Source organism: Dasypus novemcinctus, chromosome X (assembly GCF_030445035.2).
Source record: "Dasypus novemcinctus isolate mDasNov1 chromosome X, mDasNov1.1.hap2, whole genome shotgun sequence".
Taxonomy (NCBI): domain Eukaryota; kingdom Metazoa; phylum Chordata; class Mammalia; order Cingulata; family Dasypodidae; genus Dasypus; species Dasypus novemcinctus.
The window spans coordinates 40,856,484-42,009,916 of record NC_080704.1 but is presented as its reverse complement, the minus strand read 5'-3'; the positions used below and the strand labels follow the sequence as shown (position 1 = coordinate 42,009,916).

Sequence of the window (1,153,433 nt, the reverse complement as noted above, 5' to 3'; positions counted from 1 at the left end):
GTACATTAGTAAATACATCAACATTATAAAAGGCCTAAGAGCTCCCTGAAATTTACTATGTGACATTCAATATATTCCACAGGGTATGGCTGCTACACTTGTCCATTCACCATCTGAATTGAGTTTCAGAACACTAAGAAACATTCAGTGGATAATCTTGGCACAAAATGTGTTCTTCCTTACTTCCTTTGTGTATCAATAGCTATACATCTACATGATGATCAGGGTCAACTTCCCCTGCCAGTATGGTGACTCCTTTCCTTGCCTTCTACTCTTCTGGCACTAGCAGGCTGAAATGTTATAGTTTAAAGTTTAATAAGACTCTTGCTGTGTCCTCTGACATATTCCCTTGTGGGATCTAGTATATCTATATCTGAAGAACAAAATTTTATTGGGAAGGGAAGCTCAGATACCCCAAGTGGGTCCTTGGAAGTGGTGGTAAGAAGGAATATTCCTATTTGCACTTTATGGTTCCTGGACCTGAGCATTATAATTATTGGGGGCACAGCTTCACATAAAGGTCATTGATTTGGATTCTGTATGGTGTCCTGAAGGATGGCACATCAACTTTATAGGGCATCCTCTTCAAGCTGCAACTTTATAGGCTTATTTCATCATTCCTTCAGATCAACAACTATGCATTGATGCAGTATGAAATAAAACTAGGGGAACTCATGGTCGTTGGTCCACTGCCTCACCTCCTTATTGTAAAGTGGGTCCCTTGGTACAATGTGTGGCTATATGAGATCCTGTGTCCAAATATATTCCCTTGAATAGTGGTCCTGTCTGATGCTGTTTAGTTAGGAAATAAAATCCATAACTGGAATATGTGTTGAATCTGATCACTGAATTGCTGCCCCTTCCAAGGAGGGAAGGGTCCAATTTAATCAGCCACCATATGATTGGTTGGTCTTCTTAAAGAATGGAGCTGTTTCGGGGGTACATTGTTGATCTTTGTTGCTGGCAGGCAGGACATTTAACAGCAGTAGCTAATTCAGCCTAGAGTGGGAGCCCATACTCTTGGGTCATGCATATTCTCTATCCCTCCAGCCTGGCTGTATCCTCATTGGATCAGATCAAGGTAGCTGAAGTCAGAGGGTGGCTACTGCTACCTAGCTAAATTATTTTGAGTACCTGGATGTTTAGTGTCGCTTCCACATTGTATAATCTCTGGTGGGCATTGATTTACAATACAAAAGTCTTTACCCTTCATGCCAACTCCCACAGGTACATCCACATGCCTCTTCCCCAGACTTTGTCACCACTTTTCCAATCAGTGGTGCAGGACCAACCCAACAAACCATTCATAGTGATGAATAAGTAGTATGATAATAAGTACATCATAGTAACTCGTAAGATGTTATATTCTGACCTCAGGCCACTTCTCTTTCCATACAAAACAGATGACTCAATGAACCTTTTGAAAAACTGCTTATTTGGAGACTTTCTCTTAAACAACTCTATTAAGGTTATGATTGAGTGGTGCTGTAGTGCTGCAATAATCGATCTGGGGCTTGCTTTCCATACTGAGCAAACCCATCTAGGAACTATACACTTCTTGATTTCCCTCTGACCCTAGCTGTAAAGGCCATCTCCTGTGTGGCCTTCAGTATGAAGTGTGGGAGATACACTGGTAAAACAGCAGAGGATGGGACATCTTGTTGTGTGGTTTACTTGTGCCTTCAGGCTCTGCTCAAGCCCAATCCTGGCTATAACACCTCCATTTAAAATGGACTGCTGCTGGACCACTCAGTCTTATGACTTGGTGGGACTGACAGAACCAGCACATGCTAACCAGTTATGGATGCATGGTTGTGTGACATCCCCGCATACCAGCATAAGTCTCATCTCTTTGGTAAATGGAGTACCCTCTGGGTTTTCTAGCAGAGTACAACCTGCTGGTGCATTTTCCAGACTTGTATAGTATGTCTGCTCTACATCCACAGTAATCTTCCAGTTATTGCTGGCAAATGTTTTCTAAGTCCTGCGGTATATTGGAGCATAGTTTCTTTACTACCTTAACAAGTGCAAGTAAAACACAAACCTCTGTATTGGTTCCAAGCCTTTGCAGGGAGGAACCAGTTGGGCAGGCTAAAAGGATCCAGAAGAAGGAAGACATAAAATTTCCAAGTACATCAACCTACATTGTTCCTATCCGAAGTCTCAGAGTCCCATTCCTTTCCAACTGGGTCCTGGTATAGAAGATTTGCTGTCATTGAGAAATCAATCTTTTCTTGAGCTCTGCTACTCTTTGAGATAAGTCCTGGTCTGATTCTTGGTTTTACCTGCCCTTCAACTATAGGAATGAGAATATGTATGTTCTCACCCTTCACCCAAAATTAGTGAATGCTTATCCTCAGAATTTTATTGTTTTTCACCCATGCACTAGTCAACAACCAACCAATTCCATAATGCTTATATTTTTCAGTTCTGCAGACCCTCTCAAAATCTGAGATATTATCTCTGCCAGTGTATTTCTTTCCACCATTATTTCATCCCATTTTGCCACTGGTGAAATTTTAAGTCACAATGCTACAGCTGACCAGGGGCTATCAGTATTTTGCTTACCACTGGTGAAGTGGTCTTCCTTATCAGCTGGGCAGCAGGTGACCTGGCATGGAATCCCATCTTCAAATGTTCTTCCTCAGGTCACTCATGGCATAAACTATCTTGGTTTGGTTCTCTGGGAAACTGACTCTGAGGTGGGTTTTGCATTTACAGAATGTTCTCAGGAATACCATCTGTAAAGGAGTGAGGGGAGCAGGATCTGAAACAGGGAGGAAAGTTTGACTCTGACATTCTTGTGGGGATCTAAAGCTGGCATTGCCCCTCAAGGTATCTCAAATTGATGGAGGGGGCCAGGCCTTTGTGGGTTTTTTTGTTTGTTTTTTGCCAATTTTTTTTCTTTCTTTATTTTTTTAATGTTACATTCAAAAAATATGAGGTCCCCATTTATCCCCACCCCCTTACCCCACTCCTCCACCCATAACAACAACCTCCTCCATCATCATGAGACATTCATTGCATTTGGTGAATACATCTCTGAGCACTGCTGCACCTTTGTACCCCTACAGTTACAAGACATTAGGTGTGGATTGCCTTTGGGAAACGGGCCTAACCTTGTTTTGTTTTCAAAAGTCCCTTTGCCTGAAGGAGATTTCTGGGGAGGGAATCCAATGTGAGTTTTCAGTTACCAGCAGTCCTGGCAGCCCTGGAATGAGTATCTCAGTCCTGAAGGATGAACGCAAGAGGTGTTCCACAGTATCCATCGAGGTTCTGTGAGGAATCGGTATCAGACCCTTCTCAGAATGTGCAAGAAACTGACAGAACAATGTTCTCTCTGAAATCAAACTCTTCCTGCTCAAATCCATCCTTAATCTGCCACAACAGTTGCCAACATAAAATAAAGATCAATTCCATCATATAACTTTCCATTTTACCAGTTCTCCTTGTTGTCTAAAGGATGGTCTAACCTCCTAAGCTTGAAACATACTGCACTGTCTCCACCTACCCCTTTGACTTATCTTTAAGCATTATATACAGAAACTTCTCATAATTTCCTAAACATAGTCTGCCTTTTAAAATATCAGAATGCCACTGTCTCTGAAGAAGAGATGAAGAGAGATACCTTTTGGATAGATAGTCACAGAGTTTGCCACAGAAAACTTCAATTGCACTTATCAAGCTATTGTAATCTGGTTGTTCACATTATTATAAAACAATAAAAAAATAATAACTGAAATTATAGCTGAGTGAATTTAGCCTAAAACTATTATTTAAGTGTAAATTCTAAACTAACCTTCCCTTTGTTTATAGTTACTTCAAGCCTAACCTCACCCCTTACCTTTGCCTATGATTATTTCATAATAGCTTCTGCCCCTACAAGCCAGAAAAAAGCTAGAACATCCCTGTCTCCTGTCCTAATATTAATAACCCTTTCTCTCATGAATTCAAGTATAAACTAAATAAATTGCTACCTAATGAAATAAAATTAAACAACCACTAGAATTTTATTATCTCCAAAAACTGAAAAATAAAAAAAGTCTCCCGCCTTAACAGTCAGTGTTCCTAAAAGCAGCAATTTATGAGAGAAACCAGTCTGTCTCCCTGAGGCTTCAAATAGCCTCAGTAAATATACATAAAATTAATCTTATTGATTATCCAAAATTCTACTAAATTCAAAATAAAGTATAAAGTTCTAAAACAAAAAATAGTGCTAAAGCATTAAAAACATTTTGATTACAACCCATTAATATAAAAAATTCTTATATAAAACTGCAGTAGTCATAGTACAAATTTAAAAAAATTTCAAAAATCTTTAAAATGTTTTGCAATCACACCTGTTTTGTAAAAATTAAAAATTTAAAATAACTAAAGTTATATTTTTGTGTCAAATGATTCATGTCTGCCTATTTGCTCAAATTGTTAAAGTTAAATATGCAATTATATAAATAATATATATTTCTAAACCCCAAATTAAGCTAAACAGTATATAAAATAATGCAAATTATAAATAACATCAATAAATTATATTTCTATATCTAACTCTTTGTGTCTGCCCATTTGCTTAGTATATATCTTCATACATCAAAATAATAATATCAAATTAACAAATAAAAATTCTTTAAAAAACTCTTCAAATTATTAAAAATTAAATATGCAGTTATATATGTAAATAAATATTCTTAAAACCCAAATTAAACTAAGCAAAATGAAAAAGTCACATAAAAATCTAATTATAAAAACAATTGAAAAAAGGCCTCCTCTTTGCAAAAGCTTTAAAAACAAAACTGAGTGTGGCAAATTAAACCTATCTACTAAGCTAGAAAATTAAAAATCAATTTGCCCTGTAATTTCCCAGTTTAAACCTCTTGTCAGCCATAAAATGTAAAAAAAAAAAAAAATTAAATTAGTTTTCACATTAAAAAAAAATATTAATTAGTATAACCAGTGGCCTGCTGCTTCAGTCTTCCACTCCCGAGTTGAACAGCAGCAAAAGAAACCAGCTTAAGCCAATCCTATAGGCAATAAAAAAATGCCCCCCAAAAAAACTAAGTCGGTGCCATTTCAGCACTAAATTCTATTCCTTATTTAACAAAGAAAAGCAAGTAAAAACTAAAATAATTAAAATACAATAAAAAAGCAGTTAAATCACAAACTTTTGCGCAAAAAAATTAAATCTTCTCAAATAAGCTGTAACTTCTAAAGTATCCAATCTATAAAAAAACAAAAAAAGAGCTTGCGTGCTAGGCTTAAAAGTATAAATTATGTCATTTTTCTTTATTCAAGGCACCAGCCATATCTAACTCTGCGCCCCTTCTTGCAAAATTGAAAATAAATTCTTTTCTTCTCCACAATCTAATATGCCTTATTTTCTTCCAGAAAATTTCTTTCCAACAAAATAAAATAATTAATAGTTCTATTAACAAATTTCAATAAATAAAAAAATCCATAAAAACTATAGAAAAATCTTTCCTAGATTATAATTAAACAAATTAAATAATTGTATAATGTGTTTTAAAACCTAGTAATCAATATGCTTTTAAATTATTCATTTTCATAACTTAAAAAAATTTTAGCTTCCTATTAAAAAAAACATTCCTTGCATAAACTATAATAGTTTCAATTTTATTTAACTTGAATGTAATCTCCCATAGTTAATTTATAAACTAAATTAACATTATATGTACGAAATCTTTAAAATAATAAAAATTGTAAGTTCACATTAGTAAAATTAAGCTAAAAAATTATAAATATACTCTCTTAAATAAATAGAATACATTTCTTTAATTAATAATCTTAATTTAATAAGTTTATTTAAACATAAAGTAACTCGTCAATGTAGTTATAGTCAATTATAAAAAGTTTATAAAACATCTTCCAAACTAAAAATGTTTAAATAATTCTAATTCTAAAAGTCATAGTTAACTAAAAGCTTAGATTAGTATTGGTTGCAAAAAATAACTTCGTAATAATAAAACCTGTCTGAAGGCCACCGCAAGGTGCATATTTAAGTAAATAATAATAAAAAGTTATCTTGATTCTATTGGAAATCTTCTGTTTTCATTTTAACAATGAAAAATAATTTTTCCCTCTATTACTAAAGTAAAGTACCTACTGTTATCTTCATAGTAAAATTGTATAAGTAAACAATCATTTATTATATGATATGTTACATTAAATGGTTTAAAATATATATAAAAACAAAGAATAAAATTTAACATTATCAAACTCTTTTGTGCATTCAAACCAGGCCTTAAATACATTACAAGTGGCCTCTCCATATGAGTTATTAGCTAAACTGGTCACTACCCCTCAAAAATAATTGCTATGTCAGCCTCTAGTTCTGCTCCTGAAGTCAATGAAAACTACATTGCAGTTTCAAGCTCCTGCAGCAGCCAATGATGACTCGGTATAACTAAGTGCACAATAGATATTGCCTCCAAACTAGCACTGTTCCATAGTGCCAGAGAGCACTATGCACCAGGCTAGTAGAATACTAAAAAATCTCTCTAAAATCAAAGATGTTGCGACTTGCTCACTTTATGAAAAACATGCTAAATAGAGCCATGGTACCAGGATACTATAAATAAAACTTAAACACAATTAACATTATGGCCTGCTCTCATGGAGAGATAACATATAAAGTATTACAAACCTGAAACTTAAAAAAACTATTAATTGCAACTCTAAATCCTTTGCCTTAAGTAATAATACATTAATTAATATTAAATGCTGTACTCTTAGCCTGTACTAAATATATGCCTAATAATTTTAACGTTATCTTTTCTATTTTAAATCAAGTGCAGAAGTATATTAAACATGTTAAATTCCTAGTAAATTCATTTTCTAAACAGTTAATAAACATGTCTATAAAATAAAGTAGCAGTCTCGGCCAGGCTCAGTCAACTTGCTATATTCTACTGTACTCTACTGTGTAACAAAAATGAGGCTTGCTTGCTAATAATGTGTCACCTATTGAACAAGTTAAAATTACTAAAAATTGTACAATTAAAACCAAAATGTAAAAAACCTTTATTCTGTAATTCTGATCACTCCCACAGCTAAAAACTAAAAAAATTTCCAACTTAGTGTACTAATCCTGAATAAAACCAATTGCCCAAAGAATGCCAGTTCACCAGGAGCATCTAACAGAGTACATGAGTGCCAATCATTAAACAAATTAAAATGTGTCTTCAAACAAAAATAAGTATTTATTGCGATTTCTCTCTAAAAATAAATAACACAGAAAAAGTATATATATATATATATATACTCTTCCCACCAGTTTTTTAAAAAAGAGTGCCATCTTTATAAGCACCTAACCTTGTCTACCTCTATAATTCAATGTCCTTTTTAAAAACGAGTATTCCAAATTTTATTTAAGTTTGTTTCTTTCAAAGTGAACATCTTATTAACCACATAAAAACTTCATCCAACTTCGTACAAAATGCCAGATCCATCTTCCTCCAGTTAAAATAAAATAAAAGTTTTACACCTTGTTAGGCAATAACTACAACCCATGGCCAGCAGAAAGCAGTTACAAAAAAGAGATCATCTCCCTTCAACACCCATTTTAGATTAAAAGTGTAAACTATTTAAAGGTAAAATAAAATTAATAGATGAATCTGGAACCTAACTGGAAATCCACGTGAGCACCGGTGGCCCCAATATAACTACAGTGGGCCCTCGCCCCAGGATTCTGCTGTCCAGAATAAAACTTCTAAACTTGTAAAAACAGTCCTGAATGCTACACTGAAGATTGATAAATAATCAGTCAAAACAACAAACAGCCATCCACCTCATAGCTCCAACAATAATTATGCCAAAGCTTAGCAAGTTAAACTTTGGCAAAAGAGGGAAATGATGTGGGCTATGGGTGGGAGGCTCTTTGTCTCTTCAGAGGTAACCTAACCTGTCTGACTTGTGGGTGTAAAAAGGTAAGAGGCTGCAGTACTGCCCTTGGTGACCATGGCAAGGACTCCAGTCCCAGGAAACAGTTTAACAATGCAAGGTCTATAAACTTTAAATATTCAGAGGAAATGCAAACCAAATATGCTAAAAACTTATCTAGAATGCCTGAAGTCCATGCTAAAAGCTTACCTAGGATGTAGAAGATATATATGCTAATTCAAGCCTATTGAGAACTGAAACAAAGGGACCATTTAACCTTTCCTCTCTGTATAAAAGGAACTTAAAAGTCTTGTTCAGGGTTCAGGATTGAAACAAAAAGCTCCCGAGTCCGGCCGGCCGTCAATAAACCATTTTTCCTTCTCAAAATCATTCCTGAGTCCTGGCCTCTCTATACGCAAATAATTGAACCTCTCTCAAATTCTACAACAACATAGTTTACTTTTCCCTTAGCATGTGAACTCCTCATACACATGGACCAGGAAGTGTTCATTTGTGTATTTCTATTTTCATCAGGATGTTTGTCCCATTATAGATATAAAATATTTTTTAAAATAAATGGATAATAGAGACAACCAGCAAGATGGCAGCAGAGGAAGGAAATCCTAGAGTCAGCTTGTGCTACAGAGAAGTTAGTAATAACTCAGAGCTATCAAAAGCACCTGTTTGGGCACTCCGGGAGACCAGAAGAGCATTCTGCAACATCCTTGAAAGAAAGGAAGGAGGACACTGTTCATCTGCAGAGAAGATTCCTGAGTAGAGCACTCCATGTCATGGAGGTTGGTGCCTATCCTCCACTGATGGCACAAGCCCATTGGGAGCTATTCTGTGGCTGGAGTTGGAAGCTCCATTTCCCAAAAATGGGGAAGGAAGAGACAGTTGGGCACCAACTTCAGCTACCGATTAGTAAATTCAGCTGGCTAAAGTATAATCCTAAGAACAGCTAAAGTCTGAACGTGTCCAATTCAGAAAGAGGCGGGGAGCAGCCATTTTAACTCTGCCCCTGGCATGAGGGGAAGTGGGGCTGATTGAAATTCATAGTGCTGGTAGGAACCAACTTCGTTCCATCTGGATTGGATTGCTGCTCTAGCCTAAGCCCCAGTACCACATCCAGCAGGGAAGAAGCTGGGGGACCCTGCACCAGCCTCTCCAGGAAACTACAGGGCCTGCTATGGAGACTGGTGATCATCCTACCTCAGGAACTATTCTGTGGCTGGAGTTGAAGCTCCATTTCCCAAAACAGGGAAGGAAGAGACAGTTGGCCACTGACTTCAGCTACTAATTAGTAAATTCGGCTGGCTAAATTATAACCCCAAGAACAGCTTAAGTTTGAACCTGTCCAAATCTGAAAGAGGTGGATAGCTGCCTTTTGACACTGCCCCTGACATGAGGGGAAGCCAGGATGATTGAAGATCACAGTCATGGTAGGGACAGGCTTCTTTCCACCCAGATCAAATTGCAGCCCTAGCACAGGCTTCAACCCCACCTCTGGCAGGGAGGAAGCTGGAAGGACACACACCAGCCTCTCCAGGTAACTGCATGTACATTTGGTTGGCACAGACTGAGTAGTTGGAAGTCCACCTGGTTAACAGCAATAATTTTGGACACACAGCATAGATTGCTGCCCACATCTGTAGCTCCATCCCCACCCCAGGCAAGGGAGGAAGGGCTTGCCTTCTTTAGTCTCTCAAGGCAACTACTGTCTAGGCCTGCATGACATGGATTATTACACATGACTGTAGCTCTGTCCCTACTCCTGGAAAAGAAGAAAAGTGGAGGAAGCTTCAACAGTCTCTGGGGCAATGCAGGAAGCTTGATCCTCCACACCTTACAGCACCAACTACATCCTTGCTCCTACTACACTACCAGCAAGAGATAAAGAGCAAGAAATTCCTTCACTAAAGAGAGAAACAGCACCTAGAATAAATACATCTAGTAAGACAGATTCCAGGACACCAACAAAAAAACTACAATCTGTACCAAGAAACAGGAAGATATGGCCCAGTTAAATGTAAGCCTCCAGATGACATAATGGAGTTGAGAAAACTAATCATAGATGTTCATACTAATCCCCTTAATAAATTCAATGCAATGGTAAAGAGATTAAGGATATTAAGAAGATATTGGATGAGCATAAAGTAGAATTTGAAAGCATACATATAAAAATAGTAGATCTTATGGGAATGAAAGGCAAAATAAATGAAATTAAAAATACACTGGAATCATATAACAGCAGATTTGAGGAGGCAGAAGAAAGGACTGGTGATCTTGAAGATGTGGCCTCTGAAAGCAAACATACAAAAGAACAGATGAAGAAAAGAATGGAAAAAATTGAACAAGGTCTCAGGGAAATGAATGACAGCAAGAGACATAAAAACATACATGTCATGGGTAACCTAGAAGGAGAAAAGGAGGAAAAAAGGGTCAGACGGAATATCTGAAGAAATAATGGTACAAAATTTCCCAACCCTATTGAAGGACTTGGATATCTATGTCCAAGAAGCACAACGTACTCCCATCTGAATATATCCAAATAAATCAACTCTGAGACTCCTACTAATCAGACTGTCAAATGACAAGGACAATGAGAGAATTCTGAGAGAAGCAAGAGAAAAGCAATGCATAATATATAAGGAATACCCAACAAGATTAAGTGCCAATTTCTCACCGGCAACCATGGCGGCAAGAAGACAGTGGTATAATATATTTAAGATACTGCAAGAGAAAAAAATCCAGTGAAGATTCTTATAACTGGAAAGACTGCCTTTCAAAAATGAGAGTGAGTTTAGAATATTCACAGATAAACAGAAACAGAGAGTTTATAACAAAGGGACTGGCCCTACAGGAAATACTAAAGGGTGTGCTACAGCCTGAAAAGAAAAGAAGGAAACAAAGGCTTAGAAGAGAATCTAGAAATCAAGATTATAACAGGAAAAGTAACAAAAACTCAAAAGAGTGTTGAAAATAAAATATGACAAATAAAACCTAAATGTCAGAATGGATAAAGAAAGAACTGCCTTTATATAAATAGCATTAAATGGTATTAACTCCTCAATCAAAAGACACAGACTGGCAGTGTGGATGAGAAAATATGAGCCATCTCTATGCTGTCTGTAAGAGACTCACCTTAGACAGGATGATACCAATAGATTGAAAGTGAAATGCTGGAAAAAGATATTCCATGCAAACTGTAACCAAAAAAAAAAAAAAGTCAGTTTAACTATACTTATATCAGATGAAATAGACCTTAAAAGATACTAGTAATGCACAATCTGAGGAGAAAGTCAGGAAAAATTTCTATTTACAATAGCTACTAAGACAATCAAATATTTAGGAATAAACCTAATGAAGGATATAAAGTATTTGTATTCAGAAAACTACAATACATTGTTAAGAGAAATTTAAATAAGTCCTAAATAATTAGAAGAACATTCCATGCTCATGGATTGGAAGACCAAATATCATTAAGATGTCAATTCTACCCAAACTGATATATAGATTCAATGAAATCCTGATAAAAATTCCACCAGCATTTTTTAAACAAAAGGGAACCACAATTTTCCAATTTATTTGGAAGGGTAATGGGTCCCGAATAGCCAGAAATATCTTAAAAAGGAAAATCAAAGTTGGAGGACTCTCACTTCCTGATTTTAAATCATATTACTTAGCTACAATGGTAAAAACAGCATGGTACTTGTATAAAGACAGACACATAGATCAATGGAACCGAATTGATAACTGAGAATCAGACTCTCACATCTATGGTCAAGTGATTTTTGACAAACCTGTCAAAACTACCCATCTTGGGCAGAACAGTCCATTCAACAAATGATGCTAAGAAAACTGGATATTCATAACCAAGAATAAAAAAGAAAAATAGAAAGAGGACCTCTATCACACACCTTATACAAAAATTAACTCAAAATGGATCAAAGTCCTAAATATAAAAGCAAGAACCATGAAGGTCTAGAAGAAAATGTAGGAAAATATCTTCAATACCTGTTGGTAGGTGGATCTTTTTTTTTTTTTTAATTCATTTTTTAAAAAATATTACATTCAAAAAATATGAAGTCCCATTCAACCCCACCGCCCCCACCCCCCACTCCCCCCACAGCAACACTCTCTCCCATCATCATGACACATCCATTGCCATGTCTGTCATACATGTCTGGGCATTGCTGCACCTCATAGTTAATGGTCCACATCATAGCCCACACTCTCCCACGTTCCATCCAGTGGGACCTGGGGGGATCTACAATGTCTCGTAATTGTCTGTGAAGCACCACCCAGGACAACTCCAAGTCCCGAAAACGCCACCACATCTCATCTCTTCCTCCCATTCCCCACACCCAGCAGCCACCATGGCCACCCTTCCCGCACCAATGCCACATTTTCTCTGTGGACATTGGATTGGTTGTGTCTATTGCACATCTATGTCAAGAGGGGGCTTAGATTCCACATGGATACTGGATGCAATCCTCCTGTTCAGTTGTAGGCACTCTAGGCTCCATGGTGTGGTGGTTGACATTCTTCAACTCCATGTTAGCTGAGTGGGGTAAGTCCAATAAATCAGAATGTAGGAGTTGAAGTCTGTTGAGGTTCAGGGCGTGGCTATCATATTGTCAGTCCAGAGATTCAAATCCCCTAAATATAACTTAAACCCCAAAACCAACTACAATTCCAGTAAAGTAGCATGAAAGTCTTGTGAAAAGAGATCCCATCTGAGTCCAGTTCCATCACGCAGAAACACCAGCTCCAAAGAAGGGCCAACTGACATGGCAGTGAACCCCATCTGCCATGACCATAGAACCTGTGGGTCTCTTAAGCCCTCAAAAGAACCAATACCTGGGATTGTATCTACTTTATCTGTCTCTGAGACTCTGCTCTGGTGTGCATAAGGGCAATCCTTCTGACAACCTCCAGACTCTTTTTTAGAGACTCATAGCCATATAAACTCATTTCTCCTTTCCATTTTCCCCTTACATTAGGTCAAACAGCATTTTAAAGTCATGTTATTATTTGTAGACAGGGATATTCTGCTGATCCACGTTGAACCTTTAATTCAAGGTCATTTTCTAGTTGCATCTTCAGCTGGTATTTGGTAGTGATCCCTCGGTGCCAGGGAGGCTCATCCCTGGGTGTCATGTTCCACGCTGGGGGCAATGCACTGCATCTACATGCTGAGTTTTGCTTCGAGACTGGGGTGGTGGATTCTTAAAGGAGATATGAGGAAGGCTGAGATGGACTACTCATACTTAATGTATGAAGAAATTTTAATCAACTTTACTGTAAATGTGTGAATATGTCTAGAGTTGATGGTAACACATTATAGTGAGAAATTGCTGGTTTATAAAAGGGAATGTGGCTGGAAAGCATGGTCCAGGGATGTAAATATCAATAGAAAGAAAGCTAGAGAATAATATAGGAACTGAATAACATAGTAAACCTAGAGATGGATGAGGATTGTGGTGGATGGTACAGGTACAAGAGTGTGCCCTGTAAGTTAGAGCAGATGTACACCACTATTGCAGAGTGATGGCAATGTGGAGAAGTATGGGAAAAATACAACTAGAGTTACATACAGACTGTGGTTAACAGCAAGAGTGTAATATTCATGCATCTATGACAAAGATGTACTGTGTTGATAGAGGTAGTAAGGAAAAAGTGTTCCAAGGGTACTGTGTGGAACATGGATAGTGGTAATACTCTGATGATATTATCTCACAATCTGTAACAAATCTTCCTCCAGTGTGGTGTGTTGATGGATGGGTGTTGTATGGGAATTCTGCACATGAACGTGATTATTTCGTAAGTTCTCAACTTCTGTAATAAAACTTTATTTAAAAATAATAATAGAGTTAGTTTTTAGGAAAAATAAGTGAAATGTAAGTTAAGGAGCATAGTTAGTAGCAAGATTTTGACTATATTCTTTCATAATTTGTAAATGTCTCACAACAATGCAAGGTATTGGTGGTGAATTGATATATGGGACCCCTGTATGATGTTATGTATGTTTATAACTTCACAACTTTTACTATACACTTAAGGTTTATGTATGTTCATGTGTGAATTATATAATAATACTAATACTAATAAGGTGGGTTGGAGGGAAAATACACCAAATGTAAGATACTTCAGTTAGTATTAATATTTTGGTGATGCCCTTTCATCATTTGTTAAAAATTTTCACAACAATGAAAGGTATTTGTGGTGGGAAGAGGTTTGAGACCCCTGTATGGTTATGATGTTATGCATGTTTGTTTTGTAAGTTCACAACTATTACTATACACTTATTGTTTATGTATGTTTATGCATGATGGATAAACTTCAATAATTTTTAAATGAAAAAAATTAATGGAAAATAAAATGAATATATAATTGTCAAATGCACCATTTTGAAAAAAATATTGGGCTAGAAAAATAAGGGGAAATGATGATCCAAAGTAAAAGAATAAGCTTCTGTCTTTTAGAGTTTTTTTTTCTTTTCTTTCAATACTGTTTAGATACTGAAGTGCTTTCTCTGTGAGATGGTTACTCCCAGACTGAATCCTTTTGGTAGTCAAATATATTTTGCTTAGTTATTTTAAAAAGTGAACTTCTGTACTGACAGTTACTGTAGCATTTTGACATGGTTATGAATTCCAAAAATAGATGTTGGATTATGTTTGTAATCAGGTCTGTACCTGGGCATGATTGAGTTATGATTGGGGCTTTGACCGGGCCACGTCATTAGGGCATTAAGTCCCCATCCCTTGGTGGGCGGGGACTCACATATAAAAGGCATGGCAAAGGACAGAGTTGAGGGATCTTAATGTTGGAGTTTGGTGCTGAAATCTTAAGCTAGAGTCCCAGGAAGTAAACACACAGGGGAAAGAGAAGCAAGTCCTACGAAGAAAGGAACCCTGAGCCCAGAAAGAAGCAAAACCCTGAAAGGGAGGAACTCAGGAAGCCTGAACCCTCATAGTCATTGACAGCCATCTTGCTCCAACACATGAAAATAGACTTTGGTGAGGGAAATAACTTATGCTTTATGGCCTGGTATCTGGAAGCACCTACCCCAAATAAATACCCTTTATAAAAAGCAACCAATTTCTGATATTTTGCATCAGCACCCCTTTGGCTGGCTAATATGTTTACCTATCTTTAAGATGAGCCAAGATTCAGTTTTAAAGAATAAAAGTTCAATTTTTCATGGTTTCATAAATATTTCCATATTTCATTTCATATTTTCATATATTTTCAATCAAAGTTTCATGAATATTTTACAAATTTAGTCATGCCATTGCAATTTTCTCCTGGGGTGCTGGGAAATTTTGAAACTATAAGTTGCAATATAAAATTGAAAGTTTTAACTGAATATTTGAAGGTGACCTAAAAGTTTACACCTTCTAAAAAAAGCCCAAGTCATTAATTATTCACCAAAATCAGATATGAGTTTATGAAGACAAAATGTCTTCAACTAATATTGTCTCTTTTAATTCTGAAAGAATCTAAAACCTCAAAGACATAATTTTAATGAATAATTCTTAGCTCTTTTCTTTGCTTCACTTCATAACCATTGCAATTATATGGTGCATATGCTATTCTGTATATACAATACCATTACCTAAACTTTAGATAATCTATTTGTCAGAAATAGAAATCAAAGATGGTTTGTGCTCTAGTAATTTTCAATTGTTGATTCCATTATAACAATTGTTCAATGATGTAAATAAAGGGATGACAAAGTTAGTTAAGAATCCCTTCACCGCAGAAAGCAGGTCCTGGCTCCCACCAACAGTCAGTGAAGGGTGTTTGGATACTGGACAACCCCCCAAAAAATCTACTTCAATTGTGTTCCATTAGATTCTCAAATTGATCTCTAGTCAAAATGCAAAAGCTAAGAACTACTAATAAATTATGCTGTATTTACTTTTAGACTTTTAATATACCTAAACAAAATCACATAAATATTATACCAGGAGGAAGGGACAAGATGGTGACAGAGTAAGGAGTTCCAAGAGTCAGCTCTTGCTAAAGGGCTGTAAACACCTAGAGCTATCTAAAGCACATGTTAGGGGGGCCCAGGAGATCAGAAGAGCATCCTGAAATATCCTTGAAAGAATGGAAGGAGGAGACTGCCCATCTGTGGTGAAGATTCATGAGTGGAGCACTCCATGCTGTAGAGGCTGGTGTCCATCTGCCACTGGCAGTACAAGCCCCCTTAGGTGCTATTCTTGGGATGTAGTTGAAAACTAAATTTCCCAAAAATGGGGGAAGAAGAGACAGTCGGGCACGATTTCGGCTACTGATTAGCAAATTCAGCTGGCTAAAGTAAAATCCTAAGAACAGCCCAAGTTTAAACCTGTCCAAGTCAGAAAAGAGGACTGTGGCCACTATTTAAACTCTGTCCCCAGCATAAAGGGAAGCTGGTTTCATTGAAAATCACAATGAAGGAAGGGACTAGCTTCTTTCCACCCAGATCGATTGTAGCCCTAGCTTAAACCCCAGCCCCATCTCCAGCAGGGAGGAAGCTGGGGGGACCTGTGTCAGCCTTTCTAGGCAATTGCAGGTGCTTTTGGCCTGTTTGGTCTTGAGTGTTGGGCATTCCTGTGGATCCATCCTGTCCCTGACAGGGGAGAAGGAACAGTGGTACCTCAGCTTCCCCAGGCAACTGCAGCTGCTTTTGGCCCACACAAATTAGACACATCTGTGACTCTACTGTTGCCCTGTAGGACAGGAGGGGAGCAGGGTTTATGCAGCCTTTCTGGGCAACTGTAGGCACTTTCAGCTTGTAGGAACCAGAATGTTGGATATACCTCTGACTCCATCCTTGCCTTTGACAGGGAAGGAGGGATAGTGCTCCCTCAGCTTCTCTGGACAACTGCAGCCACTTTCAACCCATATGGACTAGATTGGTGGACAAACCTGTGGATACAGCTCTGCCCCCAATAGGACAGGAGGAGGAGCAGTATTTCCTCAACATCTCCAGGCACCAGCAGGTGCTTTTGGCCTGCTTAAACTTGAGTGTTGGGCACTCCTGTGATCCACCCCCACCCCCGGCAGGGCAGAAGAGAAAGTACTCCCTCAGCCTCTACAGACAAATGCAACCACTTTGGCCAGAGTGAACTAGATTATTGGACACATATGTGACTCCATCCCCACCAAACTAGCCAGATATAGATAGGGAGGCCATGCACAGTGGGGATTTCTTCCCTGTCCAGTTTGGTGTCCCTCAGTAGAGTATTAGCACAGAAGCCAGAGGTGTAACCCTGACACAGATTTTGTTTTTCAGCAGTAAGCCTCTTATATTTGAAGTAGATTAATGGCATTATCTTGAGAGCCAAACTCTCTCTCTCTCTCCTCTCTCTCTCTCTCTCTCTCTCTCTCTCTCTCTCTCTCACACACACACACACACACAAAACAACCATACCTCCTTGCTTTGTTTCAAATGGATTTTTCTTGTCTAGAAAATCAAAATAAAGGGAAGCAGTGAGAACATTTTGTAATATGCTGATGTCTTTAGCAAAAGTTATCCTTTAGAATGATAGCTCTGTTGAGTGTCATTACTCAAAATTGATCATTGAGAGAAAAAAAATGGAAGAACATCTGAGTGAGCACAGAGATAAATATTTTAAGCAAGAAATTTTTTCACAGTTGTAGAATTGTCAGAATTCTACAAGGAAATTACTCTGGGATTATTTTTCTACCCACAGAGTAGATGAAAATATCCTAAATCTGGAAATTTAGAGTGATGTAAATATCCTAAATCTGGAAATTTCTGGTGCCTTCAGCAACCCTTTAACACTTTTGAGCCTCAGTTTCCTCAGATGGAGAAACAAAGGACTGGAACTCAATTAAAATCCTTCAAGCTTTCACATTCTGAGAGAACTTTATCATACAACCTTCCCCTAATTTCCTGTTTTGTGCTAAAATACATCATTTTTATTTGCTCCTTCTGTCCTAGATAAGTCTTCCTATTGTTTCATGTCATTTCTCCCAAGGAGACACTTCTAGAGACAGAATCACTACAATCATCATCAATACTAAGCAACCTCCCTTCATCAGGAATAGGAGAGCTGAGCAAGCATAAAATTAATAGCCTTTGAACCATTGGACTTGAAATAATGAGCAGGAAAAATCATCTAGTAGAAAAGAATAATTATATCACACTGATTTAACTCTATTTTCCTTTCATTACTTGTTTTCTTTCCTGATTGTATTTCTTTTCCAGTCTAGGAGAATTCCTGAAATGTTTTGCCCAAGCTATGTAGGAATGTTGAATCATTATGGTGCCCTGATTTCTCCTTCATATCTCCTAGCTTGGAGGAAAGACTAATTAATTCCCAACAAAAATTTATGGATGAGCAGATTACTATTAGGGATAAAAATAGAATAAGGTATTATGAATTGCTGATATTTCCATGCCCCCAAATCTTGGAAGTGTATGAGGATATTGGGTAAGTTATTTGCTATTTAGAAAATTACCATTTCTAAAACAGGTGAAGGCAAAATAAACTGGCATATATTAAGACAAGTTAATGTACTAGCCTACCTGACAGAAGATGTGTTCAGGGTCTCAGTGGTGCCAGGTCAATAGGGCCCTAACTATCTTTACCTTATCCAGCAATACTTTGTCAAATGTGAGGTGGCCTTGGCTAATTTGTCTTACTGAAGGGCCTTTGATGAAATGGAACTTACTCATGAAATGAGGGAAAATAGAGAAAAAAATCAGCTTAACCCCATGGTCTTTTCTGTTATGTGCATCTATACACAATAATGTATATTTTCAAATGAATACTTTCTGATGCCTTGCAGTGCTTCACCAATTTAAAGCTGTCCCTGACAAAAGCTATAGCTACCTGTCCAGACTCTGCCACTATCAATATATCTGATATTTTCATGAAGAAATAAAAACGAAAATGAAAAGATTAGCCAAAATATCAATGAATAAATACCAGAAACATCTATTCATTCATTTATTGAGCAAACATTTTTAGGTGTTTTCATGTTCTAAGCAATTTACTAGAAATCAGAAAGAAGAGTCAGTATATACTTTCTGTTCTGGAAGGAATTTGGGATATTTAAGGTAACAGGAGAGAGATATATCCACAATGAGTTTAAATGCTAAGTGGAAGCTGTATCCACTGGTGCTGTCAGAGCATGGAACAGAAAGGAGAGAGGGCCTGTTGACCTGTCATCAGTATTTCTCCATCACCACCCTTGTTTCCTGAAGTGTCGTTAGTAATTTGTGATAAAATATACAATGCAAACACCAACCTTTTGAATTATTTCCTCTTGCTATATTTTAGAATGGATTCAAGTTTATTCTTACATATCTTTCCTAGGGCTCCTTTAGCTTTTGATGCTTTCCTTGAATGGGGCAAAAAGCTACTAGTAAAGGGTTGCACAAAATTTTGATTCATCTTTCTTTATCAGTGTCATTGTCAGAACAAAGTACTTTAATAACTGAAAGTACTTTAATAACTGAAAGTTCTTTAATAGAACTTCAAAGTTGAGATTTTACTTACTTCCCCTTTATTTTTAATTTTAGTTATAATTTTTATAAGGGGAAAAGCAACATTTACTAAAAATAAAACACACTACAATTATATTGTCTTTAGTCAAATTATTTTGGGGTTGTTCATTAATTTTGGGGTATGAATAATGGTATATGTCATTTATGCACGTGTTTCATGCTGAAAAAATCTGAGACTCACTAATCTACAAGATTCAGGGAATTCTATTGTTTTATAGAGTTTCCTTACATGATCACATCTGCATGTGAGAATTGTCTGTCTTCTGCATGGTAGAAAATGGATTTGTGTTTGCTAAAACCTAAAGAAAAATACCAACAAGAAACCTCCCCTTCAAGAAATTCTAAAGGGAGTTCTGCAGGAAGAAAGGAAAAAACAGGAAAGGCAGAGTTGGAGGAGAGTATAAGAGCAACAACAACAACAAAAAAGACAAAACAAAAAATACAAACAAAATATGACAAACACAAATCCAATCAAAATATGGCTAACACAAATAATTCCTTGAAAGTAATAACACTGAATGTCAACGGATTAAACTCACCTATCAAAAGATTCAGACTGGGACATTGGATAAGGAAATATGACCCATCTGTATGCTGTCTACAAGAGACACATCTTAGACCCAGAGACGCATGGAGATTGAAAGTGAATGGCTGGAAAACAATCATACAAGCTAGCAATAACCAAAAAAAGGCAGGAGTAGCTATATTAATATCAGACAAAATAGACTTTAAATGTGAAACAATTGTGAGAGACAAAGAAGGATACTACATTTTAGTGAAAGGGAAAATCTGTCAAGAAGATTGAACAATCATAAATATTTATGCCCCTAACAAGGGTGCCTCTAAATACGTGAGGCAAATGCTAGAAAAACTAAGTGAAACAATAGATACATCTACAATTATAGTGGGGGATTTTAATACACCACTATCAACTCTGGACAGAACATCTCAAAAGAGAATCACCAAAGAAACAAAACATCTGAACAGTATATTAGAGGAGCTGGATCTAATAGACATATATAGATAACTACACCCAAACACAGCAGTATATACATTTTTCTCAAGCGCACATGGATCATTCTCCAAGATAGATCATATGCTAGGCCACAAAGAAAGGCTTAATGAAATCAGAAAGATTGAAATCATACAAAACAATATCTCTGACCACAGTGGAGTCAAGCTGGAAATTTGCAAGGGACAGAAGCCCAGATTTCACACCACGATTTGGAAATTAAACAGCACACTCTTAGAAAAACAGTGCGTCAAAGAGGAAATCTCAAAAGAAATCAATGACTACCTTGAATCAAATGATAATGATAACACAACATACCAAAACTTATGGGATGCAGCAAAAGCAGTACTGAGAGGGAAATTTATAGCCATAAATTCATATATCAAAAAAGAAGAAAGAGCAAAAATTGAAGAGCTAACTGCACATTTGAAGGAATTAGAAAACCAACAACAAAGTAGCCCAACAGGAAGAAGAAGGAAGGAAATAACAAAGATAAGAGAAGAACTAAATGAAAGAGAAAATAAGAAAGCACTTGAAAAGATAAACAAGACCAAGAGCTGGTTTTTTGAAAAGATCAACAAAATTGACAAACCTTTAGCGAGACTAACAAAGAAAAAAAGAGAGAAGATGCAAATACACAAAATAAGAAATGAGAAAGGCAATATCACCACTGACCCCACAGAAATAAAGACTATCATAAGAGGATATTTTGAAAAACTATATTCCAACAAAAATGACAATCTAGAGGAAACGGACAACTTCCTAGAAACACATAAGCAGCCCATATTGACAAAAGAAGAAATTGATGATCTTAACAAACCAATCACAAGCAGAGAGATAGAATCAGTTATTAAAAATCTCCCAACTAAGAAGAGCCCAGGGCCAGATGGCTTCACAGGTGAATTCTACAAAACATTCTGGAAAGAACTGACACCAATCCTGCTGAAACTATTCCAAAACATCGAAACAGAAAGAACATTACCCAACTCCTTCTATGATGCCAACATTACCCTAGTACCAAAGCCAAACAAAGACATCACAAGAAAGGAAAATTACAGACCAATTTCTCTAATGAACCTAGACGCAAAAATACTTAACAAAATACTTGCTAATCGTATTCAACAACACATTAAACGTATTATACACCACGACCAAGTGGGATTCATCCCAGGTATGCAAGGATGGTTCAACATAAGAAAATCAATCAACGTAATACACCATATAAACAGATTGAAGGAAAAAAATCACATGATTATATCTATTGACGCAGAAAAAGCATTTGACAAAATACAGCACCCTTTCTTGATAAAAACACTCCAAAAGATTGGAATACAAGGAAATTTTTTGAACATGATAAAGAGTATATATGAAAAACCTAAAGCCAATATTGTTTACAATGGAGAAATCCTAGACTCCTTCCCTCTAAACTCAGGAACAAGGCAAGGATGCCCACTGTCTCCGCTCCTATTTAACATTGTCTTAGAAGTACTTGCTCGAGCACTGAGGCAAGAACCAGAAATAAAAGGCATTCAAATTGGAAAGGAAGAAGTCAAAATTTCATTATTTGCAGATGACATGATCCTATACATAGAAAACCCTGAGAGATCTACAACAAAGATTCTAGAACTCATAAATGAGTTTAGTAAAGTCACAGGTTATAAGATCAATGCGCAAAAATCAGTAGCATTTCTGTACACCAATAATGAGCAAGATCAGAAGGAAATCAAGAAACAAATACCATTCACAATAGTAAATAAAAAAATCAAATACTTAGGAATAAATTTAACTAAAGAGATAAAGAACTTATACACTGAGAACTATACAAGATTGTTCAAGGAAATAAAAGAAGACCTAAATAAATGGAAGACTATTCCTTGTTCATGGATAGGAAGACTGAACATTATTAAGATGTCTATCCTACCAAAACTGATCTACACATTCAATGCAATCCCAATAAAAATCAACACAGCCTTCTTTAAGGAACTAGAAAAACTAACTATGAAATTTATTTGGAAAGGAAAGAGACCCCGAATAGCCAAAGACATACTGAAAAAGAAAAACGAAATTGGAGGAATCACACTACCTGACTTCAAAACATACTACAAAGCTACAGTGGTGAAAACAGCATGGTATTGGCATAAGGAGAGACACATAGACCAATGGAATAGAATTGAAAGCTCTGATATAGATCCTCACATATACAGCCACATAATATTCGATAAAGCCACCAAACCCTCTCAACTGGGAGAGAGTGGCCTATTCAACAAATGGTGTCTGGAGAACTGGATAGCCATATGTAGAAGAATGAAAGAGGATTACCATCTCACACCTTATACAAAGATCAACTCAAAATGGATCAAAGACCTAAATATAAGAGCCAAGACCATAAAAACCTTAGAAAGCAGTGTAGGGAAACATCTACAGGACCTTGTAATAGGAAATGGATTTATGAATATCTCACCAAAAGCACGAGCAGCAAAAGAACTAATAGATAAATGGGACTTCCTCAAAATTAAAGCCTTCTGCACCTCAAAGGAGTTTGTCAATAAAGTAAAAAGGGAGCCCACACAGTGGGAGAAAATATTTGGCAACCATATATCTGATAAGAAACTTATAACTTGCATATATAAAGAACTCCTATATCTTGAAAATAAAAATATAAACAACCCATTTAAAAAATGGGAAAAAGACTTAAATACACTTCTCTGAAGAAGAAATACAAATGGCAAAAAAGCACATGAAAAAATGTTCCAAATCTCTAGCTATCAGGGAAATGCAAATCAAAACCACAATGAGATACCATCTCACACCCATAAGACAGCTATGAAAAAAACAGAAGAATACAAGTGCTGGAGAGGATGTGAAGAAAGGGGAACACTCATCCACTGCTGGTGGGAATGCAGAAGGATCCAACCATTCTGGAGGACAGTATGGCGGTTTCTCAAAAAACTAGCCATAGATTTGCCATATGACCCAGCAATACCACTGCTGGGTATATACCCAGCAGAACTGAAAACAAGGACACAAACCGATATATGTACACCAATGTTCATGGCAGCATTGTTCACTATCGCCAAAAGTTGGAATCAACCCAAATGCCCATCAACAGATGAGTGGATCAATAAAATGTGGTATATACACACAATGGAATACTACTCAGCTGTAAGAACAAACACACTACAAACACATGTGATAACATGGATGAATCTTGAGAACCTTATGTTGAGTGAAGCAACCCAGACATTGAAGGACAAATACTACATGACCTCAATGATATGAAATAACCAAGCTGCCCAAGATAGCAAGAGACTGAACGATAGGCTTACAGGAAATCGGAGGGTGGAGGAAGGATGTGAGCCAATGTCTGCAGGGGTGGAATTTAAGACAAGATGGTGGTAAGTATGAACACAAAGAAGAGATAAAAGGGGGGCAAGGGGTTGCCTTTGGTTGGGGCTTTGCGGGTTTGAGGGTGGCTGGGGAGGGGCGGATGGGTAACATTGCCCAAAAGTGGGGGAAGGGAGGGGTAGCATATGAACATAGGAGAGGGTCAGGTGTCGGTGGAGAGTAAAATGCCGAGAAAATCATATCAAAATATAATAAAGAGGGTTACCTGTTTAGAACGCTCGGAGGGGAGGGTCTGATGCAGGACAGGCTCCTGGGGAATGTCTAAATGCTCATTCTGCCAGAGTGGGTGACAACATCGGGTAGAAACCCAAGTAGTGAGAGTGGGGGTGGACCCACATCCTGGGGAGGACTAATGCCATCAAATAGAGGGAACTGTATCCCTCGAGAGAAAGGGTGGCTCCCAGGGCATTGGGGCAGTTGAGCAAGTTAGGCCCTGAACACTATTCCATCTATCTCTGGAAGTGGCTCCTCAGGAAACGGAGGTTGGCTGTCACTGTGGGCACCAAGGTGGGAGGGAAAATGGACGTTAAATGTGTGGAACCAAGGTAAATGGGGGGTAAGAGAGGAGTTTCATGAGAGTACACAAGGATGAATATAAAACATGTAATATTACACCATAACAAATAGGAGGTGACAGACAGATAATGTAAACCATAATGTAAAACATAGGATAACTAAGAATGTAAAAAACTGTGTATCCTAAAGTATGCACCACAATGTAAGCACAGATGTCACCTTGTTAGAAAGCTATTGTCTCAGACTCTGTACATCACGTTAAGTTAATATGATGTGAATAGGGTGTAAGGGTATTGCTGTGGAAGGGAAAAGGTTTTGTGGTGGATGTATGGGAGTGCTTTAAATTATATATATGCATTGCTGTGGTCTAGGGCTCCTGTGAAGAGAAGCTCAATAATTAGGGGGAAAAAAAAAGAAAAAGATAGGATGTAGAATTTTTTCCAAGCCAACATGTATTCTTTATTTAACCTTTAAACTCATCGCTATATGCCATTTCCTAGTAAGGGACCCTGACATTATATTGGGCTTCAAATTTCAGGGAGTTCTGGATCACAGAGTGGTTCAACAATGGCAATGGAGGGATACTGGTATAGGATACCATTGACAGGTGATATATGGCTGACAGGGAGCTGTACAGAACATATGTCCAGGGTGCATGGTAATGTTTGGATATACTCATAGTGGCAACAATTAAAAACCACAGCAGGGGGGTTACTGGGTTCCTGGCCAGTGGTGCTCTGTCGTGGTCCCTAGGGGAGCAGTTACAGTCTCCCAGGTGCAGTGGCAGGGACCAGGAGGGAGTGAGGGTTCAACAGTGAGCCCCTGACGCTAATGACTATGCTTGTGAGCTGATAAGCCTAAAATAAGAACAAGGCCTAGAGCAGCATTGTGCCTGGGAATTTCCTCCTGTCAGCCTTCATGTTACTCAGATGTGGCCAGTCTCGAAGCCAAACTCAGCATGTAAATGCAATGCCTTCCCCCCAGCGTGGGACATGACACCCAGGGATGAGCCTCCCTGGCACTGAGGGACCACTATCAACTACCAACTGATGATGCAACTGGAAAATGACCTTATACGGAAGGTTCAACGCGGATCAGCAGAATATCCCTGTCTACATAAAATAACATGACTTTAAAATGCTGTTTGACCTAATGTAAGGGGGAAATGGAAAGGAGAAATGAGTTTATATGGCTACAAGTCTCTAAAAAAGAGTCTGGAGGCTGGCAGAAGGATTGCCCTCATGCACAACTGAGCAGAGTCAGAGAGACAGATAAAGCAGATACAACCCCCAGGTATTGGTTCCTTTGAGGGCTAAAGAGACCCATGGGAGTTATGGTCATGGCCGATGGGGTTAACTACCAGGTCAGATGGCCCCTCTTTGGAAATGGTGTTTATGTGTGATGAATCTGGACTCAGATGGGATCTCTCTTCATAAGACTTTCATGTTAATGTGCTGGAGGTGCAGTTAGTGTTGGGGTTTAAGATATATTTAGGGGATTTGAATCTCTGGACTGACAATGTGATAGCCAGGTCCTGAGCCTCTACAGACTCCAGCACCTACAATCTGATTCATTGGACTCACCACACTCAGCTAAGATGGAGTTGAAGAAGGACAACCACCACACCATGGAGCCTAGAGTGATTACAACGAAAAGTGGGAGGATTGCATCCAGCATCCATGTGGAATCTGAGCCTCCTCTTGACATAGAGGTGCAATGGACACAACCAATCCAGTGTCCACATAGAAGAGATGGCATTGGATTGGGAAAAGTGGACATGGTGGCTGATGGGTATGGGGAAAGGCAGGAAGAGATGAGAGGTGGAGGCATCTTTGGGACATGGAGCTGCCCTGGATGGTGCTTCAGGGGCAATCACCGGACATTGTAAATCCTCACAGGGCCCACTGGATGGAATGGGGGAGAGTATGGGCCATGATGTGGACCATTGACCATGAGGTGCAGAGGTGCCCAAAGATGTACTTACCAAATGCAATGGATGAGTCATGATGATGGGAATGAGTGTTGCTGGGGGCGGGGAGAGGTGGGGTGGGGTGGTGGGGTTGAATGGGACCTCATATATATATATATTTTTAATGTAATATTATTACAAAGTCAATAAAATAAATAAATAAAAAATAAATAAATATATGGGGAGGAAAGGGCAAAAAAAAAAAAACCTGAAGAAAGAAATATCAGTAAAGATACCTTTGCAATAGTTCCACCTAGAGATGAAAGTGCTTAATGTGGGGTGGGGTGGGCAGACGAGTGAGTCCAGAGAGGAAGAAACAAATAGATATATTATGGTAGTAAGATAGATATATCAGTAAACAACTGATTCTGATTCAAGTTTATACCTTTAGGTTTGGATTGTAAAGATCAGAACAGATTTGGAATAATAATACAATAGATGAAGCTTAGAACACGGTAGATTTTGAGGTATATCTGGAACTGATGGAAGTGAAATATGTGTATTTAATTGAAGCAGTCAGTATTAGGCTTTGGGAATAAAGACAGGGGTGTTGACAAGAGGGATATATTGGGAGTTATAGACTTATAGGTGGAAATTTAAAATGTGGGCTTGGATCTAAACAGAGAAGGAAACTAAGAAAGGACAATGAGTAAACTGACTATTGAGTGGTTAGAGGAGAAAAAATTACTGTTTTACTGATCTAAAGAAAGGAAGATCTGAGATGTGAGCAAAAAAAAATGCAAGGATCAAAAGACAGGAGCGCTTGAAGTAGAAAGGAATTTTCATGAGCTGCAATCAAATACAGCAGAGAAAAGAAATTTAAGAAAGAATGAAAAGTGCTATTAGGATCCTCCAATTAAGAATCACTGATGACAGTAGTGAGAGCAGAATTATTAATGTACTCTACCAGGAAGCCAGATTGCACTGGGTTGAAACGTTAATGGAGGGGGCAAGAGTTATCAGGTAAATCTGTCCTTGGACTTAAGCTTCCTTGAAAGGACACCCACTAGAGTGACACTTTGGTTTTCTTTTTCATTCTCCTTCCCTCTACAGTATCTGATACTCATTTCCTAGGATTAATAAACATATAAGGTGGACCAAGCAAGTACCCATTCACTTCAAGTGTTTCTTTTACCGAAGTGGCTAATTTATTGAAGCAGGACCGTCTTGTCAGCAAGAGAAGACCCATTTATTATCCAGTATATATATGAGTGGGCACATGCCTCTGCTATAGTTTCCAAATAGTTTTTCATTTGTAGGGAGAAAGAGAACAAGCCAGGAAAGAACACAATGTGTTGTGGGTGCAAAATTATCTTCATAGGGGCACAGTCTGGTCAGTAACACAATAATGGTCTAATCCTCATTCCTGCAGAGCCTGGCCAGGTGGCTCTCCAACAATGCTGATGGAGGTCTCCAGGCTCCTCCATGCTGTGTTATTTGCATCTTCAACTCAGGGTTTCAAGGTTGCCATCACATCATCCAGTCAGTTGGAGGGATGGTCATAGAGAGTGAATACAAGTCACATTCACTTTTAAATGACTCAGTCTAGAAGTAGCACACCACTTCCAACTGTTTTCCATTGGCAAGAACTAGTCACATGACCCTACATAGATGCAAAGAGACTTAGAATGTAGTTTAGCAGAATGCCCAAGGGAGGGAGGGAGTTTGATGACTATCCAGTCATTTTCTACCAGAGTCAGCCCTCCTGGTCACCATGTATATCTTCCACTGCTCTCCCATACATTCCCCCACCCCCATCCAAGGAAGACAGCTCACAGAACTTCCAGTCATTCTAGTCAGTGTTCTAATCATGTTCTGCAATTTTCTGAGTGAAACTAATTTTTGCTCTGTAATGCTCATAAATTCTCTCTACTTTTTCAAACCCTATAAATTTCATCAAGAGAATGAGGGATATTGTAACTCATTTTCTTTTCTCTTCTAAGTCACTTCTGAATTTATGACCATCTCTCCAGTTTAATCTCTCTCTCCTCTGTTTTGAAACATGACCCTTTATTTCAATACCCAAGAATCTTGAAACCTATGCAAATTTTTAAAAATTAAGAAAACCAGAAAATCCCATTGCTTTGCTATCAAGAGTTTTTATTTGTAAATTAGTTATTAATGATTAAAATTTTTTAAATATAATACTTCTTAATTATTAAGAAATTATTGGTAATTCCTTTTAATTATCATTAAAATTATTAATTTTGAGAATTAATTATTAATGGATCATTATTAATAACAATTATAATGGTTATCATTAATTATAAGATTCATGCATTTCTACTTGCTGACTTTTCAAAGGCCTGAAGAGTTGAAAAAACTATGGAAAAGATACAGCAATTGCACAGAGAGAAACTGTGCATGGAAATAAAGATCATAGAAAAGTAACACAAAGCCAAAATATTATCACAGATCAGAGCAAAACAGATTATGTTTAGGCAAAAGGGAGTCATTGTTTATTTTCAGTTATTCCAATTTTAGGGAAAAAAGAAGTAAAGAAAACAAACAATGCATTTTGAAACTGAGATGAGTCAACACTCTTCAGTGGAGATGAGAAGGCTCTGGATCACTTTGATGAAGACTACTTTTTCATTACGGGACCTATTCTATTTTGTTATTTAACTATGTTGTTTCTAGGATGTACAAACTGAGATTTAGTTTCTGAGTATGTTTCCAAGAATTATAGAATGGTAAGTAACTGCTATTTAAGGATTTGCACAATCTTCCTTATAAAACTGAAACTTTAAATATTTTTGAGGTCAATTGTATGGGTGATTTATGTGGAAATCTCATTACCAAAGAATGTTCCCAAGTGAAAGGAAGAGGAAAATAATTCTTTAATCTCTAACCCCATCTTTATTGGGCTTCTCTCAATGGTTTCCAAGATTGCCCCCCCACCTTCCTTTTTTAATTATCCGTGCTATTTTACCCTTTATTGCTCCTCTTCTAATGTGTATTAACTCCTTTTCCATTCTCTCTCTTTTTCTTGATTTTGATCTTGTATTTGAGCTCACAATACCAGTATCTCCTCTAAATTTCTTGGGAGAATATCTATATTTTAGTGAAACATGATGCTTATGTATTTCAGAGTGGGAAGCTCTTTAAGAAAAAAAGATTCAAATTTATCATAATAATTAGAACTTTGGAAGGGATCTGTCGGAGTGAAGGGCCCTGAAGATCGTGCTTGGTAGCTTCATGGTAAATCTGCCCATAATAGTTAATCCACTCCAATCCTCTTCTTCCTTTCCTTTCCTTTTTTATTATATATTCACCGCAGGGCAAATTATAACATGGCTTCTGTTACATTTATTCAGCATCCATTTTCACCTCCTGTGAGGCAGCCAATTGTGCAAAGGAGCAGCTGTGGACTTGGCAGAAACTCTCAGAGGTTTAATTCTTAGCATTGCAAATCTGTGTATGAATAAAATTGGAGCTAGATGAGATTCTGAGCCATGCACAAAACTGAGCAGTTGTGGAGCAAGACAGCTTTCACTTTGAAAGAGAAGGGGCTGAAGATAGAAAGGCTTGGATAGTGAGAGTTGACATACAGGAAACCAGGGATTTTTTACATTTGTTATGATGAAAAATGATGTATAATGCAAAAGGAATTTTGGAAGCAGTTCCCAATATTGAGTTAGATATATCAACTTATTTGTTATGATTAGTTGATCTTCAACACTCCTATTCCTACTGCTAGAGAAGCAGTATGAAGTGATAGAAAAACTGCAGACTTTGAAAGTAAATATACCTCAGTACAAACTGTTATGGATTGAATCATGTTCCCCACAAAGACATGTTCAAGTCTTAATCCCTGGTCCAGTGAATGTGAACTCATTTGTAAATAGGATTTTTGAAGATCCTGTTAATATGAAGCCAAACTGAATTAAGGCGGGCCTTTTTACAGTAAGTCTGGAGTCCTTTTAAGCAAAGGACATTTGTACACAATTGTAGAAGTTGTAGGAGACAAATCGCCATGTGATGGAGGTAAAGACTTGAGTATGCAAGCAAGCCACCACAAAAATTCAAGAGGCTTCAGAAAACATATGGCCCTACCAACAATTTTATTTTGGAATTTTAGCTTCAAAAATGTGAGACAATATATTCCTATTGTTTAAGTAAATTAGTATGTGGTATTTGTTATAGCAGCCTTGGCAATCTGACATGTACCCTGGCTTCGACACTTAGTATCTATGAGATTCTAACATCTCTGATGCACTGTTGCGTCAAGTATGAACTGGAGACGAGAACGACCAGCTTATCGTAAGGATTTGTTATAATATTTTTGTCTTTGTGTTTGTACATAAATAATAGTAAATGATAATAGGCATGATTTTCATTATTATTATTAAACAATCAGATTTATGTGTACATACATATACACTTACATGACTGATATATTACACACAAAATGAATAAAGTTGACATGAAATAAGAAGTAGATGTTAGCAGTTTACAATGACCAAGACTGCCTTATTTTCCTTTGACCTGACAAAACTTTAAACAAGCTTCTCCCTGACTTCAGGGCTCTGATCTCCCTTTCACCCTGGCCTTACACTATCCAGGTGCCTGAGAGGGTCCTAACTAGGTAGTTACCTCTTTCTTCCTCCCTCCGGGCCAGCCTTACTGATTCCAGGTGGCCAAATTGCCACAAAGGAAAACCTTAAAAATCTTGTTTTCCTTCGTTTCAAGGGAGTTCTCTCTCTCGCCTACCATATAGCTGTGAATAATATCACCCTTGCCTGTTTCACATTGTCAGAAGGAGATTTTTCTTTGAGAACAAGTATCCATATTTGAGGCAAAACAGTAAACACATTATCTAAATGCTTTCCACGGTAATCTATTTCCAAAGCTTTCTTCAATAAGGATTTTGCTTTTTTATAATTGTAGTAATAATTGCAAGTGGTTGTGGCTTAACAAATGTATGTTTTACATCTTACATTACACAGCTTGAACCAGACTGACCCCATCAAAGTTGCATGCCACCAACTGTATTTAAACTGATATCCTTATTAGATTTTTGTTTTGGGGAAAAATTTCATTGAAGTGACATTGCCTTTCTTTCTTTCCCCAAAATTAATATAGTTCTTTTGTTTTAAATGTTACATTAAAAAAAATATAAGAGGTTCCCATATACCCCCCATCCTCCCTCAACCCCACTCCTCCCACATCAACAACCTCTTTCATCAGTGTGGCACATTCATTGCATTTGGTGAATACATTCTGGAGCACTGCTGCAGCACGTGGATTATAGTTTAAAGCATTACTTTGCTTAAACTCATGAGCCAGCTAGAGTTCTGAGTTACAAGCAGAAATTGAGTTGGGTTATCTGAGATCAAAAGGGAATTTATTGGAAGTCTATGTAGAGCTCACAGAATTGATATCACTATCACTTGCAAAGAAAAAATTCAAGGTAACTCACAAGGAATAAACTGGTAGACCCAGATCAGAAATGGTGTATCACTAGTAGTTTAGTACAATACTTTTCACACTTTAAGTAGAGACTTACAATGAGATGTGAAATAAATTTATCTGTCCTAAACAAAATTTTAAAATGGGATTGGTGGGATAGGAAGGGATTAGAATAGAATAGAATAGAATAGAATAGAATAGAATAGAATAGAATAGAATAGAATAGAATAGAATAGAATAGAATAGAATAGAATAGAATAGAATTAGTACAGCAGAGTAGAATATAGAATACCAGGAACAGAATCTTACATGGGCAGTTATAATGAATATTAGTGCTACATTCTTGAGTTTTTACTAAAAAGCCAATGTATCAAAGGACAGCATTCAACTGGATAAGTCTAAATTATGGCCTCATCTCTGACATTATCCAAAATTCACTTCTTTCTTCTACAATAAACAATTTTGTATATGTAATATTATTTTTATTTAAATCAAGATTATGATTTGCATACAATGAATTGGACATACTTAAAGTACCCAGTTCAGTGAGTTTTGGAAATTACAAATACCAATTTAACAACCACCCCAATTACTATAAAGAGCATTTCTATCATTCCAGACAATTTCCAAATCCACACAGAAGCAATTATGTTTTGATTTACCGCCATCCCTTAGATTTTTCCGTTCTAGTTCTTCATGGGGATGGAAGCATAAAATTATTCTCTTTTGAGTCTGGCTTCTTTCATTCAACATGTTTTTGAGATTTTTCCACATTTTTTGAATATTATTTCATTTTTTAAAATTCCTTTTCTGTAGTAAATTGAGCACACACATTAAATATTTATAATATTTATAATAATTGTATTTTTTATAGGTTTCATCTATTATAAATAAAGCTGTTATGGATAATCTTGTATGTATCTTCTAGAGAATCTATAAGTTTCTTTCCATATGGATATCCAATTGTTCTAAAGATTTGGAAAGATTATCCTTTCCCTAATGAATTGTCTTGGCACTTTTTCAAAAATAAATTGACCATAAATATTAGAATTTATTTCTGGAGTCTCAATTATGTTCCATTGATATTCATATCTGTCCTTATGTCAGCATTACACTGTCTTAATTACTCTAGTATATTAGGGTTGTCCAGGGAAATATACATATATATATATGCATATATTCATATACATACCATATACATATATTGAGAGATTAATGTTAAGAAATTGGTTCATGTGACTGTGGACTGGCAAGTCCATAAATTTGCAAGGTAGGTCATCAGGTTAGATACTCAAGTGTGAGTAATTTCGCAGTCTTAAGTCTGAAATCCGCAAGAGATGCCACAAGTCTAGATATGCAGAGAGGATTAGATGGCATAGTCTTGAAGCAGAATTTCTTCTTTTGGAAACCACAGTTCTTTCTCTTAAGTCCTTAAACTGATTGGATGAGGCCCATTCTTATAACAGAGAGTAATTCCCCTAATTTGTAATTACATCTACAAAATACCTTCACGGCAACATCAAGGCCACTGTTTGACCAGACAACTAGACATTGTAATTGAACTAAGTTGACACATAAAATTAACCATCACATCTAGCATTGTGGTAAGTTGTGAAATCAGGTAATGTAACCTTTCTGTAGTTGTTCTTCTCATTTGAGATTGTTTTGGCTAGTTTATTTCTTTTACATTTTCATATAAGTTATAAAATCAGCTTGTCATTTAGTACCCCTCCCCCCAAAAAAGTTTTCTTATGTTTTATTTTTTTTATTCTCTAGGTACTTTTGGTAAGAATGGGCTTCATAGCAATATCAAGTGTTCCAGTCTGTATCTGCATCTCTTCATTTATACTTTATAGCTTTATAGCTTTCAGTGCTGAAGTCTTGTATTTTTTTGTTAAATTTATTCCTATGTCTTTCATCATTTTTGGTGCTATGTAAATAATATTTTTGCAAGTTTTATTTTTAATACGTTCTAGCTATTATGTAGAAATAAAATTAAATTTTGGATATTGGCTTTGTATCCTCTCACCTTTCTATACTTACTCACTGATTCCAGATTCCTTAGTATTCTCTGTATACAAAACACTGTCTGTGAATAAAGGTAGAATTGCAACTTCCTTTCCAATTTTATGCCTTTTATTCTATTTATTGCTTTAAAACACTATCAAGTAAAGTGGTAAGAGTGGACATCCTTTCTTCAGTCCCACTATAAAAGGAAGTATTTATTCTTTCAAAATTAAACATGATATTAACTGATAGCTTACATAAACATACTTTACAGATTGAGAAACTTCCCTTCTATTACTAAATGTTGTCAAATTCTTTGATATATTGAGAAGATGATGTTAGTTTTCTTCTTTATTTTGTAAAAGTGATGAATTACATCAATCATTTCAAAATGTTAAAGTAAGACAATGCTTAACCATTACTTAGAGTTTTTGAAAAAAAGATAAATCTTACATTCTGGCTTTTGTTGTACCTTAGTTATTATAGCCACTAATCTTATTGTTATGACTTTCTCCTGGTAAGAGAAACCAACATATTGAACTTGCATCATTCATTTTTTCAATTATTTGTGTGAGTACTACATTTGGCTTGTTAGCAATTAGTATACATAAAATACTATTCTGTTACTTTCTTTTTAACTTAATGTTATTTTTGGAAAGTCTCTAATACCTAGTTGTTTTATAAAGATTCATTTACTTCTCCCCCACCCCCTGTTGTCTGCTCTGTGTGTCCATTTGTTGTGTGTTCTTCTGTGTCTGCTTGTCTTCTCTTTAGGCTGCACTGGGAACTGATCCTGGGACGTTCTGGAGCAGGAGAGAGGTGCTCAAACTCTTGTGCCACCTTAGCTCCCTGGTCTGCTGCATTTCTTATATTCTGTCCTCTGTGTCTTTTTTTATTTCATCATCTTGCTGCACCAGCTCTCCACTCAGGCCAGCTTGCTGTGTGGGCCAGCACTCTGCACGGGCCAGCTCTCTGCTTGGGCTAGCTCGTCATGTGCGCCAGCTTGCTTTCACCAGGAGGCCCCAGGAATCAAACTCTGAACCTCCCACATGGTAGACAGGAGCCCAATCGCTTGAGCCATATCTGCTTCCCACTAATACCTAGTTTTACTGATAATATTGCTACTAACTGAAAGACTTGAAAATTATTCTTAAGCTCATACTTAAATGCTATAGAAATTAATTTAAATCAGACATTCTTTATCATTCTGGGTTTAAAAAGTTTCAGGATAATTTTACTAAGCAAAATGATTGCAAAAACAGGTTTTCAAAATCCAATAGTTAATCTTCAGAGGGTTTGGGACTCAATAATGATAATCTCTGATAAGTAGAACCTAAACACAGTGATATAAATAATTTCCTGAAAGGATAAATACTTTTCAGTTAATTAATTCTTATTTTACTGATATACACTGAAGTAGTCCAATCAAAAGAGTCTCACACCAACAGGAATGGATTATATCAAAAACATATTCTTTCTTTTTTGGAGATTCATAAAAGAACTTCAAACTGTCACACAGTAAGACACAAACTGTCATATTAAATTGAAGTAATACAAAATTATTTTTATTCTACTATTTTCTATTGTCTTGTGTCCCTCATTGAACAAGAATAAAACTAATGATGATGTCACAGTTTTATTTTGTTTTGCTTGTGGAGACTAGGAAATTCTCAGTTATTTTCAATGGAAAGGCAAACAATGGGTAAGCAGTCACTCCCTCATATTGCTCCAAAAGGGTACAATACTTATAACAAAATTACATGTGAATTTTTTTCACATACTGTTTATATTTGCAAGTACATATCCTTAGGATGGATTGTTAGAAAAGAGTTGGATCAAAGAGAAACAGCATGTGATGAAATTGGGATGCTTAATCTACCTGAAATCAAGACTTAATCTAGAGCTGTAATGATTACAAGTTTAGTGTCATATAGACATCTGGCCCACAAAAGTACAGGTTATATATAGATGAGGTTATATATGACAAAGATTTCACCATGTATCAGTGGGGAGACAAATGACTAACACAGTGCTTTGGGATAACTGGAATTCATATGAAACAAAAATGAAACTTGGTCCCTTTCTAACATCATACACACAAAAAGTAAATTTCAGGTTTAATAAATATTTTCATAAAAAGCAAAGGATCAACACTTTTAGAATATAAAATTGAATAATAGTTTTATGATATTATGATAGTCAGGTGATATATAAGGTGTCTTAGTTTGCCACAGGGCTGCTAATGCGAAGTACCAGAAATGGGTTGGCTTTTATAATGCAGATTTATTTAGGGTAAAAGCTTATAGTTCCGAGGCTGTGTAATGTCCAAATCAAGGCACTAGCAGAGATACTTTCTCAGGGTCATGCCACATGGTGAAGAAAGATGGCCACCAATCTCTGCTGAGGTCTCTTCCTTCCCCTCCAGAATCTACTGTCTCCCAGAGCTCAGCTGTGGGCAACCAGGCTTGTCTCTTACCAGGGCTCCTCTCTCAGTCTTGGCTGCTCTGCTTTCTTCCAAAGTTCAACTGTGAATTATCAGGCATATGGCTTGTCTCCTCTTGAGCTGCTCCGTGGGCCCAGCCCCTCAAGGACTTCTTTCTATGCCTTTGTGCTCTGCTGGTTCCAGACACTAGGACCTCTATCAGCCTCTCGAGGCCTCTCTGTTTTCCTGCAGTTCTGTCTCCCAATGGAAGGATCAATATAATGGTTTTCTTTTTCTCTGTGTCTGTTTCTCTCTGTGACTCTGTTTATATCAGAACCAGCAAGAGGGCAGATACTCAAAGTGAATCATGCCTCTCTGATGTAGTCCAATCAAAAGTCTCACATCCACAGGAATGGATTACTTCAAAAACATGATCTTTCTCTTTTTGTGATTCATAAAGGAACTGTGAACTGTCACACAGGCATAAAAATCATAAAACTTAATGGAAAAGACTGAAAACTATACTCTATCTTAAAATTTATTTTTATTAATGGATGCTATAAAAATCCCAAGATATTTCACAAACCAGGTTAGAAAATAGCAACATTTATAGCCAAATATATTAATATCTAAAATATATTTTTAAAACCATAAATAAAAATACAAATGATTTAATTGGTAAATAGCATATAGAAAGCACTGATGTTATAATAGCTGCAAACATAAATTACTAAAAAGCATATGAAGAACTATTTTATTTCATTAGTAATAAGAGAAATGATAAAGCTACAAAGAAATACCATTTACACTCAGAAAATTGTCAAAAGATAGTGAAAAAAATTTCAATATCAATTTTTGCCAAGGATGAAGACCAATTCGAATATTTAAAAACTGTTGTTTAGAACATGGGTTAACTATTGTTAGATTCTGCTGGGTGATAGCAAACTTAAAATATCAATGGCTTAACTGCATAGAGATTTATTTCTCTCACATAAACATTAGAAGTCCATGGCCAGAATGGATCTCCATTATTGTCAGGAACATGGGCTCCTTCTATCTTGTTCCACTATCTTCAATGCATGGCTCTTCCTTCATGTTGCAAGATACCTCTACATCCAGCCACTATGTCTGCATTTCCTTGAAGATGGATGTACCCCTTCTTCTTACATCTCATTGCCCAGAACTTAGAAATCTAGCTGTAAGTTAGACTAGAAAATGGATACTGGAAGAAAATGACTGGTTTTTACCACAAAGTGGAAGTTGATATGGATATTTTGGAAATATTTTGGTATTATATGACAAGTGAAAAAGCATAAATTCTACAAACCAGCAATTATAATCTTAGAGATATACCTCAGAGATATTTGCACAAATATCCAAGGAGACCTGAGCAGGATGTTCAAACCAGCATTGATAAGGATATAAAAGGGGAAACAACCCACCTGTATAGAAGTGCCCATTAATGGGACAATTTAGAAATAGTTTTGTATTCGGAGGAGTCCTGGAAAGAGCAGTAACCATTTATAAACATAATTTTAATCAAAATAACATGTTGTAAAAGAATAATATTGTAAAGGTTTATCAAACTTTCTATATTATGTACAATCCATCTGTATCTTTAAGATGATATTTCTTACATAGAATACACAAAAATACACTTAGAACTCAGAATTTGGTTAAAAACTCTCAATTACTTTCAGTTTGTATCCCAGATTTGGAAACCTAAAGAGCCAAATGTCCAATTCAATGATGTTTTTGGCATTCCTGAATTGTATTCAATCAATACAATATGTGATTGCATAGATTACCATCATTCCAATCAGTGTAACAATCAGTTATATGAATAGGCTTATAATTCAGATTTACTTTTAACATATGAATATTCATTTTAAAACATGTAGGCCCATTCCAAATAAAATTTGAAATAAACAATCTTCTTTTATATTTTGAAATTCTATCAAAGTATAAATGTATATTTATTAATTATAAGAATAAATTGCTGCAAAATGTATGATTATTGTAGTAGTCAGCTAAAGAGATGCTGATGAAAAATACCAGAAATCAGTTGATTTTTATAAAGGTATTTATTTGGAGTAGGAGCTTCCAGATACCAGGCCATAAAGCATAAGTTCCTTCCCTCCCCAAAGTCTATTTGGAGAAAGATGTCTGCTGATGTCTGCAAGGGTTCAGGCTTCCTAGGTTCCTACATTCCTGGGTTTGCTTTTCTCTGGGTTCAAGTTTCCTTTCTTCCTGGGGCTGGCTTCTCTTTCCTCTGTGAGCTTATTTCCTGGGTCTCCAGCTTAAGTCTCCAGCATCAAACTCCAACATCAAAACTCCAACAACAGAAATCCTCAACTCTGTTCTTCGCCATGCCCAAGTACAGATCAGATTACAAGCATAATCCAGTATTTCTTTTTGGAATTCATCAATTATATCAAACTGCTACAATTATGAATTATGCATTAGTTTTCTATATAAAAGCAATAATTAGGAATTTTCAAATATTTAAAAATCAACAGATTTCCAGTTAACAAGAATATCAAAGATGCTTTAGCCTGATAACTTTCAGATAAACATCCTATTCTTTTTGAGTTGCCAAATATTTATACACATTTAAATAACCACATCAGCAAATATAATAAAGATTACTGTTATTTTGATTGATATACTTACATTTAAAAGAAATAGTATTTAATAACTGCATTAAATTTTAGGTATTTAATTTCATTTAGTCCATTAGTCTTTCAAGAAAGGTTCTATTTGGTAATTCTTTATATATTGTGAGGATTAATTAAAAGCACAGTGTCCACCTTGCCACTTCAACGTTTCCCTAGGGAAATTCCAAAATTAGGTAAACACCAAATTATTCATGATAAGTCATTTTTATCCAGCTTTAATAAAGAATAAAAGAGAGAAAAAAGAAGGAAGTAAGAGAAAAAAATGTGGCACCCCAAAATAAATAGTTTCTCCAAGGATGCTGGTTGAAAGTGAGTATCTTTTATAGCAAATGTGCGGTAGAGTAATTGCAGAAGCAGTCTAGAAGTTCACTGTGAAGAGGATTATTTGCTCAGCACTATAACATCAAACTTAATAAATATGACTGCTAACATTTTAAAAATAAATGATAATTAAATTTAAAAATAAAACTTAAAGTATATCCTTTTATCCCAGAAGTTTATTCTCTAACAGTAATTTGATTTTAGCCAAGTATTTTTTCTACTGTATTAGAGAATTTGTGAGTTTACTGAACAATCATACATAAAATATAAGATTCCCATACACCACCCCACCTTTAACACCTTGCGTTGTTGTGTAACATTTATTACAATTGATGAAAAGCACAATTGATGAAAGCACATTTTAGTAATTGTACTATTAGCTGTGGTCCATGGTTTAATTTGGAGTTCAAGGTTTAGGTATTGAAGTCCCATGGATTTTTAAGAAAATATTTTATTCCGTTATTATACATACAACCTGACATTTACCCTTTCAATCACATTCAGATATATACTTCAGTGGTGTTAACTGCAGTTACAATGTTATGCTACCATCTATTATCAAACCCTTTCCATCATTCCAAAGAGGAACCCTGTACGTTTTAAACCTTAATTTCCCATTCCTTACCCCCACACTGACCCTGGTAACCTGTATTTTAGATTCTGACTCTATGAATTTGCTTCTTCTAATTGTTTCAAATCAGAGGAATCATATAATATGTGTCCTTTTGTGTCTGGCTTATTTCACTCAAAATGATGTCTTCAAGGTTTATCCATGTTGTCTCACATATCATGTGGATTTTCCAGGATTTTCTGCATATAGTATCATATAATCTGCAGATAGGGAAAGTCTTACTTCTTACTTTACAATGTGGATGCCTTTTATTTATTTTTCTTGTCTAGTTATCAAGAACTTCCAATATAATGTTGAATAACAATGGTGACAATGGATATCCTTGTCTTTTTCCTGATCGTAGAGGGAAAGGTTTCAGTCTTTTACCATTAAGTAAGATGACAGTGGTGGGCTTTTTATATAATCCCTTTACATATGACTTGTAAAGAAAATATATAAATACATAAAGAAAATGGGAGTGTCCTTCTATTCCTAGTGTTCTAAGTGTATTTTATTAAGACAGCATGCTGGATTTTGTCAATGCTTTTTCTGCATCAATTGAGAGGAGCATATGGTTTTCTTTCCTTTCATTCTGTTAATGTGGTATATTACATGAATTGATATTGCTATTTTCATCAAGTCTTGCTGAAACTGAACTGGGAACCTCCCGTGTGGGAGGTGAGCACCCAGTGCTTGGGGCACATCCACTCCCCTCCTGCATGTTTAATAGTTGTTCTTTTAGAAGGACTGGGTCCTGGAACTCCCTGATTCACCATCTTCCCACAATCTTCTTCTTGGTCAACCATTGATTTTTGACACATGCTTGTGTGTTGTTTAACTAAGATGTGTATTTAGGATATCTCTATTTTTGAGTAAGGTGCAGTTTCTGGACTTCCCCAATGAAGACTAATTGGAAATAGATGCATTCCCCTTTATTTCTTACATCTGCTTACTCTGATTCCTAAGGTTTCAACATTTCTTTCAAGTTAATATATTTTTATTAGTTTGATCAGTCTTTCATTCACACACTCCTCTTATTGAGATAGTAAATCTGAAACATAAATTCAAATCCCTCTGGTTCTTCTTTGACTTCCTGAATGAACTTGCTTTTCCTAGACACAGTGATTCAGCCTGGGAATTTTTATTATCTAGAGCTATGATATTGCAATAATTTCAATTAGTTGTTTCTCTGCTTCAACAACAAAAGATAGCACATTGCCCTTATTATAAGGGCTCCTTTCTTTATGCTCATTCATTAATAAAATCCATCCTCCTTCTCTAGGTGGAAACTGTCTGGATTTATGGATACTAAAGCCTTGGTACAAGTTTATGTAATTAACAAATGTAAGTCCAAACTGAGATAATGTGGTAACTGACATCTTAGATTTGAGTACATGGAAAAGCCACTTAAATGAAGTGATTTATCTATCTATGTTTTTTCCCATATCCATGAATTTAGTTCTCAATGACATCAAGAAGTACTAAATTTAGGGCTTCTGAACTGACATTACTTATTTAGGTCTGGCACAAAATGCATATGCTATTGTTCTGTATCCCCTGTGATTTTTTTATGCTATTGTAAGTTTAAGAATTTCAGACTATATAACTGACTATGAAAACAGCAACCATTTTTTTTCTCTCTCCCTCCTTTAATTTTTCTTCCTTTTCCCCTGTGCACTCATGCTTGGGGAGCTCCATCACTTGGAATGCTCATCGTGTTTTGATATAAACCTTATCTAGGACTAAATGGCTTTGTTTTGGGTCATCTAAACCTTGTATCAGATTCCTGGTTAAAAGCTAAGCATGTATGTAAGGGCAGCCAAGGGTTTCTATCTTCTGTGCTAACTGTGGCCTATCCTGCCTGTGCCAGTTAAAAACCCACTGCAATATAAACTTCTGCAATATACCAAGGTCAAGAACCCACATGACTTACTAAAGCATTGACATGTGATGCTTCCTGGCCAGACTGTGCCATAAGCATGAATCTTTTTTTCCAAAAATATCAGCTCAAAGTTTCAAAGCTTTCCACCAACGAGATACTGGCCTCTTTATGTGGCAGATAAAGCATTCCTATTCCCTTGCCCTCCCCAAGTTAGAAACTAGTTGAGCATAGGCAAAAGAATCAAATGAGAGAAATCAAAAGTAAACGTTTTATTACTGAGAAGACTGAAGGAAAAATCCAGCTCCTGATATCAGAAAAATATAAAAGCTATAAATAACTCAAGTACCATGTGCAGAACTTTATGGTTAAAATTACCAACCATCTTTTAAGTTAATAATAGAAGTTAATAAATTGAATTATATATCATATCCTAGAATAGAAAGAAACTATAATTGTGAAGACGTTAGCTATCCCTCAATTATTCTATAATTTTAAGTCAATTCCAATAAAATCCCAGTAGTTTTCTTTTTCCATGAAATTTAAGAGACTTAAATGATTTGGAAAAACAGTTATCAAGCATAATTAAGACAATTTGGGGAAAGAAGAGCAATGGCGGAGACTTGGCCTTCCAGTTATCACAGCATACCACCAAAATGTGTTGTGATTATGAAAAAGAGGTTTTAGCAAAGGGATAGGAATGCAGATGGCAAAGAATAGAAAACACAGAAAGATACACATGAATAAATGGAATCTGTATATATGAAATGGATAGCATTACAAGTCCATGCATAATGAGTTACTCATCTGTATGAAATTAACTATCTAAATGAAAAAATTCAAATAAAATTGTATGCCTTATTCTGTAGCCATAATATAGTTTCAGGTCAATTAAAATATGAATTAAAAAAATTTCAAAGCAAACAATGGAAATATATTTGATATTTTAAGTTGGCGAAAGATTTCTTACAAGATAAAATAAGCACAATTCATCAGTTAAACTAATTTTAAATTTGATTTCATTTTTATTAAAATATTCATAATGCTAGCCACAATAAACTACATGTAAAAACTTTCCTGGAGATTCCAGTTTTGGCTTCTGGTACCTCCTAAAGAAGATGAGCTGGTACGATAGGCTGACACAGTGAGCTGATGCAACAAGATGATGCAATAAGAGACACAAGGAGGAAAGACATAATGAAAAAACAACACAGCTAGGAATGGATGTGGCTCAAGCAATTAGGTGCCACCCTTCCACATAGGAGGTCCCCAGTTTTGTTCCCGGTGCCTCCTAAAAAAAAAGGAAGATGAGCACATAAGAACAGACATATCAAAGGCAAATGATGACATGGGGTGGGGCGAGGAGAAATAAGTAAAATAAATCTTAAAAAAAAAAAAAACTCCCCTAGATCACTTTCCCCAGCTTGTGGCTCACATTTCCCTCTCTGAGCCACATGTATATTTTATTAAACAAACCAAGTGACTAAATTCACTAGTTGGTCATTTTTGAGAGATGTTAATTGTGATTAGAAAGCACAGCTGTAATCCTCAGTGGAACTTAACTGCTTGAGAAGCATATTGCAATTGAATATCATCCAAAACATTTCCTTCTCAGTCTCCAGAATTTTTTCACAATTACTATTGGAAGATCCCAATTATCTCCTGCAAATCCATATACACCTGAGATTATTTCTTATCTCTAATAACAATTGTATGCTTATAGCAGCCCCTCTTTCTCAATTTTATGGTACCAGCAAGGACGATGTTAAAAATGTTCTTCTTCTTCTAAAAAAAGCACACTTTAAATTAAACATTTAAATGCAGTGAAAATGAAGAATTCCAATACAAACAAAATAATACGTTTAATGCTAACCCCGGTGTTTGTATCTCTTCTTCTCAGAGAGAATAGCCCCTATGTTGATCATTTTCTAGATAATTCATCAGTTGGCTGTATGCCTGGTCAGTGCCCCTGCACCTGGCAAGTTCATCAGTGTCACCTGAAATTTCCTCCATGGAAGCCTGCGACAGATTGAGCAAGTAGCATACAATGTTGCTCTACTATTTGGAAGAGATAAATGATATCAATTCTATGCTAAAAAGGATCTTCCAAGAAATGTAATATTTTTCTTCTCAAATTACAGAAAAAGGAAAAAAGTAGACAAAATTAATGCATGTAAGTTTTAATATGGATAAAGGAAACCCCATTCACATACAAATTGACAATACAGTATAATGAATCATTTATATTATTTAATCTAGAATGAAGACTGTTGAGAAATTAGTCCCTAAAACAGGTTTTATAGTTTATTGTCAATGGTCAGACGTTTAAGGCAAACTATCTTGCAGCTATCAAAAACAATTTACCAATGAACAGATTACACACCTGCTACAACAAAACACATGGTGCTTTTCAACAAAATGAGCAAACTATTAGATTCTCCCTCACCTGCACCCTTAGACTTGCATTTAAAAGTCTCTGTCTGAGTATTATTTGCATTTCTAATAAGTAATGAAAGGAATAATGAAGCTTCAAATCAAGAGTATCAGAATAGCACCCACTGGGGCTAATGCTGGGTAAGAAAGAGCTGTGAGGCTATGTGTTATTAAATGGATCTGTCAATTTGTGATTACAGTAGATATATGCAGTCATGTTACCCATTACCATTATAAAATGGCATAAGATGTTAGGAATTCGGGCTTATAGAAAAGAAAAATGCATCTACATAAACTGCAAGTCTATTACGCTTTCTTTTGGAATTTGCCAGTTTTTATCTAGCTCAGTAAGTGAAATCATCTCTATTTTTCCCTTTTTAAAATAATAAGTCCCACATATATTTGAAGCTCCCCTGAAAATTGTTCAAGTTATATAAATATTATAGCATCTGCTGAAATGCATTAAGTTCCATTTAAAATCATACAGTGGTTCACGGCATTTCTTCTACAATTCATGTAATTGGAATGCAATTCATGTAATCGGAAGGGACTGAATAGTATTTGTTGAACCTTGTCTCTTTCAATTGGTTTTTGAGATTTGTGGGTTTAAAATCAAATACATGCATTATTCAATGTATTTATTCCTTAAAGTATATATGTAGAAAGAAATCAAACTTATAATCTTCCCTCTCAAACAAACTTCTCCATCTCTATTTCTATAAAATTCAGAGCTACAACTTTCCTGATTATACAAGTTCAAACCCACAAAGTCATTCTTTATTTATCAGACCAGTCATGCACTGTTCTATGATCTGGTGATATAAATTTGAGGGTTCCTGCCCTCAAAGAAAACCACACTTTGGTAGCTAGGCACCAGGATGGCCCCAATGATCCTCTCTTTATGGTATCCATCCCCATATATATGCCTCTTCCATACTGAATTAGGGCTTACGAATGTGACCAATAGGATATTACAGAAGGGACAGTGTGATATTTCTGAAAACAGGTTATAAAAGACATTGCAGTTTCTGCCACAAAATCTTCAATCACCTACTCTAGGGGAATCCAGTCACCATGATGTGAGGACAAACAATCAAGCTTATGGAGAAGCCTTTGTGAGAGGAGCTGAAGCCTTCCACCTACAGTCTGCACAACTTCCAGCCATGTGAGAGCCTTAGAAGTGGATTGTCTAGTCCCAGCCAAGTTGTCAGATAAATCTGCCTGCAGTCTCATGAGATAGCATGTCAGGACTGCCCAGTGAAATGCTCCTGAATATCCGATTCTTCGGAACTATGAAAAAAAAAAAAGAATATTTATTGTTGTTTTAACCCACTAAGTTTTGGGTAATTTGTCACACACATCTCTACCAACATCTAATTAATGTCAAATCTTGGAAATTCTAACTTCGCATCATGCATCATCTCCTCTTTTCCATCATTGTCATTAGAACCCTGGGTCAGAACTTCGAAGCCTCAAACATATACTATCACACTTGTGCTCCAAGTGATAATGTTGACTTTAGACTTTCCTTTCTCCACAACACTGTCAAGTAAATGTGCTGAAATTACAGCATTGACCATTTCACTCCCCTGATCAAAAACTTTAAATAGTTGGCCACTGATTTCCAGAATTGAGTCCCAGCTTTTTATCCTCATATTTAAATATTTTATTTTTATGTACAATCTGTTATTACTGCTTCCCACAGGATTTAGCATGGTGACATATAGCTATATTAGCTAGTGGAATGTGGATTCAGATGGGTGTTTAATAAAATGCAAGTTGCTGTGAGTTTCTCTGTGTCTCTGTTTAAATCAGATCCAGTAAAAGGGTGGAAATAATACCAAAAGGATCTCACACCGACAGGAATGATTTAGTTCAAAAACATATTCCTTTTCCGGGATTCAGAAAATTCAAAGTGTCACAGTTACATACCCATTTTTGCAACTTGCATTTTAAACCTAATATAACATGAATCACTTTCTATATCATTACATAAGGATCTATCTCTTTTTTTATTGTGATAAAATGCACATAAGATTTGTCATTTTAACTATTTTCAAGTGTACACTTCAGTGACAAATCCCCAATGTTGCTCAACCATTAGCACTATCTAGTTTCAGAATATTTTCATCACCCAAAAAGGAAACCGCGTATGCATTTAAGCAGCTACTCCCCATTCCCCTCTCTCCTCAGCCCTTGTAAACCACTAATCTGCTTCCTGTCTATGAATTCAACTATTCTGGCTATTTCATATAAATTGAGTCTAAAATATATGGTGTATTGTATCTGGCTTCCTACACTTATCAAAATATTTTCATCTATGTTGTAGCCCATATTAGTGCTTCATTCTTCTCTATGACTACTATTCTATTATATGCATATACCACAATTTTTTTTATCCATTCATCTTTTGATGGACATTTGCGCTGTTTCACCTTTTGACTACTGTAAGTAGTGCTGCTAAGAACATGTGTGTACAAGTTTTTGTTTAAACAACTGTTTTCAGTTCTTTCCAGTATATACCCAGGAGTGAGATTGCTGGGTCATATGGTAATTATATGTTTAAATTTTGAGGAGCTGCCAAGTTGGTTTCCACAGCAGCTAAACCATTTTACATTCCCACCAGCATATATGAGGATTCCAATTTCTCCACATTTTCTTATCAACAATTTTTTTCCTACTTTTGGATTACAGTCATCCTAGTGTGTGTGAAGTGATATCTCATTGCAAATGTTTGGATTTGCATTTTCCTAATTACTAATGATGTTGCACATTTTTTGTGTGCTTTTTGGCCATTTATAAATCTTCTTTGGGGAAATGTTTATTCATTTGCCCATTCTTAAATTGGGTTATTTCTTCCCAGAGGAAAAGGGAGCTACCATATTTTATTGATCCTGTCATGTATGTGTGAGAGAGAGAGGACTGAAGGAAAACAGAATCCCAGAGAGGCTCAAGGAACCCAGGGAGAGGTGAGCCATGTGTCTGATAGCTTACAGCTGAACTTGGGAAGAAAGTGGAGCAGCCAAGACTGAAAGAGAAGCCCAGAAAGAGACAAGCCCTAAGCCTGAGTGCTCACAGCTGAGCTTCCCCTCCACAGATTCTGGAGGGGAAGGCAGAGATAGGCAGCTATCTTGCTTCACCACGTGGCAGGACGCTAGGATCAACAGTAGCTGACTTTGGTGAGAAAGCACCTCTGATCGTGCTTCAGTTTTGCACGTTTCATGGCCTCGGAACTGTAAGCTTTTATCCAAATAAATTTCCCATTATAAAATGCAACCTATTTCTGGTACTTTGCATCAGCAGTCCTTTGGCAAACTAAAACAGTAACATAATAAGACATAAGTGCATATGCTTATGTAAATTTAGAACATTTCTATAATTTCATAATTATAGAAATTCTATAAAAGTAGATAATGCTGGCTGTTGTAACAGATGTCTCCCCAAATCTCAGAGGCTTAAGGCAATGGAAGATGGAAGTTAATTTGTTGTTTATGTAGAAGTCAAAACGTGTATTTCTGTTCAGCCAGCGTAAATCATCTAAGCAGTGATTCAAAACCTTAGGTTCCTTCAACACATGCCTCAACCACCTTCACCACCTTAACCTATATCAAACTGGAAGGGAAGAACACAAACAAAGTTTTTGAGGGCATGGTCTGAACATGTATCATAGGATCACATTCCATTGGACAAAACTCAGTCACATAGCCGCGTCTAACGCTAAAGAAGGCTGGGAAATGTAGTTTAGCTTTTTGTCCAGGAAAAAGAAAGAGTGGGTTTAGTGAGCAGCTAGCCAATCTCTTATACAGATATTTAAGAATATAATAATTGAGCTTAATTCTGGAAAGTGAGGAAGGGAAAATTAGAGAGAGATTTTCACTTTTCATTCTATCACTTTCTGTATGTTTTGAATTATTTTCAAATTATTTTTATAATAAATTAAAATTCTATAATTTTGATATTTTTTTGTAAATGCAAATCTAAAACTTTTCTAAAAATAAAGTTTAAAAATTCCAATCTTCATATGATTATGTAAGTTCCAAATTCAAAAGTGAGAGAAACAGCCTCCCAAAATCCTATTATCAAAATTCTTTCCACTTCTGATAGGTGACTAAAATACTCTTCAATTGTTTTAATGAAGTCATGAAAAAAAAGTTAGTGACTTGCCTCATAAAGTCTCATGACCACAATTTGGAAAAAGAAAACAAAACTAAACAGACAAAAAGTATATCACTTTCTAGGAACAAGAAGGTTACAGATTAACTAGAGAATTTAATTGGTTGTGTTGGATTCTGACAGTGGCCATGTAATGCATTAAATTAGCTGTGTTTAAAGTTTGGGAAGTTAAGTCTTTTTATATTTTTAATAGTTGAGTTTCTTCTCGGCTATATTTTATTTTTCTAATTTTATTGTAAACACTGAGTATTGTGATTACTAGTTGAATTTTATATCCTCTGAATCTTATGGTTACTTAAGCAACAAGCAAAAATGTGGCAGTCAACAAACATTTATTGTGCTATCCCCACATGCACATGCACACAAAACAAACCCAAGGAAGACTCTATATACTATTGATTCATAATCAATTCAAGCATTTATAGATTCGTAGAAAATTTCAAATTAATGCAAGTCTAACTTCATTGTGGCTGGACTGCAAATCGTTAATCCCTTTTTTTCTGGAGTATGAGGTAGACAAAGGTGGTGTTTCCTTCCTGAATTTGCTCTGGATTTTCTTCTTTCATTGCTCTGATTCTGTAGTTTCTTGTCTGTGTCAAAAGTTGTCAAATTCTACATCCATTACAGTTTCATGCAAGATTGGCTATTTATAACTATCAGAAGCATTGTGCTGATTGTAATTTTCAATTCATATAGCCCACTTATTCTTTCCCCATCCCATAAAATTCAGCGTCTGTATTTTTATTTTACTTCTGTGTCTAATTCTACATCCATTTAAATTGATAGTGCTCAAATCCATGGAAAGCAGAAAAGCAAAACTCCACTGTGTAACATCATACCCCCAAATTCCAACAAAATGCCTTCTCTGTGCATCTTACTTGCACATACCTCTTCAACTGGCACATCTATTGTTTTTTTAAAAAAAGTATTATCTCCTGAGTTAAATATGCTCTATCATTCAAATTTGTGGCAATTATCTCCCTTTCTCTATAAGGAAACTGAAGTAAGAGTCTGATACAAAGGAAGGACGTGTGTTTCAAGGTTCAATGAACTCTTTTTAGTTTTTAAAGATGCTACTCAGGTCTAGCACATCATAGCTGAAGTTCCAGTTGTTCTCATAACTCTCCCAATGTGGTCTTCATAGTCCTTTGAGTTTAGCCCTGCTAAATATTTGTATGGACATTTTGCTTCTCCTGTGATTATTAGCAATCCTTCTGTGAACCTATCATTAGAGGAGTAGTGAGGACCCCAGGTGCTAATGTGGGCAGTCAAGGAGCCTAGTGATGCCTGCTTTTAAGAAACTCAATACCATTGGGTTGGGTCAGAGAAGAGAGAAAACAGTTTATCCTCATTTACAGTCATTAACTTACTAAGGCTTCCTCTTAGGATCACTTAAACATTGGAATTTTCTTCTGGGCTTATGTGCATATGTGTGTTTGTATGTGTGTTCCATCAGAAAATATGTGACATTAAAATTTCCAACCAAAATATAATGGCCTTCTGGCACAAAGAGTGAAGAACTTTGAGGCCTATTTGGAGAGAATCGTGATGGTGTTTATTTTCTTGTGAATGAAACCAAGGCTGACTTCACCACACACAGCAGCAAGCCAAAATTATTACTCAGAGAGTGAAATTTCCACCTGACTCATGGAGATTTTCAACAAACAGTAGAGCCTCTTTCTTGCCCAGACTCTCCTAACCACCCCATCCCCACCCTCCAACGCACACACGCACACACGCACACACACGCACAAACACGCACTAGAAACAAGAACTCCCAGGGCTCACCAACCCCGGAATTACTATAAAAATCAAGATAATAGAGGCTACAAAGCCCTCTCTTGAAATAAACGAGAAGAAAAAAAATATTCCCTTCGCATAGAAAGAGAATTATTTTAAAAGTTCATTCAGTAAGAGAACAATTTGGAGCAGCATATATAGTTTTATTTTTATTCATCTGGGAATGAGATCAGTCAGACAAAGAGGGTTTACTGAAAGTATAAAGAAATAAATGACAAACCTTGGTTCTGCAATTTCTTCTGGGAAGTCAATGTATTTATTTTAATTTACTAGAATATGATCGCTCCAGGCTCTTACTTATACAATGTAAAGACAAAGTTATGTATTATTTTGCCCATGTTGCTTATAAAACCAAAATATCCTTTTTTCTACTCTCAATTATGAGAGTTTATTGGAAATACACACCATCATTATACACCAAGACTGAAAATACTATATAATTTTAGTATTCATCATCAGGAAACTACCAATGATATTGCATTGTAATCATAGCTTAATGATTAGCTTTTTTCAATAAATATTGCTAGCATTTCATTAAATCCCTGTATAAGAGGAAAGCACATATAGCAGTTGCTGTTATTTTATAATCACATTCTATTATTCTGCTGCCATTAGTGACGGGATGCATTTTTATGTGGTAAGTAGGATTCAGAGGGTTTATTACATTATAGTCATTATGGCCAGTAGAATATTTGAATGTCAAGTTCTTATTTAAAAGAATAGCTCTTCTGGAGTGAATCAATTAATGTAAATGGATGTAAAATCTCCAACATTATAGCATTCTGAGAACTACAACATAGATGTCCACCAACATGGGGTCAAATATATTATTAAATGGGATTACATATTCAATGAAAGCAACTTTTTACCTCTATTTTCATGGATTTCTCTTTACCAATTATTTTTGTTTCATATAAGCAAAAGATATGTTTCATGAAATAATGATGGGGGATATTTTAATGGTCAGAAATGGTTATCGATTCCCTATTAGGCTTTATTCTAACAAATAAAAGCTCATATGAATTAGAGACCTACTCTATATGTTAAGGATATTTTAGCCATTACATTTAATTACATCATCAAAATGAGTATAAAATTACCATCTGCCTTTTCACCTGGATTAAGTGACTTGCCCAAAATTACACAGGAAGCAAATAGCCAATAGCATTTTGACTGTCTAAATGAAGATTCAAAATGTCTTAAATTGCCAGGACTGATTCTGAGTCTCCCTAAAACAAATGAGTGAGTCAATCAACGTGCTGAATCTGATAAATTGACATTAAATAGATGTTTTAATTTTAAACATATTAATTAAGTAGCAGAGTGAGGCTAACTGAAGTGTACATCATTCATACACCCCTCATGGCTAGTCCTGGATGAGTTTGCTCTGGGTCTCTAGCCCCTTATTTGAGCTCATGAGCATAGATATATATTGACTTAGAACAGGATCCATCCAGCAAAGAATTCCATCTCTGACAGTTTTTCCAAAGCACAGTTTTTGAGAGAACATGGTTGTGCTTTAAGGTGCCAACACCTAAAATATTGTGCCAAGACTGTACCAGTCCTAGTTTTTCCTTGGTTATCTGGAAATCAGTCATTTATAAAATACTCCCTCAAAGTATATGCAAATCTATTGCAGTATTCCATTAATTAGTCATATTCTAAAGGTAGTTCTTGCTTTATTGAACACCATAAGTGCCTTATATCTAGTAGTTATCAAACCACTTTAATGTCTGAGGTGATCAGATTAGACAAATCAAGCCTTAAAATAGATTTTAATAATTGATATCCTATATTTTCTTTTTGCTTTGGATTATCAATGATGTCATGTTTTTCTTTCAAAAAAAAAAATCTAAAAATACCAGCCTAAACATAACAAATCAGAAGTACATTTCTGAGTGTCAAATATTTATTTTGGCTTTTTAGCACATTTAGTAATGAAATTGGCATAAAGCTAATCAACTGGTTTTAATCGAGCATATAAATAAGACCAAATCATTTTGGTCCTGTTTATTCTATCTTCCAAATGACGAGATTACATTACCTACTTTTTCCATCTATCCACTAATAGGATCTAAAGGCAGTCTTATCCTTTCAGAAAAATTGACTTCTTAGGAATAAATTTTTATTTAAAGAACTTATTGTTCCTTATGATGCTTAATTCGGGTACTGAATGTCCATAATTCAAAGTAAGCAATTTAAGAAATGAAATCAAGGTGATCTTCTGGTTTTGTCTTTGACTATTGATGAGTGGTTAAGTTGCTTCAAGTTTTGTGCTATTAAGAATAATACTCCTTGGGGGGAGTGGTGGGGTGGGGGCAGTGGGGGTGAATGGGGACCTCATATTTTTTGAATGTAATATTTTTTAAAAAATGAATAAATTGAGTAGAATTTGGAAAAAATAAAGAATAATACTCCATGCATCCATCATCCATGTGGAATCTAAGCCCCCTCTTGATATAAAGGGGGAGTGGACATAACCATCCCGGGGTCCGCAGGCTAGAGGAATAGAGTATGGATTAGAGTGGACTTACTGATATTCTACTCAGGAACCATTGTGATTAGTACTGGAAGAAATTGTAGCATTGATGTGGAGAAAGTGGGCATGGTAGTTGATGAGGGTAGGGAGAGGGAAGAAGAGATATGATGTGGGAGCATTTTCAGGACTTGGAGTTGTCCTGGGTGGTACTGCAGGGACAGATGCTGGACACTGTATGTCCTGCCATGGTCCACTGGGTGAACTGGGAGAGAGTGTAAACTACAATGTAAACCATTATCCATGTGGTGCAGCAGTGCTCCAAAATGTATTCACCAAATGCAATGAATGTCCTACGATGATGAAAGAGGTTGTTAATGTGGGAAGAGTGGGGTGAGGGGGGTGGGGGGGTATACGGGGACCTCATATTTTTTAAATGTAACATTAAAAAAAAAAGAAAGAAGGGAAAAAATAATGAAAAAAAAAAGGAATAATACTCTTGGGAAGCAGACTTTGCTCAATGGATAGAGCATCCACCTACCATATGGAAAGTCCACAGTTCAAACCCAGGGCCTCCTTGACCCATGTGGAGCTGGCCCACGCACAGTGATGATGCGCTCAAGGAGTGCCATGCCACTCAGGGGTGTCCCCTGCGTAGGGGAACCCCACACGCAAGGAGTGCACCCCATAAGGAGAGGCACCCATCGTGAAAGAAAGTCCAGCCTGCCCAGGAATGGCGCTGTACACATGGAGAGCTGATACAGCAAGATGATGCAACAACAACAAAAAGAGAGACACAGATTCCCAGTGCCACTGACAAGGATAGAAGCATACACAGAAGAGCACACAGCAAATGGACACAGAGAACAGACAACTGGGGCGGGGTTGGGGACGGGGAGAGAAATTTTTAAAAAATAATACTTCTATGAATATTTGTGCACATGTCCTTTAGTCTCTAGAAATGTACCCTTTCTACTCAGTATATACCTAGAAGTGGAATAGCTGGGTCGTAGGATACGCTTATGTTCCATTTTAGTAGATACTGCCAAGCAGTTGTCCAAAGAAGATACACCAACTTACACTTCCATTGGCAGTTGATGAGAGTCTTGGCTGCTCTACATCCCCACAAATACTTGGTGTTTTCTGTACTTTTAATTTTCATCATCCTGTTGTTGCTTTTTGTAGGATTAAATGAAATAATGCGTAGTAATATCTAGTAAGGTGCTTGTAAAATATTTATAACCCAAAATACATGTGCTATTATCATTTATATCAAAGATACATTTGGAAAAAGATCTCATTGTATTGCAAATATCAAGGAACTATGACTTATTATTAATTGAAAATTTAAAAACCCCCACCATAGAGAGATCTAGAGTTTCTACTTATCTGTGCTGTTCAGAGTTTATTCTTGTCAAAATTTTCAAATATGCACACTCATAATTAGGTTCTAAATTCACCGTTGTGATTTTTTTCTCTTTGGGGCTATTTAAATGCAAATGTCATTACTTCTAATTTGAGCTAGTCTTATATCCTATACCCAGACTGGGCCCATCTGGCTCTTCAAAAGCAGCACAGGCCCAAGTAACTGCCAAAGGGCAGGTTTGCATATGGACTCTCGCCATCCAGTGGGGTCTTCAACCTGCGCCAGCTGCCTTGCAGACACAGGCTTGCAGTGTGGAATTTCTTGCAAACCAGTTTCTCTTTAGTTGATTCAAGTTAAGGAAAACTCTTTTTAAAATAAACCTTTCATCCATTCTCTAACAAGACTATCTCTTCTTGAGAAAGAAGATACACTGCAAAGAACAACATCTAAATAGAGCAACACCAACTGAGATCTACAATCTGTGAGCAGATTTCTTAAACATAAGCAGGTAGAGAAATGTAACATTTAGTCTCTATTAGTAATCCCAAACAGAAGCTTCCTTGACACCAGAGCAAAGATGAGGGCTTCTGGAAAAAGTCCAACAACCCAGTTTCAAGATACTAAACGTCTGGTTGCTCACACAGGAATTCAGTCTTGCTTTTTACCACCCTTCCTTATGACCTCTTTTCCCTCACCTATATGGGCACCTGGATTGTCTAAACATTCATTACCATATGGCTGATGGAAGGTCTAAGTGCCCAGTGATTTTTATTGCAGTGTTTTAAAAGTTGCTCTAAGTATAAGTATAAATCTTAGAAAAGAGTGATTTAACCTGGAAATTTTGTAGTGATTACCAAACCTGTTATCCATTGTATTAAATAAATGCTGTCATACCTTAAAGGTGCTATGCAAATGAATAGCAGAGGTTCTTAAATATTTATCTTCATTATGTAATAATTACCAAACTCTTGGGAGATTCCTTTCTAAGCATAAATGGTCATAATGCCCTTTTGTAAATCTTGGATGCAACTAAATGCATGCCCCAAGTACAGCAAGACAAAAGAGAAGGGAACTGTATTTGGGTTCCTTTTTAAGGAGGGAACAGAAAATAAGGCTGATGGCTGAAGGAAAGAAATGTTACTACCTACTTACTGGTGAAGATACTAAATTAATTCTAAAATTGCCAGCTCATAATATTTACTGAGAGGGAACAGAAGGAACCAACCTTTATTTGACATGTATACTATGCTAGAAAATGTGCTACTCACATTATTTTATTTATTTCTCCCAATTTAGGTGACCAACTGTCCCATATTATCCAGGCATGATGGGTTTCACAAGTCATTGGACTTTCCTTGCTAAAACCAAGAAAGGCCCAGACAATCGGGACAGTTGGTCGCCTTACTCCCAATTTGACATCGGATTGTGCATTAGAATTTAGAAACATTAGGTAGCATGGTCAAACTGTATAGGTGTCATAGTCAGAATTTTATGTCCCCAAACGTCCAGTTTTGTGCACCTAAGAGCTTTAAAACATTATTAAGGACATCAGAATTACAAAGATATAAATAACATGTCCTCTCCTTAAGGAGTTTGCATTCTATTATAGAACGGCAAGTGCTGTAAGAACCCACTTTTTACAAGTTGAAACAAAGATGTCATCACTTCACTATGAAATAACAGGAACGGCTTCAGAGAGAACATGGGTTTTAGCCTTTATCTAAACACATGCTTTTATAAGGAATCCTTTGGAAAATTCCAAATCAATACTAAAGCCTATTGGCAAAACTATGTTGTAGAAATGAAAACCACACAAATGAGAACAAACAAAAGGTATTTATTCAGAGTTTGCTATAGCAAGGGAGTCAGCGTTCATTGCAACTTTAGGCAGGAAAGATATTGTAATCCCTGACTACAAGGAATTTGCTGATTATTGTAATTGATGTTAACTGAGGGATTTGTAACTTTGCTGCAACTAGATGTCTTCCTTGCCCCTCAAATACAGACATTTTATTTAGCCATCTCCATTCTTTCATTATGTTAACTGAGAAATTTACAACACTGATGTAACATAACCAAATGCTTGCCCTCATTTACAGCCACTTTGTGCTTACCCCAGATGGCTTTGTGTCAGCTTTCAAGGGCATCACAGGCCTGGGCTTACACATTCCTTATTCACCATAACTGAAACATAACCAATCAATATCTGTGAATGTGACTATATCTACCTACCTTTGTTTAATCCCATAAAACCTTAAGCTCTTTAGACTTGGGAAGATAGATTTGAGTTTTTTCTCCTGTCTCCTTACTTGGCTGCATTGCAATAAAAACTCTTTTCTCAAGATCTTGGTGTCAACACATCATTTTATGTGCACATTGGGCAACGAGCCTCTGCTCAGCAACATTATCACTTGCATTTGGCAGAGATTCAAAGGCAGGCAGGAGAGTGGAAAAGCTTTATTGTGAAAAAAGAGGGAAGGCTTCAGGTATGGTCTGATTAGAGATTTTTGTCATGTGGGGCTGGAGGAGAACTATCTATTAGCAGGGCAGCTTATGTAATTTGTTTATAGAACATATTTAGCTTTCTCTAGTTGTCCCTGAATTAGAAGCAAAACAAAAAATGGGTTAGCTGGCAATCATTGACCAAGTTCTGACCATTATGGACAAATTGTTGTAGAAGTTGTTGTTTGATATCCTGGGCTGGTTGCTGCAGAGGTTGTGGGTCAGAGTTCTTTTGTCATAGACAGTCTGGCCTTTGTACATTTTCATTTTCCTGGAAAATCTTATTTATAAGCCACATATAAAATGTTATTAATAAGGGAAAGGGAAAAAGGGGAGGATGTTGGGTATGTGGGAATCCCCTATATTCTGTACATGACTTTTCTGTAACCTAAAACTTCTTTGAAGACAAAATGAAAAAATTAAGATACTGGGGAAGAAATGGAAGAAAATATCACTGTACATAAAGGACAACAGATCTTACAGTGATGAAAGACATAACGTGAAAAAATTTATATTTTTTTCATTATTTTTGTTATTCTAAATTTTTATATTTTTATTTTTTGTACTTTATTTCTTATTTTAAAAACTATCATTAATATTTCATTTTCTTATTAATTGTATTTGGTTATTTTGTTGGCTTCATTTTTGAAGAGGTTTGGATCACAGAAGGGTTACAACTATGATGGGGAGGATAATTGGTATGGGGTCAGTGATGGGGGATACATGGGAGAAGGTTCACCTGCGGCCTACATATAAGGTATAAAAATGTGTTCAAGTCTTCATAGGGCATTGTCACAGTAGGTGAAGATTCACACAATAACCGAAAGTATATTGAATTCCCATCATAGGGAGCTCTGCCACATTCTGTAATGGAAGAGCAAGAATTCCCCAAGTACAGGGGCAATGACTATTGAAGGAAGGAGGATGACCTATTGATGGACCCTTGATATTGGTGAACTTATGAGCATTTGCTTTCCAATTGAAACTTAACCTAATATTATAAGGTGCCTAATAGTTACCTCCTGAGAGACCCCTTGTTGTTCAAATGTGGCCTCTCTCTAAGCCAAACTCAGCATATAAATGCATTACCTTCCCTGCAGTGTGGGACATAACTCCTGGGGATGAGTCTCCCTGGCACCAAGGGTGTTGGACTCAGTTGTAGTTTCCCTACACATGGCTCTTCTGACCCTTGTATTTGAACGTATATTTGGTTCTAGAGTTGATAGGTGTATGTCCAAGAGACTTATATCTCTGGGCTGTCCATGTACCAGCTGGGCCCTGAATCTCCATGGAGTTGCAACACCTACTCTCCAGTTCATTGGACTCACTCAGGACAACTAACAAGGAGATGATGATGGGCAACAGCCATCCCAAGGAACTGAGAGAGTCTACAACTGCAAGCAAGAGAGTCCCATGCATAGGCCATATGTAGTAGAATACCTACCAAAAAGTCTACTGTAGTTCATAGTTCATTCCCCAATCTTGAAGATTCTGGGATTGTGAGGCCCACTCCATTTCTAAGTGAGAGGGGGCTTCAATTCCTTAGGGCAGAAGGGTCAGAAGTGGCAATGCTCCAAAATATGTTCATCAATTGTTCAAATGTACCCCACTAATGAAGACTGTTGGTAATGTGGGAAAATTTGGGAGGTATAGGGAGTGGGCCATATGGGAATCCCCTTTATTTTTTATGTAACATTTACGTAATCTAAGTATTAAAATATATATATATATATATATATATATATATATATATTTAAAAAAGAATTTAAAAAGTGAGAGAATTGACTGGGAGTGGATGTGGCTCAAGCAGTGGAGTGCCCGCCTCCCACATGGGAGGTCCTGGATTCAGTTCCTGGTGCCTCCTGAAAAAACAAAAACAAGCAACAAGCAAAACAAATACTAAAACCAACTCAGGGAAGTCAATGTGGGGCTCAGTAGTTGAGTACTGGCTTCCTACATACAAGGTCCCAGGTTCAGCCCCTGGCCTGGGTACCACACACACACACACATAAACACAAATAGAATTGACCATTAGATTATGAGGTCTTTGATGGCATGGACTGTGTCATATCAATAATTTCTTATCCTGTGTGCTCAATACAGTGCTTTATATATAAGCAATGTTCAGGAAGTCTTGGTTGAAATGAAATCTTTATAGAAATAAAAAAAATAAACCTCATCATTCCCAAGTATCATACAACAAAAATAATTTAGATAAAAAATGAGACATAATGTCCCTTCTAAAATTATAATACCATTTTATTGTACTTACATTCCATTAAAATTACACTAATACAGACTTAAGTTACCATTTATTGAGCACTACAAATATGCCAGACACTGAGCTAAGCTCTCTATATACATTATCATATGTAATTTTTCCAACAGTTCTATAAAGTAGGTATTATTTTTATACCTACTTCAAAAATGAGGAACTAAAGATTAGATATATTTATTAACTTATTGATAATTTAGAATTTAGACTCAACATCTTATTAGGATCTTTATACATTCATAAAAATTCTATATGGTGTAAAATGTATGAACTTCCATACTATTCACATGGTTAGTCCCAGAAATGGCTTATTAAAGTTCAGCAATTTGTCCAAGGTCACATAACAAGTAATTGTTTTAAATAAACCTAGATTAGGACACAACATACAGAACATTATCACTAAAATTACCTGTTAGAAAGATTAACTACTAAGGAAGTTACCTTTCCATGACAAGCAAGTAGGAAACTAAACAAAACATGTGAAACAACTGTTTTCAGACATTGGTCATTGGGCAATGCAAGATTGTGGTCCATGAGAGAAGTGAATGAATGATTTGAGCTCTTTGATTGCTTCAGCTAGCCTGTAGGCAGTTTCCAGGTAGTTTGAAGTAGGAAAGAGACAGAGATCTGAGTTCAGAGGGGCTGAGATGGCAGACTACAAAAGGAAAGGGAGCAGAGCAGAGAAAGTGTTCTGAAATTTGCAGAGTTCCCCTTGAATCATTTGCTAAACATTGATCAGCGCATTCCTGGGGAGAATCTTCATAAAGATGACGAAAGAATGACTAGAAAGCAGTAAGCCAAAAAATTCCCAGAGTTAGTGTCTTAGTTTGCCAGGGCTGCTATGACAAATATCACATACAGGTTGATTTAACCAACAGAAATTTATTGTCTCACAATTTCGAAGGCTGGATGTCCAAAATTTATGTATTGACAGGCCATGCTTTCTCCAAATTCTCTACCATTCTGGTGGTAGTTTTCCGGCAAGTAATCTGCCTTGGTCACAGGGTTATCTGTCTCCTTTGCCCTCCTCCTATGGCCTCTACTTCCGTGTCCAAATTTCTTTTGCTTGTAAGGACTCCAGTCATATTGTTTTAAGACTCACCCTGTTTCACTTTGGCCTCATCCTAATAGAATCTTTGAAGATACCATTTAAAAATGAGTTCATACCCACAGGATTGGGGATTAAGACTTGAACATACCTTTGTGGGGTACATGATTCAGTTTACCACAGCTAGAAATATTTTGCATTACCAGCAGCTAGAGTAGAGAGACCTCATAATACATGGAGCATCAGGTAGTGTTCAGAAGATTATCACCTAAACCATGGTACTAAATTAGCCCTAAAATAAATATTGTTCTGGACTTGCCCTAACAAAGCTTAACATCAGGGCTTGAAAGAATAAAGCTGATGAATCATTTCTAGATGCCAGAACTAATTTTCATATTCTTTGAAGAACTACAACAATATTCAGCATACAACAAAGGAAAGTGAACAAAGTCTGGCATCAAATAAAATGTTGCAAAGAAAGAAGCAGGAAAATATGGTCCATAAGCAGAAGAAATAATCATTTAATGGGAATATACCTAGGAATGATTGAAATGTTGGAATTGACCAACAAGAACCTTAAAATAGCTGTAATAAATATGGACCATATGCTCAAGAATATAGAAGAAAACCTAAATTAATGAGGAGAGAAATGGAAGATTTATATGATACAAAAAAGAACTTTTTGGCCATGAAAGAACAATCTTTGAAAAAGGAAAAAGGAAAGTCTGGGATTAACTGCATTTTAGACACTGGAGAAAAAAAAATCTGTGAACTTAAATACAAAGCAGCAGAAACAATCCAAAATGGAATACAGAGAGAAAAAAGACTGAAAAATAAATAATAGAGAACCAATCACTCAGAAATTGGTATTCCTGAAAAGGGGGAAAATATTTGAATAAATAACAACCATAAACTTTCCAAATGTAGTGAAAACAATATAGCCACATTTCCAAGAAAGTCAGTAAAGCTCAAGCAGAATAAACCTAACGCACACAGGCAAGCATTACAATCACGTGGCTGAACTAGTGATAAAGAAAAACATCTTAAAGCAGAGGAGAAAGGCACAATATCTACAAAAGAACAGAGACAAGAATGCCAGCATACTTCTCACCATCAGAAACTTTGCTTATAACCCAGAGGGCAAGAGGAAAATCTTTAAGTACTGGAGGAAAAAAAAGTCAATACAGAATTCTTTATGTAGTAAAAATATAATTCAACAAAGCACATGAAGTAAGGATTTATTTAGAAAATCCAAAGCTGAGAGAATTAATCAGCACCAGACCTGAACTATGAGAATTATTAAAGTAAGTTCTTCAGGTAAAAGGAAAAAAATAACTGGGAGTAATTTGGATCCGTACGAAGTAAAAGAGAGTGCCAAAATGACATATATGATAAATGTATTTTTTCTCATTTTAACCTATTTAGAAGATAATTGAATGATTATAACAGACATTATGAAACTATATTGCAGAGTTTATACCACATATGCAAATAAAATATATAACAAGAATAGCACAAAGAATGTAGGAAAGTAAAAGAAGTACAGTATTGTAATATTACATGTGAAATTGTATAATATTATTTAAAGGTAGACTGTAATAAGTGAAGAATATTTATTTTGAATTCCAGAAAAAGCAATAAAAAGAAAATAACTTATAGTTAATAAGCTAATATTAGACATAAAATTAAATCATATAAATAATTCTATAAAACCAAACTAAAGCAGGAAAAGAGGAAATAAAGTAACAAAATTAGAAATAAATGGCAAGATGGTAGGGATTTTTCCATTTTTTTATTAGAGAAGTTGTGGGTTTACAGAACAATCATGCATAAAATACAGGATTCCCATATACCAGTTTAAACTAAATCATATCAATAATTACGTTGTATATAAATAAGCTAGACACTAAATAAAGATGAGATAAAACAGCATGACCTAATTATAGGTTGTCTACAAGAAAACTCTTTAAAAATAAATACAGATAAGCTGAAAGTTGAAGTATGAAAAATATTAATGAAAAGGAGGTTGGAGAGACTATATTATATACATGAAGCAAAAGCAATTAGAAATTTTGGGGCAAATTTAAAAATCCATTACACAGGTGGAAGACATCAACACCCCTTTCTGAGTAATTGATAGAACAGATAGATTAAAATGCAGGAAATATAATATTTAAACAATGCTGTCTAGAACATGCCCTAATTGTCAGCAAAGGACACTCTACCCAACCACAGCAGATTATGCATTGTTTCCAAGTGCACAGAGAACATTCACAAAGTTAGACTACATTATACAATAAAACAAATTTTAATGAATTTAGAAGGACCGAAATCATAAAAACTTACGGTCACTTACCACAACAGATTTACCCTAGAAATGAGTACTACAGAGATTTTTTTTTATAATCAGTGGTATTCCTCATTCAAAGTAATCACATAGTTGTTCATTTATCACTTCAATCATTTTTAGAGCACTTTCATAATTCCAATGGTAATAAACAACAAACAAAATTCATCACCCATTAATCTCTCTCTGTTTCCCCTGCTGTACATAGCTGGTACTTTTTGTTCTCATTAGTAAATTTGTATTTATATTTTGTAAAAAACCGCTTACATATTCAATAGCACCCATATTTCTGTTTTATGTGTGGTTCCATTATCTCGTACAGTCCCATGTTACAGTTTTTAGCTTTTCTTCTAGTAATATGCACGGCCTTAGATTTTCCCTTTAAACCACTGTCATATACATACAATAACTCTTTTAGTTACAAACACTATGATGTGCTTTAACTATTTCTATTCATTTCCATAGATTTACAAACAACCTTTTTACCAATTCTGTACATATTAATCCTCAGTTTTCCATCCTCTACCCTCATTCTAATTTCTGGTGAGTCATTCACTTTTTTTTTTTAATATATGACTAAATAAACATTAAATTTCTCAGTAACCCACATCATCAAAGAATAAATCACAATGGAAATCACACAGTATTTGGAAATAAAAGTGAATCTACCGCTTATTGAAATCTGTGGGATGAAGAGCAAACTGTGCTTAGAGAGAAATTGTGTATTAAATGCTTTTATTAGACACAAAAAGAGAAAGGTCTCAAATCAATGATCTAAGTTTCCACCTTAGGAAACTAGAAAAAGAAGAGAAATTTGAAACCAAAATAAAGAGAAGGAAGGAAGGAAAAAATAAGAACTTATAAAAATGAAATAGAAAATTGACATAAGATAGAAAAGAAAATGCAAACAAGAGATGATGTTTGAAAAGATCTATAAACTGATGTCTCAAGACAAACCTTTGATATTGCAGGGACAGATGCAGGACATTTTATATCCTACCATAACCCACTGAATGGACTGGGAGAGAGTGTAAACTACAATGTAAACTATAACCCATGCTGTGTAGCAGTGCTCCAAAATGTATTCATCAATTGCAATGAATGTACCACACTAAGGAAAGAAGTTGCTGATGTGGGAAATGTGGGGGGGTATGAGGAATGGGGTATATGGGAACCTCCTATATATATTTTAAGGTAACATTTTGTGTGATCTATGTATCTTTTAAAAATAAATTTAAAAATGTATTTAAAAAAGAGATAAACCTAAATCATTAAATGAGAGAGACAGAGAATGAATTTCTGGGAAAGAAGGAGTGGCTATCATTATAGATCATACAGCCTTTAAAAGGAAAACAAAAGAATATAATAAACAACTTCATGTTATGAAATTTGTAAACTTAGATGAAATGGACTAATTCCTTGAACTATACCTCTACCAAAGCTTATTCAAAATGAAATAGATAGTCTGAATAAAACATTATGTATTAAAGCATTGAATTAATAGCTAAACTATTAATGGTTTCACTGGTGAATTCCACAAATCATTTAATGAAAAAGCAATGCCAAATTCTATACAAATTATAGAAAATAGAAGAGGAGCAGACACTTCTAAACTCATTTTAAGAGAACAAAATTCCCCTTATACCAAAACCAGACAAAGATGCTAAAAGACAAGAAAACTAAAAACCAATTTGCCTCATGAACTTTAATGCAGAAACCCAGCTAATCCATGAAGATACAAAAATAATACATCATGTCCATGTAGAGTTTATATCGTGAATACAATGTTAGTTTAGCATTTGAAAATAAATCGCAGTATTTAACCATCCTAACAGAGTATAAATGAAACATCAAATATAGATGCAGAAAAAAATCTAACAAATCTTATACCCACTCTGATAAAGTTTCTCAGTAAAGTAAGGGTAGAAAGGAACTTCTTTAAACTGATAAAGGATATCTATTGAAAACTTACTGCAGATAGTTTTCCTGAAATTGACTTGCTTCCAGAACAACTCAATAATAAAGAAACGAACAGTCTGATTAAAAAGTGGGCAAAATATTTGAAAAGGCCAAAAAAGAAAACATACAAAATACCAATACATAGATGAGAAGATGCTCAATGTCATTATCCATTAACCGTGCAAATTAAAACCGCAGAGAGATACCATTACATATTCACCAGAATGGCTGAAAATTAAAATACCAACTGTTGGTGTAAATGGGGAGCATGGTAACTTTCTTGCATTGCTGCTGTGTATAAAAACTGGCACAGACATTTTGGAAAACAGTTTGTCATTGTCTTAAAAAGTTAAGCATATGCTTACCAAATGATTCAGCATCCCACTCTCAGTTATTTACCCAAGAGAAATAAAATATATGACCATGCAAAATTTTTACACAAATATTCATAGCAGCTTTATCTATAACAACTGAAAATTGGCAACAATCCAAAACAAAATATGGTTCATACATAACATTGGGAGGAGGATTGGGGGGGAAGAGGTGAACACAGGAGATTGTTGGGTATGTGGTTGAAACCATAATGTTAAGAAAACTCCTTAGAAAATATAATAAGAAAGGGTTACTGATTTAAGGTGTTTGATGGGGGGCATTTGGCACAGGATGCATGTAGCAGTTTGATATAATTGATGAATTCCAAAAAGAAATATTGGATTATGCTTGTAATCTGATCTGTACCTGGGAACAACTGAGTTATGATTAGGGCATTGAGTCCCCATCCCCACCAAGGGGTAGGGACTCACAGATAAAAGGCATGGTGAAGAACTGAGTTGGATATTTCTGATGTTAGAGTTTGATACTGAAGACCCGGGAAGTCAGCACCCAGAGGAAAGAGAAGCCAGCCCCAGGAAGGAAGGAATTTTGAAGTCAGAGTAAAGCAAGCCCCAGGAATATAGGAGCCCAGGAAGCCTGAACCGTCGTAGGCATCGGCAGTCATCTTGCTCCAAATAGACTTTGGTGAGGGAAGTCACTTATGCTTTGTGGCTTGGTATCTGTAAGCTCCTACCCCAAATAAACACACTTTATAAAAACCAACCAATTTCTGGTATTTTGCATCAGTACCCCTTTGGCTGACTAATACAGTGCACATGGGGGGCAGACTTCTAGAGAGTGTGTGAGTACTCATCATGTCATAGTGTGTTATGTCAGTGGGAGGAGACCCATAGAATGAGAGAGAATGTGTTATGCCCCCATCCTGGAGAGGTCTGATATTATCAAACAGAGGTGTCTCTCAAGAGCATGGGCAGGTGGCTCCCAATCAGGGAGGACAGACTAGTGTGTCAAGCCCTCAGCATTTTTGCAAGTATCTAGCAATCATGTCCTTCAAGCAGTGAAGCATAGTTGTCACTGTGGGACATGAGGGGAGGGAGTGAGAGGAATAGAATAGCTGGAAGAGGGGATAACTGGAGTGGGGGCAATGAAGGTGTTCTACATGATCCAGAAATGATGGATACAGGCCATATTAAACTATACCAAAATTTTATAAAGGAGTATAGTCTAAAATGTAAACCATAATGCAAACCATAATGGAACCATGGTTGGTAACTCTATTTCAATATCTGTACATCAGTTGCAGCAAATGTAATATCCACATGTAAAAAAGATCATTGCTGGGGAAGGTGGAAAAGGGTTTGATGTCGGATATATGGGAGCCCCCTATATTGTATATGTGACTTTACTGTGATCTAAAACTTTTTTGAAAACATTAAAAAAAAGAATGTAGACAGTGAGGAAGAAATGGAAGAGATTGCTTTGCCACTGTACATACAGGGCAATACCTATTATAGTGATGAATGCGAAAACATCAAAAAAATTTATGATATTTTTCATTTTTTAATGCCAAAATTTATTTTTTACTTATTTAATTTTTCTAAATTATTATGTGTTTTATTTATAATCTTTAAACCTATCGTTGCTATTTTATTTTCCTATTAAATGAATTAGGCAATATATTAGACTTCATTTTTCAAGAAATTTTGGCTCACAGAGGGGTTCAACTATGGCAGGGGAGGAGCATTGATAGGGGTGTCATTCATGGGGTATGCATGGGTGGGAGGGAGTTCTCCAGGGTATGCATATAGGGTATATAGATATGTTCAGATGTTCATTTGGTATTGACATAATGGGTAGAGTTACACATGACAACTGAGGGAGTGATGAGTTCCCATTCTGGGGAACTCTGTTGCACTCCCTAATGGAGCAGCAACAATCTCCCAAGTGCAAAGACAAAGACCAGTGAAGAAGGATGGTACAATGATGGGTCCTTGATACTGATGATTATGTTTAAGAGCCTGTGTGCTGAAAATTTCAATTAGGTCTAGAGCTGCAGGGTACCTAAGAGTTACCTCCTGAGAGCCTCCATGTTGCTCCAATGTGGCCACTTTCTAAGCCAAACTCAGAATGTAAATGCATTACCTTCCCCCCAGCATGGGACATGACTCCTGGGGATGAGCCTCCCTGGCATCAAGGTATTTCTACCAAGCACCAGATGGCAATGCAACTAGAAAAAGACCTTGAATAAAAGGGGGAAATGGTAAAGACAAATGAGTTTATATGGCTAAGAGACTTCAATGTGAATCAGGAGTTCATCAGAGGGGTTGTGCTTATGCACCTCTCAGGAGGATCTCAGAGACAGCTGAAGTAGTTACAACCCCAGGTATTGTTGCTCCTGAGGGCTATGAAGACACCCAGGTCCTTCAGTCATGACAGATGGCTCTGGAGTTCCGTGCCTTGCCAATGGGTCCTACTTTGGAATTTGTAATAGAGTTGGACTCAGATGTGACCTCTCTACAGATGCCTCTTTCGTCACTTTTACTGAGCTTGTGGTTGGTGTTGGGGTTGGTGTATGCTCAGAAGACTTAAATGTCTGGACTGACTGTGTGCTGACTAGGCCCCAAGCCTCAGTTGAGTTGCATTACCTACTCTCCAGTTTATTGACCATGCCCATGTCAGCTGACAGGGAGGTGGGGATGGTCAACCACCACATTAGGGAACAGAGAGAGTCTACTACTGCAAGCAGGAGAAGTCCATCCATCAGCCATGTGGGATCTAGGTTCCTGTCAAGTCAGAGGTGGTGTTGGCATCACTACCCAGGGCCCTCAGGATGGAGGAATAAAATATGGATTAGAGTGGACTTACTGGTATTCTACTATAGAATTATTGTGACCTAGCAATGGAAGAAACTATATCATTGATGTAGAGACAGTGGCTATGGGAATTGCTGAGGGCAGGGAGAGGGAAGAAGAAGTGTGATATGAGGGCATTTTCAGGACTTGGAGTTGTCCTGAATGATATCGCAGGGACAGGTGCAGGACATTGTATATCCTGCCATAATCCACTGAATAAACTGGGGGAGAGTGCAAACTACAATATAAACTATAATCCATGCTGTGTAGCAGTGCTCTATAATCTATTCATCAAATGCAGTAAGTGTGCCACACTGATGAAAGAATTTGGTGATGTGGGAGGAGTGGGGTGGGGTGGGGAGTGGGGTTATATGGGATCCTCTTATATTTTTAATGTAATATTTTTATTATCTATGTATATTTAGAAAATTTTAAAAATCAATAAAAATAAATAACAATTAAAAATAAATAATGTGTGAGAAGTGGGGGTGGTGTGTGGGGTACATGAGAATCTTTAATATTTTTTAATGTAACATTTTTTGGTGATCTATGTATCTTTAAATAAAAGATAATTAAACAAAGACATAAATAAAAGAAATGGGAAAAATAAATAAAAGATTGCAGTCCTGGTACGTGCAACAACAAGGATAAACGTTGAAGGCATCATGTTGAGTGAAGTAAGCTAGACACAGAAAAGACAAATATTGTCTGATCTCATTGATATGAAACAATTAGAAGCAAACTCATAGTCAGAATCTAAAGTATAGGTTACCAGAGGATGGGGTATGGATATGATTGGGAAGTTTAGGTTAAAATGTACGAGTTCCTCTTTGGCATGATGGGAAAATTTAGGCAATGGGTGGTGGTAATGGTAGCACAACATTGTGAATGTAATTAACAGCACAGAAATATATATTTGAATGTGATTAAAAGGGGACATGTTCAGTTTTATACATGGTCACAGAACACAAACTTTAAAAAATCCATTGAACAACTCTGCACAAACCCTAAGTTAAATCATGGACTATAGTTAACAATACAACTGTAAAAAAGTACTTTCATCAATTGTAACAAATGTTTCACAACAATGCAAGGTGTTAATAATAGGTTGGTATATGGGACTCCTGTATTTTATGCATGATTGTTCTGTAAACCCACAGTTTCTCTAATAAAGGGGAAAAAATGGTAACAATTCAAATGTCCAACAACTGGTAAAAGGGTAGAGAAATTGTGATTTATCCATGCAATGATACACTATTAAGCTACAAAAAAAGGGCGGGACTACTGACACACATGATAACAAGGATGCATCTCAAAAGTACTATGCACTCCTCTATAATGATTTATGTTATGATCCCATTTATATGAAATTCTAGGAAAAACATTTTCTAGTGACAACAGATCAGTTTTTGCCAGTGGCCAGGGGTGAGGCTAAGTGATAGACTGTGATGGGGCACAAGGGAGTTTTCTGGGATGAAGAATTTTTTAAATGTCTTCATTATAGTGGTTACACAACTGTATATGCTTGTAAAAATGCATCAAATCACACATTTAAAATTAGTGAATTTCAGTGTATGTAGCCTATATTGCAATAAAGCTGATTAAAAAATTAATTCCCAAAGCCCTCAAAAAGTGAAAAAAAAATAGATTTAAAAATTGAGTTGGTAGTATAGTGTAATATTTGCAGAGCATAAAATCTGGAGCCAAATTGTCTAGGTTTGTATTCTGGCTTTGCCACCCACTAGTTTTGTGGCATTGGGCAAATTCCTTACTCTCTGTGTGTTTCAGTTTCCTTATTCGTACCGTGGGGATGGTGCTAATACCTGCTTCATGAGGTTGCTGTCATCCACAGAAGTTAATACATGTTAAGCATATTGAAGAGTGCCCAGCACGTAGTAGATACTCAATAAATGCTTGCTGTTCTCAGCCTTTGCTCCTGACTGCCACCAAAGTAATTCTTGCATTGATCAGACTATTCAAATTTTATTTCATTGTCCTCAACTTAAAAAATGCCAGGATTACATGGATTCCTATAGTCTGTTCAGCTTTCTGACACCTTAAAGTCTATAAAGACATGGAGTCATCTTTACTCTTTCTTAGGATATTTTTCTTTTGAAAATTAATTCAGGAATGGTTTCTAAAAGAAGCAACTCTATGTTGAAATGATTTGTTTGTCAAATAGAGAATTTGTGTTTTTTATTTGGCAAAACTCTCAGCATGATATGTACACTGTCTCCTCAAATAAACTACCTTTTGCCACAGAGACAGACTAAAAAATTATAGGAATTTCATTGCAATCTACTGTTTTGACAGTTTTTCCAGTAGCACACTTTTGGTCCAGGCATTGCTTTCATTGACAGTAATCATGTAAAATTGTTTTCCAAGATTGATGAAAGCTTCCTGATTTGTTTAATGCAGTGTAGTTCATTACTCCATAAGTTCCCCTTGATGTAGACTACTGAGGACATCAAATTCAGCAGCTTGTCTCTGATCAGGGCTTTTGCTCTAGATGCCTCATCATCTCCCTCTTCACTTAATGATGCTGTCCTTGATAATATAGCCATGCTTAACTCGCTGGAGGCTATCCTTATTGGGTAGTGGAGTCTTCACACTTAACAGGATTATTAGTTTTTCCTATTCAGTATGCCTGCCTTAAAGTGACATATAGTGCAACAAATTAGAATCTAACAGTGAAATGTCTAAGTACTCAAGACTTCTAGTTACCAGCTCCTGTATAGAATCCAGGTGTAAGATCCATTCTCTTTGAAAAATCCTGTCAAAGGATCTTCAACTTCCTACAAGAAGTAAGAAGCATGCTTCTAGAGCTCAGTCAACTTGAAGTTCATGCATATAAATCATACATTTTCCTGCCATAATAAAATGCAATTGCTGCTTTCAAATCTCTTGGAAAGATACATCAAGATTAATTTCAAGTAATGAAATTTTCCCAACATATTCTTGGATTTTCTCTATGAAAAATCCTGATGATTGATTGCATGTTTAATAAACAGTACACATTACAGCTGTCATGTTCTTGCTCAACTCTATTCCCCAGCTGATATTCATGTGAGGGAAGAGGAGAGTGATTACATTTCTTGTGTGTATTTCCTTAAAAGGCATTTTATGCAAAGGTAGCCAAGCTCTAGAGCCTAATTCATTCAGGGGCCTGCAGCCAGTGTAAATGCTTTCTCTGTGTTGCCGGATACCACTGTGCAGCTTTCCTCACAGAGGATGAAAACACAGGGTGGTTGCTCACCCTCAGGACTCCAGAAAGCCCACTGTGTCTGATATCTAGGCTCTCTGATTATTGAGCGTGAGTGTTTTATCTCCTTTGAGTAGTTTCCTACTTCCTTGTGTTCTTAGGGAATATCATTTACCTCTAGACGATGCTCTTTCAATAGCAGAGTCACGCAGAACAGGGAATTTTCCTTCCCTCCAAAGGCTTCCATTATTCATCATATGGAAAGGACAGCATGGAGGCATGTCTATCATGTTTGAATCCCTGTGACAGTAAACTACTGTTGAAATTCAGCTCACCCCCCATCAAAAAATGAAAAGAATTAATCTTAATTAGTAAATAATTTAGAAATTACTAAGTACTTAAAGTGTACATTTGACTTTGCTGGAAAGTAAAACTTTCTGTGAGATTTCATTTGGGAGGCTTAAAACTAAAGACACTTGAAGGCAATTATAGAATAAGAAGTCATCCAGATTGAGAATTTCACAGACTCAGTTTAATCTGCAGAGACATGAAACATCTTTATTGTTTACTTTTTTGTAACCTGCATATGTGCAAGCCACTACCTGCTTCTTAGGTGGGGGAACATTGCACTTATGCACACACATTTATTTTATAGTGTACTATATATAGTAATGTGTATGTGTGTGTTGATGAGGAAAAAAAAATAAAAACAAAATCTCCCAACCGAGCAACATTTTCTGCAAAGTTAAAAGAGAAAGAAAAACAAGTTCTTAATTGAATAAACATTAAGCCAGAATGTGATTTGCAGGCAATCTGCTAGAGATTGCAAAGAATGAATGCTCTAGGAAGAGGGAAGGGATGGTAGTCTCTCTTTCTTTACATGGGAATATTTGTTTTTCTTTTTTTTTTCTATTTATTTTTACCCTTACTCTGTGTATATGTGTGTATAATTTGGTTTAAATGTGTCAGATTTAAATAGTTTATATTGTCATTTTAAGAAATGCTCCATGTCTCATTTGGATTAAATTATTTCAATGTCTCAGTCCCTCCCTTCCTCTACTTCTCTTCTGAAGATGGAATCCTAGATAATGTCCTCATGAAGTCCAACTCTTTTGAGTTGATGCCCTCTACCTTCTCTTATATCTGGGGCAGTGCTCTCAATCTGCTTGGAAACAGCATTGTAAGGCAAGATCAGGGAAGACACAGAAATTAGTTCAAGGAGCAATATTTATTAACTACATCACCAAAGAGGAAGCATATTCTCTGAAATAGAACAAGTCAGATGACACCCAAAGTTTGTATTAACCTAAGTGCAGGGTTCTAGGCTGCAGTGAACAAAATAATATATGCTTCCTCACTCAAGAGAACTAAATCCTAAACAGATTTTAGCACTCTCCTCTCCCTCCTTCTTTCTATCTGCTACCTGTTTGGGACTGATTAAAAAATTATGCCTCCCAACATGCAATTCAGAAGAAAATAATAAGTAACTAGAAATGATCATATGAATCTAAATATGTTTCGTTGCCTAAGAAACAAAATTAGGAATAGGGAGAGCTATAAGAAAAGCTCCAGGAGTACTGCATGCTCTGGAGTGTAAAATTTCACATACTTAATTTTTCAAAAATGAATTGGAAGTTGCATCTGAACTACTTCCTAATGTGGGGAAATCTGAAATTCAAAGCAGGAGAAGATCCAGATTCTTTTATAATTTCACTAAGTGAATTCTTTAACCAAATACCCAACTCCTGAAGAGTCTACTTTGACTCAGGTGGCATGCTCCTCAACTTGACTTTCAGGTTTAGGTCTCAGAAACCAAAATCACGCAAGTATGGAATCAGTGAACTGAAATTTTGTCTCAATTCTCTCCTGAGTCAAGTTATAGAAAATAAGAACAAAACAACAAAAAAAAAACTATATAAAAACAAATACAAAACAACCGGCAAGATGGCGGCAGAGTAAGGAGCTCCAAGAGTCAGCTCATGCTACAGGGCAGTTAATAATCACCCAGAGCTATCTACAGTACCTGTTTGCAGACTCCAGGAGACCAGAAGATTATCCTGCAACATCCTTGAAATTATGGAAGAAGGACACTGCCCATCTGCAGAGAAGATTCATGAGTAGACTCCTCCATACCACAGAGGCCAGTGCCCATACTCCACTGGTGGCACAAGTCGCCTTGGAAGATATTCCATGGCTGGAATTGGAGGTTCCATTTCCCAAGACCAAGGGAGAAGGAGATGGTTGGGCACAAACTTCAGCTACTGATAGGTAGATTTAACTGGAAAATATAATCCTGGGGACAACTGAGGTTTGAACCTGTCCAAGTTGGAAAGAGGCCAGTAGCTGCCATTTTAACTCTGGGCATGAAGGGAAGTGAGGCAGACTGAAAATCACAGTGAAAGAAGAGACCAGCTTCTTTCTATCCAGATCATATTGCAGCTCTAACCTTAGCCCCAGCTCCACCACTGGCAGGGGGGAAGCTGGGAGAACCTGCACCAGATGCACCAGGAAACTACAGGCCACACCACAGAGGCCAGTGCTCATCCTACTCTGGTAGTACAAATCACCTCAGAAGCTATTCTGTGGCTGGAGTTGGAACCTCCATTTCCCAAAAACAGGGGAGGAAGACAGGATTGGTCACCAACTTCAGCTACAGATTAGTAAATTTTGCTGTCTAAAGTATAACCTTAGAACAGCTACCGGTTGAAACTCTCCAAGTCAGAAAGAGGCTGGTAGCTGCCATTTTGACTCCGCCTCCAGCATGAGGGGAAGCCAGGCTGACCGAAAATCACAGTGACTGTAGGAACCAGCTTCCTTCCACCCAGATCTGGCTGCAGCCCTAGCCTAGGTTTCAGTCCCACCTCTGTCAGGGAGGAAGCTGTCAGGCCCTGCACCAGCCTCTCTGAGTAACTGCAGGTACATTCAGCTGGCACAACCTGAATAGTCAGAAGTCTACCAGAGCAACTGTGGTCATTTTGGAACTGCACTGCATTGATTGAGGCCCACATCTACAGCTCCACCTCCACCCCAGGCAGGTGAGGAAGGGGCTTGAAGCTTCATCAGTCTCTCTGGGAAGCTACAAATGGTATTGACCTACATGACTTGGATTCTTACACAAGGCTGTGGCTTTTTTCCTACCCCTGGCAAAGGATAAAGGTGGGAGAAGCTTCATCGGTCCCTGGGGCAATGTGTGCTGCTTAAGCCTACATAGCTTATAGCTCCAACCTCAGCCTTGGCTCCAACTGCACAACCAGCAAGGAAGAAAAGGCAAGAAAGCCCTAAACTAAGGAGAGAAACTGCACCTAGAATAAATACATCTGGTAAGCTGGTTGCCAAGACACCAACAAAAAAACTACAATCCATACCAAAAAAACTGGAAGATATGGCCCAGTTAAAGGAACAAGATAAGCCTCCAGATTACCTAAAGAAGTTGAGACATCTAATCATAGATGTTCAAACAAATATCCTTAAGAAATTCAATGAGATGGCTAAAGAGGTTGATGATATTAAGAAGACATTGGATGAGCACAAAACATTTGAAAGCATACATAGAAAAATAGAAGATTTTATGGGAATGAAAGGAGCAACAAATGAAATAAAAAATACTCTGGAGGCATATAAAGCAGGTTTGAGGAGGCAGAAGAAAGGATTGGAAAGCTTAAAGACATGGCTTCCAAAAGCAAACATACAGAAGAATGGATGAAGAAAAGAATGGAAAAAATTGAACAAGTTCTCTGATAACTAAATGACAGCAAGAGAAATGCAAACACACATGTCATAATTGTCCCAGAAGGAGAAGCAAAGGGAAAAGAGGTAGAAGGAATATTTGAAGATATAATGGTAGAAAATTTCTCAACCCTATTGAAGGACATGGATATCCACGTCCAAGAAGCACAGCATACTCCCATCTGAATATATCCAAATAGACCAACTCCAAGACTCATACTAATCAGAATGTCAAATGCCAAAGACAAAGAGAGAATTCTGTGAGCAGCAAGAGAAAAACAATGCATAACATATAAGGGATACCCAATAAGATTAAATGCAATATTTAAGATACCACAAGAGAAAAACTTCCGGCCAAGAATCTAACATCTGGCAAGACTGAGTTTTAAAAATGAGGGTGAGTTTAGAATATTCACAGATAAACAGAAACTGAGAGAGTTTAAAACAAAGAGACTGGCCGTGCAGGAAATATTAAAGGGTGTGCTACAGTCTGAAGAGAAAAAACAGGAGAGAAAGTCTTGGAGACAGTGTGGAAATAAAGATTATATCAATAAAAGTAACTAAAAGTGTCCAAAGAGTGGTGAAAATAAAATATGGCAGAAAAAACTCAAAGTTCATAATGGGTGCAACATTGAATTTTAATGGATTAAACTCCCCAATCAAAAGACACAGACTGGCAGAATGGGTAAGAAACATGAGCCACCTCTATGCTGTCTGAAAGGAGACTCACCTTAGACTCAAGGATACCAAAAGATTGAAAGTGAAACACTGGTAAAAGATATTCCATGCATGCAGTAACCAAAAAACAAGCTGGGGTAGCTATACTTATATCAGATGAAATAGACTTTAAAAGGCACTAATAATGCATAATCTGAGGAAGAAGTGAGGGGAAAAATTCCATTAACAGTAGTGACAAAAAGAATGGACTATTTAGGAATAAATTTAACCAATGATATAAAGCACTTGCATTCAGAAAAGAACACTGCATTGTTAAAGGAAATTTTAAAAGACCTAAATAATTGGAAGAACATTCCATGCTCATGGATTGTAAGACTAAGTATCATTAAAATGTCAATTAGGGAAACGAATGTGGTTCAAGTGATAGGGCCTCTGCCTACCATATGGGAGGACCCAGATTCAATCCCTGGGACCTCCTGGTGAAAAAGAAGAAGAGAAAGTGTGCCTGCATGGTGAGCCAGTGCCCACATGGTGATCCAAATGCCTGCACAGCAAATTGAGTGCCTGCTGGGTGCTTGTACGGTGTCGAACACCCACACGGTGAGCCGAGTGCCTACATGGTGAGCTGAGTGCCTGTGTGGTGAGCTGAGTGCCTGCATGATGATCCAAGTGCCCACATGTTGAGTCAAGTGCCTGCATGGTGAGCTGAGTGTCCCACATGTGGGCCCGCATGGCACACTGAGTGCCCGTGTGATGAGCCAAGTGCCTATGTGGTGAGCCAGTGCCCATGCAAGTGAGTCATGCAGCAAGAAGATGATGCAACAAAAGAAAGATGAAGGAGAGAGTCAAGGTGAAGCACAGCAGAGACCAGGAACTGAGGTGGCTCAATCGACAGAGAACCTCTCTCAACATCAGTGGAGCCCAGGATTGAATCCCGGTGAATCCTAGAGGAGAAAGATGAGAAAGGAAGACAAAAAGAGGAATATATACAGAAGATCACACAGCAAATGGACACAGACAGCAAAAACAGCAGGGTAGGGGAGGGGGAATGGGAAGGGAAGGAAAAAAAATTCAACTGATTAAAAGTAAAAAAAAAAAGATGTCTGTCATGGCTAAAGTGATATATAGTTTCAAAGCAATCCCAATAAAAATTCCACCAGAATTTTTTAAACAAATGGAAAACACTATTATCAAATAGATTTGGAAGGGTATGGGGTGCCGAATAGTCAGAAACATCTTAAAATGGAAGAGCAGAGTTGGAGGACTCTCACTTCCGGATTTTATTCATAAATCATATTACCTAGGTAGAGTGGTAAAAAACAGCATGGTACTTTCATAATGATAGACAGAGAGCAATGGAACCCCATTGAAGGTTCAGAAACAAACCCTCATAACTCTGGTCAAGTGATTCTTGACAAGCCTGTCAAACCCACCCAGCTTGGGCAGAACAGCACCATTGATTGAACACCATTCAATCAATGGTGCTGGGAGACTGGATAGCCATAGCCAAAAGAAGGAAAGAGGACCCCTATTTCACATCTATAAAAAAACTAACTCAAAATGGATCAAAGACCTAAATATAAAATCAAGAACCATAAAGATTCTAGAAGAAAATGTAGGATAACATATTCAAGACCTGGTGGTAGGTGGTGGATTCTTAAAGGAGATAAGTGAAGGGGTGAGAAGAACTACTGATGCTTAATATATGTAGAAGTTTTAATTAATTTACTGTAAAAGTTGAAATTATATAAAGTTTATGGTAACACATCATAGTGAGTAACAGCTAGTTTATAAGTGGGAATGTGACTGGAAAGGGTAGTCTAGGGATGTAAATGTCAATTGAAAGAAAGTTAGAGAATAATCTAGGGACTGAATAACAATAAACCCAGAGGTGGATGAGAATTGTGGTTGACGGTACTGATGCAAGAGTGTCCTTGTGAGCTAGAGCAGATGTACGTCACTATTACAGGGTGGTGGAAATATGGAGAAGCATGGGATATATACAACTGGAATGAACTATGAACTGTTGTTAACAGCAATACTGTAATATTCATGCATCTCTGCCAAAGATGTACTGTGTTGATAATGGTGGTGTATGGAAAAAATGTGCCAAATGTACACTAAGGACCATGGTTGTTGGTAATAGTCTCATGATATTATATCATGATCTGTAACAAATGTTCCACCAGAGTGTGGTGTGCTGATGAAGGGGTGTTGTATGGGAATTCTACACATGTGTATGACTGTTTTGTAAGTTCACAACTTCTGTAATTAAAATATATTTTTTAAAAATAGTGTGGACTGTGAGAAAAATCCACCAAATATAAGATAAGAAATATAATTATTAGTAAGATTTTGATAATATTCTTTCATAGTTTGCAACAAATGTCTCATAGCAATGCAAGGTGTTGGTGGCAGGTTGGTGTATGGGACCCCTGTATGATGCCATGCATGTCTGATTTGTAAGTTCACAAATTTTACTATACACTTACTTTTTATGTACATTCATGTATGAATGATATAAAAAATAATAGGGTGGTTTTGGGTAAAAATACACCAAATGTAAGATACTTTGTTTAGTAGTAATATTTAGAGGATGCTCTTTAATCATTAGTTAAAAATGTTTCATAACAATGCAAGCTATTGGTGGTAGGGTGAGGTATGAGAACCCTGTATGATATTATGTATGTTTGCTTTGTAAGTTCACAATTTTTACTATACACATTGTTTATGTTTATGTATAACTGATATATTTCAATAAAAATAAATTTTAAAAAATTCCCTACAAATCCAATAATAAAGACACCACAGCTTAAGGAAAAGGAAAAGAAAACTTTGGAGTGGAGTGTATCCCCATTGGTGGGCCTTACCTTGGAACATATGACAACTATTTCCCCACTGTAACAGTGCTAGAATTATTTGTAATTTCCCTACACATGATTTCTTCTACTTCTTTTATTTGAACCTATAATTAGCACTATACTCATAAAGATATATCCCAGAGACTTAAATCTTAGTTCTGTTCATGCCTGTTGAGCCCTGAATCTCAGCAGAGTTGAAGCCTGTCGGAGTCCATGGACCCAAAGGGTATCAGGAATGAAAGACAAAGAGAGAAGGGAGAATGAAACAGATGAAAAGAAAGAGCAAGAGAAAAAGAATGAGAGAGCTGGGATCAGGGGATCTGCGAGTAGAGACTCATCAGACAACTTTATTGATTACAAGGGGCTCTTTATGTACCACAGTGTACGCCTCTACAAGCAGGTCCACAGCAGCCTACCTGCCATTAAGCATAAACATTAGCATTAACAGCGCACATGACATTAAGGAGCAACAGGTATTAACTATCAGCATTACCTATAGTCTAAGGAATTTTAGGAAAAAACCTTATCTCAAGGTACAAAGTCTAAGTGTTCTATACATTACAAAAGGTATGAGCTCATCTTTTCTTTCAGCCTTTAACAGCTTCAGCCCATTTGCTGGGGAACTCCCAATCACTGCATTCCTTAGGTTGCAAGCGTAGTCATGGCAACAGCACCAGAATGGAGACTGCACGTCTCTCCTTGAGAGGCCACTGTGCCTCAGTTTCCAACAGAAGCCAACACTTATTTTCCAGTTCATCAGAGTTACCCAGGACAACTAACAAAATGATGATGGTGGAAAACTCCCATCCTCAAAAGCAAAGAGTATCTCCAACTGCAAGGAAAACAATTCCCTCCATCTGCCCCATAAGATTTAAGCCCCATCTCAATCTGAAGAAGAGCTGGCATCACCATCCCAAAATCCTCAAGACTGAGGAACGAACAAACATGGGGGAGGGGGGTGTGATGCAACCATAGATCCAAGTAGACTTATTATTATTGTAGTAAAGGAAAAACTTGTAACATTGATCTAAAGATAGCACTTACTAAGAGTTCTGAGGGGAGGAACAGGGAAGATGTGGCAGTTTGAGATTACTTATGAATCCCCAAAATAGAAAGATTTTGTTTGAAACTAATCTGTTTCTCCATGTGTGCAACCCTGTGATTGCATTAAATTCAAAGGATTTACACTTACTTGATAAAATCAATTTAGGGCTTTTGATTCAACCACATCAGTAGGGTGTGTCTCAGGTTGAGTCCCTGCCCCTTTGGTGGACCTATATAAATGGACACTCACTATAGAAGACATGTGGAAGAGGAGAGAACTTTGTCATTTTTGATCCTGCAGCCCCAGGGAGAGATGGACCATTTGACTGAGAGCTTACAGCTGACCTTGGGAAGATAGATGAGACTGTTCTAGAAAGCCCTGAGAGATGAGCCTTAACCAGGAGAGAGAGAGAACGGGAAGCCCAGAGGGAAAGGAGAGACCAGGTAGAGATCTGTGACCATGTTGCTTCAACATGTGGCAACTGACTATGGTGAGAAAGCAACCTTGAGTTGGACTTTTTAAGGCCTTGTAAATGTATGCATCTACACCAAATAAATAACCTTTATAAAAGCCAACAGATTTCTGGTGCTTTGCATTGGCACCCCTTTGACAGACTAATACACAATTATAGCTGGAACAGAGGGCATTTTTTAGGACATTGGGATTGTTCTGCATGGTATTGCAATGATATTACAGGCCATTATACATTTTGTCAAAACATATAAAATTATATGTTGCAAAGTATAACCCATAATGTAAACTATAGACCATGGTTAGTAGCAATGCTTCAATATTTGTTCATCAATTGTAACAAATGTACCACACTAATGTAAGATATTATTAAGAGGGGAAATGTAAAAAGTGGTAGGGGTGGGGTATATGGGAATCTCCTATGTTTTTAAAGTAACTTTTCTCCAGTCTAAAATTTCTTTTAAAATAAAATTTAAAAAACCTAATGCAATGCAGTGAAGTCAGGGCTGAGAAATAAACCTCTAGCCCTAAACATTTATATTAAAAGAAGAAAGAGCTAAAATTAAAGACCTAACTGGCACACCTGGAGAAACTAGAAAAGGAACAGAAAAAAAATATTCCCAAATCAAGCATAAGGGAAGAAATAACAATGATTAGAACAGAAATAAGTGAAATTGAGAATTAAAAAAACAAAAACAAAAATAGAGTGAATTAACAAATGAAAAGTTGATTCTTTGAAAAGATCAATAATATTAAGAAAACCTTACTTAGACTAAGAAAAAATAAGATGCAAATAAATAAAATCAGATATAGGAGGAGGAATATTACTACTGACTGCACAGGGGAAAAAAGGATCATAAGAGGATGCTATTAACATATTGATGCCAATAAATTTGAAAAGCTAGATGAAAAGGAAAAATTCCTAGAAACACACAAATAACATACACTGACTATGGAAGAAATGGAATATTTCAACAGACAAATTAGAAATAAAGAAACTGAATCAGCCATTCAAAACCTCCCAACAAAGAAAAACCCAGGACCACATGGGTTCACAGTGGAGTTCTTCCAATCATTTCATGAAGAAACAATACCAATCTTGCTCAAACTCTTACGTACCCAACTCATACTATCAGGCCAGGCTCACCCTAATACCAATGCCAGATAAAGATACTACAAGAAAATAATTTTCAGAACAATTTCTCTTATGAATATAGATGCAAAAATCCTCAAAAATTAGTTGCAAATTGAATCCAACAGCACATTATAGACAATGACTATGTGAGTTTTATCCCAATTGTACAAGGGTAGCTCAACATAAGAAAATCAATTAATGTAATACCCACATTAACAAAACAAAGGGACAAATCCTGCATAATCTCCATTGATGCAGAAAAGGCATTTAGTGAGTTTATATGGCTACAAGTCTCTAAAAAAGAGTCTGGAGGCTGTCAGAAGGATTGCCCTTATGCACAACTGAGCAGAGTCTGAGAGACAGATAAAGCAGATACAACCTCCAGGTATTGGTTCCTTTGAGGGCTAAAGAGACCCATGGGAGTTATGGTCATGGCAGATGGGGTTAACTACCAGGTCAGATGGCCCCTCTTTGGAACTGGTGTTTATGTGTGATGAATCTGGACTCAGATGGGATTTCTCTTCATAAGACTTTCATGCTAATGTGCTGGAGTTGCAGTTAGTGTTGGGGTTTAAGATATATTTAGGGGATTTGAATCTCTGGACTGACAATGTGATAGCCAGGTCCTGAGCCTCAACAGACTCCAGCACCTACAATCTGACTTATTGGGCTCACCACACTCAGCTAAGATGGAGTTGAAGAAGGACAACCACCACACCATGGAGCCTAGAGTGATTACAACGGAAAGTGGGAGGATTGCATCCAGCATCCATGTGGAATCTGAGCCTCCTCTTGACATAGAGGTGCAATGGACACAACCAATCCAATGTCCACATAGAAAAGGTGGCATTGGATTGGGAAAAGTGGACATGGTGGCTGATGGGTATGGGGAAAGGCAGGAAGAGGTAAGAGGTGGAGGCGTCTTTGGGACATGGAGCTGCCCTGGATGGTGCTTCAGGGGCAATCACTGGACATTGTAAATCCTCACAGGGCCCACTGGATGGAATGGGGGAGAGTATGGGCCATGATGTGGACCATTGACCATGAGGTGCAGAGGTGCCCAAAGATGTACTTACCAAATGCAATGGATGTGTCATGATGATGGGAATGAGTGTTGCTGGGGGGGGAGAGGTGGGGTGGGGGTGGTGGGGTTGAACAGGACCTCATATATATATATATTTTTAATGTAATATTATTACAAAGTCAATTAAAAAAATTGTACTATTAAAAAAAAAAGAAAGAAAAGGCATTTAGTAAAATCCAGTACCCTTTCCTGATTTAAAAAAAAAAAACACTTAGAAAAATAAGAGACAGAAATGTCCTCAACAAGATAAAGGACACATGAAAATCCTGCAGCTAACTTCATACTAAGTGATGAAAGACTGAAAGCTTTCTTTCTATGATCTGGAACAAGACAAAGACGCTCACTGTCACTTCTGTTATTCAACATTGTACTGCAGTTTCTAGGCAGAACCATTAGGCAAGAAAATGAAATAAAAGACATCCAAGTTGGAAAGGAAGAAGTAAAATTTTCAGTATTTGCAGATGGCATGATCCTATGTGGAGAAAGTTCTTACAAATTTGCAACATAGCTACTAGAGCTAATAAAGAAATTCAGCAAAGTAGTAGGGTGCACGATCAACACTCAAAAATTGGTAATGTTTCTATACACTAGTAATGAGCAGTCTGAGGAGGATTTCAATAAAAATCCATTTGTAATAGCAGTTAAAAGAATCAAAAAATAGGAATAAATTTAACCACAGATGAAAAGGACTTATACAAAGAAAACTACAAGACATGTCAAAAAGAAATCAAAGACCTGAATAAATGGAATGACAGTCTGTGTTCATGGATAGGAAGCCTAAATATCATGAAAATGTCACTTCTAATCAAAATTATTTAAAGATTGAATACAATCCCAATAAAATTTCCAACAACCTACTTTGCAGAAATGGAAAAGCCAATTATCAAATATATTTGGAAGGATAAGGGGCCCCAAACAGCCAAACACATTTTTCAAAAGGAGGAATGACTTCGAAGGATCGACAGTGGACAAAGCAACATGGTATTGGCACAAGGATAGATGTATTGACCAATGGAATCAAACTGAGAGTTCAGAAATAGACCCTCACATCTATGGCCAATTGATTCCCCCCACCCCCCAAGATGGCTCCCTCATCTGTTTGCTCATTGTTTTTGCTCATTTTTGCTCATTGTTTGTGCTTGTTGTCTGCTCGTTTTTGTATTTTTGGCTTGTTTTTGCTTGTTTTCTGCTCATTGTTGTTTTTTTTTTCTTTTCTTTTCTTTTTTGCTCATGGTTTTTGCTCACTGTCTGTTAATTGCCTGCTTTTCTTAGGAGTCAGTGGGAACCAAACCTGGGACTTCTCATTTTGGAGGTGGGTGCGCAACTGCTTGACCCACTTCTGCTCCCTACTAATTTGTTTTTTGCTCATTGTCTGCTCATTGTTTGCTTGTTGTCTTACTTGTGTTTTTTTGCTTGTTGTCTGCTCATTGTTTTCATTTGCTGTCTGCTCATTATTTTTTGTCTTCTTTATGCAGCACTGTGAGCCAAACCTGGGATCTCCCACATGGGAAGCGGGTACTCAACTGCTTGAGCCACATCTGATCCCTGCCAATTGATTTTTGACAAGGCTGTCAAGTACATTCAATTGGGAAAGAAAATTCTCTTCAGTGAATGGTGCTGGGAGAATTGGATATCTATATGTAAAAGAATGGAAGAGGACCACTATCTCACACACCATATACAAAATTCACTCAAAATGGAGCAAAGACCTATATATAAGAACTAAGACTATAAAGCTCTTAGAAGAAAAAGTAGGGAAGCATCTTTAGGATCTTGTGTTAGGCAATGGTTTCTTAGACTTTACACCCCAAGCAAAAGCAATGAAAGAAAAAATAGATAAAAGGGACCTCCTCAAAACTAAAATTTTCATGCACAAAAGACATTCTCACAAAAGTGAAAAGAGAGCCGACTCAGTGGGTGAAAATATTTGGAAACCAGACAAAGACAAATATTGTATGATCTCACTGATAAGACTTACTTATAATAAGCAAACTTATAGAGTTAGAATTAGAATAGAATCCAATATTTTTCCTTTTGTGTCTGGCTTCTTTCACTCAGCATAATGTCCTCAAGGTTCTTCCATGTTTTTGCAGACATCAGAATTTCATTCTTTTTATGACTGAGTTGTATGACAACATCCATTGTATGTATATACCACATTGTGTTGGTTTATTGGTTCATGGACACTTGGGTAGCTTCCACCTTTTGGCAATTGTGAATAATGCCGCTATGAACATCAGCGTGTAAGTAACTGTTCAAGTACCTGCTTTCAATTCTTCTGAGTATATACCTAGCAGTGGGATTGCTGGGTCATATGGTAATTCTATATTTAGCTTCCTGAAGAACTGCCAAACTGTCTTCCATAGCAGAAGACATAACCATCTACCATCAAGAGCAAGGGAAGTGTGCTCTGCCTATGGTGAGGCCATTGCTAGTGGATGGATGCAGGAGGGGTGTGGTATTGGAGCCATTCAGTCTGTCGTAGCCTCCACCACAAACCCAAACATACTCTTACTCTTCACTGAATAACTATTTCCCTATTCAATATATCTATCAAATCAGCATAGAGAGAGAAGGAAAGAGATTTGTTTTTGCTTTTGATATACTTTTTTACATTTTATGTATAAGGTTCTGTCAAGTATCAGGACCTGATGCAGATTCTATCTTATAAAATGTTATTTATTTGTTCATTTGAAAATCAAATATTGAACACCTACTATATGCAAGTCATGAAAGCTAGGCAATGTGAGAAATACAAAGATGGGTCAGATATTGATTCTTTTTTTAAGCATCTTGAGTGTTTGGTGATTAAGGATAGAACCTGTGGAGTGGGAGTAGCTTCAAATACAGAAATATAGTAGACTGGTTAAGACCTTGAGTTTGGACTCAGATGGACTTAGATTTGAGTCTCAGCACCACCATTTCAAACAAGCTCTCTACCTTAGTTTTATCCATTGATAAATAGACAAAATAAGAATACCTAACTCAACTAAGGACTAAAAATATGAAAACTATGCCTGGAACCTAACAAATGCTTAATAAGTAGCCAACACTGGGCACAAAGTTACTTTGACTAGATTGTACAACACCTTCCTACCAGAGAGCTCTAAATTCACTTCCTTCCCCATTCTGTTGCCTCAACACTGCTGTGCTAACTTATGTTCAAGGAGGCATTTTAATATCAGCCTTTGAAATATCATGCTGTAAAACTCAAATCATGAACCATTTTAGTGACATGGTCTATATTGAAACCAATTATAAACAATTCCTTGCCACTTTCTATGAAGAAATGATGAAGTAGATCCTGACTGGAATAGAACAGGAAAACCTGGATAGAATATGTAAGTCAGCATCCAGACCCTGTATTGGGTGAGTCACTGTATGATCAATTTACATATAAGACCACAGAAACAATATATACTTTAGTTTGCCAAGGCTGCTATAAAGAGTACCACAGACTGGTGAACTTAAATAACAGAAATTTATTGTCACATAGTTTTGGGGACTGGAAGTTCAAAATCAAGGTATGGGTAGGCCATGCATTCTCAGAAGTCTGTAGAATTCTAGTAGTGGCTTGCCAGCAATCTATAACTCAGTCTTTGCCTTCACCACATTGTGATCTGTCTCGCTCTGTCTCCTCCTCATTTCTACTACTGTGTCCAAATTTCCTTTGTTTATAAGGACTTAAGTCATGATGGATTAAGGACAACTCTGTTTCAGTGTGGCCTCATCTTAATAGGAACTTTGAAGATCCCATTTACAAATGAGTGCACATCCACAGGACCAGGGGATAGTACTGGAACATGTCTTTGTGGGGGACGTAATTCAATCCATGAAAATATGACTGAGCAGTTTGACATGGTTATGAATACCAAAAATAGATATTGTATTAGTTTGTAATCTGGTCTGTTCCTGGGTGTGATTAAGTTATGATTAGGCTTTGATTGGGCCATGTCATTAGGGCCACCAAGGGGTGGGGACTCACAGATAAAAGGCATGGCAAAGGACAGAGTTGAGGGTTTTTGATGTTGGAGTTTTGATGTTGGAGTTTAATGCTGGAGCCCCAGGGAGAGAGATAGAGTCATTCTCCTGATAGTCTACAGCTGACCTTCTGGAGTGGAGAGACCTGTGGAGAGAGGCAAAGCCTAGAGAGCCTCATAGTTTATAGCTGACCTTCTGGAGTAAACAGAGGAGCTGAGCCCAGAGGAACCAAGAAAGCTTGAACCCTCACAGACATCAGCAGCCATCTTGCTCTAATATGTGAAAATAAACTTTGGTGAGAGAAGTTACTTATGCTTTTTTGGCCTGGTATCTGTAAGCTCCTACCCCAAATAAATACCCTTTATAAAAACCAACCGTTTTCTGGTATTTTGCATCAGCACCCCTTTGGCTGACTAAAACACTGACCTAAACCGACAGCTGGTTTTCTGGAATCTCATAGAAAGAACTCATTCTCAATATAAATCAATCAGGAGAAACAAAACAAAATAAAACAAATAACCAAACCCTCCATGTGTTTAAGCATTCTGGTCCCTAGTGAACCCTTGGGGGACAGAGTCAGTCTCTGCCTGCCCTGCTCTGTGAAGGAAGTAGGAAGCTGAAACGACAGAATAGTTGTTTGTAAGGATGTTTGCTTCATCAGGAATGGTGGAAGGGGTTGGCATGGAAAAGAAACACAGTAGCCAGGTGAAGTCTTGGCAATGGAGTGTGATGACCAAGACACCAGATGACAGGAGCAGCAGAGAATGCCGTAGATGACAGGTGTGAGACTCAAAGGAGCAGAAGTTTCTCTGTTTATTTAAATCTATTTATTTTTCAACAAATGATACTCAAATCATTTAAAAAATAAGTGATTGATAAATCGTTTGACAATTTGGTTTTTATAAATGTCCCCATAACACGAAATAATCTAAAACTTCTGTCTCTGCTGTCTTGAAAGTTTTATCTTCTATTCTAGCAGATACTATAGACACCTTTCCCATTACCCTTACTGTGCCATTTAATAACTCGATATTTTTGAAATTGAATCTTCCCTAACCAGTATGATGCCATCAATTAACCAACTCTTTCCATTTCTGCTACAAGACCTTACTCTAAGTCACCATAAACCCTTGCCCGAATTAATGTAACAGCCTCTCAATTCGCCTCCCAGTTTCCATTCTTGCCACTCTGCACAGCATCTGGTGTGATCTTTTTAACACATGAATCAGATCATGCTTCCACTCACACTCAGAAAAATATCTAAATGTCCTGTTAGTCTTATGTGATTCTGACTTGTCCCCCGTCTTCATTTCTTGCACACTTCAACCACACAACAGAGTTTTCCTACCTTAGGGCATTTGTCCTTCCTACTCCCTCTGATAGAGACTCTTTGCCCCCTGATTTTCATAGGGCCCATTCCATAACTCCATTAAGGTTTCTGCTCAAATGTCACCATCTCAAGAAGGCTTTTCTTGCCAACCAATCTAGATTACCCTCCCTATCTCCAAGTAGGCATTCATTTTCACATTGTCCTCTTGGCTTTCTTTTCAGCATGCATCACTCTCCAAAATTATCTTGATTGTTATTCTGCTTATTTGTTTATTTTCTGTCTCTTTTCACTATAAAATAAGCTCCAGGAGATGAGGGACCTTATCCATCCCCATTACTACTTCATTCTTGGTGCCTGACATATATCATAAAGAGATGCTCAATAAAGGGATTATTTAGGATTAAAGGAGGGAATCATTCCATTTAAGCCTAAAACAAATTTATTTTTGGTAAGAGGAAAAACAGATCACTTCCCATTATTCCAATAGTGTAATATGACTATTTCTCTTCCTTTCCATTTCTAAAAATGTGTTAGCTAAATCTCAGATCAGGAGGAGAACAAATGATCCATGACCTGATATCTGTAAGAAATCATTAGAAGACCTAGAAAATGAAGAGTAAAAGAAGGAGGGCACAGAGAAATGGAAAATGAAGGAGAAGGAGGAACCCAATTGACAATTTTTTGTTGCACTTGCCATCAATAGGTGACACCAAAAGGCAACATCATGATTTAGGAGTTCCTGCTCTAGAGAAGAATGAAGGCTGGTTCTGAAACTAAGATTATTTGACTTCAGTGAAGTTATCCTCTAAGTAAAATATCTGCAAGAAATCAGTATATTTATTATAGCAAGGGCTTTTGAGTTTTCTCTTAGGCATATACAATAAAAAGTCTATATCATCAGATGTAATTTACTCATGTAAGTGTTGCCCATTCAGTAGTAGAGACAACAAAGATCTATCAAGGGACACAACTTTCTTGAGGCTAAGGTTCAGCAGTGGGGCTGCTTTCTGAAGTAGTGAGAAGTTCCCTGACAGCTAGATTCCAACCCTGGCCAAAATGAACAGCAAAAGGGCCTTCACTACTGTGTAGCATCACAGTATTTCCATTTTAATTTTTTAATGGGAAAAAAGTGATTTATATGATTTCCACCCAGTAAAGTTTTTGGTTGTTGTCACTAAATTATACTGATGAAAACAAGCTGGAGGACTGGAAACCATCCTTGAAGATGGTTCACTCTGAGCATGTTGGGTTGATTGGGAGCAACCAACTTTTGGGCATTTATTTGCATCCCCTTATTAGTTCTTCCAGACCCACAGTGTCTCTCTGAGTGCTACATTTGCTGTCTTCTTAGGAGCCCGTGCAGGCACATGCAATAGGCTGCCTCAGATGAGCACCTCCTACTTCCCCTTAGCCATATTCCTTTCAGAATTAAAGTAGGGATGTCTTCTTTCTTGACAGAGATGATTTCCAGTGACTCCCTCACTACTTTTGCTTTGCTTTTTAAATTTAGCAGATTAGAATTATTGATTGATTGGTCCAGTGGACTGGAATTATCAATTAAGAAAGAGAATGGCATTTCAGGAAAAGTAACTGATTGCGATGGAACTATTCTCAGACACAGTTAGGAAGTGGGAATTTAGAATTCAGCCCTCTGTGTAATATTTCCTTTCCTTTCTTTCTTTTCTCAATTTTGATGCCCCCAGACCTGAGGCTCCCAACAGCTTCTCAGAAAAACTCCGTGTTCTCAACCCAAACATTTTTTCCTTTGCCCTCACCCATCCAACCTCTTATTACATTTATGCATGTTTCTCATTACCTGTTCAAGAGAATGTATTTCTGATGCACTGTTACAGGACAGTGCTTATTATGTATCAGGAAAGGTTTCTAATTAAAGGTCTCACTTGGGGGGAAGGGGATGAGGGAGGGACATTGTGAAACTGTATCCTTTAAATTAAAGGTTCCCAAATAATAGCATGTATCAGAATCATCTATAGGACTGGTTAAAATGCAGATGCTGGGCCCTCTCCCCAGTTTCAGATTCAGTAGTTTTGGGGTGGAGCTTGAGATTCTGAATTTCTAACAAGTTCCCAGGTGATACCGATGCTTCTGGTTCAGAGACCACATTTTGAGAACTATCGTATTAAATCAAACAACCTGAGTAACTGCCTAATTTATCTAGGCATTCAAATGTCAGTGTGAACAAGATTCCAGCATTTTCTGTACGAACTTCCTGCTCATATTTGGGATTTTATTTCCCTTTCATTATGAAAGTCTTAGGCTGCTTAGAGAGAGGGATTTGGAATAATATCTGTATTTAGTGTCTGCTCTGCAACTCACTGGCAGTGTTGTCTTGGGTAGTTTATTTAACATCTCTGAGTCTCACTTTCATACTATAAAAAGCAGAACAATAAATCAGTTTCTCAAGTTCACTGCGAAGTGCAAAATGAAAAAACACCTGTTAAGATGCTTGGTTAACTACCACATGCTCCACAAATAGCATAATTGTTTTAAAGTAAGTGGCTGTTTCAGGTTAACTATCAAAAATGAAATGAAACGATGAAGGACAAAGCCCTGTTCACAAACTAGAGCTATCTCCATTCCTCGTGTCACTCACAAAGCTAGATTCTCTAAAACTCTTGTTCATACGTATAAAAGAAATGCTGTACTGAGCTTTGACAAAGGACATTTTATGCCCTGTAGGGCCTCAGAACAGTGCGGATCTCATTGTCTACAGAAGAAAACCCTCTCTGGCACTCTACATATTCAAAATAGCAGCCCTAGACCCTGTGATGGAAAATCAGTAAGGAAAAACACCCATCCAAACTTTCTCAGCACTATTCAGAAAGCATCAGAAGAGAGCTACATGAACATGATTCATTATATACATCACATACATTGCACTTTATTTCTTTCTCTTCCCTCACATAGTACTTGGTAATTGTGTGGGAGGTGGTATTTCCTGCTATTACAGCACACCCTGCTATGGACTCCACTTCCTAGACCCCAAATCCAGTTCCTAAAAACTTTCTACCCCAGCCCCTGAAAATATATGGCTCTCAAGGACAACAGACCAGATCCAGGAACAGCTGGGAGGAAGCCGTTTAGTGTGCCCATAACAATCCTCACACCCAGCGGCTCAGGCAGGGACGGGAAGTGTCTCTGCAAGGGACAATTCTAGCCCCAGGAAGCCTTCCTTGCTGGCAGAAGCCTTTGGAAGAAAGCAAAAGAGCTACATACCAAGGCTGGCATTTTGCCTCCGCTAGTGAGGTCGCTAAAAGCTCAGGATCTCTCTTCTCTGAACACAGGACCAAGTGAACACTCAGGCAGAAAGAAGGGACACAGAGCCCCATACAAAGCTGAAAAGATCCTAGGTGGTATTGTCAACCCAACCCCTGTGATACCAGGGCCTCATCCTTTCATCTGTTGGCACATCAAATGCAATAACATGTCACCATAAGCACAGGAGACGCTCAGAGAATAAGGGAGGAAGGGGAAGAGAAAACGACAATCTCACTTTGTGTCTATTTCCTCCTCAGCACCTCACCTCACCCCTGCCCCCCCAGGATTCTCAAGCTGTGGCTTTAACAATATCAACCAACAGCCTCCTGGACAATTAGTGATGGGTACCCAAGACTAGGTCAGCCCTCGAAGGCCCTGTGAAGCCAGCAGAGTTGAAGGGGACCCTGTCCCTCAGGACCTGTCATTATTAACCCTTTCTTCTCCATCCTGAAGTTCCAGTGAGTTTCAGAGTTTTTCCCTCTACTCCTAACACCGCCACCCCACTCTCCATTTGAGAATTCCTTCTGCCTACATATACCACTTGAGGTGAGATGGGTGGAAAGCAAGGGTAGGAGACATGATGGCCTAACACCTTGAGTTCATTCATTAAGTCAACCAATAGTTTTGGGGCATCTACTGTGCAAAGGCCCTTCTTCTAGGTGTGGGGCATACATCACTGTACATAATAGAAAAAGCATCCCTGTCCTCACAGAGCTTACATGGCAGTGATTTACACTCTGGAATTAAAGACAATTCTCAAATCCCCCTTTCACACCAAAGCACAAGAAGAAATATGTGGATTTCATTTATTTTCACTAGGACTAAATCTTAAATCAACCTTCAGAGACCACCTTCACCACGATCTCTCAGCATGTGTGTCAAAAGAAAGATCAATGAGCCCTGCAGCAGGCCCACTCAAATTAAACTCTTGAAGGGTGGGACCCAGGAATCTTACCTTTCTTTGCATGAGTCCTCCTAATTTTAAAAGGATCTTGTTAAACTAAAGGGATGTAGCTCAAATAGTGGAGATTCAGGTGCTTTTGTGCAAGCTAAAGTTTGAGACCCTTTGCTCAACCCAAGGGATCGTCTTAGTTTCCTAGGGCTGCTATAACCAATTACCACAAGCTGCATGGCTTAAATCAGTGAATTTATTCTTTCACAATTCTGGATGCTAGAGACCGAAAGCAAGGCATGCTGCCTCTGAAGTCTCTAGGGAAGAGTCTGTTTCATGCTTCTCTCCTTGATTTGAGTAGTTGTAGGCAATCCTAGGCATTATTTGGCATTACTACAATCTGTGCCTCTCTCTTCATATGGCATTTTCTTCTTTCTGTGTCTCTGTGTCCAAATTTCCCTGTGCTTCTAAGTACACCACTCATACTGGATTAGGTCCTGCCTTAAGCCAGTATGACCTCATTTTTTTTTTAATTTTTTTATTTCTTAATGACTTTGTAATAATATTACATTAAAAATATATATGTGAGGTCCCATTCAACCCCATCCCCCCACCCCCCCTCTCCCACCCCCAACAACACTCGTTCCCATCATCCTCATCTTAACTAATTACATCTGCAAAGACCTTTTTCCAAATAAGTTCACATTCACAGGTAATAGGGCCAGTACTTGAACCTATCTTTTTTGGGGACACAATTCAACCTACAACAAGGATGAAACTCAAATAGTAGAGTTGCAAGCAGCAATTCTAATAAAATTACCCAGGGCACCTCTTAATAATGCAGCATCCCATTTCACACAGATTCTGATCAGTGAGGCTGGGTTAGGGCCATGGGTGGTTCTTGTATTATTAGCAAATTTAGATGACACAGAACTTTAAAATTAAGGCAAAGATCAGGAACTCAGACCCATGCTACCCATAGGTAAAACTATTCAGGAGTAACACAATAGTCACTCTTATTTTTCCTCCAATTTAGTGATTTTTTTTCTAACATGGACTTGCTCCTTTTGCTTCTCCATTTTTTCCCACTGTGTACATCTTTAAACCTCAGCTGTGTGAGCCCTAATCTTCAGGGAACAAGGTTTCATCACAAGGCTTGCCAGTGTTTACAACTAGTACCTTGGCCAGTACTGCACTAGGTTATTAGATCTTCAAGGGTGGTGACTTATCTTGTCAACCCAGTTCCCAACTAGGGCATCTCCCCAGTAGGTGGTCAAAAAATATTTGCTCAATACTAGTCCAGGTAATATTATTCTGAAGGCTTAAAAGATGTTTGGATCTAATTTAAGACCACATCTTGCAATCCTCCTCTGGAAGTCGATTTTCCACCATGAACTAAGTGGCAGTTCCTTTGCAGAACACTCTGTAATGCCTATTGATTCTATTTAATGCATCTTCTGCTCTTCCCACTTGACAGACAATCACAGAGTAGTGCATGGTAGGCAGATGAATGGAGATGAGAGCTGCATTTGAATAAGATTACACCTTTTAATATTTTTGTTGTTGTTTCAGCTGCTGACATCAGGCTGGTTGCTGCACCATTACTGTAGCATTTTAGTATTAGAGGTGCACTATTTAAAACAAATGCATTTACTATGATTTTTTTGACATTTTAATAAAATCCAATAACTATCTCTTTTAATTTTTATCAGTAGGACACACTGAAGTCTGAAATTAAACATCCAAGATAAACTTTAGGGAAGATTTAGGATTAAAGACAGATTAAAATATGTCAATTAAGTTTAAAGAGAGGAAATGCAAAAGGAATGTGTCCTGAAAATATCCTCTATGAAAAGCTCTCACAGTGGCTTTTCTGAGCAGAAACTAAGGCTGAGTAAAGTGAGGGAAGAGGCAGCTCAGATAAGATGATATGAACAAAGACAATTTGGCAAATGGGGGCAGTAGAAAGAAAAAGTAGACCCAGGAGAAAATCTAGGTTCTTCTGCTGAATGACTATATGGTCTTAGACAAGACACTAGCCCCTTCAACATTAGAAAAACTCCCCCTAAGGGATTTTATGCAAGCATTTGTTTGGATAAATATGTACAAGGCCTGGTAGTCCTTGTTTCCTCCCTTTTAACTGAAATGGTGCCACAAAAATCTTTTTTAAAGAAGATTTATTTATTTATTTTTGCCCCTTCCCCTCCTTCCACCCTGCTGTTTTTGCTGTCTGTGTTGTCTTCTCATTTTCTCTCCTATAGGATCAATAGGATTTGATCCTGGAGTGCCCTGTCAATTGTGCCACCTCAGTTCCTGGTTTCTGCTGCGCTTCACCTTGATTCTCCTCTTGTAGTCTCTTTTGAGGTGTCATCCTGATGCATGACTCACTTGTACGGGCGCTGGCTCACCACGCGGGTACTCAAGTGGGCACTGGCTCGCCACATGTACACACTTTCTCTTCTTCTTTTTCACCAGGAGGCCCCAGAGATTAAATCTGGGTCCTTCCATATGGTAGGCAGAAGCTCTACCACTTGAGCGACATCTGCTTCCCCCAAGTGAATCTTCAGACAAGATGTAACACAGGGAAGATATTATGAATTGTAAACTTGTTGATTGGCACAGAAAGAACACATAATCTTCATCATTGGCACTGATTTCAGCTAAGCAAAAAAAAAGTCCTTATTCCACTTGAATCTACTTCAACTATTAAAGTTACCATATGTTAAAACAAAACAAAACAAAAAACAGAATAGAAGAAACAAAGTGAAAGTTAAAAAGAAAGCACAGTTTATCACATGAGATTTCTAAACAGGTTCGTTGTAATTCCATTTGAAATTGGAACTTAATTTTCATTTATTTTACTATTATGCCTTTTGGAAACTTGGTTGACAATTCAGTAAAAGTAGATGACATTGAGGAGTCCACTAACCACTACTTTAAAGGATTCTGTGCCCTTGGATAAGGTCTTCCCTAACTTTTTCACACAGAAAGCAGTATGCCAAAGTGCATAATGTATTTACACCCAAGACTAGCAACAAAACATTGGTGAATCTGAATCCTGTGGCTGAAATCTTTTGGTAGCTTTGCTTATTCTGGTAGGTAGGGGCAAGGAACAGTCAAGGGAGTTGCTCAGAAACACAGGAAATCTGTGTGTCTAGTAATCTATTCCTTAATATTTATCACTGAAAAAAACTGACAACATAATTCTACCTGTACTTATCCATTTCTGTCTTCTCCAACACAGTGCTAATATGAAGCATGGGCAAGGGTGAAGACTTGTTTGCAAAGATGAATAATTTGAAATGAGTTGGGAAATAGGCTTCAAAGAATTCACATGAATCCAGAGTGTTCATAACTGGAAGCTGAATGCTTAGCTCTGATCGCTCTTTGGTAACTGTGATGTATATTCCATTTTTAAGTGTAAAACAGATTATAAGCAAGATTAATTGACTCATTATGAAGAACATCCATCTTTTGTAAGTAGGTCGTTGTCATTTTGAAGACCGCATATACAAATATGAACTCAGTGGAAGCATTGGTAAAGGAAAAAAATCTTGAAATGCCCTGCTTGCCATTTAAAATAAAATCTTCCAGAAATTGCTTAAATCAGGAATTACCTAGATTGTGTCTAAAATGTCTAATGTAAATGAAAGATTGAAGCCAAATGGTGCAGAAGTATCTCTTTATTCAGAGTTTCACTTTTGACTTGAAAATGAAGCAGTATCTCTGCCGTGTCTGCCCTCTTGTTATGAAGAAAATTTTGAACACCCCATGGCTGAGAATACTGGCAAAGAAAAACTGGCAGAAGGCTTTTAGCTAAATCTTTCCTTGGCATTATACTCTGTTACAAGATAAAGTGAGATAAAATAAAATATTTTTTAGCTTGTTAAGACTTTATAATGACAAGCACAGTGTGTTTAGGAACTAAAACCACAGGGATCACTTGGCTTTTTTTTTAACATGTGAATTCTCAGTTAAGTAGGGAAGGATCTTAAATGTGTTTATCGCCTCTTAGGCAGAAGGCAAATAGTTAAGATTTCTAACCCTTGAATAACAAGTCAGGAAATGGTTGGTGTATTTCTTTATAAACTATCCTAAAAATAATTATACCAGTTTTCAATGAAAATTTCCTTCTAACTTTGAATTTGTTGGTAGTCTTACCAAGGCAGACCTGGCTCTGGATGGTGTTGGGGCAGATCTCTTGGCTATTTGGAGGAGGCTCTGGACTTATTATCCTACTGCCTCTGTCACCTCCTCATACAGAATCCCATGAACTTGGAGAACTGATGCAAACATGAAGTTCATGCAGCCTACCTTGCTGTGAGTAATAAAGGCCTTTGTCAGCTTGTTAGCAGGGTAAAAGTCAGACCCTTGACAGTTCTTGACACCACTGTGGCCCCTCCAAATATCTTCCCAGTGTGTTTCTCTTGAAACTATACTGTAAGCTAACGTGTGTATGCATTAAACTACTTCAAAGATCTTTGGTATCAGTTAACGCAGCAGAGTGAACATATCTCAGTCCTCCAGACTGAGCTAGGTCCCCTGACTTGGGGATCCGGCTGCTTTATAATTCTTTAAGTTACCTGTCTTTGCTGTTCTGTCTTCCAGCATCTTTTCTGCATTGTCCATGATGTTATCATGAGATTTCGTTAGAATTTCTGATGAGAGTAAGGTGCACTATGTTGCTATGTTGACACATTCGTCCTCATCTGTCCGTTCTTAAGGCTAACCATAAAGTTTTGGAAAGATTACATTTTATGATCTAATGCCATCTCTCATTATTGCTGTCTCCTTTTATGTGTACATGAGCTCAGTGTATGCATGCTCCTACACACACTCAGCAATGATTATAATTGTATTATTTTAAATAAATGATTCCACGTATATGGATATGTCTTTTTTTTAAAAGATTTATTTATTTATTTTTCTCCCCTCCCCCCACCCCACACCAGTTGTCTATTCTCTGTGTCTATATGCTGCGTGTTCTTCTTTGTCCGCTTATGTTGTTGTCAGCAGCATGGAAATCTGTGTTTCTTTTTGTTGCGTAATCTCGCTGCATCAGCTCTCCGTGTGGGCGGTGCCATTCCTGGGCATGGGCGGTGCCATTCCTGGGCAGGCTGCACTTTCTTTCGCACTGGGCAGCTCTCCTTACCGGGCAGGTGCACTCCTTGCGCGTGGGGCTCCCCTAGGCAGGGGACACCCCTGCGTGGCAGGGCACTCCTTGAGCGCATCAGCACTGCGCATGGGCCAGCTCCACACGGGTCAAGGAGGCCAGGGGTTTGAACCGCGGACCTCCCATGTGGTAGACGGATACCCTAACCACTAGGCCAAGTCCGCTTCCCTGGATATGTCTTGATTTTCCTAGTTCCTTTGTTTCTGATTTGTGGATATTTGTGTATGTGTGTGTGTGTGTGTGTGTGTGTGAGAGAGAGAGAGAGAGAGAGAGAGAGAAAGGGACTTGAAACATTTTAAATAAGAAACGAATGCACCAGATACATTAAAGTGTGAGACAAGAGGTGGATTCTCCTAGTTCTGACATAAGGTTTTCGATGACCTTGGTCAAATCATTTAATCTCCCAGGACCTGTGTCTGCTCACTTGAATGGGTTGAATTAAATTATTTTGAGAGCAACTAAAAATCATGTGAAAGTATGCCTTTCCTCTGTTACTAAACACAATAACTGATGTATTGAGAATTTTTCATAAACGTGATTCTAGATTAACTTCTGATACTTTAAATTTTCCTATAGATAGTGAATATGTAAAGAAGATGATGATACAAAGCAAAAGCAGTGGTAATAAACTCACATACAATATAGGATACTTCAGGTCTATTAGATTCTGATCCTTAAGATCTTTCCTGTATATTGCCTGATTATCTCTAATAGGTGATGCAAGGTATGTCTTTGGTGATGAGATATTTCCTTAGAGAGTGGAACACTATTTTCTTCTCTAACATTAATTAAAATATCTATTTTATGGTCTTATTTAAGACCATAGGGAAAGCAGACTTGACCCAGTGGTTAGGGCGTCCGTCTACCACATGGGAGGTCTGCGGTTCAAAGCCCGGGCCTCCTTGACCCATGTGGAGCTGGCCCACGTGCAGTGCTGATGCACATAAGGAGTGCCGTGCCATGCAGGGGTGTCCCCACGCAGGGAAGTCCCAAGTGCAAGGAGTGCACCCAGGAAGGAAAGCTGCCTAGCGCGAAAGAAAAGTTCAGCCTGCCCAGGAATGGTGCCACACACAAGGAGAGCTGACACAACATGATGACGCAACAAAAAGAAACACATGACGCTGACAACAACAGAAGCGGACAAAGAACACACAGCAAATAGACACAGAACGGACAACTGGGGTGGGCAGGGGGGGGGAGGGGAGAGAAGTAAGTAAATAAATAAATCTTAAAAAAAAAAAAGACCATAAATGTTGCATCAGAAGCTAAATATTTTTGTAGATACGTTTCATTCAGCTTCATTCATGATAAATAAAAAATTAGGTCCTGTGAGGGAGCCAAGGCAAAGTTGTCCTTTTCCCTACCTCTCAAAAGGAATTATTTTGTCCCAACAGTTCTTTATGTCCTGGTTCACTGACAACTAAAGTGATTGTTAGTTTTCTAAATTGGCCATGCTGATGGCCACACGTAATTGTTTCTGTCACTTATGTGTAGTAGATATAAGTGATGTTTCCATAGCACTTCCTCTGGTTAGTGCTTATCTATTTTTCTTTAAGTAACTAACTTGTGCCCCATTATATATAATCATGATGTCTTCCTTTTCTCTGGCCTCCTTCCCTCCCTCCCTCCCTCCTTTCCTCCCTCCCTTCCTTCCTTTCTTCCTTCCTTCCTTCTTTCCTTCCTTCCTTGTTATTGAAAACAAGTGACAGTGTATAAAAATCATAATCGATATACATTTAAAAGAAATGGGAGTGTCTAAGGTTTGCACCCAAAATTGGTTAATATGCCAGCACAAGATACTAATCTTAGGATCTAATGTGTTACAATTTTTAATTAGAACACTTTTGAATGAAGTTTTGTTTTCATTACCATTTAAATATATGTAAATATTGTGTTAAAATTGAATGAAACATTTATAGAATCCCTAACACTAACTGCTGAATCCTTCAGCAAACATCTAATATTTTTTCAGGGCCAACATGTTTCCTTCCTACAAAAAATTGCCTAACAGCCAAGGAAACAGCACACTGTGGTAGAAAATGCAAATGTAATTTTGTTGAAAAGGTTTGCAACTTAATTTGTGTGGCACTTATAAATCAGAGTTTGGTGTTTATGTATTTTTTGCAAGACAGCTGAGTTTTGCTTAATGGTATGGGTCATTGCAACCAAAGAGAAAATGGATTAAAAGGTCATTGCAATATAAAAGGCAATTCAATGGGAACAATAATGGTGTTTGGAAAAAGGATATGAGCACATAATAAATATTTAAAGGTTGAGGGGTCATCTTTATATGTTAAATTTAGAGCAAAAACTGAAAATGACCAATTGCTTTTTTCTTTCATAATTATTTTCCAGTTGGAAAATGTTAGCTCAAAAAGGACTTAAGAAAGTTGAAGTCCAGTTTCATTGAATTACCAGCTTACAAGAAAGATTGACTTGTTGAAGTTATTAGCCACTGCACTACAATTTCTACATTTACAAAAGAAAGAAAAAAATATGGAATTCAACCAATATTTACAAAGAACCTAGAAAGGACATAGATTTAAATATGTCTGCTCGCTTGATTCTTTCAACAATCCCAAGAGGAAGATGTTGTATTTCCATTTTGCAGATGAGGAAACTGAGGTTGAATATATTAATCTTCCATTTTCATATAACTATTAAGAAATTCAGATAGAGTCTACACTGAGAATTTTCTGGATTTATGATAGATGCTGACCACTCTACTATTGTTCATATATATATATATATTTCTCATAAATACGTATGACAAACTTGAGAGTACACTATCTTAAAGATTTTATTTAATAGGTATAGGAAGAGAAGGGAAACACACTATTTAAGAATTACTATAGAGTTAGATTCTAAATAAAGAGAAATGCATACACTAGAGCAAATAAAAACAAAATTTTGTCTATTAGAAAGTGTGATAAAAATTAATAAATTCCAAGCATATTTGGTCATAATAAAATAAAATCACCAACATCAGAAATAAACAGGGACATGACAAGGGGAGGCTGATGCTGGATGTATGTAGAATGTTTAATAAGGCCAATTGCAAAAATTGCAAATGAGTTGATGGTAACAAACACTGCTAATTTGTGTAACAAACAAATGAGTGTAACAAACACTGCTAATTTATGGATAAGATTGTGGCTGAAATGGGTAGTCTAGGGAAGTTAATGTTAGTTTGGAGGATAGCTGGAAGATAATATAGGGAATGTATAACAGTGATTTTGGCAGTAGATGAAGACACACACATACAGGAATATTTTTCTACTACAAAGTGTTAAGAACACAGTGGTACATGGGAAAATATTTTTAGAAGTATGAGGAAAGTGTGTGTGTGAGGGAAGTATATTGTAATTATGCACTATTTGCATTTTTTTTCTGTAAAACTACAACTGCTTTAATAAAAAATAATTAAAAAAGAAAAAGGAACCATGCACCAATGAAAAACAAATAAACCTTACCGACATTAAAAACACAAAGGAGATGTGAGGGCAAGATGGTGGCTGAGTAAGCCATTCCAAGAGTCAGCTTGTCCTACAGGGCAGTTAGTAATTACTCAGAGCTATCTAAAGCACCTGCTTGGGGGCCCCAGGAGGCCGGAAAAGCATCCTATAATATCCTTGAAAGAATGGAAGGAGGAGAACTGCTCATCTGAGGGGAACATTCATAAGTGGAGCACTCTATGCTGTAGCGGCTGGTGCCCATACTCCACTGGCAGTACAAGCTGCCTTGGGGGCTATTCTGGGGCTGAAGCTGGAAGCTCCATTTCTCAAAAACAGGGGAGGAAGAGATGGTCAGGAAGGAACTTAAGCTAAGCTACTGATTAGTAAATTAAATTCACTAAAGTCAAATTCTAAGAATAGCTAAAGTTTGAACCTGTGCAAGTTGGAAAGAAGCTGGTAGCCACCATTTTAACTTTGCCTCCAGCTTGAAAGGAAGCAGGACTGAATGAAAATCAGTGACTGTAGGGACTGGCTTCTTTCCACCCATATTGATTGCAGCTGTAGCCTAGGTATCAGCCCCACCTCTGGAAGGGAGGGCGCTGGAGGGACCTGTGCCAGCCTCTCTGGGCAACTGCAGGCATGTTCGGCCAGCAAAGATTGAATAGTCAGACATTTGGGGCTCCTTCCCTGCATCCCAATAGGATAGGGGAGGATCTGTATTTCTTTGGTGTCTCTGGGAAACTACAGGCACTTTTGGCCCACACAAACTGGCTTGTTGAGCAACTTCAATTCCATCCCCACCCATCTACCTCTATTGAATAGGAGAAGGCTGATGTTTCCTCAGCCTCTTAGGGCAACAATAGTCACTTTCTACTGGCAGGGATTGAACTGTTGGGCTCCTGTGGATCCACCTCCGTCCCTGATAGAACAATAGGGGAGTGGTGTTTCCCCAGCATCTCTGGGTAACTGCAGGTGCTTTTGGTCCACACAGACTGAATTGTGAGACACTGGTAGCTCAATCCCCATCCCCAGTAAGATAGAAGGGGAGCTGTGTTTCTTCAGCTATTTTGGGCAATGGCAGACACTTTCGGCCTGCAAGGACTGAATGGTTGGGCCTTTTGGATCCAATAGGATAAGAGGGGACTGGTGTTTCCTCAGTCTTTCTGGGAAACAACAGGCCTTTTAGGCCTACAGGAACTGAACTGTTGGGTGCCTATGGATCCACCCCCTCATCCAAATAGATAGAAGGGGATTGGTGTTTTCTTAGCCTCTCCAGGCAATGGCAGGCACTTTCAGCCTACATGGACTGAACTGGTGGGTACTTATCCTTCCATCCCCAACCCCTAAAAGGCAGAAGGGACAGTACTTCTTCAGCCTCCATAGGAATAAATCAAAATAGACCAACTCTGAGACACCTATTAAATAGAGAGACAAATGCCAAAGACGAAGACAGAATTCTGAGGGCAACAAGAGAAAAGTGATGCATAACATAAAAGGAATACCCAATAAGATTAAGTGCCAAAACCATGGAGGCAAGAAAGCAGTGGTATGATATATTTAAGATATTGCAAGGGAAAAACTGCCAGCCAAGAACCTTATATCTGGCAAGATTTTCTTTCAAAAATGAGAACGAATTTAAAATATTTATAGATAAACTGCAACTGAGTTTGTAACCAAGAGACAGGCTTTACAGGTAATACTAAATAGAGTTTAACAGGAAGAAAAGACAAGAGAGAGACTTGGAAGAGAGTCTAGAAATGCAAATTATATCAGTAAAAGTAACTAAAACTCTCAAAAGATTGGTGAAAATAAAATATGGCAAATAAAACCCAAAGGTCAAAATGAGTGAAATAAGAACTGCCTTTACAGTAAAAACATTGAATGCTAATGGATTAAACTCCCCAATCAAAAGACAGGGACTGGCAGAATGGATAAGAATATATGAGCTATCTATTTGCTATCTACAAGAGATTCACCTTAGACCCAAGGATATCAAAAGATTGAAAGTGAAAGGCTGGAAAAAAGATTTTCCATGCATACAGTAACCAAAAAAGAGCTGGAGTAGCGATACTTATATCAGATGATATAGACTTCAAAAGCAAATCTGTTAGTAGAGACAAGGAAGGACATCATATGTCAATAAAAGGGGCAATTCACCAGGAAGAATGTATATGCACCTAACCAGAATGCCCCAAATAACATGAGGCAAACTCTGGCAAAACTGAAGAAGGGAGAAAAAGATATCTCTGCAATAATAGTTGAAGACTTCAAAACACCACTCTCAGCATTGGATAGAACATCTAGGCAGAGGATCAATAATGAAACAGAGAGATTGAATGTACTAAATCTAATTGACATATACAGAACTCTACACCCCCAAACAGCAGAACATACAGTATTCTCAAGTGCTCATGGATCTTTCTCCAGGATAGACCATATGTTGTGTCACAAAGTAGATCTCAAAAAATTCAACAAGATTGAACTTATATAAAGCATGTTCTCTGATCATAATGGAATAAAGGTGGAAATCAACAAGAGGCTGTAAAAAGGAAAATTCACAAATATATGGAGATACACTCAAATTATCAGTGAGTCAAAGAAGAAATTGTGAGAGAAATCAATAAATATCTCAAGATGAATGAAAATGGGAACACAACACATGAGAACCTATGGGGTACAGTGAAGGCAGGGCTGATAGGGAAATTTATACTCCTCAATGCTTACATTAAAAGAGAAGAAAGAATTTAAATCAGTGATGTAACTACACAGCTGGAAAGACTCGGAAAGAACAGCAAACTATTCCCAAAACAAGTAGAAGAATGAAATAACAAATTACAGACTCATTTCCGTAATGAGTACTGATGCAAAAAATCCTCAATATAATACTTGCTAATCAAATCTAACAACACAAGAATATAATTATTCATCATGATTAAGTGGGTTTTATAACAGGCATGCAAGTGTCATTCAACACAAGAAAATCAATCAGCGTAATGCATCACATTAATAAATCAAAGAAAAAAAAAAGCACATGATCCTATCAATTGATGCAGAAAAGGCATTTGACAAAATACAGTATCCTCTCTTGATAAAAATACTAGAAAAGATGGAAATTGAATGAAACTTTCTCAACATGATAAAGGCCATATATGAAAAAAACCACAGCTAACATTGTACTCAACGGTGATAGACTGAAAGATTTTCTGTTGAGATTAGGACCAAGGCAAGAATGCACACTGTCTCCATTATTCAATATAGAAGTTCTAGCTAGAGCAATCAGGCAAATAAAAGAAATGAAAGGTATCCAAATCAGAAAGGAAGAAGTATTTGCAATCACAGATGATATGACCTATACCTAGAAAGTTCCCAAAAATAAACAACAAAGCTGCTAGAGCTAATAAGCAATTTTAGTAGAGTGTCAGGATACAAGATCAATGCACAGAAATCAGGGGTGTTTCTATACACTAGTAATGAGCAATCTGAGGAGGAAGTAAGAATAAAAATCCATTTACAAAACATTTAACCAAGGATGTAAAGCAATTGTATTCAGAAAATTAGAATGCACTGCTAAAGAAATTTTTAAAAGACGTAAATAATTGGAAGAACATTTCATGCTCATGGATTGGAACACTAAATATCACTACAATGTCAATATTATGAAAATTGATATACAGATTCAATGCAATCCTGATAAAATTCCACCAGCATTTTTTAAACAAATGGAAAACACAATCATAAAATTATTTGGAAGGGTAAGGGCTCTAGAATAGCCAGAAACACCTTAAAAAGGAAAATCAAAGTTGAAAGACTCTTACTTCCAGACTTTAAATCATATTACCTAGTTACCATGATAAAAACAGCACTGTACTGTCATAAAGATAAACACATAGACCAATGGAACCAAAAGAATGGTTCAGAAACAAACCCTCACATTTATGGTCAAGTGATTTTTGATAAGCCTGTCAAACCCACCCAGCTGGGACAGAATAGTCTATTGAACAAATGGTGCTGAGAGAACTGGATATCCATAGCAAGAGAAACAAAGGGGACCCTTATCTCACATTTTACACAAAAATTAAGTCAAAATGGATCAAAGATCTAAATATAAAAAGGAACAACCAAAAAGCTCCTGGAAGAAAAGACCTGGTGGTAAGTGGTGGATTCTTAAACTTTACACTGAAATTATTAACAATGAAAGAAAATATGGATAAATGGGATCTCCTCAGACTTAAACACTTTTGTGATTCAAAGGGCATCATCAAGAAAATGAAAAGGCAGCGCATTCAATGGGAGAAAATATTCAGAAACCACATATCCAATAAGGGATTTATTTCCATTCTATATAAAGAGATTATGCAACTCAACAATAAAAGGGCAAGCAATCCAATTTAAAAATGGGCAAAAACTTAAATAGAAATTTCACCACAAAGGAAACACTAATAGCCAAAAGGCACATGAAAAAATGTTCAATATCACTACCTATTAGGGAAATACAAAACAAAACAACAATGAGATATCATCTCACACAGAAAAGAATGGCCATTATAAAAAAAAAACCCACAAAAAAAAGCCCCAGAAAACAATAAGTGCTGGAGAGGATGTGGAGAAATAAGAACACTCCTTCATTGTTGGTGGGATTATAAAATGGTAAAGTATCCATGGAAGACCATTCGTTGCTTACTCAGGAAGCAAAATATAGAACTTCTGTATGATTCAGCAATTTCTCTATTAGGAATATAGCCAGAAGAACCGAAAATGGTGATATGAACAGACACTTTCACATGGATGTTCATTGCAGCATTATTCTCAATTGCCAAAAGATGGAAACAACCCAAGTGTCCATCAAACAATGAATGGATAAACAAAATGTGGTATACACATAAGATGGAATATTATGCTGCGATAAGAAGAAATTAAATTGGGACACCTAACATGGATGAATCTTGAAGACATTATGCTAAGTGAAATAAGCCTAACACAAAAGGACAATTATTCCTTGGTTTCACTAATATGAACCAAATACAGAGAATAAATGCATGGAGCTAAAACCTAGAGTATAGGTTATCAGGAGGTATGAGGTGGGCTGTGAAGGAGTACTGATGCTTAATGTATGAGGAGTTTTAATTAACTTGACTGTATAACTGTGGAAATGGATAGCATTGATGGTAACACATTATAATGAGTAGTAGCTGGTTTATTAATGAGATTGGGGTTGAAAAGGGTAGTCTAGAGATATATATTTCAATTGAAAGAAAGCTAGAGAGTAATCTAAGGACTGAATAACCGTGGACACAGATGGATGAAAGTTGTGGTCAATAGTACAAATGCAAGAATGTGCCTTTGTGAACTAGAATGGATGTACATCACTATTGCAGGGTGGTGGGAATGTGGAGAAGCATGAAAAAATACTATTAACGTTATCTGTGGACTATAATAGAATTACTGTAATATTCTTGAATCAATGTCAAAGAAGTACTACATTAATAATAGGAGGATATGGAAAAATATGCCAAATGTACACTATGGACCATACTTAATGATAATAGTTTAATGATATTATCTCATAATCTGTAACAAATGTTCCATAATGGTGTGTTGTGTTGGTGAAGGATTGTTGTATTGAAATTCTACACATGTGCATGATTGTTTTGTAAGTTCACAACTTTTACAATAAAAAATGTATTTAAAAAACACAAAGAAAATATCATGAATTGCTATATAGCAATAAATTTGAAATTAAGATTAAGGAGGAAAAAAATCATAAAGAAACACAAATTACCAAAAATGATACAAGAAGAAATAAAAGCTCCAAATAATCCTAAACCTTTAAAAAATTGAATTTGTAATTTTAAATCTCTTCCCACCACCCCACACCTCAACCAAAATATCCTCTAGCCCAAGATAGTGTTACCCATGAATTCTCCCAAACATTTAAGGGGAAATTTAACAGGATTGCAATACAAAAGAGAGGACACTTTTCCAATTAATCTTACTAGTGCAGTATGACTCATAGTGGCAAAACCTAAAAAAGACCCTAAAATAGCAAAAAGTATTGGCCAGTCTTGCTCACGAACACAGAATCCTATGTAAACACAAAAATCCTATGTAAAATATTAGAATATAGAAACTTTCAACTAACGACATCACCACAAATTTCTTGAATCCCCAAATCCCCCTGACTCTTCTGAGCTTGCAGAAGTGGCTGACTTCTATCTATTATTGTCTAGTACTACACCCTTGTTTGAAGATGATGCAGAATGTTCCCCACCACAGGATAACATACACTGTACCAGTTTGATATAGTTATGAATTCAAAAAATAGATATTTGATTATGTTTGTAATCTGATCTGTACCTGGGTGTGATTAAATTATGATTAGGCTTTAATTGGGCCACTTCATTAGGGCATTGAGCTCCACCTTTGGTGGGTGGGGACTCGCATATAAATGGCATGGGAAAGGACAGAGTTGGGGGTTTTTAATGTTGGAGTTTTTGATGTTGGAGTTCGATGCTGAAGTCTTAAGCTGGAGCCCTGGGAAGTAAGCACACAGAGGAAAGAGAAGCAAGCCCTTGGAAGAGAGGAACACTGAGCCCAGAGAGAAGCAAGACCTGGAAGAGAGCAACCCAGGAAGCCTGACCTCTGGCAGATGTCAGCAGCCATCTTGCTCCAACACGTGGCAAAAGACTTTGGTGTGGGAAGTAACTTATGCTTTATGGCCTGGTAACTGTAAGCTTCTACCTCAAATAAATACCTTTTACAAGAGCCAACAGATTTGTGGTATTTTGCATCAACACCCCTTTGGCTGGCTAATACAACTCCCATAGGATATGCCCTTATTTTTGTCCCTGGATACTAAGCCATAACCTGGTTTACATTACAATATACCTCATTCAGAGGCATACCAGATTTGATAAAAGTCAAAAGAGACTCTATTCTAAAAGAGATGAAGAACCCAGTCATCATGTACTATCAGGAGCCATAAAACTATGTAAGTTGGCTGTTTGAGCATGCTGAATCAAGTGTGGACAGAGCACAAAGTTAGAAAATGTAAAGTTCATTTATTTGTAAGCACTCTCCTAGGATTCAGGATTTTTTTTTAGATTTCAAAATTTTTTTTTAATTAGTTAATAGATCATAAGGAAAGTTACATTAAAAAACATAATAAGGGAAATGGACTTTGGCCCAGTGGTTAGGGCGTCCGTCTACCATATGGGAGGTCCGCTGTTCAAACCCTGGGCCTCCTTGACCCTGTGGAGCTGGCCCATGCGCAGTGCTGATGCGCGCAAGGAGTGCCGTGCTACACAGGGGTGTCCCCCGCGTAGGGGAGCCCCACGCGCAAGGAGTGCACCCATAGGGAGAGCCGCCCAGCGCGAAGGAGGGAGCAGCCTGCCCAGGAATGGCGCCGCCCACACTTCCCGTGCCGCTGACGACAACAGAAGCGGACAGAAGCAGACAAAGAAACAAGACGCAAAAAACAGACAACTGGGGGAGGGGAGGGGAATTAAATAAATAAAAATAAATCTTTAAAAATAAATAAATAAATAAATAAATAAACAAAAAACATAAGAGGTTCCCATATAACCCACTCCCCACCCCTCACCACATTATTTTTGTAAATTGTATTTTTTGAAGATGTATACATCACAAAAAAAAATTTACACTAAAAAACTATAAGAGTTTCCTGTATGCCTCGCACCCCTCACCCCACTCCTCCCACACCAACAACCTCCCTCATCATTGCGGCACACTCATCACACTCGGAGAACACATTTTGGGGCACTGCTGCACCACATGGATAATATTTTACCTTGTAGTTTACACTCTCCCCCAGTACATTCAGTGGGTTATGGCAGGATATATAAAGTTCAGCATCTGACCCTGCAAAACCGTTAAGGACAACTCAAAATCCCAAAAATGCCCTTACATCATATCTCTTCTACCGCTCCCTGCCCTCAGCAGCTACTGTGGCCACTTTCTCCACCTCGATGCTAAAATACCTTCTATTACTTGTCACAATATTTTTATAGTAGACTGTCAGTAAGTTCACTCTAGTCCATATTTTATTCCTCCATTCTGTGGACCCTGGGATGGCGATGTCTCCTTCACCTCTAGATCAAGAAGGGGCTTAGATTCCATATGGATGATGGATGCAATTCCTCTGGGCTTCAGGATTTAACACCTTGTCAAGGACCCCAAGTTGTGTGCAAGCAGCCACACTGAAGTGTGGTGAAAAAGATAGCTTTTATAGCTGAGATAGAAATGCCAGATTTAATGCTATAGACAGTGAAATAAGGGGTTAAAACTCTTTATAAAATTGAACATGCTAGAGTGGATATGCTAAGCAATATCAAAATACTCAACTGAAGACTATACTTCACGGTAGGGCCTGGAGGATATACCTTATACTAAATGGTGAGTAATGTGTTGGTGATAGGAGCAACCACACCACTTAAAACATCAGTGGTTGTTCTCTGTAAATTAGGGCTGATGCTAAGAGATGTTATTAGAAAATTTGGCTCATGGTAGCAATGAGGATGATATGAACTCAAAACAATTGAGAGGCAACAGTGTTTAACAGTCACAATTATTGCATTAAGCAGCAAAGAAAGAGTGGCAACCAGGGGAGCCTGACATTCAGAGAATTATGAATATAGTTTTTTTTTTAAAGATTTATTTATTTATTTATTTCTCTCCCCTCCCTCCCACCCCGGTTGTCTGTTCTCTGTGTCTATGTGCTGCGTCTTCTTTGTCTGCTTCTGTTGTCGTCAGCGGCACGGGAATCTGTGTTTCTTTTCATTGCGTCATCCTGTTGTGTCAACTCTCCGTGTGTGCGGCGCCATTCCTGGGCAGGCTGCACTTTCTTTCGCGCTGGGTGGCTCTCCTTATGGGGTGCACTCTTTGCACGTGGGGCTTCCCTACGAGGGGACACACCTGCGTGGCATGGCACTCCTTGCGTGGATCAGCACTGCACATGGGCCAGCTCCACACGGGTCAAGGAGGCCCAGGGTTTGAACCGCGGACCTCCTATATGGTAGACGGATGCCCTAACCACTGGGCCAAGTCCGCCGCCTGAATATAGTTGTTAAAGCACAGAATCTACAGGAGCCAAATAGAAAGGCCATTGACAAGGGTTCTGTTCATTCTGTACAATCAAAATGAATTAAATATAGATTATCAGGAGACTGAGAGATGTCAACAAGTATGAGTCATTATCCCTTGGTCAGTTTCCAGACCTAATCCAGCTTTCACGCATATAACCCTGGGACTGAAGGAAAAGCAGGGCCCTTAGGAAGAAATACCCTGCAAAAAATAGAAGTGGACACAATAATGATTTCTCCAGGGCTTTCCCAATGAGACCTATAGACATTTACTCAAATAACTGTTCCCTAGGCAAAAATAAAGATATAACCTTTTCAGGGATTTTTGGACAGAATTTCCAAGTTGAGGTTGGAACCCAGAAACTCAAAGCATCAACATGGGCTCCTTGTTATTTTTATGACATATGGAGACCAGGTAATAAATGGCACCCTGGCCCTGAATCAAGTAGGTATGTAGAATGAACTATGTAATTAGAAAAGATATCCTTGGTATTTGGCAGATCTCCACATTGGTTTCTTAACCTGTAGAGGAAGAGCTATCTTAGTGGGTAAGGCCAAGAGGAACCTTGAAATTATCTCCATGCTCTGCCAAAGTAGTAATTAAAAAAAATATCTCACATCCCAAGGGAAGCAGCACCTAAAGAATGTGGGCTTGGTCCATGGAATCTAAGTTCCCTCTCTATCAGAAACAGAGTGGGCATCACCATCCCCATATCCTCAAGATTGAGGAATGAACAAACATAAAGGGCTATTGCACTTATGTACTAAAATAGACTTATTATTATTCTAGCAAGGGAAGAACTTGTAACGTTGATTTAAAAGCAGTGGTCAACAGTTTCTGAGAGGAAGGAGAGGCAAGAATAGGTGTAACAAGGGGCAATTTTGGGACATTGTATTGTTCTGCATGACACTGCAATAATGGATAAAAGTCATTACACATTTGTCAAAACCTATAATATTGTGCAGTGCAAAGTGTAATGTAAACTATAGACTATGGTTAATAACAATGTTTCAATATATGTTCATCAATTGTAACAAATGTACCACACTAATGAAAGATGCCTTTAATGGGGGAAAGTGTTGGAGGGGGAAGGAGGGGAGGGTAAATGGAAATCCCCTATATTTTTTATGTAACATTTATGTAATATAAAGTTTCTTTTAAAAAAAGAATGTGGGATTGCTGGTCCCTAACACATCCCCATTTAACTCACCAATCTGGCCCTTGTAAAAAGCAAACACATAGATTGTACTAGTGGACTACTGCAAGCAAAACTATTTAGTAACCCCAGTTGCAGCTACTGGTTAGAAGTGGTAACTCTGCTAATGCAGATCAACAGAGCCATAAATTCCTGTGGTGGTTGACCTTCTTCACCTCCCTGTTAGCTGGCCAGGGTAAGCCCAATAAACCAGAGGGTAGGAGTTGCAAGTTTGTTGAGGCTCAGGGCCTGGCTGTCACATGGGCAGTCCAGAGATTCAGGTCTCCTGAGTATACACAACCCCAGCATCAACCACAGGTCCCCTAAAAGTAACAGAAAAGGCATGTGTAGAAAGGGCACATCTGAGTCCAACTCCATCACACTCAGGAACACAAACTCCAAAGTAGGGTCAACTGACATGGCACTGAACTCCAGAGCCATCTGCCATGACCATAGAACCTGTGGATCTCTGTAGCCTTCAGGAGAACCAGTACCTGAGCTTGATATTTCTTTTTAAACAGAATCATACTGTATAACATAGTGAACCATGTGTGAATGATGGATTGTGGTTAACAGCACAAATATGAGAATGTTCCCACATGAACTATACAATATACAATAGTTATGCATGGTATTAATAAAAGGGTGGTGTGTGGGAAAAAACACACCAGTTAGAAACTATGGATTATAGTTAGCAGTAATAGTTTGACGATGTTCTTTCATTGTTTGTAACAAATGTTCCACAAAACGCAAGGTGTTGTTGGTAGCATGATGTATTGGAATCTTGTATGTTATGCATGACTTCTGTGTATACTCACAACTTATCTAAGAAAAAATGGGGGGATATGGGCACAGTGCATATTTTATTCTTTGAAAAATGCTATATGCCACAGATACAACTGAATCATCTTGTCAGTGATACCAGTTTACTCTGAGGCTTCTCTGAAAGTATATGAGAAGAAATTTACATAGGAATCAAGGCACATACATAGGAATCAAGGCATAATTTAAGTTCTATCTGTCAGTTAACTTGGTAAGAAGGTTAAGAGAGAACAAAGTCAGGTGCCCTGACAGGCAGGGTTTTTGAGCATCTTGAAAGTTATATAGCTAGATATTTCTATGGGAGATAAAGATATCCAGGTTGCCATAGGTATGTTTTCTGGATATATAGAGACCCACATGGTAGCTAAAAAATTATTAAATTTTCCTCCTGGCAAAGTCCTGCTACTTTCTCAAATAAGGTGGCAATAAAAAAACTCTAGATTATATAACCCTTGCCTAATAAAAGAAAAGAGACCAATAAACCAAGCCCTCAATCTTAAGGCTTCCATGTACAAACCTTAATTTGGTAATAATGAAATTAAGCCTAAATTTAATTAATGCCTAAGAATTACCTCCTTATTCAAAGGTGGCCTATCTCTAAGCCAAACTCTGCTACCTCCTGACATGGGACATGATTCCCAGGGATAAACCTCCCTGACATCAAGGGGTTATTAGGATGCATGAATCAGCAATTCATTTGAAGAAAGACCTTGTCCAAAAGGGGAAATATTAAATAAAATAGAGTTTTTTATGGCTAAGATATTTCAAAGTGAGTTGGGAGGTCATTCTGGAGGTTACACTTACGCAGATCTCAGCCAGCCTTCATCAACTGCACCAGTAAACAAAGCCTCAAACAAAAGTGCTCCTGAGGGATGAACCAGCAAAATGGCAGTGGAGTAAGGAGCTCCTAGAGTCAGTTCCTGCTACAGGGCATTTAGTAAATACCCAGAGCTATCTGGAGCTAGCTGAAGCACCTGTTTGGGAATTCCAGGAGCCAGAAGACCATCCTGCAACATCCTTGAGGCAATGGAAGGAGGAGACTGCCCATCTGCAGAGAAGACTTGTAAGTAGAGTGCTCCTTGCCCCATAGGCGGGGGCCCATCCTCCACTGGAGGCACAAGCTGTCTCGGGAGCTGTTCCATGACTGGAATAAGAAGCTCTGCTTCCCAAAAATGGGGGAGGAAGAGACTGTTGGACACCAACTTCAGCTAATGATGAGTAAATTCAGTAAGCTAATGTATAATCCTGAGAACAGCTAAAGCTTGAGCTTGTCCAAAGCAGAAAGAGGCTGGGAGCTGCCATCTTAACTCCACGCCTGGCATGAGGGTAAGTGGGGCAGATTGAAAATCCCAGTGCTGGTGGGAACCAGCTTCTGTCCATCCAGCTCAGATTTCAGCTTTAACCTAAGCCCCAGTACCACCTCCAGCAGGGAAGAAGCTGGGTGAACCTGTGCCATCCTCTCCAGAAAATTACCAGCCAAGCTGCAGAGGCTGGTGATTACCCAACCATGGCAGCATGAGTTGACACAGGAGCTATTCTATGGCTGGAATTGGAAGCTCCATTTCCCAAAAACAGGGGAGGAGGAGACAGTTGGCTGCTGATTTCAGGTACTGATTTGTAGACTTAGCTGGCTAAGATAGGACCCTGGGAACAGCTGTGGTATGAATCTGCACAAGTCAGAAAGTGGCCTGTGGCTGGCATTTTGACTCTACCCCCAGTCTGAGGGGAAGCAGGGCTGACCAAAAACACAGTGATGGTAGGAACTATTTTCTTTCACCCACATCAGCCTATAGCCCTAGACTATGCTTCAGCCCTGCCTCTGGCAGGGAGGAGGTTGGCAGGCCTGGCATCAGCCTATCCAGGAAACTGCAGGTAGCTTTGGCTGTTACAGACTGAAAATCAGAAGTTTACTGGGTCTACTGCAGTCATCTTGGACCCACACTGCATAGATTGCTGCCCACACCTGCAGTTCCAGACCTGTCCCAGGCAAGGGAGAAAGGGGCTTGAAACTTCTTCAGTCTCTCTGGGCAACTACAGTCTAGGCCTGCATGACTTGGATTATTCCACACAGCTGTGACTCTGTCCATAACCCTGGCAAAGGAGAAAGTTGAGAGAAGCTTCATTGGTCACTGGCACAATGAGGGCAGCTTGAGCCTCCACGGCTTATAGGACCAGTTACAATCTTGGCTCCTACTACCCAACCAGTAAGGAAAAAAGAGCAGGAAGCCCTAAACTAAAGAGAAAAACTGCACACAGAATAAATACTCTAGTAATCCGGATGAGAAGACACCAACAAAAAATTACAATCCACATCAAGAATCAGGAAGCTATGGCCCAGTGAAAGGAACAAGATAAGCCTCCAGGTGACATAAAGGAGTTGAGACAACCAATCATAGATGTTCAAACAAACCTCCTTAATAAACTCAATGAGATGACTAAAGAGATTAGGATATTAAGAAGACACTGGTTGAGCACAAAGAAGAATTTGAAAGCATACGTAGGAAAATAGCAGATCTTATGAGAAAGAAAGGTGTAATAAATGAAATTAAAAAAACACTGGAATCATATAATAGCAGAATTGAGGAAGCAGAAGAAAGGATTGGTGACCTTGAAGAAATGGCCTCTGAAAGTGAATATACAAAAGAACAGATGAAGAAAAGAATGGAAATAACAGCAAAACATGTCATGGGTGTCCCAGAAGAAGAATAGAAGGGAAAAGGGGCAGAAGGAATATTTGAAGAAATAATGATATAAAATTTCCCAGCCCTATTGAAAGATACATATATCCATGTCCAAGAAGCACAACAAACTTCCATATGAAAAAATCTAAATAGATCCAGTCTGAGACACATACTCATCAGAATGTCAAATGCCAAAAGCAAAGAGAGAATTCTGAGAACAGTAAGAGAAAAGCAATGCATAACATATAATGGACCCACAATAAGATTAAGTACTGATTTCTCACCAGAAACCATGGAGGCAAGAAGATAGTGGTCTGATATATATAAGATACTACAAGAGAAAAACTTCCAGCAAAGAATCTTATCCAGCAAGACTGACTTTCAAAAAATGAGGACAAGATTAGAATATTCGCAGATAAACAGAAACAGAGAATTTCTGAGACCATCTTTTCAGGAAATACGAAATGGTGTGCTAGAGCCTGAAAAGAAAAGACAGGAGAGAGAGGATTTGAAGGGAGTCTAGAAATGAAGATTATATCAATAAAAGTAACCAAATGTGTCAAAAGAGTGGTGAAAATAAAACATGACAGATAAAATTCAAATAGAAATAAACTTAACCAACAATGTAAAGCACTTGTATTCATAAAACTACAACTCCATGTTAAAAGAAATTATAGAACCTATACCTGGGGTTGTATCTACTTTAACTGTGTCTGGGATCTTCTGAGGTGTATTTAAGGACATCTTGGCTCTTTTTTGGAGACTTAGAGCCATGTAAACTCATTTGTCTTTTCCATTTCCCCCTTTCATTCAAGGTCACAAAGCATTTTTCCCTCCTGATGTTACATGTAGGCTGAGCTATTCTGCTGGTCTGAGTTGACCCTTTTATTCAAGGTCATTTTCTGGTTATGTCATTACCTGGTGTTTGGTAGTAATCCCTTGGTGCCAGGGAGGCTTATCCCTGGGAGTCATGTCCCACGCTGGGGGAAAGGCAATGCATTTACATGCTGAGTTTAGCTTTGAGACTGGCCACATTTGAGCAACATGGAGGCTCTCAGGAGGTAACTCTTAGGAACCCTGCAGATCTAGGTCTACAGGTTCTATGGCCATGGCAGATGGCTCTGGAGTTCAGTGCCACATTAGTTGGCCCTACTTTGGAGTTTGTGTTCCTGATTGTGATGGAGTTGGACTCAGATGTGATCTTTTTTCACAAGCCTTTTCTGTTACTTTTAGGGGACCTGTGGTTGGCACTGGGGTTTAGTGTATACTCAGGGGATCTGAATCTCTGGACTGTCCATGTGACAGCCAGGCCCTAAGCCTCAACAGACTTGCAACTCCTACCCTCTGGTTTTTTGGACTTACCCTGGCCAGCTAACAGGGAGGTGAAGAAGGTCAACCACCACACCAGGGAGCCAAGAGTGCCTACAACTGAAAGCAGGAGAATTGCATCCATCATCCAAGTGAAATCTAAGCACCCTTTTGATATAGAGTTGGAGTGGGCATAACCTTTCCAGGGCCCACAGAATGGAAGGATAGAATATGGATTAGAGTGGACTTACTGATATTCTATTCTTGAACTATTGTGATTAGTAATGGAAGTAAATGTAGCATTGATGTGAAGAAAGTGGCCATAGTAGCTGCTGAGGATAGGGAGTGGGAAGAAGAGATGTGATGTGGGGGCATTTTCAGGACTTGGAGTTGTCCTGGGTGGTACTGCAGGAACAGTTACTGGACATTTTATGTCCTCCCATGGCCCACTGGGTGGACTGGGGGAGAGTGTAAACTATAATGTGGACCATTGACCATGTGGTGCAGCAGTGCTCAGAGATGTATTCACCAAGTGCAATGAATGTCCCATGATGATGGAGGAGGTTGTTGTTATGGGAGGAGTGGGGTGAGGGGGGTGGGGGTATATGGGGTCCTCCTATTTTTTGAATGTAACATTAAATTTTTTTTTTTTAATTTTAAAAAAGAAATTTAAAAAGACCTAAATAACTGGAAGAACATTCCATGTTCATTGATTGGAAGACTAAATATCATTAAGATGTCAATTCTACTCAAATTGATATACAGATTCAGTGCAATCCCAGTAAAAATTCCACCAGCATTAAAAAAAATTGAAAACATGACCATCAGATTTATTTGGAAGAGTAAGGGGTGAATAGCCAGAAACATCATAAAAAAGAAAAGCGAACCCTCATCTCAGGACTTTAAATTATTCTACCTAGCTATAGTGGCTAAAACAGCTTGGTACTGGCATAAAAACAGACACATAGATCAATGGAACCAAGTTGATGGTTCAGAAGCAGACCCTCACATGTATGGTCAAGTGATTTTTGAATAGCCTGTCAAACCCACACAGCTTGGGTAGAACAGTCCAGTCAACAAATGGTGCTGGAGAAATAGGATATCTATAGCCAAAGGAAGGAAAGAGGACCCCTATCTGACATCTTATCCAAAAATTAACTCAAAATGGATCAAAAACCAAAAAGAAAAGAAAGAACTATGAAACTATTACAAGAAATTTTAAGAAAATATCTTCAGAACCTGGTAGTAGGTGGTGAAGACTTGAAGGAAATAAGAGGAGGACTGAGATGGACTACTGATGTTTAATGTATGTAGAAGTTTTAATTAGCTTTAATGTAAAAGTGTGGAAATGTGTGGAGTGGATAGTAGCAAATAGTGAGTAACAGCTAGTTTATAAATAGGGACGTGGCTGAAAATGGTAGTCTAGGTATGTAAATGCTAATTGACAGAATGCTAGATAATAATCTAGGAACTAAATAGCACAATAATCCAAGAGGTGGATGTGAGAATTATGGTTGATGGTACAGATGCAAGAGTGTCCTTTGTGAGCTACAGCAAATGTACATCACTACTGCAGGGTGATGGGAATGTGGAGAAGCATGGGAAAGATACAGCTGGAATGACTTATGGACTGTGGTTAACAGTAATAATATAATATTCTCACATTTATGCAAAAGATGTACTGTGTTGATAATGAGACAGTACGGAATATGTGAGCCAAATGTACACTATGGACATGGTAACAATCACATGTTATCTTATCTGTATCAAATGTTCCACCAAAGTGTGGTGTGTTGATGGAGGGGTGTTGTTTGGGAATTCTGCACATTTGCATGATTATTTTATAAGTTTACAAATTCTGTCATAAAAAATATATTTAAAAAATAATAACAAGGTTGGTTGGGGGGAAATACACTAAATGTAAGATAAGGACCATGATTAGTAGTAAGATTTTGACAATATTCTTTCATAATTTATAGCAAAATTCCCATGACAACACAAGGTTTTGGTGAAGGATTGATGTCTGGGACCCCTGTATGATATGCATGTTTGCTTTGTAAGTTCAAAACTTTTGCTAAACAAATAATTGTTTATGTATGTTCATATATAAATGGTATAAAGATAATAATAATAGAGTTTGTTGGGGGAAAATACTTTGGTTAGTAGTAATATTTTGACAATGCTCTTTCACCATTAGTTAAAAAGATTCAACAACAATGTAAGTTATTGGTGGCAGGATGAGTTATGAGATTCCTATATGATGTTATATATGTTTGTTTTGTAAGATCACCACTATTATCATACGCTTATTGTTTATGTATGTTTATGTATAAATGGTGTATTTCAATAAATCAATTTTTTTAAAAAAGGTGTTCCTGAGGGCCCTAGAGACTTCCATACACCATAGGCAAACCACTTGGCCTCATAAAATCAAAACCCTATGTGGGCCCTATCTGGGAATATATGAAAATCCCTTTCTCCAATAGAACATAGTTAATTTCATTCATAAATCCCCTAATCATGATTCTTCTACCTTTTATCTGAATATATAATTTTCAATTTACCTGTTAAGTATATTTCTCATAAACTTAAAATCTTTGGATTGTTCGTGTGCTGGTTGAACCCTGAAACCTAGGAGATATGTGATCAACTCCTACTCTCAGTTCTTCGGGCCTGCCCTGGACAACTAACAAAACTATGTGGATGGACCATCCCCAACCCAAAAGGAAGGAGTATCCTCCATTGCAAGCAAAACAATTCCATTCCTCTGCCCCCTGTCTATTTCCCTTCTCAGCCTAAAGCAGTCAGAGCAGACCTCATCCCAAACCCCTCAAGAATGAGGAATGAACAAAATGGGGGAAGGGAGCATAACTTAAGCAGATTTATTGTTATTGTAGGCATTATCTGGTGTTTTTTGAGTAACTTGTAACATTGACATAAATAATAAATTTTAAACATTTCTTTTGTATTAAGAAGTAACTTGAAGTGTAAATTTCGGTGTGTTTCCTGGTTTAGTAGAGTGGTTATGTTATTCATGAGATAGATCCTTAATATTCCTTTAAGATTATAATTAAGATTGTGTGGTTTTATTGAATCCTGAGTCTGCAACTCACTAATTGTGCAACATTTCTGAGTCTAATTTTTCTCTTTTGATAATAGAGGCAATGATTTGTGATAACAGCTAATCTGAATATTATAGAGCTGTTTTGGGAATAAAATGAGTAAATATGATTAAAGCATTTAGAACAGTGTTTAGCACAGAGGTATCACTTAAGAAATATCCATTCTTATTATCGCCACTGGAGTAGGTAGGGGTTCTAATGGGTTATGGAGAAGGGACGAATAGCAAAGGAAATGAAGAATAGAATTATTGGACTCTGAGCCAGGGCCCAAGGAGAGAAGACCTGGATGGAGGATCACAGTACAGGTCCTTGGAAGGTAGGAGTAGCCATGTGGACACTGGAGAGATGAAAGGAATGAGAAAACAAGAAATGGAAACAGGGAACATCTAACATGTAGCCTACCCCCCAATTTTTCCTAGTCCTAGCCCTTTCTCTCTACCTTACTAGCAAAGTGACTCTACTACCACCTTTTGTCCTCAATAAGGTAATAAGAAATTCTTTTTAAAAAATGTAACTCTAAAGGAGTTTGGAATTATTCCTTAAACCACAATAGAGCTTATCACCAATTGGCTATCAGCTACTCGAGCTGTGGAGGCTATTTATTCTTTGACATTAAGGTGTCTCTACTTGATCTTAGTAGCTGTCCTCTTATTTTGAAGTGCCTTTGACTTTTCCAATCCAAGTTTTTCTTATATGAGAAAAAGACAAATAATTCAGTAAAAATATGAAGATATGGACAGGGATCACAGAAGAGGAAACATGCATTGGGGAAAACTAGTGAAAAGGAATTCAACCTCATTAGTGATAAGGGAAATGTAAATCAGTGTGAGGATGAGATGCCATTTTGCACCCATTTTATTGGTGAAAGCAATAAATCTGATAATACCAAGTGGTGGAGGAGATCTGGATTGATATATCTTTCTTTCTCTCTATTTTTAAAAAATGTTACATTCAAAAAATATAAGAGGTACCCATATACCCCCCACCTCCCTCACTACCAAGCAACAGCTGATGATGTAACTAGAAAAAGACCTTGAATAAAAGGGTCAATTCAGACCAGCAGAATATCTCAGCCTACATGTAATATCAGGAGTTAAAAATGCTTTTTGACCTTGAATGAAAGGGGGAAATGTAAAGGACAAATGAGTTTATATGGCTACGAGTCTCCAAAAAAGCGTTGGGAGGTTATCAGAGGGTCGCCCTTATGTACGTCTCAGCAGGGTCCCAGAGACAGCCAAAGTAGATACAACCCCAGGTACTGGTTCTCCTGAGGGCTACAGAGACCCACAGGTTCTATGATATTATAACTTAAACATTGCTGGAGGAAGTACAGATTAGTACAAGCACTTTAGAAAACAGTTGGCAATATCTTGTAGAGATGAACATTCACATAAAGTATGACCCCAACAATTTCCCTGCTAGTCATTTACTGAAAAGACACTCTTACCTACACATGCACACCCTACTGCCACCACTACACCACAAGACATGTACAGGTATGGTCATAGCAGTTCTTATATATCTAACAACATATATAACTTAAATAACAACCACGAAAAGTAGAATGGATAGTGATATATTAATGATTGAACAACAGCTACATGTAATGGCGTTGATGAACATTAGCAATGTAATAGTGTATATTAAAAATGTAATCCCATAAATGTCAAGTTGTGAGATAATATCTTAGTACAACTGATTTTTCTGTCAATCCCACCAATTATTTTTATTTAAAACCTACAGCTCTACTCCATTTAAACTAGATTAAGAAGTTGCGGCATTCCATTCTTGTTGACTAAGAGGACAGGCAACATACAGCAGAATGCAGAAGCAACTATTCAAATTGTTTTGACACAATTAATTTAGTTCTGTATATAAAAATCTCTGAAAGAATCAAGGAATACATTTTATCTTAAACAGCAGTTTAAAAAAAGAGGAAGAAAAGTTACCAAAAACATTAGCCACAACAAACTCATACTTAATTATGACTAATTAAAAGCATTTCCTTTTAGGTGAGGAGCAGAAAACCATGTCCACTATCATTGTCACTATTTAATATTGTATTGGCCATTCTGGGAAGTGCAGAAAGGAAAAATAATATGAGGTTGGAAATGAAGAAAAAAAATTGACTTTCGCACATATGATGTGAAAGCCCATGTGTAGAGATGAAGCCTCCATTAGCCTGGGTCCCCCAGAGACCACACTGAAACATTTCTGTCAATCCATGTAGAACGTGTGGTGTGAATGAGAAATAAACTTTTGCTACATTGAGCAACTGAGATATTGGGGTTGTTTGTTGCTAGCTTATCCAAACTGATACAGATGGCTTTGATTCCATCTGTATTATTTCTAACCTAGGTAAAGGGCAGTATATTGCTTATAATTGTATATGCTTGAAACATATACTAATCCTATTTGAAAATAAATTGAATTGATGAAATTACAGATTTTACTAACCTTGTGACAAGGTCAAGTTTATTCAGCCCAGGTAAGAGCTAGAGAAGGGTGTAGCAGTGTAAGATAGTGTGGTTCACTTAGTGGGGCACCTGAGTTTTCTTCTTTTCGCTTCTCCAGCTAAGGTCATATAGAAAGGGACAATGTGATTTTTAAAAAGACTGTCCTAGTAAAAAAGATCTGGACTGGCCATCCATAATCTTTCTCATGGAATAGTATCTGCAAGTTGCGCTTACTTTACACTATCTCCCATTAAAGAGATGGAGAAGGGCTGAGAGAAGATGGTAGTCTGTAAAAGTTCTCATGATTGAGAAGAGGCAGTCAGAGTGAGTGAATGGACTTCCAGAGCCTAGAGACCATGGCAGGTCTGGGTGTCAGGTGTCAGTGTACATAAGAGAGCAGCCTGTGACCGAAGGTGAGTCAAGTTTCCTCACAGAGGATGTCAACACAAAGAACCTAGTTTTAGGAGTTTCCTAAAATTCCAGTTTTCTACAGGAACCCTCAAACATATTTGTCACTTTAACAGGAAATAAGAAATATGCAAAAAAACTCAATTGTATGAGTTTAAACTTGGGTTGCCTAAGAAAATACTATTATGGTGTTGACTGAATTAAGTTTTCTGCCTTCATGTTGTATTGGAACTCAACATAAAGGCTGAACATTTAAAAAGTAATAAATAGGTACAATTTTTTTGCCTACCTGAATTTTGAGGTTCATCAAACACTAGTTCAAATTGCTGGTTGGACATGATTAGTAAATTAGACATACTAAGATAGAGAATGGATTAGATTTGTATAGGGAAGAAATAAGGAGTTCAATTTCTGGACATGGAAATTTGAGACAACTAATAAATCTCAAGATAGAGGTAATTGTATATCAGTAGAGAGGGGAGATATGCACATTTGGGGATCCTCAGACATAGGTGAGTATTTAAAGTTAGGGACATAGGGATGAGATTACTTAGAGAGTAAAGTTAGATAGATAAAAGAACAGATCTGAGACCTGAACTCTGAGGCAAATCAACACTTAGAGATTAAGAAATGGTTGTTCCAATATAGGGAAATGAAGCAGATACAAATAATGTAGTAGAATAAAACACTAGGCTTTTTGTCCGGGATGCCTTTTTAGTTTGCCAAAGGGCTGCTGATGCAAAATACCAGAAAGGGGTTAGTTTTTATAAAGGGGATTTATATGAGGTAAAATCTTACCATTCCAAGGCAGTAAAAAGTCCACATTGAGGCAACATAAGAGGTGCTTTCTCACCAAAGTCAGTTGTCACATGTTGAAGTAAGATGACCACCAATCTCTTCTGAGGTTTGAGTTCAGCTGAGGGCAACTAGGCATATAGTAGAGCTCATCTCTCCTGAGCTGTTCTTTGGTCCCAGCCTTTTGGGACTTTGAGCTTAAGCAATCCTCTAGCCCAAGGTTTCTTAACCTTTTTTGTTCCATGGACCCCTTTGCAGGCATGTGAAAACCATGGACCCCTTACTAAGTCCACACTATATTGTATCTTATTTAATAAATATACCCATACCAACACGTCGCCAAAAGAATAATGTTTTTGTTTTGAATTTCAATTCAAGCTCACAGATCCCTTGTTAATAACCCCTGCTCTAGTCCCCTCTCTTACATGGCAGGATCAAATATGACAGCTTCCTTTTTCTGTGTCTGTGTTTCTCTGTGTATCCATTTATATCAGTCTCAGCAAGGGGGCAGAGATTCAATCTGAGTCATGCCTCACTACATAGACATGTCTTAGAACAAAGTTTGTACAATGCTGTACTATAGCCCCAAGGTAGGGTCAAGAACTCATAGTAACCTTTGTGGTAAAATATTTATACAGGCATTTATAAAATATAGTTTTATTTCAGAAGATAATAGTTATTCCAAAGAACATATGCACTCATATGGCAAGAAAATAAATTAGGTATATGTTTTACAAATTTTTAAATGTTACATAAATGTAAGAGCAATGATATGAAAATGTTTTTCCTGTATTTTATACATTAAAATGAGAGATAATTGAAATGAAACATTATTTAATATAATTTTGAAGAGGTAGGTACTCTCTATAAACTAAAGACAAAATTAATAAACAATTATCAAATGATCAATTCTTACAACACCACATTTAGTGATAGGAAAGATAGAAAAAAAGAAGTGACTTCATTGGATATTGTAGCTACTGGAGTATTCATCACCTTATAAACTGACCAAACTGGAATTCTGTAGAGTCCCTGGTGAATGAAAAGAAAGAAAGAAAGAAAGAAAGAAAGAAAGAAAGAAAGAAAGAAAGAAAGAAAGAAAGAAAGAAAGAAAGAAAGAAAGAAAGAAAGAAAGAAAGAAAGAAAGAAAGAAAGAAAGAAAGAAAGAAAGAAAGAAAGAAAGAAAGAAAGAAAGAAAGAAAGAAAGAAAGAAAGAAAGAAAGAAAGAAAGAAAGAAAGAAAGAAAGAAAGAAAGAAAGAAATTTTAATATTAATTAATTAAGCAACCTGAAAAACCTGGTCCTAGGAAAACCAGTGCCACTTACGTCTTCCTGTTTCTGGACTATTAAGTTCATTTACATGTACCTATCAAAAAAAATAAACAATCTTATTCTTGCACTGTGTCTCAGCTTCTGTAAGTAATTTTTCACCCAGAAGTGTTTAAATATCTACACTCTTTAATGATATTCAACAGATACAGGCAGGATGTATAATTTACTAACCAAGGTCTAAGAGGGGGAAATCCTACAGAAATTTGTAATGGCTTTTGAAAAATCTGCTAATATAATTTAGCTCTACTTAGTTTACATGCAGCCTCTGGGAATGATAGGGAGAAGAGTCAGGTTAGAAGAAGAGAGATGGATTGTCTCATTCCAAAATGAAATATTGTGGACACACAATCTTCAGATACTTTCCACACTTATTCATTCTGCTTGATTTAGTGGCTTCTTGTGGGTAGTTTGTAAATAGTTTGTTGAAAGTTCGGTGCAAGTAGTGATGAGTTCAGGAAAGCTCCAGGAGCCTTCAGCATGAATCAGTAGGAAGGTGAGATTGTGAGTGGTCATGGGAAGGCCAATGTATGAATAAGCCTCCACTTCACATCAGCCCACTGATTTAAAATAAATAATCTAACATTAATGCCTCCCTCAAAAGAAGCAGCAATGGAAATATTGTATTGAAAACTAAGCAATGTCAAACAGATTTGAGAAATATATTTACTGATGGGTGAAAGTCTCTGAAAGGATATCTGTATGGTTCCTTTTGCCACTGTGTTGTATTGTTCTCTGCTATCTCTCAGGAGGCGGCACATTTTAGTAATTCCTTGAAAATATAATTGCTTCATGAAAAGAATCTATTGAACTTTCTGAATCATAGCCTGTCTTTCCTGGGGAATATCAGAAAAGGAATATACCTAAGAACCATTCTGCAAGACATGCTCAAAATATAAATTAAAATTTTGGTAAAGTAACGAGGTAAGTTGGGGGAAAAATAACATACTTGTCAGCCCCCTCCTTGGTTCTCCAGCATGGCAATGCCATCCAAAATTGGTACAGAGCAGGAAGATGAGAGGAAAATGGAGAAAAAAAGAGGTGGCAACAGTCCCTGGAATCCTCAGGTTAGAGACCAGGCCTTGGGTTTGACAAGACATCCCCCTAATTAATTCTTGGTGTTATTCCAGTGGACCATCTTCAAGGCTGTATTTTCTTAGGTTATATTAGAAAATGCCGATCATTTACTTCTGGGCTGCTTGTGAGTCAAAGAATTAAGCAGAGTCTATATAAAAAACGTATCAGATAATAACTCTGAGCAGTTTTTTATCCCAGCAACTTTCTGAAGATTTATGTGGTATTGTAAGAAGAGCACTGGTAGTTGGAGCAGAAGATGTGGTATTGAGAATTTGGTTGTCTAGATCAGGTTAACTTGGACAATCAGCCCTGGTCAAGACAACTTTTTCACCTATCAAGTGAGGATATTTCACATACCTATCTCACAGAATCTTTGTGAAAAATGCAGGAGATGGTGTGAGAGAAAGCCATTTGTACAAGGTAAAGTGCCATACAAATACTCATTGTAATTCATTTTAAATTTTTGGGTATAACAGGAGAAATGTTTGACCAGGACACAGACCCTAATCCTTCCAGAAAAAAAATGAAGAATTTAATTTTAGTCAATGGTATTTTTCTCATAATTTTTTAAAATTTATTTTTATTAAATTGTCTTTTTTATAACGTACATAGATCCCAAAAAATGTTACGTTAAAAATATAAGAGATTCCCTCCTACCCCCCCCCCCCACTCCTTCCCCATCAACAGCCTTTTTCATCATGTGGCACATTCATTGCATTTGGTGAATACATTTTGGAGCACTGCTGCACCACATGGATTATAGTTTACATTGTAGTTCACACTCTCCCCCAGTCCATTTAGTGGGTTATGGCAGGATATATAACGTCCAACATCTGTCCCTGCAATATCAGTTAGGACATCTCCAAGTCCTGAAAATGCCTTGAGGGCAAAGTAATGACTTTCTGTGTTTACTATATTCACTGCTAAAGTTTAACTCTCAGTCTCCCAGGTATCCCCCCACAGCCCCTGGGGAAAACAGTATCCTATCCTCTAACTCACTTTCTAGATATCCAAATGATTTTTTTTTCATTCTTGTTGTTTTAATACTATCTGTACAATATAAGTACTACACAATAAGAAGAGAAGCAGTCTACTAATTGATACCTAATGCCAATATTCACTGCCATTATGTGAGGGAAAGTTAATGCCTTTGCCAAAATGCATTCAAGAGGAAGAAGTTGTATGATTAGAAGGTACTTCAAGGAGCCTTCCTGTTGAAGCTTTGGCCTTCAGTCAAGAAAATATTTCAGTCAGTCCCAAGCACAGATGGTAATTTAATTTTCATTGACCTATAGGAAAAGAAATTAGTATATATATGACATATACACATATAAATGAATATATAATTTTTTAGTGATTAACAATAACAAAGATTACAAAATTATAATTATCAAGGCTAAATGATCTGAAATTATGATGCTATAGATATCACTATATCCATGAAATTATGGGAAATTTTTGTGGTCATGTTAAAAGGTAAAGAATAGAAATTGTGCTTGAGAAGGAAAGAGAGAGATCATAGAGTGACCATTTGAGGAGGAAAATAATATTAATACAAGGAAAATGTGAAGGAGAGAACATTTGGCATCATATCAGAGTGAAAGTTCAGCAGGGCTCTGGGCAGGCACAAACAGAATGTTCTGTTCCATATCTTTTGAACACGTGACCTAGTGGTTTAATTGTTCTTATGTGAGAGTGCCTGGTTTCCTGGGAATGTAAGACGTTCAGGATTCTAAACAGACCAGCCAGGGCCAGTTTATTCAGGCCCAGCTCATGCTGACTCTAACTATATTATAGAACCTTATTGCATTTGTCTTATATTTAATTGTTCATATTTATGTGACCCTAGCCAAGCTCAGAACTTGTGGAGGCCCAACAATGTGCTGTATTCTTCTGTATATCCCTCATTACTAAAGCAGCCTTCTGGACATAGGATGCATCCAAAAATTTCCTGAAGAAATGGCGTTCAGATTAACTACACTTATAAGGTTGAAGTAGGAGCTTGTAGGTCATCTTGTCAGAAGGAGATGGAAGGAACCCAGAAAATGAGAGAAGGCTGCAGAGACCATTGGGATGTCAGAGATAATGCTGGGCCTTTTTCAGGGCATCACATCAGGAAGAGGAGCAGGTGTTACCATAAGCACAGCTGTTTCCAATAGAAGAACCCTCGTAGTCTGGAGCCACAAAGGAGAAACATGTCTCTCAGTGAGAAGGTCTTTTATTGTGTGAGCACAAACAAGGAACTGGAGGAATCTTCCTCACACCGGTTCAATGTAAGAATGGGAACTAGGGTTTTTATAGGCACAGGAGAGGCATAGGGGAGAAGAAAAACAAGTGATGCCATGGGTCTTGGGAGGAGGGAGTACGTGCCGTTTCTCAGTCCTGCATTTTTTCAAGCACATCAAACTTGTCCCAGGGTTCAATGGCTAATTAACCACAGTTTAGCAAGATCTTCGTGGCTCCTTTCTCTACCAACCACTCAAGGATATTAATTTTTTTGTCTCTGAGAAAAGTTACAGATTTACTGGGTCATAAGGTGTTCCTGACACCATTCTGTCTAGGTTTGCATTGAGACATTACATTATTCCTGTAGGCAAAACTGAGAAGTCTGGTTAATGTCCTTCAGAGAACTAAGTGCAAAGAGTTAATCTTCTAAAATTAAATTAATAGAAAACCAGTTCAATTAGTTTTAGAATTTTCAGAGCTGCTTAAGTGAAGAAATTTTAGTAAGCACATTTTCCAGCTATCGCAGGAAAAACATACATCTCATTTCTGGCAGTGTTAACTATGATCAGTTGGTTGAGGTGGCGTCTGTCAGGATTCTCTACTGTTAAGTTGCTACGTTTTCCTTTTTATTAATATGTATCCTGTGGAGAGATACTTTGAGACTAAGCAAATACCCTACTTCTCATCATATTTACTCTAATATATTTAGCATCCAATCACGATCCTCTGGTGTCTGCCTAATGGAGATTTTGTTGTTTCCATCATTACTTCTCCATTTATTAATTGGAATTCTATTGTAAGGAAGAGTTCTTCCCTCTCCTCTATTTATTATACATGGTTTGGTTTTAAAAAGAAAAATTGGAGAGGTGGAGACAAGATGGTCGCTGAGTAAACTTGCCTTTGTGGTCTGTCCCGGGAAGAGACGGCTGGGCGCGGCGGCAGGTTCTCCAAGGGTTGGCACCCAGCTGTGGGGATCCCTGAGGGCTGTGTTACACTGCGGGGCTCCCAGGCTTCCTGTTGACGAGATTGGAGGCTGCCAGGTCTGAATTCCCTAAATTCTGGTGGCCCACACTACAGAGACTCACACCTCTTGAGTCCTCAATATCTCAGACTTTCCATCCCTGAATCCATCACGCACTGAGGTTCATCTGAGGTCCTTAAATGCCCTAGCCTTCAACGTTGGCGTTTTTTCTTTATCGTTTCATTTTGTTTTGTTTTTATTTTCATTTTGACTTATTCTTTACTTTTTTCAATTTCCTGATTGCTAACACCGCATTATCCCTTAGTCTTCTCTCACAGCGTATCCCCCAAAGTCTTTTTTTACTCAGTTATTTAAGGGTTTTTTTTTTTTTTTTTTTTTTTTTGTGGTAGGTGCTGTATAGTGGGTGTTTTAATTCTGGTTCGTGTATATCTGTTTTTTTTTTTATTTTTTTTTCTTTCCCCTACCTGTTCCCCACCCGTGGACACACTCTTTTCCTTTCTTCCTCTCGTCCCTTCCACCCCCCCCCTTTTTTTTTTCTTTTTTCTTTTCCCTTTTTATTCTGTTGTCTCTCTCCCTCTTGTCCCTCATATTCTACTTAATTTATTTTAACTCAATTATACAATAGGTGCGGCAGGAAACACCTCACATTCGCTGGGTTTTCTCATCCTTCACTGCCTCATTTCTGTGTGAACTGATTTAGGCTACCTACACTATCCTCTTTCCCCTACATCTTGATATCCGCCACCATCTACTGGCTCTCCTAAATTCCACCTCCCACCTCCCTTTCTTCGATCCACAAGGGTCTAAGTCTTAATTTCTAATACCTATGTTTTGTTTTCTGTCTGTTATCCACTCTTGAAACTATTACCTTTCTTTTCTCTTTCCCTCTCTCACGAAATCAATAGCTTTTTAGCTCATACCATATTCCTCCTATATTCAATCATCTACCTCATAATAGGTACTCTACCTACTGCTATAATTCTACACAATTTACATGAATCTAACCTCCATCCTCCCAGATCTCATATTCTTGCTTTGTTAACATATATCACCAATACTACTTTATACTATTCCCTTGCTTACACAATTGCCTTTCCCCAACACTAATACTTTCCTTTAAAGTGAACCTAACCAACAACAAGTAACTAGAATAAGAAGAAAAAAGTGACAAAGAGAAGATATAACACCTATGCAAAAATAACAGCTAATTAACCTCCAAGAGCAGACAAAGAAGCTAAGGAACTGATTAAATCCGTCAAAATAAAGAGATGACCAGAAAGCAACAAAAATCTACAAACCAAACCAGTAATCAGGAAAACATGGCTGAATCCAATCAACAAACCAAAAATCACGAAGGGGAGCAAAACTTGGCACAAGCAATGAAAGATCTCAGAACATTTATCACCGACAAATTTGACGAAGTAATGAAAGAGGTTAACAACATGAAGACATCACTTGGAGGGGAAATTGCAGACATACGCAAAAACATAACAGATATGATGGGAATGAACACCACAGTTCAAGAAATCAAAAATACACTTGCAGCAAATATCAGCAGACTAGAAGAGACAGAGCAGAGAATTAGTGATGTGGAAGACAGTACATCAGAAATCAAACAGATAGTAGAAGGGGTCAATAAGAAGATAGAAAAAATCCAATTAGGATTTAGGGACCTGAATGACAATGCAAAACGCTCAAATATACGTATTATAGGCATTCCAGAAGGTGAAGAGGAGGGAAAGGGGTCAGAAGGAGTGTTGCAGGAAATAATGGCTGAAAACTTCCCAAATCTACTGAAAGAGACAGATGTACATATCCAAGAAGCACAGCGCACTCCACTAGTCATAAACCCCAACAGGCCCACCCCAAGACATATACTTGTCAAATTATCCAATGCTCAAGACAAAGAGAAAATCCTAAAAGCAGCAAGAGAAAAGAAAACCATCACATACAAGGGAAGCTCAATTAGATTAAGTGCTGATTTCTCTTCTGAAACCATGGAGGCAAGAAGGCAGTGGTATGATATAGTCAAGGTACTAAAGGAAAAAAATTTCCAACCAAGAATACTCTATCCAGCTAAACTAGCATTCGAACATGATGGAGAGTTCAAAATATTCACAGACAAACAGAAACTGAAAGAATATACCAACAAGAAACCTCCCCTTCAAGAAATTCTAAAGGGAGTTCTGCAGGAAGAAAGGAAAAAACAGGAAAGGCAGAGTTGGAGGAGAGTATAAGACCAACAACAACAACAAAAAAGACAAAAAAAATATATACAAACAAAATATGACAAACACAAATCCAATCAAAATATGGCTAACACAAATAATTCCTTGATAGTAATAACACTGAATGTCAATGGATTAAACTCACCTATCAAAAGATTCAGACTGGGACATTGGATAAGGAAATATGACCCATCCATATGCTGTCTACAAGAGACACATCTTAGACCCAGAGACGCATGGAGATTGAAAGTGAATGGCTGGAAAACAATCATACAAGCTAACAATAACCAAAAAAAGGCAGGAGTAGCTATATTAATATCAGACAAAATAGACTTTAAATGTGAAACAATTGTGAGAGACAAAGAAGGATACTACATTTTAGTGAAAGGGAAAATCTGTCAAGAAGATCGAACAATCATAAATATCTATGCCCCTAACAAGGGTGCCTCTAAATACGTCAGGCAAACGCTGGAAAAACTAAGTGAAAGAATAGATACATCTACAATTATAGTGGGGAATTTTAATACACCACTATCAACTCTGGACAGAACATCTCAAAAGAGAATCACCAAAGAAACAAAACATCTGAATAGTATATTAGAGGAGCTGGATCTAATAGATATATATAGATCGCTACACCCAAACACAGCAGGATATACATTTTTCTCAAGCGCACATGGATCATTCTCCAAGACAGATCATATGCTAGGCCACAAAGAAAGGCTGAACGAATTCAGAAAGATTGAAATCATACAAAACATTATCTCTGACCACAGTGGAGTCAAGCTGGAGATTTGCAAGGGACAGAAGCCCAGATTTCACACCACGATTTGGAAATTAAACAGCACACTCTTAGAAAAAGAGTGGGTCAAAGAGGAAATCTCAAAAGAAATCGATGACTACCTTGAAACAAATGATAATGATAACACAACATACCAAAATTTATGGGATGCAGCAAAAGCAGTACTGAGAGGGAAGTTTATAGCCATAAATTCATATATCAAAAAAGAAGAAAGAGCAAAAATTGAAGAACTAACTGCACATTTGAAGGAATTAGAAAAACAACAACAAAGTAACCCAACAGGAAGAAGAAGGAAGGAAATAACAAAGATAAGAGCAGAACTAAATGAAATAGAAAATAAGAAAGCACTTGAACAGATAAACAAGACCAAGAGCTGGTTTTTTGAGAAGATTAACAAAATTGACAAACCTTTAGCAACACTAACAAAGAAAAAAAGAGAGAAGATGCAAATACACAAAATAAGAAATGAGAAAGGCGATATCACCACTGACCCCACAAAAATAAAGACTATCATAAGAGGATATTTTGAAAAACTATATTCCAACAAAAATGACAATCTAGAGGAAAAGGACAAATTCCTAGAAACACATAAGCAGCCCATATTGACAAAAGAAGAAATTGATGATCTTAACAAACCAATCACAAGCAGAGAGATAGAATCAGTTATTAAAAATCTCCCAACTAAGAAGAGCCCAGGGCCAGATGGCTTCACAGGTGAATTCTACAAAACATTCCGGAAAGAACTGACACCAGTCCAGCTGAAACTATTCCAAAATATCGAAACAGAAAGAACATTACCCAACTCCTTCTATGATGCCAACATTACCCTAGTACCAAAGCCAAACAAAGACATCACAAGAAAGGAAAATTACAGACCAATTTCTCTAATGAACCTAGACGCAAAAATACTCAACAAAATACTTGCTAATCGTATTCAACAACACATTAAACGTATTATACACCACGACCAAGTGGGATTCATCCCAGGTATGCAAGGATGGTTCAACATAAGAAAATCAATCAACGTAATACACCATATAAACAGATTGAAGGAAAAAAATCACATGATTATATCTATTGATGCAGAAAAAGCATTTGACAAAATACAGCACCCTTTCTTGATAAAAACACTCCAAAAGATTGGAATACAAGGAAATTTTTTGAACATGATAAAGAGTATATATGAAAAACCTAAAGCCAATATTGTTTACAATGGAGAAATCCTAGACTCCTTCCCTCTAAACTCAGGAACAAGACAAGGATGCCCACTGTCTCTGCTCCTATTTAACATTGTCTTAGAAGTACTTGCTCGAGCACTGAGGCAAGAACCAGAAATAAAAGGCATTCAAATTGGAAAGGAAGAAGTCAAAATTTCATTATTTGCAGATGACATGATCCTATACATAGAAAACCCTGAGAGATCTACAACGAAGCTTCTAGAACTCATAAATGAGTTTAGTAAAGTCGCAGGTTATAAGATCAATGCGCAAAAATCAGTAGCATTTCTGTACACCAATAAGGAGCAAGATCAGGAGGAAATCAAGAAACAAATACCATTCACAATAGTAAATAAAAAAATCAAATACTTAGGAATAAATTTAACTAAAGAGGTAAAGAACTTATACACCGAGAACTATACAAGATTGTTCAAGGAAATCAAAGAAGACCTGAATAAATGGAAGACTATTCCTTGTTCATGGATAGGAAGACTGAACATTATTAAGATGTCTATCCTACCAAAACTGATCTACACATTCAATGCAATCCCAATAAAAATCAACGCAGCCTTCTTTAAGGAACTAGAAAAACTAACTATGAAATTTATTTGGAAAGGAAAGAGACCCCGGATAGCCAAAGACATACTGAAAAAGAAAAACGAAATTGGAGGAATCACACTACCTGACTTCAAAACATACTACAAAGCTACGGTGGTGAAAACAGCATGGTATTGGCATAAGGAGAGACACATAGACCAATGGAATCGAATTGAAAGCTCTGATATAGAACCTCACATATACAGCCACATAATATTCGATAAAGCCACCAAACCCTCTCAACTGGGAGAGAGTGGCCTATTCAACAAATGGTGTCTGGAGAACTGGATAGCCATATGTAGAAGAATGAAAGAGGATTACCATCTCACACCTTATACAAAGATCAACTCAAGATGGATCCAAGACCTAAATATAAGAACCAAGACCATAAAAACCTTAGAAAGCAGTGTAGGGAAACATCTACAGGACCTTGTAATAGGAAATGGATTTATGAATATCTCACCAAAAGCACGAGCAGCAAAAGAACTAATAGATAAATGGGACTTCCTCAAAATTCAAGCCTTCTGCACCTCAAAGGAGTTTGTCAAGAAACTAAAAAGGGAGCCCACACAGTGGGAGAAAATATTTGGCAATCATATATCTGATAAGAAACTTATAACTTGCATATATAAAGAACTTCTATATCTTGAAAATAAAAAGATAAACAACCCATTTAAAAAATGGGAAAAAGACTTAAACAGACACTTCTCCGAAGAAGAAATACAAATGGCAAAAAAGCACATGAAAAAATGTTCCAAATCTCTAGCTATCAGGGAAATGCAAATCAAAACTACAATGAGATACCATCTTACACCCATAAGATTGGCAGCTATGAAAAAAACAGAAGAATACAAGTGCTGGAGAGGATGTGAAGGAAGGGGAACACTCATCCACTGCTGGTGGGAATGCAGAAGGATCCAACCATTCTGGAGGACAGTATGGCGGTTTCTCAAAAAACTAGCCATAGATTTGCCATATGACCCAGCAATACCACTGCTGGGTATATACCCAGCAGAACTGAAAACAAGGACACAAACCGATATATGTACACCAATGTTCATAGCAGCATTGTTCACTATTGCCAAAAGTTGGAATCAACCCAAATGCCCATCAACAGATGAGTGGATCAATAAAATGTGGTATATACACACAATGGAATACTACTCGGCTGTAAGAACAAACACACTACAAACACATGTGATAACATGGATGAATCTTGAGAACCTTATGTTGAGTGAAGCAACCCAGACATTGAAGGACAAATACTACATGACCTCAATGATATGAAATAAACAACCTGCCCTAGATAGCAAGAGACTGAACGATAGGCTTACAGGAAATCGGAGGGTGGAGGAAGGATATGAGCCGATGTCTGCAGGGGTGGAATTTAAGACGAGATGGTGGTAAGTATGAACACAAAGAAGAGATAAAAGGGGGGAAAGGGGTTGCCTTTTGTTGGGGCTTTGCGGGTTTGAGGGTGGCTGGGGAGGGACGGATAGGTAACATTGCCCAAAAGTGGGGGGAGGGAGGGGTAGCATACGAACACAGGAGAGGGTCAGGTGTTGGTGGAGAGTAAAATGCCGAGAAAATCATATCAAAATATAATAACGAGGGTTACCTGTTTAGAATGCTCGGAGGGGAGGGTCTGATGCAGGAAGGGCTCCTGGGGAATGTCTAAATGCTCATTCTGCCAGAGTGGGTGACACCATGGGGTAGAAACCCAAGTAGTGAGAGTGGGGGTGGACCCACATCCTGGGGAGGACTAATGCCATCAAATAGAGGGAACTGTATCCCTCGAGAGAAAGGGTGGCTCCCAGGGCATTGGGGCAGTTGAGCAAGTTAGGCCCTGAACACTATTCCATCTATCTCTGGAAGTGGCTCCTCAGGAAACGGAGGTTGGCTGTCACTGTGGGCACCAAGGTGGAAGGGAAAATGGACGTTAAATGTGTGGAACCAAGGTAAATGGGGGGTAAGAGAGGAGTTTCTTGAGAGTACACAAGGATGGATATAAAACATGTAATATTACACCATAACATATAGGAGATGACAGACTGATAATGTAAACCATAATGTAAGACATAGGATAACTAAGAATGTAAAGAACTGTGTATCCTAAAGAATGCACCATAATGTAAGCACAGATGTCACCTTGTTAGAAAGCTAATGTCTCAGACTCTGTACATCACGTTAAGTAAATATGATGTGAATAGGGTGTAAGAGTATCGCTGTGGAAGGAAAAAGGTTTTGTGGTGGATGTATGGGAGTGCTGTATATTATATATATGCATTGCTGTGGTCTAGGACTCCTGTGAAGAGAAGCTGAATAATTAGGGGAAAAAAAAAAAAAAGAAAAAGATAGGATGTAGAATTTTTTCAAGTCAACATTCTTTATCTAAGTTCTTTATCTAACTTTATCCAAGTTCTTTATCTAACCTTTAAACCCATTGCTATATGCCATTCCCTAGTAAGGGACCATGACATTATATTGGGCTTCAAATTTCGGGGAGTTCTGGATCACAGAGTGTTTCTTCAACAATGGCAATGGAGGGATACTGGTATGGGATGCCAATGACAGGTGATATATGGCTGACAGGGAGCTGTACAGAACATATGTCCAGGGTGCATGGTAATGTTTGGATATACTCATAGTGGCAACAATTAAAAACCACAGCAGGGGGGGTACTGGGTTCCTGGCCAGTGGTGCTCTGTCGTGGTCCCTAGGGGAGCAGCGACAGTCTCCCAGGTGCAGCGGCGGGGACCGGGAGGGAGTGAGGGTTCAACAGTGAGCCCCTGATGCTAATGACTATGCTTGTGAGCTGATAAGCCTAAAATAAGAACTAGGCCTAGAGCAACATTGTGCCTGGGAATTTCCTCCTGTCAGCCTTCATGTTACTCAAATGTGGCCAGTCTCGAAGCCAAACTCAGCATGTAAATGCAATGCCTTCCCCCCAGCGTGGGACATGACACCCGGGGATGAGCCTCCCTGGCACCGAGGGACCACTATCAACTACCAACTGATGATGCAACTGGAAAATGACCTTATATGGAAGGTTCAATGCGGATCAGCAGAATATCCCTGTCTACATAAAATAACATGACTTTAAAATGCTGTTTGACCTAAAGTAAGGGGGAAATGGAAAGGAGAAATGAGTTTATATGGCTACGAGTTTCTAAAAAAGAGTTTGGAGGCTGGCAGAAGGATTGCCCTCATGCACAACTGAGCAGAGTCAGAGAGACAGATAAAGCAGATGCAACCCCCAGATATTGATTCCTTTGAGGGCTAAAGAGACCCATGGGAGTTATGGTCATGGCCGATGGGGTTAACTACCAGGTCAGATGGCCCCTCTTTGGAAATGGTGTTTATGTGTGATGAATCTGGACTCAGATGGGATCTTCCTTCATAAGACTTTCACGCTAATGTGCTGGAGGTGCAGTTAATGTTGGGGTTTAAGATATATTTAGGGGATTTGCATCTCTGGACTGACAATGTGATAGCCAGGTCCTGAGCCTCAACAGACTCCAGCACCTACAATCTGATTTATTGGACTTACCACACTCAGCTAAGATGGAGTTGAAGAAGGACAACCACCACACCGTGGAGCCTAGAGTGATTACAACTGAAAATGGGAGGATTGCATCCAGCATCCATGTGGAATCTGAGCCTCCTCTTGACATAGAGGTGCAATGGACACAACCAATCCAATGTCCACATAGAAGAGGTGGCATTGGATTGGGAAAAGTGGACATGGGGGCTGATGGGTATGGGGAAAGGCAGGAAGAGATGAGAGGTGGAGGCGTCTTTGGGACATGGAGCTGCCCTGGATGGTGCTTCAGAGGCAATCACCGGACATTGTAAATCCTCACAGGGCCCACTGGATTGAATGGAGGAGAGTATGGGCCATGATGTGGACCATTGACTATGAGGTGCAGAGGTGCCCAAAGATGTACTTACCAAATCCAATGGATGTGTCATGATGATGGGAATGAGTGTTGTTGGGGGGGGGGTGAGAGGTGGGGTGGGGGGGTGGGGTTGAATGGGACCTCACATATATATTTTTAATGTAATATTATTACAAAGTCAATTAAAAAAAACAAAAAAATAAATAAAAAATAAAAAAAAAATAAAGCATAAAAAAAAAAACTTTCAGGAACACAGCAAAATATAAAATCTATATTTTTCTCATAAAAAAAATAAAAAGAAAAATTGGAATGCATAAAATCTGCTAGAACTATTTGCGAAAACGCTGCATTAAATGCATTTGTAATAACTCACTATCTTTCAGTTTCACGTATGTATCAGGGTGTGTGTGGGAGAATACATATGTGTGCCTTGGACATGTAGGCCCGTTTGCTCTTGCTGTCATGACTAGGGAAGAAGAAATAAAAGCCACAGGTTTGACACATCCAAAGGGAAGTACAATCCGGCAATGTAGGCCTCCTGCTTGGTGATACAATATAACAGAATGAGGGAGACAAGCTCAGCGTGTTATATCACAGCACAATCAACTGGAAGAATTGAAGGAGAAGAAAAAAGAACAGAATGTAAAATACATACATATATAAAAAATGGAACAAAGTAAATTATGGGTCCTCTTTGAATTCATTTTTATTTCATATCTAAACTAATGAATACTATTTACTCTAGCTACCCATATCTGAAAATGTTAATTCTTTTTACAAAATCACATTCTAATTGCCTAGGACAGAGAGTGTTAAATGACTTCCAGATATCACAAAAACTATCTTTTTCATTTTTATGAAAAGACTGGCATTACGAAACTTGGTAAATATCCTTAGTTAGTTAAGAAACAAAAATAAATACTTCTTATGGTACAAATTGCCTTGATACAAAGTCTTGAAGAGATTTGGCTCTGGGCCAGAGTGTTTTCTCACATTTCTGCCTCAAAAGGGCTGCAAAATCATACTTTTTCTGGCCAACAACACATAGCTCATTCAAAATGTTTTCCTACTGTGGAATTTTCCTAAAGGCACTGGCTTTCTCAAATTATTGTCCCTTGTGCCAAAACAACCATTTGATTTGGTCATTTGATAAGTTGCTTTCAATTCACTCAACTTGCTTTGAAATTGTTCTGACAGGTAAAGACACGGTGGCAGGTATTATGGATTGACCACCCAAAAGCTATTTAAAACCCCTTTTATCTCAGCTTTCTCTACTGAAAAGACTGGGGAGCTAAATTAGTCACTGGCATTGCCTCTCTTGCAGCCAAGGTGGCCAGGTAAGAAGTTCTTCTTATCAATGAGATACACATAGAAGTCCTTCAAAAAAAAAAAAAACTGGTTTGGGAAGAAAGCTTTTGGCATCCTCCCCCCCCCCATCTTTCTGCCTGAAACATGTGCTAAGGACAATGGGACAGGAAAATGGATGAAAAACGCAGACATACACTATATGGGTTCCCCTGAAATATGATGAATAATAAATACATTCCACAGGGAATTTGGTATTTCATTTTAATGTTCCTAGGCTTCAAGTTATGGAGGAGAAAAACCCAGATAATTGTTAGGTATAGAGATGTGATGACGATGATTTTTAGACCTGTTTTAGATTCTCAGGTTGGAAGAAAAAAAAACAAGCTGAATATATTTAAGTGCAAATTATGAAAAAGGACATGTTTTCTTCATAGGTATACCTTAAGGGATGATATCCATTCTCAAGTACCTAAATGACCACTAAAACTTTCTTTTTCTTCCCATTTAGCTCTTTGATCTTGGGGATCCTTGAATAGATAGAAAGCACTTAAAGTTACTTGGAAGCAGAAACAACTGTAATGTAAAAGCATAGAAAGATCTGAAAACTCTAGAAATCCTCCTTCAGATATTTTCTGAATTACTCAGAGTTATGTTTTAAAATTTCATTTCAGAGTTAAAGATTGAAGCTTGGCTTCCACTTAAAATGTTCCATGGACATTAGTACCTGGTGGCTTTTCTTATCAAATGAGTAGACCTGTTGAAGTGATACAATGACAAATTTTGAAGCACTTCCCTTTCTGTATGAAGTACAAGGTCTAATCATGAACATCCAAGTTTTAATCTATATTCTCTCATCTCTAAGGCCTTTTATTTGTAACATTTTGATAGTCAATATCTGCTTATAAACCCATTTACCATTTGTTTAACTCAATTATAATTCAGTTAATTAAATAAATGTCTATTTACTTTATTGATTCCAGTCAAGATTTTTGTTTGGAAAAAGCAAAAGACAACTTTGTCCAACTTAGGCAGGAAAATGAGGTTTTAGAACAATAGCATACACTCAGCAGGAAGGGCAGAGAATCAGGCTCAGAGATTAGGCAGGAGCTAGCTGGGTGCAGCTAAGATCACATCACAGGAATAGTAGGCTTAGTATGCTGAGGCTGGTACTGACTCTGCCCATATGAGTTTCCACTATTATCTCTAATGACATCATCACCTGACTCCTAATGATTTAATTAATGATTCACGTAATTTTCAAAATGATTCAAATAATTTTCAAAGTTTACCAATGTACAGGATTCACATTTAGGTTGCTTCTGGCAGAAAGTGAAATAAACAAAAAATCTTTTTCTATATATTTACTGTATAGTAAAAAGCATTTATAGATATTTGTGGAAGTAAAAGCAATCTTATGAAGTAAATGATTTTTTTTTAAGTAAGAGATAGTAACATTTCAAGCAGATGTTTTGGATTCTATAAAAATATTCGAGCTATTTTAATGGGGTAACTGAAATGATCTTTAATTCAGTCAATTGATTTGGTGAGGAAAAGTATCTATCAGAACAGCTTCTCAGATGACTTCTTTTATTTTTTAAAGATTGTTTTACTGAATTTTGTTTTCACTTTTCAATCAGTTGTGTTGGAATTATGAATGAACTATATGTAAATGAGCCATTTATAATAGGCATATTATTCAAGCACAAATTAAAAAAGGAAGGTTTCACATCAGTGCCAATTAGCTATGCATACTTTTGAAATGGAAGTAAAAATCAAATGGGATATATTTGTTATACTTGCAAGAAATAAGAAGGGGAAGTTTTTAGTTTTTTATATGTTATTATAATGAAAAGGCTTTTTTTAAAAAAAGAATAAATCAGTGAATGTGTTTGTGATAAGTGTGTGGAGACAGTGTGGCACTTTCATAATTACTGGAGAGAGTGTAAATTTGGCAATTGTAAATGCACAGATCCTTGGAACCAATTATTCCACATTTAGGAATGTATCAAGATATACTTGTATGGATGCCTATGAAATAATACATATAAAAGATTATTCTTGCAACATAGTTTGTAATAGCAATCTGGGAAAGAATTTAAATGTCCATGAGTTGGAGACTGACTCTGTATAATTACAGGTCATCCATAGAGGAAAATAATATTGAAAATAACAAAGAACATTATCATGTACTGATATAAGACAACCTCTAAGACATCTCTGAGTGTAAAAGAAAAGAGGCATAAAAAAGGGGTAGCATATGGATGTGTGGATATACCTAATATGGGTACAACTCTGGAAGAAACAGATGACATTTAATGCATTTGGTGACTGAAGATAATGTGGCAGGGAAAGGCAGGAGAAAACTTTCATTATAAACTTTTTAAATGTAAGCAATGTAAATATATTACCTATCTTACAAAAAGAATGAAAATATGTAAATTGGTGAAAAACTCAAGGAGTCTTCACAAAACCTATGAATATGTGTGAGTTCATTCTACTTTTTCATGTGCGTAATAAATCACATGATACTGCAAAATGAAAAAAATAATGCTTAAACAAATGTGTAAAATCCCAAAGCTTTATTAACCCAACAGAAAAAAGCCAGCTAGATTCGAAACTGCTTCATGATGGACCTTTGCTACTTCAATGTTAAAAGTGGTATGAAAATGCTTATAATTAATGTCCCTCCCCGTTTTTTAAAACCTTTTCAGATTCTTGCCCAAACTGGGAAATTTTTCTGTAAGAAAAAGCTAATAAATTAAGCTCATCTATCAGTTATGAACACCAAATAATTGATCCAATTAACTGAGCCACTCACAAGTTGATCTCTTAAATTCATTTTGATAACCAGCTATATACAAACACTGATCAGAACTTATTTATAACTTTGCCAGGAATTTTATGTGAATTCTTGTGGTATATAACTAATAATTAATACTGTGTAAGGCAGAACTGAAAGAGAAAAGTATGCAAATTTTCCATAAATAAGAAAGAAAAGTGGCATTCTTTTTCTCTTTTTCACAGGCAGAAGATTTGTGTTCTCCAGAGTGATTATAAAATCTATTCCCACCCAAACTGAAATATCAATATCCCCTTTTCATATAAACATAGACCAGCATAAAGGAAATGTACACTACCATGGGGTGTACTTCCTGTTCTGAGGCTCTCAGGACCCTCTGCTCAGCATTTGAAATACCAAAATAAACACTTAGTGGTCCTTGAGAGCAAAGATCTTACAAATACAAGAGATGCCTCCCAAAATTATGACATAATGTGATGAGTAAAATCCCAAGCTTGCGTTTGTTAGAGTGCTTGCACTAAAGAGGGAATGATCACCTGGCTGCAAAGAGGAGCATGCATTGGATAGGGAAAGCATCTTTTAGGTCCGCGCAAAGTAATTGTGGTTTTGTAGTGTTTAAATTTGTTTGATATTGGAATACATTCTTAAATAAATGTGGTTATGTTATACATCATTTTAATGTGCATTTCTTGCTTTATGTTTTTTGCTAATGACATTATTTGCTGTTTATTTTATATTTATTTTAGACTATGGAAATGATGTTAGACAAAAAGCAAATTTGAGCAATTTTCTTATTTGAGTTCAAAATGGGTCATAAAGCAGTGGAGACAGCTTACAACATCAACAATGCATTTGGCCTAGGAACTGTTAATGAATGTACAGTGCAGTGGTGGCTCAGGAAGTTTTGCAAAGGAGACAAGAGCTTTAAAGATAAGGAGCATAGTGGCCAGCCATCAGAAGTTGACAACGACCAATTGAGAGCAATCATCGAAGCTGATCCTCCTAAACTACATGAGAAGTTGCCGGAGAATTCAGCGTCGACCATTCTATGGTCATTCAACATTTGAAGCAAATTGGAAAACTGAAAAAGCTCAATAAAGTGGGTGCCTCATGAGCAGACTGAAAATCAAAAAAATCGTTTTGAAGTGTCATCTTCTCTTATTCCATGCAACAACGAAGCATTTCTTGATCAATTGTGACATGTGATGAAAAGTGGATTTTTTTATATAACAACTGGTGATGAATAGCTCAGTGGTTGGACTGAAAAGAAGCTCCAAAACACTTCTCAAAGCCAAACTTGCACCAAAAAAAGGTCATGGTCATTGTTTGGTGGTCTGCTGCTGGTCTGATCCACTACAGCTTTCTGAATCCCAGTGAAACCATTACATCTGAGAAGTGTGCTCAACAAATCGATGAGATGCACCAAAACCTGCAATGCCTGAAACCAGCATTGGTCAACAGAAGGGGCCCAATTCTTCTCCATGACAACACCTGAAAGCGCATAGCACAACCAACTCTTCAAAAGTTGAATGAATTGGGCTGTGAAGTTTTGCATTTGGTTTTGCAATCACCTGACCTCTCGTGAACTGACTATGACTTCTTCAAGCATCAGGGAAAATGTTTCCACAACCAGCAGGATGCAGAAAATGCTTTTCAAGAGTTCATCGATTCCTGAAGCATGGCTTTTTAAGCTACAGGAATAAACAAACTTATTTCTCATTGGCAAAAATGTGTTGATTGTAATGGATCCTATTTTGTTTAATAAAAACGTGTTTGAACCTGGTTATAATGATTTAAAATTCACAGTCTGAAACCGCAATTCTTTTTGCACCAACCTAATAATAAAAAGTGCTATTTAACCAGAGTCTTAAAGAAAGAGTCTGAGATAATCAGGATATAGGGATGGGGGATGGCAGGTGGGGGCATGGCAGGGAGGGAGGACAGGTTGTTAGACAAAACCAAAGGTCCAAAGGCACATAGTAAGTGCTCAGTAAAAATTGAATGGGTGGAGGAATGAATGAATGGGTGATAAAAAAAACTATGTTTGTACAACACTTTACCACTTTCAAATGTTTTTGTGCAATCATTTCAATTCCTCTTCACAATAGTTATGTAAATATGAGGCAGAGATTTTTTTTCATATTTTACAGGTGATAGATTTGAGGTCCTAAGAGGTTACAAGACTTGTTCAATTTCATAGGAAAGACAGAGATAAAATACTACCTTAGTCCCATAGCCATGCTTTGGCTACATCAATAACCGTATAATATCAGCAATGACATCCAACAAAAGCAGTAATGGAGGCAGAAGTGGTTCCTTGACTCTTCTATCATTCCTTCTATATGTTAGTGCTTGGGTTTTCACTTTAGCCTTTAGTTTAGGTGCAAAGCATCTCCTGCAAACCTTCAGCTAAGTTGTATGTGTGTATAAGAGGGAGCAAGGGCTTCATGTGGAATGCTCTTTGCTCTTAAGATTTCTGACATCACAACCAGCACCTGAGAAGTAAGAACAATTTGTTTAGACATCCTCGCTTTGAGAGAATCCTCATAGCCATGTCTCTGTGTTAAAATGCTACCATGCAGTTAACAACTTGTAATCTTAAGCCAAATTCCAATACTGAAATTTGATGTGATTAAATAGGTTACCACCACTACATAAACTGACAATGCACAGTACTTTTTACTATATTGGAAAGTGGTGACATTAGTGATTGCCCTCTGAGAAAAAACAATTCCCTTTATACTCCACTAGATACCAATTTCTTTCTAGTGGATATTGGCTTTGTTACCCATTGTTGAAAGTAATTCTTGCAGGTATCACCAACAATGTGAATATCAGCATTAATGTCAAGAATTATTAGCAACAAAGCAAACACCTGGAAGTTTGTTTGCAGAAAATAAGGCAGAATAGTTCAATATTGAAGTCAATATTGGCATTAAAGATTGAGGTAATACAATAAAAAATGTATAACAACAGTAATCAAATAGTTAACAGGTTGCCTTCTAAACCCTCTATATTAGTTTTTCATAGAAATACACATACCGCAGAGGGAAGACTGACAAAAACGCTGCATGATTCTCATCTCAGTAACTCTAGAATATAGCATAACACCAGAAAATGTGAGAGTTTTCACAGAAGTCATTGCAGGGCAAAGAGAAAATGGAGACTCTTCCCAGACTCCTAAATGGAAAAGCAAAATTGGTCTATGTGACAATGGAAACAGAAAGGACCAACTTGATGAGGGAAGATTGATGACAGGATTACTTTGAAAATACATCTATCTCTTTTGTACAAATTAAGACTCGCAGCTTCATGAAGTAATCTACTTGCCCTCAATATATAAATTGTGAAATTTATATATTTTTCTTCTTTGTTGCTTTTTTTTCTGCTATCATAATAACATTTATCCTGTACCAATGACATGCTCCCTTGAATCTATGGAATATTGAACTTTTCTCCAACGGAATACAGAACAAAATATACAGGCTACCAGCCTCTTAGACATAAATGTATTCCAAGACTTATGCATAGCAATTTTAAAAGAAATCTTACCTCCTAAACTGGCTAGTTTAGAGTCAGGGAATTATTTTTGAGGGGAACTGCTTTCCTAATGTCCTTCAAATTCCATTCTATCAGTGACCACAATCATTTCTCTACAGAAGATTATATCTAACTAATTTGAAGTTGATAATAGTAATGACAATGAGATTTCTGTAATGGCTACTTCCTGGAAGGTGGTGTCACGTGGAACTTCCAGCCTCAGAATCTGCAGTTCCAGGAAGGGAGTATTTCAAGTCAGAAAAAATTACGTATGTACAACCTGTTTCTTTGTAATATTTAGCCTTAAGAGCTACCCACCTCAGATCCTAGCATCATGACCTCAGTTTCATCATAATTGTTAATAGTCTTCATTTTTTCGCTGCTTTTGGTGCTGCCTGTTCTTGAAGCAGTATAAGCTGGAAATGCTGTCGCTGTCTTAGGTGTAGTTCTCACCATTACGGGCATTTGTGCTTGCTTGAAGGTATACACCTAAAAGAGAAATAGGCAGATGTGACCTCTGGAGGCCGCCTAAACCAACCTCAAACTGAAAATTTTATGCTGTTGAGGTTAAAATTGGGATTTAGTGTCTGAAAGCTCCCAAGAAACAAACAATAAATGAGGTAATTTCATATTCCTAGATGATTCCCTGTAAATAGGAACAAAGACCCATGTTAAATGGGGAAAAAATGTTTTCTTCACATCAAAGAAAACACTGGGAAAAGTAGACTATAATTTGTATTTGCTGGTTGTAAAGGGGGTGAAAGAAATAATAAGACTGAAATTTGCATAAATAATATTCCATATGTTCATAAGTCCCAAAGCTCACAAAATGGTAAGAAGGAAGCTCTTGCTCAGAATCCTAGGAAATCGCCATCGTTCATTTATAATTACTGCCTCCTGAATTGTTGAAGAGTGTTTTCTCCATATTTTATTTATTTTTTTTAACAAATCAATTTTATTTATACATATCAGGAAAGCATAAATCTATCCAAAGTGTACAATCAATGGTATTTAGTGCAATCACATATGGTATTTTGTGCATTCATCATTTCATTCTTAAAGCATTTTCATAATTTCAGCAATAATAATAAACAACTAACAAAACTCATCATATCTCAATCTTTCTATGCTTCTCCTGTCATACACATCTACTATTATTTTTTCCTTCTTTCTATATATTTGTATTTATATTTTGTAAAGACAGTCTTAAATATGCAATATCACCCATATTTGTGTTTACATAAGGTTTTGCTATCTTATACAGTCCAATGTTACAGTTTTTAGCTTTCTTTTTTTTTTGAGAGTGACAACTATTTTTTCAGTCTTATTTTTAATGTTACATTAAAAAAATATGAGTTCCCCATATACCCTCTAACCCCCTCACCCCACTCATCCCATAACAACAACCTCCTCCATCATGATGGGACATTCATTGCACTTGGTGAATACATCTCTGAGCACTGCAGCACCACATGGTCAGTGGTCCACATTGTAGTTTACACTCTCCTCCAGTTCACCCAGTGGGTCATGGGAGGACATACAATGTCCAGTAACTGTTCCTGCAGTACCACCCAGGAAAACTCCAAGTCCTGAAGATTCCCCCACATCACATCTCTTCTTCCCACTCCCCACCCTCAGCAGCTACCATGGCCACTTTCTCCATCTCAATGGTACATTTACTTCCATTACTAATCACAATAGTTCATGAATAGAATATCAGTAAGTCCACTCTAATCCATACTCTAATCCTCCATTCTGTGGATCCTGGAATGGTTATGTCCACTCCACATCTATATCGAGACGGGACTTAGATTCCACTTGGATGATGGATGCAATTCTCCTGTTTGCAGTTGAAGGCACTCTTGGCTCCCTAGTGTGGTAGTTGACCTTCTTCACCTCCCTGTTAGCTGAGTGGGGTAAGTCCAATAAACCAGAGTGAAAGAGTTGCAAGTCTGTTGAGGCTCAGGGGCTGGCTATCACATGGACAGTCCAGAGATTCAGGTCCCCTGAGTATACATTAAACCCAAGCACCAACACAGGTCTGGTAAAAGTGACAGGAGAGGCTTGTGAACAGAGATCACATGTGAGTCCAACTCCATCACAGTCAGGAACACAAACTCCAAAATAGGCCCAACTGACAGGGCACTGAACTCCATCTGCCACGACCATAGAACCTGTAGGTCTCTTTTGCCCTCAGAAGAACCAATACCTGCGGTTGTATCTACTTTATCTGTCTCTGGGACTCTGCTGAGGTGTGTGTAATGGCGACCCCTCTGATGACCTCCTGACTCTTTTTTGGAGACTCATAGCCATATAAACTCAATTGTCCTTTCCATTTCCCTCTTTTATTCGAGGTCAAAAAGCATTTTTAACTCCTGATATTACATGTAGGCTGAGATATTCTGCTGGTCTGTGTTGACCTTTTTATTCAAGGTCATTTTCTAGTTACACCATCAGCTAGTACTTGGTAGTAATCCCTCGGCACCAGGGAGGCTCATCCCTGGGAATCATGTCCCATGCTACGAGGAAGGCAATGCATTTACATGCTGAGTTTGGCTTAGAGAATTGCCACATTTGAACAACATCGAGGCTCTCAGGGGGTAACTCTTAGGCACCCTGAAGCTCTAGGTCTAGGTCTTATTTCAGGCACACAGGCTCACAAGCATAGTCATAAGTATCAAGGGCTCATTGTTGGACCATCCTTCTTTTTTGGTCTTTACCGTTGCACTTGAGGGATTGTTGCTGTTCCATTAGGGAATGTGATAGAGAGCCCCTGGTTAGGAACTTAGCACTCCCTCAGTTGTCATTTTTAACTGTAACCACTATGAAAATATGCAAACATTTTTATGTACCCTGTATATATGCCCTGGAGAACTCCCTCCCAACCATGTGCCCCCGTATGAATAACATCCCACACCAGTATTCCTCCCCTGCCATTGCTGAACCTCTCTGAAATCCAAAACTTCTTCGAAAATGAAGTGTAATATATTGCCAGGTTCCATTAATAGTAAAATGGAATATAGCGATGGGTTTAAAGGTTAGATATAGAATACATACTAATTTAGAAAAATTAAAGTAAAAATAAATTGGGGTATCAAAAAATTAAAAACCGAAAAGCTTTGTTTTTGATGTTTTGCCTTCCATCACTGCAATAAGTGTTGCTCTGTATGCACATTGACAAATCAACTTCTTCCATCTCTTCCTCAGTGTCTATGTCCTTTCTTTTTCTTTTATTTTTTTAATTATTAAGCTTGTCTTCACAAAAGTTTCAGATCACAGTAATTCATATATACAATATATGTACTCCCACATATCCAACATAAGACAGTTTATCCCTTCCCCAGCAATAATCTTTTTATATGTTCATACTATATTCACTGCAAATGATATACAGATATTGACAAAATAGCTTTCAAACAAGGTTACACTTGGGTTTACATTATGGTTTATATTTTAGACTATACAATTTTGTAATTTTTTAGTTATCTTATGTTTTACATAATGATTTACATTTTAGACTATAGGCCCCTATACATTTTTGGTGTAATTTAACATGTCCTATATCCATCCTTGCATAATCTTGTGGAACGCTTCCATTGCCCCATAGTTACACTGATTCCATCTATTCAATACCTCTTTCCCCATTCCCTCAGGGCCCACAGTGACAATCAATCTTCATTGTCTGAAGGGCCATGTTCAGAGATACTTGTAACAATGTTGAGGGCTTGATATGCTTGACTGCTCTAATGCATTGGGAGCCACAATTTCTCTTGAGAGATACAATTCCCTCTATTTGAGAACATCAGTCCTCCCCAGGATGTGGGTATACCTTCACTCTCATTGTATGGGTCTCCATCCAATGATATATCCCACTATAACAAAATGAGCACTCGCACACTCCTTAGAATCCTGTCCTGTGTCAGGTTCTCCCCTTTAAGCATATTAAACAGGTAACCTTCCTTATTATATTTTTGAAAACGTTTTCTCAGCATTATACTCTCAACCACATACCTGATAATCTCCTATGTTCATATGTTCCCCCACCCCCCTCCAATTTCTTGGGCCATATTACCCATCCTCCCATCCCTAGCTCCCCTCAAGACTGCAAAGCCCCACCCAAAGGTATCCCTATGCCCCCATTTTATCCCTTCCCTGTACAAATACTTACCTCCAGTTTATCATAGATTTCACCCAGGTAGGTGTCAGCTTGCAACATTCATCTCCTCCCCAAATTCCTTTAAGCCTATGTTCCAGTCTCTAGCTCTCTGAGACAGCTCAGTTTGCTTGTTTCATATCAGAGAGGTCAAATTGCATTTGTCCTTCAATGCCTGGGTTGCTTCACTCAACATAAGTTTCTCAAGATTCACCCATGTTATCACATGTGTTTGTAGTGTATTCATTCTTAGAGCTGAGTACTTTCCATTGTATGTATATACCACATTTTATTTATCCATTCATCTGTTGATGGGCATTTGGGTTGATTCCAACTTTTGGCAATAGTGAACAATGCTGCTATGAACATTGGTGTGCATATATTTGTTTGTGCCCTTGTTTTCAGTTCTACTGGGTATATACCCAGCAGTGGAACTGCTGGGTTATATGCAAATCTATTGCTAGTTTTTTGAGAAACCGCCAAACTGTCCTCCAGAATGGCTGGATCCTTTTGCATTCTCACCAGCAGTGGACGAGTGTTCCCATTCCTCCACAACCGCTCCAACATTTGTAGTCTTCTGTTTTTTTCATAGCTGCCAATCTTATGGGAGTAAGATGGTATCTCATTGTAGTTTTGATTTGCATTTCCCTAATAGCTAGAGATTTGGAGCATTTTTTCTGTGCTTTATAGCCATTTGTATTTCTTCTTTGGAGAAGTGTCTGTTTAAATCTTTTTCCCATTTTTTAAATGGGTTGTTTGTCTTTTTATTTTTGAGATATAGGAGTTCTTTATATATGCAGGTTATAAGTCTCCTTCAGATGTATGATTACCAAATATTTTCTCCCATTGTGTAGGCTCTCTTTTCACTTTCTTGACAGACTCCTTTGAGGTGCAGAAGGCCTTAATTTTGAGGCAGTCCTATTTATCTATTTGTTCTTTTGCTGCTCATGTTTTTGGTGTGAAGTTCATGAAGCCGTTTCCTATTACAAGGTCCTGTAGATGGTTCCTTATGTTGCTTACCAAAGTCTTTATAGTCTTGGCTCTTATATTTAGGTCTTTGATCCATCTTGAGTTGATTTTTGTATAAGGTGTCAGTTGGTAATCCTCTTTCATTCTTTTATATATGGATATCCAGTTCTCCAGGCACCATTTGTTGAGGAGGCCATTCTCTCCCAGTTGAGAGGGTTTGGTGGCTTTATGGAATATTATATGACTGTATATATGAGGATCTATATCAGAACTCTCAGTTCAGTTCCATTGGTCAGTGGTTCTAGGGTAATATTGGCATCATAGAATGAATTAGGCAATGTTCCTTTTGTTTTGATTTTTTGGAAGAGTTACAGCAAGATTGGCGATAGTTCTTTCTGGAATGTTTTGTAGAATTCACCTGTGAAGCCATCTGGCCCTGGGCTCTTTTTCGTTGGGAGGTTTTTAATGACTGATTCTATCTCTTTACTTGTGATTGGTTTGTTGAGATCGTCAATTTTTTCTTTCATCAATATAGGCTATTTATATGTTTCTAGGAATTTGTCCATTTCCCCTGAATTGTCATTTTTGTTGAAATATATTTTTTCAAAGTATCCTTTTATGATAGTCTTTATTTCTGTGGGGTCAGTGGTGATATCTCCTTTCTCATTTCTTATTTTGTGTATTTGCATCTTCTCTCTTTTTTTCTTGGTTATTCTAGCTAAGGGTTTGTCAATTTTATTGACTTCTCAAAGAACCAGCTCTTGGTTTTGTTTATCTTTTCAAGTGCTTTCTTATTTTGTATTTCATTTAGTTCTGCTCTTATCTTTGTTTTTTCTTTCTTTCTTCTTCCTGTGGGGTTACGTTGTGGTTTTTTCACTAATTCCTCCAAGTGTGCAGTTAGTTCTTCAACTTTAGCTCTTTCTTCTTTTTTGATGTATGAAATCATGGCTATAAATTTCCCTCTCGGTATTGCTTTTGATGCATCCCATATGTTTTGGTATGTTGCATTATCATTTTCATTAGTTTCAAGGTAGTCATTAATTTCTTTTGAGATTTCCTCCTTGACCCACTGTTTTTCTAAGAGTGTGCTGTTTAATTTCCATATCTTGGTGTGAAATCTGGGCCTCTGGCCCTTGCAGATTTCCAGCTTCACTCCACTTTGGTCAGAAAAACTATTTTGTATGATTTTGATCTTTCTGAATTCACTGAGACTTACTTTGTGGGCTAGCATATGGTCTATCTTGGAGAATGATCCATACGTACTTGAGAAAAATGTGCATCCTCCTGTATTTGGGTGTAATGTTCTGTATATGTCTAGTAGATCTAATATATCTCTAATATATAGTTCAAAGTTTTTGTTTCTTTATTGATTTTCTTTTGAGATGTTCTGTCAAAGTTGATAGTGGTGTATTAAAATCCCCCACTATAATTGTAGAGGCATCTATTTCTTTACTTAGTTTTTCCAGTGTTTGCCTCACATATTTGGAGGCGTCCTTGTTAGGAGCATAAATGTTTATGATTGTTTGTTCTTCTTGAAAGATTATCCCTTTCGTTAATATGTAGTGTCCATTTTTGTCTCTCACAATTGTTTTGAATTTAAAGTCTATTTTGTCTGATATTAATATAGCTACTCCTGCCCTTTTTTGGTTATTGTTTGCTTGTAAAATTGTTTCCAGCCATTCAATTTCAACCTCCTTGAATCCCTGGGCCTAAGATGTGTTTCTTGTAGACAGCATATAGATGGGCCATATTTCCTTATCCAATCTTCCAGTCTGCAGCTTTTGACAGGTGAGCTTAATCCATTGACATTCAGTGTTACTACTTTCAAGGAATTATTTATGTTAGCCATATTTCTTTGGACTTGTGTTTGTCATATTTCGTTTGTTTTTTTCCTCCTCTTTTTGTCTTTTTAGTTGCTCTTACACTCTCTCCATCTCTGCCTCTCCTGTTTTTTTTTTCTTTTTTCCTGCAGAACTCCTTTAGTATTTCTTGAAGGACAGGGTTCTTGTTGGCATACTCTCCTAGTTTCTGTTTATCTGTGAATATTTTGAACTCTCCATCATTTGTGAATGCTAGCTTAGCTGGATAGAGTAGTCTTTGTTGGAAATTTTTTTCTTTTAGTACCTTGACTATACATACCACTGCCTTCTGCCTCCATGGTTTCAGATGAGAAATCAGCACTTAATCTTATGGAGCCTCCTTTGTATGTGATGATTCTCTTTTCTCTTGCTGCTTTTAGAATTTTCTCTTTGTCTTGATCATTGGATAATTTCACAAGTATATGTCTTGAGGTAGGCCTGTTGGGATTTATGCTGTTTTGGGTGCATTTTGCTTCCTGGACATGTACATCCATCTCCCTCAGTAGATTTGGGAAGTTTTCACCCATTATTTTCTCCAACACCCCTTCTGTCCCCTTTCCCTTCTCTTCTCCTAGTGGGATGCCTATTATGCAAGTTTGTGCATTTTGCATTGTCATTCAGGTCCCTAAGTCCCAGCTGGATTTTTTCTATATTTTTTTTGATCAGTTCTACTATCTATTTGATTTCAGATGTACTGTCTTCCACATCACTAATTCTCTCCACTGCCCCTTCTAATATGCTGTTATTTGCTGAGAGTGTATTTTTTATTTCTTGAGTTGTGCTGTTCCTCATCATCATATCTGTTATCTTTTTGTGTATGATTGCAATTTCTTCTGTATTCTCTCTAAGTGTTTTCTTCATATTCTTAATCTCTTCCTTTACTTCATTAAATTGCTTGCTAATATATGCTTCAAAAGCTTTAATTACTTGTTTGATATTCTGCTCCTCTTCCTCGTTTTTAGTTTGTTCATTGGATTGGGCCATGTTTTCCTGATTATTGGTTTGGTTTGTAGTTTTTTGTTGCAGTCTGGTCATTATTTTATCTTGATGGGTTTAATCAGTTCCTTAGCTTCTTTGTCTATTCTTGGGTTTTAATTAGCTGTTGTTTTTGCATACATGTTATGTGTTCTCTTTGTCATTTTGTTCTTCTTATTCTATTTTCTTGTTGCTGGCTAGGTTCACTTTGAAGGAAAATATTAGAGCCAGGGAAAGCAAAATGAGTAAGAAAGGAAAATGTATAAAGTAGTATTGATAATAAATGTTAACAGAGGAACCATGTGAGATCTAGGAGAATGGATATTAGACTCATGTGAGTTGTGTAGAGTTATAACAAGTAGAGTACCTATAATGAGACATTCAAATGAATATGGGGAGGAATATAGTATGAATTAAAAGGCCAGTGTTTTCATGAAAGAGGAAAAGAGAAAAGACAGACAATAATATAAAGAGTGAATAAATGACAGAAAACAGAACAAAGGTATTATAAATAAAAAGTCAGAAAATTTGGGGGCCAAACAAAGGGAGGTGGAATGTAAGAGAAACAATAGATGATGGAGGATAGAATGATGTAAAGGAAAGGGGATAGTGTTGGTGGCCAAAATCAACACACACACACAAAAGGAAAAGGAGCATGAGGAAACATAGCAAATGTGAAGTGCTCCCTGTAGCATCTAGTATACAAACAAATAAAATAAAAAAGAAGAGAAAGGAGAAAAAGAGAAAAAAGGGGGGGGGGGACAAAAAATGGGGGAAGCATGCAAGAAAAAGAGAAAAAACTAAGGAAAGAAAAAGGGACTTGGGGGATAAAGAGGAAGAAAAATCAGGAGACAATGCAGCAATAACAAAAAAAAATCAAGCTAAGAATCCTTTTTGCAGTTAAATAAATTGTTTAGGGATCTGACATTCCCTTTTTCTCCCTTCCTCACTTCCCTCTCTCCCAGGGCAGCAGGAACTCTGCATGAGGGGTCCTTGGTGAACCAACTCAACACAGAAGACAATGACTCTTTATTTCCAGGGAGAGAGCACCTACATCTCACCAGAAACCCAAATATGCTATTGGAAGCCTGAAAGCATGTCCTGCAGTCCATCTCCCTTAGGTGTGCTAGGGGAGGGCTAATTGATTTTTTGACTCCACCTTCTGTCAGACCAAGTTTCCTATCACAGGGCATTTAGGTAAATTAGGCTTTCTCAGCAGATTTGCCTCTCCTTTCTTCCCATGCTCTCCCCAAGCCAGCTGGTATGCTCCTCCATGCTCAAAAAAAAAAAAAGTGGAGGGTTAAAGTAATTATTGACCTCAGACAGACCTCAGGACCTGCTGGATTTGGGAATGGGAAGTCCAAGATATTGCGGACTCAAGGTATGTGAGTCTGTGGAGCATGGGCTACAGGAGTTTAGGGGATATGGACCTGGGAAACACATATCTGGTAAACACAGGGTTTTGGAACTCTGCAGCACAACCAACAGTTTTCAGGGATCACCACAGCTGCCAGCCCTAGGGGGAAGGGTCCTGCCCACAACTTGTGACCTCCATGTAAGAGACCCAAAATTCTACCTCTTGCAAGAACCTATTCTGTCACTGTCTCACCAAATTGACATCCAGACACCTCTTGCCCTACAAGCCCCCAAAACAGCCTGCTCTGGCATGACTCCAACCCTACTCAGCAGCTTCTTTGCAGGAGAGATTGTGAGGTGCGCTCACTCAGATGTTATCTTGTCCTCTTCTCCATATTTTAATCCCAAGCTAATAGTGTACTTAGATATTAAATTTGGTAAAAAATAGAAACCTTTATTTATTTGGGGAAAAATTAGAAAAATGTATTCCATGTTTCTAATATGGCAAAGGATAAAATGATTTAATGTACAAAATAACTTTAGATTAAACATTGAAATGGAGAAAAGATTTAATGTAAAATATATTTATACTGAACATTGAAAAGAAGAAAAGATTTAATGTAAAAAAATCTGTATATTAATTAATCAACTAACATCCTTTGGTAAGAAGTGTCATATTAAATATAAATCCATTATGCATTATGTTGTGAAAAATAGTAATGGCAATGGAGTAGTGAGCCCAGGCTTAGTCTTTGAGATGAGAAAATCTAAGACAACAGTAATTCATCCACTCCAAAATACCTCTTGAACATTTCCTTTTTCAAGGTCCTGAGGATAAAAAGGAATAAGGTGTGTTCCATTCTGGAATAAAGCAGAGCAGGATTGAGACAATTTAGCACCTTGCAGACTTCATATATTAGCTGTCATTGCATTGGAAATGTGTAAAGCTGATTTTTTGGTTAAAAGCTTTTATTCTAATATCTCTATATTTAAAATGAGACTTTAATTATCACATGCATAATATTTTTTATTTATTTTGAATTAGCTTTCACTCCTATCACTTACAACTAGATAGCATTATTTTTGCAAAGGATAAAATTATCTTACATGGATATCATTGCAAAGTCATGATCAAAATACGCTTACAGCATTTTTTTCTGGATTTCCAAATTTGGCAATTTATTTTTGAATTTTCCATAGGCTTTCTGAGCTCCAGTTCTCCACTTTTATTTTATTCTCTGGCTTCAGTTCCCATTTCTTGGAACTAGACCCTTTAAAAACACGTTAAAAGATTTTAGTGACAAACAAAGATGGCAGCACAGTAAGGAGCTCCTAGAGTCAGCTTGTGCTATAGGGCAGTTAGTAATCCCCCAGAGCTACCTAAAGCACCTTTTTGGGAGCTTCAGGAGACCAGAAGAGCATCCTGCAAATCCTTGAAAGAATGGAAGAAGGAGACTGCCCATCTGCAGAAAAGAATCATGAGTAGAGCACCGCATGTTGTGCAGGTTGGTGCCCATCCTCCACTGGTGGCACAAGCCACCTAAGGAGCTATTCTGCAATTGGAATTAGAAATTCCATTTCCCAAAAACAAGGGAGAAAGAAAGGGTTGGCCATGGACCTCAGCTACTGATTAGGAAATTCAGCGGGCTAAAGCATAACTCCAAGAACAGCTAAAGTGTGAACCTGTCCAAATCAGAAAGTAACCAGTAGATGCCATTTTGACACCAAACCTGGCAAAAAGGGAAGGAGGGCTGGTTGAAAATCACAGTGCTTGTAGGGACTGGCTTCTTTCCACCCAGATGTGACTGCAGACCTAGCCTGGGCTTCAGCCCCACCTCTGGCTGGCAGGAAGGAAGCTGGTGAGACCTGCACCAGCCTGTACAGGTAACTGCAGGTACATTTGCATGGCACAGACTGCATAGTCAGAAGTATACTGGGGTACTGTGGTAATTTTGGAACCACACAACATACATTGCTGTCCATACCTGCAACTCCAACCCTCCCAGGCAGGGGAGAAAAGGTGTGCCTTCATTAGTCTCTCTGTGCAACTGCAGTCTAGGTCTGCATGACTTGGATTATTATACAAGGATGCAGTTCTGTCCCTACCCCTGGCAAAGGATAAAGGTGAGAGAAGCTTCACTGGTCTCTGGGGCAATGTGGGCAGCTTGAGCCTCCACAGCTTACAGCATCAACTACAATTTGACTCCTACTCTACAATCAGTACAATCAGCAAGGGAGAAGGGGCAAGAAATCCCTAAAGAGAAAAACTGCACCCAGAATAAATATATCTAGTAAGACAGATGCCAAGACACCAACAAAAAACTACAATCCACACCAAGAAATAGGAAGATACGGCCCAGTTAAAGGAAAAAGATAAGCCTCCAAAGGAGTTGAGACAACTAATCACAGATGTTCAAATAAATATCCTTAATAAATTCAGTGACATGGCTAAAGAGATTAAGGATATTAAGAAGACATTGGATGAGCATGAAGAAGAATTTGAGAGCATACATAGAAAAATAGCAGATCTGACAGAAATGAAAGGAGAATAAATGAAATTAAATATGTAATGGAGGCACATAAAAGCAGATTTGAGGAGGCAATAAAAGGATTGGTGAGCTTGAAGACATGGCCTCCGGAAGCAGAAATACAAAAGAAGAGATGAAGAAAAGAATGGAAGAAAAATTGAACAAGGTCTCAGGGAACAAAATGACATCAAGAGACATGCAAACATACCTGTCTTGGATGTCCCAGAAGGAGAAAAGAAGAGTAAAGGGGAAGAAAGAATATTTTAAGAAATAATGTTAACAGACTCCAGCACCTACAATCTGATTTATTGGACTTACCACACTCAGCTAAGATGGAGTTGAAGAAGGACAATCACCACACCATGGAGCCTAGAGTGATTACAACTGAAAATGGGAGGATTGCATCCAGCATCCATGTGGAATTTGAGCCTCCTCTTGACATAGAGGTGCAATGGACACAACCAATCCAATGTCCACATAGAAGAGGTGGTATTGGATTGAGAAAAGTGGACATGATGGACGATGGGTATGGGGAAAGGCAGGAAGAGATGAGAGGTGGAGGTGTCTTTGGGACATGGAGCTGCCCTGGATGGTGCTTCAGAGGCAATCACTGGACATTGTAAATCCTCACAGGGCCCACTGGATGGAATGGAGGAGAGTATGGGCCATGATGTGGACCATTGACTATGAGGTGCAGAGGTGCCCAAAGATGTACTTACCAAATCCAATGGATGTGTCATGATGATGGGAACGAGTGTTTTGGGGGGGAGAGGGGGGGTGGGGGAGTGGGGTTGAATGGGACCTCACATATATATTTTTGATGTAATATTATTACAAAGTCAATAAAAATAAAAAAATAAAAAGAAATAATGTTAGAAAATTTCCCAACCCTACTGAAGGATGTAGATATCCATGTCCAAGAAGCACCATGGACTCTCATCTGAATAAGCCTGAATAGATCAGCTCCTGGACACATATTAAACAGAAGGTCAAATGCAGAAGACAATGAGAATTCTGAGACCAGCAAGAGAAAAGCAATGCATAATATATAAGGAATACCCAATAAGATTAAGGGCCAATTTCTCATCAGAAACCACAGAGGCAAGGAGACAAAGGTATGGTATATTTAAGATATTGCAAGAAAAAAACTTCCAGCCAAGGATCTTATATCCAACAAGATTGTGTTTTAATAATAAGGGTGAGCCTAGAATATTCACAGATAAACAAAAACAGAGAGAGTTTTTTACCAGAAAGTCTGGCCTTGCAGGACATACTAAAGGGTGTGCTACAGTCTGAAAAGAAAAACAGGAGAAAGAGGCTTGGAAGAGAGTCTAGAAATGAAGATTATATCAGTAAAAGTAGTAAAATGTCAAAAGAGCAATGAAAATAAAATATGACAGATAAAAACCAAATATCAAAATGGGTAAAATAAGAACTGCCTTTAACCTGTGGTTGACACTGGGGTTGGTGTATACTCAGGAGACCTGAATCTCTGGACTGCCCATGTGAAAGCCAGGCCCTGAGCCTCAGCAGACTTGCAACTCATACCTTTTGGTTTATTGGACTTACCCTGGCCAGTGAACAGGGAGGTGAAGAAGGTCAACAACTACCACACCAGGGAGGCAAAAGTGCCTACAACTCTTGCATCCATCATCTATGTAGAATCTAAGCCCCCTCTCAATATAGAGGTGGAGCAGACATAACCATTCCAGGGTCCACAGGATGGAGGAATAGAGGATTAGGGTGGACTTACTGATACTCTAAGATGGAACTATTGTGATTAGTAAAGGAAGAAATTGTAACATTGATGTGGAGAAAGTGGCCACAGTAGCTGCTGATGGTAGGGAGACGAAAGAAGAGATATAATTTAGAGTCATTTTCAGGACTTGGAGTTGTCCTGGATGGTACTGCAAGGACAGATGCTGGTTTTATGTCCTGCCATGGCCCACTGGGTGGAATGGGGGAGAGTGTAAACTACAATGTAAACCATTATCTGTGGTGCAACAGTGCTCCAAAATGTATTCACCAAATGCAATAAATGTGCCATGATGATGAAAGAGGTTGTTAATGTGGGAGGAGTGGGGTGAGGGGGGTGGGGGGTATATGGGGACCTCATATTTTTTATTGTAACATTTTTAAAAAATGAAGAGAGAAAAAAATTTTTAAAAAACTGCTTTTAGAGTAACAACATAGAATGCTAATGGATTAATCTCCCCAATCAAAAGCACAAACTGGAGGAATGGATAAGAAAATATGAGCCATCTATATGCTATCTGCAAGAGACTCACCTTAGACACAAGGATAACAACAGACTGAAAGTGAAAGGCTAGAAAAAGGTATACCATGTATGCAGTAACCAAAAAAAAAAAAAAAGCCAGAGAAGTTATACTTATATCAAATGAAATAGACTTTATTTTTCTCTTCTTCATTTTCTTTTAAATGTTACATTTAAAAAATGTAAGGTCCCCATATACCCCCCACCCCACCCACGCCACCCCTCCCACATCAACAACTCTTCCATCATTGTGGCACATCCACTGCACCTGGCGAATACATTGTGGAGAACCGCTGCAGCACGTGGACAGTGGTCCACATTGTAGCCCACACTCTCCCCCAGTCCACCCAGTGGGCCAAGACAGGACACAGAATGTCCAGCATCCATCCTTGCAGCACCACCTAGGACAACTCCAAATCCTGAAAAAGCCCCCACACCATACCTCTTCTTCCCTCTCCCGACTCATCAGCAGCCACTGCGGCAACCCTCTCCACATCACTACTTCAATTTCTTCCCTTACTAAACATAATAGTTCCCCAGCAGAACACCAGTAAGTCCACTCTAATCCACACTCTATTCTTCCATCTTGTGGACCTGGAATGGCTATGTCAGTCCCCCTCTACATCAAGAGGGGGTTTAGATTCCGTATGGATGATGGATGCAATTCTTCTGCTTGCAGCTGTAGGCACTCTTGGCTCCCTGGTGTGGTGGTTGACCCTCTTCACCTCCCTATCAGCTGGCCGGGGTAAGTCCAATAAACCAGAGAGTAGGAGCTGCAAGTCTGCTGAGGCCCAGGGCCTGACCATCACATGGACAGTTCAGAGATTCAGGTCTCCTGAGTATACAAAAATCCAAATGCCAACCACAGGTCTGGTAAAAGTGACAGAAGAGGCATGTGTAGAAAGTTTATATCTGAGTCCAACTCCAACACACTCAGGAACACAAACTCCAAAGTAAGGCCAAATGACATGGCCCTGAACTCCAGAGCCATCTGCCTTGACCATAGAACCTGTGGGTCACTGCAGCCCTCAGGAGAACCATCACCTGGGTTTCCATCTTCCTTGGCTGTCTCTGGTACTCTGCTGAGGTGTACATAAGCATCACCCCCTGATGACCTCCTGACTCTTTTGGAGACTCTTAGCCATATAAACTCACTTGTCCTTTCCATTTCTCCATTTTTATCCAAAGTCAAAAAGCAGTTTTTAACACCTGATATTACATGTAGGCTGAGATATTCTGCCGGTTTGAGTTGACCTCTTTGTTCATGATCTTTTTGTAGTTACATCATCAGCTGGTGTTTTGTAGTAATCCCTCTATGCCAGAGAGACTCATCCCGGGAGTCATGTTCCACACTGGGGGAAAGACAATGCATAGATATGCTGAGTTTGGCTTAGAGAGTGGCCACGTTCGAGTAACATGGAAGCTCTCAGGAGGTAACTCTTAGGCACCCCACAACTATAGTCCTCATCCGTATTTCAGGCACACAGGCTCATAATCAGAACCATCAGTATCAAGGGCTCATTATTGGACCATCCATCTTTATTGGTCTTTGCCGTTGCACTTGGGGGATTGTTGTTGTTCCATTGGGAATGTGATAGAGCTCCCCTGGTCAGGAATTCAGCATTCTCTCATCTGTCGTTTCCAACTGAAACCACTATGAAAGTATCCAAACCTTTCTATGTATCCTGTATACATGCCCTGGAGAACTCCCTCCCAACCGTGTGCAGCCCACCAATGACACCCCACACAAGTACTCCTCCCCCACCATAGTTGAACCTCTCTGTAGTCCAAAACTTATTCAAAAAGGAAACCCAATATATTGCCAGGTTCCCTTAATAGAAAAATGGAATATAGTGATGGGTTTAAAGGTTAGATATAGAGTACATAGAAATTTAGAAAAATTAAATAAAGGAAAAATAAATTGGGGTATCAAAGAAATGAAAAAATGAAAACGCTTTGTTTTTGACATTTTGCCTTTCATCACTGAGAGTGAAGGAATACCCACATCCTGGGGAGGACTGATGTTCTCAAACAGAGGGAATTGTATCTCTTGAGAAATAGACTTTAAAAAACACTAGTAATGCACAATCTGAGGAGGAAGTCAGGAAAAAGTTTTATTCTCAGTAGCAATTAGGAGAATCATATATTTAGGAGTAAACTTATCCAAGGATGTAAACACTTGTATCCAGAAAACTACAATGCATTGTTAAAAGAAATGTTTAAAGGCCTCAATAATTGGAAGAACATCCCATACTCATGGATTGGAAGACTAAATAACATTAAGATGTCAGTTTTACCCAAACTGATATACAGATTCAATGCAATCCTATAAAACTTCCCCCAGCATTTTTTTAAACAAAGGAAAAACACAATTTTGAAATTTGTTTGAAAGAGTAAGGGGTTCCAAATAGCCAGAAACATCTTAAAAGGAAAAGTGAAGTTGGAGGACACTCACTTCCGGACTTTAAATCATATTACCTAAAGTACATTGGTAAAAACATCATGATACTTGCATAAAGACACACATATACACCAATGGAACCGAACTGATGGTTCAGAAACAGACCCTAATATCTAAGGTCAAGTGATTTTTGACAAGCCTGGTAAATCCACTCAGCTTGAGCAGAATAGTCCATTCAACCAATGGTTCTGGGAGAACTGAATATCCATAGCCAAAAGAAAGAGACTCCTATCTCACACCTTATACAAAAAATAACTCGAAATGGATCAAATACTTAAATATAAAATTAAGAACCATGAAACTTCTGGAAGAAAATATAGGAAAATATCTTGAAGACCTGGTGGTAGGTGGTGGATTCTTTAAGGAGATAAGAAGAAGGCTGAGATATACTACTGATACTTAATACATGAAGAAATTTTAATTAACTTTACTGTGAAATTGTGGAAATGTATAGAGTTGATGGTTAACACATTATAATGAGTAACAGCTGGTTTATAAATGGGAATGTGGCTGGAAAAGTAGTCTAGGGATGTAAATATCAATTGATAAAAAGCTAGAGAGTAATTTAGGGACTGAATAGCACAGTAAACCCAGTGGTGGATGACAATTGTGGTTGATGGTACAGAAGCAAGAGTGTCTTTGTGAGCTAGAGCAGTTGTACATCACTATTTCAGGGGGTTGGGATTGTGAAGAAAAGACGCATGGGAAAAATACAATTAATGTGACTATGGACTATACTTAACAGCAATACTGTAATATACATGCATCTATTCCAAAGATGTACTGTGCTGATAATGGAGTATGGAAAAAGTGTGCCAAATGTATGCTATGGACCATGGTTAGTGGTAATAGTCTGATGATGTTATCCCACAATCTGTAACAAATCTTCCACCACGGTATGGTGTGTTAATGGAACAGTGCTTTGTGGGAGTTCTGAACATGAGCATGATTGTTTTGTAAGTTCACAACTTCTGTAATAAAAACATATTTTAAAAATGTTAATAACAATAGGGTGGGTTAGGGGAAAATATATCAAATGTTAGATATGAAATATAGTTAGTAGTAATATTTTGATGATATTCTTTCATAGTTTGCAACAAATATTTCACAACATTGCAAAATGTTGATGGTGGGTTGATATATGGGACTCCTGTATGATGCTATGCTTATTTGCTTTGTAAGTTCACAACTTTTACTATACACTTATTGTTTATGTATGTTCACATGTGAGTGATATTAAAAAAAATAATAATAGTGTGGGTTGGGGAAAAATTCACCAAATTAAGATTTTAAAAAAACACCTTAAAAGATTTTAAATATTATAAAATAAATTCAGTCATTCCCAGAAAAAAGAATTTGAATTTTGTTACTTGATATCAGAATTTCTGTGGTTAAAGATGTTCACATCAGTTACCTACAAGCTGAACATTTTCAAGGTTGGTGAAATGACACGGAGCTACACTAGAAAATCACAAAGGAATGACACCGGTTGGAGGAATTAAAAACTGACAGTGTTCTTTCTCCTTCTTCCTTTCTCCACAGTCTCTCCTCCTTCCTTTATTTTTCCTTTCCTCTTGGGGGCGGTCTATATTGATATATAGCCCATCACTTGCACATGCATTTCCTATTTACTCTAATGATGTTTTAGCACTCCCTCATGCCTTGACACCCACCAAGAATCCGCTTGGATGGATCACTCTTTGATAGAATTCTGAGCAGTGAGAAGCACATACACAAGCAACTAACTCTAATGCAGCTTGTACATGCTCTAATGGAGTTATGTGAACCATACTATAGGACTATAAGAAAGGAGGTGATTGGTGCTGCCTCCAGGAATTGAAGAGTCTTCCTACAAGAGGCAACATTTGGTCTTGCTCAGGATGGTGAAGAAGAATTTGCCAGATAGTCAAGATAGGGAAGGAAGGTATTACATATAGAAAAGGAATGAAGGGAAAATGTGGTTTATCCAGTCGACAACAAAAAATCAGTTGATTTAGCAAATATTTTGTGAAATCTTATTTTAAAATATGCATCTTTATAGCCAGATTCTAACTCCAGCTGTTTTCTGATGGACTTAAAAGATGTACAAAATTTCATGTTGAGACCATGTTCAAAAGATGACATCCTTAACCTGAAAGGACAAGTCAAAACTGTTGGCTCTTATAATGTTGTTCACATTGTGCTGTTGATGCCACTATGGTCTGAGTTGCCTTCAGTTCCACATTGTATTGTATATACTGTGCTTAGGTATTTTACAAGTATTTTCTTATTCAACCTTCCCTAAAACTTATGAGACAGGTATTCTAATTCACATCTTACACATAAGGAAATCATGGATTAAAGAGAAGTTGCTCAGCGAGCATTTGCCAGAGCGTATCTTGGAATCTAGACATTCTACCTCCGAAGCCCTTTCTGTGAGATGTAGGGGAAGGTAACCTAAGACAGAATGATGGTACAGACTGAGGCCCAGTTTCAGAAAGTTCATTCATTGCTCAGCGCTTCAAAGGGAAGATGGACTTGGGAAATAGTGGTTGAAGCATGTGGCAACATCATATATCTGAAGTAAGCCAAAAACAACTCTCTTATAATTTGGGGATACTTGTGGGATTTCATGAATATCTGATTTTATAAGCTAAATTGTAACTGGTAGTTTTGTGAGTTGACTAACAAATTGTACATAACTGATGAAACTAGATCTTTGAATAGCTGGTTGTGGTGGAAGCAGCTGCTGCTTCTCTTCTCCTCCTCCTCCTCCTCTTCCTCCTCCTCTTCTTCCTTCTTCCTTGTCATCTTCTTGTAGGGATATATCTATACCTATTTTTTACCTCAAAAATCCCAGAAAAAAACTACCTTATAATGACTCATTTGGATTACATGAATCCTTGGAATTTGAAACAATTTATAAGCATCCTTTAATGACATTGCTCTTTAAGGGTATTTTTAAATGGGTATATTACAGATGAATTCTCTGTATCATTTCGGTAGATTATATGCTATTTTATTGAATTTTACTATAATATTGGTTAAATTTGTACCAAGACATAATAATACTTCATTTCAGAGTAAAACTCACATCTGTTTATTTAAAGGGAAAGATGATAATTTTGGAATGACATTTGAATAATACTCTAAGTTAAAATATATGAATGTCCTTAGAAGTTAGCTTAATTCTGTGCAGAACACAAGAGTTCTACCCCTTGGAAGAATGAAAGTAAAATTGATCTTTGAGGGAATTTCAGCTCTAATTTTATGATGATAGTTAAGGTAAATAGAATCATACAGGGGTATTCACAATAGAGCAGAGAGAAAAACACAAGGCTGGGAGTCAGAAAACCAATAGTCTACAGGATCTTGCAATGACGGATACAGGCCATGTTAAATTTCACTAAAATTTATAAAAGTGTACAGTCCAAAATGTAAACCATAATGTAAATCACTAATGATGGTTAGTAGCTATGTTTCTATATTTGTACATCAATTGCAACAAATGTACCATCCACATATAAAATGTTATTAATAGGGGAAAGGAGAAAAGGGGGAGGATGTGGGTTATATGGGAATCCCTTATATTCTGTACATGACTTTTATGTAACCTAAAACTTCTTTGAAGACAAAATGAAAAATGAAAGACTTTGGGAGAATAAATGGAAGAAAATGTCACTGTATATACAAGACAACAGATCTTACAGTGATGAAAGACATAATTAAAATTTTTTAAAAAGTATTCATTTTTTTATTATTCCAAATTGTTTATTTTAAATTTTATGTATTTTATGTCTTATTTTTAAAACGATCATTATTATTTCACTTTCTTATTAATTATACTTGGTTACATTTGTTGGTTTCATTTTTAAAGAAGTTTTGGATTAGAGAAGTGTTACAACTATGACGGGAGGATCATTGGTGTGGGATGTCAGTGATGGGGGATACATGGGAGGAAGTTCACCTGGGGCATACATATAAGGCCTATAACTGTGTTAAAGAGTTTATGGGGCATTGTCACAGTGGGTGGAGATTCACACAATAACTGAAGAGTATCAAATTCCCACCCTGGGGAGCTCTGCCACATTCTCTAATGGTGTCGATTTTCCCTTTGAGTGCAAGAATCATAGCTAATGTGATCAAGACAGAAGCTGTCAGTTTAGTAATCGTTTAGCCTTGGGAATAGAAAGGTAAAGAGAATATCACTTGGTGAACTTGCTATTTCCTTTTATCCTCATTATTGGAAATAACCAGGGTTTAATTGTGGCATGTATACACTGTAACTAAAGAGCAACCACAGACTAACCATTATAATAGAGAAGACATGATTTCTGTGTTGTCTTCAGCAAATGAATGATGAATTAGTGAAAGCATTAAGCTTTGACCACTAGTGATAGAGACTGATTTCTTTTATTTAAAAATTTTTGACCAAATATTGCTTCATGAAAAAAAAATAAACTGAGGGTGTTCCTGTTCCTCCCTCCCCTAGTCATTCCAGGCCATAGGCATCTCCTCTGCTGTGCTGCCACTGCGGGAATGACTGAAAGATTTTCAGCCAGATCATTGGGGAAATAGGAAAGGCACACTGCTATACTTGGCCTCCCCTATAGAAGAGTTGAATCCTTGTGTAGGAATGTTTCCTGTCAAATCAGCAAGAGTCAGAGGGCAGAGAGCAAATAAACTTCAGATCAAGCTGAATAACCAAATTCCTGCAAAGACCAGAGGGACGTACTATTTTGAAATTTGGTCTTATCAGTTCCTTCTCACTTCCAGATAAGAGTCCTATCTGAATAGACCATTTTCTCTCGACATCATAATTCTATTCTCATCATTCTTATTACTGAATTTGCATTGTACAGATTAACATTGATTTTGCACTTATCCTGTCCCAGGCTCTATAGACATAGTGTCCTATTGGATCTTCACAAGTGAGGTATCAACAAGGCATTATTATTTCCACATTATAGATAAGGAAACAGGCTAAAAAATGTTAAGCAATTTGCAGATTTTGGAGCTAGTATACAGTGGAGTAGAAAAATTACTCCAATTAATTATATGATTCAAAAAATCTTACTATTTCCATCAAACCATAATGACTTCCACATACATAAACATGGCTTCAACTTCAATTCACCCAAAATGTTTCATTTTCATTTTTCTTCCCTATATCTACTTAAATAATAGCAGTTTAAAGCCATGTTATACTTAAGCATTTTATAAAGCCTATTTACATATGTTGTTACTTTAGTATTTCTCAACAGCTTTGGGTAAGACTTGGTACAGGGTGGGTCTTAATCCTATTACAGGAGTCCTTTATAGATGAGATGAATATGGAGAGAGAGATATCCAGGGAAGCCAGATGCTGAAAACAGTGAAACCAGAAAGAGAAGGGAGATAGTAGATGCTTCCATGTGCCTTGCCATGACAGAGGAATCCAGGATTGCCAGCATCTGTTCTTTAGGGAGAAACATTACCTGATGAGACCTTGATTGGACATTTTCATAGCCTCACAATGTAAGCTTGTAAGCTAGTAAGTCCCTATTGTAAAAACTAACCTATTTCTGGGATATTGCCTTCAGCAGCTGTAGAAAACTAAAACAATTTTCAAAGAATTTTAAAACTCTACCATGATTTTCTTGAAATATAAAGTTTCTGACTATAAGAAGTGGGCTACTTAAGAGAAATAAAGAAAGAAAAAAGCTCTGCTTTCAACACATATTGTTTGAAAAAAAAACCCCATGGTGATGAAAGAGCTGGTCTGTCTAACCCCTAGGAAAATAGTTCAGTGGAAGAGAGAGCCATTGATGTAGTTTCTGGAGAAGGGTGAGCCACTAGGCCAAGTCAAATAATCCCCAATTTATCCTGAAATAAGGTCACGTAAGTGATTTATTCCCCAATTCTCATCTGGAACTCCAAGAGTGTGACATGACAAAATCTGCAACCTCATAGGAGAAAGCCACAGAGAAGGTATAGTGTAAAGAAACCCTGTGATGGTCCCAATTTGTTTCATTTCCCAAGTTGCTTGTGACCCAGAATGGCTGTCTGAGAACAGTGCAGATTTTTAATATCTAGCGCTTCCTGGTGTCCCTGAAAGTTCCGTGCAGATAAAGTCCCTTCCTGTGAGAAAATTGAAGCTCTGATATGTCTTACCTGAGTTCACATTACTAATTAATATTAACTCTCAATATAGAAAAGCATAGTATTGTTCTATTGCTGGAAGCTCTAGAACTTGGAAGGGAGACATAGAAAGTGGCTTCTGGCTAACTAAACATCGATGACTCACAAACATAGCTGTACCTTAGAATCAACCACAGAGCTTCTGGAAAATACGGATCACTCTCCCATAGGAGCACACAGACTCAGCAGGTCTGGGATTGGTTCCATGCCTCTCTGTTTAAAATAATCTCCTCAAATAATTCATATCTTTATAAAGCAAAGCTGAAGAGCATGTGTAATGCACATCTGCTCTGCCTCAAATATTATCTTCCTTGGGCATTTTTCCCTTAGATTTTTGGTTTCTCCACGCTCTCAAAGAGCCCATGGGAGGCAGCAAAAGGAGGCTTTAGCTCTGATGTCTGCACAGCTTGAGGGAATGGTATTAACACTTTGGTACCTGGATCATTTAGGATTGTTATAAATAAAATCATCAGTTGCCACCCCCAACTTGCATGAAGTGTTTTATGGCCACTTGATCATGAGTATTTAATAAATGGTCTGAAATTTGCCTTTTTTTTTTAAACCTGGAATTGTTGCTGTGGGTCTGTATTCAACCCTTGCCTCAAATCTTTAGGCTGCTTTTGTGTGTTTACCTCAAAGACCTTACGCAATGTGCATAACCAAATTGGTTTAGGTCATGGTCATAGGGCTTATTTACTCAAGAGTTGGCCTCTGATAGTAAAGCTGTTCTTCCTGTGGAGGCTGCAAACAGTCTGTCCTGGTCCTGACATTGCCATCGAGCTTGACAGTGAATAAGAAGTGAGCCATACTCGCCTGTAGAGAGATTTGGCTGCATGGCCTGAAAAGCATTTCCCCAATTGTTTCTGAGCCTGCTCTTGGAAATGTGAACTGTCTTCCAAACCTGCAAAATGAGCGGTGATGTTTGCACAGTGGAGAGTTTGAAATCACTGAATTTGCTCATTGATAAATGCCTGTTTGGAGAACAGAGAAGGCCTGCCAAGCACAGTCTGCTTCTGGATAGTTTGCAGGAAACACAGATGGCAAAAAAGTTTGGCCCTTAAAAGCTCTGGCATCCCCGGGGGTTTGTTTACAGTTTAATTACTTTGCAGGTAAAACAGGGGACAGATGTATCACACCAGGTCTGGCAGCAGAGGAAACCTTGGTATCGGCCCAAACCATCAATTCTTGGCTCCTTGTCTGAATCCCCAGGAATACTGAGACATGTGACCAAAAGCCTGTGTGGTGAGGCACAGACAAGGCAGGTGAAAACCATTAGGAAAAATCCTCCTGTCAGGATATTAGGGAAGCCTCTTTACCCTTGAATTGACATCTAATGGGGGGGAAACCCTGGGAAGGAGGGAAGGTACTAATAAAAGAGAGAAAGCCAAGGAAAGAACTGGAAAACTAAGCTGTAAAATTAAAGGTGGTCTTGGCAAGAGACTAAGGAAATCCTATTTTAGTCAAGAACAGCCTACCTCCTGATTTGATTTGCTCTTTGCTCCAGATCCAGAGAAGCCTAAACATAATGAAGTCAGAAAAACATGCAGGAAGTATCACCTGAAGAGTACTGAAAGGAAACAAAACATAAAACTTCCTTATTTAAGAAAATATCTTCCTCCTTGAGGCAGAGGCTGGTGTTTCCAATACTGGGTTTGTTCATCGAAATAAAGATATTATGATTGTCTTATTTTTTAAACTGTTATTCAAACTACACTCTGAAAATTTTGAGTGGAAGCATCAAGTAACCCCAGCAAAAGCATAACCTTTGGCAATGGTAGGCATTTATTACATGTCTGCTGAATGAATAAATATACTGAACATGCCTCTTTTTAAGTGGAAGTGTAGAGTGAGGCTGAACATGAGATATGGATGCTGTGGGCATATGTACTAACATTTATATTACCAAAATTTTGCCCCTTCCTTGTCTTATTTATTGTTTTCTTCCTTCCTCCCTTCATTCTTTATTTCCTTCCCTTCCATTTTCTTGCCATCCCTCCACCTCTCTCATCTCTTTCCTTCCTTCCACTTACTTTCCTTCTTTCTTTTCTTCCTTTTATTTCCCCCTCTCTTGCTACTTATGAAATAGAGGGAACTGATGTTCAATGGAGGTATATGACTTTCCCAAGTTCCTCCATTAAGGTAATAACAGAGCTGGGACAAGGACCATTTATCTTCCAAGTCAAGTGTCTTCACATTATCACATACACTGCCTCTAGTTTAAGTTTGCGTAAAATCAAAGAGAGGCAAGTTGTTACCATGACATCCAATGAAGCTCCTCATTATTCTCCATACATTGCTCTCAAATACTGATCTAAATAAATTATTGACACTTCACACCCTGATGTGTCTCAGTCATAGGGAATTCGTGGTTGTGATGACCATAAAATGGATACAAATGAGGGACAGGAAATAGGATTTTTGCATGTGTGTGTGCATGAAATGTCCAAAGTTCTTCAAGACTAGCTATTCTCAATTGTAATTAGAAACTTTGGACTTTGTCACATTTCATCTGTATCCTCAGAACACCAAAACCAAAATGAAACTATGAAAACTCTGCCAATTTATACCTTTTTGAGTATACAATGTTGTAAATGTGCAGATGTTTCTTTCCCAGCTGAATCAATCTGTTATTCTGGTATCATGTAGCATCATGTTGACATATCCACAATTATAATTTTTTTGGTATTGTCAAGTGACAATTGGGGGAAGCAGAAGACATGAATGCCCTTGGAGCTTTGACAGCCCAGCCTCTGAAACCTGCAAACAAATTACCTAGCCTTAGTCAAATCCACTAATATTAAAATGAGCAATATTAAAATAATATTTCACAGGGGATTATGAGGGCAAATTAAATGGCATTCAGTACATAAAGGAAATTTTCTGAAGACCAGTACAAAGTGTTTATTCCTTTTCTTTTTTAAATGAAAGGAAATGGTAACTCTGCTGAGGGAATAGGAAGCACTATGACCAACTTGATTTTATCTCCTGCATATTCTGAGGAAAATCTCAGAATTAATGAGCCCTGACTCTGACTCTGCTCAACAATATTGAATATGCATATCTGAAGTTCTACTCAAATTTTGCTCTACTGTTTATCTTTATTCCTTCTACTTATCTTCTATTTATCTTTCCATTTAAATTTACTTGCTTACATGTACTTGATTTATTAAAAATTTGTGCTCAAAGGAACTTATATATATATGTATATATATATTTCTTACCATTAACATGGTTTTCACTTGATGCACTGTATTTTAAAGGATTGGAAGAGGAGAGATGGCAGGCAGGGAGGGTGATTTGAGGCCACCATCTTATACATTTGTTAATTCCTTGGCAAATGATGATCAAGATAGTGGTAAATTGGAAACAAGAAATGGCAAAGTAGTGTTGATTTTTTAAAATCCTGGACCAGACTTATCTACTAGTATTTTGGTTTTTTTAAAAGAAGCTTTAGACTACATAAATGTTATTGATCTTTCACATGAGAAATGACATGCATATTTTCTAAGTATTGAAACTTTAGAGGAGGTGTTTAGAACAAAAAGTTATATCTAATGAATATATGTGGCCAATGCTGCTAGGCCTTCTCCTCCATCTTGTAGCAAGTGTTGAAGTGGCAACCAGACACAAAAAAAGACAGCCAGTTAGTGGAGAGAAACAACATGAATAATACAAAGTAGGTAGTTGAAGAGAGTTTGCTGACATAATCCGCCTTAGAAATCTGTGGGGACCCAGGCCCCCCACCTCAAGTTCTTAGCACAAAGCCTCCTGCATGACCTAGACATAAGTTAAAGGCTAACAACCCTCCCCAGAGGGGAGAGAATGTATAAATCTTATTATGAACTATAATCTTCCCAGAGCAGTAAACATCCTTGGTAAATGTCTTTCCTGCGAGCTGAAAACATCATCACGCCTCATGTGTATGCTTCACATGAGCCTAGCAGGAACTCTGTTCTTATACCTTATGGAATGTCCTTTTTCGAAAACCCCTCATGTATCACCCCTAATTTTCTTATCTCTTTGTGTAGCACTATCTTCATTCACTCTTTGACTAGCTGCCATCAAAGAATCTCTCCTGTTCATAAGTCCCAATAAAGCTTATGCCTGATTTTCTATCAGTTGTGTTCTTTGGTCTCCTGGCTGCACAAACTCGTGCCCTTGAGGAGATGGGTTGTGACAAAATCGTTGCTATGACTTGCAATTAGAGAATACAGCAAAGTTGTCTTGAGTCTTGGAAGAGATAAAACTCTCCAAATAATTGTATACTATGGGAACGTTGAATGAGCTGTAAGGAGTGAGTGAGTGAGTGAGTGAATGGAACCAGCTCAGTTTTGTGCTGGGTTTGGTGATGTCTAGCCTGTTGTTATCCTGGGGGTAGGATAATTATCCCTGGCCTTGCACAGAGGTTCCCTATTGGCCAAACTCAACTTGGGCTTGTTAATGCATTTTAATCAAGGTTTTTCTAATGGGCAACCACCATTACTTCAGTGGGCAGAACGAAGGTTCCATGCAGATACTAATGAAAATTCTTTCCACTTTGAATGGTGCCCCTATCACTATCAAATCAAATCTAAGTTAAAACCCCCTCCTCCTCAAAAGTCTAAGAATTTTCTGAAAATATATTGTTTGTGTTGTAGAATTGTGTGGCCCTATCCAGTCTTTACCAAGTTCCCTTAGACAAGGCAATAGATGGGATCTGGGAGACAAAGCAATAGGGTGGGGTCTGGGGACTTCAGACATCTTTGGCCATTCCCATGCTGACCTTTTATTGATGACTCTTTTGGAAGCCTGCTTAGGGCCTGGGCTCGAGGGGAATTTACACTCCTTCAGAGAAATTCTCTGAACCTGTTAGGAGTGGGAAGCCAGTGGGCTGGGAAGGCAATAGCAGGGTTTCACCACTGCACACATCTCACGTGGGAATAGCCACAAGACAAATATTGAGAACCCTCAGATGTTTAAACTGCAACCAAAGTTCTCCTGGGAAGATGTTTAGTTATTTCCAGGCTTGAAAAGGCTGGCAGGTTCATTCTGTTAGGCAGAACATACTCTGAGCAACCACACACAGTTCTTCTGAGGCTGGGATATTTGGGAATATGTGGATTCCACCCAGATGATGAGAGCAGCCCCTTTACTTCTTTCATCTCTGAAGGAAATGCTGCTTTCCTTATTTCATGTGCAGAAGACTCAGCTGTGGTTTATGGTTTGAATGTTAGTGCTAAATATTTTAAGAAATCAAAATATAATAGATTTGGAGGCGTTCCCCCAGGCCTATACTTAATTGAGCAACACAGAAAGGTATGGATGGATTCTAATGTAGGTAGGGCATTTTTCAAAATTACTTTTAATCCAGATCTTGATCCATTGCAAAGAGAGAAGTTTATAATTGCTTTGTTTGGAGCTAAATATCTAGCTTTCTGTCTGAACATGTTCATTTTTCCTTAAAAATATATTCACCTTTAAGTCTTTGGTTTAAAATTACTGTTGGATCCTGCAGTTTTCTCTTTCTCATCTTCTTTCCAGTATGCAACTGAATATTGCTGGTGATATTTTCCATCTAGGTATGGATTTTGGTCAATTTTACCACAAGAAGGAGAAAACCATACCCCCATCCCCACAACATGAGGTATTTTTCTCCCATTTTATAGAATGTTGCATGTAATATTTATTCTAATTTCCCTTCATATGATTGCTTACATATATTCCTCTTCTTATGTAACTTCAGTTTGGTGCTAAAGTGAAATGTGAAGACTTACAGGTCTCTTTCCAAAAATATATTATCCATTAACTCTAAAGCATTAAAAAATACATATCACTGAAAAATGTAGTAAAATGAGGAAGAAATCTTGGTGGAAAAATAATCCCAGAAATAACATTTTTGTTTATTTCACTAAACAACAACATCCAGAAATGGTGAGCAGTACAATACACTGAAGTATTTGCATAATAATTCTGAGCACTAAAAAGCAAACCTCATACTTGTGCTCTTCTCCAAGACAAGCAATCTGCCCATGACAGGTGTTTGAATCGGATCATAAAGGAATGATTTGGGTGTGATAGATTCACTTGGGTGTCTCAAACCATGCTCAAGGAGTATGTGTGGGAGAGAGTAATGACATACAGGCTAAATCTGGAAATGCTCCACGATTTTCAGTTCTCTCCTAAGTACAATTTCCTACAGCCAATGAATACTGTAATTCTCCCTGGTAATCACATGTGGCTCTGATGGGGAGCTTCTATTACTTTGCCATTGATTTGCTACAGGTGGTGATGAAAGGATGAATCATCTGTGACAGCAATGAAGCTATAAAAGTGGAGACTTCAGTGCTCAGCTTACTGATCACAACCGACCATGTACAGCAGCCCCTGAGGGTGGCAAATGTCCATGGGTCATTGCTGGGAAATAGAGCCCATTTCTTTGTCAGTCTTTGTAGATGTGAATCTATCTTTAGCTGCCTCTTACCAGGCTGTTGGTGCCTGGATAGGAAGTGAATTGCTTGCTCATAAGAAGCAAATGATGGATAATAAGTCATAAGAACATCCCTGCAAATACCTACCAAGAAATATGGCCAGCAGATAAGGCTGCCCCTTCCTTTTCCCACAAAGAAATTTGATAAGCTATTCCTGAGGAATAAAATTGTATCTGGGCAAATCAGTTCTGGGAATTATGCTTTCACTTGGGTAATCAAGCCCCTTTTTCATGAAATGTGTTTATACATTTAGTAGATTATCCCTAGCAAATTTATTAGTTCTCTGTTGACTTTTTCATCTAGTGGCACTTTCTGTTCCTTTATTCCAAGAGCACATTGAAGACCTCCCTTAACCTTCAGTCACAGCGTCTCATTCTTCAGCATCACTCAGACCAGCCACTCATTTAGTACATAGTAAGCACCAGGAACTGAGCAGTCCTGCCTTTGAAGCATAGGGAAGAGAAGAGGTGGAAGGCAGTCAATCACTGCAATGTCATGTGATGAGACCAAAACAGAGGATCACTTGTCTTTGTCTGAGGAATTAGAAGATGCTTTTTAGGGGAAGTGGATTTGGCTCAACTGATAGAGCATCCGCCTACCACATAGGAGGTCCAGGATTCAAACCTAGGGCCTCCTGACCCATGTGGTGAACTGGCCCACATGCAGTGCTGATGCATGCAAGGAGTGCTGTGCCATGCAGGGGTGTCCCGCGTGTAGGGGAGCCCCAGGTGCAAGGAGTGCACCCCTCAAGGAGAGCTGTCCCACGTGAAAAAAGTGCAGCCTGCCCAGGAGTGATGCTGCACACATGGAGAGCTGATGCAACAAGATGACACAACAAAAAGAGATACAGATTCCCAGTGCTGCTGACAAGAGGCTCTGAGCCTCAACAGACTTCAGCTCCTACACTCTGGATTATTGGACTTACCCCATGCAGCTAACATGGAGTTGAAGGTCAACCACCACACCAGGGAATCAAGAGTGCCTAAAACTGAAGGCAGGAGGATTGCATCCAGCATCCATGTGGAATCTAAGCCTCATCTTGATATAGATGTGGAGTGGACACAACCATTCCAAGGTCCACAGGATGGAGGAATAGAATATGGATTAGAGTGGACTTAGATTAGTAATCGAAGAAAATGTGGCATTGGTGTGGAGAAAGTGGACATGGTGGCTGCTGGGGGTGGGGAATGGGAGGAAGAGATGAGATGTGGAGGCATTTTCATGACTTGGAGTTGTCCTGGGTGATGCTGCAGGGACAGTTATCAGACATTGTATGTCCTCCCATGACCCACTGGGTGGAACGTTGGAGAGTGTGGGCTATGATGTGGACCATTGACCATGAGGTGCAGCGGTGCTCAGAGATGTGTTCACCAAATGCAATGAAAGTCTCATGATGATGGAGGAGATTGTTGCTATGGGGGGAGGAATGGGGTGAAGGGGGCGGGGGGTATATGGGAACCTCATTTTTTTAATGTAATATTAAAAAAATAAAGACAAAAAAAGAATGTAAGTGGACAAAGAATACACAGCAAATGGACACAGAGAGCAGACACTGGGGGGGAGGGGAGAAAAATAAATAAATAATAATAAATAAATCTTTAAAAAAAAAAAGAAGATGCTTGTTAGTAAGTGGGAACATCAAGTGAACTGGTTCTTAAAGATGAATAAAGGTCAGCCGGAAAAATCAGCATACAGACACAGGAAGAAAGGGATTTTTGACAGGTCTAACAGCATGGGAAAGACTTGGAGGAGTGATGTAACTTGGCACATTAAAAGAATTGTATCTGGACTTGTGAGGCCAAAGCAAACAACATGAGTGTGCACAGGGTGGTGGTGGTGGTTGGTTGTGGCAATGGAGATGATATATTGGAAGATAAGTCTGTGACTTTAGAGGTCACCTGGATCAACATATTGATCAAATGTTTCAGAGCATTGGGAAAATTCCACTGCAAACAACATGTGGGAACATTTTTATTTGCTCATGAGGATTTACATCAATAGGGAAAAATTGAACCAAACATGCTATTGCTTAAATCCAGAGAGAGAGGAAGGAAGCTGAGGATGAGGTTGAAGGATAGTTTCTAAATCTCACTTTTGCTGACCTGTCACTACATTATTATTATTATTATCATTATTATTATTCTGAGTGCTTGTTTACACTGCTCTACATGACAATCCTAATATTTAATTAGAAATCCAAACATGGGCTGACTCCAATTTATAAATACATTATGTCCCCAAATTCCACTTCTAAGTTGACTTTTTTTAAAATTTTTTTGTTTAATTCATTTTTTAAAAAAATATTACATTAAAAAACATGAGGTCCCATTCAACCCCACTGCCCCCACCCCCCCCACTCCCCCACTCCCCCCACAGCAACACTCTCTCCCGTCATCATGACACATCCATTGCATTTGGTAAGTACATCTCTGAGCATCGCTGCACCCCATAGTCAATGGTCCACATCATAGCCCACACTCTCCCACTTTCCATCCAGTGGGCCCTGGGGGGATCTACAATGTCCCGTAGTTGTCCGTGAAGCACCACCCAGGACAACTCCAAGTCCCAAAAATGCCTCCCCATCTCATCTCTTCCTCCCATTCCCCGAACCCAGCAGCCACCATGGCCACCCTTCCCACACCAATGCCACATTTTCTCTGTGGACATTGGATTGGTTGTGTCCACTGCACATCTATGTCAAGTGGGGGCTTAGATTCCACATGGATACTGGATGCAATCCTCCTGCTTTCAGTTGTAGGCACTCTAGGCTCCATGGTGTGGTGGTTGACCTTCTTCAACTCCATGTTAGCTGAGTGGGGTAAGTCCAATAAATCAGAGTGTAGGAGCTGAAGTCTGTTGACTTTTTAAACTTGCATATTTCCCCATAAAGGCAGTGTCACAAAAGGCAGCAAGAGTACCAAGTATGCAGGTCCCAAGTCCATTTGGCCCATGGTCTACTTGAGGAACAGCATCACAGAGTCCCTGCTGCCATGTACATCCAATTGTGACTGAACCATCTCACCACCTGCATGACCTGTAGGCACTTCCAAGTCAACACACATACATCAAAGACCTCATTATCCCCTAACGTCTCTGACATCAGACTGTTTCTTTCCCACTGTCTCTGTCGAAACTGATTCACAGCATCACCACCCATCTAGACACCTAAGTTAGAACACATACAGTCATTTTTCCCTCATACTCCGTATTCCATTGGTCACTAAGTGCACTAAATTCTATCTAAGGGTCACCTTAATCCATTTCTTCATCAGAATCCTCCACTGACTTCAGCTTTCTTGCCAGAATGACTGACTGTTTTAACCAGGCTTTCCTGCCTTAGTCTCAGAGAGACCTCTCTAATTGTCATCATTTTACTTCTTAACTCCTCTCACTGGCTCCATATTACTTACTTACAAGATAGAGTCCAATATCATTAATTCCATGCACAGAGCATCACCTTGCACACTGACTTGTGCCCTACATTCCAGTCACACAAAACAGTTGGCTGCCACTTGGGACACACTGGCTACATCAGGCCTCCTCTAGGTCTTCACACATTTTCTCTCATTTTATCTCTTATCATCTCCTTGCTGCCTTTCAGAAATCAGCCCAAATATGTCTGAACAGGATTATTTGTCTGTTCAATCATTGTTAAACATAGATATTGAACATGTGATGCCCAACACTGTGCTAGAAATTGAAGATAGTATAATGCACAAAACAAGGTCTCTACCAATAGCCAATTAAATAAAGGTGATTGGATTGGGAAAGGAGAGAGTCTATAAGAGTTCATGGCAGTACTTAATCCAAATTTTGGGAAAAGACTCCCAGAGGAAGTGACATCTAAGCTAAGATTTGAAGAATGAACATGAGAGACTAGAGGAAAGGGAAGGGGGAAAGATAGGAAGTGGGTATCCTAGGCAGAAGGAAGAGTCTATGCCAAAGACTAGAGAAATAGTCAAGTACATAATTTGTGGGATCCCTTGTTCAAAAAAGCAGGAAAAGGTACTTTTTGATTAACAAAGATGGTGATGTAAGATGTTCCATCAACTAGCAAAAATTGGCAGAATGGTCTTCCTCGGAACTCCAGAAAATAGCTAAAGGGTTGCAGTGTCTGGGCAATTGTCAAATCAAGAAAACACAGCTTTAAACTCAGGTGTGACATTTCTACACATGCCTCTTCTGTCACTTTTACTGGACCTATGGTTGGCACTTGGGTTGGTGTATACTCAGAAGACTTGAATCTCTGGACTGTCCATGTGACTGCCAGGTCCTGAGCCTCAACAGACTTGCAACTCCTACACTCTGGTTTATTGGACTAACCTTGGCCAGGGAACAGGGAGGTGAAGAAGGTCAACCACCACACCAGGGATTCAAGGGTGCCTTCAACTGCCATCAGGAGAATTGCATCCATCATCCATGGGGAATCTAAGCCCCATCTCGATATAGAGGTGGAGTGGACATAACCATCCCAGGGTCCACAGGATGGAGGAAGAGAGCATGGGTTAGAGTGGACTTACTGATATTCTACTATGGAACTACTGTGATTAGTGATGGAAGAAATTGTAGTATTGATGTGGAGAAAGTGGCCATGGTAACTGCTGAGAGTAGGGAGAGGGAAGAAGAGATATGATGTGGGGGCATTTTCAGGACTTGGAGTTGTCTTGGGTGGTACTGCAAGGACAGATGCTGGACAATGTATGTCCTGCCATGGCCCACTGGGTGGACTGGGGGAGAGTGTAAACTACAAAGTAAACCATTATTTATGTGGTACAGCTGTGCTCCAAAACGTATTTATCAAATGCAATGAATGTCCCATGAGATGAAACAGGTTGTTGATTTGGGAGGAATGGGGTGAGGGTGGTGGGGGGTATGTGAAGACCTCTTATATTTTTTGAATGTAACATTAAAAAAAAAAAATAAAGAGAGAGTGAAAAAATGGTGGGAGAAGCTCACAGCACCTTTGCTGGTCCCTTGCCCTGCCCTCCCCAGTGCAATGTTGAGACTGTCTATGGTCCCGTTCTTAGCTGGAAATCAATAATGGATAGGAAAAGGGAAAATTAATAAATATAAGAGATTAAACAACACACTCTTAAATAATCATTAGGTCAAAGAAGTATTGAAGTGGATTCAGGAAATATCTTGAGACGAATGAAAATGAAAACATAACCTATGAAATCCAATGGGACACCTCAAAAGCAGTGCCAAGAGGGAAATTTATACACCTCAATGCTTACATTAAAAAGAAGAAAGAACTAAAATTGAAGATCACACTGCACACCTGGAGGAACAGCAAAATAACCTCAAACCAACATGAAGGAAAGAAATACTACAGATCAGGGCAGAAATAAATGAAATTGAGAACAATAATAACAACAACAAAAAAGAGTTGGTTCTTTGAGAAGATCAACAAAAAAGACAAACCCTTAACTAGACTGACAAAGAAAAAAGGGAAAAGACCTAAATAAATAAAATCAAACAGAGAGGTGGGTCATTGTCACTGACTCCACAGAAATTAAAGACCTCATAAGAGTATACTATGAAAAACTTAATGCAAAAAAAAAAAGACAATGTAGAGGAGATGGACAAATTCCTAGAAATACATGAACCACCTACACTAACCCTAAAAGAAGTAGAAGATCTCAACAAATCAATCACAAGTTAAGGGATTGAAACAATCATCAAAAACCTCCCAAAGATGAAAAGTTCAGAACGAGATGGCTTCACAGTTGAATTCTATCAATCATTCAAATACAATCTAATACCAATCTTGCTCAAGCTCTTCCAAAAAATTGAACAGGAAAGAATGTTACCAAATTCATTCTATGAAGCTAAGATCACGAGAATACCAAAGTCAGATAAAGATACTATGAAAAAAGAAAATTACAGATCAATACCCCTAATGACTATGGATTCAAAAATCCTCAACCAAATAATTGCAAACTGAATGCAAAAGCACATTAAAAGAATTATACACCACAATAAAATGGGTTTTATCTGGGATATGCAAGGGTGGTTCAACATAAGAAAATAAGTTAATGTAATTAACGACATTGATAAATTGAAGAAGAAAAATCACATGATCCTCTAACTGATGCAGAAAAGGCATTTCACAAAATAAAGCACCGTCTTTTGATAAAAGCACTCCAGAAGATATGAATAAAAGGAAGCTTTCTCAATATGGTAAAGTGCATGTATGAAAACCCTACAGCTAGTATTGTACTCAATGGTGAAAAACTGAAAGCTTTCCCACTGAGATCAGGAAAAAGACAAGGATGCTGATCATCACTGTTATTCAATATTGTGCTAGAAGTTCTAGCTTGAGAAATTAGGCTAGATAAAGAAATAAAAGATACCAAAATAGGAAAGGAAGAAGTAAAACTTTCAGTATTCGCTGGTGATATGATCCTATAGTTAAAGAATCCTGAAAAATCCTCAAACAAATCTGCTAGAACTAATAGTTGAGTTCAGTAAAGTGGTAGGATACAAGATTAATATGCAAAAATCAGTAGCATTTCTATACACTATTGATGTGCAATCTGAAGAGGAAATCAGAAAATAGCAAATGAAAGAATCAAATATTTAAGAATAAACTTAACCAAGGACAGAAAAGACTTGTTATCATAAAACTACAAATCATTTCTAAAAGAAACCAAAGACTTAAATAAATGGAAGGACATTCCGTGTTCATGGATTGGAAGACTAAACATTGTTGAGATGTCAATGCTACCCAAGCTGATTTACCAAGTCAATGCAATCCCAATAAAAATTTCAATAGCCTTTTTCTTTTTCCAGAAATGGGAAAGCCAATTATCAAATTGGTTTGGAAGGGAGAAGGACCCAAATAGTCAACATATTTTCAAACAGAAAAAAAAAGTTGGAGGACTCTTACTTCCTGACTTTTAAGTATATTACTTAGCTACAGGGGTAAAAACAAAACAAAACAGCATGGTACTGATATAAAGACAGACACATTGACCAATCGAATCGAGAACTCAGAAATAGACCATCCCATCTATAGTCAACTGATTTTTGACAAGGCAGTAAAGTCCTCCCATCTGGGCCAGAATTGCTTATTCAATAAGTGGTGCTTGGGAGAACTGGATAGTCATATCTAAAATAAATAAACAGGACTCTTTATCTCACAGCTTATACAAAAATTAACTCAAGGATCAAAGACTTAAATATAAAAGTGACAAACATAAAACTCCTAGAAAAAAATATAGGAAAACATCTTCTAGATTTTGTAGTAGGCAATGGTTTCTTAAAACTTACACCCAAAGATGAACAACAAAAGAAAAAATAGACAAATGGGACTGACTCAAAATTAAACACTTTTGCACCTCAAAGGACTTTGTCAAAAGAATGAAAAGGCAGCCAACTCAATGGAAGAAAATATTTGGAAATCACATATCCAATAAGGGTTTAATATCTATAAAAAGGGCATATGACTCAACAATAAAAAGACAAAACTACCTGATTAAAATATAGGCAAAAGACTTGAATAGACATTGTTCCAAAGAAGAAATACAAATAGCAAAAGACACATGAAAAAACGATCAACATCGCTAGTGATTAGGGAAATGCAAATAAAAACTAAAATGGGATATCATTTCATACCTATTAGAATGGCCACTATTAAAAAGTTAGAAAACTGTAGGGGTTGGAGAGGATGTGAAGAGATAGGAATGCTTATTCACTGTTGGTGAGAATATACAATGGTACCCCATTCAGAGGTGAATTCTACCAATTATTCAAAGACAACGATTTTGGCAGTTCTGAAGGAAGTTGAATATAGACTTGACATGTGACCTATAATACCATTTCTAGGTATATACCCAGAAGAACTGAGAGCAGTGACATGAACAAACATCTGCACAATGATGTCCATATTGGCATTATTCATGATTGTCAAAAGTTGGAAACAATCCAGACGTCCATCAACTGATAAATATATAAACAAATTGTATAAACAAATCATGTATGCACATGATGGAATATTATGCAGTGGTAAGAAAAAATAAAGTCAAGAAGCATATGACAACATGGAAGAACCTACAGGACATTATGGTGAGTGAAGCAAGCCAGGCACAAAAGGACAAGTACTGTATGATTGCACTATTATGAACTAAATATATTGTACTCTATTATTAATTCCATGAGTTTACACAATATATTTAGTTCATAATAGCACAATATGAAATTAGAATGAGAGTAAAGAATGGAAAGCTGAGGGTTAATCTGTGCAGAACCAATTAAAAGATTGTAAATCTTTGGAAATGTATAGAAATGGTGAAAGCACATGATAGTGTGCAATTATCAGATAGTGTGTATTATCAGAGCTATTATATGGGTATGACAGTGGTTGGAAAGGTAAGTCTAAGGTCATATATATTACTAGAAGGAAAAATAAAAATTGTAACATGGGACTGTATAACATAGTGAAACCTCATGTAAATTACGAATATGGGTGATATTGCATATATAATATTGTTTTTGCAAAATAAAAATACAAATAAATTAGAGAGACAGAAACACAATAGCAGTTTTGTATGGCAGGAGAAGCATAAAGAGATTGAGAGGTGATGAATTTTTCGTTTGCTGTTTTTTATTAATTGCTATTATTATTGGAATAATGAAAATGCTGTAAAATGATTGAAGTGATGAAGGCACAACTATGTGATTATACCAAATATAGTATAATTCAGTATATGTGATTGTACGTTTGCATGGATTTATGCTTCATTAATATGTATCAGTAAAATTGATTTGTTTAAAAAAATCCATTGGCCATAGATGTGAGGGTCTATTTCTGAACTCAATTCAACTCCATTGGTGAATGTATCTACCCTTGTGTCAGTAATATGCTGTTTGACCACTGTAGCTTTACAGTAAGTTTTAAAGTTAGGAAGTGTGAGTCCTCCAGTTTCTTTTTATTCAAGATGTTTTTGGCTATTGAGGGCTCCTTACCCCTAAATAAATTTGCTTTTCTATTTCTTTAAAGAAAGCTTTTGGAATTTTGATTAGCATTGTGTTGAATCTTTAAATCATTTTGCATGGAATTGGCATTTAGATGATATTTTGTCTTTCAATCCATAAACATGGAATGTCCGACCATCTCTTTAGGTCTCCTTTGATTTCATTTATTAAGCAATACTGTGTGGTTTTCTGTGTACAATCCTTTAGATGCTTTTTAAAATTTATTCCTAGATATTTGATTCATTTAGTTGCTATTGTAAAAGGAATTTTTTCTTAATTTCCACTTCAGATTTCTCATGGCTAGTGTACAGAAACATTACTGACCTATTGATCTTGGACCCTGTGACATTGCTGAACTAGCTTATTAGTGCTAATAACTTTGTTGTAAATTATTCACGGCTTTCTATACATAGGATCATTCATCTATAAATAGTGAATATTTTATTATTACTTTACACTTTGCATGTCTTTTTCTTGTCTAACTGCTCTGGCTACAAGTTGCTGTACAATATTGAATAACAGTGGTGACAGTGGGCATCCTTGTCTTTTCCAGGTCTTAGAAGGAAAGCTTTCAGTGTTTCACCTTTGACATGATAAAAACTGTGTGATTTTCATATATGCCCTTTATCATTTTGAGGAAGCTTCCTTCTATTACTATTTTTAAGTATTTTTATCAAGAAAAGATGCTGGATATTCTCAAATCCCTGTTGTGTGTTAACTGAGATGATCATGAATTTTTTCCCTTCCTTTTGTCAATGCAGTATATTACATAAATTGATTTTTCTTGAGTTGACTCACTCTTGTACACCTTGGATAAAACCCACTTGATCATGTAATATTAATTATCAATGTATTATTAGACTCATTTTGCAAGTATTTTGTTAAGGATTTTTGAATCTATATTCATAAGAAAAATTGGTCTATACTCTCCTTTTCTTGTGGTTGTCTAATCTGGCTTTGGTATTAGGGTGATGTTGGCCTCATAGAATGAGTTAAGTAGTGATCCCTCCTTGTGTTAATTTTAGACTTTAGTGCACCCCAGAAAATTATGTTTTTGAATTAATCCATTCCTGTGACTGTGAACCTATTGGAGGTGAGACCTTTGATTATATTACTTCAGTAAAGCATAGGAATTTTCCCATTACATTTAGTTTTTCTAATTTATTGGCATAAAGTTGTTCATAGTTTCCTCTTATTATCATTTTTATTACACGGGGTCAATAGTAATTCCTCCCTCTCATTTCTGATTTTATTTATTTGGGTCTTCTCTATTTGTCAGTCTAGTTAAGGATTTGTCAAGTTTATTGATCTTTTTTAAAACCAACTTTTGGTTTTGGCCCTGTGTTCTATTTTTTTTTTCTTTTTCTTCTCAATTTCTTTATTTCTGTTATTTTTGTTACTTCTTTCCTTCTTGCTTTGAGATTAATTTGCTTTCTTTTTTTGAGTCCCTCAGGTCATAGTTAGGTCTATGATTTTAGTTCTGTCTTCTTTTTTAATGTAGGCATTTATTGCTAAAAATTTCCCTCTCAGAACTTCATTCACTACATCCCATAAGTTTTGATAGGTTTTGTCCTCATTTTCATTCTTCTCAAGGTATTTACTGATTTCCCTTGCAGTTTCTTCTTGGACCCACTGATTGTTTTAGTATTTTATTCAACTTCCATTTTTTTTGTGGATTTTCCAGTTTTCTACCTGTTATTTTCCAGCATCATTCCATTTTGGTCAGAGAATATTCTTTGTATAATTTCAATCATTTAAATTTTATTGAGACTTGTTTTTTGAACAAACATGTGCTCTGTCCAGGAGAATGATCCATATGCTCTTGAGATGAATGTATGTCCTGCAGTTTTGAGTTCTCATGTCCTGTTTTAATTTGTTAGGTCTAGTTCATTTATCATATTATTCAAGTTCTCTGTTTCCTTATTGATTTTCTGTGTTGTTCTATCTGTTGATGAGAGTGGTGTATTGAGATCTCCAGCTATCATTGTATTATTGCATTGTATTATTTTATTTCTCTCTTCAGTTTTGTCAGTGTTTGCCTCATGTATTTTGCAGCACTATGGTTAGTTGCATTAACATTTATAATTGTTCTTTTTCCTGGTGGAGTGTCCCTTTTATTAACATGCAGTGTCTTTCTTTGTCTCTTTTAACAGCTTTTCACTTAAAGTATATTTTGTCCAATATTATTATAGCTACACCAGCTCTTTTTTGGTTCCTATTTGCATGGAATATATTTTTCGAAACTTATCCATTTTGCCACTCTGTCGTTTTTTTTTTTTTTTTTTTGGAGGGGGGTAGTTTAATGCATTAACATTCAGTGTTATTACGTGACTATAAAGTCAGTACTTACTTTAGCCATTTTGTCCTTTTTTTGGTCTTTTTTCCTGCATTGCAACCTCCTTTTTTGTATAGTTGATCTTTTTTAGTTGACATATCTGTCAGTATAATTTCAATTTTCCTTTGATTACACAGTAAGAAGAACAGATAAAGAATAGAACAAACTGAACAATGTCTCAGAGATTTGAATGGCAGCAAATCTTACTGTGTAATTTCTATTGTTCTATCCTGTTCAGTGTTTCTTTCTTCTGCTGGTTCAAATCCCCTTTTTTATAGTTAATGTATCTGACTAATTCCTTCCTCATTTTTGTTCCTGTATATTTTTAAAATGATGTCTTTGTGGTTACCCTTGGGTTTATATTACACATCCTACATCTATAACCTACAAATTACAAAGAATACCAACTTAGCTTCAATAGCATGACATTCTCTGCTCCCATATCCCTCTGTTTCCACTTTTGGGTTGTTTTTGTTCCACTTTACCGTTTTATATTTTGCATGTGTATTAGCAGGGAATACGTCTTTAACTTGTTCCTTTGTATTCTGACTCTTACAAGAATTAAAAAGTAGAATTGTATATTGAAGATAAAGTACTATTGGGTTTTGCATTTATTCTTTTGGTTACCGTCACTGACTCTCTTAATTTCTTCATGCTACTCCAAGCTACTCTCTTCTTTTTTTTTCCTTTACAACCTGCAGAACTCCCTTTAATAATTCTTGTAGGGCAGGTCCTTTGTTGAGTACTTTCTCAGTTTCCGATTATCTGTGAATATTTTAAACTTTCCCTCATTTTTGAAGGACAGTTTTGCCGAATAAAATTTTTTTCTAGTGTTTTATTCTTTCCATAAGTTAAACATAACATACCACTGCCTTGTTGCCTCCATGGTTCCTGATGTAAAATCAGCACTTAGTCTTATTGAGGATTCCTTGTATGTGATGAATCACTATTCTCTTACTTCTTTCAGGATTCTCTCTTTATCTTTGGCATTTGGCATTCTGATTAGTATATGACTAGGACTAGACTTATTAGGATATATTCTGTTTGAAGTATCTTGCCCTCCTTAGATATGTATGACTTTCTTAAGAGTTGGGAAAATTTCAGCCACTACTTCCTCAAATATTCTTTCTGCCCCTTTACACTTCTCTTCTTTTGGGACACCCATGACATGTATGTTTGTGTAATTCATACTGTCACTCAAATCTCTTAGACACTGTTCAATTTTTTTTCTATTCTTTTTACTATCTGCTTTTCTTACTGTGTAATTTCAATTGTCCCATCTTCTGGCTCACTGGTTCTTTCTTCTGCCTGTTCAAATCTGCTATTGTCTTTCTCTAGTGTATTTCTAAGTCTACCTATTTTTTTAATGTCTACCTGTTGTGCCTTTCATCCCCATAATTTCTGTTATGTTTCATTTTATACTTTCAAATTCTTCTTTATGCTCACACATTTTCTTCTCCTTCTTTTTTTTTTTTTTTTTGGAGGTACTGGGGATTGAACCCAGGACCTTGTACATGGGAAGCAGGCACTTAACCACTGAGGTACACCTGCTTCCCACATTTTCTTCTTAATATCTTTTAATTCTATATCCATGCTCCTTCATTTCCTTGAATTGATTTAAGATATTTATTTGAGCTTCTTTGATTAGTTGTTCCAAATTCTGTTTTCTCCTCTGAATATTTAATTTGCTCTCTTGACAAAGCCATACCTTCCCGGTTCTTATGATGACTTGTAACGTTTTGATGATGTCTGGGCATCTGAATATCTTAATAAGATCGTTCTGAAGGTCAGTTTCTCCCACTTGTCCAGGGTTTTATTTATGATTGGCTTGGTTTTAAGGCAGCTCTTTGATGCTTCATCCAACTTATTCTAGAGGTTTTGGATAAGCTCTCAGTTAAACTTTGCCCCCACTCTCCTTCATCTGATTCTTGCACTAGATATGCAGCACAATTTTTAAGACTGAATTTTTTTGCAATTGTTTCCCCCGCAATGAAAGCTTACTTTTCTCTCTTCCCTTTCCAGGTATCTTGGTCTGTTCTGTTCTTGTTTGTGTATGCAGAATATTCTCCCCAACTCCTATAATTTGCCCCTCTTTCTTACACTTTTCAGTTTGGGGACACATCCTGTCTTACGGCAGTTCAGTTTAACCTCCCCCTTTCTTCTGTGTGACTTTTCTGCCTCTTATTTCTTCCCCATTAGAGTATTCTGCCCCAGTAATCCTAATGTGGTTAATCCAGAAAGGTAGCTCACTCCATAAAATTCCATTTTGTGTTTAAGTAGTCCAACCTATAGACACTGGATTGAGTGTGTGAATTTCTTGCTAAAAGCTCTGCTGTTGTCTCTCTTACCCCTCCCAGGGGCCCATTTTGTATGCAGTATGACTTAGCAGTTTGTTTTTTTGTACACTGTGTCTCTGCCACCTTGGGTCCCCATTCCTGGATATGCATAGGGTTCTAACTTGCTGTTGTTAGTGACTCTGTAATTACATCCATGGCTGGAGAGACCTGGGTGTGACCTGTCTCCATGTGACTGCCTCTGTGTGACTCCCAGGATGTACAGGATCAAGTGAGAGGGAGGCACTCAGACTGGTCAGCCTGTGATGGGAATTTCCTACATGATACTGGAAATTATTTTATCTTTTTCTTTGATTCAGCTCCTTTTCCAGTCTCTCTCATCCTCTAGAATTCTAAGCAAGTGGAATTTGTATTGTATTAGTTGGTTCTGAGGGAATATTTTTCGAGGGAACGTCTTATGTCATGATATTGATGATGTCACTTTTTTATCCATGACATATTTTTATGTCTTGATAGCGCATTCCTTTTTATCTCTGAATTATATTTCATAGTATGGATGTACCACAGTTTGTTTATCTATCCATCTGTTGAATTACATCTTGGTTGCTTATAGTTTATCATGATTGTTAATAAGCTGCTATCAACATTTGCATGGAGCTCATTTTGCAAATATATTTTCACATTGTTTGGGTAAATATTGAAGAATGCCATTGCTGGATCATATTGGTTGGGAATAGTATCTTGACCTTTGTATGAAACTACCAAACAGTCTTCCAAGTTTGCTGTGCCATTTCACATTCCCATGAGTAATGAATGAGAGTTACTTTTATTCTGAATCAACACCAGCAATTGGTATTGCCAGCATTTTGGATTCAGCCCTTCTAATATGTGTGTACTGGTATAGCATTATGGTTTTAATTAGCATCTAGTTAATGGAAAGGGATTCGTAGGGATCATCCCTTTCACTTCAGATATTGGTAATTTCCTAGCCTTTTTTTTCTTGGTTAGTCTGACCAGAGTTTTATTTATTTTATTGATATTTTAAAAGAACCAGCTCTTGATTTTGTTGATTTTCTTTATTATGTTGCTGCTACTACTTTGAATAATCTCTGCTCTAAATTTTATGATTTTTTCTCCTTGCTTTAGGTTCATTTTATCTAGTTTCCTAAGGTGAAAGATTAAGTTATTGAATTTCTATTTGCATATATGAAATTAACGTTATAAATGTTCCTCTAAGCATTGGTTTTCCAAATCCCAACAACTTTTGATAAGCTGCATATTCGTTTTCACTTAGCTCAAAATATTTTTAATTTTCTCTTATGATTTTTGTGACCCATGGTTTATTAAGAATTGTGTTGATTATTTTCCAAATGTTTAATGATTTTCAAGCTACCATTCTGCTTTTGATTTCTAGTTTAATTCCATTATAGCTTATAAGCATACTGGGAATGATTTATAATCTTTGAAATTAGTTAGGTATGTTTTATGATGTAGAATATGGTTTATCTTGGTGAATATTCCATGTAAGCTCAAGAAGAATATAAAATCTGCTGTTTTTCAATGGAGTATTCTATAAATATTATTTAGATCATGACGATTGAGATGCTTTTCAAATCATCTTTATCCTTAATGATATTCTACCTGTGTGACCTATCAATTACCAAAAGTGAAGTGACAAATTCTCTGTATAACTATGGATTTGTCTTTTTCCCTTTCCATTTCTATCAGTTTTTGTCCCATAAATCTCAACAGTCCTTTGCCAGGTGTATACATGTTTAAAATTTTTCTGTATTCTTGAAGAATTGGTCATTTTAACATTATGTAATGCACCTCTTTCTCATTGATAATTTTTCTTGTTCAGAAACCTGCTTTGTATGAAGTTATCATAGCTAGTGCACCTTCCCTTTGATTTGTGTTAGCATGGTATATCTTTCTTCATCTCTTTATTTTATACTTAACATTTCTATTTGAAATTGTTTTCTTGTTTTTATTTTTAATCCACTCTGACAATCTCTGACATTTAGTTAGTGTATTTATACCATTGATGTTAATGTGATTATCTACCTACCTATCTATCACTGGAGAAATATCTACTATTTGTGTAACTGTTTTCTATTGTTTGCATATTTCCTTATTCATTATCTGCCTGATTTTATTAATCAGTCTGTAATTTTCCATTTTATGTCCTCTCATAGCATATCAATTATACTTCTTTATTTTAAAAAATTAGTGGTTACACTGGCATTTACAATATACTATTGTTTTAAGTAATCTATGTCCACCTTTAAGTAACACTATGCTTCTTCATGTGTAGTGCAAGTACCTTAAAACAGTATTCCAAATTCCTCCCTCTCATCCTGTGTGACATTGCTGACATTAATTTCACTTGTCCATATACTATAATCACCCAAACATTGTTAGTATTATTGCTTTAAGAAACACTTATCTTTTAGATATATTAAGATTAATAAAAATAAACAATTTCATTTGACCTTCATTTATTCCTTCTCCAATATTCTTCCTTTCCATTTCTAATATATAAAATATTGCTTTTGCCTGACAAACTTCTTTTAATATTTCTTGGAAAAAGTTCTGCTTTTTATTATTTCCCTCATCTTTTATTTGTATAAGAAAGTCTTTATTTCTCCTTTGCTTTTGAAGTACAATTTTTCTGAATCTAAAATTCTAGGTAGTGTAGTTGCCCCAGTGCCTGTCTTCCAGGGTCACTGTTTTCACAGTAACTGTTTTAACTCAGAAAGGCTAGAATTGGGAAGTGGACTTGGCCCCATGGATAGGGCATCTACCTACTACATGGGAGGTCTGCGGTTCAAACCCTGGACCTCCTTGACCCATTTGCAGCTGGCCCATGCGCAATGCTGATGCGCACAAGGAGTGCCCTGCCATGCAGGGATGTCCCCGCATAGGGGAGCCCCATGCGCAAGGAGTGCACCCTGTAAGGAGAGCCGCCCAGCGCAAAAGAAAGTGCAGCCTGCCCAAGAATGGCACTGCACACACAAAGAGCTGACACAACAAGATGATGCAACAAAAAGAAACACAGATTCCCGGTGCCGCTGATAAGGATAGAAGCGGTCACAGAGGAACACACAGCAAATGGACACAGAGAGCAGACAACTAGAGGAGGGGAGGGGAGAGAAATAAAAATAAATCTTAAAAAAAAAGAAAGGCTAGAATTGATGATTGGGACCATATTGTTAAAGGCAGCTTGGTACATTGAGATACAAATGGTGGATGAGTTGGTGGGTAGGGTGCTGTTTTCACTTATGTAGGAGGATTGAGTTCAGACTTAATTGAGGGCTTCAGAAAGGAGTGTTGATCCCCAGACCACATGAAAGAGAACTGGTAGTATGACTTTCGATGAGAAGAGAGGGGAAGAGTATAATATTGAAAAATAGCAGCAGATTTCTGCTTCCAGTAAATTATATTAACAGGGAATAGATTCATTCTCCTATATGAAATAATTTTTAAAAATTGGTCAAAATATATGAAACAATGATCTTGAAAGCATTGAACATCAGTTAATGAGGGACAGTGATCCCTGAGAATTGGAAAACAAATTGGAGAACCTAATTATTAAAGATAGATAAAGTATGATTGAAAATGGCACCAGAGTTCAGAGATTAGGAACTGGAACATGTCATTTTCTATCAAAATTGAAGAGGGCATGCAAGGCTAGAAAGGCAGGTAATGCGTGATGCTTTAATTCAATTTAATTTTTTTGGTTTTTGCTTATTTCTTTTGTTTCTTTTCTCTCCTGGACATGTTTTCCAAGTTTAAGGGTCAGATGTAGAGGCTCATTGTGTTTACAATGCAACTTACAGTCAAAGATCAGTAAAGCCAGAACAAGGAATGATTGATTTTAAAAGCAAGACATTGACTGTTGGCAGCTGTACTTTTAAGGGGATATGGATTCTGCAATAGAGATCAAACCAAAACAGTTGAGCATTAAAACCGACCCATATTCCCTAGAAAGTACTTCATTTGATCTTATGCGAGATCTTTATTGCCCAAACTATAACAGAGGAATTGCAACTGTTCACTGAGTTGAGGTAGTAAATAACTCAGCCTGCATCCCACTATGCCTTCGATTTTCTAAATAGTAGAAGTGAAAAGTAGATGTTTAAGATACAGTGTTCATTTGCCTTTTTTGGTATATTTTTTCTTACACTTACAAGTAACCTAAGTAAAAAGATATTTGGCAAACCATTAAAATTATTTTAATATTCATTTTAACACAAAAACACTTCTATTAAAAGAAAATTCCTTTAGTTTCAGCATATATACATCGGCATTCCTTCCCAGGAAATGCCCTCCCATCTTTATAGCCTTCATTTGCTCACTTATAGCTGGGATTTCTGCCAAGCGTCTGGTGAAATAAGATATGTTTATGACTACAATTTATTTTCACAGCTTCAAAAAACTTTCAACCAGATACTTGCGAAAATTGACACTATCTTCCTTCCCAAAGTCACTATATTGCATGGAGATGCCAATGTCAAGCAATTTGAATTTCACGTGGTTGCCAGAGAGATAATCAGTGTTTTATAGTCGGGGGATCTGTTAAGAACACGTTTAGCTTTCTCTTGGGTTTGCCAGAAGAGTAAATTGATTTCTTTTACCTGTTCTCTCAGTTTTCACCTTATACTGTCATCCCATGGGTTTCAAAATTACCTCTCACAATGGAGAATATAAAAGACTGGTATTAGAGGGCCTGCTCTTTAAAATGTTGTTTCATATAGTTCTTTTTTTTTTTTTTTTGGCAATTTGATCTAGGGCTTCACTGTCACTGGCTATGCAATATAATTGAATTTTCAAATTTGCTGTAACTTGCACTGTCAATAAACATAGATAATTTAAATTTGCTTTTGAACATGTTACTAGAAGAATGTTATGTTTTGTGTGGCTTAGCTTCAAGATCAATTCCAGAAGAACCTCTGGCAACAAAACCCCCATACTCCTGTAATAGATTCTAACGAGAAACACAAATTTATTGCTTCTATAATTCCAATCTTTAAGTACTACTTTGGCACTACAAGGAAGAATGGTAGTGGAGCAAATATTATTGTGGTTTAATATAGCTTCTTTACCAAGACTACAAACATTCCCCTGATTGCCCTAAGACAAGTCAACATGCTTATTTCCAGATATTTATCAAGTATTTTAAAATACTGATATTACTTATAGTTTTGAATATATATATATACACATCTATATATATTTTATTTATTGAAGTATATCACTCATAAATAAACATACATAAAAATAAGTGGATAATAATAGTTGTGAACTTACAAAACAAACATATATAACATCATACAGGACTCTCATAACCCACCCTACCACCAATAATTTGCATTGTTGTTAAATCTTTATAACTAATGATTAAAAAGCATTGTCAAAATATTACTACTAAACAAAGCATTTTTCGCCCAACCAATCTTATTATTATCTTTATATCATTTATATATGAACATACATAAACAATTAAGTGTACAGTAAAAGTTGTGAACTTACAAAGCAAACATGCATAACATCATACAGGGGTCCCATACATCAACCCGCCACCAACACCTTGCATTGTCATGAGACGTTTGTTAGAAATTATGAAAGAATATTGTAAACAATTTACTAATAATCATAGTCCTTATCTTACATTTGGTATGTTTTCCCCAAACCCACCCTATTATTATTTTTGAATATATTTTTTATGTCAGAAGTTGTAAACTTATAAAACAATCGTGCACATGTGCAGAATTTCCAAACAACACCACTCTCAACACACACACAATGTGGTGTGTCATTTGCTATGGATAAAATAATATCATCTGATTGTTACCATGCCCATAGTGTACATTTGGCTCACATTTTCCATAATGCCTCAGTATCAACACAGTACATCTTTCACATAGATGTAAGAATATTATATTATTACTACTAACCTCAGTCCATAGGTCACTTCAGCAGTATTTTTCCCATGCTTCTCCACATTCCCAACACCCCGCAGTAGTGATATATATTTGCGCTGGCTAACAAAGAACACTCTTGCCATCTGTACCATCAAACACAATTCCCATCCATCTCTTGATTTACTGTACTATCCACTTCCTAGATTATTCTCTAGCATTCTGTCAATTGGCATTTACACAACTAGACTACCATTTTCAGCCTCATCCCCATTTATCAACTAGCTGTTACTCACTGTGTGTTACAGTCCACTCTATACATTTCCACACTTTTACAGTAAACCTAATTAAAACTTCTACTGTCCATGTGATAGCCAGGCCCTGAGCCTCAACAGACTTGCAACTCCTACACTCTGGTTTATTGGACTTACCCCACTCAGCTAACATGGAGGTGAAGAAGGTCAACCACCACACCAGGGAGCCAAGAGTGCCTACAACTGCAAGCAGGAGAATTGCATACATCATCCATGTGGAATCTAAGCCCCCTCTTGATATAGATGTGAAGTCGACACAACCATTCCAGGGTCCACAGGATGGAGGAATAGAGTATGGATTACAGTGGACTTACTGATATTCTATTCACGAACTATTGTGATTAGCAATCGAAGAAAATGTGGCATTGATGTGAAGAAAAGTAGCCATGGTAGCTGCTGAGGGTAGGGAGTGAGGAGAAGAGATGTGATGTGGGGCATTTTCAGGATTTGGAGTTGTCTTGGGTGGTACTGCTGGGACAGTTACCGGACACTGTATGTCCTCCCATGGCCCACTGGGTGGACTGGGGGAGAGTGTAAACTATAACATGGACCACTGACCATGTGGTGCAGCAGTGCTCAGAGATGTATTAACCAAGTGCAATAAACGTCCCATGATGATGGAGGAGGTTGTTGTTATGGGAGGAGTGGGGTGAGGGGAGTGAGTGGTATATGGGGTATATTTTTTTAATGTAACATTAAAAAAAAAGACAAAAAAAGGCAAAAAATAAAATAAAATAACAACTTGAAAATTTAAAAAAAAACTACATACATTAAACCTCAGTAGTTCACTCAGTCCTCTTAACCTACCACCAGGTCTTGAGATAATTTCCAATAATTTCTTCTAAAAGTTTTATGGTTCTTGCTTTTTAATTTTTGATCCATTTTGAGTAATTTTTGGATGAAGTGTGAGATAGGGATTCTCTTTCCTTCTTTCAGCTATGGATATTCAATTATTTCAGCACCATTTGTTCAATGGATTGTTCTGCCTGAGCTTCGTGAGTTTGACAGGCTAGTCAAAAATCACTTGACCATACCTGTGAGGGTCTGTTTCTAAACCATAAGTTTGGTTCTATTGGTCTATTGTGTCTGTCTTTATGCCAGTACCATGCTGTTTTTACCACTATAAGTAGGTATTACGATTTAAAGTCTGGAGATGAGGATTCACTTTTCCTTTTTATGATGTTTCTGGCTATTCAGGACTCCTTACCCTTCCAAATAAATGTAATGATCATGTTTCCAATTTTTTCTTTACTGCTGGTGGAATTTTTATTGGGATTGCATTAAATTTAAATATATCAATTTGAGTAGAATTGACATCTTAATGATATTTAGTCTTCTAATCCATGATCAAGGAATGTTCTTCCAATTATTTAGGGCTTTTTTGATTTGTTTTAACATTGAGTTGCAGTTTTCTGAATACAAGTGCTTTAGATCATTGGTTAAGTTTACTCCCCTCTACATGAGGTTTATCTGTCATATTTTATTTTCACCACTCTTTTGATGCTTTTAGTTACTCTTATGGATATAATCTTCATTTCTATACTCTCTTCCAGGCCCCTCTCTCCTGTTGTTTCTTTCCAGGCTCTAGCACACCCTTTAGTATTTCTTGAAAATCTGGTCACTTGCTTAGAAATTCTCTCAGTTTCTGTTTATCTGTGAATATTCTAATGTTGCCCTCATATTTGAAAGACAGTCTTGCTGGATATAAGGTTCTTGGCTGTAAGTTTTTATCTTGTAGTATCTTAAATATATCAGACCACTGTCTTTTTGCCTCCATGGTTTCAAGTGAGAAATCAGCAATTAATCTTATTGGATATCCTTATATGTTATGCATTGCTTTTTTCTTGCTGCTCTCAGAATTCTCTCTTTGTCTTTGGCATTTGACATTCTGATGAGTATGTGTCTTGGAGTTGGTCTATTTGGATTTTTTCAGATGGGAGTACATTATGCTTCTTCGACAGGGATGTCTATGTCAGGGTTGGGAAGTTTTCTACTATTATTTCTTTAAATATTCCTTCTGCCCCTTTTCCCTTCTCTTCTCCTCCTGGGACACCCATGACATGTATGTTTGCATGCCTTTTGCTGTCACTTAGTTCCCTGAGACCTTGTTCAATTTTTTCCTTCCTTTTCTTCATCTCTTCTTTTCTATGTTCACTTTCAGAGACCATTTCTTCAAGCTCACCAATCCTTTCTTCTGCCTCCTCAAATCTACTATTATATGACTCCAATGTTTTTTGAATTTCATTTATTGCACCGTTCATTTCCATAGCATCTGATATTTTTCTATGTATGCTTTTAAATTCTTTGTGCTCATCTAATATCTTCTTAATATCCTTAATCTCTTTAGCCATCTCATTTAATTTATTAAGGAGATTTGTTTGAACATATATAATTAGTTGTCTCAACTCCTTTATGTCATCTGGAGGTTTATCTTGTTCCTTTAACTGGGTCATAGCTTCCTGTTTCTTGGTGTGGATTGTAATTTTTTGTTGGAGTCTTGGCATCTGGCTTACTAGCATATTTATTCTGGATGCAGTTTTTCTCTTTAGTTTAGGGCTTCCTATCCTTTCTCCCTTGCTGGTTGTGCAGTAGAAGCCAAGCATGTAGTTGGTGCTGTAAGCTGTGGTAGCTCAAGCTGCCCTCATTGTGCCAGGGACCAATGAAGCTTCTTCCAACTTTCTCTTCTGCCAGGGATAAGTACAGAGTCTCAGCTCTGTGGAATAATCCAAGTTGGGCAGTCCTAGACTGTAGTTGCCCAGAGAGACTTTTGAAGCTTCACATCCCTTTCTCCCATGCCTGGGGTGGGGATGGAGCTACAGGTGTGGGTAGCAATTTATGCAGTGCAGGTTCAAGATGACCACAGTTGCCCTGGTAGACTTCTGATTTTCAGTCTATGCCAGCCAAAGTTACCTGCAGTTACCTGGATAGATTGATGCAGGGCTCCTCAGTCTCCTCCCTGCCAGAGGTGCAGCTGAAACCTATGCTAGGTCTGCAGGCTGATCTGCATGAAAGAAACTGGCTCCTGCCTACTCTGAGAGTTTCAGTCAGCCCAGAATCCCCCCAGGCTTGGGATGGATTCAAAATGGTGGCTACTGACCTCTTTCTGACTTGGGCTGGTTCACACCCCAGCTGTTCCAGGGGTTATATCTTAGACAGCCAAGTCTACCAATTAGTAGCTGAAATCGGCAGCCAACTGTCTCTTCCTCCCCTGTTTCTGGGAAATGGAGCTTCCAATTCCAGCCTCAGAATAACTCCTGGGGTGGCTCGTGCTGCCAGAGTAGGATAATCACCGGCCTTTATGGCTTGGCCGGTAATTTCCCAGAGAGGCTGGTGCAGATCCCTGCAGCTTCCTCCCTGCTGGAGGTGGCACCAGGGCCTAGGTTAGAGCTGCAATTTGATCTGGGTGGAAAGAAGCCAGTCCCCACCAGCACTGGGATTTTCAGTCCACCCTACTTTCCCTTGTGCCAGGTACAGAGTTAAGATGACTGCTCCCGACCTCTTTCTGACTTGGACAGGCTCAAACTTTAGCTGTTCTCAGGATTATACTTTAGCCCACTGAATTTACTCATCAGTAGCTGCAATTGGTGCCCAACTGTCTCTTCCTCCTCTGTTTTGGGGAAGTGGAGCTTTCAGTTCCAGCCATGGAACAGTTCCCTGGGTGGCTTGTGCCTCCAGTTGTGGATGGGTACCGGCCTCAGGGGCATGAAGCTCTCTACTTACGAGTTTTCTCTGCAGATGGGCAGTCTCCTCCTTCCATTCCTTCAAGGATGTTGCAGGCTGCTCTTCTGTTCTCCCGGAGCCCCCAAAGAGGTGCTTCAGCTAGTTCCAGGGAGCTCTGGGTGTTCACTAACTGCCCTGTAGCAGGAATTCAGTCTAGGAGTGCCTTCTCCTCTGCTATCTTGCTAGTTCTACCTTCAATATATTTTTTATTTATGATTCCATTTTTTTCTGACTTGAGATTCCTTCAATTTTGTGACCTTCGCCAATATTCTTTCAAGTGTTAGAAACAACTACATTTCCTCTTTTTTTTAATTTATTTTGAGCTGGTATTCATCACTTGAAAGTGAAAAAAAGGTCTGTTTATTTTTGCATCTATGATTTCTTTTTCAAGACTGCTTTCTAAAAGTAGAATTTATGGCTGAAAGAACAATTATATTCCACAGCTGTTGATACAAATGCCAAATTTCATTCCAGTAATTTAATATCAATTTTCACTCCATTAGTGATAAATGACGGCCACAGATATGTTCCTGAAAAATCTCCAAATTGTGATGCATCTTTGACTTTGAGGTTGTTTTTAACTGAGTCTTTATTTATTCCATTAATATTTAATAAGATGTTACAGTATGCCAGGAATTGTTTATGATCTAGAGTACAAAGATGAAGAAGACACAGGACCTGTCTTAAAGAAGCTCATATCCAGTAAGGAAAGCACAATGCTTCCCATCCAAAGATATCATGATAAGATCAATGATATAATCACAATATGAAGAAATTACCCTGGAGCCACAGAAAAGGAAACAATGGTCTGACATCAGCAAGAAAGAAATCACAAAGCAGCTTAAAATTGACATTGAGTATAATTTCAACCACTATTGAAATGAGAAAAGCATAGGGAACTACAGGTGAAAAGACATAGAGACAGGAAAGGGACTACCCCATTATGGATGAATAATTTAGTGAATAAGAAATAATGTCAGGAGATGAAACTCAGATGGAAGTCCTACATTGAAGGTCAATGAAAGTAATGCTCTAGGGGTTGTTCCCTATACTGTGGGTACTGGGTCCATGAATGATGGGTGGAAGTGAAAAGTTTTAAGTGGAAAAGCAACAATATGTTATTAACTAATCAGTAAACTATTGCAATTGCTCAGAGGAGAAATGACAAGGTATGAAATTTTTTTAAATAGGGAAAATGGAGCAAGGAATGTGTTCAGGAGTAGCTCTGTATTAATTTATTTATTAGATATTTTTAATATTTCAAACATTCGTCCAAAATGTTTATTAGTCTAGATCATGGTCTGCATGGACAGGTCAGAATATCATAATAGCAAACTGGGAAAGGGGAAGAAACCAGAGTAGTCTTAATAGTAGACCAGAATGGTGACATGTTCCAGTTGGATGTCACAACTGGAAGTCTGGTATGTGGCATTTGTCTATGTGCATCAGAACTATCAGGGTTAGGTACAAGAAGAATACCTGGAAGAAGGAATGGCAGGAGAAAATAATGTATCAGGCTTTCAGTCTGAAGTTGTTATTGAATCCTATGATATGCTTCAGGGATACAAGAATAAATCTCAGAAAGGAAACTTGGGCCTGTGTCCAGTCCTCTGAACATGGCAAGGTGAGCATCTAGAGGGGAGTGTAAAGGAAGACCACACACTGAGGGTCAGGATGGGTACCCAGACTCTCTCTCACTTACCAAATCCTGGATGTGTATAGCAGACCTGCCCTGAAGGAACCTGGCCATCACGGCACCTGTGAATGCAATAGCCCAGCCAGGCAGGGATGGAGCTAGATCTATGGATGCGACCCATCTATGCATCCATTCTAGAGACCTTCAGAAGTGGAAAGCAGGAAAATGCTAAGCACTGCTTAATTCCATAACTGGTGCTGGGCACAGGATAGAAGTCTCCTGATTAAGGACAAGCTTCTCCAAGAGAGAGAATAGGTAGAGCCTTAGGCAAGATCCTCCAGAGTCAGTGCACCTCAAGAAGATGGACAGAAATATAAACAGTCCTAACTATATTGTCTTTCCTCAATGCGCTTGGCCACTTCTCTCTACAGGAGTTAGAAATCAACAACTCCCCCATCCCTAACATGTGCACACATACATATGTACATATATATATATTTTTTTAAAGATTTATTTATTTATTTAATTTCCCCCCCGCTCCTGGTTGTCTGTTCTCTGTGTCTATTTGCTGCGTCTTGTTTCTTTGTCCGCTTCTGTTGTCGTCAGCGGCACGGGAAGTGTGGGCGGCGCCATTCCTGGGCAGGCTGCACTTTCTTTTCACGCTGGGCGGCTCTCCTTACGGGGTGCACTCCTTGCGCGTGGGGCTGCCCCACGCGGGGGACACCCTTGCGTGGCACGGCACTCCTTGCGCGCATCAGCGCCGCACATGGCCAGCTCCACACAGGTCAAGGAGGCCCGGGGTTTGAACCGCGGACCTCCCATATGGTAGACGGACGCCCTAACCACTGGGCCAAAGTCCGTTTCCCCATATGTACATATTGAAGTCACTGAACCAAGTTTAGAGTTTCCTAAAGCAGTAGGATTAAATCTGAAACTCAAATCCTGAAGGATAGCATAAATCAATTTGATGTTAAAAATGAAATATTTAGTCACCAGCCTGACATCTGTGAAATAACTCTGTGTTCAAGGATCTTATGTCCCATTTATATCCTTGTCCTTAAGAGAATGTCACATATGAATTAGCCATGGCCACCGCCTGCAGTTATCTTACAGTTAAAGTCACACTACCCTGGTCAGTTGAACCAGTGTGAGCAGCTTAAATGTATAATTTTCAAGCACAGATGCACTTGTTCTATTATATCCCATCAGGTGTCAATGTGTTGTTAAAATACATATAAAGCAGGATGCAAGTGAAACTTTTCTTGTTTAACTTGAAATGTGGAAAGGCTAAAATCTGGAGAAATGTACTAGATACACCATAACTGAAAAGTAGAGTTGGGAGCTGGGACTTTCTTAAAATGTGCAGAATAAGCACAGAAGGTACACCCCCAACCTTGTTCCTATCCCCATAGTATGGGAGTAGGGGGCAGAAAATACATTTCTGAAGGATGATTCTTTGCGTTGTATGGAGGTTTGCAAGAAATTATCTTGTGGCTCCATTTATGCTTCCTTGCATCAGTGTGCCACACATCAGGATCCCAATTAAAGAACAAATCTCTCTTGAATCTGCAAAGCTGGAGGCATGACCCCAGAGCAAATCAAGTAATAAGAACACTCTTGATGACCTGGTCTCTCATTGCTGACTCTTTCTTTTAAGCCCATGGTTCCATTCCTTTTGATAGTCGGCATTTCCCGAAATATATATATGACATTGAGGAATATTTCTTCTCTCCCCCAACCCTTGCTGCCTTGTTGTAAGAGTTTATGGGAATCTATGCACTAAATCACCTCGCAAGGATGTAAGAGCCCCTTGTTGTATGCTCTGACATTTTAAAATAAAGATTGAAATTTGCCCTAGTAGGTAGGACCTCAACGTAATGAGCAGAGAGCCAGTGTTTACTCAAAAGATAGACTCACTGAAGATATTTTGTACCATTTCAAAAGGGGCATGCCTTTATTTTGTTTGGATTTTTTTGTTTTCATTTCATTTTCCACAAGATATTCACCATCATTACATTTCTCTGAGAAAGGGGTAATCTGTTACCAATATGTCCATAACTATAAAAGTAGGCAAAAGCACTTTATAAAGAAGAAAAATGTGTATTATAGTAATAGGAATTACTATCATCATTCATACCACCCTGTCACATAATTCTCAATTTAAGTGTTCATGTACATTCCAGGATGAATTTTAATCTCTTCTGAGAAAGCGTAATCTTTACTCTGTGTATTAGTAGTCAGCCAAAGGGGTGCTTATGCAAAATACCAAAAGTCTGTTGGCTTTTATAAAAGTTATTTATTTGGGGTAGGAGCTTACATTGCCAAGGCATAAAGCACAAGTTACTCCCCTCACCAAAGTCTATTTCATTGTGTTGGAGCAAGATGGCTGCTGACATCTGCCAGAGTTCAGGCTTCCTGGGTTCCTCTCTTCCCAGGTCTTGCTTCTCTCCAGGATCAGGGTTCCTCTTTTCCAGGGCTTGCTTCTTTCCATGCTTATGTCCTCTGTTTTCGCACAAGATCGGCTGTAGACTTTGAGGCTTTGCCTCTCTCCACGAGGTCAGCTATAGACTATCAGGAGAACAGCTCTGTCTCTCTCCCCAGGGTTTCTGCCATGTCCAAGGAGCTATCTCTATTCCTCTCTTTTCTTCTCCTGGCTCAGGTCCTCTCTTCCCAGGGCTTGCTTCTCTTTCCTCTGTGTGCTTACTTCCTGGGGCTCCAGCTCAAGACTCCAGCATCAAACTCCAAATCAAAACTTCACCATCAAAATCCATCAACTCTGTCCTTTGCCATGCCTTTTATCTGATATGCCCAATCAAAGCCCTAATCATAATTTAATCATGTCCAGGTACAGACCAGTTTCCAAACATAATCCAATATCTACTTTTGGAATTCATAACTATATCAAAATGCTACACTTTGTGTTTTATTTTTATCCAGGACACCTACCAAAATAACTTTCACATAGTGTTTTCATATATATGAACGTGTATGCATATGCACACATATGTATTAAATGCATATCACATATATATATGAGACATACATTTTATGCATTTGTATCTTAAATACATCTTGAAACAGATACCTTACATGTATACATAGCTTACATAGCTTACCTTATAAGACATATACACATTCTTCTATTCCACACAAATATCTTATAATTAATTTTTTCATACTTCATGTGATTCTCCTTTTTAGCAAGCTTAATTCTCGTTAGGAAGTGAAAGCCAAAGAAAGATGATTTAGAATTTTAAAGAGACCCATGTTAGACTTTTAAACATGAATGAGGCTGTGAGTTCCTAAACAGTGTGCTAACCAAACAAATGATTAAAACTGCCCATATTTAAATGCTGTGACAAATATGGGGTGAGAGCAAAAGAGAGGATGCTAGCTTTCAGAAAAGCACTCATTCTCAAGACAGTAAGGTAAAGTAAGGATGCTAGAACAGAAGCTGATCTGATGTAACTGTGACAGTTCTCCCTGGAGTAGGACACAAATCCTTACCTTTACATATTTTGATACCCTGAACAGGGCTCCTTTCCCCATAACTCAGGAATTCACTCATTATTCTTTCTGCCGTGGCAGACACAGTCTTGTAAGCAGTTTTATGTGGTGCTTTTCAGTCTAGACAGGCATGATTTGCTCTGATGCTGAAAGATGAAGGGCCAAAACCAGAAGGCTCCCTGGTGAATTTCGCAGGCAAGCCTCTAACTCAGTGGTTTGTTGGATCTGCCAATTTAAGTGAATGTGTGAGATATAAAATTTGCTGTCCAGCAGAAGGCTAGAATGCAGGCTTAATGTCAACCCAGTATCTACTGTGAATGTGTGTTAATGCACTGGAGCTATTAATACTTCCAGAACAGAAGAAGAAACTGTGGCAACTTGTTTGGAGCTAAGATTGAGCTTCAAGACATGCCCTAAAGGCTTGAGTTGGGACAAATCCCCCAAGTCTCCACCACGTCCTGGAGAGAAGTTGCCTTGGCATGCTGTCTGTGCCTTGGCACATTCAGACTTGTGGTGGTCAACTTGTCACTGTCAGCTGTAATTCCTTCTTTTCCAGTTTATTCTCTAATCAGCAGCATATGCAGCATAAATCCCCTGCTTATTATTGCAAATCCTCCATCGACCTACTGGTGACCCACATATCCCGGATGCTATATGATATTATAGCACAGATCATTTCTAACTTTATGAAGTGGGCTATCCTTGCTATTTTTTTCTTCCATGCTTCTCATTTCGATGGAATTCATATGTACAAATGTGGTCTACACAAGAACTAAAACTGCATTCTACTATGCACATTTGTTTCCCTTCAGAATTGCACAAGTGGTTTATCTTTGCCTTATTTCTCCCTGTTTGGAGAGGGGTGGAGGAAGTAGTACAGGGAAGTCAGGCAGAAGGACAAAAAGACAAATTCTCCCACATTCCAAAATTCTTGAATGGATTATTAGACACATATCGGTAGTCACAACACTCTTTGTATGCAAAGACAGTGAGAGAGAGAGAATCAAGATGCTGTTACACACCATTAATATCAGATGAGAGAGCATTAGTGGGAAAGAATCCCATTACTGGAAGATAGCAAAGGAAATAAAAGAAGAAACTTGATATTCTTATTATTCAACAAAGAGAACAGATAAAGAAAAGAGATGGAGCTTTTCTTCAAAGGAACTAGAGAAGCAACTTTATGGATTTTTTACAATACAATTAGCCTTTTTATATGATCAAAACCTCAAACTGTACCTTAAGTACATTTAAAAACATATCAGGCAAGGATTCATGGAATGGCATAATCTCCAGTCATGCACAGGAAAGAAAATGTTGTTTTTTCACAATCATAGGAAAGAATTCTTTACCGTTAAAATATAAGAAAAGTTTATTTTTTCCCCCAGTGCAAAGCTGTGCTACCTGTATCCCAGATCCCTCACCCATTTTCATGGCATTTGTAGTAGCATTTTTTTTTGTTTTTTTTCCATTTAGGTTTTTTTTTATTGACTTTGTAATAATATTACATTAAAAAAATATATATATGAGGTCCCATTGAACCCTACCACCCCCACCCCACCTCTCCCCCCCCCCCAGCAACACTCCCTCCCATCATCATGACACATCCATTGCATTTGGCAAGTACATCTCTGGGCACCCCCGCACCCCATGGTCAACGGTCCACACCATGGCCCACACTCTCCCCCATTCCATCCAGTGGGCCCTGTGAGGATTTACAATGTCCGGTGATTGCCCCTGAAGCACCATCCAGGGCAGCTCCATGTCCCAAAGACGCCTCCACCTCTCATCTCTTCCTGCCTTTCCCCATACCCATCAGCCCCCATGTCCACTTTTCTCAATCCAATGCCACCTTTTCTATGTGGACATTGGATTGGTTGTGTCCATTGCACCTCTATGTCAAGAGGAGGCTCAGATTCCACATGGATGCTGGATGCAATCCTCCCACTTTCCGTTGTAATCACTCTAGGCTCCATGGTGTGGCGGTTGTCCTTCTTCAACTCCATCTTAGCTGAGTGTGGTGAGCCCAATAAGTCAGATTGTAGGTGCTGGAGTCTGTTGAGGCTCAGGACCTGGCTATCACATTGTAGCATTTTAATTCTGATCTCTTTCCTCTTTGATTTCTGCTCCATTTATGCTGCCTTCTGTATAGTATCCCCCCATTCCCTCGTAACACCATAAGCTTCACACCCAAGTCATCTAAACAGGCATACATTCCCAATATGCTTTTCTAACTTTATTTGTCATGCTGAATTAATCTTAGCCTACATGTTCCTATGCTTCTGAAATGTATTTGTTCATTTTTAGGAGTTTAAAGGAATAAATCATTTTGCCGCATAATGCAACAAAACTACTTCATGCCTCATTGTGCTTTTATACTTATTAAATTTGTCCACTAAGAAAGTGGTTTTGAAAGTTAACAGCCTCAGAGCTCCAAATCCAATGAATTCATATTATTTATCAAACAAACACAGTTTGACCCACAGAACTGGCAAGGAATGAACTTGGGCCAATTGCATTTTAGTTCCTCTAAGTCTCCTTCACCATTAAGGATTTCAGTATTCCTTTTTCTTTTTATTTAAGCCAACCATTTTTAAGTGGTATAGTAGAACATAAAATTTTCTTAGAATTCTGAAACTATTTTTCATATTGCATAATTTATTTGACTCTTGCCCTAGAATATGTAATGTAACTAGAGTGTCTAAGACTTTACCTCTCACTAAATGGAGAAACCTAACTAATTATGAATTTTACATAAATGGAAGTAAGTATTTTCTTAGACATGTTATAATGAACTGAGCTTTGTGGGAAAATGAGCTTAGTAAACAGAAACTAATGTGATGTTATGTTCTCTGTTAATACAGATAAATCTGGCCCTGATAAAAGTCAGGAACTTACTGCAAAATGTAGTTGCAGAGAAAAGTTTTTTATAATGTAAATTCACATGCTCTTAGCTCACAGGGAAAACATAAGTAATTGAAATCATTTAGATATTTATCTCTACCTTTTTCCAAAATAAATATTATACCATATTTATAGTGTCCTAACTTTTTGATATAAATTTCATGGTAGAAAAGACCTTTGGATTTAAGTTTTAGAATTAGTTATTCCTTCAATCATTTATTCCAGAAAATACTTATTGAGAATCTATGTGCCACTTGTGCTATTGGGAAGAACTGTAAACAAGACATTCACATTCTGAACTTTAACAGAGGTTTCAGCCTAGCTGCTTTGAGTTTGCTGTTTCTGTATTCTTCTAAGGCCAATAGTCATCTTAATCTCCTTTGGACCAACAATTGCCCCCTAAATATGAGTGTGGTCTGTGGCTATGGCACAGAATATTCTCCTTGGGAAAATATCTCATCTGGGGGTGAAACTGCCAAAACTACCAGCATTTTGTTGGAGAAATTAAAAACAAAATCTTCTCCCAAACCAGGATAGCTCTTCATAAAAGTAGAGGAGAAGGAAAAACAATTTTATTATTGAATAAGCAACAACCCAAATGTGATACATCACAGACAATCTGCAAAGAGGTTTACAAAGACAGAAAGAAATTTCACTCTTTTTATGTGGCTAACTGACTATAACCCATTGCATATATATTCTCAAGCTATTCTGTTAGTAGGTTTACAATTTGGAGCCAGCAAGCCCCTGGAAAATGCTTATCTCTTCCCAGAAACCTGGGAAATAGGGACGATTTCTCACTTGATTACATTTCATAGGCCAAAGAAAACTTAAAATTATAGGTTTTTTAAAGTAAATACTAAGAAATGAGAAGGAAGAAGACTTCTCTTCCCTTATGCTCAACAGGGAGCATTAACTCATTTCAGTTTATATTTATTTATTGCCCTTACAATCCCTATGCCTAGAAACCAACAAGAGAACAAATTAACCTGGGCTATTTGCAATCAAAATAACTCCGTTTGGATTTCACTTTCTCCTTGTCTTCATTTATACATCAGGAGGAGGAGGCATTAATATTCTAAGGAAGGAAAATCAAAATGTTCGTTTTTCTTCCTTTTATTTCCATCTCCTTTCATTACAGCTAAGCTATGACTTCTTCCTGCAGTAGTTGGTACTCTGTTGCATGACTTGGTAGGTGAAACATAAGTTTCAGACAGGAGCATTGTTTTCTGTCTGTGCTATCTTGGGCAAGTTACTTAACATTTCTTTTGGTTCATTTCTTATATCCTTAATGAGGGGTAGTTGACATCAAATAAACTATGGGTGTTTAAAATGTTCAGATATAGTTTGATAGGTTTTGACACTTGTATATACCCATGAAACCATTATCACAGTACAGATAATGAACATATCTATCACCAACAAAAGCTTTCTTATGCCCTTTTTATTTAGCAATTTAAGCCCCCAATTTTTCATCTGTAAAACCAGTATGATCACAGTGAACTCACGAGGTAGTAATAAAAATTAATTAACAAAATATAGGTAAAGAAAATATATGTTTCTATTAGTTACTTATCCCTCACTTTGCACTTTGTGAATATCCATGAATATTTAAGTTCTAACTGAATCTGCCATTTTATGCTATCCTTTTTTATCCCCCATAAGTCAAGTCTCCTCTCACCATTATAAGCCAGAAATAAAAGTATTGGACCTGAGCTCAACCCACAGTTGCTGAACTAGTTGGGGAAGGGAGAGAGCTGGACATTTTGACCAATTCAGGGAGTGGATGGCAACTACAGACACAAGCCCTGGTGGTGGCTGACAAAGGTCTGTCCATGAATGAGGAGGGGAGTGGGACACATGAAGGACATTGATGTCATGACCATAAGAAACCTTAACATTCACCAGCACCTGACACCCAGGGATGAGGATTTTCAAAATTCTGTCAGCAAAGAAACCACAATAAGTTGCCAGGGGACCCTTAGTGCTTAGAAGGAGGTTACATTTACCTGAGTCCATATGGTGTCACTTAATATATTTGAGGTTCCACACAATAACTGGAAGACTATCAAATGTCCATCCTGGGGAACTCTGCTACATTCTCTAAAGGAACAGCAAGAATCCCCTGAGTACAGGGCAGTGCCTCGTGAAGGAGTACAGACCATTGCAATGGGCCCTTGATATTGATGATTGTATTTATGAACCTTGTATTTTGAAACTGAAACTTAATCTAGTATTATATGTTGCCTAAGGGTTACCTCCGGGGGCCTCCTTGTTGCTCAAATGTGGACTCTCTCTAAGTCAAATGCAGCATATAAACACACTATATTCCCCCTGGTGTGAAACATAATTCCTGGGGATGATTCTCCCTGGCATTTCGCCAACTAGCAATGCATCCAGAAAAAGGCTTTGACCAAGAAGGGGAAAGGGTAAATACAAATGAGTTTTTGTGGCTAGGAGATTTCAAAGTGAGTCAGGAGCCATTCCAGAGGTTATGCTTCTGCATGTCTCAGCAGCATCTCATTGACTGCCACAGAAAATATTGCCTCAAATAACAGGGCTCCTGAGTGTTCTAGAGACATCCAGACACTATAGACAAGGGAGACAGCTCAGGAGTTTGGCACCCTGCCAGTGGGCCTTACTTTGGAATTTATGCTCCTCAGTGTGACAGAATTGGATTCTTTTGTAGTTTCCTTACACATGGCTCTTCTGTCTTTTCTATTTGAATCTAAAGTTAATACTATACTTGATGGTGTATATCCAAGATACTTAATTTTTTGGTTTGGCCATGGTCCATTGGGCCCTGAATCTCAGCAGAGCAGCAACACCTACATTCCAGTTCACTGGATTCACCCAGGACAAATAACAATGAGATGATGATGGACAGCAACCATCCTAAGGAACAGAAAATGTCTGCAACTCAAGCAAAACAGTTCCATCCATCTGCTCCATGGGATCTAAGTCCCCTCTTAATTAGAAATAGACTGGGCAACACCAAATTGTTCAAGATTGGGGAATGAAAAATTGACTAGAGTAGACGTTATTATTCGAGCAATGGAAAAACTTGTATCACTAATATAAAGGCAGTGGCTACCAGAGGTTCTGACGGGAGGCAGAAGGAAGAATAGGTGTAATACAGGGGCATTTTCAGGACATTGGAATTTCCTGCATGACGCTGCAATGATGGATGCAAGCCATTATATAATTTGTCAAAACTTACAAAATTGTGCAGGACAAAGTGTAAAATACAATATAAACTATAATCCATGGTAAGTGGCAATGCTTCAATACATGTTCATCACTTGTAACAAATATACCACACTAATGAAGATGTTCATTAGTATGGTAAAGTGTGGGAGGAGTAGGGAGTGGGGTATATGGGAAACCCCTACATTTCTTATGTAACATTTATGTAATCTAAAGTATCTTTAAAATTTTTTTTAAATGTATTTAAAAATTTTAAGTGGCTGAGATTGCACCTATGAAAGAGGAGATTGTCCTCTCACACCTTTAGAGGTGGAAAAAAAGGGTAAAAAAACTATCTTAAGAAGCCCACTTGAGTGTGAGAAAAGGAGTGAATAAGGGAAAAGGATGGATAAGAATTATACCTTACAGAATTAGAAGGAAATCCATGTCTAATTTTAGCCACTCTCTAATTTAAAAACTGCCATTTGGTTGGTTAGGCTGTTTGTAATTCAATGTTGTCAGCTTTCTAACTGTTAAAATGCATACGTTTAAACTCTATTTTATTACCAAATGATTCAACGCAATAGATGATTGTTGAAGTGGAATTTTGGAATTTTCCTTTAAAGGCATACTATGTTATTCAATGATCCATATACCCCACACTCATAGGCCCATAAAAGATTCTAATTCATTGCTTTCCAGATGTGGTTCTAGCATCTCTAGCTTATCCCATTTTATTCTGCTTTAAAAACAGTGTGTTGAGGAACACTGAAGACAATAGAGTTGCAACTACCTTAAAATTTTTTTGAAAACAAAAGAAATAGTATAAGATTTAACCACATGATTGTCATTTGTGTAAGCCAAAATCAGTCAAATATGGAAGATTTTATGTGGTTCACCATAAATACTTAGGGTTCTCCAATAAAGGGTCAGGATAGGATCTACTAGAAATGCACAATTTGTAAATTTTGCATTTTGCTCTAAGCATCTCTACTGATTATGAAGAAAAGGCAGGAGGAGTGATAGTGGGCATCCTTGTCTTGTTCCTAATCTTAGAGGGAAAGATTTTAGATTGGACTGGGAGAGAGCGGAAACTACAATGTAAAGTATAATCCATGCAGTGTAGCAGTGCTCCAAAATGCATTCACCAAAAGCAATGAATGTGCCACGTTGATGAAAGAGGTTGTTGATGTGGGAGGAGTAGGGGTGTGGGGAGAGGGGTATATGGGAACCTCTTATATTTTTTAATGTAACATTTTGTGTGATCTATGTATCTTTAAACAGAAGACAAAAGAATTTGCTAAAAAAAAAAAGAAAAGGTATGCAAGGGAGTCTATTGGTGATCACATTCAACCACAGCCATATAACTACTCTTTTGTTAGCTTCTTCAATCTACTGGAAGGTTATTGGCTCTTGTCTGTTTTTTCTGTACTTTTAAAAGATATGATCATCATTCATTTCTATCTCCATTGAGTGACAAACCCTACTTATAAGATTATTCTAAGATTTTAATTGTCCAGGAAACTTATTAAATGCATACACTCTGGGGGTGGGAACAAGAATCTCCTTTTTTAACAAAATTCCTAAGTGAACGTTACACATGTAATTTTTGAGACCATGTGATATGCTTTTCATATATTTTCCTGATTAAAAATGTATAGCAAATTTATGTTATGCATTTTAAAACTGATAATTTAGAGAGGAAGAACTAAAATTCAGTGAGACTGAGGAATTTGCCAAGGTCAGATAGCTACAAAGTGCAGACTGATTCCCAAATATGTGATTTCTCCACAGCATATTGATACATCTGAATTTTGTAAAAGGTAAAGTCCTTTGTACATGTATGTTTTTATCCTGGAAGATATTGCACTTCAGTGTAAGTTGAATAGCAGTATCTCTGCTGTATTTATTCAGGATGATAAAAATAAGGCCTGTCTGAAAAGAACATCTCTGTCTATGGCAAAGGATGTGGCCAGCAATTCTAAATATGGGGCAAAGGGATTTTTGTAAGAATTCATATGAAGGTACATAAAGAGAGCCATTTGGAGTCAATAGCTGATGATGGTAGTAAACCTTGGTTTTTCAGTTTACTAAAGCTGACATAACCTGAAACTGGGTTCTTTGACATCCAATTTAATGAACTCCAACTATAAGCAAGACGTGAAACATCTGCTCCTATCACTCAGCACCATGGTATTTGCCCTTGAGTGCATGGCATTTGCCACTGAGTCCTTCCATTCCTCAGGTGTCAGGGCACGCTAACCAATTCATCCGTATATCTGGGAAACAGCATGCCCCTGTTGATTCCTTAAAGCCAGCTGCTGCTCTAAGAACAAAAAACTGTCTGCCTTCAGATACTGAGCTGGAAAATCCATGCTGCCTTTCTTGAAGTGCACCGCAGATGGAGGCTCATTTATCCCTCAGGATCTCAAGAACCATCATGGCAGAGAGCTCTTGTTTCAGCCTCTCTGAAGACATAGGTCTTCACAGACAGCACTCAGTTGCTGCAGAGGAGAACCTCCAGCATCTGGCATGCTGAGAAATGAGCAGCACACCAGACAAAACTTGACTCGACAGTGATAAAAGCCTTCAGGGAAAACTTAGGTCTGCTGTGAAGTGGTCCCAGCAGATATCACTAAATTGTACAATACAAATCTCACTTTATGAGTTTGACAATGCAAAATGTGCTCTAAAACTGCATTAGATTAATATTTTGCATGAAAGTTGAATATATCTTAGAACAATCAGATATAAGAATTCAAATAGCAAGGGGGCAGTTGGGTCCCCAAGGGAAAAATAGGGATCAAAGATAAGGTTTTAAATTTTGAAGATTTAAGTTATTATTACTATATTGAAGTCCATACCTCCTTTTCTTGGCTGTGATAAGAATTTCACCTCACTTGATTTGCTGCTGATGTTGAACGATGATTTTTAGGTTAAGAAATTAAAAACCCACCTGCCTTTCAGTCAAAAAACTCATGCTGGCTTTATAAATTATTGTTCGACTTCAGCAAGTCATTCAAACTCTTTGGATTTTAGCTTCTGTGGCATATTGTATTTTCCAAAAATGACTGCAACCATATTTCTCATCCCACATGCCTTTCTAGAACATTGCTGTTCCATCCTCAATATGTGAAGTCCAATTCTCCTGCCATTTAATCTGGATGTGTTTGACTGATGTGTAACCAAAAGAGGGAGGTGGAAGTGATGTTGCTTGATTTTCAATCCTAGGTCATAAAAGGTAATGCTGCTTCCACTTTCTTCACTGGAATACTTGCTCTTGGATTCTTGGGTCGCCATGTAAGGAATCCAATTACCCGTGAGGCTGCCATGCTGTAAGAAACCACGTCATGAGGGAGGCCCTGTATCGATGTTCCTTCTGTTGGCAGTCCTAGTCTTTGAGTCCTCCTGCTCCAGATAAATGAGCTTCGCACAATTCTAGTCCAATGCCATCAATTCATCTCAATCTTCGAGTTTCACAGCTGAGTTGTGCCCTCAGACATTGTGGAGAAGAAACAAATATTCCCTGCAGTGCTTTTTTCCCCCCAGATTTCAAACCCACAGAATCATTGCACATAATAAAACAGAAGTTTTACCCCACTACAATTAGAGAGGTTTGTTACATAGCAACTGTAAGTGAGACAGCCTTCATATAATGTCAAAGGAGTCAAATGAGTTTATGGTTTGGAAAACTCCCTAAGCTGTAAACAACAGCTCTCAAATGTGAAGACTGCTTTTTTTTCTGTCTTGCAACTCAATACCTGCAGATCTTACAAACCTGCTTCCCAACTATTTCACCTTCATTCTACAGAAACCTTAGCTTCTTTGAATAACTAGCTATCATTCTAAAATAGTAATTTCTGCATGATGATCACATGCATGTGTTATATATACATATGTGTGTGTGGATATGTGGATACGCAAACATCTACGTGCATATATAATATATTTTCATGTTTTCCATTGACAAATTAATGCTGATAAGAAAATATATCTACAAGAGAAACATTTTTGTAAATGCAGGTTGTCAGCAATACTCTTTTTGTAGTATTTTATATTTATATTTGGAGTATTCTATACATAGACTGAATGTGAAAAATCTCATGCAGTTTTGTATTTTTAATTTTTTTTGATGAGGAAGAACTTAGGTTTATGTCAGTCCTGCTAATATTTTTTCATAAAACCACCTAAGAGTTCCATAATTTTAGGTAAAATTCCATCCCTCCCAAGATACTAACATCCTAAATGCATAGTCTTCCCTTTCTTCTTTGCGTCTCTGGCCCTGGAAAGTGCCCTAAAGCATGTAAGTTTTCAGAAACAACTGGAATACAAGTTCGTGAACAACTACAGGATCCCTCTTCAGTATTTGCTCTTGATTTTCTCTGTGAGCAAGCCTCATTATTTCCTCTTTCTAAAGATGGAATTTTTTCTACATTGAAGAAACCTTGCTGACAAGTAGCACCCAAGAGTATATTTTGTAGTTATCATTCACTAGATGACTTGGGGAAGCTCCTCTTGATGATGGTGGATGGTTGGGCAGTCATAATAAGGATCTAAATGATATTTAAATGGCTTTGGAGAAGGTAAAAACTGTATAACAACACAAACCAGGACCTAATATTTTACATAGTGAAAACTAGTTTTCCCTTTGAATTATTTTTAAATATGATTTTTTTCTTTATTTTAATGTACTTTTATTTTTAGTATCACAAAGAAAGTTAGATAAGATCTAAAAGATTCAGAAAGTGGCTTTTTAAAAGGACTGTCTCTGGAAGAAATTATTGTAATAATCTATTCTTAATCTACCCAAGTGCAGGAATTTTTCTCACTGTCTATCAAGTTGATAAGAAAAGACTTGAGTAGCCAGACAGTCATTTTCCATCATTTCAAGTGCCTGAAACTCAGTCCAAAATCTGAGTATCTTTCAAAAAAAGTTTCACTGAAAGGATAAAATGAAGATTTTTCAATATATAGAATTCATATTTTCTTAAAGGTGCCAATATCATTCTTTGCATTTTAGATTAATTGGGTTTGAAATATATGGGAATGTCACCTATCATAAAAACTACATGAAGATGATTTGAAAATAATCCTTATTATTTTATTGCTAAACCTCTACTGACACAATATTAAAGACAGTCTTCCTTTATTTCTTTGAGTGTATTTTTCTTTGTTATTTAACTCAGCAGATGTTCAAGCCAGCTCTAATGCATGTGCAGTTTTAGCTGCATCCTATCTTAGTGGTGACCTATATGATCTCTTGCCTATTCTGTAAAACCTACTCACAACCTTGGATTCATTATCAATGCACAAATAATAATCTTCTTGTGTTTTTAGTTTAAAATCGAGCACCAGAAATTTAACAGAACAAGATTAAGCAAAATTCAACCAGTTGATGAGGTTTTTTTCTATAGGTTGCTAGAGAAGAATATCTCTGATTAAATATGCATGTTAGATGTATCCTGATATCAGACAGACAATTACATTCCTGAGACTCACAGAAGAACTTGCTACAATTTTCACTTTTTCTAATATGATGGACAGTGATAGTTGTTCTAACTAGTGAAATCATGAGGCAAGATGAGTATAAAGATCTGGAAAAAAAGGGAAAAGGATATATAACAATATCTTTAACTCTTAGTTAGTCATTTATCTGACGCTTACCCAGAATCTGTTCCTTCAAATTTTCAAGAAAACCTGATTGTCCCAGAGTAATTATTCTAGCTGGACACAGTTTCAAGATTTAAATGAGAAACACCCTGGGGAAGGGGGAATATTTTCCACTTATTTCATTGCTCAAGTTCTTATACTGTACCTCTTCCACAAATTCATGTCTAGCATGAGAAACTGGTTTTAGTGTACTTCCATTACTCCCCTTCTGGCCCTTGTGTTATTGTTAGCATGTGTTCTACTCCTACATATATAATAAAGCCCGCAATTATTCCAGTTAGAAAGTGAGGTTCTGAACCAAAGCTTGGTGGAGACAAAGACCTGCCTTTTATCTCAAAACTACATCTTCAAGACACTATTGCACTGCCTTTGGATGTTCCCAGTTGTCAGAGGAAACATTCGCAGATTCTGACTGAGACTGAAGAGGAGAAGGAGTAGTAAGAGAAAGGGGAGAAGGAGAAGGAGTGCTGGAGCTAAGGAGGGGAGGAGGCATGTTTGTGTTCAGATTGTGAAGTTTTTGCAGTATGTATTTATATGATCTATGTATGTTTCTGCATGCATGCCTTAGTTGAATAAAATGTTCAAATTTTAAAATGTCATATTTGGAAAAAGTTTGAAGAGATGAAAAAGAGAGAGGAGATTTTTGTTATTTTCAACTGAGATATCAGGCTTAATAACAATTTATTAATAATTTATATTTCACTGGTAGTTGAGGTGATTTATCTTAACCACATGTAAATTAGCCTGTTGCACAGATTTATGTAATGGCAAACTCATTTTTCAAAAAAGTTTCATATCAGATAATGACAGAAAATTGGTTATGGGTATTCTACCTCTCACTGAATAAAGGTTCATATGAGAGGAAAAGGAGAATTTGGGGTTGGGGTTAAGATACCAAGATAACCTAAATTAATTGATTGGGATAGGAAGAGAGCTTGAACATACAATGCAATGAGGCCCACAATCAAGTACACCAGGAGAAGTATATATGTAAAAAATCCAAACAAACGAACAACAACAAAAAAAATCAACAATATCAGATAGCTTTTTTCAGTATAAAAATCCAAAGTTCTCAGCATTTTTCATAGTTGTCACATGCAGGGAAGTGAAAGGCATTAATGGTAAGAAGCACATGCTATTTTTGCTGACTGGAAAGAAAGAGTGCAACGTAAGTGAGTTTCAGAAAGAAGATATTTTGCCTTTTTTTTAAGATTTATTTTTATTTATTTCTCTCCCCTACCCCCCCCGCCACGCCCCTGTTGTCTGTTCTCTGTGTCTATTTGCTGCGTCTTCTTTGTCCGCTTCTGTTGTTGTCAGCAGCACAGGAATCTGTGTTTCTTTTTGTTGTGTCATCTTGCTGCATCAGCTCTCCATGTGTGTGGCACCATTCCTGGGCAGGCTGCACTTTTTTTTGCACTGAGCTGCTCTCCTTATGGGTTGCACTCCTTGAGTGTGGGGCTCCTCTATGCGGGGGACACCCCTGCGTGGCAGGGCACTCCTTGTGCGCATCAGCACTGCACATGGGCCAGCTCCACACGAGTCAAGGAGGCCTGGGGTTTGAACCGCAGACCTCCCATGTGGTAGACGGATGCCTTAACCACTGGGCCAAGTCCGCTTCCCATATTTTGCATTTTAATCGCTGGTTTAGTGGTCCTGGTAGCTCTATGAGTAGATAATCTGTGTTGTGATAGCTGTAATTTCTTGAGTTTATATACCAAGCACAGTGCTAAGCATCACCTCATTTAATCTTGCCAAAGCTCCTTTAAGACAAGTGTTATCCTGTGGAAGGGAAAAGGTTTTCTGGTGGATGTGTGGGAGTGCTGTATATTATATATATACATTGCTGTGGTCTAGGACTCCTGTGAAGAAAAGCTGAATAATTAGGGGGGGAAAAAAAAAAAAAAAAAAAAAAGAAAGAAAAAGATAGGATGTGGAATTTTTTCAAGTCAACATTCTTTATCTAAGCTCTTTATCTAACTTTATCCAAGTTCTTTATCTATCCTTTAAACCCATCGCTATATGCCATTCCCTAGTAAGGGACCATGACATTATATTGGGCTTCAAATTTCGGGGAGTTCTGGATCACAGAGTGTTTCAACAATGGCAATGGAGGGATACTGGTATGGGATACCAATGACAGGTGATATATGGCTGACAGGGAGCTGTACAGAACATATGTCCAGGGTGCATGGTAATGTTTGGATATACTCATAGTGGCAACAATTAAAAACCACAGCAGGGGGGGTACTGGGTTCCTGGCCAGTGGTGCTCTGTCGTGGTCCCTAGGGGAGCAGCGACAGTCTCCCAGGTACAGTGGCGGGGACCGGGAGGGAGTGAGGGTTCAACAGTGAGCCCCTGATGCTAATGACTATGCTTGTGAGCTGATAAACCTAAAATAAGAACAAGGCCTAGAGCAACATTGTGCCTGGGAATTTCCTCCTGTCAGCCTTCATGTTACTCAAATGTGGCCAGTCTCGAAGCCAAACTCAGCATGTAAATGCAATGCCTTCCCCCCAGCATGGGACATGACACCCAGGGATGAGCCTCCCTGGCAACGAGGGACCACTATCAACTACCAACTGATGATGCAACTGGAAAATGACCTTATATGGAAGGTTCAATGCGGATCAGCAGAATATCCATGTCTACATAAAATACCATGACTTTAAAATGCTGTTTGACCTAAAGTAAGGGGGAAATGGAAAGGAGAAATGAGTTTATATGGCTACGAGTTTCTAAAAAAGAGTCTGGAGGCTGGCAGAAGGATTGCCCTCATGCACAACTGAGCAGAGTCAGAGAGACAGATAAAGCAGATACAACCCCCAGATATTGGTTCCTTTGAGGGCTAAAGAGACCCATGGGAGTTATGGTCATGGCCGATGGGGTTAACTACCAGGGCAGATGGCCCCTCTTTGGAAATGGTGTTTATGTGTGATGAATCTGGACTCAAATGGGATCTCCCTTCATAAGACTTTCATGCTAATGTGCTGGAGGTGCAGTTAGTGTTGGGGTTTAAGATATATTTAGGGGATTTGAATCTCTGGACTGACAATGTGATAGCCAGGTCCTGAGCCTCAACAGACTCCAGCACCTACAATCTGATCTATTGGACTTACCACACTCAGCTAAGATGGAGTTGAAGAAGGACAACCACCACACCATGGAGCCTAGAGTGATTACAACTGAAAATGGGAGGATTGCATCCAGCATCCATGTGGAATCTGAGCCTCCTCTTGACATAGAGGTGCAATGGACACAACCAATCCAATGTCCACATAGAAGAGGTGGCATTGGATTGGGAAAAGTGGACATGGTGGACGATGGGTATGGGGAAAGGCAGGAAGAGATGAGTGGTGAAGGCGTCTTTGGGACATGGAGCTGCCCTGGATGGTGCTTCAGAGGTAATCACCGGACATTGTAAATCCTCACAGGGCCCACTGGATGGAATGGAGGAGAGTATGGGCCATGATGTGAACCATTGTCTGAGGTGCAGAGGTGCCCAAAGATGTACTTACCAAATCCAATGGATGTGTCATGATGATGGGAACGAGTGTTGTTGGGGGGGGAGAGGGGGGGTGGAAAAAAAAAAGACAAGTGTTATCGTTTCCGTTCTGTGCCTGAGGAACCTGCATAGATGGGCCAGAGGCAGCTCAGCTAAGAAGGCACTAGTCAGTTGATCCTCGTACTGAAATAAGAAAAAGGAGAGGAGGGAGTAGAAGCCCACAGGGAAGGCCAGGACCTGAGACTCAGGAGCTGAGAGCCAGAAAAGATTTTGTGCCCAGGAAAGACCACAGGTGGTCCTGGCCCCTGGCCCAGCAGTTCTCTCAGCCATGATGGAGCATGCACATGCTCTATGGCCCTTCCTGTGGGATGAGATGAGGGAGGAAAAGGCCTGAGGTGCAGAAAGCAGAGTTGTAACAACCATGCAGTGAAACCATGGTGTGAAGCTTGCTTTTCCCTCCTGCCTTCTCATTCCACTTCAAAAAGAAATCCCAGGCTCAAGGAACTCATGCATGTGAAGGGCCTCTGAGTTATCTTATTTTTAGCATCATCAGTCACCAGACCTAGTGCTGAGCGTACATTTTAAAAATTGTAAGTGTTAAAAATGTGATATCAAAATAGTCTCAAAATTAGTTGACAACATTACCAGCTCTTATTCCTCAAATAAAAAAATCATGGCAAACCGATTTAAACAAGATAATTATAAAAATGACTTCCTTTGAAGCTCTTAAAAATGTCTTTTTCATTTAGTATGCTTTCATTTCTGTAAGAGGACAGTTATGACAATGTTTTCTATTGTTGTGGGACTTGGAGAAATATAACAAAGACAGATTTTTAAAATAAACGATACACCATTTCTTGTAACTCTGTCTTTTGGATATTTAAGAATAACTTAAAACACTCCAAGTTGAAGTCCATAGTGGTGAATTAAAAAGTGAGACCGTTTCCTTCTTGTCTCTAAGCAACCCCCCTCTCCGTGTCGTGGACATGTGTCAGTCAGCTGCCTGCTCTGCACCTTTGGCAGTTTTGCTTTGAATTGGTATGTGATCCCTTCATATTCAGAAGCTAAACATTTGTAAAACCTCTTCTAGACAAAATAAAGTCATGGGCTTAAAAATAAGGTACAATGGGTTTTCAATCCTCTTCAGGGATATTTCAAAGAGAGTATTGATTTTTCATTTAACAAAAGCTAAACCCCAAAATCCCAATAATGCTTTACATGGTGTTCTATGCATGCAGTTTACAAAATAGCTCTACATTAATTATCCTGTGTGTTCCAACAGCAGTGTAATGTAGGATTGGTTGGCCTGGTTACACAGAGGAAGGTACTAAAGTTCTAAAATGTGTTTTGAATTTCCAATGTCTTCATGGCTAATCACCAAGGAACTTGATGTAGGGTCCAGGTTTGCATCTGCAGATTTCCATGCTGTTTTCCCTCCTCCTTTACTTGCCTTAAAACAACATGGGAGCCAAAAAAACGATCTAAATTTAGAAAGGTTTGGAAATCGCTTTTACACCTTCAGTTACTATAATGTAAACCATCATCATTTGTGGGGATCTTATTGTAGAACAACCTCTGGCCGAGTTCGCTGCATACTTTGCTTCTTATACTCATCCCTGGGTCTCTGGGAAGGATTATGATTCTCAGCTGTCATTTCCACATGGGAAAACTGAGGTTTAAAGAGCCTAACTTGTGTTTCCAGTCATGAAACAAATCAATGGTAGATAAACATGCTGTCTGACTCTAAAGATGAAGATATGAGATATTAAAATCAGAGCTGAGAAAGAGACTCCTCTTTTGGGTATTAGGGTAGATTAGTTACTGCTTAAGGCAAGTATTTCCCTAATTCATCTCTGAAATCCAGCAGTGTTTGACATTACACAGAGAATATGCTTAATGAGAACTTTCAGCAAGTTTAAAAGGGCAAGGCCTCCATATCCTTCCCTTCTAACTGGGCATTGGCAAGGGAGATGAAGGGATCTTCTGGGCAATTGATTAATGGGTAGACTTTGATTGACTTTCTCTGGCTTCAGCTGTCTCTGAAGAAACCATGAACACAAGATATTGATCACATGAAAATAAATTCAATATTTTAGAAGCTTCCATGTCCACAGGCTAATCTTGGTGGTCCTTGTTGGAGAGCACGGGAACAAAATCCACTGTTGTCCTCTGGGAGTGAGGGCCAAGGCACTATTTTAAAATGACTGCATTATAGTACACCACAGTGAAGGTGGGTATCTAGGTGGGGAAATTCAGGAACCTAAGAGGTACTTCATTAGCTTTAAGGGAAATCGAGTCTGATGTTTGCACTCACACACAAATTCCTGTACATCATCAGATTCATAGCCCTATGAAACAAGTATACAGAAAATTATAGAGTTAACTGGCAAGGAAAAACTCTGAAGGTTGGAACAATTCTATTGGTCTCAGGAGAACATTCCACACAAGTTGAAAAGAACACTAATTTAAAAATAGGTGGCTCTTGAGTACCTATTAGCAGAAAGTGTGCATTATTTTTATTTACCCAGAGTGTTTTTATGCTGTTAACAATGGAGCTTACGGAATGAGCACTCCATTTAAGTGGTGTTCCCTTTTATGAGAAAAGCTCCTGGTTCATCAACTCTGCTATGAGGATGGAAGCTCAGCAAGACACTTTAATGTATGGGAGCTTTTAGAACCCCAAAGGGCAACAGGATATGCCACCATTACTATGCAGTGGAGACATTTCAAATACGGAAACAGCATGCTTTCTCCCGCTAATGTCTCAAACAGGATTAATAACTCCACTGGCAAAAATTCATTTTGGTAGTCTTGGCACAGGTTTAAGAAAAGTCATGTGAATGCTTTGGATCTCCGGCTTGCTTCAGGGTGGCATGGTCCTCTTTGACTTTAGAAATGATCCTTTTGTTTTCTTTCTCTGACTGTCATTCATTATAGTCATCATATATTTAAGCTCCAAAAGATACCTGGCATCAGGGGATATCAAATGTGTTGTGCAATAGAGTAATATCTAAAAAGTCATTAAAAAAGTTTACCAAGCCTCCTACCCAATCTGAATTATTTCTTTTACCTGTCTTCCTTCATTGTTCAACACATACCCTTTATATAAAGTACTATTTTCTAGAAGGCCGTAGAGAATGAAAATATGGTATGTAGAGAAGGTAGAAGTCCCTGCAAATAGCAGGGGCCTGATAACTGTTTGCTGACAAATGGCTTCAGTTTTAAGTGTGTTATTTTGGATTAAGTCCTGAGTTCAAGACCATAAAGGGCAGGGTTGAGAACAGGAAGATGTGAGCTCTGAGGACTGGAAGCACCTACTGGAATTTGGCTTCAGAAATAGGGGGACATCTCTTCCTCAAAGATACCCAGTGCGAGGATCAGTGTGTAGCAACATACAAGGAGTTTAGCTATATTTTTAGTGGAAGAGAAGGCAAAATTCACTCACATCAGTTTTGTGCAGGTTTATATGGTGGTATTGATGGTGTAATACAGGAAATAATGCAGAAACTGGGGAACGGAGAACAGTCCAAGGACTCAGCAGGAAATGAGGGACTTTCTATAAAGAAAAACTTGGAAATATAGAAATGGGCCAAATAGTCTGTGAGAGAAAATAGGGGGAATATAGATAAACAGTGAGAGAAGACAACTGACATTTTTGTCCTACCTTTTCCTGTGTACAGTCAGTATTTGCCACCAACTGTGCTGAGTATTTTCATGTACTCTCTCATTTAATCCTAAGAAAAATTAGGAACTTACTTGTATTATTATCTGTATTTTATAGATGAGGAAACCAAGCTTTGAAGTTCCACAGCTAAAAGAGAAAGAGTTGGATGCTAGGTTCCAGAACCTTGAGGAGGTTGAACAGAGTGAAGAGGACATGAGACAATTTTGTTTCTAAATAAGTACTGGGAATGGTGATTCTGAGGCCACTGCAGGTAGACAAGACTTGCCTGTGAGCTTCAGGTGATGTGTTGACTGAATCATAGAGGCACCATATGTCTTCAAAACTAACAATTCAGAGAGACAAAGTGCTTTCAGAGGATTGGCTTTTGGGAAAGGCAAGGTCATGGGGACAGTTTCAGCTTCCATATATCAGTACTGCCTTCTTGTTGGTCAAGTGTTGTTTTTAGATAATTAAAAATGTTAATGTATCTCTGAGACTGCTCACCAGGGATGGTGGTATCGTTGAGATAGCAGGCAAGGTACAACATGAGAAAAAAGAAGGGGATAAGAGGGGAGACGCAAACCATCCTAGGAAGCCCCTAGGCCTTAGACTCTGCATAATTCCGTTTACATAATTACTAAAAGCACAACATAATGAAAACCAAGAACAAAACCATATGGAATAATAATTATTAGCATCATCGACAGTTGAGATTAAGAAAGCTAAGGTTAAGGTTAAGAAATAGTTCCAATGTCAAATGGCTAGTGGATGGCAGAGTCAGAATTGTTCTTAGAGATATAAACATCAGAATGGATGACAGTAAGGTTGTGTCGGGTTGGGTGGCTATAAATTTCTTGTTTTTCTTTTCTAAAATTTTTGTAATGTGGGTCGCTAACTTTTAAAATGAAAAAGAGAAAATAAAAAGTCAGGCTATTGTCTAAATTGGACTAGGAACACTGGAGACAGCCTCCTCATAAGTTCCCAGATTTGTTTCTAATTAAAACTAGAGAGATGGGATCATCATGCCTTGAATGAGCTTGTGAGCAGCTGCTTTCTGTTGCCATGGCAACCCAAAGGTCCTGACTTCCCAGAGAAATCTACCGCATCCACACTAGAAAAATGTCCTTTTTGGAAATCAGATTTTGCTATTAAAAAATAAAAGAGGGGAGAGCACAACACTGCCTAAAATGACACCAAGGAAATTGTATCCTTTATACTCTTAAACAACTTTATTTCTGACACAATATCCCTTTCCAGAAGCTAGCTGCATAATCAACCCTGAAGCTCCAAAGTTCTCTCGATGAAGCCTCAGCAGCCACAATGGCCCAAGCATATCCCCATCCTGGATCCTCCATCTTGGTCCTCCTTTATCCATCCTCCATTTTGTGCATGTGTGTGTATAACTTTTGGATTAAATTAAGATTCTTGAACTTGTATCCTCTCATTTAGGAACTCTCCCATTTACCAGTTAACCAAAGATTTACTTCAGCTCTTCTTTGGAAAGCATAGAATAAACTAGAAAGGTCATGCATCTACATTTCCTGGTTTTAGGAGATGCTCATTCAGCATAGCTTGTTTCAAGTATAGGTGCTGGGCTATCTCTCCATCACCACAACTGATCAGTCATGTATAGAGACTTGTTTTCTTTCTCTGCAGCTTTTTGAGAGGTTTCAACAGGGATTTTCCACAGGAAGGAATTTGGATACTACAAATGTTTATGATGCTGAATTTGCTTCACTTTTGCTTGCGGTCCTTGGGTGAAGTGATGGCTGTTGTTGAAAGGGAGTCCTTCTCAGATGTTTGGTCAGACCCAATGCAAGGCACTCTGAAAATAGAGGTTGGACAGTGGGTCTCATGATTCAACACCAACAGGGCTCATGTTCAGTTAAAAGATGTCCACCTGATTATGTGCTGGCTGGGCCTTGAGCCTCAGCAGAGTTGCAGCACCTACTCTCAGGTTTGTTGGACATACCCATGTCAGTTAACAGGGAGGTGGCGATGGTCAACCACCACACCAGGGAACTGAGGGAGTCTACATCTGTAAGCAGGAGAAGTCCATCCATCAGCCAAGTGGGATGTAGGTCCCTCTCAAGTTAGAGGTGGAGTTGGCATTGCCATCACAGGGTCCTCAGGATGGAGGAATAAAATATGGATTAGAGTGGACTTACTGGTATTCTACTATAGAACTACTGTGACTCTAGCAATGGAAGAAACTGTATCATTGATGTGGAGACAGTGGCCACAGGAGTTGCTGAGGGTAGGGAGAGGGAAGAAGATGTGTGATATGGGGGCATTTTCAGGACTTGGAGTTGTCCTGAACGATATCACAGGGACAGATGCAGGACATTATATATCCTACCATAACCCACTGCATGGACTGGTGGAGAGTGTAAACTGCAATGTAAACTCTAATCCATGCTGCATAGCAGTGCTCCAAAACATATTCATCAAATGTAATGAATGTGCCAACTGATGAAAGAGGTTGTTGATGTGGGAGGAATGGGGGGCTTGGGGTATATGGGAATCTCTTATATTTTCTAATTTAACATTTTGTGTGACCTAGGTATTTTTTTAAAAAAGATAATAAAAATGTAATAAAGGAAAAAAAAAAAGATGTCCAACTATTGTGACCACTTGTTGCACTGTTACTTGGTCCTAACTGGATAGCCTTTTCAGGGCCTCCCTGCTCCTCCAAATTACCACTGATCTCTCCTTTCTCAACACTTTTCTTCCATTACTTCCCATCTCTCAGGTCCTAGGAATTTTTTAAAGTCTGAGATACAGAACTTCACTATTTCTAAATCCCAAAATCTCAAACAAATCTTGGGTACCAGTTTTTGAAATGGAAAGACCAATATTTCACTTTCTTTATTCTATAGTTTTGAATGAATGGTTAAATGTGCAATTTTTTTTCTATTTTTTTTTTTGGTCAAAAATGCCATTAAGAAATTAATATGCATTTTCAGAATTTTTCAGGTGTCCCAATGAATGTAATGAAACTGTTCTAATTTACAAAAAATTTTTTTAGAAAATTCAAAAGCTGCCTTACTACATGCAAAATGGCACTTTGGTGATGCTAGATACAGAATGTATAATCACTTCTGTGGGAAGAATGACCTCTCTCCTTTTTAGACTACTGATCCTCAACTTTGACTGCAAATAGAAATCATCTGGGAAGCTTTAAAAACACTGATACATGATTCACAGCTCCAGGCTGACATAAATGAACTGGAGTGAGGCCGTGGTTAGGGCTTTTTAAAAGCTGTACTGTACAGCCACTGATCTAGTCTTTTTTAAATATATAATTCCCCTTGGAACATGGAGATTATAACCTATGTAGCCTGTTATGACCTACAAAGACTATATTTTAAAACAAGTACTACCCTATGGCATAGTTGCTGTTGCTTTGACTTGATAATTCCAAATAGCAATTGTTCAATGTCTTTTTGTTTTTTTTAACAGCATATATTCAGAGAAATGCTTGAGGGCATCGGATTTCTCTGGAGAAAATATAAAAAAGAGAGACATACATCTTCCAGTGTTTGTTCCCCTCCACATAACAGAAGGAAATCAAAAGAAAGCTCAGCTAGTCCACACAGAGTTCCCCAGAAAGGTTTACCTTTTGCCTGTGTAGCAGAAAAATTTCTAAGGATGTTCCCTTTTACACACAGAATAATTGTGCCACTACTAGGTGCTTGTGAAACACCTTTTAAAATATATTTTCCAATATTCAAAGAGACGAAATGGCAAGTAATTTTTTAGCACTGTAATATAAATCTCTTTAGGACAGTCTTAATTCTAAACTTCAAATTTTTTCTTCTGACAGTCTCCTGTGGATAATCAACAACAGTCCTTATTTGTTCCTTGCAATTACAGACCTTAAAATCATGTCTTAAACACATATATAATATCACTGCTCCCACATTTGGTAGCCAGATCAGCAATATCAGTACCTTCTGAAAAGTTACTAGAATGTCAAGTTCTTGGTTTCACCTGAGAACTATTAAATAAGAAACTCTGGATGTGGGGCTTGCAATCTATGTTTTAATAAACTCATAGTTTGATGCTCACTAAAGTTTGAGTACCATCGATATAGAAGAGAAAGACATTTATATTTGCACTACGGCCTAACAGAACTTTTAAACTTAAATAGGCCCAAAAAATTTCTTGGAAAGTAATCTAACTATTGCTGCCCCTAAACCAGGATCCTAACAGACTTGTAAGGAAACCCTTAAAGAAGCCAGAACCATAAGACGTTTGAACGATATTTTAAAATATTCTTTGGCTTCCATTATATTATTTACTTCTCTTTACCAGTAAATAGCCAAGGTCACACACCATGCTTTTGCTTTACCTCTACTTATAATACTGTTGGTCTTGATATAAAATCTGCATGCACTTCAGAAAAAAAGCTGCAAAGGAAAGTAGGAAGACAGATTCTTGACAGCCTGCTCTGTTCTGGGAGTTCACATTTGTTCTCTTTCTGTCAACAACAACACTCTTCATTTCATATTCCACATTCATCACCCTTCCTTGCCCCTGAAAGAAATTTCAAGGGATGCTTAATGCTTAAATCTCTTGAGTAAATTTCCTCCTTCAGGCTACTCACATTTCTGTTTCCTTCTCCTGATGTTTAATGCATCTCACATTACCTCATTTCTCTCTCTGATTTTCCTTACAGTTGACCTACTCTTCTTGTTCATGACAATGCTTTCCTCTTCTTCCAGGATTTCTTTCTTATAGACAATCCACTGCATGGATATGCAAATCATTAAATGCCTCTATCTGACTCAGCCCAAGTTTCTTAGAAGCTCAAATGCTAATGTCTCATTGAGAGTGAGGTGGGAGGAGTGTGGAATCCCAGGGACACAGGAGGTAGGGGTGTGTGTGTGTGTGTGTGTGTGTGTGTGTGTGGCAGAAAAGAAAACACATACATAAAAGAAAGGAAAAGAAATATAACAGTGTATTTCCAAGCTGGTCTCAGTGTCACAAGAAAGCATAGCTGTTTCATCAAACACTGGGCTCTCCCCTGGGAGGCTATGTGGAGCCATTGCATCTCTGAACAGTGAGTGGAAAGAAGAAAAACACTGTGAGTTATCAAACAAAACCTTATTTATTGGCTCTCACTGGTCCAAGCTTGCTGCACAGACATTAACTCCCTAACTCTGTAGGTTGTGTTATTGCATATCCTCAGAAAACACTAGGAATGCCAGATACCACCCCCACCCCCATCCACAATACTAGACATTATCTAAGCCCAGAAGGGGTGGTAGTAGCAATACCTTTCACTGGTCATAGAAACACAGCATCTGAATTGGGGTGGCTCATATCCTGAGACCGTGGGGAAGCCCAGTTGTCATCCTGGGGAGATCAAGAAAACTGGCAATATTAGATATAGCCATGGCAGTGGTGGGTAAGTCTCTTCATTAGCCAGGAGGGCAAGTCTTTAGGGAGTGTAGGTGTGGGTTAGGGAAAATATAGGGCCCAAAGAATTTGGGGTAAGTTCATAAATCAGGTCATCTGATTGCACCACTCCAATCTAAGAGCACCCTGAAAGTAGAGATGCAAATCCGATTCTTACCAGTTGTAATCTCCTAAAAAGTCATGAAGGCTTTATGATTTTTGTTGTACCTGGTCCTGAGGCTGTAATAAATCTTCATCTTCTCCTTCACTAGCATTTTAGATCTCCATCATCCTCCTCCGTAAGCACTTAGATGCATCTGGGCTACTTTCCCAGTAGGGTGAACCAAACTTCAGCCCAAAATCTAAGCCTTTAGTAGTCCCTGTCCTAGTTGAGCTGGAGTTGTTAAAATTGCCCATTTATACTCATCTTTTGGAATTGACCCTCAATCAAATCCCTGGGAGTCATAAATGTTCCTTCCTACCCCCATTGTGCAGTAGTGTATTTTTTCTTCATAGTAATTTAACTATATCTCTCACCCATTTCAGTAAATTTTGCCTGCTTTCCTACTGCTATAAGGAGACCAAAATGGCCAGGTGGTAGCTGAGTCTGCCAGTTCCATGCTTGTGTCAGTTATCCCCTCTCTGGGAATCAGGTCCTCTAATCTGGCATAGCCAAAGATTCCACAAGTGGGTCAGAGAAAACGATGAAGAAATGGGCCCATCACACTTCCGGCTCAACTGATAGAGTGTCTATCTACCATATGGAGGGTCCAGGGTTCGAGTCCCAGGTCTCCTGACCCGTGTGGTGAGCTGGCCCACACACAGTGCTGCCGTGCACAAGGGGTGCTGTGCCACACAGGGATGTCCCCACACAAGGGAGCCCCATGCACAAGGAGTGCACCCCGCAAGGAGAGCCGCCCCACATGAGAAAAGCACAACCCACCCAGGAGTGGCACCACACACACAGAGAGCTGACACAGGAAGATGATGCAACAAAAAAGAGATACAGTTTTCCAGTCCCACATGACAAGAATACAAGCAGACACAGAAGAGCACACAGAGAATGGGCACAAAGAGCAGACAATGGGAGGAGGGAGGGGAGAGGAATAAATAAAATAAATCTTTAAAAAAAAAGAACACAGGACCATATGTTATCTCTTGGTTCAGTGTATATACTGCACTTGGTGACACTGCTGCTATCCATATATCTGATGACTCATAAGTTTGCCAGTTTTGAGTGAGTTCCAGTTCAACAGAGGGCTCTTCAAGTTTAGGGTGAGGTATGAGTTGCTCTGACACTAGGGAACACATGACTTAACTGATCTCATGTTGCTGGAGTATCTTGGGTGAAGCAGCATAGTCGGTGGGGTCTCTGGCAAGCCTCAAAAGATTTGCAAAGCAGACTCCTAGAGTTCTGAAAATAGGTTATGCTCTACAATATATAAGTATAATTCTCAAACAACAACAACAAAAGCAGCTCCTAGCATGCTACTAGACCCCAGTAAAGACTGAGCACCTGGGTACAAATTGACTAAGAGACTAGAACTGCTCATCCTGAGCTGGGCATTATCATACCCTTTGAGTTGTAAATTAGGGCTGAGTAAAAAGGGGAAGCTTATATACTGGATCCAAAATAAGCCATGTGAGAAACAATAGCAACAAAAATACCTTACGGGTACAAAAGTGTAGAATATTAGCAATATAAGGGATCTTTGAGAACTTAGTCCATATTATAGGAAACTTGAAGAACTCTTCAAGATCTACAGATATTGAGAGAAGAGAGAATTCCTGATGTTCCAAAGTCAGCCGATGACTAAATAAGGCTAGCCCAAAGTCATCCTCTAGAGCTCCTTCCTTTAAAGAACTTTCCTGCATTTAAAAAATATGAACGTGAATTAGAATCTAGAAAACTCTGTATCACGAAACTGGCTACTGGGAGAAAGGCAGTAGTCACGATTTAATTTAACACAGTATCCAACTCCTTGAAGACTGTTACTGAGGGGGCTTCTAATGATAACATAAAGTATATGCCTTATATCAAATAAATACCCTTTGCCTACATGACCTCTTTGTGGAAGAAATGGTAGCAACTTTTTGTGTCTAACATGAATGGAGAGCAAATAAGTCATCTAGTGAGACATATTTTAAAAAGCAAATATATGGATCTTTAGCTGCTTCATAAATATTAACTCGTCTAAGTTTCTAACAAACTTATGAAGTAAATTCCATTATTGTACTCTTTTTACAGATGAGAACACTTTATGACCTTAAACAATTTATTTGATCTTTTTGTGTCTTAGTTTTCTTATCTGAAGTTGACATTTGTAGTGTAATTATGTAAGAAAATATCTTTATTCATAAGAAAAACTTGCAGGAAGTGAACAGTGGCAAATAATTCAACGTGATTCATTTCCATAGGTCATTTTGAGAGCAACAAATCAAAATTTTCAAAATAAGCATAAATCAACAAGATCACAACTAGAATTTAGCCTTTCCTAAGATTCATAAGTGATAAAGGAATGCTAGTGCTCCTGTTGCAAAATAATTAACAGTTTTCCATTGACGAGCAATGCTGAAATAAAATTCAGGTTTTTTGTACCTGAAATATTAGTGAACTTTTAAAAATGTATGTGAATTTCAAAAAGAATTCTTCAAACTATAGAGAAAATAAATTTACAAATAGTTCAAATGACCCATATTTGCAGCAATAAGAATACAGTGCTTTGTAAGAACTGAACTTGTCAATATCACCACTGAGATTCATTTTTTGGGAAAAAGTTAGAATGTATTTCCCCCAAGTTTCTAACCCTGACAGAAAATAAACTTACAAGGACAATAATGATAATTTTGGTAAAGTTTCTCATCTGAGGGACTCAGTGAGGGAAAAAACTATCCTTCAGGCTGTTGGCAGATTGTTTCAAGCAGTGGACCATGATATAGAACAATAACCTACTGTGAATCAAACATTCAGCTCAGGAAATGCCACGCACTGGGAATTCCCAGCAAACCCATGAGATATCAGTGGGAAATTAATCAAGCAGCATATTCCCTAACTGGGCATGTGCCTGTCATACAATGCAGAAAGGCCAGTACATTCTGTATAAGTTTGTACCTGGCCTCCATCTTCATTGCATGTGTTAATTGCCATAGGGAAATCTGATCGGCATGCTGAACATCTGTGCAGAATAAGAGATGCCTTTCCAAGATTTCTGTTCATGGCTGTCTGGATTATTCAGGGTGGGAAATGGAAGATTGTGTTCTGAACTCACCTTTGATTTGGGCCCCTTTCTATCCTTGGCCTTCAGCTCAGCATGTAGAAGGCTACCTACTGCAAATACTTGTTACTGTCTGCCTGAGAGTTTTGCTCAAACTAGCACAGTCTCGGTAATGGGCCAGTCAAAGTTTCTAAGAGCATTAATATTCTGTATTGAGTTGAAAAGTGTCATCCTGGAAATTTACAATGTGGTCTTATTTGGAAATAGGGTCTTTGCAGATGTATCCCTTTTCCCTTCACATTTTACTATAAGCTGCAAGAAGAAACCAGGCCAAACCTTCTATACATAGCTTGGAAATCTCAGCTAAATATCCAAGCTCATTAATTATGAGTCCCACTTTCAATCTGACATCACAACACAAGTTTGCCAAATTCTTTGCCACTTTATAACAAAGATTGCCTTTCAAGTGTCCCATAATTCTTTTTTTTTTTTTTTTAGATTTATTTTTATTTATTTAATTCCCCTCCCCTCCCCCGGTTGTCTGTTTTCTGTGTCTTTTTGCTGCGTCTTGTTTCTTTGTCCGCTTCTGTTGTCGTCAGCGGCCGGGAAGTGTGGGCAGCGCCATTCCTCGGCAGGCTGCTCCCTCCTTCGCGCTGGGCGGCTCTCCTTATGGGTGCACTCCTTGCGCGTGGGGCTCCCCTACGCGGGGGACACCCCTGCCTGGCATGGCACTCCTTGCGCGCATCAGCACTGCGCATGGGCCAGCTCCACACGGGTCAAGGAGGCCCGGGGCTTGAACCGCGGACCTCCCATGTGGTAGACGGACGCCCTAACCACTGGGCCAAAGTCCGTTTCCCCATCAAGTGTCCCATAATTCTTTCAGCCTCTACCCATTACCTAATTCAAAAACCATTTCCACATTTTTAGGTATTTGTAATAGCAGAACCCCACTTTTTCATACCAAAATCCGTCCTAGTTTCCTGGCTACCAAAACAAATACCAAATGCCAAACAAAACAAGTGTTGGCTTAACAACAGGGATTTATTGGCTCCTGGTTTTAGAGACTAGATGACTCGTTTCCTGCTGTAGTCAATATCTTCCGGCTGGCCAAAAGCTGTTCCTTGCCTTTTCTGTCACATGGCAATGCACATAGCAGCATCTTTACCCTTTTTTCTTTCTGATTTCTGTTAACTTCCAATTTTTGGCTGCTCCCTATAGCTTCTCCTTTTGTGTACAATTTCCTTTGCATATAAGGACTTCAGCCATATTTGATTAAGGCCCACACTCATTCAATTTGGGCACACTTTAACTAATAATATGTATGTTTACAAATAGGTTCATTCCCACAGGACCAGTGGTTGGGATCTGCACATGCTTTTTAAATTTATACATATTTTTATTAGAGAAGTTGTGGACTTACAAAACAATCACACAATGTGTGGAATTCCCACACAACACCTCTGCACCAATACACTACATTGTTGTGGAACATTTGCTACAGATTATGAGATAACATCACTAGACTATGACCACGAACTATAGTCTACAGCATACAATTGGTATATTTTTTCCATATCCCACCTAATATTAACACAGTACATCTTTAGCATTGATGTAAGAACATTATATTGTTGCTGTAAATTATAGTCCACAGGTTAGATTAATTGTATTTTTCCCATGCTTCTTCACATTCTTACCAGCTTGCAATAGTGATATACATTTGTTCAAGTTTATAGAAGGACATTCTTATAAGAGCATGCTTTTTGTGGGGACATGATTCAATCCCCAATAAGACTTTAGATGGTAACTTGCATTCACATGAAGGAATAAAGAGCACCAGTAAAGATAACTAGATAGGTAAATATAAAAGATGGTGTAGCAGTTTGAAATTGTTTTATGAATCCTAAAGAGAAAGATTATGTTTGTAAACTAATCCATTCCTGTGGGTATGAGACCCTTTCAATTGGACTACGTCAGTGAGGTGTGACTCAGGTTGAATTTCTACCCTCTTCTGGATTTGATAAAACCATAGACACAGAAAAGAGGAACCACAATATTTGATCCTGCAATGTAAGAGAAAGGACTCCAGTTCCACCCACAGCTGAGCAGCAAGGAGAGAAGCCTTCAAGAGGCTCAAATTGCTGAGGCCCAGGGATAGATGAGCTATATGCCTGGTAGCTTATAGCTGAACTCAGGAAGAAAGCAGAGTATCTGAGACTGAGAGAGTTGGCACAGGAAGAGACAAGCCCTATGCCTGGTTGCCCAAAGCTGACCTCAACGAGATGATAGATTCTGGAAGGGAAGGCAGGGACCTCAGCAGAGATCTGTGGCCATATTGCGTTGCCACATGGCTGGACATCAGAATTAACAGTAGCTGTCTTTAGCAAGATGGTGCCTAAATTTTGACATTTCATGGCCTCAGAACTGTAAGCGTTTACCCCAAATAAATCCCCTTTACAAAGTCAACCCATTTCTGGTACTTTGTATTGGTAGCTTTTAGGCAAACTAAAACAGATGGCATAAATGTATATTTCTACATCTCTTCATTCTTTTATCATTTTTAAGACAATTGCATAAAGCAAAAAATCATGTTTGGCTTATAACATATAAAAATGTAACTGTGATGACAATAACAGCAAAAAGAGGGGAGAGAACCAGCTATATTGGATAAACGTTTTGGTACACTATTGAAATTGTTGGTATTAATACCAATTAGATATTTTTTGTTTAGATGCTAATTATCATTCCCAGTAAGCAATGAATATAACTCAAAATATAAGAGAAACCATAACGGAACAAAATGTTACACAATAAAATATCTATGTAACTCAAAAGAAGGCGGTAATGTAGGAATAAAGGAATAAAAATTGCATAAGACATATCTAAAAGAAATTGCAAAATGACAGGGGTATCTCATTTGTAATTATATTAACTATAAAGGGATCAAACACTCCAATGAAAGGGTAGAGATGACACAATTCATTAAAAATAAAACATGATCTAATTATATACTCTCTACATGAGATCCAGTTTACATTCAAATAAATTGAAAGTAAAAATGTGGAAGAAGATATACCATGCAAACAGTAAGTGAAAGAAAGCTGTAGAAACTATATTAATATCATACAGAGTAGACTTTCCAATAAAATTGTCACTACAAAGAGATACATTTTACAATAAAAGGGTAAATTCATTAGGAATACATAAAAATTGTAATCATATGTACCTAACAACAGAGCCCAAAATACTTGGAGCAAAAACTGATGGAATGTAAGTAAGAAATACACAATTCAGTAATAGTAATTGGAGACTTCAGTACCCAACTTTCAATAATGGAAACAACTAGGCAGAAGATCAACAAAAGAAAAAAAGACTTGAAGAGAAATATAAACAAATTATAACTAACATATCTATAGAACATTCCAAGAATGGCATGATAAAATTTCTCAGGTATACACAGACCATTCTCCAGTATAGACCATATACTAGATAATAAATCAAATCTCAAATATAAAAGGTCTAGAATCATATACTGTGTGAGTTTGAAGTTCTTTTATGAATCCCAAAGAGAAAAATATTGTTTTTTTAACTAATCCATTCCTGTGGGTGTGAGAACTTTTGATTGGACAATGTTGGTGAGGCATGACTCAGTTTGATTCTGCCTTCTTGTTGGGTCTTATATAAATGGAGACACAGAGAGAAAGACACAGGAAAAGGAATCTACGCCATTTTTGGTTCTGCCTTGTGAGAGGAGACTCAAGGATCACTAGCAGCTAAGGATGGAGCATGAAGTCCCCAAGAGGCTGAGCCTATGGAGCAGCTCAAGACTGAAGAGACAAGCCATATGTGTGATAGCCCACAGCTGAACTCAGGAAGAAAGCAAAGCAGCAGAGACAGAAAGAGGAAGCTCAGAAAGAGACAAGCCTTATGTTTGGTTGTCCACAGCTAAGCTCCAAGAGATGGCAGATACTGGAGGCAAAGGCATTGGCCTTCAGCAGAGATTGGCAGCAATTTTTTTTTGCCATGTGGCAGGACTCCAGGATCACCATTTGCCAACTTTGGTGAGAAGGCATCTCTGCTGCCTTGATTTGGACATTTCATGGCCTCAGAACTGTAAACTTTTACTCTAAATGAAATTCCCATTATAAACGCCGAACCATTTCTGGTATTTTGCATCAGCATCCCTGTGGCAAACCAAGACAACATTGTAACAAAGGAATGCATAGTTTGTTTGACATCTGAAAATCAATGAATGCTATACAACATATTAATAAATAATAAAATACACAAGATTATCTCAATGATGGAGAAAAGGTATTTGAATAAATTCAATGATCTTTTATTATACAAATAACAAATAAACTAAGAATAGAAGAAACTGTCTTCTTAATCAAATAAAAGGAATCTATACAAAACTAACAGCTAACATCATACTTAATTTTAAAAATTTATTTTATTTCTTCTCATACTTAATTTTGAAGGACTAGATGTTTCCCAAGATCAGGAACAAAACAAGGATGTTCACACTTATCATTTCCATTCAACATTGTACTGGAGATTCTATCAAGGCAAGTAGACAAGAAAGATAAAGAAAGGACATCCAGATTAAAAAAGAAGTGAAACTATCTCTAGTGACAAATAACAGGATCTTGTACATAGAAAATCATAAGGAATCCATTAAAAATAACTATTAAAACTAATGGAAAGTTTGGAGGATACAAGAGCAATAAAAATAATCATTTGTGTTTCTATATATTAGCAATGGTAATCTGAAAGTAAAATTAAGAGTACAATTCCACATATAATAACATCAAACAAATGGGATATAGGAATATATTTTTAAAGTGCAAGACTTATACACTGAAAATTAAAAAACTGTTAAAGGAACAAAATGATGTCAAAGTAAGTGTAATGATAGCCTATGTTTATGGATTAAAAGATTAGTACTAAGGTACCAATACTTGATAAATTGAACTGAAGTAAGAGAATCTCTGTCAAAACATCAACATGGATTTTCACTGAATTTGACAACTTGATCCTCAGAATTACATGGAAATTCAAGGGACTCAGAGTAGTAAAGTCAATCTTGGATAAAAAAGAACAAAGTTGGAGGACTCACAATTCCCAGCTTCAAAATTTACTACAAAGCTCCATTAATCAATACTGAATGGTATGGTATAAGTGTAGATATATAGAAAAATATAATTGAATTGACAGTCAAGAAATAAAACCTTGCATTTAAACAATTGCTTTTCTAGAAAGTTTAAGACAATTTAAAAGAAAAAATTTTCTTTTCAATAAACAGTACTGGAACAACTGAATATCCATATGCAAAGAATAAAGTTGGATCCTTGCCTGATATCACATACAAAATGAACTCAAAATGGATCATATACCTACATGTATGGGTTAAAACTATAAAACACTTAGAAGAAAACATAGGATTAAATCTTCATGACCTTCGATTGGACAATGGTTTCTAAGATATGGCACAAAAAGCACAAATTATAAAGTAAAAAATAGATAAAATAGGCCTTTTTTCTAAAGAATATATACAGATGGTCAATAAACACACCTCAGTTTATTAGGCAAATGCATATTGAAACCAAAATAAAATATCAGTTCATACCCACTACGACGGTAAAGTAAAATATACTGATAGTAACACCTGTTGGTGAGGATCTGGAGAATTGGGAATACTCTTAAAGTACTTGTGGAGTTATAAAATGGTGCCACTGCTTTAGGAAGTAGTTTGGGTGTACCTCAAAAATGTTTAACATAGAGTTTCCATGTGACCCAGCAATTCTTCTCCTAATCTTATACTCAGAAGTAATGAACAACCACATACATGCTCATACAGGAATGTTCATAACAGTTTTCTTTACAATAGCTCAAAAGTGATAACAATGGCAACAGCCATTGTTGCAACAAGCCCTATACAGAGGCAGTAGCTATGGAGACCTAAAGATGTTGTGCTTCCTCAGAGCTGCGGGGGACAATGAGCTGAAAGGCTGCATTTGCTGGGCAGGTCAGAAAATCTCAGCTTTGAGAAGCCATTGGGGAAGCTCTTGATGCCCTTCCTGAACCCATCCACAGGGTACGTTGGAGTTGATCTATGTTCCCTTCATGGGAACCTAGCCCTGTTGTGGCTGAGAAAGACTGACCTGTGAAAAATCTCTGTTGTGCCCTCCCAGAATTTTCCTTCCAGGCAAAATCAGCTTGAGAGAACAGAAGGAGTATAAAAATTATATCAGTGGACAGGCTGGGACAAAGATCTTCCAAGAGAGGAAGTTTTGTTCCCTGTGAAACAGAGTGGAAAACTAAACTCCTGTAAACAGGAGAACGCCAAAACAACTAACGAGTAAAAGCTCAGGACAAGATAAAGTCCAAGAAAGACAAGGAAAACACTGTACAGGGATTTTGCTTTGAGCAGATGTTCCAGATAGTATGACTGAAGTCCAAGAAAATCTGTCTTATCACCAGTTGGTTATGCAACCAGGAAATAGACATCCCAGGGAGTTAATCATAGAGTTAACATTTTTACATATTAAAATGAATAGTGTGCAACAAAAGAGCACAAGACAAAGAAAAAGGAAATGATGACCCATCCACAAGAAGAACATAAAAGTACAGAAAACACCAACAAAGAAGACAAGAATGTGTATATACTAAACAAAGCCTACAAAAATGATATTAAAATGGAAGGAAATGAAGGAAAGTACAGAAAAAGAACTATAGGATATCTGGAAAACTATGAATGAATGATATTAAAGTCTAAGGAAAGAGATAGAAATTTTAAAAAGGAATCACAAGGACCTAATGGATATGAAGACCACAATAACTGAAATGAAAAATTCCCAGGAGGGTTTCAATAGTAGGCTGGAGCTGGCAAAAAAAGAATCAGTGAACTTGAAGACAAGACATTTTAGTCAGGCTGAGGAGCAGAAAGAAGAAAGACATATTAAAAGGAAAAATAGTCTAAGTCACCTATTGGATACCATCAAGCACACCAAAATCTCTATTATGGGAGTCCCAGAAGGAAGAAAGTAAGAAAGGAGAAGAAATAATGAGAGAGAATGTCCCAAACTTAGCAAAAACCATGAATATGCATATCTAAGAAGCTAAGAGAATACCAAGCAGGATAGACATGAAGAAAAATATACTCCTTCATATATTGATTACACTGTAAAATGCAAAAGACAAGGAAAGAGTTCTGAAATCTGCAAAGAAAGGCAGTGTGTTACATAAAAAGAATGTCAATAAAATTGAGTGCCAGTTTCTCATGAGAAACCATGAAAGCAAGAAGGTAGCAGGTTGAAATACATAAAATACTGAAATAAAACAACTGCCAGGCAATAATTTTATATCTTGCAGGACTCTATTTTAAAAATGAGGGAAAGATTAAACGAAAACTGAGGGAGTACATCACTACTAGACCTGCCCTATAAGCAAAGCTAAAGGGAGTTCTTCAGTCTGAAATGAAAGTACACTAGATGGCTTAAAGCGGCATAAAAAAATCTGTGGTAAAGATAACCATTTGTATAATTATAAACGCCAGTATTATTGTATTGTATTGTATTGTTAAGTACATAACTACACTTCTTATCTCCTACAGATGGTAAAATGCAAAGGCATAGAAAGTAATGATAGAGGCAGGGTAAAATGGCATCACAGTAATTGTACCCACATCATCTCTCCTCCAAAAAAAGGATGAGTGGGCACAAAATCCTGCCTGAGTGAGCTGTTTTGGGAACCCACAAAACAGGAGGCTTCTGGACATCGATCTGGAGAGAACGTGATAAGAAGTGTGATTGCTTAAGGTAAAACCATGGGTTTCTGGAGCTTGTGGAGCTGTGGGAAGGCTAAGCCCCTCCCTTAAGGCAGCTAGCCATGGAACTCCCTAAATCCTGCTGGTCATGTGGCAGCATTCCCAGAACCCCATGCTCCTCAAACCCATGTTCCCTGAACCCGGTGTTTCCCAAAACCTGAACCCCAGCATTCCCCAAACCCTACCAGTCTCGGACAAACTCTGAAAATGGGAGGGTTCTGATGAATGGTGCAGAGGGGTCCAACGAGTGCAGGTTCAATTATCTGGACCCCACTTTATGAACTTTGAGGAGCATGCCAGCTGACTTGAGAAGAAACTAGGAATAGGTGAGAGGAGAATCTGCTGAGGCAGGCTGATAAAACTAAATGCCATGATATTGGGGAAATTGGTCTGGGAGAAGGTGAAATCAGGCCATTAACACTCTTGTGCAACCCACCTGAGGGAGGACGACAGTAGGAAATGTTTGGTAGGCCTCCAAGAGCATATTTAGGGTTCCTGGCAAGGTGTGGGTGCTCTCTCTCAAAGAGACTGAGAGTCATTATTCTCTGTGGTGAGTTGGTTCACCAGGGTCCCATTTGAGTCTTGGAAGGGCGCTCTCAAATGGGCTTCCTGCTGTCCTGGGAGATAGGGAAGTGAGGAATGGAGAAAAGAGGAAGGACACGTTCCTATTCAGTTTGTTCAAATTACAAAGAGAAAATCCTGCCCCAGGAAGAGGACTCATTTTGAGGAGCAGGTCAGCCTGGAAGGAGGGGTTGGCTCAGTGGAGGAGTTTTGGCCTTGAATGTGCAAGGTCTCTGGTTCAGTTCCTGGTTTTGCTTAGAGTAGTGGCCCAATGGGATAGTAAACATTTGGCTGATACTTTGAGACAGAGAAAACATAGACATTATCCCTGTATTAGCTTCCACTGGGTCTCTTATTTCTGCCCCCCCTCCCAACAAAAAAAAGAGATTACTTTTGTCACAAATTTTGACCTGGTTTACTATAAAAACCTACTTCGAGATCTGCAGTGAGAAAGCTGCAGGGTTATTTATCGGTGAACAAGAGCAGCCTGACAAGTCCCACAGAGGTGTAGGAGGAAAGTAGTTTTTCTTAATGTTTGGTTAATTCTTTGCTTGAGGGCTTGTCTGATTATTTTTGTTGTTGTTTTCTTGTCTTTTCTCCCTCTTTATCTCTCCACCTTTTTTCCTTCTTTTTTCCTATTAGGTGCTGCTGGATTGTTTCTTGATTGCAGTGCTTCCTCCTCCTCGAGTTCCTCTTTTCTATGTGTACTGATATGGGGAAACAATGCTATCTCTTTTGCTTCATACATCTTTCTATCTTCCACCTTCTGTTGCTGCTATAACATTCCAATCTCTTGTTCAACCCCAATTTTTCCGGCTTTTTATTTCTAACTCTTCTATTCTCTTTTGTATCTTTTATTAACTCTTTCTGTTATTGCTTCTTCTTTTCTCTTTCCTCTCTCTTCATCACACTGGCCTTTTAACTCATACTATATTTTTCTTAATATTCAGCTTCCCATTACGTTGTAGGTATTCCACTTTTTTATTCCTATAACTCTACACTGCTCACATGAGTTTAATATTCATTCTCCTAGGTTGTATATGGTTCTTCTGCTAACATTTACTATCAATGTTACTATGGTACTTCTTATTTTCTTACCACTTTTGCTTTCCCTGTGCCTAATCTTTTTTCCTTCAAGGGCACTTAGACAAACAACAAGGAAATAGAATAAGAACAGAGGATCAAAGAGAAAACTTAACACACAAAAAAAATCCCAGCACCAAAATCAAACCTGAGGATAGATGGAGAAGCTAATCAATTTAACAAAACCATCAAGATAAAATCATTTAATTCTGCTCTAATTTTTGTTATTTCCTTCTTTGTTCTTTCTTTCTTTCTTCTTCCTTTGGGGTTAGTTTCTTGTTTTTTTACTCATTCCTCCAAGTTTGCCATTAGGTCTTCAATTTTTGCTCTTTATTCTTTTATGGTGTATGAATTTATGGCTATGAATTTCCCTCTCTGAACAGCTTTGGCTGTATTCCTTAAGTTTTGATATGTTGTGTTGTCATTTTCATTAGTTTCAAGGTAGTTGCTGATTTCTTTTGAGATTTCCTCTTTGACCCATTTTTTTCTAAGAGTGTGTTCTTTAACTTCCCTATCTTGGTATCTAATCTGGTTCTCAGCAAAACAATCACAAGTAAAGGGATAGAAGCAGTCATTAAAACCCCCCTGACAAAGAAGAGCCCTGGGCCAGACAGATTCAGATTCACGGGTGAACTCTACCAAACATTCTGTAACACCAGTCTTGCTCAAACTCTTCCAAAACAATTGAAATAGAAGGAACATTGCCAACTCATTCTATGATGCCAGCATTACCCAAACACCAAAGCCAAAGGCAACACAAGAAAGGAAAATTACAGACCAACCTCTGTAATGAATCTAGATGCTAAAATCCTCAACAAAATACCTTGCTAACCGTATTCAACAACACATCAAGTTTTTTAAAAGGATTTATTTATTTATTTATTTCTCTCCCCTCCCCCTGCCTCAGTTGTCTGTTCTCTGTGTCTATTTGCTGTGTGTTCCTCTTTGCTTCTGTTGTTGCATCTTCTTTTTGTTGCATCATCTTGTTGTGTCAGCTATCCGTTTGTGCGGCACCATTCCTGGGCAGGCTGAACTTTCTTTTGCACTGAGCTGCTCTCCTTATGGGTTGTACTCCTTGCGGGTTGCACTCCTTGTGTGTGGGGCTCCTCTATGCAGGGGACACCCCTGTGTGGCAGGGCACTCTTTGCGCACATCAGCACTGTGCATGGGCGAGCTCCACATGGATCAAGGAGGCCCAGGGTTTGAACCGCAGACCTCCCATGTGGTAGGTGGATGCCCTAAACACTGGGACAAGTCCGCTTCCCACATCAAATTAATTATACACCATGACCAAGTGGGTTTCATCTGTGGTATGCAGGCTGGTTCAACATAAGAAAATCAATCAATGTAATACACCACATAAACAGACTGAAACAAAAAAAATCACACGATCATATATATAGATGCAGAAAAAGTATTTGACAAAATACAGCATCCTTTCCTGATAAAAACACTGCTAGACTAGACTAGAAGGAAACTTTCTGAATGTGATCAAGGGTATATGTGAAAAACCCACAGCTAAGATCATTTACAGTGGTGAATTCCTAAAATCCTTCCCTCTAAGATCAGGAAGGTGAGAAGGATGACCACTATCACCACTCCTATTTAATATTGTGTTAGAAGTACTCACTCAAGCATGAGGCAAAAAACAGATATAAAAAAGATTCCAAATCAGAAAGCAAGATATCAAAATTTCACTATTTCCAGATGACATTATCCTGTATATAGAAAGCTTCTATATACAAAGCTTCTAGAACTTATAAGTGAGTTCAGTAAAGTCACAGGTTATAAGATCAATGTGCAAAAATCAGTAGCATTTCTGTACACCAATAATGAGCAATCCGAGGAGGAAATCAATAAAAAGTACCATTTACAATAATAAATTAAAAAAACAAATACCTAGGAATAAATTTAATTAAAGATGTAAAAGAGAGCATGGGTGGCTCCCAGTAGGGGAAGACAGACTAGAGTGTCAAGGCCTCAGCATTGTTGTAAGTATCTATGACTCATGACCTTCAAGCAGTGAAGCTTGGTTGCCACTGTGGGCCCTGAGGGGAAGGGGAGACAGGAAGAGAAGGTATGGAAGTGGTGGTAACTGAGAGACATTGGAAGTGTTCCACAAGTTCATGCAATGATGGATATAAGCCATATTTAATTTCATGAAAATTTATAAAAAATACATAGTCTAAAATGTAAACCATAATGATAACTGTAATGTAACCAAAAATTTAGAAAAGAGTACAGACTAAAATATAAACCATAATGTAAGCAATAATGGAACCATGATTGGTAGCTATGTTTTAAATTCTGTACATCAGTTGCAGCAAATGTAAAGTCCACATGTAAAACAATCATTGCTGGGGAAGGGGGAAAAGGTTTGATGTTGGGTATATGGGAGTTCCCTATATTCTATATGTGAATTTACTGTGACCTCAAATATTTCAGAAGGCATATATATATATATATATTTTTTTTTTTTTAAAGGATGTAGACATCGAGGAAGAAATGGAAGAGATTGCCTTGCCACTGTACATTCAGGGTAACATCTATTACAGTGATGAAAGGCAAAACGTCAAAAAAAATTTTGATATTTTTCATTTTTTTAATACACCAATTTATTCTTTATTTTAGTTTTTCTAAATTATTATGTATTCTATTTCTAATCTTTAAACCTATCATTACTATTTATTTTCCTATAAATTTAAGTGGCAATATATTAGATTTCATTTTTTAAGAAGTTTTGGATCACAGCAGAGTTCAATTATGGCAGAGGAGGAGCTCTGATGTGGGGTATCATTGATGGGGGAAGCATGGGTAGGGGGTATATAGATATGTTTGTATGTTAGTTGGGGATTGACATAAGGGGTAGAATTTCACACCACAACTGAGGGAGTATTGAGTTCCCATTCCAGGAAACTTTGTTGCACTCCCCAATGGAACAGCAACAATCCCCCAATTGCAAGGGCAAAGACCAGTGAAAAAGGATGACCCAATGATGGGCCCTTGATACTGATGACTATGCTTATGAGCCAGTGTGCTTGAATTTTCATCTAGACCCAGAGGTGCAGGGTGCCTAAGAGTTACCTCCTGAGAGCCTCTGTGTTGTTCAAATGTGGCCACTCTGTAAGCCAAACTCAGCATGTAAATGCATTACATTCCCCCCAGCATGGGACATGACTCCAGAGGATGAGCCTCCCTGATTCCAAGGGATTACTACCAAGCACCAACTGGTGATGCAACTAGAAAAGACCTTAAATTAAAAGGGGAAATGGTAAAGATAAGTGAGTTTATATGGCTAAGAGACTTCAAAATGAGTCGGGAGGTCATTAAAGGGGTCGCACTTATGCACATCTCAGCAGGGTCTCAGAGACAGCCAAAGTAGATACAACCACAGGTACTGGTGCTCCTGAGGGCTACAGAGACACCTGGGTCCTACGGTCATGACAGATGGCTCTGGAGTTCAGTGCCTTGTGAGTGGGCCCTACTTTGGTAATTGCTTTCCTGAGTATGATGGAGTTTGACTCAGATGTGACCTCTTTATGCATGCTTCTTCTGTCACTTTTACTGAACCTGTGTTTGGCACTGGGGTTGGTGTGTGCTCAGAAGACTTAAATCTCTGAACCATCTATGTGCTAGCTGTGCCCTGAGCCTCAGCAGAGTTACAATACCTACTCTCAAGTTCATTGGACTTACCCAGGTCAGCTAATAGGGAGGTGAGGATGGCCAACTACCACACCAGGGAACTGAGAGAATCTACAGCTGCAAGCTGGAGAATTCCATCCATCAGCCATGTGGAATCTAAGCCCCCTCTCAATTTAGAAGTGGAGTGGACATCACCATCCTGGCATCCTCAGGATGGAGGAATAAAATATGGATTAGAATGGACTCACTGGTATTCCTACTGTAGAATTATTGTGACTCTAGCAATGGAAGAAATTATATTATTGATGTAGAGACAGCCACAAGAGCTGCTAAAGGCAGGGAGAGGGAAAAAGGGGTGTGAAATGGGGGCATTTTTGGGACTTGGAGTTGTCCTGAATGATATATCAGGGACAGACGCAGGGCATAATATATCCTGCCATAAGCAACTGAAAGGACTGGGAGAGTGTAAACTACAACATAAACTATAATCCATGCTGTGTAGAAATGCTCCAAAACGTACTCATCAAATGTGATGAATGTTCCACACTAATGAAGGAAGTTACCGACATGGGAGGAGTGGGGAGTGTAAGGAATGGGGTATATGGGAACCTCTTATATTTTTTAATGTAACGTTTTGTGTTACTCTGTCTTTGAAAAAAGATGATTAAAAAATCTTTAAAAAATCAATAGACCATGTTAAAAAAATTTAATGATGATTCTATATTTTTGGGCATCCCACAATGTATGAAGATATAAGTGGTAACGAGTACAGAAATGATGGAGGGGACAGAAGTATATAGGAAAAGTATATGCACATTCTATTGATATTAAGTTGGTATCAAACCAAATACAATTGTTAGATATTTAGGATGTTAAATTTTTTGCATGTTTCAATGTATGTTTTAAATTAATTTATTGAAGTATATCACTCATACATAAATATACATAAACAATAAGTGTATAATAATAGTTGTGAACTTCTAAAACTAACATATATAATATCATACAGGACTATCATAACTCACCCTAACACCAATAACTTGCATTGTTGTTAAACCTTTATAACTAATGATTAAAAATCATTGTCAAAATGTAACTATTAACCAAAGTATTTTCCCCCAACAATCCCCATTGTTATTATCTTTATATAATTTATATGTCAACAAACATAAGCAATAAGTGTACAGCAAAAGTTGTGAACTTACAAAGCAAACATATGTAATATCATACAGGGGTCCCATACATCAACTTTCCATCAATACCTTGCATTGTTGTGAGACCTTTGTTACAAATTGGGAAAGAATATTGTCAAGATCTTACTACTAATCATAGTCCTCATCTTACATTTTGTGTGTTTTCCCCCAATCCACCCTATTAATATTTTTAAATTTTTTTTATGAAAGAAGTTGCAAACTTATAAAACAATCATGCACATGTGCAGAAATCCCAAACAACACCCCTCCATCAACACACCACACTGTGGTGGAACATTTGATACAGAGAAGATAGTATCATTTGATTGTTATCATGATCATAGTGCACATTTGGCACACATTTTTTCATACTGCCTCATTATCAACAAAATACATCTCTTGCATAGATGGAAGAGTATTATATTATTACTGCTAACTACAGTCCATAGGTCACTCCAGCTGTATTTTTCCCATGCTTCTCCACGTTCCCATCACCCTGCAGCAGTGATGTACATTTGCTCTAGCTCACAAAGGACAATCTTGCATCTGTGCCATGAACCACAATTCTCATTCACCTCTTTGTTTACTGTGCTATTCAGTTCCTAGATAATTCTCTAACATTCTGTCAATTGGCACTTACATACCTAGAATACCATTTTCAGCCACATCCCCATTTATAAACTAGCTGTTACTCACTACATATTACCATTCACTCTATACATTTCCACAATTTTACAGTAAAGCTAATTAAAACTTCTACATACATTAAACATCATTAGTCCATCTTAGTCTTCCTCTTATCTCCTTTAAGAATCTACCACCTTCCACCAAGTCTTAAAGATATTTTCCTAAAATTTCTTCTAGAAATTTTATGATTCTTGCTTTTATTTTTAGGTTTTTGATCCATTTTGAGTTAATTTTGGATAAGGTGTGAGATAGGGGTCCTCTTTTCTTCTTTTGGCTATGGCTATCCAATTCTTTCAGCACCACTTGTTGAATAGACTGTTCAGCCCAAGCTGTGTGAGTTTGGCATGCTAGTCAAAAATCACTTGGCCATACATGTGAAGGTCTGTTTATGAACCATCAATTTGGTTCCATTGCTCTTTGTGTTTGTCTTTATGTCAGGACCATGCTGTTTTTACCACAATAGCTAGGTAATATGATTTAAAGTCTTGAGATGAGGGTATGCTTTTCATTTTCATGATGTTTCTGGCTTTTCTGGAACCTTATCTTTCCAAATAAATTTCATGATTTTCTTTTCAATTTTTTTATCAATTTTCAATTTTTTTTGAATCTATATATCAATTTGAGTAGAATTGACATCTTAATGATATTTAGTCTTCCAATTCGTGAGCATGGATGTTCTTCTAGTTATTTAAGCCTTTTTAAATTTCTTTTAACACCACGTTGCAGTTTTCTGAATACAAGTGCTTTACGTCATTGGTTAAGTTTATTCCCCTTTATTTGAGTTTTATCTGTCATATTTTATTTCCACCACTCTTTTGACACTCTTAGTTACTTTTATTGATATAATCTTTATTTCTAGACTGTCTTCCAGACCTCTCTTGTCTGTCTATTTTTTTCCAGGCCCTAGCATACCCTTTAGTATTTCCTGAAAAATCTCATCTCTTGCTTAAATTTCTCTCAGTTTCTGTTTATCTGTGAATATTCTAATCTTTCCCTCAGTTTTGAAAGACAGTCTTGCTGGATAAAAAAGTCTTGGCTGGAAGTTTTTCCCTTGTAGTATCTTAAATATATCATACTACTGTCTTCTTGCCTCCATGGTTAAATGTGAACTTAATCTTATTGGTTATCCTTTAAATGTTATGCATTGCTTTTCTCTTGCTGTTCTCAGAAGTCTCTCTTTGTCTTTTGCTTTTGACATTCTGTTTAGTATGTGTCTCGGAGTTGGTCTATTTGGATTTTTTTGTGTGTATGTTGTGCTTCTTGGACATGGATATCTATGTCCTTCATAGGGTTGGGAAATTTTCTACCATTATTTCTTCATATATTCTTTCTGTCCCTTTTCCCTTCTCTTCTCCTTCTGGGACACTCATGTCATGTATTTCGGCATGCCATTGCTGTCATTTAGTTCCTTGAGACCTTGTTCAATTTTTTCCATTCTTTTCTTCATCTGTTCTTTGGTATGTTCACTTTCTGAGGTCATTTCTTCAAGCTCACCAATCCTTTCCTCTGCCTCCTCAAATCTGCTATTACATGATTCCAATGTTTTTTAAATTTCATTTATTGCACCTTTCTTTCCCATAAGGTCTGCTATTTTTCTATGTATGATTTCAAACTCTTCTTTGTGCTCATCCAGTGTCTTCTTAATATCCTTAATCTCTTTAGCTATCTCATTTCATGTATTAAGGAGGTTTGCTTGAAAATCTATGATTAGTTGTCTCAACTCCTTTATGTCATTTGGAGGTTTATCTTGTTCCTTTCACTGGGCCATAGCTTCCTGTTTCTTGGTGTGGATTGTAATTTTTTGTTGGGGTTTTGGCATCTGGATTACTACAGTAGTTATTCTGGGTGCAGTTTTCTCTTCAGTTTGGGGCTTCCTGTTCTTTCTCCCTTGCTGGTTGTGCAGTAGGGACCAAGGTTTTAATTGGTACTATCAGCTGTGGAGGTTCAAGCTGCCCTCATTGTGCCAGGGACCAATGAATCTTCTCTCAACTTTCTCCTTTGCCAGGGGTAAGGACAAAGTCACAGCTGTGTGGAATAATCCAAGGCATGCAGGCCTAGACTGAAGCTTCACCCTTCCCCTGCCTGGGGCAGGGATGGAGCTGCAGGTGTGCACAGCAATCTATGCAGTGTGGGTCCAAGATGACCACAGTTGCCCTGGTAGTCTTCCAATTTTCAGTCTGTGCCAGCCAAAGTCACCTGCAGTTATCTGGATAGGCTGGTGCAGGGCCTGCCAACCTCCTCCCTGCTAGAGGTGGGGCTGAAGCCTAGTCTAGGGCTGCAGGCCGATCTGGGTGAAATAAACTAGTTCCTAATATCACTGTGATTTTCAGCCAGCTGGGCTTCCCCTCAGTCTGGGAGTGGAGTCAAAATGGCAGCTACCAGCCTCTTTCCAACTTGGGCTGATTCACAACCCAGATGTTCCCATATCTCAGCCAGCTGAATTTACCAATAAGTAGCTAAAATCAGCAGCCAACTATCTCCTCCTCCCCTGTATTTGGGAAATGGAACTTCCAATTCCAGCCACAGAATAGCTCCTGGGGTGCCTCATGCTGCTAGAGTAGGATAATCACTGGCCTCCACTACCTGGCTGCTAATTTTGCAGAGAGGCTGGTGCTGGTCCCCACAGCTTCCTTCCTGCTGGAGGTGGCACTGGTGCCTAGGCTAGAGCTGCAAAATGATCTGGATGGAAAGAAGTTGGTCCCCACCAGCACTGCGATTTTCTGTCTGCCCTGCTTCCCCTCATACCAGGAGTGGAGTTAAGATGGTGGCTACTACCCTCTTTCTGACTTGGACAGGCTCAAACTTTAGCTGTTCCCAAGATTATACTTTAGCCAGCTGAATTTATGCATCAGTAGCTGAAGTTGATGCCCAACCATCTCTTCCTCCCCTGTTTTGGGGACATAGATCTTTTCTTTCCAGCCATGGAACAGCTCCCAAGGTGGTTTATACCTCCAGTAGAGGATGGGCACCAGCCTCTGTGGCGTGGAGTGCTCTATTTATGAATCTTCTCTGCAGATGGGCAGTTTCCTTCCATTCCTTATAGTACATTGCAGGATGCTTTTCTGGTCTCCTGAAGCCCCCAGGCAGGTGCTTCAGCTAGCTCCAGATAGCTCTGAATGTTTGCTAACTGCTCTGTAGCAGGAGCTGAGTCTAGGAGCTCCTCACTCTACCGCCCTCTTGCTGGTTTGATCCCAGGATGTTATATTTTAACCTTATGGTAATCACAAGGAAAACAGGTGAAAAATACATCTAGATATAATTGAGAAGAAGGCACTTAATATGGTACTATAAAATCTATAAACCATTAGCTAGGCTGACAAAGAAAAAGAAAGAAGATACAAATAACTGAAACAGAAATGAGCAGGGCGACATTACGACTGAACCCACTTCAATAAAAAGGACTATAGGGAAGCACTGTAGCTCAAGGGATAGGGCTTCCACCTACCATATGGGAGGACCCAGTTTCAATCCCTGAGTCTCCTGGTTAAAAAGAAGAGAAAGCCAGCCTGCACAGTGAACCAGTGCCTGCACAAGTGAATGCTTGGTGAGTGCAAGTGCCTACACAAGTGAGTCACACAGCAAGATAATGACACATCAAAAGGGAGACAAGAGGAGAGTCAAGGTGAAGTGCAGCAGAAACCAGGGACTGAGGTGGAACAAGTGACTGGGAACCTCTCTCTACACTAGAGGTACCCAGGATTGAATCCTGGTGAATCCTAGAAGAGAAAAAATGAGAAAAGAAGACAAAAAAGGGAAATAGTTACAGAAGATCACACAGCAAATGGACACAGACAGCAAAATCAGGAGGACGGGGGAGGTGAAGGGCGGAAATAAATAAATAGATCTTTAAAAAATAAAAAGTAAAAAGACTATAAGAGGATACCATGAGCAGGTGTATAGCAATATATTATAAAACAGGTGAAATGCACAAATTCATAAAAACACACAAGCTTTCTAAATCAACTGAAGAAAGATTAGAAGATCTCAACAAATCAATTACTAGTAAAGAGATGTAATCAGTAATCAAAACCTCTCAACAAAGCAAACCCCAAGATCAGATCCCTTCACATGGGAATTTATTTTAACTAATTTTATTTTTTATTAGAGATGTTGTGTGCTTACAAAATAATCAGGCATAATGTTCAAAATTCCCAAACATCACCCCTCCACCAACAACTTACATTGTTATGGAATATTTGCTAGAGATTATGAAAAAACATGATCAGACTATTATCACTAACTATGGTCTATAGTGTACACTTGGTATATTTTTTCCATACACCCCATATTATTAGCACTATGTATTAGTACTGTGTTGTTATAACTTATGAGAGAACACACTCATATTTGTACTGTTAACCACAGTCCATCTTCCACTTCATGATTCACTGTGTTATACAGTTGCATGCCTTGTATTAATACATTCTATTCAAAGTGTACACTCAGTGACTCTCACTTTCATCATAGAGTTGTGCAGTTATCATTCCAGGAAACGTTTGCAAGTTTTCCTTAGTCCAAAAGAAAGAATCATAATCCCCCTATTATTGACCCTTAGTGTTGATATAGTACCTTCTTTGACATTGATGCAAGAATGTTACAATATTTCTGGCAACTATAGTCCATTAATACATTAATTGTATTTTTCCCATGTATCAATATATTCTTACCACCTTATAATAGTGACCTATATTTGTTTTAGTTAGAAGAACATTCTTCTATCTGTTTTATTAATCACAATCCTAATCCACCTATGGGTTTACTATGTTATTTAGTATCTGGATTAGTCTCTAGCTTTCTTTCTATTGACATTTACCTCTGTAGACTATCTGTTTCATTTACAATCCTATTTATAAACCAACCATGTTATGTATGCTCACTATAATTTCCCCAGGGAATTTTACCAAACATTCCAATAAGACTTAACTCCAATTCTTCTCAAATCCTTCCACAAAACTGAAGTGGAGGGAACACTCCATAATTCATTCTATGAGGCCAAAATCGTCCTCATACCTAAGTCATACAAAGATATCACAAAGAAAGAAAAATACAGATCAATGTCTCTAATGAATATAGATGCAAAAACCCTCAACAAAAACTAGCAAACAGAATCCAAAAGCATATTAAAAGAATTATATATCACGATCAAGTAGCTTTATCTGTAGTACATGTGTTAGTCAAAGAGGTAAAAGTTTACAGTTACAAGGCCCTAAAGAGTCCAACGCAAGGTACCATAAGAGGTATTTTCTCACCAAAGTCTGGTGCCATGTGTTGAAGCAAGATGGTTGCTGATCTCTTCAAGGGTTCAGCCTTCCTCGGTCTCTTAAGGATCCATGGGCCCAGCTTCTTCCAATCTCAGCTGTAGGCTGGAAGGCACATTTATTTCTAGGCCTTCTCAGCTGCTCAGGGCTCTGGTCTCTTTGGCTGCAAATTATCAGGTGGAAGGCTCAGCTTTCCCCAGGGCTCTAGAATCGTAGTTCTCTCCTCTTCCATGTCAATGGAGCTCCCTTTCTTTTTGCATCTTTTTCTGCGTCTTCTTGATTGAGTATCCATTTATATAGCCCACAAAGGGTGCAGGGACTCAACTTGGAGCCATGCCCCACTGGCATGGTTGAATCAAAGTCCCCAACTTGATTTAATCAAGTAAACATAAAACCTTTGAATTTAATACAATCAAAGGGCATCACACCCAGAGGAACAGACCAGTTCACAAACATAATCAATATATATATTTTTGAATTCATAAAAAATATCAAACTGCTACAATATTCAAGGGTGTGTCAATGTAAGAAAATCAATTAATGTAACACATCACCTTAACAGAATGAATGAAGAAAACCACATAATCATCTCAAATGATACAGAAAATGCATTTGACAAAATGCAGCAACCATTCATGGTAAAAACATTGAGAACAGTAGGAATAGAAGGAAATTTCCTCAACACAATAAAGGCATATATGAAAAGCCTACAGCCAGCTAGCATCCTATTTGAAAGCCTTCCTTCTATGATCAGTAACAAGACAAGGATGCCCACTGTCCCTGCTGTCATTCAACATTGTACTGGCGGTTCTTGCCAGAGCAATTACACATGTAAAAGAAATAAAATGCATCCAAATAGGAAAAGAAAAAGCACAACTTTCCCTATTTGCAGATAACTTGGTCCTATATGCCTTATATACAAAAAATCCTTAAAAAGTCACAACAAATTCCTAGAGCTAATAAATGAATTCAACAAAGTGTCAGGGTACAAGAGCAACACCTGAAAATCAGTAGTGTTTTTATACACAAGTATGAACAATTGGAAGAAGAAATCAAGAAAAGAATTCCATTCACAATGGCAACTAAAAAAAAAAATCTAGGAATAAATCTAACCAAGCATGGAAAGGACATATACATGGAAAACTACAAAACATTTCTAAAAGAAATTAAGTACATAATAAATGGAAGACTATTCTGTGTTCATGGATTGGAAGACTAAATATGTTTAAGATGTCACTCCTACCCAAAGCAATTTATAGATTCAATGCAATCCTAATCAAAATTCCAACAAGCTTCTTTGCAGAAATGGAAAAGCCAATTATCAAATTTATATGAAAGTATAAGGGGCTCTAAGTAGCTAAAGCTGCCTTGAAAAAGAATAATGAATTTGGAGGACTCACACTTCCCAATCTTAAAACTTATTACAAAGCCACAGTAATCAAAACAAAAAGGTACTGTCACAAAGACAGATATATACACTAATGGAACAGAATTGAGAGCTCAGAAATCAGCCCTCACATGTATGACCAAATGACTTTTGACAAGATGTTAAAGACCACTCAGTTGGGGAAAATAGTGTTTTCAGAAAATGGTACTGGGAAAACTGGGTCTTCAGTAGATAAAAAGGAGGACCCCTGCCTCACACCATATACAAAAATCAGCTGAAAATAGATTAAAGACATAAATATAAGAGCTGTAACTAACTATCAAACTCCTAGACAGAAACATAGGGAAACATCTTTATGACCTTATGTTTGGCAATGTTTTCTTAGACCTTTCCACCCAAGGCACAAGCAATGAAAGGAAAAATAGATAAATGTGACCTCATAATAATAAAAAAAAAACTTTTGCTCCTCAAAGGACTTTATCATGAAAGTAAAAAGACAGCCAACACAATGGGAGAAAATATTTGGAAACCCATATCTGATAAAGGATTAATATCTAGTATATTTAAAGAAATCCTTCAACTTAAAAACAAAAAGACAAATAAACTAATTTAAAAATGGGCAAAAGATTTGAAAAAGACATGTCTTGAAAGAAGATGTACGAATGGCCAGAAAGCACATGAACAGATTCTCAACATCATTAGCCATTAGGGAAACGAAAATCAAAATCACAATGAGATGCCATTCACACTTATTAGAATGACAGCTACTTAAAAAAAGAACAAACAGAAAATAAGTGTTGGAGAGGATACAGATAAAAAGAAACACTCATTCATTGCTGGTGGCAATGTAAAATGGTATTGGCACTGTGGAAGACAGTTTGGTAGTTCACCTGAAAGTTAAGTATACAACTATCATATGACCTGGCAATCCCACTACTAGATCCATACCCAAAATAATTAAAAGCAGGGCCTCCAAAAGATATTTGCACACCTATGTTCATAGCAGCATTATTTACAATTACCAAAAAATGGAAGGAACCCATGTGTCTATGAACTGATGAGAGGATAAATACAATGTGGTATATACATACAATAGTATATTATTCAACCATTAAAAGGGATGAAGTCCTGATACATGCAACAACTTCGATGAAACTTGAAGACATCATGTTGAGTGAAATAAGCCACACTCCAAAGGACAAATATTGTATGATTTCACTGATTTGAAACAATTAGAATGAGCAAACTCATAGAGTCAGAATCTAATATAGCTACCAGGGCAGAGATAGGGAATGTGAAGTTAAGACTTGAAATGTAACATGGATCCTCTTTGGTATGATAGAAATGTTTTGGTAACGAGTGGCAGTGATGGCAGAATAACATTGTAAATGCAATTAACAACACTGAAACATATGTCTGAATGTGATTAAAAGGGGAGAAATTAAGATTGTATATATGGTAACAGGAAAATAAAAACAAATCCATGGATCTGTACTACACAAACAGTGAAACCAAAGTTAAACCATGGACTTTGATAGTACAATTATTTAAAAATATGGTATCATCAGTTTTAACAAATGTTTTACACCAGTGCAAGGTGTTAGTTGTGGGGTGAGATGTGGAAATACTGTATTTTATATAAGATTGTTTTGTAAACCCACAACTTCTCTAATAAAGGAAAAAATGCTATATTCAAGCTTGCTTATAGTTAATCTGGCAACTTTGTTTCTCTGTAGCAATGGACATTTTTTAGGAGTACTACAGTCCTGGCCATATTATCCACACAATTATATGACAGGCCAGCATCTCTAATTTCTCCATTAAGGATCTGTGATGAGCAACCTATCTAAACCATGCTTGATGTATTTATAACTTGAATTTGCATAACTTTTGGATGTATATGTTACACATGTTTAAATCTATCATGCCAATTTTCCTTCTTAGTTTATTCTCAGATAAATTACTTTAAATGCCAAGGAATGATTCAATTTTTGCCTTATAAGTCATCATTTGCTAAAGAAAAAATGATGAAGAGAACTTGAAAGAGTAGCTTAAAATACCTCATGATTTGGTCATCCGAATTTTGGTCAATTCCTTATAGATTCTAGAATGCATATAAATAATTTCCATGAGGAAAGGCAATTTGCCTTGTCTTTGACAAGCTTTGAAATTTATTGATCTAGCAGGCTGTTATTGGTAAGTTACTTCTAAAATTACTTTAAGACACATGCATTTAATCAGTTTCTAATCTCCCCCATCCCCTAACTTCCAGTAATGAAAGCCTCTCCCTGTTTACAGGCCTCTGTAGTCATATTTCAGGGATGCAGATTATATACCATGATTCCTTTTTTTCCCCCCAGACTTCCATAAATATTTGTGGAAATTGGAAGGTCCAGGGTAGAGTGAAGGAAGGAAAGTTTAGAAATTTTGGAGATAACAAGAACAGTTGAACTTCCCCTGAGACTTAATAGGAATGGCCTAGGCTGAGGAGCTAGGACCTGAAACAGTGCAGGGCAGTTAGAAATGAAAGCTGGAGAATCCATAAATAAAATTAAACGTAATAAAATTAACTAGGTCAGATCAAGCAAGAAAAGAGACAGATCCTCTCCTAAACATCCAAATGCTCACCTTGCTCTCCTTTTTTTTAGTTCTGACTTGAGCACAATTCCCTTTTAAAGACGGGGAGGTGTAACTCAGGCTCTCACTCAACTTTCTCAGCCCTCCCTATAATATTAATAGAAAGACAGAATTGAATTGCCTCATCAAATACATGTGTGTGTGTGTGTATAATTGAGGAAACAGAGAACATTGCTGGTAGGCAGAGCAATGTCATGGTGTAACTTGCTCTCCCTGAGCAGTCAGTGCAAGAGATCATCCTCTGTTCCTTCCAAACAAAGAGAAACGATATTTTGTAGTGGAGGGGAAAAAAATCACACTTTATATTTCACCCAAAGAGGAAATTAAATCACAATAGAAAGGCATTGTACCATCAGCCAGCCGTGCAATCTAAAATCAGTTCTGAAGACTTACTCCTTTTAATAAGGGGAAAAACTATATTTTCGCCAGCTGTTACAGTCTCAGTGGCCCAAGCATAACAAATAGGGGAGGCAAGGACATGGCTTAATCTTCAGCACACGGCTTGGCTGAAAGGCTGTACTCCTCAAGGAGTTGCACTTAGGGAGGAAGAGAGTGAGCATATCATGTGTCCTGTGGTGAAATGTGCTTGGAAAGAATTTACATAGTTACCATGACAACTGTTAGCCAGGGAGAATATTTGGTATCAGGGGTTTGGAAATCTTTAAACTCCACAAGAATGGGGTCATGTAGGACGTATGGCCAAGAGCATCTAAAGCAGCTCAAGTTCAGTTATTCTTATTGTGACAGCCTTTTATCCTAGTCGTACAATAAATGTGAAAGGCAGAGGACAATGGCAGTTATTACAAAAATGTCTTTGCAGGCAATCACATTTCATTCTTCTCCCCGCGCCAGACAAACAGGTCTAGTGTGGTCTTGCACTGGTCAGCATAATTAAGGAAAATGCATAAAACTATGTGTCATCTCTCCCCTCAGGAGTGTTTTTGCCCATCAATTAATCTTTGAAAGTCATGTTTCAGAGTGGTTGCCTTGCTTAACAAAAGATAAATGGTAAGGGTTTACTCACAGGCTCAACCAGCTGCAGGAGAGAGAGAGAGAAGGACAGGTAGAAGTAGAGAAAGAGAGAATACAATACAATATGGGTGATGTTAAAGTTTCTAATGATTTCATTGAAAGGCCTTGTGTTTCATCTTTAGCAGTAAGAGCCCTTCAATAAAGTACAACCGGGGGAGTGGGGAAGGAATTCTAAATGTTACATGTGGAATTGCAAATCTGGGTGATTCCTTGTCATTTTCCTCCTACAATGTTAATGCTATTTAAGCTCCTACATTTCTAAATGCTTTTCTATTTTAAGTTGTGCTTTGGATTTTAAACTTCTCAAACCATTTTCTGAAAATAACATCTCTCTCTATTATACACACACACACACACATACATGTAATTTCTCAACAACATGTCCTCCAAGTTGCGGCTGGCCAGAACAGAACAATAATTAGGTCAAGCTATTTGATGGATGGATCCCACACAAGCTGTAGAAAACCCCTTCTCATTCTTCTGTATCAGCCTTCTTCCAATTCACTGTGGAATGCTGGGATATTACATAGTCTGAAATGTAATTGGTAACCCTCCATTACTATCTTATGTTTTGTCAGAGATGCAGCTCTGTTCTGGAGGAATAGAAGGAAGGATAACACTCAAGAGTGATGTTTCAGGTGAATCAGTGGGAATTTCTGGTAGGGAGGCTGGACTGGAGGGTAGACTTGAGGCTTAGGGCAGAAGATGACAGGGAGGTGGAATGAGAGTCAGTAATCAGTTGGCTGTAATAGCCATGGTAAGAAAAGTCAGAAGGATATTTGGGCACAGAAGCAAGAGCTGGCCGGGAACTCTCATACCCAGGCCAGAGGAGAAGATACTTCAAAGGTCTATGGGACTAATCCATGAGACAGAATCCTTTTAAGAAAATACCAAAATCAAATGGCTGCAGCCCACAAAGAAAAGATGTTTTTCCTAAGTGGCTGAGAAAACTGAAGAACACTTCAGGTTTGGACTGACTGATACTTAACCAGGTAAGACAATGATCCTCAAAGAACTGGATTTGGGGCAGAGCGCTGCCCCATCAGATGAAAGTCAGGAAAACATAAGGTATTCTCTTAAAATTAGTTATTTGAATAATGTGAAAGACCATAATTACGCACATATTCTGTGAATTGCATAATTTCCAATGTTCTTTCTGCTATGAATTATGCATTTTAAACAGCTCTCTGTGATATGCTTTAGTGTAAATTATGAGGAATGAGATCCGATGATAACAGGTTGGTTTTAAAAGTACCTGACCCACTGTTACTTCACTATTCATTGTGTAATGGCATGGGTGGGCTGAAGACACCCATCGCCCTTTTTGGTCAGACCCTGATTCCATCTTTCTGACTCACCCTTGTTTCCTCATTGTTCTCTTTTCTCTTAGACTTATAAGTAAGAGTGATTTAGATGTTTCCATCTCCAACATTTAACTGCATGGCATGTATACATAAAGCCTTTTAGCCTAAACTCCCAGGTCCTTTATGATCTCACACCAGCCTCCCTTCACTTCATTCATCATGATCATCATTATGGCTTTTATTTAGCATTTATTATTCACCAGATCCCTTTACATCGACGATCTCTATAATCATCACTACAGCCCTATAATGTATGTTATATTTCTCTTCTTGTTTTAAAAATAAGGACACAGTAACATTGAATAATTTACCCTAAACCACAAAGGCAGTATGCAGTAGATGTGAGATTCTGTCTGCTTTGAAATGTAGAAGTCCTATTGGAAATGCATTGAAACACAAGGATGATCAATATAACACATTTATATATCTGCAAAATTTTAAACCAACAGAACCTAAGGAGGACCATAGAAAAGTAATCTTAAAAAATTAAACATGGGGAACGGACTTTGGCCCAGTGGTTAGGGCGTCCGTCTACCATATGGGAGGTCTGCGGTTCAAACCCCAGGCCTCCTCGACCCGTGTGGAGCTGGCCAGGCGCAGTGCTGATGCGCACAAGGAGTGCCGTGCCACGCAAGGGTGTCCCCCGCGTGGGGAGCCCCCACGCGCAAGGAGTGCGCCCGTGAGGAAAGCCGCCCAGCGTGAAAAGAAAGTGCAGCCTGCCCAGGAATGGCGCCGCCCACACTTCCTGTGCCGCTGACGACAACAGAAGCGGACAAAAGAAACAAAAGCAGACAAAGAAACAAGACGCAACAAATAGACACCAAGAACAGACAACCAGGGGAGGGGGGGAAATTAAATAAATAAATAAATCTTAAAAAAAAAAAAATTAAACAAAGACATGTTTAAATTGAATGTTCTGTTATAGAATAGTCCTACACAAATATGTTAGGAAGGTGAAAGAAGAAAGGGATTTATTTTCATAGTCTGTAGTACAAAAAGTTATTGCTGCAATGAATGTAGTTCTCACTAAAATTCTAAGATTCTGAATGATTTCTGACTAGAAAACTAGGAAAAAAGAAACTTCATTTGCACCCTGTATTCCCAATATGTCATCAGCATCAAATCTCTTCATCAGTTGTTAACAGTTAAAACTAAAAGCTCCTACACTCATGTTCTCTCGTCTTGTAGCCTTCCCTCCAAGGAAATCAGCTTTTCTCAGTGCTTCTCTTGGAACTGATTCCCTGAATGCACATATGCAGGTTCTTTCCCACACTTAACTTTTAGGATTCAGTAAAGAGCTCTCTTTCACTTGGCCTTCTCTAAGGGCTGATTCCAATGGGGCACATATGTGGCTAAGCCTCATTCCATGGCATACGTGGTGAAGACTGAACCTGGAGTACAATCAGTGCTTTCTTGGAATTGTTTACATGGTGCATCTTGGTGGTTTGGCACCCCTTGACACCTTATCTTGAAAATGTGATATTTTCTCTCTTACTTGCTTAAGAGTCCAACTATTTCCACTCTCTGCTCTAATAATACTGCCAAAATGAAAAGCACTGTGTCCAGGGCTTAAATTCTAGACCCCAATTCCTAGTTCCACATGATCTAAAATGTCTACTAGTGTCAACTAGTCTCTGAGGTCCAAGTCTAGGAATGATTCATTATAACAATTCAGTGCAGTCTTTTAAGCATTTATGGAGTTGTGGGTAATATGGCCTGGTGCTATTGGAGCAGAAATTCTTAAAAAGTCATTCTCAAAAGTCAAGGATTTATTTCTCTTTTTGTCTTTTTTGTTGCTCTTACACTCTCCTCCAACTCTGTCTCTCTTGTTTTTTTCTTTCTTCCTGCAGAACTCCCTTTAGTATTTCTTGAAGGGCAGGATTCTTGTTGGTATAATCTCTTAGTTTCTGTTTATCTATGAATATTTTGAATTCTCCATCATTTTTTAATGCTAATATTGCTGGATAGAGTATTCTTGGTTGGAAATGTTTTTCTTTTAGAACCTTGACTATGTCATACCACTGCCTTCCTGACTCCATGGTTTCAGATGAGAAACCAGCACTTCATCTTATGGAGCCTCCTTTCCTCCTTTGTATGTGATGGTTCTCCTTTCTCTTCCTGCTTTTAGTACATTTCCTTTGTCTTGAGCATTGGATAATTTGACAAGTATATGTCTTGGGGTAGGCCTGTTGGGATTTATGCTGTTTGGGGTGTGTTGTGCTTCCTGGACATGTACATCCATCTCCCTCAATAGGTTTGGGAAGTTTTCAGCCATTATTTCCTCCAACACCCCTTCTGTCCCCTTTCTCTTCTCTTCTCCTTCTGGGATGCCTATAATGCATATGTTTGTGCATTTTCCATTGTCATTCAGGTCCCTGAGTCCCAGCTGGATTTTTTCTATCTTTTTTCGATCAGTTCTACTATCTGTTTGATTTCAGATGTACCGTCTTCCACATCATTAATAATTCTTTCCTCTACTTTTTCAAATCTGCTGTTATTTGTTGAGAGTGTATTTTTGGTTTCTTGAATTGTGCTGTTCATTACCATCATATCTGTTATCCTTTTGTGTATGATTGCAATTTCTTCTGTATTCTCTCTAAGTGTTTTCTTCATATTCCTAATCTTTTCCTTCACTTAATCAAATTGATCCCTAGTATATGTTTTTAGAACTTTAATTACTTGTTCGATATTCGGCTCCTCTTCCTGGTTTTTAGTTTGTTTATTGCATTGGGGCATGTTTTCCTGATTATTAGTTTGGTTTGTATTTTTTCGTTGCTGTCTGGTCATTTTATCTTGACAGGTTTAGTCAATTGCTTAGCTTCTTTGTCTAGTTTGGGGTTTAATTAGCTGTTGTTTTTGTTTGTATGTTATGTCTTTTCTTTGTCACTTTGTTCTTCTTATTCTATTTCCTTATTGTTGGCTAAGGTCACTTGAAGGAAAATATTAGGGCCAGAGAAATCAAAAGGAGTAAGAAAAGAACATTAATAATAGTAGTATTGATAGTAAATATTAACAGAGGAACCATGTGAGATCTAGGAGAATGGGCATTAGACTCATGTAAGCTCTGTAGAGTTAAAACAGTAAGAAAAGTAGAGTACCTATAATGAGACAGTAAATTGAATATGGGGAGGAATATAGTGTGAATTAAAAGGCCACTGAGCTCAGGAGAGAAGGGAAGAGAAAAGAAAGGACAATAATATAAAGAGTAAATATAAGACAGAAAACAGAACAAAGGTATTAGAAACAAAAAGTCAGAAAATTGGGGGCCAAACAAAGAGAGGTGTAATGTAGGGGAAACAATAAATGATGGAGGATAGAAAGATGTATAGGAAAGGGAATAGTGTTGGTGGCCAAAATCAATACACACAGAAAAGAGGAAATGGAGGATGAGGAAATGCAGCAAATATGAAGTGCTCCTGCAGCACCTAATACAAAAAATAAATTAAAAAGAAGACAAAGAAAGAAAGAAAAAAAAGGGACACAAGGGGGGTGGGAAGCAAGAAAAAGAAAAAGAGAAAAAAAAAGAAAGAAAAAAAGGACTTTGGGGGGGATAAAGAAGAAGGAAAAAGAAGAAGCAAACAAACAAAATACCAGGCAAAGTTTCAAGCAAGGAATCCTCTTTGCAGTTAAATAAAATGCTTAGGAATCTGACATTCCCCCTTTCTCCCTTTCTCACTTCCCTCTCTCCCACGGCAGCAGAAAAGCTGCCTGAGAGGTCCAGTAGGAGATTCAAGTGGGTCCTTGTTGAACCAGCTCAGTACAAAAAACAATGACTCATAATGTCCAGAGAGAGAGCACCCACACCTCACCAGGGACCCCAAGTATGTGTCTTGGTTTACCCTAATGGCAAACTTATAGAAATTAGTAAAAAAAAAAAAACAAGAAACTAGTCTCAAAGGAAGAAGAAAGAAAGAAAGAAAGAAAGAAGGAAGGAAGGAAGGAAGGAAGGAAGGAAGGAAGGAAGGAAGGAAGGAAGGAAGGAAGGAAGGAAGGAAGGAAGGAAGGAAGGAAGGAAGAGAGGAAATAGCAAAGATTAGAGCAGAATTAAATGAAATAGAAAATAAGAAACCACTGGAAAAAATAAAACAAAGAGCTGGTTCTTTGAGAAGATCAATAAAATTGACAAACCCTTAGATAAACTAACAAAGAAAAAAGGAGAGACGAACCCTGGGCCAGATGGCTTCAAAGTTGAATTCTACCAAACATTCCAGAAAAAACTAACACCAATCTTGTTTGAACTCTTTCAAAAAATCAAAACAGCAGGACCATTGCCTAACTCATTCTATGATGCCAACATTACTCTAGCACCAAAGTCAAACTAAGACACCGCAAGAAAGGAAAGCTACAGACCAATATCTCTAATGAACCTAGATGTGAAAATCCTCAACAAAATACTTGCTAATTGTATTTAACAACACATTAAACGAATTATACACCATGACCAAGTGGGATTCATTCCGGGTATGCAGGGATGGTTCAACATAAGAAAATCAAATAATATAATACACCTTATAAACAGATTGAAGGGAAAAAATCACATGACCATATCTATAGAGGCAGAAAAAGCATTTGACAGAAATACAGCACCCTTTCTTGATAAAAATACTGCAAAAGATCAGAATAGACGGGAACTTTCCGAACATGATAAAGAGTATGTATGAAAAACCCAGAGCTAACATCATTTACAATGGTGAAATTCTAAAATATTTCCATCTAAGATCAGGAAAAAGACAATGATGCCCACTATCACCCCTTCTATTTAACATAGTTTTAGAAATACTTGCTCGAGCACTGAGGCAAGAACCAGACATAAAAGGCATCCAAATTGGAAAGGAAGGAGTCAAAATTTTACTATTTGCAGATGATATGATCCTATACATATAAAACCCTGAGAAGTCTACCACAAAGCTTCTAGAACTTATAAATGAGTTCAGTAATGTCACAGGTTACAAGATCAATGTGCAAAAATCAGTAACATTTCTGTACACCAATATTGAGCAATCTGAGGAGAAAATCAAGAAACAAATACCATTTACAATAGTAAATAAAATCAATACCTAGGAATAAATTTAACTAAAGATGTAAAAATCTTATACACAGAGAAATACACAACACTGTTCAAGGAAATCAAAGAAGACCTAAATAATTGGAAGAATATTCCATGTTCATGGATAGGAAGACTAAATATTATTAAGAAGTCTATCCTACCAAAACTGATCTACACATTCAATAGAATCCCAATAAAAATCAACACAGCATTCTTTAATGAACTAGAGAAACTAACTATGAAACTTATTTGGAAAGGAAAGAGGCCCTGAATAGCCAAAGACATATTGAAAAAGAAAAATGAAATTGGAGGAATCACACTACCTGACTTCAAAACATACTACAAAGCTACAGTAGTGAAAACTGCATGGTATTGGCACAAGGATAGACACACTGACCAATGGAAATAAATTCAGAATTCTGACATAGATCTTCATATATACAGCCATATGGTATTCGACAGGGCCACCAAACCCTCTCAACTGGGAGAGAATGGCCTCTTCAACAAATGGTGCCTGGAGAACTGGATATCCATATATAAAAGAATGAAAGAGGATTACAAACTCACACCTTATACAAAAATCAACTCAAGATGGATCAAAGACCTAAATATAAGCGCCAAGATCATAAAGAACTTGGAAAGCAATGTAGGGAAGCATCTACAGGACCTTGTAATAGGAAATGGCTTCATGAACTTCACACCCAAAGCACAAGCAGCAAAAGAACAAATAGATAAATGGGACTTTATCAAAATTAAAGCCTTCTGCAATTCAAAGGAGTCTGTCAAGAAAGTGAAAAGAGCTCCTACATGAGACTTATACCCTGCATATATAAAGAACTCCTATATCTTGAAAATGAAAAGACGGACAACCCATCTAAAAAATGGGGAAAAGATTTGAACAGACACTTCTCCAAAGAAGATATACGATGGCTATAAAGCACATGAAAAAAATGCTCAAAATCACTAGCTATTAGGGAAATGCAAGTCAAAACAACAATGAAATACCATCTTACTCCCATAAGACTGGCAGCTACCAAAAATTAGAAGACTACAAGTGCTAGAGAGGTTGTGGAGGAATGGGAACGCTCATCCACTGCTGGCAGGAATGCAGAAGGATCCAGCCATTCTGGAGGACAGTTCGGCAGTTTCTCAAGAAACTAGCTATTGATCAAATTTCAGGGAGTTCTGGATCACAGAGTGTTTCAACAATGGCAATGGAGGGATACTGGTATGCGATACCAATGACAGGTGATATATGGCTGACAGGGAGCTGTACAGAACATATGTCCAGGGTGCATGGTAATGTTTGGATATACTCATAGTGGCAACAATTAAAAACCACAGCAGGGGGGGTACTGGGTTCCTGGCCAGTGGTGCTCTGTCGTGGTCCCTAGGGGAGCAGCGACAGTCTCCCAGGTACAGCGGCGGAGACCGGGAGGGAGTGAGGGTTCAACAGTGAGCCCCTGATGCTAATGACTATGCTTGTGAGCTGATAAGCCTAAAATAAGAACAAGGCCTAGAGCAACTTTGTGCCTGGGAATTTCCTCCTGTCAGCCTTCATGTTACTCAAATGTGGCCAGTCTCGAAGCCAAACTCAGCATGTAAATGCAATGCCTTCCCCCCAGCGTGGGACATGACACCCAGGGATGAGCCTCCCTGGCACCGAGGGACCACTATCAACTACCAACTGATGATGCAAATGGAAAATGACCTTAAACGGAAGGTTCAATGCGGATCAGCAGAATATCCATGTCTACATAAAATAACATGACTTTAAAATGCTGTTTGACCTAAAGTAAGGGGGAAATGGAAAGGAGAAATGAGTTTATATGGCTACGAGTTTCTAAAAAAGAGTCTGGAGGCTGGCAGAAGGATTGCCCTCATGCACAACTGAGCAGAGTCAGAGAGACAGATAAAGCAGATGCAACCCCCAGATATTGGTTCCTTTGAGGGCTAAAGAGACCCATGGGAGTTATAGTCATGGCCGATGGGGTTAACTACCAGGGCAGATGGCCCCTCTTTGGAAATGGTGTTTATGTGTGATGGATCTGGACTCAGATGGGATCTTCCTTCATAAGACTTTCATGCGAATGTGCTGGAGGTGCAGTTAATGTTGGGGTTTAAGATATATTTAGGGGATTTGAATCTCTGGACTGACAATGTGATAGCCAGGTCCTGAGCCTCAACAGACTCCAGCACCTACAATCTGATTTATTGGACTTACCACACTCAGCTAAGATGGAGTTGAAGAAGGACAACCACCACACCATGGAGCCTAGAGTGATTACAACTGAAAGTGAGAGGATTGCATCCAGCATCCATGTGGAATCTGAGCCTCCTCTTGACATAGAGGTGCAATGGACACAACCAATCCAATGTCCACATAGAAGAGGTGGCATTGGATTGGGAAAAGTGGACATGGTGGCTGATGGGTATGGGGAAAGGCAGGAAGAGATGAGAGGTGGAGGCGTCTTTGGGACATGGAGCTGCCCTGGATGGTGCTTCAGAGGCAATCACCGGACATTGTAAATCCTCACAGGGCCCACTGGATGGAATGGAGGAGAGTATGGGCCATGATGTGGACCATTGACTATGAGGTGCAGAGGTGCCCAAAGATGTACTTACCAAATCCAATGGATGTGTCATGATGATGGGAGGGAGTGTTGCTGGGGGGGTGGGGAGAGGTGGGGTGGGGTTGAATGGGACCTCACATATATATTTTTAATGTAATATTATTACAAAGTCAATTAAAAAATATATATAATATGGAAAAAAAAAAGAAACTAGCTATTGATTTGCCATATGACCCAGCAATTCCACTTCTGGGTTTATACTCAGTAAAACTGAAAACAAGGACACAAACTGATATATGCACACCAATGTTCATAGCAGCACTATTCTCTTTTCTCAAAAGTTAGAATCAACCCAAATGCCCATCAACAGATGAATGGATAAATAAAATGTGGCATATACATACAATGAAATACTACTCAGCTGTAAGAAGGAATACATTACAAATGCATGTGATAATATGGATGAATCTTGAGAACCTTACATAGAGTGAAGCAAGCCAGGCATTGAAGGACAAATACTACATGATGTCTCTGATATGAAATAAGTAAATCAAGCTGTCTCAGAGAGCTAGAGACTGGATGATATAATTAAAGGAAGTTGGGGGGAGAGGAAAGTTGCAAGCTGACACCTACATGGGTGAAATCTATGATAAGCTGGAGGTAATTATTTGTACAGGGAAGGGATAAAATGGGGGCATAGGCATACCTTTGACTGGGGCTTTGTGGGCTTGAGGGGGGCTAGGGATGGGAGGAAGGGTCAGATGGCCCAAGAAATTTGGGGGATGGTAGGGGCAACATATGAACATAGGAGATTGTCTGGTATGTGTTTGAAATTATAATGTAGAGAAAACTCTTTATAAAATATAATAAGGAAGGTTACCTGTTTAACATGCTAATGGGGGGGGAGGGCATCTGACAAAGGGCAAGCTTCTAGGGAGTGTGTGAGTGCTCATTTTATCATAGTGGGTTATATCATTGGGTGGAGACCCATATAATGGGAGTGAAGGTATACCCACACCCTGGGGAGGACTGATGTTCTCAAACAGAGGAAATTGTATCTCTTGAGAGATTTGGTGGTTCCCAATGGGTTAGGGCCGTCGAGTATGTCAAGCCCTCAACTTTGTTGCAAGTATCTCTGAATATGGTCCTTCAGGTAATAAAGATTGTCACTGTGGGTCCTGAGGGGAGGGGGAAAGAGGTATTGAATACATGGAATCAGTGTAACTGTGGGGCAATAGAAGTGTTCCACAGGATCATGCAATGATGGGTATAGGTCATGTTAAATTACACCAAAAATATATAAAAGTCTATAAGCTAAAATGTAAACCATAATGTAAAACATAAGATAACTAAAAATTTAGAAAATTGTATAGCCTAAAATATAAACCATAATATAAACCCAAATGGAACCATGCTTTAAAGCTATTGTTTCAATATCTGTACATCAGCAGCAGCAAATATAATATGAACATGTAAAAAGACCATTGCTGGGGTGGCACACTTGGCCCAGTGGTTAGGGCATCCGTCTAGCACATGGGAGATCCACAGTTCAAACCCCGGGCCTCCTTGACCCGTGTGGAGCTGGTCCATGTGCAGTGCTGATGCACACGAGGAGTGCCCTGCCACGCAGGGGTGTCCCTCACATAGGGGAGCCCCATGCACAAGGAATGCACCCCATAAGGAGAGCCACCCAGTGTGAAAGAAAGTGCAGCCTCCCCAGGAATGGTGCCGCACGCACAAAGAGCTGACACCACAAGATGACGGCAACAAAAAGAAACACAGATTTCCGTGCCGCTGACAACAACAGAAGTGGACAAAGAAGACGCAGCAAATAGACACAGAGAACACAGAACTGGGGTGGTGGGGTGGGGGAAGGGGAGAGAAGTAAATAAATAAATAAATCTTTAAAAGAAAAAAGATCATTGCTGAGGAAGGGACAAAGGGTTTGATGTAGGATATGTGACAGTACCATATATTGTATATGTGAATTACTGTTATATAAAACTTTTGTGAAGACAAACTTAGTAAGTAGGAAAAAGAAGTCATGATGTAGACACTGAGGAATAAATGGAAGAAATTGCCTTGCCACTGTATTTACAGGGTAAAACCTATAGCAGTGATGAAAGGCAAAATGTCAAAAACAAAGCTTTTTCATTTTCTCATTTTTTGATAACCCAATTTACTTTTACTCTATTTATTTTTTCTTAATTAGTATGTATTCTATAGCTAACCATTGAACCCATCACTATATTCCATTTTATTATTAATGGAACCTGTCAATATAATAAGCTTAATTTTTAAAAAAGTTTTGGACCACAGAGAGGTTTAACTATGGCAGGGGAGGAACACAGGTGTGGGGTGTTATTGATAGGCAGCACATGGTTGAAAGGGAGTCCTCTAGGGCATGTATACAGTGTACATAAAAACGTTTGGATATTTTCATAGTGATTTCAGGTAGAAACGGCAAGTGAGAGAGTACTGAGATCCTAGCAAGCAGAGCTCTGTCACGTTCTCCAGTGGAACAGCAACAATCCCCCAAGTGCAATGGCAAAGACCAATAAAGACAGATGGTCCAAAAATGAGCCCTTGATACTGATGGCTACAATTATGAGCCTGTGTGCCTGAAATATGAACCAGGTCTAGAGCTGCAGGGTGCCTAAGAGTTACCTCCTGAGATCCTCCATGTTGCTCAAATATGGCCACTCTCTAAGCTAAACTCAGCATCTAAATGCATTTTCTCCCACCCACCCCCAGTGTGGGGCATGACTCCTGGGGATGAGCCTCCCTGGCACCAAGGGATTACTATCAAGCACAAGCTGATGATGTAACTAGAAAAAAACCTTGAATAAAAGGGTCAACTCAGACCAGAAGAATTTCTCAGCCTATATGTAATTTCAGGAGATAAAAACTGCTTTATGACTTTGGATAAAAGGGGGAAATGGAAAGGACAAATGAGTTTATATGGCTATGAGTCTCCAAAAGAGAGTCAGGAGGTCATCAGAGGGGTAATTCTTCTTCATGCTTCAGCAGGATCCCAGAGACAGTCAAAGTAGATAGAAGCCCAGGCATTAGTTCTCCTGAGGGCTACAGAGACCCACAGGTTCTATGGTCATGGCAGAAGGTTCTGAAATTGAGGGTTATGTCAGATGACTCTACTTTGGAGTTTGTGTTCCTGAATGTGATGGAGTTGGACTCAGATATGATCTTTCTACACATTCCTCTTCTTTTAATTTTACTGGATCTGTGGTTGGCACTGAGGTTGATGTATACTCAGGAGACCTGAATCTCTGGATTGTCCATGTGACAGCCAGGCCCTGAGCCTTAGCAGACTTGTAACTCCTACCCTCTGGTTCATCGTACTTACCCTGGCCAGCTAACAAGGATGTGAAGAAGGTCAACCACCATGCCAGGGAGCCAAAAGTGTCTACAACTGCAAGCAAGAGAATTGCATCCATCACCCAGGTGGAATCTAAGCCCCCTCTTGATATAGAGGGGAGTAGACATAACCATCTGAGGGTCCACAGGATGGAAGAATAGAGTATGGATTAGAGTGGATTTACTGATATTCTCCTATGGAACTATTGTGATTAGTAATGGAAGAAATTGTAGCATTGATATGGAGAAAGTGGCCACAGTAGCTGCTGAGGGTAGGGAGAGGGAAGAAGATATATGATGTGGGGTCATTTTCAGGACTTGGAGTTGTCCTGGGTGGTACTGCAGGGGCAGATGCTGGACATTGTATGTCCTGCCAAGGCCCACTGCGTGGACTGGGGGAGAGTGTAAACTACAATATAAACCACTATCCATGTGGTGCAGCAGTGCTCCAAAATGTATTCACCAAATGCAATGAATGTGCCACGATGATGAAAGAGGTTGTTGATTTGGGAGGAGTGGGGTGAGGGAGGTGGGGGTATACGGGGACCACTCATATATTTTTAATGTAACATTTTAAAAAAATAAAGAAGGAAAAAAATAAAAGTCACGGATTTACAACCTGGTCTAGATTACAGAATGTGCAACCTAGAATATGAGTATCAGACTGAAGAATCAGCTGTTAACCAGGATCTTCTTTAGTCACATCTGACACATAGAATAGCCTATAACTGCTGTCAGAAGATAAAAACAAGTAAGAAATTTGGGGAAAAGGGAAAGTGGGTTATACAAATGAAAACTGATCCTGGCCAGATTTACCTAAGGTGACACTAGCTCACCACTTTTCTATCTCATTTGCGGTCACCCCTCGGGCTGAAGTGTGGTTTGCTGGCCTGGCGGGGGAGCAGCCGCGGCAGGCCAAGCCGCTGCCCCCATAATAGGGTGGCTGTTCGGACTCACCGCCACCCCTGAAGGAAGCTCAGCAGGGGCGCAGAGTGCCCTCGGGTCTCCCCTTCTCGGCAGCCATGCTTCCGCGGCCGCCCCTCCTCCCGGATGGCGCCACACGATGCCTTGTGGGGCGGCACCCTTCTTCTTCTTTCTCCCTGCGCAGGCGTGGGCGGAAAAATCCAGTCTGCCCTTTTCCCTCCCCCCGACAGCAGCAACAGCCAGGCGTGCGTGGGAAACTCAAGTCTGCCCTCTACCCCAGCAACAGCAGCCACCAATCACTAAACCCTGCCACTTCCCCCAGCAACAGCAACAGCCAATCCCTAACCACCACCCCTCCCCCGTCCAGCACCTCCCACTGACCTTTCTCCGGCAACCAATCAGAGCAGGGCGTGGCTTCGACCAATCAGCCTTCCCCAGCCCCTATAAAACTGTTGCCTCTCCCTCAATAAAGTGGACTTGCGTGTTTACCTTGTCTCCGCGGTAGTTTTTCTGCCGTGCGCCCTCCAGTCCTGAGAGCCCCCGACAAGGGCCTGGCCTCCCTTGTCCCCAGTTCGTCGCCTGCTTCTCCGGGCGACCCCGTCAGCCGAACCGTGCAACCCCTGTGAGACCGACCCCTCGTCTGCTGCTGGACCGACCCCTCGTCCCAAGTGGGACCGATCCCTCGTCCCGAGCGGGACCGACCCCTCGTCCTGAGCTGGACTGACCCCTCGTCCGCAGCCAGACCCCACCTCTACCGACCGAGCAAGCTGCCGCACTCATTGTCTAAGCAGTCTTTTGATTCTATCAACACAAGAACTGGACTGAAATAAGGTCTCCTGTGTTCAGGGTATAAATCATGCTTGGCTGTAAATTTAAGCTTTCTTTGTTCCAGACATTTTTTACTGGTTTTTCTTCTTCAACAGACATCGTTGAAGCAAAATGATTGCTTGTTTCAACAGGAAATAGAATCATTACGTTGCCAGCTGATGGTCATGTCCAAGGTCTGTTTGCCTTTGAGTAAAGGAAATTCAGCCCCTGAAGATATCAATGTACCAGCTCCATAGGACTAATAAGTTACTGGGGAATCATAGACCTGCCAAGCAGACAAGGAAACTGTGGAGTTACTCAGCTACTTACCCTGTCAGTAGAATCTGGGTATAGATTGTGATGACCAATTTCATTCTCCAAAAATTAGGCAGCATTGAAATTATTTAGTAAACCTACTCAGATATTTACCATACTCACTTAGAAGACCCAGGAGAGGTATCCAACCCAAGTGTCCAAATATCCTGTACAGCTGTTCACACTTTCTTATTCTAACTGTAGCAGGTAAAGATCTCTCCACATGTTTGGGGTACAAATAAGAGCATAATGATTTTGATAATCAAGTCCTCAATTCTATATCAGTAATGCAAGAGTTTCCACCCTCTCCTAATAGACACATCACCAGGATCAACCCACTCCTGGTATATATATGAGAGGTCACTTACTAGGAAATTATATATTGTGCTAATTCCCTCATTTCTGGAGTTGAAACACAACTAGAAGTTGAATTCTGAAAACCACCACCAGAAGCTTTTGCCAGGTGGCTCGCTGACAAGCCAGAGAATAACACCTATGCACAGAAATCTGGAGAGACCGTTATCAAACATCTCTTGCCCTGCAAAAGTGCCTCCCCATAAATATAACCCACAAAGCCAGTTTTGTCCCCATGCTACACTTACCTCACTGTAAAACTGTTAAAAACCAGGTGATTTTACACAATCCCATGCCATTCTTGTTTACTGCTATAGTAATATATTTGCTGTCCAGTTGTAACTCCTCAGGTTTTAATTTTATTATGGTTGTTCTATTGGGAGTGAGGGGTGGGAAGGGCATAATAGAGTATGGAGACAAAATTCTGTCTCCCTTACACTGTCAATACCAGTTGTGGCTACCACACACCATCATAGGTCAATTTTCCCAAGGTTATACTCCTTTATTTTAATATTAATATATAGCCATTAATCCCAAAACCATCCCATGTGTTTGAATTAGTCATAGGAAGTTTTCAGTTTCAGCCCATTGACTTGGAACCTCACACATTACAGACACTGGATTTTTGTTCACCAAGCCCATTCCCATTCTTCATAGGCATCTTTTCTTAATTCCATTACAGTAGATGGGGCTATGTTGATGAAAGTGATGTATACCACTTTCATTTCCAACCCACCAAAATATTTTTGGCATAATCCTCCACCTTCTTCTGAAAACGAGAAGAAAAAAAAAACAGCAGAAGACCCTGGAGACTTATGAAGTGGCTGTGCTACAAGAAGGAAGAGCCTGATCAATGCGTCTCTCTGTGGAAGGTCACTCAAGAAATATGCGCATTGAACTACTGTATGAGCTGGAACTAGGTTTGTGTTATATTAAGCCAGGGAATTAGAGGTTGGTAGTTAACCTAGTTAAAGTCTGATGTAGGCCTTAATTATCACTGCAAAGTCCTTCTACTGCTCTCTGACCCAGTTCATCTATAAAAGATTTTCTAAAAATGTAGGATCACAAAAGGGAAAGGAGTGAGAACCTATATAAATCATTCATCAGAAGAGTGTTTTGTCTATTTGCTAGTTTGTTCCTATGGTCCTTCCTGACAAATTGTCTCTTCCTTAAAAGAGTATAGAAACAGGAATTCACACAATCTCTGTGGTTATATACATCACCAATGTCTTGGCAGAAGTAAGAAAATCCTCTTTGAAGGATCAATCCAAATTCAAATTTTACTCCAGTTTAATTTCCAACATATACAAAGTCAAAATAACACACACACACACACACATAGAGAAACAAAGTGCTGCAAATGAAATGGGTAAAAAACAATAAAATTCAGTATCAATTCCACAAAGACTGAAGATACTGGAATTATCAGGCATGTCTTTAATATAAGAAACAAAATAAGCATCAAAAATATGACTATAATAATTTATATTAATTGTTCAACAGATATTTATCTCCCACACCTGCCTCCATGAAAGGAATATATTTTCCTGTCTCTATCCAATTAATGCTGGACTTGGCCATATGGCTTGCTTTGGCCAATAGAAATGGGCAGAATTAATAGTTTACCAGTTCTAAACCTAGGTATTAAGAAGCATTGTGTGCTTTCACTTGCCTATTTGGGATGTTCATATTTCTGCCATTAGAAGAGTATGCCCTAGCCTCTTCATCATGAGGCTCTGAAACAGAGCTTCCTTCACAAATCATGAGTGAAAAATAAATGTATTATTGTATACCCTGAGATTATCTGGTTGTTATACTACAAAAGATGACTAATACATTTTCTAAGAGAAATATATTATCAACACATATTTGTAAAAATAAAGCTTATAAAAGTGAAGAATGTTACCATTGAAATTAGAATCTCAAAGATGGTTAGATAACCAAAATAACCAATTAGACACAACTGATGAGAAAATTAGACAACTGGAAGACAAATCTAAAGAAATTGCCAAGAAGCACTATAGAATGACACAAAAGGGAGAAATTATGCTTAAGAAGTTTAAGAACCCTGAAGGTAGCAGAATAAAATCAATAATAACTTGATTGGTGTAGCAGAAAGATAAAAATAGAGAGAATGGGGAAGGGTTAATAGACAGTAATAGGGTGAAAAATACACCAGGAAAATGCTAATTAAAAGAAAGATAACATAGATAAGAATCAATAACAAAATTGTAACTAGCACAAAATTGCATATGAGATAGAAGAGAAATAATTTTGAAAATTAGAAAATATTTAAAAATAGTAAAATCATACCTATTAATACTGTGTGGTACAGTTAAAGCAGGGTTTAGTGGGAAACTTATAACGCCAAATGCTTATATTGGCAAACATTGGGTTAAAACTAAATGATCCAGAAATCCATCTGAGATATTTTTTTTAAAGTACAAACTAAATCTAGAGAAACAATAAACAATGAAATAACAGGATTAGGGCAAGAAAAACTGATGAAATTCTGGCAAGACCAAAAAAAAAACAGAAAAGTCTTGCACAAGTAGAAAAATAAGGATGAAAAAGTAGCTATGATGATGCAAGGATTAAATAATATATTTTAATAACCTTTTACCTTTAAAAATGAAGACAGGTGAAATGGATAAGTTCCAAGGACAGTATAACATGAAGGCTTATCAGAGAAAATAATAAATCTCAATAGTATTTATAATCTGTGGAAAATTCCATTATGACTTAAGAAAATATTGTACTAATACAGAAGATACACTTAGACAGACAAAGTTATATGTATATGCACATACACACACACAAAACCATGAGCTTCAAAAGGTTATTCAGTTAAGTTCTAGCAAACACTTAAGAAACTGGTAATTCAAGTTTAAGGCCACTATAACCCATGAAAATAAATGTAAAATTTATTTTAAAAGTAGCAAACTGAACCCAGCATGATTAAATATATATACATAGCATATCCAAATTATTTTTTCCCAGAGATTCAAATTTGGCTCAACCTGAAAAGGCTTTTAATACAGTTGACCACTTTTAATAAATTGCAGGAGAAAAGCCATATGATAACTTAATGTATATACAGAAAACCTCCAATAAAACAAATATTTATATGGTAAGAATGAAAGAAAAAAAAGTTTTCAGCATTCTAGTAATGGAAGAGAATTTACTCAAGTAAATCTAAACTGGAAAGAAAGGAGGAAGGGAGGAAGGAAGGAAGGGAGGGATGGAGGGAGGGAGGGAAGGACGGAAGGAGAGAGGAAAGGAAAGCCAAACACCATGTTCTATTGTACATTACTAAACCATCCCCTTTAAAATCAGAAGAAAGACATATTTTTTTTATTGACTTTGTAATAATATTACATTAAAAATATATATGTGAGGTCCCATTCAACCCCACCCCCCACCCCCCCTCTCCCCCCCCAACAACACTCGTTCCCATCATCATGACACATCCATTGGATTTGGTAAGTACATCTTTGGGCACCTCTGCACCTCATAGACAATGGTCCACATCATGGTCCATACTCTCCTCCATTCCATCCAGTGGGCCCTGTGAGGATCCACGATGTCCGGTGATCACCCCCGAGGCGCCATCCAGGGCAGCTCCACGTCCCAAATACGCCCCCACCTCTCATCTCTTCCTGCCCTTCCCCATACCCATCGTCCACCATGTCCACTAGAAGAAAGACATATTGTTCAGTAATATATCCATACAGTATAAACTATTGGAAAAAAAGTGAATGAATGGTTAATACACAGTATATGATGACAATTTCCCAGCAAGTGGCAATAAATTATCTTCTCTAAAAAGTATAAAATGAATATCGTTCCAAAGCATCTTGAGAGAGAGTCCTTTTTCTAATCACACAAAGGCATTGCCCTGGCTAGCAATTGTCTTGTTCATTATTCTATAAATGTGTTATATGGTATATGTGCTACTTAATATGTATAATGGATGATGATGATGGTGATGTTAAAAGGAAACATTTGTTTTGACAGTTCAACTATCCACATTCTTGCCTCAGTGCATAGAATGTGAGGCATTTTACATTGACCACTTTAAGAAATCAATCAGGGTGAGCCGCTATTTATTCAAAAGAGACAGAGTTAGAGAGGAATACTCCATTTCTTTGTGTTAGTCCCTGTCAGGAAAAGGATAAAAGCCACTATAATTTCACTAGCACAATCTCTGGGTTTAGGAATGAAAATCACCTATCCTTTTGATGGGAATATTTTAGGTAGAGATTTTAGAGTGTAGAGATCAAGAATTTTTTAAAAGGCTTGTGTCAAACCTAGATCAGCATTCTCTGCAGGAAAAGTTAAGTATATTTCCATGTTTCTTTAAAATAAAGTTAAAGTGTAGATATACACATGTGTTTCTATGCATATGTGGATGTTCATTACCTCTGAGCTAGGCTACTGGCATACAAATGAACATGTTTACTGGTTCCACCCTTAAACAGTTTCAGCTGAGTCTTTTTGGAAACTGAAGAATTGGGGTCACAGTCTAAAAATAAATATTCCTCTGAAACACTTTCAGGAACAGTGGAAATTTGATGATCCAATTTTTGCCTGCACTGCATTGGTGGGTACTGATATTTCCCTCAAAGTGCCAGTCAGCCAAACCCTAATTACACTATACTCTTCATACTGGAAGCCTTTGGGTGGCTGGTTCTTATTTCTTCTCAAACCAGTCCCCCCTGACTCCAGACCAGAAAAGTTTATCTTCCTCTATGTAAAGCTGATTTTCTCAACTCAATAAAGGGACGACCATCATTCCACGACTAAACTGAAATATGTAGGAACTAAGTGTCAACATAGATTTATTCTACAGATCTCTGACAATGCAATGCATAATGCCATATATTTAACTTTGCATTTGGCATCAACAGTTTGCTTTATCATCATTCTGTCTACTGAGCGTGTAAAGATGTTATTTTCACAACATTCACCAAGTTTGTATAACCACAGGCACACATGTGTAAAGAAAGACTTAACTCTTCAAAAAGGGAACAATGAGGATTGTGCAAAATCTGTTGAAGAGGGGATAAAAAGTAGTTTATAGGATGATCCTGAAATCATAAGAAAAGCTATAATTAATTCACATGAGGTATGATTTTGGAGACCTAGATTATTTGTGATTTTTAAAAAATATCTACTATAGCAACAACTTGAATATAATGCAGTCTTAAACATAGACCTATGTCTCTTCCTTCCATTGGCATTTCAAGTCAAATCTGCAGTCACAGTTCATGTCAACTCTCACTGATTCATGAAAAAGGAAATAATTTGCAAATAGTTACCTCCCTTCTACTGATTAGAAGTGATGACACCAACAAAAATTAAGCCAGTGAGAGAAAGGGTCCGAGAGAAAATTGAAGTTAGGGAGAAAGCTAAGAGATCAGTAGCAAGGGAAGCTCCAGATTTTGTAGGATCTGAAGTGTACACAATTTTGGTGTGTTCCTTTAAGGGTAAATAATACAATATTATGAATATACTATGCAGCAGGAAATTGAACACTTGTTTAAAACAAGAAAGTAAATGACAATAAATGCCTGTACTCTTGGAAATTCAGGTCCTTTTCTCTGGGGAACTTTAGGCAACCAGGTTCCTCTCCTCACCTAGAGCAATCTACAACTCCCAGCAACTTCCAGTATTCCCAGGGAGCCCACATATGTGAGGCGCCCTGTGCTGAAACCTCATTTGCTTCCTGGTGAATCAATCTCCAGTTAGTGGCAGTCCTGAATACATATTTGTCATCCAAGTGGTGGCTCAGAGAGCCAGGATCTGGAAAAGAAGTGACATTGCATCATCGGTACAGTTACACTAAGACTGAAATATTCTTACCAAGAAAGCTTGGGTATTGACAATTTCAGATCCTGATGAATACACAGACTCATACATAATATCATTCCCAGAACCATACACCTCAAGATCACCTGTGACAAATCTCCTCTGTCTGTTAAATCTGTGTGTGCATGTGAATGCATGTGTGTGTGCATATGAGTGCACAGGTAAGTGTGCACAACTCTTGCTTAGGACTCTGATTTTATTCTGCATTAGTGTCTTGATAACCCAAGTGATGTGATAATTTAGTAACAATGCTGACAGCAAACAATGATGTTGTGGTAACTGAGTGCCAAGCCGTACTCTTTATTTGTATTAACCCATCTGACACTCATAATCACCCTAAGAGGAACATTCCATAGTGATTCCCATTCTACATATAAGGAAGCCAAGGCAGAGATAGGTTAATTAACTCTCCCAAGGTAACAAAACTAATATGGTGTGTGTTGGCTCTGGAGACCGTGGGATTAATCACTATATTCTACTGGTATATTCCTGGTAAGCAGGCCACTCTCCCTGCTAATGGGTATGTTGGTATTTCTGATCCCTCAAGTATAAATATTTATTCTCTCACTCACAGTGGAAAGATAATTATTTCACACCTTACTATGGCAGTCTAAGAGCTTGTATATTTGTTCTTTCATCTCTCACTCTTCTATTCTCTAAGAGACTTCTCCAGTTTGTATGCTAAGATACATCTCTGTTTTCTTTAGTTTCATTTTGCTTCCCCAATTAGAGTTTGTGATTAATGATGTCTTGTATTTCCTTGGAATTTCCCAGAATTATGGCATGGTAATAGACTCATAGGATGGGAATAACAAACACCAGGTTATCCACTGAAAATTCTCAATCAACAAGTCACTACTGTCAATTAACTATAATTTAGATGAAAATATTGTGGAAACCACAAATTTCTTCAAACAAGATTTCTTAAGGGCCCATTATGTTATAGTGACAAAACAAGAATAATATAGTCCTGCTGCTATTGAGGGTTCCATGTTGGAGCCCTCAATAGCATGTGGGTAAACAAATAATGTACTGATGTGTCATAGACATATGGTTAGGATGCAATAAATGTGTGACGAGTAAATAAATAAATTTCATTGGGTGTGATATGGGACTCCAATCCTGATACTTGTAAGAGATATTTGACTCATTCGCTATTTAAAATTGAAAGAACCATTTAGGAGGGTCCTCCAAGGACTATGGTAACCGGGGTGGAGTTAGATTGACTTTATATTTTTCCCAGCCCTCGTACACCATGGTGTCTTGAAGTCTTGCTGGCTTGGACCACTGCAGTAGAACCACTTTGCAGCGGAGTTCCATACTGTGGTGCTTTTATGCCAAAAGGACTTTCTTTGTTAGTTTCTTAGAGTTTTAAGTGTTTTTCTGAGTACCAGATAAGTTTTGAATTAACATATCCCCCACATTCAGGTAAGCCTCATTTAACATATCCCCCACATTCCATCAGTATGTAAGTTCAAATGCATCCTCCCAATAGAGCCTATATCTCTTAATTGACTTTCCGGGAACTAGGCACACTTGGATATAGAATAAGATAAGTTTGAATTCATGCACAGGCCATATTACTTCCCCACTTTGATGCATGCTTAAGATTGTTAAGCCTTGGCATCACTATTGTCAGAGTCTCTCTGGACTGACTGGTATGTATATAGAGCCATGAGATGGGCATCTGTCTGTGTCTTTACTATACCATTTATTTGGGTGCATATCCTGCTTACAATGAAAGGGAAGAGGCAAGGAAGTATGATGTATCCTCCTATGAAGAAGGCAATTATTCTCACTAGAAGCTTGAAATTGTCTGCTATTGACTGCCAGCTTCCAAAGGGATTACTTAAATCCCAACCATTGCAGATCTGCACTGGAACATGAGCAATTTTTACTATTTTCTTTGTAATTTCATTGATAATCTTTCCAGTACTGTCTAGTTCAAGGCAGCAATTAGAGAGACTGAACTTTCCGCAAACTCCCCCTTCAGCTGCCAGGAGGTAGTCTAGGGTGAGACAGTTTTGATAAATAACATTTCTGAATTTAGTTTGCTGTTGGGCTAGTAAGTTTAGAGCATGGGCAGTTTCATTAGTTATTATTTCTACCATGGCTTGTAAGTGGGTGATTCAGTTTAGCATATAGATAGGGGTTTGATAACCCCACATGCCATCCTCCACCCAAGTTGATGGCCCACAGTACTGGATTATATGCTCAGGGGGCCATTCTTCATCTCTCTAGATAATGACAGCCCTTTTCTCTCTTATGTTTTGATATACTGGTTGGCTCAGCTCTTCCTTTCTGCTAAGGGAATGAGAAAGAAGAAGGGTTTTACTGTACCGAGCATACAAGTATCAAACCAACTTTAAGGAAGTTCTTGGAAAGCAACTTTCCCACAAATCCAGTACAGACTATTTGAGGCAGCAAAGGGTCCCTTTGCAGTGGAGTTCCATACTGTGATTAATTTGGGGAAAGTACAATTTATGAGAATGAGGTCAGATTCATTCCATATTCCCCAAGGCTCCATTGTATTGGTGGTGTGATTTTGGAATCTTCCTACCATACAGGTTAGGCTTCCAACAGATATAGAGGAGTTTAGACATACCCTTGAAGCAAAATATTTTCCTATGACTGAAGTTTGCAAGGGCCACATACCATCTCAGGGGATGGCTGGGAGGCCAGTTTCATTATATGGTTGGCTGTAATTGTATTTTCTAGTTTCCCAGGGCCACTGGGCTCTCATATTAGTTATATATGTTATTATACATAGCATGAGGAGACATTTAAGGCAGCCCCTACTACCTCAGCTAGGTTTATAAAGGGGTTTTTTGCTACTTGTGGAATGGAAAAGGGTCTTTCTATTTCTTCATAGAAGGAGTGGAACACAGAGTGGGCTTTACTTGTGAGTGGGTGTTCCTGATACCCAACCTAGATGTAGGCTCCTGGGTCTACTCCTTTATCATCAATGCGGAGGCCCATTTGGACTCCCTGGGTCTTCCAGGATTCAAGGTTAAGGATGGCGAGGTTTAAGGGGTTACATTGACCATGTGGACAGTTAATCAGAGCCATTCCTTGGGTGAGGATGGCTGTTTGTCTAGTTGTGTCCATGTCCCAGGTAGCCCAGTTGACACAGGACCAGTAGGGGCATTAGTATGAACCTATGTATTTGCACCAGAAGTGTCCCCCCCCCCCCCCATCGGGCTGCACGTTTCATTTCTGGAGCACACAAATACTTATTGTTATGAGTATATTCCTACTTCCAGCTGAGCCCTCCACAGTAGGTGCTCCATGGTATCCCAGAGTCTATAACCTGATGTGTCAAATAGGAAGGACACTCGTTGGTTCCGGCTAGTGACTGGGGTGGAGTTAAGTAGTTCCCCATCTTCATTAAATGCTCTTATTTCCCATTTAAGGGAGACTGTTGGGAGCTTGGAGTCATAGCAGGTTATTTAGCCAGCTATATTACAGACACATAGGAGATTCCTTGACACTGGCAGGTGGTTATATGGTCCTTGAAGGTGTGATGGCTATGATATATTAATGTGGTATTGACATGGGTCTCCGTTCACACTTCTTGGATACATGGCTTACACTCTGTGGTGCTGACCTGGGATCAGGGGAGGGTCAGGGCTAGGAGTAGGGAAAATAACCAAAGGGGCATTATAACTGAGAATAAACCAGATTCCTATTCTTAGGCTATGTGTAAACCAATCAGCTTCTGGGGTGTGATTGGAGCAGGGCTGAGGATTTTATTCTTTCACAGGATGAGTTTGTTTGCGTTATGGGTATCTGAAATACAGGTCCAGGACCCTGGAGCAGCTCTCTTGACCCGGCTATGGTGTATTCATGGGATGATTTCAGCTGCTTTAACTGCAAAGGGGGTGGATAAAATGACAAGATAGGGTCCTCACCATCAAGGGGTTAGTGGAGCTGATTTCCAGTCTTTGACCCAGACTGCATCTCCTGGCTTGTACGGGTGTATGGAGCTGCTTAAGCCAATGGGGGTCCTTTCTTGGACCCAGTGGTGCAGATTTTGTAGGATTTTTCCTAAGCTGATTATTTGCTGAGCTACTGATAAGTTTCCTCTTTCTTGGAGATCTTCTATATCTCAGATTAAGGGGTGGGGGGGGGGCGGGACTCCCAAAGAGGATTCCATAAGGGGTTAGGCTTAGCTTTTGGCTTGGGCTGGCTCGAACTTGGAGGAGGATACTCGGGAGTACCTATATTAGCCCAGTTTCTTGGCAAATCTTGGCAATATAAGTCTTTATTGTATGGTTCATTCACTCTACTTTCCCTGAGCTTTAAGGACTGTAAGCGGTGTGCAGTTTCCATCAGACTCAGAGCTTTGGCAATCTTTTGAGTGATTTCAGAGATGAAAGCGGGTCCTCTGTCGGAGCCAATTGAGAGGTGTAGCTCATATTGAGGAATGATTTCCCTGAGCAGAATTTTGGCCACTTCTTCAGCCTTTTTGGACCAAGTGGGGAAGGCTTCCACCCAGACAGAAAAGGTGCAAATGAGGACTAGGAGGTATTCATAGCCTCCAGATCATGGCATTTTGGTGAAATAAACTACTAGATCTTCGAAAGGAATATTGCCAATTCATTGGACTCCTGGGGCTCCTGTGGGTCCCTGACGAGGGTTATTCTTTGCACATGTCACGCACCACTGGCATAAGGCATGGGTGATAGCAGGTAGACTTGGGATGTAGAAAAATCTTTCTAACACTTCTTTAAGATGGGTTTTTCCCAAGTGTGTGTTTTCATGGAAGTCCTGAACTACAGTTGTGGCTAATATTCGAGGCATGACTATTCTGCGATCAGAAATGTCCACCAGTTTGCTCTTGGAATTCCACTCTCAGAGTGTATCCACTCTCTCTTGGCTTGAGTATATTGTGGCTCCCGGTGATTCAGAGGCTGCGGGATGACAGCAGGCAGTGTATACTGGAGTTTCTGAAAATTAAGAGGTTGGGGCTGGGGGTAGGGAGTGGGAGGAAGAGATGTGATGTGGGGGCATTTTCGGGACCTGGAGTTGTCCTGGGTGGTGCTGCAGGGACAGTTACTGGACATTGTACGTCCTCCCATGGCCCACTGGGTGGACTGTGGGAGAGTGTGGGCTATGGTGTGGACCATTGACCATGAGGTGCAGCGGTGCTCAGAGATGTATTCACCAAATGCAATGAATGTCTCATGATGATTGAGGAAGTTGTTGTTGGGGGGAGGAGTGGGGTGAGGGGAGTGGGGGGTAAATGGGGACTTAATATTTTCTTCAGGTAACACTAAAAAAATAAATAAAGACAAAAAAAAAAGAGGTTGGGGAATGAGGGCAGTGGCCTGGTCCTCAGATAGAGATCCCTCCTATGCAGTTCTTTTTGCTTCAGCGTCTGCCCTCTGATTTCCTTGAGTGACAGGTCTGTGGCTTGTCTGGTGTCCCTTGCAGTGCATCATGGCCACTTTGATGGGCTCCCAAACTGCTTCTAATAGTTCCAGAATCTGTGTGCCATATTTAACATCCTTTCCTCCTGAGTTAATGAATCATTTTTGTTTGTGTAAAACTCCATAAACATCCAAGGTAAGGAAGGTGTATTTGGAGTCTGTGTAGATGTTAACCTTGGCCCAAGCCACAAGTTCTAGGGCTGGGGTGAGGGCAATGAGTTTGGCTTTTTGTGCTGATGATGTGTTATCTGGGAGATGCTGGGCCTCCTATGTGTTTTCGAGGTCACCACAGCTTATCCCACTCACTGGTCACTTCCCTGAACAAAGCTACTCCCATCCATGAAGAACTCCATGTCAGGATTTGGTAGTGGCTGGTCTTGGAGGTCTGGCTTGCTGGAATACACCTCTTGCAAAGTCTCCAGGTACTTATGGGTTGGAAGCCCCTGCTCGATGGGTAGCAGGGTAGCAGGATTCAGGGTTTTTTATGAGTTCATGTTGGACGAATGGATTTTCACATAAGAGAGTCTGATATTTAACCAGGTGGCTGTTAGTAAGCTAGTGTGTTCCTTTGGCTTCTAAGATTGTGACTACTGCATGCAAAACCTGAACAATCATAGGCTGCCAAAGAATTAATTTTATGGCTTCTAGTGTTAGCATTGCTGCAGCTGCTACAGCTTGCAGGCATGAGGGCCATCCCTGGGCTATAGTGTCCAGTTGTTTGGATAGATAGGCTACAGAACTTTGCCAGGAACCCAGGTATTGAATGAGTATTCCTACTGTGATGCTTTGGCTATTATGAATTTAGAAGTAGAACAGTTTACTGAGATCTGGAAGCCCGAGGCTCAGTGCTTCCATCAGAGTCTGCTTGAGAGTGGTGAAAGCTTCTTTCTGTGGGCTTTCCCAGAGCAGAAATCATGATCTCCCCCCTTTGTGGCTTTGTACAAAGGGTGTGTGAGGACCCCAAAATTGGGGATCCAAATGCAGCAGAATCCAGCCAACTCCGAGGAATTCTCTCAGCTTTCAGTGAGTGCTGGGTTCAGGGAGGCTGCAGATTGCTTCCTTTCTTTCAAATCCCAATTCATGGAGCCTATTTTATAACCTAGATATTTGACCTGAGGTAGACAGATTTGGGCTTTTCTTTTGGACACCTGATAATCCTTTTGTTGCAGATGTTTTAAGAGGGCATGGGTTCCGCTAGCACAATCTTGGTAGGTGGGACTTCTGAGGATGAGGTCATCTACATATTGGAGGAGTAAACAATTATGGCTTTCCAGTTTAAAGGATTTGAGATCACTGGCCAGTGCTTGTCCAAAAATAATGGGCACAGTTTTGAATTCCTGATGGAACCGTGTCCAGGTTAGCTGTTGCTTTTTGCTAGAGCTCAGATTGTCCCAAGTAAATGTGAAAATCGATTGACTCTGCAGTGCTATCCAAATGCAGAAGAAGGCATCTTTAAGATCCAGGTATGAAAAGTAGACTGCCAATGAGGATATCAAGCTGAGGAGGGTGTAAGGGTTGGGGAAGACTGGGTATAGGGTTATTACTGCTGAATTGACTGCTCACAAGACCTGGACTGGACAGTAATCCCCATCAGCCTTTTTAACAGGAAAGAGTGGCGTATTCCATGGAGACTGGCACCGCTTTAGTATGCCTTCATTCGGCAATCTCTGAATATGTAGCTGGACTTTTTCTTGCACTTTATGTGGAACTGGATATTGGTTTATGCTTACTGGACTGGCTGTGGGCTTTATTTCAGCAATAATTGGAGGAATGTCATGTGCCATTCCTGTTGGGTTGCCCTTTGTCCATACTTCAGGTACATCTTTGAAGGGGAACTGTGCAGCTGTAGATTGGTCAGTTTCGTTGAGGCAGAACTATCTCCATTCCTCCTACAGAGGGAGGGTTAGCACTATTTTCAGAGGGTTTAGTGGTCCCAGCGTTAATGTGGATTGCCCCATGGCATCAGAGGTAATCTGAGCCTATAGTTTAGACAGCAGGCTCTGAACCAGGAGGGGTTCTGGGCATTCTGGGAGATACAGGAACTCCTGAGTGATTTCCCTACCCCTAATGTTACAGTTCTTGGCTTGGAGGAAGGGCCACTGGATGATTTTACCACTTGCCCCTGTAATAGTGGCTTGTCTTTTTTATAATGGTCCGACTGGCTTGGTCATTACAGAGTGTTGAGGCCTAGTGTTGACCATCATATGTATGGTGCAGCCCCCAATTTGGACTCCGACCATAGGCTCCATGGGGCCAAGTGAATAGGAGCCCAATCTATCCTAATAATCTCCATCAGAGTCTTCTATTCCCACATGACTGATCAGCTGATTTGCAGGTTCTCCTTCTGAATTTTTGCAAACCCAGGTTTTAGTTTGTGATGCTCCACTTGCTCTCCTGGTTAATGCTTTGGCCGCTTTCTTGGGGGTGACAGGGTCAAGTGGCCTATTGGGGCACTCCTGCTTCCAGTGTCCTTCCTCATTGTGGTATATGAACTGATTTTGCCCTAGGGATGGGCCCCCCATCCTTGGGGCAGGGGCTTCCCAGTTTACTTTCCTTGACACAGGATTGCTTTTTTCAACTATTGCTGCTGCGAGAAGGTCTGCTTTCTTTTTCATTTCCCAGTTTTCCTCTTTCCTGGTTTCTACATTGCAAGTGACATAAAACTTCATGGCTACCTCCATGAGCTGGGAAATATTCATACCAGTGAACCCATCTTTAGCAGTTTGATATGATTATGAATTCCAAAAATATATATTGGATTATGTTTGTAATCTTATTTGTACCTGGGCATGATTGAGTTATGATTAAGGCATTGAGTTCCCACCCACCAAGGAGGTTCAGGGAGGCTACATGAAAGGCATGGCAAAGAACAGATCTGAGGGATTTCAATGGTGGAGTTTTGATGTTGGGATTTGATGCTGAAGCTGGAGCCCCAGGGAGAGAAACAGAGTCATTCATCTAATAGTCTACAGCTGACCTTGTGGAGGAAACAGAGGAGCTCAGCCCAGAGGAACCCAGAAAGCCTGAACCCTCACAGACGTTGGCAGCCATCTTGCTCCAATACGTAAAAATAGACTTTGGTGAGGGAAATAACTTATGCTTTATGGCCCAGTATCTGTAAGCTCATACCCCAAATAAATACCCTTTATAAAAATCAACCCATTGCTGGTATTTTGTATCAACACCCTTTGGCTGACTAATACTTAGTCAAAAGTTAATCATCTAACTTTTGTAGCTTTCTTTGGATGTCAGCCTGTGGCTGGGCAATGAATGCTGCATTGACCATTGTTTGGCTTTCAGGAGTGTCTGGGTTAAAGGGCATGTATACACAAAATGCTTCACACAGTCTCTCATAGAATTGAGACAGACTTTCATCAAGAGTCTGTAGGCCTTGGGTGGTCTTTGCCATGTTTACTGCTTTTTGGCTCCCAGCTCTGAACCCTTCAACTAAGGCCCTATGGAAAATTTCTAGTCAGTTGAGCCTGGTCGTGTCATTGGGACCCCATTGGGGGTCCTTGTCTGGGAACTGTGTGTGGGCATATTGGCCACCGTCCATGGTTCCCTCAGGGGGGTGCTCTTTGAGCCAGGTTAGAGCCCCTTGTGTAACTCATGTTCTCTCCTCAGAGTTGAGTAAGGTCATGAGGAGTTGTTTACAGTGAGCCCAAGTGAGTTTATTGGTCTGTATGATGGACTTGAAGAGGTCCTTCATGGCCTGAGGCTTCTCTGAGTATGGTAGGGTGTGACTTTTCCACTTAAAGCAGTCAGTGGTAGTGAAGTGTTGGTACATGAATGTTCACTTTCCTCCTTGCATCTGACCATCTGCATCATAATAAATTGGAGCTCAGGCTTCATGGACAGGTAGCTGTATGGTGGCCCTTCTCCCTGCTCCATCTGTCCCTGGGGCTCCCCGTGGTCTGAGTTGTCATCTTTCAGGGACTCCTTCTTGACCGATAGTTGGCACTATGCTGCCAGGGGCCAAGATTAGCAGAGATAGCAGTTGTGGAGGTGAAGATCCTGCATTGTTTGGAGAAAGCAGCTGTGGAAATGGCTGTGGGGGCAGCTGTGGCAGCAGTTGTGCCACATTGCTAGGAGAAAGTGGCTGTGGCAGCAATCATGGAAATGGATGTGAGGGTGGCTGCAGCAGTGGCTGTGCTGTGTTGCTTGGAGAAGACAGCTGCGGGGTAGCACTGCTCAGGGAGGATGGCAGTGGAGACAGCTCTGGTGGCAGCAAGATTGCATTGCTTGGGAAAATTGGCTCATACCCACTCCTCAGCACTGGCATGGTAGGAGCAATCGCATAAGGTGGTGGGAGGTCATTTTCATTTGGCCCTTTTAGAATGGGTGGGTCAGCACTAGATTTGGGGCTCACTTCTTCTGGACCCTTTGCATGGTGCTTGTTTGGCCTGGTTCCTGGGACAGCACCTCTGGGCTTTTGTATCAGGCAAATCCTGGCTTCTTTACTCATATATTTCCTTAACCAGGGCGGACTTTCACTCACAGTGTCTGGCCAGGCATCAATGTAGGGGAAATGGTTAGGGTGCCCTGGTTTTCTGGTTACCACATTGTGGACTTTACGGATGATCTGGGGGTCAAAGGTGCCCTCCTGGGGCCAGCCCATGCTGAAAGTTGACCATTATAATTCACAAAGCTTTCTAAGCTTTCCTGGCTGGAACTTTATGCCATATACATCTCCATGGAATGCTCAGGGACAGTTTTCAGCATACAACCTAACAGGGTCCTGCTGTGTGTGTTACCCATGTTTTCACCCTGTGTTGACAATGCACAACACTCACTCAGCCCTTTGCTTCATCCATATCCAGCCACATCCCTCATGGGAACTTATGGTACCTCTTAGCCTTAGCGGGTCGGTATAAGCCCCTGAATCAGAAGAGGGTCCCTTCGCAGGGAGGCCCTCCAGATCATCCTTGACCAGATGAGTTCACCAGAGAATCGTGGATCAGGACTCTGCACTTGAACTGCAGAAGTGTGTCTCTGCATCTCACTCAGTCTCCACAATCACATGCACACAACCACCCTCCTTCCTTTCCTTTCTTGGACCTGGAGAAGATGGTTTCCTCCCTTCTCCTCAGGAGTACTAGGGTCTTCTTCGAGAGTTGATCAGGCTCCCTTCCTTGCTTTTCAGATTTAGGCTTTTCCTGCACTATGCCCCCAGGGGTCTTACCTGTCTGGCGTGCAGAGCTCCTTGCTTCATTCTCAGGGTTTCTATTAAACCCTCTGGTGCCTCCAGTTTCTCCAGAAGGGCTCCAGTGGAGTCCACAACCTCTTTCTGGACTAAAAGGAGCCCAGGGGCACCCAGGGCTGGGGTTTGCCTGGGCCCTCCCAGCCTTCTCAGAAGCATCTGAGAGGGGCAAACAACCAATGTCACCTCTGGCCTTCTCAGTGAATCCTGGATGAGCCCCCAAAGATGTTGCGGCAGAGAGAAGTTGGGTGATCATGTTAATGAAGGCCAGGATGCAAGAAAACTCTGAGAAGGAAGATTTATTTCAACTAGCCGGGCCTGGTGGACTCCTGTGGAAAAAGCTGAGCCTGGAATAGGATCTTTGGGTTCCTTTTATATAGAGGATGTAGGAGTAGGGAGTCAAAGGGTGCTTTTATGCCAAAAGGACTTTCTTTGTTAGTTTCTTAGAGTTTTAAGTGTTTTTCTGAGTACCAGATAAGTTTTGAGTTAACATATCCCCCACATTACAGGTAAGCATGAGGTAACATATCCCCCATATTCCAGGTAAGCTTGAATTAACATATCTCTCACTTTCATCTGGATGTAAGTTTGAATACACATTCAGTCTGCATCCTCCCTATAGAGCCCATATCACTTAATTGGCTTTCCAGGAACCAGGCATACTTGGATATAGAATAAGATAAGTTTGAATTCATGCACAGGCCATATTATTACCTGTAAGAGCTTTAAAATAATAAATGTAACCTTAGAGTTTAAACAAGACTAGAAAATTTTAATATAAAAAAAAATGATTTGCCCAATACTATATCAAAGGACTGCAAAAGGGAGGATTTGACATTTCATGGCTGAAAGCACTTAAAAAGAAGATCACATCACATTCATAATGAGCCAGTTCACAATGGCTTGCCTAGGTGGTAGGAGTGGGGGAAGGCATGGGGGCATTCTACTCTGACAGGGAAAACTTATATCACTGACATTGATTAACATTTCTGGGTACAGGGTGATAATAAACATGGACAGGCTTTTAGTCAGCCACATTATTGATTTTTAATTTCTCCCGAGACAATGCAAGTCCTTACTGCTTGCTCTTGGAGCATCTGTCTATGACGCTTGAGACTTCCTCTAAACAGCATTTACCTTTTCATGCTGATAGTGCTCACACAAACATGGTGAATGTTCCCAAAACCATCCAGAATTTCTGTAGGAAGTGCAGCAAAGCACCAACCCCACAAAGTCACACAGGACAAGAAAGGCAGGGATTCTATATATGCACAGAGAAAGTGGCATTCTGAAAGGAAGCAGAGTGGCTACCATGGGCAGACGGAGCCATTTTTCTGGCAGAAGGTGAAAACAACAAAGAACTTTGTACTAAGCCTTGAATGTATTGAGCCCAACTGTAGATTTAAAAGAATGTTGGCTATTAATGTTGGCAAACATCTTGAACTGGGAGGAGACAAGAGAAAGGGCCAAGCGATCCAGTTCTAAGAATTGTCTTTGGCTATGACAATAAAATCTATAGGTATGGTCACTTCCTTTAATTGCAGTTGGTCTTTGCAGAGGGAAACAAACTAGATGTATTTGGGGAAAAAATGACATTTATACAGGTTAGTGATTAACCCAAATAAATGAAACTTCTTTTCCTAGGAAAAGAAAATTCATTAGGGGTAGAGGATTTTGCAGACACTTTAAAATCTCTGGCCTTGATTTTAAATCTTTTCTGTTTTTCCTTTTATTAGTTACTAGTGTGGGAAGACAGGGTGGGGAGGAGGGGCTAGGAAGCAGACACAGAGACAGAGTTATGAGTACAAGTTTATTGTGCGATAATGCTAGAGAAAAATACAAGGGAGAGGGAGCAGGATTGCCAATCTGAAAAAGTCTCAGCCAACTTGATAGGCAGCTGTGGAGCAAAGATTGCTTGTTAAAAGACCCCTGAATTGGGTAGAACTGGCCAGGGTTTAGTATCTTGTAGTACCTTAGTAACTGGCTATGTTCCATCATTGGCTGGTGGGTTTGTCAGGGAAGAGAGTGGTGTCAGCTGGGAAGCTGGGGTGGCTCCTGAAGGCAATACAGCTGGAAGATGTTTGAGAACTGCATTCCTTGCAGCTGAACAGCAAGTACTTTCTTGAAAGGAGAGCTAAGCTGCACAAATACCTAACTCCCACACCTGATCATGAATTAAATTTCTGCATCCCTAGCTTTTCTATTAATTGTACAAGTGCACTAAGTGTTTCCTGGTGCCTCATTATATACTCATCAAGCACTTCTCCACAGCCAAATAACATTTGGATATGTGATTTGTTCAGCTGTTAGAAGAGACAATTTGATTGGTGCTGAAGTGATTTTCTGACTTGACTAGATTAGTTGTCACTTAGCTTCCTTTTGGTCTAATAAAACATGGGCTCCCTGACAATAGAGACTATATTTTATTCGTATTTATAACTTTCCTTTCCTTTCTTAAAATTACAGAGCCTAGCATAGCACCTGCTGCACAGAAGGATCACGGTAAATGTTGTGCTTAATAGAATGATTACCAAATGGTTTTAGTTTGCCAAAGGGCTGCTGATGCAAAGTACGAGAAAGGTGTTGGTTTTTATAAAGGGTATTTATTTGGGGTAATAGTTTACAGTTCCAAGGCCATGAAAAGTCCAAACCGAGTCATCATCAGAGGTGCTTTCTCACCAATGACAGTGACTGATGATCCTGTTGTCTAGGCATATGGCAAATAAAGATGACTGTTGATCTCTGCCAAGGTTTCAACCTTACCCTCCAAGCTCACCTTCTGTTTGAGCTGCTCCGTGGGCCCAGCCTCTTGGGGCTTTGTGCTTAAGTTGATGTGGGCTATGAGTGGGAGGCTCTTTGTCTCTTCAGAGATAACCTAAAGTATCTGACTTGTGGGTGTGGGATGATAAAAGGCTGCAGTCCCATGGCAAGGACTCCAGTCCCAGGAAACAGTTTAACAATGCAAGGTCTATAAACTTTAAGTATTCAGGGGAAATGCAAACCAAATATGCTAAAAGCTTACCTAGAATACCTAAGGTCCATGCTAAAAGCTTACCTAAGATGTGGAAGATATATATGCTAATTCAAGCCTATTGAGAACTGAAACAAAAGGACCATTTGGCCTTTTCTCTCTGTATAAAAGGGACTTGTTCTGGGCTCGGGATTGAAACAGAAAGCTCCTGAGTCCAGCCGGCCTTCAATAAACCATTTTTCCTTCTCAAAATCATTCCTGAGTCCTGGCCTCTCTATACGCAAATAATTGAACCTCTCTCAAATTCTACAACAAAGTGATCCTCTCTCTTACACAGCAGGATCAACATGGAGGCTCACTTTTTTCTGTCTGTCCCTGTGAGTCTGTTTATATCAGACCCAGCAAGGGGGTGAAGACTCAAACTGAGTCCTGACTCCTGATGTAATCCAATCAAAAGCCCTAACTCTATCTTATCAAGTAACAAAATCAAAGACCCCTCAACCAAATTTAATACAATCCACAGGGTATCACACCCAGAGGAAGAGATTAGTTTACAAACATAAACTTTCTCTTTTTGAAATACATAAAATAATCTCAGGATGACACATCCCCTTCAATTCATGTCAGTATAAATGGCCTTTGTGTTGAACTGCTACAGTTAAAATATTGACTGAAGGATCATTTTCTGGAGCCCACATTCCAGTAACATCTCCAATAAAATAACCATCTTTCTAGCACACCACAGTAATGACTGGGAGCAAGATGTGTTACAGATTGAGGGAGAAAAATATTCACATGTTAACAAAAATTTAAGAAGGCAGGAAGAGAGGGAAGGAGAGAGGGGGGATGAAAACAGGAGCAATCACTCACAAATGTGGGAGGTTTTGAAGGTTCCTCTTTGTAAATTTCCTAAGAATTTTCATTTTGTTAGTAGACCGAGAATAATTTTATGTTTGTAGCATGCTTCCTTCCAGGATCAAGGCATCTAAATTCAGCAGGCTGCTCCAGATGGAAGCTCTACTCTCTACTCTTCAGAAAAGTGATGCTAGGGAGGATTCATGAATCCAGGACCCCTTAGCTGCTGCCAAGGAAGGATCTGCAGTTTATAAGCATGGGAAAGGAAGCAATGGCTCACTGACAGTCTGTAGCATCCCCTGGTGATCACCCACAGGGTCAGTCTGGCAGTTCAGGGGGCTGACATTAACCCCAAGTTAGTGAATAAGAAGCAGCTGCTCAAAAGGATGTGGCTTCACTGGCAATGGCATCCGCCGACTTGCCTTTAGATTGATAAGAGATGTCATTCACTCCTAACTTTCTGAGGGTAACTGGGGAGAGTTGCAAATGGGAAAGCTAAAGACAAAGATGCCTAGGGGCTTTCTGGAGGGCACTTTGCTACAACTAATTATGATGTTCTGCTGGATAATTTACTTGTTTCAAGTACATGATTAATGGAATTAGCATTCATAATTAGGAAATGCCCAGAGAGCACAGAACACAAACAGTGTTCTGATTGACTGTCAGTAATTGTCAGCCTCAGGAAATGAAAACCCTCTGGCATTTCCTTAATTTTATTTAGGGATGCCATTTCCTACCAGCAATTGAGTGCTCTGGGCAGAAGAGCCATTCCTCCTGGTATCCTTTGCAGATTACACAGACGAGGCCTGTCAGATATCATTGCTTACATAAATAGGACCTTTCAAAAATTCTTTGTAAATGATGTCCCCCTCCTCTCTTCTTCCTCATCTCTTCCTGAAATCGTACATGTTGCTGGTCCTTTTAGGAGACACACATTATTGGAGGAACTAAATTCTGTTTCCATCAGCGTGGCCTCTAAAGAGAAATTTTCAGGTCAAGCAACTCAGTTTTTATAAAACAGCTTCTCTTTTTGTACTGGGATGGGGGAGGAATTTCTTTATCCCTTTTTGTTTTCTTCGTTACAACTAATCAAAACATTGTCAAACTCACAGTGCAGAATATTGCGAACTGATCTGAGCTGTAGAAATACCCGGGGCAGAGTGGAGAACAATTTATAGATGCAGTATTGCACTAGATATTCTCCAGTGGAACACCTCTTGGACTACAATAATCAAAAAAACCTGGGCTCCCCTGGGCAAGTAGCCAAAGAAATTAAACTGCAATGTGAAGAAGGCAGATAAGCCTCAAATATACTTCACAGTTTGCTTCTCCTTTTGAGTGTGCTCTGATAGATTTCAAAATAATGTACGGCAGGCTGGATGTGGATGTGTGATCTCTTTGCAGGTCTGAAAGCAGAAAAGGGAGGAGGGAGAGAAAGTGCATTGGTGTGGACAGATTCAAAGCAAGCTAAATGAAAGATGGCAATTTGGGCTGTAGCCAGAGAGAGCCCAACCTCTCTCTGCAAAGCTCACACACACTCAGAATGATTATGTTAGATTCTGGCTCAGAGTACCTAAAGGTATACTTCACATTCACAATTTCATCCCAGATTGGTTCATTTTTGCTCAGGCCAAGTTAAAACACAAAATGGGAAGTCTCGGGTAAGGGTTACAGTAACTCATTCCCGCCAGAAATAAAACTGACCATTCAGGGTGTCTAGTCCCTCTCTACTCAAAGTGTGGTGTACGGTCCAGCATCACCTGGGAGCTTGTTAGAAATGCAGAATCTCAGACCCCACCCAGACCCACTGAATCAGAATCTATATCTTAACAAGATACCCAGGGTATTATTATGCACATAGGGAAAACAGTGCTCTGTTTCCCTTTCACTTTTCAGTTCTTGATGATCCCTCCTGTCTTACTCAGCCGTTCTGTTAAACCTTTTTTCCCCTATGAGGCTTTTCTACCTCTGTTTTTTGTTTGTTTGTTTGTTTGTTTGTTTTATTTTATTTTATTTATTTTTTACCCATTAGGGTATCTTGCCTCATGGAGCCAGATGGAAGTCAATCCAGAAATGTGTGATACTCCAGAAAATTCTGTTTGGCATTTAGGTGTCCAACTTATAGAAATTGGACTGAGTGAGCACAGCACTTGCCAGCCATTTTGCCAAGGTCTCTCCCCCTCCCCCAGGGGGCCTTATGCATGCTGCACTCCTCAGAAGCTTATGTGCTTCTCTGGGTCTCTGTGGACTTGTGTCACTGTGACTGGATACGAATGGGGTTCTAACTCACTCTTGTGTCTCTATAGTCTGTGTCTGCAGTGGGAGGGACCTGGGCTGCTGAATCTGAGCACCTCCCAAGCTGTGCGGGACCAAGTGAGGGGGAGGGAAACTGATATCCATGTCTGGGATGGAAAATTCCTACCTGATTTTTTTTCTTTGATTCAACATTTGTGAAGTCTTTCTCCAATTTCTACTGTTCCAGTGTTCTAAACAAGTGGGATTTGTCCTCTTATTCACTGAATCTCTGTGGAGGATTTTTCAGATGTCTTATATAACCATATTGATAGCCTTCATAGTGTTTTTGAGTATAGCACTTTGAATGGTCTTCTGTTTGCCCTAGTTATTATAATATACATACATAACTGAGCACAGTCTAGTGCTGTTAACATTTTCCATTTCAGGTGATGTATAGAAACCTTATGTGATGATTAGGCTAATGTGTCAATTCGGCCAGGTAATTGTGCCCAGATATTTGGTCAAGCAAGCACTGGGCTAATTGTAATACAAGGACATTTATGGGTTTTAGTCATCAGTAAGTTTACTCCCTAGATGGCTGATTACATCTATGATCAACCAGGGAGATTGCCATTGGCCACAAGAGATGTTTTTACCAATCAATTCAATGCCTTAAAAGGGGAAGTGATTTCAGCACTCAGAGATAATTTGGTACCAGAAGTGGAGTAGTGCTTTTGTAATTATCAAAATGCTGGAATGGTTTTTATAAATGGGTAAAGGGAATTTTTGGAGGAATTGTGAGATGCTTGGTAGAAAAGATTTACAATGCTTTAAAGAGACTGATAATAGTAATATGGACTCTAAAGAGACATTTTATGAGGTCTCGGGGAGAAGGAACCATCATCTCAAGAATGACTCAGACTTTGATATCTAATGAAGTATGCCCTGCAGGTTTACAGAAATGTTCTGGACCCATAACTTATATTTCCTTCCCAATTTCTCCTTATTGTAATGCAAATGCTTATCCTTTGTCTGTCCACTTATATATTGGAAGCAGATAAATGGTTTTGTAAGTTCCAGAGGTCTACAGCCAGATGGAACTTTGCCCCAAGAAAAACTATATTTCTTTAAACTGATTATGATATGATTTTGTACTTAGTATTGCTATTGAAATAAGGTTTTTTTGAATATTGTAATGTCATTTTGGAATTCAGAGGATGGAGTGTAGCAGTTTGGCATTGTTTATGGATTCCAAAAATAGATATTGGATTATGTTTGTGAACTGGTCTGTCCCTCTGGGCATATTAGAATGTATTGAATTCAGTGGTTTCACTTTTACTTGATTAGATTATGATTAAGACTTTGATTGGGCTACATCAGTAGGACATTGCATCCCTGCCCCCTTGGTGGGTGGGGAGTCATAGAGAAAACCATCAGAGGTTCAAGTTTTGATCCTGGAGCCTAGGAAGAGAGATGAGCCATTCACCTGATAATCTACATTTGACCTTGTGGAGACACCAGAGCAGCTGAGCCCAGAGAGGAATGAGCATCAGGAGAGAAATAAGACTTATCCTAGCCTACACCTGCTATTGGAAGAAGCTGGGACCATGGAATCAGAGAGGAAGAGGGAGCCTGAACCCTTGCAGACATTGGCAGCTATCTTGCTCCAACACATGGCAACAGACTTTGGTGAGAGAATTATCTTACACTTTATGGCCTGGTAACTGTAAGCTTCTACCCCACTTCTACTACCAAATTCTTTATTAGTCCACAGAGGGATGCTGATGCAAAGTACCAGAAGTATGTTGGCTTTTATAAAGGGTATTTATTTGGGGTAGATGTCCAATCAAGTGGCCCAATCAAAGTCTTAATCATAATTTAATCAAGTAAAAGTGAAACTTTTGAATCCAATACAATCTACTATGCCCAGAGGGAAAGACCAGTTCACAAACATAATCCAGTATCTATTTTTGGAATTCATAGACAATATCAAACTGAGACACCTTACTTCCCCCCTTTAGGTCCCTTTACCCTCATACATTATATGTATACTTGTATTTAAGTGTATGCATCACATCAGATTGTGTTACAAGTTTTGCTTCAACCATCAAATATGATTTAAGAAACTCATGAGAAGAAGAATAATATATTATATTTACCCTTATTTGTACCAACTATGATGTTCATTTTTTTTTCCTTTTTGAAATTTGAAGCTGTATTCATTTCCTATGACTGCTGTAACAAATTGCCATCTTAGTAGGTTGAAACTACATATATTTATTATTTTAAAGTTCTGGATGTCAGAAATCCAATATGAATCTTACAGGGCTAAAATCAAGGTATCAAATCAGCATGCTTATTTTTCTTCTGGACACTCTAGGGGAGATTCTGTTTCCTTGACTTTTCCAGCTTCTAAAGGATATCCACATTCCTGTGCTCATGACACTCTACCATGAATCACATCACTCTGATCTCTGTTTCTGTCTTCACATCTCTTTCTTTGAATCTGATTCTTATGCTTCTGCCTTTCACTTAAGAGGACCTATGTTATCACATTGGGACCTCATAGAAAATCCTAGATAATCTCTGCATCTTGAGTTTTTTAGTTAATCGTATCTGCAGATACCATTTTGGAATGTAAGGTAACATAGCACGGGTTCTGGGGATTAAGACATGAATACATTTATGGGATCATTATTCTGCCTTCCCTACAGGCATTCTTCTATTTTCATTTCCTGTATTTTTAGAGGACTCCCTTAGTCATTAGTCAAGTGTAGGCTTTCTAGCAAAATTTTTTCTTAGTTTTCCTTTATCTGACAATGTCTTTATTTCCTCTTTATTCCTGAAGATAGTTTTCCTGGACATAGAATTTGGATGACAATTATTTTCATTAAGTCTTTGAAAAATATTTGTCGCTTATTTCTAGACTTCATGGTTTGAGATTAGAAATCTGCTGCATTCAAATTGATTTTCCCCTCTAAGTAATATGCCATTTCTCTCTGGCTGATTTCAAGATTTTTTCTTTGTCTTTAGTTTTCAGAAGTTTAATTATGGTGTCCCTTGATTTGAAATTCATTGGGCTTATCCTATTTGGTGTTTGGTTTGCTCAGACTCTTGAATATGTAGGTTTATATCTTTCAACAAATTTAGGAAGTTTTAGGACATTATTTTTAAAATACTTTTATAGTTTCATGTCTCTTTCCAGTCCTTCTGGGACTCTGATGATGCAAATGTTATGATGATACAAATACTTGTATAAATGATGATACTAATGTTGTTATTGTTTCACAGGTCCCTGAGATTCTGTTCACTTATTTCCAGTCTATTGTCCCTTTGTTGTCCAGATTGGGTAAATTTCATTGAGCTGCCCTAAAACTATTGATTTTACCCTCTGTCTTCTCCATTCTACTACTGAGCTCACCCAGCAACTTTTATACTTATTTTATTTTTCAGTATTATAACTTCCATTTGGTACATTTTATATAACTTCTGTTTCTTGCTGTGATTTGTTTTTTTTTCTATGCAAGTACTGTATTTATTTATTTTTAAATAATACATATTTTTTATTTTTTAAAAGACACTTAGATCACATAAATGTTACACAGAAAATATAGGGATTCCCATATGTCACACCTTCCAGACCCTTCCACGTAAACAACATCCTTCATTAGTGTGGCACATTCATTGCAATTGATAAATGCATCCTGGAGCATTGCCCCTGAGCATAGACCATAGTTCACATTGTAGGTTACACTCTATCACACACAATTCTGCACGTTATGGGAAGATATAAAATGACCTGTATCTGTCCTTGCAATGTCATTCAGGATGATTCCCAAGTCCCAAAAGAGCCCCCATATTACACCTGTTTTTCCCTCTCCCTGTCCCCAGAGCCTCCAGTGGCCACTGTCTCCACATCAATGCTGTAATTTCTTCCATTGCTAGAATCACAATACGTTTATAATAGAATACCAGTAAGTCCACTCTAGTCCCTCATTCATTCCCCAATCCTGAAGATTCTGGGATGGTTATGCCCACTCCACCTCTAATTGAGAGGGGGTTGTGATCCCATACAGCTGATGGATGGGGCTTTCTTGCTTGCAGTTGTAGACTCTCTCAGTTCCTTGGTGTGGTGGTTGTCCATCCTCACCTCCCTGTTAGTTGTCCTGGGTGAGCCCAATGAACTGGAGAGTATGTGTTCCAACTCTACTGAGGCTCAGGGCCCAGGTGATATACGGACAGCCCAAAGACCCCAGTCTCCCAGCTACACCCACAAACTCAAGCACCAAATATAGGCCCAAACAGAAGGGTCAAATGAGCCATGTGTAGGGAAAACATAACTGAGTACAACTCTGTCATTCTCAGGGGCACAAACTCAAAGGCAGGGCCTACCAGCAAGGTACCAAACTCCAGAGCCATCCACACAGACCACAGGACCTGGACATCTCCAGAGCCCCCAGGTGCTCCACCACCTGGGGCACTATCCACCCTGGCACTCCATGAGATCCCACTGAGATGTGCACAGGTGTCACCTCTGGGTTGACCTCCTGACTCACTTTGAAGTCTCTCACCCATATACACTCATTTGTCCTTGCCTTTTCTCCCTTTTATTCAAGGTATTCTTCCAGCTGCACCTCTAGTTGGTGCTTGGTAGGAATCCTTTGGTGCCAGGGAGGCCCATCCCCAGGAGTCACATCCCATGCTAGGGGGAAGGCAATACATTTATATGCTGAGTTTGGCTTACTGAGAAGCTACATTTGAACAATAAGGAGGATCCCAGAAGGCAACCCATAGGCACCCCACAATACCAGGCCAAGTCTCAACCCCAAGAGCAAAGGCTCACAATCATAGTCGTCGACACCAAGGGCCCATCAATGGACCGTCCTCCCCCTACAGTCACTGCCCCTGCACTTGGGAGACTGCTGCTACTCCACCATAGAACATGGCAGAGCTCTCTAGGATGGGAACTAAGCACTCTTTCGGCTACTGTGTGAGTCTCCACCCACTGTGACAATGCCCCACGAACACTTGAACACATTTATATACCTTATGCATATGCCCAGGAGAACCTACTCCCATGTATCCCCCATCACGGACACTCCACATCAGTGATCCTCCCCTGCCCTACCTGCAACCCTTCTGTGATCCAAAGCTTCACCCAAAATGAAGCCAAAAAAAAAAAAATAGCCAATACAATTAATAGTAAAATGAAATAATAATGGTAGGTTTAAGTATAAGAAATAAAATACATAACAATTTTTTAAACTAGAAATAAAATAAAATTAAAAGATTGGAATATTAAAAAGTAATGAAAAATATTTAAAATTTTTTTTGACATTTTGCCTTTCAATACTGTAATATCTGTTGTCCTGTATGTAGAGTGAATTTTTTTTTCCATTTATTCCCCAGTGTCTTACTTATTTTCATTTTGTTTTCAAAAAAGTTTTAGGTCATAGTAAAGTCACATACTGAATACAGGGGACTCCCATATCCCCAATATCCTCCCCCTTGCCCCCCTTGAATATTAATATCTTTTTATATGTTGATGGTATCTTTGTTACAACTGATATACAAATAGTGAAGCATAGCTAATAACCATGGTCAATAGTTTACATTATGGTTTATATTTTAGACTGTACACTTTTATAAATTTTGATGATATTTAACATGACCTGTGTCCATCATTACAAAATCATGTAGAACTTTTCTATTGCCCACTAAATATCCCCTGTCTCATCTATTCTATTCCTCCTTCCCCTTCCCCTCAAGGACCATGGTGACCCCCAGCTTCACTCCTTGGGTGACAAGATTCATAGTTACCTGCAAAAACACTGAGGTCTTGACACACTGGCTTGTCCTCCCCTATTAGGAACCATCCATGCTCTCAAGAGACTCCTGCCCTTCTGTTTGTGAACTCCTGCCTGATTTGCTTTTTTTATCAAGAGAATTTGTAATTGTTTATTGAATCATTTTTAAAAGGATGGCTAGTTTAAAATCCTTTCTGGTAATTCCACCATGTGATTCATCTTGGTTTTGGCATCTGTTTATTTTCTTTTCTCATTCAACCTGTGATTTTCCTATTTCTTAGTTCTATCCTTGACATTGTGGGCATTATATTAGGAGATTCTGGATCCTATTTAATCTTTTATAGCAGGCAGTCCCTTCTTGAGGTGGAGCCTGAGGGTTGTGTGAGTGTTCGGTTTCTTGCTGTACACCATGGACAGCACCCCAATAAAAGTCAAGGACTTACATTTCCTCATTGCAGATCAGTGCAGTGGATGTTCAGCTAGCCCTCACTCAGCTGACATCTTTCCCATGAGTGGAAGGAACTAACTTGCCCTGGTTTGTTGCCTCTAAATAAAGATGTAAGCTCAGCTCCTAGCTGGGTCCCTCTGACACCATGATGGGGGCGGTGAGGAATGAATGACTCACATAGGGCTTTGATGCTACAGGGTAAGAATGGAAAGTTAGCTTCCTGTTGGAACCTGCTGACACAATATAAAGAGTGGAGGGCTAAAGGATGGAACTGTCTTTTTTTTTTTTATTCTTTTTTTTTATTGACTTTGTAATAATATTACATTAAAAAAATATATGTGAGGTCCCATTCAACCCCACCCCCCCACCCCCCCCTCTCCCCCCCCCAACAACACTCATTCCCATCATCATGACACATCCATTGGATTTGGTAAGTACATCTTTGGGCACCTCTGCACCTCATAGACAATGGTCCACATCATGGCCCATACTCTCCTCCATTCCATCCAGTGGGCCCTGTGAGGATTTACAATGTCCGGTGATTACCTCTGAAGCACCATCCAGGGCAGCTCCATGTCCCAAAGACGCCTCCACCTCTCATCTCTTCCTGCCTTTCCCCATACCCATCGTCCACCATGTCCACTTTTCCCAATCCAATGCCACCTCTTCTATGTGGACATTGGATTGGTTGTGTAAGGATGGAACTGTCTTGCTTGCAGTTGTAGATACTGCATTGGGGGGATGGGCATTGCCCATCATCATCCTTTTGTTAGTTGTCCTGGGTGAGTGTGATGAACTGGAGAGCAGGTGTTGGCTGCAACTTTGCTGAGATTCAGGACTCAACCAGCATATGAGCAGATAGAAGAGTTAAGTCTCTGGGACCATATATTTAACTGGTATAGTGCTAATTAAACATTCAAATAAAAGGGGCATAAGAAGCATGTGTAGGAAAATTATAAATGAGTCAAACCCTGATACATTGGGGAGATAAGTTATCATATATTCCAAGGCAAGGCCCACTGAGGGGATACCAGTTTCCTAGGGTTGTCTGCCCTGCCTACAGTGTCCAGATGTCTCTAAAGCCCTCAGGAGCATCCCTGCTTGAAGCACTGTTTACTGTGGCAGTCATTGAGATCCTCCTGAGATGTGCAGAAGTGTAACCTATGGAATGACTTCCTAACTCATTTTGAAATCTCTTAGTCACAAGAACTATTTGTACTTAACATGTCCCCCTTTTGGTCAAGGTCTTTTTCCAAATGCATTGCTAGTTGTGTGTAGTAATAATCCATGGGATCCAAGGGCCATCTCAGTTGGAAGCAGAGCGGGCATCACCATCACAAAATCCTCAAGATTGAGTAATAAACAAACATAAGGTGTGAATGCAACTATGGACCAAAGTAGACTTATTATTATCCTAGTAATTAAAGATCTTGTAACAATGATATAAAGGCAGAGGTCACCACAGGTTCTAAGGCGGGGGACAGGGAAGAATAGGTGTAACATGGGGCATTTCAGGGCCATTGGAGTTGTTCTGCATAATAGTACAATGACAGACACAGTCCATTATATATTTTGTCAGAACCTATAAAATTGTGTGGTGCAAATTGTAAACCAAAATGTAAACTATAGACCATGGTTAGCAGCAAGGCTTCAATACATATTCATCAATTGTAACAAATGTACCACACTAATGAAAGATGTTGTTAATAGGGGAAAGTGTGGGAGGGACCAGGGGTGGGTGATAATGGGAATCATCTATATTTTTAATGTAATATTTATGCCATCTAAAGCTTCTTTTACAAATAAAGAAAAAAAGACTTCAAAAAAAAAGAAATGGAAAAAAATGATTGGAGGGGGAAATGAAGTGCTGATTAGCTCTTTCTCCCCTCAGTCCTCCACATTCCTGCCAGGTGGAGGTAGTGGCTCTGCTTCCCATTGTCCTCCACTGAGAGCAGACAGGAAGGGGAAGCCTAGTGGTTACCAGCTGTGCCTAATTCGAATTCATTATTTCTTTCAGGTGGATGTGGAGAGTCAGCTCAATGCTGGGCAGTGCTGACACTACCGTTGGTAGGGCAAGAATGGTATCATCACCCACTTCTGAAGGGTGGAGCATGGAAGATCAGTTCCTCACTTGGTCTTGCATACACTAGCAGAGAAATTGGAACACTCCCTGCTTCCAGTGAGTGGGTGATGGAAGAGCCCCTCCCCTCCCAGCCTCACCGATACTCTTTTGGCAGGGGAATCAGTGCCCTGCCTGCCCCTGTCTAGTGGGGGATAGAAAATTAGCTTCCATCTCAGCCCTGCCAGCACCACCTGGGTGAGGAATCCGAGTTCTATCATCTGCTTCTGTGGTGGAGTGGAAGATTAATTTGCACTTGACCCCAATGGAACCATGGTGGATGGGTATGGTTTGTCCATTTTTTCTTGGTTGGAGTAGGGAAGCTATTTGCAAAAAAAAAGTATTCTGTTGTTAGGCTACATTGTCCCCAGTCTTTGGATATGGGAAATTGACTTTTCTTGTCCGTTCTTGTTGTCAGTTCTGGGTTGGATGCTTCTTTAGTGCCATGTTTGCGATATATGGAGATGATAAGAAAACCCAGTTAACTCACTGCTATGTCGTTCCTCAAATCCTGAGGTCCCTAGATGGTTCACCTTCTTTCCGCCTTTCAGAGTGTTCCTATGCTTACATGCTGTGTTATGTTCAGAGGATTTTGTTGGAAGAGGGAGGACCTTGGAAGAAGAGGGATACGCCATCTTGGCTGAAAGTAGAAATCTCCTGCACTGTTCTTTGAGTGCAAATAATTAACATGAGACAGAAGTAAGGGAGACTATATTATATAAAACTTACCCAATTTATCTGGATCTAATGAAATAGGCTTATCTCAGACATGTGTCAAGATTCAAACAATTTTGAGTGACCCTCCTCATTCAATCCCTACAACCTCAATATGAATGGGAATTCAATATGTATCATATTATGTCCATACTCCGTTGTTCTTCTTTCATTTAACTTACCCTCTACATAATAATGCCCACCCACAGACCCAGACAAGATTAAGTACCAGATCTTGTTACTTCTTTGTGACTTCATGTATATAGGATACAACTCTACACAAATCTTCATTAAGGAGCAATTAAACACTTGTCTGGGTCTTTGTTATAAATCTTCATAGGTCCAGGTTTAAAAGCCTCATATTTGCTGCTTGTGTAGCTTAATTTCCAGCATTTGCTGTCAATTTTTGCAGGGATTAAAAACATAATAATGTTTGGGGTTGTTTTAAACTAAGTATTTCCTTTACCCACAAAATTGTTTAATTCTGCAAATACAATCCACTATGGGATGAAATGTGCTTCCTGTGGATTGTTAATGAAGATTGGACTTTTGTCCCAGCCCTGAATATTGCTGTCTGAACCTTGAGGGCCCAAGGTTAAATTGCTTTTTAATTGTGATTAAAAGGAGCAAACAACAGCTCTACAAGCAACTGTTGTCTCCCAGGCCCCAGAAGTGCTGTCAGCATCTCTGGAGCTACATGGGGTGAAAACAAAAGATGTTCTGGCCAGCCTTCTGGTAGCTCAGTTATCTCTGAGAAGAAAATAAGCTCCTGGATTTTCCTTCTGCTTCCAAATATGACCTTTGTTTAAGGTCTTTCAAGTCCAGCATGCTCTTTTTTCCTCATAACTTTGCTAAAATTTTTTAAATTTCTGCCCAGAAAGGTCCTGGTGATTGATGGAGGGGCTTTATAGAAATGAAACCCAACCCCTGCCATAGCTGATAAACTCACCATTCTCCCTAAGGGTGTTTCAGAGAGGCCAATGTTTCATGTCACTGTGAATTTTTAATATCTTTTTGTTAACCAGAGACATGTGGCACATTTGCACAAACAACTGACAAGTGTTGGTAGTATGTTTAAAAGTCCTTTAAAAAAACACTTTTTAATAAAGTGTGATGATATTTTTAATTTTTAATACCCCAATTTATTTTTTACCTTTAGTTTTTCTAAATTATTATGTATTCTATTTCTAATCTTTAAACCTATCATTACTATTGCATTTTCCTACTAATTGAATTTGACAATATATTAGGCTTCATTTTTGAAGAAGTTTTGGATCACAGAGGGGTTCAACTACAGCAGGGGAGGAGTACTGATGGAGGGTGTCATTGATGGGGGATGCATGGGTGGGAGGGAATTCTCCAGGGCATATATATAGGGTATATAAATATGTTCGGATATTCGTTGGGTATTGTCATAGTAGGTAGAGTTACACACGACAACTGAGGGAGGCCTGAGTTCCCCAATGGAACAGCAACCATCCCACAAGTGCAATGGTGAAGACCAGTGAAGGATAGTCCAATGATGGACGCTTTATATTGATGACTATGATTATGAGCCTGTGTGCTTGAAATTTCAACTAGAACTATAGCTGCAGGGTGCCTGAGAATTACCTCGTGAGAGCCTCCATGTTGCTCAAATGTGGCCACTCTCTATGCCAAACTCAGCATGTAAATGCATTACTTTCCCCTAGCATGGGACATGACTCCCAAAGATGTGCCTCCCTGGAGCCAAGGGATTACTACCAATCACCAGCTGGTGATGCAACTAGAAGAAGACCTTGAATGAAAGGGGGAAATGGTAAAAACTAATGAGTTTATATGGCTAAGAGACTTCAAACTGAGTCAGGAGGTCAACAGAGGGGTCGCACTTAGGCACGCCTTAGCAGGATCCCAGAGAGAGCAAAAATAGATACAACTGTAGTGGAGAAATTCGGATAGGCGCGGTTTCGAAGGACAGGACACGAGAGTACCGAGAAGGAAGTTGGTTTATTTCGACCGGCCGGGCTCGGCGGACTCTTGTCCTAATAAAAACCGAGCCCCGAACAGCCTTTTACAGACCCTTTTATACAGAGGATATAGGATTAGGAAGACTAACAGTGATGGTAAACAGACCTTTGGTTAGGTTCTTCAGATCTTAGTATCAGATAGGTTATTTCCTCCCGGTGAGTTACATATTCTCCACATCCAAGCCAGTTTGGATTAGCATATCTTCCACATCGTCTGGAGGCAGCCCTGAATACACATTCAGTCTCACATCCCTTCTGAACATTCAAAGACTGTAGGGCCTAAATTACTTATTTGACCATCTTGGAGACTAGGTACTCTTGGAAATAATTTTGTTTTAATGCACAGGCTATATCACAACCACAGATAGTGGTTCTCTTGAGGGCTACGGAGACACATAGGTTCTACTGTCATGGCAGATAGCTCTGGAGTTCAGTGCCTTGTCAGTGGGCCCTTCTTCGGAATTTGTGCTCCTGAGTGTGAGGGAGTTGGACTCGGACGTGACCTATCTACACATGTCTCTTCTGTCACTTTTATTGAACCTATGGTTGGTGCTGGGCTTGGTGAATGCTCAGGAGACTTGAATCTCTGGGCTGTCCATGTGCCAGCTGGGCCCTGAGCCTCAGCAGAGTTGCAACACCTACTCTCTGGTTCGTTAGACTTACCCAGGCCAGCTAACAGGGAGGTCAGAACGGTCAACAACCACACAAGGTAATGGAGAGAGTCTACAACTGCAAGCAGGAGAATTGTATCCATCAGCCATGTGGGATCTAAGCCCCCTCTCCATTTAGAGGTGGAGTGGCCATTGCCATCCCAGGGTCCACAGGATGGAGGAATAAAATATGGATTAGAGTGGACTTACTCTAATTCTACTCTATTCTACTCTAGAACTATTGTGACTCTAGCAGTGGAAGAAATTGTATAACTGATGTGGAGACTGTGGCCACAGGAGTTGGTGAGGTCAAGGAAAGGGAAGAAGAGGTGTGATATGGGGGCATTTTTTGGGACTTGGAGTTGTCCTGAATAATAATGCAGGGATAAATGCAGGACATTACATATCCTGCCATAACCCAGTTAATGGACTGGGAGAGAGTGTAAACTACAGTATAAACTCTAATCCATGCGATGTAGCAGTACTCCAAAATGTATTCACCAAATGCAACGAATGTGCCACACCGATGAAAGAGGTTGTTGATGTGGGAGGAGTGGGGGGCATCGGGAGTGGGGTATATGGAAACCTCATATATTTTCATGTAACATTTTGTTTGACCTATGTATCTTTTTTAAAAAAGACAAAAAATTGCTAAATAAAAAAAGGAAAAAAAACACTTTTGAGAGTCACAAATAGTTTTAACTAAGAGTGTACACGTGGTTTCTTAAAGTTTGTAACTTAGGAAGTATATGTCCCCACACTGCATCAAATAGAATGCAGAATTGTAAAAATACAAGGAAATCAACCCAAATCATCTAGGCTTAATTGTAAAATCCAAATACCAATGACAATTGTGATTCGAAGCTTGAAATGCTTTCTATTTGTGAGACAATATTTACATTTTACAATTGTATTTGGAAATGAAAATCAACTCTCTTCTAGCTAAACATTCATTTAAAAAATTAAGTAAAGACCCAAGTGGTTTAACTATCAGCAGTTTGGATAGTCTACCAGGCCATATAATTCTCCAAGCTCTGGAGAGCAGTTTCCCAGAGTTTCCTTACCTACATTGTATGTATCAGGCCTATCGTATAGGGCTGTACTAGAAAGAGCACAGGAGGTCATACGATCCAGACCTCATTTGGAGATGAGGAAATTGATGCTCAGAGAAACTAAGTGGCTAGTTCAAGGTCACAAAACCAGTTGATTTTGAACAAAAATTCAGATCTTTTAACTCCCAGACCAATGCGGTATTCATTATGTCAGAGATTCTCACTCTTTAGTGGTGCATCAGAATCTCTTGGAGGGCATGTTAAAACAGACAACTGGGTCTGGCCCTCATAGTTTCTGATTCAGTTGATCTGGGGTGGGACCCAACAATTTGCATTTCTAATAAGATCCCAGTTAGCAACAGGTCAAGCTGGTCTGGGAACCACTCTGAGAACCAATACAGCATTTTCCTCAAATATATATAGTACTTTACTTTAAAGACTTCCTAAAATACCACTTTATCTTTTCCTGTACTTTTTCCTGGGAGACAGGTACTCTCAGAAGTTCCAAAAATCTAATGAAAATAATGATTTATATTACTTTAGTAAATTTTAGTTTACTGAGCAATTTCATGTACAATGTCTCCACAACTCTGAGAAAAGGTTGGAGCAGTGGCTTATCTGCTTTCATATTCTAAGGAAAATGGAGTCTTAGATAGCTATTTAGTGATTTGCCCAGGACTCAAACTGAAGTGGGACTACAGAATTCACCTTGTCAAGCATTAACATTCAATTGCTTCAATTAAAGTGAAACTCATCTTATTTAAAGCAAAAAGACATTATTGGTTACACTAACTTCCATAAGTGTAGCCTGAAATTGTGACACATTCATAACCCTTGAGGGCAAATGTCAAGTGATTGGTAGCCTAGGAAGACTCAGATGTCCTGATGAAATGGAGGTGGCTGCATTTTTAGTCAAACTCCCAATGTGGTAAGCCACTATAAGCATGTAGGCACTACCACACAAATTAATGTTCATGTCAGAGTAGGAGGAATACTTCCTTCAATTTAAGACCTGAGTATCGCTGGGACTCTCTTGCTTCCAGAAAAGTGGATAGTCTTTTTCATTTATGTGCCTCCAACAACTTGTGAAGCTTCATGAACTAGTGAGAGCTTTTTAGATGACTATTTGTTTATAGTAAACACATTACCTCTGAAGTGTTCTCTGTATTATAGACACATATTCATATACATTATGAGTAATATACACTTATGATGCAATACTCAGAAAGATAAAAACTTGAATACTTACGTGTGTCAAAATGCCACTGAATATGTCTTATAAAATCTTATACTAAAGTTTAAACCCTGTGCTGTTCTACGAGTTATCACCTCAGCAGTCAGCATTCCCGTGTACCTCTCTGATTTTTTGCAGCTGACATCATGCTTTGAATGTTTTTATGATTAGCACAGAACAAAAAACAATTGGGCACAGAAGCTTTGCTTGAGACGAAGCTTGGAGGCCATAACACTTTCTTACCACTGGCCTGCAGCTATGAAATGTGATTCTGGTTTCTTATTCTCAAGTTTATTAATTTGAATAATAATGAATGCTTTCAAGCAATTTTGTGATTGACAGTATTTACATCTAAGATCTTTGAAGAAAACTGCAAACACTTAATTTATGATACTTTTATATTAAAAGAGTTTGCATCTAATCCAATTAGCATATAAAATGATGCTCAATATCATTAGTCATCAGGAATGCAAATTCAAACCTCAAGGAGATACCACTTTATCACTGCCAGGAGAGTTAAAATTAAAAGAACTGACAATACCAAGTGTTAGCAAGAATATAGAGTAACTGGAATTCTCACACATTACAGGATGGAGGGTAAATTGTTAAAACTACTTGGGAAAAACTCTTTGACAGCACATAATAAAGCTAGAAAAGGATTGTATTATCTAGGAATTCCTTTCTTGGCAATATATATACAATAGAAGTGTTTACAGGTGTGCATAAAAATACATGGATCAGAATATTCTTGGTACCTTTATAGAAAATGTCTCAAAACTGGAAACAGTGCAAATGTCCATCCGTGGGTGAATAAATACATTTTATTTGTTTATATAATGGGATTCAACTCAGCAATAAAAATAATAAATTATTGATATCTGCAAACACTTGGATGCCTCTCACAGACATAATATCAAGCAAAAGAAGGCCAAACACAAAAAAGGACACAATATAGGACTCTATTAATATGAAGTTCAAAACCAGCCAAAACTATTTCATAAAGAGGGTTTGAAATTTTGGTTATCTTTTGGGGAGTATTAACTAGGCGGGAATAAAAGGGGGCTTTCCAAGGTACTGGGTATGTTCTATATCTTAATCTTGGTTCTGGCTTCATGGATGCATACATATGTAAAAATTAACTCAGCTTTACACTTAAGATTATTTATTTACAAAAATATTTTTTAAAATAGAAATAAGAAAAGCATGGATCTAAAATTGTGGAAAGGCCCTGTTTCAGTGACGTTTCCGGACTCGCTGATTTCAAAGGGACCAAACTTTGTCCTATAAAGTAAAAGTTGTTCAGATTCACTAGGTCATATTTCTGGAAACTCTACACGGGCAGTATAGTTTAAATGCTGTGCTCAGGAGAAAGCGATGCTGAAATGTAGATTCAATGTTATCTATTTTTATTATGAAAGGTCACATGGTGTGGCAGCATCTCATGACCCACATTTTGAGTTTAATATAGAGCCATATAACTCTTATCATTTTCTATTCTTAAACACACAAATTAACACCTTAAGAACAATTCATAGCCTACATATATCTATAATGCCCACAACAGCTTACACAACTCCTTGAAAGCAATTAAGTAATTATGAATCTAAGAGAAGAACTTTGCTTAATAAATCATTCATCATCTTTTTTGAGATTTAGAAAAAGAAATCTCTTATAAGTGCCTTATTTCATAATTTTTTCATAAAGATGTCATTTTCAGATATACTGTATCATCGTTTTAATGAAAAACAAATTATATAAAGATCTGGAAGTAAAGGTCAGCTCCAATTTCCAAACCATGTGACAATTTTCCCCCTAGGATGGATTATTTTACAAAAGGGATTGTTTTCTACCTGGGTTGAATTGTCTTACAAAGGCAAATGCATGCAAAGCAGGAAAATACGAAGGAGGAAAATACCAAGGAGATTCAGGCTTTCAAAACACTGGCTGAGTTGTTGCATTTTGCTTTTGCTAAAGTTTTCCATTGTCCTCTGTGAGTGGTTGACCCAGATACAAACAAAATAATACACGGAGGGAAGTAGATGAGGCTCAACCTATTAGGCTACTGTCTACCATATCGGAGGCCCTGGGTTCATGTCTCAGGGTCTCCTTGTGAAGGCAAGCTGGCCTGTGCCCTCAGAGGGCTGATGGCCTACACCTGTGGAGAGCTGGGGCAGCAAGTTGATGCAACAAAGGGAGACAAGCAAACACAGAAGAACACACAGCGAATGGACACAGACAGCAGACAGCAAGCAAGCATCAAGGAGAAGATAAATAAATAAAATAAATCTTAAAAAATATATTACAGGGAATTAATTCCTATGGAGGAAGCTGAAGTCACAGGTTTTGTTTGTTTTTGGAATATTCCAAATTCTTTATAGCACTGCCTTTCGAATCTTTGAACCCTCATTGCCTGGAAAAGATTTTTACACCAGAGATCATCCTAGAATATAATTTTCCTTAGGGGGGATGCCTGTCCCACACATGGTAACCTTCACATATTATTAAATATGTCACCTCTCCCAATGAAAAGATCCTGTTACAAGTCAGGTACCACTTTCAGCATCGCAATGCCAAAAGAAGGAAGAATATGGAAGGAAGAAGATACTTCATGCCAGTGGAAGAGGCACAGCCAGGAAATAAATTGGATTTCTTTTACACAATTCTTTTCTGGATCAGCAGATTTATTCAGAGTTATTTAAAAAGCAGTTAACATTCCATTAGTAGCAAACTGTGATCTGTGTCAGCAGTAAGACACTCTTGAGTCATTTATTTCAATGGAAGAAGTCACAGCAGAAAAAAATGCAAGTATTGAATATCTAAGAGGCAAATAAATACTGAGGTAAAACTACGGCATTTCTCTTGCAGAATTATCAATATTGTACTTGATTCTTAGCTTCATTTAATCAAAGCATTTGACTGTTTTGGTTTGGTCAGTAAGTTACGATCAGGAAAGATGAAATAATTTTCTAAGGACACTAAAACTAACATATTATTTAATTTTTAAAAATTTATTAAAGTTTATTACTCATACATAAACATACATAAATAGTAAGTGTATAGTAATAGTTGTGGATTTACAAAACAAACATACATAACATCACGCAAGGCTCTCATACCTTAGCCTACCATCAATAGCTTGCATTGTTGTGAGACATTTTCAACTAATGATTAAAGAGCATCCTCAAAATATTCATACTAACCAAAGTATCTTACATTTGGTGTATTTTCCCCCAAACCACTTGTTATTATTACTTTTATATCATTTATACATGAAAATACATCAACAATAAGTGTATAATAAAAGTTGTGAAATTATAAAACAAACATGCATAACATCATACTGGGGTCCCATACATCAACCCACCACAAACACATTGCATTGTTGTGAGACAGACATTTGTCTGGGAGGGAGTGGGGTATATGGGAATCCCCTATATTTTCTATGTAACATTAATGGAGTTTAAAGCTTTTTTAAAAAGAAAAGAAAAGAGAAAAGAAAATATACAATATACATAATGATGTAACAAAAAGCAAATAGGTACTGTGATGGAAGATAGAAAAAGGGAACGGTAGGGCAAAGATAACAGTGTTCTTTAGAACATGTTAAAGGTGTGGAAAACGGAAGCCAATTTATACTTTAATTTTTCTCATCAAAGAAATGGATGATATAAAAATAAACAAATGAAAAGTTTAAAGCTGTAAATGAAACACTCTTAACTAAAAAACTGAATGGATGGGCCCATTAGCACAATTGAGGGGACATAAGAAAGAGTCAGTGAAATGGAAGAATAATATAAATGAGGTTATCAAGTAACAGAGAAGAAAATTAAAAATAAAATGAATGAAACGTCAAGGACCTATGGGATTATAACAAAAGTTATAACAAGGTTAGGCCTGAAAGCATACTTGAAGAAATAATGGTTGAAAACTTTCAAAATTTGGCAAATACATGTACCTACCTATTCAAGAATTTTTAAAGAGAAATGGACATAGTCACAATTGTTTGAAGACTTCAGTACCACTCTCAACAACTGATAGAAGCAGACACATATTCATAAAAGATATTGAGAAATCAACACTATCAACCAACAAGATCTAATTGACTTTTATAGAACAGTCCACCCAACAACAGCAGAATACACATTCTTTTTTTAAGTATCCACAGAATATTTATTAAGATGGACCATGTTCTTAAAATCTGTGAGACATAGATGAAGCAGTGCTGAAAGGGAATTATATAGCATGAATTGCATATATAAGAAAAGAGGAAAAGTCTCAAAACAGTAATCCAAACTTCCATTCAAAAACCTAGAAAAAGAAGAGCAAAACAAGTCCAAAGCAAATAAAATTAAGGGAACAATAAAGGAAATAGCAGAAATCAATGAAATTGAAAACAGAAAAAATGATAGAGAAAATCAATGAAACAAAGAACAGGCTCTTTGAAAAGATCAATACAATTGATACAGCTCTAGCAAGAGTAACAAACAAAAATAGAGAGATGATGCAAATTACTAACATCGAGAAAGAAAAAGGTTTTACTCACCACAGACCCTACAGACATCAGACGAATAAGAAGGTGAAGAGAATACTACAAAAAAAGCTCTACAGATATAAATTTGACATCTTGATGATGTCAAAAACAAAAAACTAGAGAAGGGGATGTGACTCAAGCAATTGTGCTCTCATCTTCATATGGTAGGTCCAGACTTCAATTCCCAGGGTCTCCTGGTGAAGGCAGCTGGCCCACATGGTGAGATGCCACAATAAAAAGAGACACAGAGGAGAGACCATAACAGATGCAGCAGACCAGGGAGCTGAGATGGCGCAAGAGATTGAGCCCCTCTCTCCTACTCTGGAAGGCCCCAGGATTAGTTCCCGGTGCTGCCTAAAGAGAAGAGAAGACACAGAAGAACTCACAGCAAATGGACACAGAGAGCAGACAAGGGGGTGAGGGGTTGGGGAAGAAATAAATATATAAATAAATCTTTAAAAAAACAAAAAATCCTCACCAAAAAAACAAACAAACAACAAACTAGTGTGACAGGTTGAATTTGGTGTGCCCCCAAAATAAACGGATGATATTCTTGAAGTAATCCATTCCTGTGGGTATGGGGCTCTTTTGATTGGACTACGTCAGTAAGGCATGACTCAGGTTGGGTGGCCACTCTCTTCCTGGAGCTTTATAGAAGTGGAGACAGAGAAAGGAGACAACCATTTTTGGACTTGTTACTGAGAGAGGACTCAAGGATCACTAGCAGTCAAAGCTTAAGCATGAAGGCCCCGTGAAGCTGGGCCCATGGAGCAGCTCAAGGCTGAAGAGATGAGCCATATGCCCGATAGCCCACAGCTGAACTTGGGAAGAAGGAGAACAGCCAAAACTGAGAAAGGAGGCCTGGAAAAAGATAATCCCTATGCCTGATTGCCCAGAGGTGAGCTCTGGGAGACAGTATATTCTGAGGGGAAGGCAAGGACCTCAGCAGAGATCAGCTGCCATCCTTGCCACGTGGCAAGACACCAGAATCACCAATAGCTGACTTCGGTGAGAAAGCATCTCTGCTGATGCCTTGACCTGAACATTTCAGAGCCTCAGAACTGTAAGCTTTTATCCTAAATAAATTCCCATTATAAAAGCCAATCTATTTCTGATACTTTGCATCAGCAGCCCTGTGGCAAACTAAGACAACCAGCAAAATTAAACAAAGATGAAATAGATGATTTGAGTGGCCTGGTATCCGTTAACGAAATTGAATTTGTAATTTACAAATCCCCCCCAAAATAAATCACCAGGTTCTAAGGCTTTCACTGAAGAATTCTATAAAAGATTTAAAGAATAAACAGCGATTCCACACCTGCCTAGAAATAAGGGGAGGAGGAGGAGGGACCACTTCTCCCAACCAGATGAAGAGAGTATGATATAAAACAACATATCAATATCCCTCATGAATATAAGCCAAAAAATCCTTAACAAATTTTTAGCAAATATAATTCAGCAATAAAAACCAAGTGTAGTTTATTTCAAAGATTTAAGGCTGGTTCGATATTCAAAAATTAGTCAATGTAATCCTCCATATTAACAGGCTAAAAAAGAAAAATGATATGATTGATGCAGATAAAGCATTTGATAACATTCAATACCCATTCATATAAAAACAAAACAAAACACAAAAACCTCTTATAAAATCCGAAAAGGAGGGGAACTTGCTCAAGTTGAAAAAGTGATTAAGTGCATCTACAAAATTACTATAGCTAGCACTATACTTAATCATGAAAGTCTGAGTGCCTTACCAATGAGATACAATAAAAGGCAAAAATATTTGCTCTCATTGCTCTTTATCAACATGGTTCTGTAAGTGATAGGGAGTGCAATAAGGCAATAAAAGGACATAAAATGCATACAGATAGGAAATAAAGAGGAAAACATTTTCCATGAAGATTATATGTTTATGTAAAGAATCTCAAGAAATCTACAATAAATTCCTAGAATTTATAACTGAGATCATTAAAGTTACAGAACATAGGAAAATATTTAAAAATCAATTCAATTCAATTTAAAGTCAATAATTTGTATTTCTATGTACTAGCATGGAGCATATGGGCACCTAAATTAAAAACACATCATGATTCCCAATTCCTCGAAATCAACAAATTTACTTGTAAATCTGGCAACACTTCTACATGAGTTGGCATCTGAAAACAACAAAACATTAATGAAAGAAATGAAAGAAGATACAAATAAATTGACATATATCCATGTTCATGGATTAGAAGACTCAAAATAGTAAAGTTATCAATTCTCTCTAAACAGAGACACAGGTTTAAGGTAAATCCTGTCAAAATCTTTTGGAGATATTTACACGCTTACTTTACAATTTATATGGCAAGGAAAAGGAATTGGAATAGCTAAGACAAATGGAAAAGAGACAATAAAGATGGAAGAATCAGTCTACTCAATTTCAAGGTTTATTATATAGCCACAGTAATCAAGACTGTGGTATCAGAAGGATAGACATAGAGATCAATGTAACAAAAGAGAGAACTCACAAATAGACCAATAAAAATGCTTTCAACTGCTATTTGACAGAGGTACAAAGTGAATTCAATGGAGAAAAGATAGTCTCTTCAACAAATAATGCTGGACTAATTGGATATCCAGAGGGAAAATGGATGAAGAGAAGGAAGGGAGGAAAGAAGAAAGGGAGGGAGGGAAAAGTTTTAAGGTTTTAAAGTGTAAAGTTTTAAAGAAAAAGAATCACACACATAGGACAAATCTTTGGGGTCTAGTATTAGGCAGAGAGTTTAAAGATCTGCACCATTAGCAGAACACATAAAAGAAAATAGTATTAAATTGGGTTTCATCTAAACTAGAAATTTTGCTCTATGAAAGACCCTATTCAGAGGATGAAAATACAAGCCACAATCTGTGAGAAAATAATTGCAATCCAAAGCAAATATATGCTGTATTAGTCAGCCAAAGGGGTGCTGATGCAAAGTACCAGAAATCTGTTGGCTTTTATAAAGGGTATTTATTCCAGGTAAAAGCTTACAATTACAACTCAAGGCCACTTTCTCACCAAAGTCAGTTGCAACATGTTTTAGCAAGACGGCAGATGATCTCTGCCTGGTGTCTCCTTTCTTCTTCGTCTTAAGGCTCCATGCGCCCAGCTTCTCTCAATCTCAGCGTAGGCTGGCATAGGGCTTGTCTCTCAGTTCCTCCTATATCAGTCTGGCATAGGGCTCATTTCTTTCCAGGCTTTCTCTGCTGCCCATCTACTCAACTGCAAACTATTAGGTGAATGACTCAGCTCTCCCCAGGCTTTAGCTATTTGAGCCTTCTCTCCTCTGGCATCTCTGGACCTCTCTCTCTTCTCCCCATGTGTCTTGAGTGAGTGTCCATTTACTTCAGTCCATCAAGGGAGCATGGACCCAACCCTGAGTCACACCCTACTGACATGGTCAAATCAAAGCCCTAATCTTAGTAGGTAATTTAATCAAGACATGTCAGCTGAATCTAATGCATTCAAAAGGTATACTCCCCAAGGAATACATTAGTTTACAAACATAATCTCTCTTTGGGGGATTCAAATATAATCTCAAACTGCCACATACGCCGAAAGACTACTATCAACAATGTATTAAAACTCTCAATGCTAAACAATAAACTTGTCATCAACAACAACTTGGGCAATACAATGAGAAAATGGTGAAAGGCATGATGAGACATTTCATGGAAAAGGATATATAGAGGGCAAATAGCAAAAAAGATGTTCTATAGAATTAGCCATTTCAAAAAATCAAATTAAAGCCATAAGGATATGTTACTACCCTATATCAGAATGGTTACAATTAAAATAGTGACAACAGAAATCCTGGCAAGGATATGGAGAAACTGAATTGTACATACATTGTTGGAAACGGTTTGGCAGTTTCTTATATAACTAAACATGCAACTACCTTTTGAACCACAATTGCCACTTAATTTGTGAAAACTTGTGTTCACCCAAAAAGCTGCACATAAAATTTCATAGATTTATTTGTAATAGAAAAAAAGTGGAAATAACCCAGATGTCCTTATAAAGATGACTGGTTAAATAAACTGTAGTGCATCCATACCGTGGAATTCTACTCAGCAATAAAAAGGAAGAAACTATAGATACACAGCTAGATGAATTTCCAGAGAATTATGCTGAGTGAAAAAATGCCAATTCCCAAAGTTCACATATCGTATGATTCTCTTTATGTAACATTTTCAAAATGACAAAATTGTAGACATAGAGAATAGATTAGTGGTTTCCATTGATTAGGGAGGGTTAGGAATGGAAGGGAAGTGAGTTTGGCTATAAAAGGGCAACATGAGGAATCTTCATGGTGATGGAACCTTTCTTTACCTTGACTATATTAATATCAATGTATTGATTTTGATATTGTACTTCTGTAAGATATTACCATTGGTGGAATTTTGGCAAAGGATACATAGTATCTCTAATTTTATTTTTATCACTGCATGCAAATCTACAATTACCTCAGAATAAAAAGTTTATTAAAATAAAGGATATGAAGAAATGAGTTGGTAAGTGTATCAGAAATTGTGGACAGAAAAACTATGAATTTTAATATTGTGATTCTCTTGACAGAAAATACTATAAGGCTCCACTACAAAGAACTTCTCTCTCTAAGATATATAAATAGGGTATCCCATCAGTATTTGTTTCTCTGTGTTTGGTTATATTTATGAAGGTCTGGCCTTCATAAAACATGGAGGCTGTCAAACTCCTATATCTTTTACCTATATGCCAGTATTCTTGTGCTTCCCCTATAAACCGGTCCAGAAGGAAAACCATCTGATAAACTCATTTAGAATAAAGAATTAGTGCCTGAAGATTAAGTGTAAAGGAGATATTTATCATAAGGATCCAGGTGTAGTAAATGAAACCCATGAAAAGGCAATGCAGACAGACAACCACAGAGATATGAACAAGCCACTGAAATGCCATCAGTAAGCAAGGCAGGTCATAGCATATATAGTTTGTCTCTTACTGCATTTGCCTTATCTCTCCCTGAAGTCAGGCATTATTGATGCTTTATCTGTTGGTTACATCGCCACCTCACAGCTCCCACACTTACTTAATAGTTGAGACCAAAATAGATTCTCCAGTACCAGTGCCACATTTCTACGGAGAGCAACTCATGGTGTTTGGCCCAGTCACATCCCTGCCCTTTATCCAACTGATTGTGGGGTCATGTGGGAGGATGAATGTCGGTATTGCAGACTCGCACCTAGGGACCAGTAATGTTTGCCTTTTGAGAGAGATGATGTACAACATGAGTAAATTGGTAAGGAAGAATTATAGATATAAATGGGGCAGATAATTTGGGGTGAACACTTTCTTAGTATCTCACAAATACTACTGCCTGAACAGCCTATACATGAAGTGGAAATAGCTTCATCTTCTCTCTGTAACATGGATGTCAAAAGTTCCTACTGGAGGATGAGAATTGTTCGTCAGCTGCTGTTAGTACCTCCTCCAAACTACCTCAACACTCACACTCTTCCAATACCTGAAAACCTTGTCCAAATGCAACTTTTCCCCTAAAGACTTTCTTTCACCCATGTGTGAGTTAATAATCTGGGAAAATTAATGCCTCTAGGGAGCAGTCCTTATCAATGACAAATGGAAATTGAGGATAAATACTAGACCAAATTTATCCCTGGGAAAGGAGAAGCACTCTGAGGCTTGTTCTACTCAGGCTTCCAGAAATCTGTAGCAGAATTGGGCCCCAGTTGCCTATAGCACTAACCTTCTAATAACACACCCTTGTTTTGCTTCATTCTTTTCCATTTCTCACATTTTCACTCTCCTGAGGGTGCTTCTGGCAATAACCCACCAAATAAATGCCCCACCCTCAAATTCCTATCTATGGGTTTTCTTCTTTGGAAGAACTCTTAGGAGGGATACAGGACATACATTACCAAATGGCCTATCATCGGGGATGTAATACACAAGAGATGGGAGGAAAGGATTTGACACTAAGAACTTTCCCCTTGAATTGTCAAAGTTTGTCCCAGACATCCTCCTTATAGCTTCTTGACAGCTTTGGTACCCATAAGCCCATGAGTTGTGAGGATTCAGATATTTCTTAATATCCAGGTCAATTGGGCTCTATTACATATATGTATAAAGCAAGCTAGATTAGGAAATCAAGAGATGGATGTGGAACCTGGCAGAAAACCCTCATTGCCATGGACACCCCACAAGATGGCTGCTGGAAGAACCTTGTGAGAACACCCATTCAGAGCAAGATTTCCTCTGGAAACAAGGAGAAGCCCCAGATATTTTCCAGGCATCTTATAATTGGGCCCTCCAGGGGGACTGGGGTGGGTGTGGGGTAACCAATCAAAACAGTAAACAACTGGGATTCTTCCCCCAACATTAGATAAAGGGTGGAGTAATTAATGGTTTATAAAATAAGCAGGAAATCCAAACCGGCCCTGTTCTTGCCTTTTCTCCCCCTGCCTGGATCAGCACCCAAGTAAACCTGTGGATTTGTAATCTGTAATGGGGACTTGTAGTCTATAAATCAGCCTTTTTAATTTTTTTTATTTTTTATTTTTTTAAAGATTTATTTATTTATTTATTTCTCTCCCCTTCCCCCCACCCTGCCCTGCCTCAGTTGTCTGTTCTCTTGTGTCTATGTGCTGCATGTTTTTCTTTGTCCACTTCTGTTGTCAGCGGCACGGGAATCTGTGTTTCTTTTTGTTGCGTCATCTTGCTGTGTCAGCTCTCTGTGTGTGCAGTGCCATTCCTGGGCAGGCTGCATTTTCTTTCGTGCTGGGTGGCTCTGCTTAACGGGGCACACTCCTTGCATGTGGGGGTCCCCTACGCGGGGCACACCGCTACATGGCATGGCACTCCTTGAGCACATCAGCACTGCACATGGGCCAGCTCTACATGGGTCAAGGAGGCCCAGGGTTTGAATCGCGGACCTCCCATGTGGTAGGCGGACACCCTAACCACTGGGCCAAGTCTGCTTCCCAATCAGCCCTTTTTAATCTCTTTTCAGCCCCTTTCCTCTCTACCTGGGACCCATAATTTGTTATTTTCTCCCATTTCTTTTCTCTCAGGTCCTTAATAAAATACTGGCTTAGCTAAACTGGCTTACACTTAAAATTCACTTTTTGTAGCTTAGCCAAGGACCTAGAGAAAATCCAGCAAAATTATAAACTAGGGAAAATCTAAGGCCAAAATATTCTCAATCAAAAATCATTGAAAATTATTTGCTACATGCATCTGATAATGAATAGGACTTTGGGAGAGCCTTTGAGAATAAATATTTTCTAGAATATCTTGTAATTCAAATCTGTCAGTGAAGGAGAAATTCAGAATTGGTCCCCCAATTCAAATAGAGGCACCTATCTTTTGGAATTATGGTATTAGTTTTCTTGTTCTCTCCCTTATTGCCAGAAACCTTTATCTTGAAGCTGATCAAATTTCCCTGCATTAGTCATCCCAATGGACTGCTCTGGGATTCACAAATGACCAGTCCATGCCAGCCATAGAAAAGAGCAAAGAATTTGAAAATCTGTTATTTGAGAATGTAGCAATAGTGTGATGATTATTTATTCATCTTCTTGAAAATTCCAGATATATATGTGATAAAATATATCACAACCAATTAAACTGTCTCAATGTCCTGTACTTTCCACAATATGACATGATTGAAAGTGGGTTCATCATCTCTTGTCTATAATTACTCCCTGTTGTATATATAGAAGGGTTCATTAGAGTCAGATCAAAATGCAAAGACCGAAAAATCAAGTAGAATTTGTCCTTCTCCAGGCAAGGGAGATACAGGCAGGTCACTCAAAAAACAAGTTCAGAGGGTCTCACCAAGTCAAAAGTAGAAGGATTAAATATAGGGTAGAAAGAGGAAGATTAGTCCAAATTAAGAATCTAAAGGTGAAGGGCGTGATTTGGATGGGTAAGGAGAGAATTTGGCTATTGCTTTGGCTTACATCACAAAAGTGTAGGCACAGAGTTCAGAACTTATGCATCTAAATTAATAGAGGGGAAGTGGACTTGGCCCAGTGGTTAGGGCGTCCATCTACCAAACGGGAGGTCCGCAGTTCAAACCCCGGGCCTCCTTGACCTGTGTGCAGTTGGCCCACATGCAGTGCTGATGGGCGCAAGGAGTGCTGTGCCACACAGGGGTGTCCCCTGCTTAGGAGAGCCCCACACGCAGGGAGTGCGCCCCGTAAGGAGAGTCACCCAGCGTGAAAGAAAGTGCAGCCTGCCCAGGAATGGCGCCGCACACACGGAGAGCTGATGCAGTAAGATGACACAACAAAAAGAGACACAGATTCCTGTGCCACTGACAACAATAGAAGTGGACAAAAGAAGAACAAGCAGCACATGAACAGAGAAGAGACAACTGGGGTGGGGGGGAAGGGGAGAGAAATAAATAAAAAATAAATCCTTAATTAATTAATTAATAGAGATAATCATTTTGGGGCACTCTGCAAATTCATGGGCTGGGACTTTGTTTCAATTGGCTTTGAATACCATACACCTGGTGTTATATCTGGCACATAGTATTGTCAAAAATAATTTGTGAATAAATGAATGCCCGCAGCTCATGCAAAATAAAATAACATAGCAGCCCAGTTTGCACACTCCCCAGAAATCTTTGTCTCCATGAATAATTATTTCTATTTTGAGCATTCCGGAACTTTTCATGTCCATGCTATATACAGTAGGTTTTTTTCCAGGGGATTTTCTACTTTGTAATAGGTCTTTACATGGTTTACAACTGATCCTTTGTCTTCAATTTATTTCTACACTCTCTTCTCTCTGGACCTATATAAAAACCCAGCTCAGAAAGGCCTTTTAAGTGAAAATGATTTCAAATACCTAAAGAATGTCCCCTGAGGGCATACGTAAGTGCACTGGATTAAGGTTAGAATTTCACTTCTACTTGCACCCTCTTGTCTGGTTCCCACTTGGTTTCTGTTGTAGTCAAGGATGTTCAGAATGTCTCCCCAATTTCAAACAGAAAATTAAACTAAATACCCACAAGCCTGAAATATTTTGCCACTGTTCATCCTTTCCTGCGGGAAGTTAGTGTTTCTATCAAAGGTCTGTGTAAGCACCCCAACAAATAGTTTTGGCACAGAGGTAGTAAGTACAGCTACTATTTACACTCTTTGGCTTAATAAAGAATTTTGATACATCAAGACTTTTAATGGAGTCTCCAATACGCAAATCATCCTTGTGTATGATAAAGAGTTAGAATGCTGCCTTCTTCTTAACATTCCCCTGTCCTCCTAAAGGAGTTTAGGGTGCTGGGAGTAGACCACTGTGTGGTATAAAGGAACAATGAAAACTGGAACATGATGCCAGGAGGAGAAATAAAAATTAAAAAACAGGTGGGATACCAGGTGTTAGCAGAAGGAGCTATTGATAGGGAAAAATAGAGGAGTTTGAGAATAACAAAGACATCAGAGGATCCAGACCAAAATGGCTATTTAATCCCATATATGTGTGATACATACGTACTTGCATGTGTGTCAGGGAGTGGATGAGTTCATTGAAAGGGTCCATTCTGAGTGAATTGCCTGAATCACTGAGACAGAGCTGTGGGATCATTTTATACTGTTTATAGCCCAATGGGGAAAAGCTGGGCAGGGCAAAGACCCAAATTTGGCAAAGCACTGTCCAATCCTACTTTATCTTTATTGAAAGTGGTACTTTTAATAAATATACATAAATCTGTGGTAATGTCCTGGTAATTGCTTACTATTGCCAGAAATGATGGTAGGTAGTTTGAGCATTGAACTAGTAATGTAGAGATTATTTCCAGGCCTGCCACTGGTACTAGTTTGGGGCTTTAGATGAATATTCTAAATTCAATTCTGATTAAAAAAGACACTTAATGAAAGCTCTGCATGAGGAAATGCATGAGGTGAAGTGGCAAAGACAAAGATTAGGATAAAGTTTGTGTTTTCTAAGGGTTCAGAAATCTGGTGAAGGAAACATTTTTCCCAAGTGATAAAGAGGCATAATGTGACAAGGATTAGAATAGTATGAAGCACAGAAAAAGCTTAATTTTAAAAATTAATTAATTCATACCCAAATTGCCACACATCTAAAAATCTTTCAGTTGGAGGAAGAATTTAAGCAGATTATTGAAAGATGGAGGTATTTTGCTGGGCAGATGTGAGAGAGAAGTGTACATTGTTCAAAGTACACTATAAAAGTAGAGACTGGACAGAGTTTCAGTGTAACCTAAACTTAAATTGTTGAGGCAGATTAGGGTGAAGCAATCATGGAGAAAAGATCATGAATTTAAGGGGTGCCAATGAACACTTTAGATTTCAAACTCAGGAAGATGATCTATTTTCTAAGTATTGAGAAATCACTGGCAAACTCAGGATTATGACTGATATGAAAAAATCATGAATGTATTAGAAGGTGAGGGGCTACAGTAATCTGGCCATGGTCCAGGTTACTGATGCTCAGAAATGCTCCAAGATGCTGCTACACAGGGTACAGACAATGGAAAGAAAGAAAGGATGGTTAAAAGTAACTCTGTAGAGGATGAATCAACAGGATTTGGCAAAAAATTGGAAGAGAGAAATGGAAGATTTTGGACCACTTCCCTGATTCAGTTCCATTATGTGTTTCAGGGATCAAGTTGTATAGAAGGGAGGCTCACAAATGGGTGTCTACAATTAAACCTATATGTAACTGGATTTCTGTACGCAATTTTCTTAGATGTTCCCTGCACAATATAAAAAGGAATAAGATTCACAAACTTCTGTGCTTAATTAATTCAGACTGGGTAATCTTCGGGGATGTTTTCAATGCAAATACTCTAATTATCATTTTTGTTTTCAAGTTATGTAGGAAGTCTCTGAAAATATGTTGACAAAGTGTCCCGAGAGACAATTTATTTTTCATTTTAAATGATTAAAATTTCCAACATTACAGAAAAGTACAAAGGTTAATACTGCAATCATGTGCTTGACCTATAGATTCAATAAATGTTTGCAACATATTTTGTGTGCTTCAGGCCTTTTGTCTTCATTTTAAAAACAATTTATTGAAGTATATCATTCATACATGAACATACACAAGCAATAAGTATATAGTAAAAGTTGTGAACTTGCAGAACAAACATGAGTAATATCATATAGGGCTTCCATGTATCACGCTGCCATAAACATCTTGCATTGTTGTGAAACATTTGTAATAAATAATGAAAAAACATCACCAAAATATTATTACTAGCTATAGTCCATATCTCATATTTGCCGTATTTTCCCCCAACCCACCCTATTATTATTTTTTATTCATAAACCATACAATTTATCTAAAGTGTACAGTCAGTGGCATTTGGTATAACCACCAAGTTGTGCATTCATCACTCTGATCAATGTTAGAAGATTTTTATTACTCAAAAAAATAAAATACTATCGTGCCTATATGTGACCTTAAAGGACTTAATGTTACCTGGCATTTCCTGGCTGTCTTATCTGATCTGACACTGCAGCAATCGAACTCAATAGCTCTGAATAAACAAAAGAGATAAGTCCTAATTTTAAGAGTGCTTTTCACTGGAAAAATACCATCATCAATATCAACAAATGTTTACTGAGCAGCTGCTGCTATGAGTGCATGAACAAAAGGAATAGAAGGATTCAGAGTGCCTTACGTTGTTTTTGGAAAATTTACAGAAATGCAAGTAGAAACTTCTATGCATTATTAACCTGCTCTGTGCCATTATTGCTCCTTTACTGTTCAAGGGCTTCTCCCAGAAGCACTAACTCACTGGCACTCAGAGCCTGTCCTCACCCTTCTAGGCCAAGAATGCTGGGAATGCTCCTGTGACCAGAGAAGTCTTGAGGCAGAGATCACAGGTGCTTGAAGCAGAAGCCTCTGGTCTGTCCAGGATCACTGGGGGCCACGGAGAAATGAGCAGGGCACTGTCTTGAGTCTACTTGTGACTCCAAAATAGATTTGAACAAAGTTGCACCATTCTCTTACGAGCTTAGAATTTAATTCACGATTCAGTTTTGTCTCCTTGAGTTGCCCTCCTCTAAAAATGTAAGATCTTGCCAAACATTTGAAACATGTCAATATAACACCACAATTTTAAGTATTTTTGGAATATTCACGAATTGAATTAGGTAATAGCATGTCTCCCAGGGGCACTCCCAGCTCTCAATGAGAAAAGTCAAAATCCAAATGCACTCCATTTTGGGCACTTTAATTTAAATTATTGGAGTGTTTAGATAGGAAAGCAATCATGATTCTCCATAGGCTCAATATCACGAGGTTTAACATGATTTAAATATTATGCATTAACATAAACATCATCTAAAGGCAATTACATCTCAAAGTATATTCATGACAAAAACAATTAATTTTTCTTTCTTAAGAAATTTGAGAGGTTTTATGAAGAGTTTGTAAGAAACATGCTCAGAAACTGACCACCCTTCTCTCCCTATATACCCAGTACAGCAGAAGAAAGGACAAATGGTGTCGTGACTATACTCAAAGAAATATCTCTAGAGAGGCAGAGAAAGAGAAAGACTTATAGAGACTCCCAAAATTTTAGCTCTTGTTCAGTCCAGGGATGGGAAACCCAAGGCATGTCGGCCTTCACTCCTCTCTACCTTAATCACAGCCGACATGACTAATCAATCCTGGAGATGTGTGCCAGAATTGTGCTTAACTCCATGATTATAGTGGTTCTGAAAGGCCAATCTTGGCCTAGAGTGGGTGTTGCAACTTTTTCTGCAAAGGGCCAGAGAGAAAATATTTCCAACTTTGGGCTATATAGTCTCTGTCACAACTACTTGACTTTGCTGTTGTAGCATACAAGCAGCCAGAGACAATACATAAATGACTGTGTTTGAACTCCAAGGAAAACTTTATGGGCACCGAAATTTGAATTTTGTGTAATTTTCATGTGTCACTGTGATGGTTTGAGGCTGCAAGTACCCCAGAAAAGTATGTTCTTAAAATTAATCCAGTCCTGTCGTGTGGGTCCATTGGAAGTAGGATCTTTTGGTGAGTAGGATCTTGATTTAAAATGTAACTTACCTTATTCAGAATGGGTCTTAATCCTCTTACTGGAGAACTTTATAAGAGAATGAAATTCAGGCAGAGAGAGAGTCACGAAAGTGAGAAGCTGAAAACAACAAAACCCAGAAGAGGAGGGAGAGTCCAGTAGATGCTGTTATGTGCCTGATGATGCCTTGATTTGGACATTTTTCTCTTCAAAACTGTACACTTCAAAACTGTAAACATGTAAGTTAATAATTCCCATTGTTAAAAGCTAGCCCATTTCATGGTAACTGCATTTTGGCAGCCTAGCAAATGGTAGCAGTTTGGCATTATTTATGAATTCCAAAAATACACTCTGGCTTATGTTTTTAAACTTTTTTTTTCCTCCGAGAATATTAGATTATATTGGTTTCAGAGGTTTCACTTTTACTTGATTAAATAATGATTAAGGCTTTGATTGGGCCACATCAGTAAGATGTTGAGTCCCTGCCCCCTTGGTAGGCAGAGACTCACAGAGAAACCACACTGTAGAGAAAGGAGGTTGAAGTTTTGAGGTGGAGTCCTAGGAAGTAAACACACAGGGGAAGAACACAGAGAAATAGAGACAGCTCCATAGACACAGCAGAGGCCTCAGAAAGACAGATGAGCTGTTCGCCTGATAGTTTACAGTTGGCCTTGTGGAGAGAGCAGAGCAGCTGAGTCCAGAGAGAAGCCAGTCCCAGGAGAGAGATGAAATTTATCCCTGTCTACCACTGATATTGAAAGAAGCAGGGACCATGGGTCCTTAAGAGGAAGAGGAAGCCTGAACCCGTGCAGACGTCAGCAGTCATCTTGTTCTAATAAGTGGCAATGGACTTTAGTGAGGCAAGTGTGTTAGTCAGGGTTCTCTAGGAAAACAGAATCAACAGGAGATATCTGTCAATAGTAAGAGATTTTATAAGAGTGTCTCATGTGACCATGGGGATGCACAAGTCCAGGTTCCGCAGGCAGGCTGCAAACCAGGGGCTCCAATGAAAGTCCAGTGAAGGTCCTTGATGAGTTCCCAGGAGACATTGGCTGTCCAAAGACGAGCTGGGAAATTCTCTCTGAATGCTGAAATCACTTCCCCTTTTAAAGCATTCAACTGATTGGATAAAGTGTCATTCATTGCTGTTGGCAATCTCCCTGATTGATGTAAATGTAACCAGCTATCTATGCAGTAAAATCACTGGTGACTAAAGTCCATAAATGTTCTTGTATTGCAATTAGCCCAGTGCTTCTTGACCAAACAACTGGGCAAAATTACCAGGTCGAGTTGACACATTAGCCTAACCATCACAGGAAGTAACTTACAATTTATGGCCTGATAGCTGTAAGCTTCTATCCCAAATAAATACCCTTTTATAAAAGCCAAAAGACTTCTTATTTTACATCAGCACCCCTATGGGTGACTAATATACCAACTAAAACAGTCTCACAATATTCCTCTTTTAAAAATTTTTCCCACCATTTATAAATGTTAAAAAAAAAATCAATCTTAGCTTCCTCAGGACCTTGTATTAAGTAGTGATTTCTTAGGCTTTATACCCAAAGCACAAGCAACAAAATAAAAAATAAATAAGTAGGACTTAATCGAAATTGAATACTTTTGTGCTTCAAGGGACTTTATCAAGAAGTACAAAGAAAACATTCAGAATGAGAGAAAATATTTGGATACCATAGATCTGATAAGGGTTTAATATCTGGAATATAAAAAGAATGTCTAAAATTCAACACCAAAAGAAACAACCAATTAAACATTGGAAAAGGACTGGAATAAACATTTCTCCACAGCAGATATACAAAGGGGCAATAACACATGAAAAGATGTTCAACTTCATTAGCCATCAGGGAAATGCAAATCAAAACCACAATGAGATACCTTTGCAGACCCACTAGAATAGCTACTATTAAAAAAACAACAACAGAAAATAACAAGTGTTTGAGAAGACATGGAGAAATAGGAACACTTGTAAATTGTTGGTAGGAATAAAAAAGGATGCAGCTGCTGTGGAAAACAGTCTGGCAATTCCTCAGAAAGTTAAGTATGGAATTACCATATGCCCCAGCAATCCCATTTCTAGTTATATATCCCAAAGAATTTAAATCAGGGACTCAGAAAGATATGCAGTGTTCATAGTAGCATTAGTCACAATTACCAAACGGCAGCCAATTGTCCATCAACAGATGAATGAACAAAATGGGACATATACATACAATGGAATATTATTCAGCTGTAAAAAGGAATGAAGTGCTGATGCATGTGACAACATGGATAAGCCTTGAAGACATTATTTAGAGTAAAATAAGCCAGATGCAAAAGGACAAATGATCTATGATCTTATTTATATGAGGTAAGCAGAGTATGCATATTCATAAAGTCAGAAACTAGAATACAGCTTACCAGGGACTGAGGGGGTAGGGAATAGGGAGTTAAATGTGTAATTGCTGCAGAGTTTCTATTTGAGGTGAGAGAATAATTTTAGTAATGGGTGATGTGGATGGAAGAAAACTTAGAGCATGTAATTAGCAACACTGAATTGCAATGAGGGCTTTTGGTTTTGCATACCTGGGCAGTTCAGTTTCTGATTTCTGGCTTAGACTTGCATAAGAGTAACTAACTTCCTAAATGGCTTTCTGACTCCGTTTTAAATTTCTTAGCCACAGTAACTCCGTTTTGGTTTATTTCTTTCCTCATTTCCTCCCTTTGAGCAAGATCTTTCTCTGAAAGCATCCCTGATCAACATTTGGTATCAATCCCCTGGTGCCAGGAATGCTCATCCCTGAAAGTCACATCCCACATAGAGGGGAAGGTAGTGAGTTTATATGTGGAGTTTGGCTTAGAGAAGGGCCAAAGTTGAGCAACAAGTTGTTTCTCAGGGATTAAATTTTAGGCTTTAGTTATAGTTAAGCTTAGCATTAGCATACATTTTATTAACTACAGGCTTTGAGATTAAGGGTCTAGAGCATTAGCATGGCTGGGTGGGGGTAGCTGCAGCTAGTATTGCAGAGATGAGACAATGAATAAGAGACACCATAATGATTATAATAAGAAAAAAAGATTAGCAAAGTTTAAAATATGCTATGAATCCAGTTTCCCAGGGTTCTGCGATTCAGGTAGCATCATTTTAAATTCTGATATTCTATTTAAAGCTTTCATTATAGAACCAGTATCTCCAATTATGTCCTATAAACAAGGAGGACATTTTTATTGAATTATGCAAATAATTATGTTTCCATGGAAAGAAGAATATTTAATAATAGTTTCCCAATTCTAGGAGACTACACAGGGAGAAAAAGATAAATTTTTTATGAGTTACAGATAATTTAGGGGAAAAGCAATTACTTGTATTTTAAAAAGTAAAACATTAAAACCTCTGCAATATTTTAAAGAAAATCAATAATCAATCATTTTTATCAGTTTATTCAGTCCTAAGTAATTAATATTTAATAAGGTCTTTCCTTATTACTGTCTTATAAAAGTCAAAGATTTAATGAGAGTTTGTTATAAAGTAATGCAACTGAGAATGAAATTTGGTTGTTTTTGTGGCATGTAATATAGTTTTAAAAATAACTGAAATTATGACTCATATTATAGTGTTGTTCAATATGAGGCAGATTAGTATGAGGATATCTATTTTTAAAAATTTATTTTTTCCTTCTTTATTTTCTTAAAAAGTTACATTAAAAATTATGAGGTATCCATATACCCCCCACCCCCCTCATCGCACTCCTCCCACATCAACAACCTCTTTCATCATCGTGGCACATTCATTGCATTTGGTGGATACATTTTGGAGCACTGCTGCACCACAGGGATAGTGGTTACATTGTAGTTTACACTCTCACCCAGTCCACCCAGTGGGCCATGGGAGGACCTATGATGTCCAGGAACTGTCCCTGCAGTACCACCCAGGACAGCTCCAAGTCCTGAAAATGCCCCCACATCATATCTCTTCTTCCCTCTCCCTGTCCCCAGCAACTACCATGGCCAAACCCCCCACATACACATCAATGACACAATTTCCTCCATTATGAATCACAGTAGTTCCATAGCAGATGTATGAGGATATCTTATGGACTGTGAGGACATAGACAAACTTTTAGGAACATTATATAATTTCTGGAATATACTTCAATGATATTTCATTTCTATAAATCCAACTAATAGAAGTTCAGAAAAGCTATTTTAATTTGACAACACTCCCTATGCAATTAATAATATATCAAATAAAGCTATTTCTGGCACCAAGGAGACTCTTCTGTGTTTTTTCAGGGGTCCTCTGGAAAAAATTCCCCATCCTGGCTACTGTAGTTCCAAACTATTTTTAGTTTAAAACATGAATTTTTTAAAAGAAATCAGATGAGGGACCCATTTCATACTGGGTCTTTTATTGTCCAGTTATTATTTATTTTTCCTTTAGAAACAGACAATCTTGTTTTTAATGTTTCTGCTATTGGTTTTTATATTTCCTCCCTTGGAGAGTCCTCTGTTTTTGTATTGATTACTATTAAAAGTGGCAATCGAGGACTCTCAATTTTTATTTCACTCTTTTGGAGTTTCTATAACTGTAAAGCTATGATTTTATTTGTATTTTTTAAATCATTTTTTTTTACTTTTTAAAATTGATATTGAATTATTTCATTCATACATGAACGTACATAAACAATAAATTTTATAGTAAAATGTGAACTTAGCAAACATTCATAACATCGTACAAGGGGTCCCATACATCAACCCACCACCAACACCTTGCATTGTTGTGAGACATTGTTACAAATTATGAAAGAATATTGTCAAAATCTTACTACTAACTATAGTCCATATCTTACATTTGGTGTATTTTTCCCCTAACCCACACTATTATTATTTTTTAAAATATATTTTCCTTACAAAAGTTGTAAACTTAGAAAACAATCATGCACATTTGTAGAATTCCCATACAACACCCCTTCATCAACACACCACACCATGTTACAGATTATGAGATAGTATCATCAGACTATTACCATTTGGCACACTTTTTTCATATTTCCCCATTATTGACACAATACATCTTTGACATAGGCGTATGAAGATTACAGTATTGCTGTTAAACAGCCCATAGATCACACCAGTTTTATTTTTCCTATGCTTCTCCACATTCCCACCACACGAAAATTTATTTTTATTTCGATCCAGAGTTCTTTTAAAATGTTTAACTAATTTAACAAGTTTATCTAAAGAAGAAGATTCCCACTTAAGATTATATTCTTAAATAACTTGCTGAGATTAAGTCCAATGACAAATAATGAGGACTGTGTCTCTTTAAGTGTGTCAGCAAAAGATGAATGACCTGAATGAGCATTAAAGGTTTGAGGCAGTGGTGGACTTGACCCAGTGGTTAGGGCGTCCGTCTACCACATGGGAGGTCTGCGCTTCAAACCCCGGGCCTCCTTGACCCGTGTGGAGCTGGCCCATGTGCAGTGCTGATGCGCGCAAGGAGTGCCCTGCCACGCAGGGGTGTCCCCCACGTAGGGGAGCCCCACGGGCAAGGAGTGCGCCCCGTAAGGAGAGCCGCCCAGTGCGAAGGAAAGTGCAGCCTGCCCAGGAATGGCGCTGCCCACACTTCCCGTGCTGCTGACAACAACAGAAGCGGACAAAGAAACAAGACAGACGCAGCAAATCGACACAGAGAACAGACAAGGGGGGGGGGGCGGGGTTAATTAAATAAATAAATAAATCTTAAAAAAGGGTTTGAGGCAAGTGCTCCTTAAAATCACAGGCAAATCCTTTGCATTTTGAGGAAAAGCCTTCGGTATGGCATTTACTACATTCTCAGCAATTTGGCTGGCCTTTCTGGGAGTATCCTTACCTGTAACATTTGTAGGGTCCTTTATATTATCTTCAGCTTTTCCTATTTAGCCACCTTAGTCCACACTGGTTTTTTTGTTTTTTTTTTTACACAGACTCAAAACTGTATGTACAATTTCAAAAAGGTCGGGTAATCCTGGATTATAAACTCCAATTAGAAGTATAACTTCTAGGTTTTTATTTTTCTTAAGCTCTCCAGAAGGAGTCTTTTAAATTTGGCATACCAATTAAAAAATATATTTTACTGTTTCTGGAGGATCCTCAGTAGGATTTGGAATTTACTTGGTTATGGCTGATAGTTCAGATTTAGTTCAAGGAGTTTAGGGGATAGAGGAAATTCTTGAGTCTCCTTATTAGGTTTGACTTTAAAAGAGGCTAACAGGAGTGGGTTTGAAGCAGTTTCAAGGCCCCTTATAAGGGCAACCATACAAGGCTAGGATAATTAGGGGAGGGCAGGGAAGTAGAGGTTTAAGGCAGTCTCAAAAATTCAGAGGCTTCAGAGAGTTTTTCAAATTTAGCTATGAATTTAGATAAGTCTTTTATTTTGTTAATTTGGTATTTGGTTTTTGAACAGGGGAAATTTTAGAATTGCTATACATTTGGAAGCTTCCAAGTACCAACTTAAAAAAAGGTATCCCCTTCTAGTTGTCTACTATAATAGCCCCTGTTCTGTAAACATGCGCACAAATACACTAATTTGAGCATGTATAATGTTCCTCATTGGTGACTGCTTAGAGGTAGTGTTGTTTTTTTCCCCTTGGAGTAATGAAACTGTTCTAAAGGTGATTGTGGTAATGAATGCACAACTATGTGATTATATTTAAAACTTCTGATTGTATATTTTGTATGGGTAGTATGGTATGTGAACATTTCTCAATAAAACTGCTTTTTTTAAAAAAAATAAGGACCTTATTGCAGCCATTGAAATTTGAGATTATCTTTAGTATGCCAGGTCCAGTGAGATAAGAACGTACACGATGCAGGACCATAATCATATACATAAAACCCCTGGAGTGTTTGATGGTGGCACAGCAGTAGAATTTTTTGAAGGATTTGAACCCATTGTTTCTGACTGAGAGCAATCCTAAAGCCTAAATGCCTGACAGGATTTGTCTAAGGGTTGGGTTAATGAGGCGTTTTACAATGAGCCTTACATGGGATACTTCTTTAATCTGTCAAGTCAACCTGTGTTCTAGTTGTCTGTCCCACAACCAGGTGTCCCTAGCTGCACAGAAATTTTCTTGAGGGTGGCAGGTGACCTATTGTCAAGCTAGCGTGTACGTGACCACCTTACTCTTTCATAGGAGTCTTCTTTTGTCTTTGGAAGCAGAGGCTTCTCAAAAAGGTGGTGGATACTCTAATAGTATTTAAATTCCTGACCAGTGTCCACCGGGATGATTATGTGATTACTTTCAGTCAGGACAAAGGTTAGTAAAATGTTAGGGAGGTGTCCTTCTGTATCATGTTAGGGGAAAAGAGGAGGAAGAGATTTTAAATATTTCAGTCTTCAACCAACAGGAGAAATTTCTATAAACCAAAAGGGCATTCAAAAAGACTGCTGCCACCAGTCCAAACCAAAAGAATGAAGTTCAATATAATAACAGAAAAACAAAGTTCAAAATGCTCTTAACCAGAAGATACCCAAAGGCCAGAACCTCAACCAAAGGAAGGGAGGTTCAGAACCTAGAGGACTTACCAACAGAAACTCAGGGCCATCTGGAAAAGGACAGAGTACAAGGAGCTCTACAGGTATCCAAAGGCAACTTCAGAGTTGAGGTGGCTGTTGCTTCAGATCCTACTTCTGAACACCAGAAATGTCCACTGATAAATTACAGAATGAGGGGCACCAAAACTGTTTATTTGGAACCTTAGAATTGCAATTCAGAGAGCACAGATTCACGTAGCAACACAAACTGTGTCCCGTTGAAACCACCATCTCCTAACCCACTTTCCTTCAAAGTAGCCTCTCCCTTACTGGTTTGCAGAAGCTTCTGAGGGAGTGAGCAGGTAACTGAGCCTAGGAATCCTATGCAGAGGGATCCTGAACTAACCAATAGGAAGAGGGATCCTGAGTCAACCAATAGGATAATAGAGTTTTCAATCAATAGAATCCATTGCTTTAATTATCAGCCAACAAGCAACTCTTGCAGCCAGCCAATCAACATCTTCCAGTTAGGATACCCTGTTTACATAATACACTAATCTGGTTTTCAAACCCTAACCAATGCCCTTCCTCAAAACCATTGATTGACCAATCAGAATATCACAACTGCGGCTCCACCCAAAGGGGCAGTGGCACAACCATACTATATCAACAGTGGCTCTGAAGCTCTAAGCATGTATTTCATCCTTGCCCCAGCCAGAGGAACATCAAGCTGGGAACACAGAGCCAAGCTATGAGCATGTTGAGCCAAGCTGCAGCAACAAACATCAAGCTGCAAGACACAACACGGAGCTGAGAATGCCGAGCTGAGCTGTAATGATGAAAACTGAGTGGCATGTTGAGCTGCAATGCTGAGCCACGTGCTTCCACCAGGCTTGTGCCTTGGCCCAGGTTGAGCTGTAACACTGAAGGCCCTTCCACTGGTTGCCTCATGACAGGCCTTTGCCTCAGCCAGGCTTGTGCCTCGGTTAGGCTTATGCAGCAACACTAGGCATTTCCATCATCCTCCAGATGAGGGCCGAGTTTAATTTTGAGCTGTGATTAAAGAAAGTTTGATTGTACTGAGGTTGTGTTTCTTTATTCTGAAATCCATCCAAACCAGAGAATAAAAGTGGTGACAACATTTGGTGCTGAAACCTGGGAATCTATGTGATTAAGATTAGTGCAACCCATCCCGTGACTAAGAACACCACAGGACCCCCAGTTGGGTGAGTTCACTCCTGTCCCCACATCCCAGGGCCACCCTCCTTCTGCCAGTTTGGAAGCAGTGGGTTGGCTGGTAGAGAAGTGTGCACCTCTCTACATTGTGCTTTCCACTTTGTTGGCCTCAGGTCATTGGGCTCCTAGCTTGTTGCGAAAGCATGTTTAGTTCCAGGAGAGGACAGCCCCCGGCAACCTCTACTTGGCCTCCTAGGTCCTTGGCCTCCAAGGTATTTGGCATAATGGGACAAGGAGAATCCACCCCCTGGGATTCTCCTCTCAGTTGTATTTTCATGCACTAGAAATACTTTGGCTTATCTGACTTGAAATGCTTATGTAATACAGTATGGCCTCAATGCAAACTAGAATTCAAAGAACAATGACTGGTTAATGGGACTTTGAATTATAACACCCTTTTAGAGCTCAATTTTTTTGTTCCCAAGACCCCAAGAAGAGAGAGATACAGGGCACTCCTAAGCAGGATATCCATGAACACACTCTCCCAAGGGAAAGAGGATCCCTCCTGTGTTTGTCTGTTTGTTTAGTGTCAGTGTATGTTTTAGTACCTCTGGGTGGTAATATTAAATTGACAAATGAAAATTCTTAAAATAACTCTATTCAAATGTCTAAAAATTAAATAAGCCACACTTTATTGATAAATAAAGTATAGAAATCTTTGCAATGTCTAAATTGAGATGAATAGTTTATTCTTTTTTCACAGAACAGAATGAGGGATATGAGACTCAAGTAGATATAGAAAGAAGTAAAAGGTTTGTGGGGGTGCTGACTAAAAATTTGATAAGTTTGTGGTTTTCATAAAATCAGAAGGGAAATATGTAGGACAAAAACTTGAAAGCATATGGCAAGTTGTAGAAGGTATTGAGGAAAGTAGCATTAACTAAGAGAATATGTTTTGTGAAGGTGGAATTTATCTTGAGATGAAGCCACTATTGTCTATGCAGTTATGGATAGTTATAAGAAGTTTTTGGAAGCATTGTTTAAACTGAAATATTTGAATGAATAATTCCAGTAAATCATTAGATAAAAACTGAATTGATTTTAATAACAAAAGTAGCCTCATATTAGGAAAAACTGTCAGAGGCCATCTCAATCTGCATATTAAAGTGGTGATAAAGGGAGATCATTTTAACTCCATTGAGAATCTTGAGTTTTCATAAAATAATGGAAGAAGTAGTTTCCCTGTACTGCTAAAGTAAAATACCTGTTAATTAATGTCTTCATGGTAAAGATTTAGAAGTAAAAAGCAAAGTACTAAAAAGTTAAGTTCATTTGATATGTTACACCTTGCATTGAAAATGTTTAACATGCTTAATCCAAGTCTCCCTCCTAGCCCTTATTCCAAAACCTGTTCCAATCATATCCTGGGAAGGACTGGCAAACTTACATGCCACCCTGCCAGGGCTAAGCATTTTCTCACCAGGAAGGAAGCAGCAAACGAGGTGGCTATGATTCACTTCAGCTTAAACCCTTCAAAATAGTCTATGGGTAATTAGGACCTGGAAACCAGTTTCTGATGAAAACCTGCAAAATAAAGCCCATCAACTTTGGGCAGATGCAGCCTAAGGGCTTCTGGCCTTTTCTATTGTTGTGGTCCAGTATCCTTTTAGTAAAATCCTATATCCTCAAAATTCTGTTTATTTCTTCCAGAATTCACGTCTTGTTAGCCATAGGGTGATTTCATCCAGCTTCACCCAGGGTGCCATATTCATCTTCCTCCAACCACAACAGAACAGCAGGAGGGTTTTACACCTTGTCAGGTAGGGCCTACTGACCCTAACCATCAGGACACAGTTACAGAAGAATAGTCTTTGTACTTCAGCACCCTTTTAAGAATGAAAGTGTAAACTCTCAGGGGTAGTTGAGGCAGGCTAGATTAGGGAATAAAGAGCTGAATCAGCAATCTGGTAGAAAAAACCCTGCCATTAAGCATGTGGCCATGAACACATCACAAGATAGCTGCTGGAAGGACCTTGAGAGAATCCTCATCCAGCAGGTTATGAACAGCAGGAAGGACTTTGGGGAGGACATCACAGGCTTCTGCTAGGCTTCATGGGAAATTCATGGTCAGATTCATCCATGGTATATTTTACCAGGTTAGCTAGAACAGTAATAAAAAGGGCTTGGATTTTTGTCTAGAATTTGCTGCTGGGATACAGGCTCCAGGGTGCAAGACCAGGATTTTTTGATGAGCAAGGAAGTCAACTCCAGGTCCTCATTGTAGTTGTTCTTCAAAGGCACAGCTCTGTACTCTGTCTTCAGGACTTTGGCCTGGAGGGTGGTCTGAACTTGGAAATTCTGGTCACTAAGCATGTCTTCCTCATATACCATGATATACAGTAGGGCAACTCAGGGTTACTGATTTGGAAGTGAAAGGTCTTGGCCAGCTGCATGGGATTCAGTCTGCTTTCTTTGGGGCCTGGAGGTTTTTTGCATGTAGCTGCTGGTGGCTGTCCAGGCTTTACATATGGATTACTTTGAAGCAGAAGTGTAGGAACTTGCAGTGTAAGGTATTCATTTTATGTCTAGCTTAACATCGAGGCAACATATTCCTCAGCTGTAGCTTGATGAGGAGGACTATCAGAAAGCCTCATTTCTAGATATCCTTGAACCCTACTAATAAGGTCGGAAGGCAGTCTCTTTCCAGATTTCCCAGTTCCAGCTTCATGTGTATTAATATCCAAAAGTAGCATCTCATTCAGCATGATCTGATGAAGGTTTTGTGAGAACTCTGCTGCCAACTCCAAACAAGCAGCAAATGGCTGTTTTGCATGGGCAAAGTCCTTGGCAGTACAGCAGTGCAAACCTTTTGCCATAAGAATGTAAACCAGATTTCTTGTTAAATTATCTTTAATTCCCAGGATGACACCACTATAGACAGTGGTGCTTCCCACTTATTGGGCACTGTCCAGAATTGTCACTCTGATGTCATACCAGTGCCCACCAGACAGGAAGAGTGCCTAGTTCACCTGCACTGGCTTGTCTGTCTGGATGTTGAGGACCACAGATTATTCTCCTTGAGTGTCCTATAGCTTGGGTCACCACAGTGATTGGGATATGTATCCATAGGAATATTTTCCATTGAAATATCAATAAGCAGAGACTTTTCTGTTTTAGGTTGCAGTGACTTCAAACCTCCTCTGACACTCTGAGTAAGGTTGCTAGATGAGCCACACTCTGGGTATTCATTCAACTGTTTATCAGAGTTAGCAATGTATGCAAAATTCTGACTGTTCTTGCAACAATAGCAGGCGAAGGATGCCTATACCCTTTTAAAAGATGTCCAACCAATGTAGGGTTAAAGTTAGAATTGAAATTGAGTCTAACAAAATGATCCATTTGCTTGCAGTGCCACCCCAAAGGATACTGAATTGCCATAAATACTTCCTCAAGATTCTTGTCATGGAATATCTGGAGACTGCCCAAGGTGTGCAGGTTTTATTCAAGAAATGCAGTACCTGCTGAGTGCAAGTTGACCTCATCAGGCTGCAGCACAGCCACAGCTGTCCAAGGGGAGGGCTCTGGTCAGGTTCACATGGTACCACACTTTGCTCTCATGAGCATTGGTCTGAGGGACAGGCTCTGAAAGATGCATCTTGAATTCTTGCAGCACAGGGGCACCTGCTGGTAGTGTATGATGAGGTCATAGAGGAAATCAAAGATGAGGTTGTCTGTCAGGAAGAACTTGGGGGTCTCAACTACCTGCCAGAGTGAATACGGCAGTGCTAGACTTTCTTGTTATGCCAGAATGAGAGCGTAGTCACCCATAAAGTTCTCACTATCACTCACAAGGAAGAAGCTGTCTAGTGTGCTGGTCTCAATGGATTACTTGGTGAGCAAGCACTCAGCCATGTGCCGCCTGTCCTGACCCTGCCCTGAGTTTGACATGGAACTATTTCTAGTTGGAGTGCAGTTCTATGGCTGCCACTGGCCTCCTTAGGTTTCTGCTCATCCTCATTGCCTGGGTACTGCTGGTCTCCTCAGAGTAAGTAGATCTTGCTTCCAGTAAGAACAAAGTAGTGGGGATACCATACTATTCATGGTTCATTATACCAGACACACATACTTAGACGTGCATGGCTTAATCTTTGAAACAAACATATGCTACTGGCAGGATCAACCAGGTAGAGGATGCCATTCTTGATGGAATTGCTGATGTTGTTGTCAGAGTACAGCACTGAGGTGGGAACCTCCTCATAGGCACTGCCTTCAGCCAGCTTCTTGAGCTTGATGAGGATCTTCCTCTTGGGCTGATTGAGGACAGGGTGTCTTTCGGGGGCTATGTCCATGAGCTTGGTGAGAAGCATGTCCTCAAGCACCTTGTGAAGTGTTGGGCCATGTTTCTCTGCTGGGCAATGCTGCAGTTGTCTTCAATGGATAGGATGACAGGGTACCCTGAGGCCACAGAGGTGTGTTCCTTAATGGTGTGCAGGACATCCAAGAACCTGATCTTGGTGGTGAGTGTGTGTTTGTGGTAAATGACTGGCATTCCATCTAGGCCATCCCAGTAGTCCAGCTCAGTGTAGCATCAGCCCATCTGCAGGCGGCGAGCATAAACTTCCAGGGGGAACTCACTGGAGAAATGTTTCTGTCAGCAGGGCTTCTGTGACTGTTTCCAGAAATGTCAAAGCAGAGGTCTCCCTCTCATGGGAGCCAGGAGAGAGTAGCCTGTTCCAGTGACTATCAAAGGGCAAGGGACAGCCACTGACTTTGTTAGTGCCAAACAACAAGTAAAATTTGGGTGGTGAGAACTCTGTCACGCAGTATCATCCCATGTGGGATGTTATTCTGGAGCGGGAGTTGGAGATGGGCATGTCTTGTCAATGACTTTGCACATCCTTCCATGACCTTGCTTGAAACCAGTTTCCAGGGCCCAGGGCTGCAGCAGTGTCTGCTATCACCTCAGCACTTTTTTGTCCCAGGCCGCCTGTTACACTGGTCTCGATGAGGCTATCTAGTACAGCATCAACTGGGTCTGCGGTTGGCCAGGGCTCCCCCATATTTGCTTGGATAGATGGGTACCTCTGTTTCTCATTTATGGTCATATATTCTGGACAGAGATACTTCAATTCAATACTAGATTTGCTGGATCCAGAAATACATTCTTCCAAGGATTCCAGGGCCCTGCTGCTGAAACTCAGTAGGCTTCCACCTATTCCTATGAGCCCAATGAAGATCTCAATTTCTTCTTCTGGAAAAAGTCCTCTTAATGTTGGAGACCTCCAACCTCCTCCTTGCCAGACCTTTCTGTGAAGTGCTTTTTTGTGTGTTTCTCTTGTGTATCTTTCTCTTTAAATGAAGTTATGTTTTGCCTCTTGTCCTGCCTATTCTTTCTGGGAATGGCTTTTGGAGCCAATCTACGCTCTCATCTCTAGTCCCCAGTGGCTGCCCTTAAATCTCAGCTTATACTCTAACCTTCCTTGGGGAGAAAGGATCAGGTGGCCAGACCCTTTGCTTGACCCCTTGCTCCAAACCCTCCTCCCTTTTAACTATACCCATGTACAGCAGGAAGTAGACAGATACAGAAACTGCACCCATCTCCCTAAAAGAAAAAGGGGGGAATGAAGGAGTAAGCAGGTAACTGAGCCAGAGACTCTTAGGCAGAGAGATCCTAAATTAACCAATAGGAAGAGGGATCCTGAGTCGACCAATAGGGTTAGAGTCTTCAACCAATAGAATCCATTGCTTTAATTAATAGTCAGCTCATCAGCATGTCTCACAGCTAGCCAATCAGCATCTCCCAGTTAGGAAACCCTAACTTGGTTTTCAAACCCTAACCAATGTGCTTGTGCAGAACCAGTGATTCACCAATCAGAACATCACACCTGGGGCTCCACCCCCAGGGGCAATGACACAGCTAGAGTATATGAAGAGTGGTTCTGAAGCCCTGAGCATGCATTCCATCTTTGTCCCGGCCAGAGGAATATCAAACTGCGAACACCTAGCCAAGCTGAACACCGAGCTACAAGCTGAGCTGTAAGATCAAGTCAAGCCACCGAGCCAAGCTGTGAGTACACTGAGCAAACATTGAGCTGTGAGAGCAACACTGAGCTGAGCATGCTGAGCTGAGCTGCAACAACAAACATTGAGCTGCAAGACATGACACTGAGCTGAGAACGCCGATCCAAGCTGCAACGACAAACATTGTGCAGCGAGTTGAGCTGCAGTGCCGAGCTGTGCACTTCCATCAGCACCTCAGTGCCTTGGCCCAGATTGAACTGTAACACTGAAGGCACTTCCACTGGTGCCTCAGGCCAGGCTGGTGTTTCAGCTAGGCTTGTTGTGCCTTGGCTAGGCTTGTGCAGCAACATCAGGGGGCATTTCCATCATTGCCCTGATCAAGTTCGAGTTTATTACTGAGCTGTGATTAAATAAAGTTTGATTGTACTGAGGTCCTATTTCTTCATTCTGAAGTCCATCTGAACCAGAGAATAAAAGTGGTGACAACAATTTCCATTTCCTTTTCTTTTAGTGTACCCACCTCCTTATATTTATTCATAAGAAGCTTGCTTCACCCAATTAATACCTGCTAAAACCAGCTCTAATCAGGTTTAACCACAAGAGCAGGTGCAACTAGGTGTCACCTTTACTTCATTATAACAGTAAAAAAAACATGCCCCTAATCACATCATGCCACCACTTTCTTGACATGTGATATATGCACAAGCATGTTTTGTTAGAGCATATGCTCTGCTTAACTCTGCCCCTTGACCCATGTGAGCTCACCATATCCTGTCACTCACGTAAACCAACCCTCTCCAAACCAGATAAAAATCCTCAGACCCTTCAGCTCAGGGAGACTGCTTTGAGGCCTGCCTCTGGTCTCCATGCTGGCCGACCATGCAGTAAGTACTTTCTTTCTCAAAATCCTAGTGTCACGTATTGGTTTTCACATGCTTCGGGTAATGGAGCTCACTTGGGCTGTAACACCATCCTGGGGCTTCCCAGCAAAAAGGGGTTTTGAAGAGAAAGAAGAGTGCATAAGTTTTACAGAAAGAATCATGTTTGGTGGATATTTGGGGCTTTCCAAATATCTTTCAAGCTAGTTTATTGATTTCCATATCTTGTATTTGGTTCATGGCATCCAAATGTCCTCAGAAACATTGTTGCTTTTCGTTTTGCAGACCTTGGAAGTTTTTGATACCTGGATGAGAAATGCATAAGAGTAACTTCCTGAATGACCTGCCAACTCCATGTTAAATCTCTTAGCCATAGTAACTCCATTTTTTAAAATCTTTTCTCACGTTAATACTATAATTACAATCATCTTGCTTCATGAATTGTAACAAAGCTACCACAGTAATACAAAATGTTAACAGGGAAAACTGTATGTGTGAGATGGGGTATATGGGAACCCTGCACTTTCTGCATGATGTTTCTCTGAATCTGCAACTGCCTTAATAAAAAAAAATAATAATAATAAGAAAAATCAATTTTAGCAAGCCATACAAAAACAGGTGGCAGACTAAATTTGTCCCACACGCCATAGTTTGCCAAGTCCTGTCCCAGTACAGTTCCCTTACTTTGCACATGAGGAATCAAGGCAAACAAAGACTTGCTTAAGATCACACAAATGGCTGTGGCATCCAGTTGTTATGTGTTAAAACTTCTTAAAGCTGCTCAGTATTGTCTGCTTATTATTATTATAATTCCCTTCAGTGGTAGTTCCCAAGGACATAATGTCCTTTATTTTAATTAAAGACTTACTCTCAAGGGTCAGACATGCATCAAAATGAACTTTCTCTTGTATTATTTCTAGATACAACTACTTTATTTAAAGAATGTATATAAAAACATGAACCACATAAAGTATATATGCGTGCATGGATTTTTAAGTCAATTAATTATTTAATTGCTCATATATTCTAATAACAAAATATTAAAAATGATGACTGCCTCAGTCTTAAAAGCTAATTTTTTCAGTAACATTTTAAAGACTCATAAGCAACATCAACATGGGAAATTGAGTTTTAATAACTCAATTTGAAATAGGATTGCCATTGAAACTATTTATCAGTTTTATTATGACGGTATTCCTATATTTTAAAAACGAACCAATCCTGATAAATATAACCAAAGTCCATTTTTAAAACACACATAACTCAGAAAAGCAGTATGACATAGTCAGAGAATAGATTTAGTTATGGTCAACATTTTAAAAGACAAGAAACTATAGAAGGCCTATTACGGTTAAATCATTATTCCTTAGAAATATTCTAAAAGGTGAAATAAAAATCATGCAAATATTTTCAAATCTACTTAAAAGACCAAGGCAAATTTTGAAAACAATTTATTTATTTTTCAACATCAAAGGAGCTCCCTTGATGGTAGAAGACACTCCTGTCCTTATGAGTTTAGCATTTTCACGGATAAAATTGCGCCGATGAACTGGTTTGCAGTCAAACAGCTTATTAGTAGTGTTGACTTTGGCTTTTACATTCTGCGGAGGCGTGGTAAACTGAGGTAACCCATTGATATCATATAACCAGTAGGAATCTTCTGTCTGGAAACAAAGATAGGAAGAAATTTAATATGAAATACCTGGTGATTAAGAGGTAAACAGGAAAAAGTTTACCACAATTAACGTATTTTCTCCCTGTAGGGTACAGGAAGCATTACCTATACTGACAAACAAGGTGGACAATAAATTAAGAAAATCTTTTGAGTTTATAAATTAAGAGCCATTTACTAAAGAATTATTTCACCTTTGGAAGTCCTACCTGAAGATGTGTTAAGCATTCATCTGATATTGGGGGGGGGGGGAAATCTATTTAGTTTGCATGAAATTATTGCACATTACCTTGCAAGATGAATTTGTACATGAAAATTTAAGGGTGGCCATAGAATTGACTGGTACAACATGTTGGGCTTTGACTTTTTATATTAAAAAAGTCCAGGCGGAGGACTTGGCCCAGTGGTTAGGGCGTCCGTCTACCACATGGGAGGTCTGTGGTTCAAACCCCGGGCCTCCTTGACCCATGTGGAGCTGGCCCATGCGCAGTGCTGACGTGCGCAAGGAGTGCCCTGCCACGCAGAGGTGTCCCCTGCGTAGGGGAGCCCCACGCGCAAGGAGTGCGCCCCATAAGGAGAGCCGCCCAGCACGAAAGAAAGTGCAGCCTGCCCAGGAATGGTGCCGCACACATGGAGAGCTGACACAACAAGATGACGCAACAAAAAGAAACAGATTCCCATGCCGCTGACAACAACAAAAGCGGACAAAGAAGACGCAGCAAATAGACACAGAAAACAGACAACTGGGGGGGGGGGAGAGAAATAAAATTTTTTTTTAAAAGTCCATAATTAATATAACCATTTGAATACACTGAGAATGTTATAAAATAATTGATGACATTCATAATCTAAGTCCAAGTCGGTACAAATTCTACAGGGATTGATTTAAAAAGCCTTCATTTCTTCTCCACATATGCACAGGAAAGCAATACTGAATTAGGCAATCTAGCATTTTCTGTATGTTTATGTTCATACTTAAGTGTCATTGCTCTGCAGAATTCCCTAAAGCCACCTTTGCTTACTTAGGCCTTCTTCCTCATACTAAGATTTGTACCATGTCTGCTCAGAAAACTCATCAGGGTAAGTCCAGGTCAAGGAAGAATTACAGTGAACCAGAGTTGACATGGAGTGTGATGTTTATGAATGGTAAGTGTAAGAAGTTCTTGGTTATATTTTAATTTCAGCTGCCTTTTCTATCTGGTGTTTGTAGTAAATCTGAATTAGATTCAGTGAATCAAAAGCAGACCAATAGCCTGGGACTGTACAACACAGTGAACCATGTGGTAGAAGATGGACTGAGGTTAGCAGTAGAAATACAAGAGTGTTCTCTCATGAACTATAAGAAATATATAATACTAATGCATGGTGTTGATATCAGGGCTGTACAGGAAAAATATAAGCTATGGACCATAGTTAGTGATAATAGTTGATGATGTTCTTTCATAATCTGTAACAAATGTTTCACAAAAAAAAGGTGTTGGTAGAGAGGTGATGTATGGGAGTTCTGCACAATATGCATGATTGTTTTGTAAGCTCACAACTTATCTAATAAATATATATATATATTTAAAAATTATATTTTGGTGCTTGTGGGTATATCATTATAAATTTTATATTACAAGTAACCTACTTCATGGGTACTACATGAAAGGACCTGCATATGCACTGGAGCTCAGTGGGTACAAATGAATACACCACAGAAAGGCACAGTACCTACACCCAGGCCTAGCAGTGAGTGAGTACACATGTGTGAGCTTCAGGGAAGGTCCTGCCCCCACAGGTGATATTCTGTGGGTACAAATGGGGAGCTACATGTAGGGATTTGAACCTTTGTCTGGCACTTTTCTCCAAGGACCCTTTGAAAACAATGACCTATAAAGAAGACACTATTTTAAAAGTCCTAATTGTTAATGCATGCATTTCAATGAGGTTTCAAATAATTTTGCAATAATTAATGCTGGCTATGTATATATAGATATGTGCACACATACATGCACATACGTATATGTAATTTATTTGCAGAACATTGTTCATATTCTTTATTCCAACATACTGCATTCTAAGTGTCTATTTTATAAAATTAAGATTAAAAATTTTAGTTCTAATACATATATTTAACTTTCTTCAATCAAACTGTGAATCAAAAACAATTATTTCCATTAATTTTTCGAAAACTTTCTGTAGATGTATCTCTATATCCTCTAAATCCAGTTCTCTTTGAATATATAATACAAAAGTGGAAGTGAAAATAATGTAAGATAAATTAACGCTACCATACCTTTTAATGCCTCATAAAAACACTCTTGATTTTTACAAAGTGTGCCAAATTGACAATTATACTCCTCAAGTACTCATTTAAAGAAACAAAGTAAGTTTTCTTTTAGCAGATGGAATTTTCAGAATAAGATCGTGAAACTCTTTGTCCTGAAAAGTAATCAGCTAAAGCCAATAACCTCATGGAATGAATACACAAAGGTTTGCTTTAAATGTCCCATTCCACTGAATGGAAACAATAGGTATACATCCACTAGCAGATATGGTGAGTGCCACATGTCTTAGGTATTTTCATTTCACAGCCTGCTCCAACTTCTAATTGTCGGCCTCTGCATTTTTTTTTTTGCCTGAGGCGTTTCCAGAAACCCCAGAAAGCTTCTCTGCTGGTGTCATGGGAAGACAAACCCTGGTAACCTTGCTCAATCAATGACTGAATGGCGGCAGTTTCATGTATAAACATACCGACATCCTGGCCCTCTCAGGTGGGATAATTCCGAGGTGTATGTTCCACACCATTTTACTTTAGTCCCCCAAAACTAGTGCTGTTTGTCTTAATATGAGGGAAAAAGCAGTTTAGAATCATTGTAAATATGATATAATTGAAAGGAAAATTATGGCGCTTGATTTTAAATGTTTGTTTAGGCTAATATTTAATTAAACTGTTCTTACAAGCCATCATTTTGGGAAGCAGATTTGGCCAAACAGATAGGGTGTCCGCCTACCACATGGGAGGTCCAAGGCTCAAACCCGGGGCCTCCTTGACACGTGAGTTGAACTGGCCCACAGGCAGTGCTGATGCGTGCAAGGAGTGCCCTGCCATGCAGGGGTGTCCCCTGTGTAGGGGAGCCCTATGCTCAAGGAGTGCGCCCCATAAGGAGAGCCGCCCAGTGCAAAAAAAGTGCAGCCTGCCCAGGAATGACGCTGCCCACACAGAGAGCTGACACAGCAAGATGACGTAACAAAACGAGATAGAGATTCTGGGTGCCCCTGACAAGAATACAAGTTGACACAGAAAAACACTCAGCGAATGGACACAGAGAGCAGACAACTGGGGGGAGAGGGGTGGGAAAGGGGAGAGAAATAAACTTTTAAAAATTAAAAAAAAAAAGAAGTCATCATTTTTATTTCCCAGGAAAGCACAATGAAGATCATATATGTCTTTCCAGTTGCTGCAAATATTGGCTTAATACTTATAATGAACGATTTTAAAAAGATGATAATATAAAAAATAATTTTCATTTAGATATTTATTTAACTTTTTAAAGGATCTCCACATCTATCAAGGGAGGCAGCATGATATTGTCATTAGAAGTTGAACTTTGGAGTCAGACAAACAGACAAGGCTTGAACCGTGGTTTCAAGATCACACCGGGCTTTATGTATCTGATAATGTGGATGAATTTCAAGCTCATTATACTTAGAGTAAAAAGACAATCTCAAAAGGTTACAAAGTGTATGATTCCATTTACCTAACATTCTAGAAGTGAAATAATTATAGAGAAAGAGAACAAATTTGTTTTTGCCAGGGGTGGGGACAGAAATATGGAGTTAGGTTGACTATACAGGGTCAGAACAAGGGAGTACTTATGGTAATGGAACAATTTTGTATCTTGATTTTGGTTGCAGTTACAAGAATATACAGATAGTTTCAAATTGCTTAACCCATCCCTCCTGCATACGCACAATCACAAGTAAAAACTGGTGAAAATAGAAAAAGGTCTATAGTATAGTCGACAGTATTTTACCAATTTTATTTCCGTATTCTAAAATTTTACTATAAAAGATGTTACCATTGGGGTAAGATTAGGGAAAGGTTCACAGGACATGACATAGTATCTTTGCAACTTCTCGTGAGTCTATAAGTATTTTTTAATGAAAAAATAAGAGCTTTATGAGTCAATTGGAAATTTGAACACTACATGCCTATTTGATATGTGCTATTAAGTAGTTATTGTATCTACAGAACTGAATGAGAGAGAGTATAAACTACAATGTAAACATAATCCATGCTTAGTGGCAATGTTCCAAAATGTGTTCATCAACTGCAATGAATGTACCACACTAATGAAAGAAGTTGATAATGTGGATAAAAGTGGGAGGTGTGGGAAGTGGGGCATATGGGAATCCCTCATATTTTTTTATGTAACATTTTACGTAATCTAAGTATCTTTTAAAAATAAATAAAAAATATATAAAAAGAAATTATTGTTGAAATTTAGGTGTGATAATGGTATCATGTCTATGATTTTTGCCTTTTAGAGATTAATAATGCATATTCACAGATATAGGATGTTTGGGACTGTCTTCAAAGTAAAAGGGAAGGTAAGAAAGGGGTTCAGCATATAGGTGAAACAGGATTGGCCATAAATTGATAAGTATTCATACTGGATGATGAGAGCATGGAGATGAATTATTCTACTTTTGCACATATTTGGGATTTTCTAGTATAAAAATAAAATTAAAAAATTAGTAATTTCTTAAACATACTTTAATCTCAATTTTCCCCACATAAGCTTTATTCAAATGTACCTCTTCAAACTAATTGCAAATGTCATATTCTCAGTCAATTCCATATATCAATTTATTTGATCATATAAAGGCTTTAATTCTCCAGCCAGTGATTTGTCAAATGAACACAGGGAAACTGGACACAGATTTTAATGGCAAAATCTTTTAAGCAGTCAATTTAAATGTCCACTGCACACTAGATAAGATGGACTTCATTTTAATTTGCAAATATATTTTTAAAGATTTCATTTAATCCTCTAAGGACCAAATTATGTTCTTCCTTTCTTAATAAGCAAGCACAACATGATCAAGTGTCAATTCAGGTTAAGAGGAATGGGCAGCCAGGCTCCAGTGCCTTTATATTTTATTACCTGAGATCTAAGAATTCTCCCAAAGATGAGAAATAGAAATCATTTTCTCAAACAATACTCAAACTTTTCGCTCTTTTCTGTTCACTAAAACAACAAGAAGATTTTCTGTCCATGGCACTGATTGTGCCTGAATTAGAATTTTGGTAATCACTTTGACACTTGGCGATGCATGTTATAACAGGACTACATGCACTTTGTACCTGAGTTACTGAAAACAGACAGTGGTAATAGATGCATTTTCAGAAATAATCTAAATCTTTGTCTTTAGGTTAAAATACATGTGAGATTTTATGAAGAAATTTTGCTTACCAGGAAATTCATCAAAATTGTATTTACCTTAACTGTTAATAAAATGATTAATAGGCTTTTATATTAATGGCTCATTTTACATTTGATTTTTTCAATTCAAAATATTCTTTATCTTTTTTTTTTTTTTCATTTTAAACTTCAACACTTTGGCATTACCAGAGCCTTAATCCAAGGCTCCAAAATTCTCCATCTCAATCTCAACTCATCAAAACTTAATAAAGTCCTTGAACAAATATGTTATAAAACATAGTATATCAATATCCAAATCATGTTAATCTCTTCCACATTTCTCTAAAGTGGATGGGAGGTAATTCCTTATGTTCTACCAGTGTTGACAAACTTTTTGTTATATTGCATAAGTAAAAGTTATTTTCTGGAGAAAGGAAAATACAACTAGCTAAAAGAGTTGAAATACGTTGATTTTTGTGAGGTAATATTGTTATTCCTTATTTGTGACCATTGGGTGAGAACTTTTCTCCCTAGTTCATTTAATGCTGCTAGTGACATCAAACATTCTACTGCCTTTATAGAACTCACCTGTACTACTAATGTTGCTTTGTACTTTCTGCTGCACATCTGGGGTCTAAATCCCACTTTGATGAGAGTTCCACTAGTGTTAATAGGAAGTAGTTCTCCAACTTGAGGTTTAACAAAAAACTCTGGATCACTGCCAGGGAGGAAGTATGCAGTAAATGGTTCTGAATTCCTGGAACAAAAGTGTGAAAATCAACTTATTAAATTAGGTCATCAGCCCATTCTTTTGGTAAAATTTGATGTGTAAAGTTTGTATCCTGCTGGAAAGGGACTATAGTTAAACATTAATGGTGCTATGCAGCTTTGAGCCTGATGCGTGTTATTTTACGGAACGCTTGCATAATGATAATGAAGAGGCATTTTTCAAATTACAGAAAAGTGTCTTTCTTCCCAGGTTGAAAAAATGAATTCCTAAATGTTTTTTTCAACCACCTCTTATATTTACAATGTACAAAGAGAAAAATTCCATGCCTATAAAAATTGAATGAATTCAATGTTCCAAATGAAAATTCAGTCATTTGTAAATAAACTCATATGTAAAATGAATGACCAAAAGAGCAATCAAAGCCTTGTTTATACTGTTACTTCATTCTGATATTTTCTCACTCTCTTTTGGCTTTCCACATGCTAATTGAGATGAAACCACTTTAAAGACTCATTAAGTATTCTTGGACTTGAAATTGGGTTGCTATTTAAGTGACGTTTAAGATTCAAGTAACCATCTTTATGTCAATGTTGATTATATTTGACATGAAGACCAAGAAAGAAGTTGAAGAACTTCCTGGTAGAATAAAGCAAGGGAGGGACACACTAACGAGAGACTTTAAATGACAACTTTAAAATCCAAATTGACAGGGGACATGTAAGTAGAAGTAAAGTGAAGCCCCAGAGACCCTGTTTAACAGTGAAACATAGAGGAAATGGTGATAATTAAGGTTGAAACTTGGCAATCCTTTCAGCAAATGTTTACTGAATATCATGGCAGAATGTGGAGTCTGGATGGTGCTGGCCTGGACTGAAATCGTAGCTCTAACTAGGTGCACTACTTCAGGCAATTTACTTCACCTTTCTGTCCCTCAGTTTCATCACCTGTTAAAAGAAGCCCATGTAAAACCATTAGATGATCACCAGACATGTGGGATGTACTCAATAAAGCTGTATCACTATAGTTCTTATTATTGCATTGTTGCTATAAAAAATTTATTACTAGTACTAGGCAAAGATGCATAGTGCAATAAACGAGGGATGAATAAGACAAAGTGCTCATTCTCAAGAAGCTCAATCAGTCTAATGTCACGTTTTTAAATAATTGGTTTAAAGACAGCTGACCAATGGGGGAAAAACACCTTACATACATTTCTAAAATATTAAAGATAAATGGAAGACACAAAAATATAAAGGAATTGTTGTGGTTGAAGCTGGGATTGGGACTCAACCATGATTACTGAGCTATTATAATGTTTATTCTGTGATTTCTAATTATCTTAACAGTAAGAACTGATCTTACAGTCTAGGGCAACCTGGTGATACCTAGTATTTTCCTAGGATGCTTTCATAAAACAATGTAGCAGATTCCCTGTATCTGAACAGACTTCATTATCTTATTTCCAAACTTTAAAAATATTCTATAAAAAAAAATATCCAAAAAGCTTAAACAAAAAATTAAATCTTAACTACAAAATTTTAAGGTGGTAGGGAGATGTATGTCATCCTTTCATGATGTTACGCATGTTTGTTTTGTAAATTCACAAATTTTACTATAGATTTATTATTTATGTATGTCCATGTATAAATGATATACTTCAATAAAATTTTATTTAAAAAAAAACCTTAAAGTTTTCCCTGGAAATAAGAAAAATATAGTTGATGAATGCCTCTCTATATAGATAATAAAAAGTATAACCATTATTTATTAATCACCTGTTACATAAGATTTCAGTCACATCTCTTGAATGAACTTGGGTTAAGTTATCAAAAATGGGGAGTGTTTAGACTGGTTTCCAGGAAACAGGGCAGACAGGAGTCTGGTACCTACCAACTACATTCTTTGGGGGAAGGGGAAGAAGGTTCCAGTATGGAGGAAGAAGTTGAAAGGTCTGCACCCTTGATGATGGAAAGAGTGGTTGAAGAACCAGGAGATTTAGTCCCAGACCTGATATGGTGTCTTTCTGCGCTTGACACACAACAGCACCTGACGGTTGTAAAAGTTTTCGTCACTGCTTGAGGAGAAGTCACTACGAAGAGAGGCAAACAGTGCCCCACCTTTGTCCTCTGCCCTGATAACGCATGTAAGTCAACTCGTCCAGGCTCTACTGTCGAAGGAGACTATATTAGTCAGCCAAAGGGGTGCTGATGCAAAACGCCAGAAATCTGCTGCACGTTATAAAGGGTATTTATTTGGGGTAGAAGCTTACAGTTATCAGGCCATAAAGCATAATTTGCTTCCCTCACCAAAATCCATTTCCACATGTTTGAGCAAGATGGCTGCTGACATCTGCGAGGGTTCAGGCTTCCTGGGTTCCTCTGGGCTCAGCTCCTCTGTTTCCTCCACAAGGTCAGCTATAGACTATGAGGCTCTCTAGGCTTTGCCTCTCTCCACAAGGTCAGCTGTAGATTATCAGGCGAACGGCTCTGTCTCTTTCCCCAGGGCTCCAGCTCAAGACTTCAGCATCAAACTCCAACATCAGAAACCTGTAACTCTGTCCTTTGCCATGCCTTTTATCTGTGAATCCCCACGCACCAAGGGGCAGGGACTCAATGCCCTAATGACATGGTCAAATTTAAAGCCCTAATCATAACTGAATCATGCCCAGGTACAGATGAGATTACAAACACTATCCAATATCTATTTTTAGAATTCATAACGATATCAAACTGCTATAGAGACCCTGTCTAAGAAGGGGGAAGCCTGAGCAAAGGGCTCCACTAGCTATGAAGAAGGTGGAAACATGAGAAGCTAAAGGACTTCAGGAATTCCATGGGGCCAGTGAAACACCTCAAAAATCCCTTTCCTTTTAGAGGCAAAGAGAGGAAATCGGAGGATCTGAGACCCAAAAACATAGTGGTATTATAGATGTATATCCGGCCTATAATCTTATAATTCAGGTCCTGCCAAATCCCTGCCCTACAGATAACTACCAGTGCATGAGTTATTACAGTTTTGCCACTATGATATGCAGACCCTTTTTCTTAATAAAACAGTGATCTAAATTTCTCTTATGAGATAAATCTTTATAAATATACCTTTTAAACCAATTTTCCAATTATATACCCTTGGATCACTGGGACTGGCAGATGGGATTAAAGTATTTATGGTGCACAACCAAAGTGATTTGTAAATTCACAGACACATGAATTTGTATGGACACAAACTTTGGGTAAGTTAACAAGTCATTGAGACAGGCCTACACTTGAACTAAACCACTGAAACATTCTATTTTAGTCATCTCCTATGCAATGATAAAAATAGTGTTTAGTTTAGAAAACTAGCTAAAAAAATTAAGATGTCAGCTACTGCTGATGATGGAAGATGCTAAAAATTGAAGCAATCACCAATGTTTTTCAGAAGAAAAACAAAAATGCTGGTTGCATCAGATAATGCATTGTTGAAGCAATTAACTTTGGCATGTGATTTATGATATGCATGGGCCTACTACACTTTACGTGAAAAAAGTTTGACGAAATGATTTTATTGGATATTCTGGTCTATGCAAAATATGCTCAGCCAATGGAAAAAATAAATGATAATTGAAGAGTCACTTTATTTAAGATCAGGAAAATATGTAACATCCAAGAAAATTAAATTCAAGAGACACTCAGCAGGTATTCATTCATTATCTTTTTTATTTTAGAATTTTTAATTTTGTTAGAATCAGCTAAGTTCATTGTTACCCTTAATAGATTTATAATTAGATGAAGCATATTAAACCTGAGTATGGCAGTGACAAAATTTATCTCAATAGCTTTACAAAAGATTTATCTTGTATATCTTGAATCACTCAGGGTTTTAAGAGCTTGATTTTAATTTTTCTTATATGTTAGCATATATTATGTGGGACATAATGTGCTAGAGTTTTGTCACAAACTTGGGGATACAAGGACTTCAGATAGCACCACCTAAAATGTCAAAGGCATGATTCTAGCTCTAGCTATTTCATTTATTCAGCAGGCCTTTCTGAGTGTCTATATTTGTTACATACTCCTAGAGGTAATGGGGCACGAAAAGAAGTAAAACAAATGGTTCCTTTATTCAAATAGCCATATTTGAAAAAATAAGCCATATAGACAAATACTCGTACAAACAAAACCACTGAAAATAAAAAAGGCAGCATTTACTAACAACTGAATCAATGCTACAGAAAATAATAGTTGTAGGAATTTACAGGAGAAAAGAATCTATGAGTTGGGCTGGTCAAAAAAAAAATGGTGGAAACATACTTTAACAGAATGACTCTGGCTGTGCTGAATAGAGTGTAAGGAGAAAAGGTGGAAAGAAGTCTACCAGTAAAGAAGCTTTGCAATAATGTAGGCTAAAAACACAGTCACCTTAGATCAAGATGGAAGCAGTGGCCATGGTGAGACATGGTGGGATATTGGTTATATTTTATAAGTGGCACTGGTAAGTGTGCTAATGGTTCAGGTGTGGAGGGCAACAGAGAGGAATGAAAGTTTGCTCCAAGCTCCTTGGCCTGAGAAAATGCAAAAGCAGGAATGCCATTTCCTAAGACGGGAGGACTTTAAAAATAACCAGCTTGGGGAGAAACTCAAGAATTTGTTTTTGGACATGTTATGTTAAAGGTGAATATAAGAATCCAAATAGTGATGTTGAGTAGATATTTGGTTATATGAAGTTCAGGAAAAAGTCCTAAACTGTAAGTATAGATTTTGGTGTCTTTGGAACACAGATAGTAAAGTCATTAGACTGGTAATACCACCTGGAGAGCGAGCGCAGATAGAGAAAAAAAAATCTGAGATTAAGCCCTGGAGCACTACAATGTTTAAAAGTTAGGGGAATGAGAAGGGTCCATGGAGGAAATCTGAGAAAGAGCAGTCAGTAAGAGGCAGAAATCAAAGTAAGATTGGTGTTCAGAGTTCCACATGAGGACTGTGTTTCAGGAAGGAAGGAGTGGGTGAAAAGTGTCAAATAAAGGGCATGGGTCACATGAGATGAGGGGCATGAAGTAACCTTTGGATTGAGAAATGTGGAGAGTGTTCTACAATCCAAGAGAACACTGTACTTGAGATGAATGCCTCATCTGAGCGGATATTGAAGTCATCATGAACTAAAACAAGGGTGATGCAGGAGAGTGACAGTGAACTGGGGCCTGAGGGGACATGTGACAGTGTACCTGTCACAAAATGAATTAGGATAAGTAAAGGTGGGAAATTTTGATGGCATGAGTTTCAACATTGGGGTGGTGACAGGAGGGAAATGAGCCATGTGTTGTAGTAATAAAGAGTGAGGTGGCTCCTGCCCAGCCACCAGACCTAGTGGTCAGTAGGTCCTGGGGAGGGCAGGAGGTTTAGCATTCATGCCCTGAAGCTTCAAATGTCTGTAGCACCCAACCATTAAGTCAACCAAAACACTCCCTCTCATTTACAAATAGCACCTAAGGGCACGTTACTGCCCCTGGTTCAGAAGAACAGGACCTAGTTCCAAAGCTCTATGTTTTCTTGCTCTATGCTTACACTGACCCATCTATGTGAACTTTTCAAACTTGTAAAGCTCTATACAATTCTACACCATGATTATTGTTACATGGACCCACCAGTCCCATTTTAATGGGAGGTTGGTGTGGCTTCCAGGAGATTCTCCTTCTTCACCTAGAAGTTCCATTTTTTAAAATGTTTTAATCATGTACCCTCTGTGAGCACACAACTTACATAGATGTAGATGCACAACTGAAGAAAACAAAGTATAACTCTGTTTCAATCCTAAGGATGTATACATGTGTTGGGGTTTGGGGAAAGGACATGGAAAAGAATAACCTTAACCCAAACAATGAGACTGCTATGAGAAATCCAGACCCTAGGGAGTGATGACAAGTATTTATAGAAATTATTCCTTCCTTTATGTGACATTCCTTAAATAATACTGCCCAGTAGGATAGCTCTTCTGCCTACCTCTGCCAAAGCTAATGCTGGAAATAATTCTTAATGGAACAGGGGCATTTAGCTGTTTTCTCAGGGCTGTTGGTTGTTGAAAATGTAGCCGGTTAAGTATGCTGTGTTCTTTAGACTACCGCAGCTCATAGTGGCTTGAATTTGAAGTTAATTGAACACCAAGCTGGGGTAGGATGTGAACAGGGGTGTCTATTTGGGTGGAACCAGTGAAAGGTGAGGCTAGAGCAGGGGTACCTTGTCTAAGAAAATGTATTGACCACCATGCACTGCCAAGTCTAGTAATTTCAATCTCCGTTGTGATTGGGTTAATGTGTGTGTGTGTATGTATGTGTGTTCAGGTAAATTGGAGATAACATCTACTTTGTAGTATCATTGTAAAAATTAAATAATACTATAGAAGCTAGACATTTGGTGAGCTTGCAACAAATATTTTCTATTACTTTTGTGTTGTTCAAAAGTAGAGGAGACAAGAGAATAAGGCAAGCTGTGATCATGAATAATCACTTAAGCAAACTCATATAGCCCTAAATTTGACCCAGCTCTGATTTTAAGTGAAAACAAGCTATTTTCAGTCCTTTTCATTATTAACAATATCGTTAAAAATAAATAAATGAGCTGTTTTGATACTTTTAACTTTTTATTTGGATTTTTAAAAATATGTATTTTCCATAAGAAGAAACTGAGCTCCTCTCTCACATGTCGTACACTCAATCATATTCCCCTTCCTCCCTTCTTCCCTTCCTTTGGACCTCCTTTATACACACACACATGTTCTTTCTCTAATACATACATACATAATATGCAGTCACATACCAGACAGATGTATATTTATCCAGAAGCAGAAGCAGGCAACACTTCTATCTATCAGGGGATATCTATTTCATTAGGGAAATATAAAACTTTCCAAGTCTTTACCATCAGCCACTCATATTTGGCTCCTTTCCTCTCCAGCCTCTGGTCCTTGTTTTCAGTTCCTTCTCTCTATCTCTCTCACTCTCTCTCTCCTTCTCTCTCTATTAGTTTTTATTGTAGTAACATAAATAAAGCCTAAATTCTCCACTTTTTACCACATTCAGATATATAATTAGTAGTATTAACTACATTCACAATGTTGCACTACCATCACCATAGACTATTACTAAAACTTGTCATCACCCCAACCAGAATTTCTGTGCCAATTAACCATTAACTCCCCATTCCCTACATCATCCCAGCCATTAGTATCCTATACTCTAGTTTCTGACTGTACAAACTTGCTTATCCTAATTGTTTCATATCAGTGAAGTCATACTATATTTTTCCTTTTGTTCTGGGCTTATTTCATTCAACAAGATGCCTTCAAGATTCATCTTTTTTGCATTTATCAGAACCACGTTCCTGTTCATGGCTGCATAATATTCCACTGCATGCATACATATATATATATATATATTTTTAAGTTAACAACTTTATTTCAAATTCACAAAAATAAAAGAATGGAAAAAGGTAGCTCAAGTTATGAAAACATTACTTCTAAAAAGTTTTTTAGGCGCCTTTATCTCAGCTAATTCCAACTGCTAACTTAGTTGTTCCTCTAGTATTCAGAAACTTATACAAATGAACACAGATTAAACGACATAGCCAAGATCCTCTTATTAATGAAAAAAATGAACAGAAAAAATGCTTAATTGTATACATAGCTCACAAAATGAAACCCCATTTTTTTTACCTTTAGAATTAATGTACTGACTTCGCTCTTGTTATAAAACATTGCAATATTGCTGTTAGCTATAGACTATAAATTATATCAGTTATATTTTTGCATTATCCCTTGCATGTATATACCACATTTTGCTTATCCATTCATCTGTTGAGGGACATTTGAGCTGCATCAATCTTTTGGCGATTGTGAATAATGACACTATAAACATCAATGTGCAAATGTCTGTTTCAGTCCCTGCTTTCAATTATTTTGGGTATATACCTAGAAGTGGGATTGTCAGGTTATATGATAATTCTAAACTTCTCTTTGTGAGGAACCACCAAAGTGTTTTCCGTAGTGACTGAACCAAATTACAGTCCCACCAAAGATGAACAAATGAAAATAAGAAGAAAATGAAATAATAATAAAAAACAAATACAATACAAAAGTAAAAAATAATAAAATTTAAAAAAACTTTTTTCATTATGCCTTTCATCACTGTAAGATCTGTTGTCTTTTATGTATACGGACAAATTCTTTCATATATTTACCCACTGTCTCATTTTTTGCTGTATCTTCAAAGAAGCTTTTGGTTACGGAAAAGTCACATAGAAAATACAGGGGATTCCCATATACCCAACCCCCTCCTCCTTTCCCACACTCCACTATTAATAACATTTTATATGTGTATGGTACATTCGTTACAATTGATGTACAAATATTGAAGCATGGTACTAACCATGGTTAATGGTTTACATTATGGTTTACATTTGGCACTTTAAACCTTTATAGTTTTAACAAAATATATTTTTTTGGCTTTGCTTTTGGGGAGGTTTTGGATCACAGAAGGGTCACAACTGTGGCAGGACAGGATCACAGGTGTGGCATGTCAGTGATGGGAGGATATGTGGGAGCGGTACATCTGCAGTATGCTTCAATGACATATGATTATGTTCAAGTGGTCATGCAGTGTTGTCTCAGGGGATGGATACCCACACAATAATCAAAAATCATTGAATTCCCATCCTTGGAAGTCCTGCTATATTCCCTAATAGAGCAGCAAGAATCCCCTGATTCTGCCCTCCTTCACTAGGGCAGTGCCTAGTGAAGGAGGACAGACCATTATGCCAACCTTGATATTGATTGTTGTACTTATGAACCTTTTCTTGTGAAAGTGAAACTTAGCCTAGTATTATATATTGCTTAAGCGGGTTACCTCCTGAAAACCACCTTGTTGCTCAAATGTGGCTTCTCTCTAAGCCCCCTGACATGACTTCTGGGGATGAGCCTCCCTGGCACCATTATTATCAAGTGCCAATTAGAGATGCATCTGGAAAAGACCTTGACCAAAGGAGGAAAATGGTAAATATAAATGAGTTTTTCTGGATAAGAGATTTCGAAGTGAGTTAGTTCATTCCAGATGTTACGCTTATGCACTTCTCAGCAGGATCTCACTGACTGCCACAATAAACAGTGCCTCAAAGAGTGGGGATCCTGAGGGCTCTATAGATACCTAGATACTACAGACAGGGCAAACAATCTCAGGAATTCACCACCCTGTCAGTGGGCCTTACTTTGGAATATATGCTCCCCAATGTAACAGAGTTAGACTCATTTATAATTTCCTAATACATGGCTATAATATCTTGTATTTGAATCTATAATTAGCACTATACTTGTTAAATATATGTCCCAGAGACCTAAATCTTTCATCTGTCCATATGCCAGTTGAACCCTGAATATAAACAGAGTTGCAACACCTACCGTCCCATTCATTGAACTTACCCAGGTCAACTAACTAATCATCAGATGGGCAATGCCTATCCCCCAAAAACAGAAAGTATCTACAACTGCAAGCAAGACAGATCCATCTATGTGCCCCTTGGGATCTAAGCTCCCTCTCAATCAGAAACAGAGTGGCCATCAACATCTCAAAATCCTCAAGATTGAGGAATGAACAAACATAAGGGGGGAATGCAACTATGGACTAAAGTAAATTCATTATTATTCTAGCAATGGAAGAATCTGTACCATTGATATAAAGGCAATCGCCACCAGAGTTTTGGAGGGGAGGTTGAGGGAAGAATATGTGTAACATGAGAACATTTTTGGGATATTGGAATTGTCCTGCATGACATTGCAATAACAAATACAAGCCATTGTACATTTTGTCAAAACCTATAAAGTTGTGTGAGGCAAATTATAAATACTAATGTAAACTATAGTCCATGGTTATTAGCAATGCTTCAATATGTATTCATCAATTGTAACAAATGTACCACACTAATGAAGGATGTTGTTAGTGTGGGAAAGTGTGGGAGGAGGAAGGTGTAGGGTATATGGGAATTCCCTATATTTCTTATGTAACATTTATGTAATCTAAAGCTTCTTTAAAAATAAAAAATGTAAAAATTTAACAAATGCTCCTATATTTCCATATCCTCTGCAACACTTGCTATTTCTCATTTTTAATAGCAGCCATTTTAGTGGGGGTGAAATGGTATCACATTATGGTTTTGTTTTATATTTCCTTAATGGCTAATGATGTTAATCACCTTTCTATGTGCTTTTTGGCCATTTATATATCTTCTTTGGATAAATGCCTATCAAATCTTTTGTCCGTTTTTATTGGGTTGTGTATCTTTTTGTTGTTGAGTTGTAGGATTCCTTTATAAATTCTGGATATTAAACCCTTATTAGATATGTGGTTTCCAAATATCTTCTCCCATTCTGTAGGTTGTCTCTTTACTTTCATGACGAAGTCCTTTGAGGCACAAAAGTTTTTAATTTTAATAAGGTCCCATTTATCTATTTTTGCTTTTGTTGCTCATCCTCTTGATGTAAAGTCTAAGAAATCATTTGCCTATCACAAGCTTCCCTCATTTCCTTCTAGGAATTTTATAGTCTTGGTTCTTATATTTAGGTCTTTGATCCATTTTGAGTTAATTTTTGTATATTGTGTGAGATATGGGTCCTTCTTTATTCTTTTGCATATAGATATCCAATTTCCCCAGCACCATTTGTTGAAGAGACTAGTATATTTTTATCCTAAGTCTTCAGAACATTTTGCAGTCCTAAATCATCATGCCTAAAATTATGTCTTGGAAACTTTTGTTACTATGTCATAAAAAGTCAAGTGACAGTGAAATATATTCCTTCAAACAACCTCTCTCTGCCTTTTCTCTTTCCTCCACTACTGGGGGAATGGATGTTTAGAGATCATTTAATTTAGGGCACAAAGTAGCCACAATGACACAGATTTCCATTCATTTTTCTCCTTCCTCCTTCCTCAATCCTCAGCAAACACTAAAAATGACAATAGGCTACAGGGGTCCCTCCTCATCAGAACTTACTTTACTCTTAATACTTGGGGAAAGGGGGGGTGTTGATTGGGTTCATGGGGAACCTCTTCAAATTCTGAATATTATTAAGATAACCTATCTTCCTATCCAATCCTGGTTCTTTCCTGCACACTTCCTATTAGTTCTCTAGATCTCCAGGGTGACCTGTTATTTTTAATACGAGCCTTGCTACAGCCTGCCCAGACCTGCAAAGTGAGTTAGATATATCCATTAGCTCATTTACATCATTGAGTCATCCAAAATAAATTCAATGACTGACTTGCCATGTGACAATAGACTGGTTTTTTTTTCAAATCTGGTTCAATATTTGAAATTCAGTCAATGTAAATTGCCATATCAACAAGCAATAGAAGAAAACTGGCATGATAGTATCAATTGGTGCCAGAGAAGCAGTTGACGTAAGTCAACACTCATTCGTGATAAAGACTCTGAGAAAATTAGGAATACAGAGGAACTTCCTCAAATTTATGAGAATCATCTATAAAACTCAAAAACTTCTCTAAATATAAAGTTTATTACCAAAACAAAGTTTTATAGCTATCATCATACATAATGGTAAAAGGCTAAATGCTTTCCACCTATGATTGGAAAAAAGGGCAAAGATTCCACTATTGTCACTCTTACTCAATATAGTACAGGCAGTTGCAGCCAGTGCAATGAGACAGGAAATAAAATAAAGTCTTACAAATAAGAAATGAAGAATAGAAATGTCACTATTTATCAAAGACATGATTATCCATGTAGAAAATTCAAAGGAATCTCAAAATTAAACTTGTAGAATTAGTAACTGTTCAGCAAATTCAGAAGACACAAGATAAGCATGCAAATATCAACTGTATTACCATATACTAGCAATAAATGTGAAGATTGATATTAAAAACACAATATCATTTATGATCACTCTAAAAATGAAATTTCTGGCTATAAATCTATCAAAACTTGAACAGAATCTACACGCCAAAAATTAAAAACCCTGATGAAAGAAATCAAAGAAGATCTAAATAAATGGAGAAACATATCATGTAGGGTATAGTACAGCAAATATGCAAAAGTATATAGAATATAGTGAAAATGACAGTTCAATATAGTAAAGATGTCAATTCTCCATAATTTGATCTATAAGTTTAACTAAATTCCTATCAAAACATAGCAAGACTTTTTGTAGACAAAGACAAACTTTTTCTAAAGTTTGTACAGAAAAGTAGAAAGCGTGAGGAATCGCTCTATCCAAATGTGGTATTGGCAGAGAAGTAGACACATGGATCAATAGAACAGAATAGAGAACTCAAAAATAGACCAACGTATATACACTTACATGATTTTAAAATGTTTCAAAAGCAATTCAATGTAGAAAGGATGGTCTTCAACAAATAATGTTAGACATCCACAGAGAAAATAATGAAACCACATATTGCACCATTTACAAAAAAAATAATCCAAAATGTAACAGGGTTTTAAGTTTAAAATGTGAAACTATATAACCTTTACAAGAGATCAGTGGAGAAAATTTTTGGGATTTAGTGCTAAGTGAAGAGTTCTTCTACATAACACTCAAAGCATGATACCTAAAAAAAAAAAATAACTTGGACTTCATCAAAACTAAAAACTTGTACCACAAAAAAACAAAACAAAACAAAAAATGTTGTTAAAAGGATAAAAAGGCAAGCTATAGACTGGGTGGAACTATATGAAAAACACATATCTGACAAAGGACTAGTATCTAGAATAAAGAACTCTCAAAACTCAACATTTAAATTTTTTAAAATACCATTATAAAATGGGTGAGAAATGAAAAGATATTTCACCAAAGAGCAGCTACAAATAGTCAATAAGCACATGAACAGTTGTTTAGCAATTCTTACCAGTTGGGAAACACAAATCAAAACCACATTGAGATGTGGTGAATAGGTGGGTACACCTATTAGAACAGCTAAAATTATAAAAAAGAAGTGTGAAAATACAAAATGCTGGTGAAGAGTCAGAGAAACTTCATCACTCATATATTGCTGGTGAGAATATAAAATGGTATAGTCACTATGGAAAATAGTTTTGCATTTTCTTACCAAACTGAGAATTTCATGCTATGGTGACCCTGGGAGATAAAGTCTGTAAGCTACTGACTGGGGAAGGATATGATTTAGAATAGAAATGGGGACTTGTGGCTCATCTGGTCTGGATCCAGTGCTTCAGGCAAGCAAAAATATACTACATTGCATTCTCTCACAATAAAGATGCTTAAGAGTACTTCATTTTTTCCTAATATATGATCCTAAAAGTTGAGCTACAACCCCGAGAATATGCTCAGAGAATCATTTATACAAAGCTAATATGCTTCACGGGTTTCCTAAACTAAGGGTTCTATTTTTGTGACATACTCATTTGGGATATACATAACCAGAGATATCTCTATGGACATTAAAACATAGGATACATAAGAATATCAAAGGACTTTAGCCTCTCCCAACATTACATTTTTCCTAGTTGATCAGATGATTAAATATAGGAAACAAATACCTAATAATAACCACAGCAACAACAAAAACAAAACAACATCTACCATTTATTGAACATATACTAAGTTATTAGCATTACACTAAGTGGTTTATATGCATTGCAACCTTTGTCCTAACAGCAACTTTATGAGGTATATTTTGTTACCCCATTTTACAAATGAAGAAATGGAGGCTTAGAGTAGTGAAAATATATACCTGAAAGTCACACAGGCATTTATGGCCACGCAAGAATTGATTCCTAGTTCTTCCTTCCTGTAAAACCAACATTTTTTTTCACCATGACATATTTTAAAAAGAAATTTAGACTTGGAAGAAATTGCTGGTCATATAGTCCAGCCCACATCCAATGTGATGATGTGTTCTTCCAGACAGGCTAATCCTTGGGCTTCTGATTGAATAATCTCTAACAAGGTAAAACATCCTGATTTCCAAATCCATCACTAAATTCAGTTAGCTTTATCTCTGTGAAGCATCTCTAATCTACTCACTGTTTCTCTCCCCTTCTACAAAATAAAAAAAAAATCCAGTTCACCTTTTATTGTTTGAACAGCAGAGATCTCCAACTATCTAACTGATCCAACTTCATTTATTCTTGCTGTTTTCTCATTTGTTCCTTAAATATTTTTAGCTATTTTTTTTCTTTTCCATATATATATATATTACTCATCTGCTTGTAGTACTTTAATCACTTTCCACTACTCTACATAAAGAACAAACTTCTTGCCATGGTCTATAAGAATGGTTTTAAGTCCTGGTTTGCCCAGATCAATCCTAGTTTGACTTATTGCCAAGCCTAATTTTTAATTGTGTTCTCTTTCCATCTCAAGAAATTCCCAGTTTGCACATTGAATTTTTTGGTCCTTCTACCTATAAAGCTTCCCATCACCTGGCTCCAACTGACCTCTTTAGAATCAACTTATCCTCCACAATTCTTTAGCCTCATTGTCTCAGCCACTCTGACCTTCCCTGGTCCTTTATCCATATCCTGCCTTATTCCACCAAAGAACCATTGCCCATGTGGTTTATCTGCCTCTGCAATGCTCTTCCCCTTCTCCTTGCCTTGTTACTTCCTGTGCAACCTTCAAATCTCTCTTCTCCAGAGGAGTTTGCTTGGCCTTCATGACTGAGCTAAATCTTTTCATTATGTGCATTCAAAGCACCATTTACTTCTTGTCATAGTTACCATACGTAACATTTCATATTTATTTAAATGATTTTGTGATTAAAACATTGGTTGAATGAATGAATGATAAAAATAAAAGAATGAATGGCTAAAAGCAATCTGTCCCATTATTGGATGAGGTGATAAAATTATTTCTTAGACACAAACATCATTTCTCTTCCATTCCCACAGAATATGTTCATTTGTTGTATATTATTTCTCTAGAAGCTTCTTGAGGTGATTTTACATCACCCCATTCTGTTCTTCACAAACTTTCAGATACCCTTGAGATTTTTAGGCATCCTCTTAAAATTCACAAATCAGAATGAATCAATTATCCATATTTATCTGACTATCAGCTCCGCAGTTTTATGCTTCAAAATGCCTAGAGTTGCCTTCTCTATTATGATGGTCATTTTCCCCAAAGACTTGTGAATTCTACACAATCAAGTAGCTATGTCCTTTCACTTAGAACTAGCTGTAGAAGGGCAGTAACCCTTCTGAAAGTGAACCCAACAGTAAGGCAGTTAATTTAAACATGCTTATCCAAGGAGATCAAAAGCAGATGTATGGATAGTAATTGTGTGCTTTATCTTGATTTACTGCCATCTTTTTATCATTAGGCATTTGACTTATAGACTTCTTTTCATTGTCTCTTCTTTTAACCTCACTCCAGAGTTCAACCCGATGGTTCAATCTTCAGACTTTCAGAGAGGTATATATGTCTTGATACACAAAATACTTTTTTTCCCCTCTTTTTGTTACATGCTTCAACATTGTCTATTCTCACCAAACATCAATGATATCTATGTAATCAATTTCTGTCTCCTGGTGGAAGGAGTATACTTTTCCAGTTCTGCATATGCTCTACATGGTTATACTAAGCTACTGAATACATGGATACTGTTCTAATAGTTTTTTTTTTTCCTTTATTTTATTCCTTCAACAAACATTTATGGGACACCTATTCATGATCCAGTTACTATACTAGTTGCCACGAATTTTCTGGTGCAAAGACCAGTTTTTTACCCTTTCTTATATTATAGGGACTTCCTGCTGTGGAGGAATACAAGTTTATTCCTAAAGATTATGATGCTTAGTCAGATAATTTCATAGAATACTTACAAAAATATAATTGCTTTACTTCATTCCTGACTCAAATAAATTTAGTTCTATGGCCACAAATATAATTTGTGAATAGTGCCATTCATTTAGTAAATAGTCTCCAATTATTATCCATTATTTTAAAGTAAAATCGTGTGGCCTGTGGTTTTGTTGGCCAAATGTAAAGTTATTCAAAGTATTTTTTAAACTATTAACAAAATTGCTACATTAGCCCAAAGTAATAATTTTTCCTCTTCTTTAATTTAAAGAAAGAGTAATAAATTTGTATACTTGTGAAACAGGTAAAGTATATTTTCTGACACAAGATGAGAATATTTCATTATGGTCTTCCCCTGCCTTTTCATTTCTTTAGTAGCCTCAATGATTACACGTTATGAAGGAATATTAGTGTTCCGCACGTTTATCAAACTCCCACCAGAAAATTATATCCTTGACAGATAAATTCCTTCATTTTTTGTTCCCCCAAAAACCTACTTTTTGAAAGTTGATCACCTGTGCATTCTCAAGATTTTCAATATCTAGAGACAGCATATTTATTGACAGTCTTCTGTTTCATGCAGATATTTTAAATTAACAAACAAGGGAAATAAGAAATATAAAAATCAACAAACATTAGCATAGATACTGAAAGTATATGACACAGAAAATTAAATTGCTAACTGAAAAATATATAATCTATATGTATGTATACATGCATACATATATACAATGGATGGTGATTTCTAAATAAATGACAGGGTTGATCCTCAAGATATTTCTCTTCATTCTAATTTCATGAATTTATTCACTTATTTGCTAATCAACATTTACTGAATACCTAATGTATGAAACACATTGTCAACTGCCAGTTTCTGTGCTCTAGAAGCACATGTTCTTTAAGAATGAGAGATAATTGATATATAGAATATTTACTATGTTCACTGCATAACAGACTTATGGGCAACAAAGGATTATCCATTGGATAATTCTATCAAATATTTACAGAAAATAATACCTATCCTTTTGAAAATAGAAGAGGATGAAATAGTTCTCACCTCATTCTATGAGTCTAGTAATACCTTAATCTTGAAGCCAAAGTCATCACAGTAAAAAGAAAACTTCACACAAATATCTCAGATGAACACAGTCAGAAAATCCTTAACAAAATATTTGCAAATAAAAGTCAGCAACATACAAAAAGGATTATACAACAAGATTCACTGGGGTTTATCCCAGTCATAAAAGGTTGGATTAACATCTGAAAATCTATTAATGTACTATAAAAATTAATGAAAGAACAAAAATTACATGATCATATGAATAGAAAGCAGATAAAGCTGTTGGCAAAATTCAGTAATCTTTCATGATAAAAATTCACAACAAAATAAGAATAAAATGGATCTTCCTCAAACTGATTAAGGGTGTTTATGAAAAACCTACTTCCAATGTCTACCTAATGATGAATGAATGACTTATTTTTTCCCAAACACTGGGAATGAGTCAAGGATACCTGCTCTCACCACTTCTATTCAACATTGTACAGGAAGTTATGGCCAAGTGCATTGAGGCAAAAATAAACAAATAATGAATGAATAAATAAATGAGTGAATATATAAATAAAAGTACCCAATTTATTTTCAGGTGACATAATGATATATGTGTAAATCACACACAAAGAAACTACCAGAACTAATAAACAAGTTTAGTAATATATCAGAATTAATGATCTATGTATAAAAATCAATTGTATTTCTATATGCTAGCAAATAACAACACAAAAACACAATAAAAATAATATCAAAAAAGAAATACTTTGGAAGAAACTTAACAATAGAATTACAAAATTTGTACACTGCAAAAAACAATTCGTTGCTGAAAAAATTATAGATCTATGTAAATGGAGAGACATTCCATGTTCATGATTGGAAAACTCAATATTTTAATGATTGAACACAATCATTTTCAAAATCCTAGCACCCTTTTTGTAGTAGTTAACAAGATGATCCTCAAACTTACATGCAAACAAAAAGACACTAGAATAGGCAAAATAATTTTGAAAAAGAAGAAAAATTTAAGTCTACATTATCCAATTTCATAAACCTAATATAAAGCTACAAGAATTGAGAATGGAATGTGGGTAGACATATAGATCTATAGAACAAAATTGAGACTACAATAAATAGACCCTTATATTTTTGGTCAAATAATTTTTGACAAAAGTGCCAAGACAATTCAATGGTGAAAGAGTAATCTTTTCAACAAATGATAATGGGAAAATTGGGTATCTATGCTTCAAAAATATAAAGTTAGACTCTCCTTTATGCCATGCAGAAAAAGGAACTTAAAATGGAGCACGAACGTAAGATATAAGAGCTAAAAATACAAAGCTTCTTAAAACAAAATTTAAGAGAAAATCCTTATGCTATTGGGTTATGCAAAGTCTTCTCTAGATACAAAAGCACAGTCCTCTGAAGAAAAAGTTTGATATATTTGACTTCATCAAAATTAAAATATTTTGTGCTTCAAAATGGAGTTAAGGAAATGACAAGATAAACCAAGGGTGGGGAGAAAATGTTTTCAATCATATATCTTATAAGTGACTTGAATCCAGAATACAGAAAACATGGTTACAATTCAGTAATAAGAATACAAACATCCCAATTTAAAAATAGTCGAAATAGTCAACAATGCATTTCACCAAAGAAGACACAGAAATGGCTAACAAGCACATAAAAAAGTGTTCAATATCATTGATGATTAAGGAAATGCAAATTAAAACCACAATGATAAGCCCATTAGAACAGTATGAAAAGAGACAGACAATTCCATTGTTAGCAATAATGCCTGAAACTGGAATGCTTATATATTGCTGGTAGAAATGTAAAATGGTACGTTCATTTTGGAATATATTTTGGAAATTTCTTAAATAGCTAAACATAAACGTACCATACAACTCAGAAATTCCATTCTTAGGGTTCTACTCAAGATAAGAGAAAACATGTCTATACAGAGATTTGCAAAGGAATGTTCATAGCAACATAATCGCCAAAAAAATGGGAAAATCTAACAAATGTTCATAAACTGATGAATGGATAAACAAAATGTAATTTATGCAGACAATAGAATACCATTCAACAACAAAATGGAACAAACTACTGCTAAATGTAACACTATGGATGACCCTCATAATCAATATGCTAAGTGAAAGAATTCACATGTAAAAGCCTACATATTGTGTGATTTCATTTATATGAATTACTGTAGAAAGGCAAAGTTATAGGGACAGAAAGTAGATCAGTGGTTGCCAGATACTGGAAATAGGAAAGGAAATTGACTGCAAAGTGGTTGGAGGGATTTTGAGGGTGATGGAAAAAAATCTAAACCTGGATTTGGGTTATGATTGCAAGCTGTATAAATTTTCTAAAAATTATTTAATCATATAATTTTATGAGCTGTATGTTATACTTCAATAAAGCTGTAAAAATGTAGTTTAAATGTGAGAAAGGTAAAAGTTATTATTGTCATGCTGCTTATGGTATCACAAGTAAAACAAACACAGGTATGGTTGAGCAGAAAAATAAGACAGGTATGGAATCAATGTTCAGTCATTTCTACTAAGTTAAACCATTGACAACCCGATCCTACGAAAATTTACTGAAAGAGTTCTATCTTTTAAAAATGCATTAAAATATCTATTGAAAAACAAATAGAAATATCATCCTAAATTTCAATATCTAATTACTTACCTCTGACTCTTGTTTTTTTTTCCCCACTCCTCACTTTGTAGACTCTTTTTTAAAATTTTTCTAAATGAAAATACACTTTGAGTCAAAGAAGTGATACTGCTCTGCCTTAATGAGCAAAAGATGACCTAATAGAATTTTCCCTCATAAATCTTGTTCCACAGTTGATCATTCATTATATTCACAAAACTGAGTCACATACTTTTGCGTGATATATTACCTTTTCTTACTCGTCAGCCTGAAGTCAACAATAGATTCCTTAAATAAACCAACCCCTTCAATGTCAATGACATCTTCCACATCAGGTTCAGTCGCAATCAATGTTATGGGAAATTTCCAGATTCCATCTGTTATGCACTCTATTTTCAGTGTGATTTGAGCCCTTGAATAGAAAAAGAGATTTTAAAAGATATTCAGAGGAAAATAAGCAAAGAGAGAAAAGTGTAGTAAATCATTCAGGTGAAAATGTAAGTAAAATGTGGTTTTGGCAAACTGGGACTTTCACTTCTTAAAAAATTATAGATGATCATTAATTACATTTCAGGAATAAATTTTAGATCATTTACATTGTCATCTTCCCTTTGTGGTAATTATGTTGTAGGTTATCTTTTCTATTCTCTACATATTTACAAAGAACTAGTAGCATATGCAGAATGGGCTTGCAAACTTTCTGTAACCAGCACAGAACATCATAATATTTAAGGACCCAAGCTTTAGTTTCCCAAATGGTCCCAGATGTTAGGTATTCTATTTGGAGATTTTCAGTTCAAAACGAAAACAATGAGAGAATCTTTTCAACTCTTACATCACATAGAAAAAACTATGTGGACCTTTACAAAGCCCCAGAAAATTACCTGATATTGAAACTTAAAAAAAAAATTGAATTGCAAGCAGTAATCACTGAAAATACTTTACAGAACAATATACTGAGTGCCAGGTGAGCCAACAAAGAAAAGTAGAGAGAGCCTTTCAAAATATTTGGCTGTGAAGAAGAAGAGAGAAATATGGCAGTAGGCGGAGTTGAGAGAGAAACAGTTATCTGGTTGCTTGTTAGAATGGAAATGATACAAATATAAAATGGTGTGCTTGTACCATCATAAGTCAGCATTGGAAAAAGAAATCACAAACCTCTTAGCTGAAACTGTCAGAAAGAACAGTCCTTGGAAATCTCATCCTCTCTAGGTAAGACGAAAATTATTCAACCATTTGGGGAGCAACTGGATGATACCTACCAAATTTGAAAGCTGCACACACTGATCTAGCAAGTTTACTATTAATAATTTTCCTTGGGAAGTATGCCTCCAAGATTTCCAGAAGTGATGTGTGTAAGGATGTTATTGCTACATTTTTAATATTATAAATTAAAAAAAAACTAGGGGCAGAATTTTAAAAAATATTCTTACAATAGGATGCTGGTGAAAATAAAATGTGTTGCATCCAAACAATGAAATACTATGCAGTATAACTTAGCTCAACATGACTGATGTAACAGTTTAAAAATAACACATCCAAAATGTCAACCCTACTACTATAACTCTCTCACAAACTCCTGTCTTAGTAAATGAAATTACCATCCACCCAGTATCTTGAGCCAGAAATTTAAAAGTCATCCTTGGTTTCACGCTTTCCCTCATCTGGTTGTTTCATCAGCAAGGAGTGTCAATTCTCAGCTTTGTCAATTTCTTTCCATTTCACTGCCACCTCTGGTTCTAAGAAACGATATTACTTTGGTTTTCACTATTTCAAGAGTACCCTAACTGGTCTTCCAGCTTCTACTCTTGCCATATGACAAGGTGAAGAGGTCTTCCATAATTTAAAGCCATTGCTTTCACTACGGTTTATTTTACCTAACTCTTCCAGTGAACCATCCCAAGTACATGTGGAACTGAATGACATCTTAGATTTCAAAGATTTTGTACTATTTATTTTTCTCTGCTTGGAATATTACATATATCTTGATAGCTGGAAATATCAATCCCAAAATATTTACCCAAACAGCATCAAAGAAGTAATCTAATCCTAATATAAAAAGATAAGAAATGGTGTCAAGTCATTTTGTTTTAAAAATAATATGATTTATGGAAAAAGGGAGAAAAAGAAGGTTACCTCAATGGTTTCTTGGGTGCAAATATTATATTGAAGATCAATGTTATCATTTCAGCCTTGACATGACAAGTTTTTTTGACCAAATACAAAGCCACACAGGATTCCAAGTTAGACTTCATAATTTCTGATTCGAATTGGATTTCATACTGGAATTCACGTTTATAAGACAGTTCTAGGAAAATGAAATTTACAGTATATATTAATTTTATTTAATATGTATATATTTTACATTAGTTATATGTCAGGATACAGTGAGTGGTATTGAGAGGAATCGAGATAATAAATGTCATTTAGTTTAGTGTTCATAATACATTGTTGCATTACCAGGTAAATAGTAGTATTCAATATATCTTTTTGTTAAAAGGTAAATCAATAAGTGAATGAATGTGAAAAACCACAGAAGACAATTCTTACCCTCTTGAAATCTTTAAATTCACATTTATTAAATAAGAAAAAGTCAAATGGAAATTAATAACCAATATTTACTATAAGGTAAGAATAATATGAGATGACGTCTATATAAAAAATGTTAAAACCTATAGTCTTGAAGTTATAAAGAGAGAGTTTTAAGATTGCTTTAATCTGAATTAAATTTAAACAATATTGAAAAAGATTCCATTCCAATATGTTAGGGCAGGATTTTCAAGTTCTGATATATTTTGATTAAAAAGAATGTTCTTTATGTTTTAGTCCCAGAGTACTATAGACAATGTGGTTAGTTAATATTTTCTTAACCAGTAGGTTACCAGAGGATAGCTAAAGCAGAGTTGTGTCAGCTATACATGAAAAATATCTTAAATCCAGGACTAGCATGTAGGAGAAAGGTATAAACATATTAAATTTACTTTCTGCTTACATGTAAGGAGCCCAGATCACAAATCAAAATATTTATTGCATATGTATCTTAGAAGAGAGATCAGAAAATTATGGCTTGACCTGACCCAGAGCTGGCTATGCTACTTTATAAAATCTATCTGTGGTATACATTGGTAAAGGTGATGCCTGGATTTCATTCTTTCCATTCAGAACTGATAACTGCCTTTCTCTAAGCAATTCTAACAGAAACCAGAGTACCTTTCAGAAGTAGTTGATTATAATTACTGCTATATAACTCTGAAAAATAGCTTAGCTCTAACAAGTTCAAGTCAAATTTAGTGATTATTTATCAAACCTTATTAAGGCAAAATGTAAGAGACAGACACACATTCTCACAAGGTCTTTTTTTTCATTATCCAAACATAAAAATAAATCTCTGATCTCTTGAATTGCTAGTTTTCCTCCTGTTGACAGTCAGCAATTGCTGTTCCTATCAATAACCATTCTTTGCTGTCATGAAAACAATCTGTCCATTTATAATGTGTTTCTTTATTCTAGGAATGGAATATGGAAACATTCTACAGGAAGCCCTTATCAGTTCTGGGAAAACCACATTTAGAAATTTTAGAGAGTTTGATGGGAGATGAAATGCTCATTGCATTTAAATAACATTAATAAATATTTTTAAAGCAAATACTGTATATAGATGAGTTCTGCATCTATTGCTGCTTAATTATAGAAGCCTGTATGGGAATGGCAGGGACAGAACAAAGCTAGGGAATGAGATGTTCAATTTTAGTTTCAGAACGATCGAACCCTCTGTAGGAATCTGACACTATGGCTGTCATAATTTAGATCAAAAGAATGTCCACTGGTGTAAAATAGAGACATTATTTATCAGCTGGGGAGTAGGGGGTGAGGCAAGTAAGAATCACATGCTTATATTTTCCAAACCTCACATATCCCTCCTTGTCCATAACTTGACTATATCAATATGAGCTACTGAGGGAAAGGGACAGAATCAGGTTTGACAAAAGTCAAAGGATAAACTGGTAACTCTGGTAATCCTTTGCTCAGGTGGTTCAGTTTAATTGTTTTTTACACTGTTTTAGCTGTTCACATGCTACTTCTCTTTGCAGAGCAAGTTCTGGGAATCTGAGCCAGAGATAAGTGTTCTGGTTCAGTCTTTCCAGTTTGCCACCTAATAGACTGGCACCAACATACACTGGTATGTGGTTAGGGGTTATTCTGCTTCCTCCAGAAGGGAGTCCCATTGAGAGAAAAGACTGGCACCATATTACACCAGGAAAGGGCCAGCAAATGTGCCACATGCTTCTCCTACTGTTTTTTTTTTTTCCTTTAATATTTTTTTTGAAGATACACAGATCACATAAAATGTTACATTAAAAAATATAAGAGGTTCCCATATACCCCATTCCCCATACCCCCGAATCCTCCCACATCAAAAACTTCTTTCATTAGTGTGGTACATTCACTGCATTTGATGAGTAGATTTTGGAGCACTGCTACACAGCATGGATTACAATTTTTGTTGTAGTTTACACTCTCTCCCAGGCCATTCAATGGGTTATGGCAGGATATATGGATATATAATGTCCTGCATCTGTCCCAGCAATATCATTCAGGGCAACCCCAAGTCTCAAAAATGCCCCCATATCACACTTCTTTTTCCCTCTCCCTGACTTCAGCAACCGTGGCCACTGTCTCCACATCAATGATATACTTTATTCCATTGTTAGAGACACAATTATTCCATAGTAGAATACCAGCAAGTCCACTCTAATCCATATTTTATTCTTTCATCCTGAGGATACGGGGATGGCAATGGCCACTCCACCTCTAAATTGAGAGGGGGCTTAGATCCCACATGACTGATGGATGGGATTCTCCTGCTTGTAGCTGTAGATTCTTTTGGTTACCCTGTGTGGTTGTGGACCATCCTCATGTCCCTGTTAGCTGACCTGGACAAGTCCAATAAACCGAAGTGTAGGTGTTGCAACTCTGCTGAGGCTCAGTGCCCAGCTGGTATATGGACAGTCCAGAGATTCAAGTCTCCTGGGCTTACACCAACCTCAGCACCAACCAAAGTTCAGTAAAAGTAACAGAAGAGGTGTGTGTAGAGAGGTCACATCTGAGTCCAAATCCATCACACTCAGGAGCACAAATTCCAAAGTAGGGCCCACTCACAAGACACTGAACTCCAGAGCCATCTGCTGTAATTGTAGGACCTGGGTATCTCCGTAGCTGTCAGGAGCACCACTACCTCAGGTTGTATCTACTTTGGTTGTCTCTGGGATCCTGCTGAGATGTGCATAAGTGCTACTCCTCTGATGACCTCCCAACTCATTTTGAAGTCTCATGGCCATATAAACTCATTTGTCTTTATCATTTCCCCCTTTTATTCAAGGTCTTTTTCTAGATGAATCACCAGTGTGTGTCCTTGAGTCTGCACTAGCCCAGTTACTGCTACACATTATCTGTTTTCCAGTGTAGAGGAAGATGTCTCTGACAATTTTTGCTATTTGCCCAGATTCTGTCAGGGGATGGAGCCCTGGCATCTTATGCCACCATTTTAGTCAACCTGAAATCCACAACTAGTTTTTAAATTATTCTATGTTGAGTACTACCAAGGAGAAGTAAAGGAGGTTATAAGACCATAGATCCTGGGAATCGGAATGCTAAGGATTTCCCAAGGTGAAATCCATACACCAAAAGTGTAAGGTGTAGAGAGGGAGAAAAACCTTCTAGGCAGTGGAGTAGCCTGCAGGAATTGCCCATGGTGGAAACCTGCAGGTTTCTTTGAGCAACAGCTTTTGTGGCTGGAGCAGAGGTGGTTGGAGGAGCTTATCAAGAGAGGAAGCTAGTAATATACACAAGAGGAAGAGCATGCAGGGTTCCTGTAGTAAGGTAAGGATTTGGGACTTCCTTTAAGAATATTAGGAGGCAACTGAATGCTTTAAGTATGTACATCACAAGAGCTTTTAATTGTAAATTAAGCAAATTTGGATTCAAAGAGAGACATTAATGAGCTTTCATCAGTATTTCAGACTAGGTGGTGGCTTGCACAAGGTTGAGGGAAAGATGCAGATTAATATATTAAAAAATCCTTGCTATGTGTAAAGGAGGGAACTGTGCATGAGCAGTCTTGACTGGAAAATAGAATCATTGAAGTTATTGCTTCAGTTTTGTATTCATGCCCATAATAGATATACAAAATATTTTAATCACACTAGTTTTAGAGCATTGCAGAGTGAGATAGAATAAAACAATCATTGCAGAAAATGTTTCACATTTTGTACAAAAGGTATTCTTCCACACAGAGACTGTCCCTGCATAATTACTATGCAATCTAATTGCTGTCGTATAGTGTCAGTACATCATGAATTGGGAGTTATGTCAGCTGAGGATTCATTTTACTTCAATAAACACTCTCAGGACAATGAGTTTTAATCAATATGACAGAATATCTGTAAAATTTTAAAACAGAATCTTTGATTAAATGTGATAAGCAATTAACACTTTTATAGAATTAGAACAAATTATTTACACAATCAACTTTGAAATTTTTTTACCATTATATTATATACATTTTACTGTGTAAGGAATTCATAGCAAATCCAACAAAAATATCTTAATGATGGAGAAATTAATATCAAAGTACTTTTAACTATGCTGTTTTCTTGAATTTTTAAAGTGCCCTCTGCATTAATCATATGCATATACATTTTTTGACAAAAGAACAAAATAAACATAAAAGGACTGTATGGAGTCCCTAAAGACAAATTTGAAATAAGATAAAGATTACAAGGTATCCAAAGAAAATAGCGGATGATGGACAAACTACCAGAAGCTATTTTCTTTGAACATAAAACTAAGAGTGTGCCATTTGAACACAATTATTACTTTTATAAAATTGCATTTTTAAGGGGCATCTCATTTACACGTTTTACTTTTATAACTTTGTTTCATAGAGCAAGCATTTTGATTAACGAAATAACTGCATTTTCTTCTCATATGAGGGCAAAAAGTGTAAATAACTAAATGATTTAGGATGGAAGGAGGCCAGACATTTGATTCTCTTCTTACATGTTAAAAGAAGATACCAGAAGTAAAATGTAAAGGAACTTTCTGAAACACAGATATTTATCTGAACTTTTAGCAATTAGCATCTAATTTCAGGCTCTATCTAAGATTTAGGCACCACATATTTATACTTTCTTTTTCAGACAATATTTTTTTGTGTAACTCTGAGAAGGTTCACTGAATGGCATCTAGAGGACCATATTTCCATTTCCCAGTATCACTCGTCTGTGATTGAAGACAGAGCCCTCTAGTAGTACATCACTATATGCTAATACTCAACTAAAGCTTTAAATGATAATAATGATAATATCTAACACATATGAGACACTCACTGTGAAACAGATACTTTCTGAGGATTCTACATGCATTTACGTAGTGAATCCTCAATAATATCCTATGAGATGGAAACCATTATTATCTCCAAATTATGATTTAAGGAACTGAGTTTACATTGAGATAAAGTAATTTCCTCAAGGCTGTATAGTCATTCAATGTAAGAACCCAACTTGTCTGCATTCATACTTTACAATGAAGGCTAGCAGACCTGTCATATGGCACAACTGCTAAGGCACCATTCAGATCATAGTCTGGAAGTATGCAGCACATAATCTGTGCAGTGGTATGCACTGGCCTTTAGAGAAGAGCCTTGGGGCACATGGACATTTAAGTTCTGGATAGAAGAAGAGGAGCCAACAACGGAAATGAAGGGATGCTTAGTGAGATAATAAATAAATGAGGAGAGTTATGAAAGCCAAGAGAGAAAGTGCTTCATCTGGTTCCACTGGTAAATGCTAGTGAGGAGTTGAGTCAGCTTAGAACACCAATCTGATCACTGGATTAGGTATACTGGATAAGGCCAATTGTCTTGTCAAGGGCAGTCTTCCTGGTGTGGGGAGGACAGAAGCCTGAATGAAATGGGTTAAGCAGAGAAATCAAAGTGAAGAGGAGCACAGCAAAGGGTCAGGGACTGGAGTCAAGTGTGGGGTCATGGGAGGAACAATGACAGGTTCTTCTGGAGCTGTTTATGACTATAGGTCAAACTATAAATGGGAGTTAACAGACAACATACAAATAAAACATAAGAAGATGACTGGTCTAACGTGAAATGAGACCAGTGTGATGTATGGATCAGCAAATCAGATGCAAAAAGTGGCAACGTGCTAATCAAGAACAATGGCCCATATAGCACATCTGTGAAATTAAAAGAAGTGCTATGAATACAATGTTCTGAGGAACCAAGAATCTTAGGTCAATTGGACAGCAAAACTTCTCTTACAGAGAAAGACCTACAGAGAAAGTCACTGAATTAACCACGAGAGTGGCACAAAGAATTCCTGCATCAAGAATTACTTAAGAAGAAGAAATACAAGTTTAAGGGCAATTCTACCTATGTTATCTTATGGAAGTGACATTGCCAATCACAGTCTAAAAATCCAAGGAAAATAATATCCTAGCAGGGCAACACTAATTTATTTAAGTAGTACAGATGCATCAATTCAACATGTTGGATAGATGTTCTTTGAATCCCTTTACAACTGAGTCTGTGTCTTGTTAGTTTTGGCATCTTTGGGGATAAGCATAATATCTGGCAGCAAAGGTGCTCATTAGATTATTGTTGAATAATGTCAAAGATAATAAAATCAATTGTGGTAACGTAATGTTGTTTGCGAGAAGTGAGGGTGGAAAGAGAGCAAGGAAGCCCTTACATTTTGATTTGAGGATTGGTAATTTTGTTGAACTGAGGGAAAGAAGATAAAAAGAAAATGACATTGGGAGGGGAGTGATTTTTTTTACCTCTGAGTGATCATCTTTACAAAGAGGGTCTTAATTGCCCACATGGAGAGAAAAATATGGAAGAGAAAAATCTCAGATTCAATCTTTTTCTTCTTTCATGGCTTGTCGTGGGAGGAAGAGCAACCTAAATCACCAGTGAATTTTGGAGAAGGAATGGAACACGAGCCAATGAAAAAGCCACTCATCAGTTCTTTTCCCAAGTTTTGAATCCAGGTTATGCGATTTCTCCTCCTCCCTCATGTGTGGATTGTTTGTAGGCAATATATAGCTGGCTAATTTGGGACAAATATGTGCAATTTGGCAAAAATGTATTAATAAACACAATTGTGTCCATAGCTTCAAGCCACTTTTCAAACTATCTTTACAAACAATTAAGCTGGTATTTTTACCTCTATTGGACTTATTTCTGCATCTGCTTCTTAGTTGGTTTTAAATTCAGATGAGAGAAGTCAGAGGTGTGATAAACTATCATTCCTAAAACCCCACCAGTGTCCAAGACAAAATGAAGTGCTTTAATTTCCAGCATAAGAATTTAAATAAGACAGTAAGTACAAAATGGCATGGAAAATACAACTCCTTTGGATATTCTGTGACATATTTTGTGACAATTACACATAAAGTTTTTGAGAAATAGGTGGTTTGCCTTTACATTTACTAAAGTCTAGTATTCAGAGCTATGGTTAGATATGTCCCTTCGTAAAGAAATAGGTAGGAAGAGCAGGACCGACAAGGAGACTTAGAGAAAGTGCAAGTGAGTTGGTTGCAACCATGGAGTAAAAGTGCAGGAAAAGCAACCACATTATTATCAGATGCCTCTACAAAGACTGGTCCAGGGAGGGGGCAGCTGTATTTATCAAGTAGTAAGATACCATACTGACAGGGGACTGATCTAATCTACTTCTGAATAAGGAGGTATACTTCAGAAGAAGAAGGAAAAATGTTCCCCAATTAAGAAGTATCCAGGCAAAAAATAGGTGAGCTTGCTGAGTTTCCTGTATTGAGCAGAGGACAAGTTATTTTAGAAGGAATGATGGGTGATAGATATTTTCAATATTAAGTAGGATTTTTATCATGAAAAGTAATGAAAGTAAAATTAGAGCCATATAAAAAAGCTAATTTCCAAGAACGACTTGAGAGAAATTGTTTTCTTAATGTGCCTTTCAAACTTCCCCAAATGAAGCTGGTGACTTCCAAAAACAGCCTGATTACTAATAGGAAGTGAATATTTTTCAGTTAATAAGATTTAATCAATTTCTCTTATCAGAGTTATAATTTCTTTAGCTTGCGACCTAGCAAGAATACAATATAAGACAATTAAAGATAGTGAAAACATATTAAAATGGTTCCTATAAACTAACAATTCATTCTATCTTCCATTAAGCTTAGTGTAATGGAAGCAACAACTTTGGGGATAGATTTCAAGTAGAAATTAAGGTTTTAACACTTAGCTATTAAACTTCACTTAAGCACAACAGGGTGTCACAAAACAATCATTTCTCATGAGAAAGGGATTGGCTATTCTCTAGGGTACTATTGCCATAAGTTGGCTGCTTATTAAAATTTTCTTATATTTTAATCATAAAATACTTAAGAAATTAATTTTTCCATGAAAATTGGCAGATAATTTTGCACATTTGAACTCTGAGGCTAATCTACTCTAATATCTTTATCCCTGATCTGCATAGCAATCAGAATTCCCTTTTAGTACTGGCTGCTATTTGAAGAAAAGAAAGTCTACAAGTCTCCATTTACTTAAAGATTATACATCCTCCGCTTCTTTAATTTTTCTACATAATTCACTAAAGCAAAATCTATCTGGCTTATAGTATTGGTTTTGAGATAAGTGGAAATGGTTTGCGCCTATCTAATTTTATTATTATCAGATAGTTCTTTAAATTAAACAGTAATTGAATTGGTTTGCAATGGAAAATTCAATTCCCATGTGAACTTGTTTCAATTTGTGTATATATATACACACATACACATGCCTTCTCTGATTGATGGCATTTTGTACAATTGTAAAACTGAAATTCACTCAGAAAAAACTAAATGGCAACTAGTAAATCAACATAATTACCTAATCATTATCTGGTTATACAATCCAACAATACCATCTCCTTTTCTTGCATAGTTTGTACTATCAATAACTAGCCAGTAAATAAAAAGAACATAACTAGTGTGAAATATCTTTTTCTAATTCCTAAAATCCTAAGAAATACACTGGATACATATGAACATAGATACTCATTTCATAGTTGTTTCTCCATTGCTGAGAAAAAAATTGACCTTTCATATCAGGTAGCGGAGTGTGTGTGGAGAATTATTCTGACATTTTTGTAATTCTTTCCCTTGACAAATAATATATCTGGATCCCCTTTTATGTGTGTTCTTAGAATGCTTGTTGAAAACAACAGAGTCCAGTTTGAATTATCTTTATTGGCAGACACTGGGGACTATGAAGTGAAAGGAAGGACTGATTGATAATGACTGATACATATTTCAAAAAATAAATACATGAGTAGGCAAAGGAAGTTGGTCTGCAAAAAGAGAAAAGCAGGCATGCTGAGGAAACCAGCTTCAAAAACAGACTGTGTTCCAACTACAAATTTGTGGGGGTGAGGCAGGACTCATAAGCACAACTTCTTTGTAAGGCCTACTGTAGAAAGGGAAATAGTATGTTACTGGAATATTTATAAGAATTGTGTGGTTAGTGGATATAGTTGCTACAGTAAAGGTCTGGAGGGTGGAACAATAGGTGGGACAGATTATCCTATAGGCAGTCACCGTATTGGAGAGTGAAAGGTAAAAGTGTAAAAGTAGCGAATCATCGCAGTTGGTTGAATAACAAGTGTGGTGATTTAAAACTGTACATACCTCAGAAAATCATGTTCTTAAAGCTAATCCATTCCTGTGAGTGTAAGTCGGTTTGTATGAAGTGAGTGTAAGTCGGTTTGTATGAGGTGACTTCAGTTAAGACGTGAACAAGGGTGGGCGTTAATCTTTGTACCAGAGTTCTTATTAAGAGTATGAATACAGAGAGAAAGCCACAGATGCAGGAGGCTGAAAGCAACAAAACCTGGATTTCTTTTTGTTGTTGTTAAAAATCACGCCTGTTCTTCAAAAAATTAACCAGGACTCCTTGGTAAAATGACTGATTCTAGGCCCATGGCAGGGAAATTACAAGATAAGACTGAAACATCTTTTAGTGCCAGAAGTAAGGAAGTGCTCAAAAAATACAGTGTTTGTAGCGTATCAAATGCACACAGGAGGAAACCTGAAAGAGCTCCCAATGACAAAAGCTGGAAAAATTTGAGAATCAAAATAAATAATGCAGTATTGGATTATAACTCAAATTATAAAATAAATACCCATGACACCATAGGGATATAAATAAATGATAAAATAAATAAGTGGGGGAGAAGGCCAAATTTTTCTTAAGGAATAGTTCCAAATCATAAATGTAAGAGGAATGAGGGAAATAGAAAATCACCATTAGGTATCACATTAATAATTACTGCAGGCAAGATCCACCAATGAAAGCTAAAATTAGTGGGTAAAAATTTAATGAGAAACAGAATATTTACATAGCCTCAAATTGACTCCCCCAAAATTCATATTAATTACTCTGGAGATTTTTAACATATGTCCACAAATTCTGATGTTCCTCCCTCTGAGAAGTGTTTACCACTCCCCTGGATTGTGGGCTGAACTTAATGACTCAAGTCTAATGAAAAGAGAATGAAAAGAGGAAAGTAGTAAGTTTTGAATGCAGAAATCTGGCAGATACCACAATAACTAAATATTAGTTACCATAACCAGTAATAAGTTATGTTACTAGCATGTACTCCCTGACATGACATGATGAGAAGGACACTTCACCTTTATGTTATTCTTTCCAAAAAGTCCACAGCCACTGTTTAATCATGAAGTATCAGGCAAATCCAAATTAATGAAGAGTCTACCAAAAAAATTGACGAGTAATCATCAAAAGTAGAGGAGAGGAAAGAGACTTGGAAACTACATGTAATATTGTACCCTGGTTTGGTAGAACATTAGTGGAAAAACGGGTAAAAACTGAATAGAATCTGAAGTTTAGTTAGTATTGTGACAGTGATGATTTCTTAGTTTTGATTAATGTATTAGGACATGTAGATGTTAAGGGAAGTTGGGTGAAGGGTATGTGGTAACTCTACAATCTTTACAACCCTCTTTCAAATACAAAATTATTTGAAAAGAAAATAAAGGTTTTTTTAAAAAAAGATTTATTTATTTATTTATTTCTCTCTCCTTCCCCTCCACCCCACCACCCCAGTTGTCGGTTCTCTGTGTCTATTAGCTGTGTGTTCTTCTTTGTCCGCCTCTGTTGTTGTCAGCGGCACGGGAATCTGTGTTTCTTTTTGTCTCATCATCTTGTTGTGTCATTTCTCTGTGTGGATGGCACCATTCTTAGGCAGGCTGCACTTTCTTTGGCGCTGGGCAGCTCTCCCTATGGGGCACACTCTTTGCGCGTGGGGCTCCCCTATGCGGAGGACATCTTTGTGTGGCACTGCACTCCTTGCGCGCATCAGTACTGCACATAGGCCAGCTCCACATGGGTCAAGGAGGCCCGGGGTTTGAACCGCGGACCTCCCATGTGGTAGACGGACGCCCTAACCACTGGGCCAAGTCCTCCGCCCAAAATAAAGGTTTTGAAATATAGTTAAGGTTGGGTTCATATTCTTTTCCTTCCACTGCTGTGTTGTGTGACCTGGGCAAGTTAGTAATTTAACCACCTCTTCTACTTCCATTTCCTCACCTGTTAAATGAAAATATAGTGATCCCATTTGCTTTGTAGGTCATCTTTGATGATTAAAACCTATAAAAATGTAATGATTCTAAAACATAAAGCACAAAAGACAGTTCTTGGAAGAGAGTAATTGTTCAATAAATAACCGTGCATAGATACCAGTGAAGATCTAATCGGAGATTGAGGCATGCTAGAAGGCAACAAAAGGGAGAGATGGCATTGGAAATTGGGGAATGAGAGATAATACTCAGCCCAAGGCAATAGAGATGGTCAAGGAACAACTGGCTAAATGTGTACTCTAGTCTCAGTAGAGGATCAGATATGCTGACCAGAAACTCACCATGGCACTATCCTAAAAGAGTAGAGACACCAGTCTGATGTTAGGAGAGGGATGGTGGTTGTGAGGGCAGTTGCTGTCCTAGCTGTTGTGTCCTCAGGCCCAGAAAATTTTTTGACTCATAATAGGTTCTCAGTAGATATATTTGGGTAGATGGATAGATTCCATCAATTACAGTAAACAAAGCGTGACAGAGACTGCAAATTGTCTTCCTAATATTATTCCCTCCTTTTTTTTCCAGTACTAGAAGTTCTCCAATTTTTATCTGGGCCTGACCAGCCTCAGTAGCAACTAGGTATAACTTATAAATCCACTAATAACTATAATTTTTGCCATTTTGGGATAAATACAATGTGAAGATGAAGACAGCTAACATAAGAACTGAACATTCAGTGAGATTTATGTAAATGGTATTTTGTAAAAGAAAAATAAATAGGCATGGGTTTTCATATACCTAAGCAATGAGCGAACTGCAACTCAAGGAAACTGAGTTTTGTTTCTTACTATTTTTTAATATTCGTGACTGTAGTATTCTTACCATTGATATCTTCATAAAAGTCACTTGATGCCTTTTTTGGAATCACTGTGATATCTGCCACATTTGCTGCAGTATTTTGTCCAAAAAATTCACCAGTCATTGTTATTTCCACCACTTGTTCTACCCGCTTTCTGGCTTGACATTTTATGACAGCTACAGGAAAGAAGTATTTCCAGTTAATTTGACTATTGGTTTATATGATCACACTTGAGATAGAAGAAAATAAACTATGTCATGAAAAATAAAACTTCCTTTGGCATTTATCAACTTGTCACTGCATCTGGCATTAACACATGCGTGTGCGTGCATGCACGCATGCTATATCTATATATATTGACATTTTGTAAGCAAAATATGAATATTAAGAAATATATAAAATAGTGCGATAAAAGGGAAATCTGAGAATATACACTGGATTATAGATTATATTAAGATTTAGAAATTTGAGTCAGGAACTGAGATAGTTATGTCAGTTCAACTGGTGGTTGTAGACATGTGAATTTAAAGAACGTCATATAATTTAAAAAATGAAGTTCTGTAACACTTAGGTTTGTAATAACATTTAAAAATGTTTCACATTAGATCAATTACTTATTTATTCACGTGAATCTTAAAATGCATATTTTAAAAAAACTTAAGCAAAATATTTTTTATTGGTGACTTGCTTTTACATTTACAAAATGCATATTTTAATGTTAAAAATAAAATTATAATGAATTATCTAAAATTAAATTTAAATTACAAATTAATTACATTTACAAATTAATTACAATTACAAATTAATTAAATATGTAACATTTGTGTTTTTATCCTGGAAAAACAAAAACAATATATACATATATGTACATACCTATACCAAGTGCAGGAGAAATTGTCAGTGATCTTGTAAGAAATCAAAATAGTCTATTTACAGATACTACTTACATAAACAAAGAACAGTAGTGTATTCCTTTAGCATTAGCAAAATGATACTCTGAGCCATGTGTACTACAGTCCACATGAATAAGAATATTTTATCTCCCAAATATACCAAGTTAGATGCTCATAGGAGATAAATTGAATATAGGGGAATAACTGAATATAGAATAATAGAAAAAATTTAAAACATTTTGCTATGCTTTGATGGCATTAATAATAATGTATTCATCTGAACTAGAGAATTTCGTATGGTTTCAGATTTATGTGTGTTTGCAATACATATTGCATTTATAATATAAAATAATTAAAATACATTTATTTTTCCACTCTAAAATTTACAGGTTGATAATGAAAACTCCAAATATAGACCTTAAATAGAATATGTGAAATGTACAAAATGGGTATAAAGTTAGATGTAAATTAAGAGGGTTAAAATGGAGGGAAAGAAGTACAAGCTACTCTGTTTATACTTAGGTTTAGTCTTAAAACCTGAAATTGGAAATTATGTCATGAAAGTAACAATTACTATCATGTCACTGGCTTATCCTATAAGCCCTTAGGAAATTAGTACCCTGGCAATGCAAGCATCACTCAATGACATTAGAGTCACCTTCCATTATACTTGCATGTAACAGGTAGCAGGATCTTTTTCCAATGATCTGCCCCAGTGGAAAGGAATAGATAAGAATGCACAGAGACAAAGGGTGGCTCACAGATCAAAAAGTACCCCGGTTTTAGAATAACATAGGTGATGGATAAATAAAAATGAAAAAAAATAATAAATATCAGTGGTAATAGAATTGAGCAGGGAAGCAACAGGTAATCTCCAATGAATTTTTAAGCAAAGAATGGAGGTTGGACTGTACAGAATATAAATAATAGATATTTATAAAATTATACCCATTTTCTTCCCAAGGGCATTTGTAGATAAAAAGAAAACACTAGTGTAAGTTTGAGACCTTTGGCAAAATGATTTATCGTCTAGTACACAAATATTTCAGAACACTGATCTTACTACTAGGTTGTAATAATCTCATGTAAAATAGACTATTTACAGACTTCATATTTAATTTAAAAATCAAGTAATTACCAAGAGAAATGACTCAAAGGAAAATGCCTATATGTTTCTGAAACATGCTCAACTTTCTGTGAAGAAATATGTGCAAGAAATTTGTCTGTAATTTCTGAAAGATTTGTTTGAAACTAAAAAATTTTCTACTTTAAATCTTTAGTCTACAACAAACAAAACTGCAGTAGACACAAGCAACATTACTGTTAGAATTCCAACAGAGTAATGCCTAGGCTTTGTTACATTACTTTGATTAGTTGACTGTATATTATACATTTTAAGCTGTTCAGTTCTATGGACAGAATACAATCATTTATCCTCTAGAAAGAAATAAAAGAAGCCCTGTGACATGTTTGTGAAGCACTCTGAATATAATTTAATAAATTTGAAATATTTATGTATGTGTTGATACATTTTTAATGCAAGAGTAAACATACTTCAAGTAAAACAAATGACATTTATTGTCAAAGGTACTGCTAGAGCAGTAGAGTTTTACTCCAGTGAAAGTTAAAACTATATAAGGAAGCATGTAGTCCTGGTCTATTTTATAACCGGTGTATCTGCGGGGGAGGGGCGGGTACTATTACTTAAAAGTAATACTGACTGGTTTCTCTTTCCAAGTATGGTGAGAAAACATACTACAGTCAAAGAGTTACTCCAAAATAGGTACTCCTTTGTTTTGCAGAGCAATTCCATGCATTTTAGATATGAAGAAATACGCCTAGAGCTTGTAATGAATTGGGGTTCTAAATTTCCCTATATGGCTATCTAAGAGGAATTTTGTTCCTTAGGCTATTGTGAAAAGAGGCCAGATACCCAGAAACTTGACAGAAACTTGAGGTCTCTGGAGAAAAAGGGTCATTGAAGAAAAGAAAGGCATTTTAAGACCAGGGATTTTTATGTAGTATGCATGGTGGTAAAGTAAATCTCCCCGAAAACTTTAGTGCATTCTGACTGGTTTTTGGAGAACATCATAAAGGTTTGTGTCGAGATAACAGACCAGAGGGACTAGCATCCCCATAAAGATAGTTTTTGGTCGAGATTGAGAGCTGCACAGAAACTGGATCATGTTGCTCAAAAGTGACCCGAGGCGGCGAACTTGGCCCAGTGTTTAGGGCGTCCGTCTACCACATGGGAGGTCCACGGTTCAAACCCCGGGCCTCCTTGACCCGTGTGGAGCTGGCCATGCGCAGTGCTGATGCGCGCAAGGAGTGCCGCCCCACGCAAGGGTGTCCCCCGCGTAGGGGAGCCCCACGCGCAAGGAGTGTGTCCCATAAGGAGAGCCGCCCAGCGGGAAAGAAAGTGCAGCCTGCCCAGGAATGGCACTGCACACACTGAGAGAATGGACACAAGATGACACAGCAAAAAGAAACACAGATTCCCGTGCCACTGACAATAACAGAAGCGGACAAAGAAGATGTAGCAAATAGACACTGAGAACAGACAACCGGGGTGGGGGCGGGGAAGGGGAAAGAAATAAATTTTTAAAAATCTTAAAAAAAAAAAAAAGTGATCTGAGAGCAAAAGTGCCTGAGAATTTTATAGATCTAAGGCAGGGCTCTTAGCATCTCATGGAATGTGGGATAAAGGGGCCTGAAGTTACTTGTATTTCAACCTTAGTGGATATCTAGGTTTCACCAACAGGAAATCTTCAGGAAATGGTTTGGCTTTGAGGAAAGCTCATTGGACTCATTGCTGGGAGACCAGGTACAAGCAACAGCTATCTCACCAATATGGCTGTCAATTTACTGCTTATTGTTTCCAGACATCAATTTTTTAATCTATACAAAGAAGAGATGGGATTAGATGGACTCTCACTTCCTAGAAACCTGGCATTCTCCGACTCTAAAATATACATACCTTGAGGGCACTTAGGAAGTGGTGCCTGTGGAAGTCCAATAATAGGATACAACCAGTGTATTGCTCTGATTTCTCCACTCTTTATTCCCATAATTCTATTTAGAAATAAAAGTATTAAGAGTATACAAAAAATAGAAACGCTATCATAAACAATTATGATCAAAGAACATAGTCTTTATTAACTTACTGGCATTTTAGTAAAGCTTGTGAATTCAAACTTTGACATAGAGACACTATGAAATAGAAAACATTTTCTGTAAAATTGATTTTGTAAATATTTTAAAGCAAGCCATGGGAATTTTTCATAAAGAAAAAAGGAATTCAACCACCATGAGATGTAAGTTAAAATTGAAGAGCTTTTTTCACTATTTGAAAGATTGGTTTTGGTATTTATTGATATTAAAAAAACCCTGTAATTAATCAAAGGTAATATAGTCTCAGAGGCTTATATTCTAAATTGATCAGGCAAAGCACAAGACACAGAAAGTTCCATAGAAGTATAGGACTTCAAAGGGTGATGAGGAATTTACTTTTGGGGATTACCAGTTAAAAGAAAGAGGACATTTGTTGAAATATTCTAGGTTCATAATATACCATCAAAAGGACAGCAATCCTAGAAAATGGTTCTGATCCTTGTTGAAGGCAGAGTTTTCTTGTTAAAAATAAAACAAAACACTGCAGGTAGAACTTAGCTTCTCTGGCAGGCCACCTGTGCAATTACACAAGACCCCACGCTTAGAAGGGCTCCATGCTTTTTTAATGCACTATATCATTTTGATACACTTCATAATTTTTGAACAAGGGGAGCCTCATGTTCATGTTGCACTGGAACCCCCCAATTATATAACTAGTCCTGACTGCTGGAGGGTGGAAAACATGGCAGAATGGATGCCAGTGGGCCCACAAGAAAGGAGAAAAAAATGTGAGGAAGAAATATACACATGTAGGACAAAGTAAGAATTTCTTTTTGAGTAAGTGATCTAGACTATTATTTAATGAAAATATAAGAACCTAGAAAACAAATCTTTCACCATCCTTGGTGTTTGATTAAATTTCAGCTAAGTAGTGTCAGTACCAGCTAGAGACAGTCTGGCCATGTCAGTTTCCCTCAGTTATGGCAGTGTTTCAGCAGATGTCAAATCCACCTGGCACAGTGCCATTACTAGGTGAATGCCAGCTTCACAAGTCCTTTACTTTGCCCAGACAGCCTATTTTAGGTTGTTCTCTGGATATTCTTTATTGTCTTCATAGTCACTATTTTCCCAGTCAAATAGAAGTACCTTTTCACACCTTTTACTCTGATCATTGCTAATGATACTTGATATTGAACTTACTCATCACTTTGAACTTCAAATCAGCCACCGTATATACTATACCCATATAGCAAATAGGTTTTCCTCCTCGGAGAATATAAATTTTAACACTTACGAGAATATAAAATCATGAACTTTACATTGTGTATATATAACTTGTAAAAGAAATGTATCAAATCAGTGTCAGTTAAAATGAAACAATTTTCCTTCAATGTCCTTATTTAAAGTTACCTCTTTGTCTCTGAATCCAATTCATCAAAATTGTCAATAGGCCAATGTTCTCCATTTGCCCTCATCATCTGAACAATAACCATTGTTTTGTGTAATTTCATAATGCTAGGGATAAATAACACTGGGATATCTACACATCCTTTAGGAGACAATGCAATTCCTGTAAAAGACACAAAAGAGTTTTTAATGTGGTAACTATTTGCAGAAAGTAATCACCTAATTCCTTAGTTATTTTCAAAATCACTTCTAAATTAAAAATGTGTTACATCAAAGTATAAGTGCACTTCAGTATTTAAACTCAAATGTCATCAATTTTAAAAAGCCAGATTTCATCCTGCAGTAAGAAGGTTCTCCTGAAGAAGCTAGAAGGGCTGAGGAAATGTCGTAAAGAATGGTTGTGGTTTCCCAGGGAGATAATGAGCCATTAAACACATGGGTCTTTTCAAGTCTTATCACATTTTACAGAGGAGAAAAGTACAGCAATTTTGATCCTTTAATTTCTTGTGTATCTTTACCCAGACCAAAAGAGTTCCAAGACTCTGCATGGAGTCCTGAAATTGCTGCCAGCATAAATTGGTGATTTATTTAACTCATCCTGGAGGGAAACCACGGCTTATATTTGAAAGAAAGGGGCATCTGCTCCCTGGTGTGAAAACCAAAGACAGAACAATTGACAGCACTTTCTTGTGTTCTGATGGATTAGAATATTTCAACCTTTACTGTGCGTAAGAACCATGTGAGGAACTTGTTAAGACATGCAGCCTGCTGAGCTCCAACTTCAGAGGTGCTGATTTATTCCTCTTGGACTGTGGCCCAGGAAGCTGCATTTTTAAGTTGTACCTCAAGGGATCTAGAAGCTGGTGGTCAGTTCAGGAGTCCATACTTCGAAAAAAATTCAAAGACCTGTTGGACAATTTTCAAGAGTTTGGGAGAGTGGTGAGCTTCAGACCATTTGTAACAGTGAGAGGTTCCAAGTGAAAGGTGCCTGACTTCATTTTGAAGTTTAACACTATTTATTTACAAAATAATGAAGGATTATTGACTATCCAGTTTTATTTTCCTTTTTATCCTTTGTTATAAGACCAATGTTATTCAAACTCATTTTGTCTCAGATGAGAATACTGTGCTAAACTATTAAGAACATCAAAAAAGGAAAGAGAAAATGCTGCTCTGGAAAATATCTCAATTAACAATTCTCATAAATTTTCAAATTTTTAATTTTATTCTTTGAGGAAATGAGAATATTCCAAGGTCATCATGCCAGTAATTCTGCAGTATGTAATAATAATTAGCATGATTAATAATTAATACTTATGGATTAATAGTGTAAGCCATGCTTTGTGCTAAGCATTTTCATGCAACATCTCACTTAATTCTCAGTACAAAACATGTTAATTTTCTCAATTTAAAGATGGGGAAACTGAGACAATTTTGTTGAATGTCTTGTTCCAAAGCTCCAATGAAAGACTACATTGTTTACTAAAATATCTAAAAAATATGTTACTTTAAATTTTGCATTCATGAGCTCTATATGTTTAATGAATCACTGTTGTGTGAAATAGCTAGAGTTAATTTAAATGGACATATTTCCTAAAAAACAGTCATATAATATGAGGTCATTAAATTTTGTATACTGAAGTAGCAAAAAGAACTTATAAGATCTGTTTGAACTCTGGACTTACTCTTTCCTTTTTTATTGGTATTTTTATTGTGGCTCTAAATATCCATAACACAATAAAAGATATATTTTATTTCTAATTTAAATCTATAACTCCCCCTTAAGACAAATGCAAGAGTGAGCTCCATGAGTGTATAATTCGAAGGTCATAAATGAAAATCTAATCCAGTCTATAGTTTATGGAAATCCTACACATCTTTTTCATTAAAGTAAAATTACAGACTGATTCCTTTTAAAATATGTGTGGAGAAAAACTGCTAGAGTCCAGTCAAATAAAGCATGCCTGAGTCTCCAGGGAAATCAAATTTAGAAATTATAGTTTACCTTTCCAAAGAATATATTATCACTAAATGTAGACTATACTATCCCTCAGAAATAGACCCACATATTTAGATAGTCTAAGGAGACAAGATAGAAATAAAAAGTTACTTCAACAGATGGAGGGATAAACAAAATGTGGCATATACACACAATCTAATATTTTTCAGTCAAAAAAGGATTGAAACTCTGATGCATGTTATAATGCAACATGGATGAACCTAGAAGGCATCATATAGAGTGAAATGAGCCAGGCATGAAAAGAAAAATATTGTATGAACTCATTTATATGAACTACTTAGAATAAGCAAATTCATAAAAACAGATAGCAGAAAGGGAACTTGGCCCAGTGAGTAGGTCATCCGTCTACCACATGGGAGGTCCGTGGTTCAAACCCCGGGCCTCCTTGACCCTTGTGGAGCTGGCCCACGCGCAGTGCTGATGTGCACAAGGAGTGCCGTGCTGATGTGCACAAGGACCCTTGTGGAGCTGGCCCACGCGCAGTGCTGATCACAATCCGCGTGGGCCAGCTCCCTGCATAGGGGAGCCCCACGCGCAAGGAGTGCGCCCAGTAAGGAGAGCCGCCCAGCACAAAAGAAAGTGCAGCCTGCCCAGGAATGGCGCCGCACACACGGAGAGCTGACACAACAAGATGATGCAACAAAAAAGAAACACAGATTCCTGTGCCTCTGACAACAGAAGCGGACAAAGAAGAAGACGCAGCAAATAGACACAGAGAACAGACAACCGGGGCTGGTGGGGGGGAGGGGAGAGACATAAATAAATAAATAAATCTTAAAAAAAAAAAAACAGATAGCAGATTACACATTACCAGAGGCTGGTCTGGGGGTTTAAGGGGAGTGGGAAATTATTGTTTAATTGGTACAGAGTTTGTTTTTGACAGGATGTAAAAGTTTGGGTAATGGATGTTGGTGATGACAGCACAATATTGTGACAATTAATATCACTGAATTGTATACTTGAAAATGGTTAAAATGGAAGACTTTGAGTTGTATATATATTACTACAACAAAAAGTTTTTTTAAAAGGTTATTCAATCCTTACAACATGCTTTCTTATAATGTTTGAATTGAAAGTACAGAAAGGTAATTCCAGGATAAATAAGACCATTCAGTAAAATATTTAGTAGCCTATATGAAGACTTCATTCTTTTTATGGCTGAATAACATGCCATTGTATATATGGGATATTTAAGGGTAGCTTAGAATAACTGAAATTATTTTTCTCACAGTTCTGGAGGTCAAATCCAAAACCAGTGTCACCGAACTGAACAAGTTGTTGTCAGAACTGTGCTCCCTCTGGAGGCTCGAAGGGAATCTCTGTTTCTCGCCTCTTCTACCTCTTGGTGGATGCCAGGATTTCTTTGTCTCTGCCAACATTTCTTCACCTCTGCCTAATCTCACTCTAATTTCTGTCTCATTGTCACATCACATTATTCTCTCCGTATCTGTGTCAAAATTCCTCCTGCCACTGTCTTATAATGATACATCGGAATGCATTTAGTGCCCGGATGGAAAATCCAGGATAATCTCACCATCTCAAGATCCTTAGTGTCATCACATCTGCGAAGTCTTTGCCATATAAGGTAATGCTCATAGGTTCCAGGGATTAGGATGTAGGGAAATGTAGTCTTGTGTGGATATAACACTGAAGTCCCCCTTTCTTTGCTGGCCTTTAGTTGGGGATCATTCTCAGCATCTAGGATTCACCAGCATTACTTGGCTCATGACCCGATCCATTTTCAAAGCTAAGGACGGTGAACTGAATCTTTTTCAGGCTTTGAATTATCTCTGAATTCTTATTTTTCTTTCTGCCAACAGCTGGGAAGAAAGTTCTCTACTTTTAAGGGTTCATGTAATTGTATTACTCTATGTTAATGACTGATTTTATTAGTCATACCTGGATAATCTTTCTTTACAACATAACAAAACACAATCATAGGAGTGTGATTTCATAACATTCATAGTTTCCAGGGAATGTGGACTAGAAAAGTCTTGGGGACTGTATTAGCTTCCAAGGAACTTCATGACAAATTACCACCAATTGGGTGGCTTAAAGCAGCAGAAGCTTATTCTTTCACAGCTATGGAGGCCAGAAGTCTGAAATCAAAGGCTGCATTTCCTCTGGTGCCTCTAGGGGAGATTCTATTCGTACTTCTTCCAGCTTCTGGTAGCTGTTGTCATTCCTTGCCCTTATGGCTACATGTGTCAGCTCTATCTTCATATTGTCTTCTCCTCTGTGTGTGACTTTCCAAATTCCCTCCGCTTTTCTCTTATAAAGATATCTGGGATTGCATTCAGGGCCCATTCAGCTAATGCAGGGTAAACTCTTCACTTCAAGGCCCTTAACTTAATCACAACTTTTGTGATATAAGGTACTAGTCACACTTTTGCCACTAACATTGAGGATTAGGTAGTGAATCTGTCTTTTTTTTTTTTTTTGAGGGAGGCGCATTTTTTAAGCCTGCCACACTAGATGACATATGAGATGCCAGTTCAAACTAATTTGGTTGAGATGGATGTCATGTTAAGAAGAGGAAGATTCTATATGAATTAAGAGGACTTTAAAAAATTTTTTTGATATTTTTATTTTTTAGGTAAGTAAAATTAGAAGTTCAATTCTAAGTTCAAAATTATGTAGAAAGGTATATACAGAGAATTTTCATCTTCACCTGCCTTCTCAACCCATTACCACCATTACCCTTAAAGGTAACAATTTTTAAAATATATTTTTTATTACAGTAGTTGGAAATTTATAAAACAATCATGCACATGTATAGAATTCTCCTACAATACCCCTATATCAACTCACCACACTGTGGTGGAACATTTGTTACAGATTATGAGATAATATTATCAGATTATTACTAATGGAGGAAGACTTTTTGATTGGTGAAGGGATGTGAGAGTAAGAGAAGAGCAAGAATGACTCCATGATTATTTCTGTTCTTAGTACTAGCAGGGTGGACTTGCCATAAATGAGATAAGGAAGACTTAGGAGGAGGTTTTAGAGAGGGAGAGCAGGAGCTGGGTTTGGGGCATATTAAAATTTGAGATTTCTTCTATACATTCAAATAGAGAGAATTTGTGGGCCAGTGGATTTTCAAGTCCAGATTTAGGAAATGTGTATAGCCTGGAGAAAGGAACTTGAAAATCACTAGCATACCCTAGGCATTTAAAGCCATGACTCTGGTGAGATCATCTATGGTCAGAGTGTAGGTATTACAATCAGTGAGATTAATTAAACTCTGCTTATCACTGCTATCAAGTCGAACTCTTACTTTTAGAGCAAAAAGCTCCAGGAATAACAAAATATGTTGGATATGAAGAGTTTAGAAAGAAAATAAATACACGTGTTAAATGTTATCCATGCTCTATCTTATATGTCAAAAATTCAATTACATCTGAACTGATAGAGTTTTGGCATCATGTTTATTCTCTGGATAAATACTGAATTTAGACCCTTGTTTTGGTGACTCATGATTGGTATAGCTCATATTGCTTCAAAATATATTTTCTGGCATGGGAGTTGCATGCAAAATTCTATTTTAAAATATAACAGCATAAAATAAAGTAAAATTGGATCATTTTATTTCAGAAAAGGACTCTGGCTTTAATTCACTGACATTTATATAGTTGAAAGAGAACTATGAAGCCCCCTCTTGATAATTTATCAAATAATTTCATGAAAATAGATGTTTAAGTTGAGTGATATGCTTCACCATTTTAATACATAGGCAGGAAATATGAATAATAGAGGAATTAGGTGACTTATCAAAAGGTAGCTGTAAATTGTGAGAAACACAATCTTAAAATGGAATAATACAGTCACTGATAGAATTTAGTTCTTACTTCCCAAATACCCCATACCAATGATGGTCTATTTTCTAGACACAAACACCAACATGAATAATTTATAGTGGGAAATGGATATGGCTCAAGTTATCGGGTTTCTGTCTACCATATAGGAGGTCCAGGGTTTGAGTCCCGGGGCCTCCTGGTGAAGGCTAACTGGCCTGCATGGCGAGCCGGCCCAAGATGAGAGCTGGCCCACGTGGAGTGCTGGCCTGCACAGGAGTGCTTGCCCATGCAGGAGTGCTGGCCTGCGTGGAGAGCTGGCACAACAAGATGATGCAACAAAAAGAGAGAGATACAGAGGAGAGGCAATAAGACACAGAGCAGAACAAGTAGCCAAGGAGGTACAAGAGATTGAGTGCCTCTATCCCATTCCAGAAGGTCCCAGGATCAATTCCCCATGCAAAAGACAACCAGACACAGAAGAACAGACAGTGAATGGACACAGAGAGCAGACAGCAAGTGCAAAAACAAAGGGGAGGGGGAGAAATAAATAAATAAATCTTTTAAAAATTTATATCCTTGGTGTTTTTGGTTTTTTTTTTGGTTTTTCTTTTAGGAGGTACCAGAGATTGAACCCAGGACCATGTCATACATGCGAAGCAGGAGCTTAAGTACCCAGCTACATCTGCTACCCTATATGCTTGTTTTTTGACGTGGCGCATTGTGAACAGTGAAAGAAATTAGGCTTATCAGAAATTAGTACACAGTAAAAGGTCACAATTTTAGAAAAGTAAGCAATTGGATAATATAGACAAATGATTTACTGGAACAGCATATAGAGGGACGAGAAATAGGTATCATAAATATATTAATTATGCCATTGATATATATTAATCAATTAAATATTGATAATATCAGATATTAAATAGGTAATATAATTATGTACTAAATTAGTATATAATATGTAATGTAGTACTATATTAATTTTCTAATATATTGCTCATATAGAGAAATAAAAATATGTAATTATATGCTAGTATTATTAGTGGTGTTTCTATTCAGTGGGAAAGGGCTGATGAGTTTCATAAAGATAGAGTAGCAACTTGCTATCTATCTGCAGGAAAATGACACCAATTGCAAATTATACCTAGTTAGAGTTAATTAAAAATATATATAGAAAATTTATGGAAATATAAAAGCCTTGCTGTTTTAAAGAAAAATGTAAATTTACATGGAATGGAGGATACCAAGTTTATGTTATGGATCATAGTGGTAATAGCCTGATCATATTCTTTCACAATCTATAACAAATGTTCCATAGCAATGTCAGTTGTTGGTGGATGGGTGATGTATGGGAATCCTGCACATTATGCATGATTGCTTTGTTAGCTCACAGCTTCTCTAATAAAAAATAAATAAATAAACAAATGGAATGGAAGAACATAGTTAAAACCATCTTCCCTATGTGCTTTTCTGCCAGGAAGCATTATCTAACCTGAAGCAAGATTCTCTAATATTGTGATTACCCTTGATGATCAAAGCCTAAATTAGGGCTCTAAATCTTTTCTTTGAAATTAAGTGTATAATTTCATGAGTGCTTACAGAAATTATTAACGTTTTATAAAATGCTTTGAGTGATGTGCTAATCTGTTCACCACTCTATCATGGAACATCAAAAGTACTAACGTGATGTAATGGTCATTACATGACAATATTTTAATTATATTAATCTTTCTCATATAAATGATTAAAAGCTTTCTATTCTTGAGCAGAGAGAAGTATGTTCTTCATTTCAAGAAAATCATTAATATTATCTAGGAATTAATAAGAGAAAATATAATAAGTAGTGAACTGCTACATTTGAAACCAGTAAAAAAATGCTAGATACAAATAATCATAAAATTAGTTTGTATTATGGAGCTACAACTTGTATATTTTTTGTTGCTCTAATATCATGGAAAAGAACAAGATTGTGAAAAAGAACAATCTATATTACTTCTTTTTAAAAGGTGATCTAAAAAGGTTTTGAGCATGATTATTTCCCTTAGACCACCTGTAAAAAAAATATAAGAATCAAATTTTAAAACATTTCTGAAGACACAAAGTTAATGAAACAAATTAAAATACATAGCAAGCACATTGATAGAAATACAATATCACAGAAATGCCCTTTCTTCCTACATTAATACAGTTATAATTTAAATTATAAATTTAAAATAGCCCAATTAGGTTTTCTCTGAAGGTAATCAAGTTCATTATCAAGTTCATAATGAGAAATAAACAGGGAAGAATAACCAGTAAAACTCTAAAAAGGAAAAGTAGTGTGCAAGAGCTCTCCTTACACACATATTAAAACATATTATGAGGCCTTTCTAACTAATACAGTAGAGCTTTGGCTCCCTGAGTGTGACAGAGTTGGACTCAGATGTGACTTCTCTACACATGCCTCTTCTGTCCCTTTCATTGAACCTATAGTTGGCACTGGAGTTGGTTCAAAGGACTTGAATCTCTGGGCTGTCCATGTGCCAGCTGCGCCCTGAGCCTCAACAGTGTTGCAACACCTACTCTCAGGTGTTCATTGGACTCACCCAGTTCAGCTAATAAGGAGGTGAGGATAGACTACCACCACACCAAGGAACTGAGAGAGTCAAATGCAAGCAAGAGAGTCCCATCCCTTAGCCATAGGGATTGAAGCTCCCTCTCAATTACAGGAGGAATGGGCATCATCATCCCAGAATCCTCAGGACTGGAGAATAAAATATGGGCTAGAAGGGGCTTACTGGAATTCTACTATAGACTTATTGTGATTCTAGAAATGGAAGAAATTACAACACTGATGTGGAGACAGTGGCCATGGAGACTCTGGGGACAGAGAGAAGGAAAAAGAGGTGTAATATGGGGACAATTTCAGGACTTGGAATTGTCCTGAATGACAGAGCAGAGACAGCTACAGGACATTATATATCCTACCGAATGGAGTGGGAGAGACTGTAAACTACAATGTAAATTATAATCCATGCTGTGTGGCAATGCTCCAAAACGTGTTCATCAATTGCAATCAATGTACCACACTAATAAAAGAAGTTGTTAATGTGGGAGAAGTGGAAGGTGGGGGAGTGGGGCATATGGGAATCCCCTATATTTTTTTAATGTAATATTTTATATAATCTATGTATCTTTTAAAAATAAAAAAAAATATTTTTAAAAGAGATCAATGGAATGATGGAGAGAATCTACTTAGAGGCCCAAGTATATATGGCAGTGTAGTATATGATTATGTTGGCTTGTCAAATTGGTGGCAATAATATGGGCTTTTAAGTAAATGTTTTTGAACAAATGGACAGCCATGTGAATAAATAGATGGAGGGAAATACCATATTCTTGGATTGGAAGAATCAATAACCCAATGTTTTTAAGATGTCAATTGCCCCCAAATCAATATACACGCATACCTCATTTCATTGTGCTTCACAAATATCACATTTTTTACAAAATTGAAAGTTTGTGACAACTTAGTCAAGCTAGTCTATCAGCCTTATTTTTCAAACAGAATGTGTTCGTGTCTGTGTCACATTTTAATTAAAGTACGTACTTTTTTTATACATAATGCTACTGAACATTTAAGAGACTGCAGTATAATGTAAACGTAACTTTTTACATGCTCTGGGAAACTAAAACTTTGAAAGACTCCTCTATTTACAATATTTGGCTTATTCCAGTGGTCTGGAAACAAACCTACAATATATCTGAGGTATGTCAGTGAAATTTCAATGCAATTCAAATAAAAATACCAGCAAGTAGGGGTGTGTGTGTGTGTGTGTGTGTGTATGTGTATTTTGGGATTGTCAAGCTGATTCTGTAATTCTTATGAAATTGCAAAGGATCTATAATAAATAAGAAATTTTTAAAAACTTTCAACATTATTTTTTAATTTTTCCACTCCCCCTCCCCTGCCCTGCTGTTTTTCCTGTGTCCATTTGCTATGTGATCTTCTGTATTGATTTCTCTTTTTGTCTTCTTGTCTTTCTCCTCTAGGATTCACCAGGATTCGATCTTGGGGACCTCTGATGTGGAAAGAGTTTCCCTGTCAATTGCACCACCTCCGTTCCTGGTCTCTGCTGCACTTCACCTTGATTCTCCCTTTCATCTCTCTTTTGTTGCGTCATCCTCTTAATGCGTGAGTCACTTGCATGGGCACTGGCTCACCATGCAGGCACTGACTCACCATATGGGCACTGGCCTGCCATGCAGGCACTCACAGGGGCACTTGGCTCAGCATGCGGGCACTTGAGCAGATACTCGGCTCACCACATGGGCACTTGGCTTGCTTCGTGGGCACATGGCTCACCACGCAGGCACTCAAGTGGGAACTTAGCACAATGCACAGGTACTCACCTCGCCAAGTGAGTACTCAGCTCACCATGTGGGCAGTGGGCACTCGACTAGCCACGTGGGCAACGGCTTGCTGTGCAGGCACATTTTCTCTTCTTTTTCACCAGGAGGCCCCAGGGATCAAACATGCATCCTCCCATGTGGTAAGCAGAGGACCTATCTCTTGAGCCACATCCACTTCCCAAGAAAATTTTTAAGAAGAGGAAAAATTTGAAGGATTTATGTTACCAAATATCAAGACTTACTATATAACTACTGTAGTTAATACAATATGGTATTGGTGCAAGGATAGATAAATAGGTAATAGGAAATGAACAAAAAATCAAGAAACAGGCCCTTACAAATACCATCACCTGATTTGGGAGAAAGGTGTCACTGCACATCAAAGAAGGAAAGGATGACCTTTCTCATAAATGTGCTAAGACAATTTGATATTCATAATGAATAAAATGGACCTTGACTCCTATAGCTCCCCATATTATAAATTAATTAGATATGTAGCAGGAAAGATAAAATAAAAAAAGCTTCTAGGAAAAAAAGAGTAGGAATATATCTTAATGGCCTAATACCCCAAGCTATTGAGATTATTGGTAATGCATAGGACTTAGATTTCAGCATTCTAGCAAAACTGCCTTTAACTAAAGAGAGTCATCTGCCTAAAGTCAAACTCCTTCCCAGGAGGCAGAATGCCTTAAGTAACAGCCAGATGTGGAAGTATTAAAAGCCTGGCCCCTCATACCAATTTGGGGCAACTCTGAAGAACTACCCCAGCTTCAGAGCTTACTATGCAGTGAGCTCATGCCGTTGTTGTGACACAACAGCCCACCATCTCCCTTTGCTCAATCCTGCTGAATTCTCTTCTCCCTGTGGGGTTGGTCTTGAGAGCATACCCTAAAACTCTTCCTGGATACTAACCTCCTTCTCAGAGTCTGCTTCCCAGGAATACTGATCAACTGTGATACTTAATATATTTCTAAGAGAATCTTGGACAGTTATTTTAAGTTTTTATTTTATTTGTTATTCATTGATGTTTTACAGTTATCTTCTATTTGTTTTGTTTGTGAGAACCCTAAAGTCAGATCAAACTCTAGCTCTAGCATTCATTTTTTATGTAATATTGGCCATAATGCCTCCATGTCTCAGTATATTTCTCTCTCCAATAAGGATTTTAATAGAATCTACCCCATAGGGTTGTTGTGAGGACTAAATGAATTAATATTAATAAAATAGTTCCTGGCATATATAACATTGCTATTGCTCATCACAAGTGACACTGTTTTCCAGTTTTCCATTCTAATAGAGTGTTTTCTTTAATAACTCAATGGTTTAAAGAAAAAAGAGCATATCAAAATACTAATAAGTCAATCATATAGGTGATACAAAGGTATAACAAAAATTGTGAAGGTGGTACATAAATAACAGAAATTCAGAGAAGTGTTTTTAATGAGTATGCTGAAGAGGAATAAAAATTATAAAGGATTAGGGATATCAAAATGAAGAACAGGATTGGATAATTTTAAAAATATACATAGATAGATATCTACTATTCTATAAACAGTCCTTTTCTAGAATATTGGCATTCACTAAGATACCAAGACTTTTTTTTAGTTGCCAGATAATTAAAAACCACTTGTCAAATGTTTTTATCACCTGGAAAATAAATGAATTTCACTAGAACAAGAACTGATATTTTCTTCCATAATCATTTTTCAGAAATGTATTCTGTGGCATATACTGGCCCTGTGCTAGGTTTTATTTATTACAAAATTGAACAGAATCAGAAGTACAACTTTCAGTTTCATCTATACATATAATACTGATTATACTTCCATATAACTTTATTGTTTGAAATTTTCTTCCATACACAATTGCATTTGTTTGTCAAAACATTATCCTATTAGGTAAAACTGATTTTTCTATTTTTTTCATAATGTCCAAAAATGGATCCAGAGAGATGAAGACACTAGTCAAACTTAACACAGCTTACTACATTACAGTCAAACTATAACACAGAGGGAAACGGATGTGGCTCAACCAATTGGACTCCCGTCTACCATATAGGAGGTCCAGGGTTTGATGCCCAGGGCCTCCTGGTGAGGGTAAGCTGGCCCACGTGGAATGCCGACCCACACAGAGTGCTGGCCTATGTGGGAGTGTGGCCCCGCTCAGGAGTGCTGGCCAACACAGAGAGCTGGCACAGCAAGATGACGCAACAAGAGACACAGAGGAGAGAAAATAAGATGACGTAGCAGAACAGGGAACTGAGGTGGCACAAGAGAGTAATTACCTCTCTTCCACTTCGGAAGGTCTCAGGATCAGTTTCTGGAGCCGCCTAATGAGAATACAAGCAGACACAGAAGAACACACAGCAAATGGACACAGAGAGCAGACAATGGAGGGAACAGGGGTGGGGGAATAAATAAAAATAAATTAATTAAAAACTACAACACAGATTTTCTGACTGTAAGGCTAATGCCAAGGTCCTGTACCTTGGGTCCCTTAGATCCTAGGTCTAATTTGACATATATGTAAATTTGTAAATCATGCCACTGTATAACAAGTAATAATGCTAAAGTCTCCCTTTTTATGCCTTGCAGTCTCCTCATCAATACAATGAGAATTATAAAATCTATTTCATGGAGTTGCTGTTAGTATCAAATGAGATGAGTTAAAGAGATTGAAGGCATTGATATATATGAGTACAGGAAATATATATGAAATTTACTAATCTATATTTATTAGGATGTTAAAAAAATATTACAGTCCGAGGACACAGGAGAATGTTACAGCTATGATTTTTTTTAATCTCAAGACTTTAATCTTGACTTTCCCCTCAGTGACGTTGCTTCTTGATAAAAGAGAAAAAGAAAGCTGCACATCTTATAAACATATCAGCTTTATGGGAGGATGTCTTTTGAGATCACAATTCATTTACACTTTTACCTCATTCTTGGCTCCTCGACCTAATTAAATCTGTAGAAGAGAAGGAGATTCTAAGTGAAGACCTGACTGGCACTGACAGGAAGATCTTTTCTTTTCTTCCTGTCTAGTTCTTGTCATCAGGTTTGAGAGAAAGATATCAAAAGGAGAAGTGAACTTGTAAATAAGTCAAAGAAATATTTACCTATTTATAGCACAGGATGGTGCTCGTTATGAGGAAGAAAATTCTAGAAAAAACATGTTTCCTTAGTAAATTAAAGGGGATCCAAGTGCTTTTGTGCCCTGAAAAAAAAAATGCCAATGGCTAGAGCTCTTGTCTAGGTTGATAACTAACTGGAAATAGATTCAATTTTATTAAAGGACTTGACAAGTGAAATGGAACTTAAAAATTCAGAAAGAAGTTAATATGAGAAATGTTTGCAGAAACTGTTTCCATCCATGCCATATCCTTTTGTCATACATAGAAGAAAATGTTGGTAAAGTCATGATGAGACTGGGATGATGCAGAGAGTCTCTGCTACCAAGAAATAAAGCAGCAGCATTTACATGCGAGGGACTTAACAGCTGTAACTGGGTCTCCCTTTAATGCCTACCACTTAATTGAATGCACTGTCACAACACATGGCAAATTAGCGGGTGCAAGTTTAGAACTTCTCTGCTGAATCTATTAATTTGAGACCAATATTTACCAAGGTATGTCCTTGGGTCCAATACAGATGCAAAATGCATAGTATTTCCCTCTACATGGAAATACACACAGTATTAGCAAAAAAATAATAATTTTTAAAAAGCCCTAGAAAACATTGCAATAAAGAAACCTTGTTTATTAAAGAATTTCCCAAATTTATCTGAGCACAGAAATTATTCTTTGTTTACTTGATATTTATATGCATCCCTTGAAATCACACAGGTAAACATTGGTCAAGAATCAGAAAATCCTTTCAGTTTTCATAGGCACCAAGGAATTGCTCCATATTGATGTAAGAATACTGAGTTTAAAATGACAAATTACTTTTCTGGCATATGGTACTCTTACTATATGTAAATTTTACAATATGGCCAATGTCCCTAAAAATGTCAACATCAGTGTAAGCACTAAAGGTCCCATTTTTGTTTTACCCTTAATGTTAAAATTCCCCATATTAGTAGGAAAACTCCTAAGACTATTATATAGCATGTAAGAATATGAGAGCAAATAGGAACTTTCTAGCAAATAAGCAAACCCCTTTAGGGATTTTATTGTGTAGAGCAGCAGGACTGCACCTTGAACTTTTTCCAACCCACTGCACAGGCAGGGGGTATATTGCTTATCCTAAAAAAACAAATCAAAGGAGAACCTAAAGAAATCTATAAAGAATCCAGGAGAAAATTGGATTAAAATTGAAAGTTGCATTAAGACCATAACAACAATATAAATTCTAATTAAGAAAGAACATCCAATTTCTATTTTTCAAGTTAGAAGATTTAAAATTGGAATACAGAATGGTTTTTCCCTTGCACAGAAATTGCATTCTCTTTTGATTCTAAGTTTTTTTTTAATGAATTGTAGTCTCCTCTTCGGTACAATGAGAATTATAACACCTATACCAAGGAGTTGCTGTGAGTATCAAATGAGGTGAATTAACAGATTTAGGATACTGCTATTATGATTATAGGAAATATAAATGAAATTTATTAATTGATATTTATTAGGATCTTAATATTGGTTACTGATTTCAATTAATATTGCTTTATTAAAAGAAAATTCATATTTTATTATATTTACAATTACTATTGTTTTCCCATAATTTAAAAATTATTATTAATTTTTGAGCTTTAATTTTTAAGCAACTTCATTATTTCTTACATGTTAGTGTTTCTCCTATTTTTCAATATGCAGGTGGGATTGTTAATATAGAAGAAATAGATGTATGTTCCTGTATTAAATTTGTAAGGAATCATTAGCTTTGCAAAGATGAGTTATTTTTCATAAGTATGAGTAGCTTTAGCCCATTATTATGTATAATTATCGAAAATCTTTCATGGACTAACAACCCATGTATTAAGTGGTATAACATTCAATCAATCAAAATCTCAAAAATAAAATATTGTGTCTTACATATTTGCTATGGAATACAAACCAATGAATATGTAATGAATATACACAAAGATCATAAACTATCCATGTTTTTCTATCAACTTCCTAAAATTTTATTTCAAAAATTTAAAATTAGATACCTTTAGTTTGAATTAAGTATTTACCAAGACAAGAGACATAGATTTCATCATCTCTGAAATGCAACAGCATATAGAATGACAGAATATAAATTAGAAACTCTGTACCTTGTCCATGATTCAGTGTACTAAGCCTGAAGGCAGAATTCTCCTTGAAGTAGCTACTCCAACAATGGTCAATGAGTAGATTACTGGGGTATTCCTGACCTAATTAAAAAAAAAAAAGATTACATGCCATTGTCACAGTGAAACAGGGGAACTTCAGTGATAGTGAAAATGGAATCAAAGGTCTCTTGTAATGGGAAATGTTGGGATTAAATCATATTCCCCACAAAAGGCATGTTCAAGTTCCAAAAGGGAATTGCAAATCAAAACCACGATGAGACACCACTTCACACCCATGAGGATGGTTGATTTAAAAAAATGGAAAATAACAAGTGTTGGAGAGGATGCAGAGACATGAGAACACTCATTTACTGCTGGTGAAAATGTAAATTGATGAGGCCACTGCGGAAGACAGGAAAGCTAAGTACAGTACTAACATATGACCTGGCATTCCCACTACTAGGTATATACCCAAAAGAATTGAAATCAGGGACTCAAACAGATATTTGCACACCAATGTTCATAGTGGTATTTTTCATGATTGCCCAAATTGAAAGCAACCCAAATGTCCATCAATCAATGAATGGATAAACAAAATGTGGTATATCTGTAAAATGGAATATTATTTAGCACTAAAAAGAAGTGGATTTCTGAAACATGCAACAACATGGATGAACCTTGAAGACATGCTGAGTGAAATAAGCCAGGCACAAAAGGACAAATATTGTATGATCTCACTGATTTGAAATAATTAGAATAAGAAAATTCATAGGGTCAGAATCTAGAATATTGGTTAATAGGAGATGGAGTGGTGGCAAGGAATGGAAAGTTAAGACTGAAATGTACAGGGTTCCTGTGTGGCATGATGGAAATATTTTGGTTATGGATAGTGTTGACGGTGACATGACATCATGAACATAATTAACAGCAGTGAAATATATATCTGAATGTAATTAAAAGAGGGAATGTTAAATTGTATATAGTAACAGTATTATTAAAAATCCATAGAAATACACTACACAAACAGTGAATCCAAAATTAAACCATGGAGTATAGTTAATAGGACAATTATATAAATGTGCTATCATCAATTGTAACAAATGTTCTGCATCAAGGCAAGGTATAAATAATAGGGTGGTGTAGAGTAATCCTGTATTTTATGCATGATTATTCTGCAAATGCACTTCTCTAATAAAATAAAAAAATAAAAAACCATTAGCTGTTTATGAACAAGCAAACTAACACATGCAATCCAATTAAAATAAGGCATAAAGAGACTGTTAATATAGTTAAGACCCTAACTTCCCTGCCCCTCAATCACAAATCTCCTGATAAAGTTTATTTATTAATTGAAATACTTATATAGTTGAATGTCTGGATGTGGTAGAGATTTTGAGGGTACAGGTCTTTCTCTTGTACTCATTTATCTCTCTTTTTAGGTATAAAGCCTGGTTTGTGAAGAAGTGAAGATCTTTCTATAGGCCCCAGATATTTTACCTCAGCTCTTAGTGACTATTCTGGTGGCATAGCAGAAGCTGTGGAGAAAATTTTACAAGTACCTAGGGCCTCCCCTGAGGCCTACTGAATTTGAGTTTCTGGGGATGGGCCCAAGCATGACTATTCTTTAAATTTTCACTGACTGAGAACGTGACTTAAACCCCATGATATATTCCAGGATAAACCAAACAAGATACTGTGAGGATTAAGTAATATTTCACATCATAAATGTTCACTAATATCCAGCTACTGTTAGCATAATTAGTCATTAAAACAGTATTTTATACTTAGTGGTTTCTCTGTGAATTTAATGTATGTTAGATTTTTTTTTGTAAAATGTATATATAAACTGAATTATTGTGAGACATTTTTAAAACTAAAATGAAAAATCATTTGTCATGAGTTGTTAGCCCATGTTTTACATAGGAATTTGTCAGTATTGACATAAAAGAGGATTCTTGCAAAAAAATGTTAATTGATGAAAAGACACTGGACAAATAAATTAAGTAAAAGGGGGAAGTGGAAGTGGCTCAAGCAATTGGGCTCCCATCTATCATATGGGAGGCAACATGTTCAATTCCTAGGGCCTCCTGGTGAAGGCAAGCTGGCCCATGGTGCAGAGACCTGCTGGCTCACTGGTGCGGCAAGGTGATGCAACAAAGGGAGTCAAGCAGGCACAGAAGAATGTGCAGTGAATGGACACAGAGTGCAGACATTGAGCGAAAGCAGCAAGGGGGTGAATAAATAAATAAAATAAAATGAAATGAAAAAAAGAAGGGATGTTCCTGAGGCCTCTATATTTTTTTTAAAAAGTAAAAGGATCACTGTTAGAGGTTCTCCCTCACTAGGTTTGCAATAATTAACAAGTTGTGACTCAGTTCCCCCTGACATGCATTGAGGAAAACAAACACCCCCCATAGCCTACATGTCTGAAAGCACAGCACTTCCCCAAAGGATGAACAAAGAAATCACATGGAAACAGGAGTAAAGTGAGAAAAAGACCTTCTCTCCCTGCAGATCAAAGCCCCACCTGCTCCTCCAGCATTCCAAGAAAACATAACTCCCTAACCCACTACCCTCTAGTCAAACAAGGGAAATTTTTCACTTCTAGGGCTTCTTATTGGCCCATGTACCTCACTCAGACCCTCGACCCCTCCCACCAACTATCATTTCCCCGCCTAGGAAAGTACTGTATAAATTCATACTCCCCCTTCCAAGGGCAGGCTGAAGTCTATTCTTCAGACCCCCTCAGTTGGGAGAGCTTCCCAATAAAATTGCTGCCTGCAGTCATCAGTCTCCATGCCCCAGTGAGAGCCACCGTTTCTTCAAAACAGACAACTATTTCAAAATGAAATGAATTTTTTTGAGATACAAGTTAATTGATTTTTCATTTATGTAGAAGATGGATATAAACTAGAATTTGTTTTAGAGTACAATCACAGCAAACATAATTTCTGGATTTTATGGAAGAATCTTTTTCAGTTCATCTGTCTTATTTTTAGTTCTCAGTCCATGGAAACCCTATATTATTCATGGAATCCATGATAAATACTTCACCATAATATTATTAGTACAAGTTTGAATATATTTTAGACAGTGAAATTACCTTTTTGAGTAAGTATTAGAAATATTAGCAGCAAATGGCTTCTAATTGTAGCTCTACTACTTACTAGATGATGATCTTAGACAAACTACTTAAACTTCTCTCAGTGTCTTCTTTTGTTAAAGTAAAGATAATAATAGCACCCACCTTAAACTGTTCTTTGGATGAAATAAGTAAATATTTATGAAGTGCTTAGAATAGTGTCTGGCACATAAGTTTAAATAAATGTTCATAAATAAAACAAAAATACAGTAAGTAGTTGAATCAACTACTGAAGCACACAAAAATTAATTGAAACATAAGGTCACCTTTGCTATTTCAGATATATGCATCATGGATGTGACTAGCATTTAACTACACAGGGGGAATTTTAAGGGCATTATTTATAGAAGAAATATGATTTCTAGAATCATGATGGTATTACTGAATAGTGAAAGCTTGTTTTTTTAAAATTTTTCATTCAGTCAGTCAATAGTCCTCTCTAGAAGAGCATTGTATGCTCTGTAGGTATCTTAGTAAGATCACACCCAGTGTCTCAGTCAGCTACTGCCACAATTGTGCTGAATAACAAACCACCTCCAAGTCCCAAACCATTTATTTATTTATTTTGATGGGATGGATATTTTTATTTATTTTTTATTTTGTGGTGGTCTTTTTTTTCTTTCTTTTTTTTCTATTATTTTTTTTCTTTATTTTCTTTTAAATGTTTCATTTAAAAAATATGAGGTCCCCATATACCCCCCACCCCACCCACATCAACAACCTCTTCCATCACTGCGGCACATCCACTGAACCTGGCGAATATATTCTGGAGCACCGCTGCACCACATGGACAGTGGTCCACATTGTAGTCCACACTCTCCCCCAGTTCACCTAGTGGGCCACGACAGGACACACAATGTCCAGCATCCATCCCTGCAGCACCACCTAGGACAACTCCAAATCCTGAAAATGCCCCCATTTAATTTAGCATAACTATTTTTTACTCTTGCTCATTTGTCCACGGCCAGCTGGCATTTGGCTGATGTAGACTGGACTTCCTACCAAGCTATTGTTTGTATCCAGGTCCTCTCTGTATCTCCCATCCCCCTTGGATCAGTGAACTGATCCAACATTTTCTTATCATGGTGATGGCAAAAACACAAAAACACAAGTGGAAACACAAAATGCTTCTGAACACCTATCTCAGTACTGACACACTAACATGTCTGCTTATATTCCTTTAGACAAAGCAAGCCAAGTTCAACAGCAGTGGCATGTAGAAATATATTCCACCTCTAGTGGGAAAAACCACAAATCACATGGAAAGGGTACAGATGAAGGGATGGATGATCTTGGACCTAGACTGTATTCTACTGCACCCAGGAGAAAATGAAATTCCTTCAACATTATATGTGATGGTTCTTTTAAAAAAGCCTATTGAGAGATGTTCATGGCTCTTCCTTCCACCTCAGTACTGATTCCAGTCATCACAGAGCCTTAACCCATCAGCTAAACCAGTATACCTTCAACTACTGCTTAGTTCTGGCTTCTGTCTTATGCTTATAAAGTTATTCAAGTGTCTTATTCTTACATCTTAAAATGCTGACTTCCTTGAGCATGCAATCACCTTTTACTAACTACTGTATTTCATAATCACTGTGAAAGAACTTCTAAGGTAATTTTCCATTAATTGCATTATTTTCTTAATTTTTATGCATTCTTCCAATGAAAGCATGAAGAGATGATCAAGAAAGACCAAATATACAATAGATTAGTGTTTAGTTTAAGCATCAATCAAAGATTAGTAAATTTGCAATGATGGTAAGATACAATTTTACCCAATCTGATTGATGAAGATTAAAAAGAACATTACTGTGAAGGGTTTATAAGGTTCAGGGAAATAGGTGTCATCTGTAACACACGTTTGATGACAACATGAGTTCTAAAAGTACAACTTTTATGGAGAATGAGCTGGTTTAATATGTATACCTTTTAGCCCAACAATTGCATTTCAATCAATGGCTCTCACTAGTGGTGTATTAGTAGAAGTAGTAAGAGTAGATGAAAGTCTACAATTTGTAATGTCCAATATTATATTTAACATGTGTCCCAAAAAATTCATTGTAAGTTGGTTTTTTAAAATTTCAGACTCACACCACCTGGTCATTTAATATGAAGTGATCAGAAACATTATATGATATAGTTTAAAACTATGTATCTACAATATGATATGAAAAAAAGGGACAAGCCCAGTTGGAGCCAAGGTTTAATCCAAACACGCTGTTCATCTATACAGAAAATGGGAGAAGGAAATAACATCAGAATGCTAGAATTTCTGTAAACATTCGAGGCATAAGCATTGGCAAAATTGAATAAGATTAAAATAATCTTACAAATATACTAATTTATATATTTGTGTTTGCAGATAAAATTGAAAGAATTTGACATGGTACAAAGACACCTAATTACTAAGTCTGGTTCTACCATTTACCAGCTTTACTTTCATACATGTTATTTCCTCTCTTACAACGAATGTTTTCTCTGGTATAAAATGATGCTATTGACAACTGTTCTCTGAAGAATCCACTAGCTCTAAAATATTTGATCCTATGAGACAATAAGATGTATTATTATCCATAAAATAACATCTGTAAAATATAAAGAAAAACAACTTACTTGCTAATGTGATATTGATGAAAACGTCTTCTTTGGTGGGATTTTTGAAAGATATAATGATAGATGAATGAAAACCAATGTATGTGGTTATTCTTTTTGTATCCAGAGGCTGGGGGAACATTCCTACTCCAGAAAGGAAGAATTTCCATTCTTTAAACTGTTAAAGATAGATATGCATAGTGTATTTGTCCTAAGTGCAGACATTTTTTTGAAACATAATACACATAAAAATTTTGGCAGATAACAGTTTTCTAGATTTATATTCAACCTACATTATTTTATCTGTCCTTTCTTTCCCCAATTTTTTTTTTGGTTTACTGAAAAATCAATTGATACGCTTCCACACTTAAAAAGAAGGCAGCATTTGGTGAATACATTTTGGAGCACTGCTGCACCACAGGGATTATACTTTACACTCTCCCCCAGTCCATTCAGTGGGTTATGAGTGGGGGGTATGTGGTAACCTCTTATATTTTTTTTCTTCTTTATTTTCTTTTAAATGTTACATTCAAAAAATATGAGGTCCCCATATACCCCCACCCCATCCACCCCACCCCTCCTACATCAACAACCTCTTCCATCATCGTGGCACACCCACTACACCTGGAGAATACATTCTGGAGCACTGCTGCACCCATGGACAGTGGTCCACATTGTAGTCCACACTCTCCCCCTGTCCACCCAGTGGGCCATGGCAGGATACATAATGTCCAGCATCCATCCCTGCAGCAGCATCCAGGAAAATTCCAAATCCTGAAAATGTTCCCATACCATATCTCTTCTTCCATTTCCCTATCATCAGCAGCCACTGTAGCAAGCCTCTCCATATCACTACTAAAATTTCTTCCCTTATTAATCACAACAGTTCCCCAGCAGAAAACCAGTAAGTCCACTCTAATCCATACTCAATTCGTCCATCCTGTGGATCCTGGGATGGTTATGTCCAGTCCCCCCCTACATCAAGACGGGGGTTAGATTCCACAAGGATGATGGATGCAATTCTCCTGCTTGCAGCAGTACGCACTCTTGGCTCCCTGGTGTGTGGTTGACCTTCTTCACCTCCCTGTCAGCTGACCAGGGTAAGTCCAACAAACCAGAGGGTAGGAGCTACAAGTCTGCTGAGGCCCAGGGCCTGGCTGTCACATGGACAGTCCAGAGATTTGGGTCTCCTGAGTATACGCCAACTCAAATGCCAACTACAGGTCTGGTAAAAGTAATAGAAGAGGCATGTGTAGAAAGGTCATATCTTAGTCCAACTCCATCACACTCAGGAACACAAACTCCAAAGTAGGGCCAGCTGACATGGCCCTGAACTCCAGAACCATCTGCCATGACCATAGAACCTGTGGGTCTCTACAGCCCTCAGGAGACCCAGCACCTGGGTTTCCATCTACCTTAGCTGTCTCTGGTATTCTGTTGAGGCATGTATAAGCATCACCCCTCTGATGACCTCCCAACTCTTTTTTGGAGACTCATACCATATAAACTCACCTGTCCTTTCCATTTCCCCCTTTTATCCAAAGTCAAAAAGCAGTTTTTAACATCTGATAATACATGTGGCTGAGATATTCTGCTGGTCTGAGTTGATCCCTTTATTCAAGGTCTTTTTCTAGTTACATCATCAGCTGGTGCTTGGGAGTAATCCCTGGGCACCAGGGAAGCTCAACTCCGGGAGTCATGTACCATGCTGGCGGGAAGGCAATGCATCTACATGCTGAGTTTGGCTTAGAGAGTGGCCACATTTGAGCAACATGGAGGCTCTCAGGAGGTAACACTTAGGCACCCCACAGCTATAGGCCTAGTTCATATTTCAGGCACACAGGCTCATAATCAGAGCCATCAGTATCAAGGGCTCATCATTGGAACATCCATCTTTGTCGGTCTTTGCCATTGCACTTGGGGGATTGTTGCTGTTCCATTGAGGAATGTGATAGAGCTCCCCTGGCCAGGAATTCAGCACTCTCTCAGCTGTCATTTCCAACTGAAACCACTATGAAAATATCCAAACCTTTCTATGTACCCTTTATACATGCCATGGAGAACTCCCTCCCAACCATGAGCCCCCACCAATAACACTCCACACAAGTGCTCTTCCCCTGCCACAGTTGAACCTCCCCGTAGTCCAAAACTTCTTCAAAAAGGAAGCCCAATATATTGCCAAGTTCCATTAATAGTAAAATGGAATATAGTAATGGTTTTAAAGGTTAAATATAGAATAAATAGTAATTTAGAAAAAGTAAATAAAGGAAAAATAAATTGGTGTATCAAAAAATGAAAAAATGAAAAAGCTGTTTTTGACATTTTGCCTTTCATCACTGCTATAGGTGTTGCCCTATATGCACAGTGGCAAGGCAATTTCTTCCATTTCTTCCTCAGTGTCTACGTCTCTTCTTTTTTTTTCTCTAATTATTAAGTTTGTCTTCACATAAGTTTTAGATCACAGTAATTCACGTCTACAATATATGGTACTCCCACATATCCAACATCAAACTTTTGTCCCTTCCCCAGCAATGGTCTTTTTACATGTTCATATTATATTTGCTGCAACCGATGTACAGATATTAACACAATAGCTTTCAAACGTGGTTCCATTTGGGTTTACATTATGGTTTATATTTTAGAGTATACAATTTTCTAAATTTTTAGTTATCTTCTGTTTTACATTATGGTTTGCATTTTAGCCTATAGACTTTTATACATTTTTGGTGTAGTTTAACATGTATTATATCCATCATTTCCTGATCTTGTGGAACACTTCCATTGCCCCACAGTTACACTGGTTTCATGTATTCAACACCTCTTTCCCCCTCACTTCAAGGCCCACCATGACAATCAATCTTCATTAGTTGAAGGACCATATTCAGAGATACTTGCAACAATGTTGAGGACTTGACATACTTGACTGCCCTAACCCATCTGGAGCCACCAATTCTCTTGAGTGTTAATGTAACATTTTTTTTTGTGATCAATGTATCTTTTAAAGAAAGTTTAATTAAAACAAAATAAAATAAAATAAAGAAGATGGTGTAGAATGGGAGCAAGATGGTGGCTAAGTAAGGAGTTCCAAGAGTCAGCTCATCCTACAGGCTGTTAGTAATCCCCCAGAGTTATGTAAAGCACCTATTTGGGGGCCCATGAGACCATAAGAACACCCTGCAACATCGTCAAAAGAATGGCAGGAGGTAAATACCCATCTGCATTGAAGTTGTGTGAATAGAGCACTCCACGCCATGGACAACAGTTCCCAATTCCACTGGTGGCGCAAGCTGCCTTGAGAGTTATTCTGTGTCTGTAGGTGGAAGCTCCATTTCTCAAAAATGGGGAAGGAAGAGATGGTTGGCCACTGATTTCAGTTACTGACTAGTAAATTTGGCTGGCTAAAGTACAATCCTAAGAATAGTTAAAGTTTGAAATTGTCCAAGTCAGAAAGAGGCCAGTGGCCATATTTTAACTCTACTCATGGCTTGAGGGGAAGTGGGACTGATTGAAAATCACAGTCAAGGCAGGGCCTGGCTTCTTTCCACCCAGAATGGATTGCAGTCCTAACCTAGGCTCCAACTCCACCTCCAGCAGGAAAACTGAAGGGACATACACCAGGCTCTTGAGGCAACTGCAAGCACTTTCAGCAGACTGAATAGTCAAGACACCTGGGGCTCCATTCCCATCTCAATAGGATACAAGAGGAGCTGTTTTTCCTTGGTCTTTCTGGGCAACTGCAGGCAATTCTGGCTCACATAAACTGGTTTGTTGAGGGCCATCAATTCCATCTCCACCCCTCCACCCCCATAGGAGAGGAGAAGCTGGTGTTTCTCTAGCTCTTTTGGGGAACAGCAGGTGCTTTCAGCCCCCATTGACTGGATACTTGGACATCTGTAGATCCATCACTGCTCCCCAATAGAATAGAAGGAGGCCGGTGTTTCCTCAGCTTTTCCAGGCAATGGTAGGCACTTTCAGCACACAGAGACAGGACTGTTGGTCAGCTGTGGCTCCAATTGCACTGCTCATTAGGAAAGGAGGGGACTGGTGTTTCCTCAGCCTCTCTCAGAAACAGCAGGTACTTTTGGCCTAGAGGGACTGAACTTTTGGGCATCGGTGGTTTCATTCCCACCTCCTAGAGGGCAGAAGGGACAGGGCCCCCTTGGTCTTTCAGGGCAACTGCAGGTGCATCTGGCCCACAAAGATTAGATTATTGGGCACTCCAGAGGGTCCATACTTACCCTTGGCAAGGGAGGAGGGGGGCTGGTGCTATGTCAGTGTACCTGGGCAATTGAAATCATTTTGGACCTGCAAGGCAGAGATTGCTGCCCACACCTGCAGCTCCATGTCTGCCCCAGGCAGGGGAGAAAGGGCATGAAGCTTCACCAGTATCTGGGGGCAACTACAGACAGTCTTGGCCTGCACAACATGGATTATTACACGTGGCTATGACTCTGTCCCTACCCCTGGCAGAGGAGAAAGGTGGGAGAAGTTTCATCAGTTCCTAGCACAATGTTGGTAGCTTCAACCTCCACAGCTTACAGTGCCAACTACATCCTCAGCTCCTACTACACAATCAACAAGGGAGAAAGGGCAAAAAAGCCCTAAACTAAAGAGAGAAACTTCACCCAGAATAAATACATCTAGTAAGTCAGATGTCAAGACACCAACAAAATATTATAATCCTTACCAAGAAACAGGAAGATATGGCCCAGTCAAAGGAATACGATAAGCCTCTAGATGACATAAAGGAGTTGAGATAAATAATGACAGATGTTAAAACAAATCTCCTTAATGAATTCAATGAGATGACTAAAGAAATTAAGGATGTTAAGAAGACACTGGGTGAGCACAAAGAAGAATTTTAAAACATACAAAGAAAAATAGCAGATCTTATGGGAATGAAAGTCACAATAAATGAAATTCAAATAGACTGGGGGAAAGATTGTGGGAAGATGGTGACGAACTGACAGGCAGAGCTGAAGCTCTCAATAAAACAGTGGAGAAGAAGTCAAAAGCTGTCCAAGGAACCAGCTTTGGGCGTCAGCAGAACCAGAAACTGCCACACAACCCCAAGAAGGGTGAGGGACAGAGAGATGAAGAAGCCAAAAAGACAAACAAGCCCCCATGACAGTCGGGAAATGCTCCCCTTCCCCACCCCCAAGATATTAAGCTGGGGTAAAACCCGTGGCTCACTGTGGCTGACTAAAAGGGAAACAGACATCTTCCTCCATGTCAGCTGTTTCAAGGAAAAAGAAAGGAGAGGTTGGGGTGCTTTTCTTCAGTGAATTTTGCCAGCAGAGCCCGCTTTGAATCTCTGACCTGCAGATTCTAACACAGGAACACAGGTTAGCCCATAGTGTGGAAAGGGGTGATGGCTAGCATCACCTAGCCAGTCTGGAAACTGAATGGACAAAACTGTTTGTGCTCTCTGTATCTAACCCCTAGGAGAAAATCTGTGGTCCACTAGTGAGTCCCTCACCTGATTCTTAAAGCCAATTTTTAAACTGGGCAATTTTAGAGACTGAGATTAAGTTGAACCAAATATCAAAGAAGTGATGTGTGTGTGTGTGGGGGGAGGAACAATAGGCAAGAGAGACAAATTAGCCATCACAGTAAATACACCAACATATTCAGATGCCTAGACATCAGCAAAAATCACAAGTCATACCAGGAAACAGGAAGAGATGGCCCAGCCAAAAGAACAAACCAAATATCTTAAAGAAATACAGGATTAATACAAATAATCAGTGATAATCACAAAATTCTCCTAAATCATTTCAAACAGTTTAAAGAAAATATGACTAAAGAAATATAGGCTATTAAGAAGACACTGTGAGAGCATAAAGAACAATTTGAAAGCCTGCAGAGAAAAGAAACAGAAATTATGGTAATGAAAGATATGATGGATGAGATTGAAAATACATTAGAAGCAAATAAGAGCATGTTTGAATTGCCTGAAGACAAAATTAATGGTTTTGAAGAAAGAACATCTGAACTGGAAAAAACAGGAGAATGGAAAGAGAAGAGAATGGAAAAAATGGAACAGAGTCTCAGGGAATTGAATGACAATGCAAAATGTACAAATACTCCATTACTGGTGTCTCAGAAGAAGAGGAGAATGGAAAGGGAGAGAAAGAATTTTTGATGAAATAATGACTAAGAACTTCCCAATCCTTATGAAGGACATAAATATCAATATCCAAGAAGGACAATGCACCCCAAACAGAATAAATCAGAATAGACTTACCGGTGACAACTACTATTCAGAATGACAAATATCAGAGATAAAGAGAGGATTCTGAAGGCAGAGAAAAACACAGCATCACATAAAAGGGAAACTCGATAAAATTAAGTGCTGACCTCTCATTGGAAACAAAGAAGGAGAGAAGAAAGTGGTATGATGTATTTAAGGTACTGCAAGAGGAAAACTGCCAGCCAAGAATTTTGTATCTGGCAAAGTTGTCCTTCAAAAATGAAGGTGAGTTCAGAGTCTTCACAGACAAACAAACACTTATAGAATGTGCTACCAAAGGACCAGATTTTCAAGAGATAATAAAGGGGGTGCTGCGGCCTGAAAGGAAAAAAAAAAAAAAAAAACAAGGGTGAGAGATTTGGAGAAGAGTTTAGAAATGAAGATTCTTAGGAAGGGTAAACTAAAAGACAAGAACACAGACAATAGAACAATATGAAAACAGAGAGCTGAAGGACAAAATGGGTGAAGCAATTCTAAGTTTTCAAGTAGCCCTTCACATCTGTCCAACATACCCTGAAATATGGAAAGGAGACCTTTCTTGGGCAAGAACATTCCAGGAACAGTGAAAGTGGCACAGAGGATTAAAAAGAGTGAATCATCAGAAGAATTAACGGATTTCTCACCAAGTCAGTTCCTGACTGATTTTGAAAGTGATGAGATTGTTGCGGTTTGTGCAGCTATTGCTGAGAAACAGAAGACAGCTTCAATAAATAAAACAATGGTTATTGTGTCTGCTTCTGGGACTGTAGAGGTTGTAACTGAGAAGGAAGATGGTGCTTCAACACCAGAAGGCTCTGTTTTTATCAAAGCCCAATGAAAGAAAATGCATAGCATGAATTATTTGAATCTGTCTTTTTTTATTATCATTTAAGGTTTTAGACATAGGGACATTTATTCTGGAGAAACAGGGCAAAACTCCTGTTTGTAAGATAAGTTTTTCAAATGAAGGATATAAATCTAACTGGTAGCATTATTGCATAGTATTTGGACTATGCTTTGATAAGTTATGGTTTATACTTAAGATAAGAATTCTGAGCAAAATGTTTATGATGTATAAATTTTATTTAATCCAAATATATGGATGGAAACATTTTAAAAACACCACTTGAAAAGGAAATTCTTGAATAGTAAGTAACTTGGTCAGTGCTATTAATATGTTGACTCATTGACTTTTATTTTACGATAAAGGATAGAAGTGATTGCTTTCTGTCCTAGAAATTTACTGCTGTTAGTATTCACTCTGTTTTCTTTGCTTCTGTAGAGTAAGTTTGTCACAAGGCTTAAATATTTTTAGTATTCATTTTGATTCAAAGTTGAGGTTTTGTTGTATGTGGGATCTTTGAAAGTTCGGCCAAAAATGCATACAAGTGTGAACATTCTGAAGTTTCTCTTAATTCTGATTTGTGCATATGTTTTTGGCTTTAAAGAAAATTATAACAAGGGCAATTGCCTCCTTCGGTAATTGTTAGATGTGTGAAGTACTGATAAATGTCACAATGCTGGTTTTATTTTTTAGATTATTACTGTAGGGAGGTTAGTCCTTACAACAAGTGAGTAATTTTTTTCAAATGTGCATTTATTAATGAGTGGATTTTACAGACACACTGTAATAAATTGTACTGCTACTTTTGAAAAATAGGGAATGATGTGGGAGAGGGAGGGGGATACATGAGAATTCCATATACATTCAATATAACTTTTCTGTAATATAAACCTCTTGAAAATAAAGTTTATTACATTAAAAAATACACTGGAGGCTTATAACAGCAGATTTGAGGAGGCAGGAAAAAGGATAGGTGAGCTTAAAGACACAGCCTCAGAAAACAAACATAAGGAGAACAGATGAAGAAAAGAATGGAAAAAACTGAACAGAGTCTCAGGGAACTGAATGAAGGCAAAAATCATGCAAATATATGTGTCATGGGTGCCCATTAGGAGAAGAGAAGGGAAATGGGGCAGAAGGAATATTTGAAGAAATAATGGTAGAAAATTTCCCAACCCTGTTGAAGGACATGAATATCTATGTCCAAGAAGAAAAACACATTCCCATCCAAATAAACCTGAATAGACCAACTCTGAGGCAATATACTTGTCAGAATGCCAAATGCCAAAGACAAACAGAGAATTCTGAGAGTAGCAAAATAAAAGCAATGCATAACAGACAAGGGATACCCAATAAGATTAAGTGCCAATTTCTCATCAGAAACCATGGAGACAAGAAGGCAGTGGTATGATATATTTAAGATGCAGCAAGAGAAAAAATGCCAGCCAAGAACCTTATATCCAGCAGGATTGTCTTTCAAAAAATCTTAAATGTATATGAATTTAACCAGGGCGCCCCAATTTACATATGGCAAACAATGGCAAACACTAAGGGGAGAAATAGACATGTCTACAATAATAGTTGGAGACTTCAATAACACTCTCAGCATTGGATAGAAGATCTGGGCACAGGATTAATAGACAGACAGAGAGATTGAATAATATGATAAATGGTTTAAACTTAATAGACATATACAGAACAGTGCACCCCAATAGAGCAGGAGATACATTCTTTTTAAGTGCTCATGGATATTTCTCCAGGATAGATCATATGTTGGGTCACAAAACAGATCTCAATAAATTCAATAAGATCAAAATTATGTGAAGCACTTTCTTTGACCACAATGTAATAAAGTTGGAAATCAAGAACAGGCAGAAAAAATGGAAAATTTGCAAATATATGGAGATTAAACAACATACTCTTAAATAATCAGTGGGTCAAAGAAGAAATTGCGAAAGAAATCAATAAATATCTCAAGATGAATGAAAATGAGAACACAACATATCAGAATCTAGGGGATGCATAAAAGGGAGTGCTAAGAGCAAAATATATAACCGTCAATGCCTACATTAAAAAAGAAGAGAGGACTAAAATCAATGACCTAACTACACAGCTGGAGGAACAAGAAAAAGAACAGTGACTCTATTCCCAACGGAAGTTGAAGGAATGAAATAAAGATCAGAGCAGCAATAAAATTTTTTTAAAAATGAGAACAAAAATAAAAGAGAGAGAATTAACAAAACCAAACGTTGGTTTGTCAAGATTAAAATCAACAAATCCGTAGCTAGACTTAGAGAGATAGAAAAAGAGAAGATCAAAATAAATAAAATAAAAATTGAAAATGGGGATATTACTACTTACCCCATAGAACTAAAAGAGACCAGAAGAGTATATTATGGACAACTATATGCCAACAGCCGAGAAGATGTAGACAAATTGGAAAAATTCTTAGGAATGTATGAACAACCTACACTGACCCTAGAAGAAATAGTAATTTGAACATGATGCTTCTCCAAAGAAGAAATACAAATGGCTAAAAAGCACATGAAAAGATGCTCAACTTCATTAACTGTTAGGGAAATGCAAATCAAAACTACAATGAGATACCATCTTACACACATTAGACCGGCAGCTATTAAAAAAAACAGAGGTCTACAAATGTTGGAGAGGATGTGGAGAAATGGGAACCCTCATCCACTGCTGGTGGGAATGTAGAAGGATCCAGCCATTGTGGAGGACAGTTTAGTGGTTCCTCAAAAAAAATAGCTATAGATTTGCCATATGACCCAGGATTCCACTGCTGGGTATATACCCAGAAGAATTGAAAACAAGAACATGAACCAATATATGCACATCAATGCTCATAGCAGCATTATTCACTATTACCAAAACTTGGAATCAACCCAAATGTCCATCAACAGATGAATGTATAAACAAAATGTAAGCTGTAAGAAGGAATACTGTACTAACACATTGGATAACATGGATGAATCTTGAGGACCTTATGTTGAGCAAAGTAAGCAAGGCATTGGATGACAAATACTACATGACCTCTCTGATAAGAATTAAGCAAATCAAGCTGTCTCAGAGAGCTAGAGATTGGAAGATAGGCTTATAGGAAATGGGGGGGAGAGAGGAAGGAAGAGATTCAATGCTCACACAGGTGAAATCTATGATAAAGTGGAGGTAAGTAGTTGTGCAGTGAAGGGAGAAGATGGGGGCATAGAAATAATATTGGGTTGGGCTTTGCGGCTTAAGGGGTTAGGGTTGGAAGGATGGGTCAGATGTTTCATGAAGTTGGGGGGACGGTTGGGAGGAGCAGGTGAGCACAGGAGATTGCTGGGTATGTGGTTGAAACTACAATGTTGAGAAAACTCTTTAGAAAATATAATAAGGAAGGGTTACTGTTTCAGGTGTTTGATGGGGGGCATCTGGCACAGGGTGCACATGGGGCAGACTTCCAGGGATTGTGTGAGTGCTCATCAAGTCATAGTGTGTTGTATCAGTTGGGTGGAGACCCATACAATAAGTGGGAAGGTATTATACCCCCATTTTGGGAAGTTCTGATATTCTCAAACAGAGGGGAGAGTGTCTTTTAAGAGCATTGGTGGCTCCCAATCAAGGATGGCAGACTAGTTTGTTAAGCCCTCAGCATTGTTGCAAGTATCTAGCAATCTTGTCCTTCAAGCACTGAAGCATTGTTGTCACTGTGGGCCCTGAGGGGAAGGGGTAAAAGGAATAGAATAGTTGGAAGAGGGGGTAACTTGGAGGCAGCAGAGGTGCTCTACAGGATCCTGCAATAATGGATACAGGCCATGTTAAACTTCACCAAAAAATTATAAAGTGTATAATAAAAAATGTAAACCATAACATAAACCATAATGGAAGCAAAATTTATAAAAGTGTACAGTCTAAAATGTAAACCATAATGTAAACCATAATTGATTCATGGTCGGTAGCTATGTTTCAATATCTGTTCATCAGGTGCAGCAAATGTAACATTCATATGTAAAAAGATCATTGATGGGGGGTGGAAGAGGGTTTGATGTTGGGTATATGGGAGTCCCCTATATTCTACATGTGACTTTACTGTGACCTAAAACTTTTTGGAAGACTTTAAAAAATAAAAAAGAATGTAGACACTGAGGAAGAAAAGGAAGAGATTGCTTTGCCACTGAACATACGGGGCAACACCTATGACAGTGATGAAAGACAAAACATAAAAATAAAAAATTATTATGATATTTTTCATTTTTTAATACCCCAATTTATTTTTTACTTTATTTTAGTTTTTCTGAATTATTATGTATTCTATTTCTAATCTTTAAACCTATCATTACTATTTCATTTTCCTATCAATTGAATTTGGCAATATATTAGACTTCATTTTTGAAGAAGTTTTGGATCACAGAGGGGTTCAACTATGGCAGGGGAGGAGCATTGATGGGGGGTGTCATTTATGGGGTATGCATGGATGGGAGGGAGTTCTCCAGGGCATGCATATAGAGATGTGTTTGGATGTTCATTGGGTATTGACATAATGGGTAGTGTTGCACATGAACACTGAGGGAGTGCTGAGTTCCCATTCCAGGAAACTCTGTTGCACTCCCCAATGGAGGAGCAACAATTCTCCAAGTGAAAGGGCAAAGACCAGTGAAGAAGGATGGTCCGATGATGGGCCCATGATACTGATGACTATGCTTAGGAGTCTGTGTGCTAGAAATTTCAACTAGGCCTAGAGCTGCAGTGTGCCTCAGGGTTACCTCCTGAGAGTCTCCATGTTGCTCAAATGTGCTCACTCTCTAAGCCAAGCTCAGCATGTAAATGCATTACCTTCCCCCCAGAATGAGACATAACTCCCGGGGATGAGCCTCCCTGGTGCCAAGGAAATTCTACCAAGCACCAGCTGGTGATGCAACTAGAAAAAGACATTGAATAAAATGGGTAAATGATAAAGACAAATGAATTTATATGGCTAAGAGATTTCAAAGTGAGTCAGAAGGTCATCAGAGGGGTGCACTTATGCACATCTCAGCAGAATTTCAGAGATAGCCAAAATAGATACAGCCCCAAATAGTGGTGATCCTGAGGGGTTAGGGAGACACCCAGGTCCTATGGTCATGACAGATGGTTCTGGAGTTCAGTGCCTTGCCAGTGGGCCCTACTTTGGAATTTGTGCTCCTGAGTGTGATGGAGTTGCACTCAAATGTGACATCTCTACACATGCCTCTTCTGTCACTTTTCCTGAACCTGTGGTTGGTCTGGTCTTGGTGTATGCTCAGGAGACTTGAATCTCTGGACTGCCTGTGTGCTGGCTGGGTCCCAAGCCTCAGTGGAGCTGCAGCACCTATTTTCCTATTCGTTGGACTTGCCCATGTCAACTTACAGGGAGGTGGAGATGGTCAACCACCACACAAGGGAACTGAGAGATTCTACAACTGCAGAGCAGGAGAATTCCATCCATCAGCCATGTGGGATCTAAGCCCCCACTAGAGTTAGTGGTGGAGTGGGCATTGCCATCCTAAGGTCCTCAGGATGGAGAAATAAAATATGTATTAGGGGAAGCGGACTTGGCCCAGTGGATAGGGCGTCTATCTACCACATGGGAGGTCCACGGTTCAAACCGTGGGCCTCCTTGACCCATGTGGAGCTGGCCCATGCGCAATGCTGATGCGTGCAAAGAGTGCCCTGCCACGCAGGGGTGTCCCCCGCGTAGGGGAGCCCCACACACAAGGAGTGTGCCCCATAAGGAGAGCCACCCAGCGCGAAAGAAAGTGCATCCTGCCCAAGAATGGCACCGCACACACAGAGAGCTGACACAGCAAGATGACACAACAAAAAGAGACACAGATTCCCGTGCTGCTGACAAGAGAAGTGGACAAAGAACACGCAGCAAATGGACACAGAGAACAGACAACTGGGGGAGGGGGGGAAAGGGAGAGAAATAAATAAAATAAATCTTTAAATATATATATATGTATTAGAGTGGACTTACTGGTATTCTACTATAGAATTATTGTGACCTAGCAATGGAAGAAACTGTATCACTGATGTGGAGACAGTGGCCATGGGAGTTGTTGAGGGTGAGGGAAGAAGAGATGTGACATGGAGTCATTTTCAGGACTTGGAGTTGTCCTGAATGATATTGCAGGGACTGATGCAGGTCATCACATATCCTGCCATAACCCGCTGAATGCACTGGGAGAGAGTGTAAAGTACAAAGTTATCTATAATCCATGCTGCGTAGCAGTGCTCCAAAATGTATTCATCCAATGCAATGAATGTGCCACATTGATGAAAGAATTTGGTGACATGGGAGGAATGGGGGGGTTGGAGAGTGGGGGGTATATGGGGCCCTCTTAAATTTTTTAATGTAACATTTTGTATGATCTATGTATCTTTAAAAAATTTTTTAAATCTATTTAAAAAAAAACAAAAACAAATCAATCACAAGTAAAGAGATTAAAACAGTCATCAAACAACTTCCCAAAATGAAAAGCCCAGAACTAGATGGTTTCACAGGTATGTTCTACTAAGCATTAAGTGCTTTAATCCCAATCTTATTCAAGCTCTTCCAAAAAACAGAACAAGAAGGAACACAACCAAATTCATTCTATGAAGCCAATATCACCCTAGTACAAAAGCCAGATAAAGATTACTAGAAAAAAGAAAATTACAGACCCATATCCCTTTTGACTACAGATGCTAAAATCCTCAAAAAAAAAAAAACCTTGCTAATCAAGTCCATCAACACATTAAAAGAATTATTCATCATGATCAAGTTGGTTTTATACCAGGCATGTAAGGGTTGTTCAGCACAAGAAAATCAATCAGGATAATACACCACATTAATAAATCAAAGAAGAAAAATCACATGACCTTATCAATGATGCAGAAAGGCATTTGACAAAATACACCATCCTTTCTTGATACAAATACAAGAGATAAGAATTGAAGTTAACTTTTCAAAATGATAATGATCATATATTAAAAAAACACAGCTAACATTGTACTCAATGGTGAAAGACTGAAAGTTTTCCCAATGAGATCAGGAACAAGTCAAGGAAACCCCCTGTCATCACTTATGTTCAATAGAGTGTTAAAGGTTCTAGCTAGAGCATTCAGGCAAGAAAAAGAAATAAAAGGTGGGAAGTCATCAGAGAGGTAATACTTATGCACCTCTCAGCAGGATTTCATAGACAGCCCAAGTAGATAATACCCCAAATAGTGGGCCTTCTGAGGGCTCTGGAGACACCCAGGTCCTAAGGTCATGGCAGACAATTCCAGAGTTTGGTGCCTTGCCAGTGAGCCCTACTTTGGAGTTTGTGCACCTGAGTGTGACAGAGTTGACTCAGATGTGACTTCTCTACACATTTCTTCTGTCTCTTGTATTTGAATCTATATTTCATGCTGGAGTTGGTAAGTGTATGTCCAAGAGACTTCAGGCCTGAGCCTCAGCAGCGTTGCAACACCTACTCTCCAGCTCATTGGACTCATCCAGAACAACCAACATAGAGGTGAAGATGGACAACTAATACACCAAGGAACTGAGAGAGTGTACAACTGCAAGCAAGAGAGTCCCGTCCATCAGCCATATGGAATTGAAGCTCCCTCTCAATTAGAGGTGGATGTGGCATTATCATCCCAGAATCTTCAGGATTGGGGAGTAAAATATGGACAAGAGTGGACTTACTGGTTTTCTACTGTTCACTTATTGTGATTCTAGCAATGGAAGTAATTATATCATTGATTTGGAGACAGTGGTAACCGGAGGTGCTGAAGTCAAGAAGAGTGAACACAGGTGTAATATGGGGGCATTTTCAGGACTTGGAATTGACCTGAATGACATTGCAATGACAGAAACAGGTCATTATATATCCTGCCATAACCTACAGAACTGAGTGGGAGAAAGTGTAAACTATAATGTAAACTATAAACCATGCTTAGTGGCAATGCTTCAAAATGTGTTTGTCAATTGCAATGAATGTACCACATTCATTAATGAAAGAAGCTATTAATATGGGGAAAAGTGGGAGGCGAGGGGAGTGAGGCATATGGGAATCCCTTATTTTTTTTATGTAATATTTTATGTAATCTAAGTATCCTTTAAAAATAAATAAAAATATATATTTTAGAAAAAGACATCCAAGGAAGTGGATATGGCTCAAGTGATAAGGCCTCTGCCTACCATATAGTAGGACCCAGGTTTGATCCCTGGGTTCTCCTGGTGAAAAAGAAGAAGAGAAAGTGTTATTGCATGGTGAGCCAGTGCCTGCATGGTGCGTGCGGAGAGACAAGTGCCCATGCAGTGAATCAAATGACCACATGATGAGCTGAATGCTCATGTGGGTACCCGTGTGGTGAGTCGAGTGCCTGCATGGTGAGCTGAGTCCCTGCATGAGTGCCAAACCAGTGCCTGCGTGGCAAGTCAATGCCCATGTGGCAAGCTGAGTACCTGCAGAGTGAGTCAGTGCCCGTGCAACTGAGTCACGCAGCAAGATGTTGATGCAACAAAAGAGAGACAAAGGGGAGAGTCAAGGTGAAGCACAGCAGAGACCAAGAACTGAAAGTGGCATAATTGACAGGGAAACTCTCTCCACATCAGAGGTCCCCAGGATCAAACACCGGTGAATCCTAGAGGAGAAAGACAAGAAGAGAAGGCAAAAAGAGAAATAGATACTGAGATCACACAGCGAATGGACACAAATAGCAAAAACAGCAGGGTGGGGGAGGGGAAGGGCATGGGAGGGGGAGAAAAAAAAAATAAATGTTAAAAAAAGGCATCCAAATCAGAAAGAAAGAAGTAAAACATTTGCTATTCACAGATGATATGATCCTATACCCAGAAAGTCCTGAAAAATCCACAAGTAAGCTTCTAGGGCTAATAAACGATATCAGTAGGGTATCAGGATACAAGATCAATAAGCAAAAGTTAGTGGTGTTTCTATACACTAATAATGTACTATCTGAGAAGGAAATCAGGAAAAAACTTCCATTTACAAAAGCAACTAAAAAAATCAAATATTTAGGAATAAGCTTAACCAAGGTTGTAAAGCATTTGTATTCAGAAAACTACAATGCATTGTTAAAAGAGATAAAAAAGACCTAAATAATTGGAAGAACATTCTGTCCTCATGGGTTGGAAGACTAAATATCATTAAGATGTCAATTCTACCCAAATTTATACACAGATTCAATGCAATCCTTATAAATATTCCATCAGCATTTTTTAAAGGAATAGTTTGAAAACACAATTATCAAATTTATATGGAAGGGTAAGGGGCCCTGAATAGACAGAAATATCTTAAAAAGGAAAAGTGAAGTTGGAGGATGCTTACTTCCAGACTTTAGGTCTTATTTCCTAGTTGTAGTAAAAACAGTATGGTCCTGGCATAAAGACAGACACATAGACCAATGAAACTGAATTATTGGTTCACAAACAGACCCTCACATCTATAGTCAAGTGATTATTGACAAGCCTATCAAACTCACCCAGCTGGTGCAGAATTGTCTATTCAACAAATTGTGTTGAGAGAACTGGATATCCATATCCAAAAGAAAGATAGACGACCCCTATCTCATGCCTTTTACAATAATTAACTCAAAATGGATCAAAGACCTAAATAGAAAAGTTAGAACTATAAAGCTCCTAGAAGAAAATGTAGGTAAACATCTTTAAGACCTGGTATTAGGTAGTGGATTCTTAAACTTTACACTGAAAGCAGGAGCAATGAAAGACAACATGGATAAATGGGACCTCCTCAGACTTAAATACTTTTGTGAATCAAAGGACTTCATCAAGAAGGTGAAAAGGCAGTCCACTAAATGGGGGAAAATATTTGGAAATCATGTATCTGATAGGGTTTGTTTTCCATTCTATATAAAGAGCTCATACAACTCAACAATAAAAGTGCAAGCAATCCAATTTTTAAAAATGGGCCAAAGACTTAAATAGATATTTCTCTAAAGAGGAAATACAAATGGCTAAAAAGCATATGAAATAATCTTCAATATCACTAGCTAGTAGGGAAATGCAGATCAAAATGACAATGAGCTATCATCTCACACCACAGAGATTGACCATTATTAAAAAAAAAACAACAGAAAACAAGAAGTGCTGGAGAAGATGTGGAGAAATAGGAACATTCCTTCACTGTTGGTGGGATTGTAAAATAGTGCAACCTCTGTGGAAGACAGTTTGGCAGTTCCTCAGGAAGTTAAATATAGAATAGCCATATGATCCAGCAATTCCTCTATTAGGAATATATCCAGAAAAACTGAAAAATTTGACTCAAACAGACCTTTGCACACCAATGCTCATAGTAACAATATTCACATTTGCCCAAATGTGGAAACAACCCAAGTGTCAATCAATCAATGACTGGATAAGTAAAACGTGGCATATACATATGATGGAATACTATGCTGCAATAAGAATAAACGAAATTGGGACACACATGTTAACAGGGATGACTGTTGAGGACATTATGCTAAGTTAAGTAAGTCAGACACTAAAGGACTAATATTTCCTGGCTTCACTAATATGAACTAAATACGAAGAATAAATGGAGTTAAAACCTAGAGTACAGGGTATTAGGAGATGAGGAGGGCTTTGAAGATGTACTAATGTTTAATGTATTTATAAGTTTTAATTAACTTGATTGTAAAAGTGTGGAAATGGATAGAGTTGATGGTAACATTAATGTAACAGCTGGTTTATAAACGAGATTGTAGCTGAAAAAGGTAGTCTAGGGGCGTAAATGTTAATTGAAAGAAAGCTGAAGAATAATCTAGGGACTGAGTTACACAGTGAATCCAGAGGTGGCTGAGAATTGTGGTTAATTGTACAAATCCATGAATGTTCTTCTGTGAATTAGAATGGATGTATGAAACTATTGCAGTGTGGTGGGAATGTGAAGAAGCATGGGAAAAATACAATTAATGTCACCTATGGTCTATACTTAACAGCAATACTATAATATTCTTGTATCAGTGCCAAAGATAGTTTTAATAATAGGGGGGTATGGAAAGAATATGCCAGATGTTTGGTATGGGCCATAGTTAGTGGTAATAGTCTGGTGATATTATATCATAATCCGCAACAAATATTCCTTAACAGTGTGGTGTGTTGGTGAAGGGGTATTATATGGGAATTCTACATGTGTGCAAAATTGTTTTATAAGTTCACAACTTCTGTAACAAAAATATATTTAAAAAATAGAAGATGGCAAGACACCAATATTCACGTATCAATCCTACATCAGTGCATATAATGTTTCTTACAGCAACAAAGAAGAGAAACCATAATAGAGAACCTTGCATTTCTACTCAAGGCTTTAAAAATAAAATTAATTTGGGTAACAAACTGGAACAAAATGCTACATGAAACTTCCAAAATCTGAGGGTGGGTTTCAAATGAAATTCAGGTAATTACTACATGAAGGCAAAGAAGGTGAGGGTCAGAGCGAAGTCTCATTAAAAGGAAATATGTACAACTGCATGCTATATTATTTCTCCCCATCAGCTAGCCCAATTCTCCTTTTTAGTTGCTAGCTGCCCCTACTCCCTAAACCCCTAAAGCCACAGCCCAACTTAAGAAACAATGTATGTTATTTTATTACATGATATGAATGAAAATGACATGAAGGAGATTGTATGTGGCCACTGTTCATACCTGGGTTTCATAAACCTGCAAAGTAGTCTTTGAAAATGCTCTCTTTGCATTCATTTAGAATACAATCTTCAAGAGTACGGAGACGTGACTCAGTTCTATGTTATCTCATACTTCTACACTGAACACTATGTTAAAGTTAAAGATCAATGAAGGGAACATTTGAAAAAAGAAACAATGAACAATGCTTATAGACATAGTTTATAATCTCTCAAACTACACCAATGTTTCTAAACTAAATTCCAACAAAGAGAGGGAAACATGCTTTATGTTTGTTCCAAAGTAAGATTGGCAGTGACAGGAAATCCTTAAAATGCTTCCTCAAATAGGGAGGGCTGTAGGTAAATTTTATCTTCATATTTAGTCATACATATTTATATTAATTCACACATACACCTGTAGCTACATATGTGTGTGTTTTCCAAATCTTTTAATGACTGTATTAGTTTTAGAAGAGATTAAATTTCCTATAATTTCTGTTATGATGTTCTAACTTGATTTCATATAATGGACTGACTGAAATCAAGCATCAATTAATTAATATCTGGTTTAAGTAAATTATTGACCTTTTGACTATTTTATAACATAATCCTGGATGGCAGAAATAAGGTGACTTGAAATCACTGGGAATGAGCAAAACAACCAAAAGAAAAGGATGGTGTTTTCAAGTTTCCCCAAGTATCCTAGAATACTGGAGTTCAGTTTTGCTTCTAAGCTAAACACATTCTGCCATTATTGAATACTAGAATTAGTAGTACAGTAATATCCCATAGATGTCCTACCATTGCTTAAATTGTTCATTTGGGTACAAAGAGGGAAATTCAAAAGTAACCTAGTAAGCATGTGCATTTATTTTAAAGTAATTTTTTTAGTCCATCTTAACCTCAAACTTCTTTTAAAGGAGAAGTAAAATCTTTAATGTTCCAATTTCAATGTTTCTGAAAGAGTAAAACTAGTGGAGGTAAAAGAGTAAATCCGGCCTGCACATTAAGCAGAACTCCAGGGTATCAGAACTTGCTGGGAATCAATAGAGCTTTCTAGACACAGGCTACAAGGATCATAGACTCAAGCTGGGTCATAAAACCACTCTGGCTTTATATCTTCTTTCATTTTTACCATTCTTCCCTTTCGATGAAGCAAGTCACAATCAAGTAATAATAAAATAAACAATGGTAACTATTTGAAAATAAAAATGGAATAATAATGGAAAAAAACAAGAAAGAATACTCTGAACATAATGTTTGAGACCAATGAAAGCCACAATTCCCACATTCGGTGCTTATTATTGTTCCTCTTTTTCTGTTACGCAGTAATCCATTCTCATTTGGAGATTCTGGTAGCATAATGTGAGTTAATATTTGTAGTTGTGTTGTCTTAACCAAATTAATGTCAGATTGCAAAATCTGTACAAAACAATTGTAGCTTAAAGTTAGAGTTTAGCAATGAAGAGCTCTTCACAAAGAACTAAACGAAAAAGAAATGAAGTGGGTAATATCCCCTACCCCTTTCCCTTAGTTCAGCAAAAAGGAGCAATCAGAAATAGTTAAAGCTTCTCCTATAAGGATTGCCATTTGTTGATTTAAGATTAGCCAGCTACTCAATGTGTATATCAGTCCAGATACAGTTAATCAATGAAATCAAGAGAAGAAAAATCTATATGAGGATTTTTTTCCTAATAGTTAAAAGATATTTCAGGGAAACGGACTTTGGCCCAGTGGTTAGGGCGTCCGTCTACCACATGGGAGGCCCGCGGTTCAAGCCCCGGGCCTCCTTGACCCGTGTGGAGCTGGCCATGCGCAGTGCTGATGCGCGCAAGGAGTGCCGTGCCACGCAAGGGTGTCCCCTGCGTGGGGGAGTCCCACGCCCAAGGAGTGCGCCCGTGAGGAAAGCCGCCCAGCGTGAAAAGAAAGTGCAGCCTGCCCAGGAATGGCGCCGCCCACACTTCCCGTGCCGCTGACGACAACAGAAGCGGACAAAAGCAACAAGACGCAGCAAATAGACACCAAGAACAGACAACCAGGGGAGGGGGGGGAATTAAATAAATAAATAAATCTTTAAAAAAAAAAAAAAAAAAAAAAAAAAAAAAAAAAAGATATTTCAAACTCTAAGACCTAAAAAAAAGACCCTAAAGTTTTAGTTAAAAAAACTCCTTAGCTGTCTTCACATGCATAATGTAGCTGTATTTTTAAAAGTTCACACAATTAATTCTTTACCATGAACTGTTTGTTTGTTGTTGTTTGCAAAGGATGCTGGCTGGATGAATTAAATAAGAAAGGAAGACCCAAATGATTCAGGGAAGAAAAGGGCAGGAAAAATTGGAAAGGTTAGAGAAATACATTGAAGAGGTTGGCTGGGTCTGGACCCAGGAGCTAAAAGGATAAATTATTGATTCAAGTTCAAGCACAGATGAATCCTTGGAGATTTGCTATGACTTGGAAGGAGATGTTCAGAATGACTGAAATCAAGCATCAGCATTCAATTGGTACAAAAAAGCTGGAGTCAATCACGTACTTTGATTTATTTTGTGTTTGATGAAGAATTTCACTTTTAACTTCTAAAGCTAATAAAGCACAAAACCGATAATAGCCCTGCTGATTTGTTGAACTATCTTTGAATATACATGATTTTCCCCATATATAAGCCACAAAATTTCCCCAATAATTAAGATGAAGGAATTCTCACTCTGCAATGACACAATCACTTAAAAGATCTGCCTTGCTAAAATTATTTGTGGTAAAGAAAATAATCTCCACTATTTTCCTTCTGTATGTTGATAACTGTTTTTTGCTTTAGTATTTATGAGAATCAAGCATACTTCCATTGTGATTGCTTCCAGTCATGTATATGTCACTTATACTTAAGGAAATTTAATGGTCTCAAAATAGTTTTTCTAAAGGTAATTTACCCAATTTTTGGAACAGAGGATGCTTCAGTAACCTACAGGCCGTGCACTGACTTCAGGACCCCTGTATTTCACTGCCCCTCAGATGGAAGAGATTTGTGAATTTCTTGGTGCCCCCCAGGATATAAAGTACATCTATCTCTCCATTGACTTCCCTCCCCACCAAGACTTGAAGAAGTAAAAAAAAAAAATTGTAATAGGGAGCAGATGTACTTTAAGTGGTTGAGTGCCTGCTTCCCATGGCCAAGGTCCCAGGTTTGATCCCCAGTACCTACTGAAAACAAAACAAACCAGGGTTCAATCCCGGTACCTCCTAAGGAAAAAAAAAGTGATAAAAGTAATAAAAGTAAAAAGTCATCTAAAATATTCACTGGCAATGAGAGTTATATTCAGTTGGCAAACTGTAGGCAGCTGTGCATAGTAGTCATGAAGAAGTACTAAAGCCGCTGAATTTCTTACTAGCTTTGCCACAGTAATTTCTCTGGGTCTTAGTTTCCAAATCTACAAAATGAGGTTGACAACAATACTTGAATACGTTGAATACAGAGGCATTTAAAAAATGACAAACTATGTTTGTTTAATTATTTTTATTTGGACATACTATTCAGATGACACAGAATGAAAAAAAAATAGCAAAATTATTTGCTAGATCACTCTTTCTACATTTTTCTTAATTAAGTTTATAAAACGTTGGGTAGTAAAACCCAAGTCAGAAGATTAACATAAATGACAGGGATTAGGCATGCATATTAAAGTACCTGTCTTTTAAACTGGTATAGATTCTCCCTAATTGAAGCAATCTAAGGATTTGAACATTTGTTGTTTCAAAACTTAATTTTACTCAGTCCAAGAATACACTGTCATACCTGAGCACACTGAAAGTTGATTGAAGCTTGATGAGTTGCCCTTCCAAGTGCAGAAGGATAAAAGTAAACAGAAATCTCTATGGTGCAGTGAGGAGGTACTATCAGCTGTGTAAATTCAAAAGGAAGCAAAAGAGAAACAAAAATCAATACTTTTGTTTGAGTTGGCATCTTTGTATGCTGGGTAGAGGCATGGTTGATGTTCATGTGATTGTTTTGCCCTGCACACATTCTGCAGTCTCAGCATAGTTGCTCAGCCAATATTGGTAAAGCAGCCCATGGTAAATAGGGTTTCGTGGTGCTCATAATGCATTCTTCCCCAGACACTCACCACGCAGAATTATAAGACGTATAAAAGGAAGCCAAGCATACTCTTATAAGCTGAGTTAAAATCCCTGTTAAGAGAAATACACCTTTCATTTCAAAGCCGATAGCTTATTGTCTATCCCATGGCACATATCAAACTATGGGGAACATAAATTGTAGGCTTGGTTAAAGTAAAAAACAAAACAAAAAAAACAAAACAAAAACAACTGGCTCTAAGCATATGTATAAGACAGTAAGACATGCTTCTTTAGTGTGCCATGAAATTTTCCTCATTCTCCTATTCACTCAGGGTATGAATGTGATCTTATGGAATAACCTGAGTCTATAAGGTATTAGTTTGAATTACCTCTTTAGAGATTGTGAAAGAAGACAATGACTCATCCCAATTTAATGGGTGCTTGAGTATCTAATATAATCAAAATGCTACACTGGGAATAATATAGTTTACATCAACACTTAGGGACTGAGTAATACGTGCCTGAAAAGTATGGCAATTATTTTCACTAACGTATTTTCCAGATAAACTTTGAAGAAATAAAATTTCAATTTAGAAGTCATTCAATCCTTGTAAAATATAGTACTTGGAACTCAATAAACCTTGATTATGGTCATGAAATACAAATGCAAACTTAATTTATAACAAGATCTCCTCCTTATTCTATATGTATGGTTTATCTATAGCAAATTTCTTATCTCTCCCTCTAACATTTTGAATATTTCAGCATTATCAGTTATTAGACATTTCAGGAGTATAGAGTAATTTCACCATCAGCCTTAGGAAAAAGGTAAATTAAAAATTGCATTTTATATATTCTTTCAATGTGTCAAATATGAAAAAAGCTGGTTCTGTGTGTGTGTGTGTGTGTGCGCGCGTGTATACATATGTATAGGTAGGAAGCCATCTAATCCACTGGGAAGACCATAAAATATTACCTGAACTTGGATTTTTCTTTCTAGTTATGCCACTTATATACCATGTGGTCTAAATATTTTAGCTTCTCTGGCCTCAAGTTCCTTTCCAGTAAATATATGTCAGAGGCCTATGATGATTGTTAACTAAGGTAGTGAAATCAACAATCTTTCTTTTTTCTTCTGGAAAATTACTGAAACTCACTGAAAATTTCATTTCCATGGTTTCAAAGAAAGAAAGATAAACAGCGACTGGTAGGAATTTAAATGCAGAAAGTTGTTTGGTTTACTGTGATGGGGCATATTTAATATAATACATGTAGGACATTTTTGAACCTTAAAATATTTCATTAATAACAAATGTCAGGAAGCAGATGTAGCTCAATCTATTGGGCTCCTGTCTACCATATGGGAGGTCCTGGGTTTGCTTTCTGGGGCCTCCTTGTGAAGGCAAGCTGGCCCGTGCCTGTAGAGAGCTGATGGCCCATGCCCGTGGAGAGCTGATGGCCCGCGCCCGCGGAAAGCTGGCACAGCAAGATGACGCAACAAAAGAAGACAAGCAGACACAGTAGAAGCAAATGGACACAGAGAGCAGACAGTGATTAAGCAGAAAGAGGGGGAATAAATAAATAAAAATTTTAAAAAACAACAAAAAAAACAAGTGTCATCAGGGAGTGGAGTTAGCTCAGCAGGTGAGTGTCTGCTTCCCATATACGAGGTCCTGTGTTCAATCCCCAGTATCTCCATTAAAAAAAAATGTAATCATGATAGCGAATTCCAATTTGTGAGGTTAAATGGACAAAGTTCAGGAGGCAAAGATATTCTTGTGACAGGTGAGTACACTTTAAAATGGACTGGATATTTGATAATGTAGGAAATTTAAATAGTTTTAAGAAATATAATCTTATGAATTTAGTATTGAAATGGCATGATGGCTACAACTTACTTTCAAATTGGACACTCAGAAATGAAATTGAGAAGAGAAAAATGTGGCAAACAATAATTTATGAACCTAGGTGGAAGGTATAGGTTGTCCATTGTATTACTTTTTCAATTTTTATTTTGCCTTAAAATGTTTCATTATAAATAGTTGGAGGTAAGCAAGGTTTTATATCATTATTGGTCTTGATAAAATACCTATGCTTACTTACTGAAGCATTCATGGGTAATCATCAATATTCTGAAATCCTTACTTATGTAAATAAACACAAATACAATGCAGTGAAAGGCAAGAGTGAAGTTAAATGTAAATATATCTCTCCATTTATTACCAATGGCATTTATGCCAATGTGCTCCTATTTGTTCTATAGAATATAATAGTGTTTTCTCATTTATAATTTTATTTGTTGATTGTTTTCCTAATATTAAAGTACATTGAGTGTATTGGGTGCTCAATAATATTTGGTGAACGAATAAAAGAATGGACAAATCAGAAAGCCACAGTTAGAAATCTTAAAGCAGAGTTTATGTTCTTCATATTAATAATTATCTAATGTAAGGTGGCACCTGCAATATATTACATTAGTTTTAGACTCTTCTCTAAAAGTAATGATGTAAAGGATATGGAAGTACAACTTTCTAATGAGGAATTTCAGTAATAAGTTAACTATATACTGAACATTAGGTTCCATATAATTTTTGGAAAATACAGTGTGAAGAAATTCCAGAATATGTGATCATTTTAACAATGTTTCTAAGACTAAATTATATACACCAATTTTATAGAACTATAATATTTAGTGATTGCTAACTTGACATATTATAGTAGCTGAGAACTAATTTCTTATCTGTTATTTTTAGTTGGCAACCAGTGACTGAAAAGAGACAGGTGTTAAGGAGATATAAATAAAGAAATGTCATTGTTGATTTGTTAAATATCTTTAAATGGAAAACAGAAAAAAGCCTTTCTTTAAATGGGATATCTACTTTAGTGCTTCATGATTTACTCCAAGGTCCTCTGATGAAAATGATCTGTTGCATTTATCATTTTGAAGTGTACCCTTAGAGTATGTGCTTTTGAGGATCTTCTTTTGTAAATTGGAGGAAGGAGAATGATCAAAGTCCATTGACTGGCCTGGGTTGGTCTATGCTGGGGGTCTAGGTATGAGAAAATGGGCAGAGGAAGAAGGAAAGGGGACAGAGTTGTCAGCACTGTCTGGAAGTGGGATGGTGGTGGTGTTGGGCAGGAATTCAGAAAGGGCTAGAAAAGAACTAGTCTCATGAGATGCAGGACACATATAATTAATGTTAAGTCAAAGTTATAATACTAGAAAAGTATTGCAAAATCGATTTTTAAATGGTTAAAAACAAAACATATTCATTTTAGAACTCAGCAATAATGAGCATGCCTGTAGCAAATATACTTTCAAAAATTATCTGAACATATTTTTCAATAACTTAAATTTTAGGGGGAGAGGTATGTAAGAGGAAAATCAATTTATTTCTAAATTTTAGGAATTTGCAACCTTATAAATAATTCAAATGCTAATACCCTATGGTGTTCCAAATCAGAATTGTTAAAAATTTTAGTAGGGAAGCAGATGTGGCTCAAACAATTGGGCTTCTGCCTACCACATAGGAGGTCAATGGATTTGGCCCCAGTGCCTTCTGGAGAAGGCAAGCTGGCGCTGCAGCAGGTGCGGGGAGCTGAAGCAACAAGATGATGCCACAAAAGAGACACAAAGAGGAAAGACAATGAGAGACACAACAAACCAGGGAGCTGAGGTGGCTCAGGTGATTGAGTGCCTCTCTTCCACACATGTGGTCCCCATTTTGGTTTCAGGTGCCTCCTAAAGAGAAGATGAGCAGACACAGGGAGCGCATAGCATATGGACACAGAGAACAGAGAGCGACTGCAAACAATGATGGGGGGCAGGGGTGATGAATAAATAAAACAAATCTTTTTTAAAATTCTGGTAGAGGTAGATTACTTGGATGTCTGAATATACTTACTGGTGATTTTCTGTTGATATCAAGGACAAAATTTCCAGGATTACTGTTTGTTGCTCGCAACTCTAAGGTTTCATGTGTAGGATTAAACAAGGGAATGATCTGAGTTGTATATCTGGGAGAAATAAAACTAGCTGTATTACTGTTATTCATAAACCAGATCAACAAAAATTCAATAAACTTGTTAAATGTTGTGAGTTTCAAAATAAGAATAATCATGTGTGAACTCATAGTATTTTCTAAATTAAATAATCCCCAATTCTCTATTTTTGAGATAAAATGTTATTCCTTATTGGATATTGGACTCTATTCCCAGTTTTAGGAGCACTGTTTACCCATTATTTTATAACTGCTAACACCAGCCCCAAAATCTAACAGTCTAGAAATATCAACAAAGAGTAATAAACCCACAAGATTCCATCTATAACATTAACAAGATCCAAATTAAAGATGAGTACACGCCAAAATTGTGAATGATATTTATGCTCGATGCAAAGATTAGTGAAGTGGGTTCATAATGCCCAATTAGCCATAATGTGCAATATCTATTCATCTGATGATGTACAGCATCCACATTGTCATCCTGCATTATCTTTCCACATAACATAACATATTAATTTTTGCAATATAAAATTTTGCTTATCTCCCTTTCTACTTTTATTTGCACACAACTCAAAAAGATCAAGATTAAAATAGTCAGGTGTTAAATTAGTAATTAAAATAATGGAATTACCATCACCACACTTGTATTTTAAATTTTTGCAATATTATGGCCCTCAGACGGGATAAATTAGAAATATGGGCTGATGAGAATTCAGTTCCTTAATTCAAAGGAAGATCATTTTCCTGGTTATTATACAAAATTTATGTATATTGGAATTCACCATAGAATAAAGTGAATGTTTTATATTAGTGTTGTGATTCTAGTTAACAAATTTAACATACTCTATAAATCATGAATTTGTTGTTTCACCAGAGGCATATTTTACTGAAAAATTCTGTGAAAATAACCATATTTTATAAATTGTGCACAATAAAATACAGTAAAAATCATGACAGACTTCTCATCGTGGTACACTGTGTAGAGAGCCACTATCTCCTATTTTCTCATAGATGATACCATGGAAAAATCAGGATGAAATATTGTCAAACACAGTTAAATGTTGAAATATCAATGAGAAGCAATGTGGATTTAAACTCCATTTAGTGATTTATGTTTCAAGTCCCTTCCCCCCACAGTTTCAGCTTTTTCTCTTGCCAAGATCAATGTCAAAAATAGCTTGTGATTAATTGAAACTGAAAAGTATTTCTATCTGACACCTTTGTATATGTCTGAAAAATCAAGTTGCAGATACATGCCTTGGATTTGGTTAAGAGCAAATAATGCAGAAATTCCATTAATATGGAGGTTATCCATTCCTCTATTTCTACTTACTGGAATGACATTTGGCTCACCTTTATTACCATTGAAAAAATATAAAAGGAAGAAAAGGAAGTTGGTCATGATTTCCTAAATTCAATTTGATCATCATTCTAAAATTTTACATACATACATGCTCCCAAATATGTACAGGTTCCTGGGGTGAATGAATTAAAGTAATTTCATGTTATCAGTTATTTATTATATGATTACTATCTACCTTACCACGATTCATTAATAACAGTCTGTAAGGAAAATCATGGATGATAAATTAAGGCTGTCTCCAACTTAGAAGTACAAGTGTGTAGTCCTATACTCCTTACTCCACACTTCTCTAGATAGACTTAATACTCAGCGGAACAAAACTAAATGTTCATCTCCAACTTGAATGTCTCCCCTGAACTTCAGATTCTTCTTCAAATAGCCTACTCATCATTTGGATGTCTAATAGGTACTTCAGTTTTATAAGTCCAAAACTGTGCTCTTGATATCTAGCATCAAACCAGCTCTTACCATAGTCTTCTCTGTCTCTGTTAATGTTGATATATACATATTTTTTTGTTCTGGTTGTTCAGGCCAATAATTTTAGCATCACCCTTGCCCTTCTGGACCCCTCACATCATCTTAGTTAGCAAAGTTTGGCAGCACTACTTTTAAATATAAACCATGATTTGAGCATGCTCACCACACTCATTGTCATTATTTTGGCCCAAGTTGTTTTCACCTTGTTCTTTAATAAGTGTAATGGCCCGCTAACTCATTTCACTGTGCCTGTCCTTGCCCATGTCATCCATTTGCAACACTGCAGAAAGACAATGTTACTCCTCTGCTAAAACTTGCTCTTGTATTCCCATCTCTCAGAGTAAAATCCAACATCTTTTGTGTGACCCACAGGATCCATAATTTGTCGATCCCCTGTTCCTTTATGAATCCTATTTCTACCACACATGCTCCTTTTTTTTCATCTTCAGCCACAAGGCTGGCCCTCTTTTCTGTTTCCCAAACACACATATCATAAGCTCCCATATGCTCCCACCTCAGCACCTTTGCCATAGGTTTTCTTCTGCCTGGAATGAACTTCTCCCAGATGACCACATGCTCAATTCCCTCATCTTTTGAGACTGTAGTAAAAAGTCCCCCACTCATTGACGACATCTCTGAACAACTGAAAATGTATTCCTTTATTTACAACACTTCCTTAATTGTTTCCTTCCCTCTCTTGGTTTCCCCGTAGACATACTTAATTTGATTAACTTGTTTATTGTCTCTTTCCTTCAGTGGATTGAAAGCCCCGTGATGGCAGTAATGGTGGTCTGGTTTGCTCGCTTCTATTTTCCAAGCTAGTAGGACATTGCTTGGCAATCATAAGTTGTTAAATTAATGAATTATTACAGGCAAGTATGAAGGAAAGAGAAATCAAGGGTAACAACATAACAGGGTAGAAAAAAGTGCCATTTACCAAAATCAGAAGGAAAGAGGGAGGAATAGATGGGAGTGAAATGTTCTATTTTTGGTATGCCTGTTAGATAATGAATTGAAGATATCAAGTAGGCAGTGAAATATACGATTCTGTGGCCCAAAAGAGGGGTCAGGATTAGATATTTATTGGGGGCTCAATAAGAGTTTGTCGAGTGCCTACATGGAAGAATTTGTTGACCGGTAGATTACTAATAAAATATATTCTAAATTCACATTTCCTTAAGGAATTTGCCTTAACTTTCTTGCATAGTGTTTGTACTGTGCATTAAAATTATTTTTGAAATGACTCTAACAAGAATGTTCAAATTGTCTAAAGAGTCTAAATTTTCCTAATGTTCCCCACTGACCTCTTCAAAGGCTGAAGAGGAGGGCAGTTGTTTGAAACTTCCTGCCACCTTTCTGGATTAAAAGAAAGTCCATTTTAATTAGCTATGTATGTTGGAGTTCCTCATAAGAGTCTCTTTGAGATCACTTTCCCGAACAACAACAATAATTATAGCTAAAACAATATATATGTATATAAAATGTACTATGCATATTCTACTGTACTGTTATTATGTAGCAACACTTTGCATATATTACCTGCTTTATCCAGGAACAATAGAAGATTCTACACTTGTTTGAATGTATGTTTTACAAAATATATAACAGAGATCCTAAACAGTATACTAAGATAGAAATCAGAAATTAAAGGTATAAAGATAGGAAAAGAAGGAAATAAATTTGGAAACATTTGCAAATATAAGAGTTTTTGTAGAAAGCCAGAAAGAATTTACAGATTAACAAAATCGGTAAGTGAATTTAGCAAGGTTCATGGGTAAAAGGTGTGTGTATAAAAATATCTATATACCAACAACAAATAATTAAAAATATCACAAAATGGAATACAGAAAAACTGAAATAAACAAAAGATTCAATACATTAGGCTACATTAAAGTTAATAATTTATTTTCATTAAAATATCCCCTTAAGAAATTGAAAATGCAGTCCCTAGTATAAAAGATATTTGCAACATATATAATCAATAAAGGTTTGTATCCAAAATATATAAAAATCTACAAATGAAAAAGGAAAATACAGAGAAACCGATAGAAAAATGGTCAAGAGACATGAGCAGTCAATTCACAAAAAACAATCAAAATCGCCTATAAACACGACAAGGTGCTCAACCTCAGTCATCAAGGAGAAACAAATTAAAAGTACAACATGATCGCATGTCTCACTCCCCAAAGAAGGGTTAAAATTAAAGTGTTACAATACTCTTGTTCTTGAGGATGTGAAGCAACTACAATTTGTACATGGCTGGTGGCACTGTAATTAGGTATAGCAAATTTAGGACTCTGTCATTATCAATAAAATTTGAACAAATGCTTACCATACACAACTGCCATTGTCTTCTTAGGTCTATACCCAATAGAAAGGAGTACAAATGTGCAACAAAAGATGTAGATTATAAAAATGTTACAAACAACATTTTTCATAATATACTAAACCTAGAAACAACACAAAAGCCCATTAACAATAGCATGGAGGTTTTACAGCAATGAAAATAAATGAAGAACAGGATATAGAACAGCATTAGTGAGTCAATAAGGTCCATCCATGGAGTCATAATCCCTGACTATAATTTTAGAGCTGCACACTTAAATACGAACAAAGCAAGCATCTAAGATAGTTTCTAACAGTAAAGAAAGAGGCCAAAACATACATATAAATACAAAGACTATGGCCTTTTAAAATGATCATTACTACCTTAAGGGATATGAAAGACATGAAATAAGAACAGGATATTACACATAAACATCTAAACAACAACAAAACGATCCTGGATGTTGATAGCTGACATGAAGGATTGGAAAATAAAATTGAGTAAATCTCCATGAAGGCAAAAATACAAATAATAAACACATTATAATTCAATATTAAAATTAGATGTTGTAGGAAGAGAGAAGAGAGAAAATAGTATAATTCAAGATTTCTGGAAATTAAAAGTCATGAGTTTCAAGCCACCTAGAAAAATTACGGAAATAGAGTCACGCAAAGACAAATTGTTAAGGATTTTCAGGACATTGGGCACAATTTAAAAATCTTACAACTTTTCAAGAGGAAAAGGACTCAGAATAAGTCTGATTTTTAAAAAGTTACTAAAAACACTGTATAGTATTATATGACTTAAATTATACGTATTACTTAGGCAAAAATTAAGTTTTAGAAATCATGTTCAAAAATAGCAAAATTTCAAAAGAAAGTGAAAAGGCTAGCACTTTTTAGTGGAATAAAAAATTATGATCACTGAGCTATGGTTGAATAAAATTCTCATATAACTGTCCTTATTTATTAATAATGCATCTATATAAGCATATAAACATATTACCTTCTTTTAATCATTAATATTTTCAAAACAAAGAAAAATTATGTGTAACTGAAAATGTTTATAAATAACTTTTTATAGCAGGCACTGATGGCACCCCATCCAGTTCCCCGAGAATATTTCTATTCTCTGCCTCCGTTCCCCAATTTATGCATGCTTGCTTTTAATCTCTTCCATCTGACACCTTCAGATATTACCCCTGGGTCTTGGAGAAACTTCACCTCTACAGAGAGCAGAAGTGTCTGGGAGTTTACACCCCATCTCAAAGCAGCTTATAGTGACTAGTGTTGCAGTTCAAATCCCAGCTCCTTTTCTTCTAGGCAGAGCAAACCCTGAGGTGTAATTTATGCTCCAGCACTCCTTGCAGGCTCAGGCAAATTGAAGACTGTTCTGCAATCACACCCTTGCTTTGTGTTCTCCCTTTTCTTTTCTGTGTTCCCCTTTCTCTTCTTTTCTTTCTGGTTTCTCTGGGATTACTTCCTTAATAAATCATTTGCAGCACACTCCTGGTGTGCTAGGGGAGAGAAATTAATGAAAAAGTACTGATTTTCCCATTAAAGCATATACTCGGAAGCAGAAACTGTGACTTGTTTACCTCTATTAACCACCACCAGACTTGGTGCTAGACAGGTAATAAGAATTTAAACCCCTAAATGAATAAATATGAAAGGTCATATCTAAGGGGATTTAGCTTTAACCAAGCTTACCACAGGGAGGTTACTTGTCAAATCTACCTTGGAAAAGAAAAAAAAAATGCTAAAAATTATCTGTTTCTTATAAAACATATTAAGAACATAATAACAATACTGTTTTAGATTAACGTTTTTTGCATGAAATAATTTTATATATGAAATACAACTTACTTTCCAAGGTCACATTGTAGTTCCGGCATTGTGGTTGGTTTCGGAACTTCAACAGTTAATCTCAGTAAATACCAGAATTCTAGAGCCATTTCAGGCTGAAAAATAATGCTTTTGGAGAGAAATACACAAAATCTTCTCAGTGATTTTTTTGTGTATAATATTTGGCAGAAAAATATCTCAAATTGGTAGAAATGGTGATTTCAAATACAATATTAGACAATTGCTCAGTGACACATTTAACTTTCATTGTGGTTATATTTCTAAATTTCTCATTTTGTCACGAGAAAATCACTTCATTTCTTACCCAGAAAAATGCCTCTTGAATCAATGGAATACGTTTATACATAAGCAATTTAAATACCTTGCAGGAATTGTAACAGGAAGGTACCTGATTTCTAAGTGCAATTAAATCAAATTTAGTTTGTAGGACTGAATGCCTGTATATTTTGATGTGAAGGCTATCAACTGACACACAGCTCTGGAAGGCTCCATTTATAATGAGCATGTGCTCAGCTCTGGAGGAAACAGATGCTGTGGCAGTCTAAATGTACCATGGGGCTCATATCCCAGCTCTGTCACCTTTTATTTGTGCAAACTTGGACAAGTCACTTAAATTCTTTGAGCTTCAATTTCTTCATTTATAAAATGGGAAGAATAATTCCTACCTCTTATGAGTGGTGTGAAAATTTTATATGTTTTTGTATGTAAGCTTCATGGCCCAATGATGATAACAGAGTAGGCTGTCAATAATGATGACTCAAGATTATGTCTTTCAATGTTTGCTGATAAAGAAAATTTAAGATTCATTCATTCTGTTCATAAAGCCCGAACAATAACACTGGTGAGATGGGACCTGCTCACATCTCTAATGGCAATTTATTAAAACAATGCCTGTTATGTCATATTCTTATTTTCATGATTCACATTATTAAAAATTTGTACCTCTTAACATTTCACAAATGTATTCATTTATTCATCCATTCAGTTAAATAACAAATTTTTAGTTCCTGTTAGAGGATATTGTGCTAGAGGCACCAATAAGACCTATCCTTCGTTACACTGTAAGAGCATATAAACTGGCAAAGGGCATTTTCATGGAGTATAAAAACAGAATGCATTGTACACACTAATGCTAATTCAATTATGGTATTTAAAAGTACAATAAATAACTTGAATATTCCTTTTGAAACAAAAAAGTGGATATTTTATTAAATTATTTAAATTAATCATGAACATAGAGTTACATGTTTGCATGTACTACATGTGTACATATAGTGCAACAAAAAATTTTCACCATTAGCATGCTGTAAGAACACATGATATTGTTAATATATATTGGTGCCTGGGTACACACCCACACATATATATGCACACACATATATATATATACCTAATCATACATATACCATACATAAATATATATGCATATACACCAATACACATATATAAACATATATACACACACGCACCCCTTCATATGTATGTTGTCAACATGGTATAGCATACTTAATTTAATTTTCTGCGTTTTCTCCAAATGGATGATTTCTATCTAATGGAGAACATAAAATGTAATTAATTTTCATCAAGGAAATTGAAAGTTTAATCACTAGTCCTCATGGAATCATTTTCATTTGGTTCACTTTTTGTAGCAAGAAAGATTTGGTTTGTGAAAAAGGAGATATAAAAAGAAATTTAGGATTTATGTAATGTGTCACTCAAATAAATGATGTTTCTACATTAAAACAAAAGTTAAGGGAACGGGACTTGGCCCAATGGATAGGACATTCGCTTACCACATGGGAGGTCTGCGGCTCAAACCCTGGGCCTCCTTTACCCGTGTGCTGCTGGCACATGAGAAATGCTGATGCGCGTAAGGAGTGCCCTGCCACGCAGGGGTGTCCCCCGCATAGGGGAGCCCCACACGCAAGGAGTGCGCCCTGTAAGGAGAGCCGACCAGCGCAAAAGAAAGTACAGCCTGCCCAAGAATGGCGCCTCACACACGGAGAGCTGACACAACAAGGTGACGCAACAAAAAGAAACACAGATTCCCAGTGCCGCTGATAAGGATAAAAGAGGTCACAGAAGAACACACAGTGAATGGACACAGAGAGCAAACAACTAGGCGGGGGGAAGGGAAGAGAAATAAATTTTAAAAATAAATCCTAAAAAAAAAAGTTAAGGGAGTGGATGTAGCTCAGTGGTTGTGCGCCTGCTTCCCATGTACGAGGTCCTGAGTTCAATCCACAGTACCTCCTTAAAAAAAAAAAAAGTTATTTCTAAACTACACCATTTTATCCAGGAAGGAAATTTCACAAGCTAAAATAAAGGAGAGGTATAATTTTAATGATTATATCATGCAAATAAATAATAATAATTTAACATCTTAATATCAAAGCACCAACAATAAAATATATATGCCATACTCAAACCATACCTTTCTTCTCTACAGCCTGTAGTTGCTGGAGAGTACCGTACAACATAGTTGGCACATTCTAGTGGAGTCAGTATAAATTCAGTGAGTCCATTAAGGGCAGCATTTGTTAACTGCACATCAAAGTAAATCATTCTTTCTTTTGGATTAGAGAGGGGTATATCAATGCAAGTGGTCTCCTGAAATTACAAAACAAATATACAAGCAGCTCTTAGTGTTAGCACAGAGTCATTGCTTTAGGAAGCAAATGTAAAGAAAACTTTTATACAATATAAATCAATTTATTCTATTTATTTTCTTGATCCACTTTTTAAAAAAACTTACAAAACAATCACGTGCATATGTAGAATTCCCACACAACACCCTTTCACCAACATACCACACCATGATGAAACATTTGTTACAGATTATTAGATAATATCTTGATCTACTTTTGAATGTATATCACTAGCTTTTAATCTCTTATATATTTTCCTAGATTAGTCTTGGTAAACAGTAGCATTATTTTTTCAACAGCAAATACTATTAAGAAATCCATGTAACTAAATGCTAAGGAAACTATGTAAAATTACTTAAAGTATATTTTTCTTCAGTACCATTTTTACTATGAGGTCCATATTTTCAGTATTTACTCTATCAGTGGTACTCAAAGTTCAATGTGCATAAGAAAACACATGTTTCTGGCCCATGCCCCAGAGATCCTGATTCAGTAGATCTGGGATGGGGCTAAGAATTTACATTTCCAAAAAAACTCCCATGTGATGCTGTTACTGATCTGAAGGACCCGCTTTCCATAGCACTGTATGTGAGTATCAAATAGCAGAGACACCCTGTGTGAAGATGTGAAATTATGCTGATGATGTTACCACCTTCCCATTTAGATACCTTGCTTTTGCTCTGATTTCTCCTGCCTTGACACCCAAGCTAAATCACAGTCCTGGAAGCCATACTTCAAGTACCAAGACATTCTCTGATGTCACCCTGACCCATATGGCTGATGACTTATGTTTTGTCCCATGGGAGTCATGATCTTGACAACAGCAAAAGGTCACTCCTGAAGGGCATGTGTTTCAATTTTAATAAGGAACAGTTTTCCACAAGGACTTAACCTACAGAAATGAAAAATGGTGGACATTTAAGGCATGAATCAAAGCTTGGCAATGTATATACTTTAGGACATGGAGGTATTTTGACATGTCTCAAATAATAATGAAAAGGTGACAAGAAAACATTGTTAATAAGCTGGTGAAAGGAGATGGTGATGGGGAGAGCAATATTCAGAAAACATATTCAAGAATAGACATTACAGTTTTGTCTGTGACTGTTTCAAAGGACCCAGTACACAGAACATTTGCTTGATTACCCCAAAAGTAAATGAATGGCCAAATGGTACACTTTAGGGGAATGCAGACAACATTTAGAGCAGTGAACAACATCTGGTAAAGAAAGATGGAAATGAAGGATACCGACAAGTTTATAATTAGTTTAGAGATGATATAATTTATTAGAAATCCATTTTAATTTTAAATACAATGGAAAATGGCTATCTACAATAGTTTCAGCAGATAGCAGAAGCATGGATTCTTAAAATAAATGAGTATTTAAGTAAATGGATATTTATCTGAAAATAAATGGTTATTCCTAGAGTAAGATGTTCAATGCTCAAAATTATAAAAAAGAAATAGAACTCTAAAATAGATGAAACCCTGGACAATGGCATTATGCTACAGTAAATAGAGTTTAATAATTTCTTAGGCAAACTAGCATATTTCATAAGACTGGTATAGGACTCAGCTTCTTAGGTAGTTTCTAGGGATCAAACAAATCGACAACTAAAGCAAAGAAATATACCAAGAAAATAAATACCATCAACCATATATTGGCCTATAAATTTTGTCAAGGGCTTTAGATAGAAAACTGAAATGAGATATTTTGGTCCAGACATTTCTTCTGGCCTATTACTCATATTTTTCAAAGTGGATTCATTTCAGTTCAAGAGAATGCTATACTTCTTCAAAAAGTAAAAATGCTGAGATTGAAACCACTGAATTCCAAAATGTTTTAACCACAACCCAGAGTCATATACTTTACAACACAATCCAGTCTGCACTAGTCAGTCAAAGGGGTGCTGACGCAAATACCAGAAATCTGTTGGCTTTTATAAAGGGTATTTATTTGGGGTAAAAGCTTACAGTCACAAGGCCATAAAGCCTAAGTTACTTCCCTCACTAAAAGCTGGTGCCACATGTTGGAGCAAGATGGCTGCTGGTCTCTGTGAGTGTTCAGCCTACCTCTTCCTCCTAAATCTTCGTGGTCCCAGCTTCTTCCATTCTCAGCTATAGGTTAGATGGCTCATCTCTCTCCCCAGGGCTTGTTTCTCTACAGGCTCAGTTGCTCTGCTCTCTCCACAAGGTCAGCTGTAAACTGTCAGGCAAATGGCTTGTCTCTCTTCCCAAGGCCTCTGCTTTGTCTAATGGAGCCTTCTCTCTTTTCTCATATATCTGCTTCTCTGTGTATTTACTTCCCAGGGCTCCAGCATCAAAACTTCAACTCTCTTCTCTGCTGTGTTGTTTTCTCTGTGAGTCCCCACCTCCTGGGAATCAACGTCCTACTGTCCTACTGATGTGGCCCAATCAAAGCCCTAATAGTAATTTAATCTAAAAAAGTGAAAACCTCTGGAGTTTATACAATCTAATATGCCCAGAGGAACAGAGCAGTTTACAAACATAATCCAATATCTATTTTTGGAATTCATAAACAATATCAAACTGCTGCATGGTCCATATACACAAGCTGTTGAAACAAAAGTTTCACAAAACAATACCTACCCTTTCCACATGTGATGTTCTCTGACACTTTCTATTCTCTTTTATTCTATTCTATTTCATAAAAAATAATGCTAGTTTTGACCACTCACAGGTTGAGATCTGTAAACTGAAAACCCTAGAGTCTAACGTGGAGTAAAGTATTAGAATATTGCATTGTTTTCTGTCTGATCGTCACATATAAATCTTGAACACAAAATAAAACAAAACTTCTTTAAACCTACCTTTTCTCAGTGAACCCATCTAATAGAAGCGTGCCTTAGTGCTACAAAGGTGCTATAACATTCTACTGTTGTCCAAGTCTTTAAAGAAGAAGAAAGGGGGATGGCAGCTCTAGGGAATGGTGTCATAGCTTCTCATTCCAACACCCACGGTAAATATCACTAAATGATCACTTCACCAAAATTATTCACTTGTTCTGGATCTCCCCTTGTAGGGGTAGACAAAGGAAAGCTGTTAAAAGCCTGGGTAATGGCTGACTAGGGGCTTCCAGTCATGTGCATTTGGTCAGGACAGAGTCAGCCCTTTTATATAAATAATGCCTTATGTAATCCTCAAGTGTGCACTTATATAACCTATTGGCTTGTGGCCACATTTGTGTAACAATGTATAAAAGCTGATGGATTGTTCACTGGAGAGAACAAAAGAAATAGAGAGGGTGAATGTGATTAAACCATGGGCACTCTATCAGCTACCTCTCATGCTTTCTTTCAATTCACTACTGGACCATCCATCACTGGTTGAGCAACACGGACCCGACATTTGGTGTAGTTGGAAAGATCTGGTGAGTGAGCCATCTGCTCCAGAACACCCAGAGTCTGACGGGATGTGATCCCCCACAGGATTATGGTATCCCATAGCAGCTATTCTGCTGCAATGGTCTGCTGTGGAAAGTTGGAAGCAGTCAACCCTATCCTCCAGTCTATAGCCAAAGCCCTGAAAGAGCTTGAAACCAGTTTCTTGACTTCTCAGCGGGAGGTGGGGGATGAGGGAGTGGGATAGACAAGGTGTCATGGCTCTTCCTTACTATGTTGAGAGAACAGCATAAGGAGACCTTGACAGCCCAGGCACAGGTGCAGAGGCTGTACGCTACCCAGGAGGAATTGGAGTCTCGGATCCACGCACTGGAAGAGAAGGCAGCCATGCAAGGACAGAGTGTAGCTGACGGTCCAAGAAGAGAGTCGCTGTTGTCTAGGGCAAGTACCCTTCCATTGTTACATGCATGCCCCATAACAAAACAGCAAATTGAGCATGATCAGCCTATGAAACCTGGAGGTAGAGTGGCAGGACCACACCAAGTACATTGGCCAACTACATATACAGCTTACACCCCAGAGAGATTGAGGGATCTGGCAAAGCAGATTCAGCAGAAGCCTAGTGGGACACTCCCGACTTGGCTTTTGCATCTCTGGGATAACAGGGCAGACTGTTTGAAATTATCAGGGGAGGAGATGCAACAGTTGAGCTCCATTACCACCCACTTGTCTTTAAGACAGCGCATACAGACCAGCCTGTGGCTGGTGCAAGGTAACTATTCCATTATTAATTGGTTGATGAGTTTGGCATGCCAAGTATGGGGAAACATGGGTGAACTCCCTGAAACCATCATCAAGTGGGCAACATATATGGATTTGGTGCAAATCATAAAACATATGGGAAATGGGAATGCAATAAATTGTCTTCCAACAGCAATATCATGGTCCAGATGATGAGTTATTTACTACCCATATGAAAGACATGGTATTAGCTACCATCCCTCCTGGGACTTTTGGGGCCCTAACTGCTATCCTAGCTCCCTATGTGGACCATAATATACACGAGGTAATTACTGCCATGGAACTACTGGGAGATGTAGAGGTATGGAAGAGGGAGCGAGGGGTATGTCCAATAAAACAAGGAGTCAAGCCAGTGGCTCCAAATTCTGGACTAAAAGAAATGAAGGTCTGATAAAGGTATTTCACCTGCAAATGTGGGTAGGCCTTTTAGCCACAGGGGTGGATCCAGAGAAAATTGGTCAGCAACCGAATGAAGTACTCATGGCCCTGTGGAAGGAGCTAGCCCCCGAGTAGTAAGTACACTAAAATGAAAGGCAAGGAATAGGTATAAAATTGCCCCTTATGGTTATGGGATGTGTTACAATCCAGTGCTAGAGAGGAATCTGATTTTTTTGGCTGACATGCTGGCCAAGGAGGCTGGTTGGGGGACTCGGGAGACCAGAAGTCATATGTAGAGTTGTCCATTTGTTGGTCCCCTTGGAATGTGTAATGCGTTCTAGCCTTGGTAGACACTGGAACTGAATGTACTTTACTATATGAGAATCCTGGCCAATTTAATTGTCAGACCATCTATATTGATAGGTGTGGAGGCCAAATAATTTGTGTGAAACAGACTACAGTGGTTTTGGGAATCAGATGACTCCCACCACAGGCTTGTATTGTGTATATTTCCACTATCCCAGAATATATTTTGGGCATGAATATACTACAGGGTGGACATTGCAGACAATTCAGGGTAAATTCTAGCTAAGGGTAAGAGTTGTTAAAAACCTGTGGTTCATGGTCATCCACATCATTTGCCAGTACAGTTGCCCACACCTAGACAGATAATGAAGGTATGTGAATACCAACTACCTGGGGGGGCGTGAAGAAATTGGACAGACTATTTTACAGTTGGAAAAGGCTGGCATTGTGTGAATGGCACACAGTCCTTATAATTCCCCTGTTTGGCCTGTCAGGAAATCCAGTGGGACATGGAAGATGACAGTGGACTACCAAGAGTTGAACAAGGTTACCCTACCTCTTCACACCTGTACCTTCAATAGCAGATTTGACAGACTGCTTGACAGCCTTGTTGGGACATTACCACTAAGTGGTGGACTTGGCTAATGCATTCTTTTCTATTGATTTTGCTCCAGAAAGTCAGAATCAATTTGCTTTTACTTGGGAAGGATGACAATGGACTTTTGTGGTTCTACCCAAAGGTAATGTACATAGCCCTACCATCTGCCATGGATTGGTGGCACAAGATTTAGCCACCTGGCAGGGAAAGCCTAGGGTTTCTCTATATCATTATATTGATGATATTATGTTAACTTCTGATTCTCTTGCAGATTTAGAAGAAGCTTCAGACAGGTTGTGCCTTGTATTGGATGCCTGGGGATGGGCAATCAAGAAGACAAAGGTCCAGGGACCTGGATTGTCAGTCAAATTTTTGGGAGTTGTTTGGTTGGATAAGACCAAAGTAATCCCAGAAGCAGTTATCGATAAGATTCAGGCATATCCTTGACCAACTACTATAGAGCAGTTACAAGTTTTTTTGGGTCTGTTGAGCTATTGGAAGGTTTTTATATCCCACCTAGCACAAATATTGTGCCCTCTATATGTGCTAATAAAAAAAGGGGCTCCCCTGGGACTGGGGAGACAATCATGAAACTGCATTCATGGTTGCAAAAAGAGCAATAGAACAGACTCAAGCTTTACAGATAGTTGGCAAAACTGTCCCTTTCCAGCTGGATGTTACTTTCCATGACATGGGATTCAGATGGGGACTCTGTCGATCTCAAGGTAAATGTAGAATTCTCATAGGATTTTGGTCACAATTATGGAAGGGGGAGAGCTTAGGCATTCACCAATTGAGCAGCAACTAGCTGCCATGTATGCTGCCTTGTAGGCTAGTGAAATGATCACTGGCTCTCAAAAGATAATGTTTTGCACTTTGTTACCCATGGCAGGTTGAGTGAGATCATAGATGATAGCTCCCCATACTAGAGTGGTTCAAATATTTATGTTAGTGAAATGGAGAGCCTATTTGGAATAACAAGAGCCTTGAGTACGAGCCCATTGGCCATGCAGTTGCAGACTCTTTTAGGCCGTATAATATTTCAGGAAATGCCAGGACCTATCGATAACTTGGTGCCTGAACAGCCTAGCCCATATAAAGGTTGACCTCCCATACCAGATGAGGCCTGGTGTGTGAGTGGATCCAGTCATGGTAACCCAGCCCAGTGGACTGCTGTGGGGATAAGGTTAGATATGGAAGACATCTGGTTTGAAACTCACACAGGACAAAGCAGTCAATGGGCTGAGTTATGGGCTGTGTGGATGGTCATTATGCATGAGCCTGGACCTTCGAATATCTGTACAGATTGTTGGGCAGTTTATAAAGGGATGACCCTGTGGCTGCCCCAGTGGGTAACCCAGAATTGGATTGTGAGTGGTCGCCCAATATGGGGGCAGCCAAGGCGGAATAGACAAAAATACGTGGGTACTAAACCTACTGACAGGCTTCCATGGGAATACCTTTGGGTGTACGGCAGGCACGGCTGGCTTTACCTACCTGCCATTTGGACAGGGCACTGTACATGGGGCTGACCATATATACCGCACACATAATGCCCACATGCATTATGACTTCCCTGCCAGAAACATTGCAAAATTGGGATGCAATATATCATTGATGGCACTGTCAGAAAAGAACTGCTTGGTAGTGGTTTTACCCTTTAGATCTTTTCTTGCTAAGAGGTGATGCCATCAAAGTGGAATTAGATATTGAGGCTTTAGCTGAGCACACTTCACCGGTCCTTAATCAAACCCACCAGGTCTTAACCTTAATGATGGATGAAACCACCCAAATAAGAAAAGTTGTCTTGCAGAATTGGATGGCTCTGGACCTTATAACAGCTGCACAAGGGGGTACAGCTACATGTGAATTGCTGTGTATATATCCCTGACAATAAGAATTCCATAGTTGAAGCTTTGCGAGAAATGGATGGAGAAGTGCAAGCTATTCAAGCTTTATCTCGAGATCATTTATACCAATGGTGGACCTCTCTAACTGTCACCTGGTGGTATATAGTAACTGTGTCAGCTGGAGTGGCGGGCATACTGGTGGTATGCTGCTGCTCCTTATACTGTTGTGGTCTCTGGGCCCAAGGGGCCACATTATGGCAAAGAAAAAACCTTAAAACGCAGGCCGTTTAAGGGTTGGGATTTCAGGGTAGACAAAGGAAAGCTGTTAAACGGCCAGCATAATGACAGACAAGGGGCTTCCGGTCATGCATATCTGGTGGGGACTGAGTCAGTCCTCTTATATAATGCCTATGTAATCCTCATGTGTGCGTTTACATAACCAATTGGCCTGTGGCCACCTTTGTGTAATGATGTATAAAAGCTGATGGATTGTTCACTGGAGAGAAGGAACGAAATAGAGAGGGCGAATGTGATTAAACCATGAGAAATCTACCGGCTGCCCTGCGTGCTTTCTTTCAATTCGCTACTGGAACAGAGTGTCCGTCACTGTCTGAGCAACTCGGACCCAACACCCTAAATATCAATCAGATCTGCTTGCACTGCAACTCTTAGGAATCCCTGGAATCTAATTCACTGGAGTTTCACACTCTGCAAATAGACTCACCAGAAATGAATTTTTCATTATGGATAAAAGCTTTAAGTTTTCAATTACCTGTGATGTGCCTCTGTTCTGGTAAAAAGTGTCACATTTAACTATAATATTGTAGAAATCATTTCTAACTTTAATTATGGTTTGAATATGTTTTTTCTCCCAAGTTTAAATATATAAAAATCCCTTTAAAGGACACATTTTAAAATGTTATCATATGAATAATTAGTATTTTAGATATTCACCTGCCCAAATATTTTTACTTCAAAACTAATTGAGACCATATTAATCAAGTCTTATAGATTATGGGAGTTGAGGAGAATGACATTTCGCCATCATCATTTTATGAACTGATCTAAAATTCATGTTCATTCTTGCAACCTGTCCTTTTATTATCTATATAATTCCAGAAACAAATAAAATATTGAAGAAATCACATGCAAAATGAAACTTACAAAGTATATTCCATCTAGAAAAATGATTGTCTTATTGTCTAAGGTATCCTGACCTCCCACATTCCATTTTATTATAAATGGCTCTTATTCAACAAGAACAAAGTCAGTTGAATTTCTGTAAATACTTTATAAAAATAACAGTTTGGAATATTTCATTAATATCTGTCTTGCTAAGTGTACATTCCTCCACAAAGATAGGTGTGCTTTAAATGTTAATTTATGTTTAGAATTAAACATAAATCAGTTCTGACGATTTTTTTGAAACTCAAGTAAAATAATGATGATTTTAGAAACTATCTTTTATCTTCATTTGGACTCTTCTAGATTCAGTAATGGATAACATTCCTTTATAAGGAGATGTCCAAAATTTTTCTCTTGCTTTTACTTAATGAATAGTTTAGCCAGCAAAATGACTTCACATTCTAAGTAAAATAATTTCTGACTGTTTAAAGAAATTGTTTCTATTTCTTAGAATCTTTTGAGAAAGGACTAAATCATGTATATTCAAACCTGTGAAATGTAAGTAAAGATACTGAAATATGAAGGGTGTTCAAAAGATGCTAAAATTTAGAATACTGAAAAGATTCAAATGCTCAGATATTATAAAACTATATAAAAATGTGTACAAACAGATGTGTTGAAATTTTCAAGTTATAAAAGTTTTCATAGGAAATTTGAATGTGTGTGTATATTTTAAAGCAAATATATTTTAAGAAATTAAATGCAATATAATTTATATGTGTATCATTTTCTTACAAGAGGAAAAAAACATAGAATAGATAAGGTCATTCCCGTTTATACCCTCTAGTGGCTTCTAATTAACCAGGGAATAAAATTCCACATCTTACCTTGATCTTCTAGGCACTGTGAGATCTGACCCTGCCAACACCTCTGTCCACAGTTCATCCCCTGAATTCATTATTCAAACTCCAAGCCTCTTTTCTTTCTTAGAAGATCTGAGGTTCCCTCCTGATTGACCCCTTCCCGCCAAGCACAGTGGCCTTAGGACTTGTTCTTTTGTTGGTCTCTCTATCTAGATGTACTCTCAATGTTGTCCTGGACTATATTTGTTCCTAGAATTACGACTGTTTAAATTTGCCTTGCTCAGTCATGTATTGGTAATGGACACACTGAATGGACGAAATTTGGTGAATGGACGAAATTTGCTTTTCTTCCACTCTTCTCGAAATCAGTAAAGGATCTCCTTTTCTCTACCCCCTATGGTTACCTCAGGATGGTTCTTAGGGCTAGGACATTCTCATTTCAAGATATTTAAATAAGTCTGAAATAATTCAATTCTTTCATCTCATATCCAGTAGAATGCTTTTCTTGATCTTCATTCCCACTCACCTTCCTTACCCTCGGATTTATGTAATAGTTTCTCAGGGCCTGCTCTTTTCTTCCTCAACCTCTAAACTTCTTTTCCTCCTCCAATGGCTCTGTGGATTTGGCTCCTCTAGTGTTAACAAGATGTAAATTGGTTAAGAGGTAAAAGGGCCAAGGTCATTTACCTAATTGTTGCTGGCTGACCTGCATTTGACCTAGGTTTCCCTTCTATTCCTCTTTCTTGCATTACCCCATATAAAATCTTTCACCTGGGGTTTTCTCACCCCAGCAGACTACCTCCTTAGACCAGGTTCCTTCAAGACTATCCAAGCCCAGTCTCCTTCCACTCTGGCCCACCAAGCCCTGCCTAATGTCATAAGAAGTACATATTGCTCCCTTGTTTTTCCTTTCTTCATTGTTCAATCTGTTGGCAGGAGCTCAGGAAAAGCCAGTGGGCATTGAGCTGTTAGTTTCCTCTCCTTAAAGAAGACATCACACTGTCTTTGAGCAATTCCATTGAAGCTGGTACTGATTAAGTAGATTTTGATGCATGGAAAGGGAAGGAAGAAAATGTAGTTCTCCCTGATATGCTGACACTTTTTCTTCCAAGGAACCCCTTCTTTTTCCTGATCAGTCTCTGCCATCTCATTTATAAGCTGGATGTGGGTGATAGGCCAAAGGATTTTAGTCTCCCTTTGTATGGGAGAAACATTTGCTCTCCAATAAAATTTGTGTTTTCTCTTCATAGTACAGAGGTGATGTCTGGAAACTGTTGTCCAATAATAGACAATATTTCCTAGAACTCTTTTCATCCAGGCTTAACTAAATGACTAGTTCTTTCCAATAGCATGTAAATGGAAGCAATTTGTGTCACTTCTATTCCATTTTACTATTAATGGATCCTGGCAATACAGTAGGCTTCATTTTTTAAGAAGTTTTGGACCACAGAGAGGTTCAACTATAGCAGGGGAAGAACACTGGTGTGGGGTGTTATTGATGGGGATGCATGGTTGGGAGGGAGTTCTCCAGGGCATGTATAGAGGGTACATAAAAATGTTTGGATATTTTCATAGTGGTTACATTAAAAATGACAACTGAGGGAATGCTGAGTTCCTAGCCAGGGGAGCTTTGTCACACTCCCTAGTGGAACAGCAACAATCCCCCAAGTGCAACAACAAACACCAATAGAGAAGGATGGTACAACAATGAGCCCTTGATACCGATGACTATGTTTATGAACCTGTGTGCCTGAAATATGAATTAGGCCTAGAGCTGCAGGGTGCCTAAGAGCTACCTGAAAGCCTGTCCATATGACAATGTGGCCAATCTCTAAGCCAAACTCAGCATGTAAATGCATTACCTTCCTCCCAGCATGGGACATGACTCCCAGGAACAAGCCTCCCTGGTGCCGAGGGATTACTACCAAGCACCAGCTGATGATGTAACTCGAAAAAGACCTTGAATAAAAGGGTCAACTCAGACCAGCAGAATATCTCAGCTTTCATGTAATATCAGGCGTTAAAAACTGCTTTATAACTTTGGATAAAACAGGGAAATGGAAAGGAGAACTGAGTTTATATGGCTATGAGTCTCCAAAAAACAATCAGGAGGTCATTAGAGCATTTGTACTTACACACGCCTCAGCAGGGTCCCAGAGACAGCCAAAGTAGACACAACCCCAGATGCTGTTTCTCCTTAGGGCTACAGAGACCCACTGGTTCTATGGTCATGGCAGATGGCTCTGGAGTTCAATGCCATGTCAGTTGGCCCTCTTTGGAGTTCGTGTTCCTGAGTGTGATGGAGATGGACTCAGATGTGACATTCCTACACATGCCTATTCTGTCACTTTTACTGGAACTGTGGTTGGTGCTGGGGTTGGTGTATGCTCAGGAGACCTGAATCTCTGGACTGTCCATATGACAACCAGGCCCTGAGCCTCAGCAGACTTGCAACTCCTACCCTCTGGTTTACTGGACTTACCCCAGCCAGCAAACAGGGAGGTGAAGAAGTTCAACCACCACACTAGCAAGCCAAGAGTGCCTACAACTGCAAGTAGGAGAATTGTTTGCATCCATCATCCATGTGGACTCTAGGCCCCCTCTCGATTTAGAGGTGGATTGGACATAACCATCCCAGGGACCACAGAATGGAGGAATAGAGTATGGATTAGAATGGACTTACTGATATTCTACTATGCAACTATTGTGATTATTAACGGAAGAAATTGTAGCATTGATGTGGAGAAAGTGGCCACGGTAGCTGCTGAGGGTAGGGAGAGGGAAGAAGAGATATGATGTGGGGGCATTTTCAGGACTTGGAGTTTTCCTGGGTGGTACTGCAGGGACAGATGCTGGACATTGTATGTCCTGCCATGGCCCACTGGCTGGAGCGGGGGAGAGTGTAAACTACAACGTAAACCACTATCCATGTGGTGCGGCAGTGCTCTAAAATGTATTCACCAAATGCAACAAATGCCCCATGATGATGAAAGAGGTTGTTGATGTGGGAGGAGTGGGGTGAGGGCTGTGGGGGGTATATGGGGATCTCTTATATATTTTGAATGTAACATTTTAAAAAAATAAAGGGGAAAAAAAAAGAAGCTACTGGAAATTTTCTTTCTTTTGCTTCCAACTTTTTCCTGAGTTCCTAAAGAATAATGGAACTACAAGGTCAGAGAAGCTGGGCTCTTTGATTCACAACACACTAACCACAAACAAATGTATCAGACTATTACAATTATGAAAAAGTTTTATTGTGGTAAGCCATTGAAAAGCTGGGGTTTATTTCTTATAGTAGCTCAAAATACCCTAACTAATACTTAGAGCAAGTCCCCAATAAATGACATAGCATTTTCATAACATGAAGATAGAATTACTTATGGTTCTCAGGATTGGGAATTTATTTGAAAACCAGAACAGTAAAATTTCCAATTGAAAATACCATTTCAATTTTTTGCTTTCCATCTAATTCCACTCCCATATTCTTTATATATGAAGAGAAGCCCTTGCTTATATTGTTCACACCTTTTTTCTTATCATCTAGGACAGTGCCAGGCATATCAGGATGCTTTATAAGTATTTGTTGATAGGAAAACAGACCAATTTATAAGACATTTTAGTATGTGTATATTAATCTATTACTGTCTGATACTCTGGATAATCACTCATTTTAACTGAAAAAAATACAGCAACTTTGTAAAAATGAGACTCAGGAGGAATTTAAAAATCTCAACTTTATCGAGGCTGTTCTCCTGTTTCTAAGTTATTGGGTGAAAAGAGCAGCTTCATATGAAGGAAAGGCAGTATTTTAATGGGGAACTAAAATCACTTGTTTGCTGGTTCACACCTACAAGCAGGAAAAATTTAACTCAATGAGTGCTTGAACTGAAATGTTTATCATTTAGGCTTTCAATGGGTCAGAGTAAAAAACAAAGATTATATTTTAGTCCATCAAGAGATTAATTGAGTCAATGGCAATTCAATGTGCACTAGCAAGAAACACTTTTCACCCTATCCTCTCTCAGAATATGATTATGATCATGAGTTCATTAGAAAAGGATCATTTCTAAGATCCAAAAGCACACAATACAATTAATGTAACTAGGTGCATTATTGAAGAAATCTTCAATTTTAATTCTATTCAATCTGAAAACAAAACCAAAGCAATAAACAAACTGGGTCAAAGGTTATTTTGAAAAATACCATGTAATTCAGAGGAAATGATAACTATACTTAGTCTCAGTAATTTTCCTAAATTTAAAAGTCAGTGCCAACAGTTCAGAACTCAAAGGAACCAGATGGTCATCTGTAAAATAGAAATGCCACTGTAATTTCCTCTGCCATTGCCATCTGTGTGCCCCTGTATCATCTGAAGATATGCCTAATGCTCTCATCCCCAATCCTCCACCATCCAACCAGAGACATGTAGAATGCAGAGGCGAATCAAGGTGGATTGCTAATGCCAGTTTGGTGTTGATGTGGGGTAGGGATTCATGAAGAGGCTTTGAGGAGTTAGGGGGAAAAAAGCCAGAAACCTTTGAAAAGGCAGTGGGCTTCTTCATCCTTATTCACACATTTCTCATAATCTTGACAGAGGAAAACAATGAACAACAGTGACAAATGGAAAGATAGCTAATTGCAATGGCAAATCCCTAGGAAATACCCTTCTGCTTAAGATAAGGTGTTCACTGTCATTATGTGCATGCAAAACATTGAAATGTTTGTCTTGAGTTTCACTTTAGTAAACCATTGTAAATAGTATTTGGCACAAGTATGGAGAACAGTGTTCAAACACAGTAGACAAGCCTTAAAAAATCAAATCAATATGCAGTAATTCTTGACATGGTGAGTGGGTATATGCCCTTGCTTGCATGGAATATGTTGGGAATTGCATGAATTAATCTAACTCAGAGGCGGTCAATTGTTCTTCATCTACACGACTAGGGGGAGGCAAAAGTAGAAAGAGTTTGTAATAATAGGGTATCCAAAATTGTTCACATTATACTTTGGCACATTTTCTGAACTTCTATAAGAATTATGGAAATTCAGATAGTTTGGGGTATTGATTTCCACTAAATTATATACTACCAACTTGAAGACAAATATAAGAAGTAAAGTGGCAGGTATAATTTTATGGTCTCACCCCTTCATTTCCATTACCTGGACACTGTTTCACTCAGGAATATAGAGATATCTCAAAATAGTCATGATATCCCATTTTCAAAATTTCCAAAGAAGAGTTTGGGTTTTAAAATGCCTTCCTTCTTCATTGGGTAAAATTGGAACATGCCCACAAAACCACAAATTAGAGTTTTCATCCAAGAGAGGTCTATATTTCCCTCATCAAGTGTGTGACCAGATAATAATTTGACATATTAACCCAGGTCATCCCCTCCCCCTCCTATTGTCTAGTGTCTGCCACTGACTCCAGAACACACACACACATGCACATACACACACACACAACCATTTTCAAATTGCATCAGAAGCATTCCTAAGCCCATTGTCCCCTGGGCAGGTTTGCCATAGACCGAATGCAAGGGAAAATAAGCTAATTTACTATCTCCCAACATGACTTTTTGCATATATATTTTAAATTTTGCTTTATATTAATATTCTAATGTTCTGAGATAAACCATAGTTTTGGAAAGACACCAGTATAGCCAATATTTACAGCCAATAAAGAAGAAATTAAACATTTTCCCCCACTGAAGGAAGTGAAAGAGAAAAGATGCACACTATTTCCATGAAACTTCATCCTGAAAACTTATCCCATCTTAGCTGCTTAAGTGACTATTTCAGAGGCATTTGGAATATTTGGGGGTGCTCTCCTAAGCTTCTTGGGGCTACAGGGAACTGGATGAGGAAAGTCTCTCATGTTCGAAGACTAGATATTAAGTCTTTTATATTTTCTGACCTCAGAACAAAATTGCTATGGATCAGATGCCCTCATTCTCTATTCTTGTAATTAGGATGCATTTCTGAATCTCCCCTTTGCCCTACACAAACTAAGGAGAAAGAGGAAGATACGAAACAGCCGATGCTACATGCTGTACTTTCCAAACAAAATCTGAAATAGTTTACACCAACAGAGAATTGGTTACTAGGAGCCAATTATCATTTCCAGCGAAAGAAATCTGTGTTCTGGAAACTGCTGTAAGAAATAACCAAACTTATGTGCCATAATAGTATAACTATTTCTGACATGAACATTACTTTACATATTTCTATTATTCACTTATTTATAGGAAAGATGCAAAAATTGGGGTTAATGTAATGAAAGCTGAGATGCAGATGGAAAGCCAAAAATGTCTCAGTATCTTGAAGGTTCCATTGCTATCTCTGAAAATACAAGGTTTAAGTAAAAGTGGTTTGGCAAAACTACAACTGCAGTCAAAATATCAGAAAACAATAAAGAGAAGACAGCAAACTTAGTGTACTTCTGAAAATATACATAAAGCATCTTCATTTGCTGATGATATGACCCTATACCTAGGAAAAAAAACACAACAAAGTCACTAGAGTGAATAAACGAATTCAAAAAAGTAGTGGAATACACGATTAGTATGCAAAAATCAGTAGCATTACTATAAATTACTGATGAGCAATCTGAGGAGGAAGTTAGGAAAAAATTCCATTTATAATAAAGACTAAAAGAATCAAATATATAGAAATAAAGTTAACCAAGGACATAAAGAATCTGTACTCAGAAAACTCAAAAACATTGCTAAAAGAAACCAGAGGAGACCTAAATGGAAGGATATTCTGTGTTCATGAATTGGAAGACTAAATATCATTAAGGTATCACTTCTATGCAAATTGATTTACAGATTCAAAGCAATCCCAATAAAAATTACAACAACTTATTTGTTGAAAAAGGAAAGCCAATTATTAAATTTACTTGGAAGGGTAAGGGGCCCTGAATAGCCAAAAACATCCTAAAAAAAGAACAACTAAGTTGGAGGACTCTCACTTTTTAACTTTAAAGCATATTATTTAGCTACAGTAGTATAAACAGCATGAAACAGACATAAAGATAGACAAATTGACCAGTGCAATAGGATTGAGAGTTCAGAAATAGACCTTCACATCTATGGTCAATTGATTTTTGACAAGGCTGTCAAACCTACCCAGCTGGGTCAGAACAGTCTTTACAAAAAAAGTGATGGGAGAACTGGATATCCATACCCAAAAGAAAGAAAGAGGACCCTTATCACCTTATACAAAGACATACTCAAAATAGATTAAAGACGTAAACAGAAAAGCTAGAATAATAAACCCCTAGGAGAAAATGTAGGGAAACATCTTCAAGATCTTGTAGTATGTGGTGGTTTCTTAAATCTTACACCCAAACATAAGCAAAGAATGAAAAAAAAAATAGATAAATGACACTTCCTAAAATTAAACACTTTTGATCTTCAAATGACTTTTTCAAGAAGGTGAAAAGACAGCCTACACAATTGGAGAAAATATTTGGAAACCACATACCCAATAAGAGTTTGGGTTCCATGTTATATAAAAAGAGCATACAACTCAATGATAAAAAAGCAAGCAACCGAATTAAAAAATGTGCAAAAGACATGAATAGGCATTTTTCCAAAGAGGAAATACAAATGGCCAAACTACACGTAAAAAGATGTTCAGCAATCCTATCAAACAGGGAAATGCAGATTAAAACTAAATTGAGATATCATTTCACACCTATAGAATGGACATTATTTAAAAATAAGAAAACTACAAGTGCTGGAGATGATGTGTAGAAATAGTAACACTCCTTCACTATTGGTGGGAATATAAAATGGTGCACCCTTGTGAAGGACAGTTTGACAGTTCTTCAGGAAGCTAAATATAGAAATGCCCTATGACCCGACAATCCCACTACTAGGAATATACTCAGAACAACTGAAAGCAGAGAAGGGAACAGACATTTGCACTCCAATGTTCATTTGGCATTATTTCAATTGCTAAAAGATGGAAACAACACAAGTTTCAACTAATGAGTGGATGAACAAAACGTAGTAAAAACAAATGGTGGAATACTATTCAGCTATAAGAAGAAATGAAGTCAGGATGCATATGACAACATGGAAGAATCTTTAGAACATTATGTTGAGTGAAATAAGCCAGACAGAAAAGGAAAAGTATTGTGTGGTCTCACAAATATGGTGAGATTGTTTTTGCAAGCTATGCTGGAGTACATTTTAATATTTTACCATCTATTTTATATTCCTAAACAGAGATTTGCCCAGAAATCAAGTTGGCAAATAATAATTTTATAGTCTTCAAAGATTGTAAATTTTGTCTTTCTTACTATTTCTTGGGAAAAAAATTCAAGATTCTAAAATAATCAATTCTATAAAGGAATTGATAAAGGGCATGTGTGAATAGCAATTAATAATGCATATTTATGGTTTAGAAGTGGCAAACTGACACTTTGTATTTTACTTTTAGGAATTTATCATGATACTAGAACCAACAAAGAAAAACAATTTCACATATGTTAATTCTGTTATTTCTAGACTTTTGGGAAATTATTTAAATATAGGTAGCTACCATAATTTTTAATGGTTCTGAAAAGTTCCCTTTCACATTATATTTTTTATTTAAATGTTAGGTTCTCACAAAGAGAAATTAGATTGTATGAAAAGCTCCAACTTTGAAATTATAGATTCTGAAACTGAAAGGCCATTTAGTTTCAACACCCTGCCTTTGGGGAAAAAAAGGAAAATTTGTTATTCTAATCAAGACTCCCTAAAGTTCAGAAACAATATCAGAAATCAGTTATTACCTTCTCCTCAGCAAAAACTAATAAAACCACCACCTAAAGAAAAAGCAAAGTAATTCACTCAAAAACGTAATGTATACATCTGTTGCTGATGGGTGTGCTGAGACTAAGTATAAGTTCTCTTGTTTGCAAACAACACACTCAGATCAGCTTGCAGCTAAAAAAAAGGGGGGAGGATTATTGAAAGGATATTAAGATAACTTCTCTAATAGAAGAAAGAGTTGCATAACTACACCGAGAGAAACACATGGTGGTGTTTGAGCATCAGGAACTAAAGGCATGTAGGATACTGGCTCCCATATTTATTTATTTACAGCTGTTTTATTCGTTGTTGTTGTTCTCTCTCTCTTCCACCTTCCCTCTTCCAATTTCTCTCTTTCACCCTCCCTCCCTCTTTCCATCTATCTCCTACCATTCCCTCTCTACCCCTACTCAAACACAATTCTTTCTTAAATCAGGTTACTTCCTTCACAGAGTATATATACAGAGTATGCTGGTCGACAGCTCCAACATCCCATATTCATCAACAAATAGGGATTGATTTACTTTCTTTGTACTCATTATTGAAAATGCCAGGAAATGTTGCTTATTGGCTCAGCTTTGGTCACATGCCCAATACTGAAACAGTCAGCTGAAGAGAGAGAGATGAAGACACGTAAAACCAACCAACAAACAAAAGTGATGGGGAGGAAGCAGCTGTTATTCAATTGATTGGGCTCCCATCTATCATATGGAAGGCCCTGGGTTCGTGTCCCAGGGCCTCCTTGTGAAGGCAACCTGGCCTGCGTGCCACAGAGAGCACAAAGAACTGACTGCCCATGCACCGTGGAGAGCTGACAGCCCATGTGCTGCAGAGAATTGATGGCTGGCACAGCAAGATGACACAACAAAGGGAGACAAGCAAACGCAGAAGCACGTGCAGCGAATGGACACAGAGAGCAGACAGCAAGCAAGCCACAAGGTGGGGGGGGATTTAAAAAAATGATGGGGAAATAGGAAAGGCAAGTTGTGCTGACAGAAGTTGTGCTGACAGAACGAAACTCATCTGGTATACCATGAGAACTGCACACATTTCAGAAAGTTGGAATCTGAATAGAATGAAGTAAAGCAGAATTGCATGTGGCCTGCTAAATAAATGCTATCAAGAGTTGACAGCATCCAAGAATCACACACTTTCCACACTTCTGTCCTACCATCCTCAGGATACTGGCTATACCCTTTTTGTCTCAAAAGCTCCACACATGATGGTCTCACGCATCTTCCACAGTCCAGAAGAGAGGATGACTTATCGGTGTTTTACCTCATGCATTTTCCTAAGCTAATCAGTGGTAAATGGAGAAAGACTGCATTTGGAGTTAGAATAAATTAGATTCATCTTCAGCTTCCCTAAATCACACAGACAAAATATATCCAAAGTAAATCAAGATTCTGTTAGCAAGAGGGGTTAGGTGAGATGGAATCTGGATTGGGGGACAGGCAGGAGTAGAGGGAGATAGGATCACCTCCTTGGAGATTTGTTACTGGAGCACATGTAGGTGTCCAACAGTGTCCTCCAAAAGAAGTCTGTCAAGTTGGAAACCCAATAGTTTTTGAGGTAAATGCAATGAAATATAGTAGCTCTACTACGAAAGGGGATAGAAAAGACAATGAAATATGGGGGGGCTGGGATTATATGGACAATCTTCTGACAATGGTGCCCAGGGACTAACAGCATCAGGAAGCATAACTTATATTTCTCTAAATTTTTTTCTTCAAGGAATGTTATGATATATTTTTTACATTTCTCAAGTGTGTGACAAGATCTGTGAATCATTTAAGGAAACCTTGTTTTCTTCCTCGCAGGGATTACCAGCTTTCAGGTCCACTCTGTGAGCTTCTGGCTATTCCTCCAATAAATCCCTTCCTGATTAATTTAACAGGAGATTGTTTTTATTGTTCTCAACTAAGAACTCTGACTGAGACATCTGTCCTTGCTTGTTAAAAAAAAAGGCAATCTGTCCCACTAATTCAGAGCCGTAGCTATATTCCAATATGAGGCCTACTGAAAAGAAGTAGTATGAAACACTGAATTAGATTGACAATGGCCAGACTATATATAAAATGGGAACTTGGATCCATTATCTGCATGAATCAGTCCAGGAAACTAACCCCTCTCTGTAACAATTTGTCCAGGAAACCAAGCCACTAACTACAAAAACCAATCTAGCAAGCCAAATCACAATTCCTATAAAAACAACCCAAAATACACCTTCCTAACCAATCACATAGGATGCCCCATCTCTAGTTTGCCCACCTCCAGCTTCCTCTCGCCAATAGCCTCCAATGAAAGCATATCTGAAATCTTCCCTTTTATCCTCTATAAAGCTTCCCCACTCCTCTGCTAGCCTTTGAGTCTCTGATAAACGCACGTAATGGTGGCTGACTCCCTTGCTAGAGCAAGCCCTGAATAAATATTCTTTGCTTATCATCATTCAGTGCTTTTTGTTTATTTTCACAAATACGACCTGAGTTCTTTCTAAGCAAGGATAGGAAAAATTATCAATTTTCTCTTCTTTGTGTATATATAAAAAATAAATTTCAGAAAAAAATGTCTTCTAATCCTCAAATAGATAATTACCACAATTCTAGGTCGAGGAATATTTGCTTTTATTTGTTAAGAGCAATTCAATTTCTTCTTCCTAAAATACATATTCTATTAGGTCATCAAGAAATCCTTGATGGTTAAGGACATAGAGATATTCACCAAATATTCAAGAAATAAAAATGAAAGGAGGAATAATAGTATGCATGAATTAAATCACTATTATTTTCATTAGTCAATGCCTTATCAGTGTTCTTTCTCTGAATATTTAAAAATTAAAATAGACTACTTATGTCTTTATTTATCAATTAAAATATTCGCGTATTATCAATGAGGAAAAAACACATTAGTTATAGCAATTAAAATTGTGGCTATGATTCATGTCTACCAAGGTCATCAGTGTTTGCTTTTATCAAACAACCGTGGGCATGGATTTGCTAACACTTAAATAATTCATGTAAGTCCCCATTACTTAAAACCCCAATTCTATGTCTTCAATATATATATTTCTAAGCGAAAAGTCTCCCACAGAAACAAGGACTCATCAAAACTGAAATGAGTCTAGGGAGCTCAATCCTGCTATTATCATATTTTTGAGGACAAGTATTTAGCCTAATTTAAGCTTACTCAAGGAAACTTTTGAAGCATGCCAGTAGAATGTTAATCAGTTCAGATTCTCTAATATACCATGTAACTAAAAGATCTTTGCCATAAGAATTTTAGAATCTATATTATTGGATTTAAAAGTAAAATTGCTATTATTTAAATAATTTATCCCCTAAGTTCATTTCATATGGACTTTTTTAGGGATAACAATTTAAGTGTACAACCAACTCTCTGTTTGAGAAAAGACAGTATCTAGGAACAATTCATGGACTCTTACCAGCGCACTACACTTCATTTCAATGATGTTTATGGGTGGTGCAGCAGTGCCGTTGACCTCAAGATAATACCAGATTCTTAAATTGTTAACACCATCATCTGGGAAAAAAAAGCACTTCTTAATATAGGCTTCAGCATATCATACTTAATATACACATTTGTGCAACAGGAACAAACATCATTTACGACCCCTATTTAATAGATTCATTTGTCAAGGGAGGTGAGGGGAGGTTGAAAAGCTGCTTTCATCACAGTTTGGGAGGAATCAGGGAAGTCACATCCTACAAGGCCACGAGAATGTTCTGTAAAAAACCTGCAAAACTCATCACACCTCTGCTTGCCCCAGTAACTCAATATAAAGTTCCCCAAGAAATCCTAAGAATTAAGGATTAATGTTTCAAAAAGAATGAACCAATCTTGTTTCCCCTAATTGCTAAAACAAACACAAATTTGTTGATAGAAATGCCTAAATTTGGGTTTCCAATTCACAATGGTATATTTCTAGTACCATAGAATCTAGTCTAAGGGCAAAGTCAGGAATAATGAGATTTCAGGCTCCTTGGAAGTATGACAAAGGATCCTATCAATTTAGCTTAAAGGAAACTAGTATTGGGTATGAACTAATGAGTGAGAAAATAATGTTTACAGCTGTATCCCAATATAATAAAAACTAGGTGTTTCTATCCCTATGGGCTAGCATCAAACCCAAGTGTTTTCTCTCCATCTTCCCCTCATCTATTCAATTTGTCACTTTGATATTTTCTTATTCTCCAGTGTTGAGGTAATTCATGGTTCAAGATGTCCTCCAGTTTCAGTAATTCATATGCATATTCACATTATTTTTGCCATGTTTAAAATATTTCTAGAACTGCTGTGTTAGATTAACTTGCTTAGGGACATCACTAATCCCTCTTGACTTCAGTTTCCTTACCTATGAAACAAGAGGCTCAGACTGGTGGAAATATCAATGTCTCCCTCTTCTGAAAATCTCTGACATGCATTGCGGTCACCCCTCGGGCTGAAGTGTGGTTTGCTGACCTGGCGGGGGGGCGGCGGCCATGGTAGGCCTATTCCAAACCGCTGCCCCCATAATAGGGTGGTTGGTCGGGCCCACCGCCACCCCTGAAGGAAGCTCGGCATGGGCGCAGAGTGCCGTCGGGTCTCCCCTTCTCGGCAGCCATGCTTCCGTGGCCGCCCCTCCTCCCGGATAGCGCCACACGATACCTTCTTTCTCCCTGCGCAGGCGCAGGGTGGAAAATTCCAGTCTGCCCTTCCCCCCCCCCCACAGCAGCAACAGCCAGGCGTGGGCGGGAAACTCAAGTCTGCCCTCTACCCCAGCAACAGCAGCCACCAATCACTAAGCCCTGCCCCTTCCCCCAGCAACAGCAACAGCCAATCCCTAATCACCACCCCTCCCCCGTCCAGTACCGCCCACTGACCTTTCTCCCGCAACCAATCAGAACAGGGCGTGGCTTCAACCAATCAGCCTTCCCCAGCCCCTATAAAACTGTTGCCTCTCCCTCAATAAAGTGGACTTGCGTGTTTACCTTGTCTCCGCCGTAGTTCTTCTGCCGTGCGCCCTCCAGTCCTGAGAGCCCCCGACAAGGGCCTGGCCTCCCTTGTCCCCAGTTCGTCGCCTGCTTCTCCGGGCGACCCCGTCAGCCGAACCGCGCAACCCCTGTGAGACCGACCCCTCGTCTGCTGCCAGATCGACCCCTCGTCCCAAGCGGGACCGATCCCTCGTCCCAAGCGGGACCGACCCCTCGTCCTGAGCTGGACCGACCCCTCGTCCGCAGCCAGACCCCACCTCTACCGATCGAGCAAGCCGCCGCAATGTATTGTTTGGAAATATATTGTATGGTATTGTGTTGTGCTGGGTGGTGTTGTATAACATTAACTGGCATTATTTCGACCTCACTGTTCTCTATCATACTGTATTTTACTATATCATTTTATATTCAATTCTATTCCAATGCACTAGCTATCAGGGGGAAAGCTTATAGTATTAGTGGGTCTGAGAATAATTCAGTCATTCAGAGCAACCAGTTAGTGAGATGGACAAAGGCAGGGTACCCATCTCTTCCTTCTAGTAAGAGGGTCTAGATGAGTTCTTGGTCCAAATACCTGGGAAAAATTCTTGAGGGCAAACTTACCCCACATTTTGCATTGCTTCCTGTGCTTATTTATTTTACAGACACCAGCTAATTCCTTTAAAACCATTAAGTGGCAGAGAATACTATTACCAAATTTACACTGGTGTTAAATTATTCAGGTAACCTCTGCTTGTGGTTGTATCAGTGCTCCTTCAATTCTATGAAAGCATTTCAACTGCTTTTATGATGTCTAAATGTGCCTTCTCTAAAAATAACCCAAAGTTCTTAAAATGAATAGTGTTTCCCATTTTAGGTAGTTCATGCAAATTTTAACTGGGACTTTCCAATGCTTTAACCCACATTTGAACTCACAGGGGAAATAATTTATGACAGAAAGGTCTCTATGACTGAGGAGATGGAAGAAAATCTGAGCATTCTGAACTCATTTTATAATTTTTTCACCTAATCTCAGCTCCAAATTTCAATCAATTACTGGATATTGGCATGTAAATGACTTATTGTCCCATTAAAATAAGAAAGCACAAAACTGGACTAGCTTATGATTTCCCAGACTATTTTATCTTCTAACTTTTCATCTTGGCATAGAACTTTATTAGATATACATTCACCAAGATACAAACAAACATTACTTGTTTTTAAATCAATTCCCCTCTTTCTACCTCCTCTCTCAGGACAGTCAACCAAAGCCCATCTCTGAAATGATTTCTATTTTTAGTGCTATTTCTTGATCTTCATTGCAACCATTAAAAAAAATGGTTCTCTTTATCTGAAAGTCAGTTTGTTGTTATAGTGGCCTAGCTGTCTAATGTCTACTCTTCCCTTTCTAAATCACTTTCATTAATACCTAAATATCACTCTTTTACTCATGCATTCATTTGAGAAATATTTCTCTTTTCTTGGTATGCCTCTTTGTCCCTACAACTCTGCTCCTGTTGAACAACTCTTCTCTAATGTCTTTTATGTCCAAGCTACTCACTCATAAAAAGTCACTCATTGAAATGAGTTTATATGGCTACGAGTTTCTAAAAAAGAGTCTGGAGGCTGGCAGAAGGATTGCCCTCATGCACAACTGAGCAGAGTCAGAGAGACAGATAAAGCAGATACAACCCCCAGATATTGGTTCCTTTGAAGGCTAAAGAGACCCATGAGAGTTATGGCCATGGCCGATGGGGTTAACTACCAGGGCAGATGGCCCCTCATTGGAAATGGTGTTTATGTGTGATGAATCTGGACTCAGATGGGATCTCCCTTCATAAGACTTTCATGCTAATGTGCTGGAGGTGCAGTTAACGTTGGGATTTAAGATATATTTAGGGGATTTGAATCTCTGGACTGACAATGTGATAGCCAGGTCCTGAGCCTCAACAGACTCCAGCACCTACAATCTGATTTATTGGACTTACCACACTCAGCTAAGATGGAGTTGAAGAAGGACAACCACCACACCATGGAGCCTAGAGTGATTACAACTGAAAATGGGAGGATTGCATCCAGCATCCATGTGGAATCTGAGCCTCCTCTTGACATAGAGGTGCAATGGACACAACCAATCCAATGTCCACATAGAAGAGGTGGTATTGGATTGAGAAAAGTGGACATGGTGGACGATGGGTATGGGGAAAGGCAGGAAGAGATGAGAGGTGGAGGTGTCTTTGGGACATGGAGCTGCCCTGGATGGTGCTTCAGAGGCAATCACCGGGCATTGTAAATCCTCACAGGGCCCACTGGATGGAATGGAGGAGAGTATGGGCCATGATGTGGACCATTGACTATGAGGTGCAGAGGTGCCCAAAGATGTACTTACCAAATCCAATGGATGTGTCATGATGATGGGAACGAGTGTTTTGGGGGGGAGAGGGGGGGTGGGGGAGTGGGGTTGAATGGGACCTCACATATATATTTTTGATGTAATATTATTACAAAGTCAATAAAAAATAAATAAATATAAAAAATAAAAAATAAAAAAACAAATAAAGACAAAAAAATGAAAGGAGAAAATGCTAAAAAAATAAAATAAAGTAAAAAAAAAAAAAAAAAAGTCACTCATTCACACATTTCCAAGAAACCTACCCTGACAATTCCAACTCTCCATCATCTTACTTTACTTTGAACTTCTACTATAAATTTATGATGCACAACAACTTTCAAATAAAGCATTATAATATAGTAAGGGAAAAATAGCATTTAGTTTCTTCGGCATATGTGTAAATTGCCATCATCTTCTATACTGAAGTGAGAAAAGCGTATTATGTTGCTAAAATGATACATGCATTAACATTTTAGTGGAAACTTACTGTGACATTTTTGGTTTAGTAACAGAAAAATATGAAAGACTATTCACTTATGGAAGAGAACTTCAATCTGAGTTATTATAATCTATTCATATAACTAGCAGCAGAAATCCAGAAATTAAGCTACATAAATTTAATCCTGAGATAATAAAATAAAATTCATATATATCCATATATGAACAACATACATTTGAATTTGTATTGTGCATGTAAAGTATCTATTTCATTTAAACGTGAATGATGATGACAGTCTATGCAGATTTATCATGACACTCTTCATAATAATAAACTTACCTATGTCTTCCTCATCAAAATTTTGGGACAATTCTGATACGGATTTCTGAAAGGACTCTTCTTGCTCTGTTTCTTCCTGAGAATCATTTGGTTGCCTTCTTTCAACAGTAAATGAAATTGTGCCTACAACACATAGGTAGAAGATGTCAGATTAACATGGTGTCAGTTTTCTAAAATCAAAGGTCAGTCTCAGGTATAAACGTTACTCTGGCTTGAAATCAATAAATACAAAATGAAGCATAAACTCTAAGTATCTTTTTTTTAAATAAACCTGATGGTGATACAGAAAAAGTTAACAGAAAGTTCAAGGATATATTTTCAAAATCTCTATCAAAATGGTAAATTTTTCAATATCTTACTTGCAATAATCAAGAAAAAAGAGGCAAACAATAAAATTGCAACAGCTTTCAGATACCTTATTGGCCTTGGGTGCCTGCTCTTATTTTCTTCCTAAGTGATTTTAATGCTCTATTTAATACCTCATTTTTTAAATAGTATTTCTTTTGTTTCATATAATACACTAATATCACAATCATGAACTTCCTTTTAAACATTTAATGTGTAAGAAATGAAAAGTTTTGTTACAAAAGTTCATCATGTCAGAAATGGTCTTTCTGCTTCTGGAATTTTTGTTATTCTAAAATTGATCTATTCAATATAGGTATTAACTTTGAAATTGAAGCTAATATATCTATAGAAATAATTCTGAAATTGTTTCTGAACTCTCAATACCAGCTTTCTATAAACAAACATGGCAAACAAACAAGTGTCTCAATTATGAACCACAATCAAATAGCTTATATAGAGGCCTACCAGTTTTATATAATTGAATTGAGGTAGTATCCACATTTAGTAGTTCTAAAGACATTAGAAAATGAAATTGAATATTAAGATTTTCTTACTTTTCTATTGAAAGTAAAGTCTTTCTGAAAAAAAAAATTGAAGGATGGCTATGTACCACAAGGAAATACATTTTTAGAAGTGTGACTCGCCTTGGAGAGAAGCCTGGAAGTCAAATCATCATGGAATAAAACAAAATAATGTATATATGTAAAACTATCTTGAAATAAAACATGATAATGCATGTAAAGCACTTAGCCAAAATCACTGAACAACTACTCAATAAATAGCACTTTTATTCATATTCTTATTATTCATGTTTAGGGGATGGTCCCAAACAGTATGATGCTATCAGTCACACTGCTCCAGGAGAAGACAGATATCTAAGAGAAAGAAATTCCTAATGTGAATATAGTAATATTATCACTGTTGTGTTTGGATGATTAAAGGCTTCTCATAAATGGGTAACCAAATGACCAAAGGATATTACACTAGACATGTGCTACCCAATACAGCAGCAACTAGCCATGTGGGAGTACTTATATGTTGCTAGTCTGAATTAAGATGTGATGTAAGTGTGAAATATACACCACATTTTAAAGACTTAGTAAAAAAACGCAAAATATCCTAGTAATAATTTTATATGAATTATAAGTTGAAATAACTTTTATTTGGAAAAACAAGCTATACTTTAAAAATTAATTTTACCTATTTCTTTTATTTTTTTACATTCAGTGACAAGAAAATTTAAAATTACGTGTGGCTTGCATTTTACTTTGATTGAGCAACACTATTATACACAAATCTGTTTCAGTTATTTACATTTTGCAACCATGCAAATATTTTATAGTGAATCTGCTGATCTGTTTATTGGCTAATGATGTAAAATCAGTAATTCTTTTGTAAAAATCTTGATGTTAGTCAAAAAATTTGAAATCCATTATTTTCCTTTTCCTCATGTTCCAATGTTGTGATATCATCCCACAGAGTCATGTCATGGATTCCTCCTGGGAAGAGACCATGCATTTTCTGGGTTTTGCATAGTCTTCAGACATAACAGTTTGCCCGTATGAATACAACATTTGCTGCTCCTTTCTTTTTACAAGCCAGAGGATGAAGATTTGCCAAGAAAATATGACAACTCATTTGCCACCTCTTCTATCCTTCCCCTTGCCATAGCTACATATTCCCACAGTTGGGTCACTTTTTGTTTGTATGGGATATAAATGCTATTACTGAAATTAGTACCAGTAATTTACTGCATCAATTCACAATTTTCAATTGTCAATTCTAGATTAGCACGGCCGATGGAATCAGCTTAAGAATACACTATTAGGAATTGTCGCTAAGGTAGCTGTGGGAGGGTGTCCCCTGCATTCCTCTCAGGATATGGAGGTTGAGGGATTATTCTTCTAGGTGCTCTTTGCTGCCTGCAGGGCATTTCTCCTGCCATTTATTTCAAAATCCCAGGTTTCTTTGAAGAACATGACATTGGACTATGCTGCCTATTACCATCCTTGAGACAGTTATTTACTTGTCTCCAGTTCATGTCCTATATTTCATTGAACAAATTGCACTTGGTTTACCACTGTTTTTTTCTTGATTACTCTTGCCATTAACCAAGGTGTTCAATGGTCACATAAATCTTCCTTCTGAGAGCCTAGAATTGCAGCCCCTTGATGTCATTTAATAGTCATGTGGTTCTTAATTTCCTACCAGCCAAGCTCATAACCTCCTGTCTTCTAAAAATGCACCTGCATTCTTGTCACCCTTATGTAGCTCTTTTCCTCCGTATCCACCTTTCAACAATCCTTCTATTGTCCAGGAACTTCCAGTCCACTGCCCGTAACATTTTTCCTGCCCATCACCCCTTCATATCTTCACTGTCGTCCCAATCAGCTTCACTTCCATAACCCAATATTGTAATCTATCCATCAAAAAACACCTTCAAATCCCTTGTCTCAATTTCCCTCCTTTGTTCTCATCTGTAAGAATGAAAATCCTTTGCTTATATAAGAGCAATAAAATGTGCCTGGAGAATTACACTGCAACGACATTGATTGGAGTTATTTTAAATCCTACCACAAATCCTAATTCTGGCAGGCTGTTATATTATTTTGATGAATTCTTCCTGCTATCTTCTGTGATGACAATTTCATACCTTCTCTTTTCCCCTCAGACTTCTAATACTTCTGTCTTCCTGACGTTCCCAGCTGATCATCTTGTTTCTATTTCACTAAGAAAATTCCAACTACCAGGATTGAACTTCTTCAGAGTCTCAGCACCTCATCAAAGAACTTTTCTGTATTAGTGATTCTATTCTGGGGGTTATTTGCTCTTAGAATGGCAAAAGTGTCTACCTGGGATTAATACTAGCATCCGTGCACTGGATGCCATCTGCTTTGGACCACCCAAGGGTTTTATTCCAGAAATGATCCCAGTTCTCCTTTGCATCTTCAATTTCTCCCTCCCTATTAGACCATCAGCCCACAAACATGATGCAATAGCATTTTCAAGACAATTCTCATAGATCTACCACCTTCTTTTGAGTAGCTGAAAGTATTCCAAATATTTATATATCTTCTTTCATGTAACCAATCATGTAGAGGTGAAAAGGGAGACATAAAGTACCTTTCCTTTCCTTTTTTCATATTTTTCAATATCAAACAAAAATTGCAATAGTAACTTTTTGCACACTATGGGGTTAAGATTTAAGATGTAAGCTAATTATGGTTTAAAAAACAAAACTGCTGGGAAGAATATGTGACTCAAGTGATTGGGCTCCTGTCTACAATATAAGAGGCCCAGTGTTTGATTCCTAGGGCCTCCTGGTGAAGGCAAGCTGGCCTGCACAGCGAGCTGGCCCACACAGCAAGTTGGCCCATGTGGAGACCTGGCACAGCAAGACGATGCAACAAAAAGAGACACAGAGGAGAAACAATAAGAGATGCAGCAAACCAGGGAGCTGAGGTGATGCAAGAGTTTGAGTGACTCTCCCAATCCAGAAGGTCCCAGAATTGGGTCCCAGTGCCGCCTAAAGAGAAGACAAGCAGACACAGAAGAACACACAGAGAATGGACACAGAAAGCAGACAGTAAGCCCAAAACAATGGGGGGAGTGAACAAAACTGCTATGTCAAAGAAGATATGAATATTCAATTTGGTGGATGTTGCCAAATTACCATCCAAAAATATTTATTCTTACTATGTATGAAACAGTTCCCTTTTTATGTGTATATACACATTTTATATCCATGTGCATCAATTTATGAAAAGATGGAGGTCATGGAAATATAAAGAGTATGAATTTTTAAAATTACATAACTTTTGTGGACAATCTTCCAAAATATTAAGAAGAGAAATTTCAAAGATCACTTGAAAACTTTAAGATTAAGAAAATACATTACATTTAAAACAAGATATTGAGAAAATTATTTAAAAAGAAACCAAATGCCTATTTTAAAAATCTGCTTCTGCAAGGAAAGTCTCTGAATTTTGAAACATCATTTATGAAATATTCAAACGAAAGTTTAATTGGTAATGCCAGGGGCAAAGCGAAACTTAAAGCTGAAAAACAAGCTATTCCTTCTAGAATTAGGGCCCGTAGGACATCATATGCAGTTCTCTAGCTATTCATTTGGAAACATTGGCAGTTTTCGTTAAAATGTAAGAAGATTCAGGGCTCAACTAGCATACGAATAGATGGAAAATTTAAGTCTCTGGGACATATATATTTAATGGGTATAGTGCTAATTATAGGTTCAAATAAAAGGGACAGAAGAACCATGTGCAGGAAAATTATAAATGAGACTAACTCTGCTACATTGGGGAGATAGAACCTAAAAAAACAGAGAGCATCTACAACTGCAAGCAAGACAGTTAGACCCCTCTGCCCCATGGGATCTAAGCCCTCTTTCAATCGCAAGCAGATTGGGCATCACCATCCCCAAATCCTCAAGAATGGGGAGTGAGTAATCATAAAGGGGGAAAGCAACTAGAGACCGAAGTAGACTTATTATTTTTCTAGTAATGGAAGAATTTGTAACACTGATATAAAGACAGTGGCCACCAGAGGTTCTGAGGGGATGGAGAGGGAAGAACAGGTGTGACAAGGGCATTTTTGAGACACTGGAATTGTTCTGCACGATATTGCAATGATGGATACAGGATATTATACATTTTGTCAAAACATATAAAATTGTATGGTGCAAAATGTAAAACCATAATGTAAACTATAGACTATGTTTAGTAGCAAAGCTTCAATATTTGTTCATCAGTTGTAACAAATGTACCACACTGATGAAAGATGTTATTAAAAGGGGAAAATGTGAGGGGGTAGGTATATGGGAATCCCACATATTTTCTTTGTAACTTTGTGTAATCTAAAACGTCTATAAAAATAAAGAAAAAACATTAAGGAGAACAATTGGTGTAGCTTGACTCCTTCAGTGATAGCAGAAGAGGCAGCAGTGCAGCAGTGATGGACTTGCCTTTAGGGAACTTTTAAGATACATGCTAAGAAAAAGGAAAGTACCATTGCAGGGTAATGTGAAAGGAAGCAAATGAGAAGTATAGCTAGGAGGTCTTCCAGTGCAGGGGAGAAATACAAAGACTTCACCTGGGGCAACTTAAAGAAACTGAGACTCGGATCTCTCATCATAAAGTGAGAAATTAAGAACCAAATTGGTTATTACCAATAGGTAAGTTGCATGATTATATAATCTGTTCTTTAATTAAAATAGTATATGATGATTTAATTTCATAAGTTTTCAATAATTATAAAAAAGTTATATAAAGCCAATATTTAGGTGAACCTACACTTGTCACCTAATGTATGTGGAATGATTAATTAGGAAACCAAATCCATATGTGAAATACTATGAAACACTCTCAAGAATTAAAAATACACATTCTCCATTCTTTTCTCATCTCAGTCCACTATATCTTCATCATATGATTAGTCATTGTGTCTTTCCTCCAACTCACCCATTTAAAATTCAGAGCATTTTTATCAGCTCTAACAAATATAAATTGGGCAATCATTTGTAAAACAATTCAAAAGCCTTATGTGAACATTACAAGACTGTTTATTTTAGACCCGAATGAGTAATTAACTTAAATATTTATCTTAAATATAGAAATGAGTGAAGAGAACTATAAAAGCAATTACGAGTCTACTTAGTAGCTTATGTTTTAACTGAAAAAGAATATTTTAAAACAATGCATTTCGGTCAGAATTATGTGACTAATTTATGCACTATTTCTACCAATGATAACCTTTTTATCTTGGCAATGTCATTTCAATTTCATTTCTAAATAACTTCCTTTTTAAATGTGAGCTTAACTTTTGATTATTAATTAACCATTGTGAGACAAGCAGACAAATTCTTGTACATTTACTACAAAGAAACATCTGACAGAGCAACTTCAGTCTCAGTAATGAAACTTCAAACCAAACAGAGTAAATAATGATTACAAGAAGAAAAATTACTTCCAAAAGATGACTCTTTTTTTGACAGTATATAAAAAATATGATTACTTTGTGTCCTGTATTCCATTTTTCAGGTTAAGGGCAACTGATTAAAGAAGAAACAGAAATAAATCAAAGCTTGATTTTGGCATTCGAATTTGTCAGAGTGATTAGAAAATTCTTGAACTGGTTTGAAAAGCTATAACAGAAATAAGTGTAATGAGTAAAATAGCTCGCCTATTTAAGATACACCATACTTGGGCTTAAAGGAGATTTTTCAATTTGGCTGAAAGAGTTGGGAAAAAATCTAATAGGAACAGTAAACAGAGCTATTACCTTTTTAAAGCACAATTTTTTATCATGAGAAATTGAGTTTTTCTCCTGCCAAACATTCAAAGTTGTTGACTTTTCAAAATCACTTTTTGAACAATGAAACAAAATATCCCTAGCAATTTTTTAAATTAGGAATTTTTCCTCTAATTTTATATTTTCCTGAAAAATCTAGATATCAAGATTGTCAAAGATTTTCAATGGTTAGGCAAAGTAATTTTATGTTAATATTTTTTAAATAATGAAAATACATTTATTGAATGCTTACTCTGTTTGAGGCATGTGTTAAATGCTTTCCATTCATTATCTGATTTAAACCTTGCAATAAGCATATATTTAATTATTCATTAGGCCTATTTTAAAACTGAGTAACGGGGAGCTTAGACAAAGTTGGGTAACTTACTCCAGGTTACAGAGTTAGTAAGTGGCAAAGGTATCCATCTTTCCCTGGTATAGAATAAGAGTGATAACACATTAAGTCATATCTCAATATTGCTTCATATACCACAGAATAAGAAGACTTTTAATTGGAAAAACAGCAAAATCACTCACATTCTTACAAAAGATTTATTTTGACCTAAATGAATAGGTCCAGGGATCATGGCTGCCTAGACAATTTCATCCTTTAGAAAAGTTTCAAAAGCTACTTTCTGGGTAAGTTCTTTGGTGCCTGTCGTACTTGGTGTCATAGTCTGTTCCCTCCACCGGCTTTATGCTTCACTGCTCCCTATCTCAAAGGAGGAGGGGCTGTTCAGGAAAATCACTATATGGCAGGGTTGTGTCACCTTGTGAAAATTTTGAAGGCACATTAATTCTGTCAATGAATGTTTTTTCCTAAGTACTTTCTCTATACACATTATATTACACAGGATCAAATGAATTGTAATAAAGTTTTTTTTTTTACCTAATATCATGCTACCTTAGAAAATCCGAGTGGCAGACTAGAGAGCCTAAGGAATGCTTCTTAACCCTTCTCCTTCTTCTCTCCTTTCATATTTTCTCTACACTTTAAACTTATATTGACTCACTTGGTTTTACTTTAGCTCTCCTTCATCTGAGGACCAAAAGGCAGGGTGGAAAAAAAGAAAAGTATGGGGTTGAAGGTTAATAGAAGTAGAGAATTCCTGGGCTGTGGCCATAACTGTCTTTCCTGTGTGGAATACACCACTCCTCTCCCACTAGTTTTAGGGTCTTAATTTTTCTGGAAAAAGAAAAGGTATACCTTTGAAAGTAAGTCTTCAGGATCTCACTCTCCAACAAAACCTGTGCTTTTATATTTCATTTCCTAAGGGCTCTGTTCAGTAGGGACACCATAGTGAAAACTTATTAACAGACCAAAATAAAATTGGTATTGTTCAGCCAACTCACCAGGACAGAACCTCATGGGGCTTCAATCAATATCTTTGCAATCGAACACAGTGCACGACTGTCTAAGATCCCAGCATCTAAGTTTGGCATCAACAATTCTTATCCTATAATTTCCTTTTTTAAAAACTATACTGGTGTTCTTTCTATATCACATTCTTTTTTACACGAGCATAATACAAGCCACCATATAAAACAGGAAAGGACTATTATAATCCTCAGGATCCAGAGTTCTGTTGTAGAGGACAGTTATGTGTTAGCTTTAGCAAAATCCTATGTTTTTATACAGGGGCAAAATGATAAAGCAATGATAGTACATGTTTCTATTAAAACTGCATGCTTCTTCTTGATCCATAAATGAAAAAGTTAATAAACTGGATTTCATCAAAATTTGCAACTTCTGCTCTTCAAAAGACACTATTAAGAAAACGAAAAGAAAATCCACAGATTGGGAGAAAAATTTTGAAAGCATATTGGCTAAAAGACTTGTATACCAAATTATTTTTTTAAAACTTGCAAAATTCAAAAATAAGAGAACAGAAAGCCTGGAAAAAACGGGCAAATGATTTCAACAGGCATTTCACTAACAAGGATATATGGATGACAGTTCAGCACATGAAAAAGGCGCTCAAAATCATTGTTAATTAAGGAAAATGCAAATTAAACCCACAATGTAAAAACACTACACACCAATTAGAAAGGTTAAAATTAAACAGTTGTCTAGAGTGTAGAAGAATTGGAATACTTACACACTGCTGGTAAGAATGAGAAATGGAACAAGAACTTTGGGAAACTGGCAGCTTCTTTAAACATTAAACATACAGCTACCATACAGTCAAGTCATTCCATTTACAGGTGTTTTACCCAAGAGTAATGAATGCATAGGTCCATATAAAGACTTGTACATGAATGCTCATAGCAGCTTGATTTGTAACTGCCAGAAACTGGAAACAACCCAAATAACCATCAAAAGGTAAATGGATAAACACACTGGCAGATTCATTCTACTAAAGCAATAAAAGGAATGAACTATTGATATATACAACATGTGGATGAATCTCAAAATTAGTATCTTGAGTAAAAGATTCAGCTGAAAATGGTGCACCCTTTATGATTTCCTTTATGTACTACACTAGAAAATGTAGACTAATCTATAGTGACAGAAAACAGATAAAGTGTTTCCCAGGGAAAGTATGGCTTGGAGCATAAGAGGAGCAGACAGGAAAAGGATAAAAATGGACACAAGGAAATTTTTTGGAGTGGCAAATATATTAATTATCTCAATTTTGTCATAGGTTGCCTAGGTGTACAAGTATGAGAAAGCATCTCAAACTGTATACTTTAAATGTGTCCAGTATATTTTATGTCAAATTATACTTCAATTTTGGTATAATTAACTATTATACCTCAAAGCTGTTAAAATATGCACTGCATTTTTCACAGGTTACACCCACCTTTCCTTGGTAAGCACTGCTCAGCAGGATAATGATAAGAGTTGCAAACCATCGCCCAATATCAGATTTACTGCAAAAACAGAGTATTTAGTATAATATAAGTGGAGCTCACAGGCACTTATGGTTATCTTTCCGACAACAGGCAATGCCATGTAGAGCATAATTAATGAAACTGCCATATATAAATAGCTAGGACATTTATCTTTTTAGATATCTATATATGTATATACTTATGCACAAGCACGTATTTATCTATATCTTCCCTTAGTTTCAAAAAGTCACAGATGTATACATACATAATGTCTAAGCCTCCACATAAAGCCTTCACTTCTTTTTTCATATTAATTTAAAATTGTTTCTATGTATAGTTCCTGCATGAGATGAAAATGAATTTTAACATTAAAAAGCATCTTTAGGCCCCTATCCCGGCAAGAAAATGGGAGAAATCACTTTCAATAAAAGGGTAAGAGGTGGCCAGAGTCAATTATTTACCAGTGTTTTAAACCATTTTGGAAGAATTTCTATGTTAAAAAATAGCGGGTGGGGCGGGGTGTGGGGTATATGGGAACTTCGTATATTTTTTAATGTAACATTTTTTGTGATCTACGTATCTTTTTTAAAAAAAAGACAAAAATAAACATATAAAAAAGAAAATCATCATATAATGAGCTGCATTTAAGCAAATTTTCATAACAAGGAGACATGAGCGCCCTTTGTGTTGAGAGAAAAAATGCCCCCTAATTGCATATGTAAGTCTTATAAAGAATAAAATTTCATACAGGAAAAAAATACTAAAAATGAAAACAAAACATTTTGAAGTTTCAGAATTCATGAGGGATTCTAATTGTACTAAATCTAATAGGTGATCATTTAATTCCTCACATGTTAAAAAGCATATTTGAAGGGAGCTTTGAATTTGAAAAGATTTTTTTAATTAGGAATAAAATAGGTAACAATAAATTCCTGTATCTAAGATACTTATTTAAATATTTTATATGAAAAAAGCCAACTTTGCCAAATCACATTTTCATTTCAATAGCCCCCCATATCACACTCAAAATTGGTGTTGACTGGCCAAGCAAGACACATACACACATACATACACGAGCTCACACACACAGAGGCAAGTTTTATTATCTTAATAAAAATGCTACACATATCTTGATATGTCAAAATTTAAACAAAAAGACTACAACAAGAAAGTCTTGGGTGGATTCATGAACCACTAGTGTCTTTTTCCCAAAGGAACCCAAATTTATACTCAATGGAACATTTATATTATGTCCTGTACTGACAGGGAAATCTTTGTTTCTAACATATAATTAAGAATTATAAGTGAATATGTGCCAATTAAATGTTGGCTTCCTGGCAAACACTGGCACCATAGGAATGCCTTCCCTTCATCAGGCTGTCAATAGTATATGCAGTTGCCAAATTTATGCTTCCTGCAGGTTTGTAAATCTCCCTTGATAGTGTTCTTACACTCCTCTTATTGCATTACCAAGTATATTAAATCATTTTTAACATTTTAGGAACTATTTTATTTCTGAGACATGTATCTTTTTCCATTCTGTACTGACTTCCATTCAGAAAATTGATAATCATAGGTGTCATGCCTATGGCTATATGCCAAGTACTGGTCTGGATGCCAATCTGAGCTGGTGGTCAAACAGATTATCTTGTAGTTTATGTCATCACACACTGGTCTCTTAACATGAACTGACTGATCTCTAGCCAATCATCTTTGTAAAGGTTTGGGCTAGACTTAGTAGGCATTCTGATTCTGAAGAAAGGGATCGGAAGGAAAGTTCTAGCGCTTACAAGCCATCAAGGATAATGCCATGCAGGTGACTAGAGCTGTTATGACACATGACAGCACAGGCTGCTGGGAAAGCAGAGATGATAAAAACAAATAGGAGCGTCCAAAGGACATGGAAGGAAGCAAACATATGGTATTCTCTACAGTGCCTCATGGCCCTGCTCTTGAAAATTGCCTGTGTTCAATTTCAGTCTGGAGTCAACTGCATATGTACAATTCCAGTCACCTACAAGAGTATGAAATGTTTCATAACATTCCTCACTTGTTTGGAAAGACCAGTGACACCTGACAGATCACAATGGTGATGATAACTAGTCAACAAGATCCAAATTTGGTTTCAGCCAAGGTTTTGATACCACTCTCTATGGTTTTCTATTTTCGACAAGCTAGGAAATAAGTTTCACCTGTATGCTGCTTGGGAGTGGGGGCCAAAAGGAGCCCCAAATCCTCTATATACCCCTATCGTGTTAGAGGATTTTCAAAACAGGGAGATATAGGTATAGATATTGAGAAAGAGATAGAGATAGATATAGAGAAATAGACATAGACATCGACATAGACATAAACATAGACATAAATATGGACATAGACATAGACACTGACATAGGCATGGACATAGACACAGACACAGACATATAACCATCTAGGCATAGCTTTTAGGCATTTGCCTGCCAAACTCAGAAGGAACAGTGAGGAGAAAGAGAAGATCGGAAAAGCAAATGTTGGATAGCATCTCAACATTTTCTGTGGTGCTATGGTTTCTAGATTTTTTCATCATTAAAGAGAGACAGTATGTTGACTCTGGAGCCAGCAGACTATGTTCAAATTCCAGCTCTGCCACCAACAACTTATATCACTGTGTGCTTCAGTTTCCTCCTTTTTAAAACAGGGAAAATAATAGCATCTATATCAAATGGTTGTTGAGGACTAGAGGATACACAAGCAGTGAGTGTCAGTAATGACTATTAATAAAAGAGCCATGTGCTGCTCAATAGTTAAAAGCAGATATGGGAAAATGAAACTGATAATCATAAGCAGAATCCTAATACACTTCAAATATAATTGCTTATTCAAAGGTACAAATAAATGGTAGATTTTACATTTGTATTATGAATCTCCTAAGCCAGCGTCCAAATAGACTTTCTCTAGGATATGTTTTATTTGAAGATAAAAAGGTAAATTTTAATAGATGCAGTGTTTTCATGCAAATGATGTTCCTATATGATTTTTCCAATTCTGGGAAAGACTCTCTTTTTCCAAATGTCAAGATCAAAGATGTGGTGGAGATGAAAGTTAGTGTATTAAATAAAGTGATAAACATTAATTGAACACTTACTAGATGACTGGCACTTTTCATATATTCTCATTTAATGCCCATAACCATCCTGAAAGTTTTATTATCACATTCAAGGTCCAGAGAATGATATAACTGGGAGCTCATTTTTTTGTCCAATCACATAAAATAATGAGAAGAGCTAACATTTATTTAGCACCTTCTTTGTGTTCTGTGTTAGAGAATTCACAAGCACTATCACCCACTGATGTCATAACAAACTGGTTATATAGGGAGGATTCATATTGTCATTTCATTGATGAAGAAACTGAGGCTCAGAGAAGTTGAATAAGCTGGCCAAGGACCCAGAGCCAGGAAGTGGCAACCTAAGGATTCAGAGTATATTTTTCATGTGATGCAGGGTTATAAAAATAATTATGTGTTGGTGAGGGCCTTTGATTTTTAAAAAACTACATCTGTTTGAGAATATATTACACATTTCCAAGACTCATAAACTAAAACTAAACTAGATTTTAATTAAAAGGATTTTTTACAATATTATTTTTGGAAGCCCTGAAATAGTTGTACATCATTTAAATGGCAAAAATCAAAGGAAGGCTTACTCAGGATATACAAAAGTAGCATGGTTTATATTCAAGAAGAAAGAAAAACAAAGATCAAAGAGCTTTCATTATAAAGGAAATTCTTTACTGATATTCACAAAGTAATATTTTGAAACTATTTTTATAAATAGAGGAATAATCCCATTATAAACACATTTTATGTTATTAAAAAAAAACTCTTTTCAAGTAAACTACTATGCTTGTGGAATATTGCCTGAAGAAAAAGAGGCTAAAGCTAAAAATGAATTGAAATCTAAAATCTTGGCTTACCTTGAAGTGTTTCCAAAAGAATATTTAAAGAAAGCATTGAAAACTGCTTGTTTGACTTAATATACTCCTCCGTAAACCAATAAAGGTTAAGTAAGAAATAGCAAAGTAAAAGGCTTACAATTTTGCCATTACAATGTGGTGGATAGCATAAATAAGTTTAAATTTAAAATGCAAAAATAAATGGTGCTACCTTTGCTCAAAGTCTCATTCTACAATGCATGTGACAAGCAGTTCTTATCACACATAATATTACAAATCAAATTTGAACTACATTTGTCATTTTAAAGATGGCAACTGCCAATAAGTACTTTTGTGGAAAGTATATCATTTCAGAGAGTGAGTGGCAGAAAGCCAACTATAAAAAGTTGTTTATATTGTGTTTAAATGCAGGTCTAACATAAGATATTTATGGTGCACCCATTAAACATTTTATTTAGACATTAAGTAGAAGTTTACTAATATATATATATATATATACACACACACACACACACACACATAAGCCTTTGCCACAGCTGAATAAAAGCTTGTTTGCAGTTGTTTAGACAAAGTCATAATAGATCTGTTGCCATTGTGCTAACCCCCAAACAGTAAATTTTTAGAAATGTTTCTTAGCTATAATTCACTGTTGTGCAGGACTAAATGAACAAAATCACTTTTCAGCAAATAAAAATGCACTTTCTGCTGCTCTAGAAAAAAATACAAGGTAGTATTTGACTATGTCAAAATAAATCATTGTTACCTATTTCTTGGAGCTAACAGTTTAAATGACTATTCATAACTATCAAGGGCCATGGACAGTTTCAGATTACTTTCTTATGAATGTTCAGAATAGAAACTAAATTTACTATTATGGCCAGAAACTATCTTAAATGTGGACACTTGGTATTTTGTTTTCTAATGTAGAATAAACAGAGTTCTAGGACCTTGGCGACAGCATTAAAATGAATGCATGCAGTGATCTGTAACACCTAAACACTAGCTACTGTAAGTACACACTATATAAACTTTTCTTGCTGGGTAATGTTTGGAAATAATTTTGGGCCATCAGGCCATGATCAGTATGCTACATTTTTCAGCCTGAATTTTGTTCATATGTTTAAATGAATAATTATTCAATAAATAATCTTGCTATATAGCCTTTCCATATTGTTGTATCAATTCTGTGGTCAGAGGGAAGATATTCAACTACCAGAATTCCCATCCTTTTATTGGTCACAAATAAAATGTCACTGGTGATTGTAAGAATTTCAAAAGACTTTTTCATTGGAGATGAAAGTATATTTATTGCTCAGAAATAGTTGATGAGGAATGTTTATGAAGTCCTACGCTTGGGTTAAACAAATCAATGACACTATGTTCACAATGAGGTAAACTTTGTTAAAAATATTTTGGGATTGCCTTTCCTGCAATATGTGGAAAAATATGTCCTGAGAATCCTCTTCCACCTGAAAACTTCAATTTAAACATACATAAATGAAGAAATCATGAATCCACACTCACGAGTCATCAGTTGAGGTGGCATTTATTCTGGGGTACCTGCTACCCTGTGGTGGCCTGGGGCCTTGGCTTTAGGGCCCATAATTGGGAAACTGGAAACAAAATCTCTGGCAAAAAGAGAACACACTTGCATGGTTGGAAGCCCAGCTTTTACATTATAGTTTTTGCTCCCAAATCCCAAATAAATTATTTAGTTATAAGTGTTAAACTAAATATAACTCTGGACATAGAAAGGAGATCTTAGATGTAACCCTACAAATTAAGACAGGTAGGCACTTGTGGTTATTAAAATTTTCTTTTTTAGGTTATATTATGGCCCAGACCAGATCTTCACAAGATGGAGGACACTGAGCTAATTAACATCCTCATAAGGAATTCACAACTGTCATGCCATTGACACACACTGCAGATATATGGGCTCCATGTAGATTCTTAAAGAGCAGCTGGAGCAAATTATTTTTTTAAAAATGAGGTGCAGGATATACCACATTATACAATCTTTCATTTTCACACTTACAAGTTAATTTTCTTAATACTATGTTAAGAGTGAGTTATTCTATTGTTTAATATGCAGGTTTATAGTCATCTCTGAATTATATTTATGAATCATATCAAGTTATTGCAATCAAAATAAATTCAGGGATTACTGTTACTAAAATATAAAATACACAAAGCACAATCACCTTCACCTAAATATCAGTCTTGGGCAAAACAACTTGCTCCTGAGTAAAATGGAAATTAAGTTGTGTATTTTACTACTACAAATATGCAACAAACCATAGTGGTGAGATTTTACAGTTTGTCATGTACTAATACTGTAATAATGGACAGTGACATTAGCTTTGCACTTTCTAATTTTTATCTGGACCTTAGATTTCATTTCATGGTATTAAGGAGAGAATTAAACCATCAGGATTTAATCCATGAAGTCATGAACACATTCTTTCTGACATAACTTCACATATTGTGTTTTTGTTTGCTTGTTTTTGTTTATTTCTGCCTTTTTTTTTTCAATTTAAGATAATACTTAAGATTCATGATTTCATTTCTAGGTTGGCTGATTTAATATTTTTCCATTTTCTGGAATTCATTGACATAAAATGATAATTTTGAACTCACGACAGTACTAGGCTTTCCCTCCCTATCTAGTAAACCTATTACTTTTATTGCTTCCCTATCTCTGTTAATGGTATTGCCTTCCTTAGAGTGGCCTCTCCTTTCTCCCTCATTATGCCTTATCCAGTTTTCATCAAACGTAGATGTGGGTGAACACTGCAATACATCAGACACATCCCTTTTCAGTAATGAAGGACATATCCCCACAGATAGTGTGAATGATGCTAGACAATGATCATCAGATTAGGCCCCTTTGGGCATTGCCTTGAATGAAAAAAAATTTCCTTCCTCAAGGTCATACCTCCTTCCTCATGTAGCCTACATTCAATTACTGATGAACATAACTGTATAAAGGCTTAGTCCCTTTCTCCCAATTGGGATAACTTCAAAGGGCTCTCCCAGCTTCAGAGTCCCAATGTCTCTTAAGAAGTCTCTCAGATCCCCAATATTGGAATGAATATATGCTTCCTCCATCATGCTCCACAGTACCATGTTTAATTTAAGTATATCATTGTGTACCTTGCATTGAGATGATCTATGGAAATCTATTTCTACCACTAGATATGAATTCCAGGGAGGTGAGAGCTGTAATAGTCATCTTTGTACCCAGTAGTAATGTCCAAGATAATTAACAAACATAGGTTCAAGCTCTCACCGGTCTAAAAGTACATTTGATTAAGGTTCAAAAGTCCCCTCAGGCTCCATATTTTAACACTTTAGTTGCTGGTGGGTTGTTGGATGATCCAGAGGGTATGAGGGAGGGGTTTGTTTGGCTAGTTTAGCAAAAGATATACTGAAGTGGAGTACAAACAATTAAGTATTTACCAACTTATATGGAAAAGGAATATTATAATATTTTAACAAGCAGAGCATGATAAGAAGAATGTCAGTCGTGTTCATAACTACCCTGCTTATCAAGCCTTTCTAGATTATTGGCTTTTAGTAGATAATTGTTATATACTTAAAAAAATAATGGAAAAGGAGCACAAATCTTTTAAAAAGCTCACTCACACTTGCATGTGCATGCACATACATACACATACATGCAAATACTGATACACATCCTTTGACCAGCACAAAAAGGGAAATTTTCATATATTTGTGAAAATTTTATAGTCTAGGTTTTTTAATGTTTTTTCAGATTAGATAAGGACTGTTCAGAAACAATTATATTTACACTGTTTAAAAATATTGTAGCAATCTTTCAATAGTAATAACAAGAAAAATGAAATTAGTCTTCCTTACAGGCTCAATTTTTCCAAAGAGTAATGGCAAAATTAACTCTAAGTGATTATTCTGGGTAGAGCTGTCGTGATCATATATTGCAAACGTGTTTCAAATTATGAAGCCTCCAAAACCTCGAGTAGCCAATATTTATCTAATTTATCTTCACTTAGCAATGGCCCCTGATTTGCCTTTAAGTTCTCAAATTCCTTCTAAAGTCCTTTAAATCAATATGTTAAAAGAACCCAAAGAGAACTGGATATCCATATGCAAAAGAAAGAAAGAAGATCCCTGTCTCGCATCTTTCACAAAAATTAACTCAAAATGGATCAAGGACCTAAATATGAAAGTGACAACCATACATCTCCTAGAAAAAAAGTAGGAAAACATCTTCAAGATCATTCATGATTACCAAAACTTGGAAACAACCCAGATGCCCATGACCTGATGAAAGGATAAATGAATTGTGGTGTATACACACAATGAAATATTGTGCAGCTGTAAGAAGAAATGAAGTCTTGAAGTATATGACAACATGGATGAACCTGGAGGACATTATGTTGAGTGAAGCAAGCCAGACACAAAAGGGCAAATACTGTATGATTACCCTATTATGAACTAAATATATTGTGTAAACTCATGGAATTTATAATTAGAATATAGGTCACCAGAAAATAGGAGGAGGGCACAAAATGGAAAGCTGAGGTTAATCTGTGCAGAATTGGCAAAGAGATTGTTTGTAAATCCTTGGAAATGAATAGAAATGGTTAAAGCATATCATGGTGTTTGTAACTAGCAGTGCTATTGTATGGGTATGACAGTGATTGAAAGGGAAAGTCTAAGGTCATTTATATTACTAAAAGGAAAGTTAAAAACTATAATATGGGACGTATAAGATAGTAAAACCTCATGAAAAACATGAATATGGGTGATATTGCATCTACAAAACTGTTTTTACAAAATATAAATACAAGCATACTAGAGAGACGGCAGCTGATAGCAGCTATGTACAGCAGGGGAAGCATAGAGAGATTGAGCCATGAGTTTTGTTTGTTTTTTATTATTATTGCAATACTGTAAGTGCTCTAAGAATGACTGAACTGATGAATGCACAAATATGTGATTACACCAAATACCATTGATTGTACACTTTGGATGGATTTATGCTTTATTAATATGTATCAATAAAATTGATTTGTAAAAAAAAAAAAACCTGCATCTTAGTGGTACAAATATGTACTGAAAGTTTATGGTCTCACAACACTCACAAACGCTGAAAAAATCAACCAAAAATGATTATACAAAAAAAGGCATATCAAATCTAATTAATTAATTTCCTGAAGGCCCATTTCAATAACTTTAAGAATCTGATTCATCACCTAGCATTCTTAGTTAAACAATGTTCCACAGTTCATGGTGCCTCATATTCCATTTCTTAGGTAGCAGAACATGCTGCTTTCTATAGAACAAGAAACTGAGGTTTATTATGCTTTATCAAAAATTAATCTACCAATTCTGAGTGACTTGTTGCCCTTTATAACACACTAGTTAAAATTCTAAAACAGGAAAATCCATCAACTAGTAGGACTATCATTTGGTGATTAATGCGAATTGAAATTAAAAAAAGATGTACATCAATTTATACTTTCTGGATTGCACACCAAAAAAAATGGCCAAAGATGCTACATTTTTGTTTGGATCAGAATCACAATTGGTCAAAACCTATCACATGGAAAATTATCAATGGGCTTTGTAAAGCCAAAAGTTTAAAAAGTGATAGGACAATATCAGAGGATGGGAACAACTATTGCTGACAACAACTATTGTCATGATATTTGAGGCAAAGCACACAAGAAGCAGGGCTGTGTGCAAGTGGGCTCTTCCTTTACCATATGCTCTAATATTTTGGTAATAACCGGATCACTGGAGTACATCAGAGGGCCAAATTTACGCCAAGTTTGACATTTGGAATTTCCCTTCTGCTTGTTAACAGCATTGACATCTACTCCACTCCTTTTGCACTTTCTTCCTTGTACTGGCTCTCTATACATGCTATGTTAAGTATAGATTCTCCCTCTCAGATATTAATTATTGAATAAAGTGAGGTGAGATGCTAGTACTTCATGAATCTTAAGCATGCTACTAGGTGTATGCTTTCCTTACTTTTAAGTTGTATCCAGTTACCCATTTCCTCACCAGTGTCCAACTACCAATGGTGAATTTAGTTCCTTCCCAAATAGGATAACTTATTGCTTTCATGAATCACAGCCACACAGTTCTAGTTTTCATTCTTCCATCACTGATCATCCCCATCTCTTCAAAAGCTTGGAGGAGCACCACTAACCCATTGTCAAGCAAGCAATTCTCTTCAGGGTACATCAGGACAATTTGTACAAAGGAATGCTTTATTAGAGACAAAGGAAGTAAACTTCACACACCAAAGACTTTAACCTACTTTTCATATATCAATTGGATATATTTAGGTATTTTTATAGTATCCAGCCCTGCAAACAGATATTCTTACAGAACACTATTAGGATCATAAATTGGTACAACTACTTGAAAGCATTTATTACAATTTTAAATTAAATACTCTTAAATGAATATTTCCAATTAAAGTAATTTTTTGTACAAGTAAATTTAAATAAATTGTCAGGAGAGTATAGCAGTAGACATAAAATGCATGCCTCAAAATTTTAATTTTTTTAGAAAGTTAATGTTTATAATATACAAAATTGAATTTTCCTCAGTGTCAGTTATTAGAAAGCAGAAATGTATATTGCATTTCTGTTTCTTCTCCATCATATTTCAGCCCTAGAATGGTAGATAATAATAATATTTTATGAATGTTTTTGATACCTTTGAATACACCACGTTTCCAAGGACACACATGTAGAATATATGGAATTGCATTATCAGGGTCTACAGTAACATTTGGACTTCCCCAAACCATTGGAAGATCTGAGGTTACCTAGAAAAGAAAATTCAAGAACAATAATTATACAATGCCAACATTTATATGAAACTCTTGTAAAGATCCAAGCATATTAAAAATGAATTTCAATTTGAATCCTTCCATTAAAACCATGCAGTTTTAGATGAAAAGCAAGCCAGAAAAATGCTACGTACATCAAGAAAAAAATCTAATGAGAAACCTACGAAAAATGGAACATAGAAAACGATTCCTACAAAAAGATCAACATGTCTATTTACTGTTGCTGCTTTCAGCAAAATCATTCTTGCTTAGAAAATCTGAAAACATTTTATAGACGATGTACAATCTGGTTTATAACCATTTATTTACAAAATAGATGAAGCAATCCTGAATTTCTACATTCGCATTAATACAACATATTAAGACATATTTGCAGCATTTTCCCACAACCCTGGTTATATTCAAATTTCTGCTTGCGTATTGGGTGGTTACATCCTGCCCAGGAAAACACTAACCTACTTTGTGTCTATAGTTTTGACTATTCTTGACATATTATAGAAAGGAAATCAATAGTATGTGCTGTTTTGTGACTGACTTCTTTCACCTAGCATGTTTTCAAGGTTCAACCATGTTGAAGTAGGTACCAGTACATTGTTCCTTTTAATTGTTGAATCAATATCCAATTCTGGGGAAGTGCACTTGGCCCAATGAATAGGGCGTCCACCTACCACATGGGAGGTCCGTGGTTCAAACCCCGGGCCTCCTTGACCTGTGTGGAGCTGGCCCATGCGCAGTGCTGATGCGCACAAGGAGTGCCGTGCCACACAGGTGTGAGAAATAAATAAAAAATAAATCTTTAAAAAAATATATTCAATTGTGTGATATACTGTAATTCATAAGTTGATGGATACTTGGATTGGTTCCACTTTTGTCTATTATGAATAATGCTGCTGTGAAATGCAAGGTTTTGTATGGATATCAGTTTTCATTTCTCTTGAGTATATAACTAGGAACTGTTTAACCTTTTGAGGAACTGCCAAACTGTTTCCAAAAGAGCTATATCATTTTTCTTTCCCACCAGCAATACATAAGGGGTTGAATTTTTCCACATCCTTCTCCCACTGTTCTTATTGTCTGTCTTCTTAATTACTGCCCTTCTAGTGTTGGTTAAGTGGTATCTCATTGTAGTATTGATTTGCATTTCCCTAATAACTAAAGATGTGGAGCATCTTTTCATGTGCTTATAAATTATTTATATATCTTCTTTGGAGAAATGGCTATTCAAACCATATGCCCACTTTTAAAATTGCATTGTCATTATTCTGCTGTTATATATTCTGGAAACAAGGTCTTGTATCAAGTCTATGATGCCTTAGTTTATCAGAGCTGTTATCAGAAATACCACACAAAGAACTGGCTTAAACAACAGGAATTTATTTTCCCACTAATTTGGGACTAAAGTCCAATATCTAGATATTGGTAAGAGACTTTCTCCCTGAGGACTGTAGCATTCTGGTGTTAGCTGCAGGCAATATTGGGAGTTCCTTGGATTTCCCATCACATTTCAATGTTCTCTCCTTTGTCTTCCAAGTTCCTGCTGACTTCCTGCTTCTATCTGTGGTTCTCTCCTTATAAGGCCTTCAATAATCAGGTTTAAGACCCACCCTGGTTCAGTTTGTCACATCTTGACTAAAAATAACATCTTCAAAAGGTCATATTTACAATGGGATCACACCCATGGGGACATAGTTTAAGATTAAGAACATATATAAAGTGTGGTGTACATAATTCAACCCATCATATATGATTTGCAAATATTTTCTCCGATTCTGTGGATTATCTTTACACTCTTTTGATGGTGTCAATTGCAACAAAGCTTTCCATTGTGAAAGTTAATTCATTTATATTTTATTTAGTCACTTCTGATTTTGGCATCATATCGACTCAAAGTCATGATGATTTACTCCTATGTTTTATCTAAGAATTTAAATGACTTTAGCTCTTAAATTTAGGTCAATGGCCCATTTATAGTGAATTTTTGTGTCAGTTGTGAGCGGGGTTTTCAATTTCATTCTTTTTTTTTTTTTTTTCTTTTTTTTTTTTTTTTGCCTCATGTATTTTTTTTTTATTGACTTTGTAATAATATTACATTAAAAATATATATGTGAGGTCCCATTCAACCCCACCCCCCCACCCCCCCTCTCCCCCCCCAACAACACTCGTTCCCATCATCATGACACATCCATTGGATTTGGTAAGTACATCTTTGGGCACCTCTGCACCTCATAGACAATGGTCCACATCATGGCCCATACTCTCCTCCATTCCATCCAGTGGGCCCTGTGAGGATCCACAATGTCCGGTGATCACCCCCGAGGCGCCATCCAGGGCAGCTCCACGTCCCAAATACGCCCCCACCTCTCATCTCTTCCTGCCCTTCCCCATACCCATCGTCCACCATGTCCACTTTTCCCAATCCAATGCCATCTCTTCTATGTGGACATTGGATTGGTTGTGTCCATTGCACCTCTATGTCGAGAGGAGGCTCAGATTCCACATGGATGCTGGCTGCCATCCTCCCATTTTCAGTTGTAATCACTCTAGGCTCCATGGTGTGGTGATTGTCCTTCTTCAACTCCATCTTAGCTGAGTGTGGTAAGTCCAATAAATCAGATTGTAGGTGCTGGAGTCTGTTGAGGCTCAGGACCTGGCTATCACATTATCAGTCCAGATATTCAAATCCCCTAACTATATCTTAAACCCCAACGTTAACTGCACCTCCAGCAGATTAGTATGAAAGTCTTATGAAGGGAGATCCCATCTGAGTCCAGATTCATCACACATAAACACCATTTCCAGAGAGGGGCCATCTGCCCTGGTAGTAAACCCCATCGGCCATGACCATAACTCTCATGGGTCTCTTTAGCCTTCATAGGAACCAATATCTGGGGGTTGTATCTGCTTTATCTGTCTCTCTGACTCTGCTCAGTTGTGCATGAGGGCAATCCTTCTGCCAGCCTCCAGACTCTTTTTTAGAAACTCGTAGCCATATAAACTCATTTCTCCTTTCCATTTCCCCCTTACTTTAGGTCAAACAGCATTTTAAAGTCAGGTTGTTTTATGTAGACATGGATATTCTGCTGATCCGCATTGAACCTTCCATATAAGGTCCTTTTCCAGTTGCATCATCAGTTGGTATTTGATAGTGGTCCCTCGTTGCCAGGGAGGCTCATCCCCGGGTGTCATGTCCCACGCTGGAGGGAAGGCATTGCATTTACATGCTGAGTTTGGCTTCGAGACTGGCCACATTTGAGTAACATGAAGGCTGACAGGAGGAAATTCCCAGGCACAGTGTTGCTCTAGGCCTTGTTCTTATTTTAGGTTTATCAGCTCACAAGCATAGTCATTAGCATCAGGGGCTCACTGTTGAACCCTCACTCCCTCCCGGTCCCCGCCGCTGTACCTGGGAGACTATCGCTGCTCCCCTAGGGACCACGACAGAGCACCACTGGCCAGGAACCCAGTACCCCCCCTGCTGGGTTTTTAATTGTTGCCACTATGAGTATATCCAATCATTACCATGCACCCTGGACATATGTTCTGTACAGCTCCCTGTCAGCCATATATCACCTGTCATTGGTATCCCATACCAGTATCCCTCCATTGCCATTGTTGAAACACTCTGTGATCCAGAACTCCCCGAAATTTGAAGCCCAATAAAATGTCATGGTCACTTACTAGGGAATGGCATATAGCGATGGGTTTAAAGGATAGATAAAGAACTTGGATAAAGTTAGATAAAGAACTTAGATAAAGAATGTTGACTTGAAAAAATTCCACATCCTATCCTTTCCCCCCCCCCCCCCAATTATTCAGCATTTCTTCGTAGGAGTCCTAGACCACAGCAATGCATATATATAATATACAGCACTCCCATACATTCACCACAACACCTTTTTCCTTCCACAGCGATACTCTTACACCCTATTCACATCATATTTACTTAAGGTGATGTACAGAGTCTGAGATATTAGCTTTCTAACATGGTAATATCTGCTTACATTATGGTGCATACTTTAGGATACACAGTTCTTTACATTTTTAGTTCTCCTATGTTTTACATTATGGTTTACATTATCAGTCTGTCGTCTCCTATATGTTATGGTGTAATATTACATGTTTTATATCCATCCTTGTGTACTCTCAAGAAACTCCTCCCTTGCCCCCCATTTACTTTGGTTCCACACATTTAACGTCCATTTTCCCTTCCACCTTGGTGCCCACAGTGACAGTCAACCTCCGTTTCCTGAGGAGCCACTTCCAGAGATAGATGGAATAGTGTTTAGGGCCTAACTTGCTCATCTGCCCCAATGCCCTGGGAGCCACCCTTTCTCTCGAGGGATAGAGTTCCCTCTATTTGGTGGCATTAGTCCTCCCCAGGATGTGGGTCCACCCCCACTCTCACTACTTGGGATTCTACCCCATGGTGTCACCCACTTCAATTTCATTCTTTTGTATGTTGTTATACAGTTGTCCCAGCACTATTGTTTGAAAAGACTAGTCTATCTCATTGAATTGTCTTGATATCTTCGTCAGAAAACATAGAGGATAAGTATAAAATTTTATTTCTGGACACTCAATTCTATTCCATTTATCTATATGTCTATCCTCATGGCAGTACCACACTCTCTTGAATATTGTAGATTTGTAGCAAGGTTTTTAAATTGGGAAGTGTGAGTCTTCGAACTTTGTTCTTTCTCAAGACTGTTTTGGTTACTCTGGGTACCTTCAGTTACCATAGGAATTTTAGGATCAACTTGTGATTTCAGCCAATTGTAATTTGGATAGGAATTATGTTGAATTTATACTTCAATTTGGGTGATATTGTTACCTTAACAATATTAAGTCTTCCACATATTTAGACCTTATTTAGCCTTTTCACTTATTTAGACCTCATTTAGCTTTTTTCCACATTGGGTAGTTTGCATTGTAAAGTCTTGCACTTCTTTGTTAATCTTGTTTCCATGCATTTTATTCTTTGTAATGCATTGCAAAAGAAATTGATATTCTTACTTTCATTATGGATTGTTCATTCGAGATCAATGGACATACAATTAATTTTTGTACATTGATCTTGTATTCTGCAAATCTGATGAACTGTTTTTATTAATTTTAATAGTTTTTTAGTGGATACTTTAGAATTCTCTAAATACAAAATCAAGTCATATATGAAAATAGAGATTTTATAATTTCTTCCTTTCCAATCTTGATGCCTTATATTTCTTGTTCTTGACTAGGTTCACTATATACACATTCCAGTGAAATGTTGAATGGAAGTGGAAGTATATATTCTTGTCTTATTCCTGCTCTTAGGAGAAATCATTCAATGTTTTACGATTATGAATGATACTATCTGTGGGATTTCCATGGGTGTTCTTTATAAGGTCAAGGAGTTCATAGCTTAGTGACTTCTTTTTAATTTTTTTAAATTTTTTTCTCTGTTTTTTAAAAATGTTACATTAAAGTAAATATATATAAGAGGTCTCCATATACCCCCCCCCCCACTCCCCTGATCATGCTCCTCCCACATCAACAACCTCTTTCATCATCGTGGCACATTCATTGCATTTGTTGAATACATTTTGGAACACTGCTGCAACACATGGATAATGATTTACACTGTAGCTTACACTCTCCTTGAGTCCACCCAGTGGGCCATGGCAGGACATACAATGTCCAGCATCTGTCCCTGCAATATCACCTAGGACAACAAAAAGTCCTGAAAATGCCCCACATCATATCTCTTCTTTCCTCTCCCTACCCTCAGCAGCTACCGTGGCCACTTTCTCCACATCATTGCTACAGTTTCTTCCATTACTAATCATGATAGTTCCATAGTAGAATATCAGTAAGTACACTCTAGTCCATACTCTATTCCTCCATCCTGTGGACCCTGGGATGGTTATGTGAAATCCACCACTATATTGAGAGGGGGCTTAGATTCCACATGGATGATGGATGCAATTCTCCTGCTTGCAGTTGTAGGCACTCTGGACTCGCTGGTGTGGTGGTTGAACCTCTTCACCTCCCTGTTAGCTGGCCGGGATAAGTTCAATGAACCAGAGGGTAGGAAATGCAAGTCCGCTGAGGGTCAGGGCCCAGCTGTCACATGGACAGTCCAGAGATTCAGCTTTCCTGAGTATACACCAATGCCAGCACCAACCACAGGTTCAATAAAAGTGACAGAAGAGCATCTGTAGAAAGGTCACATCTGAGTCCAACTCCATCACACTCAGAGTAGGGCCAACTGTCATGCCCCTGAACTCCTGAGCCATCTGCCATGACCATAGAAGCTGTGGGTCTCTGTAGCCCTCAGGAGAGCCAGTACCTGGGACTGTATTTACTTTGGCTGTCTCTGGAATCCTGCTGAGGTGTGCAAAAGCGGGACCCTCTGATGACCTCCTGACTCTTTTTTGGAGACTCATAACCATATAAACCCATTTGTCCTTTCCATTTCCCCCCTTTACAAGGTCAAAAAACAGTTTTTAACACATGATTCTACATGTAGGCTGAAATATTCTGCTGGTCTGAGTTGACCCTTTTATTCAAGGGCTTTTTCCAGTTACATCTTCAGCTGGTGCTTGGTAGTAATCCCTTGGTGCCAGGGAGGCTTATCACCAAAAGTCATGTCCCATGCTGGGGGGAAGGTAATGCATTTACATGCTGAGTTTGGCTTAGAGAGTGGCCACATTTTAGCAACATTGGGGCTCTCAGGAGGTAACTCTTAGGCACCCTGCAACTCTAGGCCTAGCTCATATTGCAGGCACACAGGCTCAAAAGCATAGTCATCTGTATCAAGGGCTCATTGTTGGACCACCCTTCTTTGTTTGTCTTTGACATTGCACTTGGGGGAATGTTGCTGTTCCACTGGGGAATGTGATAGAGCTGACCTGGCTAGGAACTCAGAACTCCCTCAGTTGTCATTATTAACTGTAACTACTATGAATATATCCAATCATTTTTATGTACCCTGTATACATGCCCTGGAGAATTCCCTCCCAACCATTATTAATACCCCACACCATTATTTCTCCCCTGCCATAGCTGAAACTCTCTGTGGTCCAAAACTACTTAAAAAATGATGCCTAATAGATTGCTAAATTCCATTAATAGTAAAATAGAATATAATGATGGGTTTAAAGGTTAGAAATAGAATACATACTAATTTAGAAAAACTAAAATAAAGTAAAAATAACTGGGGTATCAAAAAATGAAAAAAAAAAAGAAAATCCTTTTTTTTTATGCTTTGCCTTTCTTCATTGCAATAGGTGTTGCCCTGTACGTACTGTGGAAAGGCAACTTCTTCCATTTCTTCCTCAAGGTCTACATCCTTTGTTTTTTTTGTCTAATTATTAGTTTGTCTTCACAAAAGTTTTAGATCACAGGAATTCATATATACAATATATGGTACTCCCACATATCTAATATTAAACACTTTTTCCCTTCCCTAGCAATGATCTTTTTACATGTTCATATTATATTTACTGCAGCTGATGTACAAATATTGGAACATAGTTTTCAACCAAGGTTCCATATTTGTTTACATTATGGTTTATATTTTAGACAATAAAATTTTCTAAATTTTTAGTTATCTTACTTTTTACATTATGGTTTACATTTTAGCCTACAGACTTTTATACATTTTTGGTGTAATTTAACATGGCCTATATCCATCATTGCAAGATCTTGTGGAACAAATCGATTACCCCACAGTTACATTGATTCTATCTATTCAATACCTCTCTCCCACTGCCCACAGTGCCCAGAGTGACAATCAATCTTCATTACTTAAAGGACTATATTCACAGATACTTGCAACAATGTTGAGGGCTTGACACTCGACTGCCCTGACCCACTGGGAGCCATCAATTCTCTCAAGAGATAACAATTCCCTCTGTTTGAGAACATCAGTCCTCCCCATGATGTGGGTATACCTTCACTCTCATTGTATGGGTCTCCACCCAATGATATAACTCACTATGACAAAATGAGTACTCACACACTCCCTAGAAGCTTGCCCTGTGTCATATGCCCCCTCTTAAGCATTTTAAACAGGTAACCTTCCATATTGTATTTTCTAAAGAGTTTTCTCTACATTATAATTTCAAACACATACCTGACAATCTCCTATGTTCAAATGTTGCCCCAATCCTCCCCCAATTTCTTGGGCCATCTGACCCATCCTCCCATCCCTAGCCCCCCTCAAGCCCACAAAGCCCCAACCAAAGGTATTCCTATGCCCCCATTTTATCCCTTCCCTGTACAAATATGAACCTCCAGCTTATCATAGATTTCAACCATATAGGTGTCAGCTCACAACCTTCCTCTACCCCCCAACTTCCTTTAAGGTTATCATCCAGTCTCTAGCTCTGTGAGACAGCTTGGTTTATTTATTTCATATCAAAGAAGTCATGTAGTATTAGTCCTTCAATGCCTGGGTTGCTTCACTCAACATGAGGTTCTCAAGATCCATACATGTTATCTTATGTGTTTGCACAGTATTTGTTCTTAAAGCTGAGTAATAATATTCCATTGTATGTATATACCACATTTTATTTATCCATTCATCTGTTGATGGGCATTTGGGTTGATTCCAACTTTTGGCAATAGTGAATAGTGCTGCTATGAACATTGGTGGCCATATATCAGTTTGTGTACTTGTTTTCAGTTCTACCTGGAAGTGGAATTGCTGGGTCATATGGCAAATCTATAGCTAGTTTTTTGAGAAACTGCCAAACTGTCCTCCAGAATGGCTGGATCCTTCTGCATTCCCACCAGCAGTGGATGAGTGTTTCCATTCCTCCACATCCTCTCCAGTCTTCTGATTTTTTGATAGCTGGCAATCTTACCGGAGTTAAGATGGTATTTCATTGTTGTTTTGGATTGCATTTCCCTAACAGCTAGTGATTTTGAGCATTTTTTCATGTGTTTTTGAGCCATTTGTATACTTTCTTCAGAGAAGTGTCTGTTCAAATCTTTTTCCCATTTTTTAAATGGGCTGTTTGTCTCTTTATTTTTGAGATATAGAAGCTCTTTATATATGCAAGACATAAGTCTCCTATCAGATATATGGTTACCAAGTATTTTCTCCTATTGTGTAGGCTCTCTTTTTACTTTCTTGACAAATTCCTCTGAGGTGCAGAAGGTTTAATTTTGAGGAAATCCCATTTATCTATTCTTTTGCTGCTCATGCTTTTGGTGTGAAGTTCATGAAGCCGTTTCGTATTACAGTGTCCTGTAGATGCTTCCCTACATTGCTTTCCAAGGTCTTTATGGTCTTGGCTCTTTTTTTTTTTAAAGATATATTTATTTATTTATTTATCTCCCCTTGCCCTCCCCCCCACCCTGGTTGTCTGTTCTCTGTGTCTATTTGCTGCATCTTCTTTGTTCACTTCTGTTGTCAGCGGCATGGGAATCTGTGTTTCTCTTTGTTGCATCATCTTGTTGTGTCAGCTATCCGTGTGTGCGGCGCCATTCCTGGGCAGGCTGCACTTTCTTTCACGCTAGGCGGCTCTCGTTATGGGGCGCACTCCTTGCGCGTGGGGCTCCCCTATTGGGGGGACACCCCTGCATGGCAGGGCACTCCTTGCGCGCATCAGCACTGTGCATGAGCCAGCTATACACGGGTCAAGGAGGCCTGGGATTTGAACTGCGGGCCTCCCATATGGTAGACGGACGCCCTAACCACTGGGCCAAGTCCGCCGCCAGTCTTGGCTCTTATATTCAGGTGTTTGATCCATCTTGAGTTGATTTTTGTATAGGGTGTGAGTTAGTAATCCTTTCATTATTTTACATATGGATATCCAGTTCTTGAGGCACCATTTGTTGAAGAGGACATTCCCATTTGAAAGGTTTTGGTGGCTTTGTCAAACACTATATGGCTGTATATATGAGGATCTATATCAGAACTCTCAATTCGGTTCCATTGGTCAGTGTGTCTATCCTTGTGACAAAACCATGCCATTTTCACTGCTGTAGTTTTGTAGTATGATTTGAAGTCAGGTAATGTGATTCCTCCAATGTCATTTTTCTTTTTCAATATGTCTTTGGCTATTCAGGGCCTTTCCTTTCCAAATAAATTTCATAGTTAGTTTCTCTAGTTCATTAAAGAATGCTGTGTTGATTTTTATTGGGACTGCATTGAATGTGTAGATCAGTTTTGGTAGGATAGACATCTTAATAATATTTAGTCTTCCCATCCATGAACAGGGAATATTCTTCCATTTATTTAGGTCTTCTTTGATTTCCTTGAACAGTGTTCTGTAGTTTTCTATGCATAAGTCTTTTACATCTTTAGTTAAATGTATTCCTAGGTATTTGAATTTTTTATTTACTATTGCAAATGGTATTTGATTCCTGAATTCCTCCTCAGATTGCTCATTATTGGTGCCCAGAAATGCTACAGATTTTTGCGCATTTATCTTGTAATCTGCAACTTTACTGAACTCATTTATAAGTTCTAGAAGCTTTGTGGTAGACTTCTCAGGGATTTCTATGTGTAAGATCATATCATCTGCAAATAGTGAAATTTTGACTTCTTCCTTTCCAATTTCGATCCTTTTATGTCTGGTCCTTGCCTCAGTTCTCGATCAAGTACTTCTAAGTCTATGTTAAATAGAAGGAGTGATTATGGGCATCCTTGTCTTGTTCCTGATCTTAGAGGGAAAGATTTTAGGATTTCACCATTGTAAATGATGTTAGCTGTGGGTTTTTCATATTTACTCTTTATCTTTTTCAGAAAGTTTCCTTCTATTAGATTTTTTGCCGTATTTTTATCAAGAAAGGGTACTGTACTTTGTCAAATGACTTTTCTGCATCTATAGATAAGATCATGTGATTTTTTTTTCCTTCAATCTGTTTATATGTTGTATTACATTAATTGATTTTTTTTATGTTGAACCATCCTTGCATACCAGGAATGAATCCCACTTAGTCTTGGTGTATAATTTCTTTAATGTGTTGTTGAATACAATTAGCAAGTATTTTGTTGAGGATTTTTGCATCTAGGTTCATTAGAGAGATTGGTATGAAATTTTCCTTTCTTGTGGTGTCTTTGTTTGGATTTCTTATTAGGGTAATGTTGGTATCATAGAATGAGTTAGGTAATGTTCCTCCTGTTTCAATTTTTTTGAAGAGTTTAAGAAGATTGGTGTTAGTTCTTTCCAGAAAGTTTGGTAGAATTCAACTGTGAAGCCATCTGGCCCAGGGCAATTCTTATTTGGGGGGTTTTTAATGACTGATTCTATTTCTTTACTTGCGATTGGTTTGTTGAGATTATCAATTTCTTCTTTCATTAATGTAGGTTTCTTATGTGTTTCTAGGAATTTGTCCATTTCCTCTAAATTATCCTTCTTGTTGGAATACAGTTTTTCAAAGTATCCTCTTATGATAGTCTTTATTTCTGTGAGGTCAGTGGTGATATCTCCTTTCTCATTATTTATTTTTTGTATTTGCATCTTCTCTCTTTTTTTCTTTGTTAGTCTAGTTAAGGGTTTGTCAATTTTATTTATTTTCTCAAAGAACCAGCTCTTGGTTTTGTTTACTTTTTCAAGTGCTTTATTATTTTCTTTCTTATTCCTGCATGTTTAGTTTGCTGGGTTTTTTTTTTACTAATTCCTCCAAGTTTGTTTTTCAATTTTAGCTCTATCTTCTTTTTTGAGGTATGAATTTATGGCTATAAATTTCCCTCTCAGTACTGCTTTTACCACAATCCACAGGTTTTGATATATTGTGTTATCATTTTCATTCCTATCAAGGCAGTTACTGATTTATTTTGAGATTTCCTCCTTGACCCATTGTTTTTCTATGCATGTTTTATTTAACTTCCATATCATTGTGCTAAATCTGGGTCTCTGGCCCTTGCAGATTTCCAACTTCATTCGACTGTGGTCATAGAAATTATTTTGTATGATTTTGATTTTTCTGAATTCATTGAGACTCTGTCTGTGGCCTAACATATGGTCTATCTTGGAGAATGATCCATGTGCACTTGAGAAGAATGTATATCCTGCTGTATTTGGGAATAATGTTATGTACATGTCTATTAGGTCCAGTTCCTCTAATATATTGTTCAAAGTCTTTGTTTCTTTATTGATTCTCTTTTGAAATGTTCTGTCCAAAGGTGACAGTGGTGTATTAAAGTCCCCCACTAAAATTGTAGGGGCATCTATTATGTCACTTACTTTTTCTAGTGTCTGCCTCACGTATTTGGAGGTGCCCTTGTTAGGAGCATAAATGTTTATGATTGTTCTTTCTTCTTGCAGGATTATCCCCTTCACTAATATGTACTGTCCATCTTTGTCTCTCACAATTGTTTTGCATTTATATTAGTCTTATTTTCTTTGGATTTATGTTTGTCACATTTTGTTTGATTTTTTCCTTTTCTTTTCTTTTTAGTTGTTCTTACACTCTCCTCCAACTCAGTCTCTCCTGATTTTTTCTTTCTTCTTACAGAACACTCCTTATTTCATTTTTTAAGCATTTATTTATTTATTTATATAAGTTTCTTTATTTTCTTTCAAATGTTACATTAAAAAATATGAGGTTACCATATACTCCCCACCCCACCCATGCCCCCCCCACCCCATCAACAAACTCTTCCATCACTGTGACACATCCACTGCACCCGGCGAATACATTCTGGAGAACCAATGCAGCACATGCACAGTGGTCCACATTGTAGTCCACACTTTACCCCAGTCCACCCAGTGGGCCACAACAGGATGCACAATGTCCAGCATCCATCCCTGCAGCACCACCTAGGACAACTCCAAATTGTGAAAATGCTCCCACAACATATCTCTTCTTCCCTCTCCCAAGCATAAGCAGCCACCATGGCCACTCTATCCAAATCATTACTACAATTTCTTCCCTTACTAATGACAATAGTTCCCCAGCAGAACACCAGTTAAGTATGCTCTAATCCATACTCTATTCGTCCATCTCGTGGACCTGGGATGGCTATGTCCAGTCCCCCTCTACATCAAGAGGGGGTTTAGATTCCATATAGATGATGGACACAATTCTCCTGCTTGAAGCTGTAGGCATTCATTCTTGGCTCCTTGGTGTGGTGGTTGACCCTCTTCACTTCCCTGACAGCTGGCCAGGGAAGGCCAAAAAACCAGAGGGTAGGAGCTGCAAGTCAGCTGAGGCCCAGGGCCTGGCCATCACATGGGCAGTTCAGAAATCCAGGTCTCCTGAGCATACACCAACCCAAATGCCAACCACAGGTCCAGTAAAAGTGACAGAAAAGGCATGTGTAGATAGGATGTATCTGAGTACATCTCCATCACACTCAGGAATACAAACTCCAAAGTAGGGCAAACTGACATGGCCCTGGACTCCAGAGACATCTGCCCTGACCATAGAACCTGTGGGTCACTGCAGCCCTCAGGAGAACCAGAACCTGGGTTTCCATTTACCTTGGCTGTCTCTGGTACCCTGCTGAGGCATGCATCAGCATCACCCCCTGAAGACCTCCTGACTCTTTTTTTGAGACTCTTAGCCATATAAACTCACTTGTCCTTTCCATTTCCCCCTTTTTATCCAAAGTCAAAACGCAGTTTTTAACACCTGATATTACATGTAGGCTGAGATTTCTGCCGGTCTGAGTTGACTTTCTTCGTTCATGGTTTTTTTGTAGTTACATCATCAGCTGGTGCTTGGTAGTAATCCCTCAGTGCCAGGGAGGCTCATCCCTGGGAGTTATGCCCCATGCTGGGGTTGAGGCAATGCATTTATATGCTGAGTTTGGTTTACAGAGTGGCCAGAGAGGCTCTCAGGAGGTAACACATATGCACCCCACAGCTATAGGCCTAGTTCATATTTCAGGCACACAGGCTCATAATCCTAGTCATCAGTATCAAGGGCTCATCCTTGGATCATCCATTTTTATTGGTCTTTGCCATTGCACTTGGGGGATTGTTGCTGTTCCATTGGGGAATGAGATAGAGCTCCCCTGGTCAGTAATTCATCACTCTCTCATCTGTCGTTTCCAAGTGAAACCACTATGAAAATATCCAAACCTTTCTATGTACCTTGTATACTTGCCCTGGAGAACTCCCTCCCAACCATGTGCATCCCACCAATGACACCCCACACAAGTGCTCCTCCCCCGCCATAGTTGAACCTCTCTGTAGTCCAAAACTTCTTCAAAAAGGAAGCCCAATATATTGCCAGGTTCCATTAATAGAAAAATGGAATATAGTGATGGGTTTAAAGGTTAGATATAGAATACACAGAAATTTAGAGAAATTAAATAAAGGAAAAATAAATTGGGGTATCAAAGAAATGAAAAAATTAAAAAGCTTTGTTTTTGATATTTTGCCTTTCATCACTGTTACAGGTGTTGCCTTGTATGTACAGTGGCAAGGCAATTTCTTCCATTTCTTCCTCAGTGTCTACCTCCTTTCTTTCTTTCTTTTTTTTTTTTTCCTGATTATTAAGTTTCTCTTGACATAAGTTTTAGGTCCCAGTAATTCACATATACAATATATGGTACTCCCACATATCCAACATCAAAGTCTTTGTCCCTTCCGCAACAGTGATCTTTCTACATGTTCATATTATATTTGTTGCAGCTAATGTACAGATATTGAAATGACAGCTTTCAAATATGGTTCCATTTATGTTTACATTACGGTTTATATTTTAGACTATACGATTTTCTAAATTTCTAAGTTTCTCTTGACATAAGTTTTAGGTCCCAGTAATTCACATATACAATATATGGTACTCCCACATATCCAACATCAAAGTCTTTGTCCCTTCCGCAACAGTGATCTTTCTACATGTTCATATTATATTTGTTGCAGCTAATGTACAGATATTGAAATGACAGCTTTCAAATATGGTTCCATTTATGTTTACATTATGGTTTATATTTTAGACTATACGATTTTCTAAATTTTCTAAATTTTCTGTTTTACATTATGGTTTACATTTTAGCCTATAGACTTTTATACATTTTTGGTGTAATTTAACATGATCTATATCTGTCATGGCATGATCTTGTGGAACATTTCCATTAGCCCACAGTTACCCTGATTCCACGTATTCAACACCTCCCCTCAGGGCCCACAATGACAATCAATCTTGATTACTTCAGGGAGCATGTTCAGAGATACTTGCAAAAATGTTGAGGGCTTCACATACTTGACTGCCTTGCACATTGAGAGCCACTGATTCTCTCAAGAGATACAATTCCCTCTGTAGAGAATATCAGTCCTCCCCAGTATGTGGGTATACCTTCACTCTTATTGTATGGGTCTCCACCCAATGATATAATCCCTGATGACAAAATGAACACTCACACACTCCCCAGAAGCTTGCCTTGTGCAGAACTCCCTTTAGTATTTCTTGAAGGGCAGGATTCTTGTTGACATACTCTCTTAGTTTCTGTTTATCTGTGAGTATTTTGAACTTGCCATCATTTTTGAATGCTAGTTTAGCTCGATAGAGTATTCTTGGTTGGCATTTTTTTCCTTTTAGTACCTTGACTATGTCATACCACTGCTTTCTTGCCTCCATGGTTTCAGATGAGATATCAGCACTTAATCTCATGGAGCATCCTTTGTATATGATGGTTCTCTTTTCTCTTGCTGCTGTTAGCATTTTCTCTTCATCTTGAGCATTGGATATTTTGACAAGTATATGTCTTGGGGTAGGCCTGTTGGGATTTATGCTATTTGGGGTGCATTGTGCTTCCTGGATATGGACACTCATCTCCCTCAGTAGGTTTGGGAAGTTTTCAGTCATTATTTCTTCCAATAACCTTTCTGTTCCCTTTCCCTTCTCTTCTTCTTCTGGGATGCCTATAATGTGTATGCTTGTGCATTTTGCACAAGGTCCCTAAGTTCCTGCTGGATTTTTTCTATCTTTTTATCTATCAATTCTACTATCTGTTTGATTTCAGATGTACTGTCTTCCACATCACTAATTCTTTCTTCCGCCTCTTCAAATCTGTTATTTGTTGAGAGTGTATTTTTGATTTCTTGAATTGTGCTGTTCATCCCCATCATACCTCTCATCTTTTTGTGCATGATTGTAGTTTCTTCTATGTTGTCTCCAATTGTTTTCTTCATATTCTTAATCTCTTCCTTCACTTCATTACATTGGTCTCTAATATATGTTTTGATAGCTTTAATTACTTGCTCGGTGTTCCACTTCTCTTCCTGGTTTTTAGTTTGTTCATTGGATTGGGCAATGTTTTCCTAATTATTGGTTTGATTTGTAGTTTTTTCTTGCTTTCTGGTCATCATTTTATCTTGGTTGGTTTATTCAGTTGATGAGCTTCTTTGTCTAGTCTTGGGGTTTAATTTGTTGTTGTTTTTGTGTGTATGTTAAATCTTCTTGTCACTTTGTTCTTCTTATTCTATTTCCTTGTTGTTGGCTAAGTTCACTTGTAGGAAAATATTATGGTAAGAGAAACCAAAAAGAGTGAGAAAAGAAAAAGGATAATAGTAGTATTGATAGTAAATGTTAACAGAAGAACCATGTGAGATCTAGGAAAATGAATATTAGAGCCATGTAAGTTGTGTAGAGTTATAACAGTAAGAATAGTGGAGTACCTATAATGAGACAGTAAACTGAATATGGGGAGGAATATAGTATGAATTAAGAGACCAATGTGGTCAGGATAGAGGGAAAAAGAAAAGAAAAGACAATAATATAGAGAGTGAATAAAAGACAGAAAACTGAACAAAGGTATTAGAAATAAAAAGTCAGAAAAATTGGGGGCTAAACAAAGAGAGGTGGAATGTAAGAGAAACAATAAATGATGGAGGATAGAAAGATGTAGAGGAGAGGGCTACCATTGGTAGCCAAAATCAGTACACACTGAAAATAGGAAATCGAGGATGAGGTAACACAATAAATGTGAAGTGCTCCCTATGGCACTTAATATACAAAAATATGAAAAATAAGAGAAAGAAAGAAAAAAAAAGAGGGGAAAGGTGGGGGGGGGGTTGGAAAGCAAGCAAGAAAAAGGAAAAAGAAGAAGAAGAAAGGGCCATGGGGGGATAAAGAAGAAGGAGAAACAAGAAAAGAAACCAACAAAAAAGACCAGGCAAAGTTTCAAGCAAGGAATCCTCTTTGCATTTGAATACAATGCTTAGGAGTCTGACCTTCCCCCTTTCTCCCTTTCTCACTTCCCTCTCTCCCAGAGCAGCAGGAAAGCTGTGTGAGGGGTCCGGTAGGAGATTCAAGTGGGTCCTTGGTGAACCAAATCAACAGAGGAAACAATGACTCTTAATTTCCTAAAAGAGAGCATGCACACCTCACCAGAAACCCCAAATATGATATTGGAAGCTTGAAAAACACGTCCTACAGTCCCTCTCCCTTAGGTGTCCGAGGGGATGGCTAATTGTTTTTCTGACTCCACCTTCTCCCAGACCAAGTTTCCTATCCCAGGGTGTTTAGGTAAATTGGGCTTTCTCAGCAGATTCGCCTATCCTTTCTTCCCAGGATCTCCCCAAGCCAGCTGGTATGCTCCTCCAAGCTCAAAAAAAAAAAAGGGGGGGGGGCAGAAAATTGAGCCCACACTTGTTGGTCCCTCTGTACCTCCCACCAAATCCCTGCGACTCACAGAGTCAGTCCAAAACCAGAGGGCTAGGGTGATCTCATACCTCAGGGAGCGCTGGATTCAGGAGAGGGAAGTCTGGCATATTGCAGACTCAGGGTATGTGGGTCTGTGGAACGTGAGCTACAGGGGCTTAGGGGTCACGGACCTGGTGCCCACTCTTCTGGGGAACACAGTGCTTGGGAATGCCACTGCACTACCGACAGTTCAGGGAATGCTGCGGCCACCAGCCCTAAGGGGAAGGAACGTGCCTCCCCACAACTTCCAACCGCAGTGCTAGAAACCCACAATTCTACCTTTAGTAAGCACTACTTCTGTTGCAGTCTCTCCAAATTGATGCCCAAACACTTCCTGCCTTGCAAGCCCCCCAAAAAGAGCTTACTGACTTCTGTTTTGTGTTTTTATTATTAAAGTATGTTGGTTTTCATCAAATTTTCTGCATCTACTGAGATCGTAATATGGTTTTTGTCATTTTATTAAACATTAATATAGTATATTACATTGACTGATTTTCAAATGTTAAACTCTTATGTTATTAAATTCCACCTGCTCATGGCATACAATCCTTTTTATATGCTGCCCAATTCATTTTACTAGTATTGTTTTGAGAATATTTGCATCTATGATCCTAAAGGAAATTGTTCTGTAGATTTCTGTTCTTATGTTTTTGTCTGGATTCATTATAAGAATAATATTGGTATGATAGTAAGAGTTGAAAATGTTTTCTCCTCTCTATTCTTTGGAAGGGTTGCTATTACTTCTTTAATGTAGATAGAATTAACCACTGAAGCCATCTGAGACTGGGCTTTTCTTTGTGGGAAGTTTTTAAATTATTAAATCAATTTTTACATGTTATAGGCCCATAATATTTTCTTTCTTCCTGAGTCAGTTTGGTGGTACTTGTCTTTCTAGGTTTAGATCATTTATTTTAATTTATCACCTTTGTTGGCATACAATTGTTCTTAGTATTCTTTAATTTTTATTTTTGCAGGTAGAAGTTGATATTTCCTAATTCTTTAAATTGGTCAGTCAAAGTAAATTGGTTAATTTCATTGATCTTTTCAAATAACTGACTTTCTGTTTGATTATCTGTAATGTTTTCTATTCTCTGTATCATGTTATTTCACTCTAATCTTTAATTATTGTCTTCCTTGTGCTTGCTTTGTATTTTGTTTGCTCTTCTTTTCATTGTTTCTTAGGTCATTGAATTGAAATCATTCTTCCTTTTTTAAAAACAAATAAATTTTATTGATACATATTAATAAAGCATACAATTCATCCAAATGTACAATCAGTAGTATTTGGTATAAACACATAGTTGTGCATTTATCATTCCAATCATTATTAGAACATTTATTATTTCAACAATAATGATAAACAAAATAAAAAATGAATCTATGATTCCCTTGCTGTTACATAGCTGCTATTTCTGACTATTCTTGCACATTAATTTATTTGTTTTTTTATTAAGCTGTTTTGTTGAGACATTTTTACATACTATATGATCTATCCAAAGTGTATAATAATGGATTTTTTTTTTTGAGGTCCAGGGGTCCGGCATTGAACCTCAGGACCTTATATGTGGGAAGCTGGTGCTCCACCACTGAGCCTCAGTGGCTCCCCATCAATGGTTTTTATTAATAGTATAATCACGATGTTGTGCATTCATACCACAAAAAATTTTAGAAAAATTTCATTACTCCAAAAAGAAAAACTCCACACCCCTTAACAGTCCTTCCCCAGCCCTAAATAACCAGTAATCTAACTTCATCTCTATAAATTGATTTATCTTTACATTTTATATAAATGGAATCAGAAAATATGTAGTGCTTTGTGTCTGGTTTCTTTCACTTAGCACAATGTGGGTTTTTTGTCTGATATTAACATCTTGTATATAGTATTATATTAGTCAGCCAAAGGGGTGTTGATGCAAAATAACAGAATTTTGTATTACCAAGCCTAGGTACAGACCAGTTTACAAACATAATCCAATATCTATTTTTGGAACTCCTAACTATATATCAAACTGCTACAAGTATTAACATACATTTGTTCAGTTGCAGAGAAAGATGGTCTTATATATGCAATATTACCTATCACAATACTTTTTCTAAAGATTTATTTTATTTATTTATTTCTTCCCCCACCCCTTGTTGTTTTTGCTCACTGTCTGATCTGTGTGTCAGTTTGTTGTGTGCTCTCTTGGTCTGCTTGTCTTCTTTTTAGGAGGCACTGGGAACCAAACCTGTGACCTCCCATGTGGGAATGAGGTGCTCAATTACTTGAACCACCTCTTCTCCCTGCTTGTTGTGTTTCTTGTATTTCCTCATTGCATCTCCTCATTGCATCATCTATTTTTGTCATCCTGTTGTGTCAGGTTGCAGTGTCAGTCCTTTGCATGAACTCACTGTTTTGTTCATCTTCTTTAGGAGGCAAAGGAACCAAACCTGGTAACTTGCATGTGGTTAGCAGGTGCCAAACTGCTTGAGCCATATCTGCTTTTAAGTGAAGAGTGAGGGGTGCAGGGGTGGAGCTTCCATAACAGTGGAGCGAGGAGCTGAGCAGACCATCTCCCCAGCAAAACAACAAAATAACTGGAGAACATATTAAAAGCAATGAGGGAAGTGGATTTGACCCAATAGATAGGGCATCCACCTACCACATGGGAGGTCCAAGTTTCAAACCCATGGCCTCCTGACCCATGTGATGAGCTGGCCCACACACAGTGCTGATGTACGCAAGGAGTGTCATGCCACACAGGGGTGTCCACTGCATAGGGGAGTCCCACGCGCAAGGAGTGCGCCCTGTAAGGAGAGCTGCCCAGTGCAAAAAATGTGCAGCCTGACCAGGAACGGCACCGCACACACAGAGAGCTGACACAGCAAAATGAGACACAGATTCCAGGTGCCGCTGACAAGAATACAAGCGGACACAGAAGAACACACAGTGAATGGACACAGAAAGCAGACAACTGGGGGAGGGGGCGGGGAAGGGGAGAAAATTTTTTTAAAATAATAATATAAAATAAATAAATAAAAGCAATCAGTTACAGTCTGCGGAAATGGTCCTAAGGGCATACAAGTATAGAAACATATATCTAAGGGAACCTACCACTTCCTTGTGAGAGCAGGGAGAACTTGATTTTGAGCCATAATCCCCAGCTCTGGGTTATGGAAGCTCTGCCAGGGCAAGTTCTCCCAAGAAGACAATGCACCCTCTCTCCCAGTTTGGGGCAATGGCTTCAGCCCAGGAAGGGCAGGTTGCTCACCCTTCTCATCCCATCCCTCCTATCCCCCAGTTTCACATTGCAGAAGCTCCAGAAGATTCCAGGCAGTGTGGCTCCCTGGGGTACCTGGCCTCTCTTCCCCCACCCAGCCTTTACTCATAGGGTAAAAGCTGTACCCCAGGCACTGCCAAAAGCACTGGCACCCCAATCACCACCCCCACCCACAGTTTGCTCTAAAGCAAAGTCTCCTTCCATGTTTGTGGGGCAAGCAGGGAAAACTGAGGCTGCCACCTTCCCCCTCACCCCAGGGCTCACTCATGGCATGGGTATGTGTCTGTCTGGGCAGAGAGGCAAGCCTGAAAGATGATGAAATCTGCAGCTCTGCCTGAGGACACTGACTTTATTTGGAAAAGAGAGTGGAAAATCTTTACCTGGCAGTAGTGTTGAAACAATACCACTCTCAGTGGAGAAGAAACTAAGGGGAGGCTGATATCTCTGATATAAGCAAAGTGCCAGAAAAGCTGTAAGTTTAACAGAAAGAACCAGGGGAAAAGACAGCCAAGAAAACCCTTGCTGGGATCATAGGCAAGTCTGGGATAAGGAAGACTGTGCACATGAGCTAGGTGGAAGCCACACAGTATTCTTCCTTTATAATATAGGCATTTGTAGCTATAAATTTCCCACTAAGCACTGGGTTAGTTTCAACTCATAAATTTTTGGTTGGCTGTGTTTTTTGTTTGTTTGTTTGTTTTCATTAATCTCAAATTATTTTCCAATTTCCTTGTGATTTCTTCTTTGCTCATTGACTATTTAAGAATATGTTGTTTTAAATGCCACACATTTGTGAATTTCCCAAACTTCTATTCATTATTGTTTACTAATTTAATTCTATTATTGTCAAAGAACATATGTTATATGACCCCATCCTTTTAAAGTTTATTACGGCTTGTTTTATGGTCTAGAACATGATCTGAAAAATGTTCCATGTGTGCATGCTTCAGAAGAATGTTTATTCTGCTATTGTTGCATGAAGCACTCAATAGACGTCTGTTAGATGTAGTCGATCTAAAGTGTCACTGAAGTCTTCTATATGAATGCTAATCTACTGGCTAATTGTTCTATCCATTACAGATAGTAGGATATTTAAGTCATCAACTATTTTTATCATTGTCTAGTACTCCCTTCAATTCAGTTGGTTTTGTATGATGTATGTTAAGGCTGTTTTTATGTGCATTTATGTTGATAATTGTTAAGTCTTTCTGATAGATTAACATTTTATCACTGTTAAATGTCTCTCTTTGTCTCCAGTAACAATTTTGGTCCCAAAGTCAATTTTACCTGAAAATAGTCCAGCCACTCCAGTTCTCTTTTATTAATAATTGCATGGTGTATCTTTTTTCATCTTTTTAATTTCAACCTATTTTTGTCATTGGATTTAAAGTTTGTCTTTTGCAGATGACATAGAGCTGGATCATTTTCATTTTTTAATCCTTCTCCCAACCTCTGATATTAAAGTTGAGTGTATTAATTCATTTACAATTAATGCAATACTAGCAAGAAAGTTTTACATCTGCCATTTTCCTATTGGTCTTCTATATAGCTTATGCCATTTTGTTCCTCTAATCTTCCATTACTGTAAGATTTTGAGTTAGATATTTTCTAGTGTGCCATTTTAATTTCTTATTTTGCTTGTTTTTGTATGCTAGATGCTGTTCACAGGTCTCTAAGGTTCTGTACATTAATCTTTATTCTTTTTCTCTTCCTCAAATTAGATCTATTTTCACGTACAAATTTGTTGTTTCTTCTGCCACCTCACATCTATTTTTGAGTTCTTCTGCTGAATATTTCCTCCCATTTAATATAATTTTCAACTTCAGAATTTCTGATTTTTTTTACAATTCTTATTTTCCATTACTTTTCCAGACATTATTTGTTTTAGTTCATTTGGACATATTTAAAAGGGGTGATTTAAAGTCTTTGTCTAGTCAATACAACAAGTAGGCCCCTCAGGGATAGTTTCTAGTAACTGCTAATTTTTCTGTGTCTGGTTCATACTTTCCTGTTGATCTGTGTGCCTCATAAATTTTGTTGAAAACTGTGTATTGTACATGAAGTAATATATTCACTCTGGAAATCAGAACCTCGCCTTCCCAGTGTTTATTGTTGTTGTTCTTATTTTGTCATTGTTTTTGTGGTTTATGGTTTACTGCCTTTCCTAGATTAATTCTATAAAGTTTGTATTCACTGTAGTGTGTGCCCACTTAAATTACCATATTGCTTAGCTTAATTTTCAGCAATTGTTTGTCACAGATTTCTTTAAATGTCTTGAACCAACAGGTCTTCCACCATTGCCAAGCAAAAATGTATGTGTACTCTGACACACCTTCAGAATTCAGGTAGTTTACAACTCTGTCTTAGCCTCCTTTTTAAGTTCAAATGGTGCTTCTATATTAGTCAGAGTTAAAAGATCAGAGTTTGTTGTGGTTTGGAGTGTATATAGTCCAGAAAGACATATTTTTAAACTTAATCCATTCCTGTGGTTGTGAACCTATTGTAAATAGTACCTTTGGATGGCAATAGCCCACCTTAATTAGGATGGATCTTCATAAACAGAATGAAATTCAGACACACAGAAAGAAGCAAGAAGCTTAAATTCAATGAAAACTTGTAGAAAATGGAGAGACCAGGAAAGGCTGTCATGCGCATTGCCATGTGACAGAGGCACCAAAATACAAAGGATCACCAGCAGCTAGCTCAAGAAGATCAGTTTTTGGGAAGAAGGTATTGCCTTGATGATGCCTTGATTTGGACTTTTTCTTAGCCTCAATACCATGAGCAAATAAATTCTCATTGTTTAAGCCAACCATTGCATGGTATTTTTTGAGCAGCCAAATAAAGTAAATCAGAGCTCTTTGAAGTCTTTCCTGAGCAAGTCCACAACCCTGCACATGCATGCAGGCTGCTTGATTCCCAGGGATATGTCAGAGCTTTCAAAGGATATCTTGTTCCAAGGTCTTCCTTTCAAGTTTTTGACCAAATTCTTGTTGGCCTCAACTGCTATTGCAGTCTCCAAAACTACAATGTTAAACAATTGCTGCTGAAGGATTTTGGATAAATTCCTTGAGGATAGGGTCTTTCCACCAGAGCAAGCTCTGAGACAAGTTAAATAATAACAATATCTTGCTAATGGGGTGTTTTTAGGGAACTGTGAAACAGGTTAATAAGTGACAATGTACTTGAGATGGGACTTCTTGAGGATATCCACACACGTTTTGCCCTTTCCCTTGGCTTCAAGGTTACCGGTTTTCACAGCTACCAGTGTTGTGAAACTGCAGATTTTCAAGACTAACTTGATGCTGAGGAGAGGGGGATGAGACTATACCAAGAGAAAATGTCACAACTTCTCCTGCCCCTACCAAGATTCAGCAGTTTTTCTTGAATAACCACTTCTCATGTTGTTTGTATTGTTTGAAGTCTTTGTCTCATTTCCAGAGTTCTGAAAATTTTGATTTTTACAGCTATTGCCAGTGTTTTTGATGCTTTTAAGGAGGAATGAATTTATGGAAGTTGTCATGCAACTATTCTGGAGGTCCTGTCTTTCCTGCCTTCCTTATTGCATATCTATTTTCTATTACTTTGTCACTATTATAAAATTTTATAGCACATTTTCTAAATTTCAATTATGTTCTCTGATTTTTTTTTCTTTCATAAAGTCCAACTTATTTCAAACCATTTTATTTTTTCTGAGATACCAGTGGCTGAACCCAGGACCTTATTATGTGTGAAGCGAGTGCTCAACCACTAAGCCACATTGGCTTCCCAGAGTTGGTTTTATTCATTTGTTTTGCTTGTTGCTTGTTTCTGTTTTTTTTCAGGAGGCACTGGAACTGAATCCAGGACCTCCCATGTAGGAGGCAGGAGCTTAACCATTTGAGCCACATCCACTTGCCTATTCTTTTAATCATTTAATTATTTTAATAGGATGTTGTAATGCAACTCATCATAAAAATGGCTACTAGCAAATTAAAAATAGAATAAGGAAAAAGATCTAAGAAGGATATACTTAGTTTGAGTTGGAAACAGAGTATCAACTCAAATCAGAATATCAAGTAGAGCTGTATAGCAAGTAATTGATAATGAGGGGCTGGAGCTTAGAGATACAGTTTGAATAAAAGTATGTATGTGCAATTGGTGACTAGAATATGATAGTTTGAACCTAGGAAACTGTAAAGTAGGATGATGTACATAAACAAGAATGTTTTTGAAGGTGGAAACTTGAAAATAAATCGTATGGTTAGAGAAGGAAAAGAACCAGAGTAGGAATAACCAAGAAATGTAGGGAGATGAGAAATATAGAATGTTATAAAATAAAAGCTGAAGAGTGTTGAGTTGGCAGATTAATAGTGTCCTACACTAAAAGGATGGTAAAGCATGTGACTTAGGAAATAATTAATATTTCTTGAACAAAAAGTATTGGGTGATAGTTGAGGCAGCAGTCACAGCAGATTAGAGGAGCTAAAACTTGTATGCCATAAAATAAGAAGTAACCATGAGAATATAGATTTTCAAGAAGTTTAGTAATTATGGGAAAAAATAAGTTAATAGATGAAGAGGGAGTATGGTCAGAGAAGTTTTCTTTCATGTTGGAAAATTTTGAGAATATTTATAGGTTAAAGGAAGTAATCCAGTGAATAGGAAGATATTGCATAATAGAGGGCAAGAGAAAGAGAGAGAGAGAGAAGACTTGAATTCATTAAGTCAACTTTCTCTCTTCATTTTACAGATCAGAGAAGAAAGATGGAGAATCAGAAACATTTCAGTGGTCCCTCAGTGAACCCAAAGCAAGTATATGATGAAACCTGACACTATAAAGCAAAGCTTCCTACCCTAGTTTTTCTGCTTGACAGCATCTCATGTGTTTCCCAAGGGAATTTCCATTGAAAAGTAAGCAATAATTCCAAATATTAAGACTGAAAGGATAGGTAAACTGGTAATCCAAATATGTGCTCATTAGTACATGTAGAGTAAAATTAATGGTACTTTTCATATTTAGAAAATTGATACTTTATATATTGATACTACCTCTAGGGACTAATATTTCTTAGGTCATACATACATGCTTCTGCTTTTCAACAAATGGAGGAACAATACAAATACAGAAATATTAGGAAGACCTAGAACATGTGAACAGTATTTTTAATATTTTAAATAATATTTCACAAATGTAATAGTCAATATCATTAATTACAGAAAGAACTTCACTGCAAATGTGTATTATAAAGGCAAATTTATTTGATTCCTCAGTATTAATTTGTGTATTAACATGTCAGAAATATAGCCATCAGTTAATATGGCTTGTGAGAATAATTGAAATTAAAAGCTATCAACTTAATATATTTAATCAAATAAACAGTTAATATATAACATTATTCTTTTAGAAAGACCTATATTCAAAAAATAACTTCATGCAATGACTAAGACCAATAAAGAAGGATGGTCCAACAATGAGCCCTTGATACTAATGACTATACTTGTGAGCCTGCATGCCTGAAATATGAGCTAGGCCTAGAGCTACAGGGTGCCTAAGAACTACCTCCTTTTTTTTTTTTTTTTTTTAAAGATTTATTTATTTATTTAATTTCCCCCCCTCCCCAGGTTGTCTGTTCTTGGTGTCTATTTGCTGCGTCTTGTTTCTTTGTCCACTTCTGTTGTCGTCAGCGGCACGGGAAGTGTGGGCGGCGCCATTCCTGGGCAGGCTGCTTTTTCTTTTCATGCTGGGCGGCTTTCCTCACGGGCGCACTCCTTGCGTGTGGGGCTCCCCCACGCGGGGGACACCCTTGCGTGGCACGGCACTCCTTGCACGCATCAGCGCTGCACATGGCCAGCTCCACACGGGTCAAGGAGGCCCGGGGTTTGAACCGCGGACCTTCCATATGGTAGACGGACGCCCTAACCACTGGGCCAAAGTCCGTTTCCCAGAACTACCTCCTAAGAGCCTCCTTGTTGCTCAAATGTGGCCAGTCTCGAAGCCAAACTTAGCACGTAAATGCATTACATTACCCACAGCGTGGGACATGACTCCCAGGGATGAGTCTCACTGGTACTGAGGGATTACTACCAAGTACCAGCTGATGATGTAACTAGAAAATGACCTTGAATAAAAAAAAAGGGTCAACTCAGACCAGCAGAATATTTCAGCATACATGAAATATCAGGTGTCAAAAATGCTTTTTGACCTTGAATAAAAGGGGGAAATGGAAAGGACAAAAGAGTTTATATGGCTACGAGTCTCCAAAAGAGAGTCAGGAAGTCATCAGAGGGGTCACCCTTATGCACACCTCAGCAGGGTCCCAGAGACAGCCAAAGTAGATACAAGCCCAGGTATCAGTTCTTCTGAGGGCTACAGCGACCCACAGGTTCTATGGTCATGGCAGATGGAGTTCAGTGCCATGTCATTTGGCCCTTCCTTGGCGTTTGTGTTTCTGTGTGATGGAGCTGGACTCAGATGTGACCTTTGTTTATAAGACTCTCCTGTCATTTTACCAGACCTGTGGTTGGTGCTGGGGTTTGTCATATGCTCAGGGGACCTGGATCTCTGGACTGTCCATGTGATAGCCAGGCCCTGAACCTCAACAGACCTGCAACTCCTACCCTCTGGTTTAATGAACTTACTCCAGTCAGCTAACATGGAGGTGAAGGTCAACCACCACACCAGGGAGCCAAGAGTGTCTACAACTGCAAACAGGAGAACTGCCTCCATCATCCGTGTGGAATCTAAGCCTCCTCTCAATATAGAGGTGGAGTGGACATAACCATCCCAGGGTCCACAGGATGGAGGAATAGAGTATGGATTAGAGTGAACCTACTGATGTTCTATTCTGGAACTATTGTGATTAGTAATGGAAGAAAATGTAGCATTCATATGGAGAAAGTGACCATGGTAGCTACTGAGGGTAAGGAGAGGGAAGAAGAGATATGATGTGGGGGCATTTTCAGGACGTTTTGTTGTCCTGGGTGGTACTGCAGGGTCAGATGCTGGACATTTTATGTCCTGCCATGGCTCACTGGGTGGACTGGGTGCAAGTGTAAGCTACAATGTAAACCACTATCCATGTGGTGCAGCAATGCTCCAAAATATATTCACCAAATGCAATTAATGTCCTACAATGATGAAAGAGGTTTGATGTGGGAGGACTGGGATGAGGGTGGTGGGGGTTATATGGGGACCTCATATTTTTTTAATGTAACATTAAAAAAAAAAAAACAAAAACCTTCATTGTGAAGAGTAAAATAACAACAAAAAGCCATAAGCATCATCTTCATCACTGCCAATAAAGTGAACTAACCAATGCATTCAAATTATAGGTTTTTCCTTAACCTGTTTGCACCAACTTTTAAGACACTTTTGTCTTCTCACCAGCATATTTTGTAAGAGGAAATGGGCTGGTAGAAAATTTATGTTCTCCTTATTTATGGCAAATCTCAGCTGTCATGATGTATTTTCTCTACCAAGTCTTTCATTGTTTCTTTTCCTTTCCCACACATTATGTTTTTATTCATTCATTAAACAAATCTTTCTTGAAAAATTATTCTGTGCTTGATTTATGTCAGGTATAAAAATGTGGATAAGAGAGACATGCCCATGTTCTCATTGTTTATAGTCTTGAGGGAGATAAAAAATAAAATAAACAGGTAATAGTAACATGATGCAATACATATGACAGTGGGGCAGGTGAAAAAAATATGATATGGAAGAATATAGAAAGCATCTAATCTGGACTTATAGGGACAGGGAAAGGTTATTAGAGAGAATGACATCCAAGCTTTGCCCTAACGGATGGAACAGGACTTAGACTCAGAGAGAGGGATGGTAGGGGCTGGGGTAGAGACTTCCAAGTAGTAGAAAAATAAATATTGTACACAAAGATGTAACTGCTGCTAGAGTCAGGATGGCAAGAAATGACGCTGAACAGATAATCAAGGAAAGTTATTCAAGGACATTATAAACCTCTTCAGGGGATGTGGATGTGATTCTGAAGGTAATGTGATGACTTTGAAGGGTTTTAACAGGGGAGTGACAAGATGGTATTTCCCTTTAAAATATTCACTCCATTTTGCAATCTAGTGAAAAAAGAAAATCTAGGCAAGTATTGCTTAAAATTAGAAAAATTCAGACTGCAAACCCAGTGAGTTTCAAACTTCTGCAATTCACTTAAAAAATAATAATTCCAGCACCTATGAAAATGAGATGCTAAGCTTCTTTCAAGGATCCTATTGGGCACACAACAAAGTAGAGATAAAGAAAGGGATGGGGTGGAAAAGACAAAAGAAACAAACCCAGGACTGGCTTAAATGTCAGGTGAGAAAAGTCAAGAATAAAACTTCATAAAAATAAAGATGCAAGGAATTATGCATTTCTTTACATTCCCAATATTATTCAGACTGGTAAATGATAGCATGATCTTCTGAAATTTTGTTGTGTTGATATATTTCACTTTAAAATATTTAAGCTGCTTTTAAATTTCTTGAAAAAGCCTTTTATTATTATGTAAAATTTATTCAAGCAAAAATATACATGACTAGGCTGAGAAGGGGTACTGATGCTTAATGTATGTAGAAGTTTTAAATTAACTTGACTGTAAAAATGTGGAAATGGATAGAGTTGATAGTAACACATTACAGTCAGTAGAACTAACACAGTTGATTTATAAATGGGATTGTGGCTGGAAAGGGTAGGCTAGGGATGTAAATGTCAATTGAAAGAACGCTAGAGATTTATCTACGGACTGAATAACACAGTGAACCCAGAGATGGATGACAATTGTGGTTAATAGCACAAATACAAGAATGTCCTTATATGAACTAGAACAAATGTTCATCACTATTGCAAGGTGTTAAGAATGTGGAGAAGCATGAGAAAAATACAGTTAACGTAAGCTATGGACCATATTCAACAGCAATATTGTAATATTCTTGCATCAATGCCAGAGATGTACTCTGTTAATAATAGGAGGGTATGGAAAAAACATACCAAATATATGCTATAGACCATAGTTAGTGGTAATAGTCTGACTATATTATCTCATAATTTATAACAAATGCTCCACAACAGTGTAATGTGTTGGAGGAGGAATGTTGTAGGGAAATTCCACACATGTGCATGATTGCTTTGTAAGTTCACAACTTTAATAAAATATGTTTAAAAATATGCTTGAAATAAATAAAAAACTGCATGACTCAAATAAGTAGATTTTAATGCGTTTTATGATTATATACTAAAACAGTGATAAAACTTGGCTCATGCGGTTTAACTTTATAATTGAAATTAAATTTAATGCCTGCTGGGCTAATTAATAGAATTGTAAGCATATCCTTATGTTATATTACTTCACATGATAAAGTAAAATTAAATATTTTTAAAATTTCTGTAATTCAACATACTTCTAAAAATACTTCCATACTAAAATGTTTAAAAAGCTTACCTTATATGTTAAGATATTCCTTGTGTAATTAGGTATCATAATGTGCTTATTAGTTATAATCCCCACTTGGCACTCTACAGTGATGTGTTCCAAGGCCAGAGGTTTTTTCCCAATCCCTTTTATTTCAAAGATGTGCTCCATACCATCTACTTCATTTTTGAGAATAAGTTTTCCCTGTGACAAAGCAGCCAAATTTTAGGTTTATCAGAATCATAATTTAATGCCTTAAAACCTTCCCTATCCTATTAATATTGATTCTGGTTAGTGAAATGAGCTAAGAGGTGTGAGCCATTGTCTTTTCCAGTTCATGTAAAATGATTCTACTTGATTAATAAAGATAATCTTCTGGTGAAAAGATCTTATTTTTTTCCTTTTAATTTCTCTAAATTACAGAGTTTATGTAATCATTTTCATACATACCAATTATATACAGGTTTATATACTCGGCAAAAAATATGTCATCTAAGAAAATATTGATTGATGTACCAAGTTACTTAGTGAACAGAAACAAAACAAACAATGGTTTTACTTTGTTCTGTAATTATAAAAATCTGGATATAAGTAATGGCAGTCAGTGGCATTGTGACTTCCAGATATTTTATCTAAGTTAAAACTTTTATTAAAGTTTCAAGCAAATATTGAACACTAATTATCAAACTCATGGAACATATAACCTTTCTACAAAAATAGTTTTATCATCAATTAAACATAGGTTAGCACAATACATTGTTTTAGCAGCATACTAACAATGGGAAAATAATCAATGAATTCATACCATGATCTCACACTCCAAAATAGGTTTGAATGTAAGAGGATATAGTGCAGTTTCACCTGTTCCAACGTATAAAATAGAAGGTCCATAAAACCATTCTCCTTGTATAGTGACTTGAAATTTCCATTCATTCTTTGTTTTATTACTCTAAAGCATGAAAAGGAGGTAGAAAACAGGAAAAGTTAGATTACATTTTAATTCTTGTTACTTTTAATATAACTACTTATTGCAATTTTACTTATATTTCTCAAGAATATCCATTTGAAAGTCGAATTTGTTAAGAAAAAGTACTCTATTCTGCAACTATTGTGATTAGTAATGGAAGAAAATGTAGCATTGATGTGGAGAAAGTGGCCACAGTAGCTGCTGAAGGTAGGTAGGGAGAGGGAAGAAGAAATATGATGTGGGGGCATTTTCAGGACTTGTAGTTGTCCTGGGTGGTACTGTAGGGACAGTTGCTGGACATTGTATGTCCTACCATGGCCCACTGGGTGGACTGGGGGAAAGTGTAAACTATAAAGTAAACCATTATCCATATGGGGCAGCAGTGCTCAAAATTATATATTCACCAAATGAAATGAATGTCCCATGATGATGAAAAAGGTTGTTGATATGGGAGGAGTGGGGTGAGGGGGATGGGCGGTATATAGGGACCTTATATATTTTTAATGGAACATTCAAATAAATAAATAAAGACAAAAAAAAAACACCTTGATCATAAGGCAAAAGGATGACTGTGCGTCCTTTCAGTGTCATAAAGGAAAATCACCTGATAGACCCACCCATGGATTATTTAATATCTAGAGGAATGCCACTTCGTTTGACTTACAAATTACTTTATTTGTAATGACAAATGACAAAATGATCTTGGATTACACATGCACCACCTAATCAGAAATACTAAAAGGTGTTCTAAAGGTATAGACAGCTCAGATAGCAAAGATTCCATATCTCATAAGAGCAACTTTTTGTGTGATTTGGGTTGACTTTGTTATATACTTAATAATTTAAACAAACCAACAGCAATTTCTCACTCAAAAGAAATCCAAAGTTTCTCACAATTACATAACATTCTTCTATTCTGTTTTGTTACTTTGACTAGCAGTCAGTCATCTTTGTAAGTGCTTAGGATCTCAGCTTAAACACGTTTTATGGTTACAACAGACTTCTGAGGAGAGTGATCTGACAGTCCATAATTCTGCTTGGTGGAGCCAAGAAGGCATGAATATTGAGTACGAACTTGACAATAGGTTATAGGAGTTAGAGTTAATTTTTTAAGCAAATTGATCCAGCAGAAGTGATTAATCATGTGAGTAACATGATAACATTTCTATTCAGGAAGAAAACTTTGACATAAATATGTAGAAACAATTGACAGCAAATAATACATCTGTAATAGTTCCAGATCAGAAGTTTGGTGAACTTTGAGACAGTAATAGTACAAATGAGAATATATGAAAAATGGAAATTTTGCACCTACTATTGGAATATTCTGGGTAAGGGCTTCAAATGCTGGTGTGTTAAACTCAAATTTGGCTTCTGGATGTTCTTCATTCACAATGCCTTCAATGCAATAAACACGGACATCATACCTTGATGTCAACAAAATTTTACAAGGGTATCGTCCAGGACTGAGAGGAACAAATCGTAAAGGAAATGGAACAGCTCCATATACAGCTATCAAAATTTAAATAAAAGGAAAAAGCTTAATCATTTCTACTGGTGTAAAACCTAAAATTCACTTCAGTAAAGCAATATTTAGTTCTATTTTATTAGTTAGAATAGATGAAATTATACTGAAGTAGCACACCATTCTCAAATCTGCATTGCTTAATGCACGAATTTATTTTTCAGCCACAATGCATATCCTGCATAGGTTAGAGGAAGGTCCACTCCCTAAAATCGCTCAGGGATCCAGGCTGCAAAAATGCCACTAACTTGCACCTGCACCAGCAGGCACACCGCTCGTCCTTGGTTGATGAGGCAGGAGAAGAGGAATGGCCAGAAAGTTGCTCAGGGCCTTTTCAGTGCTCAGTTTCAAAGTGGCACATATTACACTTCACTGGCCAGAACCAGTCATATAACTCTATGTAACTGAAAGGGGACTGAAAATGAGATTATGCATGAAATATTTCATAAGCATTACTGTCTACCATATTTTCTATGATTTAGGAGTGGGCTGTCTCCATATCAATCAATATAATTTGCAACATGGCCAATAGATAGAAATAAATTTAGTTGTGATTGATAATGAAGGGAAACAGAAAGAAGCATGTCCAACGAAAACTTCTCATATCACCTTGTTATAATATTTACCTTAAGCTAATAGCTAGTAAAATTCATTACAGTGGGCGGACGGTTTACTCTTTTGATTATCTACTCTGGTCCTTTCCTTTGAAGCTATACCACTTTTTTCTAAGAAGGTTACCATTTATTATTCTCCATGAAATGAGAAAATAGTTTTAAAAATTCTCCTCAACCCTAAGGTAGAATGATAATGTGAGAACATAATATAAATTTTACTGTTGTTCTTTCTTTCTATTTCACACCAGATACGTAAGTAATTAATGAACAACAAATGTTTAAAATGTCTGTAAGCTAGATTCTGCATGAAAATATTCTTTGAAGTTAAAAAAAAAACCAAATTAATCATATCAACCAATGGACTAGACAAGTATTATGACATTGTTATACCCTTAATTCATTCCCATGAATAGCATTTAAAACTTCACATGTTAAAGATTGCTAACCCATTTTCAAATGAAATGCAGCCCATATATCAAGAAAACCAGTCACTCCTGCAAGAATATAAACTGTTTTAAATCCTTTGTAAAACAAATTAATGGTTTGTGTGTGTTGTATATATTATATATTATAAATCAATTATATGTTACCTAGCACATATTGAATATGTTGCTTTATATTATATAGCATATATAATATAGCTATTCACTAAATGTTAAATTGCAACGGCAATACATCACATTTGAAATCCATAATGTGTCTAACCAAAGCCACAAGATTTTCAGCTGGTCTAAGGATGGAATAAACAGCTATTCTCAAATTCTGTCAGAATGTTGTTGTTTTTATTCCATCTTATTCAAGTACAAATAACTTTAGGAAAAAAATCTTGTCAAAAGGACTCCAGATATAATTTGTTTCTTGCGTCTTGATCACTTTCAGTGTGACAGAGGTATTTGGGCTGTGGCAGCCTCACTAGAGCAAATCAGGGAAGAGTATTCGTTAATCAAAATTTGTTGTTTTATAAACACAAATCCAGAAAAAAACCTTTCAAAACCTCAATTTCCTACTGCATGAATAGAATGAAATGGAAACGGTTAGAATAGGTCCTTTAAAAAATAAAATTAAAATGTTTAGAATAGGAAATGTAAACACCTCAATAGTAATTATTAGTTTTAGCAAAGATAATGAATCATTTAATAGCCAACAATAATTAAAATGTGCAAGTCTAAGTATATGGTGTCAAATGCTTTATGATATACATCATTTCCTTTTACCTAAAATATGCATTTCCTAATGATTACTGACTATTAAAGTGAAAGCCAAGGATATTCTTAAGTGTATACTTTTCAAATCAAGAAATATTCCTGAGCAAAGATCTTAAGAAACATGCATGCCAGACCCTTTCCTGTACAGGTCCAAAAATAAATCCATCACTACAGTGAAATTCATAGAAAAGATGATTATTTTTGAAGATATCTTGTAAAAACATCTGATAGTTTTTCTTAAACATCCTAAATAATTTAATTGATTCTAGCAATAAACATAAGTACGGGTACTAGCACATATTTATAAACCAGAAACCAATTCTGGGTTAAGGTATTTATCCTCTAATATCTGTGTTCTCTTAGCACAGGTAGAAACTGTTTTCGATTTTTAGAAACTTGGAAGTTTACTGGCCACATTGTGCTTCTATACCATCATTCTCTTTTAGGTAGATATTTTCTCAAAGCGCATTCCAATTCTTTACTGAAGCAGATGCCATCCATCTTCCCTAAAGGCCAATGACAATGGAAAACTGTGACTTTCCCTTTGAGAGATTTGTCTGGTCACAGAGCACTCAGTGGATGAGGCCAGGAAGGGCAGGCCTTTAACATGTACAGGAACAATCCTCAACCAACAAAAGATGGAAATTGGTGGAAAAATAACCCAGCTTCCTTGCCCTTTTGTTGGACCAACTCTGGGGGAGGGTGTTCTCCACCCACTCCTAGAGATTCCCAGGGGGATTAAGCCCCAATTGCCCAAAGGCATACTACTCGTTAATGTCCCTTTAATTGGCTTCTCCACTATCTCTTCTTCTGCCTATGCTTTCTGAAGTCACCTCCCGAACAAACTGCTTGCTTCCAATACTTGGTCCAGAATCTGCTTTTGGTGATACCCAAAGTAAAAGACACACTTGAGCCATGAAAAGAGGTTTCTGTCCTTGTCCTCAGACTTTCTAAAACCTTATTTTGGTCTCCTCACTCTTTGCTTTTCCACATGTACCAGAAGTTCATAGTCCAATGGGAAAAGCACTCTTGTAGCCAACTTCATCTATGTTCAAGATTCATGAGATGGTATCATTTCCAATCCAAAGTGCCTTAAGCCTGTTTCCATTGCTTGCACAATATTTTTCAATGGAACATTTCTAATTTTGGTAGACTCCTAGAATTGAGGGGGAGACTAAGAGATGACTATTAGGGGGGATTAAGTGTGTACATGCTTAACTATGAGGCCCCTTACAATACATGTTAGAGTTAAAGGAGCCAAGAGAATAGCAACTGGACACTGCCTGATATCCTGTGCTGTTATATTCTAGTGCAAAATTCTGAAGAACCCAAGAATTCCATATTAATATTTGGCCTTCTAGGATGGAAGAGAGTTATGCTTGCAAAGGTGGATTAACAGAATGTGTTCTATTTAAAAATAGTTACAACTTTTAAAATTTTAAACATATTGAATACGGACTTCCATTTTGACTTGGGCATCACAAATATCAGGGCCCAATGTGGACCTGCCTATTCCATTCCTATCTACTCAGATTTATCCCACCTATGGCCTTTTTCTGTAATTAAAGATACCCCAAAATATCTAGTTTTACCAGATTATAGTCACTGAAAATAATGAAGGAACATAAAGAAAGAATCTCATGAATGAAAGAATATTAAAGTTTATGTAAGACTGGTTACTGGAAGAAATTTGCATGATCTAGAATTTTTCAAATAATCTATGAAAATGTACTATGTTCAGATCCTAGAAAATGCCATTGTCAAGAAAATCAGTTAGTGCTGAGTTTGTGGTCAGCTATCACGGCATAATAAACTACCCCCAAATTTAGTAAGAAAAAAACAATCAACTTATTTGTCTTTGATTCTGTGGCCTGAGTTTAGTTTATTCTTATGGGCACATGAGCATATGCCTCACAAGTTACTCTGGTAAAATAAGTGATAGATTCATTGTGTGCTAACAGTGCTGATTACTGAGTTGCCTCATTTAATAACAAAAACATAAAAAGTGGCCATAGATTTCATAAAATTTCTTTTGCTAATGAATGATCTATTGGCTAAAGCAAAGGACGTGGTCCACCTCAAAATCAGTGAGGGAGGAGAGACCACACACAAGGGCATGTGTATAGGAATATAGGATCTACTTGAGGCTTTACTGTAACAATGTACTATGTCTTAAATGCTAAGGAAAATACATGTGCAAAAACTACTTGGTGAAGAGAAAGACACATTGAACTGAGAATTAAAAGCCTGCAATATATCTGCAAGGTAGCCTGTACACAGATTGAGTCAACAGTCAACACTTTCCAACAAAGAAAAGTCTAGGACATGACAGTTCATTGGTGAATTCCACTAAACATTGAAAGAACAATGAACACGAATCCTTCTCAAACTCATTCCAAGAATGCAAGATGAAGGAACACTTTCTAATTCATTCTATTTGGCCAGCAGTATACCGATATACCAAAGCCTGATAATGATAACACAAGAGAAGAAAAATTCAGATCAATTTCCTTTATGAATATAAATATAAAAGTCTTATCAAAATATTAGCATAACAAATCCAACAGCTTTTCAAAAAGATTATACACCATGACATATACTGTATATACAGTAAATATATAGTGTTAGTTACTATTTATAAATATTTACCATATGTTTACAATTACATTACAGAGTAAACAGTTTTCATGGATGTATTTAGTGCTTAGGCTGCTAATGTTTAGCAAACACTACAAAATTAGAGAAATAGGAACTAGGAAATAGAAAGAAAAGAAGGAGCACACTGGTCTTATAAAGGCCAGTATGTTTGCTATGCATCCCTTGGGACAGAAGAAGAAATTGAGTCAATGCAAAATACATCCAGACCTTGAAATTGAAGTAATAACCTTCAGGAAGAAGGGATTTTTAACTCTAAGTAAATGGCCGTGAAAACCAGCCCAACACACTTAGTTTGAGTGCACTGGCACAGAACATGCATGGAGACATGGAACACATAGGACCCTCTATACTGGGGAGGTAGCTCTGAGAAGCACTCCTTTATCCGCTATAGGATTGCTGTCTAGCTTTGTATATTTCAGGTCCATAAAGTTCTTCCTGCCCATAAATTTCAATATCCCTTGAACCATAACTAGAAAAGAATTTAAGTTAATAACTACATCCCGGTACGTTCCAGGTTTCATGGGGACGGAGGTTGTTGGTTTTTGGGTTTTTTTTAAATTAAATAAGTTATAAGTTTTGGGACTGAGGTTTTAACAGTTTGGGGAGCTTTCTTCTAAAGGAAAAATAAAAATTACAAATACATAAAACAAAAATAAAAATTACATACAGGGACTAGGAAGGGGGCCAAGAAAGTGAGGAATCCTAAAGCTTAATCTTTTATAGTATCACAGTAAATCTGCCCTTGAATAACTAATCGTTTCGGTAATATTTCATGGACAGATTTGATAGTTCTGGTGCCAGGGGGTAGAATGCCTTAAGGGTGATGAGATTGGAATATTACTTATAGTCTAACACTTATTAGGTATATATCACACGGCATTTAAATTCTTAAAATACATTATCTCATTTAAACAGCATCTCACTCAAGAGAGACAGATGTGATTATTTTCTTCATTTGTCAACTGCTGATGAAAACCTGAATTATAACAGGAGTAGAGAAGCGTGGAAAGAGATGAATTACAGAAAATTTAGGACTTGTCAATCAGTTGCAGGCATGGATTTGGGAGAGAGAAGCTTCAGGCAGAATGCCCAGATTTCTAGAGGGTGCATATATGCCCCCACTATATGAAATAAGAAAAGTTATATAATGAACAAATAATGGAAAAAAATAATGCATTTAGGTTGAGATGTTTGAAGTTTGAGGGATATATCTATATTGAAATTCCCCCCTCACTCTCACTTTCACTCTCTTGCTATCTCTATCTCTATCTTGATCTCAATCTCCATCTCTATCTCTACCTACATTCTCATGTCTATTCTCTCTGAATATAAAACTTGAATACTGAAGGAAAAAGGCAGAGATAAACATACATTTTGGTTATGAGAGTGGTGTGTGTAACCATGGGAAGGGACAAGAAGGCCTAGGGAGAAAGCAAAAAAGAGTAAGGATGCCAGTGGATGCAGGAGAACGTCAAAGATCCCCACACTGATGGGTAAACAGAAAAGCTCATAAAGAGACCAAGAAATCTTGTCAAGGAGTGAAGAAGAAATTCAGGGAATGAGAAAAATGCCCTGTCTCAAATATCCAGAATTTTAAGAGTAGGTGTTTAATCAGTCATGCTAATTAATATTGATAGGGCAAAAATCAAATCTGAGAGGTTGAAAGGAGACGTAGTTAAGAAAGAATTGAAACTGTGAATACAGAGCCCTCTATTGAGAAGTCTGTATGCTATCAGAAAGACAAAGACATGGATTTCTTTTGATTTCTAAAGCTTGAGAATGGTTTGGAGGCAAAAGTGAAAGAACCAACTTCAGAGAAGAGGCCTACAGGAGGTAGGTCATCTGGGATGAGAAGAGAACACACATAGCAAGGTTTGTAGCCTTGAACATAAGGACATAAAAATAGATTCCTACTCTTCTGAGACTGGGGAGAAGGGTTGAGGAAGCGTGAGCTTATATAGGCCCATTTGCTCAGTATGAGAGGAGACGGTCATTTTCCTGGTGGAGGCTGAGAATGGGGGAAAGACTAGGGTTAAAATGGTATTTACAGTACAAATATGAGTATTCTCTCATGAACTATAACAAATGTACAAAACTAAAACATAGTGTTGGTGGCAGGGAGTGTATGGAAAAAATATATAAGCGTACACCATGGACCATAGTTAGTAGTAATAGTCTGATTCATGTTATTTCATAATCTGTAACTGTTCCACAACAATGTAAGGTTTAGGTGGAGGAGTGATGTACAGGAATTCTGAACATTATGCATGACTGTTGTGTAGGCTCACAGCATCTCTAATTTTTAAAAATGAAAAAAACAAGAGTGTTTTTGGGGAGACTGGTGACAGTGTGGAAAGGTTGTTGTGATGAATGCCAGCGTCCAGGGCCATCAATGCCTAGTTGAGGCTTGAGATAGGATTATCTAGATGATTAAATGAGAAAAAGTCTACAAACCACCCAGTCTAGTGCTTTGCACATTGTTGGTGCTCAATAAATGTTATAACTTCTGTAGTCCACTCAGATACAGGAACCACAGGCCCTCTGTGACCTATGAAGTGGGAAAATGGATGTAGTTCACGCACACTTCTCCACAGCACGTAGCTGTCATAATGTGTACACAAACTGGGTCTGCAGAGATTGATGTACCTACTTGTAGGCTTTCTTTAAAGCTTCATTTCCTACAGATGAAAGCATTGTAAATAAAGTTAAAGAGCAGAATTGGAAAAATAATTATTTTCCAAATGAGGAGGCTAGGATAAATATGGATGTAAGTAGATAATTCTTTATAATTTAGTAATAGTTATTGCTAATAAGAAATGTGGGGTTTTCATAAAGAAAATAAAAAAGATAAAGACTTATAAGGCGGGAAACGGACTTTGGCCCAGTGGTTAGGGCGTCCGTCTACCACATGGGAGGTCCGCGGTTCAAACCCCGGGCCTCCTTGACCCGTGTGGAGCTGGCCATGCGCAGTGCTGATGCGCGCAAGGAGTGCCGTGCCACGCAGGGGTGTCCCCCGCGTGAGAGCCCCACGCGCAAGGAGTGCGCCCGTGAGGAAAGCCGCCCAGCGTGAAAAAGAAAGAGCAGCCTGCCCAGGAATGGCGCCGCCCACACTTCCCATGCCGCTGACGACAACAGAAGCGGACAAAGAAACAAGACGCAGCAAATAGACACCAAGAACAGACAACCAGGGGAGGGGGGGAAATTAAATAAATAAATAAATCTTTAAAAAAAAAAAAAAAGACTTATAAGGCAATATAAGAAGGATTATACAGCCTTTTTTTTTTTTGAGGTACTAGGACTGGGGATTGAACCTGGAACCTCATATGCAGAAAGCCAATGCTCAACCACTGAGCCACACTGGCTCCCCTAAGTTGTTTTTCCCTTTGTTTGTTTTTTGTTTTTTTTGTGTGTGTTTGTTTTTAGGAGGCACCCAGGACTGAATATGGGACCTTCCGTATGGGACGCAGGTGCTCAACTGCTTGAGCCACATCTGCTCCTCCTCAGCCATTTTTTAAAAATTTATTTCTTTCCTCCTTGAGGCTTGCTTGCTGCCTGCTCTCTGAGTTCATTCACTGCACATTCTTCTGAGTCTGCTTGTCTCCCTTTGTTGCATCATTTTGCTGCACCAGCTCTCCACAGGCATGGACCATCAGCTCTCTGGGGGTGTGACCATCAGCTCTCTGTGGGTGCGGGCCAGCTTGCCTTCACACGGAGGCCCTGGGAAGTGAACCCAGCGCCTCCCATATGGTAGAGGGGAGCCCAATCAGTTGAGTCACATCTGCTTCCCCTCCTCAGTCATTTTTATACCTCAAAACTCACTCTTTTTTTGATGAGTATAGAACTTCAATAGATTATAAATATGATTTTACTTTCACTCCTCTCCTGCAGTTAGCAGTATCCCTGGACTATCCCTGGTTCTTGATGAAAATTCTTGTCACTTCTTTCTCTATGCCACCTATGAAAAAAATTGTTCCTAGATTACTGTGTTTATTGCTAGGAGTATGCCTTTTCATTCTCGTCATATTGACTTATACTGTAAATATATGATTTGGAAGCCCTTAATGTCAATATTCTACATCTCTAATTCCAATGGAATGTTATTTATTAAACTTAAAATCCTTATGTTCTTTTCCAGTTCATTAACAAATTTCACTGCTTAATGAGAGAATATATATTGTTTATGGTATGTATTTCCTTTGACCTGCTACTATACTAAGTAGGAAAATTCTGTTTCTATAAGCAGATTGATAACAGTCTTGTTCAATTTGTTCTATTTAAATGTATTCTAAAAAGTGGACACCTGGGATGAAAAACTTCCCCTCTAAACTAAATTGCACAGGAAATCAAGTATGACATAAACCCTGGTAGGCCAGTTGCATTTTAAAGCTATATTAATAATCTTTAAAAATTAGTTGCCATTCTATATTTATTAATTTTCACAATAATATATGTGCTTAAATGGATAGTTAACAATAGATATGAAAGAAAAATTCAACTTTAGAAAAATATCTGAGTGACAGACTTTTAAATACAAATAAATTGACACTTATTTATAATTAAAAACTATCTTACTATACCACAGCTTTTATTAGTGTTTAGCAAGATGAAATATATTTCAAGTTTCATATCATATTTATTCTACGTATCTTTAGTTACATATTTTCTCAAAGTACATTTAAAAAATTTGAATCACCTCATATACCAACTGCATTAATTCATAATTTTATTTGTAAACATATAATCGCCTCCTATCGATAGTATGTATCCCATTATTATAAGAACTACTTATTTTTTAGTCCCAGGAAGGGAAGAATTTTGCAGTTTCCACCATTTTACCCAAGGGTATTGATGCTCAAAAGTGTTGTGAAAGAGCAGATAAAGAAATAAATGGCTGTACTGACAAGTTTGCTTCTGGTTTTAACATGAACAAAGATTTATCCAGTCTTCTTAAAAGAGATTACAAATCTGTCCAAAATGAAAGTAAATTTTAATAATATAATTGAAAGATGGAGGCAGTAAAGATTTTTTAAAAGGCTACGACTGGGGATGCGGACTTGGCCCAATGGATAAAGCGTCCGCCTACCACATGAGAGATCCGCAGTTCAAACCCCGGGCCTTCTTGACCCGTGTGGAGCTGGCCCATGCGCAGTGCTGATGTGCGCAAGGAGTGCCCTGCCATGCATGGGTGTCCCCCAGTAGGGGAGCCCCACGCGCAAGGAGTGTGCCCCGTAAGGAGAGCCGCCCAGCACGAAAGTACAGCCTGCCCAAGAATGGCGCCACACACACAGAGACCTGACACAGCAAGATGACACAACAAAAAGAAACACAGATTCCAGGTGCCACTGATAAGGATAGAAGTGGTCACAGAAGAACACGCAGCAAATGGACACAGAGAGCAGACAAATGGGGGAGGAGAAGGGGAGAGAAATAAATAAAAAATAAATCTTAAAAAAAAAGAAAGGCTACAATTGATGGTGAGAGACCCCAAACTGGTAGCTGGTGAGCCAAATAAGTCACTATGGTTGTTTGGATGGATCAGGCAATTAAGTTTTGGGGCTTTTTTTTCCCCAAAATTGAATGTCTAGGCAGGGTATCTACTCTTCATTTTGCCATAAGTTCCATCATCCTTATATAACCAGACCTAATTCTTACATCTTTGTAACCTTATTGATCAATTATCATTTGAATCTGGGATCCCAGCTCTTCTGAGAAGGTCAAGTGAACAGATTACCTTGTAAGATATGATTTTTAACCACTGTTTCAGACTTATAAATGTGTTAGAGTTAACCCAAAGCCATGGGAGAATAATAAATAAAAATTTAACAAAATCCAACCTAGGAAAATCATAACTTAGAATTCATGACTTTGGAGATAGGAACACTCTCTCGTGAAGAAACTACATTCCAGATATTATCCAGCAGCTTGGAAGGAAGTGGAAAATAAGTTTTAAATACAGTTATTTAATCATATTATTTACATGTTATCACTTGTATTAGCACAAATATATCAATATCAAATTAAATCTGGCCTATTACTTCCTGATCACAAATATAGAATAAAGGGACCCAGTATGCCAGGACTAAGTACTTAACTACTGAAGACCTTAGTCCACATGAAAGATGTATTACTGATAAAGAGCACATTGTTATCTTGTGATATGCTCTTTCCAAAAACATACCACCTATGATTAAGAGCCAGCTTAAGCCTCAATTCCAGCACAACTTCTATAACCAAGTTCACTCTCAAGCCAAGAGTTCACCTTTCTCAAAGTGCATTTATTTTCTTTATGAGATAACTATTCTTTAACACACACAGGTTTGCAAATTTCAGCATCAGTAATTTAGCACCCAAATTCAGTCCATAATTAAGATTACTATGATGCAACAGGTTTATTATTTAGAATGCAAAATAGTATTCAATAACTGGTACTCATGTAGGTGAACAATATCAATTATATTATGAACACTTAGTGAGTAGAGACAACATCTTCTTCGTATTTTAATACCTTGCAGTTCATGGGACATTAGACATAGTTCACATGTTACTGATTACCTGTTTTATTTGAAGGTCGAATTCTTGGGAATTGAGGCCATTTATCCTGACTTTCTGGGTTCTGAGGGACATAGATTTTCTTTGGGATATCAAAATGTTCTGGAAGGCTCACTTCTGTTGTGTATAAAATGGACTTAGGCTTTTTCAATTTTGAAATATTAAAGAGCATATGAGACTGCAAATAAACAGAGAGTAAAATTGAAATTTTTGTTTCTGGAACACAAAAAATAGCATTACTATTGAGATTCCAAGTTTGGGAGAAACACCAAAGGATAGCATGTGTTCATTTCTTTAGTCACATTATCATTTAATTGCTGAAAGATAACACTAACAGGTTTTGCAGAACTGATGGAGTCATCTTTTATTAAGAGATGTTCAATGAAAATGGTCCCTGGTTGAGTACTTCCAGTATTGAGGAATTCATTGTCTCAGGAAGAAATCATTCCACTGGTGAACAGCTTTGAGAAAGCACTTCCTTCCTTGAGTTGAAATCTGTCCTGATTAACCCATCAGTTCTAATTCTTATATGCAGGACAAAATGAGTTCACCTTCTTTTGCTAAAGACAATTTTTTAACATACAAAAACAATTAAGTCCTACTTCTTTACAGACCTCCTAAATTGCTTTTATACAGGGTTGACATGTTTAGTTCCTTTAATCATTATTCATATAATGTGGGTTATAACAACTCATCCCCATGAATACACTCCTTCACATGCATTATTACAGTACTTTCTAAAATGTGTCACTGCAGATAAATCCAGTAGCTTTCTGGGTGTGAGTTAAGCAACGCATAGCACAAAGGTGGGCAAGCCCTTGCTTCACTGGTTGCTAGTCTACTGCTAACCACATAGTACATCCCAGTGGCTTAGAGTAAGCATTCTTGGAGCCAGACTGTCTGCATTTGTAATCCAACATTAAGCAAGCTTGGCCATGTTTCTTAATCAGAGTCTCAAAGTCTTCATCTGTAAACTAAGGGTAATAATAATAGAAACTGCCTATACCTGGTATGAATATTTAAAGTGTAAATAAATGTGAGGGACTTGGAGCATATTTTAAGTACTCAAATGATGGCTTTCATCATCATCATCATCATCACCACCATCAGCATCATTATGTAGCAAAAAATGAATCTTAATGCCTTTAGTAATTATCTCATAATGTCAGTTTAATGGGTTTATCATCTATAAAGTCCCCAAGACATTTTTCACAAAGCCACATTTTCTACCCACTCTTATTTTGGAATTAAAATCAAACGAATACAGAAATTTAAATTAACTAATTTACATTAATAATTGATTTGGTTTGATTTACATTTTAAATGATTTTTAACACATGAGCAACTAGCACTTTTACCTAAACGTATCATCTGCCTTCTATACTATCAAGTCATCAAAATAATTTGTATCAATGGGTACTTACCACATCATTTGGGATACACTTAAATTATACAAACACTAAAACATTTCCTTTAGCCTTCAGAATCCTCACTATGGGATTCATTTACATTCCTTTTTTAAAACATCAAGTTTCAGTATTTCTATAATTATTCCTATCATTTTGTCCACAATATATAACATGGCTTTTCAAACATAAACCCAAGGGAGTAGACAGAAAATATAAGAACTAACACCTGTAAGCCTTTGAATCTTTCCAGTACCAATGAGTATCTCTTTAGAGATGGTTTAGCAATTAATGGTCAGCAAAGTACAATCTAAACAAATTAATTCTAAGTGGTGAATGCCCAAAAGTTCACAGTCCTGACAAAACTCTTGTTACAGCTTCTTTCCCAGGAATATTAGGCACACTTAATATATTATGAAGTAGATATACTGCATTGCTATAACCAACAAAAATGTCAAAAATTGAAATTGCATATGGTTGAGCATAAAAAAATTAGACAGACATATAGCTCCCTGCTTTGGTAGAAAAAACAATTACAAGTATCACAACTCTTTAATTAGACCTAGTTTTAAACTGATTTATCCCTGATTTTTTATTTTTTTTAATTTTTTTATTTTTTGGCTCTGTTTTGGGGAAGGTTTTGGATTGCAGAAGGGTTGCAACTGTGGCAGGGGAGAATCACTGGTGTGAGGTGTCAATTGTAGGGCAATGTGTGGGGAGGGGTGCCCCTGGGGCATGTCTCTATAGATATGAACTCTATGTCTCCGTGGGTGGAGACTCATACAATAACTGAAGGAATATTGAATTCCCATCCTGAGGAGTCCTGTTACATTCTTTCACAGAGTGGCAAGAATCTGTAGAGTACATGCGTAGTGCCTAGCAAAGGAGGACAGATCAATACACCAGGCCCTTGATATTGATGATTATACTTATGAACCTTGTTCTTGTGAAATTGGAAACTTAGCCTAGTATTATATATTCCCTAAGAGTTACCTCCTGAAAGCCTCCTTGTTGCTCTAACATGGGCTTTCTCTAAGCCAAACTCAGCACATAAACATACTACCATCCCCCTGGTGTGGGTATGACTCCCAGGGATGAGTTTCTCTGGCACTGAGGGATTCTTACCAAGTGCCAACTAGCAATGCATTTAGAAAAAGACATAGACCAAAAGGGGGAAGTATTAAATATAAATGAGTTTTTATGACTAAGAGATTTCAAAGTGAGTTGGGTGGTCATTCCAGAGATTATGCTTTTGCACATCTCAGGAGTAGCTCACTGACTGTCAAAGTAAACAGTGCCTCAAGCAGGTGTGCTCCTGAAGGCTCTGTAGACATCTACACAGTAAAGGCAAGGAAAACAACCCCAGGAAATCGGCACCCCATCAGTGGGCCTTATCTTGAAGTATATGATAACCTATCTCCCCAATATTTCAGATATAGACTCATTTAAAATTTTCCTACATATGGTTCTTCTGCCTCTTTTATTTGAACCTATAATCAGCACTATACCAGTTAAATATATGTCCCAGAGATTTAACTCTTCCAGCTGCTCATATGTCGGTTGAGCCCTGAATCTCAGCAGAGAGCAGCCAACACCTGCTCTCCAGTTCATCGGACTCACCCAGGACAACTAACAAAAGGATGATGATGGACCACACCCATCCTGAAAAACAGAGTATCTACAACTGCAAGCAAGACAGTTCCACCCATGGGATCTAAGCCTCTTCTCAGTTGGAAACAGAATAGGTGGGCATCATCATAATCCCAAAATCCAAGGAATGAATAAAAATAAGGGGGGATGCAACTATGGACTAAAGTAGACATTATTCTTCTAGCAATGGAAGAACTTGTAGCTTTGATAAAAAGTCAGTGGTCACCAGAGTTTCTGAGGGGAAGGAGAGAAAACAGTAGGTGCAACAGGGGGCATTTTGGGGACCCTGGAATTGTTCTGCATGATATTGAAATGATGGATACAGGATATTATACATTTTTTCAAAATCTATAAAATTGTGTGGTGCAAAGTGTAAACTATAATGAAACTATAGAGCATGGTTCAATATGATTCAATATGTGTTCATGAATTATAACAAATGTGCTACACTAATGAAAGATGTTGTTAATGGGGGAAAATGTGGGAGGGGGAGGGGGTAAGGGATATGGGAATCCCCCATATTTTTGATGTAACATTTATGTAATCTAAAGCTTCTTTAAAAATAAAGAAAAAATATATATATTTTTTTAAAAATTTGACACATATCTTCCTTCTTTGGTAGAAAAGCAATTACAATACTACAACTGCTGAATCAGACTTAGTTCTAAACTGATTTATCTTGGGAATTTTATATTTTATTTATTACACAGGTGTTTTATGCTGTAATAGAGCATTCTCTACTTTCATTTATTCCATTATATTATTTCATAAAATAAGCTAAGAAGTGAACATATAATCGGAGGCTGTGCAGGGTAAGGAAAAGAGCAATGGATGGAGTATACAAATCCTGGGTCCATTTCTATTCTGTCCCAAACCAGTAGAGTCACATGGGGCTATTACCTTAATATTTTTCGGTCCTCATTTACAGATCTGTAAAAGTAAGAGGTTAGACTACATGTCTCTGTTTTCCAACTTTAAAATACAGTAACAGCTTTATCCTGAATTGGGCTATAATCTTTGCCCCTTCACCAAGGGCAACTTGAGTTATTTTATGCCCCTTTTTCTGTAATACAAGTGTAATTCTAGCTTCTCTCCATTTTTCCATCATGTTATCAAAATGAATGAAAAAGTGCACATAAAAGTATTTGGGGAGAAAATGTATAAAATACTGTGCAAGGAGAAAATATTTTTAATAAATCATTTTTACTGTTTTTCTGCAACAATTATTAGTAATATTGCCTTTCTAGAGCACATGAGTATTTGCACTTAAAAAGAACTCTTTATTACTAGATGTGTGCTCTAGTATGGCATAGCTAATTTTATTAAATGGACACATTCAACCCTTCCCTAATCATTTTCTGCACTGAAAGACTTTATGCCGGAAACAATAATGCATGATATTCACAGATTCAGAAGAAAATAAGAATCATCGGGGGGGGAAAAACTTTCAATTTTTATATTTAGCAAGACTAGCTAAAATATTTCTGTTTTACAAAACCAAGATTTAATGAATTATTTTTATTTTTATTTCAACCAACAAAAATAGAGAAATGAGATGATAACTGAGCACCTTAGAAAGGTGAGAGGGAAACAAGGATAAATAAATACCAAGATGACCTTTTATAATAGAAAAACCAGGCTATGAGGCATTCAGGACAGTCGCCATCCTATACAATGAAGACTTCTGGTTAAAAGTGCCATTGGAGGGGTAGCATACGAACCAGGAGAGGGTCAGGTGTTGGTGGAGAGTAAAATGCCGAGAAAATCATATCAAAATATAATAAAGAGGGTTACCTGTTTAGAATGCTCGGAGGGGAGGGTCTGATGCAGGACGGGCTCCTGGGGAATGTCTAAATGCTCATTCTGCCAGAGTGGGTGACACCATGGGGTAGAAACCCAAGTAGTGAGAGTGGGGGTGGACCCACATCCTGGGGAGGACTAATGCCATCCAATAGAGGGAACTGTATCCCTCGAGAGAAAGGGTGGCTCCCAGGGCATTGGGGCAGTTGAGCAAGTTAGGCCCTGAACACTATTCCATCTATCTCTGGAAGTGGCTCCTCAGGAAACGGAGGTTGGCTATCACTGAGGGCACTAAGGTGGAAGGGAAAATGGACGTTAAATGTGTGGAACCAAAGTAAATGGGGGGTAAGAGAGGAGTTTCTTGAGAGTACACAAGGATGGATATAAAACATGTAATATTACACCATAACATATAGGAGATGACGGACTGATAATGTAAACCATAATGTAAAACATAGGATAACTAAAAATGTAAAGAACTGTGTATCCTAAAGTATGCACCATAATGTAAATACAGATGTCACCTTGTTAGAAAGCTAATGTCTCAGACTCTGTACATCACTTTAAGTAAATATGATATGAATAGGGCGTAAGAGTATCACTGTGGAAGGGAAAAGGTTTTCTGGTGGATATGTGGGAGTGCTGTATATTATATATATACATTGCTGTGGTCTAGGACTCCTGTGAAGAAAAGCTGAATAATTAGGGGGGGGGGGGAAAAAAAAAAAAAAAAGAAAAAAATAGGATGTGGAATTTTTTCAAGTCAACATTCTTTATCTAAGTTCTTTATCTAACTTTATCCAAGTTCTTTATCTATCCTTTAAACTCATCGCTATATGCCATTCCCTAGTAAGGGACCATGACATTATATTGGGCTTCAAATTTCGGGGAGTTCTGGATCACAGAGTGTTTCAACAATGGCAATGGAGGGATACTGGTATGGGATACCAATGACAGATGATATATGACTGACAGGGAGCTGTACAGAACATATGTCCAGGGTGCATGGTAATGTTTGGATATACTCATAGTGGCAACAATTAAAAACCACAGTAGGGGGGGTACTGGGTTCCCGGCCAGTGGTACTCTGTCGTGGTCCCTAGGGGAGCAGCGACAGTCTCCCAGGTACAGTGGTGGGGACCGGGAGGGAGTGAGGGTTCAACAGTGAGCCCCTGATACTAATGATTATGCTTGTGAGCTGATAAACCCAAAATAATAACAAGGCCTAGAGCAACTTTGTGCCTGGGAATTTCCTTCTGTCAGCCTTCATGTTACTCAAATGTGGCCAGTCTCGAAGCCAAACTCAGCATGTAAATGCAATGCCTTCCCCCCAGCGTGGGACATGACACCCGGGGATGAGCCTCCCTGGCAACGAGGGACCACTATCAACTACCAACTGATGATGCAACTGGAAAATGACCTTATACGGAAGGTTCAATGCGGATCAGCAGAATATCCATGTCTACATAAAATACCATGACTTTAAAATGCTGTTTGACCTAAAGTAAGGGGGAAATGGAAAGGAGAAATGAGTTTATATGGCTACGAGTTTCTAAAAAAGAGTCTGGAGGCTGGCAGAAGGTTTGCCCTCATGCACAACTGAGCAGAGTCAGAGAGACAGATAAAGCAGATATAACCCCCAGATATTGGTTCCTTTGAGGGCTAAAGAGACCCATGGGAGTTATGGTCATGGCTGATGGGGTTAACTACCAGGGCAGATGGCCCCTCTTTGGAAATGGTGTTTATGTGTGATGAATCTGGACTCAGATGGGATCTCCCTTCATAAGACTTTCATGCTAATGTGCTGGAGGTGCAGTTAATGTTGGGGTTTAAGATATATTTAGGGGATTTGAATCTCTGGACTGACAATGTGATAGCCAGATCCTGAGCCTCAACAGACTCCAGCACCTACAATCTGATTTATTGGACTTACCACACTCAGCTAAGATGGAGGTGAAGAAGGACAACCACCACACCATGGAGCCTAGAGTGATTACAACTGAAAATGGGAGGATTGCATCCAGCATCCAGGTGGAATCTGAGCCTCCTCTTGACATAAAGGTGCAATGGACACAACCAATCCAGTGTCCACATAGAAGAGGTGGCATTGGATTGGGAAAAGTGGACATAATGGACAAAGGGTATGGGGAAAGGCAGGAAGAGATGAGAGGTGGAGGCATCTTCGGGACATGGAGCTGCCCTGGATGGTGCTTCAGAGGTAATCACCGGACATTGTAAATCCTCACAGGGCCTACATGATGGAATAGAGGAGAGTATGGGACATGATGTGAACCAATGTATATGAGGTGCAGAGGTGCCCAAAGATGTACTTACCAAATCCAATGGATGTGTCATGATGATGGGAACGAGTGTTGTTGGGGGGGGGGAGAGGGGGGGTGGGGGGGTGGGGTTGAATGGGACCTCACATATATATTTTTAATGTAATATTATTACAAAGTCAATAAAAAATAAAAAAATTTAAAAAAAAAAAAAAAAAGTGCCATTGGTCTGTTGAGACAGATGTTCAATTTAATTAATTAATGGCAGGGCACATGTTATACAGATGTTGTGGGGTAGACAAAAAAAATCACATGAGAAAAGTTCTTCCAATTTCTAGGAATTCTGGTGGTAAAAACAGGTAAATGTGAAAGTAAATTAAATATTAAACATGCTTTGACGGATGTAATAGCAAACGCAAAAAAAAAAAAAAATGCGATGGGAATTCGGGGAGAAGACAAAAGAAGGGCCAGAAAGATACACACTATCTAAGTTCATGCAAAGTCAAAACTGGGTCCATGCATAAAATTCACTTCCCTCTACCATTTTTTGTTTAAAAATATCTTGGAAAGAATCAAGAAAATGAATTTTACATGTTTAGTAAGAGCACTGTGGTGGGCTTAAAACCTGACATTTCCACTCCCTGAAAATTTTTATTGTGAGAGAGTTCCAAGAGTTGAACAAATTCACAAGTTGAACAAGTTCACTTTCATGGAGCAGAAGTGAGTGTCTTGGTATGAGCAGAAGACAGCTATCAATTCCTTGAGGAGCACAGTATGGATGGCTCAGTCAAGAACGCTGCACAATTTGGGGCCTTAGGCCAAATAGAACTTTTTAAATCCTGGTTTGTCTTTACAAGTAGTATTATTAATTGCTTAAAACTTATGTTTAGGCTGCATTGATTCCAGTATTCTGAAACATGAAAAGAAATTATCCCTATAATGCCAAGGGATTTGTTGTAACATATGTAAAAAAAGTAAACATTTAAAGAAACACATATGAAAATTCTACTTCTTATTCATTCATTGACAAAAGATTTAATGAAATCTTTTTCATTTAAAGCATACACTTTTCTAAGCACCGGTGATACGACAGTTAAACATCTTCTCACATACTCCCTTGCTGGAGACAGACAATGAGTAAACAAACAAATATATTACTTTCAGGTGACATTGCTAGATATAGAGAAAATTGAAGGAAGTTAGGGGTTTGGAGAGCACTTGGTGGAGGTCGGGGATGGTGCTTTGATATGATTTGTTAAAGCAGAACCTCACTAATAGCATTTTAGCAAGATCTAAAGTAATGAGGGAGGCAGCCCTTTAAGCTCCAGGGAAAAGCACACAGACTGTGGAAAGACCCTGAGGAACTTGCTTGCTGGGTTCGAAGAATGGCAAGGGGTCCTGTGCCGAGGGAGCAGCATGAGAGAATGGGTTCCGGTGGAGGAGCTGAGATCAGAGAAGGGGAAGGACTGACCAGGAAACCTGACCAGCCTAAAGACTTTTGCTTTTATTCTGACATATGCTGGGAAGGCATTAGATGAATCTGCCCAGAGGAGCAAAAAGAGCAGATTTACATTTTAGAAGAATTGCTCTGGTGGCTCTGTAGAGAAGAGACTGTAATATATTTCAAGTACAACGTTATACATAATATAGTTCAAGCTATAAGAGTCTATAGTAATAAAAATAATGATCACAACAACATTAGCATGCAGAAAGAACACTTTTAATATACCGGGTAATAAGCAAAGCATTTCAGATAATCAGCTCACTTAATTTTCATAAATGGCCAATATCTCCATATGACAAATGTAAAAATTGAGGGTTGAGGAGTTTTAAGTAAACTGGCTCACAGTCACTGAGCTACATAGTGTTGGACTGTGAATTCTCAGCATGATAATCTGAGCTCAAAGACAATCCTCTCGGCATGTACCCCTGAACCACCTGGGCAACTTTTAAAACACGCCCCTTTCCACACCAACCCCCTCCAAGAGATTCTAATTTAATTGTTTGGGAGGGCGCTCTGGGCACTGGTATTTTTTCAGGTTCTCTGGGGGATTCTAATGTGCAGGCAGAATTGAGAACTACCATGAATTTTAACTATGCTGTAGTGCATAAAATTATAGAGTAGAATGCTTTATTTCCATTTTTCTATTTAATGAGGTAAAAAATTTACAAGCGCCAGAGCTATCTTTCTGAGGGAAAAAGAATAGCATTAAGGGCAAACCCAGCACATTTTTTAGGTAAAAATGTTGTTACTGATTAAGTAGTGAGAGTGCTGTACATTCTTAAGGGAGTAATTTAAGAGTATCCTCTGTCCTCTACACCCACCTCGATCTTAGTCAGTCCGAGGATGGCAACGGCTACGCGGACACTGCTGCTCTCCAGCGTGCCTGTGATCAACCTTCGCTCATACTCGATGTCAGACATCTGTCGTTGTGCTGCAAAAGCCAAAGCCTTTTCCTTGGCGACATTGGTCAGTGGCAATTTGAGCTCTATATCCAGGATTTGACGAAGGTCGCATTTCAAATACAGAACTGGATCTTCCTTTTGAAACACTAGGGGAAGCAAAAACATTGGCGACTGCCATGAACATGTATGTCTTTGACATGTAACCCAGGGTGAACTCTGGAGGTTTGAAATATATTACTACAGTTATGGCCTTTTTTAAACAGGGTAAATCTAAAGGGGTGACACATTTCTAGTAATCTTACTTCAGTGATTCAAGAGTAAATTCCCCCAAGTTTTACTGATACTGTCTAAGAAGTGCTCTAGTTTAAAGTTCTTTCAGAATCACCTCATCTATATGCCCAACAATTCAGAAAAACATTGTGCTTCGTTCATAGATGAAAAGAAAGTAGAAATAAGTATAAAAGGAGAGGCCAAGTTAAGGACAGGCAAGGGCTGCCCTTTTCTTTAAAGCTTAATTCTTTAAGGGTTAGTGACCAAGGAACTAGAGGACAGGGTAGAATTCTAGGTCATTTTGAAAACCATAGATTCTGAATATAGGGGCTTCTAAATTACTTGAGAAATGGGAAGTTTTGCTAAGTAAGTGATCTGTATGTCAAATTGGATTCTTTCTCTTAAGACTGAAAAATAAAGCTTTTTAAAAAATGAATCACCATCAATGTTTTAAAATTGATAAAACGGTGTTCTATTTACATGGATGCCAATATAAAAAAGCTAGAAGAGAGCCTTCCAAAATGTAATTACATATTGGAAAAAGCTTGACATTAGGATGCTTAAGTGACCATATAAGGAATAGTGCCCTCCTTCAGCATTAAAAATGAAGTAAAGAAAAAAAACCCACAAGCAAAAAAAGTTCTGAACAAAACCTTTAGTGAGAGCATCACAGAATGGATAGGTGCCCTTTGAAAAATTGTTGTTGGAATGTAACTTATAACAATGGATGCTAATTTTTTTGGAAGTTATAGGAAAGTGATAAATAAGAATCTTTGTTTTTCCCCTGTCAGTATCCCCTCTCCTAACTCCTGCCCTCTTCTCCCTACCCCTACGTCCTTTAAAAGTGTGCTTATTTTGTTGCTGTGTCTCTTAAAATTTCTATTTACTAATATTGGATTGCTGTTGGATGTAATAAAAGATGTAATAAAATTCAATTAATAAATATTTAGCTGTTAAGTAAAAACAAAAACTGAGGTAAAACATGGTATACTCTACTTTCATCTGGAGAACCGTTGTAGTCAATTGGAGTTGAAGAATTCATTGGAATGAAGCTGGATGGCAAGGGGATCATGCTTCTTCCTTCCACAATGTATATTAATTCTCCAATCTAAGACACAACCATACAATCATATGAAATTTTAGGAGCTCAGAAAAGTATTGGGATGAATTTTTATAAATTAAAGCTATGTGTCTTTATTAATGGTGGAATTAAATCATTTCCAAGGATGACTCAGCATCCTACAAGAATATACATGCCTGTTCACTTACAAACAACCTAGGCTCTCAATGGGTGGAGAAAAGTAAGGCATATATATATAGCTCTACCAGGGTTTGGAGAACCTGCAGCCAAACAAAACACAGGGGGTGGATTCAAAACGTCCCTAGGTGGCACTGACAATGGTTGATTTTCACAGCTCCAAATAGCCTTGGGAAACATCTAGCTTAATAGGAACAGTCTAGGAATCAAGGTTTAAAAACACTTTTATCTTATTCTGTAACATATTGTTGGAGGGAAATGACATTTTTGAAGAGTGTTAGAGTCACCAAGATTCTACATTTTCAAATGTGGCGTTTCCTCACGGACATGTGAGGGTCTGAAAATCTTTTAGCATGAATAAACAGAGAGAATGAAGAAATAAAAATGGGGATAATGCAAGGGCAGCAGCACGATAAAGAGAAGGATCAATTGTGGCTGGCAGGCCTGGTTTTAAATCTGACACTGCCAGCCTTTTAATTTGAAAGATATTTACTGAAATGTTTATGGATAAAATTATATCACAAGTTGGATTTGTTCAAAAATATCCATGAAATAAATTTGGCAATGCATTGATAATTTTTGAAGCTAGGTGATGGGTCCATGGGGTAGTTTATTATAGTTTTACCCTCACCACTGTCTATATTTTATAGTTTCCATAATAAAAGTTTTTACAAATTCTTATATTTTAAGAAATGAATGATAATGAGAGTAAGGACCAAATTAGACAACATATCTTATAAACTCAAATCTTTGCCTGGCACTTTAAGAGTCATTTAAGAGATCCACTTAAATGGAATGGATCCATTATTTGAGAACAGTATTACCTAAGCTTTATAAATCACATGAGACCTTGTGAAAATGCAAATCCTTATTAAAAAGGACTATGGTAGGGCTAAGAGTGAGAGAATCAATGAAAAGGAATGCTGGCAAATTTAGATTTAGGCCCACAGTGGAGAATGTTGTGCCTTAATGGGCTTGTAACAAGTGACCAAGACTTCCTTAAATTCCCTTTATGCGGTTTTATCTTCCACATACCTTAATAAAACTTTAGACATGTTTCTTCTGACACCAGGCCACTAACAACCCTCACTTTGACTCTTAAACTAGCAAGGCGTCAGAGAGGTACTTAAGTAGAGAGTTCCTTATCTCTCTGTTCCTCTACACTGGACTTTACAATCTCCAGGTGCAGTAATAACAGCAAAAGAAAACATTCAGGATCTAATTGCAAACTCAGTATATCACTCATCCATCCAATAACCAATCCTGCTAACAGCCTCCAGTACTTCTCCAACAGCCCTCCCCTAACCTTGAAAAATCCTGCTATTTTTTTTTTATCTCGATGGAGTTGAGTTCAGAATTGGATTCTGTTCTCTCTCCCTTACCATAGTAGTCCAAGTCATCCTTGCCTTTTTAACACTGTTCAGTGCATTTTTTGGACACAGGCATGCAAACAACTACCATAAAACCAAAGGGAAGAACATCTAGCTTTGAAACTGGGATTGCAGCTATTTCAAAGTGTTCGACAATCCTAAAACAGTTTTAGCTGCATGCCTGAAAGATAAATGTACAGATATCTTTGAGCAGGAAACATATATTTAAATGATATACATTAAATTGATCTATACACATCCAAAATGCTCAAAAAACCCCAAACAGGAAAAACATAAATAGACCCATGCTGTGGCATATTATAAGCAAAGAGCCAACTGCCAAATATAAAGAGAAAATTATGAAAGCCACAAGAGAGAAGCAACATGTCACATACAAAGGAGCCTCAATAAGATTAAGTGCTGATTTCTCATCAGAAGTCTTAGAGGCAAGATGGCAGTGGGATGACATATTTAAAGTGCTGAAGGCAAAAAGGACTCTGCCAACCAAGAATTCTATAACTGGCAAAACTGTCTTTCAAAAATGAGGGAACCATGTGAAATATGAATATGGGTTATATTGCACATATAAGAATGTTTTTACAAAATATAAATACAAATAAATTAGAGAGATAGAAACAGAATAGCAGCTATGTATGGCAAGGGAGGCATAGAGAGATGGAGAGGTGATGAGATTTTGTCTGCTTTTTGTTTATTATTATAATTGGAATAATGAAAATGCTCTAAAAATGATTGGTGAATGCACAATTATGTGATTATATCAAATACTATTGATTGTAGACTTTGGATGGATTTATGCTTTATTAATATGTATCAACAAAATGATTTGTTTTAAAAAATGGTGTGATTAAGACATCCAAGATAAACAAAAGCTGAAGGAGTTCATCACCACTATGCCATCCCTACAAGAGATGCTAAAGAGAGTTTCACAGGTTGAAAGAAAAGGGCCATAGACAATAGACTGAAGTCACATGAATAAATGAAGTTCTCTGGTTATAGTATATGGAAGTTATAGTATTTTGGGGTTGTAACCCCACTTTTTACTTCCTACAGGATCCAAAGGGCAAATGTGTAAGGTATAATGAGCAATCAGTGATTTTGGACCCATAGTGTGTAAACATGTAATTTGTGACAGGAATTACATAAAGGTGGAGGGATGGAGGGATACAGGAACATACCTCGTGTATTTAGATGTGAGATTTAAGCCCTGTGGTTATTATAACTAAAATATCAGAGAATATGCAAGCTCATAGAGGCAGAAATTAGAGTATAGGTTTCCAGGGACAGAGGGAATGGAAAGTTAATGCAAATGGATATAGGTTTCTGTTTGAGGAGATGACAAGATAATGAATTTGATTAATCCCACTGAATGGTATGCTTCAGAGGGGTTAAGATGGGAAAATTTATGTTCAATATTATGTATACATAGTTAAAAAAGAAAAAAGAAAGAGCAACCAAAAAGACAATGACAATTAAAGGCAATACATGATACTGGACAGATCTAAAAAGGGAGGAGAGGGAAACGGACTTTGGCCCAGCGGTTAGGGCGTCCGTCTACCACATGGGAGGTCCGCGGTTCAAACCCCGGGCCTCCTTGATCCGTGTGGAGCTGGCCCATGCGCAGTGCTGATGCGCTCAAGGAGTGCCGTGCCACGCAAGGGTGTCCCCCGCGTGGGGGAGCCCCACGCGCAAGGAGTGCGCCCGTGAGGAAAGCCGCCCAGCGTGAAAAGAAAGAGCAGCCTGCCCAGGAATGACGCCGCCCACACTTCCCGTGCCGCTGACGACAACAGAAGCGGACAAAGAAACAAGACGCAGCAAATAGACACCAAGAACAGACAACCAGGGGAGGGGGGGGGAATTAAATAAATAAATAAATCTTTAAAAAAAAAAAAAAAGGGAGGAGAAAAGGCTCAAAAGGGTATTATTGGAACATATGACAAAATCGGAATATAGACTGCAAGCTTTATCAATGTTAAATTTCTTGAACTTGATAACTGCACTTAAGGGGGTACAGTAGTGTATAACTTTCTTAGGAAACATATATGGCAGTAATAGTGTTCAAGGAGCACTACTTATACAACCTATTCTTAGGTGTTCAAAAAATGGATAAACAAATAGACATACAGACAGATAGATGAATTAATAGTGTGATGGATGCATATGTAGATAATGTGATACAATAAATATGGCAAAATGTTAAAATTAGTGGATCTGGGTATGTGGGGGGATAGGTGTATAATGAGTTCTCTATATGTAATTTGTATTATTTTTGTAACTGTTCTGTAAATGTGGAAATATTTCAAAATAAAAAGTTTAAAATTTTTAAAAATGACCACATAAAATTATATATTCCAAATTATTATAAATATTTTTGATAACAAATGAAATGACAGAAATTGAAAATAAAATAAGAAGCAATATAAAAATGCATAAATAGAGCTTGTCTACTCAGTGGAAATGCTTACCAACCTACTGAAGCCAATTTAAAAGGAACTAATTGCTATTTGTTGGAAAATTTTCTTAAAATATAAAGAGGTCACCAGCCATTGACTAAACAATTTTTATTAACAGTAACTAACACCATTTATTACCATTTAATTCCACATTTACATAGATAGTATATTGTTATTTCTCAAAAATTATTTGATCTAACTTGCTCATTTTCAATATATTTTTATTACTAAAAAGACAATACAATTGAAAATGATGCCTCTTTTTCCTGTGTCAGAAAAATTATTCAGGCAAGCCATAATCTGTAGTCTCATCTAATTATTTCCCTCCACTTTTCTTGGAATAAAATAAGACCATATAAAGAATGCAAAAGTAATAAAGGACTGTTCCAAAATAGAGAAGCTCCTTAATTACAAGTCTAGAGGCTGTGACAAGGGAAATGAAATTCTTTGGCCTATAGCAGACACTTGTCATTGTGAGCTACAGACCGTATGGAAATAAAAGTCATGATGGAAGAGATTAAAAATACTTTAGAGGTACATAAGAGAAGATTTGAATTGCTCGAGGATAGAATTAGTGATTTTGAAGACAGAACTTATGAACTGGAAAACACAGGAGACCAGAAAGAGAAGAGAATGGAAAAAATGGAACAGAGCCTCAGGGAACTGAATGACTACGTGAAACACACAAACATTCACATTATTGCTGTCCAAGCAAAATAGAATGGAAAAGGGACAGAAAAAATATTTGAGGAAATAATGATTAAAAACTTTCCAACCCTTGTGAATTACATATTAATATATAAGAAGGACAACACATCCCAAACAGAATAAATCCAATAGACCTACCCGGAGACACCTACTATTCAGAAGGACAAATGTCAGAGATAAAGAGAGAATTCTGAAAGCAGCAAGAGAATAGCAAAGCATCACATCCAAGGGAAACTTGGTAGGATTAAGTGCAAAATTCTCCTCAGAAACCATCAAGGAGAAAAGAAAGTGGTATGATGTATTTAAGGAACTGAAAGAAAAAACCTGCCAGCCAAGAATTCTATATCTTGTTCCAGTAGTATGGTGGTTTGAAGCTGTATGTAACCCAGAAAAAACATGTTCTTAAAAACCTATTCCAGTGGGTGTGAACCCAAGAAAGTAGAATATTTTGATGAAGTTACTTCAGTTAAAGTTGTGACCTAGCCCAATAAGGATGGGTCTTAATCCTTTAACTGGAGTCCATTATAAGCAGAATGAAATTCAGACAGAGAGAGAGAAAGTCAGAGCGAGTGGCCAGAAGGTAAACACCAATGGAACCTGGAAGAGAAGGAAGAGGCCAGGACAGGCTGCCATGCAACACAAAAGCCAAGACAAGGATTACCAGCAGCCAGGCCAAGAATGCCAATCTTTGAAAAGAAAGCATCATCTTGATGATTCCTTGACTAGGACCTTCTATCAGCTTTAAATTCATGAGCAAATAAATGGTATTTGCTAGAGTAACCCAGGAGACTAAGGAAAGTGGGTATCATGAGGTCAGTGAAAAAAAGCCACAAAACACAAAAGATGGAGGGAGAATGAACTGAGGAATATTGCAAAGAGTCACTTGATTGGCCCTGCTTATTTATGCAAATATAAGGGGGAAGGCCAGAATGACATTGAAAATATTTAACTGGTATGGCACAGCCTTTGACCAAATTGTTGGAGGACACACTCGACCATGAAGACCTTGTACGAGTTTCTACTGGGAGTGGGCACCCTTGCCCTGCCAGCTTTTTGTTTGACTTGGCAATGCCACCCTCTCTGTCATGTGGAGCTCTGGTGTGGTGGGAATGGGCCAATTTGCCTAAGTTTCCCAGGTAAGCTGACTCCCATCCCTGTTTCTTTAAGTCAGCAATATCTGGACATTGGTCTCAATTACTCACCAAGGTTTGCAGACAGAAAAGTACAACAAAATTTTTGAAGAGACATCTACCAGGGGGAAAGAGGTTATTTCAATAAAAAGGCCCAAGGGTTAGTGGGATAAGGCTGGTTATGCCACAGCAAGTGGCTGCAGCTGGAAGCCACTCCTCACTCAGCTCCTTGTCAATAATACCTGCTTGATTCGCCTGCCTCCCCCATACAGATGAGCCCAGTAATGCCTGTTGCTTTCTACTTGATGTGGTGGCCTTGAGAGCCCAGGACTTCACAGAGCAGGTGTTCAAGTGAAAAAAAGAGCTCCTGGGTTGTTTCCATACAGTGTTGGGCACTCTGCAGTGTTCATACTGTTCGCATGGAGGGCATCAACCCCTCCACCCCAAAGGTGCAATTACTCAGCAACTGGGTCGTGATTCTACTTCCATTCCCTCTATTTATTCTACCCCCATTCCCATGAGAGCAAAAATCACTTCGGATTTCCTGCATTTGATAACATGAATGTTTTGGGCTTCTCTAGATTCCCTCTCCCCTCCAATCTTAGAATGTCTATGAATCTTGGTGGAAATTTAGTAAATCTGTTCCTACTTTCAAAGAGAGTTTACATACATCAGCCAAAATGAAACAAATGACCAACTGGTGATAGCAGTATCAGTAGTACTATTTCTGTTTTACACATGGAACTCTGTCAGATAGAGGCTTAATTACTTTACAGTTTTTAACAGATGGTTCTTAATGGCAAAGCAGTTACTGCACATTTAATAAAAACAGGAACCAACTAGGTGGGCTTGGATGTTTGATGATCCTTTTAAGCATGTAATTGCATTTTTCAATATAATTAAAAATATAATCAAGTGTGTAAATTAATAGATGTATTTACCCACATAAGTAATTACTATTCAATGCAATCCTTTATACTGAAGGCATTATTTCTTACTTGACAGCAATATAATTTCATGATTGTTGTCTTATCCTAGTATCTTCTCTGAAAAGAGCAAAATATTTGTAATCAAAAGTCACGTTTCAATAAACTGAGCTGCCAAGTTAAATGGAATTATATTTTAATTAATTGACATGAAAATTATGGATGCAAATGTTACTAATCCAATGGTAATTAAAGAATAAAAGCAACTTCCTTACTATGGTAAATTAACCTTAGCATTTTTCTAAGACTATATCCTCAATCAGCATAACAAAGGGTTTGTGATGCATTTAACCTCACTACTAATCACACTGATCACACTATTTTTCACAAATTTTAATATAAGGGAATTCAGTTAAATACTAAATTCTTTTAAAGGAAATTTTAAAGACCCAAGATTTAATATATTACTATAGTATTACTATAAATTCCAAGTATTACTATAAAACTATTTTTTCCTCCTAAATGGTAGTTGTAAGTGTAAAATAAAACTATTGTACATATTTAATAAGCTATTATATTATTCTTCATGTGTAAATAATACTATAGATATCTGGTAACTACCTCATTCCAATTACCATTATTTTATTGCATATATATTTCATATATCATACACATAATTTGCATATTTGAGGCTGTATGTTGGTTGCTATAAAAAATCCTTCCTCAGGTCAACACATAGTAAGTCACTTTCTGGAAGATGGTAACACTATAAAACCTTCCCTCTAGAATCACAGTCTCCCTCTCTTTCTTTCTCTCCTGGCTTTGAAGAAACTAGTTGCATTTACCCCCACTATCACAAGGAAATAATTTCTGCCAACAACCTGAAGAAAGATTGGAAGCAGACCCTTCCTTAGTTGGACCTCTGAGGAGAAACAAACCCTGGGCAACCCCTTGATTGGAGACTCATGAGACCCTCAGTGGAGGACCCACGAAGTTGTACCCAGCTGGGCTCCTGATCCATGGAGACTGTGAGATAAAATTGTGTTTTGTTTTAAGCAGCTAAGTTTGGGGTAATGTGTTATGCAATTTTAGACAGATAAGTTATGCAGCTAGAGATGCTATGCAGCTATTATTAGATAAGTCAGGAAGCTATCTATATTATGCCACTAGAGATAGGTACAGCCAGGAGCCAGGGCAAAAGTCAGTAGCATTTCCATTCTGCTCCCAGAATGCTCTGTGAAGTCGTTTAACATTTACTCATAACTAGGATAACTCTACTTATCCTGAGTTTAGGTTTAGGGACTGAAATGGTTTTCTGCATTTTTAGAGATTTGCAGTGTGCCTGGCACACAGTAGCACTCAAATAAATATTTGTGCCAGATATTAACTGCTATAGACTTTTTAAATGAGACTATCCTAACAGTGAAATGATAGGAAGTTCTTAGGAAAACCTTCCTACAAAAGAGGACTATACTGTGTTTTTAATAATAACTAGATCTTCATTCTCCATCCTAGAATTTCAGGCCTAATTGGTTTGACTGAAAAAAAGAAACAAACAACAAAAACCGGTACCAGTTTTTTAAGAAGCAAATAATTCAAATAGAAACAGCTATTCTTTACCTATAAAGGTAAAAATGGTATTTTGAAAAAAAGTTGCTTTAGAAAAAGGAATAAGCAAACTGGACACTTTATTATAAAAATGTTTAAAATCTTAAGATGGCAATTTCAGAAACTCTAAATAGTAAAGCCAAATTTGAAAACATCTATCTTTGAAACAGGAAGTGGGGTGGGGAGAGAATGGAGCTAAAGGTCGCTGCTGTAATAAGCTTAGGCTTCACCCTTCCCAGCCTTGGCTGGGCTCCCACACTGAAAAATAGGGTGTTTCAGCCTGAGGTGACACCTCTGTCTGCTTCTCTGTCTCCTCTTGATATTGCTGCCAAAAGTCAGGAATGGGGTGGGGGTGGGGGTGGGGGGCTTCTCTCGCTCTTTAGAAAAATATGGCAGTATTCTGAGAATTGCATTTTTATTTCTCTTATGCTCTGTTCTGATTCCTAGTGTTAATGACCTTTCTGAGAGAAGAGGGAATTGTAAGCAGGTGACCTGCCTTGTGCCTCCATTATTTCCAAGGTCAAAGTGCAAAGGACCATTTACCAGAATATAAATATTGACATAACCTTAGTCCAGCCCAAGTGCCTCCCAGCAAGTCCTGTATGTGCAGGGAGGGTGTTCCAGAGCGGCCAGCACTCTCAGCCAGAGGGGCAGCTCTCAGGAGTCTCTAAGAATCACACCCATAGGCCCTCTGTGTCTTCAGTCACTTTCAGAGAGAGAGAAATGTGGCTTTGGGGATTCCCAGCATAAAGCTTCCTGTACAAAGCCTGTTTCCAATATGCAATGGGGTTTTAACATCCTATTTTTTAAACTAAAATGTCACTCTTAGCAAAAAGGACACTGTGGTGACAAAGTTGTGAGTGGCTGGGTACACTGTGCCAAAGAGAGACCAGCACCCCACAGCCTGTGAGTGAAGCCTATGATGGTGGAATGCCACCAGGTATCTGACAGCTTTGGACTTTGCAGTTTGAACTTAATTATGTACAATGTCTTACTGTTATTCTCTGGTGAAAATCAATTTTAAAACCAAAAATGTCTAACTATTTAAGGAAAGGATATTAAGGAAAGGATGGAACGTGGGAGAGTGTGGGCTATGATGTGGACCATTGACTATGGGGTGCAGCGATGCCCAGAGATGTACTTACCAGGTGCAATGGATGTGTCATGATGATGGGAGAGAGTGTTGCTGTGGGGGGAGTGGGGGGTGGGGGCGGTGGAGTTGAATGGGACCTCATATTTTTTGAATGTAATATTTTTTTAAAAAAATGAATTAAAAAAAAAGAAATAGAGTAAAAATAACATTATAAACGATCAACAGCAGGAAAATCTGTTGCTTTGAACAGGCTCAGAATATAAAAAACTCCTTGAAAAATAAGACTAATATAGAAGGTGTGATGGTTAGGCTAATGTGTCAACTCAGACAGGTAATCCTTGCCCAGTTGTTTGGTCAGGCAAGAACTGGGCTAATTTAATACAAGGATATTTCATGGATTTAGCATAGATGGCTGATTGAAGTCTACAATTGGCCAAGGAGACTGCCCATCAGCAGTGAATTTGGATTTGTGCCTCCCCACAGTCTCATGAGAAAATTTAATAAAATCTTATAATTTAAAAAAAAATGTTTTGTATGTGATTTTCATGTTTATGACTTGTCTCACTAGTTTGCCTCCCAAGTACCCGTATAATCAGTGATGAGCTTCTCTGTATATGGCACAAGATACAAATTGGTTTCTGCACCCTTTTAAAATGTGTGTTGCAATATGTTATGTTCTTTGTTTAGGAACAGTCAACAAACTATCATTCTTTTAAAATATAAAAAAAAAAAAACTTGTACTAACAGAGGGTGAAAACTATTCAGCACATCCTTCAACAAAATATGCTTGCTGTAGCAGTAACATCAAGTAGTAAAAATTTGATTTTGAGAGAAAACTAAAACCTCTGTGCCTAAAATGGATTATGACTTGATTTAAAGTAGGAAGAGCAGGAAGGCAAGCAGCCTTGCTCTTCAACAATGATGACCATGAAGGAGATTCTCAGTACTAAAAAGAATGTCCATAGAACCTGAAAAAAAACAAAAAACAAAAACCAAAACCAGTACCAATTTACTAAATGTGACTCCAAAACAATGAGAATATCATAGAAACACAATTGAAAATCAGCTTCACTGCTTTATAGGCAAGTCTCCAATATTCCACTGGGATGAGAAAACAAACAGATCCTCCAAATAAAATATAAGTACAACTGCATGAGTATGGGAGGGAGGGGTGAGCTTCTTAATTCTACAGGCACATACCTTAACACAAGTGGGTTAAAAATAATTTGAAATAGGCCTTTCAATGGGAAGCAAAATGATATAATTAATTAGGGATTTTGGAGTATATGTTATAGTCAAGGAAAAGGAAGGGGATATGAAAAGCACATGGAATCTAGAATCAGAAAATCCAGATGTGGGTCTTGGTGCAACAATTTACTAGCATCAGAGTAAAATATAAGTTATAGGATACTTCCAAGTCTCAGTTTTTTATACCTGCAAAGTGTCAACACTACTACAACAATTAAAATTATTAACTTGAAAAAACACACAATCATTGATGTTGGTCTTGATGAATTTATGTCACTTTTACAAGAACTACATAAAGGCTAAACCTCAAGGTATATGTTATGACATTTGGATACTTGGAAAACCTGAGAATTAAAGCAAGCTTTAGATCTGATAGATTTTAAAGTGAATATGCAAAACTTTTGGCGAATGTCCTTGTAGAAAGGATCTGACTACATTATATCAAAAATAACTGTGAAAGAAATCATAATAGAGAATTGGTTTACAAGACTAAGGAGACATATTTTAAAAGGTGGGTGGTGGTGACATGGTCAGGAATAGTAGACAGAATCTGTCAAAGGAGAAGACGGAGCCTTTGAATCAATGGTGTCTCAGTGTCACACTCTTCTGTCAATTGTAACTAAACCAAGCAAGGGAAAACAAAGACTGGACTCCTCACTTCTTCACTCTTGCAACTCCTGGAAATGGAAACATGGATGTTTTTCCTGTTATAACTGCTGTCTACAAGCTGCAAAAGGGGCTGCTATGAAGGAATATTTTTGCTCACAGAGCAGAATCCCAGACTTGCAAGACCATTTGCTGTCTGCAAATCTCTTGTATTGGTTAGTCTATTAAGGTGGCACCCATGCTCAAGGGACAGGCTACAATTCTCTTCTTACCTTTTTGTTGCTCAGGATGATGACACAGTACCGTGTGTGGATGTTAAAGGGAAGAAAGTAGAGCTGCAGGCTTGAAGTCCCTTTCACTCCCAGATAAAGAGTATTCGTGGAGCAGAAGAACTCTTTGATGAAATTGGCCTTAATTGCTGCCAAAACATAAAACATCTTGCTTACATATCATTTCATAAGTACTATTCAAATAAAGCAGCTGTTTCAATTAGCAATTAAAGTTTTGGAATCCAAACAAAAGTGCTCAAAGCACTAGCACACAAGATTAGAAGTTGATGTATACGTTTGTTAATGAAAGTGCAAGTGACCCCAGCTCAAACTTGATATAATAAAATGTAATACCTCTATGAAATATTCCTTAATAAAGAATTTAATAAGAAAGGGAATTTCACTGCTGTTTAAAATTATCCTGGAAATGTGTAGCAAATGGGTAACCAATGAATCTCCAACATTTTTGTGGACTTTGTGATGGTTCACATTACAAGGTAGAGCAGAAAACTTGGACTACAAATAAAGGCTTGTTTTATAAACCATATACATATCTCCATACAACATGTATAATACACACATACACCTTTTGGTGGTTTTAAAACATGTCCACAAACTCTTTGATACTACCTTGAATATGGGCCACCTTAGTGACTTGATCTTAACCAATGGAATGCTAGAATGCAGCAGAAGTGATGCAGTACTACTTCTGACACTAGATCAGAAACTGTAAAACAATTCCACCTAGCTCTTTCTTTCTTGCCTCACTGGCCTTTAGAACCAGTGTTGGCATACTGTGAATAAGCTAAGGCCACATAGAGAGGCTATATGTAAGTATCCCGGCTGACAGACCCAGCTGAAGTGTCAATCAAATCGGCATCATCAACCATCAGGCATATGAATGAGAAAGACTTTGAAATGAGTCAAGTCCCAGTCAACATCTGATTGCAGCTACATGACAGACTGAGCAAGATTTACCCAGATGATCCCTGTCACCCTCAAAGTGTGGAAGATAATGATCATAACTTATTTTTGTTGTTTTGTGTCATTGTATTTGGGATGGTTTGTTCAGTAGCTATAGATACCAGAACATTCCTATACCCCTTTCCCTATCCATCATTCCATTAATCTTTTCTGGACCTATAATTATTTCATGAAAGAAGGCAAATCTGTGCTCCTTTTACCATTCTTAACTGGTGATACTTGTCACAGAAATAGATTTAAACAGTTCAGAATAAGCCATAAGAGACCTAGAAGCCATAAAACTAAGAAAACTCCCTGTACAGGTGAGGAAACCAAGGCTCAGCGGTGAGAGGAAAGATGTGGGCAGAGTCCTCCAGCAATCCAGCCAGCCTGCAATCTCTAGAGGGCCATTCTTTCTACTGTTGTGATGCACCCTCTGCTAAATGTTAAGTTTTGCACATAAAAATAACACATGAAAACAAATGAAAGCATTTATGTGAGATACTCACAGGTTTTCAAGGCATTTGGGGGATAAGAAAGGTTCTCAGTAATCTCATATTCGTTGCTAATCACAGATTCACTGTCGCAAGTAAAAAGGAAAATACCATCAACAATGCAAACAAAACTCAAAAGCATGTCTCTATCTTAATTAAACCTTATACAAATTATGGCTACCTACAATATGATATGCAAGACCACAGATATAGTTCAAATATTTTATTTTTATACTGTTTTACAAAGTTAAAAAATAAGAAAACTACAAAAAGTAATCTAGCAATCATCTATATTTTCACCACTCTTTTTTCATTTGGTAAAAAAAATATGCATTTTTTACTTTTAAAAACTACAAATTACAAATTGACAATGATAATAATACTAATGATAACAATAGCAATAAATCAAATCCAGAGATGTGAAATAGGTGCTTTCAAATTAGTACTAAACAGGTTCTCTTTCCAAAACTGGTTTTAGAACTTGCTTTCTTGAAAAATTCTGTTCACTTAGCTTTTTGTTCCAGATTTGCTTCTTTCTCATAAATGTAGTAGACGACTTGGTCAGCTGTTTAACCTCTAGGTGCTTTTTTGAAAAATCAGTCAGCAGATCACAGCCAGAAGCAACTGCTTCTCTGAAAGGCTCCATGTCTTCCAGAACCCGTCAACTTTCAACACATTGTTCTTTTCTTAGTATTCCTGGTCAATTTGCTCAACAATCTGTCAGGAAGTATTTGGTCTCTTAGATATTTTTTGCCTGATTTTTTTTCTGAGTATATGAAAAGGCCAGATTTTCTTTCCTGGTTATCTGTTTGTACCAGCATTTGATGCTGTAAAAAATATATTGACTATTTCCAAGTAAAGCCCTCCTTTAAAATATTTTCTCTCATTTTGTTCATTTGATATTTATGAATATTCTTTTCATTTCCCAGCTGATAAAAAAAACAGCATACAATGACAATGGGTTGGCTGAAACAATGGGAATTTATTGGCTCACTGTTTTGAGGCTTGTAGAAGTCTAAAATTGAGGTGTTAATGAAGCCATGTTTTCTCCCTGAAGACTGTGGCATTCTGGGTCTGGTTGTCAGAGAGCAACAGTCCTTGGCTATTGTGCCATATGGCAATGAGTGTGGTCATGTTTTCTCCTTTCTGTTCTAGGTTCCACTGACTTCTAGATCCTGGCTACACCCTGTGGTTTCTATTTGTGTCCAAGTTCCTTTGCTTATTAGATCTTCAGCCATATTGGATTAAGGCCCACCTGCATCCAGTTTGGGCACACCTAAACTAATGCCATTTTCAAAGGTCCTATTTACAAATGTTCACACCCACAGGACCAGGGTTTGGAGCCTGAATAGACCACCACCTGGATCTCCAAAAGAAATGTTCTTTACACATGAAAAGTACAACCATTCCATCACAACGTCCTAAAAGCATTAAGCCATTTCAGAACAACGCTAAGTACAAAGTCAAAATCAGTTATAAGCATGTCCATTCTGGGGCAAAATTCCTCTGTATGATGGACCTGTAAAACCTAGATAACAAGATTTCTGCTTCCAATATACAATGGTGGGACCAAAATTCAATAAACATTCCCATGCCAGTTGGGAAAAATAGGAAGGGAAACAAGGGTCATAGGTCCCAAACAAGTCTGGAACCCAGCAGGGAAAACTCCATTAGATCTCAAAGTCTGACAGGCATCTGTACATCAATGTTTTGTACTCTGCGCCTGATTGAGTGGCAACCCTACCACTTTCTGGTGCTTGCACAGTAGGCCATATTTTTGGAAATCAAGGCCCCAGACAAGAGTGCCCCATTTGAGGACTTAACTAAACTTAGATGTTCCCACCCACTATTCAGGGAGAATTTTGCCACCCCAGGGTACAGAAAGGGTGGAGAACAATCCCCAAGGATTAAGGAGGGTAAGATCGACACACCAAAGGTCTGAGAGGGGTGGGCTTGTCCTCCATGGATTAGGGGAGGCCATGACTCCAGCTCATTGCTCTGAGAGGGTTGGGTCTGTATGCAAAAAGTTAGGGAGGATGTTGTCTTCACTTCACTGTACTAGGGGGTTTGAGACTCTACCCCAAAGTTTGGGTAAAGTGTGGCCATCATCCTGATGCTCTTGAGGGTAAGTTCTATATCTTGGTCACTTCCCAGATGCTTGATGAAGGTGGAACTAAGAAAATGGCCTTTGGGCAAGCCTGTGGAAAGGGTGGGTCCCTATGAGGCCCCAGGGAGAAGAAACCATCATCTTGAGGATAACTTTCAGACTTTGAAATCTAATGAAGTATGCCCTGCAAGTTTACAGAACTGTAGTGGACAGGTGACTCACGTTTCCCTCCCAATTTCTCTTTATGATAATATAAATGTTTATCCTTTGTCTGTCCCTTATATCAGAAGCAGATAAATTGTTTTGAAATGTTTCAGAGATCTACTGCCAGGTGGGACTTTGCCTCAAGACTCAACTGTATTTCTTTAAACTGTGATATGATTTTGTACTTAGCATTGTTACTAATTTAAGTTTGTTTTTTTTAATATTGAAATGACTTCTGGAATTCAGAGGGTGGAGTATAGAAGTTTGATATTATTTATGAATTCCAAAAAGAAATATAGATTAGGTTTGTAAACTGTCAGTTCCCCTGGCGTGATAACCCTTTGATTGTATTAGATTCAGCTGAAATGTCTGATTAAATTACATTAAGATTAAGGCTCTGATCCAACCCCAACATTAGAGTGTGATTCAGTGTTGAGTCCCAGCCCCCTTGGGAATAAAATAGATGCTCACACAGAAGTAAATATACGGAGAAGCAGAACACAGAAGCGGTAAGCAGGAAGAGAAAGCGCTCCAAAGACACAGCCCTGGGAAGAGAGATAAGCCTGATAGTTTAAAGCTGACCTAGTGGTGAGAACAGAGCAACTGAGACAGGAAAGAAATGAGCCTCAGGGAAAGTGACCAGCCTTATGCCAGCCTATGGCTGAGATTGGAAGAAGCTGGGACCACAGAGCCTCGAGAGGAAGGAAGAAGGCTGAACCCTCGCAGACATCGCCCGCCATCTTGTGTCAACACATGGCAACAGACTTTGGGTGAGAAAGTACCTTTTTTTTTTTTTTTTTTACATTTTTTTTTTATTGATTTTGTAATAATATTACATTAAAAATATATATGTGAGGTCCCATTCAACCCCACCCCCCCCCACCCCACCTCTCCCCCCCCCCCCCAGCAGCACTCATTCCCATCATCATGACACATTCATTGCATTTGGTAAGTACATCTTTGGTCACCTCTGCACCTCATAGTCAATGGTTCACATCATGGCCCATACTCTCCTCCATTCCATCCAGTGGGCCCTGTGAGGATTTACAATGTCCGGTGATTGCCTCTGAAGCACCATCCAGGGCAGCTCCATGTCCCAAAGACGCCTCCACCTCTCATCTCTTCCTGCCTTTCCCCATACCCATCAGTCACCATGTCCACTTTTCCCAATCCAATGCCACCTCTTCTATGTGGACATTGGATTGGTTGTGTCCATTGCACCTCTATGTCAAGAGGAGGCTCAGATTCCACATGGATGTTGGATGCAATCCTCCCACTTTCAGTTGTAATCACTCTAGGCTCCATGGTGTGGTGGTTGTCCTTCTTCAACTCCATCTTAGCTGAGTGTGATAAGTCCAATAAATCATATTGTAGGTGCTGGAGTCTGTTGAGGCTCAGGACCTGGCTATCACATTGTCAGTCCAGAGATTCAAATCCGCTAAATATATCTTAAACCCCAACATTAACTGCACCTCCATCACCTTAGCATGAAAGTCTTATGAAGGAAGATCCCATCTGAGTCCAGATTCATCACACATAAACACCAGTTCCAAAAAGGGGCCATCTGACCTGGTATTTAACCCCATCGGCCATGACCATAACTCCCATGGGTCTCTTTAGCCCTCGAAGGAACCGATATCTCGGGGTTGTATCTGCTTTATCTGTCTCTCTGACTCTGCTCAGTTGTGCATGAGGGCAATCCTTCTGCCAGCCTCCAGACTCTTTTTTAGAAACTCGTAGCCATATAAACTCATGAGAAAGTACCTTTTATGGTACCTTTAGGGCTTGGTAACTGCAAGCTTCAACCCCAAATAAATACCCTTTATAAAAGCCAACAGAGTTTTGGGACTTTGCATTAGCATCTCTTTGGCTGACTAATAAAGGCACGAATAACTTAACTGCAATAGTGACCTCCTACACAAACCTTTCCTAAAAGGTTTAGGAGGGCCTTTAGCAAAAATCCTTATGTAATTAGTCCAGCAAAGGCAAATAGGACTGCATCCAAACCAGAGAGCAAAATATCTGGTTCTAGTCTAGGTTTTATGCATCATGGGAAGGAATATGAGAGGGTCATGTTTTAGATTCATTTCATCACCTATGTGTCCAGAAGTTCATCAAAAATGAGACCAGTGGGCACCTGAAGAAGTGTAACAATGGGATGATTGCTGCTTTTTGCACCATTTTAGCCCCTAGCAGTTGAGAAGAAGCTAAACCTAGGACAGAGTGGATCAGTGAATTTGAGTAGAGAAAAAGTTTCACCTTTATTTCACTAATTTTAATTGCAATATAACATTCTCCCAACTCAGAATTATTAGCTGTACATATGACCTGGCCACCACAGTATCACAGATTACCAGTCAGTTGTTGCAGATATCAGTGAAATATTGTTTCTGCTCATCTCTACATAGAAATATGATAGTTATTAGCCCTACCATTAGGTCTTATTATGTATTGTGATAAAGAAAAAGTATGTATTTTAATAAATTACATTTCCAAATATATTGATAATCTATTGGAATATTATTAATTTCTTCTGTAACCCTTGCATCTTATTTTTTGTCATATAAAAGACTATTTTGTGAAATGATATAGGCTCCTTCAGCCTGCCAAAGAGGATGATGGTCTAGGAAAAGTTAAGAGGGGAGCAGATGCAGCTCAAGTGGTTGAACACCTGCTTCCCATGTATGAGGTCCTGGATTCAATGCCTGGTACCTCCTAAAAAAAAGTTAAGAAACACAATCTAGATGAAGAGGCTCAAGAAAGATTATTACTCTCAGTACATACATTGGGCCAGGGATTCACTCTTGTTTCCTTAAAGGTGTGCCTAATTCTAATCATTACTAATTTTTCAGTGTAGTAGAATGAACTAATTTTAAAATAATTGGTCTCCCAAACTCAGCTTTTGGTGGGCTTTAAGCAAGGATCGGGACCCACAAAAATATCTTTACCAGGGCCTTCTTTCATTTGGGCCACTATTCTGAGCCAAGTTCTTCTGACACACAAGGATGAATGATGAAGCCCTTAATCTGATGGAATATTTCATCTGCCATGAAATGCAGGCCTGAAAGCAATACTTACAAAAAAGAATAACAAATGCTTCAACACTTTTCAACCTTCATTTACTGCTCTCCTATGTTGATCCTATATCCACATATACAAGTATGTTTCATGCTTCTCCTTGCCTGCACCCCACCAATTGCTTTCCCTGCTTGCTTGCAGAATTTTTTTGCCCCCTTCCCTAAATTTTGGCCATCAATATATTACTCATATTCAGAGCCCAATTAGTGTATGCTATATCATGAATGAAAACACCAGAGAAGAGTGTACACATGAAAAAATGTGATGAGTACCTCATAATATCCTTAAAAAATATCTTCTTCTCTTCTTTGAAGTTCTCTATAATATGTAGTTATATAACTTGCCTATGAACTCACAGAAAATTTTTCATATAACATATACTAAATAGATCATGCCTTGCACAGCTGTCTCCATTTATATAGATTTTTTTTTCTTCTCTAGTTTATGTTGGGCTCCTTGAGGGTCATATTTGTAACTTCTTTTTTTTTTTTTTAAAGATTTATTTATTTCTCTCCCCTCCCCCTGCACCCCAGTTGTCTGTTCTCTGTGTCTATTTGCTGTGTCTTCTTCTTTGTCCACTTCTGTTGTTGTCAGCGGCACGGGAAACTGTGTTTCTTTTTTTGTTGCGTCATCTTCTTGTGTCAGCTCTCCCTGTGTGCCGTGCCATTCCTGGGCAGGTTGCACTTTCTTTCGCGCTGGGCAGCTCTCCTTACGGGGCGCACTCCTTGCACGTGGGGCTCCCCTACGTGGGGGACACCTCTGCATGGCAGGGCACTCCCTGCGTGCATCAGCACTGTGCATGAGCCCGCTCCACATGGGTCAAGGAGGCCCGGGGTTTGAACCACGGACCTCCCATGTGGTAGACGGATGCCCTAACCACTGGGCCAAGTCTGCCGCCTGTAACTTCTTTGTTCCTACGTTTTTCCAGTAAAAAAGAAGTGCTTTAGGTGACACTCAGTAAGATTTTCTTGAATGAGTAAATAGCTCTATATTTCTGTCAAAAACAGCATATCAGAATCAGAAAATATTTTCAAAATTCTCATTTCTGAACACGGCTGATTCACTGATCAATGTTAAAAGTGTGGCTAAAATCATTCTCCTGCTCTGATCCTTGCCAGTTTATTCCTTTGGATTTAATTAAAATAAGAACTTGCTAATTTCTTTTGCTTTTGTTCATGGTTCATATTTCCATAAAATAAGAATGTGTGATGAATATAAAGGTGTATAATCAAAGGTGTTGTTTTATATGTATCTGTTGATTATGAAGAACAGTTTATAAATAGAAGAATTTTCTAATGTTTTTTTAAAAAAGATTCTGTCTTCTTTATGCCACCTGAAATATAATTCCAGCACCATAAGTCTCCTTTGAGAAGAGAAAATGTCTTTGTTTAGGAGATATTAGTTGAAGTTGCTCTATGGAGGTATATCAGTATAGGCTAGGTCATGTTGCAATAACAAACACCCCGTATCTAAGTGGATTAGCACAAGAATTTATTTCTTCCATCCTAGGCAGAGAGTACACACTGAGAGATCCACAGTGAGGGAATTTTCATTCCTTCATTTGCTTCTACAATAATTGTGGTAGGGTAAGGAAACCTTAAAAATTGCTCACTGGCATTTAAAGCTAAGACTTGGAAATAACATATAGCTCTTCCTGTCACATGTCTTTGGCTAGGTAAGTTATATGCTCACATATAACTTCAACATTGGTTGAGCAGTACAATATACTATATGCCTAAAAAGAGGAGAACACAAATACTCTCACAATGTACTAAAAAAAAAACTAGTTAGTTTATGGGAGTTTTTATTCTACTTTTTTTGTGTGTTTTTTTTCAAATGTTACCTTGATAATTGAACATGAAGAGCAGACCAGGGTTTATTTAGAAAATGTAATATTTATTACATTGTAGGTTATATAAGAAAGCTAATCACAAAAATGCTATGCAGGACTTCCATATTGATTTTGATTTTAAAACTGTTTGCTTGAATTTTATCAGTGCCTGGAATTCTGTTCATGACAAACTTTAAGGAGAGCTTGAAGGAAGATGAGATATGTAACATTAATAAGTATTATTTTACTAAGATATTTATGGACCAAAAGGTCTCAGTATTTCTATGAATCCAGATTGACTAAATGTTAGATAACAGTACTATCTGAGGATGGAAACTCTGTTTTGTGTTACCTTGTAGCAGAAACTATTGGTTGACTACCCCAATACCATTTGCCCCTTCCTCTTCAGTAATAAAAACCTGATTTCCTTCAGGTGTATGTGTATGTGAGGGGGTAGGGGTTGGAAGGAGGGTTCTCAGTCTTCCTTCCAGCATGCTGTGCTCTCATTAAGAATAGATTAATGGTTTACAATCAGAAGTGCTATGTGGTGTTTCTTGGAAGCTTCCCCAACTGGGAGGGCGTACACTCATATCCCTGTGACTGCTCCTATCTGCTACCTATGGAGTGGATTTGATGTTTAGAGTTGTGGACATTTTCACTGCACCTCCACAAAGGGAATAGAAACTTGCCTGCTATATGGACCAGGGCATGGAAGTATCATACAGCAAGTGGCCAAGACTCCCAACAAAGGAGCCATAGTAACTGCTTCCAGAAATCTCTTCAGAATTATAAGAAAAATACCCTTTTTGGTGAGGTTGTGATTGTTCTGGCTCAACATAGTGATTTGGGGCTCATGACTAAATTGACACACCAAGGACTTGTCTCAACTGACCAACCCCTTTTCCTTGAGAAACTTTGTGGCTTTTGGCTTTCTAAATATCCTCTTGTCTTTGACCTGGGAGACAGTGTGTAAGGGATGTGTATGAGTAAACCCTAATGCTTTAAAACTGATGGGTCTGAGTTATTCTTTGAGTGTTAACCTGCAGAAACCTGACCCTTCTGTGTTGTACCATGTTCCCCTGCTTTTTAACATTTAATGCATCTGAGAAACTACAGCATTATAAGTGTAAATGGAAGAAACTATAGGAGAAAGAATAATTAACACTGTTAGAGACAGGGTGGACACACTTCCTAAACTGTACTTCATGGTAAGTTGGTTATTTTTTAAAATGAGAATTTCCAAGGTTTCCTTTTCTGTCATAACCGAATTATAAATGTCTTTCTCCTTGTTCAATCCATTTTGATTTCAGCTTGGTAAGCATACCATGCAATTCTGACACACAAGGATGTGTGTCAGATCGAATCAGTTCTAGAATTTGAACAGAATCAAACCCATTCCAAAACATTATATAAAGGAAAAACATGTTACATTTTGTCATCCAGATTTCTTATACCGCATCCCATATCGTGAAAGTAGATTCAATTGTGCTGGTTGTTAAACTGATTCAATTTTAGTTACTTATTCTCACAGATAGCTACAACATTGTTCTTGAAGTTTGACTCTAGTTAAATATGTGATAATATAAATCATTCACAATTAATGTGGTGATATTTTTTCAAGGCAATTTAGGCAAAATCTATGATCACAAAGCAGCCACTTAATCAAGAAGAAACAAGGGACTGAAAAGATATAACTCAAGTACTGTTTACTGAAATGTTTAGCAATACCAGCATTTCATTTCTACAAAGAAATTAACAAAAATACCTAAAATCCCCTATCCCTATGGTATCTATAATGCTGCCTTATTGCTTAATCTATTAATTCATATTTTATTGTTCACTGAAGCCAACTACAAAAGCAAAGCTTTGAATGCCCTAGTAAAGCAAGAATTGAACATTTGATAAAACAAATGCAATCAGACAAAAAGGTAGGATCTTTAACAACTTTTCTCACAAAACAACCAAGAGAGAAGTCAAATAAATATCTTAAAATAGATGTAATCCTTATAATATCTTACAAATATTGGTTTGACTACAATGCACTTTTGAAAATTAAAGGATATTTTCAGCTTAGCAAGATTTGCACAAACAACTTAATGGTTTCTCAAGAATTTAGCACTGGGAATTCCTATGTTACCAAAATTGCCAAGTGCCAAGTGCTTGCTAAAGGATGGCATTGGTGCTGTAGCACTTTGATATGGTTATGAATTCCAAAAATAGATACTGGATTATGTTTGTAATCTGATCTGTACCTGGGCATGATTGAGTTATGATTAGGGCTTTAATTGGGCCACATATTAGGGCATGGAGTGCCCACCCTTTGGTGGGTAGGGACTCACAGATAAAAGGCTTGGCAAAGGACAGAGTTGTGGGTTTCTGATGTTGGAGTTTTGATGTTGGAGTTTGATGCTGAAGTCTTAAGCTGGAGCCCCGGGGAAAGAGATAGAACCGTTCGCCTGATAGTCTACAGCTGACCTTGTGGAGAGAGGCAAAGCCTAGAGAGACTCATAGTCTACAGCTGACCTTGTGGAGGAAACAGAGAAGCTGAGCCCAGAGGAACCCAGGAAGCCTGAACCCTCATAAACGTCAGCAGCCATCTTGCTCCAACATGTGGAAAAAGACTTTGGTGAGGGAAGTAACTTATGCTTTATGGCCTGGTAACTGTAAGCTCCTACCCCAAATAAATAACATTTATAAGAGCCAACCAATTTCTGGTGTTTTGCATCAACACCCCTTTGGCTGACTAAAACAGGTGCTGTCAAGCATTCTTCAAAGACAAAGGTGTAAAATAAACATCACATTATACTAATGGTCAATATATGTATGCATTATTTTCTTTCAGTTTGATTTCATTTAACATTGGTAACAGTGATTTTAATTCCACTTCACCTTAAATAGCTATTCTATTGTTTAAAATAAATGAGAAATAAAAAGCAATATAATTTTTAAAAATTCTGCTTCTCTTTCTATACATTTCCTTAACTGAACATAGACTTTATAAAGCAGATGGAATAAGCTTAAATATTTAATCAAGTATATATGTATTGCGTTTTCATGCACATGAACTGAGCAACATAAAATATATTTGAATAATTTATATTATGTGAATAAAATAAATCAAAGATTTTGAATGAACAAAAATTATTATAGAAATGCAAAATAAATTTACTTGAGTACAAATTTCTCAGAACTTTTCCTCAGATAATTATGAGTATAAAAAAATATAAACATTTACCGATGGTTCATGGAGTTAACTAATTGTTCAGGATCAGTTAATTGTGATGGCAAATAGACAAATGTTGAGGATTCCACCAAAATGACACTGAAATAAATGAAGCAAGAAATATGTTGAATTCTACTGCACCAAAATTGAAATGACCACAAAATAATCTACCTTTAAAATGTTTTTTCTTCATTCATTAAAAGATAATTAGAATAAATTGCAGTATAAGACATCCAAGTGCTCTTATTCTTCAAATGAAAATATAAGTTAGAAGAGAAATTCCTGGAGTGGAAATATGGGAAATACAATTTTTTTTTATGTGGAAAGGCAATACTAACTTCTCTCAGTAAGATAATTTAGAACATAAATGTCTGCCTAAATTATTTTCCAGAGCAAAGAGGAAATCACACACTGATCTAATGCATAGATTTTAGTCTGTGTATTAATAAGTTGCTTTCTTGTAGAATTACACAGCAATACATTCCTTCTTCTATGACAATGTTAATTTCATTCAACAGTTATAGAAACTCCATTATGGTTCAGGCACTGAACTAGGGGCATGAAAATATAATCAGGAGGGGAGCAGATGTCGCTCAAGCAGTTGAGCGCCTGCCTGCCACATAGGAGGTCCCAAGTTCAGTTCCCGGTATCTCCTAAGAAGACAAACAACGAGTAGACAATGAGCAAAAACAACAAACAAAAACAACAAGCAAACAGACAAGGGAGCCATCATGGCGGGGGATGCAATCAGGAATATGTTATGATCCCAACCTTAGATGGCCCATATTGCAGTGATAGGATAGTGTGGAAATGATATCCTAGAAGGAAACACAAGGTGTCATGAAGAGTCAAGGTAGGAATGGCTTATTTTATTCACAGTGGTGAACAGAACCTGGTAACTTTGTTCAGAACAGTCTTCGCCAAATTTTGTCAAAAGAAACCTTTTTTTTTCATGGAACAGTTATTGAGGTCCTAAAACTAAAGCTTTACAATAAAAAACAGTCCAGCAATAAAAGTAATCAGATATGATTTAATCATGATAAAACTCACACACAACTGTATACACAAACTAAAATGCAGCATTGTCATAAACCCCAACATTTGATTCCTAACATTAGATCCTACCCTTTAGTTGTAATTTGATAATCATGATCCTTTCCTATTAGGTAAAAGGAATTATAACAATATTACTTACCGAAAAATAAAAAAAATTACTATAGTAAAAGGTAATCTATGAACTATGTAAGACTTCTGATAGACTTCCAGATGCATCTATGCTATTATAAATTTACAATTAGGCAAACACCAAATACATAGAGAAGAGTTTCTCTCCAGAGAATAACTGAAATTTTAAACCAAGCACTAAATTATCATTTAAATTTCATAAAATTTGAAATAGAAAAACTTCCAATATTTCTTTAAATTTCCATAAATCCAAGGTGATTTCATAGGGATAATTTATTTTGCTGATAATCTGTTATGGCTAAAAAAAAGTCCAAACGTAAGAAGATTTGACCTACAAATCAAAAGACCATGCCAATATGAAAATATTAGTTCTTTCTGACACTGTGCATGTCCCATTTTTGAGATAAAATAGCATTCCATATGTTTCTGTTTGATGATTACCTGCTTAATTAAAATAGACATCATGGCATTAAACTATGTAGAAACGCTAATTATAAAACTGAACTACAAACTGCCAGTTAAAATGAAAAAAAAAAAGTCCTACTTGATTACTTCTATTTCTAATTCAGTAGTTCTCACACTTCAGTGCTCTTAACAAACACCCTGGGAAAGTGTTCAAAATGCAGATTCCCAAGGTTCTACCTGCATGAATTATGATTTGCTACATCTGGCATGGGTCTCAGGGCCTTCCTTTAAAAAAAATCTCTCCAGATGTTTTTGATATAGCTTGTCTATGGAAACATGTTTCAGCAATCATGACCTGGATCAGTACTGCTCTAACATTAATGAACAAACAAATTCACTGAAATGCTGTTAAATGCAGATTATGTTTAAGTAGGACTGGAGTGGGTCTGAGATGTCAATAATGCTGGAACAAGGATCACAATTTGAGAAGAAGGTTCTAATCTAAAACATGAAATAGGGAGTGGGTGTAACTCAGTGACAGAGTGCCTGCCTCCCATGTACAAGGTCCCAGGTTCAAACCCCAGGACCTCCTATAAATAAATAAATAAGTAAGTAAGTAAGTAAGTAAGTAAGTAAAATATTTATCACAGAATAAAACAAGACTACCAATAAAAGAAAGCAGGGCAGGTTAAAAGGAATGGACAGGGGGGTGGGGGGGTATATGGGGACCTCATATTTTTTTAATGTAACATTAAAAAATAGATAAAGACAAAAAAAAATTTTAAAAAGAAAAGAACACATGAAGAAATGAAGATCATGAGTAAAGATAATGGCATGGGTAAATATAAATACCAGTAACTCTACTCTACCTCTTTAAAACATAATGGTAAACCAATGGTTTTGGACCCACAATGTATAAACATGCAATTTTTGACAAGACCTACATAAAGGTGGGACTAGTTTGAGTCTTTTGTGGACCCTACAAAATCCTGCTCTTAAAACAAATCTATTTTTGTGTCCATAAGCCCTTTGTAGATGGGACCTTTTGATTAGATTGCTTCAGTTAACCTCCTCTGGTTAGATTGCAGGACCCAGGGTGGATCATAATCCTCTTATGGAGTCCTTTATAAATTAAGGAATAAAAGTCTCAGACCTAGAAAAAAGCTGCCGAGACAAAGAAGAAAGCAGATGGGAGAGAAGGCCCCAGGAGCCGAGTAATTCACTTTACCTAGAAGCTGAAAGATACAGGCCTGAGAGGAGGGGAGAGACAAGCCATGTGACTGATCACCCATGGCTGAGCTTGGGGAGAAAGCGAACATAGAGGAGAAGGCAGAGGTGAAAGAGCTGCCATTATGCCCTGCCCACATGGCAGGAGTCCAGGATCACCAGCAGCGGACCCTCAGGGAGACAGCTTCGTTTGATGCCTTGATTTGGATATTTTTTGCAGCCTTGGGACTGTAAGCTTTTAACCTAATAAATTCCCATTATAAAAGCAAACCCATTTCTGGTATATTGCTCCCAGTGGCTTTCAGAAACTAAAACAGGAGGGGTATAGTGACATAGTTTATATATGCTAGTGAAGTTATGTCTGTATCAAAGCAAACAAGAATTTTATGGATTTAAGATGTTTAATTCAAGCCCCATGGTAACCACAAAGAAAATATCAGAATAATGCACATTCATAGAGAATGGAAAGTAGAGTAGAGGTTTCCAGGAGTTGGGAGCAGGGACAATAGGGAGTTCATGCAAAATGAGTGTAGTGTTTCTGATAGGGGTCAATGTAAAGTTCTAATAATGGATGGTGGTGCAGATACTGGACCATTTTGAATGTATTAATCCCATTAAATGCTATACTTTGGAGGGTTAGGATGGGAAGATTTATGTTGTATATGTGTTTCCACAATTAAGAAAAATAAAGAGGTACTAAAGAGATAATGACAATTAAATGCAATAAATGATAGTGAATGGGATCTAAGAATGGAGCTGAAAAGGCTCAAAGGATATTATTGGGATGTAAGAAAAATTGGAATATAGAATATAAGCTTTATCTCAATGTTAAATTTCTTAAACTTGATAATTGTACTTTAGGTGATTACATAAGAAATATCCATGTTCATAGGAAATGTACATGGAATTACTATGTGTTCGAGTAGTGTGACGTGTGCAACCTGGTTTCAAAGATTCAGAAGATAGACAGACAGATAGATAGATAGATAGATAGATAGATAGATAGATAGATAGATAGATAGATAGAATGATAAGGCAAAGGTAGCAAAATGTTAAAAATAGATGGAGCTGGGTATCTTGGGGGATAGGAGTATGCAAGAATTCTCTGAATGGGTCTTGTATTATTTTTGCAAATGCCCTGCAAGTTTGATATTATTTCAAAATTAAATGTTAATAAATGAAAGGCAGGGAATGGCAGAGTGAGGACCACCATTGCTCCTCGATGAAAATACTTGCAAATATTGTCAAAATGAAGTTTTTCAGAACTGTGAGAAGGAGCCAAAACTTGAAGCAAACAGAGCAGTATTTATTAAAGAAAAATATCCAAACTTTAGGACATATAGCAGTATTTCTGGTGGTGTAACGTGCTATCTTATCCTCCTCTCCATACTTCCTCAGTAGCCTTGAAAACAAAAGCCTTTCAAACAAGGCAGATGTGAAAACCCACAATCTTGCTGCCAGTAGAAAGGGCAGATGGGGATCGGAGCACTTCAAAGAGCTCTATCTCCAGAGTACTTCACTTCTTAATCTGTTTTGGAGCTCCCTGGAAAACCCTAATTTGCAGGGTGTCGTCTTAATTCGGAACACCCAACCCTAGGATGTTTGTTAAAAACAATCAGCTGTGGTTGTGCACCAGGCTGTTTTACCATTTGGGTCAAACAAGAGCCTGACAAAATCTAAAAGGAAGATCTGGGGAACAAGATTGCCCATAGGAGGGTCGAAGATCTTTGACGTATTTTGGGTATCTAGGGGGATGCACAAATGTACGGAGGGAAACATGGGGGTGATAGCTAATGGGTATAAAGTTTCTTTTTGAGGTGATGAAAATATTATAAAATAGACCCTGGTTATGGTTGCATATAGCTATGAATATATTAAAAACACTAAATTGACAGTTTAAATGGGTGAGAAGTTTGGTATGAGCACTCAATAAAGTCATTAAAAACATAAACATTGTTATGAGTGACAAAGACATTTAATCATTACAAAGGGGTTAATCTCTAAGGAAGATATAACAATTACAAATGTTTACAGCTGATAACTATAAATACATAAAGCAAAAATTAACAGAAATGAAGGTGGCAATAGACAACTGAACAACAATATTTGGAGACTACAATACACCACTTAAAATAATGGGTAAAAAACAGACAGATCACATGGCAATAGAGCACTTGAACAACTACCTAAATTAACTACATCTAAAAGACCCAAAAACACAGAATAACCATTCTTCTCAAGCACACGTGGAACCTTCTCTGAGATGTACTCTATGCTAGGAAAAAAAAGAAAGCCTAAATAAATTTAAAGGGATTGAAATCATACGAAGTATGTTCTCCAACTACATGGAATTAAGTTAGAAATTAATAAAGAAGGAAATTTGGGAAATTCACAACTATGTGGAATTTATACAGTATACTCCTAATATCCAATGGAGCAAAAATAAATCAGAAGGGAAATTAGAAAATAGTTGAGATGAATAAAAACAAAGTAAGACCCTACCAAAATTTACAGAATGCAGCTGAAATAGTTTAGAGGGAACTATATAGCAGTAAACACCTGTAATGATTTCAAAGCAATACTCTAACCATCTACCCTAAGAATCTTGAAAAAGAAGACAAATTAAACCAACACCAAGTGAAGGAAAGAAGCAATTCAGAATAAAATTTAGAGGTGAAATAAATGAAACAGAAAAAAATATATAACATCAAGGAAACTAGAAATTGGTTCTTTGAGAAACATCAACAAATTTGACAATAATTTAGCTAAACTGATTATTAAAAAAAGAGCGAAGACACAAATTACCAAAATCAAGAATGAAGTAGATGTCATCACTATCTATGTTACAGTAAAAAAAAGTATTATAAGAGAATACCATGAATTACTGTATGCCAACAAATTAGATCATGAATAGGAAATGCACAAAATCCTAGAATTATATAAATTGCAGAAACTGACTAAAAATAAATAGAACATCTAATAAAACTATTATAAGAGAAGAGACTGAATTAGTTATTTAAAATACTAAAGCTCCCACAAAGAAAAGTCTTGCCCCAGATGCCTCACTGGTAAACTGTACCAGAAATTAGAGAACTAACAGCAATCCTTCACAAACTCTTCAAAATAATAGAAGACAAAGGAAAATTCTCAACTCATTCTATGGAATCAACCTAATCCCCAGATCCAAAATTAGTAAAAGTCATCATAAGAAAGTAAAAACTACAGATCAATATCTCATGAATATAGACACAAAAATCCTCAAAAATAGTAGAAAACTGAACAACATAAATATTATGATACAATATGACTAAGGATGATTTATCCTAGAAATGGAAGGTAGTTTCAACATGAAAATCAATCAACAGAATACATATTAACAGAATAAAGGGGAAGAAAGCATGATCATCTTTATGCAGAAAAAGCATTTGACAAATTGCAATACACTTTCATGTTAAAGATACTCAGCACGCTAAGAATAGAAGAGAACGAACTCAAAGTGATAGACATCCAGGAAAAATCCACAGTTATCATTGTATGTAATGGTTAAAGATGAATCAGAAGCAAGACAAGGACGTCTGCTCACATCACGTCTCTTCAACATTGTACTGGAGGGCCTAAACAGGACAATTAGGCTTGGAAAAGAAATAAAAGGCACCAAGTTTATAATGGAAAAAATAAAGCTATCTCTATGGGCTGATAAAACCTTGAGTATAGAAAGTCCTAAGAAACCCTTCAAAATCTTAAAACATATAAATGAGATAAGCCAGGATGGCGATCACATGATACACATAAAAATCAAAGGTGTTTGTAAACCCTAACAATGAACAATTCAAAAATTAAATGAATCAGTTTAATTTACAATAAGAATAAAAAGTAATGAAATATTTTCAAATAAATTTAACAAAATAAGTCCAAAAAGTATATACCTAAAACTACAAAGCACTGTTGAAAGAAATTAAAGATATAAAGAAATGGAAAATATCCTACCCATGTTCATCAATTATAATACAGTATTGTTAAGATGTCAAAACTCCCTAAATTGACCTCTAGATTCAGAACCATTCCTCTCAAATTCCCACCTGGCTCTTTTGCAGAAATTGACAAGGTGACCTTAAATTTCATATGGAAGTACAAGGCACCGAGAACAACCAAAACAGTTTTGGAAAGAACAAAGTTGGAGGTCTCACACTTCTTTTTTTAAAAAAATATTTATTTATTTATTTATTTCTCTCCCCTTCCCTCCTCCCCAATTGTCTGCTTTCTGTGTCCATTCGCTGTGTGTTCTTCTGTGTCTGCTTGTATTCTCATCAGCAGCACTGGGAAACTGACTCTTTTTTGTTGTGTCATATTGCTGTGTTAGTTCTCCATGTGTGTGGTGACACTACTGGGCAGGCTGCACTGTTTTGCATGGGGAGGCTCTCCTTATGGGGCACACTCCTTGCACATGGGACTTCCCTAAGCAGGGGACACCCCTGTGTGTGGCAGGGCACTCTTTGTGCACATCAGCACTGTGCATGGGCCAGCTCACCACATGGGCCAGGAGGCCTGGGATTTGAACCCTGGATCTCCCATGTGGTAGGCAGATGCTGTATCAGTTGAGCCAAATCCACTTCCCATCTCTTACACTTCTTAATTTCAAAATTTACTACAAATCTACAATAATCTATACAGTTTTGTAAAAGCATAAGCATAGACATAGTTTAATGGATAAAAAAATGGCAGCCCAGAAATACACTCTCAACTGATATTTGACAATGTTTCCAAGACAATTAAATAGAGAAAGAATATTATTTCAAAATTTGTTTCTGGAACCAATAGATCACCACTGGTAAAGAAAAAAAAAGAAATGCAATTGGACCTCCTACCTCATACCATGCAAAATTAAGTTAAAATGGACAATAGAAATAAGTGTAAGAACTAAAAGTATAACCCTCTTGGAAGCAAATATAAAAGTAAATATTTCTGACCTGTGTTAGCCAATGGTTTCTTAGATAGAACACCAAAGCACAAGTGACTTAAGGAGATATAGACATAATTCACAAAAATTAAAATGTTTTGTGCTGCAAAAGATACATCAAGAAAATGAAGACATGACGCACAAACTGCACAATGCACAATACTCTGACAAAGCACAAATTACATTAGTTATATTTCTCCTATGTATCATCACACCTCCAGCACCTTGTAGTGGAAGAACATTCCTGTATTTACATCATTAACCAGAATCCTTATCTACTGCCAAAATCATTGTTATACATTCCCTATATTATCCTCTGGCTGTCCAAGTACCAAGCAAAAGCTGGTACTATACTGATGCTAAAAGTAAAAAATAAGAATATATGCATTTGAAGGATTTGGAGTTGTCCTGGGTGGTGCTGCAGGGACAGATGCTGGACATTCTGTGTCCTGTCGTGGCCCACTGGGAGGACTGGGGGAGAGTGTGGACTACAATGTGGACCACTGTCCATAGCTGCATCAGTTCTCCAGAATGTATTCGCCAGGTGCAGTGGATGTGCTGCGATGATGGAAGAGGTTGTTGATGTGGGAGGGGCAGCGTGGGTGGGGCGGGGGGTATATGGGGGACCCATATTTTTTTAATGTAACATTTAAAATAAAATAAAGAAGAAAAAAAAAGAACATGGGCTTTGGTTTTGTGAGATATGAATACAATTAAGCATATTTTTTCCTCTTCTTCATTTTTTTCATTAATAAGGAGACCTTGGCTATGTCATTTAACAAATCTGTGTTCGTATATTTTTCTCAACACTAGAAGAACAACCTGGACAAAAACTTTTAGGAGTAATGCTTCCATATCTTGTTGAGCTGCCTTCTTCTGTTATTTTATTTTTAAAATTTGAAATAAAGTCATTAAAAAAACGTAATGCTGACTGCTATATGTGTACGGTGAGGGGAACTTCCAACTGACCGTTTATTTCCTTGAGCTTCAGCAGGACATATTAAGGCTCTCAAATGTTTTCAGTTGGTTGAGTCATGGTTTCCTTAGGAAATCCATGAACTACAGATCTTAAATGTAGCTATGTACATAATTTTTTGTGCAAAACCAAAACTTTGACAAGTTTTAATAGACATGATGGGTTATGAGTATTAATAGTTTATATGAAAGTGTTCCTTGGCGGCGGACTTGGCCCAGTGGTTAGGGCATCCGCCTACCACATGGGAGGTCCACGGTTCAAACCCCGGGCCTCCTTGACCCATGTGGAGCTGGCCCATGCGCAGTGCTGATGCGCGCAAGGAGTGCTGTGCCATGCAGGGGTGTCCCCGCATAGGGGAACCTCATGCTCAAGGAGTGCGCCCCAGAAGGAGAGCTGCCCAGCGCGAAAGAAAGTGCAGCCTGCCCAGGAATGGCGCCACAGACACGGAGAGCTGACAGCAAGATGACGCAACAAAAGGAAACACAGATTCCCATGCTGCTGACAACAGAAGCGGACAAAGAAGATGCAGCAAATAGACAGACAGAACAGACAACTGGGGTGGGGGGGCGGGGGGAAGGGGAGAGAAATAAATAAATAAATAAATCTTTAAAAAAGAAGTAAGTGTTCCTATTGCCTCCCTTAGGCAATATTAACCTTGGAATAATTTTTTCAAATGAGAGTAAACATGAATTCCAGGAAGTTACATGATAATGAACCTGGAGAGAGAGAAGCCTGTCTAAAACCTTTAGGAGAGGGGGCAGGCGAGTGGGTGCAGATGTCAAAGAGGAAACCATCAAAGGAGATGGTGGAGAAAATCATTTTGTGTTCTTTTCATTCCCTCTGAGGGTCTACTGACAACTACCACCCTCTCTTCACTACAGAAAAAAGTATTAATAGGTTAGACTTCTGGATGCCTGAGACTACAAAATGGAGGGAAAAGGAGTTGCAAACACAAGCTGACTGACTCCTCAGACACTCATCCCTCTCCCACCCCTTCTTTGTCTCAAGGGCTAGTGGATTTGAAATTTAAGGCCTCCTATTCCTGATAATCTCTAAAGGTTTAATGAAAATTCTGAGTGGAGAAGCTGCCTGGTGAGGAGGCAGCAAGCTATAGTGACTAACAGCAGTTGAAGTAGCACCTTTCCCTCTCTTTAAATTCATGTATCTTTTAAAATCCATGAACCTTTTCCCTTCTCTTTAAATTCCCTGGGACTGACAGATCAGGCCAAGATGCAAGTCCTTTTCCAGTACCCAAGACCAGACAAAGTGGTTGATCCTGCTTACCTATCTCCACACCAGTTCACAGGCCAAAATAATTAGACACCTGAGGGATACAACCAGATCAAAGAACTCTCCCAAAAAGCAGCAGGGCAGGAGGAAGAGATAGAAAATGTTAAAGAAAATTAAGGCATGTGGAGGGCAGAAGTGGAAATACTAACCTCCTTTTTTTTTTTTTTAGCTTTTATTTGCATTTATTGTGTGCTGAAGTTATTCCTGAGCCATAAGTTTTTGTTTCTTCAGTTTCTTCTGGGATGTCTTTTTCTTCTGTGCAACCTCCTCTTCTGATTTAGGAACAATTTGTTCTTTTTCAGTAAGGATCATCTCAATGTGGCAGGGGGAAGCTCATGTATGGGTTACTCCGACCATGGGCTCTGTAAGTACGCCGACGCATCTTGGGGGCTTTGTTCACCTGGATGTGCTCAATGACCAGAGAATCTACATCTAAACCCTTAAGTTCAGCATTACTCTCTGCATTTTTAAGCATGTGCAACAAAAATTCAGCACTCTTTTTGGGTCACCGACACTGTGTCCAGCCCCACTCTTTGGCCTGGGCACACCTACCAACACCACCATTATAACGATGGAATGGCCCACATTGCTTCTGTAAAGTGACATCTTTCAGATACTTGGTGGCTTTTCGAATATGCATACCCTTGATGGCCTGGGCAGTTTCTTGGGTGTTCTTAAAGTGAACACGAAGATTTGAACCTCTTGATTTGCATGATTTTGTGGGGTTTTCTGGGTCAAGAGAATAGCAGACCATTTTCAGAGATCACCTCAAGCGACTTTGGGGAAGAGGAAGCAATACTAACCTCCTGATCATAGGAATCCCAGGATGAGTCATGTTTTTAAAAAAAGAAAATTTCATAGAAAAGAATAAAATGAGAAAATAAAATTTCAAACATTAAATTTTTCTCTTTTAAGCACTGGAAACACAGTTTACCTCCATTAGAAATAGAGCATCTCAGCAGCTCAGGAATGTCAGTATTCTACACAAGAAAAATTTGAAAATTACTGACCCAGTAAACAGAGGCTTGGGGGTCAGTAACCTGGCCAGCTGATGTTAACTCACCTAAACCTGGATTGGGTTGCCTCTTTGGTTAAAAATAAAGTTTAAAAAGTATATGGTTTAAAGAGTAAACCATAATGTAAACTGTTGACCAAGGTTAGTAGCAATACCTCTTTATTTGTTCATTAATTGTAAAAAATGTACCATACTCATGTAGGATGTTATTGGTAGGGGAGTATGGGGGGGGGGAGGGAGGCACTGGGGTATATAGCAATCCCCTGTATTTTCTTTTATGTAACCTAAAGCTTCTTGGAAAATAAAAGTGAAAAAAAAGACACTGGGGAACATGTAGAAGAAATTGTCAATATACATAAAATATTAAATAGATCTTAAGGTAAAGAAAGGCACAATGCAAAAAAATATATTTTTTCAATTTTAAATTTTTAAATTTTATTACTATTGTTGACTTTGTTTATGGGGAGGTTAAGGCTTGCAGAAAGGTGGCAGTTGTGGCAGAGGATGATCACTGGTCTGGGGTTTCAGTGGTGGGGGGATGTGTCAGGAGAGATGAACCTGGGGCATGCCTCTATGAAATATGAATGTTTATGTGGTCATGGGATGCTGTCTCAGTGGGTGGAGACCCACAGAATAACCAATGGAATATTGGATTTGCTAGGCAGTACCTAGGAAAAGAGGACAGACCAATAATGCTAGGCTCTTATATTAATGCTTGTACTCATGAACCTTAGCTTGTGAAACTGAATTTTATCCTAGTAATGTTTATTTCCTATGAATTACCTCCTGAAAGCATCCTTGTTGCTCAAATGTGGCCTTTCTCTAAGCCAAACTCAGCATATAAACTCACTACCATCCTCCTGACATAGGACATGACTCTCAGGGATGAGTCTCCCTGGAACTGAGGTATTATTACCAAGTGCCTACTAGTGATGTATTTAGAAAAAGACCTAGAACAAAAGGAGGAAATATTAAATACAAATTAGTTTTTATGGCTAAGAGATTTCAAAGTGAGCCAAGAGGTCATCCCAGAGGTTACACTTATGCATGTCTCAGGAAGATCTCACTGACTGCCGTAAACAGTGCCTCAAGCAGGGGTGCTCCTGAAGGATCTAGAAACATCTAGACACTATAGGCAAGGGAGACAACCCCAGGAAATTGTCACCCCATTTGATGGAGATAACCTATCTCCCCAATGTAGAAGAGTTAGCCTCATTTATAGTTTTTCCTACATATGGTTCCCCTGCCCCATTTATTTGAACCTATAATTAACACTATGCTTGTTAAATATGTGTCCCTGAGACTTAAATCTTCTGCCTGTTCATATGCCAATTGAGCCCTGAATCTCAGCAGAGTTGCAGCCAGCACCTACTCTCCAGTCCATCAGACGCACCCAGGACAACTAATAAAAGGATGATGATGGACAACACCCATCCCAAAAAACAGAGAGTATCCACAACTGCAGCCAAGACAGTTCCATCCATCTGCCCCATGGAAAGTAAGGCCCCTCTCAATCGGAACCAGAGTGGGTATCACCATCCCCAAATCCTCAAGACAGATGAATAAACAAACATAAGAGAGGGATGCAACTATGGACTAAAGTAGACGAATTATCATTCTAGTAATGGAAAAGCTTGTAACTTTGATATAAAGACACTGGTCACCATACAGGAGTTTCCCCTTCATAGGGGATCCCCATGCACAAGGAGCGTACCCCATAAGGAGAGCCGCCATGGGTGACAAAATTGCAGCCTTCCCAGGAATGGGGCCACACACAGAGAACTGACGCAGCAGGATGACACAACAAAAAGAAACACAGATTACTGGTACCGCTGACAAGAATACAAGCAGACACAAGAAAACACACAGCAAATGGACACAGAAAGCAGACAACTGGGGGAGAGGAGGGGAGAGGAATAAATAAAAAATAAATCTTTTTAAAAAAGTAACACATGCCTATTATAAAAGACTGATTTTATAAATTTTAATATAGGTTTAAATTTTTTTAACTTACATGCCTATTGCTTTAGTTTGAGAGTCACATTCATATAAAGGACAGTCAACCCCCCTCAATTAATAATCCCACCCACCATCAAGCCCCACTATCCTCACAAGAAGTAATCATTTTAATTGAGTCTGAACCAAATCATAAAGACACAATAAAATATTACCTTTTTTTTGAGAAATATATAAGCAATATTCTCCCTACTGGAACTTTCAGATTTTTTTTCAATGTTAACACTAGAATGCAAGACTAATCATGTTTGATTCTGCTTTTCTCTGAAGAACTGCAGTCAGACACTTGGTTTATTTAAGGGCATATTTATTACTGGATTACTGTGGCAGTTTGATATTATTTATGAATTCCAAAAAGAGATATTGATATGTTTTTAAACTGTTCTATGCCTCTGGGAGTGATACCCTTTTGATTGTATTAAATTCAGAGTTTCACTTTTACTTTATTAAATGAAGATCAGGGCTTTGATTTGACCATGTCATTAGGGCATGCAGGGTTGAGTCCCCACCCCTTTGATGGGCTACATAAACGTATGCTCAATCAAGAACACAGAAGTAGATACACATACACAGAGAAGAACACAGAGGAAGAGAGGCAGCTCCATAGAAAGGGCAGAGGTCTTGCTCAGAGAGATGAGCCTGATTGTCTACAGCTGAACTTGTGAAAAGAACAGAGCAACTGAGCCAGGAAAGAAAAGAACCGTCCAGCCTACAGCAGAGATTGGAAGAAGCTGGGCCCATGGAGCCTTAAAAGGAAGAAGAAGGCTGAACCCTCACAGACAATACCCGTCATCATGCTTCAACACATGGCAACAGAGTTTGGTGAGGAAGTACCTCTTATGGTACCTTGAGTTGGACTCTTTAGGGCCTTTTAAATGTAAGCTCCTACCCCAAATAAATACGCTTTATAAAAACCATCAGATTTATGGTACTTTGCATCAGCACCCCTTTGGCTGACTAATAAAATTACTATCTCATATCCTGATATTTCTTGTTCCTTATATGTCACTGTAACCCTTAAATAAAATTACAGGTGTTGTGTAAAAGTGTGGAAATGGATAGAGTTGATAGTAACACATTATAGTGAGTAAAACTAACACAGCTGGTTTATAAATGGGATTGTGGCTGGAAAGGGTACTCTAGGGATATAAATGTCATTTGAAAGAAAGCTAAAGAATAATCTAAGGACTCAAAAACAGTGGACCCAGAGGTGGATGAGAATTGTGGTTAATAGTACAAATGCAAGAATGTCCTTCTATGAACTAGAACAAATGTACATCATTATTGCAAATTGGTAAGAATGTGGAGAAGCATGGGAAAAATACAATTAATGTAACCTATGGACTATAGTTAACAGCAATACTGCAATATTCTTGCATCAATGCCAAAGACGTACTGTGTTAATAATAGGAGGGGTATGGAAAAAATATGCCAGTGTATGCTATGGACCATAGTTAGTGGTAACAATCTGATGATATTACCTCATAATCTGTAACAAATGTTTTTCACAACAATGTTTGACGTTGGTGAATGGGTGTTGTATGGGAATTCCACACATGTGCATGATTCTTTTTCAAGTTCACAAGTTCTCTAATAAAAATATATTTTAAAAAAAGAAACATAAAAAAATCACAGTTGTCCTTTAAATAAAAGTAGGATCTATAACTTCACCAATAATTTTTCAACAAATATTTTGTTGTTGTGTCAGTAATGATTGATATTGTTAATTAGAAACAACCAAAAGTCTAAACAGGCAATGATTAAAATAACTGGATATTATCAAAAATTAAAATAATAAACATAGGTAGAACTTCCAGGTTTCAACATAACTACTGTGAGAATCTGATTTCTAAAGCTGGGATAAACAGTTCATAATTTAAGTAGTATATAAGGTATCATAGTCCATCTGCTCTTCAACATGATAAAGGCAAGCTCTTTTCTAATGTGTCCTTAAATAACAGTCCAGTATTGCATTGTCTTTTCATCTCAAATCCATTTTAAAAAAATAATCTAAAGACAGGCACAGGTACATTGAATGAGCAGCATAAATGAATCATAATGCCCTAAGGAAAAGCACATTTTCTGTTTAAATAAATATTTCAATTTTGGAATTTAACAGATGGAGCAAAATTAGAAGTAAAGAAGTCTATTGGGAAGCGGACTTGGCCCAGCGGTTAGGGCATCCGTCTACCACATGGGAGGTCCGCGGTTCAAACCCTGGGCCTCCTTGACCCGTGTGGAGTTGGCCCATGCGCGCAAGGAGTGCCGTGCCACGCAGAGGTGTCCCCTGCATAGGGGAGCCCCACGCGCAAGGAGTGAGCGCCATAAGGAGAGGTGCCCAGCGCGAAAGAAATTGCAGCCTGCCCAGGAATGGTGCCGCTGACACAACAAGATGACTCAACAAAAAGAAACAGATTCCCGTGCCGCTGACAACAACAGAGGCAGACAAAGAAGAAGACTCAGCAAAAAGACACAGAGAACAGACAACCAGGGAGGGGAGGAAAGGGGAGAGAAATAAATAAATAAAATAAATCTTAAGAAAAAAAGAAGCCTATTAATTATAAAAGTTAAAAATACTGAAAGAGCACTGAATCTTAGCAAATAGAGCGTTTATAGAATAATCCATAAATAAGGTTGTTCAGTCTTAGATTTGTACAGATCAAACAGCATTTTGAGGAAAATTTATTTACCTTCATTATTATCTGATAATTGTTATAGTTTTACATGAATGCAAATTCATATAGAATGGTTAATGTTGAAAATATGAAGAAAATTACATATTTCTCTTAAGAGTGGAGACAGACTTTTGCAGTGACTTTACATCAAAACAATCACTTACTTGAAGTCCCCAGCAGATTGGAAGGGGTTTTTTACATTCACAGTAACTTCTTTCCATTGATAACATGGGGTTTTGCATTTTATAATCTCCTACAGTAAAAATAAATAAATAAATCACACTATCTGAAAATAACAAAAAGGAAAGTCTTGAACTATAAAACATAAACTTAAAAATGAGAAACTTTCCATTTAAGTATTACCCAGGTATTCATTTATATAATTACCCTTTCCCACAAATATAGCCCTCCTAAAAGCTGGGTGGAAAAGGAGAAATATATTCTTTTCATTACTGAGACACAGAATTATGCTAACAAGTTATTTGTTAAAATAGTTTTTCACTAATTGATTCCTTAAAATTGATACTGTTAAGAATTGAACATGATTTCATAATGGCAAATTAATCAATCATATATCTAATATGTATGACATAAGAAAGGGGCAGGTGTGTGTGTGTGTGTGTGTGAGAGTGTGTGTGAGTGTGGTATGTCTGTGCTCATAATGTGGTAGCCACATTGACACATTAAATAAAAGCACAGATACAAAATTAAAACTTGGATTTACCCAAAGCACTTCCATGGAGGAAATGTTTCTATGAATCCTACACTTTTAGACCGATCGCATTCTTGATATATTTCTCCATTACTATACAATCACTTTCCGGTAATTCAGTACTATGATTGGGCCCATGGGAAAGTAAAGGGGAAGTGATCAGGGACCCCATAAGCTTCAGGTATCAGCTCCTGTGGCCCAGACCATTTAATGAAAGGCTGAAACCAGCCATTTCTCTTGGCCACACATGGCAAAAGACTCGTCTTGTCAGAGAATCTGTATGAGAGGATTGGGAAGTGTAAGTATTATCTAAGAGGAAATAGGATCACAAGACTTACCTCAGTGATAATCAAAAACCCACTTCCTGTTCTGCATGCCATTATCTAATAAGTTAGACTTTGGTCCGGCTGCACATGTAAGCATGTTGACACTCCTTACATATCTGGCCACAACTCCACCAACCTAGGGTCACTCTCTCTACTTCCCACTCTTTTCCCTGCCCACCTAAAATTCTTTATAGTCCCTATGGAAATCTGGCCACATAACACATTTACTAGTTATATAGCATGTATTCATGAAAGAAAAATAGATTTTGATGAGATAATGACAACATAATGTCAATCATTATAATACCACAACCATTTAATAGAGATTTAAAATCCTTCTCTCCTACCCTTTGAGTTAGGAACACTTAGAGGTATGTCTGCAAAACCATCACCTTTTAAAAAAATGCCATCTGTAGTATTTTCTTTATAATAAATTTGCTCCACAAGACAGTCAAGATAAATTGATGAATGTATCTGTCAGAAAGAGAAGTGTCTTCCTTGCTGTATAAACCACCAGTCATTAATACCAACAACAGAATAGGCACAGGCCAAAGAACTATTGTACCTTAAATCACAAGTCTCCACAGCAGAAGGGCATGGAGTTGCTATGTTAAAGGCAAATGACTCTTTCATAAAAAGGACAATTACAGTCCTAAAAAGCTGATCACAAAGTAACATTCCATAGAAGTTATTCCACCTTCTGTTGTAAAATTGGACACTTGTTTCTGGAGAAAGTGTATCACATCAGTGATGTCAAGGACATAGAAGCCAAGAACTGTGTTCATACAAATATGTGTACATCTGAGTGTTTGTAGTTATACACTATCTTAAGGAACAAGAACAGTCAAAAGATAAAACTGGGAAGAATAGATATGCAATCAACACTTGAAAGCCTGGGAAGTGAAACAAAGGCATAGAAAGAGGTAAAATTTACTTACAATAGCTTTAAAATTGAGGACTTCACCTTTAAGAGCAAAAGTCATTGTTGTGCCTCCTATTGCATTCTTAGTTTTTGAAATTAAGAGCAGGGAAGCTTCAGCAGGATGGAGAAAGCGACTGGTGAATTTCACTGTGATATTAGTTTGATTTCTATATAATAAAATATAAAAAGGAAAAATTTCATTTACAAAAGACAATTAAGAAGTATCTTTTCAGAACAGGCTTTGTATGCAGGGCCCACACCTGGTAATATACTAATTGCTACAAGAAAATTAAAGATTAAAATTAAAGTTAACTTCCAAATGTGCACAATCTACCAAATAATGGATTTTCTAATAGGTAGCCACAGAAGATCATATATGTACTTTTTTTTGTGACATTCACAGGATGTTTAGGCAAATAGCTAATTATATCACTGGTTTTTAGTCATATGGAGAAAAAATATATAAGAAAGAATAAGAATTCAAAAGATACGTATGGCCATTGTTGAAATAACATTCAAAGCTCAAATCAAATAATGGTAAGTAAGTAGCATGATTTTTATTAGAGAAAAACCCTTACTTAAAAAGTAATAAAGAAAACTTGTTCATTTTCCATAATCATCCACCTTGTAATCTAAAATGCAGTATAATGGTAAAGATTCTATGGAGGTGATGTCATCAACATGGCAACATAAGGCATCACCATTATAAAACCTCCTCAGAGATTCAGGAAAATCCCACTTGCTTTGAACTCTGGAGGACATTAGAAACTAGAGAAGGGCTCCACAAATGCTGAATTGAAGAAAACGGAAAATATCAGGTAGGAAACTTTCCTCCAGGACAGGCCATTCCACTCTTTCTTCCTAAATATCGATCCCGCACAACCTAAAGAATTGCTCGGAGGCATCATCTATGATCCCCCCTCTTCCTACAGGGGCAGGAGCCATAGAACCTCAAACATATCTAGGCACAGGGATGCAGTCCACAGAGACCCAAAGCAGAACACAAGGTTCATAGAGAAAGGCCATGGGGTGGGGGGTTGGGGGGGGGGGGAATGTGGACAGAAGTGGGAGACCACAGTAAAATTGCAGCAGGAAAGTGCTGGGCTCAACCAATCCAACTTCCATTGGCTAGAACACCTAAACATAAAAGAGACCTTTAAGGAGTAACCCATTTTTCAGGATTGACCAAACCTGGCTCCTTGGGGTGGGAAACCCTGTCAGGGAAGAAACAGGAGGGAGAAAAGCCTCACAGAGATTTTAAAAAAGGGGGGAGGGGAGGGTGCTAAACTAAACAGCTGTAAGACAGGAGTGCCGATAACTATAATCTATGTTTACTAGCAATGCTCCAAATGTGTTCATCAATTGCAATGAATGCACCATACTAATTAAAGAAATTGTTAATGTGGGGAAGGGTGGGAGGTGTGAGGAATGGAGCATTTGGGAATCCCTTATATTTTTTAGCTTAACATTTTATGTAATCTAAGTATCATTTTAAAAAAATAAAAAATGTATTTAAAAAAAAAGACCCAGTAAGAAGGCAGAGAGCTAACCTGCCTCACACCATACTGATGTGGTCCAATCAAACACCCTAAAGTGAACTAACTGAAAGTTATCCAATACAATCAAAGGGTACTACATGCACAGGAATGGATTAGTTTAAGAACATAATCTTTTGGGACTCAAAAAAGAAATTCAAACCGTCACAATGGGGATCCTGTATTTTATGCATGATTGATCTGTAAACTCACAACTTTGCTAATATTTTTTTTAATTACAAGCATGGTAAGACTAGACAGCACAAACTGTGAATCCTATTATAAATCATGGACTCTAGTTAATAGTACAGCTATAAAAATGTGCTTTCATGAATTGTAACAAATGTACCACACTCATGAAAGGTGTTCAAAAGAGGGTGGTGCATGGGAACTCTGTATTTTTGCATGATTTTTCTGTACACCCACAACTTCCCTTGGGAAAATAAATAAAAATAAAATAAAATTACCAATGTTAGGGGTAAAAAGGAGGCTATGGACTTGGAGGAGATTTCACTTGCCAGCTTGCAGGGTAATGGTTAGGCCATGCCTGGTGCCTTGACAACCTTGCAAGATTGCACTTAGACCACATATACAAGGTTTAACTGTAGCTGATACAAGTCATCTTCTTGTAAAAACTACCAACTATTGTTTTTTCTTAAGGTATCTATATATCTATCTATCTATGTATCTATCTATCAATGAAAGAATGGAGGTGGTAACACACTCTCTTGATGCCAATGCCAATCCTTGGCTTTGTGTAATTGCTGTTGAATGGGTGAGACTGGAGAGCAACAAAGAGAAGGGGAATTAGGAATTTTCAAAATCAGTGTTAAGTGTTCTCAAAAGGTTTTCTAGAGAAAATTTCAGCTCATATTGAACAGGAATGGGGGTGATGTTTATTCAGATATGTGTCATCAATCGCCTCAATTTGTACAAAATGACATTATCTCATCCATTATGAAAATTTCATGGACTTGAATTTAATTGTTAACAAATAACACCTGACCTTGAGGTCTTTCTCTTGGTATATAGTATCAAACTCTGTTAGGATATCTATGAGTGATTTAGGATTCCATTACATATTTTTAAATTATTCATTAAATAAATCCATCCATTCTTCCACATATATTCATTCTTTCATTCCTTCAACTGTTATTTATAAATAATTTATAATATTTCAGCTACTATTTTAGGTTTGAAACATTAAATAATTATTAAAAGAAAAAAGAGAAAACCCTAGCCCTGATCTCTTGGATCTTATATTCTATCAGACATGGCAAATAATAATAAAGTTATCACAAAATAAATGTGAAAATTATGATTTACAGAAGTGCTATGAAGTGGTATAAGGAAATAACTGACATGGTTGAGGAGGTCAGCAGAATTAATGTTAGGTGAGATACAATGGATCAGAATGAGTTTGCCAGACTGAGCAAGGAGGGAAAGAGGACAGTCAAGACCTCTGTTATAGAGAAGTACGTTGTGTTCCAAGAGCTGATCAAAGGCCAGGGGTGCTGAAATATAGAGAGCAAGACAGTGATGTGAGATATAGCCAGGAGTCAGTCTTGAAGGGCCATGTGAATCATGTTTGAGGATTTCATGCTATTTCCTCATCACAATGGGAAGCCATGGAATGATTTTAAATAGAAGCATAATTAAATTTGTATTTAAAGATGTTACTCTGTGAGTAAGTATATATGTACATATAGTCAGTTAATGTTCACGTGCCATGTATTTAAAGATTCACAAAGCTAATATGAGTGAATATGTCTATAATACATATCCCCCCATAAATTGTGGAATGGTAGTTTAAGAGAAATGAAAAGCACTACTAGGAGTTAATGGGAAGCAGTGTGTTAGGTACATTTAAGTGATGTGCTCTCACAAAACAGTGGCTGGAGAAAAAAAGTACTAAAATTACATGTCATTGATTTTCAAGGACTGCCTACAAATAGTCAAGACCACATTTTACTGAATGCCAAGGGCTTTGTATGTTTGTGGTACTCACAATGTTCTTACACATACACATGCACTCATAGCGCACACAGTATTTGCAAGGGTTAGATGAATAAGAGTGCCAGATTAAATGGATTTAGATTGGGCGGTTTTAAATCTCTACCTCATGATTTAACAGTAGGGGAAAATTGGGAAAATTATTTAATGTCTCTCTGATGCAATGTTTCATTGGTAAAATGAAAATGTTCATAGCATTGTTAGGAGGATTATTTAGGAAAAGGTAAATAAAGTGCATTTTACAAGGATTTTGCACATAGGAACTGTTAAATTAATGTGAAGTATATTAATATTCATATACAAAATGCACTTATTTAAATATGTGATTTGCACATTTCATAATAATTGTAAAGGTACACATACAAAAGACTGGAAGGAAATGAACTAACAAATTAACTGTTTATCTGATGGGGTTACAGATGATTTTCGCACTCCTCTTTTTTTTTTCTTTATCCTTCCTTATGCTCTGCTTTAAGTGGTATCTCCACAAGTGCCCAAAACGATTTCAATATCCACAGAGTGACCCTGGCCCTGAGCTGTGATAATACTACTTCCTCCCTTTTCTCTCCAGCCTCGGGGTGCAAGTGGCTTTCTCTCATGTTAATCCTGGGCCACCTCACTATACTCTGTTGTTTTTTTGTTGTTTGTTTGTTTTTCTCTTTAGAAAATCTATTTTATTTATATGTATTAATAAAGCATAAATCCATCCAAAGGGTACAATCAATGGTATTTGGTATAATCATATATTTATGCATTCTTCACTTCAGTCATTCTTAGAACACTTTCATTATTCCAATAATAATAAAACAAAAAATCAAACAGCCAAAACTCATCTCCTCTCAATCTCTCTCTGCTTCACTTGCTGTACATAGCTGCTATTCTTTTTTCTTCTTTCTAGAATATTTTTATTTATATTTTGTAAAAACAGGCTTATATATGCAATGTCACCCATACTCATGCTCTACATGAGGTTTTACTATCTTATAGAGTCTCATGTTACAGTTTTTAGCTTTCCTTCTAGTAATACACATGACCTTAGACTTTTCCTTTCAACCACTGTCATACCCATACAATAGCACTACTAGTTATAAACACCATGATATGCTTTAACCATCTCTATTCATTTCCAAAGATTGACAAACAACCTTTCTGCTAATTCTGCACAGATTAACCCTCAGCTTTCCATTCTCTACACTCCTTTTTTTTTCTGGTGACCTATATTCTAATTAACTCCATAAGTTTACACAAAATATTTAGTTCATAAGAGCGTAATCATACAGTACTTGCCCTTTTTTGTCTGTGTTACTTCACTCAATATAATGTCCTCCAGTTTCATCCAGGTTGTCATATGCCTCAGAACTTCATTTTTTCTTGCTGCTGCATAATATTCCATCATGTGAATGCACCACAATTTGTTTAGTCATTTATCAGTTGTTTCCAACTTTTCACAATCGTGAATAATGCCCTTATGAACATCGGTGTGCAGATATCTGTTCCTGTCTCTGCTTTCAGTTCTTCTGGGTATATACCTAGTAATGGTATTGCCAGGTCACATGGCAAGTCTATATTCAACTTCCTTGGGAACTGCCAAACAGTCCTCCACAGTGGCTGTACCATTCTACATTCCCACCAACAGTGAATAGGCATTCCTATCTCCCTACATTCTCTCCAACATTTACAGTTTACTGTCTTTTTAATAATGGTCAGTCTAATAGATGTGAAATGATATCTCACTGTAGTTTTGATTTGCATTTCCCTAATCACTAATGATGTTGAACATTTTTTCACGTATTTCTTCGCCATTTATATTTCTTCTTTGCACAATTGTTTTTTCAAGGTTTTTGCCCATTTTTTAATCAGGTACTTCGTCTTTTTATTGTGAAGTTGTAGTATCTCTTTATATATCGTGGATATTAATCCTTATCAGATATGTGATTGCCAAATATTTTGGGTAGGCTGCCTTTTCACCCTTTTGATAAAGTCCTTTGACATGGAAAACTGTTTAATTTTGAGGAGGTCCCATTTATCAATTTTTTTCTCTTCTTGTTCATGCTTTGGTCATAAGGTTTAAAAACTACAGCTTACCACAAGATCTTGAAGATGTTTTTCTACATTTTATTCTAGGAGTTTTACAGTTGTTGCTTTCATATTTAGGTCCTTGATCCATTCTGAGTTAATTTTTGTATAAGGTTTGAAATATGGCTCTTTTTTCTTTCTTTTGGCTATGGATATCCAGTTCTCCCAGCACCATTTGTTGAATAGAGTGTTCTGGCCAAGCTGGGAGGGCTTGACTGCCTTGTCAAAAATCACATGACTGCAGATGTGAGGGTCTATTTCTGAGTTCTTGTTTTGGTTCCATTGGTTAATGTGTCTGTCTTTATGCCAGGACCATGCTGTCTTTACCACTGTAGCTAAGTAATATGCTTTAAAGTCCAGAAGTGAGAGTCCTCCAACTCCGCTCTTCTGTTTTAAGATCTTTTTGGCTATTCGGGGCCCCTTACCATTCCAAATAAATTTGATAATTGGTTTTTCCACTTCTTTGCATTCCTCTTTAAACCTTTCTATATCTTTCAAATTTTCAACAATATGCCAGTATTACATTTATGATAAAAGTGATAAATGTTAATTTCATTAACATAAAAATGGTCTTAAGCTGAAATACCAGAGGTATTTCCATACAATGAAAGCTTTGAAATACTGGTTTTGAAGAAAAGAAACTGGAAGAACCTTTTCACTTCCATACTATATGAAGGGTAGAGAATAGATGTCATGTTTCAAAGCCTGACAGCAAGTCAATGATTTCAATATTAATATCCAGCAGAACTTGTATTACCTAAGTTGTATTTTATATCAGACATATAAGAAGTATACTTAGTTACCTGGAACATGGATGGGTTGCTTTTATAAGGAGTTTTATTTTGGATTTATATGCAAGTGATTTATATGCAAGTGAGCATAATGATTTCCTCAGATTTAATTCAGTGAATATAATCCCAACAATAAATATTCAGATTTTAGAAAATATAAACCCCTGTGGTGGATAGAATTGTGTCTTGGCCTGCATTCTGGTGGGTGTGGAGCCATTATAAATATGATCCCTTTAAGACAATACTTCAGTTAAGGTGTGGGCCCATTGAATCAAGTTGAGCTTTAATCCAGATTCCCGAAGTTCCTTATAGGCAATGTGAAAGTCAGACAAAGAGAGAGGCCAGGAAGGGCCACCATGTGCATTGTCACGTGACAGTAAAGCTAAGAACCAAGGATCACTGGCTCCAGCATGCCACAGTCTCCCAGGACAAAGAATTGCCTCTATTTTAGAATTCTCCTAGCTGAAAAAACATGAATTCCTGTTAAGGCAACCCATTGCATGGTATTTGTTTCAGCAGCCAGGAAACTAAATCAATCCCTTTAGCATAGAACACTTAACTGTAGACAACTAACACAGGCTAATAACACAAACCAAGGATACTGTTTAAAATGAACCTCCAATCAGATTATTTCTGTGTTTGATCTACTAGAAGTAACAAAGATTTGAAAAGTCTGAAAAGTAACACAGGTTAATGTATAGTTAAGACCAAAGAGATAATCAGGCAAAGTACCTTTAGTAATTAAAACCTGTCTGATCGCACTGGGATAAAGAAATGAACACAACTGAAACACCTAAAATTTATGACTGGTTAAAGTCCATTATTTGTTATCAATTTCATCAACCACTCTGGCACTGGCATTGCTCTTCTCATATATAATTTATATTATTTAATAAAAGTATTTGCTATCATTAGTACCTGCTGGCAACAGATGCTGGGATCTGTTGATCCAGGAGGGCTATAAATTATGCTCAATTTACTTTCTCACAACAATTCTCCTGGGTTCTCATTTATACTCCATTTTTTTCGCAAGTGAGATAGTGCTGGAAACATTAACCAAGTATCATGAGGCATAATGAGATATAAATGAGTCTCTATAGAATAATACCTCAATTTAGGAACAGGTATAGATCGTGTATCTTTCCACACACAAAAAATATGAGTATGAGAAGATACAGAAAAATGGCATTGTTGGTATCTTTAAGGTAAGATTATCAGGCTTATATTTTTTGTTGTTCTTCATACTTTTATAGTTTCTAAATTTTTTGCAATGAGCGCATATTGCTTTATAATCAGAAACATATATATATAGGCACAATTATATATATGTTATATGGAATATATATAGTAAAAGTATATACACATAACTTTAAATTGAACCATATTGGTCTGGTTTCCTTACTGGAAACATAACTACATTAGATAAACAACTTATTTTCTAATTTTTATGGGCCACATTCATGCAAAACAAATTAAAATTAAATGTATACATAAAAAGATGCTGTTTTATGTTCTCAGAATTGCTTTGTCAAAATTGATGAGGTACCTCAGAAAAACATGAGTACTTTCCATCTGAGTGACAATCTCTCCATTATGTATTCATCAATAAAAGTAAAACAGGTTACTATTTTATAGGTATAGACTCTTTAGACCCTATAACATCTAGATTATAAGGTAGATGTCCTACTCTCTAATATTTACCCTATAAAATCTTCAGGGAAGATATGTTCAGTAAAGTAACATTTTTTTAAAAATCACTTACTTTGGGGCAATTGTCACCACACTTCCTTGTTGGGAGAGAGAGAAGTCAGTGGCATCTCTTCCAACAATTGTAGCATTATACACTAAGTTTATCAAGCTTGAATTTTTCAGTAGAATCTAAGAAAGAGCATATAAAATGAGATCATGAAATTTAAAAATATGCAACTATAATGATTCTTATTTTTATATTATTTATATTTATTTGGAAATCTACATAAATAGATTAAAAACTATGAGTCTAATCTAAGACATGAGTTATTCAGAAGGAAAGGCCTAGAAAACCACAAGCAAGATAACTAAAAACAAATAGTAAAAAATCCTATTAATCCACATCTAGAAACATTAAAAAAAATTACAGGTTTGCAGAAAAATCATGTAAAAAATACAGCATCCCACCATAAACCTCCTCACCCATAATTAACACTTTGCATTTCTACAGTGCATTTGTTATAATTCATGAAAGAACATTTTAATAATTGTACTATTAACTATAGTCCATTGCTTACATCAGGTTCACTGTGTCTTACAGACCTGTGATTTACCTTTAGTTTTCATTATATTAACATATTGATGACCTAAAATTTCCCTTTAACCGTGTTCACCTATATATTTCAGTGCTGTTAAGTATACTCACAATGCTGCGCCATCATTACTACCGTTCATTTCCAAAACTTTACAACCAACCCCAATAAAAATTCTGTACAAATTAAGCATTAACTCCCTATTCCATATCCCCAGCCCAGATCCTGGTAACTCGTTCTAGATTCTGACTCTTTGTATTCACTGATTCTAATTATATGATATCTGTGAGAAAATATATTTCTCCTTTTCGGTCTGGCCTATTTCACTCAACATCATGTCACCAAGGTTCATCCACGTTGTTGCATGAACAAAAACTTCATTCCCTTTTAGTGCTGGATAATATTCCATTGTATGTATATACCACATTTTGTTTATCCATTCATTGGTTCATGTATACTTGGGTTGTTCCCATCTTTTGGCAATTGTGAATATTGCTGCTATGAACATTGGTGTGCAAATATCTGTTCAAGTCCCTGTTTTTAATTCTTATGAGTATATACCTAGTAGCAGGATTTTCAGGTCACACAGTGATTCTACATGTAGTTTCCTGAGGAATTGCCAAACTGTCTTACACAGGGCCTGCACCATTTTACATTTCCACCGGTAATCAATAAGTGTTCCTATTTCTCCACATCCTCTCTAACACTTAAAATTTTCAGTTTATTTAATAGCTGCCATTCTAGTGGGTGTGAAATGGTATCTCATTGTGTTTTTTATTTGCATTTCCCAATAACTAATGAAGTTGAGCATCTTTTCCTGCCCTTTTTAGCCATTTGTATATTCTCTTTGGAGTATGTCTATACTAGTTTTTGCCCATTTTTTTAAATGGGTAGCTCAACTTTCTATTGTTGAGTTGCAGGATTTCTTTATATATTCTGAATACTAAATGCTAATCAATATGTGGTTTCCAAATATTTTCTCCCATTGAGTAGACTGTCATTTTACTTTCATGATAAAGTACTTTGAGGATCAAATTTTTAAAAATGTTAATGGGGTCCCATTTAGCTACTTTTTCTTTTGTCACTTGTGCTTTGCATGTAAGTCTAAGAAACCATGGCCTAGCACAAGATCTTGAAGATGCTTCCCTACATTTTCTTCTAGGAGCTTTATAGTCCTGGTTCTTATATTTAGGTCTTTGATCCATTTTGAGTGAATTTTTGTATATGGTGTGAGATAGGGGTCTTCCTTCATTCTTTTGCATATGAATATCCAGGTTCTTCCAATACCATTTGTAGCAGAGACTATTCTTTCTCAAATGAGTGTACTTGGCAGCCTTGTCAAAAATCACTGACCATAGTTGTGAAGGTCTATTTCTGAACTCTTAATTGTGTTTCATTGGTATATATCTATCCTTGTGCCAGTACCATGATGTTTTGACCACTGAAGCTTTGTAATAAACTTTTAATCCCAGAAGTATAAGTCCTCCAACTTTATTCTTCTTTTTGAAGATGTTTTTGGCTATTTGTGGCCCCATACCTTTCCAAATAAATTTGATAATTGGCTTTTCCATTTCTGCAAAACAGGATGTTGGTATTTTGATTGGGATAGTGCTGAATCTGTAAATCATTTTAGGTAGAATTGACATCTTAATGATATGGTGTCTTCTAATCCATGAACAAGGAATGCCCTTCATTTATTTAGGTCTTCACTGATTTCTTGTAGAAGTGTTTGCAGTATTCCATGTGTAAATACTTTACTTCCTTGGTTAAACTAATTCCTAGATATTTTATTCTTTTAGTTACCATGGTAAATAGAATTTGTGCCTTGCTTTCCTCCTCTAATCATTTCTAGTGTTTATAAACACTACTGATTTTTGCAAGTTGATCTTGTACCCTGCTACTTTGCTGGATTGGTTTATTAGCTCTAGTAGCTTTCTTGTAGGTTTTTAAGAAATTTCTATATATAGGATCATGTCATCTCCAAACCCTGAAAGTTTTATTTCTTCCTTTCTCATTTCAATGTCTTTTATTTCTTTTTCTTGCCTAACTGCTCAGGATAGAACTTCCAGTACAATGTTAAATATGAGAGGTGACAGTGGGCGTCCTTGTCTTGTTCCAAATCTTAGAGGGAAAGCTTTCAGTCTTTCACAATTGAGTATGTTGCCAGAAGTGAGATTTTATATATGCCCTTTATCATGTTGAGGTAATTTACTTCGATTCCTATTTTTCCAAGGGTTTTTATCAAGAAAGGATGCTGAATTTTGTCAGTGGCTTTTCTGCATCAATTACAATGATCATGCGAGTCTTTTCCCTCTTGCTTCTATCTACATAAGAGATTTGGTTTGTAATTTTATTTTCTTATAATATTTTACAGGGTTTTGGTATTAGGGTGATTTTAGCCTCATAGAATAATTTAGGTAGTGTTCCCTCAATTTTCTGGAAGAATTTGGTCAGGATAGGTATTAATTATTGTATTAGTCAGCCAAAGGGATGCTGATGTAAAATTCCAGACATCAGTTGTTTCTCATAAAGGGTATTTATTTGGGGTAGGAACTTACAGATACCAGGCCATGTAGCAGAGGGTACTTCCCTCTTCAAAGTCTATTTCCACATGATGGAGCAAGATGACTGCCAATGTCTTCCAGGGTTCAGGCTTCCTGGGTTCCTCTCTTCCCAGGGCTTGTTTCTTTTTCCTCCGTGTGCTTACTTTCCAAGGCTTCAGCTTAAGACTTCAGCATCAAACTCCAACATCAAAAATCCAGCATCAAAAAACGTCCAACTCTGTCCTTTGCCATGCCTTTTTTCTGTGAGTTCCCACCCACCAAGGGGACAGGATTCAATGCCCTACGGACATGGCCCAATGAAAGCCCTAATCATAATTTAATCACACCCAGGTACATTATAAACATAATCCAATATCTATTTTTGGAATTCATAGCTATATCAAACTACTACACTCCAACCTCTGAATTCCAAAAATACATAACAATATTTTTTTTAAAAACCTTAAATCAGTAACAATGTGAGTACTAAATCATATCACAATCAATTTAAAGAAATACAGTGTCTTGGGACAAAGTCTCATCTACTATAAATCTCTGAAACTACAAAACAATTTATCTGCTTCGATACAGAAATGAACAGACAAAGGATACATATTTTCTTTACAATAAGGAGAAATTGGGAAGGGAACTTGAGTTATGGGTTCAGAACAGTTCAGTATTCCTGCAGGGAACCATCCATTCAATTTCAAAGTCAGAGAGTCATTCTTAAGGCAATGATTTCTTCTCTTTGGGGTCTTATGGGAACCCACCCTTTCCACAGGCTTACCCAACAGCCATTTTCTTGGTTCTACCTTCATCAAGCACCCGGGTGTTGACCAAACTCTAGACCTCACCCTCCAAGAGTGTTGGGGTGATTGCCACACCTTACCCAATCTTTGGATTAGAGTCTTAACCCCCCTAGTACAGTAACTTGAAGACAGCATTCCCCCCTAAACTTTGGCATACAGGCTCAACCCTCTCAGAGCAATGAGTTGACCACCTGGCCTTCCCTTACCTTTGGCATACAGGCTCAACTCTCTCAGAGCAACGAGTCGACCACCTGGCCTTCCCTAATCTATGGGGGACAGGTTCACCCCTCTCAGACATGTGGGATGCTAACCTTAACTGGAACTTCCAGAATTGCCCTTAGATCTTAAAGAAATTATTCAGTCTCATTATGTCCATGACACAAAAGTACTGAGCACATGAGTAATCACACTCTTCCACCAGACATTAGGAATTCATTAGGTGTGGTGAGGTGTGGATGAGCAGAAGACCAAGTCATTCAGTGGAAGGAGAGAAAGCTTGGAGCCTAAAATCCCCTTTTGCAATGAGAGCCATTCTTATTTTTGTCTTCTGTGTAACTTTTGTTTCAAAAAGAGAAACATAAAAGATATCAGTTGATTTTACAAAACGGTCTCAGAAAATTGCTGTACTATATAATCATTATGATTTTTATTGGTCTCAATTTTCTATGTTTCTAGTCACAACACATACCTACATAAATGCTCTTTCAATTATAGTAGCTATTTCTAGAGGTTTTTCTATATGCTGAAGGGTTGAAAGGGTAAGTAATAATGGCATTCTATGAGTTAGTAAATGCCATTTCAAGGTGTTGATTCACAAGGTCAAACTGTGCCAAAGATGCTCAGTTAGCAATTTCCAAATCAATGATTTTCTTAGATGAAATTTAAAATCAATGGCTATTATAAGTTTTATCTTGCATCTATTTTTAATTCTTATTTTGTTCCTTCACAGAAACTTTTTGTACAATTGTTAAAAATAAAAACTATATCTCTATAATCTCATCTATCATCTATATTTTAAGATGTAAACATAATTTCTGGTAAAAAATTAAGAAATGAATGCATGTTTCCATCTAAATATGCTTTAATTTGATTTTAATATCATAATTAAAATTTAAATATAAACATTAGCTAGTGTTTAAAATGTAGCTAGTTACTTTTTAAAAAATAATAACTAAATGACATAAATATAAACCTGTTGACAGCATTAGAGAACTGCTAACAATATATCACTGAAATAAACCACCGCTTAATCTAATCCAGACTACTATCACCTGGAAGTTTAAGCAAAACACTTTTTTTTTTTTTTTTTTTAAAGATTTATTTATTTATTTAATTCCCCCACCCCCACCCCTGGTTGTCTGTTCTTGGTGTCTATTTGCTGCGTCTTGTTTCTTTGTCCGCTTCTGTTGTCGTCAGCGGCACGGGAAGTGTGGGCGACGCCATTCCTGGGCAGGCTGCATTTTCTTTTCACGCTGGGCGGCTCTCCTCACGGGCGCACTCCTTGCGCGTGGGGCTCCCCCACGCGGGGGACACCCTTGCGTGGCGCGGCACTCCTTGCGCGCATCAGCACTGCCCATGGCCAGCTCCACACGGGTCAAGGAGGCCCGGGGTTTGAACCGCGGACCTCCCATATGGTAGACGGACGCCCTAACCACTGGGCCAAAGTCCGTTTCCCTAAGCAAAACACTTTTAACCTTTCTGAAACTTTATCTTGGAGTTAAAAGTCTTCTGTAATGTAACTACAGCTCTAGAGTAGTTAGTATCAAAAACCCTTGAATATCATTATAGTTAGGGAACTATGCAAGTAAATACACTAAATAATTCTCTACAAAATTTTATGTCTCTTTTGTTCTGACAAAAATGAAAAGAAATAAAGTTAAATGAAAGGCTTTCTACCTCAAAATTTGCTAGCAAAAAATAAGAAGTTGGATGATTTCCTTTCCTTAAACTAAGCCCTTTTCACTTTGAGACAAGAGCATGAGTTTCTCCCAATTTATAACTGAATTTTTATGAACCATCTCTCACATTGTCAGAGGCTGCACAATTGGTTTTTGAAAAAGATTACAATAACAAATCAAAGATCACTAGAAGATAACATTTGAAGACCAAATATAGACAAGTTTTGCATCAAAAGTATGCAATCCCCCCCAAATATTAATAGGAATATGTAAAAAATCCTGAGAAATAGGAATAAACATGCATCTCACTGAAGTAGCAAATTATTACATAGAATAAGAGTCTCTTAGTCTATAGTGTCCTGAGAAAGAAGCATAAAGAGACCTATAAATATGGTTGAAGATTTTATGAAAACTATTAGAAGGGATAGTCTTACATAAATACAAGCATTTTTAAATTCTATGCTAGAAAATATTGCACAAATGTTAATGAGAACTAAATGATTTGAAAAAATAATTGAGATTGATGGCATTTCCCCACAAAAGACAAAACTTGCAGAAACTGGACAGTTTACATAGAAATATTATTGGTGCAAGACATTTTTATCTTTTTCTCAAATTGAAAAATACACATTTACACATTAACAGCAACAGCATATATAAAAACTTTTAGTTGGGATCAGATGGCCTGGTCAGGAGTGCTTTCATTATTACTTCCCCTTTATATACTCATTTGAACAAAATTCTTCTGGGTGTATAAACTACTACTTAAAGGAAAATGGAACACTTTCAAATCAGAAGCAAAGGAAAATGGAACACTTTCAAATCAGAAGCTTCCACTTATGAGTGTCAGTCTTCTTGTGCATGAAATGAATCTCAAGTGACTTGGAACGATTGGGCCTTCAAATGTGTTTAACTTTGAGTCTCCATCTCCTCAAACACCATTCATTTCATGAATGGGAATGAAGGGACTATCATTTCATTGCAGATGGTGGTTCTTATTAAACAAAAAACTGTTCATTTCACTCTTCTAGACTTGGGCCTAGAAGGAGCATCTATGCTAAGGCATATTCAGTTGTAATAAAATTACATCATAGAGGAACATGCTGTTAATTAGGACTGTGAACGAAATATCTAAAAATCCCCTTAAGTGCATAACGCCACATGTATTTTGGCCCCAAAGGTATCCATACCTGTGCCAGCACAGTGTTGTGCAGAGTACAATGAAAGGGCACCACCTTCTTGGGGAGATATGTAGGAAGCCTTTCATACATGTAGACACAAAGCATGAGCATCAGGATTGGATTTGGGTCACAGATGTCAGTTGCCTAGTTTCAAAGAAAAAAAGTATAAATTATGGGTATACAGATTAATTAAAATATACAAAAAAAGTGATGTCATGGCATGTCAATTATTGACATTACTTTTAAAATGTTACTGAACGACTGACACTGAATTATAGAGAGGGCAAACCATATTGAGATGAATCAGAAGATCTTGGCTTACGTGTTAACTGATGAATTAGATGTGTTCTAAGTAGAACACTGATCTTGTAGCTTCAAAGACTCCAGAATAACTAGCAAGATGTCAGAGAGAATACTATACACTAGAAAGGATCACTAACGTGACAAAGACACCATCACGTTACAAAAAGTATCTTACAATACAGTAAAAGAAAAATGGCAAGAATGCAAACTCCTGATATGGAAAAAAAATAGCAGGGTATTTTCAAGCAAAAGCCCAGAGGAGGAGGTGGTCCTTGATATGGATCTTAAATGATGCTAGGGTTTTTTTAATAAGTTGTATTTGGGGTGAGGAAAATGGTGTATTCGAGAAAAAAAGAGCAAGAAATATAGTCCAAGAATATGAGAAAACAAAGTATTTGGAAAAATATAAAAGTTCAACTTGAATTTCACATAACGTAGGAGGAGACAAGTGGTGGATCATAAGGGCAATGAGTGCTGTGACCACATTGTGGAGGGCCTGGATGTCAGGGTGAGAGACTTGGTTTCTGAACAAAGAATAGTATGACAAGAGCAACAATTTGGGCAGATCAGGCCTAGGTGGATGGGGAAGTACTTTTATCAGGGCAGATAAATTACAATAAGTCAGAATAGGTAAGTATAATGATAAACAAGATAAATTACAGATGGTGATTGGAATAGATTTGAGATGAAGTGCAAAATCATAGAAGAACAACAGCAGGGACAATAAATAAAGCCAGAATGTAAGTTGAAAGCAAAAATTATAGCTAGGACCAGAAAACGGAAGGGTTCTTTCAGTTTATGTAGTGTCTAGGATCTCTTAGAAAATGGTGGAGGAAGGGGAAAGATTTCCTAACGAAGTATTGGGGTTGGTGGTAGGCAGGGATTCAAAGACATATACACCACATCCAATAAACCTGCAACTCAACATTCAAATAGTACCAGAACAGATGATACCTTAAGTATCATGTGGAGGTAGTACACTTGACTGACATTTAACACAAGAAACTCAGATAATCCACTAGGCCATGCTTCCTCATCCACTCTTGTCCTTCCTTGGAAGGAGTGATGGGTATATTCTTTTTTGTTTGGTCAATAAGCAGAGGATAGTTAGTAAGGAATAGAGAAGGTGACCTACCGCAGCAAGGCTGAAAATTGCCTGAGTGTATGATTTAAGGAAAACTGAGAGACACACCAGAGTCCAACATATCTCCTCCATATTTGGCTGTCTCACATTTCTTTAAGAGAGACAATGTTGGACAAGACACTCAGAAAAATGGCTTCAAAGGATAAAAAAAAAAAAACCCTATTACACAGTTTGATTCTTAAATTCACTTTTGAAGCTTAAGAAGGAAAATTCCAAAGGGAAGAATATGGTCCTGCTGGACAAGCCTATTGTTATGATCTGGAGAGGATAGTCTTGGGTAATGGGAAATGTGCTTGTTGGAGGAAGGAGAATCACAAGGGCAAAACACTCTGGGCTTAAGTATGGGGTCAATAAAAATCTTTTGATCCCTGTTTCAGTGACTACAACATAAAACAATATAGGTAGTAAAATGCATTCCAAAAAATTCATCTTTGAAATATATATATATATAATAGGATGAAAATGGAGTAACTTGATAAATGAAAAATGTTTATCTCAATGGAAAATTATTTTCAATAACTAAGACAATACAGTGAGAAACCAGGTACAACTCTTCACATGAAAGAGCATTGTTACCTTTCCTCATTATAGATTTCAATGAAAATAAATAAAAACAATCACACTTTAGTCACTCTCAGTTGAAAAGCCAAATGTTAAAATAAGTTGTTTGTTTAAAGAAAGATTTTCATATGCAATATATTTCAAAAATATAGTCATTACTTTCTCTATACAGAGTTAATCTGAAACTTCAGTTTTATGGTGTTTTGCTACTGGACTTGCAAAAGACAGGGAATTAAACCATAAAATCAAAAAAAAATGTTTTCATGATATAAAGAAAGCTGGTAAACTAGATTCAAATCTTGCTACTACATAGTACCATGATCTTGACTACATCTATTGGATTCCCTAGGCCTTACTTTCGTCATATATAACGAAAAGAGGTGAGATAATCCTGAGGGAGCTTCACGGTGGATTTAATATACTATGACTTCATGGTATCACCAGATTTTAAATTAGGCTCCATCTGTAACTAGCAGTACCCATTGACATATTGTATGTAATCTTGGAGAGGATTCTGTTGACTGCTTCCCAACAGGCATTTCCTCCTTTTTTCCTAACTAAGATTTCTACACTTTGTGGGTGTTCCATATCCTTTACCAAAGAATTGTTTAGCCACAAGCATAGAATACTCAATGGTGAAAGACTGAAACTTTTCTTACTGAGTTTGGGATCAAGCCAAGGGTGCCACTATCTCCACTGTTATTCAATATTGTGCTAGAAGTTTTAGCTAGTGCAATTGGGCTAGATAAAGAATTAAAAGGCATCCAAATAGAAAAGGAAGAAGTATAACTTTCATTATTAGCTGATTTTCTAGGTCCTACACCTAGAAAATCTGGAAAAATTCACAATTGTTCTAGAGATAATAGAAAAAGTTCAGCAAGTGGCAGGATAAAATAGTAATATGCAAAAATCAGTAGTGCTTTTAGACACTACTAATGCGCAAACTGAGGAGGAAGTAAAAAAAGTTCCACTTATACTAGAAACTAAAAGAGTCAAATATTTAGTCATAAACTTAACCAAGAACATAAAGGAACTATATTCAGAAAACTACAAAACAGTGTTAAAGAAAACCAAAGACGCTTAAATAAATGGAAGGACATTCTGTGTTCATGGATTGAAAGCCAAATATCATTAAGATGTCAGTTCTTTCCCTCGGTGCCAGGGAGGCTCATCCCCAGGAGTCATGTCCCACACTGAGGAGAAGGCAATGCATTTACATGCTGAGTTTGGCTTAGAGAGTGGCCACATTTGAACAACGTGGAGGCTGTCAGGCGGTAACTCTGAGGTACCCTGCAGCTCTAGGCCTAGTTCATATTTCAGGCACACAGGCTCATAAGCATAGTTATCAATATCAGGGGCTCATCATTGGACCATCCTTCTTCACTGGTCTTTGCTGTTGCACCTGGGGGATTGTTGCTGTTCCATTGAGGAATGAATCACTAACTGGTGATGCAACTAGAACAAGACCTTGAATAAAAGGGTCAACTCAGATCAGCAGAATATCTCAGCCTACATATAGGATTATGTTTTTAAAACTGCTTTTTGACCTTAATAATAGGGGGAAATGGCAAAGACAAATGAGTTTATATGGCTGAGAGTCTTCAAAAAAGAGTCGGGAGATCATTAGAGGGGATGCGCTTACTCACAACTCAGCAGGACCCCAGAGAAAGCCAAAGTAGATAAAATCCCAGGTACTGGTTCTCCTGAAGACTACAGAGACCCACAGGTACTATGGTCACGGCAGATGTTTCTGGAGTGCAGTGCCATGTAAGTGGGCCCTACTTTGGAATTTCTGTTCCTGAGTGTGATGGAGTTGAACTCAGATGTGACCTTTCTTTCTTTTTTTTTTTTTAACAGAGATTATTTTACTTATTTTTTAATTCATTATTTTAAATATTACATTAAAAAAAATTAAGTCCCCATGTACCCCCCACCCCCATCACCCCACTACTCCCCCCATAGCAACATTCTCCTCCATCATCACGACACATTCATTGCATTTGGTGAATACATCTCTGAGCATCGCTGCACCTCATGGTCAATGGTCCACATCATAGCCCACACTCTCCCACGTTCCATCCAGTGGGCCATGGGAGGATCTACAATGTCCGGTAATTGTCCCTGCAGCACCACCCAGGTCAACTCCAAGTCCCGAAAACGCCTCCACATCTCATCTCTTCCTACCATTCCCCACACCCAGCAGCCATCATGGCCACTTTTTCCACACCAATGCCACATTTTCTTTGAATACTAACCACAATAATTCATGAATAGAATATCAGTAAGTCCACTCTAATCCATATTCTATTCCTCCATCCTGTGGACCTTGGATTGGTTGTGTCCATTCCACATCTATGTCAAAAGGGGGCTTAGATTCCACATGGATGCTGGATGCAATCCTCCTGCTTTCAGTTGTAGGCACTCTTGGCTCCATTCTATACATGCCTCTTCTGTCACTTTTACTGAACCTGTGGTTGGCACTAGGTTTGGTGTATACTCAGGAGACTTGAATCTCTGGACTGTCCATGTACCAGCTGGCCCATGAGCATCAGCAGACTTGCAACTCCTACTCTCTGATTCGTTGGACTTACCCAGGTTAGCTAACAGGGAGGTGAAGATGGTCAACCCAGGTCAGCTAACAGGGAGGTGAAGATGGTCAACTACCACATCAGGGAATGAAGAGTGCCTACACCTGCAAGCAGGAGAATTGCATCCATCATCCATATGAGATCCAGCCCCCTCTCGATATAAAGGTGGAGTGGACATCACCATCCCAGGGTCCACAGGATGTAGGAATAAAATATGGATTAGAGTGGACTTACTGATATTCTACTATGGAACTGTTGTGACTAGTAATGGAGGAAATTGTAGCATTGATGTGGAGAAAGTGGCCACAGTAGTTGCTGAGTGTAGGGAGAGGGAAAAAGAAATGTGATGTGGGGGCATTTTTGGGACTTGGAGCTGTCCTAAATGATATTGCAGGGGCAGATGCTGGACATTATATATTACATGTTTATATTATTATATTATATACCCTGCCATAACCCACTGAATGTACTATTATCCATGTGGTGCAGCAGTGCTCCAAAATGTATTCAGCAAATGCAATGAATGTGCCCCAATAATGAAAGAGGTTGTTGATGTGGGAGGAATGGAGTGTGGGGGTGTGTAGGGTATATGGAAACCTCTTACAGTTTTTAATGTAACATTTTTTGTGATCTATGTATCATCAAAAATTACAATTTAAAAAATGATGGGGGATGGGGGGTGGGGAGTGGGATATATGGGAACATCTTATGACTTTTAATGTAACATTTTATGTGATGTATTAACTTTTTAAAAAGATAATTAAGAAATAAAATTTAATTTAAAAAAAGATATCAATTCTACCTAAACTGATTCAAAAATTCAACGCAATCCCAATAATTATCCCAACAACCTTTTTTACAGAAATGGAAAAGGCAATTATCAAATATACTTAGAAGGGTATTGGAACATGAATAGCTAAAAAATGTCTTTAAAATGTAGAATTAAGTTGAAGGATATGCACTTCCTGACTTTAAAGCATATTACTTAGCCACAGTGGTAAATGCAGCATGGTACTAGCATAAAGATAGACATGTTGATCAATGGAATTGATTTGAGAGTTCAGAAATAGATCCTCACATTTATAGTCAAGTGATTTTTGACAAGTTGTCAAGCACACTGAGCTGGGCCAGAACTGTCTGTTCAACAACTGGTGCTGGGAGAACTGGATACCCTATATTCAAAGGAAAGAAAGGGGACCTCTCTCTCACACCTTATGCAAAAATTAACTCGAAATGAGTAACAGGACTAAATATAACAGCTAGTACCATAAAACTCCTACAAGAAAATGTAGGGAACATCTTCAAGATCTTGTGGTAAACAGTGGTTTCTTAAACATTACCCTGAAAGTTTCAGCAAAAAAGGAAAAATAGATAAATGGGGCCTCCTCAAAAGTAAACACTTTTGTGCTTCAAAAGACTTTGTCAAAAAAGTAAAAAGGCTGCCTACTCAAAGGAAGAAAATATTTGAAAACCACATATCCAATAAGTGTTTGATATCCATGTTATATAAAGAGATCATACAACTCAAGAAATAAAAGATAAGCAACACCAAAAAGAGGCAAAAGATTTGAATAGACAATTTTCCAAATAGGAAAATTCAAATGGCCAAAAAGTACACAAGAAAATGTTCAACATCACTAGGAGTTAGGGAAATGCAGATCAAAACTACACTTGAGATATCATTTCACACCTATAGAATGTCCATTATTTAAAAAATACCGAAAACTACAAGAGCTGGAGTGGATGTGGATAAATTCTGCTCCCTCCATTCACTGTTGGTGGGAATGCAGAATGGTGCAGTCTCTGCGTAAGACAGTTTGGCAGTACCTCAAAAAGCTGAATATAGGGAAGCAGACTTGGCCCAGTGGTTAGGGAGTCTGCCTACCACATGGGAGGTCCGTGGTTCAAACCCCGGGCCTCCTTGACCCATGTGGAGCTGGCCCATGCGCAGTGCTGATGTGCACAAGGATTGCCCTGCCACACAGGGGTGTCCCCCGCGTAGGGGAGCCCCATGCACAAGGAGTGCGCCCTGTAAGGAGAGCCACCCAGCGTGAAACAAAGTGCAGCCTGCCCAGGAATGGTGCCGCCCACACGGAGAGCTGACACAACAAGATGACGCAACAAAAAGAAACACAGATTCCCGGTGCCACTGATAAGGATAGAAGCACTCACAGCAAATGGACACAGAGAACAACAACTGGGGGGGGGGGGAGGGAGGGGAGAGAAATAAATAAATAAATAAATCTTTTTTTAAAAAAGCTGAATATAGAACTGGTGTATGATCCAGCAATCCCGTTACTAGAAATATATTCAGAAGAACTGAAAGCAAGGGCATGAACTGACAGTTGCACACCAATGTTCATAACAGCATCATTCACAATTGCTAAAATATGGAACAAGCCCAAGTGTCCATCAACTGATGAATGGATTTAAAAATGGTTACATGCAATGGAATATTATTCAGCTGTAAGCAGAAACGAAATCAGGAAGCATATGGCAACATGAATAAACCTGGAAGACACTATGTTGAGTGAAATAGTCAGACACAAAAGGACAAATATTGTATTTGTCTCACCAAAATGAACTAAATACAATGAAATTCATAGAGGTAAACTCTACAGTATGGGTTATTAGGAGTTAGAATGTGGGTTGAGAATGGGAGCCGACACCTAATGCATGTAGAATTTTTGATAAGGTTTATTGTAAAAGTGTGGAAATGAATAGATTTGATGGTAACACATTATAGTGAGTATAACTAACTACTGATTTATAAATGTGACTGGCTGAAAAGGGTAGTCTAGAGACATAAATGTCAACTGAAATAAAGTTAGAGGATAAACTAAGAAATCTATAAGACAGTGATTTCATTGGTGGATGAAGATTGTGCTCAATAGTATAAATACAAGAAAGTTCTTTTTCAAAGTGTTAAGACTATGGTGATACATGGGAAAATTACAACTAACGTAAAACAACAAAATGAACACTCTGACTGAAATATTTGATTACGAGCTCTTTATAACTCTACCTATACAAAGGAATGTAAATGTCATGCCTGGTACAATGTGACTTTACCATGCCAGTAAATGTAATGCAAGGAAAAAAGGCAACAATTATGAACTGTCATTTTCTCAGCGGATATAATGAACCATTTTATAACAAGCCATATTTCAGCACTAGTACTTTCATTCTCTCTGAATCACAGACTGTAAGACCCAAGTATAGTTGTAATGATACATCTCTTGTGTCTTCCTTTTGCCACCAGATTCAGCAAAACTTATGATTTCTCCTAGTTTGGTTCATTACTTCCAGTTTCCCCTTCACTGATCTGAGTAGAGAAAGTTTTGACCAATTAAAATAGCATTCTGAATCATCTGTGATCCTGGTCTCCAGTCTCTTTCCTCCAAGTTCTTCCCAAGCACTGCTGTAAGAATATATACCTTTGTTCCCATAATGTTCACATGGTAAACTTGTTACTTATGCTGATACTCAAGATCCTAAATATACAACTGTCTATCTTTCTGATCCCAAACTTCAACTAGAGCAACCAATCCATACAAATTTCTAAATGCCTGCTGTTTGTTCACAATCTACATTCCAGTTATGACATTTCCTCTCAGCAAACATCTTCCTTCCTCTGCACTACTGACCCAAATCCAATTCACCCTTCAGTTCATGAAGTAAGTCCTGCCTCCTCCACAAAATCTTCAGTACCCCACTCTAGATCACACAGATTTCTTCCTTCTTCTGAATCTAAACTTATCTTCTGTATGTCTCCTTATTTGACAGTTAGTTACAAGAGTAGAATATTATTTATCCTTTAACATTCAAATATTTTGATAATTCAATTAGTTTATATATTCTTCAAAGCCATTTCATTACCTCAAAGTCCAAAAAAAGGGTCCCAAATATAGTAAGTATATACAATATATTTTTGATGATTGTTACTGATGTGAAAGATCAAATGGAATTATAAATTTGACATCCAAATATAATGAAAATGTATGTTATTATTGCAATCTCAACACATATATTTATTTTAAAACCACAGTGAAAAAAATTATTTACTGCTAGTAAATTGGAAAAGTGTAATATAAATCTATATGTGTCACTATGCTCCTTTAATACACTGTTGGAGGTTAGATAATATGAATAAAGCACTCAAGTTTCATTCTTGGGGTATATGACACCTTGTCCTGTCGCTAAACCTACTTTCTCATTTTGCACAGTTGGTGTGCATAATTACACAGATTTTATAAAATCCATTATATTTTTAGGGATTCATATTTCAATTTCGACACTTCAATAATATCACATGAAAAGTCAGTTTCAATTCATACTTCAAAATTTATAAGCAAAACAATATTATAAATGCATAAACAGAGAACACTCCTAAAATGTTTATGGAATGCATGATATAAAGGTATCCACCTGTATGTCCATGTCAAAGCCAATTTCACGAAGAGCATTCACAATAATCAGGCAATTGTGCAGATACTGTTCAGGACTTTTAGGTTGTATGTACATATTTACAAAGTGAGATTCAATCTGGAAAAACAATAAGCAAACTTTTTATTAACGGAAGAAAAATTTCTGCCTTTTCAGCTTTCTTTGAAATTTAGCAAAGAATCATTTAAATATCAACATTTTGTCAATATTAGATCATTTCACTCAAAATGCAAAAATAAACAAGCAGGCAATGCTGGCCATTGAGATTCATATATTTGACTTAAGAAATTTAAAAGAATCAGTTTGCAGAAAATATACTTCATGTTTTGATTACTAAGTTATTTCCAATAAAAGACAATTCTATATCAATATGGCTCTTACCAAAAATGAGCAATAGGCTGCCAACTGTGTTGCAAAAACAAGACCATCTGAAAGATCTTTGTCAAAGTTGACTATCCATTTCTCTGCAGGAATACCTGTACTCAAAAAGAGAAGGATGGTAAATACAACATTTACACTTTTTTCTAAAAAGATATCTTAAGGAAATTTGAGCAATGAATTTTCTCTTCTTGGAAAACAAAAAGAAAATTAAAAAATTTAAACTGTAAAATTGTAAACCATCTAAAGCTTAATATATGTGAGATATCTATAATGCTTGTAAGTAACTGTGAGCTTTCTTCTTTATTTCTACTTGAACCACTTTGAAGAATACACAACCATGTGATAATGGCAGAGAAATGTAACATTTTAAAATTATTCATTTTATTGAGTACCTTGGAGTTCAAATGTTTCATAAATGATTATCAACATGGGTAAAGGGGATAAGAAGGGATAGGGTTGCTTGAAAATCTAAAGTTTTAGTACCAGTTTTCCTCTTAGTTGAAGAAATCTCCCAACATAAAGGATATGGAGATTAAATGGATTAAGGAAAGCAGAGTTAGTTGATTTTTAAAAAGTCAATAGAGCTGGAGGAATAATCAAAGGAATTCTCAATTACATAAATGATTACTATGTTGTAGAGGGGATGATTATTTAAATAGTGTAATTATTCTTAGATTGAATGGGGCATGTCTTTATTCAAAGACTTTCCAAAAAGATCCAGATACTGAATAGGTTGACATGCATTCTTATCAGAGCACGAGGGGAAAATGAGGATGTATTCATAAATTCCTTCAAAACCCACAATTCCCATTTTCTTTGGAGAAGAAATCTTAACAGAATATATCCATGACATGGATACTAACTTCATAAACCACAATTGCTTTACTTCTGGAATTGGGAAACTTAGTTTTCTCTGGGACCACAGATGTATTTGATACTTAACAGAAATAGTACTTGGTACTTTTGCATCTGAGATAGCACAACTATGAACATTTCTGTAACATATCACTGCTAAATAAGTCTACTCCTAAAGATCACCAAGGATTTCAGCTAATATATAGCAAACATCAACCCACATTTTATGTTTTTCAAAGTAACATTTCCTTTTAGAAATCCATGAATAAATTTGTGCCTGATATAAGATGCAATCCAATCAAAATGGTGATGGTCAAATGTAATTTTCAGTTGGCTGAAAACTGATAACTTAAATATGTATTTAGTTTTAACAAAAGCTAAGAGTATCACTATTGTAGCCAAGATTTCTCCCCAGGAGAAATGAACACATGCATAGAAAACGATATGGGACAAACTAACTTTTTAAGTGTGTGTGTATATATATATATACTGATACTACCAACTCCAAACTAGGACAGTAACAATGGAATTCATTTTTTTAATTAATTAATTTATTTCTGTCCCCTCCCCCCCCACCCCGGTTGTCTGTTCTCTGTGTCTATTTGCTGCGTCTTCTTTGTCCGCTTCTGTTGTTGTCAGCGGCACGGGAATCTGTGTTTCTTTTTGTTGTGTCATCTTGCTGTGTCAGCTCTCCGTGTGTGCGGCGCCGTTCCTGGGCAGGCTGCACTTTCTTTTGCGCTGGGCAGCTCTCCTTACGGGGCGCACTCCTTGTGCGTGGGGCTCCCCTATGCGGGGGACACCCCTGCATGGCATGGCACTCCTTGCGCGCATCAGCACTGCCAGCTGCACACAGGTCAAGGAGGCCAGGGGTTTAAACCGCCGACCTCCCATGTGGTAGACAGATGCCCTAATCACCAGGCCAAGTCCGCCACCTGGAATTCATTTTGACCTTTGCATTTCCATATTTCTAAATTCTTTCAACTATGAAAAATATGTTTCTCATCATCTACAATATATTTACTTATTTGCATAATCCTAGTAGACATATAAATTAGTTTCAGCACGCCAAACCCATACCCTATGAGAAATAAAAATACAAACTAGGGTAACTTATGAACATACAGTTCTTTTTGTCTTTTGTCTTTCAGTAGCCATTCTTAGCACTGTTTTTAAAGGTTAGGTAAGTTAGCTCCTTTCTTCCTCATTATCTTCATTAATGTTGCCATACAGTGTAATACACTTAGATTTGTCACAGTCTGCATTCCATCTTAGATTCCACCTATGTCCTGTCTGTTTTTGCTTTTAATTTACACACCATACCATTCATGCTTTGTTTCCAAAGAGAATAATTTCATCACATCCAAAACTCCTCTTTGCTGGGAATTTGCTGCCCCTTTGTGATCAACCCCCCACCAACCTCCCAAGCACCTTGCAACCACTAATGTGTTTTTCACTCCTATAATTTGACCTTATCCAGGATGTCATAAAATAGAATCACACTATACATAGCCTTTTGGGTCTGGATTCTTTCACTTAGCAAAATGCATATAAGATGCATCCATGTTGTTGTGTGAATCATTAATTTGTTATTTTTTATTGCTAAATAGAATGTATTGCATGAATGGTTCACAGATTGTTTATTCATTCACTGTTTGAAGGGTATTTGGGTTGTTTTCAGTTTGGGGCAATGGAAATGAAGCTACTAAGATGGCAGCAGAGTAAGGAGGTCCAAGAGTCAGCTCATGCTACAGAGCAGTTTGTAATCACCCAGAGCTATTTAAAGCACCAGTTTAAGAGCTCCAGGAGACCAGAAGAGCATCCTGCAACATCCTTGAAAGAATGGAAAGAGGAGACTGTCCATCTGCAGAGAAGATTCCTAAGCAGAGCACTCCACACCACAGAGGCCAGTGCCCATCCTCCACTGGAGGAACAAGCTGCCTCAGGAGCTATTCCATGGCTGGAATTAGAAGCTCCATTTCCCAAAAACGGGAGGGGAAGAGATGGTTGGACACCAACTTCAACTATTGATTAGTAAATTCTGCTGGCTAAAATGCAATCCTAAGAACAGCTAAAGTTTGAACAGCTAAAGTTAGCCACCATGCTAACTCTGCCCCCAGCATGAGGAGAAGCAGGTGGGCTGAAAATCACAGCAAAGGTAAAGATGGGCTTCTTTTTACTCAGATCAATTGCAGTTCTAGCCTAAGCCCCAGCCCCACCTCCAGCAAGGAGGAAGCTGGAGGTACCTGCACTAGCCTCTCTAGGAAACTGCAGGCCATGCTGCAGAAGCCAGTGTGCATTCTACTCTAGCAGTGCAAGCCAACTTGGGAGCTATTCTGTGGCTGGAGTTGGAAGCTCCCTCTCCCAAAAACAGGGGAGGAAGATACGGTTGGCCACTGACTTAAGCTACTGATTAGTAAATTTGGCTGGCTAAAGTATAATCCTAAAAGCAGCTAAAGTGTGAACCTGTCCAAGTCAGAAAGAGGCTGGTAGCTGCCATTTTGACTCCTCCCCACCAGCATGAGGGGAGGCTGGGCTGATTGAAAATCACAGTGAAGGCAGGGACCAGCTTCCTTCCACCCAGATCAGGCTGCAGCACTAGTCTAGGCTCCAGTCCCACCTCATGCAAGGAGGAAGTTGGCAGGACCTACACCAGCCTTTCTGGGTAACTGCAGGTGCATTTAGCTGGCACAGACAGAATTGTGAGAAACCTGGGGCTCCATCCCAGTACCAAAATAGGATAGGAGAGTAGCTGTGTTTCCTCAGCCCCTCTGGGCAACTGCCCATATGAACTGATTTGTTGAGCACCTTCAATTCCATATCCATCCCTCCAACTCCATAGAATAGGAAGGAGCTAGGATTTCTTCAACCTTTCTGGGAAACTGCAGGCACTCTCAGCTCACAAAGACTTGATACTCAGGAACCTGTATCTCCATCCCCACCCAACAATAAGATAAGAGGGGAGTGATGTTTCATCATCCTCTCTGGGCAACTGCAGGTGCTTCTGGCCCACACAGACTGAATAGTTGGACATCTATAGCTCCATCCCTTCCCCCAAGTAAGGTAGAAGGGGAGCCATGTTTCTTCAACCTCTCCAGGCAATGGCAGGCACTTTGCCCTGCATGGCCTGGACTGGTGGGTATCTGTGGTTCCACCCAACCCCCAGTAGTAGAGGAGGGGCTGGTATATCCTCAGCTTCTCCAGTCAATGGCAGGTACTCTTGGCCTACAGGGCCTGAACTATTAGGTGTCAGTGGTTCTTTTCCCACCCCCTAAAGAGCAAAACAGACAGTACTTCCTTCAGCCTCTCAGGTCAACTGCAGGCACATTAGGCCCACACAAATTATTAATAGATTGTGGGGCACTCCAGATGTTCCATCCACATCCCTGGCAGGGAGGGGGGGTGGTGCTACATCAATCTACCTGGGCAACTGTGGTCATTTTGGACCCACATGGCATAGATTGCTGCCCACATCTGCAGCTCCATCCCTGTCCCAGGCAGGGGAGGAAGGGCCATGAAGCTTCATCAGTCTCTGTTCAACTACAGATAATTTTGTCCCGCATGACTTGGATTATTACACAAGCTGCAGCTCTGACCTTACCCCTGGCAAAGGATAAAGGTGGGAGAAGTTTTATCAGTCCCTGAGGCAACATGGGCAGCTTCAGCCTCCACAGCTTACAGCACCAACTACATCCTCAGCTCTTACTACACAACCAGCAAGGGAGAAAGGGCAAGCCCTAAACTAAAGAGAGAAACTGCACCCAGAGTAACTATATCTAGTAAGCAAGATGCCAAGACACCAACCAAAAATTACAATCCATACCAAGAAATAAGAAGATATGGGCCAGTTAAAGGAAAAAGATAAGCCTTCTGATGACATAAAGGAGTTGAGACAACCAATCACAGATATTAAAACAAATCTTCTTAATTAATTCAATGAGATGGCTAAAGAGAGGATATTAAGAAGTGACTGGGTGAGCACAAAGAAGAATTTGCAAGCATATATAGAAAAATAGCAAATCTTATGAGCCTGAAAGGCACAATAAATGAAATTAAAAATGCACTTGAATCATATAACAATAGATTTGAGGAGACAGAAGAAAGGATCAGTGAGCTTGAAGACATGGCCTCCAAAAGCAAATATACAAAAGAACAGATGAAGAAAAGAATGAAAAAATTGAAACAGTCTTAGAGAATTAAATGACAGCAAGAGACGTGCAAATATACATGTCATGGGTATCCCAGAAGGAGAAGAGAAGGAAAAAGTGGCTGAAGGAATATCTGAAGAAATAATAGTAGAAAATTTCCCAACCCTATTTAAGGGTGTACATATCCATGTCCAAGAAGCACAACATACTCCCACCTGAATCAACCTACTCCAAGACTCATACTAATCAGAATGGCAAATGCCAAAGACAAAGAGAATTCTGAGAACTGCAAGAGAAAAGCAATGCATACCATATAAGGGATACCCAATAAGACTAAGTGCTGATTTCTCATCAAAAAACATGTTGGCAAGAAGGCAGTGGTATGATATATTTAACATATTGCCAAGAGAAAAACTTCTAGCCAAGAATCTTATCTCTGGTAAGATTGTCTTTCAAAAATGAGGGTGCATTTAGAATATTCACAAAAAAGAGCATTTATAACAGAGACCGGTTTGCAAGAAATACTAAAGGGCATGTTACAGTCTGAGAAGAAAAGACAGGAGAGAGAGGCTAGGAGGAGAATCTAGAAATGAAGAGTATATCAATAAAAGTAACTAAAAGTGTCAAAAGAGAGGTGAAAATAAAATATAACCCAAAGGTTAAAATGGATGAAATAAGAACTGCTTTTACAGTAATAACATTGAATGCTAATGGATTAAACTCTCCAATTAAAAGACATAGACTGGTGGAATGTATAAGAAAATATGAGCCATCTTTATTCTGTCTACAAGAGATTCACCTTAGACCCAAGGATACCATTATCCTTGGTATCCTTGGTAAGTGAAAGGCTGGAAAAAGATATTCCACACGTGCAGTAACCAAAAAACAAACAAAAAAAGTCAGAATAGCTATGTTTATATCAGATGAAATAGTCTTTAAAAGACATCTGTAATGCACAATCCAAGGAGGAATTCATGAAAAAAATTCCATTTATAATAGCGAATAAAATAATGAAATATTTAGGAATAAACTTAACCAAGGACGTAAAGCCCTTGTATTCAGAAAATTACAATGCCCTTTATTTAATTATTACCCCCCCCTTTGTGACTTTTGTGTGCGTGTGTGTATGTGTGCTATCTCCTCTCTGTGTCCATTAGCTGCAGGGTCTTCTATGTTCTCACTTGTCTCCCTTCTTTTTGTCGTGTCACCTTGCTAAGTCAGCGCTCCGCAGCACCTGTGGGCCGGGCAGCACTCCGTGGCTTGCGGGAGAGCCTGCTTTCATAAGGAGGCTTCGGGATGTGAACCGAGGGTCTCCCATATGGTCAACGGGAGCTCATCTGATTGAGCTACAGCCACTTCCCTTCAATGCATTTTTAAAAGAAATTTTAAAAAGACCTAAATAATTGGAAGGTCATTCCATGCTCATGGATTGGAAGACTAAATATCATTAATATGTCAAGGGAAATGGACTTTGGCCCAGTGGTTAGGGCGTCCGTCTACCACATGGGAGGTCTGCGGTTCAAGCCCCGGGCCTCCTTGACCCGTGTGGAGCTGGCCCATGCGCAGTGCTGATGCGCACAAGGAGTGCCGTGCCACGCAGGGGTGTCCCCCGCGTAGGGGAGCCCCACGCGCAAGGAGTGCACCCATAAGGAGAGCCGCCCAGCGCAAAGGAGGGAGCAGCCTGCCGAGGAATGGCGCCACCCACACTTCCCGTGCCGCTGACGACAACAGAAGCGGACAAAGAAACAAGACGCAGCAAAAAGACACAGAAAACAGACAACCAGGGGAGGGGAGGGGAATTACATAAAAATAAATCTTAAAAAAAAAAAAAAAAAAAAATGTCAATTATACCCAAAACCCATATACAGATATATCACAATCCCAATAAAAATTCCACCAGCATTATTTAAATAAATGGAAAACACAATTATCAAATCTATTTGGAAGAGTAAAGGGTCCCCAATAGCCAAAAACTTCTTAAAAAGGAAAAGCAAAGTTGGAAAACTCTCACTTCCAGACTTTAAATCATATTACCTAGCTACAGTGGTAAAAAAAAAAATTGCACAGTACTGCCATAAAGATAGACACATAGAGCAATGAATCCAACTTGATGGTTCAGAAACAGACCCTCACACTTATGGTCAAGTGATTTTTGACAAGCCTGTCAAACCCACACAGCTTAGGCAGAACAGTCTGTTCAACAAATGGTGCTGGAAGAACTGGGTATTCACATCCAAAAGAAAGAGTATTTCTTATACAACCCTTATACAAAATTTCAACCCTTATACAAAAATTACCTCAAAACGGATCAAAGAGCTAAATATAAAACCCTTATACAAAAATTACCTCAAAACGGATCAAAGAGCTAAATATAAAAGCAAGAATTGTAAAGCCCCAAGAAGAAAATGCAGGAAAACATCTTCAAGATCTGGTGGTGGCTGGTGGATTCTTAAAGGAGATAAGAGGGCTGAGAAGGACTAATGATGCTTAATGTATGTAAAAGCTTTAATTAACTTTACTGTAAAATTGTGGAAATGTATAGAGTTGATGGTAACACATTTTAGTTAGTAGCAGCTGGTATATAAATGGGAATGTGGCTGGTAAGGATAGTCTAGGGATGTAAATGTCAACTGAAAGAAAGCTAGAGAATCATTTAGGGACTGAATAACACAGTCAACCCAGAGGTGGATGAGAATTGTGGTTAATGGTACAGATATAAAAGTGTCCTTATGTGACCTAGAGCAGATGTATATCACCACTGCAGGGTGGCAGGAATATGGAGAAGCATGGGAAAAATACAACTCATGTGACAATGGACTATGGTTAAAAACAATACTGTAATACTCATGCATGCATGCCACAGATGTACTGTGTTGATAATGGGGGAGTATGGAAAAAAGTGTCCTAAATATACTCTATGGTCCATGGTTAATAGTAATGATCTGATATTATATCATAATTTGTAACAAATATTCCACCACGGTGTGTCGTGTAGATGAATGGCTGTTGAAATAATTCTACACATGTGCATGATTGTTTTGTACATTCATAACTTCTGTAATAAAAATATATTTAAAAATAATATTAGGGTGGGTTGGGGGAAATACACCAAATGTAAGATATGGACTATAGTTAGTAGTAAGATTTTTGATGATATTCTTTCATAATTTGTAACAGATGTCTCATAAGAATGCAAGATGTTGGTGGTGGGGTGATATATAGGACACCTGTATGATGTTATACATGTTTGCTTTGTAAGTTCACAACTTTTCCTATATACATATTGTCTATAGATGTTCATGTATGAATGATATACTTCAATAAATTTTAAAAACTTAAAAAATAAAGCTGCTATAAGCGTTCTCATACAGGTCTTATTAAGACCTTCGGTTTTAATATCTCTTTTGTAAATACCTAGGAATGAAATTAGTGGTTCATATAACATTTGAATTGAGCACATTTTTATATGATTATTCTTTGGTGAAGTGTCTGTTCAGATCTTTTGGCTATTTTTAAAATTGGGTTGTTGTTTTCTTGTTATTGGACTTTGAGACTTCTTTATGTATTCTACATACACGAAATTTGTGAGATGTGATTTACAAACATTTTCTTGTGATTTGTAGCATGTTATTATTGCATTTTCTTAATATAAATTTCATCAAACATGAATTTTAATTTTAATAAAGCCCAATACATCAAATTTTTAAATTTGATGAATAATGCTTCTGATCGTATATCTAAAATATCTTTATCTAACTCAAGGTAACATTAATTTCTCCCATCTTTTCTTCTAGAACGTTATGGTTTTATATTTTACATTTAGGTCTATGGTCCATTTTGAGGTAATTTTAGTATGAGATATGAGGGATACATCAGGTTCATTTTTTGCAAATATATATCCAATAGCTGAAACACTATTTATTGAAAAACTATCTTTCCTCTGTTAAATTTCTTTTGTGCTTTTGTGAAAAAAATTTTGTCTGTATTTGTCTGGGTCTATTTCTGGGCTCTCTATTCTGCTCCATTGATCTCTGTGTCTATCCTTTCACCAAAAACACACAATCTTAATTACTCCAGCTTTTTAGACTTCCAAATTTCTTCTGCTTCTTAAAAATTATTTTTGCTATTCCATGAACTATTCTTTTCCATATACGTTATAACCAGGTTGTTGAATCTACAAAAAATGTCTAATGAGATTTTCATTAGGACTGTTTATAACTATAGATACAATGGAAACTCGTAACAATATTGAATCTTTCAACTGTTTTCAACAGTGTTTTATAGTTTTCAGCACATGTATCTTGCACATATTTTGTTAGGTTTGAAATTACATATTTCATTTTTGATGTTTTATTGTAATCTTTAACTTATGAATTTCAATTGATAAGTGTGAGTATTTAGAAATATATGTACATTTTTGGTATACTGGTCACATGTCCTATGACCTTGTTAAACTCATGTACTAGTTTTAAGAGCTTTTTTGTAGATTTTTCTACTTAAAAATCATGTCATATTCCAGCCCCTCCCTGAGGAGTGGAGGTATGAAGGAAATAAAACAATAGGAGGAAGCAATCTTTTTTAGGTTCTTTTTCAGCTGCGATGAGCTTTCATCAGGATCCTAAGGGTAGCAATATTTGCTATCCTTTTCCCCACAGATTAATGGTTTTTGTTCCATAGGAGCTATAAGAGATTGGGCAAATTGTTCGCCCTTCCACAGGTCTCCACTATGAGTGACACATTGAAATGATGCTCTTCAGTCTTTTCTGTGAGTCATCTGTGAGGACTATGGAGAAAAAAATCAACAAGACTATGCAGACCCCCTTATACCTGTGACCCCATGGGCCTCACATTCATTTCCTAGTGTATACTTCGCCCCTTCCAATTCACATAGCACCCTAATTCAACTTTTCTTACTGGTGTTCATCTGTATATACCATATGTAGACCATTGCAAGCATCTCATTTCTGCCTCTAAACTCCAGTCCCTACTTAGATTTGGGTCACATTATTGCTCTGCCACCTCAGCTTTCTGGGGGATTTAGGAAAAGCTGAGAATTAGCTGTTTGTCTGGATTTTATTGTTGTTGTAACAGTGAGAGCAAGTTATTTCTCGATCTCTGCTTCCCAGAGCCGAGATTTTATTCAACCCATCACAACCTGGGGGCTGCTTTGATATTATTTGTCAAACAGCAGTTGGCCTGGGCTGCTGAAATTTGACTCTCAATGACAAGAGGATGGCAACAACCCTCCAGAACAACGTTGGGAAGATGAAAGAGAGAAATAGCAAAGCTCTTCTTTGATCTCATCTCCCATGCTTATATCTTGTCTTTCATATCCCAGGCTGCAGCCAGGCCTTCACCAAGTTCTCCTCTGCTTTAGGTATGCCAAGGGTTTTCTCTCTTTTTATTGTAGTTCTTTTGATCTAGGCTACTCTCTCTTCTTTGAACATTTTTGTTTGAGTTATCTGCGGTTCTTTTACTTGGTATGTTTGTTTTTGTGGTTGAGCTGTGCTTTTTATATTCTCAGTACAAGCACCTTTTTTAATATATGATTTTACTTTTGCTGTGTCCATTGAGACGTTCATTTTTTATTCCATTAATAAAGTACATCACACTGATTGATAGTTGCATGTTAAACCAACTACTTCTGAAATTCAATATATTTTCTTTAATGCAGAAATCATCTTGCTTCAAAAAATAGTTGAATTACGGATATATGTGAAACTGTAACTATAAGATAATCCACATGACTCTGAAGTTCTGTATTGGATACATGGTACATTCCCATATGTGTTAGAGCATGGAAAACAATATTCTCATTGAAAAGTGAGTCACTTTTTAGTTATGGAATGGTTTCTGACCCATGTCTATGCCACAAATCTCTTAATTTGAACTTCCAAATAACTGATTCCAAGTATTAGTGTTACTATACCTTCTAACCAGTAAAAAAAAGATGAAACTATATCATTTAACATGCATAAAACCATTTTATATATAGCAAAACTATATGTTCTAAAACTTAGTTAATGTTTTATCAACACAATTAGGGAACACACAATAAATGCTTAGCAAAAATCGCAAGTACAGTGAGAATATGTATATTTAACTTATAAATTCTGTCAAAAATTGTTCAAATGGTAGTCTTTATGGTCTAATATGAAGTTTATAGGCCATAGGAGATCTAGAGCAGAAGTCATCAAATTCGTTCTCTATTTGATCAGACAGTAAACATTTTCATCTTTGCAGGCCATATTTTCTCTGTTGGAGCTACCGAACTCTGTCATTGTACCTATAGCTAATAAATAAATGAATAAGTGTGATTCTCTTCTAATAAAACACTATTAAAAATAGATAGCAATCCAAACTTGGCCTGCAGGCCACAGATGTCAATCCACGGACTATACAGCTACAAGGAAACTTCAGTTCTTCAATTATATTACAGCAGTAGGGAATCCAAAAGAATTTATTAATGTATTGATTTTGATGTACAGAATCTCAGTTGCAATTTTTTTTACTAGGAAATTTAAAAAATTAACTATAAAAAGAAGTATGAATTATTAGACTGCCATTTATGGAATAAGTATTTTAGATATGTTATGAGAAACAAATACTTCCTGGGTTGTAGGCTGGCAAGAATCCTAACTGCTCAGAAAATGTTGCCCAACAAATTTGTTATTCATAATTGCTCTAGTGCCCAAAGGAGAAAAACTGACTCAACCTTGGGTTTAAAGAAGGTATTCCAGAGAAGCTAAAGGCAGGTGGCCTGTAAGGTTATGTTTGCCCCAATGCCACATTCCTCTTGCAGTGAAGAATGCCTACAAATGAATAGTCATTATTTACAAAAAGGAAGGGGATCTGTAACATACAAGAGACATACAGCAGTTTACTGATACTAAGTCTCCATAAAAGATAGCATTAATTGAGTGATCAAATATGTGTGGAGAGCATAATATTTACTTGCTTTTTATAAGAAATAAATCAAAGGATATCTGTTAATCAAGTATCAGAAATTATTTGTTGTGAAACATATAATCTGTAGTGCTACTAATTACTACTGGGTCATTTGTTACTTTTGTTAATAGTATGTCAACAGAGGGAAGCAGACGTGGCCCAGTTAGACAGTTAGGGCATCTGTCTACCACATGGGAGGTCCGCAGTTCAAACTCCGTGCCTCCTTGACCCGTGTGCAGCTGGCCCATGAGCAGTGCTGATGCCCGCAAAGAGTGCCGTGCCACGCAGGGGTGTTCCCCGCATAGGGGAGCCCCACGCGCAAGGAGTGCGCCCCGTAAGGAAAGCCGCCCAGCATGAAAGAAAGTTCAGCCTGCCCAGGAATGGCGCCGCACACACAGAGAGCTGATACAACAAGATGTCGCAACAAAAAGAAACACAGATTCCTGTACCGCTGACAACAACAGAAGCGGACAAAGAAGAACACACAGCAAATAGACACAGAGAACAGACAACCAGGGTGGGGGGGGGAGGGGAAGAGAAATAAATAAATAAATAAATAAATAAATAAATAAATAAATAAATAAATAAATCTTTTTAAACAAATAGTATATCAACAGAAAAATATATTCCCAGGTTGCTCATAATGAACGTACAACTATCCCTTGGACAAGCATAAATAAAGATAACATGTTATTTTCTTTTTTTTTTTAGCTTTGTTTTTAGGGAGGTTTTGGATTGCAGAAGGGTTGCAACTGTGGCAGGGGAGAATCACTGGTGCAGGGTGTTGGTGATGGGGGGATATATGGGGAGGGGTGTACCTGGAGCATGCCTCCATGGCATATGATGTTCAAGTGGTCATGGGGTATTGTCCCTGTGGGTGGAGACCCACACAACCAAAGACACTGAATTTCCATCCTGGGAAGTCCTGTTACATTCTCTAACAGAGTAGCAAGAATGTCCCAAGTACCTGGGCAGTGCCTAGCAAAGGAGGACAGATCATTATGCCAGGTCCTTGATATTGATGGTTGTGCTTATGAACCTTTTCCTGTGAAATTGAAACATCCTGGTATTATATATTGCCTAAGAGGTACCTCCTGAAAACTTCCTTGTTGCTCAAATGTGTGCTCTCTCCAAGATAAACTAAGCAATATAAATGAACTACCACCCCCCACCTCCCACCCCCTCACCCCCTGGCATGGGATAAGCCCCCCTGGCATCAAGGGATTATTACCAAGAGCAAACTACTGATGCATATGGAAAAAGACCTAGACCAAAAGGGGGAAATATTAAATACAAATTAGTTTTTATGTCTAAGAAATTTCGAAGTGAATTGGGAGGTCATTCCAGAGGTTATGCTTATGCATGTCTCAACAGGATTTCATTGACTGCCTCAGTAAACAGTGCCTCAAACAGCGGGGTTCCTGAGGGCTCTACAGGCATCTAGACACTATAGACAGGACAGACAATCTCAGGAATTCATCACCCTGTCAGGGGGCCTTACTTTGGAATATATACTCCCCAATGTAACAGTGTTAGGATCATTTACAATTTTCCCTACACATGACTCTTCTGCCCCTTTTATTTGAACCTATAACTATCACTATACTCATTAAAATATGCCCCAGAGACTTAAATCTTTGGTCTCTATATGCCAGTTGAGCCCTGAATCTTAGCAAGGGTCTCAACACCTGCTCTCCAGTTCTTTGGACTCACCCAGGAAAACCAACAAAAGGATGATGGACCACACCCATCCTGAAAAACAGAAAGTATCTACAACTGCAAGCAAGACAGTTCTATCCATATGCTCCATGGGATCTATGTCCCCTCTCAATCACCATTCCAAAATCCTTAAGACTGAAGAATTAACAAACATAAGAGGGGATATAAAGGTAGTGGCCACCAGATGTTCTGAGGTGAAGAAGAGGGAAGAATAGATGTAACACGGCGCATTTCGTGGACATTGGAATTATCCAATGGATACAGGCCATTATACATTTTGTCAAAACCTGTAAAATTGTGCAGTGCAAAGTGTAAACTATAATGTAAACTATAGACCATGGTAGTAGCAATGTTTCAATATGTGTTCATCAACTGTCACAAATGTTCCACACTAACGAAAGATGTTGTTAATGGGGGAAAGTGTGGAAGGGGGAGGGGCTAGGACATATTGGAATCACCTATATTTTTGATGTAATATTTATATAATCTAAAGCTTTTTAAAAATAAAAAATTAGCTCAAAAAATCTGCAAGCTAGAGGAAAAAAAAAAAGTACGTTAACAGAAACTGATAATGCTTCCAGGCTGCTCATACTGAATGTATGACTAACCCTTGGACAAGCATAAATAAAGATGTCATTTATCATGACACAAGTGATTGTTCAAGTCATGGGCTTAGGGGTGATCATATTTCTGAATTACTGTGTTATTCTAATTTGAAAAAATTAACCAAATAGTGTATTTTGGTAATAACTTCAATATAATATTGTTTATCCAAGGAATAATTCTTAAGGGGAAATAAATACCTCAAGTGTTATTTTATATAAATAATAATAATAGATTCTATTAGTGTCAATTTAACAAGTGGCATGCTTTTTTTTTTGTGGCATGCTTTTAAAACACCTCATCATTAAAATTTCTATTAGAAATATTACATTTTAAGCAAATTTACATTTTATAGAAGTTAGTTAAATGGGATCGATAAGTAATACAATAAATATAAAATATTGCCTATTATTTTATTATAACCTTTAACCTATAAATTACTTGAAACTAGAAACCAGTTTTTGTAGAAAAAAATCAAATCAGGAAATATTGATACACGGAATGTTAAACATATAGATCAGCTGTGTAACAGAGCAGATATCCTGTACAATGCACTTGAAACTAACAACTGAAAATGCTTTCTAAAATATAAAAAGCAGATTTTTAAATGCAACATTAAGCTGGAAAGAAAGTAAATAATCTTCAGTCCTAAGGTGATGATTGCTATGGAATAAGACTGATTTGAAAAGAAGAAACAAATGAATTGAAAATTTTTTTTAAATTGCAAAAATTACATACAAGGGAACAGATAAAATAATTTATGAATAATATGAAAAATTTAATGAAATTAATTAATTCCATGAAAATATAAGTAACAAAATCTCATTTAAATGGAATTAGAAAATAAGAATAAAACTATAACAATTAAATTTGATTTAATTGTTTTCAATTATTCAACAAAGGAACCAACTGGCTCAGATGGTTTTTTTTACCAGCGAACTAACTCTACAAACTTCAAGAAATGAACAATGTGAGTCTCATATGAACTCTTTCAGAGGCTATAAAAGATGGAATGTTCTCTAGATAATTTTATGAGGTTAGTGTGAACTTAATAGCAAAACTATTCAAAAATACAAAATAATATAGGCACTATAATTTATGCAAATTAAAGAAAAATTAAAACATGAATAAACCAATTTTAACAAGGTATTTAAAAAAACAATTAGCTATGAGAGAAAAATTGATTTTGCACCAGGAATTCAAGTTTTGTTTACCATTTAAAATCCATTTTATTCCACATATATGGTGATTAGGAGATTTAAAACATGAAATTCAGTATAATTCTTTATGAAATTCTTATCATTACAAATGCAAAAATTTTCAGTACTAAGGAAACTGAACCCTACAATGTATAAAAAAGTATTATGTATCACAAAAAAGTGGGATTTTCCCCAAGAATGCAAGTTTATTTTAACATCTGAAAATCAATCATGCCAAGCACTGTATTAAAAGAATGGAGGACATTAAAACATCTGAATAGATGCAGAAAAAGCATTTGACAAAATCCAACACTCTTTCATAATAAAATCACTCAGCTCACTATGCATAGAAGGGAAATTTCTCAGTTCAATAAAGGGAAATCACAAAAAAAGACAGGACTTGTAACATACTTAACGGTGAATGACCGAATGCTTTCCCCCCACCCCCCATAATATCAGAAACAATACATGGATGTCTGTTCTTGCCTACTGGATGTTCTAGCCATGACAATTAAGGATGAAAAAGAGAGATAAAAGGCATTCAGATTTTAAAGGAAGAACTAAAGCCATCTCTGTTTGCAGATGGCATGATTTTATATAGAGAAAATCTTAAGGAATACACAAAAAACCCTTAGAACTAATAAACAGGTTCTGAAAGTTTGAAGGATATAAGATCAATAAACAAAAATCAAGTGCATTTATAAACACTAGCAATGAACAATCCCAAATAAAATTAATAAAACGCTACCATTTGCAATAGCATCAAAAACAATAAAATATCTAGAATTATATTTAACAAAATAAATGTAAGACTTACACACTAAGAATTACGGAACACTGTTGAGAGAAAATAAAGAACATCTAAAGAAATGGAAAAATCACATGTATATGTATCAAAAGAGTTAATATTGATAAAATGACAATACCCTCAAAATTTATGTAGTTTCAATGCAATCCCTACCAAAATCTCAGCTACTTTATTTGCAGAATATTGCATGGTGGTCCTAAAATTCATATACGATTCAAGGGTCCCTGGATAACCAATATAACCTTGAAAAAAAAAAGTTGGAAGACTCACACCTCCCAATTTCAAAACTTACTACAAAGGTACAGTAATAAAGATAGTGTAGTACTGGCATAGGGGCAGGCAGATTAATCAGTGGGATAGAACTGAGAACTGAGAAATGCACCATTATGTTTTTGGTCAACTGATTTTTCATAAGGGTGAAAGAATAGATTCATTGGGAAAATGATAGTATTTTTTAATGCTGCTGGGACAATTGTATATTCACATACGAAAGTGAAATGGGATGTCTCCCTTACATCATATACAAAAATTAACTAAAATGGATAGTAAACATAAATGTAAGGGCTTAAATTTCAAAACTCTTGAAGGAAAACAAAGGTGTAAATCATGACTTTGGTTTCTTACAAAAAACACAAGAGGCAAAAGTAAAAAGAAGGATCAATTAGCTTTATTAGATTTCAAAATTAAAACTTTTGTACTTTGAAGAATATCATTGAGAAAATCAAAAGACAACCCATAAAATGGGGGAAAATATTTTCAAATCATATATATGATAAGGGGTGTATGTCCAAAATATATAAACAACACTCACAACTCAACAATAAAAAGGATAAATAAACCATTCTGATAAAAGGGGGCAAGGATTAAATAGACTTTTCCACCAAAATGACATGGAAATGGCCAATAAGCACATGAAAAAGTGCTCAACATCATTAGTCACTAGGGAAACAATGCATAGCAAACCGAAATGAGATACCACTTCACACCCAACAAAAAGATACTACAATCAAAAAGACAGACAACAAGTGTTGGTAAGGATGTATAGAAATTGAATCCTCATACATTGATGATAGGAATATAAAATGGTGCATCCACTTTGGAAAAGAACTTGAAAGTTCCTCAAAATGTTAAACATTTAGCTATCATATGACCCAGAAATACCACTCTTAGGTAATACTCCATAAAAATAAAAATACATACCCTCAAAAAAGTTTTACATGTATGTTCATAGAAGCATTATTTTAAGAGCTAAAATATAAAAACATCTTACCTGTCCATCAGCTGATTAATGGGTGAAAAATGTGGTACTGCCACGCAATGGAATATTGCCTGGCAATGAAAAGGCGTGAAGTAATGATATATGCAAATTTGGATGAACTTTGAAAATATTATGCTAAGTGAAAGAAACCAATCATAAAGACCAATAATTGTATTACTGCACTTATATGAAATTTCCAAATGTGGCATATCCATAGAGACAGAAGGTAGATTAATATTTATCTACGAGTGTTGGAATAAAAAGTAACCACTAATAGGAAATTTCATCAGAAGATAATGAAAAAATTCTAAAATTAGACTGTGATATATTTGTACAACTCTTATCAATATATTGAAAATGATTTATCTGTTCACCTTATTAGGAGAATTTCATGGTATGGGAATCAGATTTTAATAAGGCTGTTAAAATACACTTACCATACAACTCAGCAATTCTACTCCTAAGTATTTCCTCAGAGAAATCAAAATGGATTTCAGTAGAAAGACTTGTATATAAATGTTCACAGCAATTTTATTCATAATAGCTTCAAAATAGAAACAATATCTATTAATGGCACAAATGTTTATCAGTCAGCTAAGGAATAGATAAACATACTATGGAATAATACCCAACAATAAAAAGAAAAAAGCTGTCAATAAATTCAAGAACATTCAATAAAGTTAACAAACTTAAGACCAACAACTCTCCTCTCTCCAAAAACAGACTTCTCCCTTTGTACTCTTCAGCATCAGCCATTTTATAGCCTTAAGGAACTTGGCATGGATTTCTTGGTTCTTGACTTTTAAGACGTCAGTCAATGCCAAGTCAGTCAACATTCTGGTCTCACTGCTAAATTCAAGTGTGCTAGTTGGGTGTCTGATCTCTGGCTACTCCAACTCATTGAATTGCTTCTGCCAGAACAAATACTGATTTTATCACAGCAGTCTACAGCTCTGTCATCTCTCATGTCTTTCCAAGGCCAACAAAATGAAGGTCTAAAATATCTATCTGACATTCATAGCCCTAGATGGTTGGGCCCCCTTGCCAACTCTTTCCTATGTTATTATTCGTTACTCCATGACATGTTTTCCTCTAGCAGGCTAGTCCCTCACCTTGTCATGTCCCTTTTTTCTCCACCTTTGCTGAGAAATTCTAATGAGGGAAACATGGCAGACCTGGCTCAACTGAGGTCAGACATTATATACACATGAGCAGACATCGTTTAGAAAGAGATTTTCATGCTGGCTCCACTACTAAGCTCTCAAGGTTTTGGGGAAACCCACAAACAACTTAAAATGCTTTCTGTGATGTTTCTGTCAGCCTACTCAAGGGCAGAATGCCCAGAAAGACAACACTACCAGCTGCCAACCCATCAGTTTACCCCAAAAAAAATATGCAAGAAAGGCCACTCTTTTTTCCCTGCTGTGTTTTTTCTCTTGCCTCTCCCCTGTATTATTTAATAGCTTTTCTCTGCCTGTGTTAGATGAAGTCAAACTACTTATTGGTTTTCCTTGAATACAAGTAAACAGTGTGATGATAATAACCTACAGATCTCTGAATTATTCTTTGACATTCCACATCCTATTTCTCGCTTTTTCTTTTTTAGATCTACTCTTCAAGCTCCGTCTTCAAGAGACCTCCTCCAACCTTTCCCATCCATACTGATCATATCCATTCTCTAAATTACTTTAGTACTTATCATTTCTACCACTTTCTCTGAAGACTTAAGAAATATACAGTCTTGAATGACCTCTTAGCAGTTTCCTGTTTACAGTTAATTCTATGACTGGATTGCAAACAACAGGGATCATAAATCCAGTCTTAAATTCTTTTTGTATCCATCTCATCAGTTGACACAGTGTTATCCAAACAATCAAAGCATAAGGAAAGGTTTATGATGCAATTGTTATTTTTAATATTCTCTTTCCTCAGCCTGAAGTATTCTTCTTTCATGATCTTCTTTCTTTACCTGATTTCTATGTGACTACCTTTCTTCATTCCCTCCCTATTCATCTCTGTTGCTCACTCACTTGCTTTTGTTGTTGCTCCTTCATGAAATTATCCTCTTCAACTATCCAACTATCTCGCATTGCATTAACTCTAGAATTTTTCCTTGGCTTTTATCAAATGACTCTCAAACCCATGCATATAATTTCAACCTCATCTCTACCTATTTAAATGTCACTGTGTAACTCAGTCTCCCATTGGCATTTCCAGTTCTATATGGTCAAAATGGAGCTCATCATATTTAGACCCAGGTCAACTTGTTCTTTTTCTCTTCACTGTGACTTGGACCAGAAATCACAAACACATCTTTGAATCTTCCTCATGTCCAGCATCGAATCAGTAGTCAGGCTTTATAGTTTCTCCCCTTACAATTGAGTATGCATTGGTTTACTATTTTCTATCCTGAGTGTTACCATCAACCCCATGTCAATATATACTCACCTGTTTAGTAATGTTAAACTGCTTGCCAAACACATTTCCAATTTCCCCTTTGTACTATTGCTGGACAAGGTCCCTTATAGTCCGAATTTTCTGTATCTTTCTATTAATAATGAGTTACGGAAAACACTCTTCAGCACCCTCAACAGTTTGGTATTAACTAACCTTTTGAATCTTATCTCTCACTATTTCCCATATTTGTGAAATGTCTTAGCCAATCTTTATTCTAAGCTGCCCTTTGATTGTGATCCAAGCATAGTCACCTCTGGCTCTTATATTTATTTTTCTACCTCAAATGATTTCTGCGTTTTCCCTACATGTCAAAATCCTACCAAGTTCCCCCTCAGATATTTCCAGCGGCAGGAAGCTCTTCTTTAATCCTAGAATTCCTTGTTTCTACTCTTACCACGTTCATTGTATGTCTGTATATTATATTTTTGAGGTAAATGTTTCATCCTTGGGTTTTTTTTCCCCCTGGAAGGGTGTTTGGAGAGAGAAATCAACCTATTAATTTTTCTTGACTCTTTAGGACCTTCCATAGTTCTTCATATATGGAAAGTTTTATTGTGTTTAAAGAGATGTTAAATGAATTCTAGAAGAATGGATGATAAATGTACTGTACTTCCTAAGGAAGATAAGAGAGTGTTTGTCAAAAGAATGACGTAGAGGGGAAAATTAAAAGGAACAGGGACATGAAGTTGGAGAGCATCTCTTGATCCACCAAATTGAATGTGTGGCTAAATCAATTATACCAGTGTATTTAAGGCAAATAAGAGATGGAGAGAGAAGATGTAGAGACAGTAGATTTGTTAGATGCAGGTAGTGCTTGGTTTCTTATAGCACACTTGTGACCAAGTGTTCCTGAGCTTTCTGTCATCAGTATAGGCCTTTACTTTAGCAGGTAGCCCTAACTCCAGCTGTTTTTAATCATTACTTAAAAAAGGTTTACCAGCAGTGCAAGGTATTGGTGGTAGGGTGAGTTATGAGAGTCCTGTATGATATTATATATGTTTGTTTTGTAAGTTCACAACTATTTTGATACACTTAGTGTTTATGTATGTTTATGTATGAGTGATATACTTCAAAAAATTTTTTTAAAAATAAACAAAAATATATTCCATCCTCAAAATTTCTGCAGAATAGGATATCTCTATAGTGATTTGTCCCTATTGCCTTTAGGGAATTAGATATCCACTTTTCTCCCCAGAGTACTGTGTAGCCTCAATTCCTTTAACAAGGGAACTGATGAGCACCTTGATTGCAAAGGAAATTTTAAACCCTTCCCCCCTCAATTCTTCTTTTGTAAGAAAAGAAATTAATTTCTCCTCCTATCATGAAACACAGAACACAAGCACAGGCTAAGGGAGATTATCAGCAGAGCAAAACCACCAGTAATATTAGTAATATTAGTGGTTAAATGAGGATAAGTAAGGGATTTGGAGAGAGAGGGGAAGGGATCACTCCACCATATCCAGGGGAAAAGTGGTTCTCAACCTTTAATGTACACAAGAATGCCATGGTAAAAGGGAGATTACCAGGTTATAGGCCCAGAAATTCTAGTTTAGTTCATCACAGGTAGAACTTGAGGATATACATTTTAACAGGCATCTTCATGAGACTCTGTGACTGAAGTATATGTTGTACATTTTGAGTTAAATTATTACTCTCACAGATTTGGCCTTGTGCTAATTCTCAGTCAGCTCCCACCAAGGCAAGGAGGTATATTTCAATAATAAAAACCATTCTATTTATATGCAGACACACCATAGATTTATTTTTAAGCTTTCCTCTAAGAAGTACATTAAAGTCAAGTATAATAAGATCCTTCATCTGTACAATCAAAATCACCTTCAGTAATTTTTTTAAAGGTTCTATGTGGTTATGACTTGAAATAAGAAGAGATAAGCCTGATGCTAGCCGAGTATCTGATTTTACTTTAAGTCATTGGAACTATATTTGATTTTTTGCCAAGCAGAAAGTTTTGTACAGAAACAGGCTTCATGCTAGTCCATTACTCTTTAAAGTGCACACTGAACAAAAATTCTGAACTAGAGAGACACTTTATTTTGTATGGAAATACATGGCATCTCTTACTGACATTTCACCAATACACCTATGTTCTTTAATGAGCACACAGTAAATAGTAAATGTATTTTAATGATATATATATTGAAATTTATGTTGGAACTGAAACAATTCTGGCTGTGAATAAATGTTTACCTAACAAATATGACAGGGCCTGTACCAAAATAAATCATTTGACAAGAGAGAGGATGGGGAGACAGAGATAGAAACAGTGACTGAGATTTGTTCCAACTATAAATAAAATGTCAGAATTATTTTGTTTCTGTCACTACAAAGAAAACTACAGATTTATCTCTTATTACATGCAGTTATTCTTTAAAAATCTGTGATGAATCAATTTTTGTGAGGAGAATCATGTTTTATGTGCAAAGAGATGCTATGAAAATGACTAGTAAAAATAATAGTCATCCCAATTTTATATTATATATTTTTCTATATAAATCCATATTTTAAATTTCATCTTTTTTTCAAAGTTAACCTTGCCTGTAATATCTCTTCCTCCATATACTGATAGTCTCAACAGTGATAAATTTTAAATGTCATCATGGTGATGCCAACTTCAAGTCCTATGGCTTGATAAACAACACATGCCATGATAAATTCTAATCCAACACTTACTCATCACAGATAATTTTCTGAGAAAGTACCTTACCAAATAATGTCAAATTGTTTGATGTTTATAGTATTTTTAATGCTAGAAGTAAAAATTTCCCTACAGAGGTTTATTTGAACATAATGTTCCAAGTGTTGTGACTAAGAATTTGTAGGTAGAGAGCTTACCACAGCACCAAACAGTTAGCAAATATTCCAGGCATTTTGGCATTTTTTTAAATGTTGCTAATGGCAAACTAATAAAGTCACTGAGATTAAGGACCTAGATTCTTGTTGGGGGTAGGAACAAGTAGAAAACATGTCATAACTATATGGCAAATAGTATAATAGGCTTATTTAAGGTGTATTATGACCTAGTCTCCAGTTCATTGAACTTGCCCAGGACAACTAACAAAAGGGTATCCCCATCCCATAAAACAAGAGAGTATCTACAACTGCAAGCAAGAAAGTTCCATCCTACTGATATGGGATGTTATTGACAGGATATATATGGTTGACAGGGAGTTATACAGGGCATATGCCCAGGGTATATGGTAATGTCTATATATACTCATAGTGGAAACAATTAAAAACAACAGCTGGGGGGGTACTGGGCTCCTGGTCGGGGGGTCACTGTTGTGGGCCCTGGGAGAGCAGCGGCAGTCCTCCAGGTGCAATGGCAAGAACCAGGAAGGAAGGAGGGCCCAACAGTGGGCTCTTGATACTAATGGCTACACTTTTGAGCCTATGCACCTGCAATAAGAACAAGGCCTAGAGTAGCATTGTGCCTGGGGGTTTCCTCCTGACAGCCTTCATGTTACTCAAATGTGGCCACTCTCACAGCCAAACTCAGCGTGTAGATGTGATGCATTCCCCCCAGCGTGGGACACGACACCCGGGGATGAGCCTCCCTGGCACCGAGAGATCACTACCACATACCAGCTGAAGAAGCAACTAGAAAATGACCTTGAATTAAAGATTCAATGCGGAACAGCAGAATATACCTGTCTACATATAATAACATGACTTCGGGAAGCGGTTTGACCTAATGTAAGGGGGAAATGGAAAGGAGAAATGAGATTATAAGGCTGTGAGTCTCTAAAAAAGAGTCTGGAGGTTGTCAGAAGGAATACCCCTATGTACAACTGAACAGAGTCTAAGAGACAGATAAGGTAGATACAACCCCAGGTATTGGTTCTTTTGAGGGATAAAGAGACCCACGGGTTCTATGGTCATGGCAGAAGGGGTTCACTGCCATGACAGATGGCCCTTCTTTGGAGCTGGTGTTTCTGCGTGATGGAAATGGACTCAGAGGGGATCTCTTTTCACAAGACTTGCATGCTACTTTATTGGAATTGTAGTTGGTGCTGAGTTTAAGATATATGTAGGGGATTTGAATCTCTGGACTGATAATATGACACCCAGGCCCAGAGCCTCAACAGACTTCAGCTCCTACACTTTGACTTATTGGACTTACTCCACTCAGCTAACATGGAGTTGAAGAAGGTCAACCACCACAACATGGAGCCTAGAGTGTCTACAACTAGAAGCGGGAAGAGTGCATCCAGTACCCATGTGGAATCTAAGCCCTCACTTGACATAGGTGTGCAATGGACACAACCAATCCAATGTCCACAGAGGAAATGTGAAATGGGTGTGGGAACGGTAGCCATGGGGGCTGCTGGGTGTGGGGAACGGGAGGAAGAGATGAGATGTGGAGGCGTTTTCGGGACGTGGAGTTGTCCTGGATAGTGATAGTGCTTCACGGACAATTACGGGACACTGTAGATCCCCCCAGGGCCCACTGGATGCAACATGAGAGAGTCTGGGCTATGATGTGGACCATTGACTATGGGGTGCAGTGATGCTCAGAGATGAACTTACCAGGTGCAATGGATGTATCACGATGATGGGAGAGAGTGTTGCTGTGGGGGGAGTGGGGGGGCGGGGGCGGTGGGGTTGAATGGGACCTCATATATATTTTTTTAATGTAATTAAAAAATAATAATAATAAATAAATATTTAAAAAAAAAAAAAAAGAAAGAAAGTTCCATCCATATGCCCCATGGGATCTAAGACCCTCTCAGTCAGAAACAGAATGGGAATCACCATCCCAAAATCCTCGAGATTGAGGAATGAACAAACATAAGGGGGGAATGCAACTATGGACCAAAGTGGACTTCTGATTATTCTAGCAATGGAAGAAATTGTATCACTGATATAAATGAACTGGCCACCAGAAGTATTTGGGGGAGAAGGAAGAATAAGTGTAACATGGGGCATTTTAGGGACATTGGAATTATCCTATATGACATTGCAATAACAGATATAGGCCATTATACATTTTATCAAAACCTATAAAATTGTGCAGTGCAAAGTGCAAACTATAATGTAACTATAGACCATGGTCAGTACCAGTGCTTCAATGTGCTCATGAATTGTAACAAATGTACCACACTAATGAAAGATGTTGTTAATGGGGGAGAGTCTGGGAGGGGAAGGGAGAGGGGTATATGGGAATCCCCTATATTTTTTATGTAATATTTATTTACTCTAAAGCATCCTTAAAAATGTTTTAAAGTATTTTAAGGTAGGACCAAATAAAGGCACATAAGTTAGTTTGGAGAAAATTGTAGGAAGGCTTCCTAGATGAGTTAACAACAAGGATGAGACCTGATTTTAGACAGGATGAAGAGACAGGAAAAGGGAATCTAGCCCAAGAGAAAAGCACTGCCATTTAGATGGGTGAAAGAAACAGGGCCTATTCAATAGTTCATAGAGGTGGCATTTAATATGCAAATATGAATGTATAGAGGCATGAGTATAAATGGTGGTAGATCATCAGGCTAATAGGAAATCAATAGAAGATTTTAAGCAGGGGCTTGAGGTGATCAAATTTGTATTTTTGGAAGAACCACATATGACTGTGTGGGCAATGGTGAGCAAATTGTAAGATTGGATGTGGTTGTAGCTTGATGAGGCTACAGAGATGGCAGTGATCCATGACAGAAAATTAGACGTAGAACTAAAAAAAGTAGGTGGACTCAACAGATAATTTGGAAGTGTGATCAAAAGTAATTGGTGATTGGTGATTAATTAGATTCAAGGATTAGGGATGTCAAGATATTTGATCAGTTAAATCTGAGTTGTTCATGAGACATCTAAGTGGATAGATCCAGGAAGTAATAAGATATATAAGCTTGGATCTGAGGAGTTAGGTCTTAGGTAAAGAAATGGATGTGGGAATCATTAGAGGGGTAGTGTGGCCAAGGTACAAAGAGGGTGTGGAGCAAAGATACAAAAAGACAAGTCTCAACGAACAGAAGGGGAGAAACCCTCAGCAGAGAATGCTGAGGAGTGAGATGAGAGCTAAAGGGAAAACCAGAAGATCCTTTAGCTAGTGTACAAAGGTCAGAAGGGAAATCTAAGGATAAAGGGAGTTACACAACAGGGAACATAGGATGTTTCCATTTAGAATCTAAACAACCCACTGCTCGAAAGGTTTGCATTTTCTAAGAAGAAGACACAATAAGTAGTAGCTTTAGGAAATACCTATAATCAAGATCAAAGAGGTCATTCTCCAAGTAGATACATGTGAATATATACATATATATATACACACACACATACATACATACATACATATAGGAGTGGAGAATCAAGAACATATAAAGATACAAGATGAAAAGAATTAAGAAATAAGTGAAAAATGATGGAAATTTAAGTTAAATAGTTTAATAGAGGACAGTAATTTTGGGAAAAGGAAAAAGACTGTATAGAGTCATGAATGAAGGAAAATAATAACAGAGAAGAGAGAATGGGTGATATAAAAAGAGCAGAACAAGTCATGCCAATGGTGTACCCCAGAGAATCCAAACAGAAGTCTGTGAAGAGACCTATTTTTTGAGTAATCGCATTCTCAAGGGTAAAAGTATAATATCGGACAGCATAATAAGCTGCTGGCTTGTTTCTGTTTCTTAGTCATTCAGGATTTTAGTCTGTTTTAAATACCTGAAACTTATTTTTTCTGCTTTAACTATCCAACCATACATTCAGCCATCAATTATTTCACAGATATTCCTTTACTTGGCACCTTCAATGTGCCCTTGTGGGACTTTAAATCCTGGTGTGAAACATAAGGACATATCCTGTATTCAAAATAATTAGAACAGTTGAGCATTATCTTAAATTATAAGAGATCTTGAAATCTAGGCAAGTGTCTATTAAAAAGACAAATACTATCTTAGAGAACTTTCAGTTTACTGAAGGCGATAGATTTTTCAGAGAGATTTCATCCACTACTAGAATTTACAGGTCACCACACCTGTCTTACGAAATTGTTTTTTAAAGGGGAAAACATATAGAAATGTAACTGATGAACACATACCATTCCGCAGATAATTTAAAAGCAAGAAAGTAACCGCTCTTTGGGGGTACTCCCAACCTAATTTTTTGCAGACTTTAATATGCCTCAGAATCCCCTAGAGGACTTGCTAAAACAGATTGTTGGGGACCACACCCCAAGTTTCTCATTCCACCAATCCAAGACACAGCGCTATCACTCTATCCTCTGCTACATCACTGGACTGCATTGTAAGCACAGTCAGACTTTACCAATGGGACTGGGATAAGTAAAGTAAGTCGAAATTTGGGGAGGTAAATATCTGGTGCATTGAGTGTGTTTTTTTCCTTGGTCCAAGTTAGCCGAAGTTAAACCTTTCTCACGGCTTCTACTCATGGAATGATCCACTTATTAACCTTCCATCCTGTACTCAGGTAAATGCTGACATGGAAAGTATTCTCTCACCTCAGCCATTCAACCCCAGCCCCCACATTTATACCAGAATATACAAAATGGTAATTTAATACATATTCAATGATCTGAAACAGGGTAGAAAAATGTATAAAACTGCATGTATCTGTTTAATCACACATTTACTTAATCTATATTTGGTAGGTGTCAATTACTTTCCAGACATTGCCCTAGGCTCTGGGAATACAGAGGTGAAATAAACAGACAAGATTGTGCTTAAGGAGCTCACTTTCTACTGATAGTGACAGGCAATAAACAAATAAATACATGATATGTGGTAAAAGTGCTATTGAGAAAAACAGAGCAAGAGAGAGAACGACTAAAGAGCACACTATTATAGAGAGGGTATTGGGAAAGCTTCTCAGATAGGTGACATTTGAGTAGGGTCCTGAACAAAGTAAGAAAGAGAACGATGAAAATATTCATGTAAATAACGCTCCAGGCAGGGGAACTAGGAAGTATAAATCTGTGAAAAGGCAGAGGGGTTCAGTGTGTTAAAATAACAACAAAAAGGCCCGTGCTTATAATGCATTCTTCTAAGAAATGCAACAAACTCTTTGGCATTAAGTAGCAAAGACCAGGCTGTTGGTAAAATACAGCAATAATAATTTTATAACAAATGAACAGAGCAATTTTTAATATATGCATATTTTAAACATTCTGATTAAAGTGTGTCTCTCTGATAGACAAAGGAATTTTGTATGTGCTTGTGTAGCCCATTTTGCTACTTTATATTTGCATCTTTATATTTTTGAATGGATCAAATATATTTTTATAGGACAAGCACTTTGTTAAATTGCAAATCTTGTTAGATTTAATATTATCAGATTGCCAATTAGAATGCAATAAAATACATTAAATTTCCTGTTCTCAAATACCAATATACCAATGTATCTCTTTCAGTCTCTCTGCTACTATGCTTTCTGAAGTAAATGCCCTCAAGTTTGGAGCATGTGAAATTCAAAGTCTCATTTTAAATTGCACTCTTCATCTTCCCAGTACTTTGATAGTTTGGATTAAACTCTGAGGGTTTGGTGTAAAAAAAGAAACTTCATTATTATATGTTAAAACACAGCCAAGTCTGCACACAACAGGTTTGTTTGTACTTAGAAGAGGGGAGCTGAGTTCAAGCTAAAGAAAGAACCAACATGCACACTCTCCCCTTTCTCATCGCAATCATGAATGCTTATGAGGAAAGAAAAATGCACAGCTATTTAGCAAGTCGGAACGCTCCTCAACAGACTCCAAGGCTCTCGGGATATACATCTGTTGGGCCTCAAACCCTCAAAGGCAGAACAAGGGAAAGCCCCCCTGACCACTGAAGCTGGTCGAGCTGCAGACACCTACTTATCTTTAAAATACATGGCTCAAATATAACTTAGTCCCTCCCCAAAAAATTTCATAAAGCATTATTGCACTTAGTGATTTCCAACATGAAAATGTTTTCTGTGTCAAACAATGCCAAAATATTTCCTAGTCAGATTTCAACTAATTATGTAAAAGATTATAAATCTAATAATTTATACAGTTGACAATGCCAATGATATTAAGACTCTCTTTTTTAGAAAACCTCTACATACTTTTCCTCATTCATTCTTTATAATAAATTGAAGAAGCATCTTTTATTAGTTCCTTTTTACCTGTGAGGAAATGGCTAAAGATATTAAGGGATTTCCTTTTTGCAGAGCACAGAAAGTCAAGATTAGAATCAGGTTTATAATCCATGGGTCCTGAGTCCTGTTCCATGGCTCCTTGGTGACACACTAAAATTGACAATGATTAATTTAAAGGGAAAAAAAAAACCTCACCTTTGTGACAGTTTTTCCATATAAGATGTCGGGTAGTCTCATAATTTGTGTTCATCCAACTCAGAAGAATCCTTTCATAAAATGAATATATGTTGCTGGATACAAAACAAGGATTGACTTTTGGTGTATTATTCATATAAACTTGGGACATATGATTGCTGCTCTGTGGTGCAACACGGGATAGAATCAGCACCTGAAAATCAGAGAGAAAGAGATCACTTTTAGTAGACAAAGATGGCAAAATAACAAATTAATATTTGGAGAGTAAATGAAAAAATATGAAAGGCAGACAAAGTAAATGGAGGTATTGTTATTTTCTGGTTAAATGCTTCCATCCAGGAGTAAAAGAACAGATCAGAGCCTCCTTTAATGTTCATTTTAAATTCCCAGGATTTTTGCTTAGACAGCATTTACTTTATAAGGCAGAGTTGCAGCTTTTCTGTTTTTGAGTTGTCCCTATTCATTGGTGGGCAAAATTATAAATGACGCAGCCTGAAGTTATGAGATTGTCTTTTTTACCCTTACATTTGGCTGAGAGTTTTTTACCCTTACATTTGGCTTCTGCTGAGAATTACATAAGGAAAGACAATATTTCTTCTCTTGGTATCCTGCAAGAGAAACAGGGCTGGCTAATGGAGGAGGAAGAGGAAGGCGAGGAGGAACAAGTGGGCATAATGCAGCCGAAATAACTCATAGAGGGCAGGCCTGAGTACTCAGCTGCAGTAGAGGCTTTAGACTGCCATAGTGCCAAAGGAGGGGCCCAGCAGAGCACAACAAGGAAAAAAAAATAAGATTTACCTACATCGCATTTTGTTCATATGGCCAGAAACATTTGATCTTGGAAAGAAGTATTTATGATTGTAAGTCTCACTTTCCTCATCTCTAAACTGGGGATAGCTGGTAATGAGAAGCAAATGAGATCCCATATAAAAAGCACTTAACAACGTAGTTTTCCACATGGTACTCACTGGTAGGCTATTAATTTGTCCTTTCCTTTGGGTGACTAAGCACTGCTACTATTAAATTCCTTCTTGCTTCTACCTTCCTGTCTCACACACAGATCACCTTATCTGTGGTAGCAAAATGTGATGACAGAAGAAAAGGCTCCATTGGTCTTAGTGGACAGTATCTGTAGTGCCACATTTGGAAACCTAGGGAATGATTCTGAGGGCTGAAACCAGGACTTTTTTATACAATAAAAAGATAGGACATGAAGAGATAATTTACATTATGTTAATCTACCCACACACACAACTTGCCGTGAAGTAGGTTGAAGAATCTCATCAAAGCCTAATCATGCTTATAACATGATTCCTAGAGGATATCTCCCCAGAATAACTTTATAGCAAAAGACTACTGTATATTAGAGATGGAGACCATAATTTCCTCCAATGTCCATACTTTCATTCTTTTTGTACAAGTATCCCCCCATTACCACCCATTCTAGAGACTAAATTTCTCAACTTCCCTTGCAACTATGTGCGAACATGTGTCTAGTTCTGCTCAATGGAATGTGAAATGGAAATGATACTTTTCTCAGGTGACATTGTTAAAAGGAAACTTCTTGCCCTCCCCTACTTCTTTCCTGCTTTTGTATGTTCTAAAAAATTAGACCTAAAGATGAAAGCCCAGTACTGAAGATGGAAAACATATCCCACTAGCTATGAACCACTCACTTCTCAACAGTTGATGAGAAGGAAATACATTTCTATTTAATTTAAGTCACTATGGTTTTGAATCTTTGGCAACAGAATCAACAAAAATCAGCAGTGAACAGAAGTGGAAATATTACCTTGTATATTTGAAGGAATACGTCTGTCCATGCCCGTTTACTCAAGGCTTCAAACTTAGTGATATCTATAAAAACACACTGCTTTTCCTTAGGTGTACAAGAACTCACAGGCATGGTAACAGTGGAATTCTTCAAGAAATAAAATGTAACAACATTAATTAAAACTCAAGACAAACATTAATCCAAAGTTATAAATACTTAGTTAACATATAGGCTTTGTATTCTTTTTATATAACCTTTGTATGTCTTTATTTACATTTATCAAGCACTCTAATGCCCCAAGTTGCCAGTACCTATTGCTACAGATATTTTAAAGAGCACAAAGTCTCAATTGCATTCAGAGATTTATCCATTCACTGCATCTACTCCCATCCTCTGTGGCAGAAGTGGCAGAGAGAGATGTGGCGCTCTTCTGAACCCTAACCCCAGGTAGAACCCCACAGTTTGGATTAGGCCACAGCAACTCAGCATAGCATCAAAGAACAGGCACCTGCCTTTCCAACTTATGCTATGTGGCAAGCATAGTAAAAGTGCCATGACAAAAATAGAATTAACTCAAAGCCTGCAGGCTTCTCAGAAACAATCCCACTTATCAATATATATTTCTGTAAAATGTATTGTATACTTTGAGATAACTCAATGCATTTCTTGCTTAATTTCTCTCTATTCTCCCCTAAAACTGACAAGCGGTACTGACATTAAACCAGTCACCATATATTTGAAAAATTTATATTGAGAACAAAATTTACATAAACATGTATTTATTTTTTATTTCCAACCCCCAAAAGAAGGAGTTAGCTATATATTTAAGATGTTCATGTATTCATTTTTGCGTAGGAATTCCATACAGATTATATACACAAAGGCAACAAAATCTTGGCTTCCAGAGAGGCTCAAGTCTTAGGATATTCATAAATAAAAATCAAGAACTCAGGAATGGAATCTTCTGACAAAGACCAAATACCACTAAATTCAATTGTTCCTGGAAATTATATCCCCTTACTGTAATTTCAATCCATTTCTTATAATCTTCCAGTTCAAGAAGAAATTCTGGCAGTACATGAGAAATGCATGCTCCTTGAGTTCTAAAATTTTAAGAAAAGAAAATCCAAAATTAGGATTGTATAATATTCATAATAAGTATATCATTTGCATTTGACCTTCAAAGGAATTCTTTCAATAACATATATTTTACACTTATTGAATTTTAATTTTCAATTTTAAAATTTATATATTTTTAAACCTCTAATAATGAAATCTACATATGCTGCTTCCTTTACAAAATGTGATTAATAAGAAAAAAATTACTAAGCACTTATAATCATCCTAATTTACCCTTAAATGCTGATGACAATAAAGTGTTACGTGATTTGATTCCTGCAGTCAAGGCATTAACCATCTTATTATGCCTAAAGCATTATATTTTTTTAAAATTCTAGAAAAAATAGTGAATATAAAACAGCATCTAATCAAGAAAAGTCACTAATCCTCCATAGTTTATTAGATGCCTATCACCACAAATGTCTGCAAATACAAAACTCTAAACATAGGGGAATTAATCACTTATTTTTTCCAAAGAGAATAAAAGAACTTTTGGCCTCTTTTATTATATAAATTCATGGTAGTATGATCAAAGTAGCCAAATAACTATGTACATAGCTTCATCCATATGCCCCATGGGATCTAAGTCCCCTCTCAATTAGAAGCAGAGTGGGCATTGCCATCCCCAAATCCTCAAGATTGGGGAATGAACAAAGGACTAAAGCAAACATCGTTATTCTACTATAGACTTCTATTATTCTAGCAATGGAAGAACTCATCATTGATGTAAAGGCAGTGGCCACCAGTGGTTCTGAGGAACTGGAGAGGGAAGAATAGGTGTTGTACGGGGACATTTTGGGGATATTGGATTTGTCCTGCAAATGATGAATATGGACCATTGTATATTTTGTCATAACTTACAGAGACAAAATTGTACAGGACAAAGTGTAAACTATAATTTAAACTATAGACCATGGTTAGTAGCAATACTTCAATATGTGTTCATCAACTGCAAGAAATGTATCACACTAATGAAGGATGTTGTTAATGTGGGAAAGTGTGGGAGGGGATGGAAGTAGGGCATATGGGAAGCTCATATTTTTTATGTAACATTTATGTAATCTAAATCTTCTTTAACATTAAAATTTTAAAAATAGCAACAAAATGTGCATACATGTATAATTCAACATATTTAAGATCACATATGTGCATACAGATGTATGTTTGCTTTTTTCAGTCACATTTCTTGATATAATGTTATCCAAACTCTTCAATGCATGTCCATCACCACCAGAGCACTTTATACAGTTTATCGATGTCCAGTATAGTTCAGGCAGGAGTGATTTCCTAGTGGAGATTCGGGTGTTCTGATCTAACTCATTTATGGACAGAGAATGCTGCTCACCGTCAGCCTCTAACAGAAGCATAATACACCTAGTGCTCAAGCCTAGAGCTGTCCTCAGCAGTTCAGTCCTATAACTACTAACAACTGGGGGAGGCAGAAGAAGAAAGCAGAACGAAGATAATTCTGAAAGTTGCAGTCTTGAAAATAGCACACATGAATGATTGAGAAGTGAGGAAGTGAGCCCTTGGAGCAGCAGCAGTGATCCAGTTCTAGAGTTGCAACGTTTCAGGAGGCCCTGGGCCAGTCCAAGCTTGTGTAGGAAATCATACTGCCTACATAAAGTTCCTTTGGAATTGAAACATAATCCCTTCTCTTTAATTTCCAAACATTTCTTATCCATATCTAAATTACTCCCATGAATTCTCATGTATTCAAATTATTATAGGTTTAAATGAAATCTAATTTTAACATAACAACTATCCTTAGCAGGTAGAATCAACCTAAAGCCTATGTAGCAAGTCAATGAAATGATGGCCTCAATAAGTTGGAGCAAATTCCTGGAGAGTGAATCAAGGGAAGGCAGCTCAGAGTCATGTGAAGAAACTAAAATACGTCATTGTGTATCCAAAGCCTAACAGGATTTCAAAGGGAAGTGATAGATTCTATCAAATGCTACTGAGAGTCATTTCTTGAGGAGGGAGACCACATGTTATTCATTTGAGTATTCCACAGTGTCCAACACAGAGTAAACACTCAGGAAAATGTAATATGAAGAATACACTTGTGCATTTTACAGCGTGATGTTGTTATAGAGGCCTATTCCATTCTTTTCATTTTGAATCTCTCGAGGCCTACCTTCTTTGGCTTTGAGACAAGACATTATTTACTTTTATATCTTTCCAATAGTTATGTCTGGTAACTGTAATATAGATAGCAGAATTTTATGCTTGAATTGGTTTCATTTTTCCTACAATAAGTTTTCTATATGAACATATTTCCTAAGTTTAAACTGAGTAGGAAAAAAAAACAAAATTGGATGCAATGAGTTATTAAAATTTAAACTTAATCCCCTAAAATTATGGTTTCTCATTTTAGTGCACAACATAGATACAATTTCACTTGTACAAAAATTCACACTCAATGTGACATCAAATTTAGACATGGAAAGTAATAACATCTATGATCATTTTGAATTTTAATATATTTATTTCCATGATGAACCATATGCACAGATCTTGGATTAATGACTCAATTTTATTAACCATATTGCCACTCTTAAATGTTAAGGAATTTTATCACAGCCAACATAGCCTGATAGGCATACACTTGCTGATAAAAGAACAAATAAATCTGGATGGCTTAACTTTAGTGCTAAAATCATTCTTCCGTACCTGCATCTTCATACCATAAAACATCAAAACAGAAACCACCCATGTGAATGTCAACACCACTGGGATCTGTGCCACCAATAATGCTACAAGAATAAAACTGTATTCACAAGCAGTGGGAAGGTTAATAACACTGTCATAAAATGGTTTGATTTTTATGGTGCCAAACACTAAGGATTTATTTAAGTATTCAAAATCTTTCCTTTGCTTATGGTAATATCCCATTAGATTTTGGAAGTACCACTAACTTTCCAAAGTAGGATATGCATTAGAATGTTTATCTTATTCAATCAATCATCAAAAGACAAGAGTAGAGAGTGCTAAAATTAAAAGGAAAATGCATGTGCTTTCTCTTTTAAACTTACAAAGGTTAAAATAAAATTCCCAATTTGTCTAATAAATATGAGATCACATTTGGGAATTTCTGGGATTTTTAAAATACAACAATAGGTTTTTCTCTATCAGAAGAATAGCTGTTCTTTTTGTTTAATACACTTTCTAGTTCAGAGAGTGTTATTTCAAGTGCCAAGTTTTAGTGGGTCACTAAGGGTTAACATGTTAGAAAAATTTAAGGAAAGCCATAGACCATAAATTCTCACGTTAAAATTGATAATGATAATAAATCTACCATGTGTCATGTAGCACATTTATTTTTCTAAATTTTTCATCAACCATGTAATTTTGGGAATTATCATACTCAATATTAAATTGAAGATAAAACAAGTGAAGTAACTTGTGCAAGGCCACAGGGTAGAATGTAAACCTACATCTACCTGATTCAAAAACCATACTCCTCTCCATCAGTTCAGGGCTCTCCTCCAGAATCACTTCTTAGATCGTGGTTTTGAAATTTGCCCATTCTTAGATGTAATGTCAGAAAATAAAATACCATAATAGTCATGCATAATTAAGAAGGGTGTATGGTTTTAAAGATAAAACTGAAAACCACAAGTGGAATTAAATTTACTTATCATGGGGAGTGAGTTGGTTTTTCTAAGTATCGATTTTGGTGAATGAACTATATATTTATTTAAAGACTTCACAGGATTTTAAAAGTATGAGTTATAGTATAGCTTTTTTTATTCTTGTGTTGCCCTACATTATAGTTACACTATAGCTGTAATGCTATATAGAGTTACATAATTATATACATTACATGTAGTTAGTATCAGAGAGTCAATGTCCCCTTTCTGTACAGAGCCTAGTCTATGTGGGCATATATGATGGTGAGGTCTGAATTCTTGTCTCTTATCTTACCTCCTTCAAGGACTAAGCAGCCCCCAGAACTGACTCAGAAACTACCCAGCCCTCATACATTTGACATTCATATTGGAACTTCAGGGCAAGCCATGTTCTACCCTTCTTCCTCTTAGTGGTGTCCGTCTTATTCCCCAGTACAGCAACATGACAGGCTGTCTGGCTCTTAACTCAGTGATCGTCAGCGACATAGAAACTTCCAGATAACTTCCAAACCCCAAGGAACCCACACCATGACTGACTCTTACTATGATAGTGAGAGCCTAAGAAATGAAAAAATATATATATTTTCTACAATCCTATGTCCAACTTTTAAGACCATGGTATTACCAGATACTCAAAAAATCTGATTTAGAAATACAAAACTGAATGCCAAATCTTTCCTTTTGCATTTCTGCTATGAGTGCTCTTCTTGCCCTGACACTCATCTTTGCTAAAGTAAAAGAAACTCTCTGGCCAACCAAGGAGCAGATTTCATACGTAAAGAAGCAAAAGAGAAAAGCAAAGTAATGTATTTCAAAATACATCAGTCCTATTATATATATAATTACAAGTAACAAATGCCATTTTAGTGATATAAGAGCATGTAGTATGAGTAGAAACACTGCCTATGGAATGTAGGGGTTCCAGTGGACTACAATGCTGCAAATGCAGACAAAAGAAGTGATATAAATTCACCAAACTTCCCCTCAGACTTTTCATGAACATTGTGTTTCCATTTCTCAACTCCCTGCCATTGAAAACTTACAGAGGATCCTAGATAGTATGATGACAACAGGTATTCTTCCTATATTTTTGTATCAATCATGTATGGAATTTTCAACCTCCCTGCTATTTTAAAATTGAAAGTTAAATATGTAAACTAAAAAGATTATACTTATAGCAATCTGAGAAATACATCCTTTATCCCAATGTATTTATATGATATATTTGCTCTAGATCAGGATTCTCAAAGTGAGGTCCTAGACCAGAATTATCAATATCAATGTGGAACTTGTTATAAATGCAATTTAGAATCCTAAACTCTAAAGTGAGACAGAGCAATCTCTTTTAACAAGCATTCCCAGTTATTTGGATGCATGCTAAAATATAAAAATGATTATCTTAAATCCAGTAGATTATGAAATGCTTATTTTATATTAACTGGTATACATTTTTTCAAGATGTATACTAGAGGGGTATGTATAGAGTGGAGACTAACAAAAGTACCACACTAATGAAGGATGTTGTTAATGTGAGAAACTGTGGGAGGGGTAGGGAGCAGGGCATATGAGAATCCCCATATTTTTTCTGTAACATTTATGTAAATTAAGTATTTTTTTTTAAAGTAAAAAAGTATATAACAAAAGATAAATGTATCAATGACTGTCTGTCTGTCTGCCTACCTATCTATCTATTTATCTATTCAACTCATAGCTACATGCATAATTCAGCACATCCATGGTCTTACTGAAGAAAGGTGAGCAGGGAAGAATGTTGGAAATGAAGTTGCATCACTCTTTCAGTGTTATCCACAGGTAAAGACTGGCTTGAATTAATTCCAGGTGGCAGTTTTCCACTCAAGTGAAGCATTACATCATAAATGGTCTTATTATATTTGGAAAAGTCGTTTTGTCTGGAAATTTTCTTGGATGTTGAACTTGATGAGTAGAATTGAATTTTATACACATCTCTATGGGACAAAAATACATTAAAATTAAAAACAGTCACAAAATGCTATATTATGGAAAATTCATGCTCAGTGACTAAATAAAGTCACATTTAAACTTAGCTGGGTAAGAAATTATAAAATAAACTTTATTCAGCAACCATTTGTTAGTCAAAATTAGACTTTTGTATCATTCCCATAGCATTCAAGTATCTTGTTTTAAACATACACTATCATCTAATGTTGCAATTGTCAAGTCTAAAGATTGTATTGTGAATGGGAAGTGGAAGGTCATTGGAGAATGAGAGAAAGCACATAACCTGAAGGAATAATGGCTGAGAACTTTCCAAAACTGACACAAAAGTATCAAATCACAGTTGAAAGAATCACTATGAACCCCAGTAAGAATAACTACAAAGAAAATCTATTCATAGTGAAGCTGCTGAAAACCAACTACATATAGAAAAAATCTTAAAAGCACTTCAAAACACACACACACACATACATATATACACATATCTATGTGCACACACACGTACGCAAACATATCCTGCAAGGCAGTAACAATTAGAACATCAGCTGATTTCTTAATAAAAAAAAATGAAAGATGGAAGAAAACGATAACAAACGTTCAATACACTGAATGGAAATAACTGCCAACCTAGAATCCTATACCAAACAAAACTTTCCAATTAGAATAAATGTGAAATGGACATACATTTCTTGGGGAAAAAATATAGAAGTACTGTCACCAGAAGACCTTCAGTATAAGATCTAAAGAGAATTCTTTGATAGGAAGAAAACGATTCTATATGGAAGACCAAAGAAGCATAAAGAATGAAAAAGTGAAATTGATAAATATATGGACTAATACTGACTTACTAAACAATGACAATATCTGGGGCTTAACATATAAAGAGAGTTAGAATACACAACAGCAGTAGCATATGTCAGGAAGGAAGAAAACAATGTTAAAGTAGAATCCTTTAAGGGACCCGATTTTGGGGACATCAGGGAAGATGATTTAATTATCAATTAGTACAAGAATTTAATAGGTTGAGAATTTATGCTGTAATGTATAAGATATTCACTAAAAGAATAGGAAAAGTATATATTACTTTTAAGCTAATAGAGGAGAAATGATGATATAAAAATAAATATTTAATCCAAAGCAAGTTCAATGGAGTATGGGTCACTAGAATGCAACAATGAAAGCAATAACAGAAAGGATTAGCCATTAACATGGGCTGAAAATAAAATAACTAGATGAGTGAAACTGTAGAAGGAGAAGGATGACAAATTGGACATGTATCTTTTTACCCTCTCAACACATTACTGAAATTTCAGAAAGTTTAGAAAAAGGGAAAAAACCTGTAACAACACTGAAAATGGGAAGGAGGGTATTAGTATATTGGGAACTTTGAAAAATATCTATACAACAGAGAATGGATGAGATTTTATCAGAAATAAATCAAACTGACATACTGGACAGCGGAAGGCTGCCAAGAAACAAGAAGCCATTTTTCCTAGAGGAAGTGTCTGGTTGTACAATAACCATGATGATTAATAGAAATACTATAAATAGAACAACTAGGCTTGATCTCCTATACCAGCAAACATTTATAGAGAGTCTGGGAACAATAGAATTAGCTTCCTGGAAAAGTAGTAATTTGTTTTCTAATTGAATTAAACTAGTTGCCTGGAAGGGTTATGGTAACTACCGTGGGTGTACATACTCTAAAAGTAATTCCCCTTAGTTTGGACATTGTGTTGGTCAGTCTTTTCCTCAATCAGTACCCTAAATTAAGGCTTTCCTGTTGCCATGATTTGCTCACTTACTCAGAGATTTCTTTCTGTCTTTTAATCAGGAAAAAGATCAGATAGGAAAACAGAATTACACAGTGGTCAGGGAAATCCATATCCACTCTGCCTATATTGAAAATCAAGCCCTTCATTCATATATGTGAAAAAATAATAACCAAAGATCAGAAATATTTATGAAAATCTATCAGTGGTAAAGGGAACAACAAAATAATAATAAGCAAAGTGACTCAGAATTTACATGATTCAAGGAAAATAAAATTAAGGACAAAGCTCATACTGTAAAAGGGATTTTAAAAATCTTGCCCATACATAACACAAAAAAACTTGCTATGAAAGAAAAAGGATCAGTTGGATGGGGAGAAGAAGGGAGGGAGGGAAGGAGGGAGGGAAGAAATAATGCAGACTTCTTGAAAAATAGAAGTGTCAATATTAAATTAAAAATTTGATAGAAACCTAGAATTGAGAAAGTGAAGGAGAACCACAGGTACCAGAAAGCAAAAGTTAGAGAAGATGAAAAACAAAAGACATAATTGAGAGGGATAGAAAGAATCAGTCAAGCAGGTCATGTTCTAATAGGAAATTCAAAAAGAGAGAATAGAGAAAATAGAGGGAAGGAAATAGTCACAAGAAATGGAGTCAGGGAAGAAAAGCTAAAATTTTAATTTTCAAACAGAAAGGGCCTAATGAAAGCCAATGTATTGGCAAAAAGGACTTAGTGACAAAGAAAAGTGAGTCCTCCTTGTTCAGTAATACCACGATGAGCCTAGTGGACTGTACTTAACATCTACAGCTAATATTTTATTTATTAAAAAATACGTAGTTTCTAAATTTCTCAAGTTTAAGCTTTTTCTATTCACTCTCACATTTCACAGTTGAGGAAACTGAAGGTCAGAGATTTTCAGTACTTATCTAAAATCATCAGATATCAGAAGACATACAAAAGCACATGTATACTAAACAATTTATATTTTCGTCTTTTACTCTTCTTAAAAATCCTTCATAATTTTCCAGTTTTGAATAAATTATTTAATATTGCATTTTTTTGCAAATGATCCCATGGACTATATCATATTTTATGATACAAAAATGAGATTTAGAAAAACATGTAACTATCACCTTCTTACAGTCTCTGGAATTGAAAGGGAATGGGGTCCTTGGGGCCAACCAAAGAGACTGAACCAGGTCTGTGTCGCATTTACAACCTTCTGAAAGAAGTTAAATGCCTTTGTGCCTTCTTTGGGTGAAAATAATGGCTCATCTTTCTCCTCCTTGCCCATAGATCCATCATCTCCTTTATTTGACATTTCACTTTTGTCCAACTTCACATTTTCATATATTATCTCCATTCCTAAAATTTACATTTGTGAAAAGGGGTTAATTGACCATAAAGTAAAATATTCTGTCAGCAATTGCCATTTATATATAGAAAAATAGATCCCATTCCACAATTGTTCTATGCTCTCAAATTAGAAATTCTGAGTCAACTTTCCATATCTATAAATGAGGTAAATATATTTATTTTCAAATACCAACTATAAATGCTTATAAAACAGATAATTTCAGAAAAGAAAGTAGTTAAATTTTCTTCTTGTTGTAATGGTATTTGAAAGCATTCCCCCAGACAGAACCTTGCATTTTCAATTACATGTGAAATTTAACAATTATTAGATTTGCTTATCAGACAAAATTAAATTTCAGTTGAAAACCTAATAGAAACAAAAAAAAAAATTTGACTTCACATTCAAAATTATTTTCTATGCAGATAAAGTACTTTCATTAAAACACAACTTTCAAGATTAGGGAAATTTTCGAGAACATGAAATGATTTTATAACAAATCTTTCCCAAAAATCTCTGCCTATGTAATAGCACAAGCACATGCTCATTAAAATCTCACTATATTTAATAATCAATAAAAAAGGAAAATTTCAAACTCACCCATATACATAAAATGTGAGCATTTGAACAGGTAATTGCAAATAATTAACTGTTGCATGCTCACCTTTTTATCAGATAAGCACTCTTGGATCCAGCTAGAAAATGAGGAAACAAATCCTTAGGTATTTGTTCCACAAACTATGTACAGAGAGGTCATGGGCTGTCACAGCAATTTACAGGCACATCGAATAATATCAAACTGCAACATTGGTCAGACTGCACATGAATTTATGCTATTATGCTTTCTGCACCAAACCATGTAAGAAATGGAACAGTTTGATACTTCTTTTGGCTGACTGAAAATTATTGAAATACTAAGGTGCAGTGACCTGAAAACATTGAGCAATTCAACTCTAAATCCTAAGAAACAGCACTGAAAGCAGGTGACCACTTAAGACTAATGGGGAATTCATGGTTTTCGCCATAAATTTCTTGTTACTTAAAAAAGCCATTTTGTTAAAAAAAAAATTAAATGATATTGAACAAATCATGGTATAGACTGGATTTGGGAGGTACACTATGTATTTGCCACATACCAACAAATAGTCTTTCCTTTGTAGGCTCAGAATAATTCAATTTAGTAGTGAAGGATGTTGTTTTAGTTGAAATAGAGGAGGGTAATTCAACGACACGGCCGGAAAGTGAAACTCTGTCTCTGGTTGTTCCAGGACATCTATCCTTTTCTAGAAAAGAATTATTGGGACATAGTAAGCCATATAAGCAGTCCTGGAATTCACTGTAAAATTACTTAAGCTGAAATTCACGTATTTTGATGCAAATAAATATATATATTACAAAGTAAATAAATATATATGTGTCTAAATGTGCATTATAAACGAAACACAATGTCAACAAGAAAAAAAATAAAAAGGGTGATACAGTTTCCTGAATTGAACTTTGTTTAATAAGGAAATTGTTAGGCTATATCAAAGTTCCTGGAGAATGAATAATACTCACCTTAAGTCTAAATGAGAATATATAAAAGGATTTAAATGTTTCTATGCAAAAATTATTTGGAATTATTTTAATAGTGTTCAAAATTTGAGGAGTATCACCAACAAACTACATTTCTTCCTAGTTAATTCTCTGATGTGAAGTCATTAATTGGTTATGAGTTAACACCATTTTTAAACAGCTTTCATTCTCTAGTCTATGACTCATTTTCTTAATGTGTAAAGTTAGATAAATAAGGGTAACTAGCTAACACAGGGTTATGGGGAGGATTAAATGAAACAACAAATGTAAGAAACTTAGAACCCTATACATGGAAAGCACTAAATATATATTAGCAATTGTCATTATACATATTCTAAAATATTTAAGGTATCGCTGAAAAGCAGAGATGTAATTCCTGCACTCACAGATGTAATAGATATCAATGTCTAGAAAGGGACATAGGGAAAAGGCAGATTACATTGCAATGTGGTAATAAACATGCACGTGAATGGCACAGAGCTAGAAGTTATACCAGAGGAACAACAACAACAACAACAACAAAACCAACATTCAGGGACAGAAATCTCTTGTAGGATGAGTAAGAGTTAAGTGAGATCACCAAGAAATATCTAGATGCTGAGGGAACTCAGAGGAGTTCAGTGTGGCTGGTGCATAGAGGGGAAAAATTCCAGAAGTGAAAATAAAGTCATTGTCTGGGGACATGCCACATGGGGCCTTTGTAAGTTTCATCCTAATAGCAATGGGATTTCATGGATAGATTTTATCTCTGGGTAGGAAAAGACTGGAATTTTTGGTTTAGAAAGATCAATCTGTACCACAAAGTGGAACTACTAGATCAGTCCGAGATGGCAGAGGAAGAGGAGACCCTAAAGTGACTTCAAAGCCAGAAGGGAGTGCAGGGAATCATTGTGGTGAACACAGAAGGCACCCCATCAAGAGCACCATGGATAATTCCACCACCACACAGCATGTCAACCTCATGAACAACTTCACCTTGAAGGCACGGAGCACTGTGCATGAAATTGATCCCCAGAATGACCTCACCTTCCTTTGCATTTGCTCCAAGAAAATGAATTTATGGCTGCTCTAGGTAAAGACTATTTCCTAATTGTGATTCAGAATCCAACTAAATAAGCCATTTCCTTGGTTCCCTGAGTTGTTCCTTAATTTAATGCCTCCCCCCAAGAATAATAGTATTTATCACCCTCAGGCAACTAGTGTATGGAAATCGCCTTAGCACCCACTTGCCCCATCCAGGGGCCAAGGGTGGGCTGGAAGCTCTACCCATCCCACCAAAGGAATCCTTCTTGGAGGCCCTTCCTTCTGATCAATTTGGGTTTGGAGCAAGAGCTTGTGAGAAGCCCACACCCAGCTTCCTTCTGACCTTCAGTTCACATTGTTGCTCTTGGAAAAAGCTTTCACTTTAACTAAAAATAACCAAAATGCTTACTCTGCTGTTGTGTCTTTAAACACTATGTTGAAAAGACCATCATCTTCCTGGGAATTACGAGGTCTGGTTACCTGCTGCCTCCTCCAGTCACTGGCAATGGGTAGATTATGTTCATGGCCTGAGTGACTTGCTCCTTATCGAGCCTGTGGCCACACTCACTGAGTTTAGCCTGGTATATAATTGGTGCCCTAGTATCTAGGCCTCTTGTCCCTAGACATCCTTTTAATCATATCCCACTCCTGTCAGTGTTTTGAAATAAACATTGGGGGAAGGAAGGGAGTGGTATTGAGCACCCAGAATGCACCAGGTGCTTTTATTTGTTTTTGTTTGTGGGTTTACAGAACAATTGTGCATAAAATAAAGGATTCCCATATACCATCCCATTGGTGTGGAACATTTGTTACAATTGATGATAGCACATTTTCATAACTGTACTATTAATTAAAGTCCATGTTTTAACTTTTTAAAAATGAAAGAAAGCTCAGTCTGGCCACAGTGTGAACAATGGATTGGAAAAGGGGTGGGAACATCATAGGAGGTAGGAGAACAATTTAGAAACCTTTGTAGGGATGCTGAAAAGACATTATGATGGTCTGAACTTGGTTATTGGCAGGGAGAAGGAAAGAAATGGGTGTACTAGGAGGCAGAAAAGGATAGGGAGTTGAACTCTGAAATAATTCAGGGTTTTGTCTGCCCACAGAGACTTTGAACAATAGGCAAAAACTGGCAAAATCATGTTTCTCAAAACTCTAGAAATTAGATAAAATATTGCAGAAATGGGGCAAGTGCCAAATCAAATCAAAGACATCTTAAAAGCAGTAGGATCTTGTTGACCCCTTAATGCTCCCTCCCCCATCCTTCACCAGTTCAACTCAGAGCCATCCAATGCTCCCAGTGCTGATCGTTATTCCCATTTCCAGAGGGTGCAGAGTAACCCTTCTGAACATACAGGCCTAATTTATCTGGTGGTGGCACATGTTGCATAATGGCTGCATATAGATGGACAAGACCTGGGACATACAAAAGAAGGCTTTTTAAAAAATGGCCCTAAATATGTTCAAGGAGCTGAAGGAAAACATGGGAAAACAATGAAAGGAAATCGGGAAAATGATAGATGAACACAAAGACAATATCAATAGAGATAGAAATTATAAAAATGAAATAAACATTGCTGAAGATGACAGTAACAGAAATTAAAAATTTCCTAGGGGGCTTCAACAACAGATTGGTGGAACAGGTTGCAGAAGAAAAAAATCAGTGAATTCAAAGATAAAAGAATTGAAATAATCCAATCTGAGTAGCATAAAGAAGAATGAAGAAGAGTGAACAGAGACTGAGGAAACTATGGGACACCATCAATTTTACCATTATATGCATTGTGGAAACCCTAGAAGAAGAAAGAAAGAAAGGAGCAGAGATAATATTCAAAGAAATAATGGCTTAAAATTTCCCAAATTTAATGAGATAATAAATATACAATTCCATGACACTCAATGAACTCCAAACAGGATAAACCCCAATATATCCATACCATGACATATTGTAATCAAATTGTCAAAACTCAAAGATAAAGGGAGAATTCTGAAGGCCATGGGAGAGAAGCAACATGTCATACAAGGGAGTATCAATAAGAGCTGATTTCTCATCAGAAGCCATTGGAGGCAAGAAGTTAGTGGATTGACATATTTAAAGTGCTTTGTAGCAGTTTGGTATTATTTATGAATTCCAAAAATAGAAATTGGATTGTGTTTATAAACTGGTCTGTTCCTCTGGGCATATAAGATTGTATTAGAGGCGGTGGACTTGGCCCAGTGGTTAGGGCGTCCGTCTACCACATGGGAGGTCTGCAGTTCAAACCCTGGGCCTCCTTGACCCGTGTGGAGCTGGCCCATGCGCAGTGCTGATGCGCGCAAGAAGTGCCCTGCCACACAGGGGTGTCCCCCAGGTAGGGGAGCCCCACACGCAAGGAGTGCGCCCCGTAAGGAGAGCCGCCTAGCGCGAAAGAAAGTGCAGCTTGCCCAGGAATGGCGCCACACACACGGAGAGCTGACACAACAAGATGATGCAACAAAAAGAAACACAGATTCCCATGCCGCTCACAACAACAGAAGTAGACAAAGAAGACTCAGCAAAGAGACACAGAGAACAGACAACCGGGGTGGGGGGAAGGGGAGAGAAATAAATAAATAAATCTTAAAAAAAAAATCATTAAAAAAAAAGATTGTATTAGACTCAGAGGTTTCACTTTTACTTTATTAAATAAAGATTCAGGCTTTTATTTAACTTCATCATTAGGACATGCAAGGTTGAGTCCCCATCCCCTTGATGGAAATAAAACAGACTCTCACACAGAAATAAACACATAGAGAAGGAGAACACAGAGAGCTGAGTTTTTGACACTGGAGCCCTGGGGAAAGAGCCAAGACATTCGCCTGCTAGTTCATAGATGGCCTGGTGGAGACCAGAGCAGCTGAGCCCAGAAAGAAATGAGCCCCAGAAACAGAGATGAGCCATATGCCAGCCTATAGCTGAGATCAGAAGAAGCTAGGACCATGGAGCCTTAAGAGGAAAGAGGAAGACTGAATCCTCACAGACATTGCCCACCATCTTGAGTCAACATGTGGCAATAGACTTTGGGTGAGTAAGTACCTCTTAAGTAAACTTGAGTTGGACTCTTTAGGGCCTGGTAACTGTGAGCCTCTACCCCAAATAAATATCCTTTATAAAAGTCAACAGATTTCTGGTACTTTGCATCAGTACCCCTTTCGCTGATTAATACATTCCGGAAGCAAAAAAAAAAATGCCAACCAAGAATTCTATATCCGGGAAAACTGTCTTTCAAATGTGAGGAAGCAACCAAGACATTCTCAGATAAACAAAAACTGAGGGAGTTCATCAGTGCTAGCCTGGCTTTACAAGAGATGCTAAAGACTGTTCTGAAGGTTGAAAGGAAACAATAATTAATAGATCAAACCTGCAGGAATAAATAAGTATTTCTAGTAATAGTAAGGTCATGGTAAATATAAATGCCAGTACTAATGTACTTGTGGTTTATAACTCCACTTTTTACATTCTACATGGTCTACAAGGAAAATGCATAAAATCTAATGATAAATCACTGTCTTTGCATTTGATTGTATAAGTGTAATTTGTGACAAGAATGATACATAAGTGGTGGATGGTAGGGTATAGGGACATAGTTTGTGTATACCACTGAATTTAGTTTGGTATATAAGCAAACAAGAATGTGATAGATTTATGATGTTAAATTTACATGCCATGGTAACTACAAACATAAAACAGGAGGAATGCAAGTTCATAGGGACCAAAAAAAGAATAGATCGCCAGGGATAGGTTGAGGGGGATGGTGAGTAAATCCACAAATGTTGTAGGGTTTCTGTCTGGGCAGATGGGAAAGTTTCAACCAAAAAGGACAAGCTGAGGAAGTGGAATCCATGAAGAATCCTCAGAAGGAAGAGTCAGAGAGGTGAGAACAGACCTGGGGATGTAAGGAATGTGGAATTCCAGAGAACGAAAGAGAGAATAGTCAGCAGTTTTGAATGCTGTTCAGAAATCAGGCAAAAGAAGTATTTCAGAGGCAGGTTTCTTCCCCCCCTTAACATTTCCTTCCTGGCTAAAGGAAGGAAGTACTCTAACTTCTTGCTTTCCTCTGCTCCTTTACTCTGTCACCCTGTGGAGTTAAATTACTTACCTGATTGGTAAATTTGGGAAGAATAAACAGGGCATGTATGACCTGAATTCTCCCTTTCTTCTCTTTTGGAATGAGCTTGTACACTGAGAGGATAAATATTCCTCTCTCCTCCATGCTGTCTTGACAGGACACTCCCCAAACATTGCTAAGAGGGAGGCAGAAGTAGAAGAGCAAGAGCAAGCAAAGTTGGCTGATGAAGTAGTAATGGATTTCAGAGAAAGGAATGGCTTAATTTAAGAGAGAACCCTTGCTCCTAGGTTTGTGAAAGAAGTGAAAGGAGAGATGATGAATTCTGATGCATTTTTGGTATTTTGGAAGTTTAGAGTTTTCTTGCATGATGGCTTCTATGTATTCTGCTAAGTTAGAGTAAAGGTCATGCCCCTGAGATTGAGGCAGAACAGTATTGAATTAGTCCCACGAAAGTGATAAATATTTGAAGAAGCAAGTGTAGAGAATTGGAGAAAACTACTTTAAAATACAAAGAAGACCTGCAGATCATCATTGAAAGGCCTTCGCAATCTATACAGGTGGCTTTTTCTCCTACTCTCTATATCTTTTTCGCCTTATCTGGAACTTAAATCTTCAGTTATCTTCTGCTCCACCTTTCAGTTAAAATCTCTCCCTCCTCACCAGCTGTTCTTCTATTGTTCTTAGCTTCTCTCACCAATTGCCCCGCAACACCTCCTAGCTGGTCTACTGGCCACTCTCTGTCCCATTTGAATCTGTGTTACATCCCACCAAGTGTTGCCTTTCTAAATCACAGATACTCAAAAACCACAAGATTCTCCTTTTACAAAATGATATGGTCCCTACTTTCATTTCCTGCCTTATGTCTCCCATCATACCCCCATGCTTTTGTTATATTGTACTTTGCCCAAAATCATCCTGTCCAAGGTCATCATTTGTCAAGCTTTACTATAAATGTCAATTTTTATATAAAGTCATTGCTGACTTTCAACATCAGCATTCATCTCTACACAACTCCCAACATGCCCAGCATTTCAATTGACTCATGTATAGAGCTCTTAATTCAATCTCATTTTTATTAATTATATTTATATGCCTTTCATTAGATTGTCAATTTGGGGAATTAAGAGACACTGTCATATTCTACTCTCAATGATAAGCTTAGCACTTGGCAGTGATAGACATTTAATAAATATCTGTTAATTTTGAATTCACTTTATTTCTAGAAGTAAGCCCTGGAAAACAAGAAAGTCAAAGTGAAAGTTAGATAGAAAACAGTCCTATGTAACTCACCCTTCTTTAAAATAACTTTCTGATTATCAAGATGAATTGCCATATATGGGTAAATAGTCAGAATGCAGTTGTCAGCCGTTGCAGTAACTGGAAGTGAAAACCTAAAAGTGCAAACATTATATTTTAACAACATAAAATTTTCAGATGCAGTAAATGAAAGGAAATAATTTTACATATCCTGGATGTCTCTAATGATGAAGGCATGAATTATTCGTAATTTATTCTTCCGAACATATTTGTTAACCCACCTACTATATATCTATTTGATGGGCTTAAAATTTTTTCCTCTTAAAGCTTTTAACAGAAACTAAATTTCACTGTAATGTTTGTTTTAGAAGACAGCTTATAATTGTGCTGGTACTCAAACACAGTTTCAGGCAATTTTAGAGTCAAAGCAGTCTTAGAGGTAATTTATTCACATTCCTTGTCTATAACTTCCAAACAAATGGTCTCCTCAGATTACACTACCAGAAAGGTAACACTCACTCCTCAAGTACAGCCCATTCCATATGCTGAGAACTATAACTAGAGACGTTCTGTTCCAGGGCAACACAGAACAAAACTAACATCTGACCCCCATAACAGTCCTGCATGTACTTAAACACAGTCATTATATCTTCTCTAAAGGTTTCCTTCTCTAGATTGCAAAAAATTAAAACACTCAAGTGTTCTTTCCATTGCAAGGTCTCTAAACCTTTCACATATTAGTATCACTTTAGATGACATCTTCTTTTGTGAATGCCATTCTTTAAAAGTGTTGGAATCTGAAAGCAATACCTTCAAAGTTTTTAACCAGTAGAGAGTAGAACTACTACCTTCCATAACCTGAATACTCTATCTTATGAAAGCACTGTAAGACTGTGTTATTTTTCCCAGCCAGAAATTACTATAAGATTATATTCAGGCCTATCTACCTTATGTGACAACTCTGTCCTTGTGCACCTGATTTATTAATAGAAGTGTTATATTTTATATCTATACCACTGCAATATTACCTTATTGGTTTCAGCTTGACATTTACATTATGCCAAGATAATTTTATCCTTCAATAAGCCATCTATTACATTAACCCTTCCATCTATCTTCTGATCATTGGCCAATGTGAAATATAAAAATTGCATGTTTTAATCCAAATTATGGAAAGGAAAACAATAGCACAGGATGAGGTAAAGGAAAAGTTGTTAGGTGGATATGTTTATAAAAGTTATATAGTTCTGATGGTTTGATAATTTTATCATTATAAAGTATCCTTTATCTTTTGTCTTAAAATCTATTTTTCCCACTATTAGTATATTCAAAGTACCTTTCTTATGGTTGCTCTTAACATGATATAACTTTTTACAACTTTTACTTTCAACCTATTTATATCTGAATCTAAAGAGTGTCCTTTGTTGACTGCATATGGTAGTATTTTTCATATCCATTCTGACAATTTATGCCTTCAAAATGGACTGTTTAATGCATTCACATGTAATGTTATTATTAATATTTTTAGATTCACATTTGCTTTTTCCTTTGTTTTCTATGTGCTATATGTCTTTTTTTCTGCCTTTACTTCTTTGTTTTGTAGTGAGTAGAAATACAGCATTCCATGTGATTTCTTCTATGATATTTTAACCCTATTTTTGAGTAATTTTCTTATTGCTTGCTTTGGGAATACAATATACAACTGAACTTATTAAGTATACTAACTTAATTCTAATAACTTATGAAATTTTGCTTCAGTATAGCTCCATTCCTTTTCTTTATTGTCATAGAGATTGTTACATGAGTTCCAAACTTAACATCTGTATTATGATTGTTACACTATATAATTTTACGTCGCTTTATATAATTTTAAGTTATGAAAAGGAGGAAAATATAGTTTTTTATATCAACTTTTTATACCCATATCTGATTCTCATATTTTCTTCCTGTGGACTAAATTTTTCATAACATGTCATTTCCTTACTCCAATACAGCTTTATTTCTTTCATCCTCCTTTGGGATGTTATTGACCAAATAATGTATCTCTCTATGTTATTGGTCTAACAATATAGTTTAAAAGATTTTATGGAAGTGTTGTTGTTTTAAATCAATTAAGAGAACATTCAAGTGGGTTTTAGCCTAAGTATGCAAGGGAGGTTCAACACAAGAAAATCAATTAGTGTAATAAATCACATTGATAAATTGAAGAAGAAAAATCCCATGATCCTCTTGACTGATGTGGAGAAGGCATTTGACAAAATACAGCACCTTTTCTTGATAAAGACACTCCAAGAGATAGGAATAGAAGGAAGGTTTCTCAATATGGTAAAGCGCATATATGAAAAACCTATAGCTAGCATTGTACTCAACAGTGAAAGACTGAAAACTTTCCCATTGAGATCAGGAAAAAGACAAGGATGTCCACTGACATCACTGTTATTTAATATTGTGCTAGAAGTACTAGCTAGCATAATTAGGCTAAAGAAAGAAATAAAAGGTACCCAAATAGTAAAGGAAGAAGTAAAACCTTCACTATTCAATGATGATACAATCCGATATGTAGAAAACCCTGAAAAATCCACAACAAAGCTACTAGAATTTATAGATGAGTTCAGCAAAGTGGTAGGATACAAGATTAATATGCAAAAATTGATAGTGTTTCTATACACTACTGATGTGCAATCTGAGGAGGAAATCAGAAAAAAATCCATTTATAACAACAACTAAAATAATCAAATATTTAGGAATAAACTTAGCCAAGGACATAAAGGACCTATATTCAGAAAACTACAAAGTATTGCTAAAAGAAGTATCAATCACTTTTAAGAACATGATAAGTCATTTTGTTAACCAATAAAAATTTACAGTTTTGAGTGATTTATTTTAATGAGTCAAAATACACTCAAAAGTTTTTTGATCATAAACTAACTCAACCCCACCTGTATTTCAGTATTTTCATGAAGCTATTTTAGAATTGTCTCTATTTGTTGTTATAAAAAATAATGTTTCTGAATGTTACCCTTAAATAACAAGATATTCCTATAGTGTCACTGGACTCATCTAGATCTGTACCAAGTCTGTGGATATGACACGAATCTCTCAAGGTTGTGTTGTACCAAATGAAATTGCCACTTGCTGTCCGGGGCAAGGGCTCGGCCTCGCTTATGCCCAAGAGTCAGGGGGGGCTTGCTCCTGCCTAACCACCGGCGGGAGGCACTCCTGAAAGGAGCACCAGTTCTTCCAGGTGTGGGGGACGCGCGGTTAAGAAGGAACCATGGAGACCGCCTGAGCGCAGGAACAGGTCTGCTTTATTGCGGAAGTACACTTGGTTATATAGGGTTGGGTAGAAGGAGGGGTTGGAGCTAGGGCGGGTTAGCTACGGAGGGGGGGGGGCGGTAGTGGATAGGTGGAAGTGGGCGGATGGCTATGAGGTAAGCGGTAGCTAAGGAAGGAGGCAGATTGAGTGTTGGCAATGTGGGCGGGACTGGCAGGGAAGACAGCAAAGGCTGGAAGGGGAAGATAGCAACAGCGGGGAGGAGGAGTGGAGGGAGGCAGTAACAGCCACTATCAATATTTTTAACTTATGATACTATACTGGCAATTTCACAAGGTTTGACATAATATATTTGTTTCTCTCAGTTTGATGTACATATACAATGTACATGCATGCATACATGTGTATACACCAACACACACACACACACACCATATATTTCTATTCAGACCTGAAGAACCATTACTGACAATGCTATTTGAATGTTCTCCACACTACTGGATTCTTGGATAGAAGGCGCTATGTGATACACAAGGTAAAACCAACAAAAAATTAAATGAAAATAGAAAAGTCAGTCAAATAAAATGGTTATGTCTATAGTAGAGAAATACAAAAAAAAATGAAAATGGTATTTTTCTAATCAAAATTTTGAAACTGAATGACAGAATGACCTCTTACAATCTATTAAATAATGTGCAAAGATTTGCATCATTCATCACCTTGGTCTTTAACTGGTGACTAATTAGCACTCTAATCACACATCTGTTTTTTTCATCCTTCATAAAGATAAGAGAGTCTTTTGGTTGTCTTCTCAAATTGTTTTAGGAATGATACTTTGAAGCTTCATGTTAAATGTCTATGATAAATGGCTTGGCAATTACAGTATTTTATCACTTTCCAATGGCATATGAATTTCTGCAATGGCCTGTCAATAGCATGTCAAGCTCCTGAAAAATATTATGGCATTATTTATATGTTTCTGCTTGTAACTAAGTTTCTGCTCTTATCTGTGCTATCTGAAGGCTGATTTTGCTTCTAAACAAGGTTTTAATTTATAAAGAGAGGGGTAAAGCAAGAGAAAGAGACAGAGATAAAGATGTAGTTTCTAGAAACAAGTCTCTCTAGGCTTTATTTTGTTTAAGATTTATTTTTTATTCATTTCTCTCCCCTTCCCCCCCATCCCTGTTGTCTTCTCTCTATGTCCATTCGCTGTGTGTTCTTCTGTGTCTCCTTGCATTCTTGTCAGTGGGACTGGGAATCTGTGTCTCTTTTCTGTTGCATCATCTTGCTGCATCAGCTCTCTGTGTGTGTGGTGCCACTTCTGGGCAGGCTGTGCTTTTTTTTTTTTTTTGCACGGGGTGGTTCTCCTTACAGGGCACACTCCTTGTGCATGGGTCCCCCTTATGCGGGGGACACCCCTGCGTGGCAGGGTACCCCTTGCACACTTCAGCACTGGGCATGGGCCAGCTCACCACATGGGTCAGGAGGCCCTGGGTTTGAACCCTGGACCTCCCATATGGTAGGTAGATGCTCTATCATTTGAGCCAAATCCGCTTCCTTCTCTCTAGTCTTAATATGGTTATCTATCCAATGCTTTCCCCACAAGGCTGCTAGATAAAAAATTACTTGTAATTTTTGATAATTGGTCTTGGCTGTGAAAGATTAAAAGTAGAGTTTACTTCTATAATTGCTTTGTATTAATGCTCTAGATTTCCATTTGCAAGAGTGAATAAATTGAAAAATAAGAGAAGGAGAAGATAAGATGCTGGATCAGCCCTTTGGAAATGCTTTTTGTTGTGGAACCCGCTACCACTAATAACAAAATTCAAAACAAGTGTTCATTAGTATTCAGCTGGTATTAAAGACTTAAAATCAATAGAATGATTTTAAATTACTATACTTGCTTTAGGGTAAGTCATTACAAAAAACAAACTTCCTTGAGCAAATCTTTTTTTTTTTTTTTTTTTTTTTTTGAGGTACTGAGGCTTGGGATTGAACCCAGGACTTGTGGGGATTGAACCCAGGATATGTGGCAAGTCAGCCCTCAACCACTGAACTACATCAGCAATCCTGAATTGGTTTTTTTCGTTTGTTTGCTTGTTGTGATTTGTTTGTTTGTTTGTTTGTTTGTTTGTTTGTTTTTAGGAGGCACCAGGAACCTAACCCCAGACCTCCCATGTGGGAAGCAGCCATTCAACTGCTTGAGTCATATCTGTTCCCCTTGAGTAAACCTTTTAAAGCAACTTATTCACACCAATCCACAATGTTCCCCAATTCAATAAGTGAAAGCAAAATTATCCATGTATTAAATGGAAAAAAAATTATCCACATATAACTTTGTTTACAAACAAAATGGTTACATTATATGCTTTCTTAATTTTTAATTATCCTATAGGTAGTACATTTATATTAGGCAAATCTATGGGGGAAGTGAATTGTAATTCTGATGCTGCAATGAATTTTTTATAACAGTAGAGCTAATCCAGATCTTGCAACCCAAAAGGATGTCTCAGTCACAAATGAGGGCAACAAAAGTCATTTTGTTAATGAGTAATAAAGTCTTAATGTTTTGACTTAGTTATTTCAATAGATCAAAACAGCCTCAAGAGATCCCCTATCATAATGTAACTCTCACCCATTTGTTTTTAAAAACCCTTTCATAAGTGTCAGAGTTTGGATTGGAGAGATATCTGGATCTTCTAGGCATTGTAATAACCCACAATATATACTATTTGTAGCCCAGAAAGCCATTGTTATTATAGAACATCAATAATTATAGCAACTATGTGTTAATTAACTAATTTAGTGCCCTAAAGTAGATTTTAGGTTTCATCTAAATGTGCTTAAGTCCACGGAAGTATGTTGCATATGTGAATGTCTTCCATTGAAATGCAGAATAAGGAATGAGAAGTCTTCTTTAGACCACATAGGACTCAATAAATATCAAATACAAGAATATATTCACATTTAACAATATCTTAAATTTATCTAAATTATTTTTACAAAATTCATCTCATTTCTATTATATCCAACAATCTAAAAATAATCTTGGAATATGTAAATCATTTTTGATATCTGAAAACCTCCCTTCAGGGCCTATTTTCACAATTTTAAAGCATTATCTTTGCTTAATAAATATCACTATTTTATACATTATAATTTTATTGTTACTATAGTTTAAAATGGGGTTTCAGGAAGGAAATGGGACAAAATTAAACTTTACCACCTCCTGAATATGAATACATTTGGAAAAATTTTATCTCTATACTCATATTTATGTGTTTGATATGTATATGCTATAAATTTATAAACCATGTGCTTCTTTCTTTTAAGTCTTCATAGATATATGTGAATGGACATGATTCAAAAAATGCATTTAGGAATAATTTAAACTTTACTCCAGTAGAAATACAGATTAACACAGTAAATGTCACTTCTTTAACCCCCAAAGACTAAAACTTCTAAATATGGTATCTTACTCTATAACATGAAGCTGTATAATGTTTAATGAAGCTGAGTTCAAAAATTATTTCTATACCATATGAACCATCAGCTGTTCTATTGTTTGCATCCTTTCTTCCTTAATTGTTAGTACCAAAGAATTTAGGGCAGAAGCACCAGCTATTAAATATAGTGTATGAGTCAACATTTGCAACCTGCTGGAACCAAAAGCTGAAACTTCCCTTATGATGACATAAATTCATATAAAACAATAAGCTCATTTTCATTAAACAATTCCTAGAATTTTGTAATGCATTTATTTTGAAAGACAGCTATGATCTAGCTAAAACATACACTCAATAATTTTTATAGGTTATTTTCATTTTATCTCTTTAACTATATCAGGAAGTTTTTAAAATGAGCATAATAAAAGAAGGCTTTGAAATACCTGGAGTCACTCAATTCTAATAAAGAATTGTAGTAGTTATTAACACAGGCTAAATAGTCTCATAGACACCTTCGTTCAAAATTATTTCCTTTTCCATCTTGCCAAAGGCTTGAAATTCTACCATGAAATATGGGTTCTCATTGGTTAGAGTAATGCAATCCAGAACAACACATGTTGATTATAAATTAGTAGATTGGTGGTTAAATATTAACACCCAAGCAAGGGAACAGTTATGAAAGATCTACTAGGCCATGATGAAATGGCTACAGGGGCTTGAGAAGTCAGTAGATGACCTGGCATCACTTTCAGAGGGAAAGTGGTTACAGATGATGGGGTAGCCTAGACACTCCTGGCAAGAGAAGAGTGGATCAAAAGGCAAGAGATAAAGGAATTTAACCGGAAACTATAATGTACTAAGTACAGCATATGGCACCTTGTCTCATTTAATGTTCCAAAGACAGATGATCTCTTTAAGAATATCTCCACTGGATGTAATTCCAATGATAAGAAAATAGATATAATTTATTTCCATTGCATTGTTTTGTTCATTTCCAATAAAAGGTCAGTGAAATCCATTCAAACCATCTCTCCTCAATATCAATAACAGATTTGGATTGTTAATTCTACTGACAAGTTTCCTTATCTATGAAAATGGTTCCCAATCACTGGGCTTTGGACATTTGATGGCAGCAGAAACCTAAGAAGCAGTAGAGGCTCTATAAGTCCTTATGCGCAGTAATCAGCCTGATAAATAATTTGCCTAACAAATGTTTTTAAACTTGATCTTATAGTCAACCTATGCTCTAATAGTTAATAAAAGGAATATTCATTTAAAAGTGTTGTGAAATTTAGAGAAACTTTTGGTCATGTGTTTCCTGAAACAACGAATACTAAAATGTAACTACTCTCATGTGAAGGGTCTAATCTAATATATGGTTTGAGGTTAAAAGAGTTTGCTGTAGTTGAAAAAGATAAAACCGCTATCTTCAGCTTGAATGTTAGCTAGATTATTCAGAGCACACCAGGGTCTCACTGGCTTATGCAAGACTGATATGAGGATCCTTTAGGGTGCAAGGAAGACTAGGGTCACTCAATACTACAAGTAGAATTCTAAACTTTTGCATTTCAGCAGGGGAGCAATGAATTCAACTTCCTTCTGTGGATGCTTCTTTCTGAAGACTTTATAGCAATAAAAGGAAAGCACTATGTCAAGCAAGGCCTGGGAAATTATTAGATTCAAGGTCTACAAACATCCATGTGCTGGCTACAAAATGCAATTGGAGACGGAAAGTTACAAGGAATATGTTATTAAGATCATGGAGCAAATGCTTGTTTCTGGATTTCAAACTGGAAAATAAATTCTTAAAATACACTAAACTCAGAGATTGATCACTGTCAAGAGAATAATAGTGAGGAGGGGATGAGAGGCATCAGAAAGAGTATAAAACAAGTCAATTTGTATATCCATTTCAATAAATTGACTGGTCATATTTGGAGTTTTACTAACCATAAAGGGTTACATTGGGGGAATAAGTACGGTATTGGGTATTTTATTCATAAGAAAAGATAAGAAATACTGAATCATATAAATGAGCCACTAAGGAAATCAACGCATTTTTTAAAATAAGGTACTAGTGAGAATTACAACTAGAGGGTGACAGTCATTATCACATTTATTTTAAATGACTAAACTTTTAATACATTTAGAGGAAGCTACTGAGATTGATATGTGAATGATTAGCATTGTATTTGACTGCATATATACTGGTTTTTAATTCTCTTTCATTTCAAAGGATTGTAGATGTCCCACATTGCTTTCATTCATTATGCCCAGTTATTTGTTCCTTCATTTCTCATCAATCCCTTTCTTTCCAACTGAACTACCCCAGTATAGTTCTGTACCTCCTCTAAATATTAATATGGAATCATTTATATACTGATCTCTCTAATTCTGCTCTATCTCCTTTCTTAGTTACCTTGCACATAAATGTATTCTCTCTCCTATTTGGCTGGAAACTTCTTAAAAACAAAGACCAGCAAAGAGTACATAAATGATACTTGGAAGTTTCAACTGTATACACAGCTCCATGGCTGGCTGGCTGGCTGGCTGGCTGGCTGGCTGGCTGGCTGGCTGGCTGGCTGGATGGATGGATGGATGGATGGATGGATGGATGGATGGATGGCTGGATGGATGGATGGATGGGTGGACGATGGATGCATTGATAGACAGAATTGGAAATCTTCATTCAAGATTCCTTTGAGTACCATAAATAGTTACTTTGTAGTCATGAGCAGGACCTCTACACTTGCAACATTTACTCCATAATCATCATAGGTTAGAATCACCAGAAGCAAACAGAGTCTGGGGGTCCAAAATTATGCCTCTCTTTAATTACTATATCTTGATGATTACATTTTTAAAGAGGCATTGGTGGGAGGCACCTGGAGATATTTAGGAAGTTCACTAATTTTATCAATAATCTATTAGCACCCCATCTTCAACGCAGATTATTTCCTAAAATGCTTTCCACACATCTTATCTATGTATAGGAAGTTTCATTACTTTATTCAGATAGATATTTCTGGATCTATTCCTTAATTTTAAGAGTATGCCTATTTGAGACCTGGAGCCCAAATTGCTTATGATCATTATAAACTAAAATTTTTGGTGCACAAAGGCAAAGCAGAAACTAAAATTTCAAATCCGTAGGAAAAAAAATGCAGGGTACATTCTAGATGCTCAGGAACCCAGTTTTCCTCAGACAATTAATAAATATTCCTTCTTTCACACACTCACATCCCTATATTGTGACCTCATATACACAAAATAAAAATAGGGAAAATCAGGATGAAGAAACACGAATGGATGGAAAAAAGAAAAGTTAACCTAGAAGAGGTTGATTCATAAACAATGATCCAACAGGGATTTTATGCATGGGAGGAATTATATATTTAGCATTACATTTCTTGACTTACTGAAAACCATATCAAATAATTTGTTTACTTAAATATCATTGTATATTATTATTAAATATTAATCATATTTGACTATTTATTTTAATTTATTTTTTAGACAGACACATTAGTGCCACTTGAAAAACAGAATCATGTGCTTTAAAATTATAATGAAGATACAGTTTATTCCAGCAATAAAGATATGCTTGCCTGGAATTTTATTTTGTAGGAAAATTCTTTTCATTTTTACAAGGAACGAGTTTATTCATTTTGAAATTTCACTGATATGAAATATACTATTTCAAAGAGCATTTTGTGAGTTGTTTTCATACTGGTTTTTATTTCAATACATTGAAGTCTTCCACAACCACTATTAATTTAAAATGTCTAAACAAATTAGAGGCATTTATAAATAACCATATACATAATAAGGTTATTTTTTAAGTAAAAATCATCTTCTGCTGATGGCAGTTGAAACACCATCTGAGTGCAACCTCTGAGTGGGGATACCTGAGTCTGGAGGGGGCAATTATCAGAGGCAGTGGACATAATAGCAGGAATGATAGCAGCTATCACTTTTATTTCTAGGGCCAGTTGAGCCAGTCAAAATGTGACAAAGTCTGAAAGAGGAAACAAGATATAAAACCAAGCTTGTTAGTTGCCAAGGGCAACCACAGTATGAAATGGTACTACATAAATAAAAGAAATGAAAACATAAAGGCACAAGTGATTTATTTTCTATTGGAACTGAGCACTTCAATATGGACAAATCGGATGCAAATAAAGGCTTTAACTTAAGGCAAACACTGGCAAATACCATTTGTCCTTAGAGGTTTTACTCAGACGCCTATGCATTCTTCTCTGATTCCCCCCACTCTACCCCCACTCCACAGAGTATTATTAGTTGCTCCTTCTTTGCTGCATTTTTATATACCTCTACTGGCACCAAACAGATTATATAAAACACATTTGTTTACAAGTTTACCTTCCCTACTGCACTGATGTCCATCAAGGATGGGTCCCTTTCAAATTCGTTTTTGCTTATCCAAAATCTATTCATACACTGCCTACAAGAAATATAAATTAATAGATGGAAAACAGTAAATGAACCAGATTTTTCCACAGAGAAATTGTGAAGTGAAAGGGAAGCCATTGTGATATTTCTTCTTGGAAGATCTAATTTATCTCATTGAAATCAGAGGTCTGATTTCAGTCTCTCAATCTAGAGAGAAAGGCAAGGACAGCTTTGGAGAGTTGAGAAGAAATATCTGTTCAGAGGCACTCTGGAAACCTAGTTAAGGAGTTAACAATTTATCAGTAAAAGGACTTGCCAGTACTAAGTTCCCAGGAAGTGCTCATGACTTTGGTTCCTTATTTATCTGGGTGCGTGGGAAACCTTCTGTTGCCCACCTATGATTTGCAATTTTTAAATCAGTGCCGATATCTCTACTGCACCCCAAACTTGTTGAGGGTTGAAATGGCATTTAGTAGGCTATGCCGGAAAGAAAGGTGAGGAATTCCAGGTAATAGAGCAAAAAATTATCAGGGCCAAAAAGGAACAAAAAATAATGAAAAGAAAGAAAAAAGGAAAGAATGGAAAGGAGGAGGGGACTGGGGGAGAGGTAAGGGAACTATTTAATATAATCACCCTTCTACTAGAGAATCTTTACAAGTCTCCTTAGCCTGTTTGCCACCTCAGTTTTGACACAGAGTGAAGTCTGTCCCTATCCTTCTTACAAGCAAATGTACCCCATGTCCCAGAAGCCATCTGGTCCACACATTTAGCAAAACAATTGTCTTCCTCACTCTTTCATTTGGTCTGAGCCTGCGTTATCTTTAAGACTTTCCAGTTAAGTTATTCATGATTTTGACTTGTGACTTCAAGGCCATACAACACCTAGTATTTTGGATAAAGTGTGAATTTGTAGTATGTAGAGAAATGAAGTTAAACTTTTATGAACATGGTCATCTATGTTCTAATTCACCAAAAACAACAGATTATCTTCAAGGACAGAGACAGGAAGCTCAGTGATTAACAGCAGCTAAGCAATGACATTAATAAAATTTAAAAAATAAATTCATCAACAAAAGATGAAAAATTGGACTGTTAGCATCAAAAAAAAGAATGAGAGTCTCGAAGGTATAACTCAGTTTTTATCATCAGTGTATAATATAAAGGCACATGGGAACTGGGGTTCAGGAAAATTCTTGAGACATTGCATGTGTCCTAGATACGGCCAGGCATTACCTCGGAAGCAACGTTTTTTTATATCTGTTTCTCTCCCTTCTAATTCCAAACATGCAAACCAATCCTAAGATTATGGATATATGGAATAGCAATGATGCCATTGTGACTTAACAAATTTGCAGAGAGAACAAATACTGACGTTAAACTTTAGTATACAATCAATTTAATGTTATATCTTATTGTAAACATTTTTAGCAAACTTTACTCCTGTATACATCAGCCTTTTGTGATTTGGTTAATCAGATCATCTCAGGGTGTAATCTAAAGGTGGAATTTCTCCAAGGGGTTGTGATGGAGAACAACTGCCAGTGAGAATGTGGGTTCTTTGGGGGTGGGTGGTAAAAATGTTTTGGAATTAGATAGTAGTGATAGTTGCACAACTTTGTGAATACACTAAATTGTGAATATATTAAATCATTGAAATGCACACTTTAAAAGGGGTGAGTTTTATGGCATGCAAATTATAGATCAATAAATTTATATTTATATATAAATGGCAAATATTTAGAAAGTGAATTTAACACTTTAACAATAGCATTATTGTTATTAAGTGCTTAGGAGAAACTGTCAAAAAAGGTAAAAGTGGAATTTCTGATCCTACAAGGCAAGACTTGAAATATGTATTTCAATTTCTCTGGTCCTGTTAAAACATGTAACAGTACCATGTCCTTGGGAAACTCATTTTTGGTGATCTCATTTTCATTTAACACCTAATTAGTTCTTCCTTTGTTACAGGTCCTATCCAATTACTCAATATTTATTTACTCAAGGAGTTCCTCATGATCACGGATAAGATTTAATAGATGAGGAAACTATAGTCCAGAAGGTTAACTACCTTTACCAAAGTTTTCAGAGCCAGGATTCAAACCAAGACAGCCTAACTCCAGAACACATACTGGTAACTACTATTTTGCTGTTTCTCATGAAAGCAAAGTCACATTTTGAACTTTTGAAAAAGTCTTTAGGTCTACAATATTTTGAGCCTAACCATCATAGTCATTATATTAGATTTCTTTCCTTTTGATATCTTACAGTGGTATAGAATATAAATGTATTGTTCTTCGCTGGTTGATATAAAAGAATATCTACATTGAAACTTCTTACCAGTTTTTTTGGTCATCACAGAAAAGAACATTGGTGAAAAATGACACTGGTTTAGATGATTTGAAACTCAGGTGGCAGATAATCCCAACATTATTTCCACTGAGAGAGGCTGAGATATCTTTCCCATTTGGAAACTTCACAGAAAGAGGTTGACTCTCATCACCATCAAGAAGCCTCACTGTAGGAATCTGGAAATTTACAGCTGAACTTCTGTTTGAAATTTAAAAAAAAATTTATAGCTCAAAATGCTTGCATGTAATTAGAGTTAAAGATGTATTCCTCCGTTTTACAAAAATAAAAAAAAATAACAAATATTTAAATAATATTACCAATCATAAAAGGATTTTTGTATCATATCTTATATTCTGGCCACAATATGAGATTGTTAATTTTTAAAAAATTTAACCAAGAACAACATAAGTTGATCAAAAAGACTCTATTGTCTTACAACAGGTGTTCTTAACCAGGGGTCCACAAAGGGTCGGTAGAAAGATTTCAGGGGGTCCGTGAGCTTGACTGAAAAAAATCAGCTTACTATCTTTATTTTCTCTGATCTCTAACTGAAATCTAGCATTTCCTTCACTTATGAAAGTATGCAATAAATAAATTACAGTAGTATTAATTTCACCTGACTGGCATAGGGATCAGTGGGAAAAAAAGAGTTAAGAACCCCTGTCTTAAAAGAATAAAAAAGAGAGATAAAATACCTGATTTATTTACATTGCATTTTTAACCACAACCATGATCTAAATACTCTTGTCCTTAAATTTGCTCTCAGATATCGCTTCCCGGCCTTTTAGCTAAGATCAAGTATAAATTTGCTCTCACAACAAGGATTTATCCCTAAATTACCATTTTAATAGCTAAAACTTTAATGCATGTTGACTAAATTATATTAGCATATAATCTTTTAATTGGATACTATGTAAGGATCTGTATACATATAATCTATCATGGATATTTTTTCAATACTTACTATTCAAAAATGCCACTTAATTTTAAAATGATATTTCATTATATCCATAATTTATTTAGGCAACCCAAAAGGTTTCTGATTCTTAATCATGTGATATGTGGTATTCAGTTTTAAATCAAATTTCTACTTGATTATTGTTTAGTGCTCAATAAATATTTAGTCATACTATTTTGTTTTATTTTATTATATATGTAGTCTCCTACAGCAAGTAAGAAGTGTTAACAAATTCAGGAATCCTATTTCTCTGGGATTATTTTAAGCAGAATGAAGATTATTCAACTAATGAATTAGATAAAAAGTAAAGAAAACTTGCACCTTGGATTAAACAGTTATGGTGCATTGGCTAAAGCACAAAAAGGAAACCAAAAACTCGGTTGAATGCAAATCTTTTGCTAATTATAATTAAGTTTCAGCGGCAGAGACTTGGCCCAGTGGTTAGGGCGTCCGTCTACCACATGGGAGGTCCGCGGTTCAAACCCCGGGCCTCCTTGACCCGTGTGGAGCTGGCCCACGCGCAGTGCTGATGCGCGCAAGGAGTGCCCTGCCACGCAGGGGTGTCCCGACGTAGGGGAGCCCCACGCGCAAGGAGTGTGCCCCGTAAGGAGAGCCGCCCAGTGCGAAAGAAAGTGCAGCCTGCCTAAGAACGGCGCCAGCCAAAGGGAGAGCTGACACAACAAGATGACACAACAAAAAGAAACACAGATTCCCGTGCCGCTGACAACAACAGAAGCGGACAAAGAAGACGCAGCAAATAGACACAGAGAAGAGACCACCGGGGGGGGGAGGGGGGAAAGGGGAGAGAAATAAATAAATAAATCTTTAAAAAAAATAATTTTCACTGGATAAGTCACTAATGTTATCAATTTTACTGTATATACATTATAAAATGATTGGTTTATATCATCTCTAGAGTGCCTTCCTCATCTGAATTCCATTATGCCATATTTTGCAAGACTCAACATTTGACTTGATTTATATATAGGCAGAGATAGAGATAGATTCAGTTTAGAATTCTAATAAAACTCTTTAATGTAACATGGAATGCAAAAGACTAGCGCCATTAATAAAGGATCTAATTCTTACTTCATTCTAAAAAAATTTAAAATAAACAAAATCAAAACAAGATAGTGACCCAAATAATAATATCATTATAATCATATTAAATAAAAAAGCTTCCATCAACATTTTAAGAATGAGATAAATGCAGTATGGTACAATCTTAAATATCCATTCAATTATATAATATGCCATTTATTTCATAAAAATTCTGTTCAGAAGAGAGGCTCCAGATGGCCATGAAAACATGAAAAATCGCATTAGAGGAAGGAAAATATTAGAGTTAAAAATATATTCCTTAGAGGAGAGTATGGGCCATGATGTGAACCAATGTATATGAGGTGCAGAGGTGCCCAAAGATGTACTTACCAAATCCAATGGATGTGTCATGATGATGGGAACGAGTGTTGTTGGGGGGGCGGAGAGGGGGGGTGGGGGGGGTGGGGTTGAATGGGACCTCACATATATATTTTTAATGTAATATTATTACAAAGTCAATAAAAAATAAAAAAATTAAAAAAATATATATATTCCTTTGGTTAAAAATCACTCTTTTACAATATTCATTTGTAATCTAAATTTACAGCATGTTCCACCAATGCAACGTAATCTTCTAAACGTCATCATACTTCTAATATTACCATGTTTTTTCAGCCCAGTATTCACGGAGCTCAGTGGGTTGCTGCAACAAAATATTTTAACTCTATAAAGAGTATAGCCTTGTTGCATGCACTCCTTTGACAACTGTCTTAAGATTTTTACTTTAAAAACCTCCAGCACATCTAGTTTTCTTCGGATACTGTATATCCAAACTTTTCATAGAAAAAAAAATTTTGTGGTAGATTTTCAGCGGTAATCTTATAACAGTCCAGTTTCTTGCTTAGCAAAGTAAGGGTTGATAATAACAACTGGCAAGCTGCTTCCCTCACATTCATCACTAACATCTTCTACTCTTCCTCTGTTAGCACAGGAATGGATGAATTTATGTTTAATTATCAGAGTTGCTATAGCAACATTCTGTCATAGAGTCAACATCTTCCACAACTGTAACATAATAATCCTCAGAATACTTCATATGCTCAAAAGATTTCATGAATTGCTCGAGGGTGACAACTCCAATCTGTCAGTTGACCCAGTCCCTTACAAAAAACCAGAAACAAACAAACAAAAAACCCTGCTATTTAAGTCAGCAGATCTCCAGGATGTGTTGGGAAAATGACTGGAGAAAATGTAGGTATATTCTGATTCCAGATGTTTCTGAGATTCCCAGATTTTGATAGTCTGAATAATAGTGCTATCATGAATAATCTTGAACAACCCATTTAGTACATATGTGAGAGAGCTTTTCTAGAATATACTGAAAAGTAGAATTGCTGGGCTGAGATATAGAAACGTTAGAGTTTGCATAGTATTAGTGTGGTTGTATCCATTGACAATGAGACAAGTCTGATTTCTTAATGTTTACCTATCTAGATCAGGCAAAATGGTATTTTATTGTAGGGTCTACATTTCATTTACAAGTTTACAAAATGGTCAATTATTTGTCTTCATATGCTTTTTTCCCATTCATGAACCCTCTTTTGTGAATTATACATTAGCAATTTTACCAATATTTCTAATGAGTTATTTGATTTTTTCCTGATTAATTTGCATTAGTCATTTATTTTTGTTAGGATGATTTTATGTCTTTTTAAAGAATCCTTCTTTACAAGAAATAAGATTTTCCTCATTTTTTTTAAATTTTACCTTTCACATTTGAGCCTTTAATCCATTTTAAGTGATTTTATTTATCATATGAGGCAGTAATCCAGTTTGAATTATCCCCATACTTATAATTAATTAATTGTCCAGCACCATTTATTAAATAGTAACTTTCTTTCTTCAGTGATCTGCAATACCACTTTTATCATATATCTATAATCACTTTATGTGTGGCCTCTTTCAAGAAAGTCTCTATTCAATTCCTTTGGTTATTATATCTGTCCCTGCACCACTATTACACTAGTTTAAACTCAATATTTGGTAAAATAAGTCCCCCTGTTCCCCACATCTTATTCTTCTCCTTATGGTGACTACCCCATTCTGGATCCTTGCATCTTCCATATAAAATTTAGAATTATACTTATCAATTTCCATGAAAAACTTTATTTGATATTATATTGAAGTAGCATAGGCTACACAAATCAATTTGTGGCAATCTTTTATGCAATACTGGCTATTCCACTCCATGAATATGGTATAAATCACTATTTATTTATAAGTGATTTAACCTCAGTAACATTTGTTTGGTTTGGTCTTAGACACCTTTGAATTGTTGATGTTACTATAAATAATATTTAAATTGCATATATTCTTAATGTTGTATGTTAAAATGCCCTTAAATATTAAATCTCTCTCTCTTTCTCTATTTTTAATTTTTATTTTTTTGAGGTACTGGGGACTGGGGATTGAACCCAGGACCTCATATGTGGGAAGCCAGCACTCAAACATTGAGCCATGTTGGCTCCCTTGAGTTGGTTTTCTTTTCTTTAGGAGGCACCAGGAACCGAACCCAGGACCTCCCATGTGGGAAACAAGCCCTCAACTGCTTGAGCCACATCCACTCCTCTCTTTCTCTTTTGAGAAATGATCTTTATAGGTTTAAATAATTCATAGGTTTAAATAATTTTCCTGAATATTATTTTTATTCCCTATATGACTCTAAGTTATGGTGCCTTCCTTCCATGAAAGTTTAGTGATATGTGATATTGAGCTCATATTTGGTTAATCATAATTTGTGGGAACCTGAGGGCCAAAATTGAGGATGGTTCATTTGAAGCAGAAGTTCACAAAGTGTGGTCTGTGGACCAGCAGCATCAGTATCACCCAGAAACTTATTAGAAATAAAAATTCTAAAGCCCCATCCCAAACTTCCTCATTCATAAATTCTGCAGATGGGACTCAACAACCTCTGTTTATAAAAGGCCTGCAGGTGATTCTGATATATACTAACATTTAAGAACCACCGATCTAGAGAGGGTATGTTTGCTCCTGCTGGAGGTAGAGGGACCTGCTCACATGGAACTATTTTAGCCTCTTCTAGTGAATCTTGATTAATACAGAAATTTCAGATTAAGTTTTCCCACCTTGCTGTTGTTCCAATACTTAAGAATAAATATGCCTTTGGCATGTTATTACAGCTCAACACTCACATACTGGTTTCAAACTATAGGTATGTATTACTTTGGTTTGTTTTGGATTCAGTCCTTTGGAGACCACCCAAATTTTTCAAAATCCCAGCAAAGCTATGTATAGATATAAATATGGACATAGATATAGTTATAGATATAGAAATGGGTATGGATATGGCTATAGATACAGATAGTTTTACATATACATAGCCAATGCAAAATCAATCAAGTTGTTTTGTAGTGTGAAGGCTGTAAAATGTCTAGGTCAATATAGTATCAAAATAGAATTTGGACTATTTATAATTTTTTTAAAAAGAAAACATGATGCATTCACTAATGTATCTGAAAGTGGCAGATAGAATTTCAAGATATTTTCCAAGATTCTTGTCTCATGATGTGCAAACTCTGTGTAATTCTTACCCTTTGAGTGTGAGTAGGACCTGTAATCATGATGGGGTATTACTCCCATGATTAGATTATGTTATATGACAATGACAAAGGGATTCTGCAGATGTAATTAAGGTCCCTAATCAGTTGAATTTGAGTAATGCAAATAGAAGAATATTGTGGAAGGGATTTAATCAGGTGAGATTTTAAAAGAAGGATTGGATATCAGAGACAGAGAAGTCAAAGAGATACTTTCCCTCTGGCCTTGAAAAAGTGAGTTGCCGTGTTGCAAAGAGGGGCCCTGGGGCCCACATTGCTAGGATATGAAGTGGCCTCTACTTGCTAAAAGTGGTTTGCAGTCAACAGTCAGCAAATAAATTGGGCCTCATTCCTACAAATGCAAGGAAATTAATTCTGCTAATAAGTGGAGAGATTAGAGAAGGGCCTTGAGTTTTTTATAAAAATACACCTCTGGTTGATACCTTGATTTCTACCTGATAAGACTTTGAGCAGAGGTCACAGTTAATCCATACACAGACTTCTGAACCACAGAAATTGAAATAGTAAATTTGTGTTTCAAGGTGCTAACTTTTTGGTAATGTGTCATATGGCAATAGAAAACAACTACACTGATTTCTTTTAAGATACTCAGATTATATAAATGTTACATAAAATGCATAGGGGATTCCCATATGCTCCACTCCTTACCCCTCCCACATTTTCCCACATTAACAACATCCTTCATTAGTGTGGTATATTCATTAAAATTGATGAACACATTTTGGAGCATTGCCACTAAGCATGGATTATAGTTGACATTGAGTTTACACTCTATCCTGCACAATTTTGTAGGTTATGGTACGATATATAATGACCTGTATCTGTCATTGCAATGCCATTCAAGGCAATTCCCAAGTCCTGAGAATGCCTCCATATTACACCTGTTTTCCCTCTTCCTCCCCTCACAACCTCCATTGGCCACTGGCTCCACATCAATGATGTAAGTTACATTTATGGAAGCGGACTGGCCCAGTGGTTAGGGCATCTATCTACCACATGGGAGGTCCACGATTCAAACCCCAGGCCTTCCTGACCCGGGTGGAGCTGGCCCACGAGCAGTGCTGATGCACGCAAAGAGTGCTGTGCCACGCAGGATTGTCCCCGCGTAGGGGAGCCCCACGCACAAGGAGTGCGCCCCATAAGGAGAGCCGCCCAATGCAAAAGAAAGTGCAGCCTGCCCAGAAATGGTGCCACACATGGAGAGCTGACACAACAAGATGACGCAACAAAAAGAAACACAGATTCCCGTGCTGCTGACAACAACAGAAGCAGACAAAGAAGAACACGCAGCAAATAGACACAGAGAACAGACAACTGGGGTTGGGAGGGGGAGGGAAGGCCAGAGAAATAAAATAAATAAATACATTTTTTTTAAAAAGTTACATTTATGTTTAAGCTTGATTTTTATACCTTGTGTAGAAACACACCAAACTATTTTAAAAGAAAATTTTACAAGAATTTTCAGTGTCTAACCATGAGATCACTAAGAATTTTTCCTGTATTTTTATTTAAGCACACAAATAAATATTTTAATAGTTCTTTCCAACTATAGAAATAAGGAAGACATTCGTCATAACTCATAAAACACAGACACAAACAAAAAAATCACAAAAAGAAAACATGGTAAACTCATATTAAGTTAATATTTACCTGAAATAGTTTTTGGGTAAAATGTTGATACTCATCACAGTTGTTACATCCAAAGGAACAGGATTGAAAAATATAAATGGAGGTTCAAACAATAACTTGGGTGATTTCACCTCTCCAGTCAGACATAAAATCCGATAACAAACTGGATTATCATTTAAACGTATAGGCACATCAGCTGTATATTTTCTAGGCTCAGCTAATGAAACATTTAAAAATAGTATTTTAGATTAATTCATCCCATAAAAAATTAAATAGTTTAAACCTTACTAAATATTAAAATGTACTATGAAATTACAGCTCAGTGGAGTAGAATAGATTACAAAGTAACTGGCTGCAGCATGCTGAAGATATTAAAAGATGTAATGAGGTGCCCCACATTTCGAGATGGAACAAGTCACCTAAAAGCAGATTTTCATTTTTATGGGAAACTAAATAATTCCTGATGAAGCAATATAGCAGCACTCCTTTCGTTGTTGTTGTTTCTCGTGCCTTAACAGGAGCTCCCAATCTGTGGTAGTTCAGAGGTGTACATACCCCAGGAAAACATGTCCTTAACATAAATCCATTCCTGTGTGTATGATCCCATCGAAAGTAGAAACTCTTTTTTTTTCTTTTCTCTGAGGTATCGGAACTCGGGATTGAACCCAGGACCTCATATGTGGGAATCCAGTGCTCAACCACTGAGCCACATCAGCTCACTGTGTAGGACTTTCTGATGAGGTTATTTTAGTTAAGGTGTGGCTCAGCACAATCAGGATGGGTTTTAATCCTATTACTGGAATCCTTTCTAAGCAGAATGAAATTCAGACAGAATTTCAAGGGAACCTAGAAGAGTAAGGCAAATGCCAGAAAAGGCTACCATGTGACAAGCTAAAGACCAAGGATCACCAGCAGCCAGCCCCAGAACACCACAGTCTTCAAGAAGGAAGGGCCTTGATGACACTTTGATTTGGACTTTCTTTTATCTTCAAAACTATGAGATAATAAATTCCCATTGTTTAAATGACCCATTTTAAGGCACTTCCATGAGCAGTCAAAGAAACTAAAACACCATGCCTTTAGTATATGCATTATGACGATGAGGTCAGACAACTACCAAAAGGAGGCCAGGGGACTTCTGAGAAAGCGACATGCTGAGAAAAAAAGGAATGTATTTTCTTATAAAAGGCTGCCGTGGTCGAACAGCTGATTTCACCTGGTAGGAAATGACAGGACATTCCCAATCTAGCAATTCAATATGAGGAAAGACAGTTGTACTGACGAATGGGGCTCAACACAGGAGGCTCTGGTATGGTTCTGGAGAGCAGGCTGCATCACATTAAGTGTCCAACAACCATGTTCGGCTTTATAAAAAACTGACTTTTGAGTAAATCAATGAATTCCAGTCTTAAAGACAAAATCATGGGAATTGGCTAGACAGGCAAACTTTCAGGTCACACCAAAACCATATATCAGGTTTAATTTCTAATGTACTAAATATTATAACCCAGTTATTCTGAGAATTTAAGAGCAAAGTAGATTAGCCTATTACACTAATGGATTTATGAATTCAAATAAAGATGATTTTGAAAAAAAATTACACGTCTATACAGAAAGGATAGTTTAATGAATTTAATATTATTTGGGAGAAAGTAAATCAAGGCAATTTATTTCTTGATTAAGGAAGTTTTTGCAACTTATCGAATTGAGAATTTTGAAAGGACTGCTTTGAGATTTTGGGGTTTGAGGCCCATTAAAGGTTTCTTGCATCCTGGAGCAGGGGCTTCCCTGTGTAGTCTTAGACTACTGGGAATTGAATAATATCTTTTTAAAAACTGAGGGGTGCCTTATCTCTCATCTAAGATGTAAATAATACACAGGTGTTATAGACACTTTGATTCTTAAGATTTAAGCTGGGACACTAAGTAAGGAAGATTTAGATTTGGCTGCTTGACCTCATTCCCAATCTGCAGGAAAAGTCAAATGTAAATGTTCCCCATTTCCTCCTAGATTGTCCAGTTTATTTCATTTGGGAATAAATGTTAACAGGCACATAAAGGAGAAGCTCGGAACAGGAATAAAGATGGTGATTTTATATGGAAAATCCTTTGTATTATTTTTTCTGAACTAGGACACAGTTGAAAATAATGAAAAACTGAAAAGGAACCAAAGAAATACATAATGAAACCGGACTATTTTACAGAATAAATTTCAGAATGCAGAGACTACGTAATGTTTTCTAAAGTGCACATTTTCTGCACTTTAAAGAGAGGTAGTAAAAAGGTGAAACATTTGAACCTATTAATCACAGTGTCCTCTGTACTGTTTCCCACACAAAAAACCAAAGCAACTGTCAATGTCAAGCTAATAGATCTAGCAGACATCAAGACAATGCAGCATAGAACTAATGGAATATTATTTAGAGAAAGCACACAGTTCAGTGAACTTTGTAACAAGTTTAAAAGGTCCAAGTTCTCGGAGGCCGGGCAAGATGGCGTCTGAGTGAGTGCACCCTACAGTCTCTCCTGTGAAGAGGCGGCCCAGTGGGGTTGAAGTCTTGCCAGAGCGGGCTGTTTTGGGGGCTTGCAGAGCGGAGGAAGTGTGGACATCAATTTGGAGAGAGAGTGGTGGAGGTGGTGCTTGCTAAAGGTAGAATTGCGCTTACAAGTAGAGAGGTCCGAAGCTGTGGGCTGGCGGGACCCTTCCCCCTGGGGCTGGCGACCGCGGTGTGTGGTGGCGTTCCTGGGCCCCGTGGTCCCCGGATGTGTGGTCCCAGGTGCGTGTCCCCTGAGCCCCTGTAGCCCGTGTTCCATGGACCTATGTGACCTGGGTCTGCAGAGTCTCGGACTTCCCTTTCCCAAGTCCAGTGCTCCCTGAGGTCTGGGATTGCCTTAGCCCTCCGGTTTTGGACTAACTCTGTGGGTGGGAGGGATTCGGTGGGGGGTGCAGTAGGGGGACCTGGCTAATATGAGTTCGATTTGCTGGTGTTTCCCCCCCCCCTTCTTTTTTTTCCTTCTCTTTTTCTCTTTTTTTGCGCTTGCAGGAGCATACCGGTTGGCTTGGGAGAGTGTGGGAAGAAAGGACTGGCGAATCTGCTGAGAAAGCCCGACTCACCTAAATACCCTGGGATAGGAAACTTGGCCTGGGAGAAGGTGGAATCAGAAAATCAACAAGCCCTCTCATAGCACATCTAAAGGAGAGGGACTGTAGGGGGTGCTTTCCAAGCCTCCAATAGCATACTTGGGGTTCCTGGTGAGGTGTGGGTGCTCTCTCACTGGAAATTAAGAGTCATTGTTTTCTGTGCGGAGCTGTGTCAACAAGGACCCACTTGAATCTCCTACCTGACCTCTCAAGCAGCTTTTCTGCTGCTTGGGAGCGAGGGAAGTGAGGAAGGGAGAAAAGGGGGAACGTCAGATCCCTAAGCGTTTTATTTAACTACAAACAGGATTCCTAGCTTGAAACTTTCCCTAGTATTTGGTTGGTTTTTCCTTGTTTTTCCTTCCTCTTTATCCCCCTAAAGCCCTTTTTTCTTTCTTTCTCTTTATCTTTCTCCTGCTTACTTCCCCACTCCCTTTTGTCTCATTTTTTTCTCTTTCTTTCCTACTCTGCTTTCTCATTCTCCTTACATTAGGTGCTGCAGGAAGAGCTTCACAGTTGCTGTATTTCCTCATCCTCCAGTTACTCTTTTCTGTGTGTATTGATCTCAGCCACCAACACTATTCCCTTTCCTCTACATCTTTCTATCCTCCATCATTGATTGTTTCTCTTACATTACACCTCTCTGTTAGACCCCCTATTTTTTTTTACTTTTTATTACTAATACCTTTGTTCTGTTTTCTGTCTTATATTCACTCTTTATATTATTGTCCTCTCTCTTCTCTTTCCCTCTCTCCTGAACACACAGGCCTCTTAATTCACACTGTATTCCTCTCCATAGTCAGATTTTTACGTACTCTACTTTTCTTAATGTTATAACTCTACATACCTTACATAAGTCTAATATCCATTCTCCTATATCTTACAGGGTTCCTCTGTTAATATTTACTATCAATACTACTATTATTAATTTTCTTTTCTTACTCCTTTTGCTTTCTCTGACCCTAATATTTTCCTTCAAGTGACCTTAGCTAACAACAAGGAAATAGAATAAGAACAAAGTGACAAAGAGAAGATTTAACACACATGCAAAAACAATTAACTAAACTCCAAACTAGACAAAGAAGCTCAGCAACTGACTAAACCCGTCAAGATAAAATGATGACCACACAGCAACAAAAATCTACAAGCCAAACCAATAATCAGGAAAACATGCCCCAATCCAATGAAAAAGTTAAAAACCAGGAAGAGGGGCAGAACATTGAACAATAAATTAAAGATCACAAAACGTATATTAGGGACCAATTTGATGAGGTGAAGGAAGAGATTAAGAATATGAAGAAAACAATTGGAGAGAATACAAAAGATATTGCAATCATATGCAAAAATATAGCAGATATGATAGTGATGAACAGCACAATTCAAGAAATAAAAAATAACTCTCAGCAAATAATAGCAGACTCGAAGAGGCAGAGGAGAGATTAAGTCATGTGGAAGACAGTACATCTGAAATCAAACAGATAGTAGAACTGGTCAATAAAAAGATAGAAAAAATCCAGCAGGGGCTTAGGGACCTGAATGACAATGCAAAACATGCAAACATATGTATTATAGGCATCCCAAAAGGAGAAGAGAAGGGAAAGGGGACAGAAGGGGTGTTGGAGGAAATAATGGCTGAAAACTTCCCAAACCTATTAAGGGAGATGGACGTACATGTCCAGGAAGCAAAATGCACCCCAAACAGCATAAATCCCAACAGGCCTACCCCAAGACATATACTTGTCAAGTTATCCAATGCTCAAGATGAAGAGAAAATATTAAAAGTAGCAAGAGAAAAGAGAACCATCACATACAAAGGAGGCTCCATAAGATTAACTGCTGGTTTCTCATCTGAAACCATGGAGACAAGAAGACAGTGGTAGAACATAGTCAAGGTACTAAAAGAAAAAAATTGCCAACTGAGAATACTCTATCCAGCAAAGTTAGCATTCAAAAATGATGGAGAGTTCAAAATATCCATAGATAAACAGAAACTAAAAGAGTATGCCAACAAGAATCCTGCCCTTCAAGAAATACTAAAGGGAGTTCTGCAGGAAGAAAGAAAAAAACAAGAGAGACAGAGTTGGAGGAGCAGGTAAGAGCAACTGAAAAGATAAAAACAGAAAAAGAAAATCCAACAGAATATGACAAACACAAATCTAAAGAAAATATAGCTAATTTAAGTAATTCCTTGAAAGTAATAACACTGAATGTCAATGGATTAAACTCACCTGTCAAGAGATTCAGACTGGAAGATTGGATAAGGAAATATGACCCATCTATATGCTTTCTACAAGAAACACATCTTTGACCCAGGGATTCAAGGAGGTTGAAAGTGAATGGCTGGAAACAATCTTACAAGCAAACAATAACAAAAAATGGCAGGAGTAGCTATATTAATATCAGACAAAATAGATTTTAAATGCAAAACAATTGTGAGAGATAAAGATGGACACTACATATTAGTGGAAGGGATAATCTTTCAAGAAGAAAGAGCAATCATAAACATATATGCTCCTAACAAGGGTGCCTCCAAATACGTGAGGCAAACACTGGAAAAAACTAAGTGAAGACATAGATGCCTCTACAATTATAGTGGGGGACTTTAATATACCACTATCAACTTTGGACAGAACATCTCAAAAGAGAATAAAGAAACAAAGACTATGAACAATATATTAGAATAGTTGGACCTAATCGACATATACAGAACATTACACCCAAATACAGCAGGATATATGTTCTTCTCAAGTGCACAGGGATCATTCTCCAAGATAGACCACATGCTAGGCCACGGGAAAAGTCTCAGTGAATTCAGAAAGATAGATATCATCGAAAATAACTTCTCTGACCAAGTGGAATGAAGCTGGAAATCTGAAAGGCCCAGAGACCCAGATTTGGCACCAAGATTTGGAAGTTAAACAACACACTCTTAGAAAAATAGTAGATCAAGGAAGAAATCTCAAAAGAAATTAATAACTACCTTGAAACTAATGAAAATGATAACACAACATATCCAAACTTAAGGGATGCAGCAAAAGAAGTATTGAGAGGGAAATTTATAGCCATAAATTCATACGTCAAAAAAGAAGAGCTAAAGTTGAAAAACTAAATGCACACTTGGAGGAATTAGTTAAAAAACAAGAAACTAATCCCAAAGGAAGAAGAAAGAAAGAAATAAAAAAGACCAGAGCAGAACTAAATGGAATAGAAAACAAGAAAGCACTTGAAAAGATAAACAAAACCAAGAGCTGGTTCTTTGAGAAAACCAATAAAATTGACAAACCCTTAGCTAGACTAACAAAGAAAAAAAGAGAAAAGATGCAAATAAACAAAATAAGAAATGAAAAAGGAGATATCACCACTGATCCCACAGAAATAAAGATGATCATAAGAGGATACTTTGAAAAACCATATTCCAACAAAAACAACAATTTAGAGGAAATGGACAAATTCCTAGAAACACATAAGCAGCCTACATTGATGAAAGAAGAAGTTGATGATCTCAACAAACCAATCACAAGTAAAGAGATAGAATCGGTCATTAAAAACCTCCCAACTAAAAAGAGCCCTGGGCTAGACGGCTTCACAGGTGAATTCTACAAAACATTCCAGAAAGAACTAACACCAGTCTTGCTTAAAATCTTCCAAAAAATTGAAACAGAAGGAACATTGCCTAACTCATTCTATGATGCCAACATTACTCTAGTACCAAAGCCAAACAAAGACACCACAAGAAAGAAAAATTACAGATCAATCTCTCTAATGAACTTTGACGTGAAAATCCTCAACAAAATACTTACTAATAGTATTAAACACATTAAACAAATTATACACCATGACCAAGTGGGGTTCATTCCTGGCATGCAATGATGGTTCAACATAAGAAAATCAATTAACATAATACACCACATAAACAGATTGAAGGGAAAAAAATCACATGATCATATCTATAGATGCAGAAAGAGCATTTGACAAAATACAACACTTTCTTGATAAAAACACTGCAAAAGATCAGAATAGAGGAAACTTTCTGAACATGATAAAGAGTATATATAAAAAACCCACAGGTAATATCATTTACAATGGTGAAATCCTAAAATCTTTCCCTCTAAGATCAGGAACAAGACAAGGATGTCCACTATCACCCCTCCTATTTGACATAGTCTTAGAAGTACTTGCTCAAGCACTGAGTCAAGAACCAGAAATAAAAGGCATCCAAATTGGAAAGGAAGAAGTCAAAATTTCACTATTTGCAGATGATATGATCCTATACATAGAAAACCCTGAGAAGTCTACAAGAAAGCTTCTAGAACTTAGAAATGAGTTCAGTAAAGTTGCAGGTTACAAGATAAATGCACAAAAATAAGTAGCATTTCTGTACACCAATAATGAGCAATCTGAGGAGGAAATCAGGAATCAAATACCATTCACAATAGTAAATAAAAAATCAAATACCTAAGAATAAATTTAACTAAAGAGGTAAAAGACTTAGACACAGAAAACGACACAACACTGTTCAAGGACATCAAAGAAGACCTACATAAATGGAAGACAGCATCCATGTGGACTATAAGGCCCCTCTTGATATAGAAGTGGAGTGGAGACAACCATTCCAAGGTCCAAGGATGGAGGAATAGAGTATGGATTAGAGTCGACTTACTGACATTCTATTCATGAACTATTGTCATTAGTAATCAAAGAAAATGTGGCATTGGTGTAGAGAAAGCAGTCATGGTGGCTGCTGGGAGTAGGGAATGGGAGGAAGAGATGAGATGTGGGGGCATTTGAAGGACTTGGAGTTGTCCTGGGTGGTGCTGCATGAACAGTTACTGGACATTGTATGTCCCCCCCATGGCCCGGTGGGTGGAATGTGGGAGAGTGTTGGCTATGATGTGGACCATTGACCATGAGGTGTAGCATGTTCAGAGATGTATTCACCAAATGCAATAAATGTATCATGATGATGGAGGAGATTGTTGTTATGAGGGGAGAAGTGGGGTGAGGGGGGTGGGGGGTATATGGGGATCTCATATTTTTTTAATGTAAAATAAAAAAATAAATGGAAGAATATTCCCTGTTCATGGATAGGAAGATTAAATATTAAGATGTCTATCCTACCAAAACGGATCTACAGATTTAATGCAATCCCAATGAAAATCAATACAGCATTCTTTAATGAAGTAGAAAAACTAACTATGAAATACATTTGGAAAGGAAAGAGGCCCTGAATAGCCAAAGACATATTGAAAAAGAAAAATGAAATTGGAGGAATCAAACTACCTGACTTCAAATCATACTACAAAGCTACAGTAGTGAAAACAGCATGGTAATGGCACAAGGAGAGACACACTCACCAATGGAAATGAACTGAGAGTTCTGACATAGATCCTCATATATACAGCCATATGGTATTTGACAAGGCCACCAAACCCTCTCAACTGGGAGAGAATGGGCTCTTCAACAAATGGTGCCTGGAAAACTGGATATCCATATGTAAAAGAATGAAAGAGGATTACCAACTCACCCCTTATACAAAAATCAAGTGAAGATGGATCAAAGACCTAAGTATAAGACCCAAGACCATAAAGACCTTGGAAAGTAAAGTAGGGAAGCATCTATAGGACCTTGTAATAGGAAACCGCTTCATGAACTTCACACCAAAAGCACGAGCAGCAAAAGAACAAATAGATAAATGGGACTGCCTCAAAATTAAAGCCTTCTGCACCTCAAAGGAGTCTGTCAGGAAAGTGAAAAGAGAGCCTACGCAACGGGAGAAAATATTTGGTAACCATTTATTTTAAAGGAGACTTCTCTCTTGCATATATAAAGAATACCTATATCTTGAAAATAAAAAGACAAACAGCCCATTTAAAATATGGGAAAAAAGATTTGAACAGACACTTCTCCAAAGATTATATACAAATGGCTAAAAAACACATGAAAAGACCAATAAAGATGGATGGTCCAATGATGAGCCCTTGATACTGATGGCTCTGATTATGAGCCCGTGTGCCTGAAATATGAACTAGGCCTGGAGTTGTGGGGTGCCTAAGTGTTACCTCCTGAGAGCCTCCATGTTGCTCAATGTGGCCACTCTCTAAGCCAAACTCAGCATATAGATGCATTGCCTTCCCCCACAGCATGGGACGTGACTCCTGGGGATGAGCCTCCCTGGCACCAAGGGATTACTACCAAGCACCAGCTGATGATGTAACTTCAAAAAGAACATGAACAAAGAGGTCAGCTCAGACCGGCAGAATATCTCAGTCTACATGTAATATCAGATGTTAAAAACTGCTTTTTGACTTTGGATAAAAAGGGGGAAATGGAAAGGACAAGTGAGTTTATATGGCTAAGAGTCTCCAAAAAAGAGTTGGGAGGGCATTAGGGGGTGATGCTTATACATGTCTCAGCAGGGTACCAGAGACAGCCAAGGTAGATGGAAACCCAGGTGCTGGTTCTCCCGAGGGCTGCAGAGACCCACAAGTTCTATGGTCATGGCAGATGGCTCTGGAGTTCAGGGCCACGTCATTTGGCCCTACTTTGGAGTTTGTGTTCCTGAGTGTGATGGAGTTGGATTCAGGTATAACCTTTCTACACATGCCTCTTCTGTCACTTTTACCAGACCTGTGGTTGGCGTTTGGGTTGGTGTATACTCAGAAGACCTGAATCTCTGGACTGTCCATGTGATGGCCCAGGCCCTGGGCCTCAGCAGACTTGCAGCTCCTACCCTCTGGTTTCTTGAACTTACCCTCACCAGCTGACAAGGAGGTGAAGAGGGTCAACCACCACACCAGGGAGCCAAGAGTGTCTATAGGGGCAAGCAGGAGAATTGCATCCATCATCCATGTGGAATATAAACCACTTCTTGATGTAGAGGGGGACTGGACATAGCCATCCTAGGTCCACAAGATGGAGGAATAGAGTATGGATTAGAGTGGACTTACTGGTGTTCTGCTGGGGAACTGTAGTAGAGATATGGAGAGGGTGGCCACAGTGGCTGCTGATGGTTGGGAGAGGGAAGAAGAGATATGGTGTGGGGGTATTTTCAGGATTTGGAGTTGTCCTAGGTGGTGCTGAAGGGATGGATGCTAGACGTTGTGTGTCCTGTCATGGCCCAATGAGTGGACTGGGGGAGAGTGTGAACTACAATGTGGACCACTGTCCATGTGCTGCAGCAGTTCTCCAGAATGTATTTGTCGGGTGCAGTGGATGTGCCACAATAATGGAAGAGTTTGTTGATGTGGGAGGGGTGGCATGGGTGGAGTGGGGGTTATATGGGGACCTCATATTTTTTTAATGTAACATATAAAAGAAAATAATAATAATAATAAAGGTCTAAGTTCTCATCATGACTTTTCTACTGACATAATTGTTGGTCTTAGGTACTTTTTCTAGATGACCACATTGGGAAAATACTATAGTGTTCCTAGGATTCTGGTGCAAGTGATTTACTGAGAGGCTGCTATCAAGAAGAACCTATAAGTAAGGGAAGGAGCAGTATAAGACAAGGCAAGAAGCTAAGGAAAATGGTGGTTTTTGGATAAATTTAGTTTCAACTTGATCCTACAGGGATCTCTGAAACGTGAATTAACTAGAGAGGTTGACCCACCCAAGGATGAAAGGGCTGGGCCACCTAAGGTAGTGGGGTGCTGAGGCATTTCTACATGAGGCAGTTTCCTCAACCAAAGGGTGATCTTTTGGAGAAATGTGAGTCAATACTCACAAATAAAAGATAGGCAGAAAAGAAAAATCCAGTAAAGGGAATCAAGTGGCCCTCAACAGCATATGCAAGAAGTAGCAATCCTAATGTTGCTTAATAAGTAAACCTAACTAGGAAGAATAACAAGTACGTTATTAGAGCACTTGTGATGGCTTGGAGATGTGTACCCCGGAAACATGTTCTTCAACTTAATCCATTCCTGTGGGTATGCACTCATTATAAATAAGATCTCTTCAAGATGCTACTTCAGTTAAGGTATGTCCCAAATAAAATTGGGTTGGGCTTTAATCTGGATTACTGGGGTCTTTTATAAGCAGAGGGAAAGTCAAACAAAGCCACAGGGAGCAGCCAGAAGCTGGAAGTCAAGAGAACTTGAATTCAGGAGAGATCCAAAGTGCACTGCCATGTGACAAAAAAAGTCAAGGACCAAGGATTGCTGGCAGTGAGCCTCTATTGGGAGGAAGCATTGCTTTGATAGTGCCTTGATTTTGGACTTTCCATAGCCTCAAAAATGTGAGCAAATACATTCCCGTTGTTTAAGCCAACCCATTGCATGGTATTTGTTTCAGCAGCCAAGAAAAAAATAGCACTTGTTAAAATAGAAAAATAGTCTGAAGATGATATCCAGTATGCTTATTAGGTATGGAATATAAAATACTAAGGGACTGAAGCAGATACTTTCAAGAGGAAAAAAATCTGCTAGATATATCTTGCCAGTTCCTTCCTGCTGTGCCTTTGCTCCAGCATACTTAAAGAAGCTAGTTTTCAATGCGCTCAACAACCTGAAATTCATTACAAGAAAATTTCCATATTTTAGGTAGCAGGCATTCAAAGCTTGAGAGTTTTCTAAACTATGTTCACCATGGGTATTATAACTGCCCAAGATTGCAGCTATTACATGAGAACTGAGAAGCTTTTGAGAACAAACTTATCAAAGGGGTGTGAGACTCTAGGCATACAAATAGAATAAAAAGAAATGGTTCTGGTAGCATAAATGTTTATGATTGTTTTTTCTTCTTGAAAGATTATCCCTTTCACTAATATATAGTTGGTGGCCATGGTGGCTGCTGATGGTAGGGAGACAGAAGAAGACATATGGTGTGGAGGCATTTTCAGGATTTGGAGTTGTCCTGCGGGGTGCTGCAGGAACTGATGCTGGGCGTTGTATGTCCTGCCGTGGCCCACTGGGTGGACTGGGGGAGAGTGTGGACTACAATGTGGACCACTGTCCATGTGGTGCAGCAGTGCTCCAGAATATATTCGCCAGGTGCAGTGGATGTGCCACGAGGATAGAAAAGGTTGTTGATATGGGAGGGGTAGGGTGGGTGGGGTGGGGGATATATGGGGACCTCATATTTTTTGAATGTAACATTTAAAAGAAAATAAAGAAGAAAAGAAAAAAAAAGGTGCAAGTTTTATTTCTTCCTTTCCTATTTGGGTGATTTTATTTTTTATCTAACCTAATTTCTGTGGCTAGAATTCCTAGCACAATATTGAATAACAGTGGTGACAGTGGGCATCCTTGTCTTGTTCCCAATCTCAGCAGGAAAGCTTTCAGTCTTTCACCATTGAATACAATGCTAGATATAGGTTTTCCATATGTGTACTTTACCATCTTGAGGAAGCTTCCTTCTATTCCTAACTTTTCGAGTATTTTATCAAGACAGGGTGCTGTATTTTGTCAAATGCCTCTTCTGTATCAATCCAGAGGATCATGTGATTTTTCTTCTTCAATTTATCAATGTAGTGTATTATATAAATTGATTTTCTTGTGTTGAACAACCCTTGTATGCCTAGGATAAAATCCACTTGATCGTGGTGTATAATTCTTTTAGTGTGCGTTTGGATTTTGTTTGCAAGTATTTTGTTGAGGACTTTGGTATCTATGTTCATTAGAGATATTGGTCTATAATTTTCTTTTCTCGTAGTATCTTTATCTGGTTTTGGTATCTTCAAGATATTGTGATAGTTGTTAGTTTCTTAATTCTTACATCCAATACACAAGCAACAAAGGAAAAAAATAGATAAATGAGACCTCTTCAGAAATAAACTCTTTTGGAAGTCAAAAGACTTTGTCAAAAGCGGGGTGTATTGGTCAGCCAAAGGGGTGCTAATGCAAAATACCAGAAATTGGTTGGGTTTTTATAAAGGGTATTTATTTGAAGTAGGAGCTTACAGTTACCAGGCCATAATGCATAAGTTGCTTCCCTCACCAAAGTCTATTTCCACATGTTGGAGCAAGATGGCTGCTGATGTCTGTGAGGGTTCAGGCTTCCTGGGTTCCTCTGGGCTCAGCTCCTCTGTTTCCTCCACAAGGTCAGCTGTAGAGTATGAGTCTCCCTAGGCTTTGCCTCTCTCCACAAGGTCAGCTGTAGACTATCAGGTGAACGGCTCTATCTCTTTCCCCGGGGCTCCAGCTTAAGACTTCAGCATCAGACTCCAACATCAAATCTCCAACATCAGGAAAATCCACAACTTGGTCCTTTGCCATGCCTTTCTGTGCATCCCCACCCACTAAGGGGCGGGGACTTAATGCCCTAATGGCGTGGCCCAATTAAAGCCCTAATCATATCTCAATCAGGCCCAGCTATAGATCAGATTACAAACATAATCATATATCATTTTTTGGAATTCATAACCATATCAAACTGCTACAGGGGGAAAAGCAGCTGACTCAATGGGAGAAAATATTTGGCAAACACATATCCAACAAGGGTTTAATATACACGATATATAAAGAGGCACAACAACTCAACAATAAAAAGACAAACTACCTAATTTAAAAATGGGCAAAAAACTTGAAAAGACAATTGTGCAAAGAAGAATTACAAATGGCAAAGAAACACGTGAAAAAATATTCAATATCACTAGTGATTAGGGAAATGCAAATCAAAACTACAGTGAGATATCATTTCACATCTATTAGACTGACAATTATTAAAAAGCCAGAAAACTGTAAATGTTGGAGAAGATGTGGAGAAGTAAGAAATGCTTTTTCACTGTTGATGGGAATGTAGAATGATACAACCACTGTGAAGGGCTGTTTAGAAGTTCCTAAAGAAGTTGAATGTAGACTTGCCATGTGACCCCGCAATACTGTTACTAGATATGTACTCAGAAGAACTGAGAGTACTGGCATGAACAGACATCTGCACACCCATGTTCATAGTGGCATTATTCACGATTGCCAAAAGTTGGAAACAACCCAAGAGTCCCTTGACTGATGAATGGATAAACAAATTGTGGTATATACACATGATGGAATATTATGCAGCAGTAAGGAAAAATGAAGTCCTAAAGCATATGACAACATGAATGAAGCTGGCATTATGTTGAATGAAAAAAGCCAGACACAAAAGGACAAACACTGTATGACTGTTCTTTTATGAAATAAATATATTATGTAAACTCATGGAGTTAATAATTAGAATATAGTTGAACAGAAAATAAAAGGAGTGTAGAGAATGGAAAGCTGAGGGTTAATCTGTGCAGAACTTATAAAAAGGTTCTTTGTAAATCTTTGGAAATGAATAGAAATGGTGAAAGCACCTCATAGTGTTTATAACTAGCATTATTATGGCTATGACAGTGGTTGAAAGGGAAAGACTAAGGTCATGATTGTTACCAGAAGGAAAGCTAAAAAATGTTAACACTGAACTGTGTAACATAATGAAACCTCATGTAAAATACAAATATGGGTGGTATTATATAAATAAACCTGTTTTCACAAAATATAAATACAAATATACTAGAGAGAAGGAAAGAATAGCAGCTATATACCGCAGGGGAAGCATAGATTGAGAGGTAATGAGTTTTGTTTGTTTGTATTTTTGTTTATTATTATTGGAATAGTAATAATACACTAAAAATGATTGAAGCGATGAATGCACAACTATGTGATTATATCAAATACCATTGATAGGATTAATGTTTTATTAATATGTATCAATATAATTGATTTGTTATTTAAAAAAAGAAATGGTTCTGATTTGAAAGGAGTTGGAGATTTGGACAGAGCTATAAATAGGTCACTTATAAAAGTCCTAGTCTCCTAGTTCCTGCAGGAATCTAAGGAAAGGAAAATAAAAGGGGAGTGGAGAAAAAGCTACCTCACTAAAACTCCTGAAAGCCCTCAGAGTATAAAACAGCCCTGCTGTGTGTCCAGTTTCATAGAGTCCAGACCAAGTGAGGAGAAAATATATCAGCCCCAACTTAGGGTAATAGTGGTAGCAAGGGTTGTAACAAAAGAAATGGAATGGACAGCAAGGCTCTCGCCATGGGGTAGGACAGGAGTCTCATGCCACAGCCAGATTACAAGAAGAGAAAATGGCAGAACAGGAGTGGAATCAGTCACCGGTGGAAGCCAGAAGAAAATGACAGATGCTATATAGGACAGCCCAAAAAGCAAGGCCAAGACCTCACCAGGTATAAATGGAAGGGATCTCAAGTCTATTAGAGACCCATGGTCTTCAATTCAAAGAGAAGTATAAAAAGAAAAAAGAAAGAATTTCTGCTTTCTTAACTATTTATGATCCTACCCCCATGCCAAGCTCCTGTAATTTGGACAAAGTTATATTTATAAGATTAGTGGAACCATGCTTTGAGCATAAGTGTGAGTGAGGCCACATAATGAGGTTAAGGAATGGAGTGAAGTTAATGAAAAGGGGTTGAGTCTTGTGCGGGAAGACTAAAAAAATTATAGATTTTGATTTAAAACGTAAAATGAAGTAATATTGATTAGATTGTCAAATAGGGCACTGATTTGGACTAACAGATTTGGTTCTATTACCAAAAACAAATGACTGAAGCGATTTTGAATTATTTTAACTGCACAGAAATGCCTCTTGTTCCTATGCTTTTAAAAAGATATCTTAGAGGTAAACAAATGCTGTATTTTTTAACATGGAAGATAAGGATCAAGTATCCACAATATATGTTAAATATACAATTAATGTCCATGTGACATTAATGGGAATGGCAGAGTTAGGACTTCTGAAAATTTGCTTATACATAAAAGCACTGAGAATCCTGGCAAAAATGGCCAAAATCAATGTTTACCAAAATCTGGAAATTAATCAAAAGCTTGCAACAATTGGAAGAACACTTATTTATGAGAAATGGCTGCATTTTTGTAAAAACAGTGAGCTCTGTACTGTACTTTGTCCACATTCCATTCTTCCTTTCCCCAGATCCACAGTATCCTTAAAACCAATAGCCCTACATAAAAGGTAGCTGTAAAAGCCAGCAGCCTAGCAGACACTGGAAGGGGCAGAAATGGTTTGGAGCTCTCCAATGACCCCACCTTCAGAAACCTGGCACTATCTGATCTATCTGGAAGCTCCAGGAAAAACTTCTTTCTCAGGGTTTGCCTTTTTTGACCTGACTCAGAACTCACTCAATGGATATACCTGAGTGTTTATAAAAACCATGAGTTGCTGAAATGTTGAAGGCATGACCCAACACAAATACAGAATTCTTCAGCCAAGAATAGGCAACTTATCTATTCAAGACAGCTAAGGAAATCTGTTTAAACTTTATGTAACCACTAAATTAAGAGACTTCAATGGCCACACAGTTTAAAAATAGTCTTTACAGTATGAGTGTAGGAAATTCACTAAACAAGCAAGAAAAAAGCATCATCATCAATAGCAGCAGCAGCAACAACAAACTGTAATAACAAACACTTAATGGAGGGGATCTGATTTCCAGAGTCACCACACTGTGTTATTAAAAATGTCCTATTTTAAAAATAAATTGATACACACAAGGAAATAAGAATTCATGGTCCATACATGAAAAAAAAAAGTAGAAAGATCTTTTTCTGAGAAAGCTCAAACACTGGACATGCTAACCAAAGATTTTAAATCTGCTATTACAAGTAAGTTCAAAGAACTAAAGGAAAACACACCAAAAGAATTCAAGGAAAATATGAGAATGATGTCCTAAACAAGTGAGGAATATAACTAAAGAGATATGAATTTTAAAAGTATAACCTAACAGACATCCTGGAGTTGAAATGTACAACAACTAAAATGAAAAATTCACTATAGATGCTCAAAAGCTGGTTTGAACTGGATGAACAAATAATCAGCAAATATGAGGAAAGGTCGACTGAGGTTATCCAATCTGAGGACCAGAAAGAAAAAGGAATAAAGGAAAATGAACAGAGCATTAGAGGCCTGTAAGGCATACCAACATAAGCAAAATGGGAATCCTGAGAGAAGTGAAGAGAGAGATGGGGCAGAAAGACTATTTTTAAAAATGGCAGCTAAAAACATCCAAAAATTCAATGAAAAACCTTAATCTAAACTTCAAAGAATTTCAACAAAGTAGGATAAACTCAAAGAGATCTAACCTAGATACATCATAGTCAAACTGTCAAAAGCCAAAGAGAAGAGAGAATCTTGACAGGAGTATGGAATCATTGATAAGATTAATAGGTGACTTCTCATCAAAACCTACAAAGGTCAAAAGGAAGGAGAAAAATGCATATAAAGTATCAAAATAGGTATATGCACAGAAGAACTGAGAGCAGTGACACAAATAGGTATGGCACACTGATGTATGCTTTATTAATAAGCATCAGTATCAGTAAAATTGATATTTATTAATAAATATCAATAAAATTGATTTATTTTTTAAAAAGACAATAAAGCCAGAATTCCGTATCCAGCTAAATTATACTTCAAATGTGCAAAAGAAATTAAGACATTCCCAGATAAAGAAAAACTGAGAGAATTTGTCACTAGCAGACTTTCCCTATGAAGAAACTAAAGGGAGTCTTCAAGGTGAATGAAAGGACACTAGTCAGTAACATGAATCTTACACACACACAAAAAAAGAGCACTGGTAAAGATAACTACAAAGGTAAATATAAAAGACAGCATATAAGTATTTTGTTTGTAAATCTTTTCTTATCTGATTTTAAAGAATGAATTATAAAACTGTGTTGATAGAATTTGGTTATATAAAAAATGTAATATATATGACAATAGAGTACAAAGGAGATGGGATGAAGGAAAGTTGTTTGATACTATTGAAATGAATTTGGTATTAACTCAAACTACAATTTAAAGATATTTGTTATATCCTCAATGGTAACCACTAAGAAAATAGCTTAGAAATATATACTGAAAGAAACAACAAGGACATTTAAATGGGAAACTAGAAGACACTTTTAATGTAAAAGATAGTAAGATTGGAGGGATAGAGGACCAAAAAATCATAAATGTAGAAAACAAATAGCAAAAAATGTAGATGTAAATCTTATCAGTGAGTAATCAGTAAATGAAAAAGGTTAAAATACACCAATCAAAAGGCTGAGACAGGCAAAATGGATAAAAAGGATCCAGTTCTATACCATAAACGGGACATACTTAGATTCAAAAGTGCAAGTCACTTGAAAATAAAAAAGATGGAAAAAATAGATAAACCATGCAAATAGTAACCTTAAGAGAGCTAGTATAACTAGGCCAATATCAGACAAAATAGACTTTATGGCATAAATATTGCTAAGAGAAGGAAGTGATTATCCATTATACATGGGCCTATCCAGGCCCAAGATACGAGAATAAAAAACTCAGGTAACAAGTGCTAGCAAAGATGTAGAGAACTGAAACCCTCACATATTGCTGATGTGAATAAAAAAACAGTTCAGCCAGTTTGGGAAACAGCCTGGCAGTTACTCACATTATTAAATATAAAGTTTCCTTATGGTCCTGAATTCCATTTCTAGCTATAAACCCAAAAGAAATGAAAATTATGTCTACCCAGAAACATGTTCAAGAATGTTTATTGCAGCATTATTCAAAATCAGCAAAAGATGTAAACAACCCAAATGTCCTTCAAAGGATGATGGATGAACAAAATGTGGTATATTCATACAATGGAATACTATTTAGCCATAAAAAAGAATAAAGTACTGACACAAGTTTCAAGTGGATTAACCTTGAAAACAGTACACTAAGTGGAAGTTAAAGAAGCCAGTCACTAAAGGCCATGCACTATATTATTGAACTCATATGAAAATCCAGAATAGGAAAATCTATACAGACCGAAAGCAGATTAATTGTTGGTTAGAGCTGGGGGTAGGGTATGGCATAGATACAGGATCTCTTTTTGAGGTGATGGAAATGGTCTAAAACTGACCATGGTAATGATTATACATATCTGTGAATATAGTAAAAATAACTAAATTGTATATTTTAAATGGGTGGGTTGTGCTGCATGTGACTCATATCTTGATAAGGCTGATTCAAAAATCCACCAGGAGAGAAATGGACAGATAGATCAAGAGACATGCTGTAAAGGTGCAATGGACACAACCAATCCAGTGTCCACATAGAAGAGGTGGCATTGGATTGGGAAAAGTGGACATAATGGACAAAGGGTATGGGGAAAGGCAGGAAGAGATGAGAGGTGGAGGCGTCTTCGGGACATGGAGCTGCCCTGGATGGTGCTTCAGAGATAATCACCGGACATTGTAAATCCTCACAGGGCCTACATGATGGAATAGAGGAGAGTATGGGCCATGATGTGAACCAATGTATATGAGGTGCAGAGGTGCCCAAAGATGTACTTACCAAATCCAATGGATGTGTCATGATGATGGGAACGAGTGTTGTTGGGGGGGGGAGAGAGGGGGGGTGGGGGGGGTGGGGTTGAATGGGACCTCACATATATATTTTTAATGTAATATTATTACAAAGTCAATAAAAAATAAAAAAATTAAAAAAAAAAAAAAAAAAAAGAGACATGCTGGCCAGTTTCCCCAAAAGCTAACAAGTGAAGTACGCAAGTCAGAAGCCATGATGCCTTTTATGATCTAGCCTTGTAAGTCACACACCACACCATCATATCCACAATATCCTATAGGCCCTTATTCATTGTGGGAGGAGACCACATATGGGCATTAATACCAGGAGGTAAGCATCATTGGAAGCCATTTTTGAAGATGGTTACCACGAAATTCTAGTAAGAAACTGTTTTGTTTGTTTATTTTCTTTTAAACATTACATTAAAAAAATATGAGGTCCCCATATACTCCCCATACCCCTCACCCCACTCCTCCCACATCAACAACCTCTTCCATCATCGTGGCACATTCACTGCACCTGGTGAATACATTTTGGAGCACTGCTGTACTATATGGACAGTGGTCTACATTGTAGTCTACACTCTCCTTCATTCCACCCAGTGGGCCAAGGGCAGGACACACACAGTGTCCAGCATCTGTCCCTGCTGCACCACCCAGGATAACTCCAAATCCTGAAAATGCACCCACATCATATATCTTCTTCTCTCTCCCTACCATCAGCAGCCACCGTGGCCACTTTCTCCACATCAGTATTACAATTTCTTCTCTTACTATCACAATAGTTCCCAGCAGAACACCAGTAAGTTCACTCTAGTTTATACTCTATTCCTCCATCCTGTGGTGTTTTCAGGTCATGTAAAAATAACCCAAACTTTTATATAAATGGTAGAATAAAATATTATATAAAGGACAAATTGACATTTTAACAACAAATACAGGAGAAAACTACTTACTCGGACAGAAATTTATGGAAACCATACACTCTTCATTTGGTTGCATAATCTCAGTCAGTACACTAAAGTTGAATATGCCATCTTTGAAAACTTTCCTGGCACCACTAAGATCCAAAGTCCACTGCACTTCTTGTTTAGAAATATTATGCAAGACAAGCTCCTGTTCACACAAAAAATAAAGAAATAATTTATAAAGAATATATAACATGCAATGTAAAATTTAGTTTATATTACCAGAGAAACTTGTTGGACCTTGACACGAACTAAAATTATTAAAAGTGGTTAAAAGTGGTAATCATAGTTCAATGATTTATAGGTGATGTTAAGTAAACAAAGAGAGCTTCATATTTGTACATAGCCTATTAACAACTATGAAAAATGTACAAAGGGTAGAGAATGACGTAAATTTTTTTTTTATTATTAAAATAGCTTCACTACCTAGTGAGGATACAGAATAACAGGAATGCTCTTTATTTAACATTGAGAATGCAAAATGGTACCTCACCTTTGGAAAACAGTTTGGAATCTTCTTAAAATGTTAAACATATACCTACCACATGACTCAGCAATTATAGAATGATCTGTGTAATTGGTGCCAAAATAAAAATAATTTACTTCACTTCTTGCTAAAGCATGATTGTTTCAAACAATAAGGATTAAAAGGGAGTCAGTTTTACTTCCCCCTGCCTATAAGTCCTTAAGCAAATTATAACAACTTTCATTTTGCATTCTAAAGGAAGTTACATCTTTTGATACAGAACATGGACAAGAAATCATACCAGCTGTTTGAAAGCCTCACTTTTGTCATTCTGAGATGAGGGAATGGTACATACAACATCTCTAAAATTCTATCCACTTCTAAATTCAATTCCTCTTTATCAAAAGTTAAGCTTCCCAGAGACAAGCAGTTTTAGCCAATTCTAGTTTGGACTTTCCTAGTAGTTAAGGTCTTGTTTTAATCCAATGCTGATATAGCTTGAATTACTTTTTATTGCTGCCCAAGCAAATTATCACAAACTTAAGCGCTTCAAACAACACCAATATATTGTCTTATAGTTCTGTAGGCTAAAAATTCAACTCAGAACTCGATGGGCTAAAATCAACGTATTGGCAGGAACAGCATTTCCTTCTGAAGCTCTACAGAAGAATCAATTTCCTTCCCATTCCCAGTTTCTAGAGGCCAGCTCCATTTCATGGCTTCCTCTGTCATCAAAGTCCATAATGTCATGTCTCTCTGACCCTTCTTCCATCATCATTTTCCTATGATTACAGTAGTGGCAGCTTCTCTGCTTTTAATCACTCGTGATAGATTGGGCATACCTAGATAATCCAGGATAATCCCGCCCTTCTCAAGGTTCTTAACCTTGATCACATCTGCAAAGTCTCTTTGCATTATAAGATAACATATTCACAAGTTCCAGAGTTAGGACATGAACATCTTTGTGGGATATTATTAGGATAATCACATGGTTATTTCATTGTTTATCAACTTCGGATATTATTTTTTGACTGCCCACTAATAAAAATGGGGATCTAGATCATCTGAACTACCCATACTCCTTTTCTCACTTCTCGATTTTGGATATTTATATTATTTATATTATTTTGATTCTTCCATGAGTCATCTGGTAACATTAAACACTATACTTATATCTCTAGTTCTTTGTTCCATCAAATTTAGACAATATCCTTTAACTCCCTACTATAAGATAAACATCTCCCTCCTCTTTCTTCTACCACTCATAACAACAAAGCAGAATAAACTCAAAGGGATCTAGACCATTGCACTGTCCTTCATTTCCTTTCTCCTCCTGGTTCCATTCCAGGTTCCATTACAGTTTCCATCTTCTCCCTCTTCCAGTTAGCCACTGAGTTCCAGCTTCTCTCTGTGGCCTTCTCTGAACCTGGCTTCTGGAGTCTTTTCTTTATAAAGCCTACAGTAATCCAGATTAAGTCCCACCCTGTTTCAGCAGACCATAACTTAACTAAAAATACCATCTTCAAAAGGTCCTATTTACAGTGAGTTCACACCCAGAGGGATGCAGATTAAGGTTAAGAACATGTATAAATTAGGCTACAAAATTCAGTCTACAACCTAGAGAGTAATCTGAACCATACATGCTTCAGAATAATTAATATAATAAACTAAAATTCATGATCACAAAAAAGCAGTTTTAAAATGCATCACTTCTCTTTACATACCTGAGTTTTTGTGGCTTTTTTATCAAGATCCAAATCATGTAATGGAATTTCAAACACAAACTCAGTACTGGATAGTCTCAATGGTGCTTGCAATACTATAAAAGGAACATAAATATACTAGTAAAATATTAATAAATATAAGTTCCTGGACGCATCTTACAAGACCTATCAACATGAAACATTAAAATAATATTTATTTCTACCTCTTTCTATATTCCCAAAGAGAAAATAATTATTTTTAAATTTCTAGATTATCTTGGTTTATCTCATTTACAAAATTCCAAATTTTGGGGGGTTTTCCATGGTAGCTAATTGCAAGTGAAATAGGAAAATTATCCTTAAGATGATAACATAGTATAAAATATACTTACTAGTGAGTTGAGAAAAAAGCAAAATAGTTAAATTTAACTCGTTCTAAGCTTATGTCACATGTACAGTATTTCTAGCTGGACTAACCCATAAGTACAGAAGTGAACAGAAATATAGAAGGAAAACTGATAGGAACAAAGGGAAAACACATAGGTGGCATATCAGGTAAAGTTTCCTATATGAAACAAGGAAGTGGTAAGGGGTAAATTGGTATTATATGGAGGATTAGGATGGGGTATCACTAAAAGTGCATATTGCACAGGAGCAGATATTATCACATGCTGGAAAAACACACTCTTTGAAACTTCTGAGACATATACAATACTTAATGAAACTCAAGTGTCAATCTTCTAGGAATATAAAAAGCACATTAAAAAACTGTGATCCTAAAAAATCACATATCATAGATATGATTTTATTATACCACTAGAATGACTTTTGGCAGAGGATGGGGGCATGTGGAATAGGAGAAAGATGTAGATGGTGTTCATCATTGTGTCACTCCCTATACATGTCAATAGAGAAATCCTAGAAAAGAATTCTGGAAATCCTAAAGTCCTAAGGATCTTAGAAACCCTAAAATGTTAGAGAACATATTCAGGAAGTGAAGCAAAATGGTCTGCTCATTTGCAAACTGGAAATTGAAAAATAACCAGGGAAAGGAGCAGATTAGTTACATCTTTAAAAGCAAAGCTTTTATATATTACTTCATCACTTAAAGAGCCCAAATTCCTTAAGCAAAGAAGTTATATTCTACCTAAGACAAAATACTGGTGAATCATTTTCTGGAGGAACTGAACAATATATTAAATAATCACAGGCAACATTTGGTAGCCCACACTTAATAAATGCATCCACTGGACTCCTGATTGTAAGGCAGGGACATCACTAAGAATAATAATAATAATAATTGATACTGGAACCAGTTTTTTGAAACTCATGTATATGCATATGTATATATATCTGTATCTGTATCTGCATATGTATCTGTATATTTATCTGTATCTGTATACGTATATGTGTATGTATATATGGAGAGAGACAAAAGGATCAACAGATATTTACAGAATTCCCCAGTGTGAAAGAGAAAGAAAAGAAAAAAATACATCAAGCAAAAATAGAGACAGTGTAGCCAATAGAAGAAAATTTCAAAGAATTATCATAAAATAATTAGAGATAAAAGGTTTTACTTTGATGAAAAAAATCAGAAAGTTATAAAAATCATCAGAAAACAGTGAAAGAACTCTAAGTTGAAATTTGTCAAAATATATATTTTTAAACAAAATTCAAGTCAGAAAAATACCTTGGGGGAAGCGGACTTCACCCAGTGGTTAGGGCATTCGTCTACCACATGGGAGGTCCACAGTTCAAACCCTGGGCCTCCTTGGCCCTTGTGCAGCTGGCCCATAAGCAATGCTGATGCAAGGAGTGCCATGCCACGCAGGGGTGTCCCCCACGTAGGGGAGCCCCACACGCAAGGAGTGCACCCCGTAAGGAGAGCCACCCAATGCGAAAGAAAGTGCAGCCCACTCAGGAATGGTGCAGCACACACGGAGAGCTGACACAGAAAGATGATGCAAGAAAGGGAAACACAGATTCCTGTGCAGCTGACAACAACAGAAGCGGACAAGGAAGAACACACAGCGGATGGACACACAGGACAGACAACTGGGGGGGGAGGGGAGAGAAATTTTAAAAAAAGAAAAGAAAAATACCTTGGGAGGTATAACAAAAAAATGAGGAACGGGACAATATAAAAGACTATGTGATATAATTAGAACACATAACATAATCTAAGAGGTGCAAAATCCAACCAATTAGAATCTGAGAAAGAAAAATAGAAAATGGAGGGGGGAAATTTTCAAGGAAACAATTCATGAAAACTTTATGGAACTCAAGTTCATGAGTTTCCAGATTAAAAGGACCCAAGAAGTACCTAGAACAATGGTAAAGATAAAAGATTCACACCAAAATACATCAGTGTGAAAAAAATGGAACACCAGGGATAAAGAGATTTTAAAGACTTCCAAAGGGGGAAAATAGGGCACATATAATAAATTGGGGAAGAAGAATGGCATTAGATTTTTCTACACAACATTGAAAGTTAGAAGATAATGACAACACCTTAAAAATGTGGAGGAAATTTATGTTTAATCTAGAGATATATACCCAACCAAACTATCATTCATGTGTGGGAAGAAAAACAAAGATATCATCAAACACATAAATTCTCAAAGAATTAACTCCTATGCACCCATTTTTAGGAAGCTCCTAGAAGATGTAATCTAACAAATGAAGTAAAACCAGAAATAAGAAGGCAAGGCATTAAGAAGACAGGGGTTCCAAGACAGAAAGAAGTCTAAAATAATCCCCACAATTATAGTGCAGGTAAGTTCTCAACTAAAGTTTTGTAGCAGAGAAAGAAAACATCTATACCAGAAGGTTGGTGGGATCCAGGAGGACGGTTTTCAGAAAACAAGTAGAAACTATGTATTATGTCAGCACAGACTATATAGAACATTCTCCTGACAAGCATATTATAGAGCTTTTTGGCATGAGAGGATTTAATCAAATATTCAAAGAAAATTAAACTATTGACTGCAAGAAAAAAGTTGCATAGAGAGGAAATATAAGAACTATGTATGATGCACTACTTGGCTCAGCAATGAATGATACAGAGTTATAATAATTAAAACACTGAATAAAACTTTAACTGACAATCAATAGATATTCTAGGAAAATGGGAAAATAGTTCCAACTGAACAAAAGTGTTTGTCATTATATAATGTCTTCATGAAATAAATAATGAAGAAAGTCACTGCTTCTGGAGTGTAGGATAAAGCACAAGGAAGAGGGGGATAAATGATCAGTTTTGGATTATAACCCTTTTAGCACTATTTCCTTTTAAAGCTAATGCATGTAATTTGGAGGGAAAGACCTAACAGCCGGCTTTTGACCCTTCTACTGAAGTGATGACTGAGGAATGACACACCTTTACTAGACCTCCTTGTAAGCATAAAAATGAAATTCAGCAATGGACTTATGCAAAGAAGACCCTTGACATAGTTTATCTGTCCAGATGAGTTATTTTAAAATAATCTGAATTTATGAGTTGATGGGGCATGGCTGGTAGGAGAACGGGGATCCATAATATAGACATTTCCAACTGTGTAACTAATGGAGTTCAAAAATGAGGTATTCCAAACCAAAAATCACATCCTTTGAAAACAATGTTTCTGCAAATGTCATTCACAACTCAAATGCTAATTCAATATCAAAAAGCTTCATAGAAGGGAGAAAGGGACAATTTGGAAGTTGTGCATGATAGATCCCAGTTCCTCCAGGAAGAATTGGTGCATCTCTCTGCCTGATTTTACAGATTTTTTTTTTAAGGTTAGTAGTGTTGTTATAAGATACAAATAAGTCTGTTTTGACATTTTGACACTTTGTGGAAAAAACAATATTTGTTAAACATTACAACATAAAAATTGTTGAATAAAAATTTAAACCACTAAAAGTAGAGAACAAAAAAGCTGATGCATATATTTACCAAACTTCTAGATGGACAAGGCGTTCTAATCTCTAACGTAATGTTAGAAACCAAAGAAGAAAACACAGCTAGATTTAACTACAAAAACATATCTATGTAAAAATGAATAAAACTAAAGGAAAACAACAAATCATGAAATATAATCAGCAAATATGAAAAATAATATAAATAAATCAAGAGCTCACTCAAATCTATCGGAAAAATGCAAAAACCTTGGTGATGAAGACAAAGCACATGAACAATTCACATAAAAATAACAATAAGAAAGAAAATTTTCATCCTTACTGGCAATCAAAAATGCAAATTAAAATAATGTACTTTTAAGCATATAGAAAAATATCTTATTTCTTGAATTCTTTGTGGTCAGAATTTACAGCGGGTGAGGGAATAAAACAGCTTAACTCTTTCAAAAACTATGTTAACAAAATGCATTAATAGCCTTAAAAATTATATGTACTTTAGAACTAAGAGAGTCAATTCTGAGAATCTCACCTTCAAAAAAAAGTCCTAAATCAGGGAAAACCAAAATTTTGACTAATGCAATGATAATATTAACAAGAAAAAAATAAAACAGGACACAGCCTAAATGCTGTAGATGATGTTTAAGTACACTTGAAGAGACACTTAGTGGATAAAGAAATCTGCGATAGTTATTAATATTCATTTATTCAGTTGATAAAGGTCTTTAACAACCAAGAAAAAGTTTCAATAAGAGTGGAAAGAAATGGTTTCATCTTGAAGCAATAAGATCTGAAACATATTTTAAAATAATATAATAAAAGCAATGAATAGAACAAAAAATATAAGAATGAAAATAGTAATAATTTCCTCTAAATATTGGAATCCCAGATAATTATTTTCTGTTTCTACATTTTCCAATTTTCCTTAATGTATATATTAATTTATAATTGTCAAATAAGTAAATTTTAATTTATTTTTCATGAAAGATAATCAACCAATTTGAGAAAATTAAACAATGATTATTGCCTCTCTGAGAAATATATCTTAAAAAAAATAATAATAAATTTTACTTCATGGAGACTCCATACCAGCTGTGGAATTCCTATATCTGGATATTACTTGAGAGTGAAATAAATCTCTATCTTATATATGCTACTATGGTGAGGTATCTCCCACTAGGTGCCAAGTGCAATTATTAACTGATATTACACTCATTACTACTTTATTATTAATGATAATATAACTTAATATCAGAAGTATTAAAAACAGGGGAGGGAAGCAGACTTGGCCCAGTGGTTAGGGCGTCCGTCTACCACATGGGAGGTCCGCGGTTCAAACCCCGGGCCTCCTTGACCTGTGTGGAGCTGGCCCATGTGCAGTGCTGATGTGCGCAAGGAGTGCCGTGCCACACTGGGGTGTCCCCCGCGTAGGGGAGCCTCATGCGCAAGGAGTGCGCCCCGTAAGGAGAGCCACCCAGCGCAAAAGAAAGTTCACCCTGCCCAGGAATGGCGCCACACACACGGAGAGCTGAGACAACAAGATGACACAACAAAAAGAAACACAGATTCCCGTGCTGCTGAACAACAACAGAAGCGGACAAAGAAGAATACACAGCAAATAGACACAGAGAGCAGACAACCAGGGGGGGAAGGGGAGAGAAATAAATAAAAATAAATGTTTAAACAAAAAACAGGGGAGCAGATGTAGTTCAAGTGGTTGAGCACCTGCTTCCCATGTATGAGAGTCACGTTCATTCCCAGTAACTCCTAAAAACAAAAAAAGCAAACAAACAAATGAAAAAAAAGAAAAACAACTTGGGGGGTGGGGGTGGTCAGTGTAGCTCAGTAGTTGAGCACTGGCTTCCCACATACGAGGTCCTGAGTTCATTCCCAGGTCCTGGTACCTCAAAAAAAAAAAAGCAAGCACACAAAAAACATTATAGAGTAGACTTCTAAATTTTTCATGAAAAATACTTAAGCATATATGATAAAAAGCAAAGTCAAAACATCTCAAAAGTATTGTTTAAAGAGTGCATTGTTTTCTCCTTGAATAGCTGAAAAAAAATAAGTAGATAAATATTCAACAAACAATTCAAATTGTAACATATTTATTCCTATTTAATAAGTACTTCATCCTTTAGTGAGCCATCCCTTTGGAGCAAAAACACTTTTTAAATAAAATTTTCATTGTTTCACTTTATAGTCAACCTATTTTATTTTAATAATTTAATAGCCCACACAATAAGTAAAGTACTAAACTATCCTTTGGTTTAATTCTGTTATTTGTTTATTTTTTTAGTAAGCATCACTCACCTAAGATTGCATCTGTGTTATTTGCCCGAAGTCAATCTCAAAGGCTCAAATTTTAATAACACACAAATGAAGCATATCATAATTTTATTTTCTAATATTTCTATTTCTTAAAAAATAAATGTATTCCAATGTCTAAAATGTTAACTGTTTAAGTCTATATCTTTGTCCTATGTCCATCAAAAAAGAATGTTTCATATTACATACCAGTAGCTTGGACATAACAAGGAGGAATAAGTGGTGTCATCTTTGGAAATGTAGAACTTGACAAACTCGATTGAACGTAAAACTTTGAAGCTTCGTTGTAATTAACTCTAACTTGGATGGTAAAATCATGTGTTGCCACCTGAGGGGGGAAATACACATCATACCTGTGCTGTTATCCACTTTAGAAACAAGTAATATTAATAATTTATAAATAATTTCACAAAGCAGGGTTGTTTTTTTTTTAATTTCAAAAAGGAAACTGGTGACACTGAAACTACTATTGTTTTTTTCAAACCAAGATTTGGCTTATTTTCTCATGAGTGCAAAACCAATTCTTAAAACTTAAAAATTAATTAAAAAAGTAACTCCCACTAACTCAAAAGAGACCAAAGATCTAAATAAAAAACCTAAAACTATAGAATTCCTAGTAGAAAATGTAGAAGATTGTGTGATTATGGGTTAAACAAAAATTTCTTAGATGCAATACCAAAAGCACCATCTATAAAAGAAAAAATGATTAAATTGCACTTTACCCAAATTAACAGCTCCTCTCTGTGAAAGACTTTAATAAGAAATTAAATGGAATAAAATTCCAAAACACAGATATATTTCTGGGTGGGAAAACTGTATTCAAAATGCAGAAAGAACACGTGCATCTCAATAAAAAACAAACTAATAATAAAATAAGCAAAATATTTTGAAAAGACACTTCAGAAAAGAATAAATGTAAATAACACACTAGCACATGGAAAGATACTTAAAATCATTGGAAACGGACTTTGGCCCAGTGGATAGGGCGTCCGTCTACCACATGGGAGGTCCGCGGTTCAAGCCCCGCGCCTCCTTGACCCGTGTGGAGCTGGCCCATGCGCAGTGCTGATGCACGCAAGGAGTGCCCTGCTACACAGGGGTGTCCCCCGCGTAGGGGAGCCCCACGTGCAAGGAGTGCGCCCCGTAAGGAGAGCCGCCCAGCGCGAAAGAAAGTGCAGCCTGCCCAGGAATGGCGCCGCCCACACTTCCCATGCCGCTGACGACAACAGAAACGGACAAAGAAACAAGACGCAGCAAAAAGACACAGAAAACAGACAACCGGGGGGAGGGGAATTAAATAAATAAAAATAAATCTTAAAAAATAAATAAATAATAAAATCATTGGGCATTAGGATATGCAAATTTTAAAAAAAGGGGATACCACATCACACCTATCATAAGGGCTTAAACAAAAATGATAATACCAAATTCTGGTAAAGATGAAGATGTGAGCATCTCTTACATTTATACATTGCTGGTGGGAATGCAAAATTGTACAGCCTCTTTGAAAGAGTTTCTTAGAACATTAAACATATACTCAACATAGGGTCCAGCAAAGGGAATTTACTCAAGAGAAGTGAATCCTAGCAAAATTGTATGAATGGAGAGGGGAACTTCTTATTCTCTCCCTCATTTTTTGAAAGACAATCTCACAGTATTAAAAAATTATAGTTTGGCAATTGTTTTCTTCCAGCATTTAAAATATTTTGTCCCACTACTTTCCTGCTTCCATGGTTTCTGATGAGAATTAGTACCTAATCTCACTGGGACTCTCTGGTAAATATCACGTTGCTTTTCTCTTGCAGCTTTCAGAATTTTCTCCTTTTCCTTGGCTTTTGACTGTGTGCATTTTGTCTGAGCACAGTTCTCATCAAGTTTAAACAGTTTGGGGTGCTTCAACTTCTTGTGTGTGCATATTCATGTCTTTGCACTAAATTTGGAAAGTTTTCTGCCATTTATTCTTTGAATACTCCTCTGCCCCATTCTTTTTTTTCCTTCTGGAACTCCCATAATGCACATTTTAGGATGATGTCCCAAGGTTTCTTAGGCTCTGTTCACTTTGCTTATTCTTTTTTTTTTTTCTGCTTATCAAAGTGAATCATTTTAATTGTCTTGTCTTTGTGTTCACTGATTCTGTATTCTGCCATCTCCAATCTGCTGTTGAAACCCCTAGGTAATTTTTCATTTCCTTTATTGTAGTCTTCAGCTCCAGTATTTTTGCTTGATTCCTTTTTAAAATTTTTATCACTTTATTGAGATGCTATTATTGTTCCTTCATTTTTTTCCTGATATCCTTTAGTTCTTTCTCTGTGTATTCTTTTATCTCCATGAGCTTACTGAGGATCATTTTTCTAAAGCCTTTGCCCAGTAATTTTATTGATGGTTTCTGGATTTTAATTTTGTTTCTTCAGATGGGCCTTCATTTACTGTTTCTTTGTTTCCCTTGTAATGTTTTATTGTACATTGTACACTGTACATTGTACATTTTAATGTATTACCCCTGGGAATAGTCTCTGAGCTGTCTCTTCTTCTATAATTTTGTATCTGACTAGTGATGTGACAGAGATTTCCTTTAGTGCCTGTAGCTAAGAAAAATAAAGACACCAACACACACAAAAGATATTTTACAGTCTTTTCCAACTTGGCTCTGTGTTGCCTGGTAGCTGGTACTCTTCCTTTAGAGTTTAGCCTTCCTGTCTGAGATGAAAGTGGAATGCAGAGTCCTCCATCTTTTCTGAGCCAGAGTTTTGTCTTAGGCTAGTGCTTACTTGTATCATTAGGAATTTCCCTGTTTACAGGAAGTTGAATGCTGCCTCTACACCCTAAGAAATAGACTCCCCACCCCACCCCCAGGGTGCTCTACTTTAAATCTTAAAGCAAATAATCCTTTACCCAGGCCACTTTGACTTAATTGTTTCTTAAACTGCTTTAACTGTCTGCAAGTGCTTCTGCCTGCTGGGCAATGGGGGATAAACCAGAGACAAGTTTTCTTGTTCATTCTTTCATGCTGCCACCTGGTTGATTGGCACTGATTTAGAGGCACTGTAGTATGCACATAAGGGTGACTTTTTCCCTCCAGAATAGGGTGTGCAAGTTGACTCCACACCATGTGCTTCAAGTCAGGGAGAGGCTTGGAGAGGCGCCAGCAAGGCCCCCAAGAACTCCCACCACCATTTTACAAAGCTGCATTTTCTTGATTCAGCCCTCGCCCGGGTACTGCAACCCTTTAACTGTATTCCAGAAATCTAAGAAAGATGGCTCTGCCAGTTTTTGCTAGTCATTTAGATTCTGTGGGGTACAGCACTCTGGAGCATCTTACTCTGCCTCCATTGTCAACCAGAAGCAGCATATGTTATTTTAATGGATGTTTCATATCTTTTGACAAAACAGAAGAACTCATTCCCATTCTAAGCTATTTCCACAGTGGCACCAGCAGACAGAAGTCATGGAGTAAATTGCATAAAGATGTACTTCATGTACTACCTGCTTTGATATTTCAGAACTATGAAAAAAAAACTTCACCTCATCTTATTTTCCTTGGAATTTCTTTTTATTTAGTTATATTACGTCTTGTTTCTACATATTTTTACCCTTCTGTTTACTCTGCTTTTATTTTCCCTCTTTTTGAGATTAATATGAATCAATATTTTCTGTCATATATTTAATATTATCTATAGTATTTTAAGATTTCTATTTTAGTTTTAAGTTTTGTTTCATATAAAGCCAAATTATATCAAAAACCATGTTTCCCAAACCAGTTTTCACCCACCAAAGTTTCTCTAAATATTTTTGAAGACTGTCCCTCCCATCACTTCTGAGAACAAAAAAAAGCCTTTGCCTGACTTTGCTGGGTAGAGACAGGTACTCAATGGAAGAAACTGAAGTGAATTGAGGAAGAGAGCAGTGGAAAAAGAAATTGAGAGGCCAAGGTGCTGGATGAACTTCCATGTGTATAGTGACAACATTTAGAAAATGAGAGGAGGATATAGGATAAACTATGAGCTTGGCTGCCTGTAAACAAGAGGACATCCAGAGATGGCTGCTCTGACTAGGGGGAGAATAGTAAATTCACAAAGAAAAAGAGCAGGCATTTTTAACAAATAAAAAACATCTGGGAAATCACACAGATAGCAAGGCCTCCAGACATCCCTGCCAGACCCAGAACCTGGGAAAGGTTATAAAAGAAGCAGTGCCCTCAAGACTGCCAAGTTCCTAAAAAGAAATAAACCATACAGGGAAAGGAGACCTGTGAAAAATCAAGGTCTATAGAATTATAAGGATCTTAGGGAGAAGAGGGGAAGGGAAAGAAAACCAAGTGTGAGGAGAATCAGAGTTGGTAGGGATGAAGTTCCAGGGGTCAATCTATTCAGAGAAGACTCCACTTCTGGGGATGACTGAAGTATAAAAGTAAAGAGCAATCTGAGTCATGATGGATTGAGTCCTGACAATCTTTGAGTCTTGTGCTGAGTCCCAAGGTCAGGAATGGTAGGAGCCGAAGGTTGGGAGTGGTGAGAGAGGTTTAACACAGGGAAATGTCATGACAGTGGGCTTAATGTAAAAATTGCTGCTATTATACAAAATGTTCATGGCAGCATTATTAACAATTGCTAAAAGATGGAAACAATCCAAGTTTCCATTAACCAAGGAATGGATAAACAAAATTGGTATATATATATGATGGAATACTATGCCACTGTAAGAAGAAATGAAATTGGGACACATACAATAACATGGAAGAACCTTGAGAACATTATGCTGAGTGAAATAAACTAGAAACAAAAGGACAAATATTGTATGGTCTTACTAATATGAACTAAATACGAAGAATAAAAACATGGAGTTAAAACCTGGAGTACCTAGAGTATAGGTTACTAGGAGATAGGCTGAGGACTGGGAAGGGATACTGATGTTTAAGGTATGAAGAATTTTTATTTATTTTGACTCTAAAGTGTAGCTAGAGTTCATGGTTACATATTATAGCAAGTATAACTAACATGGCAGGTTTACAAATATGATTATGGCTGAAAAGAGTAGTTTAGGGACATAAATATCAACTTAAAGAAAGCTAAAGAATAATCTAGGAACTGAATTACATAGTGACCCTGGAGGTGGATAAGGATTGTGGTTAATAGTTCAAATACAAGAATGTTCTTCCATAAATTAGAACAAACTATGTCACTATTGCAAGGTGGTAAGAATATGGTGATGCGAAACGGACTTTGGCCCAGTGGTTAGGGCATCCGTCTACCATATGGGAGGTCCGCAGTTCAAACCCCGGGCCTCCTTGACCCGTGTGGAGCTGGCCATGCGCAGCGCTGATGCGCGCAAGGAGTGCCGTGCCACGCAAGGGTGTCCCCCGCGTGGGGGAGCCCCACGCGCAAGGAGTGCGCCCGTGAGGAGCGCCGCCCAGCGTGAAAAGAAAGAGCAGCCTGCCCAGGAATGGCGCCGCCCACACTTCCCGTGCCGCTGACGACAACAGAAGCGGACAAAGAAACAAGACGCAGCAAATAGACACCAAGAACAGACAACCAGGGGAGGGGGGAAAATTAAATAAATAAATAAATCTTTAAAAAAAAAAAAAAAAAAAGAATATGGTGATGCATGGGAAAAATACAAATAATGTGACTTATGGACTACAGTTAACAACAATATTGTAATATTCTTGCATCAAGTTCAAAGAAGGTACTATATCAACATTAAGGGTCAATAAAAGGGGGGTATGGTATTTTTTTTGTCGGACGAAGGAAAATGTCCAAAGGTTTTCTGAGGCAATGACTGCACAATTCTGTGATTAAAGTGAGAGTCACTGCGTGTACACTTTGGAGAGATAGTACAAGGCATGGGACTGTATAACACAGTGAACCATGTGGTGGAAGAGGGACTGCGGTCAGCAGTACAAATATTAGAGTGTTCTTTCACGAACTATAATAAATGTACAGTATTAATACATGGCGTTAATAATAGGGGTGTATGGAAAAACTATACCAAATGTAAGCTATGGACCATAGTTAGTGGGAATAGTCTGATGATGTTTTTACATAATCTGTAATAAATGTTCGACAACAACGCAAGCTGTTAGTAGAGTGATTTTTAGGAATTCTGCACATTACGCATGACTGTTTTGTAAGCTCACAACTTCTCTAATAAAAATATATATTTAAAAAACGACTGCTGTTATTCTTGATGATGATGTTAATAATTATCAAGGTAAACCAACGTACTTATCTCAGTCCTTAACTGTCTTTTTCATTTTCAACACAAAGCCTTTTTCCCTCTGCCAAGACACATTTTCTAAAATAGTGTGATGAATTCATAAGGCCAAGTGTCAATCTCATTATTCTCTGATTATCAGTTGTATAGATGTGGGAAGTCATAAGGGATTTGTCTTCTCTCAACTCATATTTTCACATTCAATTTACATAAAATTGCTTTTATTTAAGGGAGCCCTGTAATTGCACAGAATGTAAAATCAGGAATTTCTATGATTTTTTCACACATATTTGTCTTATTCCCTCAACAAGAAAAAGTGCAATACTTCATACAGAAACTCTGTGACACATCCACAGAAAGGAACATGATTCCTATCATTGTCAAGCTGCAGCGGTATCCAATTAAGAGAGAAAATGTATGCTATTCTAAGTCCTTTCGCAGATGAAGAATATCTCGAAGAGTTATTTCAAAGAAAGGACCATCCCAAGTTGTAAAAGTATATTCTAGAAAAGAAAGGATTTCAGTCCCCAGGCCATGGTTGGTAGACAGAAATATTTAGGAATAGAAGAGGTGCAGGTGTCTCTCAAATGTCCTCTCTTCTAATCCTTAAAGGACATTTTATTAGTTTCTCAGCTGCTAAAACAAATATCATAAATGGGTTGGCTTAACAACAGGAATTTATTGGCTCAGATTTTCAGAGTCTAGAAGACAATGTTCCTCCTGGGACCTGTTTCCTTCTGACTACCCAGAAATGTTGGGGTTCTTTGACTTTTCTGACACATGGTAATGTACATGGTGTCATCTTCTCCTTTACCTCTGGGTTATGTTGACTTCCAGCTTTTGACTGTTCTCCATGGCTTCTCCTTTTGTGTGCACTTTTCTTTGCTTATAAAAACTTCAGGCATATGGGATTAAGGCCCACTCACACTCAGCTTGGGTACACTGTCATAACACCTTCAAAGGCCTTTTGCAACTGGGTTCATACCCACAGGACCAGCAGCTAGGACCTGAGCATGCCTTTTGTGGGGGACATGATTCAATCCCCGACAGGTTCTGACCTTCCTTTAGAATGACTGTAGGGAAGCGGATGTGGTTCAAGCGATTGAGCTCCCACCTACCATATGGAAGGTCCCAGGTTCATTTTCTGGTGCCTCCTAGAGTAAATGAACAAGACAGCGAGCTGGCACAACAGGTAGGCACAGCAAGCTGAGGCAACAAGATGATACAACAAAGAGACACAAGTAAGAAAGACAATGAGACACACAACAAAGCAGGGAACTGAGATGGTTCAAGCCATTGACTGTCTCTCTTCTACATGGGAGGTCCTGGGTTTGGTTCCTGGTCCCTCCTAAAGAGAAGACAAGCAGACACAGAGAGCACACAGCAAATGGATGAATAGAGCAGACAGCAAGTGCAAACAATGAGGGGGGAATAAATGAATTTAAAAATTTTAGTTTATTTAAAAAAAGAATAACTGTAATGTCAGAATAAATTTTATGCAATGTTCACCCAAAGACTTCCATTCCTTTAAGGGCACACAAAGGTTGGCTGGGGGAAAAAAAGCTGAACAATTCTCTCTTGCATTCAAGAATTTCAGGGTAAATATAGAACAGCACAGATAAGAGATGCAGAGAGCTTCAGAGCAACTGATCCACAGCAGAAAAAACACCCTGTGCCTTAAGGCAGAACCTGAGCCATAACAAAGGAAAAACAAATGGAATAATAGGGAAAGAAATATACCAACATTTTCCAAAAGAACTTTCTCTGCTGACAGAAATGTTCTACACTCACCAACGTAGTAATCATTAGCCACATGTGGATGTTGACACCTGAAATGTGGCTACCTTGAATGAGGGAATGAATTTTAATTTCATTTCACAAATTGATTTAAACTTTAATTTAAATGAGGATAGTGGCTACCAAACAGGAACAACTCTATATATTGGCATAACTCTATACATTGGCCGAAAACATGCATGAGTGGCCTACAAGGAAAGGATGACATTATAACCAAACAAGTCCAGCCAAGAATGCCAAATACAACTTTGGTTGCCAACCAACACTTTTGCTTGTATCCAAACTTGGTGCAGTGAGGGAAAGAAATGGTTACACCAAAAATAAAGCAGGCTCTTTATTGGAAATTTCATATTATTCTGCTACACAGGTCAATCAACTGAGCACCCACACCCACTGGCTATTTACATTTCCACAAGACCAAAAAGAAAGAAAGAAAAGAAGCACAACTTACAGCTAGGTATAAATACAGTGGAGGACATTTGAAATGACTGGAAACCAGATAATCAATCTGCCTTACTGGCACAAATTTATGGAGCAAATTCTCACAGGGTGTGCTGTCTGCAGGATTTTATATGTTCTTCTCATTGTTGGACTGAATTACACTCTAATACACTTAGTAAATCTCTAAAAATACCAGCAATGTATAATGTTTCAGAATTTTAAGCAAATATTGTATTCTATGTATCTGTGTGTATAGGTATATGTATACATACATATTTATATATGCATAATTTATTTTAATTCATAAATTATATTTAATATCAATTAAATTCTATAAATTAAATTTGTAGAATCCTAGAAGCACCATTAAGAAATAGATTTATAAGTTTTTAATTGATGACAGTGTTAAATAATGATTTGAAATCAAGGAAATGAAAATGTTAAATTATCTGTGCATTCTCCCACTCAAATAACAGATTTAAATTAGAGTATAGATTATTCTGATTTTCAGTGACCCTTAACTTAAATGCTTTTGTCAATGAACAATGACATTAAAACCACTATGGATTTCCATTGAATAAAAATATATAATCAAAATACAGACTCATTCAAAAATATATAACTTGGTCATGCCAGACTTAAAAGTCAATATGTTAAATTGCTGGACAAAATGTATTAGTTTCCCTATTGAATATTTTGTATGTTTGTGTATGTGTGTATACCTCAGTGCCCATGCATGATGCAGGAATAGAGTATAAGAATGGCCTGTTTCAATGCTTAAAAAATATTATTTTCTTACCCAATTATTTTTTTTAATTTAGAGACTTTATTTTTAATCAAAATTTTATAAGAAAATATATGTAAAAATCCTCAAATAATCCAAAGTTTATTGCTAATTTTTAAAAAGAATTATAAGAACACATCAAACACAACTGTATGGCAACAAATTAAACAAATTAGATGATACAAACTCCTAGGAAGACAAAGTATTGAATCTGACTGAAGAAGAAATGGAAAATTTTACTAGACCTATAAAAACCAAAGAGATTGAATTAATAATTAAAAAAAAAAACACTGCCAACAAAGAAAAGCCCAAAACTAGATGACTTCATTGATGAATTTATCATTAATTTAAAGAAGAATTACTACAACCCTTGACAAATTTTCCAAAAAATAGAAGATGAGGGAACACCCCTCATCTTAAAGAAGCCAATAATATCCTGACCCAAAACTAGGTAAACCTGTCAAGGAAAGAATACTATGGACTAATACTCCTTATGAATAAAGAGGCAAAGACTTTTAACAAAATGCTAACTAACTGAATCCAGTAATATTCAAAATAGATTATATACCATGACCAAGTGGGAATTGTCCCAGGAAATGCAAGTCTGGTTTAACATACAAAAATCAATGTGATATACCATATTAATAGACTAAAGGACAAAAATCACATAAATATCAATATGTATACAAAATAGCATTTGACAAAATCCTATACCCTTTCATGAGAAAACACTCAAAAAGATATTCTCTGTTCATGACGCATTTTGCCTGAATTAGGTAGGCAGATTACATTGTCTTATTAAACAAATAATTACAATACCTTAACAATATTTCATGTACTTTAATATCCTTCACTGGAAATATAAATGGAAAATCTAAATAATAGTTCTAGGAGCAGATGTGTCTCAAGCAGTTGAGCACCTGCTTCCTACATGGGAGGTCCCAGGCTCCGTCTCCAGTGCCTCCTAGAGACAAGGACACAAACAACAAGCAAACAATAAAACCAGCTCAGGAGAACCAATGTAGCTCAGTGGTTGAGCACCAGCTTCCCATATGCAAGGTCTGGGGTTCAATCCCCAGCCCTGGTACCTCAAAAAAAAATTCTATTCTGATGATATATGATAGCCTAAATTAGGCCTAAGAAAAATATCCTTATGATTTTCAAAAGTGAAGGATATTCTTTCCTTTCTAAACTGTATCTGTCTAAATATCATCATTTTAGGAATGTGGGTGAGTAATGGTTTCACACCCAAACCCATGAAAATTCCACATCTCTGTACACTTCATATTGCATATAAAAGGATTTTCATTTTCTTTGATGTCAGAAAAGTAGCCCTTACTACCTTTTCTGCAATGCTTGTTTAAGAATGGAACAGCAATATCACCTCATTTAAATCACACATGCACAAAACTCACAAAACGTTCCAACTGATGTATTTAAGAATGGCAAAATTAATCTCTCTCATTGCTTTACATCAGAATTTGTCCTCAAACATTCTTTACTTTTTCCTCCTGGAAGATAAATAGCAACTATTATTGGTCCTAAACTCCTAACATACGCTGCCAATATCAGTAAAAACAACCTTACTAAAAAAATGACTAAATCAAGATAGTACTTAGCAGCATTCAAAAAAATTTTCAATTGTATTATTAATTATTTTCACTTGGTTAATTCTCTTCTATCCCTATTGGGCACAAGGCATCACGGTTGTTGTAGCAGACTGATATTGTTTATGAATTCCAAGAATAAGTATTGGATCATGTTTGTAAACTGATCTGTCCCTCCAGGCATATTAGATTATATAGAATTCAGAGGTTTCACTTTTACTTGATTAAATAATGATAAAGGCTTTGATTGGGCCACACCAGTAGGACATTGCATCCCCACCCCCTTGATGGGCAGGGACTCACAGAGAAAAGACATGGCAAAGGACAGAATTGAGAGTTTTAATACTGGAGCCTGGGAAATAAGCACACAGAAGAGCAGAGGGGATAGATTAGACACGGCAGAGGCCCTGGGAAGACAGATGAGCCATTCACCTGATATTCTACAGCTGGCCTTATGGAGATAGTGGAGCAGCTAAGCACAGAGAGAGGTAAGCCCTGGGAAGAGAGGAACATAGGAAGCCTGAACCCTGGCAGACGTCAGCAGCCATCTTGCTTCAACATGTGGCAACAGACTTTGGTGAGGGAGGTAACTTGCGCTTTATGGCCTGGGAACTGTTATCTTCTACCCCAAATAAACATCCTTTATAAAAACCAACCAATTTCTGGTATTTTGCATCAGTACCCCTTTGGCTGACTAATACAGTAGCTATTTTGCAATACAAAGGAAGAACTGACACAAAATCGGTTACTCTCATTGCCATATAGAAGTTTGATTTTTGTTTGGGAGAGTGCAGCAACATGCTTTTCCAGACCATGGGTAGAGAGATGCTCCCTCCTCAGTGCTTCTGTGGCAGGAATTCTGAAGCAAAAGCAACTCAGGGCTGGACCTGAAACTTTGCCAGTGTTTACCCATTGCCCCTGGGCACATTCCAGGAAAGGTGTTTTCTTTGATGTTGTTCACTTTTGTTATTGTTGTTATCATTGTTTTAAAACCACTAAACACCAAGTGGACACTATGAAAAAAAAACCAGCATCATAGCAATTCCACAGTTAAATCTTCAAAGCAATTTTTGGCAATTTCAGGTGGTGGTTCCAAGAGCATTAAGCATACCCCAGTGAAACATAAGAAGCACATCCTGACTCAAATATAAGTAAATTCTAGATTAGCCTCGATATCCCTCTCCCTCGCAACATTTCATACCTTGGATTTTATAGAGAACGTAACAGAGGCCACATGATGATGGGTTCCCTGTTTATGCCCTCTGCAAGAATGGACTAGACACATCATGCAATCATTGTACTGAGTTAAAGGCTTTACACAAGTATACTAGCAAGTTGGAACAGGACCCACTACAAACTGAGTTTAGGTGATGTTTGATAGCTTCTTGGTTGGGATTATCCACAACTCTACTATTCCCTACTATTATGAGTAACAGAAAGCTGAACTTACTTCTTTGGGAGAAAATGCTAGGCCACATTCCAGAGATGTCTTTTCCTCTAATTCCAAAGAAAATATGTAAGGAAATGCAGGGTCCTTGAATTCCCCTATAAGACAGGAAAAAGGGGTTATATGTAAAAGAGAGCCAGATACGTATCTGTAACACCATAATATTTGAAAAACATAAACTGAGAAATTTCATCAACATCAGAAAGCAATACTAAGTATGTATGCAAGGTTACATAATTTCAATGGATAAGAAATAGTTCTTAATACCTGGCTGCTAGCCAGCAGACCTGATGCCCAAACATGCAACAAAAATACATTCAACCAGCAAAACAGAAACAGTAAACCCATTTAAAAAAAAAAACAACTCCAAAGTTCAAGATGCATATCACAGTTACAAGCAGATGAATGTGAGAAGGAAAAAAAAGGTAATGCAGGTAAATGGCTGAATCTTCGGTCTGAGAACTCCTTCAGTGAAGATGAAACAGGTAAGTCCCAGACCTTCTCTGTAGCCTCAAGGAATCCACAAAGAAGACAAACACACTTTTATACCAGGATACTTTTTAAAAAAATAACTTCATTTTAACTTCAAAAAATTAAATAGCAGGGGGCAGATGTAGCTCAATTGGTTGAGCACCTGCTTTACATGTACAAGGTCCTGAGATCAATCTCCAGTACCTCCTAAAAAATTAGATTAAATTAAATTAATTTAAAATAAAATAACAGCTTAAATAAAATAAAAAGCAGGTTAACAAATTATGGAAGAATTACTTTAAAGAATTCTGTCCAGGCACATTTGCCTTATATTATTTATTCCTAAAAAGAAACTCAATTGTTTCTCCAGTGTTCCAAAAAATGAACAAATAAGCATAGATTGGTTAAATGACATGACCAAGGTCTCCTTGTAAATGAAGAAAATGAAAAATATGCTATATTACATTCACATCTCATGAAATTAAATCCCATTTTTTTTAACTTTAGCATTGAATTAGTACCTTCTTTGCCTTTGCTACAAAAATATTACAATATTAATGGTAACTATAGTCTATAATTTACATTAGTTGTATTTTTCCATGTATCACCATATTCTGAATTCTTGTAATAGAGGAACATTTTTGTATTTGTATTATTAACTACAATCCTCAACTACTAATGAAATCATTGTATTATACATTCCCTAGATTATCAAACACACTTTTATTCAAGGATATGTCTTGACAAAATGGAATCACTCTAGGTACAAAGGCATCATGTAAAAATACAGAAATAATTGTCCCATAGTAATACAAACTTCAGACACAAAATAGCAAGAGTGGGAATTTTAACAAATGGCTTTCCCTCCACTAGAAAAACCTATAATTAGCACTATACTTGTTAAATATATGTCCCAGAAACCTAAATCTTCAGTCTGTTCATATATCACTCGAGCCCTGAATCTCAGCAGAGTTGCAAACACCCCTCTCCAATTTATTGGACTCACCCAAGGCAATGAACAAAAGGATGATGATGGACAATACCCATCCCAAAAAACAGAAAGTATCCACAACTACAAGCAAAACATTTCCATCCTACTGCCCCATGGGGGTGGGCATCACCATTCCCAAATCCTTAAGATTGAGGAATGAATGAACATAAGGGGGGAATGCAACTATGGATTAAAGGAGACTTCTAATCATTCTAGCAATGGAAGAACTTGTGTCACTTAATTAAAGGCAGTGGCCACCAGATATTCTGAGGGGAAGGAGAGGGAAGAATAGGTGTAACATGGGGCATTTTGGAGACATTGGAATTGTCCTGCATGACATTGCAATGAAGGATACAGGCCATTATATATTTCGTCAAAACCTGTAAAATTGTGTTACAAAGTATAAATTATAATGTAAACTATAGCCCATGGTTAGTAGCAATACTTCAAAATTTGATCATCAATTGTAACAAATGTACAACACTAATGAAAGATGTTGTTAATGGGGAAAGTGTGGGGTATATGGGAATCCCCTCTATTTTTGAAGCAACATTTATGTAATCTGAAGCCTTCTTAAACATTAAAAAAAACTTTAGAAATCAAAAAAACAATGAGTGATCTGGAAAAAGAGATAGGAATTAACTAGGTGGTAACCCTGGAACCAGAATGAACATCTACAACAACAGGAGGATTAGAGGACTAAAGGGCTGCTGTGAGTTCAGCTTTTGTAAGCGAAAGCACGACCCAGCGACCAGCCTCCATTCAGGGGCAGCAGCTGCTGAAAACGCTCTGGCCAAGTGGCCCAGACTCCAAGAGAAGCTGATGCCAAGGCAGGCATAGGAAACCTCTTCCTCCAAAAATTGGAGATGTGGACCGAGTTTGGTCTGGGGGATCCCACACCAGCAGGGAAGCTGGTGTCAGTTTCGGCTATCTGGGCAGCAGCGGCTTGCGGTCTCCACCAGGCCATAAAGAGCTAGTGCACCTGCTTTGACTGTTATCTCATTTTCCTTTTTTTTTTTTTTAGTTTGTTCTGGATGTGGACATTTCCTAGCAGACAGATTCCTGAGCACCCAGTGCAGACAGGGGCCTTGTGTTTGGCCCTCTCAGCAGTAGACACTTCTGGCCTCACACCAGCATCTACCAGAACTTAAAGAGCTGATGCACCCTCTTTTTTTTGTTTTGTTTTGTTTTTTGCTTTTGTTTTTTGGGTTTTTTTCATTTTAATTTTTTATCTATATTTATTTATTTTTTTTTAAATGTTACATTCAAAAACTATAAGAGGTTCCCATATACACCCCCACCCCCCCTCACCCCACTCCTCCCACATCAACAACCTCTTTCATCTTCATGGCACATTCACTGCATTTTTTGGTGAATATACCCTGGAACACTGCTGCGCTGCATGGATTACAGTTTACATTGTAGTTTACACTCTCCCCCAGTCCATTCAGGGATTATGGCAGGATATATAATGTCCAGCATCTGTCCCTGCAATATCATTTAGGACAACTCCAAGTCCTGAAAATGCCCCCACATCACATCTCTTCTTCCCTCTCCCTGCCCTCAGGAACTACTGTGGCCACTTTCTCCACATCAGTGATGCAATTTCTTCCATTAGTAATCACAATAGTTCTATAGTAGAATGTCAGTAAGTCCACTCTAATCCATATTTTAATCCTCCATCCTGGAACTGGAAGCACCCTCTTTATTGGTTGGGTTTCTTCTTTCTCTTTGTTATATAGTTTAGTCTTACAGATCCCTCAAGAGCCAGTATAGAAGCTAGACTGGGTTTAGGAGTTAGCAGCAGGATCTTCTGGCCTTACACCAGCATCTATTCATCTATTGGGACATAGCCATGCTTGGTAGGTTGCATTATTTTTTCTCTGTTTTGGCAAGAATTGATAAGTGATATAATAAAACATACACAATGCCCTTAGCAAGCAAAGGAAAGTAACAATTAACTTCAACCAGCTGGACAGGCCTGGAGATGGAGCTAAAAATTTATAGGACTCAAGGCAGTGAAGGCAATTTGTGAAGGAGGGTGGGACCTCAGGTAGCAGAGATAAAAAGGGACAAGCTATCTTAGGAGATGGGAGTCCAGTGCGATTGGGAAGAAATGAGTAGCACAACATGGCTGCAGCAGAGAAAGCCCAGGAAGCCTGTAATGGAAAGACAAGGTGGGGTCATAGTCAAGTGGTTCTCAGTATTTCCTATCTCATCTGTTACTCTATCAAAGGACTCTGAAACAATCATGTTAAAAACCAGATACTAACTTGTGAAAAAAAAAGGGGGAGGGAGTACTTAGGTATTAAAATATTTGTAATAATAAAATGCACTTCCAGGACATTTTAAGAATGAACTTTATTGCAAATTGTTAATAATCATTAAGGTCATCTATTGTGCCTCTGAGACTGTTTCCACAGCCTGCTGCTGATAACCACTGCTACTGGTACTAGGAAAACTAGCAAAACTTTTTAATCGGAGGAGAGACTTGATCAGCTCTGCACTTTAAGGAGAACCCTCTGGGATCAATAGGAGGAGAAAGGCCTAGAGGCAGGGAAACCATTGGATGAGATGCTGCAGTGGCCTAGAGGTGCATGGGCCAGCTCATCACATGGGTCAGGAGGCCCTGGCTCAACTGATGGAGCCACCTACTTCTTAAGAGCTGGAATCTGGGAGTTACTCAAGGCTCCCTCCACTTCCCTAGCCCCCACATCCACTGGCCTACCAAGTCTGAATATTTGTACTTTCTCATTACCTTTGGACTATCTTCCTTCCCTCCCTAGCATAATTGCCTGAGTCCAATCTCTCCTCACCTCTCTATTGCATGGCCACAGTTTCTAACTGGTCTCTGTCTCAGGCTTTGTCCTTCCCACTCCCACTTTTTGAACCAACCCATTCTCCACACAGTTCCAAAAGGAAAATTAGTAAAGTACAAGCCTAATTGTGCCACTGTCTGGATTTAAATCCTTTAATGGTGCTGCCTAACCTCTAGGATTAAAGTCCATCAAAGGCCCATGGTGACCTGGACCCCACCTGCCCATCCAGTCCTGTCCCTCTATACTCTGGATATCCTGAACAACTTACCATCTTGACTCATTTCTAGACCTTTACTCACCTTCTTTCACATAACTCCTTTGCTTGTGTACCTCCTTCTCATTCTCCAAGACTTAGATTAGGCATCACATTCTCCAAGAACTCTTTCCTTACTGCTGAGTCTTGACTAGTTTCCCTAGCAAGTACTCCCTGAGCACCATGCACTGATTTGTCTCCCAGCATCTATTTACTATATTGTAATAACTAATTCCTTGTCCATTCCTCCTACTGTACTGGGTGGTCTCTGTTTGCTCACCTAAACAACAGTCACCCTTCTTCGCTCTGCTCGCTTCTAAATTTTATAGACCGAATCATCCAGACTCCCTTGCCCTTCAGCCTCTGGTTGAGTTGGGCCACTGAGAGACACCAGTAAATCATGAGAGGGTGGGAAGAAAGAGGGAAGTCAGATTATTTATGCCCCCATCCAGTCACTGCCTTGACTGCAGCTCCGGCAGTGGTTGCACTCTTTTAGAGTTTAGCCATCAGCTGGCTCCTCCTTAATAACTTCACCTCCCACAGTCTCCAATAATATCTTCCCTCCTCTTGCCCCATCAGGCCTAGCAGTGGTAACAGCCTTCATCTTTCATTGGTTTCTACTAGCCCTGCCCCCACCTTCATTAAATTCTCTTCTTTTAAACCCTCGAAGTCATGTGTTTACTACTAAGACCACATTTACTGCACCCTTCTTGAGGACATAAATGATACTGAATGTATGCAGAATGTTTTAAAACGTTGATTGTTAAGTATGTGGAAATGGATAGAGTTGATGGTAACATATTATAATGAGTATAACTAACACTGCTGATTTATAAATGTGATTGTGGCTGAAAAGGGTAGTCTAAGGAGGGTAATGCTAATTGAAAGACAGCTAGAGGATAATCTAGGGACTGTATCATGTAATGATTTCAGTGATAGATGAGGACTGTGACTAATAATACAAATATAAGAATCTTCTACGAGTTGCTAAGAATATGGTGATATATGGGAAAATAAAACTAATGTATATTATATAGCTAACAGTAATGTTGTAATATTTTTGTAAGCAAAGGCAATGAAGGTACTATATCAATGCTAAAGGTAAAAAAAGGATACAGTATTTAATTTTATGAGATGAGAATATATCAAGCTTTTTTTTCAGTTTCTTCAATAACAAGGAGACCTTGGTCATGTCATTTAACTAATTTGTACTCGTTTATTCATCTTTCAGAACACTGAAGAAACAAATGAGTTTCTTTTTAGGATTACATAAGATAAATGTGCTTGGACAGAATTTTTTAAGTAATGCTTCCATAATTTGTTAAGCTGCCTTTCGTCTATTATTTTATTTTTTCAAGTTGAAATAAAGTTTTAATAACTGAAAAAACCCACTAGCAATAAATAATTGTATTTTCAGGTATTATGCATACCTAACCTTAACTTACTATATTAAGTCAAATATTAAGCAAGGTTATATATCAAGTATTGCCAAATTGTTCTGATATTAATATTGATACCCTTCTAGAGAAAAAAATCCAGGCTTATATAGTATAAAATCATGCATTGAGTTATTAAAATATTCAAGAATAATTGCCTTTATACTATTTTTCCAATTATACCTTAAAGCAACTTAGAACTGTTTTACTTGTACAATGATACCATAATTGTATAAAACATATACCTGATTTGTCTTTAACATCCATTGAAAAATCTTCACAGTCTTCTAAATCAAACTCCACTCTGGCCCGTGTTATACCTTTGTTTGTTATTATAAATGGAATAACCTGGGTAGCACCAACATAAGTGCCACTGAAATTAAACACATTCTACAATTTCAAAAAGAAATAAAAATTAGAAAGTAAAGACATAGTTTATGAAAAACATAAACAGTAAATTACACTGTTATTATACTGTTGTGTCTATCAAGGGCATTATTAATTGCAGAGCAGAACTCTATAAAAATTAGTCACTTTTCCATTCTTCTCCTCACTCATGTTACCTTCTGCTGCCTCCTTTACCTCATACCCTCATTGTAACTGTTTGAAATCAGTAGCTCATTACTTTTCTTTTAGTCTCTAGATTTTGAATATTCTCCAACTCCTCTCTCTACAACTAAGTCACTGTGATGGTTAGGCTATTGTGTTAACTTGGCCAGGTAATTGTGCCCACTTGTTTGGTCAAGCAAGTGCTTAGCTAACTGTAATACAAGGGCATTGATGGACTTTAGTCACCATTGACTTTACTGCAGTGGTAAATCATAGATAGCTGGTTATAATTACATCAATCAGGGAGATTGTCATCAACAAGTGATGCTTAACCCAATCAGTTGAATGCCTTAAAAGGAGAAGTGATTCCAGCATTGAGAGAGAATTTCCTAGTTCATCTTTGGACAGCCAACATCTCCCAGAACTTGTCAAGAACCTTCACTGGACTTTCATTGCAGCCCTTGTTTGCAGCCTGCCTGCGGAACCTGGACTTGTGCATCCCCAAGGCTGCGTGAGACTCTCTTATAGAATTGCATACTATTGACAGATATCTCTTGTTGATTCTGTTTCCCTAGAGAACCCTGACTAATACAGTCACAATTAAACTAATTGAGAATCTAACCAAATCTCTTCTCTTTATAAAACGTTGATGGTTGTCCACCATCTATACCATCTACACATGGTACATAATGTAAGTTCCTTAGCAGGTCTCCCAAAGCTCACCATGACCTTCCTTTGCCTCATTCTCCATCCTCAGTTAGCTCCACTCTCACTCTATCACTTAATACTTCAACCAACTGTATGATTTGTCATTTCTAACCCACACCTTGGTGCTTTACCCCTCTGAATCTCTATCATATGATTCCTTCTGTCAAGAGGGCCCTTCCCTAACTTGCCATTACCTGATAAAATACCATGCATCCTTTGAATCCTAGTTAAATAAACCAGAATTAATCACTCTGTGTTCAGGAATACTTTTGTTCCTTACATTTAGTTACATTATGATATCACATACCTGTATACTTGTTTACATGTCTGTTTCTCTTACTTGACCTTAAGCCTGATCCATCTTTACATCCCGACATTTATCTGACACCTACCTTAAATATATAAGGACTGATTTTTTGATGTATGTGAAATCTAGCTCATATGCAAGACATATGCCTATATCACAAAACTCTGTAGGATTCCTCCTTCTGGTAGAGTTATTATAGATATCCTATAGTTCCTTAGTAAAAGAAACACATATAACATTAAAAAGAGAATGAGGCAGTAGTGTTCAAATGTTTGAGGCAAATATTTTATTAAGGTCAACTGCCCACTATTTGTTTCACTTAAAATATCAACCCAGTCCTATAGATGAACTTTGTAAAATTCATAAAGGATAATGAAAGATTGATGCTTTGTGTCTTAATACCAATTAGGAAATTTCAGCCCAATGAGTAGAAAATATAAAGCCAGAATGGGATTAGAGGAATGAATTTTTTACTTATAGAAAGCATTAAATTTTCATTATCCTTTTCAGTATGTTTCAACACTTCTAAATTTAGGGCATATTAAAGTATATTAATATAAAGCCCTATAACTCAAATATACCATAACATACAAAGCATGCTCCCACCAGTCTTTAAGTCTGAGAAAATAAAGTAGTAAAAGTCACAATACTTGTCTAACATTATACAAGGAGGTATACCATAGCAGACAAAAAACACTCTGTATACTACAGACTTTAATCTGCAGATCCATTGTAACCTTGGACAAGTTAGTTGAGTATCTGTCAGTCTATCTAGATGTATCTTGCCTTGGACATGGAGTAAAACAGAGATTAGAAAACTATAACTTAAACCTGGACACTGGAACTGTGGTAATGCCATTCAAGTGCGGACAAGCAGTAATGCCCTGTCGGAGGCAGCCAGCTAGACTGACTCTCCTCACTTTCTGCTCAGTTTAGTTCAGCACCAGAAAGGCGCTGGCTATTGCAGTACTGGTGGGAAAGTACAACAGATGGGCAGATAACCTGAAAAGAATACAATAGCTGCTATGATGGAGATATTCTCAGAGTGCTTTAGGTAGAGAGCAGAGGGTCATGTGGGATAGCTTTGAGGGGTCAAAGAAAGTTTCTTTGGGTAGATGAAACCAGATCTATGTAATTTCTGAAGAACTCTGGGGGAAAAAAGGTGTATATGTTTTTGTGCATGTACATGTATGTTGTTGTGTAGTTAAAGTGAATAAAATGCAGCTACACACAACTTAGATGAATTTTGGAAACACAATATTCAATTCAAAATAACTGACCAAAGACTACAAATGATAGGCCTTTGCCATAAAGCTAAAAAACAAACACATCTAAATAAAGAGCAGTTAAGGGTTCACTGTTTATGTGGTGACACAATTAGAAAAAGTAAATGGATATTAATTACAAAATCCAGAAAAGTGGTTAAATCTTGTGTGGGGTAGGATCATTATGAAGCCTACAGGGAGTTTTAATGGTATCTGTGGTATTCTGGCACTTATGTCCACTGGTGAGTTCTCAAATCTTCATTTAAATTTATCCTTCATTAGTTACACATAAAAATAAATTCATTTCTATGTATCTAATTACCACATAATAAAATATTTTGAACATAAATATGTTCCCTGGGGAAGTATGACAAATGAAAATCATGACACTTATAAAATGATTGCACAAATATGTAACATACCGGACTGACTTCAACATCGGCAATCTCGATGACTCCACCAATTCTAAGGTCTATGGCATTTGCACGGCGAATAGCAACCTTATTTAGGATAAATAGAAAACTTTGTAGAAACCACATCAAAATATAAGCATACATCGTTGAATTTACATAGCATCTAATAACTTAAATAACTATTTAATTTCACTAGATTTATTCTGGCATTTGTCATTACATTTCTTGTTAAACAGAATTGATAATCCTAAGAAGAGTGAGTATTTATCAGTTAAAAACTGCCACCACTAATGGAATCGGCTGAAGGCTTGTGAACTTGACTGCAGTGTTCTACCCATTTGACAAGACCTCATTGCCACTCTCTGTAGCACATTTTATCTCATTTAATTTCAATGGATTATTGAAAATTAAAACAAACAGGAAACTGCAACAAATGTTCTTCCTGTGGAAAGATATTAAGAACCACCATAACCATAATAATTATAATAATTGATGAGTATATGGTCCAAGTACCGTGCTAAATACATTATCTCCTATTTAATCCTCGGTATCCTATGAGGTCACTACTGTTAATATCCCTAATTTACAAGTGAGCAAAACTGAGGCCTAGACAGGCCAAATAACTTGTCTTTTTCTTGAGGTCACACAACTTGAAATAAGAGCAGTTAAACTTGAATTAAGGACCATCTAATATCAAAAAACGGTACTCATCATTTATACTCTAACTGCCACCAAAAATATTAAAAGTGAAATAATTTAGTTGTATAATGCCTACAAAATAAATAATTGTAGGTTATCTTAACAGATAATTGGTTAAGTAAAATCTCAGAAGCACAAAAATATCCCTACTGAAAAGGCTCTTTCTGTAAAAGAATAGGAAGGAGTAAAGTCTAGATTTAAATATAAATGTCTATTATATCCGTGGAACCAATAGGAGTGTATTTCATTCTTTTCTTGGAACAGTGATAATGTTTACAGACAAAGAAGTCACAGAATACCATTTATTCTGAAATATTGTGGAGAACAGTATGCCAGCTTAAATAGTTGTATTAACAAAGATGCTATACTCATATAATTTCCACATTTTAATTAAAGAGAATAAAGGACCTAAATAAAACATTTTACTAAAAGCCATAAGAGGTATAATTTAATGATCCAGGGGCAATTACAATTTGACATGTTCTTTATTAATGAACCCCAGATATATCTCTACTCCCTTGGCTGCCTTTTACTCACCTCCCTATCACTCCTCATTTTTTGAAAATTCCTGGCTGCCATAACCCATTCACCATCCTAGCCCAGAGTGTCTTGACCTTCTCATCTCAAGAGACCTAAGGTACACCCTAAACAAAATAACTTCTCATAACTGCACAATCTCTAAAATCATCACTCATTCACACAACCTCCTCTCAGCACTACTTTTTCACAGATTTTCAGAGACCACAGTTCCTGGATGTCACAGGGTCTCCCAAGTCTGTGATGTGTGATATCTTCCAGTCAGCTCAAATTCGCCTATCTCTGTTTTCTCCTTTAGTCAACTTAAATCCCAAAGCTTATCATTCCAACCTCTCATTTATCAATATATTTGATCCATTTATACTCATCTATGTTGTCTCAGGAGTAATGGGAAAATTGTCTATAATCTCTAAGATTCTTTTTTTTCTTTATTTTCTTTTAAATGTTATATTTAAAAAATATGAGGTCCCCATATAACCCCCACCACACCACACCCACTCCACCACCCCCCCCCCATATCAACAAAATCTTCCATCATTGTGGCATATCCACTGTACCCGGTGAATACATTCTAGAGAACTGCTGCAACACATGGACAGTGGTCCATATTGTAGTCCACACTCTGCCCCAGTCCAGACAGTGGGCCACAGCAGGACACACAAAGTCCAGCATGCGTCCCTGTAGCACCATCTACAACAAATCCAAATTCTGAAAATGCCCCCACACCATATCTCTTCTTCCCTCTCCCAACCATCAGTAGCCACCGTGGTCACCCTCTTCACATCACTACTACTCTTTCTTCCCTTACTAATCACAATAGTTCCCCAGCAGAACACCAGTAAGTCCACTCTAATCCATACTCTATTCCTCCATCTTGTTGACCTGGGATGGCTATGTCCAGTCCTCCTCTACATTAAGAGAGGGTTTGGTTTCCACATGGATGATGGATGCAATTCTCCTGCTTGCAGCTGTAGGCACTCTTGGCTCCCTGGTGTGGTGGTTGACCCTTTTCACCTCCCTGTCAGCTGGTCAGGGTAAGTCCAAGAAACCAGAGGGTAGGAGCTACAAGTCTGCTGAGGCCCAGAGCCTGGCCATCACATGGACAGTTCAGATATTCAGGTATCCTGAGTATACACCAACCCAAACACCAACCACAGGTCCAATAAAAGTAACAGAAGAGGCATGTGTAGAAAGGTTATATCTGAGTCCAACTCCATCACACTCAGGAACACAAACTCCAAAGTAGGGCCAACTGACATGGCCCTGAACTCCAGTGCCATCTGCTTTAACCATAGAACCTGTGGGTCGCTGCAGCCCTCAGGAGAACCAGCACCTGGGTTTCCATCTACCTTGGCTGTCTCTGGTACCCTGCTGAGGCATGCATAAGCATCACCCCCTGATGCCCTCCCAACTCTTTTTTGGAGACTCATACCCATATAAACTCATTTGTCCTTTCCATTTCCCCCTTTTATCGAAGGTCAAAATGGAATTTTTAACAACTGATGTCACATGTAGGCTAAGATATTCTGCTGGTCTGAGTTGACCTCTTTGTTCATGGTCTTTTTGTAGTACATCATCAGCTGGTGCTTGGTAATAATCCCTCGGTGCCCGGGAGGCTCATACCCAGGAGTCATGTCCCACACTGGGGGATGATGAGTTTGGCTTAGAGAGTGGCCACATTTGAGCAACATGGAGGCTCTAAGGAGGTAACACTTAGGCACTCCACAGCAATAGGTCTAGTTCATATTTCAGGCACACAGGCTCATAATCGGAGCCATCAGTATCAAGGGCTCATCGCTGGACCATCTTTCTTTATTGGTCTTTGCCATTGCACTTGGGGGATTGTTGTTTTTCCATTGGGGAATGTAATAGAGTTCCCCTGGTCAGGAAATCAGCACTTTCTAATCTTGTTTCCAACTGAAACCACTATGAAAATATCCAAACCTTTCTATGTATCCTGTATACATGCCCTGAAGAACTCCATCCCAACCGTGTGCCCCCCACTAATGACACCACACACAAGTGCCCCCCCACCATTGTTGAATCTCTCCATAATCCAAAACATCTTCAAAAAGGAAACCCAGGTTTCCATTAAGAGAAAAATGGAATATAATATTGGGTTTAAAAGTTAGATACAGAATACATAGAAATTTAGAAAAATTAAATAAAGGAAAAATAAATTGGGGTATCAAAGAAATGAAAAAATGAAAAAGCTACAGGTATGAACAGCCCTGTATGAACAGTGGCAAGGCAATTTCTTCCATTTCTTCCTCAGTGTCTACCTCCTTTCTTTTTTTTTTCCTTCCTTCCTTTCTTCCTTCCTCCCTCCCTTCCTTTCTTCCTTCCTCTTTCTTTCTTCTTTCTTTCTTTCTTTTCCTGATTATTAAGTTTCTCTTGATATAAGTTTTAGATCACAGTAATTCACATATACAATATATGGTACTCCCACATATCCAACATCAAACCCTTTGTCCCTTCCCCAACAGTGATCTTTTTACATGTTCATATTGTATTTGCTGCAGCTAATGTACAGATATGGAAATGATAGCTTTTAAACATGGTTCCATTTGGGTTTATAATATGGTTTATATTTTAGACTATACAATTTTCTAAATTTTCAGTTATCTTATGTCTTACATCATGGTTTACATTTTAGCCTACAGACTTTTATACATTTTTTGTGTAATTTAACATGACCTATATCCATCATGGCATGATCCTATGGAAGTCTTCCATTTCCCTACAGTTACCCTGATTCCATGTATTCAACACCTCTTTCCCCCTCCCCTCGGGGCCCACTGTGACAATCAATCTTCATTACTTGAGGGACCATATTCAGAAATGTTGAGGGCTTTACATACTTGACTGCCCTAACCCATTGGGAGACACCGATTCTCTCAGGAGATACAATTCCCTCTCTTTGAGAACATCAGTCCTCTCCAGGATGTGGGTATACCTTCACTCTCATTGTATGGGTCTCCACCCAATAATAGAATCCACTATGACAAAATGAGCACTCACATACTCCCCAGAAGCTTGCCCTGTGTCAGATGCCCCCCACTTAAGCATCCCAAACAGGCAACCTTCCATATTACATTCTCTAAAGAGTTTTCTCTGTACCACAATTTCAACCACATACCTGACTATCTCCCATGATCAAATGTTCCCCTCAAACTCTCCCCAATTTCTTGGGCAATCTGACCCATCCTCCCATCCCTAGTGCCCCTAAAGCCCACGCGGCCCCACCCAAAGTTATCCCTATGCCCCCATTTTATCCCTTTCCTATACAAATACTTACCTCCAGCTTATCATAGATTTCACCCAAGTAGCTGTCAGCTAACAGCCTTCCTCTACCCTCCAACTACCTTAAAGTTTATCATCCCGTCTCTAGCTCTCTGAGACAGCTTGATTTACTTATTCCTTATCAGAGAGGTCATGTAGTATTTGTCCTTCAATGCCTGGGTTGCTTCACTCAACATAAGGTTCTCAAGATTTATACATGTTATCACATGTGTTTATACTGTATTTGTTTTTATAGCTGAGTAGTATTCCATTGTATGTATATACCACATTTTATTTATCCATCCATCTGTGGATGGGCATTTGGGTTGATTCCAACTTTTGGCAATATTGAATAGTGCTGCTATGAACATTGGTGTCCATATATCAGTTTGTGTCCTTGTTTTCAGTTCTATCCAGAAGTGGAATTGCTGGGTCATATGGCAAATCTATAGCTAGTTTTTTTGAGAAACTGCCAAACTGTTCTCCAGAATGGCTGGATCCTTCTGCATTCCCACCAGCAGTGGATGAGTGTTCCCATTCCTCCACATCCTCTCCAACAATTGTAGTCTTCTGATTTTTTGATAGCTGCAAGTCTTATGGGAGTAAGATGGTATCTCATTGTTGTTTTGATTTGCATTTCCCTAATAGCTAGGGATTTTGATCATTTTTTCATGTGTTTTTTAGCCATTTGTATATCATCTTTGGAGAAGTGTCTGTTTAAATCTTTTTCCCATTTTTTATATGGGCTGTTTGTCTTTTTATTTTCAAGATATAGGAGTTCTTTATATATGCAAAGTATGTCTCCTATCAATATATGGTTACCAAATATTTTCTCCCAGTGTGTAGGCTCTCTTTTCACTTTCCGGACAAACTCCTTTGAGGTGCTGAAGGCTTTAATTTTGAGGAAGTCCCATTTATCTATTTGTTCTTTTGCTGCTCATGCTTTTGGTGTGAAGTCCATGAAGCCATTTCCTATTACAAGGTCCTGTAGATTCTTCCCTACATTGCTTTCCAAGGTCTTTATGGTCCTGGGTCTTATATTTAGGTCTTTGATCCATCTTAAGTTGATTTTTGTATAAGGTGTAAGTGGTAATCCTCTTTCATTCTTTTACATATGGATATCCAGTTCTCCAGGCACCATTTGTTGAAGAGGCATTCTCACAGTTGAGAGGGTTTGGTAGCCTTGTCAAATACGATATGGCTGTATATATGAAGATCTATATCAGAACTCACAATTCGGTTCCACTGGTCAATGTGTCTATCCTTGTACAAATACCATGCTATTTTCACTACTGTAGCTTTGTAGTATGTTTTGAAGTCATGTAGTGTGATACCTCCAATGTCATTTTTCTTTTTCATTATGTCTTTGGCTATTCAGGGCCTCTTTCCTTTCCAAATGAATTTCATAGTTAGTTTCTCTAGTTCATTAAAGAATGATGTGTTGGTTTTTACTGGGATTGCAATGAATCCGTAGATCAGTTTTGGTAGGATAGACATCTTAATAATATTTAGTCTTCTTGTCCATGAACAGGGAATATTCTTCCATTTATTTAGGTCTTCTTTGATTTCCTTGAACAGTGTTCTGTAGTTTTCTGTATCTAAGTCTTTTACCTCTTCAGTTAAATTTATTCCTAGGTATTTGATTTTTTTTTATTTACTATTGTGAATGCTATTTGGTTCCTGGTTTCCTCCTCAGATTGTTCATTATTGGTGTACAGAAATGCTAATGATTTTTGTGCATTTATCTTGTAACCTGCAACTTTACTGAACTCATTTCTAAGTTCTAGAAGCTTTGTTGTAGTCTTCTCAGGGTTTTCTATGTATAGGATCATGTCATCTGCAAATAGTGAAATTTTGACTTCTTCCTTTCCAATCTGGATGCCTTTTATGTCTGGTTCTTTAGTCAGTGCTCGAGCAAGTACTTCTAAGACTATGTTAAATAGGACGGGTGACAGTGGGCATCCTTGTCTTGTTCCTGATCTTAGAGGCAAAGATTTTAGAATTTCACCATTGTAAATGACGTTAGCTGCGGATTTTTCATATATACTTTTTATCATGTTCAGAAAGTTTCCTTCTATTCTGATCCCTTACAATGTTTTTATCAAGAAAGAGTGCTGTATTTTATCAAATGGTTTTTCTGTATCTATAGATATGATCATGTGATTTTTTTTCCTTCAATCTGTTTATATGGTGTATTATGTTTACTGATTTTCTTATGTAGAACCATCCTTGCATACCAGGAATGAACCCCACTTGGTAATGGTGCATAATTTGTCTAATGTGTTGTTGAATACAATTAGCAAGGATTTTGTTGAGGACTTTCACATCAAGGTTCATTAGGAGATTGGTCTCTAATTTTCCTTTCTTGTGGTGTCTTTGTTTGGCTTTGATACTTGAGTAATGTTGCCATCACAGAATGAGTTAGGCAATGTTCCTTCTGTTTCAATTTTTTGGAAGAGTTTAAGCAAGATTGGTGTTCTTTCCGGAACGTTTTGTAGAATTCACCTCTGAAGCCATCTAGCCCAGGGCTCTTTTTAGTTGGGAGGTTTTTAATGACCAATTCTATCTCTTTACTTGTGAATGGTTTGTTGAGATTGTCAGCTTCTTCTTTTGTCAATGTAGGCTGCTTATGTGTTTCTAGGAATTTGTCCATTTCCTCTAAATTGTTGTTTTTGTTGGAAAATGGTTTTTCAAAGTATCCTCTTATTTTAGTCTTTATTTCTGTGGGAATCAGTGGTGATATCTCCTTTTTCATTTCTTCTTTTGTGTATTTGCATCTTCCCTCTTTTTTTCTTTGTTAGTCCCCCTAAGGGTTTGTCAATTTTATTTTCTCAAAGAACAAGCTCTCAGTTTTGTTTATTTTTTCAAGTGCTTTCTTATTTTCTATTCCATTTAGTTCTGCTCTGATCTTTGTTATTTCTTTCTTTCTTCTTCCTTTGGGGTTAGTTTGTTGTGTTTTAACTTATTCCTCCAAGTGTGCACTTAGTTCTTCAACTTTGGCTCTTTCTTCTTTTTTGATGTATGAATTTATGGCTATAAATTTCCCTCTCAGTACTGCTTTTGCTGCATCCCATAAGTTTGGATATGTTATCATTTTCATTAGTTTCAAGGTAGTTATTATTTTCTTTTGAGATTTCCTCTTTGACCCACTGTTTTTCTAAGAATGTGTTGTTTAACTTCCAAATCTTGGTGCCAAATCTGGGTCTATGACCCTTGCGGATTTCCAGTTCCATTCCACTGTAGTCAGAGAAATTATTTTGTATGATTTCTATCTTTCTGAATTCGTTGAGACTTTTTCTGTGGCCTAGCATGTGGTCTATCTTGGAGAATGATCCCCGTGCACTTGAGAAGAATGTCTATCCTGCTATATTTGGGTATAATGTTCTGTATATGTTAATTAGGTCCAGCTCCTCTAATACAGTGTTCCAAGTCTTTGTTTCTTTTTTTTTTTTCTTTTTAAAAGTTCTATTAACTGTGCTCCACACACTCCATCCATAACGTACAATTCATGGCTCTCAGCCTAATTATATAGCTTTGCATTCATCAACTCTGGCAAAACTGAAGGGAGAAATAGACATCTCTAGAATAATCATTGGATACTTCAATGCACCACTCACATCATTAGATAGAACAAATAGACAGAAAATCAACAAGGAAACAGAGAGCCTGAAAATATGATAAATGAGCTAGACCTAACAGACATATACAGAACATTGTGCCCATACTCAGTAGATTACACTTTCTTCTCAAGTACCCATAGATCTTTCTCCAGGATCAAAGTCTTTGTTTCTCTACTGATTCTCTTTTGAGATGTTCTGTCCAAAGTTGACAGTGATGTATTAATTCCCCCACTATAATTCTAGAGGCATCTATTCCTTCACTTAGTTTGTCCAGTGTTTTCCTCACCTATTTGGAGGCATCCTTGTTAGGAGCATAATGTTTATGATTGTGCTTTCTTCTTGAAAGATTATTCCTTTCACTCATATGTAGTGTCCATCTTTGTCTCTCACAATTGTTTTGCATTTAAAGTCTATTTTGTCTGATATTAAGATAGCCACTCCTGCCCTTTTTGGTTATTGTTTGTTTGTAAGATTATTTTCCAGCCATTCACTTTCAACCTCCTTGAATCCCTGGGTCTAAGATGTGTTACTTGCAGACAGCATGTAGATGGGTCATATTTCCTTATCCAATCTTCCAGGCTGAGTCTCTTGACAGGTAAGTTTAATCCATTGACATTCAGTGTTATTACTTACAAGGAATTACTTATATTAGCCATAATATATTTTCTTTGGATTGGCGTTTGTCATATTCTGTTTTATTTTCTTTTCCTGTTTTTGTTTTTCTAGTTGCTCTTACACTCTCCTCCAATTTTGTATCTCTTGTTTTTTTCTTTCTTCCTGTAGAGCTCCCTTTAGTATTTCTCGAAGGGCAGGATTTTCATTGGCATACTCTCTTAGTTTTTGTTTATCTGTGAATATTTGGAACTCTCCATCATTTTTGAACGCTAACTTTGCTGGATAGAGTATTCTTGGTTGGAAATTTTTTTCCTTTAGTACCTTGATTATGTTCTACCACTGTCTTCTCGCCTCCACGGTTTCAGATGGGAAATCAGCACTTAATCTTATGGTGCCTCCTTTGTATGTAATGGTTCTCTTTTCTCTTGCTGCTGTTAGTATTTTCTCTTTGTCTTGAGCATTGGATAACTTGACAAGTATATGTCTTGGGGTAGGCCTATTGGGATTTATACTGTTTGGGGTGCGTTGTGCTTCCTGGGCATGTACATGCATCTCCCTCAATAAGTTTGGGAAGTTTTCAGCCATTATTTCCTCCAACATCCCTTCTGTCTCCTTTCCCTCTTTCCTCTCCTTCTGGGATGCCCATAATACATGTTTCCACGTTTTGCATTGTCATTCAGGTTCCTAAGCCCCTGCTGGATTTTTTCTATCTTTTTATCGACCAGTTCTCCTATCTGTTTAATTTCGGAAATACTATCTTCCACATCACTTAATCTCTCCTCTGCCTCTTCCAGTCTGCTGTTATTTGTGGAGAGTGTATTTTTGATTTCTTGAATTGTGCTGTTCATCACCATCATATCTGCTATATTTTTGTGTATGATTGCAATTTCTTCTGTATTCTCTCCAATTGTTTCCTTCATATTCTTAATCTCTTCCTTCACCTCATCAAATTGGTCCCTAATATATGTTTTGAGATCTTTAATTACTTGTTTGATGCTCGGCTCCTCTTCCTGGTTTTTATTTTGTTCATTGAATTGGGGCATGTTTTCCTGATTATTGGTTTGGTTTGTAGTTTTTTGTCGCTGTGTGGTCCTCATTTTATCTTGATGGGTTTAGTCAGTAGCTTAGCTTCTTTGTCTAGCTTGGAGTTTAATTAGTTGTTGTTTGTCCATGTGTGTTAAGTCTTCTCTTTGTCACTTTGTTCTTCTTATTCTATTTCCTTGTTGTTGGCTAAGTTCACTTGAAGGAAAATATTAGAGCCAGAGAAAGCAAAAGGAGTAAGAAAAGAAAATGAATAAATAATAGTATTGATAGTAAATATTAACAGAGGAACCATGTGAGATATAGGAGAATGGATATTAGACTCATGTGAAGTATGTAGAGTTATAACTGTAAGAAATTTAGAGTAGATAAAAATCTGAATATGGGGAGGAATACAGTGTGAATTAAAAAGCCTATGTGTTCAGGAAAGAGGGAAAGAGAGGACAATAATATAAAGAGTAAATATAAGGCAGAAAACAAAACAAAGCTATTAGCAGTAAAAAGTCAGAAAAATAGGGGGGCTAACAAAGAGAGGTGTAATGTAAGAGAAACAATCAATGATGGAGGGTAGAAAGATGTAGAGGAAAGGGAATAGTGTTGGTGGCTGAGATCAATACACACAGAAAAGAGTAACTGGAGGATGAGGAAATACAGCAACTGTGAAGCTCTCCCTGAAGCACCTAATGTAAGAAGAATAAGAAAGCAGAGAAAGAAAGAAAGAGGGAAAAAAAGGGACAAAAGGGAGTGGGGAAGTAAGCAGGAAAAAGAAAAAGAGAAAGAAAGAAAAAAGGGCTGTAGGGGGATAAAGAGGAAGGAAAAACAAGGAAAAACCAACCAAATACTAGGGAAAGTTTCAAGCTAGGAATCCTGTTTGTAGTTAAATAAAACCCTTAGGGATCTGACGGTCCCCCTTTTCTCCCTTCCTCACTCCCCTCTCTCTCAAGCAGCAGAAAAGCTGCCTGAGAGGTCAGGTAGGAGATTCAAGTGGGTCCTTGTTGACACAGCTCCGCACAGAAAACAGTGACTCTTAATTTCCAGTGAGAGAGCACCCACACCTCACCGGGACCCCCAAGTATGCTTTTGGAGGCTTGGAAAGCACCCCCTACAGTCCCTCTCCTTTAGATGTGCTATGAGAGGGCTTGTTGATTTTCTGACTCCGCTTTCTCCCAGGCCAAGTTTCCTATCCCAGGGTATTTAGGTGAGTCGGGCTTTCTCAGCAGATTTGCCAAGCCAGCCAGTATGCTCCTCCAAGCTCAAGAAAAGAGAAAAAGAAAAGAAAAACGTAGGGTGGGGGGGGGGGGGAACCACCAGAAAATTGAACCCACACTAGCCAGGCTCCCCTACTGCCTCCCCCACCGAATCCCTCCCACCCACGGAGTCAGTCCAAAACCAGAGCACTAAGGCAATTCCAGACCTCCGGGAGCGCCGGACTTAGGAAAGGGAAGTCTGGGACTCTGCAGACCCAGGGCACGGAGGTCCGTGGAACAAGGGCTATGGTGGCTCAGGGGACACTGACCTGGGGACCACGCATTTGGGGACCACAGGGCCCAGGAACCCACCGCACAACCGACAGATCTCCGGAAACACGGGGGCCACCAGCCCCAGGGGGAAGGGTCCCGCCCGCCCACAGCTTCCCACCTCTGTACCTGTAAGCTGCGTTTCTACCTTTAGCAAGCACCACCTCTTCCACGCTCTCTCCAAATTGATGTCCACACACTCTCTGCCCTGCACGCCCCCAAAACAGCCTGCTCTGCCAAGACTGCAACCCCACTCAGCCGCCTCTTTGCAGGAGAGACCGTAAGGTGCGCTCACTCAGACGCCTAAGATTAATTCTTAGCTTTCAGACAAGAATGTGTGTACAGCTGTCGATTTATGAGACATTTTCACATGGAGACCTAAAAGGTACCTCAAATGCAACATGTCCCTCCAACTCTGTCACTCATCCTCTTATCTCTTTCTCACTGAATGGTTCACTCTCAATGCACCCCCTCTCATTTATATATATATCACCCTTTCGCAGTCATCAAGCCCTAAGTATTCACCTCCAAAATTTGTTGAAAATCCCACTTTCTAACTGAGAACAACATCTTCTCTTGCCTGGACATCTGCACCAGACTCAGCACTCAGTCTTGCTAGGCCCCCTTCACTGCTCTATGACAAAGCATGATTTCTTAACATTGGTTTTTGTGGGGGTTTTTTTGGAGAAGAAAAGAATTTATTTTCAATTTTGCAAGAAGGGGCGCACAACTAGAAAACATGGCTGGCACCCCGAACAAAGAAAAATGACACAATTTATACCACTAAGCCTAGCACGCAAGCCCTTCCTCTTTTTCTCCATAGATTGGATACTTTAGAGGTTACAACCTATCCGAGAAGATTTAACTTTTCCGTGCAAAAGTTTGTGATTAGCCACTTCCCCCATCACATTTCAACCATTTCAGTTTTTACCTGCTCCCCTTTGCCACATAAGGAATGGAATTTAGCGCTGAATTGGTATTGACAGCTCTTTTTTGGACATCTTTTTTACTGCCTATAGGATTGGCTTAAGCTGGTTTCCTTCGTTTCTGCTTAATCCGGGAGTAGGAAACTGACGCAGTAGGCTGCCAGGTTACATTAATTAGTATTTTTTTTCTTTATGTGAAAATTAAAGTAATTTTTGTTTCTTACAATTGCCCCTCTTTCTTTCAAACTTTTTTTAGTTTTTACATTTTCATTTTAAAAAAATTTAAGCGCTATTTTACATTTTTCATCATAGGGATCTCCTTCTTTAAGGGGGTACAGATTGTTTTGCCTATGGACATTTGTTTGGTTAGGGCGGTTTTAATGAGTCTTTGAACTAGCACTCGGGCACATGGAATGATACAGCATCCGACTATGGTAAGCTGAGATAATGAGGGAAGTTAAAATGGACAGTGCAACCCCTTTCCATTTTCCAAACCAATTTCCAAGCCATCCTGTGAGTGAATTACTAATGCCAGAATTTTCTGTTAATTTTTCAGATAGGGCTATTAGGCCTTATTAAGCTTTAGTGATAGTTCTGTTAGGGGCAGTGTTATTAGGGATGAATGTACAGTAAATAGTTTTAATTATAACACAGACTCCCCCTTTTTCAGCTAGCATTATATTTAAGGCCATTTTATTTTCCCATGATTTCTTAACATTGTTGATAAGGTCCTGCATGGCCGAAAACTTGCACAGGTCTCTAAGTGTAATTTTCTCCTCTGTCATCCATGCAGTCCTTCATCTGGTCATGCTAGTCTTTAAGGTTCTCATATCAGCCTTGCAGCCCTCTCTCTTCCCATGCCTGAACACAGGCTATTTGTTCTTCCTGAAATAGTCTTTTCTTTCTCCTCCTCTATCCCACCACTATCCCTTTCACCTGCCAGATTCTTAACTTCAGGTCTCTTTTAGATATATCCTACCCCAAGAAGCTATCCCTGATACTTTAAGCATGGATTGCATACTTCTCCTGTGTACTCCCTTAGTCTGCTGTGTTCCTCCAACACAATACTTAGCACACTATTTTACAATTTTCTACTAAATTATTTGGATTCCCCACCAGACTGCAAGCTCTTTGAGTTCAAGGACCCTGGTTATATTGCTCACTTTGGATCCCCTAGCATCAGCAACACAAACTGATACATAATGTCCATCTAGTAAACATGCATTGACTCAGTGAATAAATGAACCTCATTATATTTCACTGTTAAAAGAGGTAAGATTTGTAAAAATATCATAATCCACTAAAATAGAAAAGTTACATTTATAGTAAAATCAATATTTTTCGTGACAACATTTTTGAAATTTTTCTAGAATATTGGGCTTTTTAAAAATATATTCAGTCCTACTCTCAGATCATATGACAGAATAATTAATGTAAAAATATCTTTCATTACATATTTCCTCATAAAAGTGAAATACAATTCCTTTTTTTTTTTTTAAAGATTTATTTATTTATTTAATTCCCCCCCTCCCCCGGTTGTCTGTTCTCTGTGTCTATTTGCTGCGTCTTGTTTCTTTGTCCACTTCTGTTGTCGTCAGCGGCACGGGAAGTGTGGGCGGCGCCATTTCTGGGCAGGCTGCACTTCCTTTCGCACTGGGCGGCTCTCCTTACGGGCGCACTCCTTGCACGTGGGGCTCCCCTACGCGGGGACACCCCTGCATGGCAAGGCAATCCTTGCGCGCATCAGCACTGCACATGGGCCAGCTCCACACGGGTCAAGGAGGCCCGGGGTTTGAACCGCGGACCTCCCATGTGGTAGATGGACGCCCTAACCACTGGGCCAAGTCTGTTTCCCGAAATACAATTCTTAAGCTGTTTATTTGTGGGCCAGACAAATCAACATCCATTTCATTAAGTAGCATATTATTTTATCATTAATCGTTATGGCATATTGAGGGATATAATGGGGGATATATTTAAAGCTACTTGTTTTTATCTGATGACAGTGTACATATATGTTGTTTAATGTGAGTAGATGAACACAGCTAATCATCAGGGGGAAAATCAACAGTATCCTACTCTTGAGCTTTATAATTAAATAAAATTTTAAACAGGCAGGTCTTACCTGTTTTATCAATTCAATTTAACGAACACTTAGAGAAATGTCTAAAATCAGGTAATATCATTTCATTTACATAATTCCCAAAACATCAAGCAGTAAACATTTTACGTGTGCTATAAACTACAGATGTTGATAGCATATTGAATTCACCTACAATTCATATATTTCATTAAAGCTATTTAAAATTAGCATTCCAAATATATTTTTCCCTAAGTTACCTAACTGATGCTATAAAAAAAGCCACAGTTTGCTTTGTGATTAGTGAGTGATTTTCCAGCTCAGATACGGCAAATATCATTACAATTTCATGTGAAAAGTGCCTCATTGATGAAAATATCCATTTAAACCTAGTAGAAATATCCACCACCAACTTTCATGAAGTGTATTTCCTCCAAACACCCCCACCGAATTCTGCTACCTGATTTTACAATAGCTTAATGTAGGTATAATAATTTATTTAGATCTCTAAAAACCGCACTTCTTAAAATATCTGACTCAATTGCTAGAAAAATAACAGAAACTTTAAAAATTGTTCTTCGTTATCATAACATTTAAACCTATTCCCAAGAGAAGAACAATTAAAACAAGTTTTCTAAGAATAAAACTGTGCATAGCATTTTACAGCATTTTATGTACTGTTACAAGTATGCTAAATAACCAAACAACCCCACATAGACATATTTAAAGTGCAAATACATGCACATAGAGAGAGACATACCTTTGCTCTTGTATCAAATTTTTCTGCCACACTGGGGGTACAGGAGATATTGAGGACAGTTAGTCCCCCCAGTGGAATTATCCCTTGTGATGGAACAATATTAATGGTAGACAAAAGACTCTGGTCACAAACCTATGAGTGAAAATGTGCAGAAATGCTACGTTATCCTTTATGCTTTCATAGGAAACCTTTCAAACTATTACCTAGAGAGAGGACCACAGGGCTCAGGACATGAGATAATTTTGAAATAGATTATCAAAAAACCAGATGCATAGATAGTTTGAACTTCAACAAGCAATTTTTCCCCTAACCCAACAAAAAAAACCTTCAGAAGTGGCACCTTCAAGGAGCAGATGTAGCTCAGTGGTTGAGTGCCTGCTTTGCATGTAGGAGGTCCCGGATTTAATCCCAGGTACCTCCTAAAAAAATGGCACATTCTAATTCAAACAGGATGAAAGAGTTTATTATCTGGAATGCTTCCAAGACTCTGCAAAAAGTCTAAGGATCAAATATATCTGTTACAGAAGATAACAAAATTCTAGATATTACTTTGACAATTTGCCTTTCCTATTTTCTAAAAAAGAACTGAAAGCAAAGTTAATAGGGAAACAAAATTATTTCATCTCCTCTTCTTTATTACCTCCTTGGTAGAAAGAGTAATAGCTAAAATATCATTTTGACCTTTGAAAAATGTGAAGGTTAACTTACCAACGATTTATGAATCGGTATGTCAGAAGCCATTTTAGGCCTATCTACCGTGCTTTAAGCCATAATAATTTAAAGGAAAACTGGCCAAAATATTTTTAGGAGTGAGAAAACAAATAAGGCTATTTAGGTAAAAACTAATTCTGAAGCAACAGAGAATAAAAGTATCATGAGGGAAGCGGATATGGCTCAACCCATAGGGCTCCTGTCTACCATATGGGAGGCCCTGGGTTCACTTCCCAGGGCCTCCTTGTGAAGGCAAGCTGGCCCGGAGAGCTGACGGCCCATGCTTCCAGAAAGCTGACAGCCTGTGCCCACGGAGAGCTGGTACAGCAAGATGACACAACAAAGGGAGACAAGCAGACACAGAAGACCGTGCAGCGAATGGACACAGAGCAGACAGCAAGCAAGTGGTTGGGTGGTGGTGATAAATAAAACAAATATTTTTAAAAAAAGAGAGTATCATGATTCATGTATTTAAGAGAAAGAGTTGATTTGATTTGAAGAGAAAAACACATGTGAATCAAATCCTGAATGAAAGATCTCAAACGCTTACTGCTATTGCCACCATTGTTGGAAGAAGGGGACAGCTTAATATCTTTTTTCAATTAAAAAAAAAAAAACAACCTCACTCCCCACCTCACTGACACCATTTAAATTAGGAGCAAAAAATATTTAGAATATCTTCAGAATGGCCTCAGTCTAGGTCCCAGTTGCTAACATAACCATCCAGATTTTAGAGCAAAAATGAAGAGAATAAAAAAATCGCCTAAATATATTAGACAAAACCTCAATTACTAATGTGTACATTTTGAATTTTTTGTTTTTATCAAATTACCAATCTCTTTTTCAGTAAAACAAACTAAAATACAGAAAGAAGAAGAAGAGAAAAAGGATTCTCATGGAAAATAAAGAGGACAAACGAGAGGATCTGTACTCAGGTAAATCCCATATGCTGAATCTTAAAAGAAACATAAACCTATTTATAAGGACTAAAGTGTTAGCTTCATAATGCTCATGACAAAACATATTTCATATCATAGTGTGATCTGATTCAGAAAAGAAATAGGACCAAAATTTGACATTACCTTGAAATAAGCATGGTTTTGTCCTACATTGTGAAGAATGGCTTTCCTCCAAGTTGTTAAACCTTGAGGGCTGTTACTGAAAAGTATCCTTGGCTCCAAAAACATGACCTTGGTATGACCAAGCTAAAAAATGAGAGGAGATAGGAAAAAAGCAATAGGAATAGTGGTAAACAAAGTACTTTAATAGCTTTGTTTACAAGAATGAAGTAACTTAATTGGAAATGTACATTAACAAAAGAGATGACCAATGTAAGAAAACAAAAGAAAAATTTATTATTCTGCTATATTCTTCACTCAAGTTGTTCTAGCATGCAAGATAAACCCTACTTTTATTTAGATATTTTAGATATAATAACAATGATAACAACAACAGATTGTGCACCCAGTATGAGCTAGAGATAGAAGTAGTTCTTCACTTACTTTATCACTACAGTTTTATCAGTCCAGAAAGTATTTAGAGAGCAATAGGACAATATCTATATTTTTCACCTTTGAATACTCAGAGCCCGACATAGTGCCTAGCACAAAATATGGGCTCAATAAATGACTGGATGGATGGTACTATAAATTTTACAGCTGAAAAAATAAATTTCAAGGTGATTAAATATTTGGCCTAGGTTGTGCAGTGATTAAATAGCATTCGCCAGTGCCAGCAAACATGCGAAAATATATTTCAGCAAACATAATTTTTGATGTACCAACCTGGTATAATCTCTCTGTGACCAAAAGAATTCCTTACTATGATCAAAGAATTAAAGTCCTCGTAGAGAAAGAAGAGAACATAGCTAGAACAAGAATATACATACATATATATATCTACAATTAGCTCAGTTACATTCAGTTCATGGAAATTTTTAAAATATCAAGTGCTATCAGATTTTGTGGTATGCCTAAAATAAATGAAAATAGAATGGAATACTTAAAACGTACTCTGAGATGGGAAGGCAGAGGGCACAAGATAATTCTATGGAGGAAATGAGTTCATGACTGAAAGTCATGTAGATTAATCACTGAAATGGATATTTAGAGGTCCTCTATCAGCCTTCCCTAACTATGTGCAGGGTGTTAATATGTATATGTAAAAGGAAAAGGTTCATGGGCCACCTATATATGGGAAACATCTTGACAAATGAAATTATCTATCAGGTTTCTACTAGAAGTCTTCTTATAGTGCTAAATATGCTGATAAGGTACACTTTGTTTATTTGAGAATGGAGAAGTTATAGTTACTTGTAGAATTTGTTAGAATGTGTTAAGTATGGGTCTTCTACTCATCCCAAGACAAGGCCCGTCACAGAACCAGGGCATCACAGAACAAATTTTAAGAACTGGTAATACTATCTGCCACTCCCATTTCATAGAAAAGCAAACAGTAGCATGAGGAGAACTGGAATCTAAAGTTCAATTAACTTTAAGTGCTTAATAACAATTTACATAAAAGTAATTTAATTCATTATTCTGAGATCTCAGGGTTTAATTCTTTTCTAATTCCTGTGTAGGAAAAGCAGAATGCAAAATATCATATAGGGTAACAGCAAAGGTTGTGGAGGCAGACAGATATGGATATAAATTCCAGTTAGGTCATTTCCTGTCTGTGTGAACTCATATCAAGTAGTGCCCTGCCACGCAGGGGTGTCCCCATGTAGGGGAGCCCCACACGTAAGGAATGCGCCCCATAAGGAAAGCCGCCCAGTGCAAAAGAAAGTGCAGCCTGCTCAGGAATGGTGCCACACACATGGAGAGCTGACACACAAGATGACAATAAAAAGAAACACAGATTCCCGTGCTGCTGACAACAACAGAAGCAGACAAAGAAGAAGACGCAGCAAATAGACACAGAGAACAGACAACCAGAGTGGGAGGGAAGGGGAGAGAAATAAATAAATAAATCTTAAAAAAAAAAGAAGAAAAATGCACAGTGAATGGACACAGAGAGCAGACAGCAAGCAAGCCACAAGGGGGGAAGGGAGGAATGAATGAATGAATAAATAAATAAATAAATAAATAAATAAATGTAATTATTTAAAAAGAAAGACAGCTATAAGGGAAACTGATGTGGTCAAGTAATTGAGCTTCTACCTACCACATGAGAGGTTCTAGGTTCAGTTCCTGGTGCCTCCTAGAGAAGACAAGCAAGACAGCAAGCTGATGGAATGGGCAGGTGTGGTGAACTGATGTAAAAGATAATGCAACAAGAGACACAAAGAGGAAAACATAAAGAGAGACACAACAAAGCAGGGAGCAGAGGTGGCTCAAGTGATTATGTGCCTCCCTCCTATGTGGGAGGCTCCAGGTTTGGTTCCTGGTGCCTCCTAAAAGGAAGATGAGCACACAACAAACAGAGAGCAAGTGTAAAACAATGAGGGGGTATAAGAATGTTTATAGAGGATATTGTAATAACTAAAACTTTGAAATAATCTCAATACCCTATAGTCATGTGATGGAATACTATCCAGCAATGAAAATGAAACATCTACAACCACACGTATTAACACAGATGAATTGCACAAACATAATGATAAACAAAACAGGACAGACTAAAAGAGAACATATGGTTTGATTACATTTATATAAAGTTCAACAACAGATGAAGTTAATCTATTCTCTTAGAAGCAGGGATAGTGATGACCCCAGGAGAGAAACATAGTGCCTGGATGTGAGCAGGAGGCAGAAGGGGACGCTTAGGGTGCTAGCTATGTTCTGTTTCTTGGTCTGGTTGATGTGGATGCTGGTTACAAAGGTGTTATCAGCTTCTGAAAATTAACTGAAATATACATAATTTATAATATGTATAACTCTCTGTATGTTATGCTTCAATAAGAAGTTAAAGAAAGAATAATGAGTTATTTACATGTAGTAAGAAGGAGTAGTTTCAAGCCCTGAAGAGAAGACCCTACTGAGTTTTGACTGTGATTTGACATTACCTAAGCAGATGACTCTCTCATTCCTTAAGATTAACATGCTCTTTCATAGCTGAAATATGTACGAAAATGGGCATGGCCTAGAGATAAAGATGGAACTTAGTAAGACAGCATTTGGCTTGTGTTAGTGCATTCTTGGTGTTTAAGAGATGTGGCATTAAGGACTTCAAGACTGCTACCACAGAACAAAAGTTAAAATTACAGCTTTCATTTTACCCACATTTTCATTAAAATAAGTACATTTTTTAAAATAAGAATTTTCTGTATTTTCTTGCTATGGAAAATAAATGATCCATTTCATACGGAATTACTAATTTCTACTAGAATATTAGCCATGCAATTCAGGAAAAAATATAATTTTATCTATTTTTTTGTGTCTTCTATAATGCAATAATTTAATTTCAAATGACTCCCCTGAGGGTATTTCATATTATAGAAGCTTTAACAGGAAGCCAATAGTGTTTCATAAAAGTTTTGGTTTCTGAGTTAATTCTACATAATACAGACAAGTGGCTCCATGAAGCTGCTGAGACAATTAAGTGTTGCATGCAAAAGCAGTCTTTACAAACTATATATATATATATGCATATCCAACAATACATACATTTCTATACCCCATGAGTTTATACCCCTCAAAATAAAAATCATATTCAAGGGAAATCATTACATGTGCAACACATTTTAGCTTCGATGTCTTTCCTTCATTGACCTGAAGAACAAATTCTCCCTTCTCTGGAGAACTGAAACTTGGCTGCCATGTTACTTCACATTCCAGTGATGAGTATGCTTCAACGATGCCTATACAGAGGATAGAGAAAAAAAAGACATTTTCATTTTATTATTTCTTAATATCCAAAATAAAAGCTGACATAAAAATGTAACAACTTAAACTCTAAAAATAGGGAAATGCTGAGAGTATATCAAATGAGTATAGACCCATAGGGTTTGATTATGAATTCTAAATGCACACCTTATTTTCCAAATTTAATAAGCAAATCCAAATATATGGCCAAAAAGTATGCAAGTATTTGGGAAGCAATAAAAAATTTATGAATGAAGCCAACAGTTGCAGGATTAGATCTGGCCTTACATATAGACAGTAGAAAATCATTTGTGATTCCCTGTCCAAAACTTTCCTTTCCATGTTTCCTAATATTCTGAAATACCTCTCAATGTCTGACACTTATTTTGGATTTCAGAAGGAGGCATTACTTTAGAGATGTAACTACTGATATAGCTATCAGTAACTAACACATTTCCATAATCCAAATGTATTGAGAACCTATTAGGAATGCCAAAAGATGGAAACAACCCAAGGGTCTATTAACTGATGAACAGATAAACAGAATGTGGTATATACATACAATGGAATACTATGCTGCTATAAGAAGAAATACAATTTGAACACATATGATAACATGCATGAACCCTAAGGAGATTATGCAGAATGAAATAAGCCAGACACAAAAGGACAAATATTGTATGGTCTCACTAATATGAACTAAATACGAAGAATAAATACATAGAGCTAAAACCCAGAGTATAGCTTACTAGGAGATAGGATGTAGACTGAGAAGGGGTACCGATGCTTAACGTATGCAGAATTTTTAATTAGCTTGACTGTAAAAATGTGGAAATGAATAGGGTTCATGGTAACACATTATAGTGAGTATAACTAACACTGCTTTATAAATGGGATTGTGGCTGAAAAGGGTAGTCTAGGGATGCAAAGTCAATTGAGAGAAAGCTAGAGAAAAATCTAGGGATGAATAACATAATGAACCCAAAGGTGGATGAGGACTGTGGTTAATAATACAAATACAAAAATATTCTTCTATGAACTAGAACAAATGTACATCACTATTACAAGATGGTAAGAATATGGTGATGCATGGGACAAATACTACTGATGTAACTTATGGACTAGAGTTAACATCAATATTGTAATATTCATGCTTCAATGTCAAAGAAGTACTAAATCAATGCTAAGGGTCAATAATAAGGGGGCATGACTTTTTTTTTTCTTTTAGACTAAGGAAAATATTCAAAAATTTACTTAGGTGGTGACTGTACAATTCCATAATGACAGTAAGAGCCAATCAGTGTACACTCTGGATAGATAGTACAAGGTATGAGACTGTATAACTGTATCCTGTATAACACAGTGAACCATGTGGTGGAAGATGGACTGTGGTTAACAGCCCAAATATGAGAGTGTTCTCTCATGAGCTATAATAAATGTACAATACCAATACATGGCATTAATAATATGGGGCATATGAAAAAATATACCAAGTATATGCTATGGACATTAGTCTGATTATGTGCTTTCATAATCTGTAACAAATGTTTCAAAACAATGTAAAGTTTTGGTTGGAGGGGTGATGTATGGGAATTCTGCACATTATGCATGATTGTTTTGTAAGCTTACAGCTTCTCCAAATATATATATTATATATATATATAAAGAAAGGGGAATGGATTTCAGATATTGGCATAGCAGCATCTACTGCAATAGAGACAGATATAAACAAATAATTGTAGATGGTATAACAAAAGCATAATGGGAGCAGAAAAGAGAAGTGAGAGAAGGATCTAAAAAATTCATTATAAAGAGGTGGCATTTGAGTTGCACAATGAAAGATGAGGAGTGTTGTGGGTAGACAAGGCCTGGAGCAAGGACAAAAGTTGCATTGCAGCACAGGAATAGAGTGGGGTGTGGACAAGGCTGTGATGGGAAAAGAAAACTTTGACCAAGAAGATTCAATGTTACATACATATATGATATCTGAGCATTACCGTGATATCTGTGCACCTTAAAAAGTACAAGAATGTTAGGTCTATATTGAGAGATCAGCCGATGGTGAAAAAAACAACCATTTGAATATTCCCTCCAAACAATTAGCTATATATTTTCCCAATGAATATTATACATATCAGGGGGAGAACTGGATCGCCGGACTGACCCAAGGCTGAGATTGGCAGGGCAAGTACTGCAAATGGCCAAGGTGTGAAAGAAGACAGTGAGAGTGAACTGATTAAAGGCTGATTTCAGGGTTGAGTGATTCAAGGTTTCAGTAAGGTTAAAGAGAACCAAGATGAAAACAAAACAAAACAAAGAGGAACATGAACAATACCTAATAGAAAAGTCCGTTTAAAAAGCCAATTCTATCTTTAAAAATATCAGTCAATGCCTACATTCTCCCTTTACAATATCCAAGATCCAAGCACAAATCCAAAATACATCACACCTCAAGGAGAAAAGACAAATGCAACATAAAATTTAAAATAGAGCTATTTATGCATGTTTAAAAATACTTAGAGGCATATGATTAAATGTATTATCCAGCAAAAAAGATATAAAAATAGCTTGGCAAAAAAAAATCACTTTCTATTTGTAATAAGAGGCAAAAACGACAAAAAATTACATAAATAAATGAGAATATTCTGTGCCTTAAAAGGAAAATGACTTGAGTAAATCTATGCATATCATACAAATTGTACAAAATTTACTCAATTCTATATGAAATAGATTTGGGCACTGTATCATTATGTTCTAAATAAAAAAATCTAAAGTATTTAAAGACTAATGGTATTTTTCATACAGATATTTTATCTGGAATTAAATGCCTTTTGTTTTTGTGATTTAGGCATAATTATTTGACTAAGAAACTGTAAAAGTTTCTGTGAGTGACCAAAAGATAATAAAAGTAAATGCTAAAATCTCCCCTGTAAATGCAACTGTTCTAAACACCATGATAACTGATGCTCTGGTTTATAATATTGTAACACTACTACTGGTTTGTACAAATTAAGTATCATTATTGCATTTTCATGGCAGCCTGAAGGGAATCCTAACCCATTCGGTCCTAGCTAGGACAAGGAAATCCAAGGAAAAGCTGGAATGCAGGAAACATAGCTAGTCATGCTTCATATCTGCCCAAACAAACTGGAGAAGGTTTTGAAATGGATACAACTCTGTATCTCTTTTTTTCTAATTATTCTCTAGATTGGGCAGGACTCAGAATTAAGGTATTAACAACTTATAAAAAGAGAGCTTGGTCAAATGAACATGTTAAGGTTTGATGAAAATATACCTCAAATGTTAAAAAACTATACATATATGATCTGGGAGTGTGCTTTAGCTGAAACTATTACACATGGCTCTACCAGGAATCTCTAGCCTTAGAGGAAAAATAGCCCTACTCTCCCACTTGATTAATGTATCCACATCTCCACCTATGCATAATAAAATTAAGTGGGTTTAAATTAATGCTTATGATTTTTTATAACATCCCCTGTTATAAATACTTGTAGAGTTACATAAAAATCTTGATTTGGAAATGACTGATACTCACAAGAAAAGACACTAAAGCAACAATTAAACAAGTCAGGACTCCTCTGGGATCTGAATTATAGTTCACTTATATCCCAAATAATGACTGCTCTAAATTAGAGATAAAGAGGGAAGAGGTGAGGGATGGACGGAACAAGGAAGTGATGATGGAGATGGGTAGCAAGATAAATGATAAGGGGTTATTACTCTGAGGACAGTTTCAGAACAACAACAACAAAATCTAAACAGAATTAACAAATTTTTCTAAACAAGTAGCTTTCCATTTATTTGTCAGTTACTCTTTGCCAGGCATTATAGAAGGAGTTTTCCATGCATTTAATCTTCACAGCACTTTATGAGATAGATTAATCTGTCCATTTTACAGCTCATAGAGAGTATTGCTCAAGATCACAAAGCTAGTGAGAAGATAAGACTAGTTTTGAAATCAGATATATCTGACTCCAAAGATTGTTTTCTTTCCATTCATAGAGAACCAGATCTCAGCTAGTTGTAAACTACCACATGAGTCGCTGCAAAGATCTTTCCATCTAGCTGGAAAGGCATGGCATGTTCAAAAAATGAAAGTGCCAAATTGATCATTCTAATTTGCCATTTTATTTCCTTAAATGATAGCAAGTGTCCACTTGAGGTCTTCACAGTATATCACAATGAGGTGTTCTAAATTGAACAAGCTACTAGTTAAGTCATAGTTTAGCAATTACCAGGGCTTAGTTTTATAACAGGTACAGTACATGGACTTATAGATTCAAGGAAACAGCAGAAGCAAGGTTAAGAAAAGGAGGGATAACAATGGAAAAGGCCATCAAAAACAAGAACTCTGAGACTACTTTCTATAAATCAACATATCTTATTTGAAGGAGTTTTAGTTTATGCTCAGAATCGTATTGATTGGATTTTAATCACTATTAAGTATTGAATATAAAGAATTTGTGAATTTTAAAAAATTCAAAATCTAATAAAATATATGTTATTCTGACGATGTCATCATTCTCACACTAAAACTAAACAAAAATCACTTTTCCTATCAGGATCTGTATTTTCAAATCATATATATGTAAATAAAAATAAATGTGCCTGACGACGGTATCTGATTTACTTCTATGTTCTTAGTATCAAGCATGCAGCACATAGTCAATAAATGGTTAATGAATAGATATCTGAGTAAATAAATCAGTGGAAGGAAGGACAGATGGAAGAAGGAAGGAGGGTATGAGAGAGGGAAGGAAGGAAGGGAGAGAGGGAGGGAGGGAGGAAGGGAGGAAGGAAAAAGGAAGGGAGGAAGGGAGGGCGGGAAGGGGGGAGGGAGGGAAGAAAAAGAAATCAAACAAATAAAGTAAACCATTACCTGTAGCTGGACGAATGGAAAATGCCATCCCTCTTTCTGTGTTTACTGGTTCCCATCTAAACTGAGCAAAAAAATTTTGGGGATTATATAACCTAACTGTCCCCCTAAAAGATGTTTCCACCAAGAAGCCTTGTGGTTTCAATACTAGCTCATGAGTCGATAGCTCGAGATTTACTGGAAGGACGACCGCCATCACAAGGATGTGCCCACCAGGTATGTTGTTCACTGTGAAGGTGAAAGACCTGTAACACAGCAAAGGCATCCAAATATAATTGATCATAACTATTTTGCAATTACAGAATTAAGTCACATCTAAAAATGCAAATACTACTGAGTAATATCTACAGTTGATTTTTACTATATAATACTGAAAAAACAATTAGAATGATAATTATGCTACCACAGAAATATGAATCCATAAGTCTACAAATTCATGCACATACAGGTTCTACATTTTGAGACCAAATATAATATGAACTACAATTATTTGGGACCAAATATGTACAAAGGCTACAAAAAGACACTTTGATTCTAGTATGTAGAAATTAGAAAATAAATCCTACTTCCAAAATTTTCCAGTGGTGGAAGATTCAAATACCATTGAAATATAAGTACTGGTTGTAGGTGGTATCACATATGAAAATTGGTTGGTCTTCTGAAGTTCTGCTAAGTCAATATCTAACTGGATCAAAATATGCATGGATAGCATATTAATAACATGCAGTAGATGAGTATTCATTGAGTTCACACAAACATCACCAAAGTTAAGGACAGAGGGCCCTGAAATAATGAAAAGTAGGTTAGTTGTCAAGTTTCATATTGGGAAAGGGGGTCATTTATTTATTTTTTAAGCTTTCATGCTATATTTTAACCAGTAAACTTGTAAAAATCTTACTAAGAAAAATAGTTGATACAACAGAAATTATTAAAAAAGCTTTTCTATTTAAATGAAGATAATTTGCTATTTGGAGATTATTGACTAAAGCGCAATATAAATATATTCTAATTATATAATAAAATTATAAACACTCATTATAATTCATCTTTACATGTGAATTTCCAAATTCCAAAGCCCTCTCTCGCCCAACATATTAATTTGGTGTTTTACTTATACAAAAGTTACAGAAATGTAGAATTTTCCTGTGAGGCATTTTTTTAAGTTTCCCATTTTTATGCTAAATATTTTATATTGTAATAATTCTAATTACATATTCCCCTGCCATTTTGACAGCTTTATTTTTTTTAATTAATTAATTTATTTTGCCTATCCCCTCCCCCCGTTGTCTGCTCTCTGTGTCCATTTGCTGTATGTTCTTCCGTGTCTGCTTGCATTCTCATTAGGCAGCTCTGGGAATGGATCCTGGGACCTTCTGGAGTGGGAGAGAGGTGATCATTCTCTTGCACTACCTCAGCTCCCTTATCTGCTGTGTTTCTTATTATATTCCTTCTGTGTCAGTTGCTTTTCGTTGCGTCATCTCCCTGCACAGCTCTTTGTATGTGGGCCAGCACTCCTGCATGGGGCAGCACTCCTGTGCAGGGCAGCACTCCTTCGTAGGGCAGTATTCTGCGCAGGTCAGCACTCTTTGCATGGGGCAGCACTCCACATGGGCCAGCTCACCACACGGTCCAGCTTGCCTTCACCAGGAGGCCCTGGACATTGAACCATGGACCTCCTACATGGTAGACAGAAGCCCAATTGCTTGAGCCACATTCACTTCCCTTGACAGCTTTATTGAGGTATAACTGATATACAGTAAACTGCATCTAATGAAAGTGCACAATGATGCATATTTCCATAGACCATCCCTTAATATTGCTAAATAGCATTCCATTGTCCATGTACATAATTTTTTGTCTATTCATCTGCTGTTTGAATGTTGGGTTATTTACAGTTATTAATTATTAATGCTGCTATTAACATTTATGCACAAGTATTTGTTTGGAAATACGCTTTCATTTCTCTTGGATAAATACTTTTAGAGGAAGAATGGATGAATTATATGGTAGGTTTATGTTTAAAGGTAAAAGAAACTGCCAAAACGTTTTGCAAAGTGGTTGTAGCACTTCACATTCCCAAGAGAAGTTTATGAGAGTACTAGTTCCTTCAAATCTTGGCAATAATTGAAATGGTCAGGGTTGTGTGTGTGTGCATTATTTTAACAATTCTAATAGATTTATAGTAATATTTCATTGTGTTTTCCAGATGACTGGTGGATACTGTGATTTTTTGTCATTTATATATCTTCTTTGACAAAACATCCATTTGAATTTCTTGTCCATTTTTTATTCAGGTTATTTCTTTTCATAAAATTTACTCCTGAGACTGCTTAAAATTCTGTCTTAGATATAAAATTTGCAAATGTTTTCTCATATTCTAAGACATGTTTTTATTATATTATCAGTGTATTTTGAAGATCAGAGAGAAACAAATTGGATCATGTCCAATTTAAACACTTGTCTTTTTCTTTCTTTCTTTTCTTTTCTTTTTATTTTGATGCACCAGGGACAGAGATTGAACCCAGGACCTTGTATGTGGGAAACCAGCGCTCAATCACTGAACCACATTGGCTCCCCTGAGTTGTTTTTCTTTTTTCATTTATCTGCTTGTTTTCTTATTTTGTTTGTTTTTAGGAGGTACCAGAAACTGAACTTGGTACCTCCTATGTGGGAAGCGGGCACTCCACCACTTGAGCCACCTCCTCTCCCTCGTTTGTTCTTTTATGGATCATGCCTTTTGTTTCATATCTAAGAAATCTTTGCCTAACCCAAAGTCATATATTCATTTCTTTTGTTTTTCTATGGGAAAAGAAGCACATGGTTATGGAATATAGTTTCATTTAGTTTTTTGTTTTTTGTGGGTTTTTTTTATATCAAGGTAGATATAGATACAAACTCTTTTTTCTAATGTAGTGCAAATATATTGGCACCATTTGTTGAAAAGACTACTCTTTCTTGTTTGTTTCTTTTTTAATATTTTTATTCTAGTAACATATATACAACCTAAAATTTCTCCCTTTTAACCACATTCAAATATATAATTCAATGATGCTAATTCTATTCAAAATGTTGTGCTACCGTTACCACCATCCATTGCCAAAACTTTTCCATCATCCCAAACAGAAATTCTATACCAATTAAACATTAATTACCCATTCCCTACCCCCACTACAGCACTTGGTAACATGCTAGTTTCCCATTCCATGAGGTTTTTTCTATTCTAACTATTTCCTATCAATGATATCATACAATATTTGTCCTATTGGGTCTGGTCAATGTTACTTAATGTGATGGTTTCAAGGTTCATCCATATTATTGCATGTATCAGACCTTCATTCCTTTTTATGACTGAATAATATTCCATTGTATGTATACACAACATTTTATTCATACATTCATCTGCTGATGGATGCTTGAATTGCATCAGTGTGAAAATATGTTTGAGTCCCTGCTTCCAATACTTTGGGGTATAGACCTAAGAAGTGGTACTGCTGGGTCATACTGAAATTCTATAATTAACTTCAAGAAGTACTACCTAACAGTCTTCCACAGCACAGCAGCTGAACCATTTTACATTCACAGCAACAATGAATGAGATAACCTATGTCTTCACAGCCTTTGTTATTTTCCTCTTTTAAAAAATAGTAGGCATTCTCATGGGTATAAAATGGTATCTTGTTTTTTTAAAAATATTTTGATTCTTTATTAGAAAAGTTGTGAGTTTATGCCACAAATATGCATAAAATATAGGATTCTCTTATACCACCCTATTATCAACAACTGGCATTGGTGTGGAAAATTTGTTACAATTGATGATAGCACATTTTCATAATTATACTATTAACTTCAGTTGATGATTTAATTTAGAGTTCACTGTTTGTATATTATAGTTCCACGGATTTTTAAAATTTTGTTACTATATATACAATCTAACATTTTCCACTTTTAATCACATTCAGATAAATATTTCAGTAATTACTTGTAATTATGTTCAGTGTTAAACTGCCTTTATCACCACCCATTACCAAAACATTGCCATCATTCCAAATAGTTAACCATTAACTTCCTGTTCTCTATACTCACCCCGTCACCTGGTAACCTATCTTCTCGATTCTGACTCTATGAGTTTGATTATTGTAATTATTTCAAATCAGTGAGATCGTACACTATTTATCCTTTTGTGTCTGACTCATATCACACTCACCATGATGTCTTCAAGGTTCATTTATGTTGCATATATCAGGACTTCATTCATTTTTAGGGATGAATAATATTCCATCATATATATACCATGTTTTATTTATCCATTCATTGGATGATGGACATTTGGGCTGCTTCCATCTTTTGGCAATGATGAAAAATGCCATCATGAACATCGATATGCAAATATCAATTCTTTGGAGGTAAATACCTAGTAGTGGGATTACTGGGTCATACGGCACTTCTATACTGAGCTTTCTGTAGAACCGCCAAACTGTCTTCCACAGTGGCTCCACCATTTTACACTGTCACCAGCAATGAATCAGTTTTCTTATTTCTCCACATCCTCTCCAACACTTGTAATTTTCCATTTTTTAAATAATAATCATTTTAATGGGTGTGAAAAGGTATCTCTTTGTGGTTTTGGTTTTACATTTTCCAGACAGATGATGAAGTTCAGCCTCTTTTCATGTGCATTTTCTTTATTTGTATATCTTCTTTAGAGAAATGTCTATTCAAGTCTTTTACCCATTTTTAAATTGGGTTGTTTGTCTTTTTGTTGTTGAGTTGTAGGTTTACTTTATATATTCTGGATATTAGATATTTATCAGATATGTGCTTTCCAAATATTTTGTCCCATTCTGTAAGTTGTCTTTTGACTTACATAATGTAGTCCTTTGTTGTACAAAAGTTTCTAATATTAATAAGTTTCATAACTATTATTAAATTTTACTTACGCTTTTGGTGTAAGGTCTAAGAAACCATTACCTAATACAAGGTGCTGAAGATGCTTCCCTGTTTTCTTTTAGGAGTTTTAAAGTTTTTGTACTTATATTTAGCTTTTTGATCCACTTTAGGTTAATTTTTGTATATAATGTGACTGGTGGTCCACCTTCATTCTTCTGCATCTGAATATTCAGTTTTCTCAGCACTATATGTTGAAGAGTCAATTATTTCCCCATTGAGTGGATTTACAATCCATGTCAAAAAATCAATTGAGTATAGATATGAGTTTATTTCTGAACTTTTGATTCAATTCCATTGGTCAATATGCCTGTCCTTGTGCCTGTGCCATGCAGTTTCTGTAATTGTACCTCTGTGGTAAGTTTTAAATTCAGGAATAGAGTGTCCTCCAACTTTGTTCTTCTATTTCAAGATATTGGCTATTTTGGAACACCTTATCCTTCCATATAAATTTTATGATTGGATTTTACTTTTCTACAACAAAGGATTTTGGAATGTGACAAGGATTGCATTGAAATTGTAGGTGGCTTTGGGTAGAATTGATATACTAAAATAATATTTAGTATTCCAATTCATGAACATGGAATATCCTTCCATTTATTTATATCTTTTATTTCTTTAAGGAATGTTTTGTAGTTTTCAATATACAAGTCCTTTACAACCTTGTTAAATTTATATCTATATATTTGGTTATTTTAGTTGCTATTTGTAGCAATTTAATATGGTTATGAATTCTAAAAATAGATAGTGGATTATGTTTGTAATCTTGTCTTGGCATGATGAAGTTATGATTAGGGCTTTGACTGGGCCATGTCATTAGGATGTTGCGTCCCCACCCCTTGGTGGGTGGGGACTCACAAATAAAAGACATGGCAAAGGACAAAGTTGAGGCATGTTGATGTTGGAGTTTGAGGCTGGAGCCCTGGGAAGTAAGCACACAGAAGAAAGAGAAGCAAGCCCCAGGAAGAGAGGACCTGAGCCAGGAAAAGAACACTGGCGATTAGAGACAGTTCCTTAGACATGGCAGAGACCCCAGGGAGAGAGACAGAGCCATTTGCTGATAGTCTACAGCTGACCTTGTGGAGTAAACAGAGGACCTGAGCCCAGAGAGAAGCAAGGCCTGGGAAGAGACGAACCCTGGAGACCCTGGAATACCTTGCCGCCATCTTGCTCTAATACATGGAAATAGACTTTGTTGAGGGAAGTAACTTATGGTTTATGGCCTGGTATCTGTACGCTCCTACCCCAAATAAATACCCTTTATAGAAACCAACCCATTTCTGGTATTTCGCATTAGCACCTCTTTGGCTGATTATTACACTATTTAATTGGAATTTTTCCTTGATTTCCTCTTAAAATTGTTTATTACCAGTGTATAGAAACACTACTGAATTCTGAATGTTGACCTTATACCCCACCCTTTAGCTAAACTCATTTATTAGCTATAGTACCTTTGTTGGGAATTATTTTTAGGATTTTATAAATATAAGATCATGTCATCTGCAAATAGGGAAAATTTTGAATCATCTTTTCCAATCTGGATGTCTTTTCTTTCTTTCTTTTCCTGATATTATCTGGATAGAACTTTCATTGAAGTCTTTCACCTTTAAGCATGATGTTTGTTGTAGAATTTTCCAATATGCTCTTTATCATATTGAGGAAGTTTCCTTACATTCTTATTTTTCTAAATGTTTTTAACAAGGGTGATGCATTCTTTCAAATGTCTTTTCCTCAACAATTTAGATAATAATGTTTTACCCCTTTTTTATATTAATGTGGGGTATTACACTAACTGATTTTCTAAACTTGAACCACCCTTGCATACCTGGCATAAATCCCATATGAACATGATGTATAATTCTTTGATGTGCTATTGAATTAATTTTTCTAATATTTTGTTGAGAATTTTTGTTTCTATATTCATGAGAGATATTGCTCTGTAACTTCCTTTCCTATGGTATCCTTATCTGGCTTTAGTATGAGGGTAATGATGGCCTCAGATAATGAATTAGGGGATGTTGCCTCCTCTTCAATATTTTGGAAGAGTGTAAACAGGATTGGTTTTGGTTTTTTTTAAATATTTCTTTATTTATTTATTTCTCTCCCCTTCCCCCCTCACCCCGGTTGTCTGTTCTGCGTCTATTTGCTGCATCTTGTTTCTTTGTCTGCTTCTGTTGTCAGTGGCATGGGAATCTGTGTCTCTTTTTGTTGCATCATCTTGTCGTGTCAGCTCTCCGTGTGCGGCACCATTCCTGGGCAGGCTGCACTTTCTTTCGCGCTGGGCAGCTCTCCTTACAGGGTGCACTCCTTGCGTGTGGGGCTCCCCTACACGGGGACACCCCTGCATGGCACGGCACTCCTTGCGCGCATCAGCACTGCGCATGGGCCAGCTCCACACAGGTCAAGGAGGCCCGGGGTTTGACCCGCGGACCTCCCATGTGGTAGACGGACGCCCTATCCACTGGGCCAAGTCCGTTTCCCAGGATTGGTTTTAATCCTCAGAATTTTGGATAATATTCATCTGGACTTCTCTTTGTTGGGAGGTCTTTGATTGCTGTTTCAATCTCTTTACCTGATATTTCTCTGTTGTGGTAGTCTATTCCTTCTTGCATTAGTGTAGGCAGTTTGCGTGTTTGTAGAAATTCATTCACTATATCTAGGTATTCTATTTTTAATTTTTGTAGAGTTGGTAGTAATGTCCCCCCCTTTCATTTCTGATTTTAGTTATTTACATACTCTCACTTTTTTCCTTTGTCAGTCTGGCTAAATGTGTTTATCAAATTTATTGATCATTTCCAAGAACCAAGTGTTAATCTCACTGATTTTCTTCGTTGTTTTTTCTTTGTTATTCCATTTACCTCCCCTCAAATCTTTGTTTTCCCTTCCTTCTGCTTGCTATAGTTTAAACTTGCTCTTCATTTTCTAGATCCCGTTTTGAGATGAGGTCTTTGGTTTGAGATATTTCTTTTTTAATATAAGCGTTTAGAGCTAAAAATGTCCCTGCTAGCACTATATTTGCTGCATCACATAAGTGATATGCTGTGTTTTATTTTTCGTTTGCTTCAAGATATTTCCTGCTTTCCCTTAAAATCTCTACTGTGATCCATTGGTTGATTAAGAGCGTGTTGTTTAATTTCCAAGTATTTGTGAATTTTCCAGTTCTCCCTCTATTATTGATTTCTAGTTTCATTCCATTGTGGTTGGGAAAGATACCTTGTATGATTTAAGTTTTTAAAAATTTATTGGGACTAATTTTGTGATCTAACATATGGTCTATTCTAGAGAATGACCCATGTGAACTAGAAAAGTATGTATATTCTGCTGTCATTGGGTGAGAAGTGTTCTATGTATGCCTGCAGAATTTCTATGAGATTGAAGTTTAAAGATGTACAATTTTAACTCACATGACTATAAATCTATCTCATATTTTAAAGAGATATGTGTTTGGGAAATCTAGAATGGCTAAATGAGTAGATCGGTAAGTTTTTGCCCCAAAAAGTGACAATAAAACTGGACAAAATTATCAAAATTTTTAAAGACTGATAATTGACCAAAAGCACCCAATACATTTAGAAGCATTTTTTTTCATGAATATCTACTAAATCTCTGTAAGAATAGTGTAAGTCTTTGGAGTTAGCCTAGCGCTGCTCCCATTGCCTATAGCCAGCCTTATGGCACAGACTTGTTACCAGGGCAGTAGAAGGAGAATGATTTTAATTGGGGTAAAGGACAGAAAATTCCATACCCAGGGGCATTATCAAAAATATTAGTGATTTCAGTGGCAAACACTCAGGGAAGTCCAACAAGTAACAAGGTCTTGATACTGGTTGGGGCAAGCAATAGCCTATCAGAGGAACCAGAAATTTAATAGAAAGATCCAGGGAACAAGACAGCCAAAGTGAATTTTGATAAGATCATATTTATTTATATGGAAAGGAAAAGGACCCAGAATAGTCAAAGCAATCTTGAAAACGAAGAGAAAATTTAGAGGACTTGTATTTACTGATTTCAATAGTTATTATAAATCGACAGTAATCAAGACAGTATAGAACTGGCAGAAAGATAGTCATAAAAAGCAATGGAATAGAATTGAGAATCCAGAAATAAACCCTGACATATACTAGTTAGATGTGACAAAGTTGCCAAGGCAATTCAACAAGGAAAGGATAGTATTTTCAACAAAAAGTGCTGGGACAATTGGATATTTACATATAAAAATACAAATTTAGACTCTTAATTCACACCATAAGCAAAATTTAATATTATAAAACCTTTAGAAGAAAACATAAAGAAAATATTTGAGGCCTTGGGTTAGGCAAAGATTTTTGGGGCATCACACCAAAAGCATGATCTATAAAAGAAAAAAAAACTGATAAATGCAACCTCATTTAAATTAACAACTATTGTACTTTAAATGACATAATTAATAAAATGAAAAAATAAAGACTTGGAGAAAATATTTGGAAAACATATATCTGATAAAGGACTTGTATCCAGAATATATCAAAACTTTTTACAACTCTATAACAAGACAAATCTTTGATTTAAAAATTGGACAAATGATTTGAAAGACATTTCTCCAAAGAAAATATAAGATTTAAATAGATAAGTAAGCACAGGAAAAGACAATCAACACTATTCCTCATTAGGCAAATGCAAATAAAAACCAAAATGAAATACAACATCACATTAACTAGTATGACTATAATCAAAAAGAAAGACAATAACATGTGTTGGTGAGAATGTAGAGGAATTACAACACTCGTATGTTGCTGTTGGAATTGTAACTAGGAAATGCTACTTTGGAAAACAATTTACAAGCTTTATGAAAAGTTAAATATAAATATACCATACAATCCAGCAATTCCACTCCTGGGAATCTAACCAAAAGAAATGAAAACATGTTACTCAATGACTTTCATGTCAATGAATGTTCATAGCTACCTTATCCATAATTCAAACTGGAAATATCACAATGCATGTAAACAAAACGTAGATAAACCCATAAAATGGGATACTATTCAGATAGGAATCAAGTGTTGATACATGCTACTACATGGATCAACTTCAAAAACATTACACTAAGTAAAAGAAGAAATATATGGGACACCACATAGTGTATGTTTCCATTGATATGAAATGTTCAGAATAGGCAAAATCAACAGCAAGAGAAAGTTAATTAATAGTTGCCTGGGGCTAGGAGTGGAAATAGCAAGTAACTTTGTATGGTCATGAGGGTGACAGCGGTGTTATAAAATTAGATTGTGATAAAAATTGCACAACTTTGTAAATTTACTAAAATTCAATTACTAGCATACTTTAAAATGGTGGATTTCATGGAACATAAATTTTATTTCAATATACCTGAGTAAAAAAAAAAAAAAGCCACAGTAAGATTCTGTAGCTTCTTACCAACAATTACTTGATGGATTTGCTTTGGTGTCAAAATTAGGCTACAATCTTGTTTTTCTTGGGGTGTGGATGGGTTCGATTTAAGTCCTTTGAGAACCTGTGAAAAAGCACAAAGGTTTTATTTTTCCAGCATTAATATTAATTGTTCACTGCCACCAAAAGGTGTTTTAAGAAATTCACATGGCATAAAAAATATAAAATAGTGTACATGCCTTTCTTCTCAGGGACTCTGTCTCCTTGGATGCCATATGCCTGGTACTGAGCAATTGGTTAGGCTTGACCTGATCCTCTGCTGAAGTTAGGTCCTCTTCTATTTCTGTTTCGGAGAGTGTGGGTGACTTTAGACCCGATCCTGGCTGTATGCCTATGTCCGTATCATTATATGAATATACGCATTCTCTATCAAAATAAGAATCATAGTAATAAATTGAAGCTAACTTTAGAAGACACATTTGTACATTTGTAAATCCAAATCTTCCCTTAAAGTGCATGTCTTTGGTGTCCCACTCATATGCACTGAACTAGACTAGTATACTCATCTGAAGAAAATCACCCTCTACTAAGGGGAGCCCATTCCCTAACACCTCATCCAGAAAATTATGCTTGCCTTCACTGCACCAAACGAGAGCCCACTGGATGGAGTTCAAAAGATAGGGCCCTCACCAGAGGTTCTGAGGGATGGGAGAGGGAAAATCAGGTGTAATATGAGGGCATTTTCTGGACATTTGAGTTGTCCTGTGAGACATCACAGTAACAGATACAGGCCATTATATATTTTGTCATAACTGAAAAAATTGTGTGAAATAAAGTGTAAACTATAATGTAAACTGTAGTACACGGTAAGTGGCAATGCTTCAATATGTATTCATCAATTGCAACAAATGTACCACGCTAATGACGGATGTTGTTAATGTGGGAAAAGTGTGGGAGGGGGAGGGAATGAGGCATATTGGAATCCTTTATATTTTTTACGTACCATTTATGTAATCTAAATAATTTTCTTTTAAAATAAAAAAAAATCTTTGGAGAAAAAAAAAGAGGGCTCTTGGCTCGAGAAAAGAACTACTACGTGGTACCATTTAGGTTCCATAGTTTGGTTTCCGTAGCATAGTGGTCATCACATTTAGGTTCTATAGACCCTGGGGATTAGTCTGAGTGTAAACTATTTGAAACACACCCTTCCTCAGCTCTCTTCCATGCTTTTTCCTGCTTCCCTCATCTAGTACATGTTTCTCCTAAGAGCACATTCTCCATCAATCACTTGCACTGGAATCCTGTCCCAGGATCTGCTTCTGGGAAACCTATCCAAGACATCCCCAAATCAAAAGGTAACAAAGGAAACAACTGAAGTTAATGTTTAGAGTTTTTCCTGTATTAAAACACTACTTAAATCAGTAAAAAATAAAAAATAAATTGAGTAAATTTTTAAAATTCTGGCTCTTAGGCATAATGATCTTTTCCATATTATATAAGGAAGTGAACTTTACCTCTCTGCTTGTTTCTGCAGGCGCACATTTCTTAAATGTTTAATATAATCTGCATAGTAGTTTTGATGTGATCTCTTTTCTATTTTTTCAAATTTAGTATATGCAAAATCAGGATCCACATAGTTATATCTTGGAATCTTTGTGAAAATTGTCCTGAAATATGAGAAAATCATGTTTATATATATCATATTAATATATATGTATGCATTTATTCAGTCAATATTGAGTGTCTCCTAGCAAGGTTTTAAATCAGATATTGGGCATACAACGTGGGCAAAGTCTAGTCCTTGCTTTCATATTCTATTATATATCATGATGGCTTTGAACCTAGAACTACAACAAAAACTAAATTTTAGTCTAAGCAGAAAAAAAAATGTCTTCTTTCTAAAGTAATTGGGATTAATGGCACCTTTATTAAATCTGCCTTTGAGGAGTAAGTCAAGAAGGCAATTTGGAGATTTCTAGATTAGAGATAAGATGTGACAGTATGGATCCCAGAAAAGATCACATTCTTGGAGCTAATCCATACCTGTGGGTGTGGGACCCTTTGATTAGATTGGATTCAGTTGTGGGGCTTTTGATTGGATTGCTTCAGTAAGACGTGATCCAGGGTGGGTCTTGGTTCTTTTACTAGAGTCCTTTATAAATGGAGGACTGAAAGCAGAGACACACAGAAAAAAGTAGCAGACAAAGAAACTCTGAGAAGCTGAGAGAGAGGTCTCAGAGGTCTTATGCTGCAATCAGCAGAGCACAGAGGCAAGGAAAGAGGCCTTCGAGAGGCTGAGAGGCATGAAAGAGAAGGGAGAGAGGAGCCGTATACCTAACTGCCCACAGCTGAGTTCAGGGAAAGAGCTGCCCCTGGTGCCTTGATCTGGGCAGAGTCTTACGCCTGCCATGGGCAGGATAGCCCACACCTGAGCTCAGAGAGAGACTGCATGTGATGACCTCCTGCAGCTGACCTTCAGTAAGACAGCATCTCATTATAAAAGCCAACCCATTTCTGGGTTGGCAGCCTTTAGAAACTAAAAACAGGACTTCAAAGAACTAGATCTGAATCTAATTATTGTTTCTTTAAAGTTAATTGCTTTTCAATCCTTGTGATTAAAGTTAGAAAAAATATAGAGAGAATAATGACTACTATGCTAAACATGCTATTCCCTTAATACCTCAGAGTTTATGAAATAACCATCAACAATAAAAGTATACAGAGAAAACAATCCATAAAAGAACTGTAGAACTACTTTTTATCTCACATTCACTCATCTATTTTCATTCCCATTCTTTGCAGTCACCCCATATTTTCAATAAAATAGAAAAAGTATAATTACTCAGGCCTTCTGGCTTTGGGCTACCTCTATCCTCAGCACACTTTGTTAATCATTGAGATTCTCACCCTCAATAGTTCACTCCTAAGTATGAACCTATTAGTCTCAGAATCAAATTAAATTTGGTATAATATTTCTACCTTTTTTCAACAATTCCTCAATGTTTAGAGTAAGATTGCTTTAACTGGCTTTAGCTTTTAAGTGAGTGAGACAGTAAGAGAGAACCAAATGCTTTGTTATTTAAAGATCCTTTTTATATTTAAATTTCTCTTCAGGCTCTGGAAGCCTTAAAAATAATTCTTATTTCTAAAGTCCCTAGGTAACAAATGGACACAGAAAGAAGTAGTAGAGCAAATGCCCTAAGTGACAGAGAACTGATGATTAACATATCTAAATGCTTATCAGCTCTTTAAAGATTAAATGTCAAGAAATACCTCTGCAGCTTGGAATAACTGCTTTCTTAAATGTGCAAATCATGAAGGACAAAAATTATTCTGTAAACAAAACATTTTTCCAACACTCATCAATTCAATAAATATTTACTAAGTGCCTACTATCTCTCTGACACTGTTCTAGGCCCAGAGCATACTAGAGTGAACAAAAACTAGACAAAAATTCCTACCTTATTTTCTTCATTTATCTTCTTAAAAATTGAAGAGGTAAGTTTATTTCATTAAAAATAAAATAACAATTATATTTACCAACAATTTGACACACTACAAAATTTCATTAAATAAAGTTACTAACTGCTAGCTAAAAAAGAACTGGGATAAACTTTTTTCTACTATTAATAGTATGGGAGAATTCACTGACAAAATTTGTTATAGCCATGGAATAAGAAGGAAATGATTAGCTTTCTTCAAAAAATATTCTGGGAGAGAACCAACAAGATGGCAGTGGAGTAAGGAACTCCTAGAGTCAGCTCCTGCTACAGGGCAGTTAGTAAACACCCAGAGCTCTCTGGAGCTAGCTGAAGCACCTGCTTGGGGGCTTCAGGAGGCCAGAAGGGCATCCTGCAATGTTCCTGGGGGAGTGGAAGGAGGAGACTGCCCATCTGCAGAGAAAACTTGTAAGTAGAGCACTCTACGCCCTGGAGACTGGTGCCCATCCTCCACTGGAGGCACAAGCCACCTTGGGAGATGTTGCGCAGCTGAAATTGAAAGCTCCACCTCCCCAAAACGGGGGAGGAAGAGACAGTTGGGCACTAATTTCAGCTATGATGAGGAAATTCAGTGGGCTACAGTATGATCCTGAGAACAGCTAAGGTTTGAGCCTGTCCAGGTCAGAAAGAGGCTGGGAGTTGCCATCTTAACTCTGCACTAGGCACGAGGGGAAGCAGGGTAGACTGAAAATCCCAATGCTGGGGGGGACCAGCTTCTTCCCATCCAGATGATATTGCAGGTCTAGCTTAGGCCCCAGTGCCAACTCCAGCAGGGAGGAAGCTGCAGGGACCTGCGCCAGCCTCTCCGGGAAATTACAGGCCAAGCCACAGAGGCAGGTGATTGTCCTACTCAGACAGCACAAGCTGCTCCAGGAGCTGCTCTGTGATTGGAATTGGAAGCTCCATTTCCCAGAAACAGGGGAGGAGGAGATAGTTGGTTGCCGATTTCAGCTACTGATTGGGAGACTTGGCTGGCTAAGAGATAACCCTGGGAATGGCTGGGGTGAGAACCTACCCAAGTCAGAAAGACTCCAGGGCCGCCATTCTAACTCTGCCCCCAGCCTGAGGTGAAACCGGGCTGACTGAAACTCTCAGTGTCCAGAGGAACCAGTTTCTTTCATGGAGATCAGACTGCAACCCTAGCCTAGGCTTTAGTCCTGCCAGAGCCCTGCACCAGCCTATACAGGTAACTGCAGGGGACTTTGGGTGGCATAGCCTGAAAATCAGAAGTCTACCAGGGCAAGTGTGGTCATCTTAGTACCCGCACTGCACAGATTGCTGCCCACGCCTGCAGCTCCATCCCTGCCCCAAGTAGGGCAGAAAGGGATGTGAAGCTCTATCAGTCTCTCTGGGCAAGTACAGTCTAGGTCTGCACGTGGATTATTCCACATAGCTGTGACTCTGTCCCTACCCCTAGCAAAGAAAAAGTTGGAAGAAGCTTCATTGGTCCCTGGTGCAATGAGGGAAGCTTTAGTCTCCACAGCTTATAGTACCAACTACATGCGTGGCTCCTACTGCATAATCAACTAGGGAGAAATGATAGGAAACCCTAAACTAGAGAGAAAAACTGTACCCAGAAAAGATACTCTAGTAAGCCAGATGTGAAGACACCAACAAAAAATTACAACCCACACCAAGAAACAGGAAGCTATGGCCCAGTTAAAGGAAAAAGATAAGTCTCCAGATGACATTAAGGAGTTGAGACAACTAATTATAGACGTGCAGACAAATCTCCTTAATAAATTCAATGAAATGGTTAAAGAGATTAGGACATTTAGAAGACATTGGATGAACACAAAGATGAATTTGAAAGCATACATAGAAAAATAGTAGATCTTATGGGAATGAAAGGTTCAATCAATGAAATTTTAAAACATTGAAATAATTTAATAGCAGATTTGAGAAGGCAGAAGAAAGGATTGGTGAGCTTGAAGAAATGGCCTCTGAAAGTGAACATATAAAAGAACAGATGAAGAAAAGAATGGAAAAAATTGAACAAAGTCTCAGGGAACTAAATGACAGCAAAAGGCATGCAAACAAACATGTCATGCATGTCCCAGAAGGAGAAGAGAGGGGAAAAGGGGCAGAAGGAATATTTAAAGAAATAATGGTAGAAAATTTCCCAGCCCTATTGAAGGACATAGATATCCCTGTCCAAGAAGCACAATGTACTCCTATCCAAAAAAATCCAAATAGACCAACTCCAAGACACATACTCATCAGAATGTCAAAGGCCAAAGACAAAGAGAGAATTCTGAGAACAGCAAGAGAAAAGCAATGCATAACATATAAGAGATATCCAATAAGATTAAGTACTGATTACTCACCAGAAACCATGGAGGCAAGAAGACAGTGGTCTGATATATTTAAGATACTGCAAGAGAAAAACTTCCAGCCAAGAATCTTATATCCAGCAAGATTGTCTTTCAAAAATGAGGGCAAAATTAGAATATTCACAGATAAATAGAAATTGAGAGAAATTCTAAGCAAGAGACCAGAATTTCAGGAAATACTAAAGGGTGTGCTAGAGCTTGAAAGGAAAAGACAGGAGAAAGGGGCCTGGAAGAGAGTCTAGAAATGAAGATTATATCAATAAAAGTAACTAAAAGTGTCAAAAGAGTGGTGAAAATAAAATATATGATAAAACTCAAATAGGAATAAACTTAACCATGAAGGCAAGCACTTATATTCAGAAAAGTGCAACTCAATGTTAAAACAAATCAAAACAGTCCTAAATAACTGGAAGAACATTCCATACTCATGGATTGGAAGACTAAATATCATTAAGATGTCGATTCTACTCAAATTGATATACAGATTTAATGCAATCCCGATAAAAATTCCACCAGCATAAAGAAAAAATTGAAAACATGATCACCAAATTTATCTGGGAGGGTAAGGAGTCCTGAATAGCCAGAAACATCATAAAAAGGAAAAGTGAACCCCCATCTCCAGACTTTAAATCCTAATACCTACCTACAGTGGTAAAAACAGCATGGTACTGGCCTAAAGACAGACACAACAGACCAATAGAACCAAATTTATGGTTCAGAAACAGACACTCATAGGTATGGTCAAGTGATTTTTGACGAGCCTGTCAAACTCACACAGCTCGGGCAGAACAATCCATTCAACAAATGGTGCTGAAAGAATTGGACATCCATAGCTGAAAGAAAGAAAGAGGACCCCTATCTCACACCTTTTCCAAAAATTAACTCTAAATGGATCAAAAACCTAAAAATAAAAGCAAGAACCATAACACTTTTAGCAGAAATTATTGGAAAATATCTTCAAGACCTGGTGGTAGGTGGTGGATTCTTAAAGGAGATAAGAGGACTGAGTAGACTACTGATGTTTAATGTATATAGAAGTTTTAATTAGCATTACTGTAAAAGTGTGGAAATGTATAGAGTGGATAGTAACACAGTGAGTAACAGCTAGTTTATAAATGGGGATGTGACTGAAAATGGTAGTCTAGTTAAGTAAATGCCAATTGACAGAATGCTTGAGAATAATCTAGGAACTGGATAGCACAGTAAACCAAGAGGTGGGTGAGAATTGTGGTTGATGGTACAGATGCAAGAGTGTCCTTGTGAGCTAGAACAAATGTATATCATTCCTGCAGGGTGTTGGGAATGTGGAGAAGAATGGGGAAAATACAGTTGGAGTGACCTATGGACTGTGGTAGTAGTAATAATATAATATTCTTGCATCTATGGGAAAGATGTACTGTGTTGATACTGAGGCAGTATGGAAAATGTGAGCCAAATGTATGCTATAGACATGGCAATAATCAGATGATATTATTTTATCTGTAGCAAATGACACACCACATTGTGGTGTGTTGCTGTAGGGGTGTTGTTTGCGAATTCTGCACATGTGCATGATTGTTTTATAAGTTTACAACTTCTGTCATAAAAAATATATTTAAAAAATAATAATAAGGTGGGTTGGGGGAAAAACACACCAAATGTAAGATAAGAATTATGATTAATAGTAAGATTTTGAAATCTTACTATCAATCTTACTAACTATGAAAGTGTTCTTTCATAGTTTGTAACATACGTCTCATGACAATGCAAGGTGATGGTGGAGGGTGTATGGGACACCTGTCTGATGCTATGCATGTTTGCTTTGTAAGTTCACAACTTTTCCTATACACTTAATTGTTTATGTAAGCTCATATATAAATGATATAAAGATAATAATCAGATTGGTTAGGGGAAAAATACTTTGTTTAGTAGTAATAATTGGACAATGCTCTTTAATCATTAGTTAAAAAGGTTTAAAAACAATGCAAGTTATTGGAGGTAGGGTGAGATGTTATAAATGTTTCATGTTATATGCTTGTTTTGCAAGTTCACAACTATTATACACTTATTGTTTATGTATGTTTATGTATGAGTGATATATTTCAATTTAAAAAGTTAAAAATATGCTGGCATGTTTATACTGCCTAATTATTATGAATTTAGACAAAAATATTTACTATGTTATATCTGTATATAGACATATTTGTATAAGCATTGCAAAAAGATTTGAAAAGGATGCCAGAAAATGTGTTTCCAGTAGCAACCTCTGCAGGACAGGATGAGTGCAATGAGCTAGAAGAAGGAATGGGTTTTTAAATGTTATGCTAAATAATTACTTTAAATGGAGTCTGGGTGATTTTTATCTTTCTGCACTTTTCAGTACTTGTCAAATATATATATATAAAGGGGGTAACACATGATATAGAAGGAATTTGTAAAATAAAAATAATAAGAGAGACTATAGAAAAATACAGGATTCTTCAGTTGTGGATAATAAAACATTTCTGGCCTGAAAATGATATGGTTTGTCTGCAGATATAAGGGTCTTTAAAGACTCACCAAAGGGAAAGAGACTAGTGGAGAAAGCCTACTAGCAGGATACAAGCAGGCAAAAAAGAAGCCATGTCAGTCACAGATGTATAAAAACCATCCCTGGGCCAGGTTCAGATAAAGATGTTCTGAATGCCTGGGTCACTTCTCACTAATCACTAACAATGCAGTAATTTCTTAGAGGCATAGGTAAATTTAAATTGAGGTTTAACAACACTTATTGAAATCACTCGTTGGGGAGGTTTTTAGTTCAGTTGGAGGAAGGTTATTGGAAATGTCCCTTGGGTTCACTGAACAAAGACAATGACGACGATATGATGATGACACTTGACTTTCCACTATTTTAACTTTTTTAAACTTAGATAAATTCAAGCTCTAAGCCATACTTAATAAACATGACAGCTCTGAGGATTGGTTTCATTTTCAAAAATGGTTAGTTATATCCATCATTCTTCTGTAAGCAGCATGTTTTAAGAAGCATCTGGTGTAACATTCACTTTCAGGCAAGTACACAGTAGAGATGATGAGAGGTTAGATAAAGCAAATACATTGATGCTCAACATACAACTCCCCTCATATAAAAAATTTTAGAAAAGGAAACTTTATTATTAGTGTTGGTATTGCTATAATTAGTTTGTTACAGTGGATCTGATCAGAGCTTGGCATGTCATGTTGATCATTTGTCTTTCCAAATTTGGGGTTTTTAGTACTGTATATTACCTGAAATGTTTGTGCTGATCTCCAGGTCTGATACTTGCAGCTCGGTCATTGGGGAAGGCTATCAGTGCATCCTTCGTTGACCCTTTACTTGAGTGATGGTTGTGAATATCTGTCATAGCTGATTGAAGCATTGCCACAGGTGCACGATTGTTTTTTGCCAAATCTTTGTTCACAAACCGCCCCGTGGGATTACTGACCAATGGGGATATACCTTTTATAGAATTGAATATTAAGTTTATGTATGGCTTTTAAAATTTCAGTTTCCCAACCAGTATTCGTGAATTAATTAGGACACAAAATCATTGGTTCTAACTTAAATGCTAAACCCAATCAAGCAAACCCATTCAGAAAATACAAATAATTCATTTAATAAATGGACCTACTCAAAACAGAGGAGTTCTTATGCCTTAGCAAAATTAATGCATGTATAAATAAATTACAAGATAATTTCAAGGGTTGGTTTGGCCCACATGAAACAGAAATGTTTGTAGTTCAAAAAGAGTCGAATACTACCAATTTCATTGGGCTCAACATATAAAAGAATATTAAGGATTAGATGAAAGAGCAGATGTAATAAAATCCATGGAATGGTAAAAAAAAATATTATAGACTCAAACAAAAAATGTAGAAATTGTAAAAAGCATTACAATTTTTAATAGCTTTTATAGTTCATTAGACCAGGGCTGTTCAAAGTGTTATCATCGGAATAGCAGCATCAGCATTTATTGGAAACTTTTTAGAAATGCAAATTACTGGGCCCTACCACAGACCTACTTAAACATCAATGCTGGGATGGGAGCCAGCTATCTGTGTTTTAACAGACCTTCCAGGTGATTACGATGCATACTAAAAAGTAAGACCACTGGAGTAGATCAAATTTTATATATACATAGATAAGCAATTAGCATTTTAACACAATCATATAATAACAAAAAAATGATAAGCACCCACAAGTAACATACCAGGATTAATTTTCATCACAACTTTCTTGGTGGAAGGTTTGCAAATGCTATTGAAATCTAAATATATGTGATGAAAAGGTTTCAGTGATGAAGTCTGGAAATTTTCATCTGCCACTGAACCAATAATCTGTATCAATTGCTTTACTTTAAAGATTCCAACTTGATGTGGAATAAATGAACACATCACATTCTAAAAGAGAAGAGGAAAAGTAACCAATATTATATTGTTAGGAAAAAAAATCAAGCAAATAAAAAAACTGATAACATTTCAAGGAAAGCTACTTCAAATTGTAATATGAAAGTGCTTTAGAAATAGCACATACAGCATTTACTAGCCTTTCAGATACTTATGTGAAAACATAATCTAACAAAATATATAAAAGATTATATATCCTGAAAAAGTGTAACTTATTCTAGGTTTAATATCTGAATATCAATGTAATACACCAAATTAATAGAATAAAGGAAAAAAAAATACATCATTATATCAATAGATGCCAAAAAAGCATTTGACAAAACTCAACAGCTTTCATGATAAAACACTGAAGAAACTAAGAATAGAAGGGAACTTCATCAATATCATAAAGGGCATTTATGTAAAATCCACAGCTAATATCATAGTCAATGGTGCAAGACTGAAAATAGGCTTCCTTAGAACCGGAACAAGACACAGATGCCTGCTTTCAGCACTAATAGTCAATACTATAGTGGAAGTTCTAGTCAGAGCAATTATGCAAGAAAATGAAATACAGAAATCCAAACTGGAAAGGAAGAAGGAAAGGTATATCTATTTGCAGATGACATAATATTATATATAGAAAGTCCCAAAGAAACCACAAGAAAGCTACTAGTAGTAATCAATGAATTCAACTATGTGAGGGATATATCATCAACCCACAAAAATCAGCTGTATTTTTATACGCCTGCAATAAACAATATACAAACAAAATAAAATAAAAACAATTCCATTTACATTAGTATCCAAAAGAATAAATCAACTAGGAATACATTTAACCAAGGAGGTAAAAGGCAAGTGCACTGCAAACTATAAAACACTACTGAAAGAAATTAAAGAAGACCTAAATAAATGGTAAGACATTCCAAGTTTTAGACTTGGAAGAATTAATATTAAGATGGTAATACTACCCAAGGAGAGCTACAGATTCATTGCAATCCCTATCAAAATATCAGCAGCCTTTTTTGCAGAAATGGAAAAGTCAATCCTCAAATCCATACGGAATTGCATGAGAACCTAAATAACCAAAACAATCATGAAGAAGAAAATTGGAGGTCTCATAATTCCTGATTTCAAAACATATTACCAAAGTACAGTAATAATTTCCTTTCTCCAACCATATGTTTGGTTATGCTGTTGGCCCTCTCTGTAATAGTACTCCTCAATATTTCATCTCTTGTATCCTATCAATAATTCTCACAAAGCCCTTATATCCAATACAAAATACAGCTATAGACAGATGAGATAGATAGACGGATGGATGGATAGATAGATAGATAGATAGATAGATAGATAGATAGATAGATAGATAGATAGGAATTACTGTTACTTTTTAAGACAATAAAACTGCAGTGGTTATTTAGGCAAGTCAATTTAATTAAGAATTAAACACTAGTCAGTGTTCCAAGCTGCAAACAATGGAAACCAACTCTCGTGATCTCAAGCTGTATATGAATTTATTGGAAAGATTGTGGGAAACTCAAGGAACTGATGGGAGCTGTACAACAATGACTGGTTTGTGGGTGGCAACCAAAGAAATCTTGGCCATGAGATTAGTGGTCCACTGCTGGCACCACCACAGGTGGACACTGCAGCTGTCAGGTTAAATTCTGAACTCATTTTGCTTCATCACTTCCTTAATTCCAGATTCAAAGTTCTTCATGGAAGCATCTAATGAACCAATCTTAGATCATGTGTCCAGAATCCAGGAGTGTAACCATCAAGTAGGAGGGAAAGCCCTGCCTTGTACCAAGACTCACAAAATGACAAACTGCCTCAACATAATGATGGGTTTTAATGATGTCCAGTCAAAAATAATGGCAAATGTCTACTGCATATTAGGAAATGTTTTGTTAATCAAGTTTCTTTTCTGCTTTCCACCAACAGTATAAGTCCTAGGCTGGATAAGTACCACTGGTCAACTTTCAAAGTTCTACTTACCTCTAGACTTGGCTCCTATATTACTTTTCCGTAATGACCATTCTACGTGGCTGGAAGTAAACATTCTGTCCTCTGAGTTTTTATATCACTTTGTTTACAGTTCTCTTTGTATATTTTGCATTATTCTTAAATCATGCCTGTGGCTGTATATAGCTTACATTCCTCTACTACATTGGAAAAGTCTTGGAAGGAGGAATTGTGTTTTACAGAACTTTATATTTTCTACAATGACGAATAATTTTCCCGGCATTTGATAAGCCCTTAAATAATTATGGATTCTGTATAAGTGCCAAGAGAAAAGTATAGATAACTAGACCACAGAAGAGATACAATTAATAAACATTGGTGGGACAAATGTAGTTTTATCCCCCGCATAGCATTTTAGCAGGCCTTAAAATGCTGTTTGAAGCAGTGTGAAAGCAAAAAATTATTATTTTACCTGGATACATCCTTCATCAATCTTGCCTCTTGCAGGATCAATTTTAAAATGTGCTGTTTTTTGGAAGTGGTATTTCACAGGGAGTGATTTGGATTGATTTTGTATAATACACAGAATCTCTGAGCGTTCACCCATGAAACAAGGTGCAAAATTAAGGACCTTTCCTGGATCAAACTGTAATAAGACAGGAAGTCCTGAGCCTGTCAGTGCTAATTCCAGTTTCTGAAATCGTTCGCCTGTAAAAACAATAATAACTGTTGAATATAAAACAAATATTTTGGAAATCCAAATGCATGTGCTCAGTCTAAATAGCTTCATTAGAAACACCTGATGAGTCTTGGATATCTCATTCAATCTTTCATTCAATAAATATTACTGAATGCCTTCTCTTTACCACAGACTCTTCTAGGACTTGGGGATACATATAGCAGTGAATAAAACAGATAATGGTCCTGCTTTCATGGACTTTACATTCTAGTGAGGTGGTACTGACAATAAATAAAAGAATGTGTAAGCATATAGCATTTCAGAGAAGATGAGTTTTATGGGGATAAGTATAGAAGAGTAAGACAAATAGAGTGCAAGGTCATGGGTTGTTATTATACATAGGGGATTCCAAAAAGATCTCTACGATAGGGAGACATTTAAACAAATATATAAAGGGAGTCTGGAAGAAAGTCATGTGAAAATCCAGGGAAAGAGTATCACAAACAGAGAGAACAGCAAGTGCAAGGACTCTGAGGTAAGAACTTGCTTGGTCTGTGCAAGAAACACAAAGGAACCCAATATGGTCAGGGAATGATGGAATAAAATGAGTTCAAAGGTAATATATGGCCAGATCATATGGAACTATGAAGTTCACTGAAAAGATTTTAACTCTGTGTGAGATAGGAAGTCACTGGAAGATTTTGAGTGGGTGGGGGAGAGGATAGTGGGACATCATTAATCTCACACTTAAAAATTACTCTGGCTGCTGAGTTGAGATAAGATTATAATGGAAAAAGGGCAGAATCAGAGAAACTAATTAGGAAGCAATTGCAATCATCCAGGAAAGATATGATGGTTAGATTGGGGTGACAGCAGAGGAGATTGTGAGAAATAGTCAGATTTTAGAGATATTTTTGAAGGTGGACTTAACAAGATTTGCTCACAGATTACCTGGAGGATAGGAAAGCAAATGAGGTATAAAAAATGACTTTAAGAGCGGCAGACTTGGACCAGTGGTTAGGGCATCCATCTACCACATGGAAGGTCCGCGGTTCAAACCCCAAGCCTCCTTGACCCGTGTGCAGCTGGCCCATGCGCAGTGCTGATGCGCAAAAGGAGTGCCCTGCCACGCAGGGGTGTCCCCGCGTAGGGGAGCCCCACGCGCAAGGAGTGTGCCCCGTAAGGAGAGCTGCCCAGCGTGAAAGAAAGTACAGCCTGCCCAAGAATGGTGCCGCACACACGGAGAGCTGACACAAGATGACGCAACAAAAAGAAACACAGGTTCCCGGTGCCGCTGACAACAACAGAAGCGGGCAAAGAAGACGCAGCAAAATAGACACAGAGAACAAACAACCGGGGGAGGGAGGGGAGAGAAATAAATAAAGAAATCTTTTTTTAAAAAATGACTTTAAGATTTTTGACCTGAGCAACTGTAAGGAAGTAATCGCCATTTCTTAAGACAGGTAAGACTGCAAGAGTAGGTTGTGGGGAAATCAAGAGTTCTTTTTTGGACATAGTATGTTTGAGATATCCAGTAGACATGCACACGGAAATGTCTACAGGCCATAGAACATGTTTACAAGCTTAGGGTGAGGATGAGGAAGGAGGGATTGGAGTTTTGAGGAAAGAAAGGTTTGCAGTATACATCTAGAATTGTGAGAAAGTGAATAGATGACCAAATGCAGTAAGAATGTAGAAAGTCTCCAAGAACCCACTTGAGATTAGTGGTTATGGATTTAAAGGGAAACCTCTCAACATGGTTGTGTATTTTTCTCCATCCCAATCAGCTGCCCAGATGCATACTAGAATAAGCTAATAGCTGAATTTATTCAGATTGAATGTTTTTCCTCTCAATGACAACAGAAGATGGACCAAGAGGACAAGAGATCTAATGGTACATGGAAAAGAGTGATTAAAATGACCCACAGAAGAATATATGCTGGTTAAAAATATAAACATAATGTTTTTGAGACAACAGAGAGAAAGTAGGATCTATAGATGATAGATTCTGTTGGATATGAGAACAGTTTTGCAGACAGAGCAGTATCCATGAAACAGTTAATCTTTTTCCACTGATACTCTTACTAGCCACTCAAATTCTAAATTAATTTTAGTGTAAATCTTGCATCTCCACTTCTAGCCATTCAAAACCTGAAAGCCTTGAACTGTTGTTCTATCATTAGCAGATATAACTCAATATCGCAAACTATGACATAAACATTTACAGATAAATCAATTCCTTCCACAGGATCATAGTTCAACCCTACTCAATGATATCACTCTTTCTGACATGAAATGAATCTCCCACATTCTTGTTTTGCCTAAGCATCTAGATAGATCTACCCATCTCTGGTATAACCCATCTTCCTAGGTTTGCTCCCTCACCTAACTATATCTTTATTTTCTCTTTGATCTGTGTTACTAAACTGAACTCCAAGTCCTGTTCCGTTTTTCCTCACTGCAGCAGACCTAATATAACCTGAGAATGTAATTAGTGTAATGCACCTTGACGTGTGGTCAACAAAGAACATGCACTTATTCTTTGACAGGATTTTGCACTGTATTTAATAAATCTCTAGGTCATGTTCTTTTTTACTGTATGTGGATGATAATGCTGAAAAACTGGTAGAGAAGGAATGGTTCATTTGTTCCCATACCAAATCCTAAGAGAAAATTTAGGTATAGTCAAAGAAACCAAGGTTTACTTTCATTCCTTAACCTTAGAGTGTCAAGTTTGTCTAATGTCATTTTGAAATTATAAGGTCATCTAAAGACAAAGCTAGGAAATTTTTTATGTAAATAATTCTGAGGTTGACTTCTTTCTTAACTCTCCACAATGATGTTTTAAGGTCTCTTGAATATGTTTGCTTTTATGCTCTTTTCAATAATTAGATCTATTTATTATATTGTCTATACTATTAATGTTCAAACTTAAAAAATTTAAACTGCTATACATTTGATGATTATGTTCACTTCATACTTACTTTTGACGGTTTTATTGTCATCATCTCTCAAAAATCCATCTTTACTTCCTACAGACTCAAATCTCAAAAAGATAGCATAGTCCTGCCTGTGTGAAGGATCAATATCCTTTTTACCATCATCGATTAGTCTGTAAAAAATCACAATCAGCTATTTTTTACAGGAAAGGTGATACATTCCATCACTTCTCAAAGGGGAATATCAACCCAATATCTATATAAGCTGATGAAAGTTAATAAAGAAAAATCCAACCATGATCCATTTTGCAAAATCCCTGAACAGATTGGCCCTGAACAGAATCCCTGAACAGAAGGCCAAGACAAGAGTAACAAATATTCTGATTCTTCATGGCTCAGCTCAAATGCCACTGTCTCTCTGCAAAGGATTTTCTTTGTGTTGTTGGATACTGACTTTGTTTAAACTTTTACAATAGTCTGTATTATCCCAGGGTGTAATCGAAATCCTCTGTTACATATCTGTCTCTCCCAGTGGATACGTATTGCCAACCACATTCTGACACACAAATCTTGTCAGAGGCACAAAGGATAGGAAGGATGAGAAAAACAGAAGTAAAACCAAAGACTTATATCACAGGATTGCTCACTGGCTAAACTGATCTCTCTTACCTAGAAGTTGGCTTTTATTAGCAGTAGATACTCAAATACCTTCACAAAAGGCAATGTATATTAGATAAGAATGCAGATAGCATGTCTGCAACACATTTAACTAAGACTTCAAATCATACTCATATCTATGATTCTACATTAGACTTTCAAATGAAAGAGAATATTGGGAAATTGAAAGACTGTGTATTACACACACTTAAATTTTCACCAAAGAAAATTCCTGTATGAGAGTACCATTAAAAAGGCAATTGTGGATTGTACAAATGGAACAACTGCTTGATTTATTTCCCTCCTTAAATGAAAACATAAGTGAACCTTAAGCAGGCAATTGATATCACCAAGGGACCCTGTTGCCACAGAGAGAAGTACATTAAACATTGTTCCATCAAAACAAAGAGTAAATAGACTTGCAATTAGATCAGTTATTGTCGCCCACAGAAATCTACTCAGGTTTAGCTGCATGTGCTACTATATATTTAAAACAGCATTTCCAAATATATGTTCAACTAAACAACCAAAGTAAGCAGAATTGTAAAAAAATATACACTTGGATAAGTCCTAAAGGTCTGTATGAATTGATCCCAGCAGCTGCTACAGGCTTAATACCCACAATACTCAAAGAAGCAACGTTTGGTTCCGGCAGTAGCTCTACATTCTAGTTGGAAGCACCAAGAACGTATTGCATGCCCCTGACCTCACTTGATCCTCCCCAGAGGGAAAACAAAGTCTTAGCTGCTCAAATTGGTTTTAGACACAACCCAAAACAACCCAAAATTTTGATTTTCTCTACCCTATTTCCATGAGCTCTGGAAAGATTTTTAATATAATTCAAAATATTTAGAATCATATTTAGAATTATTGGAAAATAATATTAACCATGTTGGAAATATTTAGAATCATAACAAGGAAATCCAATTTGTCCCTTCTGACAAGTTTTACTATAATAGTACTAAAATCAATCTGATGAATGAGGGGTTAATATAGTTTCTATTAATAATTACCATTAAAATTGAATGAATTTTTGCTTACTTTGGGCTGAAACAAAATGTAATTACAGTCTTTTGATAAGGTAATAAAGTGCCTTCATTAGGAACACAAGAGATAAAAGTGGTAATATCTATATTCCTTATTTTGCTTATGTAGGTGAGATTGTTTAAAGCAACATCTGTTCTTTGTCGAATATTGGTACCCTGTAATATAAAATCAGAAATAAAAAAATATTAACGAAAACACACAAAAAATAAAATATGTTAAGAGGAGGTCATTAAATAATTGTTGAAATTTCAGAGTCTAGAAGATAGAGACAATCTATATGTCTTTAAAGTAACATACATAAATGCTTTCAGGGTAAACTATATTTAAAGTGTAAAACTATTTTAAATATAAAATTATTTTTAAAATTGGTGAGAACAAAAATCCCCATTGCCACTAATTTACTAGAAATAATTACCTATTTTACTTCAGATGTATATTACTATCAATGTTAATTTAAGTGTACTGAATGTTTGAGGCTACCCTTGGAGACATATTTAGAATAAGTAAATACTTTGTTGGCTATGTAACTACTTTCAAAACAATCTGTTTCAATCCATGAGACCCAATCTTCCCATATTGCACCATTTACTTACCAATTCTTCTCCAACTGAATCATCTTGCATTATGGCCACCCAATTTATTGGTTCTGGGCTATTATTGAAGAGAAGTGCTCGTTCAATTTTTGATGTTCCAAAGAAAACAGAACCAAAGTGTATGCAGTCCACTCTTTCGTCATTATTCATGTTCAGTAATTCAATAATCTGCTCAACTACATGAGCTTTGATACTCAGGAATATGTCTGGACGACCTTGCAAATTCACTCTATAAGAAAATGAAATATGTATATATATTTTTTAAATTAGAAGTATATATGCTTTCTTTTCAGGTAAATATTTGTTAAACAGAAATTTTAGAAAATCACATTATAATTAAAATCCAACAGACGAAGAAGAGTTCCTTTATATGCATTCCATAAGCTATACCTTCCTTCTGTCTGTCTCATCTACACAATAAATGGCACATGTGTAGGCTTATTCATTGTGTCCAGGAAACAAAACTGTTTGAAAACAGTCTCATGAATCTACCCCAGAAAGTACTCAATCTCATGTCTGTATCACCAATTATTTTATAAAACTAATTACATGAGATAATACATGATGACTTCTCATTCTAGAATTCTGAGATTTGTTTCCAACTCACCCTACCCTAAGGCCAACAATCAGCCTTATTCCCATCCTAATAATACATTTCTTTATGAAGTAAAGTATCTCAACAAAAACCCATTTCTTTGCAGAAATGGTTATCTCCCCATACAATGTCACTTCCCTAATTTCAATCATCTTTTGGAACTGCTTCCCCCTATTCATCCCTCTCTGGCAATAAAAACAATCATTTTTAATCAAGCCCCATCAGATTGCACAAATAACTGACTACTCCACAACTATTACCTAAGTCCTTATCTTATGCTATATCTCTGTAACTTTGGGCACTGGTGATACCATCTTCTTGCACATTTCCCCTCCATTAGCTTCCTTGATGTCATATTTTCCTGATTTTCCATTTAACTCATCCAGGTCCCTCCTTCTCAGCCTTCTAGGACTTGGCTCTTCTGCAAACTGTGAATGATGGCAATTCTCTCCCACTTTTTCACACTCTATGCTCATTTTCAGAGTTATTCTCATGACTTCAATGCTTCATCTACCACTTATAAACTGATGACTCCCAGCCCAATATATCTAGATCAAACTTCTTTAGCGGGTTGGACACAATTAAAGCTAATAGGCACTAACCAGCATCACTAGTATTCTGAAAATTAAATCTATTCCAACCTGTCAAAACTGAACTTAAGACCTTCTCCCACAGACTTGCCCCTCCTCTTACCTTCCCTTTCTATAATCAGTCACCAAATCTAGTCAAATATACTTCCACAATATATCTCCAATCTGCTCACTCCTCTGCATCCTACGAAATTGTACCTTACCTCAAGTCTTCATCATTTCTCTCTTACATTACTCTTACAGCTTCCAGGAAGGCTGCCTACCCCACTCCTGTGTTCCCTGATCTGTTTTGCCCCCGGCTATCAGCATGATCTCTCTAAAATGCAAATTTATCAGGACAGTCTTATCTTCCAACAGTCCTGACACTTCCTGGTCTTTCAAATAAAACCTAAGCTCCTCAAGGCTCACAATTGTTTCTAGAATATTTTTGACTGCAACCTTTACAAAGAAATACATTTTACATTGCAACACAGAAAATGTGCCTGCACACAAAACTGAAGCAAGTCTTACAAAACATACTTTTCCATGTGAGATGCATTCTTACATTTTCTGTTTCATTTTATAATACTAGTGGTGACCCATTTATGATTGCGCATCCTACTAATGAACAGAGACACAAGAATTTTTTTTAAAGTCGGCCTATAACGCCCTTTACTGAACACTAAACTGTTCTGTTCCTCTGGCCTTATCTGTCATCACTCCCCTCATCACTTCCAGCTCTTTACCTCTGACATTGCCTCAGATCTCTCTGTGTGTAATATTGTCTTTTCACCTCTAAGACTTCAAGTCTACTACTAATCACTCTACCTGAAATCACTCCTCTAACTCACTCCAGTCACCAGCTATCACTTCTCCCTACACACAAACACATGCACACACACAGCACAGCACTGCTCTTTGCCAGGCTGATTCAAACTTGCCAATGAGTGTTTGGTACAACTACCAGTTCTTTAGTGAAGCCAGTCCTTGGTCCACTCCCTAACCCCTACAAAATAAAAACTAGGGGCCCTTCTAGTCCTTAAACATTTTTTAATCTGTAGTACTTGGCAAATAGAAGAGACTCACGGAAAGAACGCTGAATAAAAGCAATGTATATAGCATAAAATCAAGGGCAATAGATGTGTCTGAAGAGTGAAACAGGAAAGAATTAAGAGCCATGATATGTAACATATACTCACTTTGCTACCTCATTCACAAGTCTGGGTTCGTCTGCACAGAAATCCACTTTGACAGACATTGATGACTTAGGATCCACAACACCATTAGTTGGAAAAATGAGGATGGGTAATTGGCCTTGGTATTCTGTAGTAAACATACCTGTGGATAAAAAGAGCAATCTGGATCCTTATGGCAGGGGACAGACACACAGTGCAGAGTAGATGGTCTACTGTGTACTGTGGACCAAGAACCACAGCTTTCATTGTAAGTTAGACCTCTGGGTCACTCAACAAATCTGAGCCTAGTGTTAGAACTCAGCCCTCAAGAATGGCGAAAATATGAATCTCCTTACTGGGTCTCGGCACTTATACTAAAAAAGCTTTACCTACACTATTCTGTTTAATCCTCATACCAATTCTATGAAATTGGTTCAGGCATTACTTCCATTTTACAAATAAGGAAATAGAGGCTTGGAAAGGTTGAATGACTTGCCAAAAGTCATGCAGCTAGTATGGTAGTTCTTCATCCTTCTCTGCATTATATCTTTAGCCTACAATTAACAAAGTGTGCTTCCCTACACCTTGAATTTAGGCTTGATCATGTAGGATTTGATTTGCCTAACAGTAGGTGGGTGGATGTGACCGCATGCCAGTTCCAAGCCCTAATTTCCTCTTGAAATTTTACCATGAGAAGTGTTTGTCCTGGGTAGCTGCTGTCCTTTTGGCCTGGGCTTCAGGATGAGCACATGTGGAGCAGAGCAATCACAACTATATTAGTTTTCTAAGGCTGCCATAACAAAGGACTACCTCTGAAATCAAGCTGTCAGTGGGACCATGCTTCCTCTGAAAGTTCTAGGGAAGAATCCTTCCTTTCTTCCTAGCTTCTGGTAGCCCTAGGTGTTTCTTGATTTGTGCCAGCATAACTCCAATCTCTGCCTCCATCTTCACTTGACTGTCTTCTCCCCGTGTACCTCTGTCTTCACATGATGTTCTCCTCTGTGTGTGTTTATCTCTGTTTCTTCTCCTCTTATTAGAACACCAGTCACTGGATTAGGGCCCACCCTAGTTCAGCATGATCTCATCTTAAATTGACTATATCTGTGAAGACCCTATTTCCAAACAAGTTTGCTTTCAAACATACTAGACTTCAACATATCTTTGTGGATGACAGAATACAATCCACAAGTCTGCAATCTGGACCCACAAAATTCCAATGTATGAAATACAATAGCCTTCAAAGTTTTAACCCATTGCAGCATCAACTCTAAGTTCAAAATCTCATTGACACATAATATACTCTAAAAAGTTCCAGATCTCATCTTATAAATCATCTAACTCAAGTATGGGTGAGAGTCTAGGTATGGTTCATCCTTGGGTACAAATGTTCTCCATCTATGGATCTGAAGTCTGGAGAACAATTTATCTGCTTCCAAAATGCAATGGTAGGACAGGCATCAGTTAGACATTCCCATTCTAAATGGGAGAATATGGAAAGAATTCAGGGATCACTGGTCTAAAGCAAGTTTGCACCCCAAAAGGGCAAAACTCCGTCAGGTTTAAGGGCTTTCAGCCCAAGGCAGCAGCCCTGCCCTCTTAGCCCAAAGGGACAGCCCTGGCCTTTGGGCCCACACCTTCTCGGCACCAGCCTCTGAGTCACCCTTGGAGTAGCTCATCTCTTTTCTTGAAGGACAATGCAAGTTTGCTGCTGAGTAGCTTGAGGTTTCCTGCCTTCAGAGTCCCAGATGTTTGATAGCCTTCCTTCCTTTTGTCCCATCTCTGTCCCCTTCAGCATAAAATGGCAGTGTTTCTGCTGATGGTTGATGGGATCCATCAGTCACATACCTAATCTCCATAGCAAAATGTCCAGCCAACACTTGGCCCTGTTTCCAGAGCACAATATTGAATAGGCTGAGAATTCTCCAAATCATCAAGCACTGGTTTCTTTTTGCTTATTACTCATTCTTTTATTTTTTTGGGACCTTGTATGTGGGAAGCCAATGCTCAACCATTGAGCCACATCAGCCTCCCTGAGTGGTCTGTTTGTTTTGCTTGTTGTTTGTTTTTGTTTGTTCAAGAGGCACCAGAAACCAAACCCAGGACGTCCCATGTGGTAGGCAGGCACTCAACTGCTTGAGCCATACCTACTCCCAACATTCATTCTTTAATTTACCTCTTTCGGTGAGTTGTACTAAATTTGACACTTCTGAAGGAGACCCAGTCTATTGGATAGATCTAAGAGTAGTCAGTGAAGTAATAGGAAAGAAAATGATTGCCCAGGGAGAGACTATTACCTGAGGAAACATGAAGGTTCAAGGCAAACTTTAGGTAACATACATATTTAATGAACCAACAACAACAAAAAGGAATAGTGATCCACAAAAGAGAATTTAGGAAGGGGAAGGTATTAGAAAAAGAATAATGATAATAATATCTAATAGTTATTGAACATTTACTTTATGCTAGAGAGTATGCTGAACACTTCATTAGTCATCATCATAATAGAGGAGGCAGACAAGATGTTTTATCTCTATTTTACAGGTAATGCAATGGATGCTCAAGGAGAGAAAATAAATTCACTATCAGCACCTACTACCTATAAAAGGTGTAATCAAGATTTCAGCCCTGGTTGACCACACTCCAAGACCATTATTCTATATAGGAGAGGGAGGTGTCATTGAAGCTGAAGGTTTGTTAATGTTGCTGTTACCAAGAAGGTGGCAGTGGCCAACTATGTGAAATGTTGTTAATAAGATAAACACATAGTCTTGTCATGCTAACCCTTAGAATAGCCCATGGGATATAACGGGATCCACAGCTGTGCCTAGAGAGAAGAGTCCTATATGCAAAAACAAACCTGTTTGTTCTGTTTTTAATACATATATCACAAAATGCCCCCTTTTAGCTTAGACATTATGTGGCAAAGTATACATTGCTACCTTGCCTTTACTCCTCCAGAAAAATGTTTAGAAACTATCTAATAAGTAGATTTTTGTGTAAAAATACTTGTAGGATCAAGCCAGGTCAAGAGGAGTGTATAGTTTTTTATAAGCTGCTATTCAAAATCAAATGCCATGTCTCCAAAAGCATTGTTTTTTCCCCCTTGGTTCTAAGTCTGTTAAATATGTACCAGTCCACATGTCCTCCAATGATTAAGTTTTGGAGACTTTTTGTAAAGTAAAATGCTCATAAGGGATTAAAAAGGTACTTCTGAGTTTAATTATCTTTCATTGAAAGCTTAATGGTTCTTCACTCAAACTCTGAGTGATCACTGAACCAAATCAATTAAACAAAGGATTAGTGAGTGCCTGCTGTATGTAAAGCATAGTTTTATGCATGCAGAGTATATTGACACCCCATGACATGTTTCCAAGAAAACAAAACTGAAAAATAGAAAAATAAGTAATGGGTGCTTCTCTGGGGGGGGCGCTTTTGTCCCATTTAGCAAACTTCCTGGTTTACAGGTTCTTCAACCCCTTCTAGCCTCTTCTAGACAGGAAAGCAGAGAGATGATGTTGATGATCAGATGAAGGCGGGTAGGAATGGTGGGCATTAAGAGAAAAAGGAAGATCATACACTTGGGGCAAAACAGCCCAATTAAGCCTAAAGGAAGATGAGTTCTGAGGTAGCTGTTCAAGACACATGACTACATCCCTGTCATATGTCTTAATTTACCAGGCTCCTATAACACATATCACACAGTGAGTTAGCTTAAATAATGGGGATTTGTTGGCCTACAGTTTTGTGACTAGGAGAAGTCCAAAATCAAGGTGTTATCAAGGCAATACTTTCTCCCCAATGTCTGTAACATTCTGCCACTGGCTGCTGGTGATCCTTGGGATTCATTGGGTTTTTTCTCTGCTTTCCATCACATGGGCCACATGGCAATATCCTCTCCTTTCTCTTCTGGTTCCGCTGACTTCCAACTTCTGGCTCCTCCCTGTGGCTTTCTCTTACTCTGGCTTCCACTTTCTTTCTCTTTATAAATCCTCTGATAATCTGGATTAAGACCCAACCTCACTGGGAAGCGGCTGTAGCTCAACCAGTTGGGCTCCCATCTACCATACGGGGAGCCCTGGGTTTGCATTCCAGGGCTGCCCTCTAAAGGCAGGCTCGCCCACATTCTGGAGAGAGCCACCAGCCTACAAGCGCCACGGAGTGCCGCCTGGCCCACAAGCACCAGGGAGTGCTGCTGGCCCACAAGCACCACAGAGAGCCAAAGCAACAAGGTGAAACAACAACAGAAAAAGGGAGACAAGTAAAAACAGAAGAACAGTGCAGCGAATGGACACAGAGAGCAGACAACAAGCAAGCCACGAGGGGGGGCAGGAATGAGAAAAAAAAGACCCAACCTCATTGAGTAGGGCCACACCTTAATTTAAAGTAGTGTCTTCAAGAGCTCCTATTTCAAATGGGTTCACACCCACAAGAAATTGTTCTAAGATTAAGAACATTTCTAAATTGGGGTACATAATTCAATCTAACACACATAAAAACAAAAAAGGGAACAGTATTCACCAACTCACAAAATACTAATATTAAGGACTTTTAAAAGGTTGAACTATGCCTTCTAAAAAGAGAAAAGGCAAGTGCTACTTTGCACAGGCAGGAGTAAACTTAGAAAATGTTTCTGTAGGGCTGAGGGAAAAAAAAGGATTCAAAATATTTTTGCTAATGGACACAACCAATCCAGTGTCCACATAGAAGAGGTGGCATTGGATTGGGAAAAGTGGACATAATGAACAAAGGGTATGGGGAAAGGCAGGAAGAGATGAGAGGTGGAGGCGTCTTCGGGACATGGAGCTGCCCTGGATGGTGCTTCAGAGGTAATCACCGGACATTGTAAATCCTCACAGGGCCTACATGATGGAATAGAGGAGAGTATGGGCCATGATGTGAACCAATGTATATGAGGTGCAGAGGTGCCCAAAGATGTACTTACCAAATCCAATGGATGTGTCATGATGATGGGAACGAGTGTTGTTGGGGGGGGGGAGAGGGGGGGTGGGGAGGTGGGGTTGAATGGGACCTCACATATATATTTTTAATGTAATATTATTACAAAGTCAATAAAAAATAAAAAAATTTAAAAAAAAAAAATTTTTGCTAAATCCATTGTGGTTACTCCATAACACAGCTAAACTTTGGGATTTACCTAACCAAAGATAATAATGCTGGTGACACTACCAAAGAGAGAAAACTAAACTGTACTAATCATGAATCTGCTGTGTGTGGGATTTTTTATGTTATCTTAAATACACATATAGATTTGCAAGCATTTGATCTTTGACACTAAAACTATAAAATATTTGTCATGTAAAATCTTTTTTGTTTTCAACTTTATTAAAATCATCTTTGGTTGCTGAATCTATTTTCCACCTAAGTGACTTTTCTTCATGAATGTACATTGTTATGCCCATGAATATTTATATGTTGTGGTGCTTTCCAATAATAAAAATTTTATAACATTTAACAGGCACTTGTTATTGTGAATATATTATATACCATAAATTTTGGCAATGGTAGAAAAAAATAATGTGATACAATTCTAAGAATGAAGGACAATTCAAGGATAAGAAAATGATTCACTGATAACTTGTTTCATTTTGTAATGTAATAGCAATTAGCACTTAACAGTATTTGATTATATGAAACCTAATCATATATAGTATTTACTATAAATACTAGACAAACACAAAATATTAACATAATACCAAAAGCCAATGTGAATTATTTTTCCTAAAATGTATGAACCCAGGTCTGCAGCTTTATTTATTTTATTTTACTGACCTAATGATGTTAAATTTAAATTTAAACCATATTTCTCATTACATAAAAAGTGCTTCTTATGTAATAAAACTGGACAATTTGACAAGGCTTTAGAATAAAAAGAATATATATTATTTTGATCAAAACTCTAAAGGATTTTTAAAGGACATCAGTTAGGACAGTTTTTCAAAAGTAAAATAATACAAAATAAAGTCTCCCAATAATACATCACGGATTTTAGACACAGCTGGCATTCTAAAGCACCATACAATAAATACTTGCCATGAGAGACTCCATCCTTAACATAGCAATCAGATCACAAAAGACCCTAATAGCCTATAAACCCACTGGTATCAGAAATTCACTTATTTAAAAACCAAAGCATGAAAATCAAAATGAGCAACACTATATGAGGAACACTTATAAGCTTTATTTGGTTATACCCCAGGAAAGACTTACTAAATCGACATACTACCTTGATCTTAATAATCCCCAATGCGCAATCATGCGGCCCCAAAAAACATCTTCAGTTAGTAGAAATGGGTTTGGGATTTTGACACTTCTTCTATGTATCCAACAAGCAGGGTCTCAGAAGGAAATGCCCTCTCCATCTTGAGGTAGTCCTTACCTCAGCATGGAAGACATGACAGCCTTTCCACCCCAGATACTGGCATTCCAATCAGAAGACTCAAAGAATGAACAATTATATGCCTATTATACATCACTGATAAAGAGCATGCGTGCACGTACCCATGCACTTGCACATACACACACAATTATGGAAGCTCTTAGACCATAGTAAGAATCCCTAGAAATAATCCTGTCTGGGGAAGAGAGAAGCATTTCTTCTGTCAATAAACAGTAAGAAGCTTCGAGGGACCAAAACTGAATATGCTAGAAAGATAATAAATATTTAATGAGTGCCTATGATGAGACAGGTACCATACTAGAATATTCATATATATTCCACTCAAACCATGCAATCTTAAATATCTATAGAATTCAACCATAGTACATTTTATTAGCCCCAATTTATAAATGAGGACATTAAAGTTTATTGTTCTTAAAGACACTTACCCCAGATCACACATCTAGTAAGGCAATACGTCATGACTCTATCTCTGGATAGCTCTAAGGACCATGTCACTTCCATGACACCATCCTGGCTCCTGTCCTCAGGGAGATTACCAGGCATGTGAGAGTCAGGATCTTACATAGACAGGTTCATCTTTACTGAAATATTGCCTGTCAGTTGTTATACAGTAATACTATTTAAGGACCTTAAGGTTTGAGATATTTTGAATGCTAGACTTCATTTTTTTGATGAATGGAAGAAGCTATTAATCACCCAACAAAGACACGTCAAATTGTATCAACATTCTTTCAGAAGTATAAGTTAATTCATATGACAACAAATATTTACCTGGAGCTCTGCCATGGTTAATAATGTTAATCTCTTTACAATATACTTTACTATTTGCAACCAATGTGCCAAAATTAACTTCTGTCTCAATTTCCAATTGACAAGATGGAATCAACCTAGGGTAGGAGAAAAGAGGGCCACATGATTTTTTAATGAACAGAATCTAATAGTCAAATGTACAAGGGGAACATATATGCAATTTTATCTTAACCTCTTAAAAAGCATTCCAGTTTCCTTACATGTCCACTGATCATATACTTGTCAATAGAAGGAATTATTAAGATATGAAAACAAGGTAAGACAGATATTGTTGACAAAGAAATTAGACTATATGTCTAAGTGCATGTTATACCCTCCCAAGTACTCTCCTTGAGAGGCTACCCAATTATTTTAATGATATTTTCATTGCTCAATACATGGTTGGAACCCCTGTTAGGAATCTCCAGCTAAGCCTATAATATATTCTCTGGACCTGCCTCAAAAAAGGGTGGAAATGACCTTAACAAAGAAAATTAGTTTGGATGATGCTAAATCTGATGAAATAAAAGAAGGTAGTATGCTATGAAATATCATTTGGAGTATAAAATGTTACAATTGGTTTTTCATTTGTGCCTCTAATTTAAAGGGTTTACTATAGCATATCTGTACCATATGTTTTCATACATGTACTTAAAATCCATTATTATCTATATACACATCTAATGGGGATTTTTATATTTTACATTTGGATAGCAATTTATGGTTTACAAAGCACTGTTATGTATATGGTTATGTTTGATACTCACAAAATTCCTGAAACCTAGGTAAAAATAATTATGACTTCTATTTTATAGATAAAACCCTAAGACTTATAAAGTTTAAATGATTTACCTAAGGAATTATCTGCACATAATGTTGGAGAATCTAGCTTAGAATCCGTTTTGTTAAGCTTCAAGTACGTTATCTATATATATACATACATATACCACATACATATATACATACTTACATACACATATATATGAATACCTGAACAAAACTTTCACAAATACTCTGTTATGTACTATTGGTCTGGGTCTTCTTTCTGGTCTGTGTGTGTTTGTGAGCAGGTGCATTATTGGATAGGTACAGATTATCCAGGAATCAGCCAGGACTGTCTTGATATACCACATCTCCTAAAGAATACCAATGTTCTTCACAGAAAGAGATTGCAATTTCATGACAAGAAAAGGAAAGATAAAATAAAGTCTTATGGGCCTGTGGGACAATAACAAATGATCCAATAATTATATCATACAACTCCTAGAAGAAAAGGAGAGAGAGAGTGGGGTTCAAAGAGTATTTGAAGAAATAATGGATCAAAACTTCTCAAATTTTGTGAAAGACACCAACATACAGATTTAAGACAGGGGTAGAACCAAACAGGATAAGTCCAAAGAAATCCACAAAAAGACATATAATTAAACTTTTGAAAACTAAAGATAGAGCAAAACATCTTAAAAGTAACCAGAAAGAAATAATGCATCACTTATAAGGAAACATCAATTTGTCTGACAGAAGATATCTCATCTGAAGCCATAGAGGCCAGAAGGGAATGTCACATTTTTTAAGTACTGAAAGAAAAGCACTGCCAATCACAAATTCTTTATCTGGAAAAATAATCATTCAGAAATGAAGGGGGAAATAAAAACACTGTCTGATGAAGGAAAACTAAAAGAATTTATCACTAGCAGACCTACCCTTAAAGATTAGATTGTCTAAAGGAAACTCTTGAAACAGATAGGAAATAAACATCAGAAAGGAAAAAGGAACAATGGAAATAGAAGAAATATGGATACATATAAAGGGCTATGTTTTTCTCATGAGTTTTATAAATCATATTTTATGACAGAAACAAAAATTTTAACATCATCAAATACTCAAAACAATGATATTTAAAAGTACGGAAGGTAAAGGGAACTGAATGGACATGGGGGTTCTACACTTCCTTTACTCAAAAAAAATGGTGAAATGTCTACATGTCACAAATGTATATTATAATAGGCAGAGCAACTGCTAGAAAAACTACACAAAAAAGAAGTACTCAAAACAGTACAAAAAATCAATATGGAATCCTTAAAAACTTCACATAGCCCACAGGAATGCAAAAAAAGAGAAACAGAGGTGCAAGAACCAAAGGAACAAAATAGAAAACAAATAACAAAGAGGCAGAGACCTAGGGGGAAACATATCAATAATTATCTTAAACATAAAAATTCTAAATACAACAATCAAAAGACAGAGGTTGGGGAGGCAGATGTGGCTCAAGCGATTAGGCTCTCTTCAACCATATAGGAGGTCCAGGGTTCAATTCCCAGGGCCTCCTGGTTAAGGCAAGCTGGCCCACATGACAAGATGGGCTGAGCAGAGAGCTGGCCCTCATGGAGTGCTGGCCCGTGCAGTGTGCTGGCCCATGCAGGACGGCTGGCCTGCACGGCATACAGGCCTGCACAGAGAGCTAGCATAGCAAGATGTTGCAACAAAAAGAGACACAGAGGACAGACAGTGAGAGATGCAACAGACCAGGGAGCCAAAGTAGTGCAAGAGATTAAGCATCTTTCTCCCACTCTGGAAGGTCCCAGAATTGCTTCCTGGTGCCACCTAAAGAGGAGACAAGTAGACACAGAAGAACACACAGTGAATAGACACAGAAAGCAGACAATGAGTGGGGAGGGGGAGATAAGTAAGTAAATAAATAATCTTTTTTTAAAAAGAGGTTGGCATAATAACAGAGAAAAATTTACAAAAACAAAAAAAGAACAACAACAACAACAAAAACCAACCTAACTAACTATATGCTGCTGCTTAAAAGCACTCAGTTCAAATTTACTCACTTCAAACTCAAAGACATTAGGTTGAATATAAGAGGAAGGATGTAAAAAATATATACCATGCCAATGTTAATTTTAAAAAGCACAAGTATCTAAATTAATACCTGATAAACTAGATTTTAGAACAAAGAAAACCACTAAGGACTAAGAGGGACTTTCATAATAATAAAAGGATCAATAAACCAGGAAGATACATGATCCTAAATATGCATAAAACAAACCATAGATCCTCCATATACACAAAACAAAAACTGATAGAGTGAAAAAGAGAAATAGACAAATCCACTTTAACAGTTGGATGCCTCAACATTACCCTCTGGATCCCCATCCCCATCAGGATGTGGAAGACCTGAAAAACACAAGCAACCAGCAGGATATAATGGACATGTATAACACAGCACACGCAACAAAAGAAGAATAAACCTTTTTTTCAACACTAAAGGCACATTCATCAAAATAGCCCATATTCTGACCCACAAAACAAATGTCAACAAATTTAAAATAATTGAACATATGGAATATTTGTTTCTTGACGATAATGGAATCTATAGATCAAAAGCAGAATGACAGTGAGAAATTCTCAAAACATGGGTAAATTAACACACTTCTAAATAATCCATGAGTCAAAGATCAAGGCTAGATAGAAATTTTAAAACTACATAGAACTGAATGAAAACAAAAACACAACATATCAAAATTTGGGGGACACAACTAAAACAGTGCTAAGAGGGAAATGTATAGCACTGAGTACTTACATTAGAAAACAGGAAACATCTCTAATCAATAATCTAATATCCTATCCCAAGAAATTAGAAAAAGGGAGCAACATAAACACAAATCAAGCAGAAGAAAGGAAATAATAGGTAAAATTTGAAATCAGTAGAATTTAAAACAACAATAGAGAAAGTCAAAGAAACAAAAAGCTGGTTCTTTGAAAAAAAATTCCAAATTGATAAGTATTTAGGAATACTCAGAAGAATAAAGGGACAGAAAACATAAATTACCAACTTCAGGAATGAATATGGTATATCACTACAGACCCTTCAGCTATTTAAAATAAGGAAAATCTTTGAAGAACTTAACACTCCTAAATTTAACAATTTAGAAGAAGAAATGGACCAAATCCTTGAAAATCACAAATAACCAAAACTCAATTAAATGGAGGAAGAAATTTGAATAGTCTTACAATAGTGGAAAAAAGTGAGCTGATATTTTAAAATATCCTAAAAGCGAAATCTCCAGTCCTAGATAATTTCACTGGAGAAGTCTATGATTTAAAGAACTAACATCAATTTATTACAAGCACTTCTAGAAAACAGAAGAAGGAATACTTCCTAACTCATTTTATGAGAGCACTACTAACCTTCTATTAAAGCCAGAAAAAGAAAGTACATAAAATTAAAACTACAGACCAACATCTTTCATGAACTGGGTCACAAAAATCCCCCATAATGTTAGTAAATCAAATCCAAGAATGTATGAAAGGAATTACATACCATGACCAAGTGGAGTTTATTCCAGGTATGCAAGGGCAAAGCTGATTCAACATGGAGCAAGTAAACAATGTACTCTACCATATCAATAAGTTGAAGAAAAAATAATGTAGTCATGTGATTTGCACAGGGAGAACATTTGACAAAATTCAATATCATTCATAATAAAAATTCTCAGCAAGTTAGAACAATGAGGAAACAACTCAACTTGATAAAGATCATCTAAAAATACCTACAGCTAACATCACACTTAATGGGGAAGGACTATTTCCCCCTTAACAGTAAAATCAAAGAAAAAATGTCTATTCCCACCACTCTTGTTTGTGTGTGTGTGTGTTTTCTCACCACTCTTTTTCAACCCAGTACTGGAAGTTCTAGGCTAGAAGTAAGTCATGGAAATGAAATAAAAGGCATACATTTTGGAGAGGAAGAAAAAAAAATCTGTATATGATGTGGGCTATGGGTGGAAGGCTCTTTGTCTCTTCAGAGATAACTAAGTTGTTTGACTTGTGGGTGTGGAACGGTGGGGGACTGCAGTCCTGCCCTTGGGGACTAGCAGCAGCTCCAGTCCCAGGAAATGTTTAACAATGCGCGGGCTATAAACTTTAAGTATTTAGGGGAAATGCAAAAACCAAATATGCTAAAGGCTTATCTAGAATGTCTGGAGTCCATGCTAAAAGCTTACCTAAGATGTGGAAGATATATGCTAATTGAAGCCTATTGAGAACTGAAACAAAGGGACCATTTGGCCTTTCCTCTCTGTATAAAAGACGTTTGAAAATCTTGTTCGGGGCTCGGGATTCAAACTGAAAGCTCCCGAGTCCGGCCGGCCGTCAATAAACCATTTTTCCTTCTCAAAATCATTCCTGAGTCCTGGCCTCTCTATACTCAAATAATTGAACTTCTCTTAAATTCCACAACATTTTTGGCGACCCAGATGGGACAATAAATGAAGGCCAGAGACGGTAGCATTTTGCTGCCCCTTCCAAATCCCCGAGGAAGCCAGGAGGACTCGGGTGAACCCCAAATCTGGGCGCCCCTGGATTAAATTTAATCCAGAAAAGATGTGGGCTCCACCAGAATCTTCCCGACAAAAATCGAGGGCAATGGAAGGTCTGAAGAGAAAGATTCTGGGAACGAAAAAGAACTCCGAACATGGAAGAAGGTAAGACTCCCGGGTGAGCACAGTCTGGAAGGCCCTAGTTTAATTGCTAGGAAGGGGAGGCTGATCACCTCCCGAGAGAACCCTAGTAGCCCCAGAAGGCTGGGGGGAAGCCATTCTCTCTAGGCTTGGGAAAAGGAGGAAAACCGGGGAAAAGCCCTGGTGTTTTGGGTTTGTCTAACTGCATGTTAGAATCTGGTACTGGTCTTATATCCACTAAAGGAGTGGAGTCTCGATTTTAATAGGAAGGGTATTTATAGGTTCAAGTCCTAATATCCTGGAAATTGGTCTAGATTAAGGAAAACAAAACTTGGTTACAGGAAAATGGATCAGCTTTTCTGGTGGAGCTTGGTCTGGATGTAAAGTTTAAACAGTGGAAAAGTCTAGCTGAAATCTTTTGTTATGGTGCTAATTTGTGAATGAATTCGCTTTATACCAAATGTTAAGTGTTCTGAGGTTTGTGATGGCTGTGGGGGCAGCCGTGGTGAAAATAAATATATAAACTTGTGAGTCAGATTAGTGACCTTTGTGCTTCTGTCTGTGTCAGCTCAATGTTAGTGTTGGAGTTGTGTCCTTACATAAAGTAGAATTAGAGCTGAGCTGGAGCCCTCCCTTGCCATTGGCAAGGGGGTGAAATGATTCTGGGGCAAAAGCTGAGGAGTCTAGATGTTTGTGCATGTTCTGCTGTCTTGTCTCTGGTCTGGCCCTTTGCCGGGGCTTGGAGGCCATCTGTGTCCGCGCCAAGCACCCAAGTTTGTTGGGAATGTCCCAGTCAGGGCGGCTGGGTTTCTGGGAGAGTTGCCAAATTTGAGTAGGTTCTGTCTGCCCATTTTGGCTGAAAGCTGGAAATCGGGGAGCAGCTTGCCCCTTTCCAGTGAGTCCACCCTTCTATTCATAAGCCGCATTCCTGTTTGTTGTGCACCCGACTGCCTGAAAGGGGGGGAATTGAAGGAGGTGAAAAGCAGAATCAGAATAAATGCAGTAAATTTCCCTCCTTAGGGTGTCAAAGCCAAAATACGTTTGCATTCTGCTCAGGTTCTTAGAAGGTATTGTAGTAACCTTAAGTGAGAGAATGTGTTCTGTGAAGGTAAAATCTGTCTTAAGGGTATAAATAATTATAAAAGTTTTACAAAACATTGTTTAAGGTATTTAAGTGGCTAATTGCAGAAAGTCATTATTTAACAAAACTGAATTGATAATAATAATAATAAAAGGCAATTTTATAACAAACTTTTTCGGCAGCCAATCTCCCCTGCCAACTTGCTTCCAAAAAAACTGTTTCTGGTATTACATGCTACTAAGTATTTAAAGAGAAGAAAAGTTCATTATTTTAACAAACTTGTTTAGTATTAATGGCAATTATATGTTGTAAGAAGTTTGCCTGGTAACTTAGCATGTGGGATATATATGGAGTGTGTTTTTATTGTTAAGGCAACAGAAGATGATTTTGTCCTAAGATAAAATGATTGATTATTGGAAAGAGTAGAGTGTGGGACAGAACCTGAATGAATACTGAAAGTGTAGAAGGTTTGTGGAAGGGAAATTTTTATGATTAAATTGAGTAAGATCAATATACAAAGAAAATATTTTATCAATAGCTTCTTGTGCTTTAACCTCATCATATCCTCAATGTTTGAAGAAGAGTCTTACCTCTTTTAAAAGAACATTTTATGTTCTAGAAATCAAATCCTGAAAAGTAGCCTTTTATTTCAAACTAACTGCAAGAGATTTATTCTTTTACTTTAAAGGAAAAATTAAAGTAATGGTTAAGTTCATTTAATATGTTATAAGTTGAATGAAAGGTATTTAAAGGTGTTATAAAATTAATAGGTTCTAAAAATTAATAAAAACTGTAACTAAGAGTTAAAATCATTTATAAATGCATTTATATTATAAAACAGTGGAAAGACAATAACTGAGATTATAGCTGGGTGAATTTAGCCTGAAACTATTATTTAAGTGTAAATTCTACACTAACCTTTCCTTTGTTTATGGTTACTTCAAGCCTAACCTCACCCTTTGCCTTTGCCTATGGTTATTTCATAATTGAGAAGAGCTGGGACATCACTGTCTCCTCTTCTGGTATTGGTAACCCTTTCTCTCATGAATTCAAGTGTAAACTAAATAAATTGCTGCCTGATAGAATAAGGTTAAATGACCACTGGAGTTTTATTATCTCCAAAACCAAAAGGGGGGTGGAGGGGGAGAAGTCTCCTGCCTTGACGGTCAGTGTTCCTAAGAGTGGCAATTCATGAGAGAAAGCAGTCTGTCTCCCTGAGGCTTCAAATAGCCTCAGTAAATATAGATAAAATTAATCTTGTTGCTTATCCAAAATTCTGCTAATTTCAAGGTAAAATATAAAGTTCTAAAACAAAATGGTGCTAAGGCATTGAGAACATTTTGGTTATTACAATCCATTAAGTAAGAAAGAAAATTCTTGTGGTAAACTGCATGGTCATAGTGCAAATTAAGAAGAGTTTCAAAAGTCTTTGAAAAGTTTAAAGTAACTAAAGTCATGTTGTTGTGTCAAACTATTCATGTCTGCCTATTTGCTCAAATTGTTAAAAATTAAATATGCAGTTATATTTATAAATATTCTTAAAGCCCAAATTAAACTAAGCAGGATGAAAAAGTCATAGAAATCTGATTATGGAAACAATTGGGAAAGGGCCTCCTCTTTGCAAGAGCTTTTAAGGCAAAACTAGGTGTGGCAGATTAAACCTATCTACTAGGCTAGGGAATTAAGAATCAGTTTGCCTGGTAATCTCCCAGTTTAAACCTTTGTCAGCCATAAATTGCAAAAAAAAAAAAAAAAAAAAAAAACACACAAAGATTAGGTTAATTTTCACATAAGAAAAATGTTGATGTAACCTGGCGGCCTGCTGCCTCAGTCTCCCACTCCCGGGTTGGACAGCAGTGGAAACCAGTTTAGGCCAGTCCTATGGGCAGTGGAAGGATGCCCAAGAAGGAGCTAACTAAGTCGGTGCCATTTCAGCACTAAATTCTATTCCTTATTTGACAAAGGGGGGAGCAGGTAAAAACTAAAATGGTTGGAATGTGATAGAGGAAGTAGTTAAATCAAACTTTTGCGTGGGAAAGTTAAATCTCAGATAAGCTGTAACTTCTGAAGTATCCAATCTATGGAAAAACAGAGGAAGAGCTTGCATGCTAGGCTTAGGGGTATAAATTGTGTCATTTTTCTTTGTTCGGGGCACCAGCCATATCTAGCTCTGCGCCCCTTCTTGCAAGATTGAGAATAAATTATTTTCTTCTCCACAATCTGGTGAGCCTTATTTTCTTCCAGAAGATTTCTTTCCAACAAAATAAGGCAATTAGTGGCTCTATTAACAAATTTCAGTAAGTAAAGGAAAGTCCATAAAAACTATGGAGAGATCTTTCCTGGGTTATGATTTTTTAAAAAATTAAGTAATTGTGTAATGTGTTTTAAAACCTGGTAGTCAGTATGCATGTGTTTTAAAACCTGGTAGTCAGTTATGCTTTTAAATTAATAATTTTCATAACTTAAAGAAAAGAAGTTTTTAGCTTCCTGTAAGGGAAAAAGAGAACATTCCTTGCATAAACTATTATGGTTTCAATTTTATTTAACTTGAGTGTAATCTCCCATAGTTAATTTATAAACTAAATTAACATATGTACAAAATCTTTACAGTAATGAAAATTGTAAGTTCACATGGGTGAAATTAGGCTAAAGGAAAAAGATTGTAGATATGCTCTCTTAAATAAAGAGTAAATTTCTTTCATTGGTAATTGTAATTTAGTAAGTTTATTTAAACATGAGGTGTCTAGTCAATGCGGTTATAGTCAATTATAAGGAGTTCCAAACTGAAAATGTTTAAATAGTTCTAATTGTAGAAGTCATTGTTAACTAAAGAAACTTAGATTGGTATTGGTAGCAGAAATAACTTCATGATAATAAACCTGTCTGAAGGCCACTGTAAAATACACATTTAAGTAAATGGTAATAAAAAGTTGTCTTGATTCTATTGGAAATATTCTGTTTTCATTCTAACAATGAAAAATAATATTTTTCCTCTATTACTAAAGTAAAGTACCTACTGTTATCTTCATAGTAAAATTGTGTAAGTAAATAGTCATTTGATATATGTATTGCGTTAAGTTGTTTAAAATATATATAAAACAAGGAATAAACTTTAACATTGTCAAACTCTTGTGCATTCGAACCAGGCCTTGTATACATTACAGGTGGCCTCTCCATGTGAGTTATTGGCTAGGCTGGTCACTGACCCCTCAATTAAAAATATGTGCTATATCAGTCTCTGGTTCTGCTCCTGAAGTCGATGGAAACTATATTGCAGTTTCAAGCTCCTGCAGCCAATAATGACTCGGTACAGCCAAGTGTACAATGGATATCGCCTCCAGACTGGCACTGTTCCATGGTGCCAGAGAGCACTATGCACCAGGCTAGTAGAATACTGGAAAATCTCTGGAATACTGGAAGGATGCTGCAACTTGCTCACTGCGTTGAAGAACATGCTAAGTGGAGCCATGATACCAGGAGACTGTAAGTAAAACTTAAACACAATTGGCATTATGGCCTGCTCTCATGGAGAGATAACATGTGAAGTATTACAAACCTGAAACTCAAAACTAATAATGGCAACTCTGAATCCTTATGCATTAAGTAATACATTAGTTAATATTAAGTGCTGTACTTTTATCCTGTACTAAATATATGCCTAATAATTGTAATGTTATCTTTTCTATTTTGGATCAAGTGCAGAAGTATATTAGACATGTTAAATTCCTGGTAAAATCATTTTCTAAACAGTTAATAACATGTCTATAGAATAAGGTGGCAGTCTCAGCCAGTCTCAGTTAGCAAAAGTGAGGCTTGCTTGCTGATGGTGAGTCACCTATTGAACAAGTCAAAATTGCTAGAAATTGTACAATGAAAACCAAGGTGTAAAAATCTTTATTCTGTAGTTCTGATCACTCCCACAGGTGAAAACTAAGAGTATTTCCAAATTAGTGTTCTAATCCTGAGTGAAGCCAGTTGCCCAAGGAGTACCAGTTCACCAGGAGCATCTGACAGAGCGAATGAGTGTCAATCATTGAACAGCTTGGAATGTGTCTTCAGACAAAGCTAAGTGTCTGTTGCAATTTCTCTCTAAAGATGGATAACTTAAAAAAGAATATATATGCTGTTCCCACCAGCTTTTAAGGAATGCCATCTTTATAGGCACCTAACCTTGTCTACCTCTGTAATCCAATGTGTCCTCTTTTAAAAACAGGTATTCCAAAATTTTAATTAAGTTTGTTTCTTTCAGAGTGAACATCTTATTAACCATATGAAAACTTCATCCAACTTCGTACAGAATGCCAGATCCATCTTCCTCCAGTTAGAATAAATTAAAGAGTTTTACACCTTATTAGGCAATGACTACAGCCCATGACCAGCAGGAAGCAGTTACAGAAAAGAGATCGTCTCCTTTCAGCACCCCTTTTAAATTAAAGGTGTAAACTCTTTAAAAGTAAAATAAAAGTAATAGATGGATCTGGAACCTGACTGGAAATCCACGTGAGTGCCAGTGGCAGCAGAATAACTGCGGGAGGCCCCTGCCCAAGATTCTGCTGTCCAGAATGAAAAGTTCTAAACTTCTAAAAACGGTCCTGGATGCTGTACTAAAGACTGATAAATAATCAGTCAAGACAACAAACAGCCATCCACCTCATAGCTCCAACAATAATTATGCCAAAGCTTAGCAAGTAAACTTTGACAAAAGGGGGGAATGATGTGGGCTATGGGTGGAAGGCTCTTTGTCTCTTCAGAGATAACTAAGTTGTTTGACTTGTGGGTGTGGAACGGTGGGGGGCTGCAGTCCTGCCCTTGGGGACTAGCAGCAGCTCCAGTCCCAGGAAATGTTTAACAATGCGCGGGCTATAAACTTTAAGTATTTAGGGGAAATGCAAAAACCAAATATGCTAAAGGCTTATCTAGAATGTCTGGAGTCCATGCTAAAAGCTTACCTAAGATGTGGAAGATATATGCTAATTGAAGCCTATTGAGAACTGAAACAAAGGGACCGTTTGGCCTTTCCTCTCTGTATAAAAGACGTTTGAAAATCTTGTTCGGGGCTCGGGATTCAAACTGAAAGCTCCCGAGTCCGGCCGGCCGTCAATAAACCATTTTTCCTTCTCAAAATCATTCCTGAGTCCTGGCCTCTCTATACTCAAATAATTGAACTTCTCTTAAATTCCACAACACTACTATTGAGAGAAACTGGGAAATGTATACAAGGGTTCTCTCTGTTTTGTTTCATATAACTTCATGTGAATCAACCATCATCTAACTTTTCTTATAAACAGATATATAAGCAGCAAACTCCCTCTCCCTTTCTCTCTGTCCCCCCCGCCCGTCTCTCTGTCTCTTTCTCTCTCACACACACACACTCACACACGCATATCTTCCTTCAGCCTTGTGCATCAAACTTAAAGGGGACAGTGCTGTCTTTATGTTGCAACTGTGGTGAAGAGTGGACCTCTGAAAAGATCCGCTGTAAAATCCCTGCTTTTCAAGAGCAGAAGCTTCTTCAACCCTACATAACACAGACAAGTAAATCTGAATGCCAGTGTTAGGTCAGCCAATCTGCAGACTGGACTAAAAATGACCTTACCAAAATAAACTGCAAAAAGGAAATTAAATATTTGTGATAGGGTTAATAGTTTGTCCCTTTCCTACCATGTATCAACTGCTGGCTCCTCTGCAAAATGAGATGGTGTGCTACATTAGAACCTCTCAACAATATGGAGGACCAAAAAAATTGAAGATCTAAATTTAGATATAATGAAAAACCACAAGGGAAATCATAAAAAAGGGTCTAACAACCATATAATAGTAGAAAGTATTCCAATACTAATTCTGGTGGTGGTGGACAAATAAAAGCAATGAAACAACATCTTTGGAATCACATTGTTTTGGGGGAAAAGAGGACCTCCATACATGTAAGTATATGAATGAAAAATATTAAAAAATTAACACTAGTTTCATAAGAAAATTTTAATGACCAGAAACACAAATTTTTCACTATAAAATTATAATATAATCTAGTCAAATGAATATTTTGCATCAAGGTTAATATCTAAGTCAGTCACTTACTTCTGTGCTGTACTCATTATATCTGCCAACATTCTCCAACCAATCTCAAAATAGCACCATTTTGATTTTTCTGAAGCAGAACGTCTGCATTATTTAATATGCATTGAAGTGAATATGACCATATATTAAATTAAATGAAGATATGAATGGGTTCACAAAAATCCAATTACATTCTATTGTTATTTTAATGAAAAGTAACAGAGAACTAGTCTTCCATTTGTTTTAAACACAACAATTTTCTTAAAATCCATCCTTTAATTTCAACTATTAGGAAATTAAAAAAAAATACAACAGACTCTATTGTCAGAGAAAATAAAGAATGTTACTTTGACCCTCATTTTTATTTGAAGAGTGCTCAAAACATCAGCATGAAATTTAAGGATTACATACCCAATCAGAGGGACTTCTATTGTTTTATTTCCTATTGAAATGAATAGTTGGTCAAACGTGTCTTCATCTTTATCAGGATGATATTCTATCATAGCTGTCATCTGAAGGCCAGAAGCAAGTGCTTTATCCAGATTGGTCAAAATAAGTTTGAACTGCAATGGGAGAAAAATTAAATTCACACATCTTAACTACTCAAAAGAGAATAATGTGAACAATTGAAGTTAATAGTATATATTATAATAAGAGACATCTCAAGACATAGGCCTTATTCCTGCCCTAATGGCAAACTTTCAATGGCTTTACTTATATCTATCAGATTCTAGATCCCTAAGATATGCTTTCAGCAGTGCAGGAATTGAAACTGACAATTCAATTAGTCAAGAAGCTTGTAAATGCCCATGGGCTACTTCAAAAGGATAAGATACAGAACTGACATGGTTCCTCTTCTAAGCAGCTTAAAATCGAATACAGAAATAAAGTAATAGAAACATAATAAAATGTTGCTCTATTATGCATGCATACATATATCCACACATTTAGTATTTTATATACTTTCTATATTAGAACTTATGTTCACAACTTGTAGGGCTTATTAAAGAGAATAGGTCAAAGAAGAGAAACACTTCTGTTCCAGTAAAATTTTGTTAGGGTACAGGAGAAATATGAAGGCTGAGAGAGAAGGAAAACTGATATCTGAGTATTTATGACATATAAAGCATTCTACATTTATTATCTCATTTAATACACTTCTACAGTCCTCTAAAGCAGTTATTAGGACTCTCAGCAAATAGATGAGGAAACTGAGTCATATAAAATATAATTAGTGTCTAAGGTTACTTAGGCAGTGAAGATTTAAAACACAGATCTACCTGACTCTAAAACTTAAGTTCCTTGCCCCCAACTGGAAAGGGTTCCTCTCCTCAATAAAAGCAGAATATATACCCCATGCAAATTAAAGAATACAAATCAGGCTCTAATCATGTGGCATATAAATAATACAGATAAAAGTATCACAAACATCTATGAGAGTACATAATTACTGTGGGCCAAGAGGGACTGCATTTGGTCCAGTCTTATAGGACGAATGTAAACAGTGAAGAAGCAGCAGGCATGGTATTTCCTACGGGGGCAGAAAGAGTTCAGAGACAAGAATAAGCAAAATATTGTCTCAGCAGGCAGCTAATAAACCAGCCAAGTTGAGCAACATGTCCTCAATCAGTAAAAATGGAGGCCCTGTTGAAATTAATTATTCAGGACTTCTAACGCAAGACTGAGTCTAAGCAGTGCTCGGCAGCAATGGAAGTATTAGAGCAGTAGAATGACGTGTTGCTGATGTGGGCTATGGGTGGAAGGCTCTTTGTCTCTTCAGAGATAACTAAGTTATTTGACTTGTGGGTGTGGAACGGTAAGAGGCTGCAGTCCTGCCCTTAGGGACGGTGACAGCAGGCTCCAGTCCCAGGAAATGTTTAACAAAGCAAGGGCTATAAACTTTAAGTATTTAGGGGAAATGCAAAAACCAAGGCTTATCTAAAATGTCTGGAGTCCTTGCTAAAAGCTTACCTAAGATGTGAAAGAGATATATGCTAATTGAAGCCTATTGAGAACTGAAACAAAGGGACCATTTGGCCTTTCCTCTCTGTATAAAAGACGTTTGAAAATCTTGTTCGGGGCTCGGGATTCAAACAGAAAGCTCCCGAGTCCGGCCGGCCTTCAATAAACCATTTTTTCCTTCTCAAAATCATTCCTGAGTCCTGGCCTCTCTATTCTCAAATAATTGAACTTCTCTTAAATTCCACAACATTAATGGCAACCACGGAGGGATAATAAATGAAGGCCAGAGACGGTAGCATTTTGCTGCCCCTTCCAAATCCCCGAGGAAGCCGGGAGGACTCGGGTGAACCCCAAATCTGGGCGCCCCTGGATTAAATTTAATTCAGAAAAGATGTGGGCTCCACCAGAATCTTCCCGACAAATCAAGGGGCAATGGAAGGTCTGAAGAGAAAGATTCTGGGAACGAAAAAGAGCTCCGAACATGGAAGAAGGTAAGACTCCCCGGGTGAGCACAGTCTGGAAGGCCCTAGCTTTAATTGCTAGGAAGGGGAGGCTGATCACCTCCCGAGAGAACCCTAGTAGCCCCAGAAGGCTGGGGGGAAGCCGTTCTCTCTAGGCTTGGGAAAAGGAGGAAAACCGGGGAAAAGCCCTGGTGTTTTGGGTTTGTCTAACTGCATGTTAGAATCTGGTACTGGTCTTATATCCACTAAAGGAGTGGAGTCTCGATTTTAATAGGAAGGGTATTTATAGGTTCGAGTCCTAATATCCTGGAAATTGGTCTAGATTAAGGAAAACAAAACTTGGTTACAGGAAAATGGATCGGCTTTTCTGGTGGAGCTTGGTCTGGGTGTAAAGTTTAAACAGTGGAAAAGTCTAGCTGAAATCTTTTGTTATGGTGCTAATTTGTGAATGAATTTGCTTTATACCAAATGTTAAGTGTTCTGAGGTTTGTGATGGCTGTGGGGGCAGCCGTGGTGAAAATAAATATATAAACTTGTGAGTCAGATTAGTGACCTTTGTGCTTCTGTCTGTGTCAGCTCAATGTTAGTGTTGGAGTTGTGTCCTTACATGAAGTAGAATTACAGCTGAGCTGGAGCCCTCCCTTGCCATTGGCAAGGGGGTGAAATGATTCTGGGGCAAAAGCTGAGGAGTCTAGATGTTTGTGCATGTTCTGGTGTCTTGTCTCTGGTCTGGCCCTTTGCCCCGGCTTGGAGGCCATCTGTGTCCGCGCCAAGCACCCAAGTCTGTTGGGAATGTCCCAGTCAGGGCGGCTGGGTTCCTGGGAGAGTTGCCAAATTTGAGTAGGTTCTGTCTGCCCATTTTGGCTGAAAGCTGGAAAGGGGGGAGCGGCTTGCCCCTTTCCAGTGAGTCCACCCTTCTATTCATAAGCCGCATTCCTGTTTGTTGTGCACCCGACTGCCTGGAAGGGGGGGAAGTGAAGGAGGTGAAAAGCAGAATCAGAATAAATGCAGTAAAGTTCCCTCCTTAGGGTGTCAAAGCCAAAATACGTTTGCATTCTGCTCAGGTTCTTAGAAGGTATTGTAGTAACCTTAAGTAAGAGAATGTGTTCTGTGAAGGTAAACTTTGTATTAAGGGTATAAATAATTATAAAAGTTTTACAAAGCATTGTTTAAGGTATTTAAGTGGCTAATTGCAGAAAGTCATTATTTAACAAAACTGAATTGATAATAATAATAATAAAAGGCAATTTTATAACAAACTTATTCGGCAGCCAATCTCCCCTGCCAACTTGCTTCCAAAAAAAACTGTTTCTGGTATTACATGCTACTAAGTATTTAAAGTGAAGAAAAGTTCATTATTTTAACAAACTTGGTTAGTATTAATGGCAATTATATGTTGTAAGAAGTTTGCCTGGTAACTTAGTATGTGGGATATATGGAGTGGGTTTTTATTGTTAAGGTAACAGAAGGTGATTTTGTCCTAAGATAAAATGATTGATTATTGGGAAGAGTAGAGTGTGGGACAGAACCTGAATGAATACTGAAAGTGTAGAAGGTTTGTGGAAGGGAAATTTTTATGATTAAATTGAGTAAGATCAATATACAAAGAAAATATTTTATCAATAGCTTCTTGTGCTTTAACCTCATCATATCCTCAATGTTTGAAGAAGAGTCTTACCTCTTTTAAAAGAACATTTTATGTTCTAGAAATCAAATCCTGAAAAGTAGCCTTTTATTTCAAACTAACTGCAAGAGATTTATTCTTTCACTTTAAAGGAAAAATTAAAGTAATGGTTAAGTTCATTTAATATGTTATAAGTTGAATGAAAGGTATTTAAAGGTGTTATAAAACTAATAGTTTTTTAAAAATTAATAAAAACTGTAACTAAGAGTTAAAATCATTTATAAATGCATTTATATTGTAAAACAGTGGAAAGACAATAACTGAGATTATAGCTGGGTGAATTTAGCCTGAAACTATTATTTAAGTGTAAATTCTACACTAACCTTTCCTTTGTTTATGGTTACTTCAAGCCTAACCTCACCCTTTGCCTTTGCCTATGGTTATTTCATAATTGAGAAGAGCTGGGACATCACTGTCTCCTCTTCTGGTATTAGTAACCCTTTCTCTCATGAATTCAGTGTAAACTAAATAAATTGCTGCCTGATAGAATAAGGTTAAATGGCCACTGGAGTTTTATTATCTCCAAAATCAAAAAGGGGGGTGGAGGGGGAGAAGTCTCCTGCCTTGACGGTCAGTGTTCCTAAGAGTGGCAATTCATGAGAGAAAGCAGTCTGTCTCCCTGAGGCTTCAAATAGCCTCGGTAAATATATAAAGTTAATCTTGTGGCTTATCCAAAATTCTGCTGATTTCAAAGTAAAGTGTAAAGTTCTGAAACAAAGTGGTGCTGAGGCATTGAGAACATTTTGGTTATTACAATCCATTGAGTGGGAAAGAAAATTCTTGTGGTAAGCTGCATGGTCATAGTGCAAGTTAAGAAGAGTTTCAAAAGTCTTTGAAAAGTTTAAAGTAACTAAAGTCATGTTGTTGTGCCAAACTATTCATGTCTGCCTATTTGCTCAAATTGTTGAAAATTAAATATGCAGTTATATTTATAAATATTCTTAAAGCCCAAATTGAACTAAGCAGGATGAAAAAGTCATAGAAATCTGATTATGGAAACAATTGGGAAAGGGGCCTCCTCTTTGCAAGAGCTTTTAAGGCAAGACTAGGTGTGGCAGATTAAACCTATCTACTAGGCTAGGGAATTAAGAATCAGTTTGCCTGGTAATTTCCCAGTTTAAACCTTTGTCAGCCATAAATTGGAAAAAACAAAACAAAGATTAGGTTAATTTTCACAGAAGAAAAATATTGATGTAACCCAGCGGCCTGCTGCCTCAGTCTCCCACTCCCGGGTTGGACAGCAGTGGAGGAGACCAGTTTAGGCCAGTCCTATGGGCAGTGGAAGGATGCCCAAGAAGGAGCTAACTAAGTCGGTGCCATTTCAGCACTAAATTCTATTCCTTATTTGACAAAGGGGGGGAGCAGGTAAAAACTAAAATGGTTGGAATGTGATAGAAGAAGCAGTTAAATCAAACTTTTGCGTGGGAAAGTTAAATCTCAGATAAGCTGTAACTTCTGAAGTATCCAATCTATGGAAAAACAGGAAGAGCTTGCATGCTAGGCTTAGGGGTATAAATTGTGTCATTTTTCTTTGTTCGGGGCACCAGCCATATCTGGCTCTGCGCCCCTTCTTGCAAGATTGAGAATAAAGTATTTTCTTCTCCACAATCTGGTGAGCCTTATTTTCTTCCAGAAGATTTCTTTCCAACAAAATAAGGTAATTAGTGGCTCTATTAACAAATTTCAGTAAGTAAAGGAAAGTCCATAAAAACTATGGAGAGATCTTTCCTGGGTTATGATTTTAAAAAATTAAGTAATTGTGTAATGTGTTTTGAAACCTGGAAGTCAGTATGCATGTGTTTTAAAACCTGGTAGTCAGTTATGCTTTTAAATTAATAATTTTCATAACTTAAAGAAAAGAAGTTTTTAGCTTCCTGTAAGGGAAAAAGAGAACATTCCTTGCATAAACTATAATGGTTTCAATTTTATTTAACTTGAGTGTAATCTCCCATAGTTAATTTATAAACTAAATTAACATATGTACAAAATCTTTACAGTAATGAAAATTGTAAGTGAAAATTGTAAGTTCACATTGGTGAAATTAGGCTAAAGGGAAAAGATTGTAGATATGCTCTCTTAAATAAAGAGTAAATTTCTTTCATTGGTAATTGTAATTTAGTAAGTTTATTTAAACATGAGGTGGCTACTCAATGTGGTTATAGTCAATTATAAAGAGTTTGTAAAACATCTTCCAAACTGAAAATGTTTAAATAGTTCTAGTTGTAGAAGTTATTGTTAACTAAAGAAACTTAGATTGGTATTGGTAGCAGAAATAACTTCATGATAATAAACCTGTCTGAAGGCCACTGCAAAATACACATTTAAGTAAATGGTAATAAAAGGTTGTCTTGATTCTATTGGAAATATTCTGTTTTCATTCTAACAATGAAAAATAATATTTTTCCTCTATTACTAAAGTGAAGTACCTACTGTTATCTTCATAGTAAAATTGTGTAAGTAGATGGTCATTTGATATATGTATTGCGTTAAGTTGTTTAAAATATATATAAAACAAGGAATAGACTTTAACATTGTCAAACTCTTGTGCATTCGAACCAGGCCTTGTATACATTACAGGTGGCCTCTCCATGTGAGTTATTGGCTAGGCTGGTCACTGACCCCTCAATTAAAAATATGTGCTATATCAGTCTCTGGTTCTGCTCCTGAAGTTGATGGAAACTATATTGCAGTTTCAAGCTCCTGCAGCCAATAATGACTCGGTACAGCCAAGTGTACAATGGCCTCCAGACTGGCACTGTTCCATGGTGCCAGAGAGCACTATGCACCAGGCTAGTAGAATACTGGAAAATCTCTGGAATACTGGAAGGATGCTGCAACTTGCTCACTGCGTTGAAGAACATGCTAAGTGGAGCCATGATACCAGGAGACTGTAAGTAAAACTTAAACACAATTGGCATTATGGCCTGCTCTCATGGAGAGATAACATGTAAAGTATTACAAACCTGAAACTCAAAACTAATAATGGCAACACTGAATCCTTATGCATTAAGTAATACATTAGTTAATATTAAGTGCTGTACTTTCCTGTACTAAATATATGCCTAATAATTGTAATGTTATCTTTTCTATTTTGGATCAAGTGCAGAAGTATATTAGACATGTTAAATTCCTGGTAAAATCATTTTCTAAACAGTTAATAACATGTCTATAGAATAAGGTGGCAGTCTCAGCCAGACTCAGTTAGCAAAAGTGAGGCTTGCTTGCTGATGGTGAGTCACCTATTGAACAAGTCAAAATTGCTAGAAATTGTACAATGAAAACCAAGGTGTATAAAATCTTTATTCTGTAGTTCTGATCACTCCCACAGGTGAAAACTAAGAGTATTTCCAAATTAGTGTTCTAATCCTGAGTGAAGCCAGTTGCCCAAGGAGTGCCAGTTCACCAGGAGCATCTGACAGAGTGAATGAGTGTCAATCATTGAACAGCTTGGAATGTGTCTTCAGACAAAGCTAAGTGTCTGTTGCAATTTCTCTCTAAAGATGGATAACTTAAAAAAGAATATATATGCTGTTCCCACCAGCTTTTAAGGAATGCCATCTTTATAGGCATCTAATCTTGTCTATCTCTGTAATCCAATGTGTCCTCTTTTAAAAACAGGTATTCCAAAATTTTTAATTAAGTTTGTTTCTTTCAGAGTGAACATCTTATTAACCATATGAAAACTTCATCCAACTTCGTACAGAATGCCAGATCCATCTTCCTCCAGTTAGAATAAATTAAAGAGTTTTACACCTTATTAGGCAATGACTACAGCCCATGGCCAGCAGGAAGCAGTTACAGAAAAGAGATCGTCTCCCTTCAGCATCCCTTTTAAATTAAAGGTGTAAACTCTTTAAGAGTAAAATAAAAGTAATAGATGGATCTGGAACCTGACTGGAAATCCACGTGAGTGCCAGTGGCAGCAGAATAACTGCGGGAGGCCCCTGCCCAAGATTCTGCTGTCCAGAATGAAAAGTTCTAAACTTCTAAAAACGGTCCTTGATGCTGTACTAAAGACTGATAAATAATCAGTCAAGACAACAAACAGTCATCCACCTCATAGCTACAACAATAATTATGCCAAAGCTTAGCAAGTAAACTTTGACAAAGGGGGGGAATGATGTGGGCTATGGGTGGAAGGCTCTTTGTCTCTTCAGAGATAACTAAGTTATTTGACTTGTGGGTGTGGAAGGGTAAGAGGCTGCAGTCCTGCCCTTAGGGATGGTGACAGCAGGCTCCAGTCCCAGGAAATGTTTAACAAAGCAAGGGCTATAAACTTTAAGTATTTAGGGGAAATGCAAAAACCAAGGCTTATCTAAAATGTCTGGAGTCCTTGCTAAAAGCTTACCTAAGATGTGAAAGAGATATATGCTAATTGAAGCCTATTGAGAACTGAAACAAAGGGACCATTTGGCCTTTCCTCTCTGTATAAAAGACGTTTGAAAATCTTGTTCGGGGCTCGGGATTCAAACAGAAAGCTCCCGAGTCCGGCCGGCCGTCAATAAACCATTTTTTCCTTCTCAAAATCATTCCTGAGTCCTGGCCTCTCTATTCTCAAATAATTGAACTTCTCTTAAATTCCACAACATTGCTACCACTGGTTCTGAGAGTCTCATACTTGCAGGAAACAAAGATCCTGAGGCCTCAGAACTACCATAGTCCAACTCTCAACCTCCCTGCACTTACAGAACAGATGGAAAACAAGGGATAGATTGTTTCCCACATACAGCTTTCAGTAATGCAAGTCCACATATCAGATTTGACCAACTCCCCTTAAAGAATCTCTAGCTTCAAAAAGGGAAACCAGTGCATCAACGACATGTGATTTTGGTCAAACTTCATGTTGTTGAGCATGCTGATTGGTATGCAAGACGTGTAAGGCAGCAACCCTGTTCTTACGAGCTAACGAGCTGAACATTGGGACAAAACTCACACTTACATAGTTGGGAAACAGGTCCAAAATATAAAGAATGGCTATAAATGCTGTAGATATCCAGCAGGGAAGAAATCAATTGAGGATAATATGGTAAGGGATGACTTCTTAGAGAAAAATAGGACGCCACGAAGAATATGAAAGATGGATAGGATTTGGAAATACGTGATTCTTGCAGGTAAGGATTGAGCATATGAGTCAAAGAAAAAAAGAAGTCTGAGTTATGGCAAGGGGTTATAGTGATGACTGAGACTTACTTGTCTGCGCAAAAGGCTTCAGAAGTCAGCAAAACACTGTGAGATGGGAAGTGCAGTTAAGACTAAAGGATGACACTGAAAACAGGCATAGGACTTTCAACATGTTCCTTGAAGATAAGGACGATGTCTTATTTATCTGTCTACCAGCAACCTACAGTATATGGTATATAGCAATCCACATGGTGCATCGTAGGTATTCAGTGCATCCAGTCACAGCAGGTTCTTGAGCCAGGGTGGAAAATAAGTACTGTTGTGTGTTAGGATAACTATTTTCTAAGTAAAATGTGAATACCCTTTACATAGCACATTCATGTATTTTTGTAGTGGAGAAATTCGGATAGGCGCGGTTTCGAAGGCCAGGACACGAGAGAATACCGAGAAGGAAGTTGGTTTATTTCGACCGGCCGGGCTCGGCGGACTCTTGTCCTAATAAAAACCGAGCCCCGAAAGCCTTTTCCAGACCCTTTTATACAGAGGATATAGGATTAGGAAGACTAACAGTGATGGTAAACAGACCTTTGGTTAGGTTCTTCAGATCTTAGTATCAGATAGGTTATTTCCTCCAGGTGAGTTACATATTCTCCACATCCAAGCCAGTTTGGATTAGCATAGCTCCACATAGTCTGGAGGCAGCCCTGAATACACACTCAGTCTCACATCCCTTCTGAACATTCAAAGACTATAGGGCCTATATTACTTATCTGGCCATCTTGGAGACTAGGTACTCTTGGAAATAATTTTGTTTTTAATGCACAGGCTATATCATTTTTACTAATCCATCTCTCCCCTAATTCCCTTGAAGTATCAGGACTAATATCATGGTCCTGCAGCAAAAGGAAGTTCATGCTGATATTGTCACATGTCATTCAGAGTGCTCCAGACTTGGGCTTCTAACTAATAAGCCTCTCTGGCTATTCTCTTGTCAGTGTCGAGAACTGTGGTCTGAATTGTTTTCCTTTTCAAAATAAACACATTACTATTGTAAAAACATTCAAATACAAAATCTATAAATTATGATTCTATTTATATGGAACACAAGAACAGGGAAAACTCATCTGTGGTGTTAGAAATCATACTGGTCACTTCCAGAGGGTAATTACTCCAGATACTGCAGGGAATCATAATACTGGTCACTTCCAGAGGGTAATTACTCCAGGTACTGCAGGGAAAGGGCACGAGGAATCCTTCTGAGGTGCTGGAAATATTGTATGACTTAATCTGAGTGGTGGCTATATGGGTGTATACCTATATAAAAATTCACCAAGCTGTGCTCTTAATATTTGTGCACTTTAGTGAAAATGGTACATGAATTTTTAAAAACTGTATAAAAGAGAATGTGAAGGTCTTTTTTCTCATTGCCCTACTAATCACTGCCAAATGTTTTTCTAGGCACAGAAAAATGAATATATGTAATTTTTACCAAAAAACCATAGCCATATTTCCATTTCTGTACATACAAGTCCAGCTGCATTCAATCCTATTTTTCATTAGGAATAGCCCCTGAAAGAAATTTTCAGTTATTGTCCACTTACATGTAAAAAATTCCTATCACCTTTCCTTTACCAAAAATCCCCTGGGCACAGGAGACTAGAGTAAACTAATATCCATCCATTCACACATTCAGTCTAAAATAACAGTGAGATAGAGCAGGTAAAATTCTGTCAACTTTTCAATCAGAAGATGGGAACAGCCTCTCAGAATATTACTTTTGCTGATGGTTAGACCTGTACTAAAACTCCTCCATTAGCCTCTAAGTCCCAAGAGGACAGGAATGTATTCACCCTGCATTCCTCACACCACTTCCTGTTATATAATAGGTGCTCACTAAACATTTGCTAAAGTAGTGTAATAATCTTTCTACTAATATAGCAGCACCTGGAGTAATTAGCACTTTATTAAGTTGCCTTAATATTACAATATCATGATGGCAAGATGCATCATGATCTCTTCTTTCCAAACCCTGAATGAAGAAAGAGGGAGGTTCTAGATCAGCTTTTCTCTACCCTGTCCTCCCCCATCTTCCAGTCCTAAGTAAAAAGGAAAAAAGAGAAGGAAAAAAGGTACCCACACATACATAGGCACATAAGTCACTACTCCCAGGGAAGCCCAATTGCGCCCCTACTCTCAGTAGGAGCCAAACATCTATTTTACAAGGCAAACGGAGGCGCCCAAGTGAGGAGGCATCCTAGACGCCCCCACCCGCCTCAGGCCCTGCTCCTAACACTCCTAGGTGCATCACCTGCGGCTTGACTGGCTCCTGAAACCGGATCTTCTGGTTGCAACGGCCAAGGTTGTGTAGCGTAATTGGGAGGCGATACACCTTCCCGGCCAGCGCGTCCAGGAATTTCACTTCCGATGGGGTCACCCGCAGCTGCAGATCCTTCCAAGAGACTTCTAAGTCCCGGGGAATCAGGGATCCCCTCTCGATGTCCATGACTGCCCTCTCCACAGCCCGCCAACCTTTGCCGCCTTGGCGGGAACTTAGTGTGGGCTGCGGTCGCTAGGCAACCGACGCACGCCGTGCGCGCCCCCACAAGCCCCGCCCACCGGCGTTGGCGCCTCCTGGGCCCGGCGGGTGGAGGCTGAAGATAAAGAGGGAAAGAACCCTGGGGCTGTAGCTGTCTCCAAAGTATCAGGAAAAGAGGATTTGGGAGCCCAAACCCCAGAGGCATTTCACGTTGCCGGGCCTGGCGGGACTTTAGGATGGCATTGGCATAGTGGGCATTTTCCTGGTCCTCTCAAAAATCAGTTTAAGACAGAAGGTATGAAGTTCCCACTTAGTCTGTTACGACAGAAGGGTGTGATAGAATCGTAGGAATTCAAGCAATTCAGAATACGGACCCCTGGAAAGTCTGCTTAGGGACCTTTAAGCGAGTGCTCCTCAAAATGTAATAAGAGGGGGAGCGGATGTGGCTCAAGCAGTTGAGCGCCATCCTCCCACATACTAGGTGACGGGTTCAATCCTTGGTCCCAGTACCTTAAAAAAACAAACAAACAAACAAAAAAAAAACATGTAATAGGAACCCCCTGTGTGTTTTGTTAAAATGCAGATTCTGTTTCAGTAGATCAGGGACAGGGCCTAAGAATCTGTACTTCTAACAAGCTCCCCCAACTGCTCACCTGGTGCTGCTAGTCCAGGGACCACACATGGAGTATAGAGGCTATAGGCACTTTCTTAACTATTTTAGGTGTAGTTTTCTTTATTTGTAAAATGAAGGTGTTTCTCAGAAGATAAAGGCCAAATGCTTTCAAATCTGGATGAGGATATTTCCCAAAGGTCCTACTTCACACACACACCCCCCATCCTTATTTTTGTTTCATCTTTCATTTACTGTGATCTTCTCAGGGTTCCAGAACATACCAGGTGCTTTCATTTTCTCCTTGCCACTCCTAATGATGCTTGCTCTGAGGGGGATGGCCTCTTCCTCTGCCTGCCAAACAGTTACTCATCCTTCAAGACTTCATTATGATTGTAAAAATTTCCCCACAACTGTTTTACAAATCCCCATTGCAACGGTATGATAAATAAGAAATTACTTCACTTTCCGCATGGAGATAGAACTCTCTCAGTAGCCCTAAATATAAAGGCAAGTTGATAAAAGTCCTGGAAGAGTTGTTGCCAATAGTTGAAAATGGTGGAGGTAGTAGTGGTGGTGATTATTATTTTTAATTTTTTTGGAAAATGATAGATTAGAAAATCTTTCTCATCTTGCAATATCCTATATATCTTGGCTTAACAAGTTGTATACGAATTACAGCTGGATTTTTATACCAATCACCACTACATATCACGGAATCAACCTGGTACATACCCCTGTGTCCCTAAGCAGAGCAATATTACAATGCTGAAAGGGCAGCAGTGGCTCAAAGAACTTGACTGAATCAAGACCACAGTCCAAACCAACCTCTACATCAATTCCTGCAAAAACTGGAAACTTCAAAGAAGTCCCTGAATTCTCTACTGCCCACTCTCAAGGAGAAGACTGGCCCAAAATTGAACTTCTATGTAGACCCTAAGGATATAGTGGTGCAGATCAAATGGAGAACAATTTCTGTTATCACTTAATGGACATATAAAAATATATTTTGGAAACATGTAAGGTGTTTTAGACAAAATTTTCAACTAGCATTTTATGCACTTATTTTTATGTTGAATAAATAACATATAAAGCCAAGAGATTTACATAAATAGCAATTCAAAAGATAAACTGTATCTTATGTCATTTTTAGTCCTCAGGAGTCCATCTGCGTAATATTGTTGATTAGATATTATGTATGAAATTCATCATTCATCTTTGTCCTGATGTCAAAGGGAACAGAGTTGAAAGGACTTATGTGTAAAATCAAAGAAGGCATTTTGACTAGAATAATTTATGTATTATAAATAAAATTAAAATTCATTCCTTATAATGAATTATGATCTGAACCATTATGGAGATTTGGGGTTAAGAATAAAGACACTAAATGTCCAGTACAGATTTGCCATTCCTCTACTCTGAATTCATTTAAGGGAAAAATGTAATTCCTATCTATTGACTATAAATTTCAACATAACAGTTAGAGATAAGAAGCCCTACTTCATTCTTAGTTAATGGAACCTATAATGATGGATAGAATTACTAGCAGTAATAATAATGAAGAGGGAAACGGACTTTGGCCCAGTGGTTAGGGCGTCCGTCTACCATATGGGAGGTCCGCGGTTCAAACCCCGGGCCTCCTTGACCCGTGTGGAGCTGGCCATGCGCAGTGCTGATGCGCGCAAGGAGTGCCGTGCCACGCAGGGGTGTCCCCCACGTGGGGGAGCCCCACGTGCAAGGAGTGCGCCCGTGAGGAGAGCCGCCCAGCGTGAAAAGAAAGAGCAGCCTGCCCAGGAATGGCGCCGCCCACACTTCCCGTGCCGCTGACGACAACAGAAGCGGACAAAGAAACAAGACGCAGCAAATAGACACCAAGAACAGACAACCAGGGGAGGGGGGGGAATTAGACGCAGCAAATAGACACCAAGAACAGACAACCAGGGGAGGGGGGGGAAATTAAATAAATAAATAAATCTTTTAAAAAAAAAGAAGCCGTTCCCTTGTGTGACTGCAGGAAAGACGGAAGGCCAAATCTGGGAATAATTTCTGTTAATAGGATTTTAACATTTGCCAGTTCTGAGGTAGCTGGGAATGCTTCGACCCACCCAGAGAAGGTATCTATGAGAGCTACAACATACTTAATCTTTTCAATTGTGGCATGTGAGTAAATTCTAATTGCCAATCTTGTCCTTGTTTGAAGCGTTTATACTGGTGTGTTTTAAAAGAAAGAGAAGTGTGATTCCCATGGGTATTAATTTGTTGGTAAATAGAACAGTCTCCCATGATCATCTTTAAGAGTTTTGAGAGATCAGGACAATGTAGGGAATTAGACAGGAGTAGGGAGAGTGGTTTGTGTCCTACATTGTACTGATTGTGTAAAGAAGTGAGAATGTTATGTTTTTGCAATGCTAGTAAAATAATTTTTCCATCCTTCATGAACCATCCTTCAATTTGTTTTGCTCCAATAAGGGGTAACTTTGAGGTTTCTTCAAGTGAGTAAGGTCGGGCAGGATATGGAAGTGTAAGGAGAATGGGTGTGACAGTGTAGTGCAAACCTAAGTAGGGTTGGGTAGCCTGCGCTTTGGCTTCAGCATTGGCTCAGTTATTGCCAACAAATATGGGGGAATTCAACTGTTGGTGCCCTTTGCAGTGAATTATAGCAGCTTGGAAGTGATGCTGCTTTGAGTAATTGTAGGATGAGATCTTTGCTAAAAATGGACGATCCACTCAAAGTTAAGAACCCTCTCTCCCACCAAACGGGGGCATGTGAGTGTAGGATGTGGTATGCATATTTGGAGTCAATGTAGATGTTTAGGGCTTGCTCCTTGTCTCTGACTAGTGTTGTGGTGAGGGCTATGATCCCAGCTTGTTGCGAGGTTGTGCCTGGTGGGAGGAGACCCAATTCAATGGTGCCAGTTAAGGTAACAATAGCATTTCCAGCCTGGGTGGAATTGTGAAGTTTAGTGAAGCTGCTATCAATAAACCATGTGTAAGCAGGATTAGGAAGAAGAGTATCTGAAATATTGGGAAGAGGTTTGGCAAGGAGATCAAGCATATCACCACAATCATGAATGTAATCTGTGTCAGATGTTTCTGGAGATGGGTTGGGATCAATGGGGAGGAGGGTGGCAGGATTGAGAGGAGGACAATGGTGTAAGAAGATGTTGGGATTTTGTAGGGTTTGAAGATGGGAAGAGGAGATAGATGCCAGTAGCTTTGTGAGTTAAAAGAGGAGATAGAAAATGTGAGAAAAAATATTGAGATGATTTTTTGGAGATAGTTTAAAACTTTCTTGGACTAGGAAGGAAGCAGAAGGGAGGACTTTGAGGCAGGTAGGCCAGCTGAGAGTCACGGGATCTAACTGCTTGGAGAAGTAGGCAATGATTCAGTTATCAGGGCCATGTGGTTGCGTTAAGATTCTTAGGGCATATCCTTGTTGGGCATCTATATAAATGGAGAGAAAGGTTTAGAGGAATTGGGGAGAGATAGAGCAGGTGCAGTTAATAGGGCTTTTTTTAGCCGATTGAAGGGAAGTTTGAACAATAGGGGGTGATCAAGTGGCTCGTGTAAGTTGCCAGAAGCATCTTGGTAGAGAGGTTTAGATATAGGTCCGAAGTTTGGAATCCAGAGACAGAAAAAGTTGACAAGCCCTAGGAAAGAAAGGAGGTCTGTTTTAGTCTGTGGGGAGGATAGTTGTTGATGAGTTGGATTCAGTCTGGTCTGCAGTTAGATGCTTACATGAGGGGGAAAGGTTACTTCAGATTTTAAAAACTGTCTTTTGCTTGAGGAAATACAATATCTCCTATCACTGAGAAAGTTAAGCAGGGTTATAGTGTGGGTTATGGAGGTTTGTAAGGAGGGGCTACAAAGGATGAGGTCATTGACATATTGGAGAAGAGTACTGGAATGGAATTGAAGGTCAGAGGTGTCTCCGTGTAGAGCTTGTCCAAAAATGTGGGGACTATCTCTAAAACCCTGGGGAAGAACTGCCATGTTAATTGTTGGGGATTTAGAATGTCTTCAGGGTCTGTCCACGTAAAGGCAAAATGCCTTGGGAAGTCTTGTCTAGGGAATAATGAAAAAGGCATCCTTGAGGTCAATTATGGTACAATGTGCAGTTTGAAGGGGTATGTGAGACAGAAGACAATAAAATAAAAGGTTAGGAACTAGGGGAATGATAGGTTGTATGGCTTCATTAATAGTTCTAAGGTCCTGCACAAGATGATAGCTTCTGCTGGGTTTCTTTACTGCTAGAATCAGAGTATTAAAGGGTGAGTTAGTTGGACGAAGAAGGCCAGTGGCACAGAGATTGTCAATACTGTGTTTCAAGCCTCAATGGGCAGAGACAGATAGGGGATACTGAGGAATATTTGTGAAAGAGGAGGGTTTCCTTAAGACTACTCTGACAGGGAAATGGTGTGATGCAACTGAAGGAGAACTGGTATCCCAGACCTGGGGATGAACTTCTGTCTGCAATACAGGGGGAATGTCAGTAGGGATTAGGGAGGGGGAGGGTGTGGTAAATAAGAGGAGAAGGAAGTCGGTTTGGGAGGATTGGGAGTGTAAAAGAAATGGAGAAGTGGAGTTTAGACAGTATATCATGACCTAGGTGTGGGGAGGGGCAGGTAGGGATTATGAGGAATTAGTGGGAAAACATGATTTTCTACTGAGCATATGAGTGGTTTGGTAATTAAAGGAGAAGAAGTATGCTGTCAACTCCCACAGTAGAGATTGAAGAAGTAGATAAAGGTCTTGGATGTTCTAGGTGGACTGAATATGTGGCCCCTGTGTCAATTAAAAAGGAGACTGGCTTATCTTCACCCTTGAAGATAACCTTCAGTTTGGACTTACTGATGGAGAAGTGGGGTTGTTCCAAACCCAGCACCAATAAGTCATCTTTTTTCAGTCCAAGAAGGTCTGGAAAGGAAGATGTCAGCTCCTCATCTGTAGGTTACACTGGAGGAATTTTCCTGGAAACAGGATTTTCAGGACAGTCCAACTTCCAGTGACCTTTGCACCAACACACTGGGCCAGGCCCTGGTGGGGGCCTCTGATCAGGGCAGGAACGTGCCCAATGCCCTTCCTTTCTGCATTGAAACAGGTCCAGGTGGTGGCTGAGGAGAGGAAGAGGGATGGCGTTTTCCAGAATCGACCCTGAGGGCAGCAGCAAGGAGGAAGGCTTTAACTTGATCTCGCTTATGCTTTTCCAGTTTGGCTTCCTCTTTTCTATTGTTAAAGACCTTGAAGGCTGCTTTAATCAGGTCTTTCTGAGGGGTTTGAAGGCCATCCTCTAACTTCTGTAGTTTCTTTCTAATATTGGGATAAGATTATGTGATGAAGTGGGTGTGTAAGTACAGCTGACCAGAATCCAAGTCAGGATCTAAATTGGTATACTTGAGAGACTTGGTTAATCTGTTCATGAAGGCAGCTGGATTTTCATCAAGCTTCTGTGAGATCTCTTTAGTTTTATCATAATTAACTGCCGTAAGGGCAGGCTTCTTCATGAGTTCGATTATGCAGGTTAAGAAATGCGCCAAATAAGCAAAGTCAGTGGAGTCTGGTTGGTAACTCCAGGAGGCATTAGTGGTTGGAACTGGAGCAGGACCTGCCGGATGTCTATTGGGATCTTAGGTATGCATGGAATCTGGGAAAGTGGTAGCTGCAGCCCAAGTTTTTTTCCTCTGGAGTTGTGGAGGAGTTAATGATAATGTATGTGTCCTGATAGGTGAGGTCATATGAGTGAGTGAGGTGTTGGAATTCTTTAATGTATGTAGCAGGGTTTTCAGAGAAAGATCCTAACCAGTCCTCAAACTGACTTAAATCTGAGAGTGAGAAAGGAGCATGTACTCTGACTATTCCTTCAGCTCCTGCTACTTCCCAGAGGGGCAAGAGAGGAGCTGGTGTCTGTGTGGAGTTAGGAGCCTGCACGCTGGCAGAGGCGGAGGGCCATGGTGCAGAAGGAGGAGGAGGTAGTCCTTGTGAGTGAGTATGAGGAGGGGAGAAGGGAGGGGTAGAAGGCAGGGTGATGAAGGGGGGAGGAAAAAGGGGTGGAGAGTAAGTTTGGAGATAATACTGAAGGATTATTATGGAGGAGGTTCAAAGGGGCATGATCTGAGGGACTAAAGTCAGAGTTTTCAGAAGTTTAGGGGGTGGAAGTGATGAGGAAGAAGATATCTGAGGAGGTTTCTGGTGTAAAAGAAGAATTTGGTAGGAAGAACAGGATTGGCAGGGGGAGGGGTAATTGTGAAGATAGAAAAAGGCTGAAATATAAGGGATTGCTGGCCATTTGCCACTGTGCTGGATAAAGTTCTCTAAGTCTTGGAGAACTTGGAAATCTAAAGTGTCATTTTCTGGCCATTGGCTTTCATTGTCCAATTTGTATTGTGGCCACACAGAGGTTGAATAGAAAATGACCTTCCTAGGTCTGATATCTCCTTCTGGATACAGAGTATTGAGGTTATGAAGGAAATAGCCCAGAGGTGTGGTTTTTGAGGGGTCAAAATTGAATTTTCCATTTTAGATGCCTGGGGCAAGACTAAGGATCTCTAAGAAAACAGGGGAGATTCTGAGTGAGACAGGCATCCCCAAATCAGTTAGATATCTCTAAGGAAACAGGAAACCATGCTTGGAACCAGACATCTCTGGAGCCAAGGAGTTTCTTCCCACAAGGACACAGGTCTTCTGCCCACCATGGCCCTTGGAGACCATGAGGATCACTGACCTAGTGCTAGATTTTTTCCTGTGGGTTGCCCTGGACAACAGAAAAAGAGAGAGAGAAAGGACCAGGATCCTCCAGTGGAGAAGTCCTTAACTCACCTAGCAGAGATTCAATATCCAGTGTTGGATGCTGTAGCTGTTTGATATAGTTATGAATTCCAGAAATAGATATTGCATTATGTTTGTAAACTTATCTGTAGCTGGGCATGATTAAATTATGATTAGGGCTTTGATTGGGCCATGTCAGTAGTGTGTCGAGTCCCTGCCCTTTGGTGGGTGGGGACTCACAGATGAAAGGCATGGCAAAGGACAGAGTTAGAGGTTTTTGATGTTGGAGTTTGATGATGAATCTTGAACTGGAGCCCCAGGAAGTAAGCACACAGAGGAAAGAGAAGCAAGCTCTGGGAAGATAGGAACCCTGAGTCCAGAAAAGAAGCAAGACCCAGGAAGAGAGGAACCCAGAAAGCCTGAACCCTTATAGATGTTGACAGCTGTCTTGCTCCAATAAGTAAAATTAGACTTTGGTGAGGGAAATAACTTAAGCTTTATGGCCTGTATCTGTAAACTCCTACCCCAAATATACACCTTTTATAAAAGCCAGCAGATTTCTGATACTATGCATCAGCACACCTTTGGCTGACTAATGCAGATGGGCATTCAGCCATGGCAGAGGGGAGATTCCTTACCAATCAATCAGTCTCAATGTTACCCCAGTCCTGGGTTTCTGGCACCAAATTGTTGGAGGAAAGGGGGTGCTCACTGAGACATGGAGACTGACACGACTTCAGGCAGGAAATTTATTGAGAAGCTTTCCCAATGGAAGGGGTCTGAAGAATAGACTTCAGCCCACTTCTGGAAGGGGGTGGGATTTGAATTTACACAGTACTTTCCTAGGTGGGGAAATGATAGTCAGTGGGAGGAGGTCAAGGATCTGAGTGAGGTGCAGGGGCCAATAGGAAACACTAGAGTTGAAAATTTTCATTTGTATGGCTAGAGGGTAGTGAGTTAGGGAGTTATGTTTTCTTGGAATGCTGAAGGAGCAGGTGGTACTTTGATATGGAGGGGGTGAAGGTCTTTATCTCATGTTACTCCTGTTTCCATGCAGTTTCTTTGTTCAACCTTTAGGGGAAGTGCCATGTTTTTAGGCATGTAGGCTTATGGAGGGGGGCACTTATCTTTCCTCAATGCATGTCAGGGGGAACTGAGTCACAGCTTGTTAATTATTACAAACCTAGTGAAAGGGAACCTCTAAGAGTGTTACTCAAATTGTGGTCCATTAACTGTTCCTGGGCGATGATAAAATAAGTACAGAAATTGAGAGGAAGAATTTAGACAAATTGATAAATATTTGGCATTGTCACTATATATAAATGCATGATTTTGTGTTTTCAAAACTATCCTATGACAGATGGATTCTTAAAAAAAAAAAACAGCTTCATCACAGACAAGGTGACAAAGTATTGGACTATACTATGTCAGTCCTGGTGTTTTCTCCCCTCATGATGAAAGAAAGCTTCTGACCAGATACTCAACTGGATTTACCACACAACAGCATGATCTGGACTGTTGATATCCCATGATTGGTTTCATTTAAAGCCAAATAAACCATATTTTTGGAAAAGAATTTGTGATTGTTGTGACTGACCTGGTCAACCCATGATTGGGCCAAGCCGCATCCCATGGATGATAGCAGGGTTTCCTTAAATGACACAGGAAAGAGAAGGCAGTGAGTTCTGATAGCCGGAAGAAATAATTTAGTCCTCTCTGCAAAACATCTGTGCCATGAACTACTGCTCAGCAATAAAAATAAATGGTTTATAGATATACACAACAACTTGAATGAATCTCCAGAAATTTAGGGCAAGTGAACGAAGTCCATCCTTAAAGGTTACATAGTGCATGATCCCATTAGATAATTTTTAAAAGGACGACATTTTAGAAATGGAGCACTCATTAACTATTGGCATGGGTTCAGATGTGGTGGAGTAGAAGGTGATGGATGTGGTTACAAAAGGGCAAAAGGAGTGATCCTTGTGGTGTTGGATCTGTTCAGTATCTTAATTCTAATGCTAGCTGCGCGAACCTACACAGGTGATAAAATTGCAGAAAAATAAATATTCACACACAGGAGTACAGGTAAAACTGAAGAATCTGAATAAGACTGGTGGATTATATCAATGCCAATATCTGGGCTATGCTATTATCTTACAGTTTTGCAAAATGTGACCATTGGGGAAAACTGGGGAAAGTGTACATGGGATCTCTCTGTATTTTTTCTTACAACTGCTTGTGAATCTACAATTATCTTATTAAAAAGTTAAATTGAAAAGAAAATTTAAATATAATGAAATTGTAAATATATTCAAATAAAAGAAGTTTATGTGGTATACCCTGTTCTTTAAAATGTTACCATTGGAATACCTCAGTAAATTGTATACGGTATTTTAGAAAAAAAGGAAAAAAAATGTTCACAATACTCTGGATGGTGAGTATCACATTCTTGCACTAAATTCTAAGTCATTCCACTTTTGTTGAGCATTTAAAGAGAGATTTATTTAATGCATAGGTGTGTAATTCAGCCAGAGAGTGAGAAGAACATATATAACCCTGCAGAGACAGGGCACCCTGTAAGAATTTGCTCCATAAATTTGTGTCCATGAGGCACACTGATCATCTGGTTTCCAGTCCTTTCAAATATCCTCCATTATATTTATAGCTAGCTTTAAGTTGTCAGTTGTTTTCTTGTGGAAATATAAATAGCCAGTGGGTGCTCTGTTGGTAGACTGGTGAAGCATGAACATGTGAAATCAGCAATAAAGGCCTGATTTATTTGTAGATGTAACTCTTCCTTTCCCACACTGCACTGTGTTTGCCTACAATCAAAAGTACTGGTGGGCAATTGCAGTTTTATTTTGCTTCCTCAGCTGTACTGGTTGGTTTGTTTACCAACGAAGGTAAGTCACTCAAGCCTCTCTTTTCTTGTGGACCAGGAACACATCTTCTTGGACAGTGTATTGTGTTGTGTTTTGCGATATGGTAGCCATTTATTACAAATGCTGGGAATGTCAGGGACACTGCTGTGTGCAGATGTTTCAGTATGTTTCCATTCTCCGGAGAAGTTAGGTCTAATGGAAAGGCCTGACTATGTTTCCATTCTGCGGAGAAGTTAGGTCTAATGAAAAGGCCTGACCCTACCTTAAACCTGAAACTGTCAACAAGCTATTCACCCTTCCTGCAGCACAAATTTGAATCTCTTTTCCCACTCAGAGTGGGGCTCGAGCAGCAGCCATCCACCCAGCCCTGATTGGAGCAGCATTTGGGTTCCCTGGGAGACGAGCCATGACAGGATCTCTCCCACTGCACTTTTGGACCCTTGGTCAATGTATGTAATGAAGCAGTAACTTGCTGAACGCTTCCCTTGTACCGGAGTCTGTTCACCACAACACACTGTATAGCAACTAGCTCCACAGTATGAGGCTATTTAAATTGAAGTTTAGTTTAATTAAAATTAAATAAAATGAAAAAGTGCGGTTCCTCAGTCACAGCAGCCACATTTCAAGAGCTCAAAAGGCAGTAAAAAACACTCTAATATTTTGTGCTTCTATAATTTTCTTATGAGAACAAACTATTTCCAAAAGATTCTCTGACAGGAGAAAGAATTGGCAGTGGTATGAACAGCTAATGTTAAATAGGAACAAAATGAAAATTCAAGTGTTTTGCCCAATAGGGCAATGTGCAGGACTGGAGCTGTAAGTATTCCCTTTATATGAATCCTTCTGAAAGATGGCAAATATCAGAAAGAAAGAATAGTTAACCTGTTTAATCTCAAAAAATAGAATTTTCTCTTGCTATCACCTACTCACCCATAATCTAGTCTACAGGTTCTCAATCATTTTTCAAGAAGTAGCTATTGTTATTGTTTTTCTCTAGTGCTTTGAGATCCTCAAATGGTGTGTATATGGGAAGTGCCTGGCAGCTCAGATCATCCTCTCCATTTATATGTGGGCCTCAGAGGGTCAAATTTGTTATTTTCTGCCCCTGGCTGCAAATATTTTTTTTCCATAAAGGCTCAACTGTCAATTATTCTTCAGAAAATGCGGTGTTAGCACCAGATGACTGGCAGGGGTTTCTAGCTCTAAATTTCATTCTTCTATGATTCTTCATCTAGGTAACTCTATTGTTGGTCTGTTTTATGTCTTGAAGATATATGTAAAAAAATCATGACTAAGGAATTAGGTTTTATTTTTCTTTGCTTTTAAAACATTTTAAAATGTACATACAATGACATTCACTCTTTGGTGTACGTTTTAGGAGTTTTGACATAAGCATGCAGTTGTGTAATCACCATCACAATCAAGATAGAGAACACCTGTATCACCCCAGATTACTTCCTCAGACCCTTCCCCATCTACCGCCTTAAGCAAGCACTGATCTGCTTCCTCTCCCTACATTATTGCCTTTTCCTGAAAGTCACATAAATGCGAGCATGCTGTAGGTAGTCTCTTCAGTCTGGCTTATGTCACTTCATATAATGCATTTGCAATTCATCCACACTGTTGCCTGGATCAGTAGTTCATCTCTTTTGGGGGGGGGGGGGGGGGAGGAGGTAGGAAGGGAGTAAAGAGTTTATTAAGAAAAAGAAAAGAGAAAAGTACATGATCCATGCTCAGGCATGGACCACGGGCAAGTAGTTCATTTCTTTTTATTGCTGAGTGATATTCTGCTCTTTGGCCTGGCATGATGTGCTACCAAACAGGGCACTAGATACTAAGCAGTGAGTGGATGATAACTCCAGCTAATGACAGATTATCCCAGAAGCTAAGAGATGCAGCAAGAGAAGGCATAACAGAGACACCACTGGTAGAAGGCATGAGCTGCAGGAACCGCAAGTTAGAAAGTAGAACAAAGTTCTATTCAGTATCTACAGGATAAACCAACCACGAGTTAGTCAAGAGTGATAGCAGTGGATACCTTTTCTCAAGAGGAGGATAGGATGCCTTAATGGCTAGGGCTGTGTTGAATTCTGAATGACAATCCAATTGCCCAAGAATCCTGGCTGTGAGACTGTTGTTTCTTTCTTCTCTGTTTATACTTAATAGATATCCCTATTACATGAAGAAAACTGGGCATGTGTCTTGCAACCTGAAAGAGTCTAACATATGTAGAGTAAACAGTGTAAGTGCAGAAACATTAATCTTTTAAAACATCAGTTTTGATGTAGAGTATGGTTGGTCTTCATTTTGATACTACATGGAAAGTAAGAACTACTCCCTTTTAAAATTATTTTTCTGACCGCTTTTTCTCACTTTATGGAACACTCTCTTATTTGTACCAGCCTTTAAAATGCAAAATTTATCATTTTGCATTGCAAGTGTTTGTTTTCACCACTAGATTATAAATTATGGGTACCGAGAGGAAGAGACCAGTGTCTTCTTCAACTCTATGCAACAAAAACCTAATTTAATGCCTAACACAGAAAACAGATGTTCCATAAATATTTGTCAAATGACTCAACAAATGTGCCATGACAATTTGGAAAGAGTTCATATCACTTTCTAAGATTTTAATTTATGTATCCAAACTTAAATCTATTATCCTTAACTTTTACAAAAACACATTTAATATTGTTTTTCCCTATGTATCAGTGAGTTATGTTTGCTCTTTGATGGTTATAAGATTTTCTTATAAACTGGATGTGTCATTGCTTTCTAGGCTTTTGTGTTTTTAATTTTATTTCATTGTTTTGAATTAATCATCCATTATTTCAATTATAGAGTAACAGATTTAATATACAATGACTTAAAATCTAGTATAGTACAGATCAGCTGTCTATGTTTTGCTAAAAACAAAAAAAAGCAATGCCACCTTAAAGGAAATCAAATAAGGAAAACTCATACCTATCCATAATCCTCCAATCTAAAACAACTATTTTAATTTTTTTATTTTACTTCAGTCCACTGTAGTTAATAGCTTATAGCCATATTTGCATATATCTTTGTACACCTAATATCAGTTCTAAAACATTTTCTCTATAATTATCGCTTTAATCATTTAATTGATGCATAGGGCCCAACAGTTTGCTATGTTACTACAACATATTCTATAGCGTCTTATGAAATTTACAAATTTATTCTTTTTTTTTCCTTAATAGAAGTATGTGCTAGGCAACCTCCAATATATCCCTCAATGGATCTCACCTCCTGGTATTCAGGCCCTTGTGTAGTCCCCTTCAATGTTGATTGGAGCAAACTTGTGATCATGGGATACTTTGGATATGGCTAGGCCATAAAAAACACTGCAACTTCTGCCTTATTCACTTGAATTGCTCACTCTGGGGAAATGTGACAGGCACATCCTGAGAACACTCTATACCCTATGGAGAGGCTCACAAGAGGAGGAATGAGACCTTTTGCCAGGAGTCAGCACCATCTTCCCAGCCATGTGAGTGAGCTACCTTGGAATCTAATTTTTCAGTCCCAGAAAACTGAACCTCTGCCTGACATCTGACTGACAGCTCTTAGAAGAACCAAAGCCAAAGGTGACTATCCAAGCCACTCCCATATTTCTGACTTGGAAATTGTGATCAGTAGTAATTGATTGCTATTTTAAGCATTTTGGGATAATTCATTATGTGGCCATACCTTACAAATACAATTATTTCCATTTTGATCACAGATAATAGACCAAAAATTGTCTTCTCTTGGGAAGCAGATGTAGCTCAAGGGTTGAACACCTACTTCCCATGTATGAGGTCCCAGGTTCGATCCCGGGTACCTCCTAAAAACAAAGCGAACAAACAAACATGAACAATTCTCATTAAAGTGTAGGTATAGCTCAGTGGTTGAGTGCCTGCTTCCCATGTAAAAGGTCCTGGGTTCAGTCCTGGTACCTCCTTAAGAAAAAGTCTTCTGTACAATGTATTACTATTATATAATAGATTTATTACCTCAACTAAATGCAAAAATATATCAGAAAAATATAGAAATATATAAATAAGCAAGTAAACAAATATCACAGGCATTATATCCCACATCTGAATATAATCACTGTCAGCATTCTGAAGGTTTTCTAAACACATATTCATATACACATTTTTATAAAAATGTGCACACATTCTTAATACAATTTTTAAGTATTTTTCTTAATATATAGTGGTCATCTTTGGGTTGTATATAAATATCTACATTGTCATTTTTGTTGCTTGAATATTATTCAGTTTTACAGATAAATCCTAATTTAATTGACCAATTCCCTCTTGAAATATTTAGGTTGTCTCTCCACCTATTTAGTGTTATAAATATTACCACAAAGAGTGGCTTATGATATTTGCTTCCATACTTGTTTAAGTTTTTTTCTTAAGATAAATTTCTTGGCATTTGATGAAAAAGTTATACACATTTATAATTGTGAGAAATATTGGAATTTATTCTTGCGGAGGGCATGGGGTTGGGATCTAGCAATATGTGTTCCCTAAAATTTATTGAATTATGTTTACCATTTTCAGTGTCTTTAAGTGAATCCTTTATGATATCCTAAATATTCATATATACTTAGATCTGCTTCTAGGATTTGAATTAATTATGTACTTTTAATTTATTTGTCCATGTCAATCCCAATATTTCAATTATTATTTTTTAATTAAAGCAAATTTATACTACTCTTAATAGTTTGGGACCAAAAGTTCTACATCTAATTCATAAATTAATTCCATTTTCTGGGCATTCCTTGCCTGTTTACTTACTAGGTAAAATAGATGAACTCTAGAATAATTTTGTCCTATTCCAGGAAAAAAAGACTTGTGATTTTGGATAATGATGTCATTAAAAGTATAATTTGGGGAAAACTGATATTTTAAGACATTAACTTTTCCTATTCATTAATAGCATGGTTTTCAACTTCTTAAATTTTCCTTTATATGCATAAGTACCATGAATGGAACTATTTTTCTGTAATCCTAAATTATTGTGGCATAAAAGAAAGCTTGACTTTATTTATTTCGCTTTCATCTTTCATATGGCTCCCTTACTGAACTTCTTTAATGAATTCTGCTATTATATATTTCCTTTTATTCTCTGGGGTTTTTGAAGTAAATGGTTTATCAGTCTCATGTAATGGTAAATGATAAATATTTATTTTCATGTCAAATATTTATGCATTGCCATCCTTTTCATCATCATTACATCCATTTTTTACGGTCTCATTATATTGGTTAGAACATTCAAAATTATTTTGAATTTCAAGTGGTGATGCTAGGTATCCTTACCTTGTTAATGTCTGAAAGGAAAGACGTAGAGTGAATTGGAATTCCTGTGTCAGTTGAGGAAACAAATGACAAACTCAAAAGGAGTAACTTATTAAAGTTGAGTTAATTTTCGACAGTCTATATCTATACTTCCTCACCTCACATTCACTCTTTCAACCTTTACTTTAGTCAACTCAAACCATTCTTGCAAAAGTTACCAAGGGCAAATCCAGTAGATACTTTCCAATCTTTACGTTAATGGAAGTTATTGTAGTATTCAACACCATTGATACCTCTGTGATTTACTTAGACCCTCTTACCTGAGCATTCCCAAACTCTGGTCTCCTATTTCCTCTTATTTCTTTAAGTTTCCTTATAGTCCTGTCCTTCCTCTATTCGCCCTTCAGTGGACAGGCCACTTTCCTCTTCATGAGATGTTATCTTTCATGGGTTTCTTAGCCCTTGACAGGTTTCTGGATCTCATTTTTTTTTTTTTTTTAAAGATTTATTTATTTATTTAACTTCCCCCCCTCCCCTGGTTGTCTGTTCTTGGTGTCTGTTTGCTGCGTCTTGTTTCTTTGTCCGCTTCTGTTGTCGTCAGCGGCACGGGAAGTGTGGGCGGCGCCATTCCTGGGCAGGCTGCTTCTTTCTTTTCACGCTGGGCGGCTCTCCTCACGGGCGCACTCCTTGCGCGTGGGGCTCCCCCACGCGGGGACACCCTTGCGTGGCACGGCACTCCTTGCGCGCATCAGCACTGCGCATGGCCAGCTCCACACGGGCCAAGGAGGCCCGGGGTTTGAACCGCGGACCTCCCATATGGTAGACGGACGCCCTAACCACTGGGCCAAAGTCCGTTTCCCTGGATCTCATTTTAGAAGGGGAAGGCTTCTACCTCTGAACATATTCAAGAGCATTACAGGTGAAAATAGTCTGCAGCCAGTGGCTCCTCTCATCACATCCCCTCCCAAGTTTGGTGTATTAGTTAGCCATAGGGGTGCTGATGCAAAGTACCAGAACGCTGTTGGATTTTATAAAGGGTATCTATTTGGGGTAAAAGCTTACAGTTACAAGACCCTAAAGAGCCCAACTCAAGGTTGCTTTCTCACCAAAGTCAGTTGCCACATGTTGAAGCAAGATGGTTTCCCATCTCTGAGACAGTTCAGCCTTCCTCTCTCTCAGCTACAGGCCAGCATAGGGCTCATCTCTCTCCTGGGGTATTAGTTGTTTGAGCCCTCTCCTTTCTGTCACATGGCAGGACTGAAATAACCAAGTTCCCTCCTCTTCTGCATCTTCTTCCATGTGTCTTCTTTAGTGAGTATCTGTTTCTATCAGCCCACCAAGGGGGCAGGGACTCAACTCTGAGCCACACCCTACTGATATGGCCAAATCAGAGCCTTAATCTTACTTTAATCAAGTAAATATAAAACCTTTGAGTTTAATATGATCAAAGGGTATCATGTCCAGAGGAACAGACCAGTTTGCAAACATAATCAGTATCTTTTTTGGAATTCATAAGTAATATCAAATATACAGTAGCACACCTGGCTTGTTGGCTCTTTCCCATAGCTTTTGTGGTTAAATGCCTGTGAAAGCCTGAACCTGGGGTTCAACACTGTCAGTTTCATCTGAATCTAATGAGGTGCCCCCTTTTCACATTTTAGGATCCCGTTATTTGCCAATCAATGCCCTAACTTTCACATAAGGTACTTGACAAGCCTGTGAATTCAACTGTCACTGGAATTAAGTAACTGACACACTTAAATTTGGGGTTGATTTTCAGCGAGGTCAGCCCTGTGATGGTAAGAAATAAAAGCTTCTTTTATGACTGTCATGCCAGCTTTCTGATTCTCGTACCATAAATTGAGCTGAGAGTTAATAATCTTGAGCTTGTTATTTTCCCTTTATGTTTCAAGTGAACTCAAAGGAATCCATCCCGTACCACGGTACTTACAGGTACCATTCCAACCATAACAGTAAAGTGTAGAAGCCACTTGGGCTTCAAAGGCAAACATTTAAGGTGGTGATTCATCACAGTCAACCACAAGTGATAGTTCAATTAATTGTGAGATCATCACAAGCTATGTTTAACTAGCACCCTATTTCCCATTAGCCAGGAGCTCAGCCAAAGGCATGACTAAGCCAATTTTAGCACTCTGGTTTTTTGAGTTTATCTCCTGGGATCACTCCTGAGAGCACCAAGAGTTCAACAGGATAGAAAAAGCACTCAGTGATTTTAACAGAGAATATTTAACATAAAGAATTATTAACTACAATGACATTGACATAATGAGGAACTGACTAGTAAGAAGGAAAGATAATTCTAAAGAACACAGTAATGGCAAATATAAGGTGAAGCCTCTATGCTAAGACTAAGATCAAGCAACCCGAGAAAGGGCCCCACTCCTCCCCAGCGTGGTGATCTGGACCTTGTTGGAGAAGGCACAGCCATGGTTCAACAAATGACAGAGAAGACACTTCAGTGCTGCATCTGTGAACCTTGTTGTAAATCTGCCCTCTAGGGTGTGGAAGAAAGCTGTTCATGGGGAGGTGACTCACCAGAAACACTCTGCCTATGAAATGGCTTGCGTGCGGGATGGTGCGGTAGGGAAGCTGCTCGCTCATGGATGCTCCTTGCCCACTGCATGAAGCTGAGCATGAGAAGCTCTGCCTTTGCAGAAACCTGGCACTGGAGAAGGCCAGACAGGGTGAACCAGGAAGCAAAAACCCTTTCCTCTTAGAGTGTATCTCCACTGCTCTCTTGTGACAAATATATCCATTTACCAGCAAAGGGGGAAAAATTTTTAAAGAGCCCAGATCCATTTTCACAGAGCAGGCTAAAAGGGTGAATTTGGAGCTGAGATGCAACAAATGAACAAGTGGCACAAGAACACATCTAACACAGAATGTATTAACAATGCAAATATGTCCTTCTAGTGTGTTACTTGTCTTTAAATAGTTTATAGTGTTTTTCACCTAGAAAAAGTTTTACCTTGGTAGACTGTCAGAGTTATAGTCTTTTTCTTCATGATTTCTGTAAAGTTTTAATGTTTAGAAAGGCTTTCTCTTACCTGAAGATTTTAAAGTTATTCTCTCAAACTTTTCTTTATGCATTTTAAACCTAATATAATGGTAATTGTTACACTAGAAATGTGCTAATTTGAATCCCTGAAAGTTATTTAAGCACTTGGAGTTTCATTTTCCTCAGTTGCAATTGTGGAAAGGGGTTAATGATATTACCTAACAGTTTGTTATGAATATTAGATATAGGTGACACTATATCTTGACACTTGACACAGTTCCTGGCACAAAGTAAGGGCCTAGTATATAGTATTGATTTTTGATTTTTTATTAGATATAGGTGACATTATATCTTGACACTTGACACAATGCCTGGCACAAAGTAAGGGCCTAGTAAAGAGTATTGATTTTTTATTTTTTAAAATAATACTTATTAATATTAACATTGTGTTTATAAAATCTGTGTATAATTTTGCATCTTGTATTTTCAATTAAAATTACATGTTATTCAAAAAAATTCTTAAATATAATCAGTTTTCATTTAGCTATTTTAAAATTATTTTTAAAATATTGAATTGCATAAATGAATTTATATGTATGTGTGTGTGTGTATATATATATATATATGCACATATATATATGAGAGTGTGTGTGTGTATACCCACATTAGTTTAGATAAAAAGTTAGCTAATGTTGGGAAGCAGATGTGGCTCAAGTGATAGGGCTTCTGTCTACCATATGGGAGGACCCAGGTTCTATCCCTGTGGGCTCCCTGGTGAAAAAGAAGAAGAGGAAACATGCCCCCACAGTGAGCCAGTGCCTGCGCGGTGACCCAGTGCCTACACAGTTAACCAGTGCCCATGCAAGTGAGTCACGCAAGATGATGATGCAGCAAAAGAGAGACGAAGGGGAGAGTCAAGGTGAAGCACAGCAGAGACCAGGAACTGAGGTGGTGCAATTGACAGGGATCCTCTCTCCACATCAGAGGTCCCCAGGATTGAATCTCGGTGAATTCTAGAGGAGAAAAAATAAGAAGAGAAGACAAAAAGAGAAAGAGACACAGAAGATCACACAGTGAATGGACACAGACAACAAAAATAGCAGGGTGGGGGAGGGGGAGGGGGATAAATAAATAAATCATTAAAAAGAAAATTAGCTAATGTACTGTTATTTATTACAGACAAATATTTTGCAGCAATTTTACACATCATTTTCTTGTTTTAAACAGATATGATCTCAATACTATGAGATGATGTGCCACCCTAACTCTATATAATTCCTGACGTATCTTGTACACCACAAGTTTTAAGTAACTTTCCTCATTATCTACTAACAATTTTAACATTAGCTATTCCCTGGTACAATCTTGATACGAGGATTTGAAATATTGTATTAGCTATAGCAGGAAATATTTTATGAGGTTGCCGAATATATTGACCTTCTTAATACGTCAACATAGTTAAGTTAATATCCCTAGTTATTCAATCAAACATGAATCTAGGTATTCTGTAGATGTTATTGAATTCCATAATTAATTGATTTTAAGTAGATTATCCTAGATAATCTGAGTGGGCCTAATTTAGTCAGTTAAAAGGCTTTAGAAGCAGAGCTGATATTTTTCTGAAGAGTAAATTTTGCCTTCAGATAACAGCTTCAGTCCTGAAAGTTTCAGCCTGCCCTTCTTGCTGGCCTGTTTAAGCATTTTGGAATTACCTCATCATCCCCACAATTGTGTAAAATGATTCCATGCAAAAAAAGTCTCTTCATATATATATGTTCTACTGGTTCTGCCTCTCTGGTTGACCCTTGATTGATACACCCAGTAAAAGACACAGTATTTAGTTCTTTAAAATCACTACCCTCTCAAAAGAAAGGTTAGCTGTGATCTGCTAAATATAAAAGTTGGTACTTAGGGTGGTAGGAAAGCTGTCTAGCTATCTATTATCTAGATAACTAAGAAACAATACATCACACTTCTGAAGCACATTTGGTAATTTTATTAGAAACAATGTTGTCTTCATAAAAGTAATATAAATACCATGACAGAATATCAGCAAAATAGCACAATCATCTTGCCACTCTACCACAAACAATATTATCAGCTTTCCTTGTGTGTGTGTATGTGTGTGTGTGTGTTGTCATCATAGAATAGCAGCAAAATAAAGGAATAATCTTGCCCCTCTAACACAACCAATGTTAAGCTTTCTGTGTGTTTATGTATGCTGTATGAGTTGCTATCGTAGGGTAGATATAATTTTGGTTATCATTTTTATTTTTTTGTTTTTTAAAGATTTTTATGTATTAATTTATTTATTTCTCTCCCCACCCGCACCCCGGTTGTCTGTTCTCTGCATCTGTTTTGCTGCGTCTTCTTCTTTGTCCACTTCTGTTGCTGTCAGTGGCACAGGAATCTGTGTTTCTTTTTGTTGTGTCATCTTGTTGTGTCAGCTCTCTGTGTGTGCGGTGCCATTCCTGGGCAGGCTGAACTTTCTTTCGAGCTGGGCGCCTCTCCTTACAGGGTGCACTCCTTGTGCATGGGGCTCCCCTACGCAGGGGACACCCCTGCATGGCACGGCACTCCTTGCGCGCATCAGCACTGCACGTGGGCCAGCTCATCACATGGGTCAGGAGGCCCTGGGTTTGAACCATGGACCTCCCATATGGTAGGCTGATGCTCTATCCATTGAGCCAAATCTGCTTCCCAATTTTGGTTGTTAAAAGCATGTTTTGACTTCCAGTTCTGGTCAAGATAGAGTAGACATATTTGGCTCTATTTCTCCCACTAAGTACAGCTAAAAGCCATATGCATAAAACATAAAATAAACATAGAAATATGATCTAAAAGATGGAGAGAAGGAAACAAACTGCTTAAGGTCCTTGAGACTTGAGGAACAGCATGACAGTGAGTTCCCTGGGTTTAATTTTCTTTTTGTCTCCTATGTATCCCAGACTGTGATTAATCTTTTTAAAACAACAATTTTGGGACATTCAATCTTCATTTTGGTAATAGAAGCAAAATTACAAACTACTCCCTTTTATAATTGTCTGACCATTTTTCTTCTTTTAAGGAATAGACCACTCCCTTATTTTTACCACTCTTTAAAATGCAAGATTCATCTTATCATATTGCAAAGGTTTGCTTTCACTACTAGATTATGGATGCTAGAGGGTGAGATCAGTGTCTTCTTCACCTTTTTGCCACAAAAATCTAATTTAATGCCTAAAAAGAAAACAGATGTTCCATAAATGATCATTAAATGAGTTAATGAATGTGCCATTTGGAGATAGTTCATATCTCTGTGTTATTTTTAAAAATCACCGTGAGTTTATAATCATTTAAAAATAAAAGTTAGAAATAAAAGCATATTCCTTGTTCATATATTCATGTCATAACAAGTTCTACTTGAGTATATGTTCAAATAAAATGTACCAATTTTTATTCCATCTATCTTAAGATGCTGAAACAAGTGCCCAATATCACAGAGACACTAGAAATAACCTACTTGTGGATGCAAAGAAGGTGCTTTCAGTCTGGAAGAGTAATATAAAATACATGTTCTTTCCTTTAAAAAAAAAAAATAAGGTGTCATGGTAGCTTCATACCTGAAAAACTTTGGTACCTATTATCAAGAACATTTATTAGATCTTAAATACAGCTTGTTCCAGATCCTAAATAAAGAAAAAAATAATTTGTGCTTGTTGGAAAGATCTTAGTCAGTTAGACCATGTAGTGTACCAGTGATTTTTGTAGTTTGGGTGTGTGTGTCTGTGTGTGCATGTTGACAGAAAGTGAGAAAGTGAGAGAGAGAGAAAGAGAATACACAAAAGTGAGCAAGAGAGAGAGAGATTGTATTTTGGCTTTTAAAATGTTCTTGATTCTTTTCTCTTGCAAGATATAGAAGGTGCAATTAAAATCTCAAATTCTCAGAAACCTGTGGGGGAGCTACCTAATATTAATAAATGGATGAAAGAAGCAAGATTCAATCTTTCTTGACAAGCTCCATTAATGGATTGAAACTACCAAGGTATATTTTAATTAAAAACAAGGACAGAATATCAGAGACAGAAGCCTGGGAAGAAAAGTTTCCCCCTTATTGGTTTAAGCACAGGCTTGCTCATCAACCTGCCAGGGTTTGAATCTTGGCTCCATCACTAACTAGTAATTAGCCCTTGCAAATGACACTTATTTGTGCCCTACATATTCCTCATTTGTTAAATATGAATGATGATGAAGATGATGATAATGACAATGAGGATGATTGATGATACTTGTTTTGAAGAGTAGCTGTGAGGATTTAAAAAATAATGCATAAAAAGCACCTAGAGATGGCGGACTTGGCCCAGTGGTTAGGGCGTCCATCTACCACATGGGAGGTCCGTGGTTCAAACCCTGGGCCTCCTTGACCCGTGTGGAGCTGGCCCACGTACAGTGCTGATGCACCCAAGGAGTGCCGTGCCACACAGGGGTGTCCCCCGTGTAGGGGAGCCCCATGCGCAAGGAGTGCACCCCATAAGGAGAGGCACCCAGTGCGAAAGGAAGTTCAGCCTGCCCAGGAATGGTGCCGCACACACAGAGAGCTGACACAACAAGACGACTCAACAAAAAGAAACACAGATTGCCGTGCCGCTGACAACAATAGAAGTGGACAAAGAAGAAGACACCGCAAAATAGACACAGAGAACAGACAATCAGGGTGGGGGGTGGGGGGGAGAAATAAATAAATTAATAAATCTTTTAAAAAATAAAAAATATAAAAAACACCCAGAATATTCCTTTGCACACAGTGAGCTCTCATTAAATGTTTACTGTTGCAGTTGTTGCTTGAAATATAAATACATGAAAATGAAGCCTTTAAAATCACAGATAAAGTTGAGAAAATTGTATGAAGAAACCATTAAAGGTTGGAGAATCAATAGTTCCATGTGAGTCAACCATCTGATGTAATTTGGGAAGAGGAATATCTGGTTCAGTCCAAGGGCTTTGGAGTAGGGCTGATCCGAATCAATTCCTTCCTCTGTCATTTACCAGCTGTTCAACTTGGGGAAAATTACTAGATGTCTCTAAGCCTTGTCTCTTCATTTCTAATAGGGGTGAATAGTAGTGCCTGCCTCATAAAGTTGTTGTGAGGCTTCAAAGAGACTGTGTGATTCTGCTTATAAGAAATATCTAAAATAAGCAAATTCATAGAACTAGAAAGTAGATTAAAGGTTACATGGATTCTGGAGAGAGGGGGAATGAGGAATTACTGCTTTACAAGTACAGAATTTCTGACTGGGATGTTAGAAAAGTCTTGGTAATGGATGGTGGTGATGGTAGCATATTGTAAATGTAGTTAATGCCACTGAAGCACACACTTACAAATGGTTAAATGGGAAATTTTGTACACACACATACCTCTGTATAATCTCCAGAATAAAAGGAAAAGAATGCACAGACCTAGAACAGAGTAAAATCTCAGCAACAACATCTACTTTTATCACGATTATGTGACTGCTATAAAAGCAGTCTTTAATATTTAGAATACAGTCTAAGACATGAATGTCACAATATCCTGGGGAAACTGTTAAAATATTTTAATCAAGAGAAGAAATATTTCCAATAGCTTAGTTAAACTAATGCAATAGTCCTGAAATACCAAATGGCCTTCTTTCTTCTTTTGTTAACTCTTGTGCTTCCAATCCTTACATCTATTTGTTACCTCCTCTATTCAATTCAATCTCATGACAGCTTTGGCCTTAATGTGACAATTGCCTCCTGAACATTTTCCTCAGCTTCCAAAGCAAGTGAATCTCAAGATGGTAGAGGGTTGTCTGCGGTTGATTGTGAGAATCCTAAATTTTTAATGTAGAGAAGTGTCTGATAGCAAATTATAGCTATATAACTACCACCACTCTCCTTGCCCATCAGATTCAATACTCTCCATAGAATCCTTGGGCAACACAGTGGGTATATATTGCAGACTGCTGATGGGTAACAATCTCTTTCAACCTTCTGCTGGACGAGGATTTCAAAAAAATGCTTTTAATTGTGTCTTTATAAGCTAATTACAGTGCATTTTTTGACCACTCACTATTTGCCAGGCATTGGGTTTAGAGCTTTACATAGATTCCCTCATTATATCTTCACAGGAGAATAACTCTTATGCCCATTTTAGGGTAAGGTGACTGAGACATAGAAAGATTCCACTAGTAACAATGATGCAGTTGGGATTCAGTGCCAGGTCTGTCTGCACCAAAAGCCTGAATAATGACTATTTCCTGTGCATCTCTTAGCTTGTATTGTGTTAGGTTTCATTGAGAATACCACCAATGTAGATGATACAATCCTTGTCCTTCTCCTCCAGTTGTTTTAAAGAAATTGAGGCACAACTAAATTAAATATGAATGATTCAGAACTTAGTTGCTATGCTGTATGGTATTTTCATATAGCTGTGGCAGGTGTTCAGACAAGAGAGAGACCAGTTTACCAGAGATGACTTGTTGAAAAAGTTGGAGTTTGCACAGGAGGTGGAAGACGGAGAGAAGTGGTTAGGCAAATGCTTGCAAGCATTACTGAAAGTGGAATAGGTAGAAACAACTTGGCAATGGACTTGGAGGTTAAGATTAGGAATTAGGAAATGGGAGGTAAATTTAATAAGGAATGACTGAGCCATATAATTGCCATCGGTTATAAGTAGGCTCTAGGGAGTTATTTCAAGTTCTTGAGCAAGATACTAAATCTTATATGTTTTCAAAAATATTCTTTCATTATTAAGTGTTGGAGAAATCGGGTAGGGGAGAACGGGATGGTAGAGACCCTGAAAGTTGTGTCAGTTACCATGGTGATGGGAAGGAGACACTAAATCCTAGAGTCAAGATATATAATGACCTTTGTGTCCTCTTTTCTCATCAATGTCAGTGCTATTGCCACAGATTAACTGCTTGGACTTTTTTTTTTTTTTTTTATGGTACTAGGGCCTGGGAATGAGCCTGGGACCTCGTATGTAGAAAGCTGGCACTCAACCACTGAGCCATATTGGCTCCCCTGAGTTGGTTTTTTGTTTGTTTGCTTGTTGTTCGCCTTGGGGTTTTTTTTGTTTTTTGTTTTTTGTTTGGATGCACTCCCATGTGGGAAGCAAGCGCTCAACAGCTTGAGCCACATCTGCTCCCATCATTTTACATTTAGCATGTACTTGTAATTCATTTTAGGTTTTTCAGTAATTGATCCTTATCTTCTACATTATAAAATGCATCATTCATTCTCCTCTAATATATCTTTTAAAAATGTGGGGGGAAGCGGACTTAGCCCAATGGATAGGGCATCCGCCTACCACATGGGAGGTTCGCGGTTCAATCTCCGGGCCTCTGTGACCCGTGTGGAGTTGGCCCATCCGCAGTGCTGATGCGCACAAGGAGTGCCCTGCCACGCAGGGGTGTCTCCTGCATAGGGGAGCCCCACGTGCAAGGAGTGCACCCTGTAAGGAGAGCCGTCCAGCGCGAAAGAAAATGCAGCCTTCCCAGGAATGGCGCTGCACACATGGAGAGCTGACACAAAAAGATGATGCAACAAAAAGAAACACAGATTCCCAGTGCCGCTGATAAGGATAGAAGTGGTCACAGAAGAACACGCAGCAAATGAACACAGAGAGCAGACAACTGGGAGGGGGGTGGGAAGGGGAGAGAAATAAATGAAAAATAAATCTTTGGAAAAAAACAAAACAAAACAAAACATGGGAACCAGAGATATTCCTGTTCATCTGTGTACTGCACATGACTTAAAATTGCCCCTGTTGTTTGTTTGGGAAAATAGAACCAAAGCTGTTAGACTAAATCACTTCCTTCCTTAAGAACCTTCAACAATGTCATTTTGCCTTTTTTAAATTAAAATCTGGTTTTCTAGATTTTCCTCTAAATCTGATCACTCCCAACTGCTTAAGTGGCTTCCTGCATTTGCTCAAAGCACTGTTGCAAAAATCTTATACATGTAACTTTGCCTTCTGACCCCTAGGTCACAAGAGCCTGGGAGTAAAAATAGTTTCAAGTAGCACAAAAATCAACTTTACTTTCTCCCTTCCTCCTGCAGCTGAGGAACGCAGGTGTCTAATTGACTCAAGATTCCTTTTAATTACACCTGTGCAGTCTTGGCCTAGTTCTTTGGGCTACCCCGTAGCATCTGCCAATTTCTTCCCGTGTACACTATTGAATAATTATACTCCTTTCTCTCTTTTTGAAATCTGGCTATGGTGTGAGCTTCTTTTCCTAAGATAATTATACTGGCCACAGAGCAGTATACTCTCAGGGATTTTAGGAATTTTAGTGAGGTAGTTTTTTTATTTTTCAACTGTCTAATTTCCCTTCCTTGGATTCCCACAGGAACCAGAAGGCTGGGACTGGGATATATCGTCCACATGGAACTCTCTGAGAATCTCTATTCTCTTCTGTATCTGAACCATTATTTTTCTTGAATTTTATTTGTGTAGTTAAACCCTCAATCCTTGGATAAATGAGTTCTCAGAAGACTCTCAGTTCTCATGTAAATAGCTTCAATGTTAGGTAGCCCTGATGCCCAGGGTGAACATAGCTTGGAATATTTTCAAGCTGAGAACCCCTGCTTCATAAAGATAAAGAAAACTTCCTGTAAAGAGCTTCAGGGAGTGAGCAAATTGACAACTGGCTTCTTCAGAGGTGCAGCAGGAAAGAGCTGGGGGAAAAATTTTAGGCAGATTTTTTTTTCTTAGCTTTGAGAAAGTATTTACCTTTGATATGAAATATCTGCCTCAGTCTTTTCATAGCCCATATGTAAATAAGCATAATGGATATCATTTCCAGATTATTTTTCTGTTTAAAGGAGTATTGTAACAACTTATTTGTTATTCTTCCCAACTAGAATTAAGAAACAACATGAGAATTGCCAGGTCTTGCTTATTGCTGTTGGGGCACATCAAGATGCCCATTGCTGGGTTTTTCCATCCATCTCTCAGTCATGGGTGTGGTTTCTGACAGGTTCTGCCTGGTCCCTTCTCAGAAGGATAGTCCTTGGTTGAAAGAAGCAGCCTCCTGCAGAGATGCTAAGGAGATTAAGCCCATCACCACCATTTGCTCAGGATCCCTGCCTCATACTTGTTGTGCTGAAAATAAAATAAAACAGACTTTAAACCCTGGGCCTCCTTGACCCTTGTGGAGCTGGCGCATGCGCAGTGCTGATGTGCGCAAGGAGTGCCATGCCAAGCAGGGGTGTCCCCGCTGGCCCATGCACAAGGAGTGCGCCTGGTAAGGAGAGCTGCCCAGCGCAAAAGAAAGTGCAGCCTGCCCAAGAGTGGCACCGCACACACGGAGAGCTGACACAAGATGATGCAACAAAAAGAAATACAGATTCCCGTGCCACTGACAACAACAGAAGCGAACAAAAAAGAACACGCAGCAAATAGACACAGAGAACAGACAACTGGGGTGGGGCATGGAGGGAGGGAGAGAAGTAAATCTTTAAAAAAAAGGGGGGAGGATGCTGAGCAAGTTTATTGAGCTAAAGTTGCATTAATGCAGGAGCAGCACCAAAACAGGTTTCTGCTCAAGAGACTGAGTTGGTGGAATGGCTTATATTGCTGCTTGAAACAAAGGGAAAGTATGGGGGAGAGGGGGGGAGTTGGGAAATGGAGAGGGATAAGGGGGACTTGATTTATATTATGTGTTTTCTGTGGTTTCCATGCATTCTGTGTATTATGAGCCTATGGAGCTGTTTGAGCAGGGTATCCTTGAGGCCCAATTTGTTAATTAGCAAGCAGGATGTTGATGTAACGTTGTAGCTATCTGGTGTCAGCTTGAACTCTTTGTTATAGTTCTTCCTGGCAGGCTGGGACAAGAAGTTTTATCAGAATCTCAAAGGATTATTGGTGTGTCAGCTTACTTTAGTTAATCTCCGTTTCTTTCTTATAACTTCCTAGATAAAGCAGAAGCTCAACCAAATCAAGATGATTAGTAAAATCATTTATCATTGCAATTTCACACACTATACACAAACATCCATTACTGATGCATTAAGCAGTAAGGAAAAATTTCTGAAATCAATTTTTTTAAAGTTTTAAAGATGAAGTAATTGACTAAAATCAAGTCATCGAAAAGAAATCAAACCAATCTATAGAAAAGCTGGTAAAAGCATTAACAGGAATTTAACCAAAAAAACACCATCAATGTAAAATAAACATATGGGAAATATAATTGACCCTTTTATGTAAACTTGGAAAAGAAAACTAAGATTAGAGTGATATGCTAGTTTACCCTCCCTAGACATGCAAAATTAAGGAGTCTGATAATACCAAATGTTGGTGAATCTTGGTCACTGGATCAATGAGCACAACATCCTGGATAATACTATGCAAAATGTATCATTTGCAGATCTCACAGACCAGCAATTCCACTTCTCAGCATATCCTAGAAAAACTCTTGCACATGTACACCATATGTTCAATTTTATTCATATTAGCATTATTTAAAATAGAAAAATCTGGAACTGCACAAAAGCCCTTTGAAGGGTGAATGGATAAATAATTTATCATCTACAAGTACATTTAAAGCTACATACCTGTGAAAATGAATGAGCTTCAGCTAATGAAAAAATTGTGTCATGAAGCTTAGAAACATAATGACTTAAAAAAATAAGTCATGGGGAAACGGATGTGGCTCAACCAATTGAGCTCCCGTCACCATATAGGAGGTCCAGGGTTCAATGTCCAGGGTTCAATGCCCAGGGCCTCCTGGTGAGGACGAGCTGGCCCATGCAGAGAGCCAGTCCATGCAGGAATGCTATTCCACACAGGAGTGCTGCCCTGCGTGGGAATTCCACCCAGCATGGGAAAGCTGCACTGCACAGGAGACGACACAGAGAGCTGGTGCAGCAAGATGACACAACAAGACACACAGAGGAGAGAAAATAAGATGTAGCAGAACAGGGAGTTGAGGTGGCGCAAGAGAGTAATCGCCTCCCTCCCACTCTGGAAGGTCCCAGGATCAGTTCCTGAAGCTGCCTAATGAGAATACAAGTAGACAGAGAAGAACCCACAGTGAAAGGACACAGAGAGCAGACAATGGGGGGAATGGGGGGGATTAAAATAAAAATAAATCTTAAAAAAAAGTCATGGAAGAAACTAAAGAAAAAAACACTCATGGGGAGAGGGTGTAGCTCAGTGGTTGAGTGCCTGCTTCACATGTACAAAGTCCTGGGTTCAATCCCTGATACTTCCTAAAACAAAAAAAGTCAAAGACAATCCGTTTGTGTATATACAAAAAAGCAAAAATGGAAAGCCAAACACATTTGTATTTAGAAATATAGGACTATATAGGGATATAAAAAATAAAATAAAGCAAAGGCATGATTAAATGAACATTCTGGATGGTGGCTATTATGTGCTAAAGTAATGCTAAAGGAGCACAAGGAAACAGATTGGGCCAGGAGCACCTGCAAAGATACAGAAAAACTGGAAATGTTTTTTAATTCAATTGCACAGTGAGTTCATGAGTATTCATTTTATTATTATGCCTCTTAACTTGCATATATGTCACATGTTCTTGTTTTTTACTAGAGAAGTTGTAGGTTTACAGAAAAATCATGCAGAAAATAGAGTTCCTGTATACCTCCACTCACACAGTTTCTCCTATTATTAACACTTTGCATTGGTGTGGTAGGTTTGTTACAATTGATGAAAAAATATTATAATTTTATTATTACAGTCCATAGTTTACATTAGGGTTCACTGTTCATTTTCTATAGTCCAATTTTTAAAACAATTAGAATCATGCATAAAATACAGGATTCCCATATATCACCTGTATTAGTCATCCAAAGGAGTGCTGATACAAAAATACCAGAAATTGGTTGGTTTTTATAAAGGGTATTTATTTGGGGTAGAAGCTTACAGTTACCAGATGATAAAGCATCATTTTCCTCACCAAAGTATTTTCCCACATTTTGGAGCAAGATGGCTGCCAGCGTCTGCCAGGGTTCAGGCTTCCTGGGTTCCTCTTTTCCCAGGGCTTGCTTTTCTCCAAACTCAGGGTTCCTCTCTTCCCGGGGCTTGCTTCTATTTCCTCTGTGTACTTATTTAAGCTCCAGCTTAAGACTTCAACATCAACTCCAACATCAAAACTCCAACATTAAAAATCCTCAGTCTGTCCTTTGCCATGCCTTTTATCTGCGAGTTCCCACCCACCAAAGGACCGGGGACTCAATAACCTACTGGCACAAGAGGTTTACTTGATTAAATTACTGAATCCAATATAATCTAATATGCCCAGAGGAAAAGACCAGTTTACAAACATAATCCTTTATTTCTTTTTGGAATTCATCAATAATATCAAACTGCTATATCACCCAATAATTAGTACCTCGCATTGGTGTGATATATTTATTGGAATTAATACACATTTTTATAACTGTACTATTAAATATAGTTCATGGTTTAATTTAGGGTTCATAATGTGGTACAATTCCATACATTTTTAAACAATTATTCTATTACATCATCTAAAACCTAACATTTTCCCTTTTAACCACATTCAGATATATATTTTGGTGCTGCTAATTACATTCACAGTGTTGTGCTACCATTACCACATTCAGGCACCTTCCATCAATACAAATAGGAACTTTGTACATTTCAAACCTTATCTTCCTATCGCCTATCCTAACCCCATTCCCTGGTAAGTTATGAGTTTGCTGACTCTATGAGTTTGCTTATTCTAATTATTTCACCTTATCAAAACCATGTGGCAACAGTGACCACTGGAGGTGCTGAAGTCAGGGAGAGGAAAAAAGAGGTGTAATATGGGGACATTTTTGGGACTTGGAATTGTCCTGAGTAACACTGCAATGACAGATCCAGGCCATTATATATCCTGCCATAATCTACAGAATTGAGTGGGAGAAAGTATAAACCACAATGTAAACTATCATCCATGCTTAGTGGCAATGCTCTAAATGTGTTCAGCAACTGCAATGAATGTACCACTAATGAAAGAAGTTATTAATGTGGGGAAGGGTGGGAGGTGCGGAGAGTGGGCCATACGGGAATCCCTTATATTTTTTTGGTTGTAACATATTACGTAATCTAAGTACCTTTTGAAAAAATAAAAATTTATATTAAAAAAAAGAAGAAGTGCTGAATTTGGTCAAGCAATGTTATGTTTGAATGTAAATTAAATTATGCAAGGTGAAGAGAATATTACCACACTAGTTTCTAACTTCTAGTCTGTAAGCTACATAGGTACTTTCTTATGCCATAGGTCTTGCTATGAAAGCATTCAGTTTGAATTTAATTTTGGATTTGCAGTTTTTTCAAGACCGTCTTTTAAAACAGATATTAAATTCTGTTGCTTAACTTGGAAATTGTGATAGTTTGAATTATATTGCACTAGATAGTGTTTTGTTAGCAAAGAAAATGATTTCACATATAATTAATCTTAGTCTTTCAACTTTTGAATTAATATACAAAGTTTACAATTTAAAAAGTATGTCAAGTGAAAATATGAGAATTTTCAAAAAAGGAAAAATGACTTCAGATGAAAGAGAGACTCTAGAAATGATGTAAATGAATCCTTTTTTAATATCTATACAATAAAATTGATGGCATTAATGACTTGTCCAATGACACTTAGCTAATTAGCAAAAGAGTTGTGTTTTAGTCAGCCAAAGGGGTGCTGATACAAAATACCAGAACTCTGTTGACTTTTATAAAGGGTGTTTACTTGGGGTAGGAGCTTACAGTCACAAGGCCATAAAGCATAAGTTGCTTTCCTCACCAGAGTCTGTGGCCTCGTGTTAGAGCAAGATGGCTGCTGACGTCTGCAAGGGTCCAGCCTTCCTCTTCCTCTTCCCCTTAACGATCCATGGTCCCAGCTTCTTCCAATACCAGATGTAGGCTGGGATAAATCTCATCTCTCTCTGGATACTAGTTTCCCTCAGGGCTCTCCACAAGGTCAGCTGCAGACTCTTAGTCTCTCTCTCTTTCTGGGGCCTCTGCCATGTCTATGGAGCTGTCTCTATTCCTCTGTGTTCTTCTCCTGCATGTTTGCCTCCTGGATCTCCAGCTCAAAACTCCAACTAACTCATCTGCCTTGTCATTTTCTCTGTGAGTCCCCACCCACCAAGGGGGCAAGGACTCAATGTACTCCTACTGAGGTGGCCCAATCAAAGCCTTAATCATTATTTAATCAAGTAATAGTAAAACCTCTGAATCCAATACAATCTAATGTATCCAGAGGAACAGACCAATTTACAGACATAATCCAATATCTAATTTTGGAATTCACAAATAATACCAAACTGCTACAGGTTGGATTCAAACCCAATTCGTACTTATTTATCTGTGCTTTATCCAATGCATCACATTGGTTGAAATGATCCAAGTTGAGACATTTCTTACTTTGTAACTAATTAATTAGCTCTACTGGTTTTATTCTCATTATTCTCAAACAAGGAAAATCACATTTTATAGAAATATTGTTCATAAATTTGATAACTTTCTATTTTCTGTAGTAGCGTACATTTAAATAAAAAAATAGCAATGTAATACATAGAAATACTTACCCACTCCTAAACGAATTACCAAGTAATAATTAGATTTAAATCCTAATAGTATATACTATATTAAAAATCAGAAACATTTTAGAATGGCTAATGTGGAGCTATATAATGGAATACCATGTTACATTAAGGGGCAGTTTTGAAAAGTAATTATTGCAAAAATTACTCTGATATACTAAGTGTATTTAAGTACATATAAGGTATCCAATTAAAAACATAATTATATTTGTATTTTCATAGACAAAGACCGTGAGTAGTGCCTTTTTTCACTTTTCTAATTTTCTGAAACAGTTCTCTGAACAGTCATTACCTTTATAATAAAATAATATAATAATTAAAACTGAATAAAAATAATCTTCCTCCAAAACATCCAAATATTACATCAGAAGAATATTTTTGATATCTTGAAAGTTTTAGAGTGAGTCTAATCCATTCTATAAAACACTTCTCATTTCCTCAGAAATTCTTCTATTTCAATATGATACACAACTGAAAATGTTTAAGGGAGCTGTGCTCAATTATCCAATTTCATTGAAATATTAATCACTTTGATGAAAATCTTTTTCTAGGCTTTGGATTATAAATTTACTAGGATTTAAATGTTATCTTTGGAAACTGCATTTTATCTCCTACCTGTCACCTTTTTTAAACAAAAATGCAAAATAAAAACTGCTTGTATAAAGTAACTATGAGGGAGCGAATGTGGCTCAAGCAGTTGGGTGCCTGCCTCCCACACGGGAGGGCCTGGGTTCAGTTCCTCATGCCTCCTAAAGATGACTAGCTGGTGCAATGCACTGACTAATGAGCAGGCAAAATAAACAGACACAATGAGCAGGGAGCAGATGTGACTCAAGCAGTTGGGCACCCCCCTCCCACATGGGAAGTCCTAGGTTCAGATCCCCATGCCTCCTAAAAGAAGATGAGCAGTGAATGGGCACAATAAGCAGACCTAATGAGCAGACACAACTAGCAGAGACAATAAGCAGACAGAGCCAGCAGAAAACAGACAGATGAGGGAGCCATCTTGCGGGGGGAACACAATGAATGTATCACGACCAAGTAATAAAGAGTACCTTGCTGCCTGATGTGGAAGGAAAGTCACACATTAAAAAAAAAGTAACTATGATAGAAATCTGGGATAATAATAAACTATATTTTTCAATAATAAATAGAAGGCACTCATTCTTGTTCTTGGATTATATGAAAACCATAGATGTAGTACAGAATTCTGCTAATATGAACTATCTTGAGGAGATTTTCTAGTTAATAAAAATGTATTTCATAAAGGTTACAAAGAGAGTTGTTGAAGTTATTTGGGCAAATATCAAATAAGTATTTGCGGAAGAAGTGTGTATTTTTTCCTTTAGATATTTTCAACAATAGATATCATCAGTGTGTTTTTACACATGTAAATAGAAATGGAAAATAATGTGAAGACTGTGCAAACCAGATGGTTTCAAGTCTTAGGTTTTTGTCAAAAGTATGCGCAACAATGTTGCCACTGCTTCCCAAGCTCCTCCCCTTGGCTATTTTATTATATTATTACATAATTGTGTGCTTTAGGAAAAACGTAGAATTGCCCATTTTGAATTTCAACAGAACATAGTTTCTATCATTTGTAATTTTTTTCATTACGATGCATTTTTTATCAGAACCAACAGTCAACAGTAAATGATTGACTGTGCTCTTTTGTTCATTTTGGACATTAGCTTAAAGACTGGAATAGGAATACAGTATTGTTTTTATGCCACATACGTTGTGCTTGGCTCCTGATTTCCAGCAGCAGGTAGACGCTCAGAATTCATGGCAGTGGTATTTACCGTGTAGGGAGGAGACACCTTCCCTGTGCTTCTGGATATTTTGTAGGGCAGGGGAGCACGTTGTGTTGGGCTGAAAACTCTAAAGATAGGAAGAAGAGCCTAAAATAATCATTATCTTGCCCAAGTGCTAAGAGTCATAAGAAGTCCCATCTGCACACATTCAGTGCTAAAACAGGCATACTTCGGGAATCACTGAAGTAAAGATTTTACTTTATTTACGTCTGTAACAGATAAGTGATAATAAAAAGTCCACTGCTTTAGTGGCAACTAGAGAAAACTGGTGTTACCTGAATGAAAGGCAGTAGCAATTAGAATGGTTCCAGTACTTCAGAATTCCACAAACATGATGTGTTTTCTTTTGCCTGTATTAGCTTTCTTCTCTTTCTTTTCTCTTTGTTTATTCTCCATTCTCTTTCTCCTTTTCATCTATTTTTTTGATACTTTCTGTAGTGGCCAATAAAATGCACCATAATATGGTGACATTCAAAATGCTGCTCTACCACCATTCTAAGTCTGGTAACAGGTAGTTTGGTGAATTGAGTCAGTTCATTTTTAAAAAGGCAAATACTTGCCACTGTACATACAGGGCAACACCTGTAGCAGTGATGAAAGGCAAAATGTCAAAAACAAAGCTTTTTCATTTTTTCATTTTTTGATACACCAATTTATTTTTTCTTTATTTAATTTTTCTAAATTTTTATGTATTCTATATCTAACCATTAAACCCATCACTATATTCCATTTTTCTATTAAGGGAAACTGGCAATATATTGGGCTTCCTTTTTGAAGAAGTTTTGGACTACAGAGAGCTTCAACTATGGCAGGGCAGGAGCACTTGTGTGGGGTGTCATTGATGGGCTGCACACGATTGGGAGGGAGTTCTCCAGGGCATGTATACACGGTACATAGAAAGGTTTGGATATTTTCATAGTGGTTTCAGTTGGAAACAACAGATGACAGAATGCTGAATTCCTGACCAAGGGAGTTCTATCACATTTCTCAATAGAACAACAATAATCCCCCAAGTGCAATGGCAAAGACCAATAAAGATGGATGGCCCAACAATGAGCCCTTGATACTGATGGCTCCGATTATGAGCCTCTGTGCCTGAAATATGAACTAGGTCTATAGCTGTGGGGTGCCTAAGAGTTACCTCCTGAGAGCCTCCATTTGCTCAAATGTAGCCACTCTCTAAACCAAACTCAGCATATAGATGCATTGCCTTCCCCTCCCAACATGGGACATGACTCCTGGGGATGAGCCTCCCTGGCACCAAGGGATTACTACCAAGCACTAGCTGATGACCTAACTACAAAAAGACCATGAACAAAGACCGGCAGAATATCTCAGTCTACATGTAATATCAGGTGTTAAAAACTGCATTTTGACTTTGGATAAAAAGGGGGAAATGGAAAAGACAAGTGAGTTTGTATGGCTAAGAGTCTCCAAAAAAAAGGTTGGGAGGAAACGGACTTTGGCCCAGTGGTTAGGGCGTCCGTCTACCATATGGGAGGTCCGCGGTTCAAGCCCCGGGCCTCCTTGACCCGTGTGGAACTGGCCACGTGCAGTGCTGATGCACGCAAGGAGTGCCGTGCCACGCAGGGGTGTCCCCCGCGTGGGGGAGTCCCACGCGCAAGGAGTGCGCCCGTGAGGAAAGCCGCCCAGCGTGAAAAGAAAGTGCAGCCTGCCCAGGAATGGCGCCGCCCACACTTCCCGTGCCGCTGACAACAACAGAAGCGGACAAAGAAACAAGACGCAGCAAATAGACACCAAGAACAGACAACCAGGGGAGGGGGGGAAATTAAAATAAATAAATAAATCTTTAAAAAAAAAAAAGGTTGGGAGGGCATCAGGGGGTGATGCTTATGCATGCCTCAGCAGGGTACCAGAGACAGCCAAGGTAGATGGAAACCCAGGTGCTGGTTCTCCTGAGGGCTGCAGCAACCCACAGTTTCTATGGTCAAGGCAGATGGCCCTACTTTGGAGTTTGTGTTCCTGAGTGTGATGGAGTTGCACTCAGATATAACCTTTCTACACATGCCTCTTCTGTCACTTTTACCAGACCTGTGGTTGGCATTTGGGTTGGTGTATACTCAGAAGACCTGAATCTCTGAACTGTCCATGTGATGGCGAGGCCCTGGGCCTCAGCAGACTTGCAGCTCCTACCCTCTGGATTCTTGGAATTACCCTGGCCAGCTGACAGGGAGGTGAAGAGGGTCAACCACCACACCAGGGAGCCAAGAGTGCCTACAGCTGCAAGTAGGAGAATTGCGTCCAACATCCATGTGGAATCTAAACCCCCTCTTGATGTAAAGGGGGACTGGACATAGCCATCCCAGGTCCACAAGATGGAGGAATAGAGTATGGATTAGAGTGGACTTACTGGTGTTCTGCTGGGGAGCTACTGTGATTAGTAAGGGAAGAAACTGTAGTAGTGATGTGGAGAAGGTGGTCACGGTGGCTGCTGATGGTCAGAAGAAGGAAGAAAAGATATGGTGTGGGGGCATTTGGAGTTGTCCTAGGTGTTGCTGCAGGGACGGATGCTGGACTTTGTGTGTACTGTCGTGGCCCACTGGGTGAACTGGGAGAGAGTGTGGACTACAATGTGGACCACTGTCCATGTACTGCAGCAGTTCTCCAGAATGTATTCGCCACGTGCAGTGGATGTAACACAATGATGGAAGAGTCTGTTCATGTGGGAGGGGTGGCGTGGGTCAGGTGGGAGTGTATGGGGACCTCATATTTTTTTAATGTAATATTTAAAAGAAAATAAAGAAGAAAAAATAAAAATAAAAAAAGGCAACTAAGCAATAAAAAGGGGGAAAGCTTCAAGGCCAGAAGCTATGAACTCGCCCAAGTCCATCACCAAGTCCATAACAGACTGGCTAGGCACGACACCATATATCATGTCTCTATGATTCTATCTCACCCTTTGTCTTCTCGGAGGGTCTGGCGGCATCATTATAGTCACTTATACCCTGAAATGTTTTTCTCAAACATATGATGCCCCTAGAACTATGAAGAATTCAATACCTAATTATCAAGAATTTTGAAAACCCACAAAATTCAGTCTGGAATATGGTACTGAATTTGGAGGTGGGAACAGACTGTGCCTTTGTACTCATTATTTCTAGAAACTTTCAGTGTTGTTGAAGCTCATGAATGCCAGTTTCTTTCAATATTTTAAAGTTCAAAATGTTGAAGCATGCTTTAGAAAGAAAATTGTGTGAAAATACTTTAAAAAATTATGCTTATCAAATCTCCCTTCCCTTACTTTCTTGCACTGCATTTTTCCCAAGTGGTATCTGCCTCAGTGTTAGAACTGATAAATTATCTGAATTTTTCCTTTTGTCCCCTACCTTTTTTTAATGTCTATTTAAACTTTTATCTGTTTCTCTGAGTCCATATTTGCTATTGATAACAAGAGCAGGCTCAGGCAGTCCCACTCTGGATTTAAAAGCACCGGTTCCTCATCATTCACAAGTGTAACACTTGCAGAACTCATTATTTTCTCCAAAAAATCCATCTCCGTAATAACAAGAAATTTCTTCACCAGGTTCAATATCTCTCAGAGCCTTCAAGCATGCTATATCTGAACCAGTTGACACAAACTTACAGTTAGGTCTGCCATCGTGATTTATAAATGCAGCAGGACCAAGCCAGAGTTGAGCACAGCTTTTCTGTGTGGAATACATAACACGGTAGTGGTTTTCTCCATGTCTTAGTAGCACGTTCTCCTCAATTCCTGAATGTTCGGCAATACAATCTTCCAGTAATTCTATTTTGTCATTTCATTTCCACTCTTTGTTGCAACTATTTTGGCTCTGTTTTGTTCTGATGAGTATCTATTACAAAGCAGTATTTCAAATCCACTGTCAATTGCAAACATTTGCAAGTAAATAAACACATGCTCCTCGAATAATATCTCTTGCATTTTGTTCTTGTTAAGAAAGTAGTGCCGCACCCATTCGCCTGAAGTCAAACATTTGAAGGGTTTCTCCAAGTGTTCATTTTTCTTAAAACATTAAATTACTTCCTTTAGTTCTTCTAGTCTTCCTTTAAGAGGCCAAAATCTCACAGGGTTATTGTGAGAATAACTGTCAGATTTTGAAAAATGCCTTCAGCTCCTTGAAGGAAAGGTGCTACTATTTATTTTGTGTATTTGAAAACCTCAAGAACCAAACTGGTTGCAAGGTCATCATTTTCACAAAGTTCCTTGGTGCATTCCAGAAGATGGTACATATCTACTCTGTCTTTCAAATCCCGAATTACCATTACATCTGCTTGAACTCCTCTCAAGTGCACTTGCCATTCTTCAGGGTCCTTTCCCACGTGCTGTAATTTTGACTGATTCTACTGATGGTCAATAGATAACTTGCTTCCATTTCTTCTGTCATTCACCACCCTGTTCTCAGATTCTCCCAACCACTTCATATCCACATACAGCCTAACCTAGGTGCATTTAGTCACTCTCTTCAAATAGCTTAGAGAATAATTTCAATGTTCTCTCCACCCAGCACCTCCTGGCTTCGCCTTGGGGCACATCTGTGACCCCACTGCCCAGCCGAGCCCATGCTGCCAGACTACATTTTCCCATCCTCCTCAAAAATTTCATTTGTAATTTAAGAAACGTAAGTATTCATGGACTATTCTTTAATCAGTACAATTTTAAGGATGTTTTAGCTTTAAATTACAGAATGAAGCATGTAATTCCATGATTGGTATACATTTCAGCACTAATTCTTTTTTTAAAAGATTTATTTACTCCCCCGCCCCCATGGCTTGCTTGCTGTCTATTCTCTGTGTCCATTCACTGTGCATTTTTCTGTGTCTGCTTGTCTCCCTTCGTTGCATCATCTTGCTGCGTCAGCTATCCGCAGAGCATGGGCCATCAGCTCTCCACAGCGCATCAGCCAGCTTGCCTTGCATCCCAGGGCCTCCTATATGGTAGACGGGAGCACGACTGATTGAGCCACAGCTGCTTCCCCTAACATAACACTAATTTTTTTAATCAAAGAGCATGACGGTATTGCTTTTCACAACTAAGGTAGCCTAGAACAGGGACCTAAGCGAAAAGGTGCTGTAAGAAAGCACTAGGGTGATAAGGACAAAGCAGTAGGTTCTGTGCAGAACTCCTGCTTGCGATTACCCTTCATTGCTTGAACCTGACAGTCTGGCCCACAAGGGAGGAGTCAACTGCCCAAAGCCAAACACTTGATGACAATAGATAATGAGAGGCCTCCCACTCAGGCTAGAAGACACTCAGAACCAATCAAAACGTTGTGCTTCAAATCCTTCTGCACACTCAGAACCAATGAGAATGTTATAACTCACCAGTCTTCATTTACGTGGAGGAAGGAAGTTGGGGGGCTAGGGGTGGGCGGACTGGCCTTAAATAAGGCTGCAGTCACAGCTCCGGCACGTGTTTCTGCCTTGAGCACACCTGCACCCCATTCTCGGCTGTGTAGTTTCTCTTTCTTTGGCTTTACAATAAACTTTTGCTTGCTTAAAATATGTCACATCCTTAAATTCCTTCCTGTGATGTAACCAAGAACCTGGAAACCCACCACCGGCAAGATAACCTCAAGAAACTTGCATTGAAACCATTTTTAAAACTGATTGACACTGAGTATTTATCCTTTTTAAAAAAATGCATTTATGTAACTCTTTGCACTTAAATGAACCAAAAGGATTCATGACAGAATGCAAATAAGTTTCATATTAATTAATAAATCATTATGCATTTATTAACAATGGGCTCTAGCCCTTCTATACTACTAGATGCTCTGAAGAAAATATAGAAAAGTACTAGCTTCACTGGACATTCTAAAATAAGTGGCCCAGCATTGGACAGCATGGCAAAGATAATCACTCCTGGAATCCTTGAATTCTGAGGAGATAAATTCAGTAGTCATAAAAGTCATTGCAGGCATTTGGGGCTTGTCATGGAAGTTAAAGGCCAATTAGGGCTTTCCAGGAAAAGAAGAGATGAGAGAGCAACATAAAGATGGGTGTTTATGATTTCTTTGACTGTTTTGTAGACAGAGAATGTAATTTCAAGATAACACATTTGACTTGTTTATTGAAATATTTAAGACAACATTTATATTTAAATGTGGTTTAAATTGCCTATTCAACAGCTAAGTTTGAAAATAAGATTACAGTGTCAGAAGCTCTGAGACAGGATATGAAATCTATCAGAAATGAGAATGTGATGTGTCTTGAAAAATACCAAGCATGACCAGCTAATTGATCATCTTCACAGGTAATTACTGAGGCAGGTTATTATAGTGAAAGGGGCAAGGCAGCTGAGGCCCAGCAGACAATATGGCTGGCAGATTACCAGGCAGTGAGACCCTGCCCAGAAACCTCCTTAAGGATCCCCAGAGACCCTGGCCACGAGAATCTCATTTGAAATGAGAATCCTGCCTGTTGTCAAGGGAAAGCTCTGGATATCCTCAAAAGGCCTCACCATTGGCCCCCTGAAAACTGACAGCAGGGACCCTTCCCCCAACATTATGAAGAGGAGGGGGAGGAAAGATTTTAAAAAGGCCTGACCTGGGGACACATGCATGCATCTCACTCTTTAGCATGCCTGTGGTCCATGCATCGGACCATATACTTTTCTTGTTTTCTTGTTTCTTAATAAACTCTTTACTCTCTTGCCTACCCTATGGCTTGTCCTTAAATTCTTTTATGCAAGATAAGCCAAGAATCTAGAAGCCCAGAACCCAGAGCTTTCTGCTAACAATTATCATGGTCGTTGAAAGCATTTTACTTTGTTCAGGACTTTCTGTTTACATGGTTTGTTTCTTATCAGTGGATAATTCTGAAAGTCATAGACAGTGGACACTGAAAGCATTTCAACTCCACTTGTTAATATATGTTAGTGAACATGTATTAAACTTTTGCTCCTAAAGAGGTAATTTGAGGGCCAATTGCTGTTTTTAGAAGATATTGAAAACCATTAACATTTAGATTACGATTTTGATTTAAAAAGTCATTATTTAAACTGGATATATTATCTGTCTCTTTTTATCCTTATGTGTCATGGATAATTTTTGTCATTTTATATAGTTATTGATTAAATTGATTTATTTTCAATCCTGATTATAATGTGGTGAGAAAATATGATATGTTACAAAATTCTTTTATAATTGGTAATATTTTGATAAATAGTGTTTTTAGTTTTTGTGAGGGTTAAAAAAAGAGAGGCATAACATTTAAACCAACTTGTTGCAGGTATTTTGGGATTAAAAAATATTTTTAAATGTTTTAAAATTTCTACTCTAAATGTCCAAGTTTCTGCAGTTTATGAGTTCATGAAGTTGGTGAGATTCACCCTCCCTCTGTAAAGTTTCCAAATGTTAGATTCATCAAAGACTCTCCAACATGTCTGGAATTAATGCCAGGCACAACTGTCAAGTCAGCTTCAAATCACTAAATTTGCGTTTTGTTTTGTTTTGTTTACCCCTGTGCAGGATGATAATAGGGAAGGTAGACTTGTAAACAAATGATATGTGTATACTCTGGGGCCAAAAGAGTTAGATAAAAACAAAATGCCCCAAAGAAGGAGCTAATAATGACCTTGGGCATGGGAAGAGGAGGAGGAAAATCAGAGAAAAGAATGAATAGTTTTCTGAGTAAAATCCAGAAGAACAAATAATATTTGCCAAGGTTTGCCCTAAGTCAAAGCCTTTATTTGCATCCAGTTAGGCCATATTGAAACCCCGAGGTTCAACAGAAAATAAAGCACCCATTCTTTCATGTTTTCCTTTCTTGAGTTTGTAACCGAGGATTAAGAATTAACAAAGAATTGAGTACTAAATCATTATATACATGCCTTTATAGTATAAAATAGCAAAAAGTTGATACCTGGTTTTGGCTAGAGTGGTCCCATTCCTGTGTTTGGTTGTTCTAGACTTAACCTCACCCTGTGTACACTTACTTTTGGGGTGATAACCACTCTACCACTGTTGTAGAGAAGTCAGGTGTACGCAGTATCGAAGGCCAGGACATGAGAACTCTGAGAAGGAAGTTGATTTATTTCGACCGGCCAGACTCTGCGGATTCCTGTCCTAATAAAAACCAAGCCCCAAATAGAATTTTTCAGTCCCTTTTATACAGAGGAAATAAGAGTAGGGAGACAAACGGTGCTTGTATGCAAAAAGACATTTTGTTACTTTCTTCAAGTGCTTTATCTGAGTATTAGATAGGTTATTTCCTCCAGGTAAGTTTGATTTAACACAAATTCCCCACATTCCAAGCCAGCTTGTATTTAGCATATCCTCCACATTTCATCTGGATGCAACCTTGAGCACACATTCAGTCTTACATCCTTTCTGAACATTTAAAGTCTGTAGGGACTATATTACTTATTTGGATTTCTAGAGACTAGGTACACTTGGAAACAATTTTGTATTTATGCATAGGCTATATTACCACCTCTATTTAATATTCATATGAAAGGCCTTGTAACTGACCTTTGTTCTTGCCTACCCCTATCCCAAATCCTTGTTATTAATCCTGGTCTGCTACCCCACCCCAGTCCCTCTTGTTCAGCCCTTTAACGTTTACTGATGAAGGTACCTATGTTCACCTCTACCCCAATTATTCATTAGCACCGATGTTATAAAATATTAGAATTTCTACAGATCAAGAAGGCAGTTTGGGGCCAGAAGACCTCTGTGCTCCATTAAACTCTTTCTCTCCTTGAAACCCCAGTGTCTCAGGAATTGGCTTTAAAGATGCATTGGGAGAAATGAACCCACTTTTGCTCAATGTCAAGTTTATGGAATGCCCTTTTATAATGTAGTTCCCCTTGGCAGCTAACAAGTTTGGCTTTGTATTCTATTTCCTTCTTTAGACTTTGTTGCACTTGGATTGGCTCAATTGACCCTGGACTTAAAAATGATAGCTGCTATTATCCCTGCTATTATGCATGCTTCCTCTGACAACTGACCCCTCCAGGCCCATGTACCCCAAATCGGAGGTCACACACCTTGCTTTTCTCTCCCCCTAATTCCCAAAGAATCTGGGAGTGGAGGTTCAGTATTTCTGTAGGAGGGATGGTGATGTAGGCAAAGAGTATCACAAGCAGCCGAAAAGTACAAGGCATGAAGGCTTGAAGCAGCCTTTGTTTGGGGCATATTTTTGGCTGCTTTTAGTTCTATGTGAAAGGCAAGGCAAGGTCGGAAGATGAAGCTGCAAGTTGAGCAGGATGGAATTGTGAGGGTCTTCCATGTCCAGCTTTGGTACCCATAGTTTGTTGTAGAATTTGAGAAGGTTCAATTATTTGCGTATAGAAAGGCCAGGACTCAGGAATGATTTTGAGAAGGAAAAATGGTTTATTGACAGCCGGCCGAACTCAGGGAGCTTTCTGTTTTGAACCTGAGCCCCAAACAAGATTTTTGAGTCCCTTTTATACAGAGAGGAAAGGCCAAATGGTCCTTTTGTTTCAGTTCTCAATAGGCTTGAATTAGCATGTATCTTCCACATCCTAGGTAAGCTTTTAGCATGGACTTCAAACATTCTAGATAAGCTTTTAGCACATTTGGTTTGCATTTTCCCTGAATATTTAAAGTTTATAGAGTTTGCATTGATAAACTGTTTCCTGGGACTGGAGTTGTTACCATGGTTACCAAGGGCAGGGCTACAGCCTCTCACCATCCCACATCCACAAGTCAGGACAGACAGCTTAGGTTAAGGTTATCTCTGAAGAGACAAAGAGCCTCCTACCCATAGCCCACATCAAGGTCACAATGGAAGGGTGTGAGTTGTAAAAGAAGGAATATATTAATAAATTTGTTAACTATCTAAGGAAACTCTGTTCCTGAGTATCTAGAATATGTTTCCTGTATTTTTTCCACTGAAATTGAAATTTTAGTCCCTGCTTTGTGTTTATGCATCAAGCAATTAGTTGATAGTTATCTTAAGTACATTTTGTGCTACAGGTCTCAAATAGACTTCACTCCCTAGAATTTGAGAATGGATGAAGAATTTTCCATCTGAATAGGATAATAAGACTTCCTACACAGATTAGATTGGTAGAAAGCATCCTTGGAAATTACCTGTCTTGAAGAGGAGGTGTGATTTGATCGCTGATAAAAGTAGGTGAACTTCTTAAATGGCTTCATGACCCCCCAAAGCTTCCTTATAAATGAAGCCATCCATTTAAAGTTACAAAGGAGAAGATATAGTTTTGGAAATTGTAATATGCAGGAAATGAGAGGAAGTGATAAACATTTAAATTGGAGCCAGATTGATGTGGGCTATGGGTGGGAGGCTGTTCATCTCTTCATAGAAACCTAAGTTGTATGTGTCCTGACCTGTGGGTGTGGGACGGTAAGAGGCTGCAGCCCTGCCCTTGGTGACCATGGCAACGACTCCAGTCCCAGAAAACAGTTTAGCAATGCAAACTCTATAAACTTTAAATATTCAAGGAAAATGCAAACCAAATGTGCTAAAAGCTTATCTAGAATGTATGAAGTCCATGCTGAAAGCTTACCTAGGATGTGGAAGATATATGCTAATTCAAGCCTATTGAGAACTGAAACAAAGAACTATATGGTCCTTCCTCTGTATAAAAGGAACTCAAAAATCTTGTTCAGGGCTCTGATTTTGGAATAAGAAGCTTCGAGCGTGGCCTGTTGTAAATAAATCATTTTTCCTTCCCAAAAATTATTCCTGAGTCCTGGCCTTACTATATGCAAATAATTGAAACTCTCAACTTCTACTACAAGATAAGAATGTACTACTTTTCAGTTTAGCACAGCTCAAAGGCAAAGGTGGCCATGAACAAAGTGAGTTTCTGATTCTGTTGCATGCATTTCTTTACTCTAACAATATTCTCAATTAACAACCTGACATTCTGGGTAAAGTTTTACTTTCATTCATTCATTCTTTTAACAAAAATGTATTGAGTGTCTACTGGGTGCGAGACACTGTTCTAGGCACTTAGGTTGCATCAAGGATCAAAACAAAGATCCCCGTCTTGTGTGTTATACCCCTGTTAAGCCATCATCAACACTTCACCTAAGCCCACCTCCTTCTCTCTTGTGTGTCATTCCACAGCCCCAGGGAAATGTTAAGTCTAATAAAAAGGCCTTACCAGACCTTAAACTGAGAAACTGAGAACAAGCATCCCAGATGCTAATCAAGGCAGGAATTCTCAATGGCAGTCCCTGCCCCCTCCCCCCACCCCAGAGGGACAAAAACCATTCAAACAGTATAGATTAGTCTGTCTTCCAGCACAAGTGGGGTGTAAGGAGCTGCCATCAACTTGACCCAACCAAGAGCACTTTTCAGCCGCTGCAGGAGAGGGGCCACAGGAGATTTCTTCCCCTGCTGTTTTGGACTCTGCTGTGTAAATATCAAAATGATTACTTGCTTTTCTGGATGCTTTATGCTATGCAAGTAATAAAAAGGTTGTTTGCTGAAGTTTTTGTTAACTTTTTGAACTTGTATTCCCACAATGTACTTTTGTAGCAACTAGCTCCACACTGTGGAGCTTAGAATCTAGCAGGGCTGACAAACAACAAGCAGTAAACAAAATGAAAGGTAAGTTTTCCAGTGTATGAGATAGAAGCTATAGCAAAAAGAAAAAGAATAGGAATGTTCATTTAAGAAAATGAATGTGCCAAGGAGGGAGCAAGTAGATCTCAGAGTGTTTTAGTTTCCTAGACAACTCAAGCAAATACCATGTAATGGTATGGATTAAACAATGGGAATATATTAGCTCTCGTTTCAAGACTAAGAGAAAGTTTAAATAAAAGTGTCATCAAGACAATGCTTTCTTCCAAAAGACTGGCATTCTGGAGATGGCTGCCAGCAATCCTTGGTCCTTGACTCCTCTGTCACATGGCAATACACATGGCAGAATTCCTTTAAAACTGTGTAAATGCTGTTATCACCAAGTAGCCCATTTCAATTAGGAAAAGGCTGTCTGTTTCCTGGTAGGTCAGAGGCTATTAACAAGGGGTCCATGAGCTTGAATTGAAATTCAAAAAAACAATATTCTTGTGGGGATGTGTTGGTACGGGTGTGATAGAATTATTAAAAAATACATAGTATAGTGTGGACTTAGTAAGGGGTCCATGGATTTCACCAAACTGGCAAAGGGGTCCATGCAACAAAAAAGATTAAGAATCCCTACTGTAGATCATTACTGCTGACAATAAGTTTTCTGTGTGTGTTTTTGTTTTTAATGGTTTACTTTTTAAATTTTAAAATTTTAATTTTTAAAGAATCTTTAGATTACATAAAGGTTACATAAAAAATATAGGGGATTCCCATATACCCCACTTCCTCCCCCTTCCACTCTTCCCACATTAACATCCCTCATTAGGGTAGTACATTTGCTACAATTGATGAACACATTGAAGCATTGCTACCAACCATGGACTTTAGTTTACATTATAGCATACACTATCCTGCACAATTTTGTGAATTATGACAAAATATATAATGGACATGACATTATTTTGTCATGCAGAACAATTCCAATGTCTCGAAAATGCCCCCATATTATGCATACTCTTCCCTCTCCATCCTTTCACAACTTCTGGTGGTCACTGCCTTTGGATCAATGATAAAGTTCTTCCTTTGCTAGAATAATAATGTCTATAATAGAAAAATAATCAGTCTACTTTAGTCTATTGCTCATTTCCCAGTCTTGAGGATTGGGGATGTTGAAGCCTATTCTGTTTCTAATTGAGAAGGGGCTTAGGTCCCATGGGGCAGATGGATGAAACTATCTTGCTTGCAGTTGCAGACACTCTTTGTTCCTTGGGATGAGCATTATCCATCATTATCTCCTTGTCAGCTGTCCTGTGTGAGTCCAATGAACTGAAGAGTAGGTGCTGCAACCCTGCTGAGGTTCATTTCTCAACTGGCACATGAACAGACCAAAGATTTAAGTCTCTGGGACATATATTTTACAAATATAGTGCTAACTGGGGGGATATATGGAAGAAATTGTCACTGTACATACAAGACAACATATCTTACAGTGATGAAAGACACAATGTCTAAAATTTTTTACATTATTTCAATTTCTTTGAATTTTTGCATTTTATTTATTTTTACATCTATTATTATTTCATTTTCTTATTAATTTTATTTGGTTATTTTGTTGGCTTTGTTTTTGGAGAGATTTTGGATCACAGAAGGGTTACAACTGTGGCAGGGGAGGATCATTAGTATGGGGTGTCAGTGATAGGGGGATGTGTGGGGAAGAGTGCATCCAGATACTATAAGCAGAGCTGACAAACTCAGGAAATTGCCACCTGTCAGTGGACCTTACTCTGTAATTTATGCTCCCCAGTGTAACAGACTTAGACTCATTTATAATTTCCCTACATATAGGTTTTAATTGTAAGTGTTATTTTACTTTGCCTTCTTTCCTTTATTGTTATCTTATGTTTTACAAGATCATTATAATTTCTGGGTGATCTATGTATCTTTTTTAAAAAAAGATCATAATAAAAAAATGGAAAAAAAAAAAAGATTGCTTTAACTGGTAACCAAATGTTTGCCGGGCTAGGTTTTTTCAGGTCTTATAGCCCGTGTGTTTAGCTTAGTTTACTTACTTGCTATCTTATGTTAATTTCAATTGTTCATAACTCAGCTGCAACCATTAACTGTATGTTTGCCAGGGATGGCTTTTGTCAGATCTTATAGCCCAGGAGTTCTTAACAAGGGATCAATGAACTTGAATTTAAATTTTTTTAAAAATCATTATTCTTGTGGTGAAGGTGTGGTACATTTTTAAAATAATGCACAGTACAGTGTGGACTTAGTAGGGGTCTGTTATTTTTACCTGACTGACAAAGGGGTCTTGGAAATAAAAAAGTTTAAGAACCCCTGTTATAGCCCATGTATTTAGCTTAGTCTCCTTCCTTGTCATCTTTTTTTTTCATCATTTGGAAAACTCTATTAACACTGAACAAAATTTAAAAACATTTACAATGGCATTTAATATTCAAAGGCCAAGAGACTATTCTCCATAATAATTGCCTTTAGTGGCTTCTAAGGAGCAAAACCTCTTTTCACAGGAGATAGATGCTTAAAAATGATATCGATCCCATGGTTGGTCCTTTACACAAAGTCTTGCAAAGTTTAGTCAACTGCTCACCAAGTACATATGAATTTCTTATCTTCCAATTCACATTATAGTTTTCTATATAATAAATTATGAAACTGAGTTTGATGAGTACCATTTTATATTCAACTTAATTTACCTAATTAAAATAGTGTCTGTATGACCATCCCCAGTTTTATCTGGGATTCCACCATGTGCATACCCACAGCACTGGGACTTACTTGTTATCTTACGTGGATTGAATGATTTGCAACTCTTCGGTAACCTGTAACTATATGTTTTGCCCCAGAAGGGACTTTTGCCAGTTCTAAATCGCCTATTTGTTTAACTTGGTTCAATTCCTTTCCTTGTTACCGTATGTTAATTAGGCAATATACAACCCTCTTGTAACCTGCAACCTTATGCATACCCCAGCTAACTCTTGCCAATCCCCAAGAGCAGCTTTTTGGGTCTGCGCTTACACACTTCCAATTAAACACATCAACAAATATCTCCCAAAATTCAATGGTCACTATCTATACATCCCTTGGTTTGAATCTCATAAAAACCTCGGAGTTTTTCTAATTTGGGGAGACAGATCTGAGATTTTGCTTTGCTTCCTGCCTCCTTACACAATGCTCTGTAATAAATCTCTTTCTCTCCTAAAAACCCCTGTGTCACAGGATTGGTTTAATTGAGTGCATAAGGCAGCAAATCCGGTTCAGTAACACCCTGGCCTCTCTGTTATCTTCTGGGTTCCATTAAATTTCAATTTCTTGCTTCTTGTGTCTTTTTCAGGTCTCTGTCTGATTTTCATTCCACTTATAAAGGACACAGTAATAGGATTAAGGTCGATCCTGAATGAAGTGGGCCACGTATTAACTGAATAGCCTCATCATAAAGTCTTCCCTACTGATGTGGGCTATGGGTGGGAGGCTTTTTGTCTCTTCAGAGATAACCTTAACCTAAACTGTCTGTCCTGACTTGTGGGTGTGAAATGGTAAGAGGCTGCAGCCCTGCTCTTGGTGACCATGGCAACCACTCCAGTCCCAGGAGGCAATTTAGCAATGCAAACTCTATATACATACCAGTCAGTCCAGGGAAACTCTGGTGGTAGAGATGCCAAAACTTAAGAGAACTTGGACTTGGCCTCAAATGGGAAATATAATATAGTCTGTGCATAAATTCAAAATCATCTAATTCTGTATCCAAGTGTGCCTAGTCTCTAGAAATCCAGTTAAGTGATAAGGGCTTTGAATGTTCAGAAAGGATGTAAGACTGAATTGTGTATTCAAGGTTGCATCCAGACAGAATGTGGGCAAGATGCTAATTGGAGCTCACCTGAGGTGTGGGCGATATGTTAATTCAAAACCTACCTGGTACTCAGGCAAAGACTTAACAAAGAAAGTAGTTTTCTTTGATAAAATCACCCTTTGACTCCCCACCCAGTATAAAAGGAACTTGAAAATCTTTGTTCGGGGCTGGGGTTTGAAACAGAAAGCTCCCTAGTCCAGCTGGCCGTCAATAAACCATTTTTCCTTCTCAAAATCATTCGAGTCCTGGCCTTTCTCTAAGCAAATAATTGAACCTCTCTCAAATTCTACAACACCACAATGGGTCCACACCCACAGGAATGGATTATGTATAAAAACATTTTTTCCTGTGGTACATACAGCTCCAAACCACAACAGGTAATAAGGAGAGGTTCCTCTAAGAAGAATGGATCTGAGCAGAGATTTGAAGGAGGGCAGGGAAGATCCTTTCAGGCAGAGGGAAGATCATTAAAATGGATGCTTACAGGGAAGCCTGTTAGGCCTAAGTAGAATTAACAAAGGAGGAGGAACAGGAGAAGGGATTGGAGATGCAATGCAGCATGGAACCTGGCAGGGTCTTTGAGGATATTATCTTGAATGAAATTTGAAACTGTTGTATGATTCTGAGCTGGTGAAAGAATGGGTAGACACCACTTTAGGTGTTTATATACAAGAAATGGCATGTGTGTATGAGGTTACTTTAAAAAACAACTTTAAAATAGCCGTATTGTTTTATTGAGAGGAAAATTATTGAAAAGTAATCTCACAATTCAATAATTACAAACTAACATTAACAAACTGTTGTGGAATTTAAGAGAAGTTCAATTATTTGAGAATAGAGAGGCCAGGACTCAGGAATGATTTTGAGAAGGAAAAATGGTTTATTGACGGCCGGCCGGACTCGGGAGCTTTCTGTTTGAATCCCGAGCCCCGAACAAGATTTTCAAACGTCTTTTATACAGAGAGGAAAGGCCAAATGGTCCCTTTGTTTCAGTTCTCAATAGGCTTCAATTAGCATATATCTCTTTCACATCTTAGGTAAGCTTTTAGCAAGGACTCCAGACATTTTAGATAAGCCTTGGTTTTTGCATTTCCCCTAAATACTTAAAGTTTATAGCCCTTGCTTTGTTAAACATTTCCTGGGACTGGAGCCTGCTGTCACCGTCCCTAAGGGCAGGACTGCAGCCTCTTACCCTTCCACACCCACAAGTCAAATAACTTAGTTATCTCTGAAGAGACAAAGAGCCTTCCACCCATAGCCCACATCATTCCCCCCCTTTGTCAAAGTTTACTTGCTAAGCTTTGGCATAATTATTGTTGTAGCTATGAGGTGGATGACTGTTTGTTGTCTTGACTGATTATTTATCAGTCTTTAGTACAGCATCAAGGACCGTTTTTAGAAGTTTAGAACTTTTCATTCTGGACAGCAGAATCTTGGGCAGGGGCCTCCCGCAGTTATTCTGCTGCCACTGGCACTCACGTGGATTTCCAGTCAGGTTCCAGATCCATCTATTACTTTTATTTTACTCTTAAAGAGTTTACACCTTTAATTTAAAAGGGATGCTGAAGGGAGACGATCTCTTTTCTGTAACTGCTTCCTGCTGGCCATGGGCTGTAGTCATTGCCTAATAAGGTGTAAAACTCTTTAATTTATTCTAACTGGAGGAAGATGGATCTGGCATTCTGTACGAAGTTGGATGAAGTTTTCATATGGTTAATAAGATGTTCACTCTGAAAGAAACAAACTTAATTAAAAATTTTGGAATACCCGTTTTTAAAAGAGGACACATTGGATTACAGAGATAGACAAGATTAGATGCCTATAAAGATGGCATTCCTTAAAAGCTGGTGGGAACAGCATATATATTCTTTTTTAAGTTATCCATCTTTAGAGAGAAATTGCAACAGACACTTAGCTTTGTCTGAAGACACATTCCAAGCTGTTCAATGATTGACACTCATTCACTCTGTCAGATGCTCCTGGTGAACTGGCACTCCTTGGGCAACTGGCTTCACTCAGGATTAGAACACTAATTTGGAAATACTCTTAGTTTTCACCTGTGGGAGTGATCAGAACTACAGAATAAAGATTTTATACACCTTGGTTTTCATTGTACAATTTCTAGCAATTTTGACTTGTTCAATAGGTGACTCACCATCAGCAAGCAAGCCTCACTTTTGCTAACTGAGTCTGGCTGAGACTGCCACCTTATTCTATAGACATGTTATTAACTGTTTAGAAAATGATTTTACCAGGAATTTAACATGTCTAATATACTTCTGCACTTGATCCAAAATAGAAAAGATAACATTACAATTATTAGGCATATATTTAGTACAGGAAAGTACAGCACTTAATATTAACTAATGTATTACTTAATGCATAAGGATTCAGTGTTGCCATTATTAGTTTTGAGTTTCAGGTTTGTAATACTTTACATGTTATCTCTCCATGAGAGCAGGCCATAATGCCAATTGTGTTTAAGTTTTACTTACAGTCTCCTGGTATCATGGCTCCACTTAGCATGTTCTTCAACGCAGTGAGCAAGTTGCAGCATCCTTCCAGTATTCCAGAGATTTTCCAGTATTCTACTAGCCTGGTGCATAGTGCTCTCTGGCACCATGGAACAGTGCCAGTCTGGAGGCCATTGTACACTTGGCTGTACCGAGTCATTATTGGCTGCAGGAGCTTGAAACTGCAATATAGTTTCCATCAACTTCAGGAGCAGAACCAGAGACTGATATAGCACATATTTTTAATTGAGGGGTCAGTGACCAGCCTAGCCAATAACTCACATGGAGAGGCCACCTGTAATGTATACAAGGCCTGGTTCGAATGCACAAGAGTTTGACAATGTTAAAGTCTATTCCTTGTTTTATATATATTTTAAACAACTTAACGCAATACATATATCAAATGACCATCTACTTACACAATTTTACTATGAAGATAACAGTAGGTACTTCACTTTAGTAATAGAGGAAAAATATTATTTTTCATTGTTAGAATGAAAACAGAATATTTCCAATAGAATCAAGACAACCTTTTATTACCATTTACTTAAATGTGTATTTTGCAGTGGCCTTCAGACAGGTTTATTATCATGAAGTTATTTCTGCTACCAATACCAATCTAAGTTTCTTTAGTTAACAATAACTTCTACAACTAGAACTATTTAAACATTTTCAGTTTGGAAGATGTTTTACAAACTCTTTATAATTGACTATAACCACATTGAGTAGCCACCTCATGTTTAAATAAACTTACTAAATTACAATTACCAATGAAAGAAATTTACTCTTTATTTAAGAGAGCATATCTACAATCTTTTCCCTTTAGCCTAATTTCACCAATGTGAACTTACAATTTTCACTTACAATTTTCATTACTGTAAAGATTTTGTACATATGTTAATTTAGTTTATAAATTAACTATGGGAGATTACACTCAAGTTAAATAAAATTGAAACCATTATAGTTTATGCAAGGAATGTTCTCTTTTTCCCTTACAGGAAGCTAAAAACTTCTTTTCTTTAAGTTATGAAAATTATTAATTTAAAAGCATAACTGACTACCAGGTTTTAAAACACATGCATACTGACTTCCAGGTTTCAAAACACATTACACAATTACTTAATTTTTTAAAATCATAACCCAGGAAAGATCTCTCCATAGTTTTTATGGACTTTCCTTTACTTACTAAAATTTGTTAATAGAGCCACTAATTACCTTATTTTGTTGGAAAGAAATCTTCTGGAAGAAAATAAGGCTCACCAGATTGTGGAGAAGAAAATACTTTATTCTCAATCTTGCAAGAAGGGGCGCAGAGCCAGATATGGCTGGTGCCCCGAACAAAGAAAAATGACACAATTTATACCCCTAAGCCTAGCATGCAAGCTCTTCCTGTTTTTCCATAGATTGGATACTTCAGAAGTTACAGCTTATCTGAGATTTAACTTTCCCACGCAAAAGTTTGATTTAACTGCTTCTTCTATCACATTCCAACCATTTTAGTTTTTACCTGCTCCCCCCCTTTGTCAAATAAGGAATAGAATTTAGTGCTGAAATGGCACCGACTTAGTTAGCTCCTTCTTGGGCATCCTTCCACTGCCCATAGGACTGGCCTAAACTGGTCTCCTCCACTGCTGTCCAACCCGGGAGTGGGAGACTGAGGCAGCAGGCCGCTGGGTTACATCAATATTTTTCTTCTGTGAAAATTAACCTAATCTTTGTTTTGTTTTTTCCAATTTATGGCTGACAAAGGTTTAAACTGGGAAATTACCAGGCAAACTGATTCTTAATTCCCTAGCCTAGTAGATAGGTTTAATCTGCCACACCTAGTCTTGCCTTAAAAGCTCTTGCAAAGAGGAGGCCCTTTCCCAATTGTTTCCATAATCAGATTTCTATGACTTTTTCATCCTGCTTAGTTCAATTTGGGCTTTAAGAATATTTATAAATATAACTGCATATTTAATTTTCAACAATTTGAGCAAATAGGCAGACATGAATAGTTTGGCACAACAACATGACTTTAGTTACTTTAAACTTTTCAAAGACTTTTGAAACTCTTCTTAACTTGCACTATGACCATGCAGCTTACCACAAGAATTTTCTTTCCCACTCAATGGATTGTAATAACCAAAATGTTCTCAATGCCTCAGCACCACTTTGTTTCAGAACTTTACACTTTACTTTGAAATCAGCAGAATTTTGGATAAGCCACAAGATTAACTTTATATATTTACCGAGGCTATTTGAAGCCTCAGGGAGACAGACTGCTTTCTCTCATGAATTGCCACTCTTAGGAACACTGACCGTCAAGGCAGGAGACTTCTCCCCCTCCACCCCCCTTTTTGATTTTGGAGATAATAAAACTCCAGTGGCCATTTAACCTTATTCTATCAGGCAGCAATTTATTTAGTTTACACTTGAATTCATGAGAGAAAGGGTTACTAATACCAGAAGAGGAGACAGTGATGTCCCAGCTCTTCTCAATTATGAAATAACCATAGGCAAAGGCAAAGGGTGAGGTTAGGCTTGAAGTAACCATAAACAAAGGAAAGGTTAGTGTAGAATTTACACTTAAATAATAGTTTCAGGCTAAATTCACCCAGCTATAATCTCAGTTATTGTCTTTCCACTGTTTTACAATATAAATGCATTTATAAATGATTTTAACTCTTAGTTACAGTTTTTATTAATTTTTAAAAAACTATTAATTTTATAACACCTTTAAATACCTTTCATTCAACTTATAACATATTAAATGAACTTAACCATTACTTTAATTTTTCCTTTAAAGTGAAAGAATAAATCTCTTGCAGTTAGTTTGAAATAAAAGGCTACTTTTCAGGATTTGATTTCTAGAACATAAAATGTTCTTTTAAAAGAACTTCAAACATTGAGGATATGATGAGGTTAAAGCACAAGAAGCTATTGATAAAATATTTTCTTTGTATATTGATCTTACTCAATTTAATCATAAAAATTTCCCTTCCACAAACCTTCTACACTTTCAGTATTCATTCAGGTTCTGTCCCACACTCTACTCTTCCCAATAATCAATCATTTTATCTTAGGACAAAATCACCTTCTGTTACCTTAACAATAAAAACCCACTCCAAAACAACAACAAAAACTGAAACCCAACAAGGTGCCAGCCCCACAGAGGGCTCAGGAGGGCAGGATGGGGTGGGAAGATGTCCAGGTGTGTGGCACCCTCAGGCACAGAACTAATGCTGCCCACATCACCAAGTGCCCAGTCAAGGTAGGTACCAATCCTGTACAGAATTAAGAAGAGGCACATTACTCAGCCGGGGAGCAGGGAAAAGCCAAGGAAAATCAAAATTTAAGAAAGTGACACCCCACTGCCCTCACACTGAATGCAATGTGTTGAGGTGATAGAAACAAACTGTGATCAAATGTGACCTCTCTCCAATGCAAACTTAGCATACAAAAGCAATACCTTCTCCCAGCATGGGGCATGACTCCCAGGGATGGGGCTCCTACCGAGGGATTATTACCAAGTGCCAACTAGCAATGCAACTGGAAAAAGACCTTGACCTAAAGAGGAAAATGGTAAATACAAATGAGTTTTTATGACTAAGAAACTTCAGAGTGAGTTGGGAGATCATTCCAGAGGTTATACTTATGCAAGTCTCACCAAGATCTCATTGATTTACACAGCAAACAATGCCTCAAATAGTGGGGCTCCTGAGGGCCCTAGAGATATCCAGAAACTATAAGCAGGGCATACAGCTTAGGAATTTGACACACTGTCAGTGGGCCTTACTTTGGAAATTATGCTCATGAGTGTAATAGAGTTAGACTCATCTATATGTTCTCTACACCTGGCACTTCCATGTCTTTTACTGGAACCTATAATTAGTACTATTCTATACTTGATAAATATATGTTCCAGAGACTTAAATCTTTGATCTATAAATGTGCCAGCTGAGCCCTGAATTTCAGCAGAGTTGCAACACCTAATCTCCAATTCACTGGACTCACCCAGGACAATTAACAAGGAGGTGATGATGGACAATGCCCATCCCAAGGAACAAGGAGTGTCAACAACTGCAACCAAGATAATTCCATCCATCTACCCCATGGGATCTAAGCTCCCTCTCAATTAGAAGCACAGTGGGCATCAACATCCCAAAATCCTCAAGATTGGGGACTGAACAAGGTTCTAAAGTAAACTTATTATTATTCTATTCTAGATTTATTATTATCCTAGCAATGGAAGAATTCATCATTTAAGGTAAGAGCTTCTGTGGGATGGGAGAGGGAATAATAGGTGTAATATTGATGCATTTTTGGGACACTGGAGTTGCCCCGCATGACATTGTATTGACGGATATAGGCCATTGTATATTTTGGCATAACCTATAAAATTGCGCAGGACAGAGTGCAAACTGTAATGTAAACTGCAGCCCATAGTTAGTAGAAATACTTCAGAATATGTTCATCAATTGTAACAAATATACCACACTAATGAAAGATGTTTTTGATGTGGGAAAGTGTGAGAGGGGGAGGGAGGGGGCCATATGGGAATCAATGATATTTTTTTATGTAACATTTATGTAATCTGAAGCTTCTTTAAAAAAAATTAAAGAAATAAATGATTAAGGTACCTGAATTCATGTGTAGTCAATAGTTCTGTTTGAATGTGGAAAACATTGAATTACATACATATGAACTAAGATTTTTCAGGGAGGTAACATGGGCTGGATAAACCATAAGTGGTAAAAAGAGATTCCCATACAACAAAGTAAAAAAATAATCTCAAATCAACTAATGTGGCTTTATTCATTTGTAAGGAGAGTGATGTATGCTGAAGATCTAAGGGATTTTTTCTATAATAATTTCTAAATTTTAATAATACAAGTTCTGATTTAAAGTGGACATATATATATTAAGATAATAGTTATTTTTATAGAGATAATATATTACTTTTTAATCTGCTACATAATAAAAATTTTTAAAAATCCATGGAACTATGCTGGACAAACTGTAAACCCTGAATAAAAACATACACTATAGTTAATAGCACGATTATTAAAATGTGCTTTCATCAATTGTAACAAATGTTCCTCTCTAAAACAAGGTGTTAAAAATAGGGTGGAGGCGGCGGACTTGGCCCAGAGGTTAGGATGTTTGTCTACCACACGGGAGGTCTGCGGTTCAAACCCGGGGCCTCCTTGACCCGTGTGGAGCTGGCCCATGCGCAGTGCTGATGCGTGCAGAGTGCCATGCCATGCAGGGGTGTCCCCCGCATAGGGGAGCCCCACGCGCAAGGAGTGCGCCCCGTAAGGAGAGCCGCCCAGCGGGAAAGAAAGTGCAGCCTGCCCAGGAATGTTGCCACCCACACGGAGAGCTGACACAGCAAGATGACGCAACAAAAAGAAAGACAGATTCCTGTGCAGCTGACAACAACAGAAACGGACAAAGAAGATGCAGCAAATAGACACAGAGAACAGACAACCGGGGTGGGGGGGAAGGGGAGAGAAATAAATAAATAAATAAATCTTTTTTTAAAAAAATAGGGTGGTCCAAGGGAATTCATATTTTATAAATGATTTTTCTGTAAACCCACAAGTTTTCCAATAAAGAAGAAAATATATAAAGAGAAAAATTAATGTAATTACAAAAAACAAACAAACAAAAAGAAACAAGCTGTGCCTGGGCACAGTAAATGACAATCCTGTAAAGAGACTTAGTCATACATCTTATTACTAAACATATAATATATGGAGGGATGAAATTAAATACATATGCAATACATCACTGCTGCCCCAAGACCACAGGCAAATGTAGAGGTGATTCTGCATGATTAACACTGGATTACTAATCCTGGTATCTCAGTACCAAGAACCAGGGAATGATGTGAGAGATGGAAAAGGGTCCCAGCACCTGCTTCTTGGGTCCCTTGGATTCTGGTTACGGCTCAGCTCCAGGAGGTCTCTGGAACATTCACTGGTTACGATGGTTTATTTTTCTATAACAGAAAAGAAGCTATGGGAGGGAGTAAGAACCAGAATGCAGCCAGACTTCACCACAGTGGATAATTGTAAACTTCTTGATTGTGACTGAGAATGGACTAGCACATGCAAGGGACCTGGCCCAAAGTGGGGAGAAAGATAAAGGGATATAAGGGCACTAGTGATGTGCCTCTATCACTAATTGATAGGAAGACTTCTGCAGCTGAATAGCCAATGGCTAATTGAATAAAAAGGTCACATACCAATTTCCACTTCACTTTGTCTTTAAAATTCTAGTGTCTCAGGGAAAAATACACAATTTCCTATTATTCTTCTAAGATTTTAGGGATTAGTTTCAGGTAAAAGGGGAGATATATTTATCTTGTTGTAGAAGTTGAGAGAGGTTCAATTATTTGTGTATAGAAAGGCCAGGCCTCAGGAATAATTTTGGGAAGGGAAAAAAGATTTATTTACTACAGGCTGGGCTCAGAGCTTCTCATTCAATATCTAAGCCCCGAATAGAGTTTTGGGTCCTTTTTATACAGACAATATAAGGGTGGGGAGTCAAATGGTGCCTTTATGAAAGAAATGGACTTTTCTTTGTTAATCAAGTGTTTGTCTGAGTACCAGATAGGTTTCGAATTAACATATTCCCCACATTCCAGGTAAGCTTGAATTAATATCTCACCCACATTCCGTCTGGATGCAACTTTGAATACACATTCAGTTTTACATCCTTTCTGAACAATCAAAGCCTAGAAGGCCTATATCACTTAACTGGATTTCTAGAGACTAGGCACATTCCATACAGAATTAGATTGTTGTAGAATTTGAGAGAGGTTCAATTATTTGCTTAGAGAAAGGCCAGGACTCGAATGATTTTGAGAAGGAAAAATGGTTTATTGACGGCCAGCTGGACTCGGGAGCTTTCTGTTTCAAACCCCAGCCCCGAACAAAGATTTTCAAGTTCCTTTTATACTGGGTGGGGAGTCAAAGGGTGATTTTATCAAAGAAAACTACTTTCTTTGTTAAGTCTTTGCCTGAGTACCAGGTAGGTTTTGAATTAACATATCGCCCACACCTCAGGTGAGCTCCAATTAGCATCTTGCCCACATTCTGTCTGGATGCAACCTTGAATACACAATTCAGTCTTACATCCTTTCTGAACATTCAAAGCCCTTATCACTTAACTGGATTTCTAGAGACTAGGCACACTTGGATACAGAATTAGATGATTTTGAATTTATGCACAGACTATATTATATTTCCCATTTGAGGCCAAGTCCAAGTTCTCTTAAGTTTTGGCATCTCTACCACCAGAGTTTCCCTGGACTGACTGGTATGTATATAGAGTTTGCATTGCTAAATTGCCTCCTGGGACTGGAGTGGTTGCCATGGTCACCAAGAGCAGGACTGCAGCCTCTTACCATTTCACACCCACAAGTCAGGACAGACAGCTTAGGTTAAGGTTATCTCTGAAGAGACAAAGAGCCTCCCATCCATAGCCCACATCAAGATAATTTTCAATTCATGCACAGGCTATATTAATCTGAGACCTTATCCAGAGCTGTTTGTGCTTCCCAGGCAGGGAAACATTCTTTACATATATAACTGCGTATTTAATTTTTAACAATTTGAATAGAGTTCTTTTAAGAATTTTCATTATTTTATATACTGTTTAGCTTAATTTGGGTTTCACAAATATATTACTTTATAACTGCATATTTAACCTCAACAATTGGAGCAAATAGGCAGACAGGAATAGTTTGACACAAAAACATAACTTTAGTTACTTAAAACTTCCATTTCTTACAAAATAAGTGTGATTGCGAAACATTTCAAAGACTCCTGAAATTTTTCTTATCTTGCACTATGACTGCGCACTTTTGCACAACAATTTTGTTTCTTTCTTTTTTTTTTAAACAGATGCACTTTATTTTTTTTTAAAGATTTATTTATTTCTCTCCCCTTCCCCTCCCCCACCCCAGTTGTCTGTTCTCTGTGTCTATTTGCTGAGTCTTCTTTGTCAGTGGCACAGGAATCTGTGTTTCTTTTTGTTGCGTCAGCTCTCCTTGTGGGAGGCGCCATTCTTAGGCAGGCTGCACTTTCTTTCCTGCTGGGTGGCTCTCCTTACGGGGCGCACTCCTTGCGCGTGGGGCTCCCCTACGCGGGGGACACCCCTGCGTGGCAGGGCACTCCTTGCGCATCAGCACTGCGCATGGACCAGCTCCACATGAGTCAAGGAGGCCCGGGGTTTGAACCATGGACCTCCCATGTGGTAGATGGACGCCCTAACCACTGGGCCAAGTCAGCTGCCAAGAATTTTGTTTCTTAACTAATGGCTTATAACCAAAATGTTCCCAATGCTTTAGCACCATTCTCTTTTTTTTTCAGAACTTTATATTTTACCTTGAATTTAGCAGAATTTTGATAAGCAACAAGATTAATTCTATGTATATTTACCGAGGCTTTTTGGAGCCTCAGGGAGACAGGTTTCTCTCATGAATTGCCACTTTTAGGAACACTGACAGTCAAGGCAGGAGACTTCCTTTTTCCCCCCACTCCTTGGGAGATAATAAAACTCCAGTGGTCGCTTAACCCCAAGGGCTAAGAATTCCACCAGGCAGCTATTGAGTTTACACTTGGATTCATGACCTAAAGCAGGGTTACTAATACCAGTAGGACAGAAACTGTTATGAAATAACCATAGGCAAAGGCAAGGGGTGGGGCTAGGCTTGAAGAAACCATAAACGAAGGTAAGGTTAGTTTAGAATTTACACCTACAATAAGAGTTTCAGGCGAAATTCACCCGGTTATAATTTCACTTATTATCTTCCCGCTGTTTTATAATATGAATGCATCTATAAATGATCTTAACTCTTAGTTACAGTTATTAATTTTTTAACTTTAAGATGAATTGGATAACTTTATTAATTAAGCTACAAGAATTTTATTAGTAACAATTTTGTGAAGTCCTGCCTTTTCTTAGTAATGGAACAAATTCTCATCTGCAAGTTATGCATTTAATTTACAAGCAAGAGAGTGTTGAAATTTAAAGATTCATTTTAAACTACATTTTTACCTTTTCACCCTGAATTCTTGGGCGCCAGCAACTGACAAAAGCCAAACATAGATTTCAAAGTGGCATTTCATTCTTTTTTTTCCCTTTTCCCTCTGTAGGTAAAGTTTTTCTTCCTTTCCAATTTGGATGCCTTTTATTCCTTTCCCTTGACTACTTGCTCTGGCTAGAACTTCTACTACAATGTTGAATAACAATGGTGACAGTGGGCATCCTTGCCTTGTTCCTGATCTTTGAGGGAATGAATTCAGTTTTTCACCATTGATTATAACGTTAGCTGTGGGATTTTCATATATGCCCTTTATCATTTTCAGAATGATTTCTTGTATTTCTAGTTTTTGGAGGTTTTTGTTTTTTTATCAAGATGAGATGTTACATTTTGTCAAATGCCATTTTTACAGTAATTGAGCTGATCATGTGGTTCTTTTCCGATGTTCTCGTAATGTGGCATGTTACCTCAATTAATTTTCTTATGTTGAACCACCCTTGAATACCTGGGAAAAATTCCACTTGATCATTGTGTATAATTCTTTTAATGAGCTGATGGATTCAGATTGTTAGTATTTTATGGAAGATTTTGGAAATGTTCATGAGGGATATTGCTCTGTAGTTTCCTTTTTATTTTGGTGTCTTTATTTGGCTTTGATATTAGGGTGATGTTGGCCTCACAAAATGAATTAGTAAGTGTTGCCTCCTCTTGAATTTTTGGAAGAGTTTGAGCAGGATAGGTATTAATTCTTGGAATTCACCTGTGATGCCCTCTGGTCATGGGTTTTTCCTTGTTGGGAGGTTGTTCATTCCTGACTAAGTCTCTTTAGTATTTATTGGTCTGTTGTGATCTTCTGTATCTTGAGTCAGTGTTTCTAGAAATTCGTCCATTTCATCTAGGTTGTCTAATCTGTTGGCCTACAGTTATTCGTAGTACCCTCTTATGATCTTTTATATTTCTGAGGTTTGTTAGTACTGTTCCCTTTCATATCTGATTTTATTTATTTGCATGCTCTATGTTTTTTCTTTTTCCATGTAGCTAAATGTTCGTTGATTTTCATGATCCTTTCAGAGAACCAACTTTCCGGTTTTTTTGTTATTGTTTTTTTTAATTCTTTATTTCATTTTTCTCACGCTAAACTTTCTTATTTCCTTCCTTCTGTTGCTCACTTTTAGTTGTTTCCTCTTCTTTTTTCTCTCCTCCAGCTGTGAAGTTTAGGTCTCTGATCTGAGACCTTTCCTTTTTAAGCAGGCATTTCGAGCTATAAATTCCTCTCAGCACTGATGTTGCTGTATCCCATAAGTTTTGGTAGGTGGTATTTTCATTTTCATATTCCTCAAGATATTTCATAATTTTGCTTGTGATTTCTTCTTTGACCTGTTGGTTGTTTAAGAGCACCGTGTTTAATTTCCACATATTTGTGAATTTTCCAGTTCTTCCTTTATTTTGATTTCTAGTTTCATTCCATTGTGGTTAGAAACATACAGTGTTTGATTCCAAAGTTTTAAAATGAATTACGACTTGTTTTATGACCTAACATATAGTCTCTCCTGGAGAATGATCCAGTACACTAGAAAATAAGGTGCATTCTGTTACTGTTGACTGACATGTATTATATATATATATGTATGTTGTCTAGTTCATTTAGAGTATCATTCACATTTTCTATTTCCTTATTGATCATTAAACTCTCCTACTATTAATGTAGAACCATCTCTTTCTCCCTTCAAATCTGTCAGTATCTGCTCCACATATTTGGGGGCTCTACCATTAGGTGTATAGATATTTATACTTGGTCTGTCTTAATAATATCCATTTATTGGTATATAGTGACCTCCTTTGTCCCGAGTAAGTTTTGACTTAAAGTCTATTTTATGTGATATTGGTATAGCTACTCCAGCTCTCTTTTTGTTGCTATTTGCATTTTTCCAGTCTTTCACTATCAAGCTATTTTTGCCTGTGAATTTAAATTGAGTTTCATGGATAGAGCATATAGTCTGGTCATGTTTTTTATTTTTTTGAGATTTATTTATTTATTTATTTATTTCTCCCCCCGCCCACCAGTTGTCTGTTCTCTGTCTGTTTCCTGCATGTTCTTTGTCCGCTTTTGTTGTTGTCATCGGCACAGGAATCTGTGATTCTTTTGTTGCATCATCTTGTTGTGTCAGCTCTCCTTGTGTGCGGTGCGATTCCTGGGCAGGCTGCATTTTCTTTCACGCTGGGCAGCTCTCCTTATGGGGCGAAATCTCGCATGTAGTGCTCCCCTACGTGGGAGACAACCCTGCGTGGCACGGCACTCCTTGCGCGCATCAGCACTACGCATGGGCCTGCTCCACACCAGCCAAGGAGGCCCAGGGTTTGAACTGCAGACTTCCATGTGGTAGATGGACACCCTAACCACTGGGCAGAGTCAGCTTCCCTGGTCATGTTTTTTTAATCCATTCTATGAACAGGCAATTTTTGCCATTCATTTGCTGTACATTATAGCTAAAATGCATTATCAGCATTGCATCTGATTTTGTTTTTGTTTCATAGAATAGTAAAAACATCATGAACTTATATTTTTTCATGTATTAGGCCAAAGTTTCCTTGAAATGACAGTGAAAATTTGAATTGGTTAAAAATGGTGATTTTACAATTTCATGGGATTTAAAACAATTGAAATATACTTACTGAGTTGTAAGTTTAGCATATTGGTAGTCTGCTTTAAATACAATTTTGCCAAAGTATCCTAAGCATTTTGCATTTTACAGTAGGTCCAGCATATCCCCTACAATCTGTGTCCTCCGGGCTCTAGAATAGACAGTCACCTGCTGGAAAACCTTTGACCTGTGTTGGTTTCTCTCTACTTAAGCAACAAAAGTGCACCTGCAGCTTTTGTCCTGCTGCTAAATTGAATGGGACTTGTTCCTTTATAGTAGTTTTATCATCCCAAGGCTCCTCTTGTGTTGATCATATCTTGTTGAAAATACAGAGATGCTGACATTTGCAGCCCGAATCCTTAATAAAATCCCAGAGAAAGATCCAGGTGCAAGCATCCACAGTGTCATACCTACAGGCAGGAGAACCTGCCAGTCTTACTCTCTTTTCCTTTAGGGGGAGATTTTCATGACTACAATGCAAAAGATTCCTCAGGCAGCTGAAAACGAAACTCAAAATTCTCTGGAGCTGGGTATATGGACTTGTTTATAAATTAACAAAGCTAAGTGATAAAATGTTTAAACTATGTTCAATCGTGCACAGGAAACATAAGTGTAGGAAATGAGGAATCGTAAATAAGATTTTGATCTATTTAATATATTATATATTTGGTATTATCCAGGAACAGACAATGCTTAAAAGTATCTGCCACTGACTTACTTCTTTTCTTTCTGTCCCTTCAAATCCGGGTTATGTGGAGTAAAGGAAAATTCTTCAGATCGAGGGACCGTGGTTCTAATTCTTTTTTTTTTTTTAAAAGATTTATTTATTTATTTAATATCCCCCCCTCCCCTGGTTGTCTGTTCTTGGTGTCTATTTGCTGAGTCTTGTTTCGTTGTCCGCTTCTGTTGTCGTCAGCGGCACGGGAAGTGTGGGCGGCGCCACTCCTGGGCAGGCTGCTCTTTCTTTTCACGCTGGGCGACTTTCCTCACGGGCGCACTCCTTGCGCATGGAGCTCCCCCACGCGGGGGACACCCTTGCGTGGCACGGCACTCCTTGCGCGCATCATCGCTGCGCATAACCAGCTCCACATGGGTCAAGGAGGCCCCGGGTTTGAACCGCGGACCTCCCATATGGTAGACGGACGCCCTAACCACTGGGCCAAAGTCCGTTTCCCGGTTCTAATTCTTGACCAAGAATTAACTGCATGCCCTCAGCTTCCAGTTCAGGTACAAGTGATTTATGAACTGATACTCTGCAGAATTATGCTGGTCAACCTACCCTGCCTTACACTTAGCAAGATCAGGAGATTTCCCACAACCACATTAATACCTAAACATATACTTGTGGCCTTCATGCCATGGTCAAAAGGATCTGATCTCATAGGGAGGCATTAGATTCCCCATTAAGTTTCCTCCCTCATCCCTGCAGAAACCCCCTGTTCCCAATGCCCCATTTTATATAACTCAGAGCTCTGCTCTGGTGCACTCGATGATGAATAGAGCAGAACCACAGGCTTCCTTGATCATGTTGTATTTATTGGAAATAATAAAAGTGTATAAGTGGGAGCTTCTCCAACAAATCAATTTATTCGAAGATGTGTATTTTACAAATTTTAAAAAAATCACTATATAGAGACTGAAAGTAGTCTACCAAATAAGGTTCTCTGTAAAGCAATGGCATTCTTGACTCTTAGCAGAGAATCATTCAGTCTTGAAGTCTAGATACAAATTTCAAAATTAATACAACAATAAGATTGCCTCAACTAGGGTGAATTGGCATGTATTATAGCAAGTACCTGGGGACTCACTGACAGGGAAAAAAAACAGAGTGTCTTTGCAATGCACAGGTCTCAGACAAAAGGAGCCTGCTTGAAAGACCAAGGGGCCCATGACTACTGCCTTCCATCTTGTAGTATAACAAACATAGTACATACACATTTTGCCCCATGAGTAACTTTTCAAGGTCCCTGCGTAAGCACATATGCAGATATTGTAAACCTAGGAAAAAATACAAAGTCACAGTAGCCAAAGGGGAATAATCCCGTCAGATCCTGGAATAGCTGATGTCACGGGCAACTCCAGGAGTCAATGGGGTGCACGTGAAGTTCATGGCTTTTGTACAACTAATGTGACTCTTTGACACTCAGAAACGGATGGATATTATAAAATATTATATTACATACAAATTGAGGAATAAAGGCAAACCAATCATATAGAAGCTGTAATAGACATTACACAGTTTTCCTTGTAAAGACATTCTTACCCTTGCTTTCTAAAATCTTTATACATACAAAGTAAGGGTTGAGGTGTTGGGGTGCAGAACTCTCTGGACTCATGGGAGGTTCTATGATCACCTCTTAGCCCAAGTTCCCAGATCCCTCTGTTCTGGCCTGTGGAAGTGAGGATTAGCTGCCTGGTTGCTGTCCAAACCTGTGGTCCCCAGCCTGGAGCTCAGCACCCTCACTGGCAAACCTATAGTCTCCCAGCTGAAACTCTGGTGGGGTCAACAACAGGCCTTTCCAGTATTCTATAGGACAGGGTGTTTATAACTGAAAGGGCAGACTGAGAAAATAAGTGAGTCCTATCACACATCCACCCACCACTGTACTTTTTCCAAGTAAATAAAGAATAGAGTGAGACTCATTATGAATAGAAAGAGGAAAGGGAAGCTCAGAATGCCAAACCACATTTACAATGTTGCCTGGTCCGCCTGCCTGTGGCAGTCAGTAATGTGTCTGCTGTGATGTGGAGCAAGTAATAAGGCAAGCCCAAGTCCAGAGGGGTGTGGCCAATGTGAACATTCACTGTACACTTTTAGAGAGGATCCTCCATGTGCAGTCTTATCTGCAGATGACCACTGAGGTCTAAAACTCAGCAGCCTCAGTTACTGCTTATTGACAGTCCCAGGGAACCTTTCTTTCCCATTCACAAATGTGCAGAGTAAGATCAGCAGAAGAGTGCAGGAAGTTATTAGGAAAATGCTTGGATAAAACCCAAATTCCATTCCCATACTCTCCATTAGAATTTCTAATAGGTACTACTTTCCCATTGTTCTTCAATGTGGAAAGTGTACTCTATAGCTCATCAGTGTAAGGACATCTCCTATGCCCCAGAGATTGCCAGTGGCAGATTGTGCTTCTCTGTGTGACCTAAAGGAAGGCACTTGACTCATAACAAGTGTGCCATAAAGGAATGCGGTGTCTGGCAGTGTATGTGGTAACAAACTACTACCAAGAGCTCTTAGCTTCCATATGACCGCAGCTCACTAAAAAAATAATACAGTGACTGAGTTTGATGTGGAATATATCCCACAAAGAATTACAGCACATCATCATTCCCATGTCAGGAGACATTCACTGAGGACTTGCCACAGGTGCTTCAGAGCCAAGGCTGGCATAGGAAAGAATTTCTCAGAAGGAGCCAAGGACCAGGCCACACCTTAAATTCTGAGGAAGGTTGTCTTCTTTCTCTAAGAGGGTCTCCATTCTTGAAATTACCACGGATTAGTGAATCACTGTTTTTGGAATTCTCTATCATTTGAATGCCTTTCAATGCCAATACTCAGTGGAATTATCCACTAGGACAAACCATTCACTTGTTTTTCAGACATTGAAGAGAGACCCAGTATGACTTCAGTGGGCAGAGGGCACAAGAGGATGTGCCCTTTTGGATTTGACACAATATAATACCTGCTTTGTGACATCCAAAAGAGCAACATGGACTCAGAATACCAACAGCCAAAGGCTAAGAGCAGATAAACAGGGAAAGTGGCAGCTAAAGCCAGATGGTAATGCCCTCCTGGGCACTGAGGAGTAGGAGGTATTAGGCATTCTATAGAGAGACCTGTCCTGACAGGTTCCTGGACCTCCAGTATCATCTGCAGATTGCCATGGGGATTCAAAAGTAATCAAACTCAGTTACTGATTACAGACAGTAGTCAGGTAACCTTTTTGTTCCCACCAACTTGCAGAGTATGAGCAGCAGAAGAGTGCGGGAACCTTTCAGAGAAAAACCTGGAAAATATTCACTTTGCTTTCCCAGACAATGAATCAGGATTTCTATTAATTACTAATATACAATTGTACTGCAATGTGGACAATATCCTCTTCAGCATATTAGTGCAAAAGCACAGGAATCTGCCATTCAGATATCACCGAGTACTTCCCTAGGACCCACAATTTCCCATTTCCCAATTGCTTTACATGTCAATGCATGTGTACCTCTGTGACCTTCATCAAGGTGATTGAGCCATGTGAAGGTGGAAAATAAAGTGCTGTGTCTGGAGGAGCATGTTGAAAGAACATATCAGCCACAGCAGTTCACATTCATAAGTGACTCGAGAAGACGCTAGCTTGTTATAAAAGTGATGGAGTGAGTGGTCAACACAACCAAGAGCTAGAGAACATCAGAAGTGACAGCAGTTCCTTCCCTCAGTACTGTGCTATGCAAAAATGCTCAGGGAATATGGAAAATAAGTCACTGTCTCTCTCATGTGTGCTTTATTTTTGCAAGATGGCTATATTAGTGTGTAGAACAATCAACATTGTGCATTGTTGTCTTCTGTCCCCTAGCTACACTGACTGCAAAGCACTGCAAGGGATGGGAAAGAGAGCAGGACACTCCCCCTTCAACACCCAGCACCTACCACACCTCTCACAACAAAATCCCTTGTCCTTCCAACTGTCTTCTTAATCCTTGTCCTCTTGCAACATCCTCTTAACACTGACCAGACTATTCTATAACCAGTCTTACAGTGGACTAATTGAGAGAAATTGAAAGCTTAAAATAGGGAAACCATCTGCCCCAAACTACCCCACATGCAGCTCCAGCCTATTGTTCAAATGCCCCAGATGCTAAAGTGCTACAAAAGTTGCACAAATCCCTCATTGCTGAATCTACAGCAAACTCTTCCATGAGAGTGCTAGCAATGTTCCTATGAGGCAATGTAACTGCCCCTGTGGGAAAAAAAAATGGCAACAGAGGTCAGACCACCAACAGGAAAATGTATCCAGTGGATGAATAGGGAAAGTGACAGCTAAAGCCTGAGGGATGTCCTCCCTCAAGCATTGAGAAATTGAAGGGGTTAAGCATCCTGGGTACACACCTATACTGTGAGGTTCCTGGGTTTCCAGTATCATCGGCAGATGCCCATGGGGAGACAAAAGTTACCACCTACTGCTTTTTCACAGTTCCCAGGTAGTTTTATGTTCCCACCAACTTGCAGAGTATGCTCAGCGGAAGAGTGCTGGAAGCTAAACAGAGAAAGGCTTGGGTAAAAGTCATATGCCCTTCCCAAACAAGGTCTGGATTCCTAATGATAACTAATAGATCATTGAATACCGCGGTGTGGAAACCACCCTGTTCAGCGCAGGAGTCTTATTAGAGAACATCTCCTTTTCCGTCATGGGCACACGAGATTCCCATGCCCCTGATGTTGCCAGTGCCAGGGTGTGCTTTCCCATGTGACATTGTGAAAGGTATTTCCACTCTGCAAGTGTGAAATGAAATGCTGTGTCTGACAGAGTACTGTGCTATGCAACAATGCTCAGGAATGTGGAAAATAAGTCACTGTCTCCCTCATGTATGTCTCGTTTTTGCAAGAGGGCTATATTTGTGCGTAGAACAATCAACAATGTGCACTGCTGTCTTCTGTACCCCAGCTACACGGACTGCAAACTAATGCAGGGGATGGGAAAGAGAGCAGGACACTCTCCGATGAACACACAGCACCCACGACACCTCCCACAAAAAATTCCCTTGTGCTTCCAACTATCTGCTTAATCCTTGTCCTCTCTGAATATCTTCCTAATCCTGGTCAGACTGTTCTGTAACCAGTCTCAGAGTGGACTAATTGAGAGAAACCGAAAACCTGAAATAGGGAAACCATCTGCCCCCAAATTACCTCAAATGCAACTCCACCCTATTCAAATGCCCCAGTTGCTAAAGTGCTACAAAAGTTACACAAATCCCTCATTGTTGTATCTACAGAACCCTCTTCCATGAGAGCGCTAGCAATGTTCCTTTGAGGTAATGCAACTGCCCCTGTGGGAAAACAAAAATGGCAAGAGGGGCCAGGCCACCAACAGGAAAAGGAATCCAGTGGATAATTAGGGAAAGTGACAGCTAAAGCCTGAGAGATGAGCCCTCCCTCAAGCATTGAGAAATGAAGGGGTTAAGCACCCTGGGTAGACACCTATATTGTGAGGTTCCTGGGTTTCCAGTATCATTGGCAGATGCCCATGGGGAGACAAAAGTTACCAGCTACTGCTTTTTCACAGTTCCCAGGTAGTTTTATGTTCCCACCAACGTGCAGAGTATGCTCAGCGGAAGAGTGCTGGAAGCTAACAGAGAAAGGCTTGGGTAAAAGTCATATCCCCTTCCCAAACAGGGTCTGGATTCCTAATGATAACTAATAGATCATTGAATACCGCGGTGTGGAAACCACCCTGTTCAGCGCAGGAGTCTTATTAGAGAACATCTCCTTTTCCGTCATGGGCACACGAAATTCCCATGCCCCAGATGTTGCCAGTGCCAGGGTGTGCTTTCCCATGTGACATTGTGAAAGGTATTTCCACTCTGCAAGTGTGAAATGAAATGCTGTGTCTGACAGAGTACTGTGCTATGCAACAATGCTCAGGGAATATGGAAAATAAGTCACTGTCTCCCTCATGTATGTCTCGTTTTTGCAAGAGGGTTATATTTGTGCGTAGAACAATCAACAATGTGCACTGCTATCTTCTGTACCCCAGCTACACTGACTGCAAAGTAATGCAGGGGATGGGAAAGAGAACAGGACACTCTCCGATGAACACACAGCACCTACGACACCTCCCACAAAAAATTCCCTTGTGCTTCCAACTATCTGCTTAATCCTTGTCCTCTCTGAATATCCTCCTAACCCTGGTCAGACTGTTCTGTAACCAGTCTCAGAGTGGACTAATTGAGAGAAATCGAAAGCCTAAAATAGGGAAACCATCTGCCCCCAAATTACCTCAAATGCAACTCCACCCTATTCAAATGGTCCAGTTGCTAAAGTGCTACAAAAGTTGCACAAATCCCTCATTGTTGTATCTACAGAACCCTCTTCCATGAGAGCGCTAGCAATGTTCCTTTGAGGTAATGCAACTGCCCCTGGTGGGACAACATAAATGGCAAGAGGGGCCAGGCCACCAACAGGAAAAGGAATCCAGTGGATAATTAGGGAAAGTGACAGCTAAAGCCTGAGGGATGCCCTCCCTCAAGCATTGAGAAATAGAAGGGGTTAAGCATCCTGGGTAGACACCTATACTGTGAGTTTCCTGGGTTTCCAGTATCATCGGCAGATGCCCATGGGGAGACAAAAGTTACCAGCTACTGCTTTTTCACAGTTCCCAGGTAGTTTTATGTTCCCACCAACTTGCAGAGTATGCTCAGCGGAAGAGTGCTGGAAGCTAACAGAGAAAGGCTTGGGTAAAAGTCATATGCCCTTCCCAAACAGGGTCTGGATTCCTAATGATAACTAATATATCACTGAATACCGCGGTGTGGAAACCACCCTGTTCAGTGCAGGAGTCTTATTAGAAAACATCTCCTTTTCCGTCATGGGCACACGAAATTCCCATGCCTCAGATGTTGACAGTGCCAGGGTGTGCTTTCCCATGTGACATTGTGAAAGGTATTTCCACCCTGCAAGTGTGAAATGAAATGCTGTGTCTGACAGAGTACTGTGCTATGCAACAATGCTCAGGAATGTGGAAAATAAGTCACTGTCTCCCTCATGTATGTCTCGTTTTTGCAAGAGGGCTATATTTGTGCGTAGAACAATCAACAATGTGCATTGCAGTCTTCTGTACCCCAGCTACACGGACTGCAAACTAATGCAGGGGATGGGAAAGAGAGCAGGACACTCTCCGATGAACACACAGCACCTACGACACCTCCCACAAAAAATTCCCTTGTGCTTCCAACTATCTGCTTAATCCTTGTCCTCTCTGAATATCCTCCTAACCCTGGTCAGACTGTTCTGTAACCAGTCTCAGAGTGGACTAATTGAGAGAAATCGAAAGCCTAAAATAGGGAAACCATCTGCCCCCAAATTACCTCAAATGCAACTCCACCCTATTCAAATGCTCCAGTTGCTAAAGTGCTACAAAAGTTGCACAAATCCCTCATTGTTGTATCTACAGAACCCTCTTCCATGAGAACACTAGCAATGTTCCTTTGAGGTAATGCAACTGCCCCTGTGGGACAACATAAATGGCAAGAGGGGCCAGGCCACCAACAGGAAAAGGAATCCAGTGGATAATTAGGGAAAGTGACAGCTAAAGCCTGAGGGATGCCCTCCCTCAAGCATTGAGAAATAGAAGGGGTTAAGCATCCTGGGTAGACACCTATACTGTGAGGTTCCTGGGTTTCCAGTATCATCGGCAGATGCCCATGGGGAGACAAAAGTTACCAGCTATTGCTTTTTCACAGTTCCCAGGTAGTTTTATGTTCCCACCAACTTGCAGAGTATGCTCAGCGGAAGAGTGCTGGAAGCTAACAGAGAAAGGCTTGGGTAAAAGTCATATCCCCTTCCCAAACAGGGTCTGGATTCCGAATGATAACTAATATATCATTGAATCTCGCAGTGTGGAAACAACCCTGTTCAGCGCAGGAGTCTTATTAGAGAACATCTCCTTTTCCGTCATGGGCACACGAGATTCCCATGCCCCCGATGTTGCCAATGCGAGTGTGTGCTTTCCCATGTGACATTGTGAAAGGTATTTCCACCCTGCAAGTTTGAAATGAAATGCTGTGTCTGACAGAGTATGTGCAAACAACTTACATCCAACAGCTGTTAATTTTCATGAAGATCTCCAGATGACCTCAGCTCACATATAAATAATAGGGTGACTGAGTTTGATGGGGAATACATCCCACAAAGAATTTACAGCACATTACCATACCCATGTCACTAGACATTCATTGAGTACATATCAGAGGTGACTGAATGACAAGGCTGGCAAAGAAAACAGTCTTGAAAAAGATCTAAGGAACAGTCCACATCTTAAATTCTGGGGAGAACTGTCATCTTTTCCCCCGAGTGTCTTGATTCTTGAAATTACCATTTCAAGAAGCACCATTTGGGAACCCTCTATTTTGTGCCATCTTGTAAAATATCAATACTCAGTGAAATTATCCATTAAACCAAACCACTAGCTTCTGTTTTTCACGTGTGAAGAGACCTAAGAAGACTGTGATTAGTAGAAGGCACTATAAGAGGGTGTGGAATGGGAGGACAGTTCTCAGTTACACTTAAGTTTGACAACTGTTTTGGACTAGCAATTAGACAACCCTTCCTGAAGGCACATGGCTGGCACAGACCGACTAAGTGTGTTTGGGGAAAGCTTTTTGTAAACACCTCAGTCCTGTTTGTCAATGGTTGGGATATAACAATGGACCCCACCTAACAGCACTTTAAAGTGATTTAACCAATTAGAGGACTGAACCAAAATATTTGAAATGTCAATATGCTACACAAAGACTACATAGACTCTTTGGCTTCTAGTAAAAAAGAATGTGGATTTTTTGACCTTGGGTAGGTGAACTTCAGACTCTGTCATGCCACAATGTGAATAAAGCCCATGCTAATAGAAAAGTAGTGGAGCTGAAGGTATCTATTGAGACAGAAGGTTAGAAGCTTCTTTGTAAACCTCTAAGAACATTTCATGTGTATAGTTGGCACTTTACCCTGCCTCTCTCAAATTGCAAAATACCTTCATCTGAATTTCAAGGCACAAATCACCTCCCAGTAAATGACTTTACAAAGATGAGGAAAAAGCACAGACCCTTCTGGAAGGTGCTGCCAGTTAACAGGCACCCTCAGGCCAACACAGCTTGAGGAATCCTAAGTCCAGATAGGAGCCCAGTCTCTTCAGCCTCCATGTCAAGTGTCCGTAGTTTGCCACCACAGAAGTCAGCTCGGAGCTTGGCAAAGGCAGGGTTCCTGAGCTTCCTCTTGCTTTACAGGAAGGTTACAGAAATGCCCTTTCCAAAGGGACACCAAGGTAACCACTCAGGAAACTGGCTGATCCTGGCAAAGGAAACACATATTTCAAGATAATTATGCCTGAGCCAAAAGAGGTAGGGGTTAGCGAAATGGGGAAGGAGAGGAGGGAAAACGAACACACTAATGTTCTGCTCGAAAATGTGGACTCAGGAAATGTTTACTCATTCTTTGAGTACCTGATATGTCCTGGATTCTTTAAAAAGATGACCACACTTGAGTCTCACAACCTCCCTGATAGCAAGGTATGGTTTCCAATTTGCAAATGAGAAAACTGAGGCTCAAAGACCATAGAGAGAAACAGCCCAGACTCAGATAATAGAGCCTCATTGTGAATGAAACATTATGTATGGCACCAGGAATTTCTGCAAAACAAGGAAAAGGCCAAAGATGCATGGAAAGAACAGAGGTAGTATTGCCTTATACTTTACATTAATTGTTGACCTATCCCTCCATGACCCCACCCAATAAATGCCCTCCCCACTCCTGCAGAGTCAGACTGTCAGACTACCATTTTCGCCACTCAATCGACAGGTCCCCTCTTCCCCCTTCGCATAGAAGGTATGGAAATTACCTTGAGATCCACATTCTCATACCTGAAACAAAAACCTGAGCAGTACTCCCACAATTCCTGGACTCCTGATTTTTTTTCTTTTTCTTTTTGGTCAATGCCATCCAGGCTTTTCTGTTCCTGCCGGCTACTGCAACGCCTTTCCAAAAAGGATAAAAAGGTTGATCAATACTTTGATTTTAAAATGTGACTATCAGGTTTCTCTGAGATCAGAACATCCTTAGAAATGCCAATGTCACTTTAACACTACACCCAGTGTACCGAGGGACACAAATACGTACTCAAAAAAGACATCCCTGTCTAATGAAAGGAATAGGTTGTAGAAACAGGGTCTCTACCGTGGAGTTAGTCAGCAGTGGCCAAGTAGTGACCCCGAGGTAGGTGGTAGTTCCTATCTCTAGACACTCTAGGAAGGAGCACTAATACTCTCTGTAATGGTGCTTCCCATGACAATTTAAGAGCGTGATGTTAATGCAGTCGCCTGGGGAATTGAACTCCCAACAGACATTCAAGAGTGACAGGTGGAAGGCACTTCCGGGTATTTACTGTCGGAAACACCCGGTCTCAGCTCCTCTGAGGGCTGCGCATTTTTACATTGAAAATACCACAAAACGGCCTTCATTTTCAACACAACTCTGAAATAGGACTCACAAACTCCAAAACTGCAAGTTCAATGATATTAAAACACCATTTCATTTAATAGTAAAATAAAAGGTTAGGCTCGCGGGCAGTGTCAGACCAGTAACAGTCGTAAATCAAGAGGAGTAAGGCAATTAGAACACATTGTGAATTATCGATAACGCCAAACTTTATCACAGAGCTTATGATAGAGACCAGGACCCACAGTAAATGGAATCAAATCATACCAAACACACAACTTCTTTGTAAGATGAAGTGTCAAACTGAAGTGGCAGGGGATTGTAGACCTTTAACTCTTCACTTCCGTAAACCGTCAAGTACTCACATGATTACGTCTGCTTTTGTAAATAGAATACCTCAAAATATTGATTTTTAACGAAAATATGTATATGAGGACAAGACCGGAATTTAAAAAACTATGTCAAAACACGCAATTAGAACAATCAGTTTATAAATTAAAAGGCTCTCAATCAGACGTTAATTCACTCCTCTGAAGATTGCAATTTATACCAAACCTGAAAAGAAAACTTTTGCAAAGAGGATAAATACAGTGGTTTTGTAAAGTGTAATGCCAAGCTGCGTTCAGTCTAGGCTGTTAAAATCTGCTATGCGGCAGCCTCTGAGTTTATAAACCGTCAAGTGTTCATATTAGATGATTAATTTCCATGTACTCTGAAAATATTTTCATTTCAAAAGGATATTTACGGAACACGACCAATACCAAAATTAAATAAATGCAAACGATTACAATGTCATTAAAAACAAACAAACAAAACAACGATCCACGGCGATACGCAGTAAAATAAAATATTAGCTAGATTCCCAAGGGATTGATTCCCTTCCAAATCTTAAAGCAACAAACTCTTGGCCAACCAGACCGCTATTTACCTTAGTAGTAAACTGCAAATAACAGCAAACATTTTAAGGAAAACGCAAGAAAACATGAGGACCACGTTTTAAAATCAATCACGTATAATACATATTTATATTACGTAAAAATGCAAAACAGCAGTCAAAGAACACTGATAATTATTCAGGGTGGTGAGGGAAACAATGGCCTATAACCAGAAATAAATATATTTAAAACAGCATCTGAAGAAGACGGATTAAGAAATTTACACAAGCAAATGAGATTAAATATTGTGACATGAAACACAATAGAGCACGCAAAGGCAGCTAAGGGCCACTGTCTGTCATAATCCCACACGCCCTCCCTCAGCTCGTTAATTTCCTCCATTTCACATCTAAAATTACAGACGTCATCCAGTCCCTGATAAGAGAACTCACGAAAAGTTTACAGACCAAGATTCAACCAACGACATTGAAAAAAACAAAGGCAAAGTCAGGCCCATCGCGGCCAACGGACACTGCGCTGTCCTGGACTGACAGCAGCACAGGCAGCCGCCTCATCCTCTTCCTCGGGTTTAAACTGAAACCATCACACATGCTTAAAACCATGAAGAAAAGGGCACCAATAATAACACTTAAACTAATAAAATGGTATAACGAGTGATCACGATGTGAAATAAAACTCAACACTGCACCCAAGCGCGACCAAGCGACCTTCCCTGTCACACATTCATAAACCCTTCGGACACGTCCGTTAAAGTACATTTTTAGACAACACAACCGATTTTACGAAAATGACACCAGAAACAGCCAACTCTTGATCAGCGTTACAAATTACGCTGAATTCAACTTACATTTTTGTGATGACAGGAGGGAGGCGCCGCCATGTTCTCACATTCCTAGGGGCCACCGTACCTACCCCCACCCCCCAGCCCCCCAGGCCAATAAGCAATCCAGGTTGAAATCTAATCCACCGGACTCCCGCCTTCCATGCTGATGATTGGTGGGCCTGAAATGATAGACAGCCACACGGTCCACTCGATCCAAGGCCCCAGCTGAAGAACTGGTCTTTGGACATATTATTTCCTCTTTCTGCAAAGTGTGCTTCATATCTGTGATTATTATGCCCATTCTGTAATGCCCAGCTCGATTCTTCCGGCACATACCATTGGCTCTTTTTTCTGTCATCTCTGATTTTGGAAATCTTGTTCACCCAATTTCTTCTGTTTCATCGCCAATTGCATCCTCCTCTGGCAAGCCTGTCCAAGTTTTATTCCTCTCACCCCTACAGGTGGATGTGAGCTCCTCTTTTGTCAAAATGGGGATATGGAAAGACTTCAGCGCTTGGATGCAAAGAATGATGTAGGCTCGAGTTAGCATAGGGCGTCGCATGGTTCAAAGGATGCAAGGTTTGCACTTGGAAATCTGGCAAGCTAGCTGCAATGTGAATTGCACGTGATAATCGGTGGGGTACACAAGGTGCAAATGGAGTGGCCTTTGAGGATCAGGGAGGAGTACATACACAGAAGCAGGAATATGAAACAACATGGCCGTCTCCCTTAGGAATGCAAGATCTGGCATTTTAGAAAAGACACTGAATGACGTATGTGGGAAAAGATGGGGTAAGAAAAGCAGCCAAGAGCAAAAACGCTTGGGATGGATGCTCTCTGCTTGAAGAGCCTTTGTGATTCTAAGGCCTTGAATAACCACATCCAATTTGAACTTCATATCTATCAATGAGTAGTATCGTTGTGCACAACGGATTGAAATAGAGACAAAGGAAAAAGGAAGGCCCTTTAGTTAGAAGAAGGTTGTGAGAGTGCAGCTGAGTTGCAGTGAGGGCGGGAGCTCCTACAGGTGCAGTGAAGATTCAGCCAAACCCAGGCTGAACTCATTAGCACAAGGGAATGGGGAGGATGGAATGTGGTGCCTAAGTGCAGTGAGATCTTGAAATGTATGTAAACTAAAGCGACTGTCAAACCCACTTTCTCGTCTATCACATTCCATGCATATTAAAATATAATCACTGCCGGTGTGGTGGTTGAGTGATGGGCAGAAGAACAATTTTAAAGGATTTTTTAATCTACCCAAAGCAAGCTAGCCAAACTGTACCGCAGGACTTTTCTAATCTAGTTCCCTACATTCTGCTACTCTTAGATCCCTTGAAGTGACACTGCCTTTTGCCAAGTGGGTGGAGTCCTCTTCACTCCTGTCTTCTTTCTCAACTCCCATAGCCAGTGAACAAATCCCCTCACCCTGACTGTCTGAAGGACCTTTAGCTTTTTATGTCACAGCCTGAAAAAAAAGTGTCCAGGTAAATGGTGTTATTGTTTTTAACGAAAAGGAAGGCAGTATATTGGAGAAGGGTGAGGGGCAGGGTCTGGAGTATGGGAGGAGGTGGCTTGGGAGTGATAGGCAGGGTTGGGTTCCCGTTAGACCTTGATATTCCTGGGGAAGGCTTGTATTTTCCTCTAACTGCTATGAAAGGCACTGGCCATCTATCCAATAGCTATTCTGGTGCACAATGGGGAGCAGCTCGTGGGAATTCCACTTCGCTGCACAGCGCTGTTCTCCCTTTGATTTAGCTCAACCATGAGGGTGTCCCTAAACATTTTCTTAGATAGCACCCTGACTCTGCTGCTGCCCTCCCTTCTGGCCTCTTTAACTTCCAGGCTATGCTATCAGGGGACTTACCTTCTGAGGCAGTTCTGAGGGGATTATCAACCTGTTTATTCCCTTTGGGTATGATGGGGAAGTTGTATTCTAAGTATTGGAGAAAAGTGGAAAGATCAGAGGCTGATCCTGTGCTTTGCCTGGCTCAATATAGTACAGAAAGACAAGTCCACACACACGGATGACCTGAGCACCTGCAAATATACACACGCATATATAATTGTAAAATATATATTGAAAAATACACATTTCAGGTCTGTATAGACCAATGATTCATCACAAAGAAAATACTGGAATTACCATCTGAATGAAGAAATACAAGGTGTATTTCAGGGTTTCATGCAACCCTGAAACCCCACACCTGGCCCCTTTTATGACATCCTCCTACCCCTTGAAGGTTACCAATATCTTGACTTACAGTAATCCTTCCTTATTTCCCCTTTTAGTTTCATTGCCTAACCTTGCATCCCCAAATACTAAGTTTGGCAGTTCAAACATATAAAGAAAACCTTTAGAAAATTGTTCAAAAGTAAAGGGGAGGCAAAATGACAAACATTGTATGATCTCTCATACAATCAGAATATGCAAATTCATAGAGCCGGAGAGTAGAATACAGGTTACTAGGGGTGGGCAGAAGGTTGGGGAAAGGGGAGTAATTGCTTAGTTAGTACAGAGTTTCTGTTTAGGGAGGATGATAAAGTTTTGGTACTAGATGATGGTGACGGTAGCACAACATTGTGTATGTAATTACCGCTAAAGTGTAAGCTTGAAAGTGGCTAAAATGGGGAATTTTATGTTGTACCTGTTACCAGAACTTTCAAAATCATACATTTTAAAAATTAACAACAACAACAACAAAGAAGAAAGTGGATGAACCTTCCACCTAGGTCAAGAAAGACAACAGTTCCATCAAACCAGAAGTCTCCTGGGTTCCCTCCCATTCAGTGCTGCCTTCTTCCTTCTAAGTGTTAACTAGCTTCTACCCTGACTACAAACAATACAATTTGGTTTCACCCATTTTTAACCTTTATAAAAATGGAAATATGTAGAGGGTTTTCTTTTGCTGTGACTTCTTTAATTCAAAATCTTGTTTTTGAAATCCATTGACATAGATGCAAGAAGCTTAGTTCATTCATTTCATTGCTGTATAGGACTTCATTGTGCTCAACAAAGCACAATCGATTTATCCATTCTGATATGGTGCTCATTTATGTTGCTTCTGATTTTGGATTTTACAACTAACACAGCTATAAACAACTTTACTAGATGTATTATTCTGCCAAAGGGGTGCTGATGCAAAGTACTGGAAATTGGTTGGTTTTCATTAATGGCTTTTATTTTGGGTAGGAGCCTACAGATACCAGGCCATAAAGCATAATTCACTTCCCTCACCGAAGTCTATTTTCATGAGTTGGAGCAAGATGGCTGCCAACGTCTGCGAGTGTTCAGGCTTCCTGGGTTCCTCTGGATGCAGCGCCTCTGTTTTCTCCACAAGGTCAGCTCTAGACTATCAGGCAAATGGCTCCATCTCTCTCTCTCCCTGGAGTTTCTGCAATGTCGAAGAAGCCAACACTATTCCTCTGTGACTCCATCTCTATTCTCCTGGCTCTAGGATCAAACTCCAACATCAACACTCCACCATCAAAAACCCTCAACTCTGCCCTTTGCCATGCCTTTTATCTGGGAGTCCCCGCCCACCAAGGGGTGGGGTCTCAATGCCCTAATAACAGGGCCCAATCAAAGCCCTAATCATAACTGAATCATGCCCAGGTTCAGACCAATTACAAACATAATCCAATATCTACTTTTGGAATTCATAGCTGTGTCAAACTGCTACAGTAGATGACTCTAAACTTTTCAGAAATGGTTGTACCAGTTTATACAATTGCTAACAGTGTATGGGCATTCCAGCTGTTCTGCTTTCTCTGCTTACTCCACTTCCTTAACATCACTTGCTATTGCCATGATTCACAGATGTAGTCATTGGTTTAAGCGGGATTAGGTATCTCATTGAGTTTTAATCCTGTATATCACTGATGATTAATGATGTAGGGCACCTTTTTATTGATATGTTTAACAGTTGCTCAGTTATCTTGCTCATTTGCTTTCCCTTGAGTTTGTCTTTCTCTTTATCATTTGGGAAGTGTTCTTCATATAGTTTGTATTTGAGCTCTGACAGGTATTCCTTGAAACTGGAAATAATTTCTCACCCCGCCCCCATGCCCTTGTTACTCCTTGCTATAATGGACAATGGTTTTTAATTTAATTCTACTTACCAATATTTACTTTTATGTTTAGGTTTCTTTTGGTTTAGGCTTGGTGTTCTTCTTAAGACCTGGAATTCAAGGAAATAAACTTTTATCTCCTCCTCAAAATGTTACTGGTATTTAGATCCACAGTTTAACTGGATTTCACCTTTGCCTTTTTTTTTTTTTTTTTAGGTACAAGGGTCAGAGATTGAACCCAGGACATTGAATCTGGCAAGCAGGTGCACAACAGCTTGAGCCTCATCTGCTCCCCTGCATAGAGTTTTGAAAATAATATCATATTAAATGTCTATGCTACCTTTGCATAGAAACACAACTCATTTTTATATATTGTCTTTGAATCCCACAACGTTCTTATCTCATAAAGCGATTCTGATAATTGTAGCTATGCATTCTTTTAGAGTTTCCATAGAGAATTATATCATCAGACATTGAGAGTTTAATTTTCTTCTTTCTAATACTTACATCTTTATTCATTTCTCTTCTCTCAGTACATTGGTTAGTACTACCAGCACAATGATGCATTGAACTAGTAATATTGGGAATCCTTGTCTTGGTCTTAATCTCAAAGGGAAAGTTTTCCACCAACAGGTATGATATTTCCTGTAGATTTTTGTAGACATCCTTCATCAGATTAAAGAAATCCCCTTCTTGACACAGTTTGCCAACGTTTTCATCATGAATGACTGTTGACTTTTATCAAATATATTTCTACCCTGCTAAGATTTTTATATGGTTTGCTCCTTTGGTTAGAATGGTGAGGTAAATTTCATGATTTTCAATTACTGAACCAGCCTTCCAATCCTGGACTCAACCCAACTTGATTGTGATTTATCATCTTTTGTGCATGCTACTAGATCTATTAATCTAATGATTTCTTTTTCATCAACATTGTTATTGGTGGTAATGATTTTGGACCTCGTTTTCTTTTTTATCATGTTTTTGTTATGTTTTCTTATCAATGCTGGACTCATAAACACGTAGTTACATTTATCCAAGAAAGAGAAATAGTAGCCAATTAGCACATGAAAAGATGCTCAACAACATAAGCCTTTAGGGAAACACAAATCAAAATCATGAGATATGGCTTTGCACTCGCTAGGATGGCTATCATAAGAAAGGCAGGTAATAAGTGTTGTTGGAGGATGTGGAGAAATGAGAACTCTCACAGACTGCTGGTGGGAATGTAAAATGATGCTGCTTCTTTGGAAACAGTTTGGCTGTTCCTCAAAGGTGCTGGTGGTGTGTTGAGGTATGGGATCCCTGCACGATGTTATGCATGTTTGCTTTCTAAATTCCCCACTTATATGATACACTTATTGTTTATGTATGTTCATGGATAAAGGATGTAAAAAATAATAATAGGGTAGTTTGGGGGAAAATACACCAAATGTAAGATACTTTGGCTGGTAGTAATATTTTCAGGATGCTCTTACATCATTACTTACAAATGTTTCATAACAATGCAAGGTATCGTTGGTAGGGTGAGTTCTCAGAGCCCCAAATGATGTTATGTATGTTTGTTTTCTAAGTTCACAGCTATTACTATACACTTATTGTTTATTTAGTTTATGTAAGAGTGATATACGTCAATAAATTTGAAAACTTAAAATTAAAAAATAGATTAAAAAATGTGAACCAAAAATTATGGTACGATCCAGCAAGTTCACTCCTAGATATATATCCCAAAGAGCTGAAAACAGGTGTTCAAAGAAACATTTTATGTGAATGTTCGTAGCATGATTACTCATAATAATGAAAAGTAGAAATAACCCAAATGCTCATCAATTGATGAAAGGAAAAATAAAACGTGATATACCCATACAGTGGACTATTATTCAAACACAAAATGGATTGAAGTACTGATTCATGCTACAGCATTGATGAACCTCATAAACATGCTATATCAAAGAGGCCAGACACAGGGAAACGGACTTGGCCCAGTGGTTAGGGCGTCCGTCCACCACATGGGAGGTCCGCGGTTCAAACCCCGGGCCTCCTTGACCCGTGTGGAGCTGGCCCATGCGTAGTGCTGATGCGCGCAAGGAGTGCCCTGCCACGCAGGGGTGTCCCCCGCATAGGGGAGCCCCACGCGCAAGGAGTGCACCCATAAGGAGAGCTGCCCAGCACGAAAGAAAGTGCAGCCTGCCCAGGAATGGCGCCGCCCACACTTCCCATGCCGCTGACAACAACAGAAGCAGACAAAGAAACAAGATGCAGCAAATAGACACAGAGAACAGACAACCGGGGGAGGGGGGGGGGGGGAATGAAATAAATAAATAAATCTTTAAAAAAAAAAAAAAAAAGAGGCCAGACACAAAGGGATCATATATTGTATGAATCCATTTATACCCAATGTCCAGAATAGGGAAATCCACAGAGACAGAAAGTAAAATTATGTTTCCAGGGACTGAGGGGAGGGTTTTGAGGGAAATGGGGAGTGATTGCAAATGGATATGGGGTTTCTTTTTGGGGTGCCGAAATGGTCTCAAAGTAGATTGTGGTGATGGTTGCAGATAACTATAAATAAAAACCACTTGGTTGGCTTCCATCATTTGGCAATTGTGAATGCCACTATGAACATTTGGTGTGCAAATATCTGTTGGAGTACCTGATTTCAATTCTTTGGGTATATACTTAGAGCGGGGGATTGCCTAGTCCTATGGTAATTCTGTACTTAAATTTCTGAGGAAATACACGACTGTACCACAGCATCTGCGCCATTTTACATTTCCAGCAACGAGTGTTCCTCTTTCTCCACACCCTCTCCATCACTTCTCTTCTTTATACATTGATCTATTTTTGCATTTTATATAAATGGAATCATACGATATGTAGTACTTTGTGTCTGGTTTCTTAGCATAATATTTTTGTCTGATGTTAACATCTTCCATTGTTTTTAATATTCCCTTTTTACAAGAGTAAGGATTCTAGGGTGTGTGAAATGGAATCTAATTATGGTTTCAATCTGCATTTCCCTATTGGCTAATGAACATTGTTTCAAGTTCTTTTGGTCATTTGTATAACTTCTGACAAATGTCTATTTGTATTCTTCGGAGCAAAGTATTTTGCCTACTATTAAATTGGGTTGTTTGTCATTTTGTTGTTGAGGTGTGGATATCTCACTAATTCTAGCTATTAAACCCTTAGGGCAATGTGGTTTCCAAATATTTTCTCTCTTTGCCTAGGTAGTCTTTTTACCATCATGATAATGTCCGTTGATATACAAAAGTGTTTAATTCTGATGAGTTCGCATTTCTCTATTTTTTCTTTTGTTGATTGTGCTTTTGGTGTAACCTCTAAGAAGCCATTGCCTAACACAAGTCCCTGAAAATGTTTCCCTATGTTTTCTTCCAGACATTTTATAGTCCTGGGTTTTATATTTAGCTCTTACATTCACTTTGTGTTGATTTATGTATAAAGTGTGACGTAGTGGTCCACCTTCATTCTTTTGCTTATGGGCATTCAGTTTCCCAGCACCATTTGTTGAAGAGTATTCTTTCCCAATTGAACAGACTTGGCACCATTGCCAAAAATCAGTTGGCCATTGTCAAAAACGAGGGTTTATTTCTGAACTCTTAATTAGATTCCATTGGTCTATATATCTGTCCTTTGTCAGTACGTGCTCTTTTCTCTCTCTTTTTTCTTTTTCTGTTTAGGAAGTACCAGGGAGTGGACCTGTGTTACAACCCAAATTGTGAAGGGCACGAGTTGGTGCAGCTGCAAGACCAAAGAACCCACCTGGCATTTAGTCAGGCATAAGCTTTATTGGGAATTACGGACAGGAGAGACTCTATGAAGGCAGCAGTTCAGAGAATGAAGATAGTGATCAGCAACGAGATGAGAAAATGAAGGATGATATATAAGGGATTTTAGAACGAGGACATTCCATAGGGTATGAGAAAAGAGTTCCTGCTAGGGTCACATGAAGTGCACACTTGGGGTGTGGATATTTAACAAGGATGTTTAGTTCCTGTTAAGATTACAGTTTATGATACCATCTATATATTCTCTCCCCTCTGGGGAGGTTTGTTAACCTTTAACTTATGCCTTGGTCACACAGGCAGCTATAGGCTGAAGACATGGGGAGGTTCCCACAACCCAGGATCTAATACATGGGAAGCAGGCACTCAACCACTGCCTACACCCACTTCCCACTACATGTTCTTTTGTTTACTCTGGCTTTGTAGTATGTTTTAAGATTGCAAAGTGTGAGACCTCCATCCATGTTCTTATTTTCAAGATGAGTTTGGTAATTGGGGGTGCAGTACTTATATTTCCAAAGAAATTTGATGATTGGCTTTTCCATTTCTTCAAAGAAGGCTGATGGAATTTTGATTGTTTGCATTGAAACTGTAAATCACTTTGCCTAGAATCTACTTAATGATGTTTAGTCTTCCAATCCATGAACATGCAATGCCCTTTCATTATTTGGGTCTTCTTTGATTACGTTTAGTCATATTTTGTAGTTTTCTGTGTACTAGTCCTTTTCATCCTTGGTTCATTTTATTCCTAGATATTTGATTCATTTAGTTGCTATTTTAAATGGAATTTCTTTCTTGATGTTTCTTCTGACTGTTCATTGGTAGTATATGGAAATATAACTAATTTTTGCGTATTCATCTTGTCACCAACCACTTTGCTGAATTTATTTATTAACTCTAGTAGCTTTGTTGTGGATTTTTCAGGATTTTCTGCACATTGAATGATGTAATCTTCAAATTGGTAAAGTTTTACTTCTTCTTTTCCAATTTGGATGCCTTTTATTTCTTTCTTTTGACTAATTGCTCTGGGTAGAACTTCTAGTACAATGTTGAATAACAGTGGTGACAGTGGGCATTCTTACATTTTTCCTGATCTTAGAGGGAATGTATTTTGTGGAAGATTTTGGAAACATTCGTGAGGGATATTGGTCTGTAATTTCCTTTTTATTTTGGTATCTTTATTTGGCTTTGGTATTAGGGAGATGTTGGCCTCATGAAATGAATTACCAAGCGTTGACTCCTCTTCAGGTTTTTGGAAGATTTTGAGCAGGATTGGTATTAATTCTTGGAATTCACCTGTGATTCCTTCTGGTCATGGTTTTTGTCTTTGTTGGGAGATTGCTAATTATTGACTAAATCCCTTTCCTAGTTATTGGTCTGTTGTCATCTTCTATTTCTTTTTGAGTCGGTGTTTCTAGAAATTCATCCATTTCATCTAGGTTATCTAATTTGTTGTTCTACAGTTATTCACAGTATCCTCATATAATCTTTTTTATTTCTGGACTTCGTTAGTACTGTCCCTGGTCATTTTTTATTTTATTTATTTGTGTCCTCTATATATTTTTTTCATATACCTGAATGTTTATTGATGTTATTGATCTTTTCAAAGAACGAACTTTTGGTTTTGTTGATTATTGCTTTTTTCTATTCTTTATTTACTTTATCTCACTCTAAGCTTCCTTGTTTCCTTCCTTCTGCTCCACACTTTTAGTTTAGTTTCCTCTTCCTTTTCTCTCTCCTCCAGTTGTGAGGTTTCAGTCTCTCATTTGAGATCTTTCTTTTTTAATATAGCCATTTCGAGCTATAAATTCTTCTCAGCACTGATGTTGGTGCACCCCATAACTTTTAGTAGGTGGTATTTTCATTTTCATATTTCTAAAGGTATTTCATAATTTTGCTTCTGATTTCTTCTTTGACCTGTGGGTTGTTTAAGAGTACATTGTTTAATTTCTACATTTTTGTGAATTTTCCAGTTCTTCCTCTATTTTGATGTTCAGCTTCATTCCATTGTGGTTGGAGAAGATATAGTGTTTGATTCCAATGTTTTAAATTAATTAACACTGATTTTATGACCTAACATATAATCTCTCCTGGAGAATGATCCAGGGCACTAGAGAAGAACGTGTATTCTGTTGCTGCTGCGTGACATGTTTTATATATATACGTGTTAGATCTAGTTCCTTTAGTGGATCTTTCACGTCTTCTACTTCCTTATTAATCATTAAAATCTCCTACTATTGAGGTAGAACCATCTATTTCTCCCTACAAATCTGTCAGTATTTGGTTCATATATTTGGAGGTTTTACCATTAGGTGCATATGTATATTTTATTGTTTTGTCTTATTAAATACCCCTTTATCAGTATATAGTGAAAGTCTCTTTTATGTGATATTAGTATAGCTACTCCAGCTCTCTTTTGGTTAGTATTCGTATTTTTTCATTCTTTCACTTTCAGGCAATTTTTCTCTTTGAATTTAAAGTGAGTTTCAGGTAAATAGCACATATTTTGGTCATGTTTTTTAATCCATTTTATGAACAGGCAATTTTGCCATTCATTTGCTGCACATTGTAGCTAAAGATATATTATCTGCATTGCATCTGATTTTGTTTTTGTTCCATAGAATAGTAAAAACATCATGAACTTACATTTTTTCATGTATTAGGCCAAAGTTTCCTTGAAATGACAGTGAAAATTTGAATTGCTTTAAAATGGTGATTTTACAATTTGATGGGAATTAAAACAATTAAAATATACTTACTGAGTTGTAAGTTCAACATATCGGCAGTCTGGTTTAAATACAATTTTGCCAAAGTGGTTTGAAAGTGTCCTAAGCATTTTACATTATACAGTAGGTCCAGCATATCCCCTACAATTTGTGTCCTCCAGGCTCTAGAATAGACAGTCACCTGCTGGAAAACCTTCAACCTGTGTTGGTGTCTCTCAACTTAAGCAACTAAAGGGCACCTGCAGCTTTTTTCCTGCTGCTAAATTGAAAGGGAATTGTTCCTTTGTCTATAATAGTTCTATCATCCCAAGGCTCCTCTTGTGTTAATAATATCTTGTTGAAAATACAGTGATGCTGACACTTGCAGCCCGAATCCTTAATAAAATCCCAGGGAAAGAACAGAGATGCAAGCATCCACGGCATCTACAGGCAGGAGAACCTGCCAGTCATACTCTCTTTTCCTTTAGGGGAAGATTTTCATGACTACAATGCAAAAGATTCCTCAGGCAGCTGAAAACGAAACTCAAAATTCTCTGGAGCTGGGCATCTGGACTTGTTTACAAATTAACAAGGCTAAGTGATAAGATGTTTAAACCATGCTCAGTCGTGCACAAGAAACAAGAGTGTAGGAAATGAGGAATCACAAATAAGATTTTGATCTATTTAATATATTATATATTTTGTTATTCAGGAACAGACAATGCTAAAAAGTATCTGGCAGTGACTTACCTCTTTTCTTTCTGTCCCTTCAAATCCAGGTTGTGTGGAGTATGGAAAATTCTTCAGATCAAGGGACCGTGGTTCTCATTCCTGACCAAGAATTAACTGCATGCCCTTAGCTTCCAGTTCAGGTTCAAATGATTTATGAACTGATACTCTGCAGAATTATGCTGGTCAACCTACCCTGCCTTACACTTAGCAAGATCAGGAGATTTCCCACAACCCCATTAATACCTAAACATGTACTTGTGGCCTTCATGCCGTGGTCAAAAGGATCTGATCTCATAGGGAGGCATTAGATTCCCCATTAAGTTTCCTCCCACACCCCTGCAGAAACCCCCTGTTCTCAATGCCCCATTTTATACAACTCAGAGCTCCGCTCTGGTACACTTGATGATGAATAGAGGAGAATCACAGGTTTCCTTGATCATGCTTGTATTTATTGGAAATAATAAAAGTGTACAAGTGGGAGCTTCTCCAATAAATCAATTTTATTCAAAGAATACGTGCATTTTACAAATTCTAAAAAAGCTCTATATAGAGACTGAAAGTAGTCTACCAAATAAGGTTCTCTGTAAAGCAATGACATTCATGACTCTTAACAGAGAATCATTTAGTCTTGTAGTCTAGATACAAATTCCAAAATCAATACAATAAGATTACCTCAACTAGGATGAAGTGACGAGTATTAGAGCAAGTATCTGGGGACTCAGTGACAGGGCAAATAAGAGAGTGTCTTTGCAATGAGCAGGTCTCAGATAAAAGGAGCCTGCTTGAAAGACCAACTGGCCCATGACTACTGCCTTCCATCTTGGAGTGTAACAAACATAGTACATACACATTTTGCATTCTCCCCATAAGTACCATTTCAAGGTCACCGTGAAAGCACAAATGTATATATTGTAAACCTAGGGAAAAACCTAAAGTCCAAGCCAAATTCAAATACCAAGTCACAGTAGCCAAAAGGGAATCCAGTCAGATCTTGGAATAGCTGATGTCATGGGCCACTCCTGCAGTCAAAGGAGTGCAGGTGAAGTTCATGCCTTTTGTAGAACTAATGTGATTCTTTGACATTCAGAAACATATGGATATTATAAAATATTATATTACATACAAATTGAGGAATAAAGGCAAATCAATTATATAGAAGCTGTAATAGACATTACACAGTTTTCCTTCTAGAGACATTCTTACCCTTGCTTTCTAAAATCTTTATACATACAAAGTAAGAGTTGAGGTGTTGGGGTGCAGAACTCTCTGGAATCATGGGAGGTTCTATGATCACCACTAGTCCAAGTTCCCCGATCCCTCTGTTCTGGCCTGTGGAAGTGAGGATTAGCTGCCTGGGTGCTGGCCTAACCCGGGCTCCACAGCCTGGAGCTCAGCACCCTGACTGGAAAACCTATAGTCTCCCACCTGTAACTCTGGTGGGGTCAACAACAGGCCTTTTCAGTATTCTATAGGACAGGGTGTTTATAACTGAAAGGGTAGACTGAGAAAATAAGGGAATCCTATTACACATCCACCCACCACTGTACTTTTTCCAAGTAGATAAAGAACAGTAGAGTGAGACTCATTATGAATAGAAAGAGGAAAGGGAAGCTCAGAATGCCAAACCACATTTACAATGTTGCCTGGTCCGCCTGCCTGTGGCAGTCAGTAATGTGTCTGCTGTGATGTGGAACAAGTAACAAGGCAAGCCCAAGTCCAGAGGGGTGTGGCCAATGTGAACATTCACTGTACACTTTTAGAGAGGATCCTGCATGTGCAGTCTTATCTGCAGATGACCACTGGGATCTAAACCTCAGCAGCCTCAGTTACTGCTTATTGACAGTCCCAGGGAACCTTTCTTTCCCCTCCACAAATGTGCAGAGTATGATCAGCAGAAGAGTGCAGGAAGTTATTAGGAAAATGCTTGGATAAAACCCAAATTCCATTCCCATACTCTGCATTAGAATTTCTAATAGGTACTACTTTCCCATTGTTTCTCAATGTGGAAATTGTACTCTACAGCTCATCAGTGTAAGGCCATCCTCCATGCCCCAGAGATTGCCAGTGGCAGCGTATGCTTCTCTGTGTGACCTTAAAGAAGGCACTTGAGTCATAACATGTCTGTAAAAAAGGAATGATGTGTCTGACGGTGCATGTGGGAACAACCTACTACCACCAGCTCTTAGCTTCCATATGACCCCAGTTCACTAAAAGAGGACACTGGATTACAGAGGTAGACAAGGTCAGGTGCTTATAAAGATGGCACCCCTTTTTAAAAGCTGGAGGGAACAGTACATATATATATATATATTTTTCTCTCAGGTATTTTTAGAGAGAAATTGCAATAGATACTTAGCTTTGTTTTGAAGACGCATTTCAGGCTGTTTAATAATTGGCACTCATGTGTTCTGTTAGATGCTCCTGGTGAATTGGCACCTTTTGGACAGTTGGTTTCATTCAGGATTAGTGCACTAAGATGGAAATTTTCTTAGTTTTTAGCTGCGGGAGTGGATCAGTACTACAGAATAAAGTTTTTACATTTCGGTTTTAATAGTACCATTTCTGTTAATTTTGACTGCTTAATAGGTGACCCTTTATTAGCAAGCAAGCCTCATTTTTGCTACATAGTAGAGTACAGTAGAATAGTAAGTTGGATGAGCACGGCTAAGACCGTGGCCTTATTTTATAGACATGTTTATTAACTTTTTAGAAAATAAAGTTTCCAGGAATTTAACATGTCTAATACACTTTTGTACCTGATCCAGAATAGAAAAGATAATGTTATAATTATTAGGCATATATTTAGTACAGGATAAAAGTACAACCCTTTAATATTAATTAATATATTAGGATTCTGAGTTGCAATTAATAGTTTTAAATTTCAGGATTGTAATACTTTACATGTTATCTCTTCATGGGAGCAGGCCATAATGCCAATTGTGTTTAAGTTTTACTTATACTATCCTGGTATCATGTCTCCACTCAGCATGTTCTTCACAGTGAGCAAGTCACAGCATCGTTGATCCTAGAGAGAGCTTCCAGTATTCCACCAGCCTGGTGCATAGTGCTCTCTGGCACTATGGAACAGTGCCAGTCTGGAGGCGATATCCATTGTACACTTGGCTGTACCGAGTCATCATTGGCTGCTGCAGGAGCTTGAAACTGCAACGTAGTTTCCATTGATTTCAGGAGCAGAACCAGAGGCTGACATAGCAAATATTTCTAATTGAGGGGTCAGTGACCAGCTTAGCCAATAACTCACATGGATAGGCAACCTGTAATGTATTCAAGGCCTGGTTTGAATGCACAAAAGAGTTTGACAATGTTAAAGTTTATTCCTTGTTTTTATATATATTTCAAACAATTTAATGCAACACATCATATATCAAATGACTGTTTACTTATACAATTTTACCATTAAGATAATAGTAGGTATTTTACTTTCATAATAGAGGGAAAAAGCTATATTTCATTGTTAATTTGAAAGCAGAAGATTCCCAATAGAATCAAGATAACTTTTTATTACCACTTACTTAAATATGCAACTTTCAGTGGCCTTCAGACAGGTTTTATTATCACAAAGTTATTCTTTGCCACCAATACTAATCCATGTTTTCAGTTAACAATGACTTCTGGAACTATAACTATTTAAACGTTTTCAGTTTGGAAGATGTTTTACAAACTCTTTATAACTGACTACAACCACATTGACTAGTTACCTTACGTTTAAATAAACTTATAAAATTACAATTACTAACCAAAGAAATTTACTTAATTTATTCAAGAGAGCATATCTGCAATCTTTCTTCTTTAGCTTAATTTCATTAATGTAAACTTACAATTTTTATTACTCTAAAGATTTTGTACATATAATATTAATTTATTTAATGAGTATTTTATGAACTAAGGGAGAGTAAACCCAAGCTAAATAAAATTGAAACCATTATAGTTTATGCAAGGAATGTTCTTTTTTTCTTTACAGAAAGCTAAAACTTCTTTTCTTTGTTTAAGTTATGAAAATGAATAATTTTTAAAGCACACTGACTACCAGGTTTCAAAACACATTACACAGTTACCTAATTTGTTTAATCATAATTACCTAATTTGTTTAATCATAATCGGGGAAAGATTTCCCAATAGTTTTTATTCACTTTTTTTTTTTACTTACTGAATTTTGTCAACGGAGCCACTAATTACCCTTATTTTATGGCTGTCAAAAGGTTTAAACTGGGAAATTAGAGGGCAAACTGATTCTTAATTCCTCAGCCTAGCAGATAGGTTTAATCTGCCACACCTAGTCCTGCCCTCAAAGCTCTTGCAAAGAGAAGGGCCTTTCCCAATAGTTCCTATAATCACATTTCTATATGACCTCTCCATCCTGCTTAGTAATTTGAGCTCCAGGAATATTATTCACATATATAACTGCATATTTAATTTTTAACAATTTAAATACAGCTCTTTTAAGAATTTTCATTTGTTAATTTGATATTATCATCCCGATGTATGAAGACATAACTGAGCAAATGGGAAGACACAAATAGTTAGAAACGGAAACACAACTCATTGATATTGCTTATGATTTGCATTATTTTATATACTGTTTAGCTTAATTTATGTTCCAGAAATATATTACTTTATAACTGCATATTTAACCTCAACAATTGGAGCAAATAGGCAGACATGAATAGTTTGACACAAAAACATAACTTTAGTTACTTAAAACTTCCATTTTTTACAAAATAAGTGTGATTGCAAAACATTTCAAAGACTCCTGAAATTTTCCTTGTCTTGCACTATGACTGCACAGTTTTGCACAAGAATTTTGTTTCTTAACTAATGGCTTGTAACCAAAATGTTCCCAATGCTTTAGCACCATTCTCTTTTGTTTCAGAAACTTATATTTTACCTTGAATTTAGCAGAATTTTGATAAGCAACAAGATTAATTCTATGTATATTTACCGAGGCTTTTTGGAGTCTCAGGGAGACAGGTTTCTCTCATGAATTGCCACTTTTAGGAACACAGACTGTCAAGGCAGGAGACTTCCTTTTTCCCCCAGTCCTTGGGAGATAATAAAACTCCAGTGGTCGCTTAACCCCAAGGGCTAAGAATTCCACCAGGCAGCTATTGAGTTTACACTTGGATTCATGACCTAAAGCAGGGTTACTAATACCAGTAGGACAGAAACTGTTATGAAATAACCATAGGCAAAGGCAAGGGGTGGGGCTAGGCTTGAAGTAACCATAAACGAAGGTAAGGTTAGTTTAGAATTTACACCTACAATAAGAGTTTCAGGCGAAATTCACCCGGTTATAATTTCACTTATTATCTTCCCGCTGTTTTATAATATGAATGCATCTATAAATGATCTTAACTCTTAGTTACAGTTTTTATTAATTTTTTAACTTGAAGGTGAATTGGATACCTTTATTAATTAAGCTACAAGAATTTTATTAGTAACAATTTTGTGAAGTCCTGCCTTTTCTTAGTAATGGAACAAATTCTCATCTGCAAGCTATGCATTTAATTTACCAGAAAGGGAGTGCTGGCATTTAAAGATTCATTTTAAACTACATCTTTACCTTTTTACCCTGAATTCTTGGGCGCCAGCAACTGACAAAAGCCAAACATAGATTTCAAAGTGGCATTTCATTCTTTTTTTTTCTTTTCCCTCTGTAGGTAAAGTTTTACTTCTCCCTTTCCAATTTGGATGCCTTTTATTCCTTTCCCTTGACTACTTGCTCTGGCTAGAACTTCTAGTACAATGTTTAATAACAATGGTGACAGTAGGCATCCTTGCCTTGTTCCTGATCTTTGAGGGAATGAATTCAGTTTTTCACCATTGATTATAACGTTAGCTCTGGGATTTTCATATATGCCCTTTATCATTTTCAGAATGATTTCTTGTATTTCTAGTTTTTGGAGGTTTTTGTTCTTTATCAAGATGAGATGCTACATTTTGTCAAATGCCATTTTTACAGTAATTGAGCTGATCATGTGGTTCTTTGCTGATGTTCTCGTAATGTGGCATGTTACCTCAATTAATTTTCTTATGTTGAACCACCCTTGAATACCTGGGAAAAATTCCACTTGATCCTTGTGTATAATTCTTTTAATAAGCTGATGGATTCAGATTGTTAGTATTTTATGGAAGATTTTGGAAATGTTCATGAGGGATACTGCTCTGTAATTTCCTTTTTTATTTTGGTGTCTTTATTTGGCTTTGATATTAGGGTTATGTTGAGCTCATAAAGTGAATTAGCAAGTGACGCCTCCTCTTCAATTTTTTGGAAGAGTTTGAGCAGGATAGGTATTAATTCTTGGATTTCACCTGTGATGCCCTCTGGTCATGTTGTTCATTCCTGACTAAGTCTCTTTAGTATTTATTGATCTGTTGTGATCTTCTATATCTTGTTGAGTCTGTGTTTCTAGAAATTCGTCCATTTCATCTAGGTTGTCTAATCTGTTGGCCTACAGTTATTCGTAGTACCCTCTTATGATATTTTTTATTTCTGAGGTTTGTTAGTACTGTCCCCTTTCATTTCTCATTTTATTTGCTTGTGTCCTCTATGTTTTTTTCTTTTTCCGTGTAGCTAAATGTTCATTGATTTTCGTGATCCTTTCAGAGAACCAACTTTCAGTTTTTTTATTATTTTTTATTCTTTATTTCATTTTTCTCACTCTAAACTTTCTTATTTCCTTCCTTCTGCTGCTCACTTTTAGTTGTTTCCTCTTCTTTTTTCTCTCCTCCAGCTGTGAAGTTTAGGTCTCTGATCTGAGACCTTTCCTTTTTAAGCAGGCATTTCGAGCTATAAATTCCTCTCAGCACTGATGTTGCTGCACCCCATAAGTTTTAGTAGGTGGTATTTTCATTTTCATATTCCTCAAGGTATTTCATAATTTTGCTTGTGATTTCTTCTTTGACCTGTTGGTTGTTTAAGAGCACCGTGTTTAATTTCCACATATTTGTGAATTTTCCAGTTCTTCTTTTATTTTGATTTCTAGTTTCAATCCATTGTGGTTAGAAAGATACAGTGTTCGATTCCAACGTTTGAAAATGAATTACCACTTGTTTTATGACCTAACATATAGTCTCTCCTGGGGAATGATGAAGTGCACTAGAAAATAATGTGCATTCTGTTACTGTTGACTGACATGTATTATATATATATATATTTTTAAGTCTATTCATTTAGAGCATTGTTCACATTTCCTCTTTCCTTATGATCATTAATGTCTCCTTCTATTAATGTAGAACCATCTCTTTCTCTCTTCAAATCTGTCAGTATCTGCTTTATATTTGTGGGGGCTCTACCATTAGGTGCATATATATTTGTATTTGTTCTGTCTTATTTAATATCCATTTAGTGGTATATAGTGACCTCCTTTGTCCCGAGTAACAGTTTTGACTTAAAGTGTATTTTATGTGATATTGGTATAGCTACTCCAGCTCTCTTTTGGTTGCCATTTGCATTTTTCAAGTCTTTCACATTCAAGCTATTTTTGTCTTTGAACTTAAATTGAGTTTCATGGAAAGAGCATATAGTTTGGTCGTGTTTCTTATTTTTTTAAGATTTATATATTTATTTATTTCTCTCCTCCTTCCCCCCAGTTGTCTGTTCTCTGTGTCTATTTGCTGAATGTTTTTTGTCCGCTTCTCTTGTTGTCAGCAGCATGGGAATCTGTGTTTCTTTTTGTTGCATCATCTTGTTGTGTCAGCTCTCTGTGTATGCGGTGCCATCCCTGGGCAGGCTGTACTTTCTTTCGCGTGGGCAGCTCTCCTTATGGGGCGCACTCCTTGCACGTAGTACTCCTCTATGCGGGAGATAGCCCTGCGTGGCACGGCACTCGTTGCGCGCATCAGCACTGTGCATGGCCCATCTCCACACGGGTCAAGGAGGCCCGGGATTTGAACCACGGACCTCCCATGTGGTAGACGGACACCCTAACCACTGGGCCAAGTCTGCTTCCCTGGTCATATTTTTTATCCATTCTGTGAACAGGCAATTTTTGCCACTCATTGCTGTACAGGAGTGGACCTGTTTTACAACCAAAATCCTGAGGGGCGTGAGTTGGTGCAGCTTCAAGACCAAAGAACACACCTGGCATTTAGTCAGGCATGAGCTTTATTGGGACTTATGGACAGAAGAGAATCTCTGAAGGCAGCAGTTCAGAGAATGAAGATAGCGCTCCGCAAAGAGATGGGAAAATGAGGGGTAATATATAAGGGATTTTAGGACGAGGACATTCCATAGGGTATGAGAATAGAGTTCCTGCAAGGGTCACATGAAGCATACACTTGGGGTGTGGATGTTTAACAAGGACATTTAGTAGGAAGGTTGTTAACTTTTAACTTATGCCTTGGTCACACAGGCGGCTCTATGCTGAGGACATGGGGAGGGAGCCTGGATCCCCACAACCCAGGGTCTCATACGTGGGAAGCAGGCACTCAACCACTGACTTCACCCACTTCCCACTACACACTCTTTTGATTACTCTGGCTTTGTAGTATGCTTTAAGATTGGGAAGTGTGAGTCCTCCATCTATGTTCTTATTTTCAAGATGATTTTGGATATTGGGGGTGCCTTATTTATATTTCCAAAGAAATTTGATGGCTGGCTTTTCCATTTCTTCAAAGAAGGCTGATGGAATTTTTATTGGGTTTGCATTGAATCTGTAAATCACTTTGCCTAGAATTAATACTTAGTGATGTTTAGTCTTCCAAGCCATGAACATGCAATGTCCTTTCACTATTTAGGTCTTCTTTGATTATGTTTAGTGATATTTTGTAGTTTTCTGTGTACAAGTACTTTACATCCTTGGTTAGTTTTATTCCTAGATATCTGATTCATTTAGTTGCTATTTTAAATGGAAATTTTTTTCTTGATTTTTCTTCTGACCGTTCATGGCTAGTATATGGAAATATTACTAATTTTTGTGTTTTTATCTTGTCACCCACCACTTTGCTGAATTTGTTTATTAGCTCTACTAGCTTTGTTGTGGATTTTTCAGGATTTTCCGCACACTGGATGATGTAATCTTAAAATAGGTAAAGTTTTACTTCTTCCTTTCCAATTTCGATGCCTTTTATTTCTTTCTTTTGACTAATTGCTCTGGGTAGAACTTCTAGTACAATGTTGAATAACAGTGGTGACAGTGGGCATTCTTACATTTTTCCTGATCTTAGACGAATGTATTTTGTGGAAGATTTTGGAAACATTCGTGAGGGATATTGGTCTGTAATTTCCTTTTTATTTTGGTATCTTTATTTGGCTTTGGTATTAGGGTGATGTTGGCCTCATAAAATGAATTAGCAAGTGTTGACTCCTCTTCAGTTTTTTGGAAGAGTTTGAGCAGGATTGGTATTAATTCTTGGAATTTACCTGTGATTTCCTCTGGTCATGGGTTTTTCTTTGTTGGGAGGTTGTTAATTACTGACTAAATCCCTTTCCTAGTTATTGGTCTGTTGTCATCTTCTATTTCTTTTTGAGTCGGTGTTTCAAGAAATTCATCCATTTCATCTAGGTTATCTAAGTTGTTGGCCTCCAGTTATTCACAGTACCCTCATATAATCTTTTTTTGTTTCTGGTCTTCATTAGTACTGTCCCCCTGTCATTTTTTATTTTATTTATTCGTGTCCTCTATCTTTTTTTTTTTTTCATGTACCTAAATGTTTGTTGATGTTGTTGATCTTTCAAAGAACTACCTTTGGTTTTGTTGATTATTGTTTTTTTTCTATACTTTATTTACTTTTTCTCACTCTAAGTTTTCTTGTTTCCTTCCTTCTGCTTCACACTTGTAGTTTAGTTTCCTCTTCCTTTTATCTCTCTTCCAGTTGTGAGGTTTCAGTCTCTCATTTGAGATCTTTCTTTTTTAATGTAGGCATTTCGAGCTATAAATTCTTCTCAGCACTGATGATGACGCACCCCATAACTTCTGGCAGGTGGTATTTTCATTTTCATATTCCTAAAGGTATTTCATAATTTTGCTTCTGATTTCTTCTTTGACCTGTTGGTTGTTTAAAAGTAGATTGTTTAATTTCCACATTTTTGTGAATTTTCCAGTTCTTCCCATATTTTGATTTGAAGCTTCATGCCACTGTGGTTGGAGAAGATACAGTTTTCGATTCCAATGTTTTAAATGAATTAACACTGATTTTATGACCTAACATATAGTCTCTCCGGGAAAATGATCCTGGGCACAAGAGAAGTATGTGTATTCTGTTGCTGCTGCCTGACATGTTTGATATATGTATGTGTTAGGTCTAGTTCCTTTAGTGGGTCGTTCACGTCTTCTACTTCCTTATTAATCATTAAAATCTCCTACTGTTAAGGTAGAACCATCTATTTCTCCTTCAAATCTGTCGGTATTTGTTTCAAATATTTGGGGGCTCTACCATTAGGTGCATATGTATTTTTAATTGTTTTGTCTTATTAAATACCCCTTTATCAGTATATAGTGAAAGTCTATTTTATGTGATATTAATATAACTACTCTAGCTCTCTTTTGGTTAGTATTCACATTTTTTCAGTCTTTCACTTTCAAGCTATTTTTCTCTTTGAATTCAAAGTGAGTTTCAGGTAAATAGCGTATATTTTGGTCATGTTTTTTAATCCATTCTATGAACAGGCAAGTTTGCCATTCATTTGCTGTACATTGTAGCTAAAATGCATTATCAGCATTGCATCTGATTTTGTTTTTGTTTCATAGAATAGTAAAAACATCATGAACTTATATTTTTTCATGTATTAGGCCAAAGTTTCCTTGAAATGACAGTGAAAATTTGAATTGCTTAAAAATGGTGATTTTACAATTTGATGGGATTTAAAACAATTGAAATATACTTACTGAGTTGTAAGTTTAGCATAGTGGTAGTCTGCTTTAAATACAATTTTGCCAAAGTATCCTAAGCATTTTGCATTTTACAGTAGGCCCAGCATATCCCCTACAATCTGTGTCCTCCGGGCTCTAGAATAGACAGTCACCTGCTGGAAAACCTTTGACCTGTGTTGGTTTCTCTCTACTTAAGCAACAAAAGTGCACCTGCAGCTTTTGTCCTGCTGCTAAATTGAATGGGACTTGTTCCTTTATAGTAGTTTTATCATCCCAAGGCTCCTCTTGTGTTGATCATATCTTGTTGAAAATACAGAGATGCTGACATTTGCAGCCCGAATCCTTAATAAAATCCCAGAGAAAGATCCAGGTGCAAGCATCCACAGTGTCATACCTACAGGCAGGAGAACCTGCCAGTCTTACTCTCTTTTCCTTTAGGGGGAGATTTTCATGACTACAATGCAAAAGATTCCTCAGGCAGCTGAAAACGAAACTCAAAATTCTCTGGAGCTGGGTATATGGACTTGTTTATAAATTAACAAAGCTAAGTGATAAAATGTTTAAACTATGTTCAATCGTGCACAGGAAACATAAGTGTAGGAAATGAGGAATCGTAAATAAGATTTTGATCTATTTAATATATTATATATTTGGTATTATCCAGGAACAGACAATGCTTAAAAGTATCTGCCACTGACTTACTTCTTTTCTTTCTGTCCCTTCAAATCCGGGTTATGTGGAGTAAAGGAAAATTCTTCAGATCGAGGGACCGTGGTTCTAATTCTTTTTTTTTTTTTTTAAAGATTTATTTATTTATTTAATATCCCCCCCTCCCCTGGTTGTCTGTTCTTGGTGTCTATTTGCTGAGTCTTGTTTCGTTGTCCGCTTCTGTTGTCGTCAGCGGCACGGGAAGTGTGGGCGGCGCCACTCCTGGGCAGGCTGCTCTTTCTTTTCACGCTGGGCGACTTTCCTCACGGGCGCACTCCTTGCGCATGGAGCTCCCCCACGCGGGGGATACCCTTGCGTGGCACGGCACTCCTTGCGCGCATCATCGCTGCGCATAACCAGCTCCACATGGGTCAAGGAGGCCCCGGGTTTGAACCGCGGACCTCCCATATGGTAGACGGACGCCCTAACCACTGGGCCAAAGTCCGTTTCCCGGTTCTAATTCTTGACCAAGAATTAACTGCATGCCCTCAGCTTCCAGTTCAGGTACAAGTGATTTATGAACTGATACTCTGCAGAATTATGCTGGTCAACCTACCCTGCCTTACACTTAGCAAGATCAGGAGATTTCCCACAACCACATTAATACCTAAACATGTACTTGTGGCCTTCATGCCATGGTCAAAAGGATCTGATCTCATAGGGAGGCATTAGATTCCCCATTAAGTTTCCTCCCTCATCCCTGCAGAAACCCCCTGTTCCCAATGCCCCATTTTATATAACTCAGAGCTCTGCTCTGGTGCACTCGATGATGAATAGAGCAGAACCACAGGCTTCCTTGATCATGTTGTATTTATTGGAAATAATAAAAGTGTATAAGTGGGAGCTTCTCCAACAAATCAATTTATTCGAAGATGTGTATTTTACAAATTTTAAAAAAATCACTATATAGAGACTGAAAGTAGTCTACCAAATAAGGTTCTCTGTAAAGCAATGGCATTCTTGACTCTTAGCAGAGAATCATTCAGTCTTGAAGTCTAGATACAAATTTCAAAATTAATACAACAATAAGATTGCCTCAACTAGGGTGAATTGGCATGTATTATAGCAAGTACCTGGGGACTCACTGACAGGGAAAAAAACAGAGTGTCTTTGCAATGCACAGGTCTCAGACAAAAGGAGCCTGCTTGAAAGACCAAGGGGCCCATGACTACTGCCTTCCATCTTGTAGTATAACAAACATAGTACATACACATTTTGCCCCATGAGTAACTTTTCAAGGTCCCTGCGTAAGCACATATGCAGATATTGTAAACCTAGGAAAAAATACAAAGTCACAGTAGCCAAAGGGGAATAATCCCGTCAGATCCTGGAATAGCTGATGTCACGGGCAACTCCAGGAGTCAATGGGGTGCACGTGAAGTTCATGGCTTTTGTACAACTAATGTGACTCTTTGACACTCAGAAACGGATGGATATTATAAAATATTATATTACATACAAATTGAGGAATAAAGGCAAACCAATCATATAGAAGCTGTAATAGACATTACACAGTTTTCCTTGTAAAGACATTCTTACCCTTGCTTTCTAAAATCTTTATACATACAAAGTAAGGGTTGAGGTGTTGGGGTGCAGAACTCTCTGGACTCATGGGAGGTTCTATGATCACCTCTTAGCCCAAGTTCCCAGATCCCTCTGTTCTGGCCTGTGGAAGTGAGGATTAGCTGCCTGGTTGCTGTCCAAACCTGTGGTCCCCAGCCTGGAGCTCAGCACCCTCACTGGCAAACCTATAGTCTCCCAGCTGAAACTCTGGTGGGGTCAACAACAGGCCTTTCCAGTATTCTATAGGACAGGGTGTTTATAACTGAAAGGGCAGACTGAGAAAATAAGTGAGTCCTATCACACATCCACCCACCACTGTACTTTTTCCAAGTAAATAAAGAATAGAGTGAGACTCATTATGAATAGAAAGAGGAAAGGGAAGCTCAGAATGCCAAACCACATTTACAATGTTGCCTGGTCCGCCTGCCTGTGGCAGTCAGTAATGTGTCTGCTGTGATGTGGAGCAAGTAATAAGGCAAGCCCAAGTCCAGAGGGGTGTGGCCAATGTGAACATTCACTGTACACTTTTAGAGAGGATCCTCCATGTGCAGTCTTATCTGCAGATGACCACTGAGGTCTAAAACTCAGCAGCCTCAGTTACTGCTTATTGACAGTCCCAGGGAACCTTTCTTTCCCATTCACAAATGTGCAGAGTAAGATCAGCAGAAGAGTGCAGGAAGTTATTAGGAAAATGCTTGGATAAAACCCAAATTCCATTCCCATACTCTCCATTAGAATTTCTAATAGGTACTACTTTCCCATTGTTCTTCAATGTGGAAAGTGTACTCTATAGCTCATCAGTGTAAGGACATCTCCTATGCCCCAGAGATTGCCAGTGGCAGATTGTGCTTCTCTGTGTGACCTAAAGGAAGGCACTTGACTCATAACAAGTGTGCCATAAAGGAATGCGGTGTCTGGCAGTGTATGTGGTAACAAACTACTACCAAGAGCTCTTAGCTTCCATATGACCGCAGCTCACTAAAAAAATAATACAGTGACTGAGTTTGATGTGGAATATATCCCACAAAGAATTACAGCACATCATCATTCCCATGTCAGGAGACATTCACTGAGGACTTGCCACAGGTGCTTCAGAGCCAAGGCTGGCATAGGAAAGAATTTCTCAGAAGGAGCCAAGGACCAGGCCACACCTTAAATTCTGAGGAAGGTTGTCTTCTTTCTCTAAGAGGGTCTCCATTCTTGAAATTACCACGGATTAGTGAATCACTGTTTTTGGAATTCTCTATCATTTGAATGCCTTTCAATGCCAATACTCAGTGGAATTATCCACTAGGACAAACCATTCACTTGTTTTTCAGACATTGAAGAGAGACCCAGTATGACTTCAGTGGGCAGAGGGCACAAGAGGATGTGCCCTTTTGGATTTGACACAATATAATACCTGCTTTGTGACATCCAAAAGAGCAACATGGACTCAGAATACCAACAGCCAAAGGCTAAGAGCAGATAAACAGGGAAAGTGGCAGCTAAAGCCAGATGGTAATGCCCTCCTGGGCACTGAGGAGTAGGAGGTATTAGGCATTCTATAGAGAGACCTGTCCTGACAGGTTCCTGGACCTCCAGTATCATCTGCAGATTGCCATGGGGATTCAAAAGTAATCAAACTCAGTTACTGATTACAGACAGTAGTCAGGTAACCTTTTTGTTCCCACCAACTTGCAGAGTATGAGCAGCAGAAGAGTGCGGGAACCTTTCAGAGAAAAACCTGGAAAATATTCACTTTGCTTTCCCAGACAATGAATCAGGATTTCTATTAATTACTAATATACAATTGTACTGCAATGTGGACAATATCCTCTTCAGCATATTAGTGCAAAAGCACAGGAATCTGCCATTCAGATATCACCGAGTACTTCCCTAGGACCCACAATTTCCCATTTCCCAATTGCTTTACATGTCAATGCATGTGTACCTCTGTGACCTTCATCAAGGTGATTGAGCCATGTGAAGGTGGAAAATAAAGTGCTGTGTCTGGAGGAGCATGTTGAAAGAACATATCAGCCACAGCAGTTCACATTCATAAGTGACTCGAGAAGACGCTAGCTTGTTATAAAAGTGATGGAGTGAGTGGTCAACACAACCAAGAGCTAGAGAACATCAGAAGTGACAGCAGTTCCTTCCCTCAGTACTGTGCTATGCAAAAATGCTCAGGGAATATGGAAAATAAGTCACTGTCTCTCTCATGTGTGCTTTATTTTTGCAAGATGGCTATATTAGTGTGTAGAACAATCAACATTGTGCATTGTTGTCTTCTGTCCCCTAGCTACACTGACTGCAAAGCACTGCAAGGGATGGGAAAGAGAGCAGGACACTCCCCCTTCAACACCCAGCACCTACCACACCTCTCACAACAAAATCCCTTGTCCTTCCAACTGTCTTCTTAATCCTTGTCCTCTTGCAACATCCTCTTAACACTGACCAGACTATTCTATAACCAGTCTTACAGTGGACTAATTGAGAGAAATTGAAAGCTTAAAATAGGGAAACCATCTGCCCCAAACTACCCCACATGCAGCTCCAGCCTATTGTTCAAATGCCCCAGATGCTAAAGTGCTACAAAAGTTGCACAAATCCCTCATTGCTGAATCTACAGCAAACTCTTCCATGAGAGTGCTAGCAATGTTCCTATGAGGCAATGTAACTGCCCCTGTGGGAAAAAAAAATGGCAACAGAGGTCAGACCACCAACAGGAAAATGTATCCAGTGGATGAATAGGGAAAGTGACAGCTAAAGCCTGAGGGATGCCCTCCCTCAAGCATTGAGAAATTGAAGGGGTTAAGCATCCTGGGTACACACCTATACTGTGAGGTTCCTGGGTTTCCAGTATCATCGGCAGATGCCCATGGGGAGACAAAAGTTACCACCTACTGCTTTTTCACAGTTCCCAGGTAGTTTTATGTTCCCACCAACTTGCAGAGTATGCTCAGCAGAAGAGTGCTGGAAGCTAAACAGAGAAAGGCTTGGGTAAAAGTCATATGCCCTTCCCAAACAAGGTCTGGATTCCTAATGATAACTAATAGATCATTGAATACCGCGGTGTGGAAACCACCCTGTTCAGCGCAGGAGTCTTATTAGAGAACATCTCCTTTTCCGTCATGGGCACACGAGATTCCCATGCCCCTGATGTTGCCAGTGCCAGGGTGTGCTTTCCCATGTGACATTGTGAAAGGTATTTCCACTCTGCAAGTGTGAAATGAAATGCTGTGTCTGACAGAGTACTGTGCTATGCAACAATGCTCAGGAATGTGGAAAATAAGTCACTGTCTCCCTCATGTATGTCTCGTTTTTGCAAGAGGGCTATATTTGTGCGTAGAACAATCAACAATGTGCACTGCTGTCTTCTGTACCCCAGCTACACGGACTGCAAACTAATGCAGGGGATGGGAAAGAGAGCAGGACACTCTCCGATGAACACACAGCACCTACGACACCTCCCACAAAAAATTCCCTTGTGCTTCCAACTATCTGCTTAATCCTTGTCCTCTCTGAATATCTTCCTAATCCTGGTCAGACTGTTCTGTAACCAGTCTCAGAGTGGACTAATTGAGAGAAACCGAAAACCTGAAATAGGGAAACCATCTGCCCCCAAATTACCTCAAATGCAACTCCACCCTATTCAAATGCCCCAGTTGCTAAAGTGCTACAAAAGTTACACAAATCCCTCATTGTTGTATCTACAGAACCCTCTTCCATGAGAGCGCTAGCAATGTTCCTTTGAGGTAATGCAACTGCCCCTGTGGGAAAACAAAAATGGCAAGAGGGGCCAGGCCACCAACAGGAAAAGGAATCCAGTGGATAATTAGGGAAAGTGACAGCTAAAGCCTGAGAGATGAGCCCTCCCTCAAGCATTGAGAAATGAAGGGGTTAAGCACCCTGGGTAGACACCTATATTGTGAGGTTCCTGGGTTTCCAGTATCATTGGCAGATGCCCATGGGGAGACAAAAGTTACCAGCTACTGCTTTTTCACAGTTCCCAGGTAGTTTTATGTTCCCACCAACGTGCAGACTATGCTCAGCGGAAGAGTGCTGGAAGCTAACAGAGAAAGGCTTGGGTAAAAGTCATATCCCCTTCCCAAACAGGGTCTGGATTCCTAATGATAACTAATAGATCATTGAATACCGCGGTGTGGAAACCACTCTGTTCAGCGCAGGAGTCTTATTAGAGAACATCTCCTTTTCCGTCATGGGCACACGAGATTCCCATGCCCCAGTAGTTGCCAGTGCCAGGGTGTGCTTTCCCATGTGACATTGTGAAAGGTGTTTCCACTCTGCAAGTGTGAAATGAAATGCTGTGTCTGACAGAGTACTGTGCTATGCAACAATGCTCAGGGAATATGGAAAATAAGTCACTGTCTCCCTCATGTATGTCTCGTTTTTGCAAGAGGGTTATATTTGTGCGTAGAACAATCAACAATGTGCATTGCTGTCTTCTGTACCCCAGCTACACTGACTGCAAAGTAATGCAGGGGATGGGAAAGAGAACAGGACACTCTCCGATGAACACACAGCACCTACGACACCTCCCACAAAAAATTCCCTTGTGCTTCCAACTATCTGCTTAATCCTTGTCCTCTCTGAATATCCTCCTAACCCTGGTCAGACTGTTCTGTAACCAGTCTCAGAGTGGACTAATTGAGAGAAATCGAAAGCCTAAAATAGGGAAACCATCTGCCCCCAAATTTCCTCAAATGCAACTCCACCCTATTCAAATGCTCCAGTTGCTAAAGTGCTACAAAAGTTGCACAAATCCCTCATTGTTGTATCTACAGAACCCTCTTCCATGAGAGCGCTAGCAATGTTCCTTTGAGGTAATGCAACTGCCCCTGTGGGAAAACATAAATGGCAAGAGGGGCCAGGCCACCAACAGGAAAAGGAATCCAGTGGATAATTAGGGAAAGTGACAGCTAAAGCCTGAGGGATGCCCTCCCTCAAGCATTGAGAAATAGAAGGGGTTAAGCATCCTGGGTACACACCTATACTGTGAGGTTCCTGGGTTTCCAGTATCATCGGCAGATGCCCATGGGGAGACAAAAGTTACCAGCTATTGCTTTTTCACAGTTCCCAGGTAGTTTTATGTTCCCACCAACTTGCAGAGTATGCTCAGCGGAAGAGTGCTGGAAGCTAACAGAGAAAGGCTTGGGTAAAAGTCATATGCCCTTCCCAAACAGGGTCTGGATTCCTAATGATAACTAATATATCACTGAATACCGCGGTGTGGAAACCACCCTGTTCAGCGCAGGAGTCTTATTAGAAAACATCTCCTTTTCCGTCATGGGCACACGAAATTCCCATGCCCCAGATGTTGCCAGTGCCAGGGTGTGCTTTCCCATGTGACATTGTGAAAGGTATTTCCACTCTGCAAGTGTGAAATGAAATGCTGTGTCTGACAGAGTACTGTGCTATGCAACAATGCTCAGGAATGTGGAAAATAAGTCACTGTCTCCCTCATGTATGTCTCATTTTTGCAAGAGGGCTATATTTGTGCGTAGAACAATCAACAATGTGCATTGCTGTCTTCTGTACCCCAGCTACACGGACTGCAAACTAATGCAGGGGATGGGAAAGAGAGCAGGACACTCTCCGATGAACACACAGCACCTACGACACCTCCCACAAAAAATTCCCTTGTGCTTCCAACTATCTGCTTAATCCTTGTCCTCTCTGAATATCCTCCTAACCCTGGTCAGACTGTTCTGTAACCAGTCTCAGAGTGGACTAATTGAGAGAAATCGAAAGCCTAAAATAGGGAAACCATCTGCCCCCAAATTTCCTCAAATGCAACTCCACCCTATTCAAATGCTCCAGTTGCTAAAGTGCTACAAAAGTTGCACAAATCCCTCATTGTTGTATCTACAGAACCCTCTTCCATGAGAGCGCTAGCAATGTTCCTTTGAGGTAATGGAACTGCCCCTGTGGGACAACATAAATGGCAAGAGGGGCCAGGCCACCAACAGGAAAAGGAATCCAGTGGATAATTAGGGAAAGTGACAGCTAAAGCCTGAGGGATGCCCTCCCTCAAGCATTGAGAAATAGAAGGGGTTAAGCATCCTGGGTAGACACCTATACTGTGAGGTTCCTGGGTTTCCAGTATCATCGGCAGATGCCCATGGGGAGACAAAAGTTACCAGCTACTGCTTTTTCACAGTTCCCAGGTAGTTTTATGTTCCCACCAACTTGCAGAGTATGCTCAGCGGAAGAGTGCTGGAAGCTAACAGAGAAAGGCTTGGGTAAAAGTCATATCCCCTTCCCAAACAGGGTCTGGATTCCCAATGATAACTAATATATCATTGAATCTCGCAGAGTGGAAACAACCCTGTTCAGCGCAGGAGTCTTATTAGAGAACATCTCCTTTTCCGTCATGGGCACACGAGATTCCCATGCCCCAGATGTTGCCAGTGCCAGGGTGTGCTTTCCCATGTGACATTGTGAAAGGTATTTCCACCCTGCAAGTTTGAAATGAAATGCTGTGTCTGACAGAGTATGTGCAAACAACTTACATCCAACAGCTGTTAATTTTCATGAAGATCTCCAGATGACCTCAGCTCACATATAAATAATAGGGTGACTGAGTTTGATGGGGAATACATCCCACAAAGAATTTACAGCACATTACCATACCCATGTCACTAGACATTCATTGAGTACATATCAGAGATGACTGAATGACAAGGCTGGCAAAGAAAACAGTCTTGAAAAAGATCTAAGGAACAGTCCACATCTTAAATTCTGGGGAGAACTGTCATCTTTTCCCCCGAGTGTCTTGATTCTTGAAATTACCATTTCAAGAAGCACCATTTGGGAACCCTCTATTTTGTGCTCACTTGTAAAATATCAATACTCAGTGAAATTATCCATTAAACCAAACTACTAGCTTCTGTTTTTCACGTGTGAAGAGACCTAAGAAGACTGTGATTAGTAGAAGGCACTATAAGAGGGTATGGAATGGGAGGACAGTTCTCAGTTACACTTAAGTTTGACAACTGTTTTGGACTAGCAATTAGACAACCCTTCCTGAAGGCACATGGCTGGCACAGACCCACTAAGTGTGTTTGGGGAAAGCTTTTTGTAAACACCTCAGTCCTGTTTGTCAATGGTTGGGATATAACAATGGACCCCACCTAACAGCACTTTAAAGTGATTTAACCAATTAGAGGACTGAACCAAAATATTTGAAATGTCAATATGCTACACAAAGACTACACAAATAGACTCTTTGGCTTCTAGTAAAAAAGAATGTGGATTTTTTGACCTTGGGTAGGTGAACTTCAGACTCTGTCATGCCACAATGTGAATAAAGCCCATGCTAATAGAAAAGTAGTGGAGCTGAAGGTATCTATTGAGACAGAAGGTTAGAAGCTTCTTTGTAAACCTCTAAGAACATTTCATGTGTATAGTTGGCACTTTACCCTGCCTCTCTCAAATTGCAAAATACCTTCATCTGAATTTCAAGGCACAAATCACCTCCCAGTAAATGACTTTACAAAGATGAGGAAAAAGCACAGACCCTTCTGGAAGGTGCTGCCAGTTAACAGGCACCCTCAGGCCAACACAGCTTGAGGAATCCTAAGTCCAGATAGGAGCCCAGTCTCTTCAGCCTCCATGTCAAGTGTCCGTAGTTTGCCACCACAGAAGTCAGCTCGGAGCTTGGCAAAGGCAGGGTTCCTGAGCTTCCTCTTGCTTTACAGGAAGGTTACAGAAATGCCCTTTCCAAAGGGACACCAAGGTAACCACTCAGGAAACTGGCTGATCCTGGCAAAGGAAACACATATTTCAAGATAATTATGCCTGAGCCAAAAGAGGTAGGGGTTAGCGAAATGGGGAAGGAGAGGAGGGAAAACGAACACACTAATGTTCTGCTCGAAAATGTGGACTCAGGAAATGTTTACTCATTCTTTGAGTACCTGATATGTCCTGGATTCTTTAAAAAGATGACCACACTTGAGTCTCACAACCTCCCTGATAGCAAGGTATGGTTTCCAATTTGCAAATGAGAAAACTGAGGCTCAAAGACCATAGAGAGAAACAGCCCAGACTCAGATAATAGAGCCTCATTGTGAATGAAACATTATGTATGGCACCAGGAATTTCTGCAAAACAAGGAAAAGGCCAAAGATGCATGGAAAGAACAGAGGTAGTATTGCCTTATACTTTACATTAATTGTTGACCTATCCCTCCATGACCCCACCCAATAAATGCCCTCCCCACTCCTGCAGAGTCAGACTGTCAGACTACCATTTTCGCCACTCAATCGACAGGTCCCCTCTTCCCCCTTCGCATAGAAGGTATGGAAATTACCTTGAGATCCACATTCTCATACCTGAAACAAAAACCTGAGCAGTACTCCCACAATTCCTGGACTCCTGATTTTTTTTCTTTTTCTTTTTGGTCAATGCCATCCAGGCTTTTCTGTTCCTGCCGGCTACTGCAACGCCTTTCCAAAAAGGATAAAAAGGTTGATCAATACTTTGATTTTAAAATGTGACTATCAGGTTTCTCTGAGATCAGAACATCCTTAGAAATGCCAATGTCACTTTAACACTACACCCAGTGTACCGAGGGACACAAATACGTACTCAAAAAAGACATCCCTGTCTAATGAAAGGAATAGGTTGTAGAAACAGGGTCTCTACCGTGGAGTTAGTCAGCAGTGGCCAAGTAGTGACCCCGAGGTAGGTGGTAGTTCCTATCTCTAGACACTCTAGGAAGGAGCACTAATACTCTCTGTAATGGTGCTTCCCATGACAATTTAAGAGCGTGATGTTAATGCAGTCGCCTGGGGAATTGAACTCCCAACAGACATTCAAGAGTGACAGGTGGAAGGCACTTCCGGGTATTTACTGTCGGAAACACCCGGTCTCAGCTCCTCTGAGGGCTGCGCATTTTTACATTGAAAATACCACAAAACGGCCTTCATTTTCAACACAACTCTGAAATAGGACTCACAAACTCCAAAACTGCAAGTTCAATGATATTAAAACACCATTTCATTTAATAGTAAAATAAAAGGTTAGGCTCGCGGGCAGTGTCAGACCAGTAACAGTCGTAAATCAAGAGGAGTAAGGCAATTAGAACACATTGTGAATTATCGATAACGCCAAACTTTATCACAGAGCTTATGATAGAGACCAGGACCCACAGTAAATGGAATCAAATCATACCAAACACACAACTTCTTTGTAAGATGAAGTGTCAAACTGAAGTGGCAGGGGATTGTAGACCTTTAACTCTTCACTTCCGTAAACCGTCAAGTACTCACATGATTACGTCTGCTTTTGTAAATAGAATACCTCAAAATATTGATTTTTAACGAAAATATGTATATGAGGACAAGACCGGAATTTAAAAAACTATGTCAAAACACGCAATTAGAACAATCAGTTTATAAATTAAAAGGCTCTCAATCAGACGTTAATTCACTCCTCTGAAGATTGCAATTTATACCAAACCTGAAAAGAAAACTTTTGCAAAGAGGATAAATACAGTGGTTTTGTAAAGTGTAATGCCAAGCTGCGTTCAGTCTAGGCTGTTAAAATCTGCTATGCGGCAGCCTCTGAGTTTATAAACCGTCAAGTGTTCATATTAGATGATTAATTTCCATGTACTCTGAAAATATTTTCATTTCAAAAGGATATTTACGGAACACGACCAATACCAAAATTAAATAAATGCAAACGATTACAATGTCATTAAAAACAAACAAACAAAACAACGATCCACGGCGATACGCAGTAAAATAAAATATTAGCTAGATTCCCAAGGGATTGATTCCCTTCCAAATCTTAAAGCAACAAACTCTTGGCCAACCAGACCGCTATTTACCTTAGTAGTAAACTGCAAATAACAGCAAACATTTTAAGGAAAACGCAAGAAAACATGAGGACCACGTTTTAAAATCAATCACGTATAATACATATTTATATTACGTAAAAATGCAAAACAGCAGTCAAAGAACACTGATAATTATTCAGGGTGGTGAGGGAAACAATGGCCTATAACCAGAAATAAATATATTTAAAACAGCATCTGAAGAAGACGGATTAAGAAATTTACACAAGCAAATGAGATTAAATATTGTGACATGAAACACAATAGAGCACGCAAAGGCAGCTAAGGGCCACTGTCTGTCATAATCCCACACGCCCTCCCTCAGCTCGTTAATTTCCTCCATTTCACATCTAAAATTACAGACGTCATCCAGTCCCTGATAAGAGAACTCACGAAAAGTTTACAGACCAAGATTCAACCAACGACATTGAAAAAAACAAAGGCAAAGTCAGGCCCATCGCGGCCAACGGACACTGCGCTGTCCTGGACTGACAGCAGCACAGGCAGCCGCCTCATCCTCTTCCTCGGGTTTAAACTGAAACCATCACACATGCTTAAAACCATGAAGAAAAGGGCACCAATAATAACACTTAAACTAATAAAATGGTATAACGAGTGATCACGATGTGAAATAAAACTCAACACTGCACCCAAGCGCGACCAAGCGACCTTCCCTGTCACACATTCATAAACCCTTCGGACACGTCCGTTAAAGTACATTTTTAGACAACACAACCGATTTTACGAAAATGACACCAGAAACAGCCAACTCTTGATCAGCGTTACAAATTACGCTGAATTCAACTTACATTTTTGTGATGACAGGAGGGAGGCGCCGCCATGTTCTCACATTCCTAGGGGCCACCGTACCTACCCCCACCCCCCAGCCCCCCAGGCCAATAAGCAATCCAGGTTGAAATCTAATCCACCGGACTCCCGCCTTCCATGCTGATGATTGGTGGGCCTGAAATGATAGACAGCCACACGGTCCACTCGATCCAAGGCCCCAGCTGAAGAACTGGTCTTTGGACATATTATTTCCTCTTTCTGCAAAGTGTGCTTCATATCTGTGATTATTATGCCCATTCTGTAATGCCCAGCTCGATTCTTCCGGCACATACCATTGGCTCTTTTTTCTGTCATCTCTGATTTTGGAAATCTTGTTCACCCAATTTCTTCTGTTTCATCGCCAATTGCATCCTCCTCTGGCAAGCCTGTCCAAGTTTTATTCCTCTCACCCCTACAGGTGGATGTGAGCTCCTCTTTTGTCAAAATGGGGATATGGAAAGACTTCAGCGCTTGGATGCAAAGAATGATGTAGGCTCGAGTTAGCATAGGGCGTCGCATGGTTCAAAGGATGCAAGGTTTGCACTTGGAAATCTGGCAAGCTAGCTGCAATGTGAATTGCACGTGATAATCGGTGGGGTACACAAGGTGCAAATGGAGTGGCCTTTGAGGATCAGGGAGGAGTACATACACAGAAGCAGGAATATGAAACAACATGGCCGTCTCCCTTAGGAATGCAAGATCTGGCATTTTAGAAAAGACACTGAATGACGTATGTGGGAAAAGATGGGGTAAGAAAAGCAGCCAAGAGCAAAAACGCTTGGGATGGATGCTCTCTGCTTGAAGAGCCTTTGTGATTCTAAGGCCTTGAATAACCACATCCAATTTGAACTTCATATCTATCAATGAGTAGTATCGTTGTGCACAACGGATTGAAATAGAGACAAAGGAAAAAGGAAGGCCCTTTAGTTAGAAGAAGGTTGTGAGAGTGCAGCTGAGTTGCAGTGAGGGCGGGAGCTCCTACAGGTGCAGTGAAGATTCAGCCAAACCCAGGCTGAACTCATTAGCACAAGGGAATGGGGAGGATGGAATGTGGTGCCTAAGTGCAGTGAGATCTTGAAATGTATGTAAACTAAAGCGACTGTCAAACCCACTTTCTCGTCTATCACATTCCATGCATATTAAAATATAATCACTGCCGGTGTGGTGGTTGAGTGATGGGCAGAAGAACAATTTTAAAGGATTTTTTAATCTACCCAAAGCAAGCTAGCCAAACTGTACCGCAGGACTTTTCTAATCTAGTTCCCTACATTCTGCTACTCTTAGATCCCTTGAAGTGACACTGCCTTTTGCCAAGTGGGTGGAGTCCTCTTCACTCCTGTCTTCTTTCTCAACTCCCATAGCCAGTGAACAAATCCCCTCACCCTGACTGTCTGAAGGACCTTTAGCTTTTTATGTCACAGCCTGAAAAAAAAGTGTCCAGGTAAATGGTGTTATTGTTTTTAACGAAAAGGAAGGCAGTATATTGGAGAAGGGTGAGGGGCAGGGTCTGGAGTATGGGAGGAGGTGGCTTGGGAGTGATAGGCAGGGTTGGGTTCCCGTTAGACCTTGATATTCCTGGGGAAGGCTTGTATTTTCCTCTAACTGCTATGAAAGGCACTGGCCATCTATCCAATAGCTATTCTGGTGCACAATGGGGAGCAGCTCGTGGGAATTCCACTTCGCTGCACAGCGCTGTTCTCCCTTTGATTTAGCTCAACCATGAGGGTGTCCCTAAACATTTTCTTAGATAGCACCCTGACTCTGCTGCTGCCCTCCCTTCTGGCCTCTTTAACTTCCAGGCTATGCTACCAGGGGACTTACCTTCTGAGGCAGTTCTGAGGGGATTATCAACCTGTTTATTCCCTTTGGGTATGATGGGGAAGTTGTATTCTAAGTATTGGAGAAAAGTGGAAAGATCAGAGGCTGATCCTGTGCTTTGCCTGGCTCAATATAGTACAGAAAGACAAGTCCACACACACGGATGACCTGAGCACCTGCAAATATACACACGCATATATAATTGTAAAATATATATTGAAAAATACACATTTCAGGTCTGTATAGACCAATGATTCATCACAAAGAAAATACTGGAATTACCATCTGAATGAAGAAATACAAGGTGTATTTCAGGGTTTCATGCAACCCTGAAACCCCACACCTGGCCCCTTTTATGACATCCTCCTACCCCTTGAAGGTTACCAATATCTTGACTTACAGTAATCCTTCCTTATTTCCCCTTTTAGTTTCATTGCCTAACCTTGCATCCCCAAATACTAAGTTTGGCAGTTCAAACATATAAAGAAAACCTTTAGAAAATTGTTCAAAAGTAAAGGGGAGGCAAAATGACAAACATTGTATGATCTCTCATACAATCAGAATATGCAAATTCATAGAGCCGGAGAGTAGAATACAGGTTACTAGGGGTGGGCAGAAGGTTGGGGAAAGGGGAGTAATTGCTTAGTTAGTACAGAGTTTCTGTTTAGGGAGGATGATAAAGTTTTGGTACTAGATGATGGTGACGGTAGCACAACATTGTGTATGTAATTACCGCTAAAGTGTAAGCTTGAAAGTGGCTAAAATGGGGAATTTTATGTTGTACTTGTTACCAGAACTTTCAAAATCATACATTTTAAAAATTAACAACAACAACAACAAAGAAGAAAGTGGATGAACCTTCCACCTAGGTCAAGAAAGACAACAGTTCCATCAAACCAGAAGTCTCCTGGGTTCCCTCCCATTCAGTGCTGCCTTCTTCCTTCTAAGTGTTAACTAGCTTCTACCCTGACTACAAACAATACAATTTGGTTTCACCCATTTTTAACCTTTATAAAAATGGAAATATGTAGAGGGTTTTCTTTTGCTGTGACTTCTTTAATTCAAAATCTTGTTTTTGAAATCCATTGACATAGATGCAAGAAGCTTAGTTCATTCATTTCATTGCTGTATAGGACTTCATTGTGCTCAACAAAGCACAATCGATTTATCCATTCTGATATGGTGCTCATTTATGTTGCTTCTGATTTTGGATTTTACAACTAACACAGCTATAAACAACTTTACTAGATGTATTATTCTGCCAAAGGGGTGCTGATGCAAAGTACTGGAAATTGGTTGGTTTTCATTAATGGCTTTTATTTTGGGTAGGAGCCTACAGATACCAGGCCATAAAGCATAATTCACTTCCCTCACCGAAGTCTATTTTCATGAGTTGGAGCAAGATGGCTGCCAACGTCTGCGAGTGTTCAGGCTTCCTGGGTTCCTCTGGATGCAGCGCCTCTGTTTTCTCCACAAGGTCAGCTCTAGACTATCAGGCAAATGGCTCCATCTCTCTCTCTCCCTGGAGTTTCTGCAATGTCGAAGAAGCCAACACTATTCCTCTGTGACTCCATCTCTATTCTCCTGGCTCTAGGATCAAACTCCAACATCAACACTCCACCATCAAAAACCCTCAACTCTGCCCTTTGCCATGCCTTTTATCTGGGAGTCCCCGCCCACCAAGGGGTGGGGTCTCAATGCCCTAATAACAGGGCCCAATCAAAGCCCTAATCATAACTGAATCATGCCCAGGTTCAGACCAATTACAAACATAATCCAATATCTACTTTTGGAATTCATAGCTGTGTCAAACTGCTACAGTAGATGACTCTAAACTTTTCAGAAATGGTTGTACCAGTTTATACAATTGCTAACAGTGTATGGGCATTCCAGCTGTTCTGCTTTCTCTGCTTACTCCACTTCCTTAACATCACTTGCTATTGCCATGATTCACAGATGTAGTCATTGGTTTAAGCGGGATTAGGTATCTCATTGAGTTTTAATCCTGTATATCACTGATGATTAATGATGTAGGGCACCTTTTTATTGATATGTTTAACAGTTGCTCAGTTATCTTGCTCATTTGCTTTCCCTTGAGTTTGTCTTTCTCTTTATCATTTGGGAAGTGTTCTTCATATAGTTTGTATTTGAGCTCTGACAGGTATTCCTTGAAACTGGAAATAATTTCTCACCCCGCCCCCATGCCCTTGTTACTCCTTGCTATAATGGACAATGGTTTTTAATTTAATTCTACTTACCAATATTTACTTTTATGTTTAGGTTTCTTTTGGTTTAGGCTTGGTGTTCTTCTTAAGACCTGGAATTCAAGGAAATAAACTTTTATCTCCTCCTCAAAATGTTACTGGTATTTAGATCCACAGTTTAACTGGATTTCACCTTTGCCTTTTTTTTTTTTTTTTAGGTACAAGGGTCAGAGATTGAACCCAGGACATTGAATCTGGCAAGCAGGTGCACAACAGCTTGAGCCTCATCTGCTCCCCTGCATAGAGTTTTGAAAATAATATCATATTAAATGTCTATGCTACCTTTGCATAGAAACACAACTCATTTTTATATATTGTCTTTGAATCCCACAACGTTCTTATCTCATAAAGCGATTCTGATAATTGTAGCTATGCATTCTTTTAGAGTTTCCATAGAGAATTATATCATCAGACATTGAGAGTTTAATTTTCTTCTTTCTAATACTTACATCTTTATTCATTTCTCTTCTCTCAGTACATTGGTTAGTACTACCAGCACAATGATGCATTGAACTAGTAATATTGGGAATCCTTGTCTTGGTCTTAATCTCAAAGGGAAAGTTTTCCACCAACAGGTATGATATTTCCTGTAGATTTTTGTAGACATCCTTCATCAGATTAAAGAAATCCCCTTCTTGACACAGTTTGCCAACGTTTTCATCATGAATGACTGTTGACTTTTATCAAATATATTTCTACCCTGCTAAGATTTTTATATGGTTTGCTCCTTTGGTTAGAATGGTGAGGTAAATTTCATGATTTTCAATTACTGAACCAGCCTTCCAATCCTGGACTCAACCCAACTTGATTGTGATTTATCATCTTTTGTGCATGCTACTAGATCTATTAATCTAATGATTTCTTTTTCATCAACATTGTTATTGGTGGTAATGATTTTGGACCTCGTTTTCTTTTTTATCATGTTTTTGTTATGTTTTCTTATCAATGCTGGACTCATAAACACGTAGTTACATTTATCCAAGAAAGAGAAATAGTAGCCAATTAGCACATGAAAAGATGCTCAACAACATAAGCCTTTAGGGAAACACAAATCAAAATCATGAGATATGGCTTTGCACTCGCTAGGATGGCTATCATAAGAAAGGCAGGTAATAAGTGTTGTTGGAGGATGTGGAGAAATGAGAACTCTCACAGACTGCTGGTGGGAATGTAAAATGATGCTGCTTCTTTGGAAACAGTTTGGCTGTTCCTCAAAGGTGCTGGTGGTGTGTTGAGGTATGGGATCCCTGCACGATGTTATGCATGTTTGCTTTCTAAATTCCCCACTTATATGATACACTTATTGTTTATGTATGTTCATGGATAAAGGATGTAAAAAATAATAATAGGGTAGTTTGGGGGAAAATACACCAAATGTAAGATACTTTGGCTGGTAGTAATATTTTCAGGATGCTCTTACATCATTACTTACAAATGTTTCATAACAATGCAAGGTATCGTTGGTAGGGTGAGTTCTCAGAGCCCCAAATGATGTTATGTATGTTTGTTTTCTAAGTTCACAGCTATTACTATACACTTATTGTTTATTTAGTTTATGTAAGAGTGATATACGTCAATAAATTTGAAAACTTAAAATTAAAAAATAGATTAAAAAATGTGAACCAAAAATTATGGTACGATCCAGCAAGTTCACTCCTAGATATATATCCCAAAGAGCTGAAAACAGGTGTTCAAAGAAACATTTTATGTGAATGTTCGTAGCATGATTACTCATAATAATGAAAAGTAGAAATAACCCAAATGCTCATCAATTGATGAAAGGAAAAATAAAACGTGATATACCCATACAGTGGACTATTATTCAAACACAAAATGGATTGAAGTACTGATTCATGCTACAGCATTGATGAACCTCATAAACATGCTATATCAAAGAGGCCAGACACAGGGAAACGGACTTGGCCCAGTGGTTAGGGCGTCCGTCCACCACATGGGAGGTCCGCGGTTCAAACCCCGGGCCTCCTTGACCCGTGTGGAGCTGGCCCATGCGTAGTGCTGATGCGCGCAAGGAGTGCCCTGCCACGCAGGGGTGTCCCCCGCATAGGGGAGCCCCACGCGCAAGGAGTGCACCCATAAGGAGAGCTGCCCAGCACGAAAGAAAGTGCAGCCTGCCCAGGAATGGCGCCGCCCACACTTCCCATGCCGCTGACAACAACAGAAGCAGACAAAGAAACAAGATGCAGCAAATAGACACAGAGAACAGACAACCGGGGGAGGGGGGGGGGGAATGAAATAAATAAATAAATCTTTAAAAAAAAAAAAAAAAAGAGGCCAGACACAAAGGGATCATATATTGTATGAATCCATTTATACCCAATGTCCAGAATAGGGAAATCCACAGAGACAGAAAGTAAAATTATGTTTCCAGGGACTGAGGGGAGGGTTTTGAGGGAAATGGGGAGTGATTGCAAATGGATATGGGGTTTCTTTTTGGGGTGCCGAAATGGTCTCAAAGTAGATTGTGGTGATGGTTGCAGATAACTATAAATAAAAACCACTTGGTTGGCTTCCATCATTTGGCAATTGTGAATGCCACTATGAACATTTGGTGTGCAAATATCTGTTGGAGTACCTGATTTCAATTCTTTGGGTATATACTTAGAGCGGGGGATTGCCTAGTCCTATGGTAATTCTGTACTTAAATTTCTGAGGAAATACACGACTGTACCACAGCATCTGCGCCATTTTACATTTCCAGCAACGAGTGTTCCTCTTTCTCCACACCCTCTCCATCACTTCTCTTCTTTATACATTGATCTATTTTTGCATTTTATATAAATGGAATCATACGATATGTAGTACTTTGTGTCTGGTTTCTTAGCATAATATTTTTGTCTGATGTTAACATCTTCCATTGTTTTTAATATTCCCTTTTTACAAGAGTAAGGATTCTAGGGTGTGTGAAATGGAATCTAATTATGGTTTCAATCTGCATTTCCCTATTGGCTAATGAACATTGTTTCAAGTTCTTTTGGTCATTTGTATAACTTCTGACAAATGTCTATTTGTATTCTTCGGAGCAAAGTATTTTGCCTACTATTAAATTGGGTTGTTTGTCATTTTGTTGTTGAGGTGTGGATATCTCACTAATTCTAGCTATTAAACCCTTAGGGCAATGTGGTTTCCAAATATTTTCTCTCTTTGCCTAGGTAGTCTTTTTACCATCATGATAATGTCCGTTGATATACAAAAGTGTTTAATTCTGATGAGTTCGCATTTCTCTATTTTTTCTTTTGTTGATTGTGCTTTTGGTGTAACCTCTAAGAAGCCATTGCCTAACACAAGTCCCTGAAAATGTTTCCCTATGTTTTCTTCCAGACATTTTATAGTCCTGGGTTTTATATTTAGCTCTTACATTCACTTTGTGTTGATTTATGTATAAAGTGTGACGTAGTGGTCCACCTTCATTCTTTTGCTTATGGGCATTCAGTTTCCCAGCACCATTTGTTGAAGAGTATTCTTTCCCAATTGAACAGACTTGGCACCATTGCCAAAAATCAGTTGGCCATTGTCAAAAACGAGGGTTTATTTCTGAACTCTTAATTAGATTCCATTGGTCTATATATCTGTCCTTTGTCAGTACGTGCTCTTTTCTCTCTCTTTTTTCTTTTTCTGTTTAGGAAGTACCAGGGAGTGGACCTGTGTTACAACCCAAATTGTGAAGGGCACGAGTTGGTGCAGCTGCAAGACCAAAGAACCCACCTGGCATTTAGTCAGGCATAAGCTTTATTGGGAATTACGGACAGGAGAGACTCTATGAAGGCAGCAGTTCAGAGAATGAAGATAGTGATCAGCAACGAGATGAGAAAATGAAGGATGATATATAAGGGATTTTAGAACGAGGACATTCCATAGGGTATGAGAAAAGAGTTCCTGCTAGGGTCACATGAAGTGCACACTTGGGGTGTGGATATTTAACAAGGATGTTTAGTTCCTGTTAAGATTACAGTTTATGATACCATCTATATATTCTCTCCCCTCTGGGGAGGTTTGTTAACCTTTAACTTATGCCTTGGTCACACAGGCAGCTATAGGCTGAAGACATGGGGAGGTTCCCACAACCCAGGATCTAATACATGGGAAGCAGGCACTCAACCACTGCCTACACCCACTTCCCACTACATGTTCTTTTGTTTACTCTGGCTTTGTAGTATGTTTTAAGATTGCAAAGTGTGAGACCTCCATCCATGTTCTTATTTTCAAGATGAGTTTGGTAATTGGGGGTGCAGTACTTATATTTCCAAAGAAATTTGATGATTGGCTTTTCCATTTCTTCAAAGAAGGCTGATGGAATTTTGATTGTTTGCATTGAAACTGTAAATCACTTTGCCTAGAATCTACTTAATGATGTTTAGTCTTCCAATCCATGAACATGCAATGCCCTTTCATTATTTGGGTCTTCTTTGATTACGTTTAGTCATATTTTGTAGTTTTCTGTGTACTAGTCCTTTTCATCCTTGGTTCATTTTATTCCTAGATATTTGATTCATTTAGTTGCTATTTTAAATGGAATTTCTTTCTTGATGTTTCTTCTGACTGTTCATTGGTAGTATATGGAAATATAACTAATTTTTGCGTATTCATCTTGTCACCAACCACTTTGCTGAATTTATTTATTAACTCTAGTAGCTTTGTTGTGGATTTTTCAGGATTTTCTGCACATTGAATGATGTAATCTTCAAATTGGTAAAGTTTTACTTCTTCTTTTCCAATTTGGATGCCTTTTATTTCTTTCTTTTGACTAATTGCTCTGGGTAGAACTTCTAGTACAATGTTGAATAACAGTGGTGACAGTGGGCATTCTTACATTTTTCCTGATCTTAGAGGGAATGTATTTTGTGGAAGATTTTGGAAACATTCGTGAGGGATATTGGTCTGTAATTTCCTTTTTATTTTGGTATCTTTATTTGGCTTTGGTATTAGGGAGATGTTGGCCTCATGAAATGAATTACCAAGCGTTGACTCCTCTTCAGGTTTTTGGAAGATTTTGAGCAGGATTGGTATTAATTCTTGGAATTCACCTGTGATTCCTTCTGGTCATGGTTTTTGTCTTTGTTGGGAGATTGCTAATTATTGACTAAATCCCTTTCCTAGTTATTGGTCTGTTGTCATCTTCTATTTCTTTTTGAGTCGGTGTTTCTAGAAAATCATCCATTTCATCTAGGTTATCTAATTTGTTGTTCTACAGTTATTCACAGTATCCTCATATAATCTTTTTTATTTCTGGACTTCGTTAGTACTGTCCCTGGTCATTTTTTATTTTATTTATTTGTGTCCTCTATATTTTTTTTTCATATACCTGAATGTTTATTGATGTTATTGATCTTTTCAAAGAACGAACTTTTGGTTTTGTTGATTATTGCTTTTTTCTATTCTTTATTTACTTTATCTCACTCTAAGCTTCCTTGTTTCCTTCCTTCTGCTCCACACTTTTAGTTTAGTTTCCTCTTCCTTTTCTCTCTCCTCCAGTTGTGAGGTTTCAGTCTCTCATTTGAGATCTTTCTTTTTTAATATAGCCATTTCGAGCTATAAATTCTTCTCAGCACTGATGTTGGTGCACCCCATAACTTTTAGTAGGTGGTATTTTCATTTTCATATTTCTAAAGGTATTTCATAATTTTGCTTCTGATTTCTTCTTTGACCTGTGGGTTGTTTAAGAGTACATTGTTTAATTTCTACATTTTTGTGAATTTTCCAGTTCTTCCTCTATTTTGATGTTCAGCTTCATTCCATTGTGGTTGGAGAAGATATAGTGTTTGATTCCAATGTTTTAAATTAATTAACACTGATTTTATGACCTAACATATAATCTCTCCTGGAGAATGATCCAGGGCACTAGAGAAGAACGTGTATTCTGTTGCTGCTGCGTGACATGTTTTATATATATACGTGTTAGATCTAGTTCCTTTAGTGGATCTTTCACGTCTTCTACTTCCTTATTAATCATTAAAATCTCCTACTATTGAGGTAGAACCATCTATTTCTCCCTACAAATCTGTCAGTATTTGGTTCATATATTTGGAGGTTTTACCATTAGGTGCATATGTATATTTTATTGTTTTGTCTTATTAAATACCCCTTTATCAGTATATAGTGAAAGTCTCTTTTATGTGATATTAGTATAGCTACTCCAGCTCTCTTTTGGTTAGTATTCGTATTTTTTCATTCTTTCACTTTCAGGCAATTTTTCTCTTTGAATTTAAAGTGAGTTTCAGGTAAATAGCACATATTTTGGTCATGTTTTTTAATCCATTTTATGAACAGGCAATTTTGCCATTCATTTGCTGCACATTGTAGCTAAAGATATATTATCTGCATTGCATCTGATTTTGTTTTTGTTCCATAGAATAGTAAAAACATCATGAACTTACATTTTTTCATGTATTAGGCCAAAGTTTCCTTGAAATGACAGTGAAAATTTGAATTGCTTTAAAATGGTGATTTTACAATTTGATGGGAATTAAAACAATTAAAATATACTTACTGAGTTGTAAGTTCAACATATCGGCAGTCTGGTTTAAATACAATTTTGCCAAAGTGGTTTGAAAGTGTCCTAAGCATTTTACATTATACAGTAGGTCCAGCATATCCCCTACAATTTGTGTCCTCCAGGCTCTAGAATAGACAGTCACCTGCTGGAAAACCTTCAACCTGTGTTGGTGTCTCTCAACTTAAGCAACTAAAGGGCACCTGCAGCTTTTTTCCTGCTGCTAAATTGAAAGGGAATTGTTCCTTTGTCTATAATAGTTCTATCATCCCAAGGCTCCTCTTGTGTTAATAATATCTTGTTGAAAATACAGTGATGCTGACACTTGCAGCCCGAATCCTTAATAAAATCCCAGGGAAAGAACAGAGATGCAAGCATCCACGGCATCTACAGGCAGGAGAACCTGCCAGTCATACTCTCTTTTCCTTTAGGGGAAGATTTTCATGACTACAATGCAAAAGATTCCTCAGGCAGCTGAAAACGAAACTCAAAATTCTCTGGAGCTGGGCATCTGGACTTGTTTACAAATTAACAAGGCTAAGTGATAAGATGTTTAAACCATGCTCAGTCGTGCACAAGAAACAAGAGTGTAGGAAATGAGGAATCACAAATAAGATTTTGATCTATTTAATATATTATATATTTTGTTATTCAGGAACAGACAATGCTAAAAAGTATCTGGCAGTGACTTACCTCTTTTCTTTCTGTCCCTTCAAATCCAGGTTGTGTGGAGTATGGAAAATTCTTCAGATCAAGGGACCGTGGTTCTCATTCCTGACCAAGAATTAACTGCATGCCCTTAGCTTCCAGTTCAGGTTCAAATGATTTATGAACTGATACTCTGCAGAATTATGCTGGTCAACCTACCCTGCCTTACACTTAGCAAGATCAGGAGATTTCCCACAACCCCATTAATACCTAAACATGTACTTGTGGCCTTCATGCCGTGGTCAAAAGGATCTGATCTCATAGGGAGGCATTAGATTCCCCATTAAGTTTCCTCCCACACCCCTGCAGAAACCCCCTGTTCTCAATGCCCCATTTTATACAACTCAGAGCTCCGCTCTGGTACACTTGATGATGAATAGAGGAGAATCACAGGTTTCCTTGATCATGCTTGTATTTATTGGAAATAATAAAAGTGTACAAGTGGGAGCTTCTCCAATAAATCAATTTTATTCAAAGAATACGTGCATTTTACAAATTCTAAAAAAGCTCTATATAGAGACTGAAAGTAGTCTACCAAATAAGGTTCTCTGTAAAGCAATGACATTCATGACTCTTAACAGAGAATCATTTAGTCTTGTAGTCTAGATACAAATTCCAAAATCAATACAATAAGATTACCTCAACTAGGATGAAGTGACGAGTATTAGAGCAAGTATCTGGGGACTCAGTGACAGGGCAAATAAGAGAGTGTCTTTGCAATGAGCAGGTCTCAGATAAAAGGAGCCTGCTTGAAAGACCAACTGGCCCATGACTACTGCCTTCCATCTTGGAGTGTAACAAACATAGTACATACACATTTTGCATTCTCCCCATAAGTACCATTTCAAGGTCACCGTGAAAGCACAAATGTATATATTGTAAACCTAGGGAAAAACCTAAAGTCCAAGCCAAATTCAAATACCAAGTCACAGTAGCCAAAAGGGAATCCAGTCAGATCTTGGAATAGCTGATGTCATGGGCCACTCCTGCAGTCAAAGGAGTGCAGGTGAAGTTCATGCCTTTTGTAGAACTAATGTGATTCTTTGACATTCAGAAACATATGGATATTATAAAATATTATATTACATACAAATTGAGGAATAAAGGCAAATCAATTATATAGAAGCTGTAATAGACATTACACAGTTTTCCTTCTAGAGACATTCTTACCCTTGCTTTCTAAAATCTTTATACATACAAAGTAAGAGTTGAGGTGTTGGGGTGCAGAACTCTCTGGAATCATGGGAGGTTCTATGATCACCACTAGTCCAAGTTCCCCGATCCCTCTGTTCTGGCCTGTGGAAGTGAGGATTAGCTGCCTGGGTGCTGGCCTAACCCGGGCTCCACAGCCTGGAGCTCAGCACCCTGACTGGAAAACCTATAGTCTCCCACCTGTAACTCTGGTGGGGTCAACAACAGGCCTTTTCAGTATTCTATAGGACAGGGTGTTTATAACTGAAAGGGTAGACTGAGAAAATAAGGGAATCCTATTACACATCCACCCACCACTGTACTTTTTCCAAGTAGATAAAGAACAGTAGAGTGAGACTCATTATGAATAGAAAGAGGAAAGGGAAGCTCAGAATGCCAAACCACATTTACAATGTTGCCTGGTCCGCCTGCCTGTGGCAGTCAGTAATGTGTCTGCTGTGATGTGGAACAAGTAACAAGGCAAGCCCAAGTCCAGAGGGGTGTGGCCAATGTGAACATTCACTGTACACTTTTAGAGAGGATCCTGCATGTGCAGTCTTATCTGCAGATGACCACTGGGATCTAAACCTCAGCAGCCTCAGTTACTGCTTATTGACAGTCCCAGGGAACCTTTCTTTCCCCTCCACAAATGTGCAGAGTATGATCAGCAGAAGAGTGCAGGAAGTTTTTAGGAAAATGCTTGGATAAAACCCAAATTCCATTCCCATACTCTGCATTAGAATTTCTAATAGGTACTACTTTCCCATTGTTTCTCAATGTGGAAATTGTACTCTACAGCTCATCAGTGTAAGGCCATCCTCCATGCCCCAGAGATTGCCAGTGGCAGCGTATGCTTCTCTGTGTGACCTTAAAGAAGGCACTTGAGTCATAACATGTCTGTAAAAAAGGAATGATGTGTCTGACGGTGCATGTGGGAACAACCTACTACCACCAGCTCTTAGCTTCCATATGACCCCAGTTCACTAAAAGAGGACACTGGATTACAGAGGTAGACAAGGTCAGGTGCTTATAAAGATGGCACCCCTTTTTAAAAGCTGGAGGGAACAGTACATATATATATATATTTTTTTCTCTCAGGTATTTTTAGAGAGAAATTGCAATAGATACTTAGCTTTGTTTTGAAGACGCATTTCAGGCTGTTTAATAATTGGCACTCATGTGTTCTGTTAGATGCTCCTGGTGAATTGGCACCTTTTGGACAGTTGGTTTCATTCAGGATTAGTGCACTAAGATGGAAATTTTCTTAGTTTTTAGCTGCGGGAGTGGATCAGTACTACAGAATAAAGTTTTTACATTTCGGTTTTAATAGTACCATTTCTGTTAATTTTGACTGCTTAATAGGTGACCCTTTATTAGCAAGCAAGCCTCATTTTTGCTACATAGTAGAGTACAGTAGAATAGTAAGTTGGATGAGCACGGCTAAGACCGTGGCCTTATTTTATAGACATGTTTATTAACTTTTTAGAAAATAAAGTTTCCAGGAATTTAACATGTCTAATACACTTTTGTACCTGATCCAGAATAGAAAAGATAATGTTATAATTATTAGGCATATATTTAGTACAGGATAAAAGTACAACCCTTTAATATTAATTAATATATTAGGATTCTGAGTTGCAATTAATAGTTTTAAATTTCAGGATTGTAATACTTTACATGTTATCTCTTCATGGGAGCAGGCCATAATGCCAATTGTGTTTAAGTTTTACTTATACTATCCTGGTATCATGTCTCCACTCAGCATGTTCTTCACAGTGAGCAAGTCACAGCATCGTTGATCCTAGAGAGAGCTTCCAGTATTCCACCAGCCTGGTGCATAGTGCTCTCTGGCACTATGGAACAGTGCCAGTCTGGAGGCGATATCCATTGTACACTTGGCTGTACCGAGTCATCATTGGCTGCTGCAGGAGCTTGAAACTGCAACGTAGTTTCCATTGATTTCAGGAGCAGAACCAGAGGCTGACATAGCAAATATTTCTAATTGAGGGGTCAGTGACCAGCTTAGCCAATAACTCACATGGATAGGCAACCTGTAATGTATTCAAGGCCTGGTTTGAATGCACAAAAGAGTTTGACAATGTTAAAGTTTATTCCTTGTTTTTATATATATTTCAAACAATTTAATGCAACACATCATATATCAAATGACTGTTTACTTATACAATTTTACCATTAAGATAATAGTAGGTATTTTACTTTCATAATAGAGGGAAAAAGCTATATTTCATTGTTAATTTGAAAGCAGAAGATTCCCAATAGAATCAAGATAACTTTTTATTACCACTTACTTAAATATGCAACTTTCAGTGGCCTTCAGACAGGTTTTATTATCACAAAGTTATTCTTTGCCACCAATACTAATCCATGTTTTCAGTTAACAATGACTTCTGGAACTATAACTATTTAAACGTTTTCAGTTTGGAAGATGTTTTACAAACTCTTTATAACTGACTACAACCACATTGACTAGTTACCTTACGTTTAAATAAACTTATAAAATTACAATTACTAACCAAAGAAATTTACTTAATTTATTCAAGAGAGCATATCTGCAATCTTTCTTCTTTAGCTTAATTTCATTAATGTAAACTTACAATTTTTATTACTCTAAAGATTTTGTACATATAATATTAATTTATTTAATGAGTATTTTATGAACTAAGGGAGAGTAAACCCAAGCTAAATAAAATTGAAACCATTATAGTTTATGCAAGGAATGTTCTTTTTTTCTTTACAGAAAGCTAAAACTTCTTTTCTTTGTTTAAGTTATGAAAATGAATAATTTTTAAAGCACACTGACTACCAGGTTTCAAAACACATTACACAGTTACCTAATTTGTTTAATCATAATTACCTAATTTGTTTAATCATAATCGGGGAAAGATTTCCCAATAGTTTTTATGCACTTTTTTTTTTTCACTTACTGAATTTTGTCAACGGAGCCACTAATTACCCTTATTTTATGGCTGTCAAAAGGTTTAAACTGGGAAATTAGAGGGCAAACTGATTCTTAATTCCTCAGCCTAGCAGATAGGTTTAATCTGCCACACCTAGTCCTGCCCTCAAAGCTCTTGCAAAGAGAAGGGCCTTTCCCAATAGTTCCTATAATCACATTTCTATATGACCTCTCCATCCTGCTTAGTAATTTGAGCTCCAGGAATATTATTCACATATATAACTGCATATTTAATTTTTAACAATTTAAATACAGCTCTTTTAAGAATTTTCATTTGTTAATTTGATATTATCATCCCGATGTATGAAGACATAACTGAGCAAATGGGAAGACACAAATAGTTAGAAACGGAAACACAACTCATTGATATTGCTTATGATTTGCATTATTTTATATACTGTTTAGCTTAATTTATGTTCCAGAAATATATTACTTTATAACTGCATATTTAACCTCAACAATTGGAGCAAATAGGCAGACATGAATAGTTTGACACAAAAACATAACTTTAGTTACTTAAAACTTCCATTTTTTACAAAATAAGTGTGATTGCAAAACATTTCAAAGACTCCTGAAATTTTCCTTGTCTTGCACTATGACTGCACAGTTTTGCACAAGAATTTTGTTTCTTAACTAATGGCTTGTAACCAAAATGTTCCCAATGCTTTAGCACCATTCTCTTTTGTTTCAGAAACTTATATTTTACCTTGAATTTAGCAGAATTTTGATAAGCAACAAGATTAATTCTATGTATATTTACCGAGGCTTTTTGGAGTCTCAGGGAGACAGGTTTCTCTCATGAATTGCCACTTTTAGGAACACAGACTGTCAAGGCAGGAGACTTCCTTTTTCCCCCAGTCCTTGGGAGATAATAAAACTCCAGTGGTCGCTTAACCCCAAGGGCTAAGAATTCCACCAGGCAGCTATTGAGTTTACACTTGGATTCATGACCTAAAGCAGGGTTACTAATACCAGTAGGACAGAAACTGTTATGAAATAACCATAGGCAAAGGCAAGGGGTGGGGCTAGGCTTGAAGTAACCATAAACGAAGGTAAGGTTAGTTTAGAATTTACACCTACAATAAGAGTTTCAGGCGAAATTCACCCGGTTATAATTTCACTTATTATCTTCCCGCTGTTTTATAATATGAATGCATCTATAAATGATCTTAACTCTTAGTTACAGTTTTTATTAATTTTTTAACTTGAAGGTGAATTGGATACCTTTATTAATTAAGCTACAAGAATTTTATTAGTAACAATTTTGTGAAGTCCTGCCTTTTCTTAGTAATGGAACAAATTCTCATCTGCAAGCTATGCATTTAATTTACCAGAAAGGGAGTGTTGGCATTTAAAGATTCATTTAAAACTACATCTTTACCTTTTTACCCTGAATTCTTGGGCGCCAGCAACTGACAAAAGCCAAACATAGATTTCAAAGTGGAATTTCATTCTTTTTTTTTCTTTTCCCTCTGTAGGTAAAGTTTTACTTCTTCCTTTCCAATTTGGATGCCTTTTATTCCTTTCCCTTGACTACTTGCTCTGGCTAGAACTTCTAGTACAATGTTGAATAACAATGGTGACAGTGGGCATCCTTGCCTTGTTCCTGATCTTTGAGGGAATGAATGTCAGTTTTTCACCATTGATTATAACGTTAGCTGTGGGATTTTCATATATGCCCTTTATCATTTTCAGAATGATTTCTTGTATTTCTAGTTTTTGGAGGTTTTTGTTTTTTATCAAGATGAGATGCTACATTTTGTCAAATGCCATTTTTACAGTAATTGAGCTGATCATGTGGTTCTTTGCTGATGTTCTCTTAATGTGGCATGTTACCTCAATTAATTTTCTTATGTTGAACCACCCTTGAATACCTGGGAAAAATTCCACTTGATCATTGTGTATAATTCTTTTAATGAGCTGATGGATTCAGATTGTTAGTATTTTATGGAAGATTTTGGAAATGTTCATGAGGGATACTGCTCTGTAATTTCCTTTTTTATTTTGGTGTCTTTATTTGGCTTTGATATTAGGGTGATGTTGAGCTCATAAAATGAATTAGCAAGTGACGCCTCCTCTTCAATTTTTTGAAAGAGTTTGAGCAGGATAGGTATTAATTCTTGGATTTCACCTGTGATGCCCTCTGGTCATGTTGTTCATTCCTGACTAAGTCTCTTTAGTATTTATTGATCTGTTGTGATCTTCTATATCTTGTTGAGTCTGTGTTTCTAGAAATTCGTCCATTTCATCTAGGTTGTCTAATCTGTTGGCCTACAGTTATTCATAGTACCCTCTTATGATCTTTTTTATTTCTGAGGTTTGTTAGTACTGTCCCCTTTCATTTCTCATTTTATTTGCTTGTATCCTCTATGTTTTTTTCTTTTTCCGTGTAGCTAAATGTTCATTCATTTTCGTGATCCTTTCAGAGAACCAACTTTTAGTTTTTTTATTATTATTTTTTATTCTTTATTTCATTTTTCTCACTCTAAACTTTCTTATTTCCTTCCTTCTGCTGCTCACTTTTAGTTGTTTCCTCTTCTTTTTTCTCTCCTCCAGCTGTGAAGTTTAGGTCTCTGATCTGAGACCTTTCTTTTTTAAGTCGGCATTTCGAGCTATAAGTTCCTCTCAGCACTGATGTTGCTGCATCCCATAAATTTTAGTAGGTGGTATTTTCATTTTCATATTCCTCAAGGTATTTCATAATTTTGCTTGTGATTTCTTCTTTGACCTGTTGGTTGTTTAAGAGCACCGTGTTTAATTTCCACATATTTGTGAATTTTCCAGTTCTTCCTTTATTTTGATTTCTAGTTTCAATCCATTGTGGTTAGAAAGATACAGTGTTTGATTCCAACGTTTGAAAATGAATTACCACTTGTTTTATGACCTAACATATAGTCTCTCCTGGGGAATGATGAAGTGCACTAGAAAATAATGTGCATTCTGTTACTGTTGACTGACATGTATTATATATATATATATATATATATGTATATATATATTTTAAGTCTATTCATTTAGAGCATTGTTCACATTTCCTCTTTCCTTATGATCATTAATGTCTCCTTCTATTAATGTAGAACCATCTCTTTCTCTCTTCAGATCTGTCAGTATCTGCTTTATATATTTGGGGGCTCTACCATTAGGTGCATATATATTTGTATTTGTTCTGTCTTATTTAATATCCATTTAGTGGTATATAGTGACCTCCTTTGTCCCGAGTAACAGTTTTGACTTAAAGTGTATTTTATGTGATATTGGTATAGCTACTCCAGCTCTCTTTTGGTTGCCATTTGCATTTTTCAAGTCTTTCACATTCAAGCTATTTTTGTCTTTGAACTTAAATTGAGTTTCATGGAAAGAGCATATAGTTTGGTCGTGTTTCTTATTTTTTTAAGATTTATATATTTATTTATTTCTCTCCTCCTTCCCCCCAGTTGTCTGTTCTCTGTGTCTATTTGCTGAATGTTTTTTGTCCGCTTCTCTTGTTGTCAGCAGCATGGGAATCTGTGTTTCTTTTTGTTGCATCATCTTGTTGTGTCAGCTCTCTGTGTATGCGGTGCCATCCCTGGGCAGGCTGTACTTTCTTTCGCGTGGGCAGCTCTCCTTATGGGGCGCACTCCTTGCACGTAGTACTCCTCTATGCGGGAGATAGCCCTGCGTGGCACGGCACTCGTTGCGCGCATCAGCACTGTGCATGGCCCATCTCCACACGGGTCAAGGAGGCCCGGGATTTGAACCACGGACCTCCCATGTGGTAGACGGACACCCTAACCACTGGGCCAAGTCTGCTTCCCTGGTCATATTTTTTATCCATTCTGTGAACAGGCAATTTTTGCCACTCATTGCTGTACAGGAGTGGACCTGTTTTACAACCAAAATCCTGAGGGGCGTGAGTTGGTGCAGCTTCAAGACCAAAGAACACACCTGGCATTTAGTCAGGCATGAGCTTTATTGGGACTTATGGACAGAAGAGAATCTCTGAAGGCAGCAGTTCAGAGAATGAAGATAGCGCTCCGCAAAGAGATGGGAAAATGAGGGGTAATATATAAGGGATTTTAGGACGAGGACATTCCATAGGGTATGAGAATAGAGTTCCTGCAAGGGTCACATGAAGCATACACTTGGGGTGTGGATGTTTAACAAGGACATTTAGTAGGAAGGTTGTTAACTTTTAACTTATGCCTTGGTCACACAGGCGGCTCTATGCTGAGGACATGGGGAGGGAGCCTGGATCCCCACAACCCAGGGTCTCATACGTGGGAAGCAGGCACTCAACCACTGACTTCACCCACTTCCCACTACACACTCTTTTGATTACTCTGGCTTTGTAGTATGCTTTAAGATTGGGAAGTGTGAGTCCTCCATCTATGTTCTTATTTTCAAGATGATTTTGGATATTGGGGGTGCCTTATTTATATTTCCAAAGAAATTTGATGGCTGGCTTTTCCATTTCTTCAAAGAAGGCTGATGGAATTTTTATTGGGTTTGCATTGAATCTGTAAATCACTTTGCCTAGAATTAATACTTAGTGATGTTTAGTCTTCCAAGCCATGAACATGCAATGTCCTTTCACTATTTAGGTCTTCTTTGATTATGTTTAGTGATATTTTGTAGTTTTCTGTGTACAAGTACTTTACATCCTTGGTTAGTTTTATTCCTAGATATCTGATTCATTTAGTTGCTATTTTAAATGGAAATTTTTTTCTTGATTTTTCTTCTGACCGTTCATGGCTAGTATATGGAAATATTACTAATTTTTGTGTTTTTATCTTGTCACCCACCACTTTGCTGAATTTGTTTATTAGCTCTACTAGCTTTGTTGTGGATTTTTCAGGATTTTCCGCACACTGGATGATGTAATCTTAAAATAGGTAAAGTTTTACTTCTTCCTTTCCAATTTCGATGCCTTTTATTTCTTTCTTTTGACTAATTGCTCTGGGTAGAACTTCTAGTACAATGTTGAATAACAGTGGTGACAGTGGGCATTCTTACATTTTTCCTGATCTTAGACGAATGTATTTTGTGGAAGATTTTGGAAACATTCGTGAGGGATATTGGTCTGTAATTTCCTTTTTATTTTGGTATCTTTATTTGGCTTTGGTATTAGGGTGATGTTGGCCTCATAAAATGAATTAGCAAGTGTTGACTCCTCTTCAGTTTTTTGGAAGAGTTTGAGCAGGATTGGTATTAATTCTTGGAATTTACCTGTGATTTCCTCTGGTCATGGGTTTTTCTTTGTTGGGAGGTTGTTAATTACTGACTAAATCCCTTTCCTAGTTATTGGTCTGTTGTCATCTTCTATTTCTTTTTGAGTCGGTGTTTCAAGAAATTCATCCATTTCATCTAGGTTATCTAAGTTGTTGGCCTCCAGTTATTCACAGTACCCTCATATAATCTTTTTTTGTTTCTGGTCTTCATTAGTACTGTCCCCCTGTCATTTTTTATTTTATTTATTCGTGTCCTCTATCTTTTTTTTTTTTTCATGTACCTAAATGTTTGTTGATGTTGTTGATCTTTCAAAGAACTACCTTTGGTTTTGTTGATTATTGTTTTTTTTCTATACTTTATTTACTTTTTCTCACTCTAAGTTTTCTTGTTTCCTTCCTTCTGCTTCACACTTGTAGTTTAGTTTCCTCTTCCTTTTATCTCTCTTCCAGTTGTGAGGTTTCAGTCTCTCATTTGAGATCTTTCTTTTTTAATGTAGGCATTTCGAGCTATAAATTCTTCTCAGCACTGATGATGACGCACCCCATAACTTCTGGCAGGTGGTATTTTCATTTTCATATTCCTAAAGGTATTTCATAATTTTGCTTCTGATTTCTTCTTTGACCTGTTGGTTGTTTAAAAGTAGATTGTTTAATTTCCACATTTTTGTGAATTTTCCAGTTCTTCCCATATTTTGATTTGAAGCTTCATGCCACTGTGGTTGGAGAAGATACAGTTTTCGATTCCAATGTTTTAAATGAATTAACACTGATTTTATGACCTAACATATAGTCTCTCCGGGAAAATGATCCTGGGCACAAGAGAAGTATGTGTATTCTGTTGCTGCTGCCTGACATGTTTGATATATGTATGTGTTAGGTCTAGTTCCTTTAGTGGGTCGTTCACGTCTTCTACTTCCTTATTAATCATTAAAATCTCCTACTGTTAAGGTAGAACCATCTATTTCTCCTTCAAATCTGTCGGTATTTGTTTCAAATATTTGGGGGCTCTACCATTAGGTGCATATGTATTTTTAATTGTTTTGTCTTATTAAATACCCCTTTATCAGTATATAGTGAAAGTCTATTTTATGTGATATTAATATAACTACTCTAGCTCTCTTTTGGTTAGTATTCACATTTTTTCAGTCTTTCACTTTCAAGCTATTTTTCTCTTTGAATTCAAAGTGAGTTTCAGGTAAATAGCGTATATTTTGGTCATGTTTTTTAATCCATTCTATGAACAGGCAAGTTTGCCATTCATTTGCTGTACATTGTAGCTAAAATGCATTATCAGCATTGCATCTGATTTTGTTTTTGTTTCATAGAATAGTAAAAACATCATGAACTTATATTTTTTCATGTATTAGGCCAAAGTTTCCTTGAAATGACAGTGAAAATTTGAATTGCTTAAAAATGGTGATTTTACAATTTGATGGGATTTAAAACAATTGAAATATACTTACTGAGTTGTAAGTTTAGCATAGTGGTAGTCTGCTTTAAATACAATTTTGCCAAAGTATCCTAAGCATTTTGCATTTTACAGTAGGCCCAGCATATCCCCTACAATCTGTGTCCTCCGGGCTCTAGAATAGACAGTCACCTGCTGGAAAACCTTTGACCTGTGTTGGTTTCTCTCTACTTAAGCAACAAAAGTGCACCTGCAGCTTTTGTCCTGCTGCTAAATTGAATGGGACTTGTTCCTTTATAGTAGTTTTATCATCCCAAGGCTCCTCTTGTGTTGATCATATCTTGTTGAAAATACAGAGATGCTGACATTTGCAGCCCGAATCCTTAATAAAATCCCAGAGAAAGATCCAGGTGCAAGCATCCACAGTGTCATACCTACAGGCAGGAGAACCTGCCAGTCTTACTCTCTTTTCCTTTAGGGGGAGATTTTCATGACTACAATGCAAAAGATTCCTCAGGCAGCTGAAAACGAAACTCAAAATTCTCTGGAGCTGGGTATATGGACTTGTTTATAAATTAACAAAGCTAAGTGATAAAATGTTTAAACTATGTTCAATCGTGCACAGGAAACATAAGTGTAGGAAATGAGGAATCGTAAATAAGATTTTGATCTATTTAATATATTATATATTTGGTATTATCCAGGAACAGACAATGCTTAAAAGTATCTGCCACTGACTTACTTCTTTTCTTTCTGTCCCTTCAAATCCGGGTTATGTGGAGTAAAGGAAAATTCTTCAGATCGAGGGACCGTGGTTCTAATTCTTTTTTTTTTTTTTTAAAGATTTATTTATTTATTTAATATCCCCCCCTCCCCTGGTTGTCTGTTCTTGGTGTCTATTTGCTGAGTCTTGTTTCGTTGTCCGCTTCTGTTGTCGTCAGCGGCACGGGAAGTGTGGGCGGCGCCACTCCTGGGCAGGCTGCTCTTTCTTTTCACGCTGGGCGACTTTCCTCACGGGCGCACTCCTTGCGCATGGAGCTCCCCCACGCGGGGGATACCCTTGCGTGGCACGGCACTCCTTGCGCACATCATCGCTGCGCATAACCAGCTCCACATGGGTCAAGGAGGCCCCGGGTTTGAACCGCGGACCTCCCATATGGTAGACGGACGCCCTAACCACTGGGCCAAAGTCCGTTTCCCGGTTCTAATTCTTGACCAAGAATTAACTGCATGCCCTCAGCTTCCAGTTCAGGTACAAGTGATTTATGAACTGATACTCTGCAGAATTATGCTGGTCAACCTACCCTGCCTTACACTTAGCAAGATCAGGAGATTTCCCACAACCACATTAATACCTAAACATGTACTTGTGGCCTTCATGCCATGGTCAAAAGGATCTGATCTCATAGGGAGGCATTAGATTCCCCATTAAGTTTCCTCCCTCATCCCTGCAGAAACCCCCTGTTCCCAATGCCCCATTTTATATAACTCAGAGCTCTGCTCTGGTGCACTCGATGATGAATAGAGCAGAACCACAGGCTTCCTTGATCATGTTGTATTTATTGGAAATAATAAAAGTGTATAAGTGGGAGCTTCTCCAACAAATCAATTTATTCGAAGATGTGTATTTTACAAATTTTAAAAAAATCACTATATAGAGACTGAAAGTAGTCTACCAAATAAGGTTCTCTGTAAAGCAATGGCATTCTTGACTCTTAGCAGAGAATCATTCAGTCTTGAAGTCTAGATACAAATTTCAAAATTAATACAACAATAAGATTGCCTCAACTAGGGTGAATTGGCATGTATTATAGCAAGTACCTGGGGACTCACTGACAGGGAAAAAAACAGAGTGTCTTTGCAATGCACAGGTCTCAGACAAAAGGAGCCTGCTTGAAAGACCAAGGGGCCCATGACTACTGCCTTCCATCTTGTAGTATAACAAACATAGTACATACACATTTTGCCCCATGAGTAACTTTTCAAGGTCCCTGCGTAAGCACATATGCAGATATTGTAAACCTAGGAAAAAATACAAAGTCACAGTAGCCAAAGGGGAATAATCCCGTCAGATCCTGGAATAGCTGATGTCACGGGCAACTCCAGGAGTCAATGGGGTGCACGTGAAGTTCATGGCTTTTGTACAACTAATGTGACTCTTTGACACTCAGAAACGGATGGATATTATAAAATATTATATTACATACAAATTGAGGAATAAAGGCAAACCAATCATATAGAAGCTGTAATAGACATTACACAGTTTTCCTTGTAAAGACATTCTTACCCTTGCTTTCTAAAATCTTTATACATACAAAGTAAGGGTTGAGGTGTTGGGGTGCAGAACTCTCTGGACTCATGGGAGGTTCTATGATCACCTCTTAGCCCAAGTTCCCAGATCCCTCTGTTCTGGCCTGTGGAAGTGAGGATTAGCTGCCTGGTTGCTGTCCAAACCTGTGGTCCCCAGCCTGGAGCTCAGCACCCTCACTGGCAAACCTATAGTCTCCCAGCTGAAACTCTGGTGGGGTCAACAACAGGCCTTTCCAGTATTCTATAGGACAGGGTGTTTATAACTGAAAGGGCAGACTGAGAAAATAAGTGAGTCCTATCACACATCCACCCACCACTGTACTTTTTCCAAGTAAATAAAGAATAGAGTGAGACTCATTATGAATAGAAAGAGGAAAGGGAAGCTCAGAATGCCAAACCACATTTACAATGTTGCCTGGTCCGCCTGCCTGTGGCAGTCAGTAATGTGTCTGCTGTGATGTGGAGCAAGTAATAAGGCAAGCCCAAGTCCAGAGGGGTGTGGCCAATGTGAACATTCACTGTACACTTTTAGAGAGGATCCTCCATGTGCAGTCTTATCTGCAGATGACCACTGAGGTCTAAAACTCAGCAGCCTCAGTTACTGCTTATTGACAGTCCCAGGGAACCTTTCTTTCCCATTCACAAATGTGCAGAGTAAGATCAGCAGAAGAGTGCAGGAAGTTATTAGGAAAATGCTTGGATAAAACCCAAATTCCATTCCCATACTCTCCATTAGAATTTCTAATAGGTACTACTTTCCCATTGTTCTTCAATGTGGAAAGTGTACTCTATAGCTCATCAGTGTAAGGACATCTCCTATGCCCCAGAGATTGCCAGTGGCAGATTGTGCTTCTCTGTGTGACCTAAAGGAAGGCACTTGACTCATAACAAGTGTGCCATAAAGGAATGCGGTGTCTGGCAGTGTATGTGGTAACAAACTACTACCAAGAGCTCTTAGCTTCCATATGACCGCAGCTCACTAAAAAAATAATACAGTGACTGAGTTTGATGTGGAATATATCCCACAAAGAATTACAGCACATCATCATTCCCATGTCAGGAGACATTCACTGAGGACTTGCCACAGGTGCTTCAGAGCCAAGGCTGGCATAGGAAAGAATTTCTCAGAAGGAGCCAAGGACCAGGCCACACCTTAAATTCTGAGGAAGGTTGTCTTCTTTCTCTAAGAGGGTCTCCATTCTTGAAATTACCACGGATTAGTGAATCACTGTTTTTGGAATTCTCTATCATTTGAATGCCTTTCAATGCCAATACTCAGTGGAATTATCCACTAGGACAAACCATTCACTTGTTTTTCAGACATTGAAGAGAGACCCAGTATGACTTCAGTGGGCAGAGGGCACAAGAGGATGTGCCCTTTTGGATTTGACACAATATAATACCTGCTTTGTGACATCCAAAAGAGCAACATGGACTCAGAATACCAACAGCCAAAGGCTAAGAGCAGATAAACAGGGAAAGTGGCAGCTAAAGCCAGATGGTAATGCCCTCCTGGGCACTGAGGAGTAGGAGGTATTAGGCATTCTATAGAGAGACCTGTCCTGACAGGTTCCTGGACCTCCAGTATCATCTGCAGATTGCCATGGGGATTCAAAAGTAATCAAACTCAGTTACTGATTACAGACAGTAGTCAGGTAACCTTTTTGTTCCCACCAACTTGCAGAGTATGAGCAGCAGAAGAGTGCGGGAACCTTTCAGAGAAAAACCTGGAAAATATTCACTTTGCTTTCCCAGACAATGAATCAGGATTTCTATTAATTACTAATATACAATTGTACTGCAATGTGGACAATATCCTCTTCAGCATATTAGTGCAAAAGCACAGGAATCTGCCATTCAGATATCACCGAGTACTTCCCTAGGACCCACAATTTCCCATTTCCCAATTGCTTTACATGTCAATGCATGTGTACCTCTGTGACCTTCATCAAGGTGATTGAGCCATGTGAAGGTGGAAAATAAAGTGCTGTGTCTGGAGGAGCATGTTGAAAGAACATATCAGCCACAGCAGTTCACATTCATAAGTGACTCGAGAAGACGCTAGCTTGTTATAAAAGTGATGGAGTGAGTGGTCAACACAACCAAGAGCTAGAGAGCATCAGAAGTGACAGCAGTTCCTTCCCTCAGTACTGTGCTATGCAAAAATGCTCAGGGAATATGGAAAATAAGTCACTGTCTCTCTCATGTGTGCTTTATTTTTGCAAGATGGCTATATTAGTGTGTAGAACAATCAACATTGTGCATTGTTGTCTTCTGTCCCCTAGCTACACTGACTGCAAAGCACTGCAAGGGATGGGAAAGAGAGCAGGACACTCCCCCTTCAACACCCAGCACCTACCACACCTCTCACAACAAAATCCCTTGTCCTTCCAACTGTCTTCTTAATCCTTGTCCTCTTGCAACATCCTCTTAACACTGACCAGACTATTCTATAACCAGTCTTACAGTGGACTAATTGAGAGAAATTGAAAGCTTAAAATAGGGAAACCATCTGCCCCAAACTACCCCACATGCAGCTCCAGCCTATTGTTCAAATGCCCCAGATGCTAAAGTGCTACAAAAGTTGCACAAATCCCTCATTGCTGAATCTACAGCAAACTCTTCCATGAGAGTGCTAGCAATGTTCCTATGAGGCAATGTAACTGCCCCTGTGGGAAAAAAAAATGGCAACAGAGGTCAGACCACCAACAGGAAAATGTATCCAGTGGATGAATAGGGAAAGTGACAGCTAAAGCCTGAGGGATGCCCTCCCTCAAGCATTGAGAAATTGAAGGGGTTAAGCATCCTGGGTACACACCTATACTGTGAGGTTCCTGGGTTTCCAGTATCATCGGCAGATGCCCATGGGGAGACAAAAGTTACCACCTACTGCTTTTTCACAGTTCCCAGGTAGTTTTATGTTCCCACCAACTTGCAGAGTATGCTCAGCGGAAGAGTGCTGGAAGCTAAACAGAGAAAGGCTTGGGTAAAAGTCATATGCCCTTCCCAAACAAGGTCTGGATTCCTAATGATAACTAATAGATCATTGAATACCGCGGTGTGGAAACCACCCTGTTCAGCGCAGGAGTCTTATTAGAGAACATCTCCTTTTCCGTCATGGGCACACGAGATTCCCATGCCCCTGATGTTGCCAGTGCCAGGGTGTGCTTTCCCATGTGACATTGTGAAAGGTATTTCCACTCTGCAAGTGTGAAATGAAATGCTGTGTCTGACAGAGTACTGTGCTATGCAACAATGCTCAGGAATGTGGAAAATAAGTCACTGTCTCCCTCATGTATGTCTCGTTTTTGCAAGAGGGCTATATTTGTGCGTAGAACAATCAACAATGTGCACTGCTGTCTTCTGTACCCCAGCTACACGGACTGCAAACTAATGCAGGGGATGGGAAAGAGAGCAGGACACTCTCCGATGAACACACAGCACCTACGACACCTCCCACAAAAAATTCCCTTGTGCTTCCAACTATCTGCTTAATCCTTGTCCTCTCTGAATATCTTCCTAATCCTGGTCAGACTGTTCTGTAACCAGTCTCAGAGTGGACTAATTGAGAGAAACCGAAAACCTGAAATAGGGAAACCATCTGCCCCCAAATTACCTCAAATGCAACTCCACCCTATTCAAATGCCCCAGTTGCTAAAGTGCTACAAAAGTTACACAAATCCCTCATTGTTGTATCTACAGAACCCTCTTCCATGAGAGCGCTAGCAATGTTCCTTTGAGGTAATGCAACTGCCCCTGTGGGAAAACAAAAATGGCAAGAGGGGCCAGGCCACCAACAGGAAAAGGAATCCAGTGGATAATTAGGGAAAGTGACAGCTAAAGCCTGAGAGATGAGCCCTCCCTCAAGCATTGAGAAATGAAGGGGTTAAGCACCCTGGGTAGACACCTATATTGTGAGGTTCCTGGGTTTCCAGTATCATTGGCAGATGCCCATGGGGAGACAAAAGTTACCAGCTACTGCTTTTTCACAGTTCCCAGGTAGTTTTATGTTCCCACCAACGTGCAGAGTATGCTCAGCAGAAGAGTGCTGGAAGCTAACAGAGAAAGGCTTGGGTAAAAGTCATATCCCCTTCCCAAACAGGGTCTGGATTCCTAATGATAACTAATATATCACTGAATACCGCGGTGTGGAAACCACTCTGTTCAGCGCAGGAGTCTTATTAGAGAACATCTCCTTTTCCGTCATGGGCACACGAGATTCCCATGCCCCAGTAGTTGCCAGTGCCAGGGTGTGCTTTCCCATGTGACATTGTGAAAGGTGTTTCCACTCTGCAAGTGTGAAATGAAATGCTGTGTCTGACAGAGTACTGTGCTATGCAACAATGCTCAGGGAATATGGAAAATAAGTCACTGTCTCCCTCATGTATGTCTCGTTTTTGCAAGAGGGTTATATTTGTGCGTAGAACAATCAACAATGTGCATTGCTGTCTTCTGTACCCCAGCTACACTGACTGCAAAGTAATGCAGGGGATGGGAAAGAGAACAGGACACTCTCCGATGAACACACAGCACCTACGACACCTCCCACAAAAAATTCCCTTGTGCTTCCAACTATCTGCTTAATCCTTGTCCTCTCTGAATATCCTCCTAACCCTGGTCAGACTGTTCTGTAACCAGTCTCAGAGTGGACTAATTGAGAGAAATCGAAAGCCTAAAATAGGGAAACCATCTGCCCCCAAATTTCCTCAAATGCAACTCCACCCTATTCAAATGCTCCAGTTGCTAAAGTGCTACAAAAGTTGCACAAATCCCTCATTGTTGTATCTACAGAACCCTCTTCCATGAGAGCGCTAGCAATGTTCCTTTGAGGTAATGCAACTGCCCCTGTGGGAAAACATAAATGGCAAGAGGGGCCAGGCCACCAACAGGAAAAGGAATCCAGTGGATAATTAGGGAAAGTGACAGCTAAAGCCTGAGGGATGCCCTCCCTCAAGCATTGAGAAATAGAAGGGGTTAAGCATCCTGGGTACACACCTATACTGTGAGGTTCCTGGGTTTCCAGTATCATCGGCAGATGCCCATGGGGAGACAAAAGTTACCAGCTATTGCTTTTTCACAGTTCCCAGGTAGTTTTATGTTCCCACCAACTTGCAGAGTATGCTCAGCGGAAGAGTGCTGGAAGCTAACAGAGAAAGGCTTGGGTAAAAGTCATATGCCCTTCCCAAACAGGGTCTGGATTCCTAATGATAACTAATATATCACTGAATACCGCGGTGTGGAAACCACCCTGTTCAGCGCAGGAGTCTTATTAGAAAACATCTCCTTTTCCGTCATGGGCACACGAAATTCCCATGCCCCAGATGTTGCCAGTGCCAGGGTGTGCTTTCCCATGTGACATTGTGAAAGGTATTTCCACTCTGCAAGTGTGAAATGAAATGCTGTGTCTGACAGAGTACTGTGCTATGCAACAATGCTCAGGAATGTGGAAAATAAGTCACTGTCTCCCTCATGTATGTCTCGTTTTTGCAAGAGGGCTATATTTGTGCGTAGAACAATCAACAATGTGCATTGCTGTCTTCTGTACCCCAGCTACATGGACTGCAAACTAATGCAGGGGATGGGAAAGAGAGCAGGACACTCTCCGATGAACACACAGCACCTACGACACCTCCCACAAAAAATTCCCTTGTGCTTCCAACTATCTGCTTAATCCTTGTCCTCTCTGAATATCCTCCTAACCCTGGTCAGACTGTTCTGTAACCAGTCTCAGAGTGGACTAATTGAGAGAAATCGAAAGCCTAAAATAGGGAAACCATCTGCCCCCAAATTTCCTCAAATGCAACTCCACCCTATTCAAATGCTCCAGTTGCTAAAGTGCTACAAAAGTTGCACAAATCCCTCATTGTTGTATCTACAGAACCCTCTTCCATGAGAGCGCTAGCAATGTTCCTTTGAGGTAATGGAACTGCCCCTGTGGGACAACATAAATGGCAAGAGGTGCCAGGCCACCAACAGGAAAAGGAATCCAGTGGATAATTAGGGAAAGTGACAGCTAAAGCCTGAGGGATGCCCTCCCTCAAGCATTGAGAAATAGAAGGGGTTAAGCATCCTGGGTAGACACCTATACTGTGAGGTTCCTGGGTTTCCAGTATCATCGGCAGATGCCCATGGGGAGACAAAAGTTACCAGCTACTGCTTTTTCACAGTTCCCAGGTAGTTTTATGTTCCCACCAACTTGCAGAGTATGCTCAGCGGAAGAGTGCTGGAAGCTAACAGAGAAAGGCTTGGGTAAAAGTCATATCCCCTTCCCAAACAGGGTCTGGATTCCCAATGATAACTAATATATCATTGAATCTCGCAGAGTGGAAACAACCCTGTTCAGCGCAGGAGTCTTATTAGAGAACATCTCCTTTTCCGTCATGGGCACACGAGATTCCCATGCCCCAGATGTTGCCAGTGCCAGGGTGTGCTTTCCCATGTGACATTGTGAAAGGTATTTCCACCCTGCAAGTTTGAAATGAAATGCTGTGTCTGACAGAGTATGTGCAAACAACCTACATCCAACAGCTGTTAATTTTCATGAAGATCTCCAGATGACCTCAGCTCACATATAAATAATAGGGTGACTGAGTTTGATGGGGAATACATCCCACAAAGAATTTACAGCACATTACCATACCCATGTCACTAGACATTCATTGAGTACATATCAGAGGTGACTGAATGACAAGGCTGGCAAAGAAAACAGTCTTGAAAAAGAACTAAGGAACAGTCCACATCTTAAATTCTGGGGAGAACTGTCATCTTTTCCCCCGAGTGTCTTGATTCTTGAAATTACCATTTCAAGAAGCACCATGTGGGAACCCTCTATTTTGTGCCCACTTGTAAAATATCAATACTCAGTGAAATTATCCATTAAACCAAACCACTGGCTCCTGTTTTTCACGTGTGAAGAGACCTAAGAAGACTGTGATTAGTAGAAGGCACTATAAGAGGGTGTGGAATGGGAGGACAGTTCTCAGTTACACTTAAGTTTGACAACTGTTTTGGACTAGCAATTAGACAACCCTTCCTGAAGGCACATGGCTGGCACAGACCCACTAAGTGTGTTTGGGGAAAGCTTTTTGTAAACACCTCAGTCCTGTTTGTCAATGGTTGGGATATAACAATGGACCCCACCTAACAGCACTTTAAAGTGATTTAACCAATTAGAGGACTGAACCAAAATATTTGAAATGTCAATATGCTACACAAAGACTACATAGACTCTTTGGCTTCTAGTAAAAAAGAATGTGGATTTTTTGACCTTGGGTAGGTGAACTTCAGACTCTGTCATGCCACAATGTGAATAAAGCCCATGCTAATAGAAAAGTAGTGGAGCTGAAGGTATCTATTGAGACAGAAGGTTAGAAGCTTCTTTGTAAACCTCTAAGAACATTTCATGTGTATAGTTGGCACTTTACCCTGCCTCTCTCAAATTGCAAAATACCTTCATCTGAATTTCAAGGCACAAATCACCTCCCAGTAAATGACTTTACAAAGATGAGGAAAAAGCACAGACCCTTCTGGAAGGTGCTGCCAGTTAACAGGCACCCTCAGGCCAACACAGCTTGAGGAATCCTAAGTCCAGATAGGAGCCCAGTCTCTTCAGCCTCCATGTCAAGTGTCCGTAGTTTGCCACCACAGAAGTCAGCTCGGAGCTTGGCAAAGGCAGGGTTCCTGAGCTTCCTCTTGCTTTACAGGAAGGTTACAGAAATGCCCTTTCCAAAGGGACACCAAGGTAACCACTCAGGAAACTTGCTGATCCTGGCAAAGGAAACACATATTTCAAGATAATTATGCCTGAGCCAAAAGAGGTAGGGGTTAGCGAAATGGGGAAGGAGAGGAGGGAAAACAAACACACTAATGTTCTGCTCTAAAATGTGGACTCAGGAAATGTTTACTCATTCTTTGAGTACCTGATATGTCCTGGATTCTTTAAAAAGATGACCACACTTGAGTCTCACAACCTCCATGATAGCACGGTATGGTTTCCAATTTGCAAATGAGAAAACTGAGGCTCAAAGACCATAGAGAGAAACAGCCCAGACTCAGATAATAGAGCCTCATTGTGAATGAAACATTATGTATGGCACCAGGAATTTCTGCAAAACAAGGAAAAGGCCAAAGATGCATGGAAAGAACAGAGGTAGTATTGCCTTATACTTTACATTAATTGTTGACCTATCCCTCCATGACCCCACCCAATAAATGCCCTCCCCACTCCTGCAGAGTCAGACTGTCAGACTACCATTTTCGCCACTCAATCGACAGGTCCCCTCTTCCCCCTTCGCATAGAAGGTATGGAAATTACCTTGAGATCCACATTCTCATACCTGAAACAAAAACCTGAGCAGTACTCCCACAATTCCTGGACTCCTGATTTTTTTTCTTTTTCTTTTTGGTCAATGCCATCCAGGCTTTTCTGTTCCTGCCGGCTACTGCAACGCCTTTCCAAAAAGGATAAAAAGGTTGATCAATACTTTGATTTTAAAATGTGACTATCAGGTTTTCTCTGAGATCAGAACATCCTTAGAAATGCCAATGTCACTTTAACACTACACCCAGTGTACCGAGGGACCAAATACGTACTCAAAAAAGACATCCCTGTCTAATGAAAGGAATAGGTTGTAGAAACAGGGTCTCTACCGTGGAGTTAGTCAGCAGTGGCCAAGTAGTGACCCCGAGGTAGGTGGTAGTTCCTATCTCTAGACACTCTAGGAAGGAGCACTAATACTCTCTGTAATGGTGCTTCCCATGACAATTTAAGAGCGTGATGTTAATGCAGTCGCCCTGGGAATTGAAATCCCAAAAGACATTCAAGAGTGACAGGTGAAAGGCACTTCCGGGTATTTACTGCCGGAAACACCCGGTCTCAGCTCCTCTGAGGGCTGCGCATTTTTACATTGAAAATACCACAAAACGGCCTTCATTTTCAACACAACTCTGAAATAGGACTCACAAACTCCAAAACTGCAAGTTCAATGATATTAAAACACCATTTCATTTAATAGTAAAATAAAAGGTTAGGCTCGCGGGCAGTGTCAGACCAGTAACAGTCGTAAATCAAGAGGAGTAAGGCAATTAGAACACATTGTGAATTATCGATAACGCCAAACTTTATCACAGAGCTTATGATAGAGACCAGGACCCACAGTAAATGGAATCAAATCATACCAACCACACAACTTCTTTGTAAGATGAAGTGTCAAACTGAAGTGGCAGGGGATTGTAGACCTTTAACTCTTCACTTCCGTAAACCGTCAAGTACTCACATGATTACGTCTGCTTTTGTAAATAGAATACCTCAAAATATTGATTTTTAACGAAAATATGTATATGAGGACAAGACCGGAATTTAAAAAACTATGTCAAAACACGCAATTAGAACAATCAGTTTATAAATTAAAAGGCTCTCAATCAGACGTTAATTCACTCCTCTGAAGATTGCAATTTATACCAAACCTGAAAAGAAAACTTTTGCAAAGAGGATAAATACAGTGGTTTTGTAAAGTGTAATGCCAAGCCGCGTTCAGTCTAGGCTGTTAAAATCTGCTATGCGGCAGCCTCTGAGTTTATAAACCGTCAAGTGTTCATATTAGATGATTAATTTCCATGTACTCTGAAAATATTTTCATTTCAAAAGGATATTTACGGAACACGACCAATACCAAAATTAAATAAATGCAAACGATTACAATGTCATTAAAAACAAACAAACAAAACAACGATCCACGGCGATACGCAGTAAAATAAAATATTAGCTAGATTCCCAAGGGATTGATTCCCTTCCAAATCTTAAAGCAACAAACTCTTGGCCAACCAGACCGCTATTTACCTTAGTAGTAAACTGCAAATAACAGCAAACATTTTAAGGAAAACGCAAGAAAACATGAGGACCACGTTTTTAAAATCAATCACGCATAATACATATTTATATTACGTAAAAATGCAAAACAGCAGTCAAAGAACACTGATAATTATTCAGGGTGGTGAGGGAAACAATGGCCTATAACCAGAAATAAATATATTTAAAACAGCATCTGAAGAAGACGGATTAAGAAATTTACACAAGCAAATGAGATTAAATATTGTGACATGAAACACAATAGAGCACGCAAAGGCAGCTAAGGGCCACTGTCTGTCATAATCCCACACGCCCTCCCTCAGCTCGTTAATTTCCTCCATTTCACATCTAAAATTACAGACGTCATCCAGTCCCTGATAAGAGAACTCACGAAAAGTTTACAGACCAAGATTCAACCAACGACATTGAAAAAAACAAAGGCAAAGTCAGGCCCATCGCGGCCAACGGACACTGAGCTGTCCTGGACTGACAGCAGCACAGGCAGCCGCCTCATCCTCTTCCTCGGGTTTAAACTGAAACCATCACACATGCTTAAAACCATGAAGAAAAGGGCACCAATAATAACACTTAAACTAATAAAATGGTATAACGAGTGATCACGATGTGAAATAAAACTCAACACTGCACCCAAGCGCGACCAAGCGACCTTCCCTGTCACACATTCATAAACCCTTCGGACACGTCCGTTAAAGTACATTTTTAGACAACACAACCGATTTTACGAAAATGACACCAGAAACAGCCAACTCTTGATCAGCGTTACAAATTACGCTGAATTCAACTTACATTTTTGTGATGGCAGGAGGGAGGCGCCGCCATGTTCTCACATTCCTAGGGGCCACCGTACCTACCCCCACCTCCCAGCCCCCCAGGCCAATAAGCAATCCAGGTTGAAATCTAATCCACCGGACTCCCGCCTTCCATGCTGATGATTGGTGGGCCTGAAATGATAGACAGCCACACGGTCCACTCGATCCAAGGCCCCAGCTGAAGAACTGGTCTTTGGACATATTATTTCCTCTTTCTGCAAAGTGTGCTTCATATCTGTGATTATTATGCCCATTCTGTAATGCCCAGCTCGATTCTTCCGGCACATACCATTGGCTCTTTTTTCTGTCATCTCTGATTTTGGAAATCTTGTTCACCCAATTTCTTCTGTTTCATCGCCAATTGCATCCTCCTCTGGCAAGCCTGTCCAAGTTTTATTCCTCTCACCCCTACAGGTGGATGTGAGCTCCTCTTTTGTCAAAATGGGGATATGGAAAGACTTCAGCGCTTGGATGCAAAGAATGATGTAGGCTCGAGTTAGCATAGGGCGTCGCATGGTTCAAAGGATGCAAGGTTTGCACTTGGAAATCTGGCAAGCTAGCTGCAATGTGAATTGCACGTGATAATCGGTGGGGTACACAAGGTGCAAATGGAGTGGCCTTTGAGGATCAGGGAGGAGTAGGTACACAGAAGCAGGAATATGAAACAACATGGCCGTCTCCCTTAGGAATGCAAGATCTGGCATTTTAGAAAAGACACTGAATGACGTATGTGGGAAAAGATGGGGTAAGAAAAGCAGCCAAGAGCAAAAACGCTTGGGATGGATGCTCTCTGCTTGAAGAGCCTTTGTGATTCTAAGGCCTTGAATAACCACATCCAATTTGAACTTCATATCTATCAATGAGTAGTATCGTTGTGCACAACGGATTGAAATAGAGACAAAGGGAAAAGGAAGGCCCTTTAGTTAGAAGAAGGTTGTGAGAGTGCAGCTGAGTTGCAGTGAGGGCGGGAGCTCCTACAGGTGCAGTGAAGATTCAGCCAAACCCAGGCTGAACTTATTAGCACAAGGGAATGGGGAGGATGGAATGTGGTGCCTAAGTGCAGTGAGATCTTGAAATGTATGTAAACTAAAGCGACTGTCAAACCCACTTTCTCGTCTATCACATTCAATGCATATTAAAATATAATCACTGCCGGTGTGGTGGTTGAGTGATGGGCAGAAGAACAATTTTAAAGGATTTTTTAATCTACCCAAAGCAAGCTAGCCAAACTGTACCGCAGGACTTTTCTAATCTAGTTCCCTACATTCTGCTACTCTTAGATCCCTTGAAGTGACACTGCCTTTTGCCAAGTGGGTGGAGTCCTCTTCACTCCTGTCTTCTTTCTCAACTCCCATAGCCAGTGAACAAATCCCCTCACCCTGACTGTCTGAAGGACCTTTAGCTTTTTATGTCACAGCCTGAAAAAAAAGTGTCCAGGTAAATGGTGTTATTGTTTTTAACGAAAAGGAAGGCAGTATATTGGAGCAGGGTGAGGGGCAGGGTCTGGAGTATGGGAGGAGGTGGCTTGGGAGTGATAGGCAGGGTTGGGTTCCCGTTAGACCTTGATATTCCTGGGGAAGGCTTGTATTTTCTTCCAACTGCTATGAAAGGCACTGGCCATCTATCCAATAGCTATTCTGGTGCACAATGGGGAGCAGCTCGTGGGAATTCCACTTCGCTGCACAGCGCTGTTCTCCCTTTGATTTAGCTCAACCATGAGGGTGTCCCTAAACATTTTCTTAGATAGCACCCTGACTCTGCTGCTGCCCTCCCTTCTGGCCTCTTTAACTTCCAGGCTATGCTATCAGGGGACTTACCTTCTGAGGCAGTTCTGAGGGGATTATCAACCTGTTTATTCCCTTTGGGTATGATGGGGAAGTTGTATTCTAAGTAGTGGAGAAAAGTGGAAAGATCAGAGGCTGATCCTGTGCTTTGCCTGGCTCAATATAGTACAGAAAGACAAGTCCACACACACGGATGACCTGAGCACCTGCAAATATACACACACATATATAATTGTAAAATATATATTGAAAAATACACATTTCAGGTCTGTATAGACCAATGATTCATCACAAAGAAAATACTGGAATTACCATCTGAATGAAGAAATACAAGGTGTATTTCAGGGTTTCATGCAACCCTGAAACCCCACACCTGGCCCCTTTTATGACATCCTCCTACCCCTTGAAGGTTACCAATATCTTGACTTACAGTAATCCTTCCTTATTTCCCCTTTTAGTTTCATTGCCTAACCTTGCATCCCCAAATACTAAGTTTGGCAGTTCAAACATATAAAGAAAACCTTTAGAAAATTGTTCAAAAGTAAAGGGGAGGCAAAATGACAAACATTGTATGATCTCTCATACAATCAGAATATGCAAATTCATAGAGCCGGAGAGTAGAATACAGGTTACTAGGGGTGGGCAGAAGGTTGGGGAAAGGGGAGTAATTGCTTAGTTAGTACAGAGTTTCTGTTTAGGGAGGATGATAAAGTTTTGGTACTAGATGATGGTGACGGTAGCACAACATTGTGTATGTAATTACCGCTAAAGTGTAAGCTTGAAAGTGGCTAAAATGGGGAATTTTATGTTGTACTTGTTACCAGAACTTTCAAAATCATACATTTTAAAAATTAACAACAACAACAACAAAGAAGAAAGTGGATGAACCTTCCACCTAGGTCAAGAAAGACAACAGTTCCATCAAACCAGAAGTCTCCTGGGTTCCCTCCCATTCAGTGCTGCCTTCTTCCTTCTAAGTGTTAACTAGCTTCTACCCTGACTACAAACAATACAATTTGGTTTCACCCATTTTTAACCTTTATAAAAATGGAAATATGTAGAGGGTTTTCTTTTGCTGTGACTTCTTTAATTCAAAATCTTGTTTTTGAAATCCATTGACATAGATGCAAGAAGCTTAGTTCATTCATTTCATTGCTGTATAGGACTTCATTGTGCTCAACAAAGCACAATCGATTTATCCATTCTGATATGGTGCTCATTTATGTTGCTTCTGATTTTGGATTTTACAACTAACACAGCTATAAACAACTTTACTAGATGTATTATTCTGCCAAAGGGGTGCTGATGCAAAGTACTGGAAATTGGTTGGTTTTCATTAATGGCTTTTATTTTGGGTAGGAGCCTACAGATACCAGGCCATAAAGCATAATTCACTTCCCTCACCGAAGTCTATTTTCATGAGTTGGAGCAAGATGGCTGCCAACGTCTGCGAGTGTTCAGGCTTCCTGGGTTCCTCTGGATGCAGCACCTCTGTTTTCTCCACAAGGTCAGCTCTAGACTATCAGGCAAATGGCTCCATCTCTCTCTCTCCCTGGAGTTTCTGCAATGTCGAAGAAGCCAACACTATTCCTCTGTGACTCCATCTCTATTCTCCTGGCTCTAGGATCAAACTCCAACATCAACACTCCACCATCAAAAACCCTCAACTCTGCCCTTTGCCATGCCTTTTATCTGGGAGTCCCCGCCCACCAAGGGGTGGGGTCTCAATGCCCTAATAACAGGGCCCAATCAAAGCCCTAATCATAACTTAATCATGCCCAGGTTCAGACCAATTACAAACATAATCCAATATCTACTTTTGGAATTCATAGCTGTGTCAAACTGCTACAGTAGATGACTCTAAACTTTTCAGAAATGGTTGTACCAGTTTATACAATTGCTAACAGTGTATGGGCATTCCAGCTGTTCTGCTTTCTCTGCTTACTCCACTTCCTTAACATCACTTGCTATTGCCATGATTCACAGATGTAGTCATTGGTTTAAGCGGGATTAGGTATCTCATTGAGTTTTAATCCTGTATATCACTGATGATTAATGATGTAGGGCACCTTTTTATTGATATGTTTAACAGTTGCTCAGTTATCTTGCTCATTTGCTTTCCCTTGAGTTTGTCTTTCTCTTTATCATTTGGGAAGTGTTCTTCATATAGTTTGTATTTGAGCTCTGACAGGTATTCCTTGAAACTGGAAATAATTTCTCACCCCGCCCCCATGCCCTTGTTACTCCTTGCTATAATGGACAATGGTTTTTAATTTAATTCTACTTACCAATATTTACTTTTATGTTTAGGTTTCTTTTGGTTTAGGCTTGGTGTTCTTCTTAAGACCTGGAATTCAAGGAAATAAACTTTTATCTCCTTCTCAAAATGTTACTGGTATTTAGATCCACAGTTTAACTGGATTTCACCTTTGCCTTTTTTTTTTTTTTTTTAGGTACAAGGGTCAGAGATTGAACCCAGGACATTGAATCTGGCAAGCAGGTGCACAACAGCTTGAGCCTCATCTGCTCCCCTGCATAGAGTTTTGAAAATAATATCATATTAAATGTCTATGCTACCTTTGCATAGAAACACAACTCATTTTTATATATTGTCTTTGAATCCCACAACGATCTTATCTCATAAAGCGATTCTGATAATTGTAGCTATGCATTCTTTTAGAGTTTCCATAGAGAATTATATCATCAGACATTGAGAGTTTAATTTTCTTCTTTCTAATACTTACATCTTTATTCATTTCTCTTCTCTCAGTACATTGGTTAGTACTACCAGCACAATGATGCATTGAACTAGTAATATTGGGAATCCTTGTCTTGGTCTTAATCTCAAAGGGAAAGTTTTCCACCAACAGGTATGATATTTCCTGTAGATTTTTGTAGACATCCTTCATCAGATTAAAGAAATCCCCTTCTTGACACAGTTTGCCAACGTTTTCATCATGAATGACTGTTGACTTTTATCAAATATATTTCTACCCTGCTAAGATTTTTATATGGTTTGCTCCTTTGGTTAGAATGGTGAGGTAAATTTCATGATTTTCAATTACTGAACCAGCCTTCCAATCCTGGACTCAACCCAACTTGATTGTGATTTATCATCTTTTGTGCATGCTACTAGATCTATTAATCTAATGATTTCTTTTTCATCAACATTGTTATTGGTGGTAATGATTTTGGACCTCGTTTTCTTTTTTATCATGTTTTTGTTATGTTTTCTTATCAATGCTGGACTCATAAACACGTAGTTACATTTATCCAAGAAAGATAAATAGTAGCCAATTAGCACATGAAAAGATGCTCAACAGCATAAGCCTTTAGGGAAACACAAATCAAAATCATGAGATATGGCTTTGCACTCGCTAGGATGGCTATCATAAGAAAGGCAGGTAATAAGTGTTGTTGGAGGATGTGGAGAAATGAGAACTCTCACAGACTGCTGGTGGGAATGTAAAATGATGCTGCTTCTTTGGAAACAGTTTGGCTGTTCCTCAAAGGTGCTGGTGGTGTGTTGAGGTATGGGATCCCTGCACGATGTTATGCATGTTTGCTTTCTAAATTCCCCACTTATATGATACACTTATTGTTTATGTATGTTCATGGATAAAGGATGTAAAAAATAATAATAGGGTAGTTTGGGGGAAAATACACCAAATGTAAGATACTTTGGCTGGTAGTAATATTTTCAGGATGCTCTTACATCATTACTTACAAATGTTTCATAACAATGCAAGGTATCGTTGGTAGGGTGAGTTCTCAGAGCCCCAAATGATGTTATGTATGTTTGTTTTCTAAGTTCACAGCTATTACTATACACTTATTGTTTATTTAGTTTATGTAAGAGTGATATACGTCAATAAATTTGAAAACTTAAAATTAAAAAATAGATTAAAAAATGTGAACCAAAAATTATGGTACGATCCAGCAAGTTCACTCCTAGATATATATCCCAAAGAGCTGAAAACAGGTGTTCAAAGAAACATTTTATGTGAATGTTCGTAGCATGATTACTCATAATAATGAAAAGTAGAAATAACCCAAATGCTCATCAATTGATGAAAGGAAAAATAAAACGTGATATACCCATACAGTGGACTATTATTCAAACACAAAATGGATTGAAGTACTGATTCATGCTACAGCATTGATGAACCTCATAAACATGCTATATCAAAGAGGCCAGACACAGGGAAACGGACTTGGCCCAGTGGTTAGGGCGCCCGTCCACCACATGGGAGGTCCGCGGTTCAAACCCCGGGCCTCCTTGACCCGTGTGGAGCTGGCCCATGCGTAGTGCTGATGCGCGCAAGGAGTGCCCTGCCACGCAGGGGTGTCCCCCGCATAGGGGAGCCCCACGCGCAAGGAGTGCACCCATAAGGAGAGCTGCCCAGCATGAAAGAAAGAGCAGCCTGCCCAGGAATGGCGCCGCCCACACTTCCCATGCCGCTGACAACAACAGAAGCAGACAAAGAAACAAGATGCAGCAAATAGACACAGAGAACAGACAACCGGGGGAGGGGGGGGGGAATGAAATAAATAAATAAATCTTTAAAAAAAAAAAAAAAAAAAGAGGCCAGACACAAAGGGATCATATATTGTATGAATCCATTTATACCCAATGTCCAGAATAGGGAAATCCACAGAGACAGAAAGTAAAATTATGTTTCCAGGGACTGAGGGGAGGGTTTTGAGGGAAATGGGGAGTGATTGCAAATGGATATGGGGTTTCTTTTTGGGGTGCCGAAATGGTCTCAAAGTAGATTGTGGTCATGGTTGCAGATAACTATAAATAAAAACCACTTGGTTGGCTTCCATCATTTGGCAATTGTGAATGCCACTATGAACATTTGGTGTGCAAATATCTGTTGGAGTACCTGATTTCAATTCTTTGGGTATATACTTAGAGCGGGGGATTGCCTAGTCCTATGGTAATTCTGTACTTAAATTTCTGAGGAAATACACGACTGTACCACAGCATCTGCGCCATTTTACATTTCCAGCAACGAGTGTTCCTCTTTCTCCACACCCTCTCCATCACTTCTCTTCTTTATACATTGATCTATTTTTGCATTTTATATAAATGGAATCATACAATATGTAGTACTTTGTGTCTGGTTTCTTAGCATAATATTTTTGTCTGATGTTAACATCTTCCATTGTTTTTAATATTCCCTTTTTACAAGAGTAAGGATTCTAGGGTGTGTGAAATGGAATCTAATTATGGTTTCAATCTGCATTTCCCTATTGGCTAATGAACATTGTTTCAAGTTCTTTTGGTCATTTGTATAACTTCTGACAAATGTCTATTTGTATTCTTCGGAGCAAAGTATTTTGCCTACTATTAAATTGGGTTGTTTGTCATTTTGTTGTTGAGGTGTGGATATCTCACTAATTCTAGCTATTAAACCCTTAGGGCAATGTGGTTTCCAAATATTTTCTCTCTTTGCCTAGGTAGTCTTTTTACCATCATGATAATGTCCGTTGATATACAAAAGTGTTTAATTCTGATGAGTTCGCATTTCTCTATTTTTCCTTTTGTTGATTGTGCTTTTGGTGTAACCTCTAAGAAGCCATTGCCTAACACAAGTCCCTGAAAATGTTTCCCTATGTTTTCTTCCAGACATTTTATAGTCCTGGGTTTTATATTTAGCTCTTACATTCACTTTGTGTTGATTTATGTATAAAGTGTGACGTAGTGGTCCACCTTCATTCTTTTGCTTATGGGCATTCAGTTTCCCAGCACCATTTGTTGAAGAGTGTTCTTTCCCAATTGAACAGACTTGGCACCATTGCCAAAAATCAGTTGGCCATTGTCAAAAACGAGGGTTTATTTCTGAACTCTTAATTAGATTCCATTGGTCTATATATCTGTCCTTTGTCAGTACGTGCTCTTTTCTCTCTCTTTTTTCTTTTTCTGTTTAGGAAGTACCAGGGAGTGGACCTGTGTTACAATCCAAATTGTGAAGGGCACGAGTTGGTGCAGCTGCAAGACCAAAGAACCCACCTGGCATTTAGTCAGGCATAAGCTTTATTGGGAATTACGGACAGGAGAGAATCTATGAAGGCAGCAGTTCAGAGAATGAAGATAGTGATCAGCAACGAGATGAGAAAATGAAGGATGATATATAAGGGATTTTAGAACGAGGACATTCCATAGGGTATGAGAAAAGAGTTCCTGCTAGGGTCACATGAAGTGCACACTTGGGGTGTGGATATTTAACAAGGATGTTTAGTTCCTGTTAAGATTACAGTTTATGATACCATCTATATATTCTCTCCCCTCTGGGGAGGTTTGTTAACCTTTAACTTATGCCTTGGTCACACAGGCAGCTATAGGCTGAAGACATGGGGAGGTTCCCACAACCCAGGATCTAATACATGGGAAGCAGGCACTCAACCACTGCCTACACCCACTTCCCACTACATGTTCTTTTGTTTACTCTGGCTTTGTAGTATGTTTTAAGATTGCAAAGTGTGAGACCTCCATCCATGTTCTTATTTTCAAGATGAGTTTGGTAATTGGGGGTGCAGTACTTATATTTCCAAAGAAATTTGATGATTGGCTTTTCCATTTCTTCAAAGAAGGCTGATGGAATTTTGATTGTTTGCATTGAAACTGTAAATCACTTTGCCTAGAATCTACTTAATGATGTTTAGTCTTCCAATCTATGAACATGCAATGCCCTTTCATTATTTGGGTCTTCTTTGATTACGTTTAGTCATATTTTGTAGTTTTCTGTGTACTAGTCCTTTTCATCCTTGGTTCATTTTATTCCTAGATATTTGATTCATTTAGTTGCTATTTTAAATGGAATTTCTTTCTTGATGTTTCTTCTGACTGTTCATTGGTAGTATATGGAAATATAACTAATTTTTGCGTATTCATCTTGTCACCAACCACTTTGCTGAATTTATTTATTAACTCTAGTAGCTTTGTTGTGGATTTTTCAGGATTTTCTGCACATTGAATGATGTAATCTTCAAATTGGTAAAGTTTTACTTCTTCTTTTCCAATTTGGATGCCTTTTATTTCTTTCTTTTGACTAATTGCTCTGGGTAGAACTTCTAGTACAATGTTGAATAACAGTGGTGACAGTGGGCATTCTTACATTTTTCCTGATCTTAGAGGGAATGTATTTTGTGGAAGATTTTGGAAACATTCGTGAGGGATATTGGTCTGTAATTTCCTTTTTATTTTGGTATCTTTATTTGGCTTTGGTATTAGGGAGATGTTGGCCTCATGAAATGAATTACCAAGCATTGACTCCTCTTCAGGTTTTTGGAAGATTTTGAGCAGGATTGGTATTAATTCTTGGAATTCACCTGTGATTCCTTCTGGTCATGGTTTTTGTCTTTGTTGGGAGATTGCTAATTATTGACTAAATCCCTTTCCTAGTTATTGGTCTGTTGTCATCTTCTATTTCTTTTTGAGTCGGTGTTTCTAGAAATTCATCCATTTCATCTAGGTTATCTAATTTGTTGTTCTACAGTTATTCACAGTATCCTCATATAATCTTTTTTATTTCTGGACTTCGTTAGTACTGTCCCTGGTCATTTCTTATTTTATTTATTTGTGTCCTCTATATTTTTTTTTCATATACCTGAATGTTTATTGATGTTATTGATCTTTTCAAAGAACTAACTTTTGGTTTTGTTGATTATTGCTTTTTTCTATTCTTTATTTACTTTATCTCACTCTAAGCTTCCTTGTTTCCTTCCTTCTGCTCCACACTTTTAGTTTAGTTTCCTCTTCCTTTTCTCTCTCCTCCAGTTGTGAGGTTTCAGTCTCTCATTTGAGATCTTTCTTTTTTAATATAGGCATTTCGAGCTATAAATTCTTCTCAGCACTGATGTTGGTGCACCCCATAACTTTTAGTAGGTGGTATTTTCATTTTCATATTTCTAAAGGTATTTCATAATTTTGCTTCTGATTTCTTCTTTGACCTGTGGGTTGTTTAAGAGTACATTGTTTAATTTCTACATTTTTGTGAAATTTCCAGTTCTTCCTCTATTTTGATGTTCAGCTTCATTCCATTGTGGTTGGAGAAGATATAGTGTTTGATTCCAATGTTTTAAATGAATTAACACTGATTTTATGACCTAACATATAATCTCTCCTGGAGAATGATCCAGGGCACTAGAGAAGAACGTGTATTCTGTTGCTGCTGCGTGACATGTTTTATATATATACGTGTTAGATCTAGTTCCTTTAGTGGATCTTTCACGTCTTCTACTTCCTTATTAATCATTAAAATCTTCTACTATTGAGGTAGAACCATCTATTTCTCCCTACAAATCTGTCAGTATTTGGTTCATATATTTGGAGGTTTTACCATTAGGTGCATATGTATATTTTATTGTTTTGTCTTATTAAATACCCCTTTATCAGTATATAGTGAAAGTCTCTTTTATGTGATATTAGTATAGCTACTCCAGCTCTCTTTTGGTTAGTATTCGTATTTTTTCATTCTTTCACTTTCAGGCAATTTTTCTCTTTGAATTTAAAGTGAGTTTCAGGTAAATAGCACATATTTTGGTCATGTTTTTTAATCCATTTTATGAACAGGCAATTTTGCCATTCATTTGCTGCACATTGTAGCTAAAGATATATTATCTGCATTGCATCTGATTTTGTTTTTGTTCCACAGAATAGTAAAAACATCATGAACTTACATTTTTTCATGTATTAGGCCAAAGTTTCCTTGAAATGACAGTGAAAATTTGAATTGCTTTAAAATGGTGATTTTACAATTTGATGGGAATTAAAACAATTAAAATATACTTACTGAGTTGTAAGTTCAACATATCGGCAGTCTGGTTTAAATACAATTTTGCCAAAGTGGTTTGAAAAGTGTCCTAAGCATTTTACATTATACAGTAGGTCCAGCATATCCCCTACAATTTGTGTCCTCCAGGCTCTAGAATAGACAGTCACCTGCTGGAAAACCTTCAACCTGTGTTGGTGTCTCTCAACTTAAGCAACTAAAGGGCACCTGCAGCTTTTTTCCTGCTGCTAAATTGAAAGGGAATTGTTCCTTTGTCTATAATAGTTCTATCATCCCAAGGCTCCTCTTGTGTTAATAATATCTTGTTGAAAATACAGTGATGCTGACATTTGCAGCCCGAATCCTTAATAAAATCCCAGGGAAAGAACAGAGATGCAAGCATCCACGGCATCTACAGGCAGGAGAACCTGCCAGTCATACTCTCTTTTCCTTTAGGGGAAGATTTTCATGACTACAATGCAAAAGATTCCTCAGGCAGCTGAAAACGAAACTCAAAATTCTCTGGAGCTGGGCATCTGGACTTGTTTACAAATTAACAAGGCTAAGTGATAAGATGTTTAAACCATGCTCAGTCGTGCACAAGAAACAAAAGTGTAGGAAATGAGGAATCACAAATAAGATTTTGATCTATTTAATATATTATATATTTTGTTATTCAGGAACAGACAATGCTAAAAAGTATCTGGCAGTGACTTACCTCTTTTCTTTCTGTCCCTTCAAATCCAGGTTGTGTGGAGTATGGAAAATTCTTCAGATCAAGGGACCGTGGTTCTAATTCCTGACCAAGAATTAACTGCATACCCTTAGCTTCCAGTTCAGGTTCAAATGATTTATGAACTGATACTCTGCAGAATTATGCTGGTCAACCTACCCTGCCTTACACTTAGCAAGATCAGGAGATTTCCCACAACCCCATTAATACCTAAACATGTACTTGTGGCCTTCATGCCGTGGTCAAAAGGATCTGATCTCATAGGGAGGCATTAGATTCCCCATTAAGTTTCCTCCCACATCCCTGCAGAAACCCCCGTTCTCAATGCCCCATTTTATATAACACAGAGCTCTGCTCTGGTGCACTCGATGATGAATAGAGCAGAACCACAGGCTTCCTTGATCATGTTGTATTTATTGGAAATAATAAAAGTGTACAAGTGGGAGCTTCTCCAGCAAATCAATTTATTCAAAGAACATGTGTATTTTACAAATTCTAAAAAAATCACTATATAGAGACTGAAAGTAGTCTACCAAATAAGGTTCTCTGTAAAGCAATGGCATTCTTGACTCTTAGCAGAGAATCATTCAGTCTTGAAGTCTAGATACAAATTTCAAAATTAATACAACAATAAGTTTGCCTCAACTAGGGTGAATTGACATGTATTATAGCAAGTACCTGGGGACTCATTGACAGGGAAAAAAACAGAGTGTCTTTGCAATGAGCAGGTCTCAGATAAAAGGAGCCTGCTTGAAAGACCAAGGGGCCCAAGACTACTGCCTTTCATCTTGTAGTATAACAAACATAGTACATACACATTTTGCCCCATGAGTAACTTTTCAAGGTCCCTGCGTAAGCACATATGCAGATATTGTAAACCTAGGAAAAAACACAAAGTCCAAGCCAAATTCAAATACAAAGTCACAGTAGCCAAAGGGGAATAATCCCATCAGATCCTGGAATAGCTGATGTCACGGGCAACTCCAGGAGTCAATGGGGTGCACGTGAAGTTCATGGCTTTTGTACAACTAATGTGACTCTTTGACACTCAGAAACGGATGGATATTATAAAATATTATATTACATACAAATTGAGGAATAAAGGCAAACCAATCATATAGAAGCTGTAATAGACATTACACAGTTTTCCTTGTAAAGACATTCTTACCCTTGCTTTCTAAAATCTTTATACATACAAAGTAAGGGTTGAGGTGTTGGGGTGCAGAACTCTCTGGACTCATGGGAGGTTCTATGATCACCTCTTAGCCCAAGTTCCCAGATCCCTCTGTTCTGGCCTGTGGAAGTGAGGATTAGCTGCCTGGGTGCTGTCCAAACCTGTGGTACCCAGCCTGGAGCTCAGCACCCTCACTGGCAAACCTATAGTCTCCCAGCTGAAACTCTGGTGGGGTCAACAACAGGCCTCTCCAGTATTCTATAGGACAGGGTGTTTATAACTGAAAGGGCAGACTGAGAAAATAAGTGAGTCCTATCACACATCCACCCACCACTGTACTTTTTCCAAGTAAATAAAGAATAGAGTGAGACTCATTATGAATACAAAGAGGAAAGGGAAGCTCAGAATGCCAAACCACATTTACAATGTTGCGTGGTCCGCCTGCCTGTGGCAGTCAGTAATGTGTCTGCTGTGATGTGGAGCAAGTAATAAGGCAAGCCCAAGTCCAGAGGGGTGTGGCCAATGTGAACATTCACTGTACACTTTTAGAGAGGATCCTGCATGTGCAGTCTTATCTGCAGATGACCACTGAGGTCTAAAACTCAGCAGCCTCAGTTACTGCTTATTGACAGTCCCAGGGAACCTTTCTTTCCCATTCACAAACGTGCAGAGTAAGATCAGCAGAAGAGTGCAGGAAGTTATTAGGAAAATGCTTGGATAAAACCCAAATTCCATTCCCATACTCTCCATTAGAATTTCTAATAGGTACTACTTTCCCATTGTTCTTCAATGTGGAAATTGTACTCTATAGCTCATCAGTGTAAGGACATCCCCTATGCCCCAGAGATTGCCAGTGGCAGATTGTGCTTCTCTGTGTGATCTAAAGGAAGGCACTTGACTCATAACAAGTGTGCCATAAAGGAATGCTGTGTCTGGCAGTGTATGTGGTAACAAACTACTACCAAGAGCTCTTAGCTTCCATATGACCGCAGCTCACTAAAAAAATAATACAGTGACTGAGTTTGATGTGGAATATATCCCACAAAGAATTACAGCACATCATCATTCCCATGTCAGGAGACATTCACTGAGGACTTGCCACAGGTGCTTCAGAGCCAAGGCTGGCATAGGAAAGAATTTCTCAGAAGGAGCCAAGGACCAGGCCACACCTTAAATTCTGAGGAAGGTTGTCTTCTTTCTCTAAGAGGGTCTCCATTCTTGAAATTACCACGGATTAGTGAATCACTGTTTTTGGAATTCTCTATCATTTGAATGACTTTCAATGCCAATACTCAGTGGAATTATCCACTAGGACAAACCATTCACTTGTTTTTCAGACATTGAAGAGAGACCCAGTATAACTTCAGTGGGCAGAGGGCACAAGAGGATGTGCCCTTTTGGATTTGACAGAATATAATACCTGCTTTGTGACATCCAAAAGAGCAACATGGACTCAGAATACCAACAGCCAAAAGCTAAGAGCAGATAAACAGGGAAAGTGGCAGCTAAAGCCAGATGGTAATGCCCTCCTGGGCACTGAGGAGTAGGAGGTATTAGGCATTCTATAGAGAGACCTGTCCTGACAGGTTCCTGGACCTCCAGTATCATCTGCAGATTGCCATGGGGATTCAAAAGTAATCAAACTCAGTTACTGATTACAGACAGTAGTCAGGTAACCTTTTTGTTCCCACCAACTTGCAGAGTATGAGCAGCAGAAGAGTGTGGGAACCTTTCAGAGAAAACCCTGGAAAATATTCACTTTGCTTTCCCAGACAATGAATCAGGATTTCTATTAATTACTAATATCCAATTGTACTGCAATGTGGACAATATCCTCTTCAGCATATTAGTGCAAAAGCACAGGAATCTGCCATTCAGATATCGCCGAGTACTTCCCTAGGACCCACAATTTCCCATTTCCCAATTGCTTTAAATGTCAATGCATGTGTACCTCTGTGACCTTCATCAAGGTGATTGAGCCATGTGAAGGTGGAAAATAAAGTGCTGTGTCTGGAGGAGCATGTTGAAAGAACATATCAGCAACAGCAGTTCACATTCATAAGTGACTCGAGAAGACGCTAGCTTGTTATAAAAGTGATGGAGTGAGTGGTCAACACAACCAAGAGCTAGAGAACATCAGAAGTGACAGCAGTTCCTTCCCTCAGTACTGTGCTATGCAAAAATGCTCAGGGAATATGGAAAATAAGTCACTGTCTCTCTCATGTGTGTTTTATTTTTGCAAGATGGCTATATTAGTGTGTAGAACAATCAACATTGTGCATTGTTGTCTTCTGTCCCCTAGCTACACTGACTGCAAAGCACTGCAAGGGATGGGAAAGAGAGCAGGACACTCCCCCTTCAACACCCAGCACCTACCACACCTCTCACAACAAAATCCCTTGTCCTTCCAACTGTCTTCTTAATCCTTGTCCTCTTGCAACATCCTCTTAACACTGACCAGACTATTCTATAACCAGTGTTACAGTGGACTAATTGAGAGAAATTGAAAGCTTAAAATAGGGAAACCATCTGCCCCAAACTACCCCACATGCAGCTCCAGCCTATTGTTCAAATGCCCCAGATGCTAAAGTGCTACAAAAGTTGCACAAATCCCTCATTGCTGAATCTACAGCAAACTCTTCCATGAGAGTGCTAGCAATGTTCCTATGAGGCAATGTAACTGCCCCTGTGGGAAAACAAAAATGGCAACAGAGGTCAGACCACCAACAGGAAAATGTATCCAGTGGATGAATAGGGAAAGTGACAGCTAAAGCCTGAGGGATGCCCTCCCTCAAGCATTGAGAAATTGAAGGGGTTAAGCATCCTGGGTAGACACCTATACTGTGAGGTTCCTGGGTTTCCAGTATCATCGGCAGATGCCCATGGGGAGACAAAAGTTACCAGCTACTGCTTTTTCACAGTTCCCAGGTAGTTTTATGTTCCCACCAACTTGCAGAGTATGCTCAGCGGAAGAGTGCTGGAAGCTAAACAGAGAAAGACTTGGGTAAAAGTCATATGCCCTTCCCTAACAGGATCTGGATTCCTAATGATAACTAATAGATCATTGAATACCGCGGTGTGGAAACCACCCTGTTCAGCGCAGGAGTCTTATTAGAGAACATCTCCTTTTCCGTCATGGGCACACGAGATTCCCATGCCCCAGATGTTGCCAGTGCCAGGGTGTGCTTTCCATGTGACATTGTGAAAGGTATTTCCACCCTGCAAGTGTGAAATGAAATGCTGTGTCTGACACAGTACTGTGCTATGCAACAATGCTCAGGAATGTGGAAAATAAGTAACTGTCTCCCTCATGTATGTCTCGTTTTTGCAAGAGGGTTATATTTGTGCGTAGAACAATCAACAATGTGCACTGCTGTCTTCTGTACCCCAGCTACACGGACTGCAAACTAATGCAGGGGATGGGAAAGAGAGCAGGACACTCTCCGATGAACACACAGCACCTACGACACCTCCCACAAAAAATTCCCTTGTGCTTCCAACTATCTGCTTAATCCTTGTCCTCTCTGAATATCTTCCTAATCCTGGTCAGACTGTTCTGTAACCAGTCTCAGAGTGGACTAATTGAGAGAAACCGAAAACCTGAAATAGGGAAACCATCTGCCCCCAAATTACCTCAAATGCAACTCCACCCTATTCAAATGCCCCAGTTGCTAAAGTGCTACAAAAGTTACACAAATCCCTCATTGTTGTATCTACAGAACCCTCTTCCATGAGAGCGCTAGCAATGTTCCTTTGAGGTAATGCAACTGCCCCTGTGGGAAAACAAAAATGGCAAGAGGGGCCAGGACACCAACAGGAAAAGGAATCCAGTGGATAATTAGGGAAAGTGACAGCTAAAGCCTGAGAGATGAGCCCTCCCTCAAGCATTGAGAAATGAAGGGGTTAAGCACCCTGGGTAGACACCTATATTGTGAGGTTCCTGGGTTTCCAGTATCATTGGCAGATGCCCATGGGGAGACAAAAGTTACCAGCTACTGCTTTTTCACAGTTCCCAGGTAGTTTTATGTTCCCACCAACTTGCAGAGTATGCTCAGCGGAAGAGTGCTGGAAGCTAACAGAGAAAGGCTTGGGTAAAAGTCATATCCCCTTCCCAAACAGGGTCTGGATTCCTAATGATAACTAATAGATCATTGAATACCGCGGTGTGGAAACCACCCTGTTCAGCGCAGGAGTCTTATTAGAGAACATCTCCTTTTCCGTCATGGGCACACGAAATTCCCATGCCCCAGATGTTGCCAGTGCCAGGGTGTGCTTTCCCATGTGACATTGTGAAAGGTATTTCCACTCTGCAAGTGTGAAATGAAATGCTGTGTCTGACAGAGTACTGTGCTATGCAACAATGCTCAGGGAATATGGAAAATAAGTCACTGTCTCCCTCATGTATGTCTCGTTTTTGCAAGAGGGTTATATTTGTGCGTAGAACAATCAACTATGTGCACTGCTATCTTCTGTACCCCAGCTACACTGACTGCAAAGTAATGCAGGGGATGGGAAAGAGAGCAGGACACTCTCCGATGAACACACAGCACCTACGACACCTCCCACAAAAAATTCCCTTGTGCTTCCAACTATCTGCTTAATCCTTGTCCTCTCTGAATATCCTCCTAACCCTGGTCAGACTGTTCTGTAACCAGTCTCAGAGTGGACTAATTGAGAGAAATCGAAAGCCTAAAATAGGGAAACCATCTGCCCCCAAATTTCCTCAAATGCAACTCCACCCTATTCAAATGCTCCAGTTGCTAAAGTGCTACAAAAGTTGCACAAATCCCTCATTGTTGTATCTGCAGAACCCTCTTCCATGAGAACACTAGCAATGTTCCTTTGAGGTAATGCAACTGCCCCTGTGGGACAACATAAATGGCAAGAGGGGCCAGGCCACCAACAGGAAAAGGAATCCAGTGGATAATTAGGGAAAGTGACAGCTAAAGCCTGAGGGATGCCCTCCCTCAAGCATTGAGAAATAGAAGGGGTTAAGCATCCTGGGTAGACACCTATACTGTGAGGTTCCTGGGTTTCCAGTATCATCGGCAGATGCCCATGGGGAGACAAAAGTTACCAGCTACTGCTTTTTCACAGTTCCCAGGTAGTTTTATGTTCCCACCAACTTGCAGAGTATGCTCAGCGGAAGAGTGCTGGAAGCTAACAGAGAAAGGCTTGGGTAAAAGTCATATGCCCTTCCCAAACAGGGTCTGGATTCCTAATGATAACTAATATATCACTGAATACCCCGGTGTGGAAACCATCCTGTTCAGTGCAGGAGTCTTATTAGAAAACATCTCCTTTTCCGTCATGGGCACACGAAATTCCCATGCCCCAGATGTTGACAGTGCCAGGGTGTGCTTTCCCATGTGACATTGTGAAAGGTATTTCCACCCTGCAAGTGTGAAATGAAATGCTGTGTCTGACAGAGTACTGTGCTATGCAACAATGCTCAGGAATGTGGAAAATAAGTCACTGTCTCCCTCATGTATGTCTCATTTTTGCAAGAGGGCTATATTTGTGCGTAGAACAATCAACAATGTGCATTGCTGTCTTCTGTACCCCAGCTACACGGACTGCAAACTAATGCAGGGGATGGGAAAGAGAGCAGGACACTCTCCGATGAACACACAGCACCTACGACACCTCCCACAAAAAATTCCCTTGTGCTTCCAACTATCTGCTTAATCCTTGTCCTCTCTGAATATCCTCCTAACCCTGGTCAGACTGTTCTGTAACCAGTCTCAGAGTGGACTAATTGAGAGAAATCGAAAGCCTAAAATAGGGAAACCATCTGCCCCCAAATTACCTCAACTGCAACTCCACCCTATTCAAATGCTCCAGTTGCTAAAGTGCTACAAAAGTTGCACAAATCCCTCATTGCTGAATCTACAGCAAACTCTTCCATGAGAGTGCTAGCAATGTTCCTATGAGGCAATGTAACTGCCCCTGTGGGAAAAAAAAATGGCAACAGAGGTCAGACCACCAACAGGAAAATGTATCCAGTGGATGAATAGGGAAAGTGACAGCTAAAGCCTGAGGGATGCCCTCCCTCAAGCATTGAGAAATTGAAGGGGTTAAGCATCCTGGGTACACACCTATACTGTGAGGTTCCTGGGTTTCCAGTATCATGGGCAGATGCCCATGGGGAGACAAAAGTTACCACCTACTGCTTTTTCACAGTTCCCAGGTAGTTTTATGTTCCCACCAACTTGCAGAGTATGCTCAGTGGAAGAGTGCTGGAAGCTAAACAGAGAAAGGCTTGGGTAAAAGTCATATGCCCTTCCCAAACAAGGTCTGGATTCCTAATGATAACTAATAGATCATTGAATACAGCGGTGTGGAAACCACCCTGTTCAGCGCAGGAGTCTTATTAGAGAACATCTCCTTTTCCGTCATGGGCACACGAGATTCCCATGCCCCAGATGTTGCCAGTGCCAGGGTGTGCTTTCCCATGTGACATTGTGAAAGGTATTTCCACTCTGCAAGTGTGAAATGAAATGCTGTGTCTGACAGAGTACTGTGCTATGCAACAATGCTCAGGAATGTGGAAAATAAGTCACTGTCTCCCTCATGTATGTCTCGTTTTTGCAAGAGGGCTATATTTGTGCGTAGAACAATCAACAATGTGCACTGCTGTCTTCTGTACCCCAGCTACACGGACTGCAAACTAATGCAGGGGATGGGAAAGAGAGCAGGACACTCTCCGATGAACACACAGCACCTACGACACCTCCCACAAAAAATTCCCTTGTGCTTCCAACTATCTGCTTAATCCTTGTCCTCTCTGAATATCTTCCTAATCCTGGTCAGACTGTTCTGTAACCAGTCTCAGAGTGGACTAATTGAGAGAAACCGAAAACCTGAAATAGGGAAACCATCTGCCCCCAAATTACCTCAAATGCAACTCCACCCTATTCAAATGCCCCAGTTTCTAAAGTGCTACAAAAGTTACACAAATCCCTCATTGTTGTATCTACAGAACCCTCTTCCATGAGAGCGCTAGCAATGTTCCTTTGAGGTAATGCAACTGCCCCTGTGGGAAAACAAAAATGGCAAGAGGGGCCAGGCCACCAACAGGAAAAGGAATCCAGTGGATAATTAGGGAAAGTGACAGCTAAAGCCTGAGAGATGAGCCCTCCCTCAAGCATTGAGAAATGAAGGGGTTAAGCACCCTGGGTAGACACCTATTTGTGAGGTTCCTGGGTTTCCAGTATCATTGGCAGATGCCCATGGGGAGACAAAAGTTACCAGCTACTGCTTTTTCACAGTTCCCAGGTAGTTTTATGTTCCCACCAACGTGCAGAGTATGCTCAGCGGAAGAGTGCTGGAAGCTAACAGAGAAAGGCTTGGGTAAAAGTCATATCCCCTTCCCAAACAGGGTCTGGATTCCTAATGATAACTAATAGATCATTGAATACCGCGATGTGGAAACCACTCTGTTCAGCGCAGGAGTCTTATTAGAGAACATCTCCTTTTCTGTCATGGGCACACGAGATTCCCATGCCCCAGTAGTTGCCAGTGCCAGGGTGTGCTTTCCCATGTGACATTGTGAAAGGTATTTCCACTCTGCAAGTGTGAAATGAAATGCTGTGTCTGACAGAGTACTGTGCTATGCAACAATGCTCAGGGAATATGGAAAATAAGTCACTGTCTCCCTCATGTATGTCTCGTTTTTGCAAGAGGGTTATATTTGTGCGTAGAACAATCAACAATGTGCATTGCTGTCTTCTGTACCCCAGCTACACTGACTGCAAAGTAATGCAGGGGATGGGAAAGAGAACAGGACACTCTCCGATGAACACACAGCACCTACGACACCTCCCACAAAAAATTCCCTTGTGCTTCCAACTATCTGCTTAATCCTTGTCCTCTCTGAATATCCTCCTAACCCTGGTCAGACTGTTCTGTAACCAGTCTCAGAGTGGACTAATTGAGAGAAATCGAAAGCCTAAAATAGGGAAACCATCTGCCCCCAAATTTCCTCAAATGCAACTCCACCCTATTCAAATGCTCCAGTTGCTAAAGTGCTACAAAAGTTGCACAAATCCCTCATTGTTGTATCTACAGAACCCTCTTCCATGAGAGCGCTAGCAATGTTCCTTTGAGGTAATGCAACTGCCCCTGTGGGAAAACATAAATGGCAAGAGGGGCCAGGCCACCAACAGGAAAAGGAATCCAGTGGATAATTAGGGAAAGTGACAGCTAAAGCCTGAGGGATGCCCTCCCTCAAGCATTGAGAAATAGAAGGGGTTAAGCATCCTGGGTACACACCTATACTGTGAGGTTCCTGGGTTTCCAGTATCATTGGCAGATGCCCATGGGGAGACAAAAGTTACCAGCTATTGCTTTTTCACAGTTCCCAGGTAGTTTTATGTTCCCACCAACTTGCAGAGTATGCTCAGCGGAAGAGTGCTGGAAGCTAACAGAGAAAGGCTTGGGTAAAAGTCATATGCCCTTCCCAAACAGGGTCTGGATTCCTAATGATAACTAATATATCACTGAATACCGCGGTGTGGAAACCACCCTGTTCAGCGCAGGAGTCTTATTAGAAAACATCTCCTTTTCCGTCATGGGCACACGAAATTCCCATGCCCCAGATGTTGCCAGTGCCAGGGTGTGCTTTCCCATGTGACATTGTGAAAGGTATTTCCACTCTGCAAGTGTGAAATGAAATGCTGTGTCTGACAGAGTACTGTGCTATGCAACAATGCTCAGGAATGTGGAAAATAAGTCACTGTCTCCCTCATGTATGTCTCGTTTTTGCAAGAGGGCTATATTTGTGCGTAGAACAATCAACAATGTGCATTGCTGTCTTCTGTACCCCAGCTACATGGACTGCAAACTAATGCAGGGGATGGGAAAGAGAGCAGGACACTCTCCGATGAACACACAGCACCTACGACACCTCCCACAAAAAATTCCCTTGTGCTTCCAACTATCTGCTTAATCCTTGTCCTCTCTGAATATCCTCCTAACCCTGGTCAGACTGTTCTGTAACCAGTCTCAGAGTGGACTAATTGAGAGAAATCGAAAGCCTAAAATAGGGAAACCATCTGCCCCCAAATTTCCTCAAATGCAACTCCACCCTATTCAAATGCTCCAGTTGCTAAAGTGCTACAAAAGTTGCACAAATCCCTCATTGTTGTATCTACAGAACCCTCTTCCATGAGAGCGCTAGCAATGTTCCTTTGAGGTAATGGAACTGCCCCTGTGGGACAACATAAATGGCAAGAGGTGCCAGGCCACCAACAGGAAAAGGAATCCAGTGGATAATTAGGGAAATTGACAGCTAAAGCCTGAGGGATGCCCTCCCTCAAGCATTGAGAAATAGAAGGGGTTAAGCATCCTGGGTAGACACCTATACTGTGAGGTTCCTGGGTTTCCAGTATCATCGGCAGATGCCCATGGGGAGACAAAAGTTACCAGCTACTGCTTTTTCACAGTTCCCAGGTAGTTTTATGTTCCCACCAACTTGCAGAGTATGCTCAGCGGAAGAGTGCTGGAAGCTAACAGAGAAAGGCTTGGGTAAAAGTCATATCCCCTTCCCAAACAGGGTCTGGATTCCCAATGATAACTAATATATCATTGAATCTCGCAGAGTGGAAACAACCCTGTTCAGCGCAGGAGTCTTATTAGAGAACATCTCCTTTTCCGTCATGGGCACACGAGATTCCCATGCCCCAGATGTTGCCAGTGCCAGGGTGTGATTTCCCATGTGACATTGTGAAAGGTATTTCCACCCTGCAAGTTTGAAATGAAATGCTGTGTCTGACAGAGTATGTGCAAACAACCTACATCCAACAGCTGTTAATTTTCATGAAGATCTCCAGATGACCTCAGCTCACATATAAATAATAGGGTGACTGAGTTTGATGGGGAATACATCCCACAAAGAATTTACAGCACATTACCATACCCATGTCACTAGACATTCATTGAGTACATATCAGAGGTGACTGAATGACAAGGCTGGCAAAGAAAACAGTCTTGAAAAAGAACTAAGGAACAGTCCACATCTTAAATTCTGGGGAGAACTGTCATCTTTTCCCCCGAGTGTCTTGATTCTTGAAATTACCATTTCAAGAAGCACCATGTGGGAACCCTCTATTTTGTGCCCACTTGTAAAATATCAATACTCAGTGAAATTATCCATTAAACCAAACCACTGGCTCCTGTTTTTCACGTGTGAAGAGACCTAAGAAGACTGTGATTAGTAGAAGGCACTATAAGAGGGTGTGGAATGGGAGGACAGTTCTCAGTTACACTTAAGTTTGACAACTGTTTTGGACTAGCAATTAGACAACCCTTCCTGAAGGCACATGGCTGGCACAGACCCACTAAGTGTGTTTGGGGAAAGCTTTTTGTAAACACCTCAGTCCTGTTTGTCAATGGTTGGGATATAACAATGGACCCCACCTAACAGCACTTTAAAGTGATTTAACCAATTAGAGGACTGAACCAAAATATTTGAAATGTCAATATGCTACACAAAGACTACATAGACTCTTTGGCTTCTAGTAAAAAAGAATGTGGATTTTTTGACCTTGGGTAGGTGAACTTCAGACTCTGTCATGCCACAATGTGAATAAAGCCCATGCTAATAGAAAAGTAGTGGAGCTGAAGGTATCTATTGAGACAGAAGGTTAGAAGCTTCTTTGTAAACCTCTAAGAACATTTCATGTGTATAGTTGGCACTTTACCCTGCCTCTCTCAAATTGCAAAATACCTTCATCTGAATTTCAAGGCACAAATCACCTCCCAGTAAATGACTTTACAAAGATGAGGAAAAAGCACAGACCCTTCTGGAAGGTGCTGCCAGTTAACAGGCACCCTCAGGCCAACACAGCTTGAGGAATCCTAAGTCCAGATAGGAGCCCAGTCTCTTCAGCCTCCATGTCAAGTGTCCGTAGTTTGCCACCACAGAAGTCAGCTCGGAGCTTGGCAAAGGCAGGGTTCCTGAGCTTCCTGTTGCTTTACAGGAAGGTTACAGAAATGCCCTTTCCAAAGGGACACCAAGGTAACCACTCAGGAAACTTGCTGATCCTGGCAAAGGAAACACATATTTCAAGATAATTATGCCTGAGCCAAAAGAGGTAGGGGTTAGCGAAATGGGGAAGGAGAGGAGGGAAAACAAACACACTAATGTTCTGCTCTAAAATGTGGACTCAGGAAATGTTTACTCATTCTTTGAGTACCTGATATGTCCTGGATTCTTTAAAAAGATGACCACACTTGAGTCTCACAACCTCCATGATAGCACGGTATGGTTTCCAATTTGCAAATGAGAAAACTGAGGCTCAAAGACCATAGAGAGAAACAGCCCAGACTCAGATAATAGAGCCTCATTGTGAATGAAACATTATGTATGGCACCAGGAATTTCTGCAAAACAAGGAAAAGGCCAAAGATGCATGGAAAGAACAGAGGTAGTATTGCCTTATACTTTACATTAATTGTTGACCTATCCCTCCATGACCCCACCCAATAAATGCCCTCCCCACTCCTGCAGAGTCAGACTGTCAGACTACCATTTTCGCCACTCAATCGACAGGTCCCCTCTTCCCCCTTCGCATAGAAGGTATGGAAATTACCTTGAGATCCACATTCTCATACCTGAAACAAAAACCTGAGCAGTACTCCCACAATTCCTGGACTCCTGATTTTTTTTCTTTTTCTTTTTGGTCAATGCCATCCAGGCTTTTCTGTTCCTGCCGGCTACTGCAACGCCTTTCCAAAAAGGATAAAAAGGTTGATCAATACTTTGATTTTAAAATGTGACTATCAGGTTTTCTCTGAGATCAGAACATCCTTAGAAATGCCAATGTCACTTTAACACTACACCCAGTGTACCGAGGGACCAAATACGTACTCAAAAAAGACATCCCTGTCTAATGAAAGGAATAGGTTGTAGAAACAGGGTCTCTACCGTGGAGTTAGTCAGCAGTGGCCAAGTAGTGACCCCGAGGTAGGTGGTAGTTCCTATCTCTAGACACTCTAGGAAGGAGCACTAATACTCTCTGTAATGGTGCTTCCCATGACAATTTAAGAGCGTGATGTTAATGCAGTCGCCCTGGGAATTGAAATCCCAAAAGACATTCAAGAGTGACAGGTGAAAGGCACTTCCGGGTATTTACTGCCGGAAACACCCGGTCTCAGCTCCTCTGAGGGCTGCGCATTTTTACATTGAAAATACCACAAAACGGCCTTCATTTTCAACACAACTCTGAAATAGGACTCACAAACTCCAAAACTGCAAGTTCAATGATATTAAAACACCATTTCATTTAATAGTAAAATAAAAGGTTAGGCTCGCGGGCAGTGTCAGACCAGTAACAGTCGTAAATCAAGAGGAGTAAGGCAATTAGAACACATTGTGAATTATCGATAACGCCAAACTTTATCACAGAGCTTATGATAGAGACCAGGACCCACAGTAAATGGAATCAAATCATACCAACCACACAACTTCTTTGTAAGATGAAGTGTCAAACTGAAGTGGCAGGGGATTGTAGACCTTTAACTCTTCACTTCCGTAAACCGTCAAGTACTCACATGATTACGTCTGCTTTTGTAAATAGAATACCTCAAAATATTGATTTTTAACGAAAATATGTATATGAGGACAAGACCGGAATTTAAAAAACTATGTCAAAACACGCAATTAGAACAATCAGTTTATAAATTAAAAGGCTCTCAATCAGACGTTAATTCACTCCTCTGAAGATTGCAATTTATACCAAACCTGAAAAGAAAACTTTTGCAAAGAGGATAAATACAGTGGTTTTGTAAAGTGTAATGCCAAGCCGCGTTCAGTCTAGGCTGTTAAAATCTGCTATGCGGCAGCCTCTGAGTTTATAAACCGTCAAGTGTTCATATTAGATGATTAATTTCCATGTACTCTGAAAATATTTTCATTTCAAAAGGATATTTACGGAACACGACCAATACCAAAATTAAATAAATGCAAACGATTACAATGTCATTAAAAACAAACAAACAAAACAACGATCCACGGCGATACGCAGTAAAATAAAATATTAGCTAGATTCCCAAGGGATTGATTCCCTTCCAAATCTTAAAGCAACAAACTCTTGGCCAACCAGACCGCTATTTACCTTAGTAGTAAACTGCAAATAACAGCAAACATTTTAAGGAAAACGCAAGAAAACATGAGGACCACGTTTTTAAAATCAATCACGCATAATACATATTTATATTACGTAAAAATGCAAAACAGCAGTCAAAGAACACTGATAATTATTCAGGGTGGTGAGGGAAACAATGGCCTATAACCAGAAATAAATATATTTAAAACAGCATCTGAAGAAGACGGATTAAGAAATTTACACAAGCAAATGAGATTAAATATTGTGACATGAAACACAATAGAGCACGCAAAGGCAGCTAAGGGCCACTGTCTGTCATAATCCCACACGCCCTCCCTCAGCTCGTTAATTTCCTCCATTTCACATCTAAAATTACAGACGTCATCCAGTCCCTGATAAGAGAACTCACGAAAAGTTTACAGACCAAGATTCAACCAACGACATTGAAAAAAACAAAGGCAAAGTCAGGCCCATCGCGGCCAACGGACACTGAGCTGTCCTGGACTGACAGCAGCACAGGCAGCCGCCTCATCCTCTTCCTCGGGTTTAAACTGAAACCATCACACATGCTTAAAACCATGAAGAAAAGGGCACCAATAATAACACTTAAACTAATAAAATGGTATAACGAGTGATCACGATGTGAAATAAAACTCAACACTGCACCCAAGCGCGACCAAGCGACCTTCCCTGTCACACATTCATAAACCCTTCGGACACGTCCGTTAAAGTACATTTTTAGACAACACAACCGATTTTACGAAAATGACACCAGAAACAGCCAACTCTTGATCAGCGTTACAAATTACGCTGAATTCAACTTACATTTTTGTGATGGCAGGAGGGAGGCGCCGCCATGTTCTCACATTCCTAGGGGCCACCGTACCTACCCCCACCTCCCAGCCCCCCAGGCCAATAAGCAATCCAGGTTGAAATCTAATCCACCGGACTCCCGCCTTCCATGCTGATGATTGGTGGGCCTGAAATGATAGACAGCCACACGGTCCACTCGATCCAAGGCCCCAGCTGAAGAACTGGTCTTTGGACATATTATTTCCTCTTTCTGCAAAGTGTGCTTCATATCTGTGATTATTATGCCCATTCTGTAATGCCCAGCTCGATTCTTCCGGCACATACCATTGGCTCTTTTTTCTGTCATCTCTGATTTTGGAAATCTTGTTCACCCAATTTCTTCTGTTTCATCGCCAATTGCATCCTCCTCTGGCAAGCCTGTCCAAGTTTTATTCCTCTCACCCCTACAGGTGGATGTGAGCTCCTCTTTTGTCAAAATGGGGATATGGAAAGACTTCAGCGCTTGGATGCAAAGAATGATGTAGGCTCGAGTTAGCATAGGGCGTCGCATGGTTCAAAGGATGCAAGGTTTGCACTTGGAAATCTGGCAAGCTAGCTGCAATGTGAATTGCACGTGATAATCGGTGGGGTACACAAGGTGCAAATGGAGTGGCCTTTGAGGATCAGGGAGGAGTAGGTACACAGAAGCAGGAATATGAAACAACATGGCCGTCTCCCTTAGGAATGCAAGATCTGGCATTTTAGAAAAGACACTGAATGACGTATGTGGGAAAAGATGGGGTAAGAAAAGCAGCCAAGAGCAAAAACGCTTGGGATGGATGCTCTCTGCTTGAAGAGCCTTTGTGATTCTAAGGCCTTGAATAACCACATCCAATTTGAACTTCATATCTATCAATGAGTAGTATCGTTGTGCACAACGGATTGAAATAGAGACAAAGGGAAAAGGAAGGCCCTTTAGTTAGAAGAAGGTTGTGAGAGTGCAGCTGAGTTGCAGTGAGGGCGGGAGCTCCTACAGGTGCAGTGAAGATTCAGCCAAACCCAGGCTGAACTCATTAGCACAAGGGAATGGGGAGGATGGAATGTGGTGCCTAAGTGCAGTGAGATCTTGAAATGTATGTAAACTAAAGCGACTGTCAAACCCACTTTCTCGTCTATCACATTCAATGCATATTAAAATATAATCACTGCCGGTGTGGTGGTTGAGTGATGGGCAGAAGAACAATTTTAAAGGATTTTTTAATCTACCCAAAGCAAGCTAGCCAAACTGTACCGCAGGACTTTTCTAATCTAGTTCCCTACATTCTGCTACTCTTAGATCCCTTGAAGTGACACTGCCTTTTGCCAAGTGGGTGGAGTCCTCTTCACTCCTGTCTTCTTTCTCAACTCCCATAGCCAGTGAACAAATCCCCTCACCCTGACTGTCTGAAGGACCTTTAGCTTTTTATGTCACAGCCTGAAAAAAAAGTGTCCAGGTAAATGGTGTTATTGTTTTTAACGAAAAGGAAGGCAGTATATTGGAGCAGGGTGAGGGGCAGGGTCTGGAGTATGGGAGGAGGTGGCTTGGGAGTGATAGGCAGGGTTGGGTTCCCGTTAGACCTTGATATTCCTGGGGAAGGCTTGTATTTTCTTCCAACTGCTATGAAAGGCACTGGCCATCTATCCAATAGCTATTCTGGTGCACAATGGGGAGCAGCTCGTGGGAATTCCACTTCGCTGCACAGCGCTGTTCTCCCTTTGATTTAGCTCAACCATGAGGGTGTCCCTAAACATTTTCTTAGATAGCACCCTGACTCTGCTGCTGCCCTCCCTTCTGGCCTCTTTAACTTCCAGGCTATGCTATCAGGGGACTTACCTTCTGAGGCAGTTCTGAGGGGATTATCAACCTGTTTATTCCCTTTGGGTATGATGGGGAAGTTGTATTCTAAGTAGTGGAGAAAAGTGGAAAGATCAGAGGCTGATCCTGTGCTTTGCCTGGCTCAATATAGTACAGAAAGACAAGTCCACACACACGGATGACCTGAGCACCTGCAAATATACACACACATATATAATTGTAAAATATATATTGAAAAATACACATTTCAGGTCTGTATAGACCAATGATTCATCACAAAGAAAATACTGGAATTACCATCTGAATGAAGAAATACAAGGTGTATTTCAGGGTTTCATGCAACCCTGAAACCCCACACCTGGCCCCTTTTATGACATCCTCCTACCCCTTGAAGGTTACCAATATCTTGACTTACAGTAATCCTTCCTTATTTCCCCTTTTAGTTTCATTGCCTAACCTTGCATCCCCAAATACTAAGTTTGGCAGTTCAAACATATAAAGAAAACCTTTAGAAAATTGTTCAAAAGTAAAGGGGAGGCAAAATGACAAACATTGTATGATCTCTCATACAATCAGAATATGCAAATTCATAGAGCCGGAGAGTAGAATACAGGTTACTAGGGGTGGGCAGAAGGTTGGGGAAAGGGGAGTAATTGCTTAGTTAGTACAGAGTTTCTGTTTAGGGAGGATGATAAAGTTTTGGTACTAGATGATGGTGACGGTAGCACAACATTGTGTATGTAATTACCGCTAAAGTGTAAGCTTGAAAGTGGCTAAAATGGGGAATTTTATGTTGTACTTGTTACCAGAACTTTCAAAATCATACATTTTAAAAATTAACAACAACAACAACAAAGAAGAAAGTGGATGAACCTTCCACCTAGGTCAAGAAAGACAACAGTTCCATCAAACCAGAAGTCTCCTGGGTTCCCTCCCATTCAGTGCTGCCTTCTTCCTTCTAAGTGTTAACTAGCTTCTACCCTGACTACAAACAATACAATTTGGTTTCACCCATTTTTAACCTTTATAAAAATGGAAATATGTAGAGGGTTTTCTTTTGCTGTGACTTCTTTAATTCAAAATCTTGTTTTTGAAATCCATTGACATAGATGCAAGAAGCTTAGTTCATTCATTTCATTGCTGTATAGGACTTCATTGTGCTCAACAAAGCACAATCGATTTATCCATTCTGATATGGTGCTCATTTATGTTGCTTCTGATTTTGGATTTTACAACTAACACAGCTATAAACAACTTTACTAGATGTATTATTCTGCCAAAGGGGTGCTGATGCAAAGTACTGGAAATTGGTTGGTTTTCATTAATGGCTTTTATTTTGGGTAGGAGCCTACAGATACCAGGCCATAAAGCATAATTCACTTCCCTCACCGAAGTCTATTTTCATGAGTTGGAGCAAGATGGCTGCCAACGTCTGCGAGTGTTCAGGCTTCCTGGGTTCCTCTGGATGCAGCGCCTCTGTTTTCTCCACAAGGTCAGCTCTAGACTATCAGGCAAATGGCTCCATCTCTCTCTCTCCCTGGAGTTTCTGCAATGTCGAAGAAGCCAACACTATTCCTCTGTGACTCCATCTCTATTCTCCTGGCTCTAGGATCAAACTCCAACATCAACACTCCACCATCAAAAACCCTCAACTCTGCCCTTTGCCATGCCTTTTATCTGGGAGTCCCCGCCCACCAAGGGGTGGGGTCTCAATGCCCTAATAACAGGGCCCAATCAAAGCCCTAATCATAACTTAATCATGCCCAGGTTCAGACCAATTACAAACATAATCCAATATCTACTTTTGGAATTCATAGCTGTGTCAAACTGCTACAGTAGATGACTCTAAACTTTTCAGAAATGGTTGTACCAGTTTATACAATTGCTAACAGTGTATGGGCATTCCAGCTGTTCTGCTTTCTCTGCTTACTCCACTTCCTTAACATCACTTGCTATTGCCATGATTCACAGATGTAGTCATTGGTTTAAGCGGGATTAGGTATCTCATTGAGTTTTAATCCTGTATATCACTGATGATTAATGATGTAGGGCACCTTTTTATTGATATGTTTAACAGTTGCTCAGTTATCTTGCTCATTTGCTTTCCCTTGAGTTTGTCTTTCTCTTTATCATTTGGGAAGTGTTCTTCATATAGTTTGTATTTGAGCTCTGACAGGTATTCCTTGAAACTGGAAATAATTTCTCACCCCGCCCCCATGCCCTTGTTACTCCTTGCTATAATGGACAATGGTTTTTAATTTAATTCTACTTACCAATATTTACTTTTATGTTTAGGTTTCTTTTGGTTTAGGCTTGGTGTTCTTCTTAAGACCTGGAATTCAAGGAAATAAACTTTTATCTCCTTCTCAAAATGTTACTGGTATTTAGATCCACAGTTTAACTGGATTTCACCTTTGCCTTTTTTTTTTTTTTTTTAGGTACAAGGGTCAGAGATTGAACCCAGGACATTGAATCTGGCAAGCAGGTGCACAACAGCTTGAGCCTCATCTGCTCCCCTGCATAGAGTTTTGAAAATAATATCATATTAAATGTCTATGCTACCTTTGCATAGAAACACAACTCATTTTTATATATTGTCTTTGAATCCCACAACGATCTTATCTCATAAAGCGATTCTGATAATTGTAGCTATGCATTCTTTTAGAGTTTCCATAGAGAATTATATCATCAGACATTGAGAGTTTAATTTTCTTCTTTCTAATACTTACATCTTTATTCATTTCTCTTCTCTCAGTACATTGGTTAGTACTACCAGCACAATGATGCATTGAACTAGTAATATTGGGAATCCTTGTCTTGGTCTTAATCTCAAAGGGAAAGTTTTCCACCAACAGGTATGATATTTCCTGTAGATTTTTGTAGACATCCTTCATCAGATTAAAGAAATCCCCTTCTTGACACAGTTTGCCAACGTTTTCATCATGAATGACTGTTGACTTTTATCAAATATATTTCTACCCTGCTAAGATTTTTATATGGTTTGCTCCTTTGGTTAGAATGGTGAGGTAAATTTCATGATTTTCAATTACTGAACCAGCCTTCCAATCCTGGACTCAACCCAACTTGATTGTGATTTATCATCTTTTGTGCATGCTACTAGATCTATTAATCTAATGATTTCTTTTTCATCAACATTGTTATTGGTGGTAATGATTTTGGACCTCGTTTTCTTTTTTATCATGTTTTTGTTATGTTTTCTTATCAATGCTGGACTCATAAACACGTAGTTACATTTATCCAAGAAAGATAAATAGTAGCCAATTAGCACATGAAAAGATGCTCAACAGCATAAGCCTTTAGGGAAACACAAATCAAAATCATGAGATATGGCTTTGCACTCGCTAGGATGGCTATCATAAGAAAGGCAGGTAATAAGTGTTGTTGGAGGATGTGGAGAAATGAGAACTCTCACAGACTGCTGGTGGGAATGTAAAATGATGCTGCTTCTTTGGAAACAGTTTGGCTGTTCCTCAAAGGTGCTGGTGGTGTGTTGAGGTATGGGATCCCTGCACGATGTTATGCATGTTTGCTTTCTAAATTCCCCACTTATATGATACACTTATTGTTTATGTATGTTCATGGATAAAGGATGTAAAAAATAATAATAGGGTAGTTTGGGGGAAAATACACCAAATGTAAGATACTTTGGCTGGTAGTAATATTTTCAGGATGCTCTTACATCATTACTTACAAATGTTTCATAACAATGCAAGGTATCGTTGGTAGGGTGAGTTCTCAGAGCCCCAAATGATGTTATGTATGTTTGTTTTCTAAGTTCACAGCTATTACTATACACTTATTGTTTATTTAGTTTATGTAAGAGTGATATACGTCAATAAATTTGAAAACTTAAAATTAAAAAATAGATTAAAAAATGTGAACCAAAAATTATGGTACGATCCAGCAAGTTCACTCCTAGATATATATCCCAAAGAGCTGAAAACAGGTGTTCAAAGAAACATTTTATGTGAATGTTCGTAGCATGATTACTCATAATAATGAAAAGTAGAAATAACCCAAATGCTCATCAATTGATGAAAGGAAAAATAAAACGTGATATACCCATACAGTGGACTATTATTCAAACACAAAATGGATTGAAGTACTGATTCATGCTACAGCATTGATGAACCTCATAAACATGCTATATCAAAGAGGCCAGACACAGGGAAACGGACTTGGCCCAGTGGTTAGGGCGTCCGTCCACCACATGGGAGGTCCGCGGTTCAAACCCCGGGCCTCCTTGACCCGTGTGGAGCTGGCCCATGCGTAGTGCTGATGCGCGCAAGGAGTGCCCTGCCACGCAGGGGTGTCCCCCGCATAGGGGAGCCCCACGCGCAAGGAGTGCACCCATAAGGAGAGCTGCCCAGCATGAAAGAAAGAGCAGCCTGCCCAGGAATGGCGCCGCCCACACTTCCCATGCCGCTGACAACAACAGAAGCAGACAAAGAAACAAGATGCAGCAAATAGACACAGAGAACAGACAACCGGGGGAGGGGGGGGGGGGAATGAAATAAATAAATAAATCTTTAAAAAAAAAAAAAAAAAAAGAGGCCAGACACAAAGGGATCATATATTGTATGAATCCATTTATACCCAATGTCCAGAATAGGGAAATCCACAGAGACAGAAAGTAAAATTATGTTTCCAGGGACTGAGGGGAGGGTTTTGAGGGAAATGGGGAGTGATTGCAAATGGATATGGGGTTTCTTTTTGGGGTGCCGAAATGGTCTCAAAGTAGATTGTGGTCATGGTTGCAGATAACTATAAATAAAAACCACTTGGTTGGCTTCCATCATTTGGCAATTGTGAATGCCACTATGAACATTTGGTGTGCAAATATCTGTTGGAGTACCTGATTTCAATTCTTTGGGTATATACTTAGAGCGGGGGATTGCCTAGTCCTATGGTAATTCTGTACTTAAATTTCTGAGGAAATACACGACTGTACCACAGCATCTGCGCCATTTTACATTTCCAGCAACGAGTGTTCCTCTTTCTCCACACCCTCTCCATCACTTCTCTTCTTTATACATTGATCTATTTTTGCATTTTATATAAATGGAATCATACAATATGTAGTACTTTGTGTCTGGTTTCTTAGCATAATATTTTTGTCTGATGTTAACATCTTCCATTGTTTTTAATATTCCCTTTTTACAAGAGTAAGGATTCTAGGGTGTGTGAAATGGAATCTAATTATGGTTTCAATCTGCATTTCCCTATTGGCTAATGAACATTGTTTCAAGTTCTTTTGGTCATTTGTATAACTTCTGACAAATGTCTATTTGTATTCTTCGGAGCAAAGTATTTTGCCTACTATTAAATTGGGTTGTTTGTCATTTTGTTGTTGAGGTGTGGATATCTCACTAATTCTAGCTATTAAACCCTTAGGGCAATGTGGTTTCCAAATATTTTCTCTCTTTGCCTAGGTAGTCTTTTTACCATCATGATAATGTCCGTTGATATACAAAAGTGTTTAATTCTGATGAGTTCGCATTTCTCTATTTTTCCTTTTGTTGATTGTGCTTTTGGTGTAACCTCTAAGAAGCCATTGCCTAACACAAGTCCCTGAAAATGTTTCCCTATGTTTTCTTCCAGACATTTTATAGTCCTGGGTTTTATATTTAGCTCTTACATTCACTTTGTGTTGATTTATGTATAAAGTGTGACGTAGTGGTCCACCTTCATTCTTTTGCTTATGGGCATTCAGTTTCCCAGCACCATTTGTTGAAGAGTGTTCTTTCCCAATTGAACAGACTTGGCACCATTGCCAAAAATCAGTTGGCCATTGTCAAAAACGAGGGTTTATTTCTGAACTCTTAATTAGATTCCATTGGTCTATATATCTGTCCTTTGTCAGTACGTGCTCTTTTCTCTCTCTTTTTTCTTTTTCTGTTTAGGAAGTACCAGGGAGTGGACCTGTGTTACAACCCAAATTGTGAAGGGCACGAGTTGGTGCAGCTGCAAGACCAAAGAACCCACCTGGCATTTAGTCAGGCATAAGCTTTATTGGGAATTACGGACAGGAGAGAATCTATGAAGGCAGCAGTTCAGAGAATGAAGATAGTGATCAGCAACGAGATGAGAAAATGAAGGATGATATATAAGGGATTTTAGAACGAGGACATTCCATAGGGTATGAGAAAAGAGTTCCTGCTAGGGTCACATGAAGTGCACACTTGGGGTGTGGATATTTAACAAGGATGTTTAGTTCCTGTTAAGATTACAGTTTATGATACCATCTATATATTCTCTCCCCTCTGGGGAGGTTTGTTAACCTTTAACTTATGCCTTGGTCACACAGGCAGCTATAGGCTGAAGACATGGGGAGGTTCCCACAACCCAGGATCTAATACATGGGAAGCAGGCACTCAACCACTGCCTACACCCACTTCCCACTACATGTTCTTTTGTTTACTCTGGCTTTGTAGTATGTTTTAAGATTGCAAAGTGTGAGACCTCCATCCATGTTCTTATTTTCAAGATGAGTTTGGTAATTGGGGGTGCAGTACTTATATTTCCAAAGAAATTTGATGATTGGCTTTTCCATTTCTTCAAAGAAGGCTGATGGAATTTTGATTGTTTGCATTGAAACTGTAAATCACTTTGCCTAGAATCTACTTAATGATGTTTAGTCTTCCAATCTATGAACATGCAATGCCCTTTCATTATTTGGGTCTTCTTTGATTACGTTTAGTCATATTTTGTAGTTTTCTGTGTACTAGTCCTTTTCATCCTTGGTTCATTTTATTCCTAGATATTTGATTCATTTAGTTGCTATTTTAAATGGAATTTCTTTCTTGATGTTTCTTCTGACTGTTCATTGGTAGTATATGGAAATATAACTAATTTTTGCGTATTCATCTTGTCACCAACCACTTTGCTGAATTTATTTATTAACTCTAGTAGCTTTGTTGTGGATTTTTCAGGATTTTCTGCACATTGAATGATGTAATCTTCAAATTGGTAAAGTTTTACTTCTTCTTTTCCAATTTGGATGCCTTTTATTTCTTTCTTTTGACTAATTGCTCTGGGTAGAACTTCTAGTACAATGTTGAATAACAGTGGTGACAGTGGGCATTCTTACATTTTTCCTGATCTTAGAGGGAATGTATTTTGTGGAAGATTTTGGAAACATTCGTGAGGGATATTGGTCTGTAATTTCCTTTTTATTTTGGTATCTTTATTTGGCTTTGGTATTAGGGAGATGTTGGCCTCATGAAATGAATTACCAAGCATTGACTCCTCTTCAGGTTTTTGGAAGATTTTGAGCAGGATTGGTATTAATTCTTGGAATTCACCTGTGATTCCTTCTGGTCATGGTTTTTGTCTTTGTTGGGAGATTGCTAATTATTGACTAAATCCCTTTCCTAGTTATTGGTCTGTTGTCATCTTCTATTTCTTTTTGAGTCGGTGTTTCTAGAAATTCATCCATTTCATCTAGGTTATCTAATTTGTTGTTCTACAGTTATTCACAGTATCCTCATATAATCTTTTTTATTTCTGGACTTCGTTAGTACTGTCCCTGGTCATTTCTTATTTTATTTATTTGTGTCCTCTATATTTTTTTTTCATATACCTGAATGTTTATTGATGTTATTGATCTTTTCAAAGAACTAACTTTTGGTTTTGTTGATTATTGCTTTTTTCTATTCTTTATTTACTTTATCTCACTCTAAGCTTCCTTGTTTCCTTCCTTCTGCTCCACACTTTTAGTTTAGTTTCCTCTTCCTTTTCTCTCTCCTCCAGTTGTGAGGTTTCAGTCTCTCATTTGAGATCTTTCTTTTTTAATATAGGCATTTCGAGCTATAAATTCTTCTCAGCACTGATGTTGGTGCACCCCATAACTTTTAGTAGGTGGTATTTTCATTTTCATATTTCTAAAGGTATTTCATAATTTTGCTTCTGATTTCTTCTTTGACCTGTGGGTTGTTTAAGAGTACATTGTTTAATTTCTACATTTTTGTGAAATTTCCAGTTCTTCCTCTATTTTGATGTTCAGCTTCATTCCATTGTGGTTGGAGAAGATATAGTGTTTGATTCCAATGTTTTAAATGAATTAACACTGATTTTATGACCTAACATATAATCTCTCCTGGAGAATGATCCAGGGCACTAGAGAAGAACGTGTATTCTGTTGCTGCTGCGTGACATGTTTTATATATATACGTGTTAGATCTAGTTCCTTTAGTGGATCTTTCACGTCTTCTACTTCCTTATTAATCATTAAAATCTTCTACTATTGAGGTAGAACCATCTATTTCTCCCTACAAATCTGTCAGTATTTGGTTCATATATTTGGAGGTTTTACCATTAGGTGCATATGTATATTTTATTGTTTTGTCTTATTAAATACCCCTTTATCAGTATATAGTGAAAGTCTCTTTTATGTGATATTAGTATAGCTACTCCAGCTCTCTTTTGGTTAGTATTCGTATTTTTTCATTCTTTCACTTTCAGGCAATTTTTCTCTTTGAATTTAAAGTGAGTTTCAGGTAAATAGCACATATTTTGGTCATGTTTTTTAACCCATTTTATGAACAGGCAATTTTGCCATTCATTTGCTGCACATTGTAGCTAAAGATATATTATCTGCATTGCATCTGATTTTGTTTTTGTTCCACAGAATAGTAAAAACATCATGAACTTACATTTTTTCATGTATTAGGCCAAAGTTTCCTTGAAATGACAGTGAAAATTTGAATTGCTTTAAAATGGTGATTTTACAATTTGATGGGAATTAAAACAATTAAAATATACTTACTGAGTTGTAAGTTCAACATATCGGCAGTCTGGTTTAAATACAATTTTGCCAAAGTGGTTTGAAAAGTGTCCTAAGCATTTTACATTATACAGTAGGTCCAGCATATCCCCTACAATTTGTGTCCTCCAGGCTCTAGAATAGACAGTCACCTGCTGGAAAACCTTCAACCTGTGTTGGTGTCTCTCAACTTAAGCAACTAAAGGGCACCTGCAGCTTTTTTCCTGCTGCTAAATTGAAAGGGAATTGTTCCTTTGTCTATAATAGTTCTATCATCCCAAGGCTCCTCTTGTGTTAATAATATCTTGTTGAAAATACAGTGATGCTGACATTTGCAGCCCGAATCCTTAATAAAATCCCAGGGAAAGAACAGAGATGCAAGCATCCACGGCATCTACAGGCAGGAGAACCTGCCAGTCATACTCTCTTTTCCTTTAGGGGAAGATTTTCATGACTACAATGCAAAAGATTCCTCAGGCAGCTGAAAACGAAACTCAAAATTCTCTGGAGCTGGGCATCTGGACTTGTTTACAAATTAACAAGGCTAAGTGATAAGATGTTTAAACCATGCTCAGTCGTGCACAAGAAACAAAAGTGTAGGAAATGAGGAATCACAAATAAGATTTTGATCTATTTAATATATTATATATTTTGTTATTCAGGAACAGACAATGCTAAAAAGTATCTGGCAGTGACTTACCTCTTTTCTTTCTGTCCCTTCAAATCCAGGTTGTGTGGAGTATGGAAAATTCTTCAGATCAAGGGACCGTGGTTCTAATTCCTGACCAAGAATTAACTGCATACCCTTAGCTTCCAGTTCAGGTTCAAATGATTTATGAACTGATACTCTGCAGAATTATGCTGGTCAACCTACCCTGCCTTACACTTAGCAAGATCAGGAGATTTCCCACAACCCCATTAATACCTAAACATGTACTTGTGGCCTTCATGCCGTGGTCAAAAGGATCTGATCTCATAGGGAGGCATTAGATTCCCCATTAAGTTTCCTCCCACATCCCTGCAGAAACCCCCGTTCTCAATGCCCCATTTTATATAACACAGAGCTCTGCTCTGGTGCACTCGATGATGAATAGAGCAGAACCACAGGCTTCCTTGATCATGTTGTATTTATTGGAAATAATAAAAGTGTACAAGTGGGAGCTTCTCCAGCAAATCAATTTATTCAAAGAACATGTGTATTTTACAAATTCTAAAAAAATCACTATATAGAGACTGAAAGTAGTCTACCAAATAAGGTTCTCTGTAAAGCAATGGCATTCTTGACTCTTAGCAGAGAATCATTCAGTCTTGAAGTCTAGATACAAATTTCAAAATTAATACAACAATAAGTTTGCCTCAACTAGGGTGAATTGACATGTATTATAGCAAGTACCTGGGGACTCATTGACAGGGAAAAAAACAGAGTGTCTTTGCAATGAGCAGGTCTCAGATAAAAGGAGCCTGCTTGAAAGACCAAGGGGCCCAAGACTACTGCCTTTCATCTTGTAGTATAACAAACATAGTACATACACATTTTGCCCCATGAGTAACTTTTCAAGGTCCCTGCGTAAGCACATATGCAGATATTGTAAACCTAGGAAAAAACACAAAGTCCAAGCCAAATTCAAATACAAAGTCACAGTAGCCAAAGGGGAATAATCCCATCAGATCCTGGAATAGCTGATGTCACGGGCAACTCCAGGAGTCAATGGGGTGCACGTGAAGTTCATGGCTTTTGTACAACTAATGTGACTCTTTGACACTCAGAAACGGATGGATATTATAAAATATTATATTACATACAAATTGAGGAATAAAGGCAAACCAATCATATAGAAGCTGTAATAGACATTACACAGTTTTCCTTGTAAAGACATTCTTACCCTTGCTTTCTAAAATCTTTATACATACAAAGTAAGGGTTGAGGTGTTGGGGTGCAGAACTCTCTGGACTCATGGGAGGTTCTATGATCACCTCTTAGCCCAAGTTCCCAGATCCCTCTGTTCTGGCCTGTGGAAGTGAGGATTAGCTGCCTGGGTGCTGTCCAAACCTGTGGTACCCAGCCTGGAGCTCAGCACCCTCACTGGCAAACCTATAGTCTCCCAGCTGAAACTCTGGTGGGGTCAACAACAGGCCTCTCCAGTATTCTATAGGACAGGGTGTTTATAACTGAAAGGGCAGACTGAGAAAATAAGTGAGTCCTATCACACATCCACCCACCACTGTACTTTTTCCAAGTAAATAAAGAATAGAGTGAGACTCATTATGAATACAAAGAGGAAAGGGAAGCTCAGAATGCCAAACCACATTTACAATGTTGCGTGGTCCGCCTGCCTGTGGCAGTCAGTAATGTGTCTGCTGTGATGTGGAGCAAGTAATAAGGCAAGCCCAAGTCCAGAGGGGTGTGGCCAATGTGAACATTCACTGTACACTTTTAGAGAGGATCCTGCATGTGCAGTCTTATCTGCAGATGACCACTGAGGTCTAAAACTCAGCAGCCTCAGTTACTGCTTATTGACAGTCCCAGGGAACCTTTCTTTCCCATTCACAAACGTGCAGAGTAAGATCAGCAGAAGAGTGCAGGAAGTTATTAGGAAAATGCTTGGATAAAACCCAAATTCCATTCCCATACTCTCCATTAGAATTTCTAATAGGTACTACTTTCCCATTGTTCTTCAATGTGGAAATTGTACTCTATAGCTCATCAGTGTAAGGACATCCCCTATGCCCCAGAGATTGCCAGTGGCAGATTGTGCTTCTCTGTGTGATCTAAAGGAAGGCACTTGACTCATAACAAGTGTGCCATAAAGGAATGCTGTGTCTGGCAGTGTATGTGGTAACAAACTACTACCAAGAGCTCTTAGCTTCCATATGACCGCAGCTCACTAAAAAAATAATACAGTGACTGAGTTTGATGTGGAATATATCCCACAAAGAATTACAGCACATCATCATTCCCATGTCAGGAGACATTCACTGAGGACTTGCCACAGGTGCTTCAGAGCCAAGGCTGGCATAGGAAAGAATTTCTCAGAAGGAGCCAAGGACCAGGCCACACCTTAAATTCTGAGGAAGGTTGTCTTCTTTCTCTAAGAGGGTCTCCATTCTTGAAATTACCACGGATTAGTGAATCACTGTTTTTGGAATTCTCTATCATTTGAATGACTTTCAATGCCAATACTCAGTGGAATTATCCACTAGGACAAACCATTCACTTGTTTTTCAGACATTGAAGAGAGACCCAGTATAACTTCAGTGGGCAGAGGGCACAAGAGGATGTGCCCTTATGGATTTGACAGAATATAATACCTGCTTTGTGACATCCAAAAGAGCAACATGGACTCAGAATACCAACAGCCAAAAGCTAAGAGCAGATAAACAGGGAAAGTGGCAGCTAAAGCCAGATGGTAATGCCCTCCTGGGCACTGAGGAGTAGGAGGTATTAGGCATTCTATAGAGAGACCTGTCCTGACAGGTTCCTGGACCTCCAGTATCATCTGCAGATTGCCATGGGGATTCAAAAGTAATCAAACTCAGTTACTGATTACAGACAGTAGTCAGGTAACCTTTTTGTTCCCACCAACTTGCAGAGTATGAGCAGCAGAAGAGTGTGGGAACCTTTCAGAGAAAACCCTGGAAAATATTCACTTTGCTTTCCCAGACAATGAATCAGGATTTCTATTAATTACTAATATCCAATTGTACTGCAATGTGGACAATATCCTCTTCAGCATATTAGTGCAAAAGCACAGGAATCTGCCATTCAGATATCGCCGAGTACTTCCCTAGGACCCACAATTTCCCATTTCCCAATTGCTTTAAATGTCAATGCATGTGTACCTCTGTGACCTTCATCAAGGTGATTGAGCCATGTGAAGGTGGAAAATAAAGTGCTGTGTCTGGAGGAGCATGTTGAAAGAACATATCAGCAACAGCAGTTCACATTCATAAGTGACTCGAGAAGACGCTAGCTTGTTATAAAAGTGATGGAGTGAGTGGTCAACACAACCAAGAGCTAGAGAACATCAGAAGTGACAGCAGTTCCTTCCCTCAGTACTGTGCTATGCAAAAATGCTCAGGGAATATGGAAAATAAGTCACTGTCTCTCTCATGTGTGCTTTATTTTTGCAAGATGGCTATATTAGTGTGTAGAACAATCAACATTGTGCATTGTTGTCTTCTGTCCCCTAGCTACACTGACTGCAAAGCACTGCAAGGGATGGGAAAGAGAGCAGGACACTCCCCCTTCAACACCCAGCACCTACCACACCTCTCACAACAAAATCCCTTGTCCTTCCAACTGTCTTCTTAATCCTTGTCCTCTTGCAACATCCTCTTAACACTGACCAGACTATTCTATAACCAGTGTTACAGTGGACTAATTGAGAGAAATTGAAAGCTTAAAATAGGGAAACCATCTGCCCCAAACTACCCCACATGCAGCTCCAGCCTATTGTTCAAATGCCCCAGATGCTAAAGTGCTACAAAAGTTGCACAAATCCCTCATTGCTGAATCTACAGCAAACTCTTCCATGAGAGTGCTAGCAATGTTCCTATGAGGCAATGTAACTGCCCCTGTGGGAAAACAAAAATGGCAACAGAGGTCAGACCACCAACAGGAAAATGTATCCAGTGGATGAATAGGGAAAGTGACAGCTAAAGCCTGAGGGATGCCCTCCCTCAAGCATTGAGAAATTGAAGGGGTTAAGCATCCTGGGTAGACACCTATACTGTGAGGTTCCTGGGTTTCCAGTATCATCGGCAGATGCCCATGGGGAGACAAAAGTTACCAGCTACTGCTTTTTCACAGTTCCCAGGTAGTTTTATGTTCCCACCAACTTGCAGAGTATGCTCAGCGGAAGAGTGCTGGAAGCTAAACAGAGAAAGACTTGGGTAAAAGTCATATGCCCTTCCCTAACAGGATCTGGATTCCTAATGATAACTAATAGATCATTGAATACCGCGGTGTGGAAACCACCCTGTTCAGCGCAGGAGTCTTATTAGAGAACATCTCCTTTTCCGTCATGGGCACACGAGATTCCCATGCCCCAGATGTTCCCAGTGCCAGGGTGTGCTTTCCATGTGACATTGTGAAAGGTATTTCCACCCTGCAAGTGTGAAATGAAATGCTGTGTCTGACACAGTACTGTGCTATGCAACAATGCTCAGGAATGTGGAAAATAAGTAACTGTCTCCCTCATGTATGTCTCGTTTTTGCAAGAGGGTTATATTTGTGCGTAGAACAATCAACAATGTGCACTGCTGTCTTCTGTACCCCAGCTACACGGACTGCAAACTAATGCAGGGGATGGGAAAGAGAGCAGGACACTCTCCGATGAACACACAGCACCTACGACACCTCCCACAAAAAATTCCCTTGTGCTTCCAACTATCTGCTTAATCCTTGTCCTCTCTGAATATCTTCCTAATCCTGGTCAGACTGTTCTGTAACCAGTCTCAGAGTGGACTAATTGAGAGAAACCGAAAACCTGAAATAGGGAAACCATCTGCCCCCAAATTACCTCAAATGCAACTCCACCCTATTCAAATGCCCCAGTTGCTAAAGTGCTACAAAAGTTACACAAATCCCTCATTGTTGTATCTACAGAACCCTCTTCCATGAGAGCGCTAGCAATGTTCCTTTGAGGTAATGCAACTGCCCCTGTGGGAAAACAAAAATGGCAAGAGGGGCCAGGACACCAATAGGAAAAGGAATCCAGTGGATAATTAGGGAAAGTGACAGCTAAAGCCTGAGAGATGAGCCCTCCCTCAAGCATTGAGAAATGAAGGGGTTAAGCACCCTGGGTAGACACCTATATTGTGAGGTTCCTGGGTTTCCAGTATCATTGGCAGATGCCCATGGGGAGACAAAAGTTACCAGCTACTGCTTTTTCACAGTTCCCAGGTAGTTTTATGTTCCCACCAACTTGCAGAGTATGCTCAGCGGAAGAGTGCTGGAAGCTAACAGAGAAAGGCTTGGGTAAAAGTCATATCCCCTTCCCAAACAGGGTCTGGATTCCTAATGATAACTAATAGATCATTGAATACCGCGGTGTGGAAACCACCCTGTTCAGCGCAGGAGTCTTATTAGAGAACATCTCCTTTTCCGTCATGGGCACACGAAATTCCCATGCCCCAGATGTTGCCAGTGCCAGGGTGTGCTTTCCCATGTGACATTGTGAAAGGTATTTCCACTCTGCAAGTGTGAAATGAAATGCTGTGTCTGACAGAGTACTGTGCTATGCAACAATGCTCAGGGAATATGGAAAATAAGTCACTGTCTCCCTCATGTATGTCTCGTTTTTGCAAGAGGGTTATATTTGTGCGTAGAACAATCAACTATGTGCACTGCTATCTTCTGTACCCCAGCTACACTGACTGCAAAGTAATGCAGGGGATGGGAAAGAGAGCAGGACACTCTCCGATGAACACACAGCACCTACGACACCTCCCACAAAAAATTCCCTTGTGCTTCCAACTATCTGCTTAATCCTTGTCCTCTCTGAATATCCTCCTAACCCTGGTCAGACTGTTCTGTAACCAGTCTCAGAGTGGACTAATTGAGAGAAATCGAAAGCCTAAAATAGGGAAACCATCTGCCCCCAAATTTCCTCAAATGCAACTCCACCCTATTCAAATGCTCCAGTTGCTAAAGTGCTACAAAAGTTGCACAAATCCCTCATTGTTGTATCTGCAGAACCCTCTTCCATGAGAACACTAGCAATGTTCCTTTGAGGTAATGCAACTGCCCCTGTGGGACAACATAAATGGCAAGAGGGGCCAGGCCACCAACAGGAAAAGGAATCCAGTGGATAATTAGGGAAAGTGACAGCTAAAGCCTGAGGGATGCCCTCCCTCAAGCATTGAGAAATAGAAGGGGTTAAGCATCCTGGGTAGACACCTATACTGTGAGGTTCCTGGGTTTCCAGTATCATCGGCAGATGCCCATGGGGAGACAAAAGTTACCAGCTACTGCTTTTTCACAGTTCCCAGGTAGTTTTATGTTCCCACCAACTTGCAGAGTATGCTCAGCGGAAGAGTGCTGGAAGCTAACAGAGAAAGGCTTGGGTAAAAGTCATATGCCCTTCCCAAACAGGGTCTGGATTCCTAATGATAACTAATATATCACTGAATACCCCGGTGTGGAAACCACCCTGTTCAGTGCAGGAGTCTTATTAGAAAACATCTCCTTTTCCGTCATGGGCACACGAAATTCCCATGCCCCAGATGTTGACAGTGCCAGGGTGTGCTTTCCCATGTGACATTGTGAAAGGTATTTCCACCCTGCAAGTGTGAAATGAAATGCTGTGTCTGACAGAGTACTGTGCTATGCAACAATGCTCAGGAATGTGGAAAATAAGTCACTGTCTCCCTCATGTATGTCTCATTTTTGCAAGAGGGCTATATTTGTGCGTAGAACAATCAACAATGTGCATTGCTGTCTTCTGTACCCCAGCTACACGGACTGCAAACTAATGCAGGGGATGGGAAAGAGAGCAGGACACTCTCCGATGAACACACAGCACCTACGACACCTCCCACAAAAAATTCCCTTGTGCTTCCAACTATCTGCTTAATCCTTGTCCTCTCTGAATATCCTCCTAACCCTGGTCAGACTGTTCTGTAACCAGTCTCAGAGTGGACTAATTGAGAGAAATCGAAAGCCTAAAATAGGGAAACCATCTGCCCCCAAATTACCTCAACTGCAACTCCACCCTATTCAAATGCTCCAGTTGCTAAAGTGCTACAAAAGTTGCACAAATCCCTCATTGCTGAATCTACAGCAAACTCTTCCATGAGAGTGCTAGCAATGTTCCTATGAGGCAATGTAACTGCCCCTGTGGGAAAAAAAAATGGCAACAGAGGTCAGACCACCAACAGGAAAATGTATCCAGTGGATGAATAGGGAAAGTGACAGCTAAAGCCTGAGGGATGCCCTCCCTCAAGCATTGAGAAATTGAAGGGGTTAAGCATCCTGGGTACACACCTATACTGTGAGGTTCCTGGGTTTCCAGTATCATGGGCAGATGCCCATGGGGAGACAAAAGTTACCACCTACTGCTTTTTCACAGTTCCCAGGTAGTTTTATGTTCCCACCAACTTGCAGAGTATGCTCAGTGGAAGAGTGCTGGAAGCTAAACAGAGAAAGGCTTGGGTAAAAGTCATATGCCCTTCCCAAACAAGGTCTGGATTCCTAATGATAACTAATAGATCATTGAATACAGCGGTGTGGAAACCACCCTGTTCAGCGCAGGAGTCTTATTAGAGAACATCTCCTTTTCCGTCATGGGCACACGAGATTCCCATGCCCCAGATGTTGCCAGTGCCAGGGTGTGCTTTCCCATGTGACATTGTGAAAGGTATTTCCACTCTGCAAGTGTGAAATGAAATGCTGTGTCTGACAGAGTACTGTGCTATGCAACAATGCTCAGGAATGTGGAAAATAAGTCACTGTCTCCCTCATGTATGTCTCGTTTTTGCAAGAGGGCTATATTTGTGCGTAGAACAATCAACAATGTGCACTGCTGTCTTCTGTACCCCAGCTACACGGACTGCAAACTAATGCAGGGGATGGGAAAGAGAGCAGGACACTCTCCGATGAACACACAGCACCTACGACACCTCCCACAAAAAATTCCCTTGTGCTTCCAACTATCTGCTTAATCCTTGTCCTCTCTGAATATCTTCCTAATCCTGGTCAGACTGTTCTGTAACCAGTCTCAGAGTGGACTAATTGAGAGAAACCGAAAACCTGAAATAGGGAAACCATCTGCCCCCAAATTACCTCAAATGCAACTCCACCCTATTCAAATGCCCCAGTTTCTAAAGTGCTACAAAAGTTACACAAATCCCTCATTGTTGTATCTACAGAACCCTCTTCCATGAGAGCGCTAGCAATGTTCCTTTGAGGTAATGCAACTGCCCCTGTGGGAAAACAAAAATGGCAAGAGGGGCCAGGCCACCAACAGGAAAAGGAATCCAGTGGATAATTAGGGAAAGTGACAGCTAAAGCCTGAGAGATGAGCCCTCCCTCAAGCATTGAGAAATGAAGGGGTTAAGCACCCTGGGTAGACACCTATATTGTGAGGTTCCTGGGTTTCCAGTATCATTGGCAGATGCCCATGGGGAGACAAAAGTTACCAGCTACTGCTTTTTCACAGTTCCCAGGTAGTTTTATGTTCCCACCAACGTGCAGAGTATGCTCAGCGGAAGAGTGCTGGAAGCTAACAGAGAAAGGCTTGGGTAAAAGTCATATCCCCTTCCCAAACAGGGTCTGGATTCCTAATGATAACTAATAGATCATTGAATACCGCGATGTGGAAACCACTCTGTTCAGCGCAGGAGTCTTATTAGAGAACATCTCCTTTTCTGTCATGGGCACACGAGATTCCCATGCCCCAGTAGTTGCCAGTGCCAGGGTGTGCTTTCCCATGTGACATTGTGAAAGGTATTTCCACTCTGCAAGTGTGAAATGAAATGCTGTGTCTGACAGAGTACTGTGCTATGCAACAATGCTCAGGGAATATGGAAAATAAGTCACTGTCTCCCTCATGTATGTCTCGTTTTTGCAAGAGGGTTATATTTGTGCGTAGAACAATCAACAATGTGCATTGCTGTCTTCTGTACCCCAGCTACACTGACTGCAAAGTAATGCAGGGGATGGGAAAGAGAACAGGACACTCTCCGATGAACACACAGCACCTACGACACCTCCCACAAAAAATTCCCTTGTGCTTCCAACTATCTGCTTAATCCTTGTCCTCTCTGAATATCCTCCTAACCCTGGTCAGACTGTTCTGTAACCAGTCTCAGAGTGGACTAATTGAGAGAAATCGAAAGCCTAAAATAGGGAAACCATCTGCCCCCAAATTTCCTCAAATGCAACTCCACCCTATTCAAATGCTCCAGTTGCTAAAGTGCTACAAAAGTTGCACAAATCCCTCATTGTTGTATCTACAGAACCCTCTTCCATGAGAGCGCTAGCAATGTTCCTTTGAGGTAATGCAACTGCCCCTGTGGGAAAACATAAATGGCAAGAGGGGCCAGGCCACCAACAGGAAAAGGAATCCAGTGGATAATTAGGGAAAGTGACAGCTAAAGCCTGAGGGATGCCCTCCCTCAAGCATTGAGAAATAGAAGGGGTTAAGCATCCTGGGTACACACCTATACTGTGAGGTTCCTGGGTTTCCAGTATCATCGGCAGATGCCCATGGGGAGACAAAAGTTACCAGCTATTGCTTTTTCACAGTTCCCAGGTAGTTTTATGTTCCCACCAACTTGCAGAGTATGCTCAGCGGAAGAGTGCTGGAAGCTAACAGAGAAAGGCTTGGGTAAAAGTCATATGCCCTTCCCAAACAGGGTCTGGATTCCTAATGATAACTAATATATCACTGAATACCGCGGTGTGGAAACCACCCTGTTCAGCGCAGGAGTCTTATTAGAAAACATCTCCTTTTCCGTCATGGGCACACGAAATTCCCATGCCCCAGATGTTGCCAGTGCCAGGGTGTGCTTTCCCATGTGACATTGTGAAAGGTATTTCCACTCTGCAAGTGTGAAATGAAATGCTGTGTCTGACAGAGTACTGTGCTATGCAACAATGCTCAGGAATGTGGAAAATAAGTCACTGTCTCCCTCATGTATGTCTCGTTTTTGCAAGAGGGCTATATTTGTGCGTAGAACAATCAACAATGTGCATTGCTGTCTTCTGTACCCCAGCTACATGGACTGCAAACTAATGCAGGGGATGGGAAAGAGAGCAGGACACTCTCCGATGAACACACAGCACCTACGACACCTCCCACAAAAAATTCCCTTGTGCTTCCAACTATCTGCTTAATCCTTGTCCTCTCTGAATATCCTCCTAACCCTGGTCAGACTGTTCTGTAACCAGTCTCAGAGTGGACTAATTGAGAGAAATCGAAAGCCTAAAATAGGGAAACCATCTGCCCCCAAATTTCCTCAAATGCAACTCCACCCTATTCAAATGCTCCAGTTGCTAAAGTGCTACAAAAGTTGCACAAATCCCTCATTGTTGTATCTACAGAACCCTCTTCCATGAGAGCGCTAGCAATGTTCCTTTGAGGTAATGGAACTGCCCCTGTGGGACAACATAAATGGCAAGAGGTGCCAGGCCACCAACAGGAAAAGGAATCCAGTGGATAATTAGGGAAAGTGACAGCTAAAGCCTGAGGGATGCCCTCCCTCAAGCATTGAGAAATAGAAGGGGTTAAGCATCCTGGGTAGACACCTATACTGTGAGGTTCCTGGGTTTCCAGTATCATCGGCAGATGCCCATGGGGAGACAAAAGTTACCAGCTACTGCTTTTTCACAGTTCCCAGGTAGTTTTATGTTCCCACCAACTTGCAGAGTATGCTCAGCGGAAGAGTGCTGGAAGCTAACAGAGAAAGGCTTGGGTAAAAGTCATATCCCCTTCCCAAACAGGGTCTGGATTCCCAATGATAACTAATATATCATTGAATCTCGCAGAGTGGAAACAACCCTGTTCAGCGCAGGAGTCTTATTAGAGAACATCTCCTTTTCCGTCATGGGCACACGAGATTCCCATGCCCCAGATGTTGCCAGTGCCAGGGTGTGCTTTCCCATGTGACATTGTGAAAGGTATTTCCACCCTGCAAGTTTGAAATGAAATGCTGTGTCTGACAGAGTATGTGCAAACAACCTACATCCAACAGCTGTTAATTTTCATGAAGATCTCCAGATGACCTCAGCTCACATATAAATAATAGGGTGACTGAGTTTGATGGGGAATACATCCCACAAAGAATTTACAGCACATTACCATACCCATGTCACTAGACATTCATTGAGTACATATCAGAGGTGACTGAATGACAAGGCTGGCAAAGAAAACAGTCTTGAAAAAGAACTAAGGAACAGTCCACATCTTAAATTCTGGGGAGAACTGTCATCTTTTCCCCCGAGTGTCTTGATTCTTGAAATTACCATTTCAAGAAGCACCATGTGGGAACCCTCTATTTTGTGCCCACTTGTAAAATATCAATACTCAGTGAAATTATCCATTAAACCAAACCACTGGCTCCTGTTTTTCACGTGTGAAGAGACCTAAGAAGACTGTGATTAGTAGAAGGCACTATAAGAGGGTGTGGAATGGGAGGACAGTTCTCAGTTACACTTAAGTTTGACAACTGTTTTGGACTAGCAATTAGACAACCCTTCCTGAAGGCACATGGCTGGCACAGACCCACTAAGTGTGTTTGGGGAAAGCTTTTTGTAAACACCTCAGTCCTGTTTGTCAATGGTTGGGATATAACAATGGACCCCACCTAACAGCACTTTAAAGTGATTTAACCAATTAGAGGACTGAACCAAAATATTTGAAATGTCAATATGCTACACAAAGACTACATAGACTCTTTGGCTTCTAGTAAAAAAGAATGTGGATTTTTTGACCTTGGGTAGGTGAACTTCAGACTCTGTCATGCCACAATGTGAATAAAGCCCATGCTAATAGAAAAGTAGTGGAGCTGAAGGTATCTATTGAGACAGAAGGTTAGAAGCTTCTTTGTAAACCTCTAAGAACATTTCATGTGTATAGTTGGCACTTTACCCTGCCTCTCTCAAATTGCAAAATACCTTCATCTGAATTTCAAGGCACAAATCACCTCCCAGTAAATGACTTTACAAAGATGAGGAAAAAGCACAGACCCTTCTGGAAGGTGCTGCCAGTTAACAGGCACCCTCAGGCCAACACAGCTTGAGGAATCCTAAGTCCAGATAGGAGCCCAGTCTCTTCAGCCTCCATGTCAAGTGTCCGTAGTTTGCCACCACAGAAGTCAGCTCGGAGCTTGGCAAAGGCAGGGTTCCTGAGCTTCCTGTTGCTTTACAGGAAGGTTACAGAAATGCCCTTTCCAAAGGGACACCAAGGTAACCACTCAGGAAACTTGCTGATCCTGGCAAAGGAAACACATATTTCAAGATAATTATGCCTGAGCCAAAAGAGGTAGGGGTTAGCGAAATGGGGAAGGAGAGGAGGGAAAACAAACACACTAATGTTCTGCTCTAAAATGTGGACTCAGGAAATGTTTACTCATTCTTTGAGTACCTGATATGTCCTGGATTCTTTAAAAAGATGACCACACTTGAGTCTCACAACCTCCATGATAGCACGGTATGGTTTCCAATTTGCAAATGAGAAAACTGAGGCTCAAAGACCATAGAGAGAAACAGCCCAGACTCAGATAATAGAGCCTCATTGTGAATGAAACATTATGTATGGCACCAGGAATTTCTGCAAAACAAGGAAAAGGCCAAAGATGCATGGAAAGAACAGAGGTAGTATTGCCTTATACTTTACATTAATTGTTGACCTATCCCTCCATGACCCCACCCAATAAATGCCCTCCCCACTCCTGCAGAGTCAGACTGTCAGACTACCATTTTCGCCACTCAATCGACAGGTCCCCTCTTCCCCCTTCGCATAGAAGGTATGGAAATTACCTTGAGATCCACATTCTCATACCTGAAACAAAAACCTGAGCAGTACTCCCACAATTCCTGGACTCCTGATTTTTTTTCTTTTTCTTTTTGGTCAATGCCATCCAGGCTTTTCTGTTCCTGCCGGCTACTGCAACGCCTTTCCAAAAAGGATAAAAAGGTTGATCAATACTTTGATTTTAAAATGTGACTATCAGGTTTTCTCTGAGATCAGAACATCCTTAGAAATGCCAATGTCACTTTAACACTACACCCAGTGTACCGAGGGACCAAATACGTACTCAAAAAAGACATCCCTGTCTAATGAAAGGAATAGGTTGTAGAAACAGGGTCTCTACCGTGGAGTTAGTCAGCAGTGGCCAAGTAGTGACCCCGAGGTAGGTGGTAGTTCCTATCTCTAGACACTCTAGGAAGGAGCACTAATACTCTCTGTAATGGTGCTTCCCATGACAATTTAAGAGCGTGATGTTAATGCAGTCGCCCGGGGAATTGAAATCCCAAAAGACATTCAAGAGTGACAGGTGGAAGGCACTTCCGGGTATTTACTGCCGGAAACACCCGGTCTCAGCTCCTCTGAGGGCTGCGCATTTTTACATTGAAAATACCACAAAACGGCCTTCATTTTCAACACAACTCTGAAATAGGACTCACAAACTCCAAAACTGCAAGTTCAATGATATTAAAACACCATTTCATTTAATAGTAAAATAAAAGGTTAGGCTCGCGGGCAGTGTCAGACCAGTAACAGTCGTAAATCAAGAGGAGTAAGGCAATTAGAACACATTGTGAATTATCGATAACGCCAAACTTTATCACAGAGCTTATGATAGAGACCAGGACCCACAGTAAATGGAATCAAATCATACCAAACACACAACTTCTTTGTAAGATGAAGTGTCAAACTGAAGTGGCAGGGGATTGTAGACCTTTAACTCTTCACTTCCGTAAACCGTCAAGTACTCACATGATTACGTCTGCTTTTGTAAATAGAATACCTCAAAATATTGATTTTTAACGAAAATATGTATATGAGGACAAGACCGGAATTTAAAAAACTATGTCAAAACACGCAATTAGAACAATCAGTTTATAAATTAAAAGGCTCTCAATCAGACGTTAATTCACTCCTCTGAAGATTGCAATTTATACCAAACCTGAAAAGAAAACTTTTGCAAAGAGGATAAATACAGTGGTTTTGTAAAGTGTAATGCCAAGCCGCGTTCAGTCTAGGCTGTTAAAATCTGCTATGCGGCAGCCTCTGAGTTTATAAACCGTCAAGTGTTCATATTAGATGATTAATTTCCATGTACTCTGAAAATATTTTCATTTCAAAAGGATATTTACGGAACACGACCAATACCAAAATTAAATAAATGCAAACGATTACAATGTCATTAAAAACAAACAAACAAAACAACGATCCACGGCGATACGCAGTAAAATAAAATATTAGCTAGATTCCCAAGGGATTGATTCCCTTCCAAATCTTAAAGCAACAAACTCTTGGCCAACCAGACCGCTATTTACCTTAGTAGTAAACTGCAAATAACAGCAAACATTTTAAGGAAAACGCAAGAAAACATGAGGACCACGTTTTTAAAATCAATCACGCATAATACATATTTATATTACGTAAAAATGCAAAACAGCAGTCAAAGAACACTGATAATTATTCAGGGTGGTGAGGGAAACAATGGCCTATAACCAGAAATAAATATATTTAAAACAGCATCTGAAGAAGACGGATTAAGAAATTTACACAAGCAAATGAGATTAAATATTGTGACATGAAACACAATAGAGCACGCAAAGGCAGCTAAGGGCCACTGTCTGTCATAATCCCACACGCCCTCCCTCAGCTCGTTAATTTCCTCCATTTCACATCTAAAATTACAGACGTCATCCAGTCCCTGATAAGAGAACTCACGAAAAGTTTACAGACCAAGATTCAACCAACGACATTGAAAAAAACAAAGGCAAAGTCAGGCCCATCGCGGCCAACGGACACTGCGCTGTCCTGGACTGACAGCAGCACAGGCAGCCGCCTCATCCTCTTCCTCGGGTTTAAACTGAAACCATCACACATGCTTAAAACCATGAAGAAAAGGGCACCAATAATAACACTTAAACTAATAAAATGGTATAACGAGTGATCACGATGTGAAATAAAACTCAACACTGCACCCAAGCGCGACCAAGCGACCTTCCCTGTCACACATTCATAAACCCTTCGGACACGTCCGTTAAAGTACATTTTTAGACAACACAACCGATTTTACGAAAATGACACCAGAAACAGCCAACTCTTGATCAGCGTTACAAATTACGCTGAATTCAACTTACATTTTTGTGATGACAGGAGGGAGGCGCCGCCATGTTCTCACATTCCTAGGGGCCACCGTACCTACCCCCACCCCCCAGCCCCCCAGGCCAATAAGCAATCCAGGTTGAAATCTAATCCAGCGCCTTCCATGCTGATGATTGGTGGGCCTGAAATGATAGACAGCCACACGGTCCACTCGATCCAAGGCCCCAGCTGAAGAACTGGTCTTTGGACATATTATTTCCTCTTTCTGCAAAGTGTGCTTCATATCTGTGATTATTATGCCCATCCCATACTGCCCAGCTCGATTCTTCAGGCACATACCATTGGCTCTTTTTTCTGTCATCTCTGATTTTGGAAATCTTGTTCACCCAATTTCTTCTCTTTCATCGCCAATTGCATCCTCCTCTGGCAAGCCTGTCCAAGTTTTATTCCTCTCACCCCTACAGGTGGATGTGAGCTCCTCTTTTGTCAAAATGGGGATATGGAAAGACTTCAGCGCTTGGATGCAAAGAATGATGTAGGCTCGAGTTAGCATAGGGCGTCGCATGGTTCAAAGGATGCAAGGTTTGCACTTGGAAATCTGGCAAGCTAGCTGCAATGTGAATTGCACGTGATAATCGGTGGGGTACACAAGGTGCAAATGGAGTGACCTTTGAGGATCAGGGAGGAGTAGGTACACAGAAGCAGGAATATGAAACAACATGGCCGTCTCCCGTAGGAATGCAAGATCTGGCATTTTAGAAAAGACACTGAATGATGTATGTGGGAAAAGATGGGGTAAGAAAAGCAGCCAAGAGCAAAAACGCTTGGGATAGATGCTCTCTGCTTGAAGAGCCTTTGTGATTCTAAGGCCTTGAATAACCACATCCAATTTGAACTTCATATCTATCAATGAGTAGTATCGTTGTGCACAACGGATTGAAATAGAGACAAAGGGAAAAGGAAGGCCCTTTAGTTAGAAGAAGGTTGTGAGAGTGCAGCTGAGTTGCAGTGAGGGCGGGAGCTCCTACAGGTGCAGTGAAGATTCAGCCAAACCCAGGCTGAACTTATTAGCACAAGGGAATGGGGAGGATGGAACGTGGTGCCTAAGTGCAGTGAGATCTTGAAATGTATGTAAACTAAAGCGACTGTCAAACCCACTTTTTCGTCTATCACATTCAATGCATATTAAAATATAATCACTGCCGGTGTGGTGGTTGAGTGATGGGCAGAAGAACAATTTTAAAGGATTTTTTAATCTACCCAAAGCAAGCTAGCCAAACTGTACCGCAGGACTTTTCTAATCTAGTTCCCTACATTCTGCTACTCTTAGATCCCTTGAAGTGACACTGCCTTTTGCCAAGTGGGTGGAGTCCTCTTCACTCCTGTCTTCTTTCTCAACTCCCATAGCCAGTGAACAAATCCCCTCACCCTGACTGTCTGAAGGACCTTTAGCTTTTTATGTCACAGCCTGAAAAAAAAGTGTCCAGGTAAATGGTGCTATTGTTTTTAACGAAAAGGAAGGCAGTATATTGGAGCAGGGTGAGCGGCAGGTTTTGGAGTACGGGAGGAGGTGGCTTGGGAGTGATAGGCAGGGTTGGGTTCCCGTTAGACCTTGATATTCCTGGGGAAGGCTTGTATTTTCTTCTAACTGCTATGAAAGGCACTGGCCATCTATCCAATAGTTATTCTGGTGCACAATGGGGAGCAGCTCGTGGGAATTCCACTTCGCTGCACAGCGCTGTTCTCCCTTTGATTTAGCTCAACCATGAGGGTGTCCCTAAACATTTTCTTAGATAGCACCCTGACTCTGCTGCTGCCCTCCCTTCTGGCCTCTTTAACTTCCAGGCTATGCTATCAGGGGACTTACCTTCTGAGGCAGTTCTGAGGGGATTATCAACCTGTTTATTCCCTTTGGGTATGATGGGGAAGTTGTATTCTAAGTAGTGGAGAAAAGTGGAAAGATCAGAGGCTGATCCTGTGCTTTGCCTGGCTCAATATAGTACAGAAAGACAAGTCCACACACACGGATGACCTGAGCACCTGCAAATATACACACACATATATAATTGTAAAATATATATTAAAAAATACACATTTCAGGTCTGTATAGACCAATGATTCATCACAAAGAAAATACTGGAATTACCATCTGAATGAAGAAATACAAGGTATATTTCAGGGTTTCATGCAACCCTGAAACCCCACACCTGGCCCCTTTTATGACATCCTCCTACCCCTTGAAGGTTACCAATATCTTGACTTACAGTAATCCTTCCTTATTTCCCCTTTTAGTTTCATTGCCTAACCTTGCATCCCCAAATACTAAGTTTGGCAGTTCAAACATATAAAGAAAACCTTTAGAAAATTGTTCAAAAGTAAAGGGGAGGCAAAATGACAAACATTGTATGATCTCTCATACAATCAGAATATGCAAATTCATAGAGCCGGAGAGTAGAATACAGGTTACTAGGGGTGGGCAGAAGGTTGGGGAAAGGGGAGTAATTGCTTAGTTAGTACAGAGTTTCTGTTTAGGGAGGATGATAAAGTTTTGGTACTAGATGATGGTGACGGTAGCACAACATTGTGTATGTAATTACCGCTAAAGTGTAAGCTTGAAAGTGGCTAAAATGGGGAATTTTATGTTGTACTTGTTACCAGAACTTTCAAAATCATACATTTTAAAAATTAACAACAACAACAACAAAGAAGAAAGTGGATGAACCTTCCACCTAGGTCAAGAAAGACAACAGTTCCATCAAACCAGAAGTCTCCTGGGTTCCCTCCCATTCAGTGCTGCCTTCTTCCTTCTAAGTGTTAACTAGCTTCTACCCTGACTACAAACAATACAATTTGGTTTCACCCATTTTTAACCTTTATAAAAATGGAAATATGTAGAGGGTTTTCTTTTGCTGTGACTTCTTTAATTCAAAATCTTGTTTTTGAAATCCATTGACATAGATGCAAGAAGCTTAGTTCATTCATTTCATTGCTGTATAGGACTTCATTGTGCTCAACAAAGCACAATCGATTTATCCATTCTGATATGGTGCTCATTTATGTTGCTTCTGATTTTGGATTTTACAACTAACACAGCTATAAACAACTTTACTAGATGTATTATTCTGCCAAAGGGGTGCTGATGCAAAGTACTGGAAATTGGTTGGTTTTCATTAATGGCTTTTATTTTGGGTAGGAGCCTACAGATACCAGGCCATAAAGCATAATTCACTTCCCTCACCGAAGTCTATTTTCATGAGTTGGAGCAAGATGGCTGCCAACGTCTGCGAGTGTTCAGGCTTCCTGGGTTCCTCTGGATGCAGCGCCTCTGTTTTCTCCACAAGGTCAGCTCTAGACTATCAGGCAAATGGCTCCATCTCTCTCTCTCCCTGGAGTTTCTGCAATGTCAAAGAAGCCAACATATTCCTCTGTGACTCCATCTCTATTCTCCTGGCTCTAGGATCAAACTCCAACATCAACACTCCACCATCAAAAACCCTCAACTCTGTCCTTTGCCATGCCTTTTATCTAGGAGTCCCCGCCCACCAAGGAGTGTGGTCTCAATGCCCTAATAACAGGGCCTAATCATAACTTAATCATGCCCAGGTTCAGACCAATTACAAACATAATCCAATATCTACTTTTGGAATTCATAGCTGTGTCAAACTGCTACAGTAGATGACTCTAAACTTTTCAGAAATGGTTGTACCAGTTTATACAATTGCTAACAGTGTATGGGCATTCCAGCTGTTCTGCTTTCTCTGCTTACTCCACTTCCTTAACATCACTTGCTATTGCCATGATTCACAGATGTAGTCATTGGTTTAAGCGGGATTAGGTATCTCATTGAGTTTTAATCCTGTATATCACTGATGATTAATGATGTAGGGCACCTTTTTATTGATATGTTTAACAGTTGCTCAGTTATCTTGCTCATTTGCTTTCCCTTGAGTTTGTCTTTCTCTTTATCATTTGGGAAGTGTTCTTCATATAGTTTGTATTTGAGCTCTGACAGGTATTCCTTGAAACTGGAAATAATTTCTCACCCCGCCCCCATGCCCTTGTTACTCCTTGCTATAATGGACAATGGTTTTTAATTTAATTCTACTTACCAATATTTACTTTTATGTTTAGGTTTCTTTTGGTTTAGGCTTGGTGTTCTTCTTAAGACCTGGAATTCAAGGAAATAAACTTTTATCTCCTCCTCAAAATGTTACTGGTATTTAGATCCACAGTTTAACTGGATTTCACCTTTGCCTTTTTTTTTTTTTTTTAGGTACAAGGGTCAGAGATTGAACCCAGGACATTGAATCTGGCAAGCAGGTGCACAACAGCTTGAGCCTCATCTGCTCCCCTGCATAGAGTTTTGAAAATAATATCATATTAAATGTCTATGCTACCTTTGCATAGAAACACAACTCATTTTTATATATTGTCTTTGAATCCCACAACGTTCTTATCTCATAAAGCGATTCTGATAATTGTAGCTATGCATTCTTTTAGAGTTTCCATAGAGAATTATATCATCAGACATTGAGAGTTTAATTTTCTTCTTTCTAATACTTACATCTTTATTCATTTCTCTTCTCTCAGTACATTGGTTAGTACTACCAGCACAATGATGCATTGAACTAGTAATATTGGGAATCCTTGTCTTGGTCTTAATCTCAAAGGGAAAGTTTTCCACCAACAGGTATGATATTTCCTGTAGATTTTTGTAGACATCCTTCATCAGATTAAAGAAATTCATAAACATGCTATATCAAAGAGGCCAGACACAGGGAAACGGACTTGGCCCAGTGGTTAGGGCGTCCGTCTACCACATGGGAGGTCCGCGGTTCAAACCCCGGGCCTCCTTGACCCGTGTGGAGCTGGCCCATGCGCAGTGCTAATGCGCGCAAGGAGTGCCGCCCCACGCAGGGGTGTCCCCCGCATAGGGGAGCCCCACGCGCAAGGAGTGCACCCATAAGGAGAGCTGCCCAGCACGAAAGAAAGTGCAGCCTGCCCAGGAATGGCGCCGCCCACACTTCCCATGCCACTGACAACAACAGAAGCAGACAAAGAAACAAGATGCAGCAAATAGACATAGAGAACAGACAACCGGGGGGGGGGGGGGGGAAATAAATAAATAAATCTTTAAAAATGAAAAAAAAAAAAGAGGCCGGACACAAAGGGATCATATATTGTATGAATCCATTTATACCCAATGTCCAGAATAGGGAAATCCACAGAGACAGAAAGTAAAATTATGTTTCCAGGGACTGAGGGGAGGGTTTTGAGGGAAATGGGGAGTGATTGCAAATGGATATGGGGTTTCTTTTTGGGGTGCCAAAATGGTCTCAAAGTAGATTGTGGTCATGGTTGCAGATAACTATAAATAAAAACCACTTGGTTGGCTTCCATCATTTGGCAATTGTGAATGCCACTATGAACATTTGGTGTGCAAATATCTGTTGGAGTACCTGATTTCAATTCTTTGGGTATATACTTAGAGCAGGGGATTGCCTAGTCCTATGGTAATTCTGTACTTAAATTTCTGAGGAAATACACGACTCTGTACCACAGCATCTGCGCCATTTTACATTTCTAGCAACGAGTGTTCCTCTTTCTCCACACCCTCTCCATCACTTCTCTTCTTTATACATTGATCTATTTTTGCATTTTATAGAAATGGAATCATACGATATGTAGTACTTTCTGTCTGGTTTCTTAGCATAATATTTTTGTCTGATGTTAACATCTTCCATTGTTTTTAATAGTCTCTTTTTACAAAAGTAAGGATTCTAGGGTGTGTGAAATGGAATCTAATTATGGTTTCAATCTGCATTTCCCTATTGGCTAATGAACATTGTTTCAAGTTCTTTTGGTCATTTGTATAACTTCTTCTGACAAATGTCTATTTGTATTCTTCGGAGCAAAGTTTTTTGCCTACTATTAAATTGGGTTGTTTGTCATTTTGTTGTTGAGGTGTGGATATCTCACTAATTCTAGCTATTAAACCCTTAGGGCAATGTGGTTTCCAAATATTTTCTCTCATTGCCTAGGTAGTCTTTTTACCATCATGTAATGTCCGTTGATATACAAAAGTGTTTAATTCTGATGAGTTCGCATTTCTCTATTTTTTCTTTTGTTGATTGTGCTTTTGGTGTAACCTCTAAGAAGCCATTGCCTAACACAAGTCCCTGAAAATGTTTCCCTATGTTTTCTTCCAGACATTTTATAGTCCTGGGTTTTATATTTAGCTCTTACATTCACTTTGTGTTGATTTATGTATAAAGTGTGACGTAGTGGTCCACCTTCATTCTTTTGCTTATGGGCATTCAGTTTCCCCAGCACCATTTGTTGAAGAGTATTCTTTCCCAATTGAACAGACTTGGCACCATTGCCAAAAATCAGTTGGCCATTGTCAAAAACGAGGGTTTATTTCTGAACTCTTAATTAGATTCCATTGGTCTATATATCTGTCCTTTGTCAGTACATGCTCTTTTCTCTCTCTTTTTTCTTTTTCTGTTTAGGAAGTACCAGGGAGTGGACCTGTGTTACAACCCAAATTGTGAAGGGCACGAGTTGGTGCAGCTGCAAGACCAAAGAACCCACCTGGCATTTAGTCAGGCATAAGCTTTATTGGGAATTACGGACAGGAGAGAATCTATGAAGGCAGCAGTTCAGAGAATGAAGATAGTGATCAGCAATGAGAGGAGAAAATGAAGGATGATATATAAGGGATTTTAGAAGGAGGACATTCCATAGGGTATGAGAAAAGAGTTCCTGCTAGGGTCACATGAAGCGTACACTTGGGGTGTGGATATTTAACAAGGATGTTTAGTTCCTGTTAAGATTACAGTTTATGATGCCATCTATATATTCTCTCCCCTCTGGGGAGGTTTGTTAACCTTTAACTTATGCCTTGGTCACACAGGCAGCTATAGGCTGAAGACATGGGGAGGTCCCCACAACCCAGGATCTAATACATGGGAAGCAGGCACTCAACCACTGCCTACACCCACTTCCCACTACATGTTCTTTTGTTTACTCTGGCTTTGTAGTATGTTTTAAGATTGCAAAGTGTGAAACCTCCATCCATGTTCTTATTTTCAAGATGAGTTTGGTAATTTGGGGTGCAGTACTTATATTTCCAAAGAAATTTGATGATTGGCTTTTCCATTTCTTCAAAGAAGGCTGATGGAATTTTGATTGTTTGCATTGAAACTGTAAATCACTTTGCCTAGAATCTACTTAGTGATGTTTAGTCTTCCAATCCATGAACATGCAATGCCCTTTCATTATTTGGGTCTTCTTTGATTACGTTTAGTCATATTTTGTAGTTTTCTGTGTACTAGTCCTTTTCATCCTTGGTTCATTTTATTCCTATATATTTGATTCATTTAGTTGCTATTTTAAATGGAATTTCTTTCTTGATGTTTCTTCTAACTGTTCATTGGTAATATATGGAAATATAACTAATTTTTGCGTGTTCATCTTGTCACCAACCACTTTGCTGAATTTATTTATTAGCTCTAGTAGCTTTGTTGTGGATTGTTCAGGATTTTCTGCACATTGAATGATGTAATCTTCAAATTGGTAAAGTTTTACTTCTTTTCCAATTTGGATGCCTTTTATTTCTTTCTTTTGACTAATTGCTCTGGGTAGAACTTCTAGTACAATGTTGAATAACAGTGGTCACAGTGGGCATTCTTACATTTTTCCTGATCTTAGAGGGAATATATTTTGTGGAAGATTTTGGAAACATTCGTGAGGGATATTGGTCTGTAATTTCCTTTTTATTTTGGTATCTTTATTTGGCTTTGGTATTAGGGTGATGTTGGCCTCATGAAATGAATTACCAAGCGTTGACTCCTCTTCAGGTTTTTGGAAGATTTTGAGCAGGATTGGTATTAATTCTTGGAATTCATCTGTGATTCCTTCTGGTCATGGTTTTGTCTTTGTTGGGAGATTGCTAATTATTAACTAAATCCCTTTCCTAGTTATTGGTCTGTTGTCATCTTCTATTTCTTTTGGAGTCGGTGTTTCTAGAAATTCATCCATTTCATCTAGGTTATCTAATTTGTTGTTCTACAGTTATTCACAGTATCCTCATATAATCTTTTTTATTTCTGGACTTCGTTAGTACTGTCCCTGGTCATTTTTTATTTTATTTATTTGTGTCCTCTATCTTTTTTTTTCATATACCTAAATGTTTATTGATGTTATTGATCTTTTCAAAGAACTAACTTTTGGTTTTGTTGATTATTGCTTTTTTCTATTCTTTATTTACTTTATCTCACTCTAAGCTTCCTTGTATCCTTCCTTCTGCTCCATACTTTTAGTTTAGTTTCCTCTTCCTTTTCTCTCTCCTCCAGTTGTGAGGTTTCAGTCTCTCATTTGAGATCTTTCTTTTTTAATATAGGCATTTCGAGCTGTAAATTCTTCTCAGCACTGATGTTGGTGCACCCCATAACTTTTGGTAGGTGGTATTTTCATTTTCATATTTCTAACGGTATTTCATAATTTTGCTTCTGATTTCTTCTTTGACCTGTGGGTTGTTTAAGAGTACATTGTTAATTTCCACATTTTTGTGAATTTTCCAGTTCTTCCTCTATTTTGATGTCCAGCTTCATTCCATTGTGGTTGGAGAAGATACAGTGTTTGATTCCAATGTTTTAAATGAATTAACACTGATTTTATGACCTAACATATAATCTCTCCTGGAGAATGATCCAGAGCACTAGAGAAGAACGTGTATTCTGTTGCTGCTGCGTGACATGTTTTATATATATACGTGTTAGATCTAGTTCCTTTAGTGGATCTTTCACGTCTTCTACTTCCTTATTAATCATTAAAATCTCCTACTATTGAGGTAGAACCATCTATTTCTCCCTACAAATCTGTCAGTATTTGGTTCATATATTTGGAGGTTCTACCATTAGGTGCATATGTATATTTTATTGTTTTGTCTTATTAAATACCCCTTTATCAGTATATAGTGAAAGTCTCTTTTATGTGATATTAGTATAGCTACTCCAGCTCTCTTTTGGTTAGTATTCGTATTTTTTCATTCTTTCACTTTCAGGCAATTTTTCTCTTTGAATTTAAAGTGAGTTTCAGGTAAATAGCACATATTTTGGTCATGTTTTTTAATCCATTCTTTTTTTTTTTTTTTTTCAGATTTATTTTTTATTTTTATTTAATTCCCCTCCCCTCCCCCGGTTGTCTGTTTTCTGTGTCTTTTTGCTGCATCTTGTTTCTTGTTTCTTTGTCCGCTTCTGTTGTCGTCAGCGGCACGGGAAGTGTGGGCAGCGCCATTCCTGGGCAGGCTGCTCCCTCCTTCGCGCTGGGCGGCTCTCCTTATGGGTGCACTCCTTGCGCATGGGGCTCCCCTACGCGGGGGACACCCTGCGTGGCGCGGCACTCCTTGCGCGCATCAGCACTGCACATGGGCCAGCTCCACACGGGTCAAGGAGGCCCGGGGCTTGAACCGCGGACCTCCCATGTGGTAGACAGACGCCCTAACCACTGGGCCAAAGTCCGTTTCCTAATCCATTCTATGAACAGGCAATTTTGCCATTCATTTGCTGTACATTGTAGCTAAAGATATATTATCTGCATTGCATCTGATTTTGTTTTTGTTCCATAGAATAGTAAAAACATCATGAACTTACATTTTTTCATGTATTAGGCCAAAGTTTCCTTGAAATGACAGTGAAAATTTGAATTGCTTTAAAATGGTGATTTTACAATTTGATGGGAATTAAAACAATTAAAATACACTTACTGAGTTGTAAGTTCAACATATCGGCAGTCTGGTTTAAATACAATTTTGCCAAAGTGGTTTGAAAGTGTCCTAAGCATTTTACATTATACAGTAGGTCCAGCATATCCCCTACAATTTGCGTCCTCCAGGCTCTAGAATAGACAGTCACCTGCTGGAAAACCTTCAACCTGTGTTGGTGTCTCTCAACTTAAGCAACTAAAGTGCACCTGCAGCTTTTTTCCTGCTGCTAAATTGAAAGGGAATTGTTCCTTTGTCTATAGTAGTTCTATCATCCCAACGCTCCTCTTGTGTTAATAATATCTTGTTGAAAATACAGTGATGCTGACACTTGCAGCCCGAATCCTTAATAAAATCCCAGGGAAAGAACAGAGATGCAAGCATCCATGGCATCTACAGGCAGGAGAACCTGCCAGTCATACTCTCTTTTCCTTTAGGGGAAGATTTTCATGACTACAATGCAAAAGATTCCTCAGGCAGCTGAAAACGAAACTCAAAATTCTCTGGAGCTGGGCATCTGGACTTGTTTACAAATTAACAAGGCTAAGGGATAAGATGTTTAAACCATGCTCAGTCGTGCACAAGAAACAAGAGTGTAGGAAATGAGGAATCACAAATAAGATTTTGATCTATTTAATATATTATATATTTTGTTATTCAGGAACAGACAATGCTAAAAAGTATCTGGCAGTGACTTACCTCTTTTCTTTCTGTCCCTTCAAATCCAGGTTTTGTGGAGTATGGAAAATTCTTCAGATCAAGGGACCGTGGTTCTAATTCTTGACCAAGAATTAACTGCATGCCCTCGGCTTCCAGTTCAGGTTCAAATGATTTATGAAGTGATACTCTGCAGAATTATGCTGGTCAACCTACCCTGCCTTACACTTAGCAAGATCAGGAGATTTCCCACAACCCCATTAATACCTAAACATGTACTTGTGGCCTTCATGCCGTGGTCAAAAGGATCTGATCTCATAGGGAGGCATTAGATTCCCCATTAAGTTTCCTCCCACACCCCTGCAGAAACCCCCTGTTCTCAATGCCCCATTTTATACAACTCAGAGCTCCGCTCTGGTACACTTGATGATGAATAGAGGAGAATCACAGGTTTCCTTGATCATGCTTGTATTTATTGGAAATAATAAAAGTGTACAAGTGGGAGTTTCTCCAATAAATCAATTTTATTCATAGAATACGTGCATTTTACAAATTCTAAAAAAGCTCTATATAGAGACTGAAAGTAGTCTACCAAATAAGGTTCTCTGTAAAGCAATGACATTCATGACTCTTAACAGAGAATCATTCAGTCTTGTAGTCTAGATACAAATTCCAAAATCAATACAATAAGATTACCTCAACTAGGATGAAGTGACGAGTATTAGAGCAAGTATCTGGGGACTCAGTGACAGGGCAAATAAGAGAGTGTCTTTGCAATGAGCAGGTCTCAGATAAAAGGAGCCTGCTTGAAAGACCAACTGGCCCATGACTACTGCCTTCCATCTTGGAGTGTAACAAACATAGTACATACACATTTTGCATTCTCCCCATAAGTACCATTTCAAGGTCACCGTGAAAGCACAAATGTATATATTGTAAACCTAGGGAAAAACCCAAAGTCCAAGCCAAATTCAAATACAAAGTCACAGTAGCCAAAAGGGAATCCAGTCAGATCTTGGAATAGCTGATGTCATGGGTCACTCCTGCAGTCAAAGGAGTGCAGGTGAAGTTCATGCCTTTTGTAGAACTAATGTGATTCTTTGACATTCAGAAACATATGGATATTATAAAATATTATATTACATACAAATTGAGGAATAAAGGCAAATCAATTATATAGATGCTGTAATAGGCATTACACAATTTTCCTTGTAGAGACATTCTTACCCTTGTTTTCTAAAATCTTTATACATACAAAGTAAGAGTTGAGGTGTTGGGGTGCAGAACTCTCTGGAATCATGGGAGGTTCTATGATCACCACTTAGTCCAAGTTCGCAGATCCCTCTGTTCTGGCCTGTGGAAGTGAGGATTAGCTGCCTGGGTGCTGGCCTAACCCGGGCTCTACAGCCTGGAGCTCAGCACCCTGACTGGAAAACCTATAGTCTCCCACCTGTAACTCTGGCGGGTTCAACAACAGGCCTTTTCAGTATTCTATAGGACAGGGTGTTTATAACTGAAAGGGTAGACTGAGAAAATAAGGGAATCCTATTACACATCCACCCACCACTGTACTTTTTCCAAGTAGATAAAGAACAGTAGAGTGAGACTCATTATGAATACAAAGAGGAAAGGGAAGCTCAGAGTGCCAAACCACATTTACAATGTTGTGTGGTCCGCCTGCCTGTGGCAGTCAGTAATGTGTCTGCTGTGATGTGGAACAAGTAATAAGGCAAGCCCAAATCCAGAGGGGTGTGGGCAATGTGAACATTCACTGTACACTTTTAGAGAGGATCCTGCATGTGCAGTCTTATCTGCAGATGACCACTGGGGTCTAAAACTCAGCAGCCTCAGTTACTGCTTATTGACAGTCCCAGGGAACCTTTCTTTCCCCTCCACAAATGTGCAGAGTATGATCAGCAGAAGAGTGCAGGAAGTTATTAGGAAAATGCTTGGATAAAACCCAAATTCCATTCCCATACTCTGCATTAGAATTTCTAATAGGTACTACTTTCCCATTGTTTCTCAATGTGGAAATTGTACTCTACAGCTCATCAGTGTAAGGCCATCCTCCATGCCCCAGAGATTGCCAGTGGCAGCGTGTGCTTCTCTGTGAGACCTTAAAGAAGGCACTTGAGTCATAACATGTCTGTAAAAAGGAATGATGTGTCTGACGGTGCATGTGGGAACAACCTACTACCACCAGCTCTTAGCTTCCATATGACCCCAGTTCACTAAAAGAGGTAGACAAGGTCAGGTGCTTATAAAGATGGCACCCCTTTTTAAAAGCTGGAGGGAACAGTACATATATATATATATATTTTTCTCTCAGGTATTTTTAGAGAGAAATTGCAATAGATACTTAGCTTTGTTTTGAAGATGCATTTCAGGCTGTTTAATAATTGGCACTCATGTGTTCTGTTAGATGCTCCTGGTGAACTGGCACCTTTTGGACAGTTGGTTTCATTCAGGATTAGTGCACTAAGATGGAAATTTTCTTAGTTTTTAGCTGCAGGAGTGGATCAGTACTACAGAATAAAGTTTTTACATTTCGGTTTTAATAGTACCATTTCTGTTAATTTTGACTGCTTAATAGGTGACCCTTTATTAGCAAGCAAGCCTCATTTTTGCTACATAGTAGAGTACAGTAAAATAGTAAGTTGGCTGAGCCTGGCTAAGACCGTGGCCTTATTTTATAGACATGTTTATTAACTTTTTAGAAAATAAAGTTACCAGGAATTTAACATGTCTAATACACTTTTGTACCTGATCCAGAATAGAAAAGATAATGTTATAATTATTAGGCATATATTTAGTACAGGATAAAAGTACAACCCTTTAATATTAATTAATATATTAGGATTCTGAGTTGCAATTAATAGTTTTAAATTTCAGGATTGTAATACTTTACATGTTATCTCTTCATGGGAGCAGGCCATAATGCCAATTGTGTTTAAGTTTTACTTACACTATCCTGGTATCATGTCTCCACTCAGCATGTTCTTCACAGTGAGGAAGTCACAGCATCGTTGATCCTAAAGATAGCTTCCATTGTGAGCTGATAAACCTAAAATAAGAACAAGGCCTAGAGCAACATTGTGCCTGGGAATTTCCTCCTGTCAGCCTTCATGTTACTCAAATGTGGCCAGTCTCGAAGCCAAACTCAGCATGTAAATGCAATGCCTTCCCCCCGGCGTGGGACATGACACCCGGGGATGAGCCTCCCTGGCAACGAGGGACCACTATCAACTACCAACTGATGATGCAACTGGAAAATGACCTTATACGGAAGGTTCAATGCGGATCAGCAGAATATCCATGTCTACATAAAATACCATGACTTTAAAATGCTGTTTGACCTAAAGTAAGGGGGAAATGGAAAGGAGAAATGAGTTTATATGGCTACGAGTTTCTAAAAAAGAGTCTGGAGGCTGGCAGAAGGATTGCCCTCATGCACAACTGAGCAGAGTCAGAGAGACAGATAAAGCAGATATAACCCCCAGATATTGGTTCCTTTGAAGGCTAAAGAGACCCATGGGAGTTATGGTCATGGCAGATGGGGTTAACTACCAGGGCAGATGGCCCCTCTTTGGAAATGGTGTTTATGTGTGATGAATCTGGACTCAGATGGGATCTCCTTCCGTAAGACTTTCATGCTAATGTGCTGGAGGTGCAGTTAATGTTGGGGTTTAAGATATATTTAGGGGATTTGAATCTCTGGACTGACAATGTGATAGCCAGGTCCTGAGCCTCAACAGACTCCAGCACCTACAATCTGATCTATTGGACTTACCACACTCAGCTAAGATGGAGTTGAAGAAGGACAACCACCACACCATGGAGCCTAGAGTGATTGCAACTGAAAATGGGAGGATTGCATCCAGCATCCATGTGGAATCTGAGCCTCCTCTTGACATAGAGGTGCAATGGACACAACCAATCCAATGTCCACATAGAAGAGGTGGCATTGGATTGGGAAAAGTGGACATGGTGGACGATGGGTATGGGGAAAGGCAGGAAGAGATGAGAGGTGGAGGCGTCTTTGGGACATGGAGCTGCCCTGGATGGTGCTTCAGAGGTAATCACCGGACATTGTAAATCCTCACAGGGCCCACTGGATGGAATGGAGGAGAGTATGGGCCATGATGTGAACCATTGTCTATGAGGTGCAGAGGTGCCCAAAGATGTACTTACCAAATCCAATGGATGTGTCATGATGATGGGAACGAGTGTTGTTGGGGGGGGGAGAGGGGGGGTGGGGGGGTGGGGTTGAATGGGACCTCACATATATATTTTTAATGTAATATTATTACAAAGTCAATAAAATAAATAAATAAATTAAAAAAAAAAAAAAATAGAGAGCTTCCAGTATTCCACCAGCCTGGTGCATAGTGCTCTCTGGCTCTATGGAACAGTGCCAGTCTGGAGGCGATATCCATTGTACACTTGGCTGTACCGAGTCATCATTGGCTGCTGCAGGAGTTTGAAACTGCAACGTAGTTTCCATTGACTTCAGGAGCAGAACCAGAGGCTGACATAGCAAATATTTCTAATTGAGGGGTCAGTGACCAGCTTAGCCAATAACTCACATGGATAGGCAACCTGTAATGTATTCAAGGCCTGGTTTGAATGCACAAAAGAGCTTGACAATGTTAAAGTTTATTCCTTGTTTTTATATATATTTCAAACAATTTAATGCAACACATCATATATCAAATGACTGTTTACTTATACAATTTTACCATTAAGATAATAGTAGGTATTTTACTTTCATAATAGAGGGAAAAAGCTATATTTCATTGTTAATTTGAAAGCAGAAGATTCCCAATAGAATCAAGATAACTTTTTATTACCACTTACTTAAATATGCAACTTTCAGTGGCCTTCAGACAGGTTTTATTATCACAAAGTTATTCTTTGCCACCAATACTAATCCATGTTTTTAGTTAACAATGACTTCTGGAACTATAACTATTTAAACGTTTTCAGTTTGGAAGATGTTTTACAAACTCTTTATAACTGACTACAACCACATTGACTAGTTACCTTACGTTTAAATAAACTTATAAAATTACAATTACTAACCAAAGAAATTTACTTAATTTATTCAAGAGAGCATATCTACAATCTTTCTTCTTTAGCTTAATTTCATTAATGTAAACTTACAATTTTTATTACTCTAAAGATTTTGTACATATAATATTAATTTATTTAATGAGTATTTTATGAACTAAGGGAGAGTAAACCCAAGCTAAATAAAATTGAAACCATTATAGTTTATGCAAGGAATGTTCTTTTTTTCTTTACAGAAAGCTAAAACTTCTTTTATTTGTTTAAATTATGAAAATGAATAATTTTTAAAGCACACTGACTACCAGGTTTCAAAACACATTACACAGTTACCTAATTTGTTTAATCATAATTACCTAATTTGTTTAATCATAATCGGGGAAAGATTTCCCAATAGTTTTTATTCACTTTTTTTTTTTACTTACTGAATTTTGTCAACGGAGCCACTAATTACCCTTATTTTATGGCTGTCAAAAGGTTTAAACTGGGAAATTAGAGGGCAAACTGATTCTTAATTCCTCAGCCTAGTAGATAGGTTTAATCTGCCACACCTAGTCCTGCCCTCAAAGCTCTTGCAAAGAGAAGGGCCTTTCCCAATAGTTCCTATAATCACATTTCTATATGACCTCTCCATCCTGCTTAGTAATTTGGGCTCCAGGAATATTATTCACATATATAACTGCATATTTAATTTTTAACAATTTGAATAGAGCTCTTTTAAGAATTTTCATTTGTTAATTTGATATTATCATCCCGATGTATGAAGACATAACTGAGCAAATGGGCAGACACAAATAGTTAGAGACGGAAACACAACTCATTGATGTTACTTATGATTTGCATTATTTTATATACTGTTTAGCTTAATTTATGTTCCAGAAATATATTACTTTATAACTGCATATTTAACCTCAACAATTGGAGCAAATAGGCAGACATGAATAGTTTGACACAAAAACATAACTTTAGTTACTTAAAACTTCCATTTTTTACAAAATAAGTGTGATTGCAAAACATTTCAAAGGCTCCTGAAATTTTCCTTGTCTTGCACTATGACTGCACAGTTTTGCACAAGAATTTTGTTTCTTAACTAATGGCTTGTAACCAAAATGTTCCCAATGCTTTAGCACCATTCTCTTTTGTTTCAGAAACTTATATTTTACCTTGAATTTAGCAGAATTTTGATAAGCAACAAGATTAATTCTATGTATATTTACCGAGGCTTTTTGGAGTCTCAGGGATACAGGTTTCTCTCATGAATTGCCACTTTGAGGAACACCGACTGTCAAGGCAGGAGACTTCCTTTTTCCCCCAGTCCTTGGGAGATAATAAAACTCCAGTGGTCGCTTAACCCCAAGGGCTAAGAATTCCACCAGGCAGCTATTGAGTTTACACTTGGATTCATGACCGAAAGCAGGGTTACTAATACCAGTAGGACAGAAACTGTTATGAAATAACCATAGGCAAAGGCAAGGGGTGGGGCTAGGCTTGAAGTAACCATAAACGAAGGTAAGGTTAGTTTAGAATTTACACCTACAATAAGAGTTTCAGGCGAAATTCACCCGGTTATAATTTCACTTATTATCTTCCCGCTGTTTTATAATACGAATGCATCTATAAATGATCTTAACTCTTAGTTACAGTTTTTATTAATTTTTTAACTTTAAGGTGAATTGGATACCTTTATTAATTAAGCTACAAGAATTTTATTAGTAACAATTTTGTGAAGTCCTGCCTTTTCTTAGTAATGGAACAAATTCTCATCTGCAAGCTATGCATTTAATTTACCAGAAAGGGAGTGTTGGCATTTAAAGATTCATTTTAAACTACATCTTTACCTTTTTACCCTGAATTCTTGGGCGCCAGCAACTGACAAAAGCCAAACATAGATTTCAAAGTGGAATTTCATTCTTTTTTTTTCTTTTCCCTCTGTAGGTAAAGTTTTACTTCTTCCTTTCCAATTTGGATGCCTTTTATTCCTTTCCCTTGACTACTTGCTCTGGCTAGATCTTCTAGTACAATGTTGAATAACAATGGTGACAGTGGGCATCCTTGCCTTGTTCCTGATCTTTGAGGGAATGAATTCAGTTTTTCACCATTGATTATAACGTTAGCTGTGGGATTTTCATATATGCCCTTTATCATTTTCAGAATGATTTCTTGTATTTCTAGTTTTTGGAGGTTTTTGTTTTTTATCAAGATGAGATGCTACATTTTGTCAAATGCCATTTTTACAGTAATTGAGCTGATCATGTGGTTCTTTGCTGATGTTCTCTTAATGTGGCATGTTACCTCAATTAATTTTCTTATGTTGAACCACCCTTGAATACCTGGGAAAAATTCCACTTGATCATTGTGTATAATTCTTTTAATGAGCTGATGGATTCAGATTGTTAGTATTTTATGGAAGATTTTGGAAATGTTCATGAGGGATACTGCTCTGTAATTTCCTTTTTTATTTTGGTGTCTTTATTTGGCTTTGATATTAGGGTGATGTTGAGCTCATAAAATGAATTAGCAAGTGACGCCTCCTCTTCAATTTTTTGAAAGAGTTTGAGCAGGATAGGTATTAATTCTTGGATTTCACCTGTGATGCCCTCTGGTCATGTTGTTCATTCCTGACTAAGTCTCTTTAGTATTTATTGATCTGTTGTGATCTTCTATATCTTGTTGAGTCTGTGTTTCTAGAAATTCGTCCATTTCATCTAGGTTGTCTAATCTGTTGGCCTACAGTTATTCATAGTACCCTCTTATGATCTTTTTTATTTCTGAGGTTTGTTAGTACTGTCCCCTTTCATTTCTCATTTTATTTCCTTGTATCCTCTATGTTTTTTTCTTTTTCCGTGTAGCTAAATGTTCATTCATTTTCGTGATCCTTTCAGAGAACCAACTTTCAGTTTTTTTATTATTATTTTTTATTCTTTATTTCATTTTTCTCACTCTAAACTTTCTTATTTCCTTCCTTCTGCTGCTCACTTTTAGTTGTTTCCTCTTCTTTTTTCTCTCCTCCAGCTGTGAAGTTTAGGTCTCTGATCTGAGACCTTTCTTTTTTAAGTCGGCATTTCGAGCTATAAGTTCCTCTCAGCACTGATGTTGCTGCATCCCATAAATTTTAGTAGGTGGTATTTTCATTTTCATATTCCTCAAGGTATTTCATAATTTTGCTTGTGATTTCTTCTTTGACCTGTTGGTTGTTTAAGAGCACCGTGTTTAATTTCCACATATTTGTGAATTTTCCAGTTCTTCCTTTATTTTGATTTCTAGTTTCAATCCATTGTGGTTAGAAAGATACAGTGTTTGATTCCAACGTTTGAAAATGAATTACCACTTGTTTTATGACCTAACATATAGTCTCTCCTGGGGAATGATGAAGTGCACTAGAAAATAATGTGCATTCTGTTACTGTTGACTGACATGTATTATATATATATATATATATATATATATGTATATATATATTTTAAGTCTATTCATTTAGAGCATTGTTCACATTTCCTCTTTCCTTATGATCATTAATGTCTCCTTCTATTAATGTAGAACCATCTCTTTCTCTCTTCAGATCTGTCAGTATCTGCTTTATATATTTGGGGGCTCTACCATTAGGTGCATATATATTTGTATTTGTTCTGTCTTATTTAATATCCATTTAGTGGTATATAGTGACCTCCTTTGTCCCGAGTAACAGTTTTGACTTAAAGTGTATTTTATGTGATATTGGTATAGCTACTCCAGCTCTCTTTTGGTTGCCATTTGCATTTTTCAAGTCTTTCACATTCAAGCTATTTTTGTCTTTGAACTTAAATTGAGTTTCATGGAAAGAGCATATAGTTTGGTCATGTTTCTTATTTTTTTAAGATTTATACATTTATTTATTTCTCTCCCCCTCCCCCCCAGTTGTCTGTTCTCTGTGTCTATTTGCTGAATGTTCTTTGTCCGCTTCTCTTGTTGTCAGCAGCACGGGAATCTGTGTTTCTTTTTGTTGCATCATCTTGTTGTGTCAGCTCTCCGTGTATGCGGTGCCATTCCTGGGCAGGCTGTACTTTCTTTCGCGTGGGCAGCTCTCCTTATGGGGCGCACTCCTTGCACGTAGTACTCCTCTATGCGGGAGATAGCCCTGCGTGGCACGGCACTCATTGCGCGCATCAGCACTGTGCATGGCCCATCTCCACACGGGTCAAGGAGGCCCGGGATTTGAACCACGGACCTCCCATGTGGTAGACGGACGCCCTAACCACTGGGCCAAGTCTGCTTCCCTGGTCATATTTTTTATCCATTCTGTGAACAGGCAATTTTTGCCACTCATTGCTGTACAGGAGTGGACCTGTTTTACAACCAAAATCCTGAGGGGCGTGAGTTGGTGCAGCTTCAAGACCAAAGAACACACCTGGCATTTAGTCAGGCATGAGCTTTATTGGGACTTATGGACAGAAGAGAATCTCTGAAGGCAGCAGTTCAGAGAATGAAGATAGCGCTCCGCAAAGAGATGGGAAAATGAGGGGTAATATATAAGGGATTTTAGGACGAGGACATTCCATAGGGTATGAGAATAGAGTTCCTGCTAGGGTCACATGAAGCATACACTTGGGGTGTGGATGTTTAACAAGGACATTTAGTAGGAAGGTTGTTAACTTTTAACTTATGCCTTGGTCACACAGGCGGCTCTATGCTGAGGACATGGGGATGGAGCCTGGATCCCCACAACCCAGGGTCTCATACGTGGGAAGCAGGCACTCAACCACTGCCTACACCCACTTCCCACTACATGTTCTTTTGTTTACTCTGGCTTTGTAGTATGTTTTAAGATTGCAAAGTGTGAGACCTCCATCCATGTTCTTATTTTCAATATGATTTTGGATATTGGGGGTGCCTTATTTATATTTCCAAAGAAATTTGATGGCTGGCTTTTCCATTTCTTCAAAGAAGGCTGATGGAATTTTTATTGGGTTTGCATTGAATCTGTAAATCACTTTGCCTAGAATTTACTTAGTGATGTTTAGTCTTCCAAGCCATGAACATGCAATGTCCTTTCACTATTTAGGTCTTCTTTGATTATGTTTAGTGATATTTTGTAGTTTTCTGTGTACAAGTACTTTACATCCTTGGTTAGTTTTATTCCTAGATATTTGATTCATTTAGTTGCTATTTTAAATGGAAATTTTTTTCTTGATTTTTCTTCTGACCGTTCATGGCTAGTATATGGAAATATTACTAATTTTTGTGTTTTTATCTTGTCACCCACCACTTTGCTGAATTTGTTTATTAGCTCTACTAGCTTTGTTGTGGATTTTTCAGGATTTTCCGCACACTGGATGATGTAATCTTAAAATAGGTAAAGTTTTACTTCTTCCTTTCCAATTTCGATGCCTTTTATTTCTTTCTTTTGACTAATTGCTCTGGGTAGAACTTCTAGTACAATGTTGAATAACAATGGTGACAGTGGGCATTCTTACATTTTTCCTGATCTTAGACGAATGTATTTTGTGGAAGATTTTGGAAACATTTGTGAGGGATATTGGTCTGTAATTTCCTTTTTATTTTGGTATCTTTATTTGGCTTTGGTATTAGGGTGATGTTGGCCTTATAAAATGAATGAGGAAGTGTTGACTCCTCTTCAGTTTTTTGGAAGAGTTTGAGCAGGATTGGTATTAATTCTTGGAATTTACCTGTGATTTCCTCTGGTCATGGGTTTTTCTTTGTTGGGAGGTTGTTAATTACTGACTAAATCCCTTTCTTAGTTATTGGTCTGTTGTCATCTTCTATTTCTTTTTGAGTCGGTGTTTCAAGAAATTCATCCATTTCATCTAGGTTATCTAAGTTGTTGGCCTCCAGTTATTCACAGTACCCTCATATAATCTTTTTTTGTTTCTGGTCTTCATTAGTACTGTCCCCCTGTCATTTTTTATTTTATTTATTCGTGTCCTCTATCTTTTTTTTTTTTCATGTACCTAAATGTTTGTTGATGTTGTTGATCTTTCAAAGAACTATCTTTTGGTTTTGTTGATTATTGTTTTTTTTCTATACTTTATTTACTTTTTCTCACTCTAAGCTTTCTTGTTTCCTTCCTTCTGCTTCACACTTTTAGTTTAGTTTCCTCTTCCTTTTATCTTTCTTCCAGTTGTGAGGTTTCAGTCTCTTATTTGAGATCTTTCTTTTTTAATGTAGGCATTTTGAGCTATAAATTCTTCTCAGCACTGATGATGATGCACCCCATAACTTCTGGTAGGTGGTATTTTCATTTTCATATTCCTAAAGGTATTTCATAATTTTGCTTCTGATTTCTTCTTTGACCTGTTGGTTGTTTAAAAGTAGATTTTTTAATTTCCACATTTTTGTGAATTTTCCAGTTCTTCCCATATTTTTTTTTTTTAAAGATTTATTTATTTTTATTTAATTTCCCCCCCTCCCTGGTTGTCTGTTCTTGGTGTCTATTTGCTGTGTCTTGTTTCTTTGTCCGCTTCTGTTGTCGTCAGCGGCATGGGAAGTGTGGGCGGCGCCATTCCTGGGCAGGCTGCTCTTTCTTTTCACGCTGGGCGGCTTTCCTCACGGGCGCACTCCTTGCGCGTGGGGATCCCCCACGCGGGGGACACCCCTGCGTGGCAGGGCACTCCTTGCGCGCGTCAGCACTGCATGGCCAGCTCCACACGGGTCAAGGAGGCCCGGGGTTTGAACCGCGGACCTCCCATGTGGTAGACGGACACCCTAACCACTGGGCCAAAGTCCGTTTCCCTCTTCCCATATTTTGATTTGAAGCTTCATGCCACTGTGGTTGGAGAAGATACAGTTTTCGATTCCAATGTTTTAAATGAATTAACACTGATTTTATGACCTAACATATAGTCTCTCTGGGAAAATGATCCTGGGCACAAGAGAAGTATGTGTATTCTGTTGCTGCTGCCTGACATGTTTGATACATGTATGTGTTAGGTCTAGTTCCTTTAGTGGGTCGTTCACATCTTTTACTTCCTTATTAATCATTAAAATCTCCTACTGTTAAGGTAGAACCATCTATTTCTCCTTCAAATCTGTCGGTATTTGTTTCAAATATTTGGGGGCTCTACCATTAGGTGCATATGTATTTTTAATTGTTTTGTCTTATTAAATACCCCTTTATCAGTATATAGTGAAAGTCTATTTTATGTGATATTAATATAACTACTCCAGCTCTCTTTTGGTTAGTATTCACATGTTTTCAGTCTTTCACTTTCAAGCTATTTTTCTCTTTGAATTCAAAGTGAGTTTCAGGTAAATAGCGTATATTTTGGTCATGTTTTTTAATCCATTCTATGAACAGGCAAGTTTGCCATTCATTTGCTGTACATTGTAGCTAAAATGCATTATCAGCATTGCATCTGATTTTGTTTTTGTTTCATAGAATAGTAAAAACATCATGAACTTATATTTTTTCATGTTTTAGGCCAAAGTTTCCTTGAAATGACAGTGAAAATTTGAATAGCTTAAAAATGGTGATTTTACAATTTGATGGGATTTAAAACAATTGAAATATACTTACTGAGTTGTAAGTTTAGCATATTGGCAGTCTGCTTGAAATACAATTTTGCCAAAGTATCCTAAGCATTTTACATTTTACAGTAGGTCCAGCATATTCCCTACAATCTGTGTCCTCTGGGCTCTAGAATAGACAGTCACCTGCTGGAAAACCTTTGACCTCTGTTGGTTTCTCTCTACTTAAGCAACAAAAGTGCACCTGCAGCTTTTGTCCAGCTGCTAAATTGAATGGGACTTGTTCCTTTATAGTAGTTTTATCATCCCAAGGCTCCTCTTGTGTTGATCATATCTTGTTGAAAATACAGAGATGCTGACACTTGCAGCCCGAATCCTTAATAAAATCCCAGAGAAAGATCCAGGTGCAAGCATCCACAGTGTCATACCTACAGACAGGAGAACCTGCCAGTCTTACTCTCTTTTCCTTTAGGGGGAGATTTAAATGACTACAATGCAAAAGATTCCTCAGGCAGCTGAAAACGAAACTCAAAATTCTCTGGAGCTGGGCATATGAACTTGTTTATAAATTAACAAAGCTAAGTGATAAAATGTTTAAACTATGTTCAATCGTGCACAGGAAACATAAGTGTAGGAAATGAGTAATCGTAAATAAGATTTTGATCTATTTAATATATTATATATTTGGTATTATCCAGGAACAGACAATGCTTAAAAGTATCTGCCACTGACTTACTTCTTTTCTTTCTGTCCCTTCAAATCCGGGTTATGTGGAGTAATGGAAAATTCTTCAGATCGAGGGACTGTGGTTCTAATTCTTGACCAAGAATTAACTGCATGCCCGTAGCTTACAGTTCAGGTTTAAGTGATTTATGAACTGATACTCTGCAGAATTATGCTGGTCAACCTACCCTGCCTTACACTTAGCAAGATCAGGAGATTTCCCACAACCACATTAATTCCTAAACATGTACTTGTGGCCTTCATGCCATGGTCAAAAGGATCTGATCTCATAGGGAAGCATTAGATTCCCCATTAAGTTTCCTCCCACATCCCTGCAGAAACCCCCTGTTCCCAATGCCCCATTTTATATAACACAGAGCTCTGCTCTGGTGCACTCGATGATGAATAGAGCAGAACCACAGGCTTCCTTGATCATGTTGTATTTATTGGAAATAATAAAAGTGTACAAGTGGGAGCTTCTCCAGCAAATCAATTTATTCAAAGAACATGCGTATTTTACAAATTCTAAAAAAAATCAGTATATAGAGACTGAAAGTAGTCTACCAAATAAGGTTCTCTGTAAAGCAATGGCATTCATGACTCTTAGCAGAGAATCATTCAGTCTTGAAGTCTAGATACAAATTTCAAAATTAATACAACAATAAGATTGCCTCAACTAGGGTGAATTGACATGTATTATAGCAAGTACCTGGGGACTCATTGACAGGGAAAAAAAGAGTGTCTTTGCAATGCACAGGTCTCAGACAAAAGGAGCCTGCTTGAAAGACCAACGGGCCCATGACTACTGCCTTCCATCTTGTAGTATATCAAACATAGTACATACACATATTGCCACGTCCACATGAGTAACTTTTCAAGGTCCCTGGGTAAGCACATATGCAGATATTGTAAACCTAGGAAAAAATCCAAAGTCCAAGCCAAATTCAAATACAAAGTCACAGTAGCCAAAGGGGAATAATCCCGTCAGATCCTGGAATAGCTGATGTCATGGGCAACTCCTGGAGTCAATGGGGTGCAGGTGAAGTTCATGGCTTTTGTACAACTAATGTGACTCTTTGACATTCAGAAATGGATGGATATTATAAAATATTATATTACATACAAATTGAGGAATAAAGGCAAACCAATCATATAGAAGCTGTAATAGACATTACACAGTTTTCCTTGTAGAGACATTCTTACCCTTGCTTCTAAAATCTTTACACATACAAAGTAAGGGTTGAGGTGTTGGGGTGCAGAACTCTCTGGACTCATGGGAGGTTCTATGATCACCTCTTAGCCCAAGTTCCCAGATCCCTCTGTTCTGGCCTGTGAAAGTGAGGATTAGCTGCCTGGTTGCTGTCCAAACCTGTGGTCCCCAGCCTGGAGCTCAGCACCCTCACTGGCAAACCTATAGTCTCCCAGCTGAAACTCTGGCGGAGTCAACAACAGGCCTTTCCACAATTCTCTAGGACAGGGTGTTTATAAGTGAAAGGGTAGACTGAGAAAATAAGTGAGTCCTATCACACATCCGCCCACCACTGTACTTTTTCCAAATAGATAAAGGACAATACAGTGAGACTTATGAATAGAAAGAGGCAAAGGAAGCTCAGAATGCCAAACCACATTTACAATGTTGCATGGTCCGCCTGCCTGTGGCAGTCAGTAATGTGTCTGCTGTGATGTGGAGCAAGTAATAAGACAAGCCCAAATCCAGAGGGGTGTGGCCAATGTGAACATTCACTGAACACTTTTAGAGAGGATCCTGCATGTGCAGTCTTATCTGCAGATGGCCACTGGGGTCTAAAACTCAGCAGCCTAAGTTACTACTTATTGACAGCACCAGGGAACCTTTCTTTCCCCTCCACAAATGTGCAGAGTATGATCAGCAGAAGAGTGCAGGAAGTTATTAGGAAAATGCTTGGATAAAACCCAAATTCCATTCCCATACTCTGCATTAGAATTTCTAATAAGTACTACTTTCCCATTGTTTTTCAATGTGGAAATTGTACTCTATAGCTCATCAGTGTAAGGCCATCTCCCATGCCCCAGAGATTGCCAGTGGCAGCGTGTGCTTCTCTGTGAGACCTTAAAGAAGTCACTTGAGTCATAAGGAGTATACAATAAAGGAATGCTGTGTGTGGCGGTGTATATGTGAACAAACTACTACCAACAGTTCTTAGCTTCCATATGAACCTAGCACACTAAAAAATAATAGAGTGACTGAGTTTGACGTGGAATATATCCCACAAAGAATTTATAGCACCTCACCATTCCCATGTCAGTAGACATTCATTGAGGACATGCCAAAGGTGCATCAGAGCCAAGGCTGGCATAGGAAAGAATTTCTCAGAAGGAGTCAAGGACCAGCCCACACCTTAAATTCTGAGGAAGGTTGTCTTCTTTCTCCAAGAGGGTCTCGATTCTTAAAATTACCACGGATTAGTGAATCACTGTTTTTGGAATTCTCTATCATTTGAATGCTTTTCAAAGCCAATACTCAGTGGAATTATCCACTAGGCCAAACCATTCACTTCTGTTTTTCAGACATTGAAGAGAGACCCAGTATGACTTCAGTGGGCAGAGGGAACAAGAGGATGTGCCCTTTTGGACTTGACACAATATAATAACTGCTTTGTGACAACCAAAAGAGAAACATGGGCTCAGAATACCAACAGCCAAAAGCTTAGAGCAGATAAACAGGGAAAGTGACAGCTTAAGCCAGACGGTATTGCCCTCTTGGGCACTGAGGAGTAGGAGGTATTAGGCATTCTATAGAGAGACCTGTCCTGACAGGTTCCTGGACCTCCAGTATCATCTGCAGATTGCCATGGGGATTCAAAAGTAATCAAACTCAGTTACTGATTACAGACAGTAGTCAGGTAACCTTTTTGTTCCCACCAACTTGCAGAGTATGAGCAGCAGAAGAGTGTGGGAACCTTTCAGAGAAAACCCTGGAAAATATTCACTTTGCTTTCCCAGACACTGAATCAGGATTTCTATTAATTACTAATATCCTATTGTACTGCGATGTGGACAACATCCTCTTCAGCAGATTAGTGCAAAAGCACAGGAATCTGCCATTCAGATATCGCCAAGTACTTCCCTAGGACCCACAATTTCCCATTTCCCAATTGCTTTAAATGTCAATGCATGTGTACCTCTGTGACCTTCATCAAGGTGATTGAGCCATGTGAAGGTGGAAAATAAAATGCTGTGTCTGGAGGAGCATGTTGAAAGAACATATCAGCAACAGCAGTTCACATTCATAAGTGACTCGAGAAGACGCTAGCTTGTTATAAAAGTGATGGAGTGAGTGGTCAACACAACCAAGAGCTAGAGAACATCAGAAGTGACAGCAGTTCCTTCCCTCAGTACTGTGCTATGCAAAAATGCTCAGGGAATATGGAAAATAAGTCACTGTCTCTCTCATGTGTGTTTTATTTTTGCAAGATGGCTATATTAGTGTGTAGAACAATCAACATTGTGCATTGTTGTCTTCTGTCCCCTAGCTACACTGACTGCAAAGCACTGCAAGGGATGGGAAAGAGAGCAGGACACTCCCCCCTCAACGCCCAGCACCTACCACACCTCTCACAACAAAATCCCTTGTCCTTCCAACTGTCTTCTTAATCCTTGTCCTCTTGCAACATCCTCTTAACACTGACCAGACTGTTCTGTAACCAGTCTCACAGTGGACTAATTGAGAGAAATTGAAAGCTTAAAATAGGGAAACCATCTGCCCCAAACTACCCCACATGCAGCTCCAGCCTATTGTTCAAATGCCCCAGATGCGAAAGTGCTACAAAAGTTGCACAAATCCCTCATTGCTGAATCTACAGCAAACTCTTCCATGAGAGTGCTAGCAATGTTCCTATGAGGCAATGTAACTGCCCCTGTGGGAAAACAAAAATGGCAACAGAGGTCAGACCACCAACAGGAAAATGTATCCAGTGGATGAATAGGGAATGTGACAGGTAAAGCCTGAGGGATGCCCTCTCTTAAGCAATGAGAAATAGAAGGGGTTAAGCACCCTGGGTAGACACCTATACTGTGAGGTTCCTGGGTTTCCAGTATCATCGGCAGATGCCCATGGGGAGACAAAAGTTACCAGCTACTGCTTTTTCACAGTTCCCAGGTAGTTTTATGTTCCCACCAACTTGCAGAGTATGCTCAGCGGAAGAGTGCTGGAAGCTAACAGAGAAAGGCTTGGGTAAAAGTCATATCCCCTTCCCAAACAGGGTCTGGATTCCTAATGATAACTAATAGTCATTGAATCTCGCAGTGTGGAAACCACCCTGTTCAGCGCAGGAGTCTTATTAGAGAACATCTCCTTTTCCGTCATGGGCACACGAGATTCCCATGCCCCAGATGTTGCCAGTGCCAGGGTGTGCTTTCCATGTGACATTGTGAAAGGTATTTCCACCCTGCAAGTGTGAAATGAAATGCTGTGTCTGACAGAGTATGTGCAAACAACCTATATCCAACAGCTGTTAATTTTCATGAAGATCTCCAGATGACCTCAGCTCACATATAAATGATAGGGTGACTGAGTTTGATGGGCAATACATCCCACAAAGAATTTACAGCACATTACCATACCCATGTCACTAGACATTCATTGAGTACATATCAGAGGTGACTGAATGACAAGGCTGGCAAAGAAAACAGTCTTGAAAAAGAACTAAGGAACAGTCCACATCTTAAATTCTGGGGAGAACTGTCATCTTTTCCCCCGAGGGTCTTGATTCTTGAAATTACCATTTCAAGAAGCACCATTTGGGAACCCTCTATTTTGTGCCCACTTGTAAAATATCAATACTCAGTGAAATTATCCATTAAACCAAACCACTCGCTTCTGTTTTTCACGTGTGAAGAGACCTAAGAAGACTGTGATTAGTAGAAGGCACTATAAGAGGGTGTGGAATGGGAGGACAGTTCTCAGTTACACTTAGGTTTGACAACTGTTTTGGACTAGCAATTAGACAACCCTTCCTGAAGGCACATGGCTGGCACAGCCCCACTAAGTGTGTTTGGGGAAAGCTTTTTGTAAACACCTCAGTCCTGTTTGTCAATGGTTGGGATATAACAATGGACCCCACCTAACAGCACTTTAAAGTGATTTAACCAATTAGAGGACTGAACCAAAATATTTGAAATGTCAATATGCTACATAAAGACTACCTAGACTCTTTGGCTTCTAGTAAAAAAGAATGTGGATTTTTTGACCTTGGGTAGGTGAACTTCAGACTCTGTCATGCCACAATGTGAATAAAGCCCATGCTAATAGAAAAGTAGTGGAGATGGAGGTATCTATTGAGACAGAAGGTTAGAAGTTTCTTTGTAAACATCTAAGAACATTTCATGTGTATAGTTGGCACTTTACCCTGGCTCTCTCAAATTGCAAAATACCTTCATCTGAATTTCAATGCACAAATCACCTCCCAGTAAATGACTTTACAAAGATGAGGAAAAAGCACAGACCCTTCTGGAAGGTGCTGCCAGTTAACAGGCACCCTCAGGTCAACAAGCTTGAGGAATCCTAAGTCCAGATAGGAGCCCAGTCTCTTCAGCCTCCATGTCAAGTGTCCGTAGTTTGCCACCACAGAAGTCAGCTCGGAGCTTGGCAATGGTAGGGTTCCTGAGCTTCCTGTTGCTTTACAGGAAGGTTACAGAAATGCCATTTCCATAGGGACACTTAGGAAACTTGCTGATCCTGGCAAAGGAAACACATATTTCAAGATAATTATGCCTGAGCCAAAAGAGCTAGGGGTTAGGGGAATGGGGAAGGAGAGGAGGGAAAACAAACACCCTAATGTTCTGCTCTAAAATGTGGACTCAGGAAATGGGAACTCATTCTTTGAGTACCTGATGTGTCCTGGATTCTTTAAAAAGATTACCACACTTGAGTCTCACAACCTGATAGCAAGGTATGATTTCCAATTTGCAAGTGAGGAAACTGAGGCAAAAGACCATAGTGAGAAACAGCCCTGACTAAGACAATAGAGCCTCATTGTGAATGAAACATTATGTATGGCACCAGGAATTTCTGCAAAACAAGGAAAATGCCAAAGATGCATGGAAAGAACAGATGTAGTATTGCCTTACACTTTACATTAAATGTTGATCTATCCCTCCATGACCCCACCCAATAAATGCCCTCCCCACTCCTGCAGAGTCAGACTGTCAGACTACCATTTTCGCCACTCAATCGACAGGTCCCCTCTTCCCCCTTCGCATAGAAGGTATGGAAATTACCTTGAGATCCACATTCTCATACCTGAAACAAAAACCTGAGCAGTACTCCCACAATTCCTGGACTCCTGATTTTTTTTCTTTTTCTTTTTGGTCAATGCCATCCAGGCTTTTCTGTTCCTGCCGGCTACTGCAACGCCTTTCCAAAAAGGATAAAAAGGTTGATCAATACTTTGATTTTAAAATGTGACTATCAGGTTTCTCTGAGATCAGAACATCCTTAGAAATGCCAATGTCACTTTAACACTACACCCAGTGTACCGAGGGACCAAATACGTACTCAAAAAAGACATCCCTGTCTAATGAAAGGAATAGGTTGTAGAAACAGGGTCTCTACCGTGGAGTTAGTCAGCAGTGGCCAAGTAGTGACCCCGAGGTAGGTGGTAGTTCCTATCTCTAGACACTCTAGGAAGGAGCACCAATACTCTCTGTAATGGTGGTTCCCATGACAATTTAAGAGCGTGATGTTCACGCAATCGCCCTGGGAATTGAAATCCCAACAGACATTCAAGAGTGACAGGTGAAAGGCACTTCCGGGTATTTACTGTCGGAAACACCCGGTCTCAGCTCCTCTGAGGGCTGCTGCGCATTTTTACATTGAAAATACCACAAAACGGCCTTCAATTTCAACACAACTCTGAAATAGGACACACAAACTCCAAAACTGCAAGTTCAATGATATTAAAACACCATTTCATTTAATAGTAAAATAAAAGGTTAGGCTCCCAGGCAGTGTCAGACCAGTAACAGTCGTAAGTCAAGAGGCCTAAGGCAATTAGAACACATTGTAAATTATCGATAACGCCAAACTTTATCACAGAGCTTATGATAGGGACCAGGACCCACAGTAAATGGAATCAAATCATACCAACCACACAACTTCTTTGTAAGATGAAGTGTCAAACTGAAGTGGCAGGGGATTGTAGACCTTTAACTCTTCACTTCCGTAAACCGTCAAGTACTCACATGATTACGTCTGCTTTTGTAAATAGAATACCTCAAAATATTGATTTTTAACGAAAATATGTATACGAAGACAAGACCGGAATTTTAAAAAAACTGTCAAAACACGCAATTAGAACAATCAGTTTATAAATTAAAAGGCTCTCAATCAGACGTTAATTCACTCCTCTGAAGATTGCAATTTATACCAAACCTGAAAAGAAAACTTTTGCAAAGAGGATAAATACAGTGGTTTTGTAAAATGTAATGCCAAGCCGCGTTCAGTCTAGGCTGTTAAAATCTGCTATGCGGCAGCCTCTGAGTTTATAAACCGTCAAGTGTTCATATTAGATGATTAATTTCCATGTACTCTGAAAATATTTTCATTTCAAAAGGATATTTACGGAACACGACCAATACCAAAATTAAATAAATGCAAACGATTACAATGTCATTAAAAACAAACAAACAAAACAACGATCCACGGCGATACGCAGTAAAATAAAATATTAGCTAGATTCCCAAGGGATTGATTCCCTTCCAAATCTTAAAGCAACAAACTCTTGGCCAACCAGACCGCTATTTACCTTAGTAGTAAACTGCAAATAACAGCAAACATTTTAAGGAAAACGCAAGAAAACATGAGGACCACTTTTTTAAAATCAATCACGTATAATACATATTTATATTACGTAAAAATGCAAAACAGCAGTCAAAGAACACTGATAATTATTCAGGGTGGTGAGGGAAACAATGGCCTATAACCAGAAATAATATATTTAAAACAGCATCTGAAGAAGACGGATTAAGAAATTTACACAAGCAAATGAGATTAAATATTGTGACATGAAACACAAGAGTGCACGCAAAGGCAGCTAAGGGTCACTGTCTGTCATAATCCCACACGCCCTCCCTCAGCTCGTTCATTTCCTGCATTTCACATCTAAAATTACAGACGTCATCCAGTCCCTGATAAGAGAACTCACGAAAAGTTTACAGACCAAGATTCAACCAACGACATTGAAAAAGCAAGGCAAATTCAGGTCCATCGCGGCCAACGGACACTGCGCTGTCCTGGACTGACAGCAGCACAGGCAGCCGCCTCATCCTCTTCCTCGGGTTTAAACTGAAACCATCACACATGCTTAAAACTATGAAGAAAAGGGCACCAATAATAACACTTAAACTAATAAAATGATATAACGAGTGATCACGATGTGAAATAAAACTCAACACTGCACCCAAGCGCGACCAAGCGACCTTCCCTGTCACACATTCATAAACCCTTCGGACACGTCCGTTAAAGTACATTTTTAGACAACACAACCGATTCTACGAAAATGACACCAGAAACAGCCAACTCTTGATCAGCGTTACAAATTACGCTGAATTCAACTTACATTTTTGTGATGACAGGAGAGAGGCGCCGCCATGTTCTCACATTCCTAGGGGCCACCGTACCTACCCCTCCCACCCCCCAAGCCCCCCCAGGCCAATAAGCAATCCAGGTTGAAATCTAATCCAGCGGACTCCCGCCTTCCATGCTGATGATTGGTGGGCCTGAAATGATAGACAGCTACACGGTCCACTCTATGCAAGTCGACAGTGGAAACTCCGCCCATATTTCAAGGCCCCAGTTGAAGAACTGGTCTTTGGACATATTATTTCCTTTTTCTGCAAAGTGTGCTTCATATCTGTGATTATGCCCATTCTGTAATGCCCAGCTCGATTCTTCAGGCACATACCATTGGCTCTTTTTTCTGTCATCTCTGATTTTGGAAATCTTGTTCATCCAATTTCTTCTGTTTCATCGCCAATTGCATCCTCCTCTGGCAAGCCTGTCCAAGTTTTATTCCTCTCACCCCTACAGGTGGATGTGAGCTCCTCTTTTGTCAAAATGGGGATATGGAAAGACTTCAGCGCTTGGATGCAAAGAATGATGTAGGCTCGAGTTAGCATAGGGCGTCGCATGGTTCAAAGGATGCAAGGTTTGCACTTGGAAATCTGGCAAGCTAGCTGCAATGTGAATTGCACGTGATAATCGGTGGGGTACACAAGGTGCAAATGGAGTGGCCTTTGAGGATCAGGGAGGAGTAGGTACACAGAAGCAGGAATATGAAACAACATGGCCGTCTCCCGTAGGAATGCAAGATCTGGCATTTTAGAAAAGACACTGAATGACGTATGTGGGAAAAGATGGGGTAAGAAAAGCAGCCAAGAGCAAAAACGCTTGGGATGGATGCTCTCTGCTTGAAGAGCCTTTGTGATTCTAAGGCCTTGAATAACCACATCCAATTTGAACTTCATATCTATCAATGAGTAGTATCGTTGTGCACAACGGATTGAAATAGAGACAAAGGGAAAAGGAAGGCCCTTTAGTTAGAAGAAGGTTGTGAGAGTGCAGCTGAGTTGCAGTGAGGGCGGGAGCTCCTACAGGTGCAGTGAAGATTCAGCCAAACCCAGGCTGAACTCATTAGCACAAGGGAATGGGGAGGATGGAATGTGGTGCCTAAGTGCAGTGAGATCTTGAAATGTATGTAAACTAAAGCGACTGTCAAACCCACTTTCTCGTCTATCACATTCCATGCATATTAAAATATAATCACTGCCGGTGTGGTGGTTGAGTGATGGGCAGAAGAACAATTTTAAAGGATTTTTTAATCTACACAAAGCAAGCTGGCCAAACTGTACCGCAGGACTTTTCTAATCTACTTCCCTACATTCTACTACTGTTAGATCCCTTGAAGTGACACTGCCTTTTGCCAAGTGGGTGGAGTCCTCTTCACTCCTGTCTTCTTTCTCAACTCCCATAGCCAGTGAACAAATCCCCTCACCCTGACTGTCTGAAGGACCTTTAGCTTTTTATGTCACAGCCTGAAAAAAAAGTGTCCAGGTAAATGGTGCTATTGTTTTTAACGAAAAGGAAGGCAGTATATTGGAGCAGGGTGAGCGGCAGGTTTTGGAGTACGGGAGGAGGTGGCTTGGGAGTGATAGGCAGGGTTGGGTTCCCGTTAGACCTTGATATTCCTGGGGAAGGCTTGTATTTTCTTCTAACTGCTATGAAAGGCACTGGCCATCTATCCAATAGCTATTCTGGTGCACAATGGGGAGCAGCTCGTGGGAATTCCACTTCGCTGCACAGCGCTGTTCTCCCTTTGATTTAGCTCAACCATGAGGGTGTCCCTAAACATTTTCTTAGATAGCACCCTGACTCTGCTGCTGCCCTCCCTTCTGGCCTCTTTAACTTCCAGGCTATGCTATCAGGGGACTTACCTTCTGAGGCAGTTCTGAGGGGATTATCAACCTGTTTATTCCCTTTGGGTATGATGGGGAAGTTGTATTCTAAGTAGTGGAGAAAAGTGGAAAGATCAGAGGCTGATCCTGTGCTTTGCCTGGCTCAATATAGTACAGAAAGACAAGTCCACACACACGGATGACCTGAGCACCTGCAAATATACACACGCATATATAATTGTAAAATATATATTGAAAAATACACATTTCAGGTCTGTATAGACCAATGATTCATCACAAAGAAAATACTGGAATTACCATCTGAATGAAGAAATACAAGGTGTATTTCAGGGTTTCATGCAACCTGAAACCCCACACCTGGCCCCTTTTATGACATCCTCCTACCCCTTGAAGGTTACCAATATCTTGACTTACAGTAATCCTTCCTTATTTCCCCTTTTAGTTTCATTGCCTAACCTTGCATCCCCAAATACTAAGTTTGGCAGTTCAAAAATATAAAGAAAACCTTTAGAAAATTGTTCAAAAGTAAAGGGGAGGCAAAATGACAAACATTGTATGATCTCTCATACAATCAGAATATGCAAATTCATAGAGTCGGAAACTAGAATACAGGTTACCAGGGGTGGGCAGAATGTTGGGGAAAGGGGAGTAATCGCTTAATTAGTACAGAGTTTCTGTTTAGGGAGGATGATAAAGTTTTGGAACTGGATGATGGTGATGGTAGCACAACATTGTGAATGTAATTACCGCTAAAGTGTAAGCTTGAAAGTGGCTAAAACGGGGAATTTTATGTTGTACTCGTTACCAGAACTTTCAAAATCATACATTTTAAAAATTAACAACAACAACAACAAAGAAGAAAGTGGATGAACCTTCCACCTAGGTCAAGAAAGAGAACAGTTCCATCAAACCAGAAGTCTCCTGGGTTCCCTCCCATTCAGTGCTGCCTTCCTCCTAAGTGTTAACTAGCTTCTACCCTGACTACAAACAATATAATTTGGTTTCACCCATTTTTAACCTTTATAAAAATGGAAATATGTAGAGGGTTTTCTTTTGCTGTGACTTCTTTAATTCAAAATCTTGTTTTTGAAATCCATTGACATAGATGCAAGAAGCTCAGTTCATTCATTTCATTGCTGTATAGGACTTCATTGTGCTCAACAAAGCACAATCGATTTATTCAATCTGATATGGTGCTCGTTTATGTTGCTTCTGATTTTGGATTTTACAACTAACACAGCTATAAACAACTTTAGTAGATGTATCAGTCGGCCAAAGGGGTGCTGATGCAAAGTACTGGAAATTGGTTGGTTTTCATTAATGGCTTTTATTTTGGGTAGGAGCCTACAGATACCAGGCCATAAAGCATAATTCACTTCCCTCACCGAAGTCTATTTTCATGAGTTGGAGCAAGATGGTTGCCAACGTCTACAAGTGTTCAGGCTTCCTGGGTTCCTCTGGATGCAGCGCCTCTGTTTTCTCCACAAGGTCAGCTCTAGACTATCAGGCAAATTGCTCCATCTCTCTCCCTGGAGTTTCTGCAATGTCGAAGAAGCCAACACTATTCCTCTGTGACTCCATCTCTATTCTCCTGGCTCTAGGATCAAACTCCAGCATCAACACTCCACCATCAAAAACCCTCAACTCTGCCCTTTGCCATGCCTTTTATCTGGGAGTCCCCGCCCACCTAGGGGTGGGGTCTCAATGCCCTAATAATAGGGCCCAATCAAAGCCCTAATCATAACTTAATCATGCCCAGGTTCAGACCAATTACAAACATAATCCAATATCAACTTTTGGAATTCATAGCTGTGTCAAACTGCTACAGTAGATGACTCTAAACTTTTCAGAAATGGTTGTACCACTTTATACAATTGCTAACAGTGTATGGGCATTCCAGCTGTTCTGCTTTCTCTACTTACTCCACTTCCTTAACATCACTTGCTATTGCCATGATTCACAGATGTAGTCATTGGTTTAAGAGGGATTAGGTATCTCATTGAGTTTTAATCCTGTATATCATGATGATTAATGATGTAGGGCACCTTTTTATTGATATGTTTAACAGTTGCTCAGTTATCTTGCTCATTTGCTTTCCCTTGAGTTTGTCTTCTCTTTATCATTTGGAAAGTGTTCTTCATATAGTTTGTATTTGAGCTCTGACAGGTATTCCTTGAAACTGGAAATAATTTCTCACCCCGCCCCCATGCCCTTGTTACTCCTTGCTATAATGGACAATGGTTTTTAATTTAATTCTACTTACCAGTATTTACTTTTATGTTTAGGTTTCTTTTGGTTTAGGCTTGGTGTTCTTCTTAAGACCTGGAATTCAAGGAAATAAACTTTTATCTCCTTCTCAAAATGTTACTGGTATTTAGATCCACAGTTTAACTGGATTTCACCTTTGCCTTTTTTTTTTTTAGGTACAAGGGTCAGGGATTGAACCCAGGACATTGAATCTGGCAAGCAGGTGCACAACAGCTTGAGCCTCATCTGCTCCCCTGCATAGAGTTTTGAAAATAATATCATATTAAATGTCTATGCTACCTTTGCATAGAAACACAACTCATTTTTATATATTGTCTTTGAATCCCACAACGTTCTTATCTCATAAAGCGATTCTGATAATTGTAGCTATGCATTCTTTTAGAGTTTCCATAGAGAATTATATCATCAGACATTGAGAGTTTAATTTTCTTCTTTCTAATACTTACATCTTTATTCATTTCTCTTCTCTCAGTACATTGGTTAGTACTACCAGCACAATGATGCATTGAACTAGTAATATTGGGAATCCTTGTCTTGGTCTTAATCTCAAAGGGAAAGTTTTCCACCAACAGGAATGATATTTCCTGTAGATTTTTGTAGACATCCTTCATCAGATTAAAGAAATTCCCTTCTTGACACAGTTTGCCAACGTTTTCATCATGAATGACTGTTGACTTTTATCAAATATATTTCTACCCTGCTAAGATTTTTATATGGTTTGCTCCTTTGGTTAGAATGGTGAGGTAAATTTCATGATTTTCAATTACTGAACCAGCTTTCCAATCCTGGACTCAACCCAACTTGATTGTGATTTATCATCTTTTGTGCATGCTACTAGATCTATTAATCTAATGATTTCTTTTTCATCAACATTGTTATTGGTGGTAATGATTTTGGACCTAGTTTTCTTTTTTATCATGCTTTTGTTATGTTTTCTTATCAATGCTGGACTCATAAACACGTAGTTACATTTATCCAAGAAAGATAAATAGTAGCCAATTAGCACATGAAAAGATGCTCAACAACATAAGCCTTTAGGGAAACACAAATCAAAATCATGAGATATCGCTTTGCACTCGCTAGGATGGCTATCATAAGAAAGGCAGGTAATAAGTGTTGTTGGAGGATGTGGAGAAATGAGAACTCTCACAGACTGCTGGTGGGAATGTAAAATGATGCTGCTTCTTTGGAAACAGTTCAGCTGTTCCTCAAAGGTGCTGGTGGTGTGTTGAGGTATGGGATCCCTGTACGATGTTATGCATGTTTGCTTTCTAAATTCCCCACTTATATGATACACTTATTGTTTATGTATGTTCATAGATAAAGGATGTAAAAAATAATAATAGGGTAGTTTGGGGGAAAATACACCAAATGTAAGATACTTTGGCTGGTAGTAATATTTTCAGGATGCTCTTACATCATTACTTACAAATGTTTCATAACAATGCAAGGTATCGTTAGTAGGTTGAGTTCTCAGAGCCCCGAATGATGTTATGTATGTTTGTTTTCTAAGTTCACAGCTATTACTATACACTTATTGTTTATTTAGTTTATGTAAGTGTGATATACTTCAATAAATTTGAAAACTTAAAAATAAAAAATAGATTAAAAAATGTGAAGCAAAAATTATGATATGACCCAGCAAGTTCACTCCTAGATATATATCCCAAAGAGCTGAAAACAGGTGTTCAAAGAACATTTTATGTGAATGTTCGTAGCAGGATTACTCATAATAATGGAAAGAAGAAATAACTCAAATGCTCATCAATTGATGAAAGGAAAAATGAAACGTGATATACCCATACAGTGGACTATTATTCAAACACAAAATGGATTGAAATACTGATTCATGCTACAGCATTGATGAACCTAGTAAACATGCTATATCAAAGAGGCCAGACACAAAGGGATCATATATTGTATGAATCCATTTATACCCAATGTCGAGAATAGGGAAATCCACAGAGACGGAAAGTAAAACTATGTTTCCAGGGACTGAGGGGAGGGTTTTGAGGGAAATGGGGAGTGATTACAAATGGATATGGAGTTTCTTTTTGAGGTGCCAAAATGGTCTCAAAGTAGATTGTGGTGATGGTTGCAGATAATGATAAATAAAAAGCACTTGGTTGGCTTCCATCATTTGGAAATTGTGAATGCCACAATGAACATTTGGTGTGCAAATATCTGTTGGAATACGTGCTTTCAATTCTTTGGGTATATACTTAGAGGGGGGGATTGCCTAGTCCTATGGTAATTCTGTACTTAACTTTCTGAGGAAACACAGGACTCTATACCACAGCATCTGTGCCATTTTATATTTCAAACAACGAGTGTTCCTCTTTCTCCATACCCTCTCCATCACTTTTCTTTTTTATACATTGATCTATTTTTGCATTTTATATAAATGGAATCATACAATATGTAGTACTTTCTGTCTGGTCTCTTAGCATATTTTTCTTGTCTGATGTTAACATCTTCCATTATTTTTAATGTTCCATTTTTACAAGAGTAAAGGATGTGAAATGGAATCTAATTATGGTTTCAATCTGCATCTCCCTATTGGCTAATGAACATTATTTCATGTTCTTTTGGTCATTTGTATACCTTCTTCTGACAAATGTCTATTTGTATTCTTCAGAGCAAAGTATTTTGCCTACTATTAAAATGGGTTGTTTGTCATTTTGTTGTTGAGGTGCAGGATATCTCACTACATTCTAGATATTAAATCCTTATTGGGTAATGTGGTTTCCAAATATTTTCTGTCTTTGCATAGGTAGTCTTTTTACCATCATGATAATGTCCTTTGATATACAGAAGTTTTGAATGCTGATGAGTACTCATTTCTCTATTTTTTTCTTTCTTTGATTGTGCTTTTGGTATAACGTCTAAGAAGACATTGCCTAACACAGGTCCCTGAAAACACTTCCCTATGTCTACTTCCAGACATTTTATAGTCCTGGTTTTGTTTTTTTTTTACTTTTAAAATTAATTAATATTTTTTATTACAAATTTTTCTTTTATCAGATGTCAATACCATTTTTTTCTTTCTGAGAGAAGTTGTGGATTTACAGAGCAATCATACATGATATACAAGATTCCCATATACCATCCAAATAATAACACCGAGCATTGGTGTGGAAAATATATTACAATTGATGAGAGCATATTTTTATAATTGTACTATGAATTATAGTCTATGCTTTAAGGTCAGGTTTGTTGTTTAAGTAGTGCAGTTCCCTGGAGTTTTGTAAAAGTTTTATTTTTTTTACCATATACAGAACTTTTTTTTTCTTTTTTTTTTTATTGACTTTGTAATAATATTACATTAAAATTATATATATGAGGTCCCATTCAACCCCACCCCCCCACCCCACCTCTCCCCCCCCAGCAACACTCGTTCCCATCATCATGACACATCCATTGCATTTGGTAAGTACATCTTTGGGCACCTCTACACCTCATGGTCAATGGTCCACATCATGGCCCATACTCTCCTCCATTCCATCCAGTGGGTCCTGTGAGGATTTACAATGTCCGGTGATTGCCCCTGAAGCACCATCCAGGGCAGCTCCATGTCCCAAAGACGCCTCCACCTCTCATCTCTTCCTGTATTTCCCCATACCCATCAGCCACCATGTCCACTTTTCCCAATCCAATGCCACCTTTTCTATGTGGACATCGGATTGGTTGTGTCCATTGCACCTCTACGTCAAGAGGAGGCTCAGATTCCACATGGATGCTGGATGCAATCCTCCCACTTTCAGTTGTAACTAGTCCTGGTTTTTATATTTAGCTCTTACATCGATTTTGAGTTGATTTATGTATAAAGTATGACGTAGTGATCCACCTTCATTCTTTCCTTATGGGCATTCAGTGTCCCCAGCATCATTTGTTGAAGAGTATTCTTTCCCAATTGAACGGACTTGGCATCATTGCCAAGCATCAGTTGGCCATTGTCAAAAATGAGGGTTTATTTCTGAACTCTTAATTAGATTCCATTGGTCTATAGGTCCGTCCTTTCTCAGGACATGCTCTTTTCTCTATCATGTTTCTTTTTCTGTTTAGGAAGTACCAGGGAGTGGACCTGTGTTGCAACCCAAATCCTGAAGGGCACGAGTTGGTGCAGCTGCAAGACCAAAGAACCCACCTGGCATTTAGTCAGGCATAAGCTTTATTGGGAATTATGGACAGGAGAGAATGCCTGAAGGCAATAGTTCAGAGAAGGAAGATAGTGCTCTGCAAAAGGATGAGAAAATGATGTGTGATATATAAAGGATTTTAGAATGAAGACATTCCATAGGGTATGAGAACAGAGTTCCTGCTAGGGTCACATGAAGCATATACTTTGGGTGTGGATGTTTAACAAGGTCATTTAGTGCTTGGGAAGATTACAGTTTATGATACCACCTATATATTCTCTCTCCTCTGAGGAGGGTTGTTAACCTTTAACTCATGCCTAGGTCACACAGGCGGCTCTATGCTGAGGACATGGGGAGGGAGCCTGGGTCCCCACAACCAGGGTCTCATACATGGGAAGTAGGCACTCAACCACTGACTACACCCACTTTCCACTACATGCTCTTTTGATTACTCTGGCTTTGTAGTATGTTTTAAGATTGGGAAGTGTGAGTCCTCTACCTTTGTTCTTTTTTTCAAGAAGACTTTGGATATTGGTGGTAACCTACTTATATTTCCAAAGAAATTTGATGGTTGGCTTTTCTATTTCGTCAAAGAAAGCTGATGTAATTTTGATTGCCTTTGCATTGAATCTGTAAATCACTTTGCCTAGAATTTACTCAGTGATGTTTAGTCTTCCAATCCATGAACATGCAATGCCCTTTCATTATTTAGGTCTTCTTTGATTACGTTTAGCCATATTTTGTAGTTTTCTGTGTACTAGTGTGTACTAGTCCTTTTCATCCTTGGTTCATTTTATTCCTAGATATTTGATTCATTTAGTTGCTATTTTAAATGGAATTTCTTTCTTGATGTTTCTTCTGACTGTTCATTGGTAGTATATGGAAAAATTACTAATTTTTGCGTATTCATCTTGTCACCAACCACTTTGCTGAATTTATTTATTAGCTCTAGTAGCTTTGTTGTGGATTTTTCAGGATTTTCTGCACATTGAATGATGTAATCTTCAAATTGGTAAAGTTTTACTTCTTCTTTTCCAATTTGGATGCCTTTTATTTCTTTCTTTTGACTAATTGCTCTGGGTAGAACTTCTAGTACAATGTTGAATAACAGTGGTGACAGTGGGCAATCTTACATTTTTCCTGATCTTAGAGGGAATGTATTTTGTGGAAGATTTTGGAAACATTCGTGAGGGTATTGGTCTGTAATTTCCTTTTTATTTTGGTATCTTTATTTGGCTTTGGTATTAGGGTGATGCTGGCCTCATAAAATGAATTACCAAGTGTTGACTCCTCTTCAGTTTTTCGGAAGAGTTTGAGCAGGATTGGTATTAATTCTTGGAATTCACCTGTGATTCCTTCTGGTCCTGGGTTTTTCTTTGTTGGGAGGTTGTTAATTACTGACTAAATCCCTTTCCTAGTTATTGGTCTGTTGTCATCTTCTATTTCTTTTTGAGTCAGTGTTTGTAGAAATTCATCCATTTCATCTAGGTTATCTAATTTGTTGGTCTACAGTTATTCATAGCACCTTCATATAATCATTTTTATTTCTGGACTTCTTTAGTACTGTCCCCCGGTCATTTTTTATTTTATTTTTTGTGTCCTCTATCTTTTTTTTTCATATACCTAAATGTTTATTGATGTTATTGATCTTTTCAAAGAACCAACTCTTGGTTTTGTTGATTATTGCTTTTTTCTATTCTTTATTTACTTTATCTCACTCTAAGCTTCCTTGTTTCCTTCCTTCTGCTTCACACTTTTAGTTTAGTTTCCTCTTCCTTTTCTCTCTCCTCCAGTTGTGAGGTTTCAGTCTCTCATTTGAGATCTTTCTTTTTTAATGTAGGCATTTCAAGCTATAAATTTTCTCAGCACTGATGTTTGTGCACCCCATAACTTTTGGTAGGTGGTATTTTCATTTTCATATTTCTAAAGGTATTTCATAATTTTGCTTCTGATTTCTTCTTTGACCTGTGGGTTATTTAAAGGTACATTGTTTAATTTCCACATTTTTGTGAATTTTCCAGTTTTTCCTCTATTTTGATTTCCAGCTTCATTCCATTGTGGTTGGAGAAGATACAGTGTTTGATTCCAATGTTTTAAATGAATTAACACTGGTTTTATGACCTAACATATAATCTCTCCTTGAGAATGAAACAGGGCACTAGAGAAGAATGTGTATTCTGTTGCTGCTGCGTGACATGTTTTATATATATATATATGTGTTAGGTCTAGTTCCTTTAGTGGATCTTTCACGTCATCTACTTCCTTATTAATCATTAAAATCTCCTAGTTTTGAGGTAGAACCATCTATTTCTCCCTACAAATCTGTCAGTATTTGGTTCATATATTTGGAGGTTCTACCATTAGGTTTATATGTATTTTTTATTGTTTTGTCTTATTAAATACCCCTTTATCAGTATATAGTGAAAGTCTCTTTTATGTGATATTAGTATAACTACTTCAGCTCTCTTTAGGTTAGTATTTGCATTTTTTCAGTCTTTCACTTTCAAGCAGTTTTTCTCTTTGAATTTAAAGTGGGTTTCAGGTAAATAGCATATATTTTGGTCATGTTTTTTAATCCATTCTATGAAAAGGCAATTTTGCCATTCATGTGCTGTATATTGTAGCTAAGGATACATCATCTGCATTGCATCTGATTTTGTTTTTGTTCCATAGAATAGTAAAAACATCATGAACTTACATTTTTTCATGTATTAGGCCAAAGTTTCCTTGAAATGACAGTGAAAATTTGAATTGCTTAAAAATGGCGATTTTACAATTTGATGGGATTTAAAACCATTGAAATATACTTACTGAGTTGTAAGTTCAACATATTGGCAGTCTGCTTTAAATACAATTTTGCCAAAGTTGTTTGAAAGTGTCCTAAGCATTTTACATTTTACAGTAGGTCCAGCATATCCCCTACAATCTGTGTCCTCTGGGCTCTAGAATAGACAGTCACCTGCTGGAAAACCTTCGACCTGTGTTGGTTTCTCTCTACTTAAACAACAAAAGTGCACCTGCAGCTTTTTCCTGCTGCTAAATTGAATGGGAATTGTTCCTTTGTCTATAGTAGTTCTATCATCCCAAGGTTCCTCTTGTGTTGATAATATCTTGTTGAAAATACAGTGATGCTGACACTTGCACCCCGAATCCTTAATAAAATCCCAGGGAAAGAACCAGGTGCAAGCATCCACAATGTCATATCTACAGGCAGGAGAACCTGCCAGTCTTAGTCTCTTTTCCTTTAGGGGAAGATTTTCATGACTACAATGCAAAAGATTCCTCAGGCAGCTGAAAACGAAACTCAAAATTCTCCGGAGTTGGGCATCTGGACTTGTATACAAATTAACAAAGCTAAGTGATGTTTAAATTATGTTCAGTCGTGCACAGGAAACATAACTGTAGGAAATGAGAAATTGCAAATAAGATTTTGATTTATTTAATATATTATATATTTGGTATTATTCAGGAACAGACAATGCTAAAAAGTATCTGCCAGTGACTTACTTCTTTTCTTTCGGTCCCTTCAAATCCAGGTTTTGTGGAATAACGGAAAATTCTTCAGATCAAGGGACTGTGATTCTATTTCTTGACCAAGAATTAACTGCATGCCCACAGCTTCCAGTTCAGGTTCAAATGATTTATGAACTGATACTCTGCAGAATTATGCTGGTCAACCTACCCTGCCTTACCCTTAGCAAGATCAGGAGATTTCCCACAACCTCCTTAATACCTAACCATGTACCTGTGGCCTTCATGCAGTGGTCAAAAGGATCTGTTCTCATAGAGAGGCATTAGATTACCCATTAAATTTCCTCCCACACCCCTGCCACCAACCCCCTGTTCTCAATGCCCCATTTTATACAACTCAGAGCTCTGCTCTGTTGCACTCGATGATGAATAGAGCAGAACCACAGGCTTCTTTGATCATGCTTTTATTCATTGGAAATAATAAAAGTGTACAAGTGGGAGATTCTCCAACAGATCAATTTTATTAGAAGAACACGTGTATTTTACAAATTCTAAAATAAACAGTATATAGAGACTTAAAGTACTCTACCAAATAAGGTTCTCTGTAAAGCAATGACATTCATGACTCTTAGCAGAGAATCACTTAGTCTTGAAGTCTAGATACAAATTCCAAAATTAATACAACAATAAGATTGCCTCAACTAGGGTGAACTGACAAGTATTAGAGCAAGTATCTAGGGATTCAGTGACAGGGCAAACAAGAGAGTATCTATGCAATGAGCAGGTCTCAGACAAATGGAGCTTCATTGAAAGACCAACCGGCCCGTGACTACTGCCTTCCATCTTGTAGTATAACAAACATAGTAAGTATACATTTTGCCATCTCCCCAAATATACCATTGCAAGGTCCCTTTGTAAGCACAAATGCAGATATTGTAAACCTAGGGAAAACCCAAGTTCAAGTCAAATTCAAATACAAAGTCACCGTAGCCAAAGGGGAATCCAGTCAGATCTTGGCATAGCTGATGTCATGGGCCACTCCTGCAGTCAAATGAGTGCAGCTGAAGTTCATGGCTTTTGTAGAACTAATGTGATTCTTTGACTTTCAGAAATGGATGGATATTATAAAATACTATATTACATACAAATTGAGGAATAAAGGCAAACCAATTAAATAGAAGCTCTAATAGGCATTACACAGTTTTCCTTGTAGAGACATTCTTACCCTTGCTTTCTAAAATCTCTATACATACAAAGTAAGAGTTGAGGTGTTGGGGTGCTGCTGCACCTCTGGAATCATGGGAGGTTCTATGATCACCTCTTAGCCCAAGTTCCCAGATCCTTCTGTTCTGGCCTGTGGAAGTGAGGATTAGCTGCCTGGGTGCTGGCCTAACCCATGGTCCACAGCCTGGAGCTCAGCACCCTGACTAGTAAACCTATAGTCTCCCACCTGTACCTCTGGCAGGGTCAACAACAGGCCTTTCCAGTATTCTATAGGACACGGTGTTTATAACTGAAAGGGTAGACTGAGAAAATAAGTGAATCCTATTACGCATCCACCCACCATGTTCTTTTGTCAAATAAATAAAGAACAGTACAGTGAGACTCATTATGAATAGAAAGAGGTAAGGGAAGCTCAGAATGCCAAACCACATTTACAATGTTGTATGGTCTGCCTGCCTGTGGCAGTCAGTAATGTGTCTGCTGTGATGTGGAGCAAGTAATAAGGCAAGCCCAAGTCCAGAGGGGTGTGGCCAATGTGAACATTCACTGTACCCTTTTAGAGAGGATCCTGCATGTGCAGTCTTATCTGCAGATGGCCACTGGGGTCTAAAACTCAGCAGCCTCAGTACAGCTTATTGACAGTCCCAGGCAACCTTTCTTCCCCATCCACAAATGTGCAGAGTATGATCAGCAGAAGGGTGCCGGAAGTTATTAGGAAAATGCTTGGATAAAACCCAAATTCCATTCCCATACTCTGCATTAGAATTTCTAATAGGTACTACTTTCCCATTATTTTTCAATGTGGAAATTGTACTCTACAGCTCATCAGTATAAGGTCATCTCCCATGCCCCAGAGATTGCCAGTGGCAGCGCATGCTTCTCTGTGTGACCTTAAAGAAGGCACTTGAGTCATAACAAGTGCGCAAAAAAGGAATGATGTGTCTGCTGGTGCATGCGGGAAAAAACTACTACCAAGAGTTCTTAGCTTCCATATGACCCCAGCTCACTAAAAAAATAATAGAGTGACTGAGTTTGATGGGGAATACATCCCACAAAGAATTTACAGCACATAACCATTCCCATGTCAGTAGACATTTGTTGAGGACATGCCAAAGGTGCATCAGAGCCAAGGCTGGCATAAGAAAGAATTTCTCAGAAGGAGCCAAGGACCAGGCTACACCTTAAATTCTGAGGAAGGTTGTCTTCTTTCTCCAAGAGGGTCTCGATTCTTGAAAATACCACGGATTAGTGAATCACTGTTTTTGGAATTCTCTATCATTTGAATGCTTTTCAATGACAATACTCAGTGGAATCATCCACTAGGCCAAACCATTCACTTCTGTTTTTCAGACATTGAAGAGAGACCCAGTATGACTTCAGTGGGCAGAGGGCACAAGAGGATGTGCCCTTTTGGACTTGACACAATATAAATACTGCTTTGTGACAACCAAAAGAGCAACATGGTCTCAGAATACCAATAGCCAAAGGCTTAGAGAAGATAAACAAGGAAAGTGGCAGCTAAAACCAGACGGTATTGCCTTCTTGGGCACTGAGGAGTGGGAGGTATTAGGCATTCTATAGAGAGACCTGTCCTGACAGGTTCCTGGACCTCCAGTATCATCTACAGATTGCCACAGGGATTCAAAATAATCAGACTCAGTTACTGATTACAGACAGTAGTCAGGTAACGTTTTTGTTCCCACCAACTTGCAGAGTATGAGCAGCAGAAGAGTGTGGGAACCTTTCAGAGAAAACCCTGGAAAATATTCACTTTGTTTTCCCAGACACTGAATCAGGATTTCTATTAATTACTAATATCCTATTGTACTGCGATGTGGACAACATTCTCTTCAGCAGATTAGTGGAAAAGAACAGGAATCTGACAGTCAGATATCACCGAGTACTTCCCTGGAACCCACAATTTCCCATTTCCCAGTTGCTTTAAATGCCAGTGTATGTTCCTGTGTGACCTTCATCTAGGTGACTGAGCCATGTGAATGTGGAATAATGAGTGCTGTGTCTGGAGGAGTATGTTGAAAGAACATATCAACACCAGCAGGTCATGTTCATAAGTGTCTCCAGAGGACTCTAGCTTGTTATGAATGAGATGGAGTAAGGGGTGAACTCAACCAAGAGCTAGAGATCATCGGAAGTGATAGCAGTTCCTTCCCTCAGTACTGTGCTATGCAACAATGCTCAGGGAATATGGAAAATAAGTCACTGTCTCCATCATGTATGTCTCATTTTTGCAAGAGGGCTATATCTGGGCATAGAACAATCAACAATGTGCATTGCTGTCTTGTGTACCCCAGCTACACTGACTGCAAACTAATGCAGGGGATGGGAAAGAGAGCAGGACACTCTCCCTTCAAAATCCAGCACCTACCCCACCTCTCACAACAAATTCCCTTGTCCTTTCAACTTTTTGCTTAATCCTTGTCCTCTTGGAATATGTTCTGTAACCAGTCTCAGAGTGGACTAACTGAGAGAAATCGAAAGCCTGAAATACGGAAACCATCTGCCCCCAAATTACCTCAAATGCAACTCCAGCCTATTGTTCAAATGCTCCAGATGCTAAAGTCCTACAAAAGTTACACAAATCCCACTTTGCTGTATCTAAAGCAATCTCTTCCATGAGAGCGCTAGCAATGTTCCTTTGAGACAATGCAACTGCCCCTGTGGGAAAACAAAAATGGCAACAGGGGTCCCACCACCAACAGGAAAAGGAATCCAGTGGATAAACAGGGAAAATGACAGGTAAAGCCTGAGGGATACCCTCTCTTAAGCATTGAGAAATAGAAGGGGTTAAGCATCCTGGGTAGACACCTATATTGTGAGGTTCCTGGGTTTCTGGTATCATCGGCAGATGCCCATGGGGAGTCAAAAGTTACCAGCTACTGCTTTTTCACAGTTCCCAGGTAGTTTTATGTTCCCACCAACTTGCAGAGTATGCTCAGCGGAAGAGTGCTGGAAGCTAACAGAGAAAGGCTTGGGTAAAAGTCATATCCCCTTCCCAAACAGGGTCTGGATTCCTAATGATAACTAATGTATCATTGAATACCACAGTGTAGAAACCACCCTGTTCAGCGCAGGAGTCTTATTAGAGAACATCTCCTTTTCCGTCATGGGCACACGAAATTCCCATGCCCCAGATGTTGCCAGTGCCAGGGTGTGCTTTCCCATGTGACATTGTGAAAGGTATTTCCACCCTGCAAGTGTGAAATGAAATGCTGTGTCTGACAGAGTATGTGCAAACAACCTACATCCAATAGCTGTTAATTTTCAGGAGGATCTCCAGATGACCTCAGCTTACATGTAAATAATAGAGTGATTGAGTTTGATGGGGAATACATCCCACAAAGAATTTAAAGCACATTACCATTCCCATGTCAGTAGACATTCGTTGAGGACATGCCAAAGGTGCATCAGAGCCAAGGCTGGCATAGGAAAGAATTTCTCAGAAGGAGTCAAGGACCAGCCCACACCTTAAATTCTGAGGAAGGTTGTCTTCTTTCTCCAAGAGGGTCTCGATTCTTGAAAATACCATGGATTAGTGAATCACTGTTTTTGGAATTCTCTATCATTTGAATGCTTTTCAATGACAATACTCAGTGGAATCATCCACTAGGCCTAACCATTCACTTCTGTTTTTCAGACATTGAAGAGAGACCCAGTATGACTTCAGTGGGCAGAGGGCACAAGAGGATGTGCCCTTTTGGACTTGACACAATATAAATACTGCTTTGTGACAATCAAAAGAGCAACATGGTCTCAGTATACCAACAGCCAAAGGCTTAGAGAAGATAAACAGGGAATGTGGCAGCTAAAGCCAGATGGTCTTGCCCTCTTGGGCACTGAGGAGTGGGAGGTATTAGGCATTCTATAGAGAGACCTGTCCTAACAGGTTCCTGGACCTCCAGTATCATCTACAGATTGCCACAGGGATTCAAAATAATCAGACTCAGTTACTGATTACAGACAGGAGTCAGGTAACGTTTTTGTTCCCACCAACTTGCAGAGTATGAGCAGCAGAAGAGTGTGGGAACCTTTCAGAGAAAACCCTGGAAAATATTCACTTTGCTTTCCCAGACACTGAATCAGGATTTCTATTAATTACTAATATCCTATTGTACTGCAATGTGGACAACATCCTCTTCAGCAGATTAGTGCAAAAGCACAGGAATCTGACAGTCAGATATCACCGAGTACTTCCCTGGAACCCACAATTTCCCATTTCCCAGTTGCTTTCAATGCCAGTGTATGTTCCTGTGTGACCTTCATCTAGGTGATTGAGCCATGTGAGTGTGGAATAATGAGTGCTGTGTCTGGAGGAGTATGTTGAAAGAACATATCAACACCAGCAGGTCATGTTCATAAGTGTCTCCAGAGGACTCTAACTTGTTAGGAATGTGATGGAGTGAGGGGTGAACTCAACCAAGAGCTAGAGATCATGAGAAGTGACAGCAGTTCCTTCCCTCAGTACTGTGCTATGCAGTTGCTCAGGGAATATGGAAAATAAGTCACTGTCTCCATCATGTATGTCTCATTTTTGCAAGAGGGCTATATCTGGGCATAGAACAATCAACAATGTGCATTGCTGTCTTGTGTACCCCAGCTACACTGACTGCAAACTAATGCAGGGGATGGGAAAGAGAGCAGGACACTCTCCCTTCAAAACCCAGCACCTACCCCACCTCTCACAACAAATTCCCTTGTCCTTTCAACTTTCTGCTTAATCCTTGTCCTCTTGGAATATGTTCTTAACACCAGTCAGACTGTTCTGTAACCAGTCTCAGAGTGGACTAACTGAGAGAAATCGAAGGTCTGAAATAGGGAAACCATCTGCCCCCAAATTACCTCAAATGCAACTCCAGCCTATTGTTCAAATGCTCCAGATGCTAAAGTCCTACAAAAGTTGCACAAATCCCACTTTGCTGTATCTACAGCAATCTCTTCCATGAGAGTGCTAGCAATGTTCCTTTGAGGCAATGTAACTTCCCCTGTGGGAAAATAAAAATGGCAACAGGGGTCCCACCACCAACAGGAAAAGGAATCCAGTGGATAAACAGGGAAAATGACAGGTAAAGCCTGAGGGATACCCTCTCTTAAGCATTGAGAAATAGAAGGGGTTAAGCATCCTGGGTAGACACCTATATTGTGAGGTTCCTGGGTTTCCGGTATCATCGGCAGATGCCCATGGGGAGTCAAAAGTTACCAGCTACTGCTTTTTCACAGTTCCCAGGTAGTTTTATGTTCCCACCAACTTGCAGAGTATGCTCAGTGGAAGAGTGCTGGAAGCTAACAGAGAAAGGCTTGGGTAAAAGTCAAATTCCATTCCCAAACAGGGTCTGGATTCCTAATGATAACTAATATGTCATTGAATACTGCAGTGTGGAAACCACCCTGTTCAGCGCAGGAGTCTTATTAGAGTATATCTCCTTTTCCGTCATGGGCACACGAGATTCCCATACCCCAGATGTTGCCAGTGCCAGGGTGTGCTTTCCATGTGACATTGTGAAAGGTATTTCCACCCTGCAAGTGTGAAATGAAATGCTGTGTCTGACAGAGTATGTGCAAACAACCTATATCCAACAGCTGTTAATTTTCATGACAATCTCCAGATGCCCTCAGCTCACATATAAATAATAGGGTGACTGAGTTTGATGGGGAATACATCCCACAAAGAACTTACAGCACATTACCATTCCCATGTCACTAGACTTTCATTGAGTACATATCAGAGGTGACTAAGTGACAAGGCTGGCAAAGAAAAAAAAATCTTCAAAAAGATCTAAGGACCAGGCCACATCTTAAATTCTGGGGAGAACTGTCATCTTTTCCCCTGAGGGTCTTGATTCTTGAAATTACCACAATTAAAGAGGCACCATTTGGGAACCCTCTATTTTGTGCTCACTTCTAAAATATCAATACTCAGTGAAATTATCCATTAAACCAAACCACTTGCTTCTGTTTTTCACATGTGAAGAGACCTAAGAAGACTGTGATTAGTAGAAGGCACTATAAGAGGGTGTGGATGGGGAGGACAGTTCTCAGTTACACTTAAGTTTGACAACTGTTTTGGACTAGCAATTAGAAGACCCTTCCTGAAGGCACGTGGCTGGCACAGCCCCACTAAGTGTGTTTGGGGAAAGCTTTTTGTAAACACCTCAGGCCTCAATTTGTTACTAGGTTATAACAATGGACCCCACCTAACAGCACTTTAAAGTGATTTAACCAATTAGAGGATTGAACCAAAATATCTGAAATGTCAATATGCTATATAAAGACCACATAGACTCTTTGGTTTCTAGTAAAAAAGAATGTGGATTTTTTGACCTTGGGTAGGTGAACTTCAGACTCTGTCATGCCACAATGTGAATAAAGCCCATGCTAATAGAAAAGTAGTGGAGCTGAAGGTATCTATTGAGACAGAAGGTTAGAAGCTTCTTTGTAAACCTCTAAGAACATTTCATGTGTATAGTTGGCACTTTACCCTGCCTCTCTCAAATTGCAAAATACCTTCATCTGAATTTCAAGGCACAAATCACCTCCCAGTAAATGACTTTACAAAGATGAGGAAAAAGCACAGACCCTTCTGGAAGGTGCTGCCAGTTAACAGGCACCCTCAGGCCAACACAGCTTGAGGAATCCTAAGTCCAGATAGGAGCCCAGTCTCTTCAGCCTCCATGTCAAGTGTCCGTAGTTTGCCACCACAGAAGTCAGCTCGGAGCTTGGCAAAGGTAGGGTTCCTGAGCTTCCTGTTGCTTTACAGGAAGGTTACAGAAATGCCCTTTCCAAAGGGACACCAAGGTAACAACCACTCAGGAAACTGGCTGATCCTGGCAAAGGAAACACATATTTCAATATAATTATGCCTGAGCCAAAAGAAGTAGGGGTTAGGGGAATGGGGAAGGAGAGGAGGGAAAACAAACCCCCTAATGTTCTGCTCTAAAATGTGGACTCAGGAAATGGGAACTCATTCTTTGAGTACCTGATGTGTCCTGGATTCTTTAAAAAGATTACCACACTTGAGTCTCACAACCTCCCTGATAGCAAGGTATGATTTCCAATTTGCAAATGAGAAAACTGAGGCTCAAAGACCATAGTGAGAAACAGCCCTGACTAAGACAATAGAGCCTCATTGTGAATGAAACATTATGTATGGCACCAGGAATTTCTGCAAAACAAGGAAAAGGCCAAAGATGCATGGAAAGAACAGAGGTAGTATTGTCTTATACTTTACATTAATTGTTGACCTATCCCTCCATGACCCCACCCAATAAATGCCCTCCCCACTCCTGCAGTCAGACTGTCAGACTACCATTCTCACCACACAATCTACAGATCCCTCTTTCCCCCTTCTCACAGAAGGTATGGAAATTACCTTGAGATCCACATTCTCATACCTGAAACAAAAACCTGAGCAGTACTCCCACAATTCCTGGACTCCTGATTTTTTTTCTTTTTCTTTTTGGACAATGCCATCCAGGCTTCTCTGCTCCTTCCAGCTACTGCAGGGCCTTTCCAAAAAGGATGAAAAAGTTGATCAATACTTTGATTTTAAAATGTGACTATCAGGTTTCTCTGAGATCAGAACATCCTTAAAAATGTCAAGGTCACTTTAACACTAGCACCCAGTGAACTGAGGGATACAAATACGGACTCAAAAGAGACGTCCCTGTCTAATGAAAGGAATAGGTTGTAGAAACGTTCTCTACTGTGGAGTTAGTCAGCAGTGGCCAAGTAGTGACCCTGAGCTAGGTGGTAGTTCCTATCTCTAGACACTCTAGGAAGGAGCAGCAACACTCTGTGTAATGGTGCTTCCCAGGACAATTTAAGAGCGTGATGTTCATGCAATCGCCCTGGGAAATGAAATCCCAAAAGACATTCAAGAATGAGAGGTGAAAGGCACTTCCGGGTATTTACTGTCGGAAAACCACGCGGTCTTAGCTCCTCCGAGGGCTGCGCATTTTTACATTGAAAATACCACAAAACGGCCTTCATTTTCAACACAACTCTGAAATAGGACTCACAAACACCAAAACTGCAAGTTAAATGATAATAAAACACAATTTCATTTAATATTAAAAGGAAAGGTTAGGCTCGCAGGCATAGTCAGGCCAGTAACAGTCGTAAATCAAGAGGCCTCAGACAATTAGAACACATTGTGAATTGACTATAACGCCAAACTTTATGGCAAAGCTTATGATAGGTACCAGGACCCACAGTAAATGGAATCAAATCACACCAAACACACAACTTCTTTGTAAGATGAAGTGTCAAACTGCTCTGAAGTGGCAGAGAATTGTAGACATTTAACTCTTCACTGTCGTAAACGGTCAGGTACTCAGATGATTACGTCTACTTTTGTAAATAGAATACTTCAAAACATTGATTTTTAAAGAAAATATGTATATGGGGACAAGACCGGAATTTCAACAAATTATGTCAAAACATGCAATTAGAGCAATCACTTTATAAATTAAAAGGCTCTCAATCAGACATTAATTCACTCCTCTGAAGATTGCAATTGATACTAAACCTGAAAAGAAAACTTTTGCAATGAGGATAAATACAGTTGTTTTGTAAAACGTAATGCCAAGCCGCATTCAGTCTAGGCTGTTAAAAAATCTGCTATGCGGCAGCCTCTGAGTTTGTAAAACGTCAAGTGTTCATCTTAGATGATTAATTTCCGAGTACTCTGAAAATATTTTCATTTCAAAAGAATATTTATGGAACACGACCAATACCAAAATTAAATGTAAAGGACTGCAAAGTCATTAAAAACAACAAACAAAACAACAACCCATGGCGATACGCAGTTAAATAAAATATTAACTAGATTCCCTAGGGGTTGATTCCCTTCCAAATCTTAAAGCAACAAACTCTTGGCCAACCAGACCGCTATTTTCTTTATTAGTAAACTGCAAATAACACCAAACATTTTAAGGAAAACGCAAGAAAACATGAGGACCACGTTTTTAAAATCAATCACGTGAATTACGTACTTATATTACGTAAAAATACAAAACAGCAGTCAAAGACCACTGAAAATTATTCCGGGTGGTCAGGGAAACAATGGCCTATAACCAGAAATAAATATATTTAAAACAGCATCTGAAGAAGACGGATTAAGAAATTTACACAAGCAAATGAGATTAAATATTGTGAAATGAAACACCACAATGCACGCAAAGGCAGCTAAGGGTCACTGTCTGTCATAATCCCACACGCCCTCCCTCAGCTCGTTAATTTCCTCCATTTCACATCTAAAATTATAGACGTCATCCAGTCCCTGATAAGAGAACTCACGAAAAGTTTACAGACCAAGATACAACCAACAACGTTGAAAAAACAAAGGCAAATTCAGGTCCATCGCGGCCAACGGACACTGCGCTGTCCTGGACTGACAGCAGCACAGGTAGCCGCGGCATCCTTTTCCCCTGGTTTAAACGGAAAACATCACACCAATAATAACATTTAAACTAATAAAATGGTATTAAAGAGCGATCACGATGGTAAATAAAGCTCAACACTACCCAAGCGCGGCCAAGCGACCCTCCCTGTCACACATTCACAAATCCTTCGGACACGTCCGTTAAATACATTTTTACATGAGGCATAACCGATTCTACAAAAATGACACTACAAACAGCCAACTATCGATCAGCGTTACAAATTAAGGTAAATTCAACTTACACTTTTGTGATGACAGGAGGGAGGCGCCACCATGTTCTCACATTCCTAGGGGCCACCGTACCTACCCCCCCACGGCCAATAAGGAATCCAGGTTGAAATCTAATCCAGCGGACTCCCGCCTTCCATGCTGATGATTGGTGGGCCTGAAATGATAGACAGGCACACGGTCCACTCTATCCAGGTCGACAGTGGAAACTCTGCCCATATTTCAAGGTTGACTAACAGGTCTTTGTACATATTGCTACCTCTTTCTACAAAGTGTGCTTCATATCTGTGATTATTATGCCCATCCCATAATGTCCAGCTCCACTCTTCAAGCACATACCATTGACTTTATTTTCTGTCATCTCAGATTTTGGAAATCTTCCTCAACTAATATCATTTGTTTCATCGCCAATTGCATCCTCCTCTGGCAAGCCTGTCCATATTTTATTCCTCCCACCCCTACAGGTGGATGTGAGCTCCTCTTTTGTCAAAATGGGGATATGGAACGACTTCAGCGCTTGGATGCAGGAGAATGATGTAGGGTCTGGAGTTTGACAGCACAGGGCTTGGCATGGTTCAAAGGATCCAAGGTTTGCACTTAGAATTCTGGCAAACTAGTTGCAATGTGAATTGTATGTGAATGGATGGGGTACACAAGGTGCAAAGGGAGTGGCCTTCATGTTGTGAGAAGTCGGGTGTACACGGTATCGAATGCCAGGACATGAGAACTCTGAGAATGAAATTGATTTATTTCGAAGGGCTGTCAGTCTCCTGTCCTAATAAAAACTGAGCCCCAAATAGAATTTTTCAGTTCCTTTAATAAGAGGAAATAAGTGTAGGGAGACAAACGGTGCTTGTATGCAAAAAGACTTTTTGTTAGTTTCTTCAAGTGTTTTATCTGAGTATTAGATAGGTTATTTCCTCCAGGTAAGTTTGATTTAACACATATTCCCCACATTCCAAGCCAGCTTGTATTTAGCATATCCTCCACATTTCGTCTGGATGCAACCTTGAGTACACATTCAGTCTTACATCCTTTTTGAACATTCAAAGACTGTAGGGCCTATGTTACTTATTTGGATTTCTAATCCAAACTAGGTACAATCCAGACTAGGTACACTTGGAAACAATTTTGAATTTATGCATAGGCTATATTATATTCCCCCCTTTGAGGCCAAGCTTAAGTTATTAAACTTAGGCATCACTATTGTCAGAGTTGCTGTGCACTGTCTGGTATGTATATAGAGCCATGAGATGGGTAGTTGTTTGCCTTTTTACTGTACCATTTATTAGGGTGCGCATTCTGTTTATGATGAAAGGGAGGAGGCAAGGAAGGATGGTGCATGCTCCTATGAGGAAGGCAATTATTCCCAGTAGATGCTTGAAATTGTTTACTATTGACTGCCAGCTTCCAAAGGGATTATTCAAATTCCAACCATCCCAGATTTGCACTGGGACATGAGCAATTTTTACCATTTTGCTTGTAATTTCATCAATAACCTTTCCAGTGCTGTCTAGTTCAAGGCAGCAGTTAGAGAGATTGAATTTTCCACAACCACCCCCCCCCCCCCCGCCTTCAGCTGCCAAGAGATAGTCTAGGGCAAGAGGGTTTTGATAGATAGCATGTCAGAATTTAGTTGCTGTTGGGCTAGTAAGTTTAGTGCATGGGCAGTTTTATTAGTTATTATCTCTACCACAGCTTGTAGGTGGATAATTCGGTTTAACATATAGATAGAGGTTCGATAACCCCACATGCCACCCTCTGCCCAAGTTGCTGGCCCATAGTATTGGATTATACACTCAGGGGGCCATTCTTTACCTCCCCAGGTAGTGACAGCCCTTTTTCTCTTGTGTTTTGATATACTGGCTGGCTTAGCTCTTTCCCTTCTGTTAAGGGAATGAGGAAGAAGGAGGGTTTTATTGTGCCGAGCATACAAGTACCACACCAATTTTGCCGAAGTTCTCAGAATGCAACCTTCCCACAAATCCAGTACAAACCATTAGGGGCAGTAAAGGGGCCCTTTGCGGTGGAGTTCCACACTGTGATTAATTTGGGGAAAGTACGATTTACGAGAACAAGGTCAGATTCGTTCTATGTTCCCCAAGGCTCTGTTGTATTTCTGGTATAATTTTGGAATATTCCCCCTGTACATGTTAGGTTTCCAACAGCTATAGAGGAGCTTAGGCAGGCCCTTGAAGCACAATATTTTCCTATGGCAGAAGTTTGCAAGGGCCACATACTATCTCGAGGGACACCCGGGAAGTCAGTTGCATTATATGGTTGGCTGTAATTGTATTCCCTGGTTTCCCAGGGCCATTGGTCTCCTATATTAGTACCTCCACATACGTAGCACAAGGAGACATTTAAGGCTGCCCCTACCACTTCAGCCAGGCTTATAAAAAGGTTTCTTGCTGATTGTGGGATGGAAAAGGGCTTTTCCATTTCTTCATAGAAGGAGTGGAACACAGAATGGGCTTTACTTGTGAGTGGGTATTCCCGATACCCAACCCAGATGTAGGCCTCTCGGTCTATTCCTTTACCATCAATGTGGAGGCCCATTTGGACTCTCTGAATCTGCCAGGATTCAGGTTTAAGGATGGTGAGGTTTAAGGGGTTACATTGACCACGTGGACAGTTAGCCAGGGCCATACCCTTGGTGAGGATGGCTGTTTGTTTAGCTGTGTCTTTGTTCCAGGTGGCCCAGGTGACACAGGACCAGTATGGGGAGTAGTATGCACCTATGTATTTGCACCAAAAGCCCCCCCCCCTTGGGCTGCACTTTTCATTTCTGGAGCGCACATATACTTATTGTTATGAGTATACGTTTGCTCCCAGCTGAGCCTTCCACAATCTGTGTTCCATGGTATCCCGGAGTCTATAACTTGACATGCATCAAATAGGAGGGACACTCGTTGGTTCTGCCTAGTGACTGGGGTAGAGAAAAGTAGCTCCCCATTTTGATCAAGCACTCTTATTTCCCATTTATGGGAGACTGTTGGGGGTCTAGGGTCATAGCAGGTTATTTGGCCAGGTGCGTTACAGACACTATAGGAGATTCCCTGAAACTGACAGGTGGTTATCTGGCCCTTGCAGGTGTAATGACTATGATATATTAATGTGGTATTGACAAGGGTCCCTGTACACACTTTTTGAATACAAGGCTCACATTCTGTGGTGTCGACCTGGGACCAGGGGAGGGTCAGGGCTAGAAGTAGGAAAAATAGCCAAAGGGGCATTGTAATGGATTAAACCAGATTCCTATTCTTCAGCTGTGCATAGACCAGTCAGCTTCCGGGGTGTGACTGGAGCAGGGCTTGGTGTTCTGTTTGTTTACAAGATGAGTTTGGTTGAGCTGTGGGTATCTGGAATACAGGTCCAGGACTCTGGGCAGCTTGCTTGACTCAGCTATGGTATATCCATGGGGTGATTTCAGCTACCTTAATTGCAGTGGGGGTGGATAAAATGACAACATAGGGTCCTCGCCATCGAGGGGTTAGTGGAGCTGACTTCCAGTCCTTGACCCAAACTGCATCTCCTGGCTTGTACAGGTATACGGAGCTGCTTAAGCTAATGGGGGCCCTTTCTTGGACCCAGTGATGCAGGTTATGTAGGGTTTTTCCTAAGCTGATTATCTGCTGAGCTATTGATAAGTTTCCTCTTTCTCTGAGATCCCCTTCTATATTTCTGATTAAGGGAGGGAGCCTCCCAAAGAGGATTTCCTAAGGGGTTAGGCTTAGTTTTCGGCTTGGGCTGGCTTGAACTTATAGGAGAGCACTTGGAAGTACTTGCACCCATGTTAGCCCAGTTTCTTGGCAAATCTTGGCAATATAAGTCTTTATTGTACGGTTCATTAGCTCTACTTTTCCTGAGCTCTGAGGATGGTAAGCCATGTGCAGTTTCCATTGGATGTGCAGTGTCTTTGCAATCTTTTGAGTGATTTCAGAGATGAAGGCAGGTCCGTTGTCAGAGCCAATCGAGAGGGGTAGCCCATAGCGAGGAATGATTTCCCTGAGGAGAACCTTGGCTACTTCTTCCGTTTTCTCTGTTCGGGTGGGAAAGGCTTCCACTCAGCCAGAAAACATGCAAACAGGGACTAGGAGATATTTATAGCTTCTGGATTGTGGCATTTCGGTGAAATCAACTACTAAATCTTCAAGAGGCATACTGCCAACTCTCTGGGCTCCTGGGGCTCCTGTGGGCCCCTGGCAAGGGTTATTTTTTGCACATGTCACACACCATTGGCATACAGCATGGGTGATAGCGACTAGTCTTGGGATGTAAAAGAATCTTTCTAACACTTCCTTAAGGTGGGTTTTTCCCAAGTGTGTGTTCTCATGGTAGTCTTGAACTACAGTTGCTGCTAATACTTGTGGCACAACTATTCTGTGATCAGGCAATGTCCACCATCCATTTTCTCCTTGTGCCCCGCCCTCAGAGAATATCCACTTTCTCTCAGCTTGAGTATATTGCGGCTCTCGGTGACTCAGAGGCTGCAAGATGAGAGCAGGCAGTGTATAATGGAGGTTCTGATAATTAAGAGGTTGAGAAATGAGAATGGTGGCCAGGTTTTCAGATAGGGATCCTTCCCGTGCCACTCTTTTTGCTTCAGCATCTGCCCTACGATTTCCCTGGGCAATGGGGCTGTGGCTTGTCTGGTGTCTCTTACAGTGCATTACAGCTACTTTGAGAGGCTCCTAAACTGCTTCTAGTAGCTCCAGAATCTGTGTGCCATATTTAATGCTCTTCCCTCCCAAGTTAATGAGTCCCTTTTGTTTGTATAAGGCTCCATTCGCATGCAGGGTAAGAAAGGCATATTTGCAGTCTGCGTAGATGTTAACTTTGGCTCCAGCTGCAAGTTGCAGGGCTCGGGTGAGGGCAATGAGTTCAGCTTTCTGTGCTGATGTGTTATCTGGGAGGCGTTGCGCCTCCACTGTGGTTTCAGATGTTACTACAGCATATCTTGCTCGCTGATTGCTGCCCTGCATAAAGCCGCTCCCATCCATGAAGAACTCCATGTCAGGATTTGCCAGGGGCTGGTCTTGGAGGTCTGGCCAGCTGGAATATACTTCTTGCACTGTTTCCAGGCAGTTACGGGCTGGAACCCCTGGCTCTATAGGTAGCAGGGTGGCTGGATTTAGGGTTTTTACAGGTTCCAGCTGGATGGATGGATTTTCACATAATAGGGTTTGATATTTAACCAGGCAGCTGTTGGTAAGCCAGTGTGTTCCTTTGGCTTCTAAGATTGTGATTACTGCATATGGAACCTGAACAATTATAGGCTGCCTGAGAGTTAATTTTATGGCTTCTAGTGTTAGCATTGCTGCAGCTGCTATAGCTTGTAGGTATGAGGGCCATCCCTGGGCTACAGTGTCCAGTTGTATGGATAGATAGGCTACAGGTCTTTTCCAGGAACCCAGGTATTGAGTGAGTACTCCTACTGTGATGCTTTGGCAGTTATAAACATAGAGGTAGAATGGTTTACTGAGATCTGGAAGCCCGAGGCTCGGTGCTTCCATCAGAGCCTGCTTGAGAGCGGTGAAAGCATCTTTCTGTGGGCTTTCCCAGAGGAGGGAATTTATATAAAGGCCTTTATATAAAGGGTGCATGAGGACCCCAACATTGGGGGTCCAAATATGACAGAATCCAGCTGCTCTGAGAAATTCTCGCAACTTTCAGCAAGTGCCAGGTTTGGGGAGGCTACAGATTGCTTCCTTTCTTTCAAGTCCCAATAACCTAGATATTTTGACCTGAGGTAGGCAGATTTGGGCTTTTTTCTTGGACATCCAATGACTCTTTTGCTGCAGATGTTTTAAGAGAGCATGGGTTCCGCTAGCATAGTCTTGGTAGGTGGAACTTCCAAGGATGAGGTCATCTACATACTGTAGGAGAAAACAGTTATGGCTTTCTGATTTAAAGGATTTGAGATCACTGGCCAGGACTTGTCCAAAAATAGTGGGCACATTCTTAAATTCCTGAGGGAGCTGTGTCCAGGTTAGCTATTGCTTTTTGCTGGAGCTCAGATTGTCCCACGTAAAGGCAAAAATTGGTTGGCTCTGGGGTGCTATTGGAATGGAGAAGAAGGTGTCTTTAAGATCTAGGTATGAAAAGTAGATTGTCAATGAGGGTATCAAGCTGAGGAGAGTGTATGGATTAGGGATGGCCGGATGGAAGGTTACTACTGCTGAGTTGACTGCTCACAAGTCCTGGGCCGGGTGGTAATCCCCATCAGCCTTCTTACCTGGGAAGAGCAGTATATTCCATGGACACTGGTACAGCTTTAGTATGCCTTCATTTAGCAATCTCTGAATATGTACCTGGGCCTTTTCTTGTGCTTCACATGGAACTGGATATTGCTTTATGCTTACTGGGCTGGCTGTGGGCTTTATTTCAATAATAATTGGAGGAATGTCATGTGCCATCCCCGTTGGGTTGCCCTCTGCCCATACTTGGGGTATATCATCGAAGGGGAGCCATGCAGCCATAGATTGCCAGCTTCGCTGAGGCAGAAGAGTCTCCATTCCTCTTTCAGAGGAAGGGTTAGTGCTAATTTCGGAGGGTTTTGTGGTCCCAGTGTTAATGTGGATTGCTGCACGGCGTTAAAGGTAATTTGAGCCTGTAGTTTAGACAGTAGGTCTTAACCCAGGAGAGGGACTGGTAACTCTGGGAGATACAGGAATTCGTGAGTGACCTCCATACCCCCAATGTTACAGGTCCTGGCTTGGAGGAAGGGCTGCTGGGTACTTTTGCCAGTTGCCCCTATGATAGTGGCTTTTCTTTTTGACAAAGGCCCAACTGGGTTGGTCATTACAGAATGTTGAGCCCCAGTGTCATCCATCATATGTATGGTGCAGCCCCCAATTTGGACTCTGACCATAGGCTCTGCAGGGCCGAGAGAATAGGAGCCCGGTCTGTCCTAATAATCTCTATCAGAGTCTTCTATTCCCACAAGCCCAAACAGCTGATTTGCAGGTTTTCCTTCTGAATTTTTGCGAACCCCGGGTTTAGTTTGTGACTCTCTGCTAGCTCTCCTGGCTAATGCTTTAGTCATTTTTTTGCAGCGACGGGGTCAAGTGGCCTGTTAGGGCACTCCTCTTTTCAGTGCCCCTCCTCCTTGCAGTATGTGCACTGATTTCACCCTAGAGGTTGGCCCTTCCCCTCCTTGGGGCAGGGGCTTCCCGGTTTACTTTCCTTGACACAGGATTGCTTTTATTGACTATTGCTGCTGTGAGAAGTTCTGTTTTTTTTTTTCATTTTCTGGTTTTCCTCACTCCTGGTTTCTACATTGCAGTTGACGTAAACCTTGGTGGCTACTTCCATGAGCTGAGAAATATTCATACCAGTAAGCCCATCTAACTTTTGCAGCTTTCTTTGGATGTCAGCCTGTGATTGGGCAACGAATGCTGCATTGACCATTGCTTGGCTTTTGGGAGTGTCTGGGTTAAAGGGCGTGTATACACAAAATGCCTCGCACAGTCTCTCATAGAATTGAGCCAGACTTTCATTGAGAGTTTGTAGGATTTGGGTGGTTTTTGCCATGTTTACTGCTTTTTGGCTCCCAGCTCTGAACCCTTCAACTAAGGCCCTATGGAAACTTTCTAGTTGGTTGAGCCCCATCGTGTTATTGGGATCCCATTGAGGATCCTTGCCTGGGAACTGTCTGCAGGCATATTGGTCACTGTCCAGGGTTCCCTCAGGTGGGTGCTCCTTGAGTCAGGTTAGAGCCCCTTGTGTGACTCACATTTTCTCCTCTAAGTTGAGTAAGGTCATGATGAGTTGTTTACAATCAGCCCAGGTGGGTTTGTGGGTCTGTGATGGACTTGAAGAGGTCCATCATGGCCTGAGGCTTCTCCAAGTATGGCGGGGTGTGGCTTTTCCAGTTCAAAAGGTTGGTTGTATTGAAGGGCTGGTATATGAACATTCGGTTTCCTCCTTGCATCTGGCCATCTGCATCATAATAAATTGGAGCTCAGGCTTCATGAAGAGGTAACTCTTCTCCCTGCTTTGCCTGCCTCTGGGGCTCCACATGATCTGAGTTGTTGTTTTTCAGGAACTCCTTCCTGACTGATGGTTGGCATTATGCTGCCAGAGGCAAACCACTGTGGGGGCAGCTGGCATGCATTTCCCAGTGCGGATGGTGGCAAAGACAGCTGCTGGGATGGTGTGGATGCACTTCCCAGCATGGATGGAGATGGGGGAGCACTACTTATGGAAATTGGCTCATCCCCACTCCTCAGCACTGGCACAGTAGGAGCAATTGCATACGGTGGTGGGGGATCATTTTCATCTGGCTCTTCTAGAATGGGTGGGTTGGCACTGGATTTGGGGCTCACTTCCTCTGGACCTTTTGCATGGTGATTGTTTGGCCTGGTTCCTGGGACAACACTTCTGAGCTTTTGTATTGGGCAAATCCTGGCTTCTTAGGTCGTACATTTCCCTAACCAGGGCAGACTTTGACACACAGCATCCTGCCAGGCATTGATGTAGGGGAACTGGTCAGGGTGCCTGGTTTTCTGGTTACTACGTCATGGACTTTACAGATGATCTAGGGGTCAAAGATGCCCTCCTGGGGCCAGCCCATGTCGAAAATCAGCTATTCTAATTCACAAAGCATTCTAAGCTTTTCTGGCTGGAACTTTATGCTGTATACATCTCCATGGAACACTCGGGGAAAGTTTTTCAGCATACAACCTAACGGGGTCATACTTTGTGTGTTTCCCATGTTTCCACCCTGTGTTAATGCTGCACAACACTCACTCAGCCTTTCACTTCATCTGTTTCTGGCTGCATCCCTCGCAGGAGCTTAAGGCATCTCTTAGCCTTAGCAGGCCAGTATAAATCTCTGAATTGGAAGAGGGTCCCTTTGCAGGGAGGCCCTCCAGACCACTCTTGACCAGATGAGATCACCACGGAACTGCAGATCAGGACTCAGCTCTCGCCCTGCAAAAGTGTGTTTCTGCTTCTCACTGATTCTCCACAATCACACACACACAACTACCCTCCTTCCTTTCCTTTCTTGGACCTAGAGAAGATGGTTTCCTCCCTTCTCCTCAGGAGTACTGGGGTTTTCTTCAAGAGCTGATCAGGCTCCCCTCCTTATTTCTCAGAATTAGGCTTTTCCTGTACTATGTCCCTGGGGTTCTTACCCGTCTGGCATGTGGAGCTCCTTGCTTCATTCTCAGGGTCTCTTGAACCCTCTAATGCCTCTGGTATCTCCAAGAGGGCTCTGGCAGAGTCCACAACCTCTTTCTGGACTAAGGGGTGTCCAGGGTTGCCCAGGACTGGGGTTTATTTTACCTGGGCCCTTCTGGCCTCCTCAGAGACATACAGGAGAGGCAGTCAACTGTTGCCATCTCTGGCCTTCTTAGAGTATCCTGGGCAAGCCCCCAGAGATGTGGTAGCAGAGAGAAGTTGAGTGTATGTGGTACTGAAGGCCAGGACATGAGAAGCTGAGAAGGAAGATTTATTATGACCGGCCAGACTCGGTGGACTCCTGTCCTAATAAAAACAGAGCCCCAAATAGGATTTTTGGGTCCCTTTTATACAGAGGACATAGGAGTGGGGAGTCAAATGGTGCTTTTATGCAAAGGGACCTTTTTGTTAGTTTCTTTAAGTGTTTTATCTGAATATCAGATAGGTTATATCCTCCAGGTAAGCTTGAATTAACACATATCCCTCACATTGCAGGTAAGTTTTAACATGTACCCCCCATATTCTGGGTAAGCTTGAATAAGACATTTAGTTTGCATCCTCCCTGAATATCCAAAGCCTATAGAATTTATACCTCTCAATTGGCTTTCCAGGGAACTAGGCATACTTGGATATAGAATAAGTTTGCATTTATGCACAGGCCATATGAGTGCACGTTAAAATTTTTGCAGTCTGCATTAGATTGCAGTTTAGTTAATGATATTGTACCAATGTCAATTTCCAAGTTTTGATAAACATAGTATCACCATTGAAACTGATAGCTTTGGGTGAAGCTGGGTGAAGCATTCCCCGGAAGCATCTGCACTATTTTACAATTTCTATGAGAATCTAAAATTCTTTAAAAATAAAATGTTTTAAAAAACCAAGGATGCTAGAAATTATGGTTCATGTTGGTAGTGTCAGGTTCATCTCCCCTTATAGGTCTGCATTTCTGAACCCTGTTGCCATCGTTTGGGCCACCTGAAGTGAATATGTATGTGATAGAGGCAGTGATTTAATTAAAATGCAGATTTGTACGAAGGCAGTGGGATATGTTAATATTGCTTATGTAAATGTGGAAGGAGCAGCAGGAAATTATCTTGGGTGATGATTGCTGGAAATACTCAACAATAAAGGATGTGGGGGGTAAATCTGCTAAGGGGAGAATATACCAATTTTTCCCAAATAAGTAATACCTGTAAATGTTTACTCCAAGGAGAGGATTGAGAACAATGTATGTTGAATAACATTGTTTCTTCTTCTTGTGTTTAAGGAGCCACAGGATCTCTCTCTCTTCCTCTCTCTCCCCATCCACACCCCTCCCATTACCATTAATACTCTCTTTCTTGGTCTCTGCCTCCCTGTCTCTTTCTCTTCCTCTCACACACTACTTGTAATACAGAGGGAAGAGCTGTGCCAGACAACAGCTTTGGTTTTTGTCTTATGAGCATTGTAAATTACTTACATATATGTGACTTCTTTTTAGCATTGGATGTTAGAAACAATAGGAACAAATTTAGGCCCCAAATGAAGAGGGCTACAAAACAAAACTGTACTGACCTCCTTGTTGAGTTCTAATTATCACATCTACTTTCATTGTTTTATCTGTTTTAAAAATCATTTGCATCTTAAATTTTTATGTTCTCTTACTGTACAGTATGTTTCTCAAGTAAATCTTGTTAATTGTTAATGGGTCAAATGAGGTACAACTACATTAATAAATAAGTCAAGTCATATACAAAGGGAAGGCAAAATGCTTAAGAAAAACATTTGGAAAGATTTTTCAAAGAATATAGGATACAAAGGTATTGGGGGAAAAAGTAATGTCAGATGGTATGAGAATTGCCATAAGTTGATTATCAAATCAGAGTAAAATGCAGAGGAGTTTGGAAATTTGCTTGTGGAGATATGGACATGCAGGGGCAGAGAAGCCGAATATCCCAAGTTAGTCTAAGCCAGGGGTTCAATGAGCTTGAATTGAAATTCAAAAAAACATTACTCATGTGGGAATGTGTTGGTACAGGTGTTATATATTTATTAAATAATGCACAGTAGAGTGTGGACTTAGTAAGGGATCTGTGGTTTTCACCTGGCTGGCAAAGGGGTCCATGGAGAAAAAAGATTAAGAACCCCTGGTACTAAGCAATTAAAATAACAGGATGTTGAACAGAAGTTGCTTTGGACACAGATAAAACTTTAGGAAACTGTCCATGTTCAGCAGAGGATATTTGCAGCAGGCGTTTGCAGAAAGGGCAAAAATGGCAGTAGATGTTTTATAACCATGTAAAGTAATAATCACTGCCTCATGATCTAGTAGTAACATGTTAATGTTTAAAAGTAAGGAAGAACTGGCAAGTCATTTATATTTACAGCAAATGCATCTTAAAGAAACAATGTGAGAAAGTGTAGAAAAGAAGGAATATTTTTTATTTACAAGGATGACGTGCTGGTTGAAACTGTGAACAGTAATGGAAAAAATACTGGTGTTTATTCATCCCTTTTCATCTTTCTTTGAGAATAACCATATTTTTAAAGGAGGAAACAGAAATATTATAAGATAATTTCACTGCCCCCAAAATAATGTAAATGCCTTTTATAATGAAATATCTTCAGAATTCCTGTTGGATCAAAAGCATTTGGTAAAACTAAAGGATTAATGTGTTTTGGAAAGATAGCCAGGGTTCAAAACATAAAAAGAAAAATGCTCACAGGGAGAGAAAGCATGTGTGGTTCTTCTAAAGGGAAAAGAAAAAAACTTGGAACAGAAAAACCATGAGGGGGAAATTTCTTAGGTAGGAAACCTATATGGAATCTTATCAAAGTGAGCAAAGCTATTAATGACTTTGTTAGCAGGAAAATGTCTGAATGAAAACTTCATAATAGTGGGATTGTTAATGCAGAAAATAAGTGTGTGATGTATTACTAACAACTAGGAATGTAACAGCAGTTACACTAGAGAAGAATTAAGACAGGTAGGAATCCCAGTTCTGTTTACATGGTATTCACTCTGTCAAATATGTTTACAAGTTAAATTCATTAGAAGAAGAAACGCTTGGTGTTGAATAACAGTCTATGAAGGAAATTGATCATTTAACTTGCATTGTATTTTTAAAAGCAAAGATTTTAAAAAATAAAAGTACGTTTCAGAAACAACTTGGAATTAATGGCAGCAATGAAGAAAGAATATATTTTAAAATAACACATTTTCTGTATTATAAGCTTGCACTAGAAACATACAAACACAAAACTTATAATGCTAAAAGTGATCTGATTGTTTTTTGCTGCCAATATTGCCAGCATACAGTCCTTCATATTGTATCCAAACATGTCCAGGGAGAATATTTTTAGATGGAAATATAAGTTCCCCCTTTAAAATATGTTAATGCTTTTGCTGAAGGTGGGGGGCACTTTACATTGGTTGAATGCATATAACCCACCACTTGGATTTCAAAAATTTGTCCTATTTATAAAAGAGATAAGTAAAGCAGCAGCTGAAGAGAATTCTGCAAGAAGTTGATCTATTAAAAAATAAAAACACTGAAAGGATGTGTGTTTATTTTTGGTCTCTAAACAGCATTTTGAATATTTATTATTTTCTAATGCATATGTGTTTCAGAAGTGTCATAAAACATTGATAGCATAAATAGGATAAGTAAATCACATAAATTTCCACCAGCAAGAGAGGACCATTGTTGATGTCTTACTGTACAAGTTTATATTCTCCTCAGTCTATATACATACATATGTGTGTGTCCCAAAGTCTTTCAATCCTAGCTTTAAGTAAAACATATTTGAAATGCTGGTTGGATTGCACTATTAGGACATGTGCCTGCCATGATAATTTAGATTCCAAATTTGGATTATACTACTTCTGGTAGAGGGACCAAATTTAATCACTAACTGAAAATCCAGACAAAATTATGAAATATATATGACAATATTTTCACTATGTTGGACATCAGGCAAAAAAGAAGTGCTCCCAGAGAAATGGAGAGCAAATGAGCTGAGCCTATAATTGCCCTAGCTAGCTGCCTTGAGCTCAGTCAATCCCAGGGAGGGGAACTCAAGTGAAACCTAATGTACCGCTTGGGTTAGGATGATAGAGCTGAAGGTCTGAGAAGGACGAGGTGGCTAGAGTTCGCAGTACAAAGTACCAGAGAGGAGGCAGCTGTATGGGGAACTTCAGAGTCCACACAGGGCTGAAAATACTTCCTGCTCCCACCAGTCAGAGTGGAAAACCGTACCATTCCCATTGCATCAGGGAGAGTACTTGGAGTTATACTAGACCTATGCTATTTTCGTCACACCCAGCAAAGCTTATAACTGAGTCCCAGAACCAAACTCGAGAGTATGTATGCACTGAAAAAGAGTATCCAGCACAAGAATGCTGAGAAAGGGTGAACTGGGCAATCCAATAAAAAATGATCAGTCCTGCAGAGGAGCAAGAAAATATAAGCCGAATGACTAATTGACCAAAACTGATCCTAGAAATGATGCAGACAATAGAATGAGTAGACAAGGGCATCTAAAGAGTTATTACAACTGTATTCCATATCTTCAAGAAACAAGAGGAAAGCTTAACCATGTTAGAGCCATGATGAGGAAAAAAAAATCCAAAAGAAATTTCAAGAGGAGCAAACTACAATGAATAAGATAAAAATAAACACTATTTTGGATAGAAGAAAAGAAAGATGAACCCTTATTGGGAGTGAGTTTTCAGGGCACCATAGAAACTTTCTGTAAATGTTCTCTTTATTTTATAGAATGAAGAGTCCAGAAAAGGTAATTCTCCTTGTCACTTAGCAGCTGGTCTCCCGGGATAGTCAAACACTGCCCTGGTTCTGGGGCAGATCCGGGCTAGAGAGATGGCAGCTCCACATACCCCACTTCACCCCTGAGAAGACAGACCAACCTAGGCTGTTGAGTGTGGTTTTTATTGACGTGGGGGGAATCCTGTTCTGATGAGCATCTGGGGCTGCTTGTTCCAGGATTCCTGGTTTGAAGTCTGTCTGGTCCTTGGCATTAGACTTAACCTCTCCCCCAGTCTGGGGAAGAGCATGCAGTAGAAAAGGAGGTGTGGGTAGTGGAAGACCTGAAGATGGCCGCTTAGCACGTGTTTGTGACTTCCCCAAAGAAGGAGGTGGGGGTAGGTGAGGATTGGGTGATGGCTGCTTAACAGGTATCTGTAATTTCCCTAACACCATACATGTTGAAAAATTACAATGTATTTTTCTCTTACTGTATCAAAGTATGAAAAAAAATCAGCTTTAAAATAACATCTACCAGATGCTAACTGTGTTCACCACTGAGGAGGGTGTCAAATTTACTAGCAACACTATAAAGGGGGCAATTGTGATTTTTCAATATTGTTAGAAGTTCTTGCTACAAGAATATATCCACCACTATCTTTGAAATCAAAATATTTAAATAAGGTGACAACTGGAATAGTAGCTGTGTATTGGTCAGATAAAGTAACTGCCAGCTGATACATCAGACAAAACCTGAAAGCTGAAGAGCTTAGCGCAGCAAAAATTTATTTCTCTTGCACCTGAAATCCACTGGGGTGCAGGTGCTGTCAGCCACAGGTGACCCAGGGACCTGGGCTGCTTCCATCATGTGGTTCCACATCTCAACAAGGGGTCTCTGAATAGACAGAAAGTGTGGGGGTGACATACTGGCTCTCAAATGCCTTGGCCTGTAAATGACAATATCATTCTGCTCCTATTTCAGTGCCAAAAGTAATCACATGGCCCTTCCTAATGACAAGTGGCTGACCTTACAGTGTCTCCATGGGGGAAGACAAGATATGGATGAGCCCTTGTCATCTCTACCATCACTGTTTCATAGCAGGTGCCCAATAGTGAGCATGTATTAAAACTTATGGTGGAAACGACCCTCTTTATTTACTGGTGGAGTTTCTGAGGAGGCTAAATTTGCCTTGCAATTCTCAAAGTCATGTCACAAGTGCTTCCTAATACAGGATCACATCTAATTTCAAAATAATACCCTAAACTCTCAGCAGGGAAGGCTCACCGTCTTCATTCAATTGTCCCTTTCTGCATTGACCTTTCTACTAACTTTTAGCATGTCAGTAGAATGAGAATGGTCTCCTTCCTTTTGGGACATGGACAGTATATTAACTTGTGATTCCCTGCTACCCTCAACATGACTGAGCATGCCAAACTCTTTTTCCAGTTCTGGTAGGCACAAAAATTTGAGGATTTTTCTCAGGAGCCAGAACTGAGATTTTAAAAAGTCAGTTTTTGTTGGGGGCGCGCCCGCCATTTTGCGGACCGCCCCACACCAGTAGAAAAAATGGCGGGCGGCATGATTCAGCACTGTTTCCCCCTGCTTCCTGCCCTCTCCCCACCCCTTTTTCCCCCGGAGCCCTTTCCAAGCCATATAAGGTCTTGTTCCAGCCCTGACCAATCCCCTTGCAACACGAATGCTTAAGATGCTATATAAGCTTGCTCTGTACAAAAAGAATAAACGGAAGAAGACGACACACCATGGTGCAGCTCTGAGTGGTTCTTCCCCGCCATCTGCCCACTCCCTCTCCCGGGTACCCTGTTGTCCTTGTGGTCTCCGTACACCTGCTGGCGGGGCAGGAGAGCACAAGTTTTTCCCCCTCCTAGAAGGACTTAGTGTTTTCACAAACTCAGCCTCAGTCGGTGTTTGCTACACAGTGATTTTTGTGGTCTTCCATCATCTACAGCTTACGAGGAAAGTTTTGCTTACTGAGTGCCTAGGTGAGCCCACTCGTTGGTCTTATGTGTTCTGCAGCCTGTCTAGAAAAAGGCACACCGTTCAAGTGCTACTGCAAATACCAGGGTGGTTTCCACACCCACTCTCTAGCTACAGGGTTATATCCCTAAACTAGTTGATTCTGTGCCAACTCAAATTCTATCTACCAGCCCATTTGGAAAATATTTGGAATGTGCAGTGGAGTCACCCAGTGGTCTAGATCTCAATGACCAAAGTGACCTGGTATGTGGAAGGGCCTGTGGTTCTGCAAGGGCTTTTAGGGTGACGGAAGCTCCTGCCAGGGAGGTGGAATGCTTTACATCAGGGTGAGGGCGGGTGATGACGGGCTGTGTTCTGCTGGGAGCAGGGCACGTCCTTCAGACGAGGAGGCTGTGAAGAGCTGGTCAGCAGGTCGGGATCCAGTTTGGACAGGAGGGCCCCCTGGGGAGGACCCAGGGGAAGGGTGTGGGAATGTGGCATAGAGCTGGAGCTGGACGAAATGCCAGCCCCTGGGCAGAGTTAGCTCTCAGGAACCCCTCGGGCTAGGGGCTGCAGGCCCCTTGGTAAGTGTAGCCCACAGCCAACTCTTGAATCGTGCTTTCTCTCATATCAACAGTCCTTCCTTAGGACTGCTTTTAGGACTTGCACTGCTTGGTCTTCTTTTGATCTGTTCAGAAACACTTAGTGAGAATCAATGCGAATTAAGAGATGCACAGTCAGCCTCTGACTGGGAGGAGTGAAATGCTGTGTGCTCTAGGTGAATTCAGACCAAACGTCTACCCCAGCGCTGACACTGACCAGCCATGTGACCTTGAGATAGTAGCAAGGTCTTTATCTGTAAAGATAATTAGATAAGCCCTATCTTGTAGGACTTTTAGAAAATATGTACTGTATACAAAGTATTTGGCAAGATGACTGGCAAATATTGGGTCTCTTAAATATGCCAAATTTACTATGATTATTTTTCCCCATATGACATCAATCTTTCCTCAGAGAATTTATTTTTCCAGAAAATGGTAGACAATATGCTACACTTTAGATCCAAGAAAGTCATATTAGCCAAAGTGCTGCTTAGTATGAAAAGCTAAGTACTATTTCCCCATTAGTATATCTATTATTTAATGGGGTATGGAGTTGTCTTCTTCAGCTGAATCCAACTCTCACCTCCTGTTTGCCTCAAGGATCAACAACTTCTCTCCCTCCCAGCTGCCTTTCCATCCAAACCACCCCTATTTTCATTCTTTTCATCATCATTCAAAACTGAGGCCTTTCTTAGTGTGTGCCAAGTTCCACTCAATACATTCTAATTAAATGACCTTTTAAGGATGTGGATCCTGGTTCTCCCAAGCCAGGAAAAAAAAAAAAAAGAGGTACCCAGGGGCTTCTGGGCATCCCATTTCAAAGGAGTATCGCCCCATTTTCTGAGAAACTCCCTGGAGACAATGTGCATAAAACCCCTAGTTTGGGCACTTGTTCACATGCCCTGGGACAAGAGCAAAGGGCACCTTCAGTCCTGGCCCTGGTGGAGGTCTCTTTCTGGTTCATCCACAACACCAAAATAACTTGCAAGAGCAGTTTTCCAGTCCAGGGTTCTGTCACTCAACTTAACATAAAATTACCCCCCCCTCCCCCACCAGTGACTTTTACTTCCACACAGCCCACTGCCTTGCTTCAGGGATTTTACATTTAACTGCTCTTATCGGGAACACCCATGTCCTCACCCATTCTTTTTACTTTTAGGTATTAGAGAGTATCTTAACATTTTCTATATGATTTCTACATAAAGACTAAAATTTCAGGCTTCTTATTACCATCTTATTCTTACTGTTTCTAATTGTAATAGCAGGAACAGATCTTCAAATTATGTGTGGAAAAAAAGAGAGTGAGCAAGAGGTATACTTTATTATAATTTAATTTCTCATACGTTCTTGAATAAACTAAGCAAAACCAGGTAAGTATCTTTTAATTTTACAAACAGAGTAAAATGAATAAGACAGACTAAACATTAGTTACTTTTTTTCACCCATTTTGAGATCTCCACTATTTTAATTTGGTATTTTTTCACATTTCCATGAAAATCCCTATACCAATGCCAGGTTATCCTGTTCTGAAAGAACAAAAAATATTTCAGGCTGTTCAAATTTTTTCACGAACACAAAAACATGAAGCATTAAAACAAATAAACAGCAGTAATGTATTAGCCAAGCCATGCTTAAATTCTAAAGCAAAATGAATTTTGTTTTAAAGACATTTGAACATGATAAACCAACAAGTTTCTCTTATGGAAAATGAAAATAAAGATGTCTTTTGTTCCAGCCAGCACCACATCAGCCCTGCACTACTTAGAAGGTTGACTGCTCTCTTCAACCCCACAATGAAATCCACCTCCACTTCACTTGTGGGAGTGTCTGCTGGCCGAGGCCCAGGGCCGAGCCCTGACCAGGGTGGTCACACTAGCCCTGCCTGGAATTCCGGCTGCGGCCCTCTCCTGCTCATCCCTCAAAGCCTCTTCATACAGGACAGGGAAGGAACTAGGGACCGTATCATTGATCTTGGCCAAAACCTCCAGGACTTTCATCTTGGTGGTTTCGGCATGGGCCCTGGAACCCCACAGGAATTCATAGCATGGAGGATCGCTGCGGGGCACCTGCCGGTACTCCAGGTACTTTTCCTGCACCAAATCTTCGGTGAGGAGCTGATGGGGCTCCCCAAAGATTAAGTGCTTCCTCCCAGCAAATACCCCCAAGGCATTGAGAAACTCCCAGACCTCCTCCTCAGTGGCACGGTTCCCCTTCATGAAGATCACGGCCAGGAGAGTCATCAGGAGACCCGTCTTGGGCAAGTCCCCCCCACCACCCAGACTGCCCTCAGTGGTGAGGTCCAATTTGCTGACGAGCGAATAGGACTGACCACTGGGGTCCACTTCCTTCAGTTCAAGGCCAAACACAAGCTCCATGCGCTCACACACTCTCCGGAAGATCTCAGGGAACTGATCCCTGTACTTCCTGTTGACGATCTTCAGCATGGCTGCCTTGCTGATGGGCTCTTTGCTCTTAAACCTCTCGATCAGGAACGCCACCAACATACTCGCCTTCCTGGTCAGAGGATCTCTGCGGTAGCTCTCCATGGGGCCCGCGGCCTGAGAGGGACTTGGGTGTGTCTCCTCAGGGCACCTGGCACCATCATCGACTCTTAGGCTAGCAAAAGCTTTAGTGGGAGTGGTGGGAGATGGGGACCTGCGAGGCCCCTGGGGCCTGCCAGCAGCAGGGGAGCTCTGGGGAGTACCCCCAGAAGGAGGAGAGGAGGGGGGAGTGGTAGGAGATGGGGGCCTGCCAGCAACAGGGGAGCTCTGGGGAGTACCCCCAGAAGGAGGAGAGGAGGGGGGAGTGGATGCCTCCTCCTCGGCTGCAGGGGCCTGAGCGGCCTGGAGACCCGGGGTCTCACCGTGGGCCTGGCGGCGTTTCTCACGGGCACGGAGCTTACTCTTCTGGCCGCGAGGCATGGTGGACCTGCTGGGGAGAAGAGGCAGGAATGTGGGCTGGAGGGTAGGGCAGGGGCTGTGCGCCCACTGTGCCAGGGCGGGTGAGGCACGTGCTCACGGTCGGGAGGAAGATAAGCTCCTGGCCTGTATGGAAACGAACCTCGAGGTTCCTTGAGGTCACGGCTCTAGGAACGCACGAGGCTGCTGTGCTGATCCGCCTGTCCCCTGAGGACCCTGTGGAAGGAATTGGAGTCTGTCTCAGGCTGCAGCCTGCCAGCAGGTGACAGCAAGGGTCTGGCCAGGCCCTCTCTGCTGAGCTGCAGGGTGCGTGTGCGTGTGCGTGTGCGGAGGTCCTCTGGTGCCCCGGACAGGCCCATCCTCTCGAGTGTCGGCGGGATCGGGGACCCTTCCCCTCTGCTGCTCGGATACTGACACCTCCATGTCTCCTTGGAGCACGCCAGGCGGAAGCCAAGAGGCAGCTCAGCCCACACCGCGGCAGGGGCACCCTTAGACGGAGGGCCCCACCTCCCTGGATCTCTGGGTGCAGCAGCGGGCCCAGCTCAGCCTGCCTGGGCCTCCCAGGGCCGCCCCAGCCCTGCGGCGGGGCTTGGCGCCCCCCCCCCCTTCACTCGGGGTCCCCTCCTCGGCTCCATCTGGGATGTCTTCTGAGGACCGGAGTCTACTACCTCGGACAGAAACCTTTATTCCCGAGACCCAGGGGCGGATGCGGATGTGAGGGGCCATGGGGCAGAACAGCCCTCCCTGCGGGGGAGCGGGGACACGGCAGAGAGGGGCGCGCGGGGCTGCGGGCCTCAGGTCTTGAGCGAGCCCCACCTCGGCGGCTGAGGAGCTCAGGAGAGTCCCCTCGGCCCCTGCCCTCTCCCGGGGCCCTCCGTCGGGGGAGCTGCCCTCCCGACCCGAGTGCAGTACTTTGAGAGCCAGAACTTTATTCCCTGAGACCCCGAGGAAGAACCGATGGTCTTTGGCCGAAGGGCCAGGCCTGAGTGGACGGCAGCAGAGGGCCGCGGCGCGGGGCCTGCGGGGCCTCCCCTCGGTGCCTCTTCCTCAGGCTAGTCCCCCGCACCTGCCCTGTGCTGGGACTCCTCCCTCTGTGGAGCCGAGGCCGCACCCCTCAGAAGGCGTCGACGCCCACAGCCGCCCGGCGGAAGTCCCGCTGAGCCGCTTCCGGCCCCCGCCTGGGGGCTCCCGGGGCTGCGTGCAGGGGCCAGGCGCCCTGCATCCCCCTGAGGTGGTGCGGGTGGGGCTGCTGGCACAACTTCCAGCCCTGAGGTGGTGCGGGCGGGGCTGCTCGCACAACGCCCAGCCCTGAGGTGGTGCGGGCGGGGCTGCTCGCACAAAGCCCAGCCCTGAGGTGGTGCGGGCGGGTGGTGCGGGCGGTGCAGGTGGGTCTTTCCTGCACGGCTGGCCCGGCCTGGGCTTTGTCCCGCTGCTGACCCGAGGCAGCCCGCAAAGCCCTCACTTCCGGAGACACCCCGGGGGAGAAATGGGAGCCTGCGCTCAGCAGCTGTGCCCGGGGCACCGCAGACAGGACAGTCGGGCGGGGCTCTCTGGGGCGTCCTGCACTGTGGGGTGTGGGGGAGGCCCTCAGTCCTGGCTCACCCGTTCTCAGGTTGACTTGCTGCCCCTCAGATCAAAGTCCCGGACTTCTTGAGACTCCTGCTGGAGAAGTGCAGGTGCCCCTGTACAGCAGACTTTGTGGGGCCTCCTCCCTTCTGGGGTATAGAAGGACCTCACACTGACAGCTGGCAGGGCCTGAGAGTTCTGCCTTTCCTGGTCCGAGGTCATCCCCAACCTAGGCAAGGGCCCTAGAGACCCCAAGTAGAAACTCAGAGTTCTTGGCTTGAACGCTCCGTCTGGGGACTCCCTCTGCTGACACCAGGGGCAGTCCTCACACGTTCAAAGGACGAGCTCATCCCCTAAGTGTGTAGGACTCACTGTGATCCTTACCATTCTGTTTTAGCACGTTCCTTCTGTTCTAGTAGAATGACAGTAAAAGGCCAGGGTCACCCACCAAAGAGCTTGTCTTTAGTTAGGAGCACAATTCCTGAGTCAGAGTAAGTGATTCAGGCTTTTGTGCCGTCCTGGTATTGCCCATGGTACTGGCACTTGTGGTCTGCGGTGCTTTCTGCAGTGGAGTTGAAGTTTTTCTGAGAACACTGGGACAAATGAGGGCACAACTTAGAAAGTCGTCCTCCAACCGGCCATGTCATCTGCCTTCTACTGCAGGCTACAGACGTGTCTGAACTGAGGGCATCCTCCACCTTCCCCGCACAAGTGCTAGTTGAACACAAAGGTAAGGTCCCTCAGGAGGGTGTTATTTTTGTCTTGTTGCTGTTGCTGTTGATATTGCGCTTTGTATTCCTTCTTTAGTTTTGCTAAGATTGATTTTGGGCACGGAAACAGCAGCCCGGATTTGGTGGTCGCCTTGGCAGTTATAGGTAATGCGTTAAGTGTGTAAATAAGAAGAATTAAACGAGGAATAAATTACGGAATATTATCTTGTTTGTCCCATGAATAATCCTAGTATAGTGCTCTACTTGGGACTTTTACCTAATTCTATCAGTAAATTTTTATAGTTTCCTCTGCAAAGATCTGATACATTGTTCTTAGATTTCTTTTTAGATATGTTTTGGATATTTTTGCTGGCATGAGTCCTACATTTTCCAACACTAATTAATTATTGATTTGTGAGGCAGCCTCCTGATTTTGCTATAGTGATCTTCTGTCCATTGGATCTGAAATTTGTCATGTGTTTTGAATAGCATCTTCTGTGCCTATTCCTGTTTTATTTGTGGTTGTTTTTTTAATCACACCCACTTGTGGCTTTTTTGCATGCTGTCTGCTCTCTGTCTATTCACTGTGTGTTTTTCTGTGTCTGTATTTTATTTTCCTTCCCGCCTTGTGGCTCGCTTGCTGCCTACTCTTTGTGCCCATTCCCTGTGGGCTCTTCTGTGATTTTGCTTGTCTCCCTTTTTTGTTGCGGCACCTTGCTGAGTCGGCGCTCAGCGGCACTCTGCAGCTTGCGGCCAGCCTGCCTTTACAAGGGGGCCCCAGGGGTGAACCCAGGGCCTCCCATATGGTAGATGGGAGCCCAACTGACTGAGCCACAGCCGCTTCCCCCCCTGGGTTTTTTAATGAGAGGATCATATTTCCTTTTCATTAGTCAAAGCTCGTATTTATATTGACATTCTTGCATATGGCAGTGCACTTGCTATATATTCTTTTCCAATCCCCCCCTATTTTATAGTAGACTATTATTTAGAGCAGTTTAAGATTCCCAGAAAAGTGAGCATATACACGCAGAGGTACCATGTTCTCTCTCTCTCCCCACTGATGGTTTTCTTGATTTACGTTTTGTGTCAGTTGGTACATTTTGTTACAATTGATGAACCACTATTGCTACATTATTTTTAACCAATGCCTGGAAAAGGGTTGCACAGTTCTAGGAGTTTGAACAAACGTTTAATTCATGTAGCCTCCATGCAGAATAATTTGACTGCCTTAAAAATACACTCTGTCCCACCTATTCATTCCCCTGCCACCTCACCCTGAACTCTGGCAACCACTGATCTTTTACTGTTTCTATAGTTGTGACTTTTCCAGAATGACATATACTTGGCATCATACAGGATATAGCTTTTTCACACTGGCTTCTTTTACTTAGCATTATGCATTTAAGGTTGCTCCATGGTTTTTTTGGTAGCTTATCAAGCTACAATTTAATTTCTTAAATTGTTGAGTATGATTCCATTGTATGGGTGTACCACAGTTTATCTGTTCACCTATTGAAATCTATCTTGGTTGCTTCCAATTTTGGTAATTATGAGTAAAGTACTATAAACCTTTTTGTGCAGGCTTTTGCGTGGATATGTTTTCAACTCATGTGGGTAAATACATAGGCCAGTGATTGCTGGGTCAAATGGTAAATCTATGTGTACCTTTGTAAGAAACTTCCAAAATATCTTCCAAAGTGGCTGTACTCTTTTGCATTCTTACCAGCAGTGAATGGGTATTCCTGTTGCTTCACATCCTTGCCAGTATTTGGTGTTGTCAATGTTTTGGATTTTATTCAGTCTAATAGTTATAGAGTGGCATCACATTGTTTTTTAAATTTGAAATGCCCTAATGATGTATAATGTCAAACGTTTTTCCGTAGGCTTATTTGCCATCCATATATCTTCTTTCGTGAAGTGTCTGCTCCTATATTTGCCCAATTTTAATTGGGTTGTTTTCTTGCTGTTGAGTTCTTTTTATATTTTGGATACAAGTCCTTTATCAGATAGGGGTTTTGCAAATATTTTCTCCTAGGTCTGTGACTTGTCTTTTCATTCTCTTAACACTTTCTTTCACAAAGTACAAGTCTTTTGTTTTAACTTTAATGAAGTCCAACTTATTTATTTTTCTTTCGTGGATTTTTCTTTATTTGTTCGATCTAAAATGTCATCAGCAAATCACCAAACACAGGATCACCTAGATTTTCCCCTCTTCATTTTCTACAAATTGTGTAGTTTTTAATTCTAGATTTCAGTCTATGAGCCATTTTGAGTTAATTTTTAGAAAGGTATAAGGTCTGTGTCTAGATTGATTGCTTTGTTTGTGGACGTTGAGCTGTTCCAGCACTATTTCTTGACTAGATTAGCCTTCGTTCATTGAATTGCTTTGCTCCTTTGTCAAAGATCCGTTGACTATACTTGTGTGATTCTATTCCTGAGCTCTCTATTCTATCTAGATAGATCTATTTATCTCTTCTTACACTAACGTCTTACACTAACATCTTGGTCACTGTAGCTTTGTATTAAGTCTTGAAGTCAAATAATGTCAGCCCTCTGACTTTGTTCTTCTTCATTCTTATATTAGTCTTTTAGTCTGCTTGGTGTTCTTTGAGCTTCCTGGATCTGTGCTTTGGTAGAACATTAACTTAGAAAAATTCTCAGCCATTATTAATTCAGATATTTCATCTGCTTCTTTTTTTCTCTTTTTCTTTCTAATATTCCCGTTATGCCTATGTTACACCTATAATTGTGTTGGAGATAATGTTCTGTTGTTTTTTTAAAATTCTCTTTTCTCTTTGTATTATAGTTTGGGAAGTCTCCATTGACAATTCTTTAAGCTCACTGATTCTTTCCTTAGCTGCATCCAGTCTACTGATAAGCCCAGCAAAGGCAATCTTCATTTATGTTAAAGTGTTTAATTCCCAGCATTTCCTTTTGATCCTTTATTAGAGTTTCCACCTTTCTGCTTATGTTATCCATCTGTTCTTGCATGTTATTCATTTTTTCCATTAGAGACCTTAGTGTTTCTATTATAGTAATTTTAAATTCCCAGTTTGATGATTCCAAAATCTCTTCCATACCTGTGTCTGGTTCTGGTCTTTGTATTGGCTCTTCAGATGGTGCTCTTTCTTGCCTTTTAGCATGCCTTGTAATTTTTTTGTCCAAAACTGGACATGATGTAGTAGGTAATGGTAACTGAGCTAAATAGGCCAGAATTTATGATTATCTGGCTAATATTGACTCTGTGCTTGCTGTTTGCTGTAACTGTAGGTATCTGAGACCCTCTGTTTCTTCCTCCAATATCCTTGTTTTTCTCTCCCAAGTTGTTTTTTGAATTTCTCTAGGCAGTATTTCCTAAATAGAGTCTGAGCCCTGCAGTTCTTAGAGTTGTCATTTGCTGTCCTTATACAACATTCCTATTGATGTGCTGATGTGGTATGGTCAAAGAGGAAGCATTCCATCATGCTGTGATTAGGTCTCAGTTCAGTGAACCTTTGCTCTTGGGCTGTATCTCAGCTTTATTTCCCTTTTGGGTGAGCCGGAAATGCTAGGTGGGAGCTGGAATTGACTGTTTCCCTTCCACTATACCTGTTAGGTTCTAAGAATGTAATTTCTCTTAAATGCAGGTGGAGCACAGAATGCCCTGGGCATATTTCAAAATGGTTGCTTTTCCCTTTCCCCTGCTGGAAGCACAAAAGGAAATTTCCCCCACTCTTCATTGTGAGAATCTGGTTTGCAACGCCTGGCAGTAAAACTCATCAAAGTTTGGGAGCCAAAGGTTGAGCCCCCAGGGAATTTTCACCTTCAAGCTAATCCACATGCAGTCTTCAGAAGTTGGTGATTACAGGTTAAGTTTTCCTACCTGTACCTGGCTTTAGTGGCTTTTGCTCCTGGTAAGTTGTGATTCTCCGTATTAAGCAGTCTCCAGTTTTCAGGGAGTTGGCTTACCCTGTGTCCTCAGTTCTCTGATATATCTAAAGAGTGATTAATTTTCTGTTTGTTCAGCTCTTTCTTGTTGTTAGAATGGGAGTAATGACATCTTGGCTCTTTATATGAGAGAACAGAAATACTCGTGTCCAGTTTTCAACACTATAGGTGTTACCTTACATCTGTATCTTTTTCCTCACTTTATTGAGAATGCTTGTAACGTTTCACATTTAAGCATGTTTACTGCAGATTTTAAATGTTGGAAATCCCCTTCTAGTATAAATTTGCTAAACGTTATGACCAGAAACTGGTGAACAATTTTTATCAAAGCCTTTTTCTTTACACATGAATGTTAGCAAATGTTTTCTTTTCTCCTTCTATTGCTAACATAGTGTTTTCAATGGCAGTATTTCTAACGTGATAATCACTTTTCATTCCTTGGATACAGCATATTTCTTCATTTAATTCACCACTCTATTGGATATGCTATAGTGGTAGTTTGAATTACATACCTTAGAAAAGAATGTTCTTTATCTTAAGTCATTCTTGTTAGAGGGAAGCCATTGTAAATATGACTTTTTGAAGATGATATTTTCATTTAAGCTGAGGGCAGCTGAATCAGATTGGGATTTAATCCAGATTATTGGAATCCTTTATAAGTAGAATGAAATTGAGACAGAAGAGAGAGTCACAGGGGTGCCTAAAGCTGGAATTCAAATGAACCCAAGATGGAAAAGGCAAAGACACTGCCTTGTGCATTTCCAGGTGACAAAAAAGCTGAGGACACAAGAATCACCAGCAGTCAACCCCGGAACTCCACAGTCTTCAAGGAGAAAGGATCACCATGCTGACATCTTTTTTTAAAAATGTTTTCCCCAACCCCCTCGTTGTTTGCACTCGCTGTGTGCTCTCTGTGTCTGTTCGTTGTGTGGTCTTCTTCTTTTTAGGAGGCATGGGGAACCATAGCAGGGGTGGGGTGCCCAATCACTTGAGACACCTCCACTCCCTGCTTGTTGTGTCTCTTATTATGTTTCCTCATTGTGTCTCTTCATTGCATCAGGTCATTGCATCAGCTCACTGTGCCAACCTGTGGTGTCATCTCACTGTCTTGCTTATCTTGTTTAGGAGGCACCAGAAACCGAACCTGGGACCTTCCATGTGGTAGGTGGGTGCCCAACTGTTTGAGCCACATCCATTTCCTATTCTGACATCTTAATTTTGGCCTTCTCCTAGCCTCAAAACCATGGGCCAATAAATTCCCATTGTTTAAGCCAACCTAATTCATGGTATTCGTGTTGCAGCTGGGAAACTAAGACAGCTATGAATTTATTTAGAATATTCGTCTCTGTGTAAATGATCCTTATTGATGTGGTCTTTACTTGGGGCATCTTTACATGGGATTTGGGTCAAGGACAGCTAGCTGTTTAAAATAGTTGAGTAAACCAATCCAATGTCCACATAGAAGAGGTGGCATCGGATTGGGAAAAGTGGACATGGTGGACGATGGGTATGGGGAAAGGCAGGAAGAGATGAGAGGTGGAGGCGTCTTTGGGACATGGAGCTGCCCTGGATGGTGCTTCAGAGGTAATCACCGGATATTGTAAATCCTCACAGGGCCCACTGGATGGAATGGAGGAGAGTATGGGCCATGATGTGGACCATTGTCTATGAGGTGCAGAGGTGCCCAAAGATGTACTTACCAAATCCAATGGATGTGTCATGATGATGGGAACGAGTGTTGTTGGGGGGGGGAGAGGGGGGGTGGGGGGGTGGGGTTGAATGGGACCTCACATATATATTTTTAATGTAATATTATTACAAAGTCAATAAAAAAAAAAGAAAAAAAATAATAAAATAGTTGAGTAATTTGCCATCTTTTTGCATGGTTTGGAAGGGTGTACATAAGATGTTGTGTAATTTTTCCCTGACCATTTGATGTAACAGGCCTCCAAACCTGGTTGGTCCTGGAGCATTTTGAGGCTCCCAGCGATTCAGACTAGAGTTTCAGCTGTTTGTTTGCTTAAAGTTTTCTCTGTCTTTATGAACATATTTAATCGTGTATATTTTGTTAAAAATTGTGCCATTTCAGGTGGGTTCTCAAGTTGCAAGCCATGATATTTATTAAATACTCCTTTGATATTATAGAGTTTCTCAAACATATACAACAGTATGAGTAAAGAAAGTGAACCCGAGGTATCAGCATCAAAAACCACGTCTGTTACATAGAAGCTTGATCCGATTAAGGTTTATTTGTTTGTTTGTTTATTGAAAGTTCACTCCAGGGGTGGTGCTGTGTACTTTCATCAGGACAAAAATAATGTCTGTGTATGCATTGTCATTTAAGATCATTACCTTTATGTATTAATTCATTAAGGGCTACAGAATGGTAATTCTCTAATTTCGTCATCCATTGAGTTTCTTACTTGGAATTCTATAGATTGAATCTTCCCTTTTCACTGTTTGTTATACTGAGGTAATGGTAAAACTTATAATACTTTTTTTAAAAAAAGATTTATTTATTTATTTCTCCCCCTCCACCCTCCCCACCCCCATTGTCTGCTCTCTCTGTCCATTTGCTGTGTGTTCTGTGTATGCTTGTATTCTCATCAGTCGCACTGGGGATCTGTGTCTCTTTTTGTTGTGTCATCTTGCTGCGTCAGCTCTGTGTGTGTGTGGGTAGCAGGGTAGCAGGATTTAGGGTTTTTACAAGTTCCAGCTGGATGGATGGATTTTCACATAATAGGGTTTGATATTTAACCAAGTGGCTGTTAGTAAGTCAATGTGTTCCTTTGGCTTCTAAGATTGTGATTATTGCATGTGGAACCTGGACAATTATAGGCTGCCCAAGAGTTAATTTTATAGCTTCTACTGTAAGCATGGCTTCAGCTGCTACAGCCTGCAAACATGAGGGCCATCTGTGGGCTACAGTGTCCAGTGTTTGGATGGATACACTACAGGTCTTTGCCAGGAACCGAGGTATTGAGTGAGTACTCCTACTGCGACGCTTTGGCAGTTGTGAACATAGAGGTAGAATGGCTTACTGAGGTCTGGAAGTCTGAGGCTCAGTGCTTCCATTAGAGCTTGTTTGAGAGAGTGAAAGCATTTTTCTGTAGTCTTTCCCAGAGCAGGAGATCACGATTTCCCCCCTTTGTGGCTTCATATAAAGGGCGCGTGAGGACCTCAAAATTGGGGATCCAATTGCGGCAGGATCCAGCCACCCCGAGTAACTCTCGCAGCTTCTGGCGGGTATTGGGCTCAGGGAGACTACAGATTGCTTTCTTTCTTTCAAGTCCCAATTCATGGCACCCCTGCGTTATTTTAGAACCTAGATATTTGACCTGAGGTAGGCAGATCTGGACTTTTTTCTTAGATACCTGATAGCCTTTTTGCTGTAGATGCTTTAAAACAGCATGGGTTCCACCAGCTTAGTCTTGGTAGGTGGGACTTCTGAGAATGAGGTCATCTACATATTGGAGGAGAAAACAGTTATGGCTTCCTGCTTTAAAGGATTTGAGATCACTGGCCAAGGCTTGTCCAAAAATAGTGGGTGCATTTTTAAATCCTTGAGGCAATCGTGTCCATGTTAGCTGCTGCTTTTCACGTGAGTTTGGATCTTCCCATGTAAAGTCAAAAATTGGCTGGCTCCGGGGTGCTACCCAAATGCAGAAGAAGGTATCCTTAAGATCTAAGCATGAAAAGTAGATTGCTGATGAGGGTATTAAGCTGAGGAGAGTATATGGATTAGAAACCGCAGAATGAAGGGTTATTACTGCCGAATTAACTGCTCGTAAACCCTGGACTGGGCGGTAATCCCCATCAGCTTTTTTAACTGGGAAGAGTGGGGTGTTCCACGGAGACTGGCACGGCCTCAATATGCCCTCATTCAGTAATCTCTATGTAGCTGAATCTTTTCTTGTGCTTCGCGTGGAACTGGATACTGCCTTATGCTTACTGGACTGGCTGTAGGCTTTATTTCAATAATAATTGGAGGAATGTCATGTGCCATTCCTGTTGGGTTACCCTCTGCCCATATTTCAGGCACATCTTCAAAGGGGAGCTGTGTGGCCATGGATTGGCCAGTCTCACTGAGGCAAAACAGTCTCCATTCCTCCTGCAGAGGAGGGGTTAGCGCTATTTTTGGAGGGTCCTGTGGCCTCAGTGTCAGTGTGGATTGCCCTGTGGCATCAAAGGTAATTTGAGCCTGCAGTTTAGACAGCAGGTCTCGACCCAGGAGGGGGCCTGGGCACTCGGGAAGATAAAGGAATTCGTGAGTGACCTCCTTCACCCCAATGTTGCAGGTCCTGGCTTGAAGGAAGGGCCGTTTGGTACTTTTGCTGGTTGCCCCTACGATAGTGCCTTGTCTTTTTGATAGAGGCCCAGCTGGCTTGGTCATTACTGAATGTTGAGCCCCAGTGTTGACCATCATATGTATGGTGCAGCCCCCAATTTGGACTCCAACCATAGGCTCCGAGGGGCCGAGAGAATAGGAGCCCGGTCTGTCCTAATAATCTCTATCAGAGTCCTCCATTCCTGTCAGCCCAGTGATCTGATTTGCAGGGTTATTTTTGGAACCTTTACAGACCCAGCGTTTGGGTTGTGATGCCCCACTAGCTTTTCTGGCTTACGTTTTGGCTGCAGAGGCCGGGTCAAGTGGCCAGCTGGGACACTCTTGCTTCCAATGCCCATCCTCTTTGCAGTATGCACACTGATTTCGCCCTAGACGTGGGCTTTTCCCTCTCCTTGGGGGTGGGGCTTGACAGGTTACTCTCCTTGACACAGGAATGGATTTTTCCACGATTGCCCTGCCAGAAGATCTGCCTTTTTCCTCATCTTCCGATTTTCTTCCCTTCTAGTTTCTACATCACGGTTGACATAGACCTTAGTAGCTACTTCCATGAGCTGAGAGATATTCAGTCCAGCAAACCCATCCAACTTCTGCAGCTTTCTTCGGATATCAGTCTGTGATTGGGCAACGAATGCTGCATTGACCATTGTTTGGCTCTCAGGAGCATCTGGGTTAAAGGGCATGTATACATGAAATGCTTTGCACAGTCTGTCATAGAATTGAGCAGGACTCTCATCCAGAGCCTGTAGAATTTGACTGGTCTTTGCCATATTCACTGCCTTGCAGCTCCCCGCCGTGAATCCTTCAACTAAGGCGTTAATGGAACATTTCTAGTCAGTTAAGCCCAGCATCGCTATTTGGATCCCACAGGGGGTCCTCCTCTGGGAACTGCAAGAGGGCATATTGATCACTGTCCAAAGTTCCCTCAGGTGGGTGCTCTCTAAGCCAGGTTAGTGCTCCCTGCGTGACACGCATTCTCTCCTCAAAGTTCAATAAAGTCATTATAAGTTGTTTACAATCAGCCCAGGTGGGTTTGTGGGTCTGTATGATGGACTAGAAAAGGTCTGTCATGGCCTGAGGCTTCTCCAAGAATGGTAGGGTGTGGCTTTTCCAGTTAAAGAGGTCCTTTGTTGTCATAAAGGGCTGATAGATGAATGTCTGGTTCCCCCCCTGAACCTGGCCATCTGCATAGTAAAAAATTGGGGTCCGGGCTTCACAGGGAGGTTGCTGGAAGGCAGCCTTTCTCTCTGCTCCCTCTGCCCCTGGGGCTCCCCCTGGTTTGAGTTGCTGCCTCTCAGCGTCTCCTTCCTGACTGACTGGCAGCACTGCAGTGGTGTTGCCAGGGGAAACCAGCTGTAAAAGCAGCTGGTCTGCATTTTCCATTGTGGAAGGTGCCAAAGACCGCTGTGGAGATGGTAAAAACTGCTGCAGGGATGTCGTAGGGCTCTCAGATGCAGATGGCGATAAAGGCAATTGCGGGGATGGTATAGGTGCCCTCTCTGATGGCGATAAAAGCAGCCGTGGGGATGGTGTGGGCGTCGCACTTCCCCGCGCGGATGACGACAACGGGGCACAGCTTAGGCAATACTGCCGGGGTGGGAGTCATCGCATAAGGCGGTGGAAATTCATTGTTCGTAAGGCTCTTCTAAAACGGGCGGATTGGCATTGGACTTGGGGTGCACTTTCTCTGGGCCCTTTGCACGTTGATTGTTTGGTCTGGTCCCTGGGACGGCACTCCTCAGTTTCTGTATTAAGCAAATTCTAGCTTCCTTTGTCACGCACTTCCCTAACCAAGGTGGGCTTTGGCTCACAGCATTTTCCCAAGCATCAATGTAGGGGAACTGGTCTGGATGCCCTGGATTTCCAGTTACTGCATCGTGGACTTTACAGATGATCTGGGGATCCAAAGTGCCCTCCTGGGGCCAGCCCACGCCAAAAGTTGGCCATTCTAATTCACAAAGCATCCTAAGCTTTCCTGGCTGAAACCTTATGCCATACACATCTTCACGGAATGCACGGGGGAAGTTTTTCAGCATACAGCCTAACGGGGTTCTACTGTGTATGTGCTTCCCATTTCCACCCTGTGCCGATGGTGCACAACAGTCACTCAAGCCTTACGCTTTGTCTGTCTCCGGTCACGTCCCTCGCGGGAGCTTTTGGTGCTTCTTAACCTTAGCGGATCGGTATAAGTCCCTGATTCAGAAGAGGTTCCCTTGGCAGGGACCCCCCAGACCGCCCTTGATCGTATGAGGTCACCATGGAACCGCGGATCAGGACTCCGCACTCACCCCGCAGAAGTGATTTTCTGTGTCTCACTCAGTCGCCACAAGCACACGCACACAACCACCCCTCTTTCCTTTCCTCAGACCTGGAGAGGAGATGGTTTTCTCATGTATTCTCAGGAGTACTAGGGCATCCCATTTTAGAGAGTTGATCAGGCTCCCTCCTAGTTTTAGAATTAGGCTTTTCCTGCACTATGCCCGGGGGGGTCTTACCAGTCCGACGTGCGGAGCTCCTTGCTTCATTCTCAGGGTCTCTCAAACCCTCCGGCACCTCCGGTTCATCAGGGAGGGCTCCAGCAAAAACCACAACCTCTTTCTGGACTCAAATGGGGTGTCCAGGGGCGCCCAGGGCTGGGTTTCACCCGGGCCCTCCCGGCCTCCTCGGAGACGTCCGGGAGGGGCAAACAACTGTTGCTGCCTTTGACCTTCTCAGCGCAATCCCGCACAAGCCCCCAGAAATGTAGAGAAGTCGACTGTATGTGGTATCGAAGGCCAGGACACAAGAACTCTGAGAAGGAAGTTGATTTATTTCAACTGGCCAGACTCGGCGGACTCCTGTGCTAATAAAAACCAAGCCCCAAATAGAATTTTGGGTTCCCTTTTATATAGAAAAGATATAAGGGTTGGGAGTTAAATGGTGCCCTTTTGAAAGAAAACGACTTTCCTTGTTAGTTAAGTGTTTGTCTGAGTACTAGATAGGTTTTGAATTAAAGTACCCCCCACATTTCAGGTGAGCTTGAATTAGCATATCCCCCACATTTCAGGTGAGCTTGAATTAGCATATTCTCCACATTTCAGGTGAGCTTGAACTTAGCATATCCTACACATCCCGTCTGGATGCAACCTTGAATACACACTCAGTCTTACAACCTTTCTGAACATGCAAAGACTGTAGGGCCTATATTACTTATTTGGATTTCTAGAGACTAGGTACACTTGGAAACAATTTGGAATTTATGCACAGGCTATATTAGTATCATGGCTCCACTTAGCATGTTCTTCACACAGTGAGCAAGTCATAGCATCGTTGATCCTAGAGAGAGTTTCCAGTATTCTACCAGCCTGGTGCATAGTGCTCTCTGGCACTATGGAACAGTGCCAGTCTGGAGGCGATATCCATTGTACACTTGGCTGTACCGAGTCATCATTGGCTGCTGCAGGAGCTTGAAACTGCAACGTAGCTTCCATCGACTTCAGGAACAGAACCAGAGGCTGACATAGCAAATATTTCTAATTGAGGGGTCAGTGGCCAGCCTAACCAATAACTCACATGGAGAGGCAACCTGTAATGTATTCAAGGCCTGGTTTGAATGCACAAAAGAGTTTGACAATGTTAAAGTTTATTCCTTGTTTTTATATATATTTTAAACAATTTAGTGTAACACATCATATTAAATGACTGTTTCCTTATACAATTTTACCATGAAGATAACAGTAGGTATTTTACTTTAGTAATAAAGGGAAAAAACTATTTTTCATTGTTAAAATGAAAACAGAAGATCTCAATAGAATCAAGATAACATTTTATTACCATTTACTTAAATATGTACCTCGTGGTGGCCTTCAGACAGGTTTTATTATCACAAAGTTATTCTTTGCCACCAATACTAATCCAAATTTTTAGTTAAAACATGACTTTTAGAATTAGAACTATTTAAACATTTTCAGTTCAGAAGATGTTTTACAAACTCTATATAATAGTCAACCACACTGACTAGTTACCTTATGTTTAAATAAACATATTAACAATTACTCACCAAAGAAATTTACTTTATTTATTTAAGAGAGCATACCTACAATCTTTCTTCTTTAGCTTAATTTCATTAACGCGAATTTATAATTTTTATTACTCTAAAGATTTTGTACATATAATGTTAATTTATTTAATGGGTATTTTATAAATGAAGGGAGATTATACCCAAGCTAAATAAAATTGAAACCATTATAGTTATGTAAGGAATGTTCTCTTTTTCCCTTACAGGAAGCTAAAAACTTCTTTTCTTTGTTTAAGTTATGAAAATAAATAATTTTTAAAAGCATACTGACTACCAGGTTTCAAAACACATTACACAATTAGTTAATTTGTTTAATCTTAATCCAGGAATGTTTTCTTCATAGTTTTTATGGGCTTTTTTTTACTTACTGAAATTTGTCAACATAGCCACTAATTATCTTTATTTTATGGATGTCAAAAGGTTTAAACTGGGAAATTACAGGGCAAACTGATTCTTAATTCCCTAGCCTAGTAGATAGGTTTAATCTGCCACACCTAGTTCTGCCCTCAAAGCTTTTTGCAAAGAGGAGGGCCTTTCCCAATAGTTGCTATAATCAGATTTCTATATAACCTTTCCATCCTGCTTAATCTAATTTGGAGTCCAGGAATATTATTCACATATATAATTGCATATTTAATTTTTAACAATTTGAATAGAGCTCTTTTAAGAATTTTCACTTATTAATTTGATACTATCATCCTGATGTATGAAGACATACACTGAGGAAACGGGCAGACATAAATAGAGTTAGACACAGAAACACAACTCATTGATGTTACTTATATTTTGCATTATTTTATATACTATTTAGCTTAATTTGGGTTCCAAAAATATTTATTACTTATATAACTGCATATTTAACCTTAACAATTTGAGCAAATAGGCAGACATGAATAGTTTGACACAGAAACGTAACTTTATTTACTTAAAACTTCCATTTTTTACAAAATAAGTGTGACTGCAAAACATTTCAAAGACTCCTGAAACTTTTCTTAATTTGCACTATGACTGTGCAGTTTTACACAAGAATTTTGTTTCTTTACTAATGGCTTGTAACCAAAATGTTCTCTATGCTTTAGCACCATTTTTTGTTTGTTTGTTTCAGAACTTTATATTTTACCTTGAATTTAGCAGAATTTTGATAAGCAACAAGATTAATTCTATGTGTATTTACTGAGGCTATTAGAAGTCTCAGGAAGACAGACTGGTTTCTCTCATGAATTGCCACTCTTCAGAACACTGACAGTTAAGGCAGGAGACTTCCTTTTTTTCCCCACCCAGTCCTTGGAGATAATAAAACTCCAGTGGTTGTTTAACTTCAAGGGCTAAGAATTCCACCAGGCAGCAATTTAGTTTACACTTGGATTCATGAGAGAAAGCAGGGTTACTAATATCAGTAGGACAGGAGGCAGTGATATCCCCAAGTCTGCCTTTCCCTGGGCTATAGGGGCAGAAGCTGTTACGAAATAACCATAGGCAAAGGCAAGGGGTGAGGTTAGGCTTGAAGTAACCATAAAGGAAGGTAAGGTTAGTTTAGAATTTACACTTACCATAATAGTTTCAGGCTAAATTTACCCAGTTATTTCAGTTATTATCTTTCTGCTGTTTTATAATATAAATGCCTCTATAAATGATCTTAACTCTTATTTACAGTTTTTATTAATTTTTTTAACCTTAAGGTGAATTGGATACCTTTATTAATTAAGCTACAAGAATTTTATGAGTAACAATTCTGTGAAGTACTGCCTTTTCTTAGTAATGGAACAAATTCTCATCTGCAGTTATGCATTTAATTCACCAGCAAGAAAGTATTGGCCTTTAAAGATTCATTTTAAACTACATATTTACCTTTTCTGTGAATTCTTAGGCGCCAGCAACTGACAAAAGCCAAACATAGATTTCAAAGTGGCATTTCATTCCTTTTTTTTCTTTTTCTTTTTTTTTTAAAGATTTATTTATTTATTTAATTTCCCCCCCTCCCCTGGTTGTCTGTTCTTGGTGTCTATTTGCTGCGTCTTGTTTCTTTGTCCGCTTCTGTTGTCGTCAGCGGCACGGGAAGTGTGGGCGGCGCCATTCCTGGGCAGGCTGCACTTTCTTTTCACGCTGGGCGGCTTTCCTCACGGGTGCACTCCTTGCGCGTGGGGCTCCCCCACGCGGGGGACACCCTTGCGTGGCACGGCACTCCTTGCGCGCATCAGCACTGCGCATGGCCAGCTCCACACGGGTCAAGGAGGCCCGGGGTTTGAACCGCGGACCTCCCATATGGTAGACGGATGCCCTAACCACTGTGCCAAAGTCTGTTTCCCTCCAGTGTGTCTTTAAAGCCAATTCCCGAGACCCCAGTGTTTCAAAGAGAGAAAGAGCTTTATTGGTTATGCAAGCAATGGAACACAGTGACCTTCTGGCCCCAAACTGCTTCTCTGATCTGCAGAAATTCTAATATTTTATAACATCAGCATACTAATGAATATTTGCAGTGGAGCTGGACACAGGTTCCTTCATTAATAAACATTAAGGGGTTGAACAAGCTGGGGGTAGACTCCAACCCAGGGGTGAGTTACAGAGTTACAATCATTTTCAGACATCAAAGTTCTGAGATAGGAAAGTACAGAGTAGAGGTCAGTCACAAGGTTTTACAAGTGGCTAGTAGACAGAGGAAGGTGGAGTTGTTACCATCCCAATAGTAAGCCTAAGCAAGGTTGAGCTCAATCTAGAATGACCATCACAATAGTAAGCATACACAATTGAAACAGGCTAGTAAGATAGGGAATTAATAGACAGATCTGGAACCTGGCAAAAAGTCCACGTGGACATCATTAACCCCCAAAATGGCTGCTGGAATACCCCACCCTCAAGATTCTGCTATCTAGAACAAAGATTTCTTCCAGGAGGAAGGAAAAGCTCCGGATGTTCCCTAGGGACTTTATCATTGGGTCCTCACTAGGCGGTTGATGGATGGAATAATCAATCAAAACAGCAAACAGCTAGAACACCTCCCCTGCCATTAGCAAAGGGGTGGAATAATTAGTACTTTATAAAGCAATACATGAGGTCTGAGTGAACTCTCGCCCTGTTCTCTTGCCTCCAGACCCATTCCTGCCCTCTGCATGCTGCTCTTGCTATTTTTCCTCTGCCACGTGGACACGCAAGTAAACCTGGGGATTTATTACCTATAATGGGCAACTGTAGCTTGTAAATAGCCCTCTTTATCCCTTTTCACCCCCTTCCTCTCTATCTGGGACCCCGGCTCTGTTATTTTCTCCCATTTCTCTTCTCTCCCTACCTGAATAAATTATCGACCTAACTCACCCAGCATTTTCTTGAAATTCATTTCTGCAGCATAGCCAAGAAACTAGATAAAATCTGGTAACACAAGGGTGAGGTTAAGTCTAAGGTGAGCTGGCTAGAGGGATGGGATCACTAGCTAGCTTCAGTAATTTCAGACCTTATTAACCTTTTGCTATTTTATAATATAAAGGATCTATATAATAAGGTAACAATCATAATTATTAAATTCTCAACCTTTGGTTACAAAACAGCAGATTTTCCAATTGTCCACATCACATCTTCAGGTGAAATAGATCTAAAGAGTTGAAAACAAGGGCATAAGCGCGCTAATAGATACTAGGGCCACCTTCTCTTGAACCCCACTGCCCTCATTAACCCTCCTCTTGGACATATAGATGTAATTCAAATGGTCTTTAAATCCCTACCAATTCCCTTTCAGGTAGGCCTTTTACAAGGCCCTCATCAATTTTTATTAGTCTCCTCTATACCAATTCACTTTCTGGGAAAAGATTTCCTTAGATCATTCCAAGCACACCATCTTTCTCCCAAAAGGGGGAAATTAATTTGGAACTTTTAGAACCTGGCTAAACAGACTAGGAAAAGGAAATAACTTCCATACATATTCCTGTCCTTTCGGTCAAAGAAATAAAATTTAAAGCTTACCCTCTTTTAGGTACAATTCCATTCATTTAGCCATATTCTTTCTGCCTCACCAGTCCCTGCTCTCAGAGTCTCCTTCTAGGCCTTAACCAATTCATAATCTTTCAAACTTTCCCTCCTCCCAAAACCATACATTAGTTAAAAGGATTTTTAGACCTCACAGGATATTGTAACAACTAGATTCCTAATTTTTCTTCGATGATTCAAACTTTATATGCCTTGTTTAAAGCTAAACAAGTGGAGCCCCTTGTTTGGGATGGAACTAGTCAACATTCTTTTAAGGAAACAAAGTGTAGTTTGTTCAGCACTTCCATTCTGGGACACCCTAATTACAAAGTACTCTGTTTTTCCTCGTCCTTTAATGAGAAGGAAATGCCTTAGGCGTCCTGACACAAAAAGCACAGAAACCAACATAAACCTCTAGGATATTATACCCTATAATAGGATACCATAGCCAGAGGACTTCCCTTTTGCTTGAGGTCCATTGCTGCAAAGGCAAAACTTACAGAATCAATTGAAGAATTAATTATGGGATCTCCCTTAACTATTTATGTCCCTCATTCTGTTGAAAACCTCTCTACCAACAGATTAATTTATGAAATTCTCTTACTTTCCTCTCCCAACATCTTTTTGTTGTTGTTGTCACAACCTTAATCTGCTAATTTATTTCTTTTTTTTTTTTTTTTAAAGATTTATTTATTTATTCCCCCCCACCCCTCCCCTGGTTGTCTGTTCTTGGTGTCTCTTTGCTGTGTCTTGTTTCTTTGTCCGCTTCTGTTGTCGTCAGCGGCACGGCACGGGAAGTGTGGGTGGCGCCATTCCTGGGCAGGCTGCACTTTCTTTTCATGCTGGGCGGCTCTCCTCACGGGCGCACTCCTTGCGCGTGGGGCTGCCCCACGCGGGGACACCCTTGCGTGGCACGGCACTCCTTGCGCGCATCAGCACTGCGCATGGCCAGCTCCACACGGGTCAAGGAGGCCCGGGGTTTGAACCGTGGACCTCCCATATGGTAGACGGACGCCCTAACCACTGGGCCAAAGTCCGTTTCCCTAATTTATTTCTTATTTCTGACAAAAGTCCCCCAAGTGCATAACTCTAAATAATTATTAACACATTGAATAGATTTACAAGAAACCCGAATTGATAATGCAGATGTTATCTAGTATACAGATGGTTCTCACCTTAAAGATAATTCAGGAATCTATCATGTTGAGTTTTGCTATTATCTCAAACCATAAATAGAAGCAAATTCCTTACCTAATCCTACCTCTGCCCAGCAAGCTGAAATTCTTGCCCTCATAAGAACCTGTATATTACTGCAAATAAATACACTGTCAATCAGTATGCTTTTGGGATTGCGCATGATTTTGGGATGCTATGGAACAAAGAGGATTTTTAATTTTCAATGGAAGAAGAAAAACCAGCTCTTATGTTAAGGAATTGCTAGATGCTGTACTGTTACCAATGGCTTTGACTAAAATTAAAATCCTTGGTTATTCCAGGGCAAATAGGGAGGAAAGCACTGCAAACCACATGGCAGATACAGCTGCAAAAAGTGCTGCTACAAATTCTAATACTATTCCTGTTTCTACAGTGACTTTTGAAATAAACTACTCTATTGGAAACATTTTAAAAAGGAGATGGGGGAACTGGCTACTTTTATAAGCCTGCAATTAAATCATGATTTGACCTAATGGTAAACCAGTCCTCCCTACTTGCCTCCAGGAAACTGTTTTGGAAAATATTCATAATATGTGTCACTGAAATACTGATAAAAAGTAAACTGAAGAAAGCAATATTTCTGGAAACCATCCCTTAGAATAGCAATGAAAATATATCACAATTGTTTAATTTATCCCAAGCATAATCCAGGGAAATCTCTCCATAGTTCTCAAGGACATTTCCCTTACTTTATTAAATTACCCCCATCCCAAGGCTTATAAATATGTCTTAGTAATAATTTGTATGTACTCCCATTGGGCTGAAGCCTTTCCCTGTAGACAAGCTACTGTTGCTACCATCACAAAGCTATTATTAAAATAATAACAAATTGGGATACTCCCTTGTAACTTCACAGTGACTGTGGAACCACTTTACAGGACAAATTATGTAAACAATATTCAAAATATGGCTGATTGCAACATTTTCATTATGCCCATCACTCACAACCTTAGTAGAAAGAACAAATAGTGTAATTAAAATTCAGTTAGCTAAACTCATGGGGTTTCAACCCAACTTTGAAGGGCATGGGTTGAGGCAGCTGTAAGACCAAAGAATGCACTAGACAAATGGTTAGACACGAGCTTTATTGGGATTTATGAACAGAACAGACTTCGATGATAGCTGATCCAAGTATGAAGTTAGCACCCCACAAAGAAGCTGGAAAAGGAAGGAGGGGGAATATAAAGAGTATCAGGACAAAGACATTCCATAGGGTATGAGAACAGTTTCTGCAAAAGTTACATGAGGTACACAAAGGGATTTTGGTGGTGTTATAGCAGGAAGGGAGTATACAGGCTTGAGAAGATCAAAGTTTGCAGTAGGTCTGTGACTTTTTAACCATTAAGTGTCACGTTAGGCTGGGTGGCTATGTGCTTCAGACTGTGCTTCATTTAAGGGAGGGGGCATCCAGTCCCTGGTTTCCCACACATGGACTCTCTTCACCATGGCCAAAAAATCTTACCTATAGTCTTATTAAACTAAGGTCCATTCCTTTTGGAAAACATAAATTATCCCCATTTGAAATTAGGATAAGGAGACCTATGAAAATAAACTCTGGAATACATGAACTTTACTTCATAAAAGGAAATATGCTAACCTACTGTCAGGAACTAAACAAAACCTTAAAGGAAAATGAAACCTTGGTAGAACAATCCATTGACAGTGAGCTACTGGGAGACAAAGATATTTATGATGATTAGGCTAATGTGTCAACTCAGGTAATTTTGCCCAGTTTTTTGGTCAAGCAAGCACTGTGCTAACTGTAATACTGATGTGGGTTATGGGTGGGAGGCTCTTTGTCTCTTCAGAGATAACCTTAACCTAAGCTGTCTGTCCTGACTTGTGGGCGCGGGATGGTGAGAGTCTGCAGCCCTGCCCTTGGTAACCATAGCAATGACTCCAGTCCGTGAGAAACAGTTTAGCAATGCAAACTCTATAAACTTTAAATATTCAGGGAAAATGCAAACCAAATGTGCTAAAAGCTTATCTAGAATGTATGAAGTCCATGCTGTAAGTTTACCTAGGATGTGGAAGATATATGCTAATTCAAGCCTATTGAGCACTGAAACAAAGAACAATTTAGCCCTTAAAGCCCTGTATAAAAGGAACTTGAAAATCTTGTTCCTGACTCAGGTGAAACAGAAAGCTCCCGAGTCCTGCCGGCCATCAATAAGCCATTTTTCCTTCTCAAAATAATTCCTGAGTCCTGGCCTTTCTATGCACAAATAATTGAACCTCTCTCAAATCCTACAACAATACAAGGGCATTTATGGACTTAATCACCATTGACTTTACCACAGTGGTAAATCATAGATAGCTGATTACAATTACTTCAATCAGGGAGATTGCCATCAGCAATGAGTGACTCTGTCCAATTAGTTGAATGTCTTAAAAGGGGAAGTGATTCCAGCGTTGAGTGAGAATTTCCCAGCTCGTCTTTGGACAGCCAGCGCCTCACAGAATCATTAAGAACCTTCATCAGACTTTCATTGGAGCCCCTGGTTGCAGCCTGCCTTTGAAACCTGGACTTGCATCCTCACAGTAATGTGAGAGACTCTGATAAAATCACATACTACTGACAGATATCTCTTGTTGGTTCTGTTTCCCTAGAGAACCCTGACTAATACAATATTCAAAACCACAATCTTCAGCCTGGTGACTTTGTATATTGGAAAAGACACCTTCATAAAGATGGACTCCAACCTCACTGGAAAAGACCCTATCAGGTAACTTTAATTAATCTATGTAGAGCTAATTTAGTGGGTATTAATTCTTGGATTAATTTAAAGTAAAGTCCCAGCTCTGCCTGGAAATCCATTCCTACTGGGGACCTAAAGCTCAAAATTACCAAGGATGAGAAGTTGATGGTATCAGCAGCATATCTAACGGCCCAAAACATTGGTCACACGTGGTTGAAATAGCTTCTTTTCCTTATGATTTCCATTTTCCCTCCTCCCCAGGTTCCCCTTTAGAAGAAATAACACTGTAGTTGGTGTTTTCCAGGTATCCCTGTACTCACACATTGTTCTTAAAATAGGGCTGCCTCCCCTCACATACTGGTAGTTGGCCACCCTGGGATTCCCCTCACAGATTCCTACTTCCCTTAGCTTGTTTCATTTACAGTCTTCTGGCTGACTCGCCAATTGTCTGGTCGTGAACCGACAGAATAGATTTTGCCAAAGTTCAATGGTTATTTAAGACCAAAAAACGAAGCAGGCCACTCCATATAAGCAAAATAGTAGCAGTTTAAGGAACTTACAAATGGGGAGCTGGTCCTGGGCAGAAGAAGGGTATTTAGAGTAGTGCTCTGTGCCACCCAGGAGTTATAGGGGGTTATATGTGGTGAGGAAAAGGAACCACAGAGCCAAGTTGGGATTTGCAAGATTGTAAATATGTCTTTTCTGTTTGTTTGATTTGTTTTGTTTTTTAATTAATTTATTGCAGTATATCACTCATATATAAACATACATAAACAATAAGTGTATAATAATAGCTGTGAACTTACAAAGGAAGCATATATAACATACAGTACTCTCATAACTCATCCTATTACCAGTAACTTGCATTGTTATTAAGCCTTTTTAACTAAAGATCAAAGAGCATTATCAAAATATTACTGCTAACCAAAGTATTTTCCCCCAACCAACACTATTATCTTTATATCATATATGAATATATAAAAAATTAAGTATATAGTAAAAGTTGTGAACTTACAAAGCAAACATGCAAAACATGATATAGAGGGGTCCCATATATCGACCCTCCACCTACACCTTGCATTGTTGTGAGACATTTGTTACAAATTATGAAAGAATATTGTCAAAATCTTATGACTAATCATAGTCCTTATCTTACATTTGGTGTGTTTTCCCCCAACCCACCCTATTATTATTTTTAGAATATATTTTTTTATGACAGAAGTTGTAAAATTACAAAACAATCATACACATGAACAGAATTCCCAAACAACACCCGTCCATCAACATACCACATTGTGGTAGAGCATTTGCTACAGATAAGATAATATCATCTGGTTGTTACCATGTCCATAGTGTACATTTGGCTCACATTTTCCATACTTCCTCATTATCAACACAGTACATCTTTCATATAGATGCAAGAATATTATATTATTTCTGCTAACCACAGTTCATAGGTCACTCCAGCTGTATTTTTTCCATGCTTCTCCACATTCCCAACACCATGCAGTAGTGATGTACATTTGTTCTAGCTCACAAAGGACACTCTTGCAACTGTACCATTGACCACAATTCTCATCCACCTCTTGGTTTACCATGCTATTCAGTTCCTAGATTATTCTCTAGCATTCTGTCAATTGGCATTTACATACCTAGACTGCCATTTTCAGTAACATCCCCACTTATAAACTAGCTGTTACTCACTATGTGTTACCATCCACTCTATACATTTCCACACTTTTACAGTAAAACTAATTGAAACTTCTATCTACATTAAGCATCAGTAGTCCATCTCAGTCCTTATCTTACTCCTTTAAGAATCCACCACCTACCACCAGGTCTTGAAGATATTTTCCTACAATTTTTTCTAGAAGTTTTATGTTTCTTGCTTTTATCTTTAGGTTTTTGATCCATTTTGAGTTAATTTTTGGATAAGGTGTGAGATAGGGGCCCTCTTTCCTTCTTTCAGCTATGGATATCCAATTCTTTTAGCACCATTTGTTTGATTGGATTGTCCTGCCTGAACAGTGTGGGTTTGACAGGCTAGTCAGAAATCATTTGACCATATATGTGAGGGTCTGTTTCTGAACCATCAATTTGGTTCCATTGGTCTATGTGTCTGTCTTTATGCCAGTCCCAAGCTGTTTTTACTGCTATAGCTAAGTAATATGATTTAAAGTCTGGAGATGAGGATTTGCTTTTCATTTTTAGGATGTTTCTGGCTAATCAGGACTCCTTACCCTTCCAAATAAATTGGTGATTGTGTTTTCAATTTTTTTTTAATGCTCATGGAATTTTTATTGGGATTGCATTGAAGCTGTATGTCAATTTGAGTAGAATTGACATCCTAAGAATATTTAGTCTTTGAGTCCATGAGCATGGAATGTTCTTTCAGTTATTTAGGCCTTTTTTGATTTCTTTTAACATTGAGTTGAAGTTTTCTGAATGCAAGTGCTTTGCATTGTTGGTTAAGTTTATTTCTGACTATCGGAATTTTATGTCATATTTTATTTTCCCCACTCTTTTGACACTTTTAGTTACTTTTATTGATATAATCTTCATTTCCAGATTCTCTTCCACATCTCTCTCTCTCCTGTCTTTTCTTTTCAGGCTCTAGGACACCCTTTAGGATTTCCTGAAAATCTGGTCTCTTGCTTAGAAATTCTCTCAGTTTCTGTTTATCTGTGAATATTCTAATCTCACCCTCATTTTTGAAAGACAGTCATGCTGGATATAAGGTTTTTGGCTGGAAGTTTTTCTCTTGTAGGATCTTAAACATATCAGACCACTGCCTTCTTGCTTGTGTGGTTTCTGTTGAGAAATCAGCACTTAATCTTATTGGATATCCTTTGTATGTTCTGCATTGCTTTTCTCTTCCTGTTCTCAGAATTCCCTCTTTGTCTTTGGCATTTGACATTCTGATGAGTATGTGTCTCGGAGTTGGTCTATTCAGATTTTTTCAGATGGGATTACTTTGTGCTTCTTGGACATGGATATCTATGTCCTTCAATAGGGATGGGAAATTTTCTACCATTATTTCTTCAAATATTCCTTCTGCCTCTTTTCCCTTCTCTTTTCCTTCTGGGACACCCATGTCATGTATGTTTGCATGCCTTTTCCTGTTATTTAGTTCCCTGAGACTTTGTTCAATTTTTTCTGTTCTTCATCTGGCCTTTTGCATGTTCACTTTCAGAGGCCATTTCTTCAAGGTCACCAATCCTTTCTTCTGTCTCCTCAAATCTGCTATTATATGATTCCAGTGTTTTTAAATTTTCATTTATTGTACCTTTCATTCCCATAAGATCTGCATTTTTTTCTATGTATGCTTTCAAATTCTTCTTTGTGCTCACCCAATATCTTCTTAATATCCTTAATATCTTTAGTCATCTCATTGAATTTATTAATGAGATTTGTTTGAACATCTATGTTTAGTTGTCTCAAATCCTTTATGTCATCTGGAGGCTCATTTTGTTCCTTTAACTGGGCCAAAGCTTCCTGTTTCTTGGTGTGGATTGTAATTTTTTGTTGGTGCCTTGACATCTGGCTTATTAGAGTATTTATTCTGGGTGAAATTTTTCTCTTTAGTTTAGGGCCTCCTGCCCTTTCTCCTTTGCTGCTTGTGCAGTAAGAGCCAAGCATGTAGTTGGTGCTGTAAGCTGTGGAGGCTCAAGCTGCCCTCATTGTGCCAGGACCTGATGAAGCTACTTCCATCTTTCTCCCTTGCCAGGGGTAGGGACAGAGTTACAGCTGTGTGGAATAATCCAAGTCATGCAGACCTAGACTGTAGTTGCCCAGAGAGACTAATGAAGCTCCATGCCACTTTTCCCCCTGACTAGAGCAGGGATCAACTGCAGGAGTGGGCAGCAATCTATGCAATGAGGGTCCAAGGTGACCACATTTGCACCAGTAGACTTCCAATTTTCAGTCTGTCTGTGCCAGTGAAAGTTACCTGCAGTTGCTTGGATAGGTTGGTGCAGGGCCTGCCAGCCTCCTCCCTGCCAGAGGAGGGGCTGAAGACTAGGCTAAGACTGTAGGCAGATCTGGGTGAAAGAAACCAGTTCCTACAGTCACTGTGATCTTCGGTTAGCCCTGTATCCCCTCACACTGGGGACAGAGTCAAAGTGGCAGCCACCGGTCTCTTTTCTACTTGGGCTGATTCACACCCCACCTGTTCTCAGGATTCTATCTTAGCCAGCCAAGTCTATCAATTGGTAGCCGAAATCAGCAGCCAACCGTCTCCTCCTCCCCTGTTTTTGGGAAATGGAGCTTCCAATTCCAGCCACAGAACAGCTCCTGGGGCCACTCATGCCACCAGAATAGGATAATCACTGACTTCCATGGCTTGGCCAGTAATTTCCCAGAGAGGCTGGCACAGGACCCCACAGCTTCTTCCCTGCTGGAGGTGGGGCTGAGGCCTAGGCTAGAGCTGCGATCTGACCTGGATGGAAAGAAGCTGGTCCCCACCAACACTGTAATTTTCAGTCTGTCCCGCTTCCCCTCATGCCAGGTGTAGAGTTAAGATGGTGGCTTCTGGACTCTTTCTTACTTGGACAGACAGGCTCAAACTTTAGCTATTCTCAGGATTATACTTTAGCCCCCTGAGTTTACTCATCAGTAGCTGAAATTGATGCCTAACCATCTCTTTCTCCCCCATTCTTAGAAAGTTGTATTTTCAATTCCAGCCGTGGAACTGTTCTCAAGGCAGCTTCTGCTTCCAGTGGAGGATGGGCACTGGCCTTTGGGATGTGGAGCACTCTACTTATGAGTCTTCTCTGTAGATGGGCAGTCTCCTCCTTCCTTTCCTTCAAGTATGTGGCAGGATGCTCTTCTGGACTCCTGGAGCCCCCAAACAGGTGCTTCAGCTAGCTCCAGAGAGCTCTGGGTGTTTACTAACTTCCCTGTAGCAGGAGCTGACTCTAGGAGCTCCTTACTCCACTGCCATCTTGCTGGTTCTCTAAACATGTCTTTTTGAAGTTACTGATATTTAGCAGGAGTGGTTCTAGTTCAGATAGTTATTGTGCTTAGGAATATGCACACATGCTTTAAAATGCACTTCCAGAGGGTAGTGTTTGTGTGTGTGTATTTTGCCATAACTAAGAATTTATGACTTCTCTCGTTTATGACCTCACATACCTGAATCTGTGCTTCCTGAACTGCAATTCTTAAACCCCAAATAAATCCTTTACTACCTTGCAGCTTGGTTTGTTATTTCTTGGTTGAGAATCTCATCTTCGTATTGTCTATTTTGAGCTGTTAGGTTATCCATATGGTATCAAAGCTTTTAATTTTCACCTATTTCTTGTTTTCTTAAAACAGCATTGATCCTGTGAAAATTTTTGTAACTTCCTACTCAGTTCCAGTTTCTCTTAGGGAAGTCACAGGCATCTGTCAGGTGTTTTTCACAAGGTACCAGAGATCAAACTCGGGACCTCATACATGGGAAGCAGGTGCTCAATCACTTGAGCTACCTCTGCTCCCCAAGTGTATGCTTTTCTCAACTGTCAATTCCATTGTGCCCTAAGCAATGCTATGCTGCAGATCAGTCTCTGAAAAAGGTATTTTGCTTCTACAGATACATCCATGATAGGAGAAAGGAAATAAAATCATTATTGTTCTCAATCTTTCCAAAGGTTTCCATTAATGATTTTGTATAGAGCCATGTTTCTCCATGTAGTATTTCACAAATGCAGACACCCAGAGACCACCAGCCACATTCTGTGCCTTATTTTCCGAAGCCATCTTCGATTGCTTGCAGAATCTAGTGAGATGTAGTCAAGTGTGCCCACAGCCATAGAGAACTGGACAGATTCTTCATATTCATCGTTAAACATGACCCAAAGTCAGCCAGATACATGTGCCTAGTCATTCACACCTGACAACTAAACATTGTCAGGATTAATGCCTCTGAACACATATTGAATTCAATGGATAGAATCTATGCTAACCCATTTTGTGCCAATGTGGAATCTTGCCAAATCTTCTGGAAAATTCTTCAAATCTTCAAATCTAATAAACAGTCCCTATAAATCATCATCCACATGTAATCCATTATTGTACAAATGATTTCATCTTGAAAAGCATAGCGTAATGTGGTGTTCCATTGATGGTCATCTTTCCCCAACACATCAAGTACTTTGAAACAAGCAATCTGTGCATTTTTAAGCACTTTTCACTTGCTGAGGATTTTCGTTGCACGTTTCTTTTATTCTTCGTTTTGACAACCACCACTTCCCCCCAAAGCATCTATTCCCATGACTTCGTGTCAACATCTTCTTAATGAACCTTCATTTCCTTCAGCATGGTTTAGCCCTTTCTAGAAACTTGGCCACATGCCTTTGGCAGCACAGAGCCCCTATCTGCATTCAGGACACAGGCAAATTAGCACATTTAGTGGCATCTTGTCACGGCTCTATCTGTGACTAGCTTAGGGTGACATTGTGGGTTTTCTGCCTGTAGCACTGTGTCAGGGACATCATCTAGGGTGATTACAGAGCTGATCTTGTCTCTTCAGTGGCAATGCTTTTTCTACCCTGGCCAAGTGTGTGCCCCTCCTTGGCCCTGCTTCTCACAGAGAGACTACAGACCCTCCCTGTCCTAACTGTCCTGGAGAGGCATGGAGATGAGTACTGGGTGAGCCTGCCTGTCACCCTAGCCAATCAGCACATGGTTAAACAGTGACAAGTCAGGTCAGCCACAGTCTTTCATATCACCGAAACCTGGGTTCCCATTTAGTCTTGAGTTTTACTCCAGCAATGCTTCCTGTCCCACATGCCAGATTTCCCTCTCCCTTCTTTCCCTCTTCCTTCCCTGCTTCCTTCCTTCTTTCCATATTTAATGAGTGACTACTATAGTCTTGGCTTCTTTTGTCACTGAAGCCAGAACAGTAAACAAGGTAAAGAAACTCTGCCCTCATGGAGCTTTTAATCCAGTGATAAAGACAGGAACAAACAAAAAAAATAATAGTCTAATATGTGAAATAAGAAGTTTAAAGAAATAAAAAGAAAGATACATACATGTGAGACAGATGAGGCATCTCTGAGGATGTGATATCTGAGATGATAGTTTTTGTGAGACTTTAATGAGAAAATCCTTGCAAAGTGATTAGAACAGTCCCTGGCAAGTTGTAAAAACTGAGTAAATGTTCTGGTAATATTGGCGCCAACATTAGAATCAGTGTTTCAATTTTCCAGAAAAGCCCCAGAGGCTACTATAGAAATATGGGCTTTCTACTATTAAGAGAGTGGTTGGGTCCACCCTAGGGTATGTGACATCTTCATAGAAACAGACTGTTTTATGCAGGAAGAAAAGAAGGGACAGGGACAAGAATGAAATTGGCATGAGAGTAAGAAGTGCTTTGGATAACTTCAAATCATTTACATTGTGTTTGAGAATTGATAATTGTTCTTGTTTGAAAATGCATCTAATCTGGATATTCACACAGAAATCACCTAGCTTAAGATGTGTCAGAATGTTGAAATCCCTTACTTTGTACCATGGTTTCCGCTCCTGGCTGGGGAAAGGGAACATTACATCCTAAAATAACTTGTCATCAGAATGAAGTCTTGCTGCCTCTGAGGCAAGATAGATAGGGACCTACGGAGGAAGGGACAGAAAACCTTATAAGTCACACAAACACCACCTGGTAAGAAAAGCTAAGGCAATGGCCTGCTGAATTACATCAGCCTACTGATTCACACAAGCAAGTTAGGAAGTGGCAACTTACAACACACACCCAATGCCTGTGTTATCAGAAGGTAGCCAGCAACATCATTAGGTGGCGGGAAAGAGGGAAGGAGCAAGAAGGGCTCCACCACCCCTCCCCAATTCCATATTACCTCATGCCTCGTGGACAGTGGCCAATCATCACCAGCCAACATACCCTGCAGCACTTGTGGACAGCAGCCAGAAGCCAGTCACCACCAGGCAGCAACCCCTAAGCCCCTAAGAGAGTCAAACCACCCGATAGAGCTCCCCTGCTTTGTCTCAAATATGCCAATCAGTACAGAACCTGGAGCCCTGTACCTCACGAAACAGGGAACCCCAGGGAAAAGAGCACATGTCTCTACCTTGAGCATGCCCACACCCATGTCTCAGGTGTGTACCTATCTCTTTTCTCATTTCTTAATAAATTCCTTACTCCTTTGCCTACCCTACAGAGTGTCCTTGAATGCCTTTATGTGATAAAACCAACTACCTGGACACCAACTCTGATTTATATGTTCCCTGGTATGTTACATAGACCTTGCAAAAGATGAAAGTTATGTTTGGGGATGAATAAGGTCACAGGACTACTGAAAAGGCCAAAGAAAGTTTAATATTTTAAATTGATTAACCCCCAAAGTACAGTGTTTACTTTCAGGAAATCAAGTGTTGATTTCAACTGCATGTGTCAGGTAACCAGGAAGGTCATCAGAGTTAGGAGGACTTCAGGGTTCAAATATAAGTACAACTCTAAGGTTCATAGGTAGTAACTGATGCCAAGCAAAAACAGGTTCTTTTTTCCCAATGCATCTTTAAAACCAATTCCTTAGAAACCAGGGTTTCAAAGACAGAAAACATTTTATTGATTGTGCAAGCAATGGAGCACAGTGGCCCATTAGATATCTTCATTAATAAACACTAAGGGGCAGAACAGGAGGGAGTGGGTGGGGTAGCAAACCAGGATAAGTTACAAGGATTTGGGATAGGGGTAGATAGAAGAAAGGTCAGTTACAAGGTGTTAGAGTTTCCCCCTTACGAGGTTTACAATGATTAACAGGTCATAATGTTACTGGATTTTACCTAGGTTCTTGGCTATGCTGCAGAAATGAATTTCAAGAGCATGCCAGGTGAGTTAGGCCAGTAATTTGTTCAGACAGGGAGGGATGAGAAATGGGAGAAAATAATAGATCATGGGTCCCAGGTGAAGAGGAAGGGGTTGAAAAGTGCTAAAGAGTGCTGATTTACAAGCTACAATTCCCCATTATAGATTATCAATGCCCTGGTTTACTTGCATGGCCATGTGGCAGAGGAAAAATGGCAAGAGCGGTGCACAGAGATCAGGAATGGGTCCAGAGGCAAGAGAGCCAAGTGTGAGAGTGTTCAGTCCTCACGGTCTGATTTTTAAACCATTAATTATTCTACCCCTTTGCTGATGGCAGGGGAGGGGTTCCAGCTGTTTGCTGTTTTGATTGATTATCCCACCTATCAATCCCCCAGTGAGGAACCAGTGATAAAGTCCTTGGGGAATATCCGGGGCTTCTCCTGGCTTCCAGAGGAAGTCTTTCTTGTGAATGGCAGGATCTTGGGGGTGGGGGTCTTCCAGCAGTCATCTTAGGGGTTATTGATGTCCACGTGGACTCTTTGCCAGGTTCCACATCCATCTTTTGATTTCCTATCTTACTAGCCTGCTTCAATAAGGCTGTGACTCCATTCCAATAGATTGAGCAAGATGTTTACATGCAGAGGACAGCATATTTCCCCCCAAGGATGAGCCATATCATAGTGGGAATGGAACAAATAAGGACCCTCATCCCTTCCAGACCACCAGAACCCTGCATTCCAAAAATACCCTACCTTCTAGCCCACTAGCCCCAAGCCATGCAGGAGAAGAATTCACTTTTACAGCCCCTTATAAATCACAGGCTATATTCAGACTCTGTCTCCCCACAGACAAACGTTTCCCTGCCTATTGATGTACTGTATAAAGTCATATCCACCACCTTCCACGAGCAGGCTGAAGTCTATTCTTCAGACCTCCTCCATTGGGAGAGCTTCTCAATAAATTTCCTGCCTACAAACTTCAGTCTCTGGGTCCCAGTGAGTGCCTTTTTCTCTAACACAAAGTCTTTCATAGGGATATTAAATAGAGGTGGGTGGATTGGTTACCGTCCCAATAGTAAGTATGTACAGGGTGAGTTCAATTAGAATTTACCATCCCAATAGTAAGCATACACGAGGGTGAGGTTAAGTCTAGAGTAATCATAAACAGGGGTGGGACACTATAGCTAGCTTCAGGAATTTCAGATATTAACCTTTTGCTCTTTTATTATATAAAGGCATCTATATAATGATTTAGTAATCACAATTATTTGTTAATTCTTTACCCTTTGTTACAGTGATGTGGCATGGCAGAACTCTGTGGTCCTCCATTCAATTTTTTTCTCCATCCCATGATTGTTTAGACATATTTGTTATATTGAAAACTGGTTATATATCTCCTGCATTTTAGTACCCAGGTTTGGGTTGGATAACTTTAGAGCAAAGAAAAATTATTAACTGTTTTTTTATGAGAGAACTAAAATGAGTCATTAGAAGTTGAGATTAAGCCAAATGAAAGAATTCTAGTTACTTGGCTAGAGAAAAGAAAACAGTTTTATTCCTAATAGATAAGAGGTTGTTGTTTGGATGTGAGTGGTTTCCTCATTCTAGGATAGTTCTTTTCGACTTTTGCTGAGCATTGGAATTAATATGGCCTATGCATGAATTCAGACTTAACCTAATTCTGTATCCAAGTTTACCTAGTTTCTGGAAAGCCAATAAGTGATATAGATTCTACAGGCTTTGAATATTCAGGAAGGATGTAGACTGAATGTGCATTCGAACTTATATCTGGATGGAATGTAGGTGATATGTTAATTCAAGCTTACCTGGTATGTGGGAGGTATGTTAATTCAAGTTTACTTGGTATCTGAACAAACCCCTAAACTCTAAGAAACTAAAAAAGTGCTTTCCACACCAAAAGCGCTGCTTGACCCCCACTCCTAAAACCTCCTTATAAAAAGGACCTGGAAATCTTGCTTGAGGTGTGGTTTGCTGGACAGAAGTCTGCCGGCCCAGCCGGTCGTAATAACCCTTCCTTCTCAGAAGAGTCTTGCGTCCTGGCCCTCAATACCATGATCGCCAGCTTCTCTCTGCTGCTACAACAGAATCACCTGGTTGAGTTTTTGAAACAGCAGATACATTTGTGCCACCAATAACTCTGATATAATGGGTAGGGAGCATGACTTGGGCACTGAAATTTTTAAATGTTCCATAGTGATCTAACAGGAAACCAAATTTGAGAAGCCTTGCTCTAGAGCAGTGGTTCTGAAACTTTACCCCGCATTTGACTAACCTGGAAGAGTTGTTACAATACAGTTTCTGGGCCCCACCCCCAGAGTTTCTTGTTTAGTAAGTCTGGGACAGGACCTATGAATTTGCTTTTCTAACAAGTTCCATCTGATACTGTGGTTGCTGTCTAAGGGCAGACTTTGAGCTTGTTTGAAATGCAGAATTTCAAGACCCACTTGAGACCTGAGGAATCACCAAATGCATCCTCAGGTTAGGTTTGTGAAGCAAGGGACCTAGAAAGACTAATGGAATAGACCATCAAGAAGGATTAGATTAATAACTGGTTAAAAAAAAAAGCTTAGCAAGAAATGATATTATCACTAGAAACTGATATTTCTATTGACGTCTTTAGGCTCGATACCCATCTTTCTGACATTAGGGTGATTTTGGTTTATTCTGTTAATAATTCTCTCTTTGCATAAAAGCTAGTGAAGTACAAACACAAGCATTATCTAACCTTGTGCTTCCAACAGCTCTATATTGTATAGTATAGAGCCCCAAATTACAACAGAATAACCAGAGAAACTACAAGGCTACTTATCCTTGTATTTTCAACTAGGTCTTAAATGAGAAAAGCTAGATTAAAAATAATGTCTCATTGTCTCTTGCAACAAGATTTTAGTGCCTTTAATTAAAAAAAGAAAACATTTTATTGTATAATAATTTTAAGATTTTCAAGAGAGTTTTGTGATATTGGAATGGTAAATGATTTTACTAACCATCTTTATTTGCTTGAGCTTCTGATGTGGGCTATGGGTGGGAGGCTCTTTGTCTCTTCGGAGATAACCTTAACCTAAGCTGTCTGTCCTGATTTGTGGGTGTGAGATGGTGGGAGGCTGCAGCCTTGCCCTTGGTAACCATGGCAACGACTCCAGTCCCAGGAAACAGTTTATCAATGCAAACCAAATGTGCTAAATGCTTATCTAGAATGTATGAAGTCCGTGCTAAAAGCTTACCTAGGATGTGGAAGGTATGTATATATGCTAATTCAAACCTATTGAGCACTGAAACAAAGAATAATTTAGCCCTTCCTCTGTATGAAAGGAACTCAAAATTCTTGTTCGGGGCTCGTTTTTTTTTTTTTTTAAGATTTATTTATTTATTTTAATTTACCCCCCTCCCCTGGTTGTCTGTTCTTTTTTTTTTTTTTTTTTTTTTTTGTTTTTCATTCCTTATCTTTTTAATGTTACATTAAAAAAAATATGATGTCCCCATATACCCCCCACTGCCCTCACCTCACACCTCCCACAACAACAACTTCTTTCATCATTGTGGCACATACATTTGACCAATAAAATTAAAATTAACTTATATTTGCAAAAGAAGCAGTAACAACTTAAAGAAAGGAAGAGAATCTTTTCAACAAATGATGCTACATGCAAATTCAAGTAAATTAGTAAATTAGACACTTACTTTCACAAAACTTAATATAAAATTGGTTGTCTGTTCTTGGTGTCTATTTGCTGCGTCTTGTTTCTTTGTCCGCTTCTGTTGTCGTCAGCGGCACGGGAAGTGTGGGCGGCGCCATTCCTGGGCAGGCTGCTCTTTCTTTTCACGCTGGGCGGCTTTCCTCACGGGCGTACTCCTTGCGCGTGGGGCTTCCCCACGCGGGGGACACCCTTGCGTGGCAAGGCACTCCTTGCGCGCATCAGCGCTGCACATGGCCAGCTCCACACGGGTCAAGGAGGCCCAGGGTGTGAACCGGGGACCTCCCATGTGGTAGACGGACGCCCTAACCACTGGGCCAAAGTCCATTTCCCGGGGGCTCGGGTTTGAAACAGAAACCTCCCGAGTCTGGCAGGCTGTCAATAAACCATTGTTATTTCTCAAAATCATTCCTGAGTCCTGGCCTTTCTATATGCAAATAATTGAACCTCTCTCAACTGCTACAACACTTCCATTTTATCCAGGGAATTAAAAGGAAGACACAGTGGTTAACTGAAGCAGGCTGACATACCAATAATCCTTAGCAGTGGTGATAAACACTGCATCTGCAAAGATCAAAGAGTTGAAGCCAACACCAGCGAAGTCTGCTGATCTTCACAAAATGGCCATGATCTTACATCACCAAATGGCCATAGCCTTACATCAACATCCTACTTGCTAATTAACAAACTGCACTTCAAGGGCACCCTGCCCCAAACAGCCCCTATAGCCCCCATAGTGACAATGAGTCAGGTCCCCTTTATCCCCCTCCCATTCCCTTTGTTTCAAGCAGCCATATAAGCTGCTCCCCCAGCTCACACTTTTGAGCAGAAACCTCTTTTAGTGATGCTCCTGCATTAATGCAACTTTAGCTCAATAAACTTGCTCTGCACACCCCTTTTTAAGTCTGTTTTATTTTCAGCACAATAGTTTTGAAAATAGAGTTCCCATCTACTTATACCCAGTTTTCCCTGTTGTTAACTTCTTATATTAGTATGACCACATTTATCACAACTAATGAATCAATTATTGTTAGCTATAGTCCAGAATCTATTCATATATCTTTAGTTTTCACCTAATGTCATTTTTCTGTTTGAGGATTTCATCTTTTGTATTACCTTACATTTAATCATTGTGTTTCTTTAAGCCCTGTAGTGTTTGAAATTGTGTTCCCCTAAAAGATATGTTTAAATGCTAATCCCCAGTACTTGAGAATGTGACGTTATTTATAAATAGGGTCTTTGCAGATGTAATGAAATTAAGATGAGGTCAGACTGTGCTAGGGTGGTCCACAGATCTAATGATTGGTGAACTTAAGAGAAGAGGACACACAGACACGGAGGATGTAGAGGGAATAAAGCCATGTGAAGAAAGAGGCAGAGATTGGAGTGATGCAGCTACAAGCCAAAAAATAACAAGGATTGCCAGGAGAGGCAAGGAAAGATTCTTTCCTGGAGACTGCAAATGAAACATTGCCCTTCTAACACCTTGATTTTGAGTCTTGATTCTAGCCTACAGAACAGTAAGAGAATATATTTTTTAACCTTTTTTACTCTTAAACCCCTCCCCCCTGAGAAGATTCCCTCGTCTGCTTTTTCATTGTATTTTGCTTGTGTTTTGTGCTCACTGTTTTTGTGCTCATTGTCTGCTCAGTTTTTCTTTAGGAGGCATCAGGAACTGAACCCAGGACCTCCCATGTGAGAAATAATCACTCAGCCAGTTGAGCCACATCTGCTCCCCAGATGTTCCTTGTTTTTGATGACATTAAGAGTCATCAACAGGAGTACTAGTTACATATTTCTAGACTGTCCCTTAATGGACATTTGTCTGATGTGTTTCTCATGTTTAGACTAGGGTTATAGGTTTGGGAGAGCAAGCCCACAAAGGAAAACTTACATTTCATCATATCATGTCAAAGGAACATAATAACCTGACTTAGCACTTGTAATGTTTATCTTTTTTTTTAAACTGGGATTATGTGATTTATTGGATACAATTAATAAATAGCTTTAAAGAATACAATAGAAAGTTTGTCTAATATAAATTTTTAACCATCTTAAGAAGTTAACATCCCAAAAGCAATACCAAGTTTTGCCTAAGGGATTACAAAATTAAAATACAAATTTGACATTGTTTATGCTTCTATGAACAAATCTGAAACATAATACATGTGTCATGAATATGAATAAAGTAACTATCTTTTAACGTTAGTGCATCTCCAGATGGTGGCTACATCTATCATGGGTACATAAAATAATTTACAATTTTGACTACAGAGAGCATTAACAATAAGTGTATTCTAGGGACTATGTTTCTGTTGGTACAGTCTAAGAATGCTTTGTAATGTTTATCTTGATCACCTGGTGAGGTAATGTTTGTCAGGTTTCTCACTGTAATGCTGCACTTTCCCATCCTTTCCAGATCTTACACTCTGGAAGGAAGTCACAATGGGCAGCACACCAGTGAGGACTAAGGTGTTATGCTCCACCAAGTTGAGGAGAAGGAGAATCTGCATAAATTATTTGGAATTGTTCTTCATGGGAAATTTGTCCACTCTCCCCTATTTATTTTTATTTTTGTTTTTTTTAATTTTTAATTTTTATTTTATTTCTCTCCCTTTCCCCCCTCCCCCACCCCAGTTGTTTGTTCTCTGTATCCATTTGCTGTGTGTTCTTCTTTTTGTCCGCTTCTGTTGTTATCAGTGGCGTGGGAATCTGTCTCTCTTTGTTGTTGCATCATCTTGTTCCATCAGCTCTCCGTATGTGCGGCACCATTCTTGGGCAGGCTGAACTTCTTTCACACTGGGTCGCTCTCCTTACGGGGCGCACTCTTTGTATGTGGGGCTCCCCTATGCGGGGGACACCTGTGTGTGGCAGGGCATTCCTTGAGCGCATCGGCACCTCGTGTGGGCCAACTCCACATGGTTTCAAGGAGGCCCGGGGTTTGAACCACGGACCTCCCATGTGGTAGGTGGATGCCCTATCCACTGGGCCAAGTCTGCTTCCCCCTATTTATTTTTAAATATATTCATTCATTTATGTCATTAAGGACTCTTGGATATTTATTTTATGCATTGGTTTATAATCCAGTATTTCCTTATATTGTTGCTCAAAGTGTCCAGTTTTGGCCTTTGAGAATTCTTTCTGTTGGTCTATTGGTATGACTATTTGTCATACCCATATTGTTGTGTTTATTTTATTTCATTTTTATAATATTCTTAATTTCTAGCACTACAAGATGCTCCAGTCTCATCTTTTATACTCCTTGACCCAGCCCTAGAATCTACCATTTCTCCAAGGAGTGCGGTTCCATTTTTTTTTAAAGAGCTACTGGGGATTTAACCTGGGATCTTGTACATGGGAAGCAGGCTCCCAAACCACTGAGCTACACCTGCTTTTGAGCCCTATTCTTTTCATTGGAAAATGGTATTAGGTATTAGAAATCAAGATCTGGATGGTGGATATGTTTGTTATTACTGGAGTATCATTGCTGCCAGGTCCTCGCAGCTGACAGAGCAAGGAAATATATTCATGTATATTAACCCTTGTATATACGTGCATCTCTAAAGATTTCTGTGTTTATATATCTATATCTCTATTAAGCTAAACATAAATTTACTTATATCTCTAATTCTAATCTAGTCCCATATGAATCATCTGGCCTTTCCCCTTGTTTCTGTTACTTCCCACTCCAACAGTGAGAAAACTGTTGCCATCCATTTAAGTAATTGTTAATTTCTGTCCAAGTGACAGAAATTTCAAAATTGTTGACCTGTACTCTTCCAGGAAACAACTTTACCAACTAGGATTTATTGTTTTTGCTTTGTCAGTGTACTAAGAATTTAACAAAATGATTCTTAAATTGTGATATGTCAGGTGGTATATAATTAATTACTTGAATCAGACAACTCTGGTATTTTAGTGAAAGTTGAACCATGCATTATGTTCTAAATGAGTGGGCAATTACAGCTGTACAGTACAAATAGTACAGGAGAAGTTTATTAGATGATGTTGAAATAAGTCAGGATTGGTGTTCAGCTGGCATATAAATCCCCACCAGTGAATACAATCTCGTAATATTTCTTTGTTGGTTGGTACCTGGTCACTGCCCTAAGAGTCAATCCTGGGTGCTTCAGCTGTCTTACCCACTTCTTCTAGACCCTTAGACCCATTCAAAACCTGGTAACTGGGAGCAGATGTGGCTCAAGCATTTGAGCAGCCACCTCCCACATGGGAGGTCCTGGGTTTGGATCCTGGTGCCTCCTAAAGAAAAAAAAATCAATGAGCAAAAAACAACAAGCAGACAATGAGCAAAAACAATGAGCAAACAGACGAGGGAGCCATCTGTATGTGTGGGGGGGCATCTGGTAACTGAAGGATTAATGCCTGCCATAGCAGGCATTCTCCAGATCCTGTGCTATTTATCTACAGTTCCCTTTCAGATTGTAGGATTGATTGCTATTGTAAGTTAAATATTCTGGCTATCACTCCATTTTATAATTGAACCATGAGTATGCACCTAAAGATTATAGTTATTGTGGTTCTGATGATATCAAGAGCAGTGGTTGTACATTCAACATTAACTACTGTTCAGAAGCTTTAGTCTCATTAATAGTAAATCTGCCTCTGAAGTGTGTGCTCTATGAATTGCTTGGCACCAACTTTTGGGTGGTGTCTGATTTGATTGCCAGCTCTAAACCAATAAGAATCAGTGGTTTTCCTAATCATGGGTGGGCTCTGGTTTAGTAGAATTCTTGGCCTTTTCCTAAAAATAATTGGTCTCGATCTTGTTGACTTTTGGAAGTTACTGGTTTTAATTAGAAGTTATATATGTATATAATCTCTTCTGACTTAAAAACAGTTACAGGGAAGCAGACTTGGCCCAGTGGATAGGGCATCTTCCTACCACATGGGAGGTCCATGGTTCAAACCCCGGGCCTCCTTGACCCATGTGGAGCTGGCCCATGCGCAGTGCTGATGTGTGCAAGGAGTGCCGTGCCACATAGGGGTGCCCACCATGTAGGGGAGTCCCACACACAAGGAGTGCGCCCCGTAAGGAGAGCCGCCCAGTGCGAAAGAAAGTGTAGCCTGCCCAGGAATGGTGCAGCACACACAGCTGATGCAGCAAGATGACACAACAACATAACAAAAGAAACACAGATTCCTGTGCTGCTGACAACAACAGAAGCAGGCAAAAAGAAGAACATGCAGCAAATGGACACAGAGAACAGACAAATGGGACGTTGGGGGGGGAGGTGGAGAGGAGAGAAATAAATAAATTAAATCTTTAAAAAAATAAAAAATAAAAATAAAAACAGTTACAAAAGGAATCTTGCTCATAAAGAAATTTAATATGGTAGTTAATTGGGAGGCTGAATGATAAATAATTATAAAGTATACCTCATTCATTAATATATGTTGATTAATAATTGTATTCTATATTTAAAGTTAAAACAATATTGAGCTTTTACATCATGAACTGAAATTGTTAATGAGAAATATATTTTAAGATGTTCTGTTTTGATGTTTAAAACAGGATGTACTGCTCTTACTTACATTAAATATTTTCCTATATGCAATAGAATGTTATCAGCCCTGTTATGGATACATAAACATTTTCTTGATGTGTAAGAAAGTGTAATATGCTTACTCTCTTTAAAACAATAGGAAACTACCAATTACTTGAATAGAAATTATATTGTTTTAATACAGTAAACAGGAAATGTGGAATTATGAAAGTTTGTGCTAAATACAGTATCACTCAATTCATACATTTTTGAAGGGTACAATTAGTAGCTTTGGATCAATTATTATTAAATAGTATTTTTAAAATGAATTTTAAGCATGACTCTTCCAGATGCCTTGATGTTTATGAAAGGGAAAGAACCTGAGTCTCATAGAAGCCATCTATAGATAATCAGCTAGATCCAGAGTCAAACCATATAGAATGTTAATACACTCAGTTTGGTAGTGCCACCTTTGTAACTAACTATTGCTCAGATGAAGTAATATGTTCACTTTGTGTGACCTTCTGTGATGTTTTGTATATTTAAATTAAGTAGGCAAATGAATATTTACACAATATTTAAAATATATTAAAATTAAACAGTAAATTTTTGATGTTGAATTTAATATTAAATAATATTTAAATAAGTACATAAAATGATTTATATGCCTCTAAGGGGTATTTTGATCAGCTAGGAAGAAACAACTTTTGAGGTACTCAAAGCATCTTTATGGATTTAAAAGAGCAGTACTTAGGATATTTATATCATTTGGATATTCCATTCTTAGCACAGACCTGCAGTCCATTGACAATGAGCCATCTAGAATTTAGCACCATGGTTGCTGAAAGGCAAGCAGTAGAAAATTTCAGGAAGATTTCAGTAACGGTCTAATTGATCATAATTGAAGACAGTGTTGGACTATTGCCCTGAAACATTGCTTATAATGTTTTGAGCAGGTGGGTTATATGTAGCACTGTGTACTTTCCAAGATTCTTGACATTGCATGTATAGATAGAATTAAGTGAGGGAGGAGTAGAGTTCATAAAGAGTCACTGTGCATTCTTATAAAAACATCTCTTCCTTATTCCTTCATTACACCCTGTGAAAGGTTGAATGCAATGGCACCTTCATCCTATGATGAACATGATTTTCATGGTAGATTTGTTAAACCAAACCACTGGATTATAGCATAGTCCCTAAAATAAAACAGAATATTCCATATATATTTAACAACAAAAAAAATAGAATACCAGTTTATTATAATAAACTAATAAACTACAAGCATAAAAGTATGTTCTTCATTCATTCATAGCAAAATGATGGTGTTTAAAATTTGTATAAGGAAGCGGACTTGGCCAGTGGTTAGGGTGTCTGTCTACCACATGGGAGGTCTGTGGTTCAAACCCTGGGCCTCCTTGACCCATGTGGAGCTGGCCCATGCACGGTGCTGATGCGTGCAAGGAGTGCCATGCCATGCAGGGTTGTCCCCGCGTAGGGGAGCCCCACATGCAAGAATTGCACCCCATAAGGAGAGCCACCCAGCACGAAAGAAAGTGCAGCCTGCCTAAGAATGGTACCGCCCACACAGAGAGCTGACACAACAAGATGACGCAACAAAAAGAAACACAGATTCCCGTGCTGCTGACAACAACAGAAGCGGACAAAGAAGAAGACACAGCAAATAGACATAGAGAACAGACAACCGGGTGGGGGGATGGGGGGAAAGGGGAGAGAAATAAATAAATTAATAAATCTTTAAAAAATAAAAATTTGTATAGAGCCAGTGGACCAAGATATCAGTATAAGATATTCCAGCGTGCCATTCCCTTACAGAATCTTTGAACGACAAGAAAAATCTGGCATAGCCTTCTTCCTCAGAACTTCAGAAAACAGTTAAAAGGTTGCAGTAATTGGACAAGTGCTGAATTAATAAAATACAGTGTGACAGTTTGGAAGTTTTGTGAAGCCCAGAAAACATCATGTTCTTTGATCTAACCCATTCCTGTGGGTGTGGAACTCTTTGATTGCATTATATTCAGTTAATGGACCTTTTGATTAGATCACTTTTAATTAGATCATTTTAGGGCCTTGGATTGGGCTATGTCAGTGATACATGACCCAGGTTGGGTCTCCGCACTCTTGCTGGGGTCTTATATAAACTGAGAACTGAAGAGAAAGACATACAGAGACAAAGAAGAAAGACACAGGGAGAAAGACAGCTGTCATTTTTCTCTGCCATGTGAGAGGACTAGAGTAGCCCCAAAAAGCTGAATGAGGGGCCAGAGGCTGGAATCATCAGGGCACAGAGGCATGGAAAGAGGCCCCTGAGAGACAAGGCACACAAAGCAGATCAAAGCTGAAGAGCTGAGCCCAGCCGTGTGCTTGATTGCCCACAGTTGAACTTGGTGAGAAAGCAGCCTGGATGAGAAGGCAGCGACCCAGATGGAGAGCCACCATTTTGCTTTGCCATGTGGCAGGAGTTAACAATTGCCAGCAGCAGACTTTGGTGTGACAGCATCTCTGATGATGCATTGATTTGCACATTTTCATAGCTTTGGAACTGTAAGATTTTACCCCAAATAAATTCCCATTATAAAAGCCAACCCATTTCCAGTATTTTGCTCTCAGCAGCTTTAGCAAACTAAAGCACACAGCATTAAAAATGGTAGGGGAAGCTTGTGGTGCCTGTGCTGACCCCTCTCCCAGACCCACATAAGCATGGTGAGCAGATAGCTTGTGGTTCCATGGTGGATCCCTAGTGAGGGTAGGGAGAGGAAGAAGAGATATGATGTGGGGGCATTTTCAGGACTTGGAGTTGTCCTGGGTGATACTGCAGGGACAGATGCTAGACATTGTAGGTCCTGCCATGGCCCACTGGGTAGACTGGGGGAGAGTGTAAACTACAAACTAAATCACTATCCATGTGGTGCAGCAGTGCTCCAAAATGTATTCACCAAGTGCAATGAATGTCCCACAATGATGAAAGACGTTGTTGATGTGGGAGGAGTGGGGTGAGGGGTGTAGAGGCTATCTGGGGACTTCTTACATTTTTTGAATGTAACATTTAAAAAAAAGAGAAAAAAAAATGAGAGACTAGAGTAACCCCTATGCACATACTGTGGTGCCTGTATGTCAGTGCCAAACTATTAGGTGGCAGTCTGATAGGAATGACTGATCCAGGAAACTCCTCTTGGCATGCAGACAGAAGCATCTTGCAGACAGCTAAAGCAGTGTAGAGACAATTCAGTCAATGTGACCTGGGGCAAATAATTTTCTGCTCTTAACTCATCCAACTGTGCAGCCAAGATGGGGAGAAAGTCTATTTCATAGGAAGTAGAGGGGTCATTCAAATTCTTGGAAACTGGGATATTTCTAAGACCACAAACTGGTATACGCCCAGAAAATACAGAGAGGACCCAGCATTTCACACTCACCAGTGGCTGATCTTGACAGCAGGGCAAAACTCTGATAGAGAAAACAGCACAAAACCAATTTTCAGAATCTTTGAAAGGTGATTTTTTTAAAACTTTTAAAATTGAAGCTTATCATTCATACATGAACATCCATAAACAATAAGTATATAATAAAAGTTGTGAACTTACAAAACAAACATGCATATCATTGTACAGGGCTCCCATATATTACCCAATCATCAGCACTTTGCATTGTTGTGAAACAATTGTTACAAACTATGAAAGAACATCCTCAAAACATTACTACTAACTATAGCCAATATTGTGAAAGGTGATTTTTGACTTGGTTTGTTTGTTAGTTCCTGGCACTCAAAGAAATCTGTCATATCACTAGCAGCACACAAACTTAATGAACAGACAGCTCAGTGACAAAATCCCAGAGTTAACACTTTAAGAAAAAAAAATTTAGTGTCAACAAAAAATTACAAGACAAGGGAAGAAACAGTAAATGAAGGCCTATCCAAAGAAATAAGAAAAAAACCCAGGTAATGTTAGCCCAGAAAGCAGAGGACTCAGCTGCAGTACCTTCGTGAAGGTCCTCTACTGACATCATGTCTCACCTACCAATAAAACTCCTGCACAAGACTGAGAAGTGAAACCTAAAAATGTGGCAATGAAACCTAAAGCTACAGGATCCTCAGATGTGAGAAATCCAAAATGGAAGTGCATCTTAAGAAACTGTGGAAGTTGAAAAAGTTGAAAAGTCCTTAAAACAGTCTATAGATGTGGGCTTGTAGAAGCCCAAAATGGAGACATGTCTAATGAAACAGTGAAAAATGTTAATGTTAAAAAAATCCCCTCAAAAATCTACCATATTAACTCATGGGGAAGCAGCAACAGTCACCCAATTCAGACTCAAAAAGAAAAAGAGAAAAGCGGTAGAAAATGCTGGGCTTGATGGAAAAAAAAAAAAAAGCAAAAACTGAAGATAAATAGGAGTCCATAGAAGAAGGTGCTGCAGCTCCTAAAGAAACGGGAAATAGTGGGGAGAAGCCAGGTGATAAAGATGACAATGAAGTGCCCAACTTGCCCCTGGGACTGAAAGGAGCTTTTGAGGATACCACATTCACATCCTTAATTAATGTTTTCAATGAAAACACCTTGAAGGCAATAAAAGAAATGAGCTTTATGAACATGACTGAAATTCAATGTAAAAGTATCAGGCCACTTCTAGAAGGCAGAGATCTTCTAGTAGCTACAAAAACAGGCAGTGGAAAAAAAACCCTGGCATTTCTCATCCCTGCTGTTGAACTCCCAGCAATGAAACAAGAATCCTTATTCTTTCACCTACTAGGAACTGGCCATGCAGACTTTTGGTGTGCTTAAGGAGCTGATGACTCACCACATTCACACATATGGGTTGATAATGGGTGGTAGCAATAAATGGGATCAACATCATTGTGGCCATAGCAAGACAATTCCTGGACCATATGCAGAATACCCAAGGGTTTATATATAAAAACCTACAGTTTCCAGTTATTGATGAGATTGACTGTATCTTGGATATAGGGTTTGAAAAAGAATTAAAGCAAATCATTAAACTTCTGCCAATATGCAGGCAAACCATGCTTTTTTCTGCCACACAAACTAGAAAAGTTGAAGACCTGGCAAGAATGTCTCTGAAAAAGGAGCCATTGTGTGTTGGTGTTGATGATGATAAAACTAATGCAACAGTGGATGGTCTTGAGCAGGAAAACCTTGTTTTGCCCTCTGAAAAGAGATTCCTCCCTCTTTATATTTCTTAAGAAGAACAGAAAGAAGAAAATGATGGTGTTCCTTTCATCCTGTAAGTCCTATGAGTTGCTAAACTACATTGATTTGCCTGTCTTGGCCATTCATGGAATGCAGAATCAAAATAAGTGAGCAACCATCTTCTTCCAGTTCTGCAATGCAGATTCAGGGATACTGTTGCATGGCAACTCCGAGTGCTGGATATTCCTGAAGTCAATTGGTTTGTTCAGTATGACCCTTCAGATGACCTGAAGGTATATATTCATCATATGGGTAGAACAGTCAAAGGCATAAATGGAATAGGACAGGCCTTGCTCATTTTGTGCCCAGAAGAATTAGGCTTCCTTCCTTACTTGAAGCAATCCATGTTCTGTTAAGTGAATTTGGGTTTTCTTCATCCAAAATAATTTCTGACATTCAGTCTCAGCTTGAGAAATTGATTGAAAAGAACCATTTCCTTCAAAAGTAAGTCTAAGAAGCATATGAGTCATACATTCCAGCATGTGATTCTTGTTCTCTGAAACAAATCTATACTGTTAATAACGGAAATTTTGCCTCAGGTTGTTCTGTCATTCCATTTCAAGGTGCCTCCTTTTGTTGATCTGATCATGAACAGCAAACTTAAAAAGAGAGGAGGAGGTAACAGATTTGGCTACCAGAAAGCCAAGAAAATGAAGTCCAAAATCTTCAAAAATATTGGCAAGATATCATCTGACAGCAAGCAGTTCTTTCACTGAAGACACACCTTCCTTTCATATTGAATAACTTTGCCCTGAGATGGAATTTTTCCCCTGCTTTAACAAAGGAACTTATATCTATGATTTGCAACTTGGGTTGCAAACACTGAACACTCTTAATTTCCAGCAAATCTCGTTTTTTATTTTTCAGTTATAAAGCAGTTAAATTTTTCTTGGTTGCCTAAGGGCAAAACTAGGGATATTTTAGTCTTTGTTGTGATAATACAATATTTTAATTTAGATTCTTTTTCCCAAAAATTTATGTCACTGTTGTTAACAGAATTTTTTTTGTGCCTTTCTTTCCTGGTGCCAGAAAATTTTTATGACAAAGATGGTAGTACTAACCCACTGTAAAAGGCAGGGGAGAGAAGGTACTGGTGAGGTGGTGTTAATGCACAAAATAGTCTTGGTTTATTTTTTGGTTTGGTTGTTTGTTGGACTTTCACTGCAGTTCTTGATTCTTTCTGGAAATACTGCAATATAAAAAGGCAAAGAGCTTCAGGAAACGCCTTAGAAACACTTTAGATTAAAGGTGGTATCAATTTTTATATACTGCTTATTATTTGAATAAAGTACTCCTTGCAGGCTTAACATTTGGGTAGAAAATCTGGGTTTTTTGAGCCTCATTTTATACCAAGGTAAGTGTAATCTACTGTTCCATATCTGGTAACTTTGCAAAGACCCTTTTTAAGAAAACAAACAAGAATGGGACATATATTCAAATTTGTTGATTTCAAGGTTGTTTGGATTTCAGTTCTCCCTTCTGACTTTGCAGTGTGTTTAAACAGCAAGAACAAGTATCAACAGACTCTTAGCAGGGCCACTAAATAGTTATTGCTCAGTGAAAATTCAAATTAGTGCCTTTGTGAGAAAAATTATCTCTTCCAGAATTCATGAAACAAAAATAGATTGGCAGTGAAAGTTGAAAATGAAGGGAGGGCAGAGAAAAACCAGCAAAGCCACTGGAGTTTCCGTTGTAGGAACACTGAATTTGTAGTGTGTTTTGAGTAGTATGGTTGTTCTCTTTCATAGTGATTGAAAACCAAAGGTGCTAGCATCATTTTGCTGTTGTGCCAGTTAATATTCATAGATTCCCATGAAATATAAAGCCACTGAGAAGGTCAAGTGTAGGGCAAGCAGCCTTATAAATAGCACAAAACAGGAAAATAAAAGAACAGTCTTCCATGTCTGTTCCAGGTTGGTTGGCCCTGTCCTCCTGGAGATTAGACCTTGACTCCTGGGGTCCTAACTCATGGCAATTAGAAACTTTCCCACAAGTGGCTAGTTTTGCTTGTTTCAGAAATAATCATGTTTCAAAAAATACAGAAAAGCAAAGGGAAAAAGTATTTAATCCCTGAACAGAACTAAATAACATCAATATTTGGGTATCTAACTGTCCAGTTTATGCATGCTGATACTTCTTAATTTTTTTTTTACCAAAAGTGAAGTTACCCTCTACCCATTACTTTGTATTAACCAGCAAATTTCATAACATGTTTATTTTCCCATGTCATTAAATAATTATATTAAAAAAGATAAAAATCCAAAAGCCATCAAAGAAGAAGATCAAACTTTGGACTTACTGGAAAAAGATTTTGTAAAAAAAAAAAAGGTCATCAATATGCTCAAGGAGATAAAGGAAAACAAAGAGAAACAAATAAAGAATATCAGGAAAGCAATGAATGAAAAATATGAGACTATCAGTAAAAAGATAAACATTTTAAAAAGGAACCAAACAGAACTAGTGAAATTGAAGACCACAATAATTGAAATGAAAAATTTCCTAGAGGGTTTCACCAGCAGGTTGGAGCTGGCAGAAAATGGAATCAGTGAACCTGAAGACAAGACCATTGAAATGATTCAGACTGAGTAGCAGAAAGAAAAGATAATGAAAAACTATAGACAGAGCTAAGAGACCTGCAAGGTACCATCAAGTGTACCAATATACGCATTATGGGATTCCCAGAGGGAGACGGAAAAGAGAAAGAGGCAGAAGGAATACTCAAATAAATAGTAGCAGAAAACTTTCCAAATTTAACAAAAGATGGGAATATGCATATTCAAGAAGCCCCCCAAACCCCAAACTGGATAAATTTGAAGAGAAGCAGTCTGGAGGCATGGTAGGCACACTGTTGAATACCAACAACAAAGAGAGTCCTGAAAACTGCAAGAGTAAAGCAACATTATATACAAGGAAGTCTCAAGAAGATTAAGTGCTGTTTCTCACCAGGATCCATAAAGATAAGGAGGCTTTATGCCAAAATATTAACGTGCTGAAAGAAAACAACTGCCCATCAAGAATTTTCTATCTGGAAAGTCCCTTTAAAAAATTAGGGAGCAATTAAGATATCCCCAGATAAACAAAAGCTGAGGGAGTTCATCACTACTAGACTTAGAAAGGCAGATATTGGCAGAATGGATAAAAAGCATGATCCAAATAAATATTGTTTACAAGAGATTCACCTTAAATTTAAAGAAATAAGCAGTTTGAAAATGAAAACTTGGAAAAATATATACCATGCAAATAATAACTAAAAGCGAGTTGGAGTAATGTAGCAGTTTGATATTGTTTATGAATTCCAAAAATAGATATTGGATTATGTTTGTGAACTGGCCTGTTCCTCTGGGCATATTAGATTGGATTGGATTCAGAGGTTTCACTTTTAATTGATCAAATAATTATTAAGGCTTTGATTGGGTCATGTCAGTAAGATGTTGAGTCCCTACCCCTTGGTGGGCAGGAACTCACAAAGAAAAAGGTATGGCAGAGGAGAAAGTTCTGGGAAATAAATAAACAGAGAAACAGATACATGAGGAAAGAGAGGTCTCCTTTAGACAAGGCAGAGGCCCCAGGAAAAGAGATGAATTGTTTACCTGAGAGTTCACAGCTGGCCTTTTGGAGAGAGCAGAGCAACTGAGCCTGGAGAGAATGAAGCCCTGGGGAGAGAGACATCTATCCCAGCCTACAGATGATAATGGAAGAGGCTGAGACCATGGACCCTTAAAAGGAAGAGAAAGGATGACCATTGGCAGCCATCTTGCTCCAACACATGGCTGCAGACTTTGGTGAGGGAAGTATGTTATGATTTATGACCTGGTATCTGTAAGCTTCTACCCCAAATAAATACCCTTTATAAAAGTCAACAGATTTCTGGTATTTTGCATCAGCACCCCTTTGGCTGACTAATACAAGTAGTTCTATAACTATAGATAAATAAACTTGAAGTGATGAAGTGATGAATAAGGTCACTGTATACTGATAAAGGTGTCAACTCAACAAGAAGATATAGCAATTATAACTATATACTACTCATTGGCAGAGCCCCAAAATACATGAAGCAAATATTGACAGATTTAAAGGGAAAAGTGAACAGGTCTACAACAATAGTAGGAAGCTTCAATATACAACTTTTCATAATGGCTAAAATATCTAGAAAGAATATTAAAATGGAAAGAAATTCCTTGAATGATACTATAAATGAACTAGACTTAAAGGACATACCTAGAGAACACGTTACCCAACAGCTGCAGAATACATATATTGCGCTAGTGTACCTGGGTCATTCTCCAGGATACATAATAAATTAGGTCACAAAACAGCTCAGTAAATTTAAAAACATTGAAATAATACAATGTATCTTCTCCAAACACAGTAAGATGAAATTAAAAATCATTAACAGATGGAGAACTGGAAAATTCACAAATATATGGAAATTAAACAGTACACTCTTAAACAACAAAAGGGTCAAAGAAGAAATTGCAGTGGAAATTAGGAAACATCTTGAGGCAAATGAAAATGAAAATACAACATGCCAAAACATATGTGATGTAGCAAAGGCAACACTGAAAGGGTAAATTATAGCTCTAAATATTTCTATCAAAAAGAAGAAAGAGGGAAACGGACTTGGCCTAGTGGTTAGGGCGTCCGTCTACCACATGGGAGGTCCAAGGTTCAAACCCCGGGCCTCCTTGACCCGTGTGGAGCTGGCCCATGTGCAGTGCTGATGTGCGCAAGGAGTGCCCTGCCATGCAAGGGTGTCCCCCGTGTAGGGGAGCCCCATGCGCAAGGAGTGCACCCGTAAGGAGAGCCACCAAGCGTGAAAAGAAAGTGCAGCCTGCACAGGAATGGCGCTGCCCACACTTCCCGTGCCGCTGACAACAAAAAGAAGAAAGATTTAAAATCAGAGACATAACATCACAACTGAAGGATCTAGAAATGAAGAGCAAAGTAAACACAAATTGATAAGAAGGAAGGAAATAAATATTAGAGCAGATAATGGAAATGGAGAATTAAAAAAAAAACGAGAGGGACTCATTGAAGCCAAAAATTTTTCTTTGAAGAATGAATAAAATTGACAAATCTTTAGCTAGACTACAAAGAAAAATAAAGAGAATGCAACTAACTAAAATCAGAGATGAAAGGGGTAACATTTCTACTGACCCCATAAAATTAAAAAGGATTATAGAATAATTTCACGAATAACTGTATGCCATCGAATTGGATAACCTAGATGAAACAGACCAATTCTTAGAAACACACTAACTACACTGACTTAAGTAGAAATATCTCAATAGACAAATAGCAAGTAAAGAGATTGAATCAGAAATGCAAAACCACCTAACAAAGACATGCCCAGGAACAAATGGCTTCAATGGTGAATTTTACTAAACATTCCCAGAAGAAATAACATCAATCTTGCTCAAAATCTTCCAAAAATTAGAAAAGGAGGAATGTTTCCTAAATCATTCTCTGAGGCCAGCATCACCCTAATACCAAGGCCAGATAAAGATACCACAAGAAAAGAAAATTACAAGCCAATATCCCTTATGAATATCAGTGCAAAAATCCTCAACAAAATGTTAGCAAACCAAATTCAACACCACATTAAAAAAATTAGAAACCATGATCAAGTGGATTTATCCCTGGAATACAAATGTGGTTCAACATAAGAAAATCAATTAAACTAATACATCACAATAATTGAACAAATGATAAAAAACACATGACCATTTTGCATTTGAGATGTAACCAAATCCAGCATGAATTGTTGATGAAAGCAATTATAAAACTAAGAATAAACATGTTAAAGGGCATGTATGAAAAATCCACAATTAACATAATAATGGTGAAAGACTGAAATCTTTCCCATTAAGTTTGGGAACAAGACAGCAACACCCATTGTCACCACTCTTAATCAACATCATATCAGAAGTTCTAGCCAGAGAAATCAGTCAAGAAAAAGAAATAAAAGGCAACCAAATTGGAAAAGAAGAAGTAAAAGTTTTCCTATTTGCTTATGACATGATCCAATATATAGAAAATCCTGAAAATCACAACAAAGTTACTAGAACTAATAAATGAATTCAGCAAATTGGTGGGGTAGAAGATCAATATGCAAAAATCTGTAGTGTTCTACACACTAGTAATGAACAATCTAAAGAAAAAATCATGGAAAAAATTCATTTCCAATAGCAACTTTAAGAATCAAATACCTAGGAATAAATTTACCAAACTTTCATTCAGAAAACTACAAAACATTGCTAAAAGAAAGCAAAGAAGACCTAAATAAATTGAAGGACTTACTTTGTTCATGAGTTGAGGTACTAAATATTGCCAAGATGTCAATTCTACCCAAAATGATTTACAGATTCAACACAATCCCAATCTAAATTCTAATAGCTTTCTTTGCAGAAATGGAAAAATCAGTCCTCAAAGTTATATGGAAGGATAAGGGGACCTGAAAAGCCAAAATCATCTTGAAAAGAATAAATTTGGAGGACTCATACTTCCTGATTTTAAAGAGGATACCATGACCAACTGTAATCAAGATAGCATGATACTGACTTAAGGACAAACATATAGACCAAAGGAATTGAGTTGAAAGTTCAGAAAGAGACCCTTTTATTGATAGTAAATTGTTTTTGATAAGGGTGCCAAGTCCACTCAATGGGAAAAGAAAAGTCTCTTCAAGAAATTGTGCTGAAAACACTGGGTATCTATATGTAAAAGAATTAAGCATGTCCCTACCTCACACCATATAGAAAAATCAACTCAAAATGGATCTATGACCTACATATAAGAAGCTAAACTATAAATCTCTTAGAAGAAAACATTTTCATGACCATGTGTTATGCAATGATTTTTTAGATATTACACCAAAAGAATGAGCAACAAAATAAAAAATAGGTAAATGGGACTGCACTGAAATAAAATATATGTGCATCAAAAGATGTTATTATGATACAGATGGGAGAATATATTTATCAAGGCACAAATCTGATAAGAGTTTTATATTTAGAATATATTCTTTAAATCCTCAATGCAACAACAGAAAGAGAAGCAACCCAATGTAAAAATGGCCAAAGTACTTGAATAGACATTTCTCCAAAGATGACATATAAAGAGCCAAAAACAACACATAAAAAGATGATTAACATCAGTAGCTATAAGGGAAATGGAAATTAAAACCACATAATATATATTTTGTACCCACTAGAATGGTTAATATTTTTCAAAACACTAGCATTGGAGAGGATGTGGAGAAATAAGAACACTTGTTTATTGTGTGGATGCAAAATGGTACAGTCAATGTGGAAACAGTTTTGCAGTTCCTCAGAAAGTTAGATATAGAATTACCATATGACTTGGCAGTACCACTTCTAGGTATACCCCAGAAATTGAAAGCAGGAATTTGAATAGATATTTACACTCCAGTATAAACATAGTGACATTATTTACAATCACCAAAAGATGAAAGCATACCATGCATTCATCAACAGAAGGAGGGCTGAACAAAATATGGTGTACATCTACAATGGAATATTATTCAGCAGGAAAAAGGAACAAAGTTCAGATACATGTGATAGCATGAATGAACCATGAGAACATCATCTTGAGTGAAATAAGTCAATCACAAAAGGGCAAATAATGTACAATCTCACTAATATGAAATAATCAGATTAGGAAAATTCAAATAACCAGGAACTAGAATGCAGGTTTCCATGGGCTGGGATGGGGGTAAGAATGGAGAATTAATACTTAATTTGTGCAGAGTCTCTGCTTGGGGTGATGGAAAGGTTTTGGTAAAGGATGGTGGTGATTGTGGAGTGAGTTACCACAACTCTGTGTCATGGGACGACAGGTTCAGGGCACAACAGAAACTTAATAAATGATTACTTTATTGTACAGAACACTGAGTCCAGAAAGAGAAAATCTCTATGTCACTTACAGGGTCCAAAAGAGCTGGGGACTATAGTCCACCATGGCCCATGCCCTGAGCTGACCTCAAACTGCTCCTGGTTGGGGTCAGTAGATGGCAGCTCCTCATGCCCCACTTTGCAGGAGAAGAGAGATCAATCTATTTGTTTGGTTGTGGTTTTTATCCACCTTGGGAGGAGGGGACTTGTCACTGAGAATTCCTGTTCTGATAACCATCTGGGACTGCTTGTTCCTGGTTTCTGTTTTTAAGATGCAGCAGGGACTTGTCATTAGACTTAATATCTCTCCCAAGTTGTGGAGGGGCACACAATAGAAAACAAGGTGGGGGTAGGGAGGTCTGGGCAATGGTCTCTTAACAGGTAGCTGAGACCTTCCCAAAAGTGATGGTAACACAACATTTGGAACATAATTAACAATATTGAATTGTGTATTTGAATGTGATTAAAAGAGGAAATTTCAGTTTATGTATATGATACTAGAAAAAAATTTAAATGGGACTGTACACCACCATCAGTGAAACCTAATGTAAACTATGGACTATAGGTAGTAGTATAATTATAATATTGTTTCATAAATTGTAAAAAAAGATACCCCATCAATGCAATCATTGATAATAGGGAAAACTCCACATACGAGGAGGTTATTTGGGAACTCTGTATTTTCTGCATGATCATTTTTCTCTAAACCTACATGTTCTGTAATAAATAAAACTTTTTAAAAATTGCGTAGAAAGTAAGAACGGCCCCAAACATCCAAGATGGTATTTACCATCTTTTATCAGGTTATTATAATCTTATTGCTATTAATTCTGGGTTGCAGAATAAAAGATGTTAAGCAGATGCTGTGCTTTTTGTTTTTTGTTTCCTTCCTTTCTTCTCTCCACCCTCATCCTCTTTGGTGTGGTCAAGAGTTGATTGGAGAGCATCTGCCCTGCTTAGAGATTTTTTATTTTAACAGCTGTTCCATTGTCTTGGCCTGTATCTTTTGCTTGTTGCTTTTGAGTCACTTTTTTTTTTTTTGCTGGTTTTCAAAAAATTCCTAGAATTGGACGCCCAAGCTGTTGGCTGCTGCCAAGGCATCCCCTAGTAGAATCTTCTCCACATCCCCTTCCCCAGACCCTCCCTGGCTCCCCAATCCATTAGCTCTTTGTAAATAAGGTTTGATTAACCAAAAATTATGTGAACAGGATTATAGTATTTAATGCCTATCGTTGTTTTTTGCATGGTAAATGGGACATTTAAGGGAAGAAAAGCAACTTATGCTTTTCCAATGTAATTTTTGAATTGAATTTCAATTCAAATATTGCAGAAGTCTTAAAAATACCATTAACAGTTAACTTCATCTCTCAATCCCATACACTTGTGTATTAAAATGTGTTATCTTTTCACATATTACCTTTGCCTTTACAAACATATACAATCCTAGGTATGTACATATGTATGTGTGTGTAATCATATACATGGAAATAAGTATATATTTGTATGTGCATTATCGATTTTAAATATAGTGTAATATATCTATTATGTGATTTGTATATTTTTCTTAATATGTCACACAGCAGATTGGAGAGGGAGGGTAGTCCAGGATTAGCGGGCAAGTCCTATAATTTCTTATATGTGGCTTCTGAAGTGGCCTCTTGAAGTTGCCATTTCCAGGCTGACAGAAGAGAAGACAGAGGATGCAGGGCAAACCTCTTTAAGGAGATGACTTTGGAAGAATTTTTTTTTTTTGCTTGCTTTTATTTTTTATTTTTTGAAACAACAGAGTAAATTAGGTAAAACTTATTTTCATGTTTATCAAACCACTTTAGAGTGAACTCTGTTGTGTCCACCACCACTCTTGTCAGGGAAAAGAACATTACTGGTGCCCCAGTTGTTTTCTTTATATCCCTTTCCAGGGACAGCTTGGTTTAACTTCTCTAATCATTATTTCTCTATATAGCTATTGTTCTGTACAGTTTGGGGCATTTCACATTAAAAAGGTTACAGTCAACCTTTTTTATGCTTACTAAGCATTTTTTAGAAATAAACTATTTCAGGTTAAAAATTAAGGGGTAGAATTCGATACAGCTAATGGAAATGTATTGTTCTTTTTATAAAATTCCATTCAATTTAAAAATAATTGTTTTCCCATTCTTTATTTACTTACTTTTATTAAATGTATTGAGCTACCTTATTTTGGTACTTTTTTTTTTTATTGACTTTGTAATAATATTACATTGAAAATATATATGTGAGGTCCCATTCAACCCCACCCCCCCACCCCCCCCTCTCCCCCCCCCCCAACAACACTCGTTCCCATCATCATGACACATCCATTGGATTTGGTAAGTACATCTTTGGGCACCTCTGCACCTCATAGACAATGGTTCACATCATGGCCCATACTCTCCTCCATTCCATCCAGTGGGCCCTGTGAGGATTTACAATGTCCGGTGATTACCTCTGAAGCACCATCCAGGGCAGCTCCATGTCCCAAAGACGCCTCCACCTCTCATCTCTTCCTGCCTTTCCCCATACCCATCGTCCACCATGTCCACTTTTCCCAATCCAATGCCACCTCTTCTATGTGGACATTGGATTGGTTGTGTCCATTGTACCTCTATGTCAAGAGGAGGCTCAGATTCCACATGGATGCTGGATGCAATCCTCCCATTTTCAGTTGTAATCACTCTAGGCTCCATGGTGTGGTGGTTGTCCTTCTTCAACTCCATCTTAGCTGAGTGTGGTAAGTCCAATAGATCAGAGTGTAGGTGCTGGAGTCTGTTGAGGCTCAGGACCTGGCTATCACATTGTCAGTCCAGAGATTCAAATCCCCTAAATATATCTTAAACCCCAACATTAACTGCACCTCCAGCACATTAGCATGAAAGTCTTATGAAGGGAGATCCCATCTGAGTCCAGATTCATCACACATAAACACCATTTCCAAAGAGGGGCCATCTGCCCTGGTAGTTAACCCCATCGGCCATGACCATAACTCCCATGGGTCTTTTTAGCCCTCAAAGGAACCAATATCTGGGGGTTGTATCTGCTTTATCTGCCTCTGTGGCTCTGCTCAGTTGTGCATGAGGGCAATCCTTCTGCCAGCCTCCAGACTCTTTTTTTAGAAACTCGTAGCCATGTAAACTCATTTCTCCTTTCCATTTCCCCCTTACTTTAGGTCAAACAGCATTTTAAAGTCATGGTATTTTATGTAGACATGGATATTCTGCTGATCCGCATTGAACCTTCCGTATAAGGTCATTTTCCAGTTGCATCATCAGTTGGTAGTTGATAGTGGTCCCTCGTTGCCAGGGAGGCTCATCCCCGGGTGTCATGTCCCACGCGGGGGGGAAGGCATTGCATTTACATGCTGAGTTTGGCTTTGAGAGTGGCCACATTTGAGTAACATGAAGGCTGACAGGAGGAAATTCCCAGGCACAATGTTGCTCTAGGCCTTGTTCTTATTTTAGGTTTATCAGCTCACAAGCATAGTCATTAGCATCAGGGGCTCACTGTTGAACCCTCACTCCCTCCCGGTCCCCACCACTGTACCTGGGAGACTGTTGCTGCTCCCCTAGGGACCACGACAGAGCACCACTGGCCAGGAACCCAGTACCCCCCCTACTGTGGTTTTTAATTGTTGCCACTATGAGTATATCCAAACATTACCATGCACCCTGGACATATGTTCTGTACAGCTCCCTGTCAGCCATATATCACCTGTCATTGGCATCCCATACCAGTATCCCTCCATTGCCATTGTTGAAACACTCTGTGATCCAGAACTCCCCGAAATTTGAAGCCCAATATAATGTCATGGTCCCTTACTAGGGGATGGCATATAGCGATGGGTTTAAAGGATAAAGAACTTGGATAAAGTTAGATAAAGAACTTAGATAAAGAATGTTGACTTGAAAAAATTCCACATCCTATCTTTTTCTTCCCCCCCCCCCCCTAATTATTCAGCTTTTCTTCACAGGAGTCCTAGACCTCAGCAATGTATATATATAATATACAGCACTCCCACACATCCACCAGAAAACCTTTTCCCTTCCACAGTGATACTCTTACGCCCTATTCATATCATATTTACTTAAAGTGATGTACAGAGTCTGAGACATTAGCTTTCTAACAAGGTGACATCTGTGCTTACATTATGGTGCATACTTTAGGATACACAGTTCTTTACATTTTTAGTTATCCTATGTTTTACATTATGGTTTACATTATCAGTCTGTCATCTCCTATATGTTATGGTGTAATATTACATGTTTTATATCCATCCTTGTGTACTCTCAAGAAACTCCTCTCTTATCCCCTATTTACTTTGGTTCCACACATTTAACGTCCATTTTCCCTTCCACCTTGGTGCCCACAGTGACAGCCAACCTCCGTTTCCTGAGGAGCCACTTCCAGAGATAGATGGAATAGTGTTCAGGGCCTAACTTGCTCAACTGCCCCAATGCCCTGGGAGCCACCCTTTCTCTCGAGGGATACAGTTCCCTCTATTTGATGGCATTAGTCCTCCCCAGGATGTGGGTCCACCCCCACTCTCACTACTTGGGCTTCTACCCCATGGTGTCACCCACTCTGGCAGAATGAGCATTTAGACATTCCCCAGGAGCCCGTCCTGCATCAGACCCTCCCCTCCGAGCATTCTAAACAGGTAACCCTCTTTATTATATTTTGATATGATTTTCTCGGCATTTTACTCTCCACCAACACCTGACCCTCTCCTGTGTTCATATGCTACCCCTCCCTCCCCCCACTTTTGGGCAACGTTACCCATCCGTCCCTCCCCAGCCACCCTCAAACCCGCAAAGCCCCAACCAAAGGCAACCCCTTGCCCCCCTTTTATCTCTTCTTTGTGTTCATACTTACCACCATCTCGTCTTAAATTCCACCCCTGCAGACATCGGCTCATATCCTTCCTCCACCCTCCGATTTCCTGTAAGCCTATCGTTCAGTCTCTTGCTATCTAGGGCAGCTTGTTTATTTCATATCATTGAGGTCATGTAGTATTTGTCCTTCAATGTCTGGGTTGCTTCACTCAACATAAGGTTCTCAAGATTCATCCATGTTATCACATGTGTTTGTAGTGTGTTTGTTCTTACAGCCGAGTAGTATTCCATTGTGTGTATATACCACATTTTATTGATCCACTCATCTGTTGATGGGCATTTGGGTTGATTCCAACTTTTGGCAATAGTGAACAATGCTGCTATGAACATTGGTGTACATATATCGGTTTGTGTCCTTGTTTTCAGTTCTGCTGGGTATATACCCAGCAGTGGTATTGCTGGGTCATATGGCAAATCTATGGCTAGTTTTTTGAGAAACCGCCATACTGTCCTCCAGAATGGTTGGATCCTTCTGCATTCCCACCAGCAGTGGATGAGTGTTCCCCTTCCTTCACATCCTCTCCAGCACTTGTATTCTTCTGTTTTTTTCATAGCTGCCAATCTTATGGGTGTAAGATGGTATCTCATTGTAGTTTTGATTTGCATTTCCCTGATAGCTAGAGATTTGGAACATTTTTTCATGTGCTTTCTTGCCATTTGTATTTCTTCTTCAGAGAAGTGTCTGTTTAAGTCTCTTTCCCATTTTTTAAATGGGTTGTTTATCTTTTTATTTTCAAGATATAGGAGTTCTTTATATATGCAAGTTATAAGTTTCTTATCAGATATATGATTGCCAAATATTTTCTCCCACTGTGTGGGCTCCCTTTTTACTTTCTTGACAAACTCCTTTGAGGTGCAGAAGGCTTTAATTTTGAGGAAGTCCCATTTATCTATTAGTTTTTTTGCTGCTCGTGCTTTTGGTGAGATATTCATAAATCCATTACCTATTACAAGGTCCTGTAGATGTTTCCCTACACTGCTTTCTAAGGTTTTTATGGTCTTGGCTCTTATATTTAGGTTTTTGATCCATCTTGAGTTGATCTTTGTATAAGGTGTGAGATGGTAATCCTCTTTCATTCTTCTACATATGGCTATCCAGTTCTCCAGACACCATTTGTTGAATAGGCCACTCTCTCCCAGTTGAGAGGGTTTGGTGGCTTTATCGAATATTATGTGGTTGTATATGTGAGGTTCTATATCAGAGCTTTCAATTCGATTCCATTGGTCTATGTGTCTCTCCTTATGCCAATACCACGCTGTTTTCACCACCATAGCTTTATAGTATGTTTTGAAGTCAGGTAGTGTGATTCCTCCAATTTCGTTTTTCTTTTTCAGTATGTCTTTGGCTATTCGGGGTCTCTTTCCTTTCCAAATAAATTTCATAGTTAGTTTTTCTAGTTCCTTAAAGAAGGCTGCGTTGATTTTTATTGGGATTGCATTGAATGTGTAGATCAGTTTTGGTAGGATAGACATCTTAATAATATTCAGTCTTCCTATCCATGAACAAGGAATAGTCTTCCATTTATTTAGGTCTTCTTTGATTTCCTTGAACAATCTTGTATAGTTCTCAGTGTATAAGTTCTTTACCTCTTTAGTTAAATTTATTCCTAAGTATTTGATTTTTTTATTTACTATTGTGAATGGTATTTGTTTCTTGATTTCCTCCTGATCTTGCTCATTATTGGTGTACAGAAATGCTACTGATTTTTGCACATTGATCTTATAACCTGCGACTTTACTAAACTCATTTATGAGTTCTAGAATCTTCGTTGTAGATCTCTCAGGGTTTTCTATGTATAGGATCATGTCATCTGCAAATAATGAAATTTTGACTTCTTCCTTTCCAATTTGAATGCCTTTTATTTCTGGTTCTTGCCTCAGTGCTCGAGCAAGTACTTCTAAGACAATGTTAAATAGGATCGGAGACAGTGGGCATCCTTGTCTTGTTCCTGAGTTTAGAGGGAAGGAGTCTAGGATTTCTCCATTGTAAACAATATTGGCTTTAGGTTTTTCATATATACTCTTTATCATGTTCAAAAAATTCCCTTGTATTCCAATCTTTTGGAGTGTTTTTATCAAGAAAGGGTGCTGTATTTTGTCAAATGCTTTTTCTGCATCAATAGATATAATCATGTGATTTTTTTCCTTCAATCTGTTTATATGGTGTATTACGTTGATTGATTTTCTTATGTTGAACCATCCTTGCATACCTGGGATGAATCCCACTTGGTCGTGGTGTATAATACGTTTAATGTGTTGTTGAATACGATTAGCAAGTATTTTGTTAAGTATTTTTGCGTCTAGGTTCATTAGAGAAATTGGTCTGTAATTTTCCTTTCTTGTGATGTCTTTGTTTGGCTTTGGTACTAGGGTAATGTTGGCATCATAGAAGGAGTTGGGTAATGTTCTTTCTGTTTCAATTTTTTGGAATAGTTTCAGCAGGATTGGTGTCAGTTCTTTCCGGAATGTTTTGTAGAATTCACCTGTGAAGCCATCTGGCCCTGGGCTCTTCTTAGTTGGGAGATTTTTAATAACTGATTCTATCTCTCTGCTTGTGATTGGTTTGTTAAGATCATCAATTTCTTCTTTTGTCAATGTGGGCTGCTTATGTGTTTCTAGGAATTTGTCCATTTCCTCTAGATTGTCATTTTTGTTGGAATATAGTTTTTCAAAATATCCTCTTATGATAGTCTTTATTTCTGTGGGGTCAGTGGTGATATCGCCTTTCTCATTTCTTATTTTGTGTATTTGCATCTTCTCTCTTTTTTTCTTTGTTAGTGTTGCTAAAGGTTTGTCAATTTTGTTAATCTTCTCAAAAAACCAGCTCTTG

General features: G+C 38.3%; 2 protein-coding genes, 4 long non-coding RNA genes and 2 pseudogenes across 6 annotated transcripts; 1 reads left to right on the top strand and 7 right to left on the bottom strand.

Moving 5' to 3' along the window:
- Nucleotides 1-340,115: 340,115 nt before the first annotated feature.
- CFAP47 (cilia and flagella associated protein 47) lies at nt 340,116-817,290 on the bottom strand. Its single transcript, XM_071213189.1, has 65 exons — nt 817,075-817,290; nt 805,950-806,101; nt 792,918-793,033; nt 785,750-785,888; nt 783,387-783,615; nt 782,788-782,948; nt 781,135-781,262; nt 777,944-778,179; nt 775,329-775,518; nt 774,367-774,577; nt 766,799-766,951; nt 765,524-765,710; nt 765,312-765,408; nt 755,522-755,738; nt 754,959-755,200; nt 749,924-750,054; nt 746,336-746,458; nt 744,543-744,674; nt 729,475-729,552; nt 726,469-726,613; nt 720,257-720,351; nt 708,157-708,295; nt 701,761-701,855; nt 699,559-699,718; nt 679,170-679,365; nt 671,871-672,080; nt 658,434-658,534; nt 651,591-651,737; nt 650,234-650,465; nt 647,096-647,317; nt 641,618-641,699; nt 640,615-640,743; nt 638,823-639,015; nt 628,818-628,820; nt 609,546-609,640; nt 609,147-609,263; nt 600,132-600,266; nt 593,172-593,287; nt 585,011-585,161; nt 583,199-583,287; nt 567,301-567,387; nt 556,861-556,931; nt 555,392-555,537; nt 543,698-543,809; nt 542,351-542,577; nt 532,894-533,068; nt 521,655-521,851; nt 520,178-520,321; nt 519,403-519,576; nt 488,981-489,092; nt 468,839-468,961; nt 464,141-464,238; nt 442,394-442,569; nt 439,960-440,067; nt 433,830-433,941; nt 429,644-429,748; nt 407,150-407,306; nt 401,395-401,493; nt 385,927-386,086; nt 384,383-384,477; nt 380,536-380,688; nt 368,161-368,332; nt 366,275-366,436; nt 346,370-346,538; nt 340,116-340,362 (listed from the first exon to the last, which is right to left on the bottom strand). Exons 1-65 carry the CDS (start codon nt 817,267-817,269, stop codon nt 340,150-340,152), a joined length of 9,516 nt encoding a protein of 3,171 aa, XP_071069290.1. The 5' UTR covers nt 817,270-817,290; the 3' UTR covers nt 340,116-340,149.
- Nucleotides 817,291-855,533: 38,243 nt separating this feature from the next.
- LOC101418065 (histone-lysine N-methyltransferase KMT5B pseudogene) lies at nt 855,534-856,697 on the bottom strand (annotated as a pseudogene).
- A 35,371-nt stretch (nt 856,698-892,068) lies between these two features.
- Nucleotides 892,069-894,842, bottom strand: LOC139438059 (uncharacterized). Its single transcript, XR_011647947.1, has 3 exons — nt 894,790-894,842; nt 892,473-892,586; nt 892,069-892,241 (listed from the first exon to the last, which is right to left on the bottom strand). It is a non-coding gene; the product is annotated as an uncharacterized lncRNA (long non-coding RNA).
- Nucleotides 894,843-918,408: 23,566 nt separating this feature from the next.
- LOC131277237 (uncharacterized) lies at nt 918,409-929,919 on the bottom strand. Its single transcript, XR_009184425.1, has 4 exons — nt 929,836-929,919; nt 927,519-927,632; nt 927,102-927,287; nt 918,409-926,949 (listed from the first exon to the last, which is right to left on the bottom strand). It is a non-coding gene; the product is annotated as an uncharacterized lncRNA (long non-coding RNA).
- A 23,556-nt stretch (nt 929,920-953,475) lies between these two features.
- On the bottom strand, nt 953,476-964,971 carry LOC131277235 (uncharacterized). The gene is made up of 4 exons (XR_009184424.2): nt 964,900-964,971; nt 962,582-962,695; nt 962,165-962,350; nt 953,476-962,012 (listed from the first exon to the last, which is right to left on the bottom strand). It is a non-coding gene; the product is annotated as an uncharacterized lncRNA (long non-coding RNA).
- A 23,620-nt stretch (nt 964,972-988,591) lies between these two features.
- LOC139438200 (uncharacterized) lies at nt 988,592-991,407 on the bottom strand. The gene is made up of 3 exons (XR_011648001.1): nt 991,327-991,407; nt 989,009-989,122; nt 988,592-988,777 (listed from the first exon to the last, which is right to left on the bottom strand). It is a non-coding gene; the product is annotated as an uncharacterized lncRNA (long non-coding RNA).
- A 99,496-nt stretch (nt 991,408-1,090,903) lies between these two features.
- Nucleotides 1,090,904-1,092,282, bottom strand: LOC101443619 (melanoma-associated antigen B1-like). The gene is made up of 2 exons (XM_058291704.1): nt 1,092,206-1,092,282; nt 1,090,904-1,092,076 (listed from the first exon to the last, which is right to left on the bottom strand). Exon 2 carries the CDS (start codon nt 1,092,064-1,092,066, stop codon nt 1,090,957-1,090,959), a length of 1,110 nt encoding a protein of 369 aa, XP_058147687.1. The 5' UTR covers nt 1,092,067-1,092,076; nt 1,092,206-1,092,282; the 3' UTR covers nt 1,090,904-1,090,956.
- A 44,300-nt stretch (nt 1,092,283-1,136,582) lies between these two features.
- Nucleotides 1,136,583-1,138,499, top strand: LOC101444070 (ATP-dependent RNA helicase DDX18 pseudogene; annotated as a pseudogene).
- Nucleotides 1,138,500-1,153,433: the final 14,934 nt, after the last annotated feature.

Excerpts from the sequence above, each read along its gene's own strand:
- CFAP47 (XM_071213189.1), bottom strand. The coding sequence starts at position 817,269 with ATGGACATCGAGAGGGGATCCCTGATTCCCCGGGACTTAGAAGTCTCT. Across the intron at positions 750,055-754,958 it reads TTCCATTCGTCCAGCTACAG|GCATCGTTGAAGCATACTCA; the intron begins GTAATGGTTTAC and ends TCCTCTGTATAG. Across the intron at positions 651,738-658,433 it reads GAAAGTTATTTTAAAGAAGG|AAAAGGATAGATGTCCTGGA; the intron begins GTGAGTTACATA and ends ATTCTTTTCTAG.
- LOC101443619 (XM_058291704.1), bottom strand. The coding sequence starts at position 1,092,066 with ATGCCTCGCGGCCAGAAGAGTAAGCTCCGTGCCCGTGAGAAACGCCGC.